General features: G+C 50.1%; 9 protein-coding genes, 5 long non-coding RNA genes and 1 pseudogene across 104 annotated transcripts; 8 read left to right on the plus strand and 7 right to left on the minus strand.

The window, feature by feature from the left end:
- Nucleotides 1–387: 387 nt before the first annotated feature.
- On the plus strand, nt 388–149,811 carry XPO6 (exportin 6). 12 transcript variants are annotated; one of them, XM_085017014.1, is made up of 26 exons: nt 418–535; nt 36,547–36,660; nt 39,005–39,063; nt 77,102–77,192; nt 80,828–80,940; nt 82,393–82,590; nt 87,884–88,043; nt 89,374–89,451; nt 95,410–95,863; nt 99,161–99,287; nt 105,462–105,571; nt 114,531–114,639; nt 116,044–116,136; nt 117,276–117,345; nt 123,782–123,941; nt 127,028–127,120; nt 131,944–132,088; nt 134,094–134,240; nt 135,148–135,337; nt 140,062–140,217; nt 141,130–141,244; nt 141,415–141,586; nt 143,212–143,373; nt 145,705–145,803; nt 145,954–146,184; nt 149,115–149,811. In XM_085017014.1, exons 1-26 carry the CDS (start codon nt 436–438, stop codon nt 149,214–149,216), a joined length of 3,648 nt encoding a protein of 1,215 aa, XP_084873140.1. In that variant the 5' UTR covers nt 418–435; the 3' UTR covers nt 149,217–149,811. The 12 variants fall into 12 exon arrangements, 11 of the variants coding, with proteins under 11 accessions (XP_084873146.1, XP_084873140.1, XP_084873145.1 ...); XM_085017020.1 differs by lacking the exon at nt 39,005–39,063 and having other exon boundaries at nt 388–535; XM_085017021.1 differs by lacking the exons at nt 418–535; nt 36,547–36,660; nt 39,005–39,063 and adding exons at nt 40,071–40,680; nt 98,975–99,008.
- Nucleotides 95,943–97,600, plus strand: LOC146404450 (uncharacterized). The gene is made up of 2 exons (XR_014840437.1): nt 95,943–95,994; nt 96,169–97,600. It is a non-coding gene; the product is annotated as an uncharacterized LOC146404450 (long non-coding RNA).
- A 23,556-nt stretch (nt 149,812–173,367) lies between the features above and the next one.
- Nucleotides 173,368–415,042, plus strand: GSG1L (GSG1 like). Of its 6 annotated transcripts, none has more exons than XM_021086437.2 (7): nt 173,368–173,953; nt 257,906–257,953; nt 321,262–321,414; nt 365,083–365,194; nt 381,054–381,221; nt 397,668–397,738; nt 411,906–415,042. In XM_021086437.2, exons 1-7 carry the CDS (start codon nt 173,602–173,604, stop codon nt 412,001–412,003), a joined length of 1,002 nt encoding a protein of 333 aa, XP_020942096.2. In that variant the 5' UTR covers nt 173,368–173,601; the 3' UTR covers nt 412,004–415,042. The 6 variants fall into 6 exon arrangements, with proteins under 6 accessions (XP_020942096.2, XP_084873253.1, XP_020942098.2 ...); XM_085017127.1 differs by lacking the exon at nt 411,906–415,042 and adding an exon at nt 402,813–402,943; XM_021086439.2 differs by lacking the exon at nt 381,054–381,221.
- On the minus strand, nt 252,115–253,225 carry LOC100519084 (large ribosomal subunit protein eL13 pseudogene; annotated as a pseudogene).
- A 5,268-nt stretch (nt 415,043–420,310) lies between the features above and the next one.
- KATNIP (katanin interacting protein) lies at nt 420,311–638,299 on the minus strand. Of its 27 annotated transcripts, XM_085016995.1 has the most exons (30): nt 638,266–638,299; nt 613,821–613,876; nt 600,743–600,913; nt 576,574–576,650; nt 566,737–566,906; nt 563,879–563,976; nt 551,015–551,146; nt 544,438–544,566; nt 529,867–530,134; nt 527,742–527,873; nt 511,788–511,960; nt 510,625–510,684; nt 508,471–508,577; nt 506,356–506,458; nt 500,957–501,172; nt 489,317–489,454; nt 469,792–470,653; nt 453,173–453,898; nt 451,378–451,583; nt 447,677–447,755; nt 439,977–440,154; nt 434,872–435,037; nt 431,371–431,528; nt 429,139–429,203; nt 427,531–427,641; nt 426,006–426,145; nt 423,627–423,728; nt 422,900–423,060; nt 422,675–422,763; nt 420,311–422,249 (listed from the first exon to the last, which is right to left on the minus strand). In XM_085016995.1, exons 4-30 carry the CDS (start codon nt 576,633–576,635, stop codon nt 422,191–422,193), a joined length of 4,890 nt encoding a protein of 1,629 aa, XP_084873121.1. In that variant the 5' UTR covers nt 576,636–576,650; nt 600,743–600,913; nt 613,821–613,876; nt 638,266–638,299; the 3' UTR covers nt 420,311–422,190. The 27 variants fall into 27 exon arrangements, with proteins under 27 accessions (XP_084873121.1, XP_084873117.1, XP_084873113.1 ...); XM_085016991.1 differs by lacking the exon at nt 600,743–600,913; XM_085016987.1 differs by lacking the exon at nt 600,743–600,913 and having other exon boundaries at nt 510,625–510,765.
- A 227-nt stretch (nt 638,300–638,526) lies between these two features.
- On the plus strand, nt 638,527–709,715 carry GTF3C1 (general transcription factor IIIC subunit 1). 4 transcript variants are annotated; one of them, XR_014840388.1, is made up of 37 exons: nt 638,527–638,772; nt 644,275–644,484; nt 646,200–646,376; nt 647,041–647,184; nt 648,524–648,620; nt 653,872–653,995; nt 662,732–662,893; nt 665,082–665,197; nt 666,201–666,516; nt 667,180–667,397; nt 670,070–670,206; nt 671,329–671,482; nt 674,507–674,610; nt 675,668–675,852; nt 677,644–677,919; nt 678,165–678,310; nt 679,840–679,937; nt 680,644–680,740; nt 680,862–681,039; nt 683,684–683,825; nt 684,432–684,567; nt 684,981–685,059; nt 685,171–685,359; nt 689,371–689,528; nt 691,359–691,501; nt 692,272–692,353; nt 693,599–693,711; nt 696,247–696,309; nt 697,234–698,050; nt 698,352–700,237; nt 701,081–701,368; nt 701,982–702,241; nt 703,521–703,801; nt 704,941–705,469; nt 706,406–706,457; nt 707,485–707,677; nt 708,712–709,715. XR_014840388.1 is itself a non-coding variant. In XM_005662064.4 (37 exons), exons 1-37 carry the CDS (start codon nt 638,552–638,554, stop codon nt 708,922–708,924), a joined length of 6,348 nt encoding a protein of 2,115 aa, XP_005662121.1. In that variant the 5' UTR covers nt 638,527–638,551; the 3' UTR covers nt 708,925–709,715. The 4 variants fall into 4 exon arrangements, 2 of the variants coding, with proteins under 2 accessions (XP_005662121.1, XP_005662122.1); XR_014840389.1 differs by having other exon boundaries at nt 667,237–667,397; XM_005662064.4 differs by having other exon boundaries at nt 697,234–697,327; nt 700,065–700,237.
- On the plus strand, nt 648,799–653,634 carry LOC146404451 (uncharacterized). Its single transcript, XR_014840430.1, has 3 exons — nt 648,799–648,901; nt 648,949–649,389; nt 650,353–653,634. It is a non-coding gene; the product is annotated as an uncharacterized LOC146404451 (long non-coding RNA).
- A 5,637-nt stretch (nt 709,716–715,352) lies between the features above and the next one.
- Nucleotides 715,353–759,598, minus strand: IL21R (interleukin 21 receptor). Its single transcript, XM_021086442.2, has 9 exons — nt 758,714–759,598; nt 734,365–734,428; nt 731,454–731,556; nt 728,712–728,911; nt 725,090–725,235; nt 723,597–723,774; nt 722,803–722,899; nt 721,704–721,788; nt 715,353–719,805 (listed from the first exon to the last, which is right to left on the minus strand). Exons 2-9 carry the CDS (start codon nt 734,411–734,413, stop codon nt 719,050–719,052), a joined length of 1,614 nt encoding a protein of 537 aa, XP_020942101.2. The 5' UTR covers nt 734,414–734,428; nt 758,714–759,598; the 3' UTR covers nt 715,353–719,049.
- Nucleotides 759,599–796,434: 36,836 nt separating this feature from the next.
- On the minus strand, nt 796,435–847,321 carry IL4R (interleukin 4 receptor). 32 transcript variants are annotated; one of them, XM_085015904.1, is made up of 10 exons: nt 846,739–847,321; nt 821,894–821,981; nt 819,502–819,640; nt 816,877–817,031; nt 814,461–814,612; nt 806,933–807,089; nt 804,388–804,487; nt 801,321–801,399; nt 799,701–799,750; nt 796,435–798,939 (listed from the first exon to the last, which is right to left on the minus strand). In XM_085015904.1, exons 2-10 carry the CDS (start codon nt 821,961–821,963, stop codon nt 797,370–797,372), a joined length of 2,472 nt encoding a protein of 823 aa, XP_084872030.1. In that variant the 5' UTR covers nt 821,964–821,981; nt 846,739–847,321; the 3' UTR covers nt 796,435–797,369.
- A 30,056-nt stretch (nt 847,322–877,377) lies between these two features.
- On the minus strand, nt 877,378–879,800 carry LOC146404452 (uncharacterized). Its single transcript, XR_014840436.1, has 3 exons — nt 879,498–879,800; nt 878,713–878,842; nt 877,378–878,453 (listed from the first exon to the last, which is right to left on the minus strand). It is a non-coding gene; the product is annotated as an uncharacterized LOC146404452 (long non-coding RNA).
- A 29-nt stretch (nt 879,801–879,829) lies between these two features.
- NSMCE1 (NSE1 homolog, SMC5-SMC6 complex component) lies at nt 879,830–923,246 on the plus strand. Of its 7 annotated transcripts, XM_085017135.1 has the most exons (9): nt 879,921–880,225; nt 880,317–880,440; nt 888,680–888,826; nt 912,012–912,133; nt 913,133–913,210; nt 914,987–915,133; nt 918,226–918,342; nt 919,150–919,270; nt 919,715–923,246. In XM_085017135.1, exons 3-9 carry the CDS (start codon nt 888,691–888,693, stop codon nt 919,792–919,794), a joined length of 801 nt encoding a protein of 266 aa, XP_084873261.1. In that variant the 5' UTR covers nt 879,921–880,225; nt 880,317–880,440; nt 888,680–888,690; the 3' UTR covers nt 919,795–923,246. The 7 variants fall into 7 exon arrangements, with proteins under 7 accessions (XP_020942107.2, XP_084873261.1, XP_020942112.2 ...); XM_021086448.2 differs by lacking the exon at nt 880,317–880,440 and having other exon boundaries at nt 879,830–879,969; XM_021086453.2 differs by lacking the exon at nt 880,317–880,440 and having other exon boundaries at nt 879,921–880,172.
- Nucleotides 890,956–895,875, plus strand: LOC146404453 (uncharacterized). The gene is made up of 2 exons (XR_014840431.1): nt 890,956–891,732; nt 892,000–895,875. It is a non-coding gene; the product is annotated as an uncharacterized LOC146404453 (long non-coding RNA).
- A 227-nt stretch (nt 923,247–923,473) lies between the features above and the next one.
- Nucleotides 923,474–946,204, minus strand: KDM8 (lysine demethylase 8). Of its 9 annotated transcripts, none has more exons than XM_021086446.2 (10): nt 946,102–946,204; nt 940,056–940,109; nt 939,360–939,463; nt 937,684–938,169; nt 934,901–935,067; nt 933,458–933,590; nt 928,600–928,644; nt 925,525–925,674; nt 924,558–924,650; nt 923,474–924,460 (listed from the first exon to the last, which is right to left on the minus strand). In XM_021086446.2, exons 4-10 carry the CDS (start codon nt 938,149–938,151, stop codon nt 924,296–924,298), a joined length of 1,221 nt encoding a protein of 406 aa, XP_020942105.1. In that variant the 5' UTR covers nt 938,152–938,169; nt 939,360–939,463; nt 940,056–940,109; nt 946,102–946,204; the 3' UTR covers nt 923,474–924,295. The 9 variants fall into 9 exon arrangements, with proteins under 9 accessions (XP_020942105.1, XP_020942104.1, XP_084873243.1 ...); XM_021086445.2 differs by having other exon boundaries at nt 940,045–940,109; XM_085017117.1 differs by having other exon boundaries at nt 940,056–940,104; nt 946,097–946,204.
- Nucleotides 946,205–1,021,494: 75,290 nt separating this feature from the next.
- C3H16orf82 (chromosome 3 C16orf82 homolog) lies at nt 1,021,495–1,023,495 on the minus strand. Its single transcript, NM_001435785.1, has one exon. The coding sequence runs from the start codon at nt 1,023,459–1,023,461 to the stop codon at nt 1,022,991–1,022,993; it is 471 nt and encodes a 156-aa protein (NP_001422714.1). The 5' UTR covers nt 1,023,462–1,023,495; the 3' UTR covers nt 1,021,495–1,022,990.
- A 1,613-nt stretch (nt 1,023,496–1,025,108) lies between these two features.
- On the plus strand, nt 1,025,109–1,043,318 carry LOC110260130 (uncharacterized). The gene is made up of 2 exons (XR_002342980.2): nt 1,025,109–1,026,986; nt 1,042,888–1,043,318. It is a non-coding gene; the product is annotated as an uncharacterized LOC110260130 (long non-coding RNA).
- The last annotated feature ends 99,470 nt before the right edge of the window (nt 1,043,319–1,142,788 follow it).

A 1,142,788-nucleotide genomic window follows, 5' to 3' on the forward strand; every position in this document is an offset into this window, starting at 1 on the left:
AGAGGTGGTTTCCCTAAGAAAGTTTGTTCTCCCCTGCTGGGGAGGGTAACACCGGTGGCCTCCAGGAGGGAGGGTCGGGACCTGAGGCTGAAAGGTAGGCGGGGACCAGGGGAGGCTGGCCCAGGGCCCACGCTCGCCCCAAGAAAAGTTCTGGTCCCTGGAGTCCTGGCTCCAGCGTTGGCTCCGACTGGAGCTCCCTCTGCTCCCAGCTCCTTCTCCGACTCCAGTGGCTGCTCTGGCAGACCGGCTTGGCTGTGGGTATTAATAGCTCCACATTCACGCTGAGAAGCCTGGAGGTTAACTCCTTCCCTGCCAGAGCTGGGAGGCTGCGGGGCTGGTGGCCACAGGGAGCAGAGGGAAGGCGGCGCTTGAGTTCCGCCCCCGCCTGAGCCTGGCCCGCCTCTCGCCAGATCCTCCGATGCCACCTCCTGCCTGATGCCACCTCCTGCCTGCGTTGGTGCAGCGCTCAGCATATGGATCTTGGACAGTGCGCCCTGGCCACCTGAACCTGCCCTGCATACCTCCACAGAGCCTGGTAAGACGGGGGCAGGGGTTGGGGGAGGAGGCTCAGGGCAGCGCCCCAGGAGTGGGCAGGGCTCTGAGCTCCAGGGAGTGTCCCTGGGACTCCTTCACTTGCGCATCCACCCCCGAGTTCCCTCCACATTCCCTTAACAAACAGCTACGGTCACCAACTCTGGGTCCAGTTCTGTCATTTGATGGGGAGCCCCTGACTCCCACCAAATGAACCATGCACAGCCCCTGGGAGACGCAGAGACGACCGTATGCAGCCCCTGGTATATTCTATCGAAGAGTGTGAGAAGGGGATGGGAGTGGGGGAATGTGAGTCGAATTTGTTTGCTTGAGGGAGTTCCCTGGTGGCACAGTGGGTTAAGGATACAGTATTGTCACGGCTGTGGCACAGTTTTGATCCCCAGCCTGGGACCTTCTGCAGGCTGCGGGCATGGCCAAAAAAAAGAAAAAAAGAATGTGTTTGCTTGAAAATATTTATTGAGCATCAGCCTTTTTTTTTCTTTGCTTTTTAGGGCTGTACCTGCAGCATATGGAAGTTCCCAGGCTAGGGGTGAAATCCGAGCTGCAGCTGCCAGCCTGTGCCAAAGCCATGGCAACGTGGGATCCAAGCCATCTGCGACCTACACCGCAGCTCATGGCAGTGCTGGATCCTTAACCCATGAGCAAGGCCAGGGATCAAACCTGCATCTGCATGGATACTAGTAGGGTGTGTAACATGCTGAGCCACAATGGGAACTTCCTATTGAGCACCAGCTTTGTACCAGGCACTGTGCTGGGCACTGGGCACACGACAATGGAGAGAGGTCAGACACTTCCTACCAGGGCTTGTCTGTCACAGCTAGAGGCCGTTGGGGCTGAAGCTTGTGTAGCTGGTGCCAGTGTGTGAATTAGGAAAAGGCATTCCCTCTGGGCAGGTGCAGCCCTCCTCCCCCAGCTCCAGCTGGATCACAGGCTGGGTTTCAGCCACGCTCACCTCTTCAGCAACTTACAACAAGCACAGCTATTCATAGTGGCCTTAGAATTTGTTGTCTGTGCCAACAAACAAAATAAGTACAGCCTGTGACGTGGTATGAAAAAATAAAACAGGGAGATGTGAGAGAGGCTGATGGGGAGGTGATTTGATAGGGTGTTCAGGGAAGACCTCCCAAGGAGGTGGCATTGGAGCTGTGACCAGTGTGAGGAGGAGCCAGCTAGAAGGTCTGTAGGGCGAACACGTCCAGAAGAGCGATCAGCAGGTGCAAAGGCTCAGAGCAAGAACTGGCTGGTGTGTTTAAGGAAGAGCGTTAGGCGCAGAGGAGAAGGTGAGTTTGTTTGTTTGTTTTGGCCTGCAACATATGGAGTTACCAGGCTGGGGATCAGATCTGAGCTGTTTCAACCTACGCAGCAGCTGTAGCAACACAGGATCCCTTAACCCACTGTGCCGGGCCGGGGATCGAACCTGCGTCCCAGCGCTCCAGAGACACAGCTGTTGCACCATGGCGGGAACTCCTAAACTGAGTTTTAAAGAATGAGGAGAGTTTCCCCAGGGGCTCTAGAGGTGAGGCACCACCAGAAGAGAGCAAAGTACCTGCAAAGCTTTGGAGGCATGAAGGATGCACGGTGCCCTTCAAGGCAGGAAGAGGATGCAGGTGACATGATCAGAGATATAGGCAGTTTCATTCCAGAATTGCCCCTCTGGGGGCTCTGGGGCCTCCGGGGAGGCGGGATGGGTGGGAGGAAGAGGGAAGTGGGAACCTGGGTCAGCCGAGTGGCTGAGGGGGGGGTGGGTGGGTGAGAGGTGGAGAGGCTTGGAAGGAAATATCATTTCATTTGTTGAAGTGAATTCCACTGGCTGGAAGGACAGATCTGGGTGTCCTTGGCCAAAAAAAGGAGGGGTTGGGGACAGAGCCCCCGTATGAAGTCGTTTAGGCTGCACACATTGCACAGGGAACCCCCAAGGATGGTGAGAGGGGGCTGATGCAGCCCTACCTCTGCTCTGCCCAGCCTGGCACCTTTACTCTGTGACAGCTTTGGGGGCTCACATTTTTCTTTCTTTTTCTCTATTTCTTTCTCTCTCTCTCTTCCTTCTTTCCTTCCTTCCTTTATTTTGTCTTTTTAGCACTGAACCTGTGGCATATGGAAGTTCCCAGGCTAAGGGTTGAATTGGAACTGCAGCTGCCAGCCTACACCACAGCCACAGCAATGCTGGATCCTTAGCTCATTGAGCGGGGCCAGGGATCAAACTCTTAACCCCACGGATACCACTCAGGTTTGTCACCACTAGGCCACGATGCAAATGCCTCTTTTTTCCTAATTGATCCATTCCAAAGGGCTCATTTTTTTTTTTCTTTTTTCTTTTTCTTTTCTTTTTTTTTTTTTTGTCTTTTTGCTATTTCTTGGGCCGCTCCCACGGCATATGGAGGTTCCCAGGCTAGAGGTCAAATCGGAGCTGTAGCCACCAGCCTACGCCAGAGCCACAGCAACTCGGGATCCGAGCCGAGTCTGCAACCTACACCGCAGCTCACGGCAACACTGCATCGTTAACCTACTGAGCAAGGGCAGGCACCGAACCCAAAACCTCATGGTTCCTAGTCGGATTCGTTAACCACTGCGCCACGGCGGGAACTCCTCTTTTTTTGAATTTTAGGGCCAAACCTGTGGCATATGGAGATTCCAGCTAGGGGTTGAATCAGAGCTGTAGCTGCTGGCCTACACCACAGACACAGCAACACAGGATCTGGGCTGTGTCTGCAGCCTATGCCACAGCTCACGGCAACAATGGATCCTTAAGGGGTTCTTTTTTCTTATTGGTCAGCCTGAAGAGTGCTTCTTAAAAAAATTAGTTCACTTATATTGACACCATCGTAAAACCACTATACTTTAATTTAAAAAAATATATTTTTTAACTGGTCTACTTAGCGGGGTCTCTCTTTTGAATTGGTCTGTTCAGAGGGCATGCTTTCATCTAATTGGTTCATCCAGAGAAGTGCCACTTTCCAATTGGTCGATCCAAAGGGGGTGACTTTTTCTGATTTGCATAAAGTCATCCCATAGGTTGGGCTGGGAGGGATGACCTAGGGGCCTGGAGGTTCTAGTGTGGGCTCTGCTTACAGACCTGCTGTGTGCTTTGCGCCAGTCACTGTCCCACTCTGGAGCTAGAGATCTATAAGCTTAGTCAGAGGAACAAGCCCAGAAAGGGGCAGACTCTCCCGAGGTCACACAGTGATGCCCAGCAGAGCCAGGAACTCCTGATGGTTATCTCAGCACTCCATCTTCCTAGGTCCCTTGCCTCAGACTTGATGTTTCTTTGAGGAGAGGAAATGAAAGGAACAGGAGGAATAGTGGAGATTCCGGGTGGGGGGGGGAGGAGGGGAGGGGAGGGCAGGCCAGGTGAGGGCTCCCTGGGGTGGGAGTCATATGCGGTCGGGTGCCCCAGGCCTCCAGGCACCCCTTACCCCTCCCCTGGGCCCCCTGGGGTTGTCATTTGTGGATGTTAATTATGTATGATGCTGGTGCTTTGCCTGGTTTTAATGCACTCTGATGGTGTTCTCTAGCTAATGGGGAAAATCAATAGGTTTTAATTCTTGGTGACTGTGAAGCTCTGTCTGTCTCCTGTTTGGGTGGCTGGGTCTGGCTCTGGGGCTGGGCGTGGAGGGCGGAGGTTCAGACCCAGTTCACAGGAGCCTGAGACTCCACTTCTCCCTCTCTCAGCCCCACCCCCTTCTGACCCCAGCCTAGGCAAGGACGATTACTCTCGCCCACCTGGCAGCTCCAAACCTCCAAACGCTGCCTCTGCCCCTAACATCTTAGAGGGTCTGGGAACTTGTACTCCCAGCCACTCACACCCCATTCCGAGAGGGATGGCCCCTGCCCCAGAATTATGGGCCAGAAATGTGTCAGCAGAGGCAGCCCCACCAGCTGTCAGGGGGCTGGAGTCAGGTCCAAAGTGCTGGGCACTCAGGGGGCTGGAGTCAGGTCGGCAGCGCTGGGCTCCAGCCATCCTCCTGGGTGCAGGGCCCGGCTTACAGCCCTGTCTCGGGCATGGAGGAAATCTGGCGCAGACCTCATGGTCCTGAAGAGATTTAAACATAAGCTTCTGATATTATTTCTACGTGCAGTTATATATTCAGAACTGAGAACCGAGAATGTTCACGGGGCATGAAGAGCTTGACTCGGAGTTTGCGTTGATGCCGGAAAGATGGTACCGGAATCCGGGTTCTTGTTCATGGCGGTCGAAGAATGAACTCCGTGAACACACAGGCAGCAAGCAAGCAAGCAAAGTTTATTGTTGCTGTTGGTTTTTTTTTTTTTTTTTTTTTGCTTTTCTAGGGCCGAATTCATGGCATATGGAGGTTCCCAGGCTAGGGGTCGAATCGGAGCTGTAGACGCCAGCCTACACCAGAGCCACAGCAATGAGGGATCCAAACCACCTCTGCGACCTACACCACAGCTCATGGAAACGCTGGATCCTTAACCCATTGAGCAAGGCCAGGGATCGAACCTGCAACCTCATGGTTCCTAGTCGAATTCATTAACCACTGCGCCACGACGGGAACTCCAGCAAAATTTTTATTAAAGGAAAGCAGATAGTTCCCAGGGTTACTGGGGGTGGGGTGGGGGAGAAGTGCCCCCTTTCTCTACTGTCCTCTAGAGGTTTTTAGTCCTTAAAGTTGGGGGGTGGGTATCGATGTGGGGTCCAGAGGCATGTGGTCTTCTCCCATTGGCCTTGTTCAATTACCTGTATCAGTCCTTGTCCAATAGGGTCTTAGGGGGTTCCTGTAAGTCTCATAGATTCTTTGTCCTTTTCTTCTCGTAAACTGAGTCACAGGGGATTAGGGATTCAAGTCCATCTGGGCGTAGGTACACCCCCTATAGGTTACAAGGCCTGTGGGGATGTTACTCCCTGGAGCCCTTAAGCCACAAATGTAAATCAATGGCCATATCACAGAATGCATCGAAGCCCCTGCTCCTACACTCAATTAAAGTTCTGCCTCAGCATCATGGCTCAGCGGTTAACAAACCCAACTAGTATCCATGAGGACGTGGGTTCGAGCCCTGGCCTTGCTCAGTGGGTTAAGGATCCAGCATTGCCGCAAGCTGTGCTGTGTAGGTCACAGATGAGCCCACTGTGGCTCAGTGGGTTAAGAATCCAGTATAGGAGTTCCTGTTGTGGCGCAGTGGTTAACGAATCCAACTAGGAATGATGAGGTTTCGGGTTCGACCCCTGCCCTTGCTCAGTGGGTGAACGATCCAGTGTTGCGTGAGCTGGGGTGTAGGTTGCAGACGTGGCTTGGATCCCGCGTTGCTGTGGCTGTGGCATAGGCCGGTAGCCACAGCTTCGATTGGACCCCTAGCCTGGGAACCTCCATATGCCCCGGGAGCGGCCCAAGAAATAGCAAAAAGACAAAAAAAAAAAAAAAAAAAAAAAGAATCCAGTTCATATCCATGAAAATGCAAATTCAATCCCTGGCCTTGCTCATTGGGTTAAGGATCTGGCATTGCCGTGGCTGTGGCATAGGCTGGCAGCTGCAGCTCTGATTTGACCCCTAGCCTGGGGACTCTCATATATTGCAGGTGCGGCCCTTCTAGGAAAAAGCAGGAAAAAAGGTAAAACTAAGATACGCCATGGTCTTCATAAAGCTGTTTGTGACATTTCTTGATGTTTCCAGACCACAGTGAGCCTCCAAAAAAGGAGGCGGCCTGAGATGTGTTTTCCTTGGAGAGGCCCTGCCTCCTTCTCCAGGAACCTAGACTTCTCTGGATGGACTCTGGACCCGGCTGGCTGGAAGCATTCAGACCATCCACAGGGGCTGTCTGCTGAGTTCCTATCCTAGCGCCATGGCCTTTGGAAACCAGAAACCAGGATGTGACCAGGGACGGCCAGGCCTCACCTGTCCTGTCCTCCCAGCAGACACTCCCCCTGCCCCTATTTTCCAGTTTGGACTCAGGTGCATAGAAGGTGGGGGTTCAGTTTGCTTTAGTTCATCGCACATCACACTGTTACACTTGGTCCGCACTGGACCTCTCCATTGTGTTGATTCTTTTTTTTTTTTTCCTTTTGTCTTTTTAGGGCCACACCCACGGCATATGGAAGTTCCCAGGCTAAGGGTCCAATCGGAGCTGTAGCCACTGGCCTACACCACAGCCACAGCAACGCCATTATCTGAGCCGTGTCTGCGATCTACACCACAGCTCACGGCAATGCCCAATCCTTAACCCACTGAGTGAGGCCAGGGATCGAACCTGCAACCTCATGGTTCCTAGTCGAATTCGTTTCTGCTCTGCCACGACGGGAACTCCTGTGTTGATTCTTTAATCCTTTCACCCCCGTGGGTGGTGGGCAGGCAAAAGCTGCCGAATTTTATCCCAGATCCTCACCCTGTGGGATTGTGGGGAGAATTACGTGAGCCAGGGCGCAATGCCTGGCATGTGGAAACTGGCCCAGCTCTGTTGCCCGGGGGGCCTCTGAAGCTTGAACAGAGCACTGCCCCCTTTGATGCACTGGAGAATGGCTGGGATTTTTCACAATCCTTCACTAAAGACCTAAATGTGGTGTTCCCATCGTGGCTCAGTGGAAACGAATCTGACTAGTATCCATGAGGATGCAGGTTCCAACTTTGGCCTCATTCAGTGGGTTAAGGATCAGTGGGTTAAGGATCCGGCATTGCCATGAGCTGTGGTGTAGGTGGCAGACACGGCTTGGATTTGGCGTTGCTGTGGCTTTCATGTAGGCTGGCAACTACAGCTCTGGTTCGACCCCTGGCCTGGGAACATCCATATGCCACAGGTATGGCCCTAACATAGCAAAACAAACAGAAAAACAAAACCCAGAAAAATCAAGGAGTTCCCTGGTGGTTCAGCTGGTTAAGGATCTGGTGTTGTCACTCCTGTGACTTGGGCTGCTGCTGGGGTGTGGATTCAATCCCAGGCCTGGGAACTTTCACATGCCACAGGCATGGCCAAAACAACAACAACAACAAATTAAACGGAAAAATCAATTAGAGGCTGAATTAGAATGTTATGTAGAGAATGGCCACTTAAACAATGATTCACAGGTCAGTAGCATCACCATCACCTGGGAGCTTGTTAGAAATGCAGAATCTGGAGTTCCCGTCGTGGCTCAGTGGTTAACGAATCTGACTAGGAACCATGAGGTTGCAGGTTCGATCCTTGGCCTCGCTCAGTGGGTTAAAGATCCTGCGTTGCTGTGGCTGTGGTGTAGACCGGCGGCTATAGCTCTGATTAGACCCCTAGCCTGGGAACCTCCATATGCCACGGGTGCAGCCCTAGGAAAGATAAAAAAAAAAAAAAAAGTGGAATCTTGGACGCCCCTCCTCCACTGGACGTACTGAATAAGAACATGCATTTTAACACCATCCCAGGTGGTTCACATGCTCTTGAAAATTTGAGAAACCTTGACTGAGAAAGAGAACGGCAAACAGAAGGAACAAACAGCTGAAAGAGTTAAATTTGTTGCCTTTAGGAAGAGATCTATAGTACAGAAGAGTGGGTTGAGGGATTGTTAATTTTTGACATAAGCCCTGTAGCTTTCTTTTTTTTCTTTTTTTTTTTTTTTAGGACCACAGCTGCAGCAGATGAAAGTTCCCAGGGTAGGGGTTGAATTGTGGTGTAGGTTATGTATCGCATCATCCATCACATTACCTACATCATATAACCCCTATCATATATCGTATATCATATAACTTATACCACAGCCACAGCAACTAGGGATTCAAGCTGCGTCTGTGACCTACACCACAGCTTACGGCAACGCCGGATCCCCAACCCACTGAGCGAGGCCAGGGATCCAACCTGCATCCTTACAGACACTGTGTCCAGTTCTTAACCTGCTGAGCTGCAACAGGAATTTCACACCCTGTAGCTTTAGTTGAGTTTTAAACTATGTGGAATATTTACATCGCTGGAAAAAACCCAGTAAATAATGTGCATGATTTAAAATCCCCCAGGAGTTCCTGTCGTGGTGCAGTGGTTAACGAATCTGACTAGGAACCATGAGGTTGCAGGTTCGATCCCTGGCCTTGCTCAGTGGGTTAAGGATCCGGCGGTGCCATGAGCTGTAGTGTAGGTTGCAGACGCGGCTTGGATCCTGCGTTGCTGTGGCTCTGGCGTAGGCCGGTGGCTACAGCTCCGATTTGACCCCTAGCCTGGGAACCTCCATATGCTGCGAGAGCAGTCCCAGAAATGGCAAAAAGACAAAAATAAATAAAATAAAATAAAATAAAATCCCCTAAATACCAAATGGAATGCAAAGGCTTTCTCCCACCAGAGACCCCAGGCTCCCCTTTGCCTTGTCAACAGTTTTTGGAGTATTCATTCACAGCATTGCTCTGCACATCCAATCAGAATGTGTCTGATTATCCTTTATTTTTTTACAGATCAGAGCACATGCACGGTTCTGGGTCTTGCTATTTTTTACTCAACAATAACTTGGAGATCATTCCAAATAAATGCCTATAGATCTGCTTAATTCATTTATAGGTGGCTTTTATAGGCTATTACAGGATGCCTAGGATTGTAATTTATTTAACCACTCCCTTACTGATGGGAAATTAGGTTGTTTACAGCCTTCTTTGGTTACAGGCAATGCTGCAATATAAGTATTTTGTGGCATTCTGTTGTGGCTCAGCAGAAATGAGTCTGACTAGCATCCATGAGGATGCAGTTTCAATCCCTGGCCTTGCTCAGTGGGTTAAGGATCCAGCATTGCTGTGGCTGTGACGTGGGTTGGTGGCCACAGCTCCAATTGGACCCCTAGTCTGGGAACCTCCATATGCTGCAGGTGCGGCCCTAAAAAGACAAAGAAAAAAATAGATAAGCATTTTGTAACCACAATATAGTGTGGAGTTAAGGGCATAGGCCCTGGACATGGAATGCCTGGGATTGGAGACCCAGGGCTAGGGCTAAGGCCAATGGTTTCATCTTTATATGCCCCAGTTTCTGTAGCTGTGAAATGTGTGGGATACTTGTGCAGGTGGCTGGGAGGTATTTGGTCAATAGATGTTTATTGAGCACCCTACTATGTGTCAGGCACTATTCTAGACGCAAATGAGTCAGTAATGAACAAAACACATAAAGCTCCTGCCCTCGTCGAGCTTATGGTCTAGGGATAGAAGATAGATAATACATGAGATCAATTAATAAAATATATGATAAGTGCTAGGGAAGTAGAGCAGGGGAGAGGGATGGAGAGGGAGGTTTGCAATTTTATTTTTTTTAATTTATTTTTATTTTTTGTCTTTTTGTCTTTTAGGGCCCCACCCATGGCATATGGGAGCTCCCAGGTTAGAGGTTGAATTGGAGCTGGAGCTGCCGGCTGACACCACAGTCATGGTGACGTGGGATCTGAGCCTTGTCTGGGACCTACACCACAGCTCACAGCAATGCTGGATCCTAAACTCACTGATCAAGGCCAGGGATCAAACCCGCATTCTCACAGATACTAGGCGAGTTCACTAACCACTGAACCACAATGGGAACCCCAAGGTTTGCAACTTTAGCTAAGGGGAGGTTGCCAATGGCTTCACTGGTAAAGTGACACTTGAGTGACACAGACCCGAAGGAGGTGAGTGATGAGTTATGTTAATACCTGGCGGAAGGAGTTCCCATTGTGGCTCAGTGGTAATGAATCTGAAAGGTATCCATGAGGATGCAGGTTCGATCCCTGGCCCTGCTCCGTGGGCTAGAGGATCCAGTGTTGCTGTGAGATGTGGTATAGGCTGGCAGCTACAGCTCCGATTTGACCCCTAGCCTGGGAACTTCCATATGCGGCAGGTGCCGCCCTAAAAAGAAAAAAAAAAAACAAAACTTGGGAGAAAACCATTGCAGGAGTTCCCGCTGTGGCTCAATGTCTCTGCAGCGACAGGACACAGGTTCAATCCCTGCCTGCCCTGGTACATCGGGCTAGAGAATCTGGTATTGCTGCAGCTACTGCGTAGTTCACAACGGCAGCCTGAATCTGATCCCTGGCCCAGGAACTCCATACGCTGCGGGGCAGCCAAGAAAAAAGAGAGGAACAAAAAAGAACATTGCAGACAGAGGATCAGGAATAGAGGACTCACCGCCTTCCAAGACGGCAACTGGCAATGGGAAGATCCCCTTGGGCCTTTCATGCCCTAGTTCTGTGTCTACCCGTGGGGACTCATAGAAAGGAAATAGAGTCCCTCCCCTGCTTATAGCAGCTCTTCCATTGTTGGAGACCATGGAACAGCCGAATTCTGCAGAAGGCAAATATCTATGGACTCAGAGTTCTAACCACAGAGTCTCCTTCAAAGACAAGATGAAGGACTTATGCATTAACCACCCCTTATTCTGTAAACAGCTGCCCTATGTCCTAAGGATACCCCCTTTGATATGCTCTTGAGAAGATAATCTCGTTATTGCCTATGCCTGTCCCTGCCCACTAATCTCGACACCTTCTTTAATCCCATCCATTAACAATAATCTCATCACCTTCCTTAATAAAAATCGTGTGGGCTAAAGCCTAGGCGCCTTTGTTCTGTGGAACAGAGTGCCTTCCGGTCCCCCACTTTCTAAATGTAAGTCTTGTGTGTTCTGTGATACCGCGCCGTCCCTCTTCGAGGATTCCCCGTTTCCCTGCAGCGCGGGATGCAGCCTTTCATCACGTGCCAGCTAGAGAGCTGCAGCCTCATGACCCTGTGACGGACTGGAGCTGCCCAAAGAACTAGGGTGGCACCAGCCACAGCTTCTTCCTGGTGGCTTGAGAGATGGCGCTGGATTCCCAGCCCAGCAGGGTCAGTCCCTGGCACCTGGGGACTCTGCCTCCAGGACTGGGTCCTCCTTCCAGGGTGGTATGTGGTGGGGAGGAAGAGCTGTCGCTGGGTCAATACGCCTAAGCGAAGTTTCCTGGGCTGGGTGAGCCGGGTGAACAGTGTGCAAATCTCAGCAAGGTGGGTCTCGGATCTGAGAGGGTGGTCTCCTTAGATATTGATCATCTGTCCTTCTTCTCCTTTTTTTTTTTTGGCTTTTTTTTAGGGCTACACCCAGGGCATATGGAAGTTCCCAGGCTAAGCATCGAATCAAAGCTATAGCTGCCAGCCTATACCACAGCCACAGCCATGCAGGATCCAAATCAAGTGTCTGCGACCTACACCACAGCTCATGGCAATGCCAGATCCTTAACCCACTGAGTGAGGCCAGAGATCGAATCTGCATCCTCATAGACACTACTAGTCGGGTTCGTTAACACTGAGCCACAACAGGAACTCCCTCATCTCTCCTTCTGACCCAGGTCAGGTCAGTTCCAGAATTTTCTGTAGACATCTTTGGGAAGGCATCTGATTGGAAGGAGAAGAGGAGTTTGTTTTGCGGGAGCAATGGAGAATAAGGTTTGCTATTGGACTTAGAATATGATTATTGGATGAATTTGTGGGAGGAACTGATGAAGTGGTGGGAGGGCTTAAGCCTCTCAGTTACCCCAGGGACAATTCATGTCCTCAACTCCTCCAGTCTGGAAGTCTATCTCTAGTGCCCCCTATGGGCGGAGCCCCACAGAGCGCTGCCTCTGCAGAAACGTGGTTTGCAGAGTGGGGCTCCCATGTTACAAAGCCAACAATAGAAGGGGTATGTTTGAGCTTAATACTTTGCATGAGGGCATTTCAAATTAGTGAGGAAAAGATGGGCTACTATCGTCATTGAAAAATATAAATCTGGATCCTCGTTCACTGAGTAGCTTCCTCCTTAACACAAAGCTAACAGATGGATTAACAATTTCAAAGTTAAAAATAAAACTAGAGAAGAATTAGAAGATATGAATGAATTAAAAAAAAAAAAACTCAGCTGTGGAGTTCCCACTGTGGCAGAGCAAGTTAAGGATCCAGCAATGCCTCTGCAGAGGCACAGGTTCAATTCCCAGCCCAGGTGCAGTGGGTTAAAGGTCAGGTGTTTGGAGATCCCATTGTGGCGTAGTGGTTAATGAATACGAGGAACCATGAGGTTGCAGGTTCCATCCCTGGCCTTGCTCAGTGGGTTAAGGATCTGGAGTTGCCGTGAGCTGTGGTGTGGGTTGCAGACGTGGCTCGGATCCCGCGTTGCTGTGGCTCTGGTGTAGGCCGGTGGCTACAGCTCTGATTCGACCCCTAGCCTGGGAACCTCCATATGCTGCGGGAGCGGCCCAAGAAATGGCAAAAAGACAAAAATAAATAAATAAATAAATAAAGGTCAGGTGTTTGCCACAGCTGCAGCTTGGATTAGATCCCTGGCCTGGAAACTGCCATATGCTGCAGGTGTGGCCAAAAAAAAAAAAAAGAAAGAAAGAAAGAAAGAAAAAAGAATAAAGAGAGAGAAAGGAAAAAAAGAACAAAACTCAATTGGAAAGTGTTTTCCAGTTGAGAAACCAAGTTCAGAAATTATAACTTTGAGCCATAAAAATGAAGACAGTTTTGCCATTTGCTTGGACGGACTTGGAGGGTAACATGCTAAGCGAAATAAGACAGAGAAAGACAAATACTGTATGATATTCCTTCTATGTGGAATCTAAAAAAGACAACAGGAGTTCCCGTCGTGGCGCAGTGGTTAACGAATCCGACTGGGAACCATGAGGTTGCGGGTTCGAGCCCTGCCCTTGCTCAGTGGGTTAAGGATCCGGCGTTGCCGTGAGCAGTGGTGTAGGTTGCAGACACGGCTCGGATCCCATGGTGCTGTGTCTCTGGCATAGGCCGGTGGCTACAGCTCCGATTTGACCCCTAGCCTGGGAACCTCCATATGCCGTGGGAGCGGCCCAAAGAAATAACAAAAAGACAAATAAATAAATAAAAAAGACAACAAACTAGTGAATATAAATACCAAAAAAAGTGGGTAATTCCCATGGTGGCTCAGAGATACCAAAGCCAACCAGTGTCCATGAGGATGGGGGTTCAATCCCTGGCCTCACTCAGTGGGTTAAGGATCCGGAGTTGCCGTGAGCTGCAGTGTAGGTCACAAACGTGGCTCAGATCCTGCATTGCTGTGGCTGTGGCATAGGCCAGCAGGGGCAGCTCAAATTCGACCCCCTAGCCTGGGAACTTTCATATGCCACCACAGGTGTGCTCCTAAAAATCAAAAGAAAAAAGAAACAGACTCACAGATGCAGAGAACAAATCAGTGGTTATCAGTGGGGAGAGGGCAGGGAGGAGGGGGGCACTATAGGGTAGGGGAGTAAGATGTACCAACTATTACGCGTAAAATAAGCTACAAGGATATACTGTATAACACAGAAAATATAGCCAATATATTATAGTTCCTAAAATAACTATAAATGGAATATAACCTTTAAAAATTGTGAATCACTGTATTGTACACCAGTAACATATAATATTGTACATTAACTATACTTCAGTTAAAAAAAGAGATTACAGGAGTTCCTTTTGTGGCTCAGTGGTTAACAAACCCGACTAGGATCCATAAGGATGTGGGTTCGATCCCTGGCCTCGATCAGTGTGTTAAGGATCTGGTGTTGCTGTGAGCTGTGGTGTAGGTCGCAGACATGACTTGGATCTGGCGTGGCTGCGGCTGTGGTGTAGACTGGTGGCTGCAGCTCCGATGTGATCCCTATCCTGGGAATTTCCATATGCTTTGGGTGCAACCCTAAAATAGCAAAAAAAAAAAAAAAAAAAAAAAAGATTATAAATTTGACTATAAAAAATTAAAAATTTTTGAAGTTCCCATCATGGCTCAGCGGTAACAAACCCGACTATTATTCATGAGGGTACAGGTTCCATCCCTGGCCTCCCTCAGTGGGTTAAGTATCTGATGTTGCTGTAAGCTATGTCTTGGGTTCAATCACTGGCCCAAAGAACTTCCGTATGCAGCAGATGCAATAGAAAGAAAGAGAGAGAGGGAAAGAAAGAAAGAAAGAAAGAAAGAAAGAAAGAAAGAAAGAAAGAAAGAAAGAAAGAAAGGAAGGAGGGAAGGAAGGAAGGAAGGAAGGAAGGAAGAAAAAAAAGAAAGAAAGAGGAGTTCCTATCGTGGCTCAGTGGTTAACAAACCCAATTGGCATCCATGAGGATGCAGGTTCGATCCCTGGCCTCGCTCAGTGGGTTAAAGATCTGGTGTTGCCTTGAGCTGTGGTGTAGTTCACAGATGCGGCTCAGATCCTATGTTGTTGTGGCTGTGGTGCAGGCCGGTGGCTACATCTCTGATTTGAGCCCTAGCCTGGGAACTTCCATATGCTGAGGGTGTGGCCCTAAAAAGACAAAAAGACAAAAAAAGAAAAGGAAGAAAGGGAGGAAGGAAGGAGGGAGGCAAGGAAGGAAGAAAGAGGAGAAAGAAAGAAGGAAAAAGAAAGAAAGGGAGAAACAGCCAATAAGAACGTGGGGGAAATATCAACTTGTCTCATTCCTCAAAGGTCTTTGTACTTCCTGTTTCTTTGGCTGGAACGTTCCTTTCCCAGAAGGTAACACTGCCTGCCACTAGATCCCTTCAGGCCTTTGTAAATAACCAGGGACCTGAATTTCACAATATCTATGGCTGGGAAGACCTGTGGAACATCATCCGTGCGAGATGAGGCAGGCAGGGAGCAGGCCAGGCCAGCGGGTCAAGGGTTCTGATTCGATCCTAAGGGCCAACAGAAGCTAATGAGAGCAAGAGAAAGAGGTGATGAGATTTGCGACTTGGAAAATTTCCCTCGGGCTGCTGGGGGCCGTGTGGGGGTGGGGAACCCATGCAGGAGATGGTGCAGTGGTCCAGGCTAAAGGTGACAGTGCCCTGGAGCAGACTGCAGGCATTGGGAATGGGAGAAGCGGCTGAACTAGAAGGAGGAATAGAGGGTAAATCACAGGCCTTGGTGAGGCTGGAGGAAGAGGAGGGTGTTGAAGGGACTTCGAGGCTTCTGGCTCCTGTATCTAGACCTGCGGTTTGCCAGTGATTGAAATAGAGAATATTGAAAGAGGGTTGGGGAGGTCCCTTCGTGGCTCAGTGGTTAACAAACCCGACTAGGATCCGTGCAGATTCGGGTTCGATCCCTGGCCTTGCTCAGTGGGTTAAGGATCCAGCGTTGCCTTGAGCTGTGGTGCAGGTGGCAGACGCGGCTCGGATCTGGCGTTGCTGTGGCTGTGGTGTAGGCCAGCAGCTGCAGCTCCGATTAGACCCCTAGCCTGGGAAACTCCATATGCTGCGGGTGTGGCCCTAAAAAAGACAAAAAAAAAAAAAAAAGAATTTTGTATATTAGGCAGAGAGCCCTTCATTTGTGATACGAGTTGCAAATATTTTTCCCTAGTTTGTCATTTTTCTTTTGACTCTTGGGGGCAAAAGAGATAATAAGCCCTTGGTATATTTCTGATGGGTTGTGCAAATTTGTATTAATTCTTGTCATTAGCAATTTGTCATTATCTGTCAAAATTACGGATGCATTTGACACAGCAGTGTCTCCTCTGGGATATTATGAGGTATTTGACACGGATGAAACTGTGTGTTTGTGTGTGTGTGTGTTGGTTGGGTATTGTTTCTGTTTACTCTTTTTCTCACAAGACTGGACACAGTCCAAGAAGCCATCGGTAGGGGATGGATTTACTGCATAAGAATTTTTTTTTTTTTTTTGTCTTTTGTCCTTTTTAGGGCCTCACCGGCAGCACATGGAAGTTCCTGGGCTATGAGTTGAATCGGAGCTACAGCTGCCAGCCTACACCACAGCCACACCAGATCTAAGGTGCGTTTTGATCTACACCACAGCTCATGGCAACACCAGATCCTTAACCCACTGAGCGAGGCCAGGAATCAACACAAAACCTCATGGTTCCTAGTTGGATTTGTTTCCGCTGCGCCACAATGGAAACTCATTTTTTTTTAAAATTATGTTTTGATAAGAGGAATTCCTCTTGTGGCGCAGTGGAAAATGAATCCAACTAGTATACACAAGGATGTGAGTTCGATCCCTGGCCTCACCGCTCAGTGGGTCAGGGATCTGGTGTTGCAATGAGCTGTGGTGTAGGTTGCAGATGTGGCTTGCACCCTGCGTTTCTGTGGCTGAGGTGTAGGCTGGCAGCTATAGTTCCAATTAGACCCCTAACCTGGGAATTTCCTTATGCCTCGGGTGTGACCCTAAAAGGCCAAAAAAAAAAAAAAAAAAAAAAGATTTTTGATAAGAAATAGAAAATATGAGGCTTTCCTTGTGGTTTAGCAGGTTAAAGATCCAGTGTTGTCACTGAAGTGGCCTGGGTTGCTGCTGTGGTGTGGATTCAGTCCTGGCCTGGGAACTTCCACATGCCATGGGTGTGACAAAAAAGAAAAAATTATCAAGCTTTTAGAAACTAGAGAAGAGAAAAAATAAGATTATATGAAATTTGAAAAGGTAAATAATTTCTTTTTTTTTTGGCTTTTTGATGATTTTTATTTTTTCCATTGTAGCTGGTTTACAGTGTTCTGTCAATTTTCTACTGCACAGCATGGTGACCCAGGCACACATACGTAATACATTTTTTTTCTCATATTATCATGCTCCATCATAAGTGACTAGATACAGTTCCCAGTGCTACATAGCAGGAGAAAAAGTAAATATTTCCATATATTTTAAGCAATTTAAAGATGGTTGGATGAAACTATTTGTCTTTCATTCAAGTAACAAACATACAATCAATACTTGCTATAAATTAAAAAAGACATTCACCGTTCTGTTATAAAACATGAAATTTTCTATGTTTTGTAATGGAAAGATTGCTAGGATAGCCTGTTAAGTGAAAAAAAGCAAGAAAAGGAAGAGCATATTTAGAGCCCATCTTTTGTGTAAGACATAGAGGAAATGGAAAATATGAAAAAATATTTTATCTATATTAAAAAAAAAAAACACGGGGGAGGGGAGTAAAATGTGATTACCACAAAGGGTTTGGGCACAGGGAGAATGGGGCATAGGAATGACAAATATAATTTTTTGTTTTGTTTCTTTTTGGCCGTGCCCACAGTATGCAGAAGCTCCTGGGCTAGGGGTGGAACCCACACCACAGCAGTGACAACTCTGGATCCTTAACCTACTGAGCCACCAGGGAACTCTAAATATAACCATTTTGGGGTTTAGTTGGACTTTTCTAAACTGAAAGATTATTTACTCTCTAAAAAAATTCATGGGGGGGGGAGTTCCCATCGTGGCTCAGCAGAAATGAATCCGACTAGGAACCATGAGGTTGCTGGTTCAATCCCTGGCCTCGCTCAATGGGTTGGGGATCCGGCATTGCCGTGAGCTGTGGTGTAGTTCGCAGACATGGCTTGCATCCTGTGTCGCTGTGGCTGTGGCGTAGCCTGGGAACTTCCATATGTCATGAGTGCTGCCCTAAAAAGCAAAAAAAAAAAAAAAAAAAAAAAAAGTTAATTGGATGGATTCGTTGAGAGAAAGTGGGATATATAGAAGAGAGAAGTTCTCAGGGAGGTAGGAGGGTTGAGATTTGAGGCCCTGGTGTATGCGTAGGAATTTATGTCAGTTTTGCCATCTGTAAAATGAGGGTTCTCCAGCTAACCATGAAAGGCAGTTAGCAATAACTTTTATCAAATGTAATTCTCACTTCTTCTCTGAGGCCTTGAGTAGGCTGGGTGCAGATGCCAGCGGCAGAAAGAGGCCTGGACCATAATTCCTCCCAGTGCATTCTGGGAGGAGAGTCAATGGTTACTGGAGGACCTGGGCCAGTCCCAAGCCTCACTGCGGGAGGGGGAGGAGGACCATGAGTGAGGCTGAGAGGCGGGGAGGCTGCAGGCTCGCAGCCATCACTTTGCAAGTCCACCCACACCCTTCTCCAGCTCTACAAGCCCACGTTGGGGACAGATTGGCCCTAAATTTAGCTGCAAAGCAGCCCCGAGGGAGCCTGAGACGCAAAATGTACAACAGCAGCCATCAGCAAGTTAAGCCCCTTGCTTCACAAAAGAAGAAATTAAGGCTCCAAAAGGGGTGGGGGCCGGGTCGGGGGTGGTGGGGGGGTGGGGAGAGTTCCCACGTGGCTCAGCGGAAATGAATCTGACTAGTATCCATGAGGACGTAGGTTCAATCCCTGGCCTTGCTCAGTGGGTTAAGGATCCAGAGTTGCCGTGGCCATGGTTTAGGTCGAGGCTCGGATCTGGCGTGGTTGTGGTGTATGTAGGCCGGCAGCTATAGATCCAATCTGATGCCAGTGGGTTAAAGGATTTGGCATTTGCCGCAGCTGCAGTGTGGATGGCAGCTATGGCTTGGATTTGATCCATGGCCGCAGAACTTCATATGCCATGGGTGGCCAAAAAAAAAGAGGAAAAAAAAAAAGAGTAGGAGTTTCCGTCATGGCGCAGTGGTTAAGGAATCCGACTAGGAACCATGAGGTTGCAGGTTCAATCCCTGGCCTCGCTCAGTGGGTTAAGGATCAAGTGTTGCCATGAACTGTGGTGTAGGTCGCTCGGATCCTGCGTTGCTGTGGCTGTGGCATAGGCCGGTGGCTACAGCTCCTATTAGACCCCTAGCCTGGGAACCTCCATATGCCGAGGGAGCGGCCCTAGAAAAGGCAAAAAGACCAAAAAAAAAAAAAAGCACACAAAAAAGACAAAACCCTGGGGGGCTAATTACCCAGAACTGTACAGCAAGGTGGGCCTGGCCGCTGCTAGCAAGTACATGTTCTGGAGGCCAAACAAACCGAAATGTCAGAGTTTGGAAAAGAGAAAGATCCATATGCAAAGAGAATGGGTGGCTTGTGTCCAAAAATCCTCAAACTCCCCAACAGTTTCAGCAATGCATTTCTATTGAGTGATTGACTGATTGACTGAGATTTTTAGGGCCAAACTTTCAGCATATGGAAGTTCCCAGGCTAGGGGTTGAATCAGAGCTGTAGCCCAGGCCTATGCCACAGCCACAGCCACGCCAGATCCAAGACCCGTCTGTAACCTACACCACAGCTCCTGGCAATGCTGGATCCTTAATTCACTGAGGGAAGCCAAGGATCGAACCTGTGTCCTCATGGATGCTAGTAAGATTTGTTTCTACTGAGCCATGACTGGATCTCCCCCAGCAGTGCTTTTTTTTTTTTTTTGTCTTTTTGCTATTTCTTGGGCCGCTCCGGCGGCATATGGAGGTTCCCAGGCTAGGGGTCGAATCAGAGCTGTAGCCTCCGACCTACGCCAGAGCCACAGCAACGCGGGATCCGAGCCGCATCTGCAACCTACACCACAGCTCACGGCAACGCTGGATCCTTAACCCACTGAGCAAGGGCAGGGACCGAACCCGCAACCTCATGGTTCCTAGTCGGATTCGTTAACCACTGCGCCACGACGGGAACTCCCAGCAGTGCTTTTTTAAAGGAAAGGTGAGGGAGGGGCTTGGTTAGTTTTTGCAGAGTTCTTGGTGTCAAAATCCTTTGTTCTTCAAAGCTGTCCACATAAGTCAGACCACAAGTTTCTGTAAACCTCGGAGGAAACAAATGTTATTCTGCAACATTTTATCTCTGAATGAATGGAAAGTCTTATACCTTAAAGGTCAGAGCCTTGAGAATGGGCCAGCCTATTTATTTTAGGCTACCGGCAACATTATCAAAGGAAGCAAAGGCAATAAAATACAAAGATTAAAGTTAAAAAAAAAAAAAGGAAATTAGAGTTCCCTGCTGGCTCATCAGGTTGGGGATTTGGTGTCCTCTCTGCTAAAACATGGGTTACTGCTGTGGCATGGGTTTGATCCCTGGCCTGGAAATTTCCACAAGCAAAAAAAAAAAAAAAAAAAAAAAAAAAAAAAAAGGGGGGGTGGGAGAGACAAAAGAAAGAAAAAGAAACAGATATAATACTATAATACAGAGTAAGATTCATTCTTCCCTATACAACTGGATTTGGAGATGGTGCCTTTAAATAAATAATTAAGGTGGAGTTCCTGTTGTGGCACAGAGGAAATGAATCCGACTAGGAACCATGAGGTTGCTGGTTCGATCCCTGGCTCAGCTCAGTGGGTTAAGGATCCAGCACTGCCGTGAGCTGTGGTGTAGGTCGCAGACTTGGCTCAGATCTGGCGTTGCTGTGGATGTGGTGTAGGCCGGCAGCTGTAGCTCTGATTCGACCCCTAGCCTGGGAAGCTCCATATGCTGTGGGTGTGGCCCTAAAAAGTAAAAGCAAAAGAAAAAAATACATATATATATTAAGGTAAAATGATGTCATTAGAGTAGTATGACTGGTGTCCTTATAAGAAGAGGAGATCAAGACGTAGGGACCCACAGAGGGAAGACCATGTAAAAATAGGGACAAGGCAGCTGTTCACAAGCCAACAAGAGAGGCCTGTTCACAATTTTGGATTTCTAGCCTCCAGAATTGTGAGAAAACATTTTGTTATTTAAACCACCCAGACTATGTCACTTTGTTATGGCAGCCTGAGGAGATTAATATAGTTCGTTTTCCATTTATGTCAAATAAGTCTAGTGGTGGGCAGTCCAAGATGGCACAGCCACGTCACAGAGACTCCAGCTCCACTTTCTCACCCATCTTCTATTTTCAAGCTCACTTCTTAGGCAAGGATGGCTGCTGGAGCTGCCTTATTCCAGGCAGCATCAAGAAAGAAAGAACAGGAGTTCCCGTCGTGGCTCAGTGGGTTAACAAACCTGACTAGCATCCATGAGGACTCGGGTTCGATCCTTGGCCTCATTCAGTGGGTTAAGGATCTGGCGTTGCCATGAACTGTGGTGTAGGTCGCAGATATACCTTGGATCTGCGTTGCTGTGCTGTGGCGTAGGCCAACGGCTACAGCTCCGATTCGACCTCTAGCCTGGGAACCTCCATATGCCACTGGTGCGGCCCTAAAAGACAAAAAGACAAAACAAAAAAAAAGAAAAAAGAAAGAAAGAACAGGAGTTCCCAGGAGAAGGAAAGACCAAGGCCACGAACATCACCACTGTGGCTCTGATCACTGCTGTGGTGCTGGTTATTGCTGTGGTGCGGATTTGATCCCCGGCCCTGGAACTTCTGTATGCTGTAGACATAGCCAAAAAAAGGAAAAGAGAGAAGGAAAGAAAGAAAGAAAGAGAAAGAAAGAAAGAGAAAGAAAGAAAGAAAAAAAAGAAAGAAAGAAAGAAAGAAGAAAGAAAGAAAGAAAAAGAAAGAAAGAAAGAAAGAAAGAAAGAAAGAAAGAAAAAAAGAAAGAAAAAGAAAAAAAGAAAACAAACGGACAAAGGATGGGTTCCTCCCTTTCTAGGCAATTAGGAAATTAGATGGAGCAGTTTTGCTTACATCTTATTGGTCAAGGCTTAGTCACATGGTCACACCTTGCTGCAAGGGAGTCTGGGAAGTGTGCCCAGTGAAAGCAAGGAGAGAGTGAATGCTGGGGAGAGCAACCAGCAGTCTCCACCATGTACTGTGACCTCAGTCCATGTAGTCAAGCGAGCCTGAAGGACTGTGTGTTTTCCATAACTTAGCATAATTTCCATTGCAAGCCAGGATGGCGCTTCCATCTCACTGCGTGAATGGGTCTAGTTCCTGGGTGGCTTTTCACCTGGCTCAGCTGTAGTGGGCAGTGTCAGTCCTGAAGTCCTGTGTCCCTGCACGTGTGCCCAAGACATCAGCCCTCAGCCATCTGCCCCTGACCTTCAGCTTGTGCAGGCCCCCTTGTTTCTGTCTGTGTGGCTCCTTTGGCCTCTTCTTGACCATCCTCAGTGCTCAGGTCCATTCTGCTCCCATGCTCACATTCTTTCCACCTGACCTTGGGCTTCTCAAACCTCTTTGGGGGGGTTGGGGAGTGTCTCATTGCTTCTTCCACAAGAAGTAGGATTCAGGGCCTCACCCTCAGAGTCTTTACAAAGCCTCTCTCTCTCTCTTTTTTTTTTTTTTTTTTTTTTTTTTTTGGTCTTTTTGCCTCTTCTAGGGCTGCTCTTGCGGCATAGGGAGGTTCCCAGGCTAGGGGGCAAATGGGAACTGTAGCTGCAGGTCTACGCCAGAGCCACAGCAACACGAGATCCGAGCTGCATCTGCAACCTACACCACAGCCAAGGGCAACGCCGGATCCTTCACCCACTGAGCGAGGCCAGGGATCAAAAACGCAACCTCATGGTTCCTAGTCGGATTCGTTTGCGCTGCACCACAAAGGGAACTCCTGTTTGTTTGTTTATTTTGCTTTCTACCCACTCACATTCCTTTTTTGAGGTAACAGGCACAAGGTTTGGCTTGCCATCAGGAAAGAAAAAAGAAAGTATCAGGAAATTGAAAATAACATAGATTCATGTCCCCAAAATATTATCTTGCCATATTTTCAATAAACTTTCCTGTGATTGACACTATTTGGCATTTCTCACTTCCTTCTCTCTTGCTGTACCGTCTAGAAAAGCTAGACGTTTCCTTTCAAAGCCTCTCTTGCAGCTTTGGGAAGCTGTATTTCTCAATTCTGATCAATAAGATGGCAGTAGAAGATGGCTCAAGGTTTACAGGAAGGCTTTAATTTTATCCAAAAAAGGGGGCCAGCTCTGGCTGGCACCATCTCTTTCCCTCTGCTTCCTACTTAGAGCATGAACACCATGCTTGGCGCTGCTGCAGCCATTTTGCCACCATGAAGGCAAAGCTAAGAGAATCATAGATGCCATGGAACCACTGAGCAGCTGAGTCTACACAGCATCGCTTATTTACTATTAAGCAAGAAAAATTAGGCCTCATTTTTTTTTCCAATGGCCACACCCATGGCATATGGAGGTTCCCAGGCTAGGGGTCCAATCAGAGCTACAGCTGTCAGCCTATACCACAGCCATAGCAATGAGGGATCCCTGCTTCATCTGTGACCTACACCATAGCTCACGGCAACGCCGAATCCTGAACCCACTGAGGGAGGCCAGGAATTGAACCTGTGTCCTTATGGATACTAGTCGGATTCATTTATGCTGCACCATAAGGGGAACTCCAAGTCCTTGTTTTAATGTTTCTGTTTCTTGCTGCTGAAAGTATTCCTAATATATATACTATTGCTTCAAGTTAGCACACATGGATTTCTCTTTATTGTCACAACTGGTGCCCAGATTAGTGACAGTGTCTTTAATTCTGGGCTTTGTGGATGTGAGACAGTTTCTAACAACCCTCCATCAAGCTCAGCCCAGACCCAGCCAGCAGTTCTGTCCCAGTGGTGCCAGGCCCTATGTGTCTTTCTTTCGTTTTTTTTTTTAAATGATTTTTATTTTTTCCATTATAGTTAGTTTACAATATTCTGTCAATTTTCTTTTTTTCTCAATGAATTTATTACATTTATAGTTGTACAATGATCATCACGATCCAATTTTATAGGATTTCCATCCCACAACCCCAGTGCATCCCCCCACGCCCCCGAACTGTCTCCTTTGGAAACCGTAAGTTTTTCAAAGTCTGTGAGTCAGTATCTGCTCTGCAAAGATGTTCATTGTGGCCTTTTTTCAGATTCCACGTGTCAGTGACAGTGTTTGATGTTGGTGCCTCTGTCAATTTCCTACTGTACAGCAAAGTGACCCAGTCACATTATCAGGCTCCATCATAAGTGACTAGACATAGTTCCCAGTGCTACACAGCAGGATCTCATTGCTCATCCATTCCAAAGGCCATCACTGGCATCTATTAACCCCAGGTTCCCAGTCCATCCCACTCCCTCCCCTTTTCCCTTGGCAACCACAAGTCTGTTCTCCAAGTCCATGAGTTTCTTTTCTGTGGAAAGGTTCGTTTGTGCCATATATTAGATTCCAGATATAAGTGATATCATATGGTATTTGTCTTTCTCTTTCGGACTTACTTCACTTAGAATGAGAGTCTCTAGTTCCATCTACATTGCTGCAAATGGCATTATTTTGGGGTTTTTTATGGCTGAGTAGTATTCCATTGTATACATACCACATCTTCCTAATCCAATTATCTGTCGATGGACATTGAAGTTGTTTCCATGTCTTGGCGATTGTGACTAGTGCTGCAGTGAACATGCGGGTGCATGTGTCTTTTTCAAGGAAAGTTTTGTCCGAATATATGCCTAAGAGTGGGATTGCTGGGCCATATGTCAGCTCTATATTTAGCTTTCTGAGGTCCCTCCATACTGTTTTCCATAGTGGTTGTACCACAGGCTCTATGTTTCAAAGTGAGTCATTTGAGAAAGTAAATGCTGCTCAGGGGTACTGTGTGGAAGATCTTGGTTCTTCAAAGAGGCTGGAGGGTGGAGATAGTCCAGTGACTGTTGTCAACATTGGGATCCACCCTTCCTCCCTGGTCCCCTTTCTGGGCAGCAAAGGCCTCCATTCATTGAGTGCTTGAGGAATATCCAGACATGCCTACTAGAGGTCATGACCCGTTGGGCAGGTTCCTGACTGCTCTAAGGGAAGGTACCAGGCTGAGGTCTCTGCTTAGGTGACATCTCTTTGCTAGTCCCTTCCTTCTTCATCCTCTCTCAACTGAAGACATCAAGGCCTGGAAATGGAGGGGTGATGGTCTCCAGATATGGTTGGTGTGTGGAGCGTGTGCACTGCCCAGGAATTCAAATCTGACTCCATGCAGCTCAAAAGTAATGACCTAAGCCAAAACAACCAAGAATAAGTCCTAGGACTCTTTCCCAAACAATTCAGGAAAAAAATCTTTTTTCCTTTCAACCTATTTCTGAGAGAATGATAGTCTGGAGCAGTTAGGGTCACCCACTAGGGGAGAGCCTTGTCAAGAGCAAAGTCAGGAGTTCCTGTTGTGGCTCAGTGATTAACGAATCTGACTAGTATCCATGAGGATGTAGGTTCGATCCCTGGCCTCGCTCAGTGGGTTAAGGATCCTGTGTTGCCGTGAGCTCTAGCGTAGGTTGCAGACGTGGCTTGGATCTGGTGTTGCTGTGGTTGTGGTATAGGCCAGCAACTACAGCTCCAATTTGACCCCTAGCCTGGGGAGCTCCATATGCTGTGGGTGTGGCCCTAAAAAGCAAAAAAAAAAAAAAAAAAAAAAAAAAAGAGCAAAGTAAAAGCACAAAGCTAAAGAAACCAAGTCCCAAGGACACAGCAGGAGCCCCTGGATCAGGCTGTTCCTGAAGGTCATCTATATCTAAACCTTTAAAAATATATGTGAATTAGAATATATCACTGTCCTCTTAAAGCCAATTTGAATTGCTTTTCTCTCATACAAACTAAAAATGTCTTGAGAATTTCAGCTCAGGATGCACAATGTGACATGCAGGCACCTAGGCTGAGACTTAAGACACACAGTGGTGACCATGCACTGATTGACCAGAGCCTGATTTCAAAGGGTCCCTGGGAGAATTTGTGTGCACGTAGCTTCTCTTGATGTTTGAGCTCTGCCTTGTCCCCGAGGATTTCCCAGACCATTGGGTTCTTCCCAAAGTGCATCACTCTGCTCTCCACATTTGTCTGGGCAGTGCATTTGGCACTACAATATGTGCCATCTCATCTGTTGTTGTCCTGAGCTGGTCTTTCAATCTTGGCAACGTGGGCTGCTTTTCAATTTTTCTCTTTTTATGTGAACTCCTCCAAGCCAGGGGCTGATTCTTATTGATTTCATTTTTCTACACAGCATAGGGCTCTGCACACCGATGGAACTTTTGGGTGGCAGCCTGGGACAATGGAAGATACACTAGCTTTGTTTTTTTGTTTTGTTTTGTCTTTTGCCTTTTTAGGGCCGCACCCACAGCATATGGAAGTTCCCAGGCTAGGGGTCGAATTGGAGCTATAGCTGCCGGTCTATGCCACAGCCACAGCAAAGCCAGATCTGAGCCATGTCTGTGATCTATACCACAGGTCATGGCAACACCGGATCCTTAACCCACTGAGTGAGGCCAGGGATTGAACCTGCATCCTCACGGATCCTAGCCAGTTTCGTTACCGCTAAACAACAACAGGAATTCTGCTGCTGTGATTTTAGATCATTTGTTACAGCAGCAACCCCCTGACACCACCTGTGCCCAACTTAGGCAAAAGCGAATTTATTGGAAGAAAATAGCGTGGAGATGGGCAGTTCCAGAAGCCAGGAAGAGGAACTTGTCACATGGAGTGGGCGCTGCATCTGTAATCACAGTCCAACAAGTTCAGTCTCTTTGTCTCACTATTCAAATTCCTAGGAGAGGGGCTCCATCTGGCCTAGTTTTGGTCATACGCCCCTCCCCTTTGCTAGAGGAAAGAAAACTTTTGATTTCAATCCTTACTAACTGGGAGTTCCTACTGTGGCTCAGCAGGTTAAGAACCTGATGTTTTCTCTGTGAGGATGCGGGTTTGATCCCTGGCCTCGCTGAGTGGGTTAAGGATCCAGTGTTGCCGTGAGCTGTGGTGTAGGTCACAGATGCAGCTTGGATCCAGTGGCACAGGTCCCAGCTGAAGCTCCAGTTTGACACCTGGTGCAGGAACTTCCAATGCGGCAGATGTGGCTGTAAAAGGGGAAAATAAAAAAAATCAATCCTTACTAATTTTATTTCTTACCAAGCAAGGGTTTGGGTACCCACGACACACAAAGCCAAACTCTGAGAGTGAGCGTTTGCAGCAAAATGAGGATTTATTCGCAGGGTGCCAAGCATAGCAAATAGACAGCTCAGGCCTAAAAGATCCAACCTCCATGATGGCTTTCAGGCAAGGTTTTTTTTTTTTTTTTTTAAATTATAGTTGATTTACAATGTTCTGTCGATTTCCACTGTACAGCAAAGTGACCCAGCCTTACATATGTGTGTGTATATATACATACACATTCTTTTTCTCACATTATCCTCCATCATGTTCCATCACATGGGGCCGCTCCCACAGCATATGGAGGTTCCCCGGCTAGGGGTCACATTGGAACTACAGCTGCCAGCCTACACCACAGCCACAGCCACGCCAGATCCGAGCCACGTCTGTGACCTCCACCACAGCTCACGGCAACACCGGATCCTTAACCCACCGAACCAGGCCAGGGATCAAATCTGCATGCTCATGGATCCTAGTTGGGTTCTTTAACTGCTGAGCCACGAAGGGAACTCCCAGGCAAGGGTTTTTAAAGACAGTGTGAGGGAGTTCCCGCTGTGGCTCAGCAGTTTGAGAACCCAACATAGGATCCATGAGGATGCAGGTTTCATCAAGGTGGTCTTGCTCAGTGGGTTAAGGATCCGGGTTTGCCGTGAGCTGTGGCATAGGTGGCAGATGTGGCTCAGATCTGGTGTTGCTATGGCTGTGGCATAGGCTGGCAGCTGCAGCTTCGATTTGACCCCTAGGCTGGGAACTTCCATCTGCTGCAGGTGCGGCCCTAAAAAGGGAAAATAAATAAATAAATATATAAATAAAGGCAGTGTTAGGTGAGAGAGGGTCACGGTATGCTTAATGATCAGCTTGCAGGCCTTCTGATTGGTTGTTGGTGGGGTAACAGGGTGATGTCTCAGGAATCTCAACCTTCCAGTTACCGGACTGGGGTCTGCTCTGAAGCAGCATGAAGTAACCATCCCCCACCTGCGTAGGGGGGCTTGGCGTCTGCAGAGCAACTCAAAAGATTTGCATCAGATTGTTATCTATTTCCCTTCGGGAGGAACAAGGAGTCCTGTGACTCTTCTAATCATTGACTGCTAGAGCCTGCTCTTTGAAACTCGGGGAAGTCCTGGGAGACTAAAACCTCTTTCTTCTACAAGCAAGAAATGGGGGGTCGGGGAGTACCCATTGTGCTGCAACGGAAACGAATCCAGCTCGTATCCATGAGGATTTGGGCTTAATCCCTGGCATCGATCGGTGGGTTAGGGATTTGGCATTGCTGTGAGCGGTGGTGTAGGTTGCAGACTCGGCTTGGATCTGGCACTGCCGTGGCTGTGGCGTGGGCCGGCAGCTGTAGCTCTGATTGGACCCTGGACCCCTAGCCTGGGAACTTCCATATACCACAGGGTGCAGCCCTAAAAAGCCAAAAAAAAAAAAAAAAAAAAAAAAGGGCAGAAAGAAAGGAAGAAAAAAAAAGAAAAGAAAAAGGGGGGAGTTCCCATCGTGGCTTAGTGGTTAACGAATCTGACTAGGAACCATGAGGTTTTGGGTTCGATCCCTGGCCTCGCTCAGTGGGTTAAGGATCCAGCAATGCCATGAGCTGTGGTGTAGGCCCCAGATGCGGCTTGGATCCTCCGCTGCTGCGGCTCTGGTGTAGGCCGGCAGCTGTAGCTCTGATTAGACCCCTAACCTGGGAACATCCATATGCGCAGGTGCAGCCCTGGAAAAAGACAAAAGAAAAAAAAAAGAAAGAAAAGAAGAGGGGGCCATGGAGGAACTTTATACCAGGGAACAGCCTGAAGGGTCCTGCTCCGTTTCAATCCCCCCTCTTCTTTGATATTCTTTAATCCTGAGAGGTCCCAAATAGGAGTTTTTATGGGTTGGGTAATTTCTTTCTTTCTTTTTGGCTGCACCCACAGCATATGGAAGTTCCCTGGCCAGGGATCAAACTTCGAATTCAAGCTGCAACTGCGACCTATGCCACAGCTATGGCCACGCTGGATCCTTAACCCACTGGGCCATAGAAGGAACGCCTGGCTGGGTAATTTCATAGACTAATAAGTGGGAGGGTTATTCCAACTATTTCAGGGGAAGGGGTGGGAATATCCAGGAAGTGGGCCACTGCCCACTTTTTGGCCTTTCATGGTCAACCTCAGAATAGTCGGGGCGCCTGGGGGCATGTCGTTTAGCATATGCTAATATATTACAATAAGTGTATAATGAGGCTCAAGGTCTACTGCAAGTTGAACCTTTCTGCCATCTTGGACCTACCTGGTTCTACCCAGTTTTTGTTTTATCCTCAATGGCTACGCCAATATGTCTATATGGCTATATCAATAACAACTTTTTAAAAAGTTGTGCCCTGCCCCCTTCCCTTCTGTTTCAGGGGGACTCGGTTGGTTTCATGTTTAATAAGAGGAAGAAAACCTCAAAAGGGAACTGAGGAGGAGACGGATGTTGGGCAGCATATGAAGTTCCCTGGCCAGGGATAAAACTTCAAATTAGAAATAAGTGCTCCCCAAGTGAGTACAGGCCCTTCCCTCTCAGAGCTCTGCCCTTGGGAGGGCCCAGAATTTTTTTTTTTTTTTTTTTTTTGGCCGTAGATGCCAGCTTACGCCACAGCAATGCAGGATCTGAGCCGCATCTGCCACCTACACTTCAGCTCATGGCAGTGCCAGATCCTTAATCCACTGAGCGGGGGCCAGGGATTGAACCCACATCCTCATGGATACTCATCGGATTCGTTTCCATTGAGCCATGTTGGGGACTCCCCGGGAGGCCCAGATTCATCACTTCCACAAGGCAGTACAATGGACTAGGGTGACCTCCATGATGGAGAAGTACAAGCCAACCAGACTTGGACCAAATGCTCAGGGAGAGCTTCCTGGAGGAAGTGACCTTTGATCTCAGGCTTGAAGAGTGATGGGGGTAGTTCCTGTTGTGGCTCAGCACTAATGGACCGGACTAGTATCCATGAGGATGTGGTTTCAATCCCTGGCCTTGCTCAGTGTGTTAAGGCTTCTGAGTTGCCGTGAACTGTGGTGTAGGTCCCAGACGTGGCTCCGATCTGGTGTTGCTGTGGCTGTGGTGTAGGCTGGCAGCTGCAGTTCCGATTAGACCCTTAGCCTGGGAACCTCCATATGCCACACATGTGGTCCTAAAAAAAAAAGGAAAACTAAAATATAAAAAAAGGAGTGATGGGATCTCTCATGTAAAGGAAGAGGTGGTGGCAAAGGAAAGAACATATTTACAAATGACCCTGATGTACTTCCGTCAATGTGAATTTCTCTCCTCTACCTTCCTACCGAAGACATAGGGTTTGAAATCAGAAGGAAGGCGTTCAGTCATCTCTGGAAAAGGGAGGGAGTTCCTGTTGTGGCTCAGTGGTTAACAAACCCGACTAGCATCCATGAGGACGCAGGTTGGATCCCTGGCCTCGCTCAGTGGGTTAAGGATCCTGCCTTGCTGGGAGCTGTGGTGGAGGTCACAGACGAGGCTCGGATTCTGCGTTACTATGGCTGTGGTGTAGGCTGGTGGCTGCAGCTCTGATTGGACCCCTAGCCTGGGAACTTCCATAGGCCACGGGTGGAGCCCTAAAAAGACCAAAAAAAAAAAAAAAAAAAGTGAAAACGGAGGTAAAGTGAATATCATTTGCAAATGATACAGTAACATCTGGAAAATCCAGGTGAATCTGCTGAAAAACAAACAAGAAAAACACTCAGTTAGTTGGCTAGGTCCAAAATTGAGCTAAGGAAATCAATAGCTTTCCTATTTATACCAACAACAACCACTTAGAAGATAAATGGAAGTGGTGACCCCATGTACAATAGCAATACAAAAGGTAAAGACCTAAGAATAGACTTACTAAGAAATGCATAAAATCTATATGAAGGAAACTTTAAAATGCTGCTGAATGATGCAGAAGACAACTGAACTCATGGAATGACAGACTTTTATTTTAATGGCTGAACCCACGTTGGGTCCTTAACCTGTTGAGCCACAACAGGAACTCCATTAAATTTATTTTTTATAGTTGCATTAATCAATTTTTTATGGTTCCTGGATTTTGAATACTTAGTAAAGATGCTCCCATGCCAATGTTTAAAGGAATTTGCAGGAATTCCTGTCGTGGCTTAGGAGAAACAAATCCTCCCACATGAGGATGTGGGTTTCATCCCTGGCCTCGCTCAGGGGCTTGGGGATCCAGCATTGCCATGAGCTGTGGTGCAGGACGCAGACGCGGCTTGGATCTGGCGTTGCTGTGGCGGTGGTGTAGGACGGCAGCTGCAATGCCCATTTGACACCTAGTCTGGGAACTCCCATATGCCCCTGGGGTGGCTCTAAAGAGCAAAAAATAAATAAATACATAAAATAAAAATAAAAGGAATTTATGGAGTTCCCGCTGTGGCACAGCAGAATCAGTGGCATCTCTGGAGTGTTGGGAGGGAGAGACATGAACTAAACAGCCAGGTTCTATGAGAGATGATGGGGTAAAGAAAAAAAAAAAGGGGTGGGGTGTTCCCATTGTGGTGTAGCGGAAACAAACCCAACTAGTTCATCCCTGGCCTTGCTCCGTGGATTTGGGACCCGGTGTTGCCTCGAACTGTGGTACAGGTTGCAGACGTGGCTCTGATCCCAAGTTGCCATGGCTGTGGCATAGGCCAGCAGCTGCAACTCCGACTTGACCCCTAGCCTGGGAACTTCCATGTGCCACAAATGTGGCCCTAAAAAGCAAACATAAATAAGTAAATAAATAAAAAGAAAGAAAAGAAAAAAAATGATCCAGGCGTTCCTGTGTTGTCTTGGTGGCAACAAACCCAACTAGTAGCCAGGAGAATGGGGGTTTGATCCCTGACCCACTCAGTGGGTTAAGGATCTGGCGTCGATGTGCCTGTGAAGTACCCTGGCATGTACAGCTCTGATTGGACCCCTCGCCTGGGAACTTCCGTATGCTGCGGGTGCAGTCCTAAAAAGACAAAAAGAAAAAAGAGAACCAAATGATCCATCATTAGCTGATGAAGGTTTGCAGAACGAAGCAGAAAGTGTGAGGAAATGGTTTGCATTGTTTACAATGGGATGTGTGATGTATCCTTACTGCAACCTTTAGTGAAGACGGATCCCTGTTGCTTCGGTGCAAAGTTGCTCTATGGAGGATGGTTTTGCCACGAGAAACGTGGCTGGTTTCCCTGGTCACAATGACCACTGGGGGCGAGAGCATGGTCTTTACTGACCTGGTGGCCAGGATCGTGCCAAGAGGTGAGACGTTCCTCACACAAGGCCAGTTGCACCCCCAAGGGAAACCGCTTAGGTGTGAGTGGATGGTTTTGGGTTATTTAAAGATGTTTTGGGTTGTGTATCCAGGTTGATGTCAGCCCACAAGCAGAGCATACAGAAGCCTTAGGACAAAGACAGCTAACATCTGGGTTACACCTGTATTTACACTTTTAGGGGAAGGCGGGCTGCATCTGTGGCACATGGAAGTTCCCAGGCTAGGGGTCGAATCAGAGCTACAGCTGCCAAGCCCGGTCTGTGTGCGAACTAGACCACAGCTTGCAGCAACGCTGAATCCTTAACCCACTGAATGGAGCCAGGGACTGAACCTGCATCTTCATGGATGCTGGTCGGGGTTCGTTACCACTGAGCCATGACGAGAACTCTACACCTGTATTTAAGACTTTGATTATATTGTAGCTACGTCACTTCATTTCTCTTTTTACATCTTCCTTCGTGACAGTCCTATGTTTATTTCCTCTTTGTCCTCTGCTTCATAATAAGTTGTCCTTTTAATTTTCTGCATTTTATATTTTTATTCTAATCTGCATATAAAATTCAGGTGATTTGTACTCAATTTGTATTCATTTGTCCTCAGACCCAGGGCTCATCTTCTCTTGTGTCAGCACCAGAGTTTTGGATCCAGCTGTGATCTTTTATCATCCTTCCCATTTTGTTTGCCATTAAAAACATAATTATTGTTCGATAACAGTTTGGGTCTCCTAAATTTAGGTGTCGTTTGGGAAATAATGTAGGTAAAAATAACTATTATACACACTGTTCAGAATTGAGGTATTGCAATTCCACAATTTTTTTTCTATTAATAATGCATACGCCCTGCTTTATTCTTCCAAAGTTTGCCAGGCCAACAGAAATCAATTTCAGGAGTTCCTGCCAAGGCATGGTAGGTTAAGAATCTGACTGCAGGAGTTCCCGATGTGGTGCAACAGGATTGGTGGCGTCTCTGCAGCACCTGGACACAGGTTCAATTCCTGGTCCAGCACAGTGTGTTAAGGGATCTAGTGTTGGTGCAGCTGCTGGGCATGGGTTGCAGCTGTGGCTTGGATCTGATCCCTGACCCTGGAACTCCATATGCTTCAGGGCAGCCAAAAAAAGAAAAGAAAAGGGAAAAAAAGACTACAACAGCAGCTTGGGTTGCTGTGGAGATGCTGGTTTCTATCCCGGACCCGGTTTAGTCGGGTTAAAGGACCCGGTGTTGCCGCAGTTGCAGTGGAGGTCACAGTTGTGGCTCAGATTCAATCTCTGGCCTAGGAACTTCCATATGCCAAGGGTGTGGCCATAAAATTAAAAAAGAAAAAAAAATCAATTTCAGCAACTAGCTGAGGGTGAAGGTGGGGGGTTGGGCTTGAGCTGGAGGGTCTCAGATCCGAAGGTTGCCTGGGGCTGATTGAAGCTGTCGGAGACCTGGGTATGTCTTGAGGTTGGATGGTGGGGGGGGGGGTGATCACCTGTGTTGTGAGCCTCAGGCGCTTTCTGTCTTTTAAGGACACAGTCTGTTGACAATTGGCCAGGTCTCAGGTCAGGGAGTAGCCCAGCGGTTGATTGGGGTTATGGACAGACATGGCTGGACACTAGAGGTCTCTCCCCCATGATGCTGTACCCATGATTCCTGTTGGATATTTCCAGGGGACGCCACAACTAGGCTAGTCTTTGGGCATATCTCTCTATTATCATATGAATGGATGTTTATCAACTGCTCTTTATTCCAGAGGAGAAGGACGCAGGTTGGGAGACAAATGAATTTGAACTTGGGTTGAAGAGGAATTTGAAAGGAGAAAGGGATGAGGAAAAGCTCATTCCAAAAGGTTGAACAGGGAGTTCCTGTCATAGCTCAGTGGAAACGAATCTACCTAGTATTTATTTATTTATTTTTTATCTTTTGTCTTTTTTTTTAGGGCCGCACCGATGGCATGTGGAGGTTCCCAGGCTAGAGGTCTAATCGGAGCTGTTGCTGCCGGCCTATGCTACAGCCACAGCAATGCTAGAACCTTAACCCACTGAGCGAAGCTAGAAATCAAACCCGCAACCTCATGGTTCCTAGTCGGATTCGTCTTCGTTGTGCCACGACAGGAACTCCTGACTAGTATTTATGAGGATGCATGTTCCATTCCTGGCCTCGATGAGTGGGTTAAGGATCTGGCATTGCCGTGAGCTGTGGTGCAGGTCGCAGACGTGGCTCAGATCCTGTGTTCCTGTAACTGTGGTGTAGGCTTGTGGCTGCAGCTCGCATTCAACCCCTAGCCTGGGAATTTCCATATACCGTGGGATAAAAAAGGTCAAAAAACCTAAACATAGGCTCAGAGACATGAAAGAGCCTTCCTTTCCGGAGCCATGAAGATTTTTGCTAGATAGATTTGTAGAGAGAGAGGAGTTTGAAAGTAGGGCTGGAACTAGTATGGAAATAGTAATTAATAACAAAAATGATTGAAAATCTTTTAATATGCCAGGCATAGTTCTAAACACATCACATGGGACCAAAAAAAAAAAAAAAAAAAAAAGGAGTTTCCATAGTGTCTCAGCAGTAACGAACCCAACTAGTATCCATGAGGATGCAGGTTCAATCCCTGGCCTCCCTCAGTGGGTTAAGGATCCAGCATTTCCATGAGCTGTGGTGTAGGTCACAGATGTGGCTTGGATCTGGAGTGGCTGGGGCTGTGGTATAGGCTGGCAGCTGCAGCTCTTGGCCTGGGAAATTCCATGTGCCACGGGTGCAGCCCTAAAAAGCAAAACAAACAAACACTTCATGGTGCTCTGCTACTTCTCTTCCATTTCCCCTTCTCCACCTATCCCTGTGCCCAGGAAGTTGGCTTCTATGAGCTATCAGAAGCCTCCCTTGGCCTTGAGCTTCTAGTTGGATTTATGCAATGGGGAATGGGAGAGAGAGGGAGGCAAGAGAGGGAGGGAAGAGAGGAAGGTCCGAGTACTTGCTCTATTGGCTTTCTTCCTCGCAGGATCACCTTAGCTTCACCCTGCAGGATGCTTCCTTCATCTGCTCTGACAGATTCTTCATTGACAGATTCTGGCAACCATTCCACCTCTTACCCCTTTAGACCTTGGGGTCCTGCTGTTGTGAGCCTCAGGCGCTTTCTGTCTTTGGGGTATCATATTATCCTCTGTAGGGTTTCCTTACACCTCTTTTAAAATATCCCCTTTGTGGGAGTTTCCTGGTGGTTCAGTAGGTTAAGGACCTGGCATTGTCACTGCAGTGGCTCTGGTTGCTTCTGTGGCACAGGTTCGATCCCGGCCTGGAATATCCATATGCCTTGGTAGTAGCTGAGTGCGCGCGCGCGCACACACACACACACACACACACGCACACGCACATGCACACGCACACATCCCCCTGGTCAATTAATCAAATCTGACTTAGTTTCCTGATAGAAATTGACTGATATAAGTCCCCACCCAGCCAGGTAGGTATTAGTGTTCTTCCCATTTTATGCATCAGGAAACTGAGTTTTGGGAGTTCCCATCGTGGCTCAGTGGTTAATGAACCTGACTAGGAACCATGAGGTTTCGGGTTGATCCTTGGCCTTGCGCCTACACCACCATGAGCTGTGGTGTAGGTTGCAGACGTGGCTTGGATCCCGTGTTGCTGTGGCTCTGGCACAGGCTGGTGGCTATAGCTCCGATTCGACCCTTAGCCTGGGAACCTCCATATGCTGTGGAAGCGGCCCAAGAAATGGCAAAAAGACGAAAAAAAAAAAAAAAAGGAAACTGGGTTTCAGAGAGTTTAAGTGACCTGCTTAAGGTCACACAGCTATGTAAGAGGCAATAATGACTCAACTCATAGAGTCTGGTTATAGGGCTTTGAAAACCAGACTGTTAAAGGCCTTGAATGACAGGTTAAACAGAGTGTGTTCCTATCACCTACAGAAAGTGCCAGACACTCACCCTTTTTTTCCTGCTTTCACTAAATCCGTATTACTATTTGTTACTCCTTTGCCTTTTGAGAAACAAGTATATTTCCTCATCTGCAAAATGGGAGAATTCTCCAGGTTCCAATAGCCTGGTAGAGTTGTGGTGGGACTCAGAGAAATCTTGGCCATTGAAAGAGCTATTGTGGAGCTCAGGGCGGGGCGTGTGACCAAGGTCCAGCCAATCAGAGCATCGTATTCCCTCTGGTTGCAGTGATTGGTTCAGGAGTGAGCCAATGAAAACCAGGATTATTTTTTTGGCACATTAGCGGTAGTAAGAGAGGCATACTCTCATCTCTACCAGGCTTCAACCTGGGAGGAGATAAAGCTAAGGTATGCAGGGCCCACTGGGGAGACCTCCAATCAAGGAAGGAGAACCAAGAAAGGAGAGAAACTGAGTTCTGTGATATCACTTCAGACTCACAATCTAGCCATATCTGAAATCCATACAACCCTTTGGGTGATTCTCTCCATATAGTTCCTTTTTTCCATAGGGCAGAGTCCCAACTTTGTCACTTGCAGTGGAAAGAGTCTTGACACAGTAGAAGACAACTTGGAGGAGGAAGAGTGGGGATGCTGCAGCAGTCAAGTGAACTTCTCTTCATCCGGTAAGACCCAGCTGAAAAGTTACCATTTTTGTTCCGCCTTCCAGTTACTCCCCCCGCATAGCTAGAAGGTTTGTACACACCTCTATTATAGCACCTCTTACACTGTGCTGTAACCACACGTGGCTGTTTCCACCACGGAGCAGTAAACGATTTGCCTGAATCGTTCTTATTTCGGAACTCTGAGGTTTTGCACGAAGTCTGGCACAAAGTTGATACTAACTCATTGAATGTATGTTGAACCAAGAACTGAATGAAAGAGACCAAGGCATCAGCAGTAGGCATGGTCAGGAGAAGATGGATGGGGGCCATCCATGTGGTGCCAACAAAAAGTAATAGCAGCCTTAAATCTTTTTTTGGAATAGACAGGCTTGAGATTAATATTAATAACAAAACGTTATTTCGTTGACTTGGACAAAATCCCTGGAGTAAAATTAATAATAGCTGTGATTTATTGCCTGCCTTATGTACTAGATGTTTTGTGGACATTAAATTCAATCTTCACTCTAGCCTGGGAATGGATGTATGATGGACATGCGGTGACTCTAACAAATCCACTTTATTCTGGGGAAGGGAAATCAACCCCAGGGGAGGAGTTATTAAGTCAATCATAGCAATTTCATCTTCCTCCACTTGGCTGGTTCAGGGAGGGGGAGACTTGGGTGAATTAGGATTAGGAGGATCAAGCTTACGGCCACGAGCTACGATGCGAGAAAAGATGCTCTCTCTTGCTGGATGCAAAGAGGGAGTTTCTCTGGCCGCCAACTTGAGGACCAGGCTGATAGACCAGGCATCGCAGAGCCAAGAAAATCCTAGAGGAATGGATCTAGGGTTCCCATCACTCCCAGCCTGAAGCTGACTTACTTCAGGTTGTCCGGTTATGGGAGTTAGGTGAGCCAAAGGCATACCTGTAAATGAGGGTGAGTTGACTTTCTGCTATTTCATCCAATTCCGCAGTGAGGAAATTAAGCCTTTGATAGTTCCTTGCTCAATAAATGTCAGCTAGCAGTAAGAGCTGGGTTTTCCACTCCAGATCTGTCTCATCCCAAAGCCTTTGTTCATCTCACTAAACTGAGCCAAGAAAGGAGAAGTCACTTGGCCTCAATCCTTTTTTTTTTTTTTTAAAGGCTGTAGCTGTGGCATGTGGAAGTTCCCATGCAAGGGGTTGAATTGGAGCTTGCAACAGCCACAGCAACATCAGTTGCCAGCCATGACTGCAAACTACACCCCAGCGTGAGGCAATTCCAGATCCTTAACCCCACTGAGCAAGGCCAGGGATTGAACTCTCGTCCTCATGGATACTAGTTGGGTTCTTAACCTGCTGAGCCATGATGGGAACTCTAAATTGCTTGGCCTCTATCCTGAATCACCTGTTTATCTTCTTTTTTTTGGTCTTTTGTCTTTTTAGGGCCACACCCGCAGCATATAGAAGTTCCCAGGCTAGGGGGTGAATCAGAGCTGTAGCTGCTGGCCAATACCACAGCCACAGCAACCCGGGACCCAAGCCCCATCTGCGACTTACACCATAGCTCATGGCAATGTTGGATCCTTAACCCACTGACCAAGGCCAGGGATCAAACCTGCATCCCTATGGATGCTAGTCAGATTTATTTCCACTGAGACTTCCTGTTCATCTTCTGAGATGGCTTCTTTGCTATGCCCCCCTCTCTTTGCCTAGCAAACTACAGCACGTCTCTCAGGCAGGAGCTTAAATAAATGTCACTTCCTGACCCCCTCTCCATCCCAACCCCCAAGATTACCTTAGATCTCTTGGTTTGTATGTTTCTTTTTTTTTTTTTTTTGGCAGCCCCACGGCATATGGAGTTTCCAGGCCAGATAGCCGAGCAGCAACCGCGATCTACATCGAAGCTGCAGCAATGCTGGATGACTAACCTATTGTGCGTGGCCAGGGATTGAACCTGAGTCCCAGCACTCCCAAGACACCACTGATCCACTTGCGCCTCAGCGGGAACGCTGGCTTGTATTTTTCTTTGATGCTCTTATCACAATTATAAGTGATTACTTATTTTGTCATACTTTGAAAATAATTTGTCTATTTTATTAAGGGCCCAAATGTGTCTGTTTTGCTCAGCACTGAATCCTTCCAACAATGGTTGTCGCTTAGGAGGGAACAGTAAATATTTGATGAAAGAATAAGTGAAAGCTGTTGCTTTCTGTGGCCATGAGTGATAACAGCAGTTCTCCAGGGGTGATCCCTGGAGCTGCAGCATTAGCATCACCTGGGAACTTGTTAGAAATGTAAATTAGTACCCCAGACCTACTAATTAGAAACTCTGGGAGTGGGTACTGGCAATTAGTGTGTTAACAGCCTCCTCTCTCCTACCAGGTGATTCTGCTTCGTGCTGGGGTTTGAAAGCCACTCTACAGACTTGCTCCAGTCTCTGCGTAGGTATACCCTAGCAGCACCTGTTCCTTGGGATGGAACAGGTTTCTTAAAATCAGCACTTTCAGGAGTTCCATCACAGTTCAGTGGAAACGAATCTGACCAGCATCTGTGAGGACGGAGGTTTGATCCCTGGCCTCACTCAGTGAGTTAAAGGATCTGGTGTTGCCGTGAGCTGTGGTGTAGGTGGCAGATGCTGCTGGGATGTGGCATGGCTGTGGCTGGCAGCTACAGCTCTGATTAGACCCCAAGCCTGGGAACCTGCATATGCTGCGGGTGTGGCCCTAAAACGACCCCCCCCCAAAAAAACCCCCCAAATACCTAGCACTTTTACAAGTCAAGTGGGTTTGAGACGGGAACAGGAACTCACACCTTTTCCCTCTCAGAATCTCTGCAGCTGCTGTTCCTTTGACTGTGATCACTGACTTTATACTTCAGGCCTCAGTTTACATTTCCAGCCCTCCCTTCCATTTTCTATCTCCGGCCCCCACGTGTTTGTTGTGTTCCTAACACTCACAGGACTCCTCGTTTCTTACAATTCCTTTATTCACTTGCTTTCTCCTTGCTCCTCACCTGCCTCCTCAAAGGCAGCGACCACAACAGTCTTGTGTAGTGCACTAGCCCTAGCACGCACTGCAGCATGTGGTCCTCAGCAGGACTGTAAGCTCCGCGAAGGCAGAGGCTGCGTGTCACTGACTTCCAGCCCTGTGCGGGGCACGCAGAAGGCGTCTCCTGATTTGCAGAATGAATGAGCCCAGGAAACGAAAGAGAAACCGCCCCTTTACTAAGATGGCCAGCCCGGCACCCTTTACCAACATGGCCACCGGCCCACGTGGACAGGCTGAGAGCTGCGGGCGCGGGGCGGGGCCGGACGGGGGCGGGGCCAGAGGGAGCCGTCAGGTGCGGCCCCGCCCCGCGCCCCCACCCCCCGCCCGCTCGATTCCGGATTGGTCCGGTTCCAGCGCCTCAGCCCGGCGGCCGCGCCGTGGGGCCGCGCCGGGCGCTCGCCACTTCCGGCGCGTTGGGGCTGTTGGTCGCGGGCTGCCGCGCGGCGCGAGAGGGTAGCTCCGGGGAGGGCGCGCGCGCAGGGATGCTCCGGGGGTCGGGGGCAGTGGCGGCCGTGTGGGCTGAGGCGTCAAGGATAGCGCTGGCCCCTGGGCCTTTCCCTTGAGCCGGCCGCCCGGGCTGCGCCGCCGAGGCCCCTTCAGCCTCCGCCCCTTCAGCCTCGGGGCCGGGCCCACCGCCGCTTCTGAACGCGGAGGCCGGGGAGCCCCTGCCTGGGCCCGGAGCCTCCCCTCGGGGGTCGGGCCCAGGCGGGGGGGCCCCGAGCCGCTGCTCTTCTTGTCGGCCTCCGAGCCCCATTTCCTGCTTTTTTCACTTTCCTTGGGGAGGGGCGGGTGGGTCTGGATGAATTGTTCCAGGGGTCCCCGATGAGGCGGGCCGGGGGGCCGCACTCTTTTTAGAGGGTCCCTTCGGGGCCCGGGTGGGGTAGAGGTTGTCTTTGCATGGGTGGGGGACTTCCCGAGCCTGCCGGGACCATGACCTGAACTGTGCGAGCGGGACGTGTCCGAAGCCCGAGAGCCAGCTCACCTGAGCCGCCCCCTCCCCCGGCCAGCATGGTAAGTGGGATCTGAGCCCCTTCCCTCCCTGGGTGCGGGGCCTGAGCGGTGGGAGCGGGCTCGGGACTGCTGAGCCATCGCTTCTCCCTGGGGCGGGGAGAGGCGCGTGCCGAGCCCGGCAGTGACACATGCGTGCAGGGTTTGCAGCAGGGCTGTGAGCTCCCATCCCCCCAGGGATGGCTCAGGACGGGGAGGAACCTGGACGCGGAGCAGGCACAACCCTTGCATCTGGTGTTTGCCTCTCTTATATTGTAGCTCTTCGCGACAGTAGCTATCATTTATTTATTGAGGGCTTACTGTGCGTCAGGTGCTGTGCTAAGTAATTGACAAGTATTTAACAAGCTCAGCGGCCCTGTGTTCTGAAGTGGGGAGACTGAGGCACAGAGCAACTAAGTACTCAGTTCAAGGTCACTCTTAAGTGACAGTGGCAATATTTCACCTTAGTCTGATTTCAGAGCTCCTGATCCCCTTCACAGGCTGGAGGGGATCTTGCTGTAGGTTTATATATGGAACAGCTGTGAGGGTTTGTGGTTTGCAGAGGTCACTTAACCTAGATCTCAGCAAAGTCAGGAACTGCCCTATTCTTTTGACACCCAGTCAGCTTTTCTTTCTGCAGCTTGCTCTGGCCTTTGGCCTGGTAGTGCCTGGAGAACTCTTCATCCTTCCAGATCTAGTTCAGAAGCTACTTTCTTCTGAAGAGATAACATCCCCCATTTTCCAGACCCATAGGCGCTCTCTGTACTCCCTCAGATTTGTGTAGTCATATTTATTTTTAAGCACTTGTCTTATTGTTACCGTAATTGTTTCTGAATCTTATCTGTCTACTGCAGTAGACTCAGTTCAAAGATGAAATTGAACTTTTACCTGGCCCAGTTTCTGGTACATAGTAAGCCCATAGGAAGTGGTGGATCGCTTCCCCTGTGTTTGAGCACCTCCCGTTACAGAGATGTTCTTAAGACTGCCCATGTTACCCCTGTCATGTTAGGGGTTTCGTAGAGAGAAGAGATGCATTGATATCTCCAGTGATGTAGATGTTCAGGCCCAGTGGAGTTTTCAGAACATTCTAGGGGCCTGTGGGTGATTAAGTTCTGGACATAGAAAAACCTAAGGCATAATTGTCTTCATGGGGCTTACAACCAGTCAGGTAAAACACACCATTAAGGTCAGGTGGCACTGTATTATAGATACTGTATATAGAATAGTGGCAAGTCAGTTAAGCTCTCTGAGTCCTAGTTTCCTCATCTATAAAATGTGGAGAAGACAGGAATCCTCTAATGAATAATCTAAAGGTGTGAGTAATTTAGTGAATAATGAAAGTAGTAGTACACAGTATTCCATCTTTCCTTTATTCTTTCAATGACTTTGGTTTTGTTTTTTAAATGGTAGTGAAATATACATTCAAGTTGACCATTTTAACCATTTTTCTTTACGTGTCCAGTGCAGTAGCATTAGGTATGTTCACATTGCTGTGTGTCCATCCCCGGAACTATTTTCATCGTGTAAAACTGAAACTCTACGCTGTAAACAGTAATTCCCTTTCCCTTCTCCCCTCATCCCCTCGTGGCCACTGCTCTACTTTGTCTCTATGAATTTAACTGCTCTAGGCCCCTTTATATACATGGAATCATGTAGCTTTTGTCTGTGACTGGCTTATCTCACTTAACATAATGTCCTCCAAGTTCATCCCTGTTGTAGCATCTGTCAGGATTTCCTTCCTTTTTAAGACCAAATAATATTCCATTGTTGGTGTGTACCAGATTTTGTTTATCCATTCATCTGTTGATAGACACTTGGGTTCCTTCCACCTTTTGGCTATTGTGAGTAATGCTGCTGTGAACGGGGAGTATACAAACCTTTTAATGAGTTTTAAGTAGCTACTATATGCATGGCCCAAGAAATGTCAGATGAACCAAACACATGTACCTCTCCTCTGGTAGCTGACAGCATCGCTTTCGAACCTTCGGACAGAATTTCACTGTATGTTGACTTAAGCCTGCCAAGCACTCGACTATTCAGGTTTCATTTCAGTTGGTGGTCAGGAGAATGCTATGAAAATGACCACCTTGGAGCAATTAATTGTAAAGTATTTGATCTTGTCATCACCATTTACATTTCTTTCTATGATAAATTTTGAGTCAAGTTTTTTATAACCTACTCCTCACTTATTTTAGCACACAGGGGATGACCACAGCGGATATAAGGTGAATAGGACTGTCAAATCATGTCCTTTTTGCAGCAGTGACACCAGGGGTTCATCTCCTCTAGGTGTCCTAGGTTCAGAGGTGTGGGCAGGGCAGACCTTGTCCCCAAACGAAAGGAAGCCATTGCCTGCTTCGTGTCCTACTGGAGGAGGGTCTTTTGCTTGGGATCACAGTTCTTTCTTTATTCCAGGAACTTTTTTTCCATTTCTTACTGACTTAATGTTTTTATTTTAATTTTTTGTCTTTTTGACTTTTCTAGGGCCTTTCCCTCGGCATATGGAGGTTCCCAGGCTAGGGGTCTAATTGGAGCTGTTGCTGCCGGCCTACGCCACAGCCACAGCAATTCGGGATCCGAGCTGTGTCTGTGACCTACACCACAGCTCACAGCAATGCCGGATCCTTAATCCACTGAGCAAGGCCAGGGATCGAACCTGCAACCTCATCGTTCCTAGTCGGATTTGTTAACCACTGAGCCACGACGGGAACTCCTGACTTAACATTTTTAAAGAGTTGGCACATAAGTTTGGGCCTTTTTAATGTCTTCTCTTAAAACTTCAACTCGAGGAGTTCCCATTGTGGCTGAGCAGGTTAAGAATCTGATTAGTATCCATGAGGCTGTGGGTTAGATCCCTGACCTTGCTCAGTGGGTTAAGGATCCAGCATTGCCACAAGCTTCAGCATAGGTCGCAGGTGCGGCTTGGATCTGGTGTTACTGCGGCTGCACTATCTGATTCAATCCCTAGCCCGGGGAAGGACTTCATTGCTGTAGGTGAGGCCCAAAAAAGGATGGAACAATTAAAAAAAACTTTAAGTATCTTCACTAAGCTAGTTATGTTTCACTTACTTGTTTTTCTTTCAGTCATTCAGTATCAGTTAAGCACACCCACCTCGCTGGATTAGGTTGCATTATTGCCGTTACTACCAGAGAGGAAGATGAGCAGACCTGCTGTGGGATACCTGTTTAACAAGTGGTGGACCTGGCATTTGGGTCCAAGGTGCTCTACAAAGCCTGTGCTCCTTGCAGTACAGGTGCTGCCTCACATAGAAGAGGGTTGGGAATGTCATCCAGCTGTGTTTTATTGGTTCTGAGAGAGTGATATGGGCTGAGGAGTATGGGAATTTCCTTTAACCTGTCTCTAGGAGGAGGGATCTAGACCTGCAAGGTTAGAACTAGTTAAAAAAAGGTTTGTAGTTACAGCAGAGAATTACTATAATTGTTAAATTATAACTACATTTGATTAAATCATCATTTTGGGTTGAATTCCCATGAGTTCTCAAGTGATTTTGTAACATCCTTGAGGTTGCCACTACTTCTCTGAAAAGTTGTTACTTAATTTTGAATGAGCTTTGCTTATTATGGAAATTTTGTACAAACTGGAACCCCTGCTTAAATTTGCTTTTTTTTTTTTTTTTAAACTTGCTTGGAAAATTGCTTTGGTTACAAAGCCTTCTCTTTTTTATTTTCCCCCGCCTTTTTTAAAAGGCCGCACTTGGAGTTCCCGTCGTGGCACAGTGGTTAACGAATCCGACTAGGAACCATGAGGTTGCGGGTTCGGTCCCTGCCCTTGCTCAGTGGGTTAAGGATCCGGCGTTGCCGTGAACTGTGGTGTAGGTTGCAGACGCGGCTCAGATCCTGCGTTGCTGTGGCTCTGGCGTAGGCCGGTGGCTACAGCTCCGATTCACCCCCTAGCCTAGGAACCTCCATATGCCTCGGGAGCGGCCCAAGAAATAGCAACAACAACAATAACAACAACAAAAGACAAAAGACAAAAAAAAAAAAAAAAAAAAAAAGCCGCACTTGCTGCATATGGAAGTTCCCAGGCTGGGGTCGAAATGGAGTTACAGTGGCTGGCCTATACCACAGCCACAGCAGTGTGGGATCCGAGCTGCATCTGTGACCTGCACCACAGCTCACAGCAACGCCGGATCCTTAACCCACCGATCGAGGCCAGGGATCGAACCCACGTCCTCATGGATGCTATTTGGGTTCATTACCACTGAGTCACCATGGCAAGTCCTCATTCATTTTTTAAAAAAAAGCCTGTGGCTAATTAGGTGGGAGAACTGATTTTTTTAAAAAAATCTTTAAACTATTTATTTGGCTGCGCTTAAGGCATTCAAATTACTGGGTCTGGGATCATACCCGAGCCACAGCAGTGACAATGCTGAATCCTTAACCACTAGGCCACCAGGGAACTCCCATTCATTTGCTGACTTCCTGCATCAAGCTTAAAACCAAGGTACTGTGGATACAATATAATCATAAAGGAGTCTATATTTACCGGGCTTAGCATATGCCAGGCTAATGAGTTTACATATATTAACTTCAAACAGTGTCAGGAGTCAGAGGCTCTTCTTATTTTCCATTTTATAAATGAGAGCGTTCAAGGCCAGGAATGGTTAGTCAACTTCTCAAGGTTGCGCTGCAACCAAGTGGCGGAACTGGCATTCAGAGCCAGGCAATCTGGCTCAAGTGTCAGTGCTCTGACCTGTTACACTTTCATCCCAGGAGGGATCATGTTGCCCCTGCCCTCGAGAAGGAAATGGGACCTATATTCTTTTTTTTTGCTTTTTAGGGCCATACCCATGGCATATGGAGGTTCCCAGGCTAGGGGTCCAGTCGGAGCTACAGCTGCCAGCCAGAGCAATGCCAGATCCAAGCCACATCTGTGACCTACACCACAGCTCACGCCAGCACCAGATCCTTTACCCACTGAGTGAGGCCAGGGATCGAACCCTCAATCTCATGGTTCCTAGTCAGATTCGTTTCTGCTGCACCACGATGGGAACCCCGGGACCTATATTCTTGATCTTTACAAGAGGCTGTGATGAGGGTGGCCACAATAGACAAATGCATTGGTACAACGGTGCCATCTCTGAAGGAGATTTAACTGAGGAGCGGGGCCAGGGAAGGTTTCCAAGGAGGAACATTTGAGTCTTGAAGGATTATGAAGAGTTTGACGGTTGGACAAGGGGGAAAAAAAGGCCTTCTAATTAAAAGTTTGCAGATACAAAAATTAGGTGTATGTCAGGGTAATAGGAAAGAGTAGGTGTCAGGGTACACACGCGGGAAGGAATTAACATTTGTTGAATTCTTAGGACTTGGTAGGGCTTGGTGTGCATACATGCACACCGTATATAAACATGATTTTTTTTTCTCCTAGTGACTACCTTTATTCCTCTTCCTGGCCAGCTGCTGCCCATTTCCTTGTTTCGCTTTGCAGCGAAACTCCAGGAAAGAGTGGTCTCTAATTCTTTACCTTCCATTCTCTCTCACGCTCATTTGTCAAGTTCCCTCCCCACCTTCGTTAAATGGTTAGTCCTGGGACAGGTTGAATACTCCCCTTTGCTGTTAAGTCTTTCTTCACTTGGGCCCCAGGGCATTAAAATGTGCTTTTGGTTTTCTCTCATTTTACTGGATATTTCTTCCTCATCCCACTGATCTTTGAACAGCTGAAGTGCCCTAGGCCTCAGACCTACTCTGCTCCCAGGCCAGACGTCTCCCCTCAGCTGTAGCTCATGTATCCACCTGCCTACTTGGCATGCAAGCTTGTTTGGCAGGTATGTCAAATGTCTAAAACTCAACTCTTCATCTTCCCCTCTGGTTCTTTTACACCCACAGCCTTCCCTATCTCAGTTGGGGGCAGCCCTGTCCTTCTAGTTGCTTGTGCCAAAATCTCGCAAGTCATCCTTGGCCTTTCTTTTGTACCCCACATCTGGTCCATATTGGAAAGCTGATTGTTTTCTACCTTGGAAATGTAGCCAGGATTTGATCACTTCTTGTTCCCACCCCTGCTGCCTCTCCAGGTTAGGCCTCCATCATCTCTTGCCTGAGTTATTGCACTGGCCTCCTAACTGTTGTTGTCCGAGTTTTATAGACTGGCCTTGCTGCTTTATAGACTGTTTTCAGCACAGTAGCCGCAGTGATCCTTTGAAAAATCTCAGGGAGATCTTGTCTTTGTTCCCATGGCTCCTCCTCTCACTTAGAGTGAAGGCCATAGTGGCCCATATGCTCCTCCATAGTCTGGCTCCTGGTTCTACTCTGAACCCATCTCCCGTTGCCCACCTCTTGGCTTCCTCTGTTCAGCTCTTCTGGCCTCCTTCACTCTTCTTCACATGGCCCAGATGTGTTCCTGGCTCAGGGCTTTGGCCTGGCTGTTGCCTCTGCTTGGACTGCACTTTCCCCTAGAGATCCTCGTGATTAAGGTGGCCTTCCAGCCTTCTCAAGACTCATCTTCCCAGCCAGGCCAGTCTTTGCCACCTTATTTTAAATTGTAATCCCATTTCAGAACTTCTAGTCCTTCGCATCCTGCTGGACTTCTTTTCGTAGCATTTCTGCTCTTAAAACATTTTGTATGCGTAATGTTATTTATGAGATCAAGTTGTTGTTATCTCTTTCTGCTAAAATGTTAGCTCCCTAAAACTTTGTTCACTACAGTGTGTCCCAAGAGTCTAGAACAATTCCTGGCATAGTAGACGGTTACGCTGTAGTTAGGAATGCTGTGGACGTCTTGGGTGTTGAAGACCTTTGAGAAAGGGAGAAAGCTATGTTCCCTGTGATGAACAGAACTTGGCAGAGCGGGGGTATTTCAGAAGAGAAAGGTGGAACTCGAAGTGTAGCATCAAGCAAGCATCTGATAGACTGGTTTGGCCATGGTGGAGATTTTGTGCAGAAGTAGTTGGCGAGAAAGTTTATAAAAGCAGTTAGAGGCTAGGTTATAGAGGGCCTCCAGTACTTCTCTGGGGAGTTTGGCCTTGTTTTTTTTGGGCTGACTTTTCCTTATATAGGAACGTTAACCCCTCTGCTGTGTGTAGATTAGATTGGTATGGAAAACCAGACAGGACACCATGCCCATATGGGTGTGACAAAGGCTTGTGTCAGATGTGGAGTTAAGAGTGGAGACAGACTTGACCAAGAGAGTCATCACTTAAAACTGATTGCAGATTCAAGGGGTGAAGAAAAGGGAAGAGCTCAAGCTGATTTCAGAAACTCCTAAACTGGTGATTGGAAATGGTGGGACATTTTAAGTCATTGGTGATTTGGATTTGGTAGGGATGGAAGAGATGATGGGTAAAGAAACTGACAGGAAGCTGCTAAGAGATGGACCATGTGCTGTTAGAGTAAGGGATTTGGCTCTGGCTGTGGGTCAGTAGGTAGTTGCTGCTGTGTTGAGAGGAAGGTAACTGGCATCAGCAGGACAAAGATCATGAAGATTTAGGTAGATTGTTGACATCCATGTCCAGGTCAAGGGAGGGTGAAGAGGGAGCTAACTCCTGAGTGTGTAGCTGCTAATTTTTTTTTTTTGGCCATGCCCACGGTACGCAGAAGTTCCTGGGTCAGGGCTCGAGCCTGCACCGCAGCAATGACCTGAGATACAGCAGTGACAGTGCCAGATGTCAGTGCTTTTCCCCCACTTGAGTGTCCCTTCTTCATTTTGTAGGTGAGACCTTTCCTACCACGAACGTGACCTCTTTGAGGTTTTTTAGCCACCAGTTTAACATTTATCATCTTTGATTAAAATTAGGGTTTTTTTGCTTTTAGTTATTTGTTTTTATTAGGTAAGAACTACAAGGCTGCACTCTTGTAGTAAGTGTCAAATAATTCAGAAGTTAGAAGAGCAAAATGTGAACCTCTTCCATCCTTTCCCTGGCTTCCTCTCCCTTCCTTCCCCTCCAAGTCTGGGGGTGGGGAGGATTCATTCTTTTTCCTTCTGAGTATCTATTGGGATGATCCTCGCTCTTTACATTTCCAGTGCCCAGTAGGCATTCAACAGATATTTAGGTAATTGAAAGAGGTATGAAAACAAATCCAAGGAGGTCAAGGTAGGCCCTTGAGGTTAGTAAAGGATAGTAGCATCATTTAGAGAGTGTAGTGAGATTGAAATAGAGTATGAACATAATAAGCATTCTGTTTTTCCAAAACCCATGCAGCCAGCAAGCTCAGATAGTATGGTGTTTTTCCTCTGGGCAGGTGGAGGTGGGGAGCAGGTGAGCAAGAGGAGTTGTTAGAACAAATGCTCTGTAGATGATATACTTCCTGTGAGGCTCCCTGGGAGAACTGCTGGGGAACAAATGGGATTGGGGTGAGGTGAGGTCTGTGGACAATAACTGAGGAAACCCACAAGGCAGAGAGTATTGAGGGAGGCGAAAGAGGCGAATGGGAAGGGAAGGAAGCTGGAGGAGAGAGAGAGGGAGAAAAAGGGTCTATGTTTGTTTCATAATAATAACTCTGCTAGCTATTGTTTAGGGGCCCACATGTATCCTGCATACTGTACCTCATTTAGACTCTTACAGCCATCCTGCAAGGTAGGTAGTGTTATTTGTTCCCGTTTTGCAGTTGAGGAAGGTGAGGACACTGAAGCTCAGGGAGGGTAGTGTAAGTAGTATGTTGAAAATTACGTAGCAAGTTGCTAGAGACAGGACACAGACCCAAGATTCTCACTGCACGGTGTGTGTCCTTTCTGTAGCACTAGTTTTCTTCTTAAGCCTTTGCTCATTTACATAGGCATATTCATTAGAAATGTAGCCTAACTGGGTATATTATCCCAGGAAAAACAGTGCATCTTGTCATCTGGCCTTAAAACTTGTATCATTTACCTCTCGTAATAGAAAGGGCAAGATGGTAAAAGTTTGCTGATAACAAACGTTTCTCAATATGTAGCCCAACTGGGTATATTGTCCCGGGAAAAGCAATACATTTAACCATCTAACCTTGAAACTTTCATAGTTTACCTCTTATAATAGGGCAAGATGGTAAAAGTGCTGATAGTGAACGAGAAGATAGATATTTCTGCATATGCTCTAATGTGATAGAATAGGAAAAAATGTCAGTATTGAGGGCAGGGTAGTGTGGACCACGTTACAAGGAAGGTTGCTTGACTTCTTTATATGTTTCAGTTCAGCTAAGCCAATTAGGCTTAGCATAGGCAGTAGTTTATTTACATCAGAGCAGCCTGCTGCTGTTTTATATGAAGGTTGTAATGAAAAAGATCTCTGGCCTTAGACTCCCAAAAGGTAAAGATATTTTATGAATTAAATGCAGTTGGGGGGGAGAGAATCATTGATTTCTAAGTTGACTAGTAATCAGACCTGAAATACATTTTTTTTGTTTTTTAGATTAACAACTGGATAATTTTCGTAAAAATTGTATGTGCTTATTAAAAATCAAACAGTATCAGGAGTTCCCATCGTGGCTCAGCGGAAATGAATCTGATTGGCATCCATGAGGATGCAGGTTCAATTCCTGGCCTTGCTCAGTGGGTTAAGGATCCAGCTTTGTCGTGAGCTGTGGTATAGGTTGCAGAAATGGCCTGGATCTGGCATGGCTGTGGCATAGGCCAGTGCCTGCAGCTCCAATTTGACCCCTAGCCTGGGAACTTCCATATGCTGTGGGCGTGGCCCTAAAAAAAAAGAAAAAAAAAAATCAGGCAGTATCAAAAGGTACAAAGAACATGGCAAAAAAAGATCACCCTAAATTCTCCTACCCTAAATTTTGATGGACATTATTATAAACAATGCATTTATTTTTGTATCTGTTTATCTATAGGATGAAGAGGATAGATATCTAAAATAAGCACTTTTATTAAAAAAGTGATCATGCTGATTATTTGGGTTGTGCTAATTTTAAGATAACAATTAACTTACTCTCATTTGCATTTAAAAAAACCTATACTTTTTGAAATATTTATATACTTAGGAAGTTGCAAAATGAGTACAAGGAGTCCCATGTATCCTTCACCCAGATTCACCCGATGGTGACATCTTACATAGCTGTTTGCAATATCAAAACCAGGAAACTGACATTAGTACATGTCAATTATTGACGAGACTACACCTCTTACTCAGTTTTCACCCTTTTTTTTTTTGAGCCTGCCTTCATGCGTATGTATAGTCCTATGCAATTTATTCTATGTATTGATCCATGTAACTGTCACCACAATCAAGGTACAGAGCTGTCCCATCACCACGGAAGGACTAACTCATGCCTAATACTCTTTGTATTTGTAGCCCTCCTCCCTCTTTCCTAGCAACCACTAATCTGTTCTTCATCTCTATAGTTTTGTCATTTTGAAAATGGTGTATGAATGTAATCCGCAGTCTGTAATCTTTTGCTGTTGATTTTTTTTTTTACTTGAGCATTGTGCTTTTGAGGTCTCCATCTCACTTGAATTTGTTAGAAAAAGAAGTGAAACTGAAAAATGAATTGTCGAATTTCAAGTAAATCTTTGCTTCAGTAGTTATTAGCTCAATAAATCTCTGTAGGTTAGGGGAAAAGATTATGAAAAACCTTACAAAGATGGCATCATTTTAAAAAAAAACATATTCCAGGAGTTACTGTCATGGCTCAGTGAACGAATCTGACTAGGAACCATGAGGTTGCAGGTTCGATCCCTGGCCTTGCTCAGTGGATTAAGGATCTGGCATTGCCGTGAGCGGTGGTGTAAGTTGCAGAGGCAGCTCAGATCCCGAGTTGCTGTGGCTCTGGCGTAGGCCAGGAGCTATAGCTCCGATTTGACGCCTACCCTGGGAACCTCCATATGCTGCGGGAGCAGCCCTAGAAATGGCAAAAAGACAAAAAAAAGAAAGAAAAATATATTCCATGTTTCAGTTCTAGGCAGTGTCAATGACCTTCACAATAGGAAAATAAGAAAATTGGTACTCTATCCACTTTTCCTTTCTCACTCTTTGTTTGTTTGTTTGCTTTTTAGGGCCTCACCCATGGCATATGGAGGTTCCCAGGCTAGGGGTCAAATTGGAGCTATAGCTGCTGGCCTATGCCACAGCCACAGAAGTGCCATATCCAAGCCGTGTCTGTGACCTACACCACAGCTCATGGGAACACCGGATCTTTAACCCACTGAGTGAGGCCAGGGATTGAACCCGAAACCTCATGGTTCCTAGTCAGATTTGTTTCCGCTGCACCACGACGGGAACTCCTTCCTGTCTTTATATTTGTAGGACATCTTGGCTAGGTATAAAATTCTTGAGTTATACTCTTTCCCTCAGATTTTTGTTTTGTTTTTTATATATATTATATATATATATCTTGCTATCATTTCTTGTGTTCTAATATTTTGGACTTGAATAAAATGATTATCTTGGTGATGGGACTATGATAGTTCCCTGAACCATCATTCATTTACCTTGTCTGATGATCGATGTAATTAAGTCGTGTATTTTTTCCCACTTGGTTTCATGTTTATTTGTCATAACATAATGCTAAGAACAGGTTTAATCGTAGGAAGGTGGTTCTGCCAGAAAGTTGAAGAGCCCATCTTGGTGAAGTGTTTTTTTCTGGTAATCTTTTGTTGCTGATTCTGTTGGTTGAGTGTATGAGCCAGACTATGAATTTAGAATGTTAAAGGATATATGAAGTAGCTTCATAGGAGAGTTTACTAATTATGCTTAGGGTTTCTCAGATTTTCTACTGAAATTCCTCTAATGCCAGAGAGAGCCTATACCTGGTTAAGAGAAGGCCCTTGTCCTGGGGCTTTAAGTCATAGCATCTCTCTGTAATCCTGAAATTTCATTCTTTCTTTTTCCCCATATTCTGTCAGATTTTTCTTTTTTTAAATTTATTTTTGTTTTTTTAATAATGATTTTAATTTTTTCTGCTATAGCTGGTTTACACTGTTCTGTCAAGTTTCTGTTGCACAGCAAGGTGACCCAGTTACGCATACATATATATATTCTTTTTTCTCACATTATCATGCTCGATCATAAGTGCCTAGATATAGTTCCCAGTACTATATAGCAGGATCTCATTGCTTATCCATTCCAAAGGCTAGTTTGCATCTATTAACCCCAAATTCCCAATCCATCCCACTCCTTCCCCCTTCCCCTAGGCAACCACAAGTCTGTTCTCCAAGTCTGTGAGTTTCTTTTCTGTGGAAAGGTTCGTTTGTGCTGTATATTAGATTCCAGATATAAGTGATATCGTATGGTATTTGTCTTTTTCTTTCTGACTTACTTCACTCAGGATGAGAGTCACGTTCCATCCATGTTGCTGCAAATGGCATAATTTTGTTCTTTTTTAATGGCTGAGTAGTATTCCATTGTGTATATATACCACATCTTCCTAATCCAACCGTCTTGTTGGTGGACATTGAGGTTGTTTCCATGTCTTGGCGATTGTGACTAGTGCTGCAATGAACATGCGGGTGCATATGTCCTTTTCAAGGAAAGTTTTGTCCGAATATATGCCCAAGAGTGGGATTGCTGGGTCATGTGGTAGTTCTAAACCTGAAGTTTCTTAAAAATCTTGAACTGTACATTAAACCTTTATTGTTTTAAACCTTTAAACTCTTATTGTTTAAAAGTCAAATAGATATATATATTTTCTTTTCTCTCTCTTCTTTTGTTCCTCCCTTCCCTCCCTCCCCAATTTTATAAGCAAATTAAAGATCCAAGTACATATGTTCTTTGAGGAGCGCCATGTGACCTTCATTGCATTTTGCTGTGTGGGTGACTGGTCTCCCCCACAGTAAAGAAGTGCTAAAAAATCATATCCTGGCATATCTGTAAAGGAGACTTCGTAGGAAGAGAAAACTTGAAGGCTTTGGAAAAGACCTCAAAGAAATGTAAACATTTTTTTTGAGAAAATTCCCCTTTATACTTCAAGAGTGAATAGATTGAAAGGGAGCTTTGAGTAGACAACTTTTATTGGCATACTCAGTAGACCCTTGATCCTTAACATGTTAATATGTCAGTAACCTTCAAAGCTTTTGATAAATCATTTGTTATTTTTAAAAAAGTATGACTTGTAGTGCCTTCAGGTGTCTGGAGCAAGTCACTTGGCTGGCAAATGAGTGGGCCCAGCTGATCTCTTAACTCAGTATAGCCTGGGGGTTCTTTACTCTTTAGGGTTATGGTTTAGGAGTTACAAAAAAAAAAAAAAAATTGGGGGGGGGTGTCTTTTTTTTAGGGCTGCACCCGTGGCACAGGCTAAGGGTCCAATTGAAGCTGTAGCTGCCAGCCTATGCCAGAGCCATAACAACTCGGGATCTGAGCTGAGTCTGTAATCTACACCACAGCTTATAGCAACACTGGATCCCTAACCCATTGAGCGAGGTCAGGGATTGAACCTGCGTCCTCATGGCTCCTAGTCGGGTTCATTAACCTCTGAGCCAAGACAGGAATTCCAGAATTATGAAAATCTTAATTAGTTTATGAAAGATACCCGCCCCCCAGAATTCCACTGGTAGAGCTGGTGATACAAATGGAGAGAGATGAGGAAGTTAAAGTTCTTAGGTAGCAAAGAGGAGTTAGTTAAAAGTAGAATGTTAGTTTGGAGATACCTTAGAAATCTATACATAGAACTTCCATATGACCCTGCAATCCCACTCTTGGGCATCTATCCGGACAAAGCTCTACTTAAAAGAGACACATGCACCCGCATGTTCATTGTAGCCCTATTCACAATAGCCAGGACATGGAAACAATCCAAATGTCCATCGACAGAGGATTGGATTCGGAAGATGTGGTATATATACACAATGGAATACTACTCAGCCATAAAAAAGGATGACATCATGCCATTTGCAGCAACATGGATGGAACTAGAGACTCTCATACTGAGTGAAATGAGCCAGAAAGACAAAGACAAATACCATATGATATCACTTATAACTGGAATCTAATATCCAGCACAAATGAACATCTCCTCAGAAAAGAAAATCATGGACTTGGAGAAGAGACTTGTGGTTGCCTGATGGGAGGGGGAGGGAGTGGGAGGGATCGGGAGCTTGGGCTTATCAGACACAACCTAGAATAGATTTATAAGGAGATCCTGCTGAATAGCATTGAGAACTATGTCTAGATACTCATGTCGCAACAGAAGAAAGGGTGGGGGAAAAAACTGTAACTGCAATGTATACATTAAGGATAACCTGACCCCCTTGCTGTACAGTGGGAAAAAAATAAAATAAAATAAAATAAAAAATAAATCCCTGATACCACCAGTAGAAGAAAAAAAAAAAAAGTAGAATGTTAACATTTTGGGGTCTTGGAACCAGCCATACTCTAGGGTGTAAAAGAAAGGAAAGCAGTTCCTAATACTAGTTGAATGCTGGGCCATTGCAAACATTGTAGAGCAAGTTGAAAAGGCACTTAACTTTTGCAGTTAGTTTGTTCACCCATATGTGTGTAACTTGTAATTCTTTGCTGAAATGGAAAGTCAGGAGCTGGAGGAAGCATTGTTGGTAAATCAGGGGGCTCACTTGCAACAGAGGTGCACAATAACTGCATTCTGCTGGTCTACAGCTCTTGAATGGAAAGGGTGACTAGAAGTTCTAGAAGTTTGTAACTTCTGAAAGAGAAGATGTACAAGTCAGCAAGTGATTTTAGTGCTGGGGAATAGGTACAGAAGTAGAACCTTGTAAGAGGTACAACTATACTTGAAAAGAAAAGCCTTGCCATATTGGGGATGGGAGGGTTGTTTCAGGGATGGTTTCCCAAAGGAGGTGACAGATGAGTTGGGTTTTAAAGCAGAGATAGGAAGCCATTGGGCAAAGAATTTAGAGCATGAGGTAGGGAAGCAGAGGCTCAGTTTGGGCAGATGGAGCCATTGATAAACACAGAAGAGTAAACTGTATTTAGATGATGAAGATGAAAGCTTTGAAATGTTGAAGAATAAGGAGCAGGCGACTTCTGTGAAGGCAGCTACTCCAGGAAAGGCTTTTATTTAATTATTGAGAAAAAAGTGCTCTGTGCTTTATTACTGCTCTGGAAATCATTCATCTATATTCTCCATTCTGTTTTTACAGGAAGACTAGTTTTTTTTTTTTTTTTTTTTTGGTCTTGAGGGCTGCATGTGTGGCATATGGAAGTTTCTAGGCTAGGGGTCAAATCAGAGCTGCAGCTGCTGGCCTACGCTGTAGCCACAGCAACACCAGATGAAAGCTGAGGCCAGGGATTGAACCCATGTCCTCATGGATGATAGTTGGGTTGTTACCACTGAGCCACAATGGAAATTCCTAATTTTTTTTTTTTTTTTTTTTGCTTTTTAGCACCACCCCTGTGGCATATGGAAGTTCCCAGGCTGGGGGTCAAATTGGAGCTGTAGCTGCTGGCCTGTACCACAGCCACACCAACGCAGATCTGAGTCACGTCTGGATCTACACCACAGGTCACAGCAACGCCGGATCTTTAACCCACTGAGTGAGGCCGGGGATCAAACCCGCATCCTCATGTATGCTAGTCAGATTCGTTTCTGCTGAGCCACAACAGGAACCCCTAATTTTTATTTTTTTATTGAAGTATAATTAATTTACAGTGTTCTGTTAGTTTCAGGGGTATAGCAAAGTGAATATATATTCTTTTTCAGATTCTTTTCCATTATAAGATATTGAATATGGTTCCCTGTACTGTATGATAGGTCTCTGTTGTTTATCTGTTTTATGTATAGTAGTTTGTATCTGTGAATCCCAAACTTCTTATTTCTCTCTCCCTTCCTTCCCCTTTGGTAACCATAAAATTTGTTTTCTATGTCTATGAGCCTGTTTCTGTTTTGTAAATAAGTTCATTTGTATCATTTTTTTTTTTTCTTAGCTATTTTATTTTTATTTTTTTATTTTTTGTCTTTTTGCCATTTCTTGGGCCGCTCCCACGGCATATGGAGGTTCCCAGGCTAGGGGTCGAATCGGAGCTGTAGCTGCCAGCCTATGCCAGAGCCACAGCAACGCGGGATCCGAGCCGCGTCTGCGACCTACACCACAGCTCACGGCAACGCTGGATCGTTAACCCACTGAGCAAGGGCAGGGACCGAGCCCGCAACCTCATGGTTCCTAGTCGGATTCATTAACCACTGTGCCACGATGGGAACTCCCATTTGTATCATTTTTTATGGAGTCCACAAATAAGTGATCTCATATGGTATTTGCCTTTGTCTGACTTCACTTAGTATGATAATCTTTAGGGCCACTTATGTTGCTGCAAATGGCATTATTTTATTCTTTGTGACTGATATTCTATTGTACATACCACGTCTTCTTTATCCATTCATCTGTTGGTGGACATTTAGATTGCCTCCATGTCTTGGCTGTTGTAAATAGTGTTGCTTTGAATATTGGGGTGCATGTGTCTCAAAGTTAGAGTTTTCTCTAGATGTATGCTTAAGAGTGGGATTGCTGGATCTTATGGTAACGCTATTTTTATGTTTTTAAGGAGTCTCCATATTGTTTTCCATGGTGACGGCACCAATTTACATTCCTACCAACAGTGTAGGAGGGTTCTGTTTTCTCCACACCCTCCCCAGCATTTACTATTTGTAGACTTGACGACACCAGATGCTTAACCCACTGAGCAGCAGGGCCAGGATTAGAACCCGCATCCTCACGGATACTAGTTGAGTTTGTTATTGCCGAGCCACAATGGGAATGCCTGTAGACTTCTTGATGATGGCTGTTCTGACACTTGTGAGGTGATAAGCATACTGTGGTTTTGATTTGCATTTAGAGAAAACCAAATAAGTGATTTTTGTTTGTTTGTTTGCCCCGTGGCATATGGAGCTCCAGGGCCAGGAGGGATCATCATATCCTCGCCATAGCCACGAACTAAGCCACAAGCTGTGGCAATGCTGGATCTCTAACCCACTGTGCTGGCTGGGATTGAACCTGTGTCTCAGTGTTCCCAAGACGCTGCCAATCCCCTTGTGCCACAGCAGGAGCTCCAAATTAGTGATCTTTGGTCACAGACTTATTTTTTTAATTTAAACATCTTATTTTAAGATATTTTAGACTTGTAGAAGAGTTGCAAAAATAGTATAGGGATTTCCTGTGTACCCTTCTCCCATAGGGAGTTATTAAAGACAAAACCAAAAAACAAAACCGAGGTAGCCAAGCCTTCCAGGATTTGTGGGCAGTAGTTTAGCTGTTTCTGCATCTTCTTCGTTCTAGTACTATTTGGCTGTTAAAGCAGGTACTGGTGCGATCACAGAGTCTTCCCTGCCATTTTTTTTTTTTTTCCTGATTATGAAAAGAATTTGAACTCTGTAGACTATTTGGCAAGTATAAAATGGACAAGAAATTACCACCACCTGATTCAACATGGAATAAATAACTTTTTTGTTTCCTTTAAGTCTTTTTGTCTCTTTACTTTTATTTATTTATTCTTTTTTAAAATTACTGAATGAATTTTATTACATTTATAGTTGTAATAAATGATACAACTGTATTAAAAATAGCTGGCAGCTACTTTTAAATATGGTTGAGATCACACTGTAAATGTATTTTTCTTTAGCTTTTTCCACTTATCATAATATAAGTGGTTTTCCAAATCATTAAATACTTCATAAAAATTTACAGTGGCTCTATAATATTGCATTGCATGGATTCTTTGGCAGTTAGAGTGTTCTATTTTTTGCATTGCAAATAATATGTGATTAATGTTTTCGCAAAAAGCTTTTTCTGTATTTCAGAAAATTGCCTCAGGCCAGATTCCCAGAAGGGCCCAAGGGGTATGGAGATTTTTCTTTTTTAAAAAATTAACTTTTTAAAATAGTTTTAGATGTAGTATAAACATTGTTAAGGTATGTCATCAGTTCTTTTCCAGAAAGATTATGCCAGTTTATTCTTCCATGAGCTATAGATTAAATGTACTCATCAGCACTGCATAGTCTTAAGAAAATTGTTGCACATTTAGTAGGTTAAAAAAAGTGGCGGAGTTCCCGTCATGGCTCAGTGGAAAGGAACCTGACTAGTATCCATGAGGGTGCGGGTTCGATCCCTGGCCTTGCTCAGTGGGTTAAGGATCCGGCGTTGCCATGGGCTGTGGTGTGTGGGTTGCAGATGAGGCTCGGATCCTGCGTTGCTGTGCCTGTGTTGTAGGCTGGCAGCTGTAGCTCCCATGAGACCCCTTGCCTGAAAACTTCCATATGCTTCGGGTGCAGCCCTAAAAAAAAAAAAATAGCATTTCATTGTTCCTCAATATCTTTTTTTTTGGTAGGAAAAGTTTTTAGTAAGATTTTATTTTTGTTTATAGGAGGCAGATGCCTTATGCTTACTTTACTATTTGTTTATTATCTTTTTTTTTTTTTTTTTTTTGGTCTTTCTCTCATCCTAGGGCCACACCCGCAGCACATGGAGGTTTCCAGGCTAGGGGTCCAATTGTAACTGTAGCCGCCAGCCTACACCACAGCCACAGCAATGTGAGATCTGAGCCGCATCTGCGACCTACATCACAGCTCACAGCAACGCAGGATCCTTAACCCACTGAGTGACGCCAGGGATTGAACCTGTGTCCTCATGGATGCTAGTCAGGTTCGTTAACCGCCGAGCCACGACAGGAACTCCTATTATCCTTTATACTTACTTTACTGTTTTAGAAATGGTGCCTTTAACATTTTTTTTCCCCATAGTCTTAAGTTGGTTATTGGTTTTTTTTCTTTTTGTATTGTGGTAAAATACACATAACAGAAAGTTGACCATTTTAAGGTATACAACTGAGTGACATTAAAGTACATTCATCATGTTGTGCAGCCACTGCCACTCTCTAGTTCCAGAACTTTTTCATCTCTGCAAAGGAAACCCTGTGCTCAGGAGCAGTCACTCCCCATCTCTCCCTCTTTCTACCCCCAGCAAGCATAAATCTGTGTCTCTATAGCTATGCTTATTCTCGATATTTCACATTAAATGGAATCATACAGTACATGGCATCACATTATCTTTTTTTTTATCTTTTTTTTTTTTATTATTTTCCTACTGTACAGCAAGGGGGTCAGGTCATCCTTAGATGTATACATTGCAGTTACAGTTTTTTCCCCCACCCTTTCTTCTGTTGCGACATGAGTATCTAGACATAGTTCTCAATGCTATTCAGCAGGATCTCCTTATAAATCTATTCAAGGTTGTGTCTGATAAGCCCAAGCTCCCGATCCCTCCCACTCCCTCCCCCTCCCATCAGGCAACCACAAGTCTCTTCTCCAAGTCCATGATTTTCTTTTCTGAGGAGATGTTCATTTGTGCTGGATATTAGATTCCAGTTATAAGTGATATCATATGGTATTTGTCTTTGTCTTTCTGACTCATTTCACTCAGTATGAGAGTCTCTAGTTCCATCCATGTTGCTGCAAATGGCATTATGTCATTCTTTTTTATGGCTGAGTAGTATTCCATTGTGTATATATACCACATCTTCCGAATCCAATCATCTGTCGATGGACATTTGGGTTGTTTCCATGTCCTGGCTATTGTGAAGAGTGCTGCGATGAACATGCGGGTGCATGTGTCTCTTTTAAGTAGAGCTTTGTCCGGATAGATGCCCAAGAGTGGGATTGTGGGGTCATATGGAAGTTCTATGTATAGATTTCTAAGGTATCTCCAAACTGTTCTCCATAGTGGCTGTACCAGTTTACATTCCCACCAGCAGTGCAGGAGGGTTCCCTTTTCTCCACAGCCCCTCCAGCACTTGTTATTTGTGGATTTATTAATGATGGCCATTCTGACTGGTGTGAGGTGGTATCTCATGGTAGTTTTGATTTGCATTTCTCTTATAATCAGCGATGTTGAGCATTTTTTCATGTGTTTGTTGGCCGTCTGTATATCTTTTAAAGCAGAAAAAAAATGAATTAGATTAAGTAGAGTTTAGATGGAATCTATGTGTTAATCTTAAAGACTGCATATTGACCATGGCAGAAATCTTGAATTCAGCATATTTAGTTGGTCAAGATGTCCCATTCCTAGTTAATGGTTTGTGGTGGTGGGTGGAGGGCTAGGAGGAGAAGGAAACCTAAGATAGGGACAAAGATAGGAAGAGTGTGGTGCTTGGAGAATGAAGGTCAGTGAAATGACAGCACATTCCATGGCTGGGACTATATCGGAAACTTCTAGAAGTTAACCTCTAGAGCAGGCAGCAGGATTTGGAGAGCTTGTCTTCCGTGTCATCAAAAAATAGCAAAAGAACAAAATAGCCAGCCTAAAAATGAGTAAATTTGAGACATTATCTAATAAATGAGACCTCAAGAGATGTATGCATTTTTGCTTAGGAGTGCAAAGTGGTGTTGGGGACAATAAGGACAACCAGAGTGGGTCCAGGGGTGTCTTTTTTTGTTTGACGTCTTCACTGAAAATGGTGTATTTATGTGGTTTTTCATTTTTCTGGTAGAGTTTTTTCCAGAGGCCTTGAGAGTTTGCTTAGATACCCACTGAAATGGAATGATTGGTATAGACAGAGGATTTTGTTTATTGAACCAAATATAGCTTCCATGTTAAATTCTTATGTGGGCAAGTCAGTGTCTCATTTTCATTAGTCTTTTAATCATTTCCCCAGAGCCTGATCCCCTGGAGGGTAGGGTGGGGTCAGGTCCACGTGAGTCACAAAGCCAGTGATCAGAGCTTGGATTAGAGATACCTCAGTCCCCAAGTTGGCAGTGGCCTAACTCATTTTATTTCAGCATTGCCTATGGTTAAGCAGTTAAGGACAGGAGGTTTTTGCAGCAGGTATTCAGTCAGGAGTGCATTCAGTGGTTAATGATTTTAGTAGATCCCTAGGTATCTGAAGAATAGTATAACCTCATGTTTAAGAGAGTGGCTTTAAGGCCTGAATTTGAATCCTGGCTCTGCCACTTAACCAAGTATGTGACCAGAGACAATGTACTTAACCTCTCTGAGCCTCAGTTTCCTCATCTGTGCAGTGGGATTGTTATAAGGATTAGAGTTGATGTCAGGTCCTTAGGACAGTGCCTGGTATGTACCAAGTGCTAAGTAAATACTCGCTTTTAGTTACTACCTTTGAGTAGTATACAGTTTCACTTAATATAAGAGAAAGAGTTAAAATAATTTCTGCCACAAATGTTTATTAAGTGGCTGTTGTGTGCTAGACCCTGGGAACAGAGATGAAAAGGAAGTAGTTTCTGCCTGTGCACTCCAGGCTACTGGAGAGACCTGCATATTGGCAGGAAATTTCTTTTTTCTTTAGTTCTCTGTTTGGTTGATTTTTTTTTTTTTTAAAGCAAGTTAACATTGTACAAAATTTAAATGATACAATAGAGGGTACAGAAAAAACTAAGGGTCTTTCTGTTTCCCTGTCCCCAGAACTCCATTCTCCTCTGGAGACAGCCACCATTACCAGTTTTTTTTTTTTTTTTTTTTTTTTGTCTTTTTAGGGCCATACCCATGACATATGAAAGTTCCCAGGTTAGGGGTCGAATTGGAGCTGCAGCTGCCAGCCTATGCCACAGCCACAGCAGTGCCAGATCTGAGCCATGTCTGTGACCACAGCTCACGGCAACTCTGGATCCTTAACCCATTGAGCGGGCTCAGGGGGTGAACCCATGTCCTCATGGATACTAGCTGGGTTCATTACCACTGAGCCACAGTGGGAACTCCCACCATACCGGTTTAAAGAAAAGTATTTTTATATTCCCTACTCTGCCTCACTAATGGGCAGCATACTGTACTACTGGTACACTGTTTTGTGCTTCTTAAAAAAATGGAACGTATTGGACATAGTTTCATATACATGTCTATAGAGCGTTCTCACTGTTTTTCACAGTTGCATAGTATTCCATGATATATGGATGTACCTTATTTTTTTTTTTTTTTTGTCTTTTGAGGGCCACACCCGCGGCATATGAAGGTTCCCAGGCTAGGGGTCTAATCGGAGCTGTTGCTGCTGGCCTACGCCAGAGCCACAGCAATGCCAGATCCGAGCTGTGTCTGCAACCTACACCACAGCTCACGGCAATGCCAGATCCTTAACCCACTGAGCGAGGCCAGGGATCGAACCTGCACCCTCATGGTTCCTAGTTGGATTCATTTCCACTGCGCCAGGATGGAATCTCCTGGATATACCTTATTTAACCAGACTTGCTATAAAGGAAATTTAGTTTATTCCCAATCTTTTGTTTTATAAACGGTGTTGACATGAAGATCCTTTCACATACAAACATTTGGAGTAAAAAAAAAAAAAAAATCACTAAAAATATATTTGCTGGATGAAGCTGTCTCTGCATTTAAAATTTGTAGATATTGCTAAATCATATTCCAGTGTGGTAGCACTAGTTTATGATCTAGAGTGAAAGGGGTCATTTCAGTATACTGTATTCACTGTAATGTTAAGAACCCCACAAAAAATAACCAGCCCTGCCAGGGGGACTTGAGTAGGCTTCATAGAGGTGGTGCCATTTTTGAGGAGTCTTAATGCATAGGTAGAAGTTTTTTGGGTAGAGGAGTGTATCCTAGGTAGTAGGAATGGCATCTGTGAAGACATGGAGCTGTTATCTGGGAAAGTTGGGTCTGGCTGGGGCATAGGGTGCATGAGGAGACAGGAAGAGGGTGCATGGGGACAGTGAATCAGCCCCAGGGGCAGGTCAGGGCCAGGAGATGTGATTGTCAGGTGGTGGTCAAGGCATCAAAGACGCTGGGCCTGCAAATGAAAGATTCTTGAGAATTTGCAAACCAGTCTTTGTTTTAAATGGCTGCACCCATGGTATATGGAAGTTGCCAGGCCAGGGATTGAATCAGAGTCAGCTGTGGCAGTGCCAGATCCTTTAACCCACTGTTCTGGGTTGGCAGTCGAACCCCTGCCTCCTCAGAGACCCCAGCTGCTGCAGTTGGATTCTTTTTTTTTCCCTTTTTTTAGCTGCCCCCCAGCACATGGAGTTCCCAGGGCAGGGATCAGATCCAAGCTGAAGTTGCAACCCATGTCGCAGCTGCAGCAGCGTCGGACCCCTTAACCCACTGTGCCGGGCCAGGGATCAAACCTGTATCCTGGTGCTGATCCTGTTGTGCCACGTTGGGAACTCCTGCATTCGGATTCTTAACCCACTGGGCCAATGTTTTTTTTTCTTACAAAAACAAAAATAGCTTTTGCTGCTGGAATCATGGGTCTAATTCCAACCCATGTTGGTATTGTCACAAACACAAAGAGAAGCCTGGGAGACGGTGGTGCCTTATATTCCTTGTGGCATGGTAGGTGGAGCTGTATAAAAATGAAAGTCAAGACAGTGGCATTCTTGGAATTTTTTTAGCATTTAGTTGACTTAGGTGAAATTTTTGTTTATTTGGTTTCTTCCTTTTTTTTTTTTTAACTTACTGACTCATCAATGAACTATATAGTGAAATAGTTTTGCTCAGTTATGGTTAAAGGTGCCAAGGGATTTATTTATCTTGTGTCATTTACTCTCACAGCTGCCTGGTTTGGGGGAGTACTGTTGTAAATCCATTTTGCAGGTGAAGAACCTGAGGCTCAGAGAGGTTAAGTAATTTGCTCAAGGTCATGCCCAAAGTAAGTGGTGAAGTTAGAGGTCAGCTGCAGATCCGGGGCCGACCCCAGAGCCCACGCCCTTCACGGTTATACTGTGACAAACAGTTCATTTTAAGGTGTTCTCAGGATAGGGAGTACCTAGGCACCTGTGTGCTTGGAGGGGCACTGACAGGTGGAACAGGGTGGAATTTCTCACCTCTGGCTTTGGGCTAGTGCTCATAATGAAGGAGCAGAGCTGGGGGATAGGAATCAGCAGCAGGACGGTACCTCCCTTCCAGTCCTTTCCCCCATGTTCTAGCAGAGTCGGTTGAGAACTGTGGGAAGGGCAATTACATGCTGCCCTCTCAAGCTAATCGTGCTTGTCTTGCGGGCATGGGAGGCCGATGGAAAGCAGTGTGTTGAGTCATTCCTTCATCATCCAGGGCTGTGAGCAAAGCCAAGGTTCCCGGCAGGGTCGGACGTTGGGCAGGAGCTAAGCATCCATTTCCTTTCTCCTGTGCACTTCCCACCTCCGCTGCCCCTGCTCTCCCCCTCTCCAGGAAGCATACCCCCAAAACTGCCACTCTTCTGCCTTTTGTAGCTCAGTGACTCTTCATTGGGGTGGAGGGAGAGAATCATGCATAGTTTCAATATTGTAATAGTTTTCCATGTTGTAAAAGTTAGTTTTTTAAAAATCAGTTTTGATTACCATACTATCAAAAGTGAAACTTAAGAAAATTGCATCGACTGGTAGTGCCGGGCAGAACCGAGAAACTCAGGAGGGTCCCTGGCTGGCTGGAGTTGCTCTCACCAGAGCATGTGGTGTGTCTCCTTTCTTTGTGGCTAGTAGTCATCCCTGGTGATGGGAGGAGCATCTAGGAACCCCCCACCCCCCCAGCCAGGAAGAGGCACTTCCTACGAATGCAGATCTCTGCTGGTGCAGCACCATCCGACTTCCTGCAGAATGTCCCACCATCAAAGGTCCTCCAGCAGCTGCTCTCAGGGACACCATTGTTTATATTGTGTGGGATGCATAAGCACCCACTGGCAGTTGGCTGCGATACTTTGAGAACCTTAGAGTAATGTGACTGATCATAAATTAAGAGTGAATGTATTAAGGTGGTGCTGGGTATATATTGAGGGAGACAAGGTGATGACAGCTTAGGAGACTGCCTTTGTAAAAGCAAATCCAAACTCTGAGGATGGGCCAAGAGAAACTTTTAGTGAGGGAGGGATGACTGTGTTAACTAGCGTTTGTAGAGTGTTGTTTTTTTTTTTTTTTTTTTTTTTTTGGCTGCTCCCGTGGCATGTGAAAGTTCCCAGGCTAGTGGTCGAAGCCCAGAAAATGCTGCCTCCTTAACCCACTGTGCCACAAGGGAACTCCTGCAGAGTGCTCTATAATCAATACACAGTGCACACGATTGATTGCATTTAGTATCAAGGCTGCTCCAAGAGCTTGCAGGATTTGCCCAAAGTTAGGCAGGCTGTGTGTACTCTGGAGCTGGGGCTGGCTCTCACCTTGTATTTTCTCTGCCAAGCTGTGGCTGAGGACCCCATGATGCCTCTCATTGCTTGTGTAGAGGGAACCTTTTCTGTGTCACCCATTCCTGCTTTGGCGCACATTCGGGGGGCTTGTCGTACCCTAGTGGGAGCGGTCCTGAAGCAGATTGTTCTAGGCCCTGTCATCCTCCTCTCATTTATTCCTTCCCATAGGGATGGTTGATCCGATTTATTTATGACGGGTGCATTGGGGCAAACCCAGCACCATCACTCATATCTTCCAGCTGCAGGGTCACTGCATCAGAACACTGCCCAGCTTTGTGCCCGTGCCCTCTCACTTGCCTGCCCTCAGGAGAAGCTTGTCTTCCTCTGTGTCCCACCTTGCCATTGTGGCTAGGCCTGGGCGGGCCGGGTCAGTTCAGAATGGGGAGGAGGTTGAGCTTTGCCAGTCATGAAGACATCGGAGACTTTGGTCAGTACTTGGTCTCTTGAAGTCTATATTTTAATGGCTAGAACCAGGATGAGAGAAGGGAAGTGAGCATGCTCCCCCAGATTACAGCAGTCTGTAATACAGTCTGGATAGTTTTGCCAACATTTCAAACAAATGTTATTTATTTTTTTTAACAGCTTCAGGTGCAGCATGTGGAAGTTCCCAGGCTAGGGGTCAAATCAGAGCTACAGCTGCCCACCTACACCACAGCCACAGCAACGCAGGATCCTTAACGCACTGAGCAAGGCCAGGGATCGAATCCGCATCTTTATGGAGCCTAGTTGGGTTCGTTAACACTGAGCCACGAAGGGAACTCCACAAATAAACGTTATTTTAACTGTTATTTTAAAATGCCAGTTCTGTCTGGGAGAAGATGAAGGTGGTACGGGTTTTACAAGCGACTTGCTCTTAAAGAGTGCAGGTGGTAACAGTAACTGAACTGAAATTATTTACATATGAGCTGCAGTGTTAATTGTGATTCAGATTTGTAGCATTTTGTTTGTTTGTTTTTTGCTTTTTAGGGCCACATGCACCTTATGGAAGTTCCCAGGCTAGGGGTCCAATCAGAGCTGTAGCTGCTGGCCTATGCCACAGCCGTGGCAACACCGCATCCGAGGGGAATCTGCAGCCTACGCCACCATTTGGGGCAACACCAGATCCTTAACCTACTGAGTGGGGCCGGAGATCAAATCTGTGTCCTCATGGATCCTAGTCAGGTTCATTACGGCTGAGCCACAATGGGAACTCCTGCGGCATGTTTTTATATGGTGGTTCATTACCCTCACACCTGTTCATTACTGATTCCCTCAGATGCAAGGTAATGCCAACTCCCTCATCGTCCTTAACCGCCCTTGGAGCAGAACTTCTCTCTGTTCTTTAAGGGGAGAGGAGTGATCACTGGTGGCCCTGCCTGGTGACCTGACCAATAGCTGGTTGACTTTGGGCAAGACACTCTCTGAGCTTCATTTTTTCTCATCTGTAAAATAAAGTCGAACTCACTGTTCCTTGGGGTTTATTTCTCTCTCAAGATTCTGTGATCCCGTTTTAGGAATTCTTGGTAGCATGCCTTGTGTTAATGTGCTCGGTAAGTATCTTTGGAGTTTAGTTGGCGAGGCGTGCCCATGTAAACATTCACCCTTCTGGGATATGTACCTGGCAAAGAGAGGCAGATGGGATTGCGAAGAGGGAGCCTATTCTTGGCTATACTACTGGTTCATTTTAGACAGTTTCTTGCAGAATAACTGTTTTTATGATTTGCTTTTTTGGCTGGCTAAGTAAAGCCTTCTGACTGGAGTATAAATAAATAAGTATATAAATTATATGTATTTTAGCTCCTAGTGGGATATGGTTGTTGTCCAACCAGCAGATGCAAAATTTTTTTACATCTAGGCTGTGTAATATCCTTTTTCAAAAACAATGTGAGATCAATCTGGCATCTGAGAGAGTCAAGTAATCCTTTCCTTCCTGTTATACCCTTTTCTCACTTTTTCTTTCTTCTTTGGCCAGCTAGCTTGGAGCAGTAAGGAGCAGGGTGGAGGGTACCAATCCACTAGATGAGATTTAAAAACAACCTTTTTATTTGGAAAAGTTTCAAGCTGACAGAAAGCTCGCAAGTAGTCCCAAGAATATTCTTACACTCTTGACTCAGAGTCACCTATTGTTAACATTTTGCTGTGTTTGCTTTATTCTTTGCCTTTTCTCTGTGTGTTATGTGTATGTACATACCTATATACACTTTCACAGTATTTTCTGAACCATTGGAGACTAAGTGGCCTGCGTCATGGTCCGTTGCTCCTATACAGTATGTTGCCTAATAGGGGTATTCTCTTACATAACCACGGTGCAGTTGTCCGATTTAATTAATTTAACATTGATTCAGTACTTTTATCTGATCTACCATCCGTGTTCCAGTTTTGTCAGTTGGCCCAGTTATGTCCTTTATAGCATTTTCCCCTTGCTTCAGGATCTAGTTTTAGAATCAAGTGACAAGGTAGATACTTGTCATGACTCTAGTTTTCTTTAGATTTGTTGGAAATTTTTGAGACCCGTGCCCCTGTCCCTTCGTAGCTAATTGATGCCTCTTGTTTTTATAGATTGTCCAGTAGTACGTGGGTAGGTTTTCCCAACATAAAACACACTGTCCTCCTCTGTGTACAAGAAGTTTCCTCTAATTGCTCCCCAGGGGGACAGAATATGCTCCCTTGACTTTGTCACCACCACAGCGGGACCAGTTGGGCTTTCTGGCCCAGATGCCTGGCAGTGGTCCTGCTGTTACGCATGGTCCTCAGAGGTAAACAGATCCTTTTGTTCGTGGGAGAGACAGAGTCTTGACTGGGTACATTATGCAAACCCAAGAATTACTGGGAGGGACTGTTTTGCTCTTGATCAGCTTTATGGTAGTTTTAGACTGAAGCAGGAAAGTGCCTTGTATTGATTAGAGTTATGTGTGGATGGAGCCCAAGTATATGTTGTAATCAAATATTAAGTATCTGCATGATACCAAAGTTACGTCTGTAGTTATTCTCAAAGGGCAAATATGGTTCAGATTTAAGCCATAGGCAAGACAGCCAGGAGCCCTTCAGAGGCACATGTACAATTCAGTGGTTTGTTCCAGACATGTGTTTGCAGAGCTGTGGTAAGTGCATCTGCCCTGTCTTTGCTTTCCTGGAACATGGTGTGGCTCTGTTTTTTTCCTTCAGTAGACAGTATTGTTTTCCCAGCAACTTTTGTATGTAACTTTTAGGATTATTATTATTTTTAAAATCATTATTATTATTATTTGTTGGCTGTGCCTGTGGCGTTTGGAAATTCCCCAGCCAATGATCGAACCCATGTCAGAGCAGCGACCTGAGCCACAGCAGTGACAAAGCCAGGTCCTTAACCCACCAAGCCACCAGGGAACTCCAACTTTAAGGGTTAATTACTTCACTATGTATCTGTACTCTCAGTGTTCCCCCCCCCTTTTTTTTTCTTCTCTTTTTGTCTTTTTAGGGCTGCACCTGTGGCATATGGAGGTTCTCAAGCCAGGGGTCCAGTCGGAACTGTAGACAGTGGCCTACACCAGAGCCACAGCAACTTGGGACCTGAGCCGAGTCTGCAGTCCACACTACAGCTCATGGCAACACTGGATCCTTAACCCATTGAGCAAGGCCAGGGATCGAACCTGCATCCTCATGGATGCTAGCTGGTTTCACTAACTGCTGAGCCACGATGGGAACTCCTCCCCTCCGTCTTTGAGCAAGGCTTTCAACACCCCAGGGTTTTAGTGACTACACTTCTGAGCGTTATTAGCAATTTGCTGATTTCACCAATTTGCTTTTAGAGAAATAAAGTGAGATTTCTGCTTCGTCCTGATGTGTTTAGTGTGTTTTAGGATCTGCAAGTTGAGTCAAAAACAGCAGTGACAGGAAAGATGGGAAGAAGACTTGTTCTGAGTCCCCTTCTGATGGGGGCTTCCTTGGTGAGCTTTCTTGAGTTTGGAGCTGACTTTAGGAGGGGATGGAGAGGTGTCATGTTGGTTCCCATCGTGTATTATTCTCAGCTTGGCATTTCATCTCATACAGGCAGGCCCAAAGGCCAAAGAGATTCTTTCCCGCATCTGTTTTCTTTGCAGTGGTGAAGGGTGTAGGGAAGAATGTGAGTGTTCTTTTGAGAGTTTAGACATCCATGGTGATCCTGTTAGCTGCCAGAGTTTATAGGAGATGGAATTCCTTTGCTAAGGGCCGTCTGTTGTAACACACCAGGTATGTTTGGCATACTTTTTAACTTCGCTCAGCAGTTAGTATAGAATCGCTTTTCTCAGAAATCTTTATGTATAAGCAAATAGAGTAATAAAGCGATATTAGATGGGCCACAGGAATATCTACGTTGAGACTCTGGTGTGCTAGCCTCATGTTTTTCAGTTTGCTATCAAGTTAGCATGAACCTGAATACAGAAGGCACTTGTGATTCACCTCCTTGAAGGAGAGGCAACATGTGGCTCCTGGTGAAGGTGGTGGCAAGAAGCTTCTTTTTAAAAAAAAAAGTCATTTTTTTTTCCCCAGTACCAATTTTGTGAAAAGGTTATGCTTTAGAGGGGGTTGTTTTAGAGGCAATTAGGTGAAACATTACAGGTTTAATCAGGATTTGAGGAAACTGTCAGCTAGATGTCTTAAAAGACAAAGCAGCGTATTATCCATCTTCGGTCTCAGGGTTTTTAAGGTAAATTTTGAGCAGTCACTTGGTTTTTAAAACATACTCATGGAGTGCTTATGAGCAAAAGGTCCTTATGATCAGAGCTCTTAAAGGGGGAAATTTAGAGTCATATGTATCTTGAATTTGGAGGAATTACCAGTATTCCCAAGAAACTAAAACTGATACTAATTGTCTACTGCTTCCTTTTACTGTCTTGAATTTGGTCTGTGAAATATTCGAGTACCAGCCCATACTGGATGTAACAGGAAATACAAATATATTAGGCAGAGACAGAATCTCTTTCCAGACTGTTTATGTTCTGGTTATAGAGACCTAATATCTGTGAATTATTAGCAGTTACAGATAGGACTTCCAGCCCTTATTTTTATTCCTGGCATTATGTTTACCACATGCTTTACATAAATTATTTTATGTAACGCTCACAACAATTCCCTGTGTTAGATTCTCTTATTATTCACAGTTGTGCACGAGAGGGAAAGAGTGACAGATTAAATAATTAGGCTGAGGTTGAGGTGCATTCGGATTCGAACCCAAGGCTCCTGAGACCAGAGCCTATGCTCTTTAATTGCGCCTTTCTGAAATGAGCAGAGAACAGTGCCATGGGCAAAACTCTCTGATACCAATTATAAGACAGGACAAAAGATGAAAGCAAGGCGGGATCTGTACTCTAGACTTTGTAAGAAATTCCATGAAGGTTGACCTATGAATTGCAGACACGGAGTGAATGCAGGATGGGAATAGACATTTGTTATGAGACCAGGAGTATTCAGACTGGAATGCTGGCTTCCTGGGGTGAGTAATGGCAAATCAGGCGTGCTTTCCTTCTTCCTCCTCGTAAACTGCTCCGCATTCTTCAAAGCCCAATGTGTACTGTCACCTCTGTGAAGCTTTCCCTGTCTCCCTCAGACAGAGTTACTTCTGTTTGGGCTCCTAAAGCCATTTAGCCATGTGTCACTACAATAGGCTATAAACCATCATATTCTCCTTTGTAATTCATAGGTTCTGCCCTTCTCCCTCCGAGGCCATTTCCAGTTCTTTGAAGTCAAGGACCCTCTTGACTCATCTTTGTATCTCGGGGACGTAATGCAGCATCAGTTACTTAGTGAATACTGAGCTTATTTGTTTGTTGAATGGATAGCTGAGTTTCTCAGTTGGTTTGGATTTAGAGCTTCTTTTAGAGCTAGATTTAGAATAACTGGGGCAAAAAAAAAAATCTATATTTAGGAAAATTTATCTGGTAGTGAAGTACACATTGGATTGGAATTGGGAAAACTGACAGATAACAAGACAACCAAGTAAAAGAAGTTACAGTAATTAGGCAGGAGGTGATTAGGGCCTGGTAGTGAGGGAAAAGGTACACGTCAAGGAACTAGCCTTTGAAAGCTCCATTTGGCAGATTTTAACTCTTTCTGGAACAGAAAAGATATTTTAGATATATATGTAGCTCTCCAAGAGTGCATATATGCTGAGCCAAGTTTAATTCATCATCCTGCCTCAGGATTTTAATTTGCTATTGAGGTAAGCCTTGGGGAAACATAGACTTATGGGATTGTAATACTTTGTGTTGTCACCTTTGCAACTTTGAAGACAAATACGTGGTCATTCTTAGGAATCCAGAAGTCTCATGCCCAGACTTCACCTCGTAGGGCCCCAAACTGCTCTTAATAATTGTACTGATAGGGGAAAAACACAGTTTCTAAAATCAGAGTCTGCAAATACCAGCTTGAATATTAAAAATAAGTGTAATGTTTTTAAAATTGTGTATATACAATTACTGAAAAGTGCACAAAGAAATCATCCTTGCGTAGCTAACATTCAGATCAAGAAAATAAAATTTTACTAGCATCCCAGAAACCCTCCTCCCCAAGGATTAATAACTCCCATTCTGATTATAACACCATGGATTCGTTTTGCTTGTTTTTTTTATTTTGTTATTTTTTGTCTTTTGTCTTTTTTTTTCTTGTTGTTGTTGTTGTTGCTATTTCTTGGGCCGCTCCCTCGGCATATGGAGGTTCCCAGGCTAGGGGTTGAATCGGAGCTGGAGCCACCGGCCTACGCCAGAGCCACAGCAACGCGGGATCCGAGCCGCGTCTGCAACCTACACCACAGCTCGCGGCAACGCCGGATCGTTAACCCACTGAGCAAGGGCAGGGACCGAACCCGCAACCTCATGGTTCCTAGTCGGATTTGTTAACCACTGCGCCACGACGGGAACTCCCGTTTTGCTTGTTTTTAAAGACTAACATAAAATGAAAATGAAGGATGCGCTTTGACTCCTTTTATTCAAGGTTGTGATATTCACGCATGTTGTTGTGTGGAGTAATTTCATTCATTCTTGTTGTCTTATAATATCTTCCCGATGAGTAAACCATAACTTATTTATCCATTCCACTGGTGATGGCCATTTGGGTTCTTTTAACTTTTTGAATGTTAGAATAATGGTACTGTGAACATTTGTGTGCATTTTTCAGGGTATACATGTGCAAACGTCTGTTGGATAGATTGTCAAGGAGTAGAATTACCGGGACACAAAGTATGCATATGTTCATTTTCCAAAGTGGTTGTACCGGTTTGTACTCCCACCACCAGCAGTGCTTGCATGTCCTAGTTGCTCAGCATCCTCACCCATACGTGTTAATTTTAGCCGTTCTGGTAGAGTTACAGTTGTTTTTCTTTTTGTTTTTTAGAACCGCACCTGAGGCATGCGGAAGTTCCCAGACTAGGGGTCCAATCAGAGCTGCAGCCACCAGCCTACTCCATAGCCACAGTAACACGGGATCTGAGCCGCCTCTGCGACCTACACCACAGCTCACAGCAACGCCGGATCCTTAACCCACTGAGCGAGGCCAGGGATCGAACCTACATCCTCATGGATCCTAGTCGGGTTCGTTAGCTGCTGAGCCACAAAGGGAACTCCAACATTCTCTTGTTTTTTAATTTACATTTTTGTTGAGTGCTTTTTAAAAAAATTATTATTATTATTTTTTAATTTACATTGCTAATGAGGTTGGCCCCTTGTTTTATATATAGGCTTTTTGAATATCCTCTTTTATAACTCTTTGCCTATTGAAAACATTGAGTTGTTTATCTTTTCCTTATTGATTGGTGGAAGTTATTTTATACTCTGATGGGAGCTCTTTGTTACCTAAATTGGTGGTCTCTTTTCCCATTTCGAGGTTTTCTTTTACGCCTTTCATTGTGCCATCTGATGAATATTCTGATTTATCTTTTCCATTATGTTTAGTGTTTTCAAGAATTTTTTCGCTACCCCTGGGTCATGAGGATGTTCTGTATTCTCTTTAGAAGGTTTATTGTTTTACCTCTCACTTTTTTTTTTTTTTTTTTTTTTGGCCTTACCTGTGGCATGCACAAGTTCCTGGGCCAGGAATCGAACCTGTGCCACAGCTGTAAACAGAGCCACCGCAGTGGCAACGCTGGATCCCCATCCTGCTGAGGCAAGAGGGAACTCCTTAATTCTCATGTTTTGTATCTGCCATCTCACTGAAATTTTGTGTGTATGTGTGTGTGTCTGTGCCTCACATGGTTTTAAGTGGATCTTATCTTTCCTTAGTTCTGCAAGATCTGGGTCTTAAATCCCAAGTCCAAGATGAGAAGCAGTGAGACGTGTCTGAATCCTAAATGTTCTTCATAAATTAGTCAGTGCAGTGCTTGAATAACTTTTGGGAATTGAAACCTCTTCCTGCTACACCATGGCACTTGGTTTTTGGTTTTATGTCTTTGTTCTTTTATTACTTGAAAGTGTAGTCTGCGTGAAATATTACCACGTACTTACTTGCCACTAATTTCTTAACCCACTGTGGTCTGAGTTCTGACTTTACCACCTGCTTAAAACAGCTGGCACAGGATCCGGTGGCCTTCTTACCAAATGCAGGTACTTCTCCAGTATCCTTCAGCCCTTTGCAAGTTGAACATGTCTTCTGTGTCTTTATACCTCTCATCTGATTATACGACATTGGCAGAGTTTCACTCTCCTTTTCTTCTGAAACTTAACATTGTTTTGACTTGAAATCTGGTTGGAAAAGCCACTCTAGATTTGTTTGGGACATAGCCCTTAAGCCTAAGGGCATGGATCTCCAGTTTCAAAGTAGGCCCGGCCACTTTGTTATTTTGCTTTGGTCTGTTTTCATTTGGCATCCAAGACCAAATAAAAATGATAGAGCCATAACTGTGAATTAGATGACTCTTGGAGTTTACAGCAGCTTTACATGGAGCATTTCACTTGATCCTCTTAACACCCTGTGGGGTAGGTATTTATATTGCAGTTAAAGAAGTGATTGAAAATGAAAACAGCATATTGTTTGCTCTTGTGGAGAAACGTCTGGCGATGCCATTGGATTATTAGGTTTTGGAGTTTCCTTTGTCATAGAAGCATCATTTGGTGAGGACGTCATCCTGTGATTTTTGTGGATACTTTCGTCTTTCCACTTTGTGTGGGAATGTTAGCTTCTTGGGTTAGAGCAGGGAGGGTGCTGTTGGTAGGACTGGGAACGGAGGTAGAGTTGGATTCTCTGGGGAGTCAGAAATTTGCTTCAGTGGCCTTTGATGTGTGACTGGTAATTGTCACGTTCACAAACTTCTGCTTCAAGAATCTGAACAAAGGAGTTCCTGTCGTGGCTCAGCAGAAAGGAATCTGACTAGCCTCCATGAGGATGCAGGTTGGATCCTTGGCCTCGCTCAGTGGGTCGGGGAACCGGTATTGCTATGAGCTGTGGTGTAGGTTGCAGACGAGGTTCGGATCTGGCGTTACTGTGGCTGTGGTGTAGGCCGGCAGCCACAGCTCCGATTCAGCCCCCTAGCCTGGGAACTTCCATATGCCACAGGTGCGGCCCTAAAAAGACAAAAAAGAAAAAAAGAATCTGAACAAAATAAATCTTGGCAGTTGATTACCTGAATGTAATGAGCTCAGGTTTTTTCAGGATCTATTTAAAATGATTCACTACAAGACTAAGTTGTGGAGGAGTTTTCTTGTGGCACAGTGGGTTGAGGATCTGGTGTTGTCATTGTAGCAGATTGGGTTGCTTCTGTGGTGTGGGTTCGATCCCTGGCCCGGGAACTTCCTTTCTTTTTTTTGTTTCCTTTTTATGGCTGCACCTGCAGTGTGTGGAAGTTCCCAGGCTAAGGGTGGAATCAGAGCTGTAGCTGCGTGCCTACACCACAGTCATGGCAGCGCTGGATCTTTAGCCCGCTGAGCAAGGCCAGGGATGGAACCCACATCCTCATGGACACTATGTTGGGTTCTTTACCTAATTGAGCCACAATGGGAATGCCAGTGAGGCTCTTTTGATCAACACAGAAACTTAAAACAGGTTAAAAAGGATGGCAATGTTATTTTTGTCCCACATTTTAGTTATTTCTGCCTTTGAGAAAATTGTTTAGTTTATAACAAAACAGCTTCACTCACAACCCCAGGATATTTTTTAGTTAAACTGACATACTGGTTTGAAAAAGGAGCAGGAGGGCTAATATTTGATCATAGAATTCAGACAAGAAATTCCCTCACACTCACAAGTCCTGAAACTTGTGCAGTAATTCATCACTCCGCATGTCAGAGTTCAGCTGTCACCCTACAGCCGTGACCACGACTGCCGCATGGGAGGACAGCTGCCCCTGGCACTGCTTGAACGTGGCCCCTGTGTGCTGCAGTCTGTGCGTACGTGTGTGAGTTGATGTGGATGGGCCAGCCTGATTTAGCCTCTGTAATCGGTATCAGTCCTAAGAAGTGCTGCTGTCTCCACAGAGATGGCCCAGCGTCTCAGTCCCCTCGCAAGCCAGTCACCAAGTGGAGGCCCCTTGTAATATTACAGTTTAATACATGACACATTTGAGTGTAGACTTGTTTTAAAATGCAGTTTGTTCTGGTCAGCTCTCACACTGGGGGGGCGGGCAGTGGAGAGGATATGGTGAAGGTCGGTGGGAAGAAGGAAGTTAAGAGAGAATTCAGAAATCAGAACCGCTCCGGGCTCTTAATCATCTCTGGGTAGGTGAATGCCAGTGAGGATTCAGAAAGGGACTGGGAATGCTCACCTTTTTTGTAGACTGGTTCTGTGAGGGAGTGTTGACTCAAGTTCATTGCTGCACGCGATGCGCCCTCCTTTAGTGAGAGAAAAGGGTTTGGGGCGCCTTATGGAAGAGGGAGAGGATGAGCCTTGGGGGACCCAGGGGCCCTCTCCTCTCATTCTCCATCTGAGTGGTTCTGCTGAGAGTCTGGCTCTCTCTGGGTCTGTGGTTGGGAGGTGCTGTCTCATTTTGAGTCCTTGCTCTGCTCGGGTCTTAGCACCTTAATCTCTGTTGGCTGCTCAAGTGAGATTGTCAGTTGAGTGGATGTTTGGCTCCTGAAGTCCCCTCAAAACCCCCTAAGAGTCCATGCAGCAGTTTGACTACAGTTGCTCTGAATTAAAATATGGCGAATCTTTCAGACTTGGGGGGCAGATACATTGTTGATGGATAGTCTGTAAGACAGACACCCTAGCCTCTCTGATCTCTTCAGAGAGATGACTGCCTATTCAGTCATCAGGGCCGGGGCCTTTTACTTTGCTTTCAGTCTCTTTCCAGAATTGCATTTTGAATTATTTGCTCCCTTTTCCTTAGAATAAGTACTTGAAAATTGATGGCACAATAGCATGAATTGGTAGAGTATATGAAAAATTTGGGTTTCGAGCCAGCTGGGAAATTCCCTGAAGTTTTTCTGGCTTATATCATGTATTTGAAGAATGTCGGACCAAGATGTTTTGAGGAAGTAAATTACTATGGCTGTTGAATGTGACCTGGAAGGAACTGAGGAACAGTGGAACTGAAAGTACAGTTACTGATTATTTTTTTCAAATTCCTTTGGTAGGCCTCTGAAGAAGCCTCTCTCAGGGCATTGGAAAGTCTGATGACAGAGTTTTTCCACGACTGTACAACCAATGAGAGAAAACGCGAGATCGGTAAGTAAAGTGTGGAGTTGTTCAGAGTCATAACGAAAGGCCCCAGTGGGGAGCAAGGAGTTGGGAGCCTCGGCTGGTCAGGCCAGCATGTTTCCCCTTGCATTCTTGCTCTCTTGGCCCCTGTCCTGCTGGGCGGTGGCTGGTGAGGCCTACAGATCTGGCTGCAAGGGCTCTAGTCCCCTATAGAGAGCCCACTCTCTCTAATCCATAGCGATGGGTTTTCTTTCCTTTAGCCACATGTGGCTCTCTGCTTTGCTCTTGATTTCAGCAGTATTGAACTTTTATAAGAAGTCTATGACGTAGTTTAAAAAAACTCAACAACCCATAAAAGCATTTTTGGTGTGTGGAACTCCTACTTGGACCTCATCGAGTGCCCAGAGATCCTTTAATGGGCGTTACCTTTGGAGCCTTCTTGCTTTTTCCACCAGTACTATGGCTCTCATTTTGCAAGTTTGGCTAAATAAAGGCTTCAAACACCAGAGAAATGTAGGTATCACTTCAGGTCTTCTGGGAACCCCAGAACCTTCTAGCACCTCTTTTTGAATTTCATATTCACTGACATGCATAATATTCATTACAGCATACTGTTCACTAGAAACTGTATTCAAGTGTTATCTCTCCGCCTTGGGAACATGCTGCTCTGAGGTCCTAGATTAATTGTTTTTCTCTCTGAGGCCTCACTTAATGCCTGAGCTTGAGGATGAAAAGTGTTTTCCTTGATCTGGACCTTCAGCTTTCCCCTGCATGTCTGGCTTCTCTCTACTGACCTTCATTGCTTTCACCTCCTTGCCGGCTTTTTTCTGTGTCTCCATGACTCTGCAGACTGACCCATTTCTCTATCCCATGTGGCTTCTCTAAGTCACGTTAGCCGGTGTGTCATGGCTGATTTCTGCCCTCGGTCCAGAGCTTGATTAGGGTTTGGATTTTTAGGTGGCCAGGAAGTCTTTGGCTGCAGCCTATTTTCCCTTGCATCCTTGGAGCATTTGCACATCACCTTCTGGTAGACGTGGCTTCTCTTTTAAGTTTTTTTTTTTTCATGTTAACCCTCAAGCTTTTTATTTTTTAATGATTTTTGTTTTTTCCATCATAGTTGATTTACAGTGTTCTGTCAATTTTCTACTGTACAGCAAAGTGACCCAGTCCCACACACATATGTATACATTCTTTTTCTCACATTATCAGGCTCCGTCACAAGTGACTAGACATAGTTCCCAGTGCTACACAGCAGGATCTCATGGCTTATCCATTCCAAAGGCAATCGTTTGCATCTATTAACCCTAGGTTCCCAGTCCATCCCACTCCCTCCCTGTTCCCATTGGCAACCACTAGTCTGTTCTCCAAGTCCATGAGTTTCTTTTCTGTGGAAAGGTTCATTTGTGCTGTATGTTAGATTCCAGATATAAGTGATATCATATGGTATTTGTCTTTCTCTTTCTGACTTACTTCACTTAGTATTCTCTTTTAATTTTAAGCGTGGTGGTCTCCTTTGGGCCTGCCCCGTATGTGCCTTTCTTTTCTGAGGGACTGTGCTGTAAGGAACAAGAGCATTTGTAAACAAGGGATGCTGAGAGAAGCTGAGCGCAGTAGATGATCAGGCGTCTGGCTTAGAAGATCCCCTCTGCTTGCTTCTCTTATTACTCAGTTGGGCTGACCCATTTTTGTCCTTTATTAGTTTCATGCTACCTTACAGTAAAAACAGCACTGGTGATTTTTACTAAATGAGTTGAAGAATCTTTCCCTTATGTCACTCTGTTATATTCCAAAACTAATTTCTCTGGAAGTCCTGTTTTTAGCTTATGATTGGTATACTTTTGGTTTTCTCCTAAATTTGTGGTTGCAAAACAAATGTTGCTCACCTTCAGCATTCATGAATTAAAAGTGGAACCTTTTTAACATGTTCGTATTCCAGTCTGATTTTAAAATAGTTTAAAAAACAAGATGCTGTGAATGTCTTAATTGCAGTGCTGGCTAAGGGGAATCCGGGGGTTTGATAGCGGGTGTGTCTTAGTTCAGTTCTCTTTGTACCTAGTCTTTGTAGCTTTATTTGAGCGTGTGGGCTGGAACCACTTCTTGCTTCTTTTTTGATGTCTTAGGGTAAACTGAAGGCTTTCCTGGCGAGGTGGGAGAAGGGAGGGAGACCTTTATACTATCGGGGCTCCACCTACCCTCCACCCAAAGTGTGTTAGTGCTCCAGACATTGACAGAGTCATTAGCAGGGAACCTCAAGAGACAGCCTGGTCATTTTAATAGCAGAGAAGGCTGAAGCATCACAAAGGAGCAGTAGTTCGCTTGGGATCAGATTCAATGAATTAGTGGCTAAGTCTAGAACAGAGCCCGAGGTTCCTCATTTCCAGCCAGAGATCATTCTCTTTGGTTAGACTTCATCTCTGGGATTCATAGAAACTTTTGCCTGACTGTAAGAGCATGCCGCTAGCTTCCTTTGATGGGATTTGTAATGAGACTGCTTTGGTGCATTTAGCCGAAGTCAGCGCTGGCAGAGCAGTGACTTGAGGATTAGAATGGGCTGCTGTGCTTGCTGCTTTTCCAAGGGCTTCCTAGAATCTCTCAGGGTTGTTGCCTTAGCGTTTTCACCTTCTGTGTGTTATATTTCATGACCAGCACAGCAGGTCATGGTGACTAGGGCAGCCTGTCCAGAAACATGGTGACAGGTTCCTAATGTTTGCTTGTCTGACCAGCAGCTTCAGGAAGAGGAAAACCATTTGCAATTAATTGAGGTGGACAGGGTGCTTCTCGGCAACCCCCATGATTGCTACTCTTATTTACCAATTTTTGGGGGCAATATTTTAAGTAAAACCAACCCAAATGAAGATAGCCATCCTGAATTCTCTTGAAAACTTTTTTCCAATCCTGTATGTAAGGTTAGTCTTAACTTTCTCTTTTCCTACTTGTCTCTCTCTCTCATACACACACACACACACACACACACACACACACACACACACACACACCATTGTGTATGTGTGTGTGTAAGAACATGTTGAGTGAGCGGTGAGGATATATGTATAGAAAGAGAGAGAGCGCACGCGCGCACGCCCAAGCTATACCCCAGAGGAAACAAGTTATCGCTTAGCCATCATTTTTAAGGTAAATGATACTCTTAGAGCTGTCTATGCATACATTAGGTTAAGTAAGAACTTCAACAGTGAAAGTTTCTCTGCCTAAAAAAGTGTCCGTAGCAAGGTTATTGAGTTTTGGATGGCAGAATACACTGTGTTCATGGGCACCTCAGAGTCAAAAATACTGTGTACCCTGTTGTTTCTAACTTGAAGAATCACCTGGATTAAGGAGTTCCCGCTGTGGTGCAGTGGGATCAGCAGCGTCCTGGGAGTGCAGATTTGATCCCCGGCCTGGCAAAGTGGATTAAGGATCAGGCATTACCACAGCTACTGTGGCTCATATCTGATACCTGGCTCGGGAACTTCATATTGCTGCAGGGCAGCCAAAAAAAAAAAAGGAATCAGCTGGATTTTGTAGTTGGTTTTGATGTTACGTATATTATATGGAGAGAGGTATTTGGGCAGGCAGAATGTCTTGTTAAAAAATAAGAATTTCCAGCCTTTTATTAGTTTCTTGTATTTTCATAGCCTTTTCTTGTTGCCATTTAACTTTTCCAGAGGAACTTCTTAATAATTTTGCCCAGCAAATAGGAGCCTGGAGGTTCTGCCTGTATTTTCTCTCCAGCACTAGGAATGACTATGTAATGATGTACAGTTTAACAGTTTTTGAGGTAAGTTGTCAGATAATTTTCTACTATTGTGAAGATTTTGCATTTTGAGGTCACATCGCCATGTTACTGGCACTAGACTTTAGTTTTGATGTGTACATGGCTGGGAAATGGTGGTAATTTGGTTTGGGGACTTCTTCCCACCTACTGCCTTTATCAAGATGTCCAGGTTTCCAGGGTACCTTTCCATCTTGGACACTGAAAGGTAAGGTGGGGCGAGGTAGGGAAGACTTTGTGGTGACATAAAACGTTTCCTTCCATGTTATCAATAAAACAGAAAGATAATTAAAGGAAAACAGTTTGGGAAGCGGGATGATAGCCATCATACCATCGTCCCAACCACAGAAATTTTCATTTATATCAACTCTCTTCCAACCTTTGTCTTCCAGTGCACACTTTAAAAAATATGTTGTTCAATTTTATTATTTTGTTCAGTTTTTTGTTCCAATTTTTACGAAAGTATAGTTGATTTAGAATGTTGTGCCAATTGCACACTTACAAAAAAACTAATTATAAGCATATCATTCATGCCATTTTGCATTCTTTTTCCCCCTCATTTATCTTTATACTGTATTCCTATAAGTGGCTGTATCATTATTCACCAAGCCATTCTCCTATTTTTGGACATAAAAGTTGTTTCTGTCATTTTTTTAAGTTTTTTATTTTTTGTCTTTTTAGGGCCACATCCACAGCATATGGAGGTTCCCAGGCTAGGGGTCTAATCGGAGCTGTTGCTGTCTGCCTACACCACAGCCACAGCAATGCCAGAGCCATGTTTGCAGCCTACACCACAGCTCATGGCAGCACCAGATCCTTAACCCACTGAGTGAGACCAAGGATCGAACCCGCAACCTCGTGGTTCCTAGTCGGATTCGTTTCCGCTGCGCCAAGACAGGAACTGCTGTTTCTGTCATTATTTTTTGGTAGAGACCGTGATGTGATAGGAAGTTTTTGCACCTATACCTTTTTGTTTTTTGTTAAATTATGTAGTCAATCTTCCTAGGAATGGGATTTGAATATTTATTGTATCATAGGATTTGAATATTTTATTACTCTTATGGTCAAGTTATTCCAAACCTGTGTTTATAAAGCAGAGCTTCTTTCTTTCTTTTTTTTTTTTTTTAGGGCTGCACCCGAGGCATGTGGAGGTTCCCAGGCGAGGGGTCTAATGGGAGCTGTAGCTGCCAGCCTGTGCCACAGCCACAGCAACACCAGATCTGAGCCTCGTCTGCGACCTACACCACAGCTCACGGCAATGCCGGATCCCTAACCCACTGAGCGAGGCCAGGGATCGAACCCATGTCCTCATGGTTCCTAGTCGGATTTGTTTCCACTGCGCCACAATGGGAACTCCAAAGCAGAGTTTCTTGATGAGGGATATAGCTACTGTTGGATGAGAACCAGTTTGTTTTGTGTATAGATTGTTAACTTAAAAGGTGTATTCTTGTTTTTCAGAATCTGATCAATAAAATGTGGCTTGGGGTCCCATCTCAGGATAAGATGGAAATCCGTAGCTGCCTGCCCAAACTCCTCTTGGCTCACCACAAAACCTTACCTTACTTCATCCGGAACAAGCTCTGCAAAGTGATTGTTGACATTGGCCGTCAAGATTGGCCTATGTTCTACCATGACTTTTTTACTAACATTTTACAGGTAGGAAGATACCTATAGAAACTTTATCTTGTAAATAGTTTGTTTGTAGAAGTGATTATTTTCTTGTCTTGAGGAATTTTTTTTTTTTTTTTTGTCTTTTGTCTTTTGTCATTTTAGGGCTGCACTTGGGCATATGGAGGTTTCCAGGCTAGGGGTCTAATCTGAGCTGTTGTTGCTGGCCCAAGCCAGAGCCATAGCAATGCCAGATCTGAGCCGCATCTGCAACCTACGCCACAACTCACAGAACTCACGGCAATTCGGAATCCTTAACCCACTGAGAGAGGCCAGGGATCGAACCTGTAACTTCATGGTTCCTCGTCGGATTCGTTTCTGCTGTGCCATGACGGGAACTCCAAGATGAGGAATTTGGAGCTGCAGGGGTGGGGTCGTGGGGTAGATGATCTCATTCACCTAACTTTGTATTCTTGACACATGTTGGACCTCTCCGCAGTGGAGAAAGCGGCTGGGGGTGGGGGACCTAGCTGCTTTTAACCTGTTGGGAAGTTTTGCCCAGCAAATACTTGAAAGCCTGTTAGGTGCCAGGTATTGGGTGCAAGGATGAAGCCTTCAGACGTTAGAGTCTAGTGAGAAGATAGTGATGCAAATAATAATTACCCGACAATATGTTCATGACCGTAGGGAGTATTGTGCTGAGCACAGCGTTTCGACTGAAGAGCTGGGGCGTTTTCAGTGGTGATGGTGATGTGAGGTAGTCAAGTGAGAGGCTAGGCTGAGGGGCGAGGCCAGAGCAGGAAGGGCCTTGCTCTTGCAGGGGGTGTCACTGTTTAATTCATAGTGTAGTGTTTCCTTGGGAACTGTCGAAAAGTTTGGAAAAGGGGGACAGTGTGGCCACATTTTGATGCTGGTATAACAGCACTAGCAACAGTGTGGAGTCAGGATTTCAGAGGGGTGAGGATGGAGTGAAGGAGGCCAGGTAGGCTGCTGCTGGAGAAGTCTGGGTGAGCCCGGGGACCTGAGCCCAAGCAGGGGCCTGCCTGGTGGATGGTGTCGAGCACGGAGGAGGCGGAGTCAAGAGGCTCTGAGCAGGAGCTAGCATGTAGGGCTGAGGGGAGGAGTAAGCCAGACTGCGTTCCAAGTTCCTGGCTCACAGGGCAGGAATGAAGGAGGAGGAAATGGGTTTGGGTAGACGACGGTGAATTCAGTTTGGCAGAAGATGCAGTTAAGATTTGTGTGTTCCTTCTGTGCATGTCTCGTGAGACATGAGGGCGTGTGGATCTGGGGTCAGGATTGGGAAGTCATCTGGGAATAGCCAAAAAGCCAAGAGGAAGATGCTTTTGTTTCTTTGAATCCTGTGATAAAGTTGGAAATGTTATTATATTATTGAGGAAGTCTTGGGCATGTAGGAAATGGGTATAATGAACAGAATATAGAAACAAAATTCTTTGAAAATTGGTTATTGTCTCAGGGACTGTAGGTTCAGAATCTTTCAGAGCAGTCAATCCCATTTTCTCATGTTCTGCTTGCTCTCCCTATAGCATCCGTGTTGCTTCTCTCGTTATTACCTCTCAAAGCAGCACAAAAATTCTTCATTTACGATTATTTCATTTTCTGTAGTGATTCATTTAATTGCTATTGTAATTGATTGATTGTAGTTGATATTGTGATGGATCAAATCTCATCGATTTATTGAATTGATATTGTGAAGGAGATTTATGCATTTATCCCCTAAACCATGTTGAAGTCTAGCCATGTACTAAGCACATGCGGGGGTGTAGCAATGAGCAAATGACCCGCCTTCCTGGAGTTTATAATCCCTGGACGGAGGCATCAGTAAGCAATAAGCAAATAAATTTTTGCAAGTAGTTTAAATGGTATTGTGAGAAAACGGAATCTGGGGTGAGGAAGAGGAAAATACCAGGGGTGTTATTTAGACGGGATGGCCATGGAAGCCTTTTCCCAGAGGCAGAGCCATGTGAGTGGAAACCTGAGCGGAAGGGATGGAGTGAGCCGGGTGGGCAGCCGGGGGAGCCTTTGTCGGCGGAGAGAATAGCAGTGCAGAGAACCTGAGGAGAGGCCAGGGGCCTTGCGGGTGTCTTCCGACACGGTTGCCTTCACTCCACGTTGCAAAGCAGTTGTGGTAATAACTCTCCGTGGCTCTGAAGGCGGGAGCCAGGACGTCCATGGAGATGGACGGGACCAGGAAGGTGAGGGTCTGAGGGGGTTCCTTCTTGGGCCGGTCAGTGGCTTGTCTCGCGAGAAGCAGCAGTGGCCCCGCGGGGGAGCATGTCCTTCCTGGTCTGCTCATTAAGTATAATTAAATGAGGATAGATGAGAATTCGGGGGAGCATTTTTAGGTGAGGTGCTCCTGGAGGCTCAGCGGGGAGAGTTGTCCTCCTTTCTCCCCCACCTCCAGCTCTGCACCGTCCAGAAATGACTCCTTTCAGCTCGTGCAGCCTTCGTGACTGAAACACCTCGCAGTGGAAGAGGCACTGGACCCGGAGGCAGTGGGTTTGGGGTCTGCGTCCATTTTTGTCACAGATCACCTTTCTTTTCTTTTCTTTTCTTTCTTTTATTTTATTTTATTTTATTTTTTTGTCTTTTTGCCATTTCTTGGGCCACTCCTGCAGCATATGGAGGTTCCCAGGCTAGGGGTTGAATCGGAGCTATAGCTGCTGGCCTACGCCAAGGCCACAGCAACGCGGGATCCGAGCCACGTCTGCGACCTACACCACAGCTCAGGGCAATGCCAGATCCTTAACCCAGTGAGCAAGACCAGGGATTGAACCCAAAACCTCATGGTTCCTTTTTTTTTTTTTTTTTTTTTTGTCTTTTTTGTTGTTGCTATTTCTTGTGCCGCTCCCACGGCATATGGAGGTTCCCAGGCTAGGGGTTGAATTGGAGTTGCAGCCACCGGCCTACGCCAGAGCCACAGCAACGCGGGATCCGAGCCGCGTCTGCAACCTACACCACAGCTCACGGCAACGCCGGTTCGTTAACCCACTGAGCAAGGCCAGGGACCGAACCCGCAACCTCATGGTTCCTAGTCGGATTCGTTAACCACTGAGCCACGATGGGAACTTCCGATCACCTGGATTTTAGCAACTCCTGCCGCTTATGTGAGCCTCCTCCTTTCTTTGTAAAATGAGAGTATTGGACTAAGTAATCTTTATAATTCTTTCCAGTTGTATCACTCTCTGCTTCTTAGTCACGCATGAGAACCAGAGACATGAAAGCCATGCCAAGAACATGCTCAATCACTGACATTTCTGATAATGATAATAAAGTAAATTTTTTCTTCAGGTATTGGTAAACAGGATCAAACTGGTTCTGAAATCAGTTTCGCTATCATATGATCTTTTGATTAAACCATCTGAAAGCTTTTTTGGCTTCCTTCCACTAAAGGAGGGCCTTTAAGATATATTTCCCATATTATAGGATTTTTTTTTTTTTTTTTAATTTCTGGAGAGCACAGAAGCATTTCACATATACAGGAAAGTATTGCCCCATGGAATATTTGCAATATGAGTCATTCCCACCTGAGAGAGTAAGGATGAGGTCTTGGGTGAAAATAGAGACAAAAGTGGAGGAGAAAGAAAGAAGTGAAAGGGGAGAAGTCAGGAAAATCTTTAGGGATAATCCCCAAAAGGGGTCGGAGTGAAAGGAGGTGCTTAGGAAGTTCTGCTTTATCATGTAAAGAGAAATGGTTGGAGAAGGGAGTTCTCGTTTCCCCTCTGCTGCCTTATCTGAGTTGAAGTTGGTGTTAGAAAGAGCCCATGCTTGTGGAAAATGAAGGGAAAGCTTCTGGAGGATGTACTTGAAGTTTTAAAATTCAAGAGAACAGATTTAATAGCGTTTGGAACACACCATTACTTGTGGATGGTTTTATGCAATGCTCCTTGAGGACAGCTGGATTCCTCCTAGGTCCCCGTTAATTGAGTACTGTTCTTTGGGGATGCGTGGTTCCTTGGTCTGCCGTGTGGAGGGTTGTTTTCAAGGGCCCAGAAGTGCCCTGTGTGTTTTTTGAAGTGGAGAAGAGCCTTTCTGTCTGGGCGCACTCCTGGGTGTCCTCCTCTTCCCTAAGGGTCACATCTTATAGATTGAGTACATTAAAAAAACTTAACTCTTTTATCAAGGAATGAACTCCATTTAAAGTTAAATTATGATTACAGAAAATGGTCAGGTGCTTTTGTTTGCTCTTTTATAGATCGTAGCATATAACCCAACAGAATTTTAATCGAACCGTGATTACTTTTACCATTTCTGGAAACTAAAAAAATAAATGCTTGGAATTTTGTGAAAATGATTAGAAAGATGTAAGTAGTGTTATGCTCTTGAAAGTGGACCTTTTTTTCTGTCTCTTATTTAAGGAAACTTTCCTGTGGTATAGTGGATATTGCAGGTTAATTTGCTATGTAGGTATTTGCAACGTCATAACTATCATAGTTGAGTGATGTGTATGCGTGTTTCTGCTCTGCTGCATGTTTAATCTTGAACTTGGGTGAAGCATGCAAAGCTTCGAACTGTGAAGTTGTTTTAACACCTGAATGTTGGAAAGATATCACAAATTGGTTTACACATATCTTAATCACGAATATATTAACCTGGGCAGAGTAACCAAGGCTCTGTTGGGAGTAGGGACATGTATAAAAATTATCATGTTAGGTGAAAAAGAGCATTGTTTTCTTGTTTTTAAGTTCGTGGTATTAGAATTTTGTCTTTAAAATAAGATGAGAATCAGAGTTTGTGTCGTGGTTCAGTGGAAATGAATCCAAATAGGAACCATGAGGTTGTGGATTCAATCCCTGGCCTCGATCTGTGGGTTAAGGATCTGGCGTTGCCATGAGCTGTGGTATAGGTCGCAGACTCGGCTTGGATCTGGCATTGCTGTGGTGCAGGCCGGCAGCTGCAGCTCCAATTCCACCCCTGGCTTGGGAACCTCCATATGCTGTGGGTGTGGCCCTAAAAAGCAAAAAAAAAAAAAAAAAAAAAAAAAAAGAGAGAGAGAGAATATATTTTGAATAGTTAAAAAAGGTACTTAAGTGTACCCTGTCATTTTTCTAAAGAGTTGACTTTATGTAGCCTGTTCATATAAGATTAAACACATAGAGGTACAGTTGATACTGCGTTTCCATGGGATTTGCATCCTTGGCTATGAGGGCTGACTGCACTACACCATTGAATGTAAGGGACTTGAACGTCCTTGGATTTGGGGGTCCCCTGCCCCACCGTGGATACTGAGGGACGACTGTTCTTCACAGGTTTACCTTTAGTCACTCTTCCTTGTATCCTAATTAGCCAAACACTCTGCTCAGAACTTGTCTTTTCTTGGCAGTTGATCCAGTCCCCTGTGACAACTCCCCTTGGGCTGATTATGTTGAAGACAACTTCAGAAGAGCTGGCTTGTCCCCGTGAGGATCTCAGCGTGGCTCGGAAGGAGGAGTTGCGGAAGCTGCTGCTGGACCAGGTGCAGACTGTGCTTGGCCTACTGACAGGTGAGCAGTTGGGGTGGCACCAAAAGGCAGGCTGCCTGCAGATGCCCAGAACCCAGGCCTTGGCACTGAGACATTTTGAGCAGCTGTTTTAGCTGTTACTGAGACCAAGCATAAAAATAGAAAGAAAGTGGTGCCATATTTCCAGCAACTAGCCCAGTGCCTGGCACGCAGTAGGACCTCAAAAAATGTGATTTATTTTCCTTTTAAAATCTTTTATTTGGTCCTCACTATGGCTGCGATTAATGAGGTATGGACCAGGTCATAGGAATGTGATTGAAATTCTGACTGCTGCATTGCAAAGTGGATGGCAAGCAGCATGTATTTAAGGTGGCTTGAATTTAAGATCAGGAGAAAGGGGAGGAAGAAGATGTGAACATTTCAGATGCTGAGTAGGGAAGTGAGACAAGGTGTGGAGCCGGCTTGTAGTCGTATGCAGCATTTGCTCCGTCATCTTGTCTGTTGTATTAGAGCCTCGTGACCAGGAGTGAGGGGTAAGAATAAGCATAAAGCAAACTGCAGAGTGAGACAGAAAGGTGGGGAGAGGGTGGAGCCCCTGCACGGAGAGCGGGCTGTGCCTGCTGAGCTGCCCGTGTAGCTGCTGGTTCTGAGGAGCAGGGCAGCGCTAGGCCATGAGGCTGAGCCATGCTGTTGGAAGAAATGTAGGGAAAAGAAGTATTATATCTCTGGCTTTTTCTATACAGGCTTCTTGGATGTCTGGGAACTTTTTTTTTTTCTTTTTTTTTGGCGTGTATTTACAGAAGTGCTTGGCATGTAGTAAGCACTTAAAATTGGTTGTAAGAGTGCTTGATTAAAGGTAACCTTGTCATTTGCACCCCCATCCTTCCCCAAATGCTTCGGGGGAAACCCAGACCTCAGAGCATTTATTCATTCAGCGCATATGTATTGACATCCACAACCAGGTGTTAAATTTCTAGAGTTAGGGACCATGTCTGATATCTCTTGGTGTTAAAATATTTTTAATTGTGACATGATTTTTTTTTTTTTTTTTTTTTTTTGGTCTTTTGTCTTTTTAGGGCTATACCTGCGGCGTATGGAGGTTCCCAGGCTAGGGGTTGAATGGGAGCTGCAGCCTCCAGCTTACACCACAGCTCATAGCAATGCTGAGATCCTTACCCCACTGAGTGAGACTGGGGCTGAACCCATTTCCTCGTGGATACTAGTCTGGCTCATTAACCACTGAGCCACGATGGGAACTCCTAAATACTGATGTTTGTTTGATCAGAGGTATCAACACATCGTTTTTCTGAATCTGATTTTCATATGTTGGGTTTTATTTCTCTCTTAAACTCAGTTTTTCCGTTCTTGGTAGGTATCTTGGAGACTGTCTGGGACAAACACAGCGTGACTGCCGCCACCCCACCACCATCCCCGACCTCAGGAGAAAGTGGTATGGTCTGCACACACTTGTGTTCCTCTTTTTAAATGCAATCGAGGGTCTCAGCAGGGTAGCAATTGCTTATCTATGCCAGATACAGATGCAGATTCTTCCTTAATCTATTTTTGGCCTCTCTGCCCCTTGTCTTCTGAGTAGCTTTCTTAGTTCCTTGTGAGTTACTTGTGTTTCTAATATTATATTTTGAACAGCATAGTTCAACATAGTTTGTTTCTTCCTTGCCCATCAGGAAGATGACGCCTTTGATCTTCCGTCATCTACTCCCGTCCCCTTCAGCTTCTGACTGCTGTCCCCCCCCCCCCCCGGTGTGGTTTTTCCTTTTTCTCAAATTTGTGGCTATATGACTCATGCTGAGGTCGATAGGAGCTTGTGGGCATGATGGGTCTGCTTTGCAGTTAGGCAGGGGTCAGGCCACAGGTGGCAGCCCGAAGGGGGTGGGGACCTGGGAGCGTGGAGTGGTTTCTCGCCCACGGGCTCAGGGAAAAGTCATGTTGGCCTAGACAGATGGGAGACCAGTGTGCAGTCATCAGCGATGGCTTACAGCCCTTGAGATGCATTTGATAAAGCGTGGGCATACTTAGAGTGGCCATTAAATAGTTTACTGGGGGCTGATTGCTGTCCACAGTTGTATTAATATCTGTTTCAGAAGTCAGAGTGCAGTTCACCTAAACATGGCTCCTTTCAAGGATGGATGGAAAGAGGAAATTGTGTCTGAGCAGGAACTTTTAGTTTCTAAATGGCTTCTGTTTACACTAAGTGAACACAAATGCTTTTCAAGTAGAGTACATCCTGTGAAACGGCCCTTCTTCCTCTACTGTAAAGGTTGATGTGGCTAATGAGAAGTATTTCCACACCTTTCTCTTTTACCTTAAGGAAATAGGCTGTTGAAATCAGACCTCTCTGAGCCCAGACTGTTCCATGTTGCCTGTTGTTAATATGTGGAAGTTGAAATTCTTGCAGTTACTGAAGTTTTGAGGACGCTTATAGTTTCCTAACTGACTCCAATTCTGTTTGTCATACTTAGATTAAAAACTGTTAGTCATTGGTCATAGTTCTTAGATTAAAAACTGTTACAGAGTTCTAGAATATATTAAAAGCCTACAGAAAATTGAATTTTATTTGTCCTTAGTGGTAACCCTTCATTTTAATTTTTTTTTTTTACTGATTTTTATTTATTTATTTATGTTTGCTTTTTAGGGCCACACCCAGGGCATGTGGAAGTTCCTGGGCTAGGGGCTGAAAGGGAGCTACAGCTCTCAGCCTATGCCGCAGTCACAGCAATGTGGGCCCCCAGCCATGTCTGCCACTTACACCATAGCTCCTGGGTCCCTGACCCCACTGAGTGAGGCCAGGGATCGAACCCACATCCTTATGGGTACTCGTAGGATTTGCTTCCACTGCGCCACAACAGTAACTCCAACCCTTCATTTTTAAGGTGGGTATTTGGAGTTCCTGTTGTGGCTCAGTGGAAACGAATCCGACTAGTATCCATGAGGATGTGGGTTTGATCCCTGGCCTTGCTCAGTGGGTTAAGGATCCATTGTTGTCGTGAGCTGTGGTATAGGTCACAGACGAGGCTTGGATCTGGCATTGCTGTGGCTGTGGTGTAGGCCGGCAGCTATAGCTCCGATTCGACCCCTAGCTTGGGAATCTCCAAATGCTGTGGGTGTGGCCCTAAAAAGCAAAAAAAAAAAAAAAAAAAAAAATTTCTTTTGTTTGAAGTCTTGATTTTTTTTTTTTTTTTGGGTCTTTTTGTTTTTTTGTCTTTTCTAGGGCCACACCTGTGGCATATGGAGGTTCCTAGGCTAGGGGTCTGATCGGAGCTGCAGCCCTGGCCTACACCACAGCCACAGCAATGCGAGATACAAGCCGCGTCTGCAACCTACACCACAGCTCACGGCAACGCCGGATCCTTAACCCACTGAGCAAGGCCAGGGATTGAACCCGCAACCTCATGGTTCCTAGTCAGATTTCGTTAACCACGACGGGAACTCCGAAGTCTTGATTTTTAATATCAAGAAAAAGCAAAATAAATTGAGACCAGGGGGTGGACTAGGGAGTTAAGTAATCTTTTAAGCTGGTGTTCTTAAGAGGTATACTTCCTCTTTTTTTTTTTTTTTTTTTTAAAGAGAAGTGCATGTTCATTCGTTACCTTTTTTTCCTCTTTATGACAGTTGCAAGTGAAGTCATCAGCTCTTGCTCCACTGGTTTGGGCAATGCTGATGATTTAATCAACATTTATTTGCTTACTAAACTGCCTTGGTGTCCTTAAGACACCAAGTTAAGCAGTCAAATTTCTAGAAAATTCTTTCGCTTTCTTGACTGTGAGTTCAGTTTTATGGAGAAAATTCATTCTGAGGAATCTTAGGGCCCAGAGAGTAAGCCAGAGAATTCCTAAACACAGCCCCGCGGCAGCCCCTGCCAGTCTCTCACTGGCCTGCCCAGCTGCCCCTCAGGCTTGGCCCTGTGGGCTTTTGGTCTCTTTTCTCATATACTTTTTTGTAATGTCATGTTCTGTCTGCTCACTTGCAAAGAATAAAATCCCTGCAACAGCTGCTCTCACAGTCTGGATGTAGAACAAGGTTTGACAGGTGTGTGTAGTTTACATCTCAGAATAGTTCCCCGAATTGTTGCCTCATCTCTGAAACTCACCTCAGTAGATCCGAGTCCTGTGAAGCCGGTGATGGTTTACTTTCCTCATCTACTCATTTACAAATAAGGAAATTGGGGTTCCTGGCCGGGGTGGGGGTGGGCGGGTAATGTGCCCCGAGGTCACATCTCCAGGAAGGGGTGGGACAGGGACGTGGACACTCTGTCCTCACCTGGCTGTCTCAGTCACTCTCAGAGAGCGGCTCCCTCCTGAGCAGCGAGGGAGCCGAGGAGGTGGGGATGCGCCCTCTGCGGAGGCTGCGGCTGCCTTGCGCACCCTTGCAGCCTCAGCCTCTCTTGTCCTCACTGCTCTTTGCTTGGCAAATGGGAAGAAAGTGAACCAAGGGAAATCACACTGATACTGTAGTTGTGAGTTAGCTTTGATGGTTCGGTGCCAAAAATGCAGGGGCCATATTCTCCTTGCCCACGTGGTATTTAGTTGTAAATATAGATCTGTGCATCCGCTGGCGATGGTAAGCTTTTCAGGGTGAAGGTGTCTTCTCCTGATTTTTTCGCAAACTCTTTCCAAGGTGCTCGTGTTTGTGCACTTGCACATCTTTTCACCTCCAGAAAAGTAGGGCTTGGGAAGGCCAATCACAACCCCGGTGATCTTGTTTCCTCCTCCCAAAGCTTCCTTGAAGAGTTTCCCCCCATTTGACTGGACGGAGGCTACAGTTAGGTCTGAGGCTCTCAGTTGGGGTGATTTTATTGCGGGGGATGTTTGGCAATGTGGAGAAATTTGTGGGTTAACACAACTGAAGGAAGAGGGTACCACTGGCATCTGGTGAGTGGAGGCCAGGGCTGCTGCTGAATATCCTACAGTGCACAGAACAACACTGGAGAATCTTTTACCCAAATGTGAATAGTGCTGAGGTTGAGCAGCTCTGAGTTAGTCACGTAGAACTGAATAGAACACATACAGAATTTCAGTAATTAAGAAAATTAAAAAGGGGATCTTTGCATGAAAAGCCAGTGTCCCACTCATGTCTGGGTCATTTCCAAGTTAGTAAATGCCCTGGCATTGCCCACGTACTCCTTCGCGGGAGTGGATACGTTATCACCACCAGCATCTGGCCCCGTTCAGGGACCATGATGTCGCTCTCAGGTTTTGTGATCAGTGTGTCTTGGTGCACAAGGAGCTTGTTTGAGCTCCCTCAGCTTTGCTCTGGAGCATGAAGCAGGCTCTCTCTTCCCTGGTGGTTTCTTTCACTTTGATCATGATACCATTTTGGAAAAATTCACCTACGATTTACTAAAATTCCTCCAGACATTTAAAGTTGAGTAAAATCATTTTTATTGAGAAACAACATTAAAAGACACTTGTTTTGGAGTTCCCATAGTGGCGTGGTGGAAATGAATCCAACTAGTATCCATGAGGATGCAGGTTCGATCCCTGGCCTCCATCAGTGGGTCAGGTGCGGCATTGGCGTGAGCTGTGGTGTAGGTTGCAGGCGCAGCTTGCATCCTGTGTTGCTGTGGCTGCAGCTCTGATTGAGCCCCTAGCCTGGGAACTTCCATATGCCATGGGTGGGGCCCTAAAAAGCAAAAAAAAAAAAAAAAAAAAAGAAAAGAAAAGAAAAGATACCTGTTTTGAGGGAAGAAAATCAGAGATCATCCTACCCACATAAACAGGCTTTACCTCTTCGTAATCCTATTCCATCTTTGTCCTCGTGCTTATATCCTTTTACAGTTTGGGTCCTGGTGTACACATACTGTTTTACTTACGACTTTAGATTTTTAGATTTTATATATTTTTCTATATCTGAATATTAGCTCTCTGACTAATCTTTTTTCCTGGCTGCATAATTGTTCCTGACCTGGCTTCTGGGAAGGAGCATAGTCTTTGGGCCAGACCTGGGTTTTAGTTTTAGCTCTGCCTTTGACTAGCTGAAGAACTAATCTATCTGTGTTTTAGTTATACTAACATTGTGTAAATAATGCGGATAATAATTATACTTACGTTAGAGCTGGGAGCGTTGAATGAGAACATGTATGTAAAGTGCGAAGTGCAGCACCAAGCAAATAACAAGAGCATACGAAGTGGTTCTTATCACTGTCTTAGATGTTAATAATAAACACCTTATTATCATTGATGTTTTGCTTTTTTCCCTTTCCTTGGACTCCCACTCTGGAAAATTTCCTCTGAACTAAAGAATAGGGTCTTTTTTTTTTTTTTTTTTGCTTTCGAGGGATATTCCTGTGGCTCATGGAATTCCCAGGCTAGGGGTCGAATCAGAGCTACAGCTGCTGGCCTACGCCACAGCCACAGCCACGCCAGATCTGAGCTGCGCCTCTGACCTACACCCCATCTATGGCAATGCCAGATCCTTAACCCACTGAGGGAGGCCAGGGATTGAACCCGAGTCCTTATGGATACGGGTCAGGTTTGTTAACCGCTGAGCCACAATGGGAAGTTCTTCTTCTTTTTTTTTTTTTGGATTTAAATTGGCATATAATTGACATATAACATGGTTAGTGTTAATTCCAGATATACAACATAATAATTTGCTGTAGGTGTATATTGCAAAATGATCACTAGTGTGAATCTAGTTAACGTCCATTACCACCCATAGATACACATTTTTTTTTTTTCTTATTTTACTCTCTTAGCAACTTTCAAATATATACGGTCAGTATTGTTAACTCTAGTCACTGTAGTGTACATCACATCCCCAGGACGTATTTGCCTTAAAAAGGGAAGTTCGTACCTTTTTACCACCTTCCCCCCTTTTGTCCACCCTGGACCCCTTTACTTTAAAAAAATTATTGAGGTCCTCAAAGAGTTTTCTGGGTTTTATCTATTGATATTAAAACTAAGACAGTTCGGAAATACTTAAAAGTAACTGTGATGAACTCAGTACATATATACAGATAACATACCTTTTTAATTTTTTAATTTTTTATTTTATTTTTTTACAGATAACATATCTTAATGAAAAATAACTTTTCCAAAGTAAACAAAAAGATGTACTGACAAGAGCAGTATTACTTTACACTTTTGTCATTCTCTTTCTTACGTAGCTTAATGAGGTAACTTTTGCTTTTTCTCTGTTGCATATCACATAGACTGTAGCCTCTAGAAAGCTCTGTGGTACACTTGTAAGATAATAAAAGTGAGGAAGACAATAGTATTCTCTTAAAAAGAGTTATGAATTTGTGAACCCCCAAGGCGCTGGAGAACCTCTACTGTATATTAATGCTTGGTTGTGTTTTTTTTTTTTTTTTTTTTTTTAAAGAAGAATTATGTACATTGATTTGTAAGAGAGTTGATCGTGTGTATCTGAAAGGCCTTTTGTGTTTCAGGTGACTTACTGAGTAACCTGTTGCAGAGTCCTAGTTCAGCCAAACTGTTGAATCAGCCAATCCCCATCCTTGACGTGGAGAGTGAGTATATCTGTTCCCTGGCCTTGGAGTGCCTGGCCCACCTCTTCAGTTGGATTCCTCTCTCTGCCAGCATCACCCCGTCCCTCCTTACCACCATCTTCCACTTTGCGCGCTTTGGCTGCGACATCCGGGCCAGAAAGATGGCATCAGTTAACGGCAGCAGCCAGAACTGTGTGTTGGGTCAGGAGCGCGGCCGGCTTGGGGTCCTGGCCATGTCCTGCATCAATGAACTCATGTCCAAGAACTGCGTGCCTATGGAATTCGAGGAGTACTTACTGCGTATGTTCCAGCAGACTTTCTACCTCCTGCAGAAAATCACCAAGGATAACAATGCCCACACAGTGAAGAGCAGGCTAGAAGAACTCGATGAGAGGTAATGCAGACGGGTGTGGAGTCGGCTGTGCCCTGACAATGGGCCTTGACTGTTGATCCCGTTGTGTGCTGCCTAGTGTCTGTAATCCTCTTTGGTTTCAGAATCTGGGGCTCCTGGTGAGGACAGGAGAGGTAGGTGTGGACCAGTAAGTCTGAGCTTAGCTGGAAGGGCTAGGGTGGTCAAGGGAAAGGAGTTGAGTTGGAAAAGTGCTTGTGAAGTGTGTAGGTTGGTTGTCTTCTTTGCCCATCCATCTCCTGTCCTCCCTTCCACCCTGGTCCGCCCTCTTCCTCACTCTTTGCCTGCAGGTCTGACTTGGTGCAGAAACTGAGACTGCTGCTCATGTGTAGCCAAGAGCGGGAGAGGAGGCCTGTGGAGGTACAGGAGCTGTACTCGCCCTTCCTCGCCTGAGGTTGCTTGTCGGTTCTTACTCTTTGACTTTCCCCAAGGGGACATCACGCAGTGTGTAGGAATGTTGTCATTATTGTGCGTTTTACACTGGCGGCAAGTTCTCCTCACAAGGAAGGAGAGAAGTTAATGTGGGCACATGTACCTGCATTGCTTTGTTGTCCACCTGAATGTTCAGAGCCTTAGCATCCCCTAGCTTTTCTTCACGGAGGATGCTAAACGATGACCCCGAAGGATGCTGAGGCCCCCGTCTCATTGTTTGTTTCCCTTACAGACGATTTGTCGTTTATCTGTCTTACAGCTTTCATTACTATGACACTACTGCGGTGTGAAAACGAGGGGAAGTTGGAAATTTATATTAAGAGCATTATGTTGACTGTTCAGAAACTTTCAAACAGATAAATTGTATTGAATTAGTAAATATTTACTACAGATTGGCAGCAAAAGTTGTTAGTATCGTGATCAACTTTTCCCAGCTTGTTTTTGTTATTAAGCAGTACAGAGTTAAGCCGTTTCCTTTTCCTTAGAGTAAGTAAGTAGCAGGATATAAAGTCGAGTGCCTAAAGTTAAGACAGTTTTCGTGCTTTTTAAACTTAGCAATTTTAATAGCTTTTCCTAAAGTTAAAAACAATTGGTACATAGGACTATTTTGGTTTGGTTCATTCATTGTAAACAAGCTTTATGTAAAATTTTCTTTGTGTAATCCCAAAAGAACTCATAATCTGGTATGGTAATATGTTTTATTTTTCATCATTTGGTATTGCTTTCTATTTGAATTCGAAGGCATCAACATTCAGACACACAGCTTTATATTATATCCTTTCCAGCTTTGGTTAAGAAAGGCTGTACTTTCATACGTTTAAAAAACCACAACAGTAACCTGACTGCTTATACGAACTCTCAGATAGCAGTTGTTTTTTCACTTTTACTTGTAGTCTAATGTTTGTTATGGCTTACATTTGGGTCGTGTAAAAATGTCATCCTGGATGATCTATGTACTGATTTTGTTACGTGTAACTTTTGTGCTCTTGGTTTTATATTTTAATCCTATGCTTCCTATTGCCCTGCGAAAGCTGAGAGGTACCTGGAAGCAGAAAGGTGACATGAACAATACTGTGTGCTTGCTTCCTGGCTGTTGGGTCCCTTACCACTAATTCTAAACAGCTAAGTCCATTCTCAGTTGTTTAGGCGCTGCTTAACCAGGTTTCTTGCTGCTGCTCTTCTCTACTGCCTTTTTTTCCTAACTTTCCACTGCTCATTAGCACCTGTACCAGAAGGTGGGCAAGGGAAAGAAAATGAGGTGAAATAAAATCTGGAGTTTTAGCCACTGAACAGTCTTACTTGTATTTTTTTTTTTTTTTTAAATTGGGTTGGAGATTAAAATAAAACTGAGATTGTGCACTATTTGGCCCAGGACTTCTCCTTATTCTTTTATGGGTGGCAGGGAATTGAGTGCATCTTCCTGGAAAGCCGTAAACTGGTTGATGACTTTGAATAAGCTGAGCAAGGAAAGAGGTTCCTGCTCTTGAGTATTAGTGATTGAAGGCCTCGGAGAGAGGTCTTTTTGTACTTAACTATCTCTAAAAGCAGTTGATTAATGCCTTAGTGTTTTTCAAGTATTTGGCCCCATGATCCTTATCAAACAAATTAATTTTTTTTTTAAGCTGCAGATAAGCTTACCTAGGGGTGGTGCTCCCACAGATTGGCCTCCCTCAGGGTGATAGGTCCCAGGAACAATATGGGACATTTTCTTTACAGGCCAGTTTTGCTCTTCGAGTAGTAGTCATCGTCTTCCCCTTTATTATCTCATAGATCTTTGCTTAAAAACAAAAACAAAACAAAACAAAAAAACCAGCTTTTTGCAGTTAGGGTTTCAGAATTGCTTTTGGCTATCATTTAATTTTTGGCTAAGGCCTAGTTTATTGTTCTTAATCAGTCTCTGATACACGATTTATGGAGGTACAGCCATCTCATTTTCTAATCACCTTTTGGTATTTAGGGGCTTGAAATGACAGTTTCTGACATGTGAGAGTGATGATGTGCTGTGAATTTAATAACAAAGGTCTTTTATCCTTGCAGCTGTGACCCACCCTCTTCTGTGAAATGATTTTTGAGTACAAATGAATTGGGGATTCACTGGGATGTGAAAAGAAAGAGCACTGGATTGGGAGTCCCATGAGCTGGCTGAGTGACCTTGGCCCAGTTACTTTATCTCTCTGGGCCTCGTCTGTAAAATGAAGCAGCACTAAACTGTCCCCGGGTCTTGTCCAGCTCTGACAAACAGCCCTCCTCCCTTACCTTTGACCTCAGTTTTAGAGTGGATTGGGATGCGCTACGTTTAATTAGCATCAGGAGCCAGAGGGTGGGGATGAAACGAGAATTATATTGAATATCTTCGCAATATATGAATATCTTAGCAAGCCTGACTATGCCTTACCTGGATACCCTGCCTTTTGTATAGCCTTGTTTTGTTTTGGGGTTTTTAGTGCATTCGTTTTAATATTTCGGCCTCCGAGCAAAGAAAACCAGCCTTCTAGACGTGCCGCGTTGAAATGACAGATGACCTGCCCATTGACTTTTTAGTGTCATTTCCTTTCACTTTAATGGGGGCATAACACTGAGTTAGAAAATATGAGAGCACTAGCTTATAAGATGCCTTTCTAGATAGTGCCTGAGGATTAAAGTTGCTTTTCTGCTATGTTTCAGGTGGTAATGGAATGAAGGGTTGCCTGACCTGTAGGTAATTGTTGTAGGCCTTTATATTTTTAACTGACAATATGTTATAAATCTGTACAGTTGTGTACTGAAAGAAATTTGGATTGAATTTGAGTTCTCTTCTCCGGAGGTGGCCGAGTTTCTGACTGGTGCCTTTTGTCTTCTTGTCTTATTTAGCTACATCGAGAAGTTTACTGACTTTCTGCGGCTCTTTGTGAGTGTTCACCTAAGAAGAATTGAGTCCTACTCCCAGTTCCCCGTGGTGGAGTTTTTGACACTTCTGTTCAAGTACACATTTCATCAGGTAAAGCACCAGAGCTGCCTGTCCCTTCCCACCCCCCAAAGTCTGCTTTGTTATTTTCGGGAGAAAGAACGTCTTTGTGCACTTTCTCAAACCTTTCGGAGTTCTCTTGTGGTGTAGCGGTTAAGGATCTGGCATGGTCACTGCTATGGCCTGGGTTTGATCCCTGGCTGGGGAACTTCCACATGCTGTGGGCATGCCCACCCCCTCCAAAAAAAATTTATCATAATAGTGCTTATCATAATTTATCATAATAGTGCTTATCATAATTTATCATAATAGTGCTTATCATAATTTGTCATAATAGTGCTTATCATAATTTATCATACTAGTGCTTACTGTGTGAAGAGGAACACATTGCTCTTTTATAACAGCCCTATGAGGTGGGTATTATTATCATCTCCATTCCACAAACTGAGGCACAAAGAATAACTTGCTGAGCATCGTACAGTTAGTGTAAGCAGTGGAGCCAGGATTTGAACCCATAGAATCTGTGCTCTTAGCCGCTAGTATGTTGGAGAAGCCAAATATAGAAAATGTCTGATATTCAAGTCTATAGTTCCGATCTGTAACTGTCACTACGATGTCCCACGAGGAGATTATAAATAGTGACACTCTCAGGAGTTAAGCCTTGGTGGGTCCAGTTGTCTCCCCCATTCAGCAGATTTTTGTCTTTTTGCCTTTTGCTAGGACCGCTCCCACGGCATGTGGAGATTCCCAGGCTAGGGGTCGAATTGGAGCTCTAGCTGCCGGCCTGCGCCAGAGCCACAGCAACGCCAGATCTGAGCCGCATCTGCAACCTATACCACAGCCCACGGCAATGCTGGATCCTTAACCCACTGAGCAAGGCCGGGGATCGAACCTGCAACCCCATAGTTCCCAGTCAGATTCATTAACCACTGCGCCACGACGGGAACTCCTCAGCAGATGTTTTTTGAGCTCCTGTTGTATTTCAGGAACTAGACATAGAACCCTCATAAGCAAAGTACTTTCCTTCTCTGAATTTACGTTCTGGTAACCCGGTATTTTTTATTTCTCCATATATTTTAGCAGCTTTATTGAGATACAGTTTACATACTATGATTGTTTACATACTATGACATTCACCTGTTTAATTGTACAATTGTTTACATACTATGACATTCACCTGTTTAATTGTACAATTCAGTGATGTTTGGTAGATTTATAAACTTGTGCAGCCATCATCACAGTCCAGTTTTGGACATTTCTGTCATGTCCTATCACTTTTGTGTCCATTTGCGTGTCTTTTTAAAATAAGCTTTATGTTGATGTATCACACACATATGGAAAAGCACATAAATCATACATGTACAGCTTCATGAGTTTCCCCAGATGAACCAACTGTGTTACCACGACCTAAGTCAAGAAATAGAACATGACCAGCACCCCCAGAAACCCCCTCGTGTCCCTTCCATATCACTTCCCCTTCCTCTTCTCCAGGAGTAACCTGACTTCAGCATCCCAGCTTAGTTGTGCCTCTTTTAGAACTTCTCCAAATGGAAGCATACAATGTATATTTGTTGTGTGTGGCTTTTTTCACTCAGCATTACCTTTACAAGATGCACCTGTGTTGTGAGTGGCAGTAGTTGTCATTGTTTTATAGAAAGTCAGAAAATCCACGCCATGCTGATCTGGGCTACTTTTAGTTTTTGGTGATCATGAATCCTGTTACAGTGAACTTTCTTGGACCTGCCTTTTGGTGTCATGTGTATCTCTTTCTGTTGGTATATATTGGAGATGAAGCTGCTGCATCAGTGAGGACATCTGATGTTATAGGTTTTCTTTTTTGGTTGTTTAAATATCACTGATACAACAAGGTTAGAGGAGAGGCAAGGATGGAGGCTAGGAAGGAGTGTGTGTGTGTGTGTGTGTGTGTGTGTGTGTGTGTGTACTAGGGGATTTGGAAAGGCCTGGGTGGAGGAGGAGGGTTAAAGGTTAAAGTGACAAGACCCCTGATAGAAGGGCCAGTGAGTGTGGAGCAAGAAGGAAACACTCTGAGCTCATCAGGCCAAAGAAGGGAGAGAAGAAGTGATGAGATAAAGGAGGTGAGGTGGAAGGAGAGAAACATCAGAGGTAGGAGAGTTTCGAGATGGATCCAGAGAAATCTTAAAGGGGACCAGGAAAAAAAAAAAAAAAAAGGAGGATTTGATAGGTCCCTTAGAATAAGTGCAGCAGAAATGAAAGAGAGCGAAGGAACCAATGCTGAGGTCAGAAAGAAGGGGTTTATTTGGAAAAACAGAATGAAAGTGTCCTGCAGTTTTGCTCCCTATTTAAAATAGGATCTTAGGAGTTCCCGTCGTGGCGCAGTGGTTAATGAACCGGACTAGGAACCATGAGGTTGCGGGTTTGATTCCTGCCCTTGCTCAGTGGGTTAACGATCCGGCGTTGCCTTAAGCTGTGGTGCAGGTGGCAGACGGGGCTTGGATCTGGCGTTGCTGTGGCTATGGCATAGGCTGGCAGCTACAGCTCCGATTCGACCTCTAGCCTGGGAACCTCCATATGCCGCGGGAGCGGCCCAAGAAATGGCACAAAGACAAAAATAAATAAATAAATAAAAATAAAATAGGATCTTAGCATACGTGGTATAGAAGAAAGCTAAACATGTTTTGGAGGACTCATGTCTTATGCCTACTTCTTTGGACATGGACCCAGAAGTTCTGGTTCTTTCTATTAGGTCTCTGTCCTTGGACACGTCTTTTAAATTTCCCAAGGAGATGGACTGCAGTGGATGTCGTTAGGGTCTTTCTGTGTTCTCTTCTATGATTCTTCCACTAGAATTCTATGGGTTAGTTTTCTATTGAACTGAAAGCAGTGGTTTTATATATATAATGTGTTATATGCATATACCGGGAAAAGAAATAGATTGATCATGAAGCAAACAGCAAGCTTCTCTCTTCCTCCCTCACCAGCAGGTCATTGTCAGCTGGCCTCCTGTGTGAAGACTGCTTTTCTGGGTATAGACTCCTAACTGTGGGTGTCAGTGGCCTTGAGGTGCAAGCAGAAGCTGATTCTAGCTGGAGGGGCTAGAGGGTCCAGAGTGGCAGGAACCTGGAAGGTGCTCTGGGTTTACCAGAGAGGAGGCCACCCTTTGCTGGAGAGGTGGGGCAGGAAAAAGATGGCAGGGTGCACTCTAGGCTCAGGAGCTGGTAGGAGAGTTCTTTGGGATAAGAAAAAAAATTTTTTTTTTTGGGGGGGTCTTTTTTTTATTATGGCCGCACCCGTGGCATATGGAGGTTCCCAGGCTAGGGGTCGAATCGGAGCTGTAGCCGCCAGCCTACACCACAGTCATAGCCACACTGGATTCTTAACCCACTGAGCGAGGCCAGGGATTGAACCTACATCCTCATGGATACCAGCCAGGTTCGTTTCCGCTGACCCACGACAGGAACTCCCTGGGATAAGTTAAGAATAAAAAATAAAATTGCTCTCAAGCGGGAGCTTTAAACACTCATCTCTTCATTAACAGTGTAGCCTTAGGAGTTCCTGTTGTGGCTCAGCCGTAATGAACCTGACTAGTATCCATGAGGATTCAGGTTCAATCCCTGGCTCCGCTCATGGGTTAAGGATCTGGCATTGATGTAGGCCGGCAACTGCAGCTCTGATTTGACCCCTAGCCTGGGAACTTCCATATGCCATGGATGTGGCTATAAAAAGCAAAAAACAAAACAAATATAGTGTATTCTTCCTTTATCCTAGTTTAATTATCTGTAAAGTGGGAAAATGGGTCTTTTGTTCTTGTTTAGAAGGTCATTGTGAATGTACTTTGCCTTTTGTTCCTACGATTCATGGACATTTTAGGACTGGTCAACATATTTTTAAAGAATACTCATGGAGTTCCCGTTGTCTGACTAGGAACCATGAGGTTGCAGGTTCGATCCCTGGCCTTACTCAGTGGGTTAAGGATCTGGCGTTACCGCGAGCTGTGATGTAGGTCACAGACTCGGCTTGGAGCCTGCGTTGCTGTGGCTGTGGTGTAGGCCCTCAGCTACAGCTCCGATTCAACCCCTAGCCTGGGAACCTCCCTGTGCCGAGAGTGCGGCCCTAGAAAAAGGCAAAAAAACCCCAATAGTCATAAGACACAGATGGTGGTAGTATCATCCTTTAACCATTTCCTGTCTTCTGATTCTTGGTCTGCATTTTTTCTTTCACCCACGTGTCCTGCGCAGTCAGTCCCTCTTGCCACTCGTCCTCCCCAGGCGTGTGTCTCCACTGTTACTTTCCTTGCTTGCCTCTGAGGTGTCTGTATAAGCATATGATTTCTGTCTTCCTGCTCCTTCTCTTGCTCTATCATCACCAGTTCCTTTTTGGTCTCACAGTTACCATTTTGCTCCTTCTTCCTAAAACATGCCTGAACTAGTGTGGCCTATGGGAGTCTTTTTTCCTTCTTCTTTTTTTTTTTTGTTTTTTTTTTGTTTTGTTTTTTGTTTTGTTTTTTTGCTATTTCTTTGGGCCGCTCCCATGGCATATGGAGGTTCCCAGGCTAGGGGTCCAATCGGAGCTGTAGCCACTGGCCTACGCCAGAGCCACAGCAACGCGGGATCCGAGCCGCGTCTGCAACCTATACCACAGCTCACGGCAACGCCGGATCATTAACCCACTGAGCAAGGGCAGGGACCAAACCCGTAACCTCATGGTTCCTAGTCAGATTCGTTAACCACTGCGCCACGATGGGAACTCCCATTTTTTTTTTTTTTTTTTTTTAAAAACCATCCTTGAGCCACATGGTAAATTCTCAATTCAAAGGCATGAGAAAGATGTGTATAATTGCAGAGTACTTTGATGTGGCCTTAAAACTTGGATTTATGTGGTGGTTTTTCTCAAAACACGTCCACATGCATCTGATGGGTTATATGTTTTGGTGAGTGGGCTGGTAGGTATTTACTTAAAACCAAGGAAGGGCAACTGGGTGACCTTACAGGAAGCATAGGCCAAGACTACATCTCTTGGCTGCACGTTGAGGGCCTGTCCACAAGCTTACCCATGTTATTTCCATGGGCCTTAGGAATCGTTTTTTCCTGCTTATTCTTTGGGTTCATTTTGTCTTCTGAGGATGGCCCTGCTAGTGGTCCTGAGTGAGGACCAGGGCTCCCCTGGGGATCGTGAGGTTGAAGTTTGCCACGTTTACGTTTATAGTTTCTCTGCCTCAAACCTTCACTGTTCACCAGCGCTGTCACTGGACAGATTCCATAGGTGCCCTTGTAAACTTCTGGATTTCCTTGGGTCAGAAATGGAAGGAAACGGATCCAAGAAGACGATGGTATTATTTCTTTCTAAATCTAATCCTGCCACCAAAGGTGTGGTTCAGTGAAGTAATCGCAAGTAAAACCAAAGACTTCTTGTAGGTAGCAAGAATCTGAGTGTCTGTATAAGGATGGCGGCGGGGCACAGTTGAAACTGAATGTGTATGAGAAGGCGTAGATGCTGGAGAGTATGGGGCCTGGGTTTTGCATGAAACAGACTCTGTCTCTCTTGAGAAAGTGGATCAGTTCAGGGGTCCAGGCGCTAGGACCCTGGAGAGACTTGCTCTTCTTTCCTCACTTGGTGTTTAGCAACACCTGCCTAGAGGTTGCTATTAGCCTTTTTGACACCTCTGCTTTGCAGACTGGCCCAAGCCTGTGGGTCAGATTTAACAGGCTTATTTTCTGTCTATTACGTGGGAAGGCTGCAAGTGTTACTTTCCTTCCTAATGTTTAAATGTGTAAACCTGTCACTTTGGAGCTACTGAAACTTGGTTTTGTAATAGCATGTAGTGGAAAGAGCCTTGGCTGTGGGTAAAGGGACATGCTCCTACCCCTGACCTTGAACATGTCTCTGGATCTCAATTTCTTTGAAACAGATTTGAATTGGGATGATCTGTAAGAGCTCTCTGCATCACCGACTCAGATTTTTACAAGTTTGCTCGGTTTATTTTGTAAATTGGTTTGTCCAGCATAGTATCTCCTTAATGATGTGTTCCATGGACACCCCTGTCTTGTTAGGTTCTGTAGGGCCCAGTTGTGAAGACCAAATAAAAGACACCAATTGTGGTTACGCAGAACCCGAGGGAACCTAGGCTTAAGGTTGTAACATTCTGGTGGAAGTAAAAGCTGGTGGGTGTGTTTCTGAGGAGTAGTTGCATTAAGTAATTTCATTGTCTGGATTTCTTTTGCACCATAGCCTACTCATGAAGGTTACTTCTCTTGTTTGGATATCTGGACGCTCTTTTTGGACTATCTGACAAGTAAAATTAAAAGTCGTCTGGGAGACAAGGAAGCAGTTCTCAACAGGTAAACCGCAGAAACATTAATAACTAGAAATAGACATTTTTGTCATTTTTGTCAGAGGCAACCATACAGTCAGACCTCTAGTGAAACTGAATCACATAAGCTGTATAGGTAGTAATGCCATTGAGCATTTCATCTTTTTTCCCCTTAAATATCTCATTTAAAAAAATTTTTTTTTGGCATTCCCGTCGTGGCTCAGTGGTTAGTGAATCTGACTAGGAACCATGAGGTTGCAGGTTCAATCCCTGGCCTTACTCAGTGGGTTAAGGATCCGGTGTTGCCGTGAGCTGTGGTGTAGGTCACAGATGCGGCTCGGATCCCGTGTTGCTGTGGTGGTGGCGTAGGCCAGGGCTGCAGCTCCGATCAGACCCCTAGCCTGGGAACCTCCATATGCTGAGGAAGCAGCCCTAGAAGAGGCAAAAAGATAAAAATAAAAAAATAAAAATAAAAATAATTTTTTTTCTGATTAAAGAAGTAATATGTGTGTTAATTTTTTAGATACGATGATGCTTTTGTGCCCCACCCCCCACCCCCATGGCCCTTATTTTAGAGATACAAGTATTTATTGGATGAAATGATACGATGCCTGAGATTTGCTTTAAAATAATTCCCTGGGGAAAGTGGGTTGCCCGTATGTTGATCATCGATCTTGAACTTAGTTGATAGGAACTTGGAGTTCATTATTGTCTTACTCCTTTGTATGTGCTTGAAAATTTCCTAAATAAAATAGTAAATACTTGTAAGGAAAATAAAGCATTTTAAAACCAGCAAAGGTGGAAAAATATAAAGAAGACAAATGATCCATCATCCAACAATCCAGAGATAATTAGTTTTGTTCTTACGCTATTTTAAAAAACAGAAAATGGGGAAATGTTCTTCTCCCCCACATGTTTCTCAAGCTCATTTTTCTCGTTTTGCACAGAAAGATGCTTCCTGTACACTGCGGTCATTATGCATCTAATTATCTAAAGCTACGTGTAGACATCTAATCTATCTAGAATGTTCGGCATGTTGCAGATGCTCAGTACATAGTATCAGTGGTTGATGGTGGTGATAGTGAACACGCCTCCGCCAGAAACCTACTAAATGGAGGTGGCGAGGAGACCCCCACCACCCCTGTCTGGGAAGAGTTGGACTGAACCTCTGGAACCCTTCCCATTGCTGAGGTCCTATGAGTTTTAAAAATTCTAAATGGAGTGTTTGTATTCCAAGTTTAAGCATATGCACTTTTGTTCCCAAAACTATTTTCGTGATTGCACAATAGCTTCCAAGTTGTTATGGTGTCAGATCATATGTGGTTATGGGTAGTTTATTTGTGTAGCAGAAACCTTCTTACACAATAGTAGATCCTGATTTTGGTGAATTTGCCAGTTCTGAGTAATTGTGCTTTTGAATGAGATTCTTCAAAGAAAAGGCACTTCCGCCAAGTTCTCTTTCTTATATACCGAGCAGTTGCATCCTTTGGTTCTGGGACTGTGCCTAAGTTTGCTGTATTTAAGCGGTAGATTTTTTTTCCCACATTTCTTAGGCTTGTTGGAAGAATAAACTGAGGAAATGATATGAAAATGCTTTTTAAAGCACAGTACACATGTGCTTTAGGTGTGGAGACTATGGTTTGATTGAGGAAATACACACTTGTGCAGATTATTGCACCAATAGGAGGGGCAGTGGTGCAGAGTTTAAATTTCTGCTGCTTCATGGTAGCACTGTTACTTTTGGTCAGATTGTATGCTGATCACATTTCCTCTTGCAAAATGAGCAGAATGGCTAGGATTCAAGGAAATTGTGTGTATAAAATACTTGCTACAGTGTCTGTCACGTATTACATCCTCAATAAATGGTCACAACAGTAATAATAAGTAATAGAAGATGTTGCTGCCATTTGACTGAGACGGTGACCATGTTACTAAGTGACAGGGTCTCTGGACAGCAAAGGCCTTCAGTCTGTGATCTTGATCTGCCTGCCCAGGCATCTGTCATCTGTTAGTATAGTTGTCAGTGGGTCTGGCTAACCGCCTTAAACACTCGGGATTTTTCTCTTTGATCATTTGATTTTTATCCTAAACGAGGCTTTCTAATTTTTCATGACTTAAAAAAAAATACACGTATAATACTTTTATGCCTTAAAAAAAAAAAAACACACACACACAAACCCTGAACCTTCAAAGCTGGTGTGTGGTTTGTGCCGTTAAATGGTAACCATCATCTGGGGAACTGCTTCTCAGTCAGACCCCCCCGCCAGTGGTCTAAGGTAGAGACTACGAAGAAGGGTGTGTAAGGTAGTTTGTTGCTGTGTGCACAGAAAATCTTTGAACTTTGATGTTTTCCTGTCACCTCTTATGCTCTGTATTTATACAAGTGTGTACCCAAAGATTTTTACATGACAGTTTTGAAAGTTTGGCAACCACTTTTCTAGGTTAAATTAGAGATCCCAGCATACTAGAGATGCACTGTTTCGTAGATGCAGCTGATAAAGAGGACTGGCTTCTGATAGTTACCACATTCATTCATTTCAACAAAGAGCCTGTAAGTGCAATCAACTGTTTTTCAGCTGATAAAATATATCTGAAAGAAATTGGAAGGGGCTTTTGTGGCTTGAGCCAGAATTTCAGAAGCAACTGATCTTGCAGGAAGTCGTCAAGAATGTTTTCTTGGTGTCTTAAATGGGAAACGTAGGTGTGGTTAAGTCACAGAGGCAGCATTCAGTTCCTGTCCCTTGTGGTTTAAGGGTTTTGCATCATTCATCACAACAAAGTGGTAGGGATTGTAGGCTATGAGTTGAGAAGCCCAAATGTTTGTGGATTTCTTTTTGGTCCTAGGAGCTTGGAAATTGGAGCTCTGCATATTCCTTGCTCAGTAAGGACGTTCAAGAGTTTCTTGATCAGAGCTACTGGGCACTTAGAGAACTCCAGTCCCAGGGTTAAGGGAATAAATGTTCTGTAACATACTGAGCGGGGCAAAATTGCTAATAGGGTTCCTTGTCCAGGTTTGCCATTTTTGAAGCAGTGCTGTGGGAAGAACTGAATTTCAGTCTTCTTTTCCTCTTTGGCTTGGGGAATGGTTGTGCCTCCATTACAAGTTGTTGAGAAAATTAACTGAGCCAGTGTGTTTCAAGTACCTTGGCTGACAGTAGCTGTTCAGTAAGTAAGCATTAGTTCTCTTCCCCTTTCTCTTGCACACCCTTCTCTCTGTGCCTGTCAGTGTGAAGGGAGACACCTGTGCAGAAACTTATTTTTACGGGAAGGCGAGGAAACTCGAAGTGAGTTAAGCAACCTAAAGTTATCGAGTCATGTCCTGTGAACCCTCTTGCCTGAGAGAACTGGCAAAGGCTGGCCACAGACCTGCCAGGTTGACATGAGATTGGATTGTAAACAAATGTGACTAAGCGTGAGAAAAATTGCTGCCCTCTCATTCTGCTTGGGTCTTTCCGCTTAATAAAGAGGAAGTGCCATTGTGACGCATGGCATTTTGATACAACTAATAAAAGGTAGTAACTAGGTTTATACGAAGGCTCTGGCAGATTTCTAGCTCCTGCTAAGAGAAATTCATGCTCTTGACTGCCCGAGAGACCAAGTGAATGGCCTCCCAGAGATTTCATTGAGCTGAGAAAGTCATCCAGGATTGTGCTTCAGCGCCTTACAGTTCTCTGACTTGGAATTTTATCTGTTTATTGCCTGTGTGTTTATTCATTTTTTTGTTCATTTGTTCTTTCATTCATCATAGATTTACTCAGCACCTGCTATGTGTCTCCTTCACACGTATAATTTTAACTCTCAGAAGAAGTTGGGAGTGCTTTCGGAATCTCATTTATGGCTTGAGCCACACAGGTGTATAGGTTTATTTCCATTGTAATTTTAAGTATTTAATCTGTAAATTTCCCTCTGAGCACTGCTTTAGCCTTATCTATCAAATTTCAATGTGTCGTAGTTTCCTTTTCATCTAAAATACTTTGTAATTCTCTTGAGATTTCTTCTTTATTAACTAATTCCCAAATATTTGAGGATTTTCCCATATGTCTTCTTGTTATTGTTTTCAGATTTATTGTGATCTGCAAACATTTTTGTAATTTTAATTCTTTTCAATTTTTTTTTTTTTTTTTTAAGGGCTGCACCCACGGCATATGGAGGTTCCCAGGCTAGGGGTCTAATCGGAGCTATGGCTGCTGGCCTACACCACAGCCACAGCAATGCCAGATCCGAGCCTCATCTGCAACCTACACCACAGCTCACAGCAATGCCGGATCCTTAACCCACTGAGAGTGCCCAGTGATTGAACCTGAGCCCTCATTTATCTTTAGAGAAACAGTCTATTGTCTTTGCCCAGACATTTGCCAGTTCTCTTGCTTTCCCTTCATTCTCGAAGTTTCAGGTTTCTTTCTCAATACCGTCTACCTTTTGTATTATTAATCAGCTCGGGCTGCCGTAACAAAATACCACTGGCTCGGGTGGCTTACACTACAGAAATTAATTTTCTCATACTTCTGGAGACTGAAAGGCATGGATCAGGGTGCCAGCAGATTCAGTTTCTGGTGAGGGCTCTCTTCCTGGCTTGTGGACACTGCCTCCTCTGGGCCCTCCCGCGGCCTCTCTTCTGTCCGTGCACAGGGAGGAGGCGGGGAGAGAGCAACGCACTCCACCTCTTCATATGAGGGGATTAAGGCCCCACCTTTATGACATCACCCAACTTTTATTGCCTTTTATAGGCCTTCTCTCCAGATGCAGTCACACTGAGAGTTAGGGCTTCAGCGGTTTTGAGTGGACAGTTCGGTCCAAAACACCTTCCATCTGAAGAACCTCCTGGAGGCTGGGTGTAAGTATTAGTTATAAGTATTAGTCATACAGTGCTTTAAAAATCTTCGGTCATTCCCACGTGTGTGTCATCTGCGACAACCTGTTGATTATCTTTCTCTTGACATGTGTTCAGTGTCTCCTCATTCTTTGTATGTCAGCTAATGTTTTGGATCCATTTACCTGTTTGTTCTATCAGCCTTAGGCAGGGCTTCCATCTCCACAGTCACCTATGGTCAAGAGTGGATGCTGAATCTATAGATCTTTTGTTTCCATTGTGCAGTCATTTGCAAACACTGAGGGTGGACAATGCTTCTGTCTTGAATGAAGTCAGCTCTTGTGCCCACCAGGCCTTGAAATGTGACAGGTCAGGAGGATTTTTAAGTAGTCTTTAGACTGTCTCTAGAGAGTCTCATGACAGACGTTGAGCTCTTAGACTGGATGGATTCTATTTGATCTTGGCCCTGGATACCTTTTAGCTTTGAATATCTTTTCGTCCCGGTACTCGCCTCTATAAGATTAGGTGGTTTTATTAGAGTCCCATCAGGAAAACAGAAACCTCACTGAATTATTTTAAGAATTCAATGTAGGGGAGTTCCCGCAGTGGTGCAGTGGTTAATGAACCCGACTAGGAACCATGAGGTTGCAGATTCGATCCCTGGCCTTGCTCAGTGGGTTAAGGATCCGGCGTTGCTGTGAGCTGTGGTGTAGGTCACAGATGCAACTCGGATCTGGTGTTGCTGTGGCGTAGGCCGGCGGCTACAGCTCCGATCAGACCCCTAGCCTGGGAACCTCCATGTGCCGCGGGAGCGCGCCTAGAAAAAGGCAAAAAGACAAGAAAAAAAAAAAAAAGAATTCAATGTAAGGAATTGATTAAACAAGTTTTAGAGGAGTGGAAAGCAAAACCAACACTGAGACAGCACAGACGATACAGGAAGCACTTCCACTCCCCCACCCCCCCACCCCGCTAGGGTGCAAAGGAAAGGGGTGTTGAGGTCATTAAAATCTAAACTGTCAGAGGGACGGCCCCCGTGCAGCCAGAGCTCAGATCTCTGAGGAGAGGGCACCACCTAGCTGCCACAGGAGCCCAGGGGAGGGGCCTTTGAGGAGGAGAGGATGTAACCTGGCTGCTGCTGGCACCTCTTTGAGTGCCTGATGGGACTGGTTCGGGCAGTGTGCAAGCTGGAAACTGGAACCAGTTATTACTGCCAGGTGATCGTTGTTGGGTGACACAGCCAGGACACAAGCCCACAGGAAGAGTGGAGTTCCTTTGCCCACTCCCCCCTTCTGCCTCCCGGTTTTTCTCCAGTGCCCTCACTGACAGAGCCCAGCAGGCAGAGGAGAAATGGGCTTTTCGGGGGAGTTCCCGTCGTGGCGCAGTGGTTAACGAATCCGACTAGGAACCATGAGGTTGCGGGTTCGGTCCCTGCCCTTGCTCAGTGGGTTAACGATCCAGCATTGCCGTGAGCTGTGGTGTAGGTTGCAGATGCGGCTCGGATCCTGCGTTGCTGTGGCTCTGGTGTAGGCCGGTGGCTACAGCTCCGATTCAACCCCTAGCCTGGGAACCTCCATATGCCGCGGGAGCGGCCCAAGAAATAGCAACAACAACAACAACAAAAAAAAAATTAAAAAAAAAAAAAAAAGAAAAAAAAAAGAAATGGGCTTTGCGTAGTCTCAGTCCCAGCATCACAGCGTGGGGACAGTGGACTGGCGCTGAGCGCTGAATAACCAGTGTGCCTGGTTTGCTTTGTGAGTGGAAGCAGCCCTCAACTTCTCTTAGAAACATATCAGGACAGGCAAGCATTTAGGCTGCATGATTTGTTCTTGAAAATCAGTGGTTTGTTGGCCCTTGAGGTAACGGTTGTTGCACGTAACTTTGGTGTCTTCTGAGTTACGTTCTTATCTCACTAGGGAAATATCCAAGCCTGGGGCTCCAAATGTTTTCTCTGAGAAATTATTCTTAGACATAGATCAAAGAGTCAGGGTTTCCCTAGGGTTTTTCCACCTCCTCTTTGAGATTTTAAATGTTCTTAAAAGTTGACTAAAATTTAGGTTTGAGGGAGTGGGCGGAGCAGGCTCAAAGCCTGCTGGTGGTTTACATGTAGCGAGGAGAACATGAGATGTTGAGTTAGGGAGCCCTGGGTTCAAATGAGCCAGCTTCGTAACCTTGGGCAGTTTATTTAACTTCTGTTAGCTATGGTTTCCTCATCAGAAAAGTGCCAGTAATACTACCTACCTCTCACAGTTGTTAAAAGGATTGAATCATTGAATTAATTGACGTTTATATACAGTACTTGTAATCCTCAGGGAAAACCACTGAGAAAAAAACTTTGAAGATGCATGGTAGGAGTTCTCTTGCCGTGTAGCAGTAAGGATCCTGTGTTGCCACTGCAGCTTGGGTCACTGCTGTGGTGCGAGTTCGATCCCTGGCCTGGGAGCTTCCACATGCCGCAGATGCAGCCATAAAATAAATAAATAAATAAATAAATAAATAAATAAATAAATAAAGGAAAGGCAAGAGAATGAAAATAGTACACTAGAAAATATCTATTTAACACAGAAGTGGTTATACTGAGAATTGAGGATTAAAAGATATGACATAGAAGACAGTGAAATGGCAGGAGTCCTTCCTTATCAGTAATTACATTAATTGTAAAGGATTAACTTCTCCCATTAAAAGGAGATTGGGGGCGTTCCCACTGTGCCATAGTGTGTTCAGAATCTGATTGCAGGAGTTCCCGTCGTGGCGCATCAGAAACGAATCCGACTAGGAACCATGGGGTTGCAGGTTCGATCCTTGGCCTTGCTCAGTGGGTTAAGGATCTGGCATTGTCATGAGCTGTGATGTAGGTCGAAGACGTGGCTCAGATCTGATGTGGCTGTGGTGTGGGCCGGCAGCTGTAGCTCCAATTTGACCCCTAGCCTGGGAATATCCATATGCTGAAGGTACGGCCCTAAAAAGCGCAAAAAAAAAAAAAAAAAAAAAAAAAAATCCAATTGCAGTGGCTCGGGTCACTGGGGAATTGTGGGTTCGATTCCCAGCCTGGTGCAATGGGTTAAGGATCTGGCATTGCCACAGCTGTGGCGTAGGTCGCAACCCCAGCTTGAACTCAGTCCCTGGCCCCATATGGCACAGGTGCAACCATAAAAAAAGTTTTTAAAAATTAAAAAAAAAAACAAAAACAGAGATTAGTAAAATGGATTTTAAAAAGCCCATGATCTAACTATATGTTGTTTAAGAGAGACTCGAATTTAATTTTTTTAATTTTAAAAATATTTTTTGCTTTTTTAGGGCCGCATCTGTGGCATGTGGAGATTCCCAGGCTAGGGGTTGAATCGGAGCTAAAGCTGCCGGCCTACACCACAGCCACAGCAACACCAGATCCAAGCTGCCTCTGTGACCTACACCACAGCTCACAGCAACGCTGGATCCTAAACCCACTGAGTGAGGCCAGGGTTGGAACCTGCGTCCTCATGGGTGCTAGTCAGATTCACTAACTGTTGAGCCATGGCAGGAACTCCAAGAGACTTGAATTTTAAAGAAGCAGATAGGTTTAAGGTAAAAGGATAGAGAAAGATATTCCATACAAACAATAACCAAAAGAGAGCCAAGGTTAGCTATACTAAATATCAGACAAGGGAGTTCCTGTCGTGGCTCAGCAGAAATGAATCTATTATCCATGAGGACATAGGTTCGATCCCTGGCCTCGATAAGTGGATTAAGGATCCGGCGTTGCTGTGAGCTGTGGTTAGGTGCAGTGCAGATCTGTGGCTGTGGCCGTCGGCTACAGCTCCGATTGGACCCCTCGCCTGGGAACCTCCCTATGCCTCAAGTATGGCCTTAAAAAGACAGGAAGAATAAAATAAAATAAATATCAGACAAAATAGGCTTAAGATAAAAATTGCTGCCAGAGACAAAGAAGGACATTATATGACGATAGAAGGATCAGTCCATCAGGAAGATGCCTGGAACATAGTTAAATAAAGCAACATCCCTTGCTCCTGTTCCACTCCCACATAACACTTGCCAACCCATAAACGAAGTTTGGTGTATGTGTTTCTTCTGTATGGTAATCCGGCACAGACACCATTCCCCTCAGAGTGCGGAGGCCTTTTTGAAACCCTGGGCTAAAAGCCTGCTTTCACCTGATGTTGAATTTTTCCCTGCCACATAGGTACGAAGACGCCCTAGTCCTCTTGCTCACGGAGGTGTTGAATCGAATCCAGTTCAGATACAACCAGGCCCAGTTGGAGGAGTTGGATGACGAGACTCTGGATGACGATGTAAGCGGCACACCCTGCCTGACCTTCATCACTGCCGGGCTGTGATAGGAGCCAGAACGAAGACTTGGAACCCATAGCCCTTTGCTCTGGAGACTCTTTTTAAGCCAAAGGAGTCTTACGGTTTGAGTTATGCCTTTGAAACTTACATTCTGCTGGTCTCTCTGGGTTCGTTACCCGCAGAGAGATGTTTTATAGGCATTTATCTATATGGACTGCAGATGTAAGAGAGAAACCATACGTACTGTGAAAAGTGGTTTAGTAAGAACGCTGCAGCCCTCCTCTTTCCCTGCCTTGCACCCACACTCTGGGCAGCAAACCAAAGCTTGCTGGATGCTGGTGGGAAAAGAGAGATTTAAATGGTAAAGCTAGCATGAAAGGAAGTCTTTATTGACTGTATTTTGTAAACTGGTGTCTTTTAAAAATCAGTCTTGAATTTATCGATGTTGATGTGCCCAACACTGGTAAGGAAAATATCTTCAAGGACACAACTTCGGCGTTCTTTTTTTTTTCTTAACCACCGTACATTTTAAAATTGCCGAGTTGGTGGTATGACTCTCAAAATCACTGCCTGTGGTGTGGTCAAGACCTCGAGGGCAGCCATCTTTGAGTTAGAAATAGCTTGTGCTTGGAACCCGATGGCCTGGCTTTGACTCTCTGCAACCTTGAGTCACTGGATTTCTCTGAGCTTTGAGTTCCCCATCTCACAGGAGGGGAGGGATCTATCTGACTGCCCTGTGTTGGCAGTTATGTGAGGGCAGCAGGCGTGGACGTACTGGCTATGTGCCTGATGAATAGTAGGTGCTTGGTAAACTTCAGCTTCACATCCTTTTCACTGCTGTAGGCCAGTGCGTCTCACTTTTGAGCATGGATAAGAATCACTGGGCCAGCTTGTTAAACCAGATTTTCATTCAGGAGCTCTGGGGCCGGGGCACAGTATTTGCGTTTCTGACCAGCCCCCCGGGAGGTACTGATGCTGCCCCATCTATAGACCATACTTCGCGTGGCCCTGGTGTGGACCCTTAAACTTACACAAACTTAGTCATGGGCTGTCTCAGAAGGTGCTGAATGACCGATTTCAGTAGCTGGGAATGAGCATTTCACAAGGGGCTTTTTAAAATCTATTACTTCTGTGACAGTGGGGAGAAAAGTAGGTCATGCTATGTGGATCATTTGCTTTTTGAGGAAATAGCTTCCCTAAGAAATTAATTCATTGGATTAGTTTTTTTTTTTTTTTTTTTTTTAACCTTGGTCTTTTTAAAGTACCAAGTAACCTGGTTCTGTCGTTTGCTGTTTCTTCACATTTTTATGTCTGGGAGTGGACTTGAGGTTGAGGACAGATTGTCAGGGACGATGACAAGACTCTGCCCGCCTAGGAGAGCTGATCCTTCTGTGTTCCCCCCGCAGCAGCAGACAGAGTGGCAGCGGTACTTACGCCAGAGCTTGGAGGTAGTGGCCAAAGTGATGGAGCTCCTTCCCACACACGCCTTCTCAACACTGGTAACTCACCGTTTGGAGGGGACAGAGCGTCTAATTATTTCCCTGCGTATATATAGCATGAGTAGTAAGGCTTTTTTGGCTCACCACTATTAAATATATAAAATGTATACATCTTAAACAGAGAAAAATAAATTACCATAACCCACCCTCAAATTTTAAAATGGTAACAGTTTCCCCAAATATTTTAAAATCAACTTTTGGAAGCCCTGTTTTTTTTCCTAAGCTCTTGGGTATAATATGAATTTGACCAATGCCTTCATGCTTTCATCAGTTCAGAGGAGGCCAAGCCAACTAGATTAATTTATAAAAATTACATTGCTGCAAAGCTAACCTCTGTAAATCTCACTCTTGGCAAATTGCCGGGCACTCTCCTTGTTTATGTGCTGGAATCTTGTCACAGAGGCTGATTTCATTCACAAGTGGTGCTTGTTATGTGAGGCAATTTCATGAAGTCCATCTCTCCTCCAAAGGCAAGGTAATCTATCGGGATAGATTTGCATTGCCCAGCCCAGCTGTATCGTGTGTTCTTCTTACGGAGAGAGTCATTTTATTTTGCATCTGTCTTTCTCAGGGACCTGTGGTATTAAAGTCTTAATTTTATTTTAATGGTGAGTTAGCAGCTTTCGAAAGAAAAGATACAACTGGTTATAGCGGTCCTGTCTGCGAATTGAGTAAGGCAAATTGACTTCCAAATAATTTGACTGTCTTTTCACTTAGCAGATCCATATACTTTAACAGGGCATAGCTGCTATTTCTTTCAAGGGCAGGGTTTTCCTTGGGCTCGAAGGGGAGGTAGGCTCTGTCTCAGAGCTCTAGATTTGAGGGCTTGGTGTCCTCTTTTAGGAACATGAGCATCGTAATAATCATGCTCGGCATCCAGGGCTTTGGTTAGAAGAAGTGTCGAACTGATATTTTCTCACTTACTCCAAGTATTAACTGGTGGTTTCAGTTGTAGAAATTGTCAGGGTTGGGAGACACTGAAGGGAGCCACCTCTTCTTAGCTGCATGTAAAGGTCTCCAGAGGAAAGTTTTTTATCCTGCCCCTGCCCCCAGAGGTACTTCTTTTAATGTTGAAATGCTATTAAAATTCACATTTATTATTATTATTTTTTTAATCTTTGTTTTTGTTTTTGTTTCAGTTCCCAGTTCTTCAGGACAATTTAGAAGTTTATCTGGGGTTACAGCAGTTTATAGTGACTTCAGGGTCAGGTAAACTGGCTTTTATTTTTCTCATTTAACCAATTCAGAAAAAAATTGGAGTAATATTTAACTGCTGCCTTCTTTGTTGTCAGAACATGCTTTCTCCACTGCCTCCTCCCTGCTGCTCCATCTCTCTCCATTTCTAAACAGGGAAAATTAAAAAAAAAAAATTATGATTAAAAAGGAGCTGTGGGGGAGGCCGTGACAGTATATTCCAAAGAGGTATTTCAGTGAGAGAAAAGGAACTCATTTGGAACGAAGAGGTAGGACTTTTTAAAACCCTAACAATCGGAATATTTCTCTCTGTCCTTTTAACCAGCTAGTACGCTAGAAACATGGCCTTGACTTTCCTGCAGTGTGTTCTTTCTTCTCTGGCTTTGAGTCAGGATGCAGGAGCAGCTCCGCAGCAGGCGAGCTGGTGGGACCGATCCCAGGGCTTGTTAGCTCTCCTTGTAAATGGCCCGAGGGAGGCTCTGATGGTAGCCAGTTGGAAACGCTTTGGTCTCCCCAGCTTGGGATTCAGGGTTAGCATTTTTTGGTTATTTTGTTAATAATAAATAATAAACATGCCAAGCACTGTATCCTTTGCTTATGTTAGCTTATTTAATTCCCTCAAGTGTCCTGTGAGGTGTAAGAACTAATAATGTTACCCTGTTTAACAGAAGAGGAACTTGATGTTGAGAGATGTTAGTTTACCCAAGGTCACATGGCTTGTTGGTGCTAGGCCCGCCCATGACGGTATAATAGGGGATGATAACCGGTTGAATGAGTCAAAATCTGACATTCTTTCTGCCAGCTGAAAACACCAGAAACTTAACGTCGTGCTTGCCAACACACCTGTGCCCCCCCCCCCACACACAGTCATTTCATACTGCTCTTCCTCACACACAGTTTTCCGTACAGGAGCGGTGGCCCTGGCCTGCCGCTCCTCTGTTGTGTAACTGTTGTTGCAGCCTGGCACAGAGCTGCCCAGGGTACAGCCCATTGCCTGACTGAGCGTGTTATTTGTGGCAGAGCCTCCCCAGGAGGCTCCTTCTGAGGCTGCCCTTCTTGGCCTGTGATGGCTTATTTCCATGACTATGTTAGCTTCCAAATAATCTAGTGGGCCCCAGGGGGTTGGTGGGACTTGGCATGCCCCAGCCACGGGCCCTGGTTGTGTAGAGAGGGTAAGAACGGCGTATACAGAACTTTCAAAAGACCACTTTTCAAAACAAATGCACCTTTAAAATATGCTGTCAACATTAATGGAGGTCATTTGACTGGGTACATATGCCGTAGATGTTTCTAGAATCCATTCTTGAGGAGAGTCATACTGTGGTGGTCTCCCTCAGGGTCACCATTCAAGTTAGAATACACTCAAGACCCTAGAGACATTGTTCTTGATCTTAAAAAAAAAAAAAAAAAAATCAAGCATGTACTCCTTTCCCCCAAAATTGACCCCTAAACTTTTTTTAGTGTTAGTAGCTGACTTTTTTACCTTGCACCGAGTCTATCTTCAAATGAAAATCTGCAGTGATTCTTAAGTCCTTTTTCTGAGAAATAATTGATAACTTAGAGCTTCTCATCTGAGAAGTATAATCTGAGTTTTCCCTAAATGAGACGTCAGATACCCACTCTCGTTGAAGCCCACTGATGGGCAGTTTCACAGCGCAGTTTGCTCTTCCGGATGGTTTCTAAACCTCGGCCCCAGCACTGGTCCTCAGCGCATATACTCCAGTGGCAAAACCTCTCGGGCCCGAGAGAGATTTATTTCCTGTTTTAAAAGGCGCTCTTATCCCTGACAAAGCAAAAGCCAATTTTCCAACGCAAAGGCTATTAAAAAATGGAAACTCTGAGTAGGTTTTGTTCCTTGGTTCCCATGGCCATTTACCCCTCACGTAACCTCCATGCTATATTCGTCAGCCTCACTGCCTCTTACCAGAAACCACGTTCTTTTTTCCCCGATGGGTTAGGTATGGCCCAGGTATGGCCCAGTCCTTCCCTTTGCCTTTACCTTCACGCTGGCCCGAGTTCTTGGGTCTCCTCTGGAGCTTGTGCGAGGGGAGTCCTGCTCTTTCCCCCTGCTCGTCTTCCTGTTCCCACCGCCTCAGTAAAAGCCAAGGCAGCACATGCCCTCGCTCATCCGTCGCTGTGCCTCTCTCACCGCCTCGAGGCATCCTTTGCTCTCGCCGTCTGCCTTTCTCACCACTGGTGACCTGAGAAATCCTCTCATTGGTGGTTGTGCCCCTGGTGCGGCCTTTGGGTCCTTACGTGACCCTCAGGTATCCGTCTTGTCGGGGCGGGGGTCTGGCTTTGGCTGCTCCTCGCTGGGGTCTTCCCTCTTTGGGGCAGTAGTCCCGGTCTTAGCAGCCCTCTTAACTTTTCTGTTTAGCTGTGCAAACTTCCCTGCTTAAGAGATTGCTTCATCGGCAATGTATAGATTTTTGGACTTAGAGTCTTTGTTCTGCCTAGGTTCATCTATGATGTGTTTGTTCTCTCAGGGTGGAATACCTTAAATGCTCCTTTTTATTTTATTTTATTTTTTTTGTCTTTTTAGGGCCGCACCCAAGGCATATGAAGGTTCCCAGGCCAGGGGTCTAATCAGAGCTGTAGCTGCTGGCCTACACCACAGCCACAGCGACGTGAGATCCGAGCCAGTCTGCAACCTCCACCGCAGCTCACGGAAACACCGGATCCTAAACCCACTGAGCGAGGCCAGGGATCGAACCCACGTCCTCATGGATACTAGTCTGGTTTGTTACTGCTGAGCTACAACGGGAACTCCTAAATGCTTATTTTTATACCTTTGCCTCCCAGCCCCCACCCAGTCTCCACCCCTCACCACCACCACCACCCCCCGCCCCCCCAAAAAAAGAAAGAAAAGACTGAACTATATTTAAAGTTAAGATGTTTCCTTCCATGGCAGAGATTTGCCGGTGATCTGTTCTTTGGATGTGGCTGAGGGTGCCCCTAAGGTGCAGGGTGACTTGGTTTATGGAGGTTAGGGCTTTAGTGTGGCCCTGATATTTTGTCTCTAAAACCTATGTGTAGCAGTATTCTCATTTCTTTGCAAACGTTCTGTGCTACTGATGGGAACCGGGAGGGAACTAAACCTTAACCAAGTAGAAGAAAATCTGGGTAGATCTGAAGAGCTTTTCATGGCAGGAACTCTGGCCTGCCTCCTCAAGTTGAGGTGGTACCTCTCCTGATTCCGCGGTGGTGGTAGTATGAGGTTTCTCGGCGGGGGGCAGGGCCTGGAGACCGATTTGGGGTACTTACTGCCTGTGGGTTTGTCTGCCTTGGAGACGGAGTGGGAAGGAACCAGCTGCAACGTTGATTAATATGCACTTCCGATGGCACTCAGTATTAAATTGAATTATATGAAATTGCACTTTGGGTAGGTCAGAAATGGTCAAATATCAGCAATTTCTTATGGTTCAAACCAGTAGTTTAAAACACGCATAGCAGTTCCAAGCTGTTTTTCATTCTAGGCACAGCTTTTGGTCAGACAAATTAGGGCAGGTGATCAGGATGGCAAGGATTCTCAGAGGGAGGGTGACAGGGGAAATGGATGAGGCCCGGGGTGTATTTCAGCCAAGAGGAGATGTGTAAGAACGTGAGCCCTCTCTCCATCCCCCCAAGACGGTCATGTGTCAGCAGGCTCTGGCTTGTGTTTTCTTCTCCCTCAAAGGCTGGGGCCAGGGGTAATGAGGAGGGACTCCAAGGAGGCAGATTTTCCCTGTGTTTTTGACCGGCCCCCTCAAAGACAGAGGACTCCCTCCGGAGGCAGCGGGCTCTCTGTGTTCCCTCGAGGCCTCCAGGAAGAGGCTGCAGGGGCAGTGCTGGGGCGGGCCGTGCATCAGATGTCTGTGTGGATGCGGGCGGCCAAGGGGAGGACGGGCGGGCTGCATCACCGTGACTTCTAAGCTGTCTCATGACCACCTGCTAGGGGAACCTGATTTCGGGTGGTGTTTTGGTTTGGTTTTTAAAAGAGAAACCCAGAAAGGTTTCCTTCACGCTTAAAATATTGAAGAACTTAGTTCTTAGGTTGTACCGAAGGGGACCTAATTCTGGCTAATAAGTACCGTGAAATACATGGAACAGTAGTCGTCGAGATGGGGGAGATGGAGCAGGAGAGGGCGGGTGTGTACTGGGAGACTTGAGGGGTCCTGATGTGGATTCAAATCCTGTCCCCATTGCTCTTCGAAAGATGAGCTGGCCTCTCTCTTTCTGAAGCCTGAACTACCACCCCGTCTAGTTCCAGGGTCTGTTTTTCTGACAGGTTCCATTCCCACAGGACCTTAAGGCTCGGATGGTGTGCCAACAGGTGGAACAACAGGTTTGAGTGTAGCCTGGGCTCCGGTTGCCTAGCAGTAGCCCTGAACACCTCTGACCTTCAGAAGGGGTGTGATGGTGGCACTTGGGTTCCCTGCGAGAGGAGACAGGCACTCTTCCCTCTCACGTGACCACACACGACGAGAACCGCTTCTTGGTTCTGTGTGTTCTCTGAGCTCCTCCGGCCAGTGGTGTGGGTGCTCTCACCCTCCTTAGACCCCCTCAGTGGCCTTGGCAGGGCTGCCTGCAGGCTGAGAATCCCCCTGGGCATTTCTGCCCCAAAGCTCTGCTTGCTGTGGCCTGGGGTGTGGTCAGGCAGGTCAGAGCCAGCTTTGTTACCGGCTCTCTCCTGGAGTTGCCCCTTCCTTTTTGTCCTCCAGCTTCTTGATGTGTGACCCACTGTAACAGCGGCCTTCACACAGTGTCCCATTTTCCAGGCTCCTGTCCTCCCTTTGGGGCTGTCACAGGCTCTGTTCCGGCCTCATCACTTGGAAGTCGGGAGCTGAAGCATTGACCTTGCTCCTCATGGCACCCTCCCCTTCGGTGTCAGCGCTTCTTTCTCCCATTCGCCAGTGTTGCATGCCCCTGTTCACCTTTACACAGTTGGGCGAATGCTCCCAAGGGCAGGGTGAGGAAATTCAGCGCCACCATTGCCGCCCCCGCTAACCCCAGGCTCCCTCTCCTGCTCTGCTTTGCTCTCTGTTCCATTGTATCAAATTGATTTGTCCATTTGTAGTCGCTCATTCTGTACCAGGTGCTGTGCTGGATGCAGGGCGTAGCCCCTCACTGCGGAGGAGTTCAGCGTCAGTGAGGAGACAGGCTCGTACATCATTATCTCCTTGTGTGTGTAGGGTGCCCTGGGAGGATGTAGCGGGGCAGGAATCCTTGACATCCTGGGAGAGGGGGTACCTCGGTGAGCCTGCGGGCTGTGCGAGAGCGCCAGGTGTGCGGGGCCAGAGGGTGACGCGGGGACTCAGGCAGAGACCCCAATCGTGCAGAGGTGCAGAGGAGGCACCAGGGGGCCCTCAGGGGTCCAAATGATAGAGTGGAAGGAGAGGAGGAGGTGAAGTCACACAGATCTGGCGGTGACACCAAGGAGGTCGGGCTTTTCCCTTTGGGCCAGAGGGAGCCCCCGAAGGGTGTGGCACCTCGCTTCTGGGGAGCTGCTGCTTAGATCTGGGTTCGCCATGGAAAGAGGGCTGGCGATACCAGGTTCCTGCCTCCCGACAGAGTGAAATCCTGTGGCGGTGAAGGGAGCAGGTTTGAAAAGTATTTAGGGAGTGAGTGGAGGTGCCCTGTGGCCATTGTCTTCACTATGACCGACCCTCCCTCCCTCCTCCTGGACGCAGGAGGGGCGCTAGGTCAGACTGAGCGCTCTCGTCCGGCTCGGCAGCGGTTCCTGGCTTTGGTAGACCTTTGTGGGGAGAGCTCCAGAGGGCTGGGGGGCGGCGGCATCGGGGACCATCCTGTCCTTCATCCTGCGTCCTCCCTGCTCAGCTCGAAGAAATGAAGTTGAAGGAAAGCTCCAGGCCTTAGAAAAGCACTCACTCTTTGTTGTTCGTCATCAGTACAACCGTGGAATAAGGCTCTGTAATTTACAGGGTTTTTACACATTCAGCCCTTCCTGTAGTGACTTAGATGGTAGCATTCGTTTCCATTTTAACGATGAGGAAACTGAGGCTTAGAAGGGCCCTCTGAGGTAGAGAGCCTGCAAGTGGCAGGGGATCTGTGTCTTAGGGATCCGGGTCCTGCGGCCTTGTGCCACACGGTGCTCCCTACAGGTTCTGGGCTGGAGTGCCCGGTGCACCTGTTCTTTGAACAGGGCGCATCCTACCTGTCAGCCGTGCAGAGGGCAGTCATGGATCAGACTGGTCCGTGTGGGCACGCCCCAGGCTCTCTGTCCCTCTCCCTCCACTCCATCTGTCTCTCCCTGTGGCCTTGGGGTGCATGTGGGTCTGGCTGTAGGTGGAGCCTGCCCAGTTGCCCTGCTGGGTACTGGGAAGCAGCCTGCAGGTCGCCGTGCTTCAAAAATTGGTTGTGCGAAACGTAGCCTGCCTGGATGAGCTGCTCTTTGTAGTGGTGATTAAAGCGTGTTTTTCTATGACAAACCATCTGAGGCGCTGTGTTCCAGGACACAGGTTGAACATCACAGCGGAGAATGACTGCCGGCGGCTGCACTGTTCCCTGCGAGACCTGAGCTCCCTCCTGCAGGCCGTGGGCCGCCTCGCCGAGTACTTCATCGGGGATGTCTTCGCCGCGCGCTTCAGCGACGCCCTCACGGTGGTGGAGAGGTGGGTCGGCAGTTAGAGCAGGGAGCTCAGCCGTGCCTGCCCAGCTGAGGGCCAGCGTGTTGCCAGGCACCTTCTGTTGCCCCCGGTGAATCAAGGCGCCCTCCGCCATATCTGATGGAGCAGTCACTTACGCTCTCTGAGCTTCAGGTCCCTCGTCCATAAAACAGAATAGATGTAGCATCTTACGGGCTTATTTTGAGAATTGAATGAGGTCAGGCACTGAGCACAGGGTCTCGCCTGTAGCAGAGAGTAAATATAGCTGTTATTTCCTGGAAGATCTTTGTATAGGTATCAAGACAGGAGTAACCTCAGAAGAAACCAGGTGAGGTCAGTCCTAGGTCTTTGCTCATTGGATAAAGAGACATTAAGAAAGGACCAAGGAGTAAGCAGAAGGCACTATCTGAGATCTCAGAGGTGGGACTTTGTCTGGTCCTGTTAGAATAGAACTGGCTTTTCCAGTCCTCCTAGTGTCCTAAGGAGTGGAAGCTGGGCAGCCTCTAAGCCTGGCCTGAGAGGTGGTTCCCCGCCTCCCCACCACCAAGCTGCTGTTACTGCTTCTTCCTCGGGGTCCCTCACAGGGTTTATGGCTGCCTTTGCTGAGGAGCATGTCATACCACCCAGTCCCTCCGCTCCCCTCTCATGAACTCATAGGCTTAAAAAGTCATATGCTTAAAATGTGACAGGCGGGTCAGATCGTTTCAAGCTAGTAGAAGTTGATTAGATGGCTCAAAACCGGGTAGGTGTGGGTCCAGCCCAAAGGTGAGCCAACGGGTGTTTTCGGTGGCCCAGTACCTGGGGTGGCGGGTGGGGGAACTAGGCCCCACGCCTAGGTTACTGGCATACCAGCTTGGTGCTAAAAGCAGAGATGACTAGGAGTTTTAATTAAATCTTTAAAGGCCAGATTAATATTAATAATAAAAGCAGCATACAGTATAGTAGGAAATTCTGTAGAGTAGTTTTGTACATTTCTTTCATTTTTATCCTTAGAGGGACAAGTATTGTCATTTTCTCTTGAGTAAACTGTGGCCCAGAGAGGCTGAGTGCCTTTCCCCAGGTCACACCGTTCATGAGAGGGGAGCACGTGGACTTGAACCAGTTTCCTGAGTCCAGATGCTGTGCTCTTTCCAAACCCTAGAGCTACTTCCAGGGTCCTTTTTCCTCTTCTTCCTGCAAGGCCTGTTTCTACTGATCATTAGGAGGAATAGAACATGTCTTTCTGTCTGAGATCGTGTTTTCTGAATTTAAACTTAAGCAATATGTTATATCCACCAGTCATCTCAACTTCATAGCGAGATAAGTGATCCGAGATCCTGAATTGTCACTGTGTGGGTCCTTACATTTACACACACACAGCTTTCTGTACTGCGTAGGTTTGCAGGTTTTGGTACATAAAGATACTTTGCTGTCTTCCTTTAGAACAAAGTATGAGAGAAGCCTCCTTGATGTGGCTATGTGATCTCAGTAGCCAGTCTGATGAGCAGGAACGCAAAGGTTACGTAAAACAAACTTAATGTTAAGACTCTTAAACATAGACATATTAAAAGACACCTAGAAGTTCGTTTTTAGTGTAGAACAGTAAAGAACATTGTTGAAGGTAAAAGCAATGTAAAGTCACGTAGTGTACGATTTCATTTCTGTGAGGTCCTCGGTGTGGTCAAACCATAGAGACAGAAAGTAGCATGGCGGTGGCCCGGGGCAGGAGGCGGTATGGGGAGTTACTCTTTCATGGATACAGAGGGTCAGTTTTACCGGATGCAAGGCGTAACGGAGATCGAAGGTGGGGATGGTTGCACATGATGAGTATACTGACCACGGCAGAACTGTATGTACACTGACTGTGTGACTCTGAGGAGGATAGGAGAGTTCCAAGAGTTAATACCATGTGTGCAGTCATCTCTCACTTATTGATGGTAACTGTTTTGTGTCTGGTTATCACCATCAGCACATCCCTCTTCCTAGGCCTTCAGATTGGGAGTCCTTGGCTCTTTTATCCTGACTTCCTTGACTGACTGGACATAGCTCTTTCTGACTGCTCCCCAATCCTGAATAATTTGTGCCTCCAGCTTGTGGTTTGGAGTAAAGTCTTGCTTTCTCGCCCCAGCAGAGAGGAGTGCTTTTCACAGTACGGACCACATGCATCAGAGTCCCCTGGATGCTTCTCAGAGATGAACGTTTCCAGACCCCCCTCAAAGCAACAAGAGTCAGTCTGTGGGGTAGCAACTCCAGTTGATTCTTATGCTCCGCGGAGTTTGAGACCCTCTGCCTTGTTGGGTTGAGGGAGAGAGACACGCTGTCTTCCCGGGTGCCCCTCTCAGACCTGCTTCCCTGTTTCCTTACAGAGTAGGCCCTGAGAGGTCTCTAGTTTTAGCCAGGTCTCTAGGGTTTTTGTTTGTTTTTTAATGTTTACTCAGAAAGGAGTGTTAGTCTCTACTGGGAAATGGGAAATGCCTCTTTCATTTTCATTAGAGCTGACTTTAGTTATTATGCAAACTTTGTGTATAGTTAGTGAGTCCTGGGGCAACCAGTGGACTCAGTAATTTGCTTCTCAAAGAATTGTTTTAGGAGTTAAAAATACCCTAATGTTTTAGAAGCTCTTGCGTCCCCCTCCTCCCACCCTAGTGTTTGATCATGAACATTTTCAAATCTTCAGAAAGTTAAACAATTATTTAGGAAATGCCCATATACCCACCACCTAGATTTTACAGTGAACATTTGGTGTATTTTCTTTATCATATATCTATCCACTGGAAACATTTTTTCCAGTTTTTTTTTTTTTTCTATTGTGGCAAAATACACATAAAATTTTATGTCCTAATCATTTGTATTGTATGTGTTATGTTCTCTGTATCCGATATCTATATTGTTTGTAAAAATTTTTGAGACTGTAAGTAATGCTTTAGATGGTATCTTAGTGTATAAATCTTTGTGCATGTCTCAGATTATATCTTTGGGATAAAAGGGAAGACCTGATCTTGATTCTTTTTTGGTTGAATAAAAGGCTGTCCTCAAGACTTTTGTTGGTACCTTGTCTATTTTGTCTATTTTAGTTCCTAAGGTGAATATTTTCTCTTCTTCTTTGCCAATAGGTTGGTCAAAGTCACTTTGTATGGATCTCAGATCAAATTGTACAACATTGAGACTGCTGTGCCCTCGGTGCTGAAGCCTGATCTCATTGATGTGTGAGTATAGTTAGATGTTTGTGTGTTCTCGGAAAGACCTTGTCCTTTGGCCCCAGATGGTTTTATAGATAAAAAGGAACTTAGGGGCTGCAGTGAAAAGAAGAAAAACTCCTATCTTCAAATCTAGAAAGAAAGATTGTTTATTGGGGGTGGGGGGCAGAGGTGGCTGGAGTAAGAGGAATTCATTGGGCAGATGAGAGTTGGGAGCAGAGGGTATATATGGAGTCTGCATTTCAGGCAGAAAGAACAGCACAAGCCATGACACGAGAGTGTTGCAGAGTCCCGCAGCTGGGAAGGTGGTGCGCAGTTTGTGTGGTGGGAGCCGAGGCTGGATAGGCACGTTCGGGCTATTTCACCTTGAATGCCCTGAGTCTTGTCGTGTAGACTAGTGACTGAAACTGCAGGGTACAGAAGAATCGCTTGGGGAACATATTCCCTCTGAAGGATGGCATAAGGCTCGGGTATTCATTTGCATGTTAAATAAGAGTTTCAGGTGGTTTTGAAGCAGGACATCCAGAGACCACACTTTGAGAAACTTTATAGACAGTGGGAAGCCATCAGGAAAGTGACACAGGGAGGGAATAGAAGAATGGGGACTGGACATCACACTGCCCAGAAGGCTTGCTCTAGACTAGAGTGGGAATTGGCAAACTGGCCTGTGCCAAGTCCATCCCACTGCCAGCTTGTGTAAATAAAGTTTTATTGGAACACAGCCATGCCCATTCATTCACAGGTTAAATCTGTGGCTGCTTTTCCACTGCAGAGGCAGGGTTGAGTAGTTGTGACTGAGAGTGGATGGCCTGCAAAACCTAAAATAATTACTTACACTCTGGTTTTTGCAGAAAAAGTCTCTAATCCCTCTTCTAGAGCATTCTTGAGCTTCAAATTAGACAAATAATTGAAAGAAAGTGTCATTTACTGTGGTGGTTGAAAACATTTTTAACACTGCTTTCCTTTTGAAGAATTTAGAGAAATCTTCTCCCAAGAAAGATGCTGATTTGGAGTTCCCGTCGTGGCACAGTGGTTAACGAATCTGACTAGGAACCATGAGGTGGCGGGTTCGGTCCCTGGCCTTGCTCAGTGGGTTAATGATCCGGCGTTGCCGTGAGCTGTGGTGTAGGTTGCAGACGCGGCTCGGATCCCGCGTTGCTGTGGCTCTGGCGTAGGCCCGTGGCTGCAGCTCCGATTCGACCCCTAGCCTGGGAACCTCCACATGCAGCGGGAGCGGCCCAAAGAAATAGCAAAAAGACAAAAAAAAAAAAAAAAAAAAAAAGAAGAAAGATGCTGATTTGCTCATAAACGTAACACCTTGCACACAATTTGAGGAAGGGTTAGCGCTCTTCCCTTCAGCCATAAGGGGCGCTGTAAATTTGATCGATTGACTGAAATGCTTAAATGTGCCAAAGACAGACTTTAATGTCTTCTTTCTCGTTTTTGGAGGTGGCGGGGGGGGGGGGCACCCCACAGCATGTGAAGCTCCTCAGACCAGAGATCAGACCCAAGCCGCAGTAGCAACCCAGGCTACTGCACTGACAATGATAGGTCTTAATCCTTTGAGCTATAAGGAATTCCATGTCCTGATACTTTTTAATCAGTGGATGCTAAATATAAAATAACTTCTCTGTCACTATGAATTTCAAACTTCCAGTATTTATTTATATATTTGCTTTTTAGGGCCACACTTGCAGCATATGGAAGTTCCCAGGCTAGGGGTCGAATCAGAGCTACAGCCGCCAGCCTATACCACAGCCACAGCAGTGTGGGATCTGAGCTGTGTCGGCGACCTACACCACAGCTCACAGCAACGCTGAATCCTTAACCCACTGAGCAAGGCCAGGGATCAAACCTGCATCCTCCTGGATACTAGTCAGGTTCATTACTGCTGAGCCATAACAGGAACATCAAACTCCCAATAGTTACATTTTCTTTACTTTAAGGTACACAGTACCATTTCTTTCGTTCTTTTTTAAAGGGCCACACCCATGGCACATGGAGGTTCCCAGGCTAGGAATCCAGTTGGAGCTGTAGCCACCAGCCTACGCCAGAGCCACAGCACACGGCAGTGCAGGACCCTTAACCCACTGAGCGAGGCCGAGGATTGACCCCGAGTCCTCATGGATGCCAATCGGGTTCGTTAACCGCTGAGCCACGATGGGAACTCCCATAATACCATTTCTTACTAACGTCTTATTTTGGAAAAGTTTAAATGTATAGAAAAGGGGAAAAATGGAGTGAACACCCATATACTCTAAAGCTAGATTCATCAGTGATAAATGTTTTGCCCCATTTTTTTATTGTGCCTTCTCTTTGTAAACATACGTGTTACACACATCCATTTTTGTGTGTGAACTGCTGGAAAATGCAGACTACATGTTATTTTACCTTTATATCCTCACGTATCTCCTTAGGGACATTCTCCTGTGTAATGATGATACCTTTATCAACGCTCAAAAACTTTCATAGATACAGTAATATCATTTCATATTTTTAAGAACATGTGTGTACTCTTAAAATAAAAACTCCATATTCAGATTTTTCCAGTTGTCCCAAGAATGTTCTTTTTACATATATATCAATAGATATATATTTTTTGGATACAAGTTCTAACTAGTGAATCACACATTATGTTCGTCTCCTATAGACTAGACCAGTTCCCCAAATCGTGTGTGTTTGGGAGGGGTGTGGAGAAAGACTGACTTTTGGAGATACAGACCTTAGGGTTTTTTGTTTTTTTGGGTTTTTTTTTTTTTTTTTTTAAGAACATTTAAAAAAAATCTGGATTTGTCTGGTTGGTTTTTCTCTGTATTAGGTTGAGGTTAAACGTTTTAGCAGGAATCCTGCATCCATGATGATAGCCTTGCATCATATCTAGAAGCACTGGAGGTCACTGTGCCCTGTTATGGTTGATACTAAGTTTGATTTTTAAATAATATCTCCCTGTATCCTCGCTCTTTCTGCTGAAAGGTCTTAGAAGCAGTGATACCCCGGCAGCAATGCTGCCTTTAGTACTTAGGCTCTTGGTTTCTAAAATACTTTCTCCAGTTAAAGGAACAAGAGCTCCTTGGAGAAATGCTCCAAGTCTGGGGCAGGTTGACCCTGTAAAATCTTGTAAAGTCGGTAAAGAATGTCAGGAACATACAAAAAGGACGCAGTGGGCTGTAGCTCGAAAGGGTTTTTCCTGGTCCTTCTCAACAATTCGATCATCAGGAAAGAAGGATGATAATGAATGATAATAAATGGAGTATAAAGAATCCATCATACAATTTTTAAAAACAAGATGAGGGAGGGAAAGCTTTTTTTTTTAACAGAAGAATACAGCTAATGAACAGTAAAGAAAGAATTTGAAAAATCGCTGATTTGCAACCACCAGTGTCAGAGTGATTTAGGCAGGGATCCTCAATTGGTGTTTGTTGGGGAACAGGTATATTTACACAGTCGTGAAGTATCGTCCCACAGATTACTTACTAATTTTTTCAGAAAATGGAAAAATTACCCATTTATGTTTTCTTCTTCTTCGTCTTCTTTTTTTTTGGTCTTTTTGCCATTTCTAGGGCCGCTCCCGCAGCATATGGAGGTTCCCAGGCTAGGGGTCTAATCAGAGCTGTCGCCGCCAGCCTACGCCAGAGCCACAGCAACGCAGGATCCGAGCCATGTCTGTGACCTACACCCCAGCTCATGGGCAACGCCAGATCCTTAACCCACTGAGCAAGGCCAGGGATCGCACCCAAAACCTCATGGTTCCTAGTCAGATTCGTTAACCACTGAGCCATGATGGGAACTCCACCCCATTTATGTTTCTTAGAAGGTCTGGTGTTTATAAGCTCTGACACAACTGCCTCACTTTTTAAAAGGTATATTATTATTATCTTTGATGAATTATGAGCTTTCGTGATGTATATTTTATTGCGTGTATAGTGCAGTTCAAAATTGGCAAAAACCAAACAGTAATCTTTGTTGCTTCAAGCCTCTAGCTAGATACCATGTATAGTGCGATGGGAGGTTAAACTTGAGAGGCTCATGGAGTTCCCTGGTGGCGCAGTGGGTTAAGAATCCAGCATTGTTGCTGCTGTGGTGCAGGTTTGATTTCTGGCCCTGGGACTTCACAGGAGTGGCCAAAAAACAAAAACAAAAACAAAACTTTTAAAAAATCGAGGGTCTGGAGTTCCCGTTGTGGTGCAGCAGAAGTGAATCCGGCTAGTATCCATGAAGATGCAGGTTCGATCTCTGGCCTTGCTCAGTGGGTTGAGGATGCGGTGTTGCCAAGAGCTGTGGTGTAGGTCTGTGTTGCTGTGGCTGTGGCATAGGATGGCAGCGGCAGCTCCAGTTTGACCCCTAGCCTGGGAACTTCCATGTACCGTGGGTGCAGCCCTGAAAAGAAAGAAAATCAAAAAAAAAGAAAAAAATAGAGAGTCTTATAACCAAAGTGTATTTATAAAGCTGTAATTCCTGGTCTAACCTGATCTGTAGTTATGGATGTAAACTTTTTACGAGTTCCCAAGTCAGTACATCACCACTTAAGTTCTTTGATTCTGTTTTTGTTATTTCTTCTTCTCTTGGGTGAACTCACATGTGCCACCGAAAGACTGAGTGAGATCTGGTAGACATTAGCAGACTGCCTTCTGTGTGCCAGGCAGTGGCGGCATATTTAGATGATGGGTGTTACCTTTTAGGCCCTCCGTGGTAAGTAGGTGGTGTCTGGGCTTTCACATGTGTCCTGGAAGAGTGAATGCGATGGATGGAGTGCTTACCTCACATGGAAGCAAGTTTCGTGCTAATAGAGCTTGACCTTAGCCTTTAACGTGGCGTCTTCTCTCCTTTCACAGGCATGCTCAGTCCCTGGCTGCCCTGCAGGCTTACTCTCACTGGTTAGCGCAGTACTGCGGCGAGGCCCACCGGCAGAACACGCAGCAGTTCGTCTCGCTCATCTCCACCACCATGGATGCAGTCACACCTCTGATCAGCACCAAGGTCTTGAGACAGCGAAGGCTGCACCTTTTCCCTTAACCCTGTGTCTGTCCTCTGTTCCCCTGCCCCTTTATTATAACACTCAAATGTGAGCTAGAGCGCTAGACCCAAGTGCTTTACCACTGGGATGGAACTCTGTGTCATTTCACCTTCCTTTTCAGTTGTAGTCCCTGCAAATTCAGGTGTCACTCTCTCTGTTCCGTTCTCTCCGTCCCACATGACTACGTGCTCATTGCGGAAAAAGTACCATACTGTTCAAATGCACAGACTGAAAAATTAAGGCACTCTAGACTCCCTTCCTCCCAAACATTTTCCTTGCCAAGGGAAGCACTGTCAACAGTTTGTAGTAAATCCGACGTCATTCTGTTTTCCTGTACGTAAGTAAAGTTTGTACAGAGCTGGAGCCAGATCTTCTTTCACTTAACAGCATGCCTTGGAGACCTTTACACACGTAGAGCAAGTTCAGTTTTTCAAACCGACCAGTGCTGTTCTATAGTGGGCGGGGGGAAGGATCAGTTTTCTGTCGATAGAAATTAGATTCTTATATGTACATCCCATAGGATGGATTCCTGGACGTGTAATTACCAGGTTGAAGATTATATCCATGTAAAATTTGATAGATTCTCAGGTGGCCTCCAAGAAGACAGCCAGTACTATTACCAAACATTACTAAGGCACATAGATACTTCTTTTTCTTCTCCTTTTCCCTTCCTCCCCCTCCCCCTTGTTTTCTTTTTCTTTTTTTGCTCTTTAAGGCTGCACCCTCGGCCTGTGGAAGTTCCCACGGCTAGGGATTGAATTGGAGCTACAGCTGCTGGCCACACCACAGCCACAGCAACATGGGATTCAAGCCCCATTTGCGACCTACACCACAGCTCATGGCAACACTGGATCCCCGACTCACTGAGTGAGGCCAGGGATCGAACCCATGTCCTCATGGATACTAGTCAGATTCGTTTCCATTGAGCCACGACAGGAACTCTTTCTCTTTTTCCTGCCCTTCCCTGCCCTTCTTTTCTTTCTCTCTTTCTCCCTCTTTCCTCCTTCCTTCCTTCCTTCCTTTCTTTCTTTCTTTCTTGTAGTTTTCATCATACATGGCATTCTGTACCCCTAGTGATAGAACAGTATATTGTTTTCTGTAATTTTTGTTGTGTGTATAATTGTAATTTGTAAATGAGTTATGATAGCCTGTGAGGGGGTTGTTTCAAAATTGACCTATCCATTGTGGGTCTCTTAAATTGCCTCCATTTGATAAAAAGTCATTACAGATAATTTTGAGATGTGGGTACTCATGAATGTAGCTTTATCCCTTTAGGTAATTTTCTTCGAGTAAGTGAGATTATAGGATTAAAGGTCTAGGGATATTTTGTGGTTCTAGGAAATCATGGTAATTTTCTTCCCTAAATCATTCTGCATTCCACTGACTCTTTGGTGGGCTGTTGTCACCACAGTCTTACTAGCACTAGGTCCTGTCTACCAAGAGTTTTCTCTTTTTTTCTAATTAAAAAAATTTTTTTCTTTCTTTCTCTTTTGCTAATTTGAAAAGGATAGAATGGTACTTGAGAATTTTTATGGCCATGTTGAGGTGAAGGAAGTAGGCGAGCCTGGGTGATGGATGGAGTACAGACGGTGGGGGGTGGAGAGAGATCGTGGCTGGGCTGGAGCAAGTGGAGTGAGATGAACAGCCTCACGTTATTTGAATGATGTGCCAAGGAGTTTGCCTGGTGATTTAAGAGCTGATGGGGAGCCACTGTGGATTGGTGACGGCGTTCAGAGATGCCGGTGACTAAGAACCGGAGGAACCGGAGGTGGTGCTCTTGGCTTGTGGACAGGGCAAGGAAGAGGACGCCCTTCACTGGGCATCGTTCTGGGGCTTCTCCGAGATAGAGCCTAGGTGCTATCGTTTGGCATCCGAGAACCACCCTTAGCTTGTGGCTGCCTCATCAAGTTCTGCTACTCCTGCCTCACAGGAGAGGTCGTGAGCTGACCTGTCCTCCTCCCCCTCCAGGTCCAAGACAAGTTGCTGCTGTCTGCGTGCCACTTACTGGTCTCACTGGCCACCACTGTGCGACCTGTCTTTCTGATCAGCATCCCTGCAGTACAGAAAGTGTTCAGCAGAATCACCGACGCCTCTGCCCAGCGACTTGTTGATAAGGTGAGGGCCTTGGCTGGGGCTCTGAGGGGCCTCTTTGCGTTCTTTTGGTTTAAGGGCTACCCTGGGGTCCCTAGAGCCCTGTGGCTTGGACTCAGGGAAGCTGAGGAAGAAGAGGCTGGCTTTTCTTTTTGCCCTTAGAGCTTACAGGTTTGCCCTCACTCTTAGGTGGGTTTCTTCATGTGTGGTGTCCATGCAGCCTCAGTGCTCTCTTGTTAGGCCCCTCCCAACATGGTCAGAAAACCGTCCTCCCAGCAGGCACGGAGGGTGTGCTGCCTTGAAAGCTGGCAATTTGGCTGGGGCTGTGGGAGTCCTCTTTGCATTCTTTTAGCTTTAAGAGTCTGCTTTTGCTGTTAAATGTTTGCTTTCTTAGAGTTGAGATACTCCAGACAAGTATACTCTTCAAAAAGCCTCCAGGAGGCTGAGGCCAGAAGTTTAAAAACAACAAAACAGGGGTGTGGGGGTCAGAGGGGAGTCAAAAAGTTACTTACGAGCACCTGGGACAGGGATGTATTGGTTCAGACTTGGCGCCACGGGCACATTGACTGTAAGAGACTCTTAACAGCGCTGTTCTGAGTAGCTTCTCCGAGGGCGTCAGAAGCCGGCAGCTCGAAGACGAGTTAGATTCAGTGTCTGTGATTTCTCCCTCTGTAAGGCTTGGAGCAGTGACAGCACCAAGAATGATGGTTGATGCTGACCCTGGGATGTGCTTGACCCAGACTTGGTGTTAACTGCTTCAATTTTTCTTTCCTCCCTGGACTGGACCAAGGTCCTAGGCCCAGGTTTTAAGAAAGAAGCCTGAGGCCTGAGCTCAGCATGTGTGGTGGGTGCCAAGGTTGGGTCAGGTGCAGCCCCTCTGCTGTTCACATTGCTGCAAACTTCTGATGGTGCCTCGGGGGCTCTCTTTCAGGCTCAGGTGTTGGTGTGCCGAGCCCTCTCTAACATCCTGCTGCTTCCATGGCCAAACCTCCCAGAGAATGAGCAGCAGTGGCCTGTGCGCTCCATCAACCACGCCAGCCTCATCTCTGCCCTGTCCCGGGATTATCGCAACCTGAAGCCCAATGCTGTTGCCCCGCAGAGGAAGATGCCACTGGATGACAGTAAGTGGCCCCTAGGCAGGGCCAGCTTGAGGAAAGGTAGGGCAGGCATCATTCTTCCTTTGTGACAGGTGGAATTTGCATCTGGGGCTTGGGGGAGAAGTTATCTGTCCAGAGTCACACAGCAGCTAAGCAGAAGAGTGGGACTTGGTGGCAGAATCCTGCTTATTTGTGGAATTCAGTGAACACATCAGCCAGACCTATTTCCTGAATGCACGATGCTCCCTCTCTCATTTAAAATGTTTAAAAAAAAAAAAAAAAAAGGGAAAATCATCCATTTGAAGGCTCTTTTTGTTTGTTTGTTTTTGCTTTTTTTTGGGGAAAAAAAAGCACCCGTGGCGAATGGAGGTTCCCAGGTTAGAGATCGAATCGGAGCTACAGCTGCAGGCCTACACCACAGCCACAGCAATGCAGGGTCCAAGCTGTGATCTATGCCACAACTCATGGCAATGCCAGATCCTTAACCCACTGAATGAGGCCAGGGATCGAACCTGCAACCTCATGGTTCCTAGTTGGATTCATTTCTGCTTCGCCACAATGGGAACTCCTGAAGGCACTATTGATAAATGCTTTCTGTGGATAAAAATCCTATGATTATTGATTCATTTCAGATATTTGTATAAGCAATCAAAGGTGTTCACTTCTGCACACTGGGAAACATGAATTTTGAAACTTTTAAACTTTTCTCCAAATAAAAATATTTTAGAGACTTTGAAAGAGCTTGGTATCGTCACAAATGACACTTCAAGTTTGATTGTTTATATTAAAGAAGAAGAAAAATGAATCACGAGAACTCAGTAGTTTAAGTAGCAGGCATCAGATTTCTCTGAAAAAATCTTCCTGAAATAACAAATATAGAAATATTTTGAAAATGCAGTTTGTTTCCATAGAAAGAAAATAACAGAACACGTTCGGTGATAATGTAGACAGAAATGCTTTGTGAAATGTTAGTTAACATACTTAACATTCTTTTTTACTGAAACATTACTTTTATGATTAGGAATAGGAACACATGCTCATTGTACAAAAATATTAGAATAGTATACAGAAGGAGGAGTTCCCGTCGTGGCGCAGTGGTTAACGAATCCGACTAGGAACCATGAGGTTGCGGGTTCGGTCCCTGCCCTTGCTCAGTGGGTTAACGATCTGGCGTTGCCGTGAGCTGTGGTGTAGGTTGCAGACTTGGCTCAGATCCCGCGTTGCTGTGGCTCTGGCGTAGGCTGGTGGCTACAGCTCCGATTCGACCCCTAGCCTGAGAACCTCCATATGCCGTGGGAGCGGCCCAAGAAATAGCAACAACAACAACAACAACAACAACAAAAGAATAGTATACAGAAGGAAAAAGAAACTTTTTTTCCCGTCTTTTTACGGCCACACCCTTGGCATATGGAAGTTCCTGGGCTAAGGGTCAAATTGGAGCTGTAGCTGCAGCTGCAGCTGCAGCCACAGCAACGCTGGATCTGAGCTGTATCTGTGACCTACAGTGCAGCTCGTGGCAATGCCGGATCCTTAACCTACTGAATGAGGCCAGGGATTGAACCCACATCCTCACAGAGACAACACTGGGTCCTTAGCCTACTGAGCTACAACAGCAACTCCCAAGAATGCTGAAATCTCCCCATTTTTAGTATCGTGGAAAATAGCTATTTTAACTCTTGTTATTGCTGTCAACCTTAATAATTTTACCAGGGAAAGTGAGTTTATTCAGGAATAGCCAGAGGAATTGCGAGTTAGGATATGAGGACTGTGGCAAACTATAGGCAAATCCAAAGAACTCCTAAGGGGAACTCACTTTTGTAGGGCGAAAGGGGGAGTTGGGAGAGCCTGTAATAACCAGAGTCCATTGGTGGAAGCTGGGAGTCCACAGAGTTTGAAGTCTTCTCATTGGTTGGGCTGCTACAGTCTGATTGGCTGGACCGTCTTCAGGTGGAAGAGTAGTTTTCTTCTTCCTGCTGAGTAAAGTAGGCAATACCTTCCTATTTGGAGTAGTTGACAATACGTGGTGGGATGTGATAGCTTCCCCTGCAGACCTGTCCTGACTCCCGTTTTAGCTTAAGTTTATGTATTATTGTATCTCTTCTTCCCTACGGCCCCCTGAGGTAAGTGTAATTATCCCTACTCTGCAAGTGAAGAAATGAAGTCCGGGAAAGTTTTTCCTATACCAACTGTATACTTTGAAAAATTTCCAGACCTACAGAATAGTTGAAAGATGAATGAGCAGTGGTATATCTTTCACCGACTGTTAATATTTTGCCACACTTGTGTTCTCCTCAATCTCACATACTTTTTAACTGAGCCATTTAAAGGAAGTTGCTGACGTCAGCATTTTATGCTTGAATACTTATCCGTTATCTTTGAGAAGGAGATACTCTCTTTTATATAACCAGGACACAATTAACACAACTAAGCAGGCTGTGGAACATTGTGACAGTAATGTCGCTTAACATATAGACCACATTTAAACTTTTCCCAATTGTTATAAAAAGGATCGTGAGTTATATTGGGTTGTCTCAGCTCTTTAAATATAGCAAAAACTCCTATTTTTTGGTTTTTCATAACATGACTTTTTTTTTTTTCTGTCTTTTTCAGGGCCGCACCCAAGGCATATGGAGGTTCCCAGGCTAGGGGTCAATTAGAGCTGTAGCCGCTGGCCTGCATCACAGCTCACGGCAACGCCAGATCCTTAACCCACTGAGCAGAGCCAGGGATCGAACCCGTAACCTCATGGTTCTTAGTCGGATGCGTTTCCACTGCACCACGACGGGAACTCCATATAACATGACATTTTTAAGAGTCCAGACCTGTTTTCTTATAAAATGTCCTGTAATCTTCTTCTGTCTGATGGTTACCAGCAGTTTTTGGCAGGAGTACCACCTGGGTAGTGACCTGGGCTTTTGCTGCATCACTTCTCTTTGTCCCATTATTGGCGATGCTCAGTGTGATCACCAGCTTCAGACAGCGTCTGCCAGTCTCTCCACTGTAAAAATCCCCCCACCTCCACCCCCAGGCCTGGCAGGTGTAAGTTGCTCTGGATCCTAGAGAAAGTGGTGGTGTCAGGCGTCAGGCTTGGGTCTGAATGACGCTGTGCTCTTTGCCACCTAGCCCCTTTCTTCTCGACGGCATTGTTTTCAGTGCTTTTAGAACATTCTGTCCTGTAGAAATAGCAATTTACATAGTCCCTATTTTGACATGTTCCTGTTTTTTTCCTATGTGTGCATATTTAATCCACTTTCCTATTGCACATTTAATGGTGCTTTTGGTTTTCCACTTGCACATTTTTGTGACTAAGTTTTGGTTCTTGTTTAAATTTCCTTACACACCAAAGGTCAGACTGTGGTCTCTTGATTGTGTTCGCTTTCCCCCGAGCTGCCTTCCCTGTGCCCTGTGTGTTTTGGGGGAAGTGCCTGCCCCGTGCAGTTTGTGGCTCGGTAGTGTTGAGTGAAGGTACCTTTCCTTCCCTTTCCGGCCTCCCTGTGACCGGCCTTTAGTGGACCAGGCCTGTCGTGAGCCATTGTCTCCTTTCATGCCCGGTCGTGTGAGTCAGGTGGTATTACCTCTTCACATTTTTCAGATGAGGAAACTGAGATTCAGAATAAGCAGAGTTAGGAGTCAAACCTGATTCCATCCACCTCCGAGGCGTGGATTCTTTCTGCTCTCCCCTTCCCTGGAAACTGCTGCAGCCCCCACAGAGGCTGGGGTTCTGGGGGGTCAGGGCCACGCGGAGCCCTGCCAGCTGGAGACTGGCTCTCAGCTCAGCTCCGGATTTCCCGCTGGAGCTCTGCCAGGGTTGAATCAGCTGAGCTCAGACTGAGTCCTGGAGCCCTTGAGGCAGCTAAGGGGAAAAAGAATCTCACTGGTGCTGGATTTTCTGATATGCCAAGCGCTTTGCTAGAATCACGCCGAACCTTGTCTCTAACCCTCACGGCACCTGCAGAGGCGGGGGCTGCTGGCCAACCCCGTGTACTGATGAGGACCCCGCCTCCGGTGTGTAGCCACTTTGCCCACGTGCACTTCACATCCAGGCTCCTCTGACCTGGGCCTTTGCGCTGCCTGTTTGCTGGCCACGGCCTCTCTTGTCCCCGTGTGCTGTGTGGCGTACCTGTGAGCTCTTACATCAGGGTATTGCTAGAAGTATTTGTCGTCAATAACATATAGTGACAACATAATAACAACGCAAAGTACATATTTCTTCAGGCCACAGGCCTAATAGGCCAAAGATTGATCAGGCAATTGATCCCTTAACACAGCAGCAGTAGGTGTGCATGGCCGGTGCTGTGTAGGTTACTAGTCTGGAGTCGCGTCTGCAGTTGCGTCTGCAGGTGAAGGAGTGTCTGACCTGCAGGTGTCCATTCTTGCCTGTGGTAATTATATTCCTGTGGCACTTGTGACGCTTCTATTCTCACTCGTCTATTCACCATCTTAGAGTATTGATTCAGTCCAAGACGCCTAACCTGAGGGACAGTTCATCTTTTCTGGACTCGTTTCAGGTGGATAGCGGCGAAACACTGAGCAGCCTGGCAGGCAGGCGGGCAGCTGGGGCCCTGACAGTAAAACGGGAACCAAAAAGGAAGAAAAGGATTTAGAAAGGTCCAGAGAGCGGTTGATGGCTCAGTCAGAGACTTGCGTGTGGCTGCCATCCGAATACCTTTGCAGATTTCCTCCCTTGCCCTCTTACTCTGCTTCATCCTCAGACAAGTCATAATGTGCAACTCATTCTTGGTTTGCAGCCAAAGTGATTATCCACCAGACACTGAGTGTCCTAGAAGATATCGTGGAGAATATCTCTGGGGAATCCACCAAGTCCCGACAGATCTGCTACCAGTCGCTGCAGGAGTCCGTTCAGGTCTCCCTGGCCCTCTTTCCAGCTTTTATCCATCAGTCAGGTAGGCGCCGGCGGCGGACCCCACTGCTGGGTGGGGCTGACAAGGACCAGGCTGACTGCTTAGCTCCGTAGAGCAGGCCCGTCGGGGAGGCAGAGGGCAGTGTGTCGCGTGGTGCTGTCACTTGGGAACGTGGGTGAGAGTAGTAGGGCCGAGACTCTAGAATTGCAGGTGCAGACAGAGACCCTCTTCTGATATGTTCCACTTACTTCCTTACATGGCAAGGTGGCTTTGCTGAGCTGCCGCCCCTCCCTGCACTCTGTCACGGTCCCTGACAGAGGCTTTCTCTGGGTCTCTGGATGGGCTCGCCTGGCTCTCATGAGAGAAAGATTGGGGGCTTCTCAGTGAGCATGCATTCACTGATTTTCCCCTGAGTGTGTGCGGTTCAAGCCAGAACATACTGTCCAAGATGCTTGCTTAGATTGGAAAGTGAAGCCACACTAAATGAAACCCATTTTCTCTGCAATTCATCCACTCAGTAGCCCGGGGCTGTGCAGTCTGAGCACACCCTCATTATCCACTTTCAGCCACTTAACCCCTGACCACCTGCAGGGATTACGGTCATAGGGAGAAATGGCTGAAGCCCTCAGGTGCTGACCCGGTTCAGTAGTCGCATCAGTGAGCACAACATGCCCCCTGCAGTGAGGACTGTGCACCGCCCTGGGTGCTGAGCAGGGAGCGGCTCAGAGAGGACCTTCGTTTCCTATTGTGAGCCGTCAGGCCGAGCTCACTGTACCAGAGCAGTTTTCTCAGCACGCCCTCAATCATTTCCCACTTTCCATCATTGGCTCTGATGGCGTTGGGGACATTTCTTCCCAGCAGGGAGCCTTAGAGAGAAGCTGGTGCCGCTTGCAGAAGGGAGGCCGGCAAGCCAAGGGCTTCTGTTCATCCCTGTGTACTTGTCCCCTTGTTTAGATGTGACCGATGAGATGCTGAGCTTCTTCCTCACTCTGTTTCGAGGCCTTAGAGTACAGATGGGCGTGCCTTTCACCGAACAGATCATACAGACGTTCCTCAATATGTTTACCAGGTAACCGCAGCCCCGCTGTCCGTGGTTCCCAGACTCCACGTGACAAGTGGTGGGACCTGGCTGCAAAGCGTGGGGCTTCTTGCTCCTTTTCTTCACTTGCCACAAGCGTTGGTTTGGGGCTCCCCAGAGAGACGTTGCTTTGGCTACTACGTGCTTTCTCTTGTCTGCAGAGAGCAGTTGGCCGAGAGCATCCTCCACGAAGGCAGTACCGGCTGCCGGGTGGTGGAGAAGTTCCTGAAGATCCTGCAGGTGGTGGTCCAGGAGCCTGGCCAGGTGTTCAAGCCCTTCCTCCCCAGCATCATCTCCCTGTGCATGGAGCAGGTGTATCCCATCATCGCTGAGGTATGAGGGCCGAGGTGGTCCCTGTGCTGCCCGTCCCCATCTGCCACTGAGGAGGGAATGAGGTGCTGAGGGAAATGTGTTGTAAAGCTAATGTGCTATTTTTCTTGTAAAATAGTTTTTTTTCCTCCAAGGAAGAATGCCATTAGCTTGGTGCAATTTTTTTGTGTGTTTCTTGAGTTTATTAGAACTAGTCTAGTGTGGGAGTTCCCATCGTGGCTCAGCGGAAATGAATCTGACTAGCATCCAAGAGGATGCAGGTTCGATTCCTGGCCTCACTCAGTGGGTTAAGGATCTGGCATTGCTGCGAGCTGTGGTGTAGGTCGCAGATGTGACTTGGATCCTGCGTGGCTGTGGCTGTGGGGTAGCCTGGCAGCTGTAGCTCTGATTCAACCCCTAGCCTGGGAACCTCTATATTCCACGGGTGTGGCTCTAAAAAGACAAAAAAAAAAAGAACTAGTCTAGTGTGAGGACAGCAGGTCATCACAGAGCTGGTTGCTAAGTAAGATCAGTCTCCTGTGGCAAACAGTTTATAATTTTAGGTGACCGTGTGGTTTTCTCCAGCAAACGTTATAACAAATGTTGTAATAATATCAATGTTTTATAATACTTTCCTTAAGAACTTTCATGATTTCCAGGATACAAAACAAGGTCTTGGAACCATTCAAAGCTTTGGCTGTTAGAAAGCTCTTTGTCCTTTTTAGAAAGCAGACACTCAGCATGACCAAGTCCAGAATGTTAGTAAGTAAGGGCTAAACTTTCCCACCGCCCAAACCAAGGCTTGGGTAAGTCCAGCTGCTCTGCCTCAGTAAACACACCTGTGCCCTCCAAGGACTCCTGCCACGAAAGCTGGTGTCCCTGGTCTTTATTTTAATCAAGGCTGAATTAAATAGATCTGGGCCTTATAATTTTAAATTCTGCCGAGACACCTAGAATAATGTGACCTGTCATGCGCTTCAGTGACTTAGAGATTTTTGGATAAATTAGAAAATATTAACAAAAGAAAATATTGCTGCGCCTGCCTCCCTCCCCTTTCCTCCTGCCGGTGAACGAGGAGACAGGCTGGAAGGGCAGTTAGCACCGCACGCTGCCTCTGGTGCTGCTTTACGTGGTGTCTCAGTGCTGTTTAAATCCTTTGCTGTAGAGGGCAGGACTGCTTTGAAGCCTTCTTGTTTGTCTTTATCCTCAGAGGTTGCATATGAGACCAACAGGTTAGCTGGAACAGTGGGTTTTGTTTTTTTTAATCTTGGCAAAGGAGCAACCAACCAAGAAGATGTGACGGATCAAATCAGATATTTTCTAAGCAGGAAATCCATATTCCTAATTGTTCTTCCATTGAGTAGCCTTTTCCCCTAGCTTAGAAAGCTGAGGGCTTCCACCGGAAAAAGAGCCCCTGGCACTGACCCAGGCAGTCTGTCTCAGCTGCTGCCCTGTCTCTGCCGAAGCTTCCCTCTTTTGACATCTGGCCCCCGGGGGGCTTGGAAGGACAGGCGTGTGGGTGGCCGGGAAGGTGACACGCCGCTGACTGTTACCAGATGTCTCAGGCCTCTTTGCCGCTCTGGGCCCAGGCTGTGAGTGGCTCCTGGAGCCGCAGGAAGGCGGGTTAGAGGGTCTGTGTGTCTCCACAGCGCCCCTCTCCTGATGTGAAGGCCGAGCTGTTTGAGCTCCTTTTCCGGACGCTCCATCACAACTGGAGGTACTTCTTCAAGTCCACGGTCCTGGCCAGTGTGCAGAGGGGGATTGCTGAGGAGCAGATGGAGAATGAGCCTCAGTTCAGTGCCATCATGCAGGTAATGTGCCAGAGCTGCAGGAACAGACAGGCCTTGTTCTGGATGCCACCTGGGTCCACTGGCCGACTGTCCCTTGCTTTGCTTCTCTGGCGCGCGGTTCCAGTTCTTCTGACACGGCCACTGTAGTAAGTGCCGTCTTTGAAGCCTCGTGGGCTTGAGTCTGAAGCTCAGCTCGACCTCTTAGTACCTGTGAAGTTAGTTAACTTCTTGAAGCCTTAATCACTCCATCTCCCACCCCCTGTTTCGTGGGTTTGTTGTGGGGTTAAGGGCGAGCAGATGTATGTTCCTGGCACCTGGAATTCTGGACAGATGTTAGATCCCCCACCTTACAGCAGAGCCTCCCCACGTGTGAAGAGCCCGCCTGCATGGGGGCCACCTGGGCCCCTCCTCACCGGCAAGCCCGCAGGGCGTCAGGGGTCGGGGGCAGGGAGCTGCCTTGAAAAAAAGACTTGAAGTGGACCCGACCCGCAGCACCATGTTAGTGGCTCTTCATTTTTGAAAGATGATTCGGGCTCGTTCCACATCGGCAGCAGCACTGCCCTGACGCCGTGCCCCCTCTCAGATGGAGCGTGGCTGCTGCCCTCGCGGCAACGCGCTGTGCAGTCACCGCCTCCGGATGCTCTCCTTGGGCTGCACTCGGCTGCACAACTTCTTAGTCGGGCGCCTCCGTGGAAGTAGAGGGTTATGTCACCTTTTGGTTTTGCAGTGTTGGCTTCTCATAGGGAAGCCAGAGGGAGTCGACCGTTCCTCCCTTCAGCTCCACGCCGACACAACACGTGCCCTTACACGCAGGCGTGTGCTCTGTGCGCGCGCCCGCGTACACACACACGCTCCCTGTGTGGAGAGTCCTCTGTGGAAGAGGGCGTGTTCCACCCCTGGTTCCCACAGTTATCTCGCTGCCCTTCCGTCTCGGACACCCCGTTTCGGGCTTGGGCTTGGAGTTCAAGTGCTTGCTCGCCTCCCCTCCTCCCTCCCTCTTCAGCTCTGTTGTGGCCTTCAAGACGGTTTGGTAGACGGATGCCTGGTCCTCTACTCGAGACTGGTCAAGCCACCGTGGAAAACGGCCTCCCAAGCTGGCACTTTCTTAACAGAGTTAAGAAACAGGATCTAGCAGTCCCACTTCTAATCTTACCTAAGATAAATGGAGATATCTATTCCCACAACCTATACACAGAGGTTTATAGAGGCTTTTTTCATAACTGCCAAAAGCTGGAAACAGTCAGGTATCAGCCGCTGACTGGGTACCAGACTGTGGCATGTGCCCTCCAGCCGTGTGGAGGAACGTGGTAGCCTTCGCACAGCAACGTGGTGACTTCCAAAGAGATCTGCCAGGCAGAAGCAGCCCCGTCCTGTGTCACGGGTGCTGGAAAAGGCAAATCTAGAGGGTCGGAGTCAGCAGCACTTGCCCAGAGGCAGGGGAGAGGACTGGCTACAGAGGGGCACGAAGGAACTTTCTGGGGAGGGGGACGTGTTCCGTTCCCGATGGTTGTGACTGTGCATTGGTCAGAATTGCACAGAGGTGACTCAGAAGGGTGAATTTTCTTCTGTAAAATTTACTCTTCAGTAAGCCCACCTTTAAAAAATCAGCACAACCATTGGGCCTCCCGCAGGTTTCATCCCTGCAGCAGGGATTATGAGACCCTCCTCGTAGTTGAGGAGCCAGGGACGGAATGCAATGCCAAGGCCGTCATCAGCTCACTCTGGGGAGGGTCCCGCCCGCTGAGTTTGCGTCATTGGCCTCCCCCACCCCTCCTCCGTCACTTTCCGTAGGAGCAGGGCTCTTCGTGTTTGGGGCAGGGATGTTTCTTTTTGAACCGGTAGCATCCACAGCCCAGAAACTGCAAAGCAGTTTAAACATTTGCTATTGCTTAACGCCAAGGCAGAGGCAGCCAATTATGAAGGAGCCTTCAGGGATTTGTGGTTATAAGACCTAGGATGCCAGAGGGAGGGGGCTTAGGGGCCAGTGGTTGGTTTGAAGTGGGGAGGGCAGCCCGCAGTGTTGGCTGAGGTGGCTGAGGTGGCTGAAGTATTTGCCTAGAGGTGTTAGCGTCTTCCTTCAAAGCCAGATCCACGAAGGGGTGCAGGGGTTTATTACAAAAGGTGCAAGATGAGACCACAAGAAGTGAGGCCCAGTGCGGGGGACTTAGGAGCTGAGACTGCACAGAGCGTCCCAAAGATCTGACCGGACCGGTCAGGAGAACGAGGTGGTGGGCACCCCTGCCCTGCGTCGGCATGGGGAGCCCCCGAGATGTGGCGGTTCTTTGGGTGTCGGGAGGTGGCCCAGAAGGGCTGGATCTGAGGGTGTTTAAATGCTGCTTATAATTTCCCTAGGCTTTTGGACAGTCCTTTCTCCAGCCTGACATCCACCTATTTAAACAAAATCTCTTTTACTTGGAGACTCTCAACACCAAGCAGAAGCTGTACCACAAGGTCAGTGCCCACCTCTCAGATCAGGGTTTCTTCCCCAGAGGTGTCGGGGGCTCGGGCCCAGTCCCCCCTCCTCCGGTCGTAGCCGCAGAGCCTGACGGGAGGTAGCTGGGCGCCCTCCTGCCACCCTCACCGCTCGCTCTCCGTCTGCAGAAGATCTTCCGGACCGCCATGCTGTTTCAGTTTGTGAACGTGCTGCTCCAGGTCCTGGTCCACAAGTCCCACGACCTCCTGCAGGAGGAGATCGGCATCGCCATTTACAACATGGCTTCCGTGGACTTCGATGGCTTCTTCGCGGCTTTCCTCCCCGAGTTCCTGACCAGCTGCGACGGTGTGGATGCCAACCAGAAAAATGTGCTGGGGCGGAATTTCAAGATGGATCGGGTGAGGAGAGAGGGGCCAGGCTTGCAGGGAGGGCAGCTGTGGGCTCTCGGGCCTGGCACCTGTTCCGAGAGGAGGGGGCAGGCTGTCTCGCGCATGGTCCGTGCCCCCGGTGGCTCTGCTGTAGCCCATGCTGGCCGTGGCTGACTTGGTGCTGCCGCTGGATCGAGGGGCATGAGCTCTCCCCGGGTCGTGGCCTCTGCAGCACGTTATGTTCTTCGTCTCAGGCCCTGGGCCCAGTTTCGGCCCCAGCCGTTCATCTGATTTGTCTCAGCTTCTCTGTACTTATGGCACCCCGTCGAGTGCACCTCTGACGGGCCCAGCCATTGTCTCCTTCTGGATCGTGAGCCCGTACAGCCCAGACTTGAGACTTAGGACAGGCTGAGAAGATTGGTGCTTGGGAGCCCAGGCTTAGAGGTGGGCCCTGGGCTCTTCCCAGATGCCAGGTTCGGCAGGGCTGACCTGCTGCCACGTCTGGGAGGAGCACTCACGCTCTGGTCCCCTGCTGTCCTCTCAGGGAAGGTCAGGCCGGCTCTTCCACCTGGGCAGCCCCTTGGAAGGGACCTGGGGTGGTGAGGTCTCTGATGCACATGAAGCCATTGTTGCTAGTGTGATGCTCTGGTGCCCAGCCTCTGTCCTGGGGCCTCCTTGCTGGGCCCTCACCTGCCTTCCTCCTCCCTGTTTCGGCTGCTGAGTCTCTGCCCTTTGTCAAGAGGCTTTTCCTGGCCTTCTTCCCATAGAATAAGTAAATTTCATCTTTCACTGCCTCACACTGATGCAGTGACATCTTCTGTTTCTCCCACATCCTCTTGATGTTGCTGATCTGACTCCTGTGCGTGCACAGTCTGTCCAGAGTTCCACTTCACGGTCCAGGGTGACGTGTTGCTCTTGGTGGAATAAGAGCTCTGTGCTTGTCTCATCTGTGATATATGTCAGGACAGTTCTTTCTCAGAGTCAGCTCCTGTTCTCCTTTGTCTTGGAATCTTTCTCTTCCTGGGATTGTTCTGTTTTCTCTTTTTTGGCTTTTCAGGGCCACACCTGGAGGTTCCCAGGCTAGGGGTCAAATCAGAGCTACAGCTGCCAGCCACAGCCACAGCCACAGCCACGCCAGATCTGAGCCATGTCTACGACCGATGCCACAGATTACGGCAACGCCAGATCCTTAACCCACTGAGCAAGGCCAGGGATCGAACCTGCAACCTCGTGGTTCCTAGTCAGATTCGTTTCCGCTTTACCACGACGGGAACTCCTCTCCTGAGCTTCTTGAAGTTCACTTCAGTCACTTGGGTATTTTGTCATCCTTGTCCTGGAATCCAAGTCCTAATACCTAATACCTGATGTCATCCTCAGTCAACTTCTTGATTAAAAGCAGTGGTTTCCAAATCTAGGTAAGCATCGAAGCACCTGGAGTGCTCATTTAAAATCCAGAAATGAGAGTTGCCGTTGTGGCACAGTGGACATGAATCCGACTAGTATCCATGAGGATGCGGGTTGGATCCCTGGCCTCACTCAGTGGGTCAGGGATCTGGCGTTGCCATGAGCTGTGGTGTAGGTCTCAGACACAGCTTAGATCTGGCATGGCTGTGGCTGTGGCCGGCAGCTACAGCTCTGATTTGACCCCTAGCCTGGGAACTTCCATGTGTCAAGGGTGCAGCCCCCTAAAAAGCAAAAAAGGAGAAGTGGAAGCAGAAATGCACTCTTGTGTTCTGCTCAAGAAATCTGAATTTGGCATTTGGGAGCTACTGAATTTAAAAAATATCCCTTGATTTGTTTTCTTGAGGATGAAATAAGTAAAGGAATCGGCACCTTTGTTCATCCACTGTGTGTGTGAAGCTGGATGTGCCAGCTGGCCCCTCTTTCTGGGAAGACGGGCAACGGCGCCCTCTGTGGACCACACTAAGCCAAGCACCTTGTATGCCTTCCAACAGCCTTCTGAAGTAGGTCCGGTTGTTAATCCCATGTGACAGAGGAACCCAGGCTCTGAAAGGTCAGCAGTTAGTTGGCAGTTAGAGAACCTGGGATTGGTAGCGCCAGGAAGCAGGATCCAGAGCCGGGGGCTCTGGCTGTAGAGCTGGCACTCACTGTCCACTGGCAGGGTGAGCCAGGGGCCTTAGCCAGCTTGGAGCGGAGGCCCAGGCCTGGCCCACTGGGGCCGGGAAACAGGAGGTATCTGAGAGGCTCTTCTGGAAGAGGCAGGCTTTGTGCTGAAGCATGAAGAAGAGGGTTTAGCTGGGTCGCCCTGGGGGTGGACAGGCACCGTTCATGTTGCTTTGCGTGTGGACCTGCCATCTGGCGTTCAGAAATGCCCATGTGAAGATAAAGAAGCAGACTGCAGGTGGTCCTTGGTTGAACTGGGGCTTCCGGCGGCCGGGGTCTTCTCAGCTTGTGCCCTCTGGCCCAGCCGGCCAGGTGTCGTGTAGCACATGGGCTGTTGCCTGTGTGTGACTCTTGGCCAGACCGGAGCCCTAGGCGAAGGCTTGTGCCCGCGTGGCTCGGCCGGCTGCGCTGCAAGGGAGCCGTACCAGTGCTCAGAGCGACTGCAGCCTGGATCCCCGCCCCGCCCATCCGCATAACCTGCAACGAGCTTCTAGGTCGCTTCTCGATCTCTCCGCACTTTGCTTTCTTCATCCTTAAAATGGTGGTAGTGATGGAGCCTGCAATGCGGGCTGATGCGAAGATGAAGTGAGTTTGTCTCTGAATCGCTTGGGACAGCGCCTGGCCCCTGGTGGGCGCCAGGGGAGTGTGAGCTGCTGTTGGTTTTTTCCTCCCACTGTGCCTTTGCTGACACGTGGGACAGGAATGAGTAAAGTTTCGAGTTCGGTAAAATGTCCGCAGAACTCCAGGGTGCACCGTGGGGGAGAAGTGGCTGGTGGGGTCGGCGGTGATGGGGGCGTCGGGTGGGGCCAGGCTGCAGCTGTGCCCCTGCCTTCCAGGACCTGCCTTCGTTCACCCAGAATGTGCACCGGCTGGTCAACGACCTGCGCTACTACAGACTCTGCAACGACAGCCTGCCCCCCGGCACCGTGAAGCTCTAGGCACGGCCTGCTCGCCGCCCGGGGACAAGGACTCCTGCCGCTGCCACTGCACCACCTCTGCCTGCTGCCGCAGGTCTCTCCCAGGCGGACCTCGGCCACTCCTCGGAGCCTCACACCCGGAGCGGTGTCACCTGCCCCCGCCCTGCTCCACGCCCTGCTCCTGCGGAACCGGAACCGGCCCCAGGGTGTCTGAGCCCTGGCAGGAGCTCGAAGTGCTTGGAGCAGGTGGGGCCGCGGGGCCAGGTACCAGGGAGGCACCGGGAAACCCTGCGGGGTGGTCCGTGCGGATCATGCGCGTATCAGTCACGAGGCAGAAACGCCAAGGACAGCTGTGACAGTGCCACCTTCTCACCATTCCACCTCCCCACCCCTCCCCGGCCCAGCCGGCCCAGGAGAGGCCTGATGTGGAGCTCCTCTGGCACGTCTGTCAAGCCTCTTCCCCCCGCCCCCCCTCGATTGCCTTGAAGTCTCTGCTCTTTGTCAGAGATTTGCAGACTCACGGGGGTTTTTTTTGTTTTCTCATCATTCCATTGTGATACTAAGAAACTAAGAAGCTTAAGGAAGAAATAAAATGCTTATGTTGTTGTTATATAAACGCTGGTGAGGGAGCTTCTTTTCTCCTCAAAACTTCCTGAAGGGCCAGCATCCAGGTGGCGACGGGGACCCCCTGGTGGGGAGCCGGGCAGCGAGGGTAAGGCTTGTGTGTGTGCCCTGGGCGACCCCATCGGAGGGGGCCTGGCTTGTGTGGGGTCTGGTTGCACCCCGCCCTCTTCTAGGTGACAGCTTAAACTCTGAGAAGACACAGGGTCCCTGTTTACAGGTTCAGGGCGGGCGGGGGACTTGGTCTCATAGTTGACCTAGTGGTGGAGGTGGGCCTGGAGCCCGGCTGTCCATCCGCCTGCTCTTTAAAACACGGGCTCCCTCCCCTCCCCTCCCCTCCAAGGGTGGACCCCTCAGTGACTGACATCCCGCCTGGGGACAGCAGGGAGGTGAGGGCCTCCTGACGGGGTGTCTTGAGAATGGGGGGCGGGGGGGCCTGACCGGGACTTGGGGCTCCCGGTGTGTCCGAGAGCTGAGGCCCTGACCAGCTGTTCACATGTGGAAATGGCACTTGTCCTCAAAGTTTCTGGGACAGCAGATCAGCAGCTCCTCCTGCTTTAGATGTCCAAGGGACCGGACAGACAGGACCGGGTCATTTCTGGTGAATACCACCCCTGGCGGGGAAGGGGTTTGCTTCCCCAAAAGTGAGGGGGGGGGTGTTCGGTGAAGGCTTATGGGTGGCACTGGGGAGGAACAGAGTTGGGGCTGATGGCTTCTACTTCTGAGGCCTTTCTTTATGAGCATCAGTTTGATGGGCGTGAGGACCTGGGCTGGGTTTGAGCATCGTGCGTGCGTGCGTGCGTGCGTGCGTGTGTGTGTGTGTGTGTGTGTGCGTGCGCGCGTGCGCACCAGCCCCTCGCTCCACGTCAATCATAGCCTCCCGGCTGCAGCTCGCCCCGCTTCAGAGTTCTCCGCGGAGGGAACTTGAAACCTCAGGTGCTCTTCTCCCCAGAGAATTAACACCCAATTATTCCTGAGCTGTAAATACCACCTCACCTGCCTAGTGGGCAAGGCGGATGCTGTCTATGCCTGAGACTATGAAAGGGCTTTCTGAAGGCTGAGAGATGCAGGGAGTCAGGGGATGGAGCCTGTGAGGCCCACCCTTGGACAGAACACGAGGCAGGGCTCAGGATGGCAGAGGAAAGGCCTTGAGGAGACAGGTGGGCTGGGGTGGAGGAGTTTTATTCCAATGATGGGCACGGCCCAGCCATAGGGACTCTAGTGAGCTCCCTGTCCTTGGAGGTAGATAGGAAGTGGCTGGATGACCTGCAGGAAGGGTCCCTCCCCTGGGAGGGGGGTCAGACAGATGTCTGACCTGATTCCTCATGACTGCAGTGCTCCATGTGGGGCCTGGTGCAGAGCAGGCCTTAAGAAGCACGGGTGGGACTTCCCATCATGGCGCAGTGGAAACAAATCCGACTAGGAACCATGAGGTTGTGGGTTCGATCCCTGGCCTCGCTCAATGGGTTAAGGATCCAGCGTGAGCTGTGATGTAGGCCTGGGAAGCTCCATATGCCAAGGGTGCAGCCTTAAAAAAGCCAAAAAAAAAAAAAAAGAAGCACGGGATGGACTGGGTGAGTTCTCGGGCCCATGACAAATCCAGAAGCAGTCTTTGCATTCTGAGAGAGGGGACAGGAAAGGATGGAGGTGGGCAAGAGGGAGCCCTTAGGTCACTCTCAGCCGGGGACGGGCCACGACTGGTGGTTTCCAATGAGGGGGAGGCTGTCCCGGCTCCATTTAGTGCCCATATCCGGCTTTTCCTCTGGTTTATGTCCTTAGGTCCACCAAGGGCACAGCCACTCGCTTTGGGAAGGGATCTGATGAAGCATTCCTTTTCACAGTTTCCAGCACTTTCCTCGACTGGCCTCACGCAATGGAGGGTTGACTTTTTTTGAACAGACTTTTTTTTCCCCCTTTGACCATAAAATGTTGTATGTGGGAAAATGCAGAAAACTTTTTTTAAAAAGAGTCTGCTAGTCCCAGTGCCCAGAGAAAACCACTCAGTATTTTGGTGAATTTTCTTTCCACATTTCCCTATAGCTGTGTGAATATGTATGGTTTCTCTCTCTCTTTTTTTTTTTATGGGCAACACCTGTGGCACATGGAGGTTCTAGGCTAGGGCTCAAATTGGACTGCAGCCACCGGCTCACACCACAGCCACACCACCACCAGATCCAAGCTGCCTCTGCTACCTGCGCCATGGCTTGTGGCAACGCCGGATCTTTAACCCACTGAGCAGGGCCAGGGATCGAACCTGTGTCCTCATGGATACTAGTCAGGTTCTTAACCCACTGAGCTAGAGTAGGAACTCCTAAAACATGATCATTAATTGTGGCTAGTGTTCTATCATATAGCTACACCATGATTTATTTACGCTTATTCTTACTACAAATGATGCTACAATGAACATCCCTGAACATAAATCTTGGTGCTTGTGCAAATATTTCCATAGGTTCAGCTCCTACAGGTGAAATATTGTTGACACTTGTGATAGATACCACTGGAGCCTGATAATCTGTTCAAAAGAAGGCTGAAAATTAGAGTTGAAAGATGTCTGAGCTGTAAGATTCCATCAACATCATTTGACCAAATCAGCCCCTAGTTGTGTGAATCTCGGGGATTCTGAGCCCCAGGGCCTCCTGGCTGGTTCAGGGTGGCCTAAGCAGGCCTCCTGCCCACCTCTGAGCAATAACACTGTCTCAGAGTGACACCTCTGCCAGGTAACTGGGACCAAGCAGAAGAAAGAGCTTCTAGTTGACTTCTTGGGCCTTGGCAGGAACCATGACTGATGGCTGCTCATCAGTTTCACAAACATACCACCGGCCTCCATCAGCCAGGTTGCTGGACTTGAGATAAGACACAGCTTGTGTCTGCAAAGAATTCACAGACCAATGAGGAGACAGACTCGGATTGTTGCAGAATCTTAAGTACCAAGGACTGGGATAGGGGTTAGGAGTCCAGGAAATGGACAGAGGCTTGCAGACTAGGGAACCAGGGGAGGGCCGAGGATCCGGGGAGGCTTCATGGCAGGTGATGGTCATCTGAGCAGGTTCCTGGAGGAGGTGGATGAGGTCACCTGTGGGCAAGTGGGTGGAGAAAGGGCGAAGATAGATGGGATGGCGTCTTAAGACGGGCGAGCAAGCTGGCACTGACTGGAGACATTTGAAGTTTGCCATGAAGCTTGGGTGCACAAGAGGTGACTATAGTTGTATTTTTTCCAAATCAGGAAGGTTTGAGTCAAAAGAGACAGTATCAGCAGTAATTCTGGGACAACAGGTGTAAACTGGGACTTCTCTTCCGCTAGTCCTGGAGGAGAAAGTGCCTGGCAGAGTTCCTGTCATGGCTTAGCGGAAAAGAATCTGACTAGTACCCATGAGGATGCAGGTTCAATCCCTGGCCTCACTCAGTGGGTTAAGGATCCGGCGTTGCCATGAGCTGTGGTGTAGGTAGCAGACACGACTCGGATCTGGCATGGCTGTGGTGTAACCTGGCAGCTAACAGCTCTGATTTGATCTCTAGTTTGGGAACTTCCTTATGCCGAGGGTGTGGTCCTAAAAAAGATTAAAAAAGAAAAAAAGTGCCTGGCCCTTCGGGGCTTGCTGCATCATGGAAGACAGGTGACCCCGGCATCTTTCCTTGACTCATTGGGATGGACAGATGGACTCTGAGCTGGTCCCAAGCACCGAGACAAATAGATGACAGGCAAAGTCATATTCTGCAGAGCGAGCATTTTGGTGGATGCAGTTTAACCAATTTGGGTCATTTCCACACCAGCTCTGGGGGGGAGGCTGGAGTCTTCCCTGACCCTCTGGACCTGAGCTGGCTGTCCTCCTCAGAAGCTCTCCTGCAAGCCCCTTGGCTGCAAGGCTTCTCACCGTCACACTCCCACCCCCTACCCCAACCCTCCGCTCGCCTGTATTCCTCACTGGAATGAGATGTCCTTGATGGCAGGGGAGCCGTGTGTCCCCAGCACTCAGTGTAGGGCCTGGCCTGGAGCATGTAGCCCCAAAGTGGTATGTGAGAGTTTTCCAGATTTATCCAAATGGGTTTCTCCTGGGAGAGAAAAGCTAGAGTCACACGGATGTCTCTTTCAGCTCAATTTCTTTTTTTCTTTTTTTGGCCACCCCGCAGTGTAGGAGTTCCTGGGTCAGGGATCAGATCTGAGCCGTAGCTGCAACAACTTCCGGCTAATTTTTGACATAATTAAGCTGTGTCCTTGGCGTCTGCTCAGAATGCCTGGCATTACTTTCAGGCTCCTTGGGGGGATGGCACTCAGGTAAACAGCTCTTCAGTGAAGGGTTTCTTTAGCTCAAGGACTCCCTTTTCCGCTCTTCCCCGTCTGCATCATTTGGAAACATCTTTTAGGGAGTTCCCGTCGTGGCTCAGCAGTAATGAGCCTGACTAGTACCCATGAGGACACGCAGGTTCCATCCCTGGCCTCGCCCAGTGGGTGAAGGATCCGGCGTTGCCGTGAGCTGTGGTGTAGGTGGCAGATGCTGCTCGGATCCCACACTGCTGTGGCTGTGGTATAGGCCGACAGCTGCAGCTCTGATTTGACCCCCAGCCTAGGAACCTAGGGCTGCAGGTGTGGCCCTAAAAAGACAAAAAAAAAAAGGGAAACATCTTTTAAAAGCCATGTTAATTGATTGGTTCAGGCCCTTGGTGGGGTGGTGGGTTTCACCACTGACGTGGCTCAGGCAGCCTCCTGGGTCTGAGCTGAGAGCCTCACTGGTGCCGGCCAGGAGGACAAGGAGGGTGGAAAATGAATTATTTAAACACAACCAGCAGCGCCACAGGCCTGACATGGGTGGGCATTTTGGCACCAGGTGTATTTTCTTTTTAAAAATAAATTTAGGACGTCCCTGTTGTGGCTCAGCGTGTTAAGAATCTAGCTACTATCTCTGAGGATGCGGGTTCAATCCCTGGCCTCGTTCGGTGGCTTAAGGACCCGGCGTGGCTGTGACTGTGGCTGTGGCGTAGGCCGGCAGCTGCAGCAGCTCGGATTGGACCCCTAGGCTGGGAACCTTCATGTGCTGCAGGTGCAGCCCCCCAAAAGGGGAAAACAAATTCGTTTTCCTTCTATTATACAAATAATATATATTCCCTTCAGACTCTTCCTACGTATGTACACATGAACTCACCCTCCAGACACCTCTTTCAGGGTGAATAAGGTGATATTACGTGCATGGCATTGTTCTGTACCCTCAGGCCTCTGCATACACCTTCTGGTGGGTCACAGACCCCTAGAGACCCCAGCTGTCTAGAAGCAGCGCCTAGGACCCTGCGAAGGAACCCTGGCCGCATATCCAGAGCCACACGGGTGTCTGGGGTTAGCTTGGGACCCGAGGCCGAGTCTCATCTGGAGGCACGGCTCCTTCTGGAAAAGCCAAGACGGTCAGATCCGTCCAATCTTGGAGCCCTCGAGGAGGGTTCAATCCCCGTTTCGCAGAGGCGGGGCCGAGGTCCAGAGGCTGCCACCAGCCCTCGCCCTGCCTCTCCCCACCCGGGTCCAGGATTCCTGAGCTCCCCTGGAGTCGCTGCTTCCAGCCTCTAAAGGGTGACCCTGCTTCCAGCCTCTAAAGGGCGCTGGCATAGAAGTGATTCTGACTCCGGAGAAGGATGTGCCCAGCATCTCAAACTGCCCCCCCCCCCCGATCCCGCCTGGGGAGGGGCCGGGAGCCCCTAGGACACTCTGGGGGCTTCTGTGACATTGCTGATCTGTCCTGTGGCATTTCCAAAAACGGTTCCCATCTCCCCCGCTGCAGGAGGAGACAAGCCCCCACTGCCTTCCAGAGGCTGCTCGGGCTTACCTTGGGCAGACCCTCCGCACTGCACCCACCTCAGGGTTCCCTGCTTTCGGACCCCATGTCCTTTGCAAAGCTCTGTGTCCTTTGACGCTGGCCCGCCTGGCAAGACCAGAGACGACAGATCTGCCGCGTGCCCACTGCGGCTCTGACTGTGAAAGCCGTTTTTCTGTGATAATTGACCTCCTTGAAAGTCAAAGCAGGACAACCAGCCACCCCTCCCGAGCTTCCAGAGCCTCCTGCTGTTGGAGAAAACGAGTTTGTTCTGCAGTCTGGGTGAGGCTTGATTCTGTCGAACCCAGCAGCCTCCCCTTTTCTTTTTCTGCTTTAAGAAAGGCCCTGGGGAGTTCTCGCTGTGGCGCAGTGGGATTGGCAGCATCTCTGCTGTGCCGGGATGCGGGTTTTTTTGTTTTTTGTTTTTCTTTTTGTCTTTTTAGGGCTGCCCTTGCAGCATACGGAGGTTCCCAGGCTAGGGGTCAAATTGGAGCCGCAGCTGCCAGCCTACACCACAGCCACAGCCACTTGGGATCTGAGCCACATCTGTGACCTACACCACAGCTCACAGCAATGCTGGATCCTTGGTCTCTCTCTCTCTTGCTTCTTTTTTTTTTTTTTTTTTTTTTTGGTCTTTTTAGAGCTGCTCTACTGCATATGAAGGTTCCCGGGCTAGGGGTCCAATCAGAGCTACAGCTGCCGGCCTACACCCCAGCCACAGCAACCCCAGGTCTGAGCCGTGTCGGCAACCTACACCATAGCTCATGGCAACACCGGATCCTTAACCCACTGAAGCCAGGGATTGAACCCACATCCTCATGGATACTAGTCAGATTCGTTTCTGCCGCACCACAATGGGAACTCTGCCAGGATGCTGTTTTGATCCCTGGCCCAGGACAGTGGGTTAAAGGATCTGGGGGTTGCCACAGTTGCAGCTTGGATCTGATCCCTGGCCCAGGAACTCCATATGCCTCAGGGCAGTCAAAAACAAAACAAAACAAAGCAAAACAAAAAACATTTGGGAAAAAAAAAAAAAAAAGAAAAGAAAAGAAAGGCCTGCGATGGGGCTGTGAGGACCTGGTTCCCAGCTCTGCCTCCTGTTGGCTGATTGGTATGGATGAGTGTTTTTTGTTTGTTTGTTTAGGGCCGCACCCTTGGCACATGGAGGTTCCCAGGCTAGGGGTCGAATAGGAGCTACAGCTGCCGGCCCACACCACAGCCACAGCCATGTGGGATCCGAGCCACATCTGCAACCTACAGCACAGCTCACGGCAATGCCAGATCCTTAACCCACTGAGTGAGGCCAGGGATCGAACCCGCAACCTCATGGTTCCTAGTCAGATTCGCTTCTGCTGCGCCACGACAGGAACTCCATGGCTCTGTTGTTTTAAGCCACGCTGTTTGTAGTCATGTGTGACGGCTTCCCAGGAAGCAGAAATAGGTTTGTATCATCAATATCCTCAACTGAGGGGAATGGCGCAGAGCCCGGGTACCAGGCCCTGGAAGGGGCCAGAGAGCAAGCATTTCTCTGCTGTTGCAACAACCCATCTCTGCCCTGGAGCCTGAAGGCAGCCACAGATAATACATAACGAATGGGCGTGGCTGCCTTCCAACAAAGCATTATTTGCGGACAATGCAATTTGAATTTCATCTAATTTTCACGTGCCACCAAGTGTGAGTCTTATTTTGATTTTTTTCCCCTGACCGTTCACACGGATAAAAGTCATTCTTAGCGTGTGGGTGGAATGCAGCCGTCAGGGGACTGGCTCTGTCCTGTGGGCTGCCCTTTGCTCCTTCCTGTAGCTGGTGCTCGATGGATATTTGTTGAAGGGTTGAAGGAACATCAGAGGTGACAGCTGGATGCTCCCAGTCAAGTAGCCCAGAGACTTAGATGAGATAAAACCATTTCTGGACTAAGCGCCCCGAGGTTTTGAACAGACTTAGGGGAGTTCCCATTGTGGCTCAGCGGAAATGAATCCGACTGGTATCCAGGAGGATGCAGGTTCGATCCCTGACCTCACTCGGTTGGGTTAAAGATCTGGCGTTGCCAAGAGCTGTGGTGTAGGTCATAGATGCGGCTCAGATCTGGCATGGCTGTGGCTGTGGTGTAGGCCAACAGCTGCAGCTCCAATTTGTCCCCTAGCCCAGGAACTTCCATGTGTAGCCCTACAAAGAAAAAACAAAAACATCTCAAAAGAGACTTGGGTTCTGGGGCCCTGCGAACTGCTTAAAGAAGACTTGGGTTCTGGGGTGGAGGGAAGTGTGTTGGGGGAGATAACAATAAAAAATAAATTTTAAAAATTAAATTAAATTAAAAAAAGCAGAGCCCTAATTCCAAGATCTTCAGCCACGGGCAGGATTGAGCTCATTTGAGGGCTGACAGACCACATGGATGCCTGGCTAGAGAGGTTGTTTCCAGGTCCTCAGTGCTGGTCAGTGCTTTGGTGGCTGGAGAGATGGAGCACGCAGAGGGGGGGCAACACTGTCTCCCTACAATGATCAGATGTTGAGCTGTGGGTTTAGTGAGAGTGGATCCCAGGATAAAGATCTGGTGGAGCCCTGAGGACAGTGGAGCTGAAACTCTAACCCCGTGGTGGCAACCTCCAGTGCCTGCCAGGATTAGACTAGGGATAGAAATGAGCGAGCAGATCTGATGGAAGACAATAGGGAGTGGTGGGGACTGTGGTAAAATGAGGAGACTGTCTCCTATCTAAAGCAATTGCTCAGCTCCAGCCAAGTCTGCCAGCTGGGCATGCAGGCCCAGTGCCAGCAGACGTTCAGATTGTTTCTAAGAAGTTGGAGAGTCCAATTGTTTGTATGCAAACTCCTGATTTAAAATCTTGGCTCAGGAGTTCCCATCGTGGCTCGGCAGAAGCGAACTCAACTAGTATCCATGAGGACGCAGGTTCTATTCCTGGCCTTGCTCAGTAGGTTAAGGATCTGGCATTGCCATGAGCTGCAGTGTAGGTTGCAGATGTGGCTCAGATCTGGCGTTGCTGGGTCTGTGGCATAGACTGGCAGCTGTAGCTCTGATTCAACCCCTACCCTGGGAACTTCCATATGTGGCGGGTGCGGCCCTAAAAAGATAATAAATAAATAAATAAATAAAATCTTGGCTCACATTAAAAAAAAAAAAAAAAAGTCATGCCAGGAGTTTTCCACAGGTTAAGTGGACCCTCTTATAGGCATCTTATGGTTCAGAGGCGCTAAGTTGCTTGATGAATAGCACACAGCATTGAGATGGCCTGTCTGGGTGGGGTGACCTCACGGTCTTCTGAGTGGGGGCCCTGAGTGGCTCCATTCCCTAGAGAGGGGGGCTCCAAGGGTCTCTCCAGCTAGGAGGGCTGGCTTCCTGAAGCCTTCAGTCAGAGGGGCCAGGAGGGTGATGCTCAGGTTCCTGGAGGGACAAAGCCACATGTGACCCTCCCTCTTGGTTGACGGGGATGGGACCGGGCACCCGCTCCTGTGTCTGATGGAAGCGGCCGTCATGCTTGTTCATGGAGGAGGCAGCCCTCCTGCAAGGAAACCGGGGGAAATTGGATATGGCTCCTCTGGCTGCTATGGCCGCATTCTTAGGGGGCTTGGGAGAGCACTTGGCATGCGATGCGTGGACCAGACTCGCCTTCTGCAAATCCCCCACCTGTCTTCACCTTGTCCCTTCGCAAGGACCTCAGCACTAAGGATTGCCATAGTGAGAAGGATTTACTCTCAATTGGGTCTGCCCAGCACGGCTGTGCTTTCTTGGCTTTGAAAAACTATATCCCTTAATAAAAGTTTCATGACTCAATTAAGCGAGGGAGGCATGTAATCCCAGCCCCTCCTGTCCTGATCGCAAAGATTATCCCTGGGCGTTGGTCCCAGGAACGTTCCTGGGTTTGACACAAGTGCTGTCTTCAGGGGCATCTCCTGCTGAGGTTTCCAGGGGTTGGGGGGCACCCTGGGCAGAAGGATCCACCCTCTCCAGGCCTCTCTGCCTTTGCCTCCCTCTGCCCTCTTGTGGCAGTCATTGGCCATTTTGGCTGTCCAGAAGCTACCTCTGTTTCTGCCCTAATCACCCCTGGGGACTGTTCGCAGCCCTTTGCAATAGGCCCCTCCTCTCAAGAGGTGGGGTCCCCTCCCTTTAGATCTCAGCAGAGGTGCTTAGACCAATAGAATGCATGGAAGTGACTCCACGTGAGTGTCCAGGGCAGAGCTTGGGGGGGGGCCTTGCGGCTTCCACCTCTGCCTTCTAAGATCCCAAGACTTTGGTGCAAAACGGGAGCCCCATCTAGCTGAGCAGGGGTGGGGGGCTCACGTGGAGAACTGAGGCACCCCAACCAGCATCATACCAACTTCCAGGTGTGCAAGTGAGATTGTCACGGATCCTACTGCCCCAGTCGGGCCATCAGAAGTGGTGCCAGGAGAGCGTAGCATAGCTGCTTAGATTCCAACCCACAGAAGCATGAGAAACTAATTGTTGGAGTTCCCGTCGTGGCGCAGTGGTTAACGAATCCGACTAGGAACCATGAGGTTTCGGGTTCGGTCCCTGCCCTTGCTCAGTGGGTTAACGATCCGGCGTTGCCGTGAGCTGTGGCGTAGGTTGCAGACATGGCTCGGATCCTGCGTTGCTGTGGCTCTGGCGTAGGCCGGTGGCTGCAGCTCTGATTAGACCCCTAGCCTGGGAACCTCCATGTGCCGCGGGAGTGGCCCAAGAAATAACAACAACAACAAAAGACAAAAAAAAAAAAAAGAAACTAATTGTTGCTAAGTTTTGCAAGTTTTTTTTTTTTGTTTTTTTTTGTTTTTACATAATGGTTGCAGCCACCTCTCTTTCAGTCTCGGCCATGAAGTTTGGGCAGGTCCTGACCCCAGACACAGCTCCAGGGGTGGGTCCTGACTGCCTTCAGCCAATCGGAGCATTCCATTCTCTCTGTCTACAGTGAGACATTAGAAACCATTGGCTGGGACTTCTGAGAAAGAGAAATTTCCCCACCATCTAAGAAACAGCCGGTGTGGTGTGAGACTGTGAGGTCAGGAGTCAAGGCAGCAATTTTTTTTGCCTGGGAAGTCCCTTCAGGGGGACTTCCATGTGCACCCAGAGGTTGGAGAGATGAAGCCATCACTGTGGAAGGTAAGCCAGAAGGCTAGAGAGGACCCAAGTCCTCGACATCTTTGAGCTGCTAGATCAAGCCATACCTGACCAGACTTTCCCACTGGGCTTCTCAATGAGTCCCCTTTGAATGGTTTAAACCAGCCCTAAATGACTCACTTCCCTCCAAGCTGTGGCACAAATACACTTGGGGGTGTATTTATAGATTTTTTTTTTTTTTAAAGAAGTTGGGGCTCGGGAGTTCCTGTTGTGGCACAGCAGAAACGAATCTGACTAGGAACCATGAGGTTGCGGGTTCAATCCCTGGCCTTGCTCGGTGGGTTAAGGATCTGGCGTTGCTGTGAGCTGTGCTATAGGTTGCAGACACAGCTTGGATCCTGCATTGCTGTGGCTGTGGTGTAGGCTGGTGGCTGTAGCTCTGATTGAACCCCCAGCCTGGGAACTTCCACATGCCACGGGTGCAGCCCTAAAAGGACAAAAGAAAAAAAAATTTCATGAGGCGTAGACTGAGAACGGAGCCACCAACATTTCTATCTCATGCTACTGGCAAAGCCACGTTCAAAGTTCAGAGGCAAAGAAGCAGGCCCCGCCCCCATGGGAAGGGCAGTGTTAACTGGCAAAGGGCACAGATACAGGGTGGATATAGAATGGAGGGCAAAGAGTTCCCGCTGTGGCTCAGTGGGTTAAGAACTCAATACCGTGTCTGTGAGGATGTGAGTTCCCTCCCTGGCCTCGCTCAGTGGGTTAAGGAGCCAGCGTTGCTGTGACTGTGCCGCAGGCTGGCAGCTGCAGTTCTGATTGGACCCCTAGCCTGGGAACGTCTCTATATTGCAATTGCAGCCTGAAAAAGAAAAAAGAATGGAAGCCAAGCATGGGACCGACTTCACTGATTCATCCCAAGACCCTAAATCCAGCCCTGTGTGCCGATCCGTGGCTCCATGCACAAACCCCAGCCGAATCCCTTCCTGGGTCAGCCTCCCCCCACGTGTGCTGGTCAGGCAGTAGATTTTCTCGCCCTAGTATCCTTAACCCGACAAGGGAGCCTCTCTCCCTTCCACAGGGTTGAGCCCAATGCTTGGCTCGCCTCACTCCTGGGGGGGCGGGGGAGTGAGGGGCAGGATGGGAAGAGGTCCCATCCTTCCCACTTCTCCACATTTCACTGCCTTCACCTATTTTAACAAAACCCTCTTTCAGTTCAATAGATTTCTTTCCTGCTCAAACACTCCACACAATGGTACCTGTCATATTTATCCCATTAGAAAAACCCCCAAAATACAAATAAATAAAGAACCCCCCCTCCCAACACACAGAATGGAGTTGATCATGCAGCGAGCTCCCCGGTGGAACTTCTTTTAGAGGTGATGGCTGCCAGGTCAGAGCATCCTGGGCCCCTGGAACGGGAGTCACACGACTGGGGTTGAACCCTGACTTGACCATTGACCTTGGGCAGGGCATTCCTCTTTCAGCCTCGGTTTGGTCATCTGTAAAATGGGGCTAGAGTTTCTGTTGTGGTTCAGTGGGTTAAGAACCTGACTGGTATCCACGAGGTTGTAGGTTCGATCCCTGGCCCCACTCAGTGGGTTAAGGATCTGGCGTCGCTGTGAGCTGTGGTGTAGGTTGTAGGTGTGGCCCGGATCTGGTGTTGGTGTCGCTGTCACTGCGGTGTAGGCTGAGAGCTATAGTTCTGATTCAACGCCTAGCCTGCGACCCTCCATATTCTGCAGATGCAGCCCTAAAACCCAAAAAAAGAAAGGAAAAAAAAGTCTGGATACCTTGAATGGCACTTAGCATATATTCAATAAATCGTCTTTCTCTTTGCTTTACTCGGGAGACTAAATCAATAAAAGGAGTGTCAGGAGCGTGTGTGTGTGTGTGTATGTCCATCTCCACTGGTTAACAGATTGTGTGCTAAAGATTAAGGGGCTCCAGAAGATGTGTCTTTTTTTTTTTTTTTTGTCTTTTTCTAGGGCCGCTCCCACTGCTGCCAGCCTACACCACAGCCACAGCAACGCCAGATCCAAGCCACGTCTGCAACCTACACCACAGCTCACGGCAATGCCAGATCCTTAACCCACTGAGTGAGGCCAGGGATCGAACCTGCATCCTCATAGATACTAGTCAGGTTCTAAGCCACTATGGGAACGCCCGTGTTCTTTATCATCATGTTTATGACTTAAATTATTCCTACTAAGAGCAAGACCTTTGCCCAGAAGGCTCTTCAGCGATACGTTGTTACACTGAGTAGCACCTCAAACAGGTGCCGAGCCTGGAGATGAGTTTCCTGGGTTCCTTTTGTGAAAAAGACAAGTGCCACCTGCATTTGCGGACCTCTTCTGGGGTGACAGGTGACTGTTGACTGTGTGGTCCCTCCCCAAACAAAGCACCCAATCTGCTCCTCCAAGAGGAAGAGAATTTTAAAACAATGCAGAGAATATTAACTGCTTTTTGAGAGACACTCCTGCTGGAAAGAGCATTTTGAAAACAGATGTTTGGAAATGGTTCCATTGTTATAGGAGCTTTTGTTGCCAAAAAGCAAGGTAAGTTGGTTTCCCTCAAAACCTCGCCAAGTCCGCACACATCAAGAACTTGAAGACAGAAAATTCCAACCCATTTCAAAAAGCTTCCGAACGAAAACTTCCATGGGGTTTTGAACCCGCTTGTTTAAAATGCACAAGTGCCAATCTTCTGATTTGTTTGCAAGATTTAGAGCTAGAAATAAGGAAGATGGATGGTTTACGAGCCAGACTTCACCAAAAAACGGTTCCCTCTTTTGAGAAGGGGCTTAAATATGAATACTGATATTTAGAAAGCAAACCCCACGAGGCGCTTCTTCCATGTGGATTTAGAAATCTTTCTTTGTATAAATCCAAATTTCAGCACTGTTTTCAGCTCTAATGGCCGTTCAAATCAAGTATGGAAAAACCTTATCTAGAACCAGACTCCTGAATCACCACAGCACCGCACAACCCATGCCTTTCAAAAAACAAAAAAAGCATATGCTGTTGCTTTGCTAGCTTAAAAAAAAGTATTCCCGAGAAAGTTTAAATGAGGGCCAAAAGGCCTACTATACTGTTAGTAAATAAAAACATTTAAACACCGTGTTTATTTAACCTTTTTGTTCTTCTATAAATTTTTCTAGATTTTTGGTCTTTTTTTTTTTTTTCCTAATCTTTTTAGGGCCACACCTGTGGCATATGGAGGTTCCCAGGCTAGGGGTCTCATCAGAGCTACAGCTGCCGGCCACCGCAGCCACAGCAACAGCAGATCCTTAACCCACTCAGTGAGGCCAGGGATCAAACCCTCAACCTCATGGTTCCTAGTCGGATTCGTTTCGCTGTGCCACAACGGGAACGCCCAATTTTTCTAGTTTTTATACATGCTGTTCGTAATATATTTGTGCATCGTTATGTAATTTATAAATATTTATATCCAACTGGAGACCTCTGTTCTCAATCACTTAGTCGAGTCCCAGGAATCCCTCAGGTGGCTGATGGGGCAGTTTTAGCTTCTTGCAGGTGGGTGGATGGGGAGAGAACGGGCTCTTTTTCCTGGTCCAGAGAAGCAAGATCGGTGGCTCCACTTTCAGCCGCTAGGGGGCAGCAGAGGGAAGCAAAAAACAGCTTGGGGGAAAAAAAACTGACAAGACGGGCTGATTGATTTCTGGAGACACCTTAAAATGTGTTTTCTCCCCAACCTTCCTCCTTGTTCCCCCTCAAGACAGGAGTAAAACAGACCAGCTCTAGCCCCTGAGGACGGAGAAAAATCCCACTGAGTGTTGGGAACAAGGCAGGGAGTCAGCGAGCTGTGGGGCGTTTACCTGGACCCTTGCCTCTGCCTGGCTACTCCCTGAGCCTCAGTTTCTCCAGCTGAGATTGAGTGAGAATTCTGTAAGGGTTCAGCTGTATCCTTTTGGCCAAAGTGCCTGACATGCCAGGGGTCCCAAATAAGCGTTCTTTGGCTCTTTCTTGTAATGCATTCATGCTCCCTCCCTCTAAGGTCTTCCCTGGCTTGTCATCCAGAGGACACGTCACAACTGATGGTGGGGACCAGTGGGAGGCGCTCCTGTCCTCTCTCCAGGCCTGACTTGCTTCCCCCCTGCCCAGGACAGTGGACGGAGCCGAGGCTGATTTGCTGTCCATCCTATTCCCGTGGTTTCTTTCTTTCTTTTTAAAAAACATTTTTAAGGATAGTCGATTGACAATGTTGTGCCAATTTCTGCTGTACTGCAAAGCGACCCAGTTATATATATATAATATTCTTTTTCTCATATGCTCTTCCATCATGGTCTATCCCAAGAGACTGGACATAGTTCCCTGTGCTGTACCGCAGGACCTCACTGGTTTATCCATTCTAAATGGAATAGTTGGCATCAACTAACCCCCAACTCCCCGTCCATCCCCCTCCCCCTCGACAACCACCCATCTGTTCTCTATGTCCCTGAGTCTGCATCTGTTTTGTAGCAAGGTTCATTTGTGCCTTATTTTAGATTCCACATATAAGTGCTATCCTATGGTATTTGTCTTTCTCTTTCTGACTTATTTCACTTCCTATGAGACCCTCTAGTAACTCTCTACCCATGTTGCTGCAAATGGCATGATTTCATTCTTTTTTATGGCTGAGTAGTATTCCACTGTGTATATGTACCACATCGTCTTTATCCATTCACTTGTCAATGAACTTTTAGGTCATTTCCCTGTCTTGGCTATTGTGAATAGTTATCACTGTGGTTTCTGAGCACATTTTTGAGTGGATGCCCTGGTCTTGGTCTCTGTAACTGCAGCCAGGTAGCAAGACTGGGCTCCCCTCTTAATGCCAGAACAGGTTTTGGTGCCTGGCCTGGACCATGGCAGGGGCCTCTTGACGTATCACCCATCTCTGAGATGCCTCCCCTTCCAGCCATCCACCCCACTGGCCCCGTGGGTGCCCTTCCAGACACACAGCCCTGGGTCTATCATGCTCCTGGCTCCACAGCCATCACGGGGGCCTCACTGCTGGTGGAGTAAGAGCTAAGCTGGGTTGATGTTCAGAGCCGTGGGATAGGAGCCTCCCCAGCCCCCTGCTCTCCAAGCCTCTTCTCTTCATGTGTCCTCTGCTGCCTCAGTTTCCCCATCTGTCAAACGGAGGCAACTAGCCCCCTGAGGGTTGTTGAGAGTGACAGGAGGTGGAAGACCCCTCCCGCAGTGAGGACACTCAGTGCCCTTCCCCCACCCCACTTAGAACTGAGAAAGCTGAGGCTCTGAGAGACAGGGGCGGCCCACGTGTGGCAGAGCCAGCCTTAAATGCCGGGACAGCTGCTGACACCACCCAGCTCAACTACCCCTCCTCAGCGAGGCCCCAGGAGCTTGTTCCCTCGTCCTGTTTCACCCTCTGCAATCGGGGAATATGTGAGCCGTTTCTTTGTTCATCATTGCCTCCTTCTCTAGAATGTAAGCCCCACAGAGGCAGGGAGCTGGTTGGCTTTGTCTGCCAGAGACAAATGCCTGGCACAGAGCTGGGGCCTGATGGATTCCTCTGGCATAGCTGTTGGAAGAGCCAGGATGGTTTCAAAGAAATTCCAGCTGATCACTTGCTAAGGAAGTGGGTTCCTTTCTCCTCCAGAGAACCCACCCCCTGGGACTTCTTTGATTGTGCTGAGCCCCAGGGTCCCTTTTTCTCCTGGGAACAGGGGCCCTGAGCGGCAGGCAGCCTCATAAACACGCCAGCAGTGTGGGCCCGGCTTTTATCAAAGCCCTGGAGCGGCCTCTTCACCAGGAAGTAAAGTGTGCATTAGGCTTACATACCTTGGGAGTCAATGTGTAAAAAAAACCTCATCCAAAGAAATGAAAAAGAAAAAGAAAAAAAAAAAAAAACAAAACAAACCTCCCCAGTAATTGGAAGTTGGCTAATCCCCTGCTATAATTAGCAGAGCCTGGAGGCTGGGGATACCCTGTTTGGAAGGTTTGGGAAACAGGAAGTGACTTTGAAAGTCCAGAAGCTGGTGAGAGTCTTTGCAGCCGCCAATTCCAAGTGGAAAGCAAGATGCATTAGGGTCAGGTCCCTTCAAAGCATAGTCATCTTTCCTGAAAAGTATGAATTTCATTATGAAGAGCAATAATTTTTCTGGTAAATTTCATTGAATATGAAAAAGTGCACAATTCCCAACCGTCTGGCTGGAGTTTTTCTTTTTCTTTCTTTCTTTTTTTTTTTTTTTTTTGTCTTTTTAGGGCCGTACCCAGGGCATATTGAGGTTCCCAGGCTAGGGGTTGAATCCGAGCTGTAGCTGCCGGCCTACACCACAGCCACAGTCACAGCCATGCCAGATCCGAGCCACGTCTGCAACCTTCACTACAGCTCACAGCAATGCCAGATCCTTCACCCAGTGAGCGAGGCCAGGGATCGAACCCACAACCTCATGGTTCCTAGTTGGAATCGTTTCTGCTGCGCCACGACGGGAACTCCTGGCTTGAGTTTTCATAAATGGAACACACCTATGTGACCAGAGCGCCCCCCCCCGCCCCCTCCACTATCGCTTCCCCTCCTCCCCTCTCCCCCCGCCCCTCCCAGCTCCGACTCTACTCTTCCTCCCCATGTAACCATCAGTCCTGATTTTGTGCACTGTAGATGGGTGTTATAAAAATGTTTGGGGCCTTGGAGTTCCCGCTGTGGCACAGTGGGTTAAGATTCCCACGGCAACGGCTTGGGTCACTGCCCAGGTGTGGGTTTGACACCCCCCCCCCCCACCCCGCCGCCCAGCACAGTGGGTTAAAGGATCTGGTGTTGCCACAGCTGTGGCATAGGCTTGGACTCAGTCCTGGCCCGGGAACTTCCCTAGGCTGTGGGTGTGGCCGCAAAATGAAAACAAAACAAAGCAAAACAAAACTTGGGGCCTGGACTCCAGGTTCTCAAACTCAAATGCCTCCTGGTACCCCCTCCCAGGTATCCCTAATGATGGAAGGGCCCAGTGGGACCGTGGTCCCTGGTGCCCCCTGTCGGGAGACATTTGCCAATGGTTGCCAGGCCAAAATGCAGGCCCGGGGTCAGCAGGTAATTTGATCTTGTGAGAGAAGCGGCAGGTCTAGATTTTTAGGTGAAATTATGATTGTTGAATGTTGGCAACTCATGAAAATGTAACACCCTGTGGAGGCCAGTTCCAGCCAGGCCAAACAAAATATGCTCACGGGGGAGTTCCCATTGTGGCTCAGTGGTTAACAAATCTGATTAGGAACCATGAGGTTATGGGTTCGATCCCTGGCCTTGCTCAGTAGGTTAAGGATCCCGCATTGCCATGAGCTGTGGTGCAGGTCACAGATGTGGCTCGGATCCCGCTTTGCTGTGGCTGTGGTGTAGGCCAGCGGCTACAGCTCGGATTAGACCCCCTAGCCTGGGAACCTCCATATGCCTCGGGTGTGGCCCTAGGGGGAAAAAAAAAAAAGCTCACGGACCAAACCTGGCTTGTAGGCTGCCAGTGCAGGGTGACCTCGAGGGACCCCCAGGCCCATGAGGGAGACAGCTGTGATCACAGACATCACAGCTCAGAGGCAGAGTGACAAAGGGCTGGGTGATGGGGACAGAGGCAGGGAAGGCACTGCTGTGTGCAGAGTGATGTTTAACCCACATTTTGAAGGTCACACAGGATCAGCACCACAAGGGCATCCAGGTGACCAGAGGGAGGACAGTGGCGGAGGCCTGGGCAGGGCAGGCAAAGGAGCTGTGATGTGGGCAGAGCCAGCAGCAAAGGACCCGCAAAAGCATCCTTGGGCCTTTAGGCTTTGTCCTGGGCCGGCAGCGGGGAGTGTTTGGAGAGGGCTAAGCAGAGGTGTTGGGCTGAATTCTGTGGCATCACAGAACCCGGGAGGTGAGGGGTCGTGGGCCGGGGCACACTGGGGAGACAGGAAGCCTGGGCCTATGGCAGTGGCTAAAGGGGAGGGGACCAGGGCTTGCGCCCACACTCCTCGGCTCCTAAGCAAGCCCCATCTCCTTCAACCCTAGAAAGAGCCCCTCTTTATCTTGGTCACACCCGTGGCAGGCAGAAGTTCTGGGCCAGGGATCGAACCCGAGCCACAGCAGTGACAACACCAGGTCCTTAACCACGAGGCCGCCAGGGAACTCTGACAAAGACCCCTCCTCAACTAAAGCTTAGTCAGGCTCCTGGAGCCCTCTCCTCAACTAGGCCCTGACCTGGGACTCTGTCCTTGGGCTGCTTCCTGCAGTTTTAGCAAGAATCCTACTGGTTCCGTTCCCTCACCCTCGAAACCCCATCAGATCCCTCATTCCCCCTCTGGAAGTCTGATCCTCCTGGGCTGCTTTAGCAAGAATCCTGTCCAGTCTCTTTAGCCAGCAGCCCCTTAGCACTGATGTTTCTTCTTAATAACCTTCCATCCACTGACTCCCACGGGGCTCCTTGGCTCTCAGTCCCCTTTTGTCCTGGTTGGATTCAGAGCTGAGCCCAATCTCTCTCCTATGTCAGTGGTCCTCTCCTTTTTGCAGTGGCCACTGAATAAAGACTGCCTTACTGTCTTAATTGTCAGGAATAAATTTCCTAAAGGAAATGCACCCAAGGTCATTCGAACTGTATCACCACCTGAGGATAAAAATTACCCCCCCGGAGTTCCCGTCGTGGCGCAGTGGTTAATGAATCCGACTAGGAACCATGAGGTTGTGGGTTCGATCCCTGGCCTTGCTCAGTGGGTTAAGGATCCGGCGTTGCCGTGAGCTGTGGTGTAGGTGGCAGATGCGGCTCAGATCCCGCGTTGCTGTGGCTCTGGTGTAGGCTGGTGGCAACAGCTCCGATTGGACCCCAAGCCTGGGAACCTCCATATGCCGCGGGAGCGGCCCTAGAAAAGGCAGAAAGACCAAAAAAAAAAAAAAAAATACCTCTAGGACTTCCCAATGTGGCTCAGTGGTAATGAACTTGACTAGGATCCATGAGGACGAGAGTTCGATCCCTGGCCTTGCTCGGTGGGTTAAGGATCAGGCGTTGCTGTGAGCTGTGGTGTAGGTAGGTGGCAGACTCGGCTTGGATCCCACGTTGCTGTGACTGTGATGTAGGCTGGCGGCTGCAGCAGCTCTGATTGGACCCCTAGCCTGGGAACTTCCCTATGCTGTGGGTGTGGCCCTAAAAAGCAACAAAAACAAAAACAAAAAACAAACCACTAAAAAAAGCCCCACCCTATCCAAGGGGCTTGCTCAGGAGTTTGGATTCATTTCAGGAAGGGTGTGTAAACACAGGAAGTGGCTCCCTCCCCCGGGGCACAACCTCCACCCCTTGACCTCATCTGCAGCTTGAGTACAAGGCCCAGGGTAAGTAACATCAGTCAGAACTTTGAAACTTTCTTGCAGTCCTGTTATACTCCAAGTCAGATATGCACCTGCCCAGAACCTCCCCAGGCTCCCACCCCACTCAGAGTAAACCAGAGTCCTTGTAACAGACTCCACACACCATGACCTGTCCTCTGCCCCCAAATCACCCCTCCGCCCTCCCCCTGTGCATTCAGCCCCAGCCACATGGCTCTCTCAGTTTCCCCCTACCTCAGGGCCTTCGCACTGGCTGTTCCCTCTTCCTGGAACTTCCTTTCCTGGGATATCTCCATGGCCAGCTCTCATCATCTTTCAAGCCTTTGCTCCAGTGTCACCTGCCCGGTGACATCTCCTTGAAGCCCTGCTTAAACATCACAAGCTGCTACCCTCACTTCTAGCCCCATCCCTACCCCCGATTTATTCTTCTCTGTGGCTCTTAACACCTGCTGACTCCATGGCTTACTTATCAATGCTGGTCCTGCTCTTTTCTCCCTGGGGCTGAGCATCCAGTGGGCATATGCAGCAAGGGGAGGATTGTCTCAGATGGAAATTTCAGACCCTTCTGTGTTTGCTCTGGCTATTTCTCAAGAGAGTGCTGTCCTTGAGACAAAGGTCACTTGGGCTCGCCTGGCTTTGGATGCCCAGGATGGGCTTCCCAAGCTGTAGGTCCCCCGGTTCTGCACACAGGCACACGAGCCATGGTCTCAAGCCCACATCTGAGGCATTGCTTTTCAGATATGTACAGATACTCCTCTGATGACTATTGCACGGCCATTTAAAAGTGTTACCGAATTCCTTGTAGCAGTTGGGCCCTGATTTATTTTCTCTGTTAACCATTATTGCACGGAGGTCTTCCATCTCAAAATAGTTGGGAATGCCTTGCCTAGGGCCAGAAAAGGGATCTAGTAAACAAGTCTAGAGCCCCTTGGTCATTCTTCATATGGGTTCCTGCCAGGGACGTTGCCCCAGTGACCCTCCCTTACCCCCTGGGGGCAGAGCAGCAGCGACTGCCAGTGAGCACAGGCTCCCCCACCAGACTAAGGCAATTCATAAGCTGTTAACCTTGAATCCTGCAAGCCCTGCCACTCCACGAGCTGGGGGTTGTTGGAACAGTTCTCAGCTTGGGCAGAATTCAAATGAGCTCTTGCAATCAACAATGCAATTAATTGTTACACATCCCGGGCATCCAGGCACCCTGTGCTGTGCAGTGTGACGGGGTTTCAGAGAGACCGTGGCCGACTTAGAGCTGAGGTAAGGATGCAGCACTCACAGACGGCCCATCCCACCTTGCACAAGAGAGTCTGGCAAGGTGCGTGTGAACTTGGTCCACTGATCTTGCTTCAGGTGTGAATAATAATGGCCAGCATTTCTTTCTTTCTTTATTTATTTTTGGCGTGTAGCGGCTTGATGTGGGATCTCAGTTTCCAGGCAAGGGACAGAATCTGGGCCAAAGTGGTAAAGGTGTCAAGTCCTAACCACTAGACTACCAGTCGACTCCCTTTGTCTGTCTGTCTGTCTTCCTTTTCTTCTCTTCTTTTTAATTTTTTATTATTATTTCCCTCCACACTTTGTTTTTTTTCCCCACTGCACAGCATGGGGACCCAGTTACACAGACATAATTTTTTCTCCCATTGTCGTGCTGCGTTGTAAGTATCTAGACATAGTTCTCAGTGCTACCCAGCAGGATCTCAGGGTTAATCCATTCCCAAAGCAATAGTTTGCATCTGTTAACCCCAAGCTCCCAACCCCTCCCCCTCCCCCCGGGGCAACCGCAAGTCTATTCTCCAAGTCCATGAGTTTCTTTTCTGTGGAAAGGTTGATTTGTGCCGCATATTAGCTTCCAGAGATCAGTGATATCACATGGTATTTGTCTTTCTCTTTCTGACTTCCTTCACTCAGGATGAGAGTCTCTAGTTCCATCCATGTTGCTGCAAATGGCATTATTTCATTCTTTTTTTACGGCAGAGTTTCTTTCTTTCTTTTTCTAAAAATTTACATTTATTTTTATCAAAGTTCTAGGGCACATACTTTTTTTTTTTTTTTTTCCCCTTTTCATTTTTGGCTGCCCCTTGGCATATGGAATTCCTGGGCCAGGGATCAGATCTGAGCCACAGTCCCACAGCTGTGGCAGTGCTGGATCCTTAATCCGCTGTGCCGGGCTGGGGATTGAACCTGCAACCCAGTGCTCTGTAGACTTTGCTGATCCTGCTGTACCACAGTGGGAACTCCACCTCCCTCCCTCCCTCCCTCCCTCCCTCCCTCCCTTCCTCCCTTCCTTCCTTCCTTCCTTTTCTCTCTCTCTCTCTCTCCCTCCTCCAGCATCTATTGGTCACCTGTTATGTGTTATGGGCCAAGTGCTTTTTGCAAGTGTGATCTCAACACAACAGCCAATAGCCCTCCCCCTTTTATAGACATGGAAATGAGGCTCAGAGAGGTTTAGTAACTTCTTCAGAGTTCACAGCTGGTCAGGCCTCAGGGTCACCTGACTCCAAAGTCAGCATGCTTGACCATTCTGCCCCCGCCCCAACCTTGAAGATTCTGGGTTGGCCAGCCTTTGTGGGGCACCCCTGCCTAGTAACTGCAGCAAATTCGTGTCTGGCATGGGCCCTCCTTGGGCCATGCTGCTCAGGATCATCTGGCCTGTGGTGCTCCTGTTTGTCATATCCAATACTTGCCATCCTGTGTGGCACACTTCTTGGCTACACTTCCTGCTGTTCCGTGCCCTGATAGGGAACGCAGGCGACAGCAGGTTCATCCTGCCAGAGGAGCCCAAACCTCCTTGCCAGCCCCTCAGGGGAAGCACAAGCCCATTAGACTCCACAACCCCGCGTTTCTGGAGAGGCACCCCTCCTGACCGCTCCTGTAACCCCAAGATCAGTATGAGGCATTTTTTCCAGGGGGTTCTGCAGTTTCTCGGGTGTGGGAAGTCCAGCAAACTCAACTCTGCCTTTCAGACTCTTGGGGATCCTTCCTAGGGCCTCCTACTGGGGGAAAGGGTGCTGCTGGTCCCTGTTCCTGGTGGGAGCCCCAACAGGCTCAGCCCTTCTCTCCCGAGGGCAGGGCTTCTCTGGTTCCTGCGTGAGATGCTCCCTCCCCGCTGGTTTTGCCGTCCCACGTGCCCGGTGGGAAGCCTCTTTCTCCAGGAGCGCCTTTCCCGCACTCTTTCTGCTTTTCAGACCCCCCCCCCCCCATTCGGGTGCGAGTCTCTTTCGGGGGCGCGCCTTCTCTCCCCGGCCGCCGCCCGCGCCTGGCGTGGGGCGCCCCCTCTCCCCGCGAGGGCGGGAGCCAGAACAGTGTCGCCGGCCGCCTGCAGGTGTCTCCCCACGGAGGGGCGCGCGTCCCTGCGCCGTGGCCGCTGCCAGGCGCCAGCGGCTCCTCTCCGAGGTGCACTCGCGCTCCGGGCTCCGGGCGCGCCGGAGCCGCTCCGCCGCCTCTGCCCGCCCCCCACGCCCCTTGCGCGCCGCGCCCCCACCCCCGGGGGTGCTGGTGGTCATGGGCTCGCGCCGCGTCCGCCGCCGCCCATTGAAGGCGCCCGAGCCCCGGGGCGCGGCGGGCAGCGGCCGCTGACGCGGGGCGCCGGCTGCCAACTTCGCGCGCGGAGCTCCCCGGCGGCGCGGGCGGCATGAAGACGAGCCGCCGCGGCCGAGCGCTCCTGGCCGTGGCCCTGAACCTGCTGGCTCTGCTCTTCGCCACCACCGCCTTCCTCACCACGCACTGGTGCCAGGGCACGCAGCGGGTGCCCAAGCCGGGCTGCGGCCAGGGCGGGCGCGCCAACTGCCCCAACTCGGGCGCCAACGCCACGGCCAACGGCACCGCCGCCCCCGCCGCTGCTGCTGCCGCCGCCGCCGCCGCCGCGGGGAACGGCCCCCCCGGCGGCGCGCTCTACAGCTGGGAGACGGGCGACGACCGCTTCCTCTTCAGGAATTTCCACACCGGCATTTGGTACTCGTGTGAGGAGGAGCTCGGCGGGCTTGGTGAGTGAGCGGCGGCGCTGGCGGGCTCGGCTCCCGGCTCCCCCGGAACGCGCGGCCCCGGCGCCGGAGCCCCAAACCTGCGCTCCCTCCGCGCACCCAGGCTGGGGGGCCTGAGGCGCCGCCAGGACGCCGTGCCCCGCGCGCCGCGGGCTCGGCCGAAGGTTCCGGGGCGGGGAGTGCGGTGGGCACGTCCGGGGCGGGGGTGCGGGGTACGATGCGGGGCGTTCGGGACGCTCGGCCCTTTCTGGGTCCGGGCAGAGCGCCGGCCCCTTCCGAGCGCCGGGCGCCTTTGGGGACGTCGCCGCGCCTCGGGGAGGCGCGTCTCTCGGCTCCCGCCCCGGCCGCCGGCCGGAGGGGCGCGCGTTCCTTTCTGCGCCCGAACTCTATGCTCTATGCTCTCCCCTTCCTCCTCTTTCTTTTGCGGGGGGCCCTGGAGGCGCCCATCCTTCCCGTCCCGCCTGGGGGTGGTGGTGGAGGACTGTGGCTATCAGCTTCCCCTCCCGCCGAAGATTCCCAGAGCCAGGCGCCGAGGGGGTCATTCTTCCACCCCCATCTCCGGTGTGCACTAAACCGCTCCCAGGCCGGGCTCGGGCGGCACGGGAGTGAGGAGTGGGGACAGTGCCGTGGGTTCCCGCCGGGGAACCCTTCGCGTCCTGGTCCCCGCGGGGGAGAGGATGCGGCGGGTAGGAGAGGAGGCAGGCGGGAAAGCGGGACGGCTCAGCCAGGCTCCGATCAGAATTGGGCGAGGGGGGGCACTTTTCAGAAGACAGATCATACAGTTCCCTTGGCCTCGCACCCCTTCCTGGACTCGCCCGGAGGCAGCCAGGGCCGGAGTGAGCGTCGCTGAGGCAGGCAGTGAAGCTAGGGCAGGGCTCAGGGGAGAGCTGCCTGACAGGGGTTGTGCCAGATGCTGGGGGTGCTGGTCCAGACCCCTGGTACCTCCCAGACCATGTTGCTCCAAGTCCAGGTGTGGGGACCCTCTTGAGTGAATTGACCTCTTTCCCCAAGGTTAAAACTCTTCCGCTGGTTCCTAGCGGTTGGAAGTCAACATGGGCTGTGTATCCTTACATGCAGACCAGAGTGGCAGCAGCTGCTAGTTTGCTGCCAACAAGCCTTTGGCCTAACTGATTTAAAGGACAGAGAGGTGTGAAATAAACCCAGGGAGGCTCTGCCTCTGCCTGGAATGTCCTTCCCACTTCTTCCCTGTCTGGATCCTCCAAGGGGACTTCGGGACCCACCTTCCCAGGCTGGACCCCCTGGAGAGGAGACCTCCCTACCCACCTCTAGAGGCAGGGTCTTTGTATCACATCAGCCCCTCCTTTGTCCCCCTCAGCACACTTGGCACCACCTGAAATTTTCTGGGGGCATGCCTTTGGTCACCAGCTTCTTCTCCCCTGTCCCCATAGTCTGCCACTCTATGAGGGCAGGGCCCCAGCCATCTTGTTTGGGGCCACCCCCAGCCTCTGGGTAGTGCCTCGTGCGTATAAGGTCTTCAGTACCTATTTGCAGGGTACATGTTGGGTGAGACCTCGGGACCACGCATCAGATGTTTCCTGGGGCACTGCCTGCTCTGTCTTGCCTCTGGAGGTGCCCCACTGAACTTTTCTGGGACCACCTGCTTGATGCTGGCTGCTCACCACAGATACTCCGAATAGGGTCCCACCCCGACCAGTTTCACCGCATCGGATTTACATCTGGTGGTGCCCTCGGGACTTGAACTTTGATCCTGGAATATAATAATAATAATAATAAACCTTAAAGACATCTTGGCTTAAAATTCCCTGCTTTCCACTCAGCCCACTCCTCTCCCACAGAGGCCTCGGAATGCCTTGTCCTGGGAAATACCTGCATCCTTTGGGGGTAGAGGTCCCCACATATCACCCCCACCTCGCACCAAGTTTCTCCTTCATGTAAAGACACCTGCTCCTTCCAAGGCTGCATCTCCGGCAGCAGACATGTCCTCTCTCTGCTCCATGGAGCACCCTGGCCCTCCCCGGCCAGCTGAGCCTCTCAACTGTTGGAAGTCTCTCCCGGCCTCTTCCTGAAGGTCATGCCTCCAGCTTGTGCCGTGGTTTCCCTGTAGCTCATCCAGGACTTGACACAGGATGTTTGAACCTGCGCGTTAAAAAAAAACTATGAATTGGAAACATTTAAGAACCATGATAGCTCACGTTTATTGAGCCTTTAATGTGTACCAGGCGTTGTTAGAAAGTCTCACGCGCCGGAGCTTGCTGAATCCTTGCCAACCCCGTTGCAGCGGGCACGTCTCTGGTGCCCATTTTTCAGATGAGGAATTTGAAGCTCAGAGAGGTTTTCATCTGGGCTCGCAGCCGATGAGGGGGCCTGAATTGTTTTCTTGGGGGCACAAAGGAATCAAAGGGAAGTGATGAGGAGAGAGAATGGTACAGGTGGGGGTTGGAGAGTGAGGAGGTTTGTGGGGGGGGGTGCTCAGCCTAAGCCCCTCAGCCCCAGTCCTTTGCGCATAGACATGTGGCTAGTTAGTTTGTTGGGTCAATAAAACAAACCCACATTTTTCTCTTGATCACCGTGGGCTAGAGATCGCCCCTCCCAGCAGATCACAATTTTCCTCCCCGGGAGCTTGGAAAATAGTTATCAGCCTGTCAGTGCTGCTGAGAAATTGGGGAAATCTGAGCCAGCTTTGGAGGCTTTCCTGGGCCGCTCCTATGGTGCCCAAATCCTGCCCCTCCACCGTCGCGGTACTGAAAGGGTGTCAGGAGGTACCTGGCCTCAAACTTTTGTTGCTATGACAACCCTTCTTCTGGGTTCTGCGACCATTTTAAAATTTATTTTTCCCTTGAAGAGGAAGAAAAACACCCCAACACATCCCCCCGACAAAATCCTGCCTGCCTCCCACGCCCCCACCCCTTCCCTGCCCCCCAACAAAATCCTGCCCCCCCCCATGGAGGACCAACTTCCTTCCTTCTCGCCCAGGAAACTCCAGCGAAGGCGGCTTTCTTCCTTTCTCTGCATTTTATGTTCTCTCCCATGAAAATACCAACCACAAAATCCTCACCTCTCTGTGAGAAGCAGCTGCTAAATATTCCTTCCTCTCAAAGGCCCGATCGGTAATTTCTTTCTGGGCTCCAAAGGAAAAAAAAAAAAAAAAAAAAAAAAAAAAAAAAAAACCACTCACCCCACTCTGGGCAGCCACCGGGAAATCTAATAAGCCCTTTTTCCCACACTAGACATCTACAGCGTTCACAAAGAAAACTCCAGCCTGTCCTAAACAGACACAATTTCCCCAGACCCGGCACAAAGAAAGCTTTTCTCCTTCCTCCGAGACGGGCGCGTCCACCTCCTTCAACAAACAGAAGGGGAAGCGTGGCCTTGACACGCAATTACCCTAAGTCCTTCACGCAGATTGGATTTCTCTCCTGGATTAGATGCTCTGGAAGGGTGGGCCTGGGTGCAGACGCAGGCCTTGGGGCGGGAGGGGCAGCTAGAAAAGACGTGGTGGAGTCTTGAGTGGAAGTCTGGAGGTGGGCGAGAGGCGGTGGCAGGCAGGTGGCTGGGTTACCTGGGAGCACAGGTGATGATGGCCTTCATCTCAGAGAGTGGGCGTTTGAGCCTCAGGACGACGCTGGAGGAGGGAGGGGGTAGCCGGGTCCAGGAGGGCTTGCGAGGGTGGGGGGATCGGGGTGGCCAGAGAGAAGGGAAGAGGCAGCTGGGTGCTTGGTGTCCTGATGCTAGACCCATTCTCTCCTATAAGGGGTGGGACAGGGCCCGCTGTCTCTTGTGAAGGATCCACATCGCTCGCCTCTTTTTAGCAGTGTGGTCTGGGCAAAAGCCTCAGTGTGCTGCCCTCTGGAATCGGGTTATGGGACTCAGAGCAGCTAAGCACCTGCTCAAGGTGCAAGGGTTCCGTGAAACAGGACACGGAAAGAGCTGGGCACCTGCTGGGTGTGTGCCTGGTCCCCTCCGTGCTGCTGGCTGGTCTGAGCCACCCCCATCTTCCTTTTGGACTTGTGCAGCCCCCACTCCTGCCATCCCTTCTCCAACCTGCATCTGAGTCGTAGTCAGATCCTGTCCCTTCTTGGCACAGTCCCCACCCCCCTTTCCCTTAGAGTGAAAGCCACGTTGTGCTATATGGCCTCTCTGGCATCCTCTCTTTGTCCGGCCGGGTCACTGACTTCTGCCACGCTGGCTCCTGATGCTAGGCACCCTTGGCCTCAGGGCCTTTGCACTGGTCCTTCCCTCTGCCTGGGATGCTCTTCCTCCTGGATCACTGCAAGACTATTTCTGGGCGTTCCCGCTGTGGCACAGTGGGATGGGTGGCGTCTAACTGCAGCTCAGATCTGATCCCTGGTCTGGGAACTCCATATGCCTTGGGGCAGCCAAAAAAAAAAACAAAAAAAAAAAGCGACTTCCCGTAGTGGCTCAGTGGTTAAGAAATCCAATTAGGAAGGCTGAGGTTGCAGGTTCAATCCCTGGCCTCGCTCAGTGAGTTAAGCATCCAGCGTAGTTAGCTGTGGTGAGGCTGGCAGCTGTCATTCCGATTGGACCCCTAGCCTGGGAACCTCCATATGCCTCAGGTGCAGCTGTAGAAAAGACAAAAAAAAAAAAAAAAAAAAAAAAAGAAAAGAAAAGAGACTTTTCCCGGACCTGTCTTTAAGTCAGCTCTCTCCCAGCACCCACTTCAACATTGATCTCCCCACACACTTCCGGCTTGCCTTTCCTTCTAGCACGTGCCACCATTGACTTTCCCTTGGTGTCACTTGTTTGTTTTGTGTGTGGTCCGCCAGCTCTGTGAAGGTGGGGGTTGAGTTTATCTGTGTTGCTCCCGGCTGGCTCCTCAGTGCTCAGGATGCTGGCACATAGTAGGTGTTCAGCCAACATTTGGGATGGATGTTGGTTGTTAGGCCTGTTGTTCCTTTTTTTTGGTCTTTTGTCTTTTTTGCTTCTGCTGCACCCACCTCTCCTTAAACACACACACACACAGAGTCTTTTTTTTTTTTTTTTTGGGGCCGCACCTGCTGCATATGGAGGTTCCCAGGCTAGAGGTCCAATCGTCTACACCACAGCCACAGCAATGCCAGATCCTTAACCCCCTGAGCGAGGCCAGGGATTGAACCTGCATCCTCATGGATACTAGTCAGATTTATTTCCACTGAGCCAGGACGGGAACTCCCACCCGACCCCTACATGAGTGAGTGTGGAGCAGGCTGTTACCCCTTAGGAGGAGAAAGCCCCCTACTGCCCCCATGCCTTTCATGCTTCTTCATTTCTGCAGAAAACTCCAGCTCTTCTATCTGCCCCTTACATTCTGCTGCTACATTTTCACAACTGTGAGGACACGTGTGATGTCCCCGGCCTGGAGGCTTCTGGTGCTTGGGAATATGATGGTGTAACATCAGATGGGCCAGGAACAAGCACTGGGTGAGGACTTGGACTTTGAAAGGTGTGGCTTGAACCTTGACAAGTGTTATTTCCTTTCATTCCCATAACTAACCCATGAGGTAGGAGCTGTGGTTACACCCATTTTCCGGATGAGGAAACTGAGGCCCAGAGAGGTGAAGTGACTTATGCAAGGTCACACAGCTTTCAAGTGGTCATGCTGCAATACGCAGAAGGCTCCAGAGCCTGGCTCTTGCCTGCCGGTCTGTGCTGCACCCTGTTCCCCCCAGCTCAGTTCACGCAGGCTCGCTGGGTTCCTCCAATAGGCCTCACTGCAGAGAGCGCTGTACTGGGAGGCATGAGCCCCTGCTTCAAGTCTAGCTTCCAGGGCCAACTTACTGAATGACTTTGGATAAGTCGCACTCCCTTTCTCTTTGGCCTTTTCCTTATGTATCAAATGAGGATTTAAGGAGTTCCTGTTGTGGCTCAGTGGGTTAAGAACCTGACAGTGTCTGTGAGGATGCAGGTTCAATCCCTGGCCTCGATCAGTGGGTGAAGGATCTGATGTTGCTTTAAGCTGCAGTGTAGGTCACAGATGCAGCTTGGATCTGGTGTTGCCATGGCTGTGATATAGGCTGGCAGCTGCAGTTCTGATTTGACCGCTAGCCTGGGAATGTTCATGTGCCCTGGGTGCAGCTGTAAAAAGAAAAAAAAAAAAATAAAATGAAGGATTGATTATGTTTTTTGTCTGGATGATGGAAGCAGCAGAACAGCCCATGGTTATAGACCTTTTGGTCAGACAGTCCAGGCTCCAGCCCCCATGCCACTACTCACCTGCTGTGTGGCCTCTGGTAGGGGCTTGCCCTCTCTGGGCCTCCATGTCCTTGGCTGGGACTAGAGGATGATTTTATCTGCCTCAAGACAAATCCTTGGAGTTAAAGCAGATAATGTGGGTGCTTGGCTGCTACACAGCGAGCTGGTGGTGATCTGACCTTGCATCAGAAGCTACAGACCCACCGTCTGTGGGTCAGACTTGAACTGTCTTTTTTGTTTGGCCCTTCAGTGTTTTCAGCATCTTTGAAAAAGTTGACAATATTTGAAAATTGAGACACTTCACAGAAACATCTGGATTCATGGCCTTTCTCAAAAACGTGGCAGATGCATGTGCGCTGGGCCCAGGGTCCTGTAGGAGTGGCAGTTGTCCCTTCTGGGGGTCTACCGTCCACCACCACCCATCCAGCTCCTCGTCGTTGAGGTGACTTGCCACCTTCCAGGGGCTCAGGCATCCTTGGGGTCCCTACATCCCCCATCTCCTCCACTGGCGAATCCTGCTAGCTTTTCATTCAGAATCCAGCCCCAGGAGTTCCTGTTGAGGCTTAGTGGTAACGAACTCGACTAGCATCCATGAGGATGTAGGTTTGATCCCCGGCCTTGCTCAGTGGGTTAAGGATCCAGCGAACTGGGTGTAGGTTGCAGACGTGGCTCGGATCCTGCATTGCTGTGGCTGCGATGTAGACTGGCAGCTGCAGCTCCGATTCGACCTCTAGCCTGGGAACATCCCTAAAATGCAAAAAAAAAAAAAAAAAAAAAGAATCCAGCCCCAGCCCGACCATGTCCTACCAGCTTTGGCCGGGCTCCTGGTACCTCTTCTCTGGACCAGGGCTCCTTGCTCCTGCCCTCGGCCCCCACCATCTGCTCTCCATCCAGCAACCAGAGGAATCCTGTTAAATCCGAGTCAGATCACTTCCCTCCTCTGCGCAGGGCCTTCCTATGCAGCCAGACATCCTCCAAAGCCTGTGGGCCCTTTGAAATTTGTCCCTGTTGCCTCTGACTATCTCCCCACCCCATCACTCTCTCCCAGCCATACCAGCCTCCTTGCTGGGCCTGGACTGGGCCAAGACTCTGCTGCAGTAGAAGGGTCAGTGTGTGTGTGTGTGTGTGTGTGTGTGTGTGTGTGTGTGTGTGTGTGTGTGTGCACGTGCATGTGTATAGGGGGAGGTGACAGGCAGAGGTCCTCCTGGCCTCCTGGCAGATAAGGATCACCCCACGGCCCCCCCGGGCCTGTTCCAGAAGGTGGAGTCTGGGGCTCCAGGACTCCTCAGGTCCTGGTCAGCGGTGAGGGGTGGCCCGAAGAGTGGAGGCCTGGGCGGGCTCTCGGGAGCTTGAGGAAGATGGGGTCTGGCTGGGGACATGGATGAAGACAGGGGTTTAGGACAGAGCAGCAGGAGTTTTTCCTCTTCTGAGTTGTCAGTGGAAACGTGGTTCTCAGTTTCCCCATCTGACTAGTGGGGTAATAGTCCTGAGGTCTTAGGCTCCGTCTTGTGCTAAAATCCACTCTAACGGGGAGGCCAGAATCGCTGTCTAAAACGGAATATGGCAGCACTGAATCATTGGATCCCAGCTGGGCGGTGAGGTCAGCGAACTCTGAGAGGTGGCCTGGCTCCCAAATGTCCAACCTGAGGCCACCTTCTTGTCACTTTCAGACAACTCAGCTGCAGGGTCCCCTCCCGGAGGCTGTCCCCTTCCTGCTGGTGGGCACCAGCAGGGGTGTGTCTACTTCCTGAGTCAGAATTAGAGACTGGGGCAGGGGCAGTAGCTGTGGGGAGCATCCCAGCATCCCAGCATCCCAGGGAAAGGCTGAGATTAGACAGAGGAGCCAGAAAGGGAGGTGACGAAAGTCAGAGAGAGGGAGTTCCCATTGTGGCTCAGCAGGTTAAGAACCTGACATGGTATCCATGAGGATGTGGGTTCAATCCCTGGCCCCATTCAGTGGGTTAAGGATCTGGCATTGCTGTGGCTATGGTGTAGGCTGGTAGCTGCAGCTTGGATTTGACCCCTAGCCTTGGAGTTTCCATATACTGCAGGTGTGGCCCTAAAAAAAATTTAAATAAAATTTTAAAAAAGAAAGGGAGACACACAAAAGTCAGGGGTGGGAGAGGGAAGGGGTGGAGAGAGACAGAGGCAGAGAGGGACATGGAGAGTCAGACACAGGGACACACACACTGGTGGAGAGAAACAAAGAACCAGGAGGGGACACACCACACACACACACACACACACACACACACAAGGCAGAGCAGGCCTGAGAAGCTGGGAGGGGAGGCGAATGAGGGGAGCCTGAAATAGCCCAGGGGAGGCGGGAAGAGCACATATGGCCTCTTCTTGCTGCTCTTTTCCAGGGGGGCTGAGGCCAGGCCAGGAGGAGGGGGCTCAGAGGTGGGCTCGTCAGGTGGGGAAGGCAGGGCAGCCAGGCCCCGCCCACGGCCCCGCCCCGGCCCCGCCCCCCGCTCTCCAGCCCTCCCTTGCTGGTGGGAGTGGGAGGGCTTGGCGTTTTTTTTTGGAGTGTTGGGGGGGGCTTCTGCCCATCACGGCTCTCTAGCCCCTCTCCAGACTGTCTCAAGTCAATAATAATAATAACCAGTGATGACTCACGTATGGGAATAATAAAAACATCTTAGCAAAACTAGGGTATTTTTATTAGTCATTCACAGCCTATGTAAACTCAGTATGTGGGAGGCAGCTTCTCCGCAAGTCAACTGGGTCTGTGCTTTTGTCGCCTGGGCTTGAGGACACACTTGTGGAGCCTTCCCCTCCGTCTTTGTCCGTTTATACCCCCCTTGTTTCCCTCTGGGCTCCTCTCCCCCCTGCTTTCTCTATTGGAGGGTCCGACTCTGAAAGAACTCGCGTCTGTCCTTCCCGCGCTCTCGGCTGCCAGCTTTGTCCCCTGGTGCCCCACTCTGCCGAACCCCACCTCTCGAAAAATCTGGGTGGTCCTGCAAGAGGCATGCAGGGAGGAAGAGCCTCCCCAGACATAGTCCGGGCAGGGGAGGGGAGCGCGGGGAGGGGAGACATGTCTCAGTGACTTTACTCAGTTGATACCTCTGCTTGGAGGTCTGACCAGCATCTCGGATGAACAAGCCCCCAACCCCTCATCGGCGGAGATAGGCTGGGTCACGGTGACTCCTCCACCTGCAAATCTAGGAGGGTTTAAACCCCCTGGGGCTCTGTTCCATGTGGTCCCTGTCTGGGACCTGGTGAAAGAGGCTCTGTCTCTGGTTCTGTGGCTGCAGAAGCAGGAAAAGGGGGATGCGTTTCTACCCAGAAGTGGCTATGCCATTGGGCTTGCATTTCACCGGCCAAAGCACATTGCACCGTCATAGCCCACTGGGCTGGGAAGATTGGTGGCAGCAGGAATGACTGCCACACCTGCCCCTCTTAGCTCCATTGCAACGAACCATAAAGGACAGCACCCTCTTTCCAGCTGCCCAGGCAAAACCTCAGAGTCGTCTTTAACGCCCCCACCCCATACACCCATGCCCACCTTTGCGCCCTCTCCCCACACCATCAGCACATCCTCTTGGCTTAAAAGAAAAAAAACAATCCAGAGTCCAACCATTTCTCTCCCTCTCCTCTGTCACCCTGATCTGAGCCAGCCCCATCTCTTGCCTGGACGACTCCAGCACCCCCTCACTGGTCTTTCTGCTGAGGGACCCTACCGAACATCAGATAACATCCTTTGATGGCTCTCATCTCACTTGGGTAAAGCCAGGGTCCTCCCAGGGCCCTCGAGACCTGAAGAATGGGTCCCTGTCGTCCCTCTGCTTCATCTCCCTCTATACTCTTTCTCACCTCCTCTGCCCCAGCCCCACCATCTGGGCTTTTGCACGGATGCCCCAGGTATGTTCCTGCCTCAGGGCCTTTGCACTTGCAGTTCCCTCAGCCTGGATACTCTTCTCTCAGATTTCCACTCCCTCCCTTTCATTAAATGCCTCCTTTTGTGCAAGATCTGTTTCGAATGGCAATTACCCCCCTCCCCACCGAGCGCACCCTCTTCCACCGCTCAACTTAATTTTTTTTCATTAACCATCCCCGCCCCCGGTGATAGTCTTTCAGCTGATGGATCTACCTCAAATGCCCCAGGGATATATACCATAATTTGAGAACCACTATCTGCTCAACTCTGATATATGGACAAAGACACTCAGGTCTCTGGCGGGGGGGGGGAACAGAACTCCAGTAAACCACACCCATCACTGGCAGAGCTGGCGCTCTGTCCTGGACTGTGTCCCCTCAGCTCTGGCTTCTAGTTGCTGGTCCTTGATTATCCCTTGAAGATCCATAAGACCTTGACCTCTGGTTTCAGGACTTTTGCTCTATTTGTCAGAAGAGTGGTTATTTAAAAAAAAAAAAAAAGGCTCTCCCCAGCCTTCCAGAGTCACATTTGCTGAGACTGGTAGGAAGACGGCAGACTTCAGGTTCTCATTCATTCTTTTATTCATGTTCATGAACACCTACTATGTGCCAGCTTTTGTCTGGGTGCAGGGATTATGGCAGGAAACAATACAGATGCGTTTGTTGTTGTTGTTGTTGTTTGTTTTTTAAGGCTCTACCCATGGCATGTGGAAATTCCCAGGCCAGACGTCAAACCAGAGCTGCAGCCGCCAGCCTACACCACAGCCACAGCAACGCGGGATCCAAGCTGCATCTGGAACCTACACCACAGCTCGCGGCAGCACCAGATCCCCAACCCACTGAATGAGGCCAGGGGTTGAACCTGCATCCTCAAGGATCTTAGTCGGGATGGTTAACCGCTGAGGCACAAAGGGAACTCCCAGATGAGGTTTTTAACTCGTGGAGCTTACATTCTAGAGCAGGAAGAGAGACAGTAAGCTGTTGTTTATGTATGTGTGCATTTCACTTTTACTGAGTACCCATCGAGGCCACTGCGGCATCATTGGTGAACAAAACAGACAAGGGCCCTGTCTTCATGATCTGGTGTTCTGGAGGGCATGGACTATGGACAATGGGCTTATCACTCATCTGGCTCATGCATCACCAGAGTCAGGCCAGAATGACCCTGGAGACTCAGGGGTCAAGGAAGCAATTGGACTGCCTTTGGAGGTGAAGGCTAATAGGCCCCTCACTGCTTCCCTGTGTGCTCTTGCTTCCATCAGCCAGTCACATCTCCATGACTCCTCAAGCCTATTGTATATATATTTTTTATTGAGGTATAGTCGCAAGTTCCCATGGTGGCTCAGTGGTTAATGAACCTGACTAGTATCCATGAGGACTTGAGTTCGATCCCTGGCCGTGCTCAGTGGGTTAAGGATCCAGCGTTGCTGTGAGCTATGGTGTAGGTCACAGATGTGGCTTGGATCCCGCATTGCTGTGGCTGTGGCTGTGCTGGTGGCTATAGTTCCAATTTGACCCCTAGCCTGGGAACTTCCGTATGCGGCGGGTGTGGCCCTCAAAAGACAAAAAAAAAAAAAAAAAAAAAAAAAAAAATTTGAGGTATAGTTGATTTACAGTGTTCTGTTAGTTTCTGGTGTACACCAAAGTGATTCAGTTGTTTTCTTTTTCAGATTCTTTTCCATTATAGATTATTACAAGATACTGAATATAGTATACAGCAGGTCCTTGTTTATCTATTTTATATATAATAATGTATCTCTGTTAGTCCCAAACTCCTAATTTTTCTCTCCCCTGCCTTTCTCCTTTGATAACTTGTTTGTTTTCTATGTCTGAAAGCCTGTTTCTGTTTTGTAAATAATTTCATTTGTATCATTTTTTTAGATCCCATATATAAGTGATATCATAGGATATTTGTCTTTCTCTGTCTGATTTACTTCACTTAGTATGATCATCTCTAAGTCCAACCATGTTGTTGCAAATGGCATTAGTTCATGCTTTTTTATGACTGAGTAATATTCCACATCTTCTTTATCCATTCCTCCATTGTTGGACACTTAGGTTGCTTCTCAAACCTGTTCTCCATTCCCCCCCTAGTGGTGATGGAGCAGAATTCTGAGACCCTTGGTCATCTTCTTGTATATGAACCCTCCCCTGCCAGCCAAGTTGTTCTGACCCTGGAAATGTTTTCCAGAATAGTTATTTCCATCTTGAAAGATTTGTCCTCCTTTGTAATAAGAGGTTATTTGCAAAGATTTTCTGGAAGCAGTAAAAGCAGTAACGAAGTCTCTTGTCTTCTTTGGTCTTCATTCATTCATTTGTTCATTCATTCAGACATGTTCATGGAGCGCCTGCTCTGTGCAGGGTCCTCTCCTCCGTACCAGGAATATTTGGTGAACTTGACGAATCAAGTCCCTGCTTGCAAAAAGGTCACCTTCCAGTGGAGAGGGAGAAAATGAATAAGTTAAAAAGATAAATCGATAATTTCTTCAATCAATATAGACCTAAGTGCTATGGAGCAAGGTCATGAGGTAGGGTATGAAGGTGGAGTTCTTGACAGGGTGTTAGGGAAACTTCTTAGAAGAGGTGACATTTGAGCTGAGACCTGAATGACCAGGAAGAGGTGGCTGCACAGGGTTCTGGGGGTGGGGAGAACATTCTAGGCAGAATAAGTTCATCCTCAGTGATTCCTCACTTCTATTTTCTACTCCTGGAGTCAATTTTTCGTGAACTGGATTTTCTCCAAAAATAATTTATTCATGAAGAGATCTGAACTTATTTGCATAAAATTTGCCAAGTATTTTCTTATGATTAAAAGAAAAAGTCTCTCTTTGATTAGTTTCCCTTTGCGCTTCTAGTCCTGTGTATTTTTTCCTCTTTCTCTTGATTTATCTTGCTGAAATCTGCTGAGGGTGATGTGGATCTTGGTGAAAATTGCTTTATAGACCTTCCAGAAAGAGCAGACTAGTTTGAAATCTTTACATGGGATCTGAACTAAGATGTCACATCCTCAGGCTGGAGGCTCTGGTACTTTGTTCCAGAATTCTCCTTTGTTTCTGATCCATGTCTTGTTGGCTAGGCTGTTTTATTGCTCTCTTTTCTACCCCTCCCCTTTTTTTCAGAATCAGTACTCTTGTATTTATATATTCAGTTTGTTTAAATTTCCTAATGCATGATTAACTTCTTTTGGCTTACTTTTCTGAAGTTTGTTCTGTTAGCGTTTTCAAGTATGTGAGGTGAAAACTTTGTTTCCATGGTTTACCAAAAAAAGAATGCATTTAATGCTACGAGTTTGCCTCTGAGCACCACTTTGGTCGTGTCTTGTGAGTTTTAAAATGTAGTACCTTTTTGAAAATGGTTTTCTAAAAATTCTGAAATTACAGTTTTGTTTCTGGCAGTTCTGAGATTTCAGTTTTGTTTTTTTCATTAATCCAAGAATAATTTAGTTGGAGCATTAAAAATTCCCTGGCACAGTGCCTTACTTGTTTAAATTTTTTGCCATTAATTTCTAGTTTTACTGAATGTTAGAGGAGATGGCCTGTGAAATTCTGCTTCATTTGTTTTTTGGTAAATGTTTTATTTGAAAAAAGCAGGTAATTTCCCTGTATGGAAGGTAAAACAACTTTATAGAATTTAGAATTTCAAGGACGATTGTTATTTATTTCTCTTTGCTTTCTTTTCTTTTCTTTTTCTTTTTGCCTTTTCTAGGGCCACTCCTGTGGCATATGGAGATTCTCAGGCTAGGGGTCTAATCAGAGCTGTAGCCACCGGCCTACACCAGAGCCACAGCAATGAGGGATCTGAATCGCATCTGCAACCTACACCACAGCTCATGACAGCGCTGGATCCTTAACCCACTGAGCGAGGCCAGGGATAGAACCCCCAACCTCATGGTTCCTAGTCGGATTCATTAACCACTGCACCACAACAGGAACGCCTCTCTTTGCTTTCTTGATCTATCAAAAGTTAGATGAGGTAGGTCAAGTCTTTCTCTTCAATAGAATTTTTTTTTTCATTTTCACTGTGTTCCTGATAGGTTTTGTTTTTGTAAAGTTTGATTCTTTGTTATTCATCACAAAAAGATTCATGACGGTTATAGTTTCATTGTGAAACTGTGGGTTTTATCTTTTGTCAAGATAAAGTGACTGTTTTCTCCTAGTGAATGCTTTTTGCTTTGCATTCTGTTTTTTCATATTTTCGTATTGCTTATCCCAGCTTTCTTTTGTTTGTGTCCTCTTGATGGGTCTCTTTCTAGCTGTTTTATTTTACCTTTCTCATGTCTTTCTGCTAGGTGCATCTCTGCTAAGAACAGCAGGGGTAGATCCTGTCTTTTGGTGCAACCTGGGGGCTTTAACCAAATGACGTTTATGTCTGTAATCGGTACATTTGATCTCATGTCTCTCTTTTTGTTGAATGCTCCAATTCTTTTTTGCCCCCCATTTTTAAAAAGTTTTATGGACGCATAGGTCATTTATAATGTTGTGATGATTTCTGCTGTACAACAAAGTGATTCTATTCTGCATATACACACATCCATTCTCTTTCAGATTCTTTTCCCATATGGATGATAACAGACGGTTGGGTAGGGTTCCCTGGGCTATGTAGCAGGCCTGCTTTGGCCAGTCACTGCATAGAGCATGGTGTGAATGCTTCAAGTCTTTATTCCTCTTTCTTTCTTTTATTTTTTGGGGCCACACCCACGGCATGTGGAGGTTCCCAGGCGAGGGGTCCGATTGGCGCTGTAGCTGCTGCCTTACACCACAGCCACAGCAATGCGGGATCCAAGCTGTGTCTGTGACCTACACCACAGCTCCTGGCCATGCCGGACCCTCAACCCACTGAGTGAGGCCAAGGATTGAACCTGCGTCCTCTTGGATGCTAGTCAGATTCATTTCCGCTGAGCCACGATGGGAAGACCCCTTTTGCTTTAACCTTTTTTTGTTGTTATCTTTTGCCGTGTAGATTAGGTTGTGCTTCTTTTTTCTTTACTAATGATTTAACAAGCATACACACACTACTGTTAATTCTGTTGTTAACCCTGGGTTTTCGATTTCTCCAATAGCTCTGAAGAGCTGTTGTCAAATATTGTGCATCTTCCCTGGTCGGATGAGGAAATTCATTGCTCTTGAATTCTGGTTTTTACCCATATTTGTAATAATATTTGCAACTTGGTCCCTTGCACCTAACCTTGCAAGTAACCAATACCAGGACTCATTGCCAGTCCCTTTGGTTTACTTCTCTCCCGTTTTATTCATATCTTGCTTGGTTTTTTCTTCTTCTTCTTTTTCTTTTTATGGCTGTACCGGCGGCATAAGGAAGTTCCCAGGCTCGGGGTCGAACTGGAGCTGCAGCTGCAGGCCTACATCACAGCCACAGCAACACTGGATCTGAGCTACATCTGCAACCCATGCCACAGCTTGCAGCAATGCCAGATCCTTAACCTGCTGAGCGATGCCGAGGATTCACCCTGCATCCTCACAGAGACAGCAGTGGGCCCTTAACATGCTGAGCCACAGTGGGAACTCCCTCAGACCCTTCTTATGAGACTCTCTATCGGGAGCAAGCATTGGTTCCTTTTTTTTTTTTTCCGCTTTAGTCCATTTCAGGTGAGTTACCCTGGAATCCTGGCTTACAGGGTCACCTCCTTTTGGGATGGCTGCCCTAGCCCTCACCCATCCCTCTGGCTTGAAGCTCTGCTCCCCTCTATCCACAGGATCTGACACCCCCACTCCTAGAACAGAGCAGACCAGACCAGCCATGGCCACTGGCATCTTGCTTTCCAATCAGATTCTTTCTCGAGACCATGAGCCAAGAGCCATGATGAGGGGCTGGAACACCAATCATGGCAGCAGCAGAGCTCTGGCCTGGACATTGCAAACTGGCAGGACCAGGCTCTGTTTACCCCTTGTAAGCGTTGGCTTTTGGCCTGCAGAGTGCCCTGCATTATCAAACCTGCATCCTCATGGATACTAGCCAGGGTCTTAACCCACTGAACCACACGGGAACTCCTCTTGGTTGGCTTGGAATATGAGATAGGATGGTGTATGTTCTGGTCACCAGGTGTGTGCTGGAGCCTGTGCTAGATGCTGGGGTGCAACGGAGACAAGGCCAGCGAAGTAGGGTCCTGGCCTCCTGGAACTTTGAGTTGTATGCAGTCCCGGGAATATGGGTGTCTGCACCTGTGTGTGTGTGTGTGTGTGTGTGTGTGTGTGTGTGTGTGTGAGATCAGTACATAAAGGAGCTAACCCAGCTCCCTCTGAGGAGGGGCATCTAAGTGAGACTTGAAGGGGGAGAGTGAGCGGGCCCCAGGCAGGCAGAGGAAAGAGCAGTGCGGAGCCTTTGCAGAGGGACAGCGCTTGGTGCTGGAAGGATGGAGAGAAGATGGACGGGGCTGGAGGGTAGAGGGCTCGGGAGAGGGAGCAAAGTCAAGATCAGAGCTTTCTGCCCGGAGGGCTGCACTTTATCCTCACTGCACACGATCCACTTCTTAGCTCTTGTGTATTTAAGATGATCTCTCCGTGACCTTGAGATATGTATGACACCGTGGTGGGTATAGAAGCCATAGGCTAAAACCTTTCCCCTCAATATCCTGGGGACATCACGCCCTGTGTTTTCTGGCATCTTGTCTTGAGGAAGAGATACCTGAAGTCAGCCTAATTGTTTTTCCTTTGTAGGCAACTTGTTTTGTTTTTTCTTTAATTCTTGTATGATTTTTTCCCCCATTCATCTTCAAAATAGAACTTTTTATTTTTTGTCTTTTTTTTTAGGGCCTTATCTGAAGCAGCATAGATATCGTCAATTCCTACTCTGATAGTTCCAACATCCCTGCCTTTTTTTTTTTTTTTTTTTTTTTGGTCTTTTTAGGGCTGCACCTGCAGCACGTGGAAGTTCCCAGGCTAGGAGGCGAATTGGAGCTGTAGCTGCTGGCCTATGTTACAGCCACAACAGTGTCAGATCCGAGCTGCGTCTGTGACCTGCACCACAGCTCATAGTAATGCCAGATCCTTTAACCCACTGAGCAAGGCCAGGGATCGAACCCGAGTCCTCATGGATACTAGTTGGGTTTGTTACAGCTGAGCCACCACGGGAACTCCCATCCCTGCCATTTCTGAATCTGGTTCTGAGGCTTGCTCTGTCCCCTCAAATTGTTTTTTTTTGGAGGGGGCCTGCTAGTATGCTTCATAATTTCTTTCTTTCTTTCTTTTTTTAAATTGAAGCTTAGTTGATTTACAATGCTGTGTAGGTTTCTGGTGTACAGCGAAGTGATTCAGTTATATATATACACACACATATATGCATATTCTTTGCTGTTATGATTTATTATAAGATATTGGATATAGTTCCCTATGCTATACAGTAGGTCCTTTGTTGTTTGTCTGTTTTATATATAGTAGTTTGTATCTGCTAATTTATCCCCTAAACTCCCAATTTATCCCTCTCCCCCATCCCCTGCGGTAACCCTAAGTGTGTTTGCTATATCTGTGAGTCTGTTTCTGTTTTGTAAGTAAGTTCATTTGTATCATATTTTAGATTCCACATATAAGTGATGTCACGTGGTATTTGTCTTTGACTTACTTCACTTAGTATAATCATTTCTTAGTCCATTCAACTTGCTCCAAATGGCATTATTTCATTTTTAACGGCTGAGTAGTACTCCTCTGTGTGTAGGTGTGTGTGTGTGTGTGTGTGTGTGTGTGTGTGTGTGTGTGTGTGTGTGGTTTCACATCCTCTTTATCTATTTGTCTGTCGATGGACATGTAAGTTGCTTCCGTGTCTTGGCTGTTGTGAATAGTGCTGCAAGAAACATTGGGGTGCATGTATCTTTTCAAATTATAGTTTTCTCCAGATATATGCCTAAGAGTGGGATTGCTGAGTCCTATGGTACCTTGACCTGTAATTTTTTTTCTTGGCAGCCAGAATGAGATGCTGGGCAAAAGGAACTATGGGAAATAGCCTTTAGTAAAGTGGTGGTGATGCGTGGGGTTGGGACAAGCACTCAGTGGTCCTGTGACAGGTCTCAGCCTTTTAGTGAGTTTCCTAGGAGCTTCTCAGTCTCCTTTCTCATTAGGTGGCAAGGATGGCTGGTATTTCCCTTTCCCCAGGTCACTGAGGTGCTGATAACTCCCCCAGGTTAGGCTCTGGTTAACTAGTTCATCCTGAGGGCAGGCCTGACACTCACCATGAAGACCTGGAAAAATCCCAAAAGTGTGGGCCCCCCGATGCACTAGTCCCCCTGGGAGTTTCCACCTCTCAGACGTGTCCACACCAGCAGTTCATCAGTTGCAGCTCAGGTGCTTGGTTCCCACAGGGGCTTCTACTGCAGTGTGTTGTGTTTCTCTGAATCTGCCTGAATCTCCAGTTTGGGGATGGGCAGCTATTTGCCCTTGACCTCACTTCTCTCTCTCTCTCTCTTTTTTTTTTTTTTTTTTTTTTTTGTCTTTTTTGCCTTTTCTAGGGCCGCTCCCGTGATATACGGAGATTCCCAGGCTAGGGGAATCCACAACTCTTCTTAGATCTCAAAGAGAAGTGAGGTTGGAGTTCCTGTTGTGGCGCAGTGGAAACGAATCCAACTAGGAACCATGAGGTTGTGGGTTCAATCCCTGGCCTCCCGCAGTGGGTTAAGGATCTGGCATTGCCACGAGCTGTGGTGTAGGTGGCAGATGCAGCTCAGATCTGGCATTGCTCTGGCTGTGGTGTAGGCCAGCGGCTACATCTCCGATTCGACCCCTAGCCTGGGAACCTCCATACGCTGCAGGTGCAGCCCCAAAGAGACCAAACAAACAAACAAACAAAAAAACCCAAACAAACAAAAAACCCACAAGAAAACCTCCTCTTGGGAGTTCCCATCGTGGTACAGTGGAAACAAGCCCAACTCATATCCATGAGGTTGCGGGTTCGATCCCTGGCCTCTCTCAGTGGGTTAAGGATCTGGTGTTGCCATGAGCTGTGGTGTAGATCTCAGACGCAGCTCAGATCCTGAGTTGCCGTGGCTGTGGTGTAGGCCGGCAGCCACAGCTCCGATTCGACCCCTAGCCTGGGAACTTCCTTGGGTGTGGCCCTAAAAAGCAAGACAAAAAAGCGGGGAAAAAAAAAAAAAAAGAAACCCCAAAGCCAAAACATCTCTTCTTGGGAGTTCCCGCCGAGGTGCAGTGGTTTACAAATCCGACTACAGCAGCCTGGGTGCTACGGAAGCTTGGGTTCGATCCCTGGCCTGGCACAATGGATAAAAGGATCTGGCCATAAAAATATAAACAAACAAATATAAATAAATAAATAAAATTTGAAAAAACATCTCTTGCACGGTGGTGTAAGTTTCTGGAGCTCAGCATCAGTGCCACGCTGCAGTGTAAGTTCATTTTCTGTAGGGCTGAGTCTGCTCTTTGCTGCGTCCCAGGCGTATCAGGACTCTGCTTTTGCATTTTTAGTTCCTGAAAGTCCTGCCTTTCACCCCGACTGCCTTCCTGGCGGCTCTTCTGAACCAGATCTGTTGTCTTATTCCCCAATCTGTTGAGTCTCAGTTATAGCATTTCTATTTTCTTAGGCACACAAACAAATGCTTTCTTGAATTATCTTATATGAAGCACATTTCAAAGATGTGCTTCTGTTCCTCTTCTTAGGTTGTAGAATTATCTCCAGTGTCCTCTTTGTGGTCATTTTCCTTGTCTTTGGGACTGGAAAGTTCTCTCCAGGTCCAGCGTTTACTCCGAAATAGATTCTGTGGTTTCTCTTTGATCTGTCCCATGTTTCACCTGGTTGCTTTTAGACTCTTCCTCATGTGTCTTAAGTGAGACCAGTGGTTGGCATTTATATCACTAAGCCAATTCCTTTTTTTCCCTTTTTTCTAAAGGGCCGCACCTTCGGCACATGGAGGTTCCCAGGCTAGGGGTCCAATCAGAGCTACAGCTTCCAGCCTACACCAGAGCCACAGCAATGGTAGATCCAAGCCGTGTTTGCCACCTACACCACAGCTCATGGCAATGCCAGATCCTTAACCCACTGAGTGAGGTCAGGGATTGAACCCACATCCTCCTGGATACTAGTTGGATTTGTTTCCACTGTGCTACAATGGGAACTCCTCCCTAAGCATTTTTAAAATTTCATCTTTATTTATTTTTTTTAAATGATTTTTTATTTTTTTTCCCTTATGGTTGGTTTAGTGTTCTGTCAATTTTCTACTATACAGCTAGGTGATCCAGTCACACATGCACGTATGCATTCTTTTTCTCACATTATCAGGCTCCATCATAAGTAACTAGACATAGTTCCCAGTGCTATACAGCAGGATCAAATTGCTTACCCATTCCAAAGACAATTGTTTGCGTCTGTTAAACCCAAATTCCCAGTCCATCCCATGCCCTTCCATTCCCCCTCGGCAACCACAAGTCTGTTCTCCAAGTCCATGAGTTTCTTTTCTGTGGAAAGGTTCATTTATGCTGTATATTAGACTCCAAATATGTGACATCATATGGTATTTGTCTTTCTGACTTACTTCACTTAGTATAAGAATCTCTAGTTCTGTCCATGTCGTTGCAAAGGGCATTAGTTTGTTCTTTTTTTGGCTGAGTAGTATTCCATTGTGTATATATACCACATCTTCTTAATCCATTCATCTGTTGATGGACATTGAGGTTGTTTCCGTGTCTTGGCTACTGTGAATAGTGCTGCAATGAACATGTGGGTGCCTGTGTCTTTTTCAAGAAACGTTTTATCTGGATATATGCCCAAGAGTGGGATTGCTGGGTAATATGGTAGATCTATAGTTAGTTTTACTCCCTAAGCATTTTGATTGAAAGATGGGTGAGGGGACAAGTCATACATCTCTTGGCTGCCACTGGTCTTAACCCAGAAGCCCCACACCCTCTGTTGAGTGTAGGTTTTGATAAAGAGGAGGGGAAACTCCGTCTCTACTGGATTTAGAATAAGGAGATATGAATTGAAATTGTAGTCCAGTTATTCCTTCATTTACTCACTCGTTTCTTCCATGACCATTTATTAAGCTCTGAATGTATGCTAATAGATATATCAGGTGCTGGAGATAAAAGATGGCTAGCACTGGGTCTTTGTCCTGTGAGCAGTTCTCCCAAATATAAGCTCTGTGTGATCTTGAGTAAATTATTCAACGTAATGGTGCCTCAGAGTCTCTGTCGTGGCTCAGCGATTAATGAACCTGACTAGTATCCATGAGGTTGTGGGTTCGATCCCTGGCCTCATTCCGTGGGTTAAGGATCCAGCGCTGCGGTGAGCTGTGGTGTAGGTCACAGACGTGGCTCAGATCCCGGGTTGCTATGGCTATGGCTGTGGTCAGCAGCTACAGCTCTGACGCGACCCCTAGCCTGGGAACCTCCATAGGCTGCAGGCATGGCCCTAAAAAGACAAAAGACAGAAAAAAAAAACGGTGCCTCATTTTACCCATCAATGAAATGGCCACAAAAAAATCCAAACACACCTGAAGGGCTGTCGTAAGGTTGAGAGGACCCAGGAAAGATTGCTCCCATGGTGCTTGGCCCAGGCAGGTATGTGCTACTTTGAAGTCCCCAAAGAACACTTTGAATTTAGAGGTAGGGTCTGGGATGGGGACATTGTTGAGAAAAGAGAATTGGGTTAGATCCTAAATGGTTCCTAGACAAGTCAGGGCAGCCAGCCAGCACGACTCAGCCCCAGGCCATTTGCAGCAACACGGATAGAACTAGAGATTCTAGTAGCAGGGGAGGGTGGGAGGCCCTGGAGCTCCTTGCAAGCACTGCCTCCCCTCCACCCCCCGCCCCGCCACCTGCCTGCCTGCTTTCCAAAGCCCAGCAGAGAGAAGATTCTTTTTTTTTTTAATTAAAAAAATTTTTTTTTTCTGTTGTGCAGCATGGGGACCTAGTTACACATACATGTGTACATTCTTTTTCCTCCCGTTGTCGTGCTGCGTTGTAAGCATCTAGACAGAGTTCTCAATGCTACCCAGCAGAATCTCATTGTAAATCCATTCCAAGAGCAATAGTTTGCATCCGATCACCCCAAACTCCTCATCCCTCCCACTCCCTCCTTCCCACTTAATTCTGGGGCTGTGGGACTGTCTTCATCTCCTGGGTCCCACCCAACTGAAAGGGGTCTTTTCTTCTCCTCTTTTTTTTTTTAAATTTTTCTTTTTATGGCCGTGGCCTATGGAAGTTCCCAGGCTAGGGGTCGAATCGGAGCTGCAGCTGCTGGCCTGTGACACTGCCACAGCAATGCCAGAGTCGAGCCACATCTGCCACCTACACTGCAGCCTGCAACAAAGCTGGATCCTTAGAAAGGGGTCTCTTCTTAGTGTGTTGCAATGGCATCTATGCTTGAAATTGTATCCATTCATTTATTAGAAAAAATCGTAAGTACATGCTGTATGTCAGGCTGTTGTGTGTTTTGTTTTTTGTTTGGGGGGTTTGGTGGGGTGACGAAGAAGATACAGTAGTAAAAAAGACTTCGTCTCTACTCTTAGTAACTTTTGATTCTCTTTTAGGGGAATGATGAGGCATCAAATGAATAAATAGGATGGTTTCAGAGACTGAGAATTACAATGAAAGGCAGAAAAAAATAGTGATGGTTGGCCAGTCTTAAGACCAAAATGTCAAAAAGGAGCCTCCCAGGAGTTCCTGCTGTGGTGCAGTGGGTTAAGAATCCTGGAGTTCCCATTGTGGCTCAGTGGTTAATGACCCCGACTAGGGTCCATGAGGATTCAGGTTCGATCCTCAGCTTTGCTCAGTGGGTTAAGGATCCAGCGTTACCGTGAGCTGTGGTGTAGGTTGCAGACGAGGCTTGGATCCTGCGTTGCTGCGGCAGTGGTGTAGGCTGGCCGCAGTAGCTCCGATTGGGCCCCTAGCCTGGGAACCTCCATATGCTTTGGGTATGGCCCTAAAACGACAGGAAAAAAAAAAAAAAAAAAAAAAAAAAAGAACCCAACTGCAGTGGCTCAGGTTGCTGTGGAGGTGCAAGTTGGATCCCTGGTCTGAGAACTTCCATATGCCATGGTGTGGCCTTAAGAAAAGGCGGGGAGGGTGCCTCCCAGTGAAGATCTGGGAAAAGCAGAACAGGTAGGGGGAACAGCAAGTGCAAAGGCCCTGAGGTGAGAGCAAGGAACTCAAAAGAGGTGGGTATGGCTGGGAGTCCAGACAGGAGGCAGTTACTGTGGTTCATACAAGGTGGTAGATTGATCTGGGGTGGTGGGCCTGGGTGGAGATGGGAATTTAAAAAAGTTTTTTTGTGGTTATAGTTGATTTACAATGTTCTGTCAATTTCTGTGGGACAGCAAAGTGACGCAGTTACACATATACATCCATTCTTCTTTTTACCTTATCCTCCATCATGTTCCATCATGAGTGGTTGGATATAGTTCCCTGGTGGGAATTGTGTTGCAAGAAGAACCATCAGGACTTGATGGTGAGGCTAATGAAGGAAGGAGAAGAATCAGGAATGAGCCCTGGGTTTTTGGCCTGACCAACCGATGGTGCCCTTTCCTGAGATGGAGGAAAAGGTGGGCGAGGAAGATTCAGGAGAAAATCAGGAATTTGGGTTCTTGGTATATTAAGGTCTGCTGACAACTGACCTGCTGAGGACCAAGAACAGAAGTGCAGAATGGGTGGGTCACTTCTGCAGAGGGTTTCTCAACCTTGACACTGTTGACATTAAAAAAAAAAAATGTTATCCTAGGAGTTCCTGTCCTGGTGCGTCGGAAATGAATCCGACTAGGAACCGTGAGGTTGCAGGTTTGATTCCTGGCCTTGCTCAGTGGGTGAAGGATCTGGCATTGCCCTGAGCTGTGGTGTGGGTCACAGACACGCGTCTCGGATCTCGGAGTTGCTGTGGCTGTGGTGTAGGCTGGCAGCTGTAGCTCTGATCGGACCCCTAGCCTGGGAACCTCCATATGCTGTGGGTGCGGCCCTAAAAAGCAAAAAAAAAAAAAAATTGATTTACAATGTTCTGTCAATTTCTGCTATACAACGCAGTGACCCAGTCATACCTTTATATACATTTCTTATATACATTTTCCTCCATCATGTTCCATCACAAGTGATTAGATATAGTTAACCGTGTTATAGAGCAGAGATGCTGTTGACATTTTGGACTGGATCATTCTTTGTCGTAGGGTCGGGGGAGGGTGTCTTTGCTTTGCAGCGTGTTTAGAAGCCCTCACGGCCTCTACCAACGAGATTCTGGTCGTACCTGCCCCGGAGGGTGACAATCGGAATGTCTCCAGGCCTTGCCGAATGTCTTTCTATGGATCCAACAGAGCCTTGCGGGGGAGGATCAGTGAGATCATCTCCAGGCGTTGCCACATGTTGAGAAGGGTTGAGAAACCCTCTGCAGAACATGCCCACCCAGGAGTTCCCGTCGTGGGGCAGTGGTTAACAAATCCGACTAGAAACCATGAGGTTGTGGGTTCGATCCCTGGCCTTGCTCAGTGGGTGAAGGCTCCAGCGTTGCCATGAGCTGTGGTGTAGGTTGCAGATGCGGCTCGGATCCCGCATTGCTGTGGCCGTGGCGTAGGCCGGTGGCTACAGCTCCGATGAGACCCCTAGCCTGGGAACCTCCAGATGCCGCGGGAGCAGCCCTAGAAAACACAAAAAGACAAACAAAACAAAACACACACACACACAAAAACCCACCCATTCTCATCCCCTCAACTCCTGGTTGAGAACCAACATGAATTCTTCTCAGCGACATGGACCACTGTCATAGGAAGACGTGGAAAATGCCCAGCATAAGTGCTGGCACCACCCCTCCCTCCCCTGGGGTTGACATCTGTAATGCAGCCCATTCCTTTTTCCTACACATCTCGGATACTGCCTCAGAATCCTGCTTTATCAATGGGAAAAAAAAATTTTTTTTATTAGAGTGTAGTTGATTTACAGTGTTTTGCCAATTTCTGCTGTGCAGCACGGTGACCCAGTCATATATATATACACACACATATGTAGATTTATATACATACATTCTTTTTCTCATATTATCTTCCATCATGTTCTGTCCCAAGAGGTTGCCCATAGGTCCCTGTGCTGTACAGCAGGACCTCATTGCTTATCCATTCTCTTTTTTTTCCTTTTTTATATTTAATGATTTTTTTTTCTGTTATAGCTGGTTTACAGTGTTCTGTCAATTTTCTATTGTAGAGCAAGGTGACCCAGTTACACATACATGTATACATTCTTTTTCTCACATTATCAGGCTCCGTCATAAGTGACTAGATATAGTTCCCAGGGCTGTGCAGCAAGACCTCATTGCTTATCCATTCCAAAGGCAATAGTTTGCATCGACTCACCCCAAACTCCCAGTGCCTCCCACTCTCTCCTCTCTCCTCCTTGGCAGCCACAAGTCTGTTCTCTATGTGAGTCTGTGTCTGTTTTATAGATCGATTCATTTGTGCCAGACAGAATCCTTCTTTGAAAAAATTTTTTTTTGGTCTTTTCTAGGGCTGCGCCTGTGGCATATGGAGGTTCCCAGGCTAGGGGTCTAATCGGAGCTGTAGCTGCTGGCCTACACCACAGCCACAGCGACAGCGACACCAGATCCGAGCTGCGTCTGCGACCTACACCACAGCTCAGGGCAATGCCAGATCCTTAACCCACTGAGCAAGGCCAGGGATCGAACCTGCATCCTCGTGGATATTATTAGTCAGGTTCGTTAACTACTGAGCCATGATGGGAACTCCTAAAAAAATTTTTTTAAATTATAGTTGATTTACAATATTCTGTCAATTTCTGCTATACAGTAAAGTGACCCAGTCATATATACACTTACACATTCTTTTTTTCATATTATCATCATGTTCTATTCAAAGAGATTGGACATAGTTCCCTTGCTGTACAGAAGGACCTCATTGCTTATCCATTCTAAATGGAATAGTTTGCATTTACTAACCCCAACCTTGCCAGTCCATCCCACTCTCTCCCCACCTCTTGGCAACCACAAGTCTCTTCTCTATGGCTGTGAGCCTGTGTCTGTTTTGTAGATTGGCTCATTTGTGACAGACGGAATCCTTCTTAACACAGCTGACAGTGGCTGTTATCTTTTTTTGTTTGTTTGTTTTTTGTTTTTTAGGGCTGCACCCACGGCATATTGGAGGCTCCCAGGCTAGGGGTCGAATTGGAGCTACAGCTGCTGGCCTACACCACAGCCACAGACATGCAGGATCCGAGCCACATCTGCAACCTACACCAGCTCATGGCAAGGTTGATCCTTAACCCACTGAGTGAGGCCAGGGATCGAACTTTCATCCTCATGGATCCTAGTCGGGCTCGTTACTGCTGAGCCACGCAGGAATCTCTCAGTGGCTCTTATCAATGACTGAGATTGGTAATGAGATGAAACCCATTTCTTCTCCTTAGTCTAGAGTTAAGAGAAAAAACAAAACAAAACAAAACAAACCCCAGAATGCTCTGTGGCCCCCTACACTGATGTACTGTAAAATCCTAGACAGCAGCCTTTATCTGTCTATGCCTCAGTGTCCCTACAAGTCACACGAAAGCCATGCTCCCTGCTTTCTATGGATCCGAGAGAGCCTTAAGTGGCAGGAGCAATGAGATAATCTTGGTAACTCAATTTGAGTTTTTGGGGGCGGGCAGAATATTACAGAAATGTGCAGCGGGATCATTATCTCGTGGGGTGCCGTGAAGGTGAACCTGTAAATAATTAGAAAACATTTAGCTGTTATAAAGTGCCAGGTTTAATAATGGCACTAATGAAAAAGGAAGGCTCTCGGAAGCGGACGGGCAGGTGGAAGGCTCTCTCAGGCAATGGCCAGGAGGAGTGGCGCTGCTCAAGCCTACAGTAATCTGTGTGGTGTATGATGTTTTGTTCAGGTGCCGTGTAACCATGGAGACAGACGTTTCCCCCCTTCTTTCCGTGCAGCCGATTCCACACTCCTGCACGTATGTACACACCCTACACGCGCACTCCCTCTTCCCTCTACCCCGGCTCCTTCTGGCTTGGGCAGAACGGAGGCATCAGAGGAGACTTAAGAGAGGGGCAGGGTTGTGGGTTCAAGGGCTGCCTCTGCCCCTTCCTGACTGTGTGATTGTGGAGAAGTGGCTCAGCCTCGGGGAGCCCCTGTCTCCTGACCTGGAAAATGAAGATAAAATACCTTCCCCTCCTGCAGGGTTATGGGGAGAGCCCTGTGAACTCTCAAAAACTCTTTGCTGTGTAGTTAGTAAGGACCTCAGGAACCCAGAATGACAGGAATCTAAGTCCTGGATCAACAAACACAACAAAAGGAGTTCCCATCGTGGCGCAGCGGAAACGAATCCAACTAGGAACCATGAGGTTGCAGGTTCGATCCCTGGCCTCGCTCAGTGGGTTAAGGATCTGGCATTGCCGTGAGCTGTGGTGTAGGCTGCAGACTCGGCTTGGATCCCGCATTACTGTGGCTGTGGTGTAGGCTGGCAGCTGTAGCTGTGATTTGATCCCTAGCCTGGGAACGTCCGTGTGCCGTGGGTGCAGCCCTAAAAAGAAAACAAACAAACAAACAAACAAAAAAACCCCACCAAAACCAAAAAAACACCAAGGGAGTTTCCATTGTGGTTCAGTGGGTTAAGAATTGGACTAGCATCCATGAGGACTCGGGTTTGATCCCTGGCCTCGATCAGTGGATTGAGGATCTGACATTGCCGTGACCTGTGGTGTAGGTTGCAGACGCAGTTTGTATCCCACGTTGCTGTGGCTGTGGTGTAGGCCAGCGGCTGCAGCTCCAATTGGACCCCTAGCCTGGGAACTTCCTTCCATATGTCCCAGGTGCAGCCCTAAAAGCAAAAAATCAAAAACCCCACAAAAAACCCAAAAAGGAACCCTCCCGCACACCCAGAAACAAATGAGCAAAATCAATGATACCAAACCTATGGTTCGTGCTGTCCTCTCACCAGAGGTCTACCTGGGGCCTCACTGTGTTTTCCTTATGTATTTAATAAGAGCCCTTGAGAACGAGACTACCCAAGAATTAGACCACAGCTCTGGGCTCTGGCAGCCGGCAGCGCGGAGCCTTGCTGATGCCAGGTTGGGCAGCCTTCCTGGGCGTGTCTCAGCTCTAGCCTTCCTGGATGTGTAACCACACGTTCTTTAGCTTCTCTGTGCCTCAGCTCCTCAGCTGTAAAGTGGGATAATAATAGGACTTACCGCAGAGTTGTTGTGAAGATGCAATGGATTGATATTTGCAAAGCTTTGAGGGCCCTGTCTGGCTGCCTAAGTGTTAAGTCAGTGAACTTAACAAGGCTGGCGTTTGATACCCAGTTTCTGTAGAGCTTGGTACAGAGCTGTGGCAGGATGGGGAGAGATGGATCAGATGTCCCTGTGGGTGTGTCTGGGTGTCAGGCTGGGGGTTGGGGGTTGAGGGGGAGGAGCTGTCCTTGGTGCTGATGCGAACATGTTTAAACCATGACCTGCAAGAAGGAATGGGGTGCGCTCTGATCAACGGTGGGGGTAGCTATCAGGCAGTAGCAGGAGGTCCAGGGTGCAGAGAGAGGGGAGAGGTTGAAGGTGGCTGCACCCCACTAGGGGAAATATTAGGTGGAAAATGCAACGTGGGGCGCTCAAGTTCAAAGAGCAAATGACAGGATCTAATGGGCAAGTCCAGCAACATACGAGACCCAGCAGGGCTTTGGTTAACTGTGAATATGATATGAGAACAGGGCCTGGCACATCATAGATGTATCTTATTGTTATTGTTGCTGCTGCACCAATAGTTGTTACTGTTATTTTGGGCCAACTGTGAAAAGTGGCTTCCAAGAGCCAGAATGTGACCCTGGGTTACATCACTAGAAGTATTACATATAGAATGAAGGAGGTGTGGTCCCTCTCTTCTCTGCCATAGTAGAGGCACACCCAAGGATATTTGAGGGCATTTGGTCCATATTGCCCACTTGAGAGATGCTGTAATCCCAGATTTTTATCCAACAGGTGATTGGGGGAGTTTGGAGGTGGGTGGACGTGAAGGAAAAATAACTTTTCAAGTTGTTTTTTGTTTTTCTAAACCACCCACTCCAGTCTTACTCTCAGGCGAATTCCAAACAGGGGTTCCCACTCAGATGCTCAGCTTTTGGTCAGAAGTGCCCCGTTTGCCGACCCAAACAACTCCTACATCGATTAACGGTGTTTTCCCAAGGGAGTGTGGCCGGGTGACACTGAGGTGGCCCCGTGAACCAGGGCACCCAGGCTCTCATCCTAGCTTTTTTGTTTACCAGGCGAAATTTCAGACAGGTCACCTCCCCCTGGGTGGAGGGAGCTCAGATTTCCCACCTGAGAAATGATGGTTGGATGAAGAAATCTCTAATTCTAGAGCTGACATTTCCAGTCTCTGGAAAAGCTTGAATAAGACATTAAAGCAATTTATTATTTGAGCTGCCGTTAAACGACAAAGACCCTGTGCGGAAATCAGGGCTATTATCATGGTGTGGCAAAGTGCTTCCTGATATTTTATGAATTAATCGTGGCCCCATTAAAGTCCCTTTTGTGAGGATGTGCGCACACGAGCTAGAAAACCAGACCCGTTGTGTGTGGGGGTGAGTGGATGATAAATAACTATTGTTTCTCAGACAGGCGACTGAAAAGCTGGCAATTGGGGTTCCTGTGAGAGAAGGATCTTCGCCTGTTTTATTTAAATTTAAAATGCACCCTAAGGAAGTTCCTGTTGTGGCTCACCGGTCATGAGCTGACTAGTATCCCTGAGGACGCAGGTTCGATCCTTGGCCTTGCTCTGTGGGTGAAGGATCCGATGGTGCCGTGAGCTGGGGTGTAGGTGGCAGACATGGCTTGGATCCCGCGTGGCTGTGGCTGTGGTGTAGGCCAGCACCTGCATCTCCGATTCAACCCCTAGCCTGGGAACCACCTCCATATGCTGCACGTGAGGCCCTAAAAAGCAAAAAAAAAAAAAAAAAAAAAAATCACTTTAACAACCCACTTAATATACATATTCTTTAAAAAGCATAGCTGTGACTGGTGTATATAGAGGAGGGGAGAAAATTTTCTATGGGCTAGGTATTCTCCCATTTTACAGGTGGGAAAACTGGAAGAGTTCAGAAATTTGCCCAGTCTAGGGGTTCTTGACCAACCAGAGGCGGGGGCAGAGGCTGCTCCTGGCATCCAGGGGGCAGCAGCCAGGGATGCTGCTAATAAGCACCTTCTAGTGCGCAGGACCATCCTTTGTTATTACAAAGACTGATTCAGCGCCAAATGTCAGTAGTTTCTAATCTCGAATACGGCCTCATGCTCAGAGCTGTTAGCAGTATTTTTCCGTGTTGCTCACTCCCTGGAGCAAGTGATGAAAGCTATGGCTTTTCTCTCTTCAGCCATTTTTCACTTTCCACTACATGGCTTTCCCTTCGCCATATAATCCTTTAGAGTCTGTTTTTCCAATAACTATGGTCATAAACATTTCTCCACATTTCTGCAGTCTTTTTTTTTTTTTTTTTTTAAGGGCCATACCCTTGGCATATGGAAGTTCCCAGGCTAGGGGTCGAATAGGAGCTCCAGCTGCCAGCCTACACCACAGTCACAGCAGCCAGATCCAAGCCATTTCTGCAACCACAGCTCCCAGCAACGCCGAATCTTTAACCCACTGAGTGAGGCCAGGGATCGAACCTGCATCCTCATGGATCCTCAGCGGTAGGGTTCATCACAGCTGAGCCACGACAGGAACTCCTCCATAGTCTTAATAATGATCTCTATTAAGTGCTTCATACAACTCCATCCTAGTCACAAAGCAGTAGTTCCTGAGTCCTTCCTGGGCCGCTGGGCACTGATTTCTTTTGCTTTTCTTTTTGTCTTTCTCTTTTTTAGGGCCGAACCCGCACCCTCAGCATATGGAAGTTCCCAGGCTAGGGGTCGAATCAGAGCTGGAGCTGCCCAAGCCTACACCACAGCCACAGCCACACCAGATCTGAGCTGTGTCTGCAACCTACACTACAGCTCAGGGCAACACGGGATCCTTAACCCACTGAGCGAGGCCAGGGATCGAACCCATGTCCTCATGGATACTAGTTGGGTTTGTTAACCACTGAGCTACGTGGGAACTCCTGATTTCATTTTTAGTTTTTGGATTCCTGGCAGTTTAACACCACAATGATCATTAGAACGTTTTTGTTTGTGGAATTATTTCCTGAGGACATTTTCCCAAGAGTGTGTCTATTTTTCTCCCTCTTCCTTTTTTCTCTGTTTCCTCTCTCCCCCCCTTCTTGCCTTATTTAACTTGATTTAATTAAACAGTTTGGAATAATAATCCATGAACATGATTTAAAATCCAAAGGAGGGAGGTCCTGTCGAGGCTCAGTGATAATGAACCCCACTAGTATCCATGAAGACACTAGTTCAATCCCTGGCCTTGCTCAGTGGGTTAAGGATCTGGCATTGCCGTGAGCTGTAGTGTAGGTTCCAGACACGGTTCTGCTTCGACTCCTAGTCTGGCAACTTCCACATGCTGTGAGTGCAGCCCTAAAAAGCAAAAACAAACAAACAAAGAAATAAATAAAGTAAAATTCAAAGGAATGAGGAATGCCATGGGCTGGCACCTGCAGCTCCAATTCAACCCCTAGCCTGGCAATTTCCTTATGCTGCAGGTGTGGCCCTAAAAAGACCAAAAGAAGGAGTTCCCGTCGTGGCGCAGTGGTTAACGAATCCGACTAGGAACCATGAGGTTGCGGGTTGGATCCCTGGCCTTGCTCAGTGGGTTAACGATCTGGCGTTGCCATGAGCTGTGGTGTAGGTCACAGACAAGGCTCAGATCCCGAGTTGCTCTGGCTCTGGCGTAGGCTGGCAGCTACAGCTCCGATTAGACCCCAGCCTGGGAACCTCCATATGCTGCAGGAGCGGTCCAAGGAATGACAAAAAGACCAAAAAAAAAAAAAAAAAAAAAAAAAATCAAAGAAATGAAGACAGTGCCCAGTGGAAAGTCTCCCTGTTCCCAGCTGCCCACTTCCTCTGGTAGCATTTTTCAAGTCTTTGTCTATAGCCATTTCTGATAAGTGGAGTCACACTCTGCTCATGGCTTTGCCTGTGGGTGTATATGGGAGCAGATCTTCATTGGGCAGGAGAGGAGGCCGAGAAAGCCTCTCACAGGAGGTGCCATCTGAGTGCAAACCTAGAAGGTGGTAAGAATGGGAGAAAGAGTGTATAGGAAGGTGAGGCGGCAAGTGCAAAGGCCCTGGGGTAGCAGTGGACTGGAGGATTGGAAGAAAGGGGTCAGTGCAGCCGTTGGGGAACACGAGAGGTCAAATTGCTTGGGCGGGAACCTTGTTGGCTATGGTATAAAATTTGGACTTTCTTCTCAATAAATTGGGGTGCCTCTGAGGGCTTTGAAGCAGAAATCCATGAGGATGCGAGTTCAATCCCTGGCCTCACTCAGTGGGTTAAGGATCTGGCATTGCCGAGAGCTGTGGTGTAGATCGGCAGCTGTGGCTCTGACTTAACCCCTAGCTTGGGAACCTCCATAAGCCTCAGGTGCAGCCCTTAAAAAGGAAAAAAAAAAAAAAAAAAAAAGCAAAAAGAGAAAGGTGTATTAACAGGTGATGGGCCAGGTGAGAGATGCTGATGGCTTGGCCGGGGCGGGGGGACAGGATCCAGCTTGAAGAGCCAACAAGGTCGGTGACAAACCGGATGTGGAGTGAGGGAAAGGAAGCCCTGAGGCCAGTTCCTAGATTTCTTTCTTGCGCACATGATTGTGTCCATTATTGAGACGGGGAAGATTGAAAGGGGAACCTATTTTTTTGTTGCTATTTATTCTCTAGTTTATTTAGCAGGCGGGGAGGGAATCCTTGAGTTCAGACTGGCTCTGTTACATTGATGATGTCAGAGGTCCCGTCGTGGCTCAGTGGTTAACCAGTCTGACTGGGAACCATGAGGTTGCGGGTTCGATCCCTGGCCAAGCTCAGTGGGTTGAGGACCCGGCGTTGTCCTGAGCGGTGGTGTAGGTCGAAGACACAGCTCAGGTCCCAAGTTGCTGTGGCTGTGGTGTAGGCCAGCAGCTGTAGCTCCAGTTAGACCCCTAGCCCGGGAACCTCCGTCTGCTGTGGGTGCGGCCCTAGAAAAAAGGACAAAAAGACCAAAAGAAAAAAAAAAATTAAATCGATGATGTCTGTGTGACAGCCAGAGGCAATGTCGAGTAGAGGGGGGTCCAGGGTCGAGGGTGATGCGGTGAAAAAGGGAGATGGGGGAGAAGGGGTTGAGGTTACTCAGGACTTACTCAGTGGATGTGTCTATTAGTTTCACCCTGATGACATCAGCCCTGCGTGTTGTGATTCATTTTTGTTATTTATCTTGCAGTTTTCTAATTTTCCAAAACAAAAGGACCCTGGAGTGAATTTAAAGTCATTGATTGACTGCTTGTGTTCCAATGTTAGGAGCTTTCCTACTTGTTTCCGTGGCTTTACCTAATCTAGGGGAGACTCAAAGTTGGCCGGATACCCAAATTAAGAACAAAAAAAGCCTTTCTGAGTTTCCCATTGAGTTCATGCACCTCCAGCTGTTTCCACCCAGAACGTCAGGGGTTCCCACACCCTCCTGTAAAGAGCTGGAGCCGGATCTTCTCTCCCCTGTGTCTCCTGAAAACCCAAAAGACTCGGCTCCCTGCTGATCTTGGTGTAATGCTTTCTGGCTGCTTTTTTCATTATAAATCCTAATTTTCTCTGCTTCTAGATTATTTTCCTTTCCAGACAATCTTTTTTTTTCTTTTTTCTTTTCCTGGTCTTTTTTTAGCCTGTACTTATGGCGTATGGAGGTTCCCAGGTTAGGGGTCGAATCAGAGCTGTAGCCACTGGCCTATGCCACAGCCACAGCCATGCAGAATCTGAGCCGCCTCTGTGACCTACATCACAGCTCACGGCAATGCCGGATCCTTAACCCACTGAGCAAGGCCCGGGATCGAACCTGCATCCTTGTAGATGCTAGTCAGATGTGTTTCCCCTGAGCTGCAATAGGAACTCCCGGAGGGGGTTCTAATTCCTGTCAAGGCTCAAAAAACCCCAGGGTACATTTTTTTTCCCTCCTGTGACATCAAGACTCTCCTTGGAGGGGCTGCCGTTTGGAAGTCAGTGTGGAGTTTGCCTTCTGTGCTCTGCACATCCAGGAAGCAAATTTATGTTAACATTTACATAAGGTAGCATTAACTGATTCATCAGGCAGCTATTTATAGAGCACCATCTGAGAGCTGGGGTCAGGGCTGGGCTCATCTCTCAGGCCGCATCAGCTTGCCATGAAGAATTGGGGATCTTGAAGTAGGGAGGAAATTGAAGTCACCCCTCTGGTCAAGCCTCTCAGAAATGGATGAATGGACCCATCCATTTAGCATCTGGAGGGACCTCAGGCTCTTGGATACCTTGCTTTGGGAAAGGTAATGGGTGAGTTCAAGGAGTAATGTTTGTATGAATGAACAACTACAGCATGGGCTGTGTGCAGGTATCATAAAGGGCCAGGCTGACTCTCATCCCTCCCATCCTACCCCTTCTCTTTGTCCCAAGTTCCCGGTATGGGCCCTGGGATACAAAAGTGAGTAAGGCAACTTGTTTGGTCACAAGGGACAGAATCCAGCTCAAATTGGCTTAAGCAAAACAACCTTGAAAAAAAAAGTTTAAGTCAAAAAAAATTTATTGGCTCAGACAAGGGAAAAGTTCTGGCTTCAGGTTCAGCTGGATCCAGGTTCTTGTATGATGTTGACAGGAATCAGTATCTCTCTTTCTCTCTTCCACCTTCTGTTTGTGTTTCTTTTGTTTGTTTGTTTGTTTTTTTTTTTTGGCTTCTCCATCTCAGAATTCTTTTGTTTTGTTGGATTCACTCTATGGTAGCCCCCAACAGCTCCCTGTTTATATTCCCTCCAGTTTAGCACCAGTAAACCTCCCAGGCAGGGCTCACTAGCTAGATTTGGATCACTTGCCTTCCTTACCCTGCCATTGTGAGGAATGTGGCCCCAGTAGGCTAGGCCTGGGTCACCTGCTCATCCCCGGAGCTAAAGGGTGACGTCAGCCCCAGCATGATCTTATGGACTGAGGGTGGTGATCCCTAAAGGAGAATCAATGCCCCGCTACCAGAGGAGGGGATTGTGGGTTCTGAGCAAGCAGAACCACAGGCAAGCACCACGCTACATCTTTCTTCAAAGAGCTTCTCATGGGTGTCTTTTACCAGCAGTACCCTTTTATTCCCCCCCGCCTTTTTTTTCGGCCACCCCTTGGCATATGGGTCCTGGGCCAGGGATCAGATCTGAGCCGTAGTTGCAACCTAAGCCGCAGCTGTGGCAATGCTGGATCCTCAGCCCACGGTGCCGGAGATCGAACCTGCATCCTAGCGCTTCCAAGACACTGCCGCTCCTGTTGCGCCATGGCGGGAACTCCAAGAATTCCCTTCTAATACGGCCCCCACCTGGTCCTCCTGGAAGATTCCTTCCTCCTCCTTCTTCAAGGTTGTGCAAGCGAGGCTTCCTCCGTTTGTGACCTGCCGTGTCTCATCCTGCCTTGTCGTGCCCCGTTCTTTGTCCCCCCAGCTCACAGAGGCATGTAAGGTCAACTCTGCCCACACTGGGTCATAATTATCTGTTCACCAGTGAAAGTGCGATGCACCCAGCGGGGAGCCCTGGTGGTGTGGACTGGGTACTCAGCAAGCCACTCTGAGATGTCCGGGGGTCTCTGTATGTCCTTCAAGCCTAACTCAGAGTCAGCTCTGCTTCCTTGATGGAACTTCCTTGGCCCCGTAGGCGTCATTAGCTGCTCCCTCTTTGCGATCCCATTGCGGCGGTATGAGACGGGCTGGCAGTGAGACTGTCCCAGGTTGCTACCCCCTGGTAGAGAGACTATGGTTCTGTCCCATCTCTGGTTCAAGGAGGGCCCGAGACACCGACAAACACTGAGACCAACCATCACAAATAGGCCTCCTGGAGGATGGGCTGCTCCGGGCAACTGAGAATTCCAGTGCGAGTGGGTTAGGGCGGTTCTCTCCCAGCCGTGAATCCCTCTGAGATCAATCAGTGCCCCTGGGGGCTGTGCTGTGTTGAACTGCACGATGGATGCCTTTTTGGGATCTTTCATCTTGACCAGCCTTGACAGCAGCCTCCCAAGCACAAGCTTTCCCTGCCTGGGTCTGGGGGTGTAGCTGGCGTAGAAGCCTGGGGAGAAGGGAGACTCGCAGAGGGTATACCCCGGAAGTTGTTTGAAATGTACTTTTTGGGGAGCGACCAAGGAGTGCCAGGTCAGGTGTGCAGGTCCGTCAGTCCTTTGGTGCCTGTGCCAGAGACCAGCCCCGGAGGCTGTCTGGGCCCATCCCTGTGTGATGGCATTTCTTTTTTTAAGTATGTTTTCATTTGAATTTTTTTTTCCACAACTCACGTCCTCTGACACATTCTGCCTCAGGACAGCACAACCAGTACACACACACAGACACACATAGACACACACGCACGAGATCCTGGTGGTTTGAGGGTATTGGGTATGGGGATCCAGTATCAGAGTAAGAGTCTGACTCAGCCAAGAGTTGCATCCTCAGATTTCAGTTTTGTCACCCATTTTTCCTCCCTCCACGTATCCATTTGTTATACAGCCATCACCCATAAATATATCACCCACTCATCCACTCTCCATCCGTTTATCCATCCATCTTTCATCCATCTGCTATACATCCATCACCCATCAATCCTTCATCCTTCCATCTATCCATCACCACCCATCCTTTCATCCGTCCACAATCCATCTATCCGTCATCGGTCCATCCATGCTCCCATCTCCCCACACGTCCTGTTCTCTATTTATCTCTCATCCATAATTCACCCATATAACAAATATCAGTTGCTGTCTCTGCTGTGCCTTAGGCAGTGGGCTGCCCAGATGGGTAAGACGATCCCTGCTCTGAAAGAGCAAGAGGCAGACACAAAAACAAAGACAATTCAAAAAGATACAAGTGATCCCATCTCACCCTAATGCCTGCCGTTTATTCCCACTCGTAAATGATACACTTGTACTAAGATAATAAAGATGGCAACTGTTCACATGTATTGAGTTTTTTACACAACACTTTCTTATGTGTGGCCTCATTTATTTCTTAGGACTAGCCTTTTTTTTTTTTTAAAGTCCATATGGAGGGTCCCAGGCTAGGGGTCTAATCAGAGCTGCAGCTGCTGGCCTACACCACAGCCACAACCACGCAGGATCCGAGCCTCGTCTGCGACCTGCACCACAGCTCAAGGCAACGCCCGATCCTTAACCCACTGAGCGAGGCCAGGGATCGAACCTGCATCCTCATGGATGCCAGTCAGATTTGTTTCTGCAGAGCCACGTCGGGAATTCCTCTTAGAATTATTCTTTTCTAAAAAAATTTTAAATCGAAATATAGTTGATTTACCATCTGTTAGTTTCAGCTTTATAGCAAAGTGATTCAGTTACACACACACACATATTCTTTTTTCACTTTCTTTTCCATCATAGGTGATTACAAGATATTGAGTATATTTCCCTGTGCTATATAGTAGGTCCTTGTTGATTATCTTTTTTTTTTTTTTTTTGAGCAGTGCCCATGGCAGGCAGATGTTCCCAAGTCAGGGATTGAACCAGTGCCACAGCAGTGACAACAGCAGATCCTTAACCTCCTGTGCCACCAGGGAGCTCCCGGTCATCTATTTTCTATGCAGTAGTATGTTTATTTTAATCCCAAAGTCCTTAATTTATCCCTCCCTCCCTTCCTGTAGCTCCAACAGCTGATGTAGACTGTGTGACATCTGGTGCCATCACAGAAGGCTGCGGGTCCCCCAGTGCCTTGCCATTCATCACCCTCTGAAACTTACCTGCGCCGGGAATGAGAGCCTGGCTGACTGTGGGTCACTTCTGCAGGCTCTGAGTGCTCCCTGAAGACATGCCTTTCTCACTACAGGGAGCCATAGCATCGCTAGCGAGAGGGAATTCCTGCATCTGCCTGAGGCATATAGCATAGAGGTTAAGCACAGGACCTATTAAATCCCCTCTAGATAGCTTGGGCGGCGTGGAGCCTTAGGCTGGCTCACTAAGTGCAAGTACTGGAGAAGCATTAAAGATACATTGGCACTGAGCTGGGACTTTCTCCTTGGTATTAAGAGAAGGACAGGAGGAGCGTTGAAAAGGGAATAATATTCTTTCTTTGAGAGTTAAAAGCTTGGGCTCTGAGGCAAAACTGCCTAGGATTTATATTCTTGGGCACGCAATAAGTGCTAGGGCTTATTAATATTATTCTTATCAGAACCATGGACAGCATGTATCAGCTGCAAATAGAATAATGTGGTGGTAAAGAGTTTAGGTGCTGGAATCCTTTAGGCTGATATTCCAGTCCTGGTTGTGTCATCTGTCACCTTTGCCAATTTGCAGGGGGTTTACCCTCTGTGAGCCTCCGTTTACTCATGTGCAGGATCAGGTGAAAATAATAATAATAAAAAAAGTAGTTAAGGAGTTCTCGTTGTGGCTCAGCAGTAATGGACCCAACTAGGATCCATGAGGATGGGGGTTTGATCCCTGGCCTCGCTCAGTGGGTTAAGGATCCGCCACGGCTATGAGCTGTGGTGTGGGTCGCAGATGCGGCTCCGATCTGGTATTGCTGAGGCTGTGGTGTAGGCGGACAGCTGCAGCTCTGATTGGACCCCAAGCCTGGGAACTTCCATGTTCCATGGGTGCAGCCCTAAAAAGAGAGGGAAAAAAGAAGTAGTTAACACCAGGGAGCATTTGCTACATGCCTGGCACTGTTGTAGGCAGTCCACATGGGATAACTCACCTGGCCTTCACTGCCCTGCCAGGTGAGGACAACCATCATCCCCACTGCATAGATAAGGAGACTCAGGCATCAAGAAATGCATACCTTGCACAAAGCCCCACAGCCAGTAATTGGTGAAGGCAGGATTCGAGCCTAGGCCATCTGGCTCCTGAGTTCCTCATGGGCTTATTTGGAAAGATCGGGGAGATGACACATGGATATCAGCTGAATGCCTGGCACATAGTAGGGCAAAATGAATGGAAGTCACACTGCTGCTGATGGCATTACTTGAGATGCTCTCCACTCCTCATGATGGAAAGTAGCTTAAGCAAAGCAATTACTTGCTCTTATAAATGACAAAAGTCTAGATCGCCTCAGATTCAAACTGGACATGGGGGCTCAAAAATGTCATAAGAGGCCCTTTCCTGTCTCAGACATATGTTGGTTACCTCCAGTATGTTAGCCAGTAGCTACCTATGGCTATTAGCTTGAAATGTAAATGAATTAAGATTTAAATTCAACCCAAAAGAAAATGTAACCTTCAGGAAGTCATTTGCACCAGCCACAGTCCCAGGGAGGCTGTGCTGAACATTTCCACCATTGCTGTCATATTGGCCTGTGCTGATCTCTGCGGAAGTTGCTGTGGCCACTTGGAATCCCCGCACTCACGCCTTCCCTGCTTAGCAACCCCAGAGGGAAGAGAGCATCTTTCCTGATAGGTCTGGCAGAAAGGTCTCAGGGAAGGCTCTCATTGGCCTGTTTATATCACATGTCCATCCCTGAACCAATCCCCTTGGCCCGGGAGGTATGAATGAAGTGCTCTGATTGGCTGGTCTGAGTCCTCTGCCTGGCCCGTGGTGAAGATGATGAGTTTGCTCACAGCACATGGAATATGTTTTTGCGTGGAGGAGAAGGGAGGCTGGAGAGTGAAAAATAATACTGTGCTTGATGGTATTATTTGTTCACCATTATTCATTTCCTATCCACCTTTGCCATGTGTCCCTGGAGGCTGTGTGTACTTCCCACCCCCCTTGACTTTGAAAGGGTCACACGACTTGCTTTGACCACAGAAATGTGAGCTGATGTGCATGGCAAGCCTCTGCTCTCCTTTAGCTTCTATCCTCTGTCATGAGAGCTCAGAGCCCCAGATACTGGCTGTTTCTTCTGCCTGGTCCCAGAGAGAGGCCATGAGGAGCCCAGCACAGCCAAGACCCGCTGAGCCCTGCTGAGCCTACCTGAGCTGTGGCCAACCTACCGCCCCTGTGGAACAGGCACAAGAAGTGAATATTTGGTGTTGAAAGCGGCTGAGATTTTAGGACTCTTTGTCCCTGCCGCAAAAGCTGCCTCATACACAGCAAAATCCTCTCCCCCCATCTCATCCTGCTTCCTGCTCTCATCTCCTTCGGGTTCTGAGGCTACATGATATCAGCAGGTCCGTGGCAGCATCACACTCCGGTGGGGACCAAACTCAGACCAGGGTAGAAGGGGCTCCTCTCCTGATTTCCCTTGAGCTTGCTGCCGTTCATTCAGTCAGAACCATTTACTGAGCTCCTGCCATACGCTGGAGGCCAGAACTGCAAGGTCTTGCCAGAGCCAGTCCCTGCCCTCCAGCTGTGAGCAGCTGGAGGGGAAAGTAATAGACAAGCAAGCAAGCAAGCAAGGGATGAAGGTGCAGCAGGACCAGGGCTCTGCCAGACCAGGGCCCTGGGCAACCTGGGAGCTTGGCTTGGTGGGACGTCAGGCTGGCCTCGGACCTGAAACACTGTGTTTGATCAGTTTCTTTACAAATGACCTCAGAATACAAATGCGGCCCTACAATTGCAGGTGGTCCGGGGAGACTGAAGGACTCCAGGGATTCTTCTTTCCGTAGCAAAGAGCGTGCTTCCTGAGCTCATTATCCTCCACGGCACCTGCCATGGCATGTCTCAGCCTTGGCTGCGAGTCCCATTTTACTCTGCTGTAGCCCCTGGGGCCATCAGAATGACAGGCACGTCACACCCAACAGTCAGCCCTCTCCTGTCCTGACACGTTTTCCTCTGACCTCAGGCCTCACAGGTCCTAATTATAAAAGGACAGGCAGGATGGGGGTCCTCGCTCTTTCGTGGGGTCCTCGAGGAAGGCCAGACTCTCTCTCATTTATTCATTCATGTATCAGACAGATAGAAAACCAATTATGTCCAGTTGGTGGGGAGTTATAGGAACGAATAAGATACTTTAGCCCTTTTAGCCTGGGGTGGTGGGTACGGGGGCCTGGGGAACCAGTGAGGTGGCATTTGAGCTGGGCCTGGGAGGAGGGTGAGAGTGCCAAAGAGAGCGGTTTTTGTTTATTTGCATTCTTTTTTTTTTGTTTTTTTTTTTTTTGCTTTTGGGGGCTGCACCTGCAGCCTATGAACGTTCCCAGGCTAGGGGTTTAATCGGAGTTGCAGCTACCAGCCTACACCATAGCTCACAGCAAGGTGGGATCCGAGCTGCATCTGCCACCTACATCACAGCTCTTGGCAACACCGGATCCTTAACCCTCTGAGTGAGGCCAGGGGTCGAACCTGCATCCTCATGGATGCTAGTCGGGTTTGTAACCCGCCGAACCACAATGGGAGTTCCCCAGAGAGTGTTTTAGGCAGGAAGAAAAAAAAACACGAGCAAAGACATGGAGGTCATCCGTGGGGACAGCTCTTTGGAGGTGGGGCTCCAGTTATCCCACCCCATCCCTTCCTGGGAGTTCCCGCTTAGGGTGTGTCAAGTTCTTCCGTCACCTGGCTCCTTGCCTCCTTCCCTGCCCATGTGGCTCCTATGCCACAGGCACCAGGCAGCTCCCTGGCAGGCATAGGACCGGCAACTGCTGGTTCATTTGCATTTACTGGGCCGCAGCCTTTCCCACATGTGCTGCTGGGGAATGTCAACTCCTTCCCCTCAGTCCTGCCAAGTTTGCTTTCAGGACCCTTGTGTGGGGACTTTCTCTTGGTCCTAGGAGAGGAGATCTCATCGCAGAATGACCTGTGCTGCCAAATGGGGAGTCAGGTTGCCGTGATCCTAACACTGCCATTTATCAAGCACCTACTGTGTGCCCAGCACTTTCATGGCTGGTGCAGCACACAGAGGACTCTGGTATATGTGTGAAAGCCTTCTGCCCAGGCATGGAGGCTGGGTGTGCCTGTAGCCCCACTCGCAACCTCAGGAAAATGTCTTTGTTTGTGCGCAACCTGAACAACTGTGCTTGGCGCTCCTGGGCCCTCTCTCGTCAATATCTCATTTAATCCTCGCAACAGTGCCAGGAGGTAGTATGTGCTCTTTGCACTCCTATTTTACAGTCAAGGACGTGGAGTTTTTAAATTTTTACTTTTGCTTTTTAGGGCTGAGCCTTAGGCGTGTGGAAGTTCCCAGGCTAGGGGTCACATTGGACCTGCAGCTGCTGGCCTACGCCACAGCCACAGCCACGGGATCCGAGCTGTGTCTGTGACCCACACCACAGCTCACAGCAATGCCGGATGGTTAGCCCACTGAGTGAGGCCAGGGATCGAACCTGCATCCTCATGGATACTCGTCAGGTTCATTACTTCTCAGCCACAGTGGGAACTCCCAAGGAAATGGAGTTTTTGAGGGCTTCAGGAATTTGTTTAAAGTTGGCAAGGGTAGGAGCTGCTTCATACCCAGGCATCTGTGGCCGCAAGTCTTGTTCTCTCGTCAACATTTCCTGCTGCTCAGGCCTCCCGTTTGATGAGCTCTTAGCTGATTTTCCAATAATTCTCCCCTGCTGCTCTGGAGCCTGTTATCATTCATTATTGCATTTCGTAGCTTCGTGATTGTTTTATTTATTTATTTATTTATTTTGCTCCCAGTGGCTTGTGGCTGGGGAGTGGTTGAGAACCTGGCGCTCCTCTGCTCTCAATGCATCATGTCAGATGCAGGTTTATCTAATTTACTATCAGAGTTGGCGGCGGCACCTTGTCAATTCCGCTTCGAGCTCATTTCCTCCCTGATGAGCGCTGTGCAGGTGGCGGTCTACCTGCCAGCCCCTCGGGCCAGGCTGCACGTGCACCTCACCTGGTTGTGACCTTGGGGACATCAGATTGCTGTTAGCCCCTCGGTAGGGGTATCAGTGACGTGTCTCAGGGGCACCTGTTCTTTAAGGGGCAGAACCCCACATCTGGGCAATAGCTTGGGTTTGGAGGCAAAAGATCTGAATTCAGGTCCTTGTGTTGCTGCTTCCTTGCTGTGTGATCTTAGGCAACTTGCTTAAGCTCTCTGAGCCTCTGCTTCTTCATCTGTGAAATGGACAGTTATGAGGCACTGTTTTCCTTCTCCCGGATGGCCCCCACATGGAGCACTTTGATGAGATCATGCATTGATACGGATGTAGGAACACGAGGACCTCCGATGATGCTGACGGGAGGGGAACCAGTGCTACCACAATAACCACCCTTTTGGCAGTGTTGATGAAAACTGTCAACGTTCATACCCTTTGCTGCAGCGATTCCACCTGCTGGGGTCATTCCTAAGGAACCACAGGTGTCCACAAAGATGGTCACTGCGGTCTTGTTCAAATTAGAAACGAGCCAAATGTTCATCCACAGGGGATGGCTGCCTAAATCGTGGAATATTCACTCTGTAGAATACACTGCAGCTGTTCAAAAGAATGCAGTAAACCTGCAGGCGACAAATAGACTTACTGGCGAGTAAACAGAAGCAGTGTTTCGAAAGATAGAACGATAAATTTGTTATAAAACAGAAATAAGGAATGCATAGTTTTTCTTCTTTTTTTTCTTTTTGTCTTTTTAGGGCCGCATCCCTGGCACATGGAAGTTCCCAGGCTAGGGGTTGACTTGGAGCTACAGCTGCCAGGCCACGCCACAACCTCAAAAACACAAAATCCGAGCCGCGTCTGCAACCTACACCACAGCTCATGCTGGATCCTTAACCCATTGAGCGGGACCAGGGATCGAACCCATGTCCTCATGGATATTAGTTGGGTTTGTTACTGCTAGCCACAATGTAACTCTAAGGAACATATGTTTTCTTAAAGCTTTTGAAAATTGTGAATTGGAGTTCCCGCTTCCGTCCACTGGGTTAAGAAGCCAACTGTAGAAGCTTTGGTCACTGTGGAGGTTTGGATTTTATCCCTGGCCCGGCATGTGTGTTAAAGGGTCTGGTGTTGCTGAAGCTATGGCACGGGTCACAGCTATGGCTCGGATTTGATCCCTGAACTCAGGAACATATGGATGCCACGGGTATGGCTATTTAAAAAAAAAAAAGCATCCTTAAATTAAAAAAAAAAAAAAAAGAAAGAAAATTTTGAGTTATACTTACAGAAAGGTACACAAAATGAAGACATCCTCTTTAATGATTTATCACAAGGCTGACCTTGTGGAACCACCCTGGAGGTCAAAATAGAACAGTGCCACCACCCTTGAATCTCCCCTCATGCCTTTGCAGTGACCCCACCTTTACCCCCGAAAAGCACCCACTGCCCTGGCATTTATGGCGGTCACTGCCTTGATTCACTTGATAAGTTTGCCACCTCAGGCTACAACCCTTAATACTACAGTATAATTTTGCCTATTTGTCTGTTTGTTTGTTTGTTTGCTTTTTAGGGCTGAATCCACGGCTCATGGACGTTCCCTGGCTAGGGGTTGCATCGGAGCTGCAGCTGCCACCTACACCACAGCTCACAGCAATGCCAGCTCCTTGACCCGCTGAGTGAGGCCAGGGATCGAGGCCAGGGATCGAACCCACATCCTTATGGCTACTAGTCGGATTCAGTTCCTCGGCTCCACAATGGGAACTCCCAGTTTTGCTTGTTCGTATTTCCATTAAAGGGGTCGCATAGTCTCTTCTCTTGTGACTGGTCTCCTGCTCAACATTATTCTTTGAGACTTAACCCCAGAGTTGTTCGTCTGTGTGGATTTCTGGGGACATAAACATGAATGTAAATGACTAGGAGAAGGGACACATCCGGGAAGGGACCCACCAAGCGGATGCTGCCAGTGTGGGAGAGGGACATGGATGGAGGGTTCTAAGGAGATGGAGGGATCTTATCTTCTAATTGAATTTTTCTAAGGGAGAAATGTATTGATGCATTACTTAGCTAATTACATTTTAATAGGAAAAATAAAATGGCGAGAGGAATACATGTTTGCCGGAGTTGTTGGGAGAGTGAAATGAGTTCATACAGGTAATATTGGAAACCAGAGGAGGCACTCAGTGAAAGGGAGATGGATTAGTCAACTACGAGTGAGCCCTCTTTCAGAAGCAGCCAGAGGGGCAGAATAGTGTTTTTGGTTCGATGTATGGATTCAAGATGGCCTCGCTTCATATCGTGGCTCCACTACTTGCACATTGGTTTGTTTTGGGTTTTTTTGGTCCTTTTTTTTCCTTTTTAGGGCCGCACCTGCGGCCTATGGAGGTTCCCAGGCGAGGGGTCCAATCGGAGCCGCCAGCCTACATCACAGCCACGGCAACGCAGGATCCGAGCCGCATCTGTGACCTCCACCACAGCTCACGGCAATGGCAGATCCTTAACCCACTGAGCAAGGTCAGGGATCGAACCTGCATCCTCATGGATGCTAGTCGGGTTGGCTAACCACTGAGCCACGATGGGAACTCAGTGCATATTACTTATTTAATTCTCTCTCCCTCCCTGAGTTTTTAGCACCTGCATTAGTTATCTGTTGCTGCCTTAAAAAATCCCCTCGCAAACCTAGTGGCTTAAAACAACTGTCATTGTGGAAGATCTCTCATGGTTTCGATGGATCTGGAATCTGGGAGTGGTTTGGGTGCTTCCAAGTTGGAGTGTCTCGTGAGACTGCAGTAGATGTAGCTTGGGGCTGGAGAGTTGGCCTCCGGGGTAGCTCACTCTCTCAGTTGCCACGCTGGGGCTGGCCGGTGGGTTCCTCTCCACAGGCACCTTCGCCTCAGGGCTGCTTGGGGGTCCTCACAACATGGCGACTGGCTCCCCACCCCCCCCCCAGAGCAAGCAGTCCGGACACCAAGTCAGAAGTGGCCATGCCTGGAGTTTCCGTTGTGGCTCAGCCGGTGAAGAAACTCGTCTCCATGAGGATGCAGGTTTGATCCCTGGCCTCGCTCAGTGGAGTCAGGATCTGGCGTTGCTGCAAGCTGTGATGCAAGTCACAGATGCGGCTCGGATCTGGCATTGCTGTGGCTGTGGTGTAGGCTGGTGGCTACGGCTCTCATTGGACCCCTAGCCTGGGAACTTCCATATGCTGCAGGTGCGGCCCTAAGAAAAAAAGATGTGGCAACGTCTTTTGCGCCCTGGCCTTAGAAGTCACACTGTCACGTCTGCAGTGTTCTGTTAATGACATAGGTTACCCCAGATGCATGCACAAGGGCATGAAGAAAAGAAGGTCAGACTCTGTGGGAGTCATGCAGAAGCTGGTTAACATAGCCTATAAGAAACAGGAATAGTAGCACCCCACCTCCTAGGGTTTTTGTGAGGATTAAGTGAATTAATCCGTGTAGAAGCTCTTAGAACAATGGCACATGATAAGCTCCCTGTGAGCCTTAGTTATCATTATTATTTCAGAAATGCTGCCAAATGCCTCACCTTCATGAATTTTTCTGGGCTTCCTTTTATTCCCTAACTTTGAAAGTCGGTGCTCAGGTTTCCTGGAATGACACATCATGGAATGACAGTCTTGAATAGCTGTGCTTTGGAGTAAGCGCCAGAGCAGCATTTGAACCACTGCGCAGAGATGGCACCCCACATGGCCAGTTTGCATGTCGGCTTCTCTGCGGGGACTCATGCCTGGCAAGATGGTAGGGCTGATTTTCATCTCTTTGGGAACAAGCAAGGAGTCTTTGACTTCAATCACTGACCACATCAATGCCCCAGAGCGAATGAAGGCATTGATGTGAGTGGACTTGTTACTTTCACCGCAGAATAGGAAACTCGACCGTCTCCAGTGCTTTAGTTCAAGGATCCAAGACTCGAGTGCCTATAAGGCCAGACGGGTAACCCAAGTTTGAGAAGTGGCCAAGGGTAAGATGAACCATCTGAGTGTGATGATAGACAGCAGTGGTCCTTTGGCCTTGGTGTTGGAGATACGATAGGGAGTGGTGGGGACTGTGGCAAACAGGGCAACAGATGCTTGTCTCCAGGGCCATTGTATTTCTTTTTTTTTTTTTTTTTTTTGTCTTTTGTCTTTTGTTGTTGTTGCTATTTCTTGGGCCGCTCCCACGGCATATGGAGGTTCCCGGGCTAGGGGTTGAATCGGAGCTGTAGCCACCCGCCTACGCCAGAGCCACAGCAACGCAGGATCCGAGCCGCGTCTGCAACCTACACCACAGCTCACGGCAACGCCGGATCGTTAACCCACTGAGCAAGGGCAGGGACCGAACCCGCAATCTCATGGTTCCTAGTCGGATTCGTTAACCACTGCGCCACGACGGGAACTCCATTGTATTTCTTAAAAAAAAATTTTTTTTTATTACAGTTGATTTATAGTGTTTCGTCATTGACTGCTGTACAGCAAAATGACCCAGTCATACATAATATATATTCTTTTTCTCATATTTATATTTCATCATGTTCTATCACAAGTGACTGGATGTGGTTCCTTGTGCTATGCAGCAGGACCTCATTGCTTATCCATTCTAAATGTCATAGTTTGTGGAGTTAATGAATCCGACTAGGAACCGTGAGGTTGTGGGTTCGATCCCTGGCCTCACTCAGTGGGTTAAGGATCCGGCCTTGCCATGAGCTGTGGTGTAGGTTGCAGACGTGGCTGAGGTCCTGCATTGCTGTGGCTCTGGCGTAGGCTGGCGGCTACAGCTCCAATTGGACCCCTAGCCTGGGAACCTTCATATGTTGCAGGTGCAGCCCTAGAAAAGACAAAAAGATAAGAAAATAAAAAAATAAAAATAAATAAATGTAATAGTTTGCATCTACTAATCCCAGACTCCCCATCCATCCTACTCTCTCCCCTTCAGCAACCACAAGTTTGCTCTTCGTGTTACTGAGTGTGTTTCTATTCTGTAGATTGGTTCCTCTGCACCATATTTTAGATTCCAGTATGAGTGATATCATGTGGTGTTTGTCTTTTTCTTTCTGGCTTACTTAGTGTGAGAATCTCTAGTTCCATCCATGTTGCCGCAAATGGCATTATTTTGGTCTTTTTTATAGCTGAGTAGTATTTCATTGTGTGTAGGTACCACATCTTCTTAATGCAGTCCTCCGTTGATGGACATTTAGGTTTTTCCCATGTCTTGGCTGTTGTGAATCATGCTGCTCTGAACATAGGGGTGTGTGTATGAAACAGTGGAAGCTTTGTCTGGATATATGCCCAGGAGTGGGACTGCTGGACCCTGTAAGTTCTATATTCAGTTTCCTGAGATACCGCCATACTGTTTTCTGTAGTGGTTCTATCCAGGGCCATGGTCTTTCAAGTACCAGGCAGTCATTGTCTGCAAGACTGTGGCCAGCACTGCCCGGATGTCTGCCCCCCACCTCAGTGCTTTGCTGCCATAGCCACCGCCCTAGGCAGCTCCTGGGCCCTCGAAGCTCAAGTTTTCAGTTGATGTGCAACCGGTGGGTAAAGTGGCCAGTGACCTCCTCTATCTAGCTTCTCCCTTTTCTGTAGGCCTCTAGCATGGAGGCAGCATCAGCAGCATCATGCATCAGAGTTCCAACTGACTAGTTCATGACAGCAGGAGGACTTGCTGACTTCTTTCATTTGGTAGTGTCCATTGATGGACAATGTGACGTGTATCACCCTGCAGATCATGAGCTGGGGGCTGGAGAGCAAAGGCATTTCAGAGAACCCCCCCCCCCAAGCATCTCATGGAGGAAATAGACATCTCAACAGTTTATTTTGGGGCTCTGTAGTATCCACTCCAGTTTCCACCTGAGGTGGGACCTGGGTTATATAACAGATCTGAAGTCATCAGTAGTGGGAAAGGTGTATTTCATTTGCTTAGAGGTGGGAGTGGGTTGGGATAGGCATTATGGTTTCCTGCCCAGTGGGCATTCCTTCTCCTTCTTTGTTTATTCGACAGGAATAAACATATCTGAGAAGGGAAGATATTTTCCTAGCCTCCCTGTGGCTAGCAGTGGTTAAATGACCCAGTTCTGGCAGGTGAGATATAAGTGGAACTCTGTTGGGACTATTTGGGAAATATTTTCCCCTTAATGAAAGGATGTGGGCATATGAGGGAAGTTTTTCTCACTGTCCCGGTTCCTTCTCTGCTTCCTTCTTTTGGAGGTGGTTGGGTGAAGACGTGATGTCTGGAGCTGCAGCAGCCATCTTGCGCCTCTAGGAGAGTTTCAGAGAAGGGCATCACTGACCTACTAGATCAACCCTTAGCCACCAACCTTCTTGTTATGAGAGATCATTGAATGTCTATATTATTTAGGCCACTGCTAGTGGACTTTTTGTTGTCAACCCAAAGCTTCATTACAATATTATAGGAAGTGTTTGAGCATGTTCTCTGAAGCTAGGGAGAATTGGGTGTCCCCTAAGCATCTACCGGGTCTTAAATTTGCTCTGTCCTACAGCTAGATCATTCATTCTTTTTTTCTTTTCACTTCTAAATCTAAAAAATTAAATTGTGAAATATATCACTTGTTTAAAAATAAATGTATAGCCTAACAAATAATAATGAACTATCCGTATACTCAGCATCTAAGTCAAGGATTAGAACATTACCAAACCTTAGACACTCCCTGTGTCTCCCTTTCCACCACACCCCACTTCTCTCCAAAGTTCACTGCTATCTTTAGTACTCTAAACATTTTCTGCCATTCTTTATAGTTTTACCACCCCTGTGTCCCCAAACACACATTGTTTAATTGATGCCTATCCTTGAATTGTACATAAACAGAAACATTTGGGATGCTTGCTGTCCTGTTGCCATTGCCACCAAAGCTGCTCTGGGCATTCTTGTCTGTGTCCCGGGATGCATACAGGCAAGAGTCCCTCTGGGGCATATGCCAGGTCATAGGAATGCACACGCTACCTTGGTTAGGTAATGCCAAATGCTTTTCCAAAGTGGCGGCACCAATTTATATACTCCCCCAGCAGTGGCTGGATGCTCATGTTCCTCCCACCCTCACTGATAGTCGGTCCTGGGCGCATTCTGTTCTGCATGGCTCTGTGGCCAAGCAGAGCTGACTTCTGTCCTTTAAAGAGGCTCTGCCCCATTTGCCATTGACTATTGGCATTCCTCCTTTAAAGGATCACCCCCAAATGACTTGGGGGGTTCTGAAAGCCATTGGCTCCCTTGTAGCTTTATCTCTGGGCTCTCCTGATTTTAGAGGTTCCAATAAGGGGAAAAACTGATTTGAGTCTCAGTCATCAAAGCTGCACCTGATTCGATTTGTCCACCTGTCAGCAGCAATGTCTCTTCAAGGTCAGCATCTAATTTCTCCCCTTTGGTTATTGCTCTGTATTTTGAATAATCACCTCAACAGTTAGAGGCAAATTCTAGGATTCTCAGACATGTGTGTTGCAGGGAGATGAGGACGTTTGGGATGACATTGGGCAGGCAAGATTTGAAAAGATGTGAGAGGGCCTTCCCTGGCTCTGGATTACTGACCTGGACAGACCCAGGCCCCTCTCTGATCCTCAGTGTCCTCTTCCGTGAAAAGAGGGATGATAGGGAGTTCTCGTCGTAGCGCAGTGGCTAACCAATCCAACTAGGAACCACGAGGTTGCGGGTTCGATCCCTGGCCTTGCTCAGTGGGTTAAGGATCAGCCGTTGCCATGAGCTATGGTGTAGGTTGAAGATGTGGCTCGGATTCCATGTTGCTGTGGCTCTGGTGTAGGCTGGTGGTTACAGCTCCGATTAGACCCCTAGCCTGGGAACCTCCATATGCCGTGGGAAGCAGCCCTAGAAAAAGCAAAAAGACAAAAAAAAAAAAACAAAGAGGGATGATAATATAGGGTAATTGTGGGGAGAGGGGGTGTATAAGTCCTTTAGCACAATGCCAGCATTCAGTAAGTGCTCAATAAATGCCAGCTTTCAGTAAGTGCTCAATAAATGCCAACATTCAGTAAGTGCTCAATAAATGTTAGCAGCCACTGTTGGTTGTAGTTCTCATCCAGAGTGATACAGTGGGGCTGAGAAAGGTTGCAGGTGTCACTATTCTCAGGCCATAAATGTACCCCTATAAGACCTTGTGACCTGGAGCAGCCATTGTGGCTCAGCAGGTTAAGAACCTGACATAGTGTCTGTGAGGGTACGGGTTAGATCTCTGGCCTCGCTCAGTGGGTTAAGGATCTGGTGTTGCTGCAAGCTTTGTCATAGGTCATAGATGCAGCTTGGATCCTGTGTTGCTGTGGCTGTGGTGTAGGCTGTCAGCTGCAGCTCCAATTTGATCCCTAGCCTGAGAACTTCCATATGCTGCGGGTGCAGCCCTAAAAAGAAAAAAAAAAAAAAAAAGACCTTGTGATCTGCATATTTGTGCACTAATAAGAACAGGGCCAGTAAGAAAGAAAGAATTGGGGTAGACAGCTCAAAATCTGTCAGAGCACCACAAAATCAATAACAGTTCCAATAAAGACTCGAGCACATGCAGAATCCCAGGGGCATTTACACAGTCAGCCTCCTGCTTCAGCCCTAAACCCCAAGGCTCCCGCTGCCTCCTGAGACGGAGGTCCTGGAGGGCAGTGGTTTCTAATCAGGACCATTTTCATCAACACACAAAATATGATGGGGAGTTCCTGCTGTGGCACAAAGGGATCAGTGGTGTCTTAGGAGGGCTGGGACACAGGTTCAATTCCCAGCCCAGTGCAGTGGGTTAAGGATCCAGTGTTGATGTAACTTCTGCCTAGGTTGCCCCTGTGGCTCAGATCTGATCCTTGGCCGGGGAGCTCCCTATGCAGCAGGGCTGCCAAAAACCAAAAACCAAAAAACAAAAAATACGATGGAAAGGATAGCCTCGGTCATGAGTCCACTGTTTCAGGAGAGGTTGGGATGACTTTTTTTTGTCTTTTGTCTTTCGAGGCTACACCCGCGGCATGTGGAGTTTCCCAGGCTAGGGGTCTAATGGGAGCTGCAGCTGCTGGCCTCCACCACAGCCACAGCAACACAGGATCGGAGCTGCATCTGCGACCTGCACCACAGCTCACGACAGTGCTGAATCCTTAACCCACTGATTGAGGCCAGGGATCAAACCCACATCCTTATGGATTCTAGTCGGGTGCTTAACCTGCTGAGCCACAATGGGAACGCCTGAGGTAGGGGTGACTTTGTAGCTTCTTCATCTCAACCTGCCATGTCCTCCGATGGCACAGAGGTCCTTGGAGCCACTGTTCCAGCTACTACTTATAACAAGGGAAGGAGTCTGGTCTTTTTCTTACGTTCTTTAAATCCTGCTAAGATTATTTTAAAGATTGAGCTTGTTCCTGACTATTTAAAAATATTAGCATGCTGGGGAAAGATCATGTGTGTGGGCACACTTTTCCTGTTATTTCAACAGCCTCTCCCTATTTACCAATCACGGAGGAGATGACTTCGCTGAAGGACTCTGCCTTCTAGCAGAAGAGACGGTGTCTTCTGAGGGTTTTTCTAGTTCCCAGGGTCTGGAACAGGGTATTAGCAAACTATAGCCCTGGGGCCAAATCCAGCCCACTGCCTCTTTTTATTTTTTATTTATTTTTTATTTTTATTTTTGTCTTTCCAGGGCCCGCACCCGCAGCATACGGAGGTTCCCAGGCTAAGGGTCCAACTGGAGCTGTAGCCGCCGGCCTACGCCAGAGCCACAGCCACACAGGATCCCAGCCGCATCTGTGACCTACACCACAGCTCACGGCAACACCAGATCCTTAACCCACGGAGCGAAGCCAAGGATTGAACCTGCGTCCTAGGGGATGCTAGTGGGGTTTGTTAACCGCTGAGCCATGACAGGAACTCCTATTTTTGTTTTTAAATTTAAAATTGTTTTTTTTAGCTGCAGCCATGACAAGTGGAAGTTCCCAGGCCAGAGAGCAAACCCGCACTGTAGTTTTGACCTGCGACACAGCTGCAGTGATGCCAGATCCTTTACCCATTGTGCCACGTGGGAATTTCCTTAAATTAAATTTTTAATTTTTTCTTGTAAAAAACCACATAACATAAAATTTGCCATCTCAGCAACTTTTTTTTTTGGTTGTGCCTGTGGCATGTGAAAGTTCCTAGGCCAGGGTTCAACCCCGAGTCACAGCAGTGACAAAGTTCAAGTCCTTAACTGCTAGGCCACCAGGAAATTTCCCTGCCTTTTTTTTTTGTTTTTTTTTTCCTTTTTAGGGTCTCACCTGCAGCATATGGACATTCCCAGGTTAGGGGTTGAGTTGGGGCTACAGCCTCCAGCCTATGATGCCACAGCCACGGGAACGCCAGATCCAAGCCAGGTCTTCAACCTACATCCCAGCTTGAGGCAATGCTGGATCCTTAATCCACTGAGTGTGGCCAGGGATTGAACCTACATCTTCATGGATACTAGTCAGGCTCATTACCGCTGAGCCACAGCAGGAACTCCCTGGGCTTCCCTCTTTGAGTCACCATCTGTCCTGTACCACAGGAGTTGGGGGACCCACCTACCTCTGACAGGATGTCGCCCAGGTGTTCCTTGATTCGCCATGGCCTGGCCCTGGAGCTCATATTTCCTTGCTCCTGGTCCCAGCAGAGAGGGTGATCTCCCTGCCTCTGAGATCTTTGTCTCTAGGACACCTAAACTCAGACTTTACTGGTTGAAATTTATGCCTAACCGCCTCCTGGGACCCCTCAGTCCCACAACTTAGGACAGATAGTTACATCAGGGCCTCCTTCCAAAGCTCACATCCTGGTTGGGTAGGGCAGGAAAGGCACATGTCTAATTTGCTTTAGAAATATGGGCAAGTTTTAATATAACGGGATAGGGATTCATTGTCAAAATATACAATAACCCAGGAAGATAGAAAAATGAAAATTAAGACAATCGTGGAGTTCCTGCTGTGTCTCAGTGGGTTAAGAACTCTACATGGTGTCCTTGAGGAGGTGGGTGTTTGATCCCTGGCCTCCCTCAGTGGGTTAAGGATCTGGCATTGCTGGGAGCCATGGTGTAGGCTGCAGATGAGCCTGGGATCTGGCGTTGCTGTGGCTGTGGTGTAGGCCGGCAGCTGCAGCTCTGATTTGACCCCTAGCCTGGGAACCTCCATATGCCACGGGTGCGGCCTGAAACAAGATAAATAAAGAAAATTTAAAAAAGAAAAAAAGAAAAGTAATCCTTCTTCTTCGCCCGTGCTGTGACTCTGCACCTCAGTTTAGCCTGTATTTTTCCTGTTGTTTTCTCTCTGTATATACGACCGGATTCTTGTGCATAGCAATGGAAGCATGGCCTGTGATTCTACATTTTACTTTCTTCTTGTGACATAGAGCTCAGGTATTTCCCTGTGTCTGCACCACTGGATCTGCTTCATTTTCTTTAAAAGCTCATTAGTAATCTCCCAGCAGATACATGTTTTTTTGTTCAGAATGTAGAAAACCGAATTTAGTTGTCATCTTCCTCCAGGAAGTCTTCCCTGATTGCTTCAGCACAAACTATCCCTTTCTTGCTCCAAACTCCTAGAACCTGGTCCCTTATTCAGGTGCTGCATTAGTCAGGGTAAGACTATGCTGCTGTGACAAAGAGAGCCTCTTACAGAGGCTTATAGAACAGAGAAGCTCTTTCTCTCTTAGGTAATAGTCCTGGTTGATGGGGCAGCTCTGCCTCTGCTGGTCATTTTGGGACCTTGGTTCCCTCCGCGACGTTGCTCTGCCAACCCTGAGGGCACCCCATTGTCTGCATGGTTGAAACTGGGCCACCCAGGAAGCTGAGAAAGAGTACAGAGGAGGCCTGCCTGATGTCCTCCTCCCTGACCTGGAATGTCCCCTCTTGAGCCATTGGCAAGAGCTTTGCGTGGCTGTGCCTGCTGCCCAGGAGGCCTGGGTGGCGTCAGTACCAGGGAAGACAGGAAACAGGTTTTTGTGAGCAGTGGCCTGTCTTTGCCACAAGCTTGAGGCCTTCACCTCCCATTTGGGGTCCCATGTTCGTGCTTCCTGGCTTTTGTCAAAGCTGAGAGCAAGATCCCGGACTGGTCCATCTCTGCATCTTCCTTCAGTCCCACACAGCACATGGCGTGTGGTTGATGCTTGGCAAACACCCAGCCCGTGCGTGGTTAGGTAGTTAGTCATTGAATCAGAGGGGGGTGGGGCCCTGAACAGATTCTGTCACTCATTTGGTGGATAGCTAGTCATGTTTGCTCTGTGCCAAGCACAGATCAGTGCTTGGACCCTGGAGACCCAGCACCGCAGCTGCTCTGCTCCCAGACATCATTATCGTTCTCCTTTTGGGGTCCCAGAAAAGGAAGTTCCCTTCCTGCCTCAGGGCCTTTGCACAGGCTGTTCCTTCTTCCTGAGACTACCTTCCTTGCAGCTCTGTTCACTAGCCTAGCCAGCCCCTCCTTCATGTCGCTTCAGAAATGTTACCTCCTTCAGGAATCCATGTCTGGCCCTCTTTTCCAGACCAGGTTGGACCTCCTTGCTGTATCCACACATGGTACCTTCCCTTTGTACATTTTATCACAGCTGCATCGAAGTCACTTTTGTTGTATAGGATTTTTTTTTTTCTTTTTAGAGTTATACCTGCAGCACACGGAAGTTCCCAGGCTAGGGGTCAAGTCAGAGCTGCAGCTGCCGGCCTATGCCACAGCCATGGCAATGGCAACACACTGGATCCTTAACTTACTGAGTGAGGCCAGGGATCGAACTCATATCCCCACGGATACCAGTCATGTTCTTAACCTGTTGAGCCACAACCAGAACTCCTGTTTTATAGGGTTTTTTTTCAAGCCAGTCCTTAGCATGAGTCGGGAAGCTTCATGTTGACAGGTGCATGTTTCTACGCTCAGCACTAGCAGGATACCTGGCACAACAGGCAGAATCTGCCTGTGCTTGTTACATGTTTAATCGGTATTATCACCAGTTCACTGATGAGGACAGTGGGGCTCAGAGAAGTTGAGTAACCAACCTAAGATCACACAGCTTGTGAGTTTGGGCACTGACATTTCAGTCTGTCTGCCTCCAGAGCCCTGACTTTCACAGCTCGGTGAGACTTCGAATGTCACATGATGTGTGCTATAATAGGGTATGAGTAGGGTACATTTAAGGGGTGGTGGGAGGGCACAGGAGGGCGTGACTGACTCAGCCTGGGGGAGCGGATGGCTGCCTGGAGGAGGCAGTGACCTTGGAGACTTAGAAACTGTGGGTAGTTTGGGTCGCTATAGCGATTGCGCAGGCGTGTGAGAGATGGAACCAGGAGTTCCCGTTGTGGCTCAACAGTAACAAATGTGTTTAGTATCCATGAGGTTGAGGGTTCAATCCCTGGCCTTGCTCGGTGGGTTAAGGATCCAGCGTTGCTATGAGCTGTGGTATAGGTCGCAGATGTGGCTCAGATCTGGCATGGTTGTGGCTGTGGCTGTGGCATAGGCTGGCAGCTGTAGTTCTGATTCGACCCCTAGCCTGGGAATGTCCATATGCTGTGGGTGCAGCCCCCCCTCAAAAAAAAAAAATGACAAAGAGAGAGAGAGGAACCAAATACAGGCTGGCTGTGGAGGCCCTGCTTTGCGGTGTCAGGGAGTTTGGACTCAGTTGAGCTGATGGGAACTCTCAGAGGTTCATACACTGAGGATGCACCTGAGCTGAAAGATTCCGATGAGGCCATCACCTCTGGTCAGGGCTGAAATGGACCCTTGCTGGCTGATGGAGCTGGCCGATCGTATCCTACAGTGGCAGTTGTAGCCAACTGTATAAGTTAGGATTTTAAGTCTGACCACTGAGCCAAATGCCCCCAAGTAACAACAGCTTACACGTGGTGGAAGCTTTTTCTCCTCTCTCACGAATGAGCCTGCACGAGTTGGGCATCTCAGCTCCATGCTGGGGACCCAGGATTCTTCTAGACAAGTTGCCGTGCCATCCCCAACGTAACTGCCCTCATCCAGATGGTCCAGGACAGACCAGAGCCAAGGCCAGATGCCAACCACCAAAGGAGGAGGGGGTAGATATTGGGGCTGAATAGGAATCTCTCTCAGTTAAAACTGGAAAGATGAAGAGATTTCAGCTAAGTATCAGGGTTCAGGTTCTTGGACAACAGGAAGAAGCTGGCAGGGCTGGGTCACACATGGCCACACAGACCTCTTTGGGACGGGATCTGTGCTTTCCAACTCTCCATAGTCCCCCCGCCACTCCCTTTTGTGTCCCTGACTCTTGGCATCAATCGTCTTCCACCTGCCCCTTCACCCACCTGCTACCCCCCACCTGGTCCCTGAGGCCTGTGAGTTCCTCATCCTGGGAACCGCTGGTCATTGGGGGTCCCCAAGCAGGGGTGAGCACAGCTGGTCCAGCAAAGCCCCCTCCTCAGCCCCACCCCCAGAGTTTCCTGAACCTGCTTTCCCATCCCAGGAAGGGCCAGGGCTGGCACTACGGGTACCCTTTGGACTGGGATGCTGTTCAGACTTCCTCTCAGAGGCAATTGTGAACCCTTTGGCTGCATATGACTTTGCATATGGAAGCTCTAGATTATATTCTTTCCACTCTAAATGAGGGCCAGTTACCAAGGAGTTCTTTCCTGTCTCAGGATATTTGCTGCCATTCACCCATATCCACAATTCCTGACACTGGTGCCTCCGTAGCTGAGACTCTGTCAGGCAGACAGGGGATGAATGGGTTTCCTTTCAGGGCTGACTGTTGAGGAACACAGTGAGCTGGTGCTGGAGAGCAGAGAAGCTTGTTTCCCAGGGGGTGGGGTACGGGACTCCTAGAGACCCGAGATCTCTGTGGGCAGGAAACAGCATTGCCATGGCAGCCCCTCAAGGTCAACCAGCACTTTGCAGAGTGGAAAAGGCTCTCCCATACCAGTACGAGTCTGGTCTGATTTGTTTTTCCTGAGTGCCTGCTCTCGGCTGGGATCTCTGTGCCCCGGAGAACCAGGTCCACTTGGCACAATTCCCCACAGAGCGTGTGGTCTCTAGGGTTCACCTCTCCGATTTCCAAGTTCCCAGAGGACCCCCTGTACATTCACGGTCTGGGTTTCCCACAGCTGGCTCCACCTAATGAATGGGGTTAGCTCCAAGATGCGATGCTGGCCTTTCTTTGGTTTCCATGGTGACAACCCCCTCTTCAGAGAGCGTTGGGGGATTTAGCTGAGTTTGCTGAAGATCCGTGGGAGGCGATGTTGCACGGTGTGGAGCTTCTGGCATCTGACTGGCCTCTCCTCCTTCCACCTGGGTTTCCTCAAGATGTGCCAGATACCTCTCCCCCGAAGCCTCCCTTCTTGGAGCCAGCGTGCACATTTGTGTGTGCACCTATGATGGGACACTTGCCTTCTACTTCAGCACTTGTCCAGACATTTCGTTCAGCAAAGTCATTTCTGTTCCCCCCCAAAGGAATTCTAGGGCTGGAAGCCAGGTTAAGAAAGTTTTTTTCTCCCGGTTCTGCTACTCACTGCTGTGAAGTGGGCTGAAGGAAGTCATCACCCCCATTTCACAGATGAGGAAACTGAGACTCACAGAGGTAGAGTGAATCTCTCAGAGTGACCCAGCTGGATGAGAACCTGGGACTCAGTTCCAGGCCCACTGATTTCCAAGTCCAGTGCCTTTTCTGGGGCATCTCTGTCTTTTTGAAGCTTCTTTGCTGGAGTATGGTGCTGAGTTTTCTCCCATCATAAGCCTTCCTGGTATGAGATGGGGGTACCGGCAAAGCATTCCTTTACTCATTCAATGGATATAGGATGTGCCTGCACTCTGTGCCAAGGATTATATTAGGGAATCAGTGGTGAACAAGACAGAGGGGACCCCCTGCCCTCATGGAGCTGAGAGTCTATGGAGACAGACATGGGCAAAGGCTTCTGTTCCCACAGTCAGGTTGGAGTGCTGCCGAGGCCCATAGGGCAGGATCGAGGGGGCAGGGGCAGAGTGCTGTCCTATAATGGGGGTCAGGTCTTTGAGAGTGCCAGCCCTATGGATATCTGGGGGAAGAGGGCAAGCAGGAGCAAAGGTCTGAGCCTGGTCGGTGCTGGTTATGTGTGTGTGGGGAGTAGCATGAAAGCAATGGGGTCTGGGGTCCAGTGAATGACTGGATGGGGGGCACTGCTGTGACAAGCTACCACAAATGTAGTGGCTTAAAACCCACAGATTTGTTTTTTGTATAGTTCTGGAGGTCAGAAGTCTCATATAATTTCACTCATGTAAAATCCAGGTGTTGGCAGGCTCTATTCCTTTCTGGAGGCTCTAGGGGAGAATCTGTTTCTGCTTAGTTTGATTGTCGGAAGAATTCAGTTCCTCGAGGTTGTAGGACTGAAGTCCCCATGTTCTTGCTGACTATAAATTGATGACTGTTTTCAGTTTCTATAGGTCACCAAGGTTCTTGGCTTGTGACCCCTTCCCCCGTCTTCAAAGCCAGCAATGGTGATTGAGTGCTTTCATAGCTGTGAAAGGTTCTCTCTTTTTAGAGATTTCTGTGATTATATTTGGACCACTTGGATAATCCTGGATAATCTCTCCGTCTCAAGATATGCAGCCTTAATTACATCAGCAAGTCCCTTTTGTTATGGAAAGTAATACACTTACAGCTTTTGAGGATTAGGGTGTGGAAGTCTTGGGGGCCATTATCTTGCCTGCCACACCAAATAATGATTGTAAGATTGTCACTGACACTTATTAAGCATTTACTGTTTGCAAGGCTTTCTGTTTAAAAACTCACAAATACTCAGAATCATCCTCTGAGAAAAGGGAGGCACAGAGAGATTAAGTAATGTTATGGGCTGAATTGTGTGTTCTCAGAATTCATGTGTTGAAGTCCTAACCCCCACCCCCACCCCCCTGTACCTCAGAATGTGACTTGAATGGAGATAGGGTCTTACAGAAGCAATTTAGTTAAAATGAGGCCATTAAGTTGGGACTTAATCCAACACAACTGGTTGGGGAAGTTTGGAGATACATATGTAGACATGGAGAATGACATGTGAACATGAAGACGGCCATCTGCAAACCAAGGAGAGAGGCTTGGAGCAGATCCTTCCCTCACAGCCTCAGGAAGACCCATTCCTGTCAACACCTTCCTCTTGGGCTTATAGCCTCCAGAACTGTGAGGCAATATAGATTACTGTTGTTTAAGCTTCCCAGTTATTGGTGCCAGAAACAATACAAGTGACTAAGCATTCATTGTGCTGCCTGGATTTGAACCCAACAGCTCTTCCTATTTGACTCTCAAGTGGTTTTTCTCCTTGTTTCTGTCTCCAACTCTCTCTCTCTCTTTTGGTTTCTGTGGTTCTGCTTACTCTGTCCTGATCTTTCTTCTGTTTTTTTTCTCACTTATTGTCCCTTTGTCTCCTCCCTGCTAATTTCCTTTACTCCATCTCTCCCATCTCCCTTCTTTTCTCCTTGCCTCCTCCTGGCCCTGCAGACTGAGAGAGGACACCTCCCAGCTCCTCTGTCCCCCTGCAGCCACTGTTTCTCTGTAATTGCACCATAGATGGATCAAGGTGCAGACATGCCCAGGTCTTAGGCTGCGCACACTGTCTCCACCTGGGGTCTTGGTGGCAGCGGGACTGAACTGACAATTGAGAGCCCTCCTTACTGGAAAAGGAGGCATCTGAACTGCAGAGGAGTAAAGCTGTACCCCTCCCCCACTTTCCCTGTGCTCCCTCTGGCTCCGACCTTCCTTCTTGATCCTTATGTGCATGCAGGAGCCTCTGACAGAATGGCTGTCAGCCCCATCAGGCCTGGCTGGCACATGACACCAGTCACAGGCACCAGCAGCTGTCCTGACAATCACCCTGACCCTGCTGCACTGACTCTTGTCTGCTCCTGATTTATGGTTTCAGGGTTTGCAGAAGAGCCTTTCTCCTTGCCAGACCTCAGCCTCAATCTTTAGGATTTGGCCTGTCCCCTCTGTTGCCCTTGCTTCTAGGGTCCTTTTGCTGCTCTAAGTGGGAAGCTAGCTCCCTACTTCCTAAGCCTCAGGGAACTCTAGTGATCTGGCCGGCCTATGGTCTCCTGAAGAGTTGGGGGTGGGGACTGCAGGAATGCAGGAAGTCAGTGAAGGCTACCAGAGGGAATTCTGGGGGAAAGACCAAGCAGAGAGCACTTGGAGGTATCTGCCAGCTCAGCCCTCCTCTCTGGGAGCTTCTCTACCTAAAGTCATGGCCATGGCCAGCAGCCATGTTTTCCTCAGCAGCTTTGCCCTTCCCTGGCTGTGCTGATTGGCCAACAGACTGGACACGTGGGATGAGTTGGGCCAATCAGCTTCTCTCTCCGGGAATTTGGAGCACTGTGGGTGGTCAGGCTCTGTAGAGCTGGATACAAACAGGGACTGGAGCATGGGAGTTGGGCCGCTAGTCAGAGGAGCACAGAGGGTCTGATAAGACAGACCTTGGAGCCAAGACAGCCAGAGAGAGGCTGCCCTGGCTCCCCATGGCTCCCTGCTCCCTGCAGTCCTGCATCTAGGTTCAGTGAGATACTCTTGTATCCTTCCAAGTTAACAACTTCCATGCTTAAACTTGTGTGCCAATTCTGTCTTCTGCAACTGCACAGCCTCCAGATAGAGCTTTTAAAAAATGCAAATCAGATCACAGCCCTCTTCTGCTTGGAGTCCTCCAGTGCCTTCCCAGCACCCCAGCCTGACGCCTGCAAGACCCAGCCCTGCTGACTCCTGCAGCTTCCCTTGTTGCTCTTCACCTAAGACCCACTCAACCCCAGGCCCTCCAGCCTCCTGGTTGCTCCTTCCAGCCTTCCAAGAACTTTCCTACGCCAGGGTCTTTGCAGTTGATGTGTTTCTCCCTGGGGTGCTCTCCCCCTGGATCCTTATGTGGCTGGATTGTCCTCATCAGGTGGCAGCTAAAACGTCTCTCATCAGAGAGAAGGTCATAATCCCGCTAAGAAATCTCACCCACCCCAGTCATGCCATTCTGTTTTGTTGTATTCAGAATGCACGTCAAGGTCTGTTATTTACTTATTTGTTTCCTTGTTTACACTCCGTCTTCTCTGATGGAATGAAAACTTCATGTCTTGGTTACTGCTGACTCCTCAGTACTTTGAATAGTGTCTGACACATCGTAGGTGCTTAATGGAGATTTGTTCATTGAATGCAAAAAAAAAAAAAAAAAAAAAGGTAAAAAAGGGATGGTGCGGAGAGTTAGATAACCTGGAGCTTGGCTGGGCTTGCTGGGAGAGAATTAAAGGACCCATCTCATTCTCTTCATAAAGTGCCCTTCCTCTTGCTCTTTGTCTGTGCTCACCCAGTAGATGATGGTTCTGAATGTCCCCAAGCAGCAAGTGGGGACCAGGCTACCAGGCTGCATGGAGGTGGTGAGTGCAGCTGAGGTGGCTCAGTTGTACCTGGACGGACCTTGGGTCCCCTTCTGGGCTGATGTGCACGCTGTCCACTGGGTCAGTGTGTGTTCTTTCTCTTGCGGGCCCTGGAGCTCATCTCCCCAGGTGGGTCCCCTGTGTTTCATAGAAATCTTCAATAGGGGTCCATGGCTCAGGTTTCCCAAATCTGGGGGCCTTGGTGTGGGGAAGGAAGGGCCTTGTGTCAGAAAAAAAGCCCCTTCTTGGGTCAGCTGGCAAAGGAGCTGATTTCATGCAAGGGTGAGTTGCCTTCCATCTGTCTCTCTCGGCTTTGTTTTTTTTTCTTTCAAAAATTCACTGCATTTATTAGATTTGTCATTACACCATGATCCCTCGACATATTTCATGTTGTAAAGAGACAGCTCCTGCCATCAAGCTGCGTGCAGCAGCTGACAACATGCTTGCCGCTCACGCAAGCGCACACGCTTGTTGGGAAGCGTGCAGACGTCACAGGCCAGCGAGAGCAGCCCTGAGGATGGGAGATCCAGTCTGGTCCCTGCCCAGAGCTCCCTTCTCTTTTCTAGGAAAATGATTATAAACATCAGTTGATCTGTGGGACTGGGGACGAAGGAGCACAGGCAGGTGGATCCAGGGTGCGAGTGGCCTCTCTGCTTAGCAGAAATGGCTGATCAGGAACCGGTCCTGATGGATGCGAGTTTGGCAAACTTTCTTTTCCTTTCTTGTCGGCTGCTGGAGGTGCTTCTGAGCGGTGCCAGACCCACAGGGAGGGGGAAGGCAAGCAGCCCGAGGAATCCACTCCCTGAATAATCGGCCCCAAATAATTGCAAATCGACTTGTAATTGCAGTTGTGTCAGCTGAGATGCTGACGCTCAAAGTCAAGGAACAGGCAGACAGGAATGATAAGGTGCAGGATCCAGGATTGATGTCGGGCAGAGCAACCTGAGGGGCTAGGGGAAATCTTTCTGTTGCAGTTTTAAACTGTGAGGGCAAAGGGTTGACGCCAGGGGGGAAGGTTATGGGAGGAGGAGAGGAAGGAAGGAGCTGTGTTTCTTTGCAGACAGTAAACAAGTGCCAAATAAACCCCAGAAATGACACTCCGAGAACGTCTGTGGGAAGCTTAGAGAGCTGCTTCTCCTGAAAGAGTTATTGGTTTTGTTCAAGCGTCATTTGATGCTCGCTTAAAAAAAATAGATTGTGCTTCTCCTTTCGCAACAGTCTGGAGGGGAAAATCAAGCACAGAACATCTGCCTCGTGTCATCATTCAGAGGCTTAAGATGAAACTGGGACTGGAGGGGTAAGGAAATAGATGGAGGAACGGGACCCAGCCAACTCCCGATTATCTCTGTGTGGATTATCCGCTGTGGGGCTTGTCCAGAGGAGATGTCCCATCCCATGGTGCGGTCCTTCCTGCCACTCAGCAGGGTCCCAGGCCTTCGCCCTCTGTGGTGGCCCAACTTTTGAGCACATGGGATAAGGAAGTATGAGCAAACAATGCTTAAGAATGTGATCTGTGCAAGCACCAGACCTGGGGTTGAATTGGTCTCCTATTCATACTAGCTGAAAGGTCTTAGACTATGTCTCCATTCCTCTCGTCCTCTGTTTTTTCTTTTTCTTTTTTTGTCTTTTGTCTTTTTAGAGCCGCATCTGTGGCATATGGCGGTTCCCAGGCTAGGGGTCGAATCGGAGCTGTAGCCGCCAGCCTACACCACAGCCACAGCAATGCAGGATCCGAGCCACGTCTGCAACCTACACCACAGCTCATGGCAACGCCGGATCCTTAACCCTCTGAATGAGGCCAGGGATCAAACCCGCAACCTCATGGTTCCTAGTTGGATTTGTTTCTGCTGCACCATGGCGGGAACTCCTGATCCTCTGTTTTTTTCAATTGCAAGATGAGGAAGATCATAATTGTGGCAGTGACTGCCATGCTTATTAGTATCCACGAGTTCCTCTGCAATTCCCAGCCTCCTTTGCAGTTGGATTGGCTATGTGACTGGTGGGGCTGGTGGGGTATGAAAGGAAGGGACGTATGTCCCTCCTGGACTGAGGTGGGAGAGTATACAGTGCATCCTCCCCAAGCTTTCTCTCCTTCCTTGGTGGTGCAGCTGCACCATGGAAGCAGCCTGGGTCCCTGAGTCACCTTGTGGATGGGAGTCATGCATCAGAGGCAGCCGAGAACTAAGCTTTAAGATTTTGAGGTGTTTGTAACTATAATTCACTACCCAGATACAGTAGCCTTCCTTTGAGAGTTATTGTGGAAAAATTAATGAGGGAGGCAGAGCTTATAAGGAGCTTACCCCCGTTTCTAGAATTTAGAAAAACTGTACTAAATATTGGGTGTGTGGATTAATTTAGTTACTCAGCAAATATTTCCTGAGCTCCTGTCACATGCCAGGCATGTGGATTGACAATAACAACAACAGAACCACACAGGTAACACAACAGACACATAAAGTAATATTTTGGATTATAACTTATGTAAATATAAGAAACCTATACATATGTACATTTTCGCTCTTAAGTTGCTGGCTGGCTACTGAGAGGTGCACATATAGGCAAATAACTCAAATGCCAAGTGACAAGTGTCACAAAGAGGGGTCTTTCCAAAGCGCTAACAGTGTCACTCATTCTGCTTGGGGAAATCAGGGAGGGCTTCTCAGAGGAGGGGGCTATGGCGTTTCAGCCCTGAAGCTTTGAGTAGGAGTCTGGCAGGTGAGAAAGTGCATTTCAGATAAAGGGACAGACACAGCGTCACAAGGTTTTGGGTTTGATGAGATGTGATGAGTGCCTTGGTGACCGGTGTCCAGGGGATCCGGGGTGGGCAGACACAGTGCCCCCTCCTCGAGATAACCTGTGAATATATGCTGGCCTTCAATGGTGCAAGCGACTTTTTCGGATGTGATTACATGAAGGGTTTTGCCCTGGGGAGATGATCCTGAAGTTTCCAGATGGGCCCAGTCTAATCACATGAGTCCCCAAAAGAGGAGAGCCTTTCCCAGTTGGAGTCAGAGGGGGAGCTGTGTCTGGGGAAGAAGAGGGGTTCAACATGGCTGCCTTCGCAGATGGAGGATGGGGAGTCAAGGATGTGAGTGGCTTGAAAAGGCCATGCAAGGGCGTCCTTCCTAGGGCCTCTGCAAAGGAGCACAGCCTGGGCAACGCCATGACTCAGGTTGGGTTTCTGGACTGAGGTGGGAGAGTATACAATGCATCCTCCCCATCCTCCTTTCTGACCTTTAAAATTATGATATACAATCCGTATTATTTAAGCCTTTTAAGTTTGCGGTAACGTGTTCTAGCAGCCATGGGAAATGAATACAGTACCTGAAGGAGAAGGTGGTGACCACACTGGATAAAAGAGAGGCCGGATGGAATTGTTTAGATTTATTTGGAGTTCCTGTCATGGCGCAGCGGTTAATGAATCCGACTAGGAACCATGAGGTTGCAGGTTCGATCCCTGGCCTTGCTCAGCTCAGTGGGTTAAAGATCAGGTGTTGCCATGAGCCGTGGTGTAGGTCACAGACGCGGCTGGGGTCCTGCGTTGCTGTGGCTGTGGTGTAGGCTGGTGGCTATAGCACCGATTCGACCTCTAGCCTGGGAACCTCAGTATGCCGCAGGTGTGGCCCTAAAAAAGGCAAAAAAAAGAAAAAGATTTATTCTATAAAAGCAGTGCGCCTCAAACTTCAGGGGGGTACCCACTTTTTCATGGACTGTTGTTATTCTGTGTTCTGTGTTGACGTTAATTAATACTCTATGTTCCTCTTCCGACAGGGAAAGAGAAAGAAAGAGCCACCTGGTTTGTTTTAATGGTGTGCGTTTGCCATAGATGGAATGCCTGTTTCTTATTTCATTCATGGGAATTTTGATTATTTCCAGTCCTTTGTTATTAAGATTATGCCGCGATGAATTATCTTGACCTTGTGTTGGTTCGCACACGTGTGACGACGTCTGTAAGATGAATTCCAAGAGATGAAATTGTTGGGTCACAGAGAATATGCATCTTGGGGAGTTTGCATTTTTAATAAATGTCTGAGGGCATGATGAGTCGGGTGAGAATTGAAATTAAGTGGAGGCTCCTGAGTAGAATTTCAGCTCTGGGCTCCGTAAACATCCTGGTAGCCGACAGTTCGGAGGCAGGGAGGCCAGGGGAGAGGCTGAGACAGTGGACTTTGAGGGAGATGGGTGTGTGTGTGTGTGTGTGTGTGTGTGTGAGGGAGGGAGGGAAGGAGAGACAGGGAGAGGATTAGGACTGACCTGGCACGCGCGAGTGTAAGTTGCTTTTCTTTTCTTTTTATCAATGTGGGAAATTCCTAGGACATGAGCGTCTCTTTTTCAGTGATTCGGGGCTGAGAGCCCTCTTGGGGTCCCTGGGGCAAGTGAAGTCCATGCGTTCACATCAGGCCTGAATTCTTCTTCTTTTTTTTTTTTTTTTAATTTTTTTGTCTTTTCTGTTTTCAGAGCCGCACCCACGGCATATGGAGGCTCTCAGGCTAGGGGTCCAATCAGAGCTGTAGCTGCCAGCCTACACCACAACCACCGCCACATGGGATTCGAGCTGCATCTTCGACCTACACCACAGCTCACAGCAAGGGCGGATCCTTAACCCACTGAAAAAGGCCAGGGATCGAACCCTCAACCTCATGGTTCTTAGTCAGGTTTGTTAACCACTGTGCCACGACGGGAACTCCGTTATTTTTTATGGATTAATTTTTTTTTTCAGGCCTGAATTCTAATCTCCCTTCTTTTCTGCCCAGTTGTTTGACCCTGGGTAGGTTGTTAATTTTGAAATTTGGTGGTTGGGAGGGGAAGAGAAAAAATGTGTAATTGTAGCCTTTCAACAAGGTATTTCCAGAATTAGACCCCTCCTGAGAAGCCAGCATTCATACTTTGGGGACCTCCTGGTTTGCGATGTTTGCATGGGTTTGACAATGTCAGGGTTGCATTGCAACCTCTCGATTGTAAGCCCCTCAAATCTCCAATCGTTTTCTTTTTGTGTGTGTGTGTTTACCTTTTTCAGCTTGGTGATTTTACTATGAATTCTCCATTCTTTTTGTCTTTCTTATGGCCACCCCTGCAGCATGTGGAAATTCCTGGGCTAGGGGTGGAATCGGGGCTGCGGCTGTGACCCATGTCACAGTCACAGCCACACCAGATCTGAGCCGCATCTGCAAGCTACGCCGCAGCTTGTGGCAACGCCAGATCCTTAACTGATGGAGCGAGGCTAAGGACTGAACCTGCATCCTCACAGAGACAGCGTTGGGCCCTTAACTCGCTGAGCCACAACGGGAACTCCTGAATTCTCCTTTCTTGAGTTTATTTTGGTTCATCCCCAGAGGAGCTGGATTTTCCAGGCATGGTTCACGGATGCGATATGCTCTGAGCGCCTTCATGTCTGAGGACATCCGCCTGCCGCCTCTGTGGTTGAACATGGCACTCTCTTGCTGTTTATTTTCCTGCAGCCTCCCCCGAGGAGAAGGCTGTGCCTGGGGTTCTCCCATTCATTCCTGAGAGTGGGATGGGTGCCAGCGCTGCTCGAGCAGCCTGGTCCCCCACCCCTCTGCCCCCGCCCGGAGCATGGAGACAACATAGGAGGATCAGAATGTGCTATAAGTTGGAGTGAGGGACTTTGGCTGCCAATTTCAGGGCAGCTGAACAGAAGATTATTTTTCTTTTATCCTATGTTTGGGATATTTGTTACTCTAAAAATATCCGCGGCTGCCGTGTACAGCCACGCAGGCTGGGTACTGCGCCACTCCAGGGAATCTTATTCGTATAAACCGCCCTGTGAACGGGGATCCTGGCATCGTGCAGGGTGGCAACCCTGCAAACTCTTGGCCCAAGTGGGCCTCGAAGCCTAGAAGTCTTTGATCCCAAGGTTTGCCAGCCTTCGGTTCCTCTTATAACACCTTTATGCATTTAATCACATACTTCTATTCCACGATGAAATTTTTTTTTCCTCTCTGTTGGCTCACATCTTCCTTACATAAATGAATTTAAAAGGGAAGCTTTAAATTGCAATTGGAAATAGAAAATTGGCACAGCTTGCCAAAGATAGAAGAAATATATACGCGCGCGTGTGTGTATGTGCATGCGGAAAACCAAACAATGCTATCAAATTTTAGCTGGATATTTTTGCCTTTTCTCCCATTTTAAAACAGAAGATTAGCAAGTGTTAAGCCATGGTGAGGATAGGCTAGCACAGAACTGAAATTTTTTTTTTTTTCCTGGAAGTAGTCTTGAAGGGTTGGAAAGGCACGGGGAAGGGAGAAGCGTTTCCCACGATGCAATTTAGTCCAACTCAGTGCCACATCCCCCATCATGAGCCACCCATGGGACATGTGGCTGGGTCTTATGACCCACTGGCTACTTGAATCTCTTGGCAACATCTCCACGTGGTAATCCAACTCTTTCTCACATCCTCTCACCACTAGGAAGTGTTTTTTTTTTGTGTTGTTGTTGTTTTTGTTTTTTTGTTTTGCTTTTGAGGGCTGCACCTGCGGCACATGGAAGTTCCCAGGCTAGGGGTCGAACCAGAGCTACAGCTGCTGGCCTACGCCACAGCCACAGCCACAGCCATGCCAGATCTGAGCCTTTCTGTGACCTACACCACAGCTCACGGCAATGCTAGATCCTTAACCCACTGAGCGAGGGCAGGGATTGAACCTGCGACTTCATCGTTCCTAGTCGGATTTGTTTCCACTCTGCCACGATGGGAACTCCTTTTATTTTTTTAATTTTACTGAAGAGTAGGTTGATTTACAATGTGATGTTAATTTCTGCCAAATAGCAAAGTGCCTCAGACACACACACACACACACACACACACACACACACATTCTTTTCCATGGTGATTTATCACAGGCTAGTGAACATAGTTCCCTGTCTATACAGTAGGAGCCACCAGGAAGTTGAATGCCACCTCGGAGGGGCCTTGTTTTTGGTGGCTGGACTCTTCTTTGGTTGTGTTGGATAGAGAGCTGCTCCTTAGGCTCACGGGGTTTAGTTCTGCTCCTTTGAGTTAAGGGGGAAAAAAAAAATCAAATACTTCCCACAAGGTCCACCCCTCCACAGGTGGTTACAAGTGGGGCCTCTGAGGAGTTCCCGTTGTGGCACAGTGGAAACAAATCTGACTAGTATCCATGAGGATGCGGGCTCGATCCCTGGCCTCGCTCAGTGGGTCAGAGATCCGGCGTTGCCCTGAGCTGTGGTGTAGGTCTCAGATGTGGCTCAGATCCAGCATTGCTGTGGCTGTGGTGGAGGCCGGCAGCTGCAACTCTGATTCAACCTCTAGCTTGGGAACTTCCATATGTCTCGGGTGCAGCCCTAAAAAGCAAAAATAAATAAGTAAAATAAAAGTGGGGCCTGTGGAATTAGAGTGCCCAGGGTGGAATTGTTGGTCCGCCGTTCATCTCTGTGCCTTTGGGTAAGATCCTTAACCTCATGGGGCCTCGGTTTCTTCATCTGATAAATGGGAACAGTAATAGTTCCTCCTTCCTAGGGTTGTTAGGAGAATGAGACAAGGTGGTGCGTATGGAGATTCAGGACAGTGCCTGGTATCTAGTGAGTGCTCAGTTGTTCTTTACTTTTCTTTTCTGTTTTTTGTCTTTTTGCCATTTCTAGGGCTGCTCCTGCAGCATATGGAGGTTCCCAGGCTAGGAGTCCAATCGGAGCTGTAGCTGCCGGCCTACACCAGAGCCACAGCAACTTGGGATCCGACCCACATCTGTGACCTACACCACAGCTCACGGCAATGCTGGATCCTTAACCCACTGAGCAAGGCCGGGGATCAAACCCGCAACCTCACGATTCCTAGTCGGACTCGTTAACCACTGCGCCACAACGGGAACTCCTCAGTTGTTATTTTCTGCAGCCACAGGCTGGGTGGGCCCTGGCCTCCCATAACTTCTTTTGGATTAGAAGGTGGAGGACTCGGGTTCCGGCTTCAGCTCAGTATCTGACAGATGACGAGATCATAAGCAACTCACGAGCCCTCTCTGGGCTTTGGTTTCCACATCTGGAAACTGGGGGGTGGTGGGCTCCATGGTCCCTAAGTCCCTCCTCCCATTTCCAGCCAGGGTGGAGACTTCGGTGCCAAGGAGAGAGAGAGAAAAAAAAATGGGGACCTGGAGAACTACGGGCTGTGATGTCCCCGTGTCGGGCACAGTGTGCCACCAAAAAAACTACCCATACTCCCTCTTTCCTTAACTCCTCTCTCAGAGCATCCTTTTGGGGGCGCATGGAGGATTCCTGATAGTATCAAAAAAAGGGGGTGGAAATAAGGCTGCGGTATCAGGAAAAGCAGCTTTGCGTTGCTTTAGCCAAATCCAACATATGCAATGACATTGAAAAAAATCACAATCTCCTTTTCTTTTCTAAAAAAAATCGTATTGGAGTATAATTGATTTACAATGCTGTATTAGTTCCAGGTGTACAGCAAAGTGAATCACTTATAAACATATCCATTCTTTTTTCCCATGTAGGTTATTATTACAAACTATTTTTTAAAATTACTCAATGAATTTTCTTATGTTTATGGTTGTACAGAATCACAATATCCTTGATTTATCAAGCTCCCTTGAAAGATGGCAAGAATAATAATTGTGCCCACTTACTGAGTTCTTGTGTGCACCAGCTGTCTCAGATGTATGGTCTCATTTGTTCCCCAATTATGTGCAAGGCGACATCGGCTGCTGTAACACATCAGCCCCCGAGATGGCAGGGGATTAATACAGTACTCATGTAACACTTCAGTACAGGTCATCCTGGTGGGTGGCAGCTCTCCTCCACTTGGTGATTCAGGGACCCAGCACCTTCCATGCAGTGCCTTCACTGTTTCCTAGGGCCTCGGAGCCCTCTGCATCTAGGCGGAAGAGGAAAGAAAAGATACAGCCATTTCATCAAAGCCTGCCCCAGGAAGTGCCACAGATCACGCATGCTCACATCTTCTAGGCAAGAACCGGTCACGTGACCCCAGCAGGATGTAGGCGGTGCTGGGAAATATTGTGCCAGGGGCGGGGGGGCAGACCCATCTTAGTAATAAGTCCACACTATAGAAAGAATGGCCCATTTTGCGGGGTGGATAACTAGCTGATCCTGTCACAGCTTATGCGGTGGAGATAACAATTATACCCATTTTTCTTTTTGTCTTTTTAGGGCCGCACCCACAGCATATGGAGGGTCCCAGGCTAGGGGTCGAATCGGAGCTGTAGCCACCAGCCTGTGCCACAGCAACGTCAGATATGAGCCATGTCTGCGACCTACACCACAGCTCGCAGCAATGCTGGATCCTTAACCTACTGAGTGAGGTCAGGGATCGAACCCCCATCCTCCTGGCTACTGGTCAGGTTCGTTAACCACTGAGCCACGACGGGAACTCTGACAATTATACCCATTTTACAGATGAGGAAACTAAGACCCAGAGAGTCTGCTTTGGGTCCTAGAGCTTGTAAGTGACAGAGCTGGGTCTTGAATTCAAGACTAGGTTTAAAGCTCTTACATGGAAACACGATGATGTTGATTTGAAAGATGCACTGAGATGCTTCTGGCAGGAAAAGTCTTCAGAACAAATTCCTCCCTTTGGTTTATCCACCATACCCCCAAATGCCCGAGCAAGGGACGTCTGGCGGCTGTGGCGATGCCGTCATGATGCCAGGCAGGATTTTAGTTTCTAGTACTTCCTCCTCTTGGAGAAACGATTATCCCCAGAAAGTTGACCCATGTTTTGAACGCCTGCCAGAAATCAAGGCAGGGTACCATCTGTAAGAGATAAATAAATCAAAATATCATCAGCAGATAAGTGTGTGCCATCTGCTGCCCTGTCAATTGAACTGGCAGAGGACTCCGGAGAATTCCAAGGAAGCGCTTGCCAAGGCTCCGCCGCCAGCCTGGAGAGTGAGAGGAGAAGCTTCGTGCAAGATCTGCTGGCATGTTTCTTTACTCACTGCTCCTGGTGCTGAATTCCTTGAATCCAGCCCAGTGAAGGTGTGTGGACGTCCGCCCTTGCCAAACAGTTAAAATCGTTTCTCTTGGGCCACATTTGATGGGGGTCAGGACTGTTGTTCTCTGTCCCCCCAGCAAGTCGAAAGCTCCCACTATCGAGAAAGCTAGCTGGGCGCTCACCCACAGGTTGGGCTCCGTGGAATCTGGGGCTCAGAACCAGAGTCAGACTCAGAACCAGCCATGTTTGGGTCCCACTAGCGGGCATCTCCAAATGCAGCCACATCCTGATGGAGGCTGATTTCTCTGCCACCTATGAAGTCCTCTTGGAGGGCATCTGAGACTTCCCTTAGAAAGAATGGATTTTGTTTTTTTGGTGTTTTTTTGGTCTTTTTAGGGCCGCACCCGCAGGATATGGAGATTCCCAGGCTAGGGGTCAAATCTGAGCTGTAGAGGCCTGTCTATGCCACAGCCACTCCAGATCTGAGCTGTGTGCATCCTGCACCATAGCTCACGGCAACGTTGGATCCTTAGTCCACTGGGCAAGGCCAGGGATCGAACCTGTGTCCTCATGGATCCTAGACAGATTTTTTTTTTTTGTCAGAAAGAATGGATTTTGGAGTTCCCATTGTGGCTCAACTAATATCCATGAGGATGCAGGTTCCATCCTTGGCCTCGCTCAGTAGATTAAGGATCCGGCATTGCCGTGAGCTGTGGTGTAGGTTGAAGATGTGGCTTGGATCCCGTATTGTTGTGGCTGTGGCGTAGGCCAGTGGCTACAGCTCCAATTGGACCCATAGCCTGGGAACCTCCATATGCCATGGGTGCCATAAAAAGACCAAAAAAAAAGAAAAAAAAAGAAAAGAAAAGAAAAAAGAAAAAGAAAAAATGGGGCTTTTCTAGAACCTGCTGAGACTCTGTTAAGAGATATCACAGAGTAGTGATTAAATGAAAAGGCCCTGTGCCGGGCTGTCTCAGTTTGAATCCTGGCTCCACCTTTGGCTGTGTGACCCGAGACAAGCGAGTCAGTCTCTCTGTTCCTCAGTTTTTTCATCTGGAAATGGGGGTGGTAGTTTATAAAGCCTCTTGGGCCTAGTCCCTCACCATGGGGCTCCCTCCTGATGCCCGCTCCCTACCCTGCAAGCCACAGAAGCCTCAGCGTCACTGTTGGATGGGATATGAAATCAAGTCACGATCCTCAAACCCAGGATCTGGGGACCCAGCCAAGGACACTGGGCTCCCCAGTGCCCCTTGCTCTTGCTGCCCATCTTCCGGCTGCCAACCAGATCTGGCTCCTGCGTGTTCACACCGAGGGCAACTTGGCTGACCCTCAACGCTCCTCACACCTTCTGCCAGCCTTGGGCATCTGCCTCTGGCTCCCTCCCTGGATTCTGCCCGTGGCCCTGCCAGCCTCTCCCCACCTGCTCAGGCTGAGGTGGTACAATGGCAGCCTCCTGCTTCTGGCCCGGGAAGATGTCCAGGCTCTCCTTTGGAGGAACGCAATGTGACTCTAACTTAGGATTTGGGGACGGAATCAAAAATAGCACTTATTTATGGAGCCAAGCATGGGGCAGGCATTTTTCTCACACTTTCTTCTGTGTTCATCCTTTTTGCACGTCTGGAGGGCAGGTTGGAAATGACTTTCATTTGGCAGTGGAGGAAAAGGCTTAGAGAGGTTCCAGCCTCTCCCTAAGGTCACAGGGCCAGGAGGAGGCAGAGGAGGCATTTGAACTCACATCTTGTGGCTTCTGAGCCCAGACACCTCCGTTTGCCTTAAGCGTACCCCCTTTCGGGAGTTCCCATCGTGGCTCAGCGGTTAACGAACACGACTAGTAATCATGAGGATGTGGGTTCGATCCCTGGCCTGGCTCAGTGGGTTAAGGATCCGGTGTTGCCGTGAGCTGTGGTATAGGTCGCAGATGTGGCTTGGATCCGGCGTTGCTGTGGCTGTAGCGAAGGCCAGCGGCTACAGATTGGACCCCTCGCCTGGGAACCTCCACATGCTGTGGTTGCGACCATAAAAAGACGAAAGACAAAAAAAAAAGGAGCCCCCCCCTTCAAGGAGAGCACCCTGAGAGCTGTGATGAATGACAGTGGGGGTGTGGGTGTCAGTACATCAAGCTGATGCCTCGCAAGTGTTGCCAGATTTAAATCCTAGCTGAAGACATCTTGTTTTATATCTGTTACCTCACTTGGCCCTCCAGCCACCCCACGAGGTTGGAATGATCATCCTTTATTGGCCCCCACCCCCAACCAAATAGATAAAACCCATTGTCCCTCCAGAGCCCCACAGCCAGCAGGTGGCAGAGCTGGGATTGGAACTCAGGTCCCTGTGAAGCCAGAGCCCAGGCTTTTCACGAGGGAGCACAGCCTGCATGGTCCCCTCCACCAATGGCTTCATTCTCAAGTATGTTCGGACCTGGAGGAGGGACCTTGGGGTAAGATGCCAGGAATCAGGCGTGAGTGGTGAGCCAGAGCAGAGGCGGCTGGTACCCATGAGGGTGAATTCCTGGAAACCTCATTTCTGCGGAGGGCCTATGCCAGGCGCTCCCTTGGGTGGCAGGATCAGTGAGCCCGCTGACCAGCCAAAGATGCCGTATGGAGGGCAACTTCTGAGCCATCCCCGTCCTTAGCTCGCCCTGGCCCCACAGACAGTGGGTCAGAGGAGTCAGCAGCAAAGGCACGTCAGGGCCTCTTGGGTTGCAGTTTTGTTTGTTTTTTATTACTCAGTGAATTTATTACCTTTATAGTTGTACAATGATCATCACAATCCAATTTTCTAGGGTTTCCATCCCACAACCCCAGTCCATCCCCCCTCCCCCCAAACTGTCTCCTTTGGAAACCATAAGTTTTTCAAAGTCTGTGAGTCAGTGTCTGTTCTTCAACGAAGTTCACTGTGGCCTTTTTTCAGATTCCACATGTCAGTGATAGCATTTGATGTTGGTGTCTCATCGTCTGACTGAGGTCACTTAGCATGATAATTTCTAGGTCCACCCATGTTGCTAAAAATGCCAGTGTTTCATTCCTTTTAATGGCTGAGTACTATTCCACTGTGTAGATGTACCACAGCTTCTTGGTCCACTTCTCTGTCGATGGACATTTAGGTTTCCATGTCTTGGCTGGGTTGCAGTGTTTTGTTTTGTTTTTTCCTGTGTTGCTCCAAGTCAGCAGCCCCAGAGGGTACAACCAGAATCCAAGGAGAAATGATCTTCCATTTGTCTTTTCTGAGCAAGAGCACAAACCCTTCAAAAAGACATTTAGTTACAAACCCCTGGGATTTGTCTCAAGAAAACCCCATGGTGGTGAAGGGGGTGGCAGGTGCATAGAAACAGGACTGATGGGGGGCGGGGCGGGACGGGGTGGGGTGGAGTGAGGGTGACAGTTTCCAAGCTGAGGTGGGAATATGAGGGCTCTTCATGTGAGTCTCTCTGCTTTTGTAAAAGATGGGAACTTCCTGGGGTTCCCATAGTGGCTCAGTGGTTATGAACCCAACTAGCATCCGTGAGGATGTGGGTTCGATCCTTGGCCTTGATCAGTGGGTTAAGGATCCCGTGTTGCCATGAGCTGTGGTGTAGGTCGCAGATGCAACTCAGATCTGGCGTTGCTGTGGCTGTGGCGTAGGCTGGCAGTGGCAGCTCCGATGTGACCCCTAACCTGGACACTTCCATATGACATGGGTGTGGCTGGTCTCGCTGTGGAATGTCCTGGGTCTCTCTCTGACTACCTCTGGACACGTCAGTTCCTTGCACGATGGAAAGAGCTTCAGAAAGACACAGTCCTGGGTCCAGCTCCTGGTTCTGATACTTCTTGGCTGTGTAACCTTGGGTAGATTGCTTTGCCTATGTGAGCCTCCGTTTTGTCATCTGTAAAATGGGGATGGATACTGACCTCATACCATTGTGCCGACTTCTTAGCATGGTGTTTGCCTTGGACTCTCCTTGGGTCCTGGATCTTAGGCAACATGACAAACTCTAGCCTCCACCAGCTGGCGGGCAGATCTAGTTCCAGTCCCAAGGGGGCCGAGACAGGGGCCAAGCTGTTCCCAAGGTAGAAGGTGAAAGTATAGGTGAGATAGCGCCATAAGACACTGGGAATTTAGAGCGGGAGATGTCTGTTTGGGAGTGGGGGCAGGTGGGCTTGAAGGCTGGGGACAGTTTAGACATCAGGATTTGGGGGAGTGACGATGTTGAGTTTGAGAGGGGGGAAAGGGTAGGTTGTCAGTCTGAACCAGTGGGCACAAAGCTGCAGAAAAGGAAGTGAAAGGAAGTCATCAAAGATACCATGCCCAGACTGTTCTCCAGGCTCCCAGCCTTTGGCGCCATGGTGGGCGCGAGGCTGAGTATGGCTGCTTTTCCCTGGAGAGAGTGAAGACCCTCCCCGCCCCTTTCTGTTCCCCTCTTCCCTCTTATATGGGCCCCGAGATGCTTTGGAGCTCGACTTCCAGTCTCAGCTTTGCCTGCAGGTGTGGTGGCCACACTCCTAGTCTTGGAGAGAGTCGCCCCCCGCCGTTGGTGTAATCCTTGATAAAGGCAATTTGTGAAATGATCTTCAATGACTCGTTCCACTGTCAGGTCGGGGGCGCCTGTGACTGTCCCAGCTTTGAGGACACAGTAGCAAATGAGATACTTGGTCACAGAGCTTCTCTTGGTCACGGGGACCATTTAGACGAGATGAGAAAGACTCTCCACTGGTGTTGGTATCAGAGTGATTGATGCCTACCCTTCAGTATTGGAATAGCAGTTCCACGAGGGTGGGCACTTGCCTTTTGGTTCACTGCTGCACCCCCAGCACCTCGCATGGTGCCTGGTATGTAAGTAGGTGCTCAATAAATGTTCATTGTGGGAGTTTCCGTTGTGGCTTAGTGGTACTGAACTTGACTAGAACTCATGAGGATGGGGGTTCGATCCCTGGCCTCGATCAGTGGGTTAGGGATCCGGTGTTGCTGTGGCTGTGGTGTAGGTCACAGGTGTAGCTCCAGTTGGACCCCCTAGGCTGGGAACTTTTATATGCCACGGGTGCAGCTCTAAAAAGCAAAACAAAAAGAAAAACAAAAACAAATACAGAAAGAAAAAAGAAAACTCCCAAATGTTCATTGAATATATTTGTGTGACTACCAAACCCTGATACTGTGAGCCAAAGAGAAGTATATTTTTAGGGATCAAAATTAATTCAGACACCTCCAGAAGTTCCTGCTATGGCACAATGAGATCGGTGGCGTCTCTGCAGTGCCAGGACGCTCGTGCGATCCTGGGCTGGCACAGTGGGTTAGAGGATCTGGCGTTGCCACAGCTGCGGCATAGGTCACCACAACCACAGTTCAGATCTGATCGCTGGCCTGGGAACTCCATATGCCGTGGGGCAGCCAAAAAAGAAAAAACAAATTCATTCAAACATCTCCCAATAGTACTGCCTGAGGTGATTTGGGTTCCTAGGATTCAGGAGAGAGAGAGAGAGAGAGGTTATGTGCCGTGATGCATCATTTTAGGGCGTGCAGCTTCCATCCTGGTCCAGAATGTGCTCAAGCCCCCAGCCCAGGCACATCTACTTGTAAATAGTACCCACAGCAGAGGGGAGAGTCTCTACACATCCTGGAGAGGATGCAGACAATAAGCAATGAACAAATGCGTACTCAAGATCATTTCAGATGGCGATCGTGGTAAGATCGTGAAAGAGACAAGAATGCAGGGTGAGGGGATGAGAGGGGTGGGTGAGGAGGGGTGAGGGCTCCCCTGGGCTGGCTGTTCCCTGTTTGCCCCTTCACATCTGTCCACTGGCCCCTGTGCCTCGGGAGACTTCCGGCACAGATGCAAGAGCCCGGACTCCTGCGCCTTCTGGTTTCCTCTCATTGGTTCCGGCCAGTGGGAGGCACCAGCAGGAAGTCAGAGGGCAGAAGGGGAGAAAGGTCGGGGCATTTCCCCCTCCTGCCTCATTCCAGGCAAATGGAATTTCCCAGCCTAGGGGTCGATCAGAGCTGTAGCTGCCAGCCTACACCACAGCCACAGCAGCGCCAGATTTGAGCTGTGTCTACAAGCTACACCCCAGCTCACGGCAGTGCCAGATCCTTAATCCACTGAGTGGGGCCAGGGATTGAACCCGAATCCTCATAGTTACACTGAGCCACAGCAGGAACGCCCCTGTGGAGGTTTCGACAGCGACTTCATGCCGCTCAGGAGTGATTCCTTTTTTTTTTTTTTTAACCACAAGATGCCAACAGCGCTTTATTTTTTCTTCTCCATATCCTGTTCTGCAGCTTCCTTGGCACTTTTTTGCCTGTATGCCAAAGAGCCAGGCATTGGCACGGGCCTTGCAGAGACTGTCAAGGGCCTTGAAGCTCTTCTCCTCGTCCGTAATGACTCTGGCTTTCTCCCTCTGGTACACGTTCCATATGCGCTTGACTGGTCCCGTCAGCTGGGTGGCCAATTTGAGCTCTTCAGCAGAGCTGTCACCTTTCTTGGAGGCTGAGGACTTCCTGGGGAAGAGGATGAGCTTGGAGCAGTGCTCCTTGAGCTGCTGCACGTTGGCCTGCAGGGACTCCGTGTGCATCTTCTGCCACTGATCCACCGAGATTCCAAAGATCCGGGCCACTTTCTTGTGGATTCCGGCCACCCTCAGTGCCTCCAGGCTGAGGTCTCTGTTGGCCCGCACCTTCATAGGGCATCTCACCACCGGCCACAGGGGGCTGGACTTGGGGTTTGGGGTGATGTGGTGCGCCTTGGCCTGCCAGGTCTTGCACCTGTGGCTCTTACGCATCGGCTGGTTGAACCACGTGGCCACACGCCACTGCCAGTCCTTGTGGAAATGGGGCTTCAGGATCATGGCATTCCTGCCGGGTGCTATGGCTGCGGCCAAAGTGCCTCCTCTGAGGGCGCATGGCCAGGAGTGGTTCTAAAGTGTGGTCCCGAGACCAGCAGCAGCTGCAGCCCCTGGACTTCGTTAGAAAGGCAGATTCTCAGGCTCTGCCCCGGAATCTCTGGTTCCGATGCTTGCTTCAGCGTGGCTAAGCTCCCAGGGGCAGTTCCTCCTCTGTGGCTTTGCCTTTCGCAGCCTCCTTTCCCTCCCCAGCCACTCAGGCTGGAAGAGGCGAGGGCTCCCTGCTGTCACTGGCCTCTCACCCCGTCCACACTTCTCTGAATAGTTACTTTGCTCAGCAGTCTCTGCGAACCCCTTGCAGGGTGCCATCTGTTTCCTGCTGGGACCCTGACTGGTCCAGATGGCCAGGATGTTAATGCATCTTCCTTTAGGCAGGACGCACCCCACTCCGGTTACCCAGGGCCCACAGGCTTGCCCCCATCATTGCTGGATGTTGAAACCTCATGAGTTAACCACCCTTGCCTTGGGGCTGGGTTCTGAGTCCCCTCTGTTGACCACGGGCCTCAGAGCCAGTGCAATGATGAAGATCCTTGGGCAAACTGTTTCCTTTCAAGACTTTGGTGGCTCTGAATATGCACTGTCATTTCTTACAGGCAAGGGACTTCCCAGCAGTTTATTTCTCTTGTTGAATGGATTGAACTTCCCTTCTCTGGAATAGTGAGAAATTCAGGAGTTCCTGTTGTGGCTTAGCAGAAAAAAATCTGACTAGTATCCACGAGTATGCAGGTTCAATCCCTGGCCTTGCCCAGTGGGTTAAGGATCCAGCATTGCCATGAGCTGTGGTGTAGGTTGCAGACACAGCTCGGATCTCGTGTTGCTGTGGCTGTGGTGTAGGCTGGAGGCTATAGCTCTGATTGGACCCCTAGCCTGGGAACCTCCATATGCTGCAGGTACAGCCCTGAAAAGACAAAAAAGAAAAGAAAAGAAAGAAAGAAATTCAGACCTCCTGTAATTAAGGTTCCTTTGCAGCCCCAGGGTCAAGTTTTCAGAACTTTTGGGACAGTCTGTGGTCTTCTGCCCCGCTTCTCCCCATGGCTGATGGTTTCCTGGCCCCTCGGGGTGCAGGATTTTTGTTAAACCTGTGACCTCCAACCCAAAAGCCCAGCTTTCCCAGGCTCTTTTCCTGACATCTCCTTGGGGGCGTGGAGGTCCTGCAGCATATGGGTCCCCAAAACTCTTCTCCTTTGGGGTCTGCTGGCTCTACCCTCCTCCTGCACGAATTCCCTCCTCTGTCCCCTCCTTGAGTGGGGCAGTGGAACCCTGGGAATGCAGTGGCTCTTTAGGAAACTCTCCTTTCCAAGGAGGAGAGGCTGACTCCCAGCATCCTCTGGATCTTAGTAGCTCATTGTGGGTCAGAGGGACTGAGAGCGGGTGGTAGTGATGGGAGGAAGGGCATCTTCAAGGGGGAAATAGGAGGCAGTTACCAGGCAGTGTCCATGGACTTGGGGGAGACCGTGGCAGGTGCAGGGCTGTAGGGGAACCCATGCAGCCTGGCAGCTGCCACTTGGCTGGACTCCTGCCTGCTGGGCTGTCCTAGCTGTACCACCTGGTGGTTGGCACCAACTCCTATGGCTCTATCTTGTAATAAGCACTAGAGAAATCCTAGTATTAGTGATTTGCACCTTTTCTAGGTAGAGAAGCTCAAGGCACCAAAAGTAATGTTGATGCCACATGTCTTGTAAGTAATGGAGCCAGGCTGAACCCAGGCAGGTCTGGCTCTAGAGTCCTTACTCTGAACCCCACATGTCCCCACCATGATGGGGGACCAGGCATCAGCCTTGTCTTCCTCCATTAGACTGCAGAGGTCCCATGTTTCCTCTCTGTGTGGGAAGTGATGATGATGATGGTGATGGTGGTGATGATGATGATGATGATGATGATGATGATGATGATGGTGATGATGATGATGATGGTGATGATGATGATGATGATGATGGTGATGATGGTTGATGATGATGATGATGATGGTTGATGATGATGATGATGGTGATGTTGGTGATGATGATAATTAATGATGGTGATGATGATGCTGATTGATGATGATGGTGATGATGGTGATGATGATGGTGATGTTGGTGATGATGATAATTAATGATGGTGATGATGCTGATTGATGATGATGATGGTGGTGATGATGATGGTGATGATGATGGTGGTGATGATGATGCTGATTGATGATAATGATGGTGATGATGATGATGGTGATGATGATGATGGTAGTGATGATGGTGGTGATGATAGTGATGATGATCATGATGGTGGTGATGGTGTTGATGATGATGATGATGGTGATGAGAGCTCCCACTCTGTTCCAGGCTTCCTTACTTCTTTGCCCATGTTGAGTCTTAACAGCACCCTTACAGGTGCTGTGCCCATTTTACAGATTAGAAAATCAAGGTACCGAAAGACTGGGAACTCACATGTCAGGAAGTAGACCCAGGATTTGAACCTAGCTCTGCTGATTCCAGAGCTCAGGTCTTGGCCACTCTGCCATCTTGCCCCATAAATGTTGTTGCTGGAAGGTGCATCCAGCGCAGTATCACCAGCTGTCACTATTTTTGAATAGATGTTTTTACAAATCAGATTGGAATGTGAATCTTCTCTTGGCTGCCTGGCTGGAATCACCTAGAGGGGGCTTTTAATTAGTTAATTAATTAATTAATTAACTTTGGCCGTGCCTGTGACTTGCAGAGGTTCTCAGGCCAGGGACTGAACCTGCACCACAGCAACCACCTGAGCCACAGTAGTGACAGTGCTGGATCCTTAGCTTGCTGCACCACCAGGGAAAGCCTGGGGGGCTTTTAAAACCCGTTGGTTAGGCTTCGTGCTGACCAGATAAACCAGAGTGTCTGTGGGTGGAGTCTGGGCTTTCCAATGTTGAGAACCACTTGCAAAAGGATGACCTTTAGGATCCTTTCCAGCTTTTTAGTCCTGCCCAGTCAAGGAAGGTATGCTGCCATCAGGTGGCGGTAACAGGCCACAGCTCTGTGATCTAATTGACAAGCCTTGGTCTAAAGAGATAAGCACACTTGCCTCAGTTTTATACCCAAAGTCCCTTGTTAAACATATAAAGTAATAATAATTCACAAAAATGTAAATGTTTGAAAGGCCACTTCTAAAAGCAGCTAGCCAATATGGTATATATAGGTTGATACCTTTCTCGCAAATGGTTAGCTGATCTTTATCATGGAACTTAAGGGTTTGGGGCCAAACATCTCTTCTCTGTTTGGCTTTTAGTTATGAGGCTTGTGGACCATTGAAATTTCCAGTCTATGTCATCACTATGATTTTTCCTTAAACTTCAGCTTTGCCTTGCACTGACAGTGTGGGTCAAACATCTTCTGTTCAGTTTTGTCCATGTAGCAGAAATGGAAACTTGAGAGCCATTTTATTTAGCCCCTGGTGGATTTTCCCAATCTGCATGGAGGGGCTTCCTTTTAGGACCCAAGAGCTCTGTCCAGTGGGAATGGCTGGCTGTAGCAGTAGAGCAAATAAATGGGAATAGAGAGCTGGAAAAACTTTAGGACATGGAGTTTGGAATCTATGGACCTGTGATGAGTCCATCACTTACTGGCTCTGTGGTCTTGGGCAAGTCATTGAAAGCTCAGAGCCTCAGTTTATTTGTCTCTAAAATGGGGATTCTCGGAGTTCCCGTCATGGCTCAGTAGAAACGAATCCAACTAGCACCACAAGGTTGTGGGTTCAATCCCTGGCCTCACTCAGTGGGTTAAGGATCCGGCATTGCCGTGAGCTCTGGTGCAGGTCGCAGATACGGCTCAGATCTTGCGTTGCTGTGGCTGTGGTGTAGGCCAGCGGCTACAGCTCTGATTGGACCCCTAGCCTGGGAACCTCCATGTGCCTCCATTGCCTCGGGTGTGGCCCTAAAAAGACAAAATAAAATAAAGTAAAATAAAATAAAATAAAATGGGGATTCTCAGAACTCCATGACAGGTTGTTATGGGGTTGAAGAGAAAGCAAACACACTTTTATAATAAAACTCCTCAACAAACTAGAAATAGAAGAGAACATCCCCAACCTGATAAAAGAATGAATGTCTGTGAAAAGGTTTAAGTAAGTTTACATCATACTTAGTGGTACAAGAGGGAATGCTTTCCAGAGTTCCTGCTGTAGTGAAGCGGGTAAATGACCCAGCTTGTCTCTACGGAGGCTCTGGGTCAATCTTTGGCCTGGTGCAGTGGGTTAAGGCCTCTGGCTGGGAGGGAACATGAGGAGTGAAAGGGCTGAGAGGAGGGAAGGAGAGGGGATGGGGGAGGAGTGTTGATGGAGAGGCCAGTCCTGGGCCCACGGGAAGGAATTTGGGCTTTATTCTTTGGGATGAAGGAGTTCAAACAGGAGTTTGGGTACTTGCATTGTATGCGAGCATGCAAGTGTTTTGGAGCTACGTGGTTTGGACATAACCCTCCAGGAGTTCTCCTTGTGGCTCAGTGGGTTAAGAACCCCTCTAATATCCATGAGGATATGGGTTCAATCCCTGGCCTCACTCAGTGGGTTAAGGATCTGGCGTTGCCACAAGCTCCTGGCGTAGGTTGCAGATGTGGCTCGGATCCCGAATTGCTGTGTCTGTGGTGCAGGTCGGCAGCTGCAGCTCTGATTAGACCCCTAGCCTGTGAACCTCCATATGCCATGGGCGCAGCCTTAAAAAGACAAAGGGGGGAAAAAAAAAGAAAATATCCCTCCAGCCGCAGTGTGGAGAGTGGATTGGACAGAGGCCAGAGTGGAGGCCAGGGCGCCTAGGGATGGCCACTGCCCTTGTCCTGTGTGCCTGGACAGGGTGGAGGCCGTGGGAAGGGATGGAGGGCTCCAAGGAGGTGGGAGCGACAGGGCTGGATGGAGTGGACTCGGAGATGAAGCAGAGGAGGCATCGTCATGGGGGCTGTTCAGCCAAGTTTGCAGCTTCTCTGTCTGCATTCCTCAGGTCGTTGTCTTCTTGGGAATCAGTGTTAGAGAAAGACGCCGCTTAAGTTAGAGATGCTCAGGGCCCCGCTCCATACCTGGCCTATGGGAAGGGGAGAGACAGAAGCCTGAAGCTCTCACTTCCTCTCATGTTCTGAAAACCTTTTTTCTTTGTTTTTCCCCAAAGGTGAAAAATGTCGCAGCTTCATTGACTTGGCCCCAGCATCAGAGAAAGGTAGGTGTGGTCTCAGCTTGTGTGTTTTGGCCTCGCCCTGTCTAGGGATACTTCCTAGCCCAGCTGGCTTCCTGCTCCTGGGTGAGGCTGTCCTTGCATTCTGGTATCCTTGTCACTGATCCTGGTATCTCTGGGTGATGCTTCTCCTCCTGCCCCCCCCGCCACCAAAGGACCAGAATCCCATGACAAAGCTCCATGTTCCCTGAGCAATCAGTGCAGTGGGAGAGACAGGTGGAGGCACAGCTCCCCACTCCCCATCCTCACCCCTGCTTGGGATGGTCCTGACAGGAGTCACTATACTTCCATCACTTGCAGTGCATGCTGGGACTTTGGGGGAGGTAGGATGGGTGTGAGGAAGTCGGGGGTCAGGCACTGGCATGGTTGGGGGCATTGCCTTCAATAGAATTTGACCTTGAGGAAGGGAAGACAGATGTTCTCTGTTGTCTCACTGGTGTGGGGAGGTCCAGGCCTGATGGACATTGCCATTCAGGGACCCATTGGTGTGCAGGGCTCGACAGCAGAGATTCTGAGCCCAGTGATGCTTAGATACGATGACCAGGAGTGGGCTGCCACTTGTGTAGGGGGCGGAACAGTACTATCTGGCTTCAATGGAGAAATGTATTTATTGCTTTGATAAAAATTTGAGATCCCAGGGGGCTCTGCTTCATGAAGTCATCAGCATCCTGGCCCCTCTGGAGCCCTTCTCCATCATCCCCATGGCCTTTGTCCTCATGGTCTAAGAGGGCAGCTAGAGCTCCAGCTGTCACATCTCCATTCCAGGCAACAGGAGGGAGGAAGGGCAAAGAAGAAAGGGCAAAGCTTGCATGTCAGTTGTAAGGCTACCGCATGGCATGAACTTGGATCCCCTTGGCCAGAACTTGAGCAGAGCTGCAAGGAAGGCTGGGAAATAAGGTCTTTATCCTGGCAACCGTATGCTCAGCTAAAAGTCAGGGGTGTTATCTTTGTGGAAGAAGAGGAGAATGGATGCTGGAGGATGTGCTGCCATAGGCATGTAGGGTGTGGCTGCGAGCACCCTGTCGCCAAGGAGAACTTCTGCCAAGAGAGAACAGGTGTGCAGGTCTCTTCCAACCTGGAGATTAGGAGAGGGTTCTGGTCCTGGAGTTGGGGTGGGGAAACTGAGGCAGGGTTTATCTGTCCTATAAACTATTCCAGCAGAGGGGTGGTGCTTGGCGGGCCTGGCTCAGGGGAAATTAAGTCCCTGCTGGTGGGGCTCAGCTTGCACTTTCTCTGTAGTGTCAGGAGGTTCAAGGATTAGAGTTCCCGTTGTGACTCAGCAGGTTGTGAACCAGACTAGTATCCATGAGGACGCAGGTTCGATCCTTGGCCTTGCTCAGTGGGTTACGGCTCCAGTGTTGTCGTGAGCTGTGGTGTAGGTCGCAGATGTAGCTCCTATCCTGCGGTGCTGTGGCTATGGCATAGGTCGGCAGCTGCAGCTCCGATTGGACCCCTAGCCTGGGGACTTCCATATGCCACACCTGCGGCCCTAAAAAGAAAAAAATTAAAATTAAAAAAAGGAGGTTCGGAGGGTCTCTGACCCCTCCTGGGTGTTGACAAAGGTGGAGGGGGTAGGCAAGGGGGCCGTGACGTTCCTGTCTCGCAGACACTGTCCCCTCGGAGAGCCCCAGCCACGTGGTAGCTGGTGAAGCTGAGGGGCATGTAACAGGGATCCCAGAGTGTCCTCAGACCCGGGAAGAGGCTGGGCTCCCCGGCCGAGCCAGCTTGAGGCAGTGGGGACTGCCTGCTTTGTTTCCTTTGCTTCCCAGAGACGATGCTCTGTTCGGTTGCTCCATGAAACTGTCCTTGAAGCTTCAGGCTGAGCAACTTGGGCCACAGCTTTCAAACTGAGCTCTGCAGAAAATACGATGAACGCTGTCACTGAGGAATGGCCAATATGAATAGAGCAGGTGCACTGCCCCAGGCACCAGGCCGAGCACTTGCAATATATTAACCGAGAAACCTCCCTGCACCTTTGTGAGGGAGGGGCTGACGTGCTCACCTCACTTGACAGATCAGGAAACCGAGGTTTAGACATTAAACCATTTATGACTCACATCTCCTAAGGGGCAGAGCCCATGCTCCGCAGCCCTTTCTTGCACTGGGTCTTAGAAGAGCCGAGACCTGCAGGCAACCTCAAGGATGCTCATCCCAGGATCCCCAAGGCCTGGGAGGTCCTGGGCCACCTGTCCGCCAGATCCAGCTTCCAGGAAGCAGGATCTGTGTCTGCAAGGGTAAAGGGTTGTGCAGGTTGGATCAAGGGTGAGGATGTGTGTGGGTGGGCAGGCATTTCCGTGAGAGCGTGTACGTGGGTCTTGTGTGTGTGCATGTGTGCACACGGGTGGGTGAGCGTGGGCGCGGAGGCATGTGTGTGCATGTATGAGTGTGTGGCTGTGTGTACACACGTGTGGGGGTCCACGTGCATTGGCACGTGGGTTGCTCGTGCTTCCTGCTGGAGGCACTGGGCCTTTATGCTGGCTTCTTTTATGAGGACCGAGGGCCCCAGAGAGGTTTTGTTACCTTTGTGTTTTTGCTGCCTTTGTGGCTTTACTTTCAGGGCTTGGCAGCTATGCTGAGGATCTCCCTGGCTGTGTACATAAAAATGTTTATAAGGAGGCTGAGTGGGCTGGCTTTTCGGAACAGTTTTCACGGACTTCCTGCCTCTCAAGCATTTAAACTGTGTCCTGGGACTGGCAGGGTTTGGTCGTGGTGATGCCGGGGCCTGTCCCGAACCTCTGCAGGGGCACCTGCAGAGTGAGGCGCTCACGGATCCCTCCGTGACCTCTCCTTGTGGACAGTCAGTTTCATAGACGAGGAGCCCGAGCTACAGAGGTGGAGGGACTTATTTGGGGTCCCATGTGGCGTCTGGGCTGATGTTAGAGCCCAGGCTTGTTCTCTCCCAGAGAAGGCTCTTCACCCCAGGTTCTGTCTGCACCTGCTCCCTCTGTGACTTCTCTCCTGCTCTGCAAGATCCGATCGTAACTATTTGTGTCAGAGGACACACACACACAAACTGGCTTTCATGCGGTGCTTAACCACGTGCCAGCCACTGTTCTGAGAACTTGACGCCTGTTGGCTCCTTGAATCCCCATTTGATAGATGAGGAAACTGAGGCCTAGAGAGTTAATGGACTTGCCCAAGGTCACACAGGATGCTGGGACGTGAACCTGAACCATCTGGCTCTTAAATGCCTGGTTTTTCTGCTGAAAATCTAGGCCTTCCAAGCCGTGTGTGTGTGTGTGTGTGTGTGTGTGTGTGTGTGTGGTTGAGACCCTTCTCAAATGGCCTCTGTCTTTGCATTTTCTCAATACACCTCTTGTCCTTTTTTCTGCGACCCTCTCCCTGGCAGAGTCTGCCATCAGTGGGGTTTTGTTTTTTGTGTTTGTTTTTTACCATTGCACATTTTTGTGAGTTCTCCTGATTAGCCTACCTTTGTGTTTCAAGTAGGAAATATCTTTGCATCTTTGACACTAGCCGAAGCCACATCCGTTTTTCATCTGGATTCCTGCCACAGTCTCTTAAGGGGTGCCCTCCTTCCGTTTTTGCCCCCCACTCACTGGTAGCCAGAATGATCTTTTTAGAGCCTCGAGCATCTCATGGGGGCTCAGTGTTTAAATCCCTTCCTTGGCTCCCATCTTGCTCACAGCAAAAGTCAGCATCTTTCTTGCATCCTGTAAGGTCTGTGGGATCTGGCCTTGTACCTCTGGAATGTCATCTCCTGCATGTTCCCCTCCCTCACCACACTTCCTGTCTCCAAAATCTTTACTGTTCCTTGGGTCAGCCAAGCTAACGGGTGCCTCAGGACCTTTGCACTTGCCGTTTCCTGCTCCTGGAATACTGTTCTCTCTGCACAGCTGGTCTCTTCTCATTCACTTAAATGTCACATCCTCAGGGAAGCCTTCCTTAAACATCCTTAGCTCAGCCCCAGCTCCTGCCAAGTCCTTCCCCACTCCCTTCACTGTTTAGTTGTCTTTACATCACATATGATACCTGAAATATATTCATCAGTGCTTCTTTGACTAACGGTGGTCTCCCCTAACAGATGGTCAGGTCCTTGAGGGCAGGGATTTTGTCTTGTTTGTGATTCATGGTGTCCCCAGGGCCCAAAGCAGTGCCTGGCACTGTTGAATTAATGAAAAATGAACATTGGTTTTTAACTGTAGGCACTGTATAATTTATAAAAATCATGACAATCCTGGAGTTCCCTGGTGGTCGAGTGGTTAGGATTCCACTGCTGTGGCCCAGCTTCAATCCCTGGTCTGGGAATTGAGATCCCACATTAAGCTGCTCCACGCCATGGCCAAAAAAAATTTATAACAATCCTTAAATGTGTAGATAAGAAATAAAAGTCTCTTATAAGTTCACTCTTAGATATTCACTGGTAATGGTTTAGTTTTTTAGTCCTTGAAGAAAGAAGGATGACAGATAGATAAACACACACACACACACACACACACACACACACGCTTTTTATATCAACATGTAGAACTCACCTTCATCTTTTGGAACAACTGTGTAACAGCCTATCCTATAGAGACAATTTATTTAACCAAGTCCTATAGCTGGCTGTTCAGGTTATGTCCCTACTGCACTTTGACCCCATCTTGTATCACAGCTGAATAATAGTAACGTATACACATATTTTTCTCCTTCATAAGAATGGAGCTGTCTGAGGGTAGCAGTGGTTTCTTATTTACCTCTGGGGCTCTGGGGCCCAGCCCAGCATTGGAGCCCCACTGGCAGAGCAAAGTAACAAATTCTCCAACAAAGATCTGCCCATCAGGCCATGGGAGGTGGAGGAGGAGGAATGAATTAAAGATGCTTGAGCAATTTATGAAGATGGAATGTGTGAATGCAGATAAACAATGTCTGTGTGTTTTGAACTTAATATTGAAAATGCAGAGGAATGTTTCCTAGTCTTCCTCTTTAAGGTTTCCCTTGTCTCTCCAAATGTCAATCTCTTATTCCCTGGGGCCAGATTCTCCTACCAAATAATTGTGACCAATGGGATAATCTTAAACCTAGTGTATCAGTCAGCAGGAGCCACCATAATGCTGTGTAACAAGCCATCCCCGAACTCAGTGGCTCTCAGCATTTATTTTTTGGCTTGCACGTCTATAGGTTGACTTAGGTTTAGTTGATGTGGACTGTCTCACTTCCAGGATGTAGACTGGGCTCAAGTCCACTCCATGTGTGTTTGTTTTGGGGACCAGGTAGAGGGGACAAAAATGCAAGGTGGCTAGCTGCACAAGTACGTTTAAAACCTTTCCTTGCATTCGATCTGCTAATATCCTATTGGCTAAAGCAAGTCATGGGATTGTGTCCAGCATCAATGGTGCAAGAAACACATGACCCGTGTGGAAGTATGGGGTGGAGTGAGAATGAGTATTTGCTGAACAGTAATCTAATCTATCACACCTGAGCTGGACCACAGGCCTTAAGGATGACTGGCAGCTGGGGTGCGCTGCAACTGGCCCAGCTGTATTTCTGGGCATATGTACTTATTATGCTTTTCAAGTTCTCCCCTGGTCATTGTTATCCCAAAGTGACTTATTTATTTCTCCCAAAGTGACCTAAATATTTGAGGCAGGTTACATGCATTCATTCCCTTGCCTGTCAACCAACAGAGCAGCCTCTGCATGCCAGCCATTTGCACATGTGCCTTTCAATTCAACAAACATTTCCTGAGCACCTACTGTGATCCAAGCTCTGGGCTAGGCATGGGGGGGGTGGTGCAAATGAGGTGAAGGTCCCTGCCCTGCAGAAGTGGGAGGGAGCTGCGTAAATGGTTATCAGGCATCCTGGAAGGGCTCTAGCCCAGGAACAAAGAGGCCACCCTCCAGTGCAAACAGAGGGTCCATGATGATGTTTGGGTTTTCTGCTCTTTGTTATGTTAACTGAACCTCCCCCACCCCCCTGCCAAGAAATATCTGTCCTGAGTCACTTGTTAAGGTGTGGTATGGGGAAAGTTCCTAGTTCCTAAGTCCCAGGCTGGAAACTCACCTTCACACGTGGGTGGGGCTCTCACTGTGAGGGAAGGAAAGCAGGAAGGGAGAGCGGGAAGGAGGAAGGAAGGAAGGGAGGGAAGGAGGAAGGAAGGAAGGAAGGAGTTGAGTTCATCATGATTCATATTTGCCATCCAGGCTGCACTGGTAACTTCCAACTGTGATCCCTCTGTGCCCATCTACACAGAGTGGAGGACCATGCGACTTATGACTGCCCCCAGGGGCATAGATGTTGGGCAAAAGAAGCCAGATTTAGAAGGATACAGAGTAGACAGTTCCCACTGTGGTTCAGTGGGTTAAGAACCCAACTAGTATCCTTGAAGATGCAGGTTCGATCCCTGGCCTTGCTCAGTGGGTTAAGGATCTGGCATTGCCCCAAGCTGCAGTGTAGGTCGCAGATGTGGATCGGATCCCGTGTTGCTGTGGCTGTGGCCTAGGCTGGCAGCTGCAGCTCTGATTTGACCCCTAGCCTGGGAACTGGCAGCTGCAGCTCTGGCTTGACCCCTAGCCATATGCCCCAGGTGTGGCCCTAAAAGAAAGGGAAAAAAAAAAAAAAAAAAAAAGGATACAGAGTATATGATTCCAGTTACATAAAACTGGAAAAGAAGAAAAATGAATCTATGCTGTCAGAAGTCGGGTCAGTGGTTGCCCTTGAAGAGCGGGCGTGACTGAAAGAGAACACGTGGAGGGCTCTCGCAGCTGGTGACGTTCTGTTTCTTAATCTGGATGCTGGTTACACGGATGTGTTCAGTTTTTGAAAGTTCATCAAGCTGTATAGGCACTTTTCTGTATATGTGAGACTTCCATAAAAAGTAAAACAAAAATTTCCCACACTGAATTCTAAACGATCTAAATTGAAAATCCAACTCTTTCCTGGCTCCCAAAATGTACATCATGGAACTCAGCGTTCACGGCCCCTTGTGATCTAGGGGGTGTCTGCCTCTTCCACTCCCCCTCCTACGATCCCTGTCGACCGTGTGCTCTGGCCCTGTCTCCTTACTGGTATACATTTCCTCCCAAACTCTCCATCATCTCTCATATCTCTGTGCCTTTGCATTGTCCTTCCCGTGCCTGACCTGCCTTTTCCCCTTCTCGTTTACCTTGAAAAGTTCTATTTATCCTTCAAAACCCAGCTGAGACATGACCTCTCCCGCAAAGCCACCCTGGAACCGTAGAGGTACCTGAGGTGACTGGTTCTCTTAGCACGCTTGAGATGATCTCCTCCACCGGACTGGACACTCCCTGAGGACAGGCACTGGATCTTGACCTTCTGTAGCTCCTGAGCCCCAGATAGAATTGGCATACCACCAGAATGTAATAAAGGTTCGTTGAATGAAGCAAGGAGAGAAGGAAGACAGGAACAGGGGCGAGGGTATAGACACGGGGTGGCTCTTTTGGGGTTTAGAAACCTGGATCCTGACTCCGGAAGCAGTGCCCTTCTCTATCCCACCTGGGCTGAGCTGTAGTTGCCAGTCATCCCTGCTCCTGGCCCTTCTTTCCCACTAAGCTGAGATTTCTGGCAGCCACCAGCTGGCAATTTTTGAGAAACAATCTCCAAAGCTTGTAGGTTTCATTTGTTTAATATTTCAGGGATGTGTAACAATGCGGCGGCTCGGCGGCCACAATCCCGAGTCTTGCGTAAGTCATTTCTCACTTGAGTTCCTCTAATAGTCTCTTGTTGGTCCCCTCAACCTCTCTGTTCTCCATCTGAAATCGATTTACAATTCTGCTGCTCACTTAGTTTATTTAGTGCATTTTATTGATTTATGTCATAGAACTGAAACGTGCCTGGATCAGAACATGTTGAATAGGGAAGGGGGAGGCGGCCCAGCTTCCATAACTGCCCGGACCCTGATCTCCCGGCCGCATTTGGGTCAGCCTGCTGGCCACAGCCCAAACACACTGTGTCACCAGCACGTCCTTGTACCTGTGCGTTAATCCTGGATGATCGTTTCACCTCGGCTGCCTTCCTGCCTTCTCTGTCACCTCCATGAGCCAGCCCAAAGGTCCTGCCTCCTCAAAGTCCTCTCTTGTCCCCAGACTGAGATAGTTATGCCTGCTCTGGGCTCCCAAGTCACTGAGTACCTGTCTGTGGTTCAGGGGCTGACAACATGGTAGCTCTGATGCTTTCATCCCAAGGACACTAAAGAGGCAGGAGACCAGCCTAAGGGGCTCACAGGTCCACGATTCCTTCTCACCTGTCATTCCCAGACCACATCGAGGTGATTCTTGCAGCCCTCTAACCATGGGTGGGAACGACTGAGGGTCTGAACATCCCTGGTCCTTCCGTGGAGGCAGCAGAGCGCTGGCTTCCCCCTTCAGAAGAAGATACCGGAGTTCCCATTGTGGCTCAGTGGTAACAAACCTGACTAGTATCCATGAGGATATGGGTTTGATCCCTGGCCTTGCTCAGTGGGTTAAATGATCCGGTGTTGCCATGAGCTCTGGTGTAGGTCGCAGACATGGCTCAGATATGGCATTGCTGTGACTGTGGCCAGCAGCTACAGCTCCAACTCGACCCCTAGCCAGGGGTCGAGTCCATAAGCCTTGGCTGCGGCCCTAAAAAGACAAAAAAAAGAGATGCTTTCCTGGGACATTCTCAGTAAACTCACAGGCCACTCACCTGGTGCCATTTCATTCTTGGAGGCAGGGCAAGCTGCAGCCCTGCTTTCGGGGAAGGGCTGCAGGGACCTTTGTTTACCTCACCTTAGGGCCAGTGGTCAGCCTGCCTTGGTGCCAGGCTGTGTGCCAGGAGCTGGGACAGCGAGGATAATCCTTCTCCCCCCCAACCCCCAACCCCGCTCTTGATCTTAAGAAGCCTTCTAGTGGCAGAGACTCATGAGGAGGCAGAGTCACACCTGTGAATCAGAGACCCAGAGGGGGTGGCCAGAGGGTTGTGGAAAGAATGATGGCAGCCTGGGAAGAATGTGTGGAAGGTTCCATGAGGATAGGGTCTTGAAGGATGAGCTCCATTCCTTCTGCATAAGGGGCACGGCAAGGTGACGGGGTGTCCATTTCTAGTAGAATGAATGGCATATGCAAAGGAGTGAGATCCAGTGTCCTTGTGTTGGGCACATGGCAGAGGTGCGAGAGACATTCACTGAATGGCTGAAGCATGGAAGGAAGTTAGAGCCCAGAGAGGTTAAATGCCTTGCTTAAAGTCACACAGCACACGCTCACCCTCCAGGCTCCTGAGGTCTTTCAATCAGCATCCCACCGACCCCACCAACCCCACTCATCCTTTCTCATCTCACCCCCACCCCTTCCCACCCATTCTTCCAGCTTTGTTTTCAGTAGCTTCACACATGGTCCTCCCACCACCCTCACTCTGAAGTGTTAGTTCTGCCACTTCAGTTCTGAAATTCTGGATTCCTCTAATTACGTGCTCTTATTAAACGTGATTAAATCCCTGAGCCTAGTGGAGGACTGCTCCTGGAGATCACAACATCCAATAATTGCTTTAGTTGCTCTAATTCCAATTATTCAAGATTATCTTTCCAAGTAATTAGGTATCTGGGTAGTCTCGCCTGTTCACTTTCTCAGAGAACGTCATATTAACCCCAAACGGTGACCAGCTTTCATGTTTCATAATTGGAAACAGTTTCTCCATGGTGAGAAGACTCTGTTAAATGTAAACAGTGGTAATTTACATTTCTAAATGACTCCGCGGTCTTAGCGGACTTTGGTGTGATAAATTAGCTTGGACACTTAAATCCAGCCCTTTGCCCCTCTGAGCCAAGGCTTCAGTGGTGTTGGGGAAATAGGGCTTGCTAAACTGCATGGGGTCACAAGGATCTGAAGGATGGCTCCTTTGCACATCCTAGGAAGGTCTTTCCATGAGCAGGCTCCTTCTGGATCTCTGCCTGGATTGGAGACCTTGGGATGGAATTTGCCATAAGACTCTTGAATTCTAGACCTTGAATTCACCTGGAGCCTTTAGATGAATGAATGATGAGATCTTTAGGCGAAGTTGTACAGTCAAGACCACTGCGTACATTTGTGTAGGTTACCCAGTGTGCCACTCTGGGGGTCATGATTCATCTATGTGAATGGCATAGGTTTGGTCAGTGCACATCCTGTACAACTGTATGCAGGCACCAGAGATACACAGACTGGGTTAGACGAAGACAACATTTGGCATTCAAGTCTGTACCTGCACCTCACTGCTGAACTCTGCTTGTGATGAGCAGGGAATTTATAACCTTTTTTGGTCATTAAAAAAAATTGGTATAATTTCATTGATATAATATACAGTGAAATGCATAGGTTTTAAATATACAGTTTGGTGAGTTTCAAGAAATACATAAATCCATGTAACCCGTATCCCTGCCAAGATATAGAGCCGGGGCCAACTTTGTGGCATGTGACTTCATATAGGCTCCACACATGGAAGGGCCTTCTGTTTAGTTTAATGTTATCCTGTAGCTCTCTTGAAATTCTTCTTTTTAAATTTTTTATTTACTTATTTTTTTAATTTTTAAAATTAAAGTATAGTTGATTTATTATGTTGTGCCAATTTCTGCTGTACAGCAAGTGACCCATATGTATATACATATGTGACTGGGTCAAGAACATATATATATATATATATGTATATATATATATATATGTATGTATGTATATATATGTGTGTATATATATTATTTTTCTCATATCATCCCCCATCATGTTCTGTCCCAAGAGACTAGACACAGTTCCCTGTACTATACAGTAGGACCTCATTGCTTCTCCATTCTAAATCCGATAGTTTGCATCTACTAACCCCAAACTCCTAGTCCATCCCACACCCTCCCCTCAAGTCTGTTCTCCATATCTGTCTATGTTTGTTCCATTAGATAGGTTCTGTCTTGAAAGTCTTAATCATTTTTTTCAACATGAGGCTTTGAATTTTCATTTTGCACTGCCTTCTCATTTGGGGCTGTCTACTGCAATCCCCCCCCCCCTCCGCCGCCCAGTATTATCTTTCACTTACTAATTCTCTTTATACCAATTCATTTAGAAAGTCAAATTATTTTTGCCTCATCCTGAGCAATGAGATCTGTCATTTCATGGTTTTGGTATCCCAGGTTATTTTTTCCAAGATGCTTTAAAATAAGTAATAATAATAATAATAATAATAATACCAAAAACTTATTTCTATTTTGCCAACATGTCACACCCAGTGGATTCCCCAACAACTCTGTGAGTTTGTGCTATTGTTAAACCATGTGATGGGTGGGGAGACGGAGGCCCAAAAGGTTGAGTTAACTTGCCCAAGGCCATGTGTGTTGTGATGGCTGAGCTGGGTTGGAATGTGGGCAGGTGGGCTGCAGGGTCCTTGTGCTTTTTTTTTTTTTTTTTTTTTTTTTTTTTCTTTTTGGCTGAGCCCACAGCATGCAGAAGTCCCTGGGTTAGGGATTGAACCTGCACCAAGCAATGACAATGCCGGATCTTTAATCCGTTGAGCCAACAGGGAACTCCAAGTCCTTGTGCTTTTCCATTCCACTTGCTGCCTTAATGTGAACTATTAAAATAGGAAAAGAGGAGCTCCCGTCATGGCTCAGTAGAAACGAATCTGACTAGTACCCATGAGGACGCAGGTTTGATCCCTGGCCCCACTCAGTGGATTAAGGATCCGGTGTTGCAGGGAGCTGTGGTGTAGATCACAGACGTGGCTTGGATCTGGCATGGCTGTGTCTGTGGTGTAGGCCGGCAGCTCTATCTCCAATTCAGCCTCTAGCCTGGGAACCTCCATATGCCATGGGCGTGGCCCTAAAAAGATAATAAATAAATAAATAAATAAGAAAAAAAAATCCCCCTGCCTGAGGAAGGACCAAAATCTAGTGAAAGGAAAGGCAAGGTAAGAGTTAGCAGGTGGGGAGTTCCTGTTGTTGCTCGGTGGTTAACGAATCCAACTAGGAACCATGAGGTTGCGGGTTCAATCCCTGGCCTTGATCAGTGAGTTAAGGATCTGGTGTTGCCATGAGCTGTGGTGTAGGTCGCAGGCACGGCTTGGATCTGGGGTTTTTGTGGCTCTGGCGTAGGCCGGCAGGCTACAGCTTTGATTAGACCCCTAGCCTGGGAAACTCCATATGCCGCAGGTGCAGCCCTGAAAAGACAAAAGGCAAAAAAAAAAAAAAAAAAAAAAAAAAAAGTTAGCAGGTGGGACTGTGGGACTGGGAGGGAGAAAGGGCCCTCATTCCACATGGGGTGACACTTGTGATCCTCCAAGGCCCATGTGCCTCGTGCAGCTACTGTTGCTTCCTTTTGTTACACTTCTAATTCCAAGAAAGTTGACTAACCATCATGCATGACTGTCAGGTGGGAAGGGCTCAGAGAGCTGGTCTCACCTGCTCCATTTTGCAGATAAGAAAACTGAGGTCCTGAGAAAAAATTTTTCATGGCTCCCATGGCTTGAGTACAGACAGACCTCAGAGATAGCGTAGGTTTGGTTCATTGCAATAAAGCGAGTATTGCAATAAAGTAAATTGTTTGATTTTTCAATGCATAGGAAAGTTCTGTTTACACAATACTGTGTCTATTAAGTGTGCAACAATATTATGTCTAAAAAACAATATGCATACCTTTGTTAAGAAAAAAAAAAAAAAAAGGAGTTCCCGTCAGTGCAGCGGAAATGAATCCAACTGGGAACCATGAGGCTTTGGGTTTGATCCCTGGCCTCGCTCAGTGGGTTACGGATCTGGCGTTGCCATGAACTGTGGTGTTGGTTGAAGATGTGGCTTGATTCCCAAGTTGCTGTGGCTGTGGTGTAGGCCGGAAGCTGTAGCTCCGACTGGACCCCTAGCCTGGGAACCACCATATGCTGCAAGTGTGGCCCTAAAGAGCAAAAAAAAAAAAAAAAAAAAAAAGAATTCTTCATTGCTAAAAAATGACAACCGTTGTCTGACAATGCAAGATTGTCACAAACCTTCAATTTGTAAAAAAGGCAATCTCTGCAAAATGCAATAAAACAACATGTGCCTGTATAGTGAATATGCCTACTGCATACCAATCCCTAAGAAGTGGGGCCCCCACTCTGAGGCAACCTCTCCCAGCCCAGCCCTGGCAATACACTGAGCAGTTATTGAACACCTGCTGCATACCAGTCCCAGCACTTATTGAGCACCTGTGACATACCAGTCCCTTTCAGGCATATTATCCCATTTCATTCTCTCAATAGCCCACGAAGTGGGTAATATTATTATCTGTCTTTTCAGATGAGGAAGCCGAAGCTCAGGTTAAGAAACTTGTTCCTGGTCCAGGGAGTGGCAGAGTTGGGATTTAAACACAGAGCTGTGTGCATTGTTAATGCAGATCACGGGCCCTGGATTGAAATCCTGGCTCTGGCTCATTAGCTGCGGGACCTTGGGCTGCTGCTCATCTTCTTTATGGATCACTTTCTTCATCCATAAAATGGGATAATAACATCCACTTCATGGGATTCTTCTGAGAGTCACATGGCATAATCTGTGTGAGGGGTTAGCCCAGGGTCTGGTTCAGTCAAGGCCAGCTTCAGTGACTATTCCTTTGTATTTCTTCCATCTCCTCAGTTCGGCCCAGCCAGCTGGAAAGCTAACCTGGAAAGTAACTCAATTTGTGTTTATTTCTCCTTAAACTAACCTTTATTGAACAATACATGGAATTCCATTCACTGCTAAATCCTTCCACATTCCTTGTTTCATGTAATTCCTTCAACAGCTCTTTGAGGAGGTGCCATTATCTCTAGAAACGGACTCAGAGATGTTGAGCTACTTGCCTGAGGTCACACAGCAAAGCAATGAATCCCATCAGTCCCATGCTGTTTCTGCCACACCTCACAGATCTTTCCACACTGCCTGGTGCCTCCTGGTCGGTCCCTCTTCCATTGCTCAGGCCCAGGAAGGCTGAGGTTGGCATTGCTGTATGTTCTGACCCAGCCAGGCAGCCCCATTGGCTCACAGCTGTCAGAGGCTGCGTGGAGCAGAGGGAGGCGGCGGCAGCTGAGGGGACCCACGGCTGCTCCTGCTCCTGGCACCCTCTGCTTCTCACGCATCACATCTGTTGGCTCCTGCAGACTCTCATTTGCAACCATCTGCCGGGCTCCCTGGAGGTGCTAAAGCTGGGATGTGACACAGAATCCCCCAAACACACTGCCTTTAGCCTGTGTGAGCAACAGAGGGGTTTAAGCCCCCGAGACCATACCCATGCCTCGAACCCACTAGGAACAGTGGGCTCAAGAGAGAAGCCCTTTCAGAGGGGATGTCCCTCGAGGGCTCAAGTCACCGTCCCGATTTGCTGCCCAGGAATTGGCTCCTGCAGGCCTGGCTCCGATTCCAGAGCCAGGCTGACTCCCACAGGCTTTGCTTCACTTAGGCTTTTGCCTGAAGTTTCTTTCCGAGTTTAAAAAGTCCTGTGTCTCTTGGCAGGGAGGCCCTGGTCCCTTGCTTGTCCAAAGAATCTCTGGCTTCTTGGGCTTCTGGTATTCAGCATGTGTTTTGCCAAAGACAGAGAAAGACCTGATGTGCATGCATGCATGCGTGCGTGCGTGCGTGCGTGTGTGTGTGTGTGTGTGTTCTGGAGACACAAGCAAGGAAAGTGGTTTCCCCACTGTGGTGTCTACCTGGTTGCTTTCGTCGCAGGTACCCCTTTCCCGGCCCATCTCTGGTGGTGAAGGCAGAGGCCAGTGATTTTATTCATTTGTTTAAAAATTGCTTGACTTTTGGGTAATAGCTTTATTTTATTTATTTGTTGGTTTATTTATTTATTTATTTGTTTGTGTCTTTTTAGGGCTGCACCCGTGGCACATGGAGGCTCCCAGGCTAGGGGTCGAATCAGAGCTACAGCTGCCAGCCTCCACCACAGCCACAGCAATGCCAGATCCAAGCCATGTCTGCGACCTTACACCACAGCTCAGGGCAATGCCGGATCCTTAACCCACTGAGCAAGGCCAAGGATTGAACCCACAACCTCATGGTTCCTAGTCAGATTCATTTCCACTGCGCCACGATGGGAACTCCTATTTTTTAATCAAAGTATGGTTGATTTACAATGTTGTGCCAATTTCTGCTGGTCACAGCAAAGTGACCCAGTCATACATATATATATTCTTTTTTTCATATTTTCTTCCATCATGGTCTATCCGAAGGGATTGGGTATAGTTCCCTGTGCTATAGTGTAGGACTTCATTGCTTACCCACCCATGAGTAATAGTTTGCATCCACTAACCTCAAACTCCCAGTCTATCCCAGTCCTCCCCTTTCCCTCTTGGCAACCACAAGTCTGCTCTCCATGTCTATGAGTTGGTAACAGCTTTATTGAGATATAATTCACTTACCATATCATTTGTCCTCTTAAAGTATGGTCCAGTGGTTTTTAGTGGGCTCACAGAGTTGTGAAATTGTCACCACTGTCATTTATGGAATATTTCCATCATCCCGAAAAGAAAGGCTATTGCTTTTTCTTTTCTTTCTTTCTTTTTTTTAAGAGCCACACCTGCGGCATATGGAGGTTCCCAGGCTAGGGGTCCAACGGGAGCTACAGCTGCCAGACTACACCAGAGCCACAGCAACACAGGATCCAAGCCTCTTGGCTCCTAGTTGGATTTGTTTCCACTGCGCCACAATGGGAACTCCAAAATGCTATTTCTTTTAGCCATCACCTCTCAATCCTGCAGGCCGCACAGTCCTAGAATACTGCCAGTCTCCTTTCTGATGCTGTAGATTTGGTCATTCTGGACAGAATCATGTAGTATGAGGATTATAGTGCCTGACTCCTTTCACTCAGCATAATGTTTACAAGGTTCATTCATATTGCAGCATGAACCAGTACTTCATTTAATTTTTTTGCCAAATAATATCTCATTGGGTAGGTATTTATCAATCCTTTTAAAAATTGGGAAATATGATACAATTCCTCAAAATACATAACATATAAACATATAGCTTAACAAGTTGTTGTAAAGCAAAAACTTTATTACTACTGAGTCAAGAATGAGATCATTACCAGCACACCATGTGCCCCTTCCCGAGACCACTGACTCCCGTCCCCAGAGGAGTCACTGTCTTGCTTAGCTGTACATTAGGGGCCCACAAAGCATGGCCCGCTACTTGTTTTGTAAATAAAGTTTTATTGGAAGCATGGCCCGCTATTTGTTTTGTAAATAAAATTTTATTGGAACAAAGCCATGCTAGGTCCCTTATGTATAATCCCTGGCTGCTTTCATGTTACAATGGCAGAGTTGAATGGTTGTGACAGAGATGGTATGGCCCCCAAACATAAGATATTTCCTTCCTAGCCCTTTACAGAAAAGGTTATCAGATCCTGCTTCACAGTTTACTACCAAGTATACAAACCTAAACACAGTAGATTTGCTTACTTTTGAACTTTCAACATAAATGTGATCATACGATGTACATTTTTTGCCTGGCTTCTTTTGTTTGACGTTATGCTGATCTTTGCCTTCATCCATTGGGGCTGCTGTCAACAACAGAAATTTCTCACTTTTTTTTTGTTTCATTGCCAGAAAAACAATTTTAGTTGCTTGCCTTTTTCCATTTATTTATTTTTTATTTTTAAGTGATTTTTATTTTTTCCATTATAGCTGCTTCACAGTGTTCTGTCAATTTTCTACTGTACAGCAAAGTGACCCAGTCACACATACATATATACATCCTTTTTCTCACATTATCCTCCATCCTGCTCCATCGTAAGTGACTAGATAGAGTTCCTAGTGCTATACAGCAGGATCTCATGGCTTATCCATTCCAAAGTCCATAGTTTGCATCTATTAACCCCAGATTCCCAGTCCATCCCACTCCCTGCCCCTCCCCTTTGGCAACCACAGGTCTGTTCTCCAAGTCCATGAGTTTCTTTTCTGTTTATTTCTCACAGTTTTGGAGGTTGGAAGTCCAAGGTCAAAGCATGGCAGATTCAGTGTCTGGTGAGAACTTGCTTTCCAGTTCATAGACACCTGTCTTCTTGCTGTGTTCTCACAAGGCAGACGGGATGAGGGAGCTCTTTGGGGGTGTTTTTAAGAAGGTTAAGAATCCCATTCATGAGGCCTCCATCTTCATGATCTAATCATCCCCAGATGCCTCACCTCTAGGTACCCTCCTCACATTGGGAGTTAGAATCTCAACATACGAATTTGGAGGAAGGGGCACATAGTCTGTAGTAAATCACATAGTTTTAGTTTGTTCATTTACATTTGTCTATAATAATCACATAGTTTTAGTTTGTTCATTTACATGGCTGTGTAACATTCCATTCCATGCCTCTCCCACCTTCTGTTGGTTCATTCTACTCTTAATGGGTATTTTGGACATTTTTGATTTCATTATCCATTTGTCCCAAATGGATATTTGGGACATTTTTCATATATTTACCATGACTAATGTTGTTGGTTCTTCAAGTGTGGTCTCCAGACCAGCAGCATCAGCATCACTTGGGAGCCTATTAGAACTGCAAATTCTTGAGCCCCACCTCAGATCTCCTGGACAAGAAATTTGGAGTCAGGGACCAGCAATCTGTGTTTAACAAGCCCTCTGGGTGTTTCTGATGCGCACTGCAGATTGAGAATTACTGCTGTAGTGCTTAGCTAGACACAGAACTGTTGTGTCAACTTTGTGGATCTTTGATTTTACTAAGTCAAGTCTTGTTTTCCAAAGTGGATGTACCACTTTATGCTCCCACTAGTGTGGTATGAGAAGTCCCACTGTTCGATCCTCGACAAAACTTAGCTCTATCAGATTTAAAAAATTTGCTAAGCCAGTGGGTGAGAAATAGTATTTTACTGTGGTTTTCAATGTGCATTTCTGTGATTATTAACAGGCTTGAGCATCTTCTCATGTTTATGATTATTCGGATTTTCTCTTGCATGAAGTGCCTGTTCACATCTTTTGCCTGTGTTTCTATTGGATCGCTTGTCTTACTTACTGGTTTAAAAGAGGTTGTTTGACATATTATAATTCTCTGTTGCTTATAAGTATTACAAATTCCTTTTTTCACTCTGTGGATTGCCTTTTCTGTGGATTGCCTTTTCACAGATGTCTTTTGATGAATATAATTTTTTTTTTTTTTTTTTTTTTTGCTTTTCAGGGCTGCACTCGCGGCATATGGAGGCTTCCAGGCTAGGGGTCAAATCAGAGCTAGAGGTGCCAGCCTACACCACAGCTCACCACAATGCCAGATCCTTAACCCACTGAGCGAGACCAGGGATCAAACCCGCAACCTCATGGTTCCTAGTCAGATTCATTTCCGTCACAACATGACGGGAACGCCTACGTATTTTAAAAATTGTGGTAAAACACACATTACACAAAAGTCACCATTTTAACCTTTTTCAAAAATGGCTGCACCCATGGCATTTGGAAGTCCCAGGCCAGGGATTGAATCCGAGCCACAACTGTGACCTCTGCCACAGGGGTGGCAATGCCAGATCCTTTAAACCACGGTACTACGCTGGGGATCAGATCCCCCTGCCTCCACAGTGACATGAGCTGGCTACCGTTGGGTTCTTAACCCACTGCACCACAGCAGGAACTCCCATTTTAACCATCTTTAAGTGTACAGTTCAATGGCATTAAGTACTGCAGCCATCATCAGCATCCATCTCCATCACTTTTTCATCCTTCCAGACTGAAACTCAGTATCCATTAATCACCCATTCCCCATTGCCCCCTCCTCAATCATCATTCTACTTCCGGTCTCTGTGAATAAGACTGCTCTAGGCACCTCATATAAGTGGGGTATGTAATATTTATGTTTCTGTGCCTCTCTTTTTTCCCTTAGCATAATGTCTTTGAGGTTCATCCATGTACCTCGTGGTGGATGTATCAGAAACATGTTTGATGTGATTTGCCGCATATGCTACATTTCGTGGATTCCTCTGTTGATGGACACGTGGGTTGTTTGTACCTTTTGGCGATCGTGAATAATACTGCTATGAACATTGGTGTGTAAAGATTCATTCAAATCCCTGCTTTCAGCTCTTCCACTCAGAAGTGGACTTGCTGGATCGTATGATAATTCCATGTTTAATTTTTTGAGGAACCACCATCCTGTTTTTCACAGGGCACAAGGGTTCCAATTTCTCTCCATCCTCACCACTTGTGTTATTTTCTGTTTTGGTGGTAGCCATCCTAACGGATGGTGAGATCGGATCCCCCTGCCTCCACAGTGGCATCTCACTGTGGTGTTGCTTTGCATTTCCCTAATGACTGCTGATGTTGAATAGCTTTATGTGCTTTGGGCCATTCGTATATCTCCTTTGAAAAATTCAACCTTTTTGTGGGTTGCCTTTTTCTTTCTTTCTTCTTTTTTTTTTTCTATAAATGTGGTTTGCCTTTTCACTCCGTTGATAGTGTCCTCTGATGCACAAAAGCTTTGTTTTGATGAAGTCCAATTTATTCGTTTTTTCCTTTGTTGTCTGTGTTTGTGTTCTTGTACCCAAGAGATTATTGCCAAATGCAATGTCGTGAAGTTTTCGCCTGCGATTCCTTCTTTTTTTTTTCCTTCTAAGAGCATGAGTGCACCCAAAACATATTCATCCATCCACCTAGCCATCAACCAATAATTCTGATTCTCCAGCTGCGTCCACGCCACTTTTGGCCTCATGAAAAGCGCTCCAAGGCTGTCCCACGCCCGTCTGTCCGACATTCATTTGTTCCTCCTGCTGTACTGGATGCAGGAGAACACTTGAGTCTTGTTACTCTCCTTGTCTTCCTGGGGAGATTGAATGATTCTCTGCTTTAAGATTTCCTAGTCTGGAGGAGTTCCCATTGGGGCACAGTGGAAACAAATCCAACTGGTAACCATGAGGTTGTGGATTTGATCCCTGGCCTCGCTCAGTGGGTTAAGGATCCGGCGTGGCCATGAGCTGGGGTGTAGTTCATAGACATGGCTCAGATCCTGCATTGCTGTGGCTGTGGTATAGGCCAGTGGCTACAGCTCTGATTGGACCCTAGCCTGTGAACCTCTGCATGCTTCAGGTGCAGCCCTAAAAAGCAAAAGCAAAAGCAAAAAAAAAAAAAAAAAAAAAAAAAGATTTCTTAGTCTGTTTTTCTTTCCCTTGCAGAATGGCGTGTGTGCACGCACGTGCACTCACACATGCACATTTGGAGCGAACGCACGCATGCGCATTTGGAGGGAATGCAGGGCTCCACCTCAGTGGTCCACTCCAGCATCTATGCTTTCTTGCTTCTCTTGCGTTGTTAGTAACACTAGCTACTGTAGCAAAGAAACCTCCACATCTTGGTCTCCTTCCACAGTAAGAGCTGGACACTGATGGGTGGGGAGCAGTGAGGAGCCAGGCTGGAGGGGTCAGCAGGGCTAGGTCACAACAAGCCTCAAACGTCAGGTCAAGAACTTTAGTCTGTATCCTGGAGGCCACCAGAAGGTGAGTCACATGATCCGGGTGGCAGATCCGATCTGAACTCTTGACAACTGATTGACAGCTAGCCCCAGGTGGAGGAGTGGCATCAGTCTGAAGCTGCAGCCTGGAGCACAACTGGGTAGCTCAGGGAGGGTCTAAGAGGGGGTTCTTCCTCCTCTTTGACTCCTGGGTGTGGCTAAGAGCCCAGCTTCCAGTAAGCGCTCAGCTGAGATTTTGACTACAGGTCCTATAAACTCAGGGTGGCTCCAGTTGTCATTTTAAGTAGACAAGTCAAGCCCCACTGCTGTCTTGATGTTTCCTCCATCCCGCATGAGGCGCTAGGGAGGCGGGGCCAAGGCTGCTTTCCGTGGCCCGGGGACGGTGGACGGGCCTTTCTCAGCAGCCACCTTGGCTGCCCCTCCCGAGGCAGGGGCGTGGGGTTTGCTGATGCGAGTGCAGGATCTCTTCCTGTATCCTGTCTGCACCAACACTTCCCACATGGGCGTCTTCCCAGCTTAGGGTCTCACCTCGATGGCTTCTTCTTGGAGAAGCCTTCCCGTGCCAGCTTATTTCCAATGGATCCCCCCACCTCTAATCACCCTGCCTTACCACCTCCACATATCCCCGAAGTGATCTTGTCGGATGCATTTACTCGTTTTCTGTCTTGTTTTCTCCAACACCTTGAGCTCCACGAGGGCCCTGCCTTGCCAGGCTCCTTCGGCGCACAGTGCTTGGCGCCCGGTAAGAGCCCCGCCAGCATCTGAGCTCCCTTGTGGGGGATCTGCTGAGCCAGGCGTTGTGCATAGACTCTCTCACTGAATACTTGCAATAGCCCCACGGGGTGGCGACAATTCTTGTTCCCATTCTTCACAGGGGAAAACAGGCTCAGAGGGGCTGAGCACGCTACACGGACATACACGTGCGCGCGCGCGCACACACACACGCACACACACCCCGGTAGTGGGGGCGGTCTGCACGCCCGAACCGGTTCTGTGGCGGTTCCTGTGCCCTTTGCGCTGGCTCTCCTCCCCTTAGGGTTCTTTCTCTTCCAGTTTCCTTGGAGATGAAATTCGCAGCACAGTTCGTCTTCTTTCCCTCCTTGCACCTCAAGGGTGTTCCTCCCTGAGGTTTATTTAGAGTTAAATGAGCTGGGGGTGGAGGGGCCCTCGCCAATGGAACGGCGACCCGCTGGGCACGCCACGCACCTTCCCCTCTGCTGTCTCATTAGTTCCCGTGGAGTTCTCATCAACGTCCCTTTAGGACAGAAGTTGACAAATAAACTGGCTGAGATGGTGAGGAAGATTTAATTTAGTTCAGCACTCCAGCCTTTTTTCCCCTCCCTGCACTCTTGCCCGCGGAAGGAGCTCCTGGGTGGGCGCACGCGGAATGGCGGGGGGGAACCTTTGCTTCCAGCAGATCTGGGCTGCGGAGGGCCCCGCCCCCACGGGACCTTGGACTTGCTCCAGAACCTCTCTGGAGGCCTTCGAGGTAAAGGTTACAAAGACCCTCCCTCCAGGCACTTGAGGTTTTGCATTCTGACAAGTTCACGTGCAACCTCCCTTCCGGCTGGGAGGTTCTTGGGTTCTGAGAGCGAAAAAGTCTTCAGAGTTTTGATCTGAGTCATCGGTTCAGTGGGTATTTATTGGGCACCAGCCGTGGACCTTCCCAGGGTTTTTCTAGGTCCCTACTTTCCTGGACTTGATTTCGGTGAGTGGAAAGGAGTGAGCTGATGTTTCTGCTCTGGTCAAGGAAGAGGCCATCAGTTGCCCATCCAAGTATCCAACTGATTGAGTAATTGATTTCTTCTCATCCCCCATTCCCTCCTTCCATCCCCCTCTCTTCCATTCTCTTCCATTCCTTTAAAGTATTTATGTTTCTATAGGTTCTTATAAAGCACCACTTTTTGCATCCTTTAAATTTATATAAATAGCACATATATTACTATTTCTGCAATAAGGTGGTACTATATAACAAATCATTCCCAAAGTCAATGGCTTACAAAAAACAAGCATGATTTTTGTAGTTCATGGGTCTAAGGGTTGGGTGGGGTGATGGCTGTGGGTTGTGGGCTGACTGGCTTTGGTTCTAAGCTGTGGGGTGAGTTCAGGTCTGTGTTATATGTGTCCTGTGGTGCTGAGACCAGCCTCTACCTAGGGGATATTCTCATGGCGCTGGCAGACATGCAAGAGGGCTGAGAAAAATCTATGATGCCTCTTAAGTCTCAGAAGGGTCCATGGTCCCTTCTGCCCAGATACAGTGGCGGGAAGCAAATTATATTAGCAAGATGGGGAAGTAGCTTCCGCCCCAAGACAGAGGAGTGAGAATGTTTGCTGAACACTAATCCAGCCCATCACTGTGTGATATAGATCTCACTGTGTTAAATTTCCATTAAGGACTATGTGTCTAAGATTCATCCACATAGCTGTGTGCTGTTTATTGTCCTCGAGATGGACACCAACGTGGCTTCCCATTATCTGTCACTGCACACGATGCCATCATCCTTTCAGATCTGTCCCCCTAAGGACCTATGTGCAGATGTCCTTGCGGTGCACCCAGGAGCAGAATTGCAGGGTCATGCATTAGGATATACTTCATTTGCAAAATTAACACCAGCGCTGCTGGAGGGCCCCACTCGCCCCCCTACTTCCCAACCATCCAGACGCACATCCGGGTATCAGCCGGCTTTCTAATGTTTACCTGTCTAATCAGTAGAAAGCATAAAGTCATGTCTCATTGCCTTAATTTGCATTTCTGATTAGTAGTGCATCTGAGTGTCTCTTCACATGCCCCTCAAGTTTGGGTTTCCGCTTCTGCAAACTGCCTCTTCACATCCTTGGCGCTGTGTGCTTTCCACCAAGAGGGAGAGGCTGGGGGTGGCAGAGGGTGGGGGGTGTGGGGGTGGTGCTGGGGGGGAGGCTGGGCTCGGGGTGGCAGGGTGCCGTGTACCCATTTGGACATATGGGCTGAAGTCAGAGCAGGGCATCCATGTGGCTGAGCCATCAGTGGCACAGGCAGGAAACATCAGCCCGAAAGGGGTCCAGGTTCATCTGCTTTGTCCTGGCGGCATTAATTATTTAAACTTTATTAGCAGCCCTGAGATGGGAAACTTGTACCTTGATTGGCTCCATGAAGAACCTGAACGAAGAGGCAGATGCCATGTTGTTTGCTGTATTATGAGTGACCTGAGAGGCACCCCATACCCATCTCAGGTTGCTGTGAAAATCAAGAAAAGAATATTATTTGTTTCAGCCTCGCCCATGGCATGCGGGATCCTTAACCCACTGAGCCACCAGGGAACTCAAAAAGAGCATTTGTGAACCACTTCCATTGAAGGCCTACTATGTGTTGGGGAGGCTGGGAGATCATGGTATCACCTCAGGGATGAAAATAGGACCTTGTGAGGACTTGAACTTGTTCATTCAATCACTGACCACTGATTGAGCACCTACTATGTGCTAGGCACATGCTAGGTCCTGGGATATGGCAGAGAGTGAAAGGAAAACAGTTCTGCCTTCCTGCGGCTCCCATTCCTGTGGGGAGCCAGGCAAGAAATGAATATGGAGAAGGTGGAGTATTTAGGTGCCGTTAAGTGCTAAGGTGGGAAATGGGGTGGAGTGGTTGCCCTTGTAAATGGGGTGGTGGAGGGAGGCTCATTTGAATAAAGACCCAAAGCTGATGAGGGGGCCCACCACGTGGGGTCGGCGAGGCGGCACAGAGAAGCGCTGAGAGCCGCTCCTGACACCTCGTAGGCGCTCTGTAAAACTGCTCTAATTTATACATGAGGAAGCGGAGGTTCAGAGGGGTCCTGTGACCTGCCCAAAGTCACAGGAGCAGGCTGAGACTACGATGAGGGACCTACGGGACCAAATCGAAGAACTTCAAGTCCTAGCCTTGGTCAAGAGGCATCACTGGCCTCAAACCCAGATCTCTGATGTGCAGAGTGGGACACAAGTAAGTGCCCCATGCTCAGGGGTGTGCAGGGCTTGGCTACTGCTTCCTTGTGGAGGGTCTTTTCTGGGGGTGTGCACTGGGCTGTAGGAGACCCACACGAGCAGGAAAGAGAGACAATGTGATGGAGGAGAGCAGAGAGCTGGGACCCTGCCCACGTACGCCTCATTCTCTCACTCTGCACTGGGTGCTCTGAGCATGTGGACTCTGGTCCACGGCCCGACCGATCCCAATTGCAGCTGTCAAGACTGAAAAACCGTATGAGACAGAAACACAACTCAGACAGACTAAAAGGCAAAAGGGAAGTTGTGGGCCCAAGTAACTGAAAAACAACCTTCAGGCATGGCTGGATCCAGAACTCAAATGACATCTCAAATGGAATCTATCTTCTTTTCAGCTATTGGCTTTGCAGTTCTTCTGTTATATCTCATTGTCAGGCCAAATCTTTTCAGGAAGTGGCACAGTGAAAGCTGGAGGGTCTATACATAGCAGTCTCAGAGTCCCAGAGGAAAGACAGCTTTGCTTCCTGAGCAGCACCCCGCAAAAACCCCAGGCTGATTCTCAGCGGGATGACTTGAACTACTTGACCTTCCTGAATTATCGCTGTCATGAGGGAGATGAAAATTCTGATTGGTCAGGTTTGGGTCATGTGACCATCCCTGGGGCCAGCATTGAGACTGCCCCCAACAGCAGGATAAAGGTGGAAGAGGGGTGGTTTCCTAAGGAAAACCAGGCAGCTGTTACCAGAAGAAGGGAGGAGGGACTTGGTGACTCTACTATGATTTCACCCTCCATCACCTCCAAGGAACCGTTTAACCTCTAGCGCAGTAATTCCTGAGGCTGCCTACAGGTTAGAACCACCTGGGGAGATTTTAAGAAACACAGGGACCTGGACCCCATCTGGAGAGATTCAGATTTGAGGTAGGACCCCAGCACCATTTTTTTTTTTTTTTTGTCTTTTTAGGGCTGCTCCCATGGCATATGGATGTCCCCAGGCTAGGGGTTGAATCAGAGCTGTAGCTGCCAGCCTACACCACAGCCACAGCAACACCAGATCTGAGCCGTGTCTGTGACCTACAGTGTAGCTCACAGCAACGATGGATCCTTAACCCACTGAGCAAGGCCAGAAGTCGAACCTGTGTCCTCATGGATGCTGGTCAGATGTGTTTCCACTGAGCCACGATGGGAACTCCTATTTTTTAAATGCTCCTCTGGCAGCCAGAGCTGAGAACCACTTTTCTGGGTCCCCACTCCTTAATTCACTCTGTGTAGTATTATTCTATGATTAAAGATTTTTTTTTTCAGGCTGCATGTGTGGTATGTGGAAGTTCCGAGGCTAGGGGTAAGATCAGAGCTGCAGCTACAGGCCTATGCCATAGCCACAGCAACTTGGGGTCTGAGCGGCATTTGCGACCTACACCACAGCTCGCAGCAATGCCGGATCCTTAGCCCACTGAGCGAGGCCAGGGATCGAACCCACATCCTCATGGATACTAGTCAGATTTGTTTCCACTGCCCCCAAACGGAATTCCTATAAAGATTTTTCAGTCTCCTAGTTGAGAAAGAGGAAAACTCAGAGGGACAGAAATCCACAAGCAGACTCTAAACCCCTTATCTGGTCTCTGGCTTGTATGAGTTGAGCTCAGGGCTGACGTCTGGGCTCCTGGGTCATCGGGGGGCCCTCAGGCTTCTGATGGGCATCAAAGCTGCGGAGGTTTGGAGTTCCCGTTGTGGCGCAGTGGTTAATGAATCTGACTAGGAACCATGAGGTTGCAGGTTTGATCCCTGGCCTTGCTCAGTGGGTTAAGGATCCGGCGTTGCCATGAGCTGTGATGTAGGTCACAGACACGGCTCAGATCTGGTGTTGCTGTGGCTGTGGTGTAGGCCGATGGCCACAGCTCCGATTAGGCCCATAGCCTGGGAACCTCCATATGCCGAGGGAGCGGCCCTAGAAAAGGGAAAAAAAAAAAAAAAAAAAAAAGCTGCCAAGGTTAAATTCCTGCTGCCCGGGCTGCAGGCCACTCCAAGGACCCTCTGACCCAGCTCTTTGTCATGCCCTCCACCACCAGGCAAATGTCAGCAGGACGCTCCAGACCGGCTGAATGGAATCCAATTAGAGGCATCTCCCTGGTGCAAAGTGGACCTGACACCTGGAGCCCTGGTTTTTGTTTTTTTTCCTTTCCACTGACAAGGGTCTCCTTTTCCTTAGAACTGGGCTTGGGGGTAAAGAGGCTGGAAAGGACTAAGACAAACCCTAAATCAGAGTCTCCCTCAGGGGTGGCAGCTTCACAGGGGTTATATTTTGACCATGTCCTGAGGAGATGGACAGAGTTGGGTAGGGAGAAAATTCTGGAATCAGATGGACCAGAGCTGAAATCCATCTTCTGGGACTCATTTCTCCTTGTGACCTTGATCCTGGCTCCCGAGCCTCAGTTTCTCCATTTGTCACGAGGGGCTAATAGGAATTCCTACCTGACAGGGTTTTTTTTTGTGAGAATGTCACCGTGTCGCCCAGGTAAAGTCCACTGGCCTGGCACATGCCAGCTGCGATGGTGATCCTTACCCACCGAATGAGTATTATTGAGAGTTCCTTCTTTCTCAGGGACTGTGCAGGTGCTCGAGGAAACTTGCTCCCCTCATGGAGCTTATAGTTTAGTGGAAGAGACAGACAGGAATAAAATTAGGACAATTACAATCAGCATTGAGGAAATTACAATCAGGCACTGATTCTCCGCTGGGGCTGTACCTGGGAGAGTTCCCCTCGACTGGGAAGTCAGAGAAGGCGTCCTGGAGGAGGTGACAGGTGGGCTGAACAATGGCTGTGAGCCAACTCCGGTGGGAGCTTAGCGGGAGGTGAAGTTGGGTAAGAGTATTCCAGACAGTGGAGAGCATGTGCTATGAGAGCATGTGGTATGAAGGAGGTTGGCACTGGGAAGGGGGTCTGAGAAAAGGGTAGGGTGGCTGGAGCACAGAAAGGGAGCGTGTGCAGGGAGTTCCCATCATGGCTCAGCAGTTAATGAATCTGATGAGCATCCATGAGGATGCAGGTTCGATCCCTGGCCTCGCTTAGTGGGTTGAGGATCTGGCATTGCTGTGAGCTGTGGTGTAGGTCCCAGACACGGCTGGGATCTGGGGTTGCTGTGGCTGTGGCATAGGCCGGCAGCTACAGCTCTGATTTGACCTCTAGCCTGGGAACCGCCATATATCGCAAGAAGAAAAAAAGGGTGAGTGTTCAGACGTGGGAGGGGCCAGACCACACAGGGTGTTGAAGTGCATGGTGAGGAGTCTTCCCTCCATCTGGACAGTAAGGGAAGCCGTGGAACGATGCTGGTGGCAGGTGGCAAGATAAGAATTGTCTTTTCGAAAGCTCCCTCTGGCTGCTGTGTGGAGGGCAGATGGAAGGGAGCTCTGAGTGGATGTGGGAGACCCATTAGCAAGCTACCATCATCATCTGGCTAAGCAAAGACAGGTTTGGATGAGACAGTGGCTCTGAATAGAAGTCAAAGGCTTGGGTTTGGTGTCAGTCTTCGCCATGTCTCAACCCCTCCTTCAGAGCCTCAGATTCCTCATCTGAAAAGGGAGTATGAGAGTAATAGCCACCTCCCTGGACTGTCAAGAGCATTAAATGACAGATAATTACCTGCTCACACAGTAGGCCCTTCACTGATGTCAACCTTCTTTGCTACCTTCTTACGCTTCTGTCTTCACCCCAGCTGGCACATCTGCCAGCTGGTTGCATCTCCACTGGGATTCCTTATTCCTTGTAGTGTACTTGTCTGCATCCCGCCCTAGACTGACCATGACCCCTGCAAAGGCAGGGGCTCTCACTGCTTGGATCATGGCTCTGTTTCTAGCCCAGGGCCTGGCACATACGTGTACTTTGTCTGTGGATAAATGAATGAATACAGGATGGGACAAATATGTGGATAACGGCTCCCACATCTTATTGAGCCAGGATGGGGTCCTGACAGACGTGTGGTCAGGTGGTTGTGAAACACTTCCGGGGTGGCTTCCAATGCTTACAGTCTAATATCCATGGAGTTCCTGTTGTGGTTCAGTGGAAACGAATCTAATGAGTATCCATGAGGATGCAGGTTCGATTCTTGGCTTTGCTCCGTGGGTTAAGGAACCGGTGTTGCCGTGAGCTGTGGTGTAGGTCACAGATGCGGCTCAGATCTGGTGTGGCTGTGGCTGTGGCGTAGGCCAGCAGTTACAGCTCCGATTGGCCTGAGAACCTCCATATGTCTTGGGTTCGGCCCTAAAAAGACAATATATATATTGTCCAGGGCTGTTCCTTGGAGAAGACAGGACCATATAGTCGTCGATTAGGCTTTATCCTTCTTTTTCTCTATCTCATATTCATGAAGCCTGTTTTATTGAAATCCAGTTAGAAGTCCCACTTCCACTAAAGCGGAAAGACTTTCACGGAGGATGCCTCTGGAACTTAAACAACACACACCGTTTCATTCAGCTAATTTTCCCCTTCCCCTCGGATGTTGGCATAAACGCATCTTTGTTTGGATTTGCGGGGCTGCTGTCTGCTCTCTCCATTCAAAGTGCTGGCATATAGCCCGGAAACCTCGGTCTCTGTGCATCCCGCAGGTAGGGTCAGATTCTTTATCTTTGCTTCTTTGCCGGCTTGGTTAACGAAGCCATCATTCATCTCCTCACCACCTGCCCCTTGGCCCCTGTCCTAAATGAAATCACCGCTGGTTCTGTGGCTCTCGCCTCCCTGGATGGTGGCATCTCTCATCTCCCTCCCACGACTGCTGCCCTGGGCTGAGCCTGTCGTATTATTACCCCTGGACAGTTGCAGCCTGTTTCTAACCGGTCTCCTTTCACCCAACTCCTCCCTGCTGTTCGTCTTGTATCTGCACCCAGATTTTTTCGTCCCTCAAAGTTCACTTTTCTGAGTCTCTTTTCTCTGAAACCTTCAGGGATTTCCCTTGGTTCTTCTTCTTTTTTTTTTTTTTTTTTTTTGTCTTTTTAGGGCCGTACCCTCGGCATATGGAGGTTCCCAGGCTAGGGGTCCAATCCACAGCAATGCCAGATCCAAGCCGCATCTGTGACCTACACCACGACTCACAGCAGTGCTGGATCCTTACCCCACTGATCGAGGCCAGGGATCGAACCTGTGTCCTCATGGATACTAGTCAGATTCATTCCCATTGAGCCATGATGGGAACTCTGGTTTCCCCTCGTTCTACATTCTGAGTCCAGCTTCCTTCAACTAGCATATAATCATTTATTTCAGGAGTTCACGCTGTGGTGCAGTGGGTTAAGAATGCAACTGCAGCAGCTCAGGTTGCTTCAGAGGCGAGGGTTCCATCTCTGGCCTGGTGCAGTGGGTTAAAGGATCTGGCGCGGCCACAGCTATGGTTTAGGTCGAAGCTGCAGCTTGGATTGGATCTCTGGCCCAAGAAGTTCCATGTGCTGTGGGTGTGGCTGTAAAAATAAAAACAAACAAGCATCCCCCTCCCCCCCCAAAAAACTATTTACTTCAGTCTGGCCTCAGTCTAGCCTTATATTCCCTGCTCCCCCCCTCACTTCCACCACTCAGCACCTCAGCTTCCCAGAGGCATCCATTTTTCCTGGAAAATGTCCCATAATTGACTGCAACTCTGACTCTACTCATGGCTGGAATTGAGCCTGAAATGCTGGCTTCTCCTACTGTTGACATTTACACATCCTTCAAAGTCCAAATCAAATGCCTCATCCTTTAAGCATTTTAATCCCTTTACTCAAATGTAATTGCTCCTCCAAGTTGGATGCATGAGAAACGTCCAAACGAGGAACAAGGCAGATACTGTTAGCTGTCTCCCCCAGATCTGTCCGCCCTACCCTTCTCCTTCCAAAGGAATTTGGTGTTCTTTAGCTATCCATGTGTATCCACTGCTGGGGAATGTGACCCTGTATCCCCTGCCTAGGAGTGAATCTCAATTGGTCTAAATCAACAAGGTTATCGTGTCCCCTTGGCAGTGATTGGCTTAGAAGTAGGTGTGTGACCCAGTTCTGCTGGGAGGCAGTGGAAAGCTTTTTTTACTCTTTTTTTTTTTTTTTTTTTTTTTTTGCTTTTTAGGGCTGCACCTGCAGCATTTGGAAGTTCCCAGACTAGGGGTTGAATCAGAGCTACAGCTGCTGGCCTATGCCACAGCCACAGCAACTCTGGATCCAAGCAGCATCTGTGACCTACACCACAGCTCAGGGCAATGCTGGATCCTTAGCCCACTGAGTGAGGCTAGGGATCAAACCCGAGTCCTCATGGATACTAGTTGGGTTCACTGCCACTGAGCCACAACGGAAACTTCCTTTTCTGACTCTCGAGAAGAGATAGAAGAGTCAGTCCCTTTTCCATGTCAGCTTGAATGACTGCAGTCATATTATGATCATAAGGGTCAGAATTAGGACAATCCATTGTCTATCACCTGCAGATGGCAGAGCACAAATGTAGAGAGGATTTTGTGATGAAATTGTTGAATTGCCAGATTAATCAACCCTGAAGATGCTTTCCTTCCACAGTTTTTTTGATGTGAGAGAAGAAAACCCTTTATTGTTTAAGGTGGTTGAATCAGGGCATCTTGTAACTTGCAGTCTAAAGCACCCTGACAGATTCAAGGGCAATAGCTAAGTCAATTCAGGTCTGTCTGCTCATTGGAATATTATACAGCCACTAGAAAAGGAACTCTAAGGTTGCGTAGTCACACAAAACAGTATTTCTATTATTATTTATCCCTCGGACTCAAGACACAAAACTGTTGGTCCAGCATGATGTAAAAATATATGCAAATAAAAAAATCAGAAGAAATTAATGTAAACAATGATGATAGCCTGTTGTAGTAAATTTGTTCATTTCTGCTCCAAGTTCATGCTACCTTTAGTATTATGTTACAGACAACACATACATACATATGCATTGTACTAAATATACTCTATGTAGTATGTTGTGTGCTATATTGATATACTGTTTACACAGTTCAGTAAGTATATATTGTATATGCTAAGTATAGAATAGTGTGTATTGTGATATATTTATAACTTTGTGTATATGGGTATAGATGTATATTCACATATATACATAATTTTGCTCCTACAGATTAAATACTTTATAGGTATAACTGTTATATTCATAAGTTTAAACATTAAACACTTCATATATATTAAACTGAGTTAATCTGAGGAAGATACTATTTTTATTCTCATTTTACTTTGAAGAGATTGAGGCCCAGAGGTGTTAGGTAAATTGCTTAAGGTCGCAGAGCTAGTATGTGGGGGAGCCAAGATTTGAACACAGGTAACTGCACTCCAGACTTTGTGCTCTTAATGAGCATGGTACACTCCCGACTGTCCCTGAAAAACAATGGCTCCCACAGTACTATTTGTAGTTGGTCTTTTGGAACTTCCTGTAGCATGCCATGTACCATGGATTTCTGGTGCAGTCTCCCCCTTTGCCATAGGGAAGGGCACTGTCAGAGGGTCTGAGGGGTGTGGGAGAGAGAGGTGGTCTCATCCTGGTGGTGTTTGGAGCCTCTTGGAAGTTCCAGAGGCAGCAGTTCAGCAACAGTTGCCCAGATGGTTGTGGTGTGCCGAGTGCCACAAAGAGACTGGACCCAAGCCAGGGGCAGCAAAGCAAAGCTTAATGATCATGTCCAGCCCATCTCCCAGCACCAGGCTTTACCCAGCCAGTAAATACTGGTTCAGTGTGTCAAGTCTGTGTATCCAGATCATATGCTTAAATGATGATACAGTGTATCAGTTGCGGGGAAGGAGAGGGATGAGGAGATTCAGGTGCATCTGCATGGGAGGCCTCCACCTGTTTGTGTCTGGGGAGGAGGCTGGTGTGTAGGGCTGAGTGCCATCCATTCTTGGACTCTGGATCCTGGGGTAAATGGTGCCGGGGAGCTGTCCAGCGGGCAGTGCTGAAGGCTTGGGGTCACGGGAGGAAGCAGAATGCAGAGTGAACAAAGGAAAGGACATAAGGAGGGAGTCACAGAGACTGGGATCCAGGTCAGCATCTGCATCAGGGAGGCCCATCTTCCCCTAGAGGTGACTGGTAATATCAGCCGGAGGCCAATCTATCTTAATCGAGTAGGGAAACTTGTTAGGTTAACTAGTTAGTCTGTAAGATGTATTTGGTTATGGGTATGTGATGGGAAAGAAAGTATAATTCTGTGACCATAAGGTTGGGGAATGTTTTATGGGCATGTTTTGTTGCAAGAAATAGAATATATTGGATCAATGGAGTTAGACAAATATCTTGTGCAGCAAGATAACTTGGAGACACAGGCATGATAAAGAGGGGAAAACTGCAGTTTTGACATTCCTGTGGCCACAAGAGAGATGGAAGAACTAGAGTTGTGCAGAGGAGGGAGAAATAAGTCATTTTCAGGGTGGGAAGGATGGGTGATGGATAAAGGAGATGTGTATGGGCATGGTTACAACAAGGGTAAATAAATGTAATGTTGATGAATTTGTTTATTATGTTCTGCTCATCAGCACAGCCGACCAGAGGACATAGTGGACAGGAGGAAGGCACAGGATATTCTCCTGGTGGCTTTTAGGAAGTTGGCTTGAATTATGAGACATTGTTCCATCCTGGCGCCTTGGTTTCACCAAGGTGCCCCTCCTTGTCTCTTTTTGCTGCCAAAAAGAAAAAAGTGGGTAACTAACAGGTTTTGATCAATGTAGAGTCGTCATCTTAGGAGGGGGCTATGGTTTAAGGCACCTCACCAAAATAGGAACTTGGAAAAGAAAGCAAGACAGATATCTGATTATACACAGGGCAGAATTCAAGCTACCCAGACAGTTCCACCGTGGAGGGAAGCTCACTTATAACTGGAGCACAGCTGAGATGGCTTGCAAAGGACAAGTCGGAGTTTTGAAGGAGAGATGGGGGAAACAGAAGTCTAGGGAGACCACGCCTTGTTTTGTCTTGCTTGGGGAATGGTGGGGAATTTGTGTAGCTGGTGTTCGTGGTGATTGTGTTTTGGAAGATAAGGCTGGACAAGTTAGTAAGGGTGAGAGTATAAAAGAATAGGCCAGATGAAAGGCTATGGACTTTAAATAGCAGATGAGTGATATTCAAAATCTTTTTGAACAAGAACACACAGGCAACCAATCATAAGAACAGACGCTGGCCATGGTGCTGGAGCAAGCCTAGCGGGGAGAACTCTGAGGGTCCAGGAGAGGGATGAGGGCAGTGTACGTGCGTTGGGGGAACACCCGGGGTGGGGAAATGGTGCTCAAGATAGCAACTCTTTACCTGTATGAACTGGTCTGAAAGTGTTTCAGTATTTGAACTATCAGAATGGCTGTAGTAGGGTCTGTCCGCTGACAGACTTGCGTTGGGAGCAGGGCAATGATACAATTGGGTTTATGCTTTGAAAAAGTGTCTGTGGTTACAGCAAATGTTTGTTCACCAGGTGGATTGATGGGAAATAGAATTTTAGAATGAGTATGGATCTGGGTTGATTTCTTTCCACCTGACAGAATATAAAAGTTTCCAGTCCTTTTCAGTCTGGACCCAGCCAGAAAGCACCTGCTTCCATCTGGCCCCTCATTCCCTATGACTAAACATATCCCAGCTCCCCATGTTGTCTGCTCTTGGCCGCTGCAGCCCAGGCTGCCTCTGCCCCTGGCTGCCTGTCTCTGCTCAGCCCTGTCTGGACACGCCTGCTGTGCCTTGCTCTTTTCTCCCTTCACCAGCAGGAGAATTGGCAATCTTCTGGGATTTAATTACAAGTTCCCCGAGGGCTTTTCAGCCCATCACAGGGCTCCTGCAGGCTTCCACTGGGAGGGTGACAGGAGCATGCGGTGATGAACAGCAGCTTCCTGGCATGGTGGCTGTACCCGGTGGCCGGCCCACGCTCCTAGGGCTGCTCTGCATTTTCCCAAGCAAAACATGTCTCATTCCCATTTTGCAAGATCAGTTAGCAAATGGGGAGAACACTTGCAGCGGGTGAGACGGATAAAAGAGAGGGAACCATGCTTCCAGGGCAGAGGACAGAAAGCACATTGCTTCCCCTGGAGGTGGCACCTGCTCCCAAGGACTCCTGGAAACTCTTTATATCTGTTAAATAATGACTTAGTAATTCTGCTCACTTTAATTAAGTCTGCCTGGTGTGCCGACAGCTCGGGTCCAGGTGGGAATCTTTTTGGCCTTAGGCAGCCGTGCTTGAGTTCAAGAAAGTTTGTAGACTTGGGTCAGCAAATGCACAGCAGGCATACCACTGTTCCCACTCCTTTGCCCACAGCAGACATTGCTAATCAATCATGGGACCACGAAGCCTGAATGTAATAGGAGGCTGGATGTGAATGTTGACTATTCCGGGCTTGGGGGCAGCTTAAAATAAGACAATGAAGTATCTTTTTTTTGGTCCTCTTCAAGTAGAGCGGCAATGTAAGCCCTCAATATGCCTCAAAGAAAGACATTCTGACCTTGGCTGTAAAGGTCCCCACACTGCCACCCCCCAGCCAAGATTCCCCAATATTTCCCCAGTGCAAGCCCTCTCTGGCTATGCCATTTGCATGGGGTAGGATGGGCTGTCATCAGGAGAGATGGAAAAGTCCACTTACCTCTGCATCCTTTGTCTTTGGTCCTTGGGAAATAAGCATCTAAACATCTTATCTCTTAGGTTGCTCCTTCCAGGTGAAAACCAAATGATATGGGCTCTACACTCTCAACTCGAGAGGGTCCTGTGGAGCTCTTCCCTGCTTCCTTTGCTGGTGGGCTGTGATTTCCCTGTGGGCAACTCCCTCTCCATCACTGTCAGCCTGTGTGGTCAGGATGAGGCTGATCTCTCCAGGGATCCAGGCTCTTTCCATCTTCTTGGCTGCCATAATGGGTTCCAGATTCTAGTAGGCTAATGAGACTCAGGTTTGGGGGTTTGACTGCACTTTGTGAACAAGTGGAGCTCTCCTCCTGGGCTTGTGGGCTATGCTGGTGGGGTGTTAGCTTGGAGCTGCCGGGGAAGGTCTTTGTCTCCTGTTGGGGGAATCGTTCAAAGGCAGTGAGGCGTAGCTGAATGTGGTATGTTTTCAGGCACAGAGAGAGGCACAGGATGGCTGGGTCATGGAGGGTGAGGGGAGAGTTGTAGGGGATGGAGTCAGAGAGGAAGGAAGGGGCCAGCCTATGGAAAGCTTTGCAGACTGTAGTAGGGAATTTAGAGTGGATTCTAACAGCAGTGGGAAGCCATCACCACTTTGGGCATCTCCACACCCTTGAACCTTCTTTGCCCCTGACTCATCCCTTTCTATGCATCATCTTGGATAGTACCGTGATTAATTGGGAGTTGGAAGACTCGAGGCATCCCCAAGCACCACTAATGACTTGCTCAGTGAAATGGGCCAGTTGCACCCTACTCTGGGCTTGCTTGGCTCTGGCTCATGATGGAATTGGACTAGTTCAAGGATAACAAAAAGATTTCATCGTTCATCCTTGCTCTGTTCACTAGGTAGTGTCTGCCTAGACAGCCATGGGGAGAAGGATTGTGAGCATCACCCAGGCTCTATGGGAGAGAGCCATGATCCATTAGCAATGTCTGCCATAGGTAAAGGAAAAGGAATGGTGAAACATTCATCTCAAGACTGCACACTCCTGGAGGTGTCTCCCGATAGCATTTTATGGGACTTTAAGTCAGACATATCAGCGGCTTGGAGCGCCAGACCAAGAATAAGAATGTCTAGCAAACTATGAAACGTACACAGGGCTTCCCACATTACAAAGAGTTTTCATGGCCATTTTCACATCTGAACCTAACAACCTATTATGTTTGTCTCACCCCCAGCATCCCGTCTTCTGGTCACCAGACTCTTTTTTTTTTTCTTGAACACCCAGCCCACCCTGAGCTCAGGCTGTGTGCTTTGGAGCTGAGGACAGAGCATGAGACCTAGGCCTGCACCTTCATTGTCCCCTCATCACGGCGATGGGTCAAGAGATGACCCATGACTGCGCAGAAGTTACGAGATGTAGTGACATATTTACTGCGAGTCCCCTGAGAAGGGGACTGTGCCCATGGCTTTGAAGGTGTTAGGATATAGGCCTGGGAGTGCTGGGGCTGCTTCCTAAGTTCTTAAGAGCTGATTTTGCACGTCGTCTCCATGTGACATTCGGTGATGGCACGCTGGTAGCTTGAACTCAGCCACAGTGGAAGTATTTGCCACAAAGCAAGGACCTGAGAGCTGACTTGCCAGCACTCCGCTGGCCTGGGGAACAGCTTTCTTGTGACTACTAGGAGCCCGAGACCCAAGCCACAAAGTAGAAGGTAGAGCCACCTCCTGAATCCAGCTGTGCCTGAAGCTAGATCTGCCTTTGTACTTTTCAGCTGATAAATGATTCTTCTTTTTCAGCCTATTTGCATTGTACATTCTATCCTTGTCAACTGCTATACATTGTATATTTCCATATGTAAAAAACCAGAGGGTTTAATACTCACCTCTTCAAAAACTTTGCGAATGGTTCTCCACTGCTTTGGGAGAAATGTTCAAGTTCCTACCAAGCATCCAAGATTTCCCACAGTCTGGCTCCACTTTCTTTCTCTCTGGCCTCAGGTTAAGGCATCCTGTGCTCTAGGTTAATTGGACTTTTAAACTTCCCTCTACCATCTCCTCCTTCTGCTCCTCTGTGCCTTAGCTCATTGTGTTCCCTCTACCTGGAACCCCCTCCTTCTCTCCACATCTACATTCCTACCAATGTTTAAGGTCCAGCAGCACCCTCCCCCCCAGCTCCCCAGCTTTCACTTGCCCCCTCTGTCAGTACATGGCCCTTTCTAGATTGTAGAGTCCTGATGCCTGGGCTCACTACTTCTTCTAGATATGAATCCTTTGATATGAAGTTCATCTTTGAATCCTTCCAAATACTTATTACACTGTCTCGCATGAAACAAACTGCCAGGAAGTACTTGTCAGGCCAATAAATTCATTCTTAACCCATCAGCCAGAGTGATCTGCATTGTAAATCAATCTACACCCTTACTTAAAACCCTCTGCAGTTCCAGCCTTTCTGTTACAGGAACAAAGCACTAAGCAAGACGGTTCCTACCACAGGGCCTTTGCACTTGCTGTGCATGGATTTCTTTTCATCCAGCTCTGCACTTAGTTGACCCCTTTCCATCACTCAGAATTTAGCTCAAATGTTATCTCCTCATAGACACTTTGCCTGGACATTTTAAACTAATGTAGCCCCTTAGATACTTATTTTTACATTAAATGATTTTATTTTTCAGTAATTATTATGAATGCTTAAATAGCAATTATAATCTGCCATCATAAGCACTTAGAAATATATTAACCTTATTGTGTAAACATTTCACAATATGTACATATATCAAATTATGACACTGTATATCATAAACGTACACAATGTTACATGTCCATTATATCTTGATAAAACTAGGAGAAAACTCATTTACTTTTCAACAACAATTGCCTCTCCCTTTATTGATGAGAACAAGCGTCTCAAGCGAGGTTCCCTAGAGATGGAGCCTAAGATGAGGATTCTCATGCCCATGGTTTTTGTGGGAAGTACTTTCAGGAGAAGAGGAGTGGAGGAAGCAAGATGCCACAGAGAAGAGCTAAGCGAGGATGCATTTTCTGAGAGACTGGTTTTAATCTGATCCCACAGCGAGCTTGGGAGCCTGAATTGCACCACAGAGCCGGTCCCACCTTCAGCCAACGAGGGTGGACCTTTCCCCCTCATTGGCTGCCTCAGGCGTGGCTGGAATTCTGCCACGGGCATCTGCAGAAGGGGGCAATGTGACCCCACTAAAGACTCCATGAGCCTTTAGTGGTCCACAGCCAGGACAGCCAGGGATGTGGGCATCCACTACAAAGAGCTTAGATGACTCTCCCAATAGCCTCACCTAGGAAGTGGCAGAGTCAGGGTTTGAACCCAGGTCCTCTAGCTCCAGAGTCTGTACCCTCAGTCACTCCGTTCTGGCGGCCACTCTATGAAATGATCTCATTTACTTCTTAAAGCTTGTTAAGTTTTGATCTCCCCAAGAGAGCTCGTTGTTTTGAACGAAACAGCTATGTTCCCAGCACCTCGGACAGCGCCCGGCACATAGTAGGTGCTCAGTGAACGTTCCTGCTGTGATTAAGAATGGGTGGGGCCCATGAGCCCAGGAAGCCAGGTGACTCTCCTCTGTGGTGTGTTTGCTCACTACCCTGCCCTGTATGCCCCATCTTTATTTACGGCCCCACAAGGCCTCCTGCTGTTCATGGATTTCTTTGCTTTCAAATATTTCTTTCCTAACTGAAATAGGAGTCTGGCAAACGCGCCCTAAATCACCAGGCTTTGCTGGCAGCAGAAGATGTGTTCGGACCCTACCCGGTCCCTCTCTCCCTACTTTCTGTTTTTGAAACCAACTTTGTGTGCGTGCCTGTGCACGCACACACACGTTCTCTGGGGAGCGCTGCCCCATCACTCAGCGGGGGCCTGCCACAGCTCCGATCAATACCTGTCTAGTAGTGGCTTAATTTTTTTCTGCAGTCAAGAGCCATTTGCTCCTGTTTGGGTTGCAGGTAGGTTCCCATCAGAGCCCGTTTCTGATCGCAGTCCTTCGATTATCATACAAATGATGATAAGCAGTCATCACAGGGCTGCAAAGTTGATCCAGAAGAATGCCTCCTGCCACTTTGCTGGGGCCTCTTCCAGATGCTTGTTATTTTTACTTAGGTGTGGGTATAGCTGGGGCAATCTTCAAAATTTTAGCAGCTGGTAGGATGCAGAACGGACCTATCAGCCTGATGATATCCTATTTTTCCCATTCATATATTATTATTTCTTAATAATCATAGCTCTAGGATGGAGGATGCAGGCCATGTGCTAGATGCTTCCAAAACATCATCTCCTTTTGTCCTTCTAAGAAGTCGGCAAGGTGTTATCTCGGCTTTGCAGATGAGGAAACTGAGGCTCTGAAAATAGCCATTTTTCCATTCCTTATGATCATCACCCTTAATAGCTACAGAATATTCCCTCCAACGAGGTACCTAGTTCATATAACGATTCTCCCACTGGCAGCCCATTCATCTTGTTTCCAGTCTCTTTGCTGGTATAAATAATGCAGCCTTGACAGTCTCTATATCATTAAGAATTCCTTGAAGAATTCATTTTGGACGACTATATAATATTTCATGTTGTCAACAAAAAATGTGTGTACAAGGATACTAATCGCATCATTACTTGTAATAGCAAAAATTGCATGTAATGAAGCCACACAGAAAAAAGGCTTCTAAGATGCTACTGAGTAAAGCGGCAGGTACAGAATTGCATAATCAGTGTGCTCCTGGTTATGGGATGGGGGGGTACCTACTGATGCATAAAAAAGGGGAGGAAGTATCTCCCAATAGTAAATAACCATTTACTAATGGTTGTTGCTGGGTGGTGACCTTATATGGAACATTATTATTTTTTTCATGTTGCTGTATTTTTCAAATTCTTCACAATGAGCATGTATTATTATTATTATTATTTGGCCACAACCTTGGCATATGGAACTGGAAGACGTGTCCATCATCTCTTGCTTCGGTAATGACATGGGAGTTATGTGTCATACGCGTCCCTTATCTCCTGTGTGTCATGACGTGTCCGTTCTGTCTTGCCGCAGGCAATAATAGAGGTGCAAGCGAGAGGGCACCCCCTGTTGTGCAATGTGCCTGTGTCTCATCTACTTCAATCCCATTGGCCAAAGCAAGTCACGTGGTGGAGCCCAACGTCTGAGGGGGGGCGGAGCGCAGAGGGCACAGACACAAAGAGAGGTGAAGAATTGGGGGCCCTGTCTGCAATCCGCCCCCCGGGGAATTTAGGGGGATTGGAGGGCTGGGGTGTGGGGAAGCTGCAGATGAGGTAGCAGAGGTCAGCGGGGACAAGTCTGTGGAGAATAACCAGAGGGGCCGATGGGAAGTGGGGAGGAGGCTGCTGCAGCCACGAGAAGGGACACAGCCTGGACCACAGCACCAGCAGTGGCAATGGCAAGAGATTGATGATGCTACATTTGTCCTATAAAAACCAAGGCAGTCAGGTCTGTTACACAGATGTCACAGATGGCCTCTGGGATATAATTGGCCTTGGCCTCTGCAGAAAGGTTAATTGCTCAGATCACACAGTCTGAAGCTTCTCAGACTGACAGAACAGCTCCCCAATTAAGGACTTGGAGCTGCTGAGCTTTCTGTTGTTTCTGGTCACTTGGCCAGGGCTGTGGAGGGCAGTGGAGGGGCCAGAGGCCCTGCCCAGGGCTGTGGGGAGCACATACCCTGCAGGGACACTAGTTAAGCAAACATCTCGGGAACTGTGACACTCAGTCTTACGGGGCCAGTGAAGACTGAAGGCTGTTTTGGTTGCAAGGGACAGACATTGCATTGTAACAGGCTTAAGCCAAAGGAGGAATTTGCTGGCTCAGGTAATCCAGAAGTCGGGTAGATCTTCCTCATGGGCAGCTGGGTCCACTCTGCTCTTAAGAGGTGGCTTCGGTCTCTCAGCTTGGCGTTCTGGTGTCAGCTTCATTCTCAGGTGGGCCACGTTGTAGCAGAGATGCCCTTGACAATTCCAGATCTCCATCCTCCAGGGCTTAGCATCCCACCAAGGAAAAGCAACACCTCTTTCTCAAATGTTTCCTCAAAGCCCCGGGGCTGGTTCTGATTGGCTCAGCTTCAAATCACGTGTCCATTCCTGAACCAATCACCCGTGGCCTGGCTCACAGACTCGCTGGAACTGGGAGGAGTGGTCTGCTTCAAGAGGGTGGCAGGGACTGGAGTTGGGGGGCAGTGGTCCGTGGAAGGAAAGGCAAATTCTCTTCCAGAAAGGGATGCTGGGCTGGCCCAGAGCACTGGACAGGGAGAGGTGGTGGAAATGGGGTGGGGGTGGGGTGGGGGATGAGGATAGAGGGGGGGAATCTGTCCCAGGAATCTTGTTGGAGAAGAAGTGCCCTCAGGAACTGTTGAGTCCACCTGCCCACTTCACTGTTGAGACTGAGCCAGGAATATGAGCATTTCAAAATGGCAGAGCTGCTCGGAAGACGACGAAGGTGTCAGAGAGGGGAGGGTCTGGGGAGAAGATTAGATTAGTGGAGAGACAGGGACCTTCCCGGTCCCTGAGCTGAGACACTACATGGAGAAGAGGAGCCAGCCACCTGAGGATAAGGGGAAAGAACATTCCAGAAGGCACAGCGAGGTGCAGAGGGTGGCTGCAGGCTGAAGCAAATTTGGTCTGATAGGGACCCAGACTGATGGACACACCAGCATCTCCAGAGTGGATAGGCGAGAGTGAAGGCTGCAGAGGTCACATGCAGCTTTTCTATGCATTTCCTCAAAAGTAATGCACATTTCTGCTCAGAGCAAGGTGACCAGCACAGGCCACACAGCTCTTTCTATCTCAGGGAGTCTGGAACATAGGGGACGGGTAGCTATTGAGTGTTCCTGCAAGGGAAACCCACTTTCTGTTACCATCTTCCACCAGAAATCCTTTTTTTCCCTTTCTTTCTTTTTAGGGCCACGCCTGCGGCATCTGCACATTCCCAGGCTAGGGGTTGAATCGGAGAGGTGCCAGCCTACACCACAGCCACAGCAACACTGGATCCGAGCCACATCTGCAACCTACACGGAAGCTTGCTGAAATGCTGGAATCTTAACCTACCGAGCAAGGCCAGGGATTGAACCCGCATCCTCATGGATACTGGTTGGGTTCTTAACTCGCTGAGCCACAATAGGAACTCCCCACCAGAAATTTTTACTTGAAAAACCTTTGCTCTGTATGCTGGTTAGAGCATTCCAGCTCTATTTCATGGATATTTTCATTTAAATTTTGCTACTAATGGAGATGAATCTTTTGTTCCATGCAATTTTATCTATGTTCGTTTCTTCTCTTGTGAATTATCTGAAAACCTAACCTTTTGGGCCTCCTTAAAAAAATCTTTTTTTTTTTCCTTTAAACCCTGAAACATGAAGCATTTGGAAGCTGTGTTCTCAAAGGCCCCGGTCCAGCTTGCATATTCTTTTGGATTCTCTGATCTTTCAAAATACCAAAGGAAATGCCATTTATATTGGCAAAAGCTTTGTGGGTGCCTCCCAGATGAGAGAATAAACCCCTGAAGTTGGGGGAGTTTAGGTATTTTTAGAATCTTCTGCTAGAGTGATAAAACCAGGATCCTTTTGACCAAGGTGCTGGTGGGAGGGAGGGAGGTTGTGAGAGAAGCGATGCTGTCTGGCTCCAGGGTAATAAGAGAGATACCACGTGCCAGGGAGACTCAGGCCGAATCATATATTCCTCCCCCAGCCCCACCCCCGCCAAGATGAATGTCCTGCTATCGTAGAAATAGCCCATCCTTTGTGCTAGAATAACCCTTCACACACCCTTGCAGATAAGCCCTAAAATATCTCTGCCCACAAACATTTTTCCCCCCTTTTCCTGTGTGTGCCTTAAAGGTGCTGACATGAACTTGACCAGCATTTTCCCCTTTGGGAGGGTCTGGCCTCGTGTATTGCAGGCGTTAAGGAAATGTCCATTAAGCATCAAGAGTCTTGGGTTGGAGTCCAGCGTGGGGCTGTGTGATGCTGTGTAACTTTGGTCAACTCTTCGTCTCTCTCGGGGGTGAATTTTCTTATTCTTCTTCTTTTTTATTTTTCAAGGCCACACCTGCAGCCTGTGGAGGGTCCCAGGCTAGGGGTCGAATCGGAGCTTCAGCTGCTGGCCTATGCCACAGCCACAGCCACACCAGATTGAAGCCACATCTGTGACTTACACTGCAGCTTGTGGCAATGCCGGATCCATAACGCGCTGAGTAGGGCCAGGGATCAAACGCACATCCTTGTGGATACTACTAGTTGGGTTCATTATGCTGAGCCACAACCAGAGCTCCTGGGGTGACTTTTTAACCATCTGCATAATGAGGTGGAGAGGACTCAGTTATGTTCTGGGAAGGATGGTACAGCTAGAGTCCTAGAGCCCCTCCACCAACCGCTTGCATTCAGTTGACTCAAATGGTGTTTGAAAACATGAGACTCCATTGCTGGTGTTTCAGAATGGAGAGATTCTACATTCAAACAATAAATCAGGGGAGTTCCCATTGTGGCATAGCAGAAATGAACTCGACTAGGATCCATGAGGATGCAGGTTCGATCCCTGGCTTTGCTCAGTGGGTTAAGAATCCTGCATTGCCGTGAGCTGTGGTGTAGGTCACAGACGTGGCTTGGATCCCATGTTGCCGTGGCTGTGGTGTAGGCGGGCAGCTGTAGCTCTGATTTAACCCCTAGCCTGGGAACTTCCATATGCCCACAGGTGCAGCCTTAATAATCGAAAAAACAAAAACATCAGGACGTTTCTTTTGAAAAGATGGAAGATCTGGCAGCCTTAGTTTCACTCTCCCACCAGTCGACTGAGCTGAGCCAGACTCTCCCTTTGTCTCAGATAGGGGCTCTCTATGGGGCTACTGTTGCCACCCTGTTTCCTTGTTACCTTCCCTACGTGGAATCGTGGTGTCAGCTCCCCTTATTACTGTGCTTGTGCCTTTACTCAAGGAGGAAAGTAAGATATCTCTTGGTACCTGTGTTTTCTATCAAAGGTGGAGAACGCATGTGCAAAGGCCCTGAGGCGAGAGTGAGTTTTATGCACTTGTGGATGGAAACGAGGTTCAGGGAGGAAGTGGGATCAGGCTGGACAGGTGGGTGGGGAATCAGATCTTTTAGGGTCCTGGAGAGAACTTGATTCTATTTTGAGGGTGAAAACATGGGAGCACTGGAGGACTTCAAGGAGCGAGATTCGATTTAGAAAAATCACTTTGATGATTATTCTAAAGAGAAAAATAAAAAGGGAAAAGGGCTGGGGAGTATTGGGAAGGGTATTGGCCCTTTTAAATGTGGGATCAGGGAAGACATCACTAAGATATAACATGCAGGTGAGACTTTGGGGAGGGAAAGGAGATCCAGGCAAGTGCAAAGGTCCTGAGGCAGGTGTGTGCCTGATGCATTTAAGGAGCAACAAGGATGTGACTTTGGGGAGGGAAAGGAGATCCAGGCAAGTGCAAAGGTCCTGAGGCAGATGTGTGCCTGATGTATTTAAGGAGCAGCAAGGACGCCAGAGTGACTCGGAGGAAGTGAGCAAGGGGAAGGAGGGGAGATCAGGAGGTGTGGGAGAGTTAAAGACTATTGTACTGCTGAGCCTGCTGGAATGTGGTCATAGTGGCTTCATGGAGGACCTCAGAGGGTGTGTGTCTTGGCTGGACCCCCCCTGGGGCCAGGGCTCCTAAAGGAGAGCTTGGGGAGGAGGGTGGAGCTGCAGTCTGGCCACTGAGCCCCAGATTCCTGGCCTGGTGGCCCATTCCAGCTTTGAGGCTGACCTCCATCCACAGCCTCCAGGATGGAGTCTCAGCAGCTTAAGTCCCCTCCCTCACCCCTACCCCTGCATCTTGGAAGTTCCCAAGCCAGGGATCAAATCCGAGCTGTAGCTGCAGCAATGTGGGATCCTTAACCCACTACACTGGGCTGGGGATTGAACCAGCACCTCCACAGAGACAAGCCAGATCATTAACCCATGGCGCCAGTGTGGGTTCATGATCCGGTCCCCTCTTGTCTTTCAAGTCCCATTGAAGGTGGCCCCTCCTTCAGAAACCTTAGGACGCCTCAGCCTGGCCACAGCCCCTGCTGACAGGCTCATGGGTGGACCGTCTGTACTTCACTGGTCTGTTGTCCTGTCTCTCTGGTGTGTCCTGAGAGTGACCTTCCAGCGTGGCATTCCAGCTCCATCACAGCGCTGGCATAATTGGGAAATAAAAGATTACACTTGCTGGGTGCTCACTGAGTTCCAGCTCTGTTTCCCCATAGGTCATCGAACCCCTGCTACGACCCTTGAAGTGGGCATTGCAGGCAGGCCATTTTACAGATGAGGAAACTAAGGCCTGACAGGATTTAAGTAACTTGCCCCAAATCACGCACCTGGCAGGCGGAGGAGGTGGCATTTGAATCCGCTCTGTCTGACTCCGGGACCCCTGCCTGCTCTTGTCCCTGCTCCTTGTCCTTCCTCCTGGACGTTGCATTCATGACTCAGGCACCGATGGAGTCCAAATAACCAACCCCCCAAACCAGCTGCCTCCCCTTCTCCCTCCCTCTGTGCTGAAGCTTGAGCAAACCTCCCCCAGCCACCCCCCCATCATCAAAACCCACGGCACCACCAGCCTCACCACCCACTCTTTCCCCAGCCCCTCAAATCAGATTCCCCTTGGCCTCGGCCCTTCTAAAGACTCTGCCTCCCTACCCCACACATGTCACCAGAGGGACTCTAAGCTCCCCAGCCTGTGTGTGGCCTTTTCTCAGCTCACGGTCCTTGTGTTTTCTTGACCTTTGGGTGGCATTCACAAACAGCGGCTGCCTCATCCTCGAAAGCAGTTTCTTCCCTTCGCTTCTCTGCTGCTCAGGGAGTCTGGCATCGCCTCCTTTTCCGCTTGGCTCATGCTAGTTCTTCGTTGATTTGTGTAACAACTTTTTACCAAGCGTCTCCCCGGGCCAGTGCCAGACCCTGTTCTAGGAGTTGGTGCTGAGCCGTCCTGCAAAATCCCTGCCCGCATGGAACTCTCACACCTAAGTTCACTAAGAGAGAGCACCCCTTCAGATAAAGTGAGTGCGTGTGTGTTGGGGATGTGGCTTCTTTATTTTTGATTTGATTTGATTTTTATTTAAAAAAAATTTGGGGGGGAGTTCCTGTCGTGGCGCAGTGGTTAACGAATCCGACTAGGAACCATGAGGTTGCAGGTTCGGTCCCTGCCTTTGCTCAGTGGGTTAAGGATCTGGCGTTGCCATGAGCTGTGGTGTAGGTTGCAGACGCGGCTCGGATCCCGCGTTGCTGTGGCTCTGGTGTAGGCTGGCAGCTACAGCTCCGATTGGACCCCTAGCCTGGGAACCTCCATATGCTGCAGGAGCAGCCCAAGAAATGGCAAAAAGATAAAAAAATTAAAAAAAAAATTTTTTTTTTGGTTATTTCCCCAATGCAATTTTTTTTTCTACTGTGCAGCAAGGAGACCCAGGTACACATGCATGTATACATTCTTTTTTCTCCCCATGATCAGGCTCCATCATATGTGACTAGACAGAGTTCCCAGTGCTACACAGCAGGATCTCATGGCTAATCCATTCCAAAGGCAATAATTTGCATCTATTAACCCCAAGCTCCCAATCCATCCCACTCCCCCCTCCACTTGGCAACCACAAGTCTGTTCTCCAAGTCCATGATTTTCTTTTCTGTGGAAGGGTTCATTTGTGCCGCATATTAGATTTCACATAGGATGTGGCTCCTTTAGATGGAGTGGTTGGTAGCATCTGAGCTGGGAAGCAGTTAACCTGGCAACGCCAGGGGAGCGGGGGATGAGCGTTCTGAACAGAGGGCACAGCAAGTGCAAAGGCCCTGAGGCAGCTGGGATGTGATGGGCGAGGAGATGTCAGAGGGTAGGCAAAGGCTGACAACCTGGAGCGGGTGGGGGCCTTGAAAGCTGGCTAGGATGTTGGAGTTTATTCCAAGTGCAATGGGAAATGTCCAGAAGGTTGCAACCAGGGAGAGACTTGATGATATTAACACTTTTGAAAGACACCTCTTTCTCAGGATTTAGCCCATGCATCAAAATGACCTGTGGCACTTTTCAAAAGGCAGAGCCAAGGTGGTCCCATCGTAGTGCAGCAGAAACGAATCTGACTAGTATCCATGAGGATGCGGGTTTGATCCCTGGCCTCGCTCAGTGGGTCAGGGATCTTGAGTTGCCGTGAGCTGTGGTGTAGGTCACAGACGCAGCTTGGATCTGGCATTGCGGTAGCTGTGGCACAGGCTGGCAGCTGCAGCTCTGATTTGACCCCTAGCCTGGGAACTTCCATATGCTGTGGGTGCAGCCCTAAAGAAAAAAAAAAAAAATGCAGAGCCCAGCCTCTTTCCCGCATCTCAGCGTCAGCTTTCCGAGGGCCAGCCTGGGAGCATGCATTTTAACAAGCACTTAGATATTTGAGAACAACTGCTTCAGGCAGAAATTCTTAACCTGGAAATTCCCAATGGTCAGTGGTCAGAATTCAGGGGATCCAAGAACTTGGGGGCGGGGAGCAAAATCTTACATCTTTCCCCTTAGTCGCCTCTAACTGGCAGTTAGCATCTCCCTCCGTGATGTGTGGAGTCTGAGTCCCATCTGGGACCTTGTCATTAATTGGAATCACAGAGTTTTCATAACACATTACAAGGTGTGCAGAGACCTTGAAAATATCGCTTCTCTCCTTGCTACTTCAAAGTTACGGAAGTTATTAGACTTGTACCAGATCTTGTTATTTGGGGCATTCATAAAGAAGCACCTAAGTTAATATTACACATTTGATTTTTAAAAATGTCTTGATAACGCCCTTTCCATATGATTGGTTTCCTTCGTAATTCCATATGTTTGTTTTAACAGACTTGTGGTTGCCAAGGGAGAGGAGGGAGGGAGTGGGATGGACTGGGAGTTTGTGGTTAGTAGATGCAAACTATATATTACATTTGGAATGGATAAGCAGTGAGCACAGGGAGCTAGATCCAATCCCTTGAGCTAGAACATAATGGAAGATAATCTGAGAAAAAGAATGTGTGTGTGTATATATATATGTATGACTGGGTCACTTTACTGTATGGCAGAAATTGGCACAACATTGTAAATCAACTTTACTTTAATTAAAAATGTGCATCAGGAGTTCCCGTCGTGGCACAGTGGAAACAAATCCAACTAGGAACTATGAGGTTGCGGGTTTGATCCCTGGCCTCACTCAGTGGGTTAAGGAAATGGCATTGCCATGAGCTATGGTGTAGCTCGAAGACGAGGCTTGGATCTGGCGTTGCTGTGGCTCTGGTTGTAGGCTGGCAGTTGTAGCTCTGCTTAGGCCCCTAGCCTGGGAACCTCCATAAGCCGCAGGTGCGACCCTCAAAACAAAACAAAAAAAAATGAACAAAACAACAACAGCAAAAAAAGACCAAAAAATGTGCATCAAAAGGTAAATTAAAAAATAAAGAGAAAAACCAAAAACCAAAAAACTCCTAAACCCATTTTTTTGGAGTTCCCTGGTGGCCTAGGGGTTAAGGGTTTGGCATTGTCACTGCTGTGGTGTGGGTTTGATCCCTGGCCTGGGAACTTTTTATGTGGTGGGTGCAGGAAATAAAATGAAATAAAAACAGTTTTCAGATAAAAATGGCTTCCTCAGATGCCATGAGGTCCACAGTGCAGAAAAGGGGTAGAACCCCTGCAGAATGCTGGGCCCCACTCCTACCTATTTCTGTTGCCAGTGCTGTGGGATCTTGCGAAAATCACTTTCCTTTTCTATGCCTCAGTGTCTTCATTTGTAAGGTGGAGCCTGTAGTGCGGGCGCGCGCTTGCGCGCACACACACACACACACACACACACACACACGCGCGCGCGCGCGCACACACACACACACACACATATCTTTTTTCTTCTTTTTTGGCAGCCCTGTGGCATATGGATTTCCCAGGCCAGAGAGCAGATCAGAGTCACAATTGCCACCAACACAGCAGCTGCAGCCATGTGGGATCCTCAACCCGCTGGGTCAGGTGGGGACGGAAGCTGCGTCCCAGCGTTGCAGAGACGCCACTGATCCTGTTGCGCCACAGTGGGAACGCCTGTAGCACCTATTTTGAATGCTTGTTGGAAGGAAGCAGCCAGGCCACCCAGAGATTGTCAGGAGGGGTCTTTTCTTCCACTGTCACACAGGGAGGGCCTTGGGGCCAGCCGGGCTTGTCTTGCAGGGGGAGCTGGGCTGGCTGGCTTTTGAATCCTGGTTCTGCCACTGGGATTCAATTAGCTGCCATCCTGGGCTGGGTAATTAACCTCTCTGTTCTCAGTTTTCTCTCATCTTTCATTTGGAAATGATAGTGGCTGCAGCTCGTGGTAACTGCAGATCCTTAAACCACTGAGCGAGGCCAAGGATCGAACCTGCCTCCTCATGGACACTATGTTGGAGTCTTAACCTGCTGAGCCGCAATGGGAACTCCAGAATCTAGATTTTTCAAGTGATTTTCCCATTTTCAAGTGTTGGAATCTAATTCAAAAATTTAAAAATACTACACAAAAGACAAAAAAAAAAAAAAAAAAAAGGAATTCCCATCGTTGCGCAGCAGAAAGGAATCTGACTAGGAACCATGAGGTTGCTGGTTCAATCCCTGGCCTTGCTCAGTGGGCTAAGGACCCTGCGTTGCCGTGAGCTGTGGTGCAGGTTGCAGAAGCAGCTCGGATCCCACGTTGCTGTGGCTGTGGTATAGGCCGGCAGCTGTAGCTCCGATTGGACCCCTAGCCTGGGAACCTCCATATGCCGTGGGTGTGGCCCTAAAAAGACAAAAAACAAACAAATAAATAAATAAAATAAAATAAATAGAAATACTATATGTATTCAGAAAGAGAGAAACAGAAGGAACCAAAAAACAAACAAACAAAAAAACAAACAACACAAAAAAACCCCTGAAAAAAACAAAAAACAAACAAAAAACCCCCCAAAACCAAAATACAGGAAACAAAATAAAAAATCTCAAAAAGTTGTCTTCAAACCAGTTTTCTGACCTGGTCTGAAGACAAATTTTTGACCCACCCTGTCCTATGTCCTTTGCTGCCTAGCAACCCCCATTTTTGAGATGGGAGAATGGGGAGGCCCAGAGTGGTTAGAGGACTTGCCCAAAAGATGGGGGGGGGCACTCTGGGGGAGGGGGCAGACCTCAGCCTTGGACATCTGAATTCTTCCTACCACACTCTTTCTCCCAGCCTCCTCCTCGGGCCCTGGCCTGCGTGGGCCAGAGCTTATCTTCAAGGCCTGCTTCTGGATCCTAAAGAGAAAGAAAAATCACTGTGCTCTGACACTGAAGGCCAAGGGCGCCATGACACATCTAAAATGTTCAGTGACTGTCCCTGGGTTCCAGCAGAGCCATTTCTAAAGGGCACGTCTGCCAGAGTCATTTCTAAATTGACAAGGACTGGAGCCTTGTGGAACCTTGGGGGCCATCAGGCATTGTCAAAATCTGTTCCAGTGATAAACTCATATATCCAATTAATTGTGAGCTCAGAGGAGAACCACTTGTTTCTCTGGGCCCAGCTCGTCAGCTTGATACGCCACTGCTTACCGAGGAGCCTCCGATGTGCCAGGAACTAGACTGGGTGGGCTGGGTGAGGGGAGGGCGGTCAGTGTGCAGCCACGATCTCTTTTAACTTGCCCAGAAACTGTGTGAAATGGGTGGTGTGGACTCTGTTTTCTATCCAAAGAGACTGAGGCTCAGAGAGGTTAGGTCAGGGTTCAAGGTCAAATCTAGACCCTCTGGACCCCCCAAGTCCAGGCTCCTTCCCTCTCAGTGAGGCATCTGATGAAGAAGCTTCCTTCTTTGCTGAGGTCAGTCTTGGGGCCTTGGGGTAGTCAGGAGAGGCTTCTTGGAGGAGGTGATCTGGAAGAAAGAAGATGTATTAGTTTCTTGCAGCTGTTGTAACAAATGAGCCCGCACATAATAGCTGAAAATAACATGGATTTATCTTAAAATTCTGAGGATCAGAATTCTGCCATGAGCCTTATGGGCTAAAACAAAGTGTTGGCATTTCTTTCTGGAGGCTCCAGGGGAGGACCTGTTTCCTTGCCTTTTCTAGTGTCTAGAGTCTTCCTGATTTCCTTGGCTCGTGGCCCCCACCACTCCAACCTCTGTGTCTATCGTCACATCTCCTATTCCTGATTCTGATCCTCTTGCTTTCTTCTTTTAAGGACCCTTGTAATCACATTGGGCCCATCCAGTTAATCCAGGATCATGTCTGCATCTCAAGATCACAATCATGTCTGGCAGGTCCCACCTGCCATGAAAGGTACCATATTCACAGGTTCTGCATATTAAGATACGGACACCTTTGTGGCCATTATTAAGCTTCCCCCAGAAGAGGACAACTCTTCAAGGACAAGGGCCATGCTGGAGTGGCCATGCAAAAGGGGACGTGGACTGTTCAGCAAGCAGCTGGGGCTGAGAGTGGAAGAGGGCAGGGCTGCTTACCCAGTCATCAAGGGTACAGATCCTGTATTAAGACACTTGAGGAGTTCCCATCGTGGCTCAGTGATTAACAAATCCGACTAGGAACCATGAGTGGTGGGTTCGATCCCTGGCCTTGCTCAGTGGGTTAAGGATCTGGTGTTGCCGTGAGCTGTGGTGTAGGTTGCAGACGTGGCTCGGATCCCGCATGGCTGTGGCTCTGGCGTAGGCCGGTGGTTCCAGCTCCAATTCGACCCCTAGCCTGGGAACTTCCATATGCTATGGGAGCAGCCCTAGAAAAGGCAAAAAGACCAAAAAAAAAAAGACGCTTGAACTTCACCCTCTAGAGCAGTGCCCCTCACACTGGAAGCTGTATCCAGGTCAGCTGGGGATCTGCTTAACAAGTAGGTCTTGAGTCAGTAGGTCTGCTTTGAGTACAGAGGCTCTAGACAAGGGCGGTTCTGGAAAAGATGGTAACTGACACAGAAAACAGACCCACCCATGCCCTGTGTTTCCAGAGCCACATGCTGATGGGCATTTGAATGGCACTCCATTCCTAGGCACTTGCCCAACATTTTTGCACATCCAAGAGAGGCCACCTAGGCCTCCAGTCAAAGCCTAAAAGGTTCTTTCTGACCCATGAAAGGAAAATTCCCAGGATCATGACCTTGGGTCCCTCCCCAGTCCTCTCAGGCCCTCATGGACAGGATGGGGGGAGCTGGAATTCTAGATAAGATGAGTCTTGGAAATAGCCCTTTTGGACCAGTTGAATCAACCTGGGCATATTTTTAGAGCTGGATGCCTTTCTTTTGAATCTGACTCTTTGAAAATTGGCACCCTCATGTGTGGGGTGGCATGGTGTTTGCTAGAACCCCCTCCTCCCTGAGGAAGCCAAAAAACTGGAGAGTTTGCTGTATTTTTCACTCCCACATGCAGGTATCAGGAAGGACCATGCGGGGTCTCCAAACATGGTATCGCTGCGGAGAGTCAGGGAGAGGAATGACCTTAGACATTGGGGGGGGGAGGCTGTAAATTCAGATGCTCACGAGAGCTGAGCAGGAATCATGAAGGCGTGAGGGAGGCTGAGTTGGGGGCCCTGTGCTGATCCAGAAGTCCATGCCCTGTTGGAGGGACCCTGTGCGGATGGAATCCTGCAAATCCTGCATTCGGGTTCTGCATCCGCCCATGTCACAAACAAATCCAGAAATCTGGATTTTTATATGAAGTCTCCTATTTTTAAATGTTGATAATGAATTCAGATATTTTTAAAATACTGTGTGGGCCAAACAAGACGATTTTGTGGGCTGGCTTTGGCCTGTTGGCAGCTTGCTTGAGAATCCACTTGTTTGACCGAGAGGGAAACTGAGGCCTCCAGAGGCACCGGGACCTTGCAGAGGTCCCCAGGCATCAGGGCTGGAGCTCAGGGCTGTAGACGTGCAATGCAGCCACCATCTTCAGGGCAAGCCCTTTATCCCCAAACCTTAATCCCTGTGCCTCTGATATAGAGTCATCCCAATCAAAGCAACAACAACAAAAAGCAAAAACACCCAGTGGAGGTCCCGTCTTGGCGCAGCGGAAACAAATCCGACTAGGAACCATGAGATTGCAGGTTTGATCCCTGGCCTCACTCAGTGGGTTAAGGATCTGGCATTGCCATGAGCTGTGGTATAGGTCACAGACGTGGCTCAGATCTGGCGTTGCTGTGGCTGTGGTGTAGGCCTGCAGCTGTAGCTCCGATTAGACCCCAAGCCTGGGAACCTTCGTATACCATGGTTGTGGCCCTAAGAAAGCCCAAAAAACAATCTATGCAACACCGAGCAGCCTGGGAGCTGGAAGACCCCACCCCACCTCCATCTCCATCTGCTCCCAACCTGCTTTTTGACATGGGCACATCCTACCTCCTCTCTGGGCTAACTTCTTCTCTGCAGGTGGAAGGCTGAGGGCCCCGTGACCCCCAGAGTGCCTCCCCATGGTTCTTGGAGGCCTCTGGCTTTCTCCTCCAGTCCCTGCGGGTCCCTGCCTCTGAGCTTCCAATATTGACATTTCATAAACAGCAGCTGTCATGGAGCCTCTGTTTCCAGTCTCAGAGGTCCTGGCCCGTGTCGTTTGCATGATTTAACATGCTGAGTTTCAGAGGGCGTGTCACCGAGCCCACAGCCAGCAGCCACCATGCCACGACTTATTGATTTGACATATTAAACACATGGATCTGGGAAGGAAAAGGGTTTTCTCTTAAAATGTCATTGCGTCTGGGGATTTCATGTGATTTCGTAACAGTCCCCCTCTGCCCCCGTCCCAGGGAGGGTTTTAGGTATCCAGGGGCTGAGATGCACTTGTTCCAGGCCGCCTCCTCCTTGGCTGCATTCCACGGCAATAACAACGATGACAACAATTACAGTAATGGCTAGTGCTCTTGCTATGCGCCGAGGACTGCGCTTAGCACTTCACTCAGCCATTGACTGGCTTTATCCTCAGCACAGTCCCTAAGTGGCCACTGGATCTATACGTGAAAAAACAGGTACATCAGGAGATTCCACTTGCTCAAGTCTCCCCAGCCAGGTAAGTGGCAGAGCGAGGTGTCAACTTAGGTGGCCTGGCCCCCGTCCGTGCTCTTCACCCCTATGCTGCCTCTTGTAATTATTGTAATTGCTAACAATTACCCTAATTAGGAAGTAATAGTAATGCTTAGCTTTCTTGAATGCTTTCCAGCTGTCAGGCTCGCGTGACTTAAAGATATCGTCCCATTTAATGCTCATGACACGTCTATTTGGCCCATTTTTCAAATGAGGAAATGGAGGGCAGAGGGGCAAAGCCCCCAGCTTAGGGGGGCCTTCAAGAACCCCCCTCACACCTTGAAGACCTGGTTTCCACCTGTGAGTTTCCCCTCAGCCAAGGAGCTGGGTCTGGAAACTGTCTCGGCGAGAGAGGGCTTCCTGGGCAAAAGGGAGATCGTTCTTGCAAACCCATCAATTCCATCAATGGAAGGTCAGAGTTGGTGTCATGAAGATGTTTTTTAAAAAGGCAAAAAGTGCAGCTAACAGGATTAGCTGTCACCCCACAGGCCCTGCACCTGATGAGAAATTCTTTCATTTCTTCGGCCCCGGGAGGTCACCAGTGCTTAGCTGCAAATCGAGCCATTAGCGGCAAGTTTCAGAGACTTGAAACAATCGTCTCTGTGATTATTGAGCTTTTCAGGGGTGGCACCAAGGCTCCCTGCTGATCCTACCTTGAGGCTGCCAGCCCACTGTCCTTCCCAGCTTACTTTCTTTACACGTGCGAGTGTTCCATAACACTAAGAGGGGGCATTGATTTTTAGGCCAGGCACTGGGCAATGATTCCCAATTGTTTCATTATTCCCATTCTGTCTTCTCTCTCTTTGCCAGAGGCCAACAAGGAGAGTCTAGCATTGACTCAGGTTTTTCCGGAGTTGACTCACCTTTTTCTATATACATTTCAAAGGTGAACTGCAGGAGTTCCCTCTGTGGCACAGTGGGTTAAGGATCTGGCATTGCTGCAGCCGTGGTATAGGGGAGGTCGAAACGGCCACTCAGATTCAGTCCCTAGCCTGGGAACTTCCATATGCTGTGAATGTGGAAAAAAAAGAAAGAAGGAAGGAAAGGAAGGAAGGATGGAAGGAAGGGAGGGAGGAAGGAAAGATGGAAGGAAGGAAGGATGGAAGGAAGGCAGGAAGGAAGAATGGAAGGGAGGGAGGAAGGAAGGAAGGCAGGAAGGATGGAAGAAAGGAAGGATGGATGGTAGAAAGGAAGGAAGGAAGGGTGGAAGGATGGAAGGATGGATGGAAGGAAGAATAGAAGGGAGGGAGGGAGGAAGGAAAGATGGAAGGAAGGAAGGATGGAAGGAAGGCAGGCAGGAAGGATGGAAGGAATGAAGGAAGGATGGAAGGAAGGGAGGGTGGAAGGAAGGCAGGAAGGAAGGATGGAAGGGAGGGAGGAAGGAAGGATGGAAGGCAGGAAGGATGGAAGGAGGGATGGAAGGATGGATGGAAGGAAGGAAGGCAGGAGGGATGGAAGGAAGGAAGGCAGGAAGGATGGAAGGAAGGGAGGGAGGACGAAAGATGGAAAGGAAGGAAAGAAGGAAGGATGGATGGAAGAAAAGGAAGGAAGGGTGGAAGGAAGGATGGAAGGATGGAAGGAAGGCAGGAAGAAAAGGATGGATGGAAGAAAGGATGGATGGAAGGAAGGATGGAAGGAAGGCAGGCAGGAAGGATGGAAGGAATGAAGGAAAGATGGAAGGAAGGATGGAAGAGAGAAAACTGCAGATCAGCAATGCTCATATCTGAATGTGTTTCAGCATCACCTGGAGGGCCCATTAAGACCCAGCTGGGCTCCACTCTCAGAGTTTTGGATTCAGTATGGCCCAAGAACTTGCACCACAAGTCCCCAAGTGCTGCTGCTGCTGCTGGTCAGGGGGCCATGCTGAGACCACTGGCTTAGATCACTACTCTCATTGGTTCCCTTGAACCAAAGAAATGATGTGCCGAGGAGGCTCCCTGCAGGACACAGAATCCCCCAAATGGTTCAAATCAAGGCACTTAAAGAGCTCACAGAGCCGTGAGAAGGGTTAGGAGAACCTTAGGCCCCCCAAAGGCCGACGACAGAGGGGAGCTATTACCAGCCTTGGGTGGTAAGAAAAAAAAGGCAGAAAAGTGTTCTGGAGCCTGTAAATAGTAGCCAAGACAACAGAGCTGTAGTCATGGGCAAGAGGGTGAAGCTCCTGCCAGAGCAGTGGACACAGTGGGGGCGGGGGCAGAAACACCTCTCTCCTCCTGTGCTCCGTGCTCAGATTTCCAGCTGGTGCCCCCCCACCCTTTGCTGACTCAGAGGGCCATGGAGCCTGGGGATGCCAATCTAAGGAGTCTGCCCCCTGGGGCACAGAGCAGGGTGGGGGGTAGAGAGACGTGGTCTGGGAGGAGAGGGAGAGGATGGGCATGGTCCTGGGCACAGAAGGCAACTGGCACACTGTTGCTGATGTCTGCCTAGGTGCTGCTGAAGAGCTGAGCCCTCTCCTTGTTTTCAGCAATGAACACGTGGTAGGAAGGTGTTAAGGACACAGGAGCACTAAACTGAGATGCTTTCGATTAGAGCTGATAAGAATCGTAAAACGAATGGAAATGTGACTATTGAGTAGCGTTTTCACTCTTTGATTCAGACAATTTAAGGTTATGGTTCTTCACCCTTGACACAGGATGGGGTTCCCTGGTCCTAGCACTTGATGCTCCCCACATGACGGATCAATACACTGAGGGTTGGGGTTAGGAATTGTGACTTTATTCGGAAAGCCAGCAGACTGAGATGATGGAGGGACTAGTGTCCCAAAGAACCATCTTACCTATCAAAGCTTCTTTGATACTAAAAGGGGAGAGAGGGTGTGGTTGATTGTTGCTAACTTCTTGGTGCGGGAATCCTTTGTTCTTGCAGCTGCCCCAGTAGGTCGGGTCATGATGTTTCTGTAAACCTCCCACAAGACAAATGTTATTCTCTGTTCTGCAGGGGTTTTGTTTTGTCTTTTTTTGCCATTTCTTGGGCTGCTCCCACGGCATATGGAGTTTCCCAGGCTAGGGGTCGAATCGGAGCTGTAGCCGCCGGCCTACACCAGAGCCACAGCAATGCGGGAATCCGAGCCACTTCTGCAGCCTACACCACAGCTCATGGCAATGCCAGATCCTTAACCCACTGAGCAAGGCCAGGAATTGAACCTGCAACCTCGTGGTTCCTAGGCGGATTCGTTAACCACTGTGCCATGATGGGAACTCCTGTTCTGCAGTTTTAAATCTCTATATGAATGGAAACGTGTTACACCTTTAAAGGCCAGAGCCTGGAGAATGGGCTACCCTATCTATTTCAGGTTGTAGGCAAAGACAATAGGATACAAAGGTTAAAGTAAAAGCAGCAGATTCAGCATATAATCATATGTGTTCTTCCCTATTACAGTGGCAAACACAGATTTGAAGGTACCCTCCCCTCCCCACCCCCACCCCCTGCCAGTGTTACCCATCCAGCGTTCTTATTCATCAACTTACGTTGGGCATAGGTTGAGGGCTGCTGCTGGGTTGGAGGGCAGGATGGTGTCAATCCCCCAGAAGGTGGGAGGTGGGTCCTGGTGACCAGGGCAAGCCCTGGGGCAGAGAGGTGCTGGCAGGTGGGCAGGTGCATTGATGTGCTGTGGGCAGGGATGGGTACAGCACCCACAGTGTCATCTTACAGCCCCCTCTTCATCCCTCCCTGGAGGATTTTTTTTTCCTTCTGAGGGCTGCACCTGCGGCATATGGAAGTTCCCAGGCTAGGGTTGAATCGGAGCGACAGCTGCCAGCCTACACCACAGCCACAGCAACGCCAGATCGGAGCTGCATCTGCAGCCTTTGCTGCAACTTATGGCAATGCTGGATCCTTAACCCACTGAGTGAGGCCAGGGATTGAACCTGTGTCCTCATGGATCCTAGGCAGTTTCCTAATCCCCTGAGCCACAAGGGGAACTCTTCCCCTGGAGTACTGATGTGCCTGTGGATTCCACGTCCACCCTTTTCTCTTTTGCTCTACATGCTTTTGGCAGGCATCCATCTCTAACATCATGGCAAACATTTAGTGTGTGTCCCCGTCTTGCCAGGGCCCCTGGATCCCTGTCTGAGCGCCAGCTGCCTCCTGACATCTCTGCTGGAGACTCTGCACATGCAGCAGTGGCCTTGTCACCTTACTGCCGTAACATTGTCCTGTTCTTACTGAAGAGCAATGACCATCTGCTTATCTAGATGCCTGTGCTGGAAATGTGGCCCCACTCTGGACTCCTTCCTCTCCTTTGCCACTGCATTCATGGGTCGGCAACCCACTGAACTCATCCCTCTCTGGAGTTACGGGGCTCCCCACCTGTCCACACCTCCATCGTTGTCAGGGCCCAGGCCGCCACTGTTTCTCCGTGGAGTGTGGCCAAAGCCTCCAGCGGGTCTCCCAGCCAGGCCCCCTTCCAGAGCCAGCCTTTCTTTGCTAAGGCCTTTAGGATGGCACCTGCCTCTGCAGCATGGGCCAAGCCCATCTTCCTCAGCCTGGCTCTCAGCATCTTTAGTGCCTACCTGCTGTTCCCTGAGGCCTCCTTCCCCACCACACCTGGTGGCCAGCTGGGCTCAGAGTCTCTGAGAATCCCCTCCACCACCATAATCCCCCTTGATGGCCATCTTCTTGCAGGAATCCTGGGTTTCTTGCCCGGAGGTGGGGCACACCCACAGCCTATGGAAGTTCCCAGGCCAGGGATGGAATGTGAGCCACAGCTGCAGCCTAGGCCACAGCTGCGGCAATACCAGGTCCTTAACCCACTGCACCACAGGGGAACTCCTGATTCAGGAATCCTTTGAGATGCTGGCAGGCATATAAATGAGTGCTGTAGCCAAGGACCCCTACTCCCCCAATATCCCTCAGGGGCCCCCCGTGACCAGCCCCAGAGCCAAGAATGATATGACTTCCAAGTGGCCCCTCTATCCTGCCACCTTGCCACTTCTCTACCCATGATGGTTCCTGGAGTCAGAGAGGCCTGCGTTTGCACCCAGACTGACTGTACCACATTCCAGCTGTGGAGACCTGTTGCTTAACCCCTCAGAACCCAAGTTCGCTCATCTGCAAAAGGGGTGCTGCCTTGCTGCCTTGCAGGTTGTTAGGAGGCTTGGGGATAGCATGCACGTCAATGCTAGCGTCTAAAGCCAGAGTCCCAGGAAGCCAATCTATGTGCAAATCATTTATAAAGGAAAGGCCCCAGGGGAGAGTAGGAGTGGAATTGGGAGAGCAAGACAGGGACAGGAGGGAGGCAAGTGACGAGAGGCTGTCAGGCCAGGGCCCAGGAAGGGCAGTTTTCCGTCTTGGCCCCCTGGGGGCTTTGCAGTGTGGGTCACCTCCCAGATTTTCTCCACCAGAGCCTAAGGGCAGGACCACTGGTCAGCCACTGGCTGACAACGGTGTTAGCGCAAGTCTGCGTGCCCAGCGCGCAGTGAGGGGCCATACAGGCTGAAATGTCAGCGTTTGGACTAGAGAAAGGTTTATGGCAGGGCCATGCAAGGAGAGGGGTGACTTGTGCCCCCCCAAATATCCCAAACTCCTCCAACCAAAATTGCAAAGTATTTTTATTTTTTTCTTATGTATTTATTGTATTGCCATGTCATTTATTTTTTGAATTGTTTTCATAATGATTTTTCTGTTTTCCATTATAGCTGGTTTACAGTGTTCCGTCAGTTTTCTACTGGACAGCAAGGTGACCCAGGCACACATACATGTATACAGCAAAGTATTTTTAAAAATTTTTAATTTATTTATGTTTTTTACTCAATGAATTTATTACATTTGTAGTTGTACAATGATCATCACAATCCAGTTTTATAGAATTTCCATCCCACACCCCCAGTGCATCCCCCCACCCCCGAAACTGTCTCCTTTGGAGACCATAAGGTTTTCAAAGTCTGTGCGTCAGTATCTGTTCTGCAGAGAAGTTCATTTTGTCCTTTTTTCAGATTCCACATGTCAGTGAAAGCATTTGATGTTGGTGTCTCATTGTATGGCTGACTTTACTTAGCATGATAGTTTCTAGGTCCATCCATGTTGCTAAAAATGCCGGTGTTTCATTCCTTTTAATGGCTGAGTACTATTCCACTGTGTATATGGACCCCATCTTCTTGATCCACTCCTCTGTCGATGGACATTTAGGTTGCTTCCATGTCTTGGCTATTGAAAAGAGTGCTGCAATGAACATCAGAGTACATGTGTCTTTGCGAGTCATGGTTTTCTCTGGATAGATACCCAGGAGTGGGAAGCCAAGTATTTTTAAAGGCAAAGTGAGGGAGGGGCATGGTTGGTGGTTGCAAACTTCTTGGTGCGGGCATCCTTTGTTCCTGCAGCTGTCCACAAGGTCAGGTCACCTCCAACTTCAGAGGGGAGCTAAAGCAGAGGCTCTGGGGGAACAGCCAGCCTCTGGATGGCCCCACAGGGTCCTGCTCGGGTACAATAGCCCAGAGGGGAAAACAAGAAGTTCCCAGGCACTTTCTGAATGAAGATGGGCGAAATGAAGGCTAGTGTCTCAAAGACAATCCTCCAAAAATAGAAAGACTAAAATGAGGGACAAGGACATGGGTGGACCATGAACATTGTCCAGTCTGACTTGGCGTGTGATAAATGCCTAATAACCCTGGCCCTTATTGTGACAATGTGGCTACGCTTAGCATCACCACAGCCACGCAGCAACCACTCCACTTCTTACTATAGTTATTAATTTCCTTGGCTTGGGTGGGCTGAAACTTTCAGACAGATGCTCTGAGCCCCGTGGGTAGGTAGATAGGGAAATAAATCTGGCAGAAAGAAGAAGCCTAACCCCAGCCACGCCGCGGAGATTCTAGTGCCTGCTCTTCCACGGTGCACTTACTCCTGGAGCATCTCAACCCCGCACGCCCATCCCAGCTCCCATCCCATCTGAAAGAGCCCAGCCGGGTCCTGCTGTGGGGTGGTGGGTGGGGTGGAGGCTTGGCTTGGGGCCCACTTGGACACGATAACAGCTCCCGGGGGAGCGGGGGCGGCTCGGGGGAGGTGGCTGAGTCAGTGAGCGGCACAGTGGCCCGCCCACCAGCCGGGCAACAGCAGCTGGAGCCGGAGGGAAAGGCTGCTGGGAGGGAGATCAGGCCTCCCCCAGGGCAGCCACCCCCCTGGCACAGCCCAGCTTGGCCCTCCACCTCCTGCCTTCTTTTCCTCCCTGCTTCCTGGTGGGCCTTGGGCCAGCGAAGGGCCTCAGAGGCTGTGAGTGTACAGTGCCAGGGGGTGTTTTAACAACATCTAGGCTGCCAAGAGCGCATTATTCTCTTACTGCAATCCAAGGGATTGCCCAGGAGATGCGATATTTTTGTAGGGAAAAAAAGAAAAAAAGTTCTTTAAAGCTCTGAAAGCCCTGTTGCGTTAGGAATGATATAGTGGGTGTCTGAGAATCTGGATCCTTCCTCAAGGAACAGACAGGGGCTCAGAAACTGCTCTGTGTTTGCCTCCTTCACTGGAGAGTGTACATCGGGTGTCCCTAGGACGTTAACACGGAAGGAACACTTTGTGCAAAGGCAGAGGAGTAGAAGAGAACGGGTTCGACAGCTTCAGAGAAGAGAAAAGCTGAGGATCAGGACTCTTGGTTGTCGGAGAGAAAAGTCCTCCTGGCTTAGGCCAAGACAAGGAGTTCTTGGTTCATGATGGAAAGAACAAATGACTGACAGCTTTAGGAATTGCTGGATCTAGGGGCTCAAACAATGTCCTACCATATGATCTTCCTTCGCCTCTCTGTGTTGCTTTCCCTTGGCCTTGCCTCTGCCCTCGGGAAGGCCTTTGCTACTTGAGGCCCTCGCTTCCATCCTTACACCTCCCCAGCCTCAAACGCAGTAGAAACTATTGGGAATTTCTTTCCCAATAGTTGCAGCAAAATCCTGTGCCTGACTCTCGTTGAACTGACTTGGGTCATGTATCCATCTCTGGCTGACCAGGCCTGGTCCATAGTCCCTTCTGTCAAGTGTGGGCCTTGCTCCAAGCCCTGGGGTTAGTGGGGCTCGGAAGGTGAGTCACGTGATGTGTTCCATCTCCTACTTTCTGTGCTTTTTTCTCGGAAATCATATGTGCTTCCACAATTTCATTTCTCCCTCTAGCCTTGACCTCCACTCAGGGACCCCTGGGCTCCATTTCCAGTCCCCACCAAAGTTCCTCTCTTCAGACAACAGTATTAACACCCACAAATTGAGCTTTCACTATGTGCGAAGCCCAAGCTGGTTATGTTACTGTGTAATTGACTCCTCGCAGCACCCCAATACTATGAGATAGGTGTTCTTATTGCCCCCATTCCAAAGGCGAGGAAACTGAGGCACAGGAAGGTTTGCTCCTGAACCAATGACTAGAGTCAGACAGGCACAGAGCTCTGATTGGCCAGATAATGAGTCATGTGCCCAAATGTGGAGCCAGGATGTGGATGGGCTGCCACTGAACTGCACAGATGGAGAGAGGAGAGGGGTTCTCTAAATAAAAAGCATGTAGGAAAAAGGGCGAATAATGTAGGATGGGAGAAATAGATGCCCCCTAAACTAGGTGGTGGCAAATGATGGTAACCCACTTTGGACTGGTGTGGGGGAAGAGGGAGCTGTGCTGTCTTAAGGAATAAAAGGAAAGTTTGGAAGCCAGATGGGCTGGAAGGATGGGGTGCAGCTGGCCTTCAGGAACAGCTGGAACCAGGCACTCACACTGTCAAGAGTCCCTGGGCTCTGCTTTTGGCCTTTCTTCACTTCAGTGGATTCCACGCTCAGATTTCTAGAGAAGGGCTTGGATTGGCCAGTTCTAGGTCACATGATCACAATGGGCCAATAGGTTGTGCCCAAGAGGGTGGGCCCACAGCAGAACACGGCAGCTCCTGGGAGACCCACAAGGCTGAAGCTGAGGGAATAGCAGTGGTGGTTTCTAGAAAAAAGCGGAGTCGGGTACAGGGTAGATAAAAGTGCAGGTGTCCCTTACAGCAAACATGATGTATGTAAGAGCTGGGATGCTTATAGCTGCAGGCAATAGAGAACATCATACTGGCCAGCTTAGCCACCAGGAAGCTCTTAGGGCTGGTGGCTGGCGGGGGGGGGGGGGGGGGGGCAATGAGGTCACCTTTCCATCACTCTGCTTAGCAACTAGTGTCAGTCTCATCCTAAGGCAGGTGCCCTCCAGGCCATGAGATGGTTCCCAGTGGCAGTCATCTAACAGATGAGAAAAGATGGCATATAGTTCACGTGCCTGGCGGGACCAGTAACCATCATTCCAAGAGCACCACGCTCTGACTGACTTAGGCAGGGGTTCCTGAGCCGGTCCGCGTGAGGAGGATGGTTGGCCATGATTGCCTTACCTCATCGGGACCCACCCTAGAACCCAGGTCTTCTCTAAAACGACTTGATTCCCCCAACCCGAGGGCATGGGGTCGAAGGAACGCAGGGAGAGTCCACCCTGTGTGTCTTCATCTCACGCCCTCCCTGCCTCCTCCGTGCAGGGGTCCTGTGGCTGTCGGTGGTCTCCGAGGTGCTCTACATCCTCCTGCTGGTGGTCGGTTTCAGCCTCATGTGTCTCGAGCTCTTCCACTCCAGCAATGTCATCGACGGGCTCAAGCTCAACGCCTTCGCGGCCGTCTTCACGGTGCTCTCAGGTAAAAGGGCCTTGGGCAACGCGGCAGGAGCGCACTAGCGCCCACCCTGAGCTCAGAGGCAAGGGAAATGCAGGCGGCGGCACCCCTCTCGGGCTAAGTCCTGATTGGTCCACCGGAGTGACCGTGGGCCAATCACCGCTCTTCTCTGAGCCTCAGTGTTGCAATTTGCAAAGTGCGGTTTGTTGGCTTCCTTATACTTTCATTCAGCCTTGTTTATTGTCTCGTGGGCCGGATAATGTGCTATTAAGTGCTGGGGTTATGGTAATGAATGGAAACAGACAGTTCCAGTGCTTCATGGAGTTTAACACGTTGGGAGAGAGGTGAATTAGCTAGAGATGTATTCAAGATGATGAACCCCACGTGGATGCGTGATGGATTGAATTTGTGGCACACGGGAGAGGGAGGTGATGCTGAGATGGGGCGGACGGTGGTGTCGTCCACCGGGATGTAAACGGGGAGTGGCGGGCACATCACTCCTCGGCTTTAGCTTATTTGCCCTTGAGGCATCCATGGGGAGATGGCCAGCGGGAAGCTGCATGAAAAAACACATTTGAAAAAGCTCAAGGGTGAGTGTGGCGTGAGCAAAGACGGTGGGCAAAGGCCAAGGATTATGAGGGGTTTAGGAAGAATGAGATGGTGGCGGCAGCATCTGACTTTGGGAGGTGGAGACAAGACTCCAAGAAAAGGTCACTGGATTTGGTGGCCAGGCGCCCAGAATAGTTTCAGCAGATCCTGGGGGGGGGGGGGGGTTAGGTGGAGGGCTTGCCAGAAGGAAGTAAAAGGAGCCTGCAAACCATAACTTCAGGAGGCCTGACAGCTAGAGCCGTGGCTTGGCTGTGGATGACATCTGTTCCTAAAAAGCCAAATGTAAATTGAATTTCTATAAATCTAATCCTATTCTTCATGCGCCGGAAGAACCCTCTATTTAATGACACCGAAATGATGAGCCTTTTGGTGAGGGAAATAATCACCCCCTAATTGAGATATGTATATGTAACAGAAGGAGCTCTCAAAGAAGAGAATTCAGGAAATTAGAAATTAGAGCATGCTCCATAGATCAGAACATGTGCGTTGTCGTTCCCAGGATGTGGGAAGTCTAACCAGAAGAGTCAAGAGAAGCAAAGAAAAATAGTGTGATCCGTGCAGCACAATGTTGATTTTGGCCCCCGTTTACCCTGTTTTCAGCTATTCCAGATCAAGAGACTATTTATTCGTTTTGTTGTTGTTGTTGACGATGTTACATGTGTCTATTATGCTTGAAATCAGTTTTCACTCGTGGTTCTTTTTTCATATTTTATTTAAAACTTTAAACTTTTTTTTCTTTTTAGAGTTTTACCTGCAGCCTATGGAAGTTCCCAGGCCAAGGTTTGAATTGGAACCGCGAGCTGAAGCCTACGCCACAGACACAGCAACACCAGATCCCAGCAGCATCTACGACCTGTGCCACACCTTGGGGCAACACCAGATCCTTAACCCACTGATGGAGGCCAGGGATCGAACCTGCATGCTCACGGACCTTGTGTCCGGTTCTTAACAAGCTGAGCCACAAGGAGAACTCCTTTTTTTTTTCCCCATATTTTATTCATTTACTCAACCAACGCTCACTGAAGGCCTGCTGGGCTCCAGGCACTATACTAGATTTGGGGGAGTTGAAGACAAAAATAATGACTCAGTCCTTGGCTTCTTGAAATTTGTGATCTTGTAGAGACACAGACTCATCAAATGATTGTAACACTGGTGGGTTGAGCTCCATGAACCGGGCGTGGTAAGTCCTGGAGGGGAGCACATACATTTGCCCCGGAGGTGGGGATCAGTGGGGCCGAGCATGGGAAAGTCACTCTTTGAGCTGAGACTTGGGGAAAAACTTGAAGGGAGTTCCCATTGTGGCTCAGTGGTTACGAATCCGACTAGGAGGAACCATGAGATTGCGGGTTTGATCCCTGGCCTTGTTCAGTGGGTTAAGGATCTGGTGTTGCCGTGAGCTGTGGTGTAGGTCACAGACCCGGCTCAGATCCTGCGTTGCTGTGGCTGTGGTGTAGGCCAGTGACTACAGCTCTGATTTGACCCCTAGCCTGGGAACTTCCATATGCTGTGGGTGTGGCCCTAGAAAAGACAAAAAAAAAAAAAAAAAGCAAAAAAACAAACAAAAAAAACTTGAAGGGTTAGCTTGAGGGACAGCTCTGGGAAGACATTCCAGGTGGAGGGAACAGCATAGGCAAAAGCCAACTAATGTGGCATATATTCTGGAAACTTCCACGTAGTTCAAAATAGCAGGAATGTAGAAAGTCAGGAACATGGGAGTGTTGAGAGATGAGGCTGGAGAGCCAGTTGAAGGTCTTGGCGCTTTGAGTGGCCTGTAAATTTTATCATGCAGGCAATAGGGAGCCCTCGAAGAATTCAGAGCCAAGGGTGATATTTGCCTTTGGGGATGAGGGTTTTAGGGCGCAGCATGGAGTGGAGCAAGAGGAGGCTGGCCAGGAGGTGAGGCCCCAACCCCTTGCAGCAGCTCTGGGAGTGGGAGATGCACAGTGTGCTCCAGCCAGGAGGCGAGGTCAGCGGGGCTTGCCTATCAATTAAGAGAAGTGGACAGAGCCGGGTGCATATGGAAAAACGGAGACTCCAAGTCAAGGGTTCCTAGTGTCGAGTCTGCGGAATTCAGGGAATCCATGAACCTGGATGAGGAGGAGTTTGCAGTTTTATTTCTCTAACTTGTAACTGACATTTAATTTGTCCTTCAAATAGGAGCAGAGGCAGCCAGTCACAGTAGTGGGTGGCACCTGTGACATAGTCGCCAATAGGAATCCACGTTTTTCGTGTCACGCTGCAGTTGTGGCCAGTTGTCTTGAATGCGCTCGTTGGAAAGTGCAATACTTCCTAGAGCTTCTTCTGAATCCATCTTTCTTCCTTCCTTTCTCCCTCTTTCTTTTTTCTTTTCTTTTCCTTTCTTTCATCTTTTTCTTTCTTTCTTAAGGATGGCTGATTTACAATGTTGTGCCCATTTCTGCTGTACAGCCAAGTGACCCAGTCATATACATACATGCGTTCGTTCTCTCATATTATATCTGTTACCAAGGAAGCCTGTGTATACAACTCATTCGTTTGAATAGGTTGCTCACTGCATTTCAGGACGACTGGGTTCCTCTGTGATGCTGTTATTTTATTTTACGTGGTTGAAAATGTTATCCTGGGGAGGGGCCCCTAGGTCCAGAGGGCCAGAGCCCTGACCTAGGCTGGCAGGATGAGCAGGTACCACGGAGATGGGAAAGATGGGAAAAGAGCAGGTGGGGGAGATGATGGGCCATCTTGAACAGGTTGGGTGTGATGTGCTGTGGGGCCTCCAGGCTCCTTTTCCTCTTCTGTGGTTTCATCTCTCCTTTTTCTTTCTCTCTACCAAGCATCAAAGAATCCCCTCCATTATTCTAAGCATCCAGCCCGCCGCTCCACCTGCTAACTCGAGTCAAAACAAAAGCTGGTGGTCAGCCCCAGGCAGCCGGCTCCAGTTCTTTAGCAGTTCTTCTCATTGTGGAGCGGATTGGGGGCTCGTCCCCTTACCTCAAAGGGCTTAGCCAAGTTCTCCCCCCTCGAAAAAACCCCAGTTTCCTTTCAGCGGGGAGTCCCACTGCTAAAGAAAATGAGATCATCTCCGAAACTTCAGGCAGATAAACAAGGCAGGGCTCAAAGAGGTTAATGGACTTGCCCAAGATTGCACAGCTGGTCACTTGTGGAGCCGGGATTGAACCTGGGTCCTGCTGGCTTCAGATGCCCTGCAGGAGTGACCTGGCAGGCAGGGAGGGGGGAAGACTTTTAAGTCCTCAGGAAACAGGAACTGAGAAGTAAGTAGCAGCCAGATAATGTAATAAGACCAAAGCAGCAAGTGATGGAGAGAAAGGGATTCTGGGAAAACCTCTACTGGGAGAAACATGAGACCAGGAGAGAGGCAAGCTTCAGACCTGCCTGGCCCGGAGGAACCAGGAAGCTCCTTGAGAATAGGGTGGTGGGGGGGCGGGGGGCAGCAGTGAGAGGCCTGGAGGAGGTTGGTGGGTTTCTGCTTTGCTCCTGAAGGAGGGGAAAGAGCAGGGTCTGCAGAGCCTGTCAACTGAGTTTGTGTGGGGAGAGGGTTTGATGTTGATGCAGCCAGACCAGTTCCCACCCAGGGGTCCTCAGCTCAAGGTCAGTGTCTCCTGGGGTAGAGGAGAAAGCAGAGTTGGAGCAGCCCCTACTCGAACCAGTTATTATAATTAATTATTGTAGGAGTTCCCATCGTGGTGCAGCAGAAATGAATCCAACCAGGAACCATGAGGTTGCAGGTTTGATCCTTGGCCTCGCTCAGTGGGTTAAGGATCTGGCATTGCCGTGAGCTGTGGTGCAGGCCGGCAGCTACAGCTCTGATGAGACCCCTAGCCTGGGAGCCTCCATATGCCGAGGGTCCTTTTGTCCTAAAAGGACAAAAGACAAAAAAAAAAAAAAAAACATTAATTATTGTAATGACCCAATGGATAAGGACTCACCATCATAGCTAACACCGACTGAGATGCCGTTATCTCGTGCCAGCACTGGTCTGAGTTTGCTGCATGTGTTAATGTCTTTATATTCCTTGGTGTCCTTGTGAGAGGGACTGACATTATTCCCATTCCACAGGTGGGAAAACTGACTTGCTTGGGAAGTTCCTGTTGTGGCTCAGCAGTAATGATCCTGACTAATATGCATGAGAATGCGGGTTCCATCTGGCCTCGCTCAGTGGGTTAAGGATCCAGGGTTGCTGTGAGCTGTGGTGTAGGCTGGCAGCTACAGCTCTGATGGGATCCCTAGCCTGGGAACTTCCACATGCCACAGCGGCAGCCCTAAAAAGCAAAAAAAAAAAAAAAAAAAAAAAAGCAACAAAACAAAAAACTGCCTTGCCTGCTGTCACATCACTGGTAAGTTATTGAGCCCAGAGCCTACACAGGGCTTGGAGCAGAGATTGTCCCCCAAGACTTCAGGTTGTTGTCATCATCATTATCATTATTTTCTTCCTAGCTGTCCCTGAATAAACTGAAGGGCGGTTCTTGGCCCCAGGGACCAGCCCTGTCACGGGAAGCTGGGGTGGAGGGATTTGGACTCTGAAGGGAAAGGAGAAGCGGTGTCAAGAGCCGGCCAGCGGGGCTGTGTCCCCAATCCTGGCAGGAGTGTGGTTGCAAAGAGCAGGTTGGTTCCCTGGGAGCTGGAGGCGGAGGCTGAGACTACTGGCCCACTGGTCCAGAGCCCCAAACCCACAGTGCTTCCGGGGACCCCTTTAATTTTGACTGCTTTGAAAATTGGAACAAAACAAAATAGCATCGTAATGAAGACATAAGAATGGATCTAGACTGGATTATATATTTTATACCACTGCCGTTATAAAATGTCATTTTTTTTTTTTAGGGCTACACCTGTGGCATATGGACGTTCCTGGGCTAGGGAGTGAACTGGAGCTACAGCTGCCAGCCTACCCCACAGCCACAGCAGTGGGGGATCCGAGTCGTACCTGCGACCTGCACCGCAGCTCAGGGCAACGCCAGATCCTTAACCCACTGAGCAAGGCCATGGATTAAACCTCCATCCTCCTGGGTTTGTAACTGCTGGACCACCACAGGACTGCCATAAAATGTACTTTTTAATATTTCTTTTGTGGAGGGACGGGCCCAGGAAGGCATGGGGCCCATGAAAGTCATCACGTGGCGTTTCTCCATCTCTCGGGACTAAGGGGGCTCCAGCTGCCAGCGGCGCCCCTCGCCCTCCCCCTCCCCCAGTCCTATGATGACCGCAGAGAGGTTCTGGGCAAGACAGAGCTTCTCAGGTCCCTTCCCCCCACTGCCCCGAGGGGATGTGGGAGCCCAGGCTGGAAGATGTCTTTCCTTCCCCAGTTTCTCTCCCCAGATGCGGCTCATTGACTTAGGAAGAAAAGAAGGTCATTTGGAGAATCTCTGCATGACCCACTCACCACCGTGGGCTTTTAGTAAAAACTTCAGGGGCAGGAAGAGAGATGTGCCTCTTTCCAGGGAATTATCAGACCTTGTGGAGAAGTTGGCAAGAGTCTATTTTGTTAAGTTAACGAGAAAAGGGTATGTTGCCATAAAATAAAACATGACCACGGTTGAGGTAGCTCTTTGAAGCTGGGAAACTAGAACCTTATCTCTTAGGCAATCTTGGAATATTTGGTTTCATTATAAAACCTGTATTTCACTACCCAGTCCATCACTATTAATCTTGTATGTATTTATTTTTATTTTATTTTATTGGTCTTTTTTTTGCCTTTTCTAGGGCCGCTCCCGTGGCATACGGAGGTTCCTAGGCTAGGGGTCGAATTGGAGCTGTAGCTGCTGGGCTACGCCACAGTCACGGCAATGCTGGATCTGAGCCATGTCTGCGACCTACACCACAGCTCATGCTACGCTGGATCCTTAACCCACTGAACAAGGCCAGGAATCGAACCCACAACCTCATGGTTCCTAGTCAAATTCATTAACCACTGAGCCACGATGGGAATTCCTAATCTTGTATTCAATTTCTTAGCCTTCAACCATGTTTTATACATGATTTTATTGCATTATATATGTAATGCGTGATTTGAAAAAACATTTTTGAGGGGCTGAGCTTGTGGCATGAGGAATTTCCCAGGCCAAGGATCAAACCTGCATTACAGCAGTGACCCAAGCCACAGCAGTGACAATGCTGGATCCTTAACCTGCTGAGCCATGGTGAACTCTGATTTGAAAATTTCTAATTAATTTTAAAAAATATGCAGAATACCTTCAACTTGAAAGACAATTGAATGGAGTATGATGGGAATGAAAATCTTTCGATGCTTTTGTGACCAAAAAACACAGGGCTGGTGGATACTTTGAATAGGGATTAAAGTTAGAATTTTGGGAGTTCCTGTTGTGGCTCAGCGGCTTAAGAACCTGAAATAGTGTCCATAAGGATGCAGGTTCGATCTCTGGCCATTGTCAGGGGTGAAGGATCTGTTGTTTCCAAGAGCTGTGGTGTAGGTTGCAGATGTGGTTCAGATGCCACATCGCTGTGACTGTGGCATAGACTGGCAGCTGCAGCTCTGATTTGACCTTTAGCCTGGGAACTTCCATATGCCGCAGGTGCAATCGTAAAAAGAAAAAGAAAAAAAAAAAGAGAGAGAGAGAGAGAGAAGCTTGTACGTTTTTCTTTGAAGGAATTCTAACCTTGTGAATTGAGAATGACTCCCGAGGATTTAGACTGAGAAGCATTAAAGTCTTAACCATGACAAACACTTTAAACAGTTTCAGGAGCTACTTTCAGAGTGAAGTCTGAGTGGAGGGCAGGCCTGGGAGGTGGGCAGCACCCAGGGGTTTTGGATAGAAGTTGGGGGACCAGGAGACCTGGTGCCCGAGGATCAGAGCATGCAGAGCCCATGGTGCTGCAGACACCAATGGGCCACCCTAAATCCACCCCAGGAACCAAGTTGTGAGGCGTGCAGAATGCTCCCTGCTCCTCTTGAACCACCTCCGACCCCAGGAGCCATGAAGCCTGTGAGTGTCAGGAAGGCAATTTGGCAGGGCCATTGGCCTTACGATCTGGACCGAGGCTGCTGTCTGTGAGCAGAGGTGAGCTGGTTAACCCATCGTCTTTGCCTTGCATTGGCTGCCAGGGAGCTTAGACCCAAGTGTTGGGGAGTCCCCATCGTGACCAGGGATTGAACCCGCATCCTCAGCGATGGTAGCTAGGTTCTTAACACTCTGAGCCACAACAGGGATGCCTTAAATTTATGTTTAAAAAGAAAATACAGGGAGTTCCCATCGTGGTGCAGTGGAAACGAATCCGACTAGGAACCATGAGGTTGTGGGTTCGATCCCTGGCCTCGCTCAGTGGGTTAAGGATCCGGTGTTGCCGTGAGCTGTGGTGAAGGTCGCAGACGTGGCTCAGATCTGGCGTTGGTTGTGGCTGTGGCATGGGCTGGCAACTGTAGCTCCAATTTAACCCCTAGCCTGGGAACCTCCATATGCCGCAGGTACGGCCCTAAAAAAGGACAAAAGACAGAAAAAAAAGTGTTGGATTCAGTCCTAGCAGCTTTCCCCCAAGTAAGGTTGCCTGTGGCCTTGAATTCCTCCTCCCCAGTCCATCCTTAACTTTAAGTAAGGTCCTTGGCGCTTACTCTTGATGTGATGAGTGTAGCTTCTTACTGTAAATTGCCACCTTGTATTTTAGGGTGACTTTCTTAAGACCCTAATTCCACTAGCAACTCTGCCAAGTTGGGCCTGTGCTAGAAGAATCTGTTGCTCGCAGCTCCCTCTGTTCAGTTCCCCTAGCCTGGCAAGACTGGGTCACTTGCTCATAGCTTAGAGAGCAAGTACTTTTCTGTATTTTTGTGTCTAAAAATGCGGAGCGTGTAAGTCAGAGAAATTCATATTTCCAAATGATTAAAAGTTCCTTTGGAATTCCCGCTGTGGTGTAATGGGATTTGTGGCCTCTTGGGAGTGCTGGGAAGCAGGTTCAATCCCCAGCCCCACACAGTGGGTTAAGGATCTGGCATTGCTGTGGCTTAGGTCATAAATGTGGCTGGGATCTCATCTCCGGCTTGGGAATTCCATGTGCTGCGGGGCAGCCAAAAAAGGAAAAAAAAAAAAAAAAAAAAAAAAGTCTTTTGCTTGCAAGTGACAAGAATCCATTCAGATTAGCCGAAGAAAGAAAGGGGAGATGGTGGTTGAACTCTATTGAATCATGTAATTGAAAAGTACAGGGTAGTTAGGCTTCAGGCATGGCTGCATCCAGACGATCATGTCATGAAGGATCTAGCTGTGTCTCCAAACTTCTTTTACTGTCATTCTCCATCAGGCTCATCCATGTGGAAAGAGGATGGTCACCAGCAGCTCCAGGCTTATATAAGATTCCAGAGATAGAGAAAACTCCTTTTTTCTCGTTCCTTCCGTTCTTCTCATCCCCTCCCTCCCTTCCTTCCTTCTTTTCTTTTCTCTTCTTTCCTTCCTTCTTTCTTTCTTTCCTTCCTTCCTTCCTTTTTTCCTTCTTTCTTTCTTTTGCTTTTTAGGGCCACTTTATGGAAGTTCCCAGGCCAGTGATCAAATTGGAGCCACAGCTGCCGGCCACAGCCACAACAATACTGGATCCTTAACCCACTAGCAAGGGGAGGGATTGAACCTGCATCTTCTCGGATACTGGTCAGGTTTGTTCCCACTGAGCCACAACAAGAACTCCTTTTTCTTTTTTTCCTTCCCTTCCCTTCCCTTCCCTCCCTCTTTCCTTCCTTCTTTCTTTCTTTCCTTCTTTCTTTCTCTTTCTCTTTCCTTCCTTCCTTCCTTCCTTTCTTTCTTTTCTTTCTTTCTCTCTCTCTCTCTTTCTTTCTTTCTTTCTTTCTTTCTCTTTCTCTCTTTCTTTCTTTCTTTCTTTCTTTCTTTCTTTCTTTCTTTCTTTCTTTCTTTCTTTCTTTCTTTCTTTCTTTCTTTCTTTCTTTCTTTCTTTCTTTCTCTTTCTCTCTTTCTTTTTCTTTCGAGGGATCCTTTCCCGTAGTTCCTCCAAAACTCCAAGGAGGACCAGGATCAGACCAGTTAGGTTCATAGACTCATTCCTCAGCTAGTCACCAGGCTAGAGGATGAAGTGCTTCGATTAGCCAGGCCTGGGTCTCTAGGCACACCTATGGTGTGGGCTTAGCCCTGGACCAAGCAGGATTGTTACGCAGTGGTGGATAAGTGGTGGCCCACAGGAACTGGTTGACTGCGAGTCCCAGTGGTTGGGAATTGGTTGACTCGTCAAGTTGGGAGATTATCAGGAGGTCAGCGGTGGAGCTGAAGGACACAGATTCCCAGGACTGGTAAAGGTCTTCATGTGGGTTCCTCCAAGTCAGCCCCGAAGGTGAAGATATGGGTGCAAGTAGTGTATTAAGAGGTGATTCTAGGAGTTCCCGTTGTGGCGCAGTCATTAACGAATCCGACTAGGAACCATGAGGTTGCAGGTTCAGTCCCTGGCCTTGCTCAGTGGGTTAAGGATCCGGCGTTGCCATGAGCTCTGGTGTAGGTCGCAGCTTAGATCTGGCATTGCTGTGGCTCTGGCGTAGGCTGGTGGCTACAGCTCTGATTAGCTCCCTAGCCTGGGAACCTCTATATGCCGCAGGAAGCAGCCCTAGAAAAGGCAAAAAAGACCAAAAAAAAAAAAAAAGTGATTCTAGGAAGTTGGGCGGGACAGTGGAGATGTACAACAAGAAAGGAGGGCCAGGAAAGGGAGTGTTGGTGAGCTGGTGACCTCTGTTGGCCACTGGGGTTCCCTGCTGCTGGGGACCCTCCGAGAGACTATCCAGGACACCCAAGGGGTGAGAAAGTGGTGGAATGTATTCACTGACCTCCATCCATCACTGGTTCAGGATCACTCCTCAGTCAGTAACCCCAGAATTTCTAGAGGTCTCCACCTAAGAAGGCAAGTGTTTGAGGAAGGAAGCCACCAACACACATGGGAGCTGCCACCCAAAGCTGCATGTGACCTCTGGTGTCAGCTAGGTGGCATAGGCGAGGACAAACCAAGGTGAAAGGTGGTGCTCCAACACGAGCGTGTGCCCTGCAGTACAATTCCCAGGCTAATTGTCATCAGATGCCGTGGTCCTGAGCAAATCTGCCCCACCGCAGATGCCAAGGGTATGTTCAGGAGGTCCCCAGGCCACCCTGGCCTCTGACCAGCTGGCTCCAAGTTCAGCCTTCCCAGGACCCCCTTCGGTTTGACAATTCCTTAGGACCCTCAAAGGACTCTACAAAGTGCTATGCTTAGGATTACGGTATCATTATCAAGGATCAAATCAAGAGCAGCCAAAGGAAGAGACACCCAAGAGGAGCTTCTCAAACTCAGTTCTCGAAAGTTAATCTGGCCTGTGTGAGTCTCACGCCCTGAACCCAGGCATGCGAGGAACACTGCAGCTCTTTCATTTCTGGGAAAGCCCTTCATTTTAATTCCAGGCTCCCTTCCTCCTGGGATGGTACAAGATTTACTGTCAGAATTGGGGGTGGGGCTTCCTCTCTACTGCCTTCCCTGTGTCTGGTCTTATGCAGCGTCGTAAGGGCTTAGTCTTTGTCATTATCATCTTCACCGTACAGGTCCCAGTTCCTGATCTGACACCCCTGGGGCTAGAAGTGGTCCAGAATTTGGGACTTTTCAGATTTGGGGAAGTAATGGAATACCTAGGCCATCCTTTATGTAACGCCCCAGCTGGGGCTGGAGCCGCACCCTGTAAGCAAACACCTTCATCTTTCTGCAGCCAAACCCACACATAGTCATGCTAGGTGGGATAAATAAAGACAGTCAAGGAGTTCCTGTCGTGGTGCAGCAGAAACGAATCCGACTAGGAACCATGAGGTTGCTGGTTTGATCCCCAGCCTCGCTCCGTGGATTAAGGGTCCGGCATTGCTGTGAGCTGTGGTGTAGGTCGCAAACTTGGCTTGGATCTGGTGTTGCTGTGGCTGTGGTATAGGCCAGCAGCTACAGCTCCAATGGGATTCCTATCCTGGGAACCTCCATATGCCACGGGAGAGGCCCTAGAAAAGGCAAAAAGATTAAAAAAAAAAAAGGCAAAACAAAATTAAATAGACAGTTAATAGCCTCACATCCATTCAGGTCAGGTTTTGCTGCTAAGTGAGTTCAGGCCAAGTCAGATTTTGTGGCCAGATGAATTATGAAGAAGCTTTTGGGTATCAGAACTTCTGGGAATTTGAAATTGCAAGATAAGAAATTATGGGCTCCCATTTATTGAGCACCAACTGTCTGCCAGACATCATTTTAAACATACTCTCTCTGCTGAACCCAATGATGGTAGGTGCTATTATTACCCCCATTTCTTTTTTTCTTTTTCATTTTATGGCCGCGCCTGTGGCATAGGGAGGTTCCCAAGCTGGGGGTCAAATTAGAGCTGCAGCTGCTGGCCTACACAAGAGTCACATCAACACGGGATCCGAGCTGCGTCTGCGACCTACACCACAGCTCACAGCAACACCAGATCCTTAACCCACTGAGAGAGGCCAGGGATCAGACTCGCAACCTCATGGACACTGTGTTGGCTTCTTTTTTTTTTTTTGAATTAGGGCCACACTTGGGGCATAAGGAGGGTCCCAGGAGTTAGGAGTCAAATTGGAGCTGTAGCTGCTGGACTATGCCAGAGCCACAGCAACATGGGATCCAAGCTGCCTCTGCGACCTACACCACAGCTCACAGCAACGCCGGATCCTGAACGCACTGAGCAAGGCCAGGGATCGAACCTGCATCCTCATGGATGCTAGTCAGATTTGTTTCTGCTGAGCCAAGATGGGAACTCCTGTGTCAGGATCTTAACCCACTGAGCCACAATGGGAGCTCCCTATTATCCCCATTTTAAAGTTGAGAAAACTGAGGCCCAGAGAGAGTAAGTGGCAGTTCTAGCTTCAAAGCCCATCTGCTTTACTCTTGCAAGCATCCATGTGGGCTGCCGAGGAGCCTCTAGTGCCCTGTCCATCAGGGCTCTTCATTGCTAGGACCAGGTGGGAAATGGGAGAAGGGGGCTAATGACCTCAGCACCTGTGGTCCTATCACTCCCCATCAGAGGTCCCAAGTTCAGTGTTCACAGGGACCATGGCCATGACATAAATGAGTAAAGCTGTCCAGACGTCACCCAACAGTGTAAGTGGGGCCAGTGGCAAATGCGGGAGTGCATGCCCTGTCAGCACCCTATTGTTGCTATGGAGGAAGCTGCCGGGCATTCAAGGAAAGCCAAAACCTGGGGGTTGGGGGGGTGGTTAATGAAAAAATCTCCTGATTTTTAATTCAAAGCATTTTTAGTATAGTTGATTTACAGTGTTGTGCCAATTTCTGCTGTACAGCAAAGTGACCCAGTCATACATATATAAACACATTGCCTTTCTCATTCTGTCTTCCATCATGGTCTGTCCCTAGAGATTGAATATCGTTCCCTGTGCTGTACAGGAGGGTCTCATTGCTTTTCCATTCTAAATGGAATCGTTTTCATTTACCAACATCAAACGCCCCATCCATTCCTCTCCCTCCTGCCACCCTTGGCAACCACATCTGTTCTCTGTCTGTGAGTCTGTTTCTACTCTGTCGATAGGTTCATTTGTGCCATATTTTATTTTATTATTTTTTTGTCTTTTTAGGGCCACACTCAAGGCATATGGAGGTTCCCAGGCTAGAGGTCTAATTGGAGCTGTAGCTGCCAACCTACACCACAGCCGCAGCCACGTGGGATCTGAGCCACTGTCTGCAACCTACACCACAGCTCACGGCAATGCCGGATCCTTAACCCCCTGAGCAAGGCTAGGGATTGAACCTGCACCCTCATGGATACTAGTCGGGTTGGTTAACCACTGAGCCACAGCAGGAACTCCCATTTGTGCCATATTTTAGATTCCACATATAAGTGATATCATATGGTATTTGTCTTTCTCTTTCTGACTTAACATCACTTAGCATGAGAATCTCCAGTTCCATCCATCCATGTTGCTGCAGATGGCATTATTTCGTTCTTTTTTATGGCTGAGTAGTAGTCCATGGCATATATGTACCATCTTCTTAATGCATTCCTCTGTCGTTGGACATTTAGGTTGCTTCCACATCTTGACTGTTGTGAATAGTGCTCTTATGAACATACGGGTGCATGTATCTTTTCAAATGGTAGTTTTGTCTGGATATATGCCCAGGAGGGGATTGCTGGATCATAAGGTAGTTCTATGAAAATGTTTTTTAAACAGCCTTATTGAGATAGGATTTACACATCGTAAAGTTCACCCATGTAAAAGTTTGAAGGTTTTTGGTAATACCACAGAATCTAATTTTATTTTTGATTTTTTGTCTTTTTAGGGCAGCACCCATGGTATATAGAAGTTCTCAGGCTAGGGGTCCAGTTGGAGCCACAGCTGCTGGCCTATGCCACAGCCACAGCCACAGCCACATGGGATCCAAGCCACGTCTGTGGCCTACGCCACAGCTCACGGCAACACCGCCAGATCCTTAACCCACTGACTGAGGCCAGGAATCAAACCTGCATCATCATGGATACTAGTCAGATTCATTTCCACTGCACCACAATGGGAATTCCTAGGTTTAACTTTTTAATTCAAATTATTATTATTATTATTATTATTTTGTCTATTTGCTATTTCTTGGGCCGTTTCCGCGGCATATGGAGGTTCCCAGGCTAGGGGTCGAATCGGAGCTGTAGCCACCGGCCTACACCAGAGCCACAGCAACGCGGGATCCGAGCCGCGTCTGCAACCTACACCACAGCTCACGGCAACGCCGGATCGTTAACCCACTGAGCAAGGGCAGGGGCCGAACCCGCAACCTCATGGTTCCTAGTCGGATTCGTTAACCACTGCGCCACGACGGGAACTCCCTAATTCAAATTATTTAAGGCTTTGTGCCAGCCAACAAAACAGACTGCAGATCCTCAGCATCCTCTCCTGCTCCAGCCAAGGAAAAGCCACCCATTTTTGTCCTGAGGACTAGAAAAAAGCTCACACTTTCTCACCCTCCCCACCCCCGCCTCCGAGGCCCCTGTCTTAATCTCCCCAGTAAGTTAAGGCTTCCCAAGGTGAAAAACCAGAAGGGAAGGATTTTGCAGATGGGTTTTACTTCCCTCTTCCCTGCAAAACTTCTAGGACAAACAAGTTCAGAGCCTCTAACCCCCTGAATGAAGCAAAAGAAAAATGGAGAAAATAAAGAGGAAAAAACCCCATGAATTACTGGAGTTCCCTGATGCCTTAGCAGTTAAGGATTAGGCATTGTCACTGCTGTGGCTTGGGTTCGATCCCAGACCTCGGAACTTCCATGTGCTGTAGGCACAGCCAAAAAGTGAACTGAAAATTAAAAAAAAAAAAAAAATCATGAATTTGGGAGTTCCCATTGTGGCTCCATGGGTTAAGAATCTGACATAGTGTCTATAAGGATATGGGTTTGGTCCCTGGCCTCGTTCAGTCGATTAAGGACCCAGGTACAATCTGCAGCATAGGTCGCAGACACGGCTCAGATCCTGTGTGGCTGTGGCTGTGGCAAAGGCCGGCAGCTGCAGCTCTGATTCGACCCCTAGCTCCTGGGAACTTTTGTATGCTGTAGATGTGGCTGTAAAAAAAAAAAAAATCATGAATTACCATCTAAAAATATTATTCCACTGTGTCTATTGGCCTAACGATCATTTTTCATACTTAATGATTGACTTCAAGCGGGTGCTCATCAAATGCATGGTTCTTTTGTGGTAAAGTTCCAGCTCCTTTAGAGATTTAAATACAGAAGGTCTTTTTCTCACTTAGCCTCATGGGACCATTTTAGGGATTTTTTTTTTTTTTTACAAAGTCTGTTTTTGTCGTTTCTAGTTGGTATTTATCAAATGTTATTTTTGTAGAATAAAATCCGAGCTCCTTCCCAAGACTCCAACATGTGACTTTTGCCTTCCTCTCTAATTTCATCTCCTACAACCCAGCCCCGCCCGGCTGGTCCTCGTGGGCTCTCTGGGCTTTGCTGCTGCCTAAGCCCGTGGTCCCCTCTGCTGGGCTGCCTTCCCCACAGGCTCATGTCACCTCCTTAGGAGATCTTTCCTTCCCCTTATCACTTCCACAATCTCCTGCTTGTTTTGCCTAATGGCATATACTGCTTTCCAAGCAGTGTCTCAAACATAGTGGGCATTCAATAAATTATTGCTGAGTGAATGAAAGAACTTGTATATATATACATTGGTCTTTTTGCCATTTCTTGGGCTGCTCCCATGGCATATGGAGGTTCTCAGGCTAGGGGTTGAATCGGAGCTGTAGCCACCAGTCTACGCCAGAGCCACGGGAACACAGGATCCAAGCCACGTCTGCGACCTACACCACAGCTCGTGGCAATGCCGGATCCTGAACGCACTGAGCAAGGCCAGGGATCGAACCCTCAACCTCATGGTTCCTAGTCAGATTCGTTAACCACTGTGCCACGATGGGAACTCCATGAAAGAACTTATATGTTAATTTGTGTCCTTGTCTGCTGTCCCACCTCTCCTCCTCAGACCAAATTTTCTCAACCTTGGCACCTTCTTCGCTGGATCTTTCTTTATGATGGGGGGAGAGGGGCTGGCCTGTGCCTTGTAGGATGTAGAGTAGCACCCCTGGGCTCTGCCCACCCGATGCCAATAGCACCCCCTCCTAAGTTGGGACAACCAAAAATGTCTCTAGACTTTGCCAGAGATCCCTTGGGAGGCAAACCCTTGCCTGATTGAGAACCGCTACCATGGACAGCGGCCCCTTGAGGCCATGCCTGTCTTCTTCTTTGCTGTATCCCCGTGACCTTGAATGTATGAGTGCCCTGCAGAGGTGACACCAGGGGGCTAGACCCCTCCCAGTGGGGTTGTTGGAGTTTGTGTTTTGGGGTTTGCACCTCGCCCCAATAGGACAAGCGGGGACTCTGGAACCAGACAGACCAGACCAAACTCCAGTTGGGTGCCATTGAAACGCTGCGATCTGGCAAGTTACTTCCCCCTCTGAGTCCCTGTGTCTGCATCTGTATACAGTGGGTTTGAGCAATGAAGTGAAATCACCCAAACCACACGAAGAGCCAGTAGAGCTGGTGGACATGCAGTGCGTTCTCGGTCTTGCTTGTTAAAGAGGTTGTGTGAGAACGGGACACTGATGGGATTGGGTGGGTGACCCTGTGCCCCGGCTTGCCCAGGACAGTCCCAGCAGCATTATCAACTAGGCCATTTCACCCCCAGAAGCATCCTGGTGAGGATGGTAAACTCTGCACACCCAGTTTGGGGGGCTCTGCTCTTACGTCATTTTGTGCATACGACCTGCATTTTTTTGTAAAAGAGTCCACATCTTCCCGTCCTCTTTCCTAAGGCAGAAGTCACCCCCTGCCCCCAACACCAGCTCTTTCCAGCTGTCATGACTTCTTCAAATTGTTCTTTTTCTCCTAGTCCAGTGTTTGGTCTCTTTCCGCTCGGTTTCTCTCAGCTTGCTGGAACCACGGGACTTTTTAAAACATCTTTTTTTGACTCTGAGTTGCTGGCTTTTATCTGGGCTTTGTTTTTCTGGTGCCTCTTCCTGGGTGGGCAGCAGTGGGAAGAGGGGGAGACTGGGCAGGGTGGGGACTGTTGGGAGCTGGGGGACGGGGCTCTGACCACTGCCTCTCCCCTGAGGTTAAGTGTTAAATCCACCCTGAGGCTGATGGAAACTGAGAGAAAGACTTTGCATCAAATTAAGCCTTAAAGGATGGGCGGAAAGGGTTGTGAAAACCCTCTCCAGGGAGGAAGCAGGATGACAGATACAGAGTCTCAAGGTACACACAGCATCCATCCTTCATCCGTCCCTCCTTCCTTCTTCCTTTCCTTCCACAAAGAGTCCTGGAGCATTTCCTCTGTACCAGGTACCAGGAAAACAATCAGGCAAGCTCTCTGCCCTCAGAGGCTTAGGTTTAGTGGGGAAGGCAGTGAATTTAGTGGGTGGTTGGGACTGTGCTCTGAAAAGACAGTCTCAGGGCTGGGGACCACACCCCGCTGGGGGCTCCGGGGCCTTAGGACTTATCTGGAGGAGGAGGCAGGAGGCAGGAGGGGTGCAGGGATGAGAGGGAGTGCTCCAGGCAAGGAGGCAGCAAATGCAAAGGCCACGGCCAGGCGGGATCTTGGAGGATCTGTGAAAGGGTGGCCGTGGGAGGAGATTGGGTGCGAGGAGAGGGCTGCCGATGAGATGGAGAGGTGGGTGGTGCAGGGCTTGAGATTTTTCTCTGCAGGACAACAGGGAGGGAGCCTGGCATTAGGCGTTTCCAGCAGGGAAGGTTCAGGGAAGGGGACTCCCCCAGAGTGGCCAGATGTGGATGCCCTGGGCGAGGATGGGGAAATGGGAAGTTGAGTCTGATTGGAGGCCAGACCTGGAAATGTGGACCTCACCTGGGTAGGAGGTGCAGTTGGGGAGCTCTGAGGCTTCAGGCAAAGGAGTAAGGTCAGGGGTGAATTCTAGAAAGATGGGTCTTGAGGGCAGAGGAAGGGGGTCGGCAGAGATCCAGAAGCCCGGCTAGGAGGCTGTGTGCGGGTATCTGGCCACAAGGAGATGGTGGCAGTGGGAACAGAGAGGGATGGGGATGGATTTGAGAGAAGCGAGATTGGCAGGACCTGGTGATGTGTAAACTGGAGGGCAGGCCTGGGAGTTGTCCACGTACCCAGGTCCTGACTGTGATGGGGACATGGGGAGTCACCCCCTGAGGTCAGGGAGACAATGGGGTGTGTTCTGGGTGTCTGAGGGCTGAGACAGGACCTCTGATGGGAAATGCCTTCTCATCCTCTCTCAGTCTGTCCAGGGCTGGGGGCGGGGGCCAGGGAGAGAGGAGAGTAGAAGGTCCTTGAAATGAAGAGAGATGGAGGCAGAGGGAGATGAACAGACCGCCTAAGAGGTGGGGAACCTACACACGGGGAGAAAGAGACAGAGTCCGAAAAGAAGGGCAGGAGGAGGGAGACACAGTGAGGAAACAGTAGCGAAGACAACATTTCCTGAGCCCCTTCTGTGCACCTGACCCATGATCAAAGTTAATCCTGCGATTAGCCCTGTCTCCAACTCACAGACCTTCGGGGACCCTCTCCTGTTGCATAAAGTCTAGATCTGAGAGATACAACTGTGATCAAAACACACAACCTCCCAGTTCTCATGGGCCGTATAATCTAGGGGAGAAGACGACCAGATAATTAAATAAACAAAGAGAACAGGACCATAATATGAGGAAGCCGATGATATAGTGATACGTGCTTTGGCAAAAAATCAAGTTAGCGGAGAGAATGATGGAAGGAGGGAGTTCTTGCAGACAGAGTGGTCGGGAAAGGCTGGAGGGGTGGCAGTGCTTGCCAGTTCAGAGGCAGTAGGGAGCCAGTGAGGGTTCTAGGTCAAGGGAGGGAGATGGTCCCAGTGCCTTTTTGGGCGATCTGCTCTGCCAGTGGAGCGGCCTCCCTCTGACTCACAGGAAAAAGGCCAAGATGTGTTACCAGGTCAGTGTTTCTCAACCTTCTTTTCTTTTCTTTTTTTTTTTTTTTTTTTTTTTTGTTTATTTGTGTTTTTGCCTTTTTTCTGGGGCAGCTTCCGAGGTATATGGAGATTCCCAGGCTAGGGGTCTAATCGGAGCCATAGCCACCAGCCTATGCCAGAGCCACAGCAACGCGGGATCCGAGCTGAGTCTGCAACCTACACCACAGCTCACGGCAACGCCGGATCCTTAACCCACTGAGCAAGGGCAGGAATTGAACCGGCAACCTCATGGTTCCTAGTCTGATTTGTTAACCACTGCGCCACGATGGGAACTCCTCAACCTTATTTTCATTCTTGTTCTATGTTTTAGATTTTCTTTTCCTAGTTGTCCCTCCCCTCAACCCCATATGCATTTTTATAAATCTGTTTATGGACCTTATGTACCTCTGTGCTTTCTACATAGCTAGACTTGTTTTTTTTTTTTTTTGTTTGTTTGTTTGTTTGGTTTTTTTTTGCATGACCTAGAATGACAGTGACGTTGCAGGCTGTGCACTTTCAAGTAGAGCCTGCCTCAAGGGGAGGTAAGCTGTGGTCCTGGGACCTTGGGGGCTGCCTCTGCTCTGCCTTCCAACAGATTTGCTGGCTGTGGGTCTATGCTGATTTGCTTAGTCCTTCTCTGCCTTTAATTTCCTTCATGGAGCATCTGCTGTGCACTGTGTCTGTGCTGGACCCAAGGGCTGAAGATCTGAGCAGGGTCCCTGATTTCTATGAGCTTACGGTCCAGGGATGGCAGAAGGAAGAGACAGGCCGACAATGATAGGTTGGGGGGGGGTGTCAAAATCCCAGGGTTGTTCAGAAAAGTTGAGATTGCAGAAAGGTGGGGCCCCCGAGAGACAGCCTGGGACCTGGGACCCGGGACACTTTGGTGCAAGGCTTGCACCTGGACAAAAGTCTCCTCGAGCAACCAAATGCAAAGAAACTATAAGGGACTAGAAATAACCATGCATGTGCAATTGGGCAAATTATGGACAATAAGATACAAAAGGGCTAAAAAAAAAAAAAAAAAAAAAAAAAACCCAGCTGCCACTTCTGAAGAGCCAAGAGCAGAAGCAGGGTACCGCACATGCCCGCTGCACACACCACCACCAAAGGGGTGGGGGTAGACTGCCTAAGCCACCTCTCGGACCCGACCCCTGGGCCTGCCCTTACCCTCACCCTATAAAAGGAACCAGCTTGACTGCCCTGAGCGAGCAGTGAGCAAGGCAATCTGTGGCTTGTTTTCGTGCCAAGCCTCTGATGCAGCAGGGGCCCCCGTAAAGCCTTGCTTGAAGGTCTTACCTGGCCTTTTATCAATTTCTATTGATTAAGGAGGCCAAGAACCCAGGTGGGTAACCCCAGTGAGAACCCTAGTTTTGTATTTTGAAGGAAAAGTCCACTTATCCAGAGAGTTGATCCCCCATACCTGGCTGATGGGAAGGTAAAATAGCACAGCTGCTCTGGAAAAGAGTTCAGCAGCTATTTTCAAAACTAAGAATGGACGGACCCTAAGACTTACCAGGAGACTCAGGAATTGTGCTCTTGGGCCTCGATCCCAGAGAAAGGAAGACTTATTTTCACACAGGAACTTGGACAGGCGTGGTCATGGCACTTTTATTTGTACCAGCCCCAAACTGGAAACGAACCACATGTCCTTCAAGGAGTAAATAAACAAACTGCAGCACCTCCATCCCCTGGATCGTTACTCAGTAAAAAAAAAAAAAAAAAAAAGAATCAGTACTGATACATACAATAGCTTGGATGGACCTCAGGGAAATTAGGCTGAGTGAACAAAGCCAGTCTCAAAAGGATACATATTGCATGATTCCATTTATGAAACATTCATGTAATAGCATAATTACAGAGATGAAGAACAGATTAGTGGTTGCCAGCGATTAGGCAGATGGCTGTGTCTAGAAAGAGGCAACTTGTTGGGGCTTCGTGATGGTGCAGTTGAGTATCTTGGCTGTGGTGGTGCTTATGCAAGGCTACGCTTGTGACAAAATTGCACAGAGCTATGTGTGTGCGTGCGCGCACACACACACGCATAGGTACATGCAGAATTGGTGAAATCCAAGTCAACTATGGATTGTGCCAAGGTCAGTTTTTTGGCTTTGCTATTGCACCCTAGGACCATACAAGCTGGGTGAGTGTTAACATTGGGGGAGGGGTGCAGGAGACGTCCTGGTACATTTTTCTGCACCCTCCTGTGAATCTATAATATCTCAGAACAAGAAGATTAAAACAAATTTTTCAGTCAGAGTTACATGGTAAATGATCCAGTTGGAAACTTCTTTTTTTTTGTCCCCTACATCTCATGGGCTGCATCACCTGTCGCCATGTTCCCACCTGTCTGTGGTAGGTCCCAGAAGATCAGGAGCAGAACTGGCACAGTCCTGAGTCAGGAGCCCCATCAGAACAGCTCATACCAAGCTCAGAAGGACTGGGAGGCCCAGAACTGGCAGCTCCTCTCTTCCTTGCCTTTGCTTGGGTCTTTACCTGCCCGGGCTGCCTTTCTCCTTCTTCCCTACCGCCCCTTCCCCGCTCTGGGTGAACACATGCTCATTTTTCCTGATCCAGCTGGAAGCTCACCTCCTCTTCCAAACCTTTCTCCAAGCTCAGGTGAAAAACTGACCTCTTTGCTCCCTCAGGTTCCCTCCAGGGGTTGAAAAGGTAAATGCCTTCAGAGCCCTAGAAGGAAAAGTGAATGAGGGAGTGAGTGGGAGAGACAGAGGCAGTGGACGGGGGATGCTGGGCATGCGGGAGCCTGTGAGGTCCTCACTAAATGGCAGCGTTCTGATCAGCCCCAGCTGAGGGAAAATGTGGACCCAGGGTTGCCAGAGTTTCTGATTTTCCAAGAGAAGCCAAAAATCCCATCTTTTAATGGAAATCCTCCAGATTTTTTAATGTTGGCCAAAAAAACATTCATCTTTTTTTTTTTTTTTTTTTTTTTTTTTTTTTTTTTACAGCCCTCACCAACATCTGCAGGTTGGATTCAGCCCATGGGCTGCCAGTTTTCAAGCGTGGCTGTGTATATTTCAGTTTTAATATTTGTAATAATTGATTTTACTTCACTGTTTATGTTAACCCCCTCATTAGCCTTGGGGGGATGGCCATGCTTTAGTCGCAGCTGTATCCCCAGGGGCTGATCCAAAACATAATCAATGTTTTCAGAGGGAATGAGTTAGAGTGTTAGAAGCAAGTCAGGGGCCTGTAGAGGGGTCTGAAGATTCTAGAAGGGAACCAGGACCTATCAGCCGGATGGTGGGCAGCCAGGGTGTCCTCAGGAGGTGGGGCTGAGGGGGCAGCCCAGGTCTGCCCTTGGCCTCTGGCGGCTGGTCGTGGTGATTGAAATTCTGCCACATCCTTTGCATGCTTTTGGAAGCGAGGATTGTGGGGTGGGAGAAGGGGGGAGTATGCAGGCCACTGGGCCTTTCCTACTGGCCCCAGGCACAGAGCCAGGTAGAAACTGGGCTTTGACGGGTTCAGGAGGAGGCAAGAATCTTCATAAGTTTAATAAAAATGGGAAGTAAAACCCACAGTCCTGGGACTGCTTGCTTCTCGTGGTTTTAATCGATTGGGAGAGGGTGCAGCAAGGGATGCTGGGTACTCAGAGGTCTGGTCTCTGGGAAAACTGGAGGGAGGGGCCAGGTACTCGCTCATTGGAAGGCTAGACTCTGAGGGGCGTGGCCAGGAAGCGGCTGGTCCTTCCTGGGGGGTGTGGCCTTTGCCGAAAGCAAATCGGTGGGCTGGGCAGCAGAACATTCTCAGGAGAAGTGTCGTCCTGCCCTCCACCTGGCAGTCAGGGCTCCAGCCAGCTGGGCCTGTACAGGTATTAGGCTCCAGTCCTGGGGGAGGGTGTAGGGTAGGGAACTAGACAGGGAAACTGAGGCCAAAGCCCTGTTGTAGGGGAAAGGGCCACACTCTGGAGTCTTCTACACAGGGTGAGTCAGGGCTTAGTGGAGAGACTGGAGTTCACCAGTCACTGGAGGGAAGAAGACTCTGAGGCACTCTGGGGCAGCTCATGGGGTGGGACCCGCTAGTCTGCACTGTCTGGGACTGATCTACACAGGATCCGGGCCCTTCTGCTCCCAGGGTTTTCCATCTTGTCACCAACGTGCCAAGCACGGTCTTGCTTTAGGGTCTGTCTTGTGGTTCCTGCATCCCTAGAATCTGGTTCAAAGTTGACCTCCTCCATAAATGCTTGTTGACCAGAGTAGTGTAACAGAGACCCACCTTCTAATCACCCAAGGGGGTGTCTGTGTGCAGTGGGAGGTGCTCTGGGGAGATACTGAAATCTTCCTGCCCCTCAAAAAGGCATCTGTCTCCCTGTCCCCAGGGGCTGGGCATGAGCTGCATTCATCAGGCTGAGCTCATTTGTGGGGTAGAGGCTGGAGACTCCTTAACAGGTGCTCCATTATAGGTCTGGGAAAGTGATGAGAAGCTGCACCGGGTGGGGATGAAAGGCAGAGACTGCCTAGGTTTGACTCCTGGCCTCACCACCAACTGTGTGCCTTGGTCAGATTCTCTGTCTTCTTGGAGCCTTAGTTGTCCCTTCCCCCAAATAGGAAAACAGTCATACCTACCATAGAGGGAGTTGCAAGGATTTAAGGAGCGAGCATGTATAGAGTGCTTAGCCCAGTGTGTGGTATGTGGTTGACTCTCAGCATGATGACTGTAACAGAGCTGGTAGTATCATGGCAGCCCCGGAATTTCATGGTAGTAGTGACTTGGTGTTACGGTGGCACTGTATGGGGTTCATGTACAGGAAGAGGAGGAAACAGACCAGACCAGACACAGAGAGGATATGATGTGTCTGTGTGTGAGACTGAGAGAACTAGAGGCAGAATCATAGAGATATCTCCTAGAGAGGGAGGGAAGGAGGGAGGCAGAGAGAGACATACAGAGAACAGGAGCAGAATTGAGAGCGAGCAAAAGAGAGACTATGAAAGTGTATTTACTGCCTATGCTGAGAGCACAAGCAGAGACAGACAGAGACAGAGAGACAGAGGCGGAGAGAGATATGGAGAGATAGAGATGGAGAGATAGAGATGGAAAGATACAGATAGAGATGGAGAGAAAGAGGCAAAGATAGAGGTAGAGAGATAGAGATGGAGAGACAGAGACAGAGATGGAGAGATGTAGATCTATATTATTTATCAACATCTTTGTGAAACCTTCCTCAACCACGGTTACCAGTTTCTTGTCTGTCCTTCCAGAATGAGTCTAAATATTTTTAAAAGATACAGTAGCATGGTACAATCACATCCCTTTGCTGTGCTTTCTTTCACTTGATGATTCTTGGAGGTCATTCTTGGTCAGCACATTTTAATTGACCTAATTCTTTTTCACTGGCTGATTAACAACTTAGTCAATATCTACTGAGCACCCACTATGTGCCAGGCACTTAGTCATTCTCTACTGAGCACCCACTATGTTCCAGGCACTGATCTAGGCACTGGAGACACAGCAAAGAACAAATAGACAAATTTCTGCTCTCGGGGAGCTGATGTGTTAGCAGGGTGTTTTTTGTCTTCTGCTGCAATGAATATCCTTGTCCATATATCTTTGCCTATGTGTGCACATATGTCTGAGGGTAATTTCTTAGAGATGAAAGTGCTGGGTGGAAAATCAGGTGCATTTCCAGTTTTGACAGCTGACCCTTCTGCTGGCCTCCTCTGTGGATCCTCCACACCCTTGACTTCCCTAGTCCCTGCCTGAGCCTGGGGTCCCATTCTGGTTGTTTCATGCTAAAGGGCTGTGCTGTCTCCTAGGCTCCCATCCTTCCTCCATCTAACCTTTCCCTGCAGACGGCTGTTCTGCTGCTCCAGGTGGCTGAGAAGTCTAAGAGCCCTTGGAGGACACTTCCCCTTGATGGAAATTCTCCATGCCTGGAGAACTCTTCTCACAAATGGTATCTCCTGCATGCTTTTCCCAGGAGTTGGAAACTCCCTGGTGGCTATTTTTAGACAATGAGTTGAGTTCGTGCTTGCCCAACATTTGTCTCTAGGCAAGGGACTGGTGGGCAGAATCTGCCAAAGGACAAAGACCAGAGAATACCTGGGCAGGAAGGGAGGCTGCTGCCCTCCTCCCTGCACCCTGCCCACCCCTCCCCTGCCTCAGGCTCCCACTATGGACAAAGCTGCTCAACATCACGACGCCTGGGGAGCCACCAGGATGGAGGCCACCCAGAAGTCAACCAACATTTATCAAGCACTTACTATGTGCTGTGTGCTTTTGTATATATGACTGTAGATGGGGAAGTGTCACTTCCCCTGCTTAAGACCTTCCAATGGCTTCCTGCTGTGTTCTGATAAAGTCCTAACCCCTTCCCTGAGCTGGTCTTTCCCCATTTCCCTGGGACCCTCATCCTCTCACTCCTAGGCTCCAGCCACACTGACCCCCTTCTCTCCACTCCTGGGCCTTGGCAATTGCTGTTCCCTCTGCCTGGGATTCCTCTAGGCTTTTTCATGATCAGCTCTTTCTTATTTTTCAAGTTCCAGCTTAAAGTTCCTTCCCAGAGAGGCCTTCCCTGATGATCCTATATGAAGCAGCTTCCCCAGTCACTTGGTCTCCTCATTCTGTTTCTTCCTCGAAATCACATATTTAGCACTGTCTCCCCTACTTGCATATCATCTCCATGAGGACAGAGGCTCTGTCCTGCTCTCCACTGTATCCCCCAGACTTAGAACAATATCTGGCACACAATAGCTGCTCAAGGAATATTGGTTGTGTGAGTAGATGTGATTAGGTATTATCTCCACTTTCTAGATGAGAAGAAGGAGCCTCAGAGATGTTAAGTAACTTGTCTGTGGACACACAGCTGGAAACTGCAAAATTGAGACCAGCGGTCTCTCTCTTGCTGGATGGTCATTGTTGGACATTAATGGACATTCTTGGCTGTCTTGAGATGACAGGCAGTTATCTGGCCATTGTTTGAAATTTGAAGGCTGGCAGGGTCTGGGCAGGTGTGCCAGGGAGTCTGGGGAGGCTGGAATGAGGGACTGTTGCCCATTCATTCTCTTCTCTTTGAATAGAGCTGAGTCACACACTGGCCACATTATATTACAAGTCCTAAAGAGTCCAAGGGGCTCTGAAACTACTAGGATGGAGCCTACATAAGAGTCAACCAGTGACCAGCAGGCAAGATCTGGGTCACTACCCAGGAGCCCCCCTGTGCTCCACATTTGCCCTGATCCTCCTAATCTCAGGTCTCCTGAGGTTACTCCTGGGGTTGCCTCTGATGGCTCTCAGTGCCCCTGTCACCCATAGACATATTTTTGTTTTTCTTGTCATCATGCTTAGTCATGTCACTTTTCTGAGGTTCAGGTTGCATAGGAGGCAGTGATGGGATCATTTATTTGGAGAACCTGGCCCTTCAAGGAAAGGGCATGGACTGTGACCAGCATAGCCCTAACACTTGTAGAATGTGACTACAAGTACCCATGGCTCATTCTCTTAACTAGGTGGGGAAACTGAGGCACAGAGCATTTAACAGGATTGCTCAGATCACATGGCCAGTAACTGTTAAAGGCAGGATTTGGACCTGGACTGAGTGGGGGCAAATTTGGATCCAGTGTGCACAGTCCACGCTGTCCTGCCCCCATGACAGCATCTGAGTGGTCTGCTGGCTGGGAAAAGAGGCCCAACCAGCAAAGGGGATGGGGAGATGGTCTAGTCTGGAAAGCAGGGGAGGGGTGATGTGGAAGATGTGTTCTCAGGGGTCAGTGGTTGGGATGGAACATAGCATCTTGACCGGGGAAGGCCTCTGTCCGCTTGGGGGGTGGTGTGAGCTGTACAGAGACACTCCTAGACTAGGCCTGGGAAGGGATTAACTCACAGACCCCACCTTTGGGAGGCCTGGTCAGGAGCGAGGCAGCCAAGCTGTGGCTGGGAGACTCTGTGACTGTATAGTTGAGTCTTGCTGGAGCGTTGAGGGGCCCCCTGGAGGAGGGCGCCACCTAGAGCCACCCCTCACTTGCCGCTGCTCCTTTGCAGCTCGCAGACACAGCTGAGCCCCGACCCCTTGTGATCTGAGAGGTGCCCGGCCCCGTATCTCTGCTCTGAGTGCCTGGGAGCTCTGGTGGGGGCACCTGCCTGAGTCCCAGGCCTTATTTGGAAGAGAGGTCAAAACCAACTCCCACTGGAGGAAGGAGCAGAGGAGAAAAGCTGAGGGTCTTAGGCAGCAACACCAGGGTTGACAGGATCAGAGGCACCAATGTCTGGCCTGGCAGTGATGCCCTGATGCACCCTGCCTCGCTGTCCTTCACCAGCGCCCCCTCCACCCAGGCAATCTGAGCTGTGCACCCTGAGGGAGCTCTCACTGGGAGAGTGCCTGGGAGGGGCAGCAACTTCGACACCCAGCTCCAAGCACCCTGCTCACTCCAGCTTTGTCCTCCCATCACCCTGGCCACGTGTGGCTGGATCCCAGTCTTGAAGGGTTCCATCTTGGCTCCTGCTCCAGGACGGAGGTGGGCCAAGTGGGATCTATGCTCCATTGGCATCCAGACCCCTCTGTGAGTCCCCCTGAGCCAGGTCAGGAAATGGGGCCTGTGGAGAGACCTCCCCCACCACCCCCACTGCTGCCAGAGCTAGCATCACTCAGGAAAGAGGAGGGGCTGACGGTGACCCAGTTCCCTCCTCCTCACAGCACACAACTCCCCACCTCCCTGCAGCCAGGAGATGCTGCTCCCACCCTCCCAACCAAGAACAGTGGGCTTCCTTCCCACCTCAAGGCCTCTGTGCTTGCCCTCATCTCTGCCTGGGCCTATCGTCCCCAAACCTGAAAAATTTTCACGTCTCAGTTTAGATGTCACCTTCCCAGAGGTGCCCCCCCACTTCCTTGACCACATTAGCTACCCAATCACTCTTTTCCTCATGCCCACTCTCTTTTCCTTCATAGCGTTTACTAAGTTCTGATGTTTTTTTTTTTTCTTTTTTGGCCATGCCCACAGCATGCATAAGTTCCCAGGCCAGGGATTGACTTTGCACCACAGCAGTGACCCAAGCCACTGCAGTGACATCACCGGATCCTTAACCTGCTAGGCCACCAGGGAACTCCACCAAACTCTGTTCTGTGTTTATTTTCTATTTTCCTTCAGAAGACTATCAGCTCTGTGAGAGCAGAGTTCTTGCTTGTATTACTCCTTTATTCCCTGAACCACAAAGAGAGCCTGGCACCCAGTGAATGCTAAATAAATGTTTGTTGACTGGATGAATGGATGGAAATGGCTGTGATGGAATGATAAAACACCTGGACTTGGAGGTGGGCAGACCTGGACTCAAACACACTCCTTTCATGCTGTGTTATTCTGAGCGGATTGCTTTACCTCTCTGAGCTTCACTTTCTCATTGGCTAACAGAGTGTCACTAAACCTAGCCCTCCTGGGATGAGGCAGTGAGTACATGAGTTAGGGGACAGTTGAGCACTTTACAAACTCTAGAGTCCCCAGAAAAGGGAAGCGCTGTGCAGAGATTTTGTTCTCTAGAGGTTTTTCAGCGAGGCATCTCATTTTCTTATTGCAGAGGCAGCTTCTGGGGCAATGAAACTAATTGGATGGTATCACAGCATCGCTTCAGGGAAATGTGGAAACTCAGAGCACTTAAGATCTAACTAGCCAGAAGAGAAGGATTTGCATTTCAGCTAATGCGACGGAGGGATGGAAGGGTAGCCCTGGGAGGAAATGTATGAAGAGTCCACGTATGAAGGGCTCTGCTCATTCCATGCTGAGGCAGAATGAAGCTGCTGGCAGTGGGTGAGGTGGAAGCTGGAAACTTCAGCCCCAAACCTATCCCAGGTTTCTCAGTGCCGTCCAGGGGCCCTCGTGGACCAAGCAGGAGGTGAGGGGGAGCCCCACTGCAAGAGACCCGAGTACAGTGAATATTCCTGCTTATGACTTGGGCACATGTAAACGGATATTCCTGGGACAATGAGACAGAACGCCAGACACTGAGTGAGAATCAAAGGCAGAGATAGAAGGAAACACAGAGAAAGAGAAAAACAGAGCCAGAGATAGAGAAAACAAAAAACAAACAAATAAACAAAAACAAAGGGAGGGGTCTGCCCAGTGGTCCCTATGAGCACATGCCCCAGAAGGACAGAGATGGGATTGTTCAGTGCGCTGCCCCCGCCGCCCTTAATTTCAGGGCCCCCAATGTCTAACACTGCAAGCATCCTGCCTCCAGGAGGGTGTTTCTAGTGTTTAAAGGTTCTTATCTTTCTGCCACTTGGGCTCCAGAAGTTTGGCCAATCCCCTCCTCTGGTGTCCAACCCAAGAGAAACAAACTCTTGTCAGGCAGAGGGAAAGACAGCTTTGAACTCCAGAGGGAAGTTTCGCTCTCCAAGATGGCATACCCGGGAGGATTCCAAGCATCACACGCACGTACGCACGTACATACGCATGCATGTATGTCCGCACGCACGCACACACGCATACACACATGCGTAGGCATGCACCCCGGCCTCAGCTCCTTGGTTACCGCACACCCCACTCTCACCTGACTCAGCCTCTCTCATCGCTCAGACCTGTGCATTTTCCTTCCATGGCTATCGCCACACTCGCGGGCCGTTATTCACTTAGCATTATTTTCTTTAAAACACTCAACTTTTTTTTGAAATTAATTAAAAATCTGCAGATCACTACCGGAAGTGAAAAGCCAGTATCCCTTGCAATAAACAGAACAGAATTGTAAACCTATAAAAATAAAAACATTACCATTGCATAGATGTTTATGTAGCATCTAAAACGGTGATCTCAGAGCTCCCGTCGTGGTGCAGTGGAAACGGATCCGACTAGGAACCATGAGGTTGTGGGTTCGATCCCTGGCCTTGTTCAGTGGAGTTGCCCTGCTCTGTGGTGTAGGTCACAGACGTGGCTGGGATCCCACGTTGCTGTGCCTGTGGCATAGGCCTGCAGCTGTAGCTCCAATTCGACTCCTAGCCTGGGAACCTCCCAATTTAAACAAATAATAAATAAATAAAATAAAATGGTGATCTCATCTAGGGGTGATTTTGCCCTCTCAGACCCCTCCCCACCCCCACGGTCATTTGGTAACATCTGGGGACATTTTTGGTTGTTACACTAAGGGAGCAAGGAGGTGGAGGCTTCTGGCATCTAATGGGTAAACATCCTGCCATGCGCAGGGTTGTCGGGCCCCAGGTGCCAACAATGCTGAGGCTTAGAACTCTTGGTCTAAAATAAGCTTGAGCACCCAGGGAGGTGTGCCCCATACTTGAGCAACTCTGACCTGGTTAACTGCGCCTCCTCCTTCAGGCTCAGCTGGAACACGCACCGCAGGCACGCCTTCCTGGACCCCCAGAGGAGAGGAGTCCTGATGTCAGCTCCCATGGCCCCCCGCCCCTCCCCTCACATCACTCCCTGACCCTTGGCTGCTGTTTTCTGCTTGTATCTATCTCCCCAACTAGAGCTTCAAGCAGGCAGCGGCCCCATCTGTCTCATTTTTCTCTCTCTCTCCAGCCCTTAGCACAGTGCGGGCTTGTAGCAGATTCTCAGTAGTCCTACGTGGAGTGAGTGAATGAAACAATTTTGGGCAAAAGAGAGATGTGGATTCTGCTCCCAGATTCCCTGCTGTCTGTCAGGCAGGTCACTTCCTTTTGGCCTACTTTTTGTTCTCTCTTGTGAGATGGACACCCTAAGCGGACTCTGTGCTGCACACAGAGACGGCAGGTGTTCAAGTCCCTGGCAGAGGGAAAGCCCTTGGTAAAGGTTAGGGGCCATTCCCCAGGTGGAAGGGGAATCTCTGGAGAGATTGAGCTCATTCCCTCATTCATTTATTCTACCATCATTCTCAAGAGCCTATGTTCTTCTTGTCCCAGGATATGATTATAAAAATTAGATACATATATTTTTTAATGGCCACACCTGAGGCATATGGAAGTTCCCAGGCTACGGACTGAATCCAAGCTGCCAGCTGTGATCTATTCTAGATCCTTTAAGTCACTGCGCCGGGCCGAGGATTGAACCCTCTGCAGCGACCGGCGCTGCTGCCATTGGGCTCTTAACTCACTGCACCACAGGGGGAAATCCCACATCCCAGGATAATTTTTAATCGTGCCCCTTTAATCTCAAAGGTGACCTGGCTTGGGCAGTACCTGATATGGTCCCTCTCGCTCTCAGCCACTGTGTCTAGAAAGGCATGTGGAGAGGTGAGCAGTAATCAAGCCTTGAGAGGGCCATCCGCCCTGGCGGGCTTCTCGGCGCTGCGTTCTAATCCTTGCTCCCACCGCTCGGGACCCTATCCTAAACACGCAGGGATCTCTATGTAGCGGCAGGGCCTAGAGGCTGCAGGTGGGGCTGGTTGGGAGCCTCTGAGAAGGTGCCACATTGGCAGACAGGGCTGGGAACATCATGCCCAAGGTCAGGGCTGTCCCCCACGGAGGTAGCTCAAGTCCAAGGCTTGGGTGGAATGTCAAGACCACCCGTGTGTGGATTTCCAGGGTGGAGATGTGGGAGAAGAAGGGGGGGGTGGGAGGTTGGGGGGGGAGGGGGCAGGACCGTGACCTGGGCGTGTGGACACGTGGGGGGGATCTTCCGCCTCTGCCCTGGGTCTCTGTGTGAGGTTCCTGGCGTGCTTTACTCGGTCTCACCCAAACACGGGCCAGGGGACTTTCTCCTCTTCCTCCCATCGTCCCCCTAGGCCAGAGGGCACACCCTCCCTCAGGGGGACGGGGCTTTGGAGCATCCCAGGCTATCACAATGGGGTGGTGCACACGCAGAGTCTTTCGCGAGTCAAGGGCTAGGACCCACGCGGACAGCCCTCTTTTCTGTCCGTGAGCACGTGGCCAGGCTCCCAGGACATCCGCCGTCCACTCAGGTTGGGGCGGGACCGTTTGTGGAGGCGGACCTCACGCCCACGTACTCCTGGGGGATGCTCACGCCTGCGCAGTTGAATCCATTCTCTCCTGGGGCCCACTGTCCTCTCCTCTTGCTCCTCCCCCTCCTCCCACTTCTGCCAGGCAGGCACTTTTTCCTGGTCTCCGCGGGGAGGTGGGCCGAAACTGGCTCTGCCTGATCACATATTCTTCCAAACCTTTTCATCCAACAATTGCACGTAGCTTTTTTGAAATCCGAAGAGCTAGGACTTCGATTCTTGTTTTCTTAGTCCTCTGTGACAGCCGAGGCATGGAGGTCTTATATCTAGTTAGCCAAATGAAGGAGAGTGTGGGGACATAGCCACAGATTTTTTTAAAAAATCATTTTTTAAATGAATTTTTAGAATCCGTACTAGTATCCATGAGGTTGCAGATTCAATCCCTGGCCTCGCTCAGTGGGTTAAGGATCTGGTGTTGCTGTGAGCTGTGGTTGTAGGTCACAGATGTGGCTTGGATCCTGAGTTACTGTGACTGTGGTATAGGCTGGCAGCTGCAGCTCTGATTCGACCCCTAGCCTGGGAACTTCCATGTGCCAAGAGCGCAGCCTTAAAAAAAAAAAAAAGCAAAAAAAAAAAATCATTTGTTACCACATTGCCTGGGGCCACCCCAGGACTCACCAGGAACAAGAACGAGGGTGGCGGCTTCTGGACTCATTCCAGGACCCCCCTGCAGGGGGTAGGGTGGCAGAGGTCTGAGCCTGTTCACTGTCTCGGGACTAGATGGAGGTGGCCAGGTGGGCGAGGCTGGTGGAAGTTCAATAATCCTTGGGGAGGTCCCTCATTAAATGCCACCCCTGATTTGAGTCACTTCATTTTCAAAGGCAAATTGAGAAACGGGCAGAAGCCAAGCAGGACTGGTGCTAATGACTTGGGGGACCTACAAGGAGACCTTTGGAGAAAGGGCGGAGTAATTGGAATGATCTAGTGCCGAGAAGACAGAGTTGAGGGGTGACTCGGTAATTGCCAAGCTCCAGAATGTCTCTTCTCCGAAAGATGCCACCCGCCTCCCCCCCTCTTGTCCTCAGAGGGCAGAGCAAGAAATTAGCTTAAATTGGTGCTGGAAAGATTTAGGTTATGTGTAAGGAGGAACTTTTTAAACCCTGAAATATGCTACCCAGAGAGGCTGTGGGATCTCGGGAGAGTGTCTAAAAATAGCCTGTTCTTTAAAAATAGATCTGGGCAAGCTTTAAACATAGCATCAGCTCAGCTTCTTGGGGGTGGTTTGAAGTGCTGGCGCCCATCCCTATAGGGTCCTCCCCAGGCCAGAAGGCAGGAGGGAGAGTCAGCCTTTAGTCCCCATCAGGACAAACATCTGGATGCTTTAGATATGCTTAGATAAGGGGTTTCTCTTTCTGTCTTCCCCCAGCTGATGGGTGACATGAAATGCCAGCGCTTAGGATCTCAAAGTTTTCTTTCCGTGGGAGGATATTCCTGGCACGATGTTAATTGGGTCAATCCCACCAGCGTCCCCCAGTCCCTCCCCACTCCTGAGTCAGGGCTTCCAGTGCCCCAGGGTTTGCTGGGAATCTATCCGCCGAGGCGGTGTCAGATGTGGCTCCCCCGGCCACCTGCTCATCCGCCTCCTCATCTCAGTCCCCTAGGCCTCGTCCTCGTCCTCTCTCTCTGCAGCCACCTCTCCCCCACTTCCCTACCTCCCACCTTCTCACCCACCAGTTCCCCACCCCAGCAGCAAGAGAGGTTTTCAAAAAAGGCACAGCCTGGCTCTCCCCTGTGACTGACAGTTGTGCAGTTTCTGCCCACTGGCCCCAGGATAGAGCCTGAACTTCCCAGGATGGCTCCAGAACTTTCCTGCAGGGTGTTGTTTAGCTTCCAGCAGCAGCTCTCTCCACCCACATGTCCTACCTCATGGCCCATTAAGGCCCCATCAAACCACTTTGTCTGCGGGTTCTGCAGGAGCTGGCTCCGCTGCCCTGTCCACCCTCTTGGGTCCTCTCAGCTTGGAAGTGACCCACTCTAGAAGCTTTTCATGTCCTCCCCTCCCAAACCTGGCCTAGGAGCCCAGCTAGGGCTCCCGCAGGCCCCTGGCCTTCCCCCACTGGCTGGCCTGCCACACACTGGTCCCCAGTTTCTGCCAGTTTCCAAGTGCCCTGGAAACCAGATCACTATTGCCAGTCATGTTTCCCAAGCTAGAAGGTAGCCTGATACACAGCAGGTGCTCAATACATGCTCAGGGACTAACTACCTGGAAATCAGCCTGCCCTAGGAGGGCTCTCCCTTTACTGCCTTCCTGCCCCATGTCATCTGGTTTCAGCTTCCTCCAGGTCCCAACTCTGTCTTAGGTCCCTGGCAGGACACCCCCGGGATGTTGGCAACTTCGGATCAGCGCCCACGTACACAGAATATTTGTTTAGACATGAGTGCTCTTTGAATGTTCTGAGTAATAACTTGGACAGCATCTTTAATGATAAACTCTATTATAAATTAATTCATCAGCCACCTCCCTGATAGCTCAATTAAATGGAGCATGCCACTAGCATACCATGTTCAAACCCTGCAAAAGCGAGGGGGGGCTGGGGGCGAGAGGCGGTCTGGAGCTCAGCTGGGCATCAGTGTTCTGTGTCCTTAGCCAGGGGAGGCAGCATGGCGTGGCATAGCTGTATGTCCTTCTGAGCCAGGAGGCACCTCTCTGCATGGTCAGGCTGACTCCTCTCCTGGGCCCCCATTCCCCCGCTGAATCCCACCGCCTGGTCTGAATTTAAATTCCTGAGCACAGGCCTCACACACAGGCAGCACCGCGCCTCCAGCCACATGCACCGCCCCAGTTTGTCTGTGCTTTCCCACGCTCCGAAAGGACCCGTCACACCTTCTCCTGATTCCTCAAACCCCTGTCTTGCTCTTGCCCATGGCCTGGCCTCCTGTGGGAGACAGAGGGGCAAAGCTGGCCCAGGTTGGGGGTCTGCCCTCACGTGCCCTCCCGTTCCCTTGGGCCAGGCCTCCCAGCTCCCATCCAAAGCCAGCGCTTTGTCTTCCAGAACCTTCTCTCTCCCTCATTTCCACGATTGCTTTCTGGCTCCTCTGCACCCCCAGGCACTCCCTGTCTAGTTGAGCACCCTGACTAAGCACAGGAACATCCGTTCTCTTTCTTCTTCTGGATCCCTCCCTGAACCCCCAAACCCTTTCCAGACATCACCCCATTTTTGAGCTCCTCCACGCAGTGAGTTTTGACATCGTCTCTCTGATGGCTTTGGCTGTTTTCTCTCCTCTTCTCAGCCTGGTCCAGTGGAGCATCTGTCCCCAGTGGCCTCCGTGTTGGCCAATCTAACAGTCACTTCTCTGTCTACATCGCTGACCTAACAAACCACTTCCTCCTCCTCGATGTGCATCCTTCCCCTGGCCTTGGCCGGGCTGCACGGTCGTTTTCCTCCTGCTGCCCAGGCATCCTGTCCTCAGCCCCCTCTGCTGGCCCCACCCAGTCTGCAGTGGACTTTGGTTCCACCCGAAGCCCTCTCCCTGCATTCCTCCCCATGTGGTCTCTTGTAGGCCAGTGACTCACGCACTTAGGTCTCCAGCTCTGACTGTTCCCAGGCCTCCACTGCTTGCTTGAGGCCTCAGCTTGGGAGTAAAATAGGCATTTCTAGTGAATGGGGCCCGAACGGCCACTCAGACATCTGTCTCCGTCATCTTCATCTTAGCGGATGGCACCATCACCTGCCCAAGTGCCCAAACCCCAAGCCCAAAGTCATCCCAATCTCTGAGTGGCCCTGGTGCCCCACACCCAGTCCATCAGCAGGTCCTGTTGACTCCGCCTCCAAAAACTGCCCTGGAGCCTGAGATGGCTTTAGTTCAAGCAGTGACACCTTAGCCTGGACTCCCTTCACCCCCACTTCCACCATCTCCGCACCCCGTCTTCACCCAGAAACGTGAATGATCTTAAGGAGTTCCCATTGTGGCTCAGTGGTTAACGAACCTAACTAGTATCCATGAGGACGCAGGTTCGATCCCTGGCCTCGCTCAGTGGGTTAAGGATCCGGTGTTGCCGTGAGCTGTGGTGTAGGTTGCAGACGCGGCTTGGATCCTCCATTGCTGTGGCGGTGGTGTAGGCTGGCAGCTACAGCTCTGATTAGACCCCTAGCCTGGGAGCCTCCATATGCCACAGGTCCCGCCCTAAAAAGCAAAAAAAAAAAAAAAAAAAAAAAAATCTTAAAACATAGATTAACCCTGCTTCAACCCTTACCCATGGCTTCGCATTGTACTTAAAGAAAGCCAGACTCTTCACCATGGCCTGCAGGGTCCTGGGTGACCTGGTCCTTGCCCACCTCCCTGACCCATCTCCAAACCTCCCTTCTCTTTCCCACCCTGCTGAGCTATCTCTCCCCTTCCCCTCAAGGTCAGGCTCTGCTGCCTTCAAGCCTTTGCCCCAGCTGGTCACTCCCTCTGTTTGGCATGCTTTGCCCCAAACCTCTTGCGGCTGCCTTCAGTTTCCTATTCAGACCTCTGCTTAAATGTCACTTCCTCAGGGAGTTCCTGCTGCAGCATCTCTGCAGCACCAGGATGCAGGTTCGATCCCCGGATGGCTGTAGTGGGTTGAGGATCCAGCGTTGCGGCAGCTGTGGCTTAGGTCGCAATTGTGGTTCAGATCTGATCCCTGGCTGGGGAACTCCATGTGCTTCAGGTTGGCCAAAAAAGAAGAAAAAATAAAAAAAAGTCACTTCCTCAGAGAGGCCCTCCCTGGCTACTCATGCTGAAGGAGCCCCTGGCATTTTGCCTGATTTTCTTTTCTTTTCTTCTTCTTCTTCTTCTTCTTCTTCTTCTTCTTCTTCTTCTTTTTAAATCTTTTTGGAGCTGCACCTGCAGCATATGGAGGTTCCCAGGCTAGGGGTCGAATCAGAGCTACAGCTGCTGGCCTATGCCACAGCCACAGCCACATGGGATCCAAGGCACATCTGTGACCTACACCATAGCTCATGGCAATGCCAGATTCTTAATCCACTGAGCGAGGCCAGGGATTGAACCTGCATCCTCGTGGATACTAGTCAGATTTGTCTCCGCTGAGCCACGACGGGAATACCCCCTGTTTTATTTTCATCATGGCACTTTTCACTGCCTGATGTTTTCTTGTTGATCAATATGGTTATTGACTGGATCTCCTCCACTTGAACCTGAGACATCTGAGAGCAGGGTTCCCCCCACCCCGGCCATGCCCCCAGGAACAGTGCCTGGCCTGTGAAAAGCATCCATAAATAGTCGTTGTCTGACTGACTGAATGAATGCATAATAAATAAACATATGATGGAGCTGCTGATGTAACGCAGGCAATTTACTCTCCAGAGTTTTCAGACCTGGCCTGGTCCCAGCTCATGTCCACATTGCAGACCCTAGACCTTTACCCCAGCCAGCCTAGCTCCTCCAAGCACCTTGCAATCAGCATTGAACTGAATGGACCATCTATTCATTCAGCAAACACGTATGGAACACTAACAGTGTGCCTGGCCCTGGGCTCAGTGCTGGGGATTCAGTGGCGAACACAGCACACCTGGTCCTTGGACTAGGGTGCAGTCAAACAGGTTTATGTAGTCAGTCACAAGCATTCATTCACTCATTCATTCATGAAACACTTAACGTGGGGTTTATTATGCGCCAAGCACTACTCTTGAGTGCTTTACAGTATAAGCCGCTTAATCCTCATATCAACTTATGAAGTATGTGTTATTATTACCCCCATATATATGTATATATATATACTTTTTGTCTTTTTTAGGACCACACCTGTGGCATATGGAGGTTCCTAGGCTAGGGGTCTAATCGGAGCCGTAGCTGCCAGCCTACACCACAGCCACAGCAACGCCAGATCCAAGCTGTGTCTGTGACCTACACCCCAGCTCACAGCAATGCTGGATCCCTAACCCCCTGAGCGAGGTCAAGGATCAGACTGCATCTTCATGGATCCTAGTCAGGTGTTAGCCCCTGAGCCACGACGGGAACTTCGATTACCCCATCTTGCAGGTGAAGAAACCAAGGCACAGGCAGGTCACACAACTAGTTAGAGAAAGAGCTGGAAACCAGATCCTCTCTTTCCTTCTGTTTCTTTTCACCCTGGCTTTACTCTGGGCTCATTTTATTTCTTTCTTTCTTTTCTTTTCTTTTTTTTTTTGTTGTTGTTGTTGTTTTTGTCTTTTCTATGGCCGCTCCCATGGCATATGGAGGATCCCAGGCTAGGGGTCTAATCTGAGCTGTAGCCACCGGCCTATGCCACAGCCACAGCAACGGGGGATCCAAGCCGTGTCTGCGACCTACACCACAGCTCACGGCAACGCCGGATCCTTAACCCACTGAGCAAGGCCAGGGATCGAACCCTCAACCTCATGGTTCCTAGTCGGATTCGTTAAGCACTGCGCCATGGCGGGAACTCCTGGGCTCATTTTCTGACGCTCCTTGACCTTGTCTCTTACTTCTGGCCCCACGCCAGGCCCTCTGGACTTGACATCAGTCAGATCAGTGGAGGGTGGGGCTGAAAGTCAAAGCAGCTCTTTATTTCGGTGGGTTCTGGGTGGGACCACATCCAGCCCAGCTCTGAGCCCTTGGCCAGCATCCCCCATCCCTAGCACTGTCCAAGGTCCCCCAGGGGCAGGCAGGAGCCGTGCCTGCCTCCCCACATGGGCTGGGAATCCCATTTCTGGTGTCAGGAGATTCCAGGAAATCACTGGATGAGAGATTGACAGCTGTTTACAGCTGGGAGGTTCCTGGTGTGGGTTTATGCCAGGCAGCAGCAGCAGCAGCAGAAGCAACAGCAGCAGCAGCGGCGGTGGCACAGCAAGCCCTGTTCATTTAGTTGCCGCTAATTTAGGGGGAGCCGTAACTCAGCAGAAAGTCACTTATAAATTCAGGATGACTTGGAAACAGTTCCTTCTGCTGAGGCATCTCAACAGATGCTAGTGGCGGACCTCACTTTACAGAACAAACATGCTCCCGATAACATGGTTGGAAGTCCAGTTTTTTAAGCAGGGTTTTTAGAATGCAATCAGAGGGAGTTCCTGTTGTGGCTCAGTGGTAATGGACATTAGGATCCATGAGGACATGGGTTCGAACCCTGGCCTTGCTCAGTGGGTTAAGGATCCGGCGTTGCTGTGAGCTGTGGTGTAGGCTGCAGGTGCGGCTTGGGTCTCTCGTTGCTGGCAGCTGCAGCTCCAATTCGACCCCTCGTCTGGGAACTTCTATATGCCTCAGGTTCGGCCCTAAAAAGACCAGAAAAAAAAAATGCAGTAAGAGACTCTCGCCGACCTATCTTTGAATGATTTGCAATTTTCATTTATTCAATTTTCTTAAAGCAAGACTTTTTATATTTGGGGATAAAAGGAATTCAATTGAGAAATCAATGCTTTTCTAAACTAACAATTTGGAAAATTAATTATTCTGCCAACAGGCTGGGCCCAGCTTCTGGGTCTAGTTGGTAATTTTTGTATTAAAATAGTGTTATGTTCCCACTGTCCTAGTATAAGGAGTAGTTGTTCTCATGAATATTTTTCTTCTTTAGTGCATGCTCACTGCAATTGCCCATTTTACTACTGTTCTCATGTTTTTGTTTTTTGTTTTTTTATTTTTTTTTTGGCTGCACCTGTGGAATATGAAAACTTCCAGGCCAGGGAGTGAACCATGCCACAGCAGTGACCCAAGCCCCTATAATGACAATGCCAGATCCTTAACTTGTTGTGCCTCAAGAGAATTTCATACTACTATTCCCATTTTATAGGTGAGAAAACCAAGGCACTGACAGGTCAAATTACTTGGAGAGCATCTGGATTGGCCAAGTGAAGAAGAAACTGAGCACTTACAATAGCTGAGGGTTTGGAGAGCTAGGTCAGCCCTCAGGAAGGGGTGGGATGGTGGGCAGGGTTGGGGATAGGACCCGAAGAGGGAGCAAGGCTCTGGGTAGGATGGCAGTTCCACGGGGAGTGAGCAATGGGTTGAAAGGAGGAGAGACCAGTCTTTTCAGGTAACGGACTCCACTGTGAGTTATAATGACTAAAATTGTGTGGCGTTGACACAGGTACAGAGAGAGAGAGATCATGAAACAAAATGAGTTAGGAATACACTCATGTAATGTGAAGCTTGGACTATGGTATAAAAGTGCCATTGAAAATCAATGGGGGAGTTTCCATTGCGGCTCAGCAGGTTAAGAGCCCGACTTAGTCTCTGTGAGGATGTGCATTCGATCCCTGGCCTCGCTCAGTGGGTTGAGGATCTGGTTTTGCAGCGAGCTGCAGCAGAGGTTGCAGATTTGGCTCAGATCCAGTGTTGCTGTGGCTGCAGTATGGGCCTGAGGTGGCTGGTCTGATTCAACCCCTAGCCCAGAAACTTCCGTGTGCTGCAGGTGTAGCCTTGAAAGAAAAAAGTAAGAAAGAAAATCAGTGGGGAAAGAACAGTCCATTCTATGAGCATTCAAAGCAATTAAACTCATTAAAAAATTGTTAGATCCCTACCTCACACCATTCACCAAGATAGATTCCAGATGAGTTAACAAAAATATCTATAAGTATGTAAGAAAAATATAGGAGAATGTGTTTATGGTGTTGGTTTTCTTTTGCTTTTCTTTTTTTCTTTTTAGGGCAGCACTTGAGGTGTATGTGAGTTCCCAGGCTAGGGGTCCAATCAGAGCTACGGCTGCCGGCCTACACCACAGCCATAGCAATGTGGGATCTGAGCCGTGTCTACGACCTACACCACGGCTCAGGGCAACGCCAGATCCTTGAATCACTGAGCGAGGCCAAGGATCAAACCTGCATCCTCATGGGCTACCAGTAGGATTCCTTTCCACCATAGGAACTCCTGGCATTGGTTTTCTTAAAGTAGACTCAGGAAGCAAAAACCAAAAGCAAATGACTGCTAAATCTGACTTATTAAATATCAAAATGTATGACAAAAGCAGCTTTATTCATAATTGCTTAAACTTGGGAGCAACCAAGATGTCTTTCAACAAATGAATAGATAAATAACCTGTGATGCACCCCACAGTGAAATATTATTCAGCAATAAAAGGAAAAGAACAGGGAGTTCCCATCATAGAACAGCGGAAATGAATCCGACTAGGAACCATGAGGTTGTGGATTTGATCCCTGGCCTCACTCAGTGGGTTAAGGATCCAGCATTGACGTGAGCTGTGGTGTAGGTCGAAGAAGTAGCTCAGATTCTGCATTGCTGTGGCTGTGGTGGAGGCCAGCAGCCGTAGCTCCAATTGAACCCCTGGCCTGGGAACCTCCATATGCCGCAGGTGCAGCCCTGAAAAAAAAAAAAAAAAGAAAGAAAAGAATAGAACCATCGAACCATGAAAGGACATGGAAGAACCTTAAATCCACACAAAGTGGGAGAAGCCAATATGAAAAGGCTACATCCTGTGTGATTCCAAGTATATGATATTCTGAAAGTGTCCAAACTCTGGAGACAGTAAGGTCGGTGGTGGCCAGGGTTGCAGAAAGGGGAGTGGGGGATGAACAGGTGGCTCTCAGGGGATTTTTAGGGGCCTTAAAACTCCTGGACACAGTAGTGGTGGACACACGTCACTCACTATACCTTTGCCAAAAGCCAGAGAACGTACAACACAGAGTGAACCCTAATGGAAACTATGGATTTAGTTGATAAGAACATATCGCTCTTACCTCCTCAATTGTAACAAATGTACTATTGAAAGATGTTAATCATAGGGGCTGGAGAATGAGGGTGCAGTGTGGACTCTGGAAGTCTCCGTATTTTCTTTTTTTTCTTTTTTTTTTTTTTTTTTGCCATTTCTTGAGCTGCACCCACGGCACATGGAGGTTCCCAGGCTAGGGGTCCAATCGGAGCTGTAGCCACCGGCCTACACCAGAGCCACAGCAACGTGGGATCCAAGCTGAGTCTGCGACCTACACCACAGCTCATGGCAACGCCGGATCCTCAACCCACTGAGCAAGGGCAGGGATTGAACCCGCAACCTCATGGTTCCTAGTCAGATTCATTAACCACCTCACCACGACGGGAACTCCTCAAGAATCAGTGAGGATTTGAGTGAGTACTCCCACAGCTGGCAGAAATCCAACATGGTACTGTTACTTAGGAGAGCAGTCCACCAACATTGATTAAAATTTAAAATGCCCACGCTTTACGACCTGGCAATTCTTGTTGTTCACACCGGAAAAATGCTTGTCTGCACAAAGAGACTTGTAGAAGGGTGTTTATTGCAGCATTGCTTAGAGAGCAAAAAGCCTGAAATAACTTAAATACCATCAAGTGGTTGGATAAATAAAACATGGTATGTCATTATCAAGAAATCTTATGCATCAGTTCCAAAGAATAAGTTATGTGTGTTATGTACCTTTTGAGAGTTCACCACGAATTTTCTTTCTTTCTTTTCTTTTATTTATTTATTTCGTCTTTTTGTCTTTCTAAGGCCGCATCTGAGGCATATGGAGGTTCCCAGGCTAGGGGTCCAATCAGAGCTGTAGCTGCCGGCCTACACCACAGCCACAGTAACGCAGGATCTGAGCCATGCCTGTGACCTACACCACAGCTCAGGGCAACACTGGATCCTTAACCCACTGAGCGAGGCCAGGGATCGAACCTGCGTGCTCATGGATGCTAGTCAGGTTCGTTAACTGCTGGGCCACGACAGGAACTCTAAGAATTTTCTTAAGGAAAGAAAAATAAGATCCCCATGTGACTTACCCCTCATCTCCTTCCAACAGACTGAGCCAAGGTAGAGGGGACGGGAGAGGCTTCTAGCATACCTGCTGGGGTGTGGCTAAGGATGGGATTGAGGCCTGGTAGAGACAGCCTAGAGAAGGCGGAGCCTTTAGCAGGGGGTCTTTGGATGCATTTTAGGCAGCATGGGCAGAGCCCTGGCTTTAAAGGCATTTTGATTTGCAGCTAAGTCATAACTACGCCATCTGCTCCCTTGGGACGTGGGAGCAGACTTGACCACACCGAGCTTCTATGTTCTCACCTGTGAAATGGGGACAGTCATATTCAGGGCTGCAGTCTACAGCCTTGGAGGTGTGGTTCTGCTTCGACTCCAGGGGGTGACTTTGATCCCATGGAATCAAAGTTCTCCTAGCCAGTGGGTTCCAGGGTTTTTGACAAGAGCCACGGAAAAACATTTCACATTATAATTACACACACACAAACACACACGTATAGAACTGAAAAGTTTCACAAAACAATATTTACTCCTGCTACATTTGACGGTATCAGATATTTCTATTCCCTTCCATTCCACTCTTGTTTGTTCATTTATTTGTTTTGTAATACTGGTTGCAATCACGAAGTGGATTTCATGATCCATTGGTGAGTTAAGATGTGCAGTTTGAAAAATATTCTCTAAGCAGTTTCTCCCAAATGACCTTCTAACACAGGTCAATATCAGCAAACTCTGGCCCACAGGCAGAATCTGGCCCAATGCTTGCTTTTGTAAATAAAGTTTTATTGGCACACGGCCATGTTCATCCCTTTATATATAGTCTGTGGCTCCTTGGGGCTGATACAGTAGAATTGAAGAGTTGCCACAGAGACCACAAGGCCCAACCCATAGAGCCTACACTATTTCTTTATCTGTGCTTAACAGAAAAACTTTGCACAACCGCACCCATATCTGACTCTATGTCTCCCTTGCTTAAATTTCTCCCAGGCTGCCCTTTGCCCTCTGGCTCAACTCCAATTCTTTGGCCCTTCACCCTCTGGCTGTCTGTGCTCTGGTCCTGCCTGGGCGGGGGGCGGGGGGCGGGGGGCGGGGTGTCCATGCTCACCCAGGCTAACAGGCCTGTAGGCAAAGCCCCACCTTGCTTCCTGATGCCTTGTCTTGCTCTGCCCACAGGCCTCCTGGGAATGGTAGCTCACATGATGTACACGCAAGTATTCCAGGTCACCGTGAGCCTTGGCCCCGAAGACTGGAGACCTCATTCCTGGGACTACGGGTGGTCTTTCTGGTAAGTGGCTTGGACTCTCAGATGCCAGAGCCGAGAGGCATGCTGGGACTGCAGCAGCTCGACCCTACTGGGGAGTGGAGGGAGGTGGCGGTAGGAACCCAGAGTCCAGAGATGCTTTGAGACCCTAGGGCTGAAATGGGCCACCTGTAGCCAAATCCGGCCCATCATCTGTTTTCGTGCAGCCCTTAAGTGAAGGATGGTTTTTATACTTTGAAATGCTGGAAATAAATCAAAAGAAGAAGAATATTTTGCAACATGTGGAAATTATGGGAAATTCAGATTTCTGTGTCCATAAATAAAGTCTCATTGGGACACAGCCAAACTCATCGTTAACCTATTGTCTACAGCTGCTATCACGCTGCAGGGGCAGAGGTGAGTGGTTGTGACAGAGACTGAGTGGCCCACTAAGCCTAAAATAGTTACTATTTGGCCCTTGCAGAGAAAGTTGGCCAACCTTTGCCTTAGAGGCTGCTCTGGAATGTGGAGATGGAAGCTGTAGAGATCCTAGTGAAAGGCTCTGGATGCAGGCAGCAGGGATCAGCACCTCAGAGTGTGCAAAAGAAAGGCAGAATCCAGCAGGATTCTTTGGCTTGTGAGTTCTAGCATCCCAAGCTTAAGTAAACTAGAGTTGTATATGAGTTCATTCATTCATTAATTAGGAGTCTAGGTGGGTCGTCTAGGGGTGCATAGACTGTAATGGAAAAACCCGCCCACCTCCTTCTAATCAATAAGGAAATACATTGGTTCCTGTAAATGGAAAGTACAGCTTGGCATGGACTTCAGGGAACGTTTGATCCAGCGTCTCTGATGTCATCAAGGCTGAGTTCTCTTACTCTGTGGTCACCTGAGCATTGCCTACTCCCCAAGTTAACTCTGTCCCTGCGTGAGCTTCCACCCTGGTGATGAGAAAGTGCCCTTGAAGCTGGTGCTTCTTCCTTCACTCATGAGGGGGAGAGAGAGCTTCTCTTTCCCTAACGTTTACTAAAGTTCCAAGCCTCGCTGTGATGAGCCCAGCTGAGGCCGTTTTCCCTCTTCTGAATCATCACCATGGCTGAGGGAGTGTCATGAGTTTATTGGCGCAGCTTGACCATTCCTTTGCAATGAGGAATGAGTCCCAAACTCTCAAATGGTGAGCGGGTAGAATGGCAACTCTCAACTGATGAATGGACGGAATGGCTGCTAGATGAACTACCACAAGGGCTGCTTCAGGCACAGCTGGATCCAGGTGTTCAGGTGATTCATCAGGAACTCAATCACTCTCTCCCCACTTCTGACTCCATTCCCTTTGGGTCAGCTTTGTTCATAAGCAGCTTTTCCCCCCAGGTAGTAGTAAAGATGGTCACCAAGCCCACTTCTAGGCTTATGTGTTATAAATGTAGCAATACCAGCAGAGAGATGGGGCTTCTTTCCAATACTGCCAGCCCAAATCCCGGTTATGATGTTCACTGGATTAGCTTAAGTCATGTGACCATACTGCAACCAATGATTTAGACTCGCAGGAGACTGGACTGCTCTAATTGGTCTGGCCTGAGTCACGTGATCCAGAGGGTGGAGTTGCCCCCATCCAAACTCTTGGACAGAGAGACAGAGGAGAGGTCTCATAATGGAAACTTGGGGGGATGGGTTGGGGGTGGAGTGAGCTGTTGTCAAAAGGAGGAATGCATGCTGGAGTAGTGACAGTAATGACCACAGTTGTCTGTTACACAGGGCATCCGGGTCTGGTTCTGGTAGCTGGGGGCCATTCACCCACTTAGTCATTGAACACATATTTACTGAGTGAGTACATATTTGAGGGGCAGTGGGGCCTGGGGCTTCTCGGTGCTGTGCGTACAGTGGTGGCTGAGACCATGTTGTGACAGGGGATTAAGAACAGTGAACAAGGAGTTCCCATTGTGGCTCAGCAGTAACGAACCCGACTAGTATCTTTGAGGATGGGGGTTCGATCCCTGGCCTTGCTCGGTGGGTTAAGGATCTGCTGTTGCTGTGAGCTGCGATGCAGTTCACAGATGCAGCTCAGATCCTGCATTGCTGTGGCTGTGGCGTAGGCTGGCAGCTGCAGCTCCGATTCAATCCCTGGCCTGGGAGCCTCCATATACTGCAGGTGTGGCCCTAAAAAAACCAAAGCATAACAAAAAGACCAGTGAACAAGCCATCCTCTGAACCATGCTATGCTGTGGGTGGGTGGACGGGAGTCACAGAGAAGGCGTCACTGACCCAGCTTCCCCTGGGGAGGGTCCTTGGGGGAGAAGTTGGTCCATCAGGCTGGTAGAGGAGGGAATAAGATAGTGTGTTAGGCAGGGGAATGGCAAGTTTCGCCTTGGCAGTGAGAAGGCATCTTTAGGCGGAGGGTGTCGGAATGGAGCAGGAAGTGGTTATGAGAGACCCCAATTCAGACCAGTGGGGACTCCTGCTGTATTTCTGCCCCTTCCCACTCCCTACTTAAATAGGGTTTGCAAGAGCAAAGTCAAGTGCATTAGAGGGACCTTGACTGGCCAGCATAGTGCCTAACTCCTTTAAGTAGAACCGTCACAGAAAAACCAGTTAAAGCTCAGGTTCTGACTTCCTTTTACCCAATCCTTCCTCCCACCCCCTAGTAGTTCCTTCTTGAGATTTTTTTTTTTTTAAAGGAAGTTCCCAGGCTAAGGGTCAAATCGGAGCTGCAGCCACCAGCCTACACCACAGCCGAAGCAACGCGGGATCTGAGCCGCATCTGTGACCTACGCCACAGCTCATGGCAACGCCAGATCCTTAACCCACTGAGCAAGGCCAGGGATCAAACTCGAATCCTTATGGACACTAGTTGGTTCTTAACCCACTGAGTCACAACGGGAACTTCCCTTCCTGAGGTCTTGCCCTTGCAAAGTAGTCACCCTGAGCTAGAGAAGAAGACAAAGGGAGGGAACAGACATTTTTGAGAACTGAGCAGGAGTGAAATAACCTCTTCCACGTATTGAGCCGTGATGTGTCAGGATCACAGCATGGCTGTGATGTAGGTAATTCATGGACCAGAGTTGAGGCTCAGAGAACCTAAGTAACCTGTCCAAGGTAATCCACCTTGAGAGTGGCAGAGGTTAAATTTGAACCCAGGCATTCTGGCTCCAGAGCCCCTGCTCTCAGCCTCTCAGAGATAGGTGGCAGGGTAATAGTAAAACAGCTCAGGAGTCCCTGTTGTGGCTCAGCAGGTTAAGAACCCAACGTAATATCCATAAGCACACAGGTTCGATCCCTTGCTTCTCTCAGTGGGTTGAGGATCTGGCAGTTACTGTGAGCTGTGCTGTGGGTCCCAGATGCGGCTCGGATCTGGTGTTGCTGTGGCTGAGGTGTGGGCCTGCAGCTGCAGCTCTGATTTGACCCCTAGCCTGGGAACCTCCATGTGCTGCAGGTGTAGCCCTAAAAAAAATGTTTTTTAAGTTAAAAAAAAAAGTTCATGTGTGTTTAGCACACGATGCCCGTACGTACACTATGAACACCAGCCCCCCCCCCGCCTTTTGGTATTTTTAGGGCCACATCACAGCTCACAGCAATGTCGGATCCTTAACCCACTGAGCGAGGCCAGGGATCGAACCTGCGTCCTCATGGATACTAGTCAGATTCGTTTCCGCTGAGCCATGATGGGAACTCCCGAATGCCAACCCTTTTAATATTACCGTTATTAACATGAAATTTAACACATATAATAATCCCGTGTTGCATATTTAAAAACTGAGGCTCAGGAAGGTTGGGTCACTTGCCTGGGATTCTGAACCCCTCCCCCTACAGGCCTCTTTCCAGCAACGCCTGGCTCTTCGTCCTGGAGGTGAGCCTGCTGGTGTCGGGCCGCGGGAACCTTTCTCCCTTTTTAAAGCTGGGCTTCCTGCCCTGCTCCTCAGCACTGCCCGCCCCACACCCACCCCAGACTGGCCTCTCAAGGGGCACCCAATTCCCATTTGACTTATTTAAGGCCGGGCCCCAGTGTGCGGCCCCCATTAGGGCTGATCCATTTCTCCTTGTCACCAAGGCCTGCAAGATGGATCAGCCCCATTTTTCATCCCTCGCTTTTGGGGCCTTGCCAGGGCTGTGCAGTGTCATCTCTCTTGTTTAATATGTGTGAGGCCATTTGTCAAAATTCTGCCCCCACCCCCGGCCAGGGAGGAGGCCAGGTCCAAAGCACGATAGCGCCAGGCTCCATCTCCTGGCCCAGCGGGGCTGCAAGAACAGGCTGCAGAGCCTTATAGGTCAGGGTTGCCAAGGAGCTGGATTGATGTTGGAGACCAGCTGCTGAGAGGGATGCCAAGTTTCTGTGGTTGGTAGTCTGTTAGCCTGGGTTTAAACTTCACCCTGGCATGCACTGAGGGACTACTGTGGGCAGTACACACGAGTGGTTGAGGGGCAGCCTCTGGAATCAGACAGCTTGGGAGCAGATCCTAACCTTGGCCTTTGCCAGCTCTGGGCTTTGGCTAAGTCACTTACCCTCTCAGTGCCTCAGGAGCCTTAGCTGTAAAATGGGGGCAGCCTGAGTTTCTACGTCACAGGGCAGTGTGCAGTGTGTGTGGTGTTTTAGCTGATGTGTCACGCAGCATCTCCAAACGTAGTGCCTTAAAATTAACATGTGTTATTGTCTCTTATCAGCCAGGGGGTCCTGGCATGGGGTCCTCCATGGTACTTCGGCCAGGGCCAGCCCTCTGGGGCACTGCCAGGCCAGGCATCTGGGGCTGTCAGCAGGAAGGGCTTCTCGGGCACGGTGGCTGGGTCCCTGGAGAAGGGTCCCTGGAGAAGGTCCCCAGAGGGCAGGCGTTCCTAGAGTTCCAAGTGGAAGCTACAAGTTTAGATTACGACCTTGCCTCAAAAGTCACACAGCGTCACTTCTGCGGCATTCTGTTCGTCAAGAGCAAATCGGAGTTCCCGTCGTGGCTCGGTGGTTGACGAATCTGACTGGGAACCATGAGGTTGTGGGTTCGATCCCTGGCCTTGCTCAGTGGGTTAAGGATCCAGCGCTGCCGTGAGCTGTGGTGTAGGTCGCAGACACGGCTTGGATCCCGTGTTGCTGTGGCTCTGGCATAGGCTTGGCAGCTACAGCTCCGATTGGACCCCTAGCCTGGGAACCTCCATATGCCGCAGGAGCAGCCCAAGAAATGGCAAAAAGACAAAAAAAGACAAAAAAAAAAAAAAAAAAAAAAAGCTAATGATGGGATCAAGGGCGAGGAGAAAGGGTTGTGCAAAAGCATGAGCCCCAGGAGGGGTGGCTCATGGGAGGCCGTCTTTGGGGACTGCAGGACGTATCGCACGTGAGGCGCTTAGCCCAAAGAATGTGCTCCATGAATGTTGCTGTGAAAGGCAAAGCAAGCCATCCTCTCGGAGCCTCAGCTTCTTCAGCTCCAGAGCAGAGATCACACTGATGCATGTTTAATGGGGTTATAGTCTTAGGACCACGTGGCGCCCAGCTCTTAAAATGCTTCTATCCAATATGTGCTCCCTCCATAAGTGGCCATGATTATAAATGCTGATGACATTGGCCTTTTGGTAATGCCGCTCTTGCTTTCTGAGAGGCATGTGACTCAGATGTCCAAGAAGAGGACATCGGGTGGGCACGCAGGCAGCCCCTGGTGCTCCATTCCTCCCCGTCTCCCCAGACTGGCCACTTGCAGTTGTTTCTAGGACTTGAGTGTTTCCTGGAGACCCAGCCCTGGCCGTACCCTGTCCCCCCCCCACCCCCCGCACGCCCCAAGACTCCCCTCCTTGGGCCGCCACTAAGGCAGGGAGCCGCATCCCTGCCCTGCGCCCTGGGCCCCCCAACCCTCCTGTCTGCTCCCCTTTTTAGGTCTTTGTCTTAACTCTGTCCACGTCCTCCTGTGACAATGCCAAGGCCAGCCCCTAGGGTAGGGGTGGGGGAGGGAGGGGGATGCGGGGAGCTGCTTGGCTTGGGGAGGGAGTGGGATGAGACCACCGTTGGTCGGTGCCTATTTTGAACTGGACACAGTGGAGGCACTTTACAAGCCCTGAGCTCTCAGGTCCTTTGTCCTTTAGCCTCTACTTGGAAGGGTTGCCTTTGACCCCCACTTAAAGGATGAAGACACAGGCTCGGAAAGAGCAAAGGCCCAAATCACACAATTAGCCGCAGAGCCTCCACATTGCATGCAGCCCAGGGCTGAACCCAGCCTGTAGGTGTTTTGTTTGAGCCGCCACATTGGGCTTTTTAAAAATTTGCATTTATTTCTAATATCCAAAATGGTAAAAATGTTTACATAAAGATGTGGGTTTCTGGGCATTCCTGTCATAGCTCAGCGGTTAAGGAATCTGACTAGCATCCATGAGGACACAGGTTCAATCCACGGCCTCACTTAGTGAGTTAAGGATCCAGTGTTGCCGTGAGCTGTGGTGTAGGTCGAAGACATGCCTGGGATCCCCAGTTGTTGTGGCTGTGGTGTAGGGCAGCAGCTATAGCTCTGATTTGACCCCTAGTCTGGGAAGCTCCATTGGCTACGGCCTTAAAAAGCAAAAAAAAAATTGGTGTTTCTGGCTTCTCTTGACTATTGGAGGATACGTCCATGCCCTAATCCACATTGCCACATGGCAGCAGGCATCTTCAGCTGAGCAGAGGCTACCCCTTTTAGATGGGGCATAGGCTCCCCACTTTACCCCAGTCCCCACCAGTCCCTATTGCATCACCTTACTCACACTGAATTCATCCATTTGACCCTGCAAGAATTAAGAGTTTGTAATCCCTGGTTGGAATGTCAACAGGCCAGTTTTCCTGGTGATGGTGGAAGAATAGCAAGCTAGTCATGTGCTACTTCTGTTTTGTGTCTGATCAAAATGGAAGGGGACAGGAAAGGGGCCCCTCTTACCCCAGCACACACAGTGAAACCCCAATTCTGAGCATTCACTTGACAGAACGAGGGTGGTGGAACATCGTGGAGTCATAGCTTATAAGAGCTGGACACCCAGAGAGGTTGAGCAGTTTGTCCCAGGTCACACAGCTAGAGTGTAGCTAGTTATGCCATGTCCAGGAGGGTAGTGCCCCTCTCTTTGCTTTTGGGGCCCACCTGTGTGCCACGTGGTAGCCTCATCGCTGCCCCTTCTCCTCCTCCTTCTCTTCCCCTCCTTTCCAGTCTCCATGACCTTGTGGAAACAGCAGACTAGCCCCTACCTCTCTGGGGAACCCAGGCTGCCCTGCCCTCTCTGCAGGGCTGAGCTGGCATTTTAGCAAGTTGATCCCTTGCAGTGGGGGTGTGTGTTCTGGAAGAGCCTTGGCTCCAAAGAGCCTTTGGAGAGGGTGTTTGCTGGTGTTACCAAGAGGCTGTGTGGTCAGCAAGAAGCTCTTACTCTTATTCATCTCACCAAGGCAAGTGGCACTGACCTTCTTTTCTCTAAGACCAGGGCAGGGAGAGACCCAGGTGGTACCCGAGGATGCTCTGCTGCCATGCGTGGACCAGCTGGGCCTTCAGATCCTGCCATCATCATCTCCTGATCCCATCAGTCCATGGACACTGAGGGTGGTCTGGATGGAGCATCTGTGCCTTGTCCTGCCCCACACAGTGACTCTGTGCCTGTCTGGCCCGAAGGGAGACAAGGGCTGCCTCCCTCAAGGACCAGCTACAGTCTTTCCACTGAGCAAAGCCTGGAAGAGATTTCAAGGTGGCATCCATGCATCTCTGAATCTGGTCCTCTAGCAACCCCTGCCCCAACCTCTGTAGCTCCCAGAGGATAGAGAGCTAGTTAACAGCCACCCCCACTGCCTGCCCCCATCACAGTGTCACAGCATCCATTCTGCTCTTGTCTCCCAAAACCAGGCCAACCACCCACATACCTCACTGCACCAGTCCAGCCGCATAAGATACAAGCACCAGCAGGCATTCCAGCCTTGAGGTTCTCAACCTGTGCCCTGCGTGGGGGCCTGGGAGCCTGGGAGTTTGGGGACCAAGGAAGCTGAAGACTCACAGGTGCAGCCCTGAGCCCCTCACCCACATCTAAATCAGAACAATGCTTTTGTATCTGTGGGGTTTTTTTTAAATCTGTTTTTGTTTTACCTCTGTTTATATTCATTCTACAAATATTTATTGGGTGCTTACTACATGTCAGGCATGGTTTTAGGTGCTAAAGATATAGCAGTGAACTAAACAAAGCTCCTGTTTTCATGAAGATCACATTCTGGTATGGGGGAAGACAATCCAAAAACAAATAAGGATTTGCACTTCTGGGAAGATGGAGCAGTCATGCCTCTCCCCATCCTCCTGCTAAGTACCACTGAAATCCCTGGACATTACACATATAAACATACCAAGCCAATGAAAGGTGGAGGGAAGACAATAGGTTGGCTAAGGATCAAGAGATAGCACTTTGGTAGGTACTTTTCATCTCATATATCCCAGATTTGGAGCTGAAGAAGTCAGCAACTCAGAAATGCTAACTGGCACACATGCCTCCCCCCAAAACCCCACTAAAAGTCTGCTTTCTCTAGCCAAAGAGCCAGGAAAGGGGCAGTCTACCAAGACAGAAAGCTTTTAGCAAATACTGCTCTACCCAGTCACATATCACAGGAAAAAGAAACAAACACCCTTTGTCTCCATCCCACTCATGTCAAGTTTAGATTTCACTCACCAGGCTGAAATGTGGCACCCAACTGCTGCATACCCCACAACCTGCTGGGCTGGTATCAGAGTAGGTAGCTGGAATTTTCACCCTGCTTGACAGTTAAGAAAGCCCCCCACACCCCTGAGTGTCAGTGGAGGTCACATGAGGAGTCTGGGCTCCCAGCCCCACTAGGGCAGTAACAGCGTGCCTTCCCCCTCTCTATGGTGTGGTGTCAGAGGAGGAGCAGTGGAGAGTCAGGATTTTCACTCGCGCCCAGGGTGATGAAGTCATTCTTCTCTGTGTGGTGTCAGTGGAGGCAAACTGGGGAGCAGTAATGAGGCATTCCTGCCCCTTCCACCCAGAATGGTATCTGCAGAAGCCTAAGGGGGGGTCAAAACTCCCATCCCTGCCCAGCAGTAACCAGGAACCTTTCCACCTTGAATGTCAGTGGTAGCCCAGTGGGAAACCTGGACTTCTTCTCCTACCTGGCAATAACAAGGTCGTGTTCCCTCTTCCTTTGTCAGAATTCTGTCAGCAGAAGGTTTAAAGAAGATCCAGAGTCTTATTTTTAAAAATACTCAAAATGTCAAGATTGCAACTGAAAGTCACTCACCGTACCAAAACCTGGGGAGATTTCAACTTGAAAGCAGAAAGAATCAATAGATCACAATACTTAGATAGTGAAGATGTTAGAATAATCTGATAAAGATTCTAAAGCAATCATTGTTAAAATGCTTCAACAAGCAATTACAAACACCCTTGAAACAAATGAAATTTTTTTTCTTTTTTTTTCTTTTGGTCTCAGGAAAAAATAGAGTCTTCCAGGAAAGAACTGGAAAATATATAGAAAAACAAGTGGAAATTTTAGAACTGAAATTTAAAACTCAGTGGATAGGCTCAACAGAAGAATGGAGAGGACAGAGGAAAGAATCAGTGAACTTGAAGATAGGAGTTACCTAATCTGAACAGCAGAGAGAAAATAGATTTTTTTTTTTTTAAATGAACAGAGCATCAGGGACCTCGGGGACTATGATGAAAGACCTAACATTGAAGTGCCAGAAGGGGAGGGGAGAGAGGGTGCTGAAAAAGTACTCAAGGAAATAATAGCCGAAAATTTCCCCAGTTTTGTAAGACATAAACCTGCAGAGTCAAACTGAGTGAATCTCCAAACAGGATAAACCCAAAGACGTCCATACCATGACACATTATAGTCAAACTATGTTTTTATAAAACAAACAAACAAACTAGGAGTTCCCATTGTGGCTCAGCAATAATGAACCCAACTAGTACCTGTGAGGATGTAGGTTTGATCCTTGGCCCCGCTCAGTGAATCAAGGATCCAGCATTGCTGTGAACTGCAGTGTAGGTTGCAGACGTGGCTTAGATCTGGTGTTGCTGTGGCTATGTCGTATGCTGGCAGCTGCAGCTCTGATTCAACCCCTAGCCTGTGAACTTCCATATGGTGTGGGTGTGGCCTGAAAAAAATTTTAACCCCCCCAAAATGAAAGTCAGAGAAAAAAGTATTGACAGCAGCAAAATAGAAACAATATCTTAACTTTAGAGAAAACCAATTTAAATGGTGGATTTTGCATCAGAAATCAAGGGGCTAGAAGTAAATGAGATGGTTCAAGTGCTGAAAGAGAAGAACCATCAATTTAGAATTCCATTTCTAGCAAAAATATCCTTCAGAAAAGGGAAGGGTATATCAAGGCATTCTCAGGTGAAGGAAAGCTACGAAAATCTGCTATCAGCACATCTATCCTAATAAATGGTTAATGGAAGTTCTCTAAACAGAAAAAAAAAAAGTTAAAGAAGGAATCTTGGAACATTAAGAATGAAGAAAGAACATTTTTGCCTTTCCTCTTGAGTTTTCTAAGTTATGCTTGATGATTGAAGCAAAAATTATAACATGGTCTGATATGGTTCTAAATTATATTTAAGACAAACAGATTATCAATGAGAGAAGATAAAAGGGCATAAAAGGAAAACCACATAATCATACCAATCAATGAAGAAAAACATTTGGCAAAATTCAATATGCATTCATGATTTTAAAAACTCGCAGAAAACCAGAGGAGAACTAGAGGGGCGACTTCCTAGACTTAATAAAGCACATCTACAAAGCACTTGCACCTAACATTATACCTAATGGTGAAAGATTGAATGCTTTCTCCCTAGGACTGGGAACACCAGTCTCTCTCAACATAGTGCTGGAAGTTCTTGCTAGTGCAAGGCATGAAAAGTAAATAAGCGGCATAGAGATTGGAAAGGAAGAAATAAACTATACCCATTTGCAGATGATATGATTGTCTATGTAGAAAAATCAAAAGAAATCTACCCTCTTGAAAACACCTAGACCTAATAAATGAGTTCAATATAACCTCAAGATATAAGATAAAAATACAAAAAAAAAATCAACTATATTTCTATAAACTAGCAAAGAACAGTCAGACAACAAAACTAAAAATGTATTATCATTGACCCTCAAAAAAGGGAAATAGTCATAAATCTAACAAAAATATCTATAGGATTGCATGCTGAAACCCACAAAATGCCAATGAAGGAGATTAAAGAAGACCTAAATAAGTGGAGAGGTATACCATGCTTATGGCCAAGAGGTGGATTCTCCTCAAGTTGTTATAGAGGTTTAATGCAATTCGCATTAATCTCAGCAACATTTGGGAATTCCTGTTGTGACACAGTGAAAACGAATTTGACTGGTATCCATGAGGATGCAGGTTTGATCCCTGGCCTCGCTCAGTGATTCAAGTATCTGGAGTTGCTGTGAGCTGTGGTGTAGGTTGCAGATGTGGCTCAGGTCCCACGTTGCAGTGGTTGTGGCATAGGTCAGCAGCTGTAGCTCTGATTTGCCCCCTAGCCTGGGAATTTACATATGCTGAGGGTGTGGCCCTAAAAAGAAACAAAAAAAAAAGAGAGAGAGAGAGAATCTCAGCAACATTTCTTGTAGGTTTAGACAAGATTATTTAAAATTTATCAGGAAAGGTGAAGGAACTAGAATAGCTAAAATAATTTTGAGAAAGAAGAATAAAGTGGGAGGAATCAGTCTACCAGGTTTCAAGACTTATTTTATAGCTAGAGTAATCCACACCATGCAGTATTGGGGGAGGGGGAGGTGTATAGATCAATGGAACAGAACAAAGAACCCAGAAATAGTCCCTTACAGATATGCCCAACTGATTTTTGACAAAGGTGTAAATTCATTCATTGGAGGTGGAGTGGCTTTTTCAACAAATTATGCTGGAGTTGTTTGATATTCATAGACCAAAAAAAAAAAAATCTTGATCTAAACTCCTTACCTTCTATAAAAATTAATTCAAAATGTATCATGGACCTAGATATGAAATATAAAAACTATAAAATTTTTAGGAAAAAAATAGGATAAAATCTTTGAGATTTAGACCTGGCAAAGCATTCTTAGACTTGACATCCAAACCACTAAAAGCTTAAAGAGAAACCTTGATAAAATGGATTTTGTCAAAATTACACACTTTTGCTCTGTGAAAAACCTTGTTCCCCGAGGTTGAAAAGATAAGCTAAAGACTAGAAGACATTAGTATAAATCATGTATTTGACAAAGGACTAGTATCTAGGTGCTATAAAAACACTCAAAACTCAACAACGACAGCAAAATCATCCAATAAGAAAGTGGGCAAAAAACATAAACAGACATGTTATGAAAGAGGATACACAGATGGCAACTAAGCAGATGAAAAGATGTTCAACACGATTAGCCATTAGGGAAATGCAAATGAAAGCCACAATGGGGTATTTCCACATGTCTATCAGAATAGCTCAAATTAATAAATAGTGACAACACCTAAAGCTGGTGGGAATGTGGAGCAACTCATACATTGCCCTAGGAACCCTATTTAGGAATATAAAGGCACCGTCTCTTGATACACATAACTTGGATGACTCTCCAGAGAATTAGGCTGGGGTTGGGGGATGATCCCAAATGTGCGATGCCACATCCAGGACTGCAGGGCAGCGGGAGATCCTGAAAGAGGGACGGCGAGGTTTAACAAAACACACAAGACTCTTTTACAGTTAGAAAGTGGGGGACCAGGAGGCACTCTGTTCTGCAGAAGAAAGGTGCCAGGGCTTTCGCCCACGTGACTTTTATCAGGGAAGGTGATGTATGTAGGTTAAGGAGAAACTCTCAGGCACAGGCGATGACAAAACTATCTCCCAGTGAATAACAAAGGAAAATACTAGGAACTAGTTACAGGTGCATACCTCTAGGGCATAGTGCAGCTGCTCATAGAATAGCATGGTTGATGCATAACTCCCTTATCTTGTCTTTGAAGGAGATCCTGCACTTTAGAGCTCCGTGTAAGCATATTCCTTAGCTCGTTGTGCTTTTGCACATACACCAAGTTTGCCTCTGCAGAGTTCAGCAGTCCAGTGGTCTCCCAGCAGTACATACCAAGTGGTTCCATTTATTTAACATGCTTGAAATGACAAAACGAGAGAGTGAAGAAGGGATTAGTGGTTGCCAGGGGTGGGGAGGGATATAGGTGTGGCTATAAAATGGCAACGGGACGGATCAGACAGATTATTATGGTGATGGAATGAAAAACCATCTTGTGTCTTGACTGTACCAAAGTCAAGATCCTGGTCGTGTACTTCTTTGCAGGAGGCTATCATTGGGGGAAAATTAGGTAAAGAGTACATGGGATCTCTCTGAATTATTTCTTACAACTGCATGTGAATCTAGAATGATCTCAAAACGTTTCATTTAAAAATGAAGAATAAAAAATAATATAAAAAAGATGCAAGAGAATTACAGGATGTTATGAGGATGGGGTGAAATTAAACAGGAGTAGCTGAGAGAGAGTGATGCCCCTTTTCTGGTTGGGCCATCAGAGTTGAGAATTAGAGCTGGTCGTAGTTAAAGATCCCCTGGTTGTAAAGACTAGAAAAATCACTTCAAAACTAACTTATGGGAGTTCCCATCATAGCTCAGCAGAAATGAATCTGACTAGTATCCACGAGGACGTGGGTTCAATCCCTGACCTTGCTCAGTGGGTTAAGGATCTGGCATTGCCGTGAGCTGTGGTGTAGGCCAGTGGCTACAGCTCTGATTTGACCCCTAGCCTGGGAACCTCCATATGCCACGGCTACGGCCCTAAAAAGATTAAAAAAAAAAAACTAACTTATGCAAAATAGGGAATTTATAGAAAGTAATTGTATAAGAATTTTTGTTGCCAATTTCAGAAACCCATTTCAAACTGGCCTAAAGAAAAAAAAAATCCAAAAAAAGAAATGTGGGCTCCTATAATTGAAAGTCCAGGGATAATGGCTTCACTTCAGGGGTGTAGCTCCTTTTTGTGGCTCTCCTTTCTTATGAGTCAGCTTCATTCTCAAGCTCGGGGGTGGCCCATTGGGTTCCAGCAGCTCCTGGCTCAAATCCTACCAGCTTGGCAATACAGAAAAAAAAGATGAGCCCTGTTTCCGAATAGCTTCAGCAAAGGCCTAGAATTAAGTCTCAGCAGCCTTATTTGGGTGTCTCATGTCCGTCCCTGAACCAATTACAATGGCTAGAGGGATGTGACACTCTCACTGGCCACGTCTAGGTCATGTGCACGCTCCTGAAAGTTAGGGGTGAGGCCAGGTCCCTACAAACCTCATGGCCCAAGGGGGGGGGGGGAGGAGTGGTCCCTTTACAGAACAGGCACTGGTCAGGCCACACTACAGACATATACTTTTGGAATCCCAGAAAAAAGCCCACTTCTTCATTCTCTGAATTGCCATCAGTCCAATTCAGACATCCCAGATGGAGCTAGAATCTTCAGCTTCATTGCTCAGAGGAAGAGAGTATCTGATTGGACCAGCTTTGGCCAGACGTTTGTCCATCTTTGATGGACAGGGAGGTTCTTAGAGGGGCCAGGCTGACACCCACAGTTGTCTATTACAGATACTGAGTGCTTCTGGAGGATTGCAGTTAGCTCCTTACGAAAAAAATGGGGGCATCTATTAATGGCTTGGGTGATAAGGGCTACTTGATGACTGGAGATCCTTGGGAGCAAGGCTGAATCCACAGGTTTCCCCTTGCTTTTCCTCTGGGTTCTCTGAGGCTGACAAAGAGCAGTGGGCATGAGAGGTGGGCTGCATGGGGCGTGCAGGGGCCCTGATGTCGAGAGACCTGAAAGCTGGCTGGTGAAGGGGGAGGCTGGAGCTGCTGAGACAGTGCAGAGTTGGCAGCAGCAAGACTAAGCCCTTCATGGGGAGGAAACCAGTTTGCAAGGCAGAGACTGGGGAACAGGGACTCGAGAAACCAGACTAGGGGGAACTGGAGGGGGGCTGGAACCCCACTCCTGGTTCTAGATATTACTGCATGGTCTTGAATGGAGGAATCAGGCAGGAGGCCATTTCCAGAATGGGCACTGGGTCGGAGAAGACCAGTGTCCTGGCCAGATGAGTCTCCTGGCTCCACATACCCTCCCTTTCTTTCCAGATGTACGTGGAACAGATTCTCCAGCTCTGGCTGGCTCAACATACACAGCAGAGGAGCACAGCCAAAAGCGTGGAGGAAGTGTGAGCAGAGAGCCTTAATCTAACAGACAAAGAGTTTGGAAATCAAGTCAGAAGTGGGTAGTAAGAATGTTGATAATAGCGATGATAGTAATAATAACAAGCCTTTCTTGGGTGCCTGCCAGGTGCCACGCATTGTTCTAAGATATTTTTAATGGGTCGTCGTCTCCTTTACTCCTTGCAACAGCTCTGTGATACGGTGTGATAGGAGGCAGAGGGGTGAAGTACCTTTGCCAAGGTCCCTTGTGAACAAGGGCAATTTAACTCTCCTGGAAAACCAGCTGCTAGGATATCTGACCCCCATCTACTTCTCCATCATCAGCTCCAACTAACCTCCTCGCACCCCCTCTCTCCAGCACCCCAAACTCCCTATAGTCGGCGGAATGCTTCCTATCGCCTTCTGTCGCCACGCCTTTGCACATGCTCTTCCCTCTTCCTGGAATGTCCCTTCCCCTTTCAAAGTCTCTATCATCCCCCAAGACCCAGGGCAACCATCCCCGTATTCTGGTACCTTTCCCTGATGCCAACCCCTGGATGGAATGACTCGCTCTCTTCTTGCCTCCCAGTAATGACCTCTGTTGCGTCTGCATCACAGCGTATGGACAGTGCTGTTTCCCAGACCAGACCCCGAGGGGCTGCCCAAGCCCTACGCTTCTCTACGGCCGCATCCGCGCAGGTCTGGAAGTCTGGTGGGTGTGGTTTTCTGTGCCCTGCTCCCCCTCACCGTGGCACCTCTCTCCTCGTCTCTTGGCAGCCTGGCGTGGGGCTCCTTTACCTGCTGCATGGCAGCCTCTGTCACCACGCTCAACTCCTACACCAAGACGGTCGTTGAGTTCCGGCACAAGCGCAAGGTTTTTGAGCAGGGCTACCGGGAGGAGCCGACCTTCATAGACCCTGAGGCCATCAAGTACTTCCGGGAGAGGTCAGTGCACCCGGGGTCACTTCCGGCCCCCACCGGCAATCCGAAGCCCAAGGCCTGGCCTCACTGGCCCTAAAGCTTCAGTCGAATACTAGAACGGTCCAATGGAAGTATTCTGGCGGGCTGGGGGGTGGAAGGGGCAGGGTGGGTGAGGCAGAGTTTGGACCCCACTATGTTGCAATTTCTGGCACATTGTAATGTTGTCTGGGGCATGAGGTTGCCTTGGGCTTATGAGGTCAGAGCCTGAAAAACCAGGAAGGAAATCAAGTTGAGTGTTGGCCATATGTCCCCATGCTTCTTAGACCTAAGATTAATGTCACAGAGAGGCTGAACCAAAGTTTCCTTCTTGGGCTCTATTGCAGCACTGAGGGGAAAAAAGGGTGGGGGGAGTTCCCATCATGGCTCAGTGGAAACGAATCTGACTAGCATCCATGAGGACACAGGTTCGATCCCTGGCCTCGCTCAGTGGGTTAAGGATCCGGCATTGAGCTGTGGAGTAGGTTGCTGATGCGGCTCGGATCCTGCGTTGCTGTGGCTGTGGTGTAGACCGGCGGCTACAGCTCCGATTTAACCCCTAGCCTGAGAACTTCCAGTGGGATTAGTGATGGTGGCTAGAAGAGGAAGTCTCCTCAAGGTCAGAGACTGCATCTCAGTCCTTAGAGTCCAGCTGGGAATAGAGGAGGTGAAAATAAATGATGGATGGATGGATGGATGGATGGATGGATGGATGGGTGACTGGATGGATGCTGGATGGATGGAGAGTTGGGTGGATGTATGTAGGGTTGGGTGGGTGGATGGATGGATGGATGCTGGATGGATAGGTGGATGAATGGAAAGACAGGCAGATGGTTGTCATATTTGTCGTATTTCCTGGGACCATATCCTCATAAACTACCCATGCCCAAGTCATTATCACAGAGTCTGCTTTGGGGGGAGCTGATTGGACATGCAATAATGCCTTGGAGTAGCATGAAACTGAAGGGTTCTCAGGACTGATGACAGAATCTGAGGAGGAAAAAGGGGGAAGGAAGCTATGGAGCTGGGCAGCGTTGAGGCGTTGGACTCTCCCTGGGGCACATGGAAGGGTTTCAAGCCAAGGAGTTGCATGGTGGGGGACAATGGGGAACATGCAGGGACTTCTCTCTGATGGCTACAGACCCCCCTTTTTTGCCACATGAGCCTCTCTTCTATCTCTTGAACCCTGCAAGCTCATCTCCACTTGGGAACCCTCACACCTGCAGTACCCCGCCTGGAATACTCACCTGGCTGGCTCACTCAGGCAATCTCGGCTCAGACGTCCCTTGCTCAGGGGGGACCTTCCTTAATCACTTGGTCTAAATTTGCATACCCCCCTGGCCTAGTCATTCTTTATCCCTTTGATGCTTTTTCCTTTTTTTTCTTTTTAGGGCTGCACCTTCGGCACATAGCGGTTCCCAGGCTAAGGGTCCAATTGGAGATAGAGCTGCCAGCCTACACCACAGCCACAGCAATGGGGGATCCAAGCTGGATCTGTGACCTACACCACAGCTCAGGGCCATGCCGGATGCGTAACCCACTGAGTGGGGCCAAGGATCGAACCCACATCCTCATGGATATGAGTCCAGTTCATTACCACTGAGCCACGACGGGAACTCCCCTTTGCTGCTTTTTCATAGCACCTACACAACCTGACATTCTATCTGTGTGATTAGCTTGTAGACTGAGCTCTGGGGACAGCGGGGCTCTGTTCTCTTCTTCCCCACTGTATTCTAGGGCTGTACCAGGCACCTAGCAGGTGCTCATTTAACACCTTTTTGTTCGTTTGGTGTGTGTGTGTATACGTGTCCATGTGTATGTGATAGACTAAATTCTCCTTGGAGACTTCAGCTCTGGCTGCTTCGTGCCCTTTCAGCAGCAGCCCCACCATCAATTGGGTACATTTCGGCATCCGAGCGCCCCTACATGGACGTCCCAGGTCAAGTGTCCAGGCCTGGATGGGTCAGCTGAGGTCAGGTTGACCTGGCACCAGGCCCACCTTGCCCACTGCTGTGGACAGTCCCCTAGGAGGATGGCAATAGGTGGCATGACACGGGACCCATAATAGGCACTCATAAAATGTGGGGTTTTTTTGGGGGGGTGGTTGTTTTTGGTTTTTGCTTTTAAGGGCCGCTCTCATGGGATATGGAGGTTCCCAGGCTAGGGGTCCAATTGGAACCACAGCTGCCAGCCTACACCACAGCCACAGCCACGCCAGATCCCAGCCACGTCTGTGATCTACACCACAGCTCACAGCAACGCTGGATCCTTAACCCACTGAACGAGGCCAGGGATCAAACCCACAACCTCATGGTTCCTAGTCGGATTCGTTTTCGCTGTGCCACCACGGGAACTCCTCACGTGATGTTTATAGCAGTCATGTAAGCACCCGATGCCTAAAGCCACCTCATTAGCCCGATATCAGCTGTCCCCTCAGCTGTGGGAGAGCCTGGGGCATCCACAGGCAGCCTGGTTTTGCTGAGGCAGAAGACAAGACCTCTTGCTTCCTCATCAGCCAGAAGCTGCCATTTGCTGCTCCCTAACAGCTCAGGCCCCAGCAACGTGGGAGAAGATAAAAGCTTCCTAGCATATGTGCAGAATATCACTTTACACGTTCATAACTTGAACATTATGCAGAGGTTCATCAAATTTTATTTCCCTTCCTCTCCAAGGAGAACATTTCAGCTTAGCTGGGCTGTTCCCTTTTTTTTTTTTTTTTTTTTTTTTTGGTGCCTCCCCTGCAAAGCGCTCTGAGCACATGGACAGATGTCTGCACTGGTCTGCAGGGGTCTCAGCAGCAGGGCTGACCTACTATGGTGGCTGGAGTCACCAAAACCCACAGCCAGGGACACAACAGAGAGGGATCCTTGACCCTACCTGCAAATGTTTCCTCCACCTTGGGGGGTGGGCAGGGGCTGCCATGAAAAGAATCAGGGCTCAGGAGCCCCTTGACTGGAATTTTCCAATTCTTTTGCCTCTCTGCTGTGTGACGTGGGGCAAGTTGCTGAGCCCCTCTGGGCTGGGTTCCTCTAACTCAAGGTAAGAGAACCCAGAGTGCTTGGCATCCTGGGAATGCCCAAATTTGATGACCCAGGTAATGGAGTGAGCGCATTGTGTGGCATCTCCTGTGTGACTTCCAGTCCCTTCTGCTACTGATGCCAAGCATATAGCTTGGTAACGATTAGCTTAGGATGGAGACGGAGTGTTTTAGACGGTAGGGATCCAAGAATCATGTTCACAACCATAGCAAACGGGTGGGTTTGATACAAGTCAGGCTGTGAATACAGAAGAGGGGTGTGGCAAAGACGTGCCCTGGGAGAGGGTGCAGGGTCTCCCAAACGCCCCCCACCACTCCTACCACTGGGAGAGGCACCCCTGGCTGAAGGCCCCATGTGGGCTGATGGAGCAGGAGGGGCCAGGCTGTCGCCCACTGCACCCCACTGCACCCCACTTCTGTCTTGTTGGATTTTTCTCTGTAGAAATTGGGTCTGAGGAGTGAGCAGGTAGATTCTGAACTGTTTTCAAGGGTTTTGAAATGTAGGGGTGTGTGGAAGAAAGGTATGGGTATATATGCATGTATGTGTGTGCTTTGCACATGCTTGTGTGCATGTGTGTGTGTGTGTGTCTGTGTCTGTGTCTGTCTGTGTAGGGCCATCTTGCTCCCCTGTGAGGGGCTTGTGGGGGAGGGAGAGCAGCCTTGCCTGTCCCAGCTCTGAGAAACGTCTGGAGTTAAGCCCTCCCAGCGTCACCCTGCCTGTCACCCCCAAGGAGGGCGTCTTAATCCGGCCTCCCAGGGGAGGGTCGGAAGCTGCAGGGTGCAAGGTAAATATTTGCACATCCGGTACTTTCTGGAATGCTTGATGTTCAGGTCTGGTTTAACAACACGGGGAAGGAAATGAGACCCTGTTGGATTGGACTCCAGGGGGACTTCGGCCAACTGAGCAAACATCCCCCGCCTCCCTCGGGGAAGCCAGGGGTTTCAGGGAGGAGGGCAGCGCCTCCTCCAGGATCACACCACCCCACGACATTCCCTAGTTCCGAGCCGCCCCGCCCCCGTCCCGTCCCGTCCCATCCCATCCGGTGCCGTCCAGCCTCGTCCTAGTCTCTGAACTTCCTTGTTCATTCACTGCCGCCCTCCCGCCGCGCATGCGCACAGCGCCCCAGCGGGGCACGCTTTCCTGGCTTCCGCTCTGTCCCTGACACCTAGAAGCGTGGGGGCTCAACAAGTTATTAACTACTCGTGATAATTGCATTGTTAATTGTAGTTATGCAGTACCTCCTGTTGCAGGCACTGTTCGAGGGAAGATGTGAGCAAACAGACCAGGGCTGGGATTAGCTCTGCGGTTTTTTTTAGCTGTGAGTCCCCCACTTGAATCACTTCACCTCCCAGCCCTCCCGCCTCTTCCATCACCTGCCCGGCCCCTGGCTCTGGTTCGGGGAGTGAGTAGAATGGGGTGCACAGCGGGTGCCGCGGTGGGGGTCTCCTGGAGGTTACTCCAAGGGGAGCACTCAGCACCACCCCAGGGCAGACAGAGGATAGAAGAGCCGTCAGGGACGAGACCCTCAAACCAAGAGTTTGGTTTTTTTTTTTTTTTTCTTTTTTGGCCACCCTGCCCCCCAGCATAAGGAGCTCCCTGGCCAGGGATCAGACCCCAGCCACCATCTCTATCTAAGCTGAAGCTGCAGCAAGGCTGGATCCTTAACCCGCTGTGCCAGGCTGGGGTTTGAATTCACTTCCCAGAGCTCTCAAGATGCTGCCAATGCCATTGCTCCACAGCAGTAGCTCCTCAAGCCAAGTTTTTATTTATTTTTATTTTTAGTCTTTTTGTCTTCTTTAGGGCCGAGCCGGCGGCATATGGAGGTTCCCAGGCTAGGGGTGGAATCAGAGCTGCAGCTGCCGGCCTTACACCACAGCCACAGCAATACGGGATCTGAGCTGTGTCTGTGACCTACAGCACAGCTTAGGGCAACACTGGATTCTTAACCCACTGAGAAATGCCAGGGATTGAACCCGCATCCTCATGGATACTAGATGGGCCATGGGCAGGAGAAGGTGTTCCCAGGCTTAGGCGACCGTACAAGCAGAGGCCAGGACAGGCAACAGACAAGAGTATTGAAAATTGAAGCAGTTGAGTGTGATTTGAGATCAGGGTTCAGGTGGGAGTCGGGCCTGGCTCTCGTGACTCTTATCATCTCACAGCTTTGGGGGCGGTGGGGGGGGGGCGCTGGCCCTGCAGCCAGTGGATATTACTGAGATGAGAAGGTGACCTGGGGACCCTCCCCAAACCTCCTTCCTGCGTGCTGGGCCTTATGGGGCTCCGGGCGGTTGCAAAGCAGCCAGACCTTGACCTGGGGGAGATGGATTGGCGTGGACCTAAATTGTCCCATAGAGTGAAGGGCTCTGCCCTCTTTACGCATCCCCTTGACTGGTCAGAAAGGGACCCTAAGACCCATCTCCCCACCAGTTCTACTCTCCCCCGTCTGTTATAGGGAAACTTTGGGGAGGGCTTGTTTGCACCTTCTCACCTCCCCCTCACGGCTGGACCCCCTGCAAGCTGCCCCCCCCCCACTCCACCGAAATAGCTCCCAGGTGCCTAGACTGTGAGCATACACCCTCCACCCGACGCCAGGCTCCCACCAGCCACTCTTTTGGGCTCCATTTGCCCCCTCCCCACTCCTGTTTGGTTAAATGGTGGTGCTCTCAAGGTCAGCTCTAGCCCCTTCTATTTTTTTTGGCCACACCTGTTTAGGAACTTGAGCCACAGCAGTGACAGTGCTGGATCCTTAACCCACTGAGCCACCAGGGAACTCCCTACCTTCCCTTTTGACATCAGCTTCAGTGACCACATACTCACCACGACTCCTGCATTCTCAGGCCCCTCCAGACCCCCACCCATACCCAGCAGTCTCCTTGGTGTTTTTACTCTGGATCCTCAAAGGCATCAAAAACCAATATGGTGAGAACCCACTTATCATGGTCTCCCCCAAACCCAGTCGTACTTTTCTCCAGGGTGGTCCTGCCTGTGCGAGCAGACATTGCTTGTCCTAGCCTTCATGTCAGCGCTCCCCAAAGCCAGTGTTTTTCCCCCACGAGTGGGTCACTTTTCTCAGTCTCCACCCCCGTCATTCTCATTCAAGGCAGCAGCCGCTCTCAGCTCCTCTGTGGAGGTGGGGTGGGCTTTGCCCCTCGCCTCTGTCCTTCCTCAGCAGCAGCCCCTCCCCACTATGCTCATGGGATCAGCAAGACCAGGGGCAGCTCCCAGGGAGCAAAGGTCACCTTGCCCTAGCAGACTGGCCAGTGACCTGCCCACCCTCATCTTTCTGCTAAAATGCTGCAGTGACTTCCCGTGGCTCCAGGACCAAGCTCCTTGCTTCTGAGCCTCACCAAGGACCCAGGGCCCCTCCCCCTGCACAGACCCTCCCCCCGAAATCTGGAAGTTTCCCAGATGGGGTCTGCCTCCATGTAGCCTCAGGATGACTGTCCCTGCTGCCTGGTGTGCCTCCTTCTTTGCCTTGTCGGTTCCAAGCCTGCAGAACCTATCTCGAGTATCAGTTCTGAACTGGACCTAAGCCTGCTGCTCATCCTCTGTCCACAGTGCTAACCCTGCTGCCACGCGTGCAGGGCAGAGCTGCAGCTCCGTTCCCCCTGCCCCCTCCCCCCCCTTTTGTTTTTTTTTTTGCTTTTTAGGGCTGCACCTGTAGCATATGAAAGTTCCCAGGCTAGGGGTCCAATTGCAACTACAGCTGCTGACCTTTGCCACGGCCACAGCCACGCCAGATCTGAGCTGCACCTGTGACCTATACCACAGCTCATGGCAACACCGGATCCTTAACTCAGTGAGCGAGGCCAGGGATCGAACCCGTGTCCTCATGGATGTGAGTCGGGTTTGTAACCCGCTGCGCCACAACGGGAACTCCCGCTCTGTTTTTTATTCCAGACCACGGGGATGGTTGGAGAGGGTGGCAGCAGAAAGGCTAGAGCCTCGTGGGCAGGTCACTGGCCAGTCTGCTAGGGCAAGGTGACCTTTGCCCTCTGGGAGCTGCCCCTGGTCTTGCTGGCAGAACTTTCCCCTCGGGAAAAGTCCTCAGGTGTGCCCACCTCTGTGACTGCGCACCTGGTCTCTCTCCTTGTAGCCAACCAAGGCTGGGCTGAGAAAAGCCAAATTGACGGCTTTTCATGTTGTCGGGGGCCCTTGGAGCTGTTGAAGGCAGGGATGAGGGGTTGGGCTGGGGGCTCCACGGATGCTAGTGATTGTTTTTCTAAGCCCTCATTTCTAGCCCACACAGTTCTGAAAATCATCTCAGGATGCTAATAGCCAAAGGTCTTTTGGAGTTCCCGCTTGGCTGCAGCAGAAACAAATCTGACTAGTATCCATGAGGATGTGGGTTTGATCCCTGGCCTCGCTCCGTGGGGCGGGGATCCAGCGTTGCCTTGAGCTGTGGGGTAGGTCGCAGGTGCGCCTTGGATCCTGCGTTGCTGTGGCTGTGGTGTAGGCTTGCAGCTCTGAATCATCCCCTAGCCTGGGAACTTCCTTGTGCCCCAGGTGCCACCCTAAAAAGAAAAAAAAAATGGAAAAAAACAAAAAGCAAAAAACAAACCCTAATATCAGAGAAACAGGAGATAAAACCATCCACCACACATAAAGATCGGGGGAGGTGGTTGGCACTGTGGATATTTATCTTCCCTTTTTTTCTCCCCTGTATTTTCCAAATGTTTCATATCATGATGATCTTGCTCACAAAATGGGAAAAGAAAAAACAAAAGAATCTTTTTAAAAATGCCATCTATTTCCCTCTGTCTTGGAATGGCATTTCTGAGGGGGAGGTTATAAAACCGTAATCTCCTACCTGGTGGTCATTTATTTGCCAGATTTCCTTTTAATTCCCTCCTTCGTTCCATCACCAGCGCATCATTTAAAAATCATTGTGTTCTTTGTCCTCTGCGACTGCTTCTTAGCCATTTGACCCTCTGAGACGTGTCTTTCCCTGCTCCCCGGTACCCGCGGTTCCCACTCTCGCTGCTTGAATATTACTTCTCAGGGATGCCTCGCGCTTTATTGCTCTTTATGGGGACCCTTTGACATCGCTGTTGAGTCTCAAGAGGAGCACGGTGCCCAGAAATTAGAGACGGTGCCATGGAAATTTCGAGGCCCTCCCGAGATGAGCTTGAGGCCCAACACTGCATGAAAGGAAAGACAAAGGCACAGAGCGGTCCTTGAAGTGGAAACAGTCGCGGTGGCGGGAAGAGCTGGCAGGAGGGCTGCTGCCCAGCATCCACCTTCTCTGCAAATAACAGCCAGCTGGAGGGACATGAGAGGCTGGAGGACTCCGGGCACCCTCCCGTGCCACCGTCCTTACCACCAGCTCTTTTTCTTTCTTTCTTTTACATTTTTTCTTTTTTTTTTTTTTTTTTTTTTTAGATGTTAAAGGCATTTGGAAAATTTTATTATTATTATTATTATTATTTTTGTCTTTTTGTCTTTGTTGTTGTTGTTGTTGCTATTTCTTGGGCCGCTCCCGCGGCATATGGAGGTTCCCAGGCTAGGGGTCCAATCGGAGCTGTAGCCACCGGCCTACGCCAGAGCCACAGCAACGCAGGATCCGAGCCGCGTCTGCAACCTACACCACAGCTCACGGCAACGCCGGATCGTTAACCCACTGAGCAAGGGCAGGGACCGAACCCGCAACCTCATGGTTCCTAGTCGGATTCGTTAACCACTGCGCCACGACGGGAACTCCTCTTTTACATTTTTTCTTATAGTTGATTTGCAATGTTCTGCCCATTTCTGCTGTACAGCAGAGTGACCCAGTTATACATATATGTACATTCTTTTGCTTACATGACCCTCCATCCTCATCCATCCCAAGTGATTGGATAGAGTTCCCTGTGTTGCACAGCAGGATCCCATTGCCCATCCATTCCAAATACAACCGTTTTCATCTGCTAACCCCAGACTCCCAGTCCATCCCATTCCCTCCCTTCCCACCCCCCCGACCCCAGCAAACACAAGTCTGTCCTCCATGTCCGTGATCCGTTTCTGTTTGGTAGGTAGATCATTTGTGCCATATTTTAGACTCCCCATAGAAGTGATAGCATATGGTGTCTGTCTTGTCTGTCTTTCTCTTGCTGACTTACTTTACTCAGTATGAGAGTCTCTAGTTCCATCCATGTTGGTGCAGATGGCATTCGTTTGTTCTTTTTTATGGCTGAGTAGTATTCCATTGTATCTCTGTACCACATCTTCCTAATCCATTCATCTGACGATGGGCATTTAGGTCGTTTCCATGTCTTGGCTATTGTGAATAGTGCTGCAGTGAACATAGGGGTGCATGTATCTTTTTCAATGAAAGTTTTGTCTGGTGATATGCTCAGGAGTGGGATTGCTGGGTCATATGGCAGTTCTATATTTAGTTTTCTGAGATATTTATTTCCATACTGTTTTCCACAGTAGTTATACCAATTTACAGTCCCACTGGCTCTTTGACGATGCTCATTGCATGTCCTATGGCCCCGCCAGATGACAGCCCAGGATATAGGGGGCCGACTGGGCTCATGCTTAGCTTCACAAGCGCCCAGAACCCAGGTCCAATGCCTTGTTCCTCAGATGTGATTCGGGGGGTCCAACAGCATCGGCCCCAGCTGGGAACCTGTTAGAATGCAGACTCCCAGGCTTCACTCAAGACCTGCGGAGTCAGAATCTGCATGTTAACAAGCTCCTTGGGTGATTGACAGGCACCAGCCCATGTGGGAAGCATGCAGCCCTGGTTATGAGTCAGGAGGTGGGTGGCCAGCAGAGGCCAGTGGATAAAGAAGGGTTCCACACCCCGGTGCTACTCAAAGTCTGGTCCCCGGACCAGGGCCCATTTGCTAACATCCATGATGACAGAAGGAGAGAAGCTGAGACACGTGTTTGGAAACTTTCATAGTGAGTTGATATCACTGGTCTACCCAAGCTTGCCTTTTGTGTGTGGCTGTTTTTCCATTTCACTTTCTAGCAACCCTTTTTTGTTATATTTTTATTAGAAAGTTTGGTCCAAGGTAGATTGAAAAACCTCATCCTTTATCAGTTTGAGAAGCTCACCCCGAAGACTCCCAGTTTATACCAGAAAGTGGCTGGAGATTTGGGAAACAAGCCAGCCTGGGGCAGCCGGAAAAGGGTGGGCTTTGAAGGTGGCACAGAGAGGGCCATGGCAGGTGGAGGGCGTGCTGGGAGCACTGTGCTGGGGAGGTCTGGCCCCCTCCCCGATCGCAGCAGAGCTAAGATCCAGTGGATCCCAGTTGCTGTGGCCACATTGGGTCCTGGAATTAGCTGGACAGGGCCGCCTGTAAGACAAGACATGAGTTCAAAACATCAAATCCTTGCAACCTTCCAGCTCCCATCACTTTCCTGCATCCTTCTCTTCTTTCCAAAAGAGCAAATGCTCACGCTCAGCTCTGATGTTGTGTGTCTTTAGAACAATGACCGTGGGACAGTGCAGTCCCACCCCCACACCGCCGTTTGCACACCTGCCGGCAGTTCAGGGAGAGTCTGTGTTGGGGGGTGCCCAGCCCCACTTTCCCCTGGGACCTCATGGCCCAAGTGTACCCAGAGTGGGGCTGATGGAGGACCCCCTTCCAGCCGGGAACCTGCAGGGCCCTGTGGAAACCTGCTTGAGCTCCAGGGACCAATAAACCAAAGTTCAAATCCCAGCCCTGCCACGAGTCACTGCCAGGGTGGAGCTGACCCAGGAGAACCGGGTGGACAGATGTCATCCTGGCTCTAGGTTCAGTGACGCCACACGTTCAGTGATATCCAGGGGTCCTTTTCTCTGCTTCAAGTCAGCTGTGCTGGGGGTGTTCACCCGCAGAGGCCCACAGACAGCAACACAGAACCCTCTTAATGAGAGGGCTGGTTTTTTTTTATTTACCAGCGCACCACGAAACCTCTGGCAAGTTACCAATCTACGTTGGCCTCAGTTTTCACATCTGTAAAATGGGAATGGTGGTGATGCTGGTAATGCTGGTGGTGACTCTGGTTGGGATACAGGTCTAGATAGGTGTGCATCGACCCCCAACTAACGAGGCTTTAAAGCATGGTCAAGTTTAGTTCTCTTACCCTTGAAAATCTGAGCAGGTACCTCTGGGGTTGTTGCCTTTCCCTGGGGCTCATTCACCTTTTTGGACACCGCAAATCAGTGCACTCAGCTTCTGCTCGGACCCTCCTTGTCCCTGGTTGGGGGAGACCCTGTCTCCTCTGAGGCCGAAGGCTGTACTGTGACCCCTTGTGGTTCCCTCTGCCCTGAAACCAGAAGTGGTGGATACGTTGAAGCTTATTCTCTGCTTCTTGCCATACATCCCTTTCCTGAGGCAGCAAGGGGCTCCAGTGGAAATGATGCAATGAAAGGAAGGGGTTTGTGAGTTTTCTTGGGGTGGAGCGGGCATTCATGAGACGTTAAAATCCTTTCCTTCTGTGCTAGGAACTGGGAGGTGGGGTCACAGAGTCATCAACCCAAAGACCCCCGGGATGAGGAGTTGACAATGACAATCACGATAGTAACAAGTGCAGGCAGTGCTGTAAGAACACCAAACAGCTGGAGCCAAAACCTGTATTCATTCTGTGACTCCTTACAGCAACCCCAAGGCTGGGTACATTTTTGTGCCCATTTATCAGATGAGGAAATCAAGGCTCGGGGATGACAGAGACGTGTCCAGTCTCAGACAGCTGGTATGTAGTGGAGCCCAGTGGCGCCCAGCACTCCAACCCCTCACAGAGGAGACACCTAGGCGCAGAGAGGAAGGTGGCACAGCAGGTGCGTGGATGGCCTGAGGCTCTGGGGACCCACCTGCTGCCCTTTCTGAGCACAGCCTCACCCCCATCACCACCACCCCGCCCCTCCCATAACTCTTCAAGGCACTTCTTTAGATTCGTGGCTCACTTCTCACACCATCATTAAAAAAAAATAAGACTATCTTCAGAAAGCATGTAACATTTCCTGCAGGAAGTTGCAATTCAAATGAAAGGAAATGGTCGCCTAGTGACATTTCAGTTGTTGCTTTTCTGTTTTTTTTTGGGGGGGAGGGGCCCTGCACCTGCAGTATATGGAGGTTCCTAGGCTAGGTCAGGGGTCGAATCAGAGCTACAGCTGCTGTCCTATGTCACAGCCACAGCAACGTGAGATCCAAGCCACGTCTTCGACCTACACCACAGCTCACGGCAACACCGGATCCTTAACCCACTGAGCGTGACCAGGGATCGAACCCGCAACCTCATGGTTCCTAGTCAGATTCGCTTCCGCTGCGCCATGACAGGAACTCCCACTGCCGTTGCCATAATGGAGCCTTAGCCACTCATCAGTTGGCTGCCAGAATCCTGAACCATTTTCACTGGCGAACCTGGTGGAGAGGGCACGTCTGTGGGAGGAACCAGCTTTTTCGAGAACAGCAACACAGCACAGCAGGCAGATCCCAGCTCCCTCTTTGAGAGGTGAGCACGTTATATGACTTCACATGACTTCCTTCGAGAAGCCTCTGCTGGTCCCAACCCAAGTGCATCTCAACCCTAACTGGACGTCGCTATCCCCAGGCAACTTGAAACTCCCCCAGTGATGTCAGGGGGCCTCCACGTAGAGAGTCACCAGCTAGAGGTGAACACGGCATCACCTGGACTCAAAATCCAGCCCAGCACCTGCTGGACACCTTCGTCTACTAAAAAACATCCCCTTTTGTTTGCGTCTTGTCTGCGGCTGCTTTCCAACTACAAGGACAGTTGAGTCGCTATGACAGAGACCACGTGGCCATGGAAGGCTCCCGTATTTACCATCTAGACCTTTATGGAAAAACTTTGCCAACTGCTGGACTAGATAGACAGTCACCTTTATTCAGCCTTCTTAATGTCCTAGCACATGAAGTTGTGACCATTGGTTCCTGTTGGCCAGCAGGCGTGAGTGTCTCAAGGGTGGGGACCTCTCTGAGTTGTCCCCGTGGCCCCAGCACAGCACAAGCCCACAGCTGATGTCCACTGATGGGCACGTGTTCTTTGATATGTCGACTGATGAACTTTGGGCTTCTTAGCAAGGTTTGGGTGGTCAGGGAGGATGGGTACCATGCCAGAGGGGCGAGGCTTTCCTTGAAGGTCAGCTCCTTTGCCCGCTGACCCCCCTCCCCAGGGCTGAGGCTCCCAACAGAGTCCAAGGAGGTGGCCAGAGCACGAGGCCTGGAGGAAGATGATCTCAGGATAAGAAGCCATGAGAACTGAGAGCCTGGGGTAGATCAGGCAGTGGGTTCAAGGTCAAGGCTGTCAAATGCAGGAGGATGCGCGAGACCCAGTACTTAGCAGAGCTGGTATCTGTTGACCCCGAGGTGCCAGCCACAGCCAGACAGCTGGTACTCCAGGATGAAACTGGGCTCCGTTGCCTGATGCAGCCTCCTCTCCAGTGTTTGAATCAGTTATGGCTTCATGACCGCCCTTCTTCAGGCTTGAGCATCTTTGCATAACGGGAACTCAACCCCTTTTTAGATACCTGTGCAGCATCCCTTGAGAGGGTGAAAAAACTGGGAAACACCTCAATGTCTATCAACAAAGGTACTGAATATGTATTATTCTTTCATGTACAACTATGAGGAAAGAAGAGGAATGGGATTGCTGGGTACTGCTATAGAAAGACATTGGAACTTTAAGGGTAAGTCAAAGAAATCAGATTTCAAAAACATCTGTTTAATTTGAGGCTATTTATATGAAGTATTCATTCTGAAATATTAAACAGTGATGACCCCCCCTACATGGCTGTGAAACTATAGAGGGATTTTTCCCTCTCTGTAGGATTGGAATTTCTTTTTCAAAAGCCTGTGCTATCAAGAAGCTAACAAAGAGAGTTCCCATTGTGGCTCAGCGGTAATGAATCCAACTAGTATCCATGAGGACGTGGGTTTGGTCCTTGGCCCCGTTCTGTGGGTTCAGGATCTGGCATTACCATGAGCTGCGGTGTAGGTCACAGACACAGCCTGGATCGGGCATGGCTGTGGCTGTGGTGTAGGCTGGTAGCTGCAGCTTCGATTCCACCCCTAGCCTGGGAACTTCCATGTGCTGTGGGTATGGCCCTAGAAAGACAGAAATAATAATAATAATAATGAAGAAGAAGAAGAAGAAAGAAAGAAAACAAAAGAAACTAACAAAGATGTTTCCACTACAAGACAAAAAGAAAAATAAAAGGACATTTTCCCTTATATTGAATCTTCCCATAGCATCAGTTATCTGTAGGACATTTGTCTTCCTATAGCTTCTGCACTCAGACCTTTGTTCTGCCATCTGGGGCCACCGAGGCCACAGAAGGTCCTTGTAAACAAGAACTGTGTTCCGAGTTTGTCTGCTGGGAAGCGCAGGCTCAGTCCCTGGCGCGGACAGTGTGGTAGGCAGTCATCACATGTGTTATTCAATGTCTGACATTTTCTAACGCTCCTTCGTGGGCAAGCCTGACTTCCTCCTTGACTGGAAGCTCTTTGAGGGCAGAGACGATGAAGTAGACATGTCTGTCCTCCATAGCTTCTGGTGCAAACTACACAGAGCAGATCCTCAGGAAATTTCTGCTGGACATGTGAATGAGCAATGTGGGGGGCCCGAGATGATCAGGGCATGAGTATTTCTTTCCCTCCCACGGAGGACATTTCTGGCGTTGTTTGCTTGTCATTCACCTGCCCCACATCTCCTTCAGCTCAAGATTCTGGACACAGCTGCGAATCAAGGCATAAGAGGTGCTGGGAAGATGCAGAAAATGAGGTGGGACATTTGCTTTGGAGAAAATTGAAATTTCTCATCCTTGTGTGAGAGAAAAAAGGAAAGCAATGGAAAGAAGAGGAGGGTGAGAAAAACGGAATACAGCCTGCCGGGGGCCACTGGAGAGAGTTTGGGGAATCACTGAACACAAGAAGTGAGGTGAGAGAGGTTTCAGGATGTCTGCAAAACAAGGAGAGGAGGTCCCTCATGGCTCAGCAGTAATGAACCCGACTAGTATCCCCGAGGATGCGAGTTTGATCCCTGGCCTTGCTCAGTGGGTTAAGGATCTGGCGTTGCTGTGAGCTGTGGAATAGGTCGAAGATGCAGCCCAGATCTGGTGCTGCTGTGGCTGTGGTGTAGGCCAGCAGCTGTGGCTCTGATTAGACTCCTAGCCTGGGAACTTCCATATGTGCCAGTGTGGTCCTAAAAAAAAAAAAAAATCAAAGCAAGAATTGGGGGGATGATGGCAAATGCAGGACACAGATAAGGAATTGGGGGTGCTTCCAGTGTTCTTTAGAACCTACAATAATGGTTGGAATTGTTTCTACATCAGGGGAGTAGGTTATGTTTGTGTAAAGGTGAAGAACATGTGGACTGGACCACAAGGAACTCTGGAATGTATTTGGGTTGCACACAGATGTGGGAATAGGGCCCCGCCCATTCTCTGGCCCAGTCATCAGTGGGATGGGGCTGAGGGCCTACGTCTGGACTCATGTAGGAGAGTCTGCAGCTGCCTCTACTCTGACCCTTGATCAGCTTCTTCTCTGTGCTTCTCATCCCATCCCCAGCTGTGCCAGTAGAGGCAGCTCCCTCTGGAATCACAGCGATCTTGAGATGCCAGAGGAGAAATTCTCACGGTTGTTGAGGGGAGAACAACTGTGGCAGAGGTCAGAAGATCAGGGTTTTGTTTCTATGTAGCAATGTCTCTGGGAAGTATTCTAATTTACTTAAGAAAAGTTTTAGAGTTCCCATCGTGGCACAGCAGAGATGAATCCGACTAGGAACCATGAGGTCGCAGATTCGATCCCTCATCTCGCTCAGTGGGTTGAGGATCTGGCGTTGCCGTGAGCTGTGGTGTAGGTCACAGATGGGGCTCAGATCTGGCGTTGCCATGGCTGTGGCATAGGCCGGCAGCTGTAGCTCCGATTGGACCCCTAGCCTGGGAACCTCCATATGCCCTGGGTGTGGCCCCCCCAAAAAAAAGACAAAGGAAAAGAAAAGTTTTGCAAGTAATAAATGTCTTTTGCCCCCAAATTAGAAAATAGAGGCAAGGTCAAAAAGAAGCTTCCAGATGTAATCTCCTCTATTCTCCATTAACCTTTGGGTATATAGTCTGCCAAGTGAATGTTTTGAGCACCGTAGTGTGCAAACATTTCAACAGATCAAACCATACCCACTCTTTTGTAGTATCCCCTTGGCACGTGGTTCCCCACCTTTTGGTGACAGCTAATTTGTCAGCTGCATGGCACCTGCTGGGTCCCGTTACCTTCCAGAACCTCAGTTTCTTCCTCACTAAAATGGAAAAATAATGATGCCATGGGAAGGAGCCCAAGGAGCAGTCGTGCCAAGTTGCTTGGCAAAATGTTCTCCAAAGGGGAGGGGCTGCACTGCCCCTGATCCTGCCTCTCTGCCAGCCTGGGCTGCTCTTTCTGACGCCACCGCTTTTGGGTTCTTTTCTTTCCAGGATGGAGAAGGGGGATGGGAACGAGGAAGAGGACCTCCGCTTGGATTGTCGCCACGAGAGATACCCCGCCCGTAAGTGGCCTCACCTGCAGGGCCAATGCTGCAGATTCGCGGGCCGCCTGCGAAGCGAGGACCCTGGAGATGGGCCAGGCCAGCCTCCCTCGGCAGCCCTGCGTTCTCCCCCAGACACACACTAACGGAGGGTGAAACTCAGGCTGGGGTCTTGGCAGAACAAGTCTTCCACGCATTGGGGCCTGGCGATGGGGCGCTAAGAAAACGAGAGGGATACGGAGGTGCCTTAAAGAGAGACGGAGGACCCGCCAGGCTGGGGTTAGCCATTGACTTGAAGGGGGAACAGCGCCGGGGTAGAAGTAGCCCAGTCTGGGAGGTGACAACGTTCTGTTGGAGCAGAAGCTACTCGTGCCTTGGAATGTGATGCTTTCGTATGCCTCATTGGGTGGGCTGGCGTCTAGGGCGCCCTTTAGGAAAACAGGTGTCTGGACTGGAAAGCCAAAGAGGTGGGGTGGGGGGGGTCAAAGAAGGGAAAGGCCTTGCTCTAGACAGCAAAGGGAGGGAGCCCATACAAGATTAAAGTTAAAGTGGCAGCGGAGTTCCCGTCGTGGCATAGCAGAAACGAATCTGAGTAGGAACCATGAGGTTGCGGGTTCGGTCCCTAGCCTCACTCCATGGGTTAAGGATCTGGCATTGCCGTGAGCTGTGGTGTAGGTCGCAGACGCTGCTCGGATCTGGCGTTGCTGTGGCTGTGGCTGTGGTGTAGGCTGGCAGCTGTAGTTCTGATTGGACCCCTAGCCTGGGAACCTCCATATGCCATGGGTGTGGCCCTAAAAAAACGGCAAAAAAAAAAAAGAAAAGAAAAAAAAAGGCAGAATCTCATCAGAGCCTGCTGAGTATGCTCCCTGCTCACTCAACTCTGTACTAAGGGCTTTTTATGCACCCCCCTACCCGTTCTTGCTGACCTTCAGCAACATCAGGCGGGATCACTACCCACACTTTGCAGAAGAGGCAGTGAAGGCTCAGAGAGGTGGAGCAATGTGCCCAAGGTCACACAGCTTAGCTAGTCTGTGGCAGAGCCGTTAGAGCAGAGGCTGGCAGTGCCCTGCCCATATCTCTCAGACCTTTCAGGAACGTCCTATGCCCTCAGCTGCCAGTATGTGCATCTCTGTGCCTGGGAGCTTCCCTGCTCCTCCACCCACAGAAGGCGGGAAGTACTGGGGAAGCTGGCATATCGATACCCCTTTCCCTCGTCCCTTGAGTGTGTGTTGCAGGATTAGCCAGGTTACCAGGTCTAGCAGCCACACCTGTAGAGTATCTCCGATTCCTACCTCAGTGTCTGCTCCTGAAGAACCTGAACTAAGCAGAGATTGGAGTTCCCATCGTGGCGCAGTGGTTAACAAATCCGACTAGGAACCATGAGGTTGCGGGTTCGATGCCTGGCCTTGCTCATTGGGTGAAGGATCCGGTGTTGCCATGAGCTGTGGTGTAGGTCGTAGATGCGGCTCGGATCCCGCGTTGCTGTGGCTGTGGCGGAGGCCGGTGGCTACAGCTCTGATTCAACCCCTAGCCTGGGAACCTCCATATGCCATGGGAAGCAGCCCTAGAAAAGGCAAAAAAGAAAAAAAAAACAGAGATTGAAACTCGGGTCCATTAGACACCAACCCTGTGATCCCAGGATGGAGGCGGTCAAGGCGCTTGGGAGGAGGCCTGGTTGGGGAGGAGGAGAAGGTCTGGGCTTCACACTGAAGGAAGAGACTCTCGTGGGAGGTGCCTGCCCCGGAAGACGGCCACGGTGCTAATAACTAGGAATTTGGGGGTGGGCAGGGGCTCCCCTACATGCGTCGGAGTGGAGGGCTTCCTGGAGGAAGGGATCAGGAACCTGGGCTGGGGAGCAGCCCCCAGGGATGCAGAGCAGAGCAGGAATCTGCCCGAGGGCTCCGGAAGCACATGTTTGGGATGCAGACGGAGCATCCTGGCACGCTCCAGAGTGCCCGTGGCCCCCCAGCTTGGGCCTGGGCCCCCTGAGGTCCCCGCAGAGTGGACAGGAAGCCCGAGGTGGAAAGAGGTCATGGGGTTTGTCTTGGGGGCAGCTGGGGAGCCACGAGGAGGAAAGACCAGATCCCTGAGGCCTGGAAATGGGGGAAAAAAAAAAAAGAGTGGGGGGAGCAAATCCAGCTCTGAAAGCAGGGCCCTGGATTGAAGAGTGAGGATAGCTGGGGTGGGGGGAGCTGCAGAAGCCTTCCCCTCACAGCCCAGCCCCTCACCACCGCTGCCCTGGCACCCACGTCACTTCCCAGGCATTGTGTTCCCCAAGTCAACGGCCTGCAGAGGGATCCGTCTTTCTTGCCCTTGGCAAATACTGAGCCATGTGCACCCTCTGTGCTGGCGCAGGAGACGCAGCCAGGAGCCGGGGCAAAGCCCCTGCCTTGTGGGGCTGGGAGTCTAGAGAGAGAATCAAGTAAGAAAGGAACTCAAGGGAGTTCCCCCTGTGGCTCAGTGGGTTAAGAACCTGACTAGTAACCATGAGGATGCGGGTTTTGATCCCCAGTCTCGATGAGTAGGTTAAGGCTCCGACATTCCCGTGAGCTATGGTGTAGGTTGCAGATGAGGCTCAGATCCCATGTGGCAGTGGCTGTGGCTGGGAGCTGTAGCTCTGATTCCACCCCTAGGCTGGGAACTTCCGTATGCCTTGGGCGCAGCCAAGAATACCAAAAAGAAGTGAACTCAGAAACAAGCAAGATGATTACAGGTGCTAAGGAACCTGATTTTAAAGAGAGAAGAGAGGGGAGGAGTCCCCCTGGGACTGGGCCCTTAGGGGTGAGAAGGAGTCCGGCCAAACAGAGAGCCTTCCAGGCAGAGGGCCTGCAGGTACCAAGTCCCCAAAGCAGGAAGAGCCAGCACTGGAGGCCAGCGTGGCCAGAGAGAGGATTGGGGGGGAGTGGGGAGGAGATGGGGTGGGGCCGGGGGCGGCTCAAGAGGCAGGAAGCAGGGGAAGGAGTTGACTCTGCAGTGCGGAGCCCGGGAGCCCTTGGAGCTGGGAGGAGACTGACCCAAATCATTTATCTGTATCGTTGTCTATGTCACCCCTCGTCTGTGTCCACATCTATCCATCCCTCCTTCCATCCGTCTGCAACTTGGGAAAAGGATGGGAGGGGAGGAAGACTCGAGGCCAAGACACCAGCTTAGATGCTGTCACCAGCTTCCCCGGGAGTGATGGTGTCCCGACCGGGAGGCCACAGAGATAAAAGTGGGTGGATTCAGGAACTTTTGGCTGGAGGAATCGTCAGAGTGCTTTGTTTGTGTTCCTCTAGAAGCAGATCCCCGAGATAAAAGTTCAACAGCTAGTGCTTTATTTGGGTGATCCCAGAAAATACAAATAGGTGCCCGCCTGGGCAGAAGACAAAGCCTGGAAGGGCAGGCAGCAGGTGGAAGTCCCATTGCTGAGCCGGTTATCGTAGTCTGCGCTGGAAGACTTGGGGAGGCAGCGCAGAGCATGTGGGTCTGAGTTATCCCCCAAGACGTGACAGTAACTCTCCTGGGGGCTGCTGGGGTGGGGGGGCGGTGCATGAATTCTCCTGGGGCAGGTGAAGAAAGCCCTGTCACCCCCGCACCAGAGGCCAGTAGTGTGATCCCCTGGATGGGGGCGGTGGGGCAGCACCTGCAGCATCAGCTTGTCTGGTTTGAGGTGAGAGTAGGGGAGCCAAGAACCTAAGATGTGCACGGAAGTTTTGAGTCAGGAGTCAAGGGCCAGATGTCACCGACAGATGGACATAGAGAGGATGAGTTTGTGGGGTGCCATGATGTCATGGCTGTGTCAGGCTTGGGGGCATGTAGGGTTGAGAATGGAGATGGTTGAAGCTGGGGGACTGCTGGGACTGTTTGGGGGGATTGTGGTGGGAAGAGGGGGGAAGCCACTAGGTCCTAAGACCCTGGAACTCACAGGGAAGAAAGGGGACCCCAAATTCCCATCACCTCTGCCAGAGGTGTCTTTCATCAGGTAGTCAAGCTATTGGGATGACTATTGGGGGGGGGCGGGGATTGGGCAGCAAAGGTGCTGGGGACTCAGAGTTAAAACAACAAGGAAGAGGAACTCCTGTCGTGGCGCAGCGGAAATGAATCTGACTAGGAACCATGAGGTTGCAGGTTCGATCCCTGGCCCTGCTCAGTGGATTATGGACCCGGCATTGCCGTAAGCTGGGGTGTCGGTCGCAGATGCGGCTCGGATCCTGCGTTGCTGTGGCTGTGGTGTAGGCTGGTGGCTACAGCTCTGATTTGACCTGGGAACCTCCATATGCCACAAGTGCAGCCCTAAAAAGCAAAACACAACAAAACAGGAAAAAAAAAAAAAAAAAAAGGAGGAAGAGGAACTCCCACACTGGCTCAGTGGAAATGAATCTGACTAGTATCCATGAGGATGCAGGTTCGATCCCTGGCCTCACTCAGTGGGTTAAGGATGTGGCATTGCTGTGAGCTGTGGTGTAGGTCGCAGATGTGGCCCGAATCCCACGTTGCTGTGGCTGTGGTGTAGGCTGGTGGCTACAGCCCTGATTCAACCCCTAGCCTGGAACTTCCATATGCTGCAGATGTGGCCAAAAAAGGGGAAAAAAGGAAAAAACAAAAACAACAAGGAAGAGGAAAAACCCCGTCTGCTGTCAGAGGGAGGAGACGCCTGAATATGGGCTGGATGCCAGCCTGAGAGCTGCGGTCACTTTCACTGTCTTAAACTGGGCTGCTTCTGTGGCCACGTGAAAGTCATTCATTCCTCCTTTTTTCTTTTTAAGATTTTTATTTTTTTCTATTTTAGTTGATTTACAATGTTCCATTCATTTCTGTTTTCTTTTCTTTCTTTTTTTTTTTTTCTTTTGTCTTTTTAGGGCCGCACTTGCAGCATATGGAGGTTCCCAGGCTAGGGGTCGAATCAGAGCTACAGGTGCCAGCCTACGCCACAGCCACAGCAACGCCAGATCCAAGCCATGTCTGCGACCTTCACCACAGCTCCCGGCAACGCCAGATCCTTAACCTACTGAGCAAGATGAGGCCAGGACTCAAACCCACGTCCTCATGGATCCTAGTCAGATTCATTTCCGCTGAACCACGATGGGACCTGCCCATTCATTTCTTTATTCAACAGATCTTGGCTAAAGATGCTTCTCTGGGCTGGGCGCTGCATGCTGGGCAAACGTGGAGATGGATAAGGCAAGTTCTGGACTAGGGGAGCTCCCAAGCCATTGCTGTATTGTGGGGGTTTTTTGTTTGTTTCTTTTTTTGGCCACCCCGCAACACATGGGGTTCCCGAGCCAGGGATCAGATCCAAGCCTCAGCTGCAACCTATGCTGCAGCTGTGATAATGCCAGATCCCACTAGGCCGGGCTGCCAATCCCCTTGCCCCACAGTGGGAACTCCGCCTTCGCTGTATTGTTGGCCGGAGTTCTCACGGATTGACACAGGCACTGTGACAGCAGAGCCCTGGCATCTCATCCAGAGGTTGGGGTGAGGGTGGGGTGCAGGAGGGGGAAGGGCACAAGGCCTGGGGGGGGCCCAGCTTGGTAGAATTATACAGCTAGAATGATGAGACCCGGACTGGATGCGGAAAATGGGGAACCGGAAGAGCTTCGTCCCACCAGGTGTGAGGACAACATCTCACCCTTGTGTATGTTCTGAGGACTTTACCTAGATCCTGTCATTTAAACCCAAACAGAGCGCTGTTTCACAGACAGGGAGAGCGAAGCCCGGGGTGGGGGTACGGCTGTGCCAGGACGTGGTTGTGCACCCAGCCTGTCCAGTTCCAGAGCCCTAAGCCACCAAGTGAGCTGCTGTGTGTCCATCAGTGGCTCCACGTGCCAGGCGCACCCCCATCTACCAGATCCTGGGCCGCGTTTGGGGCTCCTGGGCCCAGCCACACATGATCAGACCGTCTGGTGAAGGGACACCAGCTCCAGAATGCAGCCTCTTAGCTGCTAGGGCGGTTGTGGCCAAGAAAATGTTTTGGAAATGCCTGGAGGCGTTCCGCCACATCTCCGTCCTGAGCAACCGCTCGGATCTGGTGGGGGGCCCCCTTGCCGGCAGGGAGGCGCAGGGGAGGAAGAGCCCCAGGGAGCGCACATTATGAAACACTTACTGTATGCAGGGCCCTGCTCAGCCCTTGACAGCTGTCTCATCTGATGGCTGGCGCAGCCCTGGGGAGGAGGGGTGATTGTTCTTATTGTGTAGACAGGGCAACTAAGGCTCCAAGAAGTGCGTCGACTTTGTGGAGATCTCTGGTCCCCAGACCGTTCCTGCTGTGGCCCCCAAACTCCCCACATTCTGCTCCAGCCACTCTGGCCTTTCTCCTCCTTGAGCGTGCAATGCTCACTCCTCCACGGAATCTTTACACTTGCTATTCTCTCTGCCTGGAATGCTCTCTCTAAATCTTTGCATAGCTGGCTTTGTCCCTCCTCTTTTTTTTTTTTTTTTTTTTTTTTTTTTAGGGCCACACTCACAGCACATGGAAGTCGCCAGACTAGGGGTCCAATCGGAGCTGTAGCTGCCAGCCTACACCACAGCCATAGCAACATGGGATCCGAGCCGCGACCTACACCACAGCTCACAGCCACGTGGGATCCTTAACCCACTGAGCGAGGCCAGGAATTGAACCTGCGTCCTCAAGGAGACTGTCGGGTTCTTAACCCTGCTGAGTCACAATGGGAACTCTGGCTTTATCTCTTCTTTAATCTCGGCCAAGAGCCGCTTCCTCAGAGATGCTCCCAGCACCCGCTTCCCCAGTTGACCTCATATCGTTGGGTTTGTCTGTGCTTCCCGGTATCTGTATCTCTCTGAAATCTTTGCCTACCTTGTTTTTGTTTTGTTGCCTTTCCACACTGGGTTTCACAAGATTAGGGATCTTTCTTGTTTTGTCTTGTTCGCGCCGGTATCTTGAACGCCTAGAGCAGTGGGAGCTCAACGGCTACTCTAAACCCCTCAATTTTCCCCACCAAATTCCACCCAAGAAGCCACTTCTGTGAACAGTTGCATGAACTTAGGGTTATTTTAACCCTTCCAAAAGTTGCTATTTTTTTCCCCCCTTGGGCCACTGTGATACGGATGCTTCCACAGTTTTCTTTTTTCCTGAAGAAAGAGTTTGCTTTTGAAACCTGCCTTTGGGGCTTGGAGGGGCCACCAGCCAGCTCAGGAGCGCATCAGATGTGACATTTGATGGAGGTGTCTGCATCTTCCTTTTAGGGGCAACTGGGGTTTGCAGCTGATTGCAGCTGTCAAGTTCAATGCCCGAGACAAGCTTTTGATTTTGCCAGGTGTGTCGGCAAGGCTCGGCCGGGTGAGAGGCTGTCACTCGCCAGGTACAGAGGTGGCTTCTGGGAGCTCCGTCTAGACGAGTCTTTGCTGCCGCTGCCCTCAAAAATAGCAGAGGGAATTTCAAGGAAGACGTTTCTGGGCTCAGAGCAACTTGGCATTTTTATTAGATCCACATCGCATCCAATCGAATACTGCTCGTCTGCTTCCTTTATTAAAATGGAAACAGACAATTTTTCTGAAAGAAATACCAATGACACACTTGCTGGGCCCACAGACAGCCATGCAGCTTGGTGCATCGGAGACCCTGACACCGGGGGTAGAGAGATCCAAGCCAGCGTCAGTGTCAGAATCCCCCAGAGGGCTCCTTGAAACACCCCCTGAGCTTCTGGCCCAGGAGGTCAGGGTGGGGCCTGGGATTCTGCATTTCCAGTGACAGTGCTTGTGCAATTCTGAGCAGCCCTTAGTTCTGGGCTGCTGCCAGGAGCGAGTCTGCAAGTTGCCACCTGCATGGGCTGCTCAGCGGCTTCTGGCTAGAAATGACTGCCTCGGGGGCCCCTTCCCTTCCAGTCCATCCTCTGAAGACACAAACTTGACCGCGCCTTCTCCGCCCCTCCCAGCCCCAAAGCCTCCTGTGAGCGCATCCCTGGTGGGAGTCAGGTCCTGCACCAGCCCCTTCCAGAAGTTTCCCAGGAAGCCTTCTCCCACCATCCCATCCCTGCTGCATTTCCCTTCAGCTACTCATCACTCTCAGAATCCTTCTTTGCCAGCTTTCTCCCCCCTGGAATGGAAACATCGTGAGGCCTGGGACCTTGTCACCACATTTGTGTGGCGGCCCCAGTGCCCAGCACAGGGTCAGTGATCAGTCCCTTTCCAGTGAATGGTTGAGCTCACCTGGTCCTCACGCGGTGGCTGCTGTGAGGACCGTGTTTTCCAGGTGAGGTTCCTTAGATTCTGAGTCACAGAGTCATTTTTCTTGGCTCACTCGTCTGGGTGACTCCAAGCTCAAGCTGTGTCATCGTCTTTCTTCTTGACGTCTACTTCCCCCCAAAGCAGCTCTACTCTGATCATCCTTGATCCTAGGAAACACTTAGGGCCGTTGTTAAAATACAGATTTCCAGAGCTCCCATCGTGGTACAGTGGTAACAAAACTCGACTAGTAACCATGAGGATGTGGGTTCGATCCCTGGCCTCACTCATTGGTTTAAGGATCTGACATTGCCATGAGCTGCGGCAGAGGTGGCTGATGTGGCTCGGATCCTGCATGCCTGTGGCTGTGGTGTAGGCCGGCAGCTGCAGCTCTGATTTGACCCCTAGCCTGGAAACTTCCATATGCTAAGACTGCAGCCCTAAAAAAAAAGAAAAACAGATTTCCCGTAGCTTCCAAGTCCTTGGTTTGGGGCAGGCTGGGAATCCATATCAGGCCAGTCCGGTGACATGGCAGACACCCCAGATGCAGGAGGAATCCTGTACCCCCAGGGCCTTGCTGGGCCTGCCTTTTACACCTGACACCCAGCAACTTTGCGACTAACACCCTCCACTCCTCACCCCTGCAGCCCCCTGTGCCCTGCCTTCCAGCCTCATTAGACCATCTTGCTCTCCTCCAACCCCCAGCGTGGCTAGCTTTTCACACCTCCTGCAAACTTCACTTACCTGCCAAGAACATATTTCACGCCCCGTTCCTTCTGCCCTAAATGACCCACTCCCTTCCTCTGTTTGGGGAAAGAAAAAAAAAAAAAAACTTACTGGTGGAATTGTGAGCCTCACTCACAGTGCTTTCCAGGTCTGGCTCAGGTGTCTGGATAAAGCAACCAGCCCCCTCCCCGGCTCCTGGCAGAGATGCTTATCTTCACATCTGTATATTCCTGCCCTGGTGCTTGAGTAGATGAGGCCGAATTTTATAGTCATTGCAAGCCCAGCCTCTGGAGTGAGGCTGCCTAGGTTTTTTTGGTCCCCCCCTCTCCTGAGCTGCACCCGTGGCCTGTGGACCTTCCCAGGCTAGAAGTCGAATTGGAACTGCAGCTGCCAGCCTACACCACAGCCACAGCCACACGGGATCCGAGCTGCCTCTGTGACCTACGCAACAGCTTGCAGCAGTGCCAGATCCTTCACCCACTGGGCGGGACTGGGGATCGAACCTGCATCCTCATGGATGCTAGTCAGGTGTGTGACCCCTGAGCCACAACGGGACCTCCAACTGCTTAAGTTCAAATGTTGGCAGTCAGACAAATGGCTTAACCTGTCAGGGTCTGAATTTCCTCTTCTGGGAGGTGGGCATAGTGATGGCACCCAAGCTCTCTCCTTTCTGGGGATTGAATGAGCCAGTGAACGGGAAGCAGAGCGAATGGCAGAGGCAGGTTTGATCTTGTCACCTCTCGTCCTCCCTCACTAGACTGTGAGCACTCTGGGTCTGCGGTTCAGCACCCAGTATGGAGACTGACACACAGTAGGCTCAACAAATAAGAAACAAAGCCCTCTGTGGCTCTGGGGAGAGGGGCCAGGTTCCATGGTCTCAGCCTGATTCTGAGTGTGGGAAGATAAGGTGAAGAGAATGATATGGCCCAGAAACATGGAGTCCCCACATGATAGACTGTAAAACAGAGGAGTGGGACCCCCCATTCGATCTCCTAGGACAACCCACCCCCCAAGGTGGACCAGAACACCCAACCTTCCCCTCCACGTGGATCCCACATACACCTGCCCTTCTTCCCACATCTTCCATCATTTATTCATCCGACAGCTCTGTGCTACCAACACCATGTGTGGAATTGCGCTGGGTGCTGGGGACACAGTGACGGGTGAGAGCAGAGCTGTGTCCTCCTGTTGCGTAGAGCCTAGAAGAGGAAGATGGGAGGAAACAAGTGAACTGATATTCCCGAATATGATGGCGTCTTTAAAGCACCCTCAGGGTGCAGACATGGACACGGGACACTTGGGGGCGAAGTGACTTGCCCAAGGGGCTCTGAAGCTGGTAGAGGAATTAGTGACGGTGGGCAGGTGTCGACTTGGAGAGGCAGTCAGGTGGCCACGGAAGAGAGATGCTGGGGTCACTAGCTGGAAGGGGTCAACAAAGCCAGCCATCTCAGTGCCAATCTTGACTCAGCCCCCACCTCTCCCCGCATCCCATGCCTTGCTACACCTAAGCGGTCCAGGTTGGGCAGCCAGACGGGAAGGAGGCTCTGGATGGGCCCGTAAATCCTTGGTGAGAACCTTTCAGCACCTTGGACAGGGGTGGAGGGGGTCCATCTGGCTCTTCCGTGCCCACCCTGGGAGCCTATGGGGTTAAGAACACACCTACCAGTCACCTGCCCGCCTTCACTGATTCCTCTACCAACTTCAGAGCCCCTAGGGTGAGTCACTTCCTCTCTGAGTGCCCTGTTTCCATGTCTGCACATTTTTAAAAATATTTTCATGTTTTTATTTTAATGATGTTTATTTTTTTTCCATTATAGCTGGTTTACAGTGTTCTGTCAATTTTCTACTGTATAGTAAGGTGACCCAGGCACCCATACATAGATACATCCTTTTTCTTACGTTATCCTCCATCGAGCTCCATCATAAGTGACCAGATATAGTTCCCAGTGCTACACAGCAGGATTTCAGTGCTTATCCATTATATTTTTCTATTATCACTGATTTACAGTGTTCTGTCAATTTCTGCTGTACATACAGCTAAGTGACCCAGTCACACACACACACACACACACACACACACACACACACACACACACACATTCTTTTTCTCTCATTATCCTCCATCATGGTCCATCACAAGTGGCAAGATAGAGTTCCCTGTGCTATGCAGCAGGATCTCATTATGAATCCAACTAGTATCCAAGTCTGTCCATTTGTGCGGGCATCTATATTCTTGGTCTTTTTTTTTTTTTTTTTTTTTTTTTAGGTCTGCACCCACCCCCGCCCATGGCATGTGGAAGTTCCCCGGCCAGGGATTGAAGCTTCACCACCGTAGTGACAACACCAAGTCCTTAACCCACTGAGCCACCAGGGAACTCCCACAGGCAGTTTTAAATGTTCTACAAGCTTTAGTCATCATCATTTAAAAGCCATGATTTCAAAATCCTGATGTTCACTTTCTCTGAGCTTTTTGGACATCAAAGCCCACATTCCTCATGACAAAAACTAGCCAGAGCTGGGAAAGGCTGCTTCTGGCCACTTCCCATTTATGTCTTTTGCTTGGGCCCCTCTTTTTCCTTAAAAATACATGATGATTTTCTCTCTATGCCAATAAACTATCCACGGTTCTGGCTGTTGGCCACAGTAAGAGCGGGTACAATCATTTCTAGATACTCATTTAGAAAAACAATCAAAGCTTTCTGTGCACCAAATATTTGCTTTTAGATTAAAAAAAAAATCCCAACACCTATATTTTGGCAGCAAGCACTTCGAAAGAATGCAACTGTTTCAGTGACTGGGGCCAAAACAAATGATTTTCCTGGGGCCAAACGATTCCAAAATGTTTGCCAAACATTTCCTACCCCCTTTAAAAACATAGTAAAATTAGCAAGGCACCAACATTACAGAGTATTAAAAACCAAAGAAAAGCCAGCGCCAAACACACACACACACACATACACACACACACTCATACACACTACACAATGTTGGCACAACCACATTCGCCTTTGCCTGTTTCCTTCCAGCTTTTGTTATGAGGAAGAATCTCCCAACAGTCAGAGCTGCTTTAGGGGTTGGAGGATGAGTAATGAGCTCTCTGTTCTTGGAGGTATGCAAGCAGGAGCTTGGCTTAGGGATGAGAAGTACATCTGAGCATCCTTTAGAACTGGGAGCAGGAAACCAAACAACGCAAAACCTATTTCTTTTAATGCCGAAGTTTGGAATCAGGAGGAAATTAATTTAACCCACTGACACTGTAGCTGAGACTCCTAAGGCAGATGCTTATGCTGGCTGAGTCTCAATTTCCTTATCCGTAAAATGGGTGGTTGCTACCTCAGGCTGGCAAGGACATGAACCTAGCAGGGGGAGTTCCTCTCGCGGCTCAGCAGGTTAAGAACCTGACTAGTATCCATGAGGACGCGGACTCGATCCCGGGTCCTGCTCAGTGGGTTAAGGATCGGGCATTGCTGTGAGCTGTGGTGTAGGTTGCAGATGTGGCTTGGATCTGGCATTGCTATGGCTGTGGCGTAAACCTCCAGCTGCAGCTCCAATTCGACCCCTAGCCCGGGAATTTCCATGTTTCGTGGCTGTGGCCCTAAAAAGACCAAAAAAAAAAAAAAAAAAAGGGCTTCTCAGGGGCATAGACCGCAAGCACCCTGTGGCTGTTAGTTTTCCCCGCCCCCTTCCAGCTGGTCCCGCCCACTGAGCCAGGCAGCCCCTCCTCCCTGCGTTTCCCCTTTGCATCTTCCTGGCTCCATGGATCCAGGAAGATGGGTCCAGGAAGATGGGTCCAGGATGGAGCGTTCTCCAGGGGTTGAGCCAGTGCTCCCCTGGGCGGGACTTTGGGGTGGGTGCTCCAAAGATAGGGAGCCCCCCGAGGCCTGGAGAGAGCATGTCCGGAGGGCTTCCTGTAGGAGAGAACACTTGAGCCAGGCTTGGAGTTTTGATCCCAGTGTAGCAACAAGGACAGTTTAGGCAGGTCCCAGCGTGGCAATGGAAAAGGGACTGGCGTGTTAGAAAGACATCAAGGAGACGCTTGGGTGAAGGCAGGGGGAGCAGCTGCTGAGAATCAAGAAAAACACAGAAGGGTCAGCAAGTTTGAACCGTCGAGCCTCCCAGCCTTTCTGTTGCCCAGGCGGTCAAGGGCACAGGGTTGTGGTGGAAGGTCATAGAATCTCTGCCAAGGCCCTGCGTGCTGCTCAGCATGGGCTTTGGGGCATCCGAGCACGTCCTCGCTGGCCTGGGGTCAAGCCCTGGAGTTGTCTCCACTGTTCTCCTTCTCACCCTCCCACAGCTCCCTGAGCACGTGGGACACACAGCGGAGCCAGGGGAAGCCTGAAGGGGCAGGTGGAAGGGTGGGGAGATGGAGGCAGGTGAGGGCGTGGGTCGGGGATGGGTGGGGGGATAGAAAGTGGGTGTATGGGTGGCTGGGTGGGGTGGGTGCACAGAGTTGGTGGGTGTGCAGTGGGGGGTTGTTGAGTGAGTATGTTGCCAAGTTAAGGGTGGGAGATGGAGCTCCCTTCATGGCTCAGTGGGAAGAAATCTAACTAGTATCCATGAGGACGCAGATTCGATCCCTGGCCTCACTCAGTGGGTTAAGAATCCAGGGTGGCCATGACCTGTGGTGTAGGTGGCAGACACCGCTTGGATCCCGGGTTGCTGTGGCTCTGATTGGACCCTTAGCCTGGGAACCTCCATATGCCTCGGGTGCGGCCCTAAAAAGACAAATAAAACAGGTTGGAGACGTGGTGAGTTAGCGGCTGTGTCAGCAGGTTGGGAAGCAGATGCGTAAGTTGGAGTGTGGATGGGCAGCTGGGCAGGCGGATGTTTGGGGTTGTGGGTAGATGCATGTGTGGGACGCTGGGCTGGGGGGTGTTACGGGGTGCTGAAAGGATGGAGGGCGCCCTGGTGCGGTGGGTGTGACGGCTGGGAGATGCTTGGGTAGGTTTTAGGGCTGCGCCGGGTCATGAGGGGGTCATGTGTGAGCGGAGCGGTGGATATGTGGGTGGGTGGCCGAGCAGATGGCAGCAGATATTGGCAGGTAGATGTCTAGGTGTTGGGAGACTGGTGGCGTGAGGTGGGTGGGTGACAGGGGCACAGCATAGGTGGGTGGATGGTGAGACGGTGAGTGGGACCGTGGGTAGAAGGCTGGATGGGGGTTGAGCGATGGGCAGGTGGGAGTGTGGGAGGGTGGGGGGAAGGCCTGGGGGGGTGGATGGGGAGCTGGGGGAGGGGCGGTGGGTAGGTGGGAGTGTGGGTGGAGGAAAGCAGCTGTTGGCACTGCCCATCCTGTCTCTTTCAGGACACCAGCCACACACGGGAGACTCCTGGCCCCGCAGCTCTGCACAGGAGGCATTGGAGCTGAACCGCCAGTGCTGGGTCCTGGGGCACTGGGTGTGACAGTGACCCAGCCGGGCTCCAGTCCTCAGGCCGTCATGGGCACCAGCCCCCTGCCACCAGACCGCTAGTCTGGCGCTTTCAGAAACCTGGTCTGTGTGCTGCGAACTCAGCCAGCCTGCGTGGAGGACACGTGGCCCGCCCTGCCCCCCACGGCCTGGGTCTCAGGCTGCTGGAATCGGGGCCTGGGTGGCTCGAGGGATGTGGCACAGGGCTGCACAGCGTGACTTTGGGATCGCAGCTGCTAACTCTTGCCCCCACCACATGCAGAGCCCTGCTGGGACGCTGAGAAAGACACATGGACGTCGGCCACTGAAACCTGGGATCCATGAGCCAGCCGGGAAGTTCAGGAGGCCCCCAGCGTGCAGAGCCCTGTGGGGGAGGGGCAGGGAATGGGTGGGGCTTCTCGAAGGAGGGGCAGCAGCACTCCAACGCGGGGGGGTCCACACAGCAGGCACACAGCAGGGGCTCAATAAATGCTTGTTGAATCTGTTTTCTGGCTGTGTGTGGAGGCCAGTCGCTCTCTGGGCTGTGGCTGCTCCCTCATGGCACCACCCTATCAGGTCCCTAAGAAGCCTGAAGATGAAACAGCCCTGAGTGTGTGGGTTGGGGGCCAGACACTGAAGTGTGCGGAGGTGGAGCAGGGAAACCTGGAGCCAAGGTTGGGTTTGGAGGCGGATCAGGATGGAGTCAGGCTGCCAGGCTGCCTTGGATTCCAGAAGGTGAGTGAAGTCGGAGCTCAGGCAGGTGGGAAATGTGGGGTGGGTGAGAGACAGGCCCTCAAACCCGGGCCCCAAGCAGCCCTGACCCCCACAGAGACCCTTTACCCCGTGTCTAAAGCCACATTACATCAAAGGGCTTAGATGTCTGGGCAAACAGGTTCAAAACTTAGGGCTTAGAAGCCTGGGAAAACAGGTTCCTAGTATGAGGATGAAGGAACTTCAGGTCACAGAGATGAGGTAACTTGCCCACAATCACAGAGCTAGCAGACAGGGTTGGGGGTTTGAACCAAGACTTCTGACTCCAAGACTCATCCCTTCCCAGAAGGATACCTAGAGCTTTCCCTCAAGTAGAGAATATTCTTCTTCATTCCCCCATAAACCTGACATCCATTTATCCATCCATCCACCCATCCATCCATCATCCATCCATCCATCCATCATGCACCTATCCCATCCATCTATCCATCTATCCATCCACCCATCCATCCATCCATCCATCCATCTATCCATCCATCCATCCATCATGCACCTATCCCATCCATCTATCCATCCACCCATCATCCATCCATCCATCCATCCATCCATCATCCATCCTTCCATCATGCACCCATCCCATCCATCTATCCATCCACCCATCCATCCTTCCATCCACCTACCCATGCATCATCCATCCATCTTCCATCTGTCCATCATCCACCCATCCATCCATTATCCACCCATCGGTTGTCATTCTTCCTGTGTCAGACATCCATCCATCATCCTTTCATGCATCACTCATCCTCATTATTCAGGCAACCACTTACCATCTACCCACATGTATCCACTGTGCCCGTACCATGTGCCAAACACTGTGGTAGGCACTTGACGTAGGATACTGAACCTTCCAGAAAGGGCATCTGTCTTCACAGAGCTCACAGATGGGCAGAACACATAACTAGACAGAGAGTTACAGTCCAGTGTGTGAAGTGCTCTGGGACCAGGCAGCCTGGGTCCCAATTCCAGCTCCTCCACTTGAGACCTTGGGCAAGTTACCCGACACCTCTGTGCCTCGCCCCATAGGACCATCAGTACGCCTACCTCTTACAGCTGTTCTGAGGGTTGAATGAACTAATGGTCCATGAAGCATTTCGAGAACAAAGCCCAATGCAAGCAAGTGCTCTGTTGGTGTTTGCTGCACCCTCCATGGGGAAGGAGGAGGGGAGCCATAGGAGCCTAAAAGCAGCATCTGCTGGAAAAGGTGGTTGTCCGTGGAGGAGGTTCTTTTGGGAAAATGACATTTAAGCCAAGACATGAGGGTTGTCTAGAAGCCAGGCAGGCCAGAGTGTAGAGGGGAGGAAAGTTGAAGCATTATAGGAACTTTAAGATTGTCTAGGTGGCAGGTGTGGCAAGAAGAGGGCAGCAGGGGGTGATAAGGAGTCGGGTGGCAGAAGTCCATGGAGCCAGAGGGCCTCGAAGCCTCCTTCGGAAGCTGAGACTCTATCCTGGGGCTGGTGGCTGCTGGGGATGCTTTCAGCAGAGCAGGAAGTGTCCAGCTGTGCCTTCCTGGGAAGGTCCCTACGGCTCTGGGCAGATGGATGGCTCCTGTCGTGCCCCTCACCGCACCAGAAGAAGAGTAGGGCGGAGCCCGGTTCAGCACCTGGGGATGGGACAGCGGCAGCAGATTCCGGAGGGAAGCCAAGGAGGAAGGGAAATTGGCAAGGACTCTCAGGTTATTGAATGGGCATGGGGGCGGGGGAGCAGGTTCTGATGTCTTGAGTCTCAGGTTCCCGGGGGACCCCAGGTGGAGATGCTTGCTCATTCGTTCAAGCATCTGTTGGAATCAAGCCACAGATTCATTCATGCATTTCGTATTCACTCAGTGAACACTGCAGACCTATGGTGTGGAGCGGAAGCTGGGTCTGGGAGAGAGCGGAGGCCCAAATAAAAAGGCCTTGAATGTCAGGCCAAGGGGATCGGGCCTTGGCCTCTGGGCAAGAGGAAACCACTGCCGATGTGAGGCCGAGCAGGGACGTGTTGAGTGGGAATTTGATCGGGGGCACCGTGGAGCTCTTTATTTTTAGCCAGGATCTTTCTGAGGTTGACACGTAGCCCACAGAGGTCCAGGAGATGATTCTTATTGACACATGGGCACAATTTTCATCTATTTTAATAGTTGTGTTTATGTAAATATGTATTAGGAAAAAAAATTGTATAACGGGCACCTTCGTGCTATGATTTCACACAAATGTTATTCCTTAGGATGAAGCCAAAATAGGCATTTAAATTCAAAGAAAAAGAGTTGACTTAAAGAGAAATATTAAATAAATAATCGTGCAAGTGGTATGTGATGATGATATGCGGATGGCTCAAGCACGGGCCATTCTTACCCTCTGCACAGGCCAGGGAGGGGCGGGGAGGTGGGAGGAGGCCCCTGGGACCACTCAGGCTTCAAGTCCTCCTGGCCTTTCCTGGGCACCTGCTGGGCAGGGTGTGAGAAGTAGAGTCTTTCAGTCTCACGGAGGCTGCAGCAAGAAGGCTGCTGGTTAGATAAAAGGAAGCACTTCCAGGGAGGTCTAATGGGTCCCTCCTGAGAGCTACTGGGAGAGTGGTCTTCATGCAGGGAGCAGATGCTCCTGGCGAGGGCGTGAAGGCTGCTGCTGAGCCAGTGGGTGGGACAGAGGGTGTGGGGCCTGGTGGGTTCTGTCCAGCTTGGCCTTCACCCGGAAGGCTGCAGGGAACCAGTGAGGGGAGGGTTTTACGAGGTGGACACTGTCGGCTCTGCCTTGAGGGAAGGTCACCCAGGCTGGGAGATGGGGTGCAGGGCGACTTAGGCAGTGGTGGGTGGATGGTGAGGGGGGAGGGGCACCTGGACGGGGCTGGCCTTTCTCGGAGCCTCCAGTTTGGGCTTCGATGCTGTGCAGGCAGGGATGCTGGAGGCCACGCGGGGCCTTGGTGGGAGCCAGGAAAGAGTGAGCTCTGAGTGGACGATTTATATCGAAAGCACCCCTCCTACGATCTCAGTGTGGCTTCTTCTTTGTCTTGGAGTGTAGAATAACTTCGTTGGTAGTTTCCAGTCTATTTTATTGATGGTGGTTCAGCAGTTAGTTGTAATTTGGGTTTTCATGAGAGAGGGTGGGCTTATGTCCTTCTACTCACCATCTTGTCCCAATCCTCTGGGCAGGTGACTTAGAAAAGCTGCTCCTGGTTCAGCTGTCACGAACCGACTAGGAACCATGAGGACATGGGTTCGATCCCTGGCCTCACTCAGTGGGTTAAGGATCCAGCATTGCCGTGAGCTGTGGTGTAGGTCGCAGATGGGGCTTGGATCCCATGTGGCTGTGGCTGTGGCTGTGGTGTAGGCCAGCAGCTACAGCTCCGATTCAGCCCCTAGCCTGGGAACTTCCATATGCTGAGGGTGTGGGCCTAAAAAAAAAAACTCCTGTCCCCAAGGAATGGGAGAGACAGCCCCGGAGCACACAACCTGGGGGGCCTGGAGTTTAGCTTCACTCACCCCTGGCCACACACGCCAATGCACCGGCTGACGGCAGGGCCCTGGGACCCAGGACAAAGTCAGCCCTGCTGGAACCATCAGTCACGAAGAAAAACCAGTCCCCTCTGCGAAGGGATTTACCGCACAGAGAGACAGGGACCCAGGGTGCGGGCCCTCTGCCCTGTGCCTGTCCGGCCTGGCCCACCCTATGCCGGTAATTGCTTTCTGGGCCGCATTTCATAGTGGACTGATGTTGTCTGGGCCTCTGCCTTAGGGGAGGCAGGGGTGCTGGGGGGTGGCCAGAGACTTGGCCGGGGATGCAGGGGAGGGAGGGGCCCTGGGATTCGAGGGGGAGGGGGAAGGGGTCTCAGCCTGGGAGAAGCTCTCTGGCAGGAGGCAGAGTCATTGCCCCAAGCCCCCGTCGTCGGACCCTCCCCTGGAACTTCCAGGGGGAGTGGGTGGGCTCAGGGGTGAAGGGGGCAGGCAGGGTGGCTTAGAGAGAGGAAGTGATCAACGGAGAAGGGGCAAGAGCTGGTGGGGGAGGGGAGATATCAATCACGCTCTGGGGAGGAGCCTCGGACCCGGAGCTGGGCTGCCCTGGGGTCCCATCTCAGCCCCCAGGCCGGTCTCTTACTGTGAAAGCCTCAGTTTGCAGGCCTGTGAAATGGGGGCTATCGTGGGACTCAGCCAGTGTGTCCCCCCTCCCAGGAGATGCTCTGAAGGTACCCAGAGCGACTCCACAGTGCAGGTGCTGCTGGCACCCTGCCGCCTGGGTAAGGAAGCCAAGGAGGCCCAGGGTATAAGGTCACTCGAAAAGGTCACGTACGTGCGTGCACACACACACACACAGGACATGGTGGGGCCTGAACTTGAGCCGTGGCCTGGCAGCCCCGGGACCACAGCTCCCCATCACCCACACCCTGGGGAAAGGTACCTACAGCGCGAGGTCTCAGTGTCTAGTACTGATATGCACCTTCCGTGATGGAAACCCACAGAGCATCCCGCTCGGGTGATGGCTTCGTACATATTGGCTATTATTGTTTTTGTCGTTATGATCATAGACTCTGATGGCCAGAAGCTGCCCCTTCAGCAGGGGCTGCAAGTGGAGCAATTTCGCAGAGGCTGGGAGTCTAGAAGTGGTGTCGTCAATGCCACATAGAGGTCCAGGGACATGCCTGACTGCTGGCCCTGCCGCACGTGGGGACCCCTGACCCAAGGGACAGAGGATACCTGCCTCCCCCAGTTTCTAGCCCGGGGCCTGTGGCCATACACCCGAAGCCTGAGTCCAGGGCCCCAGGAGAGGCCTCTGTGTGCCCAGGAGGCTGAAGCCCGCCTCCCGGGGTCCCAGCCCTGCCCCTGCTGAGCCTCCAGGCCTCTGACGCCGGCCCCTCTTGTGTTTCCACGTAAATGACCCGCCTCTGTCTCAGGGGTTCAGCTTCAGGTGAGCAGGGCGGTGATGGAGTGAGGGAAACGGGCCAAGTGTGAGACAAAAGGGGCTGGTGGGGCCTGCGGGGGTCTGGAAGGGCACCTGCCCCGGCTCAGGGCCAGCTGAGACCATCTGGAAATATGGGACCAGAGCTGCCAGATCTTCCAGCGTGTCCAGAGAAGCCGGGAATCACCCAGACCAGTGAGGAGACAGAGCCCCCAGCCTGTCATCTGCCATTTCCCCAGGCCTGGGGGGCCTGGAACCTCAGGAAGGGACTGCCCTGGCTCCAGGTAGGGTGAGAGGTGGGGCCTGGGGAGGGAGCCAGGGCATCTGAGCAAATGTGCCTGGGCAGGGGGCAGCTGTCACCTGTCTGACAACAGAAATGGCCTTGGCAGGCTCTGGGGGCCCCTCTGGGTCCTTCCGAGGTCATGGTGCCAAGTGCTAGAACCGTCTGGAGCCAAACCCCCAGACAGAAGCAGGGTCTTCCCACTGTGACCAGAGAAGGCAGGTCCCCAGGGGACAGAGGCCCGAGGGAACATTCCCCTGGGAGACTGTGTCTACTCTGTTTTAAACCCCCATCAGCTGTGGCTGAGATTTATTCCCAGCAGGCCACGCCTGGGTGCCAGCAAGCCCCCCGGGGACCCAGACAGCTGCAATTTGGGCCTGATTTACATCCCTGTGCTGGCAGCGCACAGGGTGGCGGGGCGGGGAACAAAGGAACGGGAAGTGGGTTGGGGGGTGCAGAGGGAGAGGAAGCCTCCGTGCTCCAGGAGGGCGGGGGCGGGGACCACATCCCTGGCCCCCCGGCAAAGGTCACCCCACTGACCCCTGTGTTCTGCCCCTGGGGACTGAGGGGCGGGGCCAAGGGATCACGAAGAAGCCCCTCCCTCCTTTTACCTCCTCAGAGAGCCCAGGAGGGCAGGGGGCAACCAGCCCTGGGCATGCATGGAGCCCTGGGTCAGGAATGCCCGCCTGCCTCCCAGGAGCGGGGCTCAGGAGTTCAGCTCATGCTGAGCTGGGGTGGGAGCTGCGGTGGTGGTGAGTCAGCGACCCAGGACTTGTAACTGGATTTATTTTGCTCACACCATGTTTACTTGTTAACTTAGAGCCAACATTTCCAAGTTAGATTTCACATTAAAAATAAATAAGGAGTTCCCAATGTGGCGCAGCAGTAACAAACCTGACGAGTATCCATGAGGACGTAGGATCGATCTCTGACCTCACTCAGTGGGTTAAGGATCTCGTGTTGCCATGAGCTGCGGTGTAGTTTGCAGATGTGGGCTTGGATGTGGCATTGCCATGGCGTAGCCTGGCAGCTGCAGCTCTGATTTGACCCCTAGCCTGGGACTTCCATATGCTGTGGGTGTGGCCCTAAAAAGACAAAAAAAAGCAATAAACGAATACATACATACATAAATAAAACACCTGGGCGTTCCCATCATGGCTCAGTGGTTAACGAATCCGACTAGGAACCATGAAGTTGCAAGTTTGATCCCTGGCCTTGCTCAGTGGGTTAAGGTTCTGGTGTTGCCGTGAGTTGCGGTGTAGGTCGCAGACGCAGCTCGGATCCCAAGTTGCTGTGGCTCTGGCGTAAGCTGGTGGCTACAGCTCCTATTTGACCCCTAGCTTGGGAACCTCCATATGCCGTGGGTGCGGCCCTAAAAAAGACAAAAGACAAAAAAATTTAAAAAAATTTTTTAATAAAATAAAATACCTGGATTCCTGGCTTCTTAAAAACCCTGAGGATTTGGCACTGAGCTGCAGCTCTCTGCTAGAAGGGCCTGTCTGCCCTGCTGACCAGGTCCTTGAAAACCAGCTCTGCTCCCTGATGTCGCTTGTCTGGTCCCTGAACAACAGGGACCCAGGCCCAGGGCCCTGGCTGGTGGCTGGAGAGCCTTAGAAGTTGGGAGGCCCGCAGATGGGATGCGGAAAGGGCTGGCCTGCGTTCGGGGCCTCCAGGGACACAAGCCCAGGCAGCCCCAGGGTGGCAGGCAGAGCAGGGCCCTCCTGTCTTCCCAGGAACCCAGAGGCGGCCAGAGGCGGGACAGGGGTTCTCTCCCTGTTGCTGGTTCAGTGGAGGGAGGTGGGGTTGCCAGAGGCCCCTTGTACCCAGCGCCAGGGCAACAGCTGGCAGCTGAGATGCAGGCCAGGTCCCTGTATCTTCCACTGACCCTTCTTCTCAACTCAAGGGCTGCTTTATCCAGAGGCCCACACTCCCTCCTCAGGGCAGGAGGGGCATGAGGAACCTCAGGAGGAGGCCAGCCATCAGGCATCTGGGCGCTGGGCTTTCAGGATCCCCATGCGTGCCAGGGAAAGCCCACGGCCAAAGTCTCAGCGGATTTTCACTCCCTGCCTCTGCTCGCCAGTGGTTATCTCAGCATCTGTGAACTAATAGCTCCCAAAGCTGTGTGTCTTGGGCAAGTTACTCAACCTCTCTGTGCCTCAGTTCCCTTATCTGTAAAAGGAGGATCATAACGGTACCTACCTGGAGGGTTGCACGTGGATGAAGTAAGTTAGTTCTAGGCCTATAATAACCACTAGACACGTATGGGCGTCTCTTATCTGGCCAGGATCACGACCCCATTTGCAGGTGGGCAAAGGGAACAGCCAGCCTCCAGGGGACTCTGAGTCAGTTCTCAGAGGGAGCCCAGGCTCCCTCGGTCTGGACCCCAAATCCAGTACGTCGGGCCATATGCTTAATAACATCTTTTATTGATTTCACAGGAGAAAAAAATAGAAATTTATTTTAGAGTGAATGCCTGTACAGCTTTCTCTTTTTTTTTTTCCCTCCTAAATTGCACCATACACACAATTATTACAAACATCAACTAAGAGGCTGGGAGGAAGTGTGTGCGGCGCTGGTTCGAGCCGTCTCAGGCCGTCTCCCACGTCTGACCTGTACACCTGCTGGGGGGCGGGGAGGGAAGGCTGGGCTCCCTTTAAAGCTACAGCGCTGATTTTGGTCACGAAAAGCTGGTTGGATCAAACCTCCCGACTGCCCCTGGCGTCAGCCATCCTGGGAGCCCGGAACCCCCACCCCTCAACCCCCCGCCGCCCCCACCCAGGCGCTCACCACCTCTGGGAGGTGAGCCGAGAAGCTGGGGGCCTGGAAGCTACGGAAAATGATGGATCTTCTCCGGGAGCAACACTTTCGGATCGTCCCATCGGCCCCGCGCTCCAAATGAAAAGCGCATTTGCATAGCTGCTCGGGCGGAAGCGGCAACGCTCATAAAGTATTTGCTGGGGCTCTCGGTTGCATAGGAACGTACTTGGAGTACAGTACGGCGGCGGCGGGGCCGGGCTGGGCGCCAGGAAAACAACAGATTAATATTTGGAACGAGAAATTACCCACCACTGGGAAACCAATTAGGTCCCTGATCCGAGCTTGTTACAGAGATGGAAATAGATGCGTTCTGGGCTTCACGCGGCCGGGGGCCGGGGGGGGGGGATGCAAGGCACATTTCTGACTTGCCGGGAAGCTGCTGGAAGAGTGAGAAAGGGGTGGGGGCCCGGGCCACAAGAACTTCACGGCCTGATGCCCAGGAACCTGGAGGGGGGTGGGGGCAAGGATGGAAAGGGAGACAGCAGGCGAGAGAAGCCTGGGTCAGACCGCAGGGGACCGGGGCGCAGTGCCGGCTGCCGCCAGCCTGGCGCGGTCAAGTGGAAGGGGCGTGGCCTCTGGGGCCTGAGGGCGGGGCTCAAGCGCGGGTCCTCGGCCTCCCGGCCTCGCATCCAGGGGGCATCTGGAGGGGCCCTACGGGCCTCCCGGCTCCGAAGCTGCCCCTCTGTCCTACCTGAGCCTGGCAGCACCGCAGAGACAAGGACCCTCCAGCCAGGGTGGGGGCGGCTCTGGGGAGCACGTGGGGTCGGCTTCCCCCCCCACACACACCCCCCACCCCTGTTCCTCAGCGGGACTCGGGCCCCTGGCTGATCCTTTCTTAGGCTTGACCAGGGGATGGAGGCCCTTGCAGGATCAGCTTCCCTGAGGGGATTCCTTCCTCAAAACTGGGTTAGACATCTGGGGAGTCCAGGGAAAAATCCCACCCTCTCAGGCAGCTCGGCCAGCCCCCAAATGAGGCAGAGATGTGGTGGGTGTGGGGGTCGTTGGTGCCTGAGCCGGGGCCTCACCCTCGGTGGTGTTGGAAGCCTGGTCTCTGCCCAGCTCAGCCATGCTCCGGGGCCTGGGAAGGCTGGCTGGGACGCCTCCGCAGCCCATGTCACCGTCCTGCCTGGAGCCAGGCCGAGCCCACGGAGCCCATGATAGGCCTGAGAGGACTTGGGCCTGCTTTGCTGGATCTCAGGCCCCCTGCAGCCAGCCCCCGAACAGCAGGGGACAGAGGGAGGCACCGCTTCCTCCTCCCGCCTGGAACTCCTGTTTCCCAGGGCCGAGCCCCCCTTGGGTCTCCTCTCCCCAGAGGGGGCCCCCCTCCACGCTGCAGCTCCCTTCCAGGCCCTGAGCATCTGGGCTGGCCTATGGGGAGGCCCAAGGACGGGGGATGCAAGTGCCGACCGAGTGGGGAGCGGTGATGGAGCCCCACCCTGGCTGAGAGGACCGGCTCTCCCCGCTTGGCCATCAGCACCGCCACCGTCTCGCTGCCTCCTTCTCACTGATGCAGGTTTTGGGGCGTAAGGCTGTCAGGGGCGAACACAGAGGGAGTAGTGTTACCCACCACCATCCTGAGGGTGCCCCCTGGCCTTGGGGTGAAAGCCAGACTGCCCCACTGCCCTTCAAGGCCCCTGGAGACCCAGCCGCCACCCCAGCTGCCTCCAGCAATGCTGTTCCCTCTGCCTGTCCAACCCAGTCCATCTCTCCTGGTTTCCCACGATCCCAGGCAACCCTTTCCAAGTAGGCTTGGGCCCTTCCTGGCCCTCTGCACCCGCAAGGCCTGGCTTCCGGGAAGCCCAGCTCGTTGCTCTGGGGTTCTGCCCCCATCAGCCCCCTGCCCCATGCCAGGCGGGCTCCTGGGTCAGAAGGGTCTGAGGATGCTGCCCGCTCCCTGGTCTGTTGCGACCAGACTTCTGGTCGACCCGGCATCTGGGTAGCGGTGGAAACTGACCTGGGTCAGCTGCGTTCTGCTTCCTTTTCGAGTTGCTAACGATCTGGTTTTCGTTCATCATCTGCACATCCTGGTCCTCCACCTGATGACTATGGGGCGAGGAGAAGCCAGAAGGTCCCATCAGCCTCTGAGCCTCACGTCCCGGCCACCCCTGCTCATGAGGGCCCGGGGGTGGGGGGGAAGGTGGCAGGGGAGGGGAGGTCGAGGGCCTGGCTCTGGGCGCACCTGATGGCGGTGTGCTTCTCCTGCTGGCAGATGTTCGTGTCCTCCGTGAAGAGGATGGTGTGGTAGGGCACCGTGGGCTCGCACGTGGGCAGGATGCCCCCGACCAGGTGGCCCACCATGGCCAGGATCCCATTGTACACGAGCAAGTCGTCCACCAGGAGCTGGACAGACAGAGGAGGGGTCACGGCGTGTGGCCCGATCAGCTCTCTCCTCCATCCCATGTGTGACCTCGGGCAAAGCCCATCCGTGCTCAGGGCCTTGCCTACTAGGTCCCTGGCCTGCGCAGTGATTTCTGATCGTCCCAGGTCCGGGACAGGCACCTGGATTAGCCCCACGTAGCAGAGGAGGAAGCCGAGGCTCAAAGGGCTCGAATCCTTAACCCACGTGGCAGAGCCGGGAGCCAAACTCGGGTCTCTGGTCCCCCAGGTCCCTGCTCTCCCTGCCCCCGAGTCGCCTCGGGCACGAAGAACTCCCTAGATCAGTAGGATTCGAGAAGAGAAAAGAAAAGCCACTTCCTGTTTGCGTTTTTTGTTTTTTTTTTCCGGGGGAGGTTTTCAATTCACGGTTGGACGGCAAATGTCCCTGCCTCTGAGGACCAGGCATTTCTGTCTAAGGTTGCGGTAGAGAGAAGTAAATCAAACTGCGACAAATGATAATTGCCAGCGGCCTAATTACCAGCGAGCATAATTATCTCAAAAAAAAAAAACCCCAGCTAATAAGTACTTACGCCAAACTCCTTCACCCCTCGATGGGGTGTTTTCGCGTAATTCCACAGTTTGATCATTGACACCGTGGTAGGCAGATCGAAAATCACATACACCCGGTTCACCTGGCGCAGAGAAGAACTCATTAAAACAGGCATGTTTGGAAACAGCGGTGCTGGGCTGGGCTGGGGTGCCAGCCCCGGGGGTGGTGGTGGTAGGGGGGGCACCCGAGGCAGCGCTGCCCGCGACTGCCAGCCTGGGCTGCGGGGGGGCCCGAGGTGTGGGGTTCCTGGCGCCTTGCAGCTCCTCGAAGCCCATCTTGAGTCAGGTCACGTGTGGCTGCGTTTGTAACAAACCGCTGAGCTGGCTGTGGGAAGGGCCTGTTTTTCCGGGCCTGGCGTGGCCCTCATTTAAATGCTCTCAGAGGATGGGGAATGCTTTTCCCTTGCCTCCAGGTCAGGTCCAGAAACACAGTCTGGGGCTCCAGGGGCCAAGGGGACCGTCCCCAGCTCCAGAGTCGAGAGGCACTGCCTCCAGGCCAGCCATCAGCACAGCCTTGACCCCTGTTTGTCCTTTTTCCAATCATGAATGAAAAGCACAGACGACTGGCCCTGAAGGGTAATTTCCAGCATATGTCTGTGAACCTCTGCTGGGGAGTGGGGAGGGGACTGTCCTGATCAGTGGCAGAATCCGCTAGTAAAGGGGGTCCCCAGTAGCCTCCAACAGCTCCCCACCCCTAGTAAAGACTCAAATATCCGGGGGCCCTTACCAGATAGAATAAAGCAAAAAGAATTCAGGGCTGGCCGCAAGCTGCAGGCTTAGTTCTGCCACAGGCCCTGGATCTCAGCCTATGGCCATTCTTAGAATGACCCAGGAGGAGTTCCCGACATGGCTCAGTGGTAACGAATCCCACTAATAACCATGAGGATGCAGGTTCGATCCCTGGACCTGCTCAGTGGGCTAAGGATCTGGCATTGCCGTGAGCTGTGGTGCAGGTCAAAGACTTGGCTTGGATTCCGTGTTGCTGTAGCTGGTGCAGCTTTGATTTGATTCTTAGCCTGGGAACCTCCATATGGCTGCAGGTATGGGCTTAAAAATTTAAAAAAATAGAGTGACCCAGGAAGGGGTGGGGGGTGTGGGAAGGTCAGCCATCTGCTTGTATCACAGAAACACAGGGTTTTCAAACTCAGCTGCCCACGGGGCTCTAGCAGATATAGGTGTGGGAGGCCGGGAGACGGACGGAGGGAGAAAGTGCCTCACACCCAAAGGCCTTCAGGTGAAAGACGATGGCAGACACCTGCTGGCCAAGGGCAGGAGGGTGGCAGGCTGGACCATCCGTTTGGTGGTCCCTGCTCTAAAGGCTGATAGATCTACGATTCCCCTTTGAAGTGGTGGGGCTGGGCTGAGGGGTTGGCCTCTGCTCAAGGGAAGCTGATGGACAATTGCAGGGCTGCCACCCTTGCCTGTGAGGGTTTTGAGAGAAAAACACACCCGCTTAACCTCCGGCCCGACCACATGGGAATGGAAAAGGGGACGTCCCAGCGGACACACTGAGGCCAGCCCCGGCCCCTGCTGCACATCTACCCGGGCATCCAGCCCTGAGGCTGAGAGGCTGGCGGGGGTGCCAGCCCACCTGTCCCACCTCCTGGCCTCTCACCTGTCTCTTGACCACCACTGACCAGGCCCACCCCTAGAGCAAAAAGATAAGCAGGAGGAGTTCCCAGCGTGGCACAGTGGAAATGAATCCGACTAGGAACCATGAGGTTGCGGGTTCAATCCCCGGCCTTGCTCAGTGGGTTAAAGATCCGGCATTGCCATGAGCTGTGGTGTAGGCCAGCAGCTACAGCTCTGATTGGACCCCTAGCCTGGGAACCTTCATATGCTGCAGGTGTGGCCCTAAAAAGACAAAAAAAAAAAAAAAGATAAGCAGGACCAATGGCAGGGTCTGAGATCTGGGCAACAGCTGGTTGGAAGAGCTTGGCCAGGCAGATCTGAGGCCAGAGAAGGGGGCGGACTTGGGGTCAAGTGCCTGGTGACATCAAACGAGGAACAGAAAGTGAGTGGGGGGAGGCTGGGGCTACGAGGAGGAGGGCAGAGTGGACTCTGCCCAGACAGAGAAGAGACCCAGAGAAGGATGCCCGTGGCGTCTGAGGGATGCCTGAGCTTCCAGGTCTGCTGCGTCGGGCGCCTGGCCCTCGGGGTCCAAGGTGGCCCTTCCTCTCCCTGGTGTCCCTTTGTGAGAAGACCCCCAGGGAAGGGGAAGAACTCTGGTGCCAAAGAGCCCACCCATCTAATCAAGACCCGAGGCTTCCTGGAGGTGTGTCGCTGAGACTGGGGATGCCACCCCCGACCCCCCACCGCCGCCACCATCCACCCCAGGGCTGGGAGCCTCCGGAACCCACCAGGCCAGGCAGGATGGGAGCCAGCCACATGTGCCTGCCGTCGTTGGTGTCGTTCACTTGGTCGATGAGCTTGTCGGGGGTCCGGACGTCCCCACACACGCCCTCCAGGGAGTTGACGCTGTCGGGGAAGGCAGCGATATCTGCAGACGCCACTAAGCTGTCATAACCCAAAGCAGTGTGCTGGGCACCCGGCACCGTGGGCCACTCTTGTGGCCGCCAGCCTCCATCACGCGGACAGCATGGCTCTGGGGACACCCGGGCAGGCTCGCCTGGCAGGCAGAGCGGCCAACTGCTGCTCTGGGCAGCGGGAGGCGTGACAGCCCAATTAGACATGTTCTGGGGAAAATGAAAGTGCAGAAGCTGAGGGGAGCAGGGGTGAGAGCAGAGGGGTGGCCAGTTTCAAGGAAAGAGGAGGAAGCCACGCAGAGGGCAGGCTGAAAAAGATAGGTTGCGTGCAATTGCTGGAGGCAGGAATAAAAAGTGTCATTGCAGCTTTGGAGAGTGCAGGGCAAATGCTGAGACGGTTTGCCTTTGCAGAGGGGACAAGGGCATGGCTGGATTCTGCCTCGATACGTGAGGCTGCGAGGATGGGGGAGAGACAGACTCAGCTACTGCGACTCAGCAGACAGGCATTCATAAGGATCTTGAGGACCCGGTTCCAGCTCTGGCTCTGCCATCCTGACCTGCGAGATCTGGGCAAGTCTCGGGACATCTCAGAGCCTGCTTCCTCATCTGAAAAATGGGACCAAACATCTCTATGTCCCAGAATTGGCGTGACGGTCTCAGAGGACACGGAGCGTGCTCTTGGTAAAGCTGAAGATTTATACACCCAAGGCATCACTAAAAATGATCAAAGCCACCAAGAATCAGGAGTTCCCACTGTGGCTCAGTAGTAATGAACCCGACTACTATCTATGAGGATGCAGATTCGATCCCTGGCCTCGATCAGTGGGTTGAGGATCCGGCATTGCCGTGAGCTGTGGTATGGGTCGCAGACGTGGCTCCGATCTGGCATTGCTGTGGCACTTCTAGCTCTGATTTGACCCCCTAGCCTGGGAACTTCCATATGCTGCAGGTGCGGCCCTAAAAAGAAAGAAAGAAAAAAAAAATCCCTAGGTTAACAATTTGCAAAGTCTGGTGTGGGCATTCCACGAGCACAGGGCTCCGTGGTCAATAAATACAGGACACCCTGGGTGGAACACAGTGCAACAGGTTGCTCCCTGCAGGCCTTGTCAGAGCCTTTAGAACACCAACGTTTGCTACGGTTCTCCAAAAGGGGGCTGCAGTCGGGAGCCTCCCCCAGATCCCCGGGCCATGAACTCTTTGTATTTATGGGTATCCTGGCCTGCCTGCTGGCAATGGTCACATCTGACCGTACGGAGGGCTCAGTACCATTTTTAATTTCCGGGGCTGGTTCCTACAGGGGCGTTTCTCTCTACATTCGAGGGGCCCGCTCCTTCCTGTGACCATGCCATGCTCCCTGCAGTCTGGCTGGAACCCCCCCCCTTCAGCTTAGAAAGGATACTGTTTTCTGACAGAGGGATTTTTTCTCCCCGCTCGTCATACAGCTCCAGGCCGGTGAGACCGATGTAATAGGGGTCACCCCAGCTGGTCAGGAGCTGAAACTGGAAAATGACTGGACCATGTTATTAAGGAAAAACAGGCTTAATTTTCTGGAGAACAAAGGAAAACAATTACAAAGATAACATATATATGTGTGTGTATAGAGATGAATGAGAGAAAAATGATTTTTTTCCTTCTGAGACTAAAATCGATCAGAATGTATATGGCATCGAATTTTCTTATTTATTTATGTATTTATGTATTTGTCTTTGTGACTTTTCTAGGGCTGCTCCTGCGGCACATGGAGATTCCCAGGGTAGGGGTCTCATCGGAGCTGTAGCCACCGGCCTACACCACAGCCACAGCAACACCAGATCCGAGCCGTGTCTGCGACCCACACCACAGCTCACGGCAACCCCAGATCCTTAACCCACTGAACGAGGCCAGGGATCGAACCCGCACCCTCGTGGTTCCTAGTGGGATTCGTTAACCACTGCGCCACGACGGGAACTCCCCCGAATTTTCTTATTTAAACTGCCAGTGTGTGTGGTGTGTTTTAGGAATTCAAAAGCTTTCTCCAGGCCCCAGGAGACAGGACAGGAGGGGCAGGTGCGTTCTAGGGAGCTGGCAGGATGGGGAGCATCTGTCACACACTTGGCACAGGGTGCTCAGCAGTGACCAGGTCTCAGGCCCCCTGGTTGCAAAATGACAAGAACAGTGTCTGTTCCCTCCTCCACCCGCTTCAAGTGTGTAGGGGGTGAAACGGGGAGGGAGGGTGGGGGAGGAGCACAGCGTGGGGGGGGGGGGATGGGCCAGGACAGGGCGACCCCCTCCCCCATTGCTGACAGAGTCCCCCACAATGGGACATCCAGCCCTTCCTCAGCCCTGTCCCCTGCTCGCTTGCAGCAGCCCCAGGAGCGGGTGGGCCAGGAACCCTGGGAAGCGGTAGGGGGGGCCCCCGAGGCGACATAGCTAGAGGTGGCCCTTCTGGGAGAACAGGCGAGTGAGAGAGCCAGGCTGCCTATGTTCACTAACCTGGCCCTGCCCTGTCCCTGCTGTGTGGCCCCGCAAGTTACTTCACTTCTCTGTGCCTCTGTTTTCTCAGCTGTGAAATGGGGGTGCCCGCCGTCCCCATCTCGTGTGGCTGATACAGGCAAGCCCTGGGACCAGTGCTGGGCGCGGTATGGAGCTGTTACTCCTTCTCTCTTCACCTCCTCCCTGCCTGGTTCCAAGGATAGCCCCCAGCCCCGTCTTTGGGTCCATTCCAGCTTCTGTGGCCCCTCCAGGCTCCAGCCCTTGGTGCTGCTTCCAGCAACCTCAGCCCAGCAGGGGGCAGGTTCTGGAACTCGTGCAGCCGCCCCCAGCCTGGCAGTACCCAGTGTCCCAGGGATCCAGGGACCCTCCCACCCTTGGTTTCCCTGCACGGGCTCCAGCTCTGGCCTGGCTGAAACCTGGGTCCGCAGCTAAAGCCGAGACCCCCAGCTGGGGCGGGCCTCGCCCTCTGCCTGGGTTCTGGGCACAGCCCCGGGAGCCCGGGATGGGGGGAGGGGGAGGAGGAGGAGGAGGATACAGCCGCAGGGCATCAGGGGCGCCTCATAGTCCATGCTCGCCCGCTCCAGGCTCTTCGTGTCCAGCCTGAAAAAACAGAAGAGCAGCAGGAAGCAGAGGATTGCAGTGGCCCAAACTGCTGGTCAGCTATTCCCCTGGGGAGGCACTGGCCGGAAGGACAGACAAGCTTTTGCTGGCATGGGATCCCCACCTACTGGAGGAGGCTCGTCGCCTCCGTCTGACTGGTACGGAGCCTTGCAGGCCTCAAAACAGCCCTGGGGTTCGGGGTGGGAGTGGGGGTGGGTCCTCTTACTTCCTTGGGTTGTGGGTGACGAAAACTGGAGCACAGAGAAGGGAAGTCACTGGCTCAAGGTCACACAGCTGGAAGGTGGCAGATGTGGGATGGGACCCAAGGTTGTCTGGTTCCAGGGTCCACTCTCTTAACCACGCCTGCTCTACTTTAGCCCCTTGTGAACCAGGTGAGTCCGTGCTGTGCTGAGAGCTGAGGGGGGCCCACGAGAGAGGGGCCAATGGGGCAGATGGGGGGGAGAGGCCGCCCCAGAGGGGTAGATGTCTGAGTCAGAGTCAGCGCTGAGCCTTCCAAGCCAAAGAGCACCCAGAGCAAAGGCCCTGAGGTGGGAAGGGGCCGGGCAGCAGGTGTTTGCCCCAGGAAGCAGGCTGAAGCGGGGGTGGGCTGGGAGGTGGGCGCCGAGAGGAGGTGGAAAGCCCTGAAGGCTTTGGCTTTGTGATCCTGAGCAAGCGGCTTTACTGGCCTGGGCCTCAGTTCCCACATCTGTGAAATGGGCATAACAATCCCCAATTCAAAGGGTGGCTGGAAGGGTTCCCTGAGGGATGGAGGAGGCACAGGTGGTTGTAGACGTCCCAATAAAGGACCGTATTTAAAGAGGGAAACTTAGGGGACATTGGGAGATCACTGTTAAGGGAATAAATGGCTCAAGAAAACCATCAGCGCAAGGCAGGCTTTTTTCATTAGTGGAGCCTTGAGATTTGCCTCCGGTCCTTGCACGGGGGATGGGATGAGGCCTGCATTCAGGGTCAGACCAAGGGCAAGAGTCTGAGGACCAGCCTTCTGCAGATGTGAAGACACCCCTTACGGGATACCAAGGAGGAGCTGCTACTCCCAGAAAGGAAGAGGCGGGCTTTTCCAACCCCCTCTCCCCTTGGAGGATAAAACCGTCGCCCACCGGCTCCTGGGGGCAGAGCTTCTGGGCCTGCCCGCTTGTATCGCTCACAAGCATCCTTTCTTAATAAATCTATTTCTTGCCTATCCCTTTGTCTCTTGCTGAATTCCTTCTGCACGGAGACATGAAATACTAGAACCTCAGTGAGTCCAGACACAGGGTGAGGGATTCTAATTTAAAACTGTGGGTTCGAGGCCCAATCTGGGTGTAGGCTGCTTCGAGTCCTGGTATGTGGGTTCGAATCCCAGTCTGTGTTCTGGTTAGGTTCGGGCCCTTACTACTGTCCGTTTCACAAGCATGGGGCTCAGAGCAGACACATGGGGTCGGGGGAGTGGGGTGCCTCTCTCTTCCTCTAGAATCCTCCTTGCCCAGTTTCTCTCCCTGTCTGCGGCCAGTGCCCTCCAGCTCTGGCCGGGTTTTCTTCAATTTCCAGGGCCAGTGCTATAATTAAGTGACCATTCCTGTATCTGGCCCAAGGCGCGAGCCCCAGCTTACAGTGGTGGGAAACTCATTTTGCTTCGAGAGCCTGGCCTCTGGTGTTTGGACATCAGGGGGTTTAAATGAGTAAACTTAACATGGCATTTACAAATCCTCATGAACTTAATGCGGCTGAGACGGGGGCCAAGAAATCCCAGGGAATCCATGAAACCGTTAGGCTCTATTTTTCTCTTTGAATCTTTCCAAAGCAGAAACACAGAAACAAGAGGAGGGGGGCCCTTCCCCGAACTGGCCAGCGGGCATTTCTGGAAGGGAGGCAGGCTGGAGCCTCTTTCGCTCAGCAGGAAGCGCAACGAAGCATTTACAATCTCGAGCGCTCCAGACGGCGGGTGAGATACCCAAACCTCCCCAGACAAGGTGGCTACATCCCACAGGCTTCTGGAGAGGCTTGGCTGAGCTGGAGAGAACGGCTGGGGTTGAAAAGCAACGTATTTGGTCATAATTTCAAAACCCTCTCAGGCCACGCTGCAGAGCCTCATGCGCGGAGCCAGCGCCTGCGGGCAGGGATGGGGCACCCTCCCAGGGGGGACCCTCCCTGGAGCTGCTCCCCTTACCTCTGAGCCGGCTGGGGCAGCAGTCGGGCCCGCAGGTAGTCCACGAAGAGGATTTCTTGAGCAAAATCGAAGTGGCAGTTGCCTGGCCCCTTCCGGATGAGGAAGCCCTCGGGAGGGGAGACGCACAGGCCGTCCAGGGAGACGTGGACGACTTTGGCCTGGAGAGAAGAAGCCCGTGCGAGGCTGGGGAACGCTGCTGTGGCTGTGCTGCTGGCGGCTGGCATTTACGACAGAGGATCCCGCACGGAGCCCCAGGCCTTCCTCCCAGACCCGAACCACCTGGCCGGGATCCCCTTTCCAGGGCCATCCCTGCGGTGTGCCAGGCGCCGTGCCAGGCACCGGACGGAGAGCGGGGGACAAGGCGGGTGAGGCCCCCGCTGCGGTGGACACGTGTAGCCCTTCCCTGGTCTACTCGGCTGTGGTGGCCTGAGCTGGTATGACAGGCTGGTCAAGGGCACAGACTCAGGTGCTCCGAGATCCGCCATGAGTGGTTATGTAAGTTACTTGAGCTCCCTGCCTCGATCTTCTCATCTGTGAAATGGGCTCAGTGACGAACTAAGTTATAGCAAGTCTCCAGAATAGAACAGTGCTCGTTGCAAAATACACGCTGGACCAGTGTTAGCCTAGACTGACTTCCCCAAACCCCGGCTCACTCCTCTTCTCCTCTCCTACCTCTTTCCCCGGGGACAGAAACAGACCCCTTCTCAATCTATCGTCCCTGTCATAGCCCTTGGCTTGTCCTGTTATGGGCATATCTTCCCTAGCTGTGTCCTCGGGGTGTCTGAGTCTCCCTTAATGGCAGAGACCCCAGCTGGATGATGGCTATGTCTGCCGTAGGGCCTGGCACACAGTAGGTGCTTACTAAGAACTGGCTGGATTGATTGGATTGGGGCCACCGTGTCTCCCTGTGCTGGGCTGGATTTTGCCCAGCCCGATGGCTGGGCTCTACCAGTACATGTCAAAGCCTGAAGGCAGGGTCTGCAGGGGCTCAGCTTTGTTCCCCTGGGCAGGGAGTGGTGGGTGAGCAGAGAGGGGTGCTAAGCTGGCACCCTCTCTCCAGCTACCCATTTTGGAACCAGGGCTCCCAGCACCTCACCCCACCTTCATGATGAGCAGCTGGGCCGGCTGCTGAAAGGGGTGGCGTTTCACTCCTGGGAGACACAGAGGGGCACCTTTGTGCAGAAAGGAAGGGGCCCTGTCCTGAGTCTAGTGGACAACAATGTATCCTGGGGCCCTTTAGCATTCAGGGAGCCCCCCGCCAACATATGAGTCAGTCAGTCACAGAGCGCATAAACCTAAAAGAGGAGCTGGCTTCAGGCATGGCTGGATATGGCAACCCCAAAGCTGTTACTACATCTCAGTCGGCTTTCCTCAAAGCTAATGCCTACCCAGGTCCCAGGGCTGGACATGTGACCCACACCTGGCCAAACTGAGAACTCTTAACCCGCGAGCCATGTGACCCGTTCAAGGCAAAGAACTCAACCAGAACAAGGAGCATGGCTTCCAGGGTTTCGCTTTGAAAGGGGAGTTCTCTCTTCTGCTGGACTTGAAGCGTGCAGAACACAAGCCTGGAGCTGCCAGGATTTGCACCGTGGACAAAGCCACCTGAAGCAAAGCTGGCAAGAGAGCAAAGCAGAGGTCCAGGAAGCCCCTGTCCCTCTTCCAAGGGCACCACCTCCTCCAGGAAGCATCCCTGACTTCTCCAGGGCCCCAGAAGGGGCTTTAAGGAAACTAGACTTCAGAGAGACTAAGCAATTTGCCCAAGGACACATAGGAGGGATGTGTCAGGCCTGGCTCTAACTACACTCCAGGGGCCCGTTAGCCAGGGTGCCCAGTAGCCCGCTGTGGGGCAGGCATCGGATGCACTTTCCTGGGGAGGGAGGGGCTGGGGTTTCCTGGGGTGCATCGCTCAGGTCCTGCCCCCTCCCATGGCACATCATTGGCACCACTGAGGCGGGGGGGGGGCAGACCTGGGCAGTGAGGGCTCTGGGCCCCATGTTTCCAGGCAGTAAATCCAGGTTGTGGAAGCTCAGCTGGAAAGACTGGTGCCCTCGAGGGAAGGGAAAGGCCCAGTGGCACGAGTGGAGGCAGAAGGATGTTTTTCTAAGGCCAGTGTATCTGACATTTTATACCTGCTCAACCCGAGAGGGAGAGAGAGAGAGAGCGGGGGGGGGGGGGGAGCGTGTTTACAAAGACAGCAGGGCTGCCCGGGAGGATTTGTAAACTGCAATCTGAGGAGCTATTGTATTGGGGGGGCATGGGGGGACGGGGGCGGTGGGGGGGCACTCACTTTGCTGTGATAAATGACTGGGGTCTGAAGGCACCAGAACAACGGGACGTGGTGAGGAGCCCAGACATGGGCTCATGACCCAGAGACCGGGTCCTGGCGCTGTCACCTCCCATGGGACAGAGGGTGATGACTGCCCTCCCGAGGAGGGTAACTCCCCCCTCCTCCTTTTACACGTGAGGAAACCGAGGCCCAGGAAAGGCAGCCCACTTGCTCAAGGTCACACAGCTGCTAAGGGCAGGAGGGAGGGGGGAGTCAGCCACAGAGCCTGGTGACTTCAGGGCTCTAGCAGCCTTGCAAGGTTTTAGGTGACTTTGTCATCACCACTTCCACGTAGTGGGAGGGGACAAATGTCTCATGGTTCGTGTGCGCATAGGCCAGAAAAGCCCATGAAAGGGGGCACTTTTGCTGCTCTTTTCCACATTCTAACAGAGGCCCCTGCTTTTTCACAGCCAGCAGGAAACACAGGGTGGAAATTTAGAGTGTAGGCTCCAAGTCCAGCAGGTGTGGATGGGGGCTTTAGCTGTGTGACCTGAGGTGAGTGACGAGACCTCTCTGAGCCTCGGTTTTTATTTTTTTAATTTTTATTATTTTTTTTTTTTTCTTTTTGGCTGCATTGTGGCATGTGGATGTTCCCCGGCCAGGGATCGAATCTGAGCCGCAGCTGTGATCTACACCACAGCTGCAGCAATGGCAGGTCCCGAATCCCCTGCGCTGGGCCGGGAATCGAACTGACGCCTCCACAGAGACAAGCCAGAGCCTTCCTGAACCCAGTGCACTACAGTGGGGACTCCCTGAGCCTCGGTTTTTAATACCCTGGAAGAGAGGGGTAATAATACCTGCCTCCCAGAGGCTGGGACGCAGGTCCAATGAAGGGACCAAAGTATGAGAAGCTCTCAGCCGAGGCCTGGCCCCCAAAGCGCTCAGTGAACAAAAGGGGTGCAATCAGCCACTCTGAGTTGGGGGCTGGGCCTGCCGAGGACCCCTGAACCCCCAGAAGAGTCCCCCGAGTCTGCCCCGGGCTGTCTAGGCTGCATTCGCTGTTTGCAGAAGGGAACGGCGGCAGCTCTCTCTCTCTCCCTGGCTGTAACCCCCCGGCTCCATTTGGAAAGTTCTGGAGGATTTATGCTCCTCTCTGGCAGCCACGCCAGCCATTCATCAAGCCGCTGTTTCCCTGACAGTGGACTGAGCGGGGCCGCTGTTCCCCGGCTTACCCCCCGATAGGTGTCCTCGGGAGATTTATTGTAGTTCCAGAAGCGCAGGCCTGCGATGCTTTCGGCTCTGTCGAAGCGGATGGTGACCACGTGGTCCAGCCCCGGCGAGAAGGGGATCAGCCACATGTGCTCGTCCTCCATGGTGATGTTGGCTCCGTCGATTAACCTGGGATGGGGGTCGGGGGTGGTATGAGGAGCGGAGAGGTGAGGACAGCCCCCCGCTGCTGGGAGAACCACCGAATGGGGTCTACACCCACTCCTCTCCCCACGGTGGCCCCTGCCTGGCACGAGCGTGGCTGGATCAGGCTCATTACGGGGCGGCAAGACTAATTAAAGCAACGGAGAGGAGTCATCTCTCATTTGTGAAGTTAGACAAAAGAGGAAAACGGCAGGGGGCAGGGGGGAATAATAGTCCATGCTGCTAAAGATGCCCCGAAGCCATCATCAAGGTTTTTTTGGTGGTGTTTTTTGGGTTTTTTTTTTTTTTTGCTTTTTAGGGCTGCACCTGCAGCACATGGAAGTTCTCAGACTAGGGGTCGAATCAGAGCTACAGCTGCCAGCCTACGCCAGAGCCACAGCAAGCAGGAATCTGAGCCTTGTCTGTGACCTACACCACAGCTCACGGCAGCGCCGGATCCTTAACCCACTGAGTGGGGCCAGGGATCGAACCTGCAACCTCATGGTTCCTAGTTGGATTCACTTCTTGCTGCGCCACAACGGGAATTCCCATCATCAAGGTTTTTAAAACAGGGGGTGTGTGGGGGGAATATGTTATTTTCCAGGATGCTTTAACCCATGGATCCCATTTCTAGAATTCTCTTCCTCCTAAGGAAAATTTATTCTCCAAACTGGAAAGCTGTCTACACCAAGATCTTACTTTTTTTTTTTTTTAAATAAAGCATTTTTCTTTATTTGTTTGGTTTTTAGGGCTGCACCTGCAGCATAGGGAAGTTCCCGGGGTAGGGGTCGAATTGGAGCTGCAGCTGCCAGCCTACGCCATGGTCACAGCAACGCCAGATCCTTAACCCACTGAGCGAGGCCAGGGATGGAACCCACATCCTCACAGAGACAACGTCAGGTCCTTAACCCGTGGAGCCACAACTGGAACTCCCAAGATGTGACTTATATTGGCAACAAACAAACCGTAAAAGGTCTCAAAATAGGGAACCATTCAGTAAATCTGTAGAGTAATTAAAATGAAAATCACCCAGGATGATGTAAGAACAGGGAAAAGGCGGGGCCGCAGGATGGCAGGGCGCTGATTTCAGTGGTGCAATATGAGGACAAGGACCGGGAGAGATGGATGCACAAGTTGAAAAATACATTTCTGTCAGAGGGCATGGGAAGTGACTATTTCTATTTTCCTAACTTTCTCTAAAATGCTGAACTGAATGTACATTCTGAAAGAAGTCTATTCCTTCTTTCTTATGCTGGGGGAGAAAGATACTAAGATTCAAGGATGAACTGGGCAGCTCCTGGTTGTGGGGCAAGGATGCAGGTGCCTCTGTGGGGAGCTGGTCTGGCCTGTGGTCACGTGGCCTGGGTGTTTCAAAGCAGCAACCCCCCCTCTGCCCCCCAACTGAGAGGAAGCACCCTCATGCGCTTCTCAGCTAGTGTTTTTGTTTTTTTTGTTTTTTGTTTTTTTGCTTTTTGCTTTTCAGGGCTGCACCCGCTGCATGTGGAAGTTCCCAGGCTAGGGGTCAAATCAGAGCTGCAGCTGCCAGCCTACACCACAGCCACAGCCAAGTGGAATCCGAGCTGCGTCTGTGACCTACATCGAAGCTCACGGTGTCACAGCTCATGGCAATCCTTAACCCACTGAGCGAGGCCAGGGATCAAACCTGCGTCCTCATGGATACTAATCAGGTTTGGTACCACGGACCCGCAATGGGAACACCTCAGGCAGTGTTCTGAGAGAACTCGCACCCGGACCACACTGCACTCCCATCCCAGAACAGTCTCTGGTTCTCCTGCCTCATCCTTCCCAAGGCTGCCCAGCACACCTCAGCCCAGGCACCTGCTCTGATCTCACTACCACTGAGAGGCCTGGCCCCGGAGATAAGGGCTCAGCTCTCCGCCTTCCGGGCAACCCCCTCCTCTCACGCTCACATTTTCCTGGTGACTTTGAAGCTGCTGTGCTGGGAGGGACACAGGCGGTTGCCACGTTTCCTAGGTTTTAAAATAAACTTTATGTTTTCCTTTTACATTTTAAAGTTTTGGACTTGGAATAAATCTCACAATCGAAGCGTTCCTCCAAGGAGGTAATGCTTCTTTTTTTCCTCTAAAAGGCCGTTATTAAATTGATGGATGATGTGTCTTACAATGGCTGGCATCTTAAAACTGAGGAAATTCAGCAATTTAACCCTGGGGTGTTTGTGGAATTAAGCTGACTGAGGTCTACCACTAGAGAACCTTCTATTTCCTTCCAAAAGCAATTACCTCCCTGTCCTAGAAACGGGGCCACCTCCACAGTGAAACGACTGCCCAATCTTGAGAGTGGAGAGAATTGTTGAAGCGTTTCTAGGTGACAGGAAAGGGAGGGCCCCACAGACACCCCCAAGAATATCCAAGTGACACTTTCTAGCTCGGTCCACAGAAAAAGCCTAGAATCAAGGACTAACCCAATAGCAATGAGCATCCCTAGTGGTTAGATTATGGTTTCTAAATACCACTTCTCACCAGACGGAACCTGGGCTTCTTGGAGAAATGGCTGAATCGATACCTGGGACAATAACTAGACGAGAGGAACCAGAATATCCTGTCACATTAGAAAGCAAGGCACCTGTAAGAGACTAGTCTACAAAAGGATCCAGGAGCTCCCAGTGTCCACAAAGGGATCAATTTGAGCATCAATGGGATTACAACTATGGATTGAAACCCTTCAGACACAGTAGGTTTAAATCCATGAGTTTATGACAGTCCAAGCAAACAAGTGTCTTAAAGAATGCTAGAGAGGAGTTCCCATCATGGCTCAGTGGTTAACGAATCCAACTGGGAACCATGAGGTGGCAGGTTCGGTCCCTGGCCTCGCTCAGTGGGTTAAGGATCCGACGTTGCCGTGAGCTGTGGTGTAGGTTGCAGATGTAGCTCGGATCCCTGGTTGCTGTGCCTCTGGTGTAGGCTGGCAGCTACAGCTCTGATGAGACCCCTAGTCTAGGAACTTCCATGTACCGCGGGTGCGGTCCTAGAAAAGACAAAAAAAAAAAAAAAAAAAAAAAAAAAGAGTGCTAGAGACACACTTGCAGTTTTGAAAACTGCAAAATGAAGGGGAAAGAATTAAACTGTTAGATTGATTGTTGAATTTCCTACTCGAAGTATATCTAAACGTCACCAAATAATTGAGGGAAATTTTCTCTTTACTGACCAAAAAAAAAGTGATAGGCTCCGTGTAATACCATTTCACCAACAGAGCAATAGATCTAACCACTGACAGTTGGCTGCCAGCATCACAAGATGCCTGACAACCAGACATTCCGTGTGTCCTAAAAGGCACCCACAGTGACACCCATGCCCTGATGGGTGTGCCTTGCCCTAACAGTCAAACCTCAATCTGCTCGGGCCTCCAGATCTAAGGAACAATTTTCAGGAAATAACAGGGGCCTGAAGAGCAGGTTAAACAATACTGCAGAGAGGCGAGTAGTAAAATCCAGACTCAGCAGGGCAAACAAAACAAAACAAAACAAAACAAAACCCTGGTTTCTTGAACAGATAATTTATAAGAAAAAAGGAAAAAAGATGGGAGGGGAGTTCCCATTGCGGCTCAGTGGCAACGAATCCAACTAGCATCCATGAGGACTCGAGTTCGATCCCTGGCCTCGCTCAGTGGCTTAAGGATCTGGTGTTGATGAGCTGTGGTGTAGGTCAAACACGCAGCTCAGATCCCAAGACGCTGTGGCTGTGGTGTAGACTGGCAGCTGCAGCTCCAATCTGACCCCTTGCTTGGGAACTTCCATATGCCTCGGGTGCAGCCCTAAAAAGAAGAAAAAAAAAATTGATGGAAGGGAACCTAGAGATTACAAGAAGCTTAAGAGACATATAAATCTGCAAATGAACTTACTGACAAATAAGTAGTCACAGAAAACAAGGACCTCCCGTACAGCACAGGGAACTCTACTCAATGTTCTGTAATAACCTTGAGTAGATGGGAATATACTGGGAATATGTAGGAAAATAATCTGAAAAAGAACCCATATGTGTAGGAGTTCCTGTCGTGGCTCAGCGGAAACGAATCAGACGAGCATCCATGAGGACGTAGGTTCGATCCCTGGCCTCGCTCAGTGGGTTCAGGACCCGACATTGCCGTGAGCTGTGGTGTAGGTTGCAGACGTGGCCCGTACGTATCTGGTGTGGCTGTGGCTGTGGCATAGGCTGGCGGCTACAGCTCCTATGGGATCCCTAGCCTGGGAACCTCCATATGCCTCGGGTTCAGCCCTAAAAAGACAAAAAAAAAAAAAGAATGGCTATGTGTATATGGAGAACTGAATCGCTTTGCTGTATACCTGAAACGAACACAATGTTTAAATCAATTATATTTCCATAAAAAATTTTCAAAATAAAAAATTATTTTTAAATAGACATCAAATAATTACAATGTATGGGCTTTATCTGGATGTCTATTCAAGGAACAAACTGTTAGAAATAACAGGGAAAAAGTCAAAGAGATAGAAACATGCTGGGTATCTAGTAATCTGAGGAATAATGATTAATTATTTAGGTGTAATCATGGTAATCAGATTATGTTTACGTCCTTATTCATTTATTTGGTTTTTTTTAGGGCCACACCTGCGGCATATGGAAGTTCCCAGGCTAGAAAGTGCAGCTGCCGGTCTATGCCACAGCCACAGCCACGCCAGATCCGTCCCCACGCCAAGCACCGTGGAGAATCCATAAAGCACCCCTGGATCTGGAGACAGGAGAACCTGACTTCTGGTGCCCTGTGGCCCTTTCCTGGGCCTCCATGTCCCTTGACTGTAAAATGGGCAGACCCTGAACCTCAAGGGGTGGCCGCGAGAAGCTGGGATGCCAGCTGATGTTTGAAATCTACAACGCGGATCAGGGCCCTGAGCCGCTGCTGCTGTCAGGTGCCTCGCGCTTCTTACACTCACTTGTCCAGGGTCCGGGAGTCGTCCGTGTACTCCGGGAGTTCATTTAAGTCTCTGGGGCAGGCGGAGATCTGGTGCAGGTGGATGGGCAGTGCCTGGCCGTCCCTGCCCACCACTTCCAGGCCCGTGAGCCCCAGGTAATGCAGGTCTCCCCAGGAGGCGGTGAAATTCAGCTGCAGGCCTGTGACAGGAAGAAAAGTGACCTGTGAATGCTGTGGGTTCCAGAGGGGGCAGCCGACATGGAGCAAAGGCGTGGTCTTCAGTCTTTGCATTCGACCAACTGGAAAACCCAGGCTGCAACGAAAGAGCCTTCTGAGAGGGCTTTGCACCCTTCCTCCTGGTGGCTCTTGGGCCTGGGACACTGCTGATGCTCAGAAAATGTCTGTAGGATGAACGGGCCGGTGTGGTTTAAACCTACACCGCAGCCCTGGGTTCTTTCTCCCCGTATCAATCCCTTGTAAACACCCTGGTGTGGCTTCTCTTGCTGCTTGGCCAGCAGGCTTTGCCATCTGGCTTCTGCCTACCTTTCTAACCTCATCTTGGACCCAGGATTCCTGGCTCCAGCGAGACTGCCTTCCAGTCCCTCGTATTCACATGCCTCACTCTCACCACAGGGCCTTTGCACGTGCTGTCCCGGCCCTGGAGAACTCACATGGCCTAGGCTAGCTTGTGCTTAGATCCCAGCTTACTTCCTCAGGGAAGCCGTCCCAACGTCTTTAACCACATCAAACCTGTATTCACAGCCCACCACGTCACCATGAATGTCCCCAGAGTGTCTCAGTCTGGTCAACACTGAGAGCTTGTGATCGATTGGTACATATCCCTCGGCCCTGCCAGTTAACTCACTGAGGGTAGAAATCCCATCTGTTTTGCTAGATCCCTGTGTCCCCCTGAGCCTGGCACGGCACCTGCCACACAGTAGGAGCTCAGTACAGACAGAATGATTAAGCAAGCAACCAAGCGGAGATCACCGCATCACTAAGTCACAAGGTGGGAAAGGGACATTTTATGCAAATTGGCCGTGAGCGTGAGGACCCACGTGGGTTCAAGGAAAAGGAAGTGACCTACGGTGGCCCCTGTCCATCAGGGGGCATCAGGAGTGTACTGTGGTCCTGGGGAGACACTGCCCACTTTATGCCCCCAGAAAGCTCAGGGCCAATGACTCTCTCTCCGGACATCTGGCTGGAGTTTCTCTCTTTCCTCCTTGGTCTCCCATTCCAGCCGTGACCTCACCGAGCCCGGTGAGCTCTTGGAACCTGGAATCGGGGGCCTGTGTCAGCTCTCTTTTGGGTAGATGTGCTCCAAAGATCCATGCTTGATGCCACGTCCACAGAATGCCAGCACCGTAGCACCACAAGAAGGAAGCCTGGATTCATGTGGTCCCACCCATTTCAGCTCAGACGAGGAAGCAGAAACTCAGGGAGGTCACAGGACATCCATGGGGCTAGCAATGGAGGCCAAGCCACGCGACCTCCCTGGAGGGTGGCTTCCTCTCCTATCGCCCTGTTATTTCTAACATACCTTTCATAATCTCTGTTCTCCATGGTGTCAAGGGAACTCTGAGCATCTTGGGGGTGGGGGGGAGGTGGGCAGATGAAACAGATGGGTGACCAGCGTGGCCCCAGGGTGCATCATAGCCCATCACGGCACCAGCAGCCTGCCAAACGGCCACAGGTTCCTCCTACGGAGTCCTTGCCTCTTTGCAGCGGCAGGGACTCCCATCCAGAAGTGGAGTCGGTTTCTCCACTCCCTGAATCTGGGGCCTGTGCTTTGCTTTGGCCCATGGGACAGAAGCAAAAGTGAAGCAGGCAGAGGCTGTAAGGCGCATGTGCACAGGAGTTTGTCTTTTTCTGTTCTTGGAGTCTTGCCATGTGGAGGAGCCAGATTAGCCCGGTGGCCCCATCACTCTGACCAACAGCCTCTCAATTGCCAGGTGAGTAGGTGCGGATGCCCTAGGCTGTTCAGCTGCCAGCCCGTCTACCAGCTGACCAGACCCATGAGCTGGCCCGGCAGAGGCCAGCCAGGCTCAGATGAGAAGGAATGCCTAGCTAAGCCACTGCATTATGAAAAATTACAATTAATGTAATTGAGGTCCCTCAATCTAGGGCTGGTTTGTTCAGCAGCAGAAGCTCACGGATGCATTCCTTTTCATGATGAGTCTAGGTTCAATGGTCCTGTCTTCAGAGAGGCCCTGCCTATACCACCTGAGCTCAAGTAGCCCTCTCCCCCACTACTCCCTAAGCACTCACTCTGCTTTATCTGTTGTCACCTGCATTTATTTGCTTATTCTTTTTTTTTTTTGGTCTTTTGTCTTTTGTCTTTTTAGAGCCATACCTGCGGCATATGGAGGTTCCCAGGCTAGGGGTCTAATCGAAGCTGTAGCTGCCAGCCACAGCCACAGCATTGCCAGATCCAAGCTGCATCTGCGACCTACACCAAAGCTCACGGCAACGCCAGATCCTTAACCCGCTGAGCGAGGCCAGGGATTGAACCCATAACCTCATGGTTCCTAGTCGGATTCATTTCCACTGAGCCACGACGGGAACTCCTGCTTATTAGTTCTTATCAATCTTTTGCACGAAGATGGCAGCTCTCTGAAGGCAGAGGGTCTGTTAGCTGTGTTTATTGTTATATTCTCAGAGCCTAGAACAGTGCCTGAAAAACAGATGGTCAATTGAGGCTTAAAAAAAAAAAGATGGGTTTTGAGATCCCGTTGTGGTTCAGTGGGTTAAGAAGCCAGCGTAGTCTCAGGGAGGATGTGGGTTTGATCCCTGGCCTTGTTCAGTGGGTTAAGGATCTGGCGTTGCTGTGAGCTGCACAGTTCGAGGATGCAGCTTGGATCTGGTGTGGCTGTGGCTGTGGCGTAGGCTGGCAGCTGCAACTCCGATTTGACCCCTAGCCAGGAACTTCCAGATGCCACAGGTGTGGCAGTAAAAAGAAAAAAAAAAAAAAAAAAAAAGATTGAAGAATACCTGTTTAGTAGATACCTGCAGTGAATGAATCGAAATGCCATCCTTTGAATATCACCAAAATCATAGTCAATGGTAACAGTGACAACGCTGCGTAGTTATGCTGTAGGCCACCCAGGAAGTCCCATGGTCAATGGTAGACAAATAATTTACTGCTACTATATACCAAGCCCTGATCTTGGCACTGGAGATTCGGGGTGAATACACAGCAAACTCTCTCTAGGAGCTTCCATTGCAGTGAATTCAGGCAATGAACACATAACAAACAAATAAATCCGATGGTTCCATAGAATGATGTGTGGTTTGTTTGTTTTTTGTCTTTTGTCTTTTTAGGGCTGCACCTGCAGCATATGGAGGTTCCCAGGCTAGGAGTCCAATCGGAGCTGTAGCTGCCGGCCTCCACCACAGCCACAGCAATGCCAGATCCAAGCCATGTCTGCGACCTGACACCACAGCTCACGGCAATGCCGGATCCTTAACCCACTGAGCAAGGCCAGGGATTGAACCCACAACCTCATGGTTCCTAGTTGGATTCGTTTCTGCTGCGCCAAGACAGGAACTTCCATGAAAAAAATGAAAGAGATAGGATAGGGCTGGTCAGGGAGGGCCTCTCGGAGGAGGTGACATTTGAGCTGAGACCTGGATGATGAGGAGACCACCATTCGGTGGCATTTCCGGAAGGAAAACTTAGGCTGAGAAGACAGGAGGGGCAAAGACCCTGGGCTGGGAACACACCTGACAAGTGACGGGGGGTGGGGGAATGGAGGAGGTGAGACGGGAGCTAGATCTGGACTTTCTTCTCTGCCGTGGGGTGCCAGGTGCCTTAGATTTGGAAGCAGGAGAGTGACATGATCTGACCAGGGTCTTGGGATGTGCACTTGCGTCGGACTCCCTAAAGAGGCCAGGGAGGAGGCTTCTGTGACACCCATAGCCTGGACGAGGGTAGGGGTGATGAAAACAGAGGCAGTGTGGACAGATTCAGGGTCTGATTGCAGACAGCACGGCCAGGACCCTCAGTGATCCGAATGGGACAGAGAGGAAGAGAAGTTTCTGACCCAAGGGACAGAGGGGCTGTGGGTACCGCTCTGAGATGGAGAAGGCCTGGAGGTGGAGGAGGGAGCAGATTTAGATGGGGGCGAGGGGGACAAAAAAATAAAAAATAAAAAAATAAGAAAGGAGTTCCCCTCGTGGCGCAGTGGAAACAAACCCAACTAGGAACCATGAGGTTGCAGGTTTGATCCCTGGCCTCGCTCAGTGGGTTAAGGATCCGGTGTTGCCATGAGCTGTGGTGTAGGTTGCAGATGCGGCTCAGATCTGGTGTTGCTGTGGCTGTGGTGTAGGCCGGTGGCTACAGCTCCGATTCGACCCCTAGCCTGGGAACCTCTATATGCCGCGGGTGCAGCCCCAAAAAGACAAAAAGATCAAAAGAAAAAAAAAATAGATGGGGGAGGGTCCCTGGGATGGAGAAATGCCACTGCCCCCTCGAAACAAGAGGCAGCACCCCAGATTCTCCCAAGCCTGTCACCCCTTTGTGTGCCTGGCAAGATGCGCTGCGATGCCATCTCATCTAGGATGGCTCCGAAAGCAATTATTCTCCTTTCTGAGCTAATATCCGTGTTCCATATTCATTTTTCTCTGGTGTATCAATTAGTATTTATATAAATGGAAATTAATTTTGTTATTCCTCTCCCGTGTTTCAGCTCTCCCAGCTCCTTTCCTATTCATCACTGCTGATATTTGCAAAACTTCCAAAATTAGTGTCAACTGCAAATTGGCACGTCATAGATTCCCCTTTCAAAACAGTCGTAGGATCGGCCGTATTGACAAAAATCAGCTCCAACACGCTCCCCCGCAACACAACCCCCCTCCCCCGGCCCTTGGGTCCCTTTCTCCACGCTCTCTCCACTGGCACAGGCTGAGGAAGCGGGTTCAAGGATCTGGGATATCATGAGGAAAAAGCCAAAGAGTCAGAGAAGAGAGAGATTCAGAAATCACAGAGGGGTCCTTTGGTCAGGAGGTTCATCTGCCTTCTTGCTGCGTAGAGAAGCAGAGACATGATACTTGCATTGCAGCCAAAAGGGCTATGCACTCTACGCCAGGGCCAAACTCCCCAAGGTGTTGAAAGAACACTTCTGAGAAAGGTCAGAAACCGGTTTGGAGGGAACCATTTACAGAGAGCATCGTTTGGGGAAATTGTCAGGGGACAGGGGCTGCTTCTGGCCAGCCTGCCTTCCTCTTCCTGGGGACAGCGCTCTGGCCAGCTCTGAAGCCCTGTCTGGGTGGCTGACTCCTCAGCCTTGGCTCCAAAGACCGTCTCTGACCCAGGCTGGGCCAATCTGTGTTTTCCATCACAATCTCCCTCCCTCCCCGTCAGGGTGAACCACAGCGATTGGTGAAGGATGGGCTCCTGACCCGGGCCACGTGGAGAGACTTAATTCCGGGACCCCTGTTGGTGGTATCAGGGAACGGAGGATTCTGGGCTTGCTGGGCAGAGCTTCCAGAGCGCCCCCGTGGACAGGGTCTGGGTGGGAGATAGACGAGGAACGAGAAACGGGGCAGAGAGATGGAGGGAGATGCCAAGGCTTGACGGTGGCCTTTGTACGCCTGGATCTGGCACTGCAGGAAACTAGCAGTCCCTCCGCGTGAGGGCAGAAATTCCCTTTTTAGCTTAACTCAGTTTGAATTTCATTTCCGTCGTCTCTCCTCCCGCCCCCTGCCCTGAATCCTGACCAGCCTAGGGGAGGTCACACTGAACGAGACACGACTGCTGTCCCCCGGGCTGGACACTCACTTCTCACTTTTTGGCCTTGTGGGAGCTGTGTGACCTTGGGTGGCTTACTCAACCTCTCGGAGCCTTGGTTCCCTAATCTGATCCGGGACATGGGGAGAATGAGAGCTGTGAGCCTGAACGGGAGACGCAACCAAGCCTCAAACCAGGCTCCTGCCTATAGTAGGATGGCTTTTACATTTCTCTGTTGTCCCAAAGTAATTGAGAGTTCTGGCCACGAGGGGCTGTAATGGGAGTTCCCGCTGTGGCTAAGTAGTAATGAACCCGACTAATGTTCATGAGGACGCAGGTTGGATCCCTGGCCCCGCTTGGTGGGTTAAGGGTCTGGCGTTGTTGTGTGCTGTGGTGTAGGCTGCAGATGTGACTTGATCCGGCATGGCTGTGGCCGTGGTGCACAGAGGCTACAGCTCTGATTCGATCCCTTGCCTGGGAAATTCCATATGTGCAGCCCTAAAAAAAAAAGGTGGGGGTGGGGGGAAACGCTGCGAAGGTTTAAAGGCTTCTTCCTCTTTTCCATCCTTGTGGAGGGAGGTGGGGAGAGCTGAATTCTTACCGGGTGCCACGGAAGCCTTGCTGGGGAGGGTGTGGGGGTGCAGCAGGGCCTTAGGAAGGGCTTATGGGGGATGCTGTCGGGCACTGCCCAGATCCCATCTCCCTTCGCCAGGACTGAATGGCTCAGCCCTCCCGTGGCTGGAGTGCTGACAGCCGTCAGCTCATAGCTGAGCTCCCCAAACATGACTGCCCTTGGCCTTGACCCCTTCCCAGCCTGTATCCAGTGACATGTTAATACAGACATGTCAAGGCCCAGCCCCCTACTCGACTCAGGACAACGCCAAGGGGCCTTCGCAGCGCCAGAGCTCCCCGTGGAGCTGGCCTCTAGAGGCCCTGGTGTGGCTGCCCTGAGCCCTACTCTCCCTCTGGCCAGCCCTGCTCCCTGCCTTCCCTCAAGAACACGGCCCCGGAAACTCCGTCTCCAAGTCTGCTTCTTGGGAACCCCATGGGGGACAGTGGACATCCTTTCAACAGGCAGGGATGCGGGGGTTGGGAGGGTGGGCACACCAGGCGGCGGCGAGAGGACTGGCCCAGAAGCCCCGGCACAGGGTCTCGGAGAGGAGGGTGGGGAGGTGGGTGGGATATGACCAGGGCGTGACAGGATGGGGGGAGGCAAGAAGGAGCGAGGGGGGGGAGGTGAGGCCGCGGGGAGCAAGTTTGCAGAGCCTGCTGTGACCCTGAGCCTGAGGATTCCCCGCAACGCACGTGGAGCAAGAGAGGAGCTGGCGAGACTGGAAGAGGAGAGACAACGGACCCAGTGACACCCAGCTGGGATCTGCTCAGAGGCCACCCACTGGCAGCTGGCTGGCCGACGACACAGGAGTTTTGTCTGGCTCACACGGCGTTTGAAAATATTGACGAATTAATCCCCAACATTAAAAAATCTGATTTCATATAAAAATCCAGACGTTCGACTTGTCAGAGACCTGGTACCTGGGCTGCTCCTCCTGCACCCCCGCCCCCCCCATAGAGCTGCAAGGATGCAGGTCTTCCCTGCTCAAGCATCTGCTCTGTGGTCCAGGACGCGGGGGCAACTCGAGCCCCTGGACTCACGGATGCCTAGTCCCTTGTGGCTCCTCTGTCTCCTTGCTCTCCAGCTTCTGGGCTCTGACAGCAGCCTCCCGGGTCAGGGCTGCAGTGGACGCATAAGACGTCTGTATGTGAACTGCAGAGATTCCCCCCAGCCTCCGGAGGGCACGAGGGGGGCCAGGCATCCTCTAAAGGACTCCGCCTGGCCAGGGCCAGGGAGCCCAGCTCAGGCTGGGTTTGGCCCCTGCTTGTCCCACAGCCTCTGTGCAAGGTACCAGCTGTCCAAGTGTCCCCGGAAACCCCGTCCCAAGTGGCCATGGCCCTCCCCTCCCCCTCCCGCCCCTGCCCTAGGAGAGGGCACTCACAGATCCCATGGTAGACGCCCGGCTCTGGAGTGGTGACCTCTGGGACAGGGGGACTGGGTGGCATCTCTGGCTCCAGGACCTGCACATGGTTTCGGGGGAGAAGCAGAGGGAAAGCAGGTGATTGTAGCGACACCCAGACAGCTGGCTGGCTGTTTTCCCAGCTCCTGCTGCCCACCCTGTGCCCCAGGGAAAGCCCCGTGTCCTTTTTTTTTTTTTCTCTTTTTAGGGCCACATCCGCGGCATATGAAGTTCCCAGGCCAGGGGCCGAATCAGAGCTGCAGTTGCCGGCCCATACCACAGCCACCGTGGATCCAAGTCGCCTCTGTGACCTATGCTGCAGCTCACGGCAATGCTGGATACTTAACCCACTGCATGGGGCCAGGGATTGAACCCACAACCTCATGGATACTAGTCAGGTTCTTAACCTGCTGATCCACAGCGGGAACTCCTTTTGTTCCTCCCCTTGTGTCTTCTCTTCTGTTTTCTGCACTTGTGGGGCTCTGTGACTGGTAGTATGGGGGGAGGGCAGGAACCCTTGTGTCTCTGCTTCCTTAACAGAAGCTGTCATTGGCAGAGGAGGAGTTTGATGCTACCAGCTCAGGTGATTAGATTTTCCTGAAACAGAGAAGGACCCATCTAGTTAATCTAGTGAGCTGAAGGCTGGAGGGAGGGAAAGGGATTGGAAGAGACGGATGGAGGGAAGGAGGAGGGTGAATTCAGAGGGAGTGGTTCTCATCCCTGGGGCCTGTGCATGCACATTTTTAAAGCTCTCCGGGGAGTTCCCGTCATGGAGCAGTGGAAATGAATCTGACTAGGAACCATGAGGTTGCGGGTTCACTCCCTGGCCTCGCTCAGTGGGTTAAGGATCTGGCATTGCTGTGAGCGGTGGTGTAGGTTGCAGATGAGACTCAGATCTGGTGTTGCTGTGGCTGTGGCGTAGGCCAGCAGCTACAGCTCTGATTCGACCCCTAGCCTGGGAGCCTCCATATGCTACAGATGTGGCCCTAAAAAAAACAGACAAAAAAAAAGCTCTCCAGGTGATCCACAGGCAGGCAGGTAAAGAGCTATTGAGCTGTAGACAGAGTGGGCTGCCACACCCTACTTCTTGGGTCTCTGGGTACACTTTTCTCTCTTTTTTTTTTTTTTTGCTTTTTAGGGCAGCACCCGCAGCATATGGAGGTTTCCAGGCTAGGGTTCGAGTTGGAGCCATAGCCTCTGGCCTATGCCACAGCCACAGCAACGCCAGATCTGAGCCTTATCTGCAACCCACATCATAGCTCACGGCAATGCCGGATCCTTAACCCCCTGATCGAGGCCAGGGATTGAATCTGCGTCCTCATGGATCCTAGTCAGAGTCGTTTCCACTGAGCCACGGCGGGAACTCCGCCACTTTTCTCGTTAGATCGCTGCACCATAAGTCAGGGTAGAAACGCCGGTCCTACATCACAGACAGGAAAACTGAGATGCAAAATGAGGTGGAGTCATTTGTCTGGATCTTAGGAGTTTCAACGGGGATGGTGCTACGTTACCCAATGATGCCCTGATGACCCCCTGGTCCAGCCCCACGGGACAGCCCCTCCAGGCCCCTGCCGGGTGATGGGAAGGAAGGGAGAGAAACGCTCTGCAGAAGCACCCATGCTCACAGCAGGCTCTGGCCCTGGCTGGTGCTGCTGTCCTGGAGCCTACATGTCTTCTCTCGCCTCCCCCAGCACCCTGCCCTCCTCGAGGCCCCCGGGACGCCCCCTGGTGGATGCACTGATGTGGACACCCAGGCAGGCGTGGTGCAGCTCCAGCCCAGACCGGCCCCTCACAGGACTAGATTCCGTCAGAGTCCCTGAGCAGGGACTTCATTTGGAAAAGGCTGGGGGAATGAAAGGCCTCAAGGCCGTCTCCCAGTTGGAGGCCCACGCAGTAAAGCCAGATCACAGACAAGTTTTGTAGCCCAGAGACGGTCTGAATTTGTTGCAAACAGTATTTGGGGGGAACGTGCCTGTGGCATGTGGAAGCTCCCAGGCCGGGGATGGAACCCGAGCCACAGCAGTGACAACACCAGATTCTTAACTTGCGGAGCCACCAGGGAGCTCCACCAACATTTTTGTTTAATGGGGAGATGTGACATAAAAATCCAGACTTCTGGGTGTGGCTCAGCAGGTTAAGAACAAGGCATAGTGTCTGTGAGGATGCAGGTTCGATCCCTGGCCCCGCTCAGTGGGTTAAGGATGTGGGGTTGCTGTGAGCTGCAGTGTAGGTTGCAGATGCAGCTCGGATCCCGCGTTGCTGTGGCTGTGGTGTAGGTCGGCAGCTGTGGCTCTGGTTCGGCCCCTAGCCTGGGAACCTCCATATGCCTCAGGGGTGGCCCTAAAAAGAAAAAAAAAAAAAAATCCAGACTTGTGGCTTTCTTTGAAAAAATCAGGACACCCATCAACAATGGCCTAGCCTGTCTGGGTGGAGGGACAGCTGCTTCCCTGCAAGGGGCAGGGTCTCACCTCCATGTGCTGTAGGTGCGGCCCTAAAAGGACAAAACACACACACACACACACACACACACACACACACAAATGTGGAGTTCCCGTCGTGGCACAATGGTTAACGAATCCGACTAGGAACCATGAGGTTGCGGGTTCAATCCCTGGCCTTGTTCAGTGGGCTAAGGATCCGGCATTGCCGTGAGCTGGGTGTAGGTCGCAGACGTGGCTCAGATCCCTTGTTGCTGTGGCTCTGGCATACGCCGGTGGCTACAGCTCTGATCGGACCCCCAGCCTGGGAACCTCCATGTGCTGCGGGAGTGGTCCTAGAAAAGGCAAAAAGACAAAAAACAAAAACAAAAAAAAACAAAAAAAACACAAAAATGTGAGTTCCCATTGTGGCACAGTGGAAACAAATCCTACTAGTATCCATGAGGTTGCGGGTTCAATCCCTGGCCTCGCTCGGAGGGTTAAGGATCCGGTGTTGCCGTGAGCTGTGGTGTAGGTCGCACATGCAGCTCAGCTCCCGAGTTGCTGTGGCTGTGTGGCTGTGGTGTAAGATGGCAACTGAAGTTCTGATTTGACCCCTAGCCTGGAAACGTCCCTATGCTGCAAGTGAGGACCTAAAAGGGAAAAAAAGAAAAAAAAAAAAACAATACCCACAGACTTTGAAGTCCTGCGTTCAAGTTCCAGCCTTGTTACTCTCCCGCGAGGTCCCTCAGCCTGTCTGAGCCTTGGTTTCCTAAACGGGGGTGATCATGTCTTCACCCCAGTGGTTGTCAGGAGGGTTAAACACGGTAACAACCGGGTCGCGATGTGTGTCCACAAAATGACTGCCAGGATCATCATTATTTTAACTCTCCGTCGGCTTATTAAAAGCCTTTCTAGCCCTTGCATCGAAAACAACAGCAGGTGCTCAAAACGCCACCCCAAGCAAAAACTCCCCGGAGACTGCCAACCTCTAAATGACAGAGATGACACGGAACTGATTTCCTCTCGCTTTGATTAAAATTTGAATAGTTTCTTCCCTTTGGTTTAAAAAAAAAAAAAGCACAATAATTAGGGAATGAAATATGACATAGAGAACAAAACATGAACCAGAAAAATGGGAAGTGTCAAACCAGGGGCACCAGCGGCTTCAAGGATATCCATCTTCATCCCTCCTGTTCTAGGCTGAGTCGGGAGAAGATGCCTCTTTGGGGCGGGGCGCCCCCGTCCCCCCAGTTCCAGTCCTACCTGGTCGTCAGCCCAGGAGCCGGCCTGGGTGTAGGGCCGCTCGTCGCCCTGGCCGTCGGCGGTGCTGGGCCTCCGCAGCGCCTCCTCGGCCTGCAGGCTGCACAGGCTCTCCACGTCCAAGTCCAAGGTCTCATCGGAACAGAAGATGGCCTCGAGGATGTCATCATCCGTCGTGAATAAGATCGTGTCTCCAAAGTGCTCTGGAGCTGACGGTGTCCGGGAAGACAGAATTCAGCTCAGTCCACCTCTGGGGATTTGCAGAACCTAAACCCACCCAACCTGAGGACTAGACAATCCCAACCCCGTAACGGGTTCTTTTTTTTTTTTTCCTTCTTGCTTTTTAGGGTTGCACCTGCGGCATATGGGAGTTCTCGGGCTAGGTAGGGGTCGGCCTATACCACAGCCACGGCAATGCCAGATCTGAGCCACATCTGTGACCTACCCCGAAGCTTGTGGCAACGCTGGAAACTTAACCTACTGAGCAAAGCCACGGATTGAACCTGCCTCCTCATGGATGGGTTCTTAACCCACTGAGCCACAATGGGAATTCCCCCTTAATAGGTCTTTTTTTTTTTTTTTTTGTCTTTTTGCCATTTCTTGCGCCACTCCTGCAGCATATGGAGGTTCCCAGGTTAGGGGTCTAATTGGAGCTGTAGCCACCAGCCTACACCAGAGCCACAGCAATGTGGGACCCGAGCCGCGTCTGTGACCTACTCCACAGCTCACGGCAACGCCGGATCCTTAACCCACTGAGCAAGGCCAGGGATCGAACCCACAACCTCATGGTTCCTAGTCGGATTCATTAACCGCTGAGCCACGACAGGAACTCCCAACAGGTCTTGATTTGTGTCACTGAGCCTTATTTGCCAATGGAATTTAGGAACCGTAAAAACCACATAGATCTAATGAAGGCACCTAATCTCGAGAGAATCACTGTGACCGGTCATGAAAGTAGGGTCGTTTCTTAGGCGTGGCTAAGGTACCATGGCCGAGGCTGTGGGTGCCCCACAGGGATCCTTGCTGACCCTTGTAGGGGGAGCCTTGCCTGGAAGGGTGTGGGAATTACGTCCCCAACCATGGGAGCCCGGGCGGCCCAAAGCCCTGCTGCTCTGCCTTGAGGCACGACAGACCCTGAAAGTGATGCTTCCCTTGGGATCAGGTGGAGGCTGGGTTTCCCCTGAAACAGTGTCTTTACCTAGCTTCTCCCCCTTCCCTATCCTGCACCCCTCCCTACCCTAAGGGTCCTTCGGAGAGCACTCCCTCCATGGACCACGGGCCCAAGGAGCCCTCATGTCAGGCTCAGGCCCTAGGGAAGCTGAGTGAGGCTGGTACCCAGGGCAGGCATTTAAATGAGGTCAGCTCTCGCACACCCAGCCCCCAAGGGTGAGGTCTGGGAAAGAAGAGACACCTGTCACTGGCTAGCCAGTAGGTGTAGATTTTCCCCAGGGCCTCAGCGGGTAGCAGGAGGGGGACTTCGAGAATATTCTTTTTTTTTTTTTTTTTTTTTTTTTGTCTTTTTGCCATTTCTTGGGCCGCTCCCGCAGCATATGGAGGTTCCCAGGCTAGAGGTCCAATCGGAGCAATAGCTGCCAGCCTATGCCAGAGCCACAGCAACGTGGGGTCTGAGCCATGTCTGCGCCCTACCCCACAGCTCACGGCAACGCCAGACTGTTAACCCGTTGAGCAAGGGCAGGGATCGAACCCGCAACCTCATGGTTCCTAGTCGGATTCGTTAACCACTGCGCCACAACGGGAACTCCCGACTTGGAGAACATTCTTAACAGAGATACGGTACCTCCGGTCAGGGTGCCTGAGGCCTTGGCGATTTCTCCCTTAAAGATGCACTGCCCGTCCAACAGCATCGTAATGTCCTTCACGCCGCGGAAGGAGTGTATCCGCGATTTGTTGTAATTCCAGACCCTGATCAGGGCGATCTGGCAAGGGTGCAGGAAGTCGATGGAGATGGAGTGGGGCTTGCCGGGCGTGAAGGGCGCCAGCCAGACGTGCATGTCGTCCTGCGTCCTGTTCACCCCGTCGATGAGGTTGGTGACCACGCGGGGGTCTTTCCCATAGGCCGGTAAGATATTGATGTCCGGGGGGTCGGCTTGAATGTTGGCGACGCGCACCGGCTCGCCCTTGGAACTGAATATTTCTATGCCGTTGAGGCCAACGTAGTGCCTGTCCCCCCACGTGGACTGGATGTCGATGACCAAGTGCTGTCCATAAGGCAGGACGGGGATTTTGAAGTCCCCGCTGTCGTCTGTCTCCGGGGAGCCGGGGTCCTGCTCGCTCACGGGCTCCGGCTTCTCCTCCTTCCACGGGGCCGGCTGGTCGCTGTGCCGGCTGCTTTTCTGCTGCTGCAGGAACTCATCCAGGATGTCCCCCTGGAACTCCACGTTGGAGATGCGGCCCCGCTGGGAGCGGTCAAAGGCCGTGAGGGAGTTCCAGGACTCCCGCAAGCTGTGTTCCTGCTCGCTGTGCCACCGGGGCCGCGGCGGTGTCCCGGTGGACCAGGCGTGTTCTGGAAGGAAGGACACGAAGCCCCATTAGAGGAAGTGGGGACCCTGAGAGACCATCTCAGGCTCTCAGCGGGGGGTGTGGGGGGGTGTCACCCTTAGCGGGACATTCTAGAAACCAGTGGGTGGTTTGCTGCTCTAGACTGTCCCAGGGAGGGGCCAGGGAGGTGACCCATCCCGCGCTGCCTGGGGCGGGGGGGGGGGGGGGGGGGGTTCCAGACCCAGAGCACGGTCTTCTGTCCTGCACCATCATTCAGGTTGCAAAGGAAATGATTACTGACCTGAGTCTGGAACCTCGTGGCTTTACAAAGAGCAAAGTATTTGGGCGGGGGGGGTCCTTTGATTTTTCTAAGAATGCGCCTACCCTGCAAATCAAGGGGACGCCCTTGGTTTGTGTGAGAATCTTTGCCGGAAGTCATTCTCCACTTCCGAAACCGCACGACCGGGGTGACGCTGCCGCCTGTGGCGTCTGAGTCAGCACCCCAAGGGTCTGCGCTGGACGCTGTCACGGCCACGTGACTCTAACGGGGTTTTTTTCAGCGACTGCCTGCTGGCAGGTGGAAGGCTTGCGAAAGGATGTGACACGGGGCGGGGGGGGGGGGGGGGGGGGGAGCCAGATGTGCCATTTTGATGCGGCATCGCCCAGCAAGGGCAGCGCGTCCCAGCGTGTTAATATCATCACTTCCGGGCAGTGCATAGGAAACACTTGCATTTTCTTCTTGGACACCTTATTGTCTACGTTCCCTATGTGGATGAGTTTTCTCATCAGGGGAGATTCTATTAAAAAGCCAAATAACTCAGGTATAATACAAAGGAAGGAATTTACTTCTACATGTGGTTAATTTGGCTCCAAGACCTGAAACCTTGTCTGGATCACGCGGAGAACGAGGGGCATGACCTGGCCCTCAGGGTTGGGGGGAGGGATGAGGCGGCCCTGAAGGCCTGGCTCTCCTCCTCGTGCGATAGAAAAGCCCTGGCATGTGCCTCCAGCAGCGGCCTGTCCTCACAGCCACGCCACGGCTAACTGCCATCGAAGGGTGTCATTCTGGAAAAACAGCAGCTGATGACACTGACATTCTGTTTTTTCTCCTTTCATATCATCCTGCGCCCTGCACTCCATTTTCTGCCTGTCTCCTAGGGGGCCTGGCTCTATCAATTATCTCCTCTCTCCAGAATCTTCAATCACTCCTTCCCCACTGGTATCTTCCCTCTCCCTGCCTGCAGACATGCATAAATCTCTCATACCTGAAAGAAAAAGAAAGCCGACCTGATCCTGTGGCTCCCTCCAACTGCCGTCTTAGTTTCTCCCTCCTTTCACTGCAGACACTACATTCTTGTCACCACCACTCCCGCTCAACCCCCTGCAACCTGGCTCCTCTGTGCAGAGCAGTCGCTTTGCCCCCCCAAATACCACTTCCCCTTCCCCCCGCCCCACTGCCACACACACACACACACACACCTTTGGTTCATGCAGACCAGATGAATGCTGACGGCATCCTTGCAAGCTGGGCTCAAGAAAGGAACTACGGGGAGCGGGAGGGCCTCTCTTTAAACTGGCACTGCTGAGCTGGTAGGATGGGGGGGGGTGGATTGCCAGGGGCCACTTGCTACTCTGTATAGCGGAAGCCTGCCTGAGGATGAAGCCCGTGTGGGGAATGGGAGCTGAGAGACGAAGAGTCCTGATGACATCATTTGAACTCCTGGATCCAGCCATGCCTGAAGTCAGATCCCTGGTGGTTTTCTATCCCTCGCATCCATAAGAGACCTACAATTCCCACAACCCTCCACTGAAGCGGCTTTCTCCAAGTACACAGTGACTCCAAGTACACAATCTTTTCTTAATCCTCGTTCCATGCTTGACGTCCCAGGCAAAGCACTTCCACTTGGCAGTCCCCCACCACCAGCTTAGGTGACATTATCCCTTCCTGATTCTCTAGTTGGCTGGCTGACAGCATCTCCCTGTGTATCACAGCATCCTCTTCTCCTCCCCAGGCTCTAAGTCTGGTTGCGCCTGAAAGCCTCAGCTCCAGCCCATCCTTTCGAGATAACTGCCATCCCTCTTTGCCTTCATCCAGCTCCTGGGCAGGCCCTGCTCACTGTCATGGGCTAAGCTCTGGCCTCTCTCCCTGGGGTACCATCTTCCACTTTCAATGACCCGTCCATTCGGTCACTTCAAACTCTGGGTACCTAGATGCAATCTGTCATCAACCCTTCGAATTGGCATATCTCTCCTAGGCTGAGAATAAAGAAAATCAAACTCCTCACTGTGTCCCCAGGGCCCTGAGTGTGGCCCCCGCCGACTTCTCCTCCTTCACATCTGTCTCTCCACGGCCATCCTGCTCCAGCCATGCCAGGCTTTGTTCCATGGACACGAGCCTCTCCCTGCCTCAGAGCCTTTGCCCTCCCGTGTCCGCTGCCAGGGACGCTCTTCCCCCAGAGCCCCACTTAACCAACTCTTCCTGACACCCTCCTTCTTGGAGGAGCCTTCTCTGCCCTGTCCCTGCGGCATCCTAGGGCCCAGCACAAACCTGGTGCCTGGAAGTGCTCAATAAATGTGAGCCAGTAAAGGGACGGGTGGTTGGCATCACCATCGGGTACCCCCTGTGCTCAGGCCTGGAGGCTGGGGGACGCCCCCTCTACCTGTCGGGTCTTCCGCACCTCCTCTCCCCTCTCATCTGTCATCAACGAGACCCCAGGAGTTCCTCTCATCCTTCCTGCCAGGCACGAGGCTGAACATCTGGCAGAAGGAACTTCCCATAGGGATCATCACGACCTCGGTTTATTGCGATTTGATCGCCTCGGAATGAAATGAATCGGCCGGGCTGGTCTGCAAGGGCACCGAGGAGAAAGGACCAAAAGACACACGCGTCAGGGACTCAGCCTGCCTCTCTCTGCCCAGGTGTGCAAGAAAGGCAGGACTTGGCTTTCATCCTGAGTCTGCCTGCTGACCTATTCTCCCCGAGATGTGCGCTCTGGGTTTTGAAAGCAGAGAGGTGTGGACTTTGTCCTGGACCTCTCAGATGTGACAGCCGGCTGGGGCCCACGTGGCCCTGTTTGCAGGAGAACACACGACTCACTAGTCCTTGGGAGTCCAGCAACTGCTGGGATCACTGCTTTGTCCTGTCTGTCAACATTCCTGCCCACAAATCTGAATGGACACAGGAAAGCTATTGCTTTAATGTGCCGTCAACATGGTCCGGGAGGGACCAGTGATATGAGATGATGTGACTGAAGATTCAAAACTACTCCTTGGTGGAAATTGCAAAGTTCTGAACTTTATAAAAATCATGGGCACCACCAAGAGGTAGGTATTAATTGCTAATAAAATGGGAAGTAAAAGGCACATAGTGAGAGGCAACAGCGCCAGGTTTATTCTAAATGAATGGCCTTTCAGCCAGCGCTGATTGGACAAGGAGTGGACACCTGACCCAAGCCGGCCAATCAGCTTCTTCCCTGAGATTTTGGAATAGCATTCTGGAGCTAGAGCTGGGAAAGGATCAAATTTGGACTGTGAGGCCATTTCCTGCTACGTGCAGAGGAAGAGGGAGGGAAGATGGCCCTGCAGAGAAGCAGAGGCAGGGCCCAGCAGCCCTGGAGAGTCCAAGAGAAGCCTCCTTGGTGACTGCTGCCTTTCCTTTTTCTTTTCTCTTTTTTAGGGCCACACCAGTGGCATGGAAGTTTCTGAGCTCGGGGTTGAATCAGAGCTGTGGTTTACACCTCAGCCACAGCAATGCAGGATCTGAGCCACATCTATGATCTACGCTGCAGCTTGCAGCAACGCCAAATCCTTAGGCCACCAATCGAGGCCGAGGGTAGAAGACACATTCTCATAGACACTATGACGGGTTCTTAACATGCTGAGTGACAGTGACAACTCCCCTGCTGCCTTTCTGACCCCTGCTCCGAATTCCATGTGATGTGCAGCTATGGGCTTCCTGTCTTTGGGGGTCCAGGACCTTCTCAAATAACATACCCTTTACTGTTCAAACCAGGCTGATGAGATTTTATTCACCTGTAGCTAACTGACCTCTGATAAAGACACAACCAAAACACAGATGTCATTACAACGAGATACTCTGTTGGACACAAGGATTTCCAGGCTCTGCTTTATGGTGACAGCACAGTTCCAGTCCCAGGGAGGAACCTGAGCAGTCATTCATCCTACAAGAATCGTTGGAGGGCTTGGCCCACAGCTTTCCTGAAGGCCACGGCTATGGGATTTGGCTCTATGTAATGAGTAATTTAAAATTTCTAAGCAACTTTCCCTCTTAGCATGATCAGCTTAACAAGCATGAAATCTCGGGGGCTCAGTTCTTAATGTGTGTGGAGCCAAGCAGTGAAATGCCTGGAAAGAAATTAAAGTGAGACAAAGTCTTCTGAATATGGACAAGTTAGAAAAAGGCCCATCACCTCATAACTGCCAGAGGATCCTTGGGTCTGTTTACCAGGAAGGCTTGGAATTACCCAGTTCTCCTGGGGCAGGCAGCTGACAACAGCTGGGCAACAACACTATAGGCTAGCAGTTTGAAGCACGGTTGATGGAGCAGGGCTGCCTGGGTTCAAATCCTGCTCTAACCCTTATAGGCTGTGTGACTGGAGGAAAGGTACTTAAGCCTCACATTTTCTTTCTTTTTTTTTTTTTTTTCCTATTTATTTATTTATCTGTTTTCCATATGTACCCACGGCATATGGAGGTTCCCAGGCTAGGGGTCGAATCAGAGCTACAGCTGCCAGGCTACACCACAGCCACAGCAATGCCAGATCCAAGCCGCGTCTCTGACCTACACTCGGCTCACGGCAATGCCAGATCCTTAACCCACTGAGCGAGGCTAGGGATCAAACCCACAACCCCTTGGATACGCTAAGTGGGGTTCGTTACTACTGAGCTGCAATGGGAACTCCTCTTTTTTCTTTTTCAATCATATACGGTGTCCGGTAGTTGAACGTCCATAAACACGACCAAGTGATCAACAGCATAAATCGAGGTTCCATCCATCGCCCTACAGTTGACCCCCTTCATCCATGTTGCCCACACCCCAAATTCCTTCCCCTCTAGTAACTACTAATCTCTTCTTTGTAACTATGAATTTTTGTTTTGTTTTGTTGATTTTGTGTATTAGATTCCATATATGAGTGAGGTCACGGGTATTTGTCTTTCTCTGTTGGACTTATTTCACTTAGCATAATACCCCCAAAGTCCATCCACGTTTTGCAAATGGCAGGATTTGGTTCTTTTTTTATGGGTGAATCGTATTCCACTGCACATGTATTATTCCATGTAGACATGTATATACATACATATATATGCATATGTATGTAAAATATACATATGTGATACACATATATATGTATATTTACATATGTCTAGACACAGGTATACATGGAATATATGTGTATACACATACCACATCTTCTTCATCCATTCATCAATGGACACTTAGGTTGTCTCCACATTTGCCTCTTGTAAATAATGCTGCAATGAACATGGGGTGCATATATCTTTTTGAATTACTGCTTTCATGTTCTTCAGATAAATACCCAGACGTGGAATAACTGGGTCATACAGTAGTTCTATTCTGAGTATCTTGAGGCGTCTCCATACTGTTTTCTGCAATAGCTGTACTAATTTACCATCCCCTCACCAGAGTACAAGAGTTCCCTTTTCTCCACAGCCTCTACGCCATTTGTTATTTCTTGATCGTAGCCATCCTAACAGGTGGGAGGTGATACTGTGATTTTGATTTGCATTTCCCTAATAATTAACAATATTTAACATCTTTTCACGTGCTTGTCGGTTAGCTGTATGTCTTCTTTGGAAAAAGTATCTATTCAGAGCCCCTTCCGACTTTTAAATCTGGTTGTTTGCTTTTTTGTTGTTGAACTGAATGAGTTCTTTATATATGTTGGATATTAACCCCTTAAAAGATATATGATTTGCAAATAAAGAAAGATATATGATTTGCAAATATCTTCTCCCATTCAGTAGGTTGCCTTTTCATTTTTTTTTTTTTTTTTTTTTTGTCTTTTTGCCATTTCTTGGGCTGCTCCCGCAGCATATGGAGGTTCCCAGGCTAGGGGTCTAATCGGAGCTGTAGCCACTGGCCTACGCCACAGCCACAGCAACGTGGGATCCGAGCCGCGTCTGCAACCTACACCACAGCTCACGGCAACGCCGGATCGTTAACCCACTGAGCAAGGCCAGGGACTGAACCCGCAACCTCATGGTTCCTAGTCGGATTCGTTAACCACTGCACCACGACGGGAACTCCTGCCTTTTCATTTTGATAATGGTTTCCGTTACTGTACAGAAGCTTTTTAGTTCGATGTAGTCCTATTTATTTATTTTTTCTTTTGTTTCTCTTGCCTTTGGAGGCAGATCCATAAAAACTTCACTAAGGCTGATGTCACTGAGATTAAACATATGCCTATGTTTTCTTCTAGGAATTTTACAGTTTCAGGTCTTATAGTCAAGTCCTTAATCCATTCTGAGTTAATTTTTGTGTATGGTGTAAGTTAGGGGTCTAGTTGCATGTAGCTGTCCAGTTTTCCCAACACCATTTATTGGAAAGACTCTCCTTTCTCTATCGTTTGTCTTTACTCCTTTGGTGTTGGTTAATTGTCCACATATATGTGGGTTTATTTCTGGACTCTCAATTCTGTTCCATTAATCTGTGTGTCTGTTTGTGTGCCAGTATCAAACTCTTTTGATTACTACAGCTTTGCAGTATTGTTTAAAATCAGGGCGCATGATAACTCCAGCTTTGTTCTTCCTCAAGATTGTTTTGTCTATTTGGGGTCTTTTATGGTTCCATACACATTTGAAAATTATGTGTTCAAGTTCTGTGAAATACGCCATTAGAATTTTGATGAGGATTACCTTAAACTTATAGATTGCTTTGGATAATATGAACATTTTACCAATATTAATTCTTCTAACCCATGAGAAAGGAATATCTTTCATTTGCGTGTGTGTCCTCTTCAATTTCTTACATCAGGGTCTTCTAGTTTTCAGTGCACAAGTATTTCACCTCCTTCATTAAGTTTATTTGTAGGTATGTTAGGAGTTCCGGTCGTGGCACAGTGGAAAGGAATCCGACTAGGAACCATGAGGTTGTGGGTTTGATCCCTGGCCTTGCTCAGTGGGTTAAGGATCAGGTGTTGCCGTGAGCTGGGGTGTAGTTCGCAGACATGGCTTGGATCTGGCATTGCTGTGGCTCTGGCATAGGCTGGTGGCTACAGCTCTGATTCGACCCTTAGGCTGGGAACCTCCATATGGTGTGTGTGCAGCCCTAAAAGGACAAAAGACAAAAAAAAAAAAAAAGTATTCCTAGGTATTTTATTCTTTTTGATGCAATTGTAAATGGGATTGTTTTCTTTATTTCTTTTTCTGATAGTTCGTTATTAGTATATAGAAAGGCCACATGTTTCTGTATATTGATTTTGTATCCTGCAATTTTAGTTAATTCACTCATCAGGTATAAGGTTTTTTAAACTATTTTTAATTAATTAATTAATTATTTTTGTCTTTTTGCCTTTTCTAGGGCCACTTCCCATGGCATATGGAGGTTCCCAAGCTAATTGGAGCTACAGCCGCCAGCCTACACCAGAGCCACAGCAACACCAGATCCAAGCCTTGCCTGCGACCTACACCACAGCTCATGGCAACACCAGATCCTTGACCCACTGAGCAAGGCCAGGGATCAAATCCGCAACCCCATGGTTCCTAGTCAGATTCGTTAACCAGTGAGCCACGATGGGAACTCCTAAACTATTTTTTTACATTAAAGACATCACCTGCCACTCTTTTTTTTTTTTTTTTTTTTTTTGGCTGTGCCTGTGGCATACAAAAGTTCCTGGATCAGGAAGTGAACCTGAGCCACAGCAGGGACAATACTGGGTCCTTAACCACTGGGCCACCAGGAACTCTAGTTATAAGTTTTTCTGATGGCATCTTGAGGGTTCTCCATATACATTATCATGTCATCTGCAAATAGTGACAGTTTTATGTCTTCTGATTTGGATGGCTTTTATTTCTTTTTCTTGCCTAATTGCTATAGGTCTTCCAATACCGTGTTGAATGAAAGTGGCAAGAGTGGGCATCCTTGTCTTATTCCTGATCTTAGAGGGAAAGCTTTCAGTTTTTCACCCCTGAATATGATGTTAGCTGTGGGTTTGTCATATATGCTCTTTATTATGTTGTTCCCTCTATATCAGTCTTGTTGAGAATTTTTATAAGTAAATAATGAATATTGTCAAAAGTATTTTTTACATCGATTGAGAGACTCATGATTTGTATCCTTCATTTTGGTGTATCATGTATTGACACATGCAGCAACAGCAGCGACCTGAGCCACAGCAGTGACAAAGCTGGATCTTTAACCTGTTGAGCTACCAGGGAACTCCTTACATGTTTTCTTATTATTAATTAGTATCATTTCTTTTCAGCTTAAAGAAGTCACTGTAGCATTTCTTATAGGGCTGGTTTGGTGGTGATGAACTCCTTTAGCTTTTGCTTATCTGGGTAACTCTTTTTTAAAAATTTTACAGAAGTATAGTTGATTTTTAATGGTGTATTATTTCTGCTATACAGCAAAGTGATTCCGTTACACGTATACACGTATCCATTCCCAAAGAGGTTATCAGAATATTGAGTCGATGTCCCTGTGCCATACAGTAGGTTCCCGTTGATCGTCCATTCCACATACTATACTGTGCATGTGCCATCCGAAGTGCTTATCTAGGAAACTCTTTTTTTTTTTTTTTTTGTCTTTTTGTCTTTTTGTCATTTCTTGGGCCGCTCCCTTGGCATATGGACGTTCCCAGGCTAGGGGTCGAATTGGAGCTGCAGCCACCAGCCTATGCCAGAGCCACAGCAACATGGGATCCAAGCCGCATCTGCAACCTGCACCACAGCTCATGGCAACGCCAGATCCTTAACCCACTGAGCGAGGTCAGGGATCGAACCCGCAACCTCATGGTTCCTAGTTGGATTCGTTAACCACTGAGCCACAACGGGAACTCCAAAAACTCTTAACCTCTCCTTTAATTCTAAATTATAACCTTGCTGGGCAGAGAATTCTTATTGGAAGCTTTTTTCCCTTTCAGCATTTTCAATATGTCAGGCCATCCTCTTCTGGTCTGTAAAGTTTCTCTCTCTCTCTCTTTTTATTTTTATTTTTTGGGTCTTTTTGTCTTTTTAGGGCCACCCCCCGTGGCATATGGAGATTCCCAGGCTAGAGATCTAATCAGAGCTGTAGCCACTGGCCTACGCCACAACCACAGCAATGCCAAATCCAAGCCGAGTCTTCGACCTACACCACAGCTCACGGCAACACCGGATCTTTAACCCACTGAGTGAGACCAAGGATCGAACCCACAACCTCATGGTTCCTAGTCAGATTCGTTAACCACTGCGCCACAACGGGAACTCCGTGGTATGTAAAGTTTCTGCTGAAAAAATGCACTGACAGCCTTATAGGGTTTTCCTTGCACATCACAAGTTGTTTTTCTCTTGCTGCTTTTAAGATTCTCTTTACCATTTTAATTATAATGTGCCTTAAAATGTGTCTCTTTGGGTTCATCTTATTTAGAAATCTCTGAGCTTCCTGCACCTGAATATCTTTTTCCTTCCTCAGATTAAGGAAGTTTTCATCTACTACCTTTTCAAATAATTTTGCTTGTTCTTTCTCTCTATATATTTCTGGGACCCAATACTGGGAATGTTATTCTGCTTGATGTCTCAAGGGTCCCTTAAAATACCTTTATTCTTTAAAACTCTTTGTTCATCTTGCTGCTCTGTCTGGGTGAGTTCCATTCCTTTGTCTTCCAGCTTGCTGATCTGTTCTTCTACTTTATCCAATCTGCTGTTGAATCCCTTCAGTATATTTCTCAGTTTAGTTGTAATTTCTGTTTGATACTTTCCTATATCTTCTTTCTCTTTGTTGAAGTTCTCATTGTGTTCATCCACTCTTCTCCCAAGTTCTATGAGATCTTTTGACCATTATTTTGAACTTTTTTTTTTTTTAATCTTTTTAGCTCCACACCTGAGACATATGGAGGCTCCCAGGCTAGGGGTCGAATAGGAGCTGTAGCTGCCAGCCTACACCACAGCCACAGCAACTCAAGATCTGAGCCATGTCTGCGACCTACAGCACAGCTCACAGCAACGTCAGATCCTTAACCCACTGAGCAAGGCCAAGGTTTGAACCTGCATCCTCATGGATACTAGTTGGGTTCTTTAACCACTGAGCCACAACAGGAACTCCTATTTTGAACTTTTAATCCAGTAGATTGCTTATCTCTGTTTATTTAGTACTTCTACTGTGGTTTTGTCTTATTCTTTCTATAGGACCATATTCCTGTTGCCTCATTTTGCCTAATTCTCTGTGTTTGTTTCTATATATTAGGTAAATCAAAGAGTGGCCTTATGTAGGTGTCCTGTGGAGCTCAGAAATGCAATCCTGCCTGGCTGCCAGAGCCAAGTGCTCAAGGGGCATCCCCCACATGGGCTGTGTGCACCCTCTTGTGGCAGGGTCACAGATGCTGCCCCCATGCACTGGTGGGAAGGGCTGGACACTGGAATGACTGCAGAGCTGGCCACAGTGGCTGCTGAGTGCTAGTGGGCAGGGTTATCAACCAATCAGCTGTGAGGCCTGGCCGAGGTACAGGGGTGAATGGAGCTCTAAGTGGGGTGTGCCTACTGGCACTAACAGGCTAAAGGGAGAATTCCAAAATGGTACCCACCAGCATTGGGCTCAGTAAGGTAGCCTGAGATTGCAAAACCGGTTCCCAGGGAGCATTCCAACTGGTTCCTGCCTCTCCAGCAGATGCTTCAAGATTAGTAGGTGGGTCCCCCTCACAGGTGGTCCATGTGCTTTTCAATCCAGTGCTTCTGTGCTGGTTTTCAGGTTGAGTTAGCCTGTGAGTAAGCCCTTTAACAGGGATTTTTCCATTCTCTGCAGTACCTTAGTCTTCCTGGGCATATTCCCTATTGGTTTTCAAAGCCAGATGTTTTGGGGCTCATTTCTCTTGTGCAGGATCCAAAGATTGGGTGTTTGATGTGGCACTTGAAGCCTTTATTCTCTGGGGAAGATAACTGGTACCTTGATAATCCCTCCCATCTGTGGATTGTTTTGGCTGGGGTGTGGTTTTTTTTCCCTTGATGAGATCCTCTCTCTGCCTCTCCTACCCGCCTTGATCCTTGCGGTCCTTGCACTCTTCCTTGTGGAAATGGTCCAGTTTTCAGGTCTTTTTCAGAAGGAATTATCCCATAATTAGTTGTGGATTTGTTGTGTCCATGGGAGGAGCTGCGTTCAGGGCCTTCCTGTGATGCCGTCTTGAACTTCCCATCTTATCCTGCTTCCTTCCTTCCTTCCCTCCCTTTCTTTCTTTCTTTCTTTCTTTCTTTCTGGTCACACCTGTGGCATATGGAAGTTCCTGGGCCAGGGGATGAATTGGAGCCACAGCTGCTGGCCTACAGCACAGCCACAGCAACGCTGGATCTGAGCCACATCGGCAACCTGGTGTGTGCAGCTTGTGATCTATGCCAGATCCTTAACCCACTGAGCGAGGCCAGGAATCAAACCCACATCCTCATAGATACTAGTCGGGTTCTTAACCTGCTGAGCCACAATGGGAATTCCTTACCCTGTTTATTACATCACATTTTCATTGCCTGAAAAATGAGGCTGGTGTGAGGATTAAATGATCTCATTTGAGTAATGCGCCCAGATGAGAGCCTGGCTTACTGCAAACATGCGGTGCATCCAGCCTTTGCAGTCCTTCTTTCCGTCATTCTTCCTGCACTGCCGAAGACTTGCCAGGAGTCAGGCATGAGGACCCCAACACAGGTAAGACACAGTCCCTGCCCTCAAAAGGCTTTGGTTCTTGTCTTCCACTTTGCTCTCCTCTCCAGTGCTCAGTCTCAGGGTTAAATCTTGGTGGCAGGTGGGCAGCAGAATCTGTAAGGCTGAGGAACCAGTAGGGGAAGCTCTACCTGGGAGAAGGGAGCCAGCCACTCACCATGGAGAGGCCCTCAGTGTCAGAGGAACCTCTCTCTCTGGTGCCCTAAGTGACATCAAGGGTCTGGAAGAGGGCACAAACTCTCCATTTTTCTTTTCTTTTTTTTTTTTTTTTTTTTTTTTTGCTTTTTAGGACCACACCCACGGCATATGGAAGTTCCCAGGCTAGGGGTGGAATCAGAGCTGTAGCTGCCCACCTATGTCACAGTCACAGCAACACAGGATCTGAGTCGAGTCTTCAACCTACACCACAGCTCATGGCAATGCCGGATCCGGACCTAATGAGCAAGGCCAGGGATTGAACCTGCATCCTCAGGAATACTAGTTGGATTTGTTTCTGCTGTGCCACAACGGGAACTCCCCTCTCCATGTTTCTAAGTGTAGACTTTGCAAGACCTTTGGGGACTGCTCACTAGTCAATAATAGAGCAGATGCTAGAGACATGCAAATCAAAGCTATTATGAGGTACCCCCTTACACCAGCCAGAATGGCCATCATCAAAAAGTCTACAAACAATAAATGCTGGGGAGGGTGTGGTGAAAAGGGAATCCTCTTACACTGATGGTGGGAATGTAAGTTGGTGCAAGCACTATGGAAAACAGTACAGAGAGTTCCTCAAAAAAATAAAACTAGAATTACCATGTGATCCAGCAGTCCCACTCTTGGGCCTCTCTCTGAAGAAAACCATGACTTGAAAAGATACATGTGGAGTTCCCAACATGGCTCAGCGGAAACGAGTCTGACCAGTATCCAGGAGGATGCAGGTTTGATCCCTGGCCTCGCTCAGTGGGTTAAGGATCCAGTGTTGCTGTGAGCTATGGTGAAGGTGTAGCTATGGTGCAATGGCTCGTATCTGGCGTTGCTGTGTCTATGTAGCTCTGATTAGACCCCGAGCCTGGGAACCTCCATATCTGTGGGTGCAGCCCTAAAAGGACAAAAAAAAAAAAAGAAAAGAAAAGGTACATGTACCCCAGTGTTCATTGTAGCACTATATACAGTAGTCCAAACATGGAAGCAACCTAAATGTCCATCAACAGAGGAGTGGATAAAGAAGACGTGGTGCATATCCACAATGGAATACTACTCAGCCATAAAAAAGAATGAAATAATGGCATTTGCAAGAACATGGATGGATCTAGAAATCATCATGCCAAGTGAAGTTAGTCAGACCATGAGACACAGATGTCACATGCTCTCACTTATATGTGGAATCTAAAAAAAAGGATCCAACGAACTTCTTTGCAGGACAGAAGCAGACTCATGGACTTTGAAAAACTTATGGGCACCAAAGGAGACAGGTTGTGGGGGAGATATGGTTGGGGGCGGGGTGGGATGGAAATGTTCTAAAATTAGGTTGTGATGATGGTTGTACAGCTATAAACATAATAAAATCCATTGAATTAAAAAATAATAGAGCAGATGCTAATGGAGTAAACACTAAAAATATAAACATTGCTAAAAATATAAACACTGGCTTTGCAGACAGATACACCAAGAAGTAGTCAGAGAGTGGGGGTGATGATGATGATGATGATGATGATAACAATGAATGTGATGATGATGGTGATGGTGATGATGATGGTGCTGATGAGGATGGTGATGATGATGAAGATGGTGATGATGATTGATGATGGTGATGATGGTGATTGATGATGATGGTTATAATGATGGTGATGGTGATGATGGTGATGATGCTGATGATGAAGATGGTAATGATAATGGTGATGATGATGGTGATGGTGCTGATGGTGATGATGATGATGGTGCTGATGGTGATGATGATGGTGATGGTGCTGATGATGGTGGTGATGATGATGATGGTGATGATGATGGTGATGAAGATGGTAATGACGATGATGGTGATGATGATGAAGATGGTAATGATGATGGTGATGATGGTGCTGATGATGATGGTGATGATGGTGGTGATGATGATGGTGATGGTGCTGATGATGATGGTGATGGTGCTGATGATGATGGTGATGATGGTGATGATGATGGTGATGATGGTGATGATGAAGACGGTGATGTTGAAGATGGTGAATAGCAGCAGCTAACATCTGCTGGATGCTCTTATGCGCCAAGCACCAAGCCAAATGCTGCACAGGTATGATCTCATTTGATCCTCCCAGTACCCCATGGGTTGGGTATTACTGATGTCCTTATAAAGGAGGAAACTAAGGTTCAGGGGGGTTTCAGACCTTGCCCACGGTGTCAGTTGGTGGTGGGGAACCAGGCTACATGCCCAGGTGGCTTGATTCCAGGACTTGTGCCCCTATGTGGTAAGGGGTGGGGTTAAATTCAAGGGATCTGGAGGTGAGCCCTGCCTTGGTAGGTCCAGGTACTCTGTGGACAGTAGAGGATCTAGAAACTAGGGTTGAAATGACAGCCACCACTTCTGGAGCACTTTCCACATGCCAGGCTCTGGGCACTCGTTTTGGAATCCATCATCTCATTCATTTCTTACCGCACCCCCAGGGGATGGGGCTTCATTTCCACTTCACAGATGAGGATGCTGAGACTCAGAAAGGGAAAGTGCCCAGCTCTAGAAGTCTCAGATCTATACGTAGCAGAGTTGGAATTCAAATGGTTTGACTCCTAGTTGCTAGGCTACACTGTCCCAGTGGCCAAATCTGAGTGCAAACACTGAGAAACCCAGCCATTGGCACCTCCTTTCAGTTCTCGTGGAGATAATCTACTGCAAAGTTCACAAAGCAGGTGAATCCCGCTAGCAGATGTGCGTTTTTTTTTTTTTGACCCACAGAGCGGTTTAAAAATAATCTCCATCAGTTGCCAATGTTGAAAAATAAGAAGAGTCTACATTTCTGATTTCTCTCAGTAAAAGGAAAAGGGAGATCTGGCCCATTGGCCTTGAATTCCTGAATGCCCCCACGCCCCCTTCAGATGTGTTTGTGCTCTCCAGTCTGCCACAGTCCCCACCGCACCCTAGAGTGTTTCCGACCCCCAGGCAAGAATCGATTGCTATTTTTTATGTTTTGTTTTGTTTTCTTTTCAGCACCGCACCCACAACATACGGAAGTTCCCAGGCTAGGAGTCACATTGGAGGTACAGCCCCCAGCCTAGGTCACAGCCACAGCGACGCCAGATCCTAGCCACATCTGCAACCTATACGGCAACTCATGGCAAAGCTGGATACGTAACCCACTGAGCAGGGCCAGGGATCGAACCAGCATCCTCATGGATACTCGTCGGGTTCTTAACCTGCTAAAGTACAACAGGAACTCCTCGATTGCTACTTATCATCACATTTGCCCTAATTTTCTAACATACAGTTAAGAGTAAAGAGAAGTAATTAGAGACCAACTTCTCTATCAGAGGTGGAATAACAGTCTGAATTGGAAAAGCCAGGCTTTGCAAGCACGGAAGCAAGGACAAACTTATCTATGAGTTTCACATGCGAAGTGTGCCCTGCCCATTTCACGCACGGCTGCCACCCCTGTGGCCCGAGACAGTGGATTGGTGACCCTTGGTTGAGAAGAACCCTCCTCACTTTGCAGATGAGGAGCCTGAGGTCCAGGGAGCAAAACGCCTTCATGCCCATCAGCGGCCCCAGCTCAGGTGAGACGGCTGCCAAGATCGCTTTTTTAAAAATCTTTTTTAGGGCTGCGCCTGCAGCATATGGAGATTCCCAGGCTAGGGGCCAATTCGGAGCTGTAGCCTCTGGCCTACGCCACAGCCACAGCAACACCAGATCCAAGCCACCTCTGCGACCTATACCACAGCTCATGGCAACACCTGATCCTTAACCCACTGAGCGAGGCCAGGGATCAAACCTGCGTCCCCATGGATATCAATTGGACGTTGTTACCACTAAACCACAGTGGAACTCCCCAAGACTGCTTTTCGAGCTTGCTTACCTCTGCCGGCTGGCTGCCCATCACCCTGGCTGTTGCTGCGGGGGTCCTTCCTCAGGCCCCTCCTCCCACTAGCGGGGTGCTCCCTGTTGGCGGGCTGGCTAAAGATGTCATCAACGCAGACTTTGGGGGTCGCCCTCTGGACTCGCTCCCCGGCGATGACATTCCAGCTGCTTGGCCGCCCTGGCTCACGCCTGGGGCCCTTGGCCTCCGTCTCCCCAGGCCCCTCCCGGATGACAGCCTCCGATGGGAGCCTGCCCCTCCAGTCCAGTGGCTTCTCCGGGCTCAGCCAGAGGGGTTTCGACTTCGGGCCTCCCTGCTTTCTGCCTCTCCCCGCGGGAGCAGGTTGTAACCAAGATGGGGTTTTCCCTGGCGGCTCAGAGATTTTTCTGCCTGTGAGGTTTTCCAGCTGTTGGATCAGCGACAGCTCCTGGTCAAGAAAAGGAGGGCGTTCGGCAGCGGGGGAGTGGGGAGGGCCGGTGGGTGCGCCACCCGTCGAGGATGGGGCGGCTGAGCAGCTGACCTCTTCCTCTACCTTGGCCAAGCTGTCTTTCGTGCAATCAGGGGAACTCATCCTTTCGCCAAATGCATTTCCTTGTGAAGCAACTTTCACATCCTCTGCTTTTTCTGCGGGCTGCGAATAACTGACACCAAGCTCCTCGTCCCCATCTGTGCCAGCCATCTTGCGGGCGTCTTTGCTTTCGTCCGAGGGGGCAGAAACGCTGTTCTCCATGCTCTCATGGGGCAGGCCCATCAGGATGCTCTGGCCAGCCGGGGCCTCGCCACCTCCTCTGTCTAAAGTGCCATCAAAGATGAGCTTCTTGTTGACATAAAGCTTCACATCCTTGGCCCCGATGTCGAGATCCTGAAAACACACAATTGCACAAAATGAAGATGCGTGGCCTCGAACGGATGTCTCAGATTTGGAAAGCGGCAGACGAGAAAAGAGAAATGTGGACTGCCAGAAACGCGAGCTTTCGGAAACGACAGCACTGGGGCTGGTAAATCAGGCTCTGAGTCATTTCGGTGCAAAATGGTACATACGCTATAAATCAAAGGACTTTCGCAAAGAGGCGGCCTCCATCGCCATCTTCGTCATCATTACCTCCTGCTGGGACATTTGTAATAGCCTGCTAATTGGTCTCCCTGCTTCCTGCCTCTTGCTCCTTCAACCCCAACTTCACATCGCTCCCAGAGTTAATTTTCTACAAGAGCAGCTCTGGCCCAGTCACATCCCTTTGTGAAATCCGTGAATTTTTTTTTTTTTTTTCCCACTGCCTAGAGCAGCATCCTTTAAAGTATGGTTCCTGGGCCTTTTGTGTCAGAAAAGGCACAAGAAATGCTGACTCCCTAGGTTCCATGGGTGCCCCGTTTAGGGGGGGACCCTGAAAGCAGAGCCTGAGACAAGGATTTGAGTGCAGGAAGCTGACTAGCAGGTGCTTCTAAGAGGGAAAGTCAGGGCAGGAGAAAACCCCAAATGGGTTTTAAGAAGGTCACTGCTGGAGTTCCCTGGTGGCCTAGTGGTTTAAGGATTTGGTGTTGTCATTGCTGTGGCTCAGGTTTGATCTTGGCCTGGGAAATTCCATATGCCATGGGCACGGCCAACAAAAAAGGAGGAGGAGGAGGAGGGAGGGGAGGAGGAGAAGAAGGTCACTGCTGTGGGCAACTGGGGCTTCCTCGGGGTGGGACACCCACAGAAGGCATCTCAGAAGGGTCCTTGCAAAGGCGGGAAGCTGGGCGTTCATTGCTGTTTCTCTTCCCTGCTATTGACAACCGCCCTGGGGGCGCTGACTCCCCACCATGTGCACAGGCTGAGACTTCTGTCGGTTTTGGGAAGAAGGAGGACGCAAGCAGAAAGGCTTAGAGCCTAGAAGCACTGGAGGCGGAGCCAGGTCAGGCCCCAAATGGGATCATTAATCCACTTTCCCAAACCTCATCTTCTCCCACCTTAACAGTGGTTCCACCAGTCAACCAGCTGCCCCAAACCTATGAGGCCCCAGGTCCTCTTGTTCTCTCACTCACATAGGCCATCCATCTAAAGTCCCGCGGCTCTATCTCCAAAACCCCTCCCGAATCTGACCTCCTCTCCCCGAAGAGCTGCTGCCTCCTAGCCCGGCGGGGCTGCCGTCATCTCTCCTGGAGACAAACACCACAGCCTCCTAGCTCTGTCTCCACTCTGCACCCCCTGCCCCACTTCATCTTCTACACAGCAGCCAGTCTCTCTGTCCTTCTTTCTTTTTGTCTTTTTAGGGCTGCACCTGCAGCATATGGAAGTTCCCAGGCTAAGGGCTGAATCGGAGCTGCAGCTGTCAGCCTATGTCACAGCCACAGCAATGCGGGATCCAAGCCACACCTGCGACCTATACCACAACTCATGGCAACACCAGATCCTTAGCCCACTGAGCGAGGCCAGGGATTAAACTCACATTCCACACAGACGCTATGTTGGGTTCTTAACCCACTGAGCCACAACGGGAACGCCAAAGCCAGCCTTTCTTAAAAAGCAACTTGGGTCATGGCAGCCCTGCTTAAAGCCACCCACTAACTTCCTACTACCTGAATTTGGGGTTGTCACCAAAATAGGATAAATGCCAGCTCCCTTCAGCAGCCAACGAGGCTTAAGGGACCTGATCCTGCAGTGACCTCTCTCCCCTCCTGTTTCTGCTCTCAGCACACGGCTCTGATGGCAGTTCCCTGAGCCTGCCCAGCTCATGCCCACCTCAGCACCTGGGCACTGGCCTGGACTGTCTGGTCCCGGTGACCTGCAAGGCTGGCTCTTTTTGTCTTCAGAGAGCAGCCCCTGCCCCATCCAGTTCTCTCTCCAGCCCATGACCCTGTTTTGTTTCCTTCTGGTCTCTGAAATGGTCTTGCCCATCAGCTTTCTAACTTACTTGTTGTCTTCCTCATTCAAAGTTAAGCTCCAACCCAGCAGAGACCCAACCAATCACGTCCAAGGGCCCAGCAAATACCTGGCACAGAATGGCTGCTTTACGATCCCTCTGGAATTACAAGGCAATAAACAAGGTATTTTTCTCACCAGGCAGCCCTGCTCTCTAAGAATCTTCAGAGAACAAACCTGATCAGAAAAACGGTAGCCTGCTGGGTTCAACCCCGGATCGTTTTCCATCTAGCTTTGGCTTCAGATCTGCTCTTGGACTATGGGATCTGAGACCCCCACAGGGGTCCATCAATACCTATCTCTGCCCCCCAACCCCTAAGATTCCCTGAAGGCCAGGAGAGGAAGCCCTAACTCAATGCCTAGTTCCCTGAGTGACCGCTATGAAGGATTCCGGAGCAATTTAGAATGAGAACCATCAAGGGTGGGTTACACAGCAGGAACCCAGCTTCAATCGTCCAATTGCAGCATGGCAGGCTACTATTTGCTGCCTGTCAGAAAAGTCGATTCTCCAAGCACTCCTTTCCATGTTTATATGGATGTGTTCTCTGTTGAGCGGAGGCGCAGAGCAAGCGCGTGCTGTGAATTAATCAGGAAATAGCTATTCGAGAAGGACGGCCTGGGCAGCTTTCAATGACTAGTTCCGCAAAAGTAGCGCCATGGAAACATCTGGAGAGACAGACACGTACTCGTGGAAAGAGGGGGCGGGGTGGGAAGGAGGCTTTTCAGGCCAGGGCAGACATGAGGCACGCTTCTGCTCTCCATCAAGAGATGCCTGGTTTTGGCCTTCCCATCGTGGCGCAGTGGAAAGGAATCCGACTAGGAACCATGAGGTTGCAGGTTCGATCCCCGGCCTTGCTCAGCGGGTTAAGGATCTGGCGCTGCTGTGAGCTGTGGTGCAGGTTGCAGATGTGGCTTGGATCCCATGTTGCTATAGCTGTGGTGTAGGCAGGCAGCTATAGCTCTGATTCGACCCCTAGCCTGGGAACCTCCATATGCTGCGGGTGTGGCCCTAAAAAAAAAAAAAAAAAAAAAAAAGATGCCTCGTTTCCACAAGGGGCTCGTTTCCAGTTTGTGAACCATCTGGAACACCGTCTGAGCTCCGCTGAGAGGGAAGGTCAAGAAGCCTGGCTGAGAGGGGAGCAGGCTGGACAGGGATCCGACCTCCAGTGCCCCCCAGGACTGGGCAAGTAGGAGAGAGGAGGAGGCAAGGGTGGAAACCACGGGGAGGGGCTGGGGGTCGTGGGGACCCCTGCCTGATGGTGCTTAAATGTGCCAAGTTCCCAACGCTCTGTAGACCAAACAGGCTGTATCTGTGGGCGGGTTTGGCCCAAGCACCCCCAGGGTGGGCTCCCGGGTGGAGAACCGTAGTAGTTCCTTCTCTGGAGATTTTAAGCGGAAACCATAAAAGTGCTCATTGTCTCAGGCTGTCCTTGGACCAGCGCCCCTAAGCGGGCATTCAGGCCCATCTGACAGATGAAGAAACTGAGGCTTCTGGGGACAGCGAGCCAGGTGGCTGGCACACTCAAGGCTGTTCTACCATCTCCCTTTGGGTCCAGCCAGATGTGGAGAGGGTCTCGTCTGGGCCGTGTGGCCCTGGATGCTGGCTGGATCTCCTGCTCTGGGTGGAACCCTGAGCCCCCACTTCTATTTTTGAAGTCGTCCCCATGGACCAACTGTCTGGCACCCCCATCGGGGCCCCGTCTTCACTCCCCATGGGACAATCGCCGTGGGCACAGGTGGGGAGCATGGGCACACTTGTGTCCTTCCAGGCTTTTCCTACATACTTGTGTACATAATGATGCCACTGTTCTCACACCTCCAGAGTGTGGTCAGAAGGCGTGAGCTGCGCAGGTGCACCGTGGAGAAGATGGGGTGCAGATTTTGCAGGTCGGTTTTCCTTGGCGTCCCCTCGGTAAACTCTGTGGGAGGGGGTACCTTCGGGAATACATCCAGGGGAAAATTCCCTCACTTCTAAAGAAGCAGCCTGCTTCCTCCTTTCCAGGGGCCTCTGGTTCCGTTTCCCCCTTTGCCTCAGCTTCCAAGAAGTCCCGGGGAAACTCCATCCTGCCAATGACCTTATACTTGGGTGGGTGGGTGGGTGCCTACTTGCTTCCTGGGTGCTAATGGTTTCTTTCCCATTTAACAAGGGTTATTGCGATGCCTTTAAAAAGGGGGACACTTCCTCAAATCCCCTTTGCAATGGATTTTTTCTTTCTTTTGCTGTTTTTTGTTGTTGTTGTTTTGCTATTTTAGGGCCATACCCGTGGCATATGGGGGTTCCCAGGCTAGGGGTCAAATTGGAGCTGCAGCTGCTGGCCTATACCATAGCCACAGCAATAAGGGATCCAAGCTGCATCTGTGACCTACACCACAGCTCATGGCAATGCCAGACCCTTAACCCACTGAGCGAGGCCAAGGACCGAACCTGCATCCTCCTGGATCCTAGTGGGGTTCGCTAACCCTGAGCCACAAAGGGAACTCCGGATTTTCTTTTCTTCTTTTGAGGGCTGTACCCGAGGCATTGGGAAGTTCCTAGAGGGATGTTAGGGGTTGAACTGCAGCTGCATCTGCGACCTACACCATAGGTCATGGCAATGCCGGATCCTTAATACTGAGCGAGGCCAGGGATTGAACCCAAGTCGTCACGGACACTAAGTCGGGTTCTTAACCCACTGAGCCACAACGGGAACTCCCTGCAAAGGCTTTTCAAAAGGGCACTTTGAACCTCTGTGGCTGGTCTGTGGTGGATGGGAACACCTTTCCTAGTCCATATCTTGACTTCATCCTCCCTTCTGGTTACAAAAATCCATCACGTTGAGGCTGTAATGCATTTTAACACAATAAAATTAATATTATTTTGCTCTCAGTAATTGAATTGACTCGGTAAGGCCACTCTCCTCGCTGGCCCTGGGGTCGAATGACGCATCATTTGCAAAGAGCACATGATGGTGGCTTGCTTCCATCATCACAGCAGCCCAAGCAGAGGTGGCAGCGGGGTGGGGGGCACGGGGGGGGGGTGTGGGCTCCTGTGCGCCCAAAGCATTTTCCCCAGAGACAAACACCTGCCCTCAGCACAGGTGACAAAGCCTGAAGGAAATCACCTGGAGCCAAGCACGAGCCAGGCCCAGGTGCCAGGTGCCAGATGCCAGGGAGAGCAAACCCTCTCTCAGCCTGGGTGCACAGCTGGAAAGGAACCAGATGTGCGCCGCTGGACCCCGATCACGCACAGCCTGTGGCGGGGGAGGCCCCCACTCTAGGGGTTCTCTCCTCTTGTGGGAGGGCGCACACACTGGTCCGGCGACACCCCAAGAACACGGGCTGCTGTCCTATCCCACTCTCTTGGCCTGGAAGTGTTGGGTCCAGAACAGGAGAGACCTAGGGTCCTGTAGGCTGACTGGGAGGCTTATCAGGGACAAGGGACTTCGGGGAGTGAGCTGCTGGCCCCTGGAGAGCCATCGCGTAGGCTTTGGGACTTGGCTCAGGAACTGCCCCTCCCCACCCCCACCTCGGCCCTCCCCCCTCTGCCCCTCGATGCCTCCTTGGGTTGAGTTGAGGGTCCTTCGCTGGACTCTGAGCCTGGGCTTGCAACCAGATCCCTGCTCCTGGGACCTCACGGCCCCAGTGCACACCTGTTCTTGCCCGGATGGAGACCTTCGGAAAAACAGGGAAGGGGCCCGGTCCCATCTGTCTTGAGGCCTGACTCTGGGAACTAAACCTGCTCCTTCCTGGAGCACCTGAACTTGAGGAGATCTCAATGACCTTTTGTATGTCCCTGGGGAGGAAGGCCAATGAAAACCTCTTTCTTTTGTCTTTTTAGAGCCACACTGGCGGCTTGTGGAAGTTCCCAGGCTAAGAGTCGAATCTGTGCGGCACCTGCCAGCCCACACCACAGCCACAGCAACACGGGATCCAAGCTGCGTCTGAGACCTACACCACAGCCCGTGGCAACGCCAGATCCTTAACCCACTGGGCAAGGCCTGGGATCGAACTGGCATCCTCATGGATACTAGTCAGGTTCGTTACCGCTGAGCCACGACGAGAACTCCCAAACCATTTGCTGTGATGTAGCAGCTTGAAGATGGTGGGACATGTGACATTTAACCTACTACATGCCACCTTGGGGATGGGGGGTGATGACTCGGATGCCTCAACGTCACAGACTCGGGTGACAGACAGGGATGGGGCTTGACAGATTGGGTCACTCACTGGTGGCCCTCCAGCTGGATCTGGGCCAGTTCGGCCCACAGAGCAGTTCGAATTTTCAGAACCGGCTGACAATATCTAAAAACAGAGGGCTTTTGCATAACAATGCGCAATTCTGGCCTCTCTTGAAAGTTTAGGCCATCTGGCGTGACAGGGCCAGGGCAGAGGAATGGCAGCTGCCCTAGGCAGGGCCCGGCTCACCAGCGACCACAGTGTCCCTCTCTATTGAAAGGCAGGGCCGGGTGGTGGGGCCGAGACTGCCTGGTAGTCATGTGATCACCAGCAAGTTGATCTGCTTCTCTGTGCCTCAGTTTCCCCACCTGGAAGATGGAGCTGATCACCAGAGGTCTGCTTGCATAGGCCTGTGGTGTGGAATAAAGGAGCTGATACACGTACAGTGCTTTGAATATGTAATATGCTCGAGACACACGAGCTGCCATCACTGTCTTGTACCCAATCCACGGCCTGGATAGATGCACCCACTGGGGCTGGCTGCTGAGAGCTATGAGGCTGGAGCCTCCCTGCCCTGCTGCAGTAATCCTGCTCCTGACCGAGGCTGGCAGCAGGCATAGGAGAACCCTATCCCCCCCAGGATGGAGCCTAAAATGACTCTCACTAACTTAAGATTAAGCGCTTCATCTGGGCTCAGGCCCCAGCAGGCAAGTCTTCTAATTTCATTTCACCCAACACATGCCACACGGGGGCCTTTCAGGATCCTGGCCTGGGTGAGACACAAAAGATGAAAGCCGGGCTCTCCTTAAGCAATTCACAAAAGCCTAAGTAATTAGGGGGTCACAGGAGTTCCCTTGGTGGCTCAGGGGAAACAAATCTGACTAGTATCCATGAGGACGCAGGTTCGATCCCTGGCCTCGCTCAGTAGATTAAAGATCCGGCATTGCCATGAGCTGTGGTGTAGGTGGCAGATGTGGCTCGGATCCCATGTTGCTGTGGCTGTGGTTAGGCCGGCAGCCGCAGCTCCAATTTGACCCCTAGCCTGGGAACCTCCCCATGCTGCTGGAGCAGCCCTAAAAAGACACAGACACACAAAAAATTAGGGGTCGCAGACTCCAGCGCCTACAGCACCACACTCGTGGGAGGTCCCCAAGTCAGAGGCTATGGGGGTCCCTGGGCTCCAGCCGGCTGGTGCAGCAGAGGGAATGATGGCAGCTGATCAAAAGCCAATTTTCCAGTGTTGTCAAAAGTTTCACGAGCTGTACAACACCATAAGGGCCAAACAGAATCTGCATGTGGGACTTATCTGGCTGGGGGCACCTGTTTGGGACACTTGAGGCTCAGGAAACTGAGGGATGCCCTAGGGACACATGTGACTTGGGGCCTGGAAGGTATGGCTGAGGCCATCAGGAGGCATCTGGGGCAGGCTAGGGGCAGGCAGGAAGCTGGCAGGGAAAGAGAGATTTACAGAGAACATTCCAAAGGCAGGGTTTGTCATAAGACCAGCGAGGCATTCCAGGGGCTGGGAAGGGCAGGAGCAAAGGCTCAGAGGACAGAGAGCTTCCCAGGGACCAGAGGGGATAAGAGTTGCCTAAGGATGGAGGAGTCAGGGAGCCATTTTTGGGGTCCGAGAGTTGGAGGAAGTCACCAGCATGTACACACGTGGAGCCTGGGCGAACATGGCAAATGGGAGAAGTGAGGTGGTGTCAGGACAATAGTGCCACTATGCCGGGGACACAAGTGGGAGTGGTGGGGACTGCGGCGCCATGACTCAGCTCCACCAAAGCTTCCAGGCGTGGATGTGACCCAGTGCGGCCAACCTTCCAGTTTCTCAATAAAAGTCAAAAATCCCTATGTTTCACGGAAGACCTTCTGATTTTTCCAAGTTGGTGATTAATTCAAAGAAATCTGAGAACACGGGTGTGAGCCAGCGGCACTCGGTCTGTGAGTGGCCTTTGGTCAGCTGGGGCACAGTCTCTGAGTCACGGTCCTTTTCTCGGGATGCCCTGGACAGCACGTGCTGGCCAGGGACTGTGGCCACTCCCCTGAGACATTCTGCAGCGGCGAGGCCCTCAGCTCATCCCCTGCCACTGTCCCAGCCCCAGTGAACTGTGGTTTGCTGTCACTCCCCTGGGCCCTCCTGCCTGGGAGAGAGCTCGCGGGGGCAGACAGCGTGTCTGATTTCTGGCCCCAGTGCATGGCCCAAGTGTGCGGCGATCGATACAGCTCTGCTGATGAGATGGAGGGACAGAGCAGATGAGTGAGCAGAGTGGGGAGACAGAGGAGCCGGCAGGCAGCGGGGGAAGGAGGAGTTGGACGTGCAACGAGGCAGGTTTGAGCAGTGGAAGTGGTAGGACTTAGGACTGGCAGCGAGGGGCAAAGGGAGGAGCACAGGATGGATTCAAAAGGTGGGAGTCAGGTGCAAAAGGATGCGGAGCCTGGAGTGGGGCCAAGGGACCTGGGGTTCAGGGTGCCAACTTGGGGTGTCAGGGCATTGCCGGGTGGAAAGGCCAAAGAAAAGTTATTTCATGGCCAGGGGCAAAGCTTGATTCAGAAACTAAGCCTTGGAGAAGGTTGGGAGCTGATGAATAAATTCAACAGCATCTAACATCTGTGTTCTTAGGGAAAATGCAAAAGGACCTAGTTTGGGTATCATTGCCCACTTTCCCTCGTGATTTTCTCTTCTTTTGGAGACAGCCCCTCGGTTTTCCATTCCCTCAAACTCACTTCATGTGGCCAAGGTGGGCCCCACCCTAGGTTGCAACCCAGACCTGGCCAGTGGGCCCTAGATCTGGGGCTCTCCCAAGGACAGTCTCTTTGTGCAAGGACAGCTAAAATCAAGAGTGAGTCTGATGGCATCAGCGACCACCACTTGGAACTGGAGGATGATGTCAACACAGAGAAAGCAGACATCTGCCCCCCCTCTGATGGAGAGGGGCAGATTGGTGATGACATCATGTGAACTCCTGGATCCGGCCATGCCTGAAGCCGGCCACCTCATACTCTCCTATAACTTGAGCCAAAGAAAACCTTTGTGTCCTTAAGCCGGATTTAATTAGGTTTTCTGTTCTCTGCTACCAAGAGGATCCTGGCTGATATTCCAGCCCTGGGACTGAGAACTTCAATCAACAGATTCAGCTACTAAATCTCTGGCCAAGGCAGGCAGGAGGTGTGGGAAGGGAGGGGGTTGCTTTGCTGTCCTAGGCTGGCCCCTCATATGCGTGAGAAGCCCTTGCTGCTTAGACATCTGTCCAGCCCCAGGTGCAGCCTGTCCCCTGGTCTGCACAGTACAGGACACGGGACTCCGCTTCTACCCTGGTTCTGCACCTGTATTCTTTTTTTTTTTTTTTTTTTTTTTTTGGCTTTTGAGGGCCGCACCCGTGGCATATGGAGATTCCCAGGCTAGAGGTCTAATCGGAGCTGTTGCTGCTGGCCTACACCAGAGCCACAGCAACACCAGATCCAAGCCACGTCTGAAACCTACACAACAGCTCATGGCAATGCCCGATCTTTCACCCACTGTGCGAGGCCAGGGATCAAACCTGCAACTTCATGGTTCCTAGTCAGATTCGTTTCTGCTATGCCACAACGGGAACTCCTGCATCTGTGTTCTTCCTTCCTGCTGGGAGTAGTCTGGCTCTGAATCCCAACCTTCCCGTTGGCATCTGAACACCACGTTGGCCCCTATCTTTTTTTTTGGGGGGGGGCCCACACCTGCCGCATATGGAAGTTCCCAGGCTAGGGGTCAATTTGGAGCTATAGCTGCCAGCCTACACCACAGCCACAGGAATGTGGGATCTGAGCCGGGTCTGTGACCTACACCACGGCTCACAGCAACACCATATCCTAACCCACTGATCAAGGCCAGGGATTGAACACACATCCTCATGGATCCTAGTTGGGTTCATTACCACTGAGCCACGGAGGCCACTCCAGGGCCCCTATGTGAAGGCAGAATTCTCTGCTCACCTCTCGCTCCCCTGCTGGTTGAGGGCTTGCTGCCAACCTGAGCCTCCTGGGACTTTCAAGGTGGCCATGCCTGTATCTTCCCAAGCATAGTTTCTGCACCCAGATTCCAGATGCGGCAGCCCACCCACCAGAGAACACCCTCCAGCATTGACAATGACCTGGACTAAGCCCGAGATCAACACCCAAGGAAGTCTCTAAGGCACTTGAGTCAGTGCCCTCCACACCCGCCACCCTAGTAAGATGCCATCATGCTCCCCAGGCCTGAGGCTGCCCCAACCCCACCATGCGGCAGAGCCATCAGGCTGCACTGACTCGGCTGCCCAAATGAAGGCCACGTCTTTGACTGCAAAGTCATTGCCATGTTCAGCCTTGGTCTGTACCCTGATCCAAACAAATCAACTGTACAAAAATCAGAGCTGACAATAATTAATTATTATGCTCTAATACCCCACCTGTAATCATATACCCCACCCGTAATCAAATATCCCTAATTTTGAGGCAATTAGGGATATTTGAATATGGTATTAGAGCATAATAATTAATTATTGTCAGGTACGATGTTGGCATTGGGGTTATATAAAAACAAACTCATCTGTTAGAGATGCATATGAAAAATTTATGAGTGAAATGATATGATAGCTACAATTTATTTTTAAATGTTAGGGAAAGAGATGAAACAAAAATGGCAGAATGCTGATAATTTTTGAAGCTGGTGAAGGGTACATAGGTTGTTACTGAACTCATCTCTTCCTATTTTTTTTTTCTTTTTTGGTCTTTTTGTCCTTTTAGGGCCTCACCCTCGGCATATAGAGATCCCCAGGCTAGGGGTCGAATCGGAGCTGTAGCTGCCAGCCTATGCCCGAGCCACAGCAACGCCAGATCCGAGCCGCATCTGCAACCTACACCACAGCTCATGGCAATGCCGGATCCTTAACCCACTGATCGAGGCCAGGGATCGAACCTGCAACCTCATGGTTCCTAGTCAGAGTCATTTCTGCTGCACCACGACAGGAACTCCTCATCTCTTCATTTTTGCACTCATTTGAGGCTCCCCCACCCTCTTGCAAAAAAAAAAAAAAAGCCCTTTCTCATTGCTCTGGGATGAACTGAGTCTACATGGTACACTTCAGAAGCACCACAACCCTCATTCAAGCTGCCAAGCTGGACTATGCTAAGAGCCTCCTCTCTGGGCTCCTGCTTTCCTTTGGAGCCTTCTCCAAACAGCAGCCAGAGTGATCATTTCAACTCTGCAATCAGATTGTGTCACCCCTTGTCCAAAATCCCTCCAATAATACTAATACTGAGAGCTGACCTTTGTCAGGAAACATTCTGAGCACTTCATATTGTATTAACTGAACAAGAATTATCCCATCTCATGCCCATCAACAGATGAATGCGTTAAGAAGGTGTGGTACATATACATAATGGAATACTATGCAGCCATAAAAAAGAATGAAATAATGCCATTTGCAGCAACATGGATGCAACTAGAGACTCTCATACTGAGCGAAGTCAGAGAAAGACAAAGACCTTATGATATCATTTATGTGGAATCTAAAATATGGCACAAATGAACCTGCCTACAGAACAGAAACAGACTCACAGACAGGGAGAACAGACTTGTGGTTGCCAAGGGGGGTGAGAGAGGGAGTGGGATGGATGGGGAGTTTGGGGTTAGTAGACACCAACTATTACATTTAGAGGAGATCGGGCGCATTTGGGGTGGTATGGCCGTAGACAAACCATCACATTTAGAATGGATAGACAACAAGGTCCTACTTTACAGCACAGGGAACTATATCCAGTCTCTTGGGATAGAAGATGATGGAAGATAACATGAGAAAATGAATGTATGTAAATGTATGATTGGGTCCCCTTGCTGTGCAGCAGAAATTGGCACAACATTGTAAATCAACTATACTTCTTCTTTTTTTTTTGTCTTTTTGCCATTTCTTGGGCTGTTCCCGCGGCATATGGAGATTCCCAGGCTAGGGGTCAAATCAGAGCTGTAGCCACTGGCCTACACCAGAGCCACAGCAATGCGGGATCGGAGCTGTGTCTGTGACCTACACCACAGCTCACAGCAACACTGGATCCTTAATCCACTGAGCAAGGCCAGGGATCGAACCCGCAACCTCATGGTTCCTGGTCGGATTTGTTAACCACCGAGCTACGATGGGAATTCCCAACCAACTATGCTTCTGAACAAGAATTATCCCGTCTTATAAACAAACTATACTTCAATTTTAAAAAATTATCCCATTTCACAGATGAGAAAACGGAGGCATAGAGGCAGAGTGTAACATGCTCAAAGTCACTCAGGGTCGCAGGGCTGGGAAAGAGGAGGAGCCAGGGTTTGCCCCAGGTGGGCTGGCTCTGACCATGCCCCATCTTGCCGCTCTTGGAATTCGAACCAGTAAAGCCCTCAAGACCTGGCTCCCACCTCCCGCTGGGACCTCCCCTTCCACGCCCCTCTGTTCACCGCATAGCCTTTGCTCCTGCTGTGCCCCTTGCCTGGAACTCTCTTCCTGCTGCTGTTCCCAGGGCTGCTCCTTCTCAACGTTCAGGTCAGGGGAAGCCTTTGATCCCCTCTGCTGAGCAGCCTAGCCTTCTCCTCCCCTGCTTCTCTCCCCTTGCCCGATTTGATCATCTCCAGAACACTTCGCATTACCTAAAGGGACACCATTGTTGACTGTCCCTTCCTCATGAGAGGGGACAAGGCTGCATGAACAGGGCCTTGCCTATTTGGTTACCATGGTTCCCTGAGCACCAAGACCTGTGTGGTCCTTTATGTAGTTGCCAGCCATATGTGGATAATTACATTAATATTAAGGTGAAATAAATTGTAAAATACAGTCTTTCAGCCACAATTCAGGTTCTCAGTGTCTGCCTGTGGCTAGTGGCTCCTGTACTGGATGGGGCTGATAGAGCCTGTTAATATCATTGCAGAAAATCCTTTTTTTTTTTTTCTTGCTTTTTAGGGATGCCCCTGCAGCATATGGAGGTTCCCAGGCTAGGGGTCGAATTGGATCTGCAGCCACCAGCCTACGCCACAGCCACAGCAATGCGGGATCTGAGATGCATCTTCGACCTACACCAGAGCTCACGGCAATGCTGGGTCCTTAACCCACTGAGCGAGGCCAGGGATCGAACCTGTGCAACCTCATGGTTCCTAGTCAGATTCGGTGCCCATGCGCCATGACTGGAACTCCAATTGCAGAAAGTTCTTTGGGGCCGTACTGGCCCAGATCAACATGACAAGTCACAAAAATGTAACACTGGGGAAATGTAACATTCATTCATTCATTTATTCAGAAACTACTTCGTCAGCACCATTTCTATGCATGAAATATGAGTCCGGGCCACTTGCTGTTGTGACCAGGCTACAGGTGGCATCTGCAACAGGGATGTGTAGGTGGAAACGGGGAAGGCGTGCCTGCTTTTACTGAATGGTGGAACCTCGTAGCAGATAAATGTGCCTTCTATAAAGGCAAACAGATGGACTGTGGGGAGCTGCTGAGAGCCCACTTTTTGGATGGGTTATTACATCCCAGGTAAGGGAGACATCGATTTCCTCCTCCTAACAGATGCCACTCTGCGGGGGAAGCGGGGTCAAGAAAGCTGCAGCTAGAGTTCCCGTCGTGGCGCAGTGGTTAACGAATCTGACCAGGAACCATGAGGTTGCGCAGGTTCGATCCCTGGCCTCGCTCAGTGGGTGAAGGATCCAGCGTTGCCGTGTGCTGTGGTGTAGGTTGCAGATGCGGCTCGGGATCTGGCATTGCTGTGGCTCTGGCATAGGCTGGTGGCTATGGCTCCGATTCGACCCCTAGCCTGGGAATCTCCATATGCGGTGGGCGCGGCCCTAGAAAAGGCAAAAAGACAAAAAAAGAAAGAAAGTAAAAAGAAAACTGCAGTAAAACCCACACACCCCATGTGCCCTTCCCACTTCTGTCCCTACTCTGCACTAGCTGGGCAAGTCATTCGATCCGGGGAAACATGAAACAATGCGACAAGCATATCATCGCATCCTCCTCCTGAGCCCAAGAGAGATATCACTGATCAATCACACACCTTTCCTGGACGGACCAGAAAGAAAATTCTAGATCCTTCTCAAGACGGCACAGCGGGCAGAGTGGGCCAAAGAGACACAGTCCATCTGGCCTGTAGGACCTCTTTAGTCTAAACCCTGGCTTCTTCACCTGCAAGGCGCGAGCCTGACAGCATCCACCTTGTAGGATGGGAGGGGGGGGCATTGATTGAGATGATTCATTTGTTCCATTCTTTGTTCTGGCCTCACAAGTTCCCCGAGTGCCTCCCCGGGGCCTCAGGCCTGCCTGATGCATGCAGCCCCGGGTCAACGGCAGCCGCTGTGACAAATACCGCAACTCCTGCCTGCCGCCCTGTGCACCCGCACGGACAGACTCCAGCCTCCGTGTCCTGACTCTGTCCTGAAGTCCCTCTCCTCAGGGCCGGTGGGCACTCAGGGCATTGCCTGATGAGCGGGTAGGGAGCCCATCCAAGTTAGCCCGAGGATTCAATGGGCAGCGTATTTTCCAATAAGAGAGACTCCCCCTTCTTCTAGCACCTTCTTTTCTCAGGTTCTAAACCAGCCTTGGTTGGATGAGCGCCTCACATTTAGCTTTTCTTCCTTGGGTTCGCAGACACAAAACACTCTATTAACAAGCCGTGTCTACCAGGCTGCACTATATTTCCTATAAACTCTCATTTTATCTCCTTTAAAACACACAGTAATGGCATTCTCTGGAGAATATTAAATCAAACCAACCTGCAGCTGCATTTGTGTGGCGCTTTCTGCCCCCGGAAAATTCTGGCAACAGATGGGTGCGCGTGACATAAGTGATGCCCCCGCCAGGGACTGCGGTCCTGCACGCTCTCCTCTGTGTAGAAACACCGCGGCCGGCCGCTCCCCAAAGCACCTGCCACGATACCCCGACGTCTGGCCCCTCTTTTCTATTCCCAGCACACAGGGAAGGCCAAGTGCAGGTTAACGGAAAAAGGCAAGGCCTCGGCCGAGAAGAAGGGATGAAGCTTATCTTCTTTGTAATCCAGCGCATAAAATCCGCTTTTCTTGGCCTGAGCTATACAGTCAATGACAGGGCCGAGCTCCAGGGCACGGGCTCGAGCAGCCAGGGCTGTTCCATTACCCATTCCAGAAGATGCTGATGACCGCCTGCCAGGAAGTGTCGGGCAGACTGGATAATGAGAGGACCCAGCCCTAGAGGCTGGCAGAGGCTGGGAGCGGCTGCTGCGGCTACACGGGCCTGAGCCGCACCGGGGCCTGGAGGAGAGCCCCCCCTGTATACATGGGCCAGGGCTGGCCCCAGGCTTGGGAGTGGGAGGGGGGGGTCGGGGCAGGGGAGGCTGACATGCCCATGGAAACCTCTGCATTTATTCCAGTGGTTTGGACTTGTTCTCAAATTTAAACTTTAAGGATTTTCTTTCTGGGGCCGCACCCACGCCATATGGGAGCTCCCAGGCGAGGCGTTGAATCGGAGCTGTAGCTGCCTGCCTACACCACAGCCACAGCAACACCAGATCTGAGCCACATCTGCGACCTACACCACAGCTGACGGCAAACCTGGCTCCTTAACCCACTGAGCGAGGCCAGGGATCAAACCCGCATCCTCATGGATACTAGTTGGGTTCGTTACCCCTGAGCCATGATGGGAACTCCTAGGTATCTGGGGGTTTTTTTTGTTTTTTGTTTTTTGTTTTTTTTTTAAAAAAAGAAAGAAAAGAAAACCTCAAAAAGAGAGAAATCAGAGAAAGTTTTTTGTTCCCTCTCTCAAGCGGCTCTGTGTGTGAACAGAGGCAGCTGAGACTGTGTCTGCCACATTAGCCTCCAGATCCCCAGAACCTAGCAGATGTTTATTCGGTGCTGGGTGAGCAGGGGGAGGGTGGGATGGAGAATCAGCAGGAAGAGGCACACGGGAAGGGAGGCCAGGAAGGAGGGAGGAGGCAGGTTAGTCTCCCCTAATCTGTGCTCGGGCCCCGGGGCAAGCATCCTAACCCCTCCTGCTCTCAGTCTCTCGTCTGGATCCCAACGGCTTCTGGCCCCTGGGGAATGAGCTCATTCAGTCATTCGACAACCGTGTGTTCCTACTTGGATAGAGCGGTGGTGGAGACAACTGGAGCCTTGCTCCCCAGAGGCCCACGTGGGATGGGGAGGCAGCTGTCGCCCCTGGTACAGGGGAGATGGAACAGGTTCGTGAGGGCCCGAAGGGCACAGGGGTCGGAGGGGCAGGCCAGCATCCCAGAAAGGGATGTCTGGGTTTTCCAGGAATCTGAGGCAGAGGCGGGCATTTCGAGTTGAGTGAGATGGGAGGGGCTGGGGGGGGCAGGGACCATGAGCAGCTGGTACTGTGGAGGGTGGCATGAGCCAGGGGCAGGTGCTGAGGGAGAGGCAGGCTTGACACGCAGGGATTAGGGGGCTCTGATGTCGCATGCAGAGATCTGACCTGGATTATCTGGGTCAAGGGGAGCCCTTGAGGGTTTGAACCCATAGAGTCATGCTCAGGCCTCCCATGGCTACTGGAGACAGACTGGAGGCTTGGGCTGGGGTCAGGGAGAGGGATTAGGAGGCTGGACTCTTCGTATGTCTCTGCCTTGGCCCAGGTACCTCCTTCCACCAGAAATCCGCTCCCTTATCTGCCTTGCTCAGTGCCTCTCTGTCCACTAGAGTTCAGGTATGTGCATCTTCAAGAACCTCCCCGGGCCTCTCCCAGCCTGAGGCGGGCTCCCTCCTCCTGGCTCCAGGGAGCACAAGCTGGGAAAGGCCAGCTCCAGCCCAAAGATGAATTTTGGTTTGGACTGTAGGGTGATTTCAAAAGAATTTAAAGTAGCTATTGGAGTTCCCATCTTGGCACAGCAGAAACAAATCCGACTAGGAACCATGAGGTTGCGGGTTCGATCCCTCGCCTTGCTCAGGGGGTTAAGGATCCGGTGTTGCCATGAGCTGTGGTGTGGGTCGCAGATGCAGCTCGGATCCTGCGTTGCTGTGGCTGTGGCATAGGCCAGCAGCTGTAGCTCCAATGGGACCCCTAGCCTGGGAACTTCCATATGCCATAAGTGTGGCCCTAAAAAGCAAATCAAATTAAATTAAATTAAACAAAAAGAAAGTAGCTACGGACATGTGCAAACAGAACAACTCATCTCAAAATCCGGATTCCCAGCTTCTTGGGCATGTTCAGGAGATCCAGTAACACTGGCTGGTACTGCTCTGTAGTGGCCATTAGTTAAAGGCGAAAAATGACCCACTTTTACCTGGGCCATGTGCTTGCCAGTCTGCCACACTCCCCACCAGGCCCTAGTGTCTCTCTAATAACATTGAAGCTGAGGATCGGTTCCCATTTATCATCTCGTTTGTATTATTGTTTCCCTTTTAGCAGATTAGAAAGTAGAACAATTCTTGCCCCCCTTTTCTATCATAAGAGGGGAAACCAGGATAGGCTGAGGGGGTCCTCTCCCTCCTCACTCACTGAGTTCCCTGCTGAGTCCCTGGGGCTTCTGTTTGAAATCCTGGGCACTCTGGGTTTAGCTTTATCAAGGCCTTCATCCCTCAGTATCAATATTTCTACTTTTACTTGTCTGCTAGTTTTTATTTTACTTTATTTTACTGGCCGCCACGTGCAGTGGCTTCATGTGGGATCTCATTCCCCTGACCAGGGATTGAACCAGGGCCTCATCCATGAAAGTGCTGAATCCTAACCCCTAGACCACCAGGGAACTCCCAGGTCTGCTGGCTTTTAGATGAGGAGTACCTCCAAGGCATAGGCTGTCTTTACATCAGTGTCCTCAGAATCAGTCACAAAGCCTGATAGCACCTAGGATGTGCTCAGTAATTGATGTTGATTGAAGGAATAACTACAAAGGAATACATGAAAAACAGCTCAGAGAAGAAAGCAAGGACGCAAGGGTGAGGGCTTGGGTGTGGGTAAGGGTGTGAGGGTAGGAAGGAGGGGAGGGGTTCTGAAACCAGAGAGACCAAAGGGCACAGAGCTTTAAGAGCCTGGCTGTTAAGAGTGGGGTCCACACCCCAGGAGCACTGGGCCGCCTGGAGCTCGTTAGACACGCAGAACCGTGGGCCCCGTCCTAGACCTGCTACATTAGAACCTGCACTTTATCCAGATTCCAGGTGAGTCACTGCGGATCATAGTTTGAGAAACGCTGACTAAGTGAATGGTCCTGGAGTCTGACTTCAAGGGTTCAAATCCTCACTCTGACGCTTACTGGCTGTGTGACTTGAGCCATATTGCCTAACCTCTCTGTGTTCCAGTTCCCTCCAAGGGTGACTGGATTTGCACTTCCCAAACCTTCAGTGGAGGCTCTGCTCCTGGTGGCTCTGATGATGCCAGGGGAGATCCCCCAAGGGGCCCTTGCTACACCCAGGTACCCATTCTGCAGCTTCAGGAATTGGGCTCTTAGATGGTGCTAAGTGCGTCCATCAGCCAAATGCCCAGCGAGGAACTGGAGTCAGTCACTTACGCCATCAGCCGTCCAGTAATTCCAAACCTTGACCTTGGATAGACCAAAGTCACGCAGCTGCCTCGTGTTGCGGATAATGAAAAAGAGCTGGAGCGGCGGGTTGAAGGGGCACATCCACAAGGAAGGGTCTTTCTTGCTCTGAAACATCAGCAAGAGAAGGAGGTGGTTAGCACATCTCTGCCTCATCCCAAAGTAAACAGGCGGTGACTATGGCAACCAGGGGAGGGTGAGAGCAGGGAGCCAGCCGCCGTCTCTACCTCTTCCAGGGTGGGGTTTCAGGACTCACCCCATCGGGACCGTACTTTGGGGTCAGGGCTACTGACCCTCATCCCCAGCACAAAGCTGTCACACGAACCCCTCTGCTCTGCCATCCAGACGGAACTTAAAATGCAGCGGGCTTTATTTTCATCATCTTAATCGGCTTTGTGGGGCGAGAGACTGTGGGGTGGGGGGGAAGGATGGGAAAAGAGCCACGACTTGAGCCATTTGATTAACCTGGCAAACAGAGTCTTTGATTTTCTTTTGTAAAACCCTGTAGAATTTGAAAAATTTAAAAATAGCAAAGAAAGAAACTGGCTCGGGTGTTTGCTGGGACAGGGCCATGGCACCGAGCCTTGGGATTTATTCTGTTCCCTTTCAGGGTTTCCAAGCCCCGGGACCCCTGTGTGCATTTCCGCCTGCCAGCGAGGCTGCCAAGGCCACTCTCAAGGCCAAAGAGGCAGAAGAGCAGGGAAGCTGCGCTGTCGTTTGCATTTGCACCAACAAAATTTCATATCACGAGTGCTTTGGATGCAGATGGAGAAAGCAAGATTGGGGGCGGTGGTGGGGGGGGGGGGCCTCTTCTCAGCTCCGGTCACCTCCTCTCCTGTCTGTTTTGTCTGCTGTCTGTCTGGACAAAACTCAGCTACTCCCAAGCATCTGCATGCTGGCTCAGCCTCTGTGCCTTGGCCCGGGTTGGACCCCTGCACGCACTGTTCTCCTGCCCTTCTCACCCTGGGAAGTGCAGCTCAAATGTGCTGAGGTCCTCCCTGTCACCTTGTCCCTTGACACAACCACTGCTTCCTCCGGTACCCATGGCCCCTTGCAGTTATCAAGTCCTTGCCTGAGGTTCTCACTTATTCAGTGGCCCACAATGACTTGTTTTCATGTCCGTGTTCCCCCCCGCCCCCAGTCAATACAGACACACACACACACACACACAACCACGCTCAGCTGGGAACTCTTCTGAGTCATTCCAGCACCCTGAGCCTTCCAGAATCCCTGGCCCATGATACATCTTTTGAATCAATGTTTTGAAAAAATAGTTGAATAAAGCAATGTATAGACAAGTGAAATGTACCTCCTAACAGCGGTACTCTCACGAAAACTTTGGAGAAGAGACTTAAACTGATCTGGCAGGCAGAGCTGTTTTGTTTAGCTCATGAAGTGTTATTTTTTTTTTTTTTTAAGGCAAATTCGTTGCCAACGCTTAAAGACAGAAGACGTCCCCTCCCCCTCGGAGCTAGATGTCTGGCTTGTCTGTAGATTTAGAAGACAGGGTAACATAGGGTCGCTGACGGCTGCTTGCCGGAGCTGAGTGCGCTGCTTTGGTGATCAGGGCGGGTGCTCTTGATGCCCCAGTCTCCACCGCTCCCTACTGTTTTCCACTCACAACACCTCCCTGGTTATGCCGCTGCCTGGCGGCTGTAGGCATTTGAGTTTAGGGTCTCTGCTTAGGAGCTGAAGGGTCATAAGTCCCATCCATCCGCCAATAAGCAACCTGCATCTCTGACACTGGCTGCAATTCCCCTCTTAATGTAAAAGGAGCATTGCCTGGTATCTGAGAATGGCTCCATGGGCTCCCATCCCCAGGACCGTGCCTGCTACTTGACGGCACGGGGAAGGAGGACACTGGGCTGCCTCTGGGGTTCCGCCGGCCCCCAGGGGACACGAGGCACAGGCTCCAGCTGCGGGGAGGACAGAGGTGGCTTGTCCCAGTGACAATGGTGCCTTTCAGGAGGGAGGAGGCTGCTTTGTTAAGGGGGAGAGATGAGTTCAAGGGGTTCGGACTTATTTTGGCAGGTTTCTCGAGCTCGGCAAGAACTTTTAGTGCTCAGGGCAGCTGCGAGGGGTCAAGGGAGCACGTTGCCGAACCCAGCGGGGGAGTCTCCTTCCTTCTCCGAGTTGGGACCTAAAATGGGTCGCTGTGGCTGCTTGACAAAGGCAGAGACTGAAGGCAGACCCTTAGACGCGGGCGAGGGGAGTGTAACTGATGCCACAGCACATTTCTGTCTGCGGGGGAGGGGGGATAACGGGGGAGCTCACTGGGAAACGTGGTCGTCAATGACAAAACGTTAACCTGCAGGTGATGCTGGGCTTTCCTAGCAACCAAGCCTCCTACTGTTTCCTTTCCACAGACAGAGCCCCCGGGAGGAAGGCGGACAGGAAGCTGCCGAGGGCTGATCCGAGGTGCACTGGGCAAACCTCCAGGTGCCAGGCCCTCTGGCCGCGCGTCTGCTGCACCTGCCCATTGAAGGTGGCGATAAAGAGGGCAGGACAAGAATCAGAGCACCTGGCACTGCCACCATGATCCCTCTGGATTCTCTCTAAGCCCTGCGGGGTGAGAACTGTGTCACCCATGTCACTGAAGGAAGAAAAGTCCAGCAAAGGTGTGGTTTGCCCAAGAGGTGGAGTGAGGATTTAAGCCTGGGCTTTTCATTCCTTCATTCCTTCATTCATTCTTCATTTGGATTCCCCCAGAAGCAGACCCTGAGGCAAGGATTTGAGTATAAGGTGTTGATTTAGGCAGCTAGAGACACACCCTTCGGGGCATGCAGTATGGAGAAGCGAGAAGGGGGAAAGGCCTTCTACAAAGAGCGTGTTACCAAGCTAGAGCGCCTGCGAGCTCCACTCCGTGCCCTCAGGCAACCTGGGAGCCAGTGCGGGACACCTCCAAGTGATTCCACTTGCAGGATGAGGGGGCTGGGGTAGTCATACCCCAGTTCCCATCACCGTGGGTTCAGGGCTGCTCCTGGGGGCCAGTTTGGGTCTGCTGCAGGGGAGGCAAAGTGGGCCCCAGAGGCCATAAAAAAAAATCCTCCAGGGGAGTCCCCTGATGGGTCTAGTGGTTAGGATAAGGTGCTTGAACCGCTGTGGCCAGGGTTCGACCCCTGGTCTGGAAACAGATCCCACATCAAGCTGCTACATGCCACAGTCAAAAAAAAAAAAAAACAAAAAAAACCCAAAAAAAACTGGTGCTGGCCATGGGCAGTGCAGTCAGCCTGGACCACTGTGGGAAGGGCAGCGCAAGTCAGCCTGGACCACTGTGGGAAGCCTGGACTGGGGGAGGCGTTAAGGCCATCTATCACTCGCTCGCTCAACAAATACTGAGCGCCTCCTGTGGGGCAGATGCTTCGCTGGATGCTGGTGTGGGCAGGGAGCCTGGCTTACCAGGTCCTGGCTCTGCGCTGGTAGGGAAGGCAAAGAAGTAACATTGCCAAGAAAAGAAAAAAAAAAAGAAAAAATCAAGCACGGGGATAAATCCGATGAAGAAAATATGAGAGAATTATTAATGGCCACAGAAAGGACCATTTCAGAAGGGATGGTCACAGGCCTTTCTCGGGGGGGGGGGGGTTGTTTGGCTTTTTAGGGCCACACCCACGGCATATGGAGGTTCCCAGGCTAGGGGTTGAATCAGAGCTGCAGGTGCCGGCCTGCACCACCGCCACAGCAATGCTCAGAATTGACCCCTAGCTTGCGAACCTCCATATGTGGCGGGTGTGACCCTAAAAAGACAAAAGACAAAAATCAAATCAAATCAAATCAAATCGCCACTCAAGTGTGCAAGTCAGTGGCTTTTTAGTGTATTCCCAAGGCTGCGCAACCATCTCCACTTTTTCCAGACGATTCTTCATCAGCCCCAAAGAAAACCTGTATACCCTTTCGGGCTCACTCCCTATTCCCACCTTCCCCCAGCCCCTGGCAACCACTTGTCCATGTTCTGTCTCTATGGATTCACCTATTCTGGACATTTTTTCTGAGCGCTTCCTACCTAGATGGTCATAAATATGTGGTCTTTCGGGTCTGACTTCCATCATTCGGCATAGTGCTTTCAGGTTTGTCCATGTCGTACCATGTGTCAGTACTTCGCTCCTTTTTATGGCTTTATCTCCTTTTACCACAGACGTGGCTCGGATCTGGTGTGGCTGTGGCTGTGGTGTAGGCCAGTGGCTACAGCTCCCATTTGATCCCTAGCCGGGGAACCTCCATATGCCGCAGGTGCGACCCTAAGAAGACCAAAAAAAAATTTTTTTTGTTTCATGATATTCCTTGTAATCCTTTCTATTTCTGTAAGTTTGGTAGTAGTGCCTCCTTTTTCATTCCTGATTTTAGTAATTTGAATAGTTTCCTTTTTTTTTTTTTTTTTTTTTTTCTTGCTTGGTCTAGCTGAAGGTTTGTTCATTTTGTTGATTCTTTCAAAAAACAACTTTTGGCTTTGTCGATTTTTCTCTAGCATTCCTTTCTTCCCTGTACATTGTTTTCCTTACAGTTACCTATTGGTCTATAAATATTTCCCAAAGATGTTCAAAAATGTATTGTATACTTTTATGTGCTGGGTATATAGTGTGAATAGGACAGGCAAGAACTTACACGGTGATGGGAGATGTTTTTGTGTGTATGTCTTTTGTCTTTTTAGGGCCGCACTCACAGCATGTGGAGGTTCCCAGGCTAGGGGTCAAATCGGAGCTACAGCTGTCGGCCTACACCAGAGCCACAGAAACGCCAGATCCAACCTGAGTCTGCAACCTACACCACGGCTCATGGCAACGCCAGATCCTCAACCCACTGAGGGAGGCCAGGGATCGAACCCTCAACCTCATGGTTCTTAGTCGGATTTGTTTCTGCTGTGCCACGACAGGAACTCCCTATAATTTCTTAGGAGTGAAAGATGCTTTGAGGAAAATGAAAAAGGCTGATGTCATAGAGGCTGGCGGGGGAGGGAACAGGACGCCTCCAGACTGGAAAGTCAGGGAGGGTCTGGCTAAGAAAGTGCTATCTGGGCTGAAATCTGACTGAGGAGAAAGGAAGTAGCCACATGAACATCTGGAAAAGGGATGTTCTGGGCAGAGGGGGCAGCAATGGCCAATCCCAGAGGTGCGAATGAGCTTGGCAGGTCAGAGGAGCAGAAGGGAGCCCTGTGGCTGCTGGAGCCCACGTGTGAAGCAGGCAGAGAGGGGGCTGCAGGCCTGTTCCCAGGCAGCCTCTCAGGCCATGGAGAGGCATCTGATTCTCCCCAGAAAGTCATGGCAGGGGCTTTAAGCAGCGGAGGGCTGCAAGCTGATCCCTTTGGAAAAGTGGGAAACGGGGTGGATGGGGCAAGAGGAAAGGAATGAGACAGGAGGCTGTTTAATGGTTCCAGGGAGAGGAACCAGCTGATCGGACCTGGGAGGAACCCATGGAAATGGGAGGAACCAATGGACATGGATCTAGGCTCCATGTTGGAGGAGGAATCAATAGGACTTGCTGGTGTGCTGGGAATGGGGTGGGGGGAATCAAGGAAGACTCGTAAGGGGTGGGCTTGGCAGCTGAGCAGGTGGGGCTGCGGTTTACGGAGCAAAGGATCACTGCAGGAGGAAGAGCTGTGCGCCTGGGTGGGGGATCCACACTCGGGTTGCAGGTTTCAAGTCTGAGATGCCAAGCGGAAGCTGACATTCCAGTCAGGACCTCAAAGAAGCAGGCAGGGTTGGGCACGCCCGTCGTGGATCAGCGGAAACACATCTGACTAGCATCCGTGAGGATGCAGGTTCGATCCCTGGCCCCGCTCCACTCCCTGGGTTAAAGATCCCACGTTGCTGTGGCTGTGGTATAGGCCAGCAGCTACAGCTCTGATTCAACCCCTAGCCTGGGAACCTCCATATGCTGCAGGTGCAGCCCTAAAAAGACCAAAAACAACCCCCCCCCCCAAAAAAAAAACAAAAAAGAAGGAGAAGCGGGCAGAGGTGGGTGTATAAATCTGGAGCCATCTGGAAGTCACGGGCCTGGAGGAGGCTGATGAGAGAGATGGGGTGAGCAGGGCAGGGAGGAGGGTTTGCACCAAACCTGAGCTACTCACCCAGTCCCCCGCCTGCCCGCTGCCAATTCGCCTCCACTGAAGCAACTGCTCTTTCGAACCCAGGCTCTGTTTCAAATACCTTCTGTTCAGCTTTCAGAACAACTCCACACCACAGCAGTGTGGCCTGGGCCAAGTCACTCATCCGCTCTGAGACTTGGTTTTCTCCTTTATCAAATGCGGAGAGTAATCCGGAGATTCAAGTGAGGATTCAGTCAGGGATGTCTGAGGTCCTGGCTGGCACACTGTGGGTCTTTAATAAACCCCAGTGAAATTAGATGGCTCAGAGTTCCCGTCATGGCTCAGGGCCAATGAATCTGACTAGCATCCATGAGGACGCAAGTTTGATCCCTGGCCTTGCTCAGCGGGTTAAGGATCCAGCGCTGCCGTGAGCTGTGGTATAAGTCGAAGATGCGGCTTGGATCTGGCATTGCTGTGGCTGTGGCATAGGCCAGTGGCTACTGCGCTGATTCAACCCCTAGCCTGGGAACTTCCATATGCTGCAGGTGCAGCCCTAAAAAGACCAAAAAAAACAAACAAACAAAAACAAAAACAAAAACCATTGGATGATTCTGAGAGGGAGTGTGTTCTGGTGGCTCAGCCTGGCACAGAGGACAGCCATCAGGGAGACTCCAGGCCAAGGCGGCAAGGGGAATCCAGTCCACCCACAGCTGGACCCAGAGATCCCGCAGCCCATGGTGAGACAGGTGCCTCATGTCCCAACTTCGGGGCTCCCAATTTTTTTTTTTTTTTTTAGGGCCGCACCTACAGCATATGGAAGTTCCCAGGCCAGGGTCAAATCGGAGCGACAGCTGCCACCTATGCCACAGCCACAGCAACATCAAATCCAAGCCTATACCGCAGCTTGTAGCAACAGCAGATCCTTAACCCGCTGAGCGAGGCCAGAGATTAAGCCTGAATCCTCACAGAGACAACGTCAGGTCCTTAACTTGCTGAGCCGCAGCGGGAACTCCAGGGCCCAAAAGTTTTAAAGGAGACCCACCAAAACCCTGGGCCAAGGTCCTCCACTGCTATCACACAGCAAAGCTTATCGGCCCCCACTGAACAGAGCAGAGAGGAGAGGAATCATCAGAGTTGGTCCCCAACAAATCCAATGATGCTTTTTATCGCCTGGGTATGCTCTGTTCTGTACAGCAGGCTTCCAAAATGCCATTGCTTTGTGCACAAGCGGGGACGGGAGAGGGCTGGTGAGGGCCAGGCCAAGCCCCAGCAGCATGCGGGGGAGCCTACAGACCGAGGCAGGAAGCAGAACAGGGAATGCAAGGCCAGAGCATCCAAGTGGCCGTGACCTACAGGACCTGTTTCTTTCAAGGTCACAAAGCGGCTGACCTTCAAGCAGGCTCAGACACCACCCAGCCCAACCCTGTGGACGGGATCCTGGCTATGTAGACTCTCTCCTGCCTTTCTTTCAGCAACAACTGTGAATTCTGGGCGAATTCTCTCCCTGCCCCTCTGGGCCATCTTGGTGGAACTGACATCGAAGTGCCTGGCCCTCCTAGCCAAGTTGGTCCATCAGTCTTCCTGTCCCGGGACTGGCTATCTCTAACAGAGGGACACAATGACAAAAAAACTAACTGAGCAATCGACAGACAGACACAGCACCCCCACCCCCCAAAGAGGAGACCAAGTCCACGGTGTTCCTCGTGCATCCTGAGATGCTACCCAGAACCCCAACGTGCCCACGGGGCGGGACCTGGCCTCTGCTGCCCTGGGTGACAGCGAATACGCAGCTACTCAAAAGACTTGCAACAAATTTCTTTTCTAAAACTTACTGAAGCAAGCCAGACTCAGTTTGTTTTGCTGGCGAGATAAGAATCCTACAGATGAGCCAGGCCCTCTACTCCCATTCTACGGGGGCAGAAAAAAAATGGCTCTCAGAGAAGACAGGCAAGTGGCCCACGGACAAGACCAGAACCTGGATCCCTAGAATCAGGGATTCTGAAGACACCCCCCCCTTTCTTGCTTCGTCTTATTATTATTTAATTATTTATTTTTGACCATGTCCATGGCATGCTGAAGTTCTAGGGCCAGGGACTGAACCTGCTCCACAGCAGTGACCCAAGCCACAGCAATGACAGCACTGCATCCTTAACCAGCTCTGCCACCAGGGAACTCCCGTTTCTTTTTCTTTTTTTGTCTTTTTTTTCAGGGCCACATGTACGGCATATGGATGTTCCCAGGCTAGGGGTCTAATCAGAGCTATAGCTGCCGGCCGATGCCACAGCCACACCAGATCTGAGCTGCATCTGCGACCTACACCACAGCTCATAGCAACGCCGGATCCTTAACCCACTGAGCGAGGCCAGGGATCGAACCCACAACCTCATGTTTCCTAGTCGGATTCGGGATTTGTTTCCACTGTGCGCACGACAAGAACTCCCCGGCTTCTTTTTGTTTAAATGGGAATAACTTCATAGTGGTATTACGACAATGACGAATACCAGTGAAAACAATAATAGCTGATGTTTGGAGACCTTTAAAAGAGTGAGGCATGGTGTTAGCTCTTTTTTTTTTTTTTTAGAGCCACACTGGTGGTGTCTGGAAGTTCCCAGGCTAGGGGTCAAATCAGAGCTGCAGCAGCTGGCCTACACTACAGCCACAGCAACACTGGATCCAAGCCACATCTGGGACCTACACCATGGCTTGCAACAATGCCAGATCTTTAACCCACTGAGCGAGGCCAGGGATCGAACCCACATCCTCATGGAGACTACATCGGGTCCTTAACCTGCTGAGCCACAGTGGGAACTCCATGGTGCAAGATCTGTGTTTACGTGTGATCCTTACAACAGCGTGTTGAGGTAAGCCCTACTGTGAATCCCATTTTATAGATGAGAAAACCAAAGGCGCTGTTAGGTGCGCTGTCCATGGTCATGAAGCCGTCAGGAGTTAAGCTTTGAACCCAGGCCTTTCTGCTTCTGGAGCCTGTGCCATGTCAGGTTTAAATAAGAGTATACACATCACGCACTTAGCACCAGGCCTGGCACAAGGCAAGAACTGAACAGGTGGCAACTATTTTCATTTTCAATACTTAAAGAAAAATTCCGACTTTGTTCTCTGGAATAGAAAATACATGGACACGGTAGGAAATGTAAAAGATCCCCAAAAGCACCCAAGGGAAAGTCTTCCCAATGCCTTTGTCCCTTGTCCAGCCAGCTCTGTGGCCCAGAGGCCAGCTCTGTGGCCCAGAGGCCAGCTCTGTGCCCTGTTTCCCAGGCCCCTCCCAGAGATCACTGACTGTGGCAGCTTAGATCATAGTCTCCTGTGTCTGACTTGCAAGCGGGAAAGCAGAGAAAATGCCAGTGCTTTTCCCTTTTTTAATGGTTAGCTATTTAAAAGAAAGCGATGGTCCACGTTTGTTGGGGACACACGCCATGCTCCAGGGAAGCAGGGCCTGGAGGAGGTACCTGGGCCCTGGGCCAGGCTGCAGGGTTTGCCCTTGGCCCTAGCACCCCTTTCCAGCAGTGTGACCTTGACCAAGTCAATGCCCTTGTCCAAGCCTTAGTTGCTTCATCTACAGAACGAGGGTATTGCCCTCAGTGACCCCCAAGGTCCCATGTTGGGTGGTGAGCATGGTAACCTGCAAGGTGGATTAAGGGGGTGAACTGGCTCCTCTTTGTGTCTTCCCCCCCCCCCAAGAATCCCCCACCGAGCAGAGATTTGGAAAAGGGCTCAGGGCAGGGGTACAGTCTAGAGATCCCCACCCGCACTGTTCCCTCAGGCTCCTCCCTCCTCTGGCCAAATGAATGGCCGTGGACCATTACATCATCCTGGCCCTCCCTGCATCTGCACTCTTTCCGAAGACTTATGGTGGGCAGAAAAAAATGCATCAAAACACGAGGCCAAGGAGTTCACGTTGTGGCTCAGCGGAAACAAATCCAACTAGGAACCATGAGGTTTCAGGTTCAATCCCTGGCCTCGATCAGTGGGTTAAGGATCCAGCGTTGCTGTGAGCTGTGGTGTAGGTCGAAGATGTGGTTTGGATCTGGCCTTGCTGTGGCTGTGGTGTAGGCCGGCAGAAACAGCTCTGATTTAACCCCTAGCCTGGGAAACTTCATATGTTGCAAGTGCAGCCCTAAAAAGACAAAAGACAAAAAACAAACAAACAAAAAAAACTCAAACATGAGTCCAAGGAGTTCCCATTGTGGCTCAATGGAAACGAATCAGACAAGGAACCATGAGGTTTCGGGTTTGATTCCTGGCCTTGCTCAGTGGATTAAGGATCTGGCATTGCTGTGAGCTGTGGTGTAGGTCGCAGACGTGGCTCAGATCTGACATTGCTATAGCTGTGGTGTAGGCTGGTGGCTACAGCTCCGATTCAACCCCTAGCCTGGGAACCTCCATATGCTGAGGGTGTGGCCCTAAAATTAAAAAACAAAACAAAACAAACAAACAAAAAACCCACAAGGTCAAATCATCAAAAAGTCTATAAACAATAAATGCTGGAGAGGGTGCAGAGAAAAGGGAACCCTCTTACACTGTTGGTGGGAATGTAAATTGATAGAACCACTATGGAAATCAGTACAAGGTTTCTCAAAAACTAAAAATAGAATTACCATACGATCCAGCAATCCCACTCGTGGGCACCTATCTGGAGAAAACTATAATTTGAAAAGATACATGCACCCCAATATTCAGTGCAGCACTATTTATAATAGCCAAGACATGGAAGCAACCTAAATGTCCATCGACAGATGAATGAATTACGAAGATGTGGTACTTCTATGCAATGGAATAGTACTCAGCCATAAAAAAGAATGAAATAATCCGTCATTTGCAGCAACATGGATGGACCTAGAAACTATCATACTAAGTGAAAGACAAACATCACATGATATCACTCACATGTGGAACCTTAAAAAAAGAATACAATTGAACTTATTTGCAGAGTGGAAACAGAAGCACAGACTTTGAAAAACTTACAGTTGCCAAAGGGGACAGGTGCAGGGGGGTGGGATGGATGGACTGGGGGTTTGGGACTGGCACATGCACACTGAGGTATAGGCAATGATGGGCCAACGGGAACCTGCCGTAGAGCACAAAGAATGCTACCCAATATTCTGTGATCATCTATATGGGAAGTAATCTGAAAGAGAATGGATGTGTGTATATGGATGACTGAGTCACTTTGCTGTGCAGCAAAAATTATCACCACCTTGTAAATCAACTATATGTCAACAAAACTTTTTTTTTTTTTTTTTTTTTTGCTTTTTAGGGTGGCATATGGAACTTTCCAGGCTAGGCGTCGAATCGGAGCTGTAGCTGCCAGCCTACACCACAGCCACAGCAACGCCAGATCCAAGCCTCGTCCGTGACCTACACGGCAGCTCACCCAGATCCTTTAACCCACGGAGCGAGGCCAAGGATTGAACCTACGTCCTCATGGAGCTTAGTCAAATTCGTGCCCACTGAGCCACGATGGGAACTCCCAATAAAACTTTTTTTTTTAAATGAGAAAAAACAAAACAAACAAACAAAAAAACCCTGAAAAAAACATGTAGCCAAGCTTCATTCAAGGCTGCTCCACTTACAGCTAAGTTCCTATTGACCAGGTGGCCTGGGTCCCCGGGCGTGTTGGCGCTGCGGATGTCCACGTCGTGAGGTGACACGTAAAGCTTTGTGTTGCTCAGGTCAAAGAACTCAACTTCAGTGAGACCCACGCATGACGAGTTGCCCCAGTTGGAGAGGATTTCCACGGTCACGCAGACAACATCTTTGATCTCTTCTGCTTTCGGGCCCGATGTGTCCTTAAGGAGGAGAAGGGAATGCCAAAGATGGAAACAGGTAGCATCCTCTCTCCAGCGGGGTATTTAACCTCTCAGTGCCTTGGTATTCACTCTGTACACTGAGGATAGGAATAGCACCCATGCAGAGTTCCCATGGTGGCTCGGCCGGTTAAGAACCCGATGTCGTGTCTGTTGAGGATGTGGGTTTAATTCCTGGCCTTGGTCAGTGGATTAAGGATCCCAGGTTGCTGTGGCTGTGGAGGAGGCCTGCAGCTGCAGCTCTGATTCAATCCCTAGCCTGGGAACCTCCCTATGCTGAAGGTGTGGCCCTAAAAAGCAAAAAGGAGTTCCCATCGTGGCTCAGTGGAAATGAATCTGACTAGTATCCACGAGGATGCAGGTTCGATCTCTGGCCTCGATCAGTTAAGGATCCGACATTGCCATGAGCTGTGGTGTGGGTTGCAGATGTGGCTCAGATCCTGTGTTGCTATGGCTGTGGTGTAGGCCAGCAGATACAGCTCTGATTTGACCCCTAGCCTGGGAACCTCCATATGCCATGGGTGTAGCCCTAAAAAGAAAAAAAAAAAAAAAAAGACAGCACCCACTACAAATGGCTATCGTGGAGATTAAATGAGCTTATATTTTTAAGGCACTTAAAACAGAGTTACTGTGAACCCCGACACTTAGTATTTTCTGTAAGAATCTGCAAATAACAAAAGATGTTTAAAAGGCATCAGATTCTGGAAGTTCCCTGGTGGTCTTGTGCTTAAATCTGGCGCTCTTGCTGCACAGCCCGGGAACTGAGAGCTGGTCTGGGAACTGAAATCCCACATCAAGCTGCTGCTTGTCAGAGTTCCCGTCGTGGCACAGAGGAAACAGTCCGACTAGGAACCTTGAGGTTGCGAGTTCGATCCCTGGCCTCCCTCCATGGGTTAGGGATCTGGTGTGGCTCTGGCATGGGCCAGCAGCTGCAGCTCCGATTTGGACCCCTGGCATGGGAACTTCCATATGCTGTATCTGTGGGCCTAAAAAGCTTAAAAGAAAGAGAGAGAGAGAGAGAGAGAGAGAGAGAGAAAGAAAGAAAGAAAGAAAGAAAGAAAGGAAGGAAGGAAGGAAGGAAGGAAGGAAGGAAGGAAGGAAGGAAGGAAGGAAGGAAGAAAAGAAAAGAAAGGACACGTGGATGCCTAGAGAGAACCAGGGAGAAAACATGAGAGGGTAGCCACCTGCAAGCCAAGGAGAGGCCTCAGGAGAAACTCTACCTGCCAACACCTTGGATGAGCTTCCAGAACTGTGAGAAAATAAGCTTCTGTTGTTTAAGCCACCCAGCCTGTGACACGTGATTGTGGCTGCCTGGCAGATGGCGCAACTAATCAGGTAGATAACACAGGACCCTGGGCAAGTCACCTGACGCCCCTCAGCCAGGTTGGGGAGCAGGAGGTGACACTGTCTCCTGGAGGATGCTGTCCCGGAGATTAAATGAGATCCACACCCAGATCTCAGTCCCTGCCCAGCAGTCCTGGCCTGGGTGCGCTCTGTAAGAGGCCACTTCTGGCCATTTCTCTCCTCCATTGATTTTGCTTTTAAAATTAAAAAAAAAAGTATGGCCACACCCACGGCATATGGAAGTTCTCGGGCCAGGGACTGAATCCCAGCTGTAGCTGTGGCAACTGCAGGATCCTTTAACCCACTTTGTCAGATCGGGGATTGAACCCGCACCTCCACAGTGACCAGAGCTGCTATAGTTGGAGTCTTAACCCATTGTGCCACAGTGGGAACTCTGTATTTTTATTTTTTGTTTTTAAATTAAAATTTGTTTTTGATATCATATGGTATTTGTCTTCCTCTTTCTGACTTACTTCATTCAGTATGAGAAGTAAGTTCCATCCATGTTGCTGCAAATGGCATGATTTTGTTCTTTTTTATGGCTGAGTAGTATTCCATTCTGTATATATACCACATTTTCCTAATCCAGTCATCTGTTGATGGACATTTGGGTTGGGAGAGTGGGATGGATTGGGATTTTGGGGTGAATAGATGCAGACTATTGCCTTTGAAATGGATTAGCAATGAGATCCTGCTGTGTAGCACTGGGAACCTATCTAGTCACTTATGATGGAGCCTGATAATGGGAGAAAAAAAGGATGTATACCTGTATGTGTAACTGGGTCACCATGCTGTACAGGGAAAAAAAAAATGTATTGGGGAAATTAAAAAAAATACTGAAAACAACATTTCCTTTATATTTTAGGCTTTGCTCTTGACATGAGGAAGTTCCGGGGCCAAGGATTGAATCTGGCCACAGAGGCACCCTGAGCCACAGCAGGGACAATGCAGGAAACTTAACCCCGAGCCACCAGGGAACACTGTCTCCTTCACTGATTTTAATACCTGCCTTCTTGGCAGGTAGGCTGTCTGGTCAGAGAGGGCCCAAAAGCCATCGATCAATGGCCACATGGTGGAATGGCTTCCTGAGGTCCCTTCAGCCCTGACTGCAGGGCTGGTCACCACGGATCAGCCACTCATAAAATGGTGCTTTCCTCGGCTGCACTGCCCTCTCTTAATTAGCACTATAATCTGTGATGCTTCTGTGAGCAGGAAGCTGAGCAAATGCACAGCAACTGTTCCCTACTTATTTTTTTAATTAATAGCCAGTGAAACGTGCTAGTGCTCTCAGCGTGTGTTTAGATGAGGCTTGATTGCCACTCGCGATACGGGATGGGGACTCGGAGGGAGGGGGGTCAGCTCCCAGCAGGAAAGCAGGGCGGGGTTTTACGAATAGACCCCAGGGCTTCCTCCCCCTTCTCTCCTGCGGGGTGGTGTTTGGCACAGGCCAAGCCCTCTGCTGCCCTGGGCCTGAGTCCTGGGCTTGCAGGATGGTGCTAAAACTCAACTGGTCCAGCTCGAGGTGGGGGGTGGGGGGGCAGTAATTGGAGGTTAATGAGCTTGCGCTTGGGAGGCGCATCCCGCTGCCAGGTGAGCGGCGTGGGAGGCGTGAAGATGCCGTGCTGTTCGCCGTGGCTGTTGGCGGTCGGGAGGAGGCCAGATGGGCTGCGAGCTGCCTCGCGGAGGGGCTGCTGGATCTCATGCCCAGTGCAATCGAAAATGTGCAAATTCCTACAGCAGGGTTTCTAAATGAAGGGTCTATTAACTAAGGAAGTGTCACAACTTGTCAGCACTGCAACTCGATGGCTACTTCTGCTTGATTTAGGATCCCTGGGGTGGGGGTGGAGGGGCTGAAGCAAACCCTGGCTGGGAAGCTTCTGGTCCCTGGCACTCAATGCCCCCCCTCTAATGAAGATCATCTGCTTGTCCCTTGGCGAAGTCACCCCCTCTCTTTTCCCAGCCGTGAGGTACAAGGGGGATGGATGCTTTCCTACTCCCAGGAGGAGCTGAACTGCTCCAATCAAGCAGTGTGTCCTGTCACCTGGGCCACCTAGAGGGAGTGACTCAGTGACGGGCACATGACCCAATCTCAGATCCGTGTGTAGAGAAACTGCTCTTCTCTCCTAACTGTGGGGTCTGAGAGTGAGAGGGGGGAATCACTGTAGCTATTGAGGGATCGCAGGCAGACTGCAGAGCCAGGATGGGGCACTGAGGTAGGGATGGGGCTCAAGGATATAGCTGAGATGGTGGAGATACTGTGAGCTGCTGGATCAAGCCACACCTGATCCTGACAGGGGCATTCACTACAAAGAAATCTATCATTTTTCTTCTCTTGGTTGTGTAAGTCAGTTTGCCCTGGTTTTTTTGACTCCTATAATAGAGGGAGATGTGATACATCCAGGCTCTTTTTAATGTGGCTGAGAATTAACACACTTAAGGAGCTCCTGTCGTGGCACAGTGGTTAATGAATCTGACTAGGAACCATGAGGTTCCAGGTTCGATCCCTGGCCTTGCTCAGTGGGTTAAGGATCCGGCTTTGCCGTGAGCTGTGGTGTAGGTCGCACGTGGCTCAGATCCCCCGTTGCTGTGGCTCTGGCGTAGGCTGGTGACTACAGCTCCGATTAGGCCCCTAGCCTGGGAACCTCCATATGCCGCGTGAGCAGCCCAAGAAATGGCAAAAAAAAAAAAAAAAAAAAAAAAAAAAGAATTAACATACTTAGGATCTTCATAGAAGCAAGAAAAGCAACTATGAGAACAAAGCTTTGCTCTCCCTAGGTTTTTCTAGATGGCAAACTTTCAACTGATATTTTCTGGTTCGTCCTTGCCTTGTACCAGGCCCTGAGCTGCTACTCTCACAGCCCTTTCTTATTCCAGCCCCTGGGCTGTGGATTATTTACCCAGTTCAACAGCCACACACTCCCAGGACCAGAGGCTTAAGAGGCTTATCTAAGGTCACACGACCTCTAAATGATGAGGCCAGACTCAAAGCCAGAGCTCCAGTCTGGGCTGGAGCAGGGCTCTTTCTGCTGTCGTATGAGATTTATGTGTGGCTTTGGGAGGGCTTCCTGTTGAAGTCCCCCCGGCCAATCACACATGGGTGACCCCTCTACTAAAGAGTTGTAAGAAAGGCTTGGGTAGGGGGCTCGCATTGTGGCTCAAGCAGTAACAAACCCAACTAGTATCCATGAGGATGTGGGTTTGATCCCTGCCCTTGCTCATTGGGTTAAGGATCCAGGGTTACCGTGAGCTGTGGAGTGGGCTGCACCCGCACTTTGGATCTGTCTTTGCTGTGGCCGTGGCATAGGCCGGCAGCTGTAGCTCCGATGGGACTCCTAGCCTGGGAACCTCCATATGCCAAAAAGACAAAAAAAAAAAAAAATTGTTAATTCAGATATCAGAGGGGATATTAAAGTTGCTCTAACTTGTATTTCTTTCTTTATTTTTGGCCCTGCCCATGGTATGCAGAAGTTCTAGGGCCAGAGCTCAAACCCGGGCCATAGCAGCAACCGGAGCCACAGCAGGGGCAATGCAGGATCCTTAACTCGCCAAGCCACCAGGGAACTCCTGTATTCCTTGATTTCCAGTGATGTTGGCTATGTTTCTATGGGCTTACAGGCTATTTATATTTCCTCTTGTGTGAACGGGCTTCTGTCTGCTGAAACTTCACGCTCCATTATGTCTGTGTCTGTGTGCTGGAGAGGCGGGCGGATGGAGGCTCGGGCAGAAAGATGCGCTCAGGGGACAGGATCGGGCCCTTCCTCCCTCCGCCTTCACGGGGGACATGAATGCCTTGGGAAATCCCCAGAAGTCAAGGTTCTCACCTCTGGGTCCAGCACTTGCGCCTCAGCTCGTGCAACAACCTGGTGGCGTTGGGCAGAGTCACTTTCGGTGGCCTGGAGGACTTGCAGAAGCTTCTGCTGTTGTCTGAAATTGATTTTGTTTTAGCGAACGGGTAGTCACAAACGCCACACAACAGAGAACATTCCCAGCAAGGGTACCACTGCTACTTTTCTATTTCAGAGAGAAGTGACAATTCGAGAAGAACATATACCCTGCAGACAGTTCAAGGGCACCACAGAGGCTGGTCTTTCTCCCTTTATAAATATCTGGACAATTAGCGATGAAAGAAGGGCCAAGCAAGAGAAATGGCTTGGGGCCAGCTGGCCAGCTGACCTCCTTTAAGCTGACTGCTGGGGAGTTCCCCTTGTGGCTGGTATCCATGAGGATGCGGGTTTGATCCCTGGCCTTGCTCAGGGGGTTAAGGATCCAGCGTTGCTGTGAGCTGTGGTGTGGATCGCAGACACAGCTCAGATCTGGTGTGGCTGTGGTCCTGCTGCAGGACCATGTTGCTGGCAGCCGTAGCTCTGATTCGACCCCCAGCCTGAGAACCTCCATGTGCTGCACCTGTGCCGCCCCCCCTGCCCTCCCCCCAAAAAAGCTGACTGCTAACTATTAAGCATCTACAGCAGGGTCTAGAGACACCCCAGTACAGCCTGCAGGGTACATGCAGCCTGCGGCTTGTTTCTATGCAGCCTGCAAGCTAAGAATGGTTTTTATGTTGTTAAAGGGTTGTTCAAACAAACCAAAAGTTAAAAGCCTGAAATATTCGCTATCTGGCCCTGAAGATCTCCCCCGACTCCTGGACTAGAGACCGGCTTTGCACCTCTAGTTTCTGAGGTCAAGTGCATTCCAAAGCCAGCAGAGGGTTGTCTGCAAACACATCCCACTTGAGCAGTTTAAGGCTGAGAACCCCAATATCCTGAAGCATAAAGGATCTTGATGATGAAGAAAGAAGCATTTGGTGCTATGTGTGCTGCTTGTAAAGGAAACTATGCGATATAAAACACCCTCATGGGAGTTCCCGTTGTGGCACAGCAGAAATGAACCCGACTAGGAACCATGAGGTTGCGGGTTTGATCCCTGGCCTCACTCAGTGGGTTAAGGATCCAGCATTGCCATGAGCTGTGGTGTAGGTCGCAGACACAGCTTGGATCTGGAGTTGCTGTGTCTGTGGTGTAGGCCGGCAGCTGTAGCTCCGATTGGACCCCTAGCCTGGGAACCTCCATATGCTGTGAGTGTGGTCGTAAAAAGACAAAAAAAAAAAAAAAAAAAAAAAAACAGACAAAATAAAATAAAATATTCTCATGGCCCAGCTCTTTTACTTGCAGAGGAAACCTCACGTTCTTTCTTTCTTTCTTTTTTTTTTTTTCCCCACATATGGAAGTTCCCAGGCTAGGGGCTGAATCGGAGCTGCAGCTGCTGGCCTATGTCACAGCCACAGCAACACTGGATCCGAACTGCATCTGAGACCTATGTGGCAGCTTGCGGCATTGCCGGATCCTTAACCCACTGAGAGAGGACAGGGATGGAACCTGCTTCCTCATGGGTACACGCCAGGTTCTTAACCCACTGAGCCACCACGGGAACTCTGAGGACGCTTCAAGGTCTTCTTTATGGCCTCAGTGGGACACAGCATGGTTCCAATGTGGGGTCTGCAGACGCCTGGAGAATGGCTAGCCCTACCTTTAGCCTATTCAGAGTTTTTCTACAAATTATAAAAAGCAAACTCCCTCTGGAGTGGACACGGACCGGAAGCAGGCACAGCTTGGCCATGAACGTTTGTTCTCCTTTGCGCAGAGGAAAAGCCCCCATCCCTCTTGGGGGTTGACACAGCTCTCAGGCCAGGGCCTCAGCTGAGTGACCGCTATGCAGGCTGGATTTCACCCTTGGCCAGGCATGGGCACTGCACAGCCAGCCATGCGTCTTAGGCTTTAGGAATGGAGGGAGGGTAAGGGGGGCTGGGGTGCAGTCTAAGGGAGCAGGTTTAAATGGTCCAGAATAATGTAGGAAATGCAAAGAAAACTGTGTTAATAAGATCCTCGTGGCTACACGGAGGCTACAGGTTGTTTTTGTTCTGCGGCCGCCTTGATAAATACCTGCTCCCCAAAAGGCCGATTCTGTCCATGGCTTCGCTGACAGCTCTGGCTCCCTCTGCTGCCCTGGCCGGTTCCTGTGTGCTGGTCGCCACGGTGATGGGAGGAGGCTGAGGGAGGATGGCACAGCTTGTTAAAGAGATGTCCGAGGTGACACGCTTGGCTCCAGCCACAGCAGAGCCATAGGCAAAGGGACATAGGGCTCAGGCCATCAGCCCCATTGTGGGGGAACAGGGAGAAGTGTGACAGGTGCTGCCGGAGGCTGACTCGATCTTGAATCCCCTCCCACGATCTTTGTAAAAAGACGGGACTCTCAATTTCTTACGATCTGGGAGGTCCCGGCAAACGATCTGCTTCAATGAGCTACTGAAAACCTTCTCTCATCAAAACCTCTCCCCACCTCCAATGAACCTCTTGTGCTGTTTGCTATGAAGCAATGGGGCTCCGTGGAGATTCCCAGGAACATTGGACCCTTTGATTTTTAAACCACCTCGCCTTTCCCCCTTCTTTTTCATCTCTCATTAAAATGAGAAAGGTGCTCTGCTCTCCATCTGCAAATAAGTGCAGTCGCTGGAAGCTCTGGGAGTCAGGGTTCAGGTCACCCAGAAAACCCAGACCACAGGGTGGACCTCATGGCCAACCTGTCAGAAATATTGGCTGGCGACAGTTTAAGATGATCGGGAAATACTAGAAAAAGTAGGATTGATCGGGAATTAACAGAAAAAGTGGGATAGCTACAAAAAAAAAAAATCCACTACGGGGTGGGGTGGGGGGTGGGGGTCCCATCATGGCGGCGCGGAAACGAATCCAACTAGGAACCATGAGGTTGCAGGTTCAATCCCTGGTCTTGCTCAGTGGGTTAAGGATCCGGCATTGTCGTGAGCTATGGTGTAGGTCGCAGACATGGCTCGGATCCTACGTGGCTGTGGCTGTGGTGTAGGCCAGCAGCTGTAGCTCGGAATAGACCCCTAGCCTGGGAACCTCCATGTGCCGTGGGTGTGGCCCTAAAAAGACAAAAAGACCAACAAATTAAAAAATAGAAAACCCCTACATGGCTCTTGGGGGGTGGGGGGGGCTTCCCTGCCCAGAACTCTATTTCATGAGTGGCCTTTCCAATTCGCCCCTGTCCTCCCCACCCTCTTCTCCTGGATCAGGCCAGGCTCATTCCCACTTCGAAGCTTTCCCCCTGCCCTTCCACCTGGAATGCTGATCCCTGCTACTGGCTGGCTCCTTCTTAAGAGACAGGGCTCAGCCTGCAAGGGGCTTCCTCCAACCACCCCGTGGGAGGTAGCCACCATCCCAGACTCTGTCACTCTCTCACTTAGTGCCTTTTATTATCGTTTCTCTCTGAAGTCACCTCGTGTATGTATGAATTTGCCAGAATGCTGCCTGCCAGCTCCCTGAGGTCAAGGGGCTAATCTGGTCTGCCTTGGCCACGTCTGTATTTTGAGGACATGGCATAGACTTGCGCACAATGTAACAAAGACATTCCCGGGCATTTTATTAATTCACGCTCATATTTCTGAGGGCCATCGTTGCCAAGATAGGCCTAATTGATCTCGGTGGATATAGACAGAAATGGATTTTGTTTGTTTGTTTGTCTTTTGTCCTTTTAGGGCCGTACCCATGGCATATGGAGGTTCCCAGGCTAGGGGTCAAATCGGAGCTGTAGCCGCCAGCCTACACCACAGCCACAGCAATGCCAGATCTGAACCACGTCTGCGACCTACACCACAGCTCACAGCAACACTGGATCCTTCACCCACTGAGCGAGGCAAGGGATGGAACCCGCAACCTCATGGTTCCTAGTTGGATTCGTTTCTGCTGTGCCACGACGGGAGCTCCCCAGAAATGTATCAATTTAGGATACTAAGATCCATTTTTGTGTTATTCTGGCAGGAAATAGAAATGTAACAAGGAACTGGAGTCAGCACGCCTGGCGGACCTTGGGGACCCTGGGGGACTTGGGAGACCAGCTCCAGCCCAGGCCTCCCCATCTGGGAGATGGGCAGAATGCCAGGGTGCCACATTCTGCAGCACACTAAGGACCTACTGGGACCGTGAGGGGAAGGCCCTCTGGAGACTATTGGGTGCTGGTGGGTGCTGGTGGGTGAGGGGGGCATGGGGCTCTGTTGTTCCTCTCGGGCCTTCACTGACCTCAGGGGTCTCCTCCTTCAGCAGACTGGTCCATGACTTTGCTGGTGGTCCCTCTGTGTCCTGGAATGATGGAATCACGTGATCTGAGGTCAGAATACAGCCACCCATGGCACACTCTTCACTGACGGAGGTACAGACCCTCTTGAGATCAGAGACACAAATGTCAGGGGCCAAGGGCCAAGCACCGGGAAAACGAAACCTGCCCTGGCCGTTTCAGGGCAACTATGAGCATCAAGTAGGACACATTAAGGTAGAGCATTTCAGCAGGTGAGTTGGGCAACAGGCTTCTGACCAAGGATGGGGACACAGAGGGATGTCCACGGCCTCCAGGCGCCCCCTCTACCCTCTGTCCAGTCTCCTCCCTGCTGCTCAAAGCCGAAGGCTGTGGGCCCCACCTCACACACTTGTATGACCAGAGGGGGTTTCCTGAGCAGGTGAAGCGGACCAGGGTGAGACATTAGGGAGTGGTGGGGACTGCGGAGCCTGGAAGGGCTCATGCTCTGGGGAAGCAGATCTTTCCAGAGAAGCCAGAGCTGGCTGTTTGCTCCATTCTTTCTCTGACCCACCAGTCTGCAACCCTAGTCTAAGGGATTTAGGGTTTGCAGGAAGACTAGCAAAGAGTGGAGGCATATGAGCATCCAGTTTAGACTTAGGAAAGAGAAGATGGGAAAGGCGTGGAGGGAATGGGGCCTTTTTTTTTCTTTTAATTCTTTTTTTTTTTTTTTTTTTTTTTTTTGTCTTTTTGCCTTTTCTAAGGCCACTTCCCGTGGCATATGGAGGTTCCTGGGCTAGGGGGTCTAATCAGAGCTGTAGCCGCTGGCCTACACCACAGCCAGAGCAATGCCGTGTCTGCAACCTATACCACAGCTCACAGCAACGCCAGATCCTTTACCCCCTGAGCGAGGCCTGGGATCGAACCTGCAACCTCATGGTTCCTAGTCGGATTTGTTAACCACTGCGCCACGACGGGCACTCCGGGAATGGGGATTTTGACAGGGCAGTGTGCAGCTGTGCATCAAGCAGTGACTGGCCTGAGGTCAGGGATGCCGCCACATCCCTCTTTCCTCGCCCCGGGCTCTTTGCAAGCCCTGCTCAGACAGACACCGCCTGGTCCCTGAATAGCCCAAGCCTCCTCCATCCGTACCCTCTGCCGGGGGACGCACCTGCGGCGGGCTGGCAGGGGGCTCGGCCTTTCTGCTGAGGATCACCCTCTGCAGGGCCTCGTTCTCCACCTGGATGGCTCTGAGCACGGCCGAGGCGTCTTCCTCTCGGTCCTCAGCCTCCTGCACGGGTTTTCGAGTTGCTGATAGGGGTCTCTCTCGGCGGCTTCCAGGTCCTGGGGCAGAAAGCGGGTGGGGAGGGTGGGGGTGCCTCTTTAGATTGCATTCTTGGAGTGCAGCTTCCACATCAATTAGATTCAAAGAGAGCAACATTCTATAAAACCATTGGCCCGGACTCTCCCAAATGTCAAGGTCAGGAACGATAAAAATGGCCTGGAGCTCTGCTCGAGATTAAAGGAGACAGGCTGGATGGAGCAGCTGAATGCCACGGCGACCCCGGGACTGAGTCCTGGGTGGGCAAACATGGCTGCAAAGAAGATTATTGTAGCAAGTGGAGAAATCTGAGTAGAGTCTGTGGCTTGGATGCTAAATATCCGGAATTCCAAAAAAGTGCACTGCAGTAATGTGACAGGAATACCCTTGTTCTTACAGATTTGGCAGGGTTCTGGGTAAAGGGGGATGATGTCTACAGTTTAATGGCAAATGATTTAAAAATACACACACAGGGAGTTCCCGTCGTGGCGCAGTGGCTAACGAATCCGACTAGGAACCATGAGGTTGCGGGTTCGATCCCTGGCCTCGCTCAGTGGGTTAAGGATCCGGCGTTGCCGTGAGCCGTGGTGTAGGTTGCAGACGCGGCTCGGATCCCGCGTGGCTGTGGCTCTGGCGGAGGCCGACAGCTGTGGCTCCGATTGGACCCCGAGCCTGGGAACCTCTATATGCTGCAGGAAGTGGCCCTAGAAAAGGCAAAAAGACAAACAAACAAACACACAGCAAATATAAAGCTCCTGGCTGAACAGCACAGGGAACTATATCCAATCTCTTGGGATGGAACATGATGGAAGACAGTATGAGAGAAAGGATGTGTATGTAGGCTCTTTGCTAACAGCAGAAATTGGCACAACATGGTAAATCAATTATCTTTTTTTTTTTTTTTTGGCTTTTTAGGGCCACACCCATAACATACGGAGGTTCCCAGGCTAGGGGTCGAATCGGAGCCACCACTGTCGGCCTACGCCACAGCCACAGCCCACGCCAGATCCAAGCTGCATCTGCGACCTACACCACAGCTCACAGCAATGAGTGAGGCCAGAGATCAGATCTGAATCCTCATGGATACTAGTCTGATTCGTTTCTGCCGAGCCACGAGGGCAACTCCTGTTCATTCACTCTTAATTGGGTACGTCTTACATAGCACTTTATAAAAATGAATTTGCCACTCATGAGAACTTCCAGAATCAACTACGGCTGTGCAATTTTTTTTTCTTCAATGGAGGAGTGATTTCTTTGTCATTTTCTCATTACGCCTGCAAAGACTAAACAAAATAAAGCAAAAATGTTCCCCAATACCCACCCTTCTCCACTGTGTTAGGTATTATTCCTTATAGGTGCTTTGTTAGAAGGCTAATTTTTTTAACCTTTTATTTTGACTTCAGATTTAAAGACAAGTTGCAGGGAGAGTGCAAATGACACTCCCATTTACCCTTCACCCAGATTCACCAATTTGTTAACATTTTGCCCCAATTGCTTTACACTTTTTTTTTTTTTTTTTTTTTTTGGTCTTTTTGCCTTTTCTAGGGCCGCTCCCGTGGCATATGGATGTTCCCAGGCTAGGAGTCTCATCGGAGCTGTAGCCACTGGCCTACACCACAGCCACAGCAACGCTGGATCCTTAACCCACTGGGCAAGGCCAGGGATCAAACCCGCAACCTCATGGTTCCTAGTCGGATTCGTTAACCACTGTGCCACGACGGGAACTCCAGCTTTACACATTTTTTAATTAAAGAATAGTTGATTGAGGGAGTTCCTCAGCAAATATTTATTGAGTGCCACTCTGCCAGGCTCTGTTCTTAGCACTGGGGACACAGCAGTGACCAGACAGATCGAGATGCCCTCATCCTTCTAGAGAGAGGCAATAGCCAGAGAAACAATAAATAGTATAGGCGGTCAGATGGCAGGAGATGACAAAGAAAAAGAAGAAATTAGAGCATGAGCAACAGAGATGAGGAGTGGGGGTGGGGGATGCTCACGGAGGGAGAGGAGATGCGGTCCAGGGCCCAGGACAAAGCGGGAGGCCTGTGCTGTGTTCCGGGAGCATCAGGGTGCCTCGGGCTGGGGTGGACGATGGGGGCGGGGGATGGGCTGAGAGGAGGTTTGGGGGACGCCCACATCACACAGGGCCTTGGAGGACCCTGTAAGGCCGTTACTCTGAGGGAAATGGAGAGCCAGGTCAGAGCAGGGGACGACTTGATCTGACTTAGGCGCTGAGTGGAGAACAGAATGAAGGGACGTGGGGGGTGAAATCGGTTGAGAGACCAGTTAGGGGCCAGGCAGGGAGCATCGCAGGAGGGATGCAGGTTGCGGTCAGATTCTGCATGAAGGCTGCAGACACAGCCAATAGGATGTCCTGACGGAGCAGATGTGGCTGGTACAGAGAGAGGAGTCAAGGATGATTCAAGGCTTTGGCCCGAGGAAGCGGATGAAGGGGTTGCTTTCAGTTGAGCCGGGGAGGGCTGTGGGAGGAGCGGGTTTGGAAGCAAAGAGCAGGGGCAGCTTGGAGCCAAGAGATGTGATGTGGGCATCAGGGTGGAGCTGTGGGGTTGGCATGTACACAGGCGCGTGTGGACTTTGGGAAGGGAATCTGGGCTGCAGATGCGAATTCAACATAGGCAACTGCATTGCATCACCTAACAACAGATCAAAGACTGACATTGACCTTGGCCTGTAACAAACTAACTGGGAATTGACAGGTGTGACCTCTCGGGGGTTATGTCTCTATATCTGGCCTGGTGTAAAGGCTTGCTGAAAACCAGCAACCTTTCATCCTCACGATCTCAGTACCTGGGTACCACGGATCATTAGAGATTCAATCTGAGCATTTAACCCTTCAGCTTGGTTCTGTTACAATTTGCATCTGCTTGTTTGTTTGTTTGTTTGTTTGTTTTGCCATTTCTAGGGCCGCTCCCTCGTCATGTGGAGGTTCCCAGGCTAGGGGTCCAATCAGAGCTGTAGCTGCCGGGTCTATGCCAGAGCCACAGCAACGCGGGATCCAAGCCGCATCTGCAACCCACACCACAGCTCGCGGCAAGGCTGGATCCTTAACCCACTGAGCAAGGCCAGGGATCGAACCCGAAACCTCATGGTTCCTAGTCGGATTTGTTAGCCACTGAGCCACCATGGGAACTCCACAATTTGCATCTGAATGAGCGTTCAGAATGGCCTTGTCAGAAGAGGGAAGGAAACACCAGCCTGGCTTCCAGTATAGGCAGGTACAGGGTTGATGGGAGCTATGGGGTTTTATGGAAAAGCTCAGCGAAAGTGAGAGCGATAGGGATGGAGCAGGATAGGTACACAGGTGGTTGCAGAAGTCCCTGTAGGGACCACAGATAGAGAGGGAATCCTAGGGAATTTGGGGAGATCCCTGTAAGTTACAAATCACTCAAGAAAGCCGTCAGAACATCCGGGAACACAGCAGGTTGCTTAACTATTAAACCATAAATAAAAACACAAGCTACGCCTCAGGTCATTAAGTGAAAGATAATATGAGGTCTGCATTCAAGTCCAGCAAGACAATGACCCTTAGGACCCAGGACAGGAGTTGAAGGGAAAGAGGACATTCCAAAGTAGGAGACCCTCATTATGCAGAAACCTGAGATGATGCAACATAGTTTAGCATCTGTGACCGCCCTTCTGCTGATTTGAATAAGTGCCACGACCGTCCTAGTTTGACCTCATAGAGTCAAATACTCTCTTACTGGACACAAAGGAGGAGCTAATGATGTCAGCTTGACATCATTACTAGAAGAACAAGGAAGAAGGCAGACTTTCCTTGGATTATAAAAATGTAGTCCATCTCATCCTCGGGGGGCAGTGCTTCTTTGCCTGTCCGCTTGCATCTCTCACAAGCATCCTATGTAATAAATCTATTTCTCACCTATCACTTTATCTCGCTGAATTCCTTCTGCGCTGAGACACAAAGAAACTAAACTTGCCTAAGTCCAGACACCACGTAATGATTCTAATTTTAAAAAACTGTGGGTTCAAGTCCCCATCTGGCTTCTGGCTGGGTTCGGGTCCCGGGACGTGGGTTCACGTCCCAAACTGGGTTTAGGCTAGGTTGGAGTCCCACCGCACGGGTTCAAGTCATAAGGGTTGTCGGTTTCAAGAGGACATCAATTTCTACCAGGCACCCAGGAGCGGGACTTTGACTGTGAACGCTGAGCAGACTGGGGAGGCAACCCACGGGAGTAAGACTGAATTCGGGGTGGGCGTGGTGGAGTGTGGGGTGGAGGGGACTGAGCCACCGTCCAGCTCCAGCCAATCCCTGCCAGACAGGGCTGTGCTCCTAATGTGGCCATTTGTTTCCCCCCAAGAAAAGCTAGAATCTGATATTTATATGAAATCCCCCTGAATTTTTATTTGTTCATAAAGCATTCCAGTTTCTAAGAAACATAAAGGCCAACAGAACTCAAGGGCTGGTCTCATACAGGCCACGGCAAGTCCGAGCTGCTCCCCCAGGAAAGTCAAGGGCACCCAAGGGAACCCTTGCGTGCCTTCAGACGGCTGGCTGGCTGGCTTGGGCGATAATGGCATTGGGTCACTCTCTGACTTTGATGGACTCTTTCCATTGCTCCTGTGCTCCTCCTGGGGACAGAGAGTAAAGCATGGCTGGCAAGGTGACCAAGGATTCTGCTCTCCCCCGCCAAGGCTGTTTTAACGCTCCCCGTTTTCCTGTCTTACTCGCTATTCAGCCTGCCCTGCAATTCCAGGGATGAGGCGGGCTGAGCTGGGAGGAGTGGGTTTAACCAGCTGATGGAGGTGGGGATGCTCATTGCTATGGGCCTAAGATCTTGTGTACAGCTAGACCAACGTGCCAACCCTCTGACCCTGGGCGTGAACCCCAGCGAGGCTCAGGCGGCGCCGGCACAAGCGGAACCGGAGCTCCATAAGCCCCTTCTGCATTTTTTGCACAGTCCTTACAAAGTCAGTCGGAAGAGAGCTGCTGCAGGGTGACCGTGGCCTTTTTACTGCCACTGCATGGGCAAGAGCCCCACCATGCCTCCGTCTGGGGCTGGGGCAGAGCGGCGCCGCCCAAAGAAACCACCTGACCTTGGCCGCTGCAACACTTCGGTCACCTCTTCTTGGAAGAGGATAATCAGGAAGGCAGATTTTTTCCAGCGGGGTCCAGTTGCTTCTGCACACACCCCTCCGCCCCAGGCGTCTTTCACTCGAGAGGGCGTGCTCCTGTGGCATGAACCTGCCTGCGCCCTTTGAGTCATATTATGCTAAGAGGATGCTTTTAAAAATTAAATCAGCCTTTCTCTGAGAGAAGGGCAACACCGCAGCTCCACCACCACAGCTTTTCCCACCCGTGGCTTCCCAGAAACAGCTGGACATCGTGCCCTCAGCCTCCGGAATCCCATCCTGCCTCCTGGCTGTGTTGTCTTGACATTTTCTGATGTCTTTTTTTTTTTTTTTTTTTTTTTTTTTGTAAACTGGGAAAAGGTTTATTGACTAGGCCTTCGCCTATACGCATTCCTTTTTAAAAAATTTATTATAGTTGATTTACTTTGTCCTGTCATTTCTGCTGCACGGCAAAGTGACCCAGTCATCCATCTATACACACTTTCTCAGATTATATTTCCGCATGTTCCATCACAAGTCATTGGACATAGTTCCCTGTGCTAAACAGCAGGACCTCATGGCTTCTCCATTCTCAGTGGACTAATTGGCATCTACTAACCCCCAACGCCCAGTCCATCCCACTCCCTCCCCCTCGACAACCACAAGTCTGCTGTCCGTGTCTGTGAGTCTGCTTTTGTTCTGTGGATAGGAGCATCTGTGCCGTATTTTCGCCTTTCGAAGTTCTCCTTGCTCGCCTGGATGAGCCATTTCTGCACTGGCCCGAGCCCCACGTGAGGGTGGATTTATTCGTCATCACAGACCTGGAGAACGCGGGATTTATTCATACCATAAATCCGCACCACTAGCAAAAGCCAAAAGTCGCTTTTTGATTTATCCCCAACCGCTCTTTTCTGGTTGAAAATCAGCCCTCTTCTGTGAACTTCACTTCCTCTTCGCTTCACCAGAACTTGGCTTTCATCTCTCTTGCGGGGAAAACAAAAGAGCGTATCAATTCGGGAGACTGACCCTGAATGCGGTACGTGCCACAAAGCAGACACGAGGACACGGGGCTGTCCGGGGGCTCACCGGCCAGGCGGCTGGTTCCCACCCGCCAGCTGGGACGTGAAAAGCTCAAGTTCAGGGTCTCAGCAAAAGGACCCCCTTCCCACATACAAGGGGCCTTGGAGGTCACCTGAAAACCCACTGAAATGGCAAACAGTAAATCCAAGAATCCCAAGGATAGAGATTACAGGCTGTCAGCCTGAAGGCTAAAGTCAGCCTACTGATTGGTGGCGTGACTTTTCCTGCTTTTTTCCTTTTTTAAAAAAAAAAATGGAGGAGTTCCTGTTGTGACGCAGTGGAAACGAATCTGACTAGGAACCATGAGGTTGCGGGTTTGATCCCTGGCCTCACTCAGTGGGTGAAGGATCCGGCATTGCCGTGAGCTGTGGTGTAAGTTGCAGACGTGGCTTGGATCTGGCATCCCTGTGGCTGTGGCTGTGGCTGGAGGCTGCAGTTCCAATTGGACCCCTAGCCTGGGAATCTCCATATGCCTTGGGTGCAGTCCTAAAAAGCAAAAAAAAAAAAAAAAAAAAAAAGGAAACAGATGCCAAGTTAAAAATTTTTTTTCTTTAAAAAAAGGAAAAAAGAGGAAATCCACCTGAAAATAGGGATTCCTGGCATCTCTTGACAAATCACATGATCTGGCTCATTCCCATGTGGCAATCATGAGCTGGGGAGCAGTGCCCCCCTGGGTGGGGCATCAATCCTGTTTCCACAGTTGGTGGTCACGTGCCCGTCAGCCTGGAAACTGCACGGTCTTCTGTGGCAAAAGGTCCAGGGAAAGAGCTGACGTAGCCCTGTTTCTTCTTGAGCTGCCCATCCTGGCCTCTAAAATCCAACTGGGACAATTGCCCACACCTGAGTCCTCCGAAGCATCCATGCCCTTCACCTTGACTCAGCCTCATCAGGCCACATGCTTCTCAAAGTATAGGAGACCGAGATGAATGGCCACAAAGTCCTCCCAGCTGCAATCTGCCGTGTCAAGGGTCACGCTGTATCACTGAGGCATCTCCCATCAAGAAGTGGGTGGAGGAGTTCCCATTGTGGCGCAGTGGTTAACGAATCCGACTAGGAACCATGAGGTTGCGGGTTCGATTCCTGGCCTCGCTCAGTGGGTTAAGGGTCTGGCATTGCCGTGAGCTGTGGCGTAGGTCGGATCTCGGATTGCTGTAGCTCTGGCATAGGCTACAGCTCCAATTCGACCCCTAGCCTGGGAACCTCCATATACCACGAGAGCGGCTCAAGAAAAGGCAAAAAGACAAAAAACAAAAAGAAGTGGGTGGAGTTGACTTCTCTAGCTGGCGTTGGCCTGGTGACTTCCTTTGGGCAACAGGTCCTTGGCAGCCATGACCAAGCGGAACTTTAAGAGAGTCCTTGTAAACCGGGGCGTGTCCTCTCTGGCTGCTCTGAGACCACATGGAGCAGGGACCAGGTGTCCCAGCTGAGGTCCTCAGGCCAACAGGTCTGCCAGACACTGTGAGTGAGGCCATTCAAGACCAGCCAGCCAGGCGCGCCCTAGCTCACCAGGGAAGCAGCCAGCCCCCCGACGGCAATAATAAAAACGTGGTTGCTTTAAGCCACTACAGCACGAAAGGGACTGTTAAGCAGTAAGAGACAGCTGATACCCCTGACTTGTCAAGGCCTGTGCTCTTCCCACCTCTAAAGCTTCTTTGGGAACCTTTCCATGGGCAGGTACTGTCCATAACCCGTAACACTCATCTTTGCTCTGCTGTCCCTTCTGCAGCCCAGGGACACACATGCTTCTTCTTTTTTCTTCTTTTTTTTTTGCTTTTTGCCTTTTCTTGGGCCGCTCCCGTGGCATATGGAAATTCCCAGGCTAGGGGTCCAATCGGAGCTGTAGCCACCAGCCTACGCCAGAGCCACAGCAACGTGGGACCCAAGCCACGTCTGCAACCCACACCATGGCTCACAGCAACACCGGATCCTTAACCCACTGAGCAAGGGCAGGGATCGAACCCGAAACTTCATGGTTCCGAGTCGGATTCGTTAACCACTGCGCCACGACAGGAACTCTTTCTTCTTTTTTCTTTCTTTCTTTTTTAAAAAGTCATTTTCAAGGAAGGCAGTGTGTCCTCATCTCTCCATCCTTGACTTAATGACTCCTACTCTTTCCGCTTGCATATTACACTCCTTTGCTCCATACTCAGCCTCTGAAGAATCTGCAGCAAAATGACTTGCGTGGTGAATTTTTATATGAAACAAGCAGCAGGTGCAACAGTGACCTTCACGGCATCTATGTTTTCCTTCAAGGGCCCATCTCTTCTCCATCTTCTCAGCCCACATGGTTTGCGTGGATTGGGATCTGCCCCCTCTCCTGGCTCTGCCTGGGCTCTTGAGAGAAGAGATGCTTCTCCCTGACCTCAAGATTGGAGACCGGTTCAGGGGAAGGCTGGTTCTTGGACGCTGCTGGAACTATGAGGAGAGGAGCTGTCTCTTTCCTCTGGGGTTGCTAAGTTGGTAAATGGGAGCCTGGAGCCACCAGGGACCATCTCCAGGCCAGGCCTGAAACTATAGATGTGGTTCTCAAAGTGTGGTCCCTGGAGCAGTAACATCAGTATCAGTGGGAACTTGTTAGGAATTGAAACACTTGGGCTCCACCCTAGATGCACTGACTTAGAAAGTGGGGCTGGGGTCCAACAATCTGTGTTTTAGTTTGCTTTGCAAATGATCCTGATGCATGTTTAAGTTTGAGACCCACTGGCCTAAAGGCAAGTAGAGCTAAGTGATGAAGAAACAGCTTCCTGGTGATAGTATCATTTGAGCACCTGGATCCCACCATACCTGAGGCCAGATCTATAGTCTTGGACTTTTCAGGTCTGCAAACAACACCCTTTCCCTTGTTGCTCCAGCCAGTTTCTATTTCTGGCACTTGCTATTAACAATGAACACTGACTAATATGTTATGAGACTCTGGACTTTGGTAGAATGGTCTTTCTGCTGCATTTTCTTGATAGAAATGCTAACTGCAGGGCTGTCAGGGTCCTCTAATTCACTCATGCTGAGGGGTGTTACTTTATTCCTATGGATGGCAGTTTGTCCAGGAAAAGTGGTTCAGATATATCACCTCCCTAGAGCACTCTGACAACTTGGACAGAAAACTTTCTGCATTGAAGACTAATGTTCTTTCATCCTCAACAAGACAACAGGACTCTAGAAGTTTCCTGGAAGGCTTATTGATAGAGACCAAAGTAATCCAGGATATGAGACCCTTTCATTAGAACCAGGGACAATTATAGTGATAGAGAGGAATTAAGCTCTCATGGAATTTCACCATATGTACATTTAATTGACATAAATTCAATTTTATGAACTTGACCAAAGATAAAGGGACAAAGAGAGGAATAACGCTTTTAAGAGTGCAGGCAATAGCTTACACTTCTGGTTAACGGCAGGCTAGCCAATCCAGACCAACTCTTCCTTAGAGGACAACTAGAAAACCTGGACCAAAGAGTGTGACAAAAATCTGTTTGAGATTTCTGGTTGCCAAAAGGGAGGGGAAGGATATGGGAAAGACCGGGAGTTTGGGGTTAATAGATGCAAACTGTTGCACTTGGGAGTGTATAAGCAATAAGATTCTGCTGTATAGCAAAGGGGAAAAAATCTGTTTGACATAAGAAACCTGTTTGAAGGCATGGAGATTGAATAGGGCTGTGAAGGGTTATAGGAAGAAGAGAAACCCAGAGAGGTGAACCCAGCTCCTGGGAAGTGTTTCTCTTCAAGATCCTGCTGATTCTAAGAGCTGCTACAAGGCTGAGAAACTGAACAAAGCTGCTGACAGGCTCAAGGTGACAGTCTGAGAGTTAAGGTGACCCAGAAAGAGCCAGAAGTGAATGGCAGAGAGGTTAAGCATGTAGGCAAATCCAAATTACTGTTGACTATTTAAACAATAAAAATAATAACGATGATGACGTCTGGTGAGGTTTAATACCTAGAAAGAATTATAATGCATGACATTTAAGTTGGAAGGAGAGTAAATGGAGTTAGGTGGTAAGGTCTCCACTGAATGAGAAGCAGTAAACTTGCTAATTTAAAGAAGACTGCAGTAAGGCAAGAATGCATGTTGCAATCTCCGGTAATGACTAAAAGAATAATAATAGAATGTCTAACTAACATGCTAATAGAGAAGAAACACAGAGCAGTAATATAAAGCAATCAGTTCAAAATAGAGCAAGAAAAGAGAGAAAAAGGAACGTAAAACAGGCAGAGCAAATAAAAAGAAACAATAAGATGGTGGACTTAAAACTCAAATGCATCAGCAATTACATTAAATGTAAATGGACTAAATGTGCCCATTAAAAGACATAGACGGTTAGAGGAGTGAAATCAAAGGCAATTACTTGCTATTTAAAAGAGACAAACCCCATGTAAGGATGCAGAAAGTTTGAAAATGAAAGAATGAAAAACTACATGTTCCATAAACACTAACCAAAAGAGAGCTGGGTCAACTTTAAGACAAAAGCATTGTCAGAGCCAAAAAGAGAGAATGCATAATGATAAAAGGTTCAATTCACCAGGAATATATAAAAAGGCTGATTCGATATGCCCCCACAAAATACATACCTCCCCCCCAAAAAAACATCATGTAAAGCATCTAAGCAGTCTAGATTTTGCCTGGAGGAGGGTGAGCTGGGTTTGAAGCAAGTCTCAGGGTCCTGTGCCTCTGGGGGTATGAACATCCCCATGCCCAGTACAATGACAGTGCCTAAAACCACACTTTCCCTACAAATCAGACTCTAAACAAAGCCAACAGCCACATCTGGGGCTCCGCCAAGAAGCTGTGATATTTTCCCCAAACTGGCAACTACTCTCTTGGGCTCAAGGAGAGATGCTAGAGCTGCATGTGCTGCACTAGATCATCAGTCTGACGGATCTCCAAGGGTGACTCTAGCTACCTGCACTTTTTTTGACCTTTAGAACCTCAGCCTTGGGTGACATGTGGCTTCGATGTAATCCCATTTCAGTGTGAGGGTGGGGACAATGCTGTGGTTTCCAACTTTTCCTTTCTTCAAGTTTGGCTGATGCGGGAGCCACGTATATTTAACAGATAAAGGCGGAGCACCAAACCAGTTCAAAAGGAGGATTCCGCCACCTCACACAGTGTCCTCTTTAAGGGAATCGAAGGGACAAACAAAGAACCAAGTACCAGGGAGAGCTGGGAATCTGATTTTTACCAGATGGACCAGCGACATGTGTTCTTTATGTGAATGCGTGCTTTTCTGCCATGGTGGCCAGGAGCTCAGGGTCACAAGTGTGACCCCCCATCCCAGACATTCATTTTTGGCATCATCTTACCATCTTACTGTCCCTACTCTTGTTTTCCTATCACCCTCATTTCCTCCACATATTTGTTAAAGTCTTCTTCTTTTTCTTCTTCTTCTTCTGTGTGTGTGTGTGTGTGTGTGTGTGTGTGTGTGTGTGTGTGTGTGTCTTTTCTAGGGCTGCACCTGCAGCATATGGAGGTTCCCAGGCTAGGGGTCCAATCGGAGCTGTAACTGCCAGCCTACACCACAGCCACAGCAACACAGGATCCGAGCCACGTCTGCAACCTACACCACAGCCCACAGCAACGCTGGATCCTTAACCCACTGAGCGAGGCCAGGGATCAAACCCGCAACCTCATGGTTCCTAGTCGGATTCACAAACCACTGCACCACGACGGGAACTCCTGTTAAAGTCTTCTTGCAGAACATGATTTGTTAGGACATGTCAGAACTTCTTGGAGAAAGGCAGATTATAAAATAATTAATTAAGCTCTACTTCTCAAACTGCTGCTTGTGAAGTGTGTGCTATGGGTTGACTTTAAGTCCTAACATCTTAAGACCTGTGACTGTGACCTTATTTGGAAATCTTTGGAGGTCTTTGTGCAGATGATCGAGTTTATTCGGGTGACGTCCATAGGATGGGCCTCAATCCACTATGACTGGTGTCCTTAGGAAAAGGGGAAATTTGGCCCCAGAGACGGATGTATGCACAGAAATACCCCCATGGAGATTGAGTTAAGCTGCCACAAGGCAAGGAACTACCAGAAGCTGGGACAAAAGCCTGAAGATTCATCCCTAGTGCCTTCAGAAGGAACACGGCCCTGCTGACCCCTTGCTCTTGAACTTCCCAGCCTCCAGAAGGGTGACACAATAACTTTCTCTTGTTTAAGCCTATCAGATTGTGGGGCTTTGGGACGGCGGCCCTAGGAAATGAGTCCAGTATTTGAAATGACTTCAGTGGACACATGGTTTATCTTTAAAACAACTAACAGTGACATATTTATATGAACGAACATTAGAAAAAATAGAAACAGGTGCCTCACACCTGTCACTTGGCAGGTGAATCTTACTGGTCACCCCTAGAGAGTCTTTCTCCGTTATCTACTGACAAATACGAAGCCTCTGGGTTTTAGGTAGGACATTGCTTAGGACGAGGCTGACGTGGGGGTGTTGCAAGCAAGAAGCAGCAAGGGGCCATGCCGTGGGATGACGAAAACTGAGCAGCTCTTTCCTACCTAAGGGTCTCTGCACAGCAGATCCCCTCTGCTGAGGGCTAGTCCTTAACCTCGAGGTCTTAGCTCGTTTCCCTTCCTCAGAGAAGCCTCCTCTAACCACACTGCCTGGCCACCGCCCAGGTGTCACCACCCCTTCTTGGTGTGTATTATCTACCCCTGCCCACTAAAATACAAACACCACGAGAGCAGGCACGATGTGTTGCTCCATGGATCACCAGGGCCTAGACCAAGGCTGGCACATAGTAGGTGCTCAATACACACGTTTCTGATGTGGTCCAAGAAGATGCTGGCCAGCCGCCTTGCTCGAACCCCCTCCCAGACTGGACTGGACCATGCCCTGACCTGAAGCCCCAGGCCTGGGCCCTGGGACCTGGCCCCCCCGCTGGTGCTGCCCATGGTCCAGGGCGCATCCCAGGATGCTCCATGCTGGCCCCTAACTGCTGCCTTGATGCCCGAATCCAGGGCTCCATGTACTGGACTGAAAACCTGTAACAGTGTCTGAGTTGCCGTCACGTTTGCCAGGTGCCCCCAAAGCCAGGTGGCCAGCCAGCCCCAGAGGAACAACACGGCAGAGCAATGCCGAGCATGGGCCTTGGAGCACAGGAGTGAATTCTAGCTTGGCTGTCCTGTCTGTTACTCTGGGCAAGCAACTTCCACGTTCTCTGCCTCAGTTTCCTCATCGGTGAAAAGGGAGACGTATCTATAAAGGAGTTCTTCCAGTTTGCTGCCTGGCAGCTCCTCCTTCTGCTTCTGGTGACAGCACCAGTGGCCTAAGCCTTCACAGAACCACCCCTGACCTAAGCCAGGCAAGGAGGAGCAGCTCGGAGGCTCTGCAGGCAGTGGGGGGACCAGTACCAGCTGACCTTGACCAAGCACTTGCTCCGAGCGGCCTCTCCATCCGCTAACAACCCTCAGAGGAGGGTCTAATCTGTATCCCTGTTTGGCCGAGGGGTGGATGAGGCTCAGAGAGGTTACGTCACCTTCCCAAGGTCACAGAGCTGGTAGGTGGGAGGGCAGGATTTGGACCAGGTGGTCAGGCCGCAGAGTCTGCCGTGGCTATTTTCTGCCAGGGTTGCTGGGCTGGTGGGCTGTCAGCCCAGAGATGCTGCCGGCCGTGTCCACCCCCCCCCTCAAAAAAAAGCGTGTCTGAGAATGAAGGGCACAGAGGAGAAAGTTGAGCCAAGACGTGGGGAGAGGCAGACGGCTGACATGCTTTCATCACGGGGTCCGGCTGTGCCCAAAGACCACACATCATCTTTGGACGATCAGAGACATGGCTGAGGTCCGATGTTTTCTCTTCCATCTGCTCTTTTTATCACTTTGTATCTAAAGTGCCTTCTCTTATGGAGAACAGACTTGGGGCTGCCAAGGGGGAGGGGAAGGGAGTGGGATGCACTGGGAGTTGGGGGTCAGTAGATGCACACTAGTCCATTGAGAATGGATAAGCCATGAGGTCCAGCACTGGGAAAGAGATCCAACGACTTGTGGTAGAACACGATGGATGATCATATGAGAAAAAGAATGTATGTCTATGTATGACTGGGTCACTTCGCCGCGCAGCAGAAATTGACAGAACATTGTAAATCAATTACAAGAAAAAATGAAAAAATAAGGAGTTCCCGTCGTGGCTCAGTGGTGAGCGAACCCGACTGGCATCCATGAGGATGCGGGTTTGGTCCCTGGCCTCGATCCGTGGGTTAAAGATCCAGCGTTGCCGTGAGCTATGGTGTAGGTTACAGACGCGGCTCAGATCCCGCGTTGCTGTGGCTGTGGTGTAGGCAGGCGGCTACAGCTCTGATTGGACCCCTAGTCTGGGAATCTCCATATGCTGCAGGTGCCAGCCTAAAAAGACGAAAACACACACACACACGAAATTAAAAAATAAAAGTAAAATAAAGTGCCTTGTCTTGTATGTGTACAATCTTCTCTTCCAGTTAGGTTTGGGATGTGAGAAGGGGTAATCAGAGAATGCCTGGGGGCTGCCCTGCCTGCCTGCAGGCTCCGCTGGCACCCAGCGCCTCCTGAGCCAGAGTGTGGGAGGGTCAACACCCCCAGGCACAGCCTGGAACCCAAGACCCAAAGGAGGGTCCCTCATCCACCCTGGGGGTGGAGAGCAGAGATAAAATGCCAGGCTTCAGCTCAGCACTGCCCCTCCCCAGCCCTCCCTGGCCAGGTATAGAGGGCCACTTGGCCAGTAAACTTGCTTGGTGATGATGCCAGTTTTGGCTCCTCCCCTTTTCTGGCCCCTACCAGGGACCACCTCCTAACTGGATTACTTGTTCTGGAATCCTCATCTCAGAGCCTGGTTCGGAGTCTGGTTCTGCACAATCCAAACCAAGAGGATTTTGTTTTGTTTTGTTTTTTTGCTTTTTAGGGCCATACCCACAGCATATGGAAGTTCCCAGGCTAGGGATCAAATCAGAGCTGCAGCTGCCGGCCTACGCCACAGCCACAGCAATGCAGGATCTGAGCCGCATCTGCGAACTACACCACAGCTCACGGCAACACCGGATCCTCAACCCACTGAGCAGGGCCAGGGATTGAACCTGTGTCCTCATGGATACTAGTCAGATTCCGCTGAGCCATGGTGGGAACTCCCTCGGAGATTAAAATTTCAATCAACAGACTAAAACAGACTGCCTGCCACAGTGTGGGTGGGCCTCGTCCAATCAGTTGAAGGTCTGAATAAAACAGAAAGGTGGACCCTCCCCCCAGGAAGAGCCTTTCCTCCAGCAGATTGCCTCTAGACCTCAGCTGCCCCACTGGTCCTGCCTGATGGCCTTCAAACTGGAACACAGACGTCCCCTGAGCCTGCAGCCTGCTGACCCATTCTGCAGAGTGGACTGCCAGCCTCCATAACTGCATGAGCCAATTCCTTGTAATACATTTTTCTCTTTCTCTTCATGTATGTCTATATCTATATATCTATAGATACATGGCTATAGAGATTTATCGATACACACACACACACCCTATTAGTTCTGTTTCTCTGGAGACCTTGACTCAAAATGCACGTGTTCAAGATCAGCTCTGGCCTGGGTCGGGGGGGGTGCCAAAGTCAGCACATCTCGACAGCCCACAGAGAGTGACCCAAACCCAGTCCCAGCCCGGCTCAGGGCCCCCAGGGGTCTTACTTGAGCACACCCTCTCCTGGTCTGGGAACACGGTCGGGGGCTGGGGATTCAGGCTTGGCTCCGGTTTGCTGGGAACAAAGACCTCAGCGTTGTCCTTCCGCTTAGCCGACAAATTCCTTTCCTTTTTATTACCTGCAGGAAAAGAATTGTTTCTGGGTCAAACGCTGAGTGCAAGCAGAGGTGGGACAGTCTGCTCAGGCATCTGTTTATTTTTCGCGTTCGCGTATTCAGTCAACAAACATTGACAGAACCCCTGCTCTGTGCCAGGCGCCACGCTAGTTTGGGATTAGAGGTGTGAATAAGGCAGACAGCAAAATAAGTTTGCGGAGAGCCGCGACGTGCCAAGCACCCCCGTTTTGGTAAACAAATGAATTATTCTAGGACAGGCGCAGGTGTTCAAGGTTTAGTGTTCCCGAATAGGGACAAGTCTTACAATGGATGGGGTGCTGGGTTGAACTGGCAGCAAGATACATAAAGTAATGATGCAACCAAGGAGATCCTGGAGTTGGAGAAGTATAATAGCACACACTTGCTGCCCTCAGGGCTCTCGCAGCCTCACGGAGGAAAAGACGGGATGGTTGAATGGATAAGAGAGCAGGGCTGGGCCAGAAAAAGGAGTCCAGTACCAAGGTCATGGAGGAGGAAGCAGCCTGGAGGTATGCAGCTGACAGGAAAGAGGACCCTAAGTGATGACTAGGATGCCACCAGGGCCCAGAACTGGCGGGTGGGGGGCATTCCAGACACAGGGAGCACTGTGTGTGTGTGAAGGCTTGAGAGCTGAAATGTGCGTGGCAGGTGAGGGGCTGGGGGCTGGGCTGGTGAATGGAGTCAGACAGTGAAGGGTCCATGGGCCAGGATTTAAAGTCAGCGTTTCCCAAAGTGGGGTGCCTGGACCACTGGTGGAACAGGAGATGAATCTAGTTGCTACCTGGGTGGATGTTTTTTAAGCAGTTTTCTATCTTAATGTGCATGGGGGGCGGGGAGCAGCCAGCATATCAAACCTTGATTTTATGAATATCATTGCTTTAAAAAAATCTGAGAATTAGGCGTTCTCGTCATGGCACAGTGGAAATGAATCTGACTAGGAATCATGAAGTTGCGGGTTCGATCCCTGGCCTCGCACAGTGGGATAAGGATCCGGCATTGCCGTGATCTGTGGTGTACGTCACAGACGAGGCTCAGATCTGGTGTGGCTGTGGCTGTGGCTGTGGTGTACGCCAGTGGCTACAGCTCCGATTAGACCCCTAGCCTGGGAACCTCCATATGCTGCAGGTGCGGCCCTAGAAAAGACAAAAAGACAAAAAAAAAAAAAAAAAAAAGAAGAAGAAGAACAATTTGGCCCATCCTGTCCTAGCACAGTTCCTGGAGCATGAAAGGTGCCCAGTGGAGGAATGAAGGAACAACCCAGAACCAAGCACATCTTTTTCAGGCTACCACTGACTGCTCTTGAGTAAATGCTCAGGATTCGCTCAGACCTCCAAGCCCAGGCTGGGGCCTGGGGAGACCTTGTTACAGGCCCCTCGGGCTCCCACCTGCTCCCCTCAGTGGGAGTCTGCCTCCTGCTGGGGCTAAGGAGTCAGCCGGAGGCTGCTGATGAAAGGGGCAGCGGAGAGGGGCTGTGAGAGGCGGGCAAGCTGCCCACCACCTGCCGCCTTCCATGTGCTGCTGCAGCCTCAGGGCGGGGCCTGCCCTGCAATCTAATCGCTAAAAAATGTAATGCTAAAATTAGGATGTGATGAGGACTGCACAACTATGAATATAATAAGATTCATTGAATTAAAAAAAGGACATATTGGGAGCTCCCCTCGTGGCTCAGGGGAAACAAATCTGACTAGCATCCATGAGGATGCAGGTTCGATCCCTGGCCTCGATCAGTGGGTGAAGGATCAGGCATTGCCGTGAGCTGCAGCGTAGGCTGCAGAGGCAGCTCAGATCCTGCGTTGTTGTGGCTGTGGTGGAGGCTGGCAGCTACAGCTCCGATTCAACCTCTAGCCTGGGAACCTCCATATACTGTGGGTGTGGCCCTAAAAAGACCAAAAAAAAAAAGGGACCACTGGAAATTTAAGTCTACTTTTAGATCCAGAGACATCAAAGGCAAAGAAATGCCACATAAGACAGAGCTTACTTTTGGAAGCCGGGTTAAATTCCAGCACCACGAGGGCGTCTGGACCCTGGGGAAGGCGTCCTTCTGTCTCTTGGTCCTCGGGAACATCCTTTGGCACCGAGTCCCCACTGGAAAGAGGGGGGTCCTCTCTTGGACAGCCCGCCAGCGCCGGGTCCTCAGGCTCCGGCCCAGATAGTACATCTTCTTCGATGGAGTCATACTCGTCACTGGAATGATCCTTTTCTTTCCTTTGTAGACTGACACTAAGTTCCAGGCTTTTCCTTAGCTCCTGCCAAAGGTCAGGAAGAGAAGTGAGAAAGGAAGCCACGTTCCTTTGAGAAAAACTCATTGGAAAATCGATCATAAGAACCAAAGAACTATTATTCCTCCCAAGCTACCATTTAGCAAAATCCGTCTCAACCCATGTATTGTCCTCGCCTTGAAGATGAGAAAACAAAAGGGCAGAGACAAAGGAGCAAGTCTCCTCCGGACAGAGCAGCATTTGTGGGATTAACACTAGTGTTTATAGACCTAGGATGCCACTAAGAGTGTGTGCGTGTGCGTGCGTGCATGCACATGCGTAGCAATTTTCATTTGGGAGCGTGCTAAAACAGATTGTGGGGTTCTACCCCTTGAGTTTCTTTTTTTTTTTTTTTCTTTCCTTTTTATAGCCACACCCACGGCATATGGAAGTTCCCAGGATACAGGTCGAATCAGAGCCGCAGCTTCCAGCCACAGCCACAGCCACAGCCACAGCCATGCCAGGTCTTGATCCGAGCCATGTCTTCGACCTACACCACAACTCAAGGCAACTCCAGATCCTTAACCCACTGAGCGAGGTGAGGGATCAAACCCACATCCTCATGGGTACGAGTCAGGTTCTTTACACATGGAGCCACAGTGGGAACTCCCTATCTATCTCTTGAGTTTCTGATTCAGTGGGTCTTGGGTGGGGCCTGAGAATTTGCATTTCTAACAAGGTGATGCTCTTGATGCTGGTCCAGGGACCACACTTTGGCCATGAAATCCCAACAGCCTCCAAGGGATCCTCATAGTCCAGATGGTAGAATGTCTGGCAGATAGTTGTGGGGGCTGTAAAAGAGACTGAACATCATAATACGTAGTACTTAACTACAGCTGCTTGCTAATTTTTTCATACGTGCTTCATTTCTATGAAACTGTAGATTTACAATCTTTTTTTTTTTTTTTTTAAACAGCTGTACCTGCAGCATATGGAAATTCCTGCGCCACGAGTCAGATTGGAGCTGTAGCTGCCAGCCTATGCCACAGCCACAGCCACAGCCACGGCCACATCTGATCTGAGCCCCATCTATAACCTATACCACCACTTCCAGGCAACACTGGATCCTTAACCCACTGAAGGAGGCCAGGGATTGAACCTGCATCCTCACAGAGACAACATCGGGTCCTTAATCTGCGGAGCCACAATGGGAACTCCTGGAATTACAATATTAAGGAGCTCTCCCTGTGGTGCAAAGGAATTGGCGGTGTCTCGGGAGCCCTGGGGCCCAGGTTTAATCCCTGGCCCGGCAGAGAGTAGGCGGCAACTGCGGCTCGGATCTGATCCCTGGCTGGGAACTCCATATGCCACAGGGCAGCCAAAAAAGACAAAAAACAAAAAAAGATTAACAATCTTAAGACCAAGCATTAAAATCTAGACTTACAGTGACTAGAAAATTTATCACGGAAGCCAGGATACATTGGAAAAGGAATAGAGGTGCTATTATATTTACACCGCAACAAAAAGTGCACACTGGACCATCTGGAAAAAACAGTATGTTTGGGAGTCCTTGTCAAGGATGTGGGTGCGATCCCTGGACTTGCTCAGTGGCTCGGGAATCTGGCGTTGCCGTGAGCTGTAGTGTAGGTTGCAGACATGGCTCAGATCTGGCATTGCTGTGGCTGTGGCGTAGGCTGGCAACTGTAGCTCTGATTGGACCCCTAGCATGGGAACCTCCATATGTCGTGGGTGTAGCCTAGGCCACAGCCACAGCAACTAGGGATCGGAGCCATGTCTTCAACCTACACCACAGCTCATGGCAACGCTGGATCCTTAACCCACTGAGCAAGGCCAGGGATCGAACCTGCATCCTCATGGATGCTAGTCAGATGCGTTTTCCTCTGAGCCACGATGGGAACTCCCACCCCTGCCTAATTTAGATAGATAGAACGAGACTTGAGAATTTTGAGCAGATGAGACTTAGATGATATCTTGGACCTAAGTTGGTACTGTAATGGTGGAGACTTTTGGAAATCTTGGGATGGGATGGAGTATTTTGCACATGAGATGGACATGAATCTTTGGGATCAGTGTAGGCGCTCACAGCTGTCCACGTTCTAATGCCTTGGATGGTGACTGTTACCTTCCACGGCAAAGGGACTTTGCAGTTGTGATTAAGTGAAGGATCTTGGGATGGGGGAGGCTACCTTGGACAGCTAGGTGGGCCTATGGAATCACAAGGGTCCTTCTAAGAGGGAGGCAGGAAGAGAAGATAGAAGGATGGAAGCAGAGGTTGGGAAGGAGAGAAGATGGTACACTGCTGGACACAGGCCAGGGAATACAGGTGCCTCTAGAAGCTGGAAAAGGCAAGGAAAGAATTCTCCTCTGGAGCCTCCAGAAGGAACACGGGTCTGCTGACACTTTTTTTTTTTTTTTTTTTTTTTTTTTTGTCTTTTTAGGGCCGCACCTGTGGCATAGAGAGGTTCCCAGGCTCAGGGTCAAATCAGAGCTGCAGCTGCCAGCCTACACAGCCACAGCCACAGCCACAGCCACAGCAATGTCAGATCCGAGCCAAGTCTGCCACCTACACCACAGCTCACAGCAACACCAGATCCTTAACCCACTGATCAAGGCCAGGGATAGAACCTGCATCCTCATGGATACTAGTCAGATTTGTTACCACTGAGCCATGACAGGAACTTTCGGTCTGCTGATATCTTGATTTCAGACCAGGGAAACTGAGTTTGGATTTCTGACCTCCAGAACAGTAAGATAAGCCACTAAGTTTGTGGTAAGGTTTTTTTTGGCTGCACCTGCAGCATATGGAGGTTCCCAGGCTAGGGGTCGAATTGAAGCTGTTGCTGCCGACCTACACCACAGCCACAGCAATGCCAGATCCAAGCAGTGTCTGCGACTACACCACAGCTCACGGCAACACCAAATCCTTAACCACTGAGCAAGGCCAGGGATCGAACCCGCAATCTCATGGTTCCTATTAGATTCCTTAACCACTGAGCCACGACGGGAACTCCATTAAGTGACTGAATTTTGAGAGTTCCTCATTGCCCGCCCCCCAAGGTGCAGAACTGAGGCCGAGAGCCTTTCCACCGTTCTAACTTGTCACCATAATTAAGTGGCAGAATCGTGACCTGAGGCCTCAGCCACTGCTCCCTGCTCCTTCCAGATCACTGAGTATAAAATAGCCTCACTTGCATTCTGTCGTGGTCTAACCAAAGAGGAAGACGGTGTGGCAAATACTCTCATTCATTTATTCATGCCTGAAGGTGTGCTGCGGGTGCCGCGCTAAGGGTGAGGTCAGGGCAGGGAGCAAGATGGCACATCCGTGCACAAAGAAAAAGAAACAGGGACTTCCTGCTGTGGCCCAACAGGATCAGCAGCACCTCTGGAGCACTGAGACACAGGTTTGATCCCCAGCCCAGTACCATGGATTAAGGAGCTGGTGTGGCTGTGTCTGTGGCATAGGCTGACAGCTGCAGCTCTGATTCGACCTCTAGCCTAGGAATTTCCATGTGCCTTGGATGCAGCCCTCAAAAGACAAAAAAAAAAGGAAAGAAAAAAGAAATCTCTCTTGTGATGAAGAAATCTGCATTTCTATAATGCCTTCTGCTTCAATTTGGTTTTGCTTCTGTTAATGCAAATATAAATGCCTTCATTGTATTTACAAAGCATATATGTATATTTATATATGTGTGTATATATAAAAACATAAAAGATTATATTATATATAGGTATATATAGAAAAGAACTCTAGATTCTGCATGGCAACAATCTTTTTTTTTTTTTTTTTTTGGTCTTTTTGTCTTTTTAGGGCCACACCTGTGGCATATGGAAGTTCCCAGGTTAGGGGTTGAATCAGAGCTATAGCCACTGGCCTACATACACCACAGCCACAGCAATGCTGGATCTTTAACCCACTGAGCGAGGCCAGGGATGGAACCACCCTGTGTCCTCATGGATACTAGTTGGGTTCATTAACTGCTGAGCCACAATGGGAACTCCTTTTATTTTTTTAAACTATCTTCTTCACAAAGGAAAATAATACATTTGTTTCACACTGAGTGAGCAAACTTTAGGAACGAGGCCCTTCTAATGCCCATGTGATCTAAAACCATCTGCTCCAGGGGCAAAAGGGAGAGGAACTAAGTAGCCACATTCTCTAGAGAAAGCTGTTCAAAACCTTTCCATCTGGAAAGAGGAGGACCTTGGCTTGGACGCTTTGAAAGCCAACCTGCCATCCTTCAAAGGAATACCGTGCTGGGGGATCTACCTGCTGCTTTGAAGCTGTCATCCAGAAATTCCTCTCTGAAAACTTGCTTTATAGCTTTGCTTTAAAACCTTGTTATATGCAGTTTCAATGGTCAGCCCTTAAAATGTTAAGTTCAAGCCTTTTCAACAGAAAGCCTTGTGCATGGCGGCCGGGCTGCAGATACCCACGAGTGGAGAGCAGATATAGGACTGTATACAAATTGGCCTCCTTGCTAGAAAGCCAGGGAGCAGGTGGACGAAGGAAGGATGCCTGGACCAGTGACTGAAATACAGCCGGCGTTTGATGGTCAGCGGTTTAGTGCCTTACAAGCCTAACCTTCCTCTTTTCGGCTGGGCTAGGAGAAGAAGAAAGCCTGATCACCATAACGACGAAGCGTCTGCAATAATAGCAGCAACTATAATATCAACAAAAGCAGGAGTTCCCATCATGGCACAGTGGAAACAAATCTGACCAGGAACCATGAGGTTGCGGGTTCAATCCCTGGCCTCCCTCAGTGGGTTAAGGATCTGGCATTGCTGTGAGCTGTGGTGTAGGTCACAGACGGGGCTCGGATCTCAAGTTGCTGTGGCTGTGGTGTAGGTCGGCAGCAACAGCTCCGATTAGACTCCTAGTCTGGGAACCTCCATATGTCACAGGTGCGGCCCTAAAAAGCCAAAAAAAAAAAAAAAAAAGAAAGAAAGAAAGCCAGGTGCTCAGTGACCGTCCCTTGGCTTACATGAAATTGACGATATCTGCCTGCAAAAGCGTTGGACACAAAGCTGCCAAGAAGCCACTAAACATGTTGAAGTGTGTATTAGGTGCTGGTGGATGAAGCATTAAACCTCTAACTATGCTTACAAAGGGGAACAGCTCGGTCTAAGTGCTGGGCGTGCGTTCCGGATCTGACTCTGGTGGCTCTATGTCCCCAAGCAAGTCTCTGAGCTTCAAGCCCCCACCTCTCACGTGGGAAAATGTGCCCTGACAACCTGACAAGGTTGTCGAAGGGATGCAATGAGATAATAGCTATGAAGTAGTGTTTCGTGATTGCTGTAACAGAGGTCTGGTTTTTATAGAAAATTTAACGTTGAAATGACAGCGTATTCTTTATTTCTCAGACCCTATTGACATTGTCTACAAGAAGATGGGATGTTTGTTTGTTTGTTTATTTATTTATTTATTTATTTATTTTTGTCTTTTTGCCTTTTCTAGGGCTGTTCCTGTGGAGGTTCCCAGGCTAGGGGTTGAATCTGAGCTGTAGCTGCCGGCCTACACCAGAGCTACAGCAACGCAAGATCTGAGCCATGTCTGTGACCTACACCACAGCTCATGGCAACGCCAGATCCTTAACCCAGTGAGCAAGGCCAGGGATCGAACCCGAAACCTCATGGTTCCTAGTTGGGTTCATTAACCACTGAGCCACGATGGGAACTCCAAAGAGAAGATGTTTAGATCATGAAGCCACAGTGGATATTTTAGGAGAGTCCTCAAGAGGAAGCAGCAGTCTCTGGGGGTAGAAGTCACGAATGCACAGTGAACCCCTAGTTCTGTCTCTCATTCAATCGGCAATTTTATAAAATTGGGATTTGCATGTGTTGTTAGTCGCAATAATTCCCACTAACTCCTGTTGCTTTATATGAGCCATTTTACATATATTAAGCTGCCTGGCCCAGAAAGGATTTTAACCCTGAATTGAGGGGTTAGCTAACTAATTTGTCCTTCTTTTCCTTCATTCATTAATTGTTGAAAAATATATGTGTTCCCGTAAGTAGGTCTGGTTGCTAAGTGCTAGGGACAGAATGATGAATAAGACAGAGACAGAGTTCCCGTCGTGGTGCAGTGGTAACGAACCTGACTAGAATCCACGAGGATGCAAGTTCGATCCCTGGCCTTGCTCAATGGGTTAAGGATCCGGCATTGCTGTAAGCTGTGGTGTAGGTCACAGACGCAGCTAGGATCCCGTGTTGCTGTGGCTCTCGTGTAGGCCAGCAGCTACAGCTCTGATTCAACCCCGAGCCTGGGAACCTCCATATGCTGCAGGTACAGCCCTAAAAAGACAAAAAAAAAAAAAAAAAAAAAAAAAGAAGAAGAAGAAGGCAGGGCAATGTCTCAGGAAGTTGTCATCCCCAAGGCAGACTAGGAGGTCCCGAACCTAGAAGAGCAGCTGAGGCACACAGCTTCCAGGAGCAGGTTGTGCCCCAACCCCATAACTGTCTGGGTGAGGTTACAGCAAATAGAACAAGCAGAGGGAGTGGAAGCCTCAAATACGAAGACGAGCAGACAACCAAGAATGACCAAATATTTAGGGAAAACCAAAACCCTGAGATGGGTGTCAAATTTAATAAACAAAAAAACTAATACCCAATGAAAAAGAGTTAATAGAGGAAGTAGAGGAAGACTTTAGAACACTGAAAATTAACATCCCTGGAGAGATTTAAGAGGATATTTTATTCCTGAAAAAGAAACAACCAGAGATCTTGAGGGGGTTTTTTGTGGTTTGTTTTTGTTTCTTTAGGGCTGCACCTGCCGCATATGGAAGTTCCCAGGCTAGGGGTCAAATCAGAGCTACACCTGCTGGCCTACGCCACTGACACAGTAATTCAGGATTCAAGCCATGTCCGTGACCTACACCACAGCTTACGGCAATGCTGGATTCTTAACCCACTGAGTGAGGCCAGAGATTGAACTCACATCCTCATGGATGCTAGGCGGGCTTGTTACCACTGAGCCACAGCAGGAACTTCGGAGCTCTTGAGTTTCAATTTTATCATTTACCATTTTTAAAAGGTGAAAGATTTATATAATCTGAAGAGAAACCAGAGTATTATCATTACCCCTTTTAAGAAGATAATCTCGATAGCAGAGAGAGCTAAAAGGTGAAAAATTAAGTGTACTAGAAATCCAAGCCAAACAATTTCACAAGAACACAGTAGAAGAAGACAACAAGAAAAATATGAAAGAAAAATAAAGAGATTTAAAAGATAGATCTGGGTCAACATTCGTCCAAGAGAAGCTCCAGAGAAGAAACAGTGGAAAATAATAACAATAATAACAAAAGCCAATAATAAATGAACATTCGCCAATGCTAAAGAAAGCCTTAAGCCTTTAGACTGAAAAGGCCCATGTAGCGCTTTAAATGGGACAAAGATATACTCATATGGATAAATGGAACCATCTATCAGAAAACATCTTGACTCTATATGCACACGATGACAGAGACTTGAAATTTATAAAGCAAAAACAGGGAAATATAAGGAAAAGTTGACAAGTTTGCAGAAACAACCCAGATTAAATAGGCAAAAATTAGGCAGGGCTCTACTGCAGCTGTTTACTAATGAGCATAAGAATTTCCTGGGACCCTTATTAAAAATGTAGACTCTGAGCATCCCATCTCCCCTCCAAACCCAGTTCTGTATCTTTGAATTTACCTTTTGAATAAAATCCAAGGTGATTCTGATAAAGGTGCTTGAAGACCACACTGGGACATACATAGTCACCAGGTTAAATGACACTATTAGAGCTTGATTTAATAGACATACCGAGTAATTTACCCCCAAAGAGAATGATTATTCTTTTTGAAATACCACAGAGCTTTCATAATCTGGTAGACCACACAGTCTCAAAACTTTCCAAAATGACAGAAATAAAGCAGACCAATCTCTCATCATAGTGTAGTAAAATTAGAAATTAACATAGAAAGATAGACAAAAACACTCTACTTAAAATATCTATAAAAAAAGTCTTCTAAACAAAGAAAAAAAATGCCCTAAAATGCAAACCAATAGAAATAAATGATAATGAAAACACTACATATACAGCAAAATGTATAAGGACAAAGCAATATTCAGAGGAAAATTTATAGCCTTAAAATTGCTATTTTAGAAAACAAGACTGAAAAAAAAGTGGGTTAAGTATGTAAATCAAGAAGCCAGGTTATGGAGTGAGGTGGAGGAGAACCAAAGTAATAAATGAAACCAAAAAGTTTTGGGAAGGAACCAAGATAAAAGTAGAAACCAACAGAAATCGAAAACTATAAAGGAATGAATGAATGACAAAATAAATACAGTATGCATGCTCAATAGAACTGAAAGCTGGGCCTGGTCTGGCTGGGTGGTAGAGAGAGCTTTTCATATTTTACTCAGTTTATTTCTTAACTGGCTTGAATCTTTTCTAATGAGACAGCATTCATGTGTTAGATGTCATATAAAATGATACAAAATAAGGAGGCGATAACTGCAAGAAATAAAAGGATCACTTGTGCCAATATTCATTCAGAGGTCATTTTTAAATTTCCATTAATATTGAAAAGGATACTTTAGGAAGTCAAATACCATCCAGCAACTTCACTGACAGGAATGTTCTCTTGGGTGAAAGGATCACTACATCTCTCAGTTCCAGACCTGCATTTCATGGCTATTTAGTGCTTGTTCAGCATCAGTCAACATGAATCATTCATGCTCATCACTGAATTATTCCTGCTCATCTGGCTTTGTGCTGTCTGACCCACCTGCTCAGGGCCTTGCCTAATGACATCAGCCAGGTGGTCCTCTCTGGTCTGAGCTATCCAGCTGGGCATCTCTGGTTACATTCAGGACACTATGCCCTTGATGGTTCTGGGTACCAGAGGGGCTAACTCAAGTGTCACTGTGAAGGGAAAAAAACCTTTTCCTCTTCTCTTGTCAGGAGCTAACAAAGCTTTCATTGTCTAAAACAAAAGTTTCAAGCTGGCAGTCTGACGACCAAATCTGGCCAGCAGGCACATTTTGTTTGGTGCATAGAAAATCGTGAATTCGTTACCAACACACACACACACAATGGGAGAAGTTGGAAACAAACCCAGGTACTTGGCTTCTCTTAAAACCAGAAAGCCTGGTGCCACCGGGCCCCTATTTCCATATGATGAAAGCCAGCAGCACTGTGACTGTTCCCTGCATCCCCATTTCTCCCTGCCATGCCCTGACACCCAGGCCAAGGGCCCTTCTGGCTACCCTGCCTGCCTCACTCATGCCATTGAAAATATAATGAGCACTCACTTCCAGAAATCCTAATATTTCAGAATCCAAATGACATCTCCCAAACTGACTTCTACTGCAAGTAGCACAAAAATTCTTTGTCAGATTATGTGTCCTGATTCATAGTTTGGAAAATACTGCCACCATAATTATAACTTAGGGATGGGATGACTGAAACTCAGGTATGTGTGGGCTGGGCAGGTGCCCAATCAACATCTTGCTACTCTCGCTCATTGATTCTCATTGATTCAATCAATTGATGACTCAATTCCTTTGCTTAACAAAGATGTGCAAACTAATGCTACACCATGCACTTTCCTAGGGACCAAAGACAAAGCAGGCAATGGGAGAGCACATGTCTCTGCCATCATGAAGCTTAGATTTGGAGTTGGGGAAGGGTGTTTCAAGCCCTAAATATATAACTTACAAACAGCCTCCAGACATAGTCCTTGGATGAGTGGGCGATTCCATAAACTATCATGGATCCTCTGCTCCTGTGGATTTTGCAATACGGGGACACCACCTAAGACTTAGGATTTCAGAGCTGACGGGCTCAGGAAATATCCAGTCTACTCCTCTTGGTCGTAGGGGAGGAAATGGACCTTCAAAAGAATGCGATTTAGCCAAGGCCCCCCAGAGTTTATAGAAAAGTCCAAACTACCCTCTCCAGATAAGCTGAGTCTCAGCCACTTGCTCTCCTTACTCCCTGAAACAGGAGCCACCAGCTCCCACAGCTTCAGAAGATGAAACGTCAGGTGAAATGGCAATTGGAGTCTCAGTGACAGACAATAGGGAGTGGTGAGGTCCAGGGCAAACTGAAGGGTGCATGCTCAGAACAGAAGGGTTTAGATTCAAGATAAAACAGCAACAATGATGATTTAAGCACACCACCAGGCCAGCCAATGAAATACACCTGTGGGCTGTGAGGTCGCAGGTCCAAGCCCTCCCCTGGTGACACATCCTCTTCCATTTATCACTGTATTTCTACCTTTATCTTACTTTGAGCATAATTTTTTTCAAGTCATAGCTAAAATGAAGCCCTCTCCTACATGCTCCTATCTTCTCTGAATTGGTTTTTTTTCTCAAGTTTAAGACATGTTTTGAATGTGACCAAAGGGAAAAAAACAAATTTGAAGATGTATATTTATTTTCTTAACATAATAATGCCTTAATGTAACACTACAAAATTAATTTCTTTTTTGTCTTTTTGTCTTTTCTAGGGCTGCACCTGTGGCATATAGAGGTTCCCAGGCTAGGGGTCTAGTCAGAACTACAGCTGCTGGCCTACACCACAGCCACAGCAATGCCAGATCCAAGCCGTGTCTGCAACCTACACCACAGCTCATGGCAACGCCGGATCCTTAACCCATGGAGCAAGGCCAGGGCTCGAACCCACAACCTCATGATTCCTAGTCGGTTTGGTTAACCACAGAGCCACTATGGGAACTCCCAAAATTGATTTTCTATGTACCTAAAATTCACCTCTTTAAATAGTGAAAAACCTAAATAATTTTATATGAAAATATTTCTAAAATAGAGGAAGATTCCCCTGTGTTCTTAAAAAAGTATGTATATTAAGCATAATTCATTCTTTTCTTAATACTAAGGGTCAATGTTCTGGACAGAAATTGATCTGCAGTATAGGAGATATTGTCAGGAGCTATTAGGCTTTCATATCTTTTATTCATTAAGTGACATCTTCTCCTGAGTTTCCAGAAGTGCAGGCTATGGTTTGAAGGCAAGGATAGAGCCCCCCTCATCCCCCCTCATTTCTGGCTTTTGTGGACATCTGGATTTTTGATGTTGTTGTTGTTATTTTATGTTCATTTTCCTTTTTACTTTACAGTTCTCTTATTTTTATATACTGTAGAAGAGATTTTTTTTTTTTTTTTGTCATTTCTTTGGGCTGCTCCTGCGGCATATGGAGGTTCCCAGGCTAGGGGTCGAATCAGAGCTGTAGCCACTGGCCTACACCACAGCCACAGCAACGCGGGATCTGAGCCGCGTCTGCAACCTACACCACAACTCACGGCAACGCCGGATCGTTAACCCACTGAGCAAGGGCAGGGACCGAACCCGCAACCTCATGGTTCCTAGTTTAATTCGTTAACCACTGCGCCACGACGGGAACTCCCGAGATTTTTTTTTTTTTTTTTTTTGTCTTTTTGCATTTTCTAGGGCCACACCCGCAGCATACTGAGCTTCCCAGGCTAGGGGTCCAATTGGAGCTGTAGCCACTGGCCTACGCCACAGCCACAGCAACGCGGGATCCGAGCCGTGTCTGTGACCTACACCACAGCTCACGGCAATGCTGGATCCTTAACCCACTGAGCAAGGGCAGGGATCGAACCCGCAACCTCATGGTTCCTAGTTGGATTCGTTAACCACTGCGCCACGACGGGAACTCCAAGATTTTTAACTTCAAATGTTAACGTTTGTTTCTTTCATAGTCCCCAAATCCAAGCCACAAAGACCAAATTATCTCTAAAACTTTGTTTCCACTGGAGGTAGACTCTGATCTTTTAGGCCTTCTGATTCAGAATCCCCAGAAGTTCTTAAAAACTGTGCTACCTCCTATAAACAATTCTCTTAGCTTAAAAAATTAGACCTGAAATAATTTTTTTTTTTCTTTTTGGAAGTTCCCAGGCTAGAAGTCAAATCAGAGCTGCAGCTGCGGTCTACCACCACACCCACAGCAAAAACCGGATCCGAGCCGCATCTGTGACCTATGCCACAGCCTGCAGCAACAACATATCTTTAACCCACCATGTGGAGCCAGGAATCAAACCTGCATCCTCATGGATACTAGTCGGGCTCATTACTGCTGAGCCACAAGGGGAACTCCCTTTAGTTGGCTTTTTAATTTTTATTTTGAGCTAGTCGTACACAACACAGAGCGAGCCCATGTACCCTGCATCCAGTTCCCCCCACGGTAACAGCCTATACAGTTAGCACGAGAGCACAATCCAGAAAATGACATCAATACAATCCTACTAAGCTGTTTAAACGAGGTCTCCCTTTTTTTTACTTTTTTCTATGTCTTCCTTTGCTGATGCTCCGCTCTACTGAAGCAGCTTATCTCCTCCTTAATGTGCTCGCTTCTTAAATACTTATACTGAAAAAAATGTAAAACCCACGGAAACTGCATCAGCATGGTATAGCAGTGTAATGAGCATCCAAACACCTTTCACCTGCATTCACCCGTCCTCAGAGACCTCAGAACAAGGACCTTCTCTTAATGTAACCCCAATGTAATTAATTACCAAATTCAAGAAAGGTAACATCAGTCAGTAATATTTTCTCACGTAAGGTAATTCACCTTTTCGAATTTCATTCATTTCCCCAAATCATCCTTAAATTTCCAGCAATCTCCCCCAGCCTCCCAGCATCTCATGTCACATAACTGTGGCATCTCTTTTGCCTCCTTTAACTGGAGCAGCCTTCTCTGTGTCTCAGGAAACTGACACTGCTGAAGCCCCTGGGCCAGTTGTTTTGTAAACTGTCCCTTAACTTGGCTTTGTCTGGTTGTTTCCTCATTGGATTTTACTTGCCTCCCCCCCTTTTTTTTTTTTTGCTTTTAACCGCTGCATATGGAGGTTCCCAGGCTAGGGCTCTAGTCGGAGCTACAGCTGCCAGCCTACACCACAGCCACAGCCGCGCCAGATCCAAACCGCATCTGCAACCTACACCCCAGCTCACGGCAACGCCGGATCCTTAACCCACTGATCGAGGCCAAGGACAACTTCAAGGTTCCTAGTCGGATTCGTTCCCGCTGTGCCACAACAGGAACTCCTGGATTTGACTTCTGAAAACCATTTTTCATCAATGTTCCCCCCTGCCTGGGTTCACTGGGGAAATATGTGGCCAAGGAGAGGTCTTCTCCAACAATGTTTAAAACTGTTAAGCAGGGGAGTTCCCGTCGTGGCGCAGTGGTTAACGAATCCGACTAGGAACCATGAGGTTGCGGGTTCGGTCCCTGCCCTTGCTCAGTGGGTTAACGATCCGGCGTTGCCGTGAGCTGTGGTGTAGGTTGCAGACGCGGCTCGGATCCCGCGTTGCTGTGGCACTGGCGTAGGCCGGTGGCTACAGCTCCGATTCAACCCCTAGCCTGGGAACCTCCATATGCCGCGGGAGCGGCCCAAGAAATAGCAACAACAACAACAGCAACAAAAGACAAAAAAAAAAAAAAAAAAAAAAACTGTTAAGCAAAACTGATGGCTGGCCACCTCTGAACACCTTGCTCCCAGGCAGGACATCAATAATATTCACAACAGACCCTGCCCCTACGGAGAGATGAACACTTTAGGAAGCAAAAACAGCTCAGTGCAAGTTCCTGGCCTGTGACTGTCAATTTCATGGAACAGGAAGTCCTGGGGTCTGGGCTTCTCTGAGGCCTGGGCGAGCGATCACTGTTTTTTTTTTTTTTTTTTTTTTTTTTTTCAGCAATCATTCCTTATTCCTCAGTTTCCTCAAACTATAAAATGAGAGCAAATATACCTAGCACGACACTCGCAGGGTTAATGAATGCAGCAACAGATGTTACACAGACCTTGGCACCAAGTAAGTGCTCATTTAACACAAGTTCTTACTATTATTAAAGAAAATAGTGGTCTCAAGTCAATTTTCTCCTGTGTTGTGTGAAATCTTCTGGTGGGTGGCCCAGAGGTTTGGTTTGGTTTGGTTTCTTTTTAGGGCCATGCCTTCAGCATATGAAAGCTTCCGGGCTAGGGGTTGAATTGGAGCTGCGGCTGCCAGCCTCCGTCGCAGTCACAGCAACGCGGGATCCGAGTCACATCTGTGACCTGTGCCACAGGTGGCAGCAACACCAGGTCCTTAACCCAATGAGCGAGGCCAGGGATCAAACCTGCATCCTCATGGATACTAGTCAGGTTCTTAACCTGCTGAGCCACCACGGGAACTCCGAGGATTTTGGTTCACACCAAATCCTGTTGTGATCTGTATTGTTCTCCCAGCTGTAAATGGAAACTCTCTCATGGGGTCTAATCCAAGGCCCGGCTGCTTGGTATGGAGAAGCCCCTGGCCCCTGGCCGTGAGGATGTGAAAGTTGAGCTTACCATTACATCCTGAATAGTTAAGAGGATCCTTTCTCTGTCCACACTGCTCGGAGGGTCGGGGCATCCATGTGTGTTCAGAAGGGAGAAATTAAGATCACAGGGCGTGGAGCTGGTGGGAGATTTGGTACCCTGGGGACAAGCAGAGAGAACTGGGCGTGGTAAAAGCAACTTACCGCCTTGGGGATGCATGGGCTCCTTTTTCTTTTCTCTCTTTTTTTTTTTTTTTTTTGGTCTTTTTAGGGTCACACCCACAGCATATGGAAGTTCTCGGGCTAGGGGTCTAATCGGAGCTGTAGCTGCCGGCCTACACCACAGCCATGGCAATGCCAGATCTGAGCAGAGTCTGTGACCTACACCACAGCTCCCGGCAATGCCTGATCCGTAACCCACTGAGCGAGGCCAGGGATTGAACCTGTGTCCTCATGGACACCAGTAAGGTTCATCACCTCTGAGCCACAATAGGAACTCCTCCTTTTGCTATTAGTCTCTGTGCTGCCCATGTCTCTCTCCATCCTCTGCTCTTGCTCACAAAGCTGATCTGATTAAACTCGTCCCTGCTTGGAGTTCCCATCATGGCTCAGTGGTTAACGAATCTGACTAGGAACCACGAGGTTCCGGGTTTGATCCCTCGCCTCGCTCAGTGGGTCAAGGGTCCGGCGTTGCCGTGAGCCGTGGTGTAGGTCACAGATGCGGCTCAGATCTGGCGTTGCTGTGGCTCGGGCGTAGGCTGGTGGCTACAGCTCCGACTGGATCCCTAGCCTGGGAACCTCCATATGCTGTGGGTGTGGCCCTAAAAAGACAAAGGATTAAAAAAATTATAAAAATAAAAAATTTGAAAAACCCCTCATCCCTGCTTCACCATTACCATTGCAGGGACACAGCCAGTAACTGGACCAGGATTCAAACTCAGGCCACCCCCACACTCAGCAGTGCTTAGGGCCACCGGGTTCAGATGGCTGGGTGAGTGCCCACAATTTTTAGCCCGGCATGATGTGGGCTAAAAATGGTGGGACTCTCAAAGGGCCTGGATGGTAGATTCCCATTTTTGTGAAAAGAATGGTAAAAAATAATACAAAAAAGAGGCGCTTGCTCAAAGGTTATTTATATGGTAATCTGAAACAGCAGACGTTCCCAAGCAATAGAATTTCCCTAAAAACCCATCTCTCCTTTTTCAAGTCTCACCATTGAAATTAATGAAGGGTGACAGGTGAACCCAGGGTGGGGGTTGGGGGAAGAAAGGGCTTGGTGGGGGGGACAGAGTAGGTGGGGCAGTTCCACTGGGGAGGGTAATGTTTGGCTAATGATGGCACAGCCTCCTAATCTACACAGCACCGACAGGTGGGTGAGCCACAAGGGTCCAGGCAGAGTCCCTACGTGGCAGCCCTGCTTGGTGACATATATTGAGAAATGTCTTTTTTTTTTTTTTTTTTTTTGCTTCTTAGGGCCTCACCCGTGGCATATGGAGGTTCCCAGGCTAGGGGTCAAATAGGAGCTACAACTGCCAGTGTACGCCACAGCCACAGCAGTGCAAAATCCAAGCTGCATCTGTGACCTACACCACAGCTCACGGCAACGCCAGATCCTTAACCCACTGAGCAAGACCAGGGATCAAACCTGCCACCTCACGGTTCCTAGTCGGATTCATTTCCACTGTGCCATGACAGGAGATCCTAAAAATTTTCTTTCTTATTAAAATAGAGTTGAGGCCTATCTTTAGTTGTTTCTATGTATCAGCAAGAAGCAATGACTTGAAAACACTGAACTGTAATTATGGGCAAATGTTCAATTCACACCACTCCACGATCCATACAAGGGAAAGAAAAACTCAGAGAGGGCATTCCAGAAGATGCCAGGGAGGGCGAGTCTTCTTCCTGTCATGCTCCCAGGGACAGACAGCTAAATGCGAAAGTACCGCTCATTTGGAACAGGCCAGGACGAGAACGTTCCAGATCACCTATCTTGTCTTGGATATAATTAATACATATTTCAAGGAATATTATGAATGTATCCAATTTTTAGCCTGGATGGTTATATGCCCACCTATTCACAGTAATAATCTCTGGGGCAGTGGGATTATGAAAGGACTTTTATTTTCTTGGTATCATTTGAATTTTTAATATTGATTTGCAGTATCAGGGGAAAAAGGATACTCTAATAATAGGAAAAAATGTGTACTTTCATTTCTCGTCCTTAAATGGAGCCGAAAGCATTTTAACGGAGCCTATCATCCATTGCAACACACAGCCCATGGAAAGTCAACAAGACCAAGGCCTGGTACTTGGGCAGAACTCTCTGGAAAGAAGTACCCTTCCTTCCCTGGAGCGGCTCAGCTGCTCCAAACCTTATGATCGCCTCCCCTCTGACTCAGGGTAGACCCTCCCGTCTTTGATGCAACCCTCAAACCCTCTGCTCTCTGAGTCTTGGCTGTTTCTCTGGCCTCACCCCCTCTTTCCGGCCCCCTTGCTCACTCCGCTCCAGCCGCACCAGCATCCCTGCTGTCCTCCCTCCTCAGGGCCTCTGCACCTGCTGCTCCCTGTGTCTGGACCCTCCACCTGCTCACTCCCTGGCTTCCTCCCATAGCCACTCATCAAGGGTAGGCCCCGCCCTCCCGTGCATCACGGCAGCCCCACCCACTTTCCCCAGCCACGCCCCCTCACTCCTGTTCTCCCAAAAGCCCAGTCACCTGCTGGCATATTATATACTCGTCTGTTTTATCTTCAGCATCTAGATGGTGTCTGGGACATGCTGGGGACCTTGGCACATGCAGCACACACCTGTCTTAAAGGGACAGCTACTCCCCAGCTCCACTCACGGCTGTTATGGAAGAATGTAATTCCCCAACCTTTTGATTTTTTCAAGCGAAGCCCCCAATTCAGATCGTGACATGGAAATCTTCTGATTCTTAAATGTCAGCCAGTAATTCACATCTTTTAAAACGCACAGTCAACGAGGGTGGAAGCCAACAGAACATGACTGCACGGGCCGGTCTGTGAACTCAAGGCGCCAAGAAATTGAAGTTCACCAAGGATCTGATGAAAGGCGAAAAGGCTGCTGCGTTTCCACAGTGAAGGTCAGATGAAAAGTACACGCGCGGAAGCAATTCCTTTTGCTCCATTTCAAGCTGCGCTTGCAAACAGTGTGAGGGGCGCTGAGTATATATGGCCACGTGTTTTTTTTTTCCCCTTCCCTGGTCAGATTGCATCTCTTCAAGCTTCTGCCTTAGCCGAACACTGGAGTGGCCATTTTATTCTCACTTAGCAGGAAAAGAACTCCAAGGGGAAATTGACTGTGAAGCCTTACGGAGGGCCCCCTCAAGGTGGGGAGAAAAGGGGAAGGAAGAAATACAATCAAGCACTCAGGGTGGAGAAAATTAAGTGTGGCCAGCAGGGAGATGCTGATTCAGAGCACGCTCGTGCAGGGATGCTAATGGAGCTTAATAGCTTGTGAGGGACAGGCAGCCTGGTGTTGCAGGGAGCTTGCAAAGCAAGGAATATATGTTCCTTTAATCGAGGGTACCAAATGGCCAAAGGAGAAGAGGGAACTAGCCTGCCTCTTGCTTGAAGGGCAGGCACAGACATTCTGAATGTGGGGCAGCTGCCGGGGTTGTAACAGACTGCACTGGGCTACAAAGTAGCCTCCCCAACTTAAGAAAAGCTGGTGGCTCAGTGGAAACGAATTGGACTAGTGTCCATGGGGATGTAGGTTCGATCCCTGACCCTGCTCAGTGGGTTAAGGATGCAGCGTTGCCGTGCGCTGTGGTGAAGGTTGCAGATGTGGCTTGGAGCCTACGTGGCTATGGCTGTGGGGAAGGCTGGCAGCTGTAGCTTCGAATTCGCCCCCTGGCCTGGGAACCTCCAAAGGCTGTGGGTGTGGCCCTAAAAAAAAAAAAAAAAAAAAAGCAAGTGTGTGTGGGGGTGGGGGGTGGGAGGTGGATATTAAAGGCAATAAAGTCCACAATTTGGCCCACTGGAAAATTCTCATTTCTATGGACTGTTTAAGGAAAACAAGATCATTACGTCTTTCCATAGAACTGGACGGTTTTTGGTTTTTTTTTTCCCAGGAAGACGAAAAGTGCAAATAACTGTCAGATTTTTTGTTCTGACAAAATCTCTAGAAGTGAAACCAAGTGATCCGGTCCTCCTAACTGTCCTTCCTTTACGAGCAGAGAAGCAATCACCAACACGCAACAGTGATCAGAAGAAGGTGTCCTGGATGACACTGCCATCTCCTTTTTTTTTTTTTTTTTTTATTTGTTTGTTTGTTTTGTCTTTTGTCTTTTTAGGGCCGCACCTGCGGCATATGGAGGTTCCCAGGCTAGGGGTCCAATCGGAGCTGTAGCCACAGCACACAGCAATATCAGATCCGAGCCGCCTCTGCGACCTACACCACAGCTCACAGCAGCACCGGATCCTGAACCCACTGAGCGAGGCCGAGGATGGAACCCGAAACCACATGGTTCGTTTTCGCTGTGCCACGACGGGAACTCAGTCATCTCCTTTGTGAGTGATTTGCATGTCAGAGAAGCAGGGTTTAGGTACAGAAGTGGCACGCGGAAGGAAGAGTCTGTCCTTCTGGGGAGGCTCTGGAATCTGCTGCCGGGGCCCATGACTGAGCGGTCTCATTCTGGCAAACGAGGCAGGACTGGCTTAGCAACTTGACTTTGCCTCCTCTCTGTAATTGAGTTTGTACATAACCGCGGGAGATGGTTCACACACTCATTCTAATTATGCAAATGATGCCTGTGAAAGAAAATCCGAATCCCCTCCCCTGCTGGGCTCACTGTGCGCTGCCTGGTCCACCCCACCACCCCTCCAGCCTCATCTCATTCTAACTGCCCCCTGCTCACACCGTGCCTGCATCATGCACCTTGAACTAGCCCAGCCTCAGGTCATCTGTGCTTGCTGTTCCCTCTGCCTGGAATGCTTTTCCCATTGCTCGCTCCCAAGCCAGCTCTTTCTTTTCTTTTCTTTTCTTTTTCTTTTCCTTTTCTTTTCTTTTCTTTTCTTTTTCTTTTCTTTTCTTTTCTTTTCTTTTCTTTTCTTTCCTTCCTTCCTTTTTGTTTTTGTCTTTTTAGGGCCGCACTCACAGCATCTGGAGGTTCCCAGGCCAGGGGTCCAATCAGAGCTACAGCTGCTGGCCTACACCACAGCCACAGCCACACTAGATCTGAGCCTTGTCTGTGACCTACACCACAGCTCACGACAACACCGGATCCTTAACCCACTGAGCGAGGCCAGGGATCGAACCTGTGTCCTCACAGATACTGGTCAGATTTGTTTCGGCTGCGCCATGACAGGAACTCCCAAGCCAGCTCTTTCTTATCCATCAAGTTTCCGCTGAAATGTCATCAACCTGAGAGAAGCCTTCCTTCCCGCTCTACCCGGTCAAGTGTTCCTTCTCTCCCACACAGTCCCATCTCCATGCTGCTCCATCATCCCCTTCCATTTTTTTTTTTTTTTTTTTATCCCCCTAGAGCGTATCCATACCTGAGATCGTTGCATTAGTTATTTCTTGGTTTTATTCTTTATTGCCCGTCTCCCCCTCTGGAACATGAGTTGTGTAAGAATAGGACCCTCGTCAGTTTGGTTCACTTCTGCCTCCCTGGCACCTCAGACAGAGCCTGATGCTCAAAAAAGTATGTACCCAACAAATACTTGTTAAAACGAAAGCCTGCGGTTTACTGTTGCAGTTCCCAGGATTTCAGAAATGGAAGGACGGTTTGAGGAAAGGGAAGGAAACGCCCCAGTGGTCAACCTTTGTCAGTTGCTGCATGGCCATGGACTCCGAGCTACAGCTACCCAGGGCCTCTGAGTGCTTCCATATGTGGTTTCTGCTGCTCCGGGTTGGGGCGGGAGTGGGGGGGCGGGGGCGGATATTTAACAACAGATGCACATATACAGGAGCGGACAGGCTGAGTATCAGCTCGGCTTACCAACCCTCACCTCCCCTGGCCCTCACGTGTGCCCAGCTCTTAGGAACCAGGCAAGTGTCACCTCCTCCAGGAAGTCTCCCTAGATACTCTCCCTCCTGGTCCCGCTACACTCTGCCCCACCTCTCAGCGCCCTCTTGCAGTAAAGAGAGTATATGGTGTTGCCTCTTTGGGATCAGACATCAGCCTGACCTCTGGACACTGGCTACCAAGCACAAGGTCTAACACAAGGTCTGTATGCTCATTACAGTGCGGAAAATAAATGCAGGAGTGAAAGAAGGCAGGGCTCATGAAGGAAGGAATAAATAATTGTTAGAAAATGCCCCGGAGAAGTTCCCGTCATGATACAGCGGAAACAAATCCGACTAGGAACCATGAGGTTGCAGGTTTGATCCCTGGCCTCATTCAGTAGGTTAAGGATCTGGTGTTGCCATGAGCTGTGGTGTAGGTCGCAGACGCAGCTCAGATCCCACATTGCTGTGGCTGTGGTGTAGGCTGGTAACTATAGCTCCGATTAGACCCCTAGCGTGGGAACCTCCACATGCCATGAGTGCAGCCCTAAAAAGCAAAAAAAAAAAAAAAAAAAGAAAAGAAAAAGAAAGAAAAGAAAAAAGAAGAGAAAAAAGTGCCCCCGAAGGCCAGTCCTACCTGTGGATGGTCCCCAGAAGCATCCTTGGCCTTGACACTCACAGCCCCACATGGCTCAAAATCTTCAGGATAGTCCAGAGGAGGCTCGATGTGGAGCCGTGGGCCAGCTTCCGTTCTGATCTGCACAGATTTCTACACACAAAAAAAGTCAGGTTATTTCAGATACGGTGGAAAGAATACCTCAGTTCCTCCGAGGGGTGAACACTGTAGGGGTTCACTGCAAGGTGGCACGTCGGCATGTGACAGCGGTCTGGGTCAGGACGCACCTGCCCAGCATCATCCCTGGCAGGCTGGCCCAGATGGGTCTCGCTATCCACACTCAAGCCTTTATTGGCTTTTACGGCCCCAAGTGTGTTCAGTAGAATTTTTTAGTAATTTTTTGTTTTGTTTTGTCTTTGTTTTTTTCTCTTTTGGCCACCCGGCAGCACATGAAACGTCTGGGCCAGGGATCAGATTCCCAGCCGAAGTTGTGACCTAAGCCACAACTGCAGCAACGCCAGATCCTCAACCCACTCTGCTGGGCAGGGGATAGAACATGCATCCCAGCGCTCCCAAGAGGTCGCCGATTCCACTGTGCCACAGCGGGAACTCCAGTAATTTTTTGGTTTGAAATAACATGATCGGTAGAATTGCAGTAGGTGCTAAACTTCCCCTAGCGGGCTTTGTGATCTAAATTAGCTGACGGCACAGAAAAGAAACTCATGGACTTGGAAAACAGACCTGTGGTTGCCAAGGGGGAGAGGGAGGGAGTGGGATGGACTGGGAACCTGGGGTTAATAGATGCAAACTATGGACTTTGGAATGGATAAGCCATGAGATCCTGCTGTGTAGCCCTGGGAACTCTATCTAGTCACTTGCGATGGAGCAGGATGGAGGAGAATGTGAGAAAAAGGATGTATATATGTGTGTGTGACTGGGTCACTTTGCTGTACAGTAGAAAATTGACAGAACACTCTAAACCAACCATAATGGAAAAAAAATTTTTTAAATCATTTAAAACAAATAAATAAATATTTAGGAGAAGCCGAGTTTTTGGCCAGGACTTCCCAAGGCTTTTCAGATGCCCCCAACCCCCCTCCCCTACACACACCATGGGTATGCTAAAACAGAATACAGCACGGAACGGATCCCAGATTGTGGGGGCCATGGAAATTGTGGGGTGGGGTCTCTCTTCCTCCTGCCATTCTTTGGATCACTCTTTGAGAAACCCATCCCTTGGTCTGGAGTGGCAGCCCGCGGGGCTGTCCCCCAGGATCCGATCCCCTTTCCTCTTTTGTGTTGCATTTCCAGATATGCACGTGGCACTCCCAGGGTCCCCTGTGGCTGGGAGGGAACAGGTGAACACGTTCTGACCTGTGAAGTGGGGTGGGAGGGCGGGGGCTGTGCACCCTTGAGGTTGTACCCCCCCTTGCCCTGCTCCCTTTCCTGCCGGCTGAAGTGAGGAGGTGGCCGCGAGCTGCTGAGGGCTGTGGGGGGGGGCAACATCTGGAGGATGCTGGAGCGACAAAAGGGGCCGTGCCTGGGGTTCTACTATGACCTCTCAGAGCAAGGGGACTGCCCACCACTAAGCTGTGTCAGAGTCACCAACTTTCATCTTGTTTAAGCCACCATTCTTTGGGTCCCTGGCTTTAGCAGGGAGACCTGTACCCAAAATGGTATACCTGGCATGCCAAGGTCTCTACAACTCGGCCCCAACCTATTTTTCCTGCATGGATTCCGCACACACACTCACACACACCTGACACCCGGGCCAAGCAAACCTGCTTCCTGTACCCCGAGTACCTGCAGCTTTGTCAGCCCAGCATCCATTCCCCCCATCTCTGCCTCCTTCATTTTCCTCTGGGCTCCATGTCCCTCTCTGACTGTCAGTCCACGTGTGGACCAAGGGAGGGTGTGAATGTGACTCAGGCCTGGCCAATCGGCCCATTCCATCCCTCATAACAGGCCTTGTCCAGCAGTACCTATGAGAGTAGCCCCAAGATTCCCACTAGAGCTGTGGAAAGAGGCGCTCTCTTCCTACAGGGGTGCTAAGCTAAAGCGAGGCACCTCAGGAGTCGCTGGGGACCATCTTGCTCCTCCCACAGAAATAAAGATTGCTGAAGGACTGAAGCAGAATTCTGGTGGGTTTATTCAGAATCCCTGGATCCAGCCATGCCTGAAGCAAGATCTGCTGAAACTTTCTCTTGTTCAAGCCAGTGTGAATAGGATTTGTGTTATCTGTGACAGAGTCCTGACTTTGGCCTGTGCCCTAACCTCAGTGCCTTTGCTCATGCTGTTCTCCCAACCTTAATGCCCTTCTCTCAAATCTTCGCCATGTATCCAAGTCCTACCTAAACTTTGGAGACACTCTCTGCCCACCTCATAGCTATCCATGGTCCTCTCCAGCTTGGCTTAATGGGACCCTGATTCTTTCGAGGTGCCCTTTAAGAGGGTCATGCTGCTGGAGGTCCTTGCAAGGCTCTGACTCCAGCATTGGCTGGGCTGGACTTGGTGAGTGCCGCAGGGACCAGGGTGGAGCAAGACAGGTGCCCAGGGAGCAACATCGAAGGAGGCGCCCCCTATTGGAGCGGCTGTGCATGTGCACGAATCTGAGAGCCGGGGCCGGGGGGTAGGGGAAGGGGGGCCTTAAAGGTCACCCCGAGAGACAGAAGAGGTCCATCAAGCCATGTGCACTGGACCTACTTCCCAGTCGAGTGACAGTCAAGGGTGATTTAGAGCTTGCCCCTCCCCAGATGCCCCAGCATTGGAATCCTCCTCCCTCGAGTAAGACTCAGCTTCCCCACAAGCTCAGGGATCTTAGCTGTTGTCTTCAGGATGAAGGGCATGAGCCTTAGAGCCCTGCGGGATTCTAGCTGGGAACTCTTCTCTCATCCATGTCCCCCTCTCGCTGTTGGCACTTTCACGCTGGGTGCCATGACACCTAATGCAGAGAGGGTGCCACTCCAAGACCATCAGGGGCATCTGCTCCTTTAGTCCTCACAGCCACCCCAGGGGGAATCGGAGGTGTGAGCCACGTGCCCAAGGTCACACAGCTAGAAAGCCGCAGAGCTTAGATCTGAACCCCAACAGTGTGGCTACAGAGGCTTACTTAAACCCAGGAATGGGCCAATGTTTTCTGTAAAGAGTAAATTTTTTTTTTTCCACATGCACCTGCGGCATATGGAAGATCCAGGCTAGGGGTTGCCTTGGACCTGCCTACACCACAGCAACAGGGGATCCGAGCCACATCTGTGACCTACACCACCGCTCGCGGCAATGCTGTGGCCCCCTTTGCCTGGCAAAGCAATAAAGCCGTCTTTTTCTCCTTTACCCCAATCTCTGTCTCTGCATTTCAGTTTGGCCCCAGCAGACAGAGGCCAAATTTGGCAACAATAGCAATGCCGGATCCTCAACCCACTGAGCGAGGCCAGGGATCCAACCTGCATCCTCATGGCTACTAATCAGCTTCTTAACCTGCTGAGCCACAACGGGAACTCCAAGAGTAAGTATTTTAAGGCTTTGCCAGCTCTGTGGTCTCTGTCACAATATTCAACTGTCCCACTGCAGCTCAAAGCCCCCCAGATAATGCCCAAATAAGCAGGCATGGCTGTGTCCCCCAAAAGCTTTATCGACAGAAACAGCCTGGGGCTGAATTTGGCCCCAGGGCTGTAGTTTGCTGACTGACCCCAGTTCTGAACCTCCACACTGTATTGTCCCAACAGGCACATGAAGAAGAAATATATCCAGCCTGGTCTACGGTGGCCTTTGGGGAGAATGGCGAGGGATTCATGAATTTCCGGAGCATGTTTAACACTCGGGGGCAGGGGCTAGGCTATGGATCCTTCCAGGAAAAGACCTTCAGAGAGACTGTAAGAGGCAGAAAAAGGCAGGTAGGGAGCACCCCAAGGGAGAACAGGGAGGAGGCTGCAATGCAACAAAAAGGGGGCCCTGGGACGCTTTTCCTTCCACAGGTGATCCTGTCACACAGTGATGCCCCCCAGACTCCAAGTGCGTCTTGCCGCTTCCAGAACCGCACCGTCCACCCGCCCATCTTCCCTTTGAACATCGGCCTGTTGCCCTTGGCCCTGGCTCCCGGTGTGGTGTTGCTGCCTCCCAGGCATTGTCAGCTCGCCCTCAGGGTCTCTGTTGGCGCCAGCAGTGGGGTCCATGGAGGGGAATCCATAGAACTGGGGCTCCTGGGGGTTCTCCTGCCTCAGGCCAGGATGAAGCAGTGAGGGCTTTGAAGTTCATGGCTGAGATGGGTCTTCCATCATGGGCTCCTCCCTCCTCCCCGGGACTCAAATGCTGGGAAGAGCGGGGTGGGGCCGGAGGGGAGACCTCTGGGCTTGGGGCCCAGGCCTGGGGCACCGTCTGGTCCCTCCATGGGTTTCTCTTCCTTTATCTGGAAAAGGGGGGCTGACCAGGGACCTCGAAGGGCCCAGAGACGAGCAGCACTGGCGTCTCCTGGGAATTTGTGAGCAATGCAAAGTTTCAAGCCCCACCTCCGATATAAGGATCAGAATCTACATTTTAACGAGAAGCCAGGAGATTTATATGCATGTTAAAGTCGGAGTAGTGCCAACTCAGGAGGTCTATGAGATTTTGTGGTGGGGCTATTGCTTCCATCTGTCCAGCAGGCACACCCCTGTCTTTTTTTTTTTTTTTTTTCCCTTGTTTTTCTCTGTTTTTAGGGCCACACCCATGGCATATGGAGGTTCCCAGGCTAGGGGTCCAATCGGAGCTGTAGCCGCCAGCCTATGCGAGGGCCACAGCAACCCAGAATCTAAGCCACTTCTGTGACCTACACCACAACTCACAGCAACGGCAGATCCTTAACCCACTGAGTGAGGCCAGGGATTGAACCTGTGTCCCCATGGATGCCAGTCAGGTTTGTTAACTGCTGAGCCATGACGGGAACTCCACATCCCTGTCTTCTGATAAAAGTACTCCGGTTTTCTTTTGGGAAATCTTCCCCCTTGCTACTCCCAAGCCAGGGATTCATGTGGAACTGCATCCAGGGGTGGGTGGAGCACATTACTCAGGCCTGGCCAGTGTGAGCATTAGATCCTGCTGGTCCACAGTGTCTGGGCTTAGGAGCCAAAGAGATGCAACAGCAGGTGACAGACTGCAAGCTGGAAGCTGCTGGTGGCCATCTTGGTTCACCCAGGGCAACATGGGGGGAAAAGCCAAGTTGGGTGATGGTGAACAAGCCCCGCTACACTGTCTGAGCACCTGGATCCAGCCATGCCTGAAGTGGGATTTCCCACTGGCAAGTAAAAGAGCTGGGATTAATGCAGCTTTGCTGGTCTGATCTTAATTATAAATACAAGAAAGAGCTCCAGTGTTCAAGAAGAGTCCATGTGTGTCTCTCTGCTCTGTAGCTTTTCCATCCTCCTTCCACCCAGGAGCTTAGCACAACTGCTCACCCCACAAAGATGTCAAGAGACAGGTTTGCAGTAGGCATTAAAGGACTTAATCAGCAAGTCTTTACCAAGTGCTAACTGCATACAAGGCTCTGGAAACAGGTCAAGATATTTTTAAAATGTTAAAAAACCAATGCCCTGGCCTCCAGGAATCTACCCAGCACTCATAACGGAAAAAAAGTGTTTATGAAGCAACATGTGACAAAATTAATGTGGTCCAGAAAGAGTTTCTAAATGCTGAGTGGGTGCTGGAGAGGGAAATAAATAGTCCCTCCATCTGGCCTGCTCTCCCGCCCCAGCCCCAGGGAGGTGCCTCTGCCGCCAATGGGAGGAGATGGCGCGCAGCCCCGCCCACACGAGCACGCCCACCTGCCGCTGAGAAGCATACAGTGGCAGGTTCCAGCCCAGCCCCCGAGCTCACCTGCCCACTCTCTGCCTCCCACTCTCACGTCCTTGCAACAATGATGCCTGGGCTCCTGGCTGGCTCCCCGCCTGGCACTTCGCTTTACCCGGAGTGGGTGTTTTTAAGTGGCTGTGTTCTCCTGCCTACTTGCAAGCGCCCAGACCTGATAGTCCCTTGGAGTATCAGCTGTGTACTGGAACAGCATTTAAAAGCCCCAGCGATGCCTAAACACCCAGTTTTCCAGCCCAAGGCCAGCTCATTTTGTACTCAGCCAGCCTAATGTCGGGTCCAGAGTTCTTTGTGGGTATCAGCCGCCCCGCTGAGCAAGGTATCCTAAGAGGTGTGCAGTGACACTAACTGACAATTAGCAAAAAAAGAGCAAGGCTGGGGGCTGCTGTGGACGGTTGCACAGGTTGTGCAGTATGTAAATGGCTCCCTCTAGAGGTAGGAGAATTCTGAAGATTCTGACAGAGGCAGCTTTGGGTTGGGGTGGGGAATAAATCGACCTTATTGGATATGGTCTTCCCGGATCTGTCTGATCTCTTACAAATAACAGCGCTCGACGCTCTGACAGTCAGTGCCAGGCAAGGTCGCTGTAAAGGCCGATGCTTTATGGCTTGTTTCATTTATTGTCCTCAATGCAGGGGTTTGCAAACCTCAGGAGAAAAAGAAAACAAAGGGAAGGGGCCCCCCATGCTTCACATGTTCACTTGTGATCTTTCCCGGAGGTGCTTAAGCTGCCTGGCCCCCAACAGGAAACCAGATACGGTAGCAGCAGCGGCGTGAGAGCCAAGCCTTTGCTTTAATCATTGCAATGAACTTGCTTTCCAGGCCTTTAAGGAGAGCCCACCCCGCAGTAAATTGCTGGAAGGCCCATCCCTTCACTACCAATTTAATGCTAAGAGCCCATGACGTTCATCAAGTCTGACAGCATTTTGGTAAAGGACGGCTCTGTTGATTAGGCCGCTGTCCACCCAAGTATTACAAGGCTGAGGAAGCCATAAATCTTCATCCACTGATAGCAGCAGAAAGATCTAAGGCCAAGGAGTGGTGGGGGGGGGGGGGGACAGCACCAGCTAGAGCCATTTATCACCACCAGCCCAATCCACAGTGCGGGCGGCGGTGGCTCGGAAGCCCAGCCCAGCATCACCAGTCACCTCCCCGGTTCCCCCAGAACTGGAGAGTCGGGGAAGGCTTTTACAGGTGCAGTGGTCAGCCTCTTGGCCAATGTTTGCATGACTCTGTGACCTTCTGGGCCAGGGACCTTGAGCCTGGGCACCCGAGGCAGCTCTTCCCACCAGGGCAGCTCTACCTGAAAGTGCTTCCTAATTGCTGGGCAAAACCGTATGGAGGGAACTCTATTCTACTGGAAGAGGCAGAGGTATCAGGTGGGCTTAGTCCTTGGAAAGCGTGTGTGTGACTCAAGGGAGTCTGGGGAGATGCTCAGAGAAACCGCTAAGGTGACAAGTCAGAAGGGGCAGGGATGTGACATGGAGGAAGTGGTGCTGGCTGGGGGGGCAGGCTATGGTGGCAGGGGACACTGCACACTGTGACCGAGGGGGTCCCCCCCACCCCGGCACATACAGTCACTGTGTGACTGAGCGGCCCCACCTGTCCCTTGTGCTGGGTACCGTTGTGTAGGAGAAACCCTAGGACTGGGACGGGGCTGTGGTCCTTCTCCTGATGGGGTGGCTTTTGAGAACTGGCCACCACTGGAGACTGTGCTGCCCTGACCCCTCTGTCTGACCTTGGCTGCCTCCAAGGACAGTGGTACCCGATGCAGAAGGGTGAGGATGGAGACCGCCTTCCTCTCCATCCTAGGCACCCCCAAATCCATCCCCACACATTTTTTTTTTTTTTTTTTTGCTTTTTAGAGCTGCACCCATAGCATATGCAGATTCCCAGGTTAGGGGTCTAATCGGAACTGTAGCCGCCAGCCTACACCACAGCCATAGCAACACCAGATCGGAGCCATGTCCACGACTTACACACAGCTCATGGCAACACCGGATCCTTAACCCACTGAGCGAGGCCAGGGATCGAACCAGCAACCTCATGGTTTCTAGTTGGATTCATTTCCGCTGCACCACGACGGCGGGAACTCCCCCATGCACCCTCGGAGACACTTTCTGCTTAACTCTACTTCTTGGCGGCCAAGGAAACCAATCCATTCCCTCTTCTGCCTGATACTAATAGTGCGGATGGCCCCTCAAGTCTATTCACTGTCCTGCCTGCAGCCTCCTCGACAAGAAGGTGGGGACCCAGTCCCTGCTCAGGGGACAGCCCTTGGGCAGGCAGACTTTAGATCATCTGATCTGGCCGCCACCTCTAGTCACAGCCGATGGAGGCCTGAGCTGGCGGCTGGTCTAGGTTGACCAGCAAGCCCGGCCTTGACCCGGGCAACAAAGATGAGCTGAGAGATTCAGAAGGTCTCTCTCTTGTAAAACTTCAACAGAGGGATACGGAGGGAGTGAAAAACTGTGACCAAGAGAAAGCTCAAGTGAGAAGGGGAAGCTGCAAGAAGGAGGGAGGTGCGAGGGTCGGGGCTGGGAGAGAGATAAAGGCCAATTACGCTCACGGGGGACCCCTGCTTCACCGCCCCCCCATCCCCCGTCTGGTCCTTCTGCATAAACACTGGGGATCTTTGCAAAACAGGAGCTCAACACCTAACCCTCCTGCTGAAAACCCTCCAGGGGAATCTTCACATTCAAAATGAAATCCAAACTGTTTTGTGGGGTCTTCCAGGCCCTGTGCCAGCTGGCCCCCCTGACCTCTGGCCCTGACACCCGCCCCCTCCACCCCATGAGTACCAGGAGAGTGGGTTGCTCACTGCCCTGACCCCACCACCTACAAGTACCCAGTAAATGTCTCTGGCATGAACAAAGGGCTAGATGCATGAAGGAACATACTAGACTCATGAGCATCCCCGCGTCTGCCCCTCGGCTGATTACAAGGGTCACTGCCACTTCCTGACGGCACCCTCAGCGCCGGGCACTGCTGGGCACGCTCCACAAACATTGGCTCTCTCGTTCAATCCTCATTAACTACCCCTTGCGAGGGTACCGTTATCAGCCCTGCTTACGGATGAGGAAAGAGGCATCCGGAGGGTAAGCCGCTTATATCCAGGACCGTCTAGCTAGCGAGTGGTGGAGCCGAGGCTTTGAACACAGGCTGCTGGGTTCCTGAGTCCGTGCTCTGAACCATTTTTCTGGGCTTGTCTGTTAGTGCTGCCAGTTGCTCCTACCTGAAGAAGCAGACAGTGCCTGCTGATGGACCACCTGTAACACGAACTATATACACGCATCCCTTCCCGGCAGCCCTGGGAGTTTTCTGGATGATGAGCCCAAAGCTCCAAGAGGTCCCGTGGCCAGCAACGGGGCACAGAGCTAATACGCTGTTTGTCTGACTCCAAAGTTCAAGGGCCCCCAATGAGCCAGGTGGGGAATGGCCAAGGGGAAAGCCACCGGGCATAAGAGAAACAGTAGCCGGTGCATGATAACAAACTGCAACTGCCACTTGGCCTGGGCTTGGGGGCTCTAAAGCACTCGTGCGGACTGCGGCAAACAGGAGCACAGTGCGCCCACTCAAGAGGGAACCGCTACTCAGCTGCCACGGATGGCTGCCTTATGGGGGTGGGGGCGTCCAGCACAGGGGTCAGAGCTTTCCATCTTGCCAAGGAAGTAGGAATCTAGCTTTTTCAAAACATATATAAAATCGTTTGCATTTAAAGGTTCCCAAGTGACTAAGTCCTTTTAAAAAGGTGTCACTCCAGACAACATTATCTGGGGGGCAAGCTGGGCCACCAGGCTTCACGTTATTAACTTTCAGCGTCCACTGGCTGGCCCTCCGTAGGCTGGAGAACAGCTGTCCATTTTCCTCTAGGGTAAGCAGGACCCGTACCTTCACAAGCAGATCTTCCAGGGCAGAGAAATGAGCCTTATCTGATTTAGAGGTTTTGTTTTGTTTTGTTTCGTTTCGTTTTGTTTTGTTGCTTTTTAGGGCCGCACCTGCGGCATATGGAGGTTCCCAGGCTAGGGGTCTAATCAGAGCTATAGCTGCTGGCCTACACCACAGCCACAGCCACACCAGATCCGAGCTGCAGCTGCGACCTACCCCACAGCTCCTGGCAACGCCAGATCCTTCACCCACTGAGCGAGGCCAGGGATCGAACCTGCAACCTCATGGTTACCAGTCGGATTCATTTCCGCTGCGCCACAATGGGAACTCCTGATTTGGGGTCTTTAACCTCAGAGCTTCGCAGAGTGCCTGGCCCATGGTAATGCATATTCATTAACTTAATGAATGACTTCTTTCACATGGTTCCCAGTCCACTCATTGCTTCTGAAGGCAGCCCGGGTTGTCTCTCTTTCCCTCTCTGAGGGTGGTCCCCAAAGGACTGTGTGTGGGTGGAGCACAGTCGATGCCAGGGTGGAAGGTGGGTGGTCCCCTGGCACCCATCCCACTCTCCTCCAAGGGTGCCTCTCTGCTCATTAGAGGCCAGAGAGCCAGACGCTGTGTTTCTCAGCCTTGCTTCCAGCTGGGGCCTGGATGCGTGCAACGTGGCTGCCTCTGGCTGATCAGGTAGCCTCGTGGAAGGCAGGGAAGGTGGAAGTAAGATGGAGAGGAGGGGACATACACTGGCTGTTTCTGGGCTACGCACATGGCAGAGGCCAGGAGTGTTTTCAACCACGTCCCGCCCTGGCTGGGTGAGCTGTGGGCAACGCCCTTCACAAAGTGTCACTCTAAGCAGACACAGCGTCACTCAGAGGCCAAGGGTTGAGGCACTGGCTTTCTTTCTTTCTTTTTTTTTTTTTTTTTTTGCTTTTTAGGGCTGCACCCACGGCCTATGGAGGTTCCCAGGCTAGGGGTCACATCAGAGCTACAGCTGCCGGCCACAGCCGAAGCCACAGCAATGCCAGATCCGAGACTTGTCTACGACCTAGACCACAGCTCATGGCAATGCCTGATCCTTAACCCACTGAGCGAGGCCAGGAATCAAACCCACATCCTCATGGATCCTAGTCAGGTTTGTTAACTGCTGAGCCAGGAAGGGAACTCCAGAAGAACTGGCTTTCTGATGGCTGGATCACAGTGAAGGTGACACATTCCTGCCTCCTGTGTCTTTTCTGGCGGACCTGTCTGGGAGGCTGGGTGGCAGTCCTGGAGGCCCAGCTCAGAGCCCACCCGGCCCCCCGCCAAGCGCTTGTAAGCACCCGATTCCCTGCCTTCCATTCCTTTCTGATTAAAATAGCCTGAGAGGTCTCTATCGTTAGGCACTGACTGACCCCTGACGGGTTTGGTACAGAAGGACAATTACAGCCTTCGTGGCATCAGGAAGCCAGGAAATTAGCCATGATTAGGCCCTGTGAAGTGTGGGACCACAGGGAGAGACTGAGGCGGGATGCTAATTAATCTTAGGCCAAGTCCTGAAATTGCACAGACTCTGGGGCCAGCTATTAAGTCACAGTCTAAGACGCAAATATGGCTCCAGATAACAGAAGGCGCTCAAAGCAACTCGGAGAACTGTCTGAAGTGAGAAGGGGAGAAAGGCCTCATTAACGGGAAATTAACATTCATTGCTGGGGACCAAAGGAAGCCTCCAGGCTGTGTGCCCTGAAGGCCTTACTCATCAGCACTGCGATAAGGCTGGGGAGTTAGCTGGCAGGAACCCCATTTCATCACAGACCCACAAGCATCTCTACGGAGCAGCAAAGACCAAAGGCTTTGGAGTCACAGGCCCAGGGTCCGAACAGCCCACAGGCCTCCCTTAATACCCAGGGGGGCAGGTTATCACCTCTCTGGGCCTCCATTCCTTGAACGACACGATGAAGATATATATGTATGTGCCTATGTGGTTATTGCAAAGAAGGCCCCATAAGGCCGACGAAAGTATTTACCGTAGATACGTACGTACAGGGTAAAATGTTACAAGGCGGTACTTCCCAGTCTGGGTGAACACAGGGCGAATAGGCATGTACATGCCGTTGCTTAAGCTTCATCTCAGACCAAGAGAGCCGGAATCTCTGGGGGTGGGGCCTGAGCATCCCTGCAATGGGAATGGGCACTGGGGGTGCCACTGGTCCCTGAGGCTGAGTAAAGGCTTATGTGGGCAAGAAGGCCAAGGGGGGAGCAACAGCCGTGAATCTGAGTCCTGATTCTGCCACTTCCGTGTGGTTGACCTTGGAAGGCTCACTTAACTTTTCGGGGAGCTTCCGTGTGCTCAGCATCCTTCAAAGAGGAAGGACGGAGGAGGTTATCCTAGAGAGCTGCCGGGAGGGCAAAGGAGAGGAGTCACGTGGGAGCTTAGCCCACACCTGCTATGCAGGTGCTCAAAATAAAACAAGCTTGGAGTTCCCGTTGTGGCGCAGTGGTTAACGAATCTGACTAGGAACCATGAGGTTGCGGGTTCGATCCCTGCCCTTGCTCAGTGGGTTAAGGATCTGGCTTTGCCATGAGCTGTGGTGTGGGTCGCAGACGTGGCTCGGATCCCACATTGCTTGTGGCTCTGGTGTAGGCCGGCGGCTACAGCTCCAATTCGACCCCTAGCCTGGGACCCATGGGAGCGGCTCAAGAAAAGGCAAAAAGAAAAAAAAAAAAAAAAAAAAAAAAAAGCTCCAGATCAGCAGCATCAGAAGCAACCGGAAGTGGCATCATGGGTCTGTGGGGCTGGGGTTTTGTCTTATTCACCCACTGCATCCACGGCATCTAAGACTACGCCTGGCACGTGACAAGCATTGGACAAAAGTAGTTGTATGACTGTGTCGCCACGATGGGGTTGTGCGTCCAACCTGTGACACTTCCAGGTGGGGACAGGGTGACCCCATCCAGAAAGGAGGGTGACACCACAGCGAGGGCTGGAGGGTCCCTGGGGCTCCTCGGCTCTCCAGAGGCCAGTGCCACGGGCAGAGAGGGCACCATGGAGGGGCCCGGCCAGACATGCCCCCTGCCCACAGGGATTCCAACCGCTCTGATTATATGTCCGCCCTCTGAGGACCCCCACTCCCTACGCCAAAGCGTGAGCCGGGGCCACCGTCTGGACTCTGCCCAGGATTTTCAAACCTGGTGCCATCCTCGGCGCTGGACTTTGCTGGGTGCTGTCCGTGAATTGCGTCTTAAAGCTTCTTCCGCTTCTCGAAAGAGGGTTCTTCGTCCGCAATCTGTACCAGAGAGGAGGGAAGGAGGCCTGGTGAGGCGCTGATGACGGGGCCCACAGGCTGGTTGGCTAACTGACTTCGATGACACCTGCTGGGGCGCCCGGAGTCTTGCATGCGAAGCTATTTGCCTTTGCAGCTCTGTGTGCAGCCACCAGACATCAGAAGACAAGCTAAATGTCCAACAAAGAGGGATGGGACTCAGCCATAGCACCTCCCTGCTGGAGAACAGTAGGTATACCAATGCGCAGCTGGGGAGTTCCCGTTGTGGCTCAGCGGGTTAAGAACCCGAGAGTGCCCATGAGGACGCAGGTTCTATCCCTGGCCTGGCTTGGTGGGTTAAGGATCCAGGGTTGCTGCAAGCTGCCGTGTAGGCTGCAGATGTGGCTCAGATCCCACATTGCCATTTGGCTGTGGTGTTGGCTGGCAGCTGCAGCTCCGATTGGACCCCTAGCCTGGGAACTTCCGTACGCTGCAGGTGAGGCCGTGAAAAAACAGTAATAATAATGGGCAGCTGGGGAGTTCCCTGGTGGCCTAGCAGTTAAGGATCCAACATTGTCACTGCTGTGGCTTGGGTCACTGCTGTGGCGCAGGTTCAACCCCTGATCAGGGAGCTTCCACACGCCATGGGTGTGGCCAAATACAATAATAATAATAATAAAATAACAATAATAATAGACAGCTGAATCGGACAGGTCTATATAGAAAAGGAGCCATCTCTGAGGTCAGCAGCATGTGCCACAGGCCAGCATTAGTATAATAGAGAGGTAAGGGGGTTTGTTGAATGAGTAAGTGAACCACGAGGGGCCCAAGTACAGAGACTCCTGTACTTATCCGCCCCTCCCTGAAACCTGGACCAGGAAAGGCTTGCTTCCCCTAACGAGGAAAGGTCAGCCCAGCTCTTCCCCAGTGAAAGTTAAGTGAGTCCATCCCGTTTCCCTCTTTGCCCTGGAGGCTAGGAAACTCATGCTGAAAGACAAGCTGCAATGCTGCAGTGGCTCTCCTGGGAGAAGGTTGGAAGACGTCACTTTCTCCTTCTACCCCCTTGTCATCGTTTTAACTTTTACATGAGTCTTTAATGGCTCAGGATCTCACCATACCTGTGAGGCAATGAACTAGAACACAAATCAAGATTAGTGTGTGCTGGACACTTGACATTTCTTATGTTGCTCCCTCTTCCTGGGAAGTCTGCAAGGTGGGCATAATTATTCCCATCTTACAGAAGAGGAAACTGAGGGTCAGAGAAGACCCAAATGCCAGAGGTCTCAACGCTGGGAAGTGGCAGAACAGGGATCGAATCTGGCTCTGCCTTGTTCCAGATTCCCTCCTTGTACCTCGGCAGCACACTGGCCTCTCAGACAAAGGGACTTCTTTGAAGGGCACTCTGACACTCATTAGTCCCATTTTATTTTTTTTATTTATTTATTTGCATTTTAGGGCTGCATGTGTGGCATATGGAAGTTCCCAGGCCAGGCATCGAATTAGCGCTCCAGCTGCCAGCCTATATACCACAGCCACAGTAACGCAGGATCCTTAACCCACTGAGAGAGGCCGGGGACCGAACCCATGTCCTCATGGATACTGGTTTGGTTCGTTACTGCTGAGCCACAATGGGAACTCCCCATTAGTCCCATTTTATTTATTTATTTATTTTGTCTTTTTAGGGCCACACCCACGGCACATGGAGGTCCCCAGGCTAGGGGTCAAATCGGAGCTATAGCTGCCAGCCTATACCACAGCCACAGCAACTCGGGATCCAAGCCACGTCTGTGACCTACACTGCAGCTCACGGCCACATCAGAGCCTTAACCCACTAATCGAGGCCAGGGATCGAACCCTCAACCTCATGGTTCCTAGTTGGATTCGTTTCTGCTGTGCCACTATGGGAATTCCCCATTAGTCCCATTTTAAAGATAAAAAACCAAGAGCACAGAGAGACAAAATGGCCAAAATGGGACCCCACACCATATAAGCTGCCATTTCATTCATTCAACCACCACAAAATCGCCTTCAGCGCCTCTATGGAACTAGCCACTGGGTCGGGTGCCTTCTACTCACTTCAGATTTTCTCTGCTTTGATCACAGGACACATGAAATCCTCTTAAAGTCTGCAGAGTATGGATTAACTACATTGAGAAATGAACAGTGGGGGAGTTCCCATCGTGGCGCAGCAGAAACAAATCCAACTAGGAACCATGAGGTTGAGGGTTTGATCCCTGGCCTTGCTCACTGGGTTAAGGATCTGGCATTGCCAAAAGCTGTAGTGTAGGTCACAGATGTGGCTCAGATCCGACTCCCAGAAACTTTCATATGCCCTAAAAATAAAAGATAAATTTTTAAAAATCTTAAAAAAATTTTTTTTTGTTAAAAAGAAGTAAAGGAGTTCCCGTTGTGGCCGGTGGGTTAAGATCCCAACTAGTATCCATGAAGATGTAGGTTCGATCCCTGGCCTCGCTCAGTGGGTTAAGGATATGGCATTGCTACAAGCTGCCGCCTAGGTCACAGTTCCAGCTCTGATCCTACCCCTAGCCTGGGAACTTCCATATGCCATGGGTATGACGTTTTTTAAAAAGAGAAAAGAAAAAGAAGTTTAAAAGGTTTTTTTTTTTCCTCTCTCTCTCACTTTCACACGCTCTCCTTCTGGCCACATGAGTAGTTAACTTGCACAGGTGAACTAGCAGACGTGCACAAGCTATGGTTTATGTGACACCTGTGTCCCTCATTCGTCAGCAGAGCTGTGGCTGGCCGGACAGGGTCTGCGCTCACCGTGAGTCCCCTCGGTGTGGGAGGCGCTCCTGGAGAAGTCGGGGTGAATGGCTTTCCGAGGTGACGTCCTCAGCTCAGAATTGGCCCCATTGACGTAGACAGAGAAGCCCTGTTCCAGGTGCTCCAGCCTCAACTGCACGGGGTCCTTGGTTTTCAGGTGCTTTAATATCCTGGAAGAGATAATATTTAATATTAATATTTCTGGAAGAGAAATAGCCCTGGCTCCTCATTATACGAGCCCCGGGCACCGCCCACCCCACGCGGGAAGGGACCTGCTGCTCTGACTGCAAAGCGGCTCTAATCAGCAGCCGGGTGGTGGGTGCCCAGCTGCTCATCTCCAAACAGCCGTAAGAGGCCCATTACCCATTCGGAGAAGCAGCGAGGGGGGAGGCTGTATGGGACCCCGCCTGGGGAGGGGGCGGTTCTGCCTTCATTCTCAGGCTCAAACATTCATTAGCAAAACTCGGTACCCATGCTTGCACCCCCCGCCCCCCGGTGGCTGAGACAGAGCAGACGTGTGTGCACGCTGCCCCCGCACAGCCTGGATTTCCTGGGATGATCCCAATTTCATGCATCCCTACGTGGCATGGATGGCGACACTCTACTCCACGTGGCACCAAAACGTGGGTTTGGGTCTAAGCCTTTGTGAGAGGGAGTTCATGTAACACATCCACACAGCAGAAAACGGCTTCATCAGGCCAGGCGGACTGATTTTATTTTATTTTTTATTTTTTTTTTATTTTTATTTTTTTGCTTCACATAAATGTCTTCGCAAACACTCACCCTTAATATCCCCAAAGGCATCATTTTATATTCTGATGCAGTTTAAAAATATACCAGGGCAGGCTTTGTTTAAGGTGAATGATGCCATTATCATGCCCTTTGGCCAAAAGGGTCTTGGCTCCAGCACAGACAAGTCTCCTGTTCCACTTTCTCTAAACCCCGACCTCACACCTCGGCTTGGTCCTTACCCTGCCCTGGTGTTCATTGCCTTAAACGGTGTTCAAAGCGTCCTTTGCGGCCCCTCCAGAACCCACCCCTCCCATCTAGCACCAAATCTTTCAACTCCTTTGCAAACGCCTTTTCATACCCCTGCACTGACTTGATTTCTTTCTGCACAAGAAGAAATACAACCAACCAACCACCATGGCAACAAACATGCATCCCCTTCAGTGATTAAGTAAGTTCCTCCTAAATTAGCAACATATAAATTTTGTTTAAATAATAGTAATCACAGAAAAGGTATGAAACCAAACTCTGTTCTAAATGCTTTACAGGTCATCAATTCTCATTATTCGCAGTAGCTATGTTCTATAAAGCTGCCGCAAACACCGAATTAGTGAATACTGAACCACTGTTCCTAGGGGGAAAATAAAAGGTTTGGTTTTTTTTTTTTTTCTTTTTTTTTGGGGGGGGGGGTGTTTAGGGCCACACCTGCGGTACATGGAGGTTCCCAGGCTAGGGGTCGAATTGGAGCTGCAGCTGCCGGCCTATGCCACAGCCACCTCCACGCACTATTTGAGCTGCGTCTGCGACCTACACCACAGCTCATGGCAATGCTAGATCCTTAACCCACTGAGCGAGGCCAGGGATCGAACCCTCATCCTCATGGATCCTAGTGGGGTTCGCTACTGCTGAGCCACAATGAGAATTCCAGTGATTTGGTTTCTGGTCACAACGTTTTCATCCGTGGATCACTCTAAAACCTTGATTTATGTGTGTTGCTGTTCTTACGCACCTTATTCAAAATCTACTTAATACATTATCCCAGCAGCACTCCAACGCATGCCTGAATGAAGCTTATCCAGCACAGGTATTTCCTCCGTAAGGGACATCATACCCTTCCTAGGCTTAGGAACGTGAGATGGCACTTCAGTGCGACGCCTGGGGACCAATTTAAACAGCAACGTCATCCAAAAAAAAAAAAGGCAACAAAATGTGAAAAACATGGCACTGAGTAAAATGTGAAAAATGATACTTGACAAGGATAGGAGCTAAAAACACGAGGGCAGAGGGTCCCCTTGTTCTATCTCAGCTGGGAATGGGTATGCCAGGCAACCAAAGTTTTCGGCGCGTGTCTTTGAGTGACTGCAAAAGCACTGCGAGTATTGATTTGGGGGTGACAAGTACATTTTAGTGAGTGGGTAAATTCGCGAATAGAGAACCCGTGAATAGTAAAGACTGACTGTATTAAGATTTTAATCTTTACAACCATCCTACGGGATCATTATTTTAATAACCTCATTTCATAGACAAGGCAACTGAAACACAGAGAGGTTAAGTCATTTGTCCAAGGTCACACAGCTAGTATGGCAGCAGGGCTAGGATGCAAAATGAAGCAATTTGGTTTCTACGGGATCATTATTTTAATAACCTCATTTCATAGACAAGACAACTGAAACACAGAGAGGTTAAGTCATTTGCCCAAGGTCACACAGCTAGTATGGCAGCAGGGCTAGGATGCAAAATGAAGCAATTTGGTTCCAGAGTCTTCGCTACAACAAAGACAACTTCTAAAGCTAGGAAGTTGAAACTGGCAAATTTAGACATAGCTGGAAACTCAGAGAACCTTCTCCGAAGTGATGTGAAAATAGAGAAAATGTCCCATGCTTAGTCTCTGCCCAGTAAGCAAATTGTTTCTGATCAGGAACAAAGGTCAGCATTCAGTGGTAACAAAACCATGAAACCAACCCAAACACAAGTCCAACACTAGGGAAGTGGAAGCTGGGATCTCATGCAGTGGTTATAATTACAAAGAGTCTGTTGAAACATGGGGGATTGTCTGTGAACTGTTCAGTTGCAGGGAGGTGTGTGAAAAAGACAAGCTATGAGAGTTCCCTTTGTGGCACAGTGGAAATGAATCCGACTAGTATCCATGAGGATAGGGGTTCGATCCCTGGCCTTGATTATTGGGTTGGGGATCTGGCATTGCCGTGAGCTGTGGTGTAGGTCTCAGATGCGGCAGCTCCGATCCAGTGTTGCTGTGGCTGTGGCATCGGCCAGCAGCTGTAGCTCCGATTCGACCCCTAGCCTGGGAACCTCCATATGCCATGGGCGTGGCCCTAAAAAGCAAAAAAAAAAAAAAAAAAGTAAGATAAAAACAGTACATATGTGTCAATGCAAAGCTGGAAAAAAGTGTGTTTGTAGACCCAGAGTGGTAGGTGATACATGTGAAAATTAAATCAGTTGTTGAGGTAGGGTGGTGGCATTCTGGGTGATTTCTCTGTTTGCTTTTTAAATGTTTCTTTAGCGGTTGATACATCCATCTTTTCAACAATTGTGGCAGGAACATTTATTACAGACTGCTTATCTCTTGCCAGCCTCGGAAGCCTGGGAGATGCCTGATTGTTGGGCAACAGCATAAAACAGAAGGAAAACACAAGTAACTAAGAGACAATTTCCAAACACGGCACTAGCTGCATTCTCTGGAGCAAACAAGCCGAGGGCGCGGTGGGTACCACGAGTCTCCGGGGAGGGAGGAGGGGGAGCCCAGGCTCTGCTGTGACCCCCCCTGGGCTCGCGACCTCTTTAACCAATAGAATTTGATCAAAGGGCAGGCAAGAAGTTCAGGCAAGGCTTTACTGGGCTCCCTGCTGCAGCAGAGGGGAGCAAAAACAAGCAACAGTTTCCCCGAGTTGAGGGGGTGGGGGTGAGCTGGGTTCCTTATATGAGGTGAGAGCTGCGCCAGGGGGTGGCTCAGGAAGTTTGCCCACCCCTTTGGGGGGTATTGTTTTTGTGTGTGCAGGGGGCACACACAGTACCCTGCTTTTGCTCCTGGCCCTTCCGAAGTGACACTTGGTTTTTTTATTTTTTGGTATCCTTTTTTTTGTTTTGCTTTTTAGGGCAGCACCTGCGGCATATGGAAGTTTCCACGCTAGGGGTCGAATCGGAGCTACAGTGGCTGGCCTACACCACAGCCACAGCAATGCAGTATTTGAGCCACGTCTGCGACCTACACCACAGCTCACAGCAATGCCAGATCCTTAACCCACTGAGCAAGGCCAGAGATCAAACCCGCGTCCTCATGGATACTAGTCGGGTTCGTTACCACTAAGCCACCATGGGAACTCCAGGTTTTTGGTATCCTGTTGCCCATAATTTGCCCCGAGTGCACATGCATGTAGTTATTTTTCGTCCCTTACAGTTTCTTTGTTTTTTGTTGCTGGAGGAGATGTTTGTCTGGGTGCCAGTCCTGTAACAAAGGGTCCCAGGTCCCAGGTCCCAGCCTATCTCCCTGAGAGGCCCCAAGATGGGCAGCAGGTGGAAAATCGGACCACACAGCCAGGGAGGGCCTGCCTCAGCTTCCTTCTGGAGACCACCCTGTCCCCTGATGCTACCTCAACGGGCATAATAGCATCTCGTTACCCAGGACCCGCAGCTGGCACTCCACGGGAGCCTCTCTTTAAGCAGAGTGGTTTATGAAAATGTGGAGTTATGATAATGATAAATGAGCCGATAATTATTCAGAGTGTGAAAGGAATCACGAAAGGAACTCCCCTCCTGCAGCTGAGCGCATCCGTAATAGGCACGTGGCATCAAGAAAAGTGGGTGCTTTTTTAATGGAGAGCCTACTTTGCATAAAAAGCGGCTCTCAGTGTGGCGGATTCAGAAAAATCAGATTCAGTCCCTGCCCTTTCGGAGATGGGCTCCCGCCCACGTGCTGGCCTGTGGCGCTCTATCCCCTTCCTGGTTCTGTTTGTTTCTTCGCACCAGTGTCCCCCACCCCCCGCCCCCGCCCCCCGCCTCACAAGACAGTACAGGGTCTCCGTGCCAGTCTGGGATCCCTTCCTGCCCTCTGGAGGTGAGGCCCTGGCTGTGGGATCCCTGCTGCGTGTGAGGGATGGTGAGGAAGCCTCTCAATGCCTATTTTCGGAACTCAAGGTCAGCGGGCGAGGAGGAGAAGGCATGGACGCGCATCCTAATCTGGCTACCAGGAATTAAACCACATCGTGGGTATCAATTCCATTTATCTGTATTGACCTTCAGGGCCACGTGAACGGGGAGCTCTTTGGTACAGGGGAGCACGTGGAGGCACCTGTGGGTGTCCCGAGGGAACGGGACCAGGGACATGAGACGCTTGATGGCTGGGTGGTTGGGGCACAAGCAGGGATGCAGGCGGTTGGGAGGACTTGGCCGAGTTCAAAGGGCAGGTGGAGCCTGTTGCTCATGGGCTTATGGCTGAACTGCCTTGGTCTCTGAGCACTGTGGTCGCTGTGTGACAGTGGGCTGGTCACGTGGCTTCTCTGGACTTCAGTTGAAGTCCCTTCGGGGTCAACTGAGGGGTTCTCTAGGCAGGCAAGGACCATCTGGAGGTCAGCTTTGAGAAGGCAGATGTAACATGAAAATGCCGCTGGAGTTCCCATTGTGGTGCCACAGAAACAAATCTGATTAGCATTCATGAGGATGCAGGTTTGATCCCTGGCCTCGCTCAGTGGGTTAAGGATCCAGCATTGCTGGGAGCTGTGGTGTAGGTGGCAGGCATGGCTTGGATCTGGCGTGACTGTGGCTGTGATGTAGGCCGGCAGCTGTAGCTCCGATTCGACCCCTAGCCTGGGAACCTCCATGTGCTGCAGGATGCAGCCCTAAAAAGACTAAAAAAAAAAAAACATAAAATGGCACTGCTGCTGCTGATGGATGGATGGGCTTAGCACAGACCTTCAGGCACCTTGTCCTGCTTAATCCTTCCACCACTGGCCTACGTGATAGCTGAACTTGCCCAAGGTCAGAGAGCCGAGGAAGCAGCCAGGATTTAAATTCCGGCCCATGAGGCTCCAGAGTCCATCTCTGAGCTGCAGCATTCTGCCGTTTCTTATCCCCTCACCAGGCATCATGCCACAGGGGGCTCCGAGCAAGGAGAGTTCAGAGGAGAAGCAGTGGCTCCTGGAGGGGGAAGGGAGGGCTTCTTGGAGGCGGTGGCCTTGAAGGCTGGAGAGGCGGAGGGCAGTGGTGCAAAGAGCCTGCCATTCCTTCCAGAACCTGCTGGCTCACAGGCTCTGGCATGCGTCCTCTAGAATGTCACCCCCCTACCCTATCCGTGCGGGTGGAGGTGGTGTAGGGAGGAGGATGGATCCCTGTCCTGGGGTCTCTGCCAGTTCCCAGAGTTCGTGACCTGGGCCAAGTCCCTCCGAGCCTGCTTCCTCTTCTGTGAAATGAGACCGAGGATGCCCACAGCTCTCCGCGAGGTCATGAGGGCGGAAGGGGATACCAGCTCCAGCTCAGAGACCCACCCGTGTGGGGCGCCCCCAACCCGGCATGGAGGGGCTGGTTCTGCCCTTCCGTCTTTCTGCTTGAATCTCCTCCGGGAGCGGTGGGTTCACCTCTCATATGGGTCTGTTTTCCTGTAAGTTTCCCTCAAACACCATTTTCCAAAAAAACAAATAATACCTTTGCTGGATTCTTAGATCTCAGAACTGCCACCATTGAGAGTGTATATTACAGCCCCTCTCGGCCGTTAGCTCTTAACCGCGCCTCGTATCTCAGCCCTTTGATGACTGTGGTTGCTTTTTCGCGAGTCCCGTTGGGCATGATTACATCTTTCATGAAGCTGAGTGACCAGAATCACTAAGCATCCTCTGGGTGAGGCTTGTGCGTGAACCGGGGCTGCCGCATCTTCCACGTGCCTGTGTCCTCTCCTGCGGCACGTGGTCAACGGCTGCTGCTTCTGGCGCAGTCACAGATGGCCTTGTGCTCACCTGCCACTGCCTGGGCAGTTTCTTGAGGGCCAGGGCTGTGCCGTGGGCACCTGGTCTTTTCACCTGTCCAGCAACCCCCATCTTCCACACACAGCCCTCAAGAGTCCCTACTGTGGCACAAAGGATTGGCGCATCTCTGTGGCACCAGGAACTCCAAAAATCACTGGGGGGTTTTGTCTGTTTGTTTTTTGGGGCCGCACCCAGAGCATATGGAGGTTCCCAGACTAGGGGTTGAATAGGAGCTGCAGCTGCCAGTCTGCACCACACCCACAGCAACGCAGGATCTGAGCGTTGTCTGCAGCCTACACCACAGCTCACGGCAATGCCGGATCCTTAACCCACTGAGCGAGCCCAGGGATCAAACCCACATCTTCATGGATACTAGTCAAGTTCTTAACCTGCTAAGCCACAATGGGAAACTCCTCTCCTCTTTATTATTGATGACAAGGTCAAACAAAACATAAATAACAGAGTATGATCCAGCTCCACCACTTCCTGGCTATATGACCCTGGGCAAATTGCTCACTGTCCTGGGTCTCCACTTCCTTGTCTGTACAATGGGTGCAGTAACTATACCAGCCCCATCAGGGAGTGTGTGGAGAAAATGCAATGATGGGGGCGAGACGCCTGGCACACAGCTGGCACTCCAGCAAAGGTGGCTTTTCGGGCTGGGTCTGATGGCAGCTTGGGGCACTCCCATTCTGCATATGTCTCCATTTGGAGGTGACTTTTTCTAGCTCTACCTTCTAATTTTTATTTATTTATTTATTTTGTCTTTTTGCCTTTTCTAGGGCTGCTCCCACGGCATATGGAGGTTCCCAGGCTAGGGGTCTAATTGGAGCTGTAGCCACTGGCCTACGCCAGAGCTATAGCAAAGCGGGATCCGAGCTACATCTGCAACCTACACCACAGCTCACGGCAACGCAGGATCCTCAACCCACTGAGCAAGGCCAGGGATCGAACCGGTAACCTCATGGTTCCTAGTTGGACTCGTTAACCACTGCGCCACGACGGGAACTCCCTAGCTCTACCTTCTAATTTCCAATCACCAAGCCATCTCCCTCTCGGTGACAACACGTCCCCCAAATTTTATGGCAGCTCCGTTTTATATTTTTAAATCGCCTTTGCGCCGCAACGTGGCCTCAGGATATTCTCAGCTATGCTCTCAGCCGGTGCCTCTTTGATCATGCACGCATTGATCCCTCGATTAGTGAGAGGCAATTTGCTCATAAGAGACCATGTCACTCTCCCCTCAGACAAGTCACATGTACATGATTCAATGATCGCCCAGGTGTTCGGTGGCACCATCCAGCCTGCCAGAAACTGAATAAAAACATCCTGTTCCTTGGCATCGGGGATGATGAAAACCCACGTTGGTCTAATCAGCACGAGCCTTGGTTTGCAGTCACCCCTGGGACGGAAGGAGATGAGCACAGAGCAGCTGGGCACATGGGATGCTGCCTGGCATTTCTGGCTGGTCCTGGAGAGATAATTCAGAGCTGCTCTCCTGGGAGTGGGACAGGCTTGCTAAGAGGCCTCTGGAAGGCAGGCAGGGATTGTTGCCATAGATACTGGGGGTCTGGGTGAATCTAGCAAAGGGGCAGGGATGCAAAACTCCTAACACATGGGGCAATAGCAAAGCATAAAATCTTGCCCCATGCAACATAGCACCGGGGCCCAGCTAACAAGCACAGAGAGCCCAGCCCAGCAGACAAGGGCTGAACCCACGTTCAGGAGACACCCCCAAACTCTTTGCCTATGAGGCCCCAAGCCCACTCCTGCAACACAAAGGCCCAAATTCGTGCCCCATTCCTCCCCCTGCTGCAGAGCTGTTTGGGGGACCCTGCAGGCTTCTTCTGTATGTTTTGTGCTTTGATTGCAAATCATTACCGACATTTTATTTATTTATTTATCTTTTTCGGCTGCACCTAAAGCTCCCGGGCCAAGGAGCCAATCTGAGCCACAGCTGCGAACTCCCCTGCCGGGCCAGGGATCAACCTGGGGCCTCCACAGACACAAGCCGGTTCATTAGCCCACTGCACCACAGCGGGAACTCCCATTATCAACATTTTTAAAAAACTCAGGTTTCACCACACAAATCCAGATTTCCGGCTTCTCCGGAAACCCTGGAGGATATGGACAGACCCCTGGGCCTGTGGGAGTTCCAGGCGCTCACTGTCCTCACTGAGCCAGCCAGCTTCACTCACTGCCTGGCCCCTCCTAGCCTGGGAGTTTGCAAACTCAGTGCTTTCTGCAAGGTTCCAGGCCTGAAGACAAACCACAGTGAAACGAACTTTTGCGGGCCTGCAAAGACACAGAGGACACAAGAGACCTCTTTCAAACCAGACCACGCTGCTATGACCTCAATCACAACACATGGCATCAGCTACAGGCTCTTATAAGAACCAGCACTCGAGCCAAAAATCAGGACTCACTTATTTTATTTTGTCTTTTCAGGGCCGCACCCACGGCATAGGGAAGTTCCCAGGCGAGGGGTCAAATCGGAGCTGCAGCTGCCTGCCTACACCACAGCCACAGCAACACCGGATCCAAGCCGTGTCTGTGACCTATGCCTCAGCTCACAACACGCCGGATCCTTGACCCACCAAATGGGGCCAGGGATCGAACCCGAATCCTCATGGACACTAGTCGGATTCCGTTACCACTGCACCACAACAGGAACTCTAGGACTCATTTAACTTTAAATGACATGGACCAGTTTCAAATACAAATGTAAAATGACTGCACCTTGACAGAACAAGAACAAGGCGTGATTACAGGCTCAGATTTCAAGGGACCTTCAAAGCCTGTGAGATCACAGACAGGGCTATTCAGGTGACTAATGCGCAGGCCTTGCCACATTCTAGCTTTTCATCACAAACCCAGCTTCTCCCAGAACAGCGGCTGGGAGGCGAGAGGTGGTCCTTCGCACGTGGCACAGTTTGCTACAGCCTAATCCAAAGCTGCAATTAAATCAGTGAATGGAGAGAGAAGAGCTGGGATGGCAGATATTATTCCCAGCCTCTGAGCGGAGGGCGACTGCATCCCCTGTCTATGTGAAACAGAGCCTGCATGCTGTTAATACATCTAAATAGATTTTTATTTGGCTAATATGAAGGGCTGCCGTCGAGCGGCTTCATCTTACCGGTTCCTCTGCTGCAGCAATATTAAATACTCATCATGTTTCTCATCAAAGTCTGTCACCATGTCCTTAGTGTAACCCTGCAACGGAGAAACACAGCGGTGTGACAGCAGAACGCAGGGAAGCAGTGACTGAGGCCCCGGGTACAGCACACACCCCACAGGAGGCCGAGGGGCAGAGGCTGACCTTGACGAAGGCCCGGGTCCCTGGGCGCATCACTCGGGCGACCTAGAGCCCCAAAGACCGCCACATGGCCCCGTGGGTCTTGAACACACACAACTAACAATCTGCGAAAAGGAGGCAGTCAATTCCCCAGCCTTGCCGCTGTTCCTTCCCTCTGGACCCTATAAAATCAGGGTCTCCAACAAGATTTGGGTTGGACTACTTTCTCCACACCCAGGAATGTGTGATCTTGGCTGTCCTAACCAAATGTAACCCAGATAAGTTTTTTTGTTTGTTTGTTTGTTTGTCTCTTGTCCTTTTTTAGGGCCACACCCATGGCATATGGAGGCTCCCAGGCTAGGGGTCTAATTGGAGCCACAGCTGCCGGCCCACGCCACAGCCACAGCCAACGCCAGATCTGAGCCATGTCTTCGACACAGCTCATGGCAATGCTGGATCCTTAACCCACTGAACAGGGCCAGGGATCAAACTTGCGTCTTCATGGGTACTAGTCAGGTTCTTACCCTGCTGAGCCACAACGGGAACTCCTCAGATCAGTTGTTGAAGAGAGGTTCTCGTTTTTCTCTTGCCGCCGTAAGAGAAATACATGCTTATTATAGACATCTCAGTCATTACCAAAAGATGGGACCCCCCCAAAATGAAGGCCCCTTTATTTTTTCTTCTTCAGAAGGTTTTATTATTTTTTAAATTTATTTCATTAAAGTATAGTTGATTTACAACACTGTTTTAATTTCTGCTATAAAGCAGAGTGATTCATTATACACATATATATTCTTTTCATATTCTTTTCCATTATGGTTTATTACAGGTACTGAATATAGTTCCCTGTGCTGTACACGAGGGTTTTTTTATTTATCTGGAGGCCCCTTTAAAACAGATATTAGTGGTTTCCTGCTTCCTCTTCTAGTCACAGAACTCTGGATTTCTTCGGGGGAATGATTCAGCCCCCTTTTTAAGTTCACTGGTTTCCTTAGATGCCCCCCCCCCTTTTTTTTTGGTCTTTTTGCCATTTCTAGGGCCGCTCCCAAGGCATATGGAGGTTCCCAGGCCAGGGGTCCAATTGGAGCTGTAGCCACCGGCCAACACCACAGCCACAGCAACGCAGGATCCGAGCCACGTCTATGACCTACACCACAGCTCACGGCAACGCCAGATCCTTAACCCACTGAATGAGGCCAGGGATCAAACTCGCAGCCTCATGGTTCCTAGTTGGATTCGTTAACCACTGAGCCACGGCAGGAACTCCTTCCTTAGATGCCTTTGAAAGTTCCTTGGGCTCCTCTTGGGTCACATGGCCTTGACCTTGGTCTAGGGATGAGTCACGGCCTGAGCTGGGCCCTTGAGAGTCAGCCCTGGGACTTCGCTGAGGCTCCTGGGGAAAAGCTGTTTTCTCTCTACTGGGGTGCTAAGATGACAAGATGCAGGCCTAAATTCCATGAGAATGAAGACAAGAAAGAAGACAGCAGATCCCAGAGATGGAGAGAGAGAGATTCCTAATGATATAATTTGAGCCCCTGGATCCACCCATGCCTGAACAGGAATCTGGACAACTTAGTTATTGCTTTTAAGTATCAGCTGAGTTTCTCTTCTTTGTAGCTGAAAGAATTATAAATCACATACCATAACCTGACCATTAGAGATAACCCCTATTAAAAAATTTTATAGGAGTTACCGTCATGAGGCAGAGGAAATGAATCTGACTAGGAAACATGAGGTTGCAGGTTCAATCCCTGGCCTTGCTCAGTGGGTTAAGGATCCGGCATTGCCATGGGCCGTGGTGTAGGTTGCAGAAGCGGCTCAGATCTGGCATGGCTGTGGCTGTGGCTGGCAACAACAGCTCTGATTAGACCCCTAGCCTAGGAACCTCCATATGCCACGAGTGCAGCCCTCAAAAGACCAAAAAAAATATATATATATATACATATATATAGCTTTATGAAGGGATAATAAATGCATAAACTATACATATTAAAAATGACATGTATATAGCAATAAAATCCCCATTATAATTTTTTTTCTTTTTTTTTTTTTCCCGGGGCCACACTCGCAGCATGTAGTTAGTTGCCAGGCTAGGGGTCGCATTGTAAGTACAGCTGCCGGCCTTCACAATAGCCACAGCAATGTGAGATCCGAGCCACCTCTTCCGACCTACACCACAGCTCACGGTAGTGCTGGATCCTTAACCCACTGAGTGAGGCCAGGGATGGAACCCACATCCTCATGGATACTAGTTGGCTCCGTTTCCACCGAGCCCCAAAGGGGACAACCCCCTATTATCATTTGATACATATTCTTCGAGATGTTTTTTGTTTATAATACACCTATTCACATATTTATAAATATACTCAAACGCATATTCTTTTAAACAAAAATAGGATTCTACTATAAACAATGCTTTGCAATCTTCTATGTTTCCTAGACAACTTTTTGCTAAGGAATGGATTAAAGAGACGATATCGGCTTCACTCTGGTCGCAAGTTACGGCGATTAAGTGTTAAATGGCAAGAAAGACATTTGTAATAGAAACGCAATTTGTGTGAAAATCCTAACCATTATTATGGGAAGGGGGAGGGGAAGAATCTCCATCATTCTCTTCTTAGCTTCTCAAAGTCTGGCGTTAACCCCATTCATCTTCCAGAACTCTCCCCCAGGGTGACCCATAACCTCCTTAAGCAAATACAATAGCTCTTCGCTACTTCTGCCTTTTCGTCTTTTTTTTTTTTTTAAATAGTTATTTCCCCAATACAATTTTTCTTCCTACTGTACAGCATGGTGACCCAGTTGCACATACATGTACACATTCTATTTTCCCACATTATCAGGCTCCATCATAAGCGACTAGACATAGTCCCCAGTGCTACACAGCAGGATCTCATGGCTCATCCATTCCAAAGGCAATCGTTTGTATCTATGAAGCCCAAGCAGCCCCCCCCCACTTCATCCTTTTTGATTGCTCCGGGCCATGGGGCGAGGTTCCCACGCGTACATCCCCAGATTCTCCTCCTGTAGCTTCTGTGGTTCTTTTTTGTCTTTTTAGGGCCACACCTGCAGCATATGAGGTTCCCAGGTTAGGGGATGAATCAGAGCTATAGCTGCCGGCCTGCACCACAGCCACAGCAACGCCAGATCCAAGCCATGTCTGCAACATACCCCACAGCCCACGGCAACGCCAGATCCTTAACCCACTGAGCGAGGCCAGGGATCGGACCTGTGTCCACATGGATACCAGTCAGACTCGTTTCCACTGAGCCACGATGGGAACTCCGCATCTAGGGGTCTGAATGAGGTGCCCTTCCTTCCTGTGCCTTCTCTGGCTGCCCCTCCACCTCGGCCTCCGAGGTGGATGGTCACTGTCTCTGCCCATCTCAGCTCTCTGGGTCTCTCCCTCTACTACTACCATTTTTTTTTTTGCTTTTTAGGGCATATGGAGGTTCATATCTGAGCCCTAACCTACACCACAGCTCATGGCAACGCCGAATCCTTAACTATTGGCGTGAGGCCAGGGATCAAACCTGCGTCCTCATGGATGCTCGTCAGATTTGTTTCTGCTGAGCCACGTCGGGAACTCTGTCCCTTTATTACTTCTATTCTGATTACAAGGATTCATGGCCCCTGGCTGGGGAAGCCGGAGAGTCACTGTCCCCTTTCCTGGAGGACTCCAGGTTGTGGCCGTTTGCTTCCTTCTTTCCCTGTCACCCCACTTTTCCTCCCAGGCTCCCCTCTCTCTGGGTCACCTGGGGACAGGATGCTAAACTCACCTATTCTCTCCTATCCTGATGTCTCTGAAGCCTCTGAATTTTCCTACTAGCTAATCCGGCCAATCAGGAAGCGGGGAGTAATGAGAACGGGTGATATGATGAAATGATAAGAAAAAAAATTTTTTTTTTCTTTTTTGGCCGCCCCGTGGCATACGGAGGTCCCAGGCTAGGGATCAGATCCAAGCCACAGCTTTGGCAACACCAGATCCTTGACCCTCTGTGCCAAACTGGGCATTGAACCTATGTCCCCAGTGCTCCCAAGACACTGCCGATCCCATCGCACCACAGGGGGAGCTCCAGAAATCATAAGAAATTTAAACAGACCAGCAATAGGTGTTCCTATTCCTGTTTCCCTGGCTTCCTGAAATGCCCAGAGATGTTCCTTTGTCTTCCGGGGTCTGAACCCTGCCTCACCTTGACCGTGACCCTCAGCCCTCGGGACGGCTGGTTGGCTGTAGGACACGGGGTCTGGGGAAGCGTCTCCGTTCCTTCTAGCACAACATGGGTACGACGCGGACAGTTTAGGCAGCATTTCCATATACACGACTCGCCTTTGATCTTCGCAGCAGCCCTTGAAGTGGTTATTATTACTGCATTTAAGATACAAGGAAAGCCGTCCCATGCCGTCTTCCGGGAACGCAGAGCCTTCTCCACGGCAATTTCCATAACCATTTTGAGATATGAAAATGACCACGCATATAGCATGGTACGGAATGAAACACGCAACGACATCTGTAGATGAAATATGAGACTTCAAAGAGATCTCAGCTCGTGGTGGGCTGCCCTGGGCTGTCACCTCAAACCCTCTGGGAAGGCATTTATTTGTCTCTGCCAGGAGGGAGATGTCACTGGATAGACTTAAGAGCCCAGACGCACATCTAGCTGAGTGTCTCATCAGCCCCGTGCTTCTCAGAAGCCGATGTGCACACCTGTCACCTGGGATGGGGTTGAAATGCAGGTTCTGATGCAGCAGGACTGGAGAGGGGCCAGGCTTGTCTAACAAGCTCCCAGGCAATGCTCTGGGGCCACGCTTTGCTAGCCAGGCCCCAGACCAGCCCAGCTCACTCTCCACAAATCGCAGTGCTCCTACCTCTAATCAGATCAGCTCTTGAGCTGAGAAGGATGTATGAGTTTGGAGTCCAGGCCTGGCTCGAAATCATGACAGTGGCATTCGTTTAGGTAATAACTATACCTGCCTGACTGGATTTTTCTTTCCCTCATAGGCTCAAAGGCGGGTTGGATGCAGTAACAGTAAAAAGGCCCGAGTTCCCTGGTGGCTCAGTGGGTTAAGGACCTGGTGTTGTCACTGCTGTGGCTCTGGTTGCTGCCGGGGCTCAGGTCAAGCCCTGGCCCGGGAACTTCCACATGTGTAGCCTGAAAATGAAAAATAGGTATTCCCCATTGTGGCTTAGTGGTAACGAACCCAATTAGTATCCATGAGGACTCAGGTTCGCTCCCTGGACTAGTTCAGTGGGTTAAGGATCTGGCGTTGCCATGAGTTGTGGTGCAGATTGAAGACACGGCTTGGATCCCACGTTGCTGCGGCTGTGGTGTAGACTGGCAGCTGCAGCTCCAGGGACCTCTAGCCTGGGACCTTTAGCCATATGCCACAGGTGTGGCCTTAAAACGTAAAAAACAAACAAAACCAAACCAAAAACCAATAAAAAGGCCCCAGCACAGCGCCTGGCACTTGGGTGACATTTACATTTCTGGCATTCTGTTATTTAAATAGTGCCATCCTAGGAGTTCCTGTAGTGGCGCAGTGGTTAATGAATCCGACTAGGAACCATGAGGTTGCAGGTTCGATCCCTGGCCTTGCTCAGTGGGTTAAGGATCCGGCATTGCCGTGAGCTGTGGTGTAGGTCACAGACGTGGCTCGGATCCTGCATTGCTATGGCTCCGGCGTAGGCCGGCGGCTATGGCTCCGATTGGACCCCTAGCCTGGGAACCTCCATATGCCTTGGAAGCGGCCCAAGAAATGGCAAAGAGACAATCAATCAATCAATCAATAGTGCCATCCTAGCCCTTCCCCACTGCCATCCAGCTCACTCCTCTCCTGATGCCTTCATCATGCTATTCCTTTCCCTCATGTCTCCATCCAAAGCCTCTCCAAGGCCCAGCTCAGCATCCAAAGTCTCCAGAAAGCCTTCCCCTGCCAGGCAGCCTCACCCCCGCTCACTTCAGCTCATTCTGAAACCCTGCAATTAGTATTAAATTATATACAATACAGGGTGAAATCGTATGTAATTAAGTGCTAAGTTGTTAGCCTTTAACAACTTATATATATATTGCTCAGTAATTATCTAGGGATTTGGAGACCTGCGGGTGAATCCTGCACTCTGCAACTTACCTTCTCTGAACCTCAGTTTCCTCGTCTGTGAAAACGGGTTATTAATAAGATCGATTTTGCAGGGCTGCTCTAAGGAGTAACTAGGAGAAAAGTGCAGGTCATTTGGGATCCTTTTCTTTCTGCTTATTGACTCTCCGGCTGGATGATAAATTCCTGGAGAGCAGAACTCGTGGGGGGAGCCTGAGTTCTGGGCTCTGGTTCAGCACCACCCTCCAGCTCCATGATGATAACTGCTAAGGGTAACCAAGGACCCACCTGGTTGGCCCTCACGCTGGTCAGATGCCAGACACCACCTCTCCCTCGCACTTAACCTTGCTGAGGCTTCTTGTCCAGGCTCTAAAACCTACCCACCAAACCAACTACTCACAGACAGAGAAAATAGACTTGTGGGAGTTCCCGTTGTGGCTCAGCAGAAATGAACCCGACTAGTATCCATGAAGATGTGGGTTCCATCCCTGGCCTTGCTCAGTGGGTTAAAGATCCGGCACTGCTGTGAGCTGTGGTGTAGGTCACAGATGCAGCTCGGATCTGGTGTTGCTGTGGCTGTGGCGTAGGCCAGCACCTGCAGCTCCGATTTGACCCCTAGCCTAGGAACCTCCATATTCCGTGGGTGCAGCCATTAAAAAAAAAAAGAAGAAGAAAAGAAAAGAAAAAAGAGACAGAAAGAAAGAAAACAGACTTGTGGATGCCAAGCAGGGGGTGGTGAGGGAGTGGGATGGACAGGGAGTTTGGGGTTAGTAGGTGCAAACTATTACATTTAGAATGGATAAGCAATGCGGTTCTGCTGTATAGCACAAGGAACTATATCCAGTCTCTTGGGTTAGACCATGATGGAAAATAATATGAGAAAAAGGATGTTATATGTATGCCTGGGTCACTTAGCTGTACCGCAGAAATTGGCACAACATTGTAAATCAACTATACTTGAAAAAAACGAAAGCCAAGGCATTAATGAATATTGCAGGCATCCCACAAAGGTGGGAGAAACTTAAAAAGAATCAAGTTTACCATCATCATCTTTCAGCAAACAGTTATCAAGGGCTTACTGTGTAGCTGTTACCCATGCAATGAGGGTTCAAAAAAAAAAAAAACTCTGGCCCAGTGTATGTTCAGATACCAACGTGCCTCTAGGCTGTGCCCAACCACCAGTCCATCTGCGGCTGACAGGCACAACTCTGCTCCCATTCCTGTTGTATGTGCTATGAATGGCGCCCCCTGCTGTCGTGCACCCAGGCAACCAAACCCACGCTGGCCCCCTAAAATGGGGGGTGGCCAGGAGGCGTTCTGGGAACACCCATTCAAATGAAAGCACCGAGGCATTTTTCTGGGAAGAGAGTCCATAACTTTTATCCGATTAGCAAGGGCATCTGAGACCAAAAGAGACAAATGATTATAATAAAATGTACGAAATATGATGCCAAGGATCTGAACGAGGGACCTGGGAAGGGCCCCGAGGGCACCAATCGTTGAGAGTCACGTCCAAATCCTAGCTCACCAGCTCACTCTCCAATCCATCAGCTCCAAAAGCTGACAACCTCTCCCCACCTCCCTGCTCCCTCGCTGGGGCAGGATCCCTCCCTGGCCTCCTGCTCCCGCCCTCGTCCCCTTAGTCCGTTCTCTCTGCTACAGCCCAGGGTGAGGGTAGAGGGGGCCTGATGACAAGGAAGTCGAACCATATCACCCCTCTGCTCTGGACGCTGCACGGGTCCCGGGGGGCCACCAGGCTCCGCCCCCTGGGCCTGTGCTCAGGTCTCTGTCCACCTCCCCCCCCCAGCCCCCCTCCTCATGCAGTGCCCTCCACAACCACCCTGCGCCCACCTCGGGGCCTCTGGCTCACCATTCCTTCTGCCTGAGGCTTCTTCTCCAGGGAAATACCCAGAGTCCTCACCTCCTTCAAGGCTGGCCTCAGATCCCACTTTCTGGGGAAGTCCTCCCTGGCCGGCCCCACTGAAAACTGCAAACCCCATTGTGGGCAGTTTCCATCATGGCTCAGCGGAAACGAATCTGACGAGGAACCATGAGGATGCAGGTTCGATCCCTGGCCTCGCTCAGTGGGTTAAGGATCTGGCATTGCCATGAGCTGTGGTGTAGGTCACAGATGCGGCTCGGATCCTGTGTTGCTGTGTTTGTGGTAGAGGCCAGTAGCTGCAGCTCTGATTCGACCCCTAGCCTGGGAACCTGCATATGCCGGGGGTGCGGCCCTAAAAAGACAATAAATAAATAAATAAATAAAAATGCAAGCTATGCACACACGCCCCCTCTTCCCAACGCCCACTAAATATCTATCTGATGTTTTAGGCCTTTTATTTCCTGGGCCGTCACCCGCACTAGAAGAGAGACAGTCCGTGAAGCCAGGGTCTACTTGTTTGGATCCCTTGTGTCTTCTCAGCCCCCCAGGACAGTGTCTGGCACACAAGGGGCCCTAAATAAAGAATTAAGGAGACCACCGATCTGAAATTCCAAAGTTGAAAGGTTTGCTGGGCAACAAAAGAATGGCATTCCTGGCAGCCGAAAACAGCACAGGCAAAGGTTTGGAGGCCTGACAAGGTCTGAAACGTTTCTTGGATTGGCCAGAAGTTGGCTCTGCCTGGAGGGGTGGGCGCTGAGGAAGAGTGCGTTGAGTATGGCCAGTGGTCTAAAGGAATTTGGACGTGACGGGAAAGCAAAGTCCCTCTGCCATTATTGTGCTTCTTATCATCTTTCCCCCTAACGCTGGCCCAAGAGACGGTGTAGAATTTTATCAATGGCCCTATTATTAATTCTCTCTGGGGAAAAAAAAAATGGAAGCAGGAAGAAACGCCAAGAATCAGTTATGCTTCAAGCAGCTCGACTGAGTCTATATTTCAGGGATCACGTATTCCTCTGAGGCCAGAATATTGGAATGCTCCTAAACAGGGTTGATGTAGCGCATGCCAGAGCCTGAGCTGCATTAACGAGCAGCAGAGAGCCCTGTGCTGGTTGCCAGGGCTGGCGGACAGACACTGGGGACCTGACTTGGCAGGGGTCAAGGCCCAGTGGAGAAGAACAATGACTTGGAATGGTTTAGGAACGAGGCAGCGGTCACCAAGCACTTCCACACGCCTGACTTAACGCCACCTGCCCTGTCCCCGCCAGGTGCCACACGTAACCGAGGGATGCTTCATGACCAATTGGCAACATGTTCCAGGGTCCTGGAGCCTGGAGTTCAGGCCGCTGCGATTATCATTCAGCATGCTCTGCCCGCGTGCTTGTCGTGGGGGTCTGCCGTGCTGCTCTGAGCTAGGATCATTATCCCCACTTCAGGGAGGAGGACACTGAGGCTTTGAAAGCTGGAGCCTATCGCCTGAAGGCCACAAAGCATCCAGCGGAGAGAGTGGACATTTGTTGCTTTTTTGGCGGCTCAGCATCTGTGCATTTTCTTCTAGTTACATCACATCGGTTTTCCTTTGGGAAACCACTCGCCCTCCACTCTCGATCCATGCCATGTGGGTGGAAAGAATGCTGCTGGCAGCGCAAGGGTGAGCACGTGACCTGGGCCTGGCCCCTCAGGCTAGCCCACCTCCCTGGGCAGGGGATGGGCTCAGGGCTAAGCCTGTCCCCCACGCCAGGCCAACAGACTCAACCCAGGCATTGCTCAAAGCTGCTGGAAAAGCCCCCCATCCCTTTCCTGTGGAATTATTAGCGGAAAGGAGCTGAGAGCTACAAGGGCCACAAAAAGCAAGATGTTATTTTTATTAACTCAGGAGGTTCACTATTGTGACAGTCCTTCTATGTTCCAGGCAGGGAGCTGTCCAAGAGTGATACCGACATACAGGCAGCAGAATTGAGGACAGACAGACAGACTAGACAGAAACTAGAACTTCTTGGAGTTCCCGTCGTGGCTCAGTGGTTAATGAATCCGACTAGGAACCATGAGGTAGAGGGTTCGATCCCTGGCCTTGCTCAGTGGGTTAAGGATCCGTGAGCTGTGGTGTGGGTCACAGATGCGGCTTGGATCCCGTGTTGCTGTGGTTGTGGTGTAGGCCAGCGGTTACAGCTCCGATTGGACTCCTAGCCTGGGAACCTCCATATGCCATGGGAGCGGCCCAAGAAATGGCAAAAAGACAAAAAAAAAAAAAAAAGAAAGAAAGAAAGAAAGAAAAGAAACTAGAACTTCTTAACCGTGTTTAATCCCCGTATCCAACCCTGCCTGAAGCTGGCACGATCTTGGATTTTTTAGTCTTGGGCTAACACTTCCCTTTCTTTACTTAAGCCAGTTTGAAGCAAGTGTGTGTGTGTGTTTCACACCTGAGTGGGTTCTCGGTGACAGAGCGGTAGAACACTCAGAGGTGTCTGAATCTGAAGCCTGGGCCACATCCTAGGACCAGTGGGGCATTTAGGAGAGGGTTAAAATAATTCCTTGGAGTTCCCGTCGTGGCGCAGTGGTTAACGAATCCGACTAGGAACCATGAGGTTGTGGGTTCGGTCCCTGCCCTTGCTCAGTGGGTTAACGATCCGGTGTTGCCGTAAGCTGTGGTGTAGGTTGCAGACGCGGCTCGGATCCCTCGTTGCTGTGGCTCTGGCGTAGGCCGGTGGCTACAGCTCTGATTTGACCCCTAGCCTGGGAACCTCCATATGCCGCGAGAGTGGCCCAAAAAATAGCAAAAAGACAAAAAAAAAAAATTCCTTAATGATCATTCTCCGTGATGGCCCTAAGCCCACAGAGAGAGACCATTCAAATGTATCTTACAGCACAAAACTTCCATGCCTCCTTCAAAACCCACCCCAGCGTTCTCCCAGTGATTCTGTTCTTTGCATCTCAGGGCCAAGTCGTAAGTCCTTAATGCATAGTAGGTGAATGAAAAAGTAGAGTTCTGAGCTTGCTTTTGGAGGCTTTCGCTGACATATCAAAGGTAAGCCCATCCTCCAAACAGGAGCCATAAGGCACACTGGATAGGCTTACATGGCAGGACCTAAAGCGATGGCTGAGACTGCCCCCTAGAGGTGGATGAAAACAACACAAACACTGCAGCAAGGATGGGAGTTTCTCTGGCCCCAGGCAGACGGGGTAACAAAAGCACAAGCTATGCGCACACCAGGTGGATAATCAAAGGAAGACTTTGGTTATTTCTCAAATATCTATGCACTATCATTGACTGCGATCAATGAATACCCTGAGGTTTTATTTTTAGTCTCAGGGTTTGTAGACTATAGAGGCAGATCCAAAATCTAGGGCTTCCTCCTGGACCCCAGGACACAGTACACTGTATCTTTATGAAGATGGTTTTCTTGGAGTTCCCATCACGGCGCAGCAGAAATGAATCCAACTAAGAACCATGAGGTTGCGGGTTCGATCCCTGGCCTTGCTCAGTGGGTTAAGGATCTGGCGTTGCCGTGAGCTGTGGTGTAGGTCACAGACGCGGCTCGGATCTGGCGTGGCTGTGGCTCTGTCGTAGGCCGGCAGCTACAGCTCCAGTTGGACCCCTAGCCTGGGAACCTCCATGTGCCGAGGGTGAGACCCTAAAAAGACCAAAAAAAAAAAGATGGTTTTCTTCCATAGCTATCTAAAAAACCATTTTCAATACATAGCCGCTAAAAAAGAATGAGCATCTCTTTTTATTCTCTGAAGAGTTTTCTTATAAGATGGCCATGTGTATTAGAAACTATCTTTCAGGCTGGCAAATATAGATTTTTCCCTGTTTTAAATTGTGAGTGCTCTGGCTTCAAAAAGGAAACTTTATATTAACGCCATAAATGACAGATCATTATCACTTGCCATAAATAGCAGGTCAACAGAAAGACGGACCTACTAAAATAGCATATGTTTACCTACCACCTGCAGGGCTGTGGAAGTGTGCAAACCACACGCTGGGAGAGCTCAGTGCCCCAATTTCCACGTCCACACCAGCCCGAGGAGCAGGTGGTGCTGACCTCGTTTTCACGATGCATCCGTTTGCTCGATATGTATTGAACACCTATCCCGGACACACAATGAGCACATCAAAGTCTCTGCTCCCTCGGAGCTCACATACTAGTTCAGAAGAGACAGGTGATAAAACTAAATGTATACTTTGTCAAATGATGCGAAGGGCTACGGGAAATAGGAGGTGCAGCAAAACTGACGGAGTGGGGGAGGGAGGTGCTATTTTAGCCTGGGGGCGGGGGTGGGGGGGGAATCAGAGAAGGCCTCGGGTGAACCTACATTCAAGCTGAGACTGAAGGAAGTGGAGGAGGGGACCCCTGCGGGAATCTGGCCCAAGGAGGGTTTCCTGGTGGCAGGACGTGCCAAGGTCCTGAGGGAGGAATGGGAAGAGGGCAGAGGCCATGCATGGTAAGGATTTTGGTCTGGCTCTGGGGTGGCCTGGAGGCCTTTGGAGGGTTTGCTGGGGTTTTTTTGTTTTTTTTTTTTTTTTTGGTCTTTTGCGTTTTTAGGCATATGGAGGTTCCCAGGCTAGAGGTCAAAGGGAGCTGCAGCCGCTGGCCTACACCACAGTCACAGCAAGGCGGGATCTGAGCCGAATCTTCGACCGACACCTCAGCTCATGGCAATGCTGGATCCCTAACCCACTGAGTGAGGCCAGGAATTGAACCTGTGTCCTCATGGATGCTGCTCTGATTCGTTTCCAATGAGCCACGATGGGAACGTCTGGAGGGTTTTTGTTATTGTTGTTTGGTCTTTTTAGGGCCGTACCCACCCACCGCATATGGAGGTTTCCAGGCTAGGGGTCGAATCGGAGCTGCAGCTGCCAGCCTACACCACAGCCGCAGCCACGCCAGTTTTGAGCAGACCTGCTAGGGGCTGTTCTCACCCCTCCACGCTGAGGAGAACTGCGGAGGGGACTTGGGCCTGCAGGGCGCCCTGGAAGCTCAGGAGTTCAGATAGCCTCTGACTGCTAAGGAAAGACAGAAGCACAAATTGGTGCCAATCTGATTTCAGGAGGTTGTTACCTGTCAGAGCCTCCGATCCTGCCCCCTGACCTGCGAGGAGGAGAGAGAGAGCAGGGGTGGCATTTTCCCTCGAATCTCTGCCTCCAGCACCAGACTCACATCCAAAAACCTTCACGTCGTGGTGCAGTGGAAACAAATCTGACTAGGAGCCATGAGGTTGCGGGTTCGATCCCTGGCCTCACTCAGTGGGTTAAGGATCTGGCGTTGCTATGAGCTGTGGCGTAGGTTGCAGACGCAGCTCGTATCTGGCGTGGCTGTGGCTATGGTGTAGGCCAGCAGCTGTAGCTCTGATCAGACCCCTAGCCTGGGAACCTCCATGTGCTGCCAGAGTGGCCCTAAAAAGACAAAAAGACCAAAAAAAAAAAAAACAAAACAAAACAAAACAAAAACTTCCCTTCTAAGGGAATGAACCTCTCCCAGAGCGCATCTATCACCAGGACCATACCCGTCACCTCCTGTCCAGAACCCTGGGCTGCCTGGCAGACGCTCACCTCCCGGGGCTGCCCCCTCCCCACCCCTGAAGATCGGGGAGCACTCAGGGCCCCTTCGCATTTATTCGACTAATATTCCTTGAATAATTCTTTGAATAACCCAATTCCTATAGGTTGGGTGCTCTGGTTAAGAGCCAGAGACAGACTGAGATGAATGTAATCTGGCCCCATTCCCCACCCCCAGCCCCGACCTCCTTCCCCTCCTCAGCTCTGTAGCCCTTCTGGCTGTTTCTCAGAGAAGCTAAGCCCCTTTCTCCTCAGGGCCGAGGCACCTGCTGCTTCCCCTGCCAAGAAGATCTCCTCTTGCTCGTGGGCAGGTTGGCCCTTCCTGGGGCCTCCCGTGACCACCCTGGCCTCCTTGACATAGCGGCACTTCTCTGTCTGGAAGAATCTCTGGTTCGTGGCTCCCCGGCTGGGATGCCAGACCCATGAGGGCAGGGCCAGCATATTCGTGGAGAGAAAGGGAGGAAGACAAGATCCCTGTCCTCAACGAACTTAGAAAAGCCACTGAAAGACACAGCTCCTGGAGTTCCCATTGTGGCTCAGTGGGTTAAGAACCCAACTAGTATCCATGAGGATGCAGGTTTGATCTCTGGCCTGGCTCAGTGGGTTGAGGATCCGGTGTTGCCGTGAGCTGTGGTGTGGGTCACAGATGTGGCTTGGATCTGGCGTTGCTGTGGCTGTGACATAGGCCTGCAGCTGTAGCTCTGATTCGACCCGTAGCCTGAGGACTTCCATATACCTCGGGTGTGGCCCTAAAAAAAAAAAAAAAAAAAAGACAAAAGAAAAAAAAAGACATCACTCTGATGCCGTGGGGTAGGTGCTATGCTGGACAGAGAGAGGGAGCGCCAGGGTGGAGAGGATGGATGCTAGGCATCGCTCAGGGGCTGGGCAGGCTCTACGGGAGAAGGGGACAGGGCACCGACTGTAAGGAGCTCAGAGGTGGGGGTGGGGTAGCAGAGGAGGGACGGGAAGGGCATCCAGGCAGGGAACAGTGTGTGCAAAGGCCCAGTGCACGGAGACCCTGGGAGCTCGTCTGCGGGCCGGGATGGACAGTGGTCAGAGCACGCTAGGTTAATCCCAGAGGAGAGCCCTGGCTTCCGACATTGCAGGCCAGCTTCAAGTCCAATGAGGGGCAAAGCCTGCTGGTGCCAATGACAGGTGCTGACTGGTGGGGACACCCCACGGAGGGAGTGAAAGCTCCAGCTGAGCCCTAGGTAGGCAGTGGGGTTCCTGGTCCCACATCCCATGTTCTCTCCCACGCCAGTCAAGATTTCTGCCCTGTGAGATCCCGCAGATCTAAAAACATAGAGACAGCTCGTGCTAGTGCCCTCTGGCCCCCGTCTCCTCCCTGACCACATGGGACTGTGACCCTCCCTTCCCTCGATCCCCCCCCTTTCTCCCTCCCCCCTGACCCCAGGGTTGATTGAGCACCTCCTATTCCATCCAGGTCAAGTCCCTTTGCCTTGGAGTTCCTGTCATGGTGCAGCGGAAACAAATCCAACTAGGAACCATGACATTGCGGGTTCAGTCCCTGGCCTCGCTCAGTGGGTTAAGGATCCGGCATTGCCATGAGCTGTGGGGTAGGTTGCAGACGTGGCTCGGATCTGGCATTGCTGTGGCTCTGGCACAGGCCGGCGGCTACAGCTCCGATGGGACCCCTAGCCTGGGAACCTCCATATGCTGCAATGAGGCCCTAAAAAAACAAAAAAGACCAAAACAAAGTCCCCTTGCTTTATGGAGCCGACAGTCCAGTGAGGGAGGCCAGCTTGAAGCAAACCACTCCACCACCCTAGAGTAGCCCAGGTCCCCTCCGAATGCGAGTTCCTAAGAACGGAACAGCAGCCCACAAATTCCACAGGCTCTCGGCCTCCTGCCAGTGGCCTCCAGCCCACATCCTGCCGCTGTGCTCTGCTCTGTGACACAGGTCCCTGCGGCTTCCGTCCTTAAAAGCCTGCCCCGGCTGGCAAGTAAGGTGACAATGACAGAGGCGCTTTGGCAGGGGGCGGGGGGTGGGGGGAGGTGGCGGGCAGCAACGTGGCCGGCTCCATGAAAACAAGACAAAAACCAGCCTCACGGGGCTGCAATCTACTCAGACCCAGCCATCTCACTCTGTGGAATCGACCAGGACTCGAACAGGTGCTGGAGGAGGAAGGCCCAAAAGGCTAACGCCCTCCATCTGGGAACCGGCTAAATCAGCCACAGTCTGTCCGTAACAAACCGTAACAAGTTTTAAAAAAAGCTGGGTTTGTTGGCAACAGCAAGCATGGTGCTCCGAGACACAGTCCGGGGAAGAGAGACAAACGACAAGTCACAAAAGCACACGCGACACATTCATGGCATCATTTTGTTAACATACGTACACTCCCAAAATACCACGTATATTTTATGGATACACTCAGGTAGGTGGTTGCACAGAGAAAGATCTGGAAGGATGCCTGCCAAGCCCATGATAACAGTGATTCCAGGAGGGTAGACTGGGATTAGGGAGGGATGGGAATTGGCACAACAATTATCTAGAAGGTTAAAAACAATGTCCTTCCTTCTTATTTTTTTTTTATTTTTTATTTTTTTGCTATTTCTTGGGCCGCTCCTGTGGCATATGGAGGTTCTCAGGCTAGGGGTCTAATCAGAGCTGTAGCCACCGGCCTACACCACAGTCACAGCAACGCCAGATCCAAGCAAGTCTTCAACCTACCCCACAGCTCACAGCAACGCCAGATCCTTAACCCACTAAGTGAGGCCAGGGATCGAACCCGCAACCTCATGGTTCCTTGTCGGATTCGTTTCCGCTGCGCCACAACGGGAACTCCCATCCTATCTTAATAAATCTACTTCTTGTCTATCCCTTTGTCTCTCGCTGAATTCCTCCTGCACAGAGACATGAAGAACCGGAACCTCAGTGAGTCCAAACACAAGGGGAGGGATTCTAATTTAAAACCATGGGTTCAAGGCCCAGTCTGGGTTCTGGCTGGGTTCAGGCCATTAGTGCTGTCAGTTTCCGTTCAATTGAGGTCTTAACAGGGCTGCAGCTGAAGCCCTGATCGTCCCCCGAAAACCTGCCCCCCTCTCTTTCCCATCTCCGGAGATGACCAGTGTCTCTGGTTTTCAGTTCCAAAATGAGCATCCTTCAGGGCCCCTCTCTCCTTCCCGACCCGTACGCGGTCCAACCACCGATCCAAGCGGCCCCATCATATGATGCTCAGGACCCAGAACCTTCTCTGCATCTCCATTGCTGCCCTCCCACCCCCACGACCGAGCCACCGTCATCACCACACAGGTTCTGCAAAAGCCCTGACGACGGGTCTCCCCTCCGCCCTCCCCCACTCTCTGTGCTCCGAACACCGCCAGGGAGCACATCCTGCTTCCTGTCAGGGATTGGTCCTTTCTCACTGAAAATGCTCCTGTGACTCCCCTCTCACTCAGACAAAAAGCCCAACCGAGTCCATGTAAAGGGCTCCTAGGCCCCACACGACCTGGCCTTCACCGCTCTGCCCTCGCCTCCCACCACCCTGGCCCTCCCTCCCCGTAATTCAGCCCTACACTCTCCACCCCTGGAGATTTGCATCTCTGCCTCCTCAGTGAAGCCTGCCTGAGAACCCAGGTCACCTGACCCTCCTGGCACTTCCCACCCCACTTCCCAGCTTGGTTTTTTTTTGTTTTTTTTTTAAGAGCTGCACCCGTGGCATATGGAAGTTCCCAGGCTAGGGGTTAAATCAGAGCTGCTGCTGCCAGCCTACACCACAGCCACAGCAACACGGGATCTGAGCTGCGTCTGTGACCTACACCACAACTCATGGCAATGCCGGATCCTTAACCCACTCACTGAGGCCAGGAATCGAACCTGAGTCCTCATGGAAACTAGTCAGGTTCATTACTGCTGAGCCACAAAGGGAACTCCTTCCCAGCTTTATTTTTGTCCCTGACACCCTTTTTGTATTTAGTGCCTGCCTCTAACCACTAAGACATAAGTGCCATGAATGTGTGGATTTGTGTCTGTTTTTGGTTTTGGTTTGTTTTTTTTTTGTCTTTTTAGGGCCGCACCTACAGCATACGGAGGTTCCCAGGCTAGGGGTTGAATTGGAGCTACAGCTGCCAGCCTATACCACAGTCACAGCAATGTGGGATCTGAGCCACATCTGCAATCTACACCACAGCCCATGGTAATGCCAGATCCCCAACCCATTGAGCGAGGCCACGGATTGAACCCATGTCCTCATGGATACTAGTCTGATTCGTTACCTCTGAGCCACGATGGAAACTCCTGGAAACCATAAGTTTTTCAAAGTCTGTAAGTCAGTATGCATTCTGCAAAGAAATTCATTGTATCTTTTTTTAAGATTCCACATACAGGTGAGAGCATATGACCTTGGTGTCTCACTATCTGACTGACTTCCCTTAGTATGATAATTTCCAGGTCCATCCATGTTGCTGCAAATGCCATTATTTCATTCCTTTTCATGGCTGAGTAATATTCCATTGTGTATATGTACCACATCCTCTTTATCTCTGCTTATAAGTCTTAAGCATCTGATCCTTCCACAAAGGTGTGAGTTCTGTGATGGCTGAGGCTGAGGCGTCTGCCAAGTCACCAAAGAAACAAGCAAACCATCCAACCAAGGGTTTCAGAGCCCTGACTGGAGGCCAGACTGTGATGCACAAGGTAGGTGCTTGAGATCCCCTGAATGAGACATGGGCCAGCTCTTACCAACATCACCTCAGCAGCCGCCTGGGGCCCACGTGGCCCGGTCAAAGGCGCAGAGCATCAGCAACACACATTTCCGCATCAGGCAAAGTGGGATCGAGTCTTGGTTCCTCTACCTACTAACAGTGTGTCTCTGGGCCTCCCTTTCTTTCTTTCTTTTTTTTTTTTTTTTTTTTGTTTTTTTGCCTTTTCTAGGGCCACTCCTGCGGCATATGGAGGTTCCCAGGCTAGGGGTCGAATCGGAGTTGTAGCTGACAGTCTACACCACAGCCACAGCAACACGGGATCCGAGCTGCGTCTGCGACCTACACCACAGCTCATGGCAACGCCGGATCCTTAACCCACTGAGCAAGGCCAGGGATTGAACCCACAACCTCATGGCTCCTAGTCGGATTCGTTAACCACTGCACCATGATGGGAACTCCTGGGCCTCCCTTTCATTTGTAAAACATGCAGCTGGCTCCTGGATGTCACCTACCCCATGGCTACCAGCTCACGGCACTGAGACTCCTGGGGTTCGTGTCCAGACAGTGTGACCCCACCACTGCCCAGATGCAGGCACCTGATCCAAGTAGGGCTAATAATCCTGGGGATTTGGACTAACGGGCTCAGGGATGATCTGGCTGCTTTCTCAAAAGGGGGGAACGGGAACTCAGAGTAGCTGGTGGGACTATTTCCTGCCAGGTGAACTGAGAAACACAGAAAGCTGGTTTGTACCAAGCGAGAAGGACACACAGATGCCCACAGATGTAAAGACAAGAGCCACAGAGGGAGGATTTTTCTGGAACCATAGAGAGACCCAGGCACTGGGTCACCATTCTTGATACCATTTTGGTCATTGCGCCACCCAGAGGCATCCCTGCCCTCGGCGTCTGGGATGTACCTGCTCTTTAGAGCCTTGTGATCACATAATAGAGTACCTGTTCTGCTAAAGCTAGACTGAGTTTCTTTTTTTACACCACATCCTACATAATACAAACACCTTCTAAGACGTGTTACGTGAAGTAAAAATAATATATGAAAAACACTAACCTTAGTGCCTGGCCCATCAATAATGCCCACAACAGGGTGGCTGATATTCTTATTATAATTAAGTCACAAGGACAGACTATTACAGGAACTGGACCCATTAATCACCTTGCCCAGTCCTCTAAATTGCTCTTCCCCTGAAGGGTGGAATGCCATGGGGTTCTGTCCTTGGTCCTATTCCAGGCCATAAATTTTTTTTTTTTTTTTTTTTTTGTCTTTTTGCCATTTCTAGGGCCACTCCTTCATCATGTGGAGGTTACCAGGCTAGGGGTCCAATCAGAGCTGCAGCCACTGGCCTACGCCACAGCCACAGCAACATGGGATCCGAGCCGCATCTGCGACCTACACCACAGCTCACTGCAACGCCGGATCCTTAACCCACTGAGCAAGGCCAGGGATCGAACCCGCAACCTCACGGTTCCTAGTTGGATTCGTTAACCACTGCGCCACGACGGGAACTCCTCTGGGCCATAATTTTATCAATGGCTGGATCAGGCTGTTAAAGGCTGTTTGATGAAGTCTGCGGCTGATGTTCAGATGCGAAGCACACGGAATAAACTCAATGACAGAATGTGGGTTCAGATTAATTTCTACCAACTAGAGACGGATCGAGAAGGGCTTGATAGAAGGCATCATGGCCAAGGTCAAGTCCTAGACAAGGACAGACGCTGGAAAAAATCAGCTTGAGAAAAGTCCACGAGACAAAGGCAGGTCTTTGAGAGAATGGGTTCAGGAGGAGCTAACAGGGCGGTGCAGCTGCCAAAAACGGCCACCGCCACGGCACACGCGAGGATGAGTGAGGTAGAAATTTTGTCAGGATCAGAGAGAAGAAGGGAATTAACATGTCTGCTCACCTACTGTGTGCCAGGCCCCTCGTTAAACACCTGACACATGAATTCCATTGAGACGTTCAATACCCTGTTGTCATCGTGATTCCTTTTTGCCACGTGGGGAAGCTGAGGCTTAGAGAAGTAAAGGGACTTGACCCGTGTAGTAGAGAACAGAGTTAGTACTTGAACCTAGTTCTTATTAGAAAGTACACTCCATCTCCAACCAACAGATAACAGCTTATTTCTAGAAAGGGTAATCAGGTTGAGATTTGGGGGGGGGGGCCTAGCCTGCAGCATGTGGAAGTGTTCCTGGGCCAGGGATGAAACCCCTACCACAGCAGCAATCTGAGCTCCTGCAGGGACACCACCAGGTCCTTAACCTACTGTGCCACAGTGGGAACTCTCAGGTTGGGATATGTTTGAAAAGGAATTTAGTTAATTCACAAAGTTGAAATTTTAAAAATAATGAAACTTGGAGTTCCCATCATAGCTCAGCAGACACGAATCTGACTAGTATCCACACGGACGCAGGTTTGATCCCTGGCCTGGCTTCGTGGGTTAAGGAACTGGCGTTGGCATGAGCTGGAGTATAGGCCAACAGCTACGGCTCTGATTCAACCCCTAGCTTGGGAACCTCCATATGCTGCAGGTGTAGCCCTAAAAAGCAAAAAAAAAAAAAAAAAAAAAAAGGTAATTTAAAAATCGCAACTCAAATTACGTTGCAATTTAATTTTTCTAATAAAAGAATAACTGAAGGTTTATACCACAGTGGTAAAGAATGAGCTACTGATACAATTTGAAATCATAGATGAATCTGACAGATACATTTAACAACAATTAAAAAACCCCAAAAGACAAAAACAGTTCTTACCCTGTGAATCCATTTATGTGAAATTCAAATACAGGCAAAACTAATCTATGCTGTTAAAGAGTCAAGATAGTGTTACGTTTGGAGAGGTATATTAAATAGGAAGTGTCATAAAGATGCCTCCTGGGGTACAAGGAATGTTCCATGTTGGTTTTTTTTTTTCTTTTTATGGCCACGCCTGAGACAAATAGAAGTTCCCAGGCTAGGGGTCGAATCCCAGCAGCACTTGAAACCTATGCTGCAGCTTGCAGCAATGATGGATCCTTAACCCACTGAGCGAGACCAGGGATCAAACCCGTGTCCTCACAGACACCATGTCAGGTTCTTCACCTGCTGAGCTACAACGGGAACTCCAGAATGTTCCATATTTTGACATGGTAGTGCTAACACAGGAGTTATTCATATATGAAAATTCGTAAATCTGTACACCCAAGATGGTCCACTTTATCATAAGTTATACCGCGATAAATACAAAAACTGAAAAAGCATAATGGAAGGAAGGCCTTTTTAATTGTCCCTTAGTGTAATCCTATGCCTGAAATATATGCAGTGGCACAGAGAATAGCTGGATCAAAAAGACCCCAAATAACAGTGATTATAAAGGTGGTAGGAAAATGACTAGTTTTTGTAGCTTTCTACATTGTCTAACTGCTCTACAACCAGGAAGCATTAACTCTGGCATCAGAAAGACATCAAAAATGTTGGAGTTCCCATTGAGGCGCAGTGGTTAACGCATCCGACTAGGAACCATGAGGTTGCGGGTTCGATCCTTGGCCTTGCTCAGTGGGTTAAGGATCCGGCGTTGTCTTGAGCTGTGGTGTAGGTTACAGATGCGGCTCGGATCCAGTGTGGCTGTGGCTGTGGTGTAGGCCAGCAGCTGTAGCTCCGATTCGACCCCTAGCCTCGGAACCTCCATATGCCGCAGGAGTGGCCCTAGAAAAGGCAAAAAGACAAAAAAAAAAAAAAAAAAAATGTCGAATGCACGTCCCACAGAGGCGAATGCCTGCAGACGTGAACTACACCAACCCCACCTCCCCCAGCTACCCCAGCTGATGGAACATTTTATGAGTAGGACCCAAAGGCAGGACTCAATGAACAACAACAGGATACATGAAAACAGCACTTCCGGGTATGGTTCAAAGGACTTCACGTGTATTATTTCATTCTCTCAAGAACTCCATGAGCTGGCTATGCTTTCAGCGCCATTCTTCAGACGGGAAGCTGAAGCACAAGAGGGGTTAAGTAAAGTGCCAAAGACCACACAGCAAATTAAGAGGTAGAACCAGCATGCAAACCCAGGGGTTCCAACCTGGACCACAGCGCCTCCCTTGACCATTCTTGCCATTCCATCACTCATGCGCCCGGCCATCTCCCAGGGCATCAACAGAGCGTGAGCAGCCCAATGAATATTTTTGAAAGAGTTTAGGCTTCTGCAGTTAGAGAAAATACACTGTTGGTGGGAATGTAAACTGGTACAACCACTATGGAAAACGGTATGGAGGTTCCTCAGAAGCCCAAATACAGAATTACCATACGATCCAGCAATCCCTACTCCTGGGCATCTATCTGGACAAAACTATAATTCAAAAAGATACAGAGTTCCCGTCGTGGCTCAGTGGTTAATGAATCTGAATAGGAACCATGAGGTTGTGGGTTCGATCCCTGGCCTTGCTCAGTGGGTTAAGGATCTGGTATTGCTGTGGCTGTGGTGTAGGCTGGCAGCTACAGCTCCGATTAGACCCCTAGCCTGGGAATCTCCATATGCTGTAGCAACAGCCCTAGAAAAGGCAAAATGACAAAAAAAAAAAAAAAAAAAAAAGATACATGTACCCATACATTCAAAGCAGCACTATTCACAATAGCCAAGACATGGAAACTACCTAAATGTCCGTCAACAGATGAACAGATTAAGATACGGTATGTATATACAATGGAATATTACTCAGCCGTAAAAAGAACAAAATAATGCCATTTGCAGCAACATGGATGCAACTAGAGATTCTCATACGAAGTGAAGGAAGTGAGAAAGACAAATACCATATGATATAACTTCTATGTGGCATCTAAAATGTGGCACAAATGAACCTGTCTGCAAAACAGCAAAAGACTCACAGACATAGGGAACAGGCGTGTGGTTGCCAAGAGGGAGGGACTGGGAGTTTGGGGTTGGCAGATGCAAACCATAACATTTAGAAGGGATAAGCAATGAGGTCCTACTGGACAGCACAGGGAACTATATCCAATCTCTTGGGATAAAACACGATAGAAGATAATATGAGAAAAAGAATGTATAAATATGTACAACTGTGTCACACTACTATACAGCAGAAATTAACCCCATACTGTAAATCATCTATACTTTATGTATTTATTAAGTTATTGGTTTTTTTAGGGCCACACCCGCGGCACATGTAGGTTCCCAGGCTAGGGGTCGAATCAGAGCTACAGCTGCCGGCCTACACCACAGCCACAGCAATGCAGGATCCAAGCTGCGACCTATATATACCACAGCTCCCAGCAACGCCGGATCCTTCACCCACTGAGCGAGGCCAGGGATCGAACCTGTGTCCTCATGGATGCTAGTCAGATTTGTTTCCCCTGAGTCACGATGGGAACGCCAGTAAATCGTTTAATAAAAAAATTAAATAAAAAAATTTAATAAAAAAATTTTTTTTAAAAATTTAATAAAAAAATTTTTTTTAAAAATTAAAGGGCATCAAATTAGTCATCCTGGGAAAAGAAATTGAGAATTTGTTAAACTTCCTTACACTTATTTCAGGTTATGTTTAGAAATACGGGCGGGGGGGGCACATAACCTCTTCTGTGGCCTCTATTTGGGACTCAAGCCACCATTAACAGCAGCCTTTGGCTAGGGGAGGTGAGCGTTGGGGGAAATGGAAGTAAAAAAAAAAAAAAAAAAAGCCTGGGGAAGTGATGGAAAGCAGAGTCTCGTGATGTAAACAAGGTCCCAGGAGCTCTGCTGGTGAGGAAACTGAGGCTTCCACTCACCTGCCCAGTGATCCGGCCGTCCCTGCACCAGGCTCCCACTCACCTGCCCAGCCCTATGGTCTCAGCAGCCTGGGGTCCTCCCGTCTAGCTCTGAACTGGCAGCAGGGTCCATGAGGAGGCGAGGGAAAGAGGCCAGTAGGAGAGGCAGGAACGTCCTGCACAGGGCTGGGCATCCCACGTTTATCTCTCTCCACCTCATTGGGCGCTCAGACACCTGGGGAGGAAAGACTGATGCGGCCCACCTTACAGCTGAAGAAACTGAGGCTGGGAATGGTTACGAAATGTGCCTAGAGGTCCTGTCGTGGCTCAGCGGCAACAAATCTGACCAGCGTCCATGAGGATGCAGGTTCGATCCCTGGCCTCGCTTAGTGGGTTAAGGCTCTGGCGTGGATGTGAGCTGCGATGTAGGTCTCAGAGGGTGGCTTGGATCTGGCGTTGCTGTGGCCGTGACATATGCCGGCAGCTGCAGCTCCGATTCAACCCCTAGCCTGGGGGAACCTCCATAGCTGCAGGTGCAGTCCTAAAAAGACCAAAAAAGAAAAGAAAAGAAATGTGCCTAAGTGCTTCTAGCTGCCTCCACTTTGCCACAGGGCACAGAACACAGTAACAGCTGGGCCCTGTGCTTGTCTTCACCAGGGCAGGTGGCCTCTGTGCTCTGAGGGGAGATTCTTCTCCTGCAAGATGAGACTATTCTTACCCCCCCGGGTATTGTGAGCAAGGACGTGAAAGCAGTTTTAACAATGGACCTCTTTGTCTATTTCACCACACCCACTACCAGGTGGCCCGGTGCAGGGCAGCAGCTGTGCTCTGCCACCCGGCTAGCCTTTCTCGCGTCCTCTGATAACTGGATCCTGATGGCCCAAGGGGAAAACGCCCCTTCCTTATGGTGTGCTTAACGTGGGGACTCTCTTTTGCTGAAACTGCTGAGAGAATTATAATAATGATGGAAAAAATTCAAAGAGGTGGAAGAAGCCCCCTTCCCTCCCTCACTACACGTCACACACGGTTCAGAGCTGCCCTGACAGCCAGATGCGGGCGGTGCTGCTATTTCCCCCATTCTGTGTATGAAGAAACTGAGGCTCAGAGGCAGAGAAGCAATTGCATAAGCGATGAGTCGGGATTTGACCCCTGGCTCCAGTACCTGCATGTTCCCCCAAGGGCTATGTATGAGCTTCTAGATAATCAGCCTGGAGTGGCTGGTGGTCAGCGAACACCAAGAAGGACCAGTGGCTGGAGAACGGCTGCATCACAAAAGGCACAAAAGGCCGAGGCAGAGGGACTAAGTCAAGAGTACCCAGATCCAGCCACACCTGATGTGGTCTAACCCTGCACTTTACAGCTGGCTGAGGCAACAGATTCCCTGTTTTGCTGAAGCTGGTTTGAGGCGGGCATCTGTGACTTGAACAGAGCCTGAGAGACACAGTTTGTGTGTGGTCCCTGGGGAAGCGGAAGTTACAGGATCTGGAGCCGTCACAAGGGAAACGGAAGCCCAGGGTGGGGAGAGTGGGTGTGGCTATGGTCAGCCGCAGTGACTCAGGTCTGGAGCCCAGGTGGCCTGTGGCGCTCTCAGGGCCCTCGCCTTGTTCCTCCAGAGGTGTCCCCAGACTCAGGAACAGTTCTACAGGCCCACATTCTCCCAGGACACACATCTTTTTTTTTTTTCTTTTTTTTTCTTTTTCCTTTTACAGTTGCACCTGCGGGCTACGGGTCAAATTGGAGCTGCAGCTGCCAGTCTACGCCACAGCCACAGCATCACTGGATCCGAGCTGCATCTGCCACCTACACTGCAACTCAAGGCAAAACCAGATTCTTAACCCACTGAGAGAGGCCAGGGATGGAGCCCACATACTTATGGACACTAGTCGGGTTCTTAACCTGCTGAGCCACAACAGGAACTCCAGGACATACACCTTTCATAAATAATTTTCAGGAACCTCTTTCCTCTAGCATCCCTCCCTTTTCTTTTTATGTCTTTCGTTTGTTTGTTTGTTTGTTTGTCCGTCCTTTTCAGGGCTGCACGCATAGCCTATGGAGGTTCCAGGCTAGGAATCCAATCCGAGCTACAGCTGCCGGCCTACACCACAGCCACAGCAACTCGGGATCCGAGCCGAGTCTGCGACCTACACCGCAGCTCAAGGCAACGCCGGATCCTTAACCCACTGAGCGTGGCCAGGGATCAAACCCGCCACCTCATGGTTCCTAGTCGGATTCATTTCCGCAGCACCACAACGGGAACTCCCTCCCTCCCTTTTCTAACCATAGTCTGTATTCTAGAATGTGATGAGGGGTGGGGGCGGTGGTCGGAGAGGTTAAGGGAGACTCAGGGCAATTTCATGCCTAAGATCTGAGGATACAGAAAACTTTGATGAAGCTCAGCGGAAGGGCACACTGCTTATCCAAAACCGACTCGGGAAGAAGAAGCTGTCAACATTATCTCCTTCTGGTCACAAATTGCAGCTCTCTGATGGGCTTTTTTTTTTTTTTTCCCTCGAGTTTAATCTTGTGCTGGAAGCTCAGCTGATACCAGGAAGGTTTTAGACGTGTCAATCTCCTTCCTGGCATTTTATCAGAAATTGATTCTCTTTGCTTTTCAAAGCTCGAGTCTTGGCCTTGCCGTTGCTCAACCTGGGTTACGGGCACTGCATCTGAGTACATTCCTCGCAGCTCCCAGCCTGGCTGCAGGGCTCTGCGAGGAGGCTGGTGATTCAAGGGCCGTGTAATTCTCACAGGAGGAATTATGTGCCGTTCCTTCGCACCAAAGGCGGGAGGAACAATGAGTCAATCCTTGTCCTGCTTTTCCGTTTTTTTGTTTTGTCTTTTGTCTTTTTAGGGCCACACCCACGGCATATGGAGGTTCCCAGGCTAGGGGTCGAATCAGAGCTACAGATGCCGGCCTACACCACAGCCACAGCCCCATCAGATCCGAGGTGCATCTGCGACCTACACCACAGCTCACGGCAACGCCGGATCCTTCACCCACTGAGCGAGGCCAGGGATTGAACCCTCAACCTCATGGTTCCTAGTCGGATTCGTTTCCACTTCGCCAGGACGGGAACTCCATGCTTTTTCTTAGCAAGAGTACTCATCTACCTGGAATCTACCATGATTAGCTTTTCTGTTTGTTTGTTTCTTTTTCTTTTTATGGCCCTGCCCATGGCACATGGAAGTTCCCAGGCTATGGGTCGAATTAGAGCTGCAGTTGCCAGCCCACACCGCAGCCATGCTGGATTCGAGCCGCATCTGCAACGTACACAACAGCTCATGGCAACACCAGATCCTTAACCCACGGAGCAAGGCCAGGGATGGAACCTGCATCTTCAGAGATACTAGTCAGGATCTTAACCCACTGAGCCACAACAGGAACTCCCGGATTAGCTTTTTAAACAGGCCATCTCTCCCTAAATATAATATTAATTACATTACCAGTCCTAAATTATACTACTCAATACTTATTGAGCTCCTAGTCAAGTGCCAGGCACCCTTTGAAGGACTCCTCATGCATCACCTCATTGAATTCTTACCCCCACCCCTAAGCTATAGGCTCTCTCTCTCTCTCTCTTTTTTTTCTTTGCTTTTTAGGGCCAGACCTGTGGCATATGGAAGCTCCCAGGCTACAGGTCAAATCAGAGCTGTAGCTGCTGCCTACACCACAGCCACAGCAACACAGGATCTGAGCCGCATCAGTGACCTACACCACAGCTCCCGGCAACACCAGGTCCTTAACCCACAGATCGAGGCCAGGGATTGAACCCGCATCCTCATGGACATTAGTTGGGTTCGTTACCACTGAGCCATAACAGGAACTCCTGCAGGTTCTCCACTATCCCTACTCTTTAGAAGAGGAAGTTGAGTCACAGACCGGAGAGGTACCCTGCCTGAGGGATGATGCTAGCCTAGGAACCCAGGCTGCTTGGTTCCAGGGCTCACGGGCTCAACTACTTAGCTTTAGTGCTTCTAACCCTGCCCTGCAGAGATCAGAAGTCATTCATGTCACCAGGGCCCCCTCCGTCCAAAGCCTCAAAGCTACAGGGACCAAGAGCTCAAGAAGCAGAAAGACGGACAGCAATAACTTCACGACGGGGAAAGCATTCGGCACTGGACGTAAAATGGATGCGAGTCCTCCCTGTCCACAGATGTGAACTAAAAGGCTTCATTTCGGGAAAAGGGCAGATTTGGAATGTCAGCTGTCACACTGCGCAGGCTCTCATACCACGGCCCCACCCACTTACACTGTGTTTTTTCTCTCCCTTTCTTTTTTGTTTGTCTTTTGTCTTTCTAGGGCCGCACCCTCGGCATAGGGAGGTTCCCAGGCTAGGGATCCAATCGGAGCTACAGCTGCCGGCCTACGCCACAGCCACAGCAACAAGGGACCCCAGCCACGTCTGTGACCTACACCCCAGCTTGAGGCAGTGCTGGATCCTTAACCCACTGATTGAGGCCAGGGATCGAACCTGCAACTTCACGGTTCCTAGTCAGATTCGTTAACCACTGAGCCACTCCCTTTTTCAAAAAAAAAAAAAAATTCATATTTTAAACAAAGCAGTTGACAAAGTTCCTGCTGTGGCGCAGTGAGTTGAGAATCCAACTGTGGCAGCTCGGGTCGCCACAGAGACGCGGGTTCGATCCCTGGCCCAGCACAGTGGGATCTGGTGTTGCCGCGACTGTGGCGTAGGTGGCAGCTGCAGGTTGGATTCAGTCCCTGGCCCAGGAACTTCCATGTGCCGTGGGTGCAGCCATAAGAAAATAACAATTAAAAAATAAAAAAGCAGTTGAAATCTGTAAATATGGAGAAAGCAGCTCCTAATTCCCCCGGGGAGAATGAAGCTGCAAGAGTACTGAGAACTGAAAGGAGAAGAGGGCAGGCTTGGCAGTTTGCAGGCCAGTGAGGTCTGAAACTTACAGGGTCACGTCTGCTGGCTTCCTGCAACTGGCCAAGATAGGCACTCAGAGCCCAGGGCCCGTGAGAGATGGCATTCAGAAATCAAGGTGCTGGAGTTCCCATCGTGGCGCAGCGGAAACGAATCCGATTAGGAACCATGAGGTTTTGGGTTCGATGCCTGGCCTCGCTCAGTGGGTTAAGGATCCAGCGTTGCCGTGAACTATGGTGTAGGACACAGACACGGCTTGGATCTGGCGTTACTGTGGCTGTGGTGCAGGCCGGCAGTTTAGCTCCGATTCGATCCCTAGCCTGGGAACCTCCATATGCTGCAGGTGCAGCCCTAAAAGCCAAAAAAAAAAAAAAAAGAAAGAAAATAAATCAAGATGTTGGATGTGCCCCCAAGCCTTCCTCAGGACCATGCCCTGCTCCCACTCCCTGCTGAGAAAAGTGGACCAGGGAACTCCAGCCGAGGCCACTGAGTGTGGGGGCCTCAGCCAAGCGCAGACACACTTGCATCTGGCTAGAATTCTATGAGGTATCCTAGAACAAAAACCTTGGCCCCTCTCAGGCACTGTTACAAGACAAATTAAAAACATCGATTTCAGGAGTTCCCATCATGGCGCAGTGGTTAACGAATCCAACGAGGAACCATGAGGTTGCGGGTTCGATCCCTGGCCTGGCTCAGTTGGTTGAGGGTCCAGCGTTGCCATGAGCTGTGGTGTAGGTTGCAGACTTGGCTCGGATCCCTCATTGCTGTGGCTCTGGCATAGGCCGGTGGTTACAGCTCTGATTAGACCCCTAGCCTGGGAACCTCCATATGCTGCAGAAGTGGCCCTAGAAATGGCAAAAAGACAAAAAAAAAAAAAAAAAAAAAAAAACCATCGATTTCATAAAGCACATAACTTTTGATCTATTAATCCTACTTCTAAGACCTTTGGCTACTCCTGGACATAAGCATGGAGACGTCTGGTCTGGGATATTCTTTCCAATACTCTTAGAGCAGCGAGAGGCTATTAATAGCCTAGATTAGTCATTAACCAGGCTGGTTCCTGGTTTCATATATATAGTCCCTACTTCCACAAATTATAGACAGGTCCTCAATCCTCTACATGCATTTTTTAAAGTAGCAAAACCGCATCTGAACTGACATGAAATTTCAAGTCTTTATTTAACCCCCTAAGTATAAATATTCATGTTTTCCTAGAAATATGTTAATATATTGGATTATAGGGTGCTGACTCAGGCCATACTGGGATGGTCTTATTTTCTACATACTTAAAAAAGAAAAAAAAAAAAAGGAAACGCATTTGGCCCCAAAGATTTCAAATAAAGGAGTGTGGTTTTGTGCATTCCCGGTGGAGGACTAGGCAGCCGTAAAACAGAATGCATGTTCTCCAAGACGTGTTGTTAAGTGAAAAGAAAAATCCGGAACAAAACTATGTGTACTGCATGCTGTCACTGTGTTAAAAGGCAGGGCGTAGTGGGGGTGGAGGCAGAGGAAGATAGACTATCTCTGGAAGGACACAAAAGAATCTGATTACAGGAGTTCCCGTCATGGCGCCGTGGTTAACGAATCCGACTAGGAACCATGAGGTTGCGGGTTCGGTCCCTGCCCTTGCTCAGTGGGTTAACGATCCAGCGTTGCCGTGAGCTGTGGTGTAGGTTGCAGACGCGGCTCGGATCCCGCATTGCTGTGGCTCTGGCGTAGGCCGGTGGCTACAGCTCCGATTCGACCCCTACCCTGGGAACCTCCATATGCCGCGGGAGCGGCCCAAGAAATGGCAAAAAATAAAAAAAATAAAAAATAAAAAAGAATCTGATTACAGGAGTTCCCGTCAGGGCTCAGCGGAAACGAATCTGATGAGTAACCAGGATGCAGGTTCGATCCCTGGCCTCCCTCAGTGAGTTAAGGATCCAGCATTGCTGTGAGCTCTGGTGTAGTTTGCAGACGAGACTCAGATCTGGTGCTGCTGAGGCTGTGGTATAGGCCAGCAGCTGCAGTTCCGATGGGACCCCTAGCCTGGGGACCTCCATAGACTGCAGGTGCAGTCCTAAAAAAAAAAACAATCTGATCACAGTGGTTGTCTCTTGGGAGACAACTGGGGGGCTAATGTCAAGAGCACTGTACCCCTTCAGTGTTGATTAGCCAGAGATTTTTTTTTTTTTTTTTTTTTTTTTTTTTGCTTTTTAGGGCTACCCTACTGTATACGGAAGTTCCCAGGCTAGGGGTTGAATCAGAGCTGCAGCTGTTGGCCTACATCACAGCCACAGCAACACCTGATCCGACCCACATCTGCGACCTACACAGCAGCTCACAGTGTAACCGAGCTGTTGCCCTGTGTCCTCCATTGCTTGTTTTTAGAGAATAAGCCTCAGCCTCCGTGACCTTCCCTGAGGTCCAAAGGGCAGCTGCAGATCAGGGAAGGGAGGGGATGCAGACAGCAGGGAGGAGCCATCAAGAGACAATAGTGCAGCCTGGGACAGGGTCCTGGTTCCTCCTCAAGGAATATACAGAACAGTATCTTTGAGCCTTTCTGCAGGACCCAAACCCCCCCACAAAAGGAAGAACAACTTGATGAGTCATTCTTCATTCCGGGAAGAAGGAGGACCACCAGAACCAGTCCTGGGACCACTAAGCACCAGTTTTGAAAGACAACACAAGCTTGCCCCTACCCTGAGCCTTATCTACAACCCTAATCCTGATTCCACTCCCCAAACTATAAAACCACCTCCTAACCCCTTCTAAGGAGGGCACAGTCCTTAAGGCATGAGCCCGCTATGGCCCCCTTTGCCTGGCAAAGCAATAAAGCTGTCTTTTTCTCCTTTACCCAAAACTCTGTCTCTGTGTTTCAGGTTGGCCCCAGCAGACAGAGGCCAAATTTTGGCAACAACAGCAATGCCGGATCCTCAACCCACGGAGTGAGGCCAGGGATTGAACCCGCACCCTCACTGATACTAGTCAGATGCATTTCCCATTGGCCAGATTGATCAGGCTCTCTCTCTGGCCTTGGAACTGGGAGAAGGAACAGCTGGTAGAGGAGCCTGAAGACAGCAAGCTCTGGTGCAGGGACCAGAGGGGAGTGGAGGCGCATCCATGGTGGCACACGCAGAGGTTGTCCTGAGAGCCCCATCCCTGGAGGCACCCTGGGTCCTGGGCCCCCTCCTTTGCTGTGTTCCCCGGAGACCCCACGCTCTACCTCTGCTTGGCGAAGATGAAAGTCGTCTCTAGTCCTTGCACCAAAGGGCTCTGCTTAGGAGCAGGAAGTGTTCAGTGGGCTTGTGCCTGCCTGTGTACGCTTATGGGTGCGTGCAATGCCAGGGCCTAACAACCAGGGTGGTTGAGTTAAATGACTTATGCCGTCCTTTCCAAAGGGAACTCAGCACAGCAGAGGGCTAAGGAGAGCATTTTGCAGAATCTCCAATCAGCTGCTCAAGAAGCAGTCCATTATCTCAGGAGGCTCCCCAGGTGGTTTCCAGTGGGGGGTCCCAGAGCTAGCCTGCCTGGGGCTCGCTTGCCTGGGGGCACACAGCCTGGCGCCTGGAAGGCTGGAATCAGCCTGAAGTCCCTCTGGAGCAAGGGAGACCCCTTCAGTCCTAAGTGCAATTGTGCTGTCTTCTCTCTCCCAGGGTACGACTGGCTCTCCGTCAAATTCTAGAGGCTCTAGGGCGTTCCCGTCCTGGCTCAGCTGAAAGGAATCTGACTAGTATCCAAGAGGACATAGGTCCGATCCCTGGCCTCGCTCAGTGGGTTAAGGAGCCGGAGTTGCCGTGAGCTGTGGTGTAGGTTGCAGATGCAGCGTGGAGCCTGAGTTGCTGTGGCTGTGGTGTAGGCTGGCAGCTGTAGCTCTGCTTGGACCCCTAGCCTGGGAACCTCCATATGCCACAGGTGCAGCCCTAAAAAGACCAACCAAAAAAAAAAAAAAAAAATTCTAGATGCTCTAAGGAATGATTACAATTGTGTAGCAACTAACATTTCTGGACTGTTTAGCCTGGATTAGGCATTATGCTAGGTAATTTCATTACTGCCTTTATTCATATCCCCCATCTCCGGGTGGGAATTATCAAATGCGGTGGGAGGGGTCACGGTCATTGTCCAAGGTCACATGATAAGGATTTGTGGTAGAAGCACATGGTGGACACTAATTCACAGAGCTGCCTGGGGCCTCCGTGGCTCCATGCAAGAAATGTCCCCAGCACCCTGCCCGTGAGCCCCAGGATGTCAAGGCCATCGGTAGGGACCCTCGTGGGGGGGCGGGGGTATGGATAAAGATTTCTTCCTCCTCTTCGCTCGGTGGTTTCCTTATTTTTTTAAACACCGTATGATAAATTTACTTTCTAATGATTTTTGAGTAAACTACAATGACCGCAATTTCGAAATCATTAATAATTCATGACCAAGGGCCATAAACACTATATAATCTCCACAGGCAGGAACCATGAATCCTGGCCAGAGATGAGGTGGAAGCTATTTTTACCAGCTACGGGAGAATAGCTACTGACTTCAAGGCAACCATCAAAGATACCTTGTTCAGAAAGGACTGTAATCTTTCCAAAGCCTCTGTTAAAGCCCCCTCTTTGAGCAAGTCTTCTCTCCTCCAGCACCCCGCCCCCAACTTGGGGCTTTATCTGGGTCCCTTCTCTTTTTTTTGTCTTTCTGCCATTTCTTGGGCCACCCCCGTGGCATATGGAGATTCCCAGGCTAGGGGTCGAATCGGAGCTGTAGCTGCCAGCCTATGCCAGAGCCACAGCAACGCAGGATCCGAGCCGCGTCTGCAACCTACACCACAGCTCACGGCAACGCCGGATCCTGAACCCACGGAACAAGGCCAGGGATCGAACCCGCAACCTCATGGTTCCTAGTTGGATTCATTAACCACTGAGCCACGACGGGAACTCCCCCTGTCTGCTTGTTCTAACCAGTTTATCTTCTTGCCTTTCACGGGGACAAAGCTTCCTCTATACCTGGCCTCCTGTGTTAGGCATAGAGTGTCAGGAAGCGTAGATTTTACAGACGACAGCGGGGAGGGATGCGGAACGAGGAGGTGGGCGGAAAGGCATGTTATCGTCTATCAAGATGAGCGTCCTGGCAGCTGGCTCTGAGTTTCTTTCTCTCGTTTTTCTAAGCAAACAAAAGCCTGGTTAGGAGAGTCAGTCCCCTTTTTTGGGGGGAGGGCCTGAAACGATTTTAAACATCTTTCAGCATTAAACTTGGATGTTGCGATAAACAGCCCCACTCTCTGTTTTCCTTCACTTCAAGCCTTTTTGCAGAAGAGGGATCTGAAACGCTCTGGGGCGACTGGCATGATGGGAGTATCCGGGAAAGTGGCAATTAGGGGAGTCCTGTTGCCAAGGAGAGAGAGGAAGGGAGGAAGGTATTTCAGCTGGTTACCAGCCGCCTAGCTTCAGCATCTCCCGCAAATTATTTCTTAATGTGGACAAATGGGATGCTGTCAGGCGGTGACCCAAGGTCTCCATTAGGTTTGAATAATTCATCCCTGGCCTGGTGGGGGGTGGGGGGAGGCCTGGTCCCCACCTTTGGTCACTTCATCGAGGGAGTCCAGGTGACAGCAGACCTGTGCTCACTCTCTCTCTCCTTTTTTTTTTTTTTGGTCTTTTTGTCTTTTTAGGGCCACGCTCCCGGCATATGAAGGTTCCCAGGCTAGGGGTCAAATCAGAGCTGCAGCTGCCAGCCTACTACACCACAGCCACAGCAACACGGGATCCGAGCCGCGTCTGCGACCTACACCACAGGTCACAGCAACGCCGGATCCTTCACCCACTGAGTGAGGCCAGGGATCGAACCTGCAACCTCATGGTTCCTAGTCGGATTCATTAACAACTGAACCACGATGGGAACTCCCCGTGCTCACTCTCTTTCTGGCTCCTCGACCCCCAGGGATCTGGAGGGACTTTGTAGAGACAGGCTTACCTGCTCCTGCCTCCAGAAAATCGTCCCCACCCAAAGGAGTGGGAACATCCGCCCAAGCTCAGCTTTAAGAGTGCCCACTGGGGCTGACACTGAAGTCCTTTCAGCAACCTCAAAGTGCCTAAGTTCTCTCCCAGTCCTCGCCCCAGGTAGGCTGATTAAGTAAGAAGGAAAGCCACACTGGCTGCTCTGGCTACAGCTGAGCAAAGAGGCCACAGGGGAGCGGATGCAAGTCACAGCAAAGCGCACAAGGCCCCTGGCAGTCAACCCCAACCTGCTCCTCAGAGCTGGCCACGGGTGAGGCCAAGACCAAGGAAATGGAATCTCGAGATGCGAAAAGAAGGATCAAGTCTTGCGGCCAGTTGGGGGCTCTTGGACCTGGCTGATCCTGATCCTGTTTGCCTTTTTTTTTTTTTTTTTTAAGATTTTTATTTGTTCTACTATGTTGATTTTCAACGTTCTGTCAATTTCTGCTGTACTGCGAAGTGACCCATTCACACATATATATACATTCTTTTTCTCACATTATCCTCCATCATGTTCCATCGCAAGGGACTAGACAGAGTTCCCCAGGCTATACAGCAGGATCTCAGTGCTTATCCATACCAGAGGCCATCATTTGCATCCATTTGTCTTTGGAATCAGATTCTTCGACAGTCAAGTGTTAGCACTTAAGTGGCAATGAATTTCAGGATTGGTCGATATTTATGATGAGCCACCAGCTTTCACACACAACCCTGCTCCCATCTGCTGCTAAATAAGACTGAAATGCGGAGTTCCCGTGGTGGCGCAGTGGTTAATGAATCCGACTAGGAACCATGAGGTTGCGAGTTCCATCCTTGGCCCCGCTCGGTGGGTTAAGGGTCTGGCATTGCCACGAGCTGTGGTGTAGGTCACAGATACAGCTCGGATCTGGTGTTGCTGTGGCTGTGGCGTGGGCTGGTGGCTACAGCTCCGATTGGACCCCTAGCCTGGAAACAAAGCATCATAATAAGACCGAAAGGCAAACTCTCCCAAGCTGGAGGCTTGACCAAAAAGGCTTGAGGAATTTGTGGGTCCCAGCAGCCACTTCCCACCTCTGGCTCAGTGATTTTGCAACTTTCTTTACTCCTTTCTCTTTGCCTTTGACCTTGCTATTTACTTGGACTGGCAAACTCGCCCTGCAAGAGTCGGCCTTTAATCAGTTTTTCTGCAAAGCCTTTCTTGATACCACTGGCAGATGTAGGTATTGAAATTCCACCCTTTGTCCTTTTCTCGAGGTACTGGCACTTCTCACACTGTATTGCAACGATCTCATGGCTTCCAAGGATGCTGGGCACAGCCCAAGATCAAGGACTATCTCCCATCCACCACTGAGTCCTGGCCCTGGTGCCTGGCGTAGCACAGGTGAGCTCAGCGTGGTAAATTTCAAGCATGGCCACAATATTTTGTAGCTCTTCCCATGAAGAGGTGAGGCCTGTTTCCCCAGTCCTTGACTCCGCATTGATCTTGTGATTTGCTTTAAAGAATGGAAACTGGCAAGGAGTTCCCGCTGTGGCTCAGTGGTTAATGAACCCGACTAGTATCCATGAGGAGGTGGGTTCTATCTCTGGCCTCGCTCAGTGGGTTAAGGATCTGGCCCCCGAGGATCCCGCGTTGCTGTGGCTGTGGTGTAGGCCGGCAGCTGCAGCTCCGATTCGACTCCTAGCCTGGGAACCTCCATATGCTGAGGGTGCAGCCCAAAAGAAGACAAATGACAAAAAAAAAAAAAAAAAAAAAAAGAATAGAAACTGGAAGATGTGCCACGGCGCCAGGCTAGGGCTCACGAGTTCCTGCATCTTCCAATCTCATACCCTTGAACCGCTGAACCTCCATGGGAGCAAACCTGGCTGGCTTGCTGGAGGATGGGAGGACACTGGCGAGAAATAAAGCATCCTAACCGATGCTCAGGTAGCCCCTAGGCAACACAGGCTGTTAACCGCAAATCACTATGTGAGCCCAGCAGAGCCTGACCCATCAATAGAACTGCCTGCGGAAGCCAAGCCTGAAAGGCTAAGCTACAGAATCATGACCTAAATCCATGGTTGTTTTAAGTCACTATGATCTGAGTGACTTGTTATGCAGCCAAAGGGGACTGACACATTCAGGAAGAGATTATTACTACAAGTAACCCTGGGATGATAACGCCCATTGCCAACCATCATTGGGTCACGGATTCAAGCCTGAGACTCAGAGAGAAAAGAACAGGAAGCCCAAGAATCCTTCATCCCCGGCCTGCTCCCTCAGGTCTCGTCCATCAAGTTGCCTCCCATCAGCCCTCACCAGACATGCCTTTACCTCTTTCTTCTCCCGGGAGCAGGACCGGCTTCGCTCAGCCTTCCGCAGGGTCTGACCTGTAGCAGTTCAAAAGCAGAACCAGAGATTAAGGCTGTTTTAAAACAGCTAGTTTTGTTTTTTGGTTTTTTGTTTTTTGTCTTTTTGCCTTTTCTAGGGCCACTTCCCATGGCATATGGAGGTTCCCAGGCTAGGGGTTAAGGAGTTCCTATCGTGGCGCAGTGCTTAACAAATCCGACTAGGAACCATGAGGTTGCGGGTTCGATTCCTGGCCTTGCTCACTGGGTTGGGATCCGGCATTGCCATGAGCTGTGGGGTAGGCCACAGATGCGGCTTGGATCTGGTGTTGCTGTGGCTCTGGTGTAGGCTGGCGGCTACAGCTTCGATTCAACCTCTAGCCTGGGAGCAGCCCAAGAAATGGCAAAAAGACAAAAAAAAAAAAAAAAGACAGCTAGTTAAGCACCGCAGAAGCTTTTTATTTGCAAACCGAATAGACGGGACCAATCATAATCAAATGATTTTAGGAAAATGTCGTCTATTATGATAATGGGAAAATGGCTTACTCTTGAAAATAGACCGACGGGCAACAAAATGGTAATTCACACACACACATTATTGGACTATAATGAACAAAGCCTCCGCTCTTTAATCTGGAACATTATCTGCACTCTGCAAGGGCTTGACAGACTGTAGTTTTTCCCAGGCGAATTACATTTTTATTAAATTGTTTGGAATTATATAAAATGCCTTCCCCGGCGCGTATCCCATCTCCTTTGATGAGAATGTGCCAATACGCTGCACCAAACCCCCCGACTCGCCACAGAGGTGCTGGTGCAGGTGTGAATCAGCAGTCGTCATTTGATGATGGGCATGTCACATGATGGGCAGTTTCAGAGAGAATTGTTGCTTTTCTGGGAAAACTAGAAGACTAACAATTGGACATCATGTTTATTTATTTTTTATTTATTTGTGTATTTGTCTTTTTTAGGGCCACACCCGTGGCATATGGAAGTTCCCAGGCTAGGGGTCTAATTGGAGCTACAGCTGCCAGCCTACGCCAGAGCCACAGCAACGCAGGATCCTCAAACCACTGAGTGAGGCCAGGGATCAAAGCTGCAACCTCATGGTTCCTAGTCAGATTCATTTCCACTGCACTACGACGGCAACTCCGACATCGTGATGTTTAAATAAGTTGTTCCAAATGCAGTTTTCACCACTTTGATGGAAGCGTCCATTATAAAAGGATTCCTTGGAGTTGCTGCTGTGGCACAGTGGGTTAAGAATCCAACTGCAGCTTGGGTCACTGAGGAGGTATGGGTTCAATCCCAAGTCCAGTGTAGTGGTCTAAAGGATCCGGCATTGGAGTTCCCATTGTGGCTCAGCAGAAACGAATCAAACTAGGGACCATGAGGTTGCGGGTACGATCCCTGGCCTTGCTCAGTGGGTTAAGGATCCGGCGTTGCCATGAGCTGTTGCAGATTCAGCTCAGATCTAGCGTTGCTGTGGCTGTGGGGTAGGCCGGCGGCTGTAGCTCCGATTCGACCCTTACCCGGGGAACCTCCAAATGTTGCAAGTTTGGCCCTAAAAAAAAAGCCAAAAAAAAAAAAAAAAAAGACAGAATGAACTGATCTGAAACCAACTGCCTGCCATCCACAGCCACCTACTTAGAGTAGGTTCTCTCTCTGTGTGTGCTTGCATGCTTGTTTTTTGTCTTTTAGGGGGTGCTGGCCTTAAGACCAAAGAACCTTAAAGATGACAAATTGCCCAGGAAAACATCCCACTGTGATATGGGATGTTGACAGTGGGGGAGGTTGTATACGTATGGACTCAGTACTTTCCACTCAATTTCTCCCTCCCTCCCTTCCTTCCTTCCTCCTCTTCCCCTTTTTCTTTTCCTTTTTTTTTTTTTTTTGGTCTTTTTAGCTATTTCTTGAGCCGCTCCCGAGGCATATGAAGGTTCCCAGGCTAGCGGTCTAATCAGAGCTGTACCCACCGGCCTACGCCAGAGCCACAGCAACGCAGGATCTGAGCCTCGTCTGCGACCCACACCACAGCTCATGGCAACGCCGGATCCTTAACCCACTGAGCAAGGCCAGGGATCAAACCCGAAACCTCATGGTTCCTAGTCAGATTCGTTTCCGCTGCGCCAGGACGGGAACTCCCCCTCCTCTTCCCCTTTCTTTCTTTTTTGGCCAAGGTGTACAGCAGCTTGAGGTAGGATCTCAGTTCCCAGACTAAGAATTGAACCCAGCCATGAAAGCACCAAGTCCTAACCACTAGACCAGCAAGGAACTCCCCGTCCACTGAATTGTCACTGTGAACCGAAATCTGTTCTAAAAAAATAAAGTGCATGAAGTAAAACAGAGAATAGCCCCGGAGTTCCCGTCGTGGCGCAGTGGTTAACGAATCTGACTGGGAACTATGAGGTTGCGGGTTCGATCCCTGCCCTTGCTCAGTGGGTTAACGATGCAGTGTTGCCGTGAGCTGTGGTGTGGGTTACAGACTCGGCTTGGATCCAGCGTTGCTGTGGCTCTGGCGCAGGCCGGTGGCTACAGCTCTGATTCGACCCCTAGCCTGGGAACCTCCATATGCCGCAGGAGCGGCCCAAGAAATAGCTAAAAAGACAAAAAAAAAAAAAAGAAAAAAGAAAAGAAAAGAAAATAGCCCCGGATTTAGAGATAAAATGATCCAGCCGGTGTGTCACTTTTATCCTGACCCCCTGATCCCTGATGCTCTAGGGCAGGAGTTAGGGTAGACAGCTCCTCCAAAGCCTTGCCTACACCCGCCCTGGCTGTGAGTCAAGGGCCGTAAAGCTGATCAGAGACAACATAGCAGGCAGGGGCCTGAGAAGGCAGAGCCAGGCCTGCGTGGAGACGGGCCTGGGGCTGGGAGGGGACAGAGTGGACCAGAGGGAGGGCAGGGCTGCTCTGCTGACAGACCAGGCTGCTCTAGCAGCAGAGATGGTGCCGAGGCAAGTAAGATGTCAGCAGGACCAAGCAAAGCCCAGAGCAAAGGGAGGGAGGGAGCAGGAGGGAAACGGAGCTGGTCCAGGGGTGAACATGGCAGACCCAGGGTCTGGCTGTGGCCCTTCCTGTGCTGGTCGGACACATACCAGTGGACCGCTGACCAGTTATAAGATCTTAGATAAGTCACAGGACCCAACAGATTCTCTCTGGGCTGCATTTTCTCTCCCCCACCCCCCCCTTTTTTTTTTTTTACTTTTTAGGACCGCGCCTGCGGCATATGGAGGTTCCCAGGCTAGGGGTTGAATTGGAGCCTACACCACAGCAACGCCAGATCGGAGCAGCATCTGTGACCTACATCACAGCTCAAGGCAACACTGGATCTTTAACCCACTGAGTGAGGCCAGGGATGGAACTTGCATCCTTATGGATCCTAGTCGGGTTCGTTAACCCCCCTCCCATTTTTATTTATTTTTTTATTTTTTATTTATTTTTTATTTTTTGTCTTTTTTTTGCCATTTCTTGGGCCACTCCCATGGCATATGGAGGTTCCCAGGCTAGGGGTCCAATCGGAGCTGTAGCCACCGGCCTACGACAGAGCCACAGCAACACAGGATCCGAGCCGCATCTGCAACCTACACGGCAACGCCGTGAGAAAGGGCAGGGACCGAACCCGCAACCTCATGGTTCCTAGTCGAATTCATTAACCACTGCGCCACGACGGGAACTCCCTCCCCCTCCCATTTTTAAATGAGAATGAGCCTGAATCACCTCTGGGTTTGCTTTCCATCTCTAAAGTTCTGTTATACTAATAAAGAACAGTTAAAAAAAAAAAAAAGGTGGGCCATCAAAAGAAAATATTAGTACAAAGAACGGAGAGCTTAACCAGGGAAGTTTGAAAGCAAATCTTTCTACTGGAGTTAATTGGAAGCTTGTTTATTCATTACATTGGAAAAGAATTTGCTTATTTTCCAATGAAGATAATTGGCTCTAATTATGCACGTTTGTTCTCTAATGCCTCTATCTTCACCCGATGGAGCCCCTCTCTCCTTCAGGTGGCTCAATGTGAAGACAGCTCCTTCTCCCCAAGGACAGACGGCATCAGATCACACGGTGCCTGCCTCTGCACTTGGCTTCTCTGTGCACCTTCCTGCCTAGATCTCATTTTATCCTCCCAGCAACTCAGGAACGGGGAAGAAGGTGACATTAATACCAATATATGCTGCTTGCAAAATTAAGGGGGTGTTCCTCTGTGTTTTGCAAGGTGACCTGCCAGCTTCAGTCAGGAACCCGTAAATAAGGCCAAATGTAAATGCTACGTGTGCACCTCACTTTATAAAACAGATGTGTGCCTGGGGAAAAGTGGCTGCATTGAATTTTTGTAAATATAATACCATTCTCCCACTTACGCCTTCTGAGAGATTTTATCTGCACTTAGGATTAATTTTCAATGGTTAGAAGCTTCTGCCGCTTCAGTTTTACTTTGCTCTCGACGCAGATAATCATATTCATCGCTATCATTTAGAGGGCAGTTGCAGCTTCCTTGGCTGTTAGCTTCTGAAGTCATCAGGCAAAGGAAAATCAGTGTCAAAATTATCCTTGAAAAAGAGTCTGAAACCTCCTGGTAAGTACAGTCTCCAGGACACAGCTTTTTACATCCATTGATGTAGACGCATGTGCAGCTGTAGCATTTGATGCATATGGAAAGGCACAGTGTGTGATAAAATACATCCATATGTCAAATATAATGTTCGGTGGGTTTATTTATTCATTCATTGGTTTATTTATTTATTTTGCTTTTTAAGGCTGTACCTATGGCATGTGCAAGTTCCCAGGCTAGGGGTCCAATCGGAGCTACAGCTGCCAGCCTACACCACAGCCACAGCAACTCGGGAGCCAAGCTGCATCTTCGACCTACACCACAGCTCATGGCAACGCCAGATCCTTAACCCACTGAGTGAGGCCAGGGATCGAACCCACAACCTCATGTTTCCTAGTCGGATTCATTTCCTCTGAGCCACAGGGGAACTCCTATTATAGTGTTTCTAATTAAACTATTGGTGGTGTAATTATTTCCTTTATTTTTTCCTCTCCGGGTAGGAGGAGACTGGCAGGGGTGGGGCCAAGGACGGGGCACTGAGTTCATGAAGCTTAACCAATTAGTTGACACAGCTCCACTGGACTGGTCACCTACTACGGGCCAGGTTCTAGGCATAAGCTTCATCGCCTGGCATCCTAAACACTCTTTTAGATTGGGGGTTAATAGGAGTTCCCATTGGGGCTCAGTGGTTAACGAATCCAACTAGGAACCATAAGGCTGTGGGTTCGATCCCTAGCCTTGCTCAGTGGGTTAAGGATCCGGCATTGCCGTGTAGGTCGCAGACGTGGCTCAGATTCTGGGTGGCTATGGCTGTGGTGTAGGCTGGTGGCTACAGCTCTGATTAGACCCCTAGCCTGGGAACCTCCATGTGTGGCACATGCGGCCCTGAAAAGACAAAAAAAAAAAAAAAAAAAAAATAGATTGGGGGTTGATAAACTTTTCCTGTGAAGGACCAGAAAGTAAATTTTTTTTTTTTTTTTTTGGCCATAAGGTCATGAGGCTACAAGGTCTCTGGTGCAACTACTCAGAGCATGAAGCCAGCCTTAGACAATATGTAAACAAATGGGTGTGGCTGGGTGCCAATAAAACTTTATTCACAAAAACAGGTAGCAGGCCAAATCTGGCCCCCAGGCTGCAGTTTGCTGACTCTTGCTTTTGATGAGCGGCGCTAAAGCCATTTGTACAAACCAATGGAGACCAGAGAAACAGAGGAAGAGTGACTGAGCTGCTTGCTTAAGGCCAGAGAAATGCAGCTCGAAAGTGGTCGGGCTCAGGGTGACCCTAATCGCCGTCATCCCCAGCATCAGCACCTGTCTTGCCACCATCATCACCACCACCGTCATTATCACCTTCCTCCTTCCTAATCCAGTGAGCGCACCTTAGCAGGACTTCTTATACGCCAGGAACTGAGCTCCCCGCTAAGCATGCAAATCAACTAGTTTACTCTTTTTTTTTTTTTTTTTTTTTTGGTCTTTCTGCCTTTTTTAGGGCCGCTCCCTCGGCATATGGAGGTTCCCAGGCTAGGGGTCAAATCAGAGCTGTAGCTGCTGGCCTACGCCACAGCCACAGCAACACCAGATCCGAGCCGTGTCTTCGACCTACACCACAGCTCACAGCAACGCCAGATCCTTAACCCACTGAGCAAGGCCAGGGAACGAACCCGCAACCTCATGGTTCCTAGTCGGATTCGTTAACCACTGTGCCACGATGGGAACTCCCCAACTCCTTTACTCTTTACAGCTACTTTATGAAATGGGACCACTGGCGTTCCCTTCATGGCTCAGCAGTTAACGAAGCCAGCTAAGATCCATGAGGATACGGGTTCAATCCCTGACCTCGCTCAGTGGGTTAAGGATCTGGCATTACCGTGAGCTGTGGTGTAGGTCCAAGATGCGGCTCAGATTCTGTGTTGCTGTGGCTGCAGTGTAGGCCGGCAGGTGTAGCTCCGATTGGACCCCTAGCCTGGGAATTTCCCTTTGCCGAGAATGTGGCCCTAAAATAGGAAAGGAAGGAAGGAAGGAAGGAAGGAAGGAAGGAAGGAAGGAAGGAAGGAAGGAAGGAAGGAAGAAAGAAAGAAAGAAAGAAAGAAAGAAAGAAAGAAAGAAAGAAAGAAAGAAAGAAAGAAAGAAAGAAAGGAAGAAAGAAAGAAAGAAAGGAAGGAAAGAAATAGGGACATTATCCCACTTGTCTGAAGAGCACGTGGAGACCCAAAGAAGTTAGAAAACTTGTATAATATCACCCAGCTAATGAGCAGAGCCTTGATTTAATTCATTAAATTAAGACTGTAAATCTGGTTCCAGTGCCTGCATTCTTAACCACTAGGCTACAATGCTCCTCAGTCAGGTTAAAGAGAAGTCCAAGAAGGCAAAAGTGTACAGGGGAGGCAGTGTGGCTTCAGGAATTCTTTCTGTGATGCAGCTTTTTAATACACTTTGGACTCCTAGAGGATTTAGGGAGTTCCTGTTGTGGCACAGTGGAAATGAATCCATCTAGAATTCATGAGGATGTGGGTTCAATCCCTGGCCTCGCTCAGTGGGTTAAGGATCCGGCGATGCCATGAACTGTGGTGTAGGTCGCAGAGGCAGCTCAGATCTGGCATTGTATGGCTGGGGTGTAGGCTGGCAGCTGCAGCTCCAATTGCACCCCTAGCCAGGGAACTTCCGTGTGCCATGGGTACAGCCCTAAAAAGACAAAAAAAAAAAAAAAAGTCAAACATGAGGGCTCGCTTTGCTCTCATTTTATATACCTCCATAATTTAATTTAAATGACAAATACCCCACTGAGATGCCACTTAGTCTCAGCCCATCAGACTGGCAGAAATCCAGAGGTTTGACAATATACTGCTGGCAAGAGCTGGGAAGCAGGCATTTTTTGAGCATTGCTGGGAGAAATACAGAATAACACAGGCCCTTTGGAGGGGGTTTTGACAATATCCTCAAAAAAGGCTTTTGGCAGCATCCCTTTGAGCTAGCAATGTTACTTCTAGGCATCTACGGGGGAGAAATACCTCTACAAACAGGAAGCAAATGCACGCACAAGGCATTTGCTGCATCATAATTTGCAATGGCAAATATTAGAAATGGCCCGTAGGTCTATCAGTGGGGCTGGCTGACTAACTATGGCAGATCCACACAATGGAATGGAATACTGGATGAAAGAAGACCAAGCCTAGAAGACGACCATAAGCTAAGTGAAAAACTCAAGGAGCAGAAAGTTGATGTCCTGTTTAACTTTTTGTCTATGAAAGAGGAAGTTTTTTTCTTTATACATTCATATTGATTCTATTTGTACAAAGAACCACCTGGAAGGCACATGCACAAGAACGACTTTTCTTTTCTTTTTCATTTGCTTCTTAGGGCTGCAGTGGCGGCATATGGAGGTTCCCAGGCTAGGGGTCAAATTGGAGCTACAGCTGCCGGCCTACACCACAGCCACAGCAATGCCAGATCTGAGCCGAGTCTGAGACCTACCCCACAGCCCACGGCAACGCTGGATCCTTAACCCACGGATCGAAGCCGGGGATTGAACCTGCAACCTCATGGTTCCTAGTCAGATTCATTTCCGCTGTGCCACGACAGGAACTCCAAACTGCCTTCTTTTAAGAGCTCAGTCTGTCATGTGTGAGAGATAAGAATGAAATGATGGCAAAATATGATTTCTGGAAATGGAAACAACAGTTTCTGAGCTAAGCCAGGAGGCTGGGGGTGACCTGCTCATTTATTTGAGGGCGCAGTTGTGTATGAAATGGCTAGATCAGAAGAGAAAGGGAAAAGAAAACAGAAAACAAGAAAGGAAGATTGAGACCTATCCCGATAGGTTGTGCGGAACTCTCGGTGTTCTGGTGCCTAGAGGCACCTGCCACTGTCGGGTTCCTCCCCAGGTGAGAGCTCCTGGGATTCCCTCTCATGTGTAACATCAAAGCTTCGAGGCCCAGAGAAGCAAAGCAACTTGCCCAAGGTCACAGAACAGCCAAGAGAAAGAATTTGGGGAGTTCCTGCCCTGATGCATCGGAAACGATTTAGACTAGGAACCATGAGGTTGCAGGTTCGATCCCTGGCCTCACTCAGTGGGTTAAGGATCCAGCACTGCTATGACTTGTGGTGCAGGTTGCAGACATGTCTCAGATCTGGCGTTGCTTTGGCTATGGTGGAGGCCAGCGGCTGTAGCTCCGATGGGACCCCTAGCCTGGGAACCTCCATATGCCGCAGGTGTGGCCCTAAAAAAAAAGAGAGCAAACTTGGGTTCGTTAGCAGCTAGTGTTTATCACACCCTAAGGCCTGCCTTGCCTGAATGCCCTTCCTCAACTGCAGGAATGGGAGCTCCTGGCCCCACTGTCCTCACCACCCAACCCCAGCTTCCTGAATCTGGACTTGGCTTCCCCCTACAGCCTCTGCAGAGACATATGAGGCAGAGGAAGGTGGCAGCGTGGGAACAGGGCAGCCCAGCCTGATGAGGAATCGCTATCTGTCTCCAGCCATGGGTTTCCATGCAGGAATGAGGGCTCAGTTGTCTTGGGTTAGATTTTTCTAGAGAAGTCCAGTTTTATGCGAAAGCTTCTAATTATTATTTTTTTTTTTTTTGTCTTTTTGCCTTTTCTGGGCCTGCTCCCTCGGCATATGGAGGTTCCCAGGCTAGGGGTCTAATCAGAGCTGTAGCTGCCAGCGTACGCCAGAGCCACAGCAACTCGGAATCCTACACCACAGCTCACGGCACGCGGGATCCTTAACCCACTGAGTGAGGCCAGGGATTGAACCCGCTACCTCATGTTTCCTAGTCGGATTCGTTTCCACTGCGCCACAACGGGAACTCTGAAAGCTTCTAATTTTTAAATGTGGACAAGTAATTACAATTTTTTCAAAGCTCCGGACGGGCCTAAGAAAACAGGTCTCTAGGGAGATCTCCTTGTGGCTCAGTGAGTTAAGGATCCAATGTGGTCTCCTTGGGGATGCGAGTTCGATCCCTGGCCTCACTCAGAGGGTTAAGGATCCGGTGTTGTCACAAGCTGGGGCATAGGCTGTAGATTTGACTCAAATCTGGTGGTGTTGTGGCTGTGGCACAGGCCGCAGCTGCCGCTCCGGTCCGATCCCTGGCCTGGGAACTTCCATGTGCTGCAGGTTAAGGCGGTGAAAAGAAAAAGAGAAAGAGAAAACAGGCTTCTAGTTCCAGCCTAAGAGATAATTAGGCAGAAGACAGGAGAATCTCCCAGTCCTCCCATTATTTTCTTAACGTGCTGCCCAGGACCCTTTGGGGGTGGAGGTGGGGAAGCCAGACCTCTTTCAGGAAATCTCATCATAATAACAAAAACCTATTAGACAAAGAGCAGGGCTGAGAGGCAAGGAAACAAACGCTGGGCGCGCTGTGACGCGCTTTCCTCTTCAATTCCCCCCGCCCCCGTGCACCTCCAGGCTGGTTCTGGGCCTTTAAGTCACATCCTGGCTTCTGAAAGCCCCAAACAATATCCCTGTCACTCTGCCTTTGCATTTTCTGTTTAACTCAAATTCCCAGGGACCCAGTTGACTGCCAAATTCCCCGAGATAAACAAGTCATGCTAAGATCCTCTTTTCCTTTCCAACCCTAAACAGCAGCTGGCAGCTAGAAAAGGTTATTTATAACCTGCACACCGTTCCACGCATTGGCTTCTTTCGAAATGTAAAGCCATGCATTTTGGGGGCCGGTTTCGTAATCAGATGAGAGTCCGGGGTCGAGGCTGGGCAGTGGCTGCGAGGGTAGGGTCTGGGTCAGCCTGGCTGGCTCAGCCACTCATTACCTGTTCAGGACACCTGATAGTTCCAATTCCATGTCAGGCCCTTTTTTTCTTTTTTTTTTTTTCCTTTTCTAGGGCTGCTCCTACGGCATATGGAGGTTCCCAGGCTAGGGGTTGGATCAGAGCTGTAGCCACCGGTCGACGCCACAGCCACGGCAATGTGGGATCCGAGCCGCATCTGCAACCTACACCACAGCTCACAGCAATGCTGGATCCTTAACCCATTGAGCAAGGCCGGGGATTGAACCCACAACCTCAAGGTTCCTAGTCGGATTCGTTAACCACTGAGCCACATCGGGAACTCCAGGTCAGGCCATTTTTATGGTTAAGATAGTAAGTGGGAAACGCTTAGAATAGTGTTCTGCACATAGTAGGTACTTAGCAGTCAGCGGCTTCTTCCCCTGGAAACAGCTATTTGTGGATCTCAGTGAGTTCCATTGACCTCTGGTGCCCAAACACATCCTGAATCTGTCCCCTTCCTCTCCATCATACCTTTGTGAACCCTGTCATCTTTCAAGAGCCACCGGCTAGGTCTCCTCCCTCCACTTTTGCTGGCTTTTCCCACGGCAGCCATCTAGAAATGGGACCATCTCACTTGCCTGATGGACCCTCTGGGATGTTTCACTTGGTACATTTCCCTCCTCCCTCCGTGTTCGCATCTCTGAAGCCTCTGCCCCCGAGTCCTTCTTCAGTTCCTTGGACTCAGGGTCCCTTCCTGCCTCTGAGCCCTTGTCCTCACCCCCTCCGTCTTCTCACGCTGGCTCCTTCTCATCAATCAGATCTCGGCTTAAAGGGACCGACCTGTTCAGAATGAACTCGCCCTTAATCCTCCCTACTTTAATCTGCGTGGTACTTATCTGATCGTTTTTTTTGCTGATGTGGTCTGTCTGCCTCAGCTTTGTGAAGTCAGAGACTGCTGTCTGTTTTGGTTTGGTTTTTTTTTTTTTAATGACTGAATTACCCACACCTGGAACAATGCCTGGAAGGGAGCAGGCACTGGGAGATATTTCTGAAATCGATGAATGAATGAATGAATGAATGACAAAATTTCGGAATGGACAATGCTGCAAGGGACAGGAGGAGGCATGATGATGAATGGCTGTAAAGACTTCATTTTCTTATAGACTTGTGGCTGCCCGGGGCAGGGGGGAGTGGGAGGGATGGTGAGCTTGGGGTCATCGGATGCAAACTATTGCTCTTGGAATGGATGTACAATGAGATCCTGCTGAATGGTACTGAGAACTATGTCTAGATACTTGTATCGCAGCAGAACAAAGGGTGGAAAAAATACATATACATGTAAGTGTAACTTGGTCCCCATGCTGTACAGCGGAAAATATATAAATAAAAAATAAAAATAAAAAAGACTTCATCTTCTCGTCTAATGTGCTTTTCTGACCCTTTCCCCCTGCTCCTTCTGGGATGGTGAAATATGAAATATGACAAAGTCAGTTTAATACACCATTGGATACAATTGGAAAATATTGATTTTTTTTTTTATTTGAAATGGTGAAAATAAGTAAATGCCACACATCCTGTAATCTCATCAGTGGCCTACGTGACAGCATGCGTCCCGGGCCATAATGGACTTTGGTCTATCTCTATATTCACCATATAACGCCCCCAACCCACTCCCACTCCACACCCCACCCAGCCCCATCCTTCCATCCTCGCTCCCCATAGAAGTGAGGACATTGCATTTGTGAAAATGTGTGTGTGTGTCCAAATTAGAGTATCTTCTAAATATTTTCATCCCACCCCACAAAAAAATAATCTGCCAAACTACCATGTTTTCACGTTGAAAAACATGAGAATGGTGCAGGAAGTCCCCCACCCCCATCCTAAGAAAAAAGATGCATTCCTTCCTCTGAGAGCTAATTGTTTCGGGGGTTTGGGGTTTGGGTTTTTTTTTTTTTTGTTTTTTGCTTTTTTTTTTTTTTTTGCCTTTTAGGGTCGGACCAGAGGCATATGCAGGTTCCCAGCCTAGAGGTCCAACGGGAGCTGCAACCACCAGCGTACACCACAGCCACATCCGACCGGTGTCTGCAACCTACGCAGCAACCACCAGATCCTCTACCCACTGAGCGAGGCCAGGGATCAAACTCGCATCCTCATAGATCCCAGTCGGGTTCGTTAACCGCTGAGCCACAACCGGAACTCCCCTCTGAGAGCTAATTGTCACCGAGAGCCAATTACACGCTGGGAACCCTTCTAAGGGCTTTAGGCGGATGAATTCACTTGGTTCTCACGGCAGCCCCGTGGGAAGTTCCTACGATGAATCTCCACTTTATAACTAGGCAGTGAGAAATGAGGTAACTATCCCCCACCCCAGATCATGTGGCTGGGAAGAGGCGTCACCAGAATTGGAGCCCCATTAGTCAGAGTCCACGCCTCCCGGGATGAGGGAGGCACAGGTGAGCATCAACAGGAAGAGAGGAAGTGGGTCCCCCTCCGCGGCTTTAAAATGAAATCTGCATCTCAATGGAGGCCGGAGGTAGAACTTCCCACTGCGCAGGCTCATTAGGACAGAGGCTTTGTGGCTGTGGCGGGGTAAGGGCGCTGCACTGAAAGGAATCCGGGGGCCTTGTTCTCCACACCCGGGGGGTGCCCATCAGGGGCTCTGAATTCCACCCCACTCCCACCTTGCCTCGGTCTCTACCTCTGATAAAGGATTCTGATCAGGCTACATCCAAAGTCCCACACTGCTAAACCCAACCCATATATTGTCTGGTTTCCAAATTGTTTAAAAAAAGTTTCTTTTTCAACCAACATTTAAAGCTTGGGTGATTTCACATTTACAAATCTCAAGTTCTGGATTCTTTTGAAAACCTAAAAAATCTGTCAATACAGGGCCAGGATTCCTGTCTAGCAACAGTTGTCAGGAGCTGAGGGCAATGGCCCCCCTGATGGCATGATACTTCTGGTTCCCTGTCCCCGCACTTGTCTCTCTGGCACAGAGGTCAAGTCCAAGTTGCCACTTAAAGGGCAGATCTGAGAGGTTTTCCCTCCTACAGAAAAGATGCAAGGGAAGATTCTTGTGTCATCATCCTAAGCTTTGTTTTTTGTTTTTTTGGGTTTTTTTGTTTTTTTGCTTTTGCTTTTTAGGGTCACACCCACAGCATATGGAGGTTCCCAGGCTGGGGGTCAAATCAGAGCTACAGCTGCCGGCCTACACTACAGTAGCAGCATCGCAGGATCCGAGCCGAGTCTGCCACCTACACCACAGCTCACAGCCATGCCGGATCCTTAACCCACTGAGCAGGGCCAGGGATCGAACCTGCATCCTCATGGATCCTAGTGGGGTGGACTCTTAGCACTGAGCCACCACGGGAACTCCCACAGGGCAGTTGTTAAGGCTGCTCGGAGGGGCTGTTCCAAACCCCCCAGGGCATCAGCGGTCTGTAAAGTGGTATTGAGAACAGGGGAAGCTCCCTTGAATTCCTGCCTGCAATGCTCTGTAAACAGTTCCAAGCTTATTCCAATCCACCCTGTTGCTCTAGCAAGCCCTCTCCTTGTGGGAAAAGAGGTGTAAGGCAGGGTCAGATCCTGGGGGAGCTAAGAAAGTAACCCAGGGCAGCATCTTATAAACGTGTCTATTCTTCTGCCAGCGTGTAACTGGCTCTCCGGGTGTGAAAACTGGGCCACACACGGGCAGGGGCAGGGCTACGACAGGTCTCTGAAGACATCCTAGAGTCTAGACTTTATTCAGCCAAATCCTGGTTCTGCCATGTGGTGTCAAATGAGCAGCATCGTACTGAGCGGTCTGAAGAACCAGATTGGATCCTCCGTGGCAGAAGCTGGCAAACTTCTGTGAAGGGCCAGACAGTGAATATTTCTGGCTTCGTGGGCCATATGGTCTCTGTCACGCGTAGTCAACTCTGCCACTGAAGCATAAACACAGCCATAGACTTGGGTGTGTATTTGGATGCAAATGCGCGTGGCTGTGTTCCAATAAAACTTTATTTACAAAAAGCCAGTAGTGGACCAGAGTGTTTTGGGCAAGGCATGTTATCGTCTGGGGATCCCCAAGTGGGACTATAGTTACCTGTTTATGTCTGGCTTTCTCACTGGACTATGACGTTCTTTTTTTTTTGTATCTTTTTAGGGCTGCACCCATGGCATACGGGTGTTCCCAGGCTAGGGGTTGAACCAGAGCTATAGCCACTGGCCTACACCACAGCCATAGCAATGCCAGATCCAAGCTGCATCTGCGACCTGCACCACAGCTCATCACAACACCGGAGCCGTAACCCACTGAGCGATGCCAGGGATCGAACTGCGTCCTCATGGATGGATACTAGTCAGATTCGTTTCCGCTGAGCCACAAAGGGAACTCCAACTATGAAGTTCTTAAGGGCAGAGACTACATCGCATTCCCTCCCTCCTTTATTTCCAGACTAAAACTGAAAGAACCAGTAAAACACAGTATGGCACACAATGCAGTCGATGAGGATTCTCAAAATTGTCCCAGTTAATACTAGAGTGGGATTGTAACTTCAAATGCCTATGGGGCCCATGCAGTCATCAGAGGCAATGCTGGAAGCCAGCCAGGTAGGGGCTGTGATGAGCTTCTAAGAGGGAACTGCTGCTACGGGGGAAATTCCAATTTGATGTTATCTGTATTGATACTTATTGAGATGGCGACATTGACTTGATTGATAATTATAAGAAAACACCATCATCAGATATGTATGAGAAATTTCCCCGTTTTTTTAATGTTGACAACTAATTCAAAAAGTAAAGGATGGAGTTCCCGTCGTGGCTCAGTGGTTAACGAATCCGACTAGGAACCATGAGGTTTCGGGTTTGATCCCTGGCCTTGCTCAGTGGGTTAAAGGTCTGGCGTTGCTGTGAGCTGTGGTGTAGGTTGCAGACAAGGCTGGAATCCCGAGTTGCTGGGCCAGCAGCTACAGCTCTGATTCGACCCCTCGCCTAGGAACCTGGAACCTCCATATGCCATGGGAGCAGCCCAAGAAATGGCAAAAAGACAAAAAAAAAAAAAAAAAGTAAAGGAGTTTCCGTTGTGGCACAGCAGAAATGCATCCGACTAGTAACCTTGAAATTGCAGGTTCAATCCCTGGCCTCAGCTGCGGTGTAGGGTCACAGACGAGGCCTGGATCCTGCCTTGATGTGGCTGTGGCGTAGGCCAGCAGTTATAGCTCCGATTCGACCCCTAGCCTGGGAACTTCCATATGCCTCAGGTGTGGCCCTAAAAAGAAAAAAAAAAAAAGCAAAAAAAATAAAAATGGAGTTCTTTGGTGGCCTAACGGTTAAGGATTCAGCATCCTCACTGCTGTGGCTGGGTCTGATGCTTGGCCTCAGAATTTCTGCCTGCTTTGGGAGTGGCCAAAAAAGAAAGAGTAAAAATAAACATGGGCCAAATAAATATGCCTGTGGGCTGACTCAGCCAAAGGCTCTCAATTTGCAACCTCTGATACAAAGATTTCATTTTCAAATTTGCTACAGCTGCTTTTTTTTTTTTTTTTTTTTTTTTTTTTTGGTCTTTTTGCCATTTTCTTGGGCCACTCCTGCGGCATATGGAGGTTCCCAGGCTAGGGGTCGAATTGGAGCTGTAGCCACCGGGCTATGCCAGAGCCACAGCAACGCGGGATCTGAGCCGCATCTGCAACCTACACCACAGCTCACGGCAACGCCAGATCCTTAACCCACTGAGCGAGGGCAGGGACCGAACCCGCAACCTCATGGTTCCTAGTCGGATTCGTTAACCACTGCGCCACGACGGGAACTCCTACAACTGCTTTTTAAGGTTAAACATTCTGTAAACTTACATGTTTTTTAAAAATCAGCTTTACAGAGGAGTTCCCATCATGGCTCAGTGGCTTAAGAACCTGATTAGTATTCACAAGGATGCGGGTTCAATCCCTGGCCCTGAGTGGGTTGAGGATCTGGCATTGTCGCAAGTTGCGGCATAGGTCACAGATTCGGCTCATATCTGGTGGTGGCCGTGGCTTAGATCGGCAGCTGTAGCTCTGATTGGACCCCTAGCCTGGGAACTTCCATGTGCCACAGGTATGGTCATAAAAAGAAGGGGGAAAAAAATCAACTTTACAGAAAAGTTTGGAGAAAATGTACAGTAAATTCCCATCAACTATTCACCTCGATTAAATGGGGTTTTTTGGGGTGTTTTTGTTTTTGTTCTTTCTAGGGCCGCACGCGTGGCATATGGAGGTTCCCAGGCTAGGGGTCCAATCGGAGCTGTAACTGCCAGCCTACACCACAGCCACAGCAACACAGGATCCGAGCCTCGTCTGCCACCTACACTACAGCTCACGGCAAGGCCAGATCCTTAACCCATGGAACAAGGCCAGGGATAGAACCTGCAACCTCATGGTTCCTAGTCTTTCCTAGTTGGATTCGTTAACCACTGAGCCACGATGGGAACTCAACCTGGATTAAATCTTATCTTGATATCTCTGGATCCCAGCACACAAAAGGCGCTGCAGTGTGGAGTCACTGAAGGACTGCCCCAGGGAAAAAGAGGCAGCGTGTGCCAAGCCCTGCGAGCTAAAATAACAGGATGGAAAAAAACACTGAAGAACAGACGAGAGAAAAGAAATGAATCAGATAGAAGCATGGAAGCAAAGAAGGAAGGAAAGCAGAACGGATGCAGAGCTACGTGGACCACGCATTTATTTTGCCTGTTGAATGCTTGCTTTGTTTTATTTCATTGTGTGCGTAGTTTCTTGGGGTGTTTTTGTTGTTGTTGTTGCTGTTTTTTGTGTTTTTTTTTTTTTTTTTGGCTTGGTTTATTTAAGTAGGAAGAGAAACAGACAAATCACCAGGAGCCCAGGTAAACACCACACAAGAACTGAAAACAGCCGACAGGCTGACAATGCACTTTTAGCAAAACCTTCCGAATTCAACCGTCACCCGTTTTGCAGTTTGGGATTATTTAGACAAGCTAGGCTAAATTTCATCTTGGCATTATTAATTCTTTCAGAAAGTTTGCTAAGCAAATGAACAGTATAAACAGGGGAAATGTCGAATATTCGCTCTAGGGGGAACGAAAGCAAATGAACAGCTTTAAAATCCTTTCTAATTATCTCGATGTGCTGAACTTTTGTCTAATTATTATGTTCCTGGGAAACTGAGTGGAATTTTTTTTTCCTAGGCCATCTTGTAGTTTAAAAGCACTGGGGGAAATTCGACTGACATAAAGGTGAACATTTGCAGAGGCAGAAGACTCATGCGTTGCCGATTGCCTTTCCTGTAAATAAACAATGTCAAACACTGGGTTTTCTCTTAAGCAAAGAGTGAGCTAATTACAAAGGTTATTATTTACTGGAGAGCTTCCCCAGATTCCCTGCTCCTTCCTCTGTCAGCAGGTGGAAGAAGTCTACACATTTGCAGATAGTGGCAGGATTACCTGCCACATAGGAATGCTGTTTATTCTTCTATATTAGAATGTAAAAAAGAGTGTATATATGTATGTATAACTGAATGACTTTGCTGTACAGCACAAATTAACGCAACATGGTAAATCAACTACATTTCAATTTAAAAACTTTTGCTTTTTTCTTTTTAGGGCTGTGCCGGAGGCATGTAGAAGTTTCCAGGCTAGGGATTCAACTGGGACTGCAGCTGCTGGCCTACACCATGAGCCACAGCAACCCAGGATCCGAACCTCATCCGCCCCTTACACTGTGGCTCACAGCAGGGCTGGATCCTTAACCCACTGAGCAAGGCCAGGGATCGAACCCACAACCTCATGGACAGTAGTCAGGTTTGTTACCACTGAGCCACATCGGGAACTCCAAAATGTTTTTTCTAAAGTGCTTTTCATACACCAGACTTGGTTTTAGGTGCATTCATGCATCGTCTCACCAAACCCACAATAATTACCAATGGATTGCCAGGCAAAACAAGGTAAGCTTCATCATCACCTCCGCTTTACTGATAGGAAAACTGAGGCTCAGAGAGGTCAGAGGACACAGCTGAGATTCAAACAGGAACCTCTGGCCCACAAAACCTATGAGCATTACCCCAAGCTGCATCACAGAGCCAGAAAGAACCTGCTGAAAGTCAAAACCAATGGGCCAGGAAGAAATCTTGTGAAAAGCTATAGTGATTAGGACAGGCGATAAACCAAACTACAAATCAGTTTGGGGAGACCCATCAGACACTGAAGTTTTTGTGAGTTTGGGAAGTAAACACCTTTCTTTCTTTTCTTTTTTCTGTTTTTTTGGTCTTTTTGCCTTTTCTAGGCCCGTTTTTGCGGCACATGAAGGTTCCCAGACTAGGGATCCAATCGGAGCTGTAGCCGCCGGCCTACACCACAGCCACAGCAATGACAGATCTGAGCCACATCTGCCATCTACACCACAGCTCACAGCAACGCCGGATCCTTAACCCACTGAGCAAGGTCAGGGACTGAACCCGCAACCTCATGGTTCCTAGTCAGACTCGTTAACCACTGAGCCACAATGGGAACTCCCATAAACACCTTTCTAACAAGGCTGGGCTTCACTTATCTCATTGGCTAGAATTTCTTTTTTTCTTTTTTTTTGGTCTTTTTTTTGCCATTTCTTGGGCCGCTCCCACGGCATATGGGATGTTCCCAGGCTAGGGGTCCAATCGGAGCTGTAGCCGCCGGCCTACGCCAGAGCCACAGCAACGCGGGATCCCTGACCCACTGAGCAAGGGCAGGGATCGAACCCGCAACCTCATGGTTCCTAGTCGGATTAGTTAACCACTGTGCCACAACGGGAACTCCTTGGCTAGAATTTCTTAAGGCATGCTTCACTTTACCCAACAGATATGTGCCTATAAAATTGCATGCAAAACACAGTCTTTTTTTTTTTTTTTGGTTTTTTAGGACTGCACCCGTGGCATATGGAGGTTCCCAGGCTAGGGGTCTAATCGGAGCTACAGCTACCAGCCTACACCACAGCCATGGCAACACAGGATCCCAGGCGCATCTGTGACCACCACCACAGTTCAGGGCAGCACCGATTCCTTAACCCACTGAGCGAGGCCAGGGATCGAACCTGCAACCCCATGGTTCCTAGTCAGATTCATTTCTGCTGCGCTGCAACGGCAACTCCCACAAAACACAAAGTCTTAAAAAGTACAATGGAAAAGGGATCCTCAGAATGCTAAGTCTAATCGTAGGGCAAACACCTTCTTAGAAGAAAACTTTTCCTTTTTGAAACCAACTGGAAAATGGACAGATTCCTCCATTGGGCCATAATAGTGCTCTAGGAGCCCTGAGAGGGTAACGATTAGAAAGTGACTGAGCAGACCTCTTGCAAATGGTCCATGGCAATGCTTCTCAAAGTGTATTTCCCAGATCCTGGGAGGAGGAGGGGTTCCCAAGCTCAATGACTACCTTCATCATATTTCTAAGACTTTTCCACTGGTATCTGCACTGATGATATAAAAGCAACAGTAGGTAAAACTGCTTGTAGCCTGAGTGGCACCAAAATGTACCAGCAGTCATTATATTTTATAGTGCCATGTACTGACAATAAAACCAAAAAACATTACACTTAAGGATGTCTTGATGAAACAGTAAAAATCAGTTTTATTAAACCTGAACCCATGAGTACATTTTTTTGTCTTTTTAGGGCCACACCTGTGGCTTATGGAAGTTCCCAGGCCAGGGGTTGAACTGGAGCTGTAGCTGCTGGCCTACGCCACAGCCACAGCAACGCCAGATCCTAGGCATGTCTGCGACCTACACCACAGTTCACGGCAATGCCGGATCCTGAACCCACTGAGCAAGGCTAGGGATTGAACCTGTGTCCTCAAGGATACAAATCAGATTCATTTCCACTAAGCTGTGATGGGAACTCCCCGTATTTTTATTTTTAATTAATTTATTTATTTTTGTCTTTTTGAGGGCATATACAAGTTCCCGGGCTAGGGGGTCGAATCTGAGTTGCAGCTATAGGCCTACACCACCATCCTTAACCTACTAAGCGATGCCAGGAATCGAACTTGTGATCTCATGGATACTTAGGTTCTTAACCCTCTGAGCCACAATAGGAACTCCTGATGACATATCTTTTTAATATTCTGTGTGAAAAAGTAGGAAGTACACACAAAGCGCTTTGGCTATGAGCCAAAGTATAACAGTTAATCCTAGGAAGCCCTTTTGCCATTGTTTAAATTGCCAGCTGAATTAGCCACATATTGTATCAAATGTCACTTTTACTTGAATAAACAACTTATAGACAAACTGCTATTATTTAGAGTTGAGCATTTGGCAGAAGTTTTCTTTTTTTTTTTTTTTTTTTTGTCTTTTTTGTCTTTTTTGTTGTTGTTGTTGTTGCTATTTCTTGGGCCGCTCCCACGGCATATGGAGGTTCCCAGGCTAGGGGTTGAATCGGAGCTGTAGCCACCAGCCTACGCCAGAGCCACAGCAACTCGGGATCCGAGCCGTGTCTGCAACCTACACCACAGCTCACGGCAACACCGGATCGTTAACCCACTGAGCAAGGGCAGGGACCGAACCCGCAACCTCATGGTTCCTAGTCGGATTCGTTAACCACTGCGCCACGACGGGAACTCCCAGAAGTTTTCTTAAATACAAAAAAAGTGAGCCTGACACTTCAAGGAAACAACTAACAGTATTTCTTGCTAATGTTAAAATTCAAGTGTTCAAGTGAAAACAAGTAGGAAATTCATTTTTACTATTTTAGGGCCACACTAGTGGCATATAGAGGTTCCCAGGCTAGGGGTCGAATTGGAGCTGTAGCTGCTGGCCTACATCACAGTTCATGGCAATGCCAGATCCCTAACCCACTGAGCAAGGCCAGGGATTGAACCGGAGTCCTAATGGTTACTAACTAGTTGGGTTTATTAACCGATGAGTCACGACAGGAACTCCACTTAAACTCTTTATTTAAAAAAAAAAGACAGGTGGGAGCTCCTGGCACAGCGGAAACAAATCCGACTAGGAACCATGAGGTTGCAAGTTCGATCCCTGCCCTCGCTCAGTGGGTTAAGGATCTGGCGTTGCCATGAGCTGTGGTGTAGGTCGCAGACTCAGCTCAGATCCCGAGTTGCTGTGGCTGAGGCATAGGCTGGCAGCTGTATCTCTGATTGGACTCCTGGCCTGGGAACCTCCATATGCCGCGGGTGTAGCCCTAAAAAAAAAAAAAAAAGATAGGTAGTGATACTAATGAATGTGATTTTTTTTTGCTACTGTTCAATGATATGACATTTAATATCATATTTCTAATGTCAACATTTAGAAGACTTGCGTAACTCAGTGGACTAACATTTTCCCCGACTAGTATCCATGAGGACATGGGTTCTTTCCCTGGCTTCGCTCAGTGGATTAAGGATCCGGCGTTGCCATGAGCTGTGGTGTAGGTGGCACAGGCGCCTCATATCCATGTTGTTGCGTCTGTGGCGTAGTCCCCCAGCTACAGCTTGGATTCGACCTTTAGCCTAGGAACCTCCACATGCCTTAGGTGTGGCCCTAAAAAGACAAAAAGAAATTTTTTTTTTTCCCAAATGACCAATGTCTAATGTTATAAAATCATGCATGGGTAAAATATCCAACCAAACAGCAAGATACACCAACGGTTTTTGGTTTTTTTTTTTTTTTTTTTTGTCTTTTAGGGCTGTACCCTTGGCATATGAAGATTCCCAGGCTTGGGGTTGAATCGGAGCTGCAGCCTCTGGCTTACACCACAGCCACAGCAACCTCAGATCTGAGCCACATCTGCAACCTACACCACAGCTCAGGGCAACACCAGATCCTTAACCCACTGAGTGAGGCCAGGGATGGAACCTGCATCCTCATGGATACTAGCCAGATTCGTTTCTGCTGAGCCATGACTGGACCTCCAATAGACCAATGGGTTTTAATGTAACAGAGTGCAAAATTCCCCAATATGGTTTCAGATGCCACGTTGTGACTAACCTTTGAGAAGTTACCACTTATTAATTTTTGGAATAGTGTTAAAGAATATCTACTTTCAGAGTTATCTGAAAAGGCAATTAAAATACTCCCTGTTCCAAATATATATCTGCATGAGGCCCCATTTTCTTCAAATACATCAGCCAAAATAACAACACAACAGTTTGATTGCTGAAGCAGAAACATGTCTTGCTATTTCAGATTATTGGAGAGATTTAAGAAAATGTAAAACGACGCCACTTTTCCTACTAACTTTGTGTGTGTGTGTGTGTGTGTGTGTGTGTCTTTTAAGGCCGCATCCGTGGCACATGGAAGTTCCCAAGCTAGGGGTCCAATCAGAGCTGTCGCTGCCAGCCTACACTACGGCCACAGCAATGCGGGATCCGAGCTGCGTCTTCGACCTACACCACAGTTCACGGCAATGCCGGCTCCTTCACCCACTGAGCGAGGCCAGGGATCGAACCCACAACCTCATGGTTCCTAGTCAGATGGGTTAACCACTGAGCCACGACGGGAACTCCCACTTGTTATTATTTTTATTTTTATTTATTTTTTATTTTTTTATTTTTTATTTTTATTTTTTTGTCTTTTTGCCATTTCTTGGGCCGCTCCTGCGGCATATGGAGGTTCCCAGGCTAGGGGTGGAATCAGAGCTGTAGCCGACGGCCTACGCCAGAGCCACAGCAACCCAGGATCTGAGCCGCGTCTGCGACCTAACACCACAGCTCACAGCAACGCCGGATCCTTAACCCACTGAGCAAGGGCAGGGATCGAACCCGCAACCTCATGGTTCCTAGTCGGATTCGCCAACCACTGTGCCATGACGGGAACTCCATGTTATTATTTTTAAATGAACTGATAAATGATAAATGTTTTAAGATTTTGTCAGCTTTAATTCCTCATGTGGTAAATATTATAGGCATAGTATACACAAGCTCTTTTGAGGTAAAAGCATAAAGGCATCCTGAGACCAAAGAAAGATTTGAGTACTGCTGTTTTACAGCAACGGGACAATGACCTGGGCAAACCTGTGAATAACATTTTATAGTACCTCTGAAGTACAAAGGGCAATGATGTCTTTGAAGCACAGAACAGACTGTTCCATTCATTTTTTCCCATAACGCATTAAGTGGATATCACAAAGGAACAACTTTCCCAGAAGTGAGGGACAGGAGTATAATGAGGAAAAGGATGTGGATTCCAGCCGACTCTACCCGTCTCTCTAGACTTCAGTCTTCCCATTTATAAAATGAGCTTTCAGAGTAGCTTATGTTTGGATTGCTTTCATTGTCAATCCTAGGATTCTTATCTGGAATCCCTAAATGGTGGCCCACAGGCTGCATCTGACCTTCAGCCTGATTGGCCATAATGACATTTGGAGAAGTGCCGTGGGAAAATAATTGGTTGGAGCTGAGTGAGAAGCTTCCCTTTCAGAAAAGAAATTGACTTTCAGTCATAGCCCAGTCCAGCCCACTAGACTTGCCCCTGCAAACATCTGCATTTGCATCGTTTGGAATGAAGACCTTCTAAAATCACTTCTAAGTCTCAACCTCTGTAATAAACCCATTTAAAAAAAACAAAAAACAAAAAAACCCAAGAGACTGTGTCTGGGCTCCTTCCTCACTCTGTCACTTGATGACTTTGATTTGGGGCAAGATACTTCTCTGAGCCTCAGTGTCCTCGTTTGTAAAATGGGATAACACTGACCTCCAAAGACTGTTAGGAAGCTTAGCGAGTTGCCCGACAGCTCTTACAGAGTTCCCGGCACTGAACCATTCTAAGCAGCAAAGCACAGAAAGAGAGTATTCCCTAGTCTCCCCCTACCCCCCTTACCAAGTCCCATTTGTCGACAGCTGATGATTGCACTCACGACGACGCTTTCCCCCTTACCAACTCCCATGTCCCACAGCTCCACATCCCAGGATACACAAAATTCCCCTCAGTCCTCTATTTCTCTTTCCCACACAAAACCTCTTCACTGAGGTTCCCCGGACAGCACCGGGTTCCACAACGACGACAGGCAGCACAGCGACCAAATCACTGACCACTCCCCCCAGTCTCTTCTTCCCACCCTGGAACACTAAGGCTCCCTTTCCCTCAGACAGAAACCACCTTGGGTCAGGCAGCGGTGGTCCAGCTGTCTGTGGCCTAGGGTTCCTCCCAGAGGGCCCTCAGGAGGGAAGGGAGAGTAACTGCCAGACCCCCCGGAGGGGCCCACGGACACTCACCGTCCATCCCTGGAGGCGGTGGTTCCGGGTGCTCGCACCGGAAGCGGCCCCTATACTGTTTGCAGTTCCCCTGGTTACTGCGGAGTTCCCGACCAATGGCGGTGGAGCTCTACGCAATGAACCCGCCCCAAAGGGAGTGACGTCACGACTGTGCTCTGGAACTCCTCCTCCAGTCCCTGGATTCGCCCCGCCTTCCGGGCTGCTGGTAGTTGTGCGCAGGCGCGATGGACTAGGGCCCTCCGCGGCGTGTGCGCAGGCGCCGCAGCTGCAGCCAACTGAAGTAGCAATGGACGCGCTAGAGTCGTTGTTGGACGAGGTGGCCCTGGAGGGGCTTGATGGCCTGTGTCTGCCCGCGCTTTGGAGCCGTCTGGAGACACGAGTGCCGCCCTTCCCGCTGCCTTTGGAGCCCTACACGCAGGAGTTTCTGTGGCAGGCCCTTGCCACGCATCCGGGCATCAGCTTCTACGAGGAGCCTCGGGAACGACCAGATCTCCAGCTCCAGGACCGGTCAGCGGCCTGGCCCTCCGGGTGGGCGGGCGAGGGCAGGGTTCGGGGTCTGATGGAGCTGGGAGGGGTCCAGGTCGTTTCGGGAGCGGAGAGAAAGGAGTGGAAGCGAAAGGAAGACCCGCGGTCCGATGGGGGCGCGGACTAGGGCTGATTCGGGGTCCCTCGGGCCTGGCGGGGCCCAGGCGTCTGATGGAGTTCGGGGTGATTCGGTGATGTCCCATTATGTTCGTGTCTGTTTAGGGTGGCATTGGGCAAGACTGGGAGGATATTCTTTGGGTTTCAAAGAGTATTTCCTCTAAATGGAGCTTGGCTTTAGAGCCAGAAGGCTCTTAAGAGCGAGACCAGAGTCAAGTCGATGGGAATTCCCTGGCGGCCCAGCGGTTAAGAATTAGGCGTTGCCACTATTGTGGCTGGGATTCGATCCCTGGCCGGGGAACTTTGGTATGCTGCGGGCGCTGCCCAAAAAAAAAAAAGGCTGCAGACAGTGGAGCTAACCAGCCTTAATGGAACATTCATTCCCTGCTGGCCTAGAGAGCCTAAGGCAACCAGACAGCTGTACCACAACAATAATAGTAGTAATAATAGCTCACATTTATTTAGCTCTTGGTATGGCCTGATACTATTCTAAGATCTTGTTCTGGGAGCTTTGGGAGATGGAACCCACTTCCTTCTCACAGTGACTCCACGAGGAAGGTGGTTGTCTTCCCCATTTTGCAGAGGAGGAAACAGTGGTGGAGAGAGCTAAGTAACCTGTCCCTCAGTCGTGGAGATTGGAAGTGACTGAGTGTTGATTCAAAACCAGGGTATCTGTCTCCCAAGTCTGTACTCTTTTTTTTTTTTCCCTCGGCCACACCCGCAACATATGGACGTTCCAGGGCCAGGAATGGAATCCAGGCCACTGCTGTGACCTGTGCCACAGCTGTGGCAATGCCAGATCCCTAACCCACTGAGCTACAGTGGGAACTCTCCGAGTCTGTACTCTTAAGCCATATGGTGAGGTGCAGGAGAGGTTCCCAGAAGTAATCTGGTCTAAAACAAGATTTAAAGGAGTTCCTGTTGTGGCACAGTGGGAGTGAATCTGCCTAGTATCCATGAGGATGCAGGTTCGATCCCTGGCCTCGCTCAGTGGCTTAAGGATCCATGAGCTGTGGCATAGGTCTCGGACTTGGCTTGGATCTAGTGTGGCTGTGGCTGTGGTATAGGCTGGCAGCTATTGCTCCAAGTCAACCCCTAGCCTGGGAATTTCCATATGCTGTGGGTGCGGTCCTAAAAAAGCAAAAAACCCCAGAAAAAACAAGACTTAAAAGGTTGGATTCAGGTGGCCAGTTGGCAGGGTATTCTGGACAGAGAACAGCAAATTCGAAAGCCTAAAGGAAGATAAATAAGACTGGTCGAAGTGTAGAACTGGAGGTAGTGAGTGGGGAATCATAGTTAATGTTTACATATATCCTTTTTTGTTTGTTTTTGTTTTTGGCCCCAACCGAGGCATGCAGAAGTTGGGCTAAGCCACTAGGGAACGCCCTAGTTCCTTATGCTTATTATATGCTTATTATGTATGCTTATTATATGCTTATTAAGTATGCTTACAATAAGCAGGGGCTCTTCTAAGATCCTTACATATAGCAAGTTATTTGATTTTTACACAACCTTTAGGAACTGGATAGTCTTTTTTTTTTTTTTTTTTTAACGGCCAGTTTCCCGGCCAGGGATTGAATTTAAGCCCCAGCTGCGACCTACACCACAGCTGCAGCAATGCCATATCCTTTAACCCGCTGCACCGGGCCAGGGATCAAGCCGCTGCAGCTGGATTCTTGTCTTTTGTCTTTTTTGTTGTTGTTTTGTTGTTGTTGTTGTTGTTGTTGCTATTTCTTGGGCCGCTCCCGCGGCATATGGAGGTTCCCAGGCTAGGGGTTGAATTGGAGCTGTAGCCACCGGCCTACGCCGGAGCCACAGCAACGCGGGATCTGAGCCGAGTCTGCAACCTACACCACAGCTCACGGCAACGCCGGATCGTTAACCCACTGAGCAAGGGCAGGGACCGAACCCGCAACCTCATGGTTCCTAGTCGGATTCGTTAACCACTGCACCACGACGGGAACTCCTGCAGCTGGATTCTTAACCCACTGCACCACAGCAGGAACTCCAGGAGCTGGATATTCTTTTTTTTTTTTTTTTTTTAATGTTTTAAATTTTTTCCATCGTAGTTGATTTACAGTGTTCTTTCTGTTAGTTCCTACAATACAGCAAAATGACCTAGTCATACACATATACATATATTTATATACATTCTTTTTCTCACATTATCCTCCATCATATTCCATCACAAGTGGAGCTGCTGGAGTTCCCATCGTGGCGCAGTGGAAACGAATCCAACTAGGAACCATGAGGTTGCGGGTTTGATCCCTGGCCTCGCTCAGTGGGTTAAGGATCCGGGGTTGCCGTGAGCTGTGGGGCAGGTCGCAGACACGGCTCAGATCTGGTGTTGCTGTGGCTGTGGTGCAGGCCGGCGGCAACAGCTCCAATTAGACCCTAGCCTGGGAACTTCCATATGCCTGTGGTGTGGCCCTAAAAGGACAAAAGACCAAAAAAAAAAAAAAAAAAAAAAAAAAAAAAGTGGAGTTGAATATTCTTATCCCCATTTTCCTGAGGAGAAAATTGAGGCACAGAGAAGTTAAGTGATTTCAACTAGTGAGGACAGAAACCAGAATCTGAATCCAGCAAGTCTGGGTTCAGGATTCAGTTCACTCTGACCTTAACCAATTGGACTGGATTGGTTTTTCAATCTACTCAAAGCCTAAGCTACTGAAGGGAGGATCAGACTAGAGGCAAAGAGTGAAGTCAAAAAGTTCCCGCTCTGGTGCAGTAGGGTTAAGAATCCAGCCTTGTCTCTGCAGCAGACAGCTTTGATCCCCACCCCAGTGCAGTGGGTTAAGGATCCAGTGTTGCCACAGCTGCGACCTATGTCACAGCTGCAGCTCAGACTTGGCCCATGGCCCGGGAACTTCCATGTGCCTCGGGTGCGGCCATTAAAAAAAAAAGAAAAAAAAAAATGTTGAGTGATCTGTAGCAATCACAAACAATGGTGGGTGTGAGAATGAAGAGGAGAAGCGATGGAATCAGACATGAGGCAGAAGAGTTGAGAGGATGTCGTGGCTGATGGGCTGTGAAGTCGGAGAGGTAGGAATGGAGGATGGTGCTGTCTGGCTCCTTTTTTTTTTTTTTTTTGTCTTTTTGCTATTTCTTTGGGCCGCTCCCGAGGCACATGGAGTTTCCCAGGCTAGGGGTCGAATCGGAGCTGTAGCCACTGGCCTACGCCAGAGCCACAGCAACAAGGGATCCGAGCCGCGTCTGCCACCTACACCACAGCTCATGGCAACGCCGGATCCTTAACCCACTGAGCAAGGGCAGGGACCGAACCTGCAACCTCATGGTTCCTAGTCGGATTTGTTAAGCACTGCGCCACGACGGGAATTCCCCGTCTGGTTCCTGATGTTTGGGTGCCCGAGTGAAGGCTGATGCCCTTCCCTGTAATAGGGAACCCAGAAGCCGGCTGGGAAGCTGAGCCAGGGAGGAGGGGAGGTGGAGAATGTATTATTATTATTATTATTTTTGTTTGTCTTTTTAGGGCCACACCTACAGCATAAGGAGGTTCCCAGGTTTAGGGTCTAATCGGAGCTGTAGCTGCTGGCCTACACCACAGCCACAGCAATGTGGGATCCGAGCCGTGTCTGCGACCTACACCACAACTCGAAGCAATGCCGGATCCTTAACCCACTGAGCAAGGCCAGGGATGGAACCCGCAACCTCATGGATACTAGTCAGGTCCGTTAACGCTGAGCCAGGATGGGAACTCTGTGCCGAATGTACTCTGAGACCCATTGAGGTCCAGGTTCTTTTGGGTTCTCGTAGTGGAGAACTCTTTGGTAAACATCTGGAGTTCCCTTCGTAGCTCAGCAGGTTAAGGACCTGACATTGTCTCCTCGAGGATTCGAGTTTAATCCCTGGCCTATTGGGTGACTTAAGGATCAGCCTTGTATAGCAAGCTGCGCGGAGTAGGTCACAGATACAGCTCAGATCCAGTGTTGCCATGGGTATGGTGTAGGCCTCAGCTGCAGCTCCGATTTGACCCCTCGCCCAGGAATTTCCGTATGCTGCAGGGGTGGCCATGAAAAGAAAAAAAATGAATGAATGAATGAATGAATGAATGAACCATCTGGCTTCATGGGAGGAAAAGCAGGCTGGAGGGAGGCACTGAGCAGGATGAGGGCGTCATCCCGTGTGGTTGGCCTGGATCATCCCCTGGAAGAGGGTGTAGTGTGACTGGAGGCCTTGAGACACTGGCCCTGGGGTGCACCTGTGTTCAAAAGAAGCCTGGGGAACTGTGGCAGGAGGAGGAGGGACGCTGGGGAAGGTGTGATGTGAGCGTGGAGGGTTAGGTGATGCGGAGCTCACAGCAAGGCAGGGAAGAAAAGGGCCGACAAGCTTACCCGGGAGTTAGCCTCAGCTAGACTTGTACGCGTCACGAGCAAGTCCCGAGGAAACCTTGACAGCGGGGTGGACTGGACAAAAGATGGAGCAGAACTCAAAGGCTGTCACCTGTGCTGTTGACAAGAGGCAACTGGGAGAAAGTGGTACCAAGCGGGGGAAGGAGGGGCTCTTTTGGAGGCAGGGAGTGCCAGTCGTCACTTTGGTTTTGAGTTCATCCAATTTGAGGTGTAGATAATTGAAGATGGGGCGTTCCCATCTTGGCACAGGGAAAGCGAATCCAACTGGGAGCCATGAGGTTGAGGGTTCGATCCCTGGCTTCGCTCAGTGGGTTAAGGATCCGGCGTTGCCGTGAGCTGTGGTGTAGGTTGCAGAGGCGGCTCGGATCTGCTGTTGCTATGGCTGTGGTGTAGGCTGGCAGCTGTAGCTCCCATGGGACCCCTAGCCTGGGAACCTCCATATGATGCGGTGCAGCGCTAAAAAGACACACACACAAAAAAAAACTCAAAAACAAACAAAGTAATTGAAGGTAGGATTCTTGTTTAGGGAGAAAAAAAGCAGGACTGAGGAATTGATGGTGAGAATTGTTCACGTGCAAGTGATAATTGAAACCATAAAAATGGATGGAAGTACGAGAAGGATAATTGAAAGGAGATGGAAAGGTGACATCTTTAAGGAGGGGAGCCTTGAGTCATTAAGGCCAAACTGGATGGTTTGGAAACGAGGCACCAGACTTGGGAGGGAAACAGAAGGCCATGACTTGGGCCAGGCAGGTGGTTCTGGTTTCAGCAACTCAGCCCCCGGAGTGGATTCGGAGGCTCCTGGAAAGGTGTCTGTCGTCTGGGCTAGAGCACCAGGGATGCTGCACTTTCTGATGACCGGCGGTTGTTAGGCGGGGAGATGAGGTGACCTCGCTCCTTCTCTCCCACCTCTGCCAGCAGGTGTCAGAAGAGCCTGCCACACGTGTGTGACTTTGGAGGCCGAGTCGTGGTTTGATGTCTGTCCCCCCCCGCTTAGGTATGAAGAAATTGATTTGGAAACGGGCATTTTGGAGTCCCGGCGGGACCCGGTGTCCTTGGAGGACGTCTACCCCATTCACATGATCTTAGAGAATAAAGATGGCATCCAGGGCTCGTGCCGGTACTTCAAGGAGAGGAAAAACATCACCAAGGAAATCAGGACCAAGGCGTTACAGCCCCGATGCACAATGGTGGAGGCCTTTGGCAGGTAACTGATCCGAACCCGTGGGAACCTCGCGAGCAGCGTCTTTGGCCTTGTCTCTAGCTTCTTTTGTGAGCATCACGCTGGCTGGGACTAAACGTTGACTTGGAGATCAGGGCCAGAGCCGTGAGCCGTGTCCCCCGCGCAGCTGTCTGACTTGAGCCCCTGCCACTTGCCTCTCAGCCCCTTCCCTGGGCTTCAGCCTGAAGGCACGGCGCTTGTCTCAGCGTCAGGGCTGCGGCCCGTGCTGTTCCTTCTGCCTCAGAATCTTCCCATCGCCGCCTCCTTCTCTTCATTCGGCCTTCAACTCAGCTCCTCTAAAAGTGTCCCCTGGGAGTTCCCGTGGTGGCGCAGTGGTTAACGAATCCGACTAGGAACCATGAGGTTGAAGGTTCAATCCCTGGCCTCGCTCAGTGGGTTAAGGATCCGGCATTGCCGTGAGCTGTGGTGTAGGTCGCAGACGTGGCTTGGATCCCGAGTTGCTGTGGCTCTGGCATAGACCAGCAGGTGTAGCTCCGATTCGACCCCTAGCCCGGGAACCTCCATATGCCACAGAGCAGCCCAAGAAATGGTAAAAAAAGGCAAAAAAAAAAAGTGTCCCCCGGAGCCCAGGCATCATCATGTTAGTCTTTTTGATACCCAAAGTGATCTTAGGTATTTATGTCCCTCTTTCCTCACCAGAGTGTAAATCTCCAGGGCCAGAACCCTGTCTTGTTCAAAGCTGTGTGTCTTGGGTGTTCCCATTGTGACACAGCACAAACAAATCCGACTAGCATCCAAGAGGTTGCGGGTTTGATCCCTGGCCTCGCTCAGTGGGTGAAGGATCCAGTGTTGCCGTGAGCTTTGGGGTAGGTCACAGACGAGGCTTGGATCCTGTGTTGCTATGGCTGTGGCATAGGCCGGCAGCTATAGCTCCAATTACACCCCTAGCCTGGGAACTTACATATGTCTTGGGTGCGGCCCTAAAAAGCAAAAAAAAAAAAAAAAAAAAAAACCCCAAAAACAAAGCTGTGTGTCTTGGATCTAGCATGAGCCTGGCTCCTAAAAACACATGTTGGCTGATGGCTTGTTCCATCGGGTTAGAAGTTGTAACCCCAGGTCTGGTCTTAGACAGACCATGGAAGACCACTGCTCTCTTTTTGACTCAAGGCTGTTTTATCTGTCCAGTTCAGTAGGCGAGTTGATTCACTTGACAGGAACTTCCAGAGTCCCCGTTGTGCCCCAGAACCAGTCTAGGCACTGAGGATGTCCTGGGGAGCCAGTGGATAAGGGGCCCCCTGAATGAGGCCATTTCTGAGAGTCCTCGGTGCTGCAAAGAGTCTGGAAGTGGTCAGAGGTGGGGTCGGACTCTGGTTAGCATTTTCAGGAAGGCCTGAGCTGTTGGCGTCTGAGCAGTGACCCAGATCGTGAGGAGCAGTGGCCTAAAGATGTGGGGGCGGAGGACCAGCAGGGCAGGGTGGCGGCGAGGGTGTGTAGAATGTTCTAGGTGCGAGTTGGAAGTCTGATCTTTGGCCTGAGGGCTCCAAGCAAGGACACAGCAAGCTGCTCTGTTCCCCCGAACGTTGTGTGGGTCTAAGATGGAAACCCCCTCGACTGGGGGATTGGGAACCTCTAAGAAGAAGCAGAAAATGATGGTTCACTAAGGTTCTGCTTTGTCGTATTTCGGTTTTCTTAAGAATCCGTTCAAGCAATTTCTTCCTGCCGTGGCTTCTGATTTGCAGGTGGGGGAAGAAACTGATCATCGTCGCCTCCCAGGACATGCGGTACCGGGCCTTGATCGGCCTGGAGGGCGACCCCGACCTGAAGCTCCCCGACTTCTCCTACTGCATTTTGGAGCGGCTTGGCCGGTCCCGGTGGCAGGGCGAGCTCCAGCGAGACCTCCACAGCACCGCTTTCAAGTGAGGGGGCTGCTTTGCTTCTCTGCTTTAAACACCAGGGCTCCCTGACCCTTGGACCCTGCCCCAGTTGCCCCCTGCCAACCCCCCTGCCAGCAGGGATTTGCTAGCTTATCTCCCACGTTCCTCTCATCCCTGTCACCCGGGTGGTCCCCGAATCCATGGTGCTGGGAGGCATGGTGCCTTCTCTTTGAAGAGGCCCTGGGGAGACCAGAGCATTTATTGTCCACACATTTGGACATTTCGAGAGTGGGAGGCGGAGCTGAGCAGAAGGGATGCTGGAGCAGTGGGCGTAAATTGAGACCATCCGCAAAGCACACTGCATGGTCGCCCTGATTCTGGGCCCTTAGAGGATTGGCGGCCCATGGCCAATCAGCCCCTTGCTAACCTTTATCATCCCGTGTTCCCCACCCGACCCCGGCCATCCCTTTCACTCCGCGTCCCCTGGCCTCTACCCGCCTCTCGCCTTCTGCCTCTCCTGGAGGTGTGCTCTTCGGCTGAGGCTCGGCTGCTCTTTCCAAGGCCACTGTCTCACGGTGATGGTTCTCTTAGATGGACTGGCCACGTGTGTGTCTCTGGTGTCACCTCCGGAGAGAGGCTGTCTGCGCTCTGGGGTGAAAACCACCTGCAAAGTGAAATGAATGCCCACACTCTTCCTCTTGTCCAGGGTTGATGCTGGGAAGCTCCACTATCACAGGAAAATTCTGAACAAAAACGGACTCATTACGATGCAGTCCCATGTGATCCGATTACCCACGGGAACCCAGCAGCACTCGATCCTCCTCCTCCTGAACCGGTTTCACATGGACAGGTACAGTGTGTAGACGGCAGAACGCTTCCCGACCTCTCTGTCTGAGCCTGTGTCTTAGGCCTTTAAAACTCACGGAGACAAGAGTTCGTGTTGTGGTGCAGTGGAAGAGAACCCTGACTTCTCCATTTTTACTGCCTTTCAATGAATGAAGGAATCAATGAAGGCACAGATGTCGACTGCCTTCAAAAGACAAAAAAGGGAGTTCCCATTGTGGCACAGCGTAACGAATCCGACTAGGAACGTTAAGGTTGCAGGTTCGATCCCTGGCCTCGCTCAGTGGGTTAAGGATCTGGCATTGCCGTGAGCTGTGGTATAGGCTGCAGACACGGCTTGGATCTGGTGTGGCTGTGGCTGTGGTGTAGGCCGCAGCTGTAGCTCTGATGGGACCCCTAGCCTGGGAATCTTAATATGCCGTGGGTGCAGCCCTAAAAAGCGAATGTATCTGCCTATAAAGAAGACGTAAAATTGTGTCTCATGTAATTTTTAAACTAGCGTGTTGAAATTCTGGATATCGTGGTGGCCTAAAGTAGGCTTCTTGGTACACCAGATTATTTAAATTATTTATTAATTAATTATTTACCATTAAATTGATGGGTGTTTTACTCTAAATTCTAATGGCCAAATATCTTGAGGAAGGAGACCTGGGTTCATGTCTTGTGCCTGAATTTTATAAAAGCTTAACTTCTTCATGAAATAATCCCTGTCTTTCCTTACCAAGTGATTTGTAAGGAATGTATATATAGTTGCTTCCTAAACTTTAAATTTTTTTTTTTTTTTTGGCATTTTAGGGCTGCACCTGCAGCATATCAAAGTTCCCAGGCTAGGGGTCGAATTGGAGCTGCAGCTACCAGCCTACACCACAGCCACAGCAATGCAGGATCCGAGCTGCATCTGTGACCTACCCCACAGCTCATGGCAATGCCAGATCCTTAAGCCACAGAGCACAGCCGGGGATGGAACCATCCTCACGGATCCTAGTCGGGTCCATTAACTGCTGAGCCACAATGGGAACTCCCTAAACTTTAAAGTATCATCGGAAGATGCAAGGCATTTTAAAGAGTCATTTCATTAAAGTTTTAGCCAGACAGTCTGGTCTGTACACGGCCACTAGTTAGGGGGCTGTGACTGTGTGACTGAACCACTCAGTGCCCCAGGCTCTCCTGTTGTAAAACAAAGGAGTTGGGCCGGATGATCTCTGAGACTTAGGACCAAGGTTCTGTAGTTTGATAATGTTATTTAAATCTTGTCATTTAAAAAAAAAAAACCCAAAAAACAAAAAAACAACTGGCAATCTTTAGCAGGAGCTCCGAAAAAATGAACGTTTTTGTGTTTCTCACAGGAGGAGCAAATACGACATCCTCATGGAGAAGCTTTCGGGTATGCTGAGCACCCGGAGTAACCACATAGAGACGCTGGGAAAGCTGAGGGAGGAACTGGTGAGCTGCCCGGGGCTTCACACGAGCGGGGCTGACTCCATCTGTGCTGCAGTGGAGATCTTTGTCAAGTGTAGATTCAGTGCGTTGCAATTAAAAGCCCTCTTATGGACCTGACCCTCCCCAACCGTGAAACAAGCAGGATTTTCCTTTGCTTTACAGGATGTAAGAAGGCTCAGTCTTTTTTTTTTTTTTTTTTGGTCTTTTTGGGGCCGCACCTGAGGCCTATGGGGGTTCCCAGGCTAGGGGTCCAATCGGAGCCACAGCTGCTGGCCTACGCCACAGCCACAGCCACGCAGGATCTGAGCTGCATGTTCGACCTACACCACAGCCCCAGGCAACGCCGGATCCTTAACCCACTGCGCGAGGCCAGGGATTGAACCTGCATCCTCATGGATCCTAGTCAGATTCATTTCCATTGCGCCACGACGGGAACTCCAGAAGGCTCAGTCTAATTGAAATCCTTCCTGCTTTTGATTGGCCTCCTCCATTTTCCGCAGGCTTTGCACTAAGCCTTGCTGTAAAGGTTCACGTGGAATGGTCAGCCTGGGCATTCAGATTGACTTTTGTGATCAAGCTTGCAATTATGTTCCCACTGGTCGGATGCCTAATTAACAGAGTGACTCTACTGAGGAGGAGGAGGTGGGACAACAGGGGAACAAGCGATTCCTGACCTGCTTCACCTTTGGGCGAAGGAACAGAGGCCGTGGTGCAGTGAGAGGAGGAAAGCGGGGTGGGGACCCTGCTTCCGGTCCAGGTAGAATAGTCTTCAGTGGAAGTTAGGAAAGCCATGACATTGGAAGTGGGAGGAAGATAAAACTGTCCTGTACGTTAAGTAATAGAACCTAAAGCCAGGGTTTGGGGATGGTAATAATTCGTTCCCCAAAGGAGCGTGGCTTAGAGTCTGGCTAGTGACTCCAGGAAGGTCTTGCCCCTTACCTTGTGCTGCTGCCCTGGTGAGGCCCTGCTCTCTGGTGTCACTGTACACAGGGAAGGGCTCCTTCTGTGCTGCTAAATGCATTGTGTGCCCAGGTCTTTTTAAAGCGAGGTTGGAGTTCCCGTCGTGCTGCAGTGGTTAACGAATCCGACGAGGAACCATGAGGTTGTGGGTTCAATCCCTGGCCTTGCTCAGTGGTTTGGGGATCCGGCGTTGCCGTGAGCTGTGGTATAAGTCACAGACGTGGCTCAGATCCTGTGTGGCTGTGGCTGTCGTGTAGGCTGGCGGTTGCAGCTCTGATTAGACCCCTAGCCTGGGAACCTCCATATGCCGCCCCTGCAGCCCTAAAAAGAAAAAAAGAAAAAAAACCAACAGAGGTTATGGGAGTCCTCGAGGTGGTAGAGGGGTTAAGGATCTAGTGGTGTCTCTTGGGAGGCACAGGTTCAATCTCCAGCCCAGGACAGTAGGTTAAGGATCCAGCATTGCTGCAGTTGTAGCGTAGTTAGCAGCTGCAGCTCGGATTGAACCTGTGGCCCAGGAGCTTCCATATGCCGCAGGTGTGGCCAAAAAATGAAGGAAAAAAAAAAAAAAAAGCAGAGGCCATGAACCAGGTCTTGAGGGTCAGCTTTGGCCTCCACATGGTTAAAAGAGAACTCTGCCTTAGCATTTTTTCAAAATTGAGATTTTACATCAAAATCTAGGTTGCCAGCTTCCCTTGAAATAATCGGAGCCTCTGATCAGCCTGGGCTGCAGTCTCTCATGACAGCAGTTATCTGGAGCTGGTCATGTGCTAGCCAGTGTGCCCTGAGCCCCCAGGCCCCTCACCTCCTGTCAGCTCTCAGACACTCAAGGCAGTGCCATTTGTCACTCCGGGAGCACTGCTGTTTAGAAGGAGATAAATATGTCTGGGTATTTGAATGTCTATCAAAAGTGGGGCATAAGGAGTTCCCATTGTGGCTCAGCCGGTTACAAACCCGACTAGTATCTCTGAGGATGTGGGTTCGATCCCTGGCCTCACTTGGTGGGTTAAGGATCCAGCATTGCCGTGAGCTGGGGCATGGGTTGCAGACGCAGCTCGGATCCTGTGTTGCTGTGGCTGTGGTGTAGGCCGGCAGCTGCAGCTCTGATGGGACCCCCAGCCTGGGAACTGCCATATGCTACAGGTGCAGCCCTAAAAAGTGGAAAAAAAGAAAAAAGTGGGGAATAAAAGCCTGATGAGGCCTCTTCCTGAGAGACCCTGTTCAAAATGAAGGCAAGTCCTACTTGCTCAGCAAAGAAATATCTGCCTGCTTTGTCCTTGGTACTGTGTGCCCAGGCCCGCTGGGGACTGAGCCCCTCTGCCCTGCTGTGTCACTCGCCGGTGGAGAGACCGGGGGGTGAGCCTGGTCTCAGGCCAGCCCTGTGGATGATCTGAGCGACAAAATGTGACTGACACAGGACTTTGTTTAGTCACTTAGTCATTTGTTTATTCTCTCAACCAGTACTTGAGGGAGTGTCGGCTCGGAGTCAGAGCTGCGTTCCGTGCCGCAATGACGAGTAGTAACCGGGGGCTCGAGGTCTCCTGCCGTCGTCATGCAGTCTGATCGGAGGGGCCACATGTGACCACACACTCAGGCCAGGCTGTCCCTCGGAAGCGTGTGTCTGAGCCCCGTGAAAGGAGCCATGGGCTTCCTCAAGAGAGCTGGGCAGCTCCCGAGAGGATTAGAGGGAGCAGGTGTTCCCCAAGGCACCACACCTTGGAGCAAAGGCTTGTTTTTGAGGGGGGGCGTGACGGGGGGGGCAGCCAGGTGGCCGCGTTCCCCGGGCAGGAGTAGTAAGAGACGTGGCTGGAAAGGCAAGTTGGGGCCCAAGAGAAAGGTCTAGAAAGAAAGAGTGCCAGGCCGCGGAGTTAGGTTTTAGCCTTTAGCCTCATAAACAGCTGGCGGTGGTTTATAAGTGGAGATGTTGCAAGAGACAAGTGTTCAGGAAATGAACTGATGGTAGAGGGGAGACAGGGCGGCCCGGGGCTGTGGCCTCGGGCCGGGTGAGCCCCTGGCTGGAATGGTCTATGATATTTTGGGGGGCGGCACTAGCAGGACCTGGCGAGTGACTAAAGCCAGGGTGTGTTGGGGAGGCAAGGGGGCAGGAGCCCTGCTGCCTGGCTTGAGTGGCGGCCCCTCCCTGGACGGGAGCTGGAGGCAGCTTCTGCTTGATCACTGCCAAGCTGCCCCCCTACTGCCCCCCGGAAGCCGGTGCCTGACCCCCATAGACATTCAGCACGTGTTTGCTGCCTGTGTGTATGACTAGAGTGTTCAGAAAGAGGAATGAGTTTGTGTGGGGACGAGGCACGTGACAAATTTGATTTTGGGCTTGATCGAGTATGAAGATCTTCTGGGACTTTGGCTTGGCGACGCCTAGTGAGCAGCTGGAAAGTGATGGGGGGGTGTGGGGGGGCAGGGAAAGCCGAGCGGGATTTGGTGAATAATCAGCCCCTGGAGGAGGTGGATGCCATGGGTGTGGGGGCTGTCTTTTGGGGGAGTGGGCGAGGCTTCTTTCACCTTCCGCCGGACAGACTGAGCGAGCCCTCGGGGACAGGCCCCCTCAAGGCAGGGACTCCATCATCCTCCCTCGCTTAGGACCGTCCCGGGCTCAGGGCCATCTGTTGAGGGCCGGGGTTTGATGGATGGGTTTCTTCCCCAGCGCCGGGGGCACGGCTAGATTAACGATAGATGCCAGTTCCAAGCCAGTGGCTTGAACGAGCCATATGCCAGTCGACTCTCATTTCCTGATAACCGTATGTGCTGCTGCCCAGCAGCCAGCGCGCGGGCTCCCCCGAGAGGTGATCACACATGCGTGGATACAAGGAAACCTGGGAGACTCCACCAGCCCCTCGTGGTCGCGAGTGCCTCCTGCTGCCCCGCCCAGAGCTGACAGTGGCGGTCACTTGGCTGCCTGCTCCAGAGGTGGCGAAAGCAACGCTCACAGCGGCCAGGCAGGTGGTGGGAGTTAGTGGAACAGGCCAAGTGTCAGACAATGTTTTGGTATCGGTAGGAAGTCAAGACGTATTTAGCTTTCCTCTTACCTGCCATGGGACAAAAGCCCTGCAGAAACGGGGAGACACAGGAACTGAGCTTTAAGGGTTCGGGCGGGCGGGAGGAGAAGGTGGGCCGTCCAGGCTGGCGTGGCTGCAGCTGGTCCTTGCCTCCCGCCCGCTGCTGCTCTCCGGAACCACAGGCCTGGCATTTGTTGCCAGATGCTGTTTTTCCAGAGAAGCCAGAATCTGTTTTTTGACATAAAATCTCTCGCTTTTCAATGCTGGCAAGTAAGTTACCTTAAAACCAAACCAAACCAAACCCGCGTAGATGAAAAACATGTGGCCTGCCCTGGAGGCTGCTCTTCGGGAGCTCTGACAGTCGGGAGTGAGAGCACCAGTGGTCGTTTTGGGTGTCTTGTCGTCGTCGTCACCTCCCAGCAACGTGAGTGGGAGGCTGGATGTACTCGTCCTCAATTTGTTGAAACTTCACAGACTAAATATTTTAAAGTATTTTTTAAATTTTTTTCTATTCCACTGCCTGTGGAGGCGTGTGTGTGCTGGGGGTGTATCTGTTAGTAATTAATACGCTTCTTTAGTTAAACCATGACAATATGAAAAGCTTCACAGGGAAATCTCCTAGCACTGCCCCCGTTGGCCTCATCCTCACCCCCCCTTTCAGGATCTCTAGACAAATCTCTTGCCCCGTCTAGTAATCAAAAGGTAGGATGGCGAGTTCCCTGGCGGCCTAGCAGTTAAGGGTTCCATCCCTGGCCTGAAACTTCCGCATGCTGCAGGCGCAGCAAAAACAAAAACAAAGGTTCGAGTTGTGGCTCGGCGGTAATGAACCGGGCTAGGATCCACAAGAACGCGGGTTCGATCCCTGGCCTCGCTGAGTGGGTAGAGGATCCGGTGTTGCCCTGAGCTGTGGTGTAGGTCATAGACAGGGCTCGGATCTGTCGTCGCTGTGGCTGGCAGCTGTAGCTCCAGATTAGACCCCTCTAGCCTGGGAACTTCCATGTGCTGTGGGTGCAGCCCTCAAAAAAAGAAAAAGAAAAAAGAAAAAAAAACCACCCCAAAACCAGAAACAGTAGGATGGTTTCTGCCCAGACTTGCTTTGGTCCCTGAACAAGGTGGCTTGGTCATTAGTCATTAGGTTGCTAGGTCCTTAGTGCCGCCTGCATTTCCTCTTTCAAGATAATCGGTTAACTCTGGCCCCAAACTTGTGTCTGTTTACATGACCCCCCCCAGGGGCGTCGGACACCTTGCGTGTCCCTAACAGCGGCGCGTGAATTTCCTTTCGGCAGGGGCTGTGCGAGAGGACGTTTAAGCGCCTGTACCAGTACATGCTGAACGCAGGGCTGGCGAAGGTGGTGTCGCTCCCCTTACAAGAGATCCACCCTGAACGGGGACCATGTAAGACCAAGAAAGGTAAGGGCAGCCTCAGCGCGTCCCTGGGCTTCGCGGACCGCTTCCACCTCTCTGTTCCGCAGGGCTGGGCTCAGGACCTTCTGTATGAAACGGGCTCAGGAGGCGTTTGCTGGATGAAGGCAGTTCTGACTCCCAGCAGACATCTCTCTGTGAATGTCCCTCCACCATCGCACCCTCCTGGGGTCCAGACACCAAATTCATCTTCTCCTTCTTGTGATCAGCCTCTGTTCGTTGTTCAGCCAGCGCGTTTGACGTACCTAATCCGTGTCACGTGATGGCATTCTCTAGCCCTGCAAGCAGGTGGTGGTATTAGCATTTTACGCGTAAGAAAATTCATGTTAAGAGCTGCCAAGGGGAGTTCCCGTCGTGGCTCAGTGGTTAATGAACCCAGCAAGTATCCATGAGGACGCAGGTTCAATTCCTGGCCTTGCTCAGTGGGTTAAGGATCCAGCGTTACCGTGAGCTGTGGTGTTGGTCGCAGATGCAGCTCGGATCTGCTATTGCTGTGGCTGTGGTGTAGGCTGGCAGCTGCAGCTCTGATTCAACCCCTAGCCTGGGAACCTCCATATGCCTCAGGTGAGGCCCTAAAAAGACCAAAAAAAGGCGCCAGGTGACTTATAAGTGGTTAAGCAAAATCAGGAGGTGGCGGAGGTGAGATTCGACCCTTCTGAGAAAGGTAAATGAAGGACAATAGACGGTAAAACTGTAAAAGCCTTCCTCAGTCCTTTGTTTTTCTGTCTCCTTGATGTTTATCCCATGTTTATCCGTCCCAATTAACCCAAGTCATTTCCAAAGCTGAGGGTCAGAGTGTTCAGTCGAAGATGCAGAAGGGATCGATGCGTCTATCCTCATTCTTGCCAGCTCCTCCCGAGAGAGGATGGGGATATAGACGGAATAAACCCCCAAGAACAAAGAGGCTAGGACAGGAAGTGGCACCAGAGAGAGTCCGCGACCACAGTTCTGTGCTCAGAGGCAGGTGAGCCAATGGAAACTGACCGAACCGATGGGGAAAGCTGAACACCTGTGCAGGGCGGTATCCCAGAGTGGACACCTTAGGCCTGAATTAAACCAGGGGCCTCTGGAGGCACCAGTTGGATGAGGCCAGAGATTATTGAGGAGTAGTCTGCGTGAAGAGCCGTTGTACCCCAGGTCCCCTCCGATACTTGGCCAAGCGAAGATGCCTTTTCCCCAGAGACAGGTCTGGACTCCGTGGCTGAGTCTTTTCTCATCAGGACCTCCAGTGAGTCCTTTTCCTTGGACCCCCCCCCCGCCCCGCCCCTGCACCCAAAAGAAGAATCCCAGCCAGTGACAGCGTGCAGGTCTGATAACAGGGCTGTGTGACAGTCTCCACACACGACAGATGGGTGTCCTCTCTGCCTCTCCCCCTGCGACCCCTAGAGCATGGGCAGCCAGGCTTATAGTCCCCGAAGGCAGAGGCTGGAGGCATCTTTGCTGCAGAAACTGACCCGTCGCAGAGAAAAGTCTTCTGGATCCTGAAATTTAGGGGTTTCCCAGCACAATCGCTCACTCTCCATGGAAGCCCGCACAGTGGTGACCTCACCCATCCTTCTCCCCACCCTGCAAAACACAGGACTTTCAGGCAGCAATTTAAGGTCTCACCAAACATTTGAGAACTGTAGCATGACGTTAACGGAAACAAACCAACTTAGGAAGTAGAAATAAAGTGAGGAGTAGAAGAAAACGCAAGTGAATCCCTGAAGAGAGAGAAGACACCGCATCCATGAAACCAGAGCAAGAGGCTGTAAAGGAGGGACAGGCAGAACATAAAAAAGAAAGAACGATTATTGCAATGAAAGATTTAGTGGAAGGAAAGATGGTGAGATAAAGGTGAGAGAAATCTCCTGGAAAGAAAGACACTCAAAAGGGATGGAAGTAGGAGAGGTCAGGTGCGAAAATAAGAGGCTGAGCCTAAAAGATCCATCGGCCACGCGGAAGGGGCCAGAAGAGGGAGGGGTGGGTGTGTGTGTGTGTGTGTGTTGGGGAGTAGGGAGGGCGAGATGACAGGAAATGACACAGGGAACATTCTCAGATCTGAGGGATGTTAGTTCTAGATCAGAAGACCTAGCAGATGCCTAGCAAGATGAATGCAGAGAAATCCACCCCAGGGTCCAGCAGCCTGAAATTTCAGAAGCCTGGGGCTGCAGAGCCTCCATCAGACTTCCCAGTCGTAAGAGAAGCTGGAAGACCTTGGAGCAGCATCCTCCGCTTTTTGAAAAGGATGGACTTTCACCCTGGACATCTTTATTCAGCTTTACCATCAATGAGGTGGGAGAAGAAGGACGTCCTCAGACAGGCGGGTCAGAAACAATTCATCTCTCGTCTCCCACATGCCCTTTTCGGGGCTCCAGGAGGATGTACGCCATCAAATGACAGACTAAGCCAAGAGACAGGAAAACTTTGGGTCCAGGAAGCAGGGAGGACAAGAGAAAACCTGGGGAGATGATGAAGGGACGTTATGGCGACAGACTCCAGGGGAGGGAAGTAAGTCCACGCGGAAGATCAGTCGCCTAGTGCCTGTGACCGCGTGTAAGGAAAGCTGTAGGCCGCCGAGTGTGAGTGTGAATTAGTGATGGGTTCCCAGAACACCAAGCACACGAGAAAAAGGTACTCACATCAGGTGAACCTGAAAAGGTGTATAATTTTTTTTTCCGTCTTTTTAGGGCCACACCCTTGGCATATGAAGGTTCCCAGGCTAGGGGGCCACATCTGACAGCGGATTTGGTTGGCCTCGTGGTGTTTATTTCAGTCGTTGTTGTTAGCATTTTGTTTTATTTTGTTTATTTTTATCTTTTTAGGGCTACACCTGCGGCATATGGAGGTTCCCAGGCTAGGGGTTGATTCAGAGCTGCAGCTGCCGGCCTCCACCACAGCCGCAGCAACGCAGGATCGGAGCCATGTCTGTGACCTACACCACAGCTCACGGCAACACCGGATCCTTAACCCACTGAGCAAGGCCAGGGATCGAACCTGCAACCTAATGGTTCCTAGTTGGATTCATTTCCGCTGCACCGTGATGGGAACTCCAGCATTTTAAATGTCAGAAGTTTTACCTACCAAGTCGGCATGTCAGCTTTTCAATAAAGTCAGGCAACACTGAGCTGTGTCCTTCAATAGAGGGCACCCGCCTTCCCCGTTCACCAGGGGCACCTGCTTCCTGTTGTGTACCCAGCAGCCAGCTTCACTCTGGCATGTCATCCACCTGACTTGGAGCTGTCTCCGTGTCACACCATTAAGTGGTCCTGGTTTTCTGGCGGCCCAGTGCTGGGAAGAGAAGCCCTCAGAGAGGAAGGGCAGCAGGACTCCGAGTACGGATTCTAAGGACGGCGGTGGCGAAGTTAAGAGGGCAGGGACCGAAGGTGGTGAGCATTCGTCAGTTGTCACCCGCACGGGCATTGAGCCCGTTCAGGGGCTCATCCCATCCCTGCGTGGTCTCGTCACCAGCTCAGCTGTCGAGGCTTACGGGCAGGCTGTCCCTCACTTCCCTGCCACCGGCGTCCTGGTTACCTGGGACTTCTCCCAACTTCGTCATGAGCTGCTTGAGGGCAGTGGCCACGCCCCTCACATACTTTGCCCTTAAGGCCTGTGCAGCCTCTGCCCAGAACAGAGCCAGTGCTGAGTCAGTAAATGTTTAGCACCTTTAATTCCATCAGATGCTCCTTCAGTGACTTACCTCGTGCAGGAGACAAGGGGTACACAGTTTTAGTCTTTTCTTGCCTTGAGCTGTGTCGTCGCAGTTTGCAAAATTACCATAACCCCTTCCCTCTGGGGCGTTACGGAGTAGACAAGACATAAATATTAAATAAAGATGAGAGATTGCTCCATGTAAATTTGCAGGTGCTCCTGGATGTATGAGTTGTTTCTCAAAGCCTGTAAACAAAGAGTTTGGATTTCGACACATTTCCAGTGCATTAGAGAAAGCTGCAGTGATCTGTCTTGCAAAAGGCTCCCCCCCCCCAAAAAAAAACCACCTTGGTAATGAATACCGTCACCCCAAATGGATCCGTTTTGCAAATTTGGATTATTTTCTTCAAGTGTTTCGCAGTCATTCTGTGTTTGTTAATTTGGGCTGAGAACAGAAGGGAAGAGGAACAAATTAACTTTGTAATCCCTTAGAAGCTGATCGCAGTGGGACGCCGTTGACAGAAGTCAGGGCTCCCTGGGGCTGATGACCCAGGCAGGCGTTAAGCGGGTGTCCCAGGTTCAGTGGCAAGACGGGTCCAATTTGAAGAAGACAGGGTGGTTCTAGCATCTGTACCTCCCTATTTATGGTGTGTGGACTCTTCCCCTGGGCTGTTTGCCCTGTGACTCTTAAGAAGTAAAAAAAAAAAAAAAAGAAAGTTCATCTCCTGGGATAGACCATGATGGAAAAGAATATAGAAAAAGAGTGAATATATATAAAACTGAGTCACTGTGCTATTCAGCAGAAAATGGAACAACACTATAATAACAATAATAAAAGTCATCTCTAAGTCAAAAAAAAAAAACATGTTCAGTAAGATTACGTGACAGAGATCAGTATACCAGTCAGTTGTATTTCTATACATCTGTAATGAGCAATCTGAAAATGAAATGAAGACAGTTCTGTTCACAATACCCTAAGGGAGAATAAAAGAATAAAAGACTTGGAATAAATTGAACAAAACAAGTATAAAACATATACTCTCCGGAGTTCCTATTGTGGCTCAGTGGAAGCGGATCTGACTAGCATCCATGAGGACCCAGGTTCGGTCCCTGGCCTCACTCAGTGGGTTAAGAATCTGGCATTGCCGTGAACTGTGGTATAGGTTGCAGACGCTGCTCGGATCCTGTGTGGCTGTGGCTGTGCTGTAGGCCGGCGGCTACAGCTCCAATTTGACTCCTAGCCTGGGAACCTCCATATGTCGCAAGTGCGGCCCTTAAAAAAAAAAAATACTCTTAAAAACTATAAAATGCTGTTGACAGAAATTCAAGATAGAAGTAAATGGACCATATGACCCAGCAATGCCACTCTTGGGCATATATCCGGACAAAACTTTCCTTAAAAAAGACACATGCCCCCGAATGTTCATTGCAGCTCTATTCACAATAGCCAAGATATGGAAACAACCCAAATGTCCATCAACAGACGATTGGATTAGGGAGACATGGTATATATACACAATGGAATACTACTCAGCCATAAAAAAGAACAAAATAATGCCATTTGCAGCAACATGGGTGGAACTAGAGACTCTCATCCTGAGTGAAATAAGTCAGGGAGTAATAAATACCATATGATATCACTTATAACTGGAATCTAATATCCAGCACAAATGAACATCTCCACAGAAAAGAAAATCATAGACTTGGAGAATAGACTTGTGGCTGTCCGGGGGGGAGAGGGAGGGAGTGGGAGGGAATGGGAGCTTGGGGTTAACGGATACAAACTATTGCTCTTGGAATGGATTTTCACTGAGATCCTGCTGTGTAGCACTGAGAACTATGTCTAGATACTTATATCGCAACACAGCAATCGGAGGAAAAAGTATGTACCCATGTCTGTGTAATTGGGTCCCCATGCTGGACAGTGGGGAAAAAAAAAAACGGGAAAACATCTGCTGTTCATAGGTCAGAAGACTCAACATTGTTAAGATATCAGTACCCCCCAAGCTGAGATTCAGATTCCACCCAGTTCCTATCAGAATCCCAGCTGAATTCTTTGTGGGAGTTGATAGGCTAAGTGTAAAATCCATGTGTGATTGCAAGGTGCCCAGAAAGCTAAAACAATCCTGAAAAAGAAGAATCCAGTAGGAAGACTCATACTTTGCAATTTCCAAACTTACTGCAAAGCAGCAGTAATGCAGACAGCATGGTATTGGCCCAAGAATAGACCTACTTAGAGGTGAGTGGAGTAGAATTGAGAACCCAGACGTGAACCCACATGCCTGTGGCCTTTCAGCCAGGGTGCCAAGACCATTCAGTGAAGAAAGAAGCCAGTCGCAAAGGCCATTGCTCTGTGATTCCATTTAGGGAAGATTCCAGAATAGGAAAGTAGAAGGAGATTAGTGAGTGCTTAGGGCTGGGGTGGGGGCTAAGAGGGGCCATAGCTAAAGGTGTGAAGTGATGAAAATGTTCTAGAATGGGCTCGTGACAGGTGCCTGTTACCTGGGATTGTACTAGAAAACCATTGACTTGTGTAGTTCACCCGTGTGAATTTCGTGGTGTGTGAATTCTATCCCAGTCAAGTTCTTAGAACTACAACAAAAAAATAAAAAAACCAAGAAACACAGCACAGGATAGCAAACTAAATAACGGCTATTAAGACGGCAAAGGTGGACGTTTAAAAAGTTACAGTAGGATTAAAGTCTACAAGCTAACAAAAAAGGAGGATTAAAATGCAATGAAACACATATAAAGGTTTTAAAGAGCTTTGAAACCGGAAAACTGGAATTAAAAAGAACGAAGATCAGAAACAGAAAGGATGAAGGGCGGGCGTAAACATGAAAAGCAGAGAAGGATGTCAGGAAAGTTTAAAGCCTGGGAAATGAATGGCGCCGGAGGGAAAACAGCTCAGGTCGTTAAAAATAGCGAGATTCCTTCAAGTGAGAAGTGACAAGATGGATTAAAGAACACCAGCTCGAATAGGAAGAGTCATCACCATCATTCATAATTAAATAAAAGAAACAGACACTTGGATGTGGCCAGAAGTGTTCAAGGCAAGAACTTGAAAGAGGCCGAGGTAAAAGCCTCAGTGGCATAAATTCTGGGCCTTGGGTGTCTTCACTCAGGGTCAGTGGCAGCCCTCCCCAGGGGGCGCGGGTGCCCTGGGTGTGGGGGCACCCTTGTGGGAAACCAGTCCTTCCCTCTGCCTCCCGGAGGACACAGGTGCTCGAACTCTCGGCCCGTGGGAACTCTCAGCCCGTGGGCTGTCCAAGCTGTGCAGTGGAAGGAAGGGGCTGGTGGCAGGTGGAAAGGGGCGGGGCCTGGGGCGGCCTCCCGAGGTGCAGACGTGCCGTGGAGACAAGGGACTGGCGACATTGTCCTCGGGACCTTGCTGTGGTGTGGCTGGCCGATGGCTTCGGGGTTCAGGGGATGAGAAGGGGATGCTTCCCCCTGCTCAGAGGAGCCCAGGGGCTGGTGCTGGGGCTTGTAAGCACAGGGCTGGCCACAGAGGGGAGCAAGGGCCCCGTGAGATCTGTCTGCACGGTGATGTTTCGTTCTTGACCAGCGCCCCGCTCAGAGCCCTGGAGAAAGGCTCGCTCTGGCCATGATGCTCATCACTGCAATTCTGCCCAGGCCTTTGCACTCTTTAAGGATTCTTTCTCGCTCTAAGAATCTTAAGACTTGAGGGATCCACCCCGAGGCTTCAGGAGGCAGTACCTGCCCTGGGCGTTGAATGATGCCTGGTCCAGGGAGTGAGCGCAGGCCATGTGACACCTGCACCTGCGACCATTAAGTCCCTCTGGCACCTCTGCCTCCAGAGAGAGGCTGGGCCTGACTCACAGGCAGTGGAAGCAGGGTGGGCGAGCGCCGGGGTCCGAGGAGGGCACGGGGCTGGAGGCTGGCTCCAAGGGCAGAGGATTTCTGCAGCAGGCCTGCTTCCCTCCAGACCCCCTTCCAGGTCCACCGGGAACTTCCAGTCATGCCTCCGGAATGAAAAAGAAAATCTCCTCTGCTTGGCGTGCAAACGACTGAAGTCTCATTTATTTTTAGCCTCATTCCTGCTTCCTCTCCCACCACCACGCCTTCCCAAACTGGCTGCCCCTTTCCCACCTCTGTGCCTTTGCCGGGGCGCTGCCTTCTGCCTGGAATGCCTGTCTCCTCTTCCAAAACAGATCCGTGTCCATAGCACAGAATCAGCTGTTCCATGTTGGGGACCTGGGACCTACCTGAGTAGGTCCCCGTCTCCCTTACAAGCTGTTGGGAACTTGGACAAGTTAGTTAACGCGTCTGTTCCTCAGTGGCTTCGTCTTGGTGCCTCCTAGGGGAGTCCGGATGCTGTTGCTCTGCCTCGTACCTCTCTCCTGTTAAAGCCACTGGCGCGAGCTGCTTCTTTTCCCACGTGGTGCGTTCGTAGGCTGAGGCCAGCTGCCACTCGATAGTCTGAAGGCAGGTGCTCCGCCTCAGAGTGTGGCGACTTGTCCTGCCCCTTGGTCCCTCCTGATCGTTTATATTATTCAGAAAAGCTGGGTCTGGAGAGGCTTCCGTGTGGGCCTCTTACCAATGGCAATTTTGCCTCTCTGAGTTTGCTCCTGGGAAGAAAGTCCTACTCTGGGGATCACGGGGTTAAAGGCCTCCCCACCTACTCTAGAAAGGTCCTAGAACCTGTGCACACTGCTGCCCCACCTTAGTGACAGCAGGTATCGGCTTCAAGGGGCAAAGCTGTGTTTCCTTCTCTCCACGATACCGCCTGCGAGCCTGCCGCGTGTGGGGCACCGGGGGGCCGAGGGTGCCAAGGGAAGGAGACGGGCCTGGTGCCCACCATCACGCAGCTTGTCGGGAGCAGAGGCTGCCGATTCTTTCACAGGCCCAACACGACACCTCGTCATCCCTCTCATGTTCCTCTCTTGGTCCACCAATTATATCTACATTTTTTTTTAAGAAGCAATTCCACGGAGTCCGTTTTCGAGGCTCATGCCCCAAGGCGTGCAGTTGTAAATGCTCCAAACTTGCCGCCGTGTGTGGCCTTTCCCGGGGCCTCTGGCTCTGCCGCAGCCGCCCTGAGTCCCCACCGTGGACTCGTGTGCCTGTGCCCAGGGACCGACGTCATGGTGCGCTGCCTCCGGCTGCTGAAGGAGTTCAAGCGCAAGGTCGAAGACGACCAGGACGACGACGAGGACGAGGAGGCCATCTCCAAGGTCGTGCCTCCGGTGGACATTGTCTACGAGCGGGACATGCTCACGCAGACCTACGAGCTCAGTAAGTCCTGTCCCCACGCCTGCGGGCACAGGGTCCCCGGCCTTTTGAGTTGGGACCTGTTTTGGTCGCGTGTCCAATGAGGGCTGCACCGTTGAGCATGTCAGGCAGCAGGAAGCACCCGGGCCCTCAAAGGGTTTAGGCTTGGGGGTCAGATTGGACTTGGAATCCTTGCTCTGCCCCTTTCCTGGTGGCTCGAGACTGTGGCAAGGCCTCCAAGCCTCAGTTCCCTCATCTGTAAAATGGGGATAGTACCTCCCGTAGCATGTGAGAGGACTCAGTGGAGGGTTAAAATATCTGAGGTAGTGTCTGGTATGGAGAAAGTGCTAAAAAAATTAGCTACTGGAAATTCCCATTGTGGCTCAGCGGTAACAAACCCGACCAGGATCCATGAGGACGTGGGTTCAATCCCTGGCCTCCATCAGTGGGTTAGGGATCCAGCATTGCCGTGAGCTGTGGTATAGGTTGCAGAAGTGGCTTGGATCCCATGTGGCCAGTGGCTGTGGTGTAGGCCTGCAGCTGCAGCTCTCATTTGGCCCCTAGCCTGGGAACCTCCATATGCCGCGGATGTGGCCTAAAAAGACAAGAAAAAAAAAAGAGAGATTAGCTTTTAGAATTATTACTCAAAGATTTGACAGCCACCTACCATCTTCTAAAATAGGTCTGCAGTCACTATAGGCGGAGGGTTATAGTGATGAAGGGGGCAAAAGACGTGTCTCCCCATTCCTCCTCCTTCCCTTAGATCCCCTAAAATCCCTAAGGCAGCAGTGACCCAGCGTCCCATAGACGGTGTGGCCATGGGTGGCTGTGGAGAGGAGGCCTGAGCAGAAGTGGGGGCCAGAGCAGAAGTGAGGCCTGGCTCAGCCGCCGGTACAGAGCTACCTGGCAAATCGGCACAGCCTTTTGGGAGGGCCGTTCGGCTGTTTTTATCACCTCTTAAACCTGTTTCAGAACAGGTTCCTCAGAACACGGTTTGGGAAAGGCTGTCCTGGCCACCTTCCTCCCTGCTTTTAGCGTGTTCCTAGTTCAACATGGGGACACACCCTCGTCACCTCTTTCCATCCCGCTGTCTTTTTGTTTGGTTTTTTTTTTTTTTGCATGGACGGTGCAGCACAACCGCCTTTATCCAGATTGGTTTTCCCGGGCAGCGTCAAGCGTGTGAGGCATCGGGAAATAGAGGGGAACTCTTTCTGCACAGTCCAGGGGTTTTGCCCCAGAGTCTGCCCTGTAGGTGCTGTACTTTACTGGCGGGGCTCCCAGCCGCCCCCCCCCTCCAGGCTCCTTCCTGGAGTTCCCAGTCCCTGAGCAGTCAGATACATTTGAAAGGGCTTCTGACGGCAGATCCAGTAATAGCACAGCGTGTAGCAGGGCAGGAGCCGGCAGACCAGACAGAGCAAGTGACGGCACACAGTCGCCTGCTGGTCATTTAATACGGGACCAAATAGCATTACTTCCTCCCGTCGCCCCCGCTGGCCGACAGCTGTGACAGGGTAATGCAATAATCAGTGTCCACAGTGCCTCTGAGTCTAGTGAGAAAGATGGGGAAATGAAAAAATTCTTCATTAAAAATTACTTTGGTGCTTTTTAAAAGGCTTGATTCAATATAGCTGAGAAAGTTCATTTGTCTGAGAGTGCTCACTTCCTGCTGCAGGGTAAAAAACAGTGTCTGGAACTCAGTGGATGAGCTGTCGATCGCTTGGCATTTACAGTTTTGAGCTGGAGGAGTCAGCAGGCACTTAAAAATGCACGATTAGGGAGTTCCCACCTCGGCTCAGTGGTAACGAACCCGACTAGTATCCATGAGGATGCGGGTTCGCTCCCTGGCCTCGCTCAGTGGGTTAAGGATCTAGCATTGCCATGAGCCGTGATGTAAGTTGCAGATGCAGCTCAGATCTGGCGTGGCTGTGGTGTAGGCTGGCCACTGCAGCTCCATTTCAACCCCTAGCCTGGGAACTTCCATATGCCACAGGTGCAGCCCTAAAACGGAAAAAAAAAAAAAAAAAAAAAAAAAGCTCAATGAGAGTGTTTAAAGAGTCTCAGGAGGGAGGAGGAGGCAGGTGATTTATTCTCTCTGTCGGTTTCCCCGCATTGAAAGGTCTGTGCTCAGGAAAGGTAGGTGGGGATAGACCTGACTTGTGCAGAACGGCTCCTGGCAGAGGCCGCCGAGGTTCAAGTGTCTTGTTTCACGCAGTTGAGCGCCGAGGCACGAAGGGCATTTCCCAAGCTGAAGTCCGGGTGGCTATGAACGTGGGAAAACTGGAAGCCAGGATGCTGTGCCGCCTTCTGCAGAGATTCAAGATCGTCAAGGTAACAGCAGGCGTCATCCCGCAACGCAGCTCATCATCCCCCTGGCCGCCGGACACGCACATGCGTGGGCCTGAGGGGGCGTCACAGCCGGGCAGGGGCCCGGGTCAGCCTGCCGTCTCTGCCAAGGAGGCAGATGGCTGTCAGGGGCTGAATGTGTGTCATGTCCCCCCTCACTGTGGATTTTGTTGGTTCGCTTTGTGAAAATTGAAAGAGTTGTCAGCTCCGAAAGGTCAGCGGAGATGGGCAGCCTAGGGAGCATGACCCCACTCCTCCGACCAGCGGGTGCCCCCGGGCTCCTCCAGTCCCCACCGCACCCCCTCTCATTTGCTTTCCTTGCTTCTGTCCTGGGGACACCCCGTTGGCTAACTGTGGCTGGTGTCCCCCTTTCAGGACCCAGACCTGCTATCTTGGCCTTTGATGCTTCACTCTCTTGCCAATTTTATGGCCATTTTGCTGGAAGGCAGTATGACCGTTGAGCTGTGATTGCAGAGCACTTAGCCCTGACCTTGGGGTGTGGTCACTCCTTGGAAGATATTACTCTTCCTGCCGTTAAGAGCTCCGGGAAAGCCCCTGTCCCCTGCTCTAGAAGACAAACGGGAGTAGGTCGGTGACAGCTTCACCACCCGTCCCTGTGGCAGCTGCGGCTGCGTGGAGCTGGTGACCTCCAGGCCCTGGCTCCGAGACTCTGACAGCAGTTAGGAACCATCAAATTTGCTTGCTGACCGTGTCCGATGGCCCTGTCCCAGGCCAGGCCCCGGGGGCTTGTGGAGGCCGAGTTCGGGCTTCGCCCTGGGAGGAGCTCACGGTCTCCTGGAGCAAATCCACAGTCAGGATTGCATCCTGTGGCCGGTGAGACAGGAGGGAGCATCTGGACGCGGCTGGGATGGGGGGGGATGGCCGGGGCAGCTGCGGGAATGGTGAGGAAGCAGATGCCGCACACCCAGGTCGCCTGAGGGGCCCAGCGGCCCCCCGCGGGGTGTTAAACACGTCTCGTCCCCTCCAGGGCTTCATGGAGGACGAGGGGCGGCAGCGGACGACCAAGTACATCTCCTGCGTGTTTGCAGAGGAGAGCGACCTGAGCCGGCAGTATGAGAGGGAGAAGGCGCGGAGCGAGCTCCTGGCCACCGTGAGCCTGGCCTCCGTGCAGGAGGAGTCCCTGCTGCCCGAGGCAGAGGACGCTTTCCTCTCCGAGTCCGACAGCGAGGAGGAAGGTGGCCGTGGCCGCGGCAGGAGGAGAGGCAGAGGATCGCAGGCGGACGGGAGGTCCTCCGCCAGCGGCGGTCTGGGGCCTCATTCCCACCACTCCACGCCAACCAAGGGTAGGTGTGCGGGGCGCACCCTCAGTCGGAGCCGCCGCCTGTCTCTGGGGACGGTTGGTCCAGCAGACCCCAGACGATGTCCTCGGTGCCGCCCGAGCTAGGGGCCTGTGGGTGTCACGTGCATCACGTAACCCCAAGCTTAGAAGAAGGGCTTGTGCGGTCTGTGTCCAGGGGCTGGCAAGTCAGTTCTCCTTGGCAAAGGTTGGTTTTGTTGTGCTTTTGCTATCAAAGGGGTGGAATTCCCTCAACTTCCTCTATCCCTTCCCCTCCAACCATCTCCATAAGAATCCTTTGGGGTTTTTTTGTTTGGGGGGTTTTTTTGGGCCACACCCTCAACGGGTGGGAAGTTCCTGGTCCAGGGATCACACCTGCGCTGCAGCAGTGACAACGCTAGATCCTTAACTGCTTCGCCACTGGGGAACTCCCCTGGGGTTTTTAGTTACGGAAACCTTTTTGTTTGTTTGTTTGGAATTTGCATCGGGCGGTGCCGATGACAGATTTGCGGATCTAGGGTGGGGGTGGGCCCTGGGCTGCGTGCTTGGGGTCCTCCACCCTCGTCTTCAGCTGACCGCAGGGCACCCTTTGGCCTGGCCGGCTGTGGTCTGGCAGCGGCGCGGTGGCGCTGCGGTTCACCATGCCGTTCTGCGCCTGTCCTCACCGCAGGGGGGTGGAGCGTCGTCAGCCTCCACCCGTTGAGGAAGCAGCCGTCCTCCTCCCCAGGGGCTGCGGAGGAGAGAGCCTGCCGGAGCTCGGCTGCCAGGGACAGCCTCCTGGACCCCAGCAGCTCCTCGGACCCCAGTGTGTCCTTTGGCTCCCACTGCGTGGAGAGTCACAGAGGCGACATAGCCGTGATCGAAGAGGTCAGGCTGGAAAACCCCAAGGTGAGTGTCCACGGCGGGGCGGGAAGCGCCTGTGGCAGGTGCACATCAGCCTCATCTGTTCTGTGCTTAAGAAGCGTAACAGCAGCAGCAGCAGCCGCCGCAGCAGAATCGATCACAGTAAAAGAGCCCACCCGCTCGGGCAGGGGGCGAGGGGAGAAAGGCGGGGCTCGCCACGTACCCGCTTCACGCAGCCCGCCTTTCCCGGGAGTCCTCTGCACTGTTGTTCGCAGTGGAAAACCGCTAACAGGTTATTCTTTTTACGTAAATTTATTTGAAAGGGACAATGTGTGCGCCTGCTTTAAATCAGTGGTTCTCACCCTGGCCAGCTTTGCCCCTCAGGGGACATTTGGTAGTGGCTGGAGACGTTTTTGATGGCCACAACAGGGAGAGGGTGCCACTGACCTCTCGGAGGCAGAGGCCAGGGATGCCGTTCCGTGTCCCAGAATATGTAGGACGGTCCGCAGCAGAGAATTGTCCAGCCCAAAGGGTCAGCAGTGCCAAGGGTTGAAACACCCTTCTTTAGATGAAAAGCCAGTATCATTTGGCATAAAAAGAAGATAATCACCAGATAGATATGACAAAAACAAAGTTTTCTTTCTTTCTTTCTCTCTTTTGTCTTTCTGTCTTTTCAGGGCCACACCCGTGGCCTATGGAGGTTCCCAGGCCAGGGGTCCAGTTGGAGCTGTAGCCACCGGCCTACACCACAGCCACAGCAATGCGGGATCCGAGCCACGTCTGACCCACACCACAGCTCACGGCAACGCTGGATTTTTAACCCACTGTGCAAGGCCAGGGATCAGCCCTGCGTCCTCATGGGTACTGGTCAGGTTCCCTAACCACTGAGCCACAACGGGAACTCCAAAAACAAAGCTTTCTTAGTCTGTTCTGGTCAGATACTGTTGTACTTCACAGTGTTCAAAGCAGTGGAATCAGTAATTAGGAGGATTAAGAGGCAATTGACACGGGAACGCCTTTCTCGCTGTGATTCAGTTCACCCAATGCTGTGGAAGTGCCTCAAGTATGGCCACCGGTGCCTCAGTCGCCCAGTACAAGACAGATTTGTGATCGGAGTGGCCTTTGATGCTGTCGCTGCGGTTTCATTCAGGCTCCACAGCAACCCCGTAGGAGGAAAGCCAGCTCTGGCCTGGGAGGAAGAGAGCACAGCCCCTGGGGGTGGACGGCCTTGCCTGCTGGGTTCATGACAAAACGGGGATTCGAACCTGTGGGGCTGCAGCTCCCACCCTCCCCATCCTCCCTTTCTGATGTGGAGGCTTGAGTGTGGGTTCTATCTCTATAGCAGGAGTGGTGAGACTGGGGTGGGGGGGCAGTTTTCTGTGGAATATTCTAGAACCTTCTAGCCATATCTTGCCTTTGGATGCTGAAATTCATCAAGTCATGAGATTGGTACCGTCTCCACCTGAAGCACCAGGTTCCCAAGGGTTTTCCCTGCCTTCCTCTGACACCTTCGTGCCCCTGATCGGGTCCGAGTTTCCCTACAGCCACTCCCTCCAGGCCCTGCAAGTCCTGGCCCTCGCTCCCCAGCTCAGCTCTCTGTCTTCCTTTTAGAACTGTCACCAGTGGCACGGCAGCGCCTTGTCCTTTTTGCCTGTTTGCCGAGAGGAGGGGCCTGAACTGTACTGTCTGGGGGTCCCTTGGTAATGCACTTTGCTCTCCAGCAGCCCCCCTGGACAGCAGGTGCCTGCTTCTCCTCAAAAACATTTGCTCTGAAAGGCAAGAGGCCCAGGGTCTTTCTGCCACTCTTGGGCCCTTCTTGGAGCTGTGACTCTTTGGCCCCTCAAGCCCCTCCCTCTTTAGGAAAGCGCTGAGCCTCTCAGGGTCAAGCCGGGAAGTGACGGGAGGCTCCTCGAGCCTGTTCCCCTGGAAGTGCTGGTCCCTTCGAGGAGGGCGGCCAGCAAAACACGCCCTGGGGCCGCCAGGTGGCACTGAGTTGTGCCAGGCCATTTGCCAGGAACGTGATAAAGTTGGGATTCCCTTTCCCCTCGGGGTACACCCTTGAGCTTTAGCATATTTTATCCGAGAGCAGATGGAACGAGTTCCGATGTGAAGCTCCTGGAAGCCAGAAAGGAGCCGGGAAGAGAGAAGTGGGTGTCGTGGCCAGTGGGGGGGAGCACCAGTGCCTCTTGTCCCTCCGTCTCTCACTCCCACCCATCCCAATGCTCCTGGACCTGGATGCCTACCTCTGCTTCTCCCAAATATTCTCAGAGAGGCTGCCCGAGGCTTCCTGGGTGTGGGGGCGGAAGCACCCGCTCACACCCTGGGACCCTGTGCGGTGGAGCCGCCTCCCTGAGCCCCGAGCTCCTCTTCTGTAAAATAGGAGCTGTGATAATAAGGCGATTGAGTGCTCTTGACACTGAAGAAAGCCCCACACGGGGTGGCGTGGCGTCTCCCCCGTCCGTCTGCTCCCTTGCTTTGCAGGAGAACCAAGGGGAGATAGAGCCAGCGCTGCCCCTTCTCAGGAAGGGCTGTTGTGGATGCAGCCGATTTCTGTCCTGAAACCCGCTGTCCAGAGCATGGAGATAGTGGGGGGGTGGAATCCTCTGGGCTCTTCTTCTCGAAACCTGGCGTAGAAGTTCCGTAAAGAGGGAAGGTGTACCCGCCGGAGCGGTGTCTGGCCCCTAAACCCTGCCAACGGCACTGTTTTCCTGTCCTAGGAGAGTGGCGGCTCCCAGAAGGCTGGGAAGCACGGCCCAGGCCAGGACAAGCCCCACGAGACCTACCGACTCCTGAAACGCAGGAATCTGATCATAGAGGCTGTCACCAACCTCCGCTTAATCGAGAGCTTGTTCACGTAAGGAGTCGTCTGTCTGTGTGTCTGTCTGTCTCGCAGTAATGATATATCCCACGACGGTCCATCCTCACCAGGCACGGAAATGACCTGGTGGCCGTGGCATCTCTCTTCTGCCATGTAGATTCTCACAGGAACCCCTTGGTGGTAGAAAGGGTTTCGGCTGTGTGTGTGATTTGAAAAGCGTAGCCACTGAGGAGTATCGGTTACACTTGCCGGGGAGAGCGTGAAGGCACAGGACACAGAGGCCACGGGGAAGGGCCTTTGCCTTGCTCCTGCTCTAGGGCGTTGGTGCTAAGGGAGGAGTGAGGCGAGAGCCAGGCAGATAAATAGCATCGGCTTATGACGTCGTTGCTAATTCTCCACGGAGCCTTTTGTTCAAACAAAATCTTACAAGGGACACACGTGGAGCTGCCGTGTCTGGGCGGAGCGGAGGCTCTGTGCCCCGCTTTGGTCCTTCCAACCCACTGTTGCCACCGCATCCTGGGCGGCATCCCCAGGCTCCTGGGCAGCCGGTGTCAACGCCCCACAATTGGAAGGACACAAGTTCTCCAGCTAGGGCGAGGAGGCCGCCTGCAGACACTGCTGCCTGGGCCTCTGCGAGGGAGGGAGGGAGCTGGGTGCTCCTGATGCCCCTTCTGGCCCTGCCTTTCTGTGTCCGGCGATCTAGAAACATCGCCCGAGTGGCTCAGTAAGATCTAGAGAGTTGTGCGAGGAGAGGCATCAAAAAGAGCTTCCGATCGGAGGGTGCGGTGGTGGTAAACTGGACCATTCCTTAGCTGGCTGTTGAGTGACCTCAGAGACTCTGAAGCTGGATTTCTGTCACAGAGCGCAGCTCCCCTGCCCACATCCTCAGGAACCGCAGTGAAAGCTCCGATTAGACCCCCAGCCTGGGAACTTCCATATGCCGCACATGTGGCCCTAAAAAGGAAAAAAAAAAAAAAAAAGAGGTGACCTTTGGTATCTTAAAAAGCCACCCTTTCAGTGGTGAAACACCCTGTAAGTCTCCCCGGCTTTCTGCTGGGGCCCGTCAGATGGCAGGTGTCGGTTGCCCGGGTTGGGAAGGGCTTTGCGTCTTCCACGTGGAGGCTGGGCAGAGTCACGGCCTGTCTTGTGATGCCGCAGGATTCAGAAGATGATCATGGATCAGGAGAAGCAGGAAGGCGTGTCCACCAAGTGCTGTAAGAAGTCCATCGTCCGCTTGGTTCGGAACCTGTCGGAGGAGGGCCTCCTGAGGCTGTACCGGACCACGGTCATCCAGGATGGCATCAAGAAGAAGGTAAGCCCCCGCCACGCGCTGGGAGTTTTCTTACCCAGCTTCTCGCATCCTTGTGGTCCCTCAGCTGTGCCTGTACGGCCCGGACCTTGGAAGTTCCCACTCAGCCTCCGCGTTGTGGGGGACAGGGATGATCCCAGCTTCCTGTCGAAGCTGGAAACAGAGGGAGAGCCTGCTTGGGGCTTAGGGCCGCATGTGCAGCCCAAGGCCGGTGTGTCCCCCCGCCACCCCCGGCCCACCTTGAAGGGGAGGAAGGACGGTGAGGCACAGCCAAGCTCAGCTGACTGGCACTGGGAGACGGGAGGCAACATCTAGGAGGCGGAAAATGTAGATCAAGCAGCAAGAACACTATCCACAGAAATCCGCGGAAACACATCCCAGAGGAAACCAGGGCGGAACTCCATTAGCATGTGGGTCGTCGGGTGGCGGGGGCGATGCCTATTCTGTCTCCACTGACCTGCTCCTGCAAAGCGTACAGTTTGGGGCCATTCCCACAGCGGCTGTATCTCCCCGGCTTTACGCAGATTCTAAGGCACACCTTTTTCAGGGTCGGAGTCCTTTGAGACGCTCTGGCTGGGCGGTAGGGCCAAAGGGGATGGCGCGTGGGGACAGGCATTTGTAGTTGCCTGACCTTGTTTCTGACTATGTTTTAAATCTCTGCCTTCCGAAAGCAAGCTCTGCTTGGATGGTTTTTTTGGTTAATAAGCTGGCCAGGTCATTTCTGTTTGTTTTTGTTGTTCATTCGTGTGTTTTTTACTTTGTCTTATTTTTTTTGGAGACCTTTGAAATTTGAAAAGCACAGAGTACTACTAGAAAATGTCTTAAGAAATTCCATTTCTACCATTCCAAGTAGGCAGCTCTCATCAATTTTTACTTTTTTTTTTTTTTTTTTTTTTTTTTTTTGGTCTTTTTATGGCCGCACCCATGGCTTATGGAGGTTCCCAGGCTAGGGGTCAAATCAGAGCTGTAGCTGCCGGCCTACGCCACAGCCACAGCCACAGCCACACCAGATCCGAGCCTCGTCTGCGACCTACACCACAGCTCACGGCAACGCCGGATCCTTAACCCACTGAACAAGGCCAGGGATCGAACCTGCATTCTCATGGATGCTAGTCAGCTTCGTTTCTGCTGAGCCATGACAGGAACGTCTCTCATCAGTTTTTATATCTGCTGTGAGTCCCCTCGACCTGATCCCCTCCTGTCCCTGGCCAGCCAGCCCCTGCCCCCCCAGATCAGGGTCAGAAGGTCTTGGTGCTCACCTCTCATGGGGACAAGAGCCCAGCCTGCCAGCAGCAGCACCTCTGATCTCTGTTGACCTTCACGGAGCCGGTCTTGTGGATGTGCCGCCTTGTCAGGCAGTAATTGAGGGCAGGAAAGTCTCCCCAGGTCTAGGAGTGGAGAGAGGCCATGTTTATACACACACATGGGCATCTGCTGCGTCCCCTGAGCTTATTTGGTCTGATGTCCACCAGGCGGTAGTGGGTGGGGTGGAGGGATGGGGTGGGGAGAGGGCATCCGAGCTAAACATTGAGGGGCCTCCGGCCATGGCGTTCCACATGAGTAGCCCGTTTGCCAGTTAGCAAGGGCCACAGTCTTGCACATCAGCCTCCAGAATAAGTTTCTCGGCAGCGCTTTCTCTGGCACCCAGAGCTTATGCGGCTAGCACGCGGCCCTCGGACCTGGAGCCACACCGGCTGTGGCTGTGCCCCAGCACCCGCCTTCTGCCGTTGCTCCTGCGTCCTACTCTGTCCATCCGGCCTCCGGGAGGTTGGCAGGGCCATTTGGCTGTTAGTGGCAACCAGGAATGTTTGTGTTTGCTTTTAGAGTCTCTGAGGGGTTACTAGCTGTATATCATTGGAGCCTCACAGAACCACAGAAAAGGTTGGCAGGGCAGCAGGGAGGGGTCCCCACTCCCCAGATGAAGAACAGAAGCAATGGAGCCAGTCTCGGCCTTTGAAGCCCCCATCTGGGCGTGGCTGCCTGTTCCCTGTGACCCACAGGCCATTCTGGGCATGAAGCCTGAGGGCCAGAATTATGCATTTAGGAAATCTTAGCGTGCTGTCTCCTGTCCACGGCAGAGCAGAAAGAAGCCTGGCTCGGCGGGGGGCAGGGGGGCAGGCACTCTTCTGCTCAGCCCTGCCAAGTTCTGTCCATTTGTCAGCCTAGTTATCGCTCAGGAAATGATCACCCCCCCTCACGGTTCAGCCTCAGTGCCTTGGCAGAGGCAGAACAGCAAAAGTAGCCCTAAATCCTCTGCCAGTTGAGAAGCGCAGCTGGCAGGGGTCCCACGATGGCACTCGCAGTGCGCAGAGATTAATAGGAGCTGCTTACCTCTTCCAGATGGAAGCCCTCGGGGTTCCTGAGCAACGGTGGGAAATGCTCAGCCAGCAGGCGCAGGCGTCAGGGGCGGCCCCCCGGGGAGCAGCAGGGCGCAGTGGGCCGCAGCCACCCAGTGTGGGCGGGGGGACGCAGGGCAGGCCGCTCCGTCCTCAGGCTGGAGCTCCTCATCTGTCAGAGCAGCCCATTCCGGCTGGCAGAGCTTTATGGGTTGGTCACCGGAGGGATTCTGAGGCCAGAAAGTGTCTTTGTTTGGTTTTGGTTTTGTCTTTTTTTTTGTAGGGTCTTACCCACGGCATGTGGAGGTTCCCAGGCTAGGGGTCCCATCAGGGCTGTAGCTGCCGGTCTACACCACAGCCACAGCAATGCCAGATCGGAGCCTCATCTGCAACCTACCCCATAGCTCATGGCAATCCCAGATCCTTAACCCACTGAGCGAGGCCAGGGGTCGAACCTGCGTCCTCATGGATGCTAGTCAGATTCACTTCTGCTGAGCCACAATGGGAACTCCGAGGCCAGAAAGCATAACGGGAAACTGTCCGGCAGTTTACTTCCATTTTCCTAACTGCCTTTTGGAAACGTTCCTGTCAGCAGGTATAATAACCAAGGTTCCACCTGGAACCAAGATGCGGAACTAAGTCTCCCTTGGCTCCTCCCCTGCCCTTGGGGGCCCCACACCCCTCTCTGCAGGTGGACCTGGTAGTGCACCCATCCATGGACCAGAACGACCCTCTCGTGAGAAGCGCCATCGAGCAGGTTCGGTTCCGGATCTCCAACTCGAGCACCGCCAACAGGCAAGTGGCGGCTCCCTCGGGAATTCCAGGCACTTCCCATCCCGAAGTGGCTCCCACCAAAGCCCTTCATTCATGCTTGGGCGAGGTCATTGGAGTCCCTGATTTGGGGTTTATGGTTCACGATCCCCCTAGTCTCAACAAGGATCACTTTCTGGAATTTTTTTTTTTTTTTGCTTTTTAGGGCTGCACCTGCAGCAGATAGAGGTTCCCAGGCTGGGGTCGAATCAGAGCTCTAGCCACCGGCCTACACCACAGCCACAGCAACACAGGATCCGAGCCGTGTCTGCGACCTACACCGCAGCTCACGGCAACACCCTATCCTTAACCCACTGAATGAGACCAGGGATCAAACCCACATCCTCATGGATCCTAGGCATGTTCATTTCCGCTGAGCCACAATGGGAACTCCCAATTTCTGGATTTTTTTTTTTTTTTTTTTTTTTTTAGGGAAAAAATCCTGATGTTCTTAATTCTAGTCTAATAGCGTGTGGACAGAGCGCTCCACGTCCTGGGCCCTGTGATGTCTGATCCTGCTCAGGTTCACAAGAGCGCAGAATGATTCCAGTTGCCTTTCTGAGCTCTTCTCTCCTTTGGTTCATAAACCACCTAATGGGCTGAGAGGAAACTCAGTGGGAGAACATTCTCAGCGGGGCTTTAAACCAGGGGTGGCCCCTGGGGCAGGCAGCGGGCTGGGGGTGGCCTGCAGGTGTTGGTGAGTGTCGCCTGCCTCACCTGGGCCGCAGGTACTTCGAATCCAGTGCCAATTGATTTCATGTCAAATTCCTGATTTCTAGCACGGATCAAAGTGTCAGGTGACCCAGCACATCGGGCTGCCTTTCTCACAAAGTAGCGGCTGCCCCGGAGGCGGGGGTACCCTGTCCAGGTCACCCTCAAGTGTCCAGTGCGCTGACACATTTTATCTGTTTGCATCACCCATCTGGCCCCTGATTTAAAACCCTGGGGCCAGATGGCTTCCTGCAGTTCTGAAGGACAGACCCTGTCCTTTCTCAGCCCCTGGTTTTCTAACACACCGTTGCATCTTGTGTTTGGACCTCAGGGTTAAAATGTCCCAGCCTCCGGCACCTCAAGGGGACCCCGAAGAAGGAAGTCAAGGCGGAAAGGGCCCGAGCGGGTCAGGAGACTGCCAGCCGAATGCCTCCTCTACGCTGGAGGGTGGCCGGGTGAAAAAGAGCGATAAGAAAATGAACGTACCCCACCTGAAAAATTACAAGCCCGTCGTAGGTAAAAAGCAACTTCCTGTCAGGGCCTGATTGTGTTGCGGGTGCTGCTTGAGTCCCTCGGGGATCCACATGGAGCCCTGGGCTGCAGACAGAGTATCGGGCCAGATCGCCGGGGTGGCGGGGGGCTGGTCAGGACGTCTGCCGGCAGCAAGTGTCCCATCTGCGAAACGGGGACGAGGCTTGCCCGGCGTACCTCCCAAGGCTGGGCAGGGCCCGGGTGACACGATGCTCTAGGTCCCAGCCGGGGTCCTTGTGCACAGAGATGAACTCCTGCGGAATCTCCTCAGGTCGGAGCATTCTGTAAACCGCAGAAAATCCCTGCCTCTCTAGAGCCCCCACACCTCTGGTAGTGACAGTCACGGACGAGTTTGTGTGTCCACGTCACCTCCCCGGATGCAGGTCCTACTGGGCTGCTTGTGTTGGGCTGTCTGCTTCTCTGTGGGTGGAGCGAGTACAGACCTCCATGGGGACAGGGGGCAGACCCCTGCCAGGCAGCAACGTCTGGGTGTGGGACAGGCAGCTCGGGAGTCCAAGTGGCAGCGTCATTGATGTGACTTCCTCGCCGAGGGCCCGGTCACGCAGACGAGGCCCCTCCTCTCGAGGTCTCGGGCTTAGCACAGGCGGAGGGAGAGGCCTGCGCACCGTGGTGCCCAGCGGAGCGGTACGTGTGCTCCCATGGACCACAGGCAGCCGAGGGGGTCTTCCGGTCCTCGGGCCTCGCCGCCCTGTCCCTGCGCCTCCCTTCTCTCCCACCTGCCTCCTCTCACTGAGGAAAGTCCCAGAAAACTGTGTCGAAGTTTTGACTTTCGGAGTTCCCGTGGTGGCACAGTGGGCACCCATCCACCTATTATCCATGAGGACACAGGTCTGATCCCTGCCCTCGCTCAGGGGTCGAGGATCCAGCGTTGCCCTGAGAGGTGGTGTAGATTCACAGACACGGCTCGGATCTGGCATTCCTATGGCTGTGGCCAGTGACTACTGCTCTAATTTGACCCCTAGCCTGGGAACCTCCATACGCTGCGGGTGCAGCCCTAAAAAGACAAAAGAAAGAAAAAAGAAAAGAAAGAAGCTACGTGGGAAGAGCCTGGATTTTGGAGTATTTTGCACAGGCTCCCCAGGCCCTGAGTCCCCAGGCAGAGGTCTGGCCCATGCCCCATGTTCTCCTTCCTCGCGCTGCCCCAAAACTCGGGCCTCCTGGCCCTTCTCCACTGTGCCAGGCACACCTCCCTGTCTCAGCCTCCCAGCATTCGCCCTGGGGTGCATGTCCCCAGGGATCTACCTGGCCTGCTCCCTGGCGGACTCAACTTCCCTTGAGGTCTGTCCCCAGCCAGGGCTTTCCTGGCCTCTTTGTAGAATCACAGCCCTCCTCTCTGTTTCTTGCTTTATTTCTCTGCATCAGTCCTTTCCATCCGACATACTTTGTTAGGCATTTGTTATTGTCTGCTCTTTCCCACGAGAAACTAGGTCTCCTGAGAGTGAGAACATTTGTTGTCCCCAGGCCCCCTGGGACACAGTGGCACTCCAGTTTGTAAGTGAATTGAACTGAATTGAATCTGGGATTTCATTTCATTTTATTTTATTTTTTGGCTTTTTAGGGCCACACTCGCAGCATATGGAAGTTCCCAGGCTAGGGGTTGAATCAGAGCAACAGCTACCGGCCTACCGACTGAGCGAGGCCAGGGATCGAACCCGCAGCCTCATGGTTCCTAGTTGGATTTGTTAACCACTGAGCCACGGCAGAAGCTCCGAACCTGAGATTTTAAAGCACCTCCCTCCTTCTTTCCTTTCCCAGTTCCTGGACTTGGGCGTTCCCTCGGGTTTCTGCCCAAAATGCCTCGCCTGCGGATGGTCCACACGTTTCTGTGGTACCTGATCTATGGGCACCCTGCCAGCGACACGGTGGAGAACCTGTGCCACGGCAGTGAAAAGTGGACGAGGAAGCAGGAGCCGGGCAGGACGGGAGTCCCAGGCTCCTCAAGCGACCTGGAGGACTCCTCCGCCGCCCCATCCAGTGACACCCCAGATCGAGCCACCTGGGAGAGTGAAATGGAGCTCTCCTCGGAGACGGGTGAGGTGCCCCAGGCAGCCAGCCGGAGGACCCTAGGGGGGGTCGGGTTCCGTGTCCCCATGCTGTCTCGGTCAAAAGAAAGACACAATCCAAAGTTCCTGAACCTCCCCCCTTGGTCAGGCTTCCTGCCTGACCAAGGAGGGTTTGGCCTGAGTTTGCGGGGAGAGGGAACCGCGACCTCCTGGGAGGGGGCAGCACCGTCAGGACCAGGACCGTCTGCAGGCCTGACTCCCGTCTTCCCCTAGTTTACGTGGACGAGGCCTCGTGGATGCGCTACGTCCCTCCCGTCCCAGTCCACAGGGACTTTGGCTTCGGCTGGGCTCTGGTCAGCGACATTCTCCTCTGCCTGCCCCTCTCCATCTTCATCCAGATCGTGCAAGTCAGCTTCAAGGTACTGGGCTGTCGCAGGGGCTGCTCCCTCGGCTCCACACCGAGGGCCTTCACCCACCGGGTCAGGGGCAAACGCTGCAGGACTTGGAGCTGCCTGATTGGCTGCCTGGCTGCCTGGCTGGCTGGTGGGTCAAAGGCAATACTTCAAAGACTTGTTCTTTTAGATAGATCAATCAGTAGACAGCTAGACAGACAATTACAGTGTAACCATACAGCATGTTTTTACAGGAATTCCCATTGTGGCTCAGCAGGTTAAGAAGCTGACATAGTGTCTGTGAGGACGGGGGTTCGATCCCTGGCTTCGTTCAGTAGGTCAAGAATCCAGCATTGCTGCAAGCTGCTGCGTAGGTCACAGATGTGGCTCAGATCTGGCGTGGCCGTAGCTGTGGTGTAGGCCCACAGCTGCAGCTCCAGTTAGCCCCTAGCCTGAGAACTCCTATATGCCGCACATGTAGCCCTAAAAAGAAAAAAAAGCTTTTTTTAACTCTTTTTTTTTTTTTTTTTTTTTTTTTTGTCTTTTCTGGGGCCACACCCATGGCATATGGAGGTTCCCAGGCTAGGGGTCTAATGAAGCCATAGCCGCCGGCCTACACCACTGCTACAGCAACGCCAGATCCCCAACCCACTGAGCAAGACCAGGGATCGAACCCGCAGCCTCATGGTTCCTAGTCGGATTCGTTAACCACTGAGCCACGACGGGAACGCCAGAAAATGTGTTTTTTTAATATGTTTTTACGAATTTGGTAAATATAGAAAAGGGAGAGTAGAAATTACCAAAAAATTCTCTAACTTTATCTCTCCGAGATCATGACTGCTAGTGTTTTTGGTAATTTTCTTCTAGTCTTTCTTTCCTATGCCGTGTTTGTGTGTATACGTGAAATCTTCCTTTAAAAAAGAGCTGAATGGAGGCCACACTGTATTTAGTCTCTTATTATCTAGAGTTCTTTCTACTGAACAATATATTGTGTTTTCTACATTATCTAGTTCCAACCTGATGTTAGATAAATTCATAAAATTCCTTCTTAGGCGCGTTCCCTAATTTATTTACCCGATATTCAATTTTTGGACATTTTCGTTTCATTTTCTTGGGGTACATGACACGTTGAGAAATACCTTTTAGTAGACGTAGTTGTGGGCAGCCCCCCAAGTTTTTTTTTTTTAGGGTAGGGATAGAAGTAGAATCACTGGTTTCAAAGGGAATAAGCCTCTGTCATCTTTTTGTAAAAGTATAAATAAATACACTCCCCTGCTGCTTCCCAGAAGGGCTTTAGCAGTTGTATGCCCACCAGCAGTGAGTGAGGGCACCCGTTTAGTGCGCCCAGCAGCGCGGCAGGTGGGTGGGAGCTGGAGGTGACAGGACTGGGAGCAGAGATGTGGGAGGTTTTGGGGGGAACAGGAAAGAGGGGGACTGTCTCCACGGGGCCGATGGTCAGGTTCAGAGAGACCCCAGCCCAGAAAGTCACGGGGAGGCTTTATTCACGTTCACCCTGGCCGCGAGGACGGGCCCAACCAGAAACTCAACCCCCGCAGGTGGACAGACTGGACGAGTTCCTGAACGACCCCGTGAAGAAGCACACGCTGATCCGCTTTCTCCCCCGGACCATCCGGCAGCAGCTTCTCTACAAGAGGTGAGCTTCCCCGAAGGTGCCTAGTTAGGCTTCCGCGTCATCATTGAGCAGACAGGGGAGAGGTCGCTCTGCCTGCCAGCTTGTAAAGACCCAAGGTCATTAATACAGCCACCTGTGACCTTCTACACAAAGCCCAGGGGCAAACGAAGTGGGGGCTGGTGCCTTTTAGTACTCGACTTCAAGGGACTTTTAAAGTAAGATCTGCTGGCATTCGTTACCGCTAAGTCGTGGCTTCGCGGTAACAAACCCGACTAGTATCCATGAGGACGTGGGTTCAATCCCTGGTCCCTCTCAGTGGGTTAAGGATCTGGCGTTGCCGTGAGCTACCGTGTAGGGGGCACACGTGGCTCGGATCCCACGTTGCTGTGGCCGTGGTGTAGGCCGGCAGCTGCAGCTCTGATTTGTCCCCTGGTCTGGGAACTTCCTTATGCCATGGGTGCGGCCCTAAAAAGACAAAAGCAAACCGAAAGAGTGACATCCGCTGGTAAAGAGGATGGAGTGGTGGTGGAGTGGTGTTGCCTTTTGTGCCCAGGCTCCCCATGCAGGTCAGGGCCGCCTTGCCCTGCCTGATGTTGGGAAGGGGGTTCTGGGTCTCAGCCTGTCCTGGAGGTCCCACAGGTGGGAGAGGGAGAGATGGGCGGCGTCCCTCATCCCCACGTAGACCCCTGATGACAGCTGAGAGCACCCCCCACTCTCTTTTTCCCAGACGCTACATTTTCTCGGTGGTGGAGAGCCTCCAGAGGCTGTGCTACATGGGGCTGCTCCAGTTCGGCCCCACGGAGAAGTTTCAGGACAAAGATCAGGTAATGACCCCTGAGCCCAGATGAAGGGGCTCCCCGACTGCAAAGCGCCCGTTTCCCGGCAGCCACCCCGCTGCTGCCTCTGAGGCTGCCCCCCCGCATCCGGCTGGTGTCTCCCTCCCAGGTCTTTATCTACCTGAAGAAGAAGGCGGTCATCCTGGACACCACCATCTGCGACCCGCATTACAACCTGGCCCGCAGCAGCCGGCCCTTCGAGAGGCGTGTCTACGTCCTGAACTCCATGCAGGACGTGGAGAACTACTGGTTCGACATGCAGTGCGTCTGCCTCAATACCCCACTAGGTACCGCCGGCCTCCCCGGCCTCCCTGTTGTCCCTGCCTCCTGTGGGAAACTGGGAACCGAGACCTCCCAGATACCAGAGGCCGCCTGCTGGTTTTCAGGCTGTTCCCCAGGGGTGTCCTGGCAGCTCCGTAGAGGTGGGGGGGGGTGATGGGCCTTACCTAGGGAGCCCCCAGCCCCCATCCCACTGAGTCCAGGCAGCTCCGCTTTTGTCTTTATTCATTTGCTCGTCCAGTAGGTATATAAACACCTTGTGTGTGTCACCCGGCCGTGGGGCTTCTGTGCCCTTGGAGAAGCACAGCGCCCAGGGAGCCCCCGTGTGATAGGTGCCGGCGAAGACATGCAGCGGGCGATGGGCTGAGGGCATTTGAGTGGGCTGCTCAGGAGCAGGGGACGCGGCGCCAAGCTCAGAAGGATGAGGCTGAGCCGGCCGTGCCCAGTGCGGGGGAGGAGCGCCCCAGGCAGACGCAGAGGCCCCCAGTGTTGGTGGCGAAAGGGTGGGTGGGAGGAGAACGGCAGCGGAGCCGGAGGTGTAGGCGGGAGCCAGACTCTGGGGCCTTGCAGGGCTCAGGGAGGGGTGGGGTTTGTTCTCAGAGCAGCAGGAGGCCGTGGGTGGTTGTCAGCCGAGATCTCTCGTCTTTCTAAGCTGTCCTGGCTGCGGGGGTGGAGAACAGACAGAAAAGCACCAGAGGAGACGCAGGGGGGCCAGCTAGGGGCCGAGACTCGGGCCCAGGAGAGGGTCACTGTTCACAGTGCAGGACGCAGGACGGGCTGGGCCGTAACTGGAAGGAGGACCTGGCCGTCGGGTGGATGGGATGACCTCCGCTTCGGGTCAGACCTTTGCTTGTGTCCCTTTCTCCCCCTGGAAGATCCGATCTGTGTTCCCTTTGCAGAAGGCCCCCCCTTCTTCAAGCATTCTCTCTCTGAGGAAGCCTTTCCAGCATCTTCACTGTCACCTGACGTCACTCTGTGAATTCCTCGAGCACAGGAGATTTGGCTTTCATCCCCAGCATGTCTCAAAGTGCCTGGTGCCTGGGCCTGACATCCCTTACATGTTCATTGCCTGGATGGAGGGTTTGTAGGAGGCGCCAGACTCTCCAGGCTTGTGCTCGTTCCTTTAAGCCAGTATTCACCTGGCCCTTTCTTAGCACTTCTCCCGGGAGGAAAAGCGTGCCACCCTCCCTGTGCACGGGGGCCAGGCCTCCCATTCTCTTCCTCCTGTCGCAGAGCCGGAAGATCAGACACTTTGATTTTTGCAAAGCAAGAGCCACCTGTCTTTTGGGTGGGACCGCTGAATGCCGTAGGCTAATGAGCACACCATGGAGCTCCTTTAATGGATCCAGACAGGTTTTAGAGGCAGTGTGCCTTGCAGAAGCCTCTGGCATCAGCAGTGAATTCGGCTTTTCCCATCGCGGGTTTTAAAGTGCTCCAGCTCCCCTGCACTTTGTACCTAGATAAAAATTTTGCAAACCAGCATGTTATTTGCACCAAAGTTCTTCAGGCTTGACAGTTGGTAAATTCCCACCCCTGTTCATGCTCATGAGCCACAGAGTTTATTGAGTCTTAATCGGGCATTGATTGTCCCGTCCCTTCATTCAGCAGACACATGAGGGGGTTCTGCCCCCATAGAGTGAGAGAAAAGCATCATGTAATAAGATGTAAGCATCCTTAAAAGCAGGGCTCCCAGAACAAGAGTGCATGGGCAGCACCCAGGGAGCATGGGGAGATGCAGATTACTGGGTGCTGTCCAGAGACTGGGATGCAGCAGCCCTGGGGGTGGGCGGCCTCTCTATCGCCAAGGAGGCAGCTTGGTGGTGCACGAAGAAACACTGCCTAAAGGCCTCTTAGGTTCAGTGTCCGTTCAGATGCATGACCTTGGGTAAGCTCTTCGTTGCCTCCTAAGCCTCAGTTTCTTTGTTTCTCATCTGGGAAGACCACCTGGTGGGCCCAGGCAAAGCTTGGACCAGATGTCCTGGATAAACCTCCGGCTACTGGAGGGCACGGCTCATCCTGCCGCCAAAGTTTCCAGCTGAGCCTGATGTGAGAGGCTCTTTGACAGTCTGCAAAGTATGGCCTTCCCTGGCCTTACCCAAGCAACGGTTTTAGTCCAGTTTGTATTCTCTTACAAGAAATGCAGTCTGCTCTATTGTGGAATAACTGTTTAAAATTTCCCAATCACATGAATGCACCTCTGGGGCACTCTGGGAACATCTGGCTGCTCCAGTGGGCCCGGTGACACCGCCTGCCCCCGACCCTCCAGGTCCCTGCCGCCCCGGCCCCCGCTGTCGTTTTCATTTCTCTCCTCTTCCGTGTGGCAGACTGCTCCCCGGGGCTCCCCACCAGAAGGAAGCCTTGGGGTTTCTCTGGTTTCCAGCTGCGCTTCCCTCCTGCAGCAAGTCCAGGCCGCGTGCATGCATGCAGGCCCTTTCTCGGGTTTACCCCCGGCTTTAACCTCCGCTCCCCTCCACGCGCTAACATAAGGCCTTTTGTGCCAAGAGGTCCTGCCCGTTTCAGACCCACTCCCCTGGTGGGGAACCTAGTCATGGGAAGGGACTCGACCCTCCTCCCACCGGCCGGCAGCCCTCCGTGGCCCCGCCAGCCCACGGCAGGAAGGGGTCATTGAGGGGCTCGTGTGTGGTCTTCCAGGCGTGGTGCGCTGCCCGCGTGCCCCGAAGAACAGCGGCCCGGATCAGAGCAGCGACGAGGAGGGCAGCCTGCAGAAGGAGCAGGAGCGCGCCGTGGACCGGCACAACCTGGAGCGCAAGTGTGCCATGATGGAGTACACCACGTGCGTGCGTCCCCCCCTCGCCGCGCTGTCCCACGGGCAGGGGCCTGGGGGTCTCTGGCTTCGCTCTCAGGCCGGGAAGCCCGAGTCTCTGGCTCCTGTCAACCCCAGCTGTGCTTTAGGTAGCCCACCCATTGTTGAAAAAAGCAAAGGGAGGCGTTCTCATAGTGGCTCAGTGGTTAACGAATCCGACGAGGAACCATGAGGTTGCGGGCTCGATCCCTGGCCTTGCTCAGCGGGTTAAGGATCCGGCGTTGCCAAGAGCTCTGGCGTAGGTTGCAGACTTGGCTCGGCTCCCGAGTTGCTGTGGCTGTGGTATAGGCTGGTGGCCACAGCTCCGATTAGCTCCCTAGCCTTGGAACTTCCGTGTGCTGCAGGAGTGGTCCCAGAAAAGGCAAAGAGACAAAAAACAAAAAAAGGGAATTTGTTGCTGAAGTTCACATGTTGGGAATTTTACCTAAAAATCTGGGCATTTGACCTGTTCTTCCCTTCTGCCTGTCAGGCATTTCTCTGCGGAGGTAACAGTTACAATACGCGCCCCCACCCATTCCCTGGGCTCTTTCGGTTGCCAAGGAGGGGCTCATTTTTTGTTTATCTCCCGCCTCCCAGGGGCAGCCGTGAGATCGTGGACGAAGGCTTGATCCCCGGCGACGGGCTGGGAGCTGCTGGGCTTGATTCCAGTTTCTACGCGCACCTAAAGCGAAACTGGATCTGGACCAGCTACATCATCAACAAGGCCAAAAGGGTGGGGCGCCCATCCCCAAACCCCCCCTCCCACCCTTCCCCCCGGGACTGCCATTCACTGCTCACCTGCCTCTCCTTTACCTGGCTCACCGTGTTTGAATTGGCCAAACCAAAATTGACCAGAAACACAATTATTTCCGTGTGTACTGAAGGAGTGTCAGGCCTGGCCTTTTTTGGTCTTTTTTTTTTTTTTTTAATGGATTCTGATTTCTTCTGCGATGTGGACAGGCATTGAAAGAAGAACATAAAGTCTGTAAGACCAAGGTCATACGTGAGGAGGTGCCTGGCGATGGGCGAGTGTCGGCTCCTGTATAGCCGCGCTCAGCCTCTGCATCAGAGGTGCACACGCATCTCAAAACTGTCCTGGGCTCCTGGCAGCTCACGCTTCACCTGCTGCTTGTCCTTGTCTTTCAGTCGAACACGACAGAGAACGGGATCACAGTGAGGCTGCAGACGTTTCTGTCCAAGCGCCCGCTGCCTCTCAGTGCCAGAGGTACGTGGGCTGGCCGTTCCCTAGAGACCGACGTGGGACGGCTGTGCCTTAGCTTTGGCTCCTGGCCTCTGAAGGTCACTTGGAAACACTGTCTCCTGCGCTTTTTTCCAGGCGGCAGCAGGTTGAACCTCTGGGGAGAGGCTCGGGCAGGATTGGAGCTGCGTGCGGACCGGGAAGAGCAGGTGGAAGTTGACCGAGAGCCCACGCTGGACAGGAACCAGAGGGTGAAGGGTGGGAAAAGCCAGAAGCGGAAACAGGTGAAGAAGGACCCCGAGAAGAAGACCAAGAGGAAGAAAAAAGGTTCCGTGGCAATGGCGGCTTTTTTCTTTTTTTTCTTTCTTTTTTTGCAAGCAAGCAAAGTCTTTATTACGAGAAAGCAGGCAGCTCCCAGGACAGTTGGGAGGGGGAAGAAGAGCCTCCCCCCTATTGGCTTATGGGGGTTTTTACTGCTTAAGGATGGGGGGGTACCAACGTGGGGTCCAGAAAGATGTGGTTTTCTCCCATTGGCCTTGGCCAGTTACCTATATCGGTCCTTGTCCGATAGGGGTCTTGGGGGTGGAAGTGTCCCGTGAGTCTCATGGTTTCTTTGCCCTCCTCTTCCCGTAGACTGAGTCACAGGGGATTAGGGAGTCATGTCCATCTGGGCGTAGGTACACTCCCGATAGTAAACAAGGCCTGTGGGGACGATATCCCCTGCAGCCCTTAAGCCACAAATGCTCATCAGTGACCCTATCAGAGCATGCATCGACGCCCCTGCTCCCACACGGACTCCCTGAGTTACTCTCCTGCCTCAGTCCCCCCCTAGAGTTGGAGACTCTAACTGCGGGGGGAAAGGGGCCAGCCTCGCTCTGACTGCTTCCTGCTGACAGGGGGCGTCGTTAGGGGAGAGCAGTTAGCTCTCCACTCCTGGGACCGTCGGGCGGGCTTCGAATCATTCCAGACAGCACTGGCTGTTGTGGCTTGTCTTTGCACATTCCAGCTCGGGCGGCACAGCAGCCTCCCTCGGCCTGGCCTGGGCCTGAGCTCTGCCCGCCGACGCGGTTCCCTCTCCCCGAATTCGCAGCGCTCGCTCTGCGTGACGGGCTCTTCTTTTCCCAGCCCGGCCTGCTGGCTGAGAGGTCCTTGAACGTCTCCTGTGCTTCCCCCCTGCTTTCTCCGCCTTTGTGCCTTAGTAGAGCCTTTTCACTTAGTAACCCCCTCAGATCAAATTTCTGATTTCATCTCACCTGAAATAAACCTTGGCCCAAAATCCTTAGCAGAATCCTCACAACCAGCCAAAATCCTATTCTTTTGGTTTACCTTTTCATATCTGCATTTGTGTGCATCAGGGCAAAGTTATGTTGTGTTTTTATTTTTATTTTTTGTTGTTGTTGTTGTTTTGCCTTTTCCAGGGCCGCACCGGTGGCATATGGAGGTTCCCAGGCTAGGGGTCCAATCAGAGCTGTAGCCGCCGGCCTACACCACAGCCACAGCAACACAGGATCCGAGCCACGTCTGCGACCTACACCACAGCTCATGGCAACACTGGACCCTTCACCCACTGAGCAAGGCCAGGGACTGAACCCGCAACCTCATGGTTCCTAGTCAGATTTGTTAACCACTGTACCACGACGGGAACTCCTTGTCGTATTTTTAGTTTTTTTTTTTTGTTTTTTTTTTTTTTTTGTCTTTTGTTGTTGCTATTTCTTGGGCCGCTCCCGTGGCATATGGAGATTCCCAGGCTAGGGGTTGAATCGGAGCCATAGCCACCGGCCTACGCCAGAGCCACAGCAACGCGGGATCCGAGCTGCGCCTGCAACCTACACCACAGCTCACGGCAACGCCGGATCGTTAACCCACTGAGCAAGGGCAGGGACCGAACCCACAACCTCATGGTTCCTAGTCGGATTCGTTAACCACTGCGCCACGACGGGAACTCCTTTTTTTTTTAGTTTTTTTTTTTTTTTTTTTGTCTTTTGTTGTTGCTATTTCTTGGGTATTTTTAAATCAAAGGAAAGATGGGGTCACATAAGCCTGTGGGGTCTCCCCAGATCCCACAAACCCCTCTTGTGTGGTGCCTGGTAGATCCCTGTTTTGACTCTTCGTCTGGGCAGTATCTACAGTGAGGGAGGGCAGCAAAGAGACCAGTGTCCATGTTTTAGGCAACTTTTATATCCCTTCAGTGTTGTGTGTGTTTTAACAACGATCTGTTAGCTATAGCTTTTTCAGCTGAAACTAGAATGTTTAAATAGGAATTTTTTTTTTGCGGGGGGGGTGGGGGGAAACGTGCAGAGGTTCCCCAGCCAGAGATCGAACCCAAAACTGTGCCACAGAAGACTCGAGCCACAGCAGTGACCATTGCTGGAGCCTTAACCCACTGAGCCACAAGGGAACTCCAGGAAACTGTTCTTAGTGGTTTATTTAGCTGGTGTTTATAACAAATAACCTTGCATCCGTTGAAATGGCCTTCTCATTTTAGCCTGTGTAAGATCAATTTGAAAAAGAAAAAAAAAAAATCAAGGAGTTCCCATCATTGTGCAGCGGAAACGCATCCGACTAGGAACTGTGAGGTTGCAGGTTCGATCCCTGGCCTCCCTCAGTGGGTTAAGGATCCAGCGTTGCCATGAGCTGTGGCATAGGCTGGCAGCTACAGCTCTGATTGGACCCCTAGCCTGGGAACCTCCATATGCTACGGGTGCAGCCCTAAAAAGCAAAACAAAAACAAACAAAAAGATCAATCTGGCTCTCAAAGAATTCATCACAAGGCAAAATGTGGTGGTGGTGGTGCTTTGAATCTAAATGCTCTTTTGGGGGGCAGGGGCGTACCTGCAGCATGTGGAAGTTCCTGGGCCAGGGATCAAACCCACGCCACACCAGGGACCTGAGCCGCTGCAGTGACAACGCCAGATCCTAAATGTGCTGCACCACAAGGAAATCCCCAAATCTAAATGCTACTAGTACCCATGAGAATGTGAGTTCGATCCCTGGCCTCACTCAGTGGGTTAAGGATCCAGCGTTGCCGTGAGCTGTGGTATAGGTCGCAGACGCACCTTGGATCCTGTGTGGCCGGCAGCTACAGCTCCGATTCGACCCCTAGCCTGGGAACCTCCATATGCCACAGGTGGGGGCCCTAAAACGACAAGACCCCCAAAAATGCTCTTGCCTGCCCACTTGTCTCCTGCCCTCTTTTGGCAGCCGCTTACCAAACTGGCAGTCTTTTGAAATTGGCGGTAGCATAGGGCATCTGCCTGCGAAACTGCTGCAGTATCTCCCTTAGGGGAGGGAGGCCCTGGGCACCCAGTGGTTCGGAGCTCATGGTTCATACCCCGTGTCTGCTGCGTACTAGGCCGCGTGACTCTGCATTTCAGATCCCTCCCCTGCCGGACGGGGATGATCATTGTATCCTTCACGTACAGTTGTTGTAAAGTGTTTCTTTGTTTTGTTTTGTTTTTGTTTTTGTTTTTTGTCTTTTTGCCTTTTCTTGGGCCGCTCCCAAGGCATATGGAGGTTCCCAGGCTAGGGGTCTAATCAGAGCTGTAGCCGCCAGCCTACGCCAGAGCCATAACAACGCAGGATCCGAGCCGCGTCTGCAACCTACACCACAGCTCACAGCAACGCCGGATCCTCAACCCACTGAGCAAGGCCAGGGATGGAACCCGCAACCTCATGGTTCCTAGTCGGATTCGTTAACCACTGCGCCACGATGGGAACTCCCTAAAGTGTTATTTTAATTACAAGCGAAGATAGGTTAAAAAGCTTAAGCCAGTGTTTGGCATCTGGTAGATATTCCATAACGTTGGAGACCTTATTATTTAGGTAGTAGCTATTTTGTGCCCAGCGCTGTGCCAGGTATTTTATACCCAGTCTCATTCCATCCTTGGGGCGGCCCTGGAGCGCAGGCCTGGTCCCCACGGTGCCCCAGAGTTTGCACAGCATCACTGAGGTTGCAGGGCTGGGAGTGGTGGGGACCCGCTCCTGGGGCGGGCACACCCCAGCAGACTCCGCAGCTTCTGCGCGAGGCGCCGCCCTCCAAGGGCTCAGGGCTGCCCGGTGGAGGCTCAGAGGCAGGCAGATACCTAACATGAGGTTGCATTCAGGCTGCCCAGCCTGTCCCCATGAAATCTGACCAAAGAGAAGTGACGAAAGGGCTGAAAAAAAAAAAAAAAAAAAAAACCTCCCTTAGGAAGGGCTGAGTCGTTTGTGGTTAGTGTGCCCGAGTCCCCACCCGATGAGATTCAGACAGCCTGACCCCTGGGTGGGGACCCTTTCCCTCTCCAGAGGGACAGCTCCAAACCGGTTGTCAGAGGCACCCCCCTCCTCTCCCCGTCTTAGAAGAGCCCCCGGAGGAGAAAATCAAGAGACCGCGTTACCACGACGAGGCCGACCAGAGCGCCCTGCAGAGAATGACCCGGCTGCGCGTCACGTGGTCCATCCAGGAGGACGGGCTGATCATGCTCTGCCGCATCGCCAGCAACATCCTCAACCCCAAGGTGCGTGGGCCCCTCCCGGGGTGGGGGCGCTGTGCTGCCTGACCCCTCCACCCCCCGACACCGTTGCGGGGCCTCTGCGAGAAGCATTTCCCAGGATTCTGCACGGAATAACACGCTCGTCTCTAACACATTTCCTTCCAGCCATTGGGTTGGGGGGGGGTGTGTCTGTCTGTCTGTCTGTCTCCAGCTGCAGACCAAGCAGCTCAGAGCAGTGCCCTCTCTTCACATGCGCTCTGGCCCTTCCTGGCTCCCCTCCTCCCATCTCATCTGCCTGGAAAACTCCTATTTATCCTTCAGTAACTGCTTATCATCTCCGGAAAGGCCTCACTGGTCCTGCCAACTGGAAGCAATCCCTGCGTGCCTGCGCTGCCCCCTGGCCGCCAGCATTTCACGCTGCTCCTTTTGCTTCTGATGCCTCCTGGCCCACTGGAGCGGCCGCTTCTAGAGGCAGGGAGACTCCTTGTGTGTTGTCACGGCCACTGTCCCTCGCGGGGCACCTCCCACGCAGAAATCACTCGTCCGTGTGGACTGAGTCGGCGTGGGCTGGTGGCCGTGCCCGGGGTGCCCGCCTTCCACAGCTCGCAAGGCCAGTGTTGAATCTGACTGGTCCAGAGAAGCTCCCGGAGCCTGAGCTCTGCCCGCGTCCCATCCAGGGCCCTTGCAGGTGGGGATACCTACTGCTGGGCAGGGTCGGTGAGGCTTCATACAAGCCTGTTTGTGTTTCCTGTTCTCAGCCGCACCAGCAAGGAGAAGGTCCTGTGCCCAGGATGCTTTTTGCCTGCAGGCTCATTCAATCCCTTTTCTGGATCATTTTCCCAGATTTTCTTAGCCCTCAGCCCCTTCCTAAACCCCCAACACCATCCCTCTGCAAGGAGAGGAACCTAACGGCAAGTGTGTTGCTGTTCCTTGTCTCACCCCAGCAGTGATGGCCGAGGCCTGCCTCCTCCACCCGCCTCGCAGAGCGGGGAAGCCGGGAAGTCCTGCAGGGACCTGCACTCACTCCCTTCTGTGCCCGGCCCCTCCCTCTGCGGCCAGCCCTAAAAAATAACCTGGTCCTCAAGCCCCCTCCTTACCTGGGCTCTGCCTTCCTGCCTGTGTTCCCGGGGAGGGTCGCCTGTGTCTACTGATCCAGCGCCTTCTGTTTCTACTTATGTACAAGCACCAAACACAGAATGTTTCCAAGCAGACATGGTGGGCACTTAAACCCCTCAAGCCCTCAAACCAGGAGTTCCTGATGTGGCTCAGCGGAAACGAATCTGACCAGCATCCGTGAGGATGTGGGTTCGATCCCTGGCTTCCCACAGTAGGTTAAGGATCCGGCATTGCCGTGAACTGTGGTGTAGGTCACAGATGCGGCTCGGATCCCATGTTGCTGTGGCTGTGGTGTAGGCCAGCAGCTGTAGCTCCGATTCGACCCCTGGGAATTTCTATAGGGAGCAGGTGCCAAAAAGTAAAAAAAAAACCAAACAAACAAAACCTCTCGAACTGTCGAATGAGACACCTTTTCTATCCTTCCGACCTCCCCTAACACGTTGCCTTCCAGTCAGTGTTCCCAGCACCCTCCCAGCACTTCTGTTCGTTGCAGGACACTGGGGACTTGTGTGTCCCTCTCTGCCCGGAACCTGACTCAGGGCCAGGCACGCAGTCACTGCCCAGGAACCGTGACTGAGTAAACCCATGACGTGAGAGCTTTGCGCGTCCGCTGAACGTGTTTCCTGAGTGTCCGCCGAGGAAAGCGGAGAATGTGTTCGCCCTGCTCCTCTGCATTTGTGACCCGTGACGTGGGTCCCGAGGATGCTGATCTTCCGCCTCGGCTTGTGTTTGATGCAGGTGAAGGGCCCGTTCGTGCCCTGGCAGGTGGTGCGGGACATCTTGCACTCGACCTTCGAAGAATCTTTGGATAAAACATCTCATTCTGTCGGACGAAGGGCTCGCTACATCGTCAGGAATCCACAGGCCTACCTGAACTATAAGTAAGCCTCGTTTGAATGTCCCTAACTCCAAGGCAGGGGTATTCCAATGCTTCTCGTTCCTTCCTTACTCTTCTTTCACCCCATTTCCTTAAGAGACGGACGTAAAACCCAGATAGACAAAATCTGAGCGGTCCAGTGGTGCATGCGGAGTCCGTTGGAGGTTATTGGTGACCTTGTCTTTGGGTGGCAGGAGGGGGAGCCAAGCATGACTGGGGGCGTTTTCACGTGGCAGGAATTATTGAGACTTGAGGACAGCCTTGCGGAGCAGGGGCTGTCCTCCTTTGTCACAGACGGAGAGACAGGCCGGGTGACTTGCTGCCTGTCACCTCGTCTCCTCACATGAGCAGCATGTGGGAAGGCAGAGTGTTTCAACACACCGGAGCAGCTCCTGACTGATGCCCCTGTGTGCGTGGCGCACACAGAAAGCGGCTAGACAGGATGACAGGATCCCGGGACCAAGCGCCCTCAGCCGGGTCCTAGAAGAGCCGCGTGTTGCCCAAGCACGGGTGGGGATGGCTGCTGGCTGGGAGGCACAGAGCATCCCTGTTGTGGTTTGTCAGTGGCTGGTGAGGCTGCCCCACCAGCTCCTCCTCGCAAGTGTGGCCCTATAAAAGGAAAAAGAAATTTAAAAAGCTCTAATCAGCCAGCAGGCACCTAAGCAGGTCATGGTTTGCCACGACCAGAACTGTCAGGATAGAAATCTCCCAGTGGCCCAGGGAGTCTGGGATGTGGGCGTCATTCCGTCACCTGACCGTGGCCTCCCCCTGCAGGGTTTGCCTCGCCGAGGTGTACCAGGACAAGGCGCTCGTTGGAGAGTTCATGAACCGAAAATGTAACTATGAAGACCCAAAGGTGGGCCCCGCGCGATGGTCGGACTCAGCCCGCCCCGGAGACTGGGATTGCTGGGTCCCAGTCTGGCCCACCAGGTCCCCCCGGCGCCTCTGCCGGCCTTGCAGACATAGGCTTCCCCCCTCCTCGCCTGGGAAGCCGACTGGTCAGGGCTTTGGCCGTGGACTTCATTTGATCTGGCGCCATCACGGGTTTTAAAGTCGATAAGAGTTGGCATGTCTCTTTGCAGCGCTGCCAGTCCTGGGGTCATATTTTATTAAGAGAACAGGGCAGCTCTTCAGAAATTACAAACAGCTAGACTTCCAGAAAGCCTATGGATAGTCAACGAGTTTTCTTTCTGAGTTTTCTGTGGCCGGGGCTGGCGTGGGGACTGATGAGCAGGGAAGCTGCCTTTCCAGACCCAAGCCTCCCTGCTCTTCGGCTCAGAGTCTACCCAGCCCTCACTCACCAAGCTAACGCTGGATTCTGCTGCGTGTGTGTCCTGCCTTGCACCAGGCCAGGCCAGTGGAAACGGAGCCATGGGGCAGTGGGACAGGCAGAGAAGTAGATGGGCAGCTCGGAACAGCACAGTCACTGAGAGAAAGGAAAGCACAGGCCACTGAGGTCTCGGAGGATTCGGGGTGCTTGTGATGCAAGTGACAGAGGAAAAAAAAAAAATACCTAACGGGCTTAAGGCTTCATTTTTCCCATGAGCCAAGCAACCCATAAGTAGGCTGTCCTGTGCACGTGCAGCAAAGCGGGGTTGCCCTCAGGGTCCCAGGTTCGTTCTGTCACTCACTCCCCATCCCTGGTGGTCAGCTTTCCATCCTCAGGCTGGTTACCTCATGGCTGCCTGGTGGCTGCTGGAGCTCAGTCCTCACAATCCCAGTGCAAGAAGAAGTGGAGAGGGGGTCCTTGTATCAGGGAGGGGGTGCCCTTTCCCTGAAAATCCAACCTGATTTCCCCCACCCCCGCGCCACCCCAGTGGGGCAGGGCAGGCTGTCTCCCCACACCAGGTTGGGGCTGGCTCCCCTGCTGAGAAAGAATGGGATGGAGGAGGTAGGCGACCAGCAGCATCTCCTAGGAGGGCTTTTCAAAGGCGTCGGCACTGGGCCCAGACTGCAGAGCCGAGGAAAGGCAGCGGAGGAAGCAGGGCAAGGGAGGTCACTGCCGCGGGAGTTCGTGGTCAGATTTTCCTTGCCGGAGCCTTAGTGAAACCTCCCTCTGGGCAGAAAAAGGGCTTACCATCTCATTCTCTCCTCTTGAAAGGTTTGTGCCAGTGAGTTTAAAGAATTTGTGGAGAAGCTCAAGGAAAAGTTCAGTTCGGCTCTAAAGAATTCTAGCCTTGAGATCCCAGACACACTCAAGGAGCTCTTTGCCAGGTAAGCTTCCTCTGGCATGGTTCTGGGTGATCCTCTGGGGACAAGAGCCAGGGAAGGTCACCAGCCAGGACCGCCGCCACGGATGTCTCCCCTTGGCCTCCCAGTGAGCTCTGCGCTGGCCCGACTCTTGGAGCCCCTCGCCTCCTGTCCTGGGTGACTTGAAAACGGGGAGGCACTGCCATCCCTTTGCACCCTGCCAGGCACACCCGTCCACCCTGTGAAGGCCCTGCTGTTGGCCTGGTTCGGGCTTGCTCAGGTATCGGAGTGATTTTTGCTAAGACAGCTCGTTTTTCACACGAGCAGACTCTGAGATGGAACTTCCCAAGGTCACAGTGCTAGTGAGCCAGGATTTGCACTTGGGTGGGTCTGACCCCAGAGCCCCCTGCTCTTTCCAAGGCATCTGGAGAGGAACAGACTGGGGATGGAGCCCAGAACCTGTGGAATTTTAATATTTTGGGCGCTGTGAGCCGGGCCCGTTGCCACTGCCCAATCCAAGTGCAAACCCCTCCTCTTCACCCCCCTTCTCTTCACCCCCCTCATCAGGGCAGCCCCTCCAGCTGCTGTATTTCCACGTTTCTTCCTCTCAAGATGACGTGCATCCGTCTGGTCCCACTGTGACCTCGTGGTACCTCTGCAGCGAGCTCTCTGTGTCTCTCCTTGGGGATCACGTCCTTCATTCACCCACAAAGTAGTGAACATTCACTCCCGCTGTGTGCCAGGCCCAAGGGGCCATCTGAGGCATTTACCCAGTTGATGCCCTTTAGCTGTTTTTGTCTGGTTTTGATTTTTTGGTCTTTTTAGGGCCATACCAGCAGCATGTGGAGGTTCTCCAACTAGGGATCCACTCGGGGCTGCAGCCTCGCCTACGCCACAGCTTGTGGCAACGCCCGGATCCTTTAGCCCCGCTGAGTGAGGCCAGGGATCGAACCCGCATCCTCATGAATACTTAGGTTCTTAACCCGCTGAGCCCCAGCAGGGCCTCTGTTTTTTAAATTTTGGTTTTGCTTTTGCCACAAACTGTTCTCCAAAACTCCCAAGTGGCATGGTTTGTTTTCAGCCTAAAATCCCCCCGTATTTTCCAAAAATGAGCGTGGGGGCAACTTTTAGTCCTAAAAGAAGACCGTTAAAGATTGTAAAGGGGAGTTCATGAACCATCTGGCGGAAAGAAAAAAGTTCTAGCTGTACCAGTTTACCACTAAATTTCGCCTTGAGCCCTCTGGTGGGCAAAACAAAAAAAGAGTTCTGGTTCCAAATATTTTCTTGTTTGACTAAAAACAGTTCACGTTTTTCTAAAAAGGTATCTTGTCTGGCTACGACATTTTAGGAAGAGTGCAAAGTTGAATTTTGACTTGAGTTTTGTAGAAACCAAAGAAATGTCTTACATATAAATAGCCATGGGTTGGTTGGGGTTTTTTTTGGTTTTTTTTTTTTGAGTTCTAGATTGATGTTTATATTTATTTGCTTGGTATGACTGTAATAAAACAATATTACATGGTGCTCAAAGAAAAAAAATAGGTGGAGAAATAACCTATAATCCCGTTACCTAGTACTGCTACTTCCTTTTGGGTATTTTCTTCCAGTCTTCTTTTTTTTGTTGTTTTTCTTTTTCGGGCCGCACCTGCCTGTGGCATGTGGAAGCTCCCAGGCTAGGGGTTGAATCAGAGCTGCAGTGACCAGTCTACACCACAGCCAGATCCTTAACCCACGGGGGGGGGGCGGGGGGGGGCGGGGCAGGGATCGAACCTGCAACCTTATGGTTCCTAGTCGGATTCGCTTCTGCTGGGCCACGACGGGAACTCTCCCCGGTCTTCTTTCTCAGGCTTGTTTTCCATCATGATGAGCCCACCGTTACCTTCCTCCCATGACACTTGGCTCCCTGCCAGTGAACACGTCTCCCTGTTGCTTTGCAGTGGTCACTTGTTCCTCGTTCTCCACCCTCATTCTTTTGTCTTTTTGCCATTTCTTGGGCCACTCTCGCGGTATATGGAGGTTCCCAAGCTAGGGGTTACATCGGAGCTGTAGCCACTGGCCTACGCCCACAGCAATGCGGGATCCGAGCCGCGTCTGCAACCCACACCACAGCTCACTGCAACGCCGGATCCCCAACCCACTGAGCAAGGCCAGGGATCGAACCCGCAACCCCATGGTCCCTAGTCGGATTCATCAACCACTGCGCCACGACGGGAACTCCTCCACCCTCATTCTTAAAACTTGCTCCTTTGTGGACCAGGAGTGTGGTGTTTTCTCCTTTTAATTTACTTGTGCAGGCTTGAATTTTAGTGATGGTGACATTTTTTTCCAACACATAAGCTAATCAGTGGCCATCTCCCGTGAGCATCAGCTTGGCTAGGGAAGGTCTGTTGGGTTCTACTGACTCACTCTTTCTTGGGGGGCAGGGGATGGCTGTGCCCCGGAGCCTGCGGAATGTTCCTGGGCCAGGGATGGAACCCGGGCCACCACAGTGACAGTGCCGGATCCTTAACCGCCGGGCCACGAGGGAACTCCTGACACGCTCTTCTTTTGTTTTGTACGCAGATACCGAGTTTTGATGATTGCCGACAAGAAAGATCAAGTCAGGAAAGAGGATAAACTTAATAGGCAAGTTCCGCCAGCCCGAGTGCCTTTTCCGCAGCTGCCTGATGGGGCTGCCCGCAGCCTAGCACGGGGAACATCTAGAGCCCTATGTAGCGTGGTTCCTGCTTTGGGAAGTGAAGTGTTATTGGGGCCCAGCCACGCCCGCTCGGTGTGCTGGCTGCACTGCTTTCACGCTGTCACGGCAGAGTCGAGTGGCTCTCAACCACAGAGACTAAATTATTCTTTGGCCCTTTGGGGATGAGGGTCCTGAGCCCTCACGCTGCCAGTGGCTGGCCCTGCCTTGGGTGGGGTCCGGAAGCTCTCAGCCCATGGGCTCGCCAAGCAAAGCCCTGGTTAGAAAACAGCTTTTTCTTTCTGTCTCGGATAAACAATAGTCAGTTTGATTTTAACTCCGTATTCAGTGAAAAGCCTAGTCTCGTTGGAGAAACCCTTGTTTAAAACTGGACAAAGATTGGAATGGATGAGCCCTGAGATCCTGCCGTGTGGTACTGGGAACTCTGTCTAGTCACTTGTGATGGAGCCTGATAATGGGAGAAAAGGGAACATATACACGTGTGTGTGACTGGGTCAATGAAAATTGACGGAACACTGTCAACCAGCTGTAATGGATAAAATAATCACTATAACATAAGTAAAATGAAATCGGACCAAGAAAACATAAGCACTAACCACATGTGTTAGTCATGAAAACCCGTTTCCAAGGGGTGTCACCCCTTCCCCACGAGACGGGAGCTTTTCTCCCACCAAAATGGACCCATCAGTAAGGCTTTACAGCCATCCTTTCTTCAGCTCTGGTTTACGGGTAGTTTGGGCATTCGTGCCCTTGGTGAGACTGAAAGCCGTTTTAGCACGAACCGAGCCTCCCCACGCTGCGGGGCGCCCCGTGGCCCGGGGGCTCATGTCGCACCGTGGCCCGGTCTCTTGCAGTGTGGACGACATCCACTTCCTGGTGCTGCAGAATCTGATCCAGAGCACGCTGGCCCTCTCGGACAGACAGATGGAGTACTGCCAGTCGTTTCAGGTGGGTGTTCCAGCAGCGCGGTGGGAGTCGGGGGGCCCTTTCGTGGCTGCGGCTATGGCCCCGTGAGGTCTTGGCACCTTCTTTCTGAGCCGTGGGGCCTCGGGGGCCTGGCTGCCCCTGAGACTCAGGCCCTCGCTCCATTCATCTGCGACGTACGGGCGCAGGATCCAGTGACCTCCAAGGTCCCTCCCAGCCCTGAGGCTTTGAGTCTCCTGTGGAAGGCAGAAAATTAGGCAGGAGGGGACGTGAGCTGTGCCGAAGAGCAAAGAAAGCAATTGAGCCCCTCGGCGTGTCTTTCCCAGTCCTCTGGTACAGAAGTCCGTGTGCTTGGATGGCTAGGTCTCGCCCAGTGGAAGAGCTGCCTTTCTGTGGGCCTCGAGTCCGCGCTGTCCCCTAAGAACTTACTAGAACCACAGTGCTGCTTTACCATGGCTGGGCGAGAACGAGGAAAGGCAGATCTCATTCAGCCCCATGCCGAGCCTGGGGAGGTGGTGGGATCCGCTCTCCTGTACAAGCTCGAAAACTTGAGGTTCAGAGAAGCTGAAAAGCATGAGCCCAAGATCCCAAAGCTCATTCATCCATCCTGAGTCCATGTGGCCCTGAAGGCCCAGCACAGAGGGGCCCGCTCCCCAAGCCTGCGTTCCCTGTGGTGGGTTTCGTGGGGTTTTTTTTTTTTTCTTTTTTTTTTTTTGCTCTTTAGGGCAGTAGCCATGGCATATAGAGGTTCCCAGGATAGGGGTTGAATTGGAGCTACAGCTGCCAGCCTATACCATAGCCCAGTTACAGCAGCAAGGGATCCGAGCCTCATCTGCGACCTGCACCACAGCTCATGGCAACGCTGGATCCCTGACCCACTGATCGAGGCCAGGGATTGAACCCACATCCTCCTGGTTCCTAGTCGGATTCATTTCAGCTGAGCCACGACGGGAACTCCCCGCTGTTTTTGTTTGGTTTTTTTTGTTTGTTTTTTTTTTTTTTTTTTGTCTTTTTGCTATTTCTTGGGCCGCTCCCACGGCATATGGAGGTTCCCAGGCTAGGGGTTGAATCGGAGCTGGAGCCACCGGCCTACGCCAGAGCCACAGCAACACGGGATCCGAGCCGCGTCTGCAACCTACACCACAGCTCACGGCAACGCCGGATCGTTAACCCACTGAGCAAGGGCAGGGACCGAACCCGCAACTTCATGGTTCCTAGTCGGATTCGTTAACCACTGCGCCACGACGGGAACTCCCCGCTGTGTTTTTAATGATGGAAAAAGCGTGTTCCAAGTGGAGCCCATCTCCTCTCGTATTTAATCTTTAAACCCGGAGCCCCGCTTCTGTGGCTCAATTGACCAAATTAGGCCAACTTGGAACTTGAGGGGGAAAAAATAACAAAGGGCAGGTGCTATTTCTGACCCCACTAAACCAGTGAATGAATTTGTTATTTATTTAGGGAGCAGAGAGAGGTTGATTGCAGGGCCATGCCGAGAGAATCAGGTGGCTCGTGACCCCCAAACCCCTCAACGCCCCAAAGGGTTTCAGCAGAGCGTTTTTTTATTTTTTTTATAGTCGATTTACAGTGTTCTGTCAATTTCTGCTGTACAGCAAAGGGACCCAATTAGACCTACATTCCTTTCCCACATTATCTTCCATCCCGTTCCCTCCCAAGACACTGGATCTCGTTCCCTGTGCTGTACAGCAGGACCTCGTTGCTTCTCCGTCCTGAATGGAATAGTCGGCATCTACTGACCCCCAACTCCCCGTCCATCCCACTCCCTGCCCCCTCGCCCTTGGCAACCACAGGGCTTTTCTCCATGTCCGTGAGTCTGCCTCTTTTCTGTAGTTAGGTTCATTTGTGCCATATTTAGACACATACCGTCCCAAACTTGGGCCTTCCTTGTCAACTGGAGAGTTTTTTGGGTTTTTTTTTTTTTCCCCTCAGCCGCACTCGTGGCATATGGAAGTCCCTGGGCCGGGGATCGAGTCTGAGCAGGAGCTGCACCTACGCCACAGCTGCGGCAACACCAGATCCTTAAACCATTGTACCGGGCTGGGTGTTACACCTGCACTGCCGTCGTCGGATTCTTAACCCCCTGTGCCGTGTTGGGAGCTCCCAGCTGGAGAGCTCTTGGCGGATCCCAGCACCCCCCCCCCACCGCCCTGATTGCAGTCAGGAGGCCAGATGCTGACAAGTGTGCTGCCCATCCCCGGGATTCTGGTGCCAGGGGTCGGGGGAAACGCCCCCTTGGGAAATGCAAGTGTAGAGCCAGCTTGGGCCTGGCACATGTTCTTCCATCAGTGCTCCTCAGACCACAAGGGAGGTGAGAGGGGCTGGGAGAAAAGGGAGCTATTGAAGGAAAACAAGTCAGGTTTGATTACAGTGCCTGGATGGTGCAGCGTGGACGGCACAGAGCAGGTACCAGCCTTCGGGAACACGTCCGGGGGTGGAGCCCCCCCAGGCACCCTGATGGGTTAGATGAGGGTGAGGGCTAGAGTGGTAACAGAGGTGATGCTGCCTCGGCCCCTGGCGTCTTTGCATCCAGAGCAATAGGCGTGGTCTGCAGCCCGCCTTTCCCTCCAGCTCCCTGTCCCGTGCCCTCTGAGGTGCGGTAGGTGCAGGCTGACCATCGGAGCGCGGGATCCCTCCGGGCTTTCCATCCCTCGTCGCCCCCACCAGTGCTTCCTCCATCGACTGGTAGCTGGGGCGTCTGGGCGCCCGCGTGCATGTGGCTCACACGCGGCCTGCTGTGTTGCAGACGTTCCGCCTGTACCGCGAGTACAAGGACCACGTCCTGGCCAAGGCTTTCATGGAGTACCAGCGCCGGAGCCTGGTCAACCGGCGCCGGGTCAGCCACATGCTGGGCCCCAAGAAAAACCGGGCTTTGCCGTTCGTGCCCATGTCCTACCAGCTGTCCCAGGCCTACCACAGGTGAGCCCCCGCCGCCCGGGAGCCCTGGGCCTGCTGGGAGCGGGGGGCCCCGTCTGCGGGGAGCCAGAGTCACGGGCGGCCTCTTCATCGGAGACGGGGGTGGCCGGGCCTCCCTTGGCCTCCTGTGCGAGACGCAGCCTCTGGGACCCAGCGTCTCATCAAGGCCTGTCCTTCCTCGCGTGGGAGTGAGGCTGAGGCCGTGGAAGTAGGTGTTGGAGCGTTTACCATTTTTGCAGATAGTTTGTTTCCCTTTTCCCCCTCACATTGGGTAAAATGAGTTTCTAAATATTAGACCAGCCAAGAGTTCACCCTCCCAGTTGGCCGTCACCTGGGCCCCTCACCCCCCCCCACCCCCCGCCCAGCTCAGAGCGCACCCGGCCGCCTGCCTTGCAGGTTCACACACTGCACTTGGAAGCCCCAGACCCGATCCGCGCACACACGCAAGAGGTGGTGGTTCCAGGGTCTGGACAGAGGCAGGGGCCTGCCTGCAGGCACCACATGGAGACAGTGAGATTGGTCACCCGCGTCCCCTCTCTGTAGGGACTCAGGGCTCGCTTGCCTGGCGTAAAAATGACTGTCACAAAGGCACGTTCATCTTCCCCAGCTCGGCACCTGTTTGTAGTGCGTGTCCCTGAGGCCTGGCATGTTGGCTTAGATGAGGGTCACAGCAGGTGAGTGGGGGGAAGCACGCAGCGCAGCGCCTTTGAGATGGAAAAGCGGGCTTCCGGGCAGAAGCTGGGGCATTTAGCGTTGATGCCAGGATTTGAAGGGTCCGCAGCCCACCCGCGCCGAGGCCTCCAGCGCCCTGCCCTCAGCAAGGCCCTTCCCTTCTCCGGTCTGCAGGATTTTCACGTGGCGATTTCCAAGCTCCATCTGCACAGAGTCATTCCAGTTCTTCGACAAGATCCGGGCTGCCGGCAAGTGGGACCGGCCTGATAATTTTTCCTTCAAAGACCAGGAAAACCAGGACTCCCTGAGCGACCTGGTAGCATTTTCTTTGGACGGCCCTGGAGGACACTGCGTGGCCACCCTGACCCTTTTCTCCTTGGGCCTCATTGCCGTGGACGTCAGGATCCCAGAGCAGATCGTGGTGGTGGACAGCTCATTGGTGGAGAACGAGGTCATTAAGAGGTGAGAGCTGGGGCGTCTGCAGTTTCATTCGCTCGGTCATCTCCTCTTTATTCATTCAACAAACACATGCTGAGGTTCTCTGCGTCGCGGCCAGCACTGTGTAGGCATTTGCAAAGACGGCAGGGCCTTGCGGGAGCTCCTGGGTCCTGACCCCACAGATCCGTGACCTGGGGATTGCCTCACGGTGTCCAGTGCAGCGCCGCCTGCTGGTGCCTCCAGGGACCAGGGGAGCCAGGGCGGGAGAGCATGACTGGGCTGCACCAGAGAGAAGGACCTAGAACAGTGTGGCGAGGAGGGAGGCCTCCCCAGAGAAGGTGGGGGCGGCAGAGGTTCCCAGAGGGCTGATCGCTAAACTGGGCTGTATGGAAGACTAGGCATTTTGGGGACAGAGCCTAGGAAGGTTCGCAGGCAGAAAGAGCAGCCCTTGCAGAGACCGAGGGGTGCGGACAGGGGCGCAGGGGTGTGGGAAGGCAGGCGAGAGAGATGCAGCTGGAGCCTCAGTCCGCGCCGACCTCACAGCCAGCTGCCGGGCGGGGGGGATGTCAGGGGACCGTGTGCCCAGAAGGGGTGGCCCGACCGCGCTCCACCAGCCGGGTCACTTTTCTGCCCCCAGCCTGGGGAAGGACGGGGCCACAGAAGAGGATGAGGACGAGGAGGAAGACCTGGACGAAGGCTCCGGGGCCAAGCGCCGGAGCATCGAGGTGAAAGCTCCCCAGGCCTCCCACACCAACTACCTGCTGATGCGGGGCTACTGCGCCCCCGGCATCGTCAGCACCCGCAACCTCAACCCCAACGACAGCATCGTGGTGAACTCCTGCCAGGTCAAGTTCTGGCTGCGCTCCACCCCTGCGCCCACCAGGCTCGGGCCCACCGGTGAGTGTCCCGCCCCGGGTTCCCGGCCAGGCTCCCCAGGCCACGCGCGGCCACCGCCGCACACCAGACCAAGGCAAAAACCAAGGCAAACCCCTTCCAGTCTTAGCAGCCGACCCCGGGGCACCCGTCCCCTGAGTCGCTTCCTCGCTTGCTCGGGGCGCCTGGGCTGTGCCCACTGTGGTGGTGAGCGCTCACCGGTCTTTGTTCATAGGGGTTCTTTTGACCTCTGGCTGTGAAAGTTGAGTATTCCTCCTGCGTTCTTTACCTCTCACTTCCTTTACTTCCAATTTTACACTTTGGGGAGCTCTTCTGTTGATTACCTTTGAAACGTTAAATAGCTGACTGACCCCTCCGCTTCCCGCCCCCTCGAGTCCCTGCGCATAAAATGAGGATATTTCATTATCCTCGTCTGAAATGAGAAGTCCCTGTGCGTCTCTTCTCCTTCCCACCCTCTTCCTGCTCCGACTGATTTGCCTTTATTTTCACTGCTGAGTTGGAAGGGTTTACTTTCTTGCCACAGGCAGTATTTTTGCTGAGTCAGGAGCTCGGCCCTGGCAAAAATGTGCTGCCCTGGGGCTGGGGTCTTAGCAGAGACCTGGGAGAGGAGCGCCAGAAGCCAGCCCTGGCTACCGGGAGCAAAAGCGGGAGTTTATGGGGGTTCCTGGGATCTCACGGGGTCTGAGGAGCTGTGGACACGTGCCCATCGGGAAGGATGGAGTGGGAGTTCCCGTTGTGGCTCAGCAGGTTAACTAGTGTCCATGAGGATGCAGGTTCAATCCCTGGCCTTGCTCAGTGGGTTCAGGCTCTGGTGTTGCCGTGAGCTGTGGTGTAGGTCGCAGACACGGCTTGGATCCTGCATTGCTGTGGCTGTGGTGTAGGCCGGCAGCTGCAGCTCCAGTTGGACCCCAAGCCTGGGAACCTCCATATGCTGCAGGTGCAGCTCTAAGGACAAAAACAAACAAAAAAGGAAGGGTGGGCCCGGGCAGCCCAAGTGGACAACCCCCTCCCCCCCAGAGTGCTGGTTCTCAGGCCCCAGCCCCCGCTTCCTGCCATTCAGTGCGAGTCTGGAGCAGGAGAATCACACTGGACCCAGGGACCCAGGGGCACATTATCAGGAACCCAGCTGCCAGGGGCCACCTGTGCCCCCCAGGTGACCGCTCCCTCGCTGTTTGGGGAGCGGTGAGTGGGTGTGGGAGCAAGTCCTGCCTCGGCTGCGCTTGAGCACTGGGCTGCAGGGCGGGCGTCTCAGGGCTGAGTCTGGTCCTCTTGGTCTCTGCAGCCACTCCTCTGGAAGAGCTGACAGTCGGCACCTCCTGCCTCCCTGACATGTTCACCAGGCTGGTCAAGGTCCCCGAGGATACCTACGGCTTGGAAGACTTCGCCCACCAGGTGGCGCTGTCCGGGTACAAACCCGGAGACGTGCTGGCCGCCCTGGAGATCCAGGCGGCCATCGCAGCGGCCGGTTGCTTTGGGGTGGACAAGGTGAGGCTGAGCAGGCAGTTCTCCGCCTTGGAGAAGACAGATGCTGAGCGCACCAGGACCTTCTCCGACTACGTCCAGGTGAGCCAGCCTCTCGGGTAGCCCGCAGTCGCGAAAGCAGAAGTTGTAGCTCCCGGGCCCTGTGCCCGCAGTGAATAGATCTGGTTTGGGACATGTAGTAGAATTGATCAAAAGTTGAATTAGCTGGGGAAAAAGTTGAATTAGCTGTCAACATTGAAAATAGATTTTAGGAGTTTCTGCCGTGGCGCAGTGGTTAACGAATCCGACTAGGAACCATGAGGTTCCAGCTTCCATCCCTGGCCTTGCTCAGTGGGTTAAGGATCCGACACTGCCGTGAGCTGTGGTGTAGGTCGCAGATGCGGCTCGGATCCCGCTTTGCTCTGGCTGTGGCTGTGGCTGTGGCCAGCAGCTACAGCTCCCACTCGACCCCTAGCCTGGGAACTTCCATATGCCGTGGGTGCAGCCCTAAAAAAAGCACGTGGGGTTTGCAAACTCTGGCCCCTGGGAGGTGGGTAGGCCTCGGAGATGGGAGGATTTTCCCAGGCCCCGGTGCTGAAGCCCAAGCAGGAGATCCCACTGACTCTCAGGAGGCGAGGGGCAGGCCGCTCCCTCTGTGCCCTGGTACCGCCCCTCACAGGGCCACAGTAGCGAGTGTCAGCTGCACATGAGTCCTGGTTCCAGGCTACAAACTAGGGCAAATTCCTTGAACCCTGACTTGCGGCTTTTTTAGTATAAAAATGAAAAGATAACGGTAACACACACTACCGCCCTCCCCCTCCGTGGCGCCCAGAGTCGGTACAGCTCACGGATGAGAACAAGGCTGTGGGAAGTGGGTGTGGTGTAACCGTGAGGGGAGGCCTTGTCCTACTTTAGGGAATAATTGTGGCCTCTGCCGGAGGACGCGATAGCGCTCGGGGTGTTGGGTCCGGGGGAGAAGCCAGCCTGGCGGCTGGAGACTCCGAAAGTCCCATCAGCTTCTGGGCTGCAGCCGTGGCTCCAAGTTCAGGCAGCAGACCTGTTCGATGGGTGGGCAACTCAGCCTGGACGGGGAGAGGACAGCCCAGGGCCGCAAGCCGGGCCTCATCCTCCAGTCATCTGTCCTGAAGGAGCTGGGCTGGCCGCTTGCTCAGGCAGCCGGGAGCAAACTCCGAGGACCCTCGGCTCCCCTACAGACCCCCCGTGTCTCCTGCTTTGCCTAGGACCTCGTGGAGCACCAGCAGGTGCTTGAAGTTGGTAGCAGCACCACCCGCCTGGTGACCATGGCCTCTGCCCAGCCCTGGCTCCTCCGCTCGGTGCAGCTAAAAGGCAGAGAGGAGGACGCAGACCCTCCAAGAGAAGACCCCCAGGCCAGACCCCTGGAGGGGCCTTCTGGCGAGGACGGCCCCTCTGAGAGGCAGGCATCTCCTTCTCAGAGCCCCCGGGGTGCCAAGAGGCGCGCCAGCTGGGGCAACGCCGATGCGGACAGCCAGGGTGGGGGGGCCGACCCCGAGATCGCTCAGGTGCCCCCCTCAAAGAGGCCCGCGTGCCATGATATGCCCTGGGCCCCCAGCCCCGGGCCCAGAGGAGAAGAGGAGCCAGAAACCCCAGTGTCTATGCCACCCATGGCTCCTGAGGACCCAGGCACAAGGGAGCCCCTGCCAGGGGTGTCGGAAGCCAGGCAGGAGGATGTCGGGGTCCCCAGCTCCCCAGGCCGAGAGCAGCTTCTGGAGGGCCCTGAAGACCCCAGAGGTACGGAACCCTGTTCCCCAGCCCCCACCCCCTCCTCCCCCACCTACCTGTCCCCTGTGATGGGGCCTGCTGGGCTACACCTTCCTCTGAGACCAGACACCCACTGCCGCCACCAGAGGGGCCTTCACCTCAGCTCTTCATGGCCTTGACATCGAGGGGAGCTCCTGCCTGTTGGCACTAGGCTTCCCGCTGGAGGGCAGAAGCCTCGGGCACTCCTGAGCCCACCCATGAATTCCAAGTACAAGACCCTCTCGTGGTCCTGGGAAGCGGCGTTCCCTGAAGCATCCGTTGTTAGAAAGCAGAAAGGGGGGAGTTCCCATCGTGGCTCAGCGGTAACGAACCCGACTGGGATCCATGAGGACTCGGTTCCATCCCCAGCCTCGCTCAGTGGGTTAAGGATCCGGCGTTGCCGTGAGCTGTGGTGTAGGTTGCAGACGTGGCTCGGATCTGGCGTGGCTGTGGCTGTGGTGTAGGCCGGTGGCTCCAGCTCTGATTAGACCCCTAGCCTGGGAACCAACATATGCCGAGGGTGCGGCCCTAAAAAGGCAAAAAAAAGGGAGGAGGGATCTCACCTTCCAAGGGGTTTGGCAGACACCCCGTTTTCCTCTCCTGTGCTGTGTGATTCTTTGGGGTGTTTTTGCCCAAGGCTTTTACATACCCATCTCTGTGGTCAGGGCTTCAGGGGGCAGAGGGGCCAGCTTGCCCCCTGGAAGGGCCCCAGGCACAGCCCCCCGCTGCACTCTGCCCTCCATCCAGGGCTGCTCCGGGTGTGCAGGTTTTGGTCCCGCAGCCCCGCTGCTCCAGGGACAGAGGCTCTGAGGACGGAACTGCTCCCCTCTGTTCCCCGCTTCATCCCCAGCCCCGGAGGACCTGTGGGATGAACGGGAGGAAGAGCTGGCCCCACTTTCCGTGTCTCACACCCCTTTCCACTTTCAGGTGTGGCGGACGGTTCTGCAGCCGGCAGCCTCTCCCAGGCAGGGCAGGAGAGGTGAGTGTGGTTCAGGTTCAGGGGCCTGAGCCGGGAGGGGTGGGGCGGTGCCGTCCCCAGGGTCCAGAATTAACTGTGGGGTGACGATCTCTCACAAAGATCTGTCTGGCACCGACGTTCTCGGCCAGGGGGGACCCAGCCATGTGAGGGACAGGTGATCCCACCCACTGGGCCCCCGAGGGGGGCTTCTTGCACATCCAGGAGTACAAGGCTGCCGTAGTGCCCGGTCCTTTCGGAACAGTGGGTTCGCAGAAGCTGTTCTGGCGGCGGGCGTGCCTCCCACAGTGTGGACGCCACCTCAGCTTGGCGGAGCCTTGCACTCCCGGCTCAGATCTCACCTCTCAGGGCCCATTCGCGCCATCAGAGCCCAGTGCCCAGCCAGCCTGGGGCCTGTCCCCCGCCAGCACCCCACGTGGCACACCAGTCCCTGGCTTAGTTCTTAACAGAAACCTCCCAAGGAAAGTGTGTCTGGAACCACTGCATCAACACAGAAGCAGAGGAGTTCTCGTCGTGGCGCAGTGGTTAATGAATCCAACTGGGAACCATGAGGTTGCGGGTTCAATCCCTGACCTTGCTCAGTGGGTTAAGGATCCGGCATTGCCGTGAGCTGTGGTGTAGGTTGCAGACACAGCTTGGATCTGGTGTTGCTGTGGCTCTGGCGTAGACCGGCAGCAACAGCTCCGATTCGACCCCTAGCCTGGGAACCGCCATATGCCGCGGGAGCAGCCCCAGAAAAGACAAAAAAAACCAAAAAAACAAAAAAAAACACAGAAGCAGAGCTTCTTCTGCGTAAAGACTTGAGAGCTTGGCCCAAAGGGGAGGCAGCCACAGGTCCTCGCTCTCCTCCCGCTGCCACCACCAGTGTGCGGTGATCGGGCCGTGGGGTTGGGAGCCTCCGTCCAGGTGGGAGGGAAGCGAGTGGCAGAGGAGCAGGAGGGAGACGGTCCCCGGCCCGTGATCTGGGCTGTGTGGGCGCAGCCGTCCCCGCTCCCCGCTGAGCCTGACCCACTGTGTGGCCGCCCCGCAGGGACCCTGAGAACATCTGCTTCATCGGGCGCCCGTGGCGCATCGTGGACGGCCGCCTGAACACGCCCGTGTGCAAGGGCATGATGGAGGCCGTGCTCTACCAGGTCATGACCCGGCCCGGCATCCCCGAGAGCTGTCTGCTGCAGCACTACCAGGGCGTCCTGCAGCCCCTCGCCGTGCTCGAGCTGCTCCAGGTGCGAGGGGCCCCCGCTGGGGAGGCCTTCACCGGGTCCCTCTTCCTGAGTCTCAGAGGGCGGCGGCAGTGGGGGCCCGTGGGCTGAGCTCCAGGGCCGGTGCTGTGTACGGGCTCTGCCCATGAGGGCAGACCGGCCTCCCCACGAGAGCCAGGCTCCTGGGAAGAGTCCTGTGCCCCAGGCGTCCCCTCCTTACTGCACCCGCACCCCCTCTCCTGCACGCCTGTTTCCGTCCTCCTGTGCCTGGCCTCCCACCCTTTAGCGCTGCTGGCCCCCAGCCCCGGCTCTCAGCACTCAGCCCCCGCAGCAACCCCCCTGCCCTGGGGCCTTCCCCAGCCCCGCAGTGCTGCCGCCTTGGCTTAAATATTGACGTTCCCGGGCTCTTGCCTCTGACGTTTTCACTTGACCAGGGCTCCAGAGCCCACAAGCCAGAACTCCCGTTGTGGCTCAGCGGGTTAAGAACCCAACATGATGTGTGTGAGGATTCGGGTTCCACCCCCGGCCTGGCTCAGCGGGTTAAGGATCCGGCACTGCCGCAGACTGCAGCTCTGATTTGACCCCTAGCCCGGGAACTTCCATGTGCCACAGGTTCAGCCGTAAAAAGCCGGGGTGGGGCGTGGAGAGCTCGCAAGGCCACAGGGGCAGGCTGGTAGCTGAGGGACAAGGGAGAGCCAGAACCAGGCCCACGGCCCCCTGAGGGCAGCACAGCCTGGTGGGCACGGTGCGCCCCTGCCACATGTGCCCGGAGGCTCCAGCTCCTCAGCAGCAGCAGAAATGGGAAGTTCGTTGTGAAACTCCCTGCAGGTCTGGGCCAAACAAAACCCCATCTGGAAGCCGTTCCTCAGCCCCTGCCCAGCGCAGGCTGCTGTGAAATGCTGGTCACGCCCTTTGCTCGCTTGCCCTGGGCTTTTGCCTAAACCCCCTGGTCAGTTCCTACAAGGCCAAGGTCAGGGGTCTGTTCTGGGAAGCAGCGCCCAGGAGAGGACACGGGCCTTAAGCGCCCCTGGAAACCAGTCTGTCTGTGGCGTCTGCAGGGCCTGGAATTCCTGGGCTGCATTAAAAAGCGCCTGCTGAGGAAGCCCCGGAGCGTGTCGCTCTTCTCCAAGCCAGCGATCGAAGAGGTGGAGGCGCCCTCGAGCCTGAGCGAGAACCTCACGGTGTCCTACGAGCCCACGCTGGACTGCACCATCCGCCTGGGCCGTGTCTTCCCCAGCGAGGCCAACTGGAACAAGTGGGTCCACCTCTGAGGCCCCCGTGGCCCTCGCGACCCGCCTGTCCCTCTGCCGACCCTGAGAGAGAGTGTGCTCTCCTGGGGGGCCTCTGCCCACTGTGGGGTGCAGCCTGGCGAGGTTGGGGTGCAGAGGGCCCTGCCCCCACCCGCCAATTGTACAGAGACCCTGTGCCCAGCCTGAGGCCTCAAATGCTGTTTCCTGGCCCGGAACCTCCTGGAAGGAGGGCCACCTGCCCACCTGCCCCCAGGCCCTTCCCGGGCTGCCCCAAGGGACCTCGCTTCGTCACCTCCTCCTATTCCCGGGGCCTCGGCTGAGCCGCCCACCCAGCTCTCCGGAACCTGGGTTGTGGTGAGGTTGAGAAGCCCCCAGGGGGCCCGTCCTCCGAGGGCTTCCGAGCTGAGGCTGCCTTTCGGGAGCAGAGCCGCCGGCCCAGGCCTGGAGCCCTGTATGGACATCTGCTGGCCGGCGAGGGGCTGGGAGTTCAGGACACGGGGCTCTGCCCCGTCCACACACACCTCGCCCTGCAGCTTCCAGCCACCCCACTGCGGAGGACCCCCCCCTGCTCCCCAGAAAGCCCCCGTGGCCTGAGGGGCAGGGCCTCCCGGGGACACGTCGCAGAAGGGGGTTGTGTGCCCGGCGGAACCCCTGCCCTCCAGGCGGGGCTGAGCCTGCAGGCCACCCACAGGCCTCCCACCAGCTAAAAACGGGAAGTCCCGGGGTTTGTTTTGTTTTTTCAACCTTTTTCCTCATTTAAAAAAAATCCCCTGGCATGTATTTATTTTTTAATTAAAGTGAAGTAAAGTGTATTTTGTTCTCTGTGTTTCCTGAAGAATCTCTGATCCCCTGGGGGCGCCTTGTTTTCGGCCGCACAACAACCAGGAATGAATGTGGCCGGTAAAACCCAGGGAGAAAGCGGGGGCTGCGGCCGAGCTCAGCCAGCCCCAGGCGCAGCCTCGCCACCGGCCGCCACCTCTAAAGCCCTTCCTCCTGCCTGGCTGGGCCTCTTCCTCTCCCTTGACAGGTGTCCAGAAGCACCCAGCGCAGGACGGGCCTGAGGCCACTTGGCACAGTCTGCGATGCCAGCAGGCCACAGAGGACACGGGCCTGGGACATGGATTCTGTCCATGGCAGTTCCCTTTAGCTCACAACGGTTCTTTGTTTTATTTTGTTTTGCTAGTGGCCAACATTCTGTAAACATTGAAGATTTCCAGATTTTTTAAAAATACAGATTTCTATCTTGAAAGTTGGAGCAATCCCACAACACCGCACGTGACAGTCACGAGAATGGGACATGCCCCCACCAGGCCCGGTCGCAGGCCCACTGCAGCTCCCTCACTTACCACCTGCAGCGCCTGACCCGGCCTGGCTGGCAGCCCTTTGTTCCCGTCCTCCCGCCTCCAGGAACCCGGCCACTGGTCACCCTGGACCAGATTCCAGCGTGACAGGGGGCCAGGGGCGTGGGGTCCGGGGTCTCAAGGGTGAACCCCAGCACAGCCGAGACCCGACCCAAGTCTTCACATCATTTTCCTCTTCTTTTTTCATGTTTACTCAAATGTGAAAAAAATAGCATCTGAGGGGTTTTTTTGAAATCAAGTAGAATAACAGGTGTGATCGGCTTTGGAAACAGAAGATACAGAGGCTGATCCCGTGGGAATGCGCTAAGCGGTGGGAGGAAGGCAGCGGGGAGTCCAGGCTTGATGTTTCCGGCTCAGAGCCTTGGTTTTCTCATCTGAGAAGTGGGGACAGAACATCTCTCTCACAGGAGGACCAAGTGGGCCGAAGAACACCAAGGGCTGGCATATGGCAGGGCTCAGCCCAGCCCCCTTCCTTTTCCCGTCCCCCCAGGTTGGGCTCGTCTGTGGGCGATGAGACATAGAGGCGAGGGGTCTGTGCTTGAGTGGAAAGACGGGGCCTCTGCGATCTACGTTTCCACAGCCAGCATCCTGGGCAACCGACCTACACCTTCCCCCACCCCCACTTGCCCGTCCACCTGTCCATCCAGCCCCTCCTCTATTCACTGTCCCCAACTAAGGTGGCTCTTTGCACCCGGGGCTCCTGGAACCACAGCGTAGACCAGAAACTGAGATCAGACACCTTCAGGCAACACCGAGGAGAGGAAGGGGGCCTCGGCCACTACCAGGGAGGGGCAGGGACTATGGAAAACGAAAGTCGGCGTCCCCAGGAGAAAGAATTCACATTTAGAAGCAAAGGGCTTTTAAACATCAACTACCTAATAAAACGGGGGTGGGGGGCACTGAGCCCAGAGGAGCCATGTCCTGTTCACCCTGAGTGACAGCGGGGCCCAGACCCCTGCAGCTCCTCCCTTGGGTTCCCTGTCCCTCCCCTCTTCATTCTTACCCTTTTCACTCACACAATCCATTCCTTTTTCTTTTTAGGGCCACATCTGCAGCATATGGAGGTTCCCAGGCTAGGGGTCTGATCAGAGCTGCAGCTGCCAGCCTACACCACAGCCACAGCAACGCGGGATCCGAGCCGTGTCTGCAACCTACACCCCAGCTCACAGCAACGCCGGATCCTTAACCCACTGAGCGAGGCCAGGGATCAAACCCGCATCCTCATGCATGCCTGTCGGGGGGTGGGGGGTTCGTTACCATTACACCACCACAGGACCCTCACCCCACCATTCTCTCTTAAACACTTAAAACATAACAGAGATGACGTACGCCTCCGGCTGCTTTCTCCTTCAGGGCTTTTTCTCTGCATTTACAAATATTCTATACACCCCACCCCACCCCAGCCCCGCGACCTGCAGTGGCTTTTACATATCCACACAGCTCCAGCTCTTCACCAGGCAGAGTCCCTGGCACATCTGTATCAGCACGTAGAGCGCTACCTACGTGCTGCGTGGCCCTGGCAGTGAGGTCCTGATTTTGTGCCCTCTCTTCCCTGAAGGGTAAGCACTGAAATTGCTTCCTGGTTTCCCCCACTGAGCATCCTCTCAGGCTCCGCCTCCCTTCTTTCTTGCATCCAATCATCTCTTTTGATCTGCTGCTGCCAGCCTCCCCCATGGGCCCTTCCTCCTCTTCCAGCCTCGGTTCGCCCAAGGCCACTCGGGGATCGGGACTGAGAATGATCCCCAACCTCTGATTTCACCTGAGCACCCGTACTTACCTTGGGCCCTTGATGCATAGATGTCCAGGATTTTCCAGATGTGCATGTGCATATGTGCTGTGTGTGTGAAGTATGTGTTTGTGTGTCTCTGTGCATGTATGTGTGCGCGCACACGTGATCTCCCTGCTTAGCGCGGTCTCACGGCCCGGCAGCACCACCCACTGCCCACGGCAGGTTCTGCCCACCCAAGGGGTAGGATTCAGCCATTGTTGGTTTAAAAAAAGAACCTCCTGGAGTTCCTGTCGTGACGCAGCGGAAATGAATGAATCCAACTAGGAACCATGAGGCTGCGGGTTCGATCCCTGGCCTCGCTCAGTGGAGTTGCCATGTGCTGTGGTGTAGGTCGCAGAGGTGGCTCAGATCCCACGTTTCAGTGGCTGTGGTGTAGGTCGGTAGCTGTAGCTCCGATTCAACCCCTAGCCTGGGAACTTCCATATGCCGCAGGTGCGGCCCTAAAAAGCAAAAAAAAAAAAAAAAAAAAAAAAAAAACCCTCCCAGTTCACCTTGTGTTCTCCTCACCACGTACCCACTGCCCAGAGTTGCTGTGACAAGTGTGTCCCTGACAGGGCCTGGCAGGTTCAAATGGAGCCGCCTGGACAGTGGACTCCTCAGCCAAGTTCCAATGGTTACCAGCAGGGGGCATCAGAACCCAGCATCTCCGTTCCTGCTGGTTCATCTGGGGCTGCAGAAGTCTATAGCTCCTTGTCCCCCCACATAAGAGCTGAGAGCTTGTGGAGGTGACTTGTCCACAAAAGTGAGGATAGAGTAACAGCATTTTCTGAGCCCTTGCAATGTGCCAGACGCTGCTCACTGCTCTCGGGACTTTACACTTACTGACTTGTGGTCCCACAAGAGCTAAGAAGTATGTCCGATCAGTATAACCGTTTCGTGTATGAGGAAACTGAGCCTAAAGAGGTAAAATAAGGGAGTTCCCATTGTGGATCAGCAGATTAGGAACCCAACATAGGTCGGTGAGGATTCGGGTTCAATCCCTGGCCTTGCTGAGTGGGTTAAGGATCTGGAGTTGCCGTGAGCTGTGGTGTAGTTCATAGACGTGGCTTGGATCTGGCATTGCTATGACTGTGGTGTAGGCCGGCAGCTGTAGCTCCGATTTGAATCCTAGCCTGGGTACCTCCATATGCCTCAGATGTAGCCCTAAAAAACGACCCCAAAAAAGGGGGGGAGGGGTAAAATAATTTCTGCAGGATGGAGGCTAGTAAGTGGATCTGCTGGCTTCCCAACTCAGACTGTCCAGCTCAAAGCCCTCCCCCCTCCCTTGACACCTCTTTCCAGGGATGGGTTTTGCTTTGGGGTGGGGAGCCAGCATGAGGCTGAGAGCCTCCAAAATTACAGAATGGAGAAGTTTCTTTTCTGAGGCCATCAATTTTTTTTTTTTACTCAATGCATTTATTACATTTATAGTTGTACAGTGATCATCCCAATCCGAGGTCATCAATTTTTAAAAGAAAACCCTTCGCATCTGTTGCCACTAAGGATGGAAGAAGACCCCCTAGCTGCCCCACCGTGTGAGCAGAGGGGGTCCAGGGGGGCAGGTCTCTGGCTTCATTCAGACTTCCCAGGACACCCATGTCTTCACCTTCGTGTCCCATTCTGGGGCATTTCCAAGTCCAAGGCCAGGTGGCTCCATCCCAGGCTCAGTCCCCTCCCTGCTTTCTGTCCACCGCTATGTCAGTCACAACTCCGCCTCCCATTCATTCATTCATTCATCCATTATTTATTGAACACCTGCTATGTGTCAGGCACTATTCTAGGCTCTGAGACCTAGCAGTGAATAAAACAAAGTCCTTCTGCTCATGGAACAGACTGTAAATATGATACTAAGTAAGAGACGTATGTAAAAAGCACAGTAAATATTATGGGAAACGTTTACTTGTATTAAGGTCATTTAAACATTTAATAAAACCAGGTCGGTGCGGTGCTGCAGTTTGGAGTCAGGGGCCCAGGGTGGGTCCCCCTGAGAAGGTGACATTGGAGCTAAGATTTGACGACTCCTGCTTTCCATTCACGTGTGTGGCTGTGGCTGGACTGCAGGTGCCCCCCTCCCACCCCCTTCATGGAGGAGCGTGTCCTTCTTTCTCCTTTGCTCCTGGTGTCATGAGTTCCCAGGAGGGGATGTACTTGGCCTTACTCTGCCATCATGCATGGAAGGCCAGTTACAGGATTTTATTATTTTTTTTAGGGCCGCACCCTCCCTCCACAAATGGGAGTTTCAGCTACGGGTCAATTCGGAGCTATACCTGCCAACCACACCAGATCTGAGCAACATCTGGGACCTACACCACAGCTCACGGCAATGCCAGATCCTCAACCCACTGAGCGAGGCCAGGGATCGAACCCCTGTCCTCATGGATACTAGTCGGGTTCATTACCACTGAGCCACGACAGGAACCCCCAGTTCTGGGTTTTGATGGTGCCTCTGGGGTGACTGTGGGTGTGGTGGGCTATGAAGGGCTGTCCTGCACATGGTGCCAGGGGCGGCCCAGGCAAACTGAGTCCCAGATGGGCAGGAGGAGGCGGGGAGAGGCTCTGCCTCCAACAGGAGGCTAAAAAGGAGCTGAGGATGCAGACTGAGCAGGGAGCATGGACGCCAGGCCACGGGGTGAGTCCCTGCACCCCCCCCCCCCTTGGTCCCCCGTTTCCCCAGCAGGAAAATGAAAGGCTGTGCCTGAGTTGCCCCTTCTCTCTCCTCAAAGGAGATTGTTCGGGACACTCAGCATCAGAGGCTGAGACCGGGGCGGGGGGCGGGGGGGTAACTGATGGGGAAACATCGGAAGGGGGAGGTCTTGGGTTCTTTACATCCTGGCATAGGGTGATGGCAGCTTGAGGGTATCTTTCTGGGAGGAGACGGGAAGCACTGGGACCCAGCCCTCCCCTCATCTGGCCCGGAGGCCGGCTGAAGGAGATGGAAGAGAAGCACATGCACTTTTAATGGCTCTGTTCTCTTCCCCCCTTTACATCCCCAGAGCCTAATTCCTGCTCCACTTTGCAAGAGAGGAAACTGAGGCTCAGAGACAGTGAGCATGTTGCCCAAGATCATTCATGAGATGGGATGGAGCCTTGTCCTCGGGCCCCCTGGAATATGGTCCGTCCTTGGGATGGGAGGACAGTTCTTGTTGCTGGGTTGAGATGAGATATATGCCAGGACACTTTCTTCTACTGCAAGTGACAGAAACCCCTCTCAAACCTCCTTAAGCAAAAAAAAAAAAAAAAAAAGGAAACCTACAAGCTTACTGACTGAGGCAGGAGAGGTTGGTTTATGCTGTGGTTACAATCAGCCCCCCGAATCTTAGTGGATTAGAACAAAGGATTTATTTCTTGTTCACAATTCGTGTCCATCACAGGGGAACGAGAAGTTCTGCTTACATCTCTCCTCTTAAGAACCCAGGCTGACGGAACAGCCACCATTGCCTGCCACTGTGGCCGAGAGGAGAACTCTAAACTGCATGAGGACTGTCAGTCCAGTGCTCTGGTCCACAAGCGAGACTTACTCTTCTGCTCACAGTTCATTGGCCAGTCCTGGTCATGCGACACCATCTGGCCACAAGGCGGGCAGAAGGCCAAGAGCTAGAGACATTTGGTGAACAACAGAATGACTTCATATTCATGTACCTCAAAAGTCCTGGGGAAATGTAGTTTCAGGTATGGCTGGATCCAGGAGCTCAAGAGATATTACCAGGAATATATGTCCATTTCCCAGCTCTGCTTTCTAGTGGTTTGGCCTCATCTCAGGGGAGCTGTTTCCTCCTGGTTCCCAGCAGCTCCAGGCTTAGTCCATTCCTGCAGCTGAGCCATCCCATCAGGAAACGTGTATGGGTCAGCTTGGGTCACATGTCTGACCCTGAACCAGCACCGTGGCTGGGAGGAAATGCGCTCTTGGCCAGGCCTGGGCCAGGGAGCCACTCCTAGAGCTGGGCTCAGCCACCCCACAGGATGCTGCTCGGAAAGAAGCATAGGTACCCACAGTGTTTGCCAAGAATTTCTTCCCTCCTGACCTCAATTCCATATAGCAAAGCATGACGGAGAGAGCTGGACTTGAGATCAGGAGACCAGAGTTCAAGTTCTGGCTCTGACCTTTAATTCAGTGTGTGATCTCAGGGAAGTCACCAGCCCCTTCTTCACTTTCACTTCATTTGTCACATGGATACACCACCCCCTTGGAGCCCATAGATGGAAAAGTGCTGGACCGGGAGCAGGAGGTGGCATCCTCCTGCCTCTTAAGACAGGGTTGTTAGCACTTCTGGCCTGGACTCTGGGTGACAGGGAAGTGCCTTCCCCACCCCCAGGTGCTTGGGCTCAGTCACACCCAGGCCTTTGCTCAAGCTCTTACCTCCACCCCTGAGTATCCGGGGTTCCTAACGACGTCTATGCATTTTTCAAAGCCTAACAAAAACCACGTCCTCCCTGAAGCCCCCCTAGCCCTCCTGATGCCCCCTCTGGGCTCCCGCTGGTGGTGTGCAGGGCTGGCTCATGCCAAGCTAAGCGATTACGCACCTCTGTTCCAATCCCACATTTAGAGTCACCGGGTCGGTAGCTTGAACTTGGCCAGGGTGACAAAATGTATCCCATGGACATAAGCAAACACGGCTAGTCAGGCCTTACGGAGGGTGCACTATGTGCCTGGCTGAGGGGAAAGCAGTGAACACAATTAGCAAAGTCGTCACCTTCACGGAGCTTATGTTTGTTATTTCATCCTTCTCTCTAGCCGCTTCCTCTCCATCCATCCATCCATCCAACTGTTCTTCCTTCAAGCCTCTCACCATCCGCTTATCTACTCACCTGTGCACCTGTTCACCCATCCATCATCCCTCCGCCCCGCCCCCGACTCATCCATCCTCCCAGGTGGGCAAGCTCCCACCCCCGTTCTGCGCCTATGCGTATGAGCTGGTCCCCTTCCAAGACAGACAGTGACAAGTCCTGTCTGGCCCATCCAGAGCCCCGTCCCACCCCCAGGCTGGCATCAGTGTCTCCAAGGTGTCCCTCTCCCTGCACCCCAGACCAGAGCTGTGTGTGCTGGCAAGCCGGGCTGCCTCCCCGGGGAGCCCAGAGCTCAGAGGGTGCCTGGAACCTGTGGCCTCCGCGAGGGTGTGAAAACCACAGCACACCTTGGCCCAAGTATCTCCAGGGTGACGGCGGGGGAGGGAGAAGGCTGCTCACAGCTGCAGGAGCTGCGGTTTCACACGTGTGCTCCCAGCCGAGCCTCACACACCCTGATCCCAGGTTAACAGTCCCACTACTAAAACCATCAATGTTCTAGAACTTTCAAAACCAAGGCCTCTTGTGTTCTCTCAGCGACTTCTCCCAACCACCCCCTTTTATGGAGGAGTCACAGAGAAGCTATCGGCAGGACGGACTTCTGCCAGATTCTGGCTCAGCCCTGGCCCCAAAGCAAAGACAAACCAGGGCTCCTAGTATCACCCTGCAGCCTGGCCTTTGGGGGGGGTCCAAGCGCCACAGGTTCCCAGCCAGGGTGCGGATGCCCCTGACACTCTGTCTTAACGCTGCTGGGTGGTCTGGAAAAAGCATTCTCTAAAGGCGAGTATCCTTGGGGAGGGTAAATAATCTTTTTTTTTTTTAGGGCCACACCCGAAGTGTATAGAGGTTCCCAGGCGCGAGGTCGAATCGGAGCTACAGCTGCCAGCCTACCCCACAGCCACAGCAACGCCAGATCCAAGCCGCATCTGCGGTCTACACCACAGCTGACGGCAACGCCGGATCCTTAACCCACTGAGCAAGGCCAGGGATCAAACCCACATCCTCATGGATAGCAGTCGGGTTTGTAACCTGCTGAGCCACAAAGGAAACTCCCTTCTCTCTCTCTCTCTCTCTTTTTTTAAAGTGTGAGCTGCATGCAACACACAATACCGTCATCTAGCTCCTGCCCAAAGCTGACACTCAGTAAGGTGCCTTCAGAACATCGCGAGGCCTTTTCTTAGCATCTTAAATTTACATGTCATCAGGCTCTTGGACAAATCTTCAAGAATTTGACTTCCCCTGATTCCCCAGGATGAGCAACTCAGATGCCAGGGGATGGCAGCGGGACATTCCCTGCCATCACTGCCAAGTCAGGTCTGCCCCTCTCCCCCACGGGGAGGACCATGGAGGGGGCTCCTCTCTGCGCAGCTCAGCATCCGTGTGTACTTGTGCTCAATCAAGAAATTGTGGTTGGTGAGGGCCTGATTCTAAGGAACAAAGCAGATTTTAAGCCCGGAATCCCCCAGGTGCCCCTCTGCAGGGCGGGACAGGCCCGCACGTACCCAGGCGTGTCTGGTTCCTCGCCCCCACCCACCTGCAGCAGAGGCCTTGGTCCTGGCCGCAGGAGGAAGGAAGCTGATGTTTATTGAGGGTCTGGGCGGCACACTGTATGTGGGCAACCTCACCCATTTCTCCCCAGGGTAGGCCATGCCCCCTGCCCCCCATCGTCCAGACAGGAAACTCCAGACCAGAGACGGGCAGTGACTCACCCGAGGTGGCACAGCCAGGAGGTGTCCGAACTGAGATTCAGACTGGGGTCTGCCGGCCCCACCCCCAAATCTCCCCACTCCCAGGGTCACCGTGGGCTCATGTGGTCCCCTTCCTGTCCCCCCCCACCCCCCGGAGAGGTGATAAGGAACAGAGTGGCCTTTGGGCAGCTCCTGGAGGTGGGACCTGGGGGCTAGGCTTGGGGTCTGTCCCAGGCAGTGCCCTGGTCTCAGCAGGCCCTGTGGGCGGCACTGGACCAGCCTCTTGGGGTGGCTCGTGATCCGGGGCCAGCCCACAGGCCTGGGAGGGAGGCTGTCATCCCGTGAACACAGCACGTGTGCCACTCGCACTCGAGGACACGCCACCGGCACCTGAGCCCCAGATGCACACGGAAAACACCAAGCTCAGGGGCCCCATCGGGGAGTCCGAGGGCTCCAGGCCTCTTCACAGCCCAGCCCAGGGGACCCACCCCATCTGCGGCTCGTGGCTCAGCGGCACGGCCAGCGCTGGAAGGGCCAGTCAGCCGCACTAGCTGGCCTGGGGCCCAGATTCCGCCAGCGGAGGGGACATGACCACCCACTGGCGGAGGTAGCTCCGGGGGGGCCCTTCGTCCCTGGGGCTGCTGAAGTCACATTCCACGGGGCTGCCGCAGTCAGAGTCCGCGAAGCCGCTGTCAAACGTGTCCATGTCCAGGCCGGCTGGGGGCGAGCCTGCCTCACTGTCCGAAACCCCTCGGGGTGGCCCGTCCCCCCAGGGTGGCCCTGGAGCCCAGCCCGCTTCATCCTCGGGGGACGGCTTTACCCTGGCGAGGACGCTGCCCGCGGGGCCCCCCAGCCCAACTGAGCCTCTGGCTGAGACGCAGCCGCAGGACAGGAACGTGGCCTCCGGGTCCAGAAGCGGGTCCTCTGTGCCCGAGCCAGGCTCCAGGTTCAGAGCTGGGTAGCTGTCGTCGTCTCCACAGGTGCAGGGCCAGGCGCACGGCCCCTCTGCGTCCCTCACGGTCACCGTTTCAATGGATAACTTGCCATACGGCCGGTCTCTCTCCTGGCTGTAAGCGGAGCCGCCCAAGGTGCTGGCGGTGGAGGGCGCTGGGTCCCAGGAGCCCGGCTCAGGTACCCCGTCGGTCTCCACCAGGTCGGCCGGCTCCGGCAGCTCCATGGGTGCCAGCCCCTTGGCTGCACGCTGCGCAGGGCACTGGCTGTGCATCTCCAGGATCGAGGGCACCCCCACGCTCCAGGATCTCAGCTCCAGGCTGGAGGGAGGGAAGGGTGTGCCCACCCATCTCTGCAAGAGAGAAAGGGAGGGAGGGTCAGGGATGGTGGCTCAGCCGTAACGAACCCGACTAGCATCCATGAGGACACGGGTTCGATCCCTGGCCTTGCTCAGCGGGTTAAGGATCGGCACTGCCGTGAGCTGTGGTGTAGGTCGCAGACACAGCCCGGATCCGGCGTGACTGTGGCTGTGGCCTAGGCCGGCTGCTGTAGCTCTGATGTGACCCCTAACTCGGAAACCTCCATATGCCGTGGGTGTCGCTCTTTAGCGTAAGAGAGAGAGCGAGCGAAAGAAAGGGACAGGCAGAGACAAGGAGTCCAGAAGATCGAGAGAGATAGAGTTGGGGGAGACTGGCACCATGCTGTGTCCCTCTCTGGTGACAGTCCCCACCACTGTCCCTGCCTCCCTGGGCCCCAGTTTCCCCGCCTGCAGCAGGGAGCCACGGCCCTCAGCAGCCTGCCGCCCAGACAACCTGTTGCTCAGTGGCCTGGGCTCTGTGCAGGTGCAGGACCGAGATTCTTGAGGTGTGGGGACAAGGGGACCTGAGGACTGGATGACAGAGCCCCAGCAGGCCACCTGGGTCATTTCCTCCGGGAGATTTCTCCAAACCTCACGTTCTCCTGGTTGTGTCTTCACTAGAGGGGACATGGAAGAAGCCCTGACTTTTCTGGTCACGACTGTGTCCCCACAGGCTCAGGCAGTGCCCGGCACACAGTTGGCACCCAATAATTGTCTGTTAACTAAATGAATAAGCCAAGTGAATCAAGGACCAGCCACTTGGAAAGGCACCTGTGTGCTTGGTGGATGTGGGCTGTGGGGCGACGGTGGACTGAGCCGCCCCTAAGCTGCCCCCTGCCCCTGACCGCCAGGGGTCCCACTCCTGATCCAGGGTCCCCCAAGAACCGAAATCTCCGGATTTGTGGCTACTGGGTCAGAAAACTCATCTCAGAAGCCTGGGGAAGCCACTACCCCAGATTTGAAATTGCTTCTCAGCCGTGTGGCCTTGAGCCTGTTACTCACCCTCTCTGTGCCTCAGTCTCTTGTCTGTAAAGCGGGCCTGCGAATAGCCCCGACTCCCCAGGGTAGTTGTGTGGATTAAATTACAAATAACATCTGTGGAGCTGCTAGCGGCGTGCCTGGTGCACAGCAAGCTCCGAAATGAATGCAAAGCGGAGGTGATGTTTGAGCTTCAGGGCAAGTGCAGAGGAGAGAAAGGTCTCGCCAGCGGGGACTGGAGCCCAGGCTCCTTCCCTGACTGTTCTGAGCCTCAGGCTCCTCCTGGCTCCCCTGCGATGAAGAAGCATCCACCCACCCACCCCCACCCATCCAGGCCGGGCTGCCAGGAGGAGGAGGAAAGGGGCAGAGGTGGAGGTGAGACAGCACTCAGGCAGACAGCAGGGCGCTTTCTGACTTCCAGGCTCTCCAGAGCAGGTGGGCTGCCCCTCCTGCTGCTGTCACCACATCCTCTCTGCGGTGGCTGCTGCCGCCGCCAGGTGGGTGGCGGTAAATGGGCACAGAGAACTCCTGGGCACCGGCGGTGGCGGCGGGGGTTGGGGCCCGGCAGGGGGCTGGCGTCTTTTGGAGGTGGCGCCAAACCCTTCCCAGAAGCTGGCCCATGTCCCCACCTCCAACTCAAGGGCTTCTACGAAAGGCCCAAGGAGGCCGACTTGAGGCTCAAAGAAGCACCTGCGCACCCCTCCCCCAGTTCGGTTCCGTGGCCTGGGAAATGCTGCAGGATCTTGTTTAATCCTTATGCCAACTTAGCCCCTACGGGAATTATTTCCTGCACTTCGCAGGTGCAGAGGCGGAAGCCTGGCTCCAGGCCAGGCAGGGGCCTGGGGGGACCTGGGCCTGCAGGGGGGGGCTGGGGTCCAGGTGTGAGGGCCCAGGTCTGGGGTGGGGGCACTTACCTTGAAATCCCCGCTATGGCCCACATACAAGGGCTGGAAGAAGGGCTCCGGGCTGGGCACCTGTACCCACACCTTTTTCCACAGCCTGCAGAGGGTGGGGGGGTGGGTGCGATCAGAGTCGAGGTGAGCCCCCCCCATACCTCCCAGAGATCAGCCAGGCCTCCTGCTCAGAAGCTCCCCAACTTTGTCCTGCGGGAGACGTGGCGCCTCCAGGATACACCCAGGCCCCTCCCTTCCACCCCTCGGCCCCAGGCCTCAGTTTTCACATCTGTAAAATGGGGCAGCGCATCTCCTGAAGGCACGAGTTTAAGGGCTGGGCTGCCCAATCTGTGCTGAGCAAACGCTCCCCCTCTGAGTCCTGACTTCCTCCTCCGCCACCAGGGATGCGCACAGAGCCAGCTCTGGGGATGGGGTGTGGAGAGCAGTTGGTGAGCACCTAGACTGCTCCCCGCAACATCCGCTGTGGTTTCCTGGCTTCTCTGCCTTGAACAAAATGAGCTGGGCGTGCAAGGCACCACCCCCCACCCCTCACCCGTGTCTGCCACTTAGTGAGGGCTCCGCCCCAGCCTGGCACTAAGGCCAGGGGAGCTTAGGTTTTATTTTTTATCAGCAGCAGCCTTCTCTTGATGGCAGCAGAAACCCAACATATACACAGATAAAAGCAAACCCTCTGGTTTTGAAGCAGAAAGACTGGTGGGGGGGTTACCCCACCAAACCTTCACACACACACACACACCCCGCCTGGCAGCCCCTCCTGCCTCTGGGAGTCAAAGCTTGAAGTTCACTCGACCAGGTATCAGCTGAGGTCACTGTTATGAGCACGGGTCCAAATTTCACCTCCTCCACTTCATTGCTGTGTGACCTTGGGCAAGTTCCTAGACGGCTCTGTGCCTCGGCTTCCCCATTGGTCACAGGGCAGTAAGTGCCGTGCAGCAAGCTCATGTCGCCTCTGTGAGGGTTCAGTGCGTGCTCTGCCCAGTGCCCAGGAAACAGCTTATTATCACCATCCTTGTCATTCTTACAGTCACCGTGACAGGTGTGTCCCCACCCCTGGCCCCAGGCTGACCCCCTCCCTGCCTCCCTGTGCCCTGGGCCTCACCTCCAAGGCAGGTGGATCTTCAGGCCTAAGAAGACAAGGACGGGGCATACGAGGATCAGGATGAGAAGCAGGTGAGGGTACCAGTTTCTCTTCATCTCTGGGGGAGGAAGTGAACACGGGGTGAAAGTGAGCAACCTCTGTGGGATGGGTGTGGAGGGTATTGGGTCTGAGCTGCAGTGGGAGGGGGTGGGAAGGCTGCCAGTGCCTGGCAGGGGGATGGACCTGGGTTCAACTCCTGCTCCCACCCCCACCCTAGGCAAGTCTTTTTTTTTTTTTTTTTTTTAAGGTCTGCACCTGCGGCATATGGAGGTTCCCAGGCTAGGGGTCAAATTGGAGCTATAGCTGCCAGCCTACACCACAGCCACAGCAATGCGGGGTCTGAGCCGTATCTGTGACCTACACCACAGCTCAAGGCCACGCTGGATCTTTAACCCACTGAGGGAGGCCAGGGATCGAACCTGCAACCTCATGGATACTAGTCGGGATTGTTCCCACTGTGCCACAACAGGAACTCCTAGGCGAGTGGGTTCATCCTCGGTTTTCTCATCTGCAGAACGAGGGTGTTCATTCCCACCTCCCAGATCTCTCAAATGCTCTGCCAGGAGAGGCCCCTAGTACCTCACGCAGGGCCTGGCAAGCTGGGGCCCCAGAAATGCTGTGCAACAGCTACAGCTGGGCATGCGCGACCAAGTGGGCACCTTCCAGCCACGCCGGGCATCTCAGGGCTCGGGGCCGCTGCACTAGGACAAGATGTGGTACTGGGAGAGGCGTGTCCATCCCACCTCCACGCCTACCTTCGGGCTGGGTGTGAAAGACGACAGGGTCGCTCCACTCGCTCCAGGTCCCCTGGAAGGAGGAGTCGGGCTGGGGCCCCGCCCGCAGCTGCAGCTCATAGCTCGAGCCTTTGTGGAACTCCAGGGGGAGCAAAGAGACGCTTCTCGAATCCACCGAGATCAGCTTTCTCCCTGGACTCTGCCGGCACAGGGAAGAGAGGACCAGGGTTAGGACCCCCCAGGCCAGCCCCTGCCTCCAGCAGGACCACCCGTCGCTGGCTCCCATGAAAGGAGCAGGGGTCCTCCGGCCACAGGAATCAGGCCCGTGTCTGAGCTCTGGCCACTCTAGCGTGGGGGGAAGCACGGCCTTGCCGGCGATATAGTGCTTTGTGCCGTGTCTCTCTGATCCCAGCTCAGCCACTCCCAGGCCTGGCAGGGCACCCTGCCCACGGGGCCTGGGAATGTCCCAGGCGCAGCAGCGGCCATTCCTGGGAATGCTGAACTGGCAGCATTCCAGGCCCTGGACACGTCTAGAAATCTTCAACAGCTGGTATTCGCCACAGTGGGCATTTCTGAGCATCTGCGAATTTTTAGAAATTTTTATTTTATTTTTCTCTTGTAAGGCCCCACCCGCCGCATATGGAGGTTCCCAGGCTAGGGGTCGAATCGGAGCTGCAGCTGTCGGCCTACGCCACGGCCACAGCAATGCAGGATCTGAGCTGCATCTGCGACCTATGCCGCGGACTGCAGCAATGCCAGATCTTTAACCCACTGAGCGAGGCCAGGGATCGAACCTGCATCCTTACAGGGACTATGTTGGGTTCGTAACCCACTGAGCCACAACAGGAACTCCAGCATTTCTGGGTATCTTTAACTACAGGCGTCTTAGCAACGGATCCCTCTGGAAATCTTCCACTGGGGTCGGTCTAAACAACCCACTGGAGATTTATGAAAATCTTAAACAGGGACCATTCTAAAGGATGGATAATTCTAGAACCCGTCAGCTATGACTGTTTTAAGTAGTGAGCCGTTCTGGAACGCTTCCACACTCTATAAACAAAAGAGCCTTCACATTTGAAACACCGGTCCCTCTGACCCTGGACTTTCCTGGTTATGGATACTTCCAGAACTTTCCAACCAGGGCCATTCTAAGCAAAGGGGGAAGGTTCCAGACAGCCCCCACTTCTGAAACTTCCTCTACTGTGACAGGTGCTAGACTTGAGGTGGAAGGGGGTGGGGTGGGGACAATCCCTTCCTCGGTGGCATGCCAACTGGGGATGAAAAAGGGACAAGGTGAAATGAATGTGAAGGGGTCTCCGACGCCGGAGAGGAATGAGGCGAGGGCAGCACAGACTGTGAGAGCTCAAGGCAGAGCCTGCGTCCTCCTCGGCTGGCTGGTGAGTCTCTGGTTTCCATTCCCCACTGTGTCTGTCCCTGCCTGCAGCCTGGCTGCTCAGCCCTGCCCGGTCCCCATCCCCATCCCCACCCCCCACCCAATCCTCCAAGGGCCTCACCTGAGCCCAGGGGTCGCCGAGCTTCCTGTACCGCAGTTCATACTGAAGTTTGCCCTTCAGCGCGAATAAATTGTAATCGGAGCTCCAGGAGATGTTATAGTGTCCGGAGAAGGTCACGGTGACATTGAAAGGGGGAGATGGCTTGACTTGGAGCGGGGAGGGGGGAGCCAGAAAGAGAAAATGGGATGAGCTGTTGCAGCAGCTGATGGGAGTCACTCCCCTACGCCTAAACCTCGCTGATGAGACAGGCTGGCAACCCTACATGACCCCGGGGTGAAGCCGCCCTCTCCCCGGGTCTCAGTTTACCCATCTGAGCAATGAGAGATTTTGATAGGATTGGGTTGCAAACTTGGGGGTGGGCAGGTGACAGCGAGGGGTGAGGCAGGGCTGGAGACTGAGCCCTCCCAGCCTAAAGGGGGATGCCACCCCTCAGGGGTGGGGGTGGGAGGCAGGAAGGCAGACCGGCAAGGTGGCCAGGGGTGGGGGAAAAAAAAAAAACCTGGAGTTCCCATCGTGGAGCAGTGGTTAACGAATCCGACTAGGAACCATGAGGTTGTGGGTTCGATCCCTGGCCTTGCTCAGTGGGTTAAGGATCCGGCGTTGCCATGAGCTGTGGTGTAGGTTGCAGATGCGGCTCAGATCCGGCGTTGCTGTGGCTCTGGCGTAGGCTGGTGGCTACAGCTCTGATTGGACCCCTAGCCTGGGAACCTCCATATGCCACGGGAGCAGCTCAAGAAAAGGGAAAAAGGCAAAAAAAAAAACAAAAAACCTAACAAGCTGGAAATCCACATTATGGTGGGAAATCTCTCAAAAGCTACAGTTAGCTGCTCATCCCCAAACTGTCTCAGGCACGGGGGTGCTCAGACCCACTTGTTCTCCATTTCTGTTCTAAATGACGGCCTCCTTTCCTTTGAACTCTTGCTTCCCTGAGAAGTCGAAGGACTGTCACAGCATCGTGCTAATTCATTAGCGCTAATTGGGGCTAATGATGGAAACCACCACCACGGAGGGCCAGCCGGGCTGCTCTCCAAGAAGCAGTCTGACACCCGCAGGGCCCTGGGAGTTCCCTGGGACCCTTGTCATCTCCGAGACGGCTTCTGGAAAGCTCAGGAGCAGAGGTCTGGGTCCCGACACCACGCCCTCCTGGGTCCCCCCAGGCGCAGGGCAAAGCTTCCTGTTCTACTCCAACCTCCGTCCGTTTTGGAGGCAGGACACAGGGGTCACCTGCCGTCACCTCCTCTCTTGTAAAAGGTACCCGTTCCTATCTCACGTGGTGAAAGTTCATGGGGACCAAAGTAAGGAGCCGAAGGAGGCACTTTTGGGGGCTGAGTGACAGTGCTGTACAAGCAGAAGAAAGGACCCCTGCCCACCGCCCCTCCCCACCCAGCTCCATCGTCACCACCTAACATCCTCTGTGTCCCCCTCCGTGATCCGTCCCCTCCCCTCCAGCCCACACCACTCACCCCCACCCTGCCCCTGCGAGCTTAGCTCCTTGGGACAGAGGTTTTGTTTTGGGGGTCAATGCCAAGTCCACAGCTCCTAGGACAGAGCTCAGCAGGCCCCCAAGAGATACTTGTTAAATCAGCAAATGAACTTTCCAGGGATCCCACAAAGGAACTCTGAGGCTGTGGACAACTGGGCATCATGGTTGGCCAAGGGAGAAGGCCACGTTCAGGGGGCGTCCAGAGGGCTTTGTTGTCATTGCTGCTTCAGCCATGGGTCCCTTTTAGACTGAATAGCTCCTAAGCCTGCTCTTCGCTTCTCTAGGCGGGAACAGGCCTGGTTCTCTGCTTCCCTGTGAGGCCTGGGCTAGGTGAGAGGGCCCATCAGGAAGGAGCTCGGATGTTTGCAGAGTCGGGGATCGGGGATGAGGTCAGGAATTGGGGCTCCTCAGCCCAGGGAGGCCCAGGATCCAGGAGGCGGAAGGGGCTCCCAGGAGGGGGTTGGGGGAGAACACGGCCTGCTGCCACATCTGGTCCCCAGACCCTGGCGGGGGGTGGGGAGGGGCTGCACTGTGAGAGGGGTCCGCCGCCCCCTCTCCTCTGCAGGGGAGGGGGGAGGCTGGCTGCCCAGCTCGAGAGAGGGGCAGGAGGGTGTCCCTGCTCCATGAACTCACCATGCCTGGATCAGCCTGGGTGAGTGAGTGAGTGTGTGTGTGTGTGTGTGCCCACGCGTGCACATGTAGGACAGAGAGCGTGGCCTATGTCCATCCATGCTGGCTGGGCCAACTGGGGCACCCGTGCATTTATCTGAGGGTGATTTTTTTTTTTTTGTCTTTTTAGGGCCTCACCTGTGGCATATGGAGGTTCCCAGGCTAGGGGTCGAATCAGAGCTGTAGCCACCAGCCTACACCACAGCCACAGCCACGCGGAACCATGTCTGTGACCCACACCACAGCTCACGGCAACGCCAGATCCTTAATCCGCTAAGCAAGGCCAGGGATCAAACCATGACCTCACAGATACTAGGCAGATTCTTAACCCGCTGAGCCACGACGGGAACTCCTGAGGGTGTAGTTATGAGTGGGTGTGCATGCGTGCGTGCGAAAGAGACAGAGAGAGAGAGACCGCGGGTGTGTCTAGATGTGTGCGAAGCTTCATTCACACCTTCTGGGGGTTCAATACCTACTTTGCTGGGTGGGCAAACCCAGATCTCCAAAGTGTGAGTGACAAGACAACCCTCTCGTGCCCTGCCCCGCTGCTGGGAATTTAGGGCCAGAAACTCCAAACCGCAGGGGCTGGGCCCTCCCCAGGAAGGCAGGACTCTCTTGGTCTGTGTTTGCATGCCTCTGCGCACCGGCCTCTCACCCTCTCCCTGGGCATCCCACTTTGGACACCCACACACACTGAGAGCTGCCTCCTGGACCCTTTGGTGCCCTGGTTCTGGACCCACAGAGAGAGCTGCCTCCATCAGCCGGGCCCTTCCTGCCTTCGGGCTTCCTCCCCTCCCCCAGGGTAGAGGGCAGAAAATTCAGGGAGATTTTTCTTTTGGGACTCAGTGCCCCAAGTTGTCTCATAATGGGGACAGAATCCCTGAGAGTCAGGGTACACAGGACCATTGCTTTATACACAAGAAACCGGTCCAAGGTCACACACAGGCAGGGGCTGAGCTAGAACTGAAGGCCCGGGTCTGGGGCCCCAGTTCAGCTCCTTTTCCTATTCTCTGCCTGTGTGTGTGTGTGTGTGTGTGTGTGTTTGCCTTTTCTAGGGCCGTGTCCACGGCATATGAAGGTTCCCAGGCTAGGGGTTGAATCGGAGCTGTAGCCACCGACCTATGCCAGAGACAGCCATGTGGAATCCGAGCCGCGTCTGCAACCTACACACCACAGGTCACGGCAATGCCGGATCTGAGCAAGGTCAGGGATCGAACCTACAACCTCATGGTTCCTAGTCGGCTTCATTAACCACTGAGCCATGATGGGAACTCCTTCTCTGCCTCTCTTTGCTTAAGGCTCGAATCTATTTATCCACCCTTCCCACCCAAGCAAATAGCAGCGCATCTGAAAGACAGAACTCTAAGGAGAGGTGAGGCCCTGGGACAGGTGAGCTTTGATGGTACGGGAGGGAAGCCGGCTCGGGGAGCATGTGTCCTCCTCAGCCCTGGGGTCCAAGGGGGTACTCACTGCTGTTAGCCAGGACAAAGCTGCCACACTCCTGGGAATGATTGCCAGACTGGTCTGTCATGTTGATGCTGAAAATGTCGTCAGCCATGAATTGGAACACATCCATGTGGCATGTGTACTCCGCATGCGTGGCATTGCGGGTGGACAGGCGGAGGCTGCAAGAGGTCACCTCTTCCTCCATTTCTCCATACAGGTCTTGCCTTCAAGGACAGAGGAGCCGGTCACGGCAGGAAGGCCAGAGGGGTTCAGGGCACAGGGCCAGGGCTGAAGCCCAGAATCGTGGGACTGGGAGGGCTTTGAGGTGGGGCTAGGGGTCCCCTGGTCCAACCACCCCTTTCCCAGGAAAGGGACACCCTTCCCTGAGGCAGCCCTGGTGGATGGCATCCAGGCGTGGCTTTGCATGCCTCCAGGGGACTGGGAACTCACTACCTCGTTTAAGGCAGCACTTTTTTTTTAATTTTTAAATTTTTATTTATTTATTTTTTTTTTGCTGCACCTGCAGCATGTAGAAGTTCCTGGGCCAGGAACTGAACCCGTGCCACAGCAGTAACAATACTGGGTCATTAACTGCTAGGTCACCAGGGAACTCCCAAGGGCAGCTGCTTTTAACTTGGGAAATTTGGACCATTCTTGCCTGGACCGAGCCTAAATCTATCCCTGTCAGTTCCATCAACTGAATTGCTGTCCCACAGAAAGGATACTAACCATTTCTGGTCTTGTCTCCTTCCTGCCCTCCTTCTGTCCAACATCTGCTGAACCAAATGAACTTCATCCTTTGCTTTGAGTCTACTTACAGGGAAGGTGATGGTATAAGATTGTGGGGGAAATGTTCTGGCTTTTTAACAGCCGCTGGGCAGAAATGGTGGGTTTTGAAGTATATAGGAGTTCACCAGATATCTACTTCCCTACCTACATCTTCAGGCTATGAATGTAACCACCCTCCAGGGCTAGTACGGATCTGTGGATTCAATTCTCTGATAAATATTTGCTGGACTAGAAACGCTGATGGAATAAAGGCTCTCCAAACTCTTGCACAGCAGCCAGAGGGACCTTTAAAATCTCCCTGTCACCCCCATGCCTAAAACCCTCAAGTGGCATCTCATCACCCACACAATAAAAGCTTGTCCCTGCCTACCTCTCACCTTCTTCACTTATTGTTCTCCCTCCCATTGGCTCGCTCTGCTCTGGCCACGACTTCCTGGCTATTCCTCAAACTCACCAGTCCACCTCAGGACCTTTGCACATACAGTGGCCTCTGCCTGGAATGCCCTTTCCCCAGCTCCCTGGCTGCCTCCTTCTCACTCAGACAGGCCTGCCCCTGACCACCCTGGCTAGGGCAAACTCTCCCTCCATGTCTCTTGCTCTGTACCCCAGGGTCAAAGTTCCTGAACTTGAGAGCCTCCATTATTCTCAGAAAGCATCCTGTTGACTGTTTGCATGTTTATTGCCAGCCACTTCCCACTGCAGTGTGGCAGCTGTCTCCCCAGCCGCTCCCCACTGCAAGGTGGCAGCTGCAGGAGAGCTGGAACCTTGTCAGTTGGAGGCTCTGCTAAGCCCCCAGTGCCTGCAAGTGTCTGGCAAGAGCTTAATAAAAATAATCTGAACAAGCAAGTGAATGAATGAATGAATGAATGAATGAAGAATTGGTGGTGACGGGGTGAAAGCTGTCTGTTCTTTATCCTGGACAGCATACGGACAGAGTCTCTCCTTGACCAGGCTCAGCTCAGGGCCCTTGGAACTCTCTTCTCAACTAGCCCCTGACTTTGGGGCTTTCAGGCTCATCTCCGCATTGTCTTAATTTTAGCAAGAATCCTGCTACATCAGCTCAGCCCGAATCTTTCATCCTTGATATCTGATCAAGTTCCTCCTCCTCCACCATCCCTCCCAGGTGATATCTGACGGCCCTGGGCTGTCATCGGCAAGAACCCTGTCAGGCCAGGTCAGCCAGAACCCCCCTTACCTCTGAGATTTCCTCTTAGTAACTTTCCATTCATTGACCTTGACTATAAAGTCCCAATTTTCCTCGTATCAGAGCTGAGTCCAATCTCTCCTCCCTACGGCAACCCCCCATGCCATCCCTACACCTACCATGAGGGTCTAGAATAAAGCTTGCCTTACGATTCTTTAACAAGTGCAATGAACAATGTTTTCATTAAAACATATGCACAAATATTTGCATATTGACCCATGGATGTGGGGGGTCAGACTGCCTATATTCAAATCTCAGCTTGGAACGGTTCCATTCACTAGCTGTGTGACCTCGAGCAAACTGCATGACCTCTCTGAACCCTAGTGTCCTCGTTTGTAAAATGGAAGTAATAATCATGAGGATAGGAAGTGATGGTTCACAGGAAGTGTAGCAGGATGCCGGGCATGTAATGCAGTGCTCAAAAAAAAAAAAAAAAAAAAAAAATCTCGTGAGAGTCTGGTCATCCTGAGGTCTCAAAACCACAGTCAAGCCTATGTGGTTAGAGAGAGGATGGCCTTTGGGGCCCTGCTTAGGCATCTGTAAGATGGGTATAGTGAGTGCCAGCTCAAGGTCTTTCTTGGGGTGAAACCAAATGCAGTTGGTGAAATGACCCCTCCCCCAGGAAGTGGCAGATATTATTTATAATGCCAAACCACCTCGCTGGCACGGTAGGTGCAACTCAGTCTGTGGTCTCCGGCGGTCCAGCTCCCATCCCAGCCTTCCAGGGCCACTCCAAATAGCATCCCTGCGGCTGCCGAGGCCCAGCCACTTACCAGGTGAGGGTGAGCGCGCTGGGGTGCAGGGTCCACGTCTCCAGGACGCAGGTGACGGTGTGTAAGTAATCGGTGTAGCAGACGAGGTCTGAGCAGCCCCAGGCTGGAGGGTCAAGGGAAACAGAGGCCTTGGTGGGGGGCTGGTGGGGTGGAGGCGGGGGCTGTAGGGCTCGTTACCCCCTCACTCCTCGAGGGCTGGAGGATGAGTGAAAGCAGGGGTCCCAGGGCCAGGGTGAATATGGCGACCCGAGGGCCATAAAGATAGGGGCTAGGGCAATGGAGTCTTTGCCACCCGAGAATTCCATTTCTGATCCCCCAAAGTTTCAAGGCTGGCTGTGGAGACCAGACTCTCCTAATGCAAAGCATCATAAACTAAGCAGGTCCCCACCCAGCCCTCTCCCCAGGAGCCCCGCATCCAGCCACCTGGTCAGCACCCCTCCCAGCCTGTCTCCCCCGCGTGTCCCGAACATCCCAATCTCGGGCGAATCCGCACATCTCGCGAGAGTTCATGCAGCCAATGAGAGTGGCTGAAAGGACCTCAAAACCCGGCCAAGGAGTCCCCTGTTTCCTGCAGCAGGTCCAAGACAGGACGCGGAACTCAGTGACCCGGTGGTGCTTCGAGGGAGGCAGAAAACTTCAGGAAACCGAGAAGCCTGGGAATACTTTCGCCAAACCATCTGTTATCATCCTACTGTCCTAAACCACTATCACCACCACAGCCAAGGGACTCAGGTATGGCCCCCTCAAGCCACTGTGTTGGAAAATGCGACACTCTCCCGCCTCCACATTAAATGCCTCGCTTTGTTCTACAAATATAGATGGGATCATAATCGAAATTTTGTTAAATGGTTGACAAATTCCATTTAATACGTTTTAGTTGAGTTTTACTCTGTAAGATCAAGGGCCAGTGCGGCTCCTCTCCCTTCCCCCCACCCCCACTATTTACCCGAAATTCATTCCCCTTTTAAGTGGATTCATTTTTCGTGGCTTTTCCTCCCCTGTTTTTCCTTGACTATTATTAGACGATCCAGGGGACGCGGTAGGACATTCCTCCTGGGGCTCTGTCAAGGTCAGAAGCTGGATTCGGACCCGAGAATGTTGTTGCTGGAAACATCCATTTAGTCCACTCCCATCACCATTTTACAGATGAGAACCCTGAGGCTCTGAGACTGAACCACACCTCTTGTCTCTCTCGGTCTGGGTTGCTGAGACCCTGGAAAGTCAACTGATCTGTGCTAGGTCTTCACGGCCACACACTGCAGACATTGCTAATGGATCAGGAACTGAGGATTCTCAGGGGCCTCAGAATCCTTTTCTGCACAGTTGAGTGGCTCCAGGCAGCCACGACCAACAGAGCTGAGATGTGGGGATGAATCCTGTTTTAGGAGGAAGCTCCCCTCAGGAGGAACCAGGGCCGGTGGGTGGGCACAGAGAGGCTGGTTAAGAAGAGGGATTCTGGCAGGACCAAAACCCACGTGGCTGCATCCTCTCCAAGTTTATAGTCTGGTTGTTTCCCTCTCAGGCTTCCAGAACTTGGAGAGGTGCTGCCATTCCTAGGTAGGTTCAAGGCCACAAAGGGACAGATTTCATCCCAAACTTGGAGACACTGGGGAGGGGGCAGCACCCCCGCAACTAGTGTGGACGTGGCATCACAAACCAAAGAGCAAAAAAACCCAGCCACCTGATGGTACCTTGACCTCCGGGCAGAGAGCCCCGGGGCCACCCCTGGCCCAGGGTTATCACAGTGCGGGAGGCAGTGAGAACCATGAAAGGAGGACATGTGACAAGACTGCTTTGAGGCTCTATTTGTAAGCTGGCGACAGTGGCTCCCTAGAGGGCGTGGAGGTATTTAGATGGTATCACTCCAGTGCAGCCCACGCTGCCTGCATGTGGCGCTCACTCAATAAAAGCAGTTAAGACCATGGGAATCAGGCAGATTTGGGGATCAAACCCAGGTCTGCCAATGCCTGGCTGTGTGGCCATGGACCTGCTCCTTACCCTCAGCTGAGAACTGGGCAACACTGCAACCCAGACCATACATGCTGGAATGAGGATGCACAGCGCCCAGGACAGAGCAAGGGATTGTTCTTTGTGCCCATGGGGCAGGGGTCGGGGGGTGGGTAGAGTGGCAGCAGGGGACCCGAAGGCCCTTTCGAGCCAGGACAGGGTGCTGACCACTCGGAAGGAAAGATAAAGGAGCCTGACATCTGTTTCCTGAAGGAGCTATCTGAGGCTCTGACTTTCGGTAAAAACCAGAAAGAAATGCAGCTGAGTCAGCAGAGCGGCGGCTGAGGCCCGCATTCGAGCCTGTGTGCTGTGTCCTCCTCATCTGGGAAGGCTTCTCGGATCTTTCAGCCCTGACTGCGCCCTCAAGTCTAACTCCTGGCCTTTCCCAGCTCAGGTCTCTAGCCTCTCTCCCTCTGACTGGAGCATCTTCTGGTGCTCCGAAACTGCCGGCTAAGGCTTTGGCTACTTTTGTCTCCCTGCCCCTCACCCCACGGCTGGGGAATATCAGTGCTGGCAGTGGATCCAGTGATTGCTGAAAAACATCTCCTGGGAGATGAGGACAAACGGAGGTTAGACCACAGGCAGGACGTCCTCCCTCTGAGAAGTGGGAGCCAGCCAAGGCAGAGAGCCATGGAAATGAAGGCTGAAGCCTCTCATCCCTCCCCGAACCCACAGTGAGACGTGGAGACCCAGGGCGGTGGGCTGGGCCATGTGGGACGCCCGTGAACCACTTCCGGACGATGGAGCTCCCTGGCTGGACGGGTCCTGGATAACGCAGAGATGGCGACAGCCACAAGTGGACAGATGCCACAGACTGCGACCCTGTGGCCTCTAGCCTGGCCCTGGAGCCCACGAGGCCAGCCCGGCCACTCCCTGACCTGCGGCCCCTGGAACAGCTACTTACCTCCCTGGAGCAGCAGCAGGAGCAAAGGAGCAGCCCAGCCACACAGCATGCTGCCTCCTGGAGCCTGGAAGAGACACATGGAGAGAGGGTAGGCCCAGGCCTGGGGACCAGGGGACCCCAAACAGCCCCCCTCAGGTTCCCCTCCCTCCTTTGGAAGACTTGTCTCAGATGCTTGGGGTCATTTCCAAAAAGCATGAGTTCAAGGGGCCCTTGGACGCCCCCAAGGATTCCTGTCCCTTAGAAGTGGCTGATTCTGGCTGATTCTGTTCCCGTCGTGGCACAGCAGAAACGAATCCGACTAGGAACCGTGAGGTTGCGGGTTCGATCCCTGGCCTCGCTCAGTGGGTTAAGAATCCCGTGTTGCCGTGAGCTGTGGTGTAGGTCACAGACGCGGCTCGGATCCTGCGTTGCTGTGGCTCTGGCGTAGGCCGGTGGCTGCAGCTCCGATTCGACCCCTAGCCTGGGAACCTCCATATGCTGCTAATGTGGCCCTAAAAAGCAAAAAATATATATGTGTGTGTGTGTATGTGTATAAAATACCACACTCTTAAAAAACAAAGTGGCTGATTCATTCAATACCAACCCTAAGATTATTGCTGTGCCCAAGATCCCCTTGTACCACATAATTCTGTATTTTCCTTAAAACTCTTAATTTATTAAATATTGTATATGTGCTAATAGTCCTTTGCTACACATTTAAAATTTAATATATATTAAAATAATACCTAACCCTTAAAAAAAAAAAAAAAAAGAAAAGGAAGGGGCTGATTCGATCCCTTGGAGTCCCACCCAAAGCCTTCTTCCTGGGACCCCAGCTCAGCCACAAAGGAGATGGGGGGTGAAAGGGGGAGGGGCTTGCTGCTCCTCCGCCCCTGCTAAGCCTGTCTCTGCAGCATGATGGGTGCATGATTATCCATCTAGACGAGGAAGAGGGAGGCAGGGAGGGGACAGTGGCTTGGCACGTGGTTATTTGATGAGCAGCCAACTGAGTCCTCCTTCCCACCCAACGCCCATGTGGGCCTTAGCCCACGTAACTGGCTTCTTACTGAAAGATGAATCCAAGATGAGCCCACAAAGGAGACCCCCACTGATTACCTGAGATAAGCTTAGCCCAGGAATGAGGCTTCTGACTCCACCACAGAGCCCACCCACGTCAGTCCATCGGCCAGCACACCAGGCAACCCAGGCCTGACCACACGAAAGCGCCCTGGACGCCCTGGTCTGCAGGATGGAGAGACCTCTTTGGAGACCAGAGGCAGCCTGTCCAGGAAGAGGAGACTTCAGTGCTCCGGGCAGAGGAATAACCCACCTGGCTGGTAATGCCAGGCTCTCGCTGGCCCTTGGCCTGTTGCACTTCCAGCTCTGTGTCTGCTTAGGGAGGGGGCAGCCAGAGGCCAGTGGGTCCAAGAGCCCGACCCAGACTGACCCCCCAGGACAAGAGATGGAGCTGGAACAGGAGCCTAGAGGGCTGACCCACGCAGGGACCCCATCACACACATGGCTTCTTCTGAACCCCATCCCGGGTTGGTGTTACAGACACTGCTCTGGCCCCATCAAGAGCTCCCTCTGAGTCCCTAACAAGTCACCAAGCAGGCAGTGAGGAGCACAGAAAGGTTCAGCTGTGTGGCTCTGGGCTGGTCACGTCCCCTCTCTGAGCCTTGTAAATACAGGTGGTAAAATAAAGCCTGCTTCTAGGATCCTTGGGCGAATTCAGACTCTATTTGCAGCCATGCTGGGCCCCCGGCAGAGCTCTTGACAGGTAAACATTTAAGAAACAGTGATGGATATAGACTTTAGACTGGAAATGGAGGGACCCCCTGAATCCTGTAGCCAAGAGGTCCCCAAATGTCTCATCATGAAAGAATGAAATAATGCTCTTTGCAGCACACGCATGGACCTAGCGATTCTCATACTAAATGAAGTCAGAATGAGAAAGAAAATATCACACGATGTCACTTACATGTGGAATCTAAAATATGTCAGAAATGAACAGATCCATGAAACAGAAACAGACTCACCGATACAGAGAACAGACTTGTGGTTGCCAAGGGGGAGGTGGGTTGGGGGAGGGGAGGATTGGGAGTGTGGGGTTACCAGATGCAAACTATTGTATTTAGCATATGGGTAATAAGGTCCTACTGTGTAGCACAGGGAATTATGTTGAATATCCTATGATAAACCATAATGGAAAAGAATATGAAAAAGCGTGTATACTTATGTAGAACTGAATTTGCTGTATACAGAAATGAATACAACATGGTAAATCAACTCTCCTTCAATAAAATGAAGTTTTAAAAAATTCTAGAGGCGTTCCTGTCGTGGCGCAGCAGCAACGAATCCAACTAGGAACCATGAGTTTGCGGGTTTGATCCCTGGCCTTGCTCAATGGGTTAAGGATCCGGTGTTGCGGAGAGCTGTGGTGTAGGTCGCAGGCGTGGCTTGGATCCTGCGTTGCTGTGGCTGTGGTGTAGGCTGGCAGCTGGAGCTCTGATTCAACTCCTAGCCTGGGAGCCTCCATATGCCGTGGGTGCGGCCCTAAAAAGCAAAAATAAAACAAAATATTTTTAAAATTCTAGAAAAATCTCATGTTCAAAATGTTGGCCATATTTGTAGATAATGTGCACTATTACTTATTTTAATGTATTTTCTATAAATGAATCCACTTAAAAATTTCACTCCAACCTCAATCTAATCAAGAATGCCCATAGTGGTGTATTTTTTTCCCCAACACACTTTATTTTTTTTTTATTTGGTTTTTTGTTTTGTTTTTTTTTTTTGCTTTTTAGGGCCACACCTGCGTCATATAGAAGTTCTCAGGCTAGAGGACAAAATCAGAGCTACAGCTTCCGGCCCACGTCACAGACAAATGATAATAATAGTTTAGCCACAAAATAATAATAGTTTAGCCATTCAGCAAAGTCAGGTTCCTCCTCGAGATTTATAGATAATATTTCTGAGCCATGGCCTTTGAGCCATTTTGCAAAGACTGAAGCCACCACCAGCCCGGCGGAAAAAGTTAACTGCCTGCTGCCCACAAGCGCTTAGACCCCAGACAGGCTGGAACCGGAAGGTCGAGGATGCTGTCTCCCAATGACATCATCACCAACCAATCAGAAGAACGTCCACGAGCTGACCACGCCCCGCTCCTTGAACCCTGTAAGACTCCTCACTACCCGCTCCAGGGCAGGTAGTTTTGAGAGCATTCGCCTGCCGTGGCCCCAAAGCTATGCTTTTCTACTTCACCCCAAACGCCTTCTCTGCGTTTCTCCTCTTCCCCGGTGGACAGAGGTTGAGTTTCAGCAACAGCCTTGTCACGGATCTGGCATCGCTCTTCATGTCACTCCCAACAGCTCCAACTGGGCCCACCAGATAAAGTAGGAACTCCTTTGCCCAGATTCAAGGCTCCTCATCCCTCCATACCCCACAGCTTTGTACAAATGACATACAGCCCCCTGGGGATGGAGGGGCTGTATCTGCTGCTTCTGAATCTTTTCTTACGAAGAGATCCTCAAACTGCCGCCGAGTTTAACCCCTCCCGCCTGGTCCTGTGAATGGATCAGGGATGGAAACCAACCCAGGCAAAGCCAAGGAGAGCAGTCAGGGAATTTTTTCTAGAACTCTATTAAAGAGGTACTCTTTGGGGTGCCAGCTGGAAGCTGGTAGCCACTTCTTAGATGAAAATGCTGTCAATCCTGAGAAATGTAGATCCAGCGTCCCCATGACAGCATTTGAGGGCCTGGATCCAGCTGTACCTGAGGTCTACACCTAGATTTTTCATTTACATAAGCCAAAAAAACCACCTTTTTTTTTTTTTTTTTTTTTTTTGAACTGTGTCTCTGGGGCTTGCCATCAAAGATACCTGATACAGTGGAATAGAGCAAAGAGCCCCAAATTTGAAGCCAACGCATCTTGGTGCAAGTAATAGCTCTTCTCTGGCCTTTCTACTCTCTGACCTGTTGTCATCTCTAAATTTGGGACAGGAATGCACACTGCACCTGGCAGTTAAGAAGAGTCAATGGGAAAGCAGATGTGAGAGTGCCGTGAACTGGAAAGCGTTGTACGAGGGGGCTGGATTCTCGTTCTTGCTGGCCAGCGTCTCCGAATCACTCACCAGCCTCCAGCATCCTAGGCCACATCATGCCTCCCTGCCTTTGCCCGAGGAAGTCCTCCTGCTAAGTCATCTCTTTGAACACCTTTCCCCCTCCAATCACTCTAAACTCAGCCTTCATGGCCCACCTGTGCTTATCCCTGCGTCCATGAAGCCATGTTGGAAGGTTCTAGAACTCCCACCACTTACTGCCTTCCGGGTTGTCACTAGTGCTTTTATCTACTTGATATTCACCCTTTACCCTGCCTCCCATTTTTTTGCTCCAATAAACATGTCTCAAAAGAAAATACCGATATCACGAACAGCAACAGGTAACTAGCATGAAACGGAGAGGCGGTGTGCATCGCAGTGGTGCAAACACAGACCTGGGGCCAGCTCGCCTCAGTTCAAATCCAGCACTGCCGTTGACACAGCTGTGTGAACTTGGGAAGTTTCATGAACCTTTCTGGGCCTCAGAGTCCTCATCTGTGAAATGGAGATAAATAAGCACTGTACCTACTTCGCAGAGTCTTTGGGAGAATGACATGTGTCAAAGTTTGTAAAGCATTTGAAACAGTTGCTGGCATATAGTAGATGTTACCTGTTTCTTTCTTTCATTTTTTTTTTTTTTTTGTCTTTTTAGGGCTGCACCCGCGGCATATGGAGGTTCCCAGGCTAGGGGTTGAATCAGAGCTACAGCTGCCAGCCTACACCACAGCCACAGCAATGTCAGATCCTTAACCCACTGAGCAAGGCCAAGGATCGAACCTACATCCTCATGGATGCTAGTCAGATTCGTTTCCCCTGGGCCAAGATGGAAACTCCTACACAAGTGTTTTGTACACAAAACAATCAACTTACCATAACATGAAATATGGCAAAATGTAGAAACTAAATTCAAGGAAAACAAAAGACAGTAATTGAATTTTAGTGAGATACCATTACTATCCCCTGCTGAAGACTCAGGAGTTGGACCTAGGCATATAGCTGGGAAAAAACTCTAATTCAAAAAGATGCATGCACCCCTGTGTTCACTGCAGCATTATTTACAATAGGCAAGACATGGAAACAACCCACATGTCCATTACAGAAGAAGGGATGAAAAGGATGTGGTACATATAAACAATGGAAGAGTCCCCATCCATGCAAAGAATGAAATAATGCCATTTACAGCAACATGGGTGGCCCTGGAGATAATCATGCTAAGTGAAGTAAGTCAGAAAAAGAAAGACAAATACCATATGATGTCCCTTACATGTGGGACCTAAAATGTGACACAAGGCATTCCTGTCTTGGCTCAGTGGTTAATGAATCCGACTAGGAACCATGAGGTTGCGGGTTTGATCCCTGGCCTTGCTCAGTGGGTTAAGGATCTGGCGTTGCCCTGAGCTGTGGTGTAGGTCGCAGACGTGGCTCGGATCCCGAGTTGCTGTGGCTGTGGCATAGGCTGGTGGCTACAGCTCCGATTAGCCCCTTAGCCTGGGAACCTCCATATGCTGTGGGAGCAGCCCTAGAAAAGGCAAAAAGACAAAATAAAATAAAATATGACACAAATGAACTTATCTACAAAACAGAAACAGATTCGCAGATGTAGAGAACAGACTTGTGGTTGCCAAGGGGGATGGATTAGTGGGGGAGGGATGGAGTGGGGTTAGCGAATACAAACTATTATATCGAGACTGGATAAACAACAAAGTCCTACTGTGTAGCACTGGGAACTGTATTCAATACCCTGTGATAAAGCATATTGGAGAAGAATATTTAAAAGAATATATATACCTGAATCACTTTGCTGTGCAGCAGTGATTTCTACAACACTGAAAATCAACTGTACCTCAGTTTACAAAAAGATTGGAAGAGAGGAGTTCCCGTCATGGCTCAGTGGTTAATGGATCCAGCTAGGAACCATGAGGTTGAGGGTTCGATCCCTGGCCTTGCTCAGTGAGTTAAGGATCCAGCGTTGCTGTGAGCTGGGGTGTAGGTCACAGACGCGGCTCGGATCCCGTGTTGCTGTGGCTCTGGTGTAGGCTGGTGGCTGCAGCTCCGATTCGACCCCTAGCCTGGGAACCTCCATGTGCTGCAGGAGCGGCCCAAGAAATGGCAAAAAGACAACAACAACAAAAAAAGAATGGAAGAGTGTGTGAAATAGTAGGAATATTGGAATCAGGTGATATAAAAATGGAGACTTCGGAAAATTAAAAAAAAAAAAAAAAAAAAAAGCAAAAAAAAACCCAACGAACTCCAGAGCTGGAGATTTAACTTGCCTTTGTTTAACTGAGGAAGTTTAAAGGGTATCGGAGAGGTGTTGGCACCAGACAGATTCTCACCCCCTCCGTCATCAGAGGATTGAAAGATATTTGAAAAGGGTCTCACTCTCTCACTAGGAGCTCCATCTACAACAGGCCATTCAGTTCTGGGCAACTTTGGCCTTGAAGGATGACATCTTCCCCTCCTGTCCCCACAGCACCAAGTAGGAACACCTCCCGGTCCCACTGCCCTTCCTGCCTTGAATTCATCCCTTTACGGGGCTTCCCACTCTGCTGACTCCCAAGGGCAACAGCAACTTATTCCCCTGATGCACCCAAACTAGCAGATACGCTTCCTGAGTGAAGGACAGAGGATGCTCTGGGGGCCCTCCACCCCTGGGAGCTCCTGCAGCAGCACCTTTCCTCTGCAGCCTCCTACGGAGGCGAGGCAGACTCCAAGCCAGGTGCCAGCTGTGTGTCCTTGGGAAAGTTCCCACCCTCTCTGATCCTCTGTTTTCTCCTCTTTGTTGTAGATGCTGAACACATTGCTTTCTGTGGAGCACTCCAGCACAGGCCTGGATGAGACAAAGCCCTTAAAGAGGTACCTATCCACCAGGCTCCGTTGTCCAGAAGGGATTTCTGAGGTTGCAGTCATTCACACTGAAAGTGAGCCAACATTCAGGAGATTCTGGGGACGGGGAAAAGATTGGGGGTAGGAAATCAGATGGAAGCCGGTGCCCTTGAGAAGACAAAGTGCTTAACTTCATAGTCAATGGGGAAATGCAAATTAAAACCACAATGACATGCCATTTAAATTTTATCAGATTAGCAAAAAAAAAAAAAAAAAAACAAGTCTGACAAAGTGACATGTTTGCTGAGGACACAGTGTAATGGGAACTCTCACAGACAGTGGAGATGTAAACGAATACATCTGGTCTGGAAAATAGGTTGGCCTGGTCTGATAAAGTCGAGCAGGTGTTTGCCCTAAAACCCAGCAATTTTACCCTGAGGTATACTGCTAAGGAAACTCTGGCGCATGTATACAAGAAGCACGGGCAGAAAAGTTTCTAGCAGCATTGATCTGAATATTGAAAAACTGGAAACAACCTAAATATCCATCAGCAAGAGAATGGAAAGATAAACGATGGTGTAATCAGTCAATGTGAAAATGAATCATAGCTTCACACAACAAAGCAAATGACTCTTACCAAAGGGGGGGGGGGGACACACCAAATAACAAAACAAAAAACCAACACACAAAAGCCCCAAAGCAAATGATTCTTTCTAGAGCAAAAGAAAAGTTAGCAAAGAACAGAGGCATCTGTTACTTAACACTACTATGTAGAGTAGCTCCATATATTGAATATTCGTGTGTCCTGAATATACAGAGAAATCCAAGGGGATGAGAAACATCAAACTATGAATAGTGTGAACAAGGAGGGGATGTGATGAAGAGGAGGGTCTTCGGGGTAAAACTGAGTGAAGCTAGGAGTTCCCGTTGTGGCTCAGTGGTTAACGAATCCAACTAGGATCCAGGAAGACGAGGGTTCGATCCCCGGCCTCGCTCAGTGGGTTAAGGATCCGGCGTTACCATGAGCTGTGGTGTAGGTCACAGATGTGGCTCGGATCCCTCATTGCTGTGGCTCTGGCATAGGCTTGGCAGCTACAGCTCCAATTAGACCCCTAGCCTGGGAACCTCCATATGCCATGGGTGCAGCCCTAAAAAGACAAACAAACAAAAACCTAAGTGAAGCTACTGTAGGTGTTGATATATTTTTCTTTATACCTTTGTGTGTGTCTAAACTATTTCAAAACATTTTAAATGTAAATGAATCCTGATTTTAAAAAATAAAATGTTAAGGGGGACTTTCATTTCTGGCTATGATGGAGTAGCTGGTATCTGACTTAGTGAGAGTAACTACTAAGAAGGAGAAAAACGCTATTAGAAAGCGTGAGAATGCAACCAAGTTAGTACTTGAGAGGCCAGGGTGCCAGAGAGAAGGAAAACGTGTTGAAATTCGGCATGCGATATCCCCTCAAATAATTTGCCAAGTCATTGTGAATGGGTTACATTCCAAGAAATCCAGCAGAAAGCACCTGGTAATAGGTTAAGAAGCTAGAAAGAGATTTTTATCAGTTTCTCAGTGCTAAGGGGAGAGTTGGAGTTCAAAGCCTGGGTGGAGGGGAAAAAAAAAAAACAAACAACCCTGCTAAAATACCCAGTTATTCAGGAAGGGATATGCTTCGGGAATAAGAAAAAAAAAATCGCATATAATTCGGCCTTCACTGCATGAAGGGAATCTGCCTACATGCTGTATCTCTGCTAGAAAAAAAAAACTAAAACCTACCTGGAAAAACCTAACTTTACCTAAAGCCTCTATATTTTTCATATACAATGCCCATCGTTTAAATTGACAAGACAAACCAGAAAATAGTAACAGCTGCCCAAAAGCCAAGAGGAAATAAATAAATAAATAGACAAGTACATACATACATACATACATACATACATACAGCTCGAAACAGATCCATCAGTGATTCAGAAAATAGCCTTGTCAGACAGAATTTAAAATAACTATGATTAGTATGTTCAGGAATTCCACCAAAAATACGGAATCTATTTGAAAGTAGAAACTCTACAGCTGAAAAAAATACAGTAACTGAAATTTTTGAGAACTTAGTAGATGGATTTAGCAACAGATTAGAAAATCAGAAGAGGGGACTGCTGCACTGGAAGAAAATAATTGGATTGAAGCATGCAGAGAACAAAGTTTTAAAAATACAGATAAGAGCAAAAGAGATGTTTGAGACCTGGGGGAGAGGTCTAACCAAAATGTATTTGGAGTTAAGAAAAAGAGGAGAGAGAACAACTCAGAAGCAATACTAGAGATACTGATTAAGAATTTTTCAGGGAGGAATTCCCATCTTAGCGCAGTGGAAACAAACCCACCTAGGAACCATGAGGTTTCGTGTTCGATCCCTGGCCTCGCTCAGTGGGCCCAGGATCCGGCATTGCCATGAGCTGTGGTGTAGGTCACAGACATGGCTCGGATCCTGCATTCCTGTGGCTCTGGCATAGGCTGGTGGCTACAGCTCCGATTCGACCCCTAGCCTGGGAACCTCCACATGCCATGGGTGCCGCCCTAAAAAGACAAAAAAAAAAAAAAAAAGAAAGAAAGAAAGAAAAAAGAATTTTTCAGGGAGTTCCCATCATGACGCAGCAGAAACGAATACAACTAGGAACCATGAGATTGTGGGTTTGATCCCTGGCCTTGCTCAGTGGGTTAGGGATCCGGCGTTGCCATGAGCTGTGGTGTAGATCGCAGAGGTGGTTTGGGTCTGGCATTGCTGTAGCTGTGATGTAGGCCAGCAGCTACAGCTCCGATTCGACCCCTAGCCTGGGAACCTCCATATGCCCAGGGTGCAGCCCTAAAAAGCAAAAAAAAAAAAAGAATTTTTCAGAACTAGCAAGAAACATCAAGCTACAGATTCAAGAAGTTCTACAACCACCCCTCCCTGACCCACAAAAAACAAATACAAAGAAAACCACATCTCAGCACATCTTAGAAAAACTATTTTAGGGAGTTCCCATTGTGGCTCAGTGGTTATTGAATCCAACTAGGAACCATGAGGTTGCGGGTTCGATCCCTGGCCTGGCTCAGTGGGTTAAGGATCCCATGTTGCTGTGGCTGTGGTGTAGGCCGGCAGCTGAAACTCCAATTCGACCCCTAGTCTGGGAACCTCCATATGCCGCGGGTGCGGCCCTAGAAAAGACAAAAAAAAAAAAAAAAAAAAAGAAAAGAAAAACTATTTTAAAAATTAAAGACAGAGAGATACTCAACATTCAACTAAGAATGTTATATTCAGCAAAAATATCCTTCAGAAAAAGAAAGCAAACTCGATATGATAACGGGCTCTGCTGAGATCCCACAGGTGACATCACCCTTAATGATGAAAATCTGAAAGCTTCCCCTCTTAAGATCAGAAGCAAGACAGGGATGTCCATTCTCTCGACTTTTATTAAACAAGGGTGTCCACACACATTGTACTGAAGGTTCTAGCGGAGCCAATCGAGCAAGACCAAGAAATAAAAGGCATCCAGATTAGGAAGAAAGAAAGAAAGAAAGCATTTCTGTTTGCAGATGATAGGCTCTTGTATATACAGCATCCTAAAGAAGCCACACCAAGAAAATAAGGTGAGAAAATAAAGCAACCCACCAACCAAACAAAAACTACGAGGGCTAATTATCAAGACTGCAGGATATAAGATTCAATATATAAAAGCAACTGTACTTTAATAAACCAGGAATTTACAATCTGAAAATGAAATTTGAAAAGTCATTTCCTTTACAGTAATACCAAGAATAAAACACACGTTTAACGTAGGGAGGACTAGATAGGTACACTAAAACCCACAAAATATTGTTGAGAGACTAATTCAAGGTCTACACAAATGGAAGGATATCCCATATTCATGGATCGGAAAACTTAATATTACTAAGACAACTCCCCCAAATGATCTACAGATTCAGGGTAATCCCTTTCAAAATCCCAGCTGGCCTTTTGGCAGAAATTGACAAGACGATCTTAAAATTCACCTGGATGGGTCACCTTGCTGTACAGCAGAAAATTGGCAGAACCCTGAAAACCCACTATCATGGAAAAAATAAACATCGTTATAAAAATAAATAAAAGAGCAAAATCAGAGATGATCCCGGAGGGGAAAAAAAATTCACATGGAGATGTAAATGCCCAGAATAAACCAAATAATCTTGAAAAAGATGAACAAAGTTGGAGGACACAGACTTCTCAATTTCAGAGCTCACTACAGAGCCATATTAACCTCCATAGTGTGGTCCTGGCTTGTTTATAGACATAGAGATCAACAGAATCAAACTGAGAGTCCAGAAAGAAGGTCATATGTTCACGTTCAGTTGCTGTTGGACAAGGCTGCCAAGACCATTCCCTGGGGGGAGAGAATAGTCTTTCAAACAGATGGTGCTCGGACACCTGGACACCCCTAAGCAATCGAATAAAACTGGACTCCCATCTCACATCATATACAAAAATCAACTCAGAATGGATCAGAGACCTGATGTGAAGAGGTAGAACTATTAAACTTTTAAAATAAAATATAGTTAGACATCTTCAGAACCAGCAGGTGAAGAACCCAACTCGGATCCATAAGGATGCAGGTTCGATCCCTGGCCTCGCTCTGTGAGTAAATATCCGACCTTGCCATGAGCTATGGTGTCGGTCTCAGATGCAGCTCGGACCTCGCAGGGCTGTGGCTGTGCTGTAGGCTGACAGCAACAGCTCCGATTTCATCCCTAGCCTGGGAACTTCCATATGCCACAGGTGTGGCCCTAAAATAAAAGAGAAAGAAAGAAAGAAAAAGGAAGGAAGAAAGAAAAAGAAAGAGACAGAAAGAGAAAGAAAAATAGTATATCTTGTATTGGACAAGTTTCTTGGACATGACACCAATGCAACAAGCAACCGAAGGAAAATAGGTAATACTCAACTATTTCCAATATTAAAACTTTGGTGCTTCCAAAGACACTATCAAGAAAGTGCAAAAAAAAAAAAAAAAAAAAAAAAAAAAAGGAGTTCCCGTCGTGGCGCAGTGCTTAACAAATCCGACTAGGAACCATGAGGTTGCGGGTTCGGTCCCTGGCCTTGCTCAGTGGGTTAAGGATCCGGCGTTGCCCTGAGCTGTGGTGTAGGTCGCAGACGTGGCTCGGATCCCGTGTTGCTGTGGCTCTGGTGTAGGCCGGTGGCTACAGCTCCGATTCAACCCCTAGCCTGGGAACCTCCATATGCCGCGGGAGCGGCCCAAGAAATAGCAACAACAACAGCAACAAAAGACAAAAAGACAAAAAAAAAAAAAGAAAAAAAAACCCACAACAATATACAGGATGGGTATCAGACACAACTTGGAATAGATTTACAAGGAGATCCTGCTGAGTAGCATTGAGAACTATGTCTAGGTACTCATAGTGCAACAGAACAAAGGGTGGGGAAAAAAAATGTATACATGTAAGGATAACTTGATCCCCTTGCTGTACAGTGGGAAAAAAAATAAATTATAAAAAAAAATTTTTTTAAATCTGCTGAAAAAAAACAACAACAATATACAGGATGGAACAAATATTTGCAAACTGTGTGTTTGCTTGTGTTCATAATATATACAGGCCCCTCAAGAGCTAAAAGACAATCCAGTTTTAAAGTCTGCAAAAGATCCGAAGAGACATATTCTCCAAGGAGATAGACTAATGACTGATAAACACATGAAAATAGGCTCATCATCATTACTCATTAGGGAACTGCAAATGAAGACCGCAGTGTGGTATCACTTCACACCAACTAGATGGCTATTTTTAAAAATGGAAAATTAAAAATGTGGCTGAGAATATAGGGGTAGAAAGAACCCTTAGACATTTGCTATAGGAATGTCAAATGACGCAGCCACTATGCAAAACGGATTTGCAGTCTCTAAAAAATGTTAATATGTGGCGTTCCCGAGGTGGCTCAGCAGAAACTGAATCTGACTAGTATCCATGAGGGCCCAGCTGCGATCCCTGGCCTCGCTCGGTGGGTTAAGGATCGGGTGTTGCCTCGAGCTGTGGTGTAGGTCGCAGACGCGGCTCGCATCTGGTGTTGCTGTGGCTGTGGTGTAGGCTGGCAGCTACAGCTCAGATTCAATCTCTAGCCTGGGAACCTCCATGGGCCACGGGTGCAGCCCTAAAAAGACAATCAATCAATCAATCAATCAATAAAGTTAATACAATGTTACCATGTGGCCAAAAAATTTGACAGCTAGAGATATAATGAAAAGAAATTAAAAACATATGTTCACCAAAAAAAAAAAAAAAGACCCTTGTACATAAATGTTCACAGCAGCATTATTTATAATAGCCCTAAACTGGAAGCAACTCAGATGTCCATCAATTGATGAATGGCCAAAGACAATTCATACACTAGGAATTTTTCACTGTAAAAATGAATCAAGTTCTGATCCATGTTTTAACCTGGATGAACTTGGAGAATTTATCTAAGGAAGCCGCCCATCGTATGAGTCCATTCAGATGAAATGTCCAGGATAGGGTGAGCCACAGACAGTAGATTAGTGGTGGCCAGGGGCTGCAGCTTTGGAGGGAGGGGGAATGAGGAGTGCTGCTAATGGGTATGGCTTTTTGGGGAGCAATTATGAATGTTCTGCAACTAGAGAGTGGGATGATGGCATAACTTTAGGAATATACTAAAAACTACTTAGCACCTTAAAGAGTGAATTTTATGGTATGTGAATTAGCTCGTAATTATGATTTTCTTTCTTTTTTTTTTTTTTTTTTTTTCTGTCTTTTTAGGGCCGCACCCGTAGCATATGGAGGTTCCCAGGCTAGGGGTCGGATGAGAGCTGTAGCCGCTGGCCTACACCACATCCCAGCCGCATCTTCGACCTCCACTACAGCTCACGGCAATGCGGGATCCTCAACCCACTGAGGGAGGCCAGGGATCGAACCTGTGTCCTCACCGATGCTAGGCAGATTTGTTTCCGCTGAGCCACAATGGGAACACCTATGAATTTCTTAAATGAAGGCAAAATATATTCTTTAGACCTCCCTCAAAAAGGCTGAGAAAATTTGTCACCTGTAACTACATCAAAAGTTCCCGTCATGATGCATCGGAAACAAATCCAACTAGGAACCATGAGGTTGTGGGTTTGATCCCTGGCCTCACTCAGTGGGTTAAGGATCTGGCATTGTCGTGAGCTGTGGTGTAGGTCACAGACGAGGCTCGGATCCCAAGTTGCTGTAGCTGTGGTGTAGCACAGCAGCTGTAGCTCCGATTAGACCCCAGCCTGGGAACTTCCATATGCCCCAGGTGCAGCCCTAAAAAGACAAAAGACCCCCCCTCCCAAAAAAGGACATATTAAAGTGAATTTTGGAGGCAAAGGGAAAATCATCTCAGATGGGAAGCAGTTCACTGTAGGAAGGAAGAGTGATAGAGTATTATAAATATAAATGAATATTAATTGCTGAAAATAAGAATGATAATGTCATATCAAGTTTAAACTATGGGCAGAATTAAAATATATTACCAGGATGCCCCAAGGATAAGAAGGTGTGAATAAAGTTAAAGGTCCCTGCATCATCGGGGACGTGATAAAAGTGCCAGTATAAGGTAGACTCCAAAAAAATCGAGTATCGATGTCATCATCTCTAAGATAAACACTGAAAGAGCTATAAAAGAAAATATAACAAACGAATAGACAGGAAACATAGAAGAGTAATTTTAAAAGCTATATTCATCTAACAATGGGACAAAGAAGAAGAAAGCAATATGCAAAGTAGATAAAGAACTCAAATGAACAGAAGATCTGACTAGACATTTTTCCAAAAAGAATATACGGATGGCCAAGAGGTATGTGAAAAAAATGCTCCACATCATTCATCATCAGGGGAATTGCAAATAGAAATCACAAGGAGATTTCTTTCACCCCACACCTGTTAGAATGGCTATCTATCATCAAGAAGACAAGAGGCGTTCCCGTCGTGGCGCAGTGGTTAACGACTCCGACTAGGAACCATGAGGTGGTGGGTTCGATCCCTGGCCTTGCTCAGTGGGTTAAGGACCCAGCGTGGCCGTGAGCTGTGGTGTAGGTCACAGACATGGCTCGGATCTGGCATTGCTGTGGCTCTGGCGTAGGCTGGTGGCTACAGCTCTGATGGGACCCCTAGCCTGGGAACCTCCACATGCTGCAGGTGTGGCCCTAGAAAAGACAAAAAATAAATAAATGAATGAATGGATGAAGTGGGTTAAGGATCCAACGGCAGAAGCTCAGGTCGCTGCAGAGGCACAGGTTTGATCCCCAGCCCGGTGCAGTGGGTTAAGGATCTGGTGTTGCCGCAGCTGTGGCATAGGTCGAAGCTGTGTCTTGGATTTAATCCCTGGCCCAGGAACTTCTGTATGCCATGGGTGTAGCCAAAAAACCAAGAAAGAATGGATGAATATGTGCCACATACATACAATGGAATATTCCTTAGCCATACAAAGATAATGAAATCTTGCCATTTGTAGCAACGTGGGTGGACCTCAAGGGTATTATGCTAAGTGAAATAAGTCAGACAGAGAAAAACAAATATTGTACATGCGGAATCTGAAAAAAATACTGAGTTCATAGATACAGAGAACAGGTTGATGGTTGCCGGAAGAATGAGGTGGGGGAGGAATAGGTGAAAGGGGTCCAAAGGTAAAAAGAAAAAAATATATATGATGCATTACTTAGCAAAAACAACAACAACAAAGCAAAAAAAAAAACCCCACATTTTTTAATGTATGTGCTTGCAAAGCATAATAAACCCAGAGGGTACTTGTTCAGTGTAGATACATTTCATCAACAGTGTAGGGAGTTCCCGCCGTGGCGCAGTGGTTAACGAATCCGACTAGGAACCATGAGGTCGCGGGTTCGGTCCCTGCCCTTGCTCAGTGGGTTAACGATCCGGCGTTGCCGTGAGCTGTGGTGTAGGTCGCAGACGCGGCTCGGATCCCGCGTTGCTGTGGCTCTGGCGTAGGCCGGTGGCTACAGCTCCGATTCAACCCCTAGCCTGGGAACCTCCATATGCCGCGGGAGCGGCCCAAGAAATAGCAACAACAGCAACAACAACAACAACAAACAAAAAAAAAAAGACAAAAGACAAAAAAAAAAAAAAAAAAAAACAGTGTAGTAGATTTCAGGAGTTCCCGTGGTGGCGCAGCAGAAACGAATCCGACTAGGAACCATGAGGTTGAGGGTTCAATCCCTGGCCTCACTCGGCGGGTCCAACATTGAGGATCCGGCATTGCCGTGAGCTGTGGTGTAGGTCGCAGATGCGGCTCGAATCTGGCGTTGCTGTGGCTGTGCTGTAGGCCGGCAGCTGTAGCTCCGATGGGACCCCTAGCCTGGGGAACCTCCATATGCTGCGGATGTGGCCCTAAAAAGACAAAAAAAAAAATTTAAGTATGGAAAAGAAGAATATATGGTAAAGTCATGCTTCTTATTATGTCCTGGTATCTTCCCAGATTGCTTATCCAAATGTAAATAAATACTGGCACAATTCCCTTATACATATGTCTAAAATCTGTAAAATTATACCCCAGGCCATAATTAATATACTGAGATGTCAGATAAAAGTTGATGATGGCATCTTAGTTGATGGAGTAAACTGCCTTCATTAAATTGGAATTTTTTTTTTATTGTTCTCGCTAAAAAGGGATAATAGATCATTTATAAATTCTGGTTTTTTTTTTCCAATGGAAGCATCTTTTGAGTTTAGAAAATTTTTCACTTATAATATATAAAAGACACAAACAAAAAGACGAATCAAAAAAAGAGAGAGAGAATGGAAAAGAAACTGAAATGGGGAACTATATCTGTATATAGTTTCTTTCACATAATTCTATAATATATTTAATATAATTGTATATAAATATATAGTATGTAAAATATGTATATAATTATATTAATATATATGAAGAACTCCTACAAAACAATTATAAATAAATAACTGGGAATTCATTTTTTTTAATGGATGAAAAGCTTAAGCAGACATTTCATAAAAAAACACATCCGGGAAAAAATTTTTTTTAATTAAAAAAAAAAAGGGGAATACATCCAGGAAGTTCCCTGGTGGCCTCACACTTAAGGATCCAGTGTTGTCACTGCTACAGCTCAGGATCAATCCCTGGTCTGGGAACTTTTGCATGCCATGGGTGCAAGCCAAAAAAAAAAAAAAAAAAAAAAAAAAGGAGTTCCCAGCTTGGTGCAGCAGAAACAAATCCGACTAGGAACTGTGAGGTTGCAGGTTTGATCCCTGGCCTCTATCAGTGGGTTCAGGATATGGCGTTGCCGTGAGCTGTGGTGTAGGTCACAGACATGGCTTGGATCTGGCGTTGCTGTGGCTGTGATGTAGGCTGGCAGCTGTAGCTCCTATTCGACTCCTAGCCTGGGAACCTCCATATGTCGAGGGTGCGCCCCTAAAAAGACAAAAGACAGAAAAGAAAAAAGAAAAAAAAAAAAAAAAAAAGGACATCCAGACAACCAACGAGCATGTTAAAAGGTGCTTAAAATCATTACTTATCAAAGAAAATGTATATCCCAAGATGTTAGCACTACACACATCAACCCCAAATGGCTTGAAAAACAAAACAAAACAGACAATTCTAAGTACTATAAAAGATGTGACGTAATCAAAACTTGCAATCTCTACTCCGTTTTCTCAGAGGAGTGTAAATTGGTACAGCCCCTCGGGAAAACTTGTGCTGTTTCGGGAGACCCAACAACTGCATTTCGGGGTCACGCCCCGAGGGCAACATGCACGTGTCTACATAAGCAGACAGGAGCCGGGATGCTCACAGCAGCGTTCCCGACAACTCCCCCAACCCCGAAAGAACCCAAGCTCTTCGTCTCGCTCTATCTACTTTCCCTCCCTGACGATTCAGGAATGGGATTCGTTCAGACCCTCAAGTCGGTCATCCTCCCCAGTGTGACCCAGGTGAGAACTGGGGCTTGAAAGTGAGGGGTGCAGGAAAAGTTAAATGGCCCGTTTCCCAGAGGGACCGAGAAGAAATGAGATGGGTAACGCGGGACTCCCCAGCAGTGCCAGAAACCAGAGCCAGCGGGTCACCAGAAGGGGAAGTGTCAAGACAGAGGGACTTCCCAAGAGGGAACACAGAAGAAAGGGCTCCTGGTTTATCCCTGGTCTCGGAGGACGTCTGCCCACCTGCCCTCCTCCCTGACCTCCTTGCCTCCAGCTGCGGCCCCTCCGACCCAGTTCTCCCTCCAGCTATGTCCCTCTGTGGCGCCCCACTTCCTTCAGAGAAAGCCCCAAATTCCTTAGCCCAGCATTTGAGACGTGTCAGGATCTGCCACCACCACCCCCGCCCCCCCGCCCCCAACAACATTCTCTCTGCCGCAGTCTGCGTCCTGGATGCAGGTTCTCCGGATCCCCCGCATCTGAAGATCTTTGCAACGGCCTCACTCATCCGGTGTCCACACCTCAGCACGTGTTGTTTCAGCCACCGGAACTCTGCGTGCTCCCTGGCTGACTGTCAGCTTCCTACTCAGACTTCAAACTCCAGTTCAAAAGTCACCTCCTTTGTAATTCTTTAACCTCTCCAAGGTGTGTGAGTCACACCTTCCTCTGGGGTCCAACCTTCCACCAGAGCACACGGGCTGCGGGGTGTTTTTAGCAACATTCGGAGCAGTTTCTAGGTGGGGACCACGTGTTTCTTGGTTATAACGTGCTCAATGACAGCAGCTAACCAGTGCCTGACGCATAGCAGTTGCTCAGAGCACCGGTGGCACAAGTGACTAAATGCAAGCAAATTATTTCTCTCATAATGGATTTTTGAAGCTTACCCTCAAGGTTGAAACCCATGTAGTAGTTAAAGCCTACTCTTTCTTCCTTTCTACTTTCTTTTTCCTTCCTTCCTTTCTCTTTCCTTTTTCTTCTTCTTCTTTTTTTTCTTTTCTTTTTTCTTTTGCTTTTTCTAGGGTGGCTCTGGTGGCATATGGAGGGTCCTAGGCTAGGGGTTCAATCAGAGCTACAGCTGCCCCCCTACACCACAGCCACAGCAATACCAGATCCAAGGCGTGTCTGCAACCTACAGCACAGCTCACGGCAGCACCAAATCCTTAACCCACTGAGCGAGGCCAGGGATTGAACCCGCAACCTCATAGTTCCTAGTCGGATTCATTTCCACTGTGCCACGATGGGAACTCCTCTCTTTCTTTCTTTTTTTTGTCACACCTATGGCAAGTGGACATTCCTGGGCCAGGGACTGAACCCTTGCCACAGCAATGACCCAAATCACTGCAGTGACAGTACTAGATCCCTAACCCAATGCACCACAAGGGAACTCCACGGATTCCTCTTTCTTTTCTTTTCTTTTTTTATTTATATATATATATATATTTTAAGGGCTGCACATGTGGCATATGAAAGTTCCCAGGCTAGGAATCAGAGCTGCAGCTGCTGCCCTACGCCATGGCCACAGCAACCTATACCACAGCTCACGGCAACACCAGATCCTTAACCCACTGAGCGAGGCCAGGCATCGATCCCACATCCTCATAAAGACTAGTCGGATTTTTAACCCACTGAGCCACAACAGGAACTCCCTGACTCCTCTTTCTTAAATTCAGTGCATTGAGGATCTTTATGTACTGGGTAAAAATAAAAGCCCCCCCCCATTTTTTCCCACCTCAGGGCCTTTGCACATGCCACTTTTGCCTAGTATACTTCCAACCCCCACCTCCCTGCCATGCTTCTTTGCTTTCTTAGCCTCAGGCTGCAGCTATCATGCTGCCTCCTCAAGGAGGCAATCCACTGTGTCCGAAATGGGCCTTGCCTGTGGTTCTCTAGGCCACACGCCCCTTCGTCTCCTTCTTGGAAACTGTAATACTAAGATTAGTTTAGTAAATTTACTTGGTTTGGGGTTTATGACCTGTCTCCATCCTGAAGCCTAAGCTCCTAGAGGTTGGGATATTTCCCTATTTGGTTCATCCCCAGTGGGGAGAATCGGGGTGTGGAACGTAATAGATGCTTAACAGCAGCAGAAGAAGGATGAATGAATGACAGGGGCCACGAGGCGCTGAGTTCAGCCATACAAGGAGCAGGCCCCGAGGCAAGCCCCCAAGAGGTCCTGGTTTTTCCATCGACTTGGTCACTGTCCCCAGGAACGCCCCCTGACTTGGGGCAGCTCCCAGGGTCTAAGGATCATGATTGCTGTCATCAGATTAGTGGCAAGAAATTTTTAAGAGTTCCTGTCGTGGCGCAGTGGTTAACGCATCCTACTAGGAACCATGAGGTTGCGGGTTTGATCCCTGGCCTCGCTCAGTGGATTAAGGATCTGGCATTGTCGTGAGCTGGGGTGTAGGTTGCAGACGCGGCTCGGATCCTGCGTTGCTGTGGCTGTGGTGAAGGCCGGTGGCTACAGCTCCGATTAGACCCCTAGCCTGGGAACCTCCATATGCCGCGGGAGCGGCCCAAGAAATGGCAAAAAGACACAAAAAAAAAAAAGAGAGAGAGAAAGAAATTTTTATAGAGGGGCAGTGGGTTGTCCCGGGTGCCTCGGCAAGTTCTTAGCTGAGCAGAGCACTCAGGCTGTAGGAGCACCAGTGGGACCTTGGGCTCTTTTTTTCTTTGGGCCTCAATTTTCTCATCTGTAGAATGGGGGCAATGCCCCTGGCCTGGCTGAGGTACGAGACACAGTGCAGGTGTTTGAGTAACATGAGCTGCTTTTTACATATTTGGGTTGGGGGCAGGGACAAAGGGGGTGTGGGTGTGGGTGTCTGAGGACAGGGTGCCAGGACCCTGGGATTTCAGCTTAGTCAGTGGGAGCTGAACATGAGGGGAGAGACCTCCCCAGCCTGTGCCACCTCTGAGCCTGTGAACCCTCTTAGTCCATCTCTTGCTCCCAGCTGCGCCACGAATCCCTGTCCACACAGCCTCTCCTCACCTGAACAGCCTCTCCCTGCTGGAACCTCTCCAGAGCCCATGTACCCTCTCCCAGCTGAGGGAGATTGTCCCACCCGCAGCAAATTCTCCCTGCCTGTGCAATCTCTGGTTGCCCTCCACCATGCTGGGCAACCTCACCCAGACCGTGCAACCTCCACTCTCAGCTCCTGCAGCCACACCTCACCACAGCCCCATCTCCCCCAGCCCAGCAGGAGCTGGTTGTAAGGCAGAAGCAAAAAAAAAAAAAAAAGATGCTTTGAGCCATGACTGCTTGAGGTCACGAGATGGGGGGTGGGGGTGGGGGCTGGCAATCTGCCCTTTATCCCCCCCTTGCCTCAGAAGCCCCTGCCAGCCTGCCCTGGCCCCAGCTTAGGTACATAGAGTGTTACGCACTCATACTAGAGAAAGTTTGCCGACTCTCATCCCAGGTTACAATGTCAAGCCCTTTTGCTGCAGATGAGGAAATAGAAGCCCAGAGAGGCTCAGAGCCTTGCCCGTGGTCACACAGCGAGGAGGAGCAGGGCGGGGGTGGGGGTGGGGGCTGAGCAGGAAGCCAGGCTGCTGCATTTGCCCCACTTCCCTGGGGACAATTTGAGTAGCTGGCTCCTTCCTGGGGACTGTGAGGACCAGCCGTCCGGGGCCCTTCTGCAGGTGTCCAGGCCATTTGGGGGCCCTCAGAGGGGCCTCTGCCCACACCCCGGGGAATATTCTCAGGTTGTTTCACAAGTTCCAAGTTTACTCAGAGCTCTCATTTGAGCTGTCATTAAAAAGTCCCTTTGGCCGGTCGCCAGAGCAAGGAGTGGGGGCGGTGGCACCTGTGAGCCATGAGGTGGGGGTGGGGCTCCCCTTCCTCCGCCCCCCACCCCTCAGAGATGGGGTGCAGCAGAGAGCAGGAAGAAGCGTGTGAGGAAGGGGCTATGATGGTGGGAGAAGACCCCCCCAAGGAAGTGTCTGTTCCTCTTTCTTCATAGCTTTGCTCAAAAATGACCCCCTGGGTGGCCCTAGAAAACCCCCACCTCTCTCGGAGCCTCAGTTTCCCCATCTGAGAAAGGGGGAAGTAGTACCATCATAAGAATTACCATTTATGGAGGGCTGAGTGTATGCCAGAAGCTACACCAGCTATTTGGGGTAATAACGAAACGATTTTTATCAATGATATTTAAAGGAAAACATACTAGCTACTCTTTCTCGGAGCCACAGCTAAGCTATTTCCCCCTTATAACTTCACCGGCTCTGTCCGTGCACCACCAAATCCCCAGGACCTAGGACAGTGCTCAATAAATGCACATCTATAAAACCTCACAGCAAACCGAGATAGGCGTTCTTACTTCCAGATAAACAGATTCTGACCCTGAAGGTTCAGAGAGGTTAGGTGACTTACTCCAGGTCACACAGGTACCAAATGATGGAGCTGGTATTCAAATCCAGGTCTGGCTATTGCCAAAGCCCCAAATCACAATCACTAATGTGTTGGTGACCCAGATCCAGTGCCCCCCGCCTGACTACGGAGACCTCCCAGCCGTGGGGAGAAGCCAGAGCCATCAACCTGGCCTGGCAGTTCTGAAGGCTCCAGCTCCCTGGCTGGGAAGAAGGCTGCCCTTCCTTCCTTCCTTCTTTTCTTTCGTTCATTTATTTATCAGGCACCTGGGTGGTCTTGATGCTGAGGAGAAGCTGGTCCCTACCAAAGCTTCTGGGGACCTGCTTTCCTCGTTTCATCTTCTCTTCAACTGGTCCCCTCCTCCAACAAGTCCTCTTCTTCCATCCACAAGCCTCTTTGGGCTCCAACCCCCTTCTCTTCCTTGCTGGGCAGGTGGGAGCCTGCAGTACCTGGGTACATCCTTCCTCTTGCTCTCCTCTCCAGGCTACCTCCCAACATAAAGGCTCTTAGTTTCTTCCACTGCAGGGTTGTAAGGATCCAGACTCCCTGCCAGGTGTGGGGCGGGCAGGACCAGGTCTTCTGCTGAACCCACCATGGGAAACGGGTGATCGGCGCTCCCCCTCTGGGGTCTGCCCGGCCCCTTTGGTCCAACTTCCCCTCTCAGAAGATGCCCCTGGGCTATGACTCTTGCTTTTGTGTTATCCTGTCCAATAGGTTGTCACCTTGGGGATTCCAAACCCAGCTCTGCATGTTACAGTCACAGCCAACCTGGGACAAGCTTCTTCCCGCCGTGCATCAGTCTCCTCATCTGTGAAATGGGCTGAATGAAGCCACCAGCCTCACCTGGTGTTGTGAGGGTGATGGGAGAGCTTCACGTGCCTGTCACGTGCTGAGCGCTGGTGCTGGGAGGATCAGAACCCAGGGGGCTGAGGGAGGCAGAACCACAGGTTTCCGAGTGCGTTCCAGTACCTTCCACCACTCTTGGAAACTGGCCTCCCTCCTCCACGGGCTCTGAGCTCCCCAGGATGCAAATTCCCTTCCTAGGCAGGCCCCCTGCCAACAGCTTTTATATTTTCATGTCCTCGAATCTTCACAACCAGAATGGAACTGCCATTCTCCCCCTTTCACAGATGAGAAAACTGAGGCGCCATGAGGCTAGAAGAAGCAGAGAAACTTGCCCAAGTTCACCCAGCCGCATGGCTGGACTTTGAAGCCACCAGGCTTTCCCCAGTCTATCATGTGCTTGTAAAACCCCTACACTTTCCCCCAGGGGAATGCAGATGCCCTTTAAGGAGCAGCCCCTGACTTTAATGCCCCCTTGCCTGGGTCCTCTGCATCCTAAATTCCCCTCCTGGCACCCCTTCCTCTGCCAGGAGTGTGTCTGTTTCTTCCCTGCCCCCTCCCCCTGCCATTTTTCACAAGTCAAAATTCAACCCATCCTTCAAGGCTCAGCCTCCCTAGGTCGTCTCCTTCCTCCCCTCTCCTCCACACACACTGAACCCCTTTTGCCCCTCACCCTCGGCCCATCCCCTTGTGTTTTCATGAGAAAGGTGAGGCGACAGCATCGGGGGTTGGGGGGGCAGGACCAGCCTCAATGTCACCTGCCCACCCTGCGACGCACTGGTTGAGTCACTTTGGGAAAATCACTCTACCTCTCAGAGTCTCCGTTTTTAATCTGTGAAATGGGCACATCAATCCATCGTAAAGGATTTAAACAACACAGAGGAGATAAAAACACAGAGCCTGGCACAAAGTCCATGCCAAACCTCTCTCAAACTGACCCCAGTCAAGGTCATGCCCACCCCCCTCCACCTCCCCAGGGCTCAGCTGCCCAGAACCACGGAGACTGTCACATCATGTTCGGTCTGGAACCAGCCTTCCCTCCCCAGCCCCTGCCTTTGGGAGGCAGGTTTTCATAAGCTCAGGGGGCCATCTCAGCCATGCCTTGCCTTCATGTCCCTGGGGCCACCTGCAGACCCACAAAAGGCATTCCAGTCGTCCTGAGCTAGGCTGAACAGGAGACTCCAGCCCAACTCTGCTGACCTCGTTGTCCCCTGCTGTGATGAGGGCACGGACCCCCTCCGGTCCTCCTGGGCAGAGAGGGTGCCCCCCGGCCACGAGGTGGCTGGAAATGAGTTACCTGTAGTTCCACTTCTTCCTCAGAAATCCATTCTCTGTGTTCCAGGCGATCCAGGGGGCTCCCAGGCGACCCCGCGTGGGAACGGGAAATGGGGTGCTGGGAGGACAAGCAGGGGTCTGGAGTGGGAAGCCACAGCCTGCCCCGAGGCACTAACCCCGACCGCACACGACCGGTCAACCAGACAGCCGGCAGCTGGGCTCCGGGCAGGCGGGCCACGCAGAGGCAACCATCCGTCACATCCCAGCGAGGTCACCCCGGGACAGAAGACAGCGATTGTGGGGCAGGGACCGATCCGCGGCTCCGGGGATGGACAGACAGCAGCCAAGGGCTGGTCAGGCCGGCAGACAGAGGAGCAGACAGGCAGATAGACAGCTGTCTGGCTGTCAGTCACTCAGCGAGAAGCAGGCAGACAGTCTGTCCCCGAGCCCCCGGGTCACTCCGCGGGGAGACGGCTGTGGGTCTGCCAGAGGCGGCGCCTGCCATCCCAGCCCCACGACGTGCGCAGGGCGGGGAGCTAGAGGAGGAGGATGTGGTGAGCGGCTCCCCGCAGGCCCCGCCCACAGAGCGGCCGGCTCCTCCCCGCCCCCCCGGAGTGAGAAAGAGGTGGGAGGGGGCACGGCCCCAGGGCAAAGCCCGCGGCTCGCCAAAAAGGTCGTCTGCTTGAAATCTATCTGGTGCTACCCGGGTGACGTCTGCCTCCTGTGGACGGGTGACATCACCCCTACAGGCCCTGCAGCCTTGACCTTTAAGCCAGCAGGGCGGCCGTGAGCCACCGCAGGGCACAGATGTGGAAACTGAGGCTCCAAGGGTGCAGAGGTGGCCTAACCAGACTCCAGAGGCCGCGGGGGTCCTGAGAGCCCAACTCGCAGCTCAGAGCCCTGCCCCAGGGTCCTTTGGAGAGGCGGTGGCCCTCTCCCCTCCACAGCCCCTCTGCTGGATGTTGCCAACTGGCCCGCTTCTCGCCTGCAGGCTGCGTGCCTGGTCCCGCCGGGGTCTGCAACTGGGAACCCCTCCCAGACTCCCTGGCCCTGTTTCCTTAGAATCCGGCTTCCTGCTGCCATGCTCTGTGGCCCTGAGAAGACAATTCCTTGGGCGTGTCGCATGACCCTCTAATGCCTCCTTTTGCCCCTATGACAGATGGGAACACCTGGCCATCAACACATGGGAACTCAGGAAGAAAATGGAGAAAAGAAATCCACGAGGGTAACTTCGTCCAGCTAACGAGCCAAGGGCCCATGAGAGGATCAGACGTCTCCAGCAAATGTTTAAGAGACTTGGGGACAAAATTCAACAAGTTCACACCCAGCAGCCTCCAAAGACAAGCAGGAGAGCCGTGCCACCACAAACACCACCATCACTGTCTTGCCTAGGTGATCTCATTTGTTGCACAAACCCCCTGAGGCAAAGAAGAGGATTCCTAGTTTCCACTGGAAGAAACCAAGGCTCAGGAGGGCTATTGAGGACATGTCACACTAGTGAAGAAGTGTCATAGCTGGAATTTGAACCCCGGTGGAATCTGATTACTCAGCCTGCCCCTGACGATGGAAACGGGCCCAAATGTTGCACCCTTGATGTGTTACCAGGGTAGATACGGGCCGTTTGGTGCTGTTTGGATGGCACAGGTCCACTCAAACACCCGAAACATCTTCCCCCCCCCAATTCATTTTTGGGAAATAGTTTGCAGCTAAGCCACACGATCGCGCCAAGAGAAAAAAGAGAAAGCATTTTGTTATTTATTTCTTCTATCATTTTTTTTTCCCTCTTTTGCTAGTTGTTTTTGAGGACCTGAGTACAAATTCCCCTGCGGCCGATTTGAAGGGTGTTTGACTCTTCCTCAAGACTGAAATATCTCCTGTTCTCTGGAGCCTAAATCTTGGGAGAAAGCCAGCTTTTCTCCCTCTCTCTCTCTCTTTTTTTTTTTATGGATGTCACACATGCAAACCATGTTCTGTGTGTATGCTTCTTTATTTATTTATTTTTATTTCAAATGACTTTTTTTTTTTTCCCGTTATAGCTGGTTTACAGTGTTCTTTCAACTTTCTAGTACACAGCAAGGGGACCCAGTCACCCATAAATATATACATTCTTTTTTCTCCCATTATCAGGCTCCATCATAAGTGACTACAGCCTTTCTCTTCATCTCCAGGGTGAATTTTCTGAGATGTGGTCAAAAGATCAGAAGAAGGAATTAGTGAAAAAACTGAGCTAAAATGTGTGTTTGGGGGGTGCTGACTCTGTGCCAGAATTTTAAGGACTCGAAAAATGCATCAGCTCACGTTAGCCTCAGGATAGCTCAAAGAACGCTGCTTGGCCCATCATCACTTTCATCTTGATTTTACAGAAAGGAAAACAGAGGCTCAGAGAGGTTCAGTGCCTTGTCCAAGGTCACACAGTTGGGGAGTGGCAGAGTTGGGATTTGAACTTCGGTCGTTCAGGCTCCTGAGTTTACTTTTTTTTTTTTTTTTTAGAGCTGCACTTGCGGCATAGGGAGCTTCCCAGGCTAGGGGTCTAATCAGAGCTGCAGCCGCCAGCCTACACCAGAGCCATGGCAACGCCAGATCCAAGCTGTGTTTGCGACCTACACCACAGCTCACAGCAACACCGGATCCTTCACCCACAGAGCGAGGCCAGGGATCGAACCCGAAACCTCATGGTTCCTAGTCGGATTTGTTTCTGCTGAGCCACGATGGGAACTCCTGAGTTGACATTCTTGATCACCTGCTATACCGCTTCTACATGTATGTTAACCCAAGGATGTGCAGTCCCTCCTCCCCTCAGCTGCCTGCCTTCCTCCCTCCCCTTCTTCTCTCTGCTCACCCACTCAACCACGTGCCCATTCATCGGTCCTTCTATCCACCCACCCCCTCCAGTCATCCATTCTCTCCTTCCTGCCTTCTACCCACCAGCACTGAACATGCCCTTGGCTCTGGCCTGGGGATACCTCATGGAAATACAGACAAGCAATAGCCTTCACAGAACCGCGATTCTGGTGGGAGACACAGACATCAAGAAGCAATGGACAAACCAAATGCAAATTGTACAATCAGAAAAAAACTGAGGAGAGGTCTAGGTAGTGACAGAGATGGGCATCCTGGATGGTAAGACATACCCCAGCCACAGAGGAAATATTTTAGGCAGAAGGACCTGCAGGTGCAAAGGCACTGAGGCGAGAAGGAGTGTGGAAGTTGAGAACAGTGTGGGGAATGGAGTGAGCCAGCAAGGAATGCTAGGAGACAGGGTCACGGAAGTCCCACATCCTGCACACCACCCGGGACCTTGCAGGATGGGGAGGGGTGTGGCGTGGAAGGTAGATGTGGTTCCTAGGGTCTGTCATCGGAAATGTCCTCCAAGGCGTGGCTTAATCCAATTTACATTTTCCAAAGAGTGCTCTGGGCCATGACTTCGGGACTGGGTGAGATGTTGCAGGTGCTACTCAACCTCTTGTGTTCACATCCGCCTAGGAACCATGAGGTCGCGGGTTCGATCCCTGGCATCTGGGAGGTGGAAATTCAACAGCTGCCATGTCCTTTGGGGTGAGCATGAGTCCCCTCAGAACCAGATCTGTGTTGATGGAAGGGGCCCTTCAGGAGGCCCTCTGGGTCTGTGCACAGTCTGTGTGTCTGACCCTCAAGTTCTCAGAAAACGGCATAAGAAGGTCTCTCAACACCCTCCCAACACCCACTTAGTATTTAAAGCTGGTCAATGGGGAGGAAGTGGTTAAATTTGCATTTCAGCCAAGGGGCATACTGGGAAAAAGAATTTGAGACAACCCCTCCTTCAACTCATTTCCTCTTTTTTATTTTTATGTCAACAGTTTGATTGAGGTATAATTTACATAGCACAAAATTCAGCCATTGTCAGGGTACCATTCCACACCCGTTCTATGCTCACTGAGTTTGGCCCCCCAACGTTTCCAAACAGGCTCGTTGTTCCTGTTTGTAGTCAATCCCATTCCCACTTCCAGCCCCAGTAATCTCCTCTCTGTCTCTACTGATTTTTTTTTTTTTTTTTCATTCTCTTTTCTGGAAGAGTCCACATACATTGAGTCAACCATGTGGTCTTTTGTGGTCTTTTGACAAAAGCTCAATCTGGGGGTTCCCGTGGTGGCGCAGTGGTGAACGCATCCGACTAGGAACCGTGAGGTTGCAGGTTTGATCCCTGGCCTTGCTCAGTGGGTGAAGGATCTGGCGTTGCCGTGAGCTGTGGGGTAGGTTGCAGATGAGGCTCAGATCCTGCGTGGCTGTGGCTCTGGCGTAGGCTGGTGGCTACAGCTCCAATTGGACCCCTACCCTGGGAACCTCCATATGCTGCAGGAACGACCCTAGAAAAGGCAAAAAGACAAAAAAAAAAAAAAAAAAAGCTTTGTCCATGTTGTAGCATGTACTTCGTTCATTTTTATCACTGAGTAATATTCCATTGCATGGCTATGCCACGTTTGGTTTATCCATTCATTGGCTGATGGAAGTTGAAATGTATTCACTTTATTATGAATAATACTGCTATGAACCTTTCCATGCAAATCTTGGTAGAGACAGTGTCACATATTTTGGTTACCTACCCAGGTGAGGATTATTGGGTTGACTTTTTTTTTTTCCTAGGGCCACACATGGAAGTTCCCAGGCTAGGGGTCGAATTGGAGCTGCAGCTGCCCGCCTACACCCCAGCCACAGCCACACAGGATCCGAGCTGCATCTGTGACCTACACCACAGCTCCCAGGGATGCTGGATCCCCAACTCACTGAGCGAGGCCAGGGATCGAGCCCGAATCCTCATGGATCCCAGTCGGGGTCGTCAACCACTGAGCCACAAAGGGAACTCCCTATTGAACTTACTGAAGAGCTGACAAACTTTTCTTTTTTTTTTTCCTCATTTTTTAAAAATTTATTTATTTTTTATAAGGATCATAACAATCTAATGTCACAGGATTTCCATCCCACAGCCCAAGCACATCTCCCCACCCCCCAACCTGTCTCCTCCGGAGACCATACATTTTTCAATGTCTGTGAGTCAGCATATGTTCTGCAAAGAAGTTCAGTCTGTCCTTTTTTCAGATTCCACATGTCCGTGAAAGCATTTGATGTTGGTGTCTCATCGTCTGACTGACGTCACTTAGCATGATCATCTAGAAATCCCCCCTTTTTTTTTTTTGGCATTTTAGGACCACACCTGCAGCATATAGAAGTTCCCTGGCTAGGGGTCAAATCACAGCTACAGCTGCTGCCACAGCCACCGCCACAGCCACACCAGATCTGAGCCATGTCTGCGACCGACACCACAGCTCCTGGCAATGCTGGATCCTTTAACCCACTGATCGAGACCAGGGATCGAACCCGTATCCTCATGGATCCTAGTCGGGCTCATCATCCCTGAGCCATGATGAGAACTTCCTCCAAACATTTATTATTTTACTTTTTTTCCATGATAGCCATCTTACTGTGTATAAAGTGGTATTTCCCGATAGTTTTGCCTTGCATTTCCCTCATAGTTAATGATGTTGGATATCTTTTCACGTGCTTAGTAGGCATCTGTATGTCTTCTTTGGAGAGTGTTTGTTCAAGTCCTTTGACTGTTTTTAAGTTGGATTGTGCTAAAGACACCCCCCCCCAAAAAAAAACAAAACCATATGTGGAAATCCAAGCTCTCAAAGATAAGAGAGGTAGGGGGCCTTTGTGAGACAATTAGGTCATAAGGAATGAGCCCTCATGAATGGGAATAGTGCTCTTATAAACCAGGCCCCAGAGGAGTTCCTGTCATGGCGGAGTGGTTAATGAATCCGACTAGGAACCATGAGGTCGTGGGTTCCATCCCTGGCCTTGCTCAGTGGGTGAAGGATCTGGCATTGCCGTCAGCTGTGGTGTAGGTTGCAGATGTGGCTCAGATTCTGCGTGGCTATGGCTCTGGTGTAGGCTGGTGGCTACGGCTCCGATTCGACCCCTAGCCTGGGAACCTCCATATGCTGTAGGAGTGGCCCTAGAAAAGGCAAAAAAATAAATAAATAAAAATAAATTAAAAAAATAACATAAACCAAACCGCAGAAAGATACGTCACTCCTTCTGCCACTTGAGGACACAGGGGTCTATGAACAAGGAAGTGGACTCTGTTGAATCCACGGGCACCTTGATCTTGAACGTCCCAGTCTCCAGAACTGTGAGAGGTCGATTCTCTTGTTTATAAGCCATCTAGTCTACTGTGTTTTGTTATAGGAGCTCAAACAGACTAAGACAAGTTGTCTGCCATTTTGTTGTTGAATTTTAAGAGCTCTTTATATATTCTGGTTAGCAGAATATACAAGACCTTTAGCAGATATATAATTTGCATGTATTTTCTCTCATTCTATGGTCATTTTTTGCTTTCTTTTTCTTTTTCTTTTTTTATGTCTTTTGTCTTTTTAGGGCCACACCCGCAGCATATGGAGTTTCCCAGGCTAGGGGTCGAATTGGAGCTGTTGCTGCTGGCCTGCACCACAGCTACAGCAAGGCCAGATTTGAGCCACATCTTTGACCTACACCACAGCTCATGGCAATGCCAGATCCTTAACTCACAGAGCGAGGCCAGGGATCGAACCCACAACCCCATGGTTCCTAGTTGGATTCATTTCCACTGTGCCATAATGGGAACTACTCTTTTCTTTTCAGGACCGCACCCACAGTATATGGAAGTTTTCTTGCAAGGGGTCAAATTGGAACTGCAGTTGCTGGCCTACACCACAGCCACAGAAACACCCGACCCAAACCACATCTGTGACCTATACCTCAGCTTGCGGCAACCCTGGATCCTTAACCCACTGAATGAGGCCAGTGATCGAATCCGGAACCTCGTGGACACTATGTCAGATGCTTAACCCGCTGAGCCACAACAGGAATTCCTTCTTTTTGCTTTCTTCATAGTGTCCTTTGATGCAAAAAAAAAAATTTTAATTTTTAGGAAGTATAATTTATCTCTTTTTTCTTTTGTTGCCTCTTTTTGATATTATGTGTAAGAATCCATCACCAAATTTTAAGACATGAAAGTTTACCCTTAGATTTTTCTCTGAGTTTTATCTTGTTAGCGCTTACATTTAAGTCTCTAATCCATTTTATATTAATTTTTGTATAAGATGTGAGAGAAGAGTTCCCATCGTGGCTCAATGGAAACCGATCTGACTAGTATCCATGAGGACGAGGGTTTGAGTCCTGGCCTCGCTGCTCAATGGGTTAAGGATCCAGCGTTGCCATGAGCTCTGTTGTAGGTCGAAGACACGGCTCTGATCCCACGTTGCTGTGGCTGTGGCGTAGGCCAGAGCCTACAGCTCCAATTTGACCACTAGCCTGGGAACCTCCATGTGTTATGGGTATGGCCTTGGAAAAAAAGAAAAGAAAAGAAAAGGAAAAAGATGTGAGATAAGGGTCCAACTTCATTCTTTTGTACGCAGATATTCAGTTTTCCAGCACTCACGTGTTGAAGATACTATTCTTTCCCCACAGAAATGTCTTGGCGTCCATGTCAAAAATCACTATCCTTACGTGTCTGGACTTATTTCTAGATGCTCGATTCAATTCCACTGATCTCTATTTTTATCCTAATGCCAGAGTATCATCCTGTCTTGATTACTATAGATTTGCAGTAAGTTCTGAAATTGGGAGTTTAAGCCTGCCAACTTTGTTGCTCTTTTTAAAGATTGTTTTGTCTTTTTTTTTTCTTGCCTTTTCTAGGGCCACTTCCCGCGGCATATGGAGGTTCCCAGGCTAGGGGTCGAATCGGAGCTGTAGCCGCCAGCCTACACCAGAGCCACAGCAACACATGATCCACGCCGCGTCTGCAACCTACACCACAGCTCAGGGCAACGCCGGATCCTTAACCCACTGAGCAAGGCCAGGGATTGAACCCACAACCTCATGGTTCCTAGTCCGATTCATTAACCACTGAGCCACGACGGGATCTCCTGTTCCTGCCATTTTTCTATTTGTTTTACATATAGCGTGTGTCTTTTATTATTATTATTATTATTATTCAAGTCTCCATTACCGCCTTCTTTGGTGTCTGATTGATTTCTTTTCTTGTGTGTCATCTTGATTCCTTCCTCATTTCCTGTTCTGTGTATTGTTAAGCTATTTTCTTAGTGGCTACCTTGGGAATTACAATTAAAATACTACATTTATAGGGCTCTAATTTGAATTTATATCAACTTAGCTTCAGTGGCATACACAAACTACTGTATGGGGCTCTCGCCCTCACCCTTTTTATGCTGCAATCGTGACAAATTCCATCTTTATATACTATTGTTTTATTGCTTACATTTAACCCTAGGATGCATTTTGAGTTAATTTTTATGTTTAGTGTGAGATAACGATCTAAATTTATCTTTTTGCATGTGGATAGCTAATTGCATAGTATGTTAAAAAGATTATCTTATCCTTTTCCCCATGGAATTATCTTGGCACCTATTTTGAAAATTAATTGACTGTAAAAGTATGAGTTTAAGAGTTCCCACTGTGGCATAGTGGGTTAAGAATCCAACTGCAGTATCTCAGGTCACCTTGGAGGCATAAGTTTGATCCCTGGCCAGTGGGTTAAAGGATCTGGCATTGCCTCAGCTGCAGTGTAGCTCACAGCTGTGGCTCAGATTCAATCCCTGGTCTGAAAACCTTCTATATGCCACGGATGCAGTTATTTGATTGATTGATTGATTGATTTTTTAGGGCTGCACCCGTGGCATATGGAGGTTCCCAGGCTAGGGAGTCACATTGGAGCTGGAGCTGCCAGCCTACATCACAGCCACAGCAACATATGATCTTAGCTGCTTCTGTGACCTAGACCACAGCTCACGGCAGCACCCAATCCTTAACCCATTGAGCGAGGTCAGGGGTCAAACCTGTGTCCTCATGGATGCTAGTCAGATTCATTAACCACTGAGCCATAACGGGAACTCCCAGGTGCAGTTGTTTTTAAAAAAGAAGGTTGGGTTTATTTCTGGACACTCTGTTCTATTCCATTGCTTTATGTCTAGCTATGTGCCAGAATCATACTGTTTTGATTACAGTAGCTTTGTAGTAGGTTTTGAAATTGGGAAGTGAAAGTCATCTAACTCTATTCTGCTTTTTCAGAATTGTTTTGGCTATTCTAGGTCCTTTGAGTTTCTGTATAAATCCTAGGATGCTTGTTAATTCCTGCAAAATTATCTGAAGGGATTTTTGACAAAGATCATGTTGAATCTGCAGATCAAGGTGGGGAGATGTGCCATCTTAAAAGTATTTTGCGGGAGTTCCCTTCATGACTCAGCAGTTAATGAACCTGACTAGGATCCATGAGGTTGCAGGTTCAATCCCTGGCCTCGCTCAGTGGGTTAAGGATCCAGTGTTGCCCTGAGCTGGTGGTGTAGGTTGCAGATGCGGCTTGGATCCTGCATTGCTGGTGGTGTAGGTTGCAGATGTGGCTTGGATCCTGCATTGATGTGGCTGTAGTGTAGGCCGGCAGCTGTAGCTCACAATCAACCCCCAGTCTGGGAACTTCCATATGCCACAGGTACAGCTGTAAAAAGAAAAAAAAAATTAGAATTTTGTAAATCTCTTCCTCAAATTACCTCCTTGGTGGGCTGATCAGATCCCCCAGCCACTGGTCATACTGATTACTATTTGAGACAGGAGGGGTGCCTCAGTTGGATTCCCCCAGAAACAACTATTTCTCAGGCAAGAGTTCAAGTGCAAGTGATGGAGTTGGGAGGGGATCCCAGGAAACACCTGCAGAGGGGTGGGGAAGTGAGGGAGGCCAGGGAAGGAGGGGGCTTGAAGGAGAAGGTTACTGCTGTGGCAGCTGGAACTTAATCCAGTTAATTTCGCCACGTTGTCCCAGATGAGGAACAAGGAATATGGAATATTTCCTTACTAGGACCTCATCTGTCATTGGTAGAGGGCTGCTTCCAGGGGCATTTCCAGCTGGCCAGCTGTGTGTACCTGCAGCCAAAAATGAGTTGCTTAAGTTGCAAGTATTTGCAATAAGAATGCCTCCGAGGATGAGGGTGAACCTCCAACATCTGTTCCAAGGCAAATGGAAGCAACCACTAATTGTCTCTCAGCTTCCATCCTGCCCTTCTTCCTCATATCAGAAGCTCAGTGTGATTCTGGACAGTGACACGCCCAGCCTCCCTTGCAGCCAATGATGGGAGGGTTCTGATGGAGCTTCTGGGAGCACCCTTTGGTCCTTCTGCTCTTCCCGTTCCTCCTTTCTGCAGCCTAAAGTAGAGATGTGATGGCTGGAGCTCTAGCAGCCATTTGGAGGCAAAAGGAACAACCAAGACAAGCACAGATAACTTGGCATTGACATCACAGGCCATGAGCCAATGTCAGCAGCTCCTTGCCTCCGGGCTTCACATGACACAGGAGAATAAAGCCTTAAGTATTTTAGCCACCATGGTTGGTTTTTTTTAATACAATCTTCATGTAACCTCTAACTACACGGGGGCTTGAATGGCTATCAAAAAGAGAAAGGAGGAGTTCCCATCATGGCACAGCAGAAAAGAATCTGACTAGGAACCATGAGGTTGAGGGTTCGATCCCTGGCCTCAATCAGTGGGTTAAGGATCCAGCATTGCCGTGAGCTGTGGTGTAGTTCGAAGATGCGGCTCGGATCCAGCATTGCTGTGGCTGTGGCATAGGCCGGCGACTGTAGCTCTGATTGGACCCTCAGCCTGGGAACCTCCATATGCTGTAGGTGCAGCCCTAAAAAGCAAAAAAAAAAAAAAAAGAGAGAGAGAGAGAGATAAAGGAGCTTATCTGTATACCCAGGCTGGTGGAGCAAGTTATACCAAGTACATATAAAAACACTGACACAGTTGAAATGAACTAGGAAGAGAGGGTTGTATCAATCATTTATAACACATTGACAGCATGGAATACGCTGCAGATACTAAAATGGGATAATTAATTTGTGTATAAAATAGACAATATAGGAGTTCCCTGGTGCCCCCAAAGAAAAAAACAGACAATATAGAAATAGATATTCTGAATTATTGAAAATCAAAAAGTGTAATAGAGGAGTACCTGTTGTGGCTCAGTGGTTAAGGAACCCACCTAGTAACCATGAGGTTGCGGGTCCAATCCCTGCCTTGCTCAGTGGGTTAAGGATCTGGCATTGCTGCGAGCTGTGGTGTAGGTCACAGAAGCGGCTTCGATCCCGCATTGCTATTGCTGTGGCTGTGGTGGAGGACGGCAGCTGCATTTCCGATTGGACCCCTAGCCTGGGAACCTCCATATGCCACAGATGCAGCCCTAAAAGGACAAAAGACCAAAAAAAAAAAAAGTGTAATAGATCGAGTGAGAAAATTAGGTTCTGTGAGTATAAATCCATGCGCAATTTCAGAGTCATTTTTATAAGCTTTTTTCTTCTTTTTTTTCTTTTTTCTTTTTTTTTTTTTTTTGGCCGCCCCAAGGGTACCAAGTTCCCAGGCCAGGGATCAGATCTGAGATGCAGTCTCAACCTAAGCCACAGCTGCAGAAATGCCAGGTACTTTCATCCACTGTACCAGGCCAGGGAGCGAATCCACTCCCAAGATGCCACCTATCCCGATGGGCCATGGTGGGAACTCCCAAACCAAGCAAGCTAAGCAAGCTTGGGAATGTATTGCAGCAGGGGAGCAAGGCTCAGAAAGAGATTCCCCGCTACCGCAGTCAGGCTTTCTCTGTGCAGCATCTGGAAACCCTAAACGCCCCACTCACCAGCTCTGCAGTTAGTGGAAAGGCATAGTTCCCACGGGCTCCAACCAGAAAATGCCCAGGGGGTTTTTTGCATTGGCTTGGACTGAATCCCAAGCCAATCTGTGTTCCAGTTTGGGGTCAGTGATGGCTCAGCTTGAGTAACCCCGCGATCCTGGCACCAGTCACTGTGGCCAGAGGGAGGGAGGCTCTGATTGGGTAACAGCCAATCCAATTCTGTGATTATCACAAAAAGAAGGGGATGTGGATACAGGGTCAGGCTGTGCAAAGACAATAGCCACCGCATATAGTGATATTATTGCTATGGACTGAATTTCATCTCCCCGAAGCGCCGACTTCATATGTAGAAGCTCTAATCCCCAGCAGAAGATAGAGCCTTGGGGAGGTGATTAAAGTTAAGTAAGGTCAGAGGGGTGGTGTTTAAATCCACTAAGTCTGTGGCTTCCTAAGAAGAGATGGGGGCACATCGGAAGTGAATCCAACTAGCATCCATGAGGATGCAGGTTCAATCCCTGGCCTCACTCAGGGGGTTAAGGATCCGGTGTTGCCATGAGCTGCAGTGTAGGTCTCAGATGAGGCTGGGATCTGGCGTGGCTGTGGCTGTGGTATAGGCTGGCAGCTGCAGTTCTGATTGGACCCCTAGACTGGGAACTTTTATATGCTGCAGGTGTGGCCCTAAAAAAGCAACAACAGGAGTTCCCGTCCTGGCGCAGTGGTTAACGAATCCGACTAGGAACCATGTGGTTGCGAGTTCGGTCCCTGCCCTTGCTCCGTGGGTTAACCATCCGGCGTTGCCGTGAGCTTCGGTGTAGGTTGCAGACGCGGCTCGGATCCCGCGTTGCTGTGGCTCTGGTGTAGGCCGGTGGCTACAGCTCTGATTCGATCCCTCGCCTGGGAACCTCCATATGCCGCAGGAGCGGCCCAAAGAAATAGCAAAAAGACAAAAAAATAAAATAAATAAATAAATAAAAAAGCAACAACCACAACAAAAAAGAAGAGCTAGGGACACCAGAACTGTCTGTCTCTCTGTCTCTCTTTCTCTCTCTCCCCACACCCTACTACTGCCTTGCAAAGATGCAGCAAGAAGGCAGCTGTCGGCAAGTCAAGAAGAGAGCCCTCGCCTGAACCTGACCATGCTGATTTCCCAGCTCAGACCTGACCTTGCAGACTTCCAGCCTCCAGAATAAGAATAAGAAAAAGAAATAAGAAAAAGGAGTTCCCATCGTGCCTCAGTGGTTAATGCATCCGACTAGGAACCATGAGGTTGCGGGTTCGATCCCTGGCCTCGCTCAGTGGGTTGAGGATCCAGCATTGCTGTGAGCTGTGGTGTTGGTTGCAGACATGGCTCAGATCCCGAGTTGCTGTGACTGTGGTGTAGGCTTGTGGCTACAGCTCCGATTCGACCCCTAGCCTGGGAACCTCCATATGCTGCGGGAACGGCCCTAGAAAAGGCAAAAAAAAAAAAAGAATAAGAAAGTAGATTTCTATTGTTTAAACCCCCTAATCTGATGTTTTGTTCTCAGAGCCTGAGCAGACTAAAACAGTTTTCTCTGTATTAGTCAAAGTTCTCTAGAGAAACAGAAGCCTGACTAATACAATTATTCATAACAAAATTGTTTACTTTTTTAAGGAACTTACCAGCTAACAGGCCCTGTGCTAAGTATCACCACCACGTTAATATCCCCATTTTAGACTCAAGGAAATGGAGGTGGAGGAGATGAAATTGCTTGACCAGGATCATAGGGCCAGTAAGTGGTCAAGTCAGGATTTGAACCGGCAGTCTAGCTCTAAGGGGTTTTCGTTTGTTTGTTGTTGTTTTGTTTTTTTTCTTTTTAGGGCTATACCCACAGCATGGAGGTTCCCAGGCTAGGGGTCAAATCAGAGCTTCAGCTGCTGGCCTACACCACAGCCACAGCAATGCCAGATCCGAGCTCTCCGTGACCTACACCACAGCTCATGGCAACGCTGGATCCTTAACCCACAGTGGGGCCAAGAATCGAACCCGTATCTTCACGGATACTAGTCGGGTTCATTACCGCTGAGCCACCACAGGAACGCCTAGCTCTCTAAGTGTTAATGGGGCTGTATCTAGGTGGTGTGGATTTTTATTTTTATTTTTTGTCCTTTTCTGTATTGATTTTGAAAGTAATATATTGTTTCTGGAATCTGAGGAAAAGAATATAGCTATTTACATTTTGGAAATTTAAAAAAGAAAGTCACATGGAGTTCCCATCGTGGCGCAGTGGTTAACGAATCCGATGAGGAACCATGAGGTTGCGGGTTCGATCCCTGGCCTTGCTCAGTGGGTTAAGGATCTGGCATTGCCATGAGCTGTGGTGTGGGTCACAGACGCGGCTCGGATCCCATGTGGCTGTGGCTCTGGCATAGGATGGTGGCTACAGCTCCGATTGGACCCCTAGCCTGGGAACCTCCATATGCCGCGGGAAGTGGCCTTACAAAAGGTAAAAAGACCAAAATAAATAAATAAATAAGTCACAAAGCGCCTGCATGCTGGGGAGAGGGCACAGCAAGAAGGGAAGGCAATAAACATTCACAGAGACATGAGGGGTGGCCCTTCCCAAGACAGGGGCCGAGGAAGATGCAGTGTCCACTGTTTCAGGTCAGATAGCAATTTCGCAAGCATGAGGATTAGAACCACTGAAGCAGCGTGTGCTTGGGGGTTTTCCCAATGTCAAGAGGGTGTCATGGTCACGAGAAACTAGACGTTCCCTGAGGTTGCATTAATAGAGGTATGGTCCCCAGAACAAAGGAGGCTAGCCCATGTCTTGCTCTGGCCCTTCGTCTTAAGAACATTGGCAAAATGGCGTTTATTCAGAAGGGTCAACCAAGAAAGCGGGGGCAGGAGTGTGAAGAGAGTCTGAAACCCCCAAGAGAGCAGAGGTATTTGGCTTGAAGAAGGGAGGACTCCCAGCGGGGGTTGTGAAAGCTGCTGACCTTTAGGTCCAGACCAGTGCCGTCAGAGGTGCCTAATTGCAGAAGATGGTGAGCTTCCTGTCCCCGGAGGTATGCAAACCAGGCTGGGCCACCTGTTGATGTGGGTAAATGGTCAGATTGATTGCGTGTGCGGTTGGACCACAGGGCCATAAAGGCTCCTTTCACACGGGCGTCTGTGCAGCTCGGATTTTTGAAAAGATGTGGGAAGCCTCCTCCTGGAAGGAGAGCCTCGTGGGTTGAGTGTTCGCGTCGTCCCCAAATTCACACATGGCAGCCCTAACTCCCAGTGTGGCTGTATGTGGAAGCGGGGGCCTCTAAGGAAGTGGGGAAGGGTGGGATGGGTGTCCTTACAAGAAGAGACACAAGGGAGCTCACCCTCTCGCCCTCCGTCTACACACACCAAGGAGAGGCTATGAGGACGCAGCAAGAAGACGGCCATCTGCAAACGAGGAAGCGGGTTCTTGCCAGGAACTTGGTCAGCCAGCCCACTGGGATCTTGGACTTGCCTATCTCTAGAACTGTGAGAAGAATGTCTGTTGTTTAAGTTGCCTTCTCAGTGGTATGTGTTGTAGCAGCCAGAGCTGACTAGGAGTTACAGCAGCAGCTGCGATAACAGGGTCCAGGAGGGCTTGCCCATCTCCTTCTTTCCCTGCAGGCTCCAGCTTTTCTCGGTTAATAGGAAAGCACTTTTCTCGCTGTCCCTAGTCTCAAATCCAGTGGGGAAGGGACACACGGGACTAAAAGCAAAGATCTAGGGACAGTGGCGTGTGGCGAGCATAAGACTGACCGGATAGTAGTCTTAGCATTAAGGAGTAGTGCCTCTTTCTTTCCTTTTTTGCTTTTTAGGGCTGCACCCACGGCACATGGAGGTTCCCAGGCTAGGGGTCCAATCGGAGCTACAGCTGCCAGCCTACACCACAGCCACAGCAACACAGGATCCCAGCGGCGTCTGCAACCTATACCACAGCTCATGGCAACGCAGGATCCTTAATCCACTGAGCGAGGCCAGGGATCAAACCCGCAACCTCATGGTTCCTAGTTGGATGCATTTCCGCTGCGCCACCATGGGAACTCCCCTCTCCAGGTATTTGTGTCCTGGTGTTTTCTGCCTCCTTTCCCAGGGGATCACATGACCCCATCCTAAGCCAATGTACGCTCTTCTCCAGGGCCGTATTAATTCATCCAAGTCAGCATATGTAGCCCAGTTAGAACCAATGAATCTCCAGTTTTTGATGAGACAATTAGGGCCAAGATTGCAGACTTGGAGCAGAGCAGATGTGCCCTCTGCAGCTGCTACAGATAGCTCATGGCCACAATGAGAGAACTTGCCACAGAATGTAGTCAACATTCAGGAAATGACCCAAGAGATTAACTGAGTCATCAGGAATCAGAACTCCTTGATCCAGCTGTGCCTGAAAGCCAGACATCTTAGTGAAATGAGACACTAAGTTCCCTTTTGGTTTCAGCCAAAAAGATCAGTTTTCTTTCACTTGAAACTGAAAGAGTTTTGACAGATGCATTACTGGATGCCCTACAAATGCTACAATGACCATCTGTACAAAGTGCCATGGGGACAGAAAAGAGGCAACTACTAATTACACGCCTGGAGTCGTGTGGAGGGGGTGTCGAGGGAAGGCTTCACGGAGGAGGGGACACTTGCATTGGACTCAAAGGATGAAGAGCAGTCCACCATGTTGGCAAGATAAGAGAGGACATTCCAAAGGTTTTCAAAAACGTGGCTGGGAAAACCAGGAAATACACCCCTACATCAGCTAAGGGACAATGAGAAAAATCACAATGGAAACGTTAGAAAGCATTCGGAACTGAGTGATACAAAAAGTCCATATCAAAACATGGGCATTGCTGCTCAAACAGTACTTAGAGGGAAATGTGCAGCCTTCAAAACTTGTACGTTAGAAAAGAAGAAGGAGTTCCCGTCGTGGCGCAGTGGTTGACGAATCCGACTAGGAACCATGAGGTGGCGGGTTCGATCCCTGGCCTAGCTCAGTGGGTTAAGGATCCAGCGTGGCTGTGAACTGTGGTGTAGGTCACAGACGCGGCTCGGATCCTGCGTTGCTGTGGCTCTGGCATAGGCCGGCGGCTACAGCTCCGATTCGACCCCTAGCCTGGGAACCTCCATATGCCGAGGGAGCGGCCCTAGAAAAGGCAAAAAGACAAAAAAAAAAAAAAAAAAAAGACAAAAAAAAAAGAGTTTAAAATAAAATAAAATAAAATAAAATAAACCCTTAAAAAAAAAGAAGAGAAGAAAACCTAAAACTGAAAGTCTCAAACATCCCTCTCAAGAATTTGGAAAAAGAGCAACAAGATACATGCAGAACAAAGTAAAAGAAGGAGGGAGTTTCCGCTAGTATCCATGAGGATGCAAGTTCGATCCCTGGTCTCGTGCAGTGGGTTAAGGATCCAGCGTTGCCCTGAGCTGTGGTGTAGGTCGCAGATGCAGCTCCGATTGGACCCCTAGTCTGGGGACTTCCATATGCTGTGGGTGTGGCCCTAAGAAGAAAAAAAAAAAAAAAAAACAGAAAGAAAGAAAGGAAAGATAAAAGAGGAATAATCAAGATGAGAACAGACTGAAAGGGGAAGGAAGCCACCAGACCCCCAGCAGAGACACAGGGTTTCGGGGAATGAGTGCCCCATTGTGGGTGGATGAAGGGAAGTGGTGAGGCCATGGACAAGGCGAGGCAGTACCCAGAGTCTTAGAAGCGTCTCAGCAGGGTGGTCAGCTGAGGACACAGCGGGCCCTTGGAGACTTTTTGCAAATGAGGGATGAAGGTCCAGATGCCTGGGCTGATGGAAAAGGAGAAGAAAGGCCACAAAGATGCCAAGTTCATTTCCACCGACGAACCAGCCTCTGTCACCACGGTTGCCAGCTGCCCACGGCCACCTTGGCACAGGCTCACTTCCCGTTCAGGGAGGCACTCCCAAGCCCCTCGGGGCGGGGGGCTCTGAAGAGGCCCTGGAATGGTGGGGGGACGGGTCTCTCCATCTCGGCTCTGTTGACATCAGGGCTGAATAATTTTTTGCTGCGGGGCAGGACATGCAGGAGCATCCTAGGCTTCTAGCTGCCGGCAGCATCTTGTTCTGGGTGTAAGAACCAGGAGTGTCTCCAGACCTTGCCAAGTGTCCCATGGAGAGGGCCTTTGATGTGGCGTTGAGGTGGAGAGTTGTGGACCCACAGTCCTACTGGCGACGTCATAGGGCGAACCCCCACCCCTGGGGCTGCGTGGCCCTGGGCGGGCCCTTCTCTGGAGCTTCTACACCCCCACCTGCCAAATGGGGCAGGGAAGACCCAACCCGGGCATAATAACCAGGATGCAGTGAGACCCCCATGCCTGGCAGAGTAGGAGCTCAGGAGACAGCAGGGGTTATGATGCTGCATCCCGGTGGGTGTTATTCCACCTGCCCCTGGGACCAGGCTGAAGTGGGTGGCCCGCTTGGGGGCTGGGTCCTTGCCTCTTTGCTTTCTCTCATCACCCTGAACCCAGAGTCAGGAAGTCCTGCTGGTTCTACCTTCAAAATACACCCAGGGAGTTCCTGCTGTGGCGCAGTGGAAAAGAACTTGACTAGTATCCATGAGAATGCGGGTTCCATCCCTGGCCTCGCTCAGTGGGTTAAGGATCTGGCGTTGTGATGAGCTGTGGTGCAGGTCACAAACGCGACTTGTATCCCCTTGTCGCTGTGGCTGTGGCCGGCAGCTGTAGCTCCCATTCGACCCCTAGCCTGGGAACTTCCATATGCCGCAGGTGTGGCCCTAAAAATCAAAACAAAACAATGAAAACATACCCAACATCCATGGCCACCACCTGCCCTGAGCCACAAGCATCCCTTACCTGGACAATTACTGCAGGCTGCTAGTTGGTTTTCCCACTTCTGCCTTTGGATCCCCCCACCCCCCCACCCCAAACCACCTGTTCTCCAGGCAGAACGGTCATTTAAAACAAAAAAATCACAGGCATTCCCACCGTGGATTACGAATCTGACCGCAGCAGCTTGGGACACAGCAGAGGCGCTGGTTCCATACCTGGCCCGGCACTGTGGGTTAAAGGATCTGGTGGCTGCCCCTGTAGCTCGAATTCAATCCCTGGCCCGGGAATTTCCATATGCCTTGGGTACGGCCATAAAAAATAATAATAAAGTAAAACAAAACCCACAGAAACAGACTCATCGACATAGAGAACAGACTTGTGGTTGCTATGGTGGGCTGGGGGGGAAGGATTGGGAGTTTGAGATGAGCAGATGCAAACCAGTATATAGACGGTGAATGAACAACAAGGTCCTGGAGTTCCCATCGTGGCGCAGTGGTTAACGAATCTGACTAGGAACCACGAGGTCGTGGGTTCGATCCCTGGCCTTGCTCAGTGGGTTAAGGATCCGGCATTGCCATGAGCTGTGGTGTAGGTCACAGACATGGCTCAGATCCTGTGTTGCTGTGGCTCTGGTGTAGGCTGGCGGCTACAGCTCCGATTTGACCCCTAGCCTGGGAACCTCCGCATGCCGCGGGTGCGGCCCTAAGGAGACAAAAAGACAAAAAAAAAAAAAAGAAAGAAAGAAAAGGAAGAGAACCATATATCTGTGTATGCCTGGGTCACTTTGCTGTACAAGCAGAAATTGGCACAACATTGTAAATCAATTATACTTTAAAAAACAAAATAAATAAAAAATAACAATTTAAAATATAAAACTAATATCAGATCATGTCACTTACCTGCTCTGAGACCCCCGAAGCCTTCTCGTCATTGGTACAATAGACCCTAAGTCTTCACTGCGGCCAGCAAGGCACTCCATGGCTGCTTCCCAGCAGCTGTGAATTCACATCTGCACCCCCTTGTGCTCTCTGCTCCAGGCGTGCTGGCCTCCTTGCTGCTCCTCTATCGGGGGTCCTGTTCTCAGGGCCTTTGCCCAGGCTGCCCCTCCCCCCAGAACATTTTCCTCCCCCCACCTCTAGATATCTGCTTGGCTCATTCCCTTACTCCATTCAAGCCTGGGCTCGGAGTTCCCATCATGGCTCAGTGGTTAACGAATCCGACTAGGAACCATGAGGTTGCAGGTTCCATCCCTGGCCTTGCTCCAGTGGGTTAATGATCCGGCATTGCCCTGAACTGTGGTGTAGGTCACAGATGCAGCTCGGATCCTGCGTTGCTGTGGCTCTGGCGTAGGCTGGTGGCTACAGCTCCAATTGGAACCCTAGCCTGGGAACCTCCATATGCTGCGGGTGCAGCCCTAGAAAAGGCAAAAAGACAAAAAAAAAAAAAAAAAAAAAAAAAAAAAGCCTGGGTTCAAACATCCCCACCTCCACAGCCAGGCTTCCCTGGGCTCCTCCTAGGGTAGCTCTCTGCCCTCTACTCCTTCACCTCCCCTGCCCCTGCTGCCCCTCTCCCCTTACCCCCCGCCCCCCCACACACACCTGTTCGCTGCCACTGAGGTCCCACAGCACACTCATGTCCACCTCCCAGCTGCCTGTCCCCACACTGGACACACCAGCTTCATCAGGGCAGGATTTGTCTGTTCTAGTCCCTGTAGCACCCCGGCCCCTGCCCCCTGGAGCCTCACCTGGCACATAGTAGGTGCTCAGGAAATTTTTGTGGCCGGATTGAGTGGGTAGTTCAAGGCCTTCCTCTCCACTGTCAGCCCCATCCCACCCCCTCTGTGGACTCACCCCAGGAAACTAGTGCCCTGGCTGGCCCCAAGTCAGGCTGGCCCACAGGTGACAAAGCATTTTCGGTCTCAAATACCGCGTGTGGTGCTCGCAGGGCTCTGCTTTCCCCTCCAGCCTCACCTCCCACCTCACTCACCTCCCACTGCACTCCAGGCGATGCCTCCGGGCCTTTGCCTGTGCAGTGCCCTCCGCCAGATGCCCTCTGGCCCTGCCGTCTCCTGCTAAACTGGTTCTCATCCTTCAGATTTCAATGGAGATGTCACCTCCTACAGGAAGCTTTCCTTGATGCCCCAAGACTGGGTGAGTCATCCTCCCTCTGGGCCCACGCTTCCCTCCTTGTGCTGTGGACCACACTGCATTCTTTTTTTTTTTTTTCTTTTTTCTTTTTTCACAGCCACAGCTGCCCTGCAGCATATGGAAGTTCCCAGGCCAGGGATTGAATCCAAGCCACAGCTGTGATCTACACTGCAGCTGTGGCAACACAGATCCTCCAGGGATCAATCCCGTGCTTTTGCAGCAAGCTGAGCCACTGTGTGAACGTGGATGGGTCAGGGTGTTGCATGCTTGCAGCTGCGGGAACAGGGACGTGCATGCCTGTGTGTGATGCTGAACTGCTACAGTCAGACTCTTAACCCACAGTGCCACAGTGGAAACTCCCCACACCGCATTCTTGGGTCTTGTCTATTTTTCTTTTTAGGGCCACACCCACGGCATACGGAGATTCCCAGGCTCGGGGTTGAATCGGAGCCACAGCTACCGGCTTACACTGCAGACATAGCAATGTGCAATCTGAGCCGCGTCTGTGACCTACACCACAGCTCACAGTAACACCAGATCCTTAACCTGCTGAGGATGGGATAGAACCCATGTCCTCATGGATTCGTCACCACAGAGCCACGACAGGAACTCCCCACATGCCAATCGTGGTGCCCAGCAGAGAGGGTCCTTGTCTTTCTAGGGCTGAGGTGAGGGCAGTTGGGGGACACAGATGTGCGACACACGAAACGGCAGCTGGTGGCATGACTGGGACTCACGGTGTGCTAAGTGCTAGGATCTTATTCAGACCCCCAGACAGTCTCAGGAGGCCCCTGCTATTGTCCCCCTGCCTAACAGACAAAGAAACCAAGGCATCAAGAGTTTAACTCGGCCATGGTCACTCACATGGACGAGTTATGACATGAAACAGAATTCGAGCCTAGACGGTTTGCTAATCACAGCCCCATAGTCTTTCTCACAAATGTCCACGCACTGCCCCGTGTGTACATCTGAACAGATCTCACAGACACACACATGCGTGCAGAATCACACCCCAGCTTGCTCAGCCATATGCACATGCAGTCCAAGCTCCCAGACAGCGATCCGTAGGTATCCGGGGACAGGGCACGCATCGTCACGTGGGCCGGCGAGGATTCACCCGGCTGGCTCACACTCACAGTTCAAGCACATTTGCACACTGGCGTGCACGTCCTGGTTCCCGCAGCTGCAAGCACGCAACACCCCGACCCGCCCCTGTTCATACAGGGGCAGGTGCAGACACGGTCATGTGAGCGCAGGCACATCGTAAGGGTATGCATGCAAACTTGCGTGTGAGCAAGTACTTATTGAGTGCCTACTATGTGCCAGACACTGTGCTGAGGATAAAGCAGTGATGAAAACAGGGGTCCCATCCTCCCAATGCCTGTAATCTCTTGGGGGAGGCGGTGGGGGGGGCAGGGGGGCGCACGTGCCTGTGTATAGACGAGCAAGCACCATGGTCAGATCAGACCAGTCCTAGCTACGGAGGAGTATTTACCTGCAGAGCCGAGCCTTCCATGAATCAGGGGCTCAGGACCCGCCCCCCACTGCTCACATGCACACACAGGAGCAGACGCCTCCCTCCCTGCTGGAGCCACAGGGCACAGCCTGGGTCTTGGCAGGAGGTGGGTATACAGGGAACAGAGACAGGCATTGTTCAGCATCTCCTGTGGTCTAAGGTCCCCAAGCCTCTGCCAACCCGCCTGAAGTCAGACCATGATCCAAAGGGCAAATCCACATGCATTTGCAGACATGGGCACATCCCCATGTGTGAGTGTGTGTGTGCTCGTGTGGGCCAGCCCCCCAACTCCCCCAGGACCTCCTGCCCCACCCAGGACCCCTGCCCCAGAGTCCCCCCTCATCCTCCTCTTCCCCTATCTTGCACCCAAAGAAGCTGTGGCCCAGAGACGCCTTCATCTCCCAAGAGGTTGCACAGGAGGGAGGAAGGGCTGCAATGACTCGGCTTCCAGGCAGCTGTGGTGAGTTTCTGCAAAGACTCCCTTCCTCAAACAGGCTCCTCTTTACTGAAAGTTCAGGCTGCCGTGGTTTCCCCACATTCACATGGGGAAAAGGTCAAACTCGCAAGCATATTTACCAAGAACTGTCTGTCAGTCAATCGACAAGCATTTACTGACAGGCAGTCTGCACACGGGGCTGGGCGTGGTGAAGAATGATGGGGAGGAAGAAGCACAGATCTTGTCCTTCAAAGGTCAGGGACCACAAGGGAGCTCGGGTTAGCGGTGGGCGGGGGGAGGGAGGGAGAGCCACCCATGCGGAGGGAGCAGCACACACAAAACCTGGTCGTGGGAAGGCATGGCCCGGTCAGACTGAAACAAGTGTTCTGTGGTCCACCCTCAAATCACGAGCGGTGTGCTGGTCAGCCCATAATCAAAAAGCAAAGATATGTGGGGTTTGCTGCTTTCTATGCTGTAAATACTCTCCAGGATCACTTTCAAGGTACCAAGCGGATGTCACAGAACACAGGGCTGAGTAAAGATGACATGGTGGCTCTGGAGAGCTGGTGTGAGCCGGCCCCAGGATGCCCACTGGTCCACAACGTCCTCTTCCCAAGATTACACTGAGGATGCAGCAGGGCCCTGGTACCCAGGGCAGAGCGAGGGTTCCAGTTAGAAAGGCTCAGGGATAAGACTAAAACCACATGTTCATCCTTCGCTGCAGATTCTGATCTGTCCTTTCGTGGACTCAGCACCCACCCTGTTCTGGGCACTGGGCACCCTGGGGTGTCTCTGATCATCCCTACCTGTGCTGACAGGGAAGTACAGGTGGGAGGAGCCCAGAGAAGAGGTATCTGACCAAGGTCTGGGGAGCCAGAGGACTTCCTGGAGAAGGGGGCATCTAAGTAGAAAGATAAGGGAGCAAGGCGTGGGAAAGCGTGTTTTCAAGCAGAAGAAACAGTTTGTGCAATGGCTTAGCGATCTCAGGCACTTCTTGATTAACGTAGAAAAAGCGTCCCAGAGTTCCCTTTGCAGCTCTGCAAAAGTCACTAACCCGACTAGCATCCATGAGGATGGGGGTTCGATCCCGGGCCTCGCTCAGTGGGTTAAGGATCTGGCGTTGCTGTGGCTGTGGTGTAGGCCGGCAGCTATAGCTCCGATTTGACCCCTAGCCCGGGGAACTTCCCTATGACGCAGGTTCGGCCCTAAGAAGACTGAAAAAAAAAAAGAAAGAAAGAAAAAGAAAAGAAAAAGCATCCTGTTTGTCAGACGTCTCAAATGAGCCAGCACTTATCTAAGTGCTATGCAAGTCTTCGCTCATTTAATCCTCAGATGACCCGATGAGATACTTACTATTCTTTAACCCCATTGTACAGATGTGACAAATGAGACGGAGAGACGTTCCATCAATGTACCTATGATGGTTGCCTCCCCACCAGGCTACCTCTAAGCATTTGAAGCTCATGTGGCTTGGGGAAATTCTAGGGAGTAACCAGACATGGCAACCAACTGTCAATTTAGTTGGGGTTTAAATGTCAGAGTGTGGGAAGTGTTCAGTTCAGCTAAAGTGTACTCCCCCCACCTCTATTCACACATAGACAAGGCAAGAGTGTTGTCTGTTGTGGAGTTGTTTCCCAAGGATGTCCAGCAGTCAGTCAACAAACCTTTGCCGGCATCTTCATATCTTGCCCCCATCCCAGGGCTGGGATTTTTTTTTTTTTTTTTTTTTTTTTTTTTAGGGCCACACCCATGGCCCATGGAAGTTCCTAGGCTAGGGGTCGAATCGGAGCTATAGCTGCCACCCTACACCACAGCCATTGTCTGCGACCTACACCACAGCTTATGGCAACCCTGGATCCTGAACCCACTGAGCGAGGCCAGGGTTTAAACCCCATCCTCATGGATACTAATTAGGTTTGTTACGGCTGAGCCATGATGGGAACTCCAGGGCCGGGATGCTTGAAGTGAGTCCATGATCACTTTTCGTTTTATTTGGTTTTTGGTTTTTGGTTTTTTTTTTACCAAGCACTTTGTCTGAACCCGGACCTGGGCTGGGGGATCGGAGACACAGAAGTAGATTTATTTATTTATTTATTTATTTATTGATTGATTGCCATTTCTAGGGCTGTTCCCTTGGCATATGGAGGTTCCCAGGCTGGGGGTCTAATCAGAGCTGTAGCCGCTGGCCTACGCCAGAGCCACAGCAACACGGGATATGAGCCACATCTGCAACCTACACCACAGCTCACGGCAAAGCCAGATCCTTAACCCACTGAGCGAGGCCAGGGATCGAACCCTCAACTTCATGGTTCCTAGTCGGATTTGCTAACCACTGAACCACGACAGGAACTTCCAGAAGTAGATTTAATAGTCCCTGTCTTCAAGGAGTCTAGTAAGACACAAGAGTAGTAATTTTCTGTATGTTCAAAATAGTCCTTTATTAAAAACAAAAAATAAAATTGGGAGTTCCTGTGGTGGCTCAGCAGTTAACAAACCCAACTAGGGTCCTTGAGGACGCGGGTTTGATCCCTGGCCTCGATAATGGGTTAAGGATCCAGCATTGCCATGAGCTGTGGTGTAGGTTGCAGACAATGCTCAGATCCCTAGTTGCTGTGTCTGTGGTGTAGGCCAGCAGCTGTAGCTCCAATTCGACCCCTAGCCTGGGAACTTCCATATGCCTCGAGTACGGCCCTAAACAAAACAAAACAAAAAAATAAAAATTAAAAAGTTAAAAATCAATTGACAGTCGTAAGTGATAACAAAGGGATATGCACAAAGAGAGAACAATTCTGCCTTGTGTTTGGGGAAAGTTTCTGGTGAAATGCCCACTGTAAATGGCTCTCAGAAGAAGGTGTTTCCTTAGTGGTTACCAGGGAAAGGGGGGAGGGGAAATTGGGAGGGACTGCTAATGGTTTGGGGTTTTCTTTGGGGGGGGTAGGGGGGAGAGGCGGTGATGGAATTAGATAGTGGTGAGGATTTCAACATTCTGAATATACTAAAAGGCAGTAAGTTGTATATTTTTAAGTAATTGAAATGGAAAATTTTATGTTATGTGAACTCTATCTCTTTTTTTGTCTTTTTTGGCTGCACCGCCCACAGCATATGGCGGTTCCCAGGCTAGGGGTTGAATGGCGTAGGTCACCAGCCTACGCCACAGCCACAGCAATGCAGGATCTGAGCCGCGTCTGCAACCTACACCACTGCTCATGGCAATGCCGGATCCTTAACTGACTGAGCAAGGCCCGGGATCGAACCTGCATCTTCGTGGATGCTAATCAGATTCATTTTTGCTGAGCCACAAAGGGAACTCCTAGTTATGTGAAGTCTATATTTAAAAAAAAAAAAAAAAAAAAAAGGCTATTTCAACCAGGAGACTTGTGGTTGCAAGTGACAGAACTATTTTCAAAATAGATTTCCTGGCTTATAACATTTTTTTCTTAAGTTTGAGAATGTAGTTTCAGGCATGGATGGATCAAGGTGCTCAAATTCTACACTTAAAAAATTTTTTTTCTTTCTTTTTTTTGCTTTGTAGGGCTGTACCTGCACCAAAGTTCCCAGGCTAGGGGTTGAATCAGAGCCACAGCTGTCGGCGTATACCACAGCCACAGCAACTCAGGATCCAAGGCTTGTCTGTGACCTACACTGCAGCTCCTTAATCCACTGAGCAAGACCAGGGATCAAACCCGAATCCTCATGGATACTATTTGGGTTTGTAACCGCTGAGTCACAACGAGAACTTTCTCAAATAATTTCTTCAGATTGGAGGGCTCTGTCTCTGGGATCTGTTTTCTTCTGTGTTGGCTTCATTCTTAAGCAGGCTAAGTGAGACTCCATGGCAGTAACAACAACAACAACAACAACAACAAAAAATCTCAGAAGCCCAGGCTTAGAACCTACCAGTTTAGGAAGCATAGCAGAAAAATCTTTTTTCTAATGATCTCAGTAATCATATCAGGAAAGGCTCTCATTGGTCAGTTTTAATCACATGCCTATCTCTGAACCAACCACTATACAGATTAGGGAAAGAACACTCTGATTGGCTGGATCTGAGTATGTGCCCTTTTGGAAAGCTGGGAGTGAGATCAGTTCCATGGGAACAGCATAAACTAGGAGTAGAGAGAGATTGTCCCCAAAGAAACCAGGTCTCGTTAATAGAAGAAGGAAGAGCAGATGCTGGCCAGACGGAAGGGGGTGCCTGATGGGGAAGTGGGGGAAGGGGCGCTGGGTAGAGGAAAGGGCATGAACAGAGGGGTTTGCAAGTGTGGAGTGTGGTCTGGGTACAGTGACCAGGTCATGGTGTATAGAGGTCCCCAGGTATGATTCTGACACCAATTTCAGTGTGTGTGTGTGTGTTTGTGTCTGTGTCTCTGTGTGTGTGTCTTTCCACACCACCAGAGCAATTAACTCATTTCTGATGCTATCTACTTGGAGATAGCATCAGATCCCACAGGTTGGAGTTTCCATTGTGGCTCTGAGGTAATGAATCTAGCTGGCATCCATGAGGACAAGGGTTCAATCCCTGGCCTGCTCAGTGGGTTAAGGGTGTGGCATTGCCGTGAGCTTCGGTGTAAGTTGCAGATATGGCTCAGATCCTGCGTTGCTGTGGCTGTGGTGTAGGCTGGCAGCTACAGCTCCAATTCGACCCCTAGCCTGGGAACCTCCATGTGCTGCAGGCGTGGCCCTAAAAAAATAAAATTAAATTATAAAAACAGATCCCACAGGGTGAGGGCTCAGTCTCATAAGACTCCCCCCGCCCCTACTTCAGACGCCAGTTGCAAGCCCAGGTTGTCCCCTGTGCTTCCGACCAACAGGTTCCAACGATCCCCTATTTGATTAACTTGCTAGCACAGCTCACACAGCTGAGAAAAACATTTTACTTACTTGATTCCCATTTATTATGAAAGGATTTAACTCAGGAACAGCCAGATGGATGAGATGCTTTGGACAAGCTATGGGGAAAAAGACCCAGAGCTTCCAGGCCATCTCCAGAGCTAACCTGTGTCCCAGCACCTCCAAACAACCACCAAACCGGAAGCCCTCAGAGCCCGTTTCTTTGAGTTCCTATGACGGCTCCGTTATAGAGTCACGGTTGATTTTGTCATTGGCCCCTGGTGAACCATCTCAACCTCCAGCCTCTCCGCCCTCCCCTGGTCGCTAAAGGGTGGAATTGACAGTTCCCCTCTAATCACAAGGTTGGTTCCCTTGGCAACCAGCCTCCATCATTAGGTGATCTAGGGGTTTCCCAAAGGTCACCTCTTTAACATCACAAAAGACACTTAATGTTCTTGTCGCTTAGGAAATTCTCAGGGGTTTAAGGAGCTCTGTGCCAGGAACTGGGACTGAAAACCAAATATACATTTCTTATTGTAAGTCACAATATCACACCAGGTCACGTGTCTGGGGGGGAATAGAGGCTGAAGAGAAAAGGGCGGGGAACCGCCAACCAGGCTGCAAAGGCTGTGGGCTCTGGTCTGTATAGACCCGCCTCTTCCAAACTTTTGTTCTCATCCGCACTGCTGCAACTTATTCCTTCTAGATTTGCATTTTTCTCCATCACTTTCTACTTCAACTTCTTCATATCGACGTTAACTTGTTTTATTTAAATACTTTTTAAAAAAGTTTTTAAATTCTTTGTCTTTTTTTCAGGGCTGCGCCCATAGCATATAGAGGTTCCCAGGCTAGGGGTCAAATCAGAGCTGTAGCTGCTGGCCTATGCCACAGCTACAGCAATGCCAGATCGGAGCCTCATCTGCGACCTACACCACAGCTCAAGGCAACGCTGGATCCTTAACCCACTGAGCCAGGCCAGGGATCGAATCTGCGTCCTCTTGGATGATAGATTCGTTTCCACTGAGCCACTATCGGAACTCCAATAAACTTATTTTTAAAAGAAACCTTGTGGTCCCCATGAGCAGATAGCCAGCATTCCTCACCATAAAAAGAAATGAACTAGGGAGTTCCCATTGGGGCTCAGTGAGTTAAGAACCTGACCAGTATCCATGAAGACACAGGTTGGATCCCTGGCCTCACTCAAGGGGCTAAGGATCCAGTATTGCCGTGAGCTGCAGTGTAGGTCACAGATGTGGCTTGAATCTGGCATTGCTGTGTGTGGCATAGCCTGGCACCTGCAGCTCCAATTCTACCCTTAGCCTGGGAACTTCCATGTGCCACAGGTGTGGCTGTCAAAAGAAAAAAAAGAGAGAAAGAAAGGAATAAACTATAAAAAGGCAAACAATGAGGCCAAAGACCAAAATGAGTTATGAAATTCTAGCTAAATGCTGTAGCCCATGGGAGGCTCGTCAGACGAAGAGAAAGAGAATTGAGAGAGGAATCACCTTCTCTGTTTGATGTTCCTTCTCCCCACATCCATGTGGATTTGTGTCCCCCACCCGGGTTACCCCGGGGAGTACCTATTTCTGGCTAATGGAAGCCAAGAGGCGCTATGAACAGCGGAGGGACACAGAAAGACAGCGTAGGTCACAATGGAGAGAGTGTTTGAGAAGAAAGATGCTATTTGCATCATCTCAGGAGATAAACATGAGGAGGCTGACTTAGCCGAAGGGAGAGAGAGGGTGCCAGGGACAGCCTGCCAGCACCTGAATCTCCATGAGGAGAGAGGAGAGGGCAGCCCGGAGACCAGGACCAGAAGGAAGAGGTGTGTCGAGGACGAGAAAGAGCTCAGCTGAGGATACACTGAGTCTGAGATGTGGGTACATCCATGCGGAGATGCATTCATTTGTTCAAAGAGTATTTCTTGAGCACGTACTGGGTACCACACTCTGCTCTGAGCCCTGGGATACAGCAGCGAACCAACCACCCCAATATCTCTGACCTCCCCCCTGCCCCGTGAAATCTACCTTCTAGTGGGGGTGGCGTGGGAGGACCTAACAATACACACGATGACCCATAACAGGGGTCACATTAGATTGTGACTTGCGCTAGAGGAGACACATCTGGGTGGAAGAGGTGGAAACTGAGATACACCCGAGGTCAGTTGGGTGTATGGATCCGGAGTTCAAGGGAGCGATCTGGTGTTGGGGAGATGGATTTCAAAGACATCATTCATTCATTCAACAAACGTTTACTGAGCACACACTATGTGCCAGGCACTGTGCTGGGTGCTGGGTGACACAGTCCCCTTCACGAAACTCTCTAGATTGAAGGAAGGGATGGCTGGCTACAATCTATATGGCTACAACTCCCTGTGTGTGTGCGTGTGTGTGTGTGTGTGTGTGTGTGTGTGTGTGTGTGTGTGTGTAGAACCCTCAACATTTCAAAGGGGCCAGAGGAGACCTAGGAAAGAAGCCTGACCAAGAGCAAAGAGCCAGCAGCGGGAGAGCCCAGGAGGGCAAAGCTTCCAGACAGAGTGAGAGGCTGGTGCTGCAGGCAGCCAGGGGTTGAAAGAGGCTGAAAGCAGCCTCAGGGCGGAAGTCCAGGAGGCCTCTGCTCAGAAGGGATGAGGAGTGGGTGTACAGAGAGGAAGCAGAGACAGAGAGGTGACAGCTTTCGAGAACTGTAGCTGGGGAAGGAAAGAGACAGCGTGAGAGGGAGAAGTCGGAGGCGGTGGGGACGGAAGCTTTGGTTGTTTGCAGATGGAAGCTCTACCTCATGATGGGAAAAAGCCCACATGAGGAAGAAACGAAAACACAGGGTAGGGAGAGTGTCTGGGGGTCCGGAGAGCGTGCAGGGCTCAACCTGGGTGAGAAGGAAGACTCCATGTCAGGAAGAGCTACAGGACTTGAGGGGCTTAGGGCAAAATGAAAACGCAGGTCTTCTTGTGCAAAAAGAACTCAGGATTCAAGATAGTGGCTCTTGGTACCCCGATGGGGAGTTGCAGCCTCCGGCCACCCAGAAGACACACCTCGGGCAGGTCTACACCAAGATCCCCCAAAGTGAGCAGCTGACTTCCACCCTGCCTTTGCCGGCGTCTAGCCCCCTCCAGTGGATGCTGGAGGTGAGTGGGAAGCAGGAGGCCGAGGGGGGTCCAGAGGGGCAGGAGGTGAAGGAGCCAGTAGCTAAGCCCTTCTCCCAGGGCAGCCAGCTGGTGGCGGGAGGTGAGAAGGGTGAGCAGAGGCTTTAAGCACCTGTTCCATTGTCCCATGGGACTACCCTACTAAGCACAAATTCAAAGATAAAATGATTGAGAATTTCAGGTCAAGGATCTCAGAGCATCAGAGTCCAAGCACAGGGCCCTGTAGCTCTAGTGCACTGGTGGCCTGTCCACAAAGTCAACCGCGTCCCACATCCACTGTTAACAAGAGATGGTGGATGCCGAGGGAGGTAGAGGGAGTGGGCTGAGATCCGACAGAATCCTCCAGAAGTGGAAAAGGAGCACCAATCATAAGGGAGCATAGGGTGATGGAGGGGAGGGGCTTGAGGAAAAGAAGGTTGGGATGTGTGCAGACTCATGAAAGTATCTGTGCATGCGTTTCTCATTGCTGCTGTAACAAATGCTGCAGTGGAGTGGCTTGAAATAAAAAATGTATTGATTGAGAGTTCTGGAGGTCAGAAATCCGAAATTGCTCTCACTGAGTTAAAAATCAAGGTGTCAGAAGAGTTGCATTTCTTCTGCAGATGCAAGAAGAGAGTCGGTGCCTAGGCTTTTCCAGCCTCTGGCTGTCGCTTGCATTCCTGGGTTCCTGGCCCCTTCTTCCACCTTCAAAGCCAGCAGCAGAGCACCTTCAAATCTCTTTCTGACTCTGACTCCCTTATATCTTTCTTTTGCTTATAAAGACACTTGTGATTTTATCACCCCATGTGCATAATCCAGGATAACCTCCCATCTCAAGATGGGTTGATCAGCCATCTTAATTCCACCTGTAAACTTGATTCTCCCTTGTAATGTATGGCCACAGTTTTCAGAAATTATGATATGAGCATCTTTGGGGGTCTATTATTTCACCTTAAAACTATAGTCTTTAAGGCTGTTTTATGGCTGCAAAAGAAAATCCACACAGGTTCAACACAACAATATTTATGGTTCATTTAAAAATTCAGAGAAAAAAAAAATTCAGAGGTCAGTTTTCTTCTCTCACTCTGCCACGATCAGAATACTATCTTTCGTCTCTGGGCTTGTCTCCTCATCATCACAAAATGGCTGCCAAGCCACCAGACATCACATCCAAAGCCGAACGGAAGGTGGCAAAGGGGCTTTCTCTTAATGTTGCTCTCTTTGATTAGAAAGGAGAACTGCGTGCTTGCTCTGCGGTTCTGTGGCAGAGAGGAAGGACAGAAAGACCAGATATGTTGACCAACTCGAGCTGAATTTACCAGCTGGAAATCAGGAAATGCCAATTCCCAGATGAGGTAGGGGGTCTTTGTGTAGGAGTGAGGTGTCCAGGTGGCCAGAGTCAGAGATCAGTCTAAGGCTGGGGTCCGAGATGATCTTGGGGCCAAGGCTGGGGGTCAGCACGAGGCTGGGCTCAGTATGCGGCTAGGATCATGACTAGGTCCACAGCATGGGTCAGGAGATGAGTCTATGGCTTGAGTCAGAAGTCCTTCTGCCTTTGGAGTCATGCATCAAACTGGAGCTGGGATCAGAAGTTTGTTGAGCGTTTTCTCTCTCTTTCTGCATCTTGGTCTTTCTTGTTTTGTTCTTTTCTGGAAAGACCTATCTTATAAAATACGTAATATATGAATATGTGGAGAGAAACGCATGTTTTACGCCTCTGCACATCTACAAAGACCGACTCTGCATATGGACAAGGTCTAGAAGTGCTGTGGACACATACAAACACAATTGGTGGAGTGATTGCATCAGGACCGTTTTGGTCTGGGATTTCTGTTGTTCCAGCCTGTCCTTTTTGCCATAAAGTAACATTAAATTCAGAATGTTATTATTTCCTTTAATTATGGTTCATTCCCTCACCTCCATGACACCCACAGACCCATCCAGTATAACAACAGCAATGCTGGGAAACCCCTGGACAGCATTAGCTCTGTGCAGGCTCTGTTCTAAGCTTTCCAAAATTAACATTTTTATTTTTATTTTTTTGTCTTTTTGCCTTTTCTAGGGCCACTCCCGTGGTATATGGAGGTTCCCAGGCTAGGGATCTAATCAGAGCTGTAGCCACCAGCCTATGCCAGAGCCACAGCAACGCAGAATCCGAGCCTCATCTGCAATCTACACCACAGCTCATGGCAACGCCGGATCCTTAACTCACTGACCAAGGCCAGGGATCGAACCTACAACCTTATGGTTTCAAGTCGGATTTGTTAACCACTGCGACACGATGGGAACTCTGAAATTTAACCTACTTAATTCTAACAACAGCTCCTTGAAGTCAGCACTACTATGGCTCCCATTTTACAGAAGCAGAAGGAAGCGCAGAGAGGATACAACTGGCCATGAGCCACGCAGCTGGTCCTTGGCGAACCCTGGGTTCCTAATGTGTGTCTAGCCCTTTGCCAGGGGCTGGAGAGGATGGAGGATAAAGGCAGAGGTGAAAAAGAGGTGGAGGGGGGGAGGGTGGCATTCTCCCGGCTTAGTTTTCTGGGCGTGGCACCTCCGGGGGCGCAGAGGCAGGCGCTGGAACCTAATGGAGTGGCCACTAGGGGGCAGCAGGGACCAAGGAGCTGGCCTCCAGCCAATCTGCTCTCCATTGGCCAGAAGTCCTCTGTTCTTCAATAAAGCAGTAAAGGGCGGGATTTTGAGGAAGATCTGGCACTGTCCTGTTGTTGTCACGGAGCTCAGGCAGGTTGACCACAAGAGCGGCCGGGTGCTGCCTGGCCTTCAGCCATCAAGACATCTGCTCTTCATCCCACACCTGTGGGCTGCAGGGTACTTCTCTTATCCACCTTTGATGGGGAGGCAACGGAGGCCCAGAGTCACACAGCTCTGAATTGGCAAAGGCACGTTCAAACCCAGGCAGAGCCCTTGCTTCTCTGAGTCTCAGTTTTCTCACCTGTAAAAGGGGTATAAGAATCCAGGCAAATAGGTGCCTGCCATGGCTCAGGGGTAACAAACCTGACTCGTATCCATGAGGACATGGGTTCCATTCCTGGGCTCGCTCAGTGGGTTAAGGATCCCCGAGCTGTGGTGTAGGCCAGCAGCTACAGCTCTGATTTGACCCCCTAGCTGGGAACTTCCATATGTTAAGGATGTGGCCCTAAAGAGACCCCCCCAAAAAAGAAAAACAAACAAACAAACAAAAAAAAAGCCACAAAAACAGGCAAATGGCAGACAAAGGTGATGAGGAGTCAGGGTACATCACAGAAAAGTCTCAGACAGTGGACTCTGGCTGCTGTGAGGCTCCAGTGAGGTCATGCCTCCCTTGCAGCGGGGACTCAGAAATTTCTTGGTGGTTGTGGGGTTTTTTGTTTTTTGGGTTTTTTTTTTTTTTTAATTAATAACCTCCGTGGGAAAATACTGTCAGAAAAGTTATTCAACAGGATGTTAACGAGATACACCTTCAAAAACAAACATACATTTTGGGGACAGCCCACGATGCCAGATGATGAGGCGGGGGATGGGATTTCCGGTGGTTTTCACTTTCCTATTTATCCCTTTAGATTTTCTCTGAATCAGAGAAGGTGGGCACGTGCCAATGTAGTAATCACACACACACACACAAACCTGCAGTGGAAACAATTACCACCCTGCCGCCGGCACCCCTGGAACAATCTTTGTAAAATCGAGGCTGCGGTGTGCGGGGTTGGGGCACCAAGGGGGGCTGGGAACCCTGAATTCAGCGTCTCTGGAGGTCTCCCGGTTTCTGCTGAGGCTTTGCTGACACAGCCCTGCTGCCCCCGGGGTACCCCTCCTGGCCTTCACATCTCTGGTCCATACCCGAGGGGAGTGCTGGGAAACTCCACTCCAGACTGCCGGCACCTCGCTCCGCCCACGCCTGCCGCCTACGTCCTCCTCGGTCGGGGATTGGTCCGGCGCTGGACCCGTCTGACCCACGAGCCCCGCCCCCTCTGTGGCTTTGGAGACAAACGCTGGATACTGTCTGTCCCTCTTCGCTCCTTTCATCTTTCCAGACCGTCTCCTCTCCCCTCCACGCTGAGAAAGTTGTACATTGGACTATAACGATCTAGCCCTGTACTGTCCAATACTGTAATTACCAGCCACTTGGGGCTGTTTAAATTTAAATGTTAATTAATGCCATAAAATTAAAAAATCCGTTCCTCAGTCACACGAGTCATATTTCAAGCGCTAAAGTAGCCCCCTGTGGCTAGCGCCCCTTATTGGAGAGCATGAAAGGGTTCTAGCCTAATTCTAGATACTCAGCTGTTTTGCTCTCAATCCCTTGCTACACTTGTTCTTCTTTGAATCAGCGTTCTCTCTCTTTTATTTTTTTTCAGATTCCCTAGAATCTAAAATAAATCTTTGATTGATTGGACCCGATAAGTGTTGAAAATTTTATTTTTGTTTGCACAATTGCTCTCAGGGAGTACTTAACACAATAATTGTTTATAAAGGAATGAATTATGGCGTTCCCCGTTGTGGCTCAGCGGCTAACAAACCCGACGACTAACCATGGGGATGCGGGTTCCATCCCTGGCCTCGCTCAGTGGGTTAAGGATCTGGCATTGCCGTGAGCGGCTGTGTAGGTCTCAGATGTGGATCCCATGTTGCTATGCCTGTGGCACAGGCCGGCAGCTGTAACTCCAATTGGACCCCTAGCCTGGGAACCCCCATATGCCGTGCCTAAAAAGAAAAACAAAACCAAACAAACAACAACAACAAAAAAATAGAGTGAATTGCCAGGTCTCGTACGGGTAAGTCCTGACCACAAAGACGTAGGTATAAGCCAGAGAGCCTGGGGACTGAAGGAAGGTACGGGCTGGGACGCTCCCTTGCTAGAATCAACCAATGGCAGGAATCGGGAGCCTTCAGGGCTTACCCGCAAGGTCTGGAGCATCAACTGAAAAACAAAACAAAACTGCCCAACCTAAAAGTTGAGAATTACGTTTTATTCAGGGAAATTACTGAGAACTACATAGCCCAGGACACAGCCTCTCAGATAAGTATGCAGATCTGTTCCAAGAGGAAGGGGCTAGCTGGGAGATAATACATGTATGTCATATATATATGAGGTTTGGGTTTGGGTTGGGGTTTTTTTGGCCACCCTGAGGCATACGGAGTTCCCAAGCTGAGCCGCAGTTGCAACCGACGCTGCAGCTGTAGCCATGCCAGATACTTAACCCACTGTGCCCAACCAGGGACTGAACCTTTGTCCCAGTGCTCCAGAGATGCTGTGGCAGATCCCGTTGTGCCACAGTGGAAACCCCTGTGAGGTTGTGATGAGAAAAAAAAAAAAAAAAAACAACGTAGTAGGACATCAAAAGATTACTGCTAATCACATAAAACAGACATTGATTTTAGGGCTTTTCTATGGGAAGATGCAAGAGTCTAGGTTTATTGAAATTATTCCTTGGAGAGGCGTCTTAACTCTCTAGGGCTGGCATCCTGTTCTTCTCCAGCCCCAATTCCCCCCGATACAGCTGGGGGCGGCTGCAGGGGCTGATGGCTTAGTTTTGTGCAACATTTTTTACCAGAACGGCAGGCACCATTGTTTGTTTACTGAAATGGCTGGCAACATTTTTTGCTGTTGCTGTTCACAAGAGGAAGCCGAGAGCAGTAGTCAGGGCTGAGAATTCCAGATTTCTACATTGTTTGTACCGTTTCACTCTCGCCACCTGTGTCAGGTTGGGGTGAACCCAGGAGATAAGGAAGGTGACAGTCATATAGATGACTTTCAGGACAATCCTCCCTTGCAGGTTTTATTGTGTTTTACTTTTTGCTTTTAAGGGCAGCACCACAGCATATGGAGGTTCCCAGACTAGGGGTCCAATCGGAGCTACGGCCGCCGGCCTACACCACAGTCACAGCAACGCCAGATCCGCAGTCACAGCAACGCCAGATCCGAGCAGCGTCTGCGACCGACACCACGGATCACGGCAACGCCAGATCCTTCACGCACTGAGGCCAGGGATTGAACCTGCAACTTAATGGATCTTAGTTGGGTTTGTTAACTGCTAAGCCATGACGGGAACTCCATGATTTTATTATCGTTCCTATTATACACATGAGACAACGAAGGGACAGGCAGGATAAAGGAGACGGAGGGAGCAGAGCAGAGACCTGGGGCTTCAAGCCTCCAAGACCTTTGGGTTCCTTGCCAAATTTGGAGACTGGTGTCTGGCAGGTCAAGGCCAGATTTTAAGGGGATTTTTAAGAGTCCTTTGTCAAAGAAATTCCCAAGAAAGGCCCTGGCAGCCAGCCGTTCCCCTGTGCTAATCAACTCATTTCTGGCGGGAGTCACTTCACTTCTGAGCCAGCGTATCCGCAGCGAGGATTTTAACCACTGTTGTCAGGAGGAACTTTAGTCCTTCGCTTCTGCAAGGTGAGAGGGACGCCCATTGGAGGAACACTTCCCAGGCCACTTCCTCTCCTGGGCTTCTGCTTATGATAGGATGGGTTACATTTGGGAACTGGGGAGACTGAAGAGAGACGGGTGTCTATTGGGCTGTGTTTCTCAGTGGGAGGGGCTAAGGGGCACTGATGCCAAAATAGAAATTCCTCACTCCAGCTTGCCCGTCCTTGTCTCTCACAACTGTCCCTGGCTCAGGGTTCTGTAGCTGATCTTGCTGTAATGTGAACCTGCCAACCCCCATGTGCCCCAGGGCCTTTGCACTTGCTCTACGCTCTGCCTGGAATGCTCTTCCTCCAGTCCATCCTGGCTTCTTCCAGTCACAGAGGTCTCAGCTCAGGTGTCACCTCCTTAAAGACCTCCCTGTAAGCTACCCCCCCCATCTTAGGCCCCTATTTTCTTTAAAAGGTTGATGATTTTTCCTTTTGTCTTTTTCATGTCTGTCTCCTCCACTGAACCGTAAGATCTAGGAGGGAAGGGATTTTGTCTCATTCCCTGTTTCCTCACTCCCAGCACAGTGCCTGGCACAGAGTAGGTGCTCAGTAAACAGGATGTGTGACTTTCCCGCTTTCTCTGCCTCTCTGCGTCCTCCTCTGTGTTAAGATGGAGAAGGGATGGGAGTTCCCGTTGCGGCTTAGTAGTAACGAAACTGACGAGTATCCAGGCAGAGACAGCAAAAGTTACTGAACCTTTTGGGCTTCGGTGCCTGAGGATGGGAGGATTCTATGAGTGAATAAAGCCCTTGCGACAGTCCCTGGCAGTATGTTTGTTTAATGAATTTTTTAAAAAGGAGATAAAGAATCTTTATTTATACAAAACTCCATGCTTTCCCTTCCACTCTCCTCCGCAAACACAAATATCAGGTGATGAAACAATCTCTGAGATACACACAAACAAGCGTTGTTCAGCCTGAGGTCTGGGCTGATGTGAAGCAATGTGCCTGGTGTCAGCACTGGGGATACCCAGCTGGCTGGACCATGGGACCTGAACCACTCCCTCTGAACCATCAACGCCAGCCATGGCATCCGCGGGGAGCACATGCCCGCCCTAAGGTAGCGAGGATGCTTATCCTGGAGATCCAGTGCTTAACAGGAGCCCCCGGTCTTACAGGTGTGTAGGCAGCGGGCACAGTCACTGCTGTGATACCCCACTTAACTAAGCTCCTCTTGGTAGCCCAGACCCCGCCCTGCAGTTGTCAACCTTATGACGCTCTGCTAAATGAATGGGCATCTCTGGGAAAAGGACCACCCGTCCTGAACCTTAATTTCCCATGGCCTCCCAAGTCATTCCCCCGTTGGCTTTGGTTTGCTTTTAGGTTCCGCATCCAATCCACCGAGGTGGTGGCAGCTAATCCCAGGACTGGGCAGCAGAGCCAGACTGGACAGTCTGCTACAGCAGCTGTGGACTGATGACGTGGCCAAGAGCTTGCTCACAAGTCAAGGTGCCCAGGAACCTCCCCATCCCTGCAGGTGCTGGATGTGGGCATAGCTGCCTGGCGCCCTCTGTGCCCACGGGATGTGGTGAGCCCAGGCCAGTGTTGGGAGCCAGGGGCATTCAGTCTATGGCAGCCCCAGGGGTGGTCGTCTCCATCCTGGGGTTCTCCGAGTCTTTCGGAACTCTGCCAGCCTGGCTGCCTTCCGAGGGGAGGCATTTTGCAGGCAGAGGTAAGGTGCAGTCCTCACCTATAGACTTCAGCAGGAAGAGGGCACGCCCCTAGGAAGTGTCCATGCACGCAGGCCCTGGGGAGAGCATCGCTACTGCTGTGGGGGTCTGGCTGGAGCTCTGAACATTGCTGGGGGTGATTTGCAAGCACGGGGGGATCTTACCCTCCCTTGAGACACCCAAGAGTGCCAGGGAGGCCGGAGAAAGGCTGGCTTCCAGTGGGACCCCACTGGATGGGGCGTCTGGGGCCCTCAGGGGGGTCACCATGGGTGGGGACCCGTCTTCACAACAGCAGCTACAGCAGGGGCTGGCCACCACGTGGACCTTGCCACCGTCCTCCTGGCCGTGGCACTGCTTCAGGTGGCCGCACAGGTGGCAGGTGAGGGCTGAATAGACAATGCCGCTGCCCAGGTCATCCCTGAGGGGATCGGCGGCCTGCTCCAGGGCCAGCGGGGGCTTCTGGCCATCTTCTCCTTTGACCGCTGGCTCCAAGCCAGGGCACTCTGCAGAGCTGCCTGGGAAGGGTGGGTTCTGAGGGCTGGGAGGGGGCTCCATGTCCAGTCCAAAGGTGAACAGGGGGGTAGGGACGGGGGTCTCGGGGCAGCCAGGAGGGAGGCTCTGGAAGGGCTTGTAGCCGCTCTCCCCACTGCTGGGTTCAAGCCCAGATGTCCCTGGGCAGCTGGCACTGCCAGCAAGCAAGCTGGAGAAAGCCTTGTAGCCAGCTTCTCCACAAGGGCCAGAGCCCGCCGCCCTGCGATCCTGAGTGCCCTGCTCCACTGCGTGCACAAACTCCCGGTAGCCGCTGCTGCTGGGGCCCGAGGCGGGGGCCGGGGCCGCCCTGCGCTGGAGGACACTCTGGCGCAGGATCTGCTCCCAGGTTTCTGGCTCAGGCTGGAGTGTAGGGGGTGGCTCAGAGGGCTGGGGGGCAGCAGGGAGGCTGGGCTCCACTTCCTCCAGGGCTTCCGCCAGCTCTGGGTCCGAGTCCAGCTCTCCGGGATCTGAGGACTGGCTCAGGAAGGTGCTGAAGCTGCGGTAGGCGGGGTTGTCGGCGATGACAGCAGGCAGCTCTGGGAAAGCCAGGCTGGCTAGGCTCTGGGTCGGGGTGGCCTGAGGACTTGGCTCTGGGTTCAAAGGCTGCTCCTTGCCCTGGGACGATGCCTCGGGGGATCCCACCCTTGGGAACTCGGCCCAGGGCATCGGGGCACTGGCGTTTTCCAAAGGTGGGAGAAGGCAGGACTGTCCCATGCCCTGGGGGCTAAAGGCCCCACTCTCATCCCCGAGAAGGTCAAGGAACAGGCTCTCTGTCAGGCGGGCTGCGATGCCCTCTCTGCCCTCCTGGAAGCTGCCCCCGCTGTTCTCGGGCGATGGGCAGAAGCTCCCTTTGTCTTCCTCCTCTTCCTCTTCCTCATTCTCCACCTGGGCCTCAAACAGCTCCACGCACCGCACCACGCTGATGCTCTCTGGCCAGAGGATCGTCTTGCTGACCTCTACGGGGCGCCATGCTGCTTTTGCAGGACCCTGGGAAGGCCCATTTCTGGCAGCCTTCGAGGAATCTTCATCCCTGTCCACGCCATGCTCCAGGAAACAGGGCAGGAGCTTGGTAAGACAAGTCTTCCAGCGTCTACAAAAGCAAAGTTTGTTCAGAGTTCAGTTTCTCCACCTGAAAAACTCCTATTCATCCTTCAAAGCCCAGCTTGAAATCACCCTGGACTAATGTCTGCCTATTGCAAATATACCGCTAGACTTTATAATCGATACTCAGTCTACCCTCATTACCAGATGGGAAACTCCTTGAAGGCAGGACCTGTGTCTCATTGAAATTTCTGGAGCTTGGCATATAATACAAACTCAGTCGATTGACTAAGGAAAGGTCTTTGTTGGAGTGATGATATTTAAAATACTGATCAATGCCACAGTGCAAATAATGACCAATTAGAATGGCTGGGGCAGTCTAGGGCTGGGGAAGTGTCCTGAGTCCCCTGCTGTGCTAGGCATAAACCCTTCAGTTTCTGGATTGTGAGTAGGTCCAGAGGACCCAGAGAGAGGGGCTAGGGAGGCCAGGGAGATGGTGGGTAGGGCTGTTTGCCAACCAGTACACCACTGTGCCAACATTTCAACAACTGGTGCGGCTGCCCTGATGGACCCCATCAGCCTTGCTCAGGACAGAATGGGTATCCCAAGGGGGTTCCGTGTGTGCTTGGCCCCCCCAGTGAAACTCAGGGGGCTTGGTCAGCAGCTCACCTACCCAGACCACCCCCCTCCCCGCCCGCCAGAGGACAAGTGCTGAACCCTGAGGAGAAGGCAGACATGCAGGGGGAATGTGACCCCAATTCCATCCCCTTCCAAATCCACACAGGCTAAGACCCAAATTCATATACATACGGGCACTTGGCTGGTTCCTGACCACGGGACCGCTTACCCCACAGTGACACCTAAAACACAGAGACAGCCGATGAAACAGAGCAGAGAGGGCTTTGCACCCAGCCTGGCATCCAGCAACACTCAGCACACACTGGCGAGGAAAAGATTGTTTGGGGAGTTCCCGTCATGGCTCAGTGGTTAATGAATCCAACCAGGAACCATTATGTATCAGCCAACTGATACATAAATGACACTGAGTCCACACAGGGCACTGTAATACACACTTTGCAGGCAGTGTCTCAGTGAATTCCAACATCAGCCCTGTTAGGCAAACACTAGTGTAACCCACATGAGGAAACGGAGACACAGAATGGTAAGCAACTTGTTAGGCCCACCCTGCCGCTAAGTGGCAGAGCTAGGGTTCAAAGCCAGCACCCCTGGACTCCAGAACCTGCCATGGGGTCCCTGGGGAATTTCGGACACTTGGACTCTCTGTTCTTTTTTTGTGTGTGTGTCTTTTTGCCTTTTCTAGGGCCACTCCCACGGCATATGGAGGTTCCCAGGCTAGGGGTCTAATCGGAGCAGTAGCTGCCGGCCTACGCCACAGCCACAGCAATGCAGGATCCAAGCCACATTTGTGACCTACACCACAGCTCACAGCAACACTGGATCCTTCAGCCACTGAGCAAGGACAGGGATCGAACCTGCAACCTCATGGTTCCTAGTCGGATTCGTCAACCCCTGAGCCACAACGGGAACTCCAGGACTCTCTGTTCTTGACGAGATCTGTATCCTACCCACCCTGATGGTGCTCAGGCAAACCCCACATGGCCACTGCACCCAGGAAGCTGGCCCCACCCCTAGCTCAGCGGTGGCCACCTGGCTGGTCTCAAGTATCTCCACTCCTTAGAGGTGAAGTGGTTTATGAAAGAGGCTGTGATACAACTCAAGCCAAGGAGAATGGAGATATTTGCTAGTGCTTTGGGGGCAGTTTCCTGCTCTTAAGAGGAAGTCACAGGATGCTTGTCCCCCTCTCCCTCTCCTTCTGGCCTCCTGCCCTGGCACAGGTACCCCTCCCCAGGAGATGAGGTACTGGTGATCTCAGGGATCCTCTCCTCCCAAGGGAGTGAAAAACCAAGAGCCCAGCCCCACAGGAGCCCACCCCAGGCTGAAAGAATAGTCAGTCAAGGGAGGGGAATAAAGCCTCTGGGCTCCCAATGACTGCATTAAGCTGCTGGATCAACCCCAGCCTGAAACCTCCATGACTTCCCTGTGCAACCCCCAAAGCCAAGGAATATCCTTAACATTGCAGACATCTTTTTTTTTTTTTTTCTTTTTAGGGCGGCACCTGTGGCATATAGAAGTTCCCAGGCTAGGGGTTGAATCGGAGCTACAGCTGCTGGCCTGCACCACAACCACAGAAACGCCAGATCTGAGCCGCATTCTACAACCTACACTGCAGCTCACGGCAACGCCAAATCCTTAACCCACTGAGCAAGGCCAGGGATCGAACCCAAGTCCTGGTGGATCCTAGTCAGATTCTTAACCTGTTGAGCCACAACGGGAACTCCCAACATCCCAGACATCTTGACTCCTATTTCCCGATTCACTCAGTCAAAGCATCCTCACCCGCTCTCCTACCTGAGAATCTTGGATGACAATGGCCACAAGGGGGCTGTGGGCTGGGTTGGGAATTTGGTCCCACCATTCTTTCTTAATCCTGAAAAAGAAAAGGACAAGGTGTCAGCCCCTGAATCACAAGCAGGGATGTTCTTCTTAGTGAAACTGAGGAGTTCCTGTTGTGGCTCAGTGGTTAATGAATCCGACTAGGAACCATAAGGATGCGAGTTCGATCCCTGGCCTTGATCAGTGGGTTCAGGATCTGGCGTTGCTGTGAGCTGTGGTGTAGTTTGCAGACACTGCTCGGATCTAGTGTTGCTGTGGCTGCGGTGCAGGCCAGTGGCTACAGCTCGGATTAGACTCCCAGCCTGGAAACCTCCAAATGCTGTGGGTGCAGCCCTAGAAAAAGACAAAAAAAAAACCCCACAAAAACCAAAAACCTTATTGAAACAGAGCAGGGCCTCCTGGGCATCAGCCTTTCTGTGTCCCCCATTTCTCATTTTTAGGGAATAAACTTCAGCCTCCACAGCCTTCTCTGAGTTTTAAAGGGCAGATTCAAACAGTTGCAAATCAGGGAAGGGAGGGGAAGCAGAGAGCAGGGAGGAGCCGTCCAGAGACAATAGTGCAGCCTTGGGGCAGGGTCCTGGTTCCTCCTCCAAGGAATATATAGAACAGTGTCTTTGAGCTCTTTGGCAGAACGCAAACCCCCGACAAATGGAAACAAGAGAGGAAGGACCCTCAGAACCAGTTCCGGGGCCACTAAACAGCAGCTTTGAAGAAGAATACACGCTTGTGCCAACTCTGATCCTTATCTAGGGCCCTATTTTCCACTCCCAAACTATAAAACCACTTCCTATTCTCGGGGCGGTTGAGGGGGGGCAGGGGGAGGGCACAGTCTTTAGGGCATTAGCCTGCTGTGACCCTTCTTTGCCTGGCAAAGCAATAAAGCAACTTTTTTTTCTCCTTTGCCCCAAATTCTGTCTCCTTGTTTCTATTTGGCACCCGTGGACAAAGGCTGAGTTTCAGCAACATGATCAGGGATCAGAGATCATGGTGGTAGGTTCAGGGATGTTGTGTGGGCTTCGAAGCCTCTGCAAGGAACCCGGTGTTTGGCCAAGACAAGAATTACCAGACCCTTAGCATCGCCCCATCCATCTCCTTGTAATGCCCCCCACCCCCCAGCTTGAGCAACCTAGCCTATTCCTTCCTGCCCTCTACTAGGAAAGGTATGTGGCCCACCCCTCATCGCACCCCTAGAGGGGCCTTCTATGCCCCCAACCAATCAGCAAGTGTATGGTAAAACCCCTCTTTTCCCAACCAATCAGCAGGCCGGCGGGTGTTATCGCGAGACCTCCCCTCTCCCTGGGTTATAAAAGTAGACATGACCACACCCTCGCTGTCTGCTCTCCCTGATTATCAGGAAGCTGGCCTGCTGCGGCTTGCAGCATCTCTTGTTTTAAACTCTTCTTTCTCTTTGGGGTCCCTGATCATCAGGAAGTCATCCTGCTGCACTAGCAGCGTTTCTATTCTCAATAAACTCTTCTTTCTCTTCATCCCAGTACAAGTGCAGAAATTCTTCTTCCAACCCCCATGCACAGACCACAATAGATCGTGCCCTCACCCCATTGAAACAGGTTCTCCTGCTAAGCCCACTCTACTGATGAGGAAACTGAGGCCCGGGGAGGTGAAATGATGGCTGGGGGTGGGGTGGCAGAAGAGCTGGGTTCATGCTCCAGATTCCGCTATTCAGAGTGGAGTTGCTGGTGTGGCTGCCTCTAAGTCCCGGGGTATTAGGAGAGGCTCAAGCTGCAGAGAGAGAATTCTGGGTTTCCCCTTTAACCTTCACCCTGGAGCAGCTGAGGACAGGGTGCTGGGGAGAGGACTAGGATGGCCTGAGAGGCTGAGGGATTCCTTCTCCCTTCCTGGATCAGCCTGGAGCCCCAGAGTGTCAGCCCTGGGAGGGAAGGTCCTCAGGCCCCCTCAGGTTAGCCTCTGCCCACTCGACTCAGTCAAGACATATTCATTGAGCACCTACTAGGTCCAACTCACTGTGCCAGACCTTGGGCACACACTGTGAACAAGAGAAGCAAAACCCCTGGCCTGGAGGACCTGACCTTCTAGAAGACGGAGACCGATGAACAAAGAAAGGCTTATATGACGTCATTCATCCCTGACTCTCAGTGCCGGGAATAAAAATAAAGAAGATAAGGGAGGAGTTCCCATTGTGGCTCAGCAGAAATGAATCCAACTAGGATCCATGAGGATGCAGGTTCGATTCCTGGCCTCGATCAGTGGGTTGGCGATCTGGCGTTGCTGTGGCTGTGGTGTAGGCCGGCGGCTGTAGCTCCGATTCAACCCCTAGCTTGGGAACTTCCATATGCCACATCTACGGTCCTAAAAATAAAGGGGGAAAAAAAAAAGGAGAAGATAAGGGAATAGAGAGTAATAAAGGGTGTGATCCTGGAAGGCTTCCCTGAGGAGGTGACTTCTGAGAAACAACTGAAGGTGGAGGAGGAGAGGGTCTTGGAGAAGCCTGGGGACAGGGCTTTCCAGGCAGAGAGCACAGCGAGTGCGAAGGCTCAGAGGAAAGCACTTGCTTGGGGTGTTTGAAGAACAGCAAGATGTTTGGAGCAGTGAACGCAGTGAGCGGCGGTGGGAAGGACAGCAATGGGGAAACGGGCTCAGAGAAGGGAGAAGACTGGCCCAGCAGGTGGAGTTCCCGTCGTGGCGCAGCGGAAACAAATCCGACTAGGAACCACGAGGTTGCGGGTTCGATCCCTGGCCTTGCTCAGTGGGTTAGGGATCCGGCATTGCCGTGAGCTGTGGTGTAGGTTGCAGATGCGGCTCGGATCTGGCATTGCTGTGGCTCTGGCATAGGCTGGCGACTACACCTCCGTGATTAGACCCCTAGCCTGGGAACCTCCATAGGCCACAGGTGCGGCCCTAGAAAAGACAAAAAAAAAAAAAAATTCTCTTGGTGAATGAAAGGCTGATAGATCAGAGGGGAGACTTCCCGCCCACTCCGTGGCCTGGTGGTGGGGGTGCTGGCTGACGGCATCAGCATCCCGCACCGAGGCCCAGGACTCACCTAATGATGCCGAAATAGCAGGACAGGCAGATGATCAAGATGACAACGCAGGAGATGCTGACGCCGAGCGGGAGGCGCTGCTCCAGGGGCTCCTCATAGTCTGCAAGATGGAGGGGAGCTGTGAACCTGCATCATTCTACGCCCAGCCTGGTCTCCATGTCCCAGAGCTGGAAATCTGGCTGGCATCCTCCCAGATGCATGAGCTGGCTACTGCCACGTCCACCCACCCATCCCCTCCTACTCCTCCCCCGCCACACCAGCATCCTCTCTGTCCCCTGCTCCTCCAAAGCTCCAGTGACACCTCAGCATCTTGACCTTGCTGCTTTCTCTTCCCTGAAGCACAGAGGTCAAGGGCAAGGGCTCTGGAGCTGCACGACCTCAGTTCGAAACCTGACTCTGTCTTCTACTTGCTGGTAACTCAGAAGAAGACCCTCACCCTCTCTGTGCCTCCGTTTCCTCTTTGGTACAATGAGGGTAATAACAGGACTTGACAGCTCACGGCAATGCCAGATCCCTAACCCACTGAGTAAGGCCAGGGATCGAACCCGCAACCTCATAGTTCCTAGTCGGATTTGTTTCCACTGTGCCACGAAGGGAACTCCACCTGCTGGGACAGTCTTCTAATAACACGGTGGCTGTGAGCATCATGTGACAGAATACACACTGCGCTCGGAGCAGTGCCTGCACAGCTACTCGCTCGCTCGCTCCTTTCCTTGTTCACTGTCTGGTCCAAAAAGTTCTCCCCATCCCCTCCCCACTGCCCTCTGCCTTCACTCCATCCACTTCCCTTGCTTTTTTCCTTCCCAGACTTAACTGTCATCAGGATCTACATCTCATTTGCATTTTTTTTTTTTTTTTGCTTTCTAGGGCTGCACCTGCCCCATATGGATGTTCCCAGGCTAGGGGTCAATTCAGAACTACAGCCGCTGGCCTACGCCGCAGCCACAGCAACATGGGATCTGAGCCACGTCTGTGACCTACACCCCAGCTCACGGCAATGCTGGATCCTTCACCCACGGAGCAAGGCTGGGGATCGAACCCACATCCTCATGGATCCTAGTCGGGTTCGTTAACCACTGAGCCACGAAGGGGACGCCCTCCTTTGTCTTTTTGTTTACTGGCTTATTTTCTGTCTACCCCACCAGAATGTCAGTTCCACAAGAACAGGGATTTTTGTCGAATTTGTTCACCACTGATCCCTCAGCATCCAGCACCGGACCAGGGCCTGGTACACAGTAGGAGCTCAATACACATTGGCGGAAATAATGCACAAGTATCTAGCACATGGTATCTGTTCCACATGAGCCATGACCCTTCCCTTCCCTGGGTCAAGGGAAGAATCAAATCAATGTGACAAAACTTTCCCAAGCACTCACTGTGTGCCCGGCACCGTGCTGGGCACTGGCAATGGATACCACCCATAGAACCGGCAGCCCAGGGACATCCACGGAACAGGATGAGCAGTGCCAAGAGGGATGTGTGATGGGCTGGGGGGTAGCACCTTCTAATTGCCACTGTGCCCAGCACGCTAAAGAATCCTTCCTCTGGAGTGCACGTCATGACTCAGGGGTTGACGAATCTGACTAGGAACCACGGGGTTGCGGGTTCGATCCCTGGCCTCACTCAGTGGGTGAAGGATCTGGCGTTGCCGTGAGCTGTGGTGTAGTTTGCAGACGTGGCTCGGATCCAGCGTGGCTGTGGCTCTGGCGTAGGCTGGTGGCTACAGCTCCGATTGGAACCCTAGCCTGGGAACTTCCATATGCCTCGGGCGCGGACTTTAAAAGCAAAAAACCAAAAAACCCCCCAAAACTCGCATTTCAATAAAATTAAGTTTTTTTTTTGTTTGTTTTTTTTGTCTTTTTGTCTTTTGTTGTTGTTGCTATTTCTTGGGCCGCTCCCACGGCATATGGAGGTTCCCAGGCTAGGGGTCCAATCGGAGCTGTAGCCACCGGCCTTCGCCAGAGCCACAGCAACACGGGATCCGAGCCGCGTCTGCAACCTACACCACAGCTCACGGCAACGCCGGATCCTTAACCCACTGAGCAAGGGCAGGGACCGAACCCCCAACCTCATGGTTCCTAGTCGGATTCATTAACCACTGCGCCACGACGGGAACTCCTAAAATTAAGTTTTTCTTAGAATCCTTTATATTTTATTGTATACACTTAAAAATATTATTCTGAGATGAGGTCCACAGGCTTCACCAGACTGCCAAAGGGGTCCATGAAAGGTTAAGCATCTCGGTCCTGGAGAATAAGGGGTCCACAGGGAGAAAAACCACCCACAGATGAGCAAAGTTCGTACTGGACCCTGACATGAGCAAGACAGACATTTCGCCAGTGTTGAGCCACAGAATTTGTGGGGTTGTTTGTGACTGTAACCTAGCCTCCTCACCCTGACGGGTACACTAAGTCATTGGTAGTTCTGCTACTGCAGTTAGAGGCATCCTACGATATGGAAACCCAGATGCTGGGCCGGGGGACGGGTCTGGCCACAGAATGACAGTGGGGATGCCGGCCGCTCACGACTCCAAGCAGATACTCACAGTTAAGCCACTTGACACTCGGGCTCCACTCACTCCAGGTGCTGTTGTATCTCTGAGCCCAGGCCTTCACGCGTGCGCTGTAAGCAGCTCCAGACTTCAGGGTGTTGGCTGGGAATCGGAGGGTGGGCCCCAGGTAGGTCACATTATAGATTCTGAACTGCTGGAGGAAGGGGAGCTGTCAGTGTACCAGCCTGGAGGGGAGGGGAGTACCAGCTCCCACCCAGGCTGCTTTCCTGGGCAGATGCCACAGTGTGTAACAGCCACCAGTCTGGGTATTTGGTAATTTCTCCAATTCAGGCCTTGGTTTGCTACCTCCGCAACTGTGACCAGAATCGGGGAAGAAAGGTCGCGGATCTGGCCCTTACCCTGCTCCCCCCAGCCCCTCCGCCCACCCTGATCAGCCACATGATGGTACTGGGGGCAAGTTGATTTTTTTTTTTTTTTTTTTTTTGTCTTTTTGCCTTTTCTAGGGCCGCTCCTGCGGCACATGGAGGTTCCCAGGCTAGGGTTCTAATCGGAGCTGCAGCCACTGGCCTACGCCAGAGCCGCAGCAACGTGGGATCCAAGCTGTGTCTGTGACCTACACCACAGCTCACGGCAACGCCGGATCCTTAACCCACTGAGCAAGGCCAGGGACCGAACCCGCAACCTCATGGTTCCTGGTCGGATTCTTTAACCATTGTGCCACAATGGGAACTCCTGGGGGCAAGTTGATTAACCTGAGTTTTAGTTTCCTCATCTGTAACATGAAGGTAAGAGTTCCTATCACCACTCTCTGGCTGTGTGACTTTAGATAAGTTACACAACCTCTCTGGACCTTGATGTCTGTCCTCTTCTGCAAAATGGTGATAATAAAAGGGCCTCTGGTCCACAACTCTTACGAGGATTGAGTGGGTTATTATTACACGTAAGCACTTAGGACAGGGCCTGGCATGTGGGGAACACAAGAGTGATCTTTCTGAAGCACAGACAGGGTCAAGGCATCCCTTTTTCTCCTTCAAGGGCTCTCCAGAGGGAGTTCCCATTGTGGCTCAGTGAGTTAAGAAGCTGACTAGTATCCACGAGGACACGGGTTTGATCCCTGGCCTCGCTCAGTGGGTTAAGGATCCAGTGTTGCCGTGAGTTGTGATGTCTGTCAGTCGAAGATGTGGCTCAGATCCTGCGTTGCTGTGGCTGTGGTGTAGGCTGGCAGCTATAGCTCCAATTCGACCCCTAGTCTGGGAACCTCCATATGCCGCGGGTGTGGCCCTAAAAAGCAAAAAAAAAAAAAAAGAAAAAAGAGGGCGTTTACTCTCTCAAAACTCCACAGTCAAACCCAAACTCCAAACTGCTCATAATCTCAGCCCCACCCCACATAGCCCCCATCAGAAAAGGACTTTCAATTTCTGTTGGTAACTGAAAAAAGTAAGATGAAGATTCTTTTTTTTTTTTTTTTTTTTTTGTCTTTTTGCCATTTCTAGGGCTGCTCCCACGGCACATGGAGGTTCCCAGGCTAGGGATCCAATCCAAGCTGCAGCCACAGGCCTACGCCAGAGCCACAGCAACACGAGATCTGAGCTGTGTCTGCCACCTACACCACAGTTCATGGCAACGCCGGATCCTTAACCCACTGAGCAAGGGCAAGGATCGAACCTGAAACCTCATGGTTCCTAGTCAGATTCATTAACCACTGAGCCACGATGGGAACTCCGTAAGATGAAGACTCTTATGTGCTGTCTGTCACCTTTTACATTAAAAACAGAAATCCGGAAGGCAGGCTGATGCCCTTGGATGGCCCCACAATCCCCAGCTCGTATCACTTATGTAACCCACTCTCCTGATGTGTGGGCAGCACCTTGCCTCGTTCCCAACCAACAGAGAGGGACACAGCTGATGGGTACGCAGGGGCTATGCATCTGTGATTCCAGATGTAAGACGGTGCCTGCACCTTACTAGGAGGCTCGAGAAAGAACGAGGGCAGCCTCCTGCCAAAAGCCAGCGAGAACCCGAGGCTCTTGGATCAACAGCCCACAAAAGCCCGAAGGCTGCCAGCATCACAGGCACTCAGAAGTACTCCTTCAGCTGTTGAACCTCAGGCGAGCCTCAGCCCACCCCTTGCCTGCAGCCTTGTAAGCCCCTAAGGAGGGGACCCAGCTAAATCGCGCTCAGATGCCTGACCCCCGGAAACGGGGCGACAATACGTGAGTGCCATTTAAAGCAGTGACGTGTGCAGTGATATATTATAACAGCAATTCGAGAAAACTTGCGGTGATGAATCAGCAGACACTCCTTTGCTTGTCTAGGTGTGAAGTCTCTAGAAGGACACACATGCCTCCCCGCCCTCTGCCTGCTCTAGTCTGGCCTCTTTTTCCTCCTGGCAAGAGACGGGAGCAGGGGTCAACCTCTGGGGAGAGATGGAGATGGGGGTGTGGAGAGAAATATATTCCCTTTCTAAGTTCTTGGGTACCATGTGAGTGGTTTTTTTCTTTTTATGGCCAAACCTGTGGCATATGATGTTCCCAGGCTAGGGGTTGTATCAGAGCTGCAGCTTCACCTATGCCACAGGCGTGACAACAAAAGATCCGAGCCACATCTGTGACCTATATACACCACAGCTCACGGCAACACCGGATCCTTAACCCACTGAGCAAGGCCAGAGATCGAACCCAAAACCTCATGGTTCCTAGTCAGATTCATTAACCACTGAGCCACAACGGGAACTCCACTTACCTCGGATTTTTAACCCCCTGAGCCACAATGGGAACTCCCTTGAATTTTTTACTTCATATCAATATTACTTTTATTTTAAAAAACTATAAAAAAAAATTTAAAAACGAAGTAAAATGTGTGTCAGGATCATTTCTGACAATGAGTGGCCCGGATCCTGTGGCTGGGCTCCCTCCCTCTGCTGGGTCCATCCCTTGGCAGCCTCCTCTCCTTCTCAGGCCCCTGCAGCCCTTTCCCAGCTCCTGCTGGCAGTTGGAAGCTTTTAAAAGAAATGTCTGGTGTAAAGTGAGCGGCCGAGGGGTGATTTTACACAACAAGTCCAAAGAGCTTGCTGGAGAATTGAGGGGAATTCCTGCTGTGGCACAATGGAATTGGTGGCATCCCTGGAGCGCTAGGACACGGGTTCAATCCCCAGCCCAGCACAGTGGGTTAAAGATCCGGTGTTGCCGCAGCTGCGGCTCAGGTCGCCACTGCAGCTCAGATCTGATCCCTGGCCTGGGAAAGCCATATGCCTCGGGGCGGCCAAAAAAGAAGAGAGAAAATGGAGGGCATCGAGAACTTTCCAGTGGATCTGGGAATGGGGCGGGAGAGGCAGGAGGAGAAGGGGGCAGGGAGAGAAGGACACTCTCACTGTCAGTGTTCCTTTCCTTCTAAATCACAGTAAACAGGAAGCAGCCACTCACTGAAGGAGTCAGACACCCTGGAGCGGAGCAGGGAATTGGGGAAATGTTTTACTAAGAAACGAAAAAGAAATTGAGCTTCTGAGAAACTCCCTGTGGTTGGTTTGTTTTCCAACAACAAGGTCAGGTGTTCCAGAGACCGGGAAAGATCCAGGGGAAGAGAAATAGCACAGGCTCTAGAGTGCAAGTCCCGGCTTCAAATCTCAGCTTGGCCATTTCCAGCCGTGGGACCCTGGGCAAGTCATTCCACCTCTCCTAGCCTTGGGGTCCTCGTCAATAAAATGGACAAACACCTTTCCACCTGCAGGGCTTTCCCAGCCACTGGTGATAGTCCCTGTTGTGCCGGGCATAGAGTAGTGCCCAAGAAACAGGAAGCATTATAATCATGAGCGTGGCATTCATTGTTCCCAGAATGCTTGTGACCCTTCCTGAGCTAGAAAACTCCTATACATCCTTCAATGCCCAAGCCAAAACTCCACCTCCATTATAGAATCTGGTCCAGAAATCATCCAGGACAATGAGCAGTTCCATCTCCCAAATTCCATAGCAAATTGCTAATTATCTCTTTTTAGAATTGGTGTCACCAGTCTGAGCCACAGCTGGTGTCTGCTGGAGCAAACACAGCTGGACACCCACCCAGCCTCTATGCCGTTGGGGTCAGGTACCCAAAGCTCAGGGCAGGTGAGCCTCTGTCTCTCACTCAAGGGTTGATTCTCATTGGTCTAAATCAGTCAGCCTATGATTGGTTAGAGAGGAGCATGTGATCATCTCTGACCAATGACTGAGGATGGGAATTCTTTGGGCTTCCTTCTGTCCTTGGGAAGGGAGAGGTGGGGGAAGGGTGCCTCTGTCTCACAGACCAGAGAAGCTGGACCTGGAATTCTGAGGCCTGGGGCAGCCTTTAAGCACCTACATGACCACTAAGGCATAGCCCAGATGCACTGACTAATTCTATCTGCCGGCTAGTGTCTGGTGCCAGGTCCTAAACCCAGCACGCTCTCTGGGTTTCCTCTTCTCCAGAACTTTCTCTGGGGAGCCATTCCTCCCTCATTCTCAGCCCATCTGGTTGGGGTGAAGCTGATCTGACCTGCTCCAGAGGTAGGCACATGACTCGCCCTGGCCAACGAGTGCACAGCCCTAGCACCCTCCCTCCTGCCCACCGCTGGCGACAGGTTCAGAGACTGACATCCCAAGCCAGGTAGCTGATCACTGGGTCTAGGACTTTTGTGGGGATTCTCTGGGAAGAAGAACTTTTGCCCACTGTGGCTTTAAGATGCAGGCCTGGAGCTGCTAGGGGGCATCCTGGCCACTCGCTGAGCAAAGAACCTGCCTAAAAAACAAAGCCAACCCAGAAGAAAGCAGGACCAAGAGAAGAAGATTCTTGGAACCTAGACCCAGCCATGACATGCAAATAAACATCATTTCTTTGGACCCCATAGGTCGCACCCTTCTCTCCCTCCAGCTTGTCCCCTGAACCAAGCCTGCACCGGCCCAGGAAAGGGAAGAGAATTTATTGCAAAACTGAATCTGCTTCTTTCCTTGGCATCTGGGCAAACTGCCTCTTCCTGCTTGCTCTGAGCTTCTGCAGCGAGAGACTGGCTGCCCCATTCCTGCTCCCACTCCACGTCCGGCCCAGTGCCAAGGGGGAAAACCATCCCTGAGAAATGTAAATCAACACCCACGACCTCCCTGGCCTGGCCAGAAAGAGAGGGCACAGGGACGGAGCTGACGTGGCAGCTGAAGATGTCTGGGGCCTGCTCGCAGCATACCCTCAAAGGTGCTGGCAGGGCCAGTCACAGACCAGGGTGCGGGAGGGCGAGGCAGGTGGGATTTCCGAGGCCTGTGGCCCTCGGGAGCAAAGGAGGATGATGTTTATGCCAGGGGCGAGGGGTGTCACACATCTCATGCTCTTAACAGCCCTGGGGTGATAGGTACCCATTATGGCCATCTTACAGATGGGGAAACTGAGGCATGCAGAGGCAGAGCACCTGACTCAAGATCATGCAGTGGGCAAGTGGCAGGGCAGTATTGGAACCTGACTCTGAGGCCCCTGGTGTTCAGAGGGGGTCCTTGCAAGGGGACTATCTAATGAGGAAATATAGGTGGCAGAAAATGGCCTCCACCCCTACCTGCACCTAAAATAGAAGGGGGCCCGGCCATCCACTGTGTAGCCCCTGTCATCATGTACTTGAGTTTCCTATAAACCAGCTCTCCTGGGGGTTTGGGATTGGTACAGGCATACTGAGATATATGGAATGGACTGGCTGATGGTGGATCCCACTGGATCGTTCAGAAAACTCTTTCCCGGAGTTCCCGTCGTGGCGCAGTGGTTAACGAATCCGACTAGGAACCATGAGGTTGCGGGTTCGGTCCCTGCCCTTGCTCAGTGGGTTCACGATCCGGCGTTGCCGTGAGCTGTGGTGTAGGTTGCAGATGCGGCTCGGATCCCGAGTTGCGGTGGCTCTGGCGTAGGCCAGTGGCTGCAGCTCCGATTCAACCCCTAGCCTGGGAACCTCCATATGCCGCGGGAGCGGCCCAAGAAATAGCAACAACAACAACAACAACAACAAAAGACAAAAAGACAAAAAAAAAAAAAAAAGAAAACTCTTTCCCAAATTCTGGGATCATCTATGTAGGAAAAGAATCTGAAAGAGAATGGATGTGTGCAGCAATAAAAAAACATTAAAAAATAGGAGTTCCTGCTGTGGCTCAGTGGAAACAAATCTGACCAGTATCCATGAGGATGTAGGTTTGATCCCTGGCCTCGCTCAGGGGGGTAAGGATTCGGGATTGCCATGAGCTGTGGTGTAGGTCATAGATGCGGCTCGGATCTGGCATTGCTGTGGCTGTGGTGTAGGCCAGGAGCTACAGCTCAAATTCAACTCCTAGCCTGGGAACTTCCATATGCCGCACCTGGTGTCCTAAAAAGACAGTTAAAAAAAAAAAAAAAAAATTAAATAAATAAATACATTTCCGTATGGGAAAAAAAATGGCAATTCAGGAGCTCCCTGGTGGCTCAGTGGGTTGGGGATCTGGTGTTGTTACTACCGTGGCACGGGTTGGATCCCTGGCTTGGGAACTTGTGCATGCTGTGGCCTGGTCAGAAAAGTCAATACATTCACTTAAAAAGCAAGCTCACAGTAAACAAACAGACTAAAAAGGAACTTCACTGCCACTGCTAATGACTATAAAGCAAACATCAGATGCAGTGAAGTAAGTGCAAACAGAGCCATACAACGGCATTAAATTACGGATGAACCTGGTTTTTGGAAGAAAGCTGAGCCTGCTTTCTTCGTTCTGTTAAAAAGGATTAGTAGGGAGTTCCCTGGTGGTGCAGGGGGTTAAGGATCCAGCTTCGTCACTGCAACGGCTCAGGTTGTTGCTGTGACGTGGGTTCCATCCCTGGCCTGGGAACTTCCACATGCCAAAGGCAAGTGGCGGAAAAAAAAAAAAAAAGGAAGTAAACCCATCAGCTCAGCTGTGATATCTCCCCTGAGAGTCAGGATGGGGACGGAGCTGCCGGGAGTGTGATTTGGTCACTCACGTGAGTTTCCAAGGTACCACCTAAAATCTCAAGTGTCCTGTCACCTGGGAAACAGTGGCCCAGAGCCCTTCTTTTATTGCTGAGGAGCAGTGACCAAAATAACCTCCCTTGTCTGCACACTGAGAGTCAGGGACCTGGAGGTGATCAGAGACTGATACCGGCACAGAGCCAGAGGAGGTGCTGGCAGATCTATTTATTTTACTATTTCCTTTTCTTTTTAGGGCCACACCCTCAGCATATGGAAGTTCCCGGGCTAGGGGGTCGAAACAGAGCTACAGCTGCCAGCCTACACCACAGCCACAGCAACGTGGGATCTGAGCCCCATCTGCGACCTACACCACAACTCACAGCAACGCCGGATCCTCAACCCACTGAGCAAGGCCAGGGATCGAACCCACATCCTCATGGTTATGAGTCAGGTTCTCAAGCCGCTGAGCCACAAGAACACTGCCGCTGGGTGGGCGTGGGGGAGTCTAGCTCTCCAGGGTTTGCTGTCAGGCCGGGGGGCCATTCTCCTCATCTCCCACCCCAGACCCCAAGCCTCCATCCACTTGAGTCCCAAAAGGCGGTGTAGAAACCCCGCAGGGCACGCACTCACATCCGTGGGGTCGTTCTCATTGGAGATGTTGACCAGGTAGGTGAGTTCCGAGTACAGGTAGCTCTCAGAAGGGTACGGGTTGCTCCACGTCAGCAGCCAGGTGTGGGAGATGTTGGCGTGAACCATGAGGTTTCTGGGGGCCAGGGGTTTCACTGTGGAGAAGCGGTGCCTGGTGAGGGGCCGAGCTGGGTGCCGGGAGGAGGCCCACCCAGCACACACACCATTTCGATTTTTACTTATTTATTTATTTTTGCTCTTTAGGGCTGCACTCACGGCATATGGAAGTTCCCAGGCTAGGGGTCGAATGGGAGCTGTAGCTGCCAGCCTCCACCAGAGCCACAGCAACTCAGGATCTGAGCCGCGTCTGCAACCTACCCCACAGCTCACGGCAACGCCAGATCCTTAACCCACTGAGCAAGGCCAGGGATCGAACGCACATCCTCATGGATCCTAGTCAGGTTCAGTACCAATGAGTCACAATAGGAGCTCCCCATTTAGATTTTTATTTTATTTTTATTTTTTTAATTTATTTTTTGTCTTTTTGCCATTTCTAGGGCTGCTCCCATGACATATGGAGGCTCCCAGGCTAGGGGTCAAATCGGAGCTGTAGCCGCCAGCCTACACCAGAGCCACAGCAACGTGGGATCCGAGCCGCATCTGCGACCTACACCACAGCTCACAGCAACACCGGATCCTCAACTCACTGAGCAAGGCCAGGGATCGAACCCGCAACCTCATGGTTCCTCATCGGATTCGTTAACCAATGAGCCACCACAGGACTCCCCCATTTAGATTTTTAATCAATACCTCCTCCTCCATTTTAATCAATACACTGAGGGCTTCCACACCAACTTAGTCATAACAGTGAATTACAATCGTAATACCAATTCCTGTGTTGCTAAAATCCTACTTAGCATTTTAGCGACTGTGAACTCCCTTTCCACGGGGGATGCAAAATGGATAAAGCAAAAGAACCCAAACTTTGCCTCTTCCAGTTTCATCCTTCATGCTTTTGGCCACATATGGGAATGGTATTATTATTTACTAAATATTTGTCATTTCTTTTCATTAAAAAAAAATTTTTTTTTTCCTTTTTAGGGTCGCATCTGTGGCATAGGGAGGTTCCCAGGCTAGGGGTCCAATTGAAGCTGTAGCTGCCAGTCTACACCACAGCCACAGCAACACCAGATCAGAGCCGCCTCTACAACCTACACCGCAGCTCCTGGCAATGCCAGATCCTTAACCCACTGAGCGAGGTCAGGGATGGAACCCGCATCCTCAAGGATACTAGTTGGGTTCATATCCGCTGAGCCACAAAGGGAACTCCGTATTTTCCTTCCTTTTGATTCATGTGTTTTAAACCTTGGTCTCTTTTAAGGCAGTCATGTCCATGAAGTTACAGGAATGTGCATTAAAATGAATATACATATGTAAAAATTATTTTAATTCATGGGTTCATCCAGGGGTTGATTTAAATCACGCCTCCCCCCAGCAATACAAATAGGCCTTTCAGGAATTGCTGATGGCATGGTGAAGACTGTGAGCTTGGTGAGAATACTGCCTCTGTTGCTCAGTAGCTGTGTGACCTTAGGCAGGTTACTTGTCCTCTCTGAACATCAGTTTATTCAACTGCAAGATACGGATAATTACTGGAGTTCCTGTCGTGTGGCGCAGTGGAAAGGAATCTAACTAGGAGCCATGAGGTTGTGGGTTCGATCCCTGGCCTCGCTCAGTGGGTTAAGGATCCCACATTGGTGTGGCTGTGGTGTAGGTCGCAGACGCAGCTCAGATCCCGCGTGGCTGTGGCTGTGGCTGTGGCTGTGGTGTAGGCTGGCGGCTACAGCTCCAATTCGACCCCTAGCCTGGGAACCTCCATATGCCGCTGGTGCAGCCCTAAAAAACAAATAAATAAATAGGGATAATTACTATCTTTTGGAAACTGAGGCCCCGAGAGGTACTGTGACTTGCCCAAGGTCACACAGCCAAAGGTGGTACTTTCACTCCCATCACGGCACCCCAGCAAGCTCTTGGGGAATTCCTACAGCAACTCTGGGTTCCAGAAGCTCAGCCTCCCAAGATCTAGACTGTCTGAGCAGCAGCAGCTGACCAGTCAACAGAGGGTGGAAGGCCCATTCTCAATTCTGTTTCTGATCTGCAGCAAAGCATACCCTCCACTAAACACAGCCTCATTCAACACCCCAGTCTGGGCACTTCAGTTCAGGGGGTGGAAAGAGCTGAATCGAAGGGGACCTAATGTTCTTGCTGAGCCCAACCCCATTTCAAAGATGGGAAGACTGAGACCCAGGAAGGCGCAAGAACCTCATCAGTTTTGGGAAAAGACAGGAGGCTGCTTAGATGCCTCCTGCCCCCGGGGTGGAGCCTGCAGCCCTGCCCCACCCCACCCTACCCCACTCACCGTTCTGGCTGGGCTTGAAGGAGCTGTTCCACAGCAGCTGTTCCCCGGCCCACAGGTCCAGCTGGTAGGTGTCCACAATGACAATGCTCTCCATCAGCATATGGCAGACGCACACTGAGCCTGCTCTGTTCTCGGGGACACACGTGGTGTGGTTTCTGCAGACACAGATGTTGCATTAGGCTGGTCATGTGACCCAAGGGTGTCTCCCCTACTCCCCCCCAGGAGACGCCTCAAGGAACCACAGGCTCTTGCAGCGTCCCAGCTGCCCTGCCTCAAGGATCAGATCTGGGGACCTGGGAGCAGAACGGCCAGGGTGTGGTGGGGACAATAGCCTGGGACCACAGCCCCTCACCACACCCACCAAGGACTCAAAACACCTCTGGCCCCAGCCTTGGGCCCTGAAAGCCAGTGAAAGAGAAGAACCCATGGCGTGGAAAGATTTGTCACAAGGTACGTGTCAGTCCCAGCCATTCCTGGCAGCACGGTTTAGCCCAGTGTAGAGCGGACCGTGGCATGCCTTGGCAGGCCCGCGCACCCTGTGCCCCACAGCCTAATCCGAATGTGCCAAAACAGCCAACCCCACATCATCTGCTAGGCCAGGGGGCAGCAACCATTTCTCTAACAAGTCAGATAGAAATTTGGGGAGTTCCCATTGTGGCTCAGCAGTAATGGACCTGACTGGTATTCAGGAGGATGCAGGTTCAATCCGTGCCCTTGCTCAGTGGGTTAAGGGTGCGGCATTGCTCTGGCTGTGGTGTAGGCCAGTAGCTGCAGCTCCAATTCAACCCCTAACCTGGGAACTTCCAGATGCTGCAGCTGTGGTCCTAAAAAGCAAAAAAGAAAGAAAGAAAGAAAGCAGGCAAGAGGGAGTTCCTGTTGTGGCGCAGCAGAAGGAATCCAATTAGTATCCATGAGGTTGCCAGTTCAATCCCTGGCCTTGCTCAGTGGGTTGAGGATCCGGCGTGAGCTGTGGTGTAAGTTGCAGATGCAGCTCGGATCTGGTGTTGCTGTGGCTGTGGTGTAGGCCGGCAGCTGCAGCTCCAATTGAACCCCTAGCCTGGGAACCTCCATATGCCATGGGTGCGGCCCTAAAAAGATAAAAAAGAAAAAAAAAAGAAAAAAAAAAGAAGAAGCAAGAAGGCAGGAGGAAGGAAGGAAGGAGGAAAGAAAAAGAAATAGGAGTTCCCGTCGTGGCGCAGTGGTTAACGAATCCGACTAGGAACCATGAGGTTGCGGGTTCGGTCCCTGCCCTTGCTCAGTGGGTTAACGATCCGGCGTTGCCGTGAGCTGTGGTGTAGGTTGCAGACGCGGCTCGGATCCCGCGTTGCTGTGGCTCTGGCGTAGGCCTGTGGCTACAGCTCCGATTAGACCCCTAGCCTGGGAGCCTCCATATGCCGCGGGGAAGCAGCCCAAAGAAATAGCAAAAAAAAAAAGACAAAAAAAAAAAAAAGAAAAAGAAATAAATTTGGGGGCTATGAGGGCCCTACCTTTTCTGTCTCAACCACACAACTCTGTGGATATAGCACAAAAAGCCCCAACCATAGACAGTACGTAAACAAATAGGCATGGCTGTGTGTCAATAAAACTTTATTTACAAACACAGGTGGCGGGTCAGATGTGGCCCATGGGTCAATGTTTGCAGATCCCTGGTCCAGGCGAAGGTACCCTGTGCACAAGCACAGCCCGTCCACCTGAGTATGTCATGAACCATCAGTGCACCCCATACCTGCTGAGCTGTCCTTCCCAGCATGCATGTCCTTATAACTGTGTGCCTGGGATACTGGGTCATGTCCGGGGCACCCGCTATAACGCTGGTTGTCCCCCTGTACTGTGGATTATCCCAGTGAACCATCTGGAAAAACACATCCTGAGTTCCACGGTCCACCCAGAGCACAGTAAACTCCACCCCCAAACAATGATCTAACCCAGAGCTTCTCAACGTATGGTCTGCGGTTCCACGGAGTCAAATTGTTTTCATAATAAAACTCTGACGTTAGCTGCCACTTCCACTCTCTCTCTCTCACAAGCGTACAGTGGACTTTTCCAGAGGCCACATGACCTGTGATGATGTCATGGCTTGGATGGCCTGTTGCACGTGGACTTGAGAGCTGTTGTGATTTAACATCTGTTCTAATTTCCTACAGGGTGAATATCAATCAATTACCCGGGCTGGCGCTTTTGAGGTCTTCATTCTTTTTTTTCTTTCTTTCTAGGGCCACACTTGCAGCATATGGAGGGTCCCAGGCTAGGGGTCAAATAGGAGCTACAGCTGCCGGTCTACACCACAGCCACAGCCACGCCAGATCCGAGCTGCATCTGCCACCAACACCCCATCGCATGGCAATGTCAGCTCTGTAACCCACTGAGCAGGGCCAGGGATCGAACCTGCAGCCTCATGGATACGAGTCAGGTTCTGAACCCGCTGAGCCACAATGGGAACGCCAGTCCACCCTCATTTTTCAGCATGCAAGACAGTCCTGAGACCAAAAAGTGTGCGAGCTGCTGCTCTAGTCCAGGATTCCATGACATTCACGTGCCACGCACACCCCAAGGTGCCCCCCCGCCCCCACCCCCGGGGCCAGGCAAACCCCTGGCCAAACTTCCCCCAAACTCCCCCAAGCTTACTCAGTGTTGATGAAATTCAGCTGATAGGACAGGCGGAACTCAGCGCTGCAGTTGACAGGCCCGGCCATCCTCCACTCACAGGTAGAGGTGCTGATATAGTCGGATAGGCAGATGGGCCACTCCAGGACCCTGACACCCCCTGGGGAGACACAGGTGACCCCTGAGCAGCGGAAGCCCAGTGATCAAGAAGGATGACGTCAGAAACCAGCCCAGGCAGGACCCGTTGACAACCAGTCCAAGGGGCCCATCCCAAAGCAGTGAAACCACCGCCCCAGGCAGGGTCCCCATGAGGGGGCGGCAGGACCAGACCCCTGGGAGCTTCCCAGCTGGCACTGGGGTGATTCCTGTAGCTGAAGAAATACCCGCGGGGACAGGGTCCATCAGCAGGGACAGATCAAATGCGCCTTTATCGTGTGCCAACTCAACTAGATGCTCTTGGCTCAAGTAAAGGAAAAATAGGTGAGTCTGGGGGCAGGGGGGTCTATCTTCCAGCCTTCTCTGCGCACTCTGCGCACCAGAGACTGACTTCATGGCCTTGTCGCCTCTCATCCTTTGGCTTCAGCTAATACTGAAGGCTGGGATGAGAGGCTGGGAACTTCTTCCAGCGAGTCAGAGGCAGAGCTGGGATTTGAACCCAGCCAGATGTACCCTGGGTTTGCCCAATGGTTGGGGGAGCTGTGGACAGCAGGTGACTTCCTGCTCCAGGGCTCAGCCCTGGGACCACCCCAGCTCACATCAATCTGCATTTGGGAGCTCTCGCTGTGGCGCGATGGGATCGGTAGCATCTTGGGAGCTGTTGGGACTTGGGTTCCTTCCCTGGCCTGGCACAGTGGGTTAGGGATCTGGTGTTGTCAAGCTGCGGCTTAGGTTACGACTATGATCCCTAACCCGGGAGCTCCATATGCTGCAGGGCAATGAAAAATGACAAAAAAAAAAACCCCAAGCCAAACAAGAAACACCTGTCTTTGTTGCCGGGATAAAGGACTCCCCACATTAAGGAGTCTTTGATTTCTAATAAATATCCCAAACTCACCTCATGTCCCAACATTAACTCCTGATTCCCCCATCCCCCCAAAACACACGTTCCTCTGCATCTCAGAAATGACACCCTCGGCGTTCCCGTCGTGGCTCAGCAGAAAAGAATCTGACTAGCATCTACGAGGACGCAGGTTTGATCCCTGGCCTCACTCAGTGGATTAAGGATCCGGCGTTGCTGTGAACTGTGGTGTAGGTCCCAGACAAACCTCGTATCTGGCGTTGCTGTGGCTGTGATGTAGGCTGGCGGCTACAGCTCCGATTCGACCCCTAATTTGGGAATCTCCATATGCGGCAGGTGCAGCCCTTAAAAAGCATCCCCCCCCCAAAAAAAAAGAAAGAAAGAAATGACACTGTGTCCCTTCTCCCCATCACTCAGGTGAGAAAAATGGGGATCAGTCTTGCCACCTCTCGCTCTCCTTACCCCCATCTCCCATCTGTCTTCAAATCTACCTTTCAGAGGGATTCAAAAGCCAGTGCCCTGCTCATCTCCTCTGCTGGTCCCAGTCACCCAGCAGTGCCTCCCCCGGCGGTGCCCCCCGCCCCCCGCCCCGCCTCCAGCTCCCATCCCTCTGCTAAAGCCAGAGGGACCCTCGGTAAAGTGAAAGGGCACGTCCTTCCTCTGCTCAAATCCTTGGCCTCGTCGTCGCCCCATTACTAGGCGTCTCCAGCTCTTCCTTCCTCCTGCTCACTGACTCCCCCACTCCCGCCTCCTTCGGTCTCCCCGACACCCCAGACAGGCTCTGGGCTCAGGGCCTCTGCTGAGCACGCTCCTCCCCCAATATCTTCCTGCCTCCCCTTCTTCTGATCTTGGCTCAGCTGGGACTCCAAGAGGACGGGGCCCTGAGCAAGTATCTGAAATTGCAATCCTCCGACCCCACCCAGCTTTCCCAATCCTCCTGGCTTGGTGGTTCTATTTTGTCTGTGGCCATCACCTTCGAATGACCTTCAGAATTTCCTTAAATCAGCACCCTCTGCCATGGCCTGTCCCCTCCCACTACCAGGCATTCCCCTCCAGGCCAGGGGATCTGGGCTTTGTTCTTTGATTATCCCGGGAGCCTGGTGTGTAAATAATCAATAAAGGTTTTGGAAGGAAGGGAGGAAAGGGGGGAGAGGAGGGGGCAGGGGGAGAGGGAGGGGAAGGAGGGGGAAGGAGAAGGGGAAGGGGAAGGAGGGGGAAGGGTGAAGAAGGGAAGGAGAGAGGGGGAGGGAACTGGGGAGGAAGGAGGGGGCAGGGAAAGGGGAGGGAGGAAGGGGGCGGGGGGGAAAGAGGAGGGAGGGGGAGAGGCGGGGGAAAGGGGAGGGAGGGGGAGGGGAGGGGAGGGGGAAAAGAGGGAGGGAGGGAGGGAAGACTTACCAGAGCCTGCTGCCCACACCAGGATCAGGCAGCTCACGGAGAACGTGAGCCCAGGGCACAGGCACCCCATTGGGAGCTCCTACAGCGCCTGCTGAGAGCAAGTGAGCTGGTTAGTGCTGACTCACGGTTCCCACCATCCCCATCATCCCTGAGCAGGTTTCAGGGCTCACTTTACTCCAAGTACAACCCTCCCCCAGCCAACAATGAGCCCACCATGTGCTCCAGAGCTCAAACGCACGGTCCTGAAACACAACACAGCCTCACCAAGCCCAGAGTCAGAGCCACAGAACACCTGTCCCAAGAGACCCTTCTTGAGGAGTTCCCCTTGTGGCGCAATGGTTAACAAATCCGACTAGGAACCATGAGGTTGCGGGTTCGATCCCTGGCCTTGCTCAGTGGGGTAAGGATCCAGCGTTGCTGTGAGCTGTGGTGTAGGTCTCAGACGCAGTTCTGATCCCAAGTTGCTGTGGCGTGGGCCGGTGGCCACAGCTTCAATTCGACCCCTAGCCTGGGAACCTCCATGTGCCATGGGAGCGGCCCAAGAAATGGCAAAGAGACAACAAAAAAAAGAGAGAGACACTTCTCGAAAGAAACCCATGGTCTGCTAAATCGGAGCAAGCCCTCAGATTTTTTTGGAAGTTCAAAAGGTGCTCCAGGAATGATGGATACGGATCTCTAGAAAAGACCCAGGAACTTGCTGGAACAGGCGTCTATTGACCAAAACTGGCAAAACCAGAGTATGGCAATGACTAGTACCATAACCAGCTGTAACCCTTAAGAGTTAAAGTGGGGGTGCAGGGCGCGCAGTGATATGGACGAATAACTGGGGGGAAGGAACAGCTCTATTGCATCAAGCAGCCTCTAAGGGTTTCTCCACAAACTCATATTAATTATTATTAATTAATGAGTCAAATATTTACTAATTTTTTTTTTTTTTTTTTTTTGCTTTTTAAGGGCGCACCCATGGTATACAGAGGTTCCCAGGCTAGGGGTCGATTCAGAGCTGTAACCACTGGCCTATACCACAGCCCCAGGATCCGAGCCATGTCTTAGACCTACACCACAGCTCACGGCAACGCCGGATCCTCAACCCACTGAACGAGGCCAGGGATTGAACCGGAAACCTCATGGTTCTTAGTTGGATTTGTTTCTGCTGCGCCACAATGGGAACTCCTCAAACTTTATATATTTGATATACAATACTTTATATACATAATGGTATAGAATCTTATTTACAGAAACCTGGCAGACATCACCTTAACCAAATGGTCAGTGTTAACATGACGGGGATTGGGACAAATCAAGGTCATGACCTCTCTGAAAACAGAGCCCCTGAAAGAATGTGACATCCCTTCCCTGGGTCTCCTGCCCCTCCTTGCCCCGCCCAAGTCACGTGGAAGCATCAGACAAGCCCAGGCTCAGGGACAGTTTGTACAGGAAGTAGCCTGTTCCTTTCAAAAAGTGCCCCACAGGGATTCCCATTGTGGCTCAGTGGAAACAAATCTCACTAGTCTCTGTGAGGATGCAGGTTTGATCCCCGTCCTTGCTCAGGGGGTTAAGGATCCAGCGTTGCCGTGAGCTGTGGTGTAGGTCGCAGATGTGGCTTGGATCTCACGTTGCTGTGGCTGTGGTGTACGCTGGTGGCTACAGCTCCGATTAGACCCCTAGCTTGGGAACCTCCACATGCTGTGAGTGCGGCACCCCCGCCAAAAAAAAAAGTGCCCTGGAGGCAAAAGGTCAGTGGCAGACCATTCTTTCAATTGTGCGTCAAACTCCTGGTACCTGCGACAATGCCTGGCACGCAGCATGTGCTCAAGAAATATCTGTTGAATACAATCACATGATGTGACATGATGTGGGGCTGATCAGGCACTCGGCACGGGGCTGGAAGGCTCAAAGACTTGGTATCCACTCAAAACCCCAACTTGCCTTTCCAGCAGAGCTGCCCTGAAGACCAAGGAAGGAGGGGTGGGGGTGGGGCGGTGGGGCCGAGATGCTGGTTTCCTTTCCCAAGACCCAGACACTTTCCCTCTCCCGAAATCACGGACCCCCACAGCATCCTGCAGCACGATGGCAAAGGTGTCACTCTAGCCCCAGTTTTGAATAAAGAAAAACAGAGAGATCAAGAAATATGCTCGAGGAGTTCCCGTTGTGCCTCAGCGGTAATGAACCCGACTAGGATCCAGGATCGATCCCTGGGTTCGATCCCTGGCCCCGATCCCTGGCCCCGCTCCGTGGGTTAAGGATCTGGCGTTGCCGTGAGCTGTGACGTAGGTCGCAGACGCAGCTTGGATCGAGTTGCTGGGGCTGTGGTGTAGGCTGGCAGCTGCAGCTCAGACTTGACCCCTAGCCTGGGAACTTCTACAGGCCGTGGGTGTAGCCGTAAAAAAAAAAAAAATTGTGCTCAAAGTCACCCAGCAGAAGGGCTGTCATGGTAAGTCCTCCCAAAACGTGTGAGGGCATCAAGCAACGTCCTCAGGGCACACTAAACCGTGACGTCTACAGCGGCCAGGGTGTTATCTCTGATCTGTTTCAGAGGCCACAACCAGACTTAGGAGGGTACACACCCACTCCCACACCCTCACGCGCACATGCTCACAACTGGCTTCACAAGGATGGGCGGGTGCTGCCTCACAGGGGAAACCATGGCTCAGAGGCAGCAGCAAGGCCTCTCTGAACTTCACGGGGGATGGAGGACAAAGGCGCAGAAAGTAAAGGAATTAAAGAGAATAAGTACCAAGTGATCAAGGTAAGGCACCTGACAAGAAGAAATAATTTTTTTGGTCTTTCTCTTTTTTTTAAGGCCACATCCACAGCCTGTGGAGGTTCCCAGGCTAGGGGTCAAATAGGAGCTGCAGCTGCTGGCCCACACCACAGCCGCAGCAACACCAGATCTGAGCTACATCTGCAGCCTACATCACAGCTCATAGCCACACCAGATTCTTAATGCACTGAGCAAAGGATCGAACCTGCGTCCTCACGGATACTAGTCAGATGGGTTTCCACTGAGCCACAATGGGAACTCCAAGAAGAAATAATTTCAAGTTCACACCCTGGATTGTGGGGGTATGGACGTGTTGGGGTTGGGAGGGGTCTCAGGGGTCGCCTGCCTGGCCCAATGGCCAACCCGAACAGGGGTGCCTGTCAGTGTCCCATCTCTGACATGCTGCATCCAGCTTCTGCTTGCATTCCTCCACGGACGGGGTGCTAACCCTCAGGTCATTTCTGAGCAGAGCTTTCCTGTTTGGAAACAGCTTCCCGGGGTGGAACTAGAGATTCTCATACTAAGTGAAGTAAGTCAGAAAGAGAAAGATAAATACCATATGATATCACTGATCTCTGGAATCTAATATACGGCACCCATAAACCTTTCCACAGAAAAGAAACTCATGGACTTGGAGAACAGACTTGTGGTTGCCAAGGGGGAGGGGGAGGGAGAGGGATGGACTGGGAGTCTGGGGTTAATAGATGCCAGCGATGGCCTTTCGGAATGGATACGCAATGAGATCCTGCTGTGTAGCCCTGGGAACTCTATCTAGTCACTTGTGATGGAGCAGGATGGAGGAGAATGCGAGAAAAAGGATGTATATGTATGTGTGATGGGGTCACGTTGCTGTACAGTAGAAAAATTGACAGAACACTGTAAACCAGCTATAATGGAAAAAATGAAAATCATTAAAAAAAAGAAAAGAAAAAGCTTCTTGACGTTGAACCAAGCATTTGTGGGTAACATAATCCTGCTGGTCACGTGTTCACATTCTGCTTGACCCTTTGCCAAAAGCACTAGAATTTTACCTTAATGAGTCTGCCCAAGAACCGTGCAAGATGCATTGTTATTCCTACTTTCCTCTTGAAGAAGCTGAGGCCAGTGAGGTCAAATAGCTTAACCAGCAGGTCCCACAGCTGGCGAAAGGGCAGGGCTAGAGTCAGAATCCAGGTCTGCTGGCTTCTGAGCTCAAAGAACATTCCAATGTCTCAATTCCTTCAGCTTTTCTGAGGATCACAGACCGAACCCAACAAGATGAACGGACATGAGTCATGAGTGGAAATGAGCCCTTCCATTAATACATACAAAATGTTCAGAAGGAAGCAGCTTGGTCAAACCTGCTTCCTTCTGAACATTTTACATATATTAACTTGATACTCAAAACAGCTCTTCTAGCTAAAGTCATATTAACAGAGATATGAGAGCCAGGACAAGGGAGGTGACAGTCCCCAATCATAACTGTGCATCCCTTAGGAAGAGACCCTGTGGATCTCAAGCCTGTCCAGAGGATGACAAGTGACACAGAGAGGGGCCCCCAAATCCCAGCGGGCCTAAAAGGCTCTCCATCCCTAGCCTCCCCATGAATTTCACATACAACATTGACTGCAGTATTTAAGCATGCCAGGTTTCTAAATGTTTTACATAGATCAGTTCGATATTTAAAATAACCCTACGAAGCAGCTACTGTTACTTTTTCCTATTCTCAGATGAGGAAACCAAGGCTCAGAGAAGTTAAGTGACTTGTCTGAGGTGGCAGGGAGGTGACAGTCCTAGCATCTGAACAGGGGCAGTCAGGCTCCAGGGCCTTGGGCTCTCACCACTCTCCCTCCATGTTTAGGAGGTCACTGACCCATCTGAACCTCTAATGCAAACTCCAAGGCCTCTTTCTAGAAAAGTGACATGGTCAACTTTGCTTTCCATTTCAGCAGCTCACACAGAAGTTCCTAGGGCCCAAAGCAAGGACTCCAGGTCAAACGCTCCCTCTAAGTGCTGATTGATTTTTTTTTTTTTTTGGAGGGGGGGTTGTTTTCAACAGGGTTGTGTCAAGATTTTTTTTCCAAACCCAGCCTGGGGCTGGGAAGAAGGATGGAATGAGGGGAAGGGGGGGAGCTGGGGGAGGCGGGGGCAGGGTGCAATTAGCAATTACTGCAAACATGAGTCACCCCGTTTCTTCTCCACGATGCAGCCAGAGTCATTTTATTTATTGATTTATTTTTAATTTTTTTGTCTTTTTGCCTTTCCTAGGGCTGCACCCACAGCATATAGAGGTTCCCAGGCTAGGGGTCTAATTGGAGCTGTTGCTGCCGGCCTATGTCACAGCCACAGCAACGCCAGATCCGAGCCACATCTACAACCTACACCACAGCTCATGGCAATGCCAGATTCTTAACCCACTGAGCGAGGCCAGGGATTGAACCCGAAACCTCGTGGTTCCTAGTCGGATTCGTTAACCACTGATTCATAAGGGGAACTCCCAGAGTCATTTTAAAATCAGAACAACCATGAACTGCCAGCTCACTTTATTAGCCTCTGGCTCCTGAAAGACGTCTTTCCCCCAGGGCCTCAGGTCCCCAGGGGTTCACAGCCCATCCAAGAGCAGCACCTCTGACTCAGCATCAAATCCAAGCCCCAGAATGAAAACAGCCAATCCAAAAGGGGACACACGGGCTGATTCCATTTATGTAAGCTTCTTGAAATGACTGAATTATGGAAATGGTGAACAGAGTAGTTGCCGGGGGTGGGGAGGGGGGGTTGGGGAGGAGGGGGGATTGGGGGGGTTGGGGGGGGCTGGCAGGGAAGGAGGGAGGTGTGGCTATAAAAGGGCAACACGGGGCTCCTTGCAATGACAGGATTGTTCTGTATCTCACTGGGACGCTGGAGACCAAAAACCGAGCACGTGATCAAATTAAATACAAATCAGACAAAACCAATATAAATAACACATGTGTACACGCCCACAGGAGCGCAGGTAAAACAGGCAAGCTGAGAAAAGTCAGTGGATTATATGAATGTCCATGTCTTGGTGGTGCTATTGAACTATAGTTTTGTAACCAATTTCATAGAGTTTTACTCTCGGGGGAAACAGAGCATAGGGGATCTGTCTGTATTGTTTCTTACAACAGTGTGTGAGTCTAAAAATTACAGTAAGAGGGAGTTCCCATCGTGGCTCAGCGGTTAACGAATCTGACTAGCATCCATGGGGGATGCAGGTTCGATCCCTGGCCTTGCTCAGTGGGTTATGGATCCTACGTTGCTGTGGCTGTGGCAGAGGCGGGCAGCTACAGCTCTGATTCGACCCCATATGCCGCCGTTGCGGCCCTATAAAGCAAAACCAACCAACCAACAAAAAAACCCAAAAAACCCCACAGGGTCTGTCGTACTGTGCCTACTAACTGAATATTCACTGCTAACCCATAACTGATTGATCAGACAGTTAATTAATGGCACTAGGCCTACTTTTGACAAGTCCACTGTCCCTATTAAAATTACGGTTACAATTTCATTGCTGTGGCTTGTCCTAGGCCGGCAGCTACAGCTCGGATTCGACCCCTAGCCTGGGAACCTCCACCTGCCGAGGGAACGGCCCTAGAAAAGGCAAAAAGACCAAAATAAATAAATAAATAAAAAATTACGGTAAGATTGAAAGTTTAATAAAACGCAAAAAAACCCCAAACCACCCATACCTCCTGATGGTCTGGCCCCTGTGACTCCTCTAGGGTGCCCTCCTTCTGTCCCAATGACACACACCCCTGTCCATTTCCTCCCTCGAAGGCCTGACACCCAGAAACATCACACAGTGAGGGCTCCCTCTTTACGTCTTATCACAGCACCCTGTTTATTTCTGCTGATACTTATCTCCATCTCTAATCATGTCACTGAGGTTATATGTATGAATGTTTATTTTATTTCAGGATGTAGATGGCAAAGATAGAAAGATTTGACGGCAGAAAGGTTTTCAGCCTCCCCAGGTCGAAACACACCATGGAAAAAAAAAAAAAAGTAAGCAAAAGACAAGCCAAAACGTAGCAACATACATTATAGACAATAAAGGGCCTTAATATATAAAGAGGCCTTACAAATCAATAAGACAATCATCCCTTGAAGAAAAATAGCCATGGTCATTGCTTTGTCTCCTGTGCCTAAACAGTGCCTGACAAATACACAGTCCATGCTCATGAAACATCTGTTAAATGAATGATGGGTTAAAATTCGATAATGAGTACAATCATCTCTTTTGAAACAGGGAGTATGTACCAAGCCTTTGCCCATCATTATTATCGTGTACATATAGTGCCCTTTATGTGCCTCAATGGTTCTAAGTGCTCACGATACATGAAGCGATATAGTTCTCACAACTTTATGAAGCAGGTACCATGAAAATCCCCACTTTAACAATGAAGAGATGGAGGCACAGAGAGGTTAGGGCCCTTGCTTGTGGTCACAGAGCTAGGATTTGAACCTAGAGAGTCTCACCCCAGAACCCATGCACCTAAGCACTGCCTCTCAAGTGGAGTCCCTGCAGCCCTGGTACGTGGTGTTATTGGCCCCACTGACCAAAGAGGAAGCTTGAAGCCTCGGGAGGGCAAGTGCCAAGGCCAAGGTCATGGGGTTCGGAAGCGGCAGAGTGGATGAAAGCCTAAGCCAGGAAGAAGCAGAGGCACCCAGGGTGGGAAACCACCCCTGCTGGCAGGGAAACACGCTTAACTCACTCTTATTCAGGGGGGAGGATGAGTGGCGAGTCTTGAAATGTCAGAAGCCAGCAAGCGACACAGAAGTCACCAGCAAGCAGGGCTCTCTTCCTAAGTCAGCTCAGCGGGGTGTCTGGGCCTCCTGCTCCTCTTCCCTGTCTTGGCTGCAAACCAGCTCGACTCAGAGGAGGTGGGGGGTTGAATCAGCAGCAGACAGGATGCAGCCAGTCCCGTGACAAGAAGGCATGCAGAGAGGAAGCCTGGGACAGCGGGAGCTGGGGGAGGGGGTGACCTCCTCCCTCGGGAGCTGCTGACCCCTGCAGCTCCACAATCTTAAGCCTGGCCTGAAGCTTCCTCTGGTCTCTGGGACAGCTGAGCTGGGCTGGCAGGGAGCCAGAGACACACTTCTCCCCGGGGCAGCAGCCTTCCCAGAACTGCTGCCCAGCCAGGGTTCCCAGAACCAGTAGCCACGTCAGCAGCCCCACCCAGGACTGTAAGGCAGGCCAGGCCAGGGCCCCAAAATGGCCTGGGCTCTGCCTGCCTGCCCCCCGCCCCCCCAGCCCAGAGAGCAGAGGGGAAGGGTGGCGGCAGGCAGCTTCAGCTGCCTCCAGGAGCAAGAATCGGCCACCTCCCTCTGCCAAAGAGCCCATCGGGCTTCCGGCATACCTACTGTGTGCTCCCGAGTGCTCCTCACCCACTCGCTCAAGGCCCTGGGTATTCTAGTTGCAGGTGTTTTCTGAGCACCTGCGCTGTGCCAGCTACAACAGATGCGGAAAAAGGCCAGCCAGCCATCCATCCATCCATCTTCCTTCTTTCCTTTAACAAATATTTGAGCGAGAAGAGAAGTTACTGGAGGGTTCTGGGCACAGACATGAGATTTTGAAGGCTCCCTCTGGCCTGTGGAGTCAAAGACAGAAGCAGGGACCAGTGAGGAGGCCACTGGGCTCCTCCAGGCAGCAGGTGCCAGGCGCGCCAGGGTGGTAGGGAAGAAGAGGTAGGAATGGGTTGGATTCTAGATTTTTTTTTTTTTTGTCTTTTCCAGGGCTGCTCCCACGGCATATGGAGGTTCCCAGGCTAGGGGTCCAATTGGAGCTGTAGCCACCAGCCTACACCACAGCCACAGCAATGCCAGATCCTTTACCCACTGAGCCAGGCCAGGGATCGAACCCGCAACCTCAAGGTTCCTAGTCGGATTCGTTAACCACTGTGCCATGACGGGAACGCCTCTAGATTTGTTTTGAAGGTAGAGGCCATAGGCTTTGCTGACAGAATGGAGTGTGGGGGCTGAGTCGGTGAAAAGGGGACTAGAAGGGGTCAGGAGTGACTCTGAGGCTTTGGACCAGAGCCACTGAAAGGATGGCAGTGCCGCTTACGAGCTGGAGTGGGCGGTGGGAAGAACCCGTGTGAGGAATGGGCATCATCAGATACCTAAGAGGCTGTGAGGATGGAGCTGTCAGTGGGAGGGGCTGGCCGGGGAGGTCCCCCAGGTCCTACAGGGTTGGGGTGTGTGTGGGCAGAAGGGTGATAAATGAAGACGAATCTTCCGGGGGAGGGGTGGTGGCGATCGGAGAGGGAGGAAGAATGGCCCCCAGAAGGCTCAGTGGGTTCCGTGTGGGCAGGGAACGTGTTTGAGCCTCTGTACACAGAAAGCCTTGCCCAGTGCCTGGCACAGAGCAGGCACCCAAGATATGACCATGAATGAGCATTATCCTTACATCCTGCTTCCTTCGTGCCAGGTGCTGCTGGAGGATGCTTTAACATCACTTCTAGGAAACTATGCTTTTTTTTTTTTTCTTTTTTTTTTTTTGCTTTGTAGAGCTGCCTCTGCAGTTCCCAGCCTGCAGAATCAGAGCTGCAGCAGCCAGCCTACCCCACAGCCACAGCAACGCCAGATCCGAGCCGCATCTGCAACCTACACCACAGCTCCTGGCAACGCCAGATCCTTAACCCACTGAGCGAGGCCAGGGATGGAACCTGCATCCTCATGGATCCCTGTTGGGTTCATTACCGCTGAGCCACAACGGGAACGCTGAGATAACTATGCTTCTTAACCCCGTTTTAGAGATTCTGAAGGCTCCTAAGAGGGGTGTGTGTGGCCCATTTCCCACCCAATGAGACTGGCCCTTAGCTACAGAAGGATTCACAGGGGTTAAGGCAGTGAAGTCCGCAAGGCTGGCAGACAACGATTCAGACTCCATCCAGGCAGCAGGGAGCCACTGAAGGCTATTGAGCAGGAGATGAGCTGCTTTCCAGAGAGCCCACTCTGAGCTGTGTGGGGAGAATGACCTAGGGGCGAGAGGCCGGCAGCTGGCAGAGGACGGGCTGCAGAAGGGGTTGCGACTCCAGCTCTGTTTGGAAAGTGGATGTGGGGCAGAGATTGATGATGATTGGTGGCTGGGAGCTGGGGGCAGGGCGGATGGATGGTGGGGGGTGTTGGGAAGAGGAGCAGGCTCCCTGGGAAAGACCGTCCACTTTGCAGCACTGTGGACCCGGTGAGGCCAAGTGGGTGGTGGGCCCCAAGAAGCATCCAGGGGAGGCAGTATGTCGTAGCCACCAGGAGCTTGGAAGGAAGGTTCACGCCAGAGACTGGCTTGCAGGTCATCAGCTGTGGCTGAAACCCGGGGTAGGGGGTGTGCGGGGTGAGACGCAGCTTTGTTTGGAGGCAGGAGAGGGCTGGAGACGGTGGACCTCCTTCATGGCACGGGCTGGGCCAGACCCCCAGAAGCGGGCAGCATCTCTGGGACAGGCTGGCATCTTATGCCAAGAGCCCCTTTATAGCAATAGGGACACGCACACTGGCTGTGGACACGCTGAGTCCAAGCGGCCAGTGGGACCCCTGCAGAGGCATCCAGGTGACACCGTCTCGGATCCTGGAAGCCACGTCCACCTTCAAACGTACCACTGGCCCCAGGGAGGAGGCTGAGCCTGCAGACTCACATGCAGACACCACCTGCTCAGGAACAGCATCCAGCCTCCATCACTCTGCAACCTCTTGTGTTATTTCTCTGCCCGGCACTTACTCCTCGTAGCCTATCACACACGCATGCGTGCTGCGCACTGTCCAAAGCCCCCAGAGGATGCCAGCTCTTGCAAGGCCAGAGGCTGTGCCCACCTTGTTTGCTGCGCTAGCCCTACAGCCTGGCACACAGTTGCGTGGGCGGGGGTGTCGACAGATATTTGCTGAACAAAAGAATGAATGAATGAACTGCCCCCGGCTGCCTGCAGCCTTCCGTCCCTGATGGAGGTAAGGATACAGCATTTTCCGCCTCCCCCTGAGGGATAAATGCTCACCAATTCTGGCTCAGAGTTTCCTGAAATACCCTGATGCAGGCACTGCCCCCCCCCCCCCCCCCCGCCGCCATCTCGGCCACCCAGGTGGTGGGGGGAGGGGAGGGGAACGGACTTCCAGGAAGGTGGTAATTGGGCATTACCATGGGCATTACTCATTGCCCTGAGTAGCAGAAGCAAGAGAGGTCTGGCCCCAGGAAGCTGATTCGATTTTGGCTGTCTTAGTGACAGTCGCAGCTCCCAGGGCACCTCCTTCCTGAGGTCTGCAGAAGCCACATGGTTGCCTCTGCCTCTCTTGGTTCCTTGAGTCTTTAGAGACCATGCCCTGAGCCCTTCTACCTGGGGGTTCTACTGTCGCGCCCCCCCCCGCCCCCCGAGGAACATGGAAAGTGCAACTTTTATTATTATTATTATTATTATTATTGCTTTTTAGGGCCACACCCGCGGCACATGGAAGTTCCCAGGCTCGGGGTTGAATGGGAGCTCCATCTGCCGGCCTATGCCACAGCCACTGCAACATGGGATCCGAGCGGCAGCTGTGACCTACACCACAGCGAATGGCAGTGCTGGATCCTTAACCCCCTGAGGGAAGCCAGGGATTGAACCCCAATCCTCATGGAGCCTAGTCCGGCTCATTAACCACCGAGCCACAACGGGAACTCCCTGGAAGATGCAATTCTCATCATTCCCTTTGGAGACATGGGGAAAGTGAGGCCCAGAGAGGTTCAGGAACCTGCTTAAGGATGCACAGCTAGTAAGTGATGTGCCTGGGAACTGAACCCAGATCTTTTGGCTCTGGAGTCCACAGCACAGCTCCCAAGGAGGAAGCAGCCATAAACTCGATCCTTTTATACGCCTCCCTATTTTCTCTTCCCAGCAAGCCCCATGTGAAAGATGTGGTCAAACATTCACTGTCCCGAGGAGGAAAGTAAGGCTCGCCGGGGGGGCGGCGGGGGCGGGGGCGGGGGGGGGGTCAGAAATAGTCCCAAGGTGACGGGCAGGAAGTGATGAACTAGAACTTGGCCTCCACCACTGTTTGCTCAGCCTTTGCAGGGAGTGTGTCTCAACAGTGACCAGGACTTTGTCCCCTGAGCAAAGCCAAAGCAGCAGCACATCAGCACAGATAAGAGCTCTCTGTTCAGGTTCTGTCTGCAGACAGGAGGGGGTGGGGGCGGGGCGCTCCCTCCTGTTCCTTCTGGTGCCTCGATCTTTATCATTCCTGGCACGTCCGGGGACACAAAGGCATGTGGGGCCACCCACGTGGGCAGGGACCTTAGAGCATCTAAGATGTGGAAACTTAATTCTGGGCTGAAGCGCGTGGATTTCACACGAACTAGCTGGGGGACCTTGGCGAGCCGGGGTCCCCTTAGAGCCTCGGTCTCCTTATCTGTGAAATGAGGGCAGAGCTGTGTGCGTCATAGTGGTTGAGGGGAGACAAAGCGACAGGGGCTGACAGGGCTGGGCAGAAGAGGCCTGGGACAGTGCTGACAGAGCAGGTGGCAAAAGGTCATCTCCAAGCGGCCAGTAACCCCTCTGAGACCCTGAGTACGTGGCAGCTGCTGTGACAGCACAGACAGAGCTCACAGGTACAAGCTGAGCAATGGAAGCCGGGCTCAAAAGGACAATACCGATTCCATTTCTGTAAAATTCAAAAGGAGACATAGAGTGCCCGTTGTAGCGCAGAGGAAACGAATCTGACTAGGAACCATGAGGTTGCAGGTTTGATCCCTGTCCTAGCTCAGTGGGCTGAGGATCCGGTGTTGCCATGAGTTGTGGTGTAAGTCGCAGATGGGGCTCGGATCTGGTGTTGCTGTGGCTGTGGTGTAGACTGTGGCTACAGCCCCAATTTAACCCCTAGTCTGGGAACCTCCATATGCTGCAGGTGTGGCCCTAAAAAAAGACAAAAGACAAAAAAAAAAAAAAAGCAGACAAACCACTCCGGGGATTAGTGGTCAGGAAAGTGTCCCAGGGGAGGGCAGGGCAGGAGAGAATCTTCGGGGGGGGGGGGGGCGCTGGTCGTACTTTGTTTCATGTTTGAATTATTCATGCTTGTGTCGCCTTGGTGAAAAATGCATGAAGCTGGGCTCTTGTCTGCATGGATACTGCAATCAAAAGTAAAAGATAAGGAAATCCCGTCGTGGCTCAGTGGTTAACGAATCCGACTAGGAACCAGGAGGTTGCAGGTTCGATCCCTGGCCTTGCTCAGTGGGGTAAGGATCCGGTGTTGCCGTGAGCTGCGTTGTAGGTTGCAGATGCGGCTCGGATCTGGCGCGACTGTGGCTGTGGCCATGGCTGGCAGTTGTCGCTCCGATTGGACCCCTAGCCTGGGAACCTCCATGTGCCATGAGTGTGGCCTTAATAAGAAAAAAAAAAAAAAAAGTAAAAGATTAAACAGACGGATGGGAGGGAAGGGAACAGGGCAGCAGGTGTACAAGGCGATCGGGTATATCTGTGAAGGGCCTCGGAACAGCTGGTTCTGAGCGTGGATCCTCCAAGATCCTGGAAGCCACGCCCGGTAACACTTCAGGTCCCCCTCGGCCTTTGCATGGGACCCCTTAGCCTTCTAGCGACCTGCCTCCAGCAGGGACATTCACTGCCACTGGGGGCAGCTCCCAGCCACCTCTCATAGCCACAGAGAGTCCCCTCTTTCAGAGTTAACTCAAATGTCTAAGAGAACTCAAGACTCATGGCTGCAGGGAGCAGGGAGGGGACAAGTGGCAACCGCGTCCCCATCCTCAAAGGCAGCTGCCACTCAGCTTTGCACCCTGTAAATGAAGGCCTGGGCACGGCTAGCTCTTTCGACTTTTCAAAAGAAGCTAGAAATCCAGATTTTTACCTATATTACCTCCATTTTTAAATGTTCAGGTTTTTTTCTTCTTTTTTCTTTCGGCCGCAGGTGCAGCGCATACATGGAAGTTCCTGGACCAAGGATCGCATCTGTGCCGCAGCTGCCACCTATACCACAGTTGCGGCAACGCCAGGTCCTTGACCCATTGTGCCACAGGGGATCTCCTAAATGTTCAATTTAAAAAAACCACACCCCACATTCGTGGTCCCTCTTTGGCTTACGACCACCAGCTAGCATCCTCCTGGGTGGGTGGGTGTCCTGAGATGCCAGGAGACCCCACCTAGAGGAAAGGAGGGCAAGGTAAGACCCCTGCACCCTCCCTAAGCGCTAGTGCCCGCTTCCCTCTGTCCCTGTGGGAGGCGGTTGTTATGGTGATGAGAGGCGGTTGTTATGGTGATGAGAGGCAGCAGGGCTGGAGGGAGACACGCCATCATTTTGTCGGTGAGGGTTCCAAAATTTTATAAGACCCCCCTGCCTTCCTCCTCAGCGGGGGGTGGTCAAGGGGGTCAAAGAGCAGTCCTTACGTGCTCCCACTTCTACCCTAGGTCCCCCAAATGTACCACAGACTCCCCCACTTCCCTCGGGCCATCTCTTCTGCCTCTGGGTGCCCTCCTCCTATGCCGCCCTCCCAGGATGTTCCTGGCCAAACCCAACTCTTTCCTCTGCTCAGCTCACAGCTCTGCCTGTCCTCTGTCCCGGCACCCTTTGCATCCTCATAAAGAGTGAGTTATACCTGTCATTTGTCACCCTTTCCAGACCCAAAGTCCTCCAGGCCAGGGACTGTGTCTTACTCACGTCTCTTTGTAAACACAGGAGGCAGCCAACCAATGCCGGCGAAACCAAAGTCTTCTGCTCCCCCATTGTGGGTGTGTTCCCCCAGCTCTATTACGCATATGCCATTCTCACTGCCGGGAAGGCTGGCCCATATCTAAACCCAATGGCTAATAAGTCTACAAGGATTATACAATGCCTTTCACATTCGCCATGTGCCCCAATTTCCACAAAAACCTTAGAGAAGGGCAACGCGAGTCATGTTCCCATTTTATGGATGAGGAAATTGAGGCCCAAAGAGGGAAAATGACTTACCCAAGATTATTGAGCAAAGGGGTTGCAGGGCTGAGGATGAGATGCAAGTTTCTTTTTTCTTTCTTTTTTTTTTTTTTTGTCTTTTTAGGGCCACACCCACAGCATATGGAGGTTCCCAGGCTAGGGGTCGAATCAGAGCTGTAGCCACTGGTCTACACCAGAGCCACAGCAACGCCAGATCCGAGCCGCATCTTCGACCCACACCACAGCTCACGGCAACCCCAGATCCTTAACCCCCCACTGAGCCAGGCCAAGGATCGAACCCGCAACCTCATGGTTCCTTGTTGGATTCGCTTCTGCTGTGCTAAGATGGGAACTCCTTGCTTTTGTTTTTAAACTCATGTGGCTTTCGGGCTGGGGTCAAAGAAAAGTCATACAACTTTAGAGGGCAAGGAAAGAAAAGAAAGAATTTGAAAATTAGTCAAGAAAAATGCAAATAAAGAGAGTAGATACAGGAATATTAATACTGAATAAAATAGAATTCAAGGCATCAGAGTATTAAAAGAGAGGGAGGTCCCGTTGTGGCTCAGCAGAAACAAACCCAACTAATATCTATGAGGATGCAGGTTCGATCCCTGGCCCCACTCAGCAGGTTAAGGATTTGGCCTTGCTGATCTGTGGTGTAGGTCACAAACACGGCTCGGATCCTGAGTTGCTGAGGCTGTGACATAGGCTGGCAGCTGCAGCTATGATCTGACCCCTAGCCTGGGAACTTCCATGTGCCACACCTGCAGCCCCCCCCCACCCCCCAAAAAAGAAAAGAAAAAAAAAGTATTAAAAGAGAGAAAGGTAGCAGTTTTATACTGATAAGAAGAGCAACCCAAGAAGATATAAATATCATGACCCCTCTTCTATTCATGTATTTTATTTATATGCACCTAACAGCACAGCTTCCAAAAAATGAAGCAAAAAAGTAAGAAAAGGCCAAGGAGAAATGAACAGATCCTCTATCACAATTGGAGATAAATCAGGTAGAGAAAATTATATAAAAAGAGAAAAGACAAATGATATAATTAATAAGCGTGATCTAAACATATTTCTAGAACTTGAACCCAACAAAAATACGCATCCTTTCAAATACAAGAGGAACAGAAAAATTGACCAGAAAACCCTACAACGAAGATCTCAACAAATTCTCCATCACTGACATCACAGAAGCTACAAATATTGACCATAATGCACTACATTGTGAAATCAACAATAAAAAGACAGGAGTTCCCATCATGGCGCAGTGGTTAACGAATCTGACTAGGAACCATGAGGTTGCGGGTTCGGTCCCTGGCCTTGCTCAGTGGGTTAAGGATCCGGCGTTGCCGTGAGCTGGGGTGTAGGTCGCAGACACCGCTCGGATCCTGCGTTGCTGTGGCTCTGGTGTAGGCTGGTGGCTACAGCTCCGATTAGACCCCTAGCCTGGGAATCTCCAATGCCATGGGAGCGGCCCTAGAAAAGACAAAAAAAAAAAAAAAAAAAAGGAACAATAAAAAGATAACTTAAAAAATTCCATCCACCTTAAAAAAAATTATAAAGCACATAACACTCTTAATCAAAAGGGAAACTATAAACTGTTGTAGTAGTAAATGATGTTGTATAATAAGACCTGTGGAATGAAGCCACAGCAATACTCAGAAAAAAATTAGAGCCCGAAGTAGATTCATTAGAAAATAAGAAAGACTGAGAACAATTGTCAGCCTCAAACAAGGACTATCAAAATGGAAGAAACCTTGAGTGACAGCAGCTCATGCAGAAGAGCGATCTGGAGAATTTAGCTGACAAATCCACTATGAGCCCCAATCCAGGCTGTATCAACAGAGGTATGGGCTCCAGAGCCTAGGAGGTGACAGTCTCCCTCTTCTCTTCCTGAGCAGGCTTTGGAGGAGGCAATAGTTTTTATGTGGGACTCTGAACCAATTGCATGTTGAACAGACAACTTGTTGATCAGATTAAACAGTTTACAACTCCCTTATCAGGAAGAAGGACTGAATGAGAGATGCCTAAACAGAGAGTCCAAAACAGAGAACTATTGCGCTGGGGTCAGAGACCACGGTGCCTACCTCCAAGGAGCAGACCCAAAGCCAGAAAGTGAAAGCTCCTCAAACGCTAATTTGGCTAAATTCCAGGAAAACTCTCATCTCAGAGCTGTCCTCAAGCAGAAATCTGCCTTCTAGTGTATTCCCCAGAAACAAGACTGTCAGGAGGCTGAGGGTCCCTGGACTTGCAGTGCTGCCCCCTGCAGAGACTTGATGTCTCTCTTCCCCAGGGAAGTTCCATTTCCTCTTTTATTTATTTATTTTAATTTATTTTTTATTTTTTTGTCCTTCTGCCTTTTCTTGAGCCACTCCCACGGCATATGGAGGTTCCCAAGCTAGGGGTCTAATTGGAACTGTAGGCACTGGCCTGAACCACAGCCACAGAAACTCAGGGTCCGAGCTGCATCTGCAACCAACACCACAGCTCACGGCAACGCCGGATCGTTAACCCACTGAGCAAGGCCAGGGATTGAACCCGCCACCTCATGGTTCCTAGTCGGATTCACTAACCACTTCGCCACGACGGGAACTCCTCCATTTCCTCTTTTAAAAAGACAGAACAGTTCCCTGGCAGCGTCCGGAAACCCGCAGGCCTGCTACAGTTCTCCACATGGGTGCTGGTGACAGAGCCTCTTTATTTCTAACCAAGAAATCACATTCTTTAAACTCTACTCCTGGGAGCTTGGGGTTAAGAGATGCAAACTATTGCTTCTGGAATGGATGAGCCATGAGATCCTGCTGTGTAGCGCTGAGAACTATGTCTAGTCACGTATGATGGAGCCTGATGATGGGAGAAAAAAGAATGTATATGTGTATGTGTAATTGGGTTTCACCTTGCAGTACAGTAGAAAAAAATGATATTGGGGAAATAACAAAAATCAATAAAGAAAAATAAATTTAAATAAATAAACAAACTCTACTCCTAGGGCTGGATGGCTCAGAACAGTGGTTAAACGCATAAGCTTCCAGGTCCGAAGCCTCAGATTGGAATCCAGACCTTGCCACTGCTACTTCTTTTTTTTTTTTTTTTTTTTTTGGTCTTTTTTTAGGGCCACGCCTGTGGCATATGGAAGTTCGCAGGCTAGGGGCTGCATCGGAGCTGCAGCTGCCAGCCTACACCACAGCTCACAGCCACACGGCATCCTTAACCCACTGAGCGAGGCCAGGGATGGAACCCGCATCCTCATGGTTCCCAGTCGGGATCCTTATGGCTGAGCCACAATGGGAACACCCAGACCCTGCCGCTGCTGAGCTGCATCACGGGCAAGCCTCTCCTCTGGGCCTCAGTTTCCTCCTCAGGGAGATGGGAGGCACCCATGCATTTACCTGTTTTCAGGTAGCACAGTGTCTGATGGGGATTCGGGCTTCAACTCTCTGATCCCTACCACGCCCCCTCTGCTTTAGGGAGCCCTCACTGTCTGCTGCGCCTGGGGAGAGTGCTCATTGGTAAAAAAAAAAAAATCTGTAAAATGATTCATATACTGATTGGACCACTGTATAATGATGCCAATCCTGGCTTGACCCATGCATGGTGTGGCTGGGCAGATGGATGGCAGCTGAGCACCAGTGATGAGCTAAAGGCAGGTGGATCTTCAGCATTCGAGGACAGCTTCCATTAAACACCGTGGTAAAGACTGAGGACCCTGGAGCCACTGGGTTCACCACGGTGGGACCCCCAAACTTTCTGCACCTGTTACTTTATCTGTAAAATCTGTATAACAGCAGTTCCCACCTCATGGAGTTACTACACAAGTTGACTGAGATCATGCAGGTCTCTGCCTCCTGCTGAGCTTCCAGAACACTCTCCCCATCCCTCCTCACCTTGCTTCAATTCCATCCCACCACAGCAGCTTTCTTGCTGTGATTCAGACACACCTCAGGGCCTTTGCACTGGCTCTCCCTCTGCCAGGATCACCTTTACCACAGATCTCCACCTGTCATTTTTTTTTTTTTTTTTCAGGCCTTCCATCAAAAGTCACCTCCTCCTGGGAGTTCCCATCATGGCACAGCGGAAACAAATCCGACTAGGAACCATGAGGTTGTGGGTTCGATCCCTGGCCTCGCTCAGTGGGTTAAGGATCCGGCGTTGCCATGAGCTGACAAAAGACTAAAAAAAAGTCACCTCCTCCACTAGATGGTGAGTTCCACGCAGGCCCTCGCTCCTGTGTCAGTCACTGCTGTGCCCCCAGCCTCAGCACTTTTTTTTTTTTTTTCCCTTTTCTGGGGCTGCTCTCGCGGCATATGGAGGTTCCCAGGCCAGGGGTCTCATCGGAGCTGTAGCCACCAGCCTATGCCAGAGCCACAGCAACGTGGGATCTGAGCCCCATCTGCGACCTATACCACAGCCCACGGCAACACCGGATCCTTACCCCACTGAGCAAGGCCAGGGATCAAACCTGCAACCTCATTGTTCCTAGTCGGATTCCTTAACCACTGAGCCACAACAGGAACTTCCAGCCTCAGCACGTTTGCTGAGTTGGGTGTAAGCCATGAGCCCGGCGCTGGCACTCCAGACCTGTGCACGCCTGTCACTTTTTAGCTTTACAAACTGGCTCTTTATAAAGCCGCTGCTCAGACCCTCCTTCCCTTCAGGAAATTTGTTCCACCAAACCCTTGAATGCCAAGCTTCTCTTCACCTTGCCAGAATCCACTTCCTCCCTCTCTCCCCTGGAGCCAGGGTTAGGGGAGGGGGCAGGGCTCAGGTGCCAGCCCAGCCGGTGGCCATTCCCAGGCAGGCAGTGAGGCACATCCCCCAGCCCTGCTTTGCTGAAGACCCTGGGTTTCTTAAGCATCTACGAGGATGTGAGGAGGCCCCGGGGGGAGGGGGGTGGTGCCCAGAAGGAGAATGAGTCAGTCAGAGGCAAACCCGAAACCTCAGAAGTATCACCACTTCTTGGAAAGGCAAAAATGTGCGCGTTTAGATAGAACTCTGCGTGCAGAGCAGCGGGGACCAGCATCAGGCCCGGAAATGGGGTCGATGGGGTGGACATGACCTTTTTCTAGCATCCTCTGTGGTTCCCTCCACCTGGCCCGTTCCTCAGGGCCTCTACAACCTTGTCCTTCTAAATGTCCCTCCTTGGAGAGGCTCCCCCAGCTCCACCCTCATCCTGCTCTGCTTCTGTACCCAGCCAGCCCTGTCACTGTATGACACGGTACCTCGGGTCCACGGTTTCCTGTGTGAGATCCTGTGGGGCCAGGCGTGTTTCCAAATTCAGAATTACTCAGATGAGAGAGAAAGATCACTTTGTATAACACGGCCCCCAACAGAACCACCCCTGCCCCCTAAGGGGCCCGAGGAGGACCCGCGATCCATCACACGAGCATCTGTGCAGCGAGACCATGAGCATTCACACCAAGGAGAATAAATAAAGACTCCCTTCACGGCTCAGCGGCTAACGAACCCGACTAGGATCCATGAGGTTGAGGGTTCGATCCCTGGCCTCGCTCAGTGGGTTAAGGATCCGGCGTTGCCGTGAGCTGTGGTGCAGATCGCAGGAGTGGCTCAGATCCCGCGTTGCCATGGCTGTGGGGTAGGCTGGCAGCTGTAGCTCTGCTTAGACCCCTCGCTTGGGAACCTCCATATGCCGCGGCTGTGGCCCCCCCAAAACAAAAAACAAACCAAAAAAAGACTCCAAAGGGCTTCACATTTAGTTCACATCAGGTCTTGCTTCCAAGTGAGTGCTGAAAGCACTTCTGGTTTTCGGAGCTTATGGATTTCAAATAATAGATAAGGGATGCAGAGCTGAGGATGTCTGTGTACTGCCCTAGAAGTCAAAGTCCGGGGAGTTCCCGTCGTGGCGCAGTGGTTAACGAATCCGACTAGGAACCATGAGGTTGCGGGTTCGATCCCTGCCCTTGCTCAGTGGGTTAACGATCCGGCGTTGCCGTAAGCTGAGGTGTAGGTTGCAGACGCGGCTTGGATCCTGCATTGCTGTGGCTCTGGCGTAGGCCAGAGGCTACAGCTCCGATTCGACCCCTAGCCTGGGAACCTCCACATGCCGTGGGAGCGGCCCAAGAAATAGCAAAAAAAAAAAAAAAAAAAAAAAAAAAAGTCCAGGTGGGTAAGGACGTTGGCCAGTGCTCTCCCAGTAGCACTTGGCACCATGCCTGGCACACAGATGCCCAGTAAACATCCGATGAAGAAATGAATGAGGAAGCCAGCGGTGCCGGTTGTGAGGTCCTAACTGGGGAGAGACAGCAATCGCGGAGCTGTAGGCAAGGTACCTCCAAAACAACATTCACCCAGACCGCGCCCCCAACACCCATTTTTACTGACGAGCAAACTGAACCTCAGAGACGTTAAGCAACTTCCCCCAGAGCCCACAGGTAGGAAAAGCAGCAAGGCCACCCTGGAACCTGGGGCCCCTGTCTTCAAGCCTTCTCTCTGCCCCCGACGCAGAGAAGAAGGACTTGGCAGGAAGCAAAGCAACAGAGGGGGATACGGCCCATCTGACGCTGGGTCCCCCTGCCTCTCCAGGACCCTCCAGCCTCCACTGCTTGCAAGAACCAAGTTCGTGCAACACCTAAGCCAGCTGCCAGCCTCTCTCCCAGTGGAGCCAAGGGAGATCGGGTCAAACAAGACTAGGCTTGTCTCCACGGTCCTGAGAAACAGTCCGAAAGACGTCCCTCTCGGTCACCCCAGCGAAGTGGCACAGTGGGAAAGAACACACGTTGGGAAGGGAAGCAGGTGCAAGCTCCTGCATCTGTCACTCCTAGGCAAGGCCACCTAGGCCATATCTCTTGAGTTTTGGTTTCTTCACCTGCAAAAGGGGGAGCCGAACTCCCATTCGATGCGCTTCGGGTATTTACTTAACAAACACACCGTGTTTACTTCCTATCAGCCACTGTTCTGGGTGCTTAACATTGATGAATTCAGTCCAGCCTCACCACAATGGTATAAAGCAGACATTAGAGTTTCATAAATGGGGAAACTGAGGCCCAGGGAAGCTGGCTCCATAAGAACACAGCAAAGCCAGCACCTCAACCTGGCCCATCTGGTTCCAGAGTCCACGCTCTTAACCTCCAAGCTGCACCTCTTTGTTTGTTTTTTTTTTTGTTTTTTGGGTTTTAGGGCCGCACTTGCGGCATAGAGAGGTTCCCAGGCTAGGGGTCGAATCGGAGCTACAGCTGCTGGCCTACACCGCAGCTCACGGCAACGCCAGATCCTTCACCCACTGAGCGAGGCCAGGGATCGAACCTGCAACCTCATGGTTCCTAGTCGGATTCGTTTCTGCTGTGCCACGACGGGAACTCCAAGCTGCACTTCTTAGCAGATAACAATAGATGTGAGCATTGATTGTGGATGGATTCTGTGTTGGAAATTGTGCTAAGGGGCATATAAAACCTGACGTCATTAACTCTCATGGAAGCTCAATTTTACAAATAGGAGGAAACAAGTATGGCGGCGGGGGGGGGGGGGGGGCTTCTGTCCCTGCCTCCCTGCCCCGCCTCCCAGGCGCTATCAAGAGCAGTGGGTATTTGATCCCAAACTCTCTCCGGGGTTGGGGATTAGGGGGTGGGGGTGGGGTAGAGGGAAGTGGATCCAGGAAAGGGTCTCTCTTCTCACTTCTTGAATTCTTCATTTCAGCTCCTTTTCTGCATCTGAACACCAGGAAACCGACAGCCTTCGGGGACAGACTGCTTGGGCTTTCTGCAACCCTGGGCTTTTGCTGTACAAAACCCATCAGTTACTGAGTCACTGCCCAGAATTTGGAAATCCTCAGGTCATCCCAGACCTGCTGGGAACTGGGTGTGTTGTAACCAGGGCGACTCACCAGTGGTTTTCCCTTCCTGTGGCTTTCCCATAGCCTCCTTCTAGAGTGGGCTCTAGAGGTCAGGGCGGGGCTGAGGAATCTGCCTGGCGACGCTTAGGGATCAGACAAAGGTAAAATACACTGGCCTGCACTCCTCAGCAGGGTGTCCGAGGCCTTTCACGACGCACCCCATCTTTCCAGCCATCACTGGCTTACCCCCACTGCAGGCGACCTCCTAACCTTTACCCATGCTGTTCCCAGGGCCCCGTATGCTGTTCCCTCTCATGCTGCATCTATCAAGCTTCTCCACTCCTTTCCCCTCCGGGGGCTCACTCAGAGGTCCCCCCCGCTCCATGAGGTCTGTCCCATTGCCCCAGAGAAGGAGGATCAGCCCTCGTGTCCCTCTTTCCTCCAAGCTCCCTCCACCCCCCACCCCCCGCCAGAGTCGGAGAGCTCCTAGAGGGCAAACACCAGTGCCCTGAACAACACTCAAGCAGTGCCCTTTCCAGGTAGAAGGGATAAGCAATGAAGTCCTATGGCAAAGCACAGGGGACCACATCCTATCTCTTGGGATAGAACACGATGGAAGATGGCCTGAGAAAAAGAAGCCATGTCTGTACAGCCGAAATTGGCACAACCCTTAAATCAAACTATACAGTCATAAAGAAATAAAAATCAAACAATGTAAAAGGTTAAAAAAAAAATTAAAAAAAAGAAAGAAAAAGCAGCGCCCAGGGAGAACCCAGGGAATGCTAATGACCAAATAAATGGCTGGGGCAGGTCACCCCCTTTTCCACACCTCGGCACCCTCGTCTGTGCTCATGGGTGGGGCTGGCTGAGTTCCAGTAGCCTCTGCAGGACTCTGGAATCCTCTGCCTGTGAAGGAAACCAGGATCTACATAAACCTGAGCCTCAGGTTCCCCAGTGGACTTGAGGATTTTAATGCCCTAGCAAATGCTTGGTGCTCCTAGAAGGCCACTCACGGAGCAAAGAGTTCTGGGGGGTGCGGGGGGTCGCACCCGGCAGAGGATTCCAAAGGGCAGAGGCTGGGATTTAAACAAGGAGAGTGCTGGCCTGGGAGCGATAGCAAATTCCAGCAGCAAGCACGGAGTTTGTTGGTCCCCAGTCTCCCCTGATTCTAAGAAATAGAGATTTTGTTTAAGAAAAAAAAGAAGAAGAAGAAGAAGAAGAAGAACCTAGATTCCTGGGTTTACTGAACCTGAATCTGAATCTCACGCAAAAGAGCCTGGGAATCTGCATCTGAGTGGAATCCCCTGGAGAGTTTGTTTATGGGGTAGTTGGACAAATGCTGTTGACATGTGGAGGGCAGCTGGCTCTGGGGTTAGGATGACGGGGATTTGCGACCCGCTCGGCCCTTTCCATGTGGGCATCACTGTGGGCAAGTCGTTTGAAGTGGCCCATGCCTCAGCAGTCCTCATCTGAGAAATGGCCACAATATACACACAGCACCGACCCGAGAAGGTTATTTTGCGATTTAGCTCAGAATCCTTTCCATAGAAAGAGCTCTACAGACAGACATCGATTTAGCTCAGAATCCTTTCAACAGAATCCTTTCAAGAGAAAGAGACTGTACAGACATCCCAGCAAACGGTTGCTACTACTGCGCCCATCCAATATTCAAATAAGGAGAGCCAAGGTCCAAAGGGCCTCGTTTCCCGATTCCTGGACCTCGCACCCACATTTGGTTTTCAGATCTTTGCCCATCTTTTCTTCCCCCCGAGTCCATACCAACTTCCTGAGCGTGGGGTCGGGGGGGGGGGTGACTGCCCAGAGAAGGGGGGCTGCGTGGCCCAAGACCTGTCTCACTCCCATTCCCCTGCTCACGACGTTCCCAAGCCCCCCAAGAAGCGGCCTCTCTGAAGGGTCAGGGCGAATCGAGGGGCGCACCCGGTATCCGCGCTCCTGGAACCACCGCCCCCCACCGCGCGCGCGCCCCCGCCCCCGAGCCCTGCTTCAGCCGCGCGGCCCCGCGCTCAGAAACGAGCCGGCAGGTGGGCGATCCCCTCTGAGGATCCGGCGATCCCCGGGTCCCTACCTCCCGGGGCCCCGTCGACTGCCCAGCACTCCCTCGAGGGCCGCCGCGTGCCCGCGCCGATCCCCCGGCCTTCCACCCGCGCGCTGGCCCCGGGTCCTACCTGCGCGCTCCGAGTCCATTCGCCGAGCAGGCACCCGAGCGGGAAGTGGGGAGACCCCCAGGCGGCCGGCCCTGTTCAGGCGGCGCTGCGCGGGGCTTTCCTGGGCGCTCTGCCGAGCCCGCCTGGCTTCCTGCCTCCCGCCCCTTGCCCTGCCCATCGGCCTGCGCCGCCCCGCCCCGCGCACCCCGCGCACCCGGCGCTCCCCAGGGCGCCCTCCCGGCCGGGCTCTGACCTCCACACTGCTTTCCATGTCCATGTCCCCTGCACGCCCGCAGTTGGAGCTGGCGATCTCTCCTGGAGGCGGCCCCAGCACCCCAGCCCCGCAGCCTTCGGAGGTCCCATCCCAGTGGAGAACTCCCCAGGACTTTCCCTTGGCTCAGAATAAAATCCAAACTCCCGGGTATTGGTTCTCTTGTGGCGCAGCGGCTTAAGGATCCTGCGTGTTCACTGCAGCGGCTAGGGTCGCTGCTGTGGCGCAGGTTCGATCCCTGGTCTGGGAACCACCCACGGGGTGCGGCCCCAAAGAGAAAGCTGGGTTTTTGGTTTGTTTTCTTTTTTTCTTTTCTTTTCTTTCTTTTCTTTTTTTTTTTTTTTTTAAATCCAAGTTCCCGATGGAGCCTCTGTATTTACGGGGGGTCCCTCAGGCCCCTGCCCCTGCCCTTCCGACCGAGACCCCACCGCTACTTTAGGCACTGGGAGCAGGTGCGTTCAAGGTCGGGGAACCGGGCATCTTTAATTCTGCTCCCCTTCCCAACAGCCCGGCTTCTGCCAAATGCGGATGTGTTTCCTTCAACAAATGTTTCCTCAGAGCCTATGCTATGCCAGGCACTAGAAAAATATAGATAGTAAAACAAATCTTCAAGCAATAGCTAATACCATCTGGCCCTGCATACATTAACTCATGACTACCCTGTGAGGGCACTGTACTATTCTCCTCCAGTTTATAGATGGGGAAACTTCCTCAGAATCATGCAGCAGGTGTGGGATCTGAACCCAGGCTCCATGGACTACCAATCACTGCTCGCAAAAGCCCTGATGGAGCCGGAAGGTAGGGAAAAATATTAAAGTAGTAAATAAACTATTGCAGGCAACAAGAAGTCCCAGAGGAAAGGAAAACAGGGAGTTCCCATGGTGGCTCAGCAGAACAAATCTGACTAGCATCCATGAGGACGCAGGTTCGATCCCTGGCCTCGATCAGTGAGTTAAGGATCTGGCATTGCCATGAGCTGTGGTGTAGGCCGGCGGCTGGAGCTTTGATTGGACCCCTAGCCTGGGAACTTCTATATGCCATGGGTGTGGCCCTAAAAAAACAAAAAGCAAAAAAAAAAACCAAAAAGAAAAAAAAAAAGAAAAAAGATGGAGCAGATGTGGTTGGATGTGGAGACATCTGGGAAATCTGGAGGAAGGGAACGTGGGAGTTCTTCGCACTTGCCACTTTTCCGTAAGTCTGAAATTATGTCTAAATAAAGACTTAATGAAAACTGGGCCTTGTCCTACGGCCCTAGACATTGGGTAAAATTGTCATCTGGAACACAGCTGCACTGTTCAGGTTCCTGTCTGCACTGGCCAGGCTTTAGCAATGGCTGCTCTGTGTCAGGCCTTGGAGAGGGTGGGGGCCCCAAAGTAATAAAAATTTTACTACTCAGCACAGGGTGGTAAAGTATTTCCTCAGTATGAGCTTAGCCCATATTACACTGCAACACAGTACTTCTGCTGTAGTGACAATGCTATCACGTTGCGGAAGAACATTTTGAAGCTCCCGTGTGGCTCAGCAGTAATGAACCCGAATAGTATCCATGAGGCCTCGGGTTCAATCCCTAGGCCTGCTCAGTGGGTTAAGGATCCAGCCTTGCCATGAGCTGCGGTGTAGGTCGCAGATGCAGCTTGGATCTGACGTTGCTGCGGCTGTGGGGTAGGCCAGGGGCTACAGCTCCAATTGGCCCCCTCACTTGAAAACCTCCATATGCCTCAGGGTGCACCCCCCCACACCAAAAAAAAAAGACTGGCTTCTTTCACTTAGTAATATGCATTTGTTTCCCTGTGCCTTTTTTTTTTTTGTCACACCTGCAGCATGTGGAAGTTCCTGGATCAGGAATCAAACTCAAAACACAGCAGCGACCTGACTCACTGCAGTCACAACGCTGGATCCTTAACCCGCTGCACCACAAGGGAACTCCTCCCCCATGTTTTGTGTGTGTGTATATGTGTGTGTGCGTGCGTGCACATGGGGCTTGATAGCTCATTTCCTTTTTTTTTTAATTTTAATTTTAATTTTTTTTTTTGTCTTTCAGCCTTTTCTAGGGCCGCTCTCGTGGCATATGGAGGTTCCCAGGCTAGGGGTCTAATCAGAGCTGTAGCTGCCAGCCTATGCCAGAGCCACAGCAACGTGGGATCCGAGCTGCGTCTGTGACCTACCCCACAGCTCATGGCAACGCCGGATCCTTCACCCGCTGAGCAGAGCCAGGGACCGAACCCACAACCTCATGGTTCCTAGTTGGATTCATTAACCACGGAGCCACGATGGGAACTTCAGCTCATTTCCTTTTAGCACTGAGTAATATTCCATTATCTGGATGTACCACTGCTTATGTATCCATTCCATGTACGGAAGGACTCTTGATTGCTTTCAGCTTTTGACAAGTACAAATAAAGCTGCTATAAACATTTGTGTGCAGGTTTTTATGTGAACATGTTTTCAACTCCTTTAGGTAAATACCAAGTGCGATCACAAGGTGAGAATACACTTAGTTTTGTAAGAAACTTCTGAACTCTCTTTCAAAGGGGTAGTACCGTTTTGCTTTTCCACCAGCAATGAAATGAAAGTGTCTGTTTTCTTCATTCCTGCCAGCATTTAGTGGTGTCAGTTTTTTGGATCTTAGCCAGTCTAGTACATGCGCCATGCTATCTCACTGTTGTTTTAATTTGCAAGTCCTTGAAAGACATATTACATTGAGCATCTTTTCGTATGCTCACTGGCCATCTGGGTATCCCCTTTTGCATCTGTTGAGATCTTCTGCCCATTTTTAAATGGGATTGTTTGTTTTCTTACAGTTGAGTTGTTTTAATTCATGGTATGTTTTGGATACAGGTTCTTTCATGGACATGAATTTTGCAAAGATTTTCTCTAACCCTGTGACTTATCTTTTCATTCTCTTAACAGTATTTTTGTTTTGTTTTGTTTTGTTTTTGTGGAGTGGAAGTTTTTACTTTGAGCGGAGTCCAAGTTATTAAATTTTTTCTTTCATGGATCATGTTTTTGGTATTGTATCTACGAACTCATTGACAAACCTAGTGCCTAGATTTTCTCCTATGTCGTCTTCTTGAATTTTTGTAGTTTTGCATTGTACATTTAGATGTATGATCCATTTTGAGTTATTTTTTGTGAAAGGCAGGAGGCCTGTGTATGGAACCTTTCTTTCACTCTTCTCTCTCTTCCTCTTTCTTTCTTCCTTCCTTCTTTCATTTTTTTTTTTTCCTGTTTTCCTTTTTAGGGCCACACCTGCAGCATATGGAAGTTCCCAGTTTAGGAGGTGAATCGGAACTCAGCTGCCAGCCTACACCACAGCCACAGCAATGCAATATCCAAGCTGCCTCTGTGACCTACACCACAGCTCAGGGCAACGCCGGATCCTTAGCCCACAGAGGCCCTAGAAAAGGCAGGAAGACAAAACAAACTGAAAAAACAAACAAAAAGCAAATGGAAAAAAAGAAAACGATGGTGCTGATGTTGATGTCAGTGGTGGGGATGAGGATGATGATAACAGGGATGATGATGACGCTGAGGGGGTGATGCTGACGATGATGGGGTGATGCTGATGCTGATGATAATGGTGATGAGAAGGTTGGTGGTGATGCTGGTGATGCTGGTGGTGATGAGAGGATGATGCTAAGCGCTAACTTTTATGCAGCCATGTGGCCCTGGGTACCAGACCCTGTTGTAGGCGCTTCATCATATTTTTTTTTTTTGTCTTTTTGTTGTTGTTGTTGTTGCTATTTCTTGGGCCGCTCCCGCGGCATATGGAGGTTCCCAGGCTAGGGGTTGAATCAGAGCTGTAGCCACCAGCCTACGCCAGAGACACAGCAACGTGGGATCCGAGCCGCATCTGCAACCTACACCACAGCTCACGGCAACGCCGGATCGTTAACCCACTGAGCAAGGGCAGGGACCGAACCCGCAACCTCATGGTTCCTAGTCGGATTCGTTAACCACTGCGCCACGACGGGAACTCCAACGCTTCATCATATTTTAATCCATCCTTATGAAACCTCTAGGAACCCTCTGCTCTGATTAGGTCCATTTCACAGATAAGGAAAAGGCACAGAGAGGGTAAGACACTCCCTCAAGATCACAGAGCTGGAGTTCCCATTGTGGCTCCGTGGTGAATGAATCCAACTAGGAACCATGAGGTTGTGGGTTCAATCCCTGGCCTTGCTCAGTGGGTGAAGGATCTGGCGTTGCCGTGAGCTGTGGCGTAGGTTGCAGACGAGGCTCAGATCCCGAGTGGCTATGGCTGTGGTGTAGGCTGGCGGCTGCAGCTCCGATTCGACCCCTACCCTGGGAACCTCCATGTGCTGCAGGCGTGGCCCTGGAAAAGACAAAAAAAAAAAAAAAGACCTACTGGGTTAAAAGAAACAGGCTTCCAACCTTTAAAAGATAATTCGATCACAGGACTCTCAGAAGATACTCCCACCAGACAGTGGGCTCCCCCAGGGTAAGGACCCAGTCTGACTTGTCTTATTTCTCTTCCCCTGAGGTTGATCTGTACCTCATAGCAATGAGGGCTCAAGAGACCATAGTCAGAAGTTCCCTGGAGGCTCAGCAGGTTAAGAACCTGGCATTGTCACTGCTGTGCTGTGTGGGTTCAATCCCTGGCCTGGAACTTTCTCATGCCATGGGTGCAGCCAAAATGAGAGAGAGAGAGAGAGAGAGAGAGAGAGAAGACTTCCTGTCATGGCTCAGTGGTAACGAACCTGATTCGTATCCCTGGGCTCAATCCCTGGCCTTGCTCCTCAGTGGGCCAGGGATCCAGTGTTGCTGTCAGCTGTGGTGTAGGCTGGCAGCTGTAGTTCCAATTCAACCGACCTCTTGCCTGGGGACTTCCAATGTCACGGGTGTGGCCCTAAAAAGACAAAAAAATAAAAGAGAGAGAGAGAGAGAGAGTAGTCAAATTGAACACAACCAGATGTGATCAAGGATAAAACTGTACAAACAGAAAGCAAGCGTGAGAGGCCCCCGAAATGGGTCTGGAGGGCATCTCTAAAGAGGAGAGAGCTGCAGGGGAAGGCTGGGCAGCATCCTGAAGGAGGCTGGAGGGAAGATGGGTATCCGAGGCAGAAAGAGCAGCCCGAGCAGGGGGTGGAGATCTACAAGCATGTCTCGTGGAGTCTGGGGTAGAGCAAGCAAGGAGGTGCGGGGCCATATCACAAAAGGTCTTAAACACCAACCTCGGGTGATTGTGAAGCATCAAAGGATTTCAAACAAAGGCAAGAGAGGTTCTACTGTGGGTTTGTGGGGGATTTTTGTTTTTTCGTTTTTTGGGTTATAGGGGTTTATTTTGGTTGTGCCTACAGCTTGTGGGAGTTTCCAGGCCAGAGATCAAACTCAAGCCACAGCAGCCACCTGAGCCGCTGCAGTGACAATGCTGGATCCTTAACCCGCTGTATCGCAAGAGAACTCCCAACCAACTCCCAACCGTGAGTTTAAGAACTGTCCCTCTGGCAGCTGCACCAATGGTGAACCAGCTGGGGACCAGCTGGGTTGTCGCAATAATCCACGTGAGAGCTGAGGCCCAGCAGAGCAGACAGCAAGAGGCAGAAGGATTCTGGGCAGGCCAAGAGGCAGTGTCTTCCTATTTCATTGTGGATAAATGCTAATCCTTTCCAAGACTGAAAAAGCAAATATAAAACTTCCATTCTGGGTGTTCCCATCGTGATGCAGCGGAAGTGAATCAGACTCGTATCCATGAGGATGCAGATTCGATCCCTGGCTTCACTCAGTGGGTTGGAGATCCAGCGTTTTCTGTGAGCTGTGGCGTAGGCTGCAGACACAGCTCAGATCTGGTGTTGCTGTGGCTGTGGTGCAGGCGGGCGGCTACAGCTCTGATTTGACCCCTAGCCTGGAAACTTCCATGTGCCACAGGTGCAGCCAAGAAGAGAAAAAAAAAAAAAAGAAAAAAAAGATGGCACCCAATAACAATAATGTTCAAATCCCACACCTCCACACTCAAATCCAGTGCTTTTGTCTCAGGAGTCCCACAAAAAGTCTTGAGGTCCACCCTAACTGGACTAGCTTAGTCACTTAGATCATGTGTGTGCTCCTGCCAAGCTCTGTGGCCCTATGGCCAGTGGATCAGGGTGCATTGATTCGCTTAGGCCTGATCCACCCATTCCTACCCTAGGCTGGGCACGGAGCCGCACGCAGACATGAGGATGGAAAGTTGGGGGAGGGGAATAGATGCCCAGTGGTAAAAACAGGGCTTGTTGCCTGGCAACAGGAGGACAAGACTATGTGATGGACAAGCCGCCTTTATCTGCTACACCCAGAGCCAGAGTTAAGAAGGCAGAGCCACGCCAGCTGCCACGAGGTAGTCCTGCCGCCAGGTGAGGCTGCGCTGGGGACACGGGTTCCAGGAAAGGAGGGGATGTAGAGCCCCACGGTGCGGAGAGCTGCTTCCCATGTTCTTTCCCTGTCTGGGCTTCGGCTTCTCTTTGGTCCTTTCCTGCTGGGCAGTCAAGGGTGAGTCCCTGAGGGTCTCTGGGTCTCGGCCACCTCTACCATCCCCCTGTCCACTCATGCATTCATTCATTATATTCACTCATTTACCAGGACCCCTGTGGGTGCTGGGGATATAAGATGGTTGTTTGAAGCTGTATCCCAGTTCCTAGCATAGAGCCTGGAACATAGTAAGTACTCAATCCATATAGGTTCAAGGAGTAAATGAACAAAACAGACAAAGTCACAGCAAAGAGCACCCAGAGAAAACAAGCACAGCATCATAGGTGCTCATACCACCCACACCTGGATGTTGGGTAGGTGCCACTGGCAGACAGAAGAGGGACCCTGTCTGCGGAGCTCAAGAATTCTCTGCTGAGAAAGGGTCAGACCTTCAAAGAGAAGGGTGGTTTCCACAGGCTAATCAATGTAGGAAAGTCACATCCAGCCAGGGACCAGAGATGGAGGAGGGAAAACTCCTATTCATCATTTACTCTGGGCTGGAAATTTATTTGATTTGCCATCTTATCACCACCAAGATAGAGGTTTGCTATTCATGGAAAGCCACAGAATGGAGTCAAGACATGGAGAAAGAGAAAGTGTGAAACTAGGTCTCAAGGTCACCCTCTGAGCTCCTGGATCCAGCCATGCCTGAAAGTCAGCCAGATCTGCACCCTGGACATTTTGGTTATTTCCTCAGGCCAGTTGGTTGGATTTCCATTTTTTTTTTTTGTCTTTTTGCCATTTTCTTGGGCCGCTCTCATGGCATATGGAGGTTCAGGCTAGGGGTTGAACCGGATCCTTCACCCACTGAGCAAGGCCAGGGATCGAACCCGCAACCTCGTGGTTCCTAGTCGGATTCGTTAACCGCTGCGTCATGACGGGAACTCCTGGACTTCCACTCTTCAAGTTTGCAGTGATGCTCAGCCTGTGCGAGGAAATATTTTTTTGGTGGTTAGTCTTCAGTGGAAGCGGGGAGGAAGGTGCCAAGGCAAAGCTGTCAACACTTGCCAGTTGTTTTGCAAGAAGAAGGTGGTAGAGCATAAGATTTTTGAACAAGAGATAAGCCAGCATATGCCCTGCCTTCCTAGAGCACGTTTCCCAAACAGAGTGGCCTCCTGCGTCCAGACCTTACTCTTGGGTCTTCTTGTAGCCCCTGCGCAATCAGTGATGATTGCTCTTGGGGACATCCTTCAGTTGGTCCTTGAGCATCATCCATGTATTTGGTTCTTTTCTTTTTTTAATTTTTTTTTTTTTATGGCTGCCCTGTAGCATATGGAGATTCCCAGGCTAGGGGTCTAATTGGAGCTGTAGCCACTGGCCTACACCACAGCCACAAGCAATGCAGGATCCGAGCCGCGTCTGCGAGCTTCACCACAGCTCACGGCAACGCCAGATCCCCAACCCACTGAGCAAGGCCAGGGATTGAACCTGCAGCCTCGTGGTTCCTAGTCGGATTCGTTTCCGCTGCGCCACGACGGGAACTCCGTCTTTGGTTCTTTAAGTCAGCTTCCTTCTGGTTGGGTCCTCTTTCTACTCCTTTGGACATACCTCTGGGGAAGTGTCCTTTCTCCAGATTGGACTCATTTTCATTTCCTTTTCTTGGAAACATCCCATGTAAACAATTGTCTCATTGAACCTTCTAACAGACACGGCCTAACCCCATTTTACAGGAGAGGAAATGGAGGCTCAGAGAGGTGAGGTAACTTTCCCAAGGTTTCCCAGCTAGCCAGTGGGAAAAACAGATCACAACCCATCCCTCCCTTCCTCCACTGCCTGTGCCCTTGACCACTCTGATATACGTCCTCTCTGGGATTCTGGGATTCTGGGATTCTTTTTTTTTTTTTGGTCTTTTTAGAGCTATACCTACAATATAGAGAAGTTCCCAGGCCAGGGGTCGAATTGGAGCTGCAGCTGCCAGCCTACACCACAGCCACAGCAACGTCAGATCCAAGCCGCATCTGCCATCTATGCTGCAGCTGGTGGCAATGCCGGGTCCTTAACCCACTTAGGGAGGCCAGGGATCAAACCCGCATCCTCACGGAGACAACATCAGGTTCGTAACCAGCTGAACCATGATGGGGACTCCCTCTCTGCAATTCTATCTGGGATCTGTATCTATGGGCTTCTGTCTCTTGAGGGCAGGACACAGACCAATATGGGCCAATGTCTTGACAACAGATTAGCGCCATGACCAGTTTTTCCCTTTGCGGTAGACACTGATGATGCCACACCTGTATCCCCTGGCACTTAACCCTCCCATCTTCCTACTGCAAGCACCCGTGACTCCGCCCAAGGGCATTCTCTGGGCAGAGGGGTCAGCTTGACCTAGGCAGAGGATAGGCAGATGTGCCCAAGAGCCAATGTTCACAGGGGCAGGTCTCAGCCAGTGATGACCGTGACAGGGGGACAAATACCGCTGCTTCCTCAATGCTCAGGGAATGCGAGGGGATAACGCTGAGGCAGGTTCTGCACAGTTTCCCAGGGGTCCCAGAGAGTCTGAGCCCTGGCCCCCCAGCATGAATCTGCTCATGAACACTCCTGCACTGGCTTCCCTCCTACCCCCATTTCACTTCCCCACCGCCCCCATAGTGCCTTCTGGCATCACCTCACAGGTACCTGAGTTGCACGCCAGCCCCTGTCTCAGGGACTTCTGGGGTGACCTAACCTGACTCAGCCACCCCCTGTAGCATCCTTGATATTCTCCTGATGCACCAGCTCTCTGTACCTTTCAATCACGTAGAACTGACTCCCCTCCACTCCCAAAGGGGACAGGTGACTTGGGAATGGCCAAGCACAACACCGTGGTCCCTCAGGCTGCGTGATGTGGTCAGAGATGGGCATGTGACCCGTTCGAGCCAGTGAGACTCTCTGAGATTTCTCTGGGGCTGCTGAACTAGCCACCTGCCCTTTCCACAGGTGTGTCTCACCTGTGCCACCTGGAGGATGAAGGGCTGAAGCATTGGCAGCCATCTTGCTTGAAAGCAGCTTTACTTGATTATATAAAGATAGGAGATTGCAAAGATGGAGCTCCAATGTAGGAGAGTATAGGGATGGCTCCAATTCTTTACCCCTCACTGTCCCCACACTCCTTGCCATGTAACTTATAAATCTCTCTGTTGGGAGGCTGAGCTCAACCACGTGACTTGTTCTGGCCAATAGGATATGAGCAGACGTGATGGGAGCGGAAGCTTGGGACTTGATTCCATGATTGGGCGTATCTGCGCTTCTGCCCTCTCCATGAGGCTGTCTCCAGGCTGGGCTTGCCCAGAAGATATGAGATAACGTGGAGCAGAGTCACCTCAAACGTCCCAGCCAAGACCAGTCTAAATCAGACAACAGCCAAATGAAAGAACCCACCTAAGATCAGCAGAACCACATGGCCAAATACTGATAATGAGCAATATATTTAGGGTTGCTGGCCACTCAGGGCTGCTGCAGCAATACCATAGCAGTAGGTAATCGGTGCCATTCTCAATTAGCAAGTTGAAGCCATGTGGAAAAGTATAAAAAATTAAGTGAAAATCATCTGAAATCTCAGAGGCAGTCATTGGTGACGTTGGGGTGACCAGCTCTCCATGCCCACGTGTGTTCACACCTTACAGACCTGCTCCCATGTTATGTCACAGTCACAGAATGAATGCCACTTTGCAAGAGGGGGGGACAGTTCTGGGGCAAAGGCTGCAGAGATAAGGATACAATGTTTTCCTCCTAACCACAGTTGTTTACCTCAATGTGTCTGGGAGGAAGTTGCAGTGATGAAAGGACTAGGATGGGGTGTGGAAAGAATAAAGGTGAAAGGTTAGGGTCTCAGGGCAATTGAAGGATGTTATAAAAAACCTATGGTCAAGAAATCAGAGCAAGCTATTGCATTTGGAATGGATAAACAACAAGGTTCAACAAGGAATAAACAACAAGGTCCAACATGAATAAACGACAAGGTCCAACAATGGATAAACCACAAAGTCCAACAATGGATAAACCACAAAGTCCAACAATGGATAAACCACAAGGTCCAACAATGGATAAACCACAGGGTCCAACAATGGATAAACCACAAAGTCCAACAATGGATAAACCACAAGGTCCAACAATGGATAAACCACAAGGTCCAATGATGGATAAACCACAGGGTCCAACATGGATAAACAACAAGTCTAACAGTGGATAAACCACAAGGTCCAACAGTGGATAAACCACAAGGTCCAACAATGTACATCACAGGGAACTATAACCAATCTCCCAGGATAGAACATCATGGAAAATATTTTTACATATGTATGACTGAGTCACTTTGCTGTATAGCATAAATTGACAGAACCATGTGAATCAACTATACTTTAGTTAAAAAATTTTTTAAATAAACTCAAAAAAAAACCACATTGAACTAAGGAAAAAAAAAGAATGAGAGCAAAGTATTACATTTAGAATAGATAACAACAGGGTCCTACCGTACAGCACAGGGAACTACATTCAGTCTCCCAGGATGGACCAGGATGGAAAAAATAACGCAGAGTCCCCTTTGTGGCTCAGTGGTTAACAAACCCGATGAGCATCCATGAGGACATGGGTTCAATCCCTGGCCTCGATCAGTGGGTTAAGGATCCAGCGTTGCCATGACCTGTGATGTAGGTCACAGATGCGGCTCAGATTTGGCCCCCAGCCTGGGCACCTCCAAAGGGCACTGGTGAGGCCCTAAAAAAAAAAAAAAAAAAAACAACAAAAAAAAAACATTAAAAAAAGAGTCTATATATACTGGGAGTTCCCGTCGTGGTGCAGTGGTTAACGAATGCGACTAGGAACCATAAGGTTGCGAGTTCGATCCCTGCCCTTGCTCAGTGGGTTAATGATCCGGCATTGCTGTGAGCTGTGGTGTAGACTGCAGATGCGGCTCGGATCCTGCATTGCTGTGTCTCTGGTGTAGGCTGGTGGCTCTAGCTCTGATTCAACCCCTAGCCTGGGAACCTCCATATGCCGCAGGAGCGGCCCAAGAAATGGCAAAAAGACAGAAAAAAAAAAAAAAAGAGTCTATATATACTGACTGAGTCACTTTACAGTACAGCAGAAATTAGTACAGCATTGCGAAACAACTATACTTTAATAAAAAAAATTTTTAAAAAGAGAAAGATTGTGATGGAGCCTGATAATGTGCGAAAATAGAATGTGTACATGTGTGTGTAACTGGGTCACCATGCTGTAGAGTAGGAAAAAAATTGTATTGGGGAAATAACTATTAAAAAATAAAAATCATAATTAAAAAAAAGAGAGAGGAGTTGCCGTCATGGCGCAGTGGTTAACGAATCCAACTAGGAACCATGAGGTTGTGGGTTCGGTCCCTGCCCTTGCTCAGTGGGTTAACGATCCGGCGTTGCCATGAGCTGTGGTGTAGGTTGCAGATGTGGCTTGGATCCCGAGTTGCTGTGGCTCTGGCCTAGGCTGGTGGCTACAGCTCCGATTCAACCCCTTGCCTGGGAACCTCCATACGCCGCGGGAGCGGCCCAAGAAATAGCAAAAAAAAAAAAAAAAAAAAAGAGAGAGAGAAAGCCTTCATTAAAGCCTTACAGTATTGACTAATACCATAAAACCAAACCAAACCAAAACAAAACAAAAAAGAAAGAAAAAATTCCTGGAAATGGATAGTGGTGATGATTAACTAACCATGTGAGCGTACTTAATACCACGGAAGTGTACACTTTAAAATGGTTAAAAGGTTAAACTTTATGTATGCTTCATGCATGTTTTACCACAAAAAAAAAAAAAAGAAATCAGAGATATACAGGGCAATAAAATATACATGAATAGGGCCTTGGGAAAAATTAGGCCGGTTAATTTAAAACCCTGTGCCCCAGGAGTTCCTGTCGTGACTCAGTGGTTAATGAATCCGACTAGGAACCATGAGGTTGCAGGTTCGATCCCTGGCCTTGCTCAGTGAGTGAAGGATCTGGCGTTGCCGTGAGCTGTGGTGTAGGTCGCAGATGTGGCTCGGATCTGGCGTTGCTGGCTCTGGTGTAGACTGGCAGCTACAGCTCCAATGAGACCCCTAGCCTGGGACCCTTCATATGCCGAAGGAGCGGCCCTAGAAGTGGCAAAAGCACAAAAAAACAAAAAAACAAAAACCCTGTGCCCCAGAGCCCCAAGGTTCATTCATTCACTTATTCATTCAGTGAAAGTGTATTGACACCTGTTATGTGTCATCATATCTTAGGTGCTTGGGACCGCAAAGGTGAGTAAGACAGGGTCCTTGTCTCCGAGGAGCTTGCAGTCAGCAGGAGGAAAGAGTGACCCAGCAATTCGGGTCCGGCATGACCCCAGTTCTGAGAGGGAAGCATGATAGAGTTTTCTAGAGGCAGGGCCAACCCCTGAGCCTTGAGGAGGCCTTCTCTAGGTTGAGCGTGAGGGGGACAGGGCAGGGGGAATGACCCAAGGGAAGGGACAGACTTTGTAAAGGGTATGAAGGTGAGACCAATTTCTGGGGTCCTTGATAGGAGGTCGGGGAAGCAGAGCAGGCGGGGAGAGTGATACAGCAGGTGGAAAAGAAACACGGGGTTCTGATCCAGGAGAACAGAAGCTTTTAAATCTTTTTGATTACAACCCACAGTAAGGAATCTTAGGAAAAGAAAAAAAAAAGGATATCAATGACCTTATTTGCAGAACAGAAGCAGACTCACAGACTTTGAAAAACGTAGGGTTACCGAAGGAGACAGGTGAGGGGTGCAGGGAGAATGGACTAGGGGTTTGGGATGGGCATGTGCCCCCTGAGGTATATGGAAGGATTGGCCAATGGGGACCTGCTGTACAGCACAGGGAACTCTACCCAATATTCTGTGGTCATCGATGTGGGAAAAGAATCTGAGAGAGGGAGTTCCCGTCGTGGCGCAGTGGTTAACGAATATGACTAGGAACCATGAGGTGGCAGGTTCGATCCCTGGGCTTGCTCAGTGGGTTAAGGATCCGGCACTGCCCTGAGCTGTGGTGTAGATTGCAGATGTGGCTCGGATCCCGTGTGGCTGTGTCTCTGGTGTAGGCTGGTGGCTACAGCTCCGATTCAACCCCTAGCCTAGGAACCTCCATAAGCCTCGGGGGCAGCCCTAGAAAAGGCAAAAAGACAAAAAAAAAAAAAAAAAAAAAAAAAAAAAAATCTGAGAGAGAATGGATGTGTGTACTTGTGTAACTGAATCTCTTTGCTGTACAGCCTTGTAAATCAACTCTACTTCAATAAAACTTAAAAAAAGATCTTTTTGATTACAACCCAGAGGAAGGACTGCATTTTCTATTTTGGCCTGGTACAATCACACATACACACACGCGTGTGTGTGTGTGACAAAGATCAACAAAGCAATATTTCACCCTGCGACCTGCCATTCATCCTGTCTTCTGTTCTATTTTGTTTTTCAGCTCTTGGTCGAGGGCAAAATAAGCTGATTGCAAACTTGTACACATCATATGATTTCATTTACATGACATTCTGTAACAGGCAAAACGAATCTCCAGCAGTAGAAATGAGATCAGTGGCTGTCTGGGCTGCGGATGGGGTGGGGCCAGATTAAAAGCAAAAGAAGTGAAAGAGAACTTTCTTAGGAGATGGAAATATTTTCTATCTTGATCTACGGCGGTGGTTACACGGGCACATGCCTTTGTTAAAAATAAATACATAAAAATAAGTGCATGGGAGGGAGCTTTCTGGGGTGGTATTGATGTTCTAGATCATGATAAGGAATTTGCATTGCACAGGTGGATGCATTTGTCAAAACTCATCAAATGGTATCCTTATGATCTGTGTATTTCCTTGTATGTACCTTTTAATCAAAAAGGAAAAAAGGTGGACAAAGGATGAATTGCAGTTGTTGATGTGCAGGCTGAAGTGTTAGGAAAAGATATTCTGGTGTTTGCAACCCATTTTTTTTTTTTTTTTAAAGGGCCGCACCAGCAGCATAGGGAAGTTCCCAGGCTAGGGGTCGTATCGGAGCTACAGCCGCCAGCCTACGCCACAGGCACAGCAATGCCAGCTCCGAGCTGCCTCTGCGACCTACACCACAGCTCACCGCAACACCGGATCCTTAACCCACTGAGCCAGACCAGGGATCGAACTTGCGTCCTCATGGTTACCAGTCAGATTCGTTTCTGCTGAGCCATGACGGGAACTCCCTGCAATTCCCTTTTTGACATGCATGAAAAAATAAAAGATTGGTGGGTGGACAGAGGAATGGAAAGATTTATAGATATTTGATGAAGCAAATAAAACACAAAATAAAATTGTCCAGATAATGCAAAGAGGAAAGACTAATCTTCAAAAGGTGGTGCTGGATATTCAGCTACAAAAGGATGACGTTGGATCCTTATATTGCACCACATACAAAAAATTAACTCAAAATGGATCTGGGGAGTTCCCGTCGTGGCGCAGTGGTTAACGAATCCGACTAGGAACCATGAGGTTGCAGGTTCGGTCCCTGCCCTTGCTCAGTGGGTTAATGATCCAGCATTGCCGTGAGCTGTGGTGAAGGTTGCAGACGCGGCTCGGATCCCACGTTGCTGTGGCTCTGGCGTAGGCCAGTAGCTACAGCTCCGATTCGACCCCTAGCCTGGGAACCTCCATATGCCTCGGGAGCGGCCCAAAGAAATAGCAAAAAGACAAAAAATAAATAAATAAATAAATTGTTAAAAAAAAAAAAATGGATCTGGGACCTAAATATAAGAGTGAAGCTATAAAACTCTTGACAGGATACATAGGTATAAGTCTTCCTGACCTTGGCTTAGGCAATGGTTTCTGAGCTATAATGCAAAAAAAGCACAATCAGCAAAAGAAAAAAATTAAGTAAAATTGACATCATTACATTTAAAAGCTTTTGTGCTTTTTTTTTTTTTTTTTTTTTTTTTTTTCTTTTTAAGGCTGCTCTTGCAGCCTATGAAAGTTCCCAGGCTAGGGGTCAAATTGGAACTGCAGCTGAGGCCTACACACCACAGCCACAGTCACACTGGATCCAAGCCGCATCTGCAGCCTATGCTGCAGCTTACAGCAACGCCAGATCCTTAATCCATTGATCCAGGCCAGGGATCGAACCCACATCCTTATGAATACTAGTCAGGCTCTTAACCTTTAAGGACACGATTAAGAAAAGTGAAAAGACAATCCAGAGTCAGAGAAAATTTTTGCAAATCATACATTGGATAAGAGACTTGTATCTAGAATGTGTAAACAACTATCACAAGTCAATAATAATAGGAAATGACCCGATTTAGAAATGGGCAAAAGATCTGTGGCGTTCTTGTCGTGGCTCAGTGGTTAACGAATCTGACTAGGAACCATGAGGTTTCGGGTTCGATCCCTGGCCTCGCTTGATGGGTTAAGGATCTGGCATGGCTGTGGCTGTGGGGAAGGACGGCAGATGTCGCTCCAATTGGAACTCTAGGCTGGGAACCTCCATATGCCACGGGTGTGGCCCTAAAAAGACCAAAAAACAAACAAAAAAACCAAAAAAAACCCCAAACCAAAAAATGAAATACTGATGCATGCTGCAACATGGATAAACCTCAAAAATGCTGTGCCCAGTGAAAGAAGCCAGTTGTCAAGGACCATATGTTGTGTGATTCTGTTTACTACATAATGTCCAAAATAGGCAAATCTAAAGAGCCCCAGATTATGTTGCTCAGGGATGGAGGTGGGAGTGAGAAAATGGGGCTGCTTCTCAGGGTAATGAAAATGTTCTAAAATTGAGTGTGGCGACGGTTGCACAAATCTGTGAATATACTAAGTGATTAAAGTGTACACTTTATTTTATTTTTATTTTTACTTTTATTTTTGTCTTTTTTTTAGGGCCGCCCCTGCGGCATATGGAGGTTCCCAGGCTAGGGGTCTAATCGGAGCTGTAGCCTCCGCCTACGCCAGAGCCACAGCCACGCAGGATCCAAGCTGCGTCTTTGACCTACACCACAGCTCACGGCAAGGCCAGGTCCTTTACCCACTGAGCGAGGTGAGGGATCGAACCGACAACCTCATAGTTCCTAGTTGGATTCTTTAACCACTGAGTCACAATGGGAACTCCCAGTTTATTTATTTATTTTATTTTATTTTTGGCTACACTCTTGACATGTGGAAGTTCCCGGGCCAGGGATCGAACCTGCACCCCAGCATCGATTGGAGCCTCTGCAGTGACAACGCTGGATCCTTAACTTGCTGTGTCACAAGGGAATGCCTAAATTGCACTTTTTTTTTTTTTTTTTTTGTCTTTTTAGGGCCACACCCTCGGCATATGGAAGTTCCCAGGCTAGGGGTCCAATCAGAGCTACAGCTGCCGGCCTACACCACAGCCACAGCAACTTGGGATCTGAGCCACATCTGTGACCTACACCATAGCTCATGGCAATGCCGGATCCTTAACCCACTGAGCGAGGCCAGGGATCAAACCCAGGTCCTCATGGATACTAGTTAGATTCATTTCCACTAAGCCACAACAGGAAGTCCTAAATTGTACTTTTTAAATGGCTGAGTTGTATGGTTTATGGACTATATATCAATAAAGCTTTTTTTTTTTCTTTCCTGTTTTTTTGCCTTTTCTAGGGCCGCATCTGCTGCATATGGAGTTTCCCAGACTAGGGGTCTAATCGGAGCTGTAGCCGCCAGCCTACACCACAGCCACAGCAACGCGGGATCCAAGCCTCGTCTGTGACCTACACCACAGCTCACAGCAACGCTGGATCCTTAACCCACTGAGCAAGGTCAGGGATCGAACCCGCAATCTCATGGTTCCTAGCCGAATTCACTAACCACTGAGCAACGACGGGAACTCCTAAAGCTTTTTAAAAATGTTCACGTCGATATAAATGACACAATAAATTGCTCTTGACCCAAATCAAAACATTTCTGCTCCTCCGAAGATGCTGCTAAGGAAATAAAGAGAGAAGCCATAGATCGTGATAAAATATTTGCTCACTATATGCCTAATAAGGGACTGGTAGCTGTACTATATAGAGAATTCTTTTTTCAAAATGAAATTAAAAACAGCTCAAATACTTTACAAAATGCGCCAAAGACTTGAGCAGACATTTTACCAATAAGTTTAGACATATAGCAATGAGCTATATGTCTAAACTATAAATACAAAAGGATGCTCAGCCTCATTAGCCATCAAGAAATTACAAATTAAAATCACAAAGATACTTCAACAGACACATAAGAAGAGCTCGATTTTTTTTTTTTTTCTTTTTAAGGCTGCACCTGCAGCATGTGGAAGTTCCCAGGTTCGGGGTCAAATTGGAGTCACAGCTGTGGTCCACACCACGGCCCCTGCACCACCAGATCCGAGCCGCATCAACCACCTGTGCTGAAGCTGGTGGCAATGCCAAAGGAGCAAGGCCAAGGATAGAACCTGCATCCTCCCTGACACTATGTCAGGTTCTTCACCCGCTGAGCCACAATGGGAACACCTCACATTTTTAAAATATAAAATTTTAGGGAGTTCCCTAATAGCCTAGTGGTTTAAAAAAACAGCATGGTCACAGCTGTGGCTTGGCTTCTATCCCTGGCTTGGGAAATTCCGCATGCCGCGGGTATGGCCATAAATAAACACATAAATAAAATATAAAAACTGCATGTTTAAAAAATTAACTATGTCCTAATCCCAAATGATGATGAGGATTCAAACAACTGGAATTCTCACGCGGTGCTGCTGGGAATGCCAAGTGATACTGTCATTTGGAAAATAATTGGGCAGTTTCTCAGGCAGTAAAACCCGTTTTACTCCACTACTCACTTTTTTCTCTACCCTAACTCCCCCACCCCACCCCTACCGATTTTTAGGGCTGCACCTGCAGCCTATGGAAGTTCCCAGGCCAGGGGTGGAATCGGAGCTGCATCTGTTGGCCTCCACCACAGCCACGGCCACCGAAACACCCGATCGAGCCGAGCCGCGTCTGCAACCTACACCACGTCTCTCACGGCAACGCTGGATCCTTAACCCACCGAGCAAGGCCAAGGATTGAACCCGCAACCTCATGGATACTTGTCAGGGCTGTTACCGCTGAGCTACAACAGAAACCCCAACGACCCACTTTTCCACTCTGAGGTGTTTCTTCTAGAGAAATGAAAAGTCAGGTTCGCACCAAAAAACCTGTCTGCGCATGTTTAGAGTGACTTGATTGGTCATTGCCCTGAACTGTGACAATCCGGATGTCCCCGCCTGGTGCTTAGACGAATGAATATCCACCTGATGGAATGCTATTTAACAAGACAGAGGAAGGACCTTCTGATATGCCCAACACTATGGAAAAATCTCTAAAGCACTGTGCTTTGTGACAGAAGCCAGACGCAAAATGCGACCTATCTGGAGTTCCCATTGTGGCTCAGTGATAATGAACCTGGCTAATATCCATAGGACTCAGGTTTGATCCCTGGCCCCACTCAGTGGGTTGGGGATCCGGCATTGCCGTGAGCTGTGATGTAGGTCCCGGATGTGGCTCGGATCCTGCATTGCTGTGGCTGTGGTGTAGGCTGGCAGCTGTAGCTCTGATCCAACCCCTAGCCTGGGAACCTCCATATGCCTCTAGTGTGGCCCTAAAAACACAAAAGACCTAAAAAAAAAAAAAATCAGCTGCTATGGTGACTTGTTATTCTCATTATTACTTTATTGTTATTTGTGGATGGTTGGTTGCCTACCCAACAGTCATTTCCAGCTCCTTTTTTTTTTTTTTTCCACCACGGAGATTGAAAATGCAACATACTCCACCTCCCAGCCTTGCTTGCAGTGGGGACATGGGCATGGGCCCTCATCTGGGGCAGCAGGACTTGAATAGAAGTGTGCCAGTGGCTTCTGAGAAAGATTTCTCTCTCTGATAAAAAGAGAGATAGAGACCTGGTTCACTGTCTTGGAGAGAGGTGCACTTGGAGATGTGGCAGCCGTTTTGTGACTATGAGGACAGAGACAAGACTATAAGTCAATACACTGAGAACGTCAGAGCAGAAAGCTGTCGGCGTCAGGGGTTTGATGCCAATGTTGAGTTGGTGCCCCCCGCTTTGGCCCTTCCCGTCTTAGAACACTTTGTAAAATTAGATCTGAAATGTCTTTATTGGAAGGCTACTTGGAGTTGGGGAGGCTGGTATTAGCAGCTGAAAGTATTCAACTGAATACATTATCATAGATATATAAGCTCAGCAGCTGTTTTAAAGAAAAGTGGCAGTGCCAGACTCCGGAGGCCCTGTAAGTGGGGCTTTCAATGAGCACCCCCTACACTCCAGACCCCCCTCCCCTCAACCCAGATTCATATTAGCCCAAGAGCTGGCTATCCACCAAGGTCATTGATGAGTGATCCTCTTTGGTTCCGTGGTACATGTGTTGGCCTTGTGGGCCGTTCTTCCGTGTGTCTGTAGGACAGCGGGTGAACACATGGCAAAAGAACACACAAAAAGGAGTTCCTGTTGTGGCACAGCAGAAATGAATCCGACTAGGAACCAGGAGGTTGCAGTTTCGATCCCTGGCCTCGTTCAGTGGGTTAAGGATCTGGCGTTGCCATGAGCTCTGGTGTAGGTTGCAGATGCGGCTTGGATCTGGTGTAGGACGGAAGCAACAACTAGACCCCTAGCCTGGGAACCTTCATATGCTGTGGGTATGGCCCTCAAAAGACCAAAAAAAAAAAAAAAAAAGAACACACAAAAGGAAGGGAAAGAGGAATCACTCGTGAGTGAATAATCCAAACTCCTTGGACTTGGTTTTTGCCCAATCCGATCACACAGCCTTGTTCATTTTAATCTGAGGCTTCCCACAATATAATTTGCAAGGTGGGACTGGCAAAGAAACCATTACCTAGCATCACCTTGTTTGGGAAGTATTTCTAACTTAGCTTGGGTGCCTTATTCATTCTCTTATATCAGAGATGTTCTCTCTGTTGCTGAGAAAAGGGGAGTGGTGGGCAGGGGTTATGCTTCTCTTGTTTCTGGTTAATTTTGTGGCTAGAAAAAAATTTCGTGGGAAAGACAAGTGCACAACATACTTTTACCACAACAACTACCGGTCCCATGGTGATGCAGGATGTTACAGGAATAACTGGTGTGTGCCTGGTACAGGTTTGTGTAACACTTAACCCTGTTGAGTTGGGGTGGGGGGGTCCCGCAGGTCAAAAACGAGCTACGAGCTAAAAAGCAAGCTATGAGCTAAAAAGCGAGGAGCCATAGGATAATATCTTTTTTTTGGGGGGGGTCTTTTTGCCTTTTCTAGGGCCACTCCCACAGCGTATGGAGGTTCCCAGGCTAGGGGTCCAATCGGAGCTGCAGTTGCTGGCCTAAACCATAGCCACAGCAACACCAGCTCCAAGCCACGTCTGCAACCTACACCATAGCTCACGACAATGCCGGATCCTTCACCCATTGAGCAAGGCCAGGGATCGAACCCTCAACCTCCTGGTTCCTAGTCGGATTCGTTAACCACTGAGCCACGATGGGAACTCCCGTGGGATCATACCTTTTAAGGATGCGGCCAAGAAACATCATTTCTCTGCCCAGGTGCTTTCTCAAGCTGCCGTATCCTCTCTTTATGTCACCATAAGGTTCTGTGTGTAGGACTGTATTTCATCGCCACACTTACAGAACTTTCTAGAGTCCACAGTGGCAGCTTCAACACAAAGACCTTCTTTTCCCAGGTCCCATGCAGTCTCCTCCACCTCGGCAGCCACTCATCCTTCCTAAAATATTCCCCGGCCTTGTAGATTTCAAGACTCCAGATACTCCCTCTTTCTTTTCATGCTGCCCTCTAAATGGGATCGTTAACCACGTCCTCTACTTTTTCCTCCAGGCTTCTCCGTGTTCAGCTCATGTACAAACTTCCTTTTCCTTTACTGGATATGTGCCTGTTATCTAAACCTCAACGACGCAGAAGCACGTAAGACCAGTGAGTGTTTTTCCCTGGATCTGCCCCCGCAGGCTCCCCGCTTCCCAAAAGGAACCTGTATGACTTATTGAGCGGTGCATTCTTTCGGACTTTGTACAAACAGAGACGTAATTTGATCGCGTGGTTTGGACCGCAGCTCTGGGCTGATAACTCCCTCCATCTGGCCCTGGCCATCCCCCCAGCTCCTAGGGTTTCACCACCCACGCCTAGGTGGCATCTCCCCCTCGGTCCCTCTCAAACTCCAGATGCCTAAGAGCAAAGTCATCATCTTCCTCCAACTTTATTTCTCTTTCTCTGTTCTCAGCCTCAGTGAACGGTGTTGCCATCTAATTAAGCAAGTTGGAAGGGATGCCGTCATCTTGGACTTCCCTCTGCTCTCTCATAAAGGACAGCCCAGAGCCACCAATGGTCTGCCCACGGCTCTCCTCTGTTCGTTTTCACATCTGGTCTCTTTCCCCCTTCCTGCTGCTGCATCTGCCCCCATTGGGGCCCTAATTCCCTCTCATCCGAACAAATGCAGCTCCCTTCCTTGCTTTGTATTATTATTATTATTATTATTTTGTCTTTTCTAGGGTCACACCTGCGGCATATGGAGGTTCCCAGGCTGGGGGTCGAATTGGAGCTGTAGCTGCTGGCCGACACCACAGCCACAGCAACGCAGGATCTGAACCATGTCTGCAACCTATACCACAGCTCCCGGCAATGCTAGATCCTTAACCCACTGAGGGAGACCAGGGATCGCAACCACAACCTCATGGTTCCTAGTCGGATTTGTTCCCCCTGTGCCACTCTGCATCTGCGCAGATCCTGTGAAATACCTTAGATTGCAGGGGAACTAATGCTATGCCAGTCTAGGTCAGGACAACTGAGAAGATTTCACTGTTGCACCCTTAGGAGCTCTAAGCCACCAGACAATTGCTCCACTGTGCTGAGACTGCTGTGCTTTGGGGAAGTGTAGGCAAACCAGCCACATGGAGGAGAACTGGGAGTCTCGGCCAACACCCCAAGACCAAGGCCCCCAGCTTGTGATAGAGATTGAGCCATTCCCACCAGCCACCATTCCCGTGTGTCCCCTGAGCCAACACCCATGGCAGTAAAGACAAGCCAGCCAAGTTGGGGCAAAAAAGTCACTGAAAATCCCTTCTTCCAATCCAACTCAACTGGTCTCCTCTTTCTCGTACATCATGCTCTTCTTCTGCATCACACTTTGCCTGGATAGTTTCCTCCTCTTCAAATTTATCCCATTTGCAAGGCTCCTTTTTGCTGACACTGTCAATCAAGTCAACCACTTACGTCTATCTTGGGCGGGGCCTAAAACCGGATGCAGCCAATCAGCTGTTCTTTCCCTCCGGTGCAAATCCTGAGATGGGTGCCGTGAAACCGCAAAGGGATGGCAGCAGGATTGCATCTTCAGAGCTCCTGCCGGGTCCTCCAAGATGCTCTGATGCCCATTCAGAGCAAAAGTGGATTCTACAGCTTTGCCTGTGAGGCTCTGAACCCATCTGCTCTGGCAGAGACAGTAAGATCACCAATGAGTTCATCTTCCCCTAACATTTTCCAGTCCTGTGCAGTTAAGGCAGAGCACGTGACTGGTTCTGCCTGATGACAATAGAGTTAAAATGACACATCTCACTTTCAGGCTGAGACAGTAAAAATCCCCAGTGCAAATTTTCAGTCTCTAAAGACCCTTACATAGTCACTGAGGAGGCTACCTCAGGTGTTTTCAGGTGTCGTGGCTACAAGATCTTGGAACCTCTGTTAGTCTGAGTCCCTGAGAGAGAGCACAGCAGAACCTCTGCTGGCTGGCATGGACCATGTGGCATGACCTAGAAATAATGATTTGAGGGATGTTTGTTATAGCACCGTAGCTTAGCCTATCTTGAATAATATGTACCTCCTTCCAATAATTTTTTTCTTTTCTTTTTTTTCATCTTACGTCTTTTTAGGGCCGTACCCGTAGCATATGGAGATTCCCAGGGTAGGGGGTCCCATCGGAGCTATAGCTGCCAGCCTACACCACAGCTCATGGCAACACCAGATCCTTAACCCATGGAGCAAGGTCAGGGATTGAAGCCACAACCTCATGGTTCCTAGTCACAACGGGAATTCCTCCAATAATTTTTTTTGCGCTTAAATTTCAAGAGTCATAATAGCTTAAATGACAAACTCTACAGCTCCGACCTGTTTCTTCTTTGACTATACAATATGCATCTCTCTCTCTCCCTTTTTTTTTCTTTTTATGGCCACACCTGCAGCATATGGCAGTTCCCAGGCTAGGAGTTGTGTCTGAGCTGCAGCTGAGGTCTATGCCACAGCCACAGCAACATGGCATCTGAGCTGCATCTGGACTTACGCTGCAGCTTGCAGCAACACCGGATCCTTAACTCACTGAGTGAGGCCAGGGATCCAACTTGTATCCTCACAGACGCTATGTCTAGTTCTTAACTTGCTGAGCCACAATGTAAACTCCTATCTTATTTTTTAAAATCAACTATTTTTTTTTTTAAATCAACCTGACTGCAGGGACTACCAAGATTTCATCTTTACCTCCTACTACACTGTCTAACAGTTACAAGGCTCTCAATATTTATTTGTTGGGGTGAATGTGAAAGTTGAATGAAATGAAGAATTTGATAAATCACTAGATCCTTTTTTCCAACCTTGGTTTTCAATCTCTGTTCAAGTGAGTTTTAATTAAAAGATTTAAAAATATAATTATACCTCTATTTTTTATGTTAGTAACAAATATATATATGTGTGTGTTTTCAATCATGTTATAATTGGTTGTCATAACTTCAAAAAAACTTTATTAAATGCTAAAGAGTAAAATACTTTAAAAAAATTTTTTTATCTTTTTGGTTTTGGGGGCTGAACCTATGGCATATGGAGGTTCCCAGGCTAGGGGTCCAATCAGAACTGTAGCCACCGGTCTATGCTGGAGCCACAGCAACGCGGGATCCGAGGCACACCTGCGACCTATACCACAGCCCACAGCAATGCCGGATCTTTAACCCACTGAGCAAGGCCAGGGATTAAACCTGTGTCCTCACAGATGCTAGTTGGGTTCACTAACTGCTGAGCCACGACAGGAACTTCAAGAGTAAAATACTTTTGAAACATCAAAACAATAATTATATTCACTGAGCTCTTAATCCATGATGGATAGTATATACAGAATTTTTAATTTTTCGTCTCCCCACCCCTTTCTACCCCTAACCCCAATGTTTAAGATCGTATTGCAGACAGGGAGAAAACCAGCAATTTGTCGCTATTTGACTATTTTTCCCAAAGGAATTAATATTTTTTAAATCAGAAAGGAGACAGATGCCCCAGGAAGCTGCTGAACTCATGGAGAAGAGGGAATTTGCCACTTTTGTTCATTTTAAAAAACGCATGTAAAGTGAAAATGACTTACAAACTTCTCCCAATGAGAGGAGAGAGAGAAGAGAGAGCAAATGCTTTTTTGGGAATAACCTTTAAGGGAATGGGCTAGGTGAATAAAATTGTGTGTTCCAAATCAGTCCTTCTCAAGTTTCCTGGTGGCTGCAGTGGGTTGGGGATCCCATGTTGTCACTGCCATGGTATGGGTTCAATCTTTGGCCCCAGAACTTCTTCTTCTTCTTCTTTTTTTTTTTTTTTTTTGTCTTTTTGTCTTTTCTAGGGCTGCTCCTGTGGCATATGGAGGTTCCCAGGCTAGGGGTCCAGTCGGAACTGTCGCCACCAGCCTATGCCAGAGCCACAGCATTGCCAGATCTGAGCTGCATCTGTAACCTACACCACAGCTCATGGCAACGCCGGATCCTTAACCCACTGAGTAAGGCCAGGGATCAAACCCACAACCTCCTGGTTCCTAGTCGGATTCGTTAACCACTGCGCCACAACGGGAACTCCCCCAGAACTTCTGAATGGTGGGGCCAAAAACCCCCCAGTCCTTCTTAAACTTTGATGTGTGTGTGATTCAACCTGGGGATATTGGTTTTTTTTGTTGTTGTTTTTGGGGTTTTTTTTTTTGCCTTTTCTAGGGCCGCACCCCCAGCATGTGGAGGTTCCCCGGCTAGGGGTCCAATTGGAGCTGTTGCCACCAGTCTACACCACAGCCACAGTAATGCGGGATCAGAGCCACGTCTGTGACCTACACCACAGCTCACGGCAACGCCAGATCCTTCACCCACTGAGCGAGGCCAGGGATCAAACCTGCAACCTCACAGTCCCTAGTCGGATTCGTTAACCACTGAGCCACGGGGAACTCCGACCTGGGGATCTTGTTAAAATGCAGATTCTGTTCCAGTAGATGAGCACGGAGCCCCAAGCTCATCTTGTGAGATGTCATCACAGATGGGGGATGAGGATGCTTAGGTGATGTGGATGCCTGGTCCATGGACCAGCCTTGGAAGAGTGAGGGTAGAATTCTCCTTATGGGATCAGAACAGTCACTGCACTCCAAGAGCTCTTAAAAAGCCTACTTGGGATCAAATTTGGAGTTTTGATCAACTTGCCCTGAATTCAACCGTCGATAAGGTTTTCTTTTAAGTTGGTTAGGAAATCACTGTGACCTGACATCTTATCTGAAAATCACTTCTCTGGTAATTGCACTCTTTAGAAAATAGTTGAGAGCACAGACGCAGGCAAAACGGAGACCTGAGAAGTGAATATAGAAAAAAACCCTGGAGTTCCCGTCGTGGCGCAGTGGTTCACGAATGCGACTAGGAACCATGAGGTTGCGGGTTCGGTCCCTGGTCTTGCTCAGTGGGTTAACGATCCGGCGTTGTCGTGAGCTGGGGTTGTAGGTCCACAGATGCCGCTCGGATCCTGCGTTGCTGTGGCTCTGGGGTAGGCTGGTGGCTACAGCTCCGATTGGACCCCTAGCCTGGGAATCTCCATGTGCCACGGGAGCGGCCCAAGAAATAGCAGAAAGACAAAAAAAAAAAAGAAAAAGAAAAAGAAAAAAACCCTAAACATGCATTTTACTGAGATTTCTCTCTCTCTCTCTCTCTCTCTCTCTCTCTCTCTCTCTCCCTCTCTCTTTTTTGGCCACTTTTTCAACAAGACTGGTTATTTATTTGCACAGGGCAAGGGACATTAAGAGAAGGCAATTACAAAAAGAGATGAGGACTGGTGATCCTTTGACAGAGGGAAGAAGATGAAAATACTATAAAAAGGTGACACTAGAGTTCCCATCATGGTGCAGCAGAAATGAATCTGACTAGGAGCCACGAGGTTTCGGGTTCGATCCCTGGCCTCGCTCAGTGGGTTAAGGATCCGGCGTTGCTGTGAGCTGTGGTATAGGCCAGCAGCTGTAGCTCCAACTGGACCCCTAACCTGGGAACATCCGTATGAATGGGTGCAGCCCTAAAAAGACAAAAGACAAAAAAAAAAAAAAAAAAAAAAAGGTGATGCTACAATTAAAAATGCAGGTATTTCCTGCAAACACAAGTGGTAGCTGTCGTCAGAGATATCCCTGTTAAGCCCTTGTTTGCTTAAGATGGCAGATAAGTTTTTAAAAATTATTAATACAGAAAAGAGAAAAACTTTAAAAATGTTAGTGCTTAAAGGGATAATCTAGTTAAAGGGCAAATTCCCTTTTGCATAACAATTCTCAGATGATGCAGGCTAAACATGGCAGTAACCATAGCCCAGTGTTTACAGTGTCAATGTCATTACATCTGAAATTCTCATAATCACATAGACTCGATTTATTTTGAAAAATAATATTTCTCATGAGTGTCAAATAAGAGGTATTTTTGCAGAAAAATTGGAAAACATGGGACAGTGACAAGGAAAAAAAAAAAATCTTCCTGTGATCCCCTCAATCAGAGATACCCGCCCGAGAATACTTTAGTATATATTCTTCTAGTTTTTTAGTTTACTTTCTCTCCCTTAAAATATGCAGTATGTTTTTTTTTTTTTTCCCTGACCTCACGTAGTCTTTGAAAACACGATTTTCAGGCTACATAATGTTCAGCAGGATTTAAACTTATGCCAACCATTCTCCTTTGTAACTACACGGAGACATTTAAATTGTTGCCATTTTCCCCTGATGGAATTAAGGCTATGATGCACGTCTTCCTACATTAACTTTTGTGTGCATCTCTGATTATGCCCTCAGATTCCCAGAAACGGACTTATAAGGTCAAAGAAGATCATATGTCTAGGCTCTTGATGGGCACAGCCAAATTGCCCTTTATGAAAACTAAACGGTCTACACTGCCTCTAGCAGCGAGGATATTTCTCAATTCAGTGTCCCAGTCTTTCTCGGACTCTAAACAGGGATCATTGTGTTTGCTGTGTGTTTTGCTTTTGTAGGGTAGCAGCCTGCGGTGCAAGGAAGTTCCCAGGAGAGGGGTCAAATGGGAGCCACAGCCACAGCAACACCGGATTCAAGCCGTGTCTGGGACCTACACCACAGCTCACGGCAACGCCAGATCTTTAACCCACTGAGCAGGGTCAGGGATTGAACCTGCGTCCTCATGGATGCTAGTCACACTTGTTTCTGCCGAGCCACGATAGGAACTCCCACCATGCACTTTTAAAAATTAAAAATGTAGTTTTCATTCTTTTTCTTATTTTCACTCTTCCTATTAGAAATTTTTAAGGAGTTCCCACTGTGGCTCCGTAGTAAAGAATCCCACTACTATTCATGAGGATGCGGACTCAATCCCTGGCCTCGCTCAGTGAGTTAAGGATCCGGCGTTGCTGTGAGCTGTGTATAGGTCGAAGACATAGCTCAGATCTGGTGTTGCTGTCTGTGGCTTAGGTGGCAGCTGCAGCTCTGATTCAACCTTAGCCTGGGAATGTCCATGTGCTGTGGGAGCGACCCTAAAAAAACAAAGAAAAAACCTTTTTTAAAAAAAACACAGAAAAGTGAAAGTGAGAAAAGCGAAAGTCATCCATTTTCCCACCATTCAGCAATAACCACTGTTAGCATCTTGGCACGTTTAACTCAATCCCCTTTTTAAAAATTATACAAACACTATATGAATATATGGGTCTGTTCTTTTATTTATTTATTTTATTTTATTTTTTGTATTGTTCTTTTATTTTAAAATTGGAGCATTACAGATAAACTCAGGGCTTCTTGAGGGATATATTCTACCCCATCCCAGGCCTCCTTCCCCCTTCCTGGAGGCCCTCTAGTTTGGTTTTGGGACAATATTTCCAATCCCTGAAATGAAAATACTTTTATAAGCATATATTTATCTATTGCACATATAAAACATTCCCCTTATGCACTTCACCAATGTTCGCATAATAGCTAATCCTGCTGCATCATTTTTGTTATCTTGCGTTTCCCCCCCTCCCCCCCCCCCGACCTCCATGCTTTGCTTTTCAGCTTCATCCATGGAGATACTTGTGGGTTAATTCATCCCTTTTAATGTTACACCGTTGCCTATGGTCCCTGAATAGCTGTTTGCTTTTTCATTTCCCTGGTAAAGATGTTTGATTTTTTTTTTTTTTTTTTCTCTACTGTCAACACTGTAGCAAGCAAACCTTCTCAAGAACACAAGAGAGGTTTTTTTTCTCCAGTTCATTTCCTAGAAGGGGAATTGCCAGGTAAGCTTTTTCAATTTCAGTAACACCAAATTGCTCTCCAGAGCGCCTATGCTGTTTACAACGCCACCATTCACGTATAGGAATACTCATCTCATCTTACCCTTGACAACCTTCTGTCATTCTTATGGGGGAAAATGGGTATCTTTTTGGTTTTATTTCCAAACAATAGTAAGGTTGAACATTATTCTATACATTTCCCGGTCATGTGAAATTTCCTCTTCTGGAAGATACACAGAGAGATTCAAATTTGCACCCGTGGTTTTTTATTTATTTTTGTCTTTTGTCTTTTTAGGGTTGCACCCAAGGCATATGGAGGTTCCCAGGCTAGGGGTCAAATCGGAGCTGTAGCTGCTGGCCTACACCACAGCCACAGCAATGTGGGATCCGAGCCACATCTGCAACCTACACCACCACTCACGGCAACGGCAGATCCTTAACCCACTGAGCAAGGCCAGGGATCGAATCGTGGCCTCATGGATACTAGTCCGGTTTGTTAACCACTGAGCCACAACAAGACTCCCCCTGCTTTGTAATTTAGATGGAGCTGACAATGGCTTTAATTCTGCTATTGGTGTTTTGGTATCAAGAGTAGACTTAGCCTCATAGAACGTGCTAGATAGGCTACTTTATCTTGTGCATATTTCAGGGTGGTTTGTACAATACAGTTTTGTTTTGCATTCCGTGTGTGTATCACTCCAGTAAACCAGGTCTAGGCATTTTGGCCGTTGGAGTCAATCTTCTAAACCACTTTTCAATTTCATTAGTGATTATTGATCTATATCTTTGGGGGCCAAATTTTGTAATTTGTATTTTTGTCAAAAATGCCTCCTTTTATCTAGGTTTTCAGACATCTTGGTATAAAGTTGTTCTCAGTACACTCTTTTTTTTTTTTTTTTTTTTGTCTTTTTGCCATTTTCTTGTGCCGCTCCCGCAGCATACGGAGGTTCCCAGGCTAGGGGTCGAATCGGAGCTGTAGCCTCCGGCCTACGCCAGAGCCACAGCAACTCAGGATCTGAGCCACGTCTGCGACCTACCCCACAGCTCATGGCAACACCGGATCCTTAACCCACTGAGCAAGGCCAGGGATCGAACCCGCAACCTCATGGTTCCTAGTCAGATTCATTAACCACTGTGCCACGACGGGAACTCCTACATGCTTACATTTTTCTAACATTTTTACTCTATCTAGTATGTCCCCTTTGCCATTTATAATATGACTGATTTGTGTCATTTTCTCAGTCTCACAGGAAGGCTGTTTATTTTATTTGTCTTTAACAGAACACCAGCTCCTGGTTTCCATAATCAACTTCATTTTCTTTGGTTTTTCATTTTACTCTTCCCTTTTTGCTTTTTAATTATTTCCTTCCTTTTGTTTTCTTTTCAGTTGTTACTATTTTTCTGCCTCTTAAGTTAAACACTTACCTTTTGTTTTCTTGCTTTGTCACAAATACACTTAAGGCTGTAGATCCCTTTCTAATTATTGTTTGACTTGGATCCCACAAGTTATATGTCAGGATTTTATTGTCAATCATCTCTAAATATAGAGATGATTATAATTTCTGCATTGGTTTTCTTTTCAAGCAGTGTGTATTTTTTCAGTTTCCAAATGTCAGGCCTTTTTCTTTTAAAAATGTATCATAAAGTCTTTCAAAATACAAACGATATAAAAATTAGTATAATAAATACCCAGCTTCAGAATGAAAACGCAAATGTATGCTGGTAATTTTCAATGTTATTTTTCGTAAGTAATAGATGGACATGATAAAAACCAAATTGTCTTGTCTTCCTGGCCCCCTCCCTCCGAAGCAACTGCAGTTACTAATTTAAAGTGTATTCTGTGAGTTGTATGGGTTTCTTTGGGGCTCTCCTTTTGTTGTTGATTTTTAATTTTACTTCGCTGTGGTTTGCGAATGCAGTCTACAGATTCTTTGGAATTTATCGAGGCTTCCTTTGTGGCCAGTACAGAGTTTCTGTAAACCTTTTAACGGTGTTTGAAAAGAACAGATGGGCCAATGTTCTTTCTCTAAACTGCAAATCTGTCTCATCACTTCCTCTCCGATAGCTTCTAGGATCTTCAGGTTAAAGACCTTGGCCTATGATTTGGCCCCAAGCTTCCCCTTTAGCTGAGACCTCAGCCACCTCACTTAGGTACAACAGATTTATGTACACGTGGCTCTTGTTAACTTTTCAAAGAACACCTGAACTGTCAGAGCTGCCCCATGGCAGACAGTCCAATGTCTGGCATCTCAAAGGTCCTGACAGAGCCTCACTGAGCCAGCTAGAGAATGGGCTGTCTTCTGACAGTGAAGTCATGCTGAGTCAGGACAGTTGGCCCGTGGGGTGTCCTTGCCTCATCATGAACTCTAATCCTGACTCACTGCTTGCTTCTACTGAACCCAATCCACTGAGGCCTCTGGTTGTGGTACCCTCCATGTTAATTTCTCAGCACGACCCCTCCCTCCTACCTTTGCCCACCCGCGCCACAGGGGATCACTTCAAAGGCCCTCTCATCACGGCTTTCCAGGTGCTTTGTCTTCTAGAGTTGGCTGCATATGCCCAACCAAGCCCCACCGCAGAATGAATCCACACTGAGCTTCTGCTCTGAGGCCCCTGACACTGGGATGGGAAACTGGAGGAGGGTGGGGGGGAGGCTCCGGTAATTGACTCTCCTCTCCACATGTTTATGGTGTCAACCTCAGCTGGAACTGCACTTTTGCATCCCCTTCGGAATCTGTTCCAAACCTTTTGACTCCCCTCAATCTGCTAGCATCTTCCCAGCCCCTTTATTCTGCAGAATGGCAGTTCACGAATCTATGGAGAAAACAGAGAAGCCTGGGTTGCACAGATTCTGAGTTTAAGAACCAGGTTTCAAATCCAGACGGTCTAGTTATGGAATTCAAGCTTTTAGCCACCACTCTGCTTCTTACCCCCCTCAGCAGGTGAGGTCCAGAGAGGTTGAGATATTGTCCAAGATCACAGGAATGGTAACCAGCCAAGTAAGGACTTAAAGCTATCATCACAGAGATTGATACTTGTACTTTCTACTGGTCTATAATAAGTCACCCGTTACCTGTGGCCCCTGCTAGTCTGTTCAGCCAGCTCTCAGACTAGGGACTGGAATACAAACGTTCGTAAAGTGTCCTGGAGACTCCGAACAGTTCGCTCACGTCTGTTAATTGCATTTACTTCTCACAACAAACCTTATGTAAGAAAGCAGTAAACATTTAATCAGTACTTCCATGTGTGTTTAAAAGACTTCAAAACAGGAGTTCCCATCCTGGCGCTGTGGAAACGAATCTGACTAGGAACCATGAGGTTGCAGGTTCGATCCCTGGCCTCGCTCAGTGGCTTAAAGATCCCCCGCTGTGGTGTAGGTTGCAGACGCCGCTTGGATATGCCGTTGCTGTGGCTCTGGCATAGGCCGGCAGACAGGTCCGATTAGACCGCTAGCCTGGGACTCTCCATATGCCGCGGGTGCGGCCCTAAAAAGACCAAAAAAAAAAAAAAAAAAAAAAAAGAAAAAGAAAAAAAGACAAAACAACCTTCGAAATACATTATTTCATAGGGACTATTATTATTTCGCTTTTTAGTCCCCGCCCCGCCCCGCCCCGCCCCGCATCATAGCAGAGCTGTAACCGCTGGTCTATGCCATAGCCACACTAACCCGGGATCTGAGCTGCATCTGCCACCTACACCACAGCTCATGCAACCGGGATCCTTAACCCACTGAGCAAGGGCAGGGATGGAACCTGTGTCCTCATGGATACTAGTCAGATTCAGGTCTGCTGAGCTACAGGGGATTCCCCCATAGGGACTATTATTGTTATTCCAACTGAGCAAGGGCAGGGATCGAACCTGCAACTTCACGGTTCCTAGTCGGATTCGTCAACCACTGCGCCACGACGGGAACTCCCAGAAGCCTCGTTCTTGATGGTGAAGTGGCTCTGTCAGTTCTATAAATGGAGAAACTGAGGCACTAAGCTGTGCCCACGGAATCGGTCACACAAAGGCTCCATTCTTGGTCTTCCTCTTTTCACCGCGTGGGGGGTAGCTGCCGGGCAGGAGGCGGAGGACGAAAAGCGGAAGCCCTTTCCAGTAAGGTGCAGGGCGTGACCCGCGTGGGATGCGCTTACCCCTGCCCTAACTGGCGGATTCCCCGGCACCATGGCAACGGGAGAACAGGAAGTGCGTCACCTGATGGGAGGAGCGAATCTGCAAGAACCACCAATGGTAGTGCCCCGACTGCTTTCGCCCCGCCCCGAAGGAGGGGCCGAGCCCACCTTTTTGCTAACGCCGCCGGCAGTGTGGGCTGCGCTTGGGCGCCGCGGTGGGTAATCGGGCCGCGGGGGCGCGAGGCTGACGGGGAAGGAAGAGAGTTGTCCGGGAAGGCGAGGGGCGGGCGGCAGGTGGGGGTCAGGCCCCGGGGGTCGGCCCGATGCTGTGTCGCAGTGTGGCCTCGGGGGCCGGGGGGCCGCGGTTTCTCATTTCCTGATGGGGAAACTGAGGCCCTGAGAGGGGCTGCAGAGGCAGGTAAACCGGAACCTAGTCCCTCACCCACAGACATTTTAAAATCGTAATATTAGGTAATTTACATCCTAATATTAGCTGAGAAAGCATTAGAATTCTCTCTAAACTGAATACGTAAAATACGGCTTTCGTTGACTACCCTGTCAGGCTCACCGACTCTGGGCTTCTCTTTTTGGGGTCCACAACTTCTTTGTACAAGTCCACAGCCCCTTATTTTAAAGCTCCGAGGCTAGATGTGTTCACAATCCCGAATTTCTAGGATTCTCGAAAGGTAATTTGGGGCATATATTATATGTCCTGTCCTATCTTCCTTGGGGTCTCCGGCAGCGTCTTGTCATCAGATACATTACTTTTTTTTCACAGCTGAATAGATGCATATTCCCAGTAAGAAGGTAAACAACAAGCATGAATAGTCTCACCTGAAGCCAGATGGGGTTTTCAAACTTAAAGGATTTGTTTTTGAGAACTTTTTAGATTTAAGCGTTGCACGTAAAACCTGGAATCATAATTTTGTTGATCCACTCATATTTTGCCCTTGTTTGTACTGGGGGTGTGGCAGTTTCTAACCATGCTTTTGTATGGTCACTCCCTGTCTCCATCACTAACTCTGTGTGGCCTTGTGCCCTCTCAGCCTCTGTTTCCTCATCTGAAAAATGGGGTCAGTAATGCTTTCCTCATAAGGTTCTGGGGAGGATTAAATAGGACTGTGCACAGGAAGCATGCACATATATATCTCGCTCTTGGCACAGATGGTTCTATTTGAGGTTTGCTTGTTCTGCAGACATTCTATTTTTAAATGATTTGGGTACCTAGGAGTTCCCCTGGTGGCTCAGCAGGTTAAGAACCAGACCAGCGAAGATGCAGGTTCAATTCCTGGCCTTGCTCAGTGGTTTAAGGATCCAGCATTGTGTAGGTCGTAGGTACGGCGCGGACCCAGTGTGGCTGTGGCTGTGGTGTAGGCCTCAGCTGCAGCTCTGATTCGACCCCTACCTGGGAATGTCCATATGCCACGAGTGTGGCTGTAAAAAAAATGAATAAAATAATAATTTGGGTAGGTAATACATGCTCATGGCTAGCCCATCTCCCCTTCATAGAGACAACTGGTTTCTATGCATAAACAAGTCTATAGATTATCTTTCCACTTAATTTTCCCACCCCTTCCCCCCAAATTATAGCATTCTTTACCTCCGTCCTCTTAGTAAAATTTATTTTGGCTGTTACTTAACGTATTTTACATCATTTTCTTCTTTTTACAATTAGGATAAGTAATATGCCCATAGAAATGTGTGATGTAAATTTAAAGAACAAAACTACAGTGAATACCCGTCCACCCACCACCCAGTTAAGAAATAGGACATTTCATATCCTCAAAGCCTCCACTGAAATAGAACTTTTAAGAAATAGAACAGTATTGTATCCTCAAAGCCACCATTGGATCCTTTTCTCCCCTCCCCAAAAGATAACCACTGCCCTGAATATCATGTTATCCTTCCTTTATTTTTCTATGTAATTTTTAGTATCTGTGTCTCTCGCGTGAATGCAGGGCACAGTCTTGCTCATTGGGAGATTGGAGTTTATGTAAATGGGTTCTTTTGGGGGCGGGGGGTGGTGGTGGGCACTCACAGCAGGTGGAAGTTCCCAGGCCCCAGGATCCATGTAAATGGGACCTGAATATATTTTGTGTGACTTGATTTTCGCACATGATGTTATGTTTCTGAGATGCATCCATGTTCCTGTGAGTAGCTCTGCATCGTTTTTTTGTTTTTTTTGTTTTTTTTTTCCACCATATTATAAATGCCTTATGTAGGTGATTTTCCATTGATTGACACTCGTACTGTTGCCTGATCTTTGTTACTACATTGCGCTTCGTAAACATACTTCTTGGGGTAAATGCGGGTGTTTCCGTGAAGTATGTACCTAACAGTGGATTTCTGGGGAGATGCAGATGTGCTAGGAATGTCCAATGGATGTCTGAAGGGGTTCTAAGACTTACTATTCGACCAGCAGTTGATGAACGTCTCAGCCTTGTCCTTCTTAAGAAGCTGTGCCTGTTTGGTGATGGGCGTGGCGACACTGAGAATCTCTTTCTGTGTTTCTTAGTCCTTCGTTCATTCTCTTGGTGACATTTCTCTTACTCCTTTTCCTCGTGCAGTTGTCTTCCCCTTACCGATTTGTGAGAGTTCTTGGTATAATCTGAATATGGATCAGATTATGTGGATCGTGGCTTCACTGTGTTTCACATACCTTCCAGGTTGGGCTTGGCTTCTCTGTCTCTTTGTCTGTCGCCTCCCCTTGCTGTGTGTTTGGTGAGCAGCAGTTCTTCATTTTAACAGTTGGGTTTATCATTGTGTCGTTTTATGGTTTGCACTTTTCATATCCTTTAAAGAAGTCCTTCCCCACCTGTGGGTCATAAAGATATACTCCGGTGTTGTCTGGGAAGTTTTATAGTGTCTCCTTTCTTATGACTTTTTATCCTTAAGAATTGATCTGTGTGCATCATATGACCTAAGGGTCTAGTTTTATTTTGATTTTTCTTTCACGTGTGGGTAATGGGTTGTTCTGGCACCTTTCATTGAAAAGTGTGCTTTGAACTGGAGTTCCGTTTCTCTAATATATCAAATATCCATATATATGTATATATATATATGTATGTATATGTATATATATGTATGTATATATATATATATATATACACACATGTTTCTATTTCTTAGTTGTCTGTTCTGTTCCATTGTTCTTCTTTGTCCATTTTTGTACAATTGTCGTGCTTTATTCATTATTCTATAATAAGTCTTGGTACCTAGTAGCAAGCCCTGCCTTTATCTTTCTCTCCCAACAGTGGCTTTGCTACCTTGTCTTTCCATTTTCCAGTACTTTTTTTTTTTTTTTGGCTTTTGTCCTTTAGGGCCACACCCACCGCATATGGAGATTCCCAGGCTAGGGTCTAATGGAGCTGTAGCTGCCAGCCTACACCACAGGCACAGCAATGCCAGATCCGAGCTGCATCTGCGACCTACACCACAGCTCCTTAACCCACTGAGCGAGGCCAGGGCTCGAACCCGCACCCTCATGGTTCCTAGTCGGATTCGTTAACCAATGTGCCACAACGGGAACTCCACATTTTGGAATCATCTTGTCAAATCACACACAGACATGTACCCAAAGCATGTTAGGATTTTGATTGGAATTGTGCTGATGCATTGCCTTGGATCAACTTGAATTTTAAAGCGATGGCTTTTAATGTTTCATCCTCAAGTATGATGTGTGCCTTGGGGTTTTGTAGATGTCATTTAGTACATAAAGGAAGTTCCCTTCTATTCCACGTTTGTTAAAGAGTTTTTAGTATGAACAAATGCTGCATTTTATCAACTTTTTTTTTTTTGGTAGGGCTGCACCCATGGCATATGGAGGTTCCCAGGCTAGGGGTCCAATCGGAGCTGTAGCAGCCACAGCCACAGCAACACAGGATCCTTTCACCCACTGAGCGAGGCAAGGGATTGAACCCGTGTCCTCATGGATACTAGTCAGGTTTGTTAACTACCGAGCCATGACGCAAACTCCAGCATTTTATCAACTGTATTTTCTACCTACATTAAGATGCTTTTCTCCTTTATTCTATGCATGTGCTGGCTAACACTGATTGGTTTTCTCCTTTTCTCCCACCCACCACCTCCACCCCAGCTTTGCTGAGATATTGTTGACATTTGATGGGTTTTCAGATGTCAAACCACTGCTAGGATAAGCCAAACTTGATCACAATATTTCATTTTTTTCACATTGCTGGATTCACTTTAACATTTTGCTTAAGACTGTTGCAGCTGTGTTTATGAAAGATACTGGGCTTTCATTTTGCTTCCTTTGGAAGCCTTTGTTAGATTTCAGTGCCCCAACTTATATCGGCCTTATCAGATGATTTGAGGACAGTTTGCACTTTTTCTGGGTCTAGGAGAGTTTGTATAACATTTGAAAATATTTGTTTCAAGAATGTTTGGTAGGACTTCTTGATAAATCCGTTGGGACCCAAAGTTTTCTTTGTGGGAAGATACATTTCCTATGTCTTGTTTTTGGCTTTTGCTTTTTAGGGCCACACCCATGGCATATGGAGGTTCCCAGGCTAGGGGTCAAATCAGAGCTGCAGCTGTTGGCCTACACCACAGCCACAGCAACGCCAGATCCAAGCCGCATCTTCGGCCTGCACCACAGCTCAGAGCAACACTGGATCCTTAACCCACTGAGTAAGGCCAGGGATCGAACCTGCAACCTCATGTTTCCTAGTCTGATTCGTATCCACTGGGCCATGACGGGAACTCTTAAATTTCCCATATCTTTAATGGTTGTAAAATTGTTTAGGTTTTGAAATGATCTTTAGTTAGTTTTGAATGAATTTCCTGTGACTTTGTACATATTTAGAATGTCAGATTATTTTAAGTCTATAATATCTTTTTTTAAAATGTTTGTATCTGCAACTAGTTTCCCTTTTTCCTTCCAAATATTGTGTATTTATAAGTTTTCTCTCTCTTGGAAAAATCTTGTCAGAGGTTTGCCACTTTTATTAAGTTTTTTCAAAGAATAATTTTGGTTTTGTTGATTTTTTCTGATACGGACTTGTTTTCTGTGTCATTAATTTCTGGTCTTTATTTTTAATTTTCTTTGGATTTGATTTGCTGTTATTCTTTATAGCTTCTTCAGGTGAATATCTAGCTCATTACTTTCACACCCTCTCCTACAATAGATAAATATTTATTGCTATTAATGTCTCTCTACTGCTAGAGTTTTCTCCCACCAGTTTCTGTGTGTAATACTTTGGTTTTTTCCGTTGAAAATATTTCCTAACTTCCATTAATAATTCCTCTTTGATAATAGATTGCTTAAGAGTGTATTTCTGAAATTCTAAACAGTTTTTCTACTTTTCTTTTTGTTTCTGGTTTCTGCTTTTATTGCATTGCAGCCAGAGGACGTGTTTTATATGAGACCAGTCCTTTAGTTTGCTAAGACTTGCTTTCCGGCCCATGTGTGGCACTTTGTAAAATTGTACTGGGTGTGCTTGAAGATTCTGTATTCTGTAGCTGTTGGGCGCAGTGTTTCCTGCATGTCCATTGGATTAAGCTGTTCACTGTGTTGTACAGATCTTTTCTAAACTTACAGGTTTTTTTTTTGGTTCATTCTACCAGTGATTGAGAGGGATATGTTAAAATCTCCCACTGTGGTTGTGGATTTGTATTTTTTTTTTTTTCTTTTTAAATTATGTCTGTACCCGCGGCACACGGAAATTCCCAGGCCAGGGACTGAATCCAAGCCACAGTTATGCAGCGGCAGCAACACCGATCCATTAACCCACTGTGCCAGGCGGGGGATCGAACCCTCACCTCCACAGCAACCTGAGCTGCTACCATCAGGTTCTTAACCCACCGTGCCATAGCGGGCGCTCCTATATGTTTCTTTTTGTAGTTCTGATTATTTTTGTCTTAACTGTTTTGAGGCTCTGTTATTAGGTGTTTAAAACATTTAAAATTGTTACATCTTCTTAGTAATTGAAACTTTTTATTGCTTTATGTGGACGTCTTTATCTCTAGTAATGCTTTTCCGCCTTAAAGCCTATTTTATGTCCTGTTAATATAGCCACACCAGCTTTCTTTTTGTTAGTTTGCAGAGTACATATTTTCCTGTCCTTTTACTTTAAATTTTTTAGCATTCGTATGTTTTAGAAGTAAATTTTATAGGGGAGTTCCCGTTGTGGCACAGTGGAAACGAATCCGACTAGGGAACATGAGGTTGAGGGTTCGATTCCTGCCCTCGCTCAGTGGGTTAAAGATCTGGCATTTCCCTGAGCTGTGGTGTAGGTTGCAGACGCAGCTCGGATCCGGAGTTGCTATGGCTGTGGCTGTGGTGTAGGCCGGCATCTGCAGCTCCAATTGAACCCCTAGCCTGGGAACCTCCATATGCCATGAGTGGGGCCCTAAAGAGCGGAAAAAAAAAAAAAAAGAGAATTAACTTTTGTATCATATAGCTAAGTTTTATTCATCATTCACTTTGACAAGTTTTTGATCTGATTTAACAGCCTGGCTTTTATCATCTGCTTAAAGGGCCTTAGTTTTTGGAGAGCCTGAGATCTCCAAAGTTTTCTGAGCTGAAAGTCCAAATTCCTTAGCCAGGCACATTCTGTTCTTGTGCCTGGAACAACCGCTGGCATATAAGGGATGCTCAGTATATAAAAATAGAATGGCTGATTAAGATACTCGATCCTAGTGGTGGAGATGAACTTGGCAGGACTTGATGATGGGCTGGATCCGAGGTTGAGGGAGCGGAGGACCAGGTTTTGATGCTCAGGACCGTGTGTCTGTGTGAATACTAACACCCAAGCCACATGGTTCGTGAAGAGGACTCGGGGAAAGGAGAGGGTTGAGGATGGTGGGAGGAGGAAGCGAGTCTAGTTTAGAACTGGTTGAGGCCGAGATGCCGGGGAGATACTCTCGAGGCTAGTGGGCAGGCAGTCGGAGAAGCTGGTCGTGAGATAGGGCACCGGCTCAGCTCTGAGGCCCAGCTGATGCTGCTGTTGGAAAAGAACAGGAACGAGGGAGTTCATATGGTGGATCAGCGGGTTAAGGGCCCAACATAGCATCCATGGCGATGTGGGTTCAATCCCCGGCCCCGGCTCAGTGGGTGAAGGATCTGGTATTGCCTCAAGCCGCAGCGTAGGTCGCAGATGCTGCTTAGATCGGGTGTTGCCATGGCTGTGGCTGTGGTGTAGGCTGGCAGCTGCAGCTCAGATTTGGCCCCTAGCTTGGGAACTTCCATATGCCAGAGGTGTGAAGGCCATTAAAAAAAGAAAAAGAAAAAGAAAAAAAAGAGTAATAACTAGCCTTTTTGTGTATTTCCTGGTGCCAGATTCTTGGCAAACCCCGGAGAGTCATGTCTCATTTAAACTGCAACTTATGCTTTAAAGGTAGTTATTATTATCCCCATTTTATAGGTGAAAAGACTGAGATTAGGCATGTTAGTTAAAAATGGGTCTATGTTATACTTGCCTTAGGTAACAGCAAATTTCTTCCAAGATCATGGCATCACCTGAAGTGGATGTTAGAACCTTAGACTTCCAGGCCCCTCTGCAGTCAAAACCTCCAGAAAAGGCCTGGGGATCTGCATTTTTTCCTTACTTTTCGGGCTGCACCTGCAGCACATGAAAGTTCCCAGGACAGGGGTCGAATTGGAGCCGCAGCTGCTAGCCTCCACCACAGCCACAGCAACACCAGATCCCAGCCGAGTCTGTGACCTACAGTGCAGCCCACGGCCATGCCAGATCCTTAACTCACTGATCGAGGCCAGGGATCGAACCTGTGTCCTCATGGATACTAGTAGGTTTCGTTACTACTGAGCCATGACAGGAGCTCCCAGATTCTGTGTTTTTTGATACACAGGTTAAGTGATACTTAAGGTCGGACAAGTCTGGCAAGCAGTGGTCTTAAAGCCACCTGCCAGGTTCTAAACCAGCGGGCTTCGCCCCTGCACTGTGCCGCCTCTCTGTGGCAGGAGCTGGCTTTTTGATCAGGGCTTGTGCAATCCTTTTATCAGCTCTGATCTTTGTGGTTTGTGGAAAGATAGCATTTTAGTAGAGAGCAGGAGATTTTAAAAACACCCTGTAGTCCTCCCACGACAGTTGTTTTACTAGCAGTTTGGGAGAGGAGAAGGAGCCTGGCATTTATGAAGTGTTTTCCAATAGTTCTCTAATGTTACAGTGAGAAACCGGGCCTCAGCTAAATTTATCACAGGCTGTAGATCTGGTAGGAGGCTGAGCCAAGTTTCAGACTCAGACTCGTCTACTGGTAAAAATAGCTACCACTTTTTTGGTGCTTCGTCTGTTACTAGGCTTTTGTATGTTTTTGTTTTTGGGTTTTTTTTTTTTTTTGGTCTTTTGTCTTTTTAGGGCCACACCCGTGGCATACGGAAGTTCCCAGGCTAGGGGTGGAATTGGAGGTGCAGCTGTCGGCCTCCGCCAGAGCCACAGCAACGCGGGATCCGAGCCATGTCTGCGACCTACGCCACAGCTCATGGCAACGCTGGATCCTTCACCCACTGAGCAAGGCCAGGGATCGAACCCGCAACCTCAGGGTTCCTAGTTGGACTCATTAACCACTGCTCCACGATGGGAACTCCTGAACTTGCTTCTAGACACCACACCAAACACATGCCCACAGAGGTCTCTGGCATGACTGCCCAATGGGGACCTGCATATAAAGCACGGGGAACTCTGCCCAGGAGTCTGTGATCATCCCCGAGGGAACAGAATTGGGAAGACAATGCCGGTGTGTCCCCACATCTCGGAGGCCCTTGGCTGTGCCGCGGAGATGCGCACAGCCCTGCCAAGCAACTCTGCTTCAGTAAAACCTTAAAAAAAAAAAAAAAAAAAAGCCATGCCCGGTTTGTATCTGTGGACGTACAAATCGGTGCGGCCCGTGGCGTGTTGCTGGTTGGCACGCTGGGCCGTGACTCGACTCCCTTCGCTTCCTTTGCAGTTCCCGCACTCATGCAGGGCAGCACCCGGAGAGCGGGCGTCATGACCGACGTCCACCGGCGCTTCCTCCAGTTGCTGATGACCCACGGCGTGCTGGAGGAGTGCGACATCAAGCGCTTGCAGAGGCACTGCTACAAGGTCCATGACCGTGAGTATCCCTCCCCCGTTCCCCTGGGTGCTTGGCCGCCACACCGTGGTGGACTGCTGGCGACCTCGGACTAGCACCGTGCAGCCCATCAACCGACACTCCCGACCTGGGCGCTGAGGTCTCGCACGATCTCACGGCAGCCCCTGCAAAAGGGGGGGGGGTCTTTTTATTTATTTGTTTATTCATTTGTTCATTTTTTATGGCCACACCCAAAGCAGATGAAAGTTCCCGGGCCAGGGATTGAATGCGAGCCACAGCTGCGACCTGTGCTGCAAGCAGAGGCAACGAGGGATCCTTTATTTTTTGGCTTTTTAGGGCCGCACCTGCGGCGTATGGAGGTTCCCAGGCGAGGGGTCCCATCGGAGGTACGGCTGCCGGCCTACACCACAGCCGCAGCAACGCCAGATCTGAGTCGAGTCTTTAACCTACACCACAGCTCACGGCAACGCCGGATCCTTAACCCACTGAGCCAGGCCAGGGACCGAACCCGCAACCTCATGGTTCCTAGTCGGATTCGTTTCTGCTGTGCCATGATGCAAACTCCAGCACTGGATCCTTTAACCCACTCTGCCCAACTGGGGATTGAATCCATGTCTCTGCAGTGACACAAGCTGCTTCAGTCGGATTCTTAACCCACTGCACGGCAGCAGCAACTCCAACTTTTTTTTTTTTTTTTTTTCAAGTAAATCTGACATTTTGCCCAGTGGCTGAGAACTTGGATGCTAGATAGTCATGGTTCACACTAAAGCTCTAGCGCCTTCTCCAGTCCAGGTTTATTCATCTCTACAATGAGGATAATTATTCATACTTCATACCTAAGGTGGTTCAGAGCATTAAGAGACAGGATACATACAACATACGCAGCCCAGGCAAGGTTCCATTTGGCTATTGGTAGCTTAGCCCAGAGGCGAAGGGCACAGCCTTGGACTTGGCCAAACCGGTGGAGTGCCATCCCTGTCCTGGAGCAGCCGTGGGCATCGGGCATCGGGAGGGTCTTCTCAGTGAGCTCTTGGGAGGGGTAAATAAGATAATACAGGTGGAGCCCTTAGAGACAGGACTGGTTTCAGTAACCAGAAGTAGCAGTAGAAGCACGAGGGTCCAGGTGGATAGGTCAGTGAAATCAGTATTGGTAGATCTTATTGAGTGAAGAAGAAGGTTGGAGTTCCCTGTGTGCCTCAGCAGGTTAAGAACCTGACCGGTATCCATGAGGATGTGGGTTCCATCCCTGGCCTCGCTCAGTGGGTTAAAGATCCGGTGTTGCCATGAGCTGTGGTGTCAGTCGCAGACTCAGCTCGGATCTGGTGTTGCTATAGCCTGGAAACTTCCATATACTGCAAGCGTGGCCCTAAAAAGCAAAAAAAAAAAAAGAAAGAAAGAAAGAAAGAAAGAAAAAGAAAGTTGACGAATTATATCTGTTGTGTAATGTCACTGTGCTGCATTTTTGGTAAAACCGAACAACCTTCATTGTTCATGAATACGTACGTACACCTGCATGTAAGAGTCTGAAAGTGGGTGAGAAGGGCGTACAGTCCACACTGCAAGATGCTTGCCTTTGGGGAGAGGAGCGGGCTTGTTTTCTTACTGGAGATCAGAGGATGCATCATCGGTATCCTGTTTTGTTCTTTTATTTGTGAGAAAGAAGTCAACATGGCATTATTAGTAGAGTCTCATGGTTGCCCTTCTGCTCAACAGGAATGTGTGTTTGTTTTTCATTCCACGTGTTTGTCTTTCTGTGTTTCTCATTTTCAAAAGACGGAGTGGAGAGCGCATAGAGGTGAGCCTGGCCGAGAGGGGCCGGGAAAGCTATTGCGGGGGGGGAGGACCCAGGGCCCACCCCTGGAGGGACGTGAGACGGTGCCACATCTGGAGAACTGCAGTCTTCCGTGTGGGCTGAGATCCCAGGGGGCTGAGTGGGGAAGGGGAGTAAGCGGGGAGGACGGTGCGGAGACAGTATTCTCCCTGCTGTGCAGAGGAAGGGAGAGGAAAGAGGGTGGCATGCAGAGAAGAGCCGGCGTGTGAAGTGGCTGGTCCAGTGAGGTGTCCACGGGAAATCCTGGGAGCTTGGTGGGGCACGGTGGCCAATTAAAACCTTGGAGGAGCCCTGCAGTAAGAAATCCTTTTTTCTTTCCTTTTTTTTTTTTTTTTTTTTTTGGCCACACCCACAGCATGTGGAGATGCCCAGGCCAGGGAGAGAACCCACGCCACAGCAGCGACCCAAGCCGCCACAGTGATAATGCTGCATCCTTAACCTGCTGCGCCACAGGAGAACTCCAGGGAATCCCTTTGAACGTTGTTTAATCTTAAGTGTCCAAACTTACCTGACCTGCAAATAACATGCTTTGTGAAACTCTGGACAGGAGCACATGCTGTGCGGGAAGGAGATACCTAGTTGTGGCGTGTGGGTTTACGGGTTATAAAGAGCCCATGACTGTACACCATCATGTTTTTGTTTTGTTTTGTTTTGTTTAACGTAATTCTGTGGACATTGCAGACCCCTCGCAGGGTTTGAAGCGGGAGAGTGATGTAATTATTACTGTGTGTGAGACTCTCCTTCTGGAGAGCATACACCTGCTCTAATTGCCTAGACTGGGGTAGGTCGGGGTCTTTGGTGAGAGCCTCCTTTCTGGAAAGGGACCATCACCCCTGTCAAGCTGCCTTTTCTCGCTCTTTGAAAAGCACAGCAGGACTTTAAGCCTGGCCCTCCGTGGCCACCAGCGATGGGCAGAATCATGCTTTTCTTAATCTTCCCTGTGTGGCCATTTCTTCTCCCTTTTAAGTTTCTCCTCTAGGTCCTGAATGGGAGCTCTAATGATGATGGGGAAGTTTCATAGCTCCCTGCAAGGAGCTTTCTGATGCCTCAGTACTAAAAATGAAACTGTTTTTGCCTTTATTTGACCTTTAAAGTTGTCATGACCTAATTTAGGAAAGTCCTGTAAAATGTGTCTAGGAATTGTTTTATTTTTTTATTTTTTTGGCTTTTTGTGCCTTTTCTAGGGCCGTTCCCATGGCAGATGGAGGTTCGAAGGCTGGGGGTCGAATTGGAGCTGCAGCTGCTGGCCTACACCAGAGCCACAGCAACACGGGATCCGAGCCCGCGTCTGCGACCTACACCACAGCTCACGGCAACGCCGGATCCTTCACCCACTGAGCAAGGCCAGGGATCGAATCCGCAGCCTCATGGTTCCTCATCGGATTCGTTAACCACTGAGCCGCGATGGGAACTCCAGAATTGTTTTTTATTCTTCACCCTTCACGTACCACTTCTGCGCGTTAAGATATGGTTATGCCTCGGGTAGTCAGGATAGAGCGAGAGTTTGTTTTCTCCCGTCCTCTGTTTTAAAAGAAACGAGAGAGAAAAGTTGGTGTCTATGCATTAACGTTATACTGGAGAGGTTTTTAAACCAAGGAATGACGGGATGAAATGATCTAAAATTAAATGAATACTTGTAAGACCCAGATTCTGAAGCGCCTTCCTTTTGAAGAGAGTCCCAGAAAGTCCCCTTTTACCAACCCGAAAACTATTTAGGCTCTCAGAAGGAGTGACTGAAATTGCAAGTTATTCTAATTGCAGTTTCCCATGGCATCTGTCCAGTTTATCAAAGCACTTCCTAGTCTCTGGGCTCTTGTTTGGACTCGCTCCTTGCTGCCATTAGAGGAAAGCAAATTTCCCCCATGTCCTGGCTGGTGAAGACTTTTTATTTTTTTTTCCTGACATCCTGGTGGAAAGCCTTGGCCTTTTCTTCCTGCCGCCGGGGGCCTGTGTTCTTAGAGCACCTTAGAGTTTGATCCAGGCCTTGTGGGCACACTTGTGGTCTGCCAGTAGCACTTCCTGAGATGTCCCCCGTGGGCCAGGCATCCGCGCAGGGCTGGTGACACAGAGAGGCAGCTTTTGCTTCGTCTTGGTTCCCATGAGTCATACAGACGTGGAATCAGATGACTCCAGGATAAGCCCCCTTGATGGAAGCATGAGAGGCCTAGGGAGCGGGGGTTAAGAGGACTGGGATTCGAGGGTTTCACTCTTGACCAAGATAGAGTAACAGGGACTCATTTGCCTTCTGGTCTGAAACAATCAAAACATGGACAAAATAAATGCAACCCTGGACATTTGTCAATGCGGGACATGGCTCTCTGGAAAGGTAGGCAGTGAGGCCTTTTTTTCCCCTCTTGACACCAAATATGCATTTTCTTTTCCAACACTATCCACCCCCTCACACACACCCAGTTCTTTGGACACCAACTGGGTGTCCAATAATGCACTTCAATTTTGACACAGTTTCCCTGGAGTTAGCGTCAGATCCCCCCACCAGTGAGAGGGGCTTAGTCCCACCAGATCAGCCCTACTTCAGATGCCAGTGGCAAGTCCCGGGCTACTCATACTTCCTTCTCACTGACCAGCGATGAGTCAGGGGTTCTCACGACCCCCTCCTCAGGTTCATGAGTGGATGGAATGGCTCATAGAACTCAGGAAAACATTTTACCTGCATTTGTGCCGGGTTATCATAAAACTATTTAGGCTCTCAGAAGGAGTGACTGAAAGAAGAGCCATATGGATAAGATGCATACGGCAGGGTATTGGGGAGGGGTGGTTTGGAGCGTCCATGCTATCTCTGGGTGCTCTACCCTCCTAGCATCTTTTTTTTTTTTCGGCTACACCAGCAAACTGCAGAAGTTCCCAGGCCAGGGATTGAACCTGCATCACAGCAGTGACCATGCCAGATCCTCACCTGCTGAACCGCCAAGTAACTCCTCTACTCTCCTAGCATCTTGATATGTTCACTATCCTGGAAGCTCACCAAATCTCATCCTGTAGGGATTCTTTTGGAGTTCCCGCCGTGGCTCAGTGGTTAATGAATCCAGCTAGGAACCATGGGGTTGTGGGTTCGATCCCTGGCCTCACTCAGTGGGTGAAGGATCCGGCGTTGCCGTGAGCTGTGGTGTAGGTTGCAGATGTGGCTCAGATCCCATGTTGCTGTGGCTGTGGCCTGGGCCGGCGGCTACAGCTCCGATTCGATCCCTAGCCTGGGAACCTCCATATGCTGTGAGTGTGGCCCAATAAAGCCAAAAAAAGGGGGGGGATTTTTTTTATTACATAGGCTTGATTGATCAAATCATTGGCCATTGGCGATTAGCTCAGTCTCCTCTCCCCAGAGCTGTGGGATGGGACCGAAGGTTCCAAGCATCTCATCAAGGCTTTGTCTCTCTGGCAGCTAGTTACTTAGGGACCTGCCAAGAGTCATGTCATTATCTCTTTAGAACAAGAGACAGGCCTGTCATCTTATCAGTCTGGAAATTCCAAGAGTTTTAGAAGCTCTATGCCAGGAACAGGGACAAAGATCAAGTTATATTTCTCATACCCCAGGGGAAAACGGGGTGAGCATTGCCGCTGCCTCAGCTCACTGCTGTGAAAGAGTTTTCAGGCCATGGCACAGGGGAAACCCAGGCAGGCTGGACAGAGTCTCTGAGCTGAGAGTCCAAGGAGGAGAGAGCGGCTGGGGTTTGCAGGACAGGGCGTTGGCGAAGAGCGATCCACAGAGAGAAAAGCAGAGATCCATACAGCACCCCCTTCACCCCCATCAAGGATCTGGCTGAGAACTGACCAGCGAGAGAACGACCTGGGGACCAGGGAAAGAACCTTTTGAAAGAAGTAGGGACCCTCTCGGGATGTTTACAAGGAACTGGGGTGGGGATAGTGCCTGTTCCAGGCCCAGGTGGCTTCCCTGCTGAGTAGAAATTCACAAACATTCAAGGAAGAAGTATTACCAGTCCCACCCAAAATCTTCCAGAAAATTGACCAGAAAGAGGGAACGCTTCCCCACTCCTTCTCTGAGGCTTGCGTTAACCTGATGGCCAAGCCAGACAAAGATGCTGCAGGGAGAAAAAACTAAAGACCAAGGTCCCTTATGGACATCGATGCTACAATTCTAAACGCTGTTTTTGCCAGTCTAATCCAGCAATGTATAAAAAGGATGATTCAGGAGCTCCTGTTGTGGCTCAGCAGGTTGTGAACCAGACTAGTACTCACGAGGATGCAGGTTTGATCCCTGGCCTTGCTCAGTGGGTTAAGGATCCGGCGTTGCCGTGAGCTGGGATGTAGGTCACAGATGCAGCTCAGATGCTGCGATGCTGTGGCTGTGGTGTAGGCCGACAGCTGCGGCTCCAATTCAACCCCTAGCCTGGGAACTTCCGTATGCCGTGGGTGCGGCCCTAGAAAGCAAAAATCAATGAATAAATAAATACATAAAAAGGATGATATACTATGACCCAGTGTAGTTCATCCCAAGAATGCGGAGTTGGTTTAGCATTTGGAGATCAATGTAATTCTCATAGCAACAAGCTGAAAAAGAAAACCGTATGATCATCTCAATAGGTGCGGAAAAAGCATCTGACAACAGGCAACACCTCCCCTGGCATGATGCCGCGGAAGTGCCTTACAGCAAACTCAGGAGATCCTCAGGAGCGGGATATGAGCACAATAAGGGACATCAGGGCACAGAGCAGCAGCGGAGAATCAGCCAGGGTCTGCCCAGACTTGAGAAATCCAACATCTGTTCCTGATAGAAAACCCTCAGCAAGTCGGGAAAGAAGGGAACTTCCTTGACTTGATAAAGCGGATCTGTGTGGAACTACAGCTAACACACTTGATTGTGAGAGACTGATGACTCTTTCCCCCCTACTATCAGGAGCAAGACAGGAAGGTCGCTTCTCATCACTGCCGTTCACTGTTGCACCAGTTCACCAGTGTTCTGTTCACCGGTGCACTCAGGCTCTCGCCAGTGCACTCAGGCAAGGGAAAGAAAAAAAAAAAAGAAGAGGCATCCCCATTGGCAAGGAAGACGAGAAAGTATGTGTTCCCAGACCTGATCGTTTCTGTAAAAAAACTGGTGGCATCTTTTCAAAAGCTCCTAGAACCGAGAAGTGGGTTTCGTCAAGTTGCAGGATGCAAAATCCATATCTCAAAACCCAGCTGTAATTCTGTGTGTTGGCAGTGAATCCTCAGACATTAAAAAAAAAAAAAAAAAATTTAAAGACCCACTTGTAATAGCATCAAAGATATGAAATAGGAATAAATCTGACAACAATGTGTAAGGCCTGTACACTGAAAACCACAAACTACTGCTGAGAGAAATTAAAGAAGGTTCAGATACATGGAGGGACATGGGGTGTTCATGGGCCAGAAAACACAGTTATCAGCTTTCCCTCAAATGATACATAGATTCAACTCAATCTCAATCCAATCCCAGCAGGTTTTTTGTTGTTTTTTTTTTCCCACTGTACAGCAAGGGGATAAGTTATCCTTACATGTATACATTACAATTACATTTTTTTCCCCACCCTTTGTTGTGTTGCAACATGAGTATCTAGATTTTTTTTTAATAGAAATTGATAAGCTGATTCCAAAATTTACATGGCAGGAGTTCCCATCGTGGTGCAGCAAAAACGAATCTGACTGGGAACTGTGAGGTTGCAGGTTCAATCCTCGGCCTTGCTCAGTGGGTTAAGGATCTGGCGTTGCCATGAGCTGTGGTGTAGGTCACAGATGAGGCTTGGATCTGATGTTGCTGTGGCTGTGGCGTAGGCTGGCTGCTGTAGCTCCAATTGGGCCTCTAGCCTGGGAACCTCCATATGCTGTGGGTGTGGCTATTTAAAAAAAAAAAAAGTGGACAAAAGACTTGTACAGATACTTCACCAGAGAAGTTATATGGATGGCAAGTAAGCACATGAAAAGAAGCTGAGCCTTTCATTAGTTAAGGAAATGCAAGCTGAAAGACAAAAAAAAAAAAGGATGGGAATTCCCGTCGTGGCGCAGTGGTTAACAAATCCGACTAGGAACCATGAGGTTGTGGGTTTGATCCCTGGCCTTGCTCAGTGGGTTAAGGATCCGGCGTTGTCATAAGCTGTGGTGTGGTCACAGACGTGGCTCAGATCCCGAGTTGCTGTGGTTCTGGCGTAGGCCGGTGGCTACGGCTCCGATTCGACCCCTAGCCTGGGAACCTCCATCCGCTGCGAGGGCGGCCCTAGAAAAGGCAAAAAGACCAAAAAAAAAAGAAAAGGAAATGCAAGCTAAAACCACAATGTGATACCACTAGACACCTATCAGAATGGCTACAATTTGAAAGACCACATGTCCTGTGTTGGCGAGACAATGGAAGAACCGAAACTCACCTGCTGTTGGGTGTAAAATGGCATAGCCATTTTAAAAAAACCAACGTGGCAGTTTTAGGACATAGCCATTACTCCTGTATTTTTTTTTTTTTTTGTCTTTTTGCCTTTTCTTGGGCTGCTCCCACGGCATATGGAGGTTCCCAGGCCAGGGGTCGAATCGGAGCTGTAGCCACCAGCCTACGTCAGAGCCACAGCAACGCAGGATCCGAGCCGCGTCTGCAACCTACACCCCAGCTCATGGCAACGCTGGATCGTTAACCCACTGAGCAAGGGCAGGGACCGAACCTGCAACCTCATGGTTCCTAGTCGGATTCGTTAACCACTGCGCCACAACAGGAACTCCCTGTATTTGTTTTTAGGCTTAAGCAATGAAGACATTTAGCTGCACAATGCCTCGTGCCTAAGTCTTCAGAGTAGGTTTACGTTAATGGCCCCACACTGAAAACCTAATTGTCCATCCACAGGGGAACCGATAAATGGACTGTGGTATTATCCATCTGATGGGATAACCGCTTAGCAATTACAAGGAGCAAATCATTCTACCTGCTGCAGTTTGAATGCCTCTCAAACTGGTCATGCACAGTGGAGAAGCCAAGCAAAAGAGAGTACATATACTGCATGAATCCATATATATGCAACTCCGGACAAGCCGTACTTGGCGGTGGTGACAGAACGTAGCTCAGTGGTTGCTGGGGATGGTGTAGGGGACAAGTTCATGAGATGAGAGAGAAGGGGTAACAAACACAAGGAGACCTTTAAGGGGTGGTGGATATGTTTATCATCTTAATTATGGCGATAGTGTCAAGGGTGCATGCATAAATCATAACTCATTAAATTGTATCCTTTAAAAATTGTAGGAGTACCCGAATTCCCGTCATGGCTCAGTGGTTAATGAACCCGACTGGTATTCATGAGGACTCCGGCTCAATCCTTGGCCTTGCTCAGTGGGTTAAAGATCCGGCGTTGCTGTGAGCTGTGGTGTAGGTCACAGATGTGGCTTGGATCCCCAGTTGCTGTGGCTCTAGCATGGGCCAGAGGCTACGGCTCTGATTGGACCCCTAGCCTGGGAACCTCCATGTGCCGTGGGTGTGGCCCTAAAAAGACAAAAAAAATTGAAGGAGTTCCCTGGTGGCACAGGAGGTTAAGGATCCAGTGTTGTCGCTGCTGTGGTCTAGATTACTGCTGCGGCGCGGGTTCCATCCCTAATCCAGGAACTTCTGCATGCCATGGGCTCAGCTGACAAAAAAAAAAAAAAAAAAAAAATGTTTATTAATTATTTCTCAATAAGATTGTTAAAACAAAATCTACACTTAAACCCACTTTGCTGCTTGGTAGCTGCTGAACCTTGATCAGGCCCCTACACAAGAGGGCTTCCTGATGGTAACATATGGCATGTGCTTTGTGACCTGTATGCGTCACGCAGGGGGACAAGCAGGTTTCTAAAGTGTAGCTCCTTCCCTTGGCCTTGTAAGGCCCTGTGTCACTTTGCTCACAGATGACACACATGTGGTCTCTTTGGGCTCCTTCAACTGGGAATAATTTCCTAGTAACTCCCAGACTCTTAGGACTTGGGCATTTTTGAAGATTACAGGCTAAGTACTTTGTAGTACAGCACTGTCTGCTGAAAATAGAAGGCCGTGTGTCATTAAAGTTTTCTGGTAGCCACGTTAAAAAAAAGAAAGAAACAGGTGAAGTTAATATCCCAGATAGACTCACTTAAATGTGACCAATATAAAAATTATTATTATTATTATTATTATTTTAAGGCTGCACCCATGGCATATGGAGGTTCCCAGGCTAGGAGTCAAATCAGAGCTATAGCCACTGGCCTACACCACAGCCACAGCAACACAGGATCCCAGCCTCATCTGCAACCTATACCACATCTCACAGCAACACCGGATCCTTAACCCACTGAGCAAGGCCAGGGATCAAACCTGCATCCTCGTGGATACTAGTCTGCTTCCTTTCCACTGCACCACAGCGGGAACTCCAGAATAAGAATTATTAATGAGATATTTTATATTTGCAAGTAGTACATCTTTGAAATCCAGTGTGTCTTTTACACTTGCAGCATATCTTAATTTGGACCAGCCCCGTTGCCACTGCTCAGCCGCCCTGTGCACTTGTGGTTGCTGTAGTGGACAGCAGTTGCCGAATGTTCTTAGGTTTAGGTTTGTCTGATGCTTCCTGTGGATCAGATTCAATTTATGCTTTTTTGCAAAAAACAAAAAAAAAATCTAATTTTATTTTTTAAAAGTTTAAAGCAGGGGAGTTCCCTTTGTGGCTCAGTGGTTAATGAATCCTACCAGGAACCATGAGGTTGTGAGTTTGATCCCTGGCCTTGCTCAGTGGGTGAAGGATCCAGTGTTGCTGTGAGCTGTGGTGTAGGTTGCAGACGCGGCTCGGATCCCGAATTGCTATGGCTCTGGCGTAGGTTGGTGGCTACAGCTCTGATTAGGCCCCTAGCCTGGGAACCTCCATATGCCTTGAGAGCGGCCCTAGAAATGGCAAAAAGACCAAAAAAAAAAAAAAAAGTTTAAAGCAGCATAGTTGACTTAGGTTGTATTCGTTTCAAGTGTACAGCAAAGTAAACCAGTTGCACGTGTGCACATGTCCATTCTTTTTTCCCGTGTCGGTTGTGGCAGACTATGGAGTAGATTTCCGGGTGCTGTGCAGTAGGTCCTTGTCAACGATCTGTCGTAGACAGTGCTGTGTGTGAGTCATTCCCATCCTCCTCATTCATCCCTTCCTCCCCCCCCACCCCTCACCCCTCGCCACGTTTTCCTCTATGGTAACCGTGCGTTTGATTTTTCATAGATTTCAGTTTATGCTTTTCATTTGGCAGAACTCATCGAGAAATGGGGTTGCGTTCTCTGTGCCCTCTCGGGCGATGTACAGTGTTGATGAGGATCGGGCCAGCCGGGCTTCTCCGCTTGTGAAGTGACTCTTTTTCCTCTGTGATTCATAAGTATTTTGCAGGGAGGGACTTTGGGACAAAGTAAATACCCCCTTTTAAACCCCCCCACCCCCCGGTTTTAGCAGGCATTGGTGTTTCTTCTCTGACTTCACTCATTCCTAAGGGGCCGCGAGGTTGCTGTGAAGTCCTGAGCTCTGCTCTCCAGCATTAACCTTTGGTGATGAATTGTCCTTTACTGTTATGTTTTCTGTTAACTTCAGTGGGTTTTAAAATCGTCTGTTGTCCCAAGGACAAATGAGGTGAACCATCCAAAATCTTAGATTGAAAAATTAAGACGATGGCGTTCCTGTCGTGGCGCAGCAGAAACGAATCCGACGAGGAACCACGAGGTGGTGGGTTCGATCCCTGCCCTTGCTCAGTGGGTGAAGGATCCAGCGTTGCCGTGACCTGTGGTGTAGGTCGCAGATGTGGGTCAGACCCCGAATTGCTATGGCTCTGGTGTAGGCTGGCAGCAACAGCTCCGATTAGACCCCTAGCCTGGAAACCTCCATATGCCGCAGGTGCGGCCCTAAAAAAAGCTAAATAAATAAATAAATAAATAAATTCCGATGACATTATTTCAGTGAGCAGAATAAGTAATACAATGTTCAGGCAAAGCACTAGTGAACTGAAATGCATGTGCCAAAAATAGATTAGGGAACGAAGTGTCAGAGGAACACTGGGGATGACAGATATTTTCCGTTTTTGTCACACCTCTCATCTGCCCTCGCCCTAGCTGTGTTTTTCTCATGCGGATTTGCACGACCATGTCTGCTCCCTTGGGCTCAGGCACAGGGCTGGACGGCGTGCATTTGGGATGAGTCAGTGATGCTGCTGACCGTACAGTTTAGTAATTCCGTCCTGTACCTGCAGTCACATTGGTACCCACCCTCTCTTCCCAAGGAGCCCTCGGCAAGGATGAGACGGACCCTGGCTCCAAATCCCTTTTTCCTCCTGCTTTTGACGATTTCACTGTGCCTTTCTCCCCTTTGGCTGTAATGAACAGGTAATGAGCGTCCCGCTGTCAAGCCTGCCTGCGTTTCCAACTGATCAAGGGGGATCAGGCTTATTATGATCCGCACCGAAAAGCCGCGTAAAATCAGCATGAAAAGTAACATCTTAAAGGTGACTCTATGCGTTTCTCAACATACAGAATTTCACAACAGGCAGTTGTGACGTGCTCAGCCAGGAGTCTTTGGGCTCTGGAAGCCCTGCAACCACGGAGGAAGCAAAAGTGTTGCTTTCGCATCTCTGGCTCTTGAGGGACTCGCTGTGTCCCAAGTCGCAGCGCCCCCTTGATGACTTTGCGGCTCAGGAAGCCAAGGCTGGACGGCCCTGGCAAGTACAACCCCTGCGTTCTTCACACTCTCCCGCGTGTGGACATCATCGGGTCTGGAATGCACTTTGTGCTGGATCCTGACCACAGGGCTGGCTGTGTGTGCAGCTGGAGGAGGGTTGGGAGGGGCGGGGACTCTTCAGTTGGGAGGGGACGCACCACTGGCAGGGGTGGGAACGGCCTGAAGACCTGGGTTCAAATCAGGGACTTAGGAGAGTGTATTTGTTTTTTTTTTCCTTTCCTGAGTCTCAGCTTTCTGTTTTATAAAGGAAGTCTTATCTACCTCATGGAAAAGCTGTGAGGATTAAACAGGGAACTTGTGTGAAGTACCTGGCACAGAGTACTTCCTGCTACCAGTTCCCTGCGCGCCCTTCCCTTCCTAGTGGGTCCCTGGCCTTATCATCTCCTTGCACATTCTGGGGCTGGGGGGCAGGTGTGCTGACTCAGAAGATCCATGAGGTCGTGGGTCGTGTGATGGAAATTGTCATGTAGCCCATAAGGCCACGTCCCCCCCCCGCTTTTTTTTTTGGCTGCCCAGTGGCCTATGGAGTTAGTTCCCGGGCCAGGGGTCAGATCGGAGCCACAGTCATGACCTAAGCTGCAGCTGCAGCAACGCCAGATCCTTAAGCCACTGTGTTGGGCCGAGGATTGAAGGATCGAACCCACCTTCCGGTGCTCCCCAGATACCGCCGATCCCCTTGCGCCACAGTGGGAACTCCAAGGCTGAATCTGAGGCTGGGATATTCTCAGAGAATCCAGAAAGTGTGGTCCCCATATCCTCCGGAAGGAGATCACGAGTGCAGGTGCTGAGATGGGTGTGAGTGACAGAAACAGCCGGCGCCAGCTGCGTGTACAGCCAGGGGGCCGCCCCGCAGTGCAGGTGTGGGTGAGGGGAGCCACTGGTTGGCTTCTGGTTTGGGGAAGGTGATGCGGGGGTGGAGGTGGGGGTGCCCAGCCCCAGCCTGGCTGCAGGTGGAGGACAAGTCAGGGAGACCATAGGAGGCTGCTTCATACTCCAGGGGCAGGTTGCTGGGGACTCAGAGGAAAGGTGCAGTGACCTGATAGAAGTGGCCAGAGCCATCCTTCCGACGACCCCGCAGGCCTGCACAAGCCATCCAGCCACCTTCCTAACAAGCCCCACGCGTACAAAGTGTGGCCATAGCGAAGACCACCCAAACGAGAACAGACGAGGGCTGTTTGTTCAGAGCTTGCTCGAGCAAGGACTGCCTCTGCTTGGGTTTTGGAGACTTGACGGCAGGCAGAGGAGTGGAAAAGCTCTACAGCGGAGAAAAGGCGAGGCTCCCGCTGTGTCCTGATTGGAGGCCATCAGCCCTGGGAAGCTGGAGGCGGGCTATCTAGAAGCAGGACGTCCTGTGATTGGTTAGGGGAGCGAACCTGCCTTTCTCTGATTGGTCCTAAGTCGGAAGCAGGGACAAGAATTAGGGGTGCTGTCAATTAGTAATCAAGACTTGGTCATTTTTGAGCCGATTATTTACAGGGATTATTGTTTGTTTCCTGGATCGGTTGCTAGAAATAGTGGTCTGACTGCCTACCAGTCTGACTTGCAGGTGGCAGGCTGGCTTTGTGGGCTGGTCAGTTGAGATAAAGGGTGGCTCCCTGAGCTGGTTGCTGGGTTGCAGATTGTGAGTCAGAGTCCTGTTTTGATATGTGTTTGTGAATTCAGTCTCTCCGAAGAGTGAGTGTGACACAGCCTGTTCCTTTGAGTTGTTCACTGTCCAGCCTCTGTGAGAAACCACAGCCCCTCCTTATCTGGTTCGTCAGGGGACAGAGTGGCCTCCATAATCTCTTTATGGCAAGGTTTCAGCCCACATCAGAATTTGAAAACTGGAGTTCCTGTCGTGGCTCAGTGGTTAACGAACCCGACTAGTATCCATGAGGATGAGGGTTCAATCTCTGACCTTGCCCAGTGGGTGAAGGATCCGGCGTTGCCGTGAGCTGTGGTATAGGTCGCAGACGTGGCTCTGATCCCGCGTGGCTGTGGCTGTGGCCAGCAGCTACACCTCTGATTGGACCTCAGCCTGGGAACTTCCCTATGCCGCGAGTGCAGCCCTAAAAAGACAAAAAACAAAAAAAAAGAAAACTGGTAGAGTATCATTGGGATCTCACGTACAAGCGTGGCTAGATTATAGTGTTAATTACCATGTTTAAAAAAAACAAGTACCAGGAGATTGCTGATAAAAATCCAAATAGTAGGCACGTGGCTAGACCGGAAGAGCCATGCCTCTGTCAATGGGACACCCCTCTTCACTTCACCCTCTGTGACCGCTGCTGTCCACCTCTCTACTCCCCGCCTGGCCTCTGTGGGCACCTGGCTCGTCAGCCTCCATAGGCCCTGCTCAGATGAGCCTGGGAGAAGCTTCGGCACAGGCACACAGCAGAGCTGCTCCCCGCAGCCCTTCCTCAGCTCCTCGTGGTTCCCCGGGGGGCAGGGCGGGGGCCGGCAGGCATCTCAGTGTTAGCCGGCCCGCCTCTTCTCCGAGGTGGAAACGAACTGCACTTGGACAACCTCAGCAGTAAAGCTCTGCTGAGAGCGGTCTGGCTTTCTGTGATGACTCCCCCGCTAAGTTGGACTCTGTCCTGCCTCAGTGCCATCACGATGAAGGGTCGGCCCTGCCAAAAGTGCTGGCCGGTAGACCTCTGGTCAGGGGAGTGGCTGATGGGTAGGTTTAGTTTACTGAACTGATAGGGATTGCAGATGTCTGGCCCCGTGTCACTCAGGCAACGTCGTCGTGGGTTTTAGGGCGCTTGCGGCATGCGGCCGAGACGCAGGACCTCTGCCAAGTGCTGTAAAGTCAGTTTTATGCACAGGAAGGCCAAGGAGTACACTTCCTAACTAATAATCTCTTGGTCTTGAAAAAAAATGGTCTCTATACCTGGAGACAGATCTGTCAACAACAGATTTTAAAACAGCCCCTTGTTAAAAGCTGTTCCGCCTGTATCCTCAGAGCCCTGAGCTCATCTCCATTGTCACAGGACATTGTCGTTTTTCTGGGGGGTTTTTTTTGATTCAGACTCCTGGGGGCTAAGGCATCAGTTATATACTGTTGAGCATGAAAAAATGTTTAAACTTTTATCATGGAAAAAGGAAAGAAGAAAGAATAACACAGCGCAGCCCCATGTAGTCCTCCTCTAATTAAAATGATAATAACTCATGACTAATCTTATTTAATCTGTACTCTTGACTACTCACCCGATAACATTTTGACGTAATTCTCAGACCTCACTGCATATCTGAGAAATAATTTTTTTTTTTTTTAACTGAATGCTCAAGTCCTTTTGTCACTGTGCCAGATGTTTGATTTCTGGTTCAGACTTTGTCACTTACCAGCCCTCTGACCTCGGTAAGTCCTTAACCTGTCGGACCCGTGGTGTCCTCTTTTGAAAAGCAGACTGTACCACATCCCGGCTCACCTTGGGTCTGATGAGATCCTGAGCAGCACCGTGGCACACAGTGGATTGATGTACAGATGTAGAGAATTATTCGTCTCATATATTTGCCACATAAAAGAACTCTCGGGAGTTCCCTGGTGGCCTAGGGGTTAGGATTCAGGACTTTCATCGCTGCAGCCCAGGTTCAATCCCTGGTCCAAGAACTGAGATCCCACTTCAAGCCGCTGCCCTCCTCAACCAAAAATAAAAACAAAATTGAAAAAAGACAGCACCCCTTCCACCCCTGCTCTTCCCAGCACAGTTCACTGGCCACTGTAGCTGTGCCATCATCTGTGCCGATCTTTCCACTCCAGTTATCTGAATGTCAAGAGGACCATCCAGGGAGTTCCTGTCATGGCGCAGCGGAAACGAATCCGACTTGGAACCTTGAGGTGGGGGGTTTGATCCCTGGCCTCGCTCTGTGGGTTAAGGATCTGGCGTTGCCCTGAGCTGTGGTGTAGGTCACAGACGTGGCTCGGATCCCGCGTTGCTGTGGCTCTGGTGTAAGCTGGCAGCAACAGCTCTGATTAGACCCCTGGCCTGGGAGCCTCCATATGCCAAGGGTGCAGGCCTAAAAAGACCAAAAAAAAAAAAAAAAGAGGCCCATCCATCATCCCCAGGCGGTTGATGGGAAAGCCATGGGCTGCGACATGACCCCTCACACATGAGTCTGGCCCAGTGTCCTTGCCTGCCAGCCTGTTCCTGCCCAGGAGTCCATGCCCTGCTGTGCCCTCGTACCCGTGTCTGGTCCAGTGCCTGGGCTGGCCCGTCCGCAGCGCCATGCTCAGGAGGACCACCCAGCAGAACCTATCAGATGAGAGCGCTCTCCTGGGGCAGGTTGGTCTGTATGTGGTTTGGTTCCCCTGGGGTCTTATTTTTTGCTGCTATTTCCTCTGCCTAAAATAGCAGTTCCTCTGCCTAAAAATTTCCTACATGTGATGCCTAGCTTGGAACAAAACTATATGTCTGCTCAGAAGTTAGAGCAGCAGACTTCCTGCTGCTCAGATATGCGGTGAGCCCTGGGTTCCAGTAGGCTTCTGGGAAGCAGGGACTCTGATTACCAAGAGGAGCTGTGTTGGTTAAATTAAAATTGAACTTTAAAAGGAGATGACATGTACAGCAGTGGCCAGAGGAAATAAACTCAAAATGCATCGAAGCAGCCCCTGCGCCTCAGAGACGTGTCCCATTCATCCAGTGCTGCCCCAGCCTGTCCCCAGTGCCCCAAGTCCTATTTTTTTTAAATGTCTTTTTAGGGCCACACCTGCGGCATATGGAGGTTCCCAGGCTAGGGGTTGAACCAGACCTGCAGCTGCTGGCCCACGCCACAACCACAGCAATTTGGGATCCAAGCTGTGTCTGTGACCTACACCACAGCTCACAGCAACGCTGGATCCTTAACTCACTGAGCGAGGTCAGGGATGGAGCCCACATCCTCACGGATGCTCGTCGGGTTTGTTAACCCCTGAGCCACGATGGGGACTGCCCCCAAATCCCATTTTTTAATTGCCCCAATGGAAAGGCATATCCCGCTAAAGAAAGAGCTGTCTGTCTTCTCCAGAGTCCGTGACTTGGCCAAAGGGTCAGGTCTGGCTGAGGCATGATGGATGCCGGCTGGGCCCGGCTGCCACATGTGTCCTCTGGGTGCAGGCGTCGCGTGTCTTGACCAGCACTGCCCAGACACTTTGCATCTCTCTGTATCAGCCGAGGCCCCTTTTATGACGCTGAAGGCACGGTGCCAGGTTCTGGAGGAATGTCTGTCCATGTGACCTTGGTGGGGGCCGGGGTGGGGAGTGTTCTCAGAGAATACTTGCTCTGCTCCCCAGAGGCTGTGTGGCTTCGTGCCCGGGAGCTTTTGGCCTGGGCTCCATTTCCACGCCGGGAAGTCTGGGTCTGCTCTCCAAGCTTCTGACATGTAAAGAGGATAACAAGAGCCTAGCCCATGGAGTCGGCGTCCTTGCAGTAGTGAAATGAGCCAGGCTAATGAGTTAGTCTCCAGCACACCCTGAGGTGATGACAGCCCGCTGTCGCAGCCCAGCAGGAGCAGCGCCCCCGGCCCCCAGGACAGGCATGGGTACACCCTGCTTATGTGGAGAGAACACAGGTGTGCAGACCTGGGCATGGTTCAGCCACCCTGGTTAGGATGGCCCTTTGCTCCCTGAGAAGAGGCAGCTGTCCTGGAAGAGGTCCAGGGACCTGCATCGCTAACTGCTGGTCATTGGTGTCGGAGGGACCCAGCCTCTGATCCAGCTCGAGCTGCAAAAGCCTGATTTTGTTGTTGTTGTTGTTGTTGTCATTTTTCCTTTTCTAGGGCCGCTCCTGCAGCATATGGAGGTTCCCAGGCTAGGGGTCGAACCAGACCTGCAGCTGCCGGCCTACGCCACAACCACAGCAACACGGAATCCAAGCTGCGTCTGCAACCTACACCACAGCTCACAGCAACACTGGATCCTTAACCCACTGAGCAAGGCCAGGGATCGAACCTGCAACCCCATGGTTCCCAGTCAGATTCGTTAACCTGATGGGAACTCCAAGCCTGATATTTTGATAGTGACCTGAAGCCTATGTTTTTTTTGTTTGTTTGTTTGTTTTCCTCAATGGGCTCCAGGAACAGGGGCAGGAGAGAGGGCAGAACCGTGCAAATTAGCTGGTTTGAAGACTCGGCTTGGGGGACGCACCCATTTGGGGTTACCTCAATGCTTCAGGGGCAAGTCAGGGGTCTCAGTAGCGAGGGTTCCCAGTTCTGGCCAACTTCAAAAGGAACGTGTTGAGGGGATACTTGGGACAGGGACACCCAGGCCTGATTGATAGCCAGGGGCCAGGCTGGAGGGGAACAGGCAGGAGCCAGAGGACACCAGGGCACAGGAAGCAGAGCAGCCGCACAGCCACAGCCACCTTCCTTCTGTGGCGGCTGGGCTGGAAGCACCTGCCGGCGCCCCTTTGTCCCTTGCTCAGCTCGAGAGGGTGTCTGATAGGCTGAGCTTGGGTTCGGGGCCCACCCTGGAATTGGGTTCCTGGTGGACCTGGGATCTGGCGCCCTCGGCTCCCTGCCCCCTGGTTCTCTGGACGTGGGACTGGTTCTCCTACCACGTCACATGTGTAGGGGAAAGACGGACTCTGGGAGTGGGGCGGCCAATTTGGTTCCTGGACCAAGTGTGATGGGGACAGAAGTGCTCGGGGACTGTGGTGCGAGGGGGTGGCGGGGTCAGTGAGGTGAGGGCAGGCCTGCCCAGGAGAGGTGCGTGTCCAGGATGCCAGGGGCTCAGGAGCCCTGCCGGTTGGAGCTGGGCAGGCGGTAGAGTTGGAGGGGAGTTTTCTAGACGCAGGTGAGGTTGGACGCCAGGCGGCGGGGGCCCCTGCGGGGATGAGAGGAAGGGAGAAAGGGGTTGCCCAGAGAATCAGGCCGAGCTGGGCAGCCCTGCTGCTGGCCCGTGGCCCACGCCACCTCTGTTGCCCCTAAGAAATCAAGTGGGGGGTTGTTGCTGGGCACGAGAGGAGCTTTTTCCCAGGCAGTGATGCAGCGCAGGGCCAACACCCCCAGGCTGGCAGCGGATGGGCTGTGCCAGGGACGCTCGTGCGCGGGAGGGAAGTGAGCCCCTGAGGCAGGTGGCTGCAGTGAGGACCGTAGTAGGAAGTGGAGTTTGGTGGGGTTTTTTTTTTATAAGATGAAAAGACCTTGAAAACATTCACGTTTCTGAAAAGGGAGGCTGGACAGCAAACCAGAGGTGGGAAAGGGGGGAAGCGCAGGGCGGCTATTAGCTCATCTCCGCGCGGACCCAGTTTCTGGAAAGTCCGACGTGGTAGAAGGCGTTTGATCTGCCCACGGGGTACATTTTTCTGAACGACACCCAGGAGAGAGGCCTTTTCAGTGGAAAATGTGAATTCTCGCTTTCAGAGGGACGTGGGACTTGCCCCTGTGTCACAGGCGGGGTGGTTCTTCGCTGCCCGAGGGCCCCCGCGGCCGCGTTTCCCAGCCTCTCATTGGGTGTGGGGCAGGTGGAAAGGGGTTTCCAGCAAGCTCAGGGCACAGACCTGGACAGGCTGGGGAGGAAGGAAGCCTGACAGCCCTTCGTGCAAGGGCGGGAGGGACACCTTCTGGGCTTGCTTTCTAACTGGGAGGCAGAGGTGGGGGAGGTCATTGGGGGGCGCTCTTGGAGAGCCTCTCTCACTCCTCTGATCAGTTTTTCAGCAGATGTGGCTAGATTTTATCATCATGTTACTGTTAGGATTTTTTTTTTTTTTTTTTTTGTCTTTTTAGGCTGCACCTGCAGCATGTGGAGGTTCCCAGGCTAGGGGGTCTGTCTAATTGGAGCTGTTGCTGCCAGCCTACACCACAGCCGCAGCCATGCCTGCGACCTACACCACAGCTCATGGCAACGCCAGATCCTCAACCCAAGGAGGGAGGCCAGGGATTGAACCCGCAACCTCATGGTTCCTAGTCGGATTCATTTCCGCTGCGCCATGACAGGAACTCCCACTGTTGGGATTTTTGCCACATCTGTGTACCATCTGTTTATTACTACTCTTTTTTTTTTTTTTTTTTTTTTGTCTTTTTTGCTATTTCTTTGGGCCGCTCCCGAGGCATATGGAGGTTCCCAGGCTAGGGGTCGAATCGGAGCTGCAGCCACCGGCCTATGCCAGAGCCACTGCAACGTGGGATCCGAGCTGCGTCTGCAACCTACACCACAGCTCACGGCAACGCCAGATCGTTAACCTACTAAGCAAGGGCAGGGACCGAACCCGCAACCTCATGGTTCCTAGTCGGATTCGTCAACCACTGCGCCACGACGGGAACTCCTACTACTCATTTTTAATTTAAATTTGCTTTTTTTAAAAAAAACATAAGCAACTTTACTTATAAAAGATTAGATCCCTGCTATAATTTGCATATTAGTACTACTGTTCTGGTCTTTGTCATTAGCTTTTCTCGGCCTCCTCAGTAGACACGGTATCTGTGTCACAGCTGTTGCCATAACACAGCTGTGACCTCCATTTGCCACCAGTGTGATCTTTTTTATTTTTTTAAACTTTAATAATTTTTTTTTTGGTCTTTCTCTCATTTTAGGGCCGCTCCCGTGGCATATGGAGGTTCCCAGGCAAGGGGTACAATCGGAGCTGTTGCTGCTGGCCTACACCACAGCCACAGCAATGCCAAATACAAGCTGCGTCTGCAGCCTACACCACAGGTCACAGTAATGCCGGATCCTTAACCCACTGAACCAGGCCAGGGATCAAACCTGCAACCTCATGGTTCCTAGTCGGATTCATTGCTGCTGTGCCACGGCGGGAACTCCTAAACTTTGATAATATTTAGGTAGGCAAGGCGCTTACAAGTACCCTTCTCCTTGAGAGGCCAACCAGATTAAGTTCAGATGCCCTGGGCTGGCCCCCTCACCCAGTCCCTTCCTAGTGATGGTGGGTAGCCTTGCTCGCCTGTCCCCTGCAGTATTATTTCCTGGGTTTTAATTTTGTTTTAACGTAAATGTTACATTGTTTTCTTGCCTTTTTTTTTTTTTTTTTAAGCTATTTTTTAGGGCCGCACCCACTGCATATGGAGGTTCTCAGGCTAGGGGTCAAATCGGAGCTTAGAGCCACCAGTCTACACCACAGCCACAGCAATGCCAGACCCAAGCCACATCTGCAAACTACACCACAGCTCATGGCAATGCCAAATCTTTAGCCCACTGAGCAAGGCCAGGGATTGAACCCGAATCCTCATGGATACTAGACGGATTTGTTTCCTCTGAGCCACAACGGGAACTCCCTTGTGGGTTTTTTTTTCTCCTTCAAGTGATTTTTCTAAAGCACAAATCTTTTGATGTTGTTTATTTTAACAACTAAAAACAGTAATAGATACTCTTGGTTTAAAAAAGTGTCATAGTACAGAAGGGTAATTCTAAGACACAAGATTTTTTTTCCTTCGCGTGATTTTTCTAAGGCACAAATCTTTTGACGTTGCTTGTTTTAACAACTAAAAACAGTAATAGATACTCTTGGTTTAAAAAAGTGTCATAGTACAGAAGGGTAATTCTAAGACACAAGACTGACATCTTCCGCCTCTGCTTCCAACTCAAAAGGCTCCCACTGCCCACAGGAGAAAGGCCACACGCTCCCCCAGCCTGCGGGGCCCTGCTCGATCCAGCTCCTGCTTCCTGCTGCAGCCTCATCGGCCCTCCCGGCCATCCTTCCTTCCTTCCCCTGCCAGGGCCCTGTCCGTCCACCCCGGCCCCCCTGCAGTGCTGGCTTGGCCTCCCCCTCCCCGGGCTCTGTCGGTGTCCTCTCTCGGATGGGCCAATGGCCCTGGGGAGGGGTGCGGGCTTCCTTGTGCGCATCCCTTGGCTTGCTCGAGTCCCGTTGTCGGGCAGCACGAGGTGGCTGTGTTGGCGGGCTCCCCACTGCTCAGTCCCCCTCTGCGTCTTGGCCTCTTCCCTGAACCAGGAGGCTGCCTGTGCCTGCCTGGGGGGCTGTGGGCAGGATGGGTAAATTACTGTGTAAGGGAGTTCCCATCGTGGCGCAGTGGTTAATGAATCTGACTAGGAACCCTGAGGTTGTGGGTTCGATCCCTGGCCTTGCTCAGTGGGTTAAGGATTCCGTGTTGCTGTGGCTCTGGTGTAGGCCAGTGTCTACACCTCTGATTGGACCCCTAGCCTGGGAACCTACATATGCCGTGGGAGCAGCCCTAGAAAAGGCAAAAAGACCAAAAAACAAAAAAAAAAAATTACTGTGTGAGAAGCGCTCAGATTCGGGCTTTCCTGGGGCCGGTGCTCAGTGTGAGCTGCTGCTCTTACCCTGCAGTTGTCATCCTTCATGGTTGCAGCCGCCCCCCAGCACACAGGCCCGGGGCGTGTAAGTGCGCAGTGCAGGTTTGATTGCCGAATAAAGGGAGGAAGGCTAGAGGTAGCCCTGGTGCGTGCGTGAAGACAGAGCCTCTAGTCTAGGGAGGGGTCGTGCGGTGATGCCCACAGCAGGTTCCGAGCACACAGCCGTGCGATGAGGTGCTGAGTCGGGATGGTGACCTGGCCGCAGGGAACTGTGGTGGTGGAGCTGGTGGGGCTCAGCTACCATTTCCCGGCCCTTTTTCTTCACGGCTCCTTCCGTGTCTTTGCTTCAGGAAGAAAAAAGCCACAGGCCTTGGCGCTTCCCCAGGGGGGCTGGGCCTTCCCTTCGCCCATTTCTGGCTTCGCCGTCTCTGTTCAGGTGGATGGCGTGATTGAGTCAAGCTACAATTTTTTGAGAGAGCGCCCCCCTCGACCCTCCTTTTCTTTGGCCTTTGTTTTCAGGCAACGCTCCTGTTGAGAAGTTGGAGGACTTCATCAACAACATTAACAGTGTCCTGGAGTCTTTGTACATTGAGATAAAGAAGGGAGTCACAGAAGACGATGGGAGACCCATCTACGCGCTGGTGAGTGCGGACAGTGCCCCCTGGTGGCAGTAGGAGGGACTGCGGTCGGGAGCCCCGTGTCCTCTGTAGTGGGAAGTGTACCCACCTCACCAAGGGCCTGGAGGGAGAAGAACCCTGGGCCCAGCCGCCTCCCTGTCCTGGCCCATCTCCGCTCCCCACGGCCCCCGTGGTCTGTGGAATCTGTAGTGTCCTCTGCTGTCATCAGGGTCTGGGGTAATGGGAGCGCGTGCCCAGCTCTCAACCTCAGCGCTTGCTTCGCTGCCCCACATGGAGCCCCTGCCTGTAACCGGGCAGCATGCATTTGGTTTTAGTGTGTTTGCTGCCGGTTCTCGGCAAGAGGTCACCCCCAAATGAATGGGCCGTTAGAGCTACAGGAATAAAATGCCTTTTCACTTGGAGTGAGATAAAGAAGCTATGAGAAGGAAAAATGTGTGGGGGCCCTAAAGATGGAGACCCATATGGAGCTTCTTGTGGTTCCAGATTTTTCCCTCCCAGTTAGGGAACGAGGTGAAATATAGATGAGGAAGCGCCGACCAGCCCCCCTCCTTGGCTAGAGGACTCCTACCAGCTAGAGAGCAGGCTCCTACCAGCAGCCCCACACAGAAAGGGGCTCTAGTCCGGAGTTTCCCAAACTCTCTTCTTTGGATGAAAAGATAATGGAGTCAAATGACATGGCAATGCTGGGTTAGGTCCTTAAATCAGATTTCTTTACTGCCAGACTTCTCAGCGCCTTATGCATTTGAAGCTCCGTTAGCACGCAGACAAGTCGCCCAAAGTTAGCTGAGTTTAGAAGATACAGCACAACCTTGGGAGTTTTAAAATCTCTGAAAATTCAGCATATTGATGGGGCTAAAGATGTAAGCCTGTGATATAAAACAGGTTACATACTCATCCCTGTGGCCTGCTGCGCCTGGACGCGGGAGCTCCGTGACTGGCGAGGCAGAGGGAGAGGCAACTGGTGAATGAACGGCCTGACCCGCATGCTGACTTATTTTGTAGGTGAACCTTGCCACGACTTCAGTGTCCAAAATGGCCTCAGATTTTGCAGAGAATGAGCTGGATCTGTTTAGAAAGGCCGTAAGTACACTAACTCCCATTGCCCATTGGCCAGGCTGCTTCTGGGAAACTTGTGTCTTTCATCAGAGACGGAAACGATCATCTTAGAAAGATCTCAGGGAAACGTGCGAGAATAGAATGCGCTACATGTATGTGCAACTGGGTCACCATGCTGTACAGTAGGGAAAAAATTGTATTGGGGAAATAAATATTTTAAAAAAAAAGAAAGGTCTCAGGGAGTTCCTGTCGTGGCGCAGTGGAAACAAATCCAACTAGGAACCAAGGTGGTGGGTTCAATCCCTGGCCTCGCTCAGTAGGTTAAGGATCTGGCATTGCTGTGAGCTGTGGTGTAGGTCCCAGACATGGCTAGATCTGGCATTGCTACGGCTGTGATGTAGGCCAGCAGCTGTAGCTCCAATTTGAACCCTAGCCTGGGAACTTCCGGTTGCGGCCCTAAAAAGCGGAAAAAAAAAAAAAAGTCTCAGAAAGCCCACTGCAGGGGGATGTCACCAAGCACCCCACCCAGAATTCACAGTTGCCAGCTGATTGCTGGGGGGCGGGGGGGGGGTCGCCACGGCTGCTCAGGAAAGAAGAGCTGGTCTGGGTTTGAGCGGCAGCAGGCCTCCTGGGCGCTTGGTGCAGGTGAGCAGGTGTTACTGCTTAGTGCTGCCGTGTGGTCCAGGACTGGCTGCAGCATCACCCTGGAGGGAGCTTTCGAGAAAGGCCGGATCCCAGTCCCCACCCAGACTGTTGAATCCGAACCTGCATTCTGGGAAGGTCCCTCCAGGGTGATGCACTTGCATGGCGACATTGAGAGCCGCTGCCCTGTCACTGTTCACTGAGCCACCTTGTCGCTTACCTGGCTGAGCACCTGGTTAAAGACGGGGTTCTGAGTCCGGATGTGCGATGTAGTAACTGGGAGGTAAAACTCCAGGTCTGTGGGCTTCAAGGCTTCGAGGGCTGAGTCATAGGGTCATTCCTTTCTAAGCTTCCCCTGGGGACGACGAGCAGCCAGCGTTGAGAACCAGGCTCCAAGATGCCAGACAGGTGTGTGGGCAGAAAGCCTGTCTTCCCAGCAGCTCTGCACTGCTATGGGCAGAAGCCATAGGGCAGCCCGCCTGCCAGCCTCCCCCGGCCTGGCACCATGGGCACCATGCCTCTGAGGCCGCCAGGGGTGCTCTCCTGCTGCGCCCCCCCCCACCGGCTCTGCTTTCCTGTCACTTAGGCCAGCCTCGTGGTCTGCTCACGTTTCACTCTCAGCTTCTCCATCTTCAGGGAGGTGAAATGACCCTTCTTGATTTAAGGGGAGGCATTAAGATCATTCATTTGGGGAGTTCCCATTGTGGCTCGGTGGAAATGAATCTGACTAGTATCCACGAGGACACGGGTTCGATCCCTGGCCTGGCACAGTGGGTTAAGGATCTGGCGTTGCCGTGAGCTGTGGTGTAGGTCGCAGATGCAGCTTGGATCCCGAATTGCTGTGGTTGTGGCTGGGCCGGAAGCTACAGCTCCGACTTGACCCCTAGCCTGGGACTCTCCATATGCTGTGGGTGCAGCCCTAAAATAAAGACAAAATAAATAAGACTCTTCACTTGGGATGGCGTTACAAGAGTGACTGTGGAGTCAAAACTGAATGTGTTATGGTTTTTGATGCATATTATTGTTTTCCTGAAGGCTCCTAGATTTCTGCCTGAGATGTGAGTAATTTCACTGCACCCCTGTCGGGGTTGGTATCATTGCTTCAAAGTTATTTTTGCCGATTTAATAGATGAACGTGGTACCCGCTGTTTCTTCTAGCTGGAACTCATTATCGACTCCGAAAGCGGCTTCGCGTCTTCCACAAATATCTTGAACCTGGTCGATCAGCTCAAAGGCAAGAAGATGAGGAAGAAGGAGGCCGAGCAAGTGCTGCAGAAGTTTGTACAAAACAAATGGCTCATTGAGGTACCTGGTCCCACAGATTCTCCAGCTTGGCTCACTTTTTGGAGGGAATCATCATCTTCCCTCCCCAACCACCCTGGATCCCACGCGTGTCTGTGGAGCCAGGCCCTTTCAGGCCCCTCATCTGCTTCGATGCCCACAGTGACCCTGCGAGGAGGCCTGGAACCTCCTGGTCACTCCTGTGACCTTGTCCAGGGTGCCCCAGCTGGAAGTGGCCAGGCCTGTGACCCGGGTCCACGGGCTGGAGGCAGTGTGCACGCTGGGTAGGGGTACAGCGTGAGCACCAGCCCTGGGCCCAAATCCCGGTGCGGGTGTCCCCCGTGTCCTCATGTCTACTGAGGGGAGTGGTGGCATCCACTCCAGGTGCGTCAGGTGCCTGCTGCTGGCCCCTCAGGAATCGCTGTGACGGCACGGTTCTCAATGGCAGCATCACACTCTTCTGGACCCGTGCTCTTGGGTTCTTGCACTTAGATGGCGGCCCTTGAGGCGAGGAGCTGGAGGGAGCCGGGAAAGGTTCAAGCTTCTAGACGCCCTGCGTCTAGTTCTGTCAGCTGGAGCAGTCAGATGTCTCCGCTCTTTTTCCACAAACGCACCCCCGTTTCCAAGAAACCCAAGCCGGACGTGCTTAGCGCCGCCCTGGGTCCCACAGCCCTGCCCCTCCGCTGCCCATCTGGGCGGGACGTGCTCAGCTGGGCCCTCGACTTCCTCACTCAGCGGTCAGGCCCGAGGCTGGAGGCTGCTGCTGTGGTAACGCCATGCTTCACTTCCCTTCTGGGGAGAGGTCCCCTCTGGTGTGGTGACAGCAGTGCTCTGAGTGGTCGATCTCTTGGTGGAGGGGACCCCGGCAGCCTGACCAGAAATAGTCAGTTCCTGAGGGACTTTGCTGATGGGAGGAAAGGTCTGGCGAGGCCACAGCGGCCAGGTCAGGGGTGGCAGGTGGGGGGTGTGCCAGCATCTCTGGGCACGTCTGCACCTCAGGTCCTCCCGGCCGCCCTGTGACGACACGGAGCCCCTTAGCTCTGTTCCGTGGCCGAACCACGGCAGCCCCATGATCTGGGTGAAGTCCCACAGCCGGCAAGTGGCAGGGCCATGCTCAGCCCCCAGCTCGGGTGACTGCAGGTCCCTGTCAATTGCTTTGTCACAGTTTTCCTTCCTCTCTGGGGTGGATTTGGCAACACGGAACGTTCTGGGGCAGCTCGGGTCACAACCCCACGCTCTGTCCTCGGGCAAGCTCCCTGAGGGCCAGGCCTGCGCCCTCCTCGTGGCTGCACCTCAGTGCTCCTGAGGCCCTGGTAACTGCTTCCTGAACGGGGCGGGAGGATGGAATCCCAGAGGAACGCAATGTATCTAAAACATACCGAGGCAGTGACACCGGAAATCCTTGTAGATTGGGAAGAAGCGGTGTTTGGATGGGGGATCACGTTGCTGAGAACACGTGTCATCGTGTCATCCTCCCCCCGCCCACCGAGCTCACCCCCTGTGCCCTGCTTGGGGCCTGCAGGCGGTCGTGCATATCCAGCACGATGCTGTCACGTCACCGCGCAGGGCTGGAGGCTGTCCTTTGCTGCCCAGAGAGGGGACCAGGGAAGGAAAGAATGTGCTTCTGGGGGCTGCTGGGCTTGCCCTCGGGCCCAGCCTCCTGTCATCTCTGCTTCTTCCTCAGTGACATGGAGATGCTGGGGCCGCCTTCTCCAGGGGCGGCCCTGACCTTGGGGGAGACGGTGGCCTGGAGGCTCTGTGAGCTGAGCCCTGGCCCCCACAGCCCCACAGGCCTCAGGGGAGCCCCCTGGCTGGCTGAGCCCTCGGGCCTTTCGCGGACGAAGGAACAGGCCCGGTGCAGCAGAGGATGCGGTGGGCAGGCCCCCAGGTGCTCTGGCTTTGCTGCTGCCCGTGGCAGTGGCTTCTGGTCTCTGGGCCGTTTCCTGTCTGGAGGATGAGGACAGTGACGGCTTCGGGTGTTTCCTTCGTGAGGGCGGAGTGCTCTCTGAATGGTCAGCCTGGGGGTTGCCGTGAGTCCTGTGGCCCTCTGGAGGAACAGCTGAGGGACTTTGGGGTGGCTGCTGGCCGGTCCCCTGACCTGCCTTCCTGGGGCAGTACCTTGATCAGAGGGACCACGGCCTCTCAGAATGAGACTTTCCCCAGGAGCTGTGCTGTGCAGACTTTATTGGCCACAATGGGAGACTCACCAGTCCCTGGACAGGACTCTGCCCCGGCTCAGCTGAGTGTGGGCTGGGCAGGGTCAGTGGGGGGAGGCCCCAGGACCGGGGAACCCTCAGAAGGTGTGGCCCCTTGGAGCTTGGATGCCATTCATTGACTTCAACGGATAAACTTCCACGGACCCCTGTGACACCTGTCTGCCTCTGGGTGGCTCTCAGCCTACCTCTTCCCTGTGAGGTGGCCATGGGGTCAGCCACTGCAGTCAAGGGTTTCTGTATTTCCTGGCTTTCTCAGGGTTTGGGGGTTACACGGCCTGGGGACTGTTTGGATGTGGGAACCGAGAGGCCCTGCCACCCACGCCACCACGATGCAGCCTGGGGCCTCCCTGGACCCGCCCTAGCGTGGTCCCGAAAGTGGCGTGGCTAGAGGTAATTAGAGACCACCCCTGCGGAGGCTCCAGGCAGGAGTGCTGGGAGGCACCTGCAGTGCTGCTCCTGGGGGCTGGGGGTCGGGGGAGAAGAGGAGGGAGGGGGCACCTGGGTCTGGGCTGGGAGTTCGCCCCCAGGGGTCACTGCCTCCCTTTCCTGGCCTCTGTCCTGCCGTAGGAGGGCTGGGGCAGACCTCGCGTGTGGGTCTGCTGCACAAGGTCCGTGATGCCAGGAGGTGCACGTACGGCGCTGAGATGATGAGGGGTCTGGGGTCCCCCCCTCGGTTTCCTTTCAGGTCTTTCCCAAGTTTCCCTGCTCAAGGCTCTGCCAGGGGCCGGCGTGGATGCCCGCTGGCTGGGTTGGCAAAAGCCTGTGGGGTGAGGGGTGTACAGGCCTCTGCCCCTTTCTGGGCTTTTCTCGGGCTGTGGGAGCAGAGGCACCGGGCGGGAAAAGGGCATGCCTGGTGTGCCAGTTTCCTAAAAGATGCCGTGTCCTACCGTGTCCCTGCAGAAGGAAGGGGAGTTCACCCTGCACGGCCGCGCCATCCTGGAGATGGAGCAGTACATCCGGGAGGTGTACCCCGACGCCGTGAAGGTCTGCAACATCTGCCACGGCCTCCTCATCCAGGTACCGCGGGCACCTTCTAGAAGTCTCTTTCTGGGCCCAGGCCTCCGGCACTGCTGCCACCTCCTCCGACGTGGGCAGCGGTGGGCATCTCCTGCCTGGTTCCTCTCTCCTCGTCTCAGGGCTTTTGAAGTTCTCCTCCAGAAGGGCGCTCTGAGGTCTTTCGTGCGGCCCGTGTTATCCTGGCCGTTGGGGGGTGAACATCTTTTTGTCTCAGCCGTGGTTTTCCCAGCTTCTCTTTACACTGCGAATTTCGTAGGGCTTCGGAGCAGCGCAGCTGGACCAGTGCTGGGTGTTTGTATTTCCTTCTTTGTAACGTCATCTCTTTGGCAGTTGTCACCTGCCCTGGGATGAGCCTCTTTCACGTCCGTCCTTTTGGGCACCTGGCGGTTGTTTCCTGGGGTTGAATGCCCGGGAGTGGAGCTTCTGGGACAGAGCACGCACGCGGTTTGTCTAAAGCTTCTGATCCGCGTTGCCAAACTGCCTGCTGAAAAGCTATAGCCGTCCTCACGCCCCTTCAAGGGGCCAGGGGTGCTGGGAGCCCTGGATTCGGGGTGGCCTGGCTGCTCTGCAGGGCCTGGCCCGCGGCCCCCTGCTCTGTGTCCAGCCTTGGGGGTCTTGAGCTCCTCCCCCTGCGCTCATCTGTCAGATTCTGCACTAGAACCCACTGCACCCAGGGCTGTGGGACTGCTCTCAGCATGACTCTGGGGCCTGGAAGACAGAAGCACAGAGCCTGCGGGATGGTTTCCCAAGATTTGTGAACATGGAGGTGGGTTCCCGGCCCCACAGCCATGACCTCTCTCTTTTCAGGGTCAAAGCTGTGAGACGTGTGGGATCAGGATGCACTTGCCTTGTGTGGCCAAGTACTTCCAGTCCAACGCGGAGCCGCGCTGCCCCCACTGTAACGACTACTGGCCCCACGAGATACCAGGTTCGTGTCCCCAGCCGCTCCCTCTCCCCCGGCCCCTGCGGGTGGGGCTGGCAGGGCGGGGCCTGGCCCGGGTGCCGGTGCCCAGGCCTGTAGGGCACCCCGAGGGGGCAGGACCTGAGCCCCACATGCTGAAGTAGCTTCTGCTGTCAGTGAGGCCGGCCTGCCTGCTCCGTTCCCCAGGGCTCTCTCGAACCCAGCAGCAATCCCAGGGTGTGTGAGGGTTTGGCACAGACGAGGCTCCCTCCCTGCAGCTGTCTGGCGGGAGGAACGTGAAAGCCGTGTTCCCAGCCCCCTCAGCTTGTTCCTCTGTCAGCTGGGCTAACTGTACCTTCCTGGGGGGTTGGCAGTGAAGAATGTTCCATGGGACAGGGTCCTTGGCCCAAGAGAGTGGCCGTGGGTGTCAGCCCCGCCACTCACGGCATCGTCCGGCTCTTGTGTGTGCAGAAGTCTTCGACCCCGAGAAGGAGAGGGAGGCTGGTGTCTCCAAATCGAACAAAAGGTCCTCGCGATCCAGGCAGCACTAGGCGGCCGCCGCCTTCACGGGGTGACCGACTGGCCGGCGCGTTTGGAAGAGAAGCATCAGTTGCACGTTTTACACGCATCGCCTCCTTTGTCTTTCACACTCACTTGTTAACGGGTTTGGAATAAACTTAAGAGTAGCAGCCACCGCAGCCTCAGCGGTGGTCCCGCGGTCCTTGGCCCGCAGCTCACGGAGAGCCGGGAGCCCAGGCGAGGCTGGCCCAGCTCCCTCTGCCCAGCACGGCCCTGGAGGCCCCTTGTTCAGGGCCACGTTGCCTTCGGTCCCCAGCTCCAGTCACTGGTCCCATCCGCACTGGCCCACCCGACTTGGACTCAAAGGGAGCCTGGGTCTTGGCGTTGCCTGTGTCCCCACAGCCCACACCCTCCTCTGGCCTCAGGTGCACCGGCCTGAGGCTGCAGGCTGGGCTGGGCTGCGCTGTCCCCACTGGGTGCTCTGCCCCGCCCAGCCGCGGCCCTGCTCGGAGCCGGGAAGTTGGCCTGCACACCTCCTCCCCTCTGCCCTCGAGCATCAAGCTGCCACCAACTCCAGGGCAGCCCACCCGCACCTGACGGCCCCCAGGCCAAGTCCCCTCCCCACCGCTCCTGGCTCCCTCCTGCCCTCCCACTCCAGACCTCTCCCCAGAGTGCCCTCGACGCCAGGCAGCCTGGCCGCCCTGCACCCCTGGCTCCTTTTGCCCAGGGGCCCAGGGCAGCTCACTGCCTCTCCCCTCCCACTGTTGAGGGCACAGCAGTCTTTCAGCTCCTGAAGGAAGCACCCTGCTCCTCACTGCTCCCCTGCCCGCCCACTCTCTCCTCGTGTGTCCAGCCCTTGCCAGCTAAGCCTGGTCCACCCTCAGGTCCCCACCTCCCTCCATGGCCTTGACCATCACATGTGCCTTTTTTTTTTTGGTTTTTAGGGCTGCACTTGCAGCATATGGAGGTTCCAAGGCTAGGGGTCAAATAGGAGCTGCAGCTACTGGCCTACCTGACAGCCACAGCCACAGCCATGCGGGATCCAAGCCACATCTACAACCTACAGCACAGCTCCCAGCAACACTGGATAGCCGACCCGCTGAGCGAGACCAGAGGTTGAACCTGCATCCTCACGGATGCTAGTCAGATTCATTTGCGCTGTGCCACGACGGCAACTCCTCACCCCTGCTATTTTAATTCCCTGTCTGGCCTCCCTTCCACCCCAGCATCAATTAGGACGCCTTCAGTGGTGACAGAAAACCCAACTCAGACCAGCTTAAACAAGGAAGGACCTGACCAGAGGGGTTCCTTCAGGAGAGGCTTGACTTAGTGGTTCCAATAATGTCACCAAGCCTCCATATTTCCATCTCTGCCCCGTTATCACTGAGTTGGCCTCATACCAGGGCCTAAAACATGGTCTCCCGGCAAATCCAACCTCTCTCTTCATGGTAGCAAAATGGTTGCCATACTTCCAGGCCTCACACACCCAGGCCCCACCACTGCTAGAAGAGGGCACAGGGGGGACTGGCAGGAGGAGGCCAGCGTCCCAGCGGCAGGTGCCAGGTGCTCAGAGCTTCCTCTGCCCCTGCGCAGGGGACCTACCTCACCCCGACCCACAGGTAGGGAGCCGGCTGGGAACGGCCTGCCCTCCTGGTCGAGGCTGCTGCACCGCTCTCAGCCCCTTGGCCTTCCCGTCGCCTCCGGAACAGCACTGTGGAGAGTCACCTTCCCCCAGGGAGGGGGCAGTCTTGGAGGGTGTGTCGACCTGGGCTGTCCCCGCATCTGCATCTCGAGGACCTGACCCGTTGGGAAGATGAACGGAAGAGCTGGAGCCACCTTACAGTGGCAGCAGTGCCCACTGTGACCAGGGAATGGCTTACCCGTCAGAGCCCCGGAATCCAAGGTCCGTCTCTTCTAGACCCGCCTTGCTATCGTCTCTGCAAGCTTCCTCATCCCCTTCCAAGAGATCCCTCTTCTGGGTGAGCTGGCCGGGGATGGTTTCTGCTGTGTGCCTGGCACACAACTGAGCCTCCACCCCGCCGCCCGGTCAGTCGAGGCTCCCCGGGGGCCTCAGGAGGCTGGGCCAGGGTCCAGGCTGGCTCACAGAGCAGCGGGGCCCTGCCCCCACCCCCCACACTGCCCTCTGGCTCTCCAATCAGAACCTTCCCTGAGGTTTCTGAGCTGTGGGATGTGGTCCTAGGATCTGGAGTTGACCCTCGGGGCCGTCTCCTCCCCCTGGGAGAGGGGAGCGGGAGAGCAGGGCCTGACCCCAGCTTCCCCCCACAGCTCTGCCTGCAGGTCTTCCTTTCATGCTGTGGAGCCGACCTGTCTAGCTTCCTGCTGGTGTTTTTGCTTAAACTAGCTTGACTTGGTTTGTTTTTCATTTTATGGTCACACCTGCGGCATGTGGAGTTCCCGGGCTAGAGATGGAACCCTCGCCTCCACAGCCACCCGAGCTGCTACAGTCGCGTGCTCAACCCACTGTGCCACAGTGGGAACTCCTGAGTTGGGTTTTAACCCAGCCATGTGGCTGTCAGGCCTGCACAATCTAGACCTTACCGCACCTTGACCTTCATCCTGTCCCCCTTGCCGCAGCCTCCTGTCCCCAGCTGAGCGGTCCTCCAGGCCAAATCCATCTTCTTGGCAATCCCCATGCACCCTCGCAGACCGCCCGCCAGCTCCTGCCTCCCTGTCCCATCCTTCCTGAATGACCATCGTCCCCCATGCCACGTGTCCATCTCCCCTCTGAGACTGAGGCCCGGGGACATCCTGTCCCCTCCCTGGTGCCTCCTGAGCTCCTGCCCCGGGACAGGCGGTGGAGGGAGCCCTTAGCCTGGGGAGCTGCCGCGCTCTCCAGGTAGACGTGGGAATGAAAGGGAACTGCAGGACATCCAGCTGGCTCAGAGCATTGCTGGGGGGTAGAGAACCCGCCCTTCAGCTGTCCCCTGCCCACACCACATCTGGTGACCAGAAAGGCCAGCAGTGCTAAAGAGTATCCTATGTAGCAAAAAGGAAAACTCCAGAGCTTCTCCCTGCACACCTGCTCGTGAGATAAAGCCAGGACGGTTGTCTGTGTGCATCCGTCTGTGACCAACTCTGTGCAGCTCCTTCAGCTGGACTTCGGCCGTGAGGTCGCTAGACTCCAAGGTGGGTGGGTATGTTTAAGGTTCCTGATTTCTGCTAAAATGCTGGAGTTTCCATTGTGGCGCAGCGGAAATGAAAACGACTAGGAAACCATGAGGTTGCAGGTTCGAGCCCTGGCCTCGCCTGGTGGGTTAAGGAGCCGGTGTGACTGTGGCTGTGGTGTAGGCCAGCAGCTGTAGCTCTGACTCAACCCCTAGCCTGGGAACCTCCATATGTGGTGGGTATGGCCCTAAAAAAAACCAAATAATAATAAAGTCCACCAGCAGGACATCCCCTGCCCCCTCAACACTACGTAGCGAAACATCTTTGCTACATTAACAGGGATGTTTTAACCTGTGCATTTTTGCCTTTTTTTGTCTGTTTGTTTAAACCTCACGATCACTTGGTGGCATGAATGTTATCAAACCCCAGAAGATTCTGTATATAAAAGCGCCCATCTGTGATTCTCCCAACAAGCAAGGGCTGAGGCTCTTCCAGCGCCCGCTGTTGGGATGCGCCTGCCTGCCTTTGGTCAGAGGGCTGAGGCGTCTCAATGGTCAGAACACCAACAAAACCAACCATGTCTCATACAAACAAAACAAACATGTTTATGGAAAGCCTGGAGTGCCAGTCTCCCCTGGCCTAAAACCCCCTCGGGAGGGTAGTGACCCCCTGGCGATGGAGGCAGCAAGGGGTGGGGGCGGTGGCAGGTGCTGGGCGTGGTTCTGATGTTTGACTGGGGAGCTGGATGCTGGGAGGATGCAGAGGGAAAACTCCCCACGGGGCACATCAATGCCCTTCTCTGAAGGCGGTTTACACTTGGGTAGGCAGGATGGAACCCCCAGTCCCCACTGCCAGCAGAGGCCTGAGCTGAGCAAGCCCACAGGACCCTCCCCCGAGAGCAGGCCATGCTGCTCCAGGCTGTGGGTGTCCTGACAGGCCACTCAGCACAGAACAGCGCCACAATCTGACAATGAAGCCTGGGGACAGCAGCTTCAGCCTGAGGGCAGCTATGCACACCCCCGCCCCTAACGCCGTCTGTGCAGAGGCCCAGCCCTGCCCTGTGGTCCAGGTGGACACACACACACACACACACACACACACACACACTGAGTACATACTTGCTACACACATACACACACGGGACATTCCTGCTTCAAATCCCACAGCACCTGAGTGATGGTGCTGGGGCTGAATCCGGGCCTCCAGCCTCAGTGCCCAGGCGCTTCCACGTGGGCTGTGGGTCTGGAATGTCCCCCTGGGGTCCTGCCCGCCTGCCTCTGCCACTCACGCCGGCCTGGGGACCGCTCCCTCCGCGTGTGCCCAGCGAGGGCGTCCCCCCGCCTCGGCCAGCGCGGAGGATGCGGGAGCACGAGCGCACTGCTCTTCCGCCCGGCCCCCGCGCTCCCGCTACGACCACCAGAAGCTGACGGAGAAGCTCAGGTCCAGAGCGCGCACGTAGTGCCAGTACTTCACGGGGATAAAGAGCATCTCCCCCGGACACAGGACGCAGGCCAGAAACGGGGCCTCGGCGAACCTGGGGAACTTCTCCACGTCGGGATTCTCCACGTCAACCTGAGCGAGGCGGAAGAAGCCACCTGCCTGGTCGCCGAGACGCAGTGCGGCGGGCGGGCGGGGCGGGGGGGGGGTGGCACGGGGGCCCCGGGCCTACCTGGCTCGTGTTGTGAAGAAGGTGCGTGTCGTGAGGGTACAGCGCCTCCGACTCCTGCGGCGAGTAGAGCCGGATGTACTTCCTGCCCATCACCTGCGAGGGAGAGACCCCCCCTCCGTCAGCAGGTGCCCGGCCTCCCACGGCCCAGCGCCCTCCTCACCTCTCCAGGCCCCGCTCCCCGTGACCCGCACACGTGCTTAGCGCTCCACGCCTATGTCCTTCCTCCAAATATATCAGGAAGCACCAGCTTCCCTACTGTAAACCCCTGACTGTGGCAGCCTCGCCTGAAGTGCTTTCTGTGTATTGACTGTAGCCCTCCCCCCGCCCCCCCCCCCAGGCGGTTTATCACCTTACGGGGTGCATGTTACAGGGGAGCAAACGGAGGCACAGAGAGATTAAGCGAGTTGCCCGCGATCACAAAGCTGAGAGGTGTCAGCAGTGTTCACACCAGGCAGGCTGGCGCCCCTCTTGGCTGCCTCTGGGGACTGGCCCCTGGGCTGATAGAAAGCTCCCTGCCTACCACAAAGAAGGGGGTTTGATAACAGGTGCCCCTGCCCTCCCAGCAAACACACTGGCTGCTCTGTCTGGGTCTCGGGGAGCACCACCCACTGGCCCAGCCACCTCCCGGTATCTGGAGAGAGGGTTCTGGCAGGAGCTGGCCTGCTTTGCATGGATGACAGAGGATAGGCAACCGTGACGGCACCTGCTCCGTCCTGACTGGGCACCTCGGCCCTGCCTTCCCCCATGAGGCAGCCAGGATCCCCGAGGATCCGGGAACCCCCTCTGGAAGCAGCCCTGCCTGGGCAGAGGGCTCTCCTCTCAGGCCTGGGACCACTTCTCCGTTTTCACTTTTGGCCACGGCCCTGCCAGCGGTGTGCCTCTGGTGTGGAAGCGTGGAGGATGTGGCCAGGCTGTGCGTGGCGGGGCCAGGAGGAGGCGGGGGGCCGATGTTCCCAGCACCTCCAACCTGAGTGAGGAAGTTCTGCTGCGGATCCTGGTGAAGCGGGGACACGGTGCCTCGGGGACCGAACCAGGCGTTGATGGTGATCTCCTCCTCGTCCCCGTCGCCCAGGCAGCAGTAATCGGGGATGCTGATGTCCTGCTTCAGCTCCGGGATCTGCGGGGGGCAGAGCAGATGTGAGGGCTCAAGCCCAGGCCTGGGGACGCAGCAGCCTAGAGGCCAAATACACACAGTAACAATGTGACTGCATCCACATGATTTAAAAATCAGTTTTAGAAAGTGATACCTAGGGAAGGGTGATTGTTTTATGTGCTGATTTGTTTCCACATCGTATGCATTTCATCTTTGTTTTCGTTTCTTATTGGTAATACCTGATACTAGGAGTTCCCGCTCTGGCACAGTGGGTTAATGATCTGGCCCATCTCTGCGCGGATGCGAGTTTGATCCCCTGCCCTGTGCACTGGGTTAAGGATTCGGTGTTGCTACAGCTGTGGCATAGGTCACAGCTCTAGCTCCGATTCCATCCCTGGCCGGGGGAACTTCCACATGCCGAGGGTGTGGCCAAAAAAGAAAAACATGAACGCCTGGTACTGCTTTGCAGTTTATTATTATTATCATTATTTTGGCTGCACCCACAGCATGTGGAAGTTTCTGGGCCAGGGAGCAAAACCACGCCACAGTAGCAACCTGAGCCATTAGCAGTGACAACACCGGATCCTTCACCCCCTGCGTCACAAGAGGACTTCAGCTTTGTACTTTAAATGAAGGTTAACGTAGAGGGTTCAAATGATAAGGATCCTAATATGTAAAGTACACACAATATGCCAGATAATTCATAAAGATGACTTAGATATAAGGAATGGCTTCAGTGCCATTAGCAAAGAAATCCAAATTAATGCTGTCATCATCATTTTTTTTTTTTTTAAGGGCCGCACCCGTGGCATACGGAGGTTCCCAGGCTAGGGACTGAATCGGGCTATAGCTGCCGGCCTACACCACAGCCACAGCAGATCTGAGCCCATCTGCAACCTACACCACAGCTCACGGCAACGCCAGGTCCCCAACCCCCGGAGCGAGGCCAGGGATTGAACCTGAATCCTCATGGATATGGTCAGGTTCATAACCCGCTGAGCCGCAACGGAACTCCCGCATTTCTAATCACTAATCAAATTAGCAAACACCCAGCTAACACCCAGTGGTGGTGAAGATGTGGTAAAGGGAGCAGCCTCATGCCAGGCTGCTGGCGGCATCGAGCCAAGTGTGGAAGTCCCAAAACTGTTCGCGGGCTTGACCCGGCCAGAAGTGTGCTTGTGCCGCTCCTTTGTGTGGAGGCCTCAGGGGGCTTCCGGGGGGCTGTGGTGCTGGGGTTCCCAGGACAGCTGAGGGCTGCATGAGGAGGAGACAGCACTGGCTCAGCTCCCTGTGTACCATCAGGGAACATCTCTGATGAAATTCACAGCTTCCTCCTTGGTCCCTAAAGGGCTGCAGGGGGACCCACTCTGCTAGTTCCCTCTGGTATTTTCAGAGTGAGCTCCCTGGGTCTGAAGGGACACCTGCAGGCAGACTGGCCAATCCTTCAGTGGAATCACCTGGGGGGGGGGGGTGCGCAGAGGAGGGGCTGGAATGTCTCCCCTCCCTGCAGGGGTCCCATCAACTTGGATCCCTCTTTTCTTCATTTAGCAAGAGAGGCCAGGAGGCAGGACCCTGGAGTCCTAACGCGGGGAAGCCTGGGCAAGAGACCAGAGCCCACCCAGCCCCATCGCCCCCTGCCCCCTGCAACTTGGGGCCTGCAGCTTCTGGAGGCTGGCACAGCCCCAGCTGGGCACCGGTCAGGACAGGGACCCCAGGCTCCCCCTTGGCTGTGGTCCTGACCTGACAACCCAGGTCTTCCCCATTCAGGGCTGAGACCCAAGCCCCTGACCTTGACCCCTGCCCAGCGCATCCCCCACTGAGCCCCACCATGACCTCAGGCCTGGCCAGGTCTCTTCCGGATGCCTCAGCTACATCTAACCACTGTTGGGTCCCAAACCTAGGAGTCTTCCTGGGTCGCTCCCTTTCCCTCCAGCTCCGCACAGCCACCTGGTCAGGTGCCAGGGGCTCAGACGCCCTAATCCCACCTCTCCACGCACGGCCTGCAGCTCCCCAGCTGCTGTGGCGCCTCTGAGTGGTCTCCTAGCCTCCCCGTATGCCCTCTTCACTTCCTCCCCAGACACATCACCTCCGCAGCCCCTGTTCCTTGCTCCTCACGAGCCCGGCAGTCCCCGGTTCTCACCATCACCCCTCTGGCTCTGCCTGGGCAGCTGTGGCCCCACCTCACCCGGGCCTGGGTGACAGGTGATCCTGGTGCTGCTGGGCTGCTGGGCACTGGGATCAACCCCGCATCTCTTAAAGCTCCCTGGGACGCTGGTGTCATGGACAGTGACATGGGGAGATGTGTGATGGAGAGACAGCTGGGGCGGCACTTGGACTCCTGTCGCTGTGTCCCTTTCTCCCAGGTGCTCTCCCTGCAAACCCCCACCCTCACTCCCCCCCAGCCCACCACAGGCTCTCCAGGCCCACTGAGTCTGGTGCACGAGGCTCTGCTCCCTGGCGGGGACCTCGGTCTGGAGCCCTGCTCCTCCCTCGGCTGCAGCCCACAGCCCCTCCTCTCTCAGTCTCTACGCCCATCCCAAGGGGCTTCCACTCGGACCGTCAGGGGACCCAGAACACACAGGCCCAGGCGTGGGGAGCCGCCTTGTAAGCTGAACTTGAGGCCTGGTGAGCACCTGCCCAGGAGACCCTGTGAGCCCAGGTCGGCTGTGACTCACTCGCTCTGGGTCAGGTCAGAGCTGCCGCCCTGGCCTGGCTCCCAGGACCCGTTCCTCAGTTCTGACCACACTGGGCTTCTGACTCCAACCCCAGGGCCACCCTAATGCTCATGGCCTCCTCCTCCCCTACCCCAGGCCTGGGGCCGGCCTGCTTCCCTGCTGCCCGCTGGTGAGGGCACAGGGCACCTCCCTACTCACTACAGGGGCGGGACCAGTGGGGTGCCCTCTGCGGCCAGAGAGGCTGAAGGATGGAGGGCTGTGGTCTCACACTTACCTGGTCAAAGAGCTGGTGCTGAGCCAGGTACCCGACGTCCCTCGGCTAATCCAGGGGAGAAAGACCAGAGGTGACACAGAAAGGCTCGTTAGTGGCGACAGACACCCCCACCGTCCGGCCAGCGCTTGGCCCCCTGCCCTGAGCAGCTCACCGGGGGGCCCTCCTCTGCGGCCTACTTGGCCCCCCTCCTCTGATCCAGGGGTGACTGTGATCAGCTCCCTCGCCAGCAGGACTGGGCTGATGGGGAGACTGAGGATCCGGTGCTGCCTCTGGGACCGATGTTGCCCCGAGTGAGTCACCCTGAGCCCAGGGGCTCAGTTTCCTCCAACGCACACACATAAGGATTTTTTTGGGAAAAAAAAAAGGAATCCTACTATGTGTATGACTTTGAGGTCTGCTTTTTTTCATTTAATGATACACCATGCATCTCTCTTCAGGTCAGTATGGGCATATGTAACTCCTTGGACGGATGCAGCTGTTGCAGACATGACACATCGTTATTCACTCAACCGTCTTTCCTGGGAGACATTCTGGTGGTTCTGCCATGACAGCTGAATACTCGGATTTTACGTGCTTCCATAAGCAGCCCAAAGCAGTCAGGGCATCTCTGCAGCTTAAATCGTGCGTGTGTGTGCGTGTGTGCGTGTGTGTGTGTGTGTGTGTGTGGCATCTCTGCAGCTTAAATTGTGCGTGCGTGTGTGTGTATGTGTGTGTGTGTGGCATCTCTGCAGCTTAAATCTTTTGTGTGTGTGTGTGTGTGTGTGTGTGTGTGTCTTTTGCCCTTTTCTAGGGCTGCTTCTGCAGCATATGGAGGTTCCCAGGCTAGGGGTCGAATCGGAGCTGTAGCCACCAGCCTACGCCAGAGCTACAGGAACGCAGGATCCGAGCCATGTCTGTGACCTACACCACAGCTCACGGCAATGCCGGATCCTTAACCCACTGAGCAAGGCCAGGAATCGAACCCGCAACCTCATGGTTCTTAGATTCTGTAATCACTGCGCCACGATGGGAACTCCAAGCAGCTTAAATCTTACAGCCTCTGTCAGGATGTTTCTCAAAACATTCCACCATTTAGATCCTTACCGGCTGCTAATGTGCCCACTTTCCCACATCTGTCTGCACCAGAGAGGATCATTTTGTGGAAAACTTCTGCCAGTCAGATGGGTGAAAAGATCAGGGCTTCATTTATTTGCCTAGGGCTGCACCCGTGGCATATGGAGATTCCCAGGCTAGGGGTTAAATTGGAGCTGCAGCTGCCGGCCTACACCAGAGCCACAGCCATATGGGAGCCAAGCTGCATCTGTGACCTACACCACAGCTCATCGCAATGCCGGATCCTTAACCCACTGAGGGAGGCCAGGGATCGAACCTGCATCTTCATGGATACTAGTCGGGTTCTTAATCAGCTGAGCCACAACGGGAACTCCAAAAGATCAGTGCTTTACAAGCTGGCCCCCCAGTGCTCAGGGGTGCTTTGAAAATGCCTGAGGGTCTCTGCAAGGGTCAGATGGGGGAAGAGCAGATGGGCCACTGGGTGCCACGGACCCAACGGCAGCCAGAGTGGAGTCAGATCTAGCTAAAGCAGTTCCTCTAGGATTCTTGAGAAGGTCTCTGTCTTTCCATCCTTCTCCTCAGTCCCGCTGCTTCCCAGCATAGCCTCTGATGATCTCTGCCTCACAGGTCTCCTGCCCAGAGCACGCTGGCGCTTACATGAACGCAGCCCTCACCTTGCTGGGCTTAGATCTTTGAGGGTTTTAGGCTCCCAATGACACTGTAGTGTAGGCGTCAGCAACCTCTGACTCACTATAACCCCAGCTAACCCTAACGAACCAGAGGTCAGGGCACTGACGATGCGAGAGGTTAGGGGACCCCGGCCCGGGGCCACGTTACCAGCAAGGGCCAGTGTCCTGCTTGAATCTGAAGCCCCATCTCACCCCCTCCAGGGCGCCCACCTCCGGCCCTTTCCGCCCCAGGGCCAGGCCTCCCCCAGCAGAGGAGGCGGACCACAGGTGGGCATGGAACACGCTGCGGCTCTGGGCCACAGCTCCCTGTTCCGGGGCACAGGGATGTGAGGGAGGCGGGGGAGAGGAGGAGGAGAAGCAGGAATGGGAGGACGTCTGAGAGCCACAGCTGGAGGAGCGGGCTGAGCAGGCTGCACACTCGGTAGCAAAAGGGATGGGGCGGGAAGGGGGGGAGGGAGGGGAGTGCTGTGGGTGGGCCCTGAGTCCACAGCCACCGTGCTGAGAAGGCCGGCACCAGTCTGACACGGGCCCTTTGCAGATCGGTGGTTAAACCCGATCAGAACTTTCCAGCGGCTGGGTGCGGGGATGCTTGGCGTGTGGGCTGTGGGGGTGGCGTGCGTGGAAGAGCTGGAGCTCACAGATGCAAGATTCTCACCCCTTGTGAAAGATTCCGCTCTCGGGGCCACAGAGAGTAGCTGATATCAGTCCCTCCCTTTAAGGCTTCCCTTGTTCTCAGCCCATGGGATCCGCTCAGGCACAGGGCAGAGGACCTCCATTCTCTGCCACCTGGGGCCAGAAGGAGGAAGGCACCCACTGCCCTCACCAGTGAGACTATGAAATGACAAAACAGGGCAGCTCCTTTTGGAAGACAATCTGGCAGTTCCTCAAAAGTTAACCTTCTGGGAGTTCCTGTCCTGGCGCAGTGGTTAAAGAATCCGACGAGGAACCATGAGGTTGCGGGTTCGATCCCTGGCCTTACTCAGTGGGTTAAGGATCCGGCGTTGCCGTGAGCTGTGGTGTAGCTTGGATCCCGAGTTGCTGTGGCCCTGGCGTAGGCCGGTGGCTACAGCTCCGATCCAACCCTTAGCCTGGGAACCTCCATATGCCACGGAAGTGGCCCTAGAAAAGGCAAAAAGACAAAAAAAAACAGAACAAAAAAACAAGTTAACCTTTTGGGCTTGAAGAAGAAGGAACACTCCCAAAGACATTCTATGAAGTCACCATCACATGAATACCAGAACCAGAGAAAGATCCTGCCAAAAAAGAAAATTATGGGCCGATATCTTTGATGAATATAGATGCAAAGAGCCTTAACAAAATTTTAGCCAACAGAATCCAACAACATGTAAAAAAGATCGCACACCACGACCAAGTGGGGTTCATCCAGGTTCACAAGGATGGTTCAACACACGCAAATTAATCAACGTCATACACCGCATTAACAAAAGTCAAAAACCACATGATCATCTCAATAGATGCAGAAAAAAGCATTTGACGAAGTCCATCATCCATTCATGATAAAAACTCTTACCAAATCGCATATAGAGGGAACATACCTTAACATAATAAAAGCCATTGATGACAAATCCACAGCAAAAAAACACAGACATACAGACCAATGGAACGGAAGAGAGAACCCAGAAATAAACCCAGACACTTACAGTCAATTAATCTTTGAGAAAAGAGGCAAAAATATAAAATGGGGAAAAGACAGTCTTTTCAGCAGGTGGTGCTGGGAAAACTGGACAGCCGCATGTAAATCAATGAAACTGGAACACACCCTCATACCAGCCCCAAAATAAACTCAAAATGGCTTAAAGACTTAAACGTAAGACAAGACACCATCAAACTCCTAGACGAGAACACAGGCAAAACATTCTCTGACATCAACCTTACAAACATTTTCTTAGGTCAGTCCCCAAGGCAACAGACATAAAAGCAAAAATAAACCAATGGGACCTAATCAAACTGACAAGCTTTTGCACAGCAAAGGAAACCATAAAAAAAAAAAAAAAAGGACAGCCTACAGAATGCGAGAAAAGAAGCAACTGACAAGGGCTTACTCTCTGAAATATACAGTTTATACAACTCAACAGCAAAAAAATCCAACAGCCCAGTGGAAAAAATGGGCAAAAGATCTGAACAGAAATTTCTCCAAGAAGATTCACAGATGGAAAAATGGTCAACATCACTGATTATTAGAGAAATGCAAATCAAAACTACTATGAGGTACCACCTCACACCTGTCAGAATGGCCATCACTAACAAGCCAACAAATAACAAATGCTGGAGAGGGTGGGGAGAAAAGGGAGCCCTCCTACACTGTTGGTGGGAATGTAAACTGATACAACCACAATGCAAAACAGTATGGAGGGACCTCAGAAAACTAAATACAGAACTACCGTATGACTCAGCAATCCCACTCTTGGGCATATACCCAGACAAAACTTTATTCGAGAAAGATACATGCACTCGGATGTTCACTGCAGCACTAGTCACAATAGCCAAGACATGGAAACAACAAATGTCCATCGACAGATGACTGTACTTGGAAGATGTGGTATATATACACAATGGAATACTACTCAGCTATAAAAAAGAACAAAATAATGCCATTTGCAGCAACATGGATGGAACTAGAGACTCTCATACTGAGCAAAGTAAGTCAGAAAGAGAAAGACAAATACCATATGATATCACTTACACTTGGAATCTAATATACAGCACAAATGAACCTTTCCATAGAAAATAAACTCACAGAATTGGAGAATAGACTTGTGGTTGCCTAGGGGATGGGGAGGGAGTGGGATGGACTGGGAACCTGGGGTTAATAGATGCCAACTATTGCCTTGACTCTGGGGTTTCTTTGGGGTGATGAAAATGTTCTGGAATTAGATCGTGGGGAATGGTTGCACAATCTTGTAACCAAAAAATCTCTGAAAAGCAAAAGGGCCAGAAATGGGTCCCTTACGTCCCGCCTGCCTTCCCCACGCCAGGTGGCCTACTGACCTCAGGCCCATGAGGAATGGCTACCTGACGATGCGTAGAGGTCGTCTGCCCAAACGTAATGTGTTCCCTCCCTTGTAAGTACCAGGGGCAGGTGACAAATGACATACCTCGTTCTCGATGTGTTTGCTGATGAACTCGCTGACGGTCATGAGCGCCTGGGACCACTCCTCATCCGTGTACCTGGAACCAACCTCGACCGGGACGGTGCGGCAGCCAGCAATCTCCTGGATGTACTCCAAGCTGTCAGGAAAAGAGCTTCTCAGCGGAGCTGTCGTTGGCTAACTCGCCTTGGGTGCCCTGCTAAATGTGCTTTATGCGCCTCTCCTCTCACCCTGGCAAAAGCTCACAAGGTGGAGACGCCCTGCGCTGACGCAGAGACACGGGGGCGGAGACATGAGATGCTGGGCAGCTTGCAGAATAAAACCCATGAATCTGGCCCTTGCTGGACATCTCTGTCTCTCTCCTGGCCTAGAGCCTTCCACCTTCTCTCTTTGGTCACCTGCTCACAGGCTGAGGGACCGTCTTTGAGCAAGTGGCAGACAGCACAGGCTGGTGGGGGCCCCGGATCCTCAGCTTGGGTGGCCGGGAACCGAGCCCAGCCCTGCCTGTCATCCCGCCAGGGCACCTGTGGCAGCTCCTTTGCCTCTCTGAGCTGCGCCCCATTTGTGAAATGTGGGTGATGCAGTGCCCATCCCATGGGACACAAGAGGGGAAGATGAGCTGAGCCATGGCAAGTGCCTAAGTCTCAGCTGCAACCACTCCCTCCGCAGGAGGCCTGGCCCCAGCCACCTGCCTTCACCGTGCCTCCTGTTTCAAAGTTCCGCAAGGCTGGGGCATCATCGCCACTGTCCAGCTGCCTGATCTGAGCTCCCCCGTGCATCTGAGGGGTGTGCAAGAGATGTGAGGAGGGGGCCCTTGGAGCCCACGGAGACAGGGCGGAGGCAGATACTTGAGTTCTTATTTCTGCTCTTAAGCCTCAGGGACCCCGGAGAAAGTGTACAGAATGCCTGAGACCCTGCAAATTGTCTAAGAGACTGCACACTGGACTGCCAAGGACACACTCATTAAAAACTGCTTAGGGCAGGCAGATCTTATAACCTCTGGCATTGCCTCAGAGCACTGTACTTTATTATTATTATTATTAAGGCTGCACCTGTAGCATATGGAGGTTCCCAGGCTAGGGGCTGAATTGGAGCTGTAGCCGCCGGCCTACACCACAGCCACAGCCACAGCAATGCTAGAGCTGAGCTGCGCCTGCGACCTACACCGCAGCTCATGGCAACACTGGATCCTTAACCCAGTGAGCGAGGGCAGGGATCAAACGCACATCCTCGTGGATCCTAGCCGGGTTCTTCACCCGCTGAGCCACGATGGGAGCTCCGCAGAGCACTGTACCTCAGATGCGTGTTTAACCCAGTCCATCCCAGCAGGTGGCGGTGAAGTGTCTGTGGGCCTGAATTCCCTAGGGCATGATGGCAGGAGGAATCGGGGCGCCTTTGGGGGGTGCTAAATGTGGAAGAAGAACCGCACAGCGCTCAGCAGACACCCACCTCCACTTCTGCATGCACGGCCAGTGGGTGGCCACACCCTCCAAGATCACAGGTCTCCCTGGAACCAGAAAATGCTCCCTGAAATACTGGAGGGAGGGACGGTGGAGCCGGGGCACTGCTCTCTCGGACCCCACATCTGGAATCGAAACGTGGTCACTCCGTGCTTTCTGTCCAAAATCAAAACGAGACGGTGACAACCGCAGAAAGGCCACATGCGAGGCCTCCCACTGCAGGTGGCATCAGTGGTAGGAGAGCTGTGTCACTGGTAACAACAGTGAACATTTATTATCAGTATTGCTGCAGCTACTACGCATGTCTCACGAAACCAAGATTTTTTTTTCTCTGCTAGTTCATTTTAAAATGTTTGGTAACTATAAAACTAATACATTGCTCTCATAGAGGAAAACGTACTAGCCCAAACTCCACCAACTACCATAAAAGGATTCTGGAGTTCCCGTGGTGGCGCAGTGGTTAACGAATCTGACTAGGAACCATGAGGTTGTGGGTTCGATCCCTGACCTCGCTCAGTGGGTTAAGGATCCGGCGTTGCCACAAGCTGCGGTGTAGGTAGCAGACGCAGCTCAGATCCCACCTTGCTGTGGCTCTGACGTAGGCTGGTGGCTACAGCTCCAATTGGACCCCCAGGCTGGGAACCTCCACATGCCGCAGGTGTGGCCCCAGGAAAAGACCAAAAAAAAGACCAAAAAACAAAAAAACAAAAAACCAACACAAAACATAAAAGGATTCTTCTCACTACTGTCTGTTCTTTTCCCATTTGTTCCACACACAACACCTCTCTGGTCTATTGGTGGTAAAATTTATAATGAATAAGCAACTCTGTCTCTTCTGTCCGATAATTTCCTCTAAAGAAGCTTCCATGATGCCACCAGTCCCTGCATCGTCCCTTCCTCAACCATCTCCCAGCTGAGTGACAGGAACAAGCCACAGTCTCCAAGCCTCAGTTTCCTCCCGGGTTAAACTATGTGGAGACGAGATCTTGCATATCTGGCACCCAGGGCTGCAGCGGGCAATGCACCAGGCTTTTTTTCTTGCCTTTTCTTTTCTCGCTGTCCCAACTCTCCACAGTAGGCTCTCATTTGCCCACCTTCCCTATCTGCCCTCCTCAAACTGGCCTTCCCTGACCACCCTGCGTGAAGTAGACCCCCCACCCCCCCGCCCCGGCTTTCTCACCCTTGGGGAGAAGATACTCTTTTCCAGCCTTGCTAGAAGGTCAGCTCCAGGAGGACAGGTGCCTCCTGCTGGGGCTCAATAAAGCGCTGAGTAAGTCCCCTTCCCAGTGCGGGGGGTGATGGTGGCAGGGAACAGACGTGGCACCGAACAGCCACAACACAGCTCGACCCACAGGCGGTGGGCACAGGACTGTGAACCCAGACAGCTGCATCCAGAGCCCGAGCTCTCATCCCCTTAACTACATACGCCGCCCCAGACCACAGGCAGCACCTTGGCCACGAAGCCACAGCTGTATCCCCTGGGGACAGCCTTGGCCTGGGAAAGGGTGGGTGCAAAGCCTGGGGCCAGAGGGACAGGTATTTGTCCCTGGATCTGCAATGTCTGCCCTCTGAGAGGTCCACCAACACCCCCACGCCCTTGGCCTCAGGGCGCCCTTGGTGACCCTGGGTGTTGTCTAAAACCTCACTGGAGAGGTTCAGGGCCAAGAATGGCTGCCTCACTGTTTTTGCATTTTTTTTTTTTTTTTTTTTAATGCCAGAGGTGAGGTCACACATCTTCCCACGTGTGTGTTTAACAGATTGGATCTCCTCCTTGTAAACAGTCTGTTTGTGTATCTGGTCTCTCTCCTGGGGCCCAGGGCCTGTGCCCCCCCTGCCCTCAGTGATTTGTATAATTCTTGGATACCAGAGGTATATTTGTCCTCTGATAGCTCTGCTGCAAACATCTCTGCTGCAAACGTCTCTGCCCTGTTTGGAGGGTGGACCTTTGATTTCGCTTCCATGCGTGGTGTGTTTAATGACACTCCTTGGCATTATTCTTACAGAAAAATAATACTCATTGTAGGGAACCGTGAACACAAGAAAATATGTAGGAAAACGTGTCAACAAACACCCCGTAACTCCGCTACCCAGTGTCCAGTACAGATGTGCCCCCGTTTTCGGCACCCTAATTGCCATCTTACAGATGAGGAAACTGAGGCTCAGAGGCGGTAACCGACTCGCCCAGAGGTACCGGGAGTGGGGTCTGCGTGTCAGCACTCGGATCTGAAGCCTGAGTAAGTCCTCTTGGCCTCTACGGGTTATTCTTTGGTGGCACACGCACTTAGAGGCCAGTTAGGACACAGGCGAGGACCTAATGGGCAGGACCTGTGGTCACGTGAGTGGCGGCATCGCATCCAAACTCAGAGGCACAGAGACAAAGAGGCAGCTGGAGAGGTGGGTGACACTTCAACCCAGGGACCAGCAAGAAGCTGAAAGGGAAGGGTCCCCTGGCAGCCAGGGCGCTCGCCAGCACAACCCCCAGGGGCCCCTTCTCTCAGGAACCACAAAGCTCCCACCCTCCCGCTCTCCCTACAGGGAACCGCTTTTGCACAAACCGGAAAGAAAAAAAAAAAAAAAAAAAAAACAGAAAAGAAAAAATTGAGAAAAGAGGCCCAGCTGCTCCGTTTCCACATCAATGGAGGGACCGTGCTCAGCCAGAGGGGCCAGCGCGCCAGTGACCGCACCCCAGAGGAGAGCGGACCCTGTTCCTTCTAGAAAAACGGGGCTGCCGGATTCTGCCAGGGGTGGTCAGTGACAGCCCCACCCTCATACCTTCGCGCTGGGCGGCTCCCGGCTGGGGCCGGGGGCGGGCCTTTTTCCGGAGGGAAGGTGCCGCTGGAGGAGGGCAGCGACCTTAAGGAGGATGTCCCCGAGGATGGCCGCCCCCATCAGCAGGCCCAGGTCGCAGGCCTTCAGGGCGGCGGCCACGGAGGCCGCGTCCCCGGGCGGTGCGCACAGACACACGGCCTTCAGGAGGCAGCCGAAGGCGTACACCCGCCGCCAGTCCTTGTCCACGTGCTGCCAGGGCCCCGTGTTGAGCTTCTCCCAGGAGTAGTCCAGGAGCGCCTCGCAGGTCTGCAGACACTCGAGCGTCCGGCCCCCGTAGAAGAGCTCGGCTGCTTCCTGCAGCAGCATCACCACGCTGCTGTCCACCTTCTCTCCCAGCGCCAGCTGCAGCTCCTCTTTCGCGGGGGGCAGGAGCCCCCGGAGAGCCTCCCAGAGGGCGCCTGACCCCCCCATAGGCCAGGCCGATGAGTGCTGGGGGGGAAGGGGAGTAAGTTATAGCAAATCGCCATCATGTATGTTGTAAATAGTTACAATTCTATATTTTCTTTCTTTTCTTTTCTTTTTTTCTTTTTGTCTTTTCTAGGGCCGCACCCAGGGCATGTGGAGGTTCCCAGGCTAGGGGTCTAATCAGAGCCACAGCTGCCGGCCTACGCCAGAGCCACAGCAATGCGGCATCCGAGCCGCATCAGCAACCTACACCATAGCTCAGGACAATGCCGGATCCCTAACCCACTGAGCGACGTCATGGATTGAACCGGCAACCTCATGGTTCCTAGTCAGGTTCGCTAACCACTGCGCCACAATGGGAACTCCTACAATTCTATATTTTCATAAAATAAAACTGGGGAGGAGCTAGATCTGTGATGACATCCAGCAGCCAAAATGTCAACTGCTGAGATATGAAATACACGGGAAGTATTTTCCTAAAAAAGAGAGAGATGAAGACAGAGACCAGGGGAGCTTCCGTCATGGTGCAGCGGAAACGAATCTGACTAGGAACCATGAGGTTGCGGGTTCAATCCCTGGCCTCACTCGGTGGGTTAAGGATCCGGCGTTGCCGTGAGCTGTGGTGTAGGTTGCAGACGTGGCTCGGATCTGATGTGGCTGTGGCTGTGGCTGTGGTGTAGGCTGGCAGCTGCAGCTCTGATCCACCGACCCGTAGCCTGGGAACCTCCATATGTCTCAGGTGCGGCCCTTAAAATAAAGACAAAATAAGGACAAAAATTCCATCCCTCCGGGAAGGTGGTAGAGGTATGAAAATCAGGGACTACAACCCCCAAACCCCTCCTTTCCCAAGGAATACTCTGCCCCTTCATATGTATGCCCCTCATGGTCTACGAGCTAAAGAAATGCACGGCAGCTGCTCCCCCATCTGCCCACTCCCCCTCTGGGGGCGTATTCTCACTTTACTTTCTCCATCTGTCTCCTGTCTAAATTCCGTCAGCGACGAGACAAGAACTTTTCACTGGGAGCACATCTGGGGTCATTACTGTGCCTTCGGGGCCCGCAGTAGGCACCAGACACGTGTTTGTTCAGAAAGGAATATGTATTGTCCTTGTCCGGAATGCCTGCAGCACCCCTCCTCTCTGGCAAACTCCTATCCAACCTTTAGGGCCCACCTTAAATGATCCCCTACGTAAAGCCTGCCCAGATTCTCTGACCTTGTTTTGGGTGTGAAGAGTCCTTGAGCTTCTCGCAGAGTCAGGCTCGTGGTGGGCACTCGGGACTACTGAAGGAATGAGATCTGGAACTTTTAGGAAGAAACCTGGAAATACATAAACCCTATACAGAAGGGTGTACCATAACTGGCGCCTTTAGTGACTGTCGCCTGGACATCAGGCCAGTGTCTAGGAATAGGTACTAATAGGTGAATAGGTCTACACTGCTCACAACTTAGGGTTATTGACTTGTGCTACGGTGTCATAGGCATGATACGAACAGTTGTTCTGTCTCCCATTTATTTGACACTGAAAACTAAAGACCATCCTGCTTCTGACTGTTTCTTTTGTTTTTTCGGCCACACCCACGGCATGTGGAAGTTTCTGGGCCAGGTACCCCACACCAGAGTTGCAGCCTGTGCCACAGCTGTGGCACCACTGGATCCTTAACCTGTTGTGCCACAAGAGAACTTCCAACCATTACGCTTTTGGCAGAGACTGCTCTATGCTGGGGGTCCACAAACCTGTTCTGTAAAGGGCCAGAGAGTAAGTATTTTAGGTTCTGCAGGTCGCACAGTTGCTGTTGCTACCGCTCTGCTGCTGCAGCGTGAAAGCAGCCTTATATGGTGTGTTCACAAACGGGCGGGCCGTGTACAATAAAACTTTATTTACAAAAGCAAATTCTCACATTAAGCTCACCAAAGTCCACTCCTCCTTCCTCCTGGGCACACAGACTCCATTTCTCGGTCTCACCTGCAAGCGGATGTGATCAGACCATGTTGTAGCTAATGCATGGAAGGGATGGACGCCACCTCCAGGCCTGGTCCCTGAACACCTCCTATATGATTCTCTGCACCTTCCCTACCCCATGGCTGGAAGGGGAGGACTCAGAGGCCTTCGGGGATGGCAGGGCCACAAGACAGCCCCCCCCCCAACTCCCCGCACACCCAACCAGGAATATCCGTGCTGGAATGTTTCATGAGCAAAAAATAAACTTCTACTGTGTTTAGCCACTAGGGTTGATGATGCTTGTTAGAGCAGTTATCCTGCCCTGATGGAACCAGTTAACTTCCTTCTGCCGTCAAGGAAACAGATGCAGAGAACTCAGAAGGTACTTGCTGAGTTTTGGTGGCTCAGCATCCCCTCCTCTTTCCTAACCACAGCCCTCCATTTCCTTTTGAGAAATTCCATCCTACCCACTGAGAACAGTCCAGACAGTTGTTGCCAAGGGATGGGCAAGGGACCTAAGCTAGCGAATCGGCTGCCTCCTTTGCATTTGAACTTCAAGGAGATCAACCAGACCAGGGACGGCTGATGTTTCATTCTGTCCTGGTGGCAGTTTCTGGACTGAATTGTTGTTACTAAGGCCTCACGGTTAGTATCCCTAATACTGAGGCTGCAGAACCACTTTAGTTCTTCTTCCCCAAGTCTGATTCTCCAGCTTTCCATTGGTTCTGTGGACGCAACGGCCTTCCGAGAAACTTCCTCTTGCTTATGTCAACCAGGGTTGGTTTCTATGATTAATAGTGGACGCTACCTGGGAGTTCCCCTCGTGGCTCAGCAGTTAACGAACTCAACTAGGATCCGTGAGGTTGCGGGTTCGATCCCTGGCCTCGCTCAGTGGGTTAAGGATCTGGCATTGCCGTGAGCTGTGGTGTAGGTCACAGACACGGCTCGGATCCCGAGTTGCTGTGGCTGTGGTGTAGGCCGGCAGCAACAGCTCCAATTGGACCCCTAGCCTGGGAACCTCCATATGCTGTGGGTGCAGCCCTAAAAAGAGAGGGAAAAAAAAAAAAAAAAAAAAAGAAAGACAGAGAATAAGGGCTGTGCGATGGGAAGACTATCCTGGATTATGTGAGTGAGCCCAACCTAACACAGGAGCCCTTTCTTTCAGAGGATCTTTCAGATGTGATTACAGAATTGTCAGAGGCAACGTTGCCAGCTTTGAAGATGGAGGAAAGGAGAAGACAAGGAATATGGGCAGCCTCTAGAAGCTGGAAAAGGCCAAGAAATGGATGCTCCCCTAGAACTTCCAGAGGGGAACATGGCCCTGCTGAGACCCTGATTTTAGTCTAATGTTGAATTTTTTTTTTTTTTGTCTTTTTGGGGCCGAGTGTGCAGCATATGGAAGTTTCCAGGCGAGGGGTCAGGGCTGCAGCTGCCGACCTACCCCACAGCCACAGCAACATGGGATCTGAGTCACATCTGTGACCTGCACCCCAGCTCACGGCAACGCCGGATCCTTAACCCACTGAGCAAGGCCAGGGATCGAACCCGCGTCCTCACGGATGCTAGTTGGGTTCGTTACCACTGAGCCGCAGTGGAAACTCCTGATGTGAGCAAAGCAATTTCGAAAAGTCTCATTTTGAGCATGCAAAAGACCTCAGAGGCCTCATATCTGGGTTTGTAAAGGTCTATAAAAGGCCTCCCAAAAACCGCTTGCTTGCCTTAATATAATATGGCTTCTGCCGAGGCCTGTGTACCAGCTTTGTAAATTAGTCTCTCAGTGGTCCTAGAAAATCACCTCCCAGAGGGTTTTGAATGAGCTATAAACTAGTTCCCTGGGATGCAGACTTTCAACTTGGTAAACTGGCCTCCAGGGTGACCTTACAAAATAGTCGCACCCAGAGCTCACAAAGGCCTTACAAAGCCAGCCTCTAGGGAGGTCTCACATGCTGTTTTGCCAGATGGGCTCCCCAGGTGTCTGATTTTCATAAACCGGCCTTCTAAAGTGGCCTATGTGCTGCTTTGCCAACTGGCAGAGGGGAGGGCCTCACGTTAATGGCATGTGAGACCCCCTTAGAGGCTGGGAGAGAGGGCCTCAGGTTGGCTGTGCCAAGTCTCCTCCTAGGCACATAAAACAACCTTAGTAATCAGTCTTTAATCCAGCGTTCCGCAGCGAATGCCTTACAACCAGGCCTTCAGAGATACTTATGTTGACACTGCAAGACACAGCCTTTCAGAGGTGGGAGCTTCAGCATAGCCGTGAGCTTGTTTTCAATATGGCTTCACAGACTGCCTCTGTATTAGCCACCTGAATGGCCCCACGGGTCCCATGATTGACCTTAAACACTAGCCTCCCACAGGGCCTTACATGGCAGCACGAAGCCACTTCCCATGGTGAGGTCGTGGCATGCTGGCCACCTTCGGTCTGAGCAGTCTTGGTGCCACAGGCCTTCCAGAACCTTTCCTGAGGTGGCCTTTTCAAGAGCTGCCATTAACAAACACCCTCTGAAGGAGGAGCCACGTCACATTATACGAAAGTCTTCCTGACCTGTTTTAAAAATTGGCTTTCTGGGGTTTCCGTTGTGAGGCAACAGAATGGGTAGTGTGTCTGCAGTGCCAGGATGCAGGTTTGATCCCCAGCCGGGCCCAGTGGGTTGAAGGATCCATTGTTGCCTCGGCTGCACCAGAGGTCGAAACTGCAGCTTGGATCCGATCCCTGACCCCCGGAATGCCACATGCTGTGAGGCAGCCAAAAAGAAAACAAACAAAGCTGGCTCTGAGAGTCAGGTGAAAGCCGGACTTTGTCTTAGGTTTACAAACCTACCTTCCGTGATTCCTGTGAGCTGTCTGAAATGGCCTCATAGGAGAAAGGTCCTTCACTGGCTGTGACACTTGTCTTATTGACTGTATGAACAGCCTTCCAGAGGAGCTGGCCTCACACAGGCTACAAGCAGCAGCCTTCACACAACCATCTGATAGGGCCTTTCAGGGCGGGTTTAGGCTACGTGAAACTGCCTTTCTCAATGGCCTCACATCCAGGCTTTACAAATCGGGTCTCCCCATGCGGTGGTCTGATAAAAAGGTCTCCTGGGAGTTCCGGTTGTGGCTCAGCGGTAACAAACCCAACTAGTATCCATGAGGACACAGGTTCGATCCCTGGCCTGGATCAGTGGGTTAAGGATCCAGCACTGCCGTGAGCTGTGGCATAGGCTGCAGGCAAGGCTTGGAGCCCACGTTGCTATGGCTGTGGCTGTGGTGTAGGCCAGCAGTTGTAGCTCCAATGAGACCCCTAGCCTGGGAACTTCTATATGCCTCAATTGCAGCCCTAAAAAAAATATAAAAATAAAAAAGGTTTCTTGATAATTCTACCAAGTCGTTTTCTGGAAGAGGATATTAGCCTGAGTAGCCTTGTGGCCTGGCTTAACTGATGTGCTTTCCAGAGTTCCTCACTGAACTGCCTTTTATAAAAGGTTGCATGAAACAAACAAGCTTTCCAGAGTGGGACTGTGGGCTGGCCTTTAAACTGGCCTCCCAGAGCACCACATAAAAGGGAAAAGCAGGTGGCATACACAGCCCTCTGGTGGTCAGGTAAAGGCGGATTAATTATAGAATTTATCATACAAACCAAATGCTACACATCGGCCCTTTATTTACTTAGCTTGTAAAGCATACATTTATTTTTCTTTTTTAAAATAAAAATTTTTTTTGTCTTTTTGCCATTTCTTGGGCCGCTCCCGCGGCATATGGAGGTTCCCAGGCTAGGGGTTGAATTGGAGCTGTAGCCGCCAGCCTACACCACAGCCACAGCAACACGGGATCTGAGCTGCGTCTGCGACCTACACCACAGCTCACGGCAATGCCGGATCCTTAACCCACGGAGCGAGGCCAGGGATCAAACCCGCATGGTTCCTAGTCGGATTAGTTAACCACTGAGGCACGATGGGAACTCCTCTTTTGTAGAAATTTTTTATTCTCATCATTTTCCCCAATGTTTTCCACTGGAACCTTGATTTCTGCATGTAGGAATATCATCTTAATGCAAGTTGAATACTAGAAGTCCATATAGTTTTCAGGATACTGTGTCTGTAATATTTACCATTTATAATTGGGCAAGTCATAAATGAGAATTATTCCTGGCGAACTGAGACCCATGGTCCCCCTAATCACAGACCATAAGATAAAGCCTGAGTGGCCTTGTATCCCCACTTTGAAGTTGGTTTTTTAGGGCTCGACAAGTGTTGGCCTTAAGAGACTTCTTGTTGGTTATAGAAGGATTTTTTCTTTTTTTCTTTTTTAAATGGGGTGAGGGCAGAGGTGTCAGGTATAGAAACGGCCTGACTGGTCTTGTGTCTGCGCTTTGCAAGCTGTCCTTCAAGAGGGCCACGTGTATTGGCCCCATGACATGGGACAGTTTTCATAGGAAGGTGAGGTACAGGTGCATAAAACTGCTCTTCTCAGTGAGTTATCTTGGCTTCTGACATAAACGCCTGTTTGCTGGCATATGAAATAATTTTCTTGAAAAGGGGATCAGACAAAGGTTGTTTTGACTTTATAAATCAGCCTAAGGTGAACTTCACAACAGGTTTCTTGTTAGTCATGTCAAAATACAAAGGAGCCATGTATACACTGTATAGAGCAGCCCGCTTGGGTCCTGGCTTCATAAATTCCACATCCAGATTGAGCTATACAAACTGGCTTTAGTTGGCTGTTAGTCAACAGCCCAAGTGGCTTCCTGTCGGTTATAAAATAAAGCCTAGAAGTTCCCGTCATGGCGTAGTGGTTAACGAATCTGACTAGGAACCATGAGGATGCAAGTTCGATCCCTGGCCTCGCTCCGTGGGTTAAGGATCCGGCGTTGCCGTGCGCTGTGGGGTAGGCTGCAGAAGCAGCTGGGATCCCGTGTTGCTGTGGGCTCTGGCGAAGGCCAGCGGCTATAGCTCTGATTCGACCCCTAGCCTGGGAACCTCCATATGCCGCAGGAGCGGCCCTATAAAAGGCAAAAAGACAAATAAGTAAATAAATAAATAAAATAAAGCCTAGAAAGCCCCACCACAGTCATCCCATATTCCTCCTAAATTGTCTTTAAAACTAAAGCGCCTTCCATAATACATCAGCCTCTATCTGACTTTAAGGAAACAGGCTGCCCAGTTTTGTAAAGTGCAGACAGGCTTGGGCTCAGGCCATCGATGTGGCCCCAACACCGGCTCACCTCCTGTCCCTGGACTTGCTCTAACCCTGCTGAGCACGGTAACTTATCTTTACTGGATTCCCTGGGGCACAACGCGATACTGATGCTCAGAGTTAATCTCTATCAAGTTAGACACCACTTTCCTCCAGAAGGCAAAGGCCTCACCGAATTCCCCAGGGCCAACGGGTTGGGCGAGCTCTACGTATCCCCACCGACCCTCCACCGCGAGGTTCCACATCCTTTCCCTCCCTGGCGCCTCTCCCCGCGGCTTCACTTTGCGGTCCACGTTCGAGGCCCGATGGCTCAAGAGTGTTCAGTGGGCTGAGCTCCAGACCAATGGTAAACGGCTACTAACCAGGGAGAAACACACACCGGTATGCGTTGGTACCACACACCAGTACCAACAGCGGTATCAACACCAGGTAAAAATAGCAGAAGCGGCGCAATTAACGCGGCACCAAGAACTGCGCAGGCGCACAACAGTCTGGCCTCAGGCGTGCGCAAAACGAAATGACTGGCGAAAGAAGAGCACCACGCACGCGCGGAGCCTTTCTTCCCGTCCCCGGCAGCGCTGGAGAATTAGAGAACCGCTAAACTGCGTTCTCAGGACGCATGCGCTGCCTCTATCCTTCCCTCCTCAACAGCCCCCCCACCCCGCTCAGTTTCGCGGCTTTGAAGGGCCGCCCCGGGCTTTCCAAAGCGCAAGCGCGAGACTGTTCTTTCCTCCTTCGCTTCTTCACATGACGCCTGCGCCGTCCTCCCCTCCCAACCCTTCCCCTCAGCTTCTAAGAAGTCAGAGCTGCCCGCCCTTCTCGAGTTGCTCAACCTCACCTGTCTCGAGTTTGAATGGTGTCCAGTTGCCCCGGGGCCGGCGGCTTGTCCTTTCGGGCCGAATACTCTGGCTCTCGCCGTGTAAGAAGCTTGCCCCAGGAATATCGATCACTCCCAGCTCGATTGATCACCAAGGAGTGCCTAGAGGAGAGCCGAGCGATCGATGCCCCCGCCCCTCCCCGTTTAAAAGGCCGGAGGGCGGGGCAACAGCTTAGGGTTGGGCTCTTCCCTTCCTTGGTTTCACTTTCCCTGTGGTTAACACCTGTGATTTCCTCTGCAACAACTACGATTACTTTGTGTGCATAGTAACTTCATATCCACCGTTTTGTCTAGAATCATACAACTAGGATTATTCTCTTCGTTTTACAAAGAGGTATGCCGAGGTTCAGTGAAATAAAGTGACCAGCCAAATGCTTGTGCTTTGGGGAAGTCGCAGATCCTGAATTTGAACCTCCGAAGTGCTGCATCCGTGGCCTGTGAGAGTGAGGAGGACCAAGGTTTCAGTACGAGTGGCGGGGGTGTGTGTGTGTGAGAGTGTCGGGATCTTCACTTCTCCCCCTGCTGCCTTGATGCTGAGTGGTGTGGGCGTCCCTGGGGGTTTCGGTTTTAAGCATGTTTCCCAATGGACCAGGCTTTTTGAAGCATTGATCAGAGTCAACCGGAAGTTCTGCATATACTGATTTTGGCACCTGAGTAGAAAGGAGAAGAAAATTCATTTACTGGTGTTAAAGAAAATATTATTATTATTATGTCTTTTTGTATTTTCTTGAGCCACTCCCGCGGCACATGGAGGTTCCCAGGCTAGGGATCTAATCGGAGCTATAGCCACCTGCCTCCGCCAGAGCCACAGCAACGCGGGATCCGAGCAGCGTCTGAGACCTACCCCACAGCTCAAGGCAACGCCGGATCCTAAACCCATGGAGCAAGGCCAGGGATCAAACCAGCAACCTCATGGTTCCTAGTTGGATTCATTAACCACTGCGCCACAACGGGAACTCCAAAGAAAATATTATTTGTGACATTCGTTAAGATAAGGCAGGCTTTATTTAGGGGAATGGCTGTAATGGGAAGGGTGGGCATTGATTGCAGTAGGGGAGAGGAGTTGGGGCACAGCTCTGAATACAGCAGGGACAAGAGATTTGTACCTGAACTTGAGCAGGGCCCTGTGGGGCTCCTGGGCACAAGCCTTTCTGTGTGCCCCATTTCTTGTTTTTAGGGGATAAGCTTCAGCCTCCGTGGCCTTCCCTGAATCCCAAAGGGCAGGTTCAAACAGTTGTAATGGGGAGGGGAAGGGATTCAGAGACAAGGAGCTGTCTAAGAAAGAACAGTGCAGCCTTGGGTAGGGTCCTGGTTCCTCTTCAAGAAGTATACATAACAGGGAGTCCTTTCCTGACTCAGTGGTTAACAAACCCGGCTAGGATCCATGAGGATTCGGATTCGATTCCTGGCCTTGCTCAGTGGGTTAAGGATCCAGCGTTGCCATGAGCTGTGGTGTGGGTTGCAGACACTGCTTAGATCCCTCATTGCTGTGGTGTAGGCTGGGGGCTACAGCTCCAATTTGACCGCTAGCCTGGGAACTTCTACATGCCGTGGGTACAGCTGTAAAAAAGGCAGAAAAAAAAAAAGAAAGAAATATATATAACAATATCTTATGCAGAACTAAACTCCCAAAAAGTGAAAACAAGAGAGGAAGCCCATGAGTTGTCCCCACCCCCACACACCCCTACCGCCCACTTGGTTGTGCAGCAGAAAGGAATCTGACTAGGAACCACGAGGTTTTGGGTTCAATCCCTGGCCTTGCTCAGTGGGTTAAGGATCTGGCATTGCCATGAGCTGTGGTGTGGGTCACAGACACAGCTCAGATCCCATGTTGCTGTGGCTGTGGTGTAGGCCGGTGGCTATAGCTCCGATTGGACCCCTAGCCTGGGAACCTCCGGGTGCCACTGGTGCAGCCCTAAAAAGACAAAAGACAAAAAAAAAAAAAAAAAAAAGGACGCCCATCAAAACTAGTCCCACTAAACATCAACTTTGAAGTTGCACCTACCCTGATCTCTATCTGTGGCCCTGTTTTCTACTCCCAAACTATAAAACTACTTCCTCTTCTCTCCCAATGCAGTCTTTAGGGCATTAGCCTGCTGTGGCCTACTTTGCCTGGCAAAGCAATATATAGTTTTAGCTATTTTTTTTCTCCTTCACCCAAAAACCTGTCTCCATGTTTCTTTTTTATTTCTCTCTCCCTTTTTTTTTTTTTTTTTTTTGGTCTATTTAGAGCCACACCCACTGCACATGGAGCTTCCCAGGCTAGGGGTCCAATCGGAGCTCTAGCTGCCAGCCTACGCCACAGCCACATCAACACAGGATCTGAGCCATGTCTGCAACCTACACCACAGCTCACGGCAACGCCAGATCCTTAACCCACTGAGTGAGGCCAGGGATGGAACCCACGTCCTCATTGTCCGATCCTAGTCGGGTCTGTTAATCACTGAGCCACGACAGGAATTCCAAATCTCCATGTTTCTATTCAGCACCACTGGACAAAGGCTGAATTTTGGCACCATAATCACGGAGCAGGGTCTGGGTCAGTGGATGGAAAATTATTAAGAGGCAGCATCAGCAGCAAGGGGAATTCTGGTCCAGCAAACCTCACGGGATTTTTTTTTTTTTTTTTTCAGAAGGCAGGCCGGGGTGATGAGCTATCAGGGGTGTAGGATAAGGAATTTGATAGAGAGGAGAAGGGGGTCCCTCCTGACCCAGCAGAATTTTTGCTAAAACTAGACTAAACAGACCAAAGACACAACCCAAGGGCAAAGTCTAGAGAGAGAGTCTGGGAGTTCCCACTGTGGCTCAGTGGATAATGAACCCGACTAGGAACCATGAGGTTGCAGGTTCTATCCCTGGCTTCCCTCAGTGGGTTAAGGATCCGACCTGTGGTGTAGGTGGCAGACTTGGCTCAGATCCGGTGTGGCTGTGGCTGTGGTGTAGGCAGCGACAGCTCTGATTGGACCTCTAGCCTGGGAACCTCCATATGCCTCGGGTGCAGCCCTAGAAAAGACCAAAAAAAAAAAAAAAAAAGAGAGAGAGAGAGAATCTGTCACTGGTTACAAGGGATGTGCCAGGCATTGTCTGGGCGCCTTAGACTCCTCAAAATTATGTAATTTTCACAACAACTCCGTGAGGCAGAGATTGCTGTGGTTTATTAACGGACAAGGAGACCGAAGCTTGCTCAAGGACAGTTCAAAAATCATGGATATTGGCTCCCGTGTTAGCACCAAAGAAAATGAGGCAGGGTAATAACTCAGGGAGTCCATGTAGGAGCAGGGGCTTCAATGCATTCTTTGTTAGAGTCACCGATGTACATTTGTGGCTTAAGGCCTCCAGGGAGTAATATCCCCACAGGCCTTGTTTACTGTAGGGAGGGTACCTATGCCCAGATGGACTTGAATCCCCATCCCCCTGTGACTCAGTCTACAGGAAGAGAAGGGCAAAGAAACCATGAGACTCATGGGACATTTCCACCCCCAAGACCCCTATTGGACAAGGACTGATACAGGTAACTGGCCAAGGCCAATGGGAGAAAACCACATCTTTCTGGACCCCACGTTGGTACCCCCCCCAACTTTAAGGGGTAACAACCCTCATAAGACAATAGAGAGAGGGGCTCTTCTTTCCCTACCAGCTGTTCTGGGAGCTGTTTGCTTTCCCGTAATAAAGACTTTTGCTCTGTGTGTTCACAAAGTTCATTCTTCAGCTGAGTGAACAAGAACCCGGATTCCGGTAACATCTTTCCAGCATGAAAAACACACTAAATAAACTTCACCAGCCCTCAAGGATCTCCCCAGAAAGTGAGAGTCACAAATATTTTTTAAACATTTACTAGGCACCCAGCCCTCCTAAGGGACTTTAAAAATATTAAAATGGAGATAGCTATTGTTTTAATTATCATCCCCAGGAGGAGTTCCCATGCAGCTCAGTGGGTTAAGAACCGGACATGTTGGAGTTCCCGTCGTGGCTCAGTGGTTAACAAATCCGACTAGGAACCATGAGGTTGCAGTTTCGATCCCTGGCCTTGCTCAGCGGGTTAAGGATCCGGCATTGCCGTGAGCTGTGGTGTAGGTTGCAGACGTGGCTTGGATCCCGCGTTGCTGTGGCTCTGGTGTAGGCTGGCAGCTACAGCTCTGATTTGACCCCTAGCCTGGGAGCCTCCATATGCCGTGGGAGCGGCCCTAGAAAAGGCAAAAAGACAAAAAGACAAAAATAAAAAAAAATTAAAAAAAAGAACTGGACATGTTGTGTGAGGATGCAGGTTCCATCCCTGGCCTCGATCAGTGGGTTAAGGATCCAGCGTTGCCTTGAGCTGCAGCATAGGTCACAGACATGGCTCTGTGTTCCTGTGGCCATGGTACAGTCTCGAGTTAATGATTTTAGTGCTTGGTTATGTTTGGGAAGATACAAGAGTCTGGGCTCAATGAAATTATTCCTTTGCTATGCATCTTAACTATCTTGGGCCAGGCTCCTGTTTGTTTCCACCCTTATTCCCCTCGGCGCTGCAGTGGCTGATGGTTCGATGCTGGGCAACGTGTGTTGTTTACTGAGATGGCGGACAACTTTCTTTTGTCCACAGAGGTGTTCTGCTCAGATTGATTGATGGAAAAAAAGCAGTTCCCCTCATCACTTAGGAGGCAAAGGATGGGATTGGGAAAGTCTGGGACTGACCTTGTCATAGGCAAACAAAGCAGGCACCCCTGAGTCTTCCCTGAGCCACAGGGGAAAGGATGCTTCTTTGCTGCAGTTTTCTGGAAAGCAAAAGGGTGAGAGGACTTCCTTTACCCTTCACTGTTTCCCAGGAGTGCAGAGCTCAGGTACAACTCAATGCTGTCATTGTCATCACTCAACTGGGGATGATAACTGTTTTTTTCTTTTTTATAGCTGTCCCTGTGGCATATGGAAGTTCCTGGGCCAGGGGTCAAATCAGAGCTGTAGCTGCCAGACTATGCCACAGACCCAGCAATGTGGGATCCAAGCCGAGTCTGCAACCTACACCACAGCTCACGGCAACACCGGATCCTTAACCCACTGAGCGGGGCCAGGGATGGAACCTGCATCCTCATGGATACTAGTTGGGTTCGTAACCCAATGAGCCTCAACAGGAACTCCAGGAAAATTCCTTTTGCCCAATCCTTAAAGCGCTCACAGAACTATGGTCAAAGCACTCTCTGTTAGAATAACTCTCTTCCCCCACTGCAATCAAATTGAAGTCTCCCCTTTTTAAGTCTGATTTTGTTTCTTATTTGACCGTGGATGGGCAGAGGCTACATTGGGGCCGGGGGAGGCATTTGGCTTCCAGGGGCCCAGACAGGTCCCACCATAAAGGCCAAGGGAGATGTGAACCCAGGACCCCTTGATTCTAGAAGGACACCCCGATTCTCTTCCGCATGGGTCAGGAAAGGGGCTCTGGCCCTTAACAGTGAGTGCAGGATGCTGCCAATCCGGTGGAGACAAAACCCCCTTTTTGTGTTTCCAGCTTGTTTGCGTTTTCAGAACTGGCTGGTTGAGATGAAATACAGGCGCAGATGAAATGTTTTCCGACAAGAAAAGAACCACAATCTTTTACCGTGGGGCTCCATTTCCTGCAGTCTCATCGCCAACACCCCTCCTTCCCTCATCCCCGCAGCCTTGGAATTGGCCATCAAGCTGACAGACTCATTTAAGTGCTGCCAAAGGCACTGAACAAATAAAGGCATCATTTATGTCCGCGTTTGTGATTTTTCTCCATTTGATCAGCAGCCTGTAATTTTCATATATCCAAGTGTGTTGGGAACGGTGGTGGCTTAATTATCACATTTATTTAAAATACACACATACAAACAAAACTCCAAACTGGAAAACAACATTGAGCTTGGCGATGTTTAATCGACTCCCATTGTTTAAAGAGGATGTGAAAACCTCCCACATACTGGCTGTTCCACTGATTCACTGCGTGACCCAGGGCTGGTCACTTACCTAGTCTGTGCCTTTGTTCCACTTCTGTGCATGATCTCACTGCCTTGGCTTGGAGCTAGAGGGTCAAAAATGATCGTAAAAGCCTGGGAAGGAAAGAAACATGGTATTCTGTTGAGTGGACTCCACTGGGATGGAGGCCAAAAGTCCCTGGTGTGAAGTCAGACAGACTGGAACACTTACCGTGTCTCTGCCCTCTAGTGTTCTCCTCCATGCAATGGGTATGTAGATCTACATCCCACAGGGGTGGTGAGGATTAAGATGACATCTGTAGGGGGAGTTCCCTCTGTGGCTCAGCGGTAATGAGCCCAAAGCATGCATGAGAATGTGAGTTGAATCCCTGGCCCTGCTCAGTGGGTTAAGGATCATTGCCGTGAGCTGCAGTGTAGGCCACAGTGGGTCAGATCCCCCATTGTTGTGGCTGTGGTGTAAGCTGGCAGCTGTAGCTCTGGGGACTTCCATATGCATTGTGCGCAACCCTAAAAAGCAAAAAAAAAAAAAAAAAAAAAAAAAGAGAGAGAGAGAGAGACATCTATAAGGAGTTCCCACTGTGGTACAGTGGGTTAAGAATCCGACTGGTGGAGTTCCTGTTGCGGCTCAGAGGAAATGAATCTGCTAGTGTCCATGAGGACACAGGTTCGATCCCTGGCCTCACGCAGCAGGTTAAGTATCCGGCATTGCCGTGAGCTGTGGTGTAGGTTGAAGATCCCAGGTTGCTGTGGTTGTGATGTAAGGCAGTGGCTACAGCTCCAATTTGACCCCTAGCCTGGGAGCCTCCATATGCCAAGGATGTGGCCCCAAAAAGAGAAAAAAAAGAATCTGACTGCAGCGGCTCCAGTCACTGAGGAGGCTCAGGTTCGATCCTCAGCCCAGCGCCTGCCACGTTGCCACAACCGTGGCTCAGATTCAATCCCTGGCCCAGGAACTTCCATATGCCGTGGGTACAGCCATAAAAAATTTTTTTCTTAAAGACATGTGTACATCTCAAACTACTCCCTATTCTCTTTGTTTGTTTCAAAATCCGTGTGTTCAGACTTCGCCTTTGCCTACTGGTCCAGGGCTCCCTTGCTATGTTCCTTTATTTCTGGCAGGCTTGGGACTACTCTGAGCAATGGAATAAGGCAGGAATGATACTGAGGAACTTCTGGGGCTGGGTCTTAGAAAGTGATGCAGCTTCTACTTTGCTTGCTGGAACTTTCAGGAGCCTGGAGCTGCCCTGTGAGATGTGTGACCCCCCCCGCCCTGATGCCCACGTCCCGGGCACTTGAGTCAGTGAGCCTTCAGAAGATTCCAGACCCATCTGAGCCTCGGACATGGTGGAGCAGAGACACGCTATCTCTGCCGGGCCATTTCCCACCCCACCGAGCCTGCAGGCATGACATAATGGCTATTGGATGTATGAGATTGGTGAGGAGCTCGGGGTTCAATAAAGAGCAGGGGAAGGAGTTCCCATAGTGGTTCAGTGGTTAACGAATCCGACTAGGAACCATGAAGTTGTGGGTTCGATCCCTGGCCTTGCTCAGTGGGTTAAGGATCCGTCTGTGAGCTGTGAGCTGTGGTGTAGGTTGCAGACGTGGCTTGGATCCCGAGTTGCTGTGGCTGTGGTGTAGGCCAGCAGCTACAGCTCCGATTGGACCCCTAGCCTGGGAACCTCCATATGCCGTGGGAGCGGCCCAAGAAATGGCAAAAAAAAAAAAAAAAAAAACCAAACAAACAAACAGGGGAATAACTCAGATACCTTCCCTGGGGAGGGGGGCATTCCAGGTGGGGAAAACGGCCTGTCTGCAGGGAGGCCAGGCAGGGAAGACCATGGCATGATTTAGAGCCAAGACCCCCAAAGTGTGGGTGCTCCCACCAGTGATACAAGGACTGCCTGGGGGGCGCGGGGGGGGGCATTTTCTCCCACGCTGGGGAAGGTTGAAGCGTCACTGTTGCAGTCATTCCATCAGGAAGAGCCATCCAGTTTGTGCATGTGAGATAATAACATCTTTGTCACACCTGCCACCTGTTCTTACAGCAATTACATGATGGCATTGTCTGCAAGATGCATCCTGACTTCAGATGCGAAATGTGAAAAAGAATATGCATCTCAGAATTAGGAAAGATGGGATGGATAAACAACAGGGTCCTACTGTAGAGCCCAGGGAACAATCTTCAATATCCTGTGATAAACCATAATGGAAACGACTATGAAAAAGAAGACATGTACACGTAGAACGGAATCACTTTGCTGATCACAACATTGTAAATCAACTATACTTCAGTTAAAATGTTTGAAAGGAGGCGTTCCCATCTGGGCGCGGCAGAAGCAAACCCGACTAGGAACCGTGAGGTTGCGGGTTCGATCCCTGGCCTCGCTCAGTGAGTGAAGGATCCGGTGTTGCCGTGAGCTGTGGTATAGGTCGCAGATGTGGCTCGGATCCCGCGTGGCTGTGGCTGTGGTGTAGGCCAGCAGCTGTAGCTCTGATTTGACCCCTAGCCTGGGAACTTCCATGTGCCATGGGTGCTGTCCTAAAAAGACAGAAGACAAAAAAAAAAAAAAAATTTGAGAGGAGACTATGCTTAGAATAGATAAGGAAATAGAACGAATATCAGGAGTGGGCAAAATATGGGAAAATGGAGTTCCCTTTGTGGTTCGAGGTTAACAAACCCAACTAGTATCCAAGAGGACGTGGGTTTGATCCCTGGCCCCGCTCAGTGGGTTAAGGATCTGGTTGCCTCAATCTGCGGTATAGGTAACAGGTGTGGTTCTGATCCCGTGTTGCTATGGCTGTGCCATAGGCCAGCAGCTATAGCTCTGATTCAACCCTTAGCCTGGGAACTTCCATATGCTGTGGGAGCGACCCTAAAAAAAAGCAAACCAAAAAAAAAAAAAAAAAGGAAAAAAATAAAATTCTTCTGCATGGGAGATTAGCTCTTCTCCCCCATTTATTTATATATGCAGTTATTGATTTATATCAGTATTGACCGTGCTTATTTATTTTGTACTCTGGGTTATAATCCAATGTTCATTATTGTTTTATTTTGTTTTTTTCTTTTTAGGGCCATACACGAGGCATATGGTGGTTCCCAGGCTACGGGTCGAATTGGAGCTACAGCTGCCGACCACAGCCAGAGCCACAGCAATGAGGGATCCTTAACCCACTGAGTGAGGCCAGGGATCAAACCCGCATCCTCATGGATCCTAATCAGGTTTGTTAACCGCAGAGCCTCGAAGGGACCCCCTTTTGTTCTTTTCGAGTTGCTTGAATTGTTCCAGCTTTGGCCAGAGAGTTCTTTCTGGTCCACGCCCATGTCCTTTTCATTCTTATAATATGCGTGCACGTGCAGGCATGTGTGTGTGTGTGTGTGTGTGTGTAAGCACTTCTTTACCTTTTGGCACTACAAGAGGCTCCAGGCTCATCACGTTTATTTCCTGCCCTCGCCTAGAATTAGCCATTTCTCCAAGGAGCCCTGGTTCCTTTGACCGGAGAATAGCATTAGAAACCAAGATGTGGGTGTCAGGTGTGCTCAGGGCTGCTGGGGTGCATCACCTTTTTAAACACAGCCTCAGACGTAATGGAGTTCTTTTCAGTCATAATCACAAGCCCGCTCAGAACCAAGGGGAAAGAACACAGGTTGGTTGGAGGTCTGGCATGGTCTCTTGGTAAGAGCTTATGTGATGGAATATGCTGGTGCTGTCATCTTCGGAAAATACCACCTGTCACATCAGTGATGCTCTTTGTTATATGCCCAAGGATTCTTATTTTATTTAAAATGTTTTCACCCCTGTCTGGTTTCTATTTTGCTTCAAACAAACTCTTTCCGTGGTGTGGTTTGTCAGTCTGTCCGCCTTCCTTCCTTCCTTCCTTTCTAGGTCTTTTAGGGCCACAGTCTCAGCATATGGAGGTTACCAAGCTAGGGGTCAAATCAGAGCTGTAGTCACTGGCCTACGCCACAGCCACAGCAATGCCAGATCCGAGCCGAATCTGTGACCTATATGACAGCTCATGGCGATGCCGGATCCTTGACCCACTGAGCGAGGCCAGGGATCGAATCTGTGTCCTCATGGATGTAGTCAGATTCGTTTCCACCGAGCGACAGTGGGCGCTCCCTGGTGTGGTTTTTTTCTTGAAGATGGTTTTAGTTGATACAGGGACACAGATTAAATAACCATCGAGCCACATCGTGAGACAGTCATTGCCTTCACACTCTCCTAGTCGTTCTGTGGGAGTCAAGGAGATCTCAGTGTGGTGCTACAAAGTTCTAATGCATTTCTAACACTTGCTAATGTCTTTTTTTTTTTTTTTTAATTTCTGGCTCAGAGCATCCTTACAGCACAGCCTTCTAGAAGGAATTTAATCTTTTTTATTTTTTATTTTTTTTTAGTGGCCAGACCTGCAGCATATGGAAGGTCACCCAGCCAGGGATTGAATCCAAGCTGCAGCTGCTTTGATGCCAGATCCTTTAAGTCACTGAGCCCCACCAGGGATCGAACCTGTGCCTCGGCAGCAACCTGAGCCACTGCAGTAGGATTCATTATCCACTGTGCCACAGCAGGCACTCCAGAATAATTTAATCTTATTTGTTGATTTAACTCCAGCAGTTACCCTTTGCAGTAGAGACATTTACCGCTTACCAGTATGCACGTTCACTCCCCCACATATTCCAGCCTTTGCACGTAGGCAGCAGGGCTATGGGATGATCCATGGCCAATGGGCTGTGAGTGGAAGAGTGGAACCTGAACAATCCTCAGGTTCTTTCATGGTCTGTTTTAAGATGGCATTGTTCCCCTTTGCCTGTGATTCACAGAACAAAGCAGGCTGCTGCCAGCCCACTCTGGAGATGCATCAGGTGCTGAGTGAAACCTTTGAACTCTTGGGATCCACGGTTATTGCTACCTTCCCTAAACTTTCCTGATATACCTTAAATAGGGTGAGCAATACTGGATTTTCATTTACATAATTGTGCCGAATTTACCAAAAAAAAAAAAAAAGGTCAGTTAATTCAAAGAAAAATAGGTGAATCATTTGCTAGATGGTATTCAGACGTGGTGAAAATCCTCAGGGCAAGGATTCAGATGAACAGCATTCGGGAAAATCCAGCCATTCTGTTCACATCTTGCTCTCTGCCTGGGAACTCTGGGCTGTATTGGAACTGGCCAGAAAAAAGAAATCTCTGTTAATTCCCTTTTGTTCCCTGTACATCCTATGGCTTAAACAACAACCACCAGAATCTCTTCATTAACGCTGATTAGTCAGAGATGACATGAAAAGAGCGGAATTGTCTGTTTGATTTTCGAGCCAAATACCTTGCCTGTAATGTGCCCCAGACACTAGTCAAGGGTGTAAACCTGATGAGAGGGAGCTTTTCACATTGTTCTGTTCATGGGGTGCTCTTTAAAGGCAGAAGCAAATGCAAAGTGATTCAGAATGAAAGACCCCCCCCCCCAAAATACTGCAGCCCAGAGGGACAGCATGGAGTGCCAGTCCAGCTCAGAGCTTCAGCAGCTGGCCATGTGCTTATTAGCAAGTAATTGGGTATTGGCACTGTGATTTGCATGTTGGAAACTACTAAAATATGCATGTACTTGACTGCGTCTCTTCCAATTAGATGTAATAAATGCAGATTTGGGGGGCCATATGTTTTATTTTGATGTAATGGTTTTAACCTTTATGGAGAGAGAGAGAGAGTGTGTGTGTGTGTGTGTGTGTGTGTGTGTCTGGTTCTCCAAGGCTGGCCCGATTTGAGATAAGCTGGTATATTAAGACAAGCTGCAATTTGCTTATTAGAGATGCCTTGGGATCGTGAGAACAGGCGGTATTAGCCTTTGCAAACTAGAAAGTTTGAACCCTACTGCTTTCATTTATTCCTCCCTCCATTCGTTCGTTTGTTTGTTCCTTCTTTTCCTCCTCCTTCTTCCCTTCTTCCCTTCCATTCCTTTCTGTCTCCCTCTCTTCCTCTCTTAAGCATATTGATAAATCTAAGTCTCAGTCTCTTCATCTGTAAAATGGGGATGATAACAATACTTATGAGAATTGTATGAGGAATAAAGAAGATACTGCAAAGGAATGTATGTATATGCCTGGGTCCCTTTGCTGTATGGCAGAAATTGGCACAACACTGTAAATCAATTATACTTTAATTTTAAAAATTGTCAAAAAAAGGAATTTCCATTGTGGGTCAGTGGGTTAAGAATCCATCTATTATCCACGAGGATGCAGGTTCGATCCCTGGCCTTGCTCAGTGGGTTAAGGATCCAGTGTTGTTGGAGTGCCTGTCGTGGCTCAGCAGTTAGCAAACCTGACTAGTATCTTTGAGGAGGTGGGTTCGATCACTGGCCTTGCTCGCTGGGTTGGGGATTCGGCGTTACTGTGAGCCGTGGTGTAGGTTGCAGACTTGGCTTGGATCCCAAGCTGCTGTGGCTGTGGTGTAGGCTGGCTGCTACAGCCCAATTCGACCCCTAGCCTGGGAATATTCACATGCCATGAGTTCAGGCCTAAAAAGACAAAAAAAAAAAAAAAAAAGGGATCCAGTGTTGCAGCAAATTGCCCAGTAGGTCATAGCTGTGGCTCGGATTCTGCAGATCCAGAGTTGCTGTGGCAAAGGCCTGCAGCTGCAGCTCCAGTTGGACCCCTAGCCCAGGGACTTCCATATGCCATAGATGTGGCCATAAAAAAAAAAAAAGTCAAAAAAAGAGAAGATACTGCCGATGAGGCATTTAGTACAGTGTTCAGCACATACAAAATGTTCAATAAATGATAGCTATTATTAGTATTCTCATCATCTGTGTGTCTTTTAGCAGGTTACTTAACTTATCTGAACCTCAGTTCATCCATCTGAAAAATGGGCTCATGCCATTCATTACACTAGATGGTTGTGATGTCCGAAGGAGATCATTACGGATTTTTATTACGTGCTGGGTGAATGAATGACTTCTGGGACTTATGGATTAGTCAGGATAGGAGCCCTACAGCAACAAACTACCCCAACATTTTGGCCAGACACCATAAGTTTATTTCTCCCTCTCACTGCATCCCAATGGATGTAATGGATGCAGTGGACAGAAGGCTCTGCTCCACACAGTCATTCAGGGACCCACACTCCTTCCAGGTGAGGCTCCATCCTCTGCAGCGGCCTCAAAGTCCTCTTCCTTCAGTCCATGGATGGGAAAGACGGTGGTGGATCTCACGTGGAAGGTTTTTATGGGCCTGACCATAGTCACTTCTGTTCTGGATCCAGCAGCCTCTCAGTATCAAGCTGGCCACAAGGAAGGGTGGGAGATGCTCTGGTTGTGTGCCCAGGATGGCAAAGAGGAGACACCTTGTCCTGGATTGAGGTTTCTAGAAACCACAAAATGAGGCCTGCCAACTGCTTCGGAGACCCACAAGGTAGTAGCGTGTGAGTCTGACTTGCTGTCACAACAGGTTGAAGAGGCCGAGGAAGGCTGACAGCAGGGGAGAGGAGAGACGCACACTCCCAACAGGGCTGGAGGCCTGCATCTCTTCTGTGGCTCTGGGTACCACATGTTGCAGCTGCAAAGTAAGCCCACACTCTCTCATCTCTCCCTCCGTCCTTGGCCATTGGCTTCTTGGGAATCCATTAGCTAGCATCGCTATTGGTTTTCTGATTGCATTAAAAATGCCACCAAGACACATGCTCTGCAGTCTGCCACTTCAGTCCTAAGTGGGGCATTTTTGCTAGATGGATCGATTTTTTAAATGACAGCATCTGTTTGCTTGTACACATTTATTTATAATTTTTCCCTTGGCAATTAGAGCGGGGGAATCAGTGAGCGGTAACCAGCTGTTTGAATTAGCAGGAAGGCAGGCGGTGATTTGATCTGTGAAGGAATACCAAAGCCCTGGCCAGAAGCCATAAACACGGAACAGATGCCCCCCAATACGCCATCCTGGGGAGGGGCTTGTAAATCACACACACTGCTGGCCCCCCGGGGACAGCAGCGGAGCTAGAAAACGCCTGTTGAGAGTAAGGGGCTGTCTGGCCCTCTCTGGGACTCAAGGAGGTTGATGGATCTAGGGCAGAGGGCAGCAGAGTAGCTGAGGGGAGGGGACTTCTGTGAGCTGGACCCTCTGCTGTGTCCCATTTCACCCAGGATGAAACCCAAAGTCCTTAGCAGGGTCCATAGGGCACTGCCGATGTGGCCCTACCCTTGGCTCTCTCTCCTGCCTGCCTCACTTGGTCTGTTCCAGCCACCCTGGCTCCTTGCTGCTTCTAGAACCTTCGGGATGCTCCCTGTCCTCAGGGTCTCTGAGACGCCAGCTTCTCCTCCATCCCCGATCTGCAGGGCTCACCGCTTTCACATCTGTGCCCCAAAGTCCTTTCTCAGAACCTGCTAGTTAACCTCCAGCTCCAGCCGTCCTCTCTTCTCTACCCTGGTTTTGACTTTCTGCCTAGTAGTCACAGCCTTTCAAACTTAACATGCTTTTTTTTTTCTTTTAGGGCCGCACCCATGGTATAAGGAAGTCCCCAGGCTAGGGACTGAATCTGAGCTGCCGCCGCTGCCGGCTTACATCACAGCCACAACAACGCAGGATCCGAGCCTCCTCTGTGACCTACACCAAAGATCACGGCAATGCCGGATCCTTAACCCACTGTGAGGCCAGGGGTCGACCCTGTGTCCTCATGTATACTAGTCAGGTTCATAACCGCTGAGCCACAGTGAGAACTCCTTAACGTGCATTTTTAAAAATGTTTATTTTCTATCTGCTCCATAGAAGCTTTGTGATGCAGGGATCATGTTCCCTGCTGAAACTGCTTGGCACATAGTAGGTGCTCAGTAAATATTTCGACTCAACAAAAGGATTTTCATTTGGGGGGACACATTGCCCTTTTCACACTTCCTTTCTGCAATCTGAGGGGGAAGGTGTTACAGAAAGCCCAGGAGGTGGCTCCCTGGGGACACCAACCCTGTATTCTCCATCTCTGTAGTTCCCCAGGGCTTAGCCCTGAACCAGGCACACAGTCGGTGTTCGATAAATAGTTGTTCAATAAACAGCTATTGAGAGATGGCTGAATGGCCCAAGAGACCCTCCTCAATGCTCAGAGCAAAAAACAAAGCATCTAGATTCCTTCTTTCATTATTAGTAGTAGTCTTACTTATTATTTTATTCCCTAGCCCAGTACCAATGAGTCTGACCAGGAGCCACCTCTAGGAAATACACTTGGCCACTGGTGTCCTGGCTTGGGTCACCGTCACTTCCCACCCAGACAACTAAAGCAGTTCTGAGTGTGGAGAGACAGCTCTGAGTGACGGCTTGGAGCGAGATCTTCCTTTTTTGCTCGGGAATTGAACCTGGGCAGCCTGGATGAAAACCAGGAGTCCTAGTCGCTAGCTTAGCTAGAGGCTAAAAGTGGAATCATCCTGATTCTTGCCTCCTGTTGAAAGCAAGAAGGTCTCAAGGAGACAAAGACTTGTAAAAAGTGGTGCAAAGTTTATTGTTAGTGGCTCAGTACAGCAGGTGGGAGAGCCCCCAGAGAAGGAGTTTATTTAAGTCAGAAACAAAGAAGTAACACACACCCTGCAGAGGAGTGCAGGTGTGGGGTGCCCCTTCAGTGAGGAGGGCACCAGAGAGGGGATATAAATCATATACATAGCATAGTTCTTCCGGGTCTTTGCTTACTGTTAGCCAATGATCTTGTTCTAATTTTGACACCTGACTGGACACAGGACCCACCCTCCAAATGCGTGCGCATCTTTTGGCAAAGATGGATCCCAGAGCAAAGGGTGTCGGGACGGCATCAGCACTTCTTATGGCCTGGCACCCTCTCCCTTTTTGACCCCTAGGTGTCTTCCTGCTCATGTGTCATTGGGGAGGTCGCTTTGATGCCAGGAGGGATTGAAGGGGTCCTTTTATCTTCCTACCCCAGCAGGGCTCAGCTCCTGCCATGACCTTTCTAAGAGAAGCCAGGCTCAGGTTACTTGGCCCAACAAATCCCAGCTGATCTCGCCCAGAGGCCCATCTACCTCCTACCTCAGTTCCCACCTGTCCCCCCTGCTATTCTCGGGCCCTTAGTGTTTGGTCTCCAAACAGCAGCCAGAGAGAGCTCCTGGAACTATCAATCAGATCCTGCCCTTTGCTGGCTACCTCCTCTGCCAACAGGGGCTGCTACCAAAATCTAAGCGCCCCCCTGCGGCCACTGTGGTCCTGCACACGTGTCTGGTCTTCGGCTCCCCTTCCCAGGGCTTGGCCGCCAGGACCCCCTAGCTTCCTCTGAAGCCTTTCTTCCTGAAATGCCTTCTGCTTGGCTCGTTCCACACCCGCTCCTATACGTTTCTGGTTTCAGCTCAAATGATCACCTCCTCGGAAAGGCTTTCCCTAACTGTCCTATCTCAGCCAGGAACCCAGTCCATCCCCCTGCCCCATGGGAAGGAATGGCACCAGGAGGAATGGCCTGAATCCCAGTCGTGACCTGGGGATTTAACGCCTCTGTGCTCCGTCCCCTCCCCCACCTCGTCCCATCTGCTTCTGCACAAGAAGCGACATCGGATGATTTTGATCTATTACTTGGTTGTTGTTTCTCCTGCTTCCAGGTCCCCCCTTTCCCTTCTCATCAAAGCAGGCAGCTGTTGCCTCAGGGGAGGGATATAGCAGAAGGGGAGGCAGAAATAGCCCATCAGTCTTTCTTAGCTTTTTCTTTTCTTTCAAGAGAATTTAGAGTGGTCTCCGAAGAACTAAGAGGCTGCAGGGGATTTCAGGCACCCGGACGGTCTTGGAATAAGGATGAGGAGAACCCACCCCCTTCCCCAGGCTGCAGAGAGAGCTGCCTTGGCTGGAGCAGGGGAAGGGGGAGAGGGGGTCCGGGAGGGGAGGCTGCCTCTAAGGCAGGAGGCCCCAGCTCAGCACCCCTGGCTTGAATCCTACCCACAGTTAAGGCTTGTGTTTGGCCCATGTGTTGTCGTAATTTTTTTTGGCTTTTAATTTGGCAGCATGTAAGAGAGTGGATATTTTAAAATTCTCTTGCAAAGGCTGATCCAGATGTGCAGTTTCTCACGAAAAAGAAATCCAGCAGCCCTGGACCTGGGCTCCCATGAGGCCGCCTCTCGTCCATCCGTGGACCTGACATGGATATGAACTCGCGGTAATAGAGAAGGACAAATCTGACTCCATATTGGGTCTGTTTCTTTGAACCTTTGTATTCTATTGCTGTTGCTACAAGTTAAGAATGTTGCCAGGAACCTGAAATATACAAGGTAGCCCATCTCAAGGCTCTGACCTTCAAGGGTATAATACTTTTCCATTCACAGAGAGATTAAAAAGTTGCAGAAACAGAGAATAATATTTTTGTTGGCACATGGTGACCTGACCTAGATGGACAAAGGATTCCTGGGTCCAGACCTTTGCAACAACCAATCTGGCTCCTCCTTCCCCTCGCCTTTAAAAATGCTTTGCTGGAGTTCCCGCTGTGGCGCAGTGGTTAACGAATCTGACTAGGAACCACGAGGTGGCGGGTTCGATCCCTGCCCCTGCTCAGTGGGTTAAAGATCCGGCATTGCCGTGAGCTGTGGTGTAGGTGTCAGATGTGGCTCGGATCCCCCATTGCTGTGGCTCTGGTGTAGACTGGTGGCTACAGCTCCAATTAGACCCCTAGCCTGGGAACCTCCATATGCCGTGGGAGCGGCCCAAGAAATGACAAAAAGACAAAAAAAAAAAAAAAAAAAAAAAAGATAAAAATGCTTTGCTGGTGTTCCTGCTCTGGCTCAGGGGAAATGAATCTGACTAGTATCCATGAAGATGCAGGTTCGATCCCTGGCCTCGCTCAGTGGGTTAAGGATCCAGCATTGCTGTGAGCTGTGGTGTAGATTGCGTATGCGGCTCAGATCTGGCATTGCTGTGGCTGTGGTGTAGACTGGCAGCTACAGCTCCGATTTGACCCCTAGCCTGGGAACCTTCATATGCCACCCTAAAAAAAAAAAAAAAAAAGTAACCATAAATAGGGCTTGGTGAAACCCTTCAGAGAGTTTGAGACTTTGGGGGCACAAACCACCCATCTCCTTGCTTAGCCCTGCAATAAACATTTGTCTGCTCCAAGCGCTGACCTTTCGCTGTTGTCTGGCTTCACTGCGGGCACTGGGACTTGCGTGCAGTTACACTGCTACGTCTTGAACCCCCCACCTCTTGCTGCTGCCACAGCTGGTTGACTTGGCTCCTTTCCCTGACTACCCTGACCCCTGTGGGCATCTGAGTTCTCCAGCTATGGGTGATGGTGCCAGAGAGACAGCCTCAGCAAGGTGTCTGGCATCCCAAGCACAATCTGAAAGCAATAGAGAGTTTTTGCTTCTACAGGGATCAGGGGCACAAGGAAGGATGGCAACCTTGGGGGTAACCCACATGGACAGGGACCCACACGCTGCCGATACTGTCACCTCTTGGTACTTTGTGGGACCCAAGAGGTGAAGCCTAGCCCCAGAAGGCTGGGAAAGTCAAGTGGACTAAAGTTTTGCTCTTAGGCTGGCACAGCTCAATGGAGGGTGAGGGTTGGAAATACTGTGGGTTACAGAAATTTTTTTTTCTTTTGGTCTTTTTGTCTTTTTAGGGCTGCATCTGCAGCCTATGGAGGTTCCCAGGCCAGGGGTCAAATCAGAGCCATAGCTGCTGGCCTACACCACAGCCACAGCCATGGAGGGTCTGAGCCGCGTCTGTGACTCACACCACAGCTCATGGCAATGCCGGATCCTTAACCCACTGAGTGAGGCCAGGGATCGAACTTGCGTCTCACGGATACTAGACAGATTTGTTTCTGCTGAACCAGGACGGGAACTCCTGTTCCTCTGTTGATGGACATTTAGATTGCTTCCGTGTCTTGGCTATTGTAAATAGTGGTACTACAAATATTAGGATATATGTGTCTTTTCAAATTATGGTTTTCTCCAGATAGAAAAAAAAATATATAGATATATATTTTTCTTTCTTTCTTTCTCTCTCTTTCTTTCTTTTGTTCTTTCTTTCTTTTCCTTCTTCCTTCCTTCCTTCCTTTTCTTTACTGTTTAGGGCTGCACCTGTGGCATATGGAGGTTCCCAGGCTAGGGGTTGAATCAGAGCTGTAGCCGCTGGCCTACGCCACAGCCACAGCAACTTGGGATTGGAGCCGCACCACACCTCACGGCAATGCCAGATCCTTAACCCATTGAGCGAGGCCAGGGATGGAACCTGCGTCCTCATGGATACTAGTCAGATTCATTTCCCCTGCACCACAATGGGAACTCCCAAAACAGATATATTTCTTGAGCAACCCAATTTGTGGATGAGATGCAAGACTGCTTGGTCATCCTTCTTCCAGGGTCCAGTTTATCCCCCCTCCTGTGATGCTGACTTCAGATCAGAATGCACCAATTCTTGTCTCCTCCTTGCTTAAGCAGTGAAGTGGTCCAGGGTCTCTAATCGGGAGAAAGCCTTTAGGGCTGGGTTTGAATTGACCTTGAGACCCTTTGAAGGAGCTGTCATGTCAGCTGGGAAGGGCTGTCCAGAGCAGGACATGCATGCATGTCCTGACTCATTTCATGCATCTGGGCTGAGGCTGCACATGGCAAAGCACAGGCTCTTTGTCAGCCTGCTCCTGGCCCCAGATTTTTCTCTCCCTCATCTGTTCTCTTGAGACTGGCAGGTGCCCAAACCCACAAATCGCCCCAGCCTGTACTTACTTCCATGTAGAACAGCAAAGCATCATAATTTCTGGACTGTGACCAAGTGGAACAACTTTCTGCCAGCTAAGGTGACACGCGGCAGTTGGCATTTGAACAAGCCGCTTCACGGGACCAGCAAGAGACAGTAAGTGCCACCTTGGGGCTATTACTCTAGGAGAGAGAGGGATAGCTACAAGCTCGTGACTTTGCTTGTTCAATTGGTGTTTCCCTGGAGGTGAGGGGAGAGGTGGGTTATTTATTTAACAGAACACCTGCTATATGCCAGGCATGGTGTCCTTCTCAATACTGCTTCACAGAGTGCTTTGCAAATGTCAACTTAATGAAATCCTAAATCCCTACTGCAACCCCGTGAGGGTGGAACTACTATTATTCTCGTTTTACAAATGGGGAAACTGAGGCACAAAGCCCTATGTAAATTGCTCATGCTCCCATGGCCAGTGAATGGCAGAGCTGGGACTCAGTGGAAACAGTGGGCTGGCTTTTGGTGTCTATGCCCCAAACCTCTGTCCTGTGCTTAGGGTGACCAGATGTCTGGTTTTCCTGGGACTGTGATCTTTCCCAGGATGGAGTCAGGACTTTGAGCGCTTAAGCCTGAGATAGTCCTGGAGACACTGGAATGATGGTCCTCCTGGGTGAGGGGCTTCTTACAGATGAAAGCCCCCTACACACCAACATCCCTTCAGCAGCTATTCATAGATTTCTACCTGTCCTGTAAATAAAATAGGTCGGGCATCATATTGGAAGGTAGACAGGACAAATCTGGGTCTGTCTTCCTAGAGTGGACACGCCCCTGGGGGGATAATGACACTAAGCAATTCGACAAATAATACAGAATACGTTTAGATTGTGATGGTGCTTTGCAGCAAGTGGAATGAAAGACATCTTTAATTATGTATTTTATTTATTTTTTTAGGGCTGCATCCGCGGCATATGGAGGTTCCCCCAGGCTAGGGGTCAAATTGGAACTGCAGCTGCCAGCCTACGCCGTAGCCACCGCAACGCCAGATCCGAGCTGTGTCTGCGACTTACACCAAAGCGCACGGCAACGCCGGATCCTTGACCCACTGAGTAAGACCGGGGATCAAACCCACGTCCTCTTGGATACTAGTCTGATTCATTTCCACTGCACCACAATGGGAACTCCGTTTAGTACCTTTTTGATAACTGAGAAACATCTGAAGAGAGGTTGCACTTTTAGGAAAAAAGACGAAAAGTGAAAATAGCAGTCAATGTTTGTTTTGCAATCGGTTGTTACACAGGCGTGGAGCACCCCCAGTAGAAAGAGTGGTACCGCCAAACCCCTTCCCTGGGAACCACACTCAGCATCTCTGCGTTCAGCTGCCATAGCTCTGAGCTGGGTCTGTGGGCATCTGTGCTTTAGCTTGGTTTATTTTGTGCAGCCGTGAGCAAGGTATGTCCTAAAGTAATTGCTTCTTTGCTTTCTGTCATTTTGGCTCAGAAAAGGTTTTATAGGAATGCTCTACTTTCAACGAGTGGGGGAATCCTGTAACAAGAAGGGGATATCCCAGGGAAGAATGATCCAGGCAGAGGGCATAGCAGGTGCAAAGGCCCTGAGGCAGGAGCAGGCTTGGCTTGCTGAAAGAGTGGCAAAAACTTGAGCAACGGCAGGCAACGAGCAAGAGGTGAACACGAGACATGACTGTCTGTGACAAGGAATCCAGATAACATATTAAGATAACAGGCAGCCACAGGCAGATGCTCAGCAAAGAAATAATTGGATATGAGTTGCCTTCTGCAGCAGTGGCTCTGGCTGCTGTATGGAGAAAGGGCAGAGAGGGGTTGGAGGGGAAGCCAGGAAGCCCATCAGGAGAATATTCGTCGCCCTAGTCCAGGCAGAGGTGAAGATAGCAGGGACTGGGCTGGAAGTCCTGGAGGTGGGGTGAAGTGAGTGGATCTGGGAAATATTTTAGGCACAGAGAGATTATATTCTCCAGGGCTAAGCCATGGAGTTAAAGGGTGAGGACAAAGATCTGCCCCGTCTGTTGGCAGAACTGGGGCAAGGGCATGAATAGGTACCGGCATCCACATCTAATATTTGGAAGTCAAGATAACACCATTATTCAATAAAATATATTCTTCTCTCCTGTCCTGGGCAACATCTCTTTGTAGGCGCCTGGAAGGCCGGGTTGACATGATGGCGTCGTTCAGCTTCTTTGGATTCGTGTGGCAGAAGGGGGTGGCTAGGGGAGTCTGGGGCAGGGTCCTCCAAGGTGTGAGGTCCCCTCTTGGCTGGATCTTTACGAGCTGTCCTGGATTAGAGAGAGAGAGGCCTCAGGGGTGATGCCTGGGGTTTTGCTTGAGCAAATTTTAGTCCAAATTCATCCTCTGTTGTGGAAGACTTTTACTTATACTCTTCTACCCCAAGGCTGAGTCTTTCTTTCTTTCTTTCTTTCTTTCTTTCTTTCTTTCTTTCTTTCTTTCTCTCTCTCTCTCTCTCTCTCTCTCTTTCTTTCTTTCTCTCTTTCTCTCCTTCTCTTTCTCTCTTTCTTTCTCTTCCTTCCTTCCTTCCCTTTCCCTTTCTTTCCCTCTCCTTTTGGAGGTTTAATGCAGACAGGCCTTGGACACTGACTCGGTGACCTCAGTCCATTCCTAGTCCTCTTCGAGCCTCAGTTTACTCAGCTGTGTATTGGGACCATGGGTACCTTCTTGCTACGTACCTGCCCCTTAGTGAGTGAGAGGATGCGTGTTAAGTGTGCTTGGCAGAGACAGCTGTGCACCCACAAAAATCCCTCTCCTTTGTCCTCTGGGCACGTAGCCTGCAGTTCTCATCCCACTTGAATGTGGCCATGTAACTGCGTTCTGCCCAGTGGGATGTGGGCGTATGTGGGCGTAAGTGACGTCATTGCTTCCAAGCCAGACCTATTATCACCTTCCCCCTTTGAGATCCTTCTGTCTCTCCCCTTGTCTCCTGGCTGGATGTGAGGCTCAGGCTCTGAAACCTTAAGAACAGGGGTTGGCAAGCTAGGGTGGCCCATGAGTTAGATCCTGTGTTGCCTGTTTTTATAAATAAAGTTTTATTGGAACACTGTCATGCCCATTCATTTGCGTATCGTCCATTGCTGCACATTTGTGCCCTAATGGCAGAGTTAAGTAATTGGGATAGAGACGGTACAACCCACAAAGCCAAAAATGTTTACTATCTCGCCATTTGGAGAAACCTGCTGACCCTTGCCCTTGACAGTGGCAGGGCCACAAGGTGGGAGGAGCTTGGGTCTCTGAGTAACCCCATGGGGATTGTGTGGATGCCTCCCAGGGTCGCCATGTTGAACTGACTCTCTATGAGCAAGAAATAACCACTTACGGAGTTTCTGTCGTGTTGCAGTGGTTAACGAATCCAACTAGGAACCATGAAGTTGCAGGTTCGATCCCTGGCCTTGCTCAGTGGGTTAAGGATCCGGCGCTGCCATGAGCTGTGGTGTAGGTCTCAGATGCTGTTCGGATCTGGTGTTGCTGTGGCTCTCACGTAGGCTGGCGGCTACAGCTCCGATTAGACCCCTAGCCTGGGAACCTTCTATATGCCGTGGGTGTGGCCCCAGAAAAGACAAAAAGACAACAACAACAACAACAACAAAACAACCACTTATTGTGTAAACCTCTAATACCTTGTGGCGTGTTTGTTACAGCAGCTGGAATTACTTATCCTGACTAATACAACATCTGGTACAGAGAGCACGAAAAACAAGTGACAATTTCCTCTTGTTCTCCATTGTTTTACACGGTCCCATATTCTCCTGTGGTTGGGATAATTCAGAAAAATGAGTTGGGCTTCCTTTAGTCTTTCTCTCATCTTCGAGTCTTTGCACAAACTGTTCCTAATCCTTCTGCCAAGGACCTTCTTTCCCAGCTTCCTCACCTCACTGTCTCCTATGAGTCTTTCAGGGCTGGAGGTAGCACCACCGCTTCCAGGCTACCTTCCTTTCCTCCTGTGGCCCCCACCCCCCCAAGACTTGATTGGGCGCCTCTGTTATGTGCTCTGAAATAGCCTTAGAGAGATAGGGTAGCAGAGGGGTTATGAGCTGAACTTGGGTTTGGCTGCTGGGCTTCGGGTCCTAGACTACCACGTAAGCCACAGGACTCTGAGCAAGGGGCTTAACCTCCCCGTGTCTTGATGTCCTCATCTGTAAAATGGAAGTCATGTGACCTCTCGCATAGCGTTGCTGTGGGAATTCAGTGCATTCGAATGCTTAGAAAAACATCTGCTATGTGGCCAGGGCTGGATTCATGTCAGATGATGTTATTGCTACCATCTTATTGCTGCTTCTCCCCCAGCAAGGATCCAGCGCTCCTTCCTTGATGCTGCTTTTCCATCGGCCCGTGATGGTAATGCCACGTGAATCACTCTCCTGGGCTAAACAGTTGCTTTGAAAGGAACAGCGACTTGTGAAATTTGTGCGCTTGTCCAATACCAGACCATGTCCCAGAACCTGGCTCCAGCTTCCCCTCCCACCATCCCCCAGCCTCGTCTAATGCACAAAATTTTTTAAATTTATTATTATTATTTAATCTTTTTTTTTCCCTGCCATTTCTTGGGCCACTCCCGCGCCACATGGTGGTTCCCAGGCTAGGGGTTGAATCGGAGCTGTAGCCACCGGCCTACGCCAGAGCCACAGCAACGCAGGATCCAAGCCGCATCTGCAACCCACACCACAGCTCAGGGCAATGCCGGATCCTTCACCCACTGAGCGAGGCCAGGGATCGAACCCGCAACCTCATGGTTCCTAGTTGGATTCGCCAACCACTGAACCACGACAGGAACTCCTAAATTTATTTTTTATTCTTATTTCCCCCAACACCCCCTTTTTTCCCCCACTGCACAGCATGGGGACCCAGTTACACATACATGTATACATACTTTTTTCTCCCATTGTTGTGCGGTGTTGTAAGTATCTAGACATAGTTGTTGGGATAACACACATTTTTAAATTTTCTTTTTAGAGTCTTACCCGCGGCATATGGACGTTCCCAGGCTAGGGGTCGAATCGGAGTTGTAGCTGCCAGCCTACACCACAGCCACAGCCACGCCAGATCCGAGCCTTAGCAAATGACACCACAGTTGGCAATGCTGGATCCTTAACCCACTGAGTGGGGCCAGGGATCCAACCCACATCCTCATGGATACTAGCTGGGTTCTTAACCTGCTGAGCCACAGTGGGAACTCCCTAATGCACAAATTTCTTGTTGGCCTTGCCTGGGGGATCAGCAGATAGCACCCTTCCCCTCTCCCATCCTTTCCCAGGTCTCTTCATGCCTGTCTGACCAACTTGACCCTGAACTTAATACCTCCCAGCCCCAATATGGTGATACTGTTATTAGCACGTGTTACATGGGTATAAAAAGCCTTAATTAGGGAGGCCCTTCATAGTTCAGCAGGTAACAGACTCGACGAAGATGCATGAGGATCCGGATTCGATCCTTGGCCTCACTCAGTGGGTTAAGTATCCAGTGTAGGTGTGAGCTGTGATGTAGGTCACAGATGCAGCTCGGATCCCGAGTCGCTGTGGCTGTGGTGTAGGCCGGCAGCTGCAGCTCTGATTTGACCCCTAGCCTGGGAACGTCCATATGCTAGGGTATATACGTAAATTTATAAATAAATAAATAAATAAGTGTCACTGGGCCGCAAGCAGAAGCTGGAAGGGACCTGGTTCCCTTTGCCAAGGTTATATGAGGCCTCAGGAAGGCTGTTGTCTTTGGAGATGGTGCAGGGATTCTGAGGAAAATGGTCTTTCCTTTGAACAGGCCATGGGGAGGGAAGAGGTGCTTGGGAGCCTTATTCAGGCCTAAAATGACAGCTTACATATCCCCACGTATCTATCATTGTCAAGAACGTTTCTCCGGCTGGAGCCAAAGAGGCCACTGGAGCCAAAGAGATCAGATCTTTTTGATGGCTCCACCCTGAGAGAGCCTGTCCCCATCCAGGGCTGGACATGGCCAGGACTCAACACAGAAAGAGCTCTTTCATTCTGGAACGCACTGGGCCCAAGAGGCTCTGACATGAGGCTGCTGCAAGAGTGAGTTAAAAAAAAAAAAAAAAAAAAAAGCTAGGAGTTCCCATCGTGGCACCCTGGAAACGAATCTGACTAGGAACCATGAGGTTGCAGGTTCGATCCCTGGCCTTGCTCAGTGGGTTGAGGATCTGGCGTTGCCATGAGCTGGGGTGTGGGTCACAGATGCGGCTCAGATCCTGCATTGCTGTGGCTCTGATATAGGCCGGCAGCTACAACTCCGATTAGACCCCTACCCTGGGAACCTCCATATGCCGTGGGTGCAGCCCTCAAAAGCAAAATAATAATAATAAATCTATTTTCCACCCCGGCTTCTCCCTCCCCATGACAACACACATGGCAGTGACTCCTGGAGGTTGGGGTGGTGGGGCCGTGGATGCCTGGTGAGGTTCAGATCTATTTGTGGGAGTGTGTGCGTGTGCGTACCTTTGGCTAATCCCATAAATACTGCTGATGGAAAAACAGGACTCTGGAGGCCAAAAGTTCTTGTTAAAGCAGATTAAATCCAAGTCACTGCTGCTAATCAGGCAAGCGGGTCTGGGGACCTCCGGGTGAGATGATCATTAACTCTGCACCTGCCACAAGGGGGAGCTCTCTGGCCTCACGAGCGCCAGGGTCCCCATGCAGCCATTTCTCCTTATCCCCAGGAGTGTACTGGGCTCTAACTACATGCAGGATTCGAAGTGAGAAAAATGAGGGCTTTGGGGTCAGTTTTACAGAAGCAAACTGAGATGCAATGCGTCATAGAACCTAGACTTTCACCCTTTTTCTTTCTTTCTTTCTTTTCTTTTTTTTTTTTTTTGCTTTTAAGGGTGGCACCTGCAGCATATGGAATTTCCCAGTCTAGGAGTTGAATCAGAGCTGCAGCTGCCAGCTTTCACCATAGCCACAGCAACCTGGGATCCATGCCCCATCTTCAACCTATATCCCAGCTCCTGGCAACACCAGATCCTTAACCCACTGAGCTAGGCCAGGGATGGAACCCTTGTCCTCATGAATACTAGTGAGATTCGTTACCACCGTGCCCCAACGAAATTTCCTCCACTCTTTTTTTTTTTTATTTGACTGTGCCTGAGGCGTGTGAATGTTTCTGGGGCAGGAGGATCGAACCTGTGCCACAGCTGTGACAATGCTGGATCCTTAACCCCATGAGCCACCCGGGAACTCCCACTCCCCCTTTCGATAACAGAACAGATGTATGTGTAGGTGGGTCAACAGGGTGGCCACCAAACACCTTCCTGACCTCCCTTGCAGAAGGACGGTCCTGTGACATAGGCAGGCATTGCTCCCCTCTCCAGGGCTGACCACAGAAGCATGCTCACAGTCACAGTGGCCTCCCCCTCAGACTCGTAGTTGAGCTGTGACGGTGTTTGGCCAGGATCTAGGCTCCCCAAACATCCTCCTTCTCAACCAGAGGGTGGAATGATTATTTTGCTTTTTGTTTGCATTTTTTAGGGCTGCACCCATGGCATATGGAGGTTCCCAGCCTAGGGGTTGAATGGGAGCTGTTGCTGCCAGCCTATGCCACAGACACAGCAACGCGGGATCCGAGCCATATCTGTGACCTACACCACAGCTCACGGCAATGCCAGATCCTCAACCCACAGGGTGGGAGAGGCCAGGGATCGAACCCACATCCTCATGGATACTAGTTGGGCTCGGTACCACTGAGCCACAATGGAAATTCCTGGAATGAGTATTTTGGAGTCAGACAACTTGTGTTTCAACATGGCATCTGCTCAACACACTCACTGAGTGACCTTGGACGGATCCTCGGTTTCCTCGTCTTGAACTGGGGACGACATGAATGCTGGCTTCCCGGACTGTTGGTCCACAGTGTAAACGCCACGAAAATGATCCACTCGCCTTACAGGATGACGCACAGTAGGTGCTTAACAGATTTGAATTGAGTGGAGGAGAGGGCAGGTCTCAGCAGCGGGACAGGTCAGGACACCTTAGCTAAAAAGCTGAACGGACATGCAAGCTGTCCCGAGGGCCACAGTCTCCTGTGGGAGACACGGGAAGGATGGGGGAGGGGAAGAAAGGGTTAAGTGGTGGGGTCCCCTCCCCCCACATCACAGCAGATCAGCTCTCATTGGATTTATGCAAGGGATTCTTTCCTGAAGCCATGCATTATTCAAGACTAAATTTCCCAGAGGGATAAGTGTAAAGCAAGATCTGCATTATTCCAAAATCTGAGCATACGGCAAGCCTTTATTAATATTTTTAAATTGTCCGATTTCCAAGGCACATAATGCACATTTGCATAAAATGAGACACACTGGTTCGGGGTGCCGGCTAAGATTTGGTGGACAGAAAGTTTTCTTTTCTTCTTTTCTTCCTTCCTTCCTCCCCTCCCTTCCTTTCTTCCTTTCTTTCTTTCTCTCTTTCTCTCTTTCTCTCTTTCTTTCATCTTTTTAGGGCCGCACCTGTGGCATATGGAGGTTCCCAGGCTAGCGGTTGAATCGGAGCTGTAGCCGGCAGTCTACACCACAGCCACAGCAACACAGGATCCCAGCTGAATCTGCAACCTACACCACAGCTCACAGCAACGCCAGATCCTTAACCCACCGAACAAGACCAGGGATTGAACCTGCGTCCTCATGGATGTTAGTCAGATTCATTCCCCCTGAGCCACAATGGGAACTTCAATTTTCTGAAGGGTAAAAGGTTGATACCCTACCTCTGGTCTTCCAAATTTGTGGTGGTGGTGGGGGGGCTGTGATCAGAGGTGAGGTGAGGCTATAATCATATTAAAAGCAGCTAAAGTACTGACATCAAGGAATGGTTAACTTCAACAGAATTAGAGCTGATTCAAAGTTATTCCTAGGGAGCAGTGTGAATTATTGAAAAATTAATTGGTATCTTTCCCCCTCTTTCTTCTCATTGCTTTCAGCTCATCAGAAAGAAATGAAATGGATCCTTCCTTCCATTCCCTGGGATGGGCTGCAAAATCGAGGTTCCTGGAGTTCCCAACTTGGCTCAGAGGTTAACGAACCTGACTAGCCTCCATGAGGATATGGGTTCGATCCCTGGCCTCGCTCAGTGGGTTAAGGATCTGGAGTTGCCGTGAGCTGTGGTGTAGGCCGCAGACGCGGCTCCAATCCCGCATTGCTGTGGCTCTGGCATTGGCCAGAGGCTACAGTTCCAATTCAGCCCCTAGCCTGGAAACTTCCATATGCCACAGGTGCAGCCCTAAAAAGACCAAAAAAAAAAAAAAAAGAAAAAAATAGAGGTTCCAGATCCCTGAGAGCAGAAGCACAGAAGGCAGACTGCTGGCTGCAAAATCAGATTCTTGGACTCTGTTCCCCAGTACTGACATGGGCCCAGGACTCTGCATTTCTTTCTTTTTATGACCGCATGTGTGGCGTATGGAAGTTCCTGGGCTAGGGGTTGAATCAGTGCTGCAGCTGCCAGCCTACACCACAGCCGTAGCAATGCCAGATCCGAGCTGCATCTGCAGCCTACACCTCAGCTTGCGGCAATGCCAGATCCTCAACCCACTGAGCGAGGCCAAGGATCAAACCCGCATCCTCACAGATACTTTGTGGAGTTCTTAACCTGACCTAGCTGCAATGGGAACTCAACTCTGCATGTTCACAGGCACTTTGGGAGATTCTCGTGTAAGCGGTAAGAACATTGTGTGTTTGAGGCTCCCTGGAGGGGAATTTAGCTGGATCACCTAGAAGGCAGTGGTGCGAGGGGCTGGTGCATGGAGGGGAAAGAGGTATTTTGGCCTCTGGGACCCGGTCAGGAGATGCTGATGGTCTGGGAATGGTGGCGATGGTGGGTGAAGGCCCTTGAAAAGGGCCCTCCAAGGGGTAGATCCACGGTGGGGTGGCTCTGTGAGGGCTGTGGGAGCCAGGCTTTCAGTCCCGTGGTCTTGGAGATGTGGTCCATGGTGCCTGAAACAGGCCTGCATCCATGGAGAGAGAGGAGAGGAATCTTTTTTTTTTTTTTTTTTGTCTTTTTGCCTTTTCTTGAGCCGCTCCCGAGGCATGTGGAGGTTCCCAGGCTAGAGGTCTAATTGGAGCTGTAGCCACCAGCCTTCGCCAGAGCCACAGCAACTCGGGATCCGAGCCATGTCTGCGACCTGCACCACAGCTCACGGCAATGCCAGATCCTTAACCCACTGAGCAAGGCCAGGGATTGAACTCGCAACCTCATGGTTCCTAGTCGGATTCGTTAACCACTGAGCCATGATGGGAACTCCTCCACTTTTATTTTAAATGTCTGCACCCATGGCATATAGAAGTTCCCAGGCCAGGAACTGAAGCTGAGCCGAGGCTGCAGCAACTCCAAATCTTTTAACCCACTGCACCGGGCTGGGGATCGAACCTGCACCTCTGCAGAGACCTGAGCCGCTGCAGTCAGATTCTTAACCCACTGCGTCATGGCTGGAATTCCTAGCTTGCCTTTCTGATGAGCTTTCTTTACATTTTTGAAGAGATGCTCTATTGTGTTTATGTCATTCAAAAATCAAAGTAATACAAACAGATATGTCCAAAAAGCATCACTTTTTTTCTTGCCTATGTTTTTTGTCTTCTCTCTCTCTCTTTAGATGGCCACATTTATTACTTTTGTGTCTTTTTCTAGCACTTCTTTATGCAAATATGAGCAATCGTGTGGATGCGTGTGTGTATAGCTCTCCGTCTTTTATTACATAAAAGGTAGCAAACTATATATACAGTTTTCTATCTTGCTTTTTTCCACTTACTGGTGTATTCAGGAGCTCTTTCCTTATAATACAGAGAGAGCATCATTATTATTCATATATGTATATAAATATTTTACAGCAGCAGAGTGAGATGTGCTGGCATCAGAAGAACTGATTGTTCAACTGTCAGAGATGGTGTGAGCTGGTTGATACCATGTGGGCTCTTGACATTGGCCATGATGGAAGTATCTGCACAAGAGAAGTGGGTAAATTCTACCAACCAGAGCTTCCACTCTCAGAAGGCAGAGTGTTACAAACATTTATGGTATTTGACCCATTGTGTGGCTATACGAAGGTTCAGTTAACTGGTCTCCTATAGATGGATACTTGCGTTATTTCAAATATATATATATTTTAAAAGGAGTTCCTGGAGTTGCCTTAGTGGCTCAGCAGGTTAAGAACGTGACTAGGATCCATGAGGATGTGGGTTCGATCCCTGGCCTTGCTCAGTGGGTTGGGGATCCGGTGTTAGTGTGAGTTGGGGTGTAGGTCGCAGACATGCCTCAGATCTAGCGTTGCAGTGACTGCGATATAGGCCGGGAACCTCCATATCCCACGGGTACAGCCTTGAAAAAAAAAGTGAGTGCTTCATTGAATCACTGCTCTCTGTCTGGAGAGGGAAAGGGGATATCGCAGCAGCCAGGAGGATAGAAATTTCACACAAGCCCCCAGCATGCCCGTTCTTGTGGTCCAGGACCAGCTGCATCAGCCTGTCTAGGAGCTAGTTAGAAATGCTGAGTCTCGGGCCCCCAAAACTCCTGAGTCAGGGTCTGCAGTTGAACAAGAAGCCCAGGTGGTTCATGGGCCCCTAAGTGTTGGCAAATCTTCCCTGGACAGTCTCAACTATGCCGCAGCCCCAGGGAGCGTGGGGGGCCCACAGGAGTCCCATCCACCCCATCTCCATCCTAAAAGTTAGGAAGCATGAGCTGCTCTTTTTTTTTTTTTTGTCTTTTTGCCATTTCTTGGGCCCTCCCGCGGCATATGGAGGTTTCCAGGCTAGGGGTCTAATCGGAGCTGTAGCTGCCAGCCTAAACCAGAGCCACAGCAATGCAGGATCCGAGCCACCTCTGCAACCTACACCACAGCTCACTGCAACACTAGATTGTTAACCCACTGGGTAGGGATCAAACCCACAACCTCCTGGTTCCTAGTCTGATTCGTTAACCACTGCGCCACGACGGGAACTCCGAGCTGGTCTTTCTTTAAGGCCTTTCATCACTCAGGTGAAGAGAGACCACCTTAGGGCAGCGTAGTATGAAAAGGAAGCATTCCCTGCAGTGCTTCTGTAGAACGGGTCTGTACAACCCACTAAGCCATCCTGGGGTGGACAGCCTTAGAAAGAGGGAGGAAAGCCCAGGTTACCTCTTAACACGTCTGCCCTGGGTCCAGGGCTTTCAAGAATAAGAACTGAGAGAAGATGGAGAAGGAGGGGTGCTGTGTGCGTGTGTGCGTGCGTGCGGGATGCGGGCTTGGCTGGATACCTTAATGGGAGGAGGGAGGGGAAAGGGGAACTTTGAGAGCCCCCTTGTGGCCAACTCTGGTAGTGAATGGATCCGGGTGCCCAGGCTGGGTGATAAGGAGGCAGGCTAAATAATTGCAGCACTAACAGGTGAACTACAGATTTGGGAGTACAGACCACTGCCTATACACGCACATGCACACACGCACGCACACACGTGTGCATATCTGCTGTGAGGGACTGATTTTTTTTTTTTTTTTGGTCTTTGTAGGGCCACACCCACAGCAGGCATATGGAGGCTCCCAGGCTAAGGGTGGAATCTATGCCACAGCCACAGCAACGCGGGATCTGAGCTGCGTCTGCGACTTACACCACAGCTCATGGCCACGCTGGATCCTTAACCCACTAAGTGAGGCCAGGTATCAAACCCGCGTCCTCATGGAGGCTAGTCAGGTTCGTTAACCACTGAGCCACGACGGGAACTCCAGAGACTGATTTCTTTAGCTAAGGCTGCACAGGGCGATGCCTAGAGCAGGAGCACCTCTGTTGATTTCTCATCCCCTCCCCTGCTTCCCTCTCCACGCGGCTACTATCCTTCTAGGGCCGAGAGGACAGCATGGGGGGCTGGAATGACATGAGGAGAAACCCCCCAACCACCTGGGCACCCCGTTAAAGGGTCCTTTACCCCTTCAGGCTCTAATGGTTTCTGAGCCAGGCTCATTGGCAGGGGCAGAAAGGAGAGCCAGGACCCAGGCTCTCCTGGGCAGTGTGTCTGCCTCCAGCTGCTCAGGATGCAGGGGGCCCACTTCTCTGCAGTCATAGCGGTTCCCTGTCCCCCGCCACCCTCCCGGCCACCCCATGTATGTGAGAGCTTAGTAGGCGCCAGGAACTGCCCTCACTTGATCTAATTCTCATGACAAACATGTTTGATGTGCGTGCTGAGTACTCAGTAAATACTGGTTAAATAAATGGATTTGTTTTTCGAGTTGAATCTGAATAGTTCCCTGTTGGCTCTCTGACTTCACTTCCTACTCCTCTCCTGCTTGCTCTGCTCCAGATACACTGGCCTCCTTCCTGCCCCAGGACCTTTGTATTTCTGTCCTTCTGCCCAGATGTGCTTCACCCAATACCCTTGGGCTGGCTCCCTGCCCGCCTTCAGGCTTTACTCCCATCAGCCCTGCTCAGTGGGGTCTTCCCTAAACACTTCATTTAAAATGACAATACCTCCTCCCTCCTCCTCTCAACGAATTCCACCCCCCCCCAGGAATTACCTTCTCCCAGTCTATACATATTGCTTCCTGAGCGCATTCATTTTCTGTCTGGCCCACTAGAATCTGTGCTCCTTCGGGCAGGGCTTTTCTGTCCACCTGCCTCACTGCTGTGTCCTGGGAACCGGCTCGACGGGGTGCTCAGTTCATACTTAATGATCATATGGAAACACAGATGAGTTCCCTTTTTACAGGGGGGGACCCAGAGGCTTTGGGAAATGAGCTGATCATTGTTCGAGGGCACATGGCAAATAGGGGACCGGAGTGGGATTCAAGTTCAGGCTGACCCTAAACTTGGGGGGTAGAGTTTGATCCTGGAGGATGAGCTGAATGAGTTTTTGTGGGCAGGTCACAGGCCAAGTTGCTTTTGAGGTGTGGTAGGGGAAGAAAATTCTTTCTTCCTCTACACATTTTTTTATATTTTATTTTATTTATTTTACTTTATCTTATCTTATTTTATTTGTCTCTTTAGGGCCACAGCCATGGCACATGGAGGTTCCCAGGCTAGGAGTCAAATTGGAGCTGTAGCTGCCAACCTATGGCACAGCCACAGCAACGCAGGATCTGAGCCATGTCTGCCACCTACACCACAGCTCACAGCCATGCCGGATCCCTAACCCACTGATCAAGGCCAGGGATTGAAACTGCATCCTCATGGATACCAGTCGGGCTTGTTAACCACTGAGCCACAATGGGAACTCCGTTCCTCTATGCATTTTATTTATTTATTTATTTATATTTTTTTAAACAAGGAGCCGCACCTGCAGCCTATGGAAGTTCCCAGGCTAGGGGTCGAGCCAAAGCCACTGCAGAAGCAACGCCGAGGAGTTATGTTGTGAGCCACACGGGAAGTCCCCTCTATGCATTTTAGATTCATTGGCTGGAGCCCTGTGACTTATACCCACAGAAGCCAGATTCACAAGAGAAACTGAATATGTATATTCATATGTGGATCAAGCACATGCGTGAGAGTAACCAGTGCTGAGGAACTCAAAGAGGTGGTTAGAGTTTGGGCTTCCATAGCATCTTTTTTTTTTTTTTTTTTTTTTTTTTGTCTTTTTGCCTTTTCTTGAGCCGCTCCCACGGCATATGAAGGTTCCCAGGCTAGGGGTCAAATCGGAGCTGTAGCCACTGGCCTATGCCAGAGCCACAGCAACGCGGGATCCGAGCTGCGTCTGCAACCTACACCACAGCACACGGCAACGCCGGATCCTTAACCCACTGAGTGAGACCAGGGATCGAACCCGCAACCTCATGATTCCTCGTCGGATTTATTAACCACTGCGCCACGACGGGAACTCCCATAGCATCTTACCAAAGGCAACATATGGGCTAGAGAAGCAACATGAAGAGGGAAAGGGGAGTTCCTGTGGTGATCCAGCCCATTAAGAACCCAACTAGTGTCCGTGAGGCTTCAGGTTCAATCCCTGGACTCGTTCAGTGGGTTAAGGATTCAGGGTTGCTACAAGCTGTGGCATAGAACACAGATGTGGCTCTGGATCATCCAGTGTTCCTGTAGACCAGCAGCTGCAGCTCCGATTCGACCCCTCGCCTGGGAAGTCCATATGCTGCAGATGCGGCCGTAAAATGAGAACACATTAAAAAAATACAAAAGGAAAAGGCCTTTGAATTTCTAGGGCAGCAAATTATGGGAAGGGAACTCAATGGGGAAACTAATGGAAGAGGAGAGCTAGTTAGTCAGGTGTGCTGCATAGATTCCTCTGGGGCTCCCTCCGTGCTGCTAAGAGTCTAGAGTTTTCCCTGGTGATTAACTTCTTCCTGGTAGAGAGAAGGGTCACTGTTACAAATTTATGTCCCCCTCTTAGGGAGTTACGGGGAGGGTGGAAAGATTTTCTTTCTTTTTTTTTCAACTGCAGCTCCAAAGAATCCTTATGGCACAGTGGCATATTCTGCTCCCCTTCAGAGGCGAAAGCTTTCAGTGGCTGGATTTTGCAGCTTGCACACCAGCAAGTTTAAAGACGCACCAGCTGTCGTGTCAGGTGATGACACAGCGCTCGCTGCAGGGGCGGGTAACGACAGCTAGCCTCAGGTAGCTGCAGGTAATGGGAAGGTGTTTGTGGGTGGAGGCCTGCCCTGTACCTTATCTTTGCTGTGATTTTGCTTCAAGGGACAATGGGTCCCTTAGAGCAGATGTGCACAGGTGTGTGAGCCAGTGTGTGGGGACATCCGATGACATAGCTCCCTGTCTGAGAACCTCTTCCTACGTGGACCCTGTGGCCTATACAGCGGAACCCTGGGAGTGAGCTCAAGGCTTGGTCCACACCAGCGCAATTAGATGGTTAATTGTGCCAGTGTGCCCATTAGCTGACATAATCAGAGAGTGAATTAACTTCTGCTTTTCTGGCCGTATTTTAAAGGCATTACTTAAATGCGCTTTTTTTTTTTTTTTTTTCCCTGAGCCTATGCACTCTTCAGAAATTAAATTTAGACTGTGATTTTATTACCCTTTTTATTTAATTTATCCTAACGGTTGCATTCAAGCTGTGAACCAGCTGTTGACTTTGAAAAAACATTGTTCAATTTGAAGGGAGCGTTTTAAAACTTAATGTAATGGCTCTAAGTAATCACGACAGCAATTACACTCCCCAGCACTGTGTGTCACAGGGGAAATGGGGTGGGGGGTTGGAAGAACTCTCAGGTGGGCAGAGGGATGGATCCCGGAGGCAGAGATGCAGATCTGGGCGTGGGGAGGCGGGAGGGCGGTACGCAGGGACCCCTGACCACACAAGCTCATCTGTCCTCCCTGGGGCTGGCTGGGGGCTTGGCGGGCGTGGGCAGGAGATTTTGCCAGAGCTCGGGCTCAACGGAGCATGTTGACCTGCTCAGCTCCTCGCCGCAACCACTTCATGTTCTCCGAGGGCTGTGTGCACCCTGTCCCCTGCTCCTTATGGTGGGCGGAGGGATACAAGAGGTTCTGCGATGAAGCAGAACTCAGGCGGCTCAACCTGGGCATAATCTTTCTGTGAATTCCTTTCTGCCTTCCTAGTCATTCATTTTCTCAAATCACTTTGGAAGGTTGCAACAGAAATGGACACAATGCCACATCTGTATCCAGTCCCGTCCCCGCCCCCGTCCTTTTTTAGGGCCACACCTGCAGCATATGGAAGTTCCTGGGTTAGGGGTGGAATCAGTCACGCCACAGCTACAGCCACACCAGATGGGAGCTGCATCTGCGACTCATGCAGCAGTTTGTGGCAAGACCAGATCCTTAACCTACTGAGCAAGGCTAGGGATCGAACCACATCCTCGTGGATACCAGTCAGGTTCTTAACTCGCTGAGCCACAATGGGAACTCCCCAGCCTCTTTGTGACACACGTTTTCCCCTGCGAGGTAAGGTCTACTTTCCCATATCTCAGATTTGGGCTGGCCTTTGGCAAACGCGGTGCCAAATGACATTATTCCTCTCATGCTGCCCTGAGGCTCCACGTGGAAAAGCCCGGGCTAGCCTGCCAGATGAGCAGGGATTGCTCAGAAAAGGGTTGAGCCACCCAGCCTGCTAACACGTGGGTGAACCACCTTTGATCATCCAATTCCAGTGAGCTAGCAGCCAGGCAAATCTATTGAATCACAAGCTAAATACAGTGGCTGTTGTTCTGAGCCACTGCATTTAGGGGTGGTTCCTCCGTGCAGTTAAAGTAAACTGAATCGATCAACACTTGTTTCACTGGTGCCTAATTTTTGCCAGGCATCGCATTCAGCCTATGGGGATGCACAGCTGGGATGGGGCACGAGATCTGGCCAATCAGAACACGCCACTCCCCTGATCTCAGCTTCCCATTGGCTAATCCCCTCTTGCCTGGGGGTGGGCCATCCAGCTCTCTTGCCCCGCCCTACCCGCCCTGCAGACTGCAAGGTCTCTGTGTCCCAGACCTAGCTTCGAGTCTCTCCTCAGCATCACCCTCAGATGGGCAGTGGGTCCTGCCAGTAAAGCTTCGTGGTTGAGGGCGTCAGGCTAATAAGGGGTTCAAATCCTAACTTCTCTACTTACTGTCCTGAGCGGGATGGTAGAGTCAAACGGTGGATTCCAATCCCACGTCTGTGATATGTCTCACACACAACCTCGCTGAACCCCCGTTCTCTATTTGCAAAATGGGGGGTGATACCCCATTCACAGGGCTGCCGTGAGGATCAAAAGAGATGGACGCTGCCATGTAATAAACACTCACTTCCAGGAGAGACTTAGTACAATTGCTCTCTGACTTTCAGTTTCTCCATCTTTGAAATCAACAGACGCCACACTTCCTATGGCTAACAACCGCCTGAGGATGGTGTAAAGATAAAAGCATTTCAAGGACTTACCACTGGGCCTCTCACATGGACTGTGTTCCATAAATGGTAAGTATTATTGCTTTATGCTATTTGTGATTATCACCCAAACAAGGTGGATGACAGGGGAACACTCTGGGCTGAGGCTGGCTTTCCAGCACCTAGCAGTGAGCACTCTGGGTGCTTTAGGCAGACTGTCCTCTGTCCTCCAGGGATGTATGTCTTTGCCACAGTGATAGTGTGACCAAACTGACTTACCATGTATGTTTTTGTTGTTGTTTTTCTAGGGCTGCGCCCATGGCATATGGAGGTGTCTGGGCTAGGGGTCGAATCGGAGCTGCAGCTGCAGGCCTGCACCACAGCCACAGCCATGCCAGATCCGAGCCACGTCTTCGACCTACATCACAGCTCAGGACAACCCCAGATCCTTAACCCACTGTGCAAGGCCAGGGTTCGAACTTGCATCCTCATGGACACTAATCAGATTCATTTCTGCCGAGCCATGATGGGAACTCCACCATGTATGTGGTTTACGATTTTTTCGTCTCTGGCCTCGTTTCCTTATATTTAAAATGGAGGGTTTCAGGGTGGCCAATGTTTTTCAATTATGCACCTCCTCTGAGCGATTGGTAATGTCTGCCTGCAGCCATGAATGGAGATCTCACCACATCCAGGCTTATGAGGAAGAAGCATTATGATTGATTAGTGATGTCTGCAATGTAGGTGAGGTGGGAGGATGGGGTGTATTTGCTCACCTAGACTAGTGGTCTCTTAGGATACTATGATTCAGTCAGTATGTGGATTTCTGACCTGACAAGTCTGTATATCAGCTTTCGTGTTGCAGGTGTTTCAGAGTGGAGTTCAGGGTGGGGGATGAATATTACTCATCTTCATATTCTTAGGACCAGGCGAGGCTGTTTCAATCCTTAAGGGAAAGACCATAGTCTCTGTGGCCAGTTCCCTCCCAGAACGGTATGACTGTGCAGTGGTAATCACCAATGCTGCTTGCCAAGTATCCTGAGCTCCCACTGGGGGGGGGGGTGCACTAGATAGGGTCATTGGGTAGGATCATGCGATTAGCTCTGACCAATGGATTATAAGCAGAAATGAGACCCCCTCCCCCCAGAAATTTCTCTATCCTTCTTCCATGATGACCAACAAAGATGCTCCAGATGTGGAATTCCCGTCGTGGCACAGCGGAGATGAAACTAACTAGGAACCATGAGGTTGCGGGTTCGATCCCTGGCCTCGTGCAGTGGGTTAAGGATCTGGCGTTGCTGTGGCTTTGGTGTAGGCTGGCAGCTGCAGCTCCAATTGGAGTCCTAGCCTGGGAACGTCCATGTGCCACGGGAGCAGCCCTCAAAAGACAAAAGACCAAAAGACAAAAGAAAGTTCCAGGTGTGATGACCTGGACCCCACAGTGAAGGCTGGGCTCCCTGGGAAGTGGATTCAGATGGAGATCATGCATAAGCTTACCAGGTGATGCTCTCGGGATCTGCGTTCAAGGGTGAAGGGAAGGAAGCAGGATGTGGCAGGTGGAGAATTTGGGCTCCACCAAGAACTCCAGAGCTGGGGTGGTCCTTCAGAGATGTCCCAGGGGCAATGGTCCAAGCTTTTATACCCCATGCCAATCACTCTTTGGATCTGATCTTGGATGAGGTGGAGCTCTTCGGCTGAGAGCAATTCCTGGAGAGAGATGACAATTGTGGGCTGAGGGCAACACTCCCAGCAGCTGGAGGGCAGCAGCAGTGTGCAGGAGCCGGCATCTCTCAGCCCGTGAGAACCGAATATTAAGTGTTCAGCAATTTGGTGAGCCAGTTATTAAATCTAGTCCCTTAAATTAAATTATGTAAATATATAAATACATTTTATTTAAAACAAAGGTGATAAACACTCAAAACTCACAACTTCCTAAGTATTACTGCATGTTTGGTTTCTTTTTTTTTTTTTTTGCTTTTTAGGGCCGCACCCGCGGGCCTATGGAGGTTCCCAGGCTAGGGGTCAAATTGGAGCTACAGCTGCAGGCCACAGACACAGCCACAGCAACTCCAGCTCTAAGCCTCTTCTGAGACCTACACCGCAGCTCACGGCAACAGCAGATCCTTAACCCACTGAGTGAAGCCAGGGATCGAACCCGCATCCTCATGGATGCTAGTCGGGTTCGTTAACCTCTGAGCCACAACAGGAATGCCTTTATCTGATTTAAAATGCACTTGGGTCAATGCATACGAGTCATCTTTGTGGAGCTGGAATGAGGGCACAGCTCTGCCTCTCTTGGTATCTCTCGCCATTCTCTCTACCCCTGTTGGTGTCTTTCTTTGCATTTGTGTCTGGCTCCATCACAATCCAGGGGAACCAATGGAAGGCCACCAGTCCCAGCCGGGAAGGACAGCCCTTCTGGGGTCCTTCAGCATTAACCACCCAGTTACTGCTGCTGCAGCTGCTTTGTCCCCAGGTCTCCTGAGAGGAGTCAAATGCCATCCCAAGAAACAGTGGCAGAGGAGGATGGGCCCTAAAAGTTAATGTCCTGAAAATGCCTGGAGGCAGTGGTGGCTGGCAGGAATAGCAACTTTCGGACAAAATAAAAGCAGATGGAGTGATCATGTGAAAGCCTGGCCAGGCCTCACATGGCCGCCAGCACCTGAGGCTGGGAATTGGGTAGGGATTGGGCCCCTTCGACCAGAACCTCTGAGTGGCAGGCTGGCTCCCTGGGTAATTCTACTGTGCAGCCAGGGGTGAGGATATATGACTCTGATGCCAACTCCACAATAAGCAATTCTTAAAACACCAGCGGGTGTCCTAAAATTCAACTATTCGGACACATTCCACCTGAGACAGCATCATATCCACAGGGGAACGGCTCAGTCCTCCCAGACTGCCCCCGCTTCGGATACCAGTCACAATCCAGATTGTCGCCTGTGCTTCTCTCGGACTGGCCGTAAGACCCCTCCTGGAGCTCCCATCGTGGCTCAGCGGTAACAAACCTGACTAGTATCCATGAGGATGTGTGTTTGGTCCCTGGCCTCGCTCACTGGTTAAGGATCCGGCATTGCCGTGAGCTGTGGTGTAGGTGGCAGATACGGTTCGGATCTGGTGTTGGTGTGGCTGTGGTGTAGGCTGGTGGCTGTGGCTCCAATTCAACCCCTAGCCTGGGAACTTCCATAGGGCCCGGGTGCAGCCCTAACAAACAAAAACAAAAACAGCAACAAAAAAATCCTTCCTGGAGTTCCCATCATGGCACAGTGGAAATGAATCCGACTAGGAACCATGAGGTTGCGGGTTCGATTCCTGGCCTCGCTCAGTGGGTTAAGGTTCTGGTGTTGGTGCAAGCTACAGGGGTGTATGTAGGTCACAGGTGTGGCTCGGATCTGACGTTGCTGTGCCTGTTGTGTAGGCCGGCAGCTACAGCTCCGATTCGACCCCTAGCCTGGGAATTTCCAAATGCTGCAGGTGTGGTCCTAAAAAGAAAAAAAAAAAAGATTACTGATTTATTATAAAAGGATGTAAGTGAGGAAGAGCCAGGTGGAAGAGCTGCAGAGGGAAGTGTGTAGGGGAGGGGCCAGCGCTTCAAGCTAACCTCCTGCAATGTCCATGTACTCACTAAGTGGGAAGCTCTCTGAATCCAGTCTGTCTGGATCTTTAATGGAGGCTTCATGTCATAATCACGATTGATTAAATCACTGGCTGTGGGAGACGGATCCACCTTTAGCCCCTCTCCCTTCCCTGAAGGTCAGGGGGCGGGGCTGAAAGTACCAACCCTGCGGTCACGTGGTTGGTTCCCCTGGCAACCAGCCTCCCTCCTTAGGTCCTCTCCTGAAGTCGTCTCATTCACATAAAGGCCCATGTGAGGCGTTCCCACTGTGGCGCCATGGGATCAGCGGCCTCTCTGGAGCAGGTGGGAACGCAGGTTCAATGCTTGGCAGAGTGGGTTAAGGATCTGAGGTTGTCACAGCAGGCCGTAGGTTGCAACTGCAGATCAGATCTGATCCCTGGCTATATGCCAGGGTGGCCAAAAACAAGGGAAAAAAATCATAAACACAGGGGAAAGGGATTTGTTGTTATAAATATCAAGATCACTTTATTACTCTTTTTTTTTTTTTTTTTTTTTTTGTCTTTTTGCCTTTTCCTGGGCTGCTCCCTCGGCATATGGAGGTTCCCAAGCTAGGGGTCGAATCGGAACTGTAGCCACCGGCCTACACCACAGCCACAGCAACGCTGGATCCGAGCCACATCTGCAGACTACACCACAGCTCACAGCAACGCCGGATCCTTCACCCACTGAGCAAGGCCAGGGATCGAACCTGCAACCTCATGGTTCCTAGTCGGATGCGTTAACCACTGAGCCATGGGTGGGAACTCCGACCACTTTATTACTCTTATCAGCTAGGAAACGCCAAGCATTTTAGGCGCTCTGTGCCAGAAACAGGGACAGAAGACAAATAGATATATATTTCTTATTATAAGTCACAGGACTTCTAATCCTATTAGATGGTACAAGGATGCCCTTTGAATTGCACTGAATTGTTCAACAGGAATTACAGGTGTGTCTCAGAGGTGGTTGTGAGGCTTAAATGTGATGCATTTGATAACTTATTAAAGGCCTGTCAGAAGGGGACCCATAAATAAATTATAGTTATCCATAGGTATTTAAAATTATGAGACAGATTTACACATGTTGTTATGGCATATTCCCCAGTAAATATTAAGTGGAGAAAGCAAGATAATGAAAGCCTTTTTTTTTTTTTTTTTTTTTTTTGCTACCCCACAGCCTATAGAGTTCCTGGGCCAGGGATCAGAGATCAGATCAGATCAGATCAAATCTGAACCTCAGTTGCAACCTATGCACACCGGATCCTTTAACCCACTGTGCTGGGCCAGGGATCGAACCTGTGTCCCAGCTGCTTCAGAGATACCTCTGAGTCACAGCAGGAAGCCTGATGGTGAGAATCTTGATGGTGTGTTTCCATTTGAAGGGAGAAGGAGGGGGATGTATTCATTTCTGCTTGTATGTTCGTGACTTTTGAACCCTAGCCTGGGAACTTGCATATGCCGTGGGTATGGCCCTAAAAAAAAAAGTCAAAAGAAAAAAAAAAAAAGAGTTTAAGAAATTATATCGTAGATCTTTATTTGTGGATTTATACAAATATATTTGGTTTTTGCTCTCTTTTTTTTGGTCTTTTTAGGGCTGCACGTATAGCATATGGCAGTTCCCAGGTGAATCAGAGCCACAGCTGCAGCAACGTCAGATCCAAGCCATGTCTGTGACCTAAACCACAGCTCATGGCAACGCTGGATCCTTTAACCCACTGAACAAGGCCAGGGATCGAACCTGAATCCTCATGGATACTAGTCAGGTTCGTTACTGCTGAGCCACAACGGAAACTCTGTTTTTTTCTTTTTAGAATTTGTAAATTATAGTTGATTTACTTAAAACATTAACAGTGATCATCTTTGGGTTGTGATATGCTATTTTCATTTTATCTTATAATTTGGTCTGTATTTTCTAAGTTTTTATAATATACCAAAATTGCTTTCGTAAAAGTGTTAAAAATAAATAACCATGACAGCAAGCAGAACTGTAATTTTCAAAGACAAAAAAAAAAAAAAAAAACAAAAAAAGAAAGAATTAAGGAAGTATCCTGTGGGAGATGAAAGACTCTGGCCTTGTCTTGTTCTGTGCGTAACTGACCCCAGAGTGGGGCATTGTGGCCTATGTTGGGGAGTTTGCCTGTCTTGTCAAAGGCACCTCATACAGTTGGTGTCCTCAAGGCATGGCTGAGTCCATTTCCTCATCTGGAAAACCTGAGTGATGCCATCACTTATAGGACTATATATGAAAATAAACAATAGAGCATCTGGCTTACTACAGGTGTAGGCAAGTGTTAGGGGCATCTGGTGTACCGTGGGTGTAGGCAAGTGTTAGGGGCATCTGGTGTACCGCGGGTGTAGGCAAGTGTTAGGGGCATCTGGTGTACCGCGGGTGTAGGCAAGTGTTAGGGGCATCTGGTGTACCGCGGGTGTAGGCAAGTGTTAGGGGCATCTGGTGTACTGCGGGTGTAGGCAAGTGTTAGGAGCATCTGGTCTACCGCGGGTGTAGGTAAATGTTAGCTGCATTTGGATGTGGGTGGGTCCTCGTAGGAGAGGGCGTGTCCTTGAGGTGCAGACCTTGCTGGGACTTCCTTCCAGGCCCACACAGTCTGTGTCTTCTCCAGACAACCCCACCCAGGCAGATGTCTGGGCTGAGGTGGGCCCTGCTGGGGTTGGGAGAATCAAAGACCGTACTCATGGAGGTTGCTGAGGACCATCCGCCCCAGGGTGGGTGCTGGGAACCCGGACTGGGGTTATTGAAACCATCATGGGCCCTTTGTGACACCACATGCTTCCAGAATCAGTCGGTGGATCTTTGGAGGCTTTGAAGACAGAGACAATGGGCAAACCCTTTGGATGCTGAAGGTCACTGCAATGTGACTCAACCTGGCTCCTCCATCTTCCTTTGTCCCTTTTGTCTGGCCACAAATTCTGGGCCAGCTTCCTTTGGGTCCACAGTCCACAGTCTTGCTGAACTCATAAAAACCCTCTAGGAAAGCCTTAGAAAAGAGTTGATGAAACTAACTAGTCTTGGCCCTTTCCTGGACTCAGCAGTAGAGTAGACCATTGATATCTGATTTTCTCCCTGCTAGTTCCTTCAAGTTCCCATGAACTTCAGGCCTCTTCAAGACTCATGGGTGTGAATAAATTCCCAAGTAGGGACACCAGCATCCAAACACATCCCCTTAATTGTGTAGACCTGGCCTAGAAAGATGAGTCTGGAAGAGCTCAAGGAAGAACCCCATTTGTGATGGATCCTATAGTGTTGCTTCTTCTAAAGTTTCTGGAGTAGGGGACGAGTTGAGTAACTCCCCCCCACCCCTCAGCAGCCACTGACAGAGGGAAGCCTCAGTCTCACCCAGCGGGAACCACCTCATTTGCATGCATCAGAAACAATTTTTGTGAATTTAATTAATCACAGTTTACATGCTAATAACCTTTGAAATATTTTTATGGGTAAATAATGGATATTCCCTGCTGTGGGGGGAATCCATTGGTTCCAGTGCTCATTTATAATTTATTTTCCATTGAGTGATTAGAGAGTGAGAGTGAGACCTACCATCGTGATGGGAGAAGAGAGGTGTGATTTTCGGTTCATGGATGAGGCCGGGAGAAGGTAGGATCTTCCCCAGGAGGTACTTGGTGTCAAGATGGAGCAGCTGGAAGGACCACTGTCCAGTGTGGCCACTTTTACTTCTAAGCCTCCTGGTTAGGACATCATGACTGTAATTCTGTTATAGTCATCATCGGCAACACTGTGGGCCCCACCACTCCCACTACCATGATCACTTTTTTTGGGGGGGGTCTTTTTAGGGCCATACCCCCAGCATATGGAGGTTCCCAGGCTAGGGGTCGAATCGGAGCTGTAGCTGCCGACCTACACCACAGCCACAGCAGCGCAAGATCTGAGCCTTGTCTGCGACCTACACCACAGCTCACAGCAACGCCGGATCCTTAACCCACTGAGCGAGGCCAGGGATCAAACCCTCAACCTCATGGTTTCTAGTCGGATTCGTGTTAGCCACTGAGCCACAACGGGAACTCTGTTTTCCTTTTTCTTTTTGGCCGCCCCGTGGCATATGGAGTTTCTGGGCCAGGGATCAGATCAGTGTCACTGCTGTGCCCTTGTCTGCAGCTGTGGCAGCACTGGATCCTTAAGCCATTGTGTCAGGCCAGGGATCAAACCTGTGTCCCAGCTCTCCCAAGACACTGCTGATGCCAGTGCACCACAGCAGGAACTCCTTTATTTTTATTTTTCATGGTCGCATCTGAGACGTATGGAAATTCCTGGGCCAGGGACTGAATCTGAGCTGCAGCTGTGACCTGTGCCATAGCCATGGCAATGCTGGATCCTTTTTAACCCACTGCATGGGGCTGGGGATTGAACTCTTGCCTCCACAGCCACCCAAACCACTGAAGTCAGATTCTTAGCCCACTGCACCAAAGTGGGAACACCTAAAATTTTAAAGTATTTATTTGTTTATTTATTTGGGCTGTACCTGTGGCATATGGAGGTTCCCAGGCTAGGGATCCAATCGGAGCCACAGCCACAGCAACGGAGGATTCAAGCTGTGGCTGTGACCTACACCACAGCTCACTGCAATGCCAGGTCCTTAACTCACTGAGTGAGGCCAGGGATCGAACCCACAACCTCATGGTTCCTAGTCGGATTCATGTTTCTAATGAACCACAACGGGAGCCCCCAAGTTGTTAAGTTTGTTAAGTTTTAATGGTAGTTATTTACAAACAAAACTAAGCTATCAGCTCATTCTGCAAATGCTGCGTTTCGTTGAATCTAAAATGCACTAAAGATGCATTATTGGGAGTTCCCATGATGGCTCAGTGGTTAACGAACCTGGCTAGGAACTATGAGGTTGCAGGTTTGATCCCTGACCTTGCTCAGTGGGTTAAGGATCCTGTGTTGCCATGAGCTGTGGTGTAGGTTGAAGTCGCGGCTCGAATCTGGCATTGCTGTGGCTGTGGTGTAGGCCGGCAGCTACAGCTCTGATTAGACCCCTAGCCTGGGAACTTCCATATGCCATGCGCGCAGACCTAAAAAGCAAAAAAAAAAAAAAAAAAGAAAAAAAAAAAAGCACTAAAGATTCATTATTATTTTATGTAGCAGTAAGAGGTAAAAACGCATCAAGTGTAAATGTAAGAGCCTATACATTTTGAGATGCACCCCAATTTTACAATTGCTTTAGAATCAATGGCAAAAGTTCATAAACAGCTATAAGACTAAAGCAAATTAGAAACTAAGTACAAATAAAAGTGATAACATTCAAATGAATATTATTTACTTAATATAATAGATGACATTTTGCTGAAACCAAAACTGCCACTAACTAAAAAGGAACTGCTGTCTGAGCACTGATTCTTTTTTTTTTTTTTTGGTTTTTGAGGGCCACACCCATGGCATATGGAGGTTCCCAGGCTAGGGGTCCAATCGGAGCTACAGCTGCTGGCCTGCACCACAGCCACAGCCACAGCCACGCCAGATTCGAGCTGCGTCTGTGACCTACATCACAGCTCACGGCAACACCAGATCCTTAACCCACTGAGTGAGGTCAGGGATCGAACCTGCAACCTCACGGTTCCTAGTTGAATTCATTTCCACTGTGCCATGATGGGAACTCCTGAACACAGTTTCTTTTGAGTTCGACTGCCAATTTGGGTGGTGTAGAGTCTTAATTCTCTTAGGTTTTTCTGAGAACATATAACTGTCATGGCAAGCCATCAATGGGCTTTTAACACATCATTAAAAAAAAAAAATCTCTTTAGGGCCGCACCCATGATATATGGGAGTTCCTAGGCTGGGGGGTCAAATCGGAGCTGCAGCTGCCGGCCTATGTGACAGTCAAAGCAACACGGGATCTGAGCACGTCTGAGACCCACACCACAGCTGGTGGCAATGCCGGATCCTTAACCCACTGAGCGAGGCCAGGGATCCAACCTGCAGCCTCACGCATACTCATTGGGTGTGTTACCACTGTGCTACCACGGAACGCCACCAAAACATCATTTTTGTATCAAGTCTATCCCTTTTGTTTTCCTCTAGTCCTGGGACAATTAAGACATTATTACCAGACCCCAGAATGATCACAGACAAAAATATCACCCGGTTATTGTCATCCCATGGCTGGTTGTCAGGGAGATGATCCAGAGTCTGCTGGTGTTCAATGAACACATCAAAATTTTTCCAAGGTATTGCTGAGTACTCATAAATCCCTCAGTGTAAATCAGCAAGCTCCCAGGGATCCTTTAATGAAAATTTTAGACAACTGGTTCTCAAGATAAAAATCTCAATTTTGAGCATGATCTAGGCCTGCCTCATTTCTGGCCCCTACCATTCTTCAAGGCAGCTTTAACCAGCTCCTTGTTATTCCTGGACTCTACCACCTCTCTTACGTTTCTGGGTCTTTGCTTATGCTGTTCACTTTGGAATTCCCTTCCTCCCCTGTCCATGTGGAAAATTATTTTATTTTAGTCTTTTTGCCTTTTCTAGGGCTGCACCCGCAGCCGATGGAGGTTCCCAGGCTAGGGGTCCAATTGGAGCTGTAGCCGCAGGCCTGCGCCAGAGCCACTGCAACACCGGATCCGAGCTGCATGTGTGACCTACACCACAGCTCACGGCAACGCCGGATCCTTCACCCACTGAGCGAGGCCAGGGATCGAACCCGCAACCTCATGGGTCCTTGTCCTATTCGTTAAACATCGCACCACGACGGGAACTCCCATGTGGAAAATTCTTCCGCACTCTTGGCATCCCCACCAGAGGGTCCGGGGCCCCTGGATCTCTCCAGGGGAATCTGGTTCCTCCACATCAGAGCATCCATGGTGCATTGTTTTACTTGTTCATTTACATGCTCGAGATCGAAGACTTGATCTTGGCAATGCCTCGTAAAGAGATGCGTGCAGATTAGGAACGGACTCTATTTCCCAAAGAACTTCACTTTTTCCTTTATTACAGAAGTTGTATATGTTTACACCCAGACATCCTCTGCCACCTCCTTTGCCACCCCCCCCATGCCTCTTCTTCCTTCCTGTCCTTTCACTTTCCCTCTTCCTCTCCTCTCCTCGCCTTCCAAGTTCTCTGTCGAGTCTCCCAGTCTCTGACCGGCTGTCTCTTGGGCTCTCTCTTTACCTCGAAATCCCCTGGCATCATAGTTTTCGCCCAGACACTTCTCCTCTGGGATGCAGCTAGCTGGCAGAGCTGCGGTCCTTCAGAGGGCCCTGGGCTGTGCACGGACGCGATTTCTTGAGGAGCAAAGGGCATCCCAAGTGATGTCTTGGGAGTCGGGGTGGGGATGAGGCTGTGCCAGCTCTGGCCAGCAGGGGGCTCTCTTCCTGGAGAATTTCTAGGTTTTTTAGGATGAATTTCTTCAGAGACCCGATCTGGTAAAGTAATCCAGGGAAACGTACCTCCGCTCTTTGAACTTGTACTTTTCGTTACTAAAACGGAACAATAATAACATAGTATGTCACGGGGCTGTGGGGAAGGTGAAATGTTTGAAGTCCTGAGCACTGCGACGGGCCGGTATAGTTTCCTATCCCCACCCCCCTTAGAAAACGAGAAGGCTTTTTTTAGCGACAGCGCCGGGGGGAACGTAAAATATCTGGGCTTAGTCCACTGTGTGACTTTGGACGTCTGATCTCATGTCTCTGAACCTCCGTTTTCTTTTCTGTGATGTGAGGATGAATACTAATAAGGCTACTTACAGGATTTCTGAAAGGATTAAAGGAAATGAGGTAATAGTGACTGAAAGATGATTGTGGTCCCTGACCAGCAACAAGAACAGTACCCTTTACTGCGTACCGGGAATGGTCACTTAGATCTAGTCTCTGTGTCACCAGCAAGAGCTTTCCACCAACATGGGGCATACACAAGAGTGCTTGCATCTTTCTGATCAATTGCTTCAGCACTCACCTGCCTTATTCGTAGGACATCTATCACTTCTCTTAAGGTTCCTTCTTTGCCCCCGACCCTCCTTGGAGTGGTCTCTAAACCTCAAAGAATTTCCTAGTTCACAAGAGATTCTGTTTTCCTTTAACCAAGACGATAGCAAGATCAGGAGTCTGGTGGGTCCTCTGTTGCAGTTGCTTCTTGTTGCCAAAGGGGTCGCTGTTGACGCTGAATTCTGCACAGTCCTGCGGCGGCTTTGTTCTGTGGTTCTAGGTTGACTTTCTGGCTCCCGCTCCTTCAGCACTATGTTTGGCCGAGTCTCAGATATTTGGCCCCAGGGTTATATCTGTCAGATCGAAACGCTCTTGGTTCACAAACACTCTGGGTAAGAGCTGGACTCAGGAGTGTTGATTTGGAGTCAGTTCATAATAATTACCGCCTACCTCCCCTCTGACCTAAGTATTAGACAACTGGCATTTTTTTTTTTTTTAACTCTTCCACACCGCAAAGCTCTTGTTACCTCTTGAAGGAAATCCACTTTAAGGGCCACATGCTTTGTACTTGTCCTTCTGCCACAGGCTCTCCTCGGCGATGACAAAAATGTATCTGTTCCTTCATGCTACCCATAACTGACAGCTTCTTTTAATAAAGTTGAGGGAGGAACCCACAAATTTGATGTTCTGCAGGGCAGTCTGAGAGTGGAACGTAGAGTACACTCTGCAGTGCTCACACGTCTCTAAACATGGTCTATAGATGATGCAGGAAGAGAATGGGGATTGCAAAAAGACAGAAATCATTCCTATCTATGGGGACCATCAGTTGTGTTTGCCTGCCAAGGGTCCCATTGCGTCTTCGACTCTCACAGAACTTCAATTTTCTTTTCAAGAATCACTCTTCCCCCATTCTCTATGTGGTTTGGGAAAACCTGGTCCGACTGCCGTTCTCAAGGAATGGGAGTCTGACTCAAGCCTAGCCAATCACAGGACTGAAACTTCCTGGCTACAGTGATTGGTTCAGGGATCAGGACATGCCCCAAGCAGACCTGAGATTTTTGCTAGAACGATGAGAAGAGAAACACTCCTTTTCCACTGAGAATGCTAAGGTGACTTATCTTAGTCACCAGGTTGAAAAAGACTGGCTGAGAATGAAGCTAGCTCTGCAGGGAGCAGAGCCATGAGATAGAGATGGAGAGAGTCTTGAAAATTTTGAGCACCTAGATCCAACTGTATCTGAAGCCTACCCTATTGCTGGCTTCTCATGAGTTAGGTCAGTTTGGGCTGGGCTAAGTTTTGGTTACCTGTTGTCATAGAGTTTATTAATTTATCTCCTGAGAATCGGTATAAGAGGGTTCTCACTAGAGAAAGATATTAAACAAAGAGACAGGCAAACAGGCAGATAAATGATCTCTCGTAATTAGAAACTTCTTTCCACCTCTTTATAGAGCACAGCTACCCCGCCCCTCCTTGCTGGATGCTTCACTTGTGTCTGATGCAGCCAGGGAAGAGCGCCAGGACCAGGGAGGCTGCAAATATTACAAAACATCTGGGGAAAACAGCATTGTTCCCAATTTATGTTTCTGCTTCCACTCCTGTCTCCTGCCTTTTCGCTTTTATTTAAAGCTGTGTTCAATGTTGTAATTACTTTTTAAATTGGTAACGTCTGTGTCTCCAGTGCGTGGCTCCCCTTCATTGCTGGGCCCAGCCCTGTAAACAAACCAGGGCACTTTGGCTGGGAGGCTCCTGCTGAAATATTGCCCTAAATAAATAAAAGGCAAATTAGATACTGGAAAATAACTTTAAATTACATTTGAATTCTTGGGGAATTACATCTTACATCTGCGTTTGGGACAAATGAATTTACCCTGAATAATATGTCTGGAGTGAGCACCCAGGAAGGATGGCAGCATTGGGCACTGGAAGGAGGGAGCGTGAGATTAAGTCTTTCTGGGGCTGGGGTGTCTTATGGGATGCTCATGGCAACGGGTGTGTGTGTGGATAAACCCTAGGAAAGCTTGGATATGCCCGCTGGATCTTCTAGAGAGATGGGGCTCCTGCAAAACAAAGTCACCAGCTTGATTAACTGGGTTAATTTCCCTGTGGCTGGAAGGGGATGCTGATACCACCATGTCCCTACTAGGTACTGGGTGTCTCATAAACAAGGAACCAGCTTTGGTGACAGGGACCAGGATACAGATGCTGGTTTTGTCACTACCATAGGTGACCAGCAGGTGGACACTTGACATCAGTGAACCCCAGTCCCCCTGACTTGTTCCTGAGGAATTTTAGGGCAGGGGTGGGTAAGGTCTTCTCATAGCAAGAGCTTTGGCATCAATCTGACCTGGCTTCAGATCCCTGTTCTGCCAAGTCACTTACCTCGCCAAGCCTCAGTTTCTTCACCTGTAAAAGGGGGACCATGACAACAGTAACTCGTCTGTAAAAGTTGCTAGAAGGATTACGTATGATAATAAATATTACTTGTTGAGCGTAACTTCACTGAGAGAATGGTGATGAATATGAGGCAATCTTGTTATCTCACAAGAGTCTTGGGTAATTAGATGTTAAAACTGATGCAGGGAGTTCCCGTCATGGTTCAGTGGTTAATGAATCTGACTAGGAACCGTGAAGTTGCAGGTTCGATTCCTGGCCTTGCTAAGTGGGTTAAGGATCTGGTGTTGCTGTGAGCTGTGGTGTAGGGAAGAGAGGGGAAGTTAAGGGCTCAGGACTACACAGCAAAGGAGGGAGCAGAGCTGGGATTCTAAGGAGGCAAACTCCAGGCTCCTAACCCCTCTGCCATCCCACCCTCAGACCCGGGGTCTGCCTGATTCAAGAACACCCCGTGCAGAAAGAGTTGGAGGAGACCTCTCCCCTTACAATTTGGCCACAAACTGGGAATTAGGCTGCCCTGTGAGCTCTGCTTTAGAGACCGGCTCTCCATCACCCATATGTGGGAGTAGTTAGAGGTGCTTCTGGGGCAGGAAGGAATTTGGGCAGAGCAGCAGCCCTGGCAGAAGCTTTTTAAAAATTGTTTAGTATGGACTTGGGGAACAAAGAAGAGAACGAGCATTTACAAGCTTATGTATTTATTTATTTTTTAATGCGAAACTTATTCCTGAATTCCAGGCTTCTTGCTGGGCAGGTTGCTCTCATTATCTCATTGAAGCCCTGAAATGAACCCAGCCTAGGTAAGTCCCCTGTGTCACCCCTGTTTCACAGACCTGAGGAAACAGAGGCTCAGAGAGGGGATGTGACTTGCTCAGGGTCACACCCCACCCTCTCCCTCTCCCATTAAGCATTTTCCATTGGGTATAAGGCCCGCTTGGGGGCCGACTGTAGGGCACAGTGGGTAGAGTCATGGTGCTAAACTTGGCTCTGCTTCTATAGACGTGCAGCCTCAATTTCCACATCTGTAAAATGGGGTTTGTTGTGGTATCTGTCTGCAAGGCAAGGATGGAGGGAGACGAGCCATGCCAATGACTGGGCAGAGCAAGGACTCTGAGCACTTTGACCATCTCTGGGACTTTCCTTCCCCAAACCAGGGTCAAGTTCAATGTCATGAGACAGGCTCCAGCCAGTTCTGGGCTTTCTCACTCAGCAAGTACCAGATTACCCTTCTCTGAGGGGTTGCTGGGCACTGGGCCATGGTGGTGGTAGGAGGGGGGCACAGGGATGAGAACACAGGCTCTGGCTTCAAGCTGTCACACGTGGTGGGGGGGACAGGTGCAGACACAAGTGCCCGTCTCAGCATCCAATAGGGGACAGGTGCAGATGCAAGCACATGTCTCAGCATCCAATAGGTGCAACTGTAAAGCTCGGTTCAAATAAGAGGGATGATAGCAGTGGCCCCCACCCCAGACTCTTCCTAGTGCATCACTTGTTTCTATCATTTCTCAGCATTGAGTAGCCAAAATCATCCTGTGCATTGATGTGTTTGTTGCCTGTCTTTATGATGAAAAACCCTGCCCACTGCTGTCCACTCACTGTCCAGCGTGTGCCTGGCCTCTGCAGATGCTCAAGAAATATTGGTGGATTGTATGATCTGTTGGGTGAAAGGAAGGCTCATGTGTTGGTGCTCTGCCTCTGGACCCGGTGGAGGGAGGCAAGAGACAGGTGGGGAGGGGCTCGTGGCTCAGCCCCTGAGCGCCCCCCCCCCGCCCATACACACCTTGGAAGCTGGCTCCCAACACTCCCCCATCGGCCCCGGGGGTGCTTCGAGCTCAAGGGGGAATTTTAGGGGTGAGGGAGGGGAGGCAGGGTCTGGGCAATAGACTCTGCACAATTGACCTTGACTAAGCTCCTGGAGGACTCGTGTATTTGTATGTACCGCTGTATTTGCCTGGTAAGATGGGTGCCAACATCCATTTTTGGCAATTATGGCAGAACCCTTCAGCCTGTGAGCCCTGGTTGGGACTCCATGGCTGCAAACCTCGGGGATGCCACTAACCGGCTCTGGGCACCTAACTCTTCCGTGCCTCAGTTTCTTATCTGCGAAGTGGGAATAATTATTACCAACTTCATGGCTCCCTGCGTTTAAAATGAGCCCTCATGAAAATGAAAAAAGCCTGGCAAAGAGGAAGCCCTCAGTCGCTCTTAGCCACGCCCTTTCAAGGGTCCTTTTAAGGCGATTCCACTGACCTCGGTGGGCCCCTCTCTAACTAAGCAGATTCTCTGCCAAGACTTTCCAAGGTTTAGCAGTGGCCGCTGGGCTGCAGCAAAGAGCTTCCCTCAATGCCTCAAACGTGACTCCTAAAAAAAAAAAAAAAAGGAAAAAAACCTTTCCTGGATTGTTGCCCGCGGCAGACACAGTTTAAATTAACTTAAACCATTTCCTTCTCCCACCCCCTACTCGCTATCCTTTTTCACGGAGGAGAGAAGAGAAAACCTTTTCAGGAAAAAGCTACAGGAGACGCTTCTCTCTCTCTCTTGCCTCTAGCGGATGCCTGGCCTGGAGATGCTAGAGTTTGCAGCGGACGCGCTGGCGCTGGAGCGAGGGCCTAAGCCTTTAGGGCCAGTTGCCAGGGAACCGGGCAGCGCGAGGGTCCCTGCCTGAGTCGGAGGTGGCCCGAGCCGGGTCCAGCGGCTTCCACGCGCAGCAGTGCCGCGCGCCGCCGCTAGGGTGCAGCAGGGCCCTGCCGATGCGCGGCCGCCAGCTTGGCGTCGCGTATGCTGACCACGTTCCGGCGGGGGCGGCAGGATGAAAAAGCCGGCGGCTGGGTGGTGACCCGAGCTCAGCTGGGGCTGCTGGAGCCGGAAGGCGCCGGCCTGAGACCCGCCTCCCTCCGCCCTCCGCTCCGACTGCTTCTGGTACCCTAGGATCAGAGCTGGCCCGGGGCAGCATCTCACCGCCCCTTCGTCCGCTTTTATCTCGCCTCTCGGTATCCGCGGGGGAATTGCTTCCAAGACCCGCCCGAGGATGCCAAAATCTGCGGGTGCTCCACTCCCTTATATGCAGTGAAGTAGTACAGCCAGCCCTCCGTATGCACTGATTCAACCAAAATTGGATCCGCAGATGGTTGAATCCGCCGCGACAGAGGGCCGACTCTCCTTCATTAATTGACCCATTCTGTCTTCATTCATTCAGCCCCCACGTACTGCTTTCCCTCCCTCTCTCCCTCCTGACCTTCCTTCTGCCCTTCCTCCCTTCATTCCTCCTTTCCTTCTTCCCTCTTGTTTTTACACCGCCCATTGACCACCCATTCATTCTTCTCTCCGTTCATTCTTTCATCTGTGCCTCTCTTCCCTCCCTCTCTTCTTTCTCCTTTCCTTCCTTCTGGATTCCGGAGGTGGATCCAAATGCCACCGCTGGCCAAACGTCTCTGGGCAAGTTTGTTAATTTTTTGCATCTCCCCTCCCGCATCTGTACAGTGAGGTCTGGGACCAGCCTTAGGAGGCGGCTCTAAGGATGGAGCGTTGGTCCTCGGAGGATCTTGTTCAAGGCTTGGCACTCAGCGAGCACCGGATGCTCCAAGAAGCACCTCCCACTCCCTCATTCTCCATGCAGGCTGCTCATTACAATCATCCCCGGGGGACCTTTTGAACTAATTACCTGGTTCCTCTCCAGAAATTATGGTGAGGCCCAGGCACTGGTAATTTTTGACAGCTCTGTAGGTAATGCTAATGGGTGGTTGGCGAGGAGACCCGCTGGGAAGATTTCGACTGATGCCAGCTTGTGCCAGGCTGTGTACCAGGCAAAGCCTCAAGGAGTTGAGGGTGGGGTAGGGACTTAGCTTGCCCTCCCCACCACTCACCTAGTGTCCCTGAGGCTCCAGCTGCAGGGAGCTGCGGTGTTCTTCCTTGGTTAATTTGGGGTTTTTTTTTAAAGTCACTCTGAGGCACATGAGGCATATCAGATCCAAGCTGCAGGTGCAACCTATTCCGCAGCTGTGACAACACCAGATGCTTTAACCCGCTGCGCTGCATTGGGGATCAAACCTGCATCCTTGGTGCTGCAGTGATGCCACTGATCCTCTTGTGCCACAGCAGGAACTCCCCCCCCCTTTTTTTTTCTTTTTTTGTCTTTTTAGGGCTACACCCAAGGCATATGGAAGTTTCCAGGCTAGGGGGCTGAATCAGAGCTGCAGCTGCTGGTCTACACCACAGCCACGGCAATGCAGATCCTTAACCCACTGAGCAGGGCCAGGGATAGAACCCATGTCCTTGTGGATACTAGTCGGGTTCATTACTGCTGAGCCACGATGGGAAGTCCCCCTCCTTTCTTTAAGGAACAAGCAAATTCCTACCTCCGGGCTTTTGCATACACAGTGTCCCCACCCCCATCACCTCCGCCCCCATCCCTAGCACCTGGAAAACACCTCAGCGCTTGGGATGATGCCACCTTCTCTGGGCAGCTTTTCCCAGCCACCCTTCCCAGGCAGGTGCATCCCCACACTTGCTATTGCAGTGACTTGTTTTTCTTTAAAATTTTGTTTGTTTTAGTTGATTTACAATGTTCTGTCAATTTCCGCTGGTACATCGACATGACCGAGTCATACATAAATATACACATTCTTTTTCTCACATTATCCTCCATCATGTTCCATCACAAGTGATTGGATATAGTTCCCTGTGCTATACAGCAGGATCTCATTGCTCATCCACTCCAAATACAAACTCTAAACTCCCAGTCCATCCTACTCCCTCCCCTTCCCCCTTGACAAACAGGGGCCTGTTCTCCATGTTCATTTGTGCCATATTCTAGACTCCACATATAAGTGATATCCTATGGTATTTATCTTTCTCATTCTCACTTCGCTTAAGAATCCCTAGTTACATCCGTGTTGCTGCAAATGTCATTATTTCAGTCTTTTTTATGGGTGAGTAATACTCCATTGTATATGTGTACCATTCTTTTTTATGGGTGAGTAGTATTCCATTGTATATGTATATCGTTCTTTTTATGGGTAATATTCCACTGTATATATGTACCACATCTTGTGAATCCATTCATCTGTCGATGGAGATTTAGGTTGTTTCCATGTCTTGGCTATTGTGAATAGTGCTGCAGTGAACGTAGGGGGTGCATGGATCTTTTTGAATGAAAGTTTTTTCCGGGTATGTGAGTGGCCTGGTCCTCTAGCTGTCTTCTGTGTGAGGAGAGCTTCCTAAGGGTGAGGTCTGGACCCGATTCTTATCTAAGTGACCCATACCTGGCCTGGCGTGGGCACTGTTTATAGGTTTATTCACAGATGCTGATACAGATAGGACCTGGTTTTGCTCAAATCCTGTCCGCAGAAACATTGTGGTCACCAGCAAATCTGACCTCCCCTCCTTGTGCCTCTTTTCCCAGGAGAGGGAATAATAAGATCTGGGGATCCTGGAATGTTTATTAAAAGGGAAAATGTGGAGTTCCATCGTGGCTCCGTGGAAACAAATCTGACTAGTATCCATGAGGTTGCGGGTTTGATCCCTGGCCTCGCTTAGTGGGTTAAGGATCTGGCATTGCCATGAGCAACGTTGTAGGTCGCAGATGTGGCTGGGATCTGGCGTTGCTGTAGCTGTTGTTTTGGCCAGCGGCTACAGCTCCAGAATCTCCCTATGCCGCAAGTGCATCCCTAAGAAGACAAAAAAAAAAAAAAAAAAAAAAAAAAAGCAAAATGTGCCACCTTCAGCTTCTCAAAGGCCCGAGGTATAGCCAGAGCTTATAAACTTGCCAGAACTTCCCAGTGACACGTCTTGTTTGGCATGCACAGAGTTAATTGTTTTCCTAAGAAGTAGTTGTCAGCACTTCAAAAGTGGCAGATTTCACCCAAAAAGAGGGATTTGCACCTTCTTGTGAAAAGTGGAAGCTCTGATACCACCCCTCTCCCCTTCCCTGTGGGCTGGGGCGAGGAGGCGTGACCTTCCATCCAACAGGGCATGAGCCTCCTGCAGTTCTCAAGATTCCTGGCCCAGTTCCCTGCTGAAGTGTCCTTGGGGCCTCAGGCATATTCCAGGGAGGGAGTCCTGCTGTGACTCTATTTTATGGATGAGGAAGCCGTGGCCCAGAGAGGTTTTGCCCTTGGCAGGGGTCACACAGCAAGGGGCTTGGAGGCACCGGGCAGGACTGAGGGCTGTTCGATAGCAGAGACAGAAAGAAGGGGTGACTAGTGATTCTGAGCATCTCTGCTGGGGAGGAAATCACGAGGAGGCATGGGGGGCGGGGTGGGGCTGGAACTGTTTGACCTGAGAGAAGAAATGACTGGGGGAGTGGGAGTGATGCAGGGGTAAGCACCGTCATTTCCAAGAGGGAAGGGCATTCTGCGTGGCCTCAGGAGGTCATGATACATTGCAGCCAGTGTTCCCTGAGTGCCTACCCTGTATCAGGCATGATGCAGTGTGCGTCCCATGCATCATCCTTCACCCAGCCCAGAGGGACAGGCACATTCATAATCCTCCTTTTGACAGGACACGGAGGCTCAGAGAGATCCAGCAACCTGCTGAGCATCACTGTGCTTAACTTTCCTATTGGCACCAATCTCTTGGTCTTTTCTCCTTCCTGCCTACAATGGACAAGCGCATCTTCCAGTCCCTTAGGTTAGGCAGGGCTGTATGATTAGTTCTGGCCTTTGAAATATGGGTGGAAATGATGGATGTCACCTCCTGGCTGAAGCAGGGAAAAGCCCTTCTCTACTTATGGAGTCTCTCCCTTCCCATCCCTGCCCCCCCATCTCCTCAGGTGGTGGAACCACATGTTCTAGGCAGTTAGCCTGTGAAGCACAACTGCCCTGACAAGTGGTTCTGACCTTGAGTAAGTTTGCATGAACCCTAATTTTGATCGTGTCAAGCCACTGAGATTTGGAGATTGTTTGTTACTGCAGCAGATCCTAGCCTACCCTGACTGATACAGGCAGACCTCAAAGATATTGCAGGTTTGTCTCCAGACCATTGCAATAAAGTGACAATTGCAATAAAGGGACTATTGCAATAAAGCAGTCACACCATTTTTTTGTTTGTTTCCCAGTACATATAAAAGCTATGTTTACACTATTTTGTAATATATCTAATATACATATGATATATATAATATATCTAAGTGTCCAATAGCATTATGCCTGAAAAATGTACATACCTTAATAAAAATACTTTCTTGTTGAAAAAAAAATCCTAACCAATCTCCTGAGCCTTCAGTGAGTTGTAGTGGTAATATCAAAGATCCTGACCACAGATTTGCCATAACAAATACAATAATAATGAAAAATTTGGAATATTGCAAGAAATAACAATATATGATACAGAGACCCAAAGTGAACAAATAGTATTGGAAAAATGATGCCAATAGACTTAACTCGACCCAGGATTGCCACAAGCCTTCCATTTATTAAAAACAACAACAACAACAACAACAACAAAAATCCCTGTGAAGCACAACAAAATGAGGTGTGCATCACACAGCTAAGAAGTGGAGTGGCTGGGATTTGAACCCACAGTTTATGACCCCAAAGGCTTATCTATCACATAAGAAGCAGAATTTATGGAAGGAAGGTACAGATTCCACCGATTCAAAGACATGTTTTCTCTCCTCCATGAAAACAGGTTTCATCTTAAAGTCAATGACATTTCACAATTGTTGTTGGCCTGGTGGCAGTGGGACATAATTGTCATTGCCTGAAACCTTTTGGCAAGATTTTTTTTTTTTTTTTAAAGTGCCAGCATTAAAGCTTGAAGAATGAATGTCTACATGAAATAAATGCTCAGGGACAATGGTGAAACACTCTTTCAAGCAATGTTGTATCGCCTACATTCTTGGATGTCGCAGAAGTTGATGTAGTGTGAAAAACACAAACATCAATGACTCTGAGTTGAAAAGAGACTCACAAAAGTCAAATTCTGAAGGTGAAGTTGTTAGATACCTCGACCAATTTATTTTGCTGATATTTTCCATTTTATATGTGCACAATAGTAATACATGATAAAAATCTACCTTTCAATAAGTCTAAGAGAGCCCTTTCAATACATATAAAATAAAAATTCTAAGGGATAATAAAGCATCGTGCCTTGGTTTAATTGGCAGTGTTTTTTCTTTCTTAGTGGTACATAAAGATGCACCATACAATCAATGGCATCTTAGATGTGTTGAAATATGGTCAGAATTTGCGACGACACTTAGCTGCCTTGGTGGGGGAAGAGGGTAGGGGGGTCCCTGGATCCCCTGTAGAGCCAGAGCTAGAGTTGGAGGAGCTGGCACCATCCTGGGGCCTCTGGTCTTAGAGGCCCCGTTATGTGCCCGAGGAACATGGCTTTGACTTTCTTCCCTGTGGATTCTCTTTCCAACAATTCCTAGTTTATGGCTGCTCCGTGGAACTAATAGAGTTCAGGATAAATGCAGGCTCCATGAAGGGGATGAGGAATCCTCAGAATATAATAAGGAGAAAGAGAGAGAGAGCTCCCCAGGTCTCTTCCAGGGAAATTCAGTGAAATGTCTAGAATGAGGATGCAGACAGCTGGCTCTGCTCAGAGAGCAACCCCGTCTGCGGGGCCAGACTCCAGAGGGTGAAGAGGAGAGAGGCAGGATCTACTAGTCCCAGTCCTCCCCCTCCCCACTCCCTGCTCAGTGCTGTCCTCAACCCCATTCCTCTCCAGGACTACCCCATCTGTCAGGGCAGACAATGTACTGCTGCAGTAACAAGCATCCCCCACATCTCAGCCTCAGTGGCTCAGAATCACAAAGCTTCCACTCTCTCTCATTCTGCATGTCTCTTAGGGGTTCCTTCTCACTCAGAGACCCTGGCAGACAGAACCTCCACCCTCTGGGGCGTCCCAACATGCCCGCTCAGGAATTAGAGATATCCCTTCTACACACATATGACCAAAGCAAGTCACGCAGCCACTGTTAATGTACAAGGAAATGCAATCCTACCCTGTAACATAACATAATCCTACCCCTGGGCAATCCTGGGGACCTCTCCATTGGCCCCCTTTCCATCCCTGACCTCGCCTGCACTTCTAGCCATGCCCTTGTCTGCAACTGCTGGCAGTATTCCGTCTCTTGAAGCCTGTACATCCTAGATCACATCCCCAGGAGCAAGGCTGTATCTGTGAGACCCTGAGTCCTGGCATTTGCTTCTGAAAGGGTAGACTTGTGTGTCTTCTCCTCCTCTGGCATCTACCACACCTTGTGGTCCCACTTATGTCCCCAGTAGACAGCCCTGCTGGGCTGGGAGCTCTCATTCCACAGGATGGTGGTCATTCATTCTGTGCCCGTGCCCCATGCCCAGCCCAGAGCCTGGCAGAGAGAAAGTGTGCATTCGGAAGAAGAATGGGACATTAATTGAAGGATAGAATGAGTCTTTGGAAGAATAAGATGCTCTTTACCCTGGGGAGTCCAGACAGCCTGAGCCAGGATCCCCGTCTCTGCCCAGAAATGGAAGTGTTATGTGTGTGGTGGGGGCATTTGTGGGGGGGGTGTGTGGAGACCCCCATACTTCAGACACCCCCTTGGGGGCTGGGCTCTAGCTGATGGGAGGCAGGTTGTGTTGGCGGACCTCCGTGTGTCATCAGCACAGTTGTTCAGTCTAAACCAGTGGTTCGCAACCTCCCTGCCCCCGACCATGACCCACAGGGCAAATGACATCCACAAGAGTGTCTTTTTTTTTTTAATGGCCACACCTGAAGCATATGGAAGTTCTTGGGCCAGGGATTAAATCAGAGCTGCAGCTGCAGGCCTATACCATATCCACAGCAGCACTGGATCTGAGCTGCATTGGTGACCTGCACTGCAATTTGCAGTAACGCTGGATCCTTAGCCCACTGAGCAAGGCTAGGGATCAAACCTGAATCCTTACAGAGACAATGTTGGTTCTTAACCTGCTGAGCCACAACGGGAACTCCAGGAGTATCATGTTACAGGCTCCTCTAGTATAGATAAGAAAACCCCTGGGTTATGTGTCATCCCCAGTGACCGGCTGCGAATGCACTGCTTTCTTTCTCTGCCCAAGGAAACCGATGGGTAAGCAAGTGAGTGAGAGGCATTTTTTACAGTGTTTTGGTCAGGACATTTTTGGGGGACGGGGGGCTGCAAGTGATACAGAACAAGCTAAAACAGGACTGTGCAAACAAAAAGAAGTTTATTTGCTTATTTATTCAGAGTCCAGGGTGGATGACTTCAAGGTCACCTGCATCTAGATTCTCAAATGCCATGGCCAGGTGTCCATGGATGAAGGCTGTCCGTTCAGAAGAACAAATTGCCATTTATCGAGCATTTACTTTGTTCTAGGTCCTGTGCTAACACTTTGCATCATGTCCCATCACCTTTTATCCTCATGATCCTGTGACGTAGGTTCTAGTATCATTTTATGCAGCTGAGAAAACAAAGGCTCAGAGACATTTAGTACCTTGCCCAAGGAAACACAGCCAGTAAGAGGCAGATCTAGGACTAGATCGCTGTCTGTCCAACTCTCCAGCCTGTTCTCTTAATCCTGGTCATACTCGTTTTTCCAGCTTGGGGTAAGCATTCTAAAAGCCACTCATGCCAACCACCACATCCCTGACCCTCTTGTTCAGATCCCAGGAGGCAGATTCGTTAACATTAACCAGGGGTAACGTTTCTGTCCTCAGGAACCCCAGGTTAAAAAGATAGAGAGTTTCCTGCAGGAAACTTCCCTCTTCAGGGCCCTGGCCACCTTAAACGGCCCTCGTCTGTAATAGGTGACTCCACCCCTTCTCTTCTCAGTCACAGTTGATTGGACTAGCCGTGGCCACGTCACCCGGGGACAGCCAAGCTACAGGTTGGCTCACCACCTATCATTTGTGTGGCTTGGATGGGCTTGGCCAATCAGATTCTCCCCTGGAATTGGACCTAAATTTCCCTTAGAGGGAAATTTCCAGTGGTGGGAGCCGTTGAACTTGAAGGCCCAGTGGATTCAGGGTTGGAGCAGCTGTTTTTGGACACCTGAGGCACAGAGGAAGACAGGTGGTAGGGAGAGAGTTCACAGCAGCTGCATAAGAAGAGTAGAAATGCCACAGGGAGTGGCTTTTCAAAGGTGAGTAATAGCTTGCAGATGGGCTGTGGCTGCCTCTCAAGTGACGCTTTCCCATTTCATCCTCTGTACCAGCACTTTCCAGAACTTTGGCTGCTTTCCACACCTACCTGTGGATTTAAGGATTTCCTTTTCTCTTTAAAGTTTCTCTTCAGTATTTTTTTTTTTTTTTTTTTTTTTTTTGCCTTTTCTAGGGCCGCTCCCATGGCATATGGAGGTTCCCAGGCTAGGGGTCCAAGCAGAGCTGTAGCCACCAGCCTACGCCAGAGCCACAGCAACGCCAGATCCGAGCCGCATCTGCGACCTACATCACAGCTCATGGAAACGCCAGATCCTTCACCCACGGAGCAAGGCCAGGGATTGAACCCGCAACCTCATGGTTCCTAGTCGGATTCATTAACCACTGAGCCACGACAGGAACTCCAGATCTAGCCTCTTAACGCACCTTAAGTGTACAAGATGTTATTGCTGGCTATAGGTATAATCCTTGGCAAACTGTCCTTCCAAACTGTTCCTCCGCACCTCCCAAGGAGAGATGCCACACTTGGCATAAGGAAAAATGACACGTTAATTTAGCTAATGCCGCATGTGTCTGGCACATTTCCAGCAAACAACACAGACCTGTTCCTTGTTGCAAAGGTGCTTATGTTTTTTTTTAGAGTCTAATGATAAAGCCAGTTTTTTGTTTGTTTTTAGCTCTGCTTGTGTCAGGCACCATGCATGGCACTTGATGGAGGTTATTTCATTTCGTTCTCACACACACCATAGGAGGCAGGTACCATTATGCATCTTCTGCTCTTGGCTCAAATGTCACCTCCTCCGAGAAGCCCTCCTTGATTCCCTGTGTAAATGGACCCCCCGACCCCCATTCTGTTCTCTCCATCCTGTCACCCTGTGTGTTTCCATCGCTGTTCTGGTCGTGTGTTATCGTCATCTATGTGTTAATTGTCCATCTCCCCTGCTAGACCAAAACCAGATGCATCTATGGGGTTTGCCACCATATCTCCGGCAAACAGCACAGCATCTGGGATGCAGTAGGCAGCCAACCAAGATTTGTGGCATAACTTCCCATTTTGCCGATTGGGAAACTGAGGCTCAGAGAGGTGAGCAACTTTCCCAAGGACACACTGCCAGAAGAGGCAGAAGTAGGAGACCACGGGAGGGCATGGGAGGCCACAGGAGACCATGGGAGACCATGAAGACCATGGGGGACCTGAGAAGGAGCTGGCCATCTACAAGTCAAGAAAAGGGCTCTCACCAGAAACCAAATTTCCTGACCCCTTGATCTTGGGCTTCTAGCCTCCAGAACGGTGAGAAAATGCATTTCTGTGTTTAAGCCACTGAGCCCCAGCCTGTGGTATTTTCTTTTGGCAGCTAGAGCCGACCCAAGATGGATGATACTTCCTGGGGAAACTAAGGCAGTGCCTCAACTCCTTATTCTAGCTCTGGATCTTGGTGTATCAGAGGCTCCTTCTCAGGGATGGCTGGCCCCCGGCCAGTGGCTATGTCTGAGGAGAGCCACGTCACCAGCAATTCCCACCTTTGGAGCCCTTGCCGTCTGGGAAACGCATTTCCTATGAAACCTCATTAGGGCCAAATACATAGCAATGTGCACAAATATATTAAGCTAACTATTTAATTGGACTATTGGCAACCGTTTCAGAGGCGTCAGATTTAAATAACAACAGAGTATGTCTAACCATCAAGAAAAAATGATAACATGTTGGCATGTAGAAACACTGCAAGAGCACGGCCAAGTCTATCACCAACGCGGATCAACCCAAATCACTTTCTTTAGGTGGGGACCTTGTTTTGCTTTTTGGAAGGAAGTGCTGCTTTAATTATGTTCATTTTTAGAACACCATAAAATGTCAACCAGAGACCAATATTGCACTAATATTTCTCTGCCTTGAACTGCCCCCTTCAGAATTGACTACACTGCCTTTTGCAAGGGAGACTTAGTCTTGTTTGGAGAAGCAAGGAGGGGACCATGTATTGGTCCTCCAGACCTTTCCTAACAGCAGACCTGTGGGCCCAAAGGATGCCCCACAGCCCTGGTTAGCCCAGCCCCTGGAAACATCACCAATATTTGGCCAATTGTAGCACACCCTACATGCAGCCACCAGCCCTGTTCTTCCCTCCATAGCCCATTAAATACCAAGTTCTGTGGTTCTTCTCTTTGTCAGACACACTCACCCTGCCTGATTCAGAACTGCTGCAGTGGACAGCTCTCTGCTCTGCCAGCATCCCAGGTCCTAAGTGTTCTGCAAGGGCTCTGCTTTGCATTCTCCAAAGCCAGGCTATTGCAATATGCTGGTCACTCCTAGGTACGACGATATCAGTTTAAGTTCATTAAAATTAAATTGCTCCTCAGTCCCACCGGCCATGCTTCCAGTGCAGCGTGGCTACATGTGGCTGGCTGGTGACTACCATATTGGATGGCACAGAAGTAGAACACTTCCCTTATTGCAGAAATTCTAGCAGACGGCAGTGCTTCCAAGTCTCTAAAGGTCACTTAGCTGTGCATATACACTATTCAGACATTCAGGGGAACTAAGACCCCTGGGGGCCACCTCCAACCACAGTGAAAATCATGACTAGAACACTGACGTTGCTACGGTCCAGATACACAACAGTTCCATCACCACAAGGATCACTTGTATTGTCCGTTTACTGGCAACCACTCGTCTGCTCTATATTGCTCTATATTTCTATAATTTATTTCTAGAATTCAAGAATGTTAGATAAATGGAATCACACATGTTGTAACCTTTTGAGAGTGTTTTACTCAACATAGTACTCTGGAGATTCATCCAAGTTGTCACACATAGCAATAGTTAATTCCTTTTTATTGTTGAGTAGTATTCCACTGTATGGGCATACCACAGTTTATTGGTTCACTGGTTGAAGGACATTTGGGCTGTTTCACTGTTTTTTTTTTGTTTTGTTTTTGTTTTTTTTAGGGCCACACCTATGGCATATGGAGGTTCCCAGGCTAGGGGTTGAATCAGAGCTGTAGCCACCAGCCTAAGCCACAGGCACAGCAATGCCAGATCCGAGCTGTGTCTGTGACCTACACCACTGCTCACGGCAACGTCGGATCCTTAACTTGAGGAGCAAGACCAAGGATCAAACCTGTGTCATGTGAATACTAGTCAGATTCATTTCTGCTGAGCCAGACAGGAACTCCTGGGCTGTTTCACTGTTAAGAATAAAGCTGCTATGAACATTTTTGTACAAGGTTTTGTGGGAACACACATTTTCACTTCTCTAGAATAAATGCCCGGGAGTACAATTGCTGGGTAATCTGGTAATTGCATGTTTATTTTTATAAGTAACTGTCAACTGTTTTCCAGGGTGGCTGGACCGTTTTACATTTCCACCCACAATGTATGAGTGATCCAAATTCTCCACATCTTCGCCAGTATTTGGTTTTATCACTAATTTCTTCCTTCCCTCCTTCCTTCCTTCCTCTTTCTTTCTTTCTTTCTTTCTTTCTTTCTTCCTTTCTTCCTTCCTTCCTTCCTTCCTTCCTTCCTTCCTTCCTTTCTTTCTTTCTTTCTTTCTTTCTTTCTTTCTTTCTTTCTTTCTTTCTTTCTTTCTTTCTTTCTTTCTTTCTATCTTTCTCTTTCTTTCTCTCTCTCTCTCTCCCTTCCTTCCTTCCTTTCTTTCTTTCTTTTTCTTTCTTTTCTTCTCTCTTTCTCTCTTTCTTTTTCCTTTTTAGGGCCACACCCAAGGCATATGGAAGTTCCCAGGCCAGAGATAAAATCAGAGCTGCAGCTGCCGGCCTACACTACAGCCACAGCAACAGCAGATCTGAGTCGTGTCTATGACCTACATCACAGCTCATGGCAACACCAGATCCTTAACCAGCTGAGCAAGTGAGCCCAGGGATGGAACCCCCATCTTTCTGGATACTAATCGGGTTCGTTAACGGCTGAGCCAACCACAATGGGAACTCCTTCACTAATTTTTGTTTTAGCCATTCAGACAGGTAGGTAGTGTTAGGATTTTAATATGCATTTCCCTAATGGCTAGTGATGCTGAAACATCTTTTCATGTGCGCATTTTCCATCTGCATATCCTCTTTGGTGGAAGTTCTGTTTATGTCTTTTGCCCTTTTCCTAATTGTACTGTTTGTTTTTTTATTATTGAGTTTGCTAATCCTTTACATATTTCAGACGTTAGTCCTTTGTGGCACATGTGGTTTGCAAATGTTTTCTCCCAATCTGTAGCTTGTATTTTCATTGTTTAACAGACTCTTTCATAGAGAAAAAAATTTTTTTTTAATTTTTATGAAGTTCAGTGCATCATTTTTTTCTTTGTTATGGGTTGTGCTATCTTTCCTCTATCAATTTCACGTGGTCTTGACTACTGTAGCTATAGAAAAAGGCTTGAAATGAGGCATTTATTCCTCCCACTTCATTTTTCTTTCTTTCTTTCTTTTTTTTTTTTTTTTGTCTTTTTAGGGCCACCCCTAAAAAGCATATGGAGGTTCCCAGACTAGGGGTTGAATCAGAGCTGTAGCTGCTGGCCTACACCACAGTTCACATCGCTGGATCCTTAACCCACTGAGCAAGGCCAGGGATTGAACCTGGGTCCTCATGGATGCTAGTCAGATTCGTTTCCACTGAGCCACGATGGGAACACCCATTTTCCTTTTTAAAATTTTGTTTTCGTATTCTAGTTCTTTTGCCTTGCCATTTAAATTTAGCATAATCTTGGGAGTTCCCATCGTGGCTCAGCGGTGAGGAACCTGACTAGTATCCATGAGGTGCGGGTTCAATCTCTGGTCTTGCTCAGTGGGTTAAGGATCCAGTGTTGATGTGAGATGTGGTGTAGGTTGCAGACATGGCTTGGATCCCACGTTGCTGTGGCTGTGGTGTAGGCCGGCAGCTGCAGCTCTGATTCGACTCCTAACCTGGGAACTTCCATGTGCCGAGGGTGTGGCCCTAAAAAGCCAAAAAAAAAAAAAAAAAAAAAAAAAAGCATAATCTTGCCTACATCTACAAAAAAGATTTGAGTCCTAATCCCATTCTCCTGAGCTTGAATTGTGGATCCATGGGCCTCTCTGAGTCTCTGTTTCTGCATCTGTAAAATGGGAATGAGAAATCTTATGTCTTGGAGTTTTTGTAAAAGTAAAGAGACTCATGCTGAACACACAAGAGACCCATACTTAGTAATTGCTTCTGCTTTTACTGTAGTATTTTTTGTCCTGGGAGTTCCTGGTAACAGGGAAGCCTTTTTTTTTTTTTTTGTCTTTTTGCCTTTTCTGGGGCCACTTCCCGCGGCATATGGAGGTTCTCAGGCTAGGGGTCTAATCAGAGACCTAGCCGATGGCCACAGCCACAGCCACAGCAACTCAGGATCTGAGCCGTGTCTGCAACCTACACCACAGCCCATGGCAACGCTGGATCCTTCACCCACTGAGCAACGCCAGGGATCGAACCTGCAACCTCATGGTTCCTAGCCGGATTCGTTAACCACTGCACCACGACAGGAACTCCCCAGGGAAGCCTTTAAGTACCTGTTCTCTGTGTGGGCTTAATGGGCTCCGTCTGGCTGTTGCTGCAGCCAGACACAGCCGTGACCCCTTTGAATCGCCTCATCAGCAAGTCTAGCCTCTCTCTGGGAATTTCAGGGCAGGAGCACTCGCTCTGAGGCCTTGGCTTGTTGCGAGATGCAGAGAAAACAAATATTGTTTTAGAAACATTAATAATTGAGAGGTTTTCAGCAGAGAATTGGTCGGCATTAGGGGAATTGAAAATTAAGACTAAGACACTACCTCAAGCAGATTTCCTGATGAATAATTCATGAGGCCAGTGCCCACAAAGACCTGGAAGAGAAAATACCTTTGATGTTGGTCCTCCCCGCTCCAGCCCCATCACCTCAACTTTTTCCTGACCCCTCAGTGGAGGAAGAGGCATCTGAGAAAGTAAATAAGCGCCAAGAATGCAGAGGTGTGTTTTTTTATGTTTTTTTTTTTTTTTTGTCTTTTTAGGGCTGCACCTGCGCCACATGGAAATTTCCAGGCTCAGGGTTGAATCAGAGCTGTAACTGCCAGCCTACCCCACAGCCACAGCAACACCTGAGCCACATCTGTGGCGACACCGCAGCTCAGGGCACCTCGGGATCCTTAACCCACTGCGTGAGGCCAGAGATCAAATCTGAATCTTCATGGATACGTGTCAGATTCTGAACCCACTGAGCCACGGTAGGAACTCCTCTTATTTATTTTTTGAGCAGAGTTTTGACTTGCGTTTTCATTGCAGTTTTGCCCTCGTGGTGCTGTGTGACCATGAATAAATTCTGTCCCTCTCTGAGTAGCAGTCCTGCCATCTTTGAACCGACTCTGATGCTCTGAAATCCAAGTGAGGGAAGAGACTTTGAGCACCTCTGGAGGCCTCTGTTCCCAGGGAGCGCTATACCCCAGAGTGTTTATAGGATGGGGTTTTAATTTCATTTTCATACCTCCTTCTTCCCTTCCCTTCGCACACATTTATTGAGTGGCTGCTCTCTGTGCTGAGCTTTGGGGATATCATCCTCCCAGAGGAGAAAAGCTGCCAAGGAGGGAGACCATCACAACCCAGAAGGACTTGGACAAAGATGGAGCAAAGCGGAAGCTCGGGAGAGTACAGAGAATGGACACCTACATTCAGCCTGGGGTGAGAGGATCTGGACAGCGGGGGCCAGGACAGCCTCCCCCAGGGCTGACTCTAAAGGAACAGGGAGCAGTCACAGGGGAGGGGGTGAAATATTCTGGGTCCCGGATTTGCTGGTGCAGAGGTTCAGGGCAAGGGGGTCTGAGGCAGGGAAGGCACTCCAGAGAGGAACACAGTTTTTGATGAGGCCAGAATGCTCAGCAGAGGCCAGGCCCAAGGTGGTCACGGGGAGAATTCTGTTCCTTTATCCTGAGAGCAAGGGGGAGATCCTCAGAGCAGTAGCAGTTAGCTTTAGCCGTGTAACAAACTATCCCTCAGAGATAATGCCTTAAAAAAAAACCCCCACCTCTTATTTCACTTAGCAGCCTGTAGGTCAGCGGTTTGGGCTTGGCTCATTGGGTGGTGTTTTCAGTCTGGGTCAGGCTCAGCTGATCTGGGCTGGGTTTGTTCATGTGTCTGTGGTCAGCTGGTGGGTGGTGGGGCTGGCTGATAGTGATGGGGGCTTGGGGACCTGCTCCTCCTGTGACAGGCTGGTCCAGCTTGTTCCCACGATGGCTGCAGAGAGTGAAGAGCGTGTGAAGATCCAGCCTTGGAACCGCAGAGCAATCACTTTCCATTGGTCAAAGCAGATCACGTGATCATCCCAGATTCAGATGATGGAGAAAAGGACTCCTCCTTTTAGTGGGAGGCCTTGACAAGTGATGGGGCCATTGTTTCCCAGCTACGCCAAAGGTCTTAAGTGAAAGGGTGTTTTTACTGGAAGTAGACGGGTCCTTTTTGTTTCTGCGGGGAGAATGGTTTGGGTGCAGCTTCAACCTCAATCTCTGTTACTTCCTCCCTTGTTAGTAACAGGATGCCAACTTTTTTCTACACATTGCCTCCTGGAATAAAGATCAAGTTTCCTTGCCTCCCTTATAGCTAGGTAGAACCCTGTTGCACATGACTTTTAGGAAGACTTTTTTTAAAAAAAAGAAAAAAAAAGAAAAGAAGGGCCGAGCATTTCTTCCCTATCTCCTCCCCCTACTCTCCTTGATGTGTTGGATGGAGATGCAGTGATTGGAGCTTGGGCAGCCATCTTGGACCATGAATACGAGGGTCTTATCCTAAGGAGGATGCAATGGAGATCGGGAAGGAGCTGGGTCCCTGGTCGCTGTGTGGAGCCACCATACCAGCCTGACTACTGCGTGGTGTTGCCACTAGTGGCTCACAGCTGTCCATTCTCTGGAGAACTGCTCTTACTTAGAGGGTAGCTATTCCACCCAGAAGGTTATGTTCCCCCCCACCCAGGGCTTGAGGGCACAAAGGACCCCCCTTTTTTTTCTTTGAACAGCTACACCTGTGGCATATGCAAATTCCCAGCCTAGGGGTCCAATCAGAGTTGCATCTGCCAACTACGTACGCCACAGCTCGCAGCAACGCCAGATCCTTAATCCACTGAGCAAGGGCAGGGACCGAACCTGAAACCTCATGGTTCCTACTCGGATTCGTTAACCTCTGTGCCATGACGGGAACTCCCGATGTTGGGTTCTTAACCCACTGAGCCACAATGGGAACTCTGACCCTTCCCTTTTTGACTAAAGGTGGGGTCAGCTGTGAGCTGCAATTGACACTGCAGCCCCCCTCCCCCTTGCCCTGCCCTCCCCAGGGCTATGAGATCAGCCTGAGGCCAGTCTCCAGCCCCCTTCCTCCCCTTCTCCCTTCTCCTTGGAACAAGAACCCCTATCTCAGGCTCTGCTTCCTGGGGACCCAACCTCAGACACTCTTCGCCCCCTCCCTGCCCACAATGACCCATAGACTGAAAATCTGGCTTACCCGGCAAGCTCTTGGCTCAGAAAGAACCATAATCATCAGACTCCATCTATTTTACCCACTGATTTTGGAGTGGGCAGAAAAGGAGAGATCAGGAGCTTGAATCCAGCAGAACAGGCACTGCGGCATGAAGAGAGCATGAAAGGTGACCCCCTGTGGGCAGGGCTGGCAGAGGGAGGCCGAGGGGGCACAGGGGGAAGAGAGGTCCCGGATGCGGTCAGCATCCAGCAGCAGCCTTTCCTGCCTACCTTCTCCTGGTCTGTTTGAAGTCTGACGGCTGCCGCGGTCTGCTGGACAGACAGCATTTGTAAGCAACTCTCTCCCCAGTCCAGTTAATAATTCAGGAGCCAGTGCCTGCAGCCAACCCATCATTCCAACCCCGCTGCGCCCTGAACGCCAAGCTAGTGGACAGGAAAGAAAAAAAATCACTGTGCCCACTTGAAAAATGGTCCTACCCACGTGCCTGCTGCATCTCCAGTGCTGGGATGGGAGAGAGCCAGGCCAACGACGTGTCAGCTGGGCAGACAGAGAGAGGGATGGAGCTGTCCTGACGGCGGGGGCATGCACACCGAGTGGTATTTAACTTTTGGATCCTGAGCTACTTTTGTTTTTGGATAGTGGGCTATAGTCATGGGAGAACGGGCCTTGGAAGATCCAGCTTTCTGATTCAGCCAGGCATCCTTCACTCAACTGCCAGCCCCTCCCTCCCTCCCTCCCTTCCTTCCTCATTGATGCCATGGACAAGCTCTCAAAGATGCAGATGCAGTGGGGAGTGGTACTCCCCACCCCACCCCCAGGAGACAGACACACCCAGTGGGAGGCATTATATTTAGGGCCCCATGACAAGAAACAGCTGGTTTGGGTGTGGCCTGTGGCCTGGGTGTGCTGGGGACCCAAGAGTCAGCAGGGAGGATAATGGTTAAGATGCTGGACTCTGGGTTCAAAACTCAGCCCTGCCACTAACTTACACAGAGTTAGTCTTTCTGTGCCTCAGTTTCCCCTTACATAGAACGGAGTTAATAATGAATGGGAGGCTGATACAAATTACCTCATGTTGTCAGGATAATGAGAAGGGGGCTAGATCATTAAAGTGAAAAATCAGGAGTTCCCATTGTGGCTCAGTGGTTAATGAACCCAACTAGCATCCATGAGGACGCAGGTTTGACCCTTGGCCTTACTCAGTGGGTTAAGGATACGGCATTGCCGTGAACTGTGGTGTAGGTCACAGATGCAGCTTGGATCCTGTGTTGCTGTGGCTGTGGCTCTGGTGTAGGCTGGTGGCTACAGCTCCAATTCGACCCCTAGCTTGGGAACCTCCGTATGCCACGGGTGCAACCCTAAAAAGAAAAAAAAAAAAAAAAAAGAAAAAGAAAAAAGAAAAATCAAAACATTTGGCGAACACAGAAGTTTCCATAAAGCAAAACTTCCTTTAGAAGATGAGGTGAGGTTCTCTTGTGGCTCAGCAGGTTAAGGATCTGGTGTTGTCACAGCAGCGGCTCTGATCGCTGCTGTGGTTCGGGCTTGATCCCTGGCCTGGGAACTTCCACATGTAAAGGGTGCGGCCAAGCCAAACCAAACAAAAAATCCCCACCAAAACACTAAAACAAGAAAAAATGAGTTGGCAGTTTCTTATACAGTTAATCATGCTTAGGTACCACCCAGCAATCCCCTGCTAGGTATTCACCCAAGTGAAAGGACAAACTGATATTCGCATGAAATCCTGCACATAACTGTTTATTAACAGCTTCCTGATCTCCCCAAATGGAAACAATGGGAATGCCTCAGAGTCTGAAGGCTGATAAACTGTCGATGCTCCTCAGAACAAACACAGACAGTGGGCATGGGTCCCAAGTGCATCAGCTAGGTGAAAAGAGCCAGGCTCAAACTGTGTCATTCCACGTCTATGATATTCTGCAGAACTGGAGGGACAGGAAACTGGTCAGTGATTTCGGGGGTGGGAGCAGGGATGGATGTAAGAGGCAGGAGGGGATCGGGGGGGGGTGATGGAACTCTTTGGTATTCTGGGGGGGTGGAGGCACAAATGCATGTGTGCGTGTCAAAAACCATAGAATGTATGTTACAAAGGGGTGAATTCTATTGCATGTAAATTACACTGTATGCAAATTATGCCAGGCAGAGGGAACAGCATATGCAAAGGCCCAGAGGTTTGAACTCAGGCTTGAGATGGTCAGCAGAGGTTTAGGAGGAAGTAGCAGGAGTTGAAACCATGTCAGATCCTTTGGACAGGGGGAAGATTTGAAAGTTTTGAAGCTGTCAAGGACTAATAAGCAGACTTTTGTTTCTGAAAGATTGCTCGGTTCTCTGTTTAAAGGTGAAAGTTACTGGGTGTAGGGACCTGAGCCTGCCTCCAGAAATGTTTTCATTTCCCTTCCCCTTTTAAAAATTTTTTGGGTTTTTGATCCATGTTTTGTTTTATTTTATTTATTTATTTATTTATTTATTTATTTATGTCTTTTTTCCCTTTTCTAGGGCCGCTCCTGTGGCATATGGAGGTTCCCAGGCTAGAGATCAAATCGGAGCTGTAGCTACTGGCCTACACCACAGCCACAGCAACACCAGATCCAAGCCATGTCTGCAACTTACACCACAGCTCATGGCAACGCCAGATCCTTAACCCACTGAGTGAGGCCAGGGATCAAACCCACAACCTCATGGTTCCTTGTTGGATTCGTTAACCACTGAGCCAGGACGGGAACTCCGGTCCATATTTTAAACATCAGGACAATCTACATAGCATCCTAGATCTCTGGGTTCTTTTTAAGTGGGACCCATGCCAAAGCCACACTTGACTGCTACAACTTCCTGGTCCTGGCAGATGTGTCAGTTTCTCTTTTTTCTTTTTTCTTCTTAGGGCTGCACCCAAGGCATATGGAAATTCCCAGGCGAGGGGTCGAATTGGAGCTGCAGCTGAGGCCTACACCACAGCCACAGCAATGCCACATCCAAGCCTTGTCTGGGACACACACCACAGCTCACAGCAACGCTGGATCCTGAATCCACTGAGCCAGGCCAGGGATAAAACCCACATCCTCATGGACTCTAGTTGGGTTCTTAACCAGCTGAGCCACAGTGGGAATTCCCAGGTGTGTGTCAGTTTTTAGATCCCAGGGGTTGAGAGTGGATCAGAGCAGGAAGAGATCAAGGGCAGTGACAGTCCCCAGGCCTGGCTGAACACTGTCATCACCTAGGGAACTTTATTTTAATTTATTTTTTGTCTTTTTGTCTTTCCTAGGGCTGCACCTGGGGCATATGGAGGTTCCCAGGCCAATCGGAGCTGTAGCCCGCCGGCCTACGCCACAGCCACAGCAACGCAGGATCCGAGCCACATCTGCAACCTACACCACAGCTCAGGGCAACGGCGGATCCTTCACCCACTGAGCAAGGCCAGGGATTGAACCTGCCACCTCATGGTTCCTAGTCGGATTCGTTTCTGCTGTGCCACAATGGGAACGCCCATCTGTATTTTTGAAAATGTCTCTCCGATGGTTCTCCTGTGCATTCAGTGCTGATGGATGCGGAGTAATGCCTGGGTTAGGGGTCCACAATGGGGATGGAAGGTGGTTAGGGACCAGCGGGACAAGCAGCTGAGGCAGGGGGCAGCCCAGTGTGAAGTGAAGGGTCCAGCTTGGACAATTGGGAGTGATGATGCCAACTGCTGAGCTGGGACAAGGGAGGAGGACGTGGGATGAGGGGAGGCGGCGAGCTTAGCTTCGGCCACGCTCTGTCCAAGCCTCTGTGGCTTCCAGACCCAGGGCCCCAGTTGCAGTTGTCCTGTCCTGCTGTCCCTGCAACGTCACCTCTATGGCCCTTCATTCATCTCTGAGATAGGAAAGCAGGGGACTGTTTTCAGGGGAGACGGGACAGGGGTGGGGGAGTGAGGAGGCAGTCAAGCCTCCTGCACAGCCACTGCAGAAAGGGGCTCGCGGGGCCCTTGTCTTGTCTGCGTGGGTCCTCTGAGCAACTGCTCAGACCCCTCTGAGTGACTTGGGCTGTGGGATTGTGGGGCAGTGTGTCCTGCACAGGGGCACTCATGCTCGAGAAGGAACCCATCCATCCAGACACGTGGCCCCCTCAAACCCAGAACCACTCATCCCTCTTCAGACCCATCAAGATCGCTTGCTGAATGGTTCTGGCTCCTAAGCAGAAGACTTCTTCTGTTTTGGGTTTTTTTTTTTGGCGGGGGGGGAGAACTTCTTCTCCCTATTAGCTATCACTATCCTTTCTGTGCCTAAGAGTGAAACAAGGCAGAAACCCCTGTGCCCACTTTCCAGATGGGCCATAAAAGAGAAGGAACCAAACACTCAGGGTCTATTATTTCCCAGGTACTGAACATACATTTTCCTGTAACCCACAGAACCATCCCGTCTGTGCATGAAATAGGGGTTCAGGGGTCCCGTATGCCGTATGAAAAAACTGAGGGTCAGAAAGTTTAGAGATTTTGCTTAGAAGCAGCAGGGGGCGGGGGTTGCTGAACCCTGTTCCCTCCATGGTTCTTCAGTGTGCTCGTGGCCCCCACTGTCCCTGCAGCCCCATCAGGAACGCGCACATGGACTCACACACCTGTAGCCTCTCCAGACACCTTTTATTGTCTTCGGTGCCCCCCTCAGCTTTCCTTTTGGTCCCCAGTGGATGTCTTCATGAGGGTTTTGGTCTCTGCCCCTCTGAGGACACACTCACTCCCCCAAGTCTGTGTGATCAGGCCAGGAAAGGGCTTTATGTCCCTGAGAAGGAGCAGGGTAGAGACCTCAGCCCTCCCACCCGCCTAGGGGTCGTTCACTAAATAGCCCAGAGCTCTCCCATTGCAGCCATTTGTCAGGCTGGGTGGGTCTCTGTCACCATTAAGCATGTGTCGTGGCATGGTCCTGCCACGGAAGCCCTGGTCCCAGCATCTCAACAAAGGAGGATTCCTGGCCTCTTGTGTCTCTGCCTCCTCTGAGATCCAACCGAGACGTGGATGGACCATCAGGGAGCGTTTGCTCCTGGGAAGATCCTGCGCTGAAGCTGCCTGGAAACAGTGGTCAAAATAACGTGTCAAGCTTCCTTGGATGGAGCTCCCTTGATGCCGTTGTCACGATCGTCCCCTCTAGACGCTCCTGGCTTCTCTGGGCAGCTCCTGTTTCAGAACGTGCTTGGGACCGAGGCTCCGGATGCACCACGTTCACTTCCGCCGGCTCTCAGCGTGGACGTTTCCGGTGGTGGCGGCGGACGGTTTCTTCTGAGCTCAGCAGAGTTGGTGCTGCTGGTGGATGGTGGTATTCTTCCCTGAGGATGGGCCTTCTAACTTCCGATGTTTCTTAATACGGTTGGCACGTGCCTTGAAAACAGGTACCTCCACTGATGAGTCTTGGCACCTGTGCCCCCACGCCACCGCCCGCCACGATGATTCTCATTACAGATGGTTTTGCCATTGATGGGTCCTGTTAGGGATGTGGCTGGGGTTCGCAGGACTGTTATTGCCCCTGGTGGTCTTCACCCAGGTGGACCTAGCACTGATGGGCCTTGATCTTGTTCTGCTCAACAGGGGTTCTCAGTATAGACGCTCTCATCACTGATGCTGACTCCAGGTACTCAGCTATGTATGACCCTCTTGTGGGTGGTGGTTGCTACCCATGGGGCTTATCCATTGGTGATTTTGACACAGTGCCTACTTTTTAAACGTCTTTCCTACTTCTTTTGGGGATAACCACTCTGGGCGAAGGCTGGGTTTTGCTAGGTCCTCACAAGTGCATTTTTTTAAGATCCTAGCGGCCGGTGAGTCTCCTCATAAAGGCACGCGCACCTGGGCAGGCATCTCACCCTTGGGGACCTGGTCACTAGCGTTCACGCTGCCCCCGGGCTGGTCCCCCGGAAGACTGGTGTGGCTCTGCAGCCCACTTTGTGCATTGCCATCCACCCTGATGCTGTGGTAGCTGCTGGCCTGGCTGGAGGGAAGGCTGCCCACGGAACTGACCGGCCCGCTGCTCACCTGGTAGTTTAGGGCGCTGCTGCCCAGGCTGATGAAACTGAGGCTGGTCAAGCTGCTGGCCCGGCTGTCCACGCTGCCACCGGGCAGGTTGGTCTCACTTTTCCCCTCCAGTCTGCACAGCGCTGTCGGCTCGGCTGGCCAGCCGGCTCTTCACCTGCCTGGGGGAGTAGGTGGCGCACACCTGACCGGTCGGGGCGCCACCTGCCTGGGTGTGGAGCCTTCTATTCAAACGCACGTGTCGACCACTGCCCAGCAAGCTGACCTCACTGCTCTCCTCATCTCCTGCGTACCCGCTGCTCAGTCGGCTAACATCACTGCTTTGCTCTAGGCTGGATGATTGCAGGCTTGGCACGTCGCTCTCGTGGCTCCAGGTATTTCCCAGGTGACTGCCTGAATCTCTCAGGGGCTCCTGAGTGACCCCTGCATCATGGCGCGGCCGTGCGGGGAACTGTGGCTCTAAACTGGGTGACTGTAGGCCTGGACCCTGGCCTTGAGCATGCGAGGCAGGAGACGCCCCTTGTTTATCCTGGAGGAAAGTGGGGGGCAGCTGAGTTGGTTTCTCCAGGAGGAGGGGGCCCCCGGAGGCCTCTGAATGTTGGGTGTGGCCTGTCTGGGCAGATGAGGCCCAATTTATAAGGCTCCCTTTCAAGAGGGAGTGTTCTGATTGGCTGGCTCGGTTCCCATGGTGATGGTGCCTGTGAGGCAGGCGGGGCTTGAGGAGAACAATGCTGAGGTGGCCCCAGGTGCCTCGGTGGCCAAGGCTGCAGGTGAGCAGAAGAGGGGCTTATGGCCAGAAGGGGTGAGAACCACTTTCAAAGGGGCCTGTGGCCTCTGCTTTGTCGCCTCTGGAGACCTGGCTGTGTGTCTCAGCCGGGACCCTTATGAGCTGTGTGCCTTTATGTTACATCACTGGAGAGCCTCTTGCTCCTGGCTCAGGCTCTTGTGAGAATCTCACAGTCAGGAGTTTAACCTCAGCTCTTCCACAGCCCTGCTTGGTCTGGCTCCCACTGGCCCTCAGCCTCTTCCTGTATCGCATCCTGCCCCTTCCTCCCCTCAGATGCCCAGCCACACTGGCTGCTTTCTTTCTTTCTTTCTTTTTTTTTATTGCCATTTCCTGGGCCGCTCCCATGGCATATGGAGGTTCTCAGGCTAGGGGTCCAATTGGAGCTGCAGCCGCCAGGCTACACCACAGCCACAGAAACACCAGATCCGAGCCATGTCTGTGACCTGTACCACAGTTCACGGCAATGCTGGATCCTTAACCCACTGAGCAGGGCCAGGGATCGAACCCGCAACCTCATGGTTCCTAGTTGGAGTTGTTAACCACTGAGCCATGATGGGAACTCCCTGGCTGCTTTCTTATTCTGAGCTCTTACCTGCCTCAGGGCCTTTGCACGGCCGTTCTCACCCCCTTCCTTTGCCTCCCTCAGGCCTCAGCTCCAATGTCCCTCAGGAAGCCTTCCCTAGCCCCTCCAGAAGTTCCCTCCATTATTCTTCGTGTCATGTCCTAATTTAAAGGCCTTTTTGCATTTACTATGACGTGCGATTATTTTTATAAATTGGTTATTTACTGCCATTGGTTCCCTCTGCCACAGTTGTCCACCTCCTGAGGGCAGAGATGTAGGTTTCTCGTTCTCCGCTCTGGCCCTGATACCCAGGATAGTGCCTGGCACATCATAGACACTCATTAAGCATTTACCGAATGGGTAAATTAATGAATTGCCTTGAGGTGTGTATCATAACCACGTAGGGAGCTTTTTATAAATGTGTGTTTGGATTTTCGAGGGAAGTGGCTCTCTCCCTTGGCTGCTCCTTGGAATCATGGGGACTCCTGGGTCCCCCTTCCCAGAGCTTCTGATTAATTGGCTTGGGGGGAGGCTTTGGCATCTGAAGTTTGAAAAGCTCTCTAGGCGATTCCGACTGGCAGTCAGCGCTGAGAACTGCTGGGCTTGGGGAGAGGCTTGGCTCTCCATGCTTTTTTTGTGGATGATTCTGTGTGCAGATCTGATTAAGCAGTACTGTAGGTGAGAACGCCAAGCGTGGCACTTCTTAGTCGATACTTAATAGATGTCCATTGAATGACTGAATTAAGAAATTCATCGACCCCCTGCAGGGTTCCTGGGTGGGTTTTAAGGACTCAGAGAATTCACCGAAATTGTGTGCAGAATCTACAATGAGCTATATCTGTGCTTTTTTTTTCTCCCTAAGGAAGGAGTTGCAGCTTTCATCAAATTCTCAGGGGTGTCTGTGATCCTCAAAAGATCAAGAAGGATAAAGATTCAATGCAACTCTGGCCTAACATTTGGGAGACGGATGGCCCCAGTGTGGAGCCTGACTGTGATGGGTTCGGGGCCGGCTGGCTCTGTTTGGGGTGTGGGGTACTGGGGTGGGGGGTGGGGGGGCTCCTTGGTGGGTGGACGGCCCCACCCCTTGGCAGTCATCAGTGCTCATTGTCACTGTCCTCTTTGTCATGAATGCCTCTCCCGTCACCTGAGGCCATGCAGCTTTCCTCTGCTGCACACAGAGGCCTCTCTTTTGCTTCAGAAATTCCAATTCTTCCTGGGCTGCAAGGGCATTGCACAGCTGTCTGATTCTTTGTCCCCAAAGCCCTACATTCCCTACCAGGGCGTGGCGGAGAAGGAACAGAATGGTGGCTTAGTGGTGATGCCAGAGGAAGGGGCGTGGTGGGAACCCACCGCTGCAGAAAGCAGGGACCAGGCCTCGCTTTAAGGGACTGGCAGGACAGTGGCAGGTTTGGACACTGGGCAGGTAAGCTGGGGCTTAAGACAGGCTCTGCTCCAGCATGATGATAAAATAAGGTGGGTGCCTTGACGCTGAGGATTAATGATGAGCCTCCAGGGACCCCTATTCCCCCCGCTCCCCATCCCACCTGCCCCAGGTACAGTGTGCTCTGGGCCTGAGGCCTAGAGGGAACACCCAGGCACGTGTGCAGGATAAAGGGAGGAGAGCACCAGTGATCCGAGCCCTGTTCCTCTCCCGCACAGGTAGAGAATCTGTGGATACAGTGAGGCCACGCGCACAGCCCGGGCTTGGCTCAGCACCCTCTTTCTGAAAATCTCTCTTGGTCACTCTGGAGTCCTGGGAAGGTACCAGACCACAGCTGGCCCTGGCACCCTCCAGGGATGCTGATGCTCAAGGCTCCAATGGGAGCTCCTGAGCTCACGGCATCTGGGGAGAAGTAGGTGGACGCTGTTTTCCCCATGGGCTCCCTTCTCCTCCTGGTGACCAGGTACCAGGTTGCCTGTCCAGCCTCCACTGCTGTTTCCCCCCAGAACCCTTATCTCCCCCAAAGGCACAATCTGGCCACTTTCTCCAGATTCCCCCTTTTTCTTTCTTTCTTTCTTTTTTTTTTTTTTTTTTGTCTTTTTACGGCCGCACCTGCAGCATATGGAGGTTCCCAGGCCAGGGGTCCAATTGGAGCTGTAGCTGCCAGCCTACACCTCAGCCACAGCAACACCAGAGCTGAGCCACATCTGAGCCACATCTGTGACTACACCACTACAACGCTGGATCCTTAACCCACTGAGCGAAGCCAGGGAGCCAACCCAGGTCCTCATAGATATTAGTCAGGTTTGTTAACTGCTGAGCCATCATGGGAACTCCCAGATTCCCCTTTCCCTGGTGGATTCCAGTTTCTTCACACAGATGACAGACCCTAAGACCTTAGCCTGACACTGCATCCCAGCCGAGGTCAGACGGGAAGCGTAGATACAATCACGCTATCTGTGTGTCCTGGAGACGGGTGTCTGCCCTTCCTGGGTGTGGCAGAGACAAAGCGACCTGTCCCCCCACCCCCCCATCTCATTCCTCTCCTGCGCCCGCAGGAAATGCACGGTTTCCAACCTCCTCACCTCTAGGTGGCGCCAATAGAACGAGGGCGGAAGGAGTGGTCCGTGTTCTAGCCCGGAGATCCCCTCGCATCCTTGTCTTTCTTCCCTTTCTGCTGCGACCTTGGAAGCCACGCCCTGAAGAAGACAGAGGCCCGCTGTGGGTAGAGCCTGGGTCCCTGAATGACTTCGTGGCAGAGAAGCACCGCATGCTCCAAATGCACCTGCGACGTCAGTGAGCAGTAAGGCTATTTTCCTATGGAGCCAGGAGATGGCGGGGTACGGGGGGTGCTATTTGTTGCCACGCGGAGTCTGCTTTACACACACCAATATATCACGTGTTCGGACATCACCGGGGTGTTCCATTGGCTTTATCTCTGAAAGTTTCCGCTGCGGGCCCTGGGGCTGCTTCTCTGCCCTGTCCTTGACTCTCAGAATGCCAGCAGCCAAGCCGCCTGATGGGGGAAGCTGTGGTTGCTCAGATGAGGAGGATGCGAAAGAACATCGCCAGAGGGAGCCTCCCCAGCCCAGAGAAATGGCCCAGCGACCCAGGCTTCCAACTCTAATATTCATGCGACAGGTTCCCGCAGGACGCCCCGGATCCTTTCAGCATCCATTCTCCTGAGTGTGACACAGGGTGACCGTGCCTCACTCAGAGAGCTGCTTTTCTGGTTGTCATTCAACAGCTTTTTTATTTTATGGCCACACCGGCAGCATTTGAAAGTTCCCACCAGGCTGGGGGTGGAATCAGAACGGCAGCTGCAGGCCTACACCACAGCCACAGCAATGCCAGATCCCCGACCCACTGAGGGAGGCCAGGGATCGAACCCATATCCTCACAGACACTGTTCGGTTCTTAACCTGCTGAGCCCCAGTGGGGACTCCTTCATTCACTGGCTCTTTCCTGAATCATTCTCCTGCTTTCCTCCCACCAGCACTTACTGCGCACCTGCTGTGTGTCAGGCAGGGTGTTAACCCCTGGACAGAAAGGGATGGATAGAAAGTTGCAAACGCCTAATTGTTGAGAGAGAGTAGAAGCAAGGAGGGCCAGAGTTAAGGGTAGGGGATGACCACACACGCACGCGGTGTGTGCGACACGTCATCTCTGTAGGCGGGTGGGTGTGCTGTCCCTCACTGAGTGAGCTAGCACAGCAAGAGATCATCGCGGGAGTGGGGACCCTGGGACTTTGTGGGCCCTGGTTAGGGCTTTGGATTTTACTGTGAATGAGTTGGAAGCCTTTTCAGCAGAGGGGGGACCTGCACGGACTCGAGTGTGAACAGGTGGCCACATGGAGAATGGCCTGGAGGGGCAGGCAGGGAGCAGGGGCTGGTTGGGGCTTGTGTGGTGGTGGGAGGCGATGGGGATCGCCTGGACCAGGGAGTGGCAGGGGAGGCACGAGTCGTGGTTGGCTCCTGGGTGTAGGTAGAAGGCAGGGCTCGGCGTTTGCTGGGGGATGGGATGTGGGGCCGAGAGGAAGGGCGGGGTCAAGGGTTCTGGAGCCTCAGTGCCAGAAAACGGGCATGTCCCTCCTTCGTGGACTGACAGTGGAGACAGGAAGATTTCAGGCGTTCCCCTCGTGGTGCAGCGGAAACGAATCTGACTAGGAACTGTGAGGTTGTAGGTTCGATCCCTGGCCTTGCTCAGTGGGTTAAGGATCCGGAGTTGCCGTGAGCTGTGGTGTAGGTCGCAGACACAGCTCGGATCCTGTGTTGTTGTGGCTGTGGTGTAGGCCGGCCGCTGTAGCTCCAATTAGACCCTTAGCCTGGGAACCTCCGTATGCCCTGGGGTGCGGCCCTAAAAAGCAAAAAAAAAAAAAAAAAAAAAAGAAGCTCTTTAGAGGAAATAAAACAGACAAAGGAGCAAGCGGGAGGGCAGACACACAGTGTGGGTGAACTGTGATTGCCTGGCTTCCCTTGGGCTCTGGCCACAGGAGGGGCTTCGACTCCCAGGTGCTGCGGTTCTGATCCTCTTCCACTGTCTGGGTGACCAGCTTAACCTCTGAGCCTCAGCTTCCCTACCTGGGAAATGGAGCCACAGCATTGTTGATGCCACTCCCTGAAATTTTCCGAGGACCAACAGGAAACACCAGGGCCATGTCTGCCCCTGCAGCCTTCATCCCGTGCTGCCCGCCCTTCATGGAACCTTCTGCTTTAAGACAGAACATAAGTATATGTAGGAAAAAAAGTATGCACATTGGTATATATGTATATATGCACAGATACTATATGCATACACATATGAGTATTATGTGAATATATGCAAATCCACTAGCATATATGTGAAGACATGCACATGTATGTATGAATACTCTCTTAAGGCTGTATATCCGGGAGTTCCCGCTGTGGCACAGTGAGTTAAGAAATGGACTGCAGCAGCTCTGGTTGCTGCGGAGGTGCAGGTTCCATCCCCAGCCCTATGGCAGCTGTGGTCCTGAGCTGGGTGGCAGCTGCAGCATAGGTGGCAGCTGTGGCTCGGATTCAATCCCTGGCCCAGGATCTTCCATATGCCTCAGATTGGCCATAACATTGAAAAAGAAAACAGGAATATATATCCTTATACATATGATGCATAAATATATCTACATGAACACACAAGTACATACACATATACTTTTCTTTTTTTTGTCTTTTTGCCATTTCTTGGGCTGCTCCCGTGGCATATGGAGGTCCCCAGGCTAGGGGTCCAATCGGAGCTGCAGCCACAGCAACTCGGGATCCTAGCCGCGTCTGCAGCCTACACCACAGCTCATGGCAATGGCAGATCCTTAATGCCCTGAGGCCAGGGATCGAACCCACATCCTCATGGATACTAGGTGGGTTTGTCACCCCCTGAGCTGCAATGAGAATCCCATCTCCCCACTTTTTCAATTGAGTCATAAAGGAACAAAAGATTGATTATCCATGTGCTTATCCCCCAATTCCAGAAAGGAGATGTTACTGACATAGCCTAAGACCCATTTATCTTTCTCCCTGGCCATCCCAAATGGATTCGGCCTTTATAGTTAAAGTATCAAAGGACATATTCCCTAAACCATTTAGCCTGCCATTAATCTCCATACAAGTGCCATTCTTTGTATATCCTTTTTTTTTTTTTTTGGTCTTTTTACCTTTTCTAGGGCCGCTTCCCGCAGCGTATGGAGGTTCCCAGGCTAGGGGTCTAATCAGAGCTGTCACCACCGGTCTACACCAGAGCCACAGCAACACGGAATCCGAGCCACGTCTGCGACCTGCACCGAAGCTCATGGCAACACCAGATCCTTAACCCACTGAGCAAGGCCAGGGATCGAACCCACCACCTCATGGTTCCTCGTCGGATTCGTTAACCACTGCGCCACGATGGGAACTCCTCTCTGTATATCCTTTTACAAATTGCTTATGGGCAGCGTTACATGTGTGAGCTTCGCCTGGGCTTCTATGTGTAGCTCAAGCTCCTTTTCACCGTGTGAGAATATTCTGTTCTGCATGTCATAATCCATGCGTTCTGTGGATGGCCATTTAGGTTGCTTTCCTTTCCTCCCCCTGCCATAAACATTCCTTGAAGTGTCTCTTTCCCACGGTGTCCCACGATCTCGGGGCAGGCTCCCCCCAGACAGCCCACACGGGCTTCCACTAGTTGTAACTGCACGTAACCTATAGAGCAGCTGTTTCTCCCCACCCTTTGGGCCTCATCTTCTATCTGAATATTTATAGGAGATTCAGCTTAGGGATGGGATAGACTCCAGGGTTTATCTGTTGCCTGCATTCTTCCATCATAAAACGTGGCCACTCTCGCAGGTTCCCTTTCAGCTGAAGATGAGGCCATAGGGTTGACCCACTTGGGTGGGGCTGGGGATCTGGGGAGGGGGGCAGCAGGAGCCAGGAGGAGCTGCACCTACTCTTTCCGCTCAGGGCATGTCCCCCAACTCCCTGTGATCTGGGGCAAAAGAATTGTCTCGTTTTTCATCATGAACTTGGACAAGGAGGGGGATGGGAAGGGAGGAAGGATGAGAGGCTGCCTGAGGACCGGAGAAGGGGAGGAAGATTCCTAGACTGGTGGTAAGAACTGACCACAGAGCCATCGAGCCATTAATTCGGTGTACGAAGCCAGATGTCCTAGTTCAAATCCAGGATCTGCCACGTACCAGCTTGGGGATCTTGGGCACATGGCCTAACCTTTCTGTCTCACTTTGGGTTCCTTCAGAAGCAGACCTTAAGGAGTTCCCTGGTGGCCCCGTTGTTAAGGATCTGGTGCTGTCACTGTGGTGGTGCGGGTTCAATTCCTAGTCTGGGCATTTCCACTTGCTTCGGTGTAGCCAAAGGGAAAAAAAAAAAAAAGAAAGAAAGAAAGAGGAGTACCCGTCGTGGTGCAGTGGTTAACGAATCCGACTAGGAACCATGAGGTTGCGGGTTCGGTCCCTGGCCTTGCTCAGTGGGTTAAGGATCCAGCGTTGCCGTGAGCTGTGGTGTAGGTTGCAGATGCGGCTCGGATCCCGCGTTGCTGTGGCTCTGGCGTAGGCTGGTGGCTACAGCTCCGATTCGACCCCTAGCCTGGGAACCTCCATATGCTGCGGGAGCGGCCCAAAGAAATAGCAAAAAAAAAAAAAAAAAAAAAAAAGGAAGAAAGAGAAAGAAAAGCACTTGGGTACCTGTGGTTTGGGAGGTGTTTCCAAGAAACCCAGTGAAGAGATGGAGAGCAAGACAGGGAAGGAAGGGAAGCCGATGAGGAGGTATTTATGGAGAATATGGCCAGTTGGCTTGGATCTCTGTGCTACGGGGCCTCTCAGAGGCTGGGACGTTTCCCCCCTGGCTCCCATCCTCATGGAGGCATCTCTTGAACTTCCTGTTTCTCCTGAGCTGGCTGAGCAGGTGTCTGTGGTGCCAGAGAAAGTCCAGGGGCCAGAGGGGGAGGGAGGAGACGGGATGGTGGTGCAGGCTCAGTGGTTGATCAGGAGCCATCAGTCAGCTCCTATCGGTACCCGAGGCTCCACCCCTGGGGGTCCAGAACGGAGTGGGGGCATCCGTGGGATCCACTAGGGGCACCTTGACTGCGGGCGGGGATAGGGACTGTTCCTCTCGGTTGTAGCGAGGATTCCAGGAGGCCAGGCCTGGCATCGTTAGTCTCAATAAAGGTTGAGCATCCAGAACTTGCTCCGTGCGCCTCCAAGGTCATGGTGAAGAAATCGGAAATTGAGGGGATGACCTAGAACCTCGGAGGGGTGGTGTAGAGTGTACACTGGCCGTAAAATGACCGGACAGTGAGTCCACGATCCAGACCTGAAGGTCATCTCCAAGAAAGCCAGATTTCACTGTCTTGGGGGCTTCAAGCGGCCGGGTCCAGAGGGGTTGACACATTTTCTCCGTCCCCCTCCCTCCGAGCTGGATATCGGGGGGCTCTTTGCCTTGCTGGCCTCTGTCAGGCCACAATAACGACCAGGGTGGGTCTCATGGGGGAGGACCAGGGTGGGGGGACCAGTGGCCCTGCGGGGAGAGGGCAGCGAGCACGGAAGACGCAGGACAGGGACCCCACGGGGGTTAGTGTCTTGGTTCAGCGTGTGACCGAGGGGCTTCTGGGACGTGGGAATTTCAGGGTTTTTTTCCTTGTTTTTTTCTTTTTTGGCCATCCCACAGCACATGGGTTCCTGGGCTCCGAGCCGCAGTTGGGCCGGCCCGGGGATCGAACCTGCGTCCCAGCACTCCAGTGATACCGCTGATCTTATTGTGCCACAGTGGGAACTCCGGAATTTCAGTTTTAAATTTCTGTTCGGTGGAACAGTGAGCAAACCAGGGGGAGTTGGTGGTCCCTAACCTGAGGGGAAGTCATGTATGGTCAGAAACGATCCCCAAAAACCCACTTCCTCCATCAGTCCCAAGGTTTTGTGAAGAGTTCCTCTTTAGACGATTTTAGGAACTCAGGCTTGCGGGGGCCCATCCTGTTAGACCCCAGGGCACAGGAAGTCCTTTCTCAGAAGTCCTGGGGGATGGCTTCTGGGCAAGACCTTACCCCAGTCTCTGCCTCCAGCAGACCCTCCCCCTGGGCTCCTCCCTGAGAATCCAGGTGGGCTGCGACCTTTTGTCCTTGAGGTCTAAGGTGTGTGTTTTGCTACGGCTCCATCCCCCAGTGCCCAGAAGAAGCTCCAGCATTTATCAAGTTTTGCTGAGTGAGCAGGTGCAAAGCGCCGAGAGCCCTGACGGATGCTTAGAAAGCCGAGCAAGTTTAATTACTATTGGTATTTGATTGGGGCATAAAGCCTCTTTAATGGTCAGTATAGGGCAAATCAGGATGGTTCACTTTGGGGTGGGTTAAGTGGGGTTGTAGAATTACATCTTAACGGGCGCTGAGTCCTAAAGGCAGGAGGATGCTCAGGGCACGTTTGACAGGGTTCTAGAGGTTGTGGGCCAGGTTGAGGATCAGGACAGAGGCACTTTGGAGAATGGGTCCCAAGTCACAGAGGAGAAAACCAAGGCTCAGTGAGCCGAGCAAAGATTTCCTGAAGCCGCATGGATTGTAAGTAGCAGACCTGGGCTTCAACCCTGTCTTTTTTTTTTTTTTTTTTTTTTTGCCTCCCCTTGGCATCTGGAATTCCAGGCCAGGGATCAGATCCGAGCTGCTGTTGTGACTTACATCACAGTTATGGCAACGCTGGATCCTTAACCCACTGTGCCCGCCCAGAGCTTGAACCTGTGTCTCAGAGCTCCAGAGATGCTGTGGATCCTATTGCGCCATAGTGCGAACTCCTCAATCCGGTCTTCTGACTCCCGGTCCAGTCTCACTCTGAGGGGTACCCCAGGGAATTATACATTTGCAGACGGGGACAGAGGTTCTCAGCAAGGGAAAGTGGTGCCTGGGCCACAACACACATGGGGGGCGGAGCTTGAAGGAGAGGCCACTTGTGTCCTGGGGGGCGGGGTGCAGCAGTAAGAGATGGGGAGCAGGGGCGCCACCCAGGGGCCTTCCTTCCCAGGCACGCCGGGTGAAGCCGTGTGACCCCCGACATCCTGGGCTCTGGAGCCTTAGTTTCCAAGTTTGTAAACTGAAGGGAATGCTTTGAACCTGCCTCCCTCCCTGGGCTTTTGGGTGCAGGCGGGGAGAACCCCAAGACTCCCAGAGGAGAAAACATAGCCAGGGGGCTGTTTGTTATCCGCAGACTGGCCCTGGCTGCCTGCCCCATGCTTCCCAGCGCATCCCTGATGCCAGGCTGACCCGCCTGCGGGAGCCCAGGTGAGAGAGCGCCAGCGAGGGCTGGCCTGGCTCTGAGCTAGTCCAGCGGGGCCGCCCGTAGAAAGTGGCCACTGCCGATAGGTGATGGCCTTTTGAGCAAATTATTCCTCCACGTTCGCAAAGAAGAATTATTGGCCGAAAACGAGGGTATAAAACCCTGTGGGAACCGAAATCTTGGTGGGGGCGGGGGTGGGGGTGGAGTGGGGAGGGGCTGCTGAGGGCTTGGAAGCCGTCCAGCAGACTGGTTCATTTTTAATGGTCTAGGACTACAGTTCATCTGGTTAATTCAAACGAGGTGACATAATATCTTTCACTTGGACTTATTACCGCTTGGTGCTGATGCGGCTCCCAGCATTCTCTGGGCAGGATATTCGGTCATTAATGCACGTTCCTTTCTCGGGCCAAATTGAAAGTCCGCGGGAAGGGCTGCAGAGCCTCGGAAAGGAGAGATCAACCGAGAATAGGTCACATCGGGTATTAAGGAATGAAAATGAATTCATTCTTTCCTCCGTTGAATAAGCAGCTGCACTCGGGTCTCTGTGATCCATGAAATAGGCTGTCGGGAAAATAGGAAAGGGGCCGCCTTTGAACTTCACCGGTTGACGCTGCCCCCGTTGCCTTGGAGACTGGTCGCTGCTGGCCCAGGCAGGGGCCAGCGGGAGGAGGCGCTCACGTTTATCGGGCACCCACTGTGTGCTGGAGAAGAGGGAAATTCCATAGGAAGCATCTCAAAGCTGTGGTGTCTTCACTTGGGGGGGGGGTGGTGGCTGGGAAGCATCATTGTTCCCATTTTGCAGATGAGAACAGTAAGGCTCAGAAAGCTCCAGGGACTCACCCCAAGGTCACTTCGGCTCAGAGCCCTGCTTCCGCTTGAGGTGCCCAGCTTTACTGCTGGGAACGTGGCCTGAAGAGCCTCAAAGCCTCACTGTCTCCTGGGCTCAACGTGAAGTGTCAGCTTTCCACGCCGTGGATATACCCACTGTCCCTGGATCAAGCTGAGGGTTAAGCGAGGGAGTGAACTTAATGAGCTCAGCCCAGGGCTCCACGCAGAGTAATTGCTCGCCTCTCTAAGAGGAAGTGGAAAGTCTGGATGGGGGGGTGGGGCTTGGAGATGTTTAGTATGAAATTTCTCCCTTTTCTGCTTTATTTCTCTCTAAACACGATCTACCAGCCTTATCAATGTGACTTGGTTGTTTGGCTCATCGTTTGTCTCCCACCCATCTGAGTATCCACCTCAAGAGTCGTTTTGACTAGATTGCTGCTGTATCCCCAGTGCCTAGAACCAGGGCTGGGTGGGACGGGGATGAGGCAGGAGAGGCAGGTCCTGCAAGGACCTTAGGCGTCGTAGGTCCTTAGATTCTGTCTTTAGTTGAAATTTTGATATTTTGTTCATTGCATATGTTTGCATTCATATTTCATGTCCCCCCATTTCATTTTATTTTTTCTTTTTATGGCTGCATCAGCAGCATATGGAAGTTCCCGGGCCAGGGGTTGAATCGGAATTGCCGCTGCAGCCTATGCTGCAGCTTATGGCAACTGTGGATCCTTAACCCACTGAGTAAGGTCAGGGATCAAACCCGAATCTTCATGGAGACAAGGTCAGGTCCTTAACCCGCTGAGACATAATGGAAAATCCTTAAATTATTATTTTAGTAATACTGTATCAAAATACCTTGGTGCCTGAGGGTGTGTGTGTGTGTGTGTGTGTGTGTGTGTGTGTGTGTGTGTGTCTTTCTGTTTTTTTTTAGGGCTGCACCTGTGGCATATGGAGGTTCCTAGGCTAGGGGTCTAATTGGAGCTGTTGCTGCCAGCCTACGCCAGAGCCACAGCAGCACTAGATCTGAGCTGCGTCTGCAACCTATACCACAGCTCACGGCAACACTGGATCCTTAATGCACGGAACAAGGCCAGAGATTGAACCCACAACCTCATGGTTCATAGTTGGATTTGTTTCTGCTGCGCCACGACGGCAATTCCCTGAGTTGTTTGTGTGTTGATTCCTCTCTCAAATTTTGCCCTGAGTGCCTTGGTCACCTCGCCCTAGTCCCAGCTCTGCCCAGAAGGGTGCTTGACATGTAGTTACATTTCAACAAAGATTTGTAGGATGAATGCTGCCCAATTAGGTACCAAGTCTCATTTCCTGAGTCTTCAGAGGACAGATTGTCTTTCAATGAGTACTCAAGACTCTTTGTACCTGGAGGGAAGCTAGAACCCCAAACTGAGCCGCTTTTTTTTTCTTTTCTTTTTTTTTTTAGGGCCACACCTGAGGCATATGGAAGTTCCCAGTTTAGGGGTCGAATCGGAGCTGTAGCTGCTGGCCTATATCACAGCCACAGCAACGGAGGATCCTTAACCCACTGAGCAAGGCCAGGGATCGAACCTGCATCCTCATGGTTGCTAGTCAGGTTCATTCACTGCTGAGCCACGATGAGAACTCCCTGAGCTGCTTTTATGGCGCCATCCTTTGGCGACAACTGAGTATTTCTGATCTCGGTGAGCCGAGGAAGAGGGGCATGTCCCTTCCAGAATCTGATTGTGGAACCAGTTAGAACTCAGGTCTCTCCAACTGCCTCATGGGGCAATGGAAGGCAAGAAAGCCACAGGTCTCTGAAAACCTGTGCAGAATTTCACGCCCTCATTAGAGACCACCGCCCGCCCCTTCCCCTCTCCTGGATGTTTCTCGCAATTAAAAGCCACATCGGGTTGTACTGACAGTCGTTAGTGAGGTCTGGCTGTGCAGTGTCCCTGGGTCCCCTTCTCCCGAGGCTGGCACACCTGGGCTCAGCCTGTTTAGCTCTGATTCCTCCCGTGTTCCACTTCAGTGACATGTCAGGTCTTACCTCCACCTTGGCTTTATTTCCCTCCAAAGCTGAGGTTTCACCGAGTTGCAGTCTTACAATTAAGGCAGGAGTGAGAAATAACCTCCTATATAATTTAAAAGGGTAAAATTATCGATACCTTTTGCAGGCTCAGCTTTAAATCTCAGCCACCAACGACTCCCCTATTAACGGACCTAATTAAATCCATTTCTCAGGACGTCTTTGGCAAATTCCATTTTAGCAAAACTGTGGGAAGTTTAATTTGATGTGTCTCTGCTCCCCAGAGCTCCTGTAAAAATGAGGACGGGGTGGAAGCTCGTCTCTCCCGTCTGATTCTTACGAATGCACGCAACACATTGATTGAGCACCTACTGTGTGCATTGGCATTGACCTAGAGGAGGAGGCGGCAGCAGGGAAAAGACAACCACGTCCCCATTCTCATGGCCACAGGGGACTGGGGATCTTCCCTTAATTCATCCATTCAGTGAACCTGCATTGAGTCACCTCATGAGGGAGGCACTGTTGAACATGCTGCTGTCGGAGGGATGGGAGGCCGCCTGTGAGGGTCATCACTGTTTGAGGTGGTGCCCACAGTTAAAGACTGTAAATGCTGGAGTTCCCGTTGTGGCTCAGTGGTTAACGAATCCGACTAGGAACCATGAGGTTGCGGGTTCGGTCCCTGGCCTCCCTCAGTGGGTTAAGGATCCAGTGTTGCTGTGAGCTGTGGTATAGGTTGCAGACGCGGCTCGGATCCCGTGTTGCTGTGGCTCTGATGTAGGCCAGCGGCTACACCACTGATTTGACCCCTAGCCTGGGAACCTCCATATGCCGAGGGAGCGGCTCTAGAAAAGACCAAAAAAAAAAAAAATTTTTTTTTTTAAATTAAAGTGTAGTTGATTTACAATGTTTCTTCATTTTCTGTTGTATAACAAAGCAACTCAATCACACACAGTTCCCTGTGTTGTACCGTAGGGCTCCATTGCCCATCCGTTCCAAATATAAGAGTTTGCATCCCCAAACCCCAAACTGCCCGTCCATCCCACTTCCTCTCCTCTGGGAACCTCTCCATGTCCATGATCTGTTTTTGTTTTGCAGATAGGATCATCTGTGCCATATTTTAGACTCCACATATAAGTGATATCATATGGCATTTGTCTTTTTTCTTTCTGGCTTACTTCACTTAGTGTGAGAATCTCTAGTTCCATCCATGTTGCTACAAATAGCATTCGTTTATCTTTTTTATGGCTGAGTAGTATTCCATTGTGTATCTGTACCACATCTTCTGAATCCATTTACTTGTCAATGGACAATTTAGGTTGTTTCCATGTCTTGGCGATTGTGAATAGCACTGTGAAGAAATAGGGGTGCATATGTCTTTTTCAATGGAAGTTTTGTCTGGATATATGCCCAGGAGTGGGATTGCTGGATCATATGGTAGTTCTATATTTAGTTTTCTGAGGTACGTCCATACTGTTTTCCATAGTGGTTGTACCAAGTCACATTCCCACCAACAGTGCAGGAGGGTTCCCTTTTCTCCACACCCTCTCCAGCATTTGTTATTTGTGGACTTATGAATGATGGCCATTCTGACTGGTGTGAGGTGGTACCTCATTGTAGTTTTGATTTGCATGTCTCTAAGAATCAGTGATGTTGAGCATTTTCTCATGTGCCTCTTGGCCATCCATATGTCTTCTTTGGAGAAATGTCTCTTTAGGTCTTCTGCCCGTTTCTCAATTGGGTTGTTTGTCTTTTTGTTGTTGAGTTGTATGAGTTGTTTGTATATTTTGGATATCAGGCCCTTGTCTGTTGCATTGTTTGCAAAGATTCTCCTCCCTTCTGCGTGTCGTCTTTTCATTTTTTTAACAGTTTGCTTTGGCGCGCAAGAGCTTTTGAGTTTAATTAGGTCCCACTGGTTTATTTGTGTCTTGACTGTCATTCTAGGAGGTGGATCAAACAAGATGTTGCTGTGATTCATGTCAAAGAGCCTTCTGCCTGTGCTTTCCTCCAGGAGATTTTATAGTATCTGGCCTTACATTGAGGTCTTTCATCCCTTGTGAGTTTATCTTTGTGCATATTGTTAGATAGTGTTCTATTTTCATTCTTTGACATGTAGCCGAGGAGGTGGGGCTCCTATTTGTGCATCAGAAGGAATGCCTCTCCCAGTGGTGTAGAGGTCGGGTGGGATGGGGGTAACTGGAGCCAGAGAAACTGGTAAGGAAACCCATGGAGAAGCCTGGGCTCTTGGTTGCAATCATGGGGTGGAGAGAACCACCATCCAGGAGGCTGGATTGACACCATCGAGTGGGGAATCGTGTAACCTGGGCGAAGTGAGGGGAGCAGTTTAAGATGACTCCGAGTGGGTTGGGGGACTGGGTGGATGGTCATGACATTAGCTAGAGAGGGGCAAGGAAAGAAGGATTTGGGTTGAGGATGTGTTGGAGAGATTTGATTGACAGCGGTAGTCGCTGACCCTTGAAATTGTGCTCTGTCCGGGGAGAGCGACTGGGAAGTCCGCTGGAACTCCTATCATCCAGGGAGCATGGGTAGCCTCCGAGGAAGAGGGGGCAGAGGGCCAAGGGTGGCGGAGCCTTTCGGAATGTCAACACTGCATGGGCATTGGGGTTTTGAGGAGCTGAGAAAGAACTTGATGAGCGATGGCAGAAAGATAGGCGGAAAAACCGAGAGAGACAGTGATGTCTTGAAGCCGAGGAAGGAGAGGCTCTGAGAGTGGCGACGTGTTGAAAGTTGTGCAGAGGCCTCATCAAATGGAAGGCCATCTGATACATGTAGGACAAACAGCTCTGATGAGACCCTGGGGGTATAAACTAGACAGTAGCACCTTGCAGAGTGAACAGAAGAGAGATGTGTAGACGTATACGTGCTGGTCCAAGGAAGGGAAGCAAGAGATGGGTGGTACCCAGAGGGGATGTGGGTTGAGAAGAGGATGATGGCAATAATACGTGCTTATGAAGGAAGATTACACAGGGCTCTACAATGTGCAACAGAGGCACTTGACTTAGTTGGGAGATCAAGGAAGCCTTCTCTGGGGAGGTGATGTCTGAGCGAAGATCTGTGGGCTGAAAAGGGCTTAGACAGGTAAAAGTGGAAGTGGGAACATTCTAGAAAGAAGCGACAGCATGTGCAAAGACCCTGTGGTCGGAGGAAGTGTGGCCCATTTTAGTAACTGAGGCCAGGGTGGCATGGTTGCTAGAGCTTATCAAACTAAGTGAAGGAAGTCAGAATGAGAACAACAAATTTTTTTATTTTTATTTTTTTAGTCTTCTCTCTTTTTAGGGCTGCAACCATGACATATGGAGGTTCCCAGGCTAGGGGTCGAATTGGAGCTGTATCCACCAGCCTACGCCAGAGCCACAGCAACGCCAGATCCAAGCCTCGTCTGCGACCTACACCACAGCTCACAGCAACGCTGCATCCTTAACCCACTGAGCGAGGCCAGGGACCGAACCCGCAACCTCATGGTTCCTAGTCAGATTCGTTTCCGCTGCGCCACGATGGGAACTCCAAAAGACAAATATTTATATGCTATAACTTATAGGTTGAAGTAAAAAAAAAGAAAAGGTGCAAATGAACGTATTTACAAAACAGAAACAGACTCACAGACATAGAAAGGAAATTTAGGATTACCAAAGGGGAAGAGGGAGAGGGATAAATTGGGAGTATGGGATTAACAGATGCACACCGCTAGATGTAAAATAAACAGCAGAGATTTACTATACAGCACAGAGAACTATATTCAATATTTTGATAGGAACTATAATGGAAAGGAATAGAAAAAAGAATATATATACTTTTTTTTTTTTTTTTTTGTCTTTTGTCTATTAAGGGTCACACCTGTGGCATATGGAAGTTCCCAGGCTGGGGGTCACATCAGAGCTGTAACTGCCGGCCTACACCACAACCACAGCAACTTGGGATCTAAGCTGCATCTATGACCTACACCACAGCTCACAGCAATGCCAGATCCTTAACCCACTGAGCAAGGCCAGGGATCGAACCAGCGTCCTCATGGATACTAGTCAGGTTCACTAACCACTGAGCCACGACAGGTATTCTTATATATATGAGATATGTTTTATATATATATATATATATAAAGAATACATATATATATACACAAATATACATGTATATAAAACACTGAATCACTTTGCTGTACACCCGAAACTAACACAATATTGTAAGTCAACCATACGTCAATTAAAATAAAGAGGCATTCCCATTATAGCTCAGTGATAAAGAACCTGATTAGTGTCCATGAGGACATAGGTACAATCCCTGGCCCCCCTCAGTGGATTAAGAATCTGGGGTTGTCGTGAGCTGCAGTGTAGTTTGCAGATGTGGCTAGATCTGGTGTGGCTGTGGCTGTGGTGTAGGCTGGCAGCTGCATCTCTGATTCGACCTCTAGCCTGGGAACTTTCATATACCGTGGGCACAGCCCTAAAAAAAGAAAAAGGCAAAAAAGAGAGGGTGAGCTGTAGTGCTGAATATTGCTGAAATAGGAGACAATGGAAGGAGTAAAAACTTTCTTTTTTGGATCTTTTTAGGGCCGCACCTGCAGCATATGGAGGTTCCCAGGCTAGGGGTCCAATTGGAGCTGTAGCTGCCAGCCAACACCACAGCCACAGCAACGTGGGATCCGAGCAGAGTCTGCGACCTACACTATAGTTCACGGCAACGCCGGATCCTTAACCCAGTGAGTGAGGCCAGGGATCAAACCCGTGTCCTCTTGGATGCTAGTCAGGCTCGTTAATCACTGAGCCATGACAGGAACTCCAGGAGTCAAATTTTTATGAGTCTGTTCTTTTCCTGAAGAAGAATTCAGAGACCAGAAGCGTGAATGTCTTTATTAGTCGTGTGGCAAGTTGGTGGCACAACTCCCTGTGTCGGTTAGCTGGTGCTGTGTAAGAGAGAACTCCAAAAGCAAGCTATTCAGTCCATCTAAGATATTATTTCTTATGAATCTACAGTTTGGGTATGTTGTCTTGCTCATCTGGACCAGGCTTGGCTGATCTTAACGGGACTTGTTCACGGTCAGCTGGTAGACCGCCCAGGAACTGGCTGCTCTAGAAAGGTCTCAGCTGGGACAGTCTGTCTGTGTTCCACGTGGTCTTGTCCTCCAGGGGGCGAGCCCAGGTGGAAAGGTCCAGGAAGAGGGAATAGCAGGTGCAAAGGCCCTGAGGTGAGAGCAAGCTTGGCGGTTTGAGAAGAGCCAGGAGGCCAGTGTGGCTGAGACGGCATCCATAGGGAGGAGCAGTGGAAGATGAGATCAGAGAGGTCGTGTGGGTGGGAGGTGGGGAGAGGGCCAGGAGCATCTCGGAGACCACTGTCAGGATTTTTGCTTATAGTTTCATTTTTATTTTTTACATTTTTAATTTATTTTTTGTACATTTGTTTTTTATAATTTTTTATTTTTGCTTATATTTATTATTTATTTTATTATGTGTATTTAATATATTTATATATTCATTTATTTTGATTATATTTATTTATATTTTATTATGTATTTAATATATTTAATATATTATATATTTGTTATTTTGTTTTTGATTATTTATGTTTTTAGAATATATATATTTAATATATATTTAGTATGTTTATATATAGTATACAATTATTGTTTTATTATTTATTTTTTTATTATATTTATTGTTTTTATTGTGTATTATATATTTGATATGTTTATATATTTATTTTTATTATTTATTATCTTATTTTTATTACATTTGTTATTTTATTATGTATTTATTATATATTTGATATGTTTATGTATTTATTTGTATTATTTTATTATCATATTTTTATTATGTATTTATTATATGATATATTTATATACTTTATTATTATTTTATTATTTGTTATCTTATTTTTATATTTATTATTTATTTTTATTATATATTTATTATATGATATATTTATATACTTATTTATTATTATTTTATTATTTGTTATCTTATTTTTATATTTATTATTTATTTTTATTATATATTTATTATATGATATATTTATATACTTATTTTTTATTATTTTATTATTTATTATCTTAGTTTTAAGTATATTTGCTTTTGCTCATATATTTATTTTTGCTTATACTTTTATTATCGTCAGGCTTATTTTCTGCTGGGTTACTCCCGTTGCGCTTCCACTCCACGGAGGAGGTTTTGCATTTCATCTGGTCGTGCTGATGTGGACGTGGCTTCTCCCCTCCCTGTGCAGACGTTTCCGATATCCTGGTCCCGCTGGGTGGTGCAGGGTGGGTCCGTGCACAGATCCGGAAATCACACCTGCTGTTCCTTAAAGCCCCATCCTCCGGGCCAGGAGCTTATGGCCCTCAGGCCACATCTGGTCCACTGCCTGTCTTTGTAAATAAACTTTGATTGGAATGCAGCCATGCCCATTCATCTCCCTGCTGTCTGTGGCCTCTTCTGTGCTACAACCGCAGAGCTGAGTAGTTGCGACAGCGACCTGCCATGTGGCCTGCAAAACCTTAGATATTTATTATCTGATCCTTGAGCAATAAAGTTAAACCTTCTGGAACTTAAGGAGGAAAGACTTTCAGTTCTCTCCTGCTTCGAAAGGTGGGGAAGTTCACGTCTGTGGGTTTGCCTGTGGGCCAAGAGGCTGTAAGAGCATGCACATTCACCCTGGGCTCTGATTGCCAGCATCTCGCTCCCCTCATCCCTGCCTCCCTGGGCTGACCTGTAACCCCGCTCCAGGATGCAGTGATACATCTGATGTCTTAGTCTGCTTGGGCTGCTAGAACTAAATACCAGAGACGGAGTATGTTCGAAGCTGGGAAGTCCAAGATCAGGGTGCCAGCATGGTCACATTCCTGGTGACGGCTCTCTTCCTGGCTTGCAGCGGGCCACCTTCTCACCCACCGTGTCCTCCAGGCAGGGGGCAGGGGAGGGGGGAAGAGAGCGAGCAGGCCCACTCTGGTCCCTTCCTCTTCTTTTAGGGACACTAATCTCATCGGGGGGGCCCCACTTTCATACTCTTATTTTATTTTATTTTTTATTTTTTTGTCTCTTTGCCTTTTCTTGAGCCGCTCCTGTGGCATATGGAGGTTCCCAGGCTAGGGGTCTCATCTGAGCTATAGCCGTTGGCCTACGCCACAGCCACAGCAACAAGGGATCCGAGCCGTGTCTGCGACCCACACCACACCACAGCTCATGGCAATGCCGGATCCTTAACCCACCGAGCAAAGCCAGGGATCGAACCCGCAACCTCATGGTTCCTAGTTGGATTTGTTAACCACTGCGCCACGATGGGAGCTCCCTCACCTTCATACTCTTATCCAAACTGATTCACCTCCCAAAGGTCCCCCTTCCCAACACCACCACATGAGATGATGTGAACTTTGCGGGAATGCTTCACTCAGTCTACAGCACGTAATAGCTGCTCTCTTTCTACCTACACCCCTCTTGGAGTTAACAGGGGGTAGTAGGGCAGTGTAGGTGGTGGGCGAGAACACAGTCTCTGGAGTCAGTGTTCCTGAGTTGAAGTTCCCTGTAATCTTGGGAGGAATCTCAGAACATCGGTTTTCTCAGCAAAAGGGCCAGTAACACTTCCCACCTCTTAGGGTTGCTGGGCGGTCACAGTCAGCATCCACTGTGCTTAGCCATGGTTGGCAAATAGCAAGTGCCCTGTTTTAAACTGTGACTACAGGCGTTCCTGTCATGGCACAGTGGAAGTGAATCCGACTAGGAACCATGAGGTTGTGGGTTTGATCCCTGGCTTCACTCAGTGGGTTAAGGATCCGGCCTCGCCATGAGCTGTGGTGCAGGTCACAGATGCGGCTCGGATCTGGCATTGCTGTGGCTGTGGCATAGGCCGGTGGCTATAGCTCCGATGTGACCCCTAGCCTGGGAATCTCCATATGCCGAAGGAGCAGCCCTAAAAAGCAAAAAACAAACAAACAAAAAAACTGTGACTACAAAATGAATGCCAGGAAACCACCCTTCTCTCCTTTCTGGGGAAACAAGAAAACCCTCCGGCAAATAGAGACAGTGAAATCTGTAAGTCCACATTCAGCCCCTCTCCATCATTTCTGCAACTCTGGGCAGGATACCTGATTTCAGAAAAGCAGAAGAAAAAAAAATCAATACCTCCAAGCTTGCAGCCAATACCATCTCAGAAGTGGCAATTTCATCTCGACCGCGTGCGCCTGCATCACTGATCGTGAGCTCAACACGAGGGTGGTGACGCGTTTGGGGGTGAAGGGGTGGCTCGTAAAAATGACCGATGCGGATATTAATGATTTCTTCTGTTAATGCGGCGTGGCTGCCCCTGAGCATCCTATTCGTCAGCGTCCAGGAACCCATTAGGAGGAGGCTGGGTGCAAGGCATCGGGGGTGGCGTGGGGATGCGGTGGGAATGAAGATGAATCTCGGAGCACAGTATTGATTGGTTTTGCCAGGAACGGCCGCTTTCTGTTTGAAAATATGGAAAACGAATAAGTGAGCTGGCTTGGTGAACGGTGCCCCACCGGGAGCCCTGGTGCTTCAGCCACGTGTGCCAACAGGCTCTGAGCAAATACAGGGAGAGGCGAGGGTTTGCCGAGAGCGGTGGTGTGGCTTGGGCTGCGGGTCCGAGGACCCTGCCCAGGAGGGCCTTGGGAAGCAGTGGCAGGTGTCCTGGATGTCAGGTGAATTCTCCATCGAATTTTGGCTCTGCCTCCTGCTAGCTGCGGGGCCTTGGACATTCATGCAATCTCTCCGAGCTTGAGTGGCTTCAACTGGCAGGAAGTGGGCAGAAAAGGATCAAGGAGACGATTCGGTCAGATCAGGTATGTCTGCCACGGGCGCTCCCTCCTGTGCTGTGAGGTATTGGGCATGTTTTCTGACCTCTCTGTGCTTCGGATGCCCCTTCCCTCACTCGGCGATAATAACCTTCAGTTATGGAAAAATGGTAGCTTTTATAACCACTCAACATTCCACGAATATTGATTATGCACTTCCCACGTGCCCATTACTATTTTAAGTGCCTAGGGTAGAGCTGTGAACAAAACGGAGAAACGTCCCTTCACTCATAGAATTTATTATTATTATTATTATTACATTATTATTTTCCTATGGCTCTCCCAAATGCGCCACCAACATTTGTTGAAAAACTATCCTTCCTCCCCTGAGTTGCCTTTGCACCTTTGTCAAAGATCAAACTACTTCTGGGATAGTTTGTTGCTAGTAACACAGTCTTTTTTTAAAAAAAAATTATATTTTTGTTAAAGCATAGTTGATTTACAATGTTGTGCCAATTTCTGCTGTATAGCAAAGTGACTATATATAATATATATATAGACGATGATAGAAGATTATATAAAACTATATATAGTATCTATTATATATTATCTTTTTTTTTTTGCTTTTTAGGGCCACACTTGCGGCATATGGAGGTTCCCAGGCGAGGAGTCGAATCAGAGCTACAGCTACTGGCCATGGCCACAGTCACAGCAACGCCAGATCCGAGCCATGTCTGTGGCCTACATCACAGCTCATGGTCACGCTGGATCGTCAACCCACGGAACAAGGCCAGGGATCGAACCCGCAACCTCATGGTTCCTAGTCGGATTCGTTGCTGCTGCGCCACGACGGGAACTCCAGTATTATCTGTATGTATTATCTTCTATCATGGTCTATCCCAAGAGACTGGATTTAGTTCCCTGTAGTAACACACAGTCTTGATTACTGTACCTCCATAGTAAGCCTTAAAAGTGGGTAGTGTAATTTCTCCCACTTTATTCTTCTTTTCTAGCTTTTTCAAGTTCTAATTCCTTTGCCTTTCATTATATGTTGCAAAATAAGCTTGCCTAGGGAGTTCTATTTGGCTCAGTAGTAACAAACCAGACTAGTGTCCATGAGGATGGGGGTTCGATCCCTGGCCTTGCTCAGTGGATTAAGAATCCGGTGTTGCTGTGAGCTGTGGTATAGGTCACAGACACAGCTCAGGTGTGGCGTTCCTGTGGCTGTGGATGTGGCTGGCAGCTGCAGCTCTGATTCAACCCCTAGCCTGGGAACTTCCATATGCAGCAGGTGCAGCCCTAAAAAAAGACAAAAAATAAAAATAAAAATAAAATAAAATAAGCTTGCCTAGATCTACAGAAAAAAAAAAAATCTTCCTGGGATTCTGATGGGAACTGTGCTCGCTCAACCTGTATATCGATCTGGGGAGAACTGACGTCTTGACGATGTTGAGTCTTTCAATCCATGAACATAGTACATTTCTCCATTTATTTAGATCTTTTTTGATGTCTTTCATCGCTATTTTGTAGTTTTTAGCATACACCCCCCTGTAATATTTTGCTGGATTTATTCCTAAGCATTTCTTATTTCTGAGCAATTGTAACTGGTATGTAATTCCCGTTTCTACGTGTTCATTGCAAGTGTATAGACACTGAGTTTGGTATGTTGGTCCTGCATCCAAACTCAATTCTTCGTTCCAGGAGTTTGTGCATATATATATTCCTTGGAATTTTTTCCGCAGATAATCATGCCATCTGCAAACAGGGACAGTTTTATTTCTTCCTTTCTAGTCTCAATTTACTATCCTTGCATCAGAAGTCCTACCCCCAATGCTTGAAGGAGCCAGGCTGGTGGAGACTGTGGCACATGCGTGCCCTTGCCCAGCAAAGGGGGCTGCTGCCCCTGGCTCTGTAAATCCAGAGCTTCAGATTGTTAACCAATTTCGATGGGAAATTTGCTGCTATTTAAACGTCGGTCAGCTATTCAAATCTGTAAACACTTTGCAGGGCCAGACAAAACACACCTGTGGACCGAACTGAGTTTACACCCGTTTGCAACCGGGCATAATCGGTATTCTTCAACAGAAGCACCTGCTCCTACTGCCTGATGGCTCCAGTGGGCAGGTTCAAGGGTTGTGTTGGGAAGCCTGTGCCGTGGATGCGCACCAGGTTTCCAGGATGGATGAGAGAGCGACTGGGGGCAAAGTTTAAATGGCATCAGAAAGGTTATCTGTGGGATTCCTGTGGCTCAGAACCATCGGGCTGGGTATTTCATCTCAGGGAGGCGAGCCTGGGGCTGTGGCTACAGAGTAATTGGACTGATGACAAGGGAGGGGATGGCAGGACTGGACAGGACAAAACCTGGGAAAACTACAGAAAGTGGCTGAGTTGTCTGGGTGCAAAATAGAAGAAGCGATAGCACAGTGGTAGCCAGGAATGAGTGTCTGTGACATGCTGCATATGATGCAGGGTGCTTCTCTCCCCTCCCCTCCCCTCCCCTCCCTTTCCCTTCCTCCTCCTGTTCCCTCCCTTCCTCGCTTCCTTCCTTAGATACAGTATATTCAGGGTCTCCTCTGTGCCCAGCACTGTCCTAGGTGCTCCCCTCTTACTTATTCTTTACATGGTCCTGTAAGCCAGGCATGGTTCCTTCCATCTCCCGAAGAAGGGAACTACATTTGGGGGAGATTCAGTGACTTGCCTGTGGCCCCAGATCCGACTTCAAAGACCATGTGCTCTTGGCACCCTGTGTGCCCTGATAGCCCCATCAGGTACCACACACACCTCTGGTGTATCCTGACAATCTTTGCTTCCAAGAGTGCCAGTTGGGTGGGAGAAATGTAGCAGGAGCAGAACCCCCATGGCTGTTGAATCCATGCATCTGGCAGAATGTGACTCGAGTTGTCTATACAATGGCAGGAGGCATCATCAGGAGGACCAGGGACCATGAGCCCCGTATAACCCATTTACCAAGAGACAGGAAGAGCCCAGGCAGTGCCCTAGCATCTTAAGAGTATTTATTCCCACTCCTGGGGTGATTGGTGGTGAAGGAAGCCTGGGTGTAGGGCTCAGAGAGGCTTTGTCTCTGATTCTGGATGAGAAATTTAACGCCCAGACACCCCAGATGGGTTGGGAAGAGCTGCTGGCTTCATGTCGCACCTTAGTCAGACTTGGCTGGAATAAAGAAGGCTGGATCTTGGGTACAGCTGGTTGGCACTCAGGACCTGATCCTGAGGATCTCTGGGGAGAGACACCCTCCTGAGGCTCCTACTCCTGTTCTGATTTCAATCTGCTTTCTCATAGGTGACTAAGCAAACAGTGGGAACGGAAGGGAGGAAAATGGCTTGAGGAAGAGTCTATTAATCAGGACTCTTTGGATTACAAGTGACAGAAACTTGACTTTAACTTACTTATGCAGAAGAGGGGGTGGGGGCACTTGCGGAGCCAAGAGCTGCAGGGAATAAATTTTGCCTTCAGGCATAGCTGGATCTAGGTGCTCAAACAATGTCTTCGGAATATGTCTCCATCTTTCATCTCTGCTTCCCTCTCTGCACTGGCTTCTTCCTCAAACTGTCATTGCTTTCAGCAACTTGGGGTGACATCAGTTTTAATTTTACTCATCTTATGGAAAGAGACGGATTTCTTCCTGGAGGTTCCAACGAAGGTCCAAGAAGTGGAATCTTTTGGCCTGGCTTTGTTTGTATACTTGCCTCTGAACGAATCGTTGCCAGGACAGGCATGGAATGAGCTGGTTGGCTGAGCCTGCATCACATGCCCTTCCACTGGACTTAATGGGGAGGGGTGACCGTCAGCCTCAACTGAACCAGGAAGAGGTGGTTCCATAAAGGAATCCAGAGATGTTGCTCCCTGGGGGAAACACATACTGGATAGAATCTTTTCCCTTCTGGAGTTAATGGGAATGTTGTCAAAGTCCGGCTTACAAGAGAACTAGGATTTGAAAATATTCTGTGATCCAGGGACAGCTTTGTCGCTTGCCCCTTTCCTGTACATTCTATTTTATTTGTCATGCTCTCTGCAGACAGACGTTCTCTGCCTCTCTGCACACATCCTTGGTCTTGCAGATTCCTACCCTGTGTCTCCAGCCATGAGATGAGCCCATATGGACAAGTGTGGGGGTCCCGATTCCCAAGAGACTAGTAGGGTATCTGTTGGGGTCTGTCCAGCTTCCATCCAAGCAAGCGGTGCCTTGCTATTCCTGCAGGACCTGCCTCATTCATCCTCACTCCACCGCCGAGTCCATGCAGTAGAGGCAGGAATCGTCCCCTCCCTGCCCCACACCTCCAGCTCCAAGAATGAACCTGTGATCCAGACAAGGTCAATCAGAGAGTCCAGGTACTATGATTTTTTTTTCAGGGATGGTCACACGAGCCAGGTACGATCCTGGGCTTTGGCTGGGACTTTTGGGAGAGATATACACTCTTTGTGCTGAGTTGCAAAGGTTGGTAGGATATGAGCCTAGATGGGTAGAGTTCATTTGTGCCACTGAAGAAAAAGCCAACACATATGGACACAGAGTCAACGCAGTCTCAGTGACATTTTTTTTCTTTTTTCTTTTTTTTTTTTTTGAGCATCCGGATCCATCTAAGCCTGAGGCTCTTCCCTCCTAGGATTCTTGTTTGCATGAGCTGGGTCACTGCCAATTTGCTCAGGCCAGTCGGAGCTGGAGGTCTATGGTTTGCAATCAGGAGTCCCTATGAGGGTCCAGAGAGGCTGTGAGGGTCCCACCCTTAGGCTGGTGGTTGTCCTCATCCGGGTCATGTGATCAACATGGCTATGGGTGGAGGGGCAATTTTTAGGGTGGAGGTTTGTCCCCTGGGCCAAGCTTGCTGGTTTGGGAGAACTTGGCAGGTACTCAGAGAGAAGCGGAGCTGGGTGGACCAGGCTGGGGTTTGGAGAGGTGGGGCCCTGGGAGTATAATCTGTCAGGCCTCCTCCAGGCACATGGGGGCAAGATACATCCTAGCTCTGTCCACTGGTGAAACGACACCGCCCATGGGGGTCAGACCTGGCTCAGGGCCTCAATCGGAAATATGCCTGTAGGAGTTCCCTCTGTGGCTCAATGGGATTGACGGCATCTCGGGAGTGTTGGGACGCAGGTTTGATCCCCGGGCCGGCACAGTGGGTTAAGGATCAGCGTTGCTGGGAGTTCCCTTCATGGCTCAGTGGTTAACGAACCTGAGTAGGATCCGTGAGGTTGCAGGTTCAATCCCTGGCCTCGCTCAGTGGGTTAACGATCCAGCGTTGCCATGAGCTGTGGTGTAGGTCGCAGATGCAGCTGGGTTCCTGAGTGGCTGTGGCTGTGGCGTAGGCCGGCAGCTACAGCTCCGATTGGACCCCTAGCCTGGGCACCTCCATGTGCCACAGGTGCGGGCCAAAAAAGCCAAAAGCCAAAAGCCAAAAAAAAAGAAAAAAAAAGATCGATGTTGCTGCAGGTGCAGCTTAGGTCCCAACTAACTGTGGTTTGGTCTGATCCCTGGCCTGGGAACTCCATATGTGGCAAAAAAAAAAAAAAAAAAAAGAGAGAGAGAAAGAAAGAAAAGAAAGAAATGTGCCTGCAGCTTGAGGACCCGAGGCTTGGAGGGGCGTGCCACAGCCCTAGAATCTGACACCTCCTGGGGATGTGGCGAGGGTCCCAGAGGACGCTGGGCAGGTGGGCCACTGCCGCCCACCCCCACCACACCACAGTGGATGCACCCACGCACGTGAAGGGTCCTGGGGAATTTCTTCAGCCTGAGTGACATGTGTGTGGTGGACCCCATCTGGTTGCCAAGGCAGCGACTGGCCAGCTCCAAGTCCACCCTCTGAACACCCCATCACTGGCAAAGAAGGCCGTTAATAGCCTTTTCATTCTGTCCCTTCCTCCTTCTGCCCGGGTGTCCGTATGGACAATTAGGAAAAGACAATTTGATGCTGAAGAAATTAATTGCGTTTGCCAAATGGGCTTGAAACAGGCTGTGTCTCTGTCAACATAACAGATGACAGTACTCAGGAAGTGAACACTGTTGACTGTTGACACAATCGTCTCTGGCTGTGGAGTGGCTGCGATTGTGGGGGAGAGAGGTGGGGGTTGGAGAGCGGGGCGCGGAGCTGGCAAACACATCCCACATCATCTCTTCAGGGATCAGTTTCTTCCTCCGTAAAATGGGTAGCAGGTGGAGTGAGCTAGTCCATATCAGTGAGCAATAAACTGCTGTGAGAATCTGCTTCAAGGTATGGACTGTTGGAGTTCCTGTCGTGGCTCAGCGGTTAACGAACCCCACTAGCATCCATGAGGACGCGGTTCGATGTCCCTGCCAGCACAGTGGGTTAAGGATCGGCGTTACTGGGAGTTCCTGTTGGGTTAATGAGCCCAACTAGGATCCATGAGAATGTGGGTTTGATCCCTGGCCTCAATCAGTGAGTTAAGGATCTGGCGTTGCCGTGAGCAGTGGTGTAGGTCACAGACGTGGCTCAGATCTGGCATTTGCTGTGGCTGTGGCATTAAGTTGGTGGCTATAGCTCCGATTGGATCCCTAGCCTGGGAACCTCCATATGCTGCTTGTGAGGCCCTAAAAAGACAAAAAGATGGGGACAAAAAAAAAAGGTATGGACTGTTCCCCAGACACAGACATAGGTGCGTCTGTACCTCTGGTCACTACAACTTTATACATAATTTTACGAGGCTGTGGGCGTCCTGGAAGCTTTTTATGGACCGTGGGTTCAGCACTTCTGGATTACGTGAGAAACAGCACCGGGACTCAAAAACTAAGTTCAACAAAGTTTTTTTTTTTTTTTTTTTTTTTTTAAGGTCTACACCTGAGGGGAAGTTCCCAGGCTAGGGGTCGAATTAGAGGTGCAGCCACCGCCTACACCACAGCCACAGTGACACGGGATCCAAGCCGCATCTGTGACCTACACCACAGCTCACAGCAATGCCGGATCCTTAACCCACCAAGCGAGGCCAGGGATTGAACCTGCATCCTCGTGGATACCAGTCAGGTTTGTTAATGCTGAGCCCCAGTGGGAACTCCTCAACAAAGTATTTTTAGCCAATCTGATGAGAGTCAATTTTTCCCCACCACTTGTTGGCTGTGTGCGCTTGGCCAAGTGGCTTAACATCTCTGTGCCTCTATTTTCTCATGTGTGAAAGGGCAGCTGCTGAGACGAGTAAAGGAGAGGTATCCAGAGAGGGCACAGCCGAATGCTCTGCACATAGTAAATACTTGCAAGTCACATGGCCATGCAGACATGACCATCTAGGGTCCAGGAAGCTTCTCTCATTGTTTTTTCTAGGACTCCTGCCTTCTCTCTTCCCCCCTCAAGCCTTCCTGGGGAATCTATTTGTCTCTCTCTCTTTTTTTTTTTTTTTTTTTTTTGGCTTTTTGCCATTTCTGGGGCTGCTCCTGTGGCATATGGAGGTTCCCAGGCCAGGGGTCGAATCAGAGCTGTAGCCACTGGCCTATGCCAGAGCCACGGCAATGCAGGATCCAAGCCGAGTCTGCAACCTACACCACAGCTCACGGCAACGCCGGATCCTTCACCCACTGAGCAAGGCCAGGGATCGAACCTGCAACCTCATGGTTCCTAGTCAGATTCGCTAACCACTGAGCCACGACGGGAACTCCCATTTGTCTCTCCTTGTTTCTTTCCCGTTCTAGGATGGAGTCTTGCAGGAACAAGTCCCCTTCCTGCCTCTGCCTCCAGGCAGGCACCCCTGCTGCTCCTACAGATGCTGGAGGTGAGTGAATCTGGGAGACAAGGTGAGCAGGTGTCCTGCCTCTGTCTCTTGTGCTTTTCTGCCTGTTTCATTCTTCCTTTCACTGCCTGCCTGCCCGTGGTCTCTGCCGCCACCTCTGATCTCGGCCAGGCTCTCCCTCGCTCCATTTCCATTTAATAATCATCGCAGCTGATGAATGGAGGGCCCACCCCATGCTGGGCTCTGTGCTCAGGATCTTTTGTTCTTTAAATCCTTGTAACAGCTTTGATGAAGTAGGTGCTGGGTTTTTTTTTTTAAGGCTGTACCCACGGCATATGGAGGTTCCCAGGCTAGGGGTCCATTCGGAACTGTAACCACTGGCCTACGCCAGAGCCACAGCAACACGGGATCCAAGCTGTGTCTGCGACCTACACCACAGCTCATGGCAATGCCGGATCCTTAATCCACTGAGCGAGGCCAGGGATTGAACCTGCGTCCTCATGGATGCTTGTTGGGTTTGCTGACCGCTGAGCCATGACGGGAACTCCAGGTGTGGTTTTTCTATGCATTCAGTAAATCCTTTTTTTTTTTTTTTTTTTTTGTCTTTTTCCTATTTCTTGGGCCGCTCCTGCGGCATATGGAGGTTCCCAGGCCAGGGGTCGAATTGGAGCTATAGCCATCGGCCACAGCCACACAGGATCCGAGCCGCATCTGCAACCTACACCACAGCTCATGGCAACGCCAGATCCTTAACCCGCTGAGCAAGGCCAGGGATCGAACCCGCAACCTCATGGTTCTTAGATTCGTTAACCATTGCACCACAATGGGAACTCCGCATTCAGTAAATCTTTATTAGGCACCGGCATGATTCCAGACTCTCATGAGAGCTGATGTTATGGTGGAGAACATAACGCCCAGCCTGTAGAGGAGTTTGTCTCCCAGCCTCTGGATGAGGAAACTGAGGTTTAGATGCATGAGTGATGCATCATGGGTAAGAGGCTGTATCAAGACTTGCTACAAATCTCTCCAAAACCAGGCTCCGGGCAAGATCTAAACCACTACATTCGATGGCCCCTTGTAGGGCTCACAGCCTGGTCAAGGACAGAGATAATTCACTATGTAAAAGTACAGTAGGATCAACACTGGCACAGTGGCGTGGTGAACAGAATGGTCCCCAAAGTCCACTTTCTAATCTTGGAACCTGCGAATGTGTTACCTGACCTGGCAAGACAGCAGATGTGATAGCAAACGAATCTTGAGGGAGTTCCCACTGTGGCTCAGTAGCTTAAGAACCTGACTAGTCCCCATGAGGATGCAGGTTCGATCCCTGGCCTTGCTCAGTGGCTTAAGGATTCAGCGTTGCCGTGAGCTCTGGTGTAGGTTGCAGACGCAGCTTGGATCTGGCGTTGCTGTGGCTGCGGCTGCGGCCGGCAGCTGCAGCTCCGATTGGACCCCTAGCCTGGGAACCTCCACATGCTGCAGGTGCGGCCCTAAAAAGAAACGAACAAAACAAAACTAAGAATCTTGAAACGGAAGGTGATCCTGGATCATCCAGGTGGGCCCAGTGTCATCACAATCGTCCTTATAACAAGGAGGCAGGAGGGTCAGAGTTAGGGAAGGAGATAGGACGACAGGAGCAGTGGTCAGAAGCATACCAGAAGAAGCTACGTGGCTGTCTTTGGAGATGGAGGAATGGGCTATGAGCCAGTAAATGGAAGTGGCTTCTAGAAGCTGAGAGAGGCAAAGCATTGGAGGAAGCAGGTTTTCCTGTTAGAGTCTGTAGAAGAATGCAGACCTGCTGGCACCTTGATGTGAACCCACCCAGACTCGCATCGCATGTCTGACCTCCAGAACTGCAGGTAATACAATGGCATGGCTTGAAGCCACTAAGTTTATATATATATAATAATATATACAATATATATATAATGATTTCTATTATTTTCCATCATAGCTGGTTTACTGTGTTCTGTCAATTTTCTACTGTACAGCATGGTGACCCAGTTACACATACATATATATATATATATTCTTTTTTCTCACATTATCAGGCTTTATCATAAGTGACTAGACATAGTTCCCAGTGCTACACAGCAAGATCTCATTGCTAATCCATTCCAGAGGCAATAGTTGGCATCTATTAATCCCAAACTCCCCCTCCCCCTTGGCAACCACAAGTCTATTCTCCAAGTCCATGAGTTTCTTTTCTGTGGAGATGTTCATTTGTGCCGTATATTATGTTCCAGATATAAGTGATATGATATGCTGTTTGTTTTTCTCTTTCTGACTTACTTCACTCAGTATGAGAGTCTCTAGTTCCATCCATGTTGCTGCAAATGGCATTAGTTTGTTCTTTTTTATGGCTGAGTCGTATTCCACTGTGTATATATACCACATCTTCCTAATCCAATCATCTGTTGATGGACATCTGGGTTGTTTCCACGTCTTGGCTGTTGTGAATAGTGCTGCAATGAACATGCAGGTGCATGTGTCTTTTTCAAGGAAAGTCTTGTCTGGATATTTGCCCAAGAGTGGGATTGCTGGGTCATATGGTAGTTCTATGTATAGTTTTCTAAGGTACCTCCATACTGTTCTCCATAGTGGCCGTACCAGCTTACATTCCCACCAACAGTAAAGGAGGGTTCTCTTTTCTCCATACCCCCTCCAACATTTGTTATTTGTGGACTTAGTAATGGTGGCCATTCTCACTGGTGTGAGGTGGTATCTCGTGGTAGTTTTGATTTGCATGTCTCTAATAATCAGTGACGTTGAGCATTTTTTCATGTGCTTGTTGGCCATCTGTGTATCTTCCTTGGAAAAAATGTCTATTCAGGTCTTTTGCCCACTTTTCCACTGGGTTGTTGGCTTTTTTGCTGTTTGAAGGCACTAAGTTTGTGGCAACCTGTTATAGCAGCAGCAGCAGCAGGACACTGACACAAATGCTTGGTCTGTTGTGCCAGGCAACAGGAAAAAGAGCACTGAAGGGCCCGCTGGCGTTTTATTAGAAGCCGCAAGAAGAAGCCAGGCGACAGACTCCAATAGCGCCCACTGCCAGCTTCATGGGCACACTTCGTACTACTGTCCATGTCACCAAAGCCAAGAATGTTGCCAAGCTCCCTGTCACTTTAAAACAAGATCCTCAATGTTCTCAATCTGTGTTCCCCATTTCCCTTTTTTTTTTTTTTAGGTCCCCACCCTGCTCGTATGGACGTTCCCAGGCCAGGGGTTGAATCTGAGCTGCAGCTGCCGGCCTCCAGCACAGCCACAGCAACACCAGATCCGAGGCTCAGGCAGAGTTCCCGTTGTGGCTCAGCAGGTTAAGAACCCAATATAGTCTCTGTGAGGATGTGGGTTCGATCCCTGGCCTCGCTCAGTGGGTTAAGGATCCAGTGTTGCCTCAAGCTGTGTAAGTCTCACCACACCACAGCTGATGGCAATGCCAGGTACTTAACCCACTGAGCGAGGCTAGGGATCGAATCCGAGTCCTCATGGATACTAGTCAGGTTCTTAACCCACTGAGCCACAAGGGGAACTCCTCTATTTCCTTTTGATCCTCTCCCCTGCCCCGATCAGTGTCCTCATGGTTCAGACTTCAGTATCAGTCTGTCCAAAGCCGTTTAGTCTTTCTCCAACACATGGCTTAACTTCCATCTTGTCTTTTGCCTCATTCCAAAGCCTCTCCCACATTCTTCTTTTTCTATCCTTGAGGTATAACTGACATACTATATTAGTTCCAGGTGTATGACATACTGATTCAATATTTGTATATAGGAGTTCCTGTCATGGCGCAGCGGAAACGACTCTGACTAGGAACCATGAGGTTGTGGGTTCGATCCCTGGTCTCACTCTGTGGGTTAATGATCCCGTGTGGCTGTGAGCTGTGGTGTAGGTCGAAGACGTAGCTTGGATCTGGCATGGCTGTGGCTATGATGTAGTCTGGCAGCTACAGCTCTGATTAGACCCCTGGCCTGGGAACCTCCCTATGCTGTGGGTGTGGCCCTAGAGGACAAAAGACAAAAAAAAAAAAATTGTATATATCGTCAAATGATCACCACAGTAAGTCTCGTTAACATCTATCACCGCAAATACTTCCAAAAAAAAAGTGTTTTTTTTTTTTTTTTTTTCCCTTGTAGTAAGAAATTTTAAGATTTATTCTCTGAGCGGGGTTTTTTTTTTTGGACTACACCTGTGGCATATGGAAGTTCTCAGGCTAGGTAGGGGTTGAATCCGAGCCACTGCTGCAGGCCTACACCACAGCCACGGCAGTGCTGGATCTGAGACTTACACAGCTTGAGGCAACACTGGACTCTTAACCCACTGAGCGAGGCCAGGGATCGAACTCACATCCTCACAGAGACTATATTGGGTTCTTAACCCGCTGAGCCACAACGGGAACTCCATCTGAGAAGTTTTCAAATATTCAATGCAGCGTAATTAGCTGTCACCATGATGCTGTCTATTACATCCCTGAAACTTATTTATTTGTACCTTTCAACTCCCATCACCCATTTTGCCCACCTGCATTCCCTGCCTCTGGCAATGACCAATCCATTCTCTGTATCAATGGGCTTGATTTTTTTTTTTTTTTTTTTTTTTAAGATTCCACACATAGGAGTTCCCGATGTGGCTCAGTGGTTAATGAATCTTACTAGGAACCATGCGGTTGCGGGTTCGATCCCTGGCCTCGATTAGTGGTTTAAGAATCTGGGGTTGCCGTGAGCTGTGGTGTAGGTCATAGATGCGGCTTGGATCTGGCATTGCTGTGGCTGCGGTGTAGGCTGGCAGCTACAGCTCTGATTAGATCCCTAGCCTGGGAACCTCCATATGCTGCGGGTGCGGCCCTAGAAAAGGCAAAAAAAAAAAAAAAAAAAAAAAAAAAAAGATTCCACATATAAATTGAAATCATAAGGTATTTTTCTTTCTTAGTCTGACTTATCTTCTGGTTACCAAAATCTGTATCAGGTACTAATTCCCGAATACGAATTATCCCCCAACCTGGAGGCTTAATAACAATCAACGCTGGAGTTCCTGATGTGGTGCAGCAGAAACGAACCCCGCTAGTATCCATCAGGATGCGGGTTCGATCCCTGGCCTTGCTCAGTGGGATCTGGCATGGCTGGGGCAGGAATCTGATGGTCTCTCCTGGAGAGATCTCAAGGATCGCCTTCTGAGCTCACTTCTATGACTATTGGTCTTTGCTGGCTGTTGGTTTGGGGCCTCAGCTCCTAAGCACGTGATTCTTTCCATAGGACAGCCCACCACGTGGCAGCATCCTCTTCCCCAGGGCCAGAGCTCCAGAGATGGAGGTACAGGCATGGATCATCTACTCTCAGAAATGACATCCCATCACTTTTGCCATATCCTATTCATTAGAAGCTGGTCAGGGAGTTCCCATCGTGGCACAGTGGTTAACGAATCCGACTAGGAACCATGAGGTTGCGTGTTCGATCCCTGCCCTTGCTCAGTGGGTTAACGATCCGGTGTTGCCGTGAGCTGTGGTATAGGTCGCAGATGCGGCTCGGATCCCCCGTTGCTGTGGCTCTGGCGTAGGCCAGTGGCTACAGCTCTGATTGGACCCCTAGCATGGGAACCTCCACATGCCACAGGAGCGGCCCAAGAAATGGCAAAAAAAAAAAAAAAAAAAAAAAAAAAGAAGAAGCTGGTCAGTAGGCCTGGCCCATACTCAGCATGTCCCATGAAGGCATGAACAACAGGTGTTGGGGGCAACTGGGGCTATCCCAGGGGCTTTTTATCAGTAGAGGCATGCCAAAGTGCCAAGGACCACACGTGAGGAGCAGAGGGGGTGCTGTGTCTATCTGTCTCATGTTATAGTTGGGGAAACAGAGGCACAGAAAGGCTGAGGAACATGCCTGAGGTCACTCAGCTCCTGGGAAGGGGCAGCCCCAGGTTTGGTACCAGGCACCTGGCTCCTGAGCCCCTACTCTTAAACCCCAGACTCTCCCCACTCTGTTCCCCTAGGAAACTCCCTTTTCTGCCGGCCTGATTTGGTTTCATTCTGTTACCTCTCCTCCTTCACCTTCTTTCCGTCTGTCATCCTGTCCTGAGTGTGTCTGCTTCTCCTGGTCACTCTTTTGGGCTCCTCTAACCACCTCTCCCTCCATCTGTTTGTCTTGGTCCTGGTCTCGACATCTCATCTGTTCCTTGTTTCCACGTATGCCCATGTCTCTGGGTTTGTCCATGTGTCTGGTGTGTCTGTCTGTCTGTTGGCTTCAGGCTTTGTCCATGGGACCTTCTGTCCCTACATCCTTATTCCCTGTACTCGCTGTCTGTCACATGTCACTGTCTGCCCGTCTCTTTTTGAGCCCATTGCTTCATTTCCCCCTTCTGCCCAGACTCCTCTTCGTCCCTCTGTTTGTATGTATTTTTCTATCCTTGTTCTGCTGGACTCTGCCCATCTCCTTTTCTCTTAGGCCACACTAAACTTCTGGCTTTATCCAATTTGGAGTGGGGGGGCATTTTTGATTATGTATGATGCTATCACTCATTAATCATTATCTTTATAATAGCATAAAAACAATGGGCTTTGAGCCCCCACCCATGGGCAGACAGTGCCCACCAGCCTTGTCCTCCTGCCACACAGATCGATGGAAGCTTTCGCTTCTATTCATCAGGCCTTGATACTCATCTCCTTTGGAGACTGTCGGCTCCAATGTTACAATCACAGCAATATTAGAATAACAACTTAAAACCAATCATTTTTATGGGGACACACACAGTATAAAAAGACCTGCCTATCTGAGGACACATATAACATCTGCAGCTATTGCCTCATAAAGCTGTCAGTTAGAGAAACATCTCGGGGAGTCCTTGAACACCAAGTTTAACCAGAGAGAGAGAGAGAGAGGGAGGGAGGGAGGGAGGAAGGACTTTGCAAATCATTTTTCATGGAGGTCTGGAGAAAAAAATGTGAGAGATCCATTCCATAGGGAGCCAGTGGATTGAGTTAAATGGCTGAGGCCTGGCCCTGAGTGGCACTTGGCATATGTCTCCTGAAATTGTGGAGGAGGCTTAGACATGGTCATAGGCAAAGAGACCTGCCAGGCGTGGCCTGGCCACCCTCCTTTAGTTCCTGTTCTAGTTTTGATTTCTCTGAATCAGACTCTTAGATGACATTTGGTGTGTAAGATCTGTATTAGGGGGCATTTCCCCTGGGAAAATCTAGGCGGGGGGGTGTGTGTGTGAAGGAGTGAGATAAGAGGGAAGGCAAAGGTGGTCTCAGATAAGGTCCCCTGGAGTGGACTTTGGCTCAGTTCCATTCGGCAGCCCTGGAGGCAGTGTTGGGGGTGGCTCGTCCCTGGACCAGGCCTGGGGAAAGGCAGCTGCAGGTTCAGAGCTTCCATGGAGCAGGAGGAAACAAATCCCCAGTTACTTCTGGCTCCTTATGCACACAGGCGAAGTGGGGTCCAGCAGCCTGGAGGCTGTTCTCCAGCAAAGAGGTGCAGGTGCTGGCTCTCGGGATGGAGGTACAGGGGGAGCTGGTCTGCATGAGCAGAGGAAAGGGGACAGAAGGAGAGCCCGTGGAGGGTTGCCGGCACCTGCCCCGGGTCCTGGGCGATGCTTGCAGCCAGCGTCAATACCAGGTCTCAGCTGCTTCAACTCTATTTGGGATTGAGCTAGGATTACCTGGGTGAGGGACCCTTGACCCTAGTCCCTGGGGAGGAGTTTCTCACCTCCAAAGAGCCTAGTTTTCCTGGTTCTCCCTGAGGCTCCTGGGTGAGTGATGACCAACTTAACATGCAAATCATCCGGAAGAAGCGTTCACCAACCAGCACTCGAGCGAGGATCAGCTCTTTGGAGACGAGGTAGAGCAGGTGAAAGTCTTAAGCTCAAGAGTCAAAAACACCCAGCTGGGAGTTCCCATTGCGGCACAGTGGAAACAAATCTGACTAGTATCCACAAGGATGCAGGTTTGATCTGTGGCCTGGCTCGGTGGGGTGGGGATCCGGTGTTGCCGTGAGCTGCGGTGTAGGTCATAGATGTGGCTTGGATCCTGTGTTGTTGAGGCTGTGGTGCAGGCCAGCAGCTGCAGCTCTGATTCGACCCCTAGCCTGGGAACCTCCATATGCCATGATCGTGGCCCTAAAAAAAAAAAGAAAAAAAGAAAACAAAAACTGGATGGCCAATGGACTCAAGAGGCATGATTTAGCAGCAGCTTTTCTAGAAACCTAACAACCAAACCAAAACTTGTAACATGGTGAGGGGAGCAGGAATAGCTCCTAACGCAGTCTGGTTATTCTATGGGGGTGCCTTTGGATAAATTAGAGCAAGTGCCCCCTGCTGGGTGGAGGTGGCACTGCAGAGAAAAGATGTCTTGGGACAGATTTAATTCCATGCGAGAGCTCAGGATTTGATGAGAATGAGAGGTGGAATTCAGCCTTCACACACCTCCATCTGTTGGGTGCCACTGTGCAGTGCGCACACTGTGCAACTGTATAGGACAGCCCTGAGCTTTTAGGTGGCTGTGGGCTCAGCACTAATGTTGATGAAATGCAGATGGTGCACTTCAGGAGAACTGGGGCTAGGTCAGGATTATCTACCATGGTGTCCTCTGGCACTAAATGCAGTGCTCTGTCCAAAGTAAGAATTAAAAAAGACTTGTCGAAGAAACGAATATGTAAATTTTCTTTTCTTTTTTTCTTTTTCTTTTTTGGCTGCTTCCTTAGCATGTTGAAGTTCCCAGGCCGGGGACTGAACCTCTACCCCAGCAAGGACTCTAGCCACAGCAGTGACCATCATGGGTCCTTAACCACTCGGCCACCAGGGAACTCCAGTGAATGAATTTTTTTTTTTTTTGCTATTCTTTTTTCAATGCATGAATTTTAAATTCCTTATAGATTGTTTGGCATATCACAGCCAATATCTGTTTGCCAAGTGGGAGTTCCTTTGTGGCGCAGAAGGTTGAGGATCTGGCGTTGTCACAGCAGCGGCTTGGGTCACTGCTTTGGCACAGGTTCAGTCCCTGGCTTGGGAATTTTTATATGCTGAGGATACAGCCAAGAAAAAAAAAATGCTGTTTGCCAAGTGAAAGAACCACTACCCTGGTCAAAATTCTCACAGAACGCCCAGGACACCATCGGAGAGGCCATAGCACATAGCCTTGAGCAAGCCTGCCTGGATTCAAACCCCAGCCTCCCACTGATTGGCTGTGTGATCTTGGGTAGGTTAATTCCACTCTCTGGGCCTCTGTTTCATGATCTGTAAAATGGGGATAAAAAGAGGACCTACTTTCACAGGGTTTTTACAAGGATTAAAAGAATTATACATGGCATGCTTGCACAATACTTAGCAGATAGTAACTTCTCCATAAATTTCAGCTATTTTTTTATTATTATCACCAGTGAGATGTCAGCCCCCCCCCGCCCCGTGCTGTATGCCGACGACCCTTGGAGAACTGTGTCACCTTAACTCTACAAGAGATTAGTGCAGCTGTCTTGGCTATGAGAGCCCCGCAGGAACTTCCCCCAAAATAATTGTTGAACGAAGAATATCCAAAAATAATTATTCAGAGAAGGGGTATCTAGTACGGATAATTTTTAGCAAGCTCTTCATCTATTCTCCTAGTAGTCTACTTACTGTGGCATAAACTTTATGCCTTGAATACTTCACTAAAGAAGCCCCCTTTCACCCCCTCCTGAGCTCCGCGGTGTCTGGAGGGGAGAGAACCACAGCCCCAGGGTGGAGCTTTGATGGGATTTAGCCAGGTGGCCCCACCCACTCTTCCTGTGATTGGTTTGGAGATGGGCACGTGGCCCACCTGGGACCAATGAGATGAGAGATGATGTTGGTTGGGGGTTTCTGGGAGGAGCGATCTGGGGACTTGTGGTCCCATCCGTGCCTTGTGTGAGGAAGCCTGGAAGCATCCGGGCACAGCGGGCTTGTCTCTGCAAGGGGCTCCCATCCAGCCTTGGTGTGGAGCAGCCTCCACCGAAGGCAGGGAGGACAGCTGGACCATCTTGAGCGACATTGTCGAATTCCTAGTAAACCACCTGGGAAGCTGCTCCCCCCTGGTCGTCTGTGTCCTAGTATAGTCAACGGCGCTAGTGTTTGGTTTCCTCTTACCTGCCGTTGGATGGTTCCTAGCTGAGGCTCTGGCTTTCTCTCTGCTCTTTCTCCAGAATATTCCTTAAGGTGTATCTTGAATTCATCAGGGGTCAGTGCTTTTCAGCTTTGAAAGCCTCATTTCATGCATCGCATTTCGTCCTCTGAATCACCTGCCCCCCGAATCACTAAATGTATGACTAAACAGCGGGGGTGGGGATGGAGGGGTGGGGGGAGGGGAGGCAAAGGGTTCCAGGAAATCGAAGAGCGGAAAACACTGGTCAAGATCTCAAAATATTAGTTATCACTCGTGTGTGTGTGTGTGTGTGTGTGTGTGTGTGTGTGTGGCACAGCACTAAAAGCTTTACCTCCCTGATTCCATTTAAATTTCCCAAGCTTGGGACAAGTTGCTTTCATCGTCCCCATTTACAGATGAGGCTAACTGAGGCCCTAGCTTGTGTCTCACCTGCTCAAAGTCACACATCTGGCCAGTAGCCTTGTTCTGTGTGGAACCAGCTGTTCCCCAGCCCGGGCGAGAGTGCCAGCCAGGAAGCACGCAGGGCACTGGAGGTCCGTGTGGGAATCACATACAGAGTAATTTTATAGACAATTAAATCTGTAAAGATTGGCTGATGCGTGTACTTAAAGCTGTGTGCAGAGGTAACAGCCACAGGCACGTCTCCTTGTGTCTATGGAAGAGATCTCAAACAAAGCCGGATGGTCTCAGGGGCTGAACACTCAGCAGGCCAATTAGAATGAGGAGGAGACTGCGGTGCCTACTCAGGGGCACACACGTCATTTCTCACATGTGCTGGGATAACTGGGCGTAAACGCCCAGAAGCAGAATTGCTTGGCACCAGGCACGTGTGATAGGGATGGAATGGGAGAGTTACACAGGTAGTTGTAGGCGTCCCCAGAAAGGGACCATAGATAGAGAGGGAAACCTGGGGAACTTCAGGAGACTGCTGCAAGTCAATGATCATTCAAGAAAGCCATCGGAGGGAGTTCCGGTCGTGGCTCAGTGGTTAATGAATCCGACTAGGAACCATGAGGTTGCAGGTTCGATCCCTGGCCTTGCTTGGGGGGTTAAGGATCCGGCGTTGCCATGACCTGTGGTGTAGGTTGCAGACTTGGCTGGGAACCCGCGTTGCTGTGGCTCTGGCGTAGGCCGGTGGCTACAGCTCCGATTCGACCCCCAACCTGGGAACCTCCATATGCCGCGGGAGTGGCCCTAGAAAAGGCAAAAAGCCAAAAAATAAATAAATAATAAATAAAAAACCCCATGAGTTCAAGTCCCAGTCATGGCTTTTGGCTGGGTTCGATGCAGGGGCGTTTCAGTTTCATGGTCACTTCTCACGCTGTTGTTTGGAGCCGCAATGGTCTTGGTGGAGGTTGTCCAGCTCACTCTTAAGTCTCTCCATCTTTAACAACAACAAAAATACCCCCACAAGGAATCAAACAATAACAAGCAAGCTCCAACTGTCCCAGTTCTCCAATTGTGAACTGTCTTCCTTCACCTGGGCCCTGTCCATTGGGCTATGCCGCCACCCACCTTTGCCAGCTCCACGTCCTGGGGCAGGTTCCCCAGCCTCAGCCCCCTGCTGACTTTTCTCATCTGCATAGTGGCACAACAATGACACGTGCCTCCTGGGCTCGCTGTGAGTAAATGAACTGAATAGATGAATTAACACAGAACTTCACCAGCACCTAGTACGAGCAGACAGATAATAAGGAGGAGGATATTGATGATGATCATTCAGATTCCTCTTCTCCATTTTCACTACGTTCGTGTTCCCTTACCTAGGCAGCCACCCCCCAAATCCCATCAAGTCTGCTTAGTAAATTTTTTTTTTTTTTTGGCCATTTCTTGGGCTGATCCTGTGGCATATGGAGGTTTCCAGGCTAGGGGTCGAATCGGAGCCATAGCCGCCGGCCTATGCCAGAGCCACAGCAATGCAGGATCTGTGCCGTGTCTTCGATCTACACCAGAGCTCACGGCAACACCAGATCCTTCACCCACTGAAGGAGGCCAGGGATCGAACCTGCAACCTCACGGTTCCTAGTCAGATTCGTTAACCACTGAGCCACGACGGGAACTCCTGCCTAGTAAAGTTTAATAAATCATTTCATGTATTTCCCGTTCTTCAAACACCACCCTCATTGTAATCACTGAAGAATGCTCTTTATCTATCTGTGTGTTTTTGGCTGTTCCTATGGCACATGGAAGTTCCCAGGCTGGGGATCCAACCTTCGCCACAGCAACGACCCATACTGCTGGGTCCTTTACCTACTGCGCCCCAACTGAACTCTAAATCACTGGAGAATGCTCTTTTGGCTCCTGATTTTGCACTCTGAGCCCAAAATAGAGCCTGGCATATAGCAGGTGTTCCGTGAGTATTAGAAAAAGGAATGAATGAATGAACAAATACGTGAATAAGCAAAGGATCTTTTTCCAATCCTGCACCTGCTTCCTGGTAGCTGTGTGACCTCTAGCAGGTGAATAAACCTCTCTGATCTTTCACAACAGAGGGATGACGATCAAGTGAGAGGACATTTAATCTTGCCTGACATGACTGTCCTTGCCTTGTCACAGTCAACATTTACTTAATGCTGACAAGGTGTGTCTGTCTGCAGGCTTCTGGTCTGGTTGAGTCTGGTTGCTCAAACCCAAATATTTATTCTGCACCTTTTGCATTTCCAGGCACTGGGCAAGGCAATAGGACAGGGCAAATAATATCCTGCCTCCTTGGCACCTGTAGTTTAGGGTGTGAGCTTTAATTAAACCCGGGGTTGCTTACCGCTGGATAACGGCACACAAGTTCTCTCTCTGAGGGCGGGAGAGGGAAGCTTCTAGTGATCTGGACTGTGGCTTTCATGAAAACCTTTCTCTAACAGCCTCCAGCTTTATCTGCTTTCCCTTCCTTGCTGGCTTCCTTTGTTTTCATTTTCTGAAATGACAAAGCCGTCCGTCTTTTATCTGTTTATCCTGCCAAAGCACCCCAAGGTACAGGGGCGCTGGCCTTTGTAGGGGAGATGGGAGGGCTGGACTGGGGGCGGTGGTGGTGGCGGCAGCAGTTGGATTCATTTTTTTCCAGCTAAGCTGGAGGCTTTGGGGGCGAGTTCTTAGAAGGCAAGGACGCTTCTAGCGGAAACCTGGGTGTGAGTCTGAGTTGGAAAGGAATGATGAAAAGGGAAGACCTTTCAAAATAGGCAATGCAGTTTGCTTTTGGAAGCTGGAAGACACCTGTTGCCCAGGGAGGGGGACATGCAGGTGCCCCTGCAGAAAGTCCAGGAGTCGGGGATGAGGGTCAGGGTGGGGGGACAGGAGGCAATTGATAGTCATGGCAGCAGGTGCTTTGGTGTGGCACTCATCTCTGAGTGTGTGCCCATCTGGTCATATCTGGTGTGTATTTCCACGTCTTTAGGGTGTGTTGGGAGGTCGTGGCTCTGGAACGCATTTTTCTGAGTGTACGTTTGGTGTGATTTGCAAGGTAGGAACCGGCCTGCTTCCCTTGCTCACGCGTGCCTGGCTCTGATGACTGGGGTTTCTAATTTGCAGAGCGCTCAGAGCTGCATCAGGTGTCCGAACGGAAGGAAGGAAGAGGGGTCGGGGAGGGGGAGGGAAGCGGAAAAGTAGAGAAAATGTATTTGCTGCCTTCTGAAAGCCAGAGTAAGGTTGGGGAGACAGCCCTGGACTGAGAGGTGGCAGGATAAATGCAAAATTGTGCTTGGGATGGTGTGATGAAGCAGGAGCACTCAGCTCTAGAGGGGCATCTAATGCGAGTTCTTTCTGAGCCAGGGAGGTCACGCCCTGAGATACGAAGGAGGCATGGGGGTGGTGAGGTGAAGAAAAGGTGGATTTGAGTCATCATTTTTTTGGGCCACATGCATGGCATACGGCAGTTCCTGGGGCAGGGATCGAATCCAGTTGCAGCTTTGACCTGCACCACAGCTGCAGCAATGCAGCCAGATCCTTAACCCGCTGTGCCACAGTGGGAACTCCCAAGTTATCGTTGCTTTTAATTTTCATTTGCAGACTTCAGTTGCACAGAGATGCATTAACCACACTTCTCAGCCGGTGGCACACAGTCATCAGTGGGCCGATTGCTATGCATATATGCGTTCCCTTTACCTCCATCTCTCCTTACCTTTCCTTGCTCAGAGGTTGCCACTCTAATCGATTTTATTTTATTTCATTTTATTTTTGCTCTTTAGGGCCTCACCTGCAGCATATGTGAGTTCCCAGGCTCTGGGGTCGGATCAGAGCTACAGCTGCCGGCCTACACCACAGCCACAGCAACTTTGGGATCTGAGCCTCGTCTGCCACCTACATCACAGCTCCCGGCAACACCGGATCCCCAGCCCACTGAGCAAGGCCAGGGATTGAACCTGCATCCTCGGGGATACTGTCGGATTCGTTTCTGCTTCGCCATAGCAGGACCTCCTCTAATCTATTTTAAATGCGCTCTTAAATCAGTATGGATTTGGGAGAAATATATGTTGATTTGTAAGTCGTGTGTGTGTTTTCTTTGTTAATTACAGAAACAGCATCATGCTGGATTCCCCCTCAATACTATGTCGCAGAAATCTTTCCATGGGACTTTTCTGCTCATTTATTTTACTGCTTCTGACTCCTTCCTAGGATCTCTTTCCCTCTTGTTGGGCACCTACGTTGACGCCCACCTCATGTTACTACGAGCAGGTGGTGATGGATATTTCCCACGTGTCCTCATGTGGATCCGGATGAGCGTCTTGTCTTAATCTAGGTCCCTTTGAAAGCAGCACCTGGTGTACCTGTCGTGGCTCAGCGGTTAACGAACCCGACTAGCATCCATGAGGTTGCGGGTTCCATCCCTGGCCTTGCTCAGTGGTTTAAGGATCTTGCATTGCCGTGAGCTGTGGCATAGGTCGAAGGCGAGGCTTGGATCCCAAGCTCCTGTGGCTCTGGAGTAGGCTGGTGGCTATAGCTCCAGTGGACCCCTAGCCTGGGAACCTCCATATTCCGCAGCAGGTGTGGCCCTAAAAAAACCAAATAAAGAAATAAATAAATAAAAGAAAAAAGAAAAAAAAGAAAGAAAGCACCACTCCAAGACCAAGATTTGGGCACAGTTCCTTCATTTAGGAGGCAGTTCCAGGAAGCACAGATGAGGGTGTTGGACCTGGAGACACGTCAGTCAAGCTTTAATGAGCTGGTTTCCTTTGTGGCCACCGGAGGCTTACCACCCCTGGGTCCGCTAAGGAGAACCAGTGGAGGTTGGTTGGTAAGAGCGTCCCCAGTGGGGACAGAAAGTCCCCAGTGGCTAGGAGTTCCTGATCCGAGCTCTTAGCCTCTGTCCTTTGCTTGTTTGTTTGCTTGTTTTGTGTTTTGTTTTTCCATTTCCTTCTTTTTTTTTTTTTTTTTTGTCTTTTTGCCATTTCTTGGGCCACTCCCGTGGCATATGGAGGTTCCCAGGCAAGGGGTCGAATCAGAGCTGTAGCCGCCAACCTACGCCAGAGCCACAGCCACGTGGGATCCGAGCCACGTCTGCAACCTACACCACAGCTCGTGGCAACGCCGGATCCTTAACCTGCTGAGCAAGGCCAGGGATCAAACCCGCAACCTCACGGTTCCTAGTCAGATTCGCTAACCACGATGAGAACTCCTCCTTCTTTCCTTAGTTTCAGCTTTTTTCCACCAGGAACGATTCTGTGCCCCAGAGATATAGCAGTGGACGCAATAGGTGGGGTCTTGGCTTTCATGGAGATTAAGATGTCTTCAAACTCTAAAAGTGCTATGATGAAAATGCGACTTGGTAGTGGACTAGAGGGGTCTGGGTTTTGCCGTTTGGATGTGAAAATCAGGGACAGCCTGCCTCTCAGAGGAGGTGACCTCTGGGCTGGGCTGAGAAGGAAGCAGACATGGAAAGATCTGGAGGAGGAGCATTCCAGGCCAAGGGGACAGTAAGTGCAAGGGCCCTGAGGTTGGAACATGTTTGGGCTACTTAAGAAATAAACAGTTGGAGTTCCCATCGTGGCTCAGCAGGTTAAGAACCCAACACAGTGAGGAGGGGGGTTCCATTCCTGGCTTTGCTCGGTGGGTTAAGGATCTGGCGTTGCCAAAAGCTGAAGTGTAGGTTGAAGATGCAGCTCAGATCTGGCATTGCTGTGGCTGTGATATAGGCCAGGAACTGTAGCTCTGGTGATTTCAACCCCTGGCCTGGGAACTTCCACAGGCCATAGGTATGACTGTACAAAGAAACAAAATGGGTGTGAGTGTGAGGGAGTGTGGGATGGGAGGTTAGAGAGGTGAGCAGCAGGCGATCATACAGGATGTTGTTGTCTGCAGTAAGGAGCTGCCAGACGGGGACCTCAACTGCCCAGATAAACTAGTGATCATTAGGCTGGTTTATCTTTCTGGAAAATTCCATCAGTCAACCTAGATTCATAACAAATGGTCCTTAAACGTCACCGGAAACGTCATGGAAGGTTATCTCTATGAACAAGAAAACACTGTAAAGGAACTCTGTTGTTCCACCTCCTGCTGTTGCCTCCTTTGCAGAGACATTTCATTCCTGCTTGCACACTTATACTGAGAAAGAAGCTCACACCACACCCATTTCTGGCATTTATGACTTTTTTGGTTGCCAGGGACAGAAACTACACCAAAGCTGCTTAATGTAAAGGGACTTTGTTGGCTCTTGTAACAGAAGATATAGGAGGTAACTTCAGGTATGGCTTGATCCAGCTCCCCGATGACATTGTTCAGATTCAGACTCTCTCCATGGCTGAGTTCTGCTTCCTCTGTGTTGGTTCCATGCTCAGACTGATGTCCTTTTCCAGGAGCAGCAGAATAGAGCTGCTGCCAATGCTTTGAATGAAAAAGTCCTGTGCCTGTTCCTGGATGCTTTGGGTCATGCTCACCAATCCCCTCGGGCTGGTCCCTGAATCCATCCCCTTGGCTATCTGATTACAGCGACCCCTGAGCTCCTTCACTCATCTTACATCTGCTGTTTAGTAACAAAGATTTCTTTTTCCAGTCACCAGGCAGATGTGCCTTGCTTATATTGTACCGATTTTAATTTAGGCATCAATGTTACACTCGAGGCATGTGCCTGGCTTTCAGCAATAATGTTTTTGAAAATCAGTAGGTTATTGAGGCTGGTGTTGCTGCTCAATTGCTCGCTATTTCAACTTCTTCGCTATCACCCCAGTGGAGGCCATGGGGTGCCTTTTTCCAGCTTCACGAGCATGAAGATGCAGGCTTTCCACTTGGTATTTGCTGGTGTGAGTTGTGGGGCCCCAGATTTTGGTTAATTTCGTTTTGTTCTCCTGCAGTGTTTGGCTTCAATAGCGTGGTTATTGGCTGAAAGTTTTCTGTCTTTCGAAGGCTGCCCTTTTCCTGGTCCTTTGGCTGAGCGCCATCAGGCCTTGGTTAGTGCTGATTTTTGTTTGTGACATTGCCTCTCGGGTTGCCATTTCCAGGTCTGAGGCATAGGAGGCAAAACGAAAACTCAGGGAATTCACTCATGTGGCTTTTCCTGGGGTCCTGAGTTCCCTGACCAGGCTGTCTCCTTCTTTCCACCTTTCAGGGTCTGCTTTGGTTGGTTTCATGTATCATCTGCAGGGTTTTTGTTCGTACTTAGCAGGAGGGAAGGGGGAAAGTATGTCCAGCTCTTCCTGGGAGAAGAAATCTGGCTAGCGTGACTTTGAATATTTGTTTCTTTTTTTTTTTTTTTTGTCTTTTTAGGGCCTCACCTGCAGCAGATGGAAGTCCCTGGGCTAGGGGTCTAATCGGAGCTACAGATGCTGGCCTGCACCACAGCCACAGCCACAGCAACGTCAGATCCGAGCTGTGTCTGCAACCTACCCCACAGCTCACGGCAACGCCGGATCCTTAACCTCCTGAGCGAGGCCAGGGATCGAACCTGCAACCTCATGGTTCCTGGCTGGATTCATTTCCACTGCACCACGATGGGAACTCCTCAACTATACTTTAATAGACAGATGAAGAAATTAATGCCTGTCATTGAAGCCACTCCATCTATGGTATTTTGTTATAACAGCCTGAATGGACTAAGACATCATTTGCTATACCAAGTAGTTACTGGTTTGCTTATTGACTGACTGTATGCCCTCACGGGATCAAGAGGGCAGGGACTGGGGAGTTCCCGTCGCAGCGCAGTGGTTAACGAATCCAACTAGGAACCATGAGGTTGCGGGTTCGATCCCTGGCCTTGCTCAGTGGGTTAAGGATCCGGCGTTGCCATGAGCTGTGGTGTGGGTCGCAGACGAGGCTCGGATCCCAAGTTGCTGTGGCTCTGGTGTAGGCCGGCAGCTACAGCTCTGCTTAGACCCCTAGCCTGGGAACCTCCATGTGCCGTGGGAGAGGCCCAAGAAATGGCAAAAAGACAAAAAAAAAAAAAAGAGGGCAGGGACTTAGTTTTCAGTGCCTGGGACAGTGCTGGGCACATCGTAAACACCCATCTGAACATGGGTGAATGGCTGAGTACTTCTCACCATACTAGATACTAGGATATGAGTGAGAGACTTGCAGCTGAAACCACCCCCCAACTGCAGTTGAAGTTGCATATGAGTCACCTAATGATATGGATAATTAATTGCATTGAAATGCCACGCAGGAAAAATACAGGGTGCCATAAGAGCATCAAATAAAGGGCATCTAACCAATTTGGGGGTTTCAGGAGCGCCTGCCCTGGAAAAATGATAAATAGGAATTGGGCTGGTGCATTGATAAGGTAATTGATACAATTTATTTATGCAAAGGATATGTATTTGATTATAAATGCAACCCTATACAAATGATTTATCCAGCATTTATTGAGCACCTGCTAAGCACCGTCCTAAGCAATAAAGAAGATAATGATTATCTTATTTACTCTGTAGATCAATTCCTCTGTCTCTGAAGCCATGGGCCTGAAACCTGACCTTAGCTTTGCCATTTCTGACCATAGAGGCAGATCCCTGGGACTTCTCTGTGCCTTGTTTTCTCCACTGAAAAAATAACAACAGATAAGAGAGTTCCCATTGTGGCTCAGGGCATTAAGAACCCGACCTTGTCATGTCCATGAGGATTTGGGTTCGATCCCTGGCCTCACTCAGTGAGTTAAGGATCTGGCATTGCCATGAGCTGTGGCATAGTTTGCAGATGCGGCTGAGATCTGGCGTGGCTGTGGCTGTGGTGTAGGCTGGTGTCTGCAGCTCCCATTCTGCCCCTAGCCTGGGGACTTCCAGAGGCTGCAAGTGTGGCTATAAAAAGAAAAATGCAACAAACAAACAAAACACAGTAAATAATAGTGCCTACCACCTAATTGAATGAGTTATTAGTACTATTTTCATTTTATATGGGGGGGGGGCAGCATTGACACACTCAGAGGAGATAAATAATTTCCTGCCATCCCAGGCACAGGATTCGATCCTTTGAGTGCCTTTCCTATGAATCTCACCCCACCCTCTGCCCCGGTCAGTGCATTGTTCCAGAGAAACACACCTCACCCCTAATCTATGGCTCTAATATTTATAACAACACAGCTACAATTCATTTTTCTGCTGCTTCGATGAATCACCTCCTGATACTTTTGATTTCTAAGAGCAAAAGGCCACCTCGATTTCTATTATCTGCCAGAGCCCAGGAAGCAATCCCCAGGCTTGCTCTTTGCCTGGCTGGGTTCCTTGCTTCCCATGCCTTATGGCCTGTGCTGCTTGATATACACCAAAATGGGGTGTGTGATTTAGCGGCAGAAAAGGTTAACTCTAAATAATGATCAGAAAGTTAAAATATAGAGCCGGAATGTTGCTTTAGTTTTTATAGGTTTTAAATAATTTCGCCTCCTTCCCTGAAGGATTTAGCATAATTCAATGAGAAAATTGCATTCGGATCCTGTGGGCTGCTCTGACGTGACTGAATTGCAATGAGCAGGAGAGATGCGAAAAGTGTCTTTCTGCCAATGAACCTGACCGAGCCATGAGCTCAGGGAGAAATGACCCTGGGTGGGGAGTGGCCTGTCTTCTCCAGACTCCCAGGTCTCATCCTGGGGCAGGCCAGCTGGTACAGCTGAAGCAAGGGACAGGAGCTTGGGCTGGGCTGGGAGAACAGAGATGGCCTGTCTGTGGAAGGTGGCCCTGGACCACGGCAGCCCAGAGAAACTCTGGCCTCGCCTCTCTTTCTGTGCTTCGGCTCAGCCCCGCCACCTCTGCAGACGTGGTCAGACCCCATTCTGGCCGCTTACAAACAGTATGAGTTAGAATTGTGTCTGGCTGCAATGAACAGGAAACTGACATGGGCTTAAAGAAACTGGGTTTTTATATTTTTTTTAATTTGTTTTTTGTAACCAGAAAAATGTGTATACCTTCTCAGGGGAGGGTACAGCTCAAAGATGCCAACAGGGACCCAGACCCAACAGTTTGCTTTTCATCTGTCAGCCTTATCGTCCTATAAGTTCTGAGTCCCAGGACTGTAATGTATGAGCATTACATTGAGTTAATAAACATGAAGTCCTCAGGAGAGTTCTTGACAGGTGGCAAATGCTATCTAAATGCTGTTGTTGGAGTTCCCGTCGGGGCACAATGGAAACAAATCCGACTAGGAACCATAACGTCGTGGGTTCGATCCCTGGCCTCGCTCAGTGTTAAGGATCCGGCGTTGCCATGAGCTGTGGTGTAGGTGGCAGATGTGACTTGCTTGGATCTGGCGTTGCTGTGGCTGTGGCATAGGCCAGTGGCCACAGCTCTGATTGGACCCCTAGCCTGGGAACCTCCATATGCTGTGGGTGTGGCCCTAAAAAGACAAAAATAAATAAATAAATAAATAAAAACAAATAAATGCTTTTGTTAATCGAGAAGCATATTTCAGTCCGATTTTTCTCTAAAATGCTGGACCAGAATGTTTTTCCACGGCAGTAAATAGAGATCTGCATCATTGTTTGTAAAGATGCCTCATGCCATGAGCTATATCCATTATTGTTGAATAGATCTTTTTTTTGGGGGGGTGGCTTTTTTTTAGGGCTGCACCTGTAGCATATGGAGGTTCCTAGGCTAGGGGTCAAACTGGAGAGGTAGCAAATGGCCTATGTCACAGCTACGAGCCATGTCTGCAACCTACACCACAGCTCACAGCAACACCGGATCCTTAACCCACTGAGCGAGGCCAGGGATTGAACCCGCAACCTTATGGTTCCTAGTTGGACTCGTTTCCGTTGAGCCATGTTGGGAACTCCTGAATGGATCTTCTCTTGGTGGATATCTAGGTGGTTTCTAGTTCTGTAAATATCCCTGTTCATAAATATTTGTACAGCAACCCAAGGGTGTCCATGGAAAAATTCCCAGAAGTGGAATTGCTGTAGTAGTGCTTGGAGTGTGTGCACGTGTGTGGTCAGGAGAGGCTGGGGCAGGTGCATAAGTCACTCGTGGTCCTTCTCCTGTGTGACCTATTGTCTCAGTGTTTAGTTTGGAGTCCTAAAGGCTTTGTCCCTGGCTCAGTCATGGCAGTCGGGAATGTAAGTGCCCACTGCTAGGTGTTCAGACTCCTCTTAATAGGATTCAGGCAGTCCCCTCTGCTCCTTGGTCTTTCTCGCCTCAAACGCGAGTCCCCCAGGGCTCCCCAAAGCCGAATCCTTTAACGGATCCTGAACCAACATGGTCTGAAGCCAGGTGATGTAAGTGGGCAGACATGACATTTTCGAAAGCTGAACTCTTTTTTTTTTTTTTTTTTTTTGTCTTTTTGCCTTTCCTGGGGGCAGGGATCGAACCTGCAACCTTTTGGTTCCTAGTCGGATCCGTTAACCACTGCGCCATGATGGGAACTCCAAGCTGGACTCTTAATGATAACAGCTAATAGCTACTGAGTCCCTGCTACGTGCCAGGCACAGTGCTAAGTACTTTATAGGCACTGGATGATCACAACACTCTTAGGAGGGAGGTCGTATTGTTATTCCAATTTTTCAGCATGGTTGTGATGTGTTTGCGGTCCTAGACTGATGAAGAGGCAGATCTGGGGACTTAGAGCTTGGCTCGGCTTCTTTTTTTCCTCTTTCTTTTCTTTCCTCTTTCTTTGGGTGGGCGGGGAGCTCCCCAGGGCATATGGAGTTCCTAGGGATCAGTTCTGAGCTGCAGTTGTGACTTATGCTGAAACTGTGACAGCACGGGATCCTTTAACCCACTGTGCTGGGCTGGGGATCGAATCTGAATCTGTGTCCTGGATCTTTAGAGACACTGCTGATCCTATTGCATCACAGCAGGAACTCTTATCTTTTCTTTTTTCTTTCTTTTTTTTTTAATGGCTGCATCCATGGCATGTGGAAGTTCCCTGGCCAGGGACTGCATCTGAGCCACAGCTGTGACTTACCCTGCAGCTGTGGCCACACTGGCTCCTTTAACCCACTGCACCGGGCTGGGATTGAACCTGCACCTCCTCAGTGACCCAAGCTGCTGCAGTCTGATTCTTAACCACTGCGCCACAGCGGGAATGCCCTAGTCTGGCCTCTCAACCCCTATGTCCTCCTGCCACTATTCTAGGTGACCAGTCAATGCCTGGCCAGACCAAAGACCTCAATCCCTAGTGCCTGACACATTTCCAAAAAGCCTGTGACACTTGACGCTGTGATGATGCGTGTGGCTCTGCTCTTGCTTCACCCCCAGCGGGTCCGTACAAATGATACACTCAAAATGCTACTTTTTACTAGACTTTCTAAGGGAGAGATGGGCTGGGAGAGTTTTCATCTCTATTTGAAAGGGGTATTTGGGACCCTCACTTAGGTCAAAAGAAGCCTCTGTGTGCCTAGTCATCCCTTGTGACCCCGCTTCACTGCAAAAATTCTGTCCTGTGCACGTGCCTCCGAGTCCACCTCCTCAGAACCCCAGGCGATTCGATCAATTGGAACTTGGCAATGGCTTGGTTTGCTGCAGGCTACACGATGTTGGTTAACTTAGTGATGACAACCAGGGAACTCAAAGGCGGGTGTTAATCCACGGAGACCACACAACATAAATCAATTTAAAAAGCAATTCACCTGTGGTTAGCGACTAATGATAAAATGATACGATTACGCGGTGGCACAGAGAGCCCGTTATCCGGCAGACACGTGTGGGGTTGTCACTAGGCAGCAGCTGTTTCTTTATCCCAACTCCCTTGCTCCCAGGGGTCATGTGACTAGATTCCCCAATGGAATCTGAGCAGATCTGCTAAAGGTCCTGTTAAGGATGGAATAGGATAGTTAGTTACACAGGCGGTTGTAGAAGCTCCCAGGAGGAGAACACAGACAGAGAGGGAAACCCAAGGAAATTTGGGAGCACCCTGTACGTTAAGAATCGCTCAAGAAAGCCATCAGAACATCGTGGAGGAGTTCCTGTCGTGGCTCAGTGGTTAACGAATCCGACTAGGAACCATGAGGTGGTGGGTTCGATCCCCGGCCTCCCTCAGTGGGTGAAGGATCCGGCGTTGCTGTGAGCTGTTATGTAGGTTGCACATGAGGCTCAGATCCTACAATGCTGTGGCTGTGGTGTACGCCAGTGGCCACAGCTCCAATTGGACCCCTAGCCTGGGAACCTCCATATGCCGCGAGAGTGGCCCTAGAAAAGGCAAAAAGACAAAAAAAGAAAAAAAAAAAAAAAGAACCTGAACCTCAGTCAGCCTAGACACCAGGTGAGTGATTCTTTTTTTTTTTTTGCTTTTTAGGGCCAAACCCATGGCATATGGAAGTTCTGAGGCTACAGGTCGATTCGGAGCTACAGCTGCTGGCCTACACCACAGCCACAGCAACTCGGGATCCGAGCCCTGTCTGTGACCTACACCACAGTTCATGGCAATGCCAGATCCCTGACCCACTGAGTAAGGCCAGGGATCGAACCCATATCCTCAGGGATACTAGTCAGATTCATTTCCGCTGTACCATAGCAGAAACTCCAGGTGAATGATTCTAATTAAAAAAAACATGGGTTCAAATCCCAGTCTGGGTTCTGGCCCGGTTCGAGTCCCAGCATGGGGGTTCAAGTTCCCGTCTGGGTTCTGGCCGGGTTCGTGTGTCAGAAGTGGGGCCAGGGCCTGAAGAAGTAAGTTGCGTTTCCTCTCTTACCTGTCTCCGTGTCTGGTGGGATGCGGAAGACTCCCAGGACCTGGGGGATGGTGGAGCCACAGGATGGAAGGAATCACAAGAGGAAAGGAGCCTGGGTCACCGATCCCCTGGATGTGGGGTCACCATGGCCAGGAGCACCCACAACGGGCCATTACACATGGGAGGGACAGTAGGTTCTGTCAGATGAGCTGTTAAAGTTTGGGGGTTTATTTGTTACATCAGCTGGCACGACTCTTAACAAATCTACAAGCCCGTTGGAAAAATGTCTGTAATCGGATGAAGGTGTTTCAAGTGGCAAATGATAAAAGTAATGACTTGGGGAGGTCCCTTCATGGCTCAGCGGTTGACGAACCCGACTCAGATCCATGAGGATGCATGTTCGATTCCTGGCCTCGCTCAGTGGGTTAAGGATCCGGTGTTGCCATGAGCTGTGGCGTAGGTGGCAGAAGAGGCTCGGATCTGGCGTTGCTGTGGCTGTGGCGTAGGCTGGCAGCTACAGCTCCGAACAGTGAGTCCAGACACAGGGTGAGTGATTCTAATTTAAAACCGTGGGTTTAAATCCCAATCTGGGTTTAGGCCAGGTTCGAGTCCCTGGTTATCGTCATTGCCAGTGCCAATGTCAGGTACCACGTAGGTGCTCAATGCATTTTTGGTGAATGAATGAATGAATGAAGGTAGGTCTGGGTTAAGATCCTCATTCTGAAAGTCCAGGGACCCTAACCCTGCAGGAATCCCTCAATCCAGTGCCTCGGGGCTCCATCCGGAGTTGAGGTTTCTATCAGCAGAGTTTTAAATCACTGGGGAGGGGGGTGTAGGACCCAGGGTGGGAAACTGACGTGAGACTGCGCGGGGCTTGGCTGAGCTTGGGTGGGAGGGAAAAATGACGGGGAGGCTGCTGCACATGTCAGTGTGGCCCTCCCAGCGCCGTCCGTTGGGGTGGGGGGGGGGCTCCCTCTGGAGAGAGATGTAACCTTTGCAGGTCACATTGTTATGCTGGCCCAAGGCAAGGCAGGAACTGCCTTCATCCGAGCTGGGAAACATAAAACCCCCATGCACCACTGATGAGCTTCTGCCAGCAGCGTTTACGGATGCGCTTTATCTCTCGGATGTCATGCATTATTGACGCTGCCTCCCCCGCCCCTGGACCAGGGCTGAAGGGCAAAGCGGGCTCCAGGGTGGGGAGCGAGGCTGGCAGCACCACAGACTACCAGATGGGGGTGGGGTGGTGGGGGAGGGAGATGTCTTAATGCTCCATAGTCCATCAGAGAGCAGGGGGGACTCTGGTCGTAACAGCCTGGATTTTCCAGTCCCAGGGTTCGATTTTGGCTTCCTTGCTTGTTTCACCCCTCTGGTCCTCTACAATCTCATCATTACAAAGGGAGGGGTCTTGGTGCTCAGAATTGAGGGGAGGATTAGATGAAACCATGAACGCAAGGCATTTAACACAGCCCTACAACCCAGCATACGATGAGCCCCCAGTCAGTGGAAGCTGCATTATTGCAAGAAGGGATTCATACAAATTGATTGGATAGGCAGGTAAGGGTTGATACCCATGTGAGGGGCAGCTCCAAGGCAGAGTGGTTAAGACTCTGGGCTGCAGTTCCTGCTGTGGCTCAGTGGGTGAGGAACTTGATATAGTGTCCCTGAGGATTCAGGTTCGATCCCTGGCCTGACTCAGGGGGTTAAGGGTCTGTGTGTTGCCACAAGCTGCGGCGCAGGTCACTGATGCAGCTCCGATCTGGCGTGGCTGTGGCTGTGGCATGGGCTGGCAGCGGCAGCTCCTGTTCCACCCCTCGCCTGGGAACCTCCATATGCCACAGGTGCTACCCCAAAAAGGAGGAAAAAAAAAAAGACTCTGGGCTGGGTTCAAATCCCAGTTCTACCACATACCAGCTGGGGTGGGCACCTCTCCTAGTTGCTTTGTGCCTCAGTTGCCTCATCTGTAAGATGGGATGACAGCAGTGCCTACCCGACCGCATTGATTGGACACCTCCATGCGTTTTAACCATAGTGTTCAGGACAATACCTTGCAGCATGTAGTTGGGGCTCCCAGGGTCGTTAGGGTCCCCCCCACGCCCCAGTAGTACTTTATCTGACCTGCTTTGGCGTGGATACTTTTTGAGGATTGTAGGACTTATATTTAGCCATGTCTGACCACACCGTCTCCCCGCTCCCCATAGGTCACAGATGTGGCTCGGATCCCACATTGCTGTGGCTGTGGCTGTGGTGTAGGCCGGTGGCAACAGCTCCGATTAGACCCTTAGCCTGGGAACCTCCGTATGCCGTGGGTGTGGCCCTAAAAAAATGCACCCATCATGGAGGTTATAAACATACACCCTATAACCAGATGCCCTGAGTTCAAATCCCAGCTCTGCCATTCAGTGGCTGGGTGACCTTGGGCGAGTCATTCAGCCCTTTTCTGCCTTGGTTTCCTCATCTGGAAAATGGGGGTGATGACAATACTACTCCAAGATTGTTAGGAGATTTAAATGCGTTACTATTTACACAGCTCTTCCTGACACATAGTAAATGCTGGTGTGTCTGTGTGTAGGCATGTGCACGCGCACATGCCTACACACACACACACACACACACACACACACACGAATTTTTGTTAGAGAAATACAATTTAAATTTCTTTCTTTTTTTTTTTTTTTTGTCTTTTTGTCTTTTTTTGTTGTTGTTGTTGTTGCTATCTCTTGGTTCTTGGGCCGCTCCCGCGGCATATGGAGGTTCCCAGGCTAGGGGTCCAATCGGAGCTGTAGCCACCGGTCTACGCCAGAGCCACAGCAACGTGGGATCCGAGCTGCGTCTGCAACCTACACCACAGCTCACGGCAACGCCGGATCGTTAACCCAGTGAGCAAGGGCAGGGACCGAACCCGCAACCTCATGGTTCCTAGTCGGATTCGTTAACCACTGCGCCACGACGGGAACTCTAATTTAAATTTCTGACATCAGGAGTTCCTGTTGTGCCTCATCGGTAAGAAACCCGACTAGTTTCCTTGAGGATGTGAGTTGGATCCCTGGCCTCACTCGGTGGGTGAAGGATCCAGTGTTGCCATGAGCTGCGGGGTAGGTTCCAGCTCAGATCTGGCATGGCTGTGCCTGTGGTGGAGGCCGGCCGCTGCAGCTCCGATTCAACCTCTAGCCTGGGAACCTCTGTATGCTGCAGGTGCGGCTGTAAAAAGAAAAAAGATTAATTCCAACATCACGTCCAAAGAAGACTTATAAACCATCACAGAGATCCACCAAGAGGTTTCAAAGAAGTCATTTATTCTCCAGCTTCCCCCCCCCCCCCAGCTTTAAATTTATGTCCCATACCTGGACCTCACTTCCTATAGGGAACATGGAATTGATAATAGTTTAGCACTCCCATTATTACCTTATGAAAAGTATAATTATATTGCTTTGCCTCTTTTTTTTTTCCTGAGGGGGTTAAACTGTTAATATGTTCACTAGAGATGTTCCAGGACTCTTGTGAGATTGCAGGGGGGTGGGGGGGCATCTTTGTATTTTTTTAATATGTCAAGAGCCTCACGGAACGACAGGGGCTCGGAGGTGACAGCGGATGGGAGGGGGGAGGAGCAGTGCAGCTGAAGCCTCAGCCGGTCCCAGCTCCCAGCGCCCAATCGTGGGCACGACTTCTCTTATTACTCCCACGGGGGAAGTAATTACCCGAGAACGAGCCGATCCTTCCATTGTGCTTTTCAATCCTAAACAATTTCCCCACTTGTCATGCCACCTGCAGCCCTGTTAGTCATGTCGCAGCCCAGCCCGGAGCACAGTGTGGCGGAAGCAATTACTGTTGACGTTGTCACACTGTCATGGTGTGTGTTACCCCACCTGTCGCCCAGCGGGGCCCAGACCCCACACCTGGCCACCTGCTGTTTCTCACCTGCCGCTCCCTCCCCTCGTTCCCTCCCACCTGGTCTCAGGAGCTGGGAGAAGTGGAACCTGGCCTCCGGGGGTGGGGACAGTCACCCAGACACTGAGGGCATCAGCCCATCTTGCCTGGCCCCGCCCAGCTGCCTGCCTGCCACCCACACCCTGAGTGGGACCAGCCCATCCTGGGGAGATCTGGGGATTTTGGGGGGCAGCTTGGGTTCGAGAGTCAGAGAGAGACTCCAGCTCCCATCTTGGCTCCTCCACTCTGCCTTGAACAACTTACTCTGTATCCTATGTCCCCAGTTTTCCATGTCTGTAAAATGGGTTTTGGTTGATGGCATTTGGGCGAGAATGGGCTGCGATGTGGCCGAGTTATGTGTGCTTGCAGAACAGCTAATAGCAGCTGAAACTTAGCAGATGCTCTGAAAACTATTATCATGGGTGGGGGGCTGGCACTGACCTGTAGCCCTGACCTTGACTCGGGGTCTGAGGAACTCTGGCTGCCTGCCCCCAAACGTGGCTGTGTTAGCCTTCTCTTCATGGGTGTCTCCAACCCCGAGACATGCTCAGGTTTTCCGGCAGTGTTGCCAATTCTGGCTTGACCTCAGCCGCCCAGATCTAGCCCTGCGACTCCCCTGGCTGGTCCCCATCTGGTCATCAGGCTCTGTTGGAGCCTCACTGGAGGCTGAGGACCCTAGGCTCTGAGGAGCACTGGGTGGGGTCCAGGCACACTGCAGGGCTTGTCCATCAACTCAAGGGACCACTCTCTTGCTCCAGCTCCTTCTGGTTACAGCAAGTGTGAGCATTGCTGGCATGGTAGCCAAGAGGCATGGCTTAGTTGTCCCTTCCTAACCCTGATTGTAAGCATCCCCTACAGCATTAATAGCCTCACTTGTATTCTGAGGGACTGGGGGTTGGGGCTTTCACATATGAATCTGGGGGCGGAGTGGGGCCGCAGCTCATAACAAAGGTCCTCCATCCTGGGCCATCTCCCCCTGCCCCAACCCCAGTTCCCAGCTTGTCTTCCCAAGGCCATTTAAGAGCAGCTGCTGTGAAATCCACAGGGGGAGACAGGCCAGGTGGTACAAGGACTATGGAGAACCGTCTGGAGAGTCTTCAAAAAACGAAAATTAGAGCCACCATAGGATCCTGCAATTCCACTCCTGGGCATGTATCCAGAGAAAACCATAATTCAAAAACATACGTGCAGCCCAAAGTGCATTGCAGCACTATTTACAATAGCCAAGACATGGAAGCAACCTAAGTGTCCATCGACAGAGGAGTGGATAAAGAAGATGTGGTACATACATAGAATGGAATACTATTCAGCCATAAAAAAGAATGAAATAATGCCATTTGCAGCAACAGGAATGGACCTAGAGATTATCATACTGAATGAAGTAGGTCAAACAAAGACAAATAACATATGACATCACTTATATATGTGGAATCTTAAAAAAAAGATATAAATGATACAAAACGGAAATAGACCCACAGACGTAGCAAACAAACTTATGGTTACCAAAGGGGAAAAGTGGGGGGAGGGATAAACCGGGAGTTTGGGGTTAACGTAAACACACTGGTATATATAACATATATAACTAACAAAGACCTACTGTATAGCACCCAGAACTTTAGTCAGCATTTTTTTTTTTTATGTTTTTGGGGCTTCACCCATGGCATATGGAGGTTCCCAGGCTAGGGGTCAAATTGGAGCTGTAGCTTCCAGCCTACAGCATAGCCACAGCAACACAGGATCCGAGATGCATCTTCGACCTATACCGCAGCCAGAATTGGCAACACTGCCAGTTTCCCCACTGATGTTTTTTTTTTCTGTTCCAGGATCTCATCCAGGATCCTGCTTTGCATTTATCCTTCCACTTGCTAGATTTCAAAACCAAGGTGCAGGAGTTCCCATTGTGGCGCAGTGGTTAACGAATCCGACTAGGAACCATGAGGTTGTGGGTTCGATCCCTGGCCTTGCTCTGTGGGTGAAGGATCTGGCATTGCTGTGAGCTGTGGTGTAGGTTGCAGACGTGACTTGGATCCCCGTGTTGCTGTGGCTCTGGCGTTAGCTGGCGGCTACAGCTCTGATTCGACCCCTAGCCTGGGGACCTCCATATGCTTCCGGAGTGGCTCAAGAAAAAAGGCAAAAAGACAAAAATAAACAAACAAAAAAACCAAGGTGCAACAGGGAAGAGTCTCTCTTAGGTTCCTGTGCAAAGGAGAATCTAGAACCCTCTCTCTCTGTTTTCCTCCTGGGGCCACACGTTAGAATTCCCTGGGGGCTTCTGCAGCTCCGTGTTCCTCCACTGAAATCACTCCATCAATGAAACCGTGTACAAGCTCCTGGCCCTTGTGTTTTGTAGTAAAAGGCTTTTCCTTTAGCTTCTTCTCCCCTCAGTCTCAAAAGGCTGACTCGAGAGTGAATGATTAGGGGAGTTCCTGTCGTGCCTCAGTGGTTAACGAATTCGACTACAAACCATGAGGTTGCAGGTTCAATCCCTGGCCTTGCTCAGTGGCTCAAGGATGCGGCGTTGCTGTGAACTGTGGTGTAGGTCGCAGATGTGGCTCAGATCCTGCATTGCTGTGGCTCTGGCATAGGCCGGCGTCTACAGCTCCAACTAGACTCCTAGCTTGGGAACCTCCATATGCAGCAGGAGCGGCCCTAGAAAAGGCAAAAAGACAAACAAACAAACAAACAAACAAAAAAACATCCGCCTTATCATTTCCTTGGAGCACCTCCCATCTGCCAAACCCATGCTGAGTTAGAGAGCAAAGGAGTTAATTGGTGATGCAAACCCTAGAAATTAGGCTCCTAGGATGCAGGGAAGGTAGAAAACAGAGGAGTGAATGTTCAGGGGTGCAAAAACCCTGTGACAGTGACCTGCTCCCCCCACAGGCGCTGCTGCTTCAGGTGACCTGAGCACAGCCCTTGAAGGTATTGCACCAGGGAGGTTCAGACCCGAAAAGCAACCTGCACCCTACAGATGCCAGACACACGAGAAACACCCCGTTCAGTATTACAGACAGACACTGCTCACTCCTCCTCGCCCGCCTGGGTCCCAGGGACCCACCCCTAGCTGTCCCCCTCCTCCGGGGTGAGAGCAGCCATCTGACAGGCTTTAGCACCTGTCGCTAGTCTAAACTCCCTGACCCTCACTGGCCAGGGACAAGGAAGCGGCATTTAGGACACAATGGATAATTATTCTTTGAATGAATGGAGCTATGGGGTGGGGGTGGGTCGCCCCACCTTGGTCCCCTCATCCACTGAATACATCAAAGTAAGGTGGGGGCAGATTTCCTAGAACTGAGTGGCAGATTCGAGTAAGAAGAGGTCTCTCTTGTCAGCACCCAACATCTGTAAGTGATGCCTCTCCTCCATGTCTTTTGACAATTTCCTGTGCCACAGGAAGAGAGACGTCGGATGAGCAAACAGCCTTCAAATTGCTATCGAAAATATTTTGCAAACGCCACGAAGCGCCAGGCCTTTCTCCCTTCCATAGAGATTCGATTTATCTCCTGAGAAAACTTACCATCCCTACCTCCACCGCCCCCGCTAAATACTACCACTTGGAGAGATGGGGAGTTAGCACCCAAGTGCTCTTGCTAAGGGGCTGCTAATGCCTACGTGATCATCTCTCTAGTTGGGTGGCTTTCCATCCAATTAAGGTCTGCTGACCGGGCTCCCAAGAGCTGACATCATGCAGTGTTTATTGAGCACCTACTAGTGATGCAGGAGCCTCATACCCGTGAGAGAAAAGTTACATTGCTTATGCTTCTTTTTTGAAAGGAATACTTTGAAATTGACTAGCTTAGAGTCCTTCCTTGTCCTTCTCCTGGACCTAGTTGCACCCTAAACACAATCACCTGTAAGCTAAAGATGAGGCACCCTGAGCATAACTGCCTGTGGTTGTTAAAGATGATTAGCACGTGATGGTTTTCAGGAACTTTCCTAGTTTGCTCTCATCTCTGATCCATATGCGCTTTTCACAAGTACGGTTATTCTAGGCAATACCCCAGAAAACCACCACTAGGATCAGGCTGAGATCTCCTGACTCCAGCTTTGAGGACCAAGATTCCCCCAAAGAAAGAAGCATGCATGTTTGTCCCTATCCGGATGCCTATTTGAAAAACTGTTTTTCTCCTTTTTACGATAAAACTCCTTGCAATTCTAAGGGGAGGTGCATATTCTTTAAGGCATTAGCCTGCTGTGACCCTCCTTTGCCTGGTAAAGCAATAAAGCTGTTTTTTTTTCTCCTGTACCCAAAACTCTGTCTCTGCATTTCAATTCAGCACCGGCGGACAGAGGCCAAATTCCGGCCACGCTAGGGGCCAGCCATTGTGTTCCTCCCCGGGCATATAGCAGTTGACACAATGGGCAAGGTTCTTATTCTCAGAGAGCTTACTTTTTAGCATGGTGTATGGGAGAAGGAGGCAGATAGTAAGGAATAGAAATTCTGTCAGATGGTACAAGTGCTATGAAAAAAAAGTACAGCCGAGCAAGAAGGATGGTGAGGGGTAAAGGTTGGAGGGCAGGAGTTCCCGTCATGGCGCAGTGGTTAACGAATCCGACTAGGAACCATGAGGTTGTAGGTTTGATCCCCGGCCTTGCTCAGTGGGTTAAGGATCCAGCATTGCCGTGAGCTGTGGTGTAGGTTGCAGATGCGGCTCAGATCCCAAGTTGCTGTGGCTGTGGTGTAGGCCGGTGGCTACAGCTCTGATTGGACTCCTAGCCTGGAACCTCCAAATGCCGCAGGAGCGGCCCTAGAAAAGGAAAAAGACAAAAAAAAAAAAAAAATCCCAATGCCTGAGCCTGACCCCAGACCAACAAAACCAGAGTCTCTGAGCATGGAACCCAGGCAATGGTACCTTTTAAAAAGGTTCCCAGTGTCCCCAACATGGGGCCAAGGGTGAGGACCAATACTTTTCCTGTATTCATTCATGGAATTCTCAGAACCACAGCCTCATAGGGAAGGTACTACTCTTAGTTCTATCGTTCCCATTTTACAGATGGGGAAACTAAGGCATGCTGAAGTCATACACCTGCTGAAGTTCATAGAACTGGTAAGTGACAGCCCTGGATACAAAGCCTGGAAACTCCACATTCTTTCTTTTTCTTTCTTTTCTTCCTTAGAGCTGCACCTGTGGCATATGGAAGTTCCCAGGCTAGGGGTCGAATTGGAGCTGCAGCTGCCAGCCTACACCACAGCCACAGCCACGCCAGATCTGAGCCGGTTCTGCTGACCTGCGCTGCATCTTGCAGCAACGCCAGATCCTTAACCCACTGAGCGAGGCCGGGGATCAAACCTGCATCCTCTTGGATACTAGTAGGGTTTTTAACCCATTGAACGACAATGGAAACTCCCTGGAACCTCCAAATTCTTACACATTCTTCCATGAAACTTCCTGTGAGGGGCCTGGTTTGGTACACATCAGGAAGGACAGTGTTCTAAATGGGGGGATTTTTGGACTTTGAGGGAACCGTAAGTAAATTCATGTGCGTGTGGACGATGCATATTCATTCATTCACTTGTTCATTCATTAAGCACCAGCCACGTGCCAGGCACCAGTGAGACACAGAGGAGGCTGTCCATGAGCAGCGACTTATAAATTTTATAATTCAGGGTGTGGTGGGGGTGCGTGGGAGAAGCGGAATTTTGTTTTATTTTATTTATTTTATTATTTTTTTATTTTTTGTCTTTCTGCCTTTTCTAGGGCCACTCATGCAGCATGTGGAGGTTCCCAGGCTAGGGGTCTAATCAGAGCTGTAGCCACCGGCCTACACCACAGCCACAGCAACTCGGGATCTGAGCCGCGTCTGCAACCTACACCACGGCTCAGAGCAATGCCGGATCCTTAACCCACTGAGCAAGGCCAGGGATCGAACATGCAACCTCATCGTTCCTAGTCTGATTTGTCAACCACTGTGCCTCGATAGGAACTCCCAGAATTTTTATAAATAACCATACAAATGTAAAATTGCAATCACTTTGCGAAAGTGGTACCTGCTGCTGCGAGAAACTTCATTTGTCATAGGCAGAGAGGCTGAGGAGGGATTTGCCACTTGTGGATGTGATCCTTGTATACAGAGGAGAAAACTGAGGCTCCAGAGATTAAGCCGAGGGCCCAAAGTCTCACAGCTGATCATTGGACCAAGCTGGAATTTGAACCCAGAGAAAGGTTGGATTCCACTGTGTTCTTTCAACAGCCATGATTCTCGAACATCAGTGTGACTGAGGATCTTGTTAAAAGGAGCTGGTTAAGGTACAGATGGCTGGACCCTCTGATCTAGGAGGTCTAGGGTGGGGCCTGAGAACTAGCATTTCCATCAAGATCCCGGGTAGTGCTGATGCTGCTGGTCTGAGCACCATTCTTGGGTACCACTTTCTAATACCGTGAAAGTGTTGGCTGTTCCCTAGAGGAGATGACACTGGGCTGGGTCAAGAAATCGTATGTAGAAGAAAAGACACATCAGGGTGAAGGACAGACAAAGGCTGGAGGGCCGAAGGGGCCTCGCATGCTAACGTACATGCTATAGAAAGAGAGGCAGGTTCATAATGGCTTCCTAGGATGGAGCTGTCTGTTCCTACCCATCCATGGCAGCGGCCGGCGAGGACCTGAACTGCCACTTTGTTCATTGTGCCAGTTAATAGCTGATCAGCCCACTGGAGCAGGAAGCCCTCGCTGCTTCCTATGTCCAGATTCGCTTATCTGAGCCTTGATTTTAGCTTGAGGAAAAAAGGAATCTTCTTCTCTCTTGGGATTGGCAAGAAAATATTTTTCGGACCCTAAATGGGTGCTCTTGGAACTGTCAGATTTATTTATTCAACAAAGATTTGTGGCTGGCAGTGGAGAAGACTGACCTATTCCTGCTTCCATAGAACCTCCGTTTGGGTTCTGAAGTCAGGAATTAGGCAATGAATAAGGTCACTTTTTTTTTTTTTTTTTTTTTTTGTCTTTTTGCTATTTCTTGGGCCGCTCCCGCAGCATATGGAGGTTCCCAGGCTAGGGGTCCAATTGGAGCTGTAGCCACCGGCCTACACCACAACAACGCGGGATCCGAGCCGCGTCTGCAACCTACATCACAGCTCGTGGCAACGCCGGATCCTTAACCCGCTGAGCAAGGGCAGGGACCGAACCTGCAACCTCATGGTTCCCAGTCGGATTCGTTAACCACTGCTCCACGACGGGAACTCCAAGATCACTTTCCATAGTGATTGCGGTGTTCTGAGGACATCATAGAGTGTTGGGTGCGCACTATTTTAAATAGGGTAACCAGGAGTTCCCGATGTGGTGCAGTGAGTCAGGAATCTAACTGCAGCAGCTCAGGTGGCTGCAGAGGCACAGGTTGGATCCCCAGCCTGGCACAGTGGGTGAAAGGATCCGGCATTGCTGCAGCTGTGGCGTAGGTTGTAGCTGTGGCTCAGATTCAACCCCTGGCCCAGGAACTTCCATATGCTGTGGGTGCAGCCATTAAAAAAAAAAGTGTCATTAGGGAAGGCTTCTCGGAGGAGGTGACATTTTAGCTGGAACCATTGTCATGAGGAATAATCCAGGGCATATAATTCTAGGCAAAATGCACTGCAAATGCAAAGGCTTGGAGGCGTGGCCTTGCTTAGCTTGTGCTGTAATTATCTATTAATAGTTGAGTAACAGACCATCCCAAAACTTAGAGGTTTAAAACAGTAATAATTTTTCTCATGACTTCTGGGTCATTAATTTGGGCGGGACTCAACTGGGCTATCCTTTTATTCCATGTGTTGTGGTCTGAGGCTGCTCGCAGGGCTATAGTCACCTGGGAGAGTCAACTTGATCAGGATGCCTAATGTGGCACCTGTTCCACCACTGCCCATTGCCAGTCAATCTCAGAACTCCTTGCCCCTGAGTCTTCAAATCACTGTTCCTCCACTGCCCATGCCAGACATTGCCAGTCGATCTCAGAACACCTTGCCACTGAGTTTTAAAATCACTGTTCCTCCACTGCCCATGCCAGACATTGCCAGTCGATCACGGAACTCCTTGCCCCTGAGTTTTAAAATCACCCTCCAACTAACATTCTAGGCAGTTGACATTCCAGACTAGGCAGGTGAGTGAAACCTGGACCATTGCTTCGGATGTGGAGATGTGATGCGCAAGCCAGAAGGTAAGAAGAAAATGATGGAGAGCCAAATTTTTGGAAGAGTATATCAGATTTCTCGTGAAGTACAAGGCCTGTTATTTTGTGTGGATTGTGCCTTTCCTCAATAAGGACTATACAGCTGACTGCCTGCCTCACTGCGGTCCAGATGATTGTTTTCTTTGTAGAGTACCGGATGAAGGAAACGACAGGGAATTAGAAGCCATTGTGTGATATGTACCTTGAATCCCAGAAGGAAAATGCACAAGAATGGCCTTCCACCCTACCTGCCGTCTCTCATCCAGAACAATACTGCTGTCTGCCTCTTTCTCCTTGTTTCCAACGACATTGGCTGATGTTAGCAATGCAAGTGACCTTGGCATTGCTGACCACACACCTGACACTCTTCCAAAAGCTTTACATGCATTGATCTTATGTAATGCTTGCAACAATCCTATAAAGTGAGTACTATTCCTAACCCCACTTTTCAGATGAGGAAAATGAAAATCAGAGAAGTCAAGTCTTTTTACCAACGTCACACTATTGGTAAGAGGGAGAGCCAGGATTTGAACCTAAGACATTGATTTCAGAGCCTGAACTTTTTTCTGCTGCTCAAGGTGCAACTCATTGAATGGCAAATCAGGGGTGACTTCAGATTCTCTCCTGGTCTTTTCTCTCCCAGTCTAAGATTCTCCTGGCCCCACCAAATCTTCCCTTTGAACCTGGCTTCCCTGCCCTTTTGCTGGGGGCTGTCACACTGCTTGACTTCTGCTTCATCACCTGTTACCCACGCCAGAGTTTTGGCTCAGCATGCACTCCAAGGCTCAAACCTCATTTCTCCAATCCATTCAGAGCTTTATTGATCTTGCCTGACATTTGCTTTGCTCAGATTCTTAGCCCCATGCAGCTGGAAAATGGCCTTTGCATCTCTGAATTTCGCAGGAGCTGCAGCTCTTTAACCAGATTGGGCTCTGGGTTAATGGAGAAGGCAAGGGTAGAGGCTGAGAAAGGGGCCCTGACCTCCTGGGGATTCCAGGGTGCTCTCTCCAGAGACTCCTAAAAGACATTGACCTCAGCACTTTCTATTTCAGGACAGCTGTCTTGGAAGTTCTAGCAGACCCATAAAGTGTATCTTCAAGGAATCAAGATGGGACTTTCATGCTTGTTGAAAGGAAGACAGGGCAGCAATTCCTGAGGACCAGTTAGACTGAGATGTGGGTGTGGATTGCCCCGGAGTTGACATTTGGGGGCTGGTATCTCAATGTTTTTCCTGCCCTTTCTGATGACAACATCCTTGGCTTCTCAAAGCAGGGGATGTGGCAGAGGGTGAAGCATCTTGTGGCACTGAATGAATGAATGCTAAACAGAAAGAAATGGCTGTTTTCATTTAGGATCTTAGGATTCAGGAAATGGATTTGGTGCATGAGATGTGGCTCCAGGTGACAGTGGGTGATTGCCTGGCATAAAACATTTACTCAATAATGACAGCAGAAATTTTGATGAGCCACGGACAGCTAGTTCTAAACATTTAACTCACTTTTTTTTTTTTTTTTTTTTTTTTTTTGGGTAGCACCTGTGGCATGCTGAAGTGCCCGGGCCAGGGATCGAACCGAAGCCACAACAGTGACAAAGCCAAGTCCTTAACCCCTAGGGCTACCAGGGAACTCCTTGACTCACACTTAACGTTAACTGACCTAATATTTGTGGCAACTTCATGGGGTAGACACCATTATCCCCCTCTCCCCCCGACTTTATACAAATGATGAAATGGAATGGATTGTAACTCACCCTCAGTAAGGAGTCACACTCAAGCACCTGGTTCTCGAATTTGCGGTCCTACCCAAACCTACCCCAAAGGCTCTCCTGCTTGTCATTATCTATTCTGAAGGTTGTCACAGCTGCTAACCCTTCCTGCATGTCCACCTCACTTCATTAGATAATTTGTTCCTTTCTTTATTTACATAAATACATTTTTGTTGAGCACCTACTATGTGCCTGGCTAACTTGTCTCCATGAGCTTAGCCACGCAAAATTATTTATTCCCTCAAGGAGAGAACAGCGTGGAGAGGCAGGAACTCCACGGGAGGGGGATGCAGCCGCTGAGAGCATCACCTGGGACCCTGGTCTCCTGGGCTGACACAGCCTTTAAGTCTTCCAAAGCTGTGCCCTCTCTCCACAGTCTCTGGCCCACCTCTCTTGCCCAAATCTTGTTATTCTGCAGGCCTCTGAAAACTTCGACTTGTGCTCCATGGTTGGAAAGCTTGAAGGCAAATAGAACGTTGCCTTGTCCTGGAGTAGGGGGCGCCCCAGGCTCCTGGTATACATCCATCTGGGAGATCATGAGGCTGCCCAGTCACGTAGGCTGATTGAGCTGGTTGCCCAAACAAAACAAACATAATGAGACCTTATAAGCCATTGATTCCAGTCCGCGGGTCAGGGCAGGAGCTGTGGCCCTGGGCTGTCTGGGTTGGTCTCTCCTCTGCCTCTTACTGGCTGTTTCATTTTTTTTTTTTTTTTTTTCTTTTAGGGCTGGACCCTTAGCATATGAAAGTTCTCAGGCTAGGGGTTGAATCAGAGCTGCAGCTGCCAGCTTACACCACAGGATCCGAGCCACGTCTGTAACCTCCACCGCAGCTGTGGTGTAGGTTGCAGATGCGGCTCGGATCTGGTGTTGCTGTGGCTGTGGTGTAGGCCGGCAGCTGTAGCTCCTATGCGACCCCTAGCCTGGGAACCTCCATATGCCGCGGGTGCAGCCCTAAAAACAAAACAAAAAAACAAACAGCTGGAGTCTTTGGGGTGGGGGGACCTTGGGAAGGATTCACGATTTGATCTGCAGGTGCCTCAGTGTCCTATAAGCTACCTGGACGCCACTGATTGGTGGCTGGGCTAAGCTGCACGGAAGTTGCTCTGAAGAGCAGAGACGTGGTTTTGATGTGAGCAGACCTAGGAGAGGCCCCTGAGTCTGCACCCCTCTTTCCTCCAGCACCACCCCTGGGTTAGGGCCGCCTGCCTGCCAGGGGCTGTGACTCTTGTCCTTACCCCCCCCCCCCAGGCACTGAGATGCAATAAGGCAGGTGTCTTCCTGCAGAGAGTGGCAGGTGGAATTTATAGCCTTTCTGCAGAGAAATAACACACTGCCTTCTGCTCAGGCTTCTCCTCCTGCCGACTCCCTCCCCCTCGTTCCCCCAGAGATGGGATTTTGAGTGATGAGAGAGAGAGGAAGGGGGGTGGGGGTGGGGCAGGGAGCTAGAGAAAGGGTGATGTTTAAAGAGATGCAGAGAGGGCTGTGGGGCTGATGAAGGCCAGCCGGAGAGAAGGACAGAGGGAGACAGACTGGGGAGAACCAAGAGCTAAAGAGAAGGGGGCGGAGGTTCCCATCGTGGCTCAGTGGTTAAGGAATCCGACTAGGAACCATGAGGTTGTGGGTTTGATCCCTGGCCTTGCTCACTGGGTTGATGATCCAGGATTGCCGTGAGCTGTGGTGTAGGTTGCAGACGTGGCTCAGATCCTGAGTTGCTGTGGCTGTGGTGTAGGCTGGCGGCTGCAGCTCCAATTAGACCCCTAGCCTGGGAACCTCCACATGCCGAGGGAGTGGCCCTAGAAAAGACAAAAAGACCAAAAAAAAAAAAATTTGAAAGAAAGGACACAATGAACTTCCTTGCAGAACAGATACCAACTCACAGACTTTGAAAAACTTATGGTTTCCAAAGGAGACAGGTTGGGGAATGGGGGATGCACTGAGGGTTTGGGATGGACATGCTGTAACATTTGGTTGTGATGACTGTGGTACACCTATAAACATAATACAATTCATTAAGTAATAAAAAGAAAGAAGAAGGAGCGCGTGCTCTCCGTCAGTGCTGATGCTCATGGGAAGTGCTTCTGAGCATCGTTCTTGCCCTGGCGGGGGACGAAGTTGAGAAAAGGCAGCTTCTGGCACAGGGAGACCCCTGGGTGGCTAGCTGGGCTCCAGCTGCTCACAGAGTCCACAGCAGCACAGCTGGCCTTGGCGCCTTCCTTCCGAGATCTGATGGTGGTTCCCTCCTTGGCTGGAGGAGAAACGGGGTCCAGGAGCAGGACCCGAAGGAGAAGGACTCAAGACAGCCTTGATGTCAGAGATGAGATCATGACTCTGCGATCCGAGGCTCAGAGAAGCTGGGTTGGTGCATCTGCTTCCCTCCCGGGGTCCTGAGCAGAGAGAGCCGGCACCGGGTCTGCTGTGGGGTTGGCCCAAGCTGAGTGCTTCCGACTTGAAAGAGCAGCTCCAGGGGAGCCCTGTCCAAGGGGCAAATGGAGGATGGAAGATGGCTTTCCCACCCTGGGAACCTGCACCAGTGGCCAAGGAGAAGGTCTTCAAAACATGGTCTAGGGGTTCCTGCTGTGGCTTAGTGGCTTAAGAACCAGGCATCGTGTCTGTGAGCATGCAGGTTCGATTCCTGGCCTCGCTCCGTAGGTTAAGGATCTGGCGTTGCTGCAAGTTGCCGAGTAAGTTGAAGATGCGGCTGGGAATCTGGGGTTGTCGTGGCTGTGGTGTAGGCTGGCAGCTGCTGCTCTGGTTTGACTCCTAGCCTGGGAACGTCCATGTGCTGTAGGTGTGGCTCTAAAAAGAAAACAATAAACTAAAACACCATCTACCCCCTTCACTTTCCATAAGAAAGATAAATGTGCGTGTTCAACAGGATAGGCTGATTGTGGGTATAAGCAATCCCTAAATGTCAGAGGCTTTAATGTGACAAAAAAATTTACCTCAAGGTAAGAACACACACACACACACACACACTCACACACACGCATATGTGTATATGGGCCTGGGCTGCCGGGGGCCTCTGCTCCACGCCATCTGTCAAGGCCCCATGATCCGTCCACCACGTGGCTCTGTATTCCCTTGCGTTCTCAGCTCCAATGGAGGAAGAGAGAGAGGGTACTGCATGGGAGTTTGGGGATCAGGCTGGGGGGTGGCCCGGCAGCCCGCCCCATCCCTCGGGCCAAGGGTTCTATCCGAGGACTAAGGCTGCCTGGCTTGTGGGGAGGAAGGGTCTCTCCAGGGATTTGCCCCAAGAACCCACTGTCAGAGCTGGGACACGTTGGTACCTTATGTGCACAGCGGGTGGTAACATTGGAATTTTAGCTGAGCACATTGCTACCCTGGACCTGATGCATGTGTGTGTGTGTGTGTGTGTGTGTGTGTGTGTGTGTTTGCATATGTACATGTGCATTTGTGTGTATGTGTATATATGTGTGTGCGTGTGCATGTGTGTTTGTGTGTATGCATATATGTGTGTACATATATGTATGTGTTCATGTGTGTGCATGCATGCGCACACACATGTGTTTGTGTTTTATGTGTGTATACATGTGTGTACGCACGTGTGTATGTGTGTACATATGTGTTTGTGTATATGTGTGTATGTGTATATATTTGTGTGTGGTGTGTGTGTGTGTATAGTAGGCACCTACCCAGACTTACCGCAGCTGCCAAGACAATAGATCAGTGGTGGTTAAGGACACTGGGTTTGGAGCCAGACACTCTTGGCTTTGAGTCTGGACGGTGTGCCAACCAGCGCTCTCTTCTCCGCTTGGTTTGGGGGTCAAGGGGAGAGAGGCTCTAGGCTATGGCCGGACGTGGGTGGCCTGGTCCAGCTGGCCCACGTCCCAGAAATCTCACTGGTGGTCCCCTCTACCCGGAGACAGCCTCTCTGCCTGTTTCTTTGCTAGTGTCTCTGCCTGTGGCATCTGTGCAGTGTTTGGGCCTCATTCTTTGGAGTGTCCTCATGCAAGATGGGTCAGAGCATGTCACAGGTGCAAACTTAAACATCTCTGGGGCCCCAAGCTGATCTTTTTCTTTTTTTCTTTTTACAGCTGCACCTTCAGCATATGGATGTTCCCAGGCTAGGGGTCAAATCAGAGCTGCAGCTGCCTTCCTACGCCACAGCCATGGCAACACCCAATCTGAGCCTCATCTGTGACCTATGCCGCAGCTTAGGTAACTTGGGATCCTTAACTCACTGAGTGAGACCAGGGATTGAACCTGCATCCTCATGGATACGATGTCAGGCTCTTAACCCACCGAGCCACAATGGGAACTCCCCCAGGCTGATCTTTAAATAAGCACTGTGGTGCAGTGGATGGCTGTGACTTAAGTCCGCTGAGAGGGGCCCTGGAGGAAAGCTGGGTGTTGCCAGATTTTCAGAAACGTCAGAGAAGCTGCAAGTGAAAACAGTTACGTGCCTTCTTTTTGAATGCTAGCAACGAATTGCCTAAAACTTACTCAGCAATAATGTGGGGGGTGGGGCGATGTGCTTGGGTTATGGGATGGAAATCCTGTGACATTGGATTGTTATGATCATTATACAACTACAGATGTGATACATTCATTTGAGTAATTAAAAAAAAAACAACATCTCTGCGGGAGGGCCACCTTCCAAGGGCTGGATCCCTCTCTGTACGAGGGAGGCACCTGGCTGGCACAGGGACACCCTTCTGGGTGCGCAGGAAAACAAAGCTGAATGTTAAATAAATACCCGCTAATTACCCTGAGAATATTTATCGAGGTCTCCCCACGTTGTAATAAGAAATTATTGAAACATATATCACCTACCAAGCTGTTAATCATTGGTAAATATATTTTAAATACAGCAGTCCATTAGTATTTTAATTTAGCCTGTCTCCAGGAGAATTTGTGCTGGATCAGACAAATGTGCCGAGCTTCAGAGCCAAGGGAAAAATTCCTCACCTAGTTAATCTTTATGTTCTCTTCTCAGGGAGGCAGTTCTGGCGGCACCAGCAAGAGAAACGATCCCCTGGGTCCAGTATTGATGGCGAGTGTCCTGGAGGAGCTGGTGGGTGAGGCAGGGAGGCTGCAGCTCTGGAGAGGAGGGGGAGGTATGTGTGTGTGTGGGGGGCAGGATGCTGGTGACTCCCCCGTTGGTCCCTGAAATGCACACCTGTCCAGCTGGACCAAAGTGACCACTGATGTATTATTTTATCTCAATGATCACAACAGACTTTTTCTTTTTAACTTGGGGGGTCTGTACAGAATGATGTACTTCTCTTCCCTGAAGCCTTCCTTCCGGTCCAGATGGTGGGTGGGTTTGGGCGTCAGGCTTCACGGATGCCACATATATGTAGGACCAGCCAGAAAGGGACAGACACTGCGAGAGTGAACTAGAGCTTTCTGACTGATCTTTGCTTTGGTGACACCAGGAGAGCCTTGTGGACCCCTTTCCCTGTGAGTTACCTGCTCACTCATCAGACACTTAGCAAACACCTGTCATGTAGCAGGTACCGTTTTAGGCACTGGAGAGCCAGGAAGAGAGGGTTCTATTTTCTGGAACGTACCTTGCAGGCATGGAAGGCAGATGACAGGCCCATCAGCAGACAGCAAGCAATTTTGGGAGTGTGATGGCCCTGTGAGGACACAGCAGGGTGATGGGGGAGGGTGACTTCCGGAGTGGCAGTGGGGGTGACCAGGGAACCTCCTGGTACTGGCTCAGTGTCCATATTTCAACTGGGTAGATGAAGGAGAGGGAGAAATGGCTGATGTCTTTGAGGTTTCAAAAGTAGCATAGACGGGAGTTCCCGTCGCGGCGCAGTGGAAATGAACCAACTGGGAACCATGAGGTTGCAGGTTCGATCCCTGGCCTCACTCAGTGGGTTAAGGATCCAGTGTTAAAAAAGAGTAGAGTAAATGGAGTAGGTGGTGGGCCATTTCCTGAGCTTAGGGATGTGGGGGAAGGGGCGGGGCTGTGGGAAGGGAATGATGATGGAGCTTGGAGCCTCTTGAACCTGAGGGGGCTGCGTGTCACTCTGGAGAAAGGCTTCTGCTGTAATGCCCTCCCCCTCTCCTAGCTGTAGCAGACACGTGTGACGCTCTGAGCGGCATCCCCAGGGCCCCTCTGATTTCAGCACCAAGGGTGTGGACAGCGCCCCTTGCCAACCTCGTGCACCTGAGTCTCTTGCGTGCTTGCCTCTGCGGGAGGTCCCTCAGCTCAGGGCAGGTGCCACCAGGAAGTGGTGGAGGGGAGTTCACACTGCTGGGGAGATCTTCAGTCTCCCCGAGAAGGATGAGAGGTAGATAAATCCCTTGGCCTCCCCATTCTTTTTGGGGAAAGGGGCAGTTCTGGGAAACATTCTCTGGGATTCCTCAGAGGGTCCCCAGGTGCCCACATGGTCATCTGCTCTCCAGTACACACGACACTTGGCCTTCCTTCTCATGCTCCCCCCTACTCCCTAACTCTGGCTTGCTCAAAGAAACCTCTCAACCTCCCTGTGCTGAGTCCTTGTCTCAGGCTCTGCCTTTGGGGGTACCAGCTCCCAAGGCCACAGTATGAGCATGTACATCGTGGTGCTGGCTGATCAGGGCAGCAGCAGATTTCCCAGGAAGAATGGGAGGCATGGAAACGGAAGAGGGCACACCAATGCTTCAAAGCCAGGCAGAGGAAGAAGAGTGAGTTTTCCTAAAAACACACAAATAAACAAATCACCCAAGAGCAAAACACCCAGCAACTAAAGGAAAAAAGAAAAAACCAGCTCTTCTTTCTTATCCTTATCATAACTTCTCCTCTTAGGGCTGTGAGGTCATACCCACTTGTCAGAAGGGTTTTTGCATCTTCTCAGCCCGCATGAGTTTGCAGCCCAGTAAGACAGCTTGGACTGTGACCAGTGTGGTGTGAAATCTACCTGCAGCACTACCCCGACCAGGAACTATTCCTGATTGATTTCCAGTCAAAGTCACCTATTTTTCCTGTCAGTTTCTATCTTAACCAGCTCTTGCCACAGTTGTGATGCATGACAAACAGCCCCCAAACTCAGCAGCACATAAAAAGAAGCATTTGTTTCTTGCCCATGTACCAGCAGGTTAGTGGGGACCACCCTGCTCCCCAGGTTTCAGGCTGGAAGGGCAGTGGCTGCCTGAGACATGCTTTTCTCAAGCAAGCTGTTGGCTGCTCCCAGAGGGCCAGCAGAAATGTGCAATGTTTCCAAAGGCCTTGCCTCTGAATTCACAGACTGTCACTTGCACTCACATCTTATTGGACAACACAAGCCACACGTCCAAGCCCCTGGTATCAGTGTGCAAAGAAGCACCTTCTTCCCACAAGGATGTGTGTGTACGTGTGGAAACAAACATTGGCTCAACATTAATCTAAGGAACCACAGGTCCTGCCGCATGCGATCTGTGCATTTCTTGTGGAGGTTACAACTTTCTCCCTCTCTGTGTGCATGTCAATTGCACATGTGCTCTAGCTCCCAGCCATGCTGTGAATTTCTTCCCGGCATAATCCATGCCCCACCACTCTTGGTACCACCCCACCCATCACCTCAGGAGAGGAATACTGCATATAGTAATATGTGGTCCGATTCTAGGTATATATTAAAGGCAGAGCAAACAGGCTTTGCTGACAGATTGGATATGTACTATGTAAGAGAATGGGAGAGATGATAGTATTGTTTTTGACCTGAGCAATTGAGAGAATTGAGTTGCCCTAGATAGATAGGGGGGAAATTGTGGGAGGAACTGATGCTCAGAAAATGGAAGGTCATTAATATCTATTTCATTGCTTCCAGAAGTGTGGGATGCTCAATATTTATGGATGGTAGGAAGATGATACACAGACCCAAGCACAGTTAACATTGAATCAAAGAGTTAGAAGGCTATTTATCTTTCAATTCTTTATTGACTCCTCTGATTAGTTAAAAAACCATCTCAGTTTGGTGCTGCTGTGTCTTTAAACACTTGCTGATTTTCCTTTTTTGGAAAAGAGACTTAGAGACAGGCTTAGAGACTCGGGCTGGCAACAATATCTAGCTAGATTTAATAACAGTGTTTTCTTTTCATTGTATTTCTTTCTCTGGATAACTTCTCTGTACGACTATCGATTCTGGTTCATTTACAGTCTAGATATACATTTCCGTTAAAAACAAATTTACTTACATTAAAATGGGAATCAATTTACCAAGAAAAATTTTAAGTGAATGTATTCATCCATTTGTCTGGAAAATATTTATTGAGTGTCAGCTATTTACCAGACACTGTTTTGGTGTTGAGGACTTAGAGTGAGGAAAAAAATAGATAAGACTCTGGGACTTCATGGAATTTTCAGTCCAGTAGGGAAGGCAGAAAACAAAGTAAAAAGGTAGAAGGAGAGTATTTGATGAATCCTAAAGAATAAGTAAGGCAGAAAAGCTGAATTGGAAGTGAGGTGGTGGTGGTGGTGCAAATTAAATCAGTGGACAGGGAATGCTTCATGGAGAAGGTGGCTTTTGGGAAAAGATCCAGGGACTCTAGCCACACTGGCCTTTGAGAAAGAGTGTTGGTGGCAGAGACAACAGCAGGGATAAAAGTGCTGAGGCCAACGCCTGTCTGCCATGGTCAAGGAGAGCTTGGAATCCATTCTATTTGGCGGGGAGGGATCGAGGGGTCGAGCAGCAGAAGATAAAGTCAGAGAGTTAGTGAGGAGGTGGGATCATGCTGACTCCTGGCCACACTCATGGGAATCCAGCTTCTACTTTGAGATAGGAAGGATTTGGGACAGAGGAGTTATATGATCTGACTTAGAGTTTAAAAGCATCCCTGTGGTCCTTGAGTTGGGAACAGACCCAAAGCTGCAGAGGTGGTCACGGAAAGACCCGAGGGGACATGGCTGCAGAAATCCTGGTGGGAGGCAGGGTGATGGCTGGGACCTGGATGACAGCAAGCTGTAATCAGGTTCTGGGAATGTTTTGACGGTAGAGTCAGCAGAATTTGCTGACAGATTAGGTCTGTGCTATGCAAGAGAATGAGGGGGATGGCGCTTTTGAGCCGAGCAATTGAGAAAATTGCATTGTGCTGTATTTGGATGGAGACATTGTTGGAGGAGCACATGGTGGGTGGTCATTTGGAGTTTCGGTTGGTCGTATTGACTTTGAGATGCCCTTTAGACATCCCACATCCTGGTGGACTTGTTCAGTCTACCCCTGGATATTAAAGATTGGGGTTCATGGGAAGGCTCCCAAGCAGGGCTTACGTACAGAAATCATGCGCATATAGATGATGCGTGATGAACAGACACGAGATGGCAGAGGCAGCGCATAAAGCTGAGGGGTCCTTTCTTTCTGCCTGCCTGTGGCTGGCCCTGCCTTTGTAGCTCTCTGCTCTTCTGAAGTCTGGGCCCTGCTTAGGAGAGGCACAGATGACACAAGGGCATTTTTCCTAGGGACTTGGGAAAATATCCCAGTTTCCTGGGATCCTAGAAAGAGCAACGAAAACCTGCTTTGAAAAACTGTCATTTCAGCATAGTCACTCTGCATACCAAGGTTTGCACGTTAAGCTCTTCAAATTGATCTGTCCTGTCTTTTCGCCCCCGCCCCCAAACCTTGCCTTTTTCTTTACATAGTTCTTAGGTCCACTGGGAAGCAATTGTCTGAAGCCTGAACGGCATATGTCAAAACATCCTGTTAGGATTCTCTGAGGCTTCTGATATTGGACAATTCGGGGCCTTTGGTTTCCAGATCAGAGAAGGGAAAAGTTCTTCCTGTCATTAGGTTATCACAGCAGACCAGGTCTTGATTGCTGCAGGTCCTGGAGCCAAAAACTGATGCCTAAGATGTGCAACGATGTCTGCTCTAGGATGTGAAAAACTCTCTCAGCCTGAAACTTGTGAGGACAGTTTAAAATACCAGTGATTGGAGTTCCCGTCGTGGCGCAGTGGTGAACGAATCCGACTAGGAACCATGAGGTTGCGGGTTCGATCCTGGCCTTGCTCAGTGGGTGAAGGATCTGGCGTTGCTGTGAGCTGTGTGTAGGTCTCAGACGTGGCTTGGATCCTGCATTGCTGTGGCTGTGGCGTAGGCCAGTGGCTACAGCTCCGATGGACCCCTAGCCTGGGAACCTCCATATGCTGCGGGAAGGGGCCCTAGAAAAGGCATAAATAAATAAATAAATAAATAATAAAATAAAACACTAGTGATTACTATCATCACATGAACACGTATGTGCCAGGCTCAGTTTTTGTTTTCTTTTTTTTTTTTTTAAATCAGGCTCAGTTTTGCAGTGGATGCTGTTGGGCCTTGTAGAACGCGTACACTGCACGCCCACCATCCAGCGCCTAACAGCTCACAGCTGTCCCCTTGGCTGGATAGGAGCCACCTCACCTGCCTCTGCTAGCAGCCGATGACTGGCTGACCCAAGCTGGCTTCTTTGCATTGATTTGGGACCAGCTCTGTGTTCCAGAGCTCCCTGTCGGCTCAGCTGAGGTCACATCCTTGCTTTTCTTTCTTCCCTCATCCTATTCTGCTCCTCTCACTCCTTTTTTTTGGGGGGGGGGGAGTTACGCACATTTTTACAGTGAAAATATAGCTGATTTACAATGCCATGCCAATTTCTGTTGTACAGCAAACTGACTCACACACACACACACACACACCCCTTCTCTTATATTATCTTCCATCATGTTCTATCCCAAGAGGTTGGATATAGTTCCCTGTGCTATACAGCAGGACCTCATTGCTTATCCATTCTAAATGGAATACATGCAACTACTTAGCCCCAAACTCCTGGGCCATTCCACTCCCCGCTGCCCCTTGGCAACCACAAGTCTGTTCTCTATGTCTGTGAGTCTATTTCTGTTCTATAGATAGGTTCATTCGTGCCATATTTTAGATTTCACATATAGGTGATATCATATGGTATTTGTCTGTCTCTTTCCAGCCAACTTCACTTAGTGTGAGAATCTCTAGTTGCATCCATGTTGTTGCAAATGGCATTATTTTGTTCTTTTTAACGGCTGAGTAGTATTCCATTGTGTGTATGTACCACATCCATTAATCCACTCATCTCTCAATGGACATTTACGTTGTTTCCACATCTTGGCTGTGGGGAATAGGGCTACAATGAACATGGGGTGCATGTATGTTTTTGAATTCTAGTTTTGTCCTGATAGATACACAGAAGCCTTGCTCCCCTTCTTTGGAGAGCACTCTCTGTCTCAGAAACCCATCTCCAGCCTCTGTTTCTGGGGGATTCCGCCTAAGACTGAGTGTCTGATGTTATTTCCTATCATCTAATCCTCACAACAACCCTCTGACATAGTATTATTGTTTCTTATTTACAGATGGGTCTGTGAAGGCTCAGAGAGGTTAGTAACTGGTCTGGAGTCACACAGCTGGACAGGCACAAGAGCCAGGAGTCAAATCTAGCGTTTGTTGGAAACCTCACACTCCTGACAATTATGGTGGCGTATCACCCTTTCCAAATGGTTGGTCTCAGATAGTTCAAACATCAAATGTTTTCTTCCTTTCTCTTCTTTCAGGGTCAGAGGTATTAAGCAGCATTGATTGGAGGGCCAGGAACCCGTTGTCTGTGGTGACAATGGGATGGACACAGGCTCGTAACTTCTTCTCAAGATGGCCAGGAGAGGTGTGGATGGTGATGGCTCTTCTATCCTACTGGGCCCCATGGGGAGAGAAGACTGCAAGGCTGGGCTTATGCAAGCAGATTGGGGGTGCAGCTCTTTCAAAGCATACACCCCAGGAGGCTGCCTGCACCTTCCCACAAAGATGGTACCACCAGGAGGTAATTTTAAAAAATCTATTTTGAGGAGTTCCCGTTGTGGCTCAGTGGTAACGAACCCAACTAGTCTCCATAAGGACGCAGGTTTGATCCCTGGTCTCCCTCAGTGGGTTAAGGATACGGCGTTGCCATGAGCTGTGGTGTAGGTCACAGATGTGGCTCGGATCCTGCGTTGCTGTCACTCTGGTGTAGGCTGGTAGCTACAGCTCCAATTAGACCCCTAGCCTGGGAACCTGCATATGCCGTGGGTGTGGCCCTAAAAAGACAAAAGACACACACACACACAAAACCACATTAAAATCAGCATTTCTTCCATCTGACTCACTGACTTCTAGCACCAGAGAGACCAGTGTGGTTTTCCTGAAATACAGATTGCCAGGCATCAGCTTCGGCGTAACACACCTGGATCTCTGGGGTCGGGCCCCAGGGGTGTTTTATACCCATCAAGAAGGTGAATCACTGACCCAGAGCGAAATTAAGATGAGCTGCCGACTAAGGATGGCGGGTTAAATTCTGGAATGACAATGGCAAAAATAAAAGGAGCTATTACCGGCTGGGAAGAAAGGACCTATTACTTCAAACAGACCAATTGTTTGGGAGGAAATGTCTTTCCAAAGAGGCGTCTGAAGGAGAAAAAGAATAAAGAAGGTGTTGGGGACAAAGAGGTTGGAAGGAGGCTTTGAAGGAGGCGGTGTGTGTGTGTGTGTGTGTCTGTGTGTGCGCGGCGCTTGTGTGTCTAAGAGATTGCAAATCGATATCCCATTTCCCTTGGAGTTTACACAGCTGCCCACAGGGCGATTCCTGACTGGAGGATGAATAGGGCCATAGCACTCAGGCTGGAGAAGCATGAATTTTCCAGATGGGCCACACATCCTCACGACGGGGCTTTCAGGAAACAGCAGGTGGAGGGCAGCTTGTTCGTCCCTTCAGAGAAGTGCACGCACATACTCAGGTCCCCTCCAGCCAGTTCCAGGCACGTGCGTCCCATGAGGGAGCGCTCTTGTGTTGGAGCGCATAGCAGTCAAGATCGATCCATCCTGCGGTCAAGGTCAGGGTTACTCGTCTTTGCAAACTGATTTTTCTCTCCACTGGACTGTGATTACCTTGAGGGCAGGGCCATCTTGTAGTTGTGTCATCACGTCCGCTGTATCTATCGGGAATACAGCTGCCAGCCACCCTGAACCCTCAGGGGCTTCTGACAACAAGGGCTGGTTTCTGGCGTACACGGCGTGTGTGTCCATCACGGGTGGAGCCGGGTCTCTGGGCTCCTGACCTTTGCCCTCTGACCTCCAGGCTGATCCACAGAGCTCCCGCCCCTGGGCTGTTGCCAGTCACCAGGGCAGGGGGATGGGCACCTGGTGGGTTTCACCCTGGACCTTAAGGCTTCTGCCTGGAAGGCTCAAGTCACTTCTGCTCATGTTTCACTGCACCCAGGAAGTCACGTGGCACCATTTAAATTGAAGGAGTTGGGGAAGTTCAATGTACTCAGCCCTTTGAAGGAGAAAACCAGCAATATTGGTTAATGGTGTGAATAATGGCCATACCACAGTGACAAGCGAACTAGGGCTTGGAATCGTGTGCGCAAATGAATGAAATGGGCTGGCCAGGAATCCAGAGCTAATAAGAAGAGAGAAAACATGGAGTTCCCATTGTGGCTCAGTCAGTTAAGGACCTGTCATGGTATCCTTGAGAATGCGGGTTTGATCCCTGGCCTCACTCAGTGGGTTAAGGATCTGGCGTGGCTGTGGCTGTGGTGTAGGCAGGCCGCTGCACCTCTGATTCAACCCCTAGCCTGGCAACTTCCATATGCTGCAGGCATGGCTGTTAAAAAAAAGAAGGAAAGAGGGAGCTCCTGTCATGGTGCAGCGGAAATGAATCTGACTAGGAACCATGGGGTTGTGGGTTCGATCCCTGGCCTCGCTCAGTGAGTTAAGGATCCTGCATTGCCATGAGCAGTGGTGTAGGTCACAGATGTGGCTCGGATCTGGTGTTGCTGTGGCTGTGGCTGTGGCCAGCAGCTATAGCTCTGATTGGACCCCTAGCCTGGGAACCTCCATATGCCGTGGGTGCGGCCCTAAAAAGACCAAAAAAAAAAAAAAAAAAGGAAAGAAAGGAAGGAGGGAGGGATGATGGAGGAAGGAAGAAAACACAAGAAAGAGCCTGGAGGGTCCAGAGCAAATCTTATCCTTGTCCGTTTCCCTATTTGAAGTAGAGGACGCATTGGCCCTTTAAGTCTGGTCTCCATCTGTAAGTGAGGCAGCCATTTCCCCAATGATCTGGCATTTCCTGCTCCCTGATGTGAATTCTGAATGCTGTTCAAGGGTCTTCTGGGAAAGCTCCCAGCACCCCCAAGCCAACCCCCTGGCCCTGCAGCTGGAACCCACGCCAAAGACATGGACCATGGATATCGCAGGTGCACACAGCTGGGAGATCTGAGCAGCGAAACGGATCAGCCCCCAGGCCCCACCTGCTTCCACCACAGTGTGACAGACGGACTCCCAGAGCCATGAGTACGGGCTCTGGGGTTCTGGCCACAGTTCGCATTCCACCTCCAGCGCGTGCTGTGTGGTCTCGGGTGAGTGGCTTGTCCTCTCTGTCCTTGGCTTCCTTGGTGTGGATGGGGATTAGGTAGTTTATGTGCATAAAGCCTGTGGCATCCTGCCTGACACATGCGGGATGCTGCTCTCTATCTGGGATCCTAAATATCATTATTATTCTCCACACCAAGGCTCCTCGTGCACATGGGCCCAGCTTTTCCATCTACGGTCATAGACATACAATTAAGGCCTCATGAGATGCTTGTGAGACTTCACTGAAACTTCCAGACGGTGGGAACACCTTCTACAAGGCAGACTCTTGTCTCAGTCGGTAACTGATAGCCAGGCATTTCTTCTCTGGATCCCTCAGCTCATCCACTGCGTGACCTCGGGAAAGCCACTTGAACTGGTGTGTGCCTCAGTTTCCCCCCGGGTGAAGCAGGCATCAATATACCTGTAAATGCCAGGATTCTTTTTTTTTTTTTCCTTTTAACATCCACGCCTGTGGCATATGGAGGTTCCCAGGCTAGGGTCCAATCGGAGCTGCAGCTGCTGGCCTACGCCACAGCCACAGCAACGTGGGATCTGAGCCGTGTCTGCAGGCTGAGCCACCGCTTGGGGCAGGACTGGATCCCTAACCCACTGAGCGAGGCCAGGGATTGAACCTGCATCCTCGAAGACACTATGTTGGGTCCTTAACCTGCTGAGCCTCAACGGGAACTCCCAGGCAGGGATTCTGAACCTCTGCTTTTAAGTGGGCCCTAGCCCCTTCCCCAGTATCTCTGAGTGCAGAAGAGGAACAGCAAGGGAATATTACCTCAAGATTCAAAGCTGCCAGAACCCTAGAAATTTTTTTTTTTTTTGGTCTTTTTAGGGCCACACCCATGGCATATGGAGGTTCCCAGGCTGGGGATCGAGTTGGAGCTGTAGCCACTGGCCTACACTGCAGCCACAGCAACACAGTATCCTAGTTGCATCTGCGACCTACACCACAGCTCATGGCAACCCCATATTCTTAAACCACTGAGCGAGGCCAAGGATCGAACCTACGTCCTCATGGATGTGGGTTGGGTTTGTTAACCACTGAGCCATGACAGGAACTCCAGAACCCTAGAAATATTGCTGAGACCTGCATGCAAGTCACAGCTCAGCCCCTATGTTAACCAGTCCTTCTCACCTCTGCCTGGAAGTCAATCCAGCGTGATGCTTGCTGTCCCCGCCTTGGGCCTCCCTCCTTCTGGTTTCTTGGCGCTACACTGGCCTACACTGCAGCCACAGGATCCCTAACCCACTGAGCGAGGCCAGGGATTGAACCTGCATCCTCGAAGACACTAAGATGTCCACCCAACCAGGTCACCGCCCAGCTCATATCCCTCCACTGGCTCTTCTTGCCCTCGGGGTACGAGCCAAGCTGATGGTACAGAAAGCCCTTCACCACCGGCCCCAGTGGGATCTCCAGACTCTTCTCCCCTCCACACCCTTCCGGAAGCTCTGCTCCTGCCTGGCAGTACTTTGTTGCTCAAGCCAGGCTCTGCATTAGAGTCTGCCTCTGAGACTTATACCACAGCTTACGGCCATGCTAGATCCTTAACCCACTGAGCAAGGCCAGGGATCAAACCTGCATCCTCCTGGATACCAGTTGGGTTTTTAACCCACTGAGCCACAGCAGGAACTCCAGGGCTTCTTGAAAATTTAGATGACCCCAAGAGCAAGCATTGGGAAGAGGGCCAGTGGTCCACTCTCCCTGCAAGGTAGCTTCAGAGCCCAGAGGGCTCAGGATGACCTCTCGTGGGCGCTTCAGAGCTCAGAAGAGGACCTGGGAGAATAATGTTTGTATGGAAAAGGCTGTCTTTGGCCAAGGACCTCCCTGGAGGGCTCCTGGGAGGGTGACCCCCTTCCAGAACAGAGGAGAACATGACAGGCGTGAACCTTGCATCACAACCATGCCCATAGCTCCCTGAATACGTGCAGCAACTTTTCAGGAGGGTCTGATTGTTCCAGGAGCACTGGGTGGCTTGTGGTTAACTTCACCTAGATATTGTTGCTAACCCTGTCCTCTCCTTGGGGAAAATTGTGTGTGTGTGGGTGTGGGGGTGTGTGTGTGTGTGGTAAAAGAATTATTCTATTAAGAGCTGACTTTGGGAGTTCCTGCGGTGGCTCAGCAGGTTATGAACCTGGTTCGTATCCATGAGGATGTGGGTTCGATCCCCGGTCTCACTCAGTGGGTTGAGGATCCGGCATCGCCATGAGCTGCAGCGTAGGTCACAGATGAGGCTCAGAGCCCACGTGGCTGTGGCAGTGACACAGGCCTCAGATGCAACTCCAATTTGACCTGTAGCCTGGGAACTTCCAGATGCTGCAGGTGCAGACCTAAAAAAAAAAAAAAAGAGCTGACTTCGGTGTTCTTAGCTTGCACGCTTGGTGTAGAAGCCCCTGGCTGTTCCATGGTAGGGAGTGTTCTCCCCTCAATCTGTACTCCATCCTGACTTGGATGAGCTTTATCATGAGTTGTGTAAAACTCATCTCTTCCCGGGAGGTTAATGAGAATGCGCCGCTGGAGAAGTGGCTGCTGGGGGCTTCGACTCGGAGGTCGTGTTCATGGCACCACTGGCTGAATGATGGCGGGTTTCCTTCTCCATCCTGACGCCAGGAGAGAGCCCTCCCCCCCTTCCCCAGTCTCTCACAGGGTCAGACATTGCAGAATCTGGGTTCCAAGGCTTATCCCCTTCCTGATTCATTAGCAGGTAAAGGGCAGAAGCAGGAGTAATGGTGGGACAAACATCAGAGTCTTTGGTAAGTAGGAGGGGCTCGTTTGGATGGAGAAATCAGAGGAAAGACCAAACCCATCGCTAGACAAGCAGGTAAGGGCTCAGGGCACCTGGAGCTAGGGTGATGCAGGTTCTCTTGAGCATAGCTGGCTCCTCTGGGCTGATCAAGGGAAAAGAAGAATGAGAGGGGTCTCATTCTTTGGGCTTCAGATTCCAGCTAGCATCTCAGTGTGCTGCACAATAGGCTTTTTTTTTTTTGGTCTTTTTGCCATTTTCCTGGGCCGCTCCTGTGGCATATGAAGGTTCCCAGGTGAGAGGTTGAATTGGAGCTGTAGCTGCCAAGCCTACATCAGAGCCACAGCAACGTGGGATCCAAGCCGAGTCTGCGACCTACACCACAGCTCACAGCAACGCCGGATCCTTCACCCACTGAGCGAGGCCAGGCATCGAACCCGTAACCTCATAGTTCCTAGTCAGATTCATTAACCACTGAGCCACGACGGGAACGCCATGATAGGCTTTATCTGGAAGAGGCAGAGGAGGTCCATGCCATTCGAGGTGATAATTTCAGGTCTAAGTGTGTCCTCTTTGCTCTTTAGCACTGACCTGCGCAGAAGAGAGGAGGTGATTGGCTCAGGATGCCATCCTATGTCATGAAATGTCCATCCTGGACTGAATTCATTCCAAGCCATCCACTCAGCCCAGGTATGACGGCCACTGGCTGGTGCAGGAGTCCTGGGTCCAGCCAGGGGGAGCTATGATGGCTGGTCTTTCTTGAAACCCCACGGCCCAGAGAGGCTTACGTAAGAGCCAAGTAATTGCAACACGTGGACAACTGAGTGGCTAGATAAGGGGTAGGCAATTGCAGCTTCGTCTCCTCCGTGGGAGTCAATTGAAATTTTACTCATGACGTAAGAAAAAGAATATATATCACTTTGCTGTACAGGAGAAATTGACAGAACACAGTAATTCAACTGTAATGGAAAAACTAAAAATCATAAAAAATTTTTTGCTCATGAATCTTACACGTGGCTTCAGGGTGGATATATTTCTGAAATGCGATTGGAACTGAATTTATCATGTTCATCTGCTTGAAACTGATGACTGGCACAGCCTCAAACCAAGTCTGCCTGTGGCTCAGCAGGTTAGGAATCCAACTTGTATCCATGAGGATTTGGGTTCGATCCCTGGCTTCGCTCAGTGGGTTAAGGATCTGGCATTGCCCTGAGCTGTGGTGTAGGTGGCAGACGAGGCTCAGAGCCGGCATTGCTGTGGCTCTGGTGTAAGTCAGCAGCTAGAGCTCCCCTTCGACCCCCTGACCTGGGAACTTCCATATGTCTCTGATGCAGCCCTAAAACGACAAAACAAACAACCAAAACCCAAACCCAAACCCAAGTAAGCTTGTGTAATGCGGCTGTGCATTGCATCTCTCGATGATGAATGAGCACAGGGACAGATGCAGGTGAAACCTTTGGTCATAAGATCACCTGGAGGCAGGTAGAAACTTTACAGTTTCCTGCATGGTTACCAGTTACCAACCACATAGCCCCAAATGCTAAGTTTTGCTAAGAAGGTGGTATGATTTCCAGATGTGATGGATGAAGAAGCCACTTCTGAATCGAGGGGGTGGGAGAAGCTCATGACAGCTTGACCACTCTGTCTCCCCAGATAACTTGTGTACCCCCTGGGCCCCACAGCAGGCAAGGCACCCATGAGACCAGACTCTCCCTAACACAGTTCTGTGACCGTCTCCGGGTCCCTCTATCTTAGCAGTTCCAAACCAGCCCCTAAAACAGGGGCCTTTAGGGTGACCCGAGAGGCTGAAATTGGAGTGGGATTAGAAAATGTTGCGATGGAAATAAAAAATAAGGATACATTTTCTTTTCTTTAGCTTTTTGTGTTTTAAGCTAGGTTTGAGGCATTGTGTGTCCTGGTCCTGTTACCGAACCAGACTTGGGTCTGATCACCTGCTCACGACACTGGGTTGTGGTGAAGGAGAGTATGGCGTTTATGGCAGGTGCAAGCAAGGAGTCCGGGGAAGCTAGTGCTCAAAACACCCCAACTCCCCAGTGCGTTTCAGAAAAGCATATATATATATATATATATATATTTTTTTTTCCCCCCTAGGGCCACACCTGAGGCATATGGAAGTTCCCAGGCTAGGGGTCCAGCCGGAGCTGTAGCTGCTGGCCTACACGACAGCCACGGCAATGCAGAACCTGAGCTGCATCTGCGACCTACACCACAGCTCATGGCAACGCAGGATCCTTAACCCACTGAGCAAGGCCAGGGATCGAACCTGCGTCCTTATGGATGCTAGTCAGATTCATTTCCTCTGAGCCACGACGGGAACTCTGATTTCGGCATCTTTAAAACAACTCAGGAAATGTGCCTCAGATGCTGTTATCCGGGTACTTCAGGGAGAAGCCAAAGCAGAGGATATGAGGGAGGGGTCTGCCCCCAGAAGGCCCCATAGGGTCCTGCTTGCTTAAAGTCCCATAAAGCCAGAAGGTGTCGTGAAGTCCATACCCTCCAAGACAGATTCACTTCTGTCTTTTCTGTCTTGTTCTGGGACACCATGTAGTTGCGGGTACTGAGGGGAGAACTTGATAGTGGTGGCGACACAATGACACAGGAAGTGTAGCACCTACACATTCAAATGCTTCCTGGGGTCCAGACAGTTCAATGAAAGAACAGGGGGCCAGACAGGGATGAAGGCATAAGGCACTTCCCTCTGCTACCTAAAGGGGGCAGTGCTCCTCAGTTCCTGCCTTCTGGGGCCATGTGGACGTGCAGGTGTGCTGTTATTTCAAGACCACCCAGATTTGTATGTGAACGTTACCGATTCTTCCCCCCATCCCTATTTTTAAAAGTTTTAGGGACGGATAGTTGATTTACAAGGCTGTGATAATTTCTGCCCTATAGCACAGGGATTCAGTTATACATACATGCATCCGAGCTCCTTCAGTCTTATTTTCCAGAAGCAATTGGGTGGATCAAACAGAGCACGTCTGTGTCCCCAACGGGGCTGGTGACCCCTGATATCAGACGTATGTGGAGGTGCCCAGCTCGCCGCCCAGCGTGAACTTAGCCTTCAGCCTCCCAGAGCTCCCTGTGCCTCCCTTCCCTTTCCAGAAAGGCTGGGTATGACAAGGAAGGAACCTAAGATTAAGACCACGATGGCTAGAGGTTGTCTGTTTGTTGTCTTAATGGGTTAAGTCTCATCACTCAATGTTCCTGAGCTGATGGCTTTCTGTGGAAGAAATACCAGCCAAGCCTGAACACCCTGCGAGCGCTATTAATCTCTTGGTAACCCCATTAACACTCGCTGCATATTTCCTGTGAAAAAAGGATTGAAAATGACCAGAGCCCGCAGCGTGGAAATATCTGTCATGTCCCCAGCAGCCGGGAAAGGCTGGGTTGACACACAATGGGGAGACTAAGAATCCACTCCCTTAGGAATTGTTAAAGCGGGGGCGCAGCTCAGGGGGCTGGGGAAGGAGAGAATCTCTTGACCCTGGGAATCTTAGAACTTGGCAGTCATTACAATAGAGTCACCTGTACTTTGCCATCTAGAAATATCTATTACCTTGAACCTGGGGTGAGATGGCTGCTCCCCAGGGGAACTCTGGAAGCAGAGATTTATTTGTGCAGCCATAATTGAAGAGTTCATTTGATTCCAGTGTGGATCTTTCAACCACAATCAATTTCACGCCCCGTCATAAATAATGGAGGTCGCCCCGGCAGCCAGGCAGGGCGGGGTATCTGGCTGGGACTGTTGACAGCGTTCAAATAGCATCAACAGAAGGAGGACAGAGGCACGGTGACAGCACGTTTGGAGACGGTTTGAATAGCAGGATTTTTTTTTTTTTTAACAGAATCTTTTTTCTCTCCCTTCCCCACTCCCCATAAATGGGAGAGATGGGCACAGCCATGGCAGTATTAACTGCTTGGGGAGCCGCAAGATTGGATCAGTGGATTCAACGCTCTGGCAGTGCCAGGGAGAGTGTGCTGGAACAAGGCAGTTTTGCCTCCAGTCCCCTTGGGTACCAGACCTGCTTCTTAGCGAAGCCCTATTGGTAGAGACATTAATGAGTGGACTGCTGTAATTGGCAGGGTTTCAGGATGCTCCAGGTTAAATGCCCTGAGGCAGTGTGAGGGATGGCTGTTTGAAGTCTGAATTGGATGAGAATAGGGAAGAAAGTGTATGAGAAAAAAAAAAAATCAGTCTTGGCTGCTTTACAGAGATTTTTCATTTCTAATGAAATCAGATGTAGAAGTTTTCAAACTTCACACCTCTGGAAGACACTGATTTAAATATACCTCCCAGCCTGGTCCTCCTTCCCTTGGCTCACAGGGCTGCCGAGATTCTCTGAGATCTCTCTCGAGCCCCAGGGCCTTTGCACAGGCTATTTCTTTTGCCTCACTCCTCTTCCCTCTCTGCGCCTGGCTAAGCCCTGCTCAATCTTATGCTTCCAGCTTAAACCTAATTTCCTCAGGGAGATCTTCCAGTCCCAGTTGTCTGTTCTCATCGGAACCTGTTCCTGTCTTTAGGAATACCGGGCACCGGGTTGTTTGGTAAATATTCATTTCCTTCTCTAAACTGAAAACGTCTTGGGAAGCAGGGCCCGTGTCCGTCTTGTTCACTGTTGTATTCCCGGCTACTATCACAGGCATCAGCACAGCCGTAGGAGACGTCCCAGATGTGTTCTTGGGTGAATGGATGTTTGCCAAGAGAAATCAGAGGATGGGCTCTTGGATCTGCAGCTGCCCTTTCCTCCTGTGTATTCTTGTAGTCTAGAGACTCAACTGGTCGGGAGAAAGAGGCAATAGGCGTCAGGGAGGCTTATTTAAGACCCGTGAATCTAGTTTTCGCCTGGCTTCCAGGGTGGTGGCCACCACGCAACAACCAAAGTCCAAAATGGGCTGGGCATGGGGGTAAATCCAGAAAGTGGTACCCAAGTCAGCCAGTGGACATCTCTCCATCCTTCTAGGAGATTGGTCCATTCTGGGCAGACAGGGATTCAGACATGGGAGATCAGAGGAAGCCACTGTGAGATGGGGGGTGGTGGGGATCTGAAACTCCTGGCTTGATTCCAGAGCAGGATTTAAACATCACAGATATGTGAAGGTGCGCGTCGGGGTCAATCAGAAAAGCTTACGATTCTGGGAGGAGCTCGTGGATACCTGGGTGGTTGCTCCCATCCTGGGGGATGGATGCGCAGCAGCATGGTTAACCCCTGAAGTGCTGATGGAGATGGGATTTCTAGTTTCCACATCCTGGCTGACTAGAGGTCAAGGACCAGGGAGAAGGGGTGGAGCCTTGGAGGTCCACGCGGTGTCCTCTTCCTGCACCAACAGATTCTGACTTTTGTTTGAGGAGCCATACCCCAGGCTCTTCCCCTGGCAGCACGATGGCACTACACTCCCAGTTTCAGGGGGAATCACATGACCCGGGGCCTATGCCAGTCCCGTCATCTCAGCGATTGCTTCAAGGACGGGCACCAGAGCCCTTGCTGTCCTTGAAACTTGCTGCAAACTTTCCACCCCAGGGGTGGTCCTCGCTAGTCCCTCAACCAGGAACGCCCCCCCCCCCCTTTCATGACTGGCTTCTGCCCCACGTTCAGGTCTCCATCACATGTCACCTTTGAAGGGAGGTCTTTCCTGTCCACCGGGTCTGAAATTGGAGCTCCCACCCCAGCATGACCTTGAACAGATCCATTCTCCACTCCGGTCCTCTGTTTCCCAGGCAGGATCTGGTCTCCGCCTGTGCTTCGGAGCAGTGAAGGCTCTGGAAACAGCAGCTCTCATTAGCGGCATCCTGGCTTAGGGAAGAGGAAGGAAGAATCCTTCTTGCCCATCAGCAGGTGAGACGGAGCCAAAGCCAGGATGAGTCCCTCCATCCTCCTTCCCTGCTGGGAGCTTCCTAACGAGCTGGCGTTTATTGAGCACTCTAGGTGCTCAGGCAGCCGCTAGGTCCTTGGCAGAGTTTAACTCCCTGGCTTCTCACAACAGCCCATGCAAGAGGTTCTGATGTTATCCTCAATTTACGGAGGAGGAAGCACAGCACAGAACGTTAAGTGCCCTGTGTGGAGTTATAAGGACTCATGCCTGGATTTCATGTGAAGCACGAATGCAAGGCCAGGCTCCTCTGACCCTGAGCCTGAGGTTTTTTTGTTTTGTTTTGTTTTCTTTCTTTCTTTCTCTCTCTCTCTCTCTCTTCCTTCCTTCCTTCCTTCCTTTCTTTCTCTCTCTCTTTCTTTTTCTTTCTCGCTTTCTTTCTTTTTTTTTTTTTTTTTGCTTTTTTAGGGCTGCACCTGTGGCATACGGAACTTCCCAGGCTAGAGGTCAAATTGGAGCCGCAGCCACTGGCCTACACCGCAGCCACAGCCACACCAGATCTGAGCCTTGTCTGCAACCTGCAACCTACACCACAGCTCAAGGCAACGCCAGATCCTTCACCCACTGAGTGGGTCCAGGGATTGAACCCCCATCCTCATAGAGGCCAGTCAGTTTCTTAACCCGCTGAGCCACAATGGGAACTTTCAAGCTTGCGTTTAATGCTGCTTCTCCAGACAGAAGCAGAAACGGTCCCCGATCCATCAGTCAGTCCAGAGAATCCAGTTCCAACCCCTGTTCCACTACCTCCCACATCCCTAGTGCCCACGGTCAGGAATGAGAACACGAAAGATAAACAGGCTATACCTGCAGGACAGCATTGAAGACAGGAGCTGGTCATGCCCACTGAGGAGAACCGTCCTGATGGTCAAGTGAGAACCCTGAGAATCCAAGGAGGATCGTCAAAACCAAAGCTGGGGAGTTCCCACTGTGGCTGAGTGGGTTAAGAACCCAACATAGCACCCGTGAGGATGCAGGTTCGATCCCTGGCCTTGAGTGGTGGGTTGGGGATCCATGTGGCCGCAAGCTGCCCGGGTCGCAGACGCAGCTCCAATCTGGCGTTGCTGTGGTGCAGGCTGGCAGCTGGAGCTCCGATCTGACTCCTAGCCTGGAAACCTCCATAGGCTACGGGGGACCCCCCCCCCAAAAGAAAATTGGGCATTCATTCACCAGGACCGGAGGTGGCCCTCGCCCAGAGGGAGTAGCCGGGATCCAACCCCCTTTCTCATGAAATCTGTGGCTTCTTCCTCCCAGCAGGAGGAGCTGTATGCAAACCCAATTTTCCATAGGTCTTTCCCAGAGGACTCCAGAATTCCAGATGTCAGGCTGTCAAGGGACTTCCGCATGGTCAAGGTTGCTCTCAGCCTCCCCTATGAGAAGGGAGAGGAACACGGGAGTGAGGTCTTTCCTGCAAACATATGCCCACCGAGAGGGTCTAACTGAACACCTTGGCCTTGACTGTCCGTGGATGATGAGACGTCGGGGAAACCTTGACTCTAATGAGTCTCCAATGAAACCATCCTATGGGATGCTGTGGATTTCCTGCAGGCCCCAGCACCTGACAGGTGGCCACCACAGAGGGATTCCCTTCCCAGGCAGGGATGTGCCTACGTGCCCAGCACAGAGTGAGCCCTGATGGTCAAAGCATGCCAGCTGTCAAGACGTCACCTCGATCACACACATCATCTCCACGGGAACATGGCCATCGATTCCCGTCTCAGCCAAGCATGGCAGCTGCCCTTTCCTCCGTGCCTCCGCCTGGGGGGTGGGGGTGGGGGATCCCTGCAACCTGGTGTGGGGCAGGGGCCCTTTAAGGAACTGGTCCTCATGCATCAGTGCTGCATCAAAGAAGTGTCAGAGGCTGAGTCTGCTCCCGAATGTAATGTGTCCTGTCAATCAGCGCTCAGACTGCAGACCTGCACAGGTCCATTGACAGAGGCCCAGAGAAGATTTATTTTGTCTCGATTAATTGCCCTTTTTGCTTTGTAAACATAAAGGTTGCAGTTTACGGTCTGACAGCTAGAGCAGCCTTTTTCGTCTCAGAAAAAAGATGACATTTGGGCTCTTAGAAAATATGTCCTTCAGTCCTATTGGCATGCCCCGACCCCGTCTGTGTGAGAACCCTGACGTTGCTTCCTAAAGACCCCAGAACAGGTGTTTGATGGATGCCCCCATGATCCCAGGCGAGGGCTGTTCTTCTCTGTCCCCCGTTTCTTCCTCTATGCAAGGGTGATGGCACATGAGTGTTGGAAAATGCCCTGGAGGAGTTCCCGTCATGGCGCAGCAGAAACAAATCCGACTAGGAACCATGAGGTTGCGGGTTCGATCCCTAGCTTCACTCCGTGGGTTAAGGATCTGGCGTTGCCGTGAGCTGTGGTGTACGCAGATGTGGCTTGGATCCTGCATGGCTGTGGCTATGGTGTAGGATGGCAGCTGCAGCTCTGATTGTATCCCTAGCCTGGGAACTTCTATATGCCGTGACTACAGCCCTAAAAAGCCAAAAAAAAAAAAAAGAGAGAGAGAAAGGATCAGACCAGCTGGAGCCTGGACCCTGGGGATATCTGAATGTACAGCCATTAAAAAAAATAAAAAAGGAAAATGCCCTGAGGCAGCTCAGTGGGGTGGCCCAGAGTTCTAGGGTTCGAATCCCAGCTCGCCAGTTTTGTGACCCCCCGCAGCCTCTGTGCATCAGTTTCCTGCTCTGACGAAAGGGAATGCCAATAAGGGTACCTATTGCTTAAGGTAATTAGGAGGATTGAATGAGCTAATATGAGCGGAGCACTTAGAAGAGGGCGTGGCACATGATAAAGGCAGCTTGATGGGAGTATTTATTTATTGGTGTCTTATTTGCATGTATACTTGGTAATTGTTTAAAACAAATCACTGAGTTCCCTTCATGGTTCAGCCGTTAACGAACCCAACTAGGACCCATGAGGATGTGGTTTGATCCCCAGCCTCGATTCAGTGGGTTAAGGATCCGGCATTGCTGTGAGCTGTGGTATAGGTCGCAGATGTGGTTTGGATCCCGTGTTGCTGTGGTTGTGGTGTAGCTCCGATTTGATCCCTTGCCTGGGAACCTCCATATGCTGCAGGTGCAGCCCTAAAAGGCAAAAAAGCAAACAAACAAACAAAAAAAATCACATAACATTTTCCTGGGAAAAGGAGAAAAATAAAGGAAATGGGAGTTCCCACTGTGGCTCAGTGGGTTAAGAATCCACTAGTACTCATGAGGATACCGGTTTGATCCCTGGTCTTGCTCAGTGGGTTAAGGATCCGGCATTGCCGTGAGCTGTGGTGTAGCCTGCAGATGCAGCTCGGATCCCACGTTGCTGTGGCTGTGGTGTAGGCTGGCGGCTACAACTCCAATTGGACCCCTAGCCTGGGAACCTCCATAAGCTGTGGGAGCACCCTAGAAAAGGCAAAAAGATAAAGACCAAAAAAAGAAAAAAAAGATACTCTTTTATCTACACCTGTTGTTCTCCAGTGTGAATGTGGGTCAGAACCACCTGGAGGGCTTGTTGATACATTGACGGCAGACACACCAATTCTGTAGGTCCAGAGAGAAGCCCAAGAACTTGCCTTTCCAACAAATTACAATGGGGGTTATTTCAGGGAGCAGGTGCTAAGCTACTTCATCCCTGCCCCCCACATAGTAGGGAGCTGTTCTTTTTATCGCTACACCCATGGCATATGGAGGTTCCCAGGCTAGGGGTCCAATTGGAGCTGCAGCTGCCAGCATGCACCACAGCCACAGCAATGCCAGATATAAGCTGCGTCTGTGACCTACATCGCAGCTCACAGCAATGCTGGATCCTTAGCTCACTGAGTGAGGCCAGGGATCGAACCCATGTCCTCATGGATACCATTCGGTTCTGTTACTACTGAGCCACAATGGGAATGGGAATTCCTTTCTTTCTTTCAATCTTGATTGTGAGAGGGCCATGCCTGACTGGGGTTTTCTGACCAACCCCCTTTCTTTGGGCCCCTCAGGTTCTGCTGATTTCCCTGAAGGACTCAAGACCAATTTTCAGCAAGAAAAGTTATAGAGAATTCTCACGTTGCTCTTTTTGAATGTGCCCAAAGATTAGCCATCTTTACTTCCATTCAGTTGCTAGGTGATCTAAGTCCTTAGAATATCTACCAATTGACATGAGATTTAATTATAAGCTTTTTTTTTTTTTCCCCTTTTTCTTTGTGGTCACATCTGTGGCATATGGAAGTTCCCAGGCCAGGGATTAAATCTGAGCTGCAGCTGCAAACTACGCCACAGCTGCAGCAACACCTGTTCCTAAATCCCACTGTGCCGGCCTGGGTATCAAACTCGTGCCACTGCAGAGATGATGCTGGATCCTTAACCCACTGTGCCATAGCGGGAACTCCTTCTTCTCATTTTGAATGCAGGAAAAACTATACGCCATAAATATGCATGTGTAGACGGCCAAAAAAGCACATGAAAAAATGCTTACTTAACATCACTAATTATTAGAGAAATGCAAATCAAAACTACAATGAGGGATCACCTCACACCAGTCAGAATGGCCATCATCCAAAAGTCCACAAACAATAAATTCTGGAGAGGGTGTGGAGAAAAGGGAATCTTCTACACTGTTGGTGAAAATTGCTAAAATCACTCTGGAGAACAGTATGGAGATTCCTTAAAAAACTAAAAATAAAACTACTATATGATCCAGCAATCCCACTCCAGGGCATGTATCTGGAGAAAACCATAATTCCAAAAGATACATGTACCCCAATGTTCATTGCAACACCATTGTACAATAGCCAAGACAGGGAAGCAATCTAAATGTCCATCAACAGAGGACTGGGTGAAGATGTAGTATATACATACAGTGGAATATTACTCAGCCATAAAAAAGAATGAAATAATGCTACTTGCAGCAACATGGATGGACCTAGACATTCTCGTACGAAGTGAAGTAAGTCAGACAGAGAAAAACAAATATCATATGATATCACGTATATGTGGAGTCTTGAAAAAAATGATACAAATGAATTAACAGAGCAGAAACAGACTCACAGATCTCAAAGTTAAATGTATGGTTGCCAAGGGGAGAACATGGGGAGGAAGGGATAAATTGAGAATTGGGGATTGACATATGCACACTATGATATATGGAATAAATAACTAATAAGGACCTACCGTATAACACAGGGAACTTTGGTCAATACTCTATAATAACCTAGATGGGAAAAGAATCTCAAAAAGAGTGGAAATGTACATAGGCTTGGCTGATTCACTTTGTCATATGCCTGAAACTAACACGCTATTGCAAGTTAACTATACTCCAATAAAATTTAAAAACATATGTATGTGTATGCGTGCATATTTTCCATCTCAGTTCCTCTCTGCACCCTGAAATATTACTCACCATTGTTCTGCCTTTCTTCTTTGTACTGCCTGTCTTATTGGAAACATTGGCCTGATGATAGAATAATCTGTAAGTAAATGTCCAACAATATGAAGCTACAGAAATCACTTCTAAGACCTTCCTCCCTGGGGGAAAAAAAAAGATTTCCATAGTAAAAATGGTCTAAAGAGGTGGGCAGGTTTTAGGTCAGTAATATAAATAAGAGCTGGGGAGTTCCCATCGTGGCACAGTGGTTAACGAATCCGACTAGGAACCATGAGGTTGCGGGTTCGATCCCTGCCCTTGCTCAGTGGGTTAAGGATCCGGCGTTGCCGTGAGCTGTGGTGTAGGTTGCAGACGCGGCTCGGATCCCGCGTTGCTGTGGCTCTGGCGTAGGCCGGTGGCTATGGCTCCGATTCGACCCTTAGCCTGGGAACCTCCATATGCCGCAGGGGCGGCCCAAGAAATGGCAAAAAGAGAAAATAAATAAATAAATAAGAGCTGGGTGTGTGACACTAGGGAGTGGTGAGGAGTGTGGCAAAATGGGGCTCACATGCATCATTTTGGCAGTTGAAACTGCTCCAGCCAATTGTTAACAAGCAGGAATGGGGGGCTCAGGGTTACCAGATAATTCAGACTTTCAGGAAAGATGACAACTCTTGATTTTTATAAGTAAGCCAATTTTTAAATATTGGCAATGAACACAAAGTTGAAAAAGACGCCGCTTGGCGAGTCAAACCAAACACAGCTATGGGACCAATCTGGGCGCAGATCAGCCATCTCTGCAGTGCAGATGATTAGCAATGTGCTCAAAATGCAGAGTCACAAGGCCCAGGGCTTGACTCCTAATTTTGTCACCCACTAGCTGATTGCCCTGATGGCCAGCATCATTTAAACCCTCTGAACTCCGGATCCTTTATCCGCAAAGGGGAGACATGACCATTTGCTTAAAAGAGTGATTGTTGAGATGCAATGAGGAGAGTCTTGTGCAAAGCCTGTGCGCTGCCAGCCAATAGTCAATGCCCAGCAAATAAATGGGGGCTGTTGGAAGCATCTGTGTGAGAAGCACACACTTTTTACTGGTGATTATCAAGCAGGCTTTCGCCAGGGCCACAGCGCTGGACGGTGCCCATCCAAACGGACATGGTTTGATCTCAGTCATTTCCAGGTACTTTTCTGGCACCAGCTCTGTTTTCCCCGATTTCTCTAGGACTGATAGCACCGATCCAACAACAGAGAGGTCCAGTTTCCCGTTTCTCATCACCCACTCAGGAGGGAACCGCAATCGTTATTGTTTGCTGTGCCCACATCTTGGCTGCAAATTTATTCCGAGAGCACCAGAGGTGGGGGGGGGTAGGGTGGCATCGCGTACCAAGTCCAAGAGGCCTTTGGTAGGGGCGGTTGGTTGTCAAGTGCTCTCTTGGCAGGAAAGGAGCAGTCAGCAGCTGGTGTTTCATACACTGCCCCCAAATCCCTGTAAATTAGCCTGCCATTAGCATGAAAAATATTAAGCAATAAACAGTTGCAAGAGTTAACACTCTCTTCAGAGGCCGGTGGCCACCGGAGTAACCACGCAGACTGCATGAATGAGCAGGGGACCCATGGAGCGGGAAGGCAGGGGGCTGGTTCTGGCATAAGGTGGCCTCTGGGCACCTCACACACAGAACGTGACAGGTTGAAGATGTGCGCACCACAATAGAGGCTTGTGCACACGCATGCAAACATGCATGTGCGCGTACACGCGTGTGCACACACACACATCCAAAACAGCCATACTCCCAGGCAAATGCACACATAGGCAAATTCCCATGCAGATGCACTCAGACACCCTGAACCCGTCTTTGGACTCAGGCTCGGACCCGAGGACTCAGTCATGTGCCTTCGTAAATGCAACTTCACCCAAGCACACACTTGTCTCCCCAAGCTAAGGATTGTGATGTGATCTGAGCTGATAGCAGAACCCGTTTCCTGTCCATTTGTGGGCCAAAGGATGACTCTGCTTAGTGATCACCAACCTTGGTGATGGCATCATGTGATGGATTTTTAAGGATGCGAGCTTTGGCACCAACAGAACTGTGCCATCGTAGAACTAGGGGCATGGCTATTTAGGCTGAAAGAATATGAGCCCCCAGGGGCATTTTCAAGAGTCATTTATGTGACTGGTAATCTTGCTTCCCCGGGCTCCTACCCAGCAGTGAAGCTCAAACACTTTCCATGGCTGCATCTTGCCTTAAGATCCAGGATAAAGGAGTTTGCTGCACAGCGGAAACGAATCCAACGAGCATCCATGAGGATGTGGGTTCGATCCCTGGCCTCGTTCAGTGGGTTAAGGATCTGGTGTTGCCGTAGTTGTGGTGTAGGTGGCGATGTGGCTCAGATCCTGCATTGCTGCGGCTGTGGTGTAGGCGGGCAGTCGTAGCTCTGATTTGATCCCTAGCCTGGGAACTTCCATATGCCGCAGGTGAGTTCCTAAAAAGCAAATAATAGTAATAATAATAAGATCCAGGCTAGAGGCATGAACTTTGTATTCACCTTCCTGCACTCCTGGTTCAGACCCATCTTAGCTTGTTCTTCAGGACACGTGTGATTGAGTAGATATTCTGGGCGATATATTCCTTCCTTAAAACTCCACCTTCCTGGAGTTCCCTTCATGGCTCAGTGGTTAACCAACCCCACTAGTATCCATGAGGACATGGGCTCTTTGATCCCTGGCCTCCCTCAGTGGGTGAAGGATCCGGCGTTGCCATGAGCTGTGGTGTAGGTCTCAGACTGGCTCCGATCCCGTGTTGCTGTGGCTCTGGTGTAGGCCAGCGGCTACAGCTCCGATTGAACCCCTAGCTTGGAAACCTCCATATGCCTTGGGTGCAGCCATAAAAAGCAGAAAAAAAAAAAAAAACCCAAAACAAAAAAACCCACATTCTCCCACGTCTTTGACACACCCTGACATCTGCCTGGCAAGCTCTTTTTCTCCTTTCTCATTTTTCAAAGCCCGAGAGAAATGTCACTTCTGGAAATACTTCCCCTTGATGCAGCAGGCAAAATCCTGATTCATTTATTACCAGGCTACTATGTGTTGGGCACAGCGGTTGGGATTTCAAAAAGGATGTACTGTAGAGTTTGGGTCCGTGTGGCATCTCCAGAGTTAGGCAGAGTGGCACTTTAACTACTGTAATTGAAAGTATTTGCATGTCGGTACTCTTCCTCCAAACAATGAGCTTTTCAAAGTTGAGAGCTGTGCCTTTTGTCACCGTGCGCCACCTGTGTCTGGCACAGTGCCTGGCTAATGGAGACAGTTGATTGGTTCTCCTCAAGCGAAGGAGGCATCAATTATCATAAAATACAAAAGATGGAGTTCCCATTGTGGCTCAGCAGAAAGGAAGCCAACTAGTATCCGTGAGGATGCAGGTTTGATCCCCGGCATTGGTCTGTGGGTCGGGGATCCAGCGTTGCCATGAGCTGTGGTGTAGGTTGCAGAAGTGGCTTGGATTCCGAGTTGCGGTGGCTGGGTTGAAGGCCGGCAGATGTAGCTCTGATTTGACCTCTGGCCTGGGAACTTCCATATTGCACGTGTGACTCTAAAAAGCAAAAATAAAATAAGATAAAATAAAATAAAACAAAGCACAAGACAGTAACCTGCAAAAAACTGTATACATAGATCTTTGGTGGGAAGTCTCATAAGGAGGGAAGGTGGAGGTGACCTTGCGGGCGATTTTTAGGGCTTGGCTGAGGATGCTCTGGTTAATGAGCTGAGAAAGATCAGTCTGCAGAGTGTTTATGTCCCTGTGGCCATCAGGCTTCCATCAGCCAGGAACATGATTGGGGCCAGCCCAGGGAATAGGGATGCAGGAAAGTGCGTAAAAACTGACAGTGGCCAGGAGTCCCCACTGTGGCACAGTGGGTTGAGAATTGGATTGTAGGAGTTCCCGTCGTGGCGCAGTGGTTGGCGACTCCGACTAGGAACCATGAGATTGCGGGTTCAATCCCTGGCCTTGCTCAGGGGGTTAAGGATCCGGCTTTGCCGTGAGCTGTGGTGTAGGTTACAGATGCGGCTCGGATCCAATGTGGCTGTGGCTCTGGTGTAGACCAGCAGCTGTAGCTCTGATTCGACCCCTAGCCTGGGAACCTCCATATGCCGAGGGAGTGGCCCTAGAAAAGGCAAAAAGACCAAAAAAAAAAAAAAAAAAAAAAAAAAAAAAGAATCTGACTACAGAGGCTCAGGTAGCTGCTGAGGCACTGGTTTGAGCCTCAGTCCAGGGAAGTGGGTTAAAGGATCCTGTGTGGCTGCAGCTGCAGAACTTCCATATGCTGCAGGTGCAGCCACTAAAAAACAATAAACAAAGCAAAAAACCCTGACAGTGGTCAGGAAAAGGGGGTCTGCTGGGTGGGTGAAGGGTGTGAGATAGAGAAGTGGGGTGGTGATACCAGAAAGATGTTATCAGAATCCAGGTTCTTGTTCATGGAGCCGAAGAATGAGCTCCGGGAATACACAGGCAGCAAGCAAGCAAAGTTTTATTTATTTATTTATTTTAGGGTCACATCCGCGGCATATGGAGGTTCCCAGGCTAGGGGTCTAATCGGAGCTACAGCTGCTGGCCTACGCGACAGCCACAGCAATGCCAGATCCGACCTGCGTCTGCCACCTACACCACAGCGCACAGCAATGTCGGATCCTTCACCCACTGAGCAAGGCCAGGGATCGAACCCGCAACCTCATGGTTCCTGGTCGGATTTGTTAACCACTGTGCCACGACGGGAACTCCTGCCTCCTGCTTTCTCCTGGGACATACCAGAAAGTCCAGGATTTGCTTTTCAGGCTGCTCTGTAGCTACATGCACTCCCAAGCTGACTTCACCAAGCCCTCTGTCTTGAATTGTTCTCTCCACGTTGGCAATTCTAACTTACACTGCGAGGTCTCGACTTCTACACATAATCACCTGCTTCTCTCCACCCAGATGTTTCATACTGAGCATAACCAAAGGGGAACCTGATTTGATCCCCGCCCTGATGCCAACACCTCTGGCAGATGACACCACCTCAGGAGATGCCCGCTTTGCTCCACTGTCCTGGCAAAAAAGCCAAGGTTCATCTCCGACCCCTTTCTTTCTGCCACATCTGACGTGTAACTCATCCCAAGTCCTGTCGCCTCCACAGGTCGGCTTTGTTCTGAATCTACCTGTTTGCCATCACCTCCTTGGCTGCTTCCAAAATAGCTCTTGGCATAACCTGGTGTAAATCAACTCTACTTAAATGAATAAAGAAAGAATAGTCTTCAATGCTTTGCCCAGCAAAGGAGGCCACAGCAGGCTAATGCCCTAAAGACGGTGCCTGCCTTTGGGAGAGAAGAGGAGGTGGTTTTATAGTTTGGGGAGTGGAAGATAGGGCCATAGGTCAGGATCCGGGTAGAGGCCAGCTTGCGTTGTCTTTCAAAGCTGGTGTTTAGTGCCCCCCAGGACAGGTTCTGCTGGTCCTTCTTCTTCCCAGAATGAAGAATGACTCATCAAGTAGTTCTTCCATTTGTTGGGGGTTTTAGTTTTGCTGAAAGGCTCAAAGATACTGTTATGTGTGTTCTTCCAGGAGGAACCAGGACCCTGCCCCAAGGCTGCACTATTGTCTCTTGATGGCTCCTCCCTGGTGTCTGAACCCTCCCCCCCATTCCCTGATTAGCAGCTGCCCTTTGAGACACACGGCATTTCTTGGAGCCTGAGGCTTATTCTTTAAAAACAAGCAGTGGAGGACACAGGAAGGCTTGTGTGCCTAGGGGGCCTACAGGGCACCAGCTCAGTTACACTGTTTCAACCTGTGTTATGCTGATGGGAATGATCCAATATGGAGAGTCTGGACCTCAGGGGATGGTTCTGAGCTGGAGATAGAATTTTTTTTTTTTTTTTCGGTCTCTTTGCCTTTTCTAGGGCCACTCCCACCACATAGGGAGGTTCCCAGGCTAGGGGTCCAATTGGAGCTGTAGCCGCCGGCCTACACCAGAGCTACAGCAACGAGGGATCCGAGCCTCGTCTGCAACCTACAACACAGCTCACGGCAATGCCAGATCCTTAACCCACTGAGTGAGGCCAGGGATCGAACCGGCAACCTCATGGTTCCTAGTCAGATTCATTAATCACTTAGCCACGACAGGAACTCCTGGAGATAGAAATTTGAGAAGCATCAGCTTGTAGCTCTGAAATACTAATTGCAGAGATAGCGTGAGTTCCACTGCTGACGCATTCAGCAGCTCAATGATGAGCGCAAAGGCCTAAATTCTTACGGTTATTCGTGCAAGTTCACGTGGCTGATGCATGGTGAGGCCAAACAAACTGAAACGTCAGAGTTTGGAGCAGAGAAAAGTTTATGGCAGGGCCATGCAAGGAGATGGTGGCTTCTGTCCACCCCCCCCCCAAAAAAGCCCAAACTTTCTGAACCAAAATTGTAAAGCAATTTCAAAAGCCAAGAGGGGTAGGAGGTCGCAGGGTAAGTGATCAGCTTGTGCACGGTTCTCTGATTGGCTGATGATGAGGTAAGAGGGCGGAGTCACAGGGGTAATCATTATCCACTCTTAGGCTCCAGGAGGCCTGGGGGCCATGCGCTTTCATCAAGTAGTTAACATCTTCCATTTGGTTGGGGGGGGGATTGGTTTCACATTTGTAAAACAACTCAGGAATTGCGCACTTGGAGTTGCCCTCGTGGCTCCGCGGTTAACAAATCCGACTAGAAACCATGAGGTTGCGGGTTCGATCCCTGCCCTTGCTCAGTGGGTGAAGGATCCAGCGTTGCCGTGAGCTGTTATGTAGGTTGCAGACTCGGATCCTGCATTGCTGTGGCTCTGGCCAGCGGCCATGGCTCCGAGTCAACCCCTAGCCTGAGAACCTCCATATGCCGAGGGAGCGGGCTAAGAAATGCCAAAACAAAAAAAAACAACAGCAAAAAAAAGGAAATGCGCATCAGATACTGGCTGTTATCTAGGTACTTCTTAGAGGAGCTAAAGCAGAGGATCTGGGGGAAGAAACTGCCTCAGGAAGGGCCCCTAGGGTCCTGCTCCGTTGCAGTTGCACAGTCTCTGCTCTCCACTCTTTGGGCTTCATCTTTGGGATACTTCCTATCCACAGCCAGCAGAAGAAAGCAAAACCTCTTTCCCAAGTGTTTCTGTAGCCTCTCTAGGAGAGGCAGCGCCAAGTGATGGCTTGAAGGAGCTCTTAAGTCTCTGCTCAGGAATTGAACCTGGGCAGCCTGGATGAAAACCAGGCATCCTAGGCACGAGACCAGCTGGAGGCTAAAAGCAGAATTGCCTGATGCTTGCCCCCTGTGGAAAGCACGAATGGAGGAGGCATTTGAAGGAGGCAAAGCCTGTAGAAACAGGTGTAAAGTTTATTGTTGGAAACACAGTACAACGTGTGGGAGGGCACAGAAATAATTAGTCTCTTTATCTAAGGCAGAAGCAAAGCCATCACACACACCCAAAGGCAGAGGGAGGGTGTGGGTGTCCCCCTGAATGAGGAGCGGTCCAGAGAAGTGATTTAAGTCACTCACATAGGACAGTTCTTCTGGGACTTTGTCTTCCTTAGGCCAATTATCTTGTTTTATTTCTGACACCTGACTGGGTCCAGGGCCCTCCCCAATGTGTATGCACATTTTTTGGGTCAAGATGGATTACAGATCAAAGGGTTATGGGATGGTTATCAGTACTTATTATGACCTGACATCCCCTCTCTTTTTGACCCCTGGGAGTCTTTTTTTTTTTTTTTTTTTTTGTCTTTTTGCCATTTCTTGGGCCACTCCTGCAGCATAGGGAGGTTCCCAGGCTAGGGGTCCAATCGGAGCTGTCGCGGGATCTGAGCCACATCTGCAAACTACACTACAGCTCACGGCAACGCTGGATCCTTCACCCACTGAGCAAGGCCAGGGATCGAACCCGCAACCTCATGGTTCCTTGTCAGATTTGTTAACCACTGCGCCACGACAGGAACTCCCGACCCCTGGGAGTCTTTTTTTCACATCATGTGTGGCTGAGGTCTCCCTGATCCCGAGGATATGGAATATGTGACCTCATGATCTTTTTCCCAAGCAGGAAAAAGGTCATGAGCCCCTCTCTGCCCCTGCCATTGCCATTGTTTAATTTATCCACAGAAGACACATTCCAGTTATTTACCTCGTGCCTGTTGGTATTTCTATCTTGAAGCTGATATAGGTGGCTGGTTGCAAATGTCTCTCCTGGAGCCCACCTCTCTCCTGCTTCAAGAAGTATAAACAAGGAATTCCCATTGTGGTTCAGCCATTCACGAACCCAACTAAGAACCATGAGGAAATGCGGGTTCGATCCCTGGCCTCACTCAGTGGGTGAAGGATCCGGCATTACCGTGAGCTGGGGTGTAGCCTGCAGACATGTCTTGGATCTGGCGTGGCTGTGGCTGTGGTATAGGCCGGGGGCTACAGCTCCAATTGGACCCCTAGCCTGAGAATTTCCATATGCGATGTGTGTGGCCATTAAAAAAAAAAAAAAAGTATAAACAAGAGGCTAGTTGTAAATGTCTGTCTTGGAGCCCATCTATCTCCTTCCCCACAGCCATTCCTTTTGGTCTGATTGGCCAGCTGGAGTCATGCATCCACAGTCACCATGGGAACGTGTGAATTGGATGACTGAATATGAATTAGACTCCGCTCCTGGGGCTGGGAATGAGGTGAGCTCCCCCATTCACCGCAGACCCCTCATGTGCCCACCATCGCAGGCAGGAGCAAATGCAAAGTCCTTAAACTGACAGGAAAATTTCTGAAGGACCTGGCATTCTCCTTACCTTTCCAGTATCTTCTCTCTCTCTCTCTCTTTTTTATTTTTTTGGTCTTTTTGTCATTTCTAGGGCCGCTCCCTCGGCATATGGAGGTTCCCAGGCTAGGGGTTGAATCAGAGCTGTAGCCACCAGCCTACACCAGAGCCGCAGCAACTCGGGATCCAAGCCACGTCTGCAACCTACACCACAGCTCATGGCAATGCTGGATCCTTAACCCACTGAGCAAGGCCAGGGATCGAACCCACAACCTTGTGGTGCCTAGTCAGATTTGTTAACCCCTGCGCCACGACGGGAACTCCTGCTTTAACTAGTTTTTAGCTGGAACCATATCTCCTAATCATTAACTCCTGAATCAGTCTTCTGAGCCTGAGAGGGGGCTTGGGAGGAGAAAGGAAAACACTTTTACTTCAAGACGCAAGGACTTAGGGGCTGGTACATGGCTTCAACTCCATTCCTTGAACACAATTTTCTTTTTCTCAGCTTCCCTTCATTTGCCTGACCCCCTATTTGCTTGTGGTGCAATTTTTCACACTTAAGAATTCCAAGGAGGGAGTTCCCGTCGTGGCTCAGTGGTTAACGAATCCGACTGGGAACCATGAGGTGGCGGGTTCCATCCCTGGCCTTGCTCAGTGGGTGAAGGATCCGGCATTGCCATGAGCCATGGTGTAGGTTGCAGACGTGGCTTGGATCCCGCGTTGCTGTGGCTCTGGTATAGGCTGGTGGCTACAGTTCTGATTCGACCCCTAGCCTGGGAACCTCCATATGCCCACAGCTCCGGCCCTAGGAAAAAAAAAAAAAAAAAAAAGAATTCCTGGGAGCGTATCCTCATCACTATAGGAAGAGCTTGCTATTCTTCCTCTGCACTCCCATAATGCTGTGCTTTGATCTGCAACTCAGAGCCTCTGATGATGTAATGCCACCCCTTATCTCTGTGCCAGTCTCTTCCACTAAATTGTGAGCCCCGGAGGGCGGTGACCGCGAGATTTATCTTTGTAGTTCTAGTGCCGGGAGTCGTTGTGGTGCATAGTAGGCACTTAATAAATGTTTCTTGCCTTAAAAGGATTCAATCAGGCTGCCATTTATCTAAGCTTTGCCAGTGTCCCTCGTCACGCATCATTTCCCCGTGTCCTAGAGGATGCTGCAAAGATCGATGCGACAATATTACAAGGGTCTGGGAGAGCAGGGCAGCCAGTGAATACCAGGTTTTGTCATGAGTGGCGTGTTGCTTATTAAGAGACCCTGACATGTCACTGGGGGGAGTGGGAGGGGCCGGACCAGAGAATTGGAAAGTCGTGACCACAATGCCAAAGTGGAAAAAAGTTTTGGTTGGCAAACGGGGGAGACATCAGCTCGAAAGCCCATAATTTACATTGGGTTAGCAGGTGAAAGATGATGTGACCATTGCAACAATTCCTTTGCAGCGCATAAACATTTCATTTATAAAAAATATTGATTCCACTCCTTTGGACAAAATTGATTAATTATATTTGGGGACAGAGAAATCGTTTCCAGATCTCGGCAGGGATGGTTTCCGCTCACAGTGTCCTGTTCCCTTGATCACTGAAGAGCTGTATTTTTCAAGACCTCAACTTCTCCCTCTCTGGAAATGGGGGCCACAGAGTCTACAAGAAAATAGGAAGAATGTGTCTCTGAGAATTTCTTAGGCGGCCTGTAAAAAGAAAGAGTCTAGGACTTCCTGTCGTGGTACAGTGGTTAACGAATCCGACTGGGAACTATGAGGTTGCGGGTTCGATCCCTGACCTTGCTCAGTGGGTTAAGGATCCAGCGTTGCCGTGAGATTTGGTGTAGGTTGCAGACGTGGCTCGGATCTCGCGTTGCTGTGGCTCTGGTGTAGACCGGTGGCTACAGCTCCGATTCAACCCCTTAGCCTGGGAACCTCCATATGCCGCGGGAGTGGCCCTAGAAAAGGCAAAAAGAAAAAAAAAAAAAAAAAAAAGGGAAAGAGTCTAAGCGTGGAATAGCAGAATCAGAGTCTTTTTTTTTTTTTTTTTTTTTTTTGTCTTTTTAGGGCCACACCTGTGGCATATGGAAGTTCCGAGGCTAGGGGTCAAGTTGGAGCTTCAGCTGCCAGCCTGCGCCACAGCCACAGCAATGCCAGATCCGAGCCCCTCTGTGTCCTACACTACAGCTCATGGCAACGCTGGATCCTTAACCCACTGAGTGAGGCCAAGGATGAAACTGGTGCCCTCATGGATACTGGTTGGGTTTGTTTCCACTGAGCCCCAGTGGGAACGCTCAGAGTCAGAGTCTTAATTAAAAGAGAATGCATCTGAGAAGCTATCGAACTCAGGGGTCCTTAACTTTCAAATCTTACATTAATCATTGCATTTGAGGGGACGGTGGGCTAGGAAACTGGAAAAATCCAAAACATGTTAACATTCTACTTTCCCAGCCATTGAAAGCCCTGTGCATGTTCTCTGCAGAAAATTAGAACACTATAGAACCTAGAAACAAATAAAAAATGGTCTTCCGTTATCTCGTCACGTTAAGAAAATTACTGTTAATATTTTAAAGTATGTATTTTCAGTAATGCTTTTTTATAATATTAAAATGATTCTCTACATATTACTTTGTGGTCTGGTCTTTCATTTATTATGAAACATTGTGGTGATTTCTTCTTGCTATTTGCCTTTTGCAACATGATTTTTTTTTTTCTCCTTTTCTAGGGCCGCTCCTGCAGCATATGGAGGTTCCCAGGCTAGGGGTCGAATCGGAGCTATAGCTGCCAGCCTACACCACAGCCACAGGCACGTGGGATCCGAGCCGCATCTGCGACCTACACCGCAGCTCAGGGCAATGCCGGATCCTTCACCCACTGAGCAAGGCCAGGGATTGAACCCGCAACCTCATGGTTCCTAGTCAGAGTTGTTAACCACTGCGCCACGATGGGAACTCCTACAACATGACTTTTAATGGATGGATGATATTTGTTTCATATATTTGTATAATAATGTCTTTATTTCCCCATCGTTGGATATTGAAGAGGCCTCTGGTCTCCTTGTTCTGCTACTGAAAAAAAAAAAAAAACCAATATAGGCGTTGTCTTGTGGCTCAGTGGTTAAGGATCTGGCATAGGCTGCTGCAGTGGCACGGGTTTGATCCCTGGCCTGGGAACTTTCATTTGCTGTGGGCATGGCCAAAAGACAGTAGCAATAATATCAACAAAAAGCAATTAGCATTGTGATATATAAAACTTGCATATGTCTTTAGATATTCCCTTAGGCTGTGTTTCCTTGAGGGGGAATTGCTGGAAGAAAGCAGGTTCCTATTTTCAGGATTTTTTTTTTTTTTTTTTTTGTCTTTTTAGGGCCCCAACCTTGGCATATGGAGGTTCCCAGGCTAGGGAACCTACACCACAGCCACAGCAACACAGGATCCGAGTTGTGTCTGCGACCTACACCACAGCTCACAGAAACACTGGATCCTTCACCCACTGAGCGAGGCCAGGGATCGAACCCGCAACCTCATGGTTCCTACTCAGATTCACTTCCGCTGTGCCATGACGGGAACTCAGGACTTTTCTTTTTTGAAAGTTTTTTACTGGCTATGGAAGAAGAGGGAACACGCCCCACTCATTTATAAACTAAAACATTGACACCCAGAGCTAACAACGGCAGCATAAGAAAATAAGATTTCAAGTCAATCCCATTGGGGAACATAAATTGGAAAAGCCCAACGTTTTATCAAGAAGGAATTCAGCAACACATTAAACACATAATACACAGAATCCGGTTTGGGTTTATTTCAGGAATGTAAGTTTGGATCACATTAAAAAGTCAATTAATGTAATTTTCCTATTAAAAGATTAAAGGAGAAATAGCTTGTAATAATTTCAACATATGTAGAAAAAAAAAAAAAGATGACATACCTTAGCAAGAGAAGACTAAAGGGGAGTTCCCGCTGGGGCACAACAGGACTGGTGTTGTCTCTGCAGCACCAGGACACAGGTTTGACTCCCGGCCCAGACCAGTGGATTGAAGGAGCTGGCATTGTCATAGGTGCAGCATAGGTCGCAACAGTGGCTCAGATCTGATCCCCGGCTGGTGACCTCCATATGCTGTGGGGTAGCCACAAAGAAAAGAAGAAGAATGAAGGGAATTTTTTTTAGATTGGTATAAAACTACTCTAAGAAACATTGTATTGAATACAAAAAAAATGAAAAAAAGAACACGTCAATTCCTTTTAAGATCAGGAACAGGAACGCGATGGCTATTGTCACACTACTTTTATTCAAACTTGTACCGTAAGTCCTCGAGAGCACACGAATGTGAGAATAGAAATAAAAGCTATACAGATAGAGACGGGGAAACACTTAATATTCCCAGATGGGATGATTATGTAGAATACACGAAATCGTCTACAGATAACTTCTGAGAATTCATAAGAGACTTGAGCACAACTCTTGCACAAAAACATTAATCTCTAAAAATAAATGGTATTTGTACTTCGCAGCCATCCATAGGTAGAAAGCGTAATAAAATACATACCATTGATAATAGTACCTATAAAGGAATCTAAATCTAAAGATTTCTAAGAAATCTTTGAGGAGGAAATTATAAAATGTTATTGAAAGAAGTCAAAGGAGACATACAGGGATGTTTTATGCTCACGGAAAAGAAGACTCAATTTCACGAAGCTGCCAGTTCTTCCCAAGTTCATCTACAGAGTCAATGCTATTCTCATTTAGATTCCAACAGGATTTTTTTTTTTTTTCCTGTGTAGGCTTTGATGCTAATACTAACTTTTATGGAAGAGTAAAGGGGTAAGAATCAGATACCCATAAAGAAAAAAATGAGAGGAAACCTGCCTTACCTCGTATTAAGAACAAATATAGGAGTTCCCATTGTGACGCAGTGGTTAACGAATCCGACTAGGAACCATGAGGTTGCGAGTTCGATACCTGGCCTTGCTCAGTGGGTGAAGGATCCGGCATTGCCATGAGCTGTGGGGTAGGTCACAGATGTGGCTCAGATCCCGCGTGGCTGTGTCTGTGATGTAGGCTGGTGGCTACAGCTCCAATTAGACCCCTAGCCTGGGAATCTCCATAGGCCGTGGGAGAGGCCCTAGAAAAGGTAGAAAGACAAAAAAAAAAAAAAAGAGGAACAAATATAAAATTATATCGGTTCAAATCATCATAAAGCTGTATGAAGACCGTTAACACTGAGAAGGATAAGTAGTTGCATCGGTCCCTCACCCTATGCACGAAAGGAAATGCCAGCTGGGTTAAAGACGTCAGTGTGAAAAGCAAACATAACATCATTCAGAAGACAGTACTGGAGCCTGTATTTTGACTATGCATCAGGGAACCGTCATTTAAAAGCAATATGCAGGAAGTATAAATCATAAAGGAAAAATGAATACATTTGACTACAGAAAGCATTCCTGTTAGAAAAACAAACACGAGAATGAAAATGAAACCCCAAATCTGGGAGAAGATGTTTGCCAAAAAAAAAAAAAAAAAATTGGTGGCATACCCATTGTGGTGCAGTGGTTAACAAATTCGACTAGGAGCCGTGATCTAGCAAAGCCAGATCCGAGCCACGTCTTTGACCTACACCAAAGCTCACGGCAATGCCGGATCCTTAACTCACTGAGCGAGGCCAGGGATTGAACCCTCAACCTCATGGTTCCTAGTTGGATTCATTTCCGCTGTGCTACAATGGGGACTCCCAAGAGCAACTTTTTAATAACAGCAGAAGGACTGGAAATAATTAGCAGTGTTGGAATAAAAAAAACCTACATTTTGGTACATAATGGGATTCTAAAGAACAGTGAAAATGAACTACACCTACATGTACCAACAAGGCTGAATCTCAAAAATATAATACATTGAGTGAGAAAAGCAAATTGTCAATGAATAATATACTAAGATTCTATTTATTTAAAGTTCAAAACCTATGCAAAATTAAACAATATATTGTTTATGGATACAAACATGGTAGAAGTGTAAAGAAAAACGATGGAGAGATAAGCACAGACCGTGAGAAGGAGAGGGCTAGGGAGTTCCCGTCGTGGCTCAGTGGTTAACAAATCCGACTAGGAACCATGAGGTTGCGGGTTCGATCCCTGACCTTGCTCAGTAGGTTGAGGATCTGGCGTTGCCATGAGCTGTGGTATAGGTCACGGATGAGGCTCGGATCCCCCGTTGCTGTGGCTCTGGTGTGGGCTGGCGGCTACAGCTCCAATTGGACCCCTAGCCTGGGTACCTCCATGTGCTGGGGGAGCAGCCCTAGAAAAGGCAAAATAAATAAATAAATAAATAAATAAATAAATAAATAAATAAAAATAAGAAGAAGAAAGAGAGGGCTAAATCAGAGAGAGGAATCCGACCAAGATCAGGGAGGGACTAACAGATAACTTCAAAGATTCTGGCGATGTTCTGTTTCTTAAACTGTACTGGGTGCACAGGAGTCCATGGCTTGGCCTATGCGTTATACATATTCATTTGGACCTATTCAATATTGCATCACAGTGGTCAAGAAACTTCTTCTGTAAAGAGTCTCACAGTAAATATTTTAGAGCTTTGCTGACTGTAAAGTCGCTGTTGCAACTACTCACCTCTGCTAGTGTCACCTTAAAGCAGCCATAGACAGTATGTACGTGAACCAGTGTGTTGTGTTCCAATAAAAGTTTATTTAAAAAAGCACGTGGTCGGAGTTCCCGTCATGGCGCAGTAGTTAACGAATCCGACTAGGAACCATGAGGTTGTGGGTTCAATCCCTGCCCTTGCTCAGTGGGTTAAGGATCCGGCGTTGCCATGAGCTGTGGTGTAGGTTGCAGACACGGCTCGGATCCCGAGTTGCTGTGGCTCTGGCGTAGGCCAGCGGCTACAGCTCTGATTAGACCCCTAGCCTGGGAACCTCCATATGCCGCGGGAGCGGCCCTAGAAAAGGCAAAAAGACAAAAAAAAAAAAAAAAAAAAAAAAAAAAAAAACCCAAAACAACAACAACAACAAAATCAAATTATAGTTATGAACAAAATCTTAAATGAGATATCAGGGGAAAAAAAACCATACATCATGTCAAGTAAAGATTTTCCCAGCAATGTAAGGATAGTTCACCAACTTAAAATCTAAATAATACAGTTCACTATAGTAAGAGATTGAGGACAGAAAATCATGATTCTCCCAAGAAATTTGGCAAATGTATTGAATTTTCATGAATTAACAAATTGAATATTCATGATTTAAAAAAAAAACTTATGGCAAGTCAGAACAGAAGAAATGTCCTCGAATTCATAAATACATTCTGTGCAGCATATGGAGGATCCCACAGCAACGTGGGATCTGAGCTTCATCTGCAACCTACAGCACAGCTCACAGCAACACTGGATCCTTAACCCACTGAGCGAGGCCAGGGATCGAACATGCAACCTCAGGGATGCTAGTTGGATTCATTAACCGCTGCTAGGTCTTCTTCTACGCTTCTATATACGAAAAAGAAAATTCCACAGCCCTTTTGTTGCATTGCATGGAAACTTCCTGCACAAAAGATGTGTCCTTTCAGTCAACAGAGATGTCAATTTAAATTTTATGACCAGGGCAACAAATTATTAAGCAGGAGCAATTGCTTAGAGTGGGAGACATTTTAGGGTTAGGGGTTATATTTCACAGGCATGGCAGTGACATCTGAAGATGGGTGACTTAATAGATTCCTTTGTGTGACTATTCCCACGGACAGCTTTATAGTCACAGGAAACAGAACAGGATTATTTATCTAAGCACCATTCCCCACACTCAACAGGAGAGCAGAACTGATGAATTTGTTAATATTCTCACCCTCTCACTTTTGAAGTAGTTTATGATGCAGGAATATTGTTTTATTCTGCAGCTCTTTGAGAATTGAAGAAATATTTCCTTCTTTTTCTTCTTCTTTTTTTTTTTTTTTGCTTTTTAGGGCCAAACCCACAGCATCTGGAGGTTTCCAGGCTAGGGGTCCAATCGGAGCTGTAGCTGCCGGCCTACGCCACAGCCACAGCAACACGGGATCCAAGCCACGTCTACTAAATACACCATAGCTCACAGCAATGCCGGATCCTTAATCCACTGAGCAAGGCCGGGGATCGAACCTGTGTCCTCATGGATGCTAGTCGGGTTCATTAACTGCTGAGCCACGATGGGAACTCCCTCCTTCTTCTTCTTTTTTTACATTTTTTCAGCTACAGCTGAGGCATATGGAAGTTCCTGGGCTAGGGGTCGATTTGGAGCTGCAGCTGCTGGCCTACCCCACAGCCACAGCAAAGCCAGATCCTTAACCCACTGAGCAAGGTCAGGGATCGAACCTACATCCTTGCGGAGACTACATTGGGTCCTCAACCTACTGAGCCACAATAGACACTTGCTGACATTTCTTTAAATAATATGGTTAAGAGAGTTTTTGGTTTCAATGTTAAATATGGGTAATCCCTCACTGGGCGCTGAGCCAAACGACTAAACCAGAAGCACTTGAAATATCCAATACGAGGAGTTCCCTGATGGCACAGCAAGTTGAAGATCAGGAGTTGTCACTGCAGTGGCTTGAGTCACAGCTGGGGCGTGGGTTTGAGCCCTGGTTCAGAACCTCCATGTGCTAAGGGTGCAGAAAAAAAAAAAAATCCAATGGGGAGCAGAAAAATGATAATAAGAGGAGCACGAGCCACCCATCTCCTTGCAAAGATTCCTCCTACCTCCTTTATTATTATTTCTGTTATTTTGTGGTAAGAACACCTGACATAAGATCTATTCTCTTAGCAAATTTTAAGCATACAATACAATACAATTTTGTTAGGTGGTGACGGTTTCATGGGTGCATACTTATCCTCAAAATTACTGAGTTGCAGGAGTTCCCATCGTGGCTCAGGGGTTGACGAATCCGACTAGGAACCATGAGGTTGTGGGTTCGATCCCTGGGCCTCGATCCGTGGGTTAAGGATCCGGCGTTGCCGTGAGCTGTGGTGTAGGTTGCAGACTCGGCTCGGATCCAGAGTTGCTGTGGCTCTGGTGTAGGCTTGGCAGCTACACCTCCAATTAGACCCCTAGCCTGGGAACCTCCATATGCCACGGGAGCGGCCCTAGAAAAGGCAAAAAGACCAAAAAAAAAATTTTTTTTACTGAGTTGTAAACGTTAAACGTACAAGTTTTTACATGTCAATCACGTGTCAATAAAGTTTTCTTTAATTTAATTTTGTTTTATTAGAGCATAGCTGATTTACAGAGTGTGTCAATTTCCATAGTACAGCAAAGTGACCCAGTCATACATATATACACATACTATTTCTCATATCGTTCCCATCCATATTCTATCCTGAGAGGTTGGATATAGTTCCCTGTGCTGTACAGCAGGATCTCATTGCTTATCCATTCCAAAGGCTATAGTTTGCATCTATTAACCCCAAATTCCCAATCCATCCCAGTCCCTCCCCCTCCCTACTTGGCAACCACAATTCTGTTCTCCATGTCCAGGAGTCTCTTTCTATTTTGTAGGTGTGTTCATTATGCCACATTTAGATTCCACATAGAAGTAATATCATCTGGTATTTGTCTTTCTCTTTCTGACTTACTTCACTTGGTATGACAGTCTCTGGTTGCATCCATGTGGCTACACACAGCAAATAAAGTGTTTTTTTTTTTTAAAGAAGAGCACAAGATGTAATATGTTTCATCCAAAAGCATTAAGGACCCAAATCCAAGAGCAAACATAATGATTACATTAAAGCGGCATTTTCTCTAGAGTTGGCAACCAGATAAGTGTAGCTCCATTGCTGCTTCCATCTCATATTCTTGTTACTTCAAAAAACAGTTTGTTGAAGTATAATTGATCTTCAGGAAATTACACATAAGTTTTGACATATATATACACCCATGAAGTCACCATGACAACGCAGATGACAAATGTATTCATTACTGTTCAGACATTTCCTCCTGCTCTTTGTAATTCTGCCTCCTGCCCCTCTTTGTGGGTCCGCCTCCTGCCCCTCTTTGTGGGTCCACCTCCTGCCCCTCTTTGCCTGTCATACCCCCCTGTCCCCAGGCAGCCACTGATCTGCTTTCTCTTGTTATGGATTGCTGCTCATGTTTCAAGAATTTCATACCAATGAGATCACACGACATGTATCTTTTGCACCTGCCTTCTTCTGCTCAAATGACTACCTTAAGATTTGTCCATGTCGTATCATGTAGAAACCAACTTTTTACTGCTGGAAAGCATTCCATCCGTTAGGTATATCACACTTTGTTTATCCATTCGTCTGTTGAGTGTTTGGGTTCTTTCCAGCTTCTCACCACGTAGGAAGACACTTCCTCAGAGGTTTTCCTTGACTCTTTTGAGTGACTGCAAACAGCGCGTAGCTAGTTTATAATTTACTATGAGAAAGGGGTGTGAAGGCCATGCATTAACTGAGAGAATGTGGTATTGACCTTGGAAAGCCGAGTCAGTGCAAGTAGGAAAGCCACCTGCGCAGGCACCCATTGTTTCTCAGGATGTTATGCGTAGAAAGTTGACGCCAGTCTCGTTGATGCTCTGTAGATAAAGAACATTTGCCTAAATGTAATAGTCAAAAAATAGCTCACTACGTGACTGGAAGCAGTAGTGCCTCGAGCCTTGGCCCCTCTTCACATTTCTGCAGTTCCCCGCAAGCACAGTAAATTGTCCCCATTGGCAATAGGGACTCTCGAGCCTTGAGATCTTGAGTCCCCTGGTCCCATCTTTCAACTTTGCTCTGTCTCTGCGTCTTTCTTTATCAACATCTAACTTTGCTTAAGCTTTGCTGTGCCCGTCTTTCAACCCCGGCTTGCTGAGCTAGGCTTGGCAGCCCATTTCAAATAGACCTGCTGTGAACATCTGTACAAGTCTCGGGTACCCACATGGTGCTGTCATTTCTCTTGCATGAATAGCTAGGGGTGGAAAGTCAAGATCATAAGTATGGTCTAGGTTTCAGTCTTTAGGAACCACCAGACTGTTTTCCAAAGTACCTGTAGCCGTGTCACAATTCCACATTCCTTTTAGTGTATGAGATTTCCAGTTGTACCACATCCTTGTCAACACTTGGTGTGGTCAGTTTTTAAAATTTTAGACATTCTTTTTTTTTTTGGCTTTTTGTCCTTTTAGGGCTGCATCCATGGTGTATGGAGGCTCCCAGGCAAGGAGTCGAATCAGAGCTGTTGCCGCTGGCCTCCACCACAGCCACAGCAACCTCAGATCTGAGCCACATCTGCAACCTACACCACAGCTCAGGGCAACACTGGATCCTTACCCCACTAAGCGAAGCCAGGGATCAAGCCTGAAACCTTATGGTTCCTAGTCAGATTCATTTCCACTGTTCCACAATGGGAACCCCAAATTATAGTCATTCTAATAGGTGTGTGCTTGTGTCTCACTGGGGCTTCGTTCTGTGTCTCTCTAATAACTAATGATGTTGAGCATTTTTTCATGCTTGTTTGCCATCCAAAGATCTTCCTGGGTAATGTATCTGTTCAAATCTCAAGTCCAATACTGCTTTTTCTTGGTTTTCTTATTATATATTATGAATGCAAGTCTTAAAATACCGAGAATGTGATTTACCAATATTTCCTCTGCATCTTGTCTTTTATTCTTTAAATAGTCATCTTAACAGCTTTATTGATGTGTCGTATGTCTCAAAATCCACCCATTCTGAGTACAGAGTTGAATTATTTTTAGTACATTTACAGAATTGTGTGATATTCATCACAATCCAATTTTATTATTTATTATTTATGTATTTTTGTCTTTTTAGGGCTGCACCCATGGCACATGGAGGTTGCCAGGCTAGGGGTCAAATCGGAGCTATAGCCATTGGCCTACGCCGAAGCCACAGCAATGCTGGATCCGTGCTGCATCTGCAACCTACACCACAGCTCATGACAACACCAGATCCCTAACCTACTGAGTGAGGCCAGGGATCGAAGCTGCAACTTCATGGTTCCTAGTCGGATTCATTTATATTTCATCACCAATAAAGACCTTTTCTGCTTATTTGCAGGAATGCCCTGTTCCCACCTTAGCTCCAGGCAACCACCAATCTACATTCTTGACTCCGTGGGTTTACCTTTTCTGGATGTTTTATATAATTGGAGTCATACAGTATATGGTGTTTGGGTCTGGATTCCTTCACTTAGCATTCTTTTTTTTTTTTTTTTTTTTGGTCTTTTTGCCTTTTCTAGGGCCGCTTCACACAGCATATGGAGGTTCCCAGGCTAGGGGTCTAATCGAGCTGTAGCTGCTGGCCTACACCACAGCCACAGCAACACAGGATCCAAGCCGAGTCTAGCAACCTACACCACAGCTCATGAGAATGCCGGATCCTTAACCCACTGAGCGAGGCCAGGGATCGAACCTGCAACCTCATGGTTCCTAGTCCGATTCGTTAACCACTGCGCCACGACGGGAATTCCAGAATAATATTTTTGAGGTTCGTCTATGTTGTTCTTTTTTATTTCTGAATGATGTTCATTAGTGAATGGACACTTGGACTGTTCAGGTGTTAGGCTATTATGAGTGATGTCACTATGAATATTGGTACCAGTATTTGTCCAGATATCCTCTTTTATTCCTTTTGGGTCGATGCCCAGGAGTGGAGTGGCGTGTTATGTTAAATTTATGTTTGAACTTTTGAGGATCTGCCAAACCTTTTTTTCCTAACGTGGCTGCATCATTTTACACGCGATAATTGAGGGTTCCAATTTCTTCATATCCTTCCCAATACTTGTTACTATCTGTGTTTTTGATGATTTCCATGATGGTACATGTGAAATAACGTCTCACGGTTTTCTGAATTTGATTTCCATGATCATTAATTATGCTCATCATCTTTTCACGTGTTTATTGGCCATTGATGTATCGTCTGTGGCAAAATACCCATTTATATATTTTGTACATGTTTGCACTTCAGCTGCTCTGTCTTCAAACATTTTTTCTTCTCTATTTTTCCCTTTCAGGTACTTCAAGTTTATGTACATCAGGGAAATTAACGTTGGCTTGCTGCTCACGGAAGCTCTCTTTACTTTTTAAAAGCTTTGTGTCATTTTGCAGGTAGTTTCTTTTACTGTGTCTTCAATTTCACTAATCCTTTCTTCTGCCACGTCTTATCTGTGGTCGATCCATCTCATCAAGAGTAATTTTTCATCTCAGATATTGTAGTTTTCATCTCTAGAAGCTGACTTGGTGGTTTCTATTTTTCCATATGTCAAATTAGCATCTTCCTGTTTTCTCTTGTTTCTGTTTACTAATTCTATCAACTGTGTCTCTTCTGGATCACTTTAGATTCATTGATTATTTTCTTCCTTATGGGTTGTATTTTCTTGTGTATTTGTATGCTCGCTAATTTTCTTTTTTTTGTCTTTGTTAGGGCCGCACCTGTGGCATATGGAGATTCCCAGGCTAGGGGTTGAATGGGAGCTGTAGCTGCCAGTCTACACCACAGCCGCAGCAACGCAGGATCCAAGCCGTGTCTGCAAACTACACCACAGCTCATGGCCATGCTGGATCCTTAACCCACTGAGCAAGGCCAGGGATCGAACCTGCATCCTCAGGGATGCTAGTTAGATTCGTTAATTGCTGAGCCACAACAGGAACTCCAGCTCACTCATTTTTAAGATTTTTTCCTTTTCTTTTTTTTTTTTTCCCAGGGCTGCACCTGTGGCATATGGAAGTTCCCAGGCTAGGGGTCGAATTGGAGCTGCAGCAGCTGGCCTATGCCAGAGCCACAGCAATGCCAGATCTGAGCTATACCTGTGACCTACATCACAGCCCATGGCAATGCCTGATCCTTAACCAACAGAGGAAGTGCAGGGATTGGACTGGCATCCTCATGGATACTAGTCAGGTTTGTAACCCACTGAGCCACAACAGGAACTCCCAGTTGCTAATTTCTGATTGACTGCCCCTTTGATTTTGAATTTCACCTTGCTCTGTGCTGGGTATTTTTTATTCCTATGACTACGTTGAGATTTGCCCTGACGAAGCCTGTTTGATCCTTTTGTGTTTTGCGTTTAAGCTTTATTAGGTGGGACCAGAGCAGCATTTAGGGCTAATTTTGCCCCAGTGCTGTGGCATGTCCTTCTGGTATTCTACCCAATGCTTTGTGAATTATGAGGTTTCCTACTGTGATTAGTGAGAACAGGCATGATTCCCCGGTCTTATGTAGTTTCTGAGTATCATATGCCTGATCCTTTATGGAGGCCCTTTATCTAAACTTGGGGTGAGGGTGGGGGTGGGGGTTTGTCACAATCAGGAGTGGATCAGTACTCAGCTGAAGACTCAGGGGGGATCTTCTGCACATCTCCAAAGATCTCTGAATAGCCCCGTGAATTCTAGACACATTGGCCTTCCTGGTCTCTCAGCTCCATCTTCTTGCCTCAGGTGGATCTCTGGGAGTGGGGGGCTGGGGTCACCCCTCTCGTGTTGCAGCCTGGAAACTTTATCTGGGCAGGAAGCTGGGGCAACCCTGAGCTTGCCTTGTTTGCGTCCTGTCTCTCAGAGGGCCCTAATCTTCATTGCCTAAATCTTGTATCTTGAGAACCATTGTTTCATATAA

Source organism: Sus scrofa, chromosome 3 (assembly GCF_054392235.1).
Source record: "Sus scrofa isolate SSC_HxYL_T2T_F1_AM1 chromosome 3, Sscrofa_HxYL_maternal_Yorkshire_Landrace_v2.0, whole genome shotgun sequence".
NCBI lineage: Eukaryota > Metazoa > Chordata > Mammalia > Artiodactyla > Suidae > Sus > Sus scrofa.

Bases quoted from the DNA above. Each gene is read 5' to 3' on its own strand.
- XPO6 (XM_085017014.1), top strand. From the start codon at position 436: ATGCCACCTCCTGCCTGCGTTGGTGCAGCGCTCAGCATATGGATCTTG. The intron at 82,591-87,883 runs GTAGGAAGATAC...TTTTCTTGGCAG, and splicing joins TTTTTACTAACATTTTACAG to TTGATCCAGTCCCCTGTGAC. The intron at 116,137-117,275 runs GTAACTCACCGT...TTTTTGTTTCAG, and splicing joins CACACGCCTTCTCAACACTG to TTCCCAGTTCTTCAGGACAA.
- GSG1L (XM_021086437.2), top strand. From the start codon at position 173,602: ATGAAGACGAGCCGCCGCGGCCGAGCGCTCCTGGCCGTGGCCCTGAAC. The intron at 321,415-365,082 runs GTAAAAGGGCCT...CTCTGCCCACAG, and splicing joins CGTCTTCACGGTGCTCTCAG to GCCTCCTGGGAATGGTAGCT. The intron at 397,739-411,905 runs GTAAGTGGCCTC...TGTCTCTTTCAG, and splicing joins CCACGAGAGATACCCCGCCC to GACACCAGCCACACACGGGA.
- KATNIP (XM_085016987.1), bottom strand. The intron at 440,155-447,676 runs GTGAGTGCCCTC...TTCCTGTCACAG, and splicing joins GGGCGTCTACCATGGGATCT to GCCTGCAGCTGAATTTCACC. The intron at 426,146-427,530 runs GTATCCTTTCTA...TGGCGTCTGCAG, and splicing joins AATCCCTCTGTCAGAAAACA to ATATCGCTGCCTTCCCCGAC.
- GTF3C1 (XM_005662064.4), top strand. From the start codon at position 638,552: ATGGACGCGCTAGAGTCGTTGTTGGACGAGGTGGCCCTGGAGGGGCTT. The intron at 678,311-679,839 runs GTACTGGGCTGT...CAACCCCCGCAG, and splicing joins TCGTGCAAGTCAGCTTCAAG to GTGGACAGACTGGACGAGTT. The intron at 696,310-697,233 runs GCAAGTTCCGCC...GGTCTCTTGCAG, and splicing joins AAAGAGGATAAACTTAATAG to TGTGGACGACATCCACTTCC.
- IL21R (XM_021086442.2), bottom strand. From the start codon at position 734,413: ATGCTGTGTGGCTGGGCTGCTCCTTTGCTCCTGCTGCTGCTCCAGGGA. The intron at 731,557-734,364 runs GTAAGTAGCTGT...TTGACCCTCCAG, and splicing joins CCTGCTGCTGCTCCAGGGAG to CCTGGGGCTGCTCAGACCTC. The intron at 719,806-721,703 runs GTAAGTGCCCCC...TCTCTCTTGCAG, and splicing joins GCCATAGCGGGGATTTCAAG to AGATGGGTGGGCACACCCTT.
- IL4R (XM_021085866.2), bottom strand. From the start codon at position 821,963: ATGGGGTGCCTGTGCCCTGGGCTCACGTTCTCCGTGAGCTGCCTGATC. The intron at 819,662-821,893 runs GTAAGTCTTCCC...TCCGCTGCTCAG, and splicing joins GGTGTGGGCAGCAGGCTCTG to GGGTCACCTGTGTCTCCCCA. The intron at 804,488-806,932 runs GTGAGTATCTGC...TCCATCTTGCAG, and splicing joins GAGTGTCAAGTGGCTTAACT to ACTATGAGGAGCCCCTGGAG.
- NSMCE1 (XM_021086448.2), top strand. From the start codon at position 879,840: ATGGGAGGAGCGAATCTGCAAGAACCACCAATGGTAGTGCCCCGACTG. The intron at 913,211-914,986 runs GTAAGTACACTA...TGTTTCTTCTAG, and splicing joins TGGATCTGTTTAGAAAGGCC to CTGGAACTCATTATCGACTC. The intron at 919,271-919,714 runs GTTCGTGTCCCC...TTGTGTGTGCAG, and splicing joins CTGGCCCCACGAGATACCAG to AAGTCTTCGACCCCGAGAAG.
- KDM8 (XM_005653024.4), bottom strand. From the start codon at position 938,151: ATGGGGGGGTCAGGCGCCCTCTGGGAGGCTCTCCGGGGGCTCCTGCCC. The intron at 933,591-934,900 runs GTGGGTGTCTGC...TTTTCCTGACAG, and splicing joins CCGTGCATGCAGAAGTGGAG to CTTGGAGTACATCCAGGAGA. The intron at 924,461-924,557 runs GTAGGCCCGGGG...CGCCTCGCTCAG, and splicing joins TTCTTCACAACACGAGCCAG to GTTGACGTGGAGAATCCCGA.